This window comes from Lissotriton vulgaris, chromosome 5 (genome assembly GCF_964263255.1).
Source record: "Lissotriton vulgaris chromosome 5, aLisVul1.2, whole genome shotgun sequence".
In the NCBI taxonomy this organism is placed as follows: Eukaryota; Metazoa; Chordata; class Amphibia; order Caudata; family Salamandridae; genus Lissotriton; species Lissotriton vulgaris.
The window spans coordinates 1,727,294,677-1,728,324,334 of NC_141693.1; the positions used below are offsets into that span (position 1 = coordinate 1,727,294,677).

General features: G+C 46.4%; 3 protein-coding genes across 7 annotated transcripts; 2 read left to right on the top strand and 1 right to left on the bottom strand.

Annotated features, from left to right (window-relative positions):
* The first annotated feature begins 1,077 nt into the window (after positions 1–1,077).
* LOC147717049 (pancreatic polypeptide prohormone-like) lies at positions 1,078–67,443 on the top strand. 2 transcript variants are annotated; one of them, XM_086920475.1, is made up of 4 exons: positions 1,078–1,153; positions 30,600–30,787; positions 63,781–63,849; positions 67,236–67,443. In XM_086920475.1, the coding sequence occupies exons 2-3, from the start codon at positions 30,600–30,602 to the stop codon at positions 63,836–63,838; spliced, it is 246 nt and encodes an 81-aa protein (XP_086776601.1). In that variant the 5' UTR covers positions 1,078–1,153; the 3' UTR covers positions 63,839–63,849; positions 67,236–67,443. The 2 variants fall into 2 exon arrangements, with proteins under 2 accessions (XP_086776601.1, XP_086776600.1); XM_086920474.1 differs by lacking the exon at positions 1,078–1,153 and adding an exon at positions 12,958–13,095.
* Positions 67,444–296,080: 228,637 nt separating this feature from the next.
* On the top strand, positions 296,081–923,461 carry MPP2 (MAGUK p55 scaffold protein 2). 4 transcript variants are annotated; one of them, XM_086923954.1, is made up of 13 exons: positions 296,081–296,197; positions 412,456–412,563; positions 561,730–561,830; positions 598,291–598,443; positions 600,452–600,601; positions 601,242–601,469; positions 827,453–827,584; positions 829,001–829,106; positions 867,955–868,023; positions 871,323–871,484; positions 872,710–872,912; positions 879,113–879,241; positions 922,117–923,187. In XM_086923954.1, exons 2-13 carry the CDS (start codon positions 412,533–412,535, stop codon positions 922,291–922,293), a joined length of 1,641 nt encoding a protein of 546 aa, XP_086780080.1. In that variant the 5' UTR covers positions 296,081–296,197; positions 412,456–412,532; the 3' UTR covers positions 922,294–923,187. The 4 variants fall into 4 exon arrangements, with proteins under 4 accessions (XP_086780080.1, XP_086780079.1, XP_086780078.1 ...); XM_086923953.1 differs by having other exon boundaries at positions 561,730–561,848; positions 922,117–922,929; XM_086923952.1 differs by lacking the exons at positions 296,081–296,197; positions 412,456–412,563 and adding an exon at positions 528,819–529,265 and having other exon boundaries at positions 922,117–923,461.
* LOC147717051 (uncharacterized) lies at positions 745,759–801,212 on the bottom strand. Its single transcript, XM_086919289.1, has 5 exons — positions 801,142–801,212; positions 792,389–792,826; positions 790,196–790,411; positions 789,544–789,759; positions 745,759–745,773 (listed from the first exon to the last, which is right to left on the bottom strand). Exons 2-5 carry the CDS (start codon positions 792,824–792,826, stop codon positions 745,759–745,761), a joined length of 885 nt encoding a protein of 294 aa, XP_086775415.1. The 5' UTR covers positions 801,142–801,212.
* Positions 923,462–1,029,658: the final 106,197 nt, after the last annotated feature.

Consider the following 1,029,658-nt stretch of genomic DNA (forward strand, 5'->3'; position numbering starts at 1 on the left):
GGGTCTGCGCCTCCTGGGGCCTCGAGTTATATTATATGTATGTTCTTTAATGCATCTCACGACTTCGCTTCCTTTCTTCTTACTCTGTTGTTTTTAAAACCCTCCTTTACTCTCTCCTCGTTGTACTGTTGACCCCCACATGGCTCTGTAGTTCTCCCCACCTGTGTTCCTTAGCACTGCTCTGTATCTATACTCTCTTTAAGCCCCTGGCTGGACTCTTTCTGCACCTCTTCTTTTCTGTGTGGAATGGCTCCCTTTACTTTGTCCTTGTTCTTCATGTGAACTTCATGGCTGCCCTTGTCCGCCGTCTGCTCACCTCTGTCCCGATGGCTCATCTGGGTCTTCCGCCATCTTCTTCTGTGGCCCGTGGTCCCCTCTGCTCTCGCGCTCTCTCTCTCTTCTGATCTCAGCCCCACCTGGCTGTACTCCCCCACCCCCCTCTTCCCGCCCAGCGTTAATGGACTGCTGAGTCGGGTCTTTGGCGCCAAAGCCCGCATCTGCTGCAGACATGGCGCTCAGATTAAAAGCACGAGAAAACCGAGCGCCATTGTGTGGACCTAGAGCCCGCAGCCTGGAAACACAGGAGTGAGAGGCCGGGGAAGGGTGACAGGTGACAAATGTACCTCGGCGAGATATGGAATGAGGGCGGCGGCGGACTGGGAGCTGTGAGGGGGGCTTTAGTTGGAGGGAGGGGGTCTACGGAGTAAAATGGACAATGAATGGAGTATGCCATGGAGGTAAGGCATCTCACAGAGAGAGGAGGATGTAAAGGGGGCAAGGGGGTGCCTCGAGGTAGCTGGGCCATGAGGGTGGTGAGCTTTGGTGGAAGGTGGGATATGGACGGAAATGCGTCCCTGATGGATATTGGTCACCGCTTGGGTGGGTTGCGTCATGGAGACAGATGGCCATGGAGGTAGTGCATGATAGAGGGTTGGGCTTCAGAATGATTTTCGCCAATGAGGGCAGGGTAGCAGAGATGTAAGTATGTTGCTGGAGGTGGGCTCTACGTGGGGGGGGGCAGACACTACTTCATCAGTGCAGATGGCAGGGTATATAAACCCACACCGGTGGCGAATGTCCCACACTATCTCCACCCGATACTCGCCAAGAAGACTCCTGTAGTCCTCCTTATTCCTGTCGCTTGGACTCGACGGTGAGTGCGCAGCGGCTGGGGCGCCACTGGTTTATCTAGGTCTGCGCTGCGTCCCGCTGAGCTGACGAAGAAGGTCATTTGCTTCTCAGGTTGACTGGCAATGGGAAGGGATGCATGGAGGAAAGGCCTGGTGGGTGGGAGGGAAGGCAGCCTTTAGACCAGATTTATCACCTACAACTATGCCATTGTATCTTGCCATGGTAAAGAGAACTGCTTTTGCTGAAGGCCGCTGAGAGAGTAATGTGTTGAAAGTTAACTGAGAGATAATGGCTAATGTAATCTGGGAGACCACCAGCAAGAGGTCCCTTTCTTTACTAAACTGATAAGGAGGCACAATGAAGGGTCTTTGTCTGAGGAGAGATTCCAGTTGGCGAAACCCTGTGCAGCGAGGTGGCAAGTGAGGGACCACTTCTGCCATGTGAGGCAGGGGGTGCGGGCATGCAACCAAAGACAAGGGAGGCATTGTGTGAGCGGGGAGGGTAAGGGGGACAGACTCTGTGGAAAGACCCCGCTTGAGAGAACTTATCTACATTGCAAGGTTAACTGTGGGACAAGTGACAGCCTGCCATGGAGGTAAAACACAGGCAAAGAGTACCACCAGTCAGGAAAGACTGCTTATAGTGGAGGAGGTGTGAGGTTGCAGTGGAGAAACACTGCGAGTTGAGTGAGAGTGCAGGAGAGAAGAAAAATATGTTCTACAATACGAAAATGCAGTTTATATTTCAAGCGGGTATGTCAGAAACATGCCATTGACACTTTCCCCTAAAATCATTTAGCCCTCTGCCTCACTAGGCCACTGTCCCACATTTCACAGTCCTGACTGTCCTAGAGGTTTCTTTGCGCCCTAAAAGTAGGATGTCACACTAGGAGCAGATCATCACGTTTATCAGTGAGATTAGGACTACACTGTCTTGTGTCTCTATAACGCCCCATAGATTGTCTGATCTATCCGTGGCACTAAGGGTACGCCACTTGTGGCACTGAATAGATTGTCTCATGTATCCATAGCACTTAAAGTACATCCATAGAACTAAAAGTACCCTGCCTGTGGCACTGAATAGATTGTCTCATGTATTCACGAAAGACCACACTACATGTGGCACAGAATAGATTGTCTCATGGATCCGTGGCACTAATAGCACACCGCCTGTGGCATTGAATGAATTGTCTCATTAATCCACTAAAGAGTACACCACCTGTGGCACAGAATAGATTGTCTCATGTATCCATGGCACTAATAGCACACCGCCTGTGGCATTGAATAGATTGTCTCATGTATCCGTGGTACTAAGAGCACACTGCCTGTGACATTGAATGGATTGTCTCATTTATCCGTGGTACTAAGAGTACACTGCCTGTGGCATTGAATAGATTGTCTCATGTATCCGTGGTACTAAGAGCACACTGCCTGTGGCATTGAATGGATTGTCTCATGTATCCACTAAAGAGCACACCGCCTGTGGCACTGAAGTGATTGTCGCATGTATCCGTGGCACTAATAGCACAGCGTCTGTGGCAGTGAACAGATTGTCTCATGTATCCGTGGTACTAAGAGTACACATCTGTGGCATTGAATAGATTGTCTCATGTATCCGTGGTACTAAGACTACACCGCCTGTGGCATTGAATAGATTTTCTCATGTATCCACTAAAGAGAACACCTCCTCTGGCACTGAAGTGATTGTCGCATGTATCCGTGGCACTAATAGCACAGCGTCTGTGGCAGTGAACAGATTGTCTCATGTATCCGTGGTACTCAGAGTACACATCTGTGGCATTGAACAAATTGTCTCATGTATCCGTGATACTAAGAGTACACCGCCTGTGGCATTGAATAGATTGTCTCATTTATCCGTGGTACTAAGAGTACACTGCCTGTGGCATTGAATAGAATGTCGCATGTATCCGTGGCACTAATAGCACAGCGTCTGTGGCAGTGAACAGATTGTCTCATGTATCCGTGGTACTAAGAGTACACATCTGTGGCATTGAATAAATTGTCTCATGTATCCGTGGTACTAAGAGCGCACCGCCTGTGGCATTGAATAGATTGTCTCATTTATCCGTGGTACTAAGAGTACACCACCTGTGGCAATGAATAGATTGTCTCATGTATCCACTAAAGAGAACACCGCCTGTGGCACTTAAGTGATTGTCGCATGTATCAGTGGCACTAATAGCACAGCATCTGTGGCAGTGAACAGATTGTCTCATGTATCCGTGGTACTAAGAGTACACATCTGTGGCATTGAACACATTGTCTCATGTATGTCCTGGAGTAAGAGTACACCGCATGTGGCACTGAACAGATTGTCTCATGTATGTCCTTGAGTAAGAGTACATCGCCTGTGTCACTGAATAGATTTTCTCATGTATCCGTCATACTAACAGCACACCACCTGTGGCATTGAACAGAATATCTCATGTATCCGTGGTACTAAGAGTACTCCACCTGTGGCACTGAACAGATTGTCTCATGTATGTCCTGGAGTAAGAGTACACCGCCTGTGGCACTGAATAGATTTTCTCATGTATCCGTCATACTAACAGCACACCACCTGTGGTATTGACAGAATATCTCATGTATCCGTGGTACTAAGAGTACACACCTGTGGCACTGAACAGATTGTCTCATGTATCCATGGCATTAATAGCACACTGCCTATGGCATTAAACAAATTGTCTCATGTATCTGTGGTACTAAGAGTACACCGCCTGTGACATTAGACAGATTATCTCATGTATGTCCTGGAGTAAGAGTACACCCCCTGTGGCATTGAACAGATTGTCTCATGTATGTCCTGGAGTAAGAGTACACACCTGTAGCACTAAATAGATTGTCTCATGTATCCATGGCTCTAATTGCACACCGCCTGTGGCATTAAAAAGATTGTCTCATGTATCCATGGTACTAAGAGTACACCGCCTGTGGCATAGAACAGATTGTCTCATGTATGTCCTGGAGTAAGAATACACCGCCTTTGGCACTGAATAGATTGTCTCATGTATCCGTGGCACTAATAGCACACCACCTATGGCATTGAACAGATTGACCCATGTATGCCTGGTACCAAGAGTACTCCACCTGTGGCATTGAATAGATTGTCTCATGAATCCACTAAAGAGTACACCGCCTGTGGCATTGAATAGATTGTCTCATTTATCCGTGATACTAATAGTACACCGCCTGTGGCACTGAATAGATTGTCTCATGTATCCGTGGCACTAATAGCAAACCACCTATGGCATTGAACAGATTGACCCATGTATGCCTGGTACCGAGAGTACTCCATCTGTGGCACTGGACAGATTGTCTCATGTATGCCCTGGAGTAAGAGTACACCATCTTTTATTTCTGTGGTGCTGAGTGGATCATCTCGTGTTTGTTGTACTAAGAGTTCATTGCCCTGTATCTTTGTGGCTCTGAGTAGGTCATATCATGTATCCATGGGTCCAAGACTACATGCCCTTTCATCTCTATGGGACTGAATAAATTGCCTCATGTATCCGTGGCACTAAGAGTACACCGCCTGTGGCATTGAATAGATTGTCTCATGAATCCACTAAAGAGCACACCGCCTGTGGCATTGAATAGATTGTCTCATGAATCCACTAAAGAGCACACCGCCTGTGGCATTGAATAGGTTGTCTCATTAATCAACTAAAGAGCACACCACCTGTGGCATTGAATATCATATTTCAGGTATCTGTGGCACTAATATCACACCGCCTGTGGCATTGAATAGATTGTCTCATGTATGCCTTGTACCAAGAGTACTCCATCTGTGGCACTGGACAGATTGTCTCATGTATGCCCTGGAGTAAGGGTACATCATCTTTTATTTCTGTGGTGTTGAGTGGATCACCACATGCTTGTTGCACTAAGAGTTCACTGCCCTGTATCTTCGTTTCTCTGAGTAGGTCATATCATGTATCCATGGGTCCAAGACTACATGCCATTTCATCTCTATGGGACCGAATAAATTGCCTCATGTATCCGTGGCACTAAGAGTACATCGCCAATGGCACTCACTAGATTTGCTTATGTATTCATGGTGCTAAGAGTACACCATGGGTGTCAATGAGAGGATTGCATCATGGATGCATGGGCTAAGAGATCACCTTGTATCCATGTGGCAGTGCGTAGATCGTCTCATGTATTCACAGATCTAAGAGCACACCACCATGTATCTTTGCGGCACTGAGTATTTTGTCTCACATACCTGTTGTACTAAATGTACACCACCATGTATCTTTACGGCACTGAGTAGATTGCTTCATGCATCCGTGGAACAGAAAGTACTCCACGTCGTACCTTTGTGGCACTGATTACATCACCTCATGTATCTATGGAACTAATATACTCCTCCTAATACCTGTGTGATGCTGAGTAAATTAACTTTTGTATCCATGATGCTAAAAGTACACTGCATGCTGCCTCTGTGGAATTGTGTAGGTCATCACCTGTGACTGCTGCACTAAGTGTATGCCCTTTTATAGGCCAGATGTATTAATAATCAATTCAGTAAAAGTGATCTTTCATTGTACAGCGACTTTGACTAAATCAATTCTCATATTATTAACCCATCTACATACTCATAAATTGATTTGCAAAATCATCATAGTGAGTCACAATCCGACCTACCACAGTAATATGCATCAAGTAGGTCATGAATTGAGACCCGCTAAAATAGGTACTGTCGGAGGGATGGTGGTCTGTTGGGTTCAGCAGATCACTATGTCTGTGATTGCTTTTCAATAAAGCAATGTTTTTTTAAAACGTAGGAATGGATCTGGCATTCATGTTTTTCCTTTAACATAGGAGTGTCCACATTACAATAGATTTGCTGGCTTTGATTAATTTTATGAACTGGATTTGAATCATATCCAATGTCCCACTAGCGCCAAGATTAGTCTACAATTTAGCTAGATATTCAACCCAATGACTTATCAGAGTTTTAACAGTAATCTATGTTCACCTCCAACACAGTAGGCTTTTTAATATTTAATTAAAGGCCTTTTTAATGTTAAAAACGGGTTAAAATATTTAACCTCAAGCACACACTCCTGTTTTACCAGGGAAAATCACAGCCCTAATTTGAACCTGGATGGTGAGTTAGGGAGGTCCTAAAGCAATCTAAAAGTGCAACACTTAGCTATATGACTCCATCACCTCAAACTACCAGGGAAAGCAGCCGAGATATAGCTCAAGATAGATACCAAATTAGCAGATATTACACATAGTATTGCCATTGAAGAAGTCATTTTTCAGACCTGAAAAAAGCTCAGTTCAGGGATGTAGCTCGTACTTTTAGTGTGGCTACAAAATGTTGAAACTTCAAAACTGACTGTATAAGCATTTACCTAAATGCGTATTCAGTGTAACTTTTCCAGTTTCACCTCCTGTTACGGATTTCAGATCAATGGCAGTTTTATCTAAGAAAAGATGGTATACTCAGTATGCTGTCATATTGAAATATTGTAACCCACATATTTTAGAGGACATGCTCTAAATTTCCCAATCAAGCACCAAGGTCTGCTATATCTAACTTAAATAAGAAGGGGCGAGTACGCCCCCCATCTTGCGGTTTCTATTGGTGTATAACTCTCTTGGAGAAACCAGTGAGGCACTGAGTATTATTTTAAACTAGGTGTACGGATAAAGTCAAATAATGGTCCTTAATAATGATGGTGGGATACCCCACCCTGCTAACATTGTACACAGTAGATTTCTGTTAGAACAATCCATAAAAGAACCATAAAATAACTCCTCTTGTTCAGAGCAAGATGGCGGATTAACGTCAAGAACACTATTAGGGACACTTTAATGCTTCAAAATTGTTGTAATCTGGTTTGATAAAATGGAATTATGTTGTTATGGTTTGCCCGCTTCTGTAATTCTTCAGCAATTCTTTGATGAATCATTTATCATCAATATCATAACAACAGTTAGATGGTAATTAATGGGTGCCTTTTTATATATCATGAATAAAATGGCCTCCAGCAACTATCTTTAATTCTTCAAAGAGTTGTACTGGAGCTAAACAGCAAAGTAAGCTATTGGACCCAAAATCCATGCTTATTTTTTTTGCTTCACAATTCTTTATTGTAAGTTTAAAGCAAAGCAGTGTATGGAGGAAGGGGGGATGTGGAACGTAAGGTGCCATATGTTGAACAGTAATACTCTATGAAACAACAGTACAAGATGAAACAGAGCACCTGGTACATAGCATGCAGTGTTCATGATTATTTCTAAAGATGGTTCCATTCAGGGGCACTGTCAGCTTTAAAGGTGTTTATCATTTTAACCAGCCTTTGAAAAGGTATCACTCCTGTGCTATTCCCAAGTGTACCACTATCAACCACAAAAATGGCACTGTAAAGAATATACAATGATGTTATACAGGCATACCACATCTCTGGGGGGACACAATCATTGCATCTAAGTATCTATTGTCTGTGTCGCAGTGATTGACTTATGATCAAAATCTACGCGACTCATTAGATTTACAAATGTCAATCAGCCATATGTATGTATTCTCTGCTGTTTCTCACTTAGTCTGCCCAGTCGCCCTTTTCACATTTGATTTCAGGGCCTTAACAGCACAGAACTAATTATGATTAATACTGTTTTTTAATTTAGCTCCCTTACTGCTTTATTGATCTCCTTTTTTTGTTTGAAGGTTATAAGGGAACCAACAATTATGCTTAGATTTATGTGTATTAGAATGGGCATTTCATGTGATCACAGGAGTCCTGACAGACTAGCTCTGGTCTCTTTAAAGTATAACTAGGCTATCTGGTTTTAGGTTTAAACCTATAATAACTGATAAAACCCCACCGAAATGAAAATAGCCATCACCACTATACACATTTAAACACTGAAAAAAACACATATGCAGCCACAAACTAAGTGCCATTCAAAGAAAGGAAAAGATGAGTGAAAGAGTCATTTTTATTTCTTCCTGAAGGGGCCAATACAATGTAATTTTGTTATACAAGTCAACAGCAAGAAAGACTGGTCTAACATTATTATGCTTGAGTTTTGTTGTTTAGGGATGTCACTAAAATATTGTCTCTTCCTTCTGCTTTTTTCAGTTTTGTAGTTATTGGTCTAAAGATGCAGTGTTTAGAAGCATGTTTTAGGTCATATTTAGTTATTTTATAAACTGTAGCGAATGAGGAAATGTCAAAATCATATTTGATATTTTGGCTACCTTTGATTTCACTGATAGGTAAAATGGCTGGTTTGATAAGAATCTTTCCCAATATGTACCATCACATTTATCCACAGACAGCGAAAGGGGGAAATCCTTTGATACATCAGTCCCCTTTTATAGTGAGTCAGTATTGATTGCCAAATACCCTAGGCTTTAAACATTCAATGCAAGGTGTAGTGACAGGTATATGTGAAAAGAATGTTGTCACCAAACATCTGAGATCGTGTTAAAAACATGACACCAGACATTGGTAAACATGGAACGCAGTGCTACTTGGAATGCAGCTGAAAAAAGTTCCTACCAAGTTCAATAAAGATTGGAGTGATATTATTTGTATTTGTAGTAATACAGCTATATATATGAAAAAGTTGTATGATGACCTGTAAAAGTCGATACCTGAGCAAAAGTGCTTCCATTTAAAAGATCCTTGTCACTTGCTAGATGGTATGCTGAAAGCATCTTAACAATCTTCAGAGTTCATGAAGAATGGTAGTGGCTCCATTCTGGTGCACTGTTTCGTTATGCCCAGGAACTGAAATGCCAATATTTCTCACTTTGTGCTTTTTGTGGCATCAAAGAAAGTATCATCCTAACTGTGTCATTTAGCTGGTGGATTCTCAGTCCTAGAGGCTGTGAATGCCATATTATCCAAGTGGAAACAGTTAACAGAATTTTTGCTTGGTGATGATGGCAAAGGCAAGAAATGTGATGATCTTTGGTCACATATTGATTGTGATGTGAAAAAGTACAGTCTACTGCATGCTTAGGTTTTTACAGGAAAACCTTACTGCTGTAGTGGACATAATCAAAATACTAGAGTCTGAAAACACCCTTGTCTACCAAGTGTTCAGTGTAATTGGTGATGTCAAACATCTCCTTGAGAGTAGGCTGGGTGACACTTTTAGTGACTTTGGCACTGCAACATGCTCCATGTCAGTAGTCTTTCCACTTGGCGAGCAAAGAAATGTTGAGGAGCAATTCAAGAAATGTTTGTTTACAGTCTATGGGAAATGCCTGGCAATGATGCATAGAAATGTCCCTTCAATCAACCATGGCATTTGAAGTTAATGTAGCCTCACTGAGGTACTCTGCACAAGTTTTAGATTCCTTCTTTTTTTCCCGAAAAGTACTGCTTCATTTTTGACTGCTTTCAAAACTGAGGGCATATGTGCCCAATTCAACGTATATGTTCCAGAATATGTCCTTGAGAATCACAATCTTCAGGTATACCAATATTGGCATGGAAAGCTATGTCATTGGCCAGAGTTAGAAAATTGTATACTAGCTGTTTTGGCACTGCCCTTCTCAAGTGTCAATGTTGAGAGGGCCTTTTCACAGATAAACGTTTACATAGGAAGGCAAGAGCGAGCACGCATGACCAAAGACTCATTAAAGAAGTATTGTTTGGTGTACTACAAAAAGTTTGATTTGTAAACATTTATTTGGACCTCCTATACTCTATCTATACACATGCACTGTCAGTGCAGAAAGCAAGCAATAATTAAAAGCACAACTTTCCATAAACACCGGAAAAACACAGTTCCTGTTGTTTTTAATGGCGCAAAAATGTGTAACCACTGATAACCACTGTTTTTTTAAGGAATTAAAAAAACTGGAGAAAAAAAACACCAGAATTTACTAAAAATAGAAACTGAAAACAGGAACGCCTAACTATAACTTTTCCATCTCTCGGGAACAAATATTTCAATCTCAGCTTGCACACCAGATTACATTAGGGTCATCTATTTAATTCTCTTTAATTGCCCTACTCCTGCAGAATCCCCCACGTTCTCTGAAAGTCATTATTGCTAATAGCGCCGTAGACAAAATTATTAAATAATCGTCATGTAAACTATTTCAATACACAGTTGCCTTCCTGCACCCCTTTCAAAGTGCATGGATCTGACACCCATTTGAATAATGCACATGTAAAAGAAAAAAACGAATAAAATAAAAATACTCTCCTTGGTATTAAAGTAGACAAAGAGACTGTTGCTGCAGGTTAATAAAGCCTTGCTTACCAGCATTGACAAAGTCAGTAGGTCTGTCCTTCATTTTGAGTCCTTATTACAACATTAAAAAGGCTGCTGAACTGAAAAAAGTGAAAAAGTTGGCTTTCTGTTTAGAAAGATTCTATGACATAAATAATGTTTTGTGCGAGGATTCTGTTCCCTTTAGAGCTGTAATATAAACCCTTGTACATTGCAAAGCAAAGATTCCAAAGAGGCGGAATGATAACAGAAGTAGCTAATAGCATGAGGTGAAAGAGCAATGACCCCGTTTGTATATTTTAAAGAGCTGGTAACAATAGGTCAGATCAGACAAGTGTGCTGTCAAGACAGATCTAAAAATCCTGTTTCATTGACTGCCGGAGACAGAAAAGGTGTTGTTGGAATGGATAAAGGCCGTTGCACCTCACAAAAGTCAGAGAAGAGATGAAAGCCATGTAACGCACATCTAATGGACTTTTTGTGTAAACTCATAAGTTCATTACCGTAGAGGGGGTTCTCTTTGACTCTAGAAGATATTCTAGTACGTGTTGGCACAGAAGGCTTGAAAAGAAGATCTCCAGCCTTAGCTTGGCATGAGAACTAGGCTGGCAAACTGAACTGGGAGAGCACTAGATGATGAACTTTAGAGAGAATTAATAAAGAAGTCTATTATCAACAAGCATTGGCAGAGGCATAGGACTTGTCTGGATATTTTCCAATAAAGAGAGGTGATAGAAGGCGTAGAAGGGAGGAGGTAGAGAAAATAGTCTCTCATATGCACAGCAACGTCACATCTAGCCTCAGCTAGATTCAGGGCAAGATATATCCTCAGCTATTGGAAAGATGCACAGACTCTAATGAGAACACAATCCGACCAATCTAAACTTGGCTGGGAGAGCACAAGAATAAGGAGTAAAACCTATCTCTGGATAAGAAGCAAAGAAGTGAGATAGACAAGAAAATCATCCAATCAAGAGTGAGGGGCTGACCCACAGCTGACTATATGTATGGTATTGTTCACAAAAGGTCTTTGATAACAGCTAAAGCTGTCTGTGGACGGGACCTAAAAAGGGAGTCCTTTCTTTCGCCCTAAACTCCATTCCTTTCTGAAGTCTTTCTCCCATCTTGCTCATTCTCTAGCTTTCTCACTCTTTCCTATTTTCTCTCTAAACCTTTACCTCTCTCTATCTTTCTACCTGTTATCTTCCTTGTATCTTTCTCTTTTTTCACTCATCTTCCTCTCTCTCCTCATTCCTCTCTTTTTATCACTATCTCTCTTTCCTTTCTCTCATCACTCTACTTTTTGTCCCTCTCTACTTATGTTGCTTCTCTCTATTTAAAAGCTCCTTTTTTCGCTTGGTTCGTCGTCATCTATTTCTTTCTAAGTCGCTTAGATGGTTTTAATGCCCCTTCTTTTAATGTTTCATATTTTTCTTTCTTAATCAAATACCACACCGTCCCTGTTCCTTTTTCATCACTGGTGTTCATTTTCTCCATCATTTTCTCCTTCTTCTTTTTTCCTATCTTTCATTTTTTTGCACTAAGCAGTGTGCTTTTCCCTCTCATTCTTACCCAGGCTGTGGTTTCTCTCCTGTGCTTCATAAATCTTCTCACTCTTTAATTTAATTTATTCTTGCCTTCTCCAATCTGCATTCCTGTGTCCTAACTTTCATTCCTTGTTTCTGCTTCCTTTATTGTCTTCTTTCATCCCAGACCTCCTGTTATCCATTGTTAGTTGTCCTCATTTGTGTGCTTTTCTTAATTGTTCCTTCTTCAAAAGTTTGTCTCCTTATCTCCTCTCTCAGCTTGTCTTATTCTCCTCTTGATACATAGAGTGGCTCCACCCAGAGGAGTATTCATCTTTCACATCATGCTATTGCATATTTGGTGTATAATTCTGCCTTCCAGAAAGTGTTGCCATTGGAACGCATGAGCGGCTGTTTTTGCTACTTAAAAGTACACTCGATGGTTATTGAACTTGAGAAGGGAGAACAGATGTATGACACCAAGACAAGAAGGGGGTGGGTGGGTGAAGGGGAAGTTACATTCTGTTGTTGGTGGCATAGAATTTACTATGAATGTGTTACATGAGGTCCGGATCCTTATGAGGAAGAAAGAACTGCTATTATTATGTCTCCTGTATGAGAAACTATGTTAAATTAACATGTAAAATGCCAATAAAAACTTAAAAGTACACTCAATCATTATGCTTTTCTCAACTTCAATTTTTCATCTCTGTTATGCAGTCTATACAGATAGGAATTATTTTGTGCTACTTTTCCCCTCATTAGCAATGGGGCAGGCTTAATGCGATTAGTCGCATTGGTTCATGCCTCACAGGTACCAGTATAGTGAATGCCTGTGTTTACATGTGTTGGCACATTACTTCCAGACCTATCAGCTCCACCAAAGCTTATTATTTAATGTATTACTTTTAAAGTGCAGGTTTACTCCAGGGAACATTTTGTTTCTGGAGACACGAAGCCAACAGGTCGCAGTCAGCTGAAAAGCCCTTCTGCTGGGTTGAACATTAACAGGAGCTCAAGGTCGCCAGAGCTTTTGACGGTTCTGTATCCTGTGCAGCTGAATAGGTCCTTCCATGGTTTATTACAGAGGTGACTGGTGCACCTGCTCAGGCCCCCAACCCTCCTGACCCCCACGCGTACAAGAAAGTCTGACCCAAGGCACACGAAGCAGTGAACATGAGTTTGAACAGAGGAGCATGGCAGAGGTCTGTGAAGAAAACCTCTCTTTAAGGCAGGAGCAGTCGTGTTGGATCCTTAATATCTTATTTTATTCTCCCCTCCGTTCAATGTTCATTCTTCACATATTTTCACATTTTTCTTTTTGCTCTCTCCTTCAATATTGCGTTTAATCCCATATCTACGATTATTAAATAACAATTCGTTTCTGCTCCTTACTCTCTCGATTTTATCTTTACACCAAGAGTCTTTTCCATGCACCTTCTTTTAATATTTTAACATTCTTCCTTCTTTATTTTCACTCCCTTAATATAATCTTTATTTCCCCTCCTTTCAATGGCTTAGTTCCGCTTCTCGTATTTTCACCTTCGTTCTTCTGTTTCTCACTACTTTAATTCTGTCTTTACTTTATCCCTCCCTCCAACACCTGTTTATTTTCTTATAGTTTATGTTTCTCCTTTTTAAGCATCCATTCCTATAAGCAACCCTGCCCCTGATAGGAAAGGAAATACAGGAATGGAGGTTTGCTCTTCCTTGCAAGTGTCTATTCCTGAATATGTAGACACTCATAGAGGGTCGCTAATTGTGTCCTGCTTCATTAATATTATGGGACTGCAGGTCACGTGAACTGAGAATATTAGTACAATAATTCATCAGCAGTATTAGTATATCAGTGCTTCACACATCAGCCACACCAGGGGTGATTGCAAAAAGTTGGTGTGCACTTTGAACTCACTATTTGTGACCTGCCCATAACTATGTGAGGTTCACAGTGACTTGCTTGTTTGCAAATTAGTTAGACAGCGGTGATATACGTATTTTAAATTATTATGACAGCAATAAACGGTACTCGGCCTTGCCAAATCACTAAAACAATCACATATATTTAATTTATCTTTAACTTTGAATGTATTGACCTATAAAACTATTTACTTAAGCGATTTGCTCGACACCCATTTCAGCATTTCACTCCCCAGAATGAGGACCAGTTACTGGTTATCTAGAATCTCAGAGAAAACAAGGGGCATATTATCAAGCATGGAGTTAAAATTATCGCTGCTTTAGCGGCAGAAAACTGCTGCTAAAGCGGCGATAATGGGCTTGATAATAAGCCGTAGAGAATTCCGATAGAAGCCCATGTTGACACCAGAACATGGGCTTCTATTGGAATTCACAAGGGCATATTATCAAGCCCATTATCGCCGCTTTAGCAGCAGTTTTCTGGCGCTAAAGCGGCGATAATTTTAACTCAGTTTCTTGATAATATGCCCCATAGTTAGATGATAATATCCACAGTTGGCAAAGGCAATAGGTCTCACCTATGAGAGTTATTGGGTTTAGCAGTGTTTTGTAGCCATGCTGTACAGGAGTGGAGATGCGTTGCAAGGTGGCTTAAACTATCTTAAAAATCAGCCATGAACAAAAGGCAATGTCAGGGCCAATATTCTTAAAGGTGAGACCTATTGGTTTTGCAGGTGCTGGTTATGTCTCAGCACAACACCCCTGTGTTTGCACATCAGCCACATCAGGGGTGATTTCAAAAAGTTGGTGTGCAGTTTGAACTCACTATTTGTAACCTGCCCATAACTATGTGAGGTTCACAGTGTCTTGCTTATTTACAAACTAGTTAAAACAGCTAACACCAGGGAAAATAAGCAATAGTGATTCTGAGCAAATCAGTTAATCTCCCCATTAGTGAAAAAGAAAATAAATGTGTAAAGAGATAACATCTGTTGTCACAATAAACATCCATTTCAAAGGATAAAGGGGCTTTATTGAAGTGTGTTTGAGACATAGATAAGTAATGAACGGGCTGCAAGCCACTTGTATATCCCCACAAACAAGAGCACATGCAACGCATGCACTGTCACAGGGAGACCAAAAATAGCGTCTCCTGGGAAGCGAGATTTCTTTCCGGTGCATCATATTTTTGCAATTAGTCCTGTGAGATTTTTGGGGAACCTCCCTGATCGTCATGGTGGATTTGTGCTGTACTCTGTGATTGGGTGCTTGGCGCTCTGCTTGTTGTCTTCTGCGTCCTACAATTCGGTTTCAGATTTGGTTTGTTGGGGAGCTGCCTTATCTGACTTAAAGTGGGAGGTGTTTTTAGTTATTGCTTGGCTTATGCTGTTACAATTGATCACTTTTGGTTCATGATTTGCATTGTCTCTGGTTGTACTTCGGTTCCTTCTTCGTAGTTTGTCTTTGTTTTGTCAACATCCAATCACCCACGTTGAGGTCTGATGAATGGGCACATTTCTTTGCATTAACGTAATATTTCATTTTCTTTCTTGTCTTGCAGTCCTCTGGCATACTTCTTTGTCAGTGATTGCCAGCTCAGTTCTGATTACCAGCTGAGCCATCGATGCAACCCAGCTGCAAATACAAATTCTCTTTTCTCACCCTAAAATGAGTATCGACAGGCGTTGTCTGGTGGAGCGGTGTTGGGTACATACGTAGGACAATGCGGATGCCCTTTTATGATTGACACCATGATGCCCTTAACCATCTGATTTGCTTGTGACCACAAAAGTGTGATCTAGTGCTGTTTGAAGTTTAGGAACATTCCAAAAACGGGCAAATTCTTAACTGTTAAACGGGGTCCATTATCTGTTTTGGTGGTCTCAGGAATTCCCCAGGCTGCAGACATCTCATCTAATGCATTGGTGGTTGCTCGTGCACTGGTTGATGACTGTGCTTTGGCCGGTGCGAAATGAGAAGACTCATCCATTATAACAAGTATGTGTTTGCCGGATTTCAGTGGACCAAAGAAGTCATCTGCAACATTCTGCCATATCCATTCTAGAAGTGATGACATTTGTAGTGGGAATGGGTGTGTCTTCCCGCTGGCTATCTGGCATGGTGTACAAGTTCTTTGTGTTTCTTCCATCAGTGTGTCTAGGCCAGTGAACCATATTTTGTCACGTAGTGTGTGCTTGGTTGCTACAATTCCACAATGTCCCTCATGGGCCAGATCTACCACTAGTTGGGGCAGCGTAGTTGAGATAGTCTTTTGTCTCAAACTAGATGTCCAAACTCTGTGACAGAGTGTTTGTCCTTTACATGTGCTGAATTCTTTTTGTCGGCTTCTTTGGTAGTGTCTTTTAAGTGTTGTCATCTTTCTAGTTTGATTTGTGTTTTCACTTCCTGTAAAGCAGGTTTGTTCAAGGTGTGTGCTCTTATGGTGTTGATGGGTACTGATGGCAGTGGGGCGTGGATGGTCACAAAGTGAATGTATTCTACAGTTACGGTCTTCTGGTACTCTGGGCTGGGAGTAGGTGTTCAGACATGTAGTCTGCTGGATTGTTGTCCTTTCCCAGTTGGTAGATTTTAGTGTATTCCCCCAGGTGAATCCCCCATCTCTTGATGAGTGTGAGTATCATTGCCTTCACGTGCGTGTGAGCACCCAGTAGTTCATTATTATGGTGAAGTATTTCCCATAAACAAACACATGCTAGTGGTAACAGGTCCTTAAGATTTTCATGCTCTCCTGTTTGGGTTGTTATTATGCACCTTTTCAAGTCTGTGAGGATCTGGTTGGCTTGTGCAATGATGTGTCTGTGCTCAATTGCTTTCTTGTGTAGGGCAAGTATCGTATCTAGTCAAACTGGGCTGCCGTCCACTGTGAGTTCTGTGTATAGTTTGGGATCAAAATTTGACGTGGTGGTGTTGCCGATCCCACGCTTGATGGCATGGAAAGCTTGTTCACACTCCAGCGTCCACTCAAACTACTGTCCTTGCTTTGTGAGTTCTCATAGTGAGTTGCTTGTGACATCTAAATAAGTTTGAATATCGCTGATGTCTTTAGGTGCAGGTGGGTCAATGAGGACTTTGATTTTCTTGGGATGGAGGCACATGCCTTAGTCTGAGAAGAAGTGCCAGAAGAATTGGAGTTCGCTCTTGTGAAATTTGCACATCTATATGTTTAGGGTTAAGTTGTCTTGTGATAGTGCTTGCTAAAAACTGTGTCACATATTGTCATGATCATCTCGGGATGGCACAGATAGGAGGATGTTGTCACTGTAATTGTGAATGGTGGTGATCAGACTAAGCACCCTCCTGATTGCTTCTAGGAAGATATCTGATGCTGGGGATACCCCAAAGTTCAGTCGATTATATCGGAAAAGCCGAATGGGAATGTGGTGATGTACCTTGAGGCCTTATGCACTTCCAGATGTTGATATTGTGTGTTTAAGTCTAATTTGGAGAACGGTCTGGCTCAATTTATTAAGACAATCATGTTGCATTTCCGGCACGTTTGACCAATGGTGGGAACATTTTCTTCATGCAGATATTAATGATCACATCTACTGCATTCTTGTTTGTTGCAATTTGTTCTGTGCTTGTGTTTGTTTTTGGTTTTGGCATGTTCTCTCAATGGGAGTCCGCCTTCAATATTAGTCGAAGTTGTTGCCTTCGACTGGTCCTTTAACCAAGACGGCTTGTTCTCTTTTTTCTGCCTTTCCTGCTTCAATTTTCTTTGCTTGATCTTCAGCCTGTCATGTATTCATATCATCTCTTCAATGTTGTCCAAAGTGCAGCTTTTTCTGAGTAGACTGCACTGGAGTGACTTTGCGTGGCATTCCTAAGAGGTCAGTCAGTCAGTCAAACAAAACTTTATTTGATTTGTTAAAACCTTAAAAGTACATTCCACATTCCGTGATAAGAGAAAGGACAACAGCAAAACATGGTAATATTCAACAAGAAAAAGAGCAGCAGCATAACAAGATAATATTAAAACCACAATTACACCTCAAGATACTTGAAAATTAACTTCTCTTGTTCCTTTTAAAACAGAGTATTATAACATTTATTTGTTAAAATCGCTAAAATTTCCTATATATACCTTCTTCAGAATGCAGTTTTTACTACTATTGTCCCTTAGTATCTCTACCTTTATTCAGGGATAAGGGCTACACTATACATGTTCTTCTGCGCATTTGAGGAACCACCTAACTTTATTCATATATTTCCCCAACGCGCAGGCTATATCTAAAGTCTCCATTTCCACCAATAGAGTGGCAGCTTGCATTCTGTGCGTAATCTTATATTTTTTAAAAATCGGACATAAAAACTCCTTTCGAAAGTCTAAAAATCTCGTACAATCTAATAAAATATGTGACATATCACAGGTGGTTCCTAAAGTGCAAGTGCATTTCCCATTACTTCCTATCATTAAATTTCGAACCCCGTTATTTGCATAGCATGGGTTTATGCCAATTCGCATTTTCAGGACTTCTCGCCTCAGACTATGGCTGGGTAACCGGTCCACGTAAGGGAAGTGTTGACTGCTCTCCCAAGCCACTTTCATGTGTGCTACCGAGGTCTTTTGAGCAAGGTATTCCCGGTCATAACTACGGGACATATTGACCCCCTGAGTCTTTAATTCTTTTTTCCCAAATATTATGGGGTCTTGCGGCAAACATACCTTCAAATCTAGCACCCCATAAGCCTTGCTTATTGAGGCTCTTACCTCTTTTGCCCAGGGGAGCTCACTATTGATAATTTCCTCCTTAGCCCATTGGGAGATTTTAGCAATTTCCCCTACTCCCAACCGCTGCCAGAAGCGTACAAGGCTCATACAAACTGTAATAGCCCAGGAGGTTATTCCCAGCTCCAGTCGTGCTGCCTGCACCATAGAGGATTTTGGCAGAGCGAATAAGCTTTTTAATATATTTCCCTCTTCACTATCCCAGGAGGTCTTGCCACTGAGATAAATAACCTCGGCTCCATACAGAAATTGTGGTGGGACCATTGCTTGATAAGCTTTTAAGACCGGTCTATATGACCTTTCACCATAGGTGTTATTAAAGCTTTTTAGGCCTTTGACCGACGCCAGTGCCCTTATTTTTAATGCTTGCAGGTGTGTATGCCATTTCAGGTTACCTGAGAACCACATTCCCAAATATCTATAGTTGGTCACCCTCTCAAGCAAGGTTGTGCCAAGATACCACGAGAACTTCACTTTCCTTCTCCCAAAACATACTATTTTGGTTTTATCCATATTTACCACTAGTTTTTTACTCGTACAGTAATCTTTAAACCTATTGAGTTTTCTCTGGAGGCCTATCTCCGTTTGATCCATTATTACTAGGTCATCGGCATAAAGGAGGCACGATATGTGCCTTCCTCCCAACTTCGGGTTCGCCCCTCTGACATCTCTTAATACTTGGGGTAGGTCAGCTAAAAACAGGGCGAACAGCAGGGGTCTAGAACGCACCCCTGTCTTAAGCCGTTTCCAATAGGGATTCTCCTGGTCAGTCCTCCATCCGTGTCCAATATTATCTGTGCCCAATTTTCTGTATGTAATGCTTGGACAAGGGCCAGCAGGTCATCCTGTAGTTCATACCCTGTTAGTGTTGACCACAGCTGATCCTTGTCCACAAGATCAAAGGCTGCACGGAAGTCAACGAAACAGCAGAATAGATTACTCCTCTGATCAATTGACTTCCGTGCGATGGACCACAGAGCAAAACAATGGTCAATCGTTGAGTGGCCTTCTTTGAACCCCCCCTGCTCTGGGGGTATTATCTGTTTGTCTTCCACCCACTCCTTTAGAATCCCTAGGATTACCTTAGAAAAAACCTTTTCGCCTATATCCAAGAGGTTTATTAAGCGGTAATTTTTAGGGGTGTTTACATCACCTTTTTTATGGATTGGCCTAACAATAGCCCCTTTCCAATTTGCAGGGAATTCACCTGAATTTAGGATCCATAAAAACATATTTGAAAGGAACTCTGCCCACCATTCTATGTTTGTTTTTATTATGACAGCTGGCAGGTTGTCAGGGCCGGCTGCCCATGTTAGGTTTAGTCTAGATATTATGGTTCTAATTCGATCTGGGAGAAAATGGGTTTTTAATTCTTCACTTATTCCTGGCCAGGCATTTACCATTATTCCCTCCCTCATTGGCCATTTCCCGTAAATTTCCTCTAGATAGGCCAGCCACTTGTCCCCTGGTACTGCGCACTGCATGGTCCCTTGTGCTTTCCCCATACAGTCCTGTATTAGCCTCCAAAAGCCTTTCACATTTTTGTCTTCAATTGTCACGAGTAAATTATCCCAACATTTGTCCTTAAAACACCTTTTTTTATCTCTAATAACTGACTTATATTTTGGCTTAATTTTTTTGAGATCTGATACCACTTCCTCACTATAGTTACCTCTGAGTCGGGGCGTGGCTTGGACGCCGATGGCGATGGTCGCCTGAGAGCTCGGCTCCGGGACTGAGCCCGCGTTGATCCTGCAGATCGGAGTCCGCGGGGCACCCTAGCCCCCGCAAACCGATGATCGGATCGATTGGGACCTGCTGAGACGCCCGGCGACACTCGGAAACCGGTTGATCCCACGGAAAATCGAAGTTTGGGGACCCGAGGAGTGAGACCCAAGATGGCGCCCGGACCTTCTTGACTTTTTGGCCGGGACCCTTGATCCGGAGGAGCGTCGTTGGGCACGGCGCACCCTCCACCTCCTATCTCCCTATGATGTGATGGTCTGGGTGTTGCTTGACTCAGAGTCTGAGCACGGTAACCGATCCCGGACGATCTGAGATCCGGACTGTCGTCGACCTCGGAGCACGGAGGTCTGGCGACCCTGTCTGTGGAACCGACCCCCTAAACCACACCCGGCTGCACCCTGCCGAGCGGCTGGACTCCATGGGCAGCACGGCGGCTTGGCGCCACAAAGTCTCCGGCAGCGTTGGTGGCTCTCGTTCCAGATCCTCATCGGCCCGGCGGGCCTACCCGACCTGGCGCCGCTTGTCCCCGCCTCCTCCTCAGCGCCCTCCGACGACACGGTGGTGGCGCAGCCCGGGGTCGCAGAAGACCAACAGGCCCTGGAGACGGAGACCGACGACCCTCGGCTCCAAGACAACCTGCCGGGAGGGACATTGTCGATGCCCGCACTCAGTGGGACCTCTGACTACCTTTCCACCGTGGGACTCCAGCGCCATGGGAAAACCGAGAGGACCCAAGGGGACCACTCCGGCCGCCTCGGATTCGGAGGCGCCGGACAAAGATGATCGTGGAGACCCGGAGGGCTCTGGTGGCCTTCACTTGCAACAACAATTTGACCGAGTTCTGGAGGCAATAGCGACCACACGCTCGGCCCTCCAACAGGACATTGCCCAGGTCTCGACGAGCCTGGGCCTCCTCCGAGCGGACCATGGTAAGCTCTCGGACAGAGTCAAGGAGGTGGAGAGCTCGGTAAAGACCTTGGAGCCCGCGCAGAAGACCCTGGCCGCGATGATGAAGGATGCCCTATCCCGAATTGAGGCCCTGGAGCGGCGAGCGGAGGATGCGGAGGGACGTAATAGGCGAAATAACATTCGAGTGGTGGGCCTGCCGGAAAAGATCGAAGATGGCGACATGGTGGCCTACTTGGAAGCCTTGCTCCGGGACACAGTGGCCCCGGAAGGCCTGTCCTCCTTCTACACCCTGGAACGAGCACACAGGGTGCCAGCGAGACCGCCTCAACAGGGCCGCGCCCCACGGCCGGTGGTGGCACGTTTGCTACATTTTAGGGACAGAGACCTCATCCTTAATGCCGCCAGACATAATGGCCCTTACAAGGTGGAGAACAGCCAGGTGAACATTTTCCCGGACTACACCTATGAGACCCAGTGCAGGCGGTTTTCTTTCCTGGCGATCAAGCGCGAACTCCGGAGCGAGGGCATCCAATACTCGCTCCTGTATCCCGCAAGGCTCCGCATCATCGTTGATGACAAGACTCAGTTCTTTGATTCCCCGGAGGAAGTCTGTAAGTGGCTCGAACTCTATAGGGCTGGTAAAGATGGTTTCAGCTCGGCATCTCAGCTGACAACAGAACCTGGACAGCGACGGCGGTCCAAAAGGCTTTGGAGTCGCCGTGGCCAGGCGGGCAGACCTTCGACTGTGGAGACATCGGTGGAACGGAAGGGAGTGTTGGAGGTGTTGTCTGCGCTGTCTGGTTCACGAGAAGGCCCCATTATCGAAGAAACGGACCCTGGAGACGAGGGGGTACCAACGGACTCGGAGGAATCGGTGACCGACAGTGTCCACATGCCTGTGATCACTCCGAACTCGGTTGAGGACCTTTTGGATGGACAGGGATGACGGGGTGAGATACCTCCATTTGGGTGGGGGTCTGCAGCGGGGGTGGCAGGGGTAGGCGATTGTCCATGAACTCCGGTGAAATTGGGGGAGGGGTGCCCTGCTCGTGACATAGGTTTTTTTTGTTTTGGGCTCACTTTAGTCTCGGTAGCCCGAGAGTCGAGGGCCCATTACCGGCGCCCAGCCCGCACCTAGCCCTTAAGGCCTTCCTGCGGTGGCGACCGCAGGATTAGTCGGGGATTGTGGGATTGTTGGGGACATGGTTTGGATGGGAACTAGATGGTACTGTTTGGGTCCTGATCTGGGGAGGGTGGTTAGGGGTTTGCTCCAAATGGGAGTTGGGGTTTTTTGGTTGGGGAAAATGGCCGCCATCAGTGCTGGGTTGATTGTTGCGCTCTCTTTGTTGGAACCGAAATGGAGAGACCCGGAACGAACGATATGGGACAATGGCTGATGTTGCTAATGTGAAATGCATTACTTGGAACGTACGGGGGCTTCACACTATGTCTAGACGCCACAAAGTCCACGCTTATTTAGTGTGTAGAGGGGTGCAAATGGCGCTGCTGCAGGAGACCCATCTCAACAAGGCGGAAGGGGCGGCGCTACAGCGTAGGTGGAGAGGGCAGGTCTTTTATACTTCGTACTCAGCGTATGCCAGGGGGGCGCTAATTTGGATCAGAGCTGGGGTTCCATTCCAGGTCACGAAATCCGTGGTGGACCCGGAGGGTCGCTACGTAGCCATCTCAGGCACACTGGGGGGGAGGGACCTGAACGTTTGCTGTGTTTATGCGCCTAATGTGGATCAGCTTGCCTTTCTTTTCCAGGTTATCGGGCTCGCTGGCCCACTTCTTCTCTGGGCCCCTCCTGGTCGGAGGGGATTTTAATTCAATAGTGGACGTGGAGGCCGACCGCTCGCACCCCCCCCTCCCTGACTCTCCGGTTCGCCGTGTGGCTAAAGGTAGGAGGGAATGGCAGACGCACTGGGGGCTCACGGACATCTGGAGGGCACAACACCCCGACACTAGGGATTATTGCTATTTCTCGAGCCTGCACGAATTGCACGTCCAACTGGACGGGTTTCTGGGCTCGGTGGAGTTGGCTTCAGCAGCGGTCCGGTCTGAATATCTGACCAGGACTATCTCAGACCATAACCCTCTCCTGCTGGACCTTCGTTGGTTTCCCGGGGTTCCCGCTGTACCCACCTGGAAAATGCGCCCGGAGATTTTGGAGGACATAGTTTTTAAGGCGGACCTAGAGGATAAAATTTCGGAATATTTCGCGTCCAATGGGGGTACCGCGGGATCGAGGGCGCTGGAATGGGACGCCTTTAAGGTCGTGGTCAGGGGCTAATGCATTTCTAAAAAGGTGGGCATGCGGCGAATTATCCTTGATGATTTGGCTGCGGCTGATCGGAAGCTCCGTGAGTTGGAGCTCCGCCGCCCCGGACGTCCGGAACTCCAGGAGCGCACGGCGGCGGCGAAGGAGGCGGTAGCGGCGGAGGTCGAGCGGTTACGTTGCTTCGACTACAAGGCCTATACTGCTAGATCGCTCGCGGAGGGGGACAGATCGGGCGCATTGCTGGCGTGGTTAGCTAATCCCACACGCCAAACCTCTCTAACAACGTCAATGCGCACGGCAGAAGGGGCCGAAGTGCACACTCAGCCTGAGATCTTGAGTTGTTACCTGCGCTACTACGAACACTTATACCGTAGCTGCTCTGCCAGGGACCCCGACCTGATTGAGGATTACCTACGGCCCCTGGAGCTCCCAACGGTGGAGCCGGACGTAGCGAAAGCTCTGGGCTCCGACATCGAACTGGGTGAAATCCGCAGCGCCATTAAAAAGATGGCGAGGAATAAGACCCCGGGCCTAGACGGCCTTCCGATTGAATTTTATTCCACCTACGCTGACCTCCTGGCGCCGAGGCTGTTGATAGTTTACAGGGAGGCGAAGCAGCTGGGTCGGCTCCCCGGCTCGATGTGTGAGGCCTTAGTAGTTCCCCTTCTCAAACCGGGAAGGGATTCATCCGACCCGGCGTCCTACCGCCCTTTATCCATGTTGACGGTCGATTATAAGATACTGAGCAGTATACTGGCGTCGAGGCTGCTCGGTCACATGCGCTCTCTGGTACATGAGGACCAGGCCGGATTCATTCCCAAGCGGAACACAACCATGAACATCCGCAGGCTGTTCCGTTTGCTGGGAGAGCCGCTCGAGGACGCTCCGTGCCCGGTGGTCCTCTCGGTAGATTTGGAAAAGGCCTTTGACAGCTTGGAATGGGACTACCTGCGCAGTGTATTACTGCGGTTCGGCCTAGGTGAGGGCTTCATCAGGTGGACTACGGTACTGTATGCCTCGGCATCGGCCAGGGTGCGGGCAGGCCCGCTGATTTCCTCGCGATACCCGGTGGAGAGAGGCACGAGGCAGGGTTGTTCACTGTCCCCGCTTCTCTTCGCACTGGCGGTGGAGCCCATTTTGGCGGTTTGCGAACGCCATCGGGCCCTCATTATGTCTCACTGTACGCTGATGACTTGTTGCTCTTCCTGGAGGACCCGATTGATGCCTTGAATGGGGCTGCATCGGCGCTCACGGCGTTTGGGGAGATCTCGGGCCTTAGGTGAATGGGGCCAAGACCTGTCTGTTCCCGGCTCGCAGGGGCACGCCCAGCCCCGATATTAGTAGGGAGATTAGATGGGAACCTGACTGCTTTCAGTACCTGGGGGTGTACATCTACCACGACCCGACTGACCTCCTGGATGGGAACATAGCTCGCAGCACTCGCGCACTGCGTGGTAGCATGGATTTCTGGGCTACCCTGCCTCTCTCGGTGGCGGGGCGGATCGCTCTGCTAAAAATGGTGGCGCTCCCCCGGCTGCTGTACTATTTCCGTGCGCTGCCAGTTTGGATCCCGCCGGCCACCATTCGTCTGCTACGGTCGATGGTGGTGGGATTCCTCTGGGGCTCGGGCCGCCGGAGAGTGGCCCTCAAGACCCTGGTTAGGCCGAAAGCTGAAAGTGGTCTCGCGGTGCCGGACTTTGAGAAATATTACCTGGCAGCGCAGCTACAGACCTTCACTCAGGAGGTCGCCAGAGAGTTCCGAGGCCCGGAGGCCGAGAGGGGCACGGGGATGGCCAGTGATGTTATCTCCTTCATCGCGCTGCGACAACGTCTGGCCTTGCAGGACCTGACGCTCGAGGAAAGGACCATCCGACTATGCTGGAACCGCGCCCACGCCCGAGGACAGCTTCGGCTGCCGTATGCACCCGAAATACCTCTGGGTATGTTGACGGCCCTGCCTCACGGCGGTGATTGGTCACGACTAGCGGACTGGGAAGACGCGGGTCTGCAGCTGGTGGGTGACCTTTACGAAGATGGGGCACTACTGCCCTTTCAGGAGCTCATTGACCGCTTTGATGTTCCTCGTGGCGACTTTCTTTTGCACACGGCCCTGGTCCGAGCGATTCAGGCGCACTGGAAGAACGGATTGGAGGAACCTCCTACATCCCCGGTGTGCCAGTATGTCATGATGTCCACGGGTACGGTCAAGGTGGTCACTTGCCTGTACAACAGACTGGTCAACGAGGGGCTAACCCTCCTCACCACCTTAAGAACCAGATGGGAAGCGGATGTGGGGAAGGAGATTCCGGAGACGACATGGTCACAACTCATGAGGCGGGCCTGGAAGGGCACGCGCCACACCCGCTTTCAATTGGTCCACTTCTATGTACTCCACAGAGCATATTTGACCCCGGCGAAGATCCAACAATACTTTGCCACGGACTCGGCGGACTGCCCCAGGTGCCTTGCACCTGGGGCAGACCTCCTCCACATGCTGTGGTCCTGCTCGGGGTTGTCCTCCTATTGGCTCGAGGTGGGAGACACCCTGATGGGAGTAACGGGGAGGTCCTTATCGGTTGATGCGGCGGTGGGGCTCCTGCACTGGTTTCCGCATACCCCCAAGAATAAAATCTCCAGTAAATTCATCGATCTAGGGCTTCTCCTTGCTAAGCGGGAGGTGACCAGGAACTGGAAGGCAAGGGTTGGTCCAACGGGGGCCCGGTGGCGCAGCGAACTTTTGAAGTGGGCGGCAGGGGAAAGCACGCTGCGATACCAATTAGCTAGGAGACACAACAACGAAAAGGCACAGGAGGCAGCGCTAGAATGGGAGACGTTAGTGCAGGCCCTCAGGGATTATTGCGCTTTCAGCGATTCTGAAAGTGAGGATGCAGCTCGCCCCGAGTCCCGATAGACAGTGGTCCTTTGTGAGTCTGTAGCATTTCCCGGGGATGCTCCCATGGTTCCTTTTACATCTCTTACCATACGCTGATGGCAGGGCTGGGGAGGGTTCTGTTTAGTTCGTAGAGTTTTTTTGGGGGGGGGGTTTCTTTTGCTTCTTTTTCGTAGAATGGTTTAGAAAAGCAGATGACGGACAGTGGATCATCCGGACCGGCCTCGACCTCCCATTGGGCCCTCACTGGTAATCGCCGCCCGACCCTTGGGTTGTGGGCTGAATGGCTGTGTAACGGGATATTTTACTGAGGGGGGATGGGACATGTTCTACTATTTCCGATTGAACTTATAATGCTGGTTCACTTTGTAACTTTTTACTGATTCCTGCAATAAAAATATATTTTAAAAAAAAAAAATCGTTACCTCTGAGTCGTCTTTCTTGTTTCCTAATACCGGCCTTTAATTTCCGGCATTCGGCATCAAACCAGTGTTTGTTATTATTAGGGTATAATGTAGCATTATTTACTGGTTTTTGGTTATTGCACTCTAACTTAATCCGGAGGCATTCCACCAATTGCCTTATTATGCCCTCGTACCAGGCTATACTTCCTTCTGGTACAAGGTTACCCAAATTCACAGTTAGCTGATATGCACTTAGTTTCTGTATATATTCCTCGGTGATTCGTGTTGTTAACCGCTTGGGGTATTCTACATCTACTGATAACACTTTTTGTCTTTGCGGGTGGCTATTTACCTGAAGTTCAACCTGCAGTGGATAGTGATCACTACCCTCCACCCCCAAAATTTCGAACTGTTTGATAAGGTGGAAATGCCAGGCCTGTATGAATACATAGTCTATGGGGCACATTTGTTGCCCTACCTTAAAGGTACGCTTCGCAGGCCTGTCTGCTTCCTTTCTACCGTAAGAGGTGAATCATGCTTTGTCTGAGAATTTGTCAATTTCGCAGTACACGACTAAGCTGTGCGGTCGGGTTATATAATCACTCATCGATTCATCTTTCTTTTGGGAAGCAAGATTGAAGTTGTACCACTTGTAGTCCACATTTTGCTTTTAGTGCATTGCTTATCTTTTGATACATGGTGGTCTCCGTTACCAGCGCTCTTTTGATGATTCATCGGATGTCTTTGCTGGCTACATTTTTCAAAGTGAGTGCCATATGTGTTTTGTCATTTTCTTTGCATACTTATGTGAAATACCCAACATCATCCAGTCATTTTACCCATTAGGGGACATTAGAGGGGCATGGAAATATGATGAACTGGACTGGTGGTCTGCAGAATGTTGTTTTCGTTCACTGGACATTGTTGGGTTGGGCTCAATGTTTTGATTCTCTCTCTCTTTGGGTCCTTTCTTTCTTACCCGAGTGTGTAATCTTCTTGCCTGTTTCTTCAATACTCAGTTTGGTCCTTCCGTATCCTGGCCTAGGCTCCATGTTTTTGTGTTGCTTTGTGTATCAAACATGTCTTGACTTCTGTGTCTCCGGCTTGCTTGTATTCACTGGTACGATACCTGATTTTAAGATGGCTGCCGCCATGTGGCACCTTAATCATTTTTTGACACACCTTTACTTGTCCTCTTTATATGCTAATTTCTAAAATGACTACCCACCCTCTCTTCCTTGAGAGACTTGGCTCTCTTGTCATGCTCCCAAAGGTCAGAACCTGTACATGCAGCCTCTTGGGACGCTTCTTGCCTGGGAAGTTGGGCGACCACCTTTGTGGTACTGGTTGCACCTGGGCCACCAGCTGTCTCCCAAGTGTCCTGCGGAGGGACTCATTGCCGCTGTTGGGAGTGGGCTTCTGTGTTTTCTTTCCTCCACCTGCACGGGTGGGTCAGAGATTAGTGATGCTGCACATTCCGGGCCTATTTATGAGGTTTTGGCAAAGGGCGGCGCAGCTCGGAATCTTGCAGCGCCGCCCCATGTCAAAACAAAAGGGAAGGAATGCACTGTATCTATCTGGTACTATGCATTCCTGTCCTTTTCCCCGGCGCCGGGGCACAAGAGGCTGCCAGGCGCCAATCCAGGCACCCTTGCACCAGGGTGCAAGGGTGCCTGCATTGCAGAGCTGATTGATATTGTGCAGCAAAGTACACCTTCCTGCACAAAATAAATCAATTTAGGCGATCTACTCTTTAGCACGCATAGAAAAAGGGAAGAAAACACGGAGAAGTGAAAGCATTTCTCCTCGTTGCACCTCCCTAACACTATCCCTGGGGTGGCGTTAGTTTCTGACGCATTACCAGGTTTACAATTTCTCATAAATCTGGGAATGCTTCAGAATCCATGGGTGTTGCATGGGAACCAGATCCTCCTCCAGTACATCAAGGGTCTGATCTTTACTTTGTGGGTAAGTGAACGAATGCCAAGATCTAAACAAAGTGGCCCTAATGGAGTGCTAGGTGGAAGATTGGTGAGGATTTTCAGTCAGCTACAATTCATTGACATTAATGTCCCCCCAGAGCTCACCACCATATAGAGGCCGCTTCAAGACTTGCAAAGCAGCCTGTAGTGCAGTTTTAAACTGCCATTTCAACCTTGCAAAATAAACCTTTTGCCAGGCCTAAACCTTCCTTTTTCATTCATACGTCACCTCTAGGGTAGGTCCGAAATAGCCCATAGGGCAGGGTGTAGTCTATTTAAAAAGTAGGACATGTGTTTTTACGTTTTACATGTCATAGTAGTGAAAAACTCCTGACTTCATTTTTCACTATTGTAAATACTATCTGTCCTACTGGATAAGATTGGGCCAGTGGCGGCTGGTAGTGGTATGGCAAGGGGGTTCAGCGCGGGAGACGATGGACAACTATGTGAAAAAAAATTACCCCCAAAACACTTACCTTGCGCTAGCCGACTCGCTGCTCTTTTGTTCTACTGCACAGGCTTTGTTGAGTGCATCAGAAGGATACCAAGTTGGCGATGCGGTAAGTGGATTTATTTTTGTTTTTCCTGTAGTCGTCCGTCATTTTCACCGTGCCAAACGCCCCCACCACACCACTACGAGCCTGCACTGCATTGGGCTACCTTATTACATTTATTTAGTGCTAACTTTTGATTGGGAACAGATAGAGATGGGATGGTTGGACTCAAATGAATTGTAATTTTAAATCTTCTTTAATGGTAAAGTCGGATTCTAAGTAACAGTCCTCAAAATGTCACTTTTAGAAAAGCTGGCATTTTCATGTTCTAACAATTTGATGCCTGCTACCTGTGTTCTTGGTCACAGGACTGTGAATGGCTCTGCTGTGGGGCTTTGTGTATTCCTCCCAGACAGTTAGACAAGGAGGGGTTATGTATTGGCAGGTTGGGCCGTCCTGGCAGCATGGATGGGGGTGGAGGTGTTCCCTACCCCACTTAGACTTCAAAGGGGTGTGAACAAATTAAAGCTGTTTTATGTCCCTTGTGCTGATTGTAAAATCTAAAAATAATTGTGTTTAACTAGTGCATTTGTTTAAAGGTTTTGCTCATTGATTTTTCAAATAATTAGCATAACACTCATTTAGTGAAAGAAAATCAGAAGTTTGATGTAGCAGGCGCCACGTACATGTTTTCCAGTCCTGCTAGAAATATGGTTACAGACTGAGGTGCCATCTTTGCTCCTGTGGTTTCTCATTGATTGTAGGCGGACACCATTTATCCCACTGTTTCTAAACGGTAATTACTCTCAACATCTGCTCACAATAAAACTCAGATATGAAAATGTTTACATATTTTCTGCACTGTTTAAATTATGTTTATGTCCTTTGTGGATATTTTAAAATGTAATTTGTTCAAATGTATGTTTTAAATTAAGAATATCCATCGGCTGTATAACATCTGTTTGAAAAAGGTGGAGCTGACAAGAGGGAGCAGAGGTCCTTGTCCCTGAAGCAAGCAAACATGGTTGTGTCTCACCCTCGATACATCCAACATTTTGTCAGCAATCAGAAGCCACACCATGATTAGTCAAAGTCAATCCATAAAGTACAATTGGGGACACCTTTGAGGTTGTCCATCTTAAAACACCAGAGTAGAGTTCTGCTGGAGGAGCATTGTAACTAGTCACTAGGTGATCCCTAGTCTTAGGGATCCATGAATATGCCAAAAGAAGGAAACTTTAAGGGAGCGTGTTAACCATACGCTGTGGGACAGCAGCGAATCACAGCTCTGGAACTTCACCACCCCAGTCATCCTGTTGTTTCTTCTCTCTTGTAGATGGCAGCCCTTCAGACACGCTGGCTATCCCTCTTCACTCTCTCCTGCTGCTTGGCGCTGTTTTTGAGTCACTGTGTTCACGGCGCCCCAAGTGAGCCTGAGCACCCGGGCGATGACGCTTCTCCGGAGGAGCTGGCCAAGTACTTTTCGGACCTGTGGCAATACATCACCTTCGTCTCCCGTCCCAGGTGAGTTTCTGGATTTCAAAGTAGAACAGAAGATGCACTGGCATGAAGCTGGAAATTGAAGGTAAGTCACAAGACATGGAGTCCTGTAGAGGGGGCATTAATAATGGCAGGAAGGAAGTATCCCCAGCAAGTAATAATGATGGCGCAAGTCACTACAGATGTTAAAATCCCAAGCTCCCCTTGATAGTCCTCAAACCTCCAACCAGTCAAACATCACTCAACGCTCATTGCTTTCTCTGAAAAATACCACTGTTCTATAGTTCAAATTCAATGCATGATTAATGAAAATCTTTACATACTAGTTTGCTAAAGCTTTACAAAATGTGTTACAAAATCATTATTAAAATACACTCCACCATATTCGGTGGTATACGATAACAAGAATGCAATAATCGTTATTGTCCATTTGATTAACAAATTCCACTCACGACATAAAGTACCAGTGGTAATGCCGAATGTCCATGAAAATGTCTATACAGACAATAATATAGACATGAATTTTACAAATTAACATTCAATACAACATTTTGCAAGTTCAGGGCCCCAATAATGGCCTGCCTACATGTTCGGACTTTCAGAGTGTAAAACTCTGGCGGTAGAAGCCACCTGTGCGCTTCTAATAGTACAGGGCTCAGGCATTTTACATAAGCTACTGTTTCAGCAACCTTCCGGCATGCCTGCACAGAACGTCAGGTGGTTGCCTTTGCCATTCTGGATAGGGTAATGATCCAAAGTTGGTAAGGCCCCCATGACAAAGGCCTTTAAATGGATTTTAGTCTACTGTGAGAATTTGAACTCCAAATTCACATGCCTTCCTGGTGACTTATAAAATGCATGCAGCATCAATGCGTGGGACTGCTGAGACAGTTTTTTCTTGTTCAGAAGTCTACTGACAAGCCAGGTGTTAGTACTGACAACTTTTTAATATTCACTTTGCCTGATTCCCATAGAGCATGTTTCTTGGATGTGTAGGTCATCCAGACAAATCCCCATCTACCGGGCAAGGGGTGCCTTGCCCCACCTTTCTTTAGCTCATTCCATAATACTCCATCCATTAAGTTGGAGCTTGCCACTCTGAACTTGGGGCACAACTTAACTGATGCAGATTTCTTGGCCATACATTGCTTCTGGAGATCCAACTCTATACGCACCTGAGCTGGTGAAGCAGATTTCCTTTAGAAAGACCCTTTAGAGTCTAACCAGACCGCCAGATATCTATAGTCTGTGACTTCCTCAATATTAGTGCCAGCCATCTGCCATGAAACCTTCGACATTCTTGATTTTCCTCGAAAGGACATTAATCACCCACTTTTATATGTAGTCAGGTATCTAAATACAGAAGTTCTATTCCTCCTGGAATATCCCTGGTTCGTAATTTTTCCCAGAGGAGCTTCCTTAAGATGCGTTCGAATGCTGCCTTAAAATCTACACAGCATGCATACAGCATTGAGTGCATTTGTGTGGTATGACCTACAGTGGTGGCTCACCGAGTCGGCGATGCAGCGAGCTCAAGGTAAGTCGTTTTATTTATTTATTTACTTACTTTACTTTACTTTACTTCTTGCCGTCGTATGTCGGACTCCACTACCCCCCACCCTGCCCCACCCCACCCCACTGCCCCGCTGCATTACCCGGGAGAGCCACCACTGATGATCTATTAACATAGAGATGGTCATCAGATTTGAAAGGCAGCCCTGCTTTTCTGAAACCCAGTCTAATTAATGTGAATAATTTGTCTTATAGTAGCCGCGCATGCACGTCTTTTAGCAGCAGTCCTGCAAAGTAAGTGGCCTCAATGTCAATTAAGGCATTCTGGTGGAAGTTATTGGGCTTTGTAAGGCCCCCTCCTTTGTGTATTGGATGGGTTGAGGAGCCCACCCCGCTTCCGTAAGAACGTCCGTCTGTAGTATGGAACTATACAATATCCTCCCACATATTAGGGCCCCTTTTAAACAGAGCATGTGCTAGCTCATTCGGACCTGGTGCAGTCAGACCATGAGCTATTGACTATTCGTTTAATATCAGCAGGAGTGTAGCCAGCAGGAAGGATGTTGATTGAGGGTTACCAAACACATCGTTCCTTATGATGTAAGAGGCAGGCTGTTTCTAACACTGGAAGGCCTGCTGCAAGTTGTACAGTTTGCGTTACCACCCTGGGTGGCAGGGTGCAACACAGCAGGCCTGACCCCCAGACTGTGACCAGCAACAGCCGTGTGAGGGATGCTATTAGGACAGCCGACTGGAGTGTGAGCAGATGTCTGTGAGGTCAGAAAAAACAGGCTGTGAGACAACTCACCCACGCCTGCCCGTTGATGTTTAGCTCTGCTTGACCCAAACTCCTTTCCATTACCAGTCTGCCTGAAATTCGTTGCATCCTTACTTTTGCTGGCGTGAATGAGTCAAGCCCAGAAATCATTGCGAACTACTTTCCTGTACTCCCAGAGGTCCTCCAGGCCTCTCACCCTCCAACCCTCTCACCCTCCAACCCTCTCACCCTCCACCCTCCAACCCTCTCACCCTCCACCCTCTCACCCTCCAACCCTCTCACCCCCTCACCCCCTCCAACCCTCTCACCCCCTCACCCCCTCCAACCCTCTCACCCTCCAACCCTCTCACCCTCCAACCCTCTCACCCTCCACCCTCTCACCCTCCAACCCTCTCACCCTCCAACCCTCTCACCCTCCACCCTCTCACCCTCCAACCCTCTCGCCCTTCAACCCTCTCACCCTCCACCCTCTCACCCTCCAACCCTCCAACCCTCCAACCCTCTCACCCTCCACCCTCTCACCCTCCAACCCTCCAACCCTCTCACCCTCTCACCCTCCACCCTCTCACCCTCCACCCTCTCACCCTCCAACCCTCTCACCCTCCACCCTCCAACCCTCCAACCCTCCAACCCTCTCACCCTCCACCCTCTCACCCTCCAACCCTCCAACCCTCTCACCCTCTCACCCTCCACCCTCTCACCCTCCAACCCTCTCACCCTCCAACCCTCTCACCCCCCTCCAACCCTCTCACCCTCCAACCCTCTCACCCTCCAGCCCTCTCACCCTCCAACCCTCTCACCCTCCAACCCTCCAACGCTCTCACCCTCCACCCTCCAACCCTCTCACCCTCCACCCTCGAACCCTCCAACCCTCTCACCCCCTCACCCCCTCCAACCCTCTCACCCTCCAACCCTCTCACCCTCCAACCCTCTCACCCTCCAACCCTCTCACCCTCCACCCTCTCACCCTCCAACCCTCTCACCCTCCAACCCTCTCACCCTCCACCCTCTCACCCTCCAACCCTCTCGCCCTTCAACCCTCTCACCCTCCACCCTCTCACCCTCCAACCCTCTCACCCTCCAACCCTCTCACCCTCCACCCTCTCACCCTCCAACCCTCTCACCCTCCAACCCTCTCACCCTCCAACCCTCTCACCCTCCAACCCTGTCACCCTCCAACCCTCCAACCCTGTCACCCTCCAACCCTGTCACCCTGTCACCCTCCAACCCTCTCACCCTCCAACCCTCTCACCCTCCAACCCTCTCACCCCCCTCACCCCCTCCAACCCTCTCACCCTCCAACCCTCTCACCCTCCACCCTCTCACCCTCCACCCCTCTCACCCTCCAACCCTCTCACCCTCCAACCCTCCAACCCTCCAACCCTCTCACCCTCTCACCCTCCAACCTCTCACCCTCCAACCCTCCAACCCTCTCACCCTTTCACCCTCCAACCCTCTCACCCTCCAACCCTCTCACCCTCCAACCCTCTCACCCTCTCACCCTCCAACCCTCCAACCATGTCACCCTCCAACCCTCTCACCCTCCACCCTCTCACCCTCCAACCCTCTCACCCTCCAACCCTCTCACCCTCCAACCCTCTCACCCTCCACCCTCTCACCCTCCAACCCTCTCACCCTCCAACCCTCTCACCCTCCACCCTCCAACCCTCCAACCCTCCAACCCTCTCACCCTCCACCCTCTCACCCTCCAACCCTCCAACCCTCTCACCCTCTCACCCTCCACCCTCTCACCCTCCAACCCTCTCACCCTCCACCCTCCAACCCTCTCACCCTCCAACCCTCTCACCCTCCAACCCTCTCACCCTCCAACCCTCTCACCCTCCAACCCTCTCACCCTCCAACCCTCTCACCCTCCACCCTCTCACCCTCCACCCTCTAACCCTCCAACCCTCTCACCCTCCAACCCTCTCACCCTCCAACCCTCTCACCCTCCAACCCTCCAACCCTGTCACCCTCCAACCCTGTCACCCTCCAACCCTCTCACCCTCCACCCTCTCACCCTCCAACCCTTTCACCCTCTCACCCTCCAACCCTCTCACCCTCCAACCCTCTCACCCTCCACCATCTCACCCTCTCACCCTCCACCCTCTCACCCTCTCACCCTCCAACCCTCTCACCCTCCAACCCTCTCACCCTCCAACCCTGTCACCCTCCAACCCTCCAACCCTGTCACCCTCCAACCCTCCAACCCTGTCACCCTCCAACCCTGTCACCCTCTCACCCTCCAACCCTCCAACCCTCTCACCCTCCAACCCTCTCACCCTCCAACCCTCTCACCCTCCAACCCTCTCACCCTCCAACCCTCTCACCCCTCCAACCCTCTCACCCTCCAACCCTCTCACCCTCCACCCTCTCACCCTCCACCCTCTCACCCTCCACCCTCTCACCCTCCACCCCTCTCACCCTCCAACCCTCTCACCCTCCAACCCTCTCACCCTCCAACCCTCTCACCCTCCAACCCACTCACCCTCTCACCCTCTCACCCTCCAACCCTCTCACCCTCCAACCCTCTCGCCCTCCAACCCTCTCACCCTCCAACCCTCCAACCCTGTCACCCTCCAACCCTGTCACCCTCCACCCTCTCACCCTCCACCCTCTCACCCTCCAACCCTCTCACCCTCCAACCCTCTCACCCTCCAACCCTCTCACCCTCCAACCCTCTCACCCTCCAAACCTCTCACCCTCCAACCCTCCAACCCTCTCACCCTCCAACCCTCTCACCCTCCAACCCTCCAACCCTCTCGCCCTCCAACCCTCTCACCCTCCAACCCTCTCACCCTCCACCCTCTCACCCTCCAACCCTCTCACCCTCCAACCCTCTCACCCCCCTCACCCCCTCAAACCCTCTCACCCTCCAACCCTCTCACCCTCCACCCTCTCACCCTCCACCCTCTCACCCTCCAACCCTCTCACCCTCCAACCCTCTCACCCTCCAAACATCTCACCCTCCAAACCTCTCACCCTCCAAACCTCTCACCCTCCAACCCTCTCACCCTCCAACCCTCTCACCTTCCAAACCTCTCACCCTTCACCCTCTCCCCCTCGAACCCTCTCACCCTCCAACCCTTTCACCCTCCAACCCTCTCACCCTCCAACCCTCTCACCCTCCAAACCTCTCACCCTCCACCCTCTCCCCCTCCAACCCTCTCACCCTCCAACCCTCTCACCCTCCAACCCTCTCACCCTCCAACCCTCTCACCCTCCAACCCTCTCACCCTCCAACCCTCCAACCCTCTCACCCTCCAACCCTCCAACACTCTCACCCCCCTCACCCCCCTCACCCCCTCCAACCCTCTCACCCTCTCACCCTCCACCCTCCACCCTCTCACCCTCTCACCCTCCAACCCTCTCACCCTCTCACCCTCCAACCCTCTCACCCTCTCACCCTCTCACCCTCCACCCTCTCACCCTCCAACCCCTTAACCCTCCAACCCTCTCACCCTCCAACCCTCTCACCCTCCAACCGTCCAACCCTGTCACCCTCCAACCCTCTCACCCTCCACCCTCCAACCCTCCAACCCTCCAACCCTCCAACCCTCTCACCCTCCAACCCTCTCACCCTCCACCCTCTCACCCGCCAACCCCTTAACCCTCCAACCCTCTCACCCTCCAACCCTGTCACCCTCCAACCCTGTCACCCTCCAACCCTCTCACCCTCCACCCTCTCACCCTCCACCCTCTCACCCTCCAACCCTCTCACCCTTCAACCCTCCAACCCTCTCACCCTCCACCCTCTCACCCTCCAACCCTCCAACCCTCTCACCCTCTCACCCTCCAACCCTCTCACCCTCCACCCCCTTAACCCTCCAACACTCCAACCCTCTCACCCTACACCCTCTCACCCTCCAACCCTCTCACCCTCTCACCCTCCACCCTCTCACCCTCCAACCCTCTCACCCTCCAACCCTCTCACCCCCTCACCCCCTCCAACCCTCTCACCCTCCAACCCTCTCACCCTCCAGCCCTCTCACCCTCCAACCCTCCAACCCTCTCACCCTCCAACCCTCCAACCCTCTCACCCTCCACCCTCTCACCCTCCAACCCTCCAACCCTCTCACCCTCTCACCCTCTCACCCTCCAACCCTCTCACCCTCCACCCTCCAACCCTCCAACCCTCCAACCCTCTCACCCTCCACCCTCTCACCCTCCAACCCTCCAACCCTCTCACCCTCTCACCCTCCACCCTCTCACCCTCCACCCTCTCACCCTCCAACCCTCTCACCCTCCAACCTCCAACCCTCCAACCCTCCAACCCTCTCACCCTCCACCCTCTCACCCTCCAACCCTCCAACCCTCTCACCCTCTCACCCTCCACCCTCTCACCCTCCAACCCTCTCACCCTCCAACCCTCTCACCCCCCTCCAACCCTCTCACCCTCCAACCCTCTCACCCTCCAGCCCTCTCACCCTCCAACCCTCTCACCCTCCAACCCTCCAACCCTCTCACCCTCCACCCTCCAACCCTCTCACCCTCCACCCTCTCACCCTCCAACCCTCTCACCCCCTCACCCCCTCCAACCCTCTCACCCTCCAACCCTCTCACCCTCCAACCCTCTCACCCTCCAACCCTCTCACCCTCCACCCTCTCACCCTCCAACCCTCTCACCCTCCAACCCTCTCACCCTCCACCCTCTCACCCTCCAACCCTCTCGCCCTGCAACCCTCTCACCCTCCACCCTCTCACCCTCCAACCCTCTCACCCTCCAACCCTCTCACCCTCCACCCTCTCACCCTCCAACCCTCTCACCCTCTCACCCTCCAACCCTCTCACCCTCCAACCCTCTCACCCTCCAACCCTGTCACCCTCCAACCCTCCAACCCTGTCACCCTCCAACCCTGTCACCCTGTCACCCTCCAACCCTCTCACCCTCCAACCCTCTCACCCTCCAACCCTCTCACCCTCCAACCCTCTCACCCTCCAACCCTCTCACCCCCCTCACCCCCTCCAACCCTCTCACCCTCCAACCCTCTCACCCTCCACCCTCTCACCCTCCACCCCTCTCACCCTCCAACCCTCTCACCCTCCAACCCTCCAACCCTCCAACCCTCTCACCCTCTCACCCTCCAACCTCTCACCCTCCAACCCTCCAACCCTCTCACCCTTTCACCCTCCAACCCTCTCACCCTCCAACCCTCTCACCCTCCAACCCTCTCACCCTCTCACCCTCCAACCCTCCAACCATGTCACCCTCCAACCCTCTCACCCTCCACCCTCTCACCCTCCAACCCTCTCACCCTCTCACCCTCCAACCCTCTCACCCTCCAACCCTCTCACCCTCCAACCCTCTCACCCTCCACCCTCTCACCCTCCAACCCTCTCACCCTCCAACCCTCTCACCCTCCACTCTCCAACCTTCCAACCCTCCAACCCTCCAACCCTCTCACCCTCCACCCTCTCACCCTCCAACCCTCCAACCCTCTCACCCTCCAACCCTCTCACCCTCCAACCCTGTCACCCTCCAACCCTCCAACCCTGTCACCCTCCAACCCTGTCACCCTGTCACCCTCCAACCCTCTCACCCTCCAACCCTCTCACCCTCCAACCCTCTCACCCTCCAACCCTCTCACCCTCCAACCCTCTCACCCCCCTCACCCCCTCCAACCCTCTCACCCTCCAACCCTCTCACCCTCCAACCCTCTCACCCTCCAACCCTCCAACCCTGTCACCCTCCAACCCTGTCACCCTCCAACCCTCTCACCCTCCACCCTCTCACCCTCCAACCCTTTCACCCTCTCACCCTCCAACCCTCTCACCCTCCAACCCTCTCACCCTCCACCATCTCACCCTCTCACCCTCCACCCTCTCACCCTCTCACCCTCCAACCCTGTCACCCTCCAACCCTCTCACCCTCCAACCCTGTCACCCTCCAACCCTCCAACCCTGTCACCCTCCAACCCTCCAACCCTGTCACCCTCCAACCCTGTCACCCCCTCACCCTCCAACCCTCCAACCCTCTCACCCTCCAACCCTCTCACCCTCCAACCCTCTCACCCTCCAACCCTCTCACCCTCCAACCCTCTCACCCCTCCAACCCTCTCACCCTCCAACCCTCTCACCCTCCACCCTCTCACCCTCCACCCTCTCACCCTCCACCCTCTCACCCTCCACCCCTCTCACCCTCCAACCCTCTCACCCTCCAACCCTCTCACCCTCCAACCCTCTCACCCTCCAACCCTCCAACCCACTCACCCTCTCACCCTCTCACCCTCCAACCCTCTCACCCTCCAACCCTCTCACCCTCCAACCCTCTCACCCTCCAACCCTCTCACCCTCCAACCCTCTCACCCTCCACCCTCTCACCCTCCAACCCTGTCACCCTCCAACCCTGTCACCCTCTAACCCTGTCACCCTCTAACCCTCTCACCCTCCAACCCTCTCACCCTCTAACCCTCTCACCCTCACAACCTCACACACCCTCACCAGCATAGCAAAACAAAACACAACAAAACACAGCATAGCAAAACAAAACACAACAAAACATAGCATAGCATAGCAAAACAAAACACAACAAAACATAGCATAGCAAAACAAAACAAAACATAGCATAGCATAACAAAACACAGCATCGCAAAACAAAACACAACACAACACAACAAAACAAAGCATAGCATAGCATAACAAAACAAAGCATAGGATAGTAAAACATAGCATAACAAAACACAACAGCACATAGCATAACACAACATAGCAAAACACAACAAAACATAGCATAGCTTAACCCCTTCGGTGCGGCGCACGCTCAGCGGACGTCGCGTGCACTCCCTCGGTAGTGCTGCGCACGTCTGCTGAACGTTCCGGCCCCGCCCGCGCAATTGAACGTTCCGCACCAGCGCAGAACGGTCGGCGCAGCGGAGGGGTTAACAAAACACAACAAAGCATAGCAAAACATAGCATACCAAACACAACAAAACATAGCAAAGCATTGCATAGCAAAACATAGCATAGCATAACAAAACATAGCATAGCATACAGCATCACTCAGCACCACCACAGCATCACTCAGGGGCACCACAACATCACTATGCGCTACCACAGCATCACTGAATGCCACAGCATCACTCGTTCGCCATCACAACATCACTCAGCACCACCACAGCATCAATCCGTGCAACCATTCAACAACAGATGGTTCAGATATGTTCTCTCAATGTTTCAAGCTTTATTACAAATGTAACAAAAAGATGTTGATATTTCACTTCTGTTCTTGGATTTTCGTCACAATAAAATACACTGAACATAATGTTCACAAAAGTTATTTACAAAAGTTTAAGCTATTGCCATTATAAATTACAATAACTTTTATTAAGTATTAATTATTAAAAAAAAAACATTGTTATTTGTAATATCAATACATGTAAGTCACGTAAATACAACGCATATTGCATTACAAATGCTATAGGTGTCACATTTGCGAAAGTTATAACTATGGCATTGTAAATGACAAAGCTATTAATTTCGCTATTTTCAAAAACAAAACCATAGCTCAAACTTTCCTAATGCGAGACCTATTGCATTGCAAATGCTTGTTGGATGTATGACGTTACAACGCATGCTTTTACCACGCATGCCGTTACAACGCATAGCGCTTTGGGGTGCTGGATAGTGAATAGTTTAATTTACTATTCCAACTCCAGTCCCCGTGGATAGTAGGGAAGGTGTTGGATAGTAAATTAAATCTATTCCTTATCCTAGAGCGCCCCCCAGCGCAATGCGTTGTAATGGTTTGCATTGTAATGGTTGCGTCGTAATGGTAGTGTGTTGTAAAAGTTTGTTCTAAAGGCTGTTCACCGTCCTTTTTCAATGTACTCCCTTGGCGGGTCACTTCTGCTTTCAGAACCTTACACAAGGGTTTTGCTCGGAACTGTTGTTCTTGGAGCACTTCAGTTCATATAGGTGCTACTGTGCTGTCCAAGCCTTGAGGGCGTAACCATGGCTGAACTACTTTCTAGGGAATTTCATTGTTCTATACTTTATTAAAATTTGCCAACTTTATGGTATCTTTATGAACTATATTTTCACAAATAAAGCTTGCGCTGCTATCAACAATACCTTCAGCAATTTCTTCAACCCATCTAACCATATGTAATTTACTGTATAATCATCTGACATTGATAGTTTTTGATGCAGTTAGAACTTGTGTATGTGCTACCAAAGAAATGCACATGACCTTGGGTAGAAGGTCACTCTCTGGACGCTGATTGATACTGATCTGCTGAATCTGGTTAAATAAAGGTGACATTTGCTAGGGCATAGTCCCCGTATGAGACATGGTCGTTCTTTACTTTCGGCCAAGCTGGCGCATCGTCACCAGAGAACCAACGGTCTAGAACCATAAGGCCTACTGAAGTGAGAAATCATTTCCTAAGAGATCAGGGCACTTCTTTAGCAGGGACACCTGCTTGGAATTGCCACCTGAAGACCCGTCTCATATACGTCAATTCCTTCTTCTTGAATGCAAAATAGATTGAGGTTGTAGACATCTGTTAGCAACATGTCTGCATTAGTATGTGCCACTTTCAGCCTATAACAAATTTGAATAACTAATCAACTTCCAATCTTTTTTCTTTAGTACGTGGGTTTTAGTAAACATTCAAAAGGATCAGGGCTGAATTCCTTTCCCCCTTCCAACCTTTCAGAAGTACTGTAAGGAAACCATCCTTTGCAAGGGCGAGGGAGGAGGCCCGTACCATTAGACTAGAGCTGAAATAGATCAAGAGGCCCCCCATACAGCGATCTAACTGCACAACTTTTGTAGTCGGGCAAGAATATTCGATATACCCTATAAGCGGCACTAAAGTTTCTATCCAAGTTTCCTGAAATATAATGATATGGAATTGTTCCAAATATGAAATAAATTCATCATTATCAATTATACTGCTCAAACCCCCAGATTCCATGAACAGATATTCAAATCCTTTAATTCATGTGGCTAAGGGGCTGATGACATGATTCAATCACCATAAGAATTTGTAGATAATGCAGCTGCAAACCAGTTCCAGTCGGAACGTTGTTGTCTTGAATTTATGGCCCTAATCCCAGACGCTGCTTTTGGAAAACTGGGAGGAAGATTTACAGTTACTGGCGCTTCCCTGCATATCGGCAGGGATGCACCAGTAATTGTGCGCCGCAGCTCCGCCACCCATGATGCGTCGCATTTAGAATGCGGCGCACCATGAGGCAAAAACGGCACAGATGCGTCACGCATCTGTGCTGTAAAAGTGGCGCATTGCTGGAGTTGCGTCGCAAGCGCGACGCAGCTCCAGCAATGATCAGGGGGGCCCTATGTGCACAATGCTGCGTCAATCCTTACGCCTGCTTCAAGCAGGCGCAGGGTTTTGACGCAGCATGGGCCCAAAAGTGACTGAGTGAAATCTTGAAGATTTCACTCAGCCACTTTTGGGAGGCGTTCCTGCGCCGGAATGCCTCCCCCTGCGATGGTACACCTCTTCTGGCGCAGGGGTTTACAACGTGACGCATCTGAGAGATGCGTCACGTTGTAAATACCCCGCACCATGGCGCATTCTTTTGCACCTCCGCTGCGTCACAAAAGTGACGCAACGGTGGCGTAAAAGTGGCACAAGGGGCTTGTAAATCTGCCGCTGGGGATGTTGTCATCTTGTGTCGGAAGAAGTGTTGTTGATGTAGACGGCCCCACAGCGCTTTTCAGGCTGGAGTCCCTTTTTGAACTTCCCTGCCAAGACAACGTATGTGTTGCAAATTATGGAAGATATGCATTCCCGACATACCAGCTGATATTTATGCCACACTTCCTAAAAATAGCTTTGTACTGGTTGGCCAGCTTGGCATGATTGTGCGTAAAAAACATTGCCATAATGGGCTCGGTTTGATGGTGAACTATCCTCTGCCTCAGGGAAATGCTGTGGTTGGGACTTGTTTTGGTCAGCTGAGTGTTTTGAGAAGATACCTATACTTTCTCTCTCTTTCAGCAAGGTAGTTCAAGCCTTAATAACATATAGGCTTGTCTATGATAATGCATTATATTTGGGCCTGCTTGATTTCATGATTGGAAATTGCAGGTGGTCCAAAACGCAGCAACCCGGACTCTTCTCAGTCTGCCTTTCGGCACACACGCCTCCCTTTTTCTAAGGTAATTGCACTGGCTTCCGATAAGGAAGAAGATCTTCTTTAAGACCATGCTGCTAGTACATAGGGCTCTCCATAAGTCTGGGGCTGTCTATCTTGGAGCAAGGATAGACTTTCATGTTCCACTCAGACGTTTGCTCTCTGCCAATCTTTTTCTGACCAAAACTCCAAGGATGCAGCAGTCCACAATAGGAGGCAGGTTCTTTTCATTTTTAGCACTCTCAGCATGGAACAAATTCCCTCAGGAGTTATGGAGCATCTCAGTCACCTCCCAGTTCCAGAAGAAACTGAAAACCTGGCTTTTTAATCCAGATCAATAGGTAGGTCCCTTAGTTGTTGGTCACCTTGGATGCATAGCACCAGGACACTCCTTGGAGTAACGGAGCGCTTTATAAACCAATATTACATTGCAGTTTGTTGCAGGCCGGTGAAATAAACTCTATGGCTATATCTTCAGATGTGATGTCTGCTAACTCAGGAATATCAGCCAGCAGCCTGAGAATGTTGAAATGAAATGAAATGAAAAAGAGATTTCTAAAGCGCAAACCAGTTACCTGAAGGTGCAAGGCGCTAGCTCCTCAGAACAGACGGACATGGTAAGATCTTAACACATGGCTAGAGGTTAAACAACCATGTCTTCAGCGCCTTCCTGAAGCCAATAGGTGAGTTGCCTCCTTCACTATTTGGGGGAGAGAATTCCAGAGTCTAGCTGTCCCAAACAGATAGCTTCTACCACCCCAAGACTTTTCTTAAACCTAGGAATAATCAGATTGTGAGATTGAGCTGAGCGTAGGTGACGTGCAGGGACATACAGGTGAAAATGTTGCTTGAAAAAGAGTGGCCCTATATCATGTGTTGCCTTAAATGCTATGATACACAAGGCTTTAAACTCAATGCGTCGCTTCACTGGTAGCTAGTGCAATTCCTTTAAGTCAGAGGCAGCTGACTTATGCTTAGGGATATTTAACAAAAGTCGGGCAGAAGCATTTTGTATAACCTGAAGTTTCGGCAGGCATTTAGACCTGAGATTAATGAACAGGCCATTACAATGTTGGTGCAGTTTAGCACATCCAGATTTCCCCTTTTTTTGTATTCAGGGTACCATTGTATATTAGTTGTTGAAAATGATATGCCTGATCATGGTCTGGTTCTAGGGGGCTAATTGAATTTACTTCTTTATAAGGCAGAGAACCTTCAAGGAGTTGAGAGATAGGGTTAAAGACTTGTTTTCCTAACCTAGCCTGCAATTACTTTATCAGGCCCTTGCTTGAAATCCAAACTTTGGGCACCAACTGACAAATAAGTTAAATTGTTACTCTTTTTGGAAGGTATACTCAGGGGTGTCACAGCTGGTATCAAAAATACCACTGTCCTTTGTACAACTTCACTCCCTGAACAAATAGTTATATTTGTTTGAAAGGTGAACAGGTGGCATTGCTTTTCTCTTGTTTATGTTCATCTTTTAGGCAAGTGTACAAGAATCATAATACATGCTTTTTTCCCTTTGTGGTCTCAAGAGGCTGTCAGGTTGATAGTTGGCATGGTTGTAGAAAGCTTCTGTGGCAGCTGTAGCACAAACGTTATGTAGGGCTTCTCACAGCCTTAATTTAGGGAATGTTAGGGGGTCACAGTTGCGACCCCTGGCACTGCTTTTGTGACCCCTGGCCTCAGGTGCAGCATAGGCTATACCAAGAGCCGAAGGTAAAAAGTGTGGTGATGTTCACTGCTAATGTTCTGTTCTGCAGCTTACGCTGTGACCTTCGCCAGGCCAGAAAAGATTACAACAAAAAATCCTCAATTCAAAAAAAGAGTTTTTCAGAGCGGAACTAGGAAATGCTCAGAACAGGCCTCGCAAACTCTTTGAGATGATCAAACTCCAGTCGAACAAACTGTCCAAAACAGCGAAAGAAAGCTACAAGTCTCTCTTTCCTCCGAAGATTTCTCCTCGTTCTTCGCAAACAAAATCATAACCTTAGATACAGAACTCAAAGCTGCCTCACTCCCCCCACCAAACACGGACCATCCGCCTCCTCCATCACTGCTACTGACACTGACCTCACCCAAGAACCTAGCGCACTGGTCTGAATTCTTACACTACGATGAAGACTCGGTCGCAAATATCCTCTCCTCCTTATACCCGAACAACCATTTCAACGACCCGCTCCCCTCGAACTGTCTTGCGACGATTACCAAATCCATTATTCCTTGCTGGACCACGATAATCAATGCCTCTCTCTGGCAGGGATCAATACCAATCTCACTGAAAGCAGGACAAGTTCTCCCTATTCTAAAAAAGCCATCGCTGGACCCAGCCTCCCCAGACAACTTTAGACCAATCTCCAACATTTCCATCTTGGCAAAAGTGTTGGAAAAGTGTGTTCACATACAGCTAAGTTACCACATCAGCAACTTCCATCTACTAGATGACTGCCAATCCGGCTTCCGACCAGGACATAGCACTGAAACCACCATGCTCCACGTTGTCGATGATGCTCTTCAAGCCCTGGACCAAGATAAAACTTGTCTCCTAATCCTCCTGGATCTACCCTCGGCCTTCGATACTGTCAACCACGAGATGCTACTCGAACGCCTCAAACTTAGGATGGGTTTAGACGGCACAGTACTCGACTGGTTTAGTTCCTACCTCCAAAACAGATCTCAGAGATTCCCAATCAATGGTGAACTTTCCTCCTCCTCCATGGTCACGGTGGGAGTCCCTCAAGGATCAACGTTGTCCCCCACCCTGTTTAATCTCTATCTAGAACCCATATGTAGCCTGATGATACATAAAAATGTAATCTCTGGCGGAGATCCTCACCATGATGAGGCCCTGAAGTTGACTGTCCATTGGCTAGCCTCAAACCAACTCAAACTCAATGCTAACAAAACTGAGTTCCTTCTAATCTCCCTGCCCAAGAGCAACTCTGAGATACAGACTTGTATCAAAGCTATCACAGCCCTAAACTGTTCTCCGGCCATAGTGGACTCTGCCAAATCACTGGGAATCACCTTGGATTACAACCTAAACATGCGAACCCACATCAACTCAATGGCCAAATCTTCCAGATTTCACCTGAGTTACCTATGGAAACTGAAACCATTTCTAGCTGCTCCCAACCTAAAACTAGCAGTCCAATCTCTAGTCATCTCTTGGTTGGAATATGGCTGCCCCACCCTCTCTGGTTTACCCAAGATCACTCTGGCACCCTTAAAAGCCTGCCTCAATGCAGCCACCAGGCTACTTACGGGCTCTAGAAAATTTGATCACATCCCCCTCACCTGAAAGCGTTGAACTAGCTCCCTCTCGAGGCTAGGATTCACCTCAAGTTGGCATGCATCGCGCACAAGGCCCTACACCACAACTCCCCTGCGTATCTTGCACAGAAGCTTGCGATATCCGGAGGAAGTAGAAACTCTCGATCGGCAAATACCTTCCTACTCGGGCCTGCACGTTTTAAGAAAAAAAAAACTACAATCGCTCTTTCACCGGGTCTGCTCCAAGAATATGGAACGCCTTCCCGCCTGACATTAGAAGCATCCACTCCCTGGCACGCTTTAAAAAAGAGGCTTAATCCTTCCTCATGGCTAAATTCCTTGGCTAACCCGCTACACAAGCACCGAGAGACGTATTACCTTTGTGATACCCTGTTCTATTGTATAATCCTTGACTCTGTAAAGATCACTGTGTTATAGTTCTCTTTTTTTGTTTTTTTTGTTTTTCAGCCTCGTAATGTAAAGCAACCCTGCACTTTCCTCCCTAATGTATGACCATATATTCTGTAAAATGTTCCTATGTCCCTTTTCACCCCTACCCTCCTTGCACATACCCCTTTGACTCCCTGCCTACCATATGACCCTTGTTTCTGTGTACTCCCCCCCCCCCGATTTATTGCTATCATTTGTCAACCGATCTTTCTGTATTACTCTTTGAACCTGTAAAGCGCTCTGATACCCTCACGGGTCAAGTTCGCACTCTATAAAACTTTAAAATAAATAAATAATAAATTAAACTCTTCGCTCTCTAAAGGAGCTGGATTGGACTGTATACTCTACAGAATAAAACTGAAAAATTAAATACTATAAGATACACATTTTTTTAACAAGATGTTGTACATTTGCATTATTTTCACCATCTGGAAATGAATGTATTTGAATGAAAATTTGCTCTCTGTGCTTTGAATGTGTGAGAACTGTGTTATTATACCCCTTCCTCAGAGGATTCAGTGTCAAAGTTCATATGTTGACACTACCTGTGATGTCATTGGGTCAAAGGGTGGTTATGTGATGTCACTACTGCTGCCCCTGTCATTTTGGTGAATTGACGCTCATCGGCTCCTCTCTGATTTTCCATTTGACAGCCATGGAGAACAACCCCATCGCAGTAAGCACTGTATAAATACCATGACCATGCCATACCATGTATTTCGTCTAGTGTTGCCTCACCTCTCCCTTTCTAATATAGCTATAGGGATGTTTTTATGACAACATTTTGCTAGTGTGAATAGCCGTGAACGTTTCCATTACTTTTATCAAGCAGTTTGGTAGCAAAGTACTTTGGTAATATCGTTTAGTGCGGACCTGTGCTAGGAATTGTTGTCCTTGACTCCAAAACCTGTAGAAGTGGCAAAATTGGCCTCCAAGCAAATGCTCCACATAAAAAGGAAAATAGTGCCTCAAACAGGCCTTAGAGCACATTTTCCTGAAGCCAAAAGAAACCTTTATTGGAAAAACCAAGCACCGTGATCCCGAATGGACTTTCTACCACTGCGTCTTCCTGAAAATAAGGCAGTTGGGTCCAAAGTGTGGCTGGGGTCCCCCCTCTGAGAAGGGCCACTCAGATAGGGTGACCAGATGTCCCGCATTTGCCCGGATAGTCCTGGTTTTTCAAGGTCTAACCCGGTGTCCCAAATAAAGAGATGTCCCGGTTTTTGAGAGAGAGTCGGGTGAGTCCGCACATGAATCCCAGTGTGGTGCAGGTTCACGTTTCCTCTGACCCTCCCTTACCACCAGGAACAGAAGTTGAGCTATTTAAAGAGCTCTCTCGCTTCATACTAGTAAAAGAAGTTCATTTGCCTCTCAGGCAGCAGAGCAGGATCTAATGAGGGGTGAATAGATGTCCCATCACCCCAAGGATCATTAGCAGATTTCTCCCGGGTCTCATCCAAGAGGGAAGGTGTATAGGTGTATGATATATATATATATATATATATATGAACGAAACTCTTCTCAAAAACAGCAAGAAGTAGAAGCCACACAGGGGAATCCTTTGAGGGGTCTTTTATTGCCACGAACACCAGATAAAGGGCGAATGCATTTCGGCGTGGTAGAGCCTTCGTCAGCGCCATCAGGTGTCTATAGGAGGCAGGCAAACATGGTGATTGAAATACCTTCTCTCTCCTTGTCAGGTGTGAGCCGGCTCCGCCCCTCAGACAGCCAGCGTGGAAAGTGATTCGCTGTCCGGGTACTCTGTAGGACGCCCAGAGCGTCTATACTACAGGTACCGAAATGCTGTGCGTTGGTCTGGCACAGCCTCGGTGGAAATGAAATTTTAGCGGGCCACTCACACCCGATTGTTACGTGGCAATGACCTCCTCTGTTCCCCCAACTGCACCAACCTCCAGTGCCAGCAGTCCATTAAGCAGGCGTCGAACCGAAACTTCAGTTCACCCAAAGTGGGGTACAATGTCTCCAACACTGCTCGTTGTCTTGCTGAGTCCAGAAGCGGGTCCCCGTCAACCCAGTACCCCAGGAAACGAGAGAGTCTGCGGATGCAGAAGCAAGCTTTGAACGGGACCACTCGTGAGTGCAGGGACTTCCAAAAGCGCGTTACTGGCACTCGCGCTATAACATGAACGAAACTTTTCTCAAAAACAGCAAGAAGTAGAAGCCACACAGGGGAATCCTTTGAGGGGTCTTTTATTGCCACGAACACCAGAAAAAGGGCGATTGCATTTCGGCGTGGTAGAGCCTTCATCAGTGCCATCAGGTGTCTATAGGAGGCAGGCAAACATGGTGATTGAAATACCTTCTCTCTCCCTGTCAGGTGTGAGCCGGCTCCACCCCTCAGACAGCCAGTGCGAAAAGTGATTCGCTGTCCGGGTACTCTGTAGGACGCCCAGTCGTTTATACTACAGGTACCGAAATGCTGTGCTTTGGTCTGGCACAGCCTCAGTGGAAATGAAATTTTAGCGGGCCACTCACACCCGATTGTTGCGTGGCGATGACCTCCTCTGTTCCCCCAACTGCACAAACCTCCAGTCCCAGCAGTCCATTAAGCAGGGGTCGAACCGAAACTTCAGTTATATATATATGATTCAACAAAATGCCCAAAGTATTTAAGAGGCACACAACAGTCCTCTGCCCTCCGGACTTCCTGCTCAGCATGCCTTTCCACTTCACAAATCATAAAAAGGCTGACGCGTTTCAGGGAACCACCCCCTTCCTCATGAGCTGCTGTGAAAGACACTCGATAATGCACCATTAACATTTCTGATTGTTTATTTAAACAAGCCCCCCAGTGGGCGTGTGCTAAGTGCAGCGTCGAACAGAGTCTTCTGGGACTTGTGGTCCAATATGATGGATCAGCTGTTTCTTGGCTTTAAATATAGTCCAATGATAAACAAAGAAGAAGGACATAAAGTGCAAACCCTCATTATAAAATAAAAACCCTGGGACATATTAGCAACGGACATATTGCCGCTTTTCCGGCGATCATAATTTCGCGACATTTACAATGCGCCGCTCACATGCATTAGCACATGGTAGCAGCAGTTTTCCTAACGCCTCGCCTTGCATCGCTAATTAGATGCAAAGTAGGTGTTCCTGAGGAAAACAGCATTGCAATACGCGCTGACACAGCTTCGCCAAAATAACGAGCCAACAGCGGACCCGCAAAGTGATGCCTGAACTCGCGCTAAGTCCCCCATTATCGCCTGACTTTAACATCTATGTCCTATGGGAGGTGGATTGTGAGGTTAAATTCACACTTCAGTATCAGCGAGCTCTGCCATTATCCCTGATCATTTATCTCCGGATTTCTCGCGTTGAAGGGGTTTTTTGCCACTATCGCTGGATTTGATATCGCCAATACACAAAGCGTTGTTAATACAGCGCTATCATGGCGATAAAATCCAGCGATAGCCGGCGATAGAAATAAACGCGCTAAGCATGTTTAGCGATAATTATCGCTGCGTGTTTTTAATATGCCCCCTAGACTTAATTCTTTTGTTGATACTTATAAACGGGGATCTGAAAACACTTCTCTACTTGGTACTCTCATTTATCCCTTGCTTAGTTCAGTTTATAACCTTTTGTCGGAGTTCATAAAGCCCAGATCCCAATAGGACTCCTAATTTAACTACAGTGTCCATAATGCTAAGCGGATCCATTTTCAAAACACATCATTGCGCCGTTCTTCTTTACAAAGATCTTAATATTATGCACCAGTCAATACAATTTACATAGATGCCCGCCATTTTATGCCTCGAAGGAATAATTCCATGTCGAGCTGGCGGCACTTAAATTCAATTCAATTCAATAAAATCTTTATTTCGATTATTCATCATAAAAGACAAGTTCATCCACTATTAAAACAAGTACTCCCACACTTAAAATACACCATATAAATAAAAAATAATATACAAAATTACTACTCCATTTCGGAAAGGTTAGAGGTACAGTGGAAAATAAATAGGAGAGTTTGGGGAGAATGACCATCTTTACCAAATTGATTTTCCCATAAATGGTTAAAGGAAGATTTCTCCATCTACTGAAAAGATGGTCTATTGGAACTTTTTTGGAAAAAGGTGGGGGACGCCCTTCTAGATGTTTTTAAAACCAGGGTTGAGGTTAATCTCTCCTTAGTCCTATTCGGAGATGATGCTCTTTTTCGTCAGACAGCCTCACAGCGAGACAGAGGTCTTTTCTTATATATGATTCTATTGGCACGGAGAGAGATCTGCATCAAATGGAAAGACCCCCTCCCACCAAAAAGAGGGGACTGGCTCAAAGCCTCGCTTGTTATGACCCGGCTAGATTATGAAGGTGCAGAGGATAAGTCGATTAACATCTGGCACCCTCTTATGAGTTGGGGGCGAAGGCTAAGAATGATTTAGTTGGTCCAATGATTACACCAAATCCCGTACAAAAGGGTATGGGTCAGGTGACCCAAGCGTGTGCGGTAAGCCGAGAGGTCCACAGTTAGTGAAAATGGCTGTATAAGTTCCGCAGAGGCTTGAAAGGTGAGATGAGGACAAAAAAAATAAAATTACTACTCCAATCATCAAAGATGAATACATAGATAGATATGCATAATAAAACGGCATCTTAAAAAGAGAATTGGATAAATAAAACTTTGTGCAGACTTAGTTTCAACAACACGTGCTACAGAGGAAACAGGTTGTCTGCCTTACAGTGACAGGGCAATACAGATCATAGCTCAGACTCCTAGAAAGTGGGGCCCATCTTGACTCTATGTACTGCTTAACCCCTCCACCCCCCCCCCGTCCCCTCCCCCCCCCCCCCGTTTTTTGGTGCGAATGGCCCATGCCCAGCTCAGAAACTTTGTCACGTCAATCACGTTGAGGGAGGTGGTGTCTGATTTTAAGATTCGGCACGCAACCATCGCCGACCTTGTATTCATGGACATGCATACTGGTTTAAGCCATTTTAACCTAGGCAGGTGGTAAGCAGGACAAGCACATAGAAAGTGATCTATGTTCTCAATGTGATCCTGACAGAATATACACTTGTCACATCTAGCAGGGTTCCATTTACATGCAAAGCATTTTAATGGCAGCCTGCCTATTCTGAACTGGTGGTAGAGCTTCCGATCTTGAGGCTTATTGATAAGATCCCAGTAGGCTTCCATAGCGGTCTCGTCCCCACAGTCCAGCCCAGGCCAAAACACAGTCATATTTTTATTTCTATGGCTGTCTTCCTGTTTTTTATTCTGTAAATCTGGTCACCCTACACTCAGAGGAAAGAATATGAGATAAAACCCAAATATAGAACAGTGCTTGTTACGACCTGTCATCAAAGACCTGCAGGCAAACCGCATAAATTAGGTTAGGACGTTCTGTTTTCCCCCGAGTCTTTCATGATCTATTCCTAATGTTGCTGAAAGGGGTTTGTTTGGGTAGATTACATTCTTATTAGTAAATCCAGCCTTTATCAGCACTTTAAAACAATTGGAATGTATGCGAGAGAGCGGCTTTGGCGACTCCGAGGAGGAGATCCCGCGGGAGGGAGGGGGTCACAATGATTGTAGGACCCAGAGCCAACATCGCTAAACGCCGGCCGCGGCCAAGATTGAGAAAGATTCGATGCAGGAGGCTGGCCAATTAATAAACAATGCACCACAATGGCCGAAATTATTGGTAACGAAAACTTATAAAACAATGCCACCTAGTGGTTCACACAGGATGTTAACCAAGAACTGCTAGGACTACAGCCCGCTACAGAGAAAATGAACTGTACCAGTAGGTAGCAAGGGTACCAACGGCCTTAACGCAAGAGAGGAAAATGAGCCACCCATCCTGTTCCTTGGTAGCAGAAAAAAAGCCATCACTTGGGCTGGAGTGGGTCCGTCAAACTCCACGGCGTCGGAGCCACTGCACCTGCCGCACAGTTCACAGCTATGCTCCTGAACTGTATAGACAAGTACGGTATTGACATGTTTGAAGTGCTAGGAAACACATGTCCATTTACAACAGGTTTTAAACATTTTCTGAGTGTGTGACTGTTTTTTCTCTGTGCTGAGTTCGTCTAAATTGAGCTATGTGCGCGTGCGCGTGTTGCTACAGGTTCTGGCATAGTGTGATAGCGCGAACCGGGCGCGAGCCATGATTTCCCCACTCAAAATCACCCGGGCCCAATGCATACCTCAGTAGTATGGCACTGCGGCTGGCACCATCCGCTGACCCTGGCAGCGCTCCCAAAGGCCGATACCGACGGTACCGGCTGTCCATCACCCTCTGACTAATGCGACACTGTGGCATATGTCAGGTCACCCAAAACTATAAGAAGGTCCTGGGCGAACTGGCATTATTATTCTAAAATATAATCGGTATTATTTTTTAAATATATATTAGATTTTTAAACTTGCTATTATTGTTAACAGTATAAAACTAGATAGACAGTGCCACCAACTGGCAGATTGTCATAAAAATGTCAGGGCCTTAAGAAAGAAGTGCTGGTGCAAAACCCCAGCAAGCATCGTACAAACAACTTTGCACCCACCCTAGAGTGTCATCCGGGCTTCAGCGGTAGCAACCAGTGGCGTAGCAAGGTCAGGTGGTACCCGGTGCGGAAAATGTCTTGTCACTCCCGACTTGACAAAATTGTAAAAATATGTGTTTAAAACACATATTGTTGCCAATTTGTCACCCCACTCAGTGATGACACCCAGGGCGGCCCACACCCACCTTCCTACGCCACTAGTAGCAAAAGCAGACAAGGCAGGAGGAGAGATGCTAATATTCCTTCAACTAAGACCATTTCAGCACTTCAGGAAAATGGAGACGTTCAGCTCCCATGATGTAGATGCTCGTCAAACCATAGGGCCTTATTCATGAGGCCTTGAGACAGTTGTGCACTTCCGTTGCATCACTTTTTGTGATGCATCACCGACGTAAAACATTCACCCTGTTGCGCCCTAATACCAAAGTGACGCATCAAATCAGATGCGTCACGTTGCAAACCCCTGCGCTACATTATACCTGCGACAGGTATAATGTATGAAGGGGGGGCATTCCCACACAAGTAAGCCTCGTAGAAGTGACGCAGTGAAATCTATAAGATTTCACTGCACCACTTCTAGGATGCAAATGCGTCAAAACCTTAAGCCTGCCTCATGGCAGGCATAAGGGTGACGCAGTGCTATATCCATAGCCATCCCCACTGTATTGCTGGAGTTGCGTCACCTTTACGACACAACTCCAGCAATGCCTCATTTTTGCGCTGACAGATCTGCCATTCCTTGCGACATGATGCGTCATACAGTAAATATGACGCATCCATCATGTCGCAAGAGGGAGCAATGAAAAGTGATGCATCGCTGTTCTCACGCACTTTTCATAAATGAGGCCCTCAATCTGTAGCACTTTATTTTGCTGTCTAACACCATGTCTGCATTTTCCTCCTCTGCGTAGAGAAAGGAGTTGGGCCTCCCTAAAACTGTTGAAAAACATGGAAATGGATTTCCAAATTAGATCCTCACTCGCTTGAGCTAGAAACCTGTACTATGTAGAGGTCAGCTCACTGTGTGTTTACTACAGCAGTTCATCAGGTGGCTGTGTGACTAGTGCCAAAACCACGTGACATACAGTGGCACCTTTTGAGCTGGACTGCCTCAGACTGTGACAATGTTCCCAGAGGAGTAGGCACCAAGCGATGGAATGGTTTGGAAAATCAAGGAGAGGTTGGCACACAATGGCCACACTCCACTCTTCCACATAAAAAAAAGATGGCAGCCGGAATTCCGGGCTGCCAATGATATGGGCATGGTATATACATAAGCACCCGGGGACAGGGAATGAGCAGTACTGGGATGGGACTGTGGGATTGCCTGAGGGTAGGGTCTTGAGTAGGTACGAAAGAGTGCTAACGAGGGGCAGCAATGAATCAGTGGCCCAGCAAGGCCCTTTGTGCAGCGGTTATGGCTGGCTGCAAAGGATGCTGAAACTGCTCGGCTTTCTTGGTAAACATTACAAGCTCTGCAACTTGTAAAGTTTAAAAATATTTTGCAGACTTCGTGTCGCAGACTCGCTAATGTACACTGCTAGTGGTGGAACCGTATCCTAGGAAGTGCTTAATTTAAGCCGGTGGTTTCCAGTGCTGGGCACCAACACTTAATTGTCAACACCAGCAGTTATAACAGTCTGTCACATGGTGGCGATATTTTTCTAATTTAGTGTTGAGCACAACAACTGTTCATTAATTCAGCCTGCATTAAAAATTACTAATACCTGCCGTCAAAGCCATTCTTATACCTCTAGGGGCCTGGAATAGTCTGAATTGTCACTCTTGTAGCAGTGGTGATGGTTAGTAGTTGTTTTGGTATTGTCATTGGCAATGTTGGCAGAGGCAATGGGTGATGCACACTGCAGTGGTCTTCTAACAAGAGCCCCGGTACTTATGTTTTTTTTTTACAAATCAAGCACTTTTCCTAGGTAGCGGCTTTACGAGATTGAGGTCATGATAGTAGACGGCCAGGCCTTTCCTTGTAGACCTGAGTGTGATCGAGGGGGGAGGCGACCTCCCTCCTTATTCTTGTCTAGTCCACTGTGGAGGGTATTACCATGGCCGGAGCTAGTAATGTGAAGATTACGTTTTTTAAACTTACCAATAAAAATGGAATGAAATCGAATCAATTGTCGCCCCCTACCAAAGTGCCAAGTAGCATATACTGGTGGAAAAAAAGTAAACGAAGCGGCACCAGTTTTCTGAGTCTAATTATTTTCTCTCAAGTTTTTTAAGTTGAACACTTGCATTTATGTGTGCAGGCTGTCATAGGGTTTTCCTGACACCATGTAACACAGTGGCCCAAGCATGTGCCCTACAACTGTCTAAGCAGAGTGGAAAGATGGTGACTGCTGCACAGTGCAGCTGTCACTGATGACCCCTTGCCCTAAGGAATGAAAAAAGGGTGAGGTTTGAGTGCTATGGGTTTTGAGTGCCTACCATAAGGTTTGGTAGCAGAATGCTGAAGCGAAGCTCGGAGCACGTAACCAAAGCAAAGCTGTACCTAGAGTTATTTCTTTCTTTATTTTGAAGTTTTAAGTGCTGTGATGATGCCTTCCTGCCACTACAGAACGCTGAAGCATTTGAAAGATCACGCTGGAGGGTTGAGGTAATAGGTAGACTGATCGCTCATGTTTCACAGGTTCACTCATGACACTCCCTAGAGTAGCCGCTTGCTTTAGAAATTCCTTTCATTCATTCATTTATTCATTAGCTCATCCAGTTCAATTTCGTTCCTGCAAAGCCTGCTACTTCTAGTCCATAGCTGGATGAACAGCACAAACTGGTTGAGCGACTCATGATGGATTGGAGACTCTTGGGAGCTTTTTACAGGTGATTGGATGGCCTCTAGCCAGCATAGCTTAGCTACACAATAGAATGGTTGTAAATAAGCTTCTGTGCCTTGAGCAAGGTCACTCTGACTCAGTTATGGTGTTCCCAAGCTGATAAGGGTCAGGCTCCTTGGAGCCGATGGCCTTCACCAGGGATGTTTGCAGCAAAGTTTACATGGAGTGCCCAGGAAGCGCTGAAGATGCTGCTCTGAATAATATATGCCTATACCAGGCTTCAATGTACTTTTGTGATTATTATGAAAAGACCTTGAGAGGAATGATGTAAATTGCAAATATTAGCGTATAACTTCTCCTACACATTCACTAAATTATGTCACACATTATAAATCACATTAACATTATGTTATGTTAGAGAATTTGTAAAGCGCATGGCTGTCCCAGCAATGGGGTTTCCCACCACTCGTTTTGGAGAAGACAGGATCAACAGATGAAACAGAGGTTTAGACAAAAAATAGCCACATTTTCACGGCCCTTCTGAAAGGCCAGTGATTCTAGATGCATCTAATAGATAAAGGCAAAGTGTTCCAAAGGGTGGGAGCTGTCGCAGAGAAGGAACGCCCTCTAGCTCGTGCTCTTCTCGCCTGAGGTACATAGGCTAAATGGAGCTTAGCCAAGTGCAGGGCACGAGAAGGGGCATAGGGGCAGAGCCAACTAGAAAGAATGGGGGGACCTTGACAGGTGAGAATTTTGTGAGAGATACATAGGGCCTTAAAAAGAATTCTCTGATCCACTGGGAGCCAGTGCAGCCTGCGGATAGAACTACCCGGAGGGACCGCGTCAACCAAACCGGATGAGGCATCACCATCATCCACAGAAACAACATCCGAATCACGACACCCAGCCGACGACACCCAGCTGATCCTCTCCCTCACCAGAGACCCGGACACCGCCAGAACCAGCCTACATGAAGGGATGAAAGATGTCGCCAAGTGGATGAAGAACAGCCACCTGAAACTGAACTCAGACAAGACGGAAGTCCTCATCCTGGGACCATCGCCCTCCGCCTGGGACGACTCCTGGTGGCCCCCAGCCCTGGGCACTGCTCCCAAGCCAACAGACCACGCACGCAACCTGGGCTTCATCCTGGATTCCTCCCTCTCGATGACCAGACAAGTCAACGCCGTCTCCTCATTATGCTTTCACACCCTTGGCATGCTTCGCAAGATCTTCCGATGGATCCCGACCGAAACCAGGAAGACGGTCACCCAGGCCCTCGTCACCAGCCGACTGGACTACGGAAACACCCTCTACGTCGGAACCACAGCCAAGCTACAGAAAAGACTCCAACGCATCCAGAACGCCTCCGCCGACTCATCCTGGACATCCCCCGACGCAGCCACATCTCCGGCCACCTGAGGAACCTGCACTGGCTCCCCGTCAACAAGAGGATCACGTTCAGGCTCCTCACCCACGCACACAAGTCTCTCCACGACCTGGGCCCCAAGTACCTCAATGACCGCCTGACCTTCTACACGCCCACCCGCCAGCTACGATCTACTAGCCTCGCCCTCGCCGCCGTACCACACATCCGAAGAGCCACCGCCGGAGGCAGATCCTTCTCCTACCTGGCGGCCAAAACATGGAACTCCCTCCCCATCCACCTTCGGCTGACCCAGGACCACCTCGCCTTCAGGAGACAACTCAAGACCTGGCTGTTCGAGCAGTAGCGCACCCCTTCCCCCAAGCGCCTTGAGACGGTATACACCCGTTACAACGCATCTTTTACTCCGCACTACCATTACAACGCGACTTTTACAACGCATACCATTACAACGCATTGCGCTGGGGGGCGCTCTAGGATAGGGAATAAGTATAATTTACTATCCAACACCTTCCCTAGGGTCCACGGGGACTGGAGTTAGAATAGTAAATTATACTTACCACTATCCAGCACCTCAAAGCGCTATGCGTTGTAATGGTATGCGTTGTAATGGTCGCGTTGTAACAGTAGGTAGTTCTAATAGTATGCGTTGTAACGTCATACATCCCCTTGAGACCCTTCCGGGTGAGTAGTGAGCTATACAAGTGCTATGATTGATTGATTGATTGATTGACCAATTCCGATGACACCATCACCGCCGCCGAGCACCTCCACTTTCAGATACACACCGACCCCAAGACCACTCTCTGAGGCACCCTCATCTACAGACCCCTGGGACCACGCACACAATTCAGCGAAACCATTGCAGACTTCATCAGCCAGCACGCTTTTATCTCCTCAGACTACATCCTCCTAGGGGACCTCAACTTCCACCTGGAGATAAACAATGACAGCAACACCGCCGCCCTCCTGGACAACCTCGCCAACCTTGGACTCAAGCAACTGGTGAACACCCCCACCCACTACGCCGGTCACATGCTAGACCCCATCTTCTCCTCCAGCAAGCACATCTCCTTCAGCTACTCCACCGGACTACACTGGACAGATCACAGCTGCGTCCACTTCAACTTCAGGAGAACCACGACCCACCACCACCCGCAACAGGTTCCCCGCAGAAGCTGGAGCAAGATCACCGCCGGCCAACTCACCACCTCCCTCAGCCAGAACCCTCCCACCAACACGAGGGACCCCAGCGAAGCAGCCCGCAACCTCACACAGTGACTCACCAACTGCGCCGATGACCTTGCACCACTGAAGAACCCTCCCAGCAGACCCGGCAGCAAGAAAGCCTCGTGGTTCACCAACGACCTCAAAAACTCCAAGAAAACCTGCCGCACCCTCGAGAAAGCCTGGCGCCACGACCAGACAACAGAGAACATGACAGCCCTCAAGAACGCCACCCGCAAACACCACCAGCTGATCCGCACCACCAAAAGGACAACATTCAAAGAACGTCTGGACAACAACACCCACAGCAGCAAGGAACTCTTCAGCATCGTTAAAGAGCTCTCCAACCCCAGCGCCTGCAACAACGACATCACACCCTCACAAGACCTTTGCGACTCACTAGCCTCGTTCTTTCACCGCAAGATTGCCAACATACACAACAGCTTCGGCACACAGACCACGCACCCAACCACTGTACCAGCACCCCCCACCACCACCTTCTGCAACTGGACCCCGGTCAGCACCGAAGACACCACCCGCACGATGAACACCATCCACTCCGGCTCCCCAACCGACCCCTGTCCACACCACATCTTCAACAAAGCCGACTCAATCATCGCCCCCCATCTCCGGGACATCATTAACAGCTCCTTCGCATCCGCCACCTTCCCGGAGAGTTGGAAATATGCCGAGCTCAGCGCCCTCCTGAAGAAACCCACCGCAGACCCCATGGACCTCAAGAACTTACGCCCCATCTCGCTCCTCCCTTTTCCTGCCAAAGTCATAGAGAAGACCGTCAACAAACAACTCTCTGCCTTCCTCGAGACAAACGGATCCCTCAACTCCTCGCAGTCCGGTTTCCTAGCTAACCACAGCACCGAGACCGCCCTCATCACAGCTACCGACGACATCAGGTCCCTGCTCGACAATGGGGAAACAGCTGCACTCATCCTCCTGGACCTCTCAGCAGCCTTCGACACCATATGTCACCGCACTCTGATACAACGCCTCAGCAACACCGGAATCCAAGAAACGGCCTTGGAGTGGATCATCTCGTTCCTCGCCGGAAGAACCCAGAGAGTTTGCCTCCCCCCGTTCCAATCCGCGACCACCGAAGTCATTTGCGGCGTTCCGCAAGGATCCTCGCTCAGCCCCACCCTCTTCAACGTCTACATGAGCCCCCTTGCAGCCATCGCACGCCAACACAACCTAAACATCACCTCCTACGCCGACGACACCCAGCTGATCCTCTCCCTCTCCAACGACCCCGCCACCGCCAGAGCCAGCCTCCAGGAAGGAATGAAAGACGTCGCGGAATGGATGAAGCTCAGCCGTCTAAAACTGAACTCAGACAAGACGGAAGTCCTCATCCTGGGACCATCCTGCTCTGCCTGGGACAACTCCTGGTGGCCCCCTGCCCTGGGCACCGCCCCCAAGCCAACGGACCATGCACGCAACCTGGGCTTCCTCCTGGACTCCTCCCTCACGATGTCCAAGCAAGTCAACGCCGTCTCGTCATCCTGTTTCAACACCATGTGCATGCTCCGAAAGATCTTCTGGTGGATCCACACCGAAACCAGGAAGACGGTCACCCAGGCCCTCGTCACCAGCCGACTGGACTACGGGAACACCCTCTACGCTGAAACCACAGCCAAACTCCAGAAAAGAATCCAGCCCACACAGAACGCTTCTGCACGACTCATCCTGGACATCCCCCTTCACGGACATATCTCTGACCACCTAAGAGACCTGCACTGGCTCCCCGTCAGCAAGAGGATCACGTTCAGACTCCTCACCCACGCACACAAGGCTCTCCACGACATGGGCCCCAAATACCTCAACAGCCGCCTTGCATTCTACACACCCACCCGCCAGCTCCGATCCGCCAGCCTCGCCCACGCCACCGTCCCACGTATCCGCAGATCCACCGCCGAAGGAAGATCCTTCTCCTACCTGGCGGCCAAGACATGGAACTCCCTCCCCACCCAACTACGGCTGACCCAGGATCATCTCTCCTTCAGGAAACAACTCAAGACCTGGCTGTTCGAGCAGTAGCGACTCCCCCTCCCACCAGCACCTTGAGACCCTAGCGGGTGAGTAGCGCGCTTTACAAATTTGCTGATTGATTGATTGATTGATTGAACCAGACACTGAACAGAACTTTGAAAGGTTGAAAATGAGCCACGCTGTAGCATTTTGGAGAAACTGAAGCATTTTGATCAATGTCTTATTGGAACCAAAAAACAGAGCGTTGTAGTAATCCAGCCTAGAGAGTATGGTGGACTGAATAATCATCTGAGGCGTGTGGGAGTCAAAGAACCCCAGAATGGGTTTTAGACCTCATCGGAGTCCAAAACCTACGCCCACTACCGATTTCGCCTGGGCTTCAAAGGACAGAGCATTGTTGACCCAAACTCCCAGATTCTTAACTGTCGTTTTGAGCTGTAGGTGTGATCCTAATGAGGGAGGTCCCCAGTGGTTGCCCCATAAATGGGTATCACTTCCTAATAAAAGGATTTCGGATTTATTCAAGTTTAACTGGAGCCAATGACCACCAAGTCATCTTGAAATTTGGCTATGTTCTGTGTTGAATTATTGGAGATGGAAATACTAAAGTTGCGTATCATCAGCATAGGATATCAAAGTAATGTTGCGTGATTTCGCCACCAGAGCTAATGGGAGAATGTAAATGTTCAACAAAGTAGGGCTCAGTGCGGAGACCTGAGGGACCCCATAACGTAGGGTTTGAGCCTGGGATTGGTAGGGAGGTGAGATGACTTGGAAGGATCTGTCAGATAGAAAGGAGGTGAGCCAGGTAAGGGCCTCACCACCAATTCCGATTTCCCGAAGACGTTGGAGAGGATCTCATGGAAAACAGAATCAAATGCTGCGCTTAAATCAAGCATAATCAGATCACACGATCTGCCCTTCAACTGAGAAGCACAGGTGCTCTGTAACCGACAGAGCGGATTAATACACACAGATGAATACTTGATGCAGTACCAATCTATAATATAGCAAACAATGGAGCATACTATCAAGGGGGTTTATCTCCGCTTTTTTGGCTTTAAAAGCCAAGAAAGCGGAGATAAAATTATCTCCCTATTACCTAGCTGTCGCTAACACCAGTTAGCGACAGCTAGTAGGAGATAGCGACCATCTTGGGCCCAGCTTTGCATGTCAGTGATATTTATCACTAATGACATGCAAAGTGGGCGTGCCAAGATGTTAGCGACTGAAAACAGTCGCTAACATCGCTATCTCCTATTACCAACTTTTGGAGATATTCGCGCTAAGAGCGAATATCTCCAAAAGCTAACACCTGCCCTGAGCAGTTCTTAACATGGAAAATTTGGCTGGTCAACACACTGTTGACGCAGGCTCAGCTACGCACAACCTTAATACAATTTAACGATCAAACTGCACTTTAAACATAGTCTATTTACGAGCTACGTTTTTGGAATTGTGGTCGTGAAGAGTAAAGCACGTGTCTAGTGGGAGAGTGTCCACACTTAGCGTTTTTGTCGGATTGAAAAGCAGAACTGTGTTGGACTTGGGAAGTTCAGACGAAGACACGATCTAGTTGTGTATATCATTGCCCCTGACGAAGGGACCCTACTTTTGTCCCGAAATGCATTGGGCGAACTATGATGTACACCAAAGAATCTAATGCTCTACATTGTATATAATACAGTGAATTTTTTGTGAATTTTTTGTAAATATTGTGATGACTATATGTACACTTAATATTTCTGAAAAAAAGCTTGACTGAATGTCAAGATGCATATGAATTAAAAATATGAAGACTATGTTTAAAGTGCAGTTTGATCGTTAAATTGTATTAAGGTTGTGCGTAGCTGAGCCTGCGTCAACAGTGTGTTGACCAGCCAAATTTTCCATGTTATGAGTAGAGTATTAGGGTATACTCTTTCAGTTACAGCACACAGATCAGAATAAAACAGTTAAATTCTTTCATGAATAAGGTGTGCTCGGTACACAACAGTTTAATTGCTGAGCAGTTCTTAGCCATGTTATCCAATGGGAGGTGGATAACATGGCTAAGAGCATTAGCGCGGTAATGCATGAATATCGCTGACTTTTCAGCGATATTCATGCTTTGTGGCGATTTTTATCGCATTTGCGATAAACCTTGGTAATACCAAGGTTTATTTGCGGTAAAAATCGCCGCAGCTCAGCGGTAAATTTTTGTCTCTAACCAAGCAATAGCGATAATTATCGCCATTGTTTGGTAATATGCCCCAATATGTTTTGCATGTGTCGTCAGTACTAATGAAGCACGTTTATAAATGAAAAATGTGCGCTCAAATTTATGAACACATGAAATGCAATCGGAGAAACCTAAGCAGAAAATGTAAAGTTCAAGTCACCATTTTCTTCTTTAATTGTTGCTTCAGTTTCACATATGGTTAACTGCAGCAGTCAATGGCTTGCACTAATGTTACCCCTGTTGATGTATATGCAAAATATGTCCAAGAGATCTCAATCTTAAAATGGACATGGCTTTTACAAGGATTAGAGTGCAGATAACCGGAAAAACAAATCTAATGGAGTGTTGTGTCTAGATGTCAATGAGGGTGGCTGTCATTATCAGTTGATACCCCTTCTTTGCCCTTTGGTTCAGTCCGTGCGGTCCCTGGTATCAGGGCAGGAAAAGAAAATAAAGAAGGCCTTGTGCACTCTCTGTAGTTTCCACTCCTTGCCCTCTCACAGTCCTTCAGCAGCAAATAAGAGGCTGCTGAGGGGCTAATGGTTGAAGATGAAATGCCATTGGAAGATCAATGGAGGTTTAACGTCACATCCGCTACCCCTAGCATCCGGGTGAATCAGCATCTAGGGTCTTTGAGAAAGCAGTTGCATCTTGGTGGTGGTGTGTGAAAGAGCTTCTTAAAATGCAGAAGGGCCAGTATTCGAGGACTAATGTCACTGTCTTCTTTTTTAGATATGGGAAAAGATCAGACAAGGAGCCATGGATCCAAGCTGGGGAGATCGCCTACTGAGAAGTATCAGGGTGAGTGGAGTGCTCTGGAAACAAGGATTCTCCTCAATGATGGTTAAACCTGTCTATATTTCTACATGCCTGTGTGCTCACAAAATACACTAATTAAGCTGCATCTAGGGGCTCAGTGACTGAGAAGCGGCTTTGGTTTCCATCACTTAAGGCCAGCTGCCTAAATCCACCCTCCACTTAGTTGTTAATTTGTCTCCTTTCGAGACACTAGATTTGGGTTTCCCTTTGACCAAATAGTGTTTTACTTGTCAAATTCCTTTTTTTTTCTTCGGGCATTCAGAAATTTCTGAATACACAACAATGGTTAGAAACAAATATTAAAAATTATAGAAAGAATCTGAACATTTGCGTTCATATGCGAGAACATATATATGTGCATAAAAAGACAAACATAAAGAGTCTGAGTCACAAATACTTTGCTGTGCCTTAGTCTTAGAGTATTACTGCCTTACTCTTGCATTCCAGTCATTTTACAGTACAGGAGAATGGATGCCCTGGTTTACAATGATGTTGGGAAAGTGACAGATAATGTTGCTATGGATGCATCTGAGTCACTTGCAAATTATGCTTTAAATGTTAAATGTCATATACTTGTAAAGCGCACAGCTGCCCCAGCAAAGGGGCGTCCCGGTGCTGTATACCGCTGGGGAACCCATCCTGCCTTTCCCTGTGAGATGGTCCCTCCTGGGCATCTCCAAGGTGAAGACAAGCATCCCTGGCGCTGATGGGGCCGTTAGTAGAGATTAAGCAAGCTATTGCCCAGAGTTGCTGAGTGGGACACATGGTTAGAGTAGGCACCGAGGCGAGAATTATCGAGTCCGCTGACCATGGCCCAAGACCCTGCCGCGTCGGGAATCGAACCCTGGTCCCAGGTCGACCTCTGCTTTCGGGTCTGCCGCCTCTAACCAGTGAGCCACACCCCTCCACTTAATGAGATGCTACTCACTGTGCCCCAGCCTCTCAATATTTAGGGACATCACCTAGTCAGAAAACCTCCTGTTACATACATCCCAGTATCACTTGGCACCATAGAAATTGATCCAAAAAATACAAAATACATATGGATGCTTCAATATTTTAATTTATATTGAAATTTAAGATGCCCTCAGTGTCTGTAACATATTGTTTAATTGACATCTCCTACAGGCCTATCTTTGGATTTATGTGCCAGTCACTTTGGCTAACACTGACACTCTTCTATGTCTATCACTGAGATATGTGTGTCTGTTATGTTAGTGGATTTGTAGAGCGCGGCTTATCACCCATGAGGGTATGTCTTAGTTTTCCATCACTGAAAACTCTATGTCTATGGCTGTGACTTGTATGCGTTTGTCAAAGAGATCACTCTGTGTATGACAGGGACTCTTTGACCCAGATTGACTAATGTTTGCATTAGCATGAAACAACGCAAATCAACGCAAAGTCGCTAATCGTATTAACTATAGAGCGCCAAAGGTGCAAATTTAGCTGCACACAAAGTGAGTATATAGGAGCCTTTGTGACTATCAAATATATCTTTGTGTATATGACTGTGACTCATCTGTGTGTATCACAGAGATCTATGTGTCTATGACACTGACTCTTCTGCGTCTATCATTGAGTATTCAATGTTCATGAGTTTACTTTACTACTTCTGTCGCCCAGATCTCTATGTCTACTATTGTGACTCTACTGTGCCTATCACTGAGAGCTCTGTGTCTCACTGTAACTCATCTCTGTATATTGCAGAGATCGATGTGTCAATGACTCAGACTCTTCAGCGATTATCATTGAGACCTCAGTGTTCATGACCTTGACTCTTCTGCTTCTATCACCCAGCTCTCTGAGTCAACGATTGTGACTCTTTGGTGTCTTTCACTGAGATGTGATCTGTTTCTATAAATACGGTTTATGTACATGTGACTATGACCCATCAGGACTGTATGTGATTTCATAGAAAAACTATTTCATGGAATACCATTAGAAAGAAACCTTATCATCTAAACTGTTTAATGGACATTTTCAGAATGAATGGCATTTATATTTTTGTAGAAAGCAATTCTTAGAATACCTTTTTGGTAGAAATTGGCTTTTGAATGCTTATTTTGTAAGTGCACATGCAACAGTTGCAGGTTTTACTATCAGAAACAGATATTCATTTATGTGCTTTCCTTCAGGGGACATTATTTCATATTCATATCTTTTACATTGTCAAACAATTACTTTGGATCCATTTAATTTGCTGACCCCTCACTACCCTTCATCATCACTACCCCTTACAACCCTTAAAGACCATCAGTCCCTGCCCCCTAATATTTTGTACATCTAAACTACACAAATCCCTAAAGACTAAAAGCCATTTCTACCCCAAAAATCCACCATTCCTGAACCACAAAATCACTCTCTACCTCTAACTCAACCTCTTTCTATGCCCACACATCACACACCCAATACACCTTAAAACACCTCAGCACATCCAAAGTACACCCATCCCTGAACCCTATAAAAGCCTCATCACCCTCAAAAACCAGCTATCGATGACCCATAAAAACTCCTCATCACCCTAAACTATTCATCTTTGAACCCTAGAAGCCCCTATCTACATCTAAACTCCACCGATCCCTGAATCCTTAAAACCTCTCACCACACAAAATTCCACCCCATCCTGAATCATTAAAACTCTTCACCACCCATGCCACTACCTTAAAAATCCTCACCAGCCCTAATGTCCGCTATCCATGAACCCTGAAAGCCCTCAACACCCTTACACTCCACCCATCCTGGAAATCTAAAAACACCTCACACGCCTAAACACCACTTATGCATGAACCCTAAAAAAGCCTTACCACCCATACATTCCACCCATCTCGGACCTCTAAAAAACCCTTTCTATGCCCAAACTCCAAATATTCCTGAACCCTAAATGTCCCTCATCATGTAAATATTATCCATCCCTGAACCCAAAGTTGTCCTAAACCCTACCCAAGTTTAATGTCATTTAATGCAATTAGCACTCAGTGATAATGAGGGCAAGTGGGAATTCTATTCATCCCCATTTTATCACTGACCTTTCTAAATTACCTTTTTGGAAGTGCTTGGATTATGGGCACTGTAAAAGGGGACACAAAAGGTTGTGTAAAGCACTCACAAACGTATTATATTTTCAGAAACTGGAATGTTGCGGTCTATTTTCTCCGACAGCATTCTTCCCAGAAGTAGTGTATGTTCCAAATAGGACTATGAATGTATTTTTAAAAGCATGCGCACAGCTCTATGGGACAGATAGGCCATGCATTACAAAATGTCAATAAAGTTATTATATGACTTGGATTAAATAATCGCAGCCATGTAACATGCGGTTGACCACATATCCCTCTGCTAACCTGCTTGTCATATTTCTGCCACAGGAAGTTGAACTCTCCGTCCCGGCTCAAATTTCAGGAAGCAACAGAGCGGAAGTTGGAGATTCTCCCCTGTGATTCGCCACTAATTCTCCCACGTGCCCGGCTCTGGGAAGGTCCCACAAACTGTCTTCTTTGTGTGAAATGATATCAAGAAATGTATGTGTATCATGTGAGAAAACCCTGGGAATAAAGTCGGGAAGGAGAGAGACTACTTGTGTTTTTTGTTTTCTCTTTTACGCCTGACCCCTATACACGAATGGGTAGTTTGTTGGACAAAAACAGTGCTTGATTGGTTCAGGGTCACAGAGGAAAAAAAGTAGGTATTGAAGTGACCTTTTAAGGCTGGTTCCAACGGATGAGTCTAAGAGCAGGGGCAGTACGCTGGAACAAGGAACGGGAGCCTACTGGTGGTGGGACCTTCTCAAACAAGGCCAGGTCCCACGTTCTTGACCATTTTACTCAGAAGTTTCTCGCTGCTTTTGGGTCCTCAAAGTATTTCACTCCCTAAAATTAACCTCTTTGCATGCTTTTGCTGCTCATTCAAACTTTTCCTACCCTCCCACTCACCCTAACCTGGTTCACCGATCTTACTTAACTCACCCTCTTCCTCACCTGCTCCAATTCCATGGCTGCCCCTTTTGTTTCCCGACCTGTCCTTCTACAATTCATCTGCCCCCTAACCTTCCTTTTATCTCATCACCAACCTCTCCAATCTTTCTCTTTCACTTGGTTATTTCCCATAGCCATTGAAGCTCACCAGCCCGCAGCATAGAAAGGTCATGTGACATCCCCTACATGACTTTAAATCAGCTGTGGGTTTCTCTCTTTATGATATGGTGGGACACTTCAAAATCACCAATTCCAGCCACTAAACTAGGAGAATTACCCCACCTGCAACACAGTACGGTCATGTGACCTTCCATATGTGCTCTCCAGTCAACTACAATTTTCTCACTTCCAGCCATTGAGAACTACTTTAAAATCCTCACCAGTGAGCAACCCATGATCAGGATGAGGTGTCTTTGCAAAGGAGAGCTGAAGGTAAGGGTATCACCTATTTGGACCCTGTTTGGCCTAGGAAGAATTAAACAGTCATAACTCTTGCTCCATTGCAAACGCCTGCAAGGTAATCTGGCATCATGTCTTATCCACCACCTTATGCTACACTTCCTCACAATCACATCCAGACCGGACAAACACTCACACAGCAGCTATTCAATACATAGATTCATCTTCATTCAGATCTCTGTAACCACCCAGCAGCCACACACTGCAAAAAACACACACCAACTGTTGGGCATTAATGCACACTCTGCAGTACATACATTGTAGACATATTAGAACTTTGAATCACTCTTCAACACAGAAATATAGATCACCCATGCATCCTCTACAGCTAGCGTCCATGTTACCACAGGCTGGAGCATTCAACATACAGACCATGTACACAAGAAAGGGGAGGCCTTGATGTCATCCATTATTCCTCCTGATACTGCAGCCTTGACAAACACTGAACTCCATAGAAATTCTCACTTGTTATTCCCCAATTTCAGAAACCCAGTCATTCAACTTCTTTCTTATCTACAAGCATTCTGGACAGAGCAAATAATTTATAGACAAATTCTTGGATCTCCTTAACACCTCACCTACCGGATACATCCACACCATCCTACAAGATGATTTCAACCTTCTAGACGACTCCAGCACAAAGTAAACAAAAACACCCTCCTTCGTCTCATCAACATGCTCAACAGGTCATCCAACTGACCCATTTCAGAGGCATCAGCCATAAACTTGTCTTGCTGAAATCACCACCCATCCCCAAGCAATTCATCCACAAGCCTGGACTGAACCAATCCTCCTCCCATCTGACTGCTTCATGTCCAACCAACACAGTGAGGCCAATCGAAAAGAGATCAACAAAACTACAGATCCGTCGAGGGTGATTGAGGCGATTGTATTTTTCTTTTTCTTTTTTTTGTGTTGACATTTTTTATTGAAATTTGCAGAGAAAAAATACAAATGTGTTGACAAAGCAAAATGATATAATGATAAACGGATGAAAATGTAAGTGATAATGAAACTTGCATACGATATAGCAAATATGAGGAAATAAAGAATAACATATATTCCATAATCCAATATAAGATAAAATTAGAAAGAATAATAGATACATTATAATGTAAAAGGAGAAGTGAGGAAAAGAAAAGAAAAAGAAAAGAGAAAGGAAGAAAGAAAGAAAAGAACAGAAAGGAGAAGAGTACTAGAACAACAGAAACAGATAGGGAATGAACTGGAAGAAAGGAAGGGGGAAGGGTACCCACAGTAAAGTGATAGAAAAGGATCCAGGAAAGGAATAGAATTAAGCAGAAACAGTATGTGTAGAAGAAGAAGGAATGGATGTAGAGTCATCATCCACAGTAGTCTCCAAGAAAGGGGACCAAATTTGGAGAAAAATGGGAGCTTGATCTTGTAGATTATAAATTATGCGTTCATGTAAAGCCGTTTGCATCATTGCCACCAACCGCTCTTCCTGAGAGGGAATTGAGGGGGATTTCCAATGTCGCAGTATACACATTTTGGCCGTGGCCAAAGCAGTGTGAAGGAGACGAATTTGTAACTTGGAGAGTTTCGAAAACCCCCGAAAGTCATGTAAAATAATATTAGCAGGAGTAAAAGATAAGGGTAATGACATTGTAGAAGCCAATGTCTTCCTCACAAATAGCCAGAAGGATCTAGTACGAGGACATTCGCAAATGATATGTGTAATATCACATCCAGAAGCAGAACATCTCCAGCAGGACGTGTGTGATACCAACTTAGCTTGGTGTAATTTAACAGGAGACCAATGCCATTCATGGAGAATTTTGAAAATACAGATTTTTTATTTTTCAAAAACAAACTTTTGCTTTAGGAGTTTGTTTTAAAGAAACAAAAATATTGGCTGAATGGGGCCAAAAATTTGGTGCGACTTCGTGCAATGAGCACATTCCACATTTTTGAATTAGCGTAAATGGCTATTTATTTGGACAGGGTTGTTAACATTCTATTAAACTTTATTAACATTAACCACATCTCAACATTATGAATCTTGACATAGAAGCGGACAGTTCTATTCTTCCTGCACCATTCACACTCACCTGCTTTCAATTTCCCAGATAACCCATATCCTTTACTTCATTCTTCCCCCATCACTCACTGACTTCATTCAATATACCCAGTCACTCCTTCGCTTGCCCCACAAACATCCTCCCTTGAAGATCCTTCTCTTGCTCATCGCATACTGTGCACCATCAGTTATCTGTGCTTCCTTCCCAGCCCAGAGGGGTGGATATGCCTGTACGTGACTCACCAACCCCCAACATCCTGTCTACACCCTTCAACCTGTCCCAAACTGGCAAAACACTGTGACTCAACCACCACCAGTAGCCTTCTACAACTTGTACGGTGAACAGGAGGACCCAGAAAACTGTTGCCCTATCCCGGTGGTGCTTGGCATCAGAAAGAGGCCAGATATGCTTCTCCTTACACCTATACAGCACCCTCAACACCTGCCCCAACCCCCAACTCTAACCTATCCCCACCTGTCCTGCCGCCCGCGCAAAGTACCCCAGCGAAAGACTGGTTTGCAACCTTCACTTCCCTTCGGGGTCGAAACCCCACACACCACGTTGTTGTATTAGTGTAAAAGGCCATTTATTCGGACACGGTTGCTAACATTCTATTAAATTTTCTTAACATTATCAATATCTCAACATTATGAATCTTGATATAGAACCGGACAGTTCCATTCATCCCACACCATTCACACTCACCCACTTTCAAATCCCCAGATAGTCCATATTGTTTGCTTCATTCTTCCCACTTTCCCTCACTGACTTCATTCCATATAACAAGGCACTCCTTCATTTGCCCTACAAACATACTCCCTTGAAGATCCTTCCCTTGCTTGTCGCATCCCACGCACCGCCATCAGTGATCTATGCTCCCTCCCACCCCCCGAGTGGTGGATATGCCCGCATGTAAATCATCACCCCCCAAAATACCGCCAACCAGGAAAACCCCGTAGGGCTTTTTCCTGCCCCACCGTAAATCGCATGCACCTTTTGCCTCTCAGCATTATGATGTATGGCACTAAATCGAATCCACTTGGATGGTGATGGTGATCCCTACAGTGGTGGGGAGCACACAGTGTTGTTAAAATACCCCTCACACACCAACAGGCCCCTTGGTGTCATGCTTCATCATCGGGGTCTTCGCACCCCTCTACGGGATGCGGCGTGCTACGACCGACGACTACGTGGGAGCACTATTATTGGACTATGTGTGGGTGTGTGTGGGGAATTTAATGTACGTGGGTGGTGGGTTAAGTGATGGTTAAAAAATACCTGGCTCGTGGGGTGAAAAATAGACTTTTATTAAGCCCCCGGCTGGTATTATTAAAAGGGGTGCAGTGGGAGCTTGTTAGTGTATAATTATGTACATCAACCTCAAATGTGCGTCTACATGAACATGTTTCGGAGTGAAAAACTCCTTCTTCAGGACGGGGTTTGCACAAAGATCCCCACCTTACTCACATAGATGTAAATGTAAAAGTGTATTATATAAAAAGGAAGTGAGCTATAGGTGATATGTACCTAATATGTAGTTCAAAGTCGTAGTCTCTCCTCGCCCAATTGGCGTACATTAACCGCATCGCTGCAGCGGCTTTTCCCGCTGTGGGCGGCAAATTTCAAAAAGCCGCGTTACATGACGAGCTCAGCTTGTCACCAGCACATGACCACCGTGGCTGATGACGAGCTGAGCTCGTCATCCGCAGCAAAGAGGTTAAAGACTTTTTGATATTGATTACAATGCTCCATGAGCCTTTTGCGTGTATTGGGGGGTTTCCATCTGGCCCAATTTGTAGCGATGGTTATTCAGGAGACGATCTGTCCTCTTCCCCTCAACGCGGCTCCGCTGACATCAGGGATGCGAAGACCCCGATGATGAAGCATGACACCAAGGGGCCTGTTGGTGTGTGAGGGGTATTTTAACAACACTGTGTGCTCCCCACCACTGTAGGGATCACCATCCAAGTGGATTCCACTTTGTTTATGAAACGCATTCGGGGAGACTGAATCCACTTTTCTCTCCCTCCCTCCTTTGTTATAATTATGGCACTAAATCGACTCATTCCATAAAGTGCTCACCACATCCCTCACTTCCATCATGTAATAAGTATTTCCCAATTGCGAATGGTGCACCCCACCATCTCTGAACAGACCCAGCTCCTTTACCCTGAACCCATTATGTGCAATGACCTTGATATCACAAGCCAGGCAGAAAACCCTCATCGCCCTGTTCAGCTTACTCTGGGCCTTATCATTTGTTGCATGTTTCAAGGCCCCCGCCAAATCCTGTTCGGCCCAAGCTCATGCCATACCACACATGTTCCTGAAAAATGTCTTTTGATCATTTCCAAATACCTCTGCATATGTTGGAGCAAGGACAGTCTACATTCTAGCTCCCAAATGCGCGCCTTTCAAATCAACTCCTTGCCACCTACTGGGCTGCAGGACCCTGGGGCCCAAGGCCCCTTCACGTCCTACTGAGGCCCCTGAATACCCATGCATGATAGTAGAGGCCCCCCTACATCAGGCCCCCCCCAGTCCCAACCAGCTTGCCTTTTTTAAGGGCTGAGCCAGATGGCCCAGCCCCTGCACCGCTGAATTCCCAGGGCAGTGTTCTAGCCAAGAGGTCTGAAGGCCCAGTCCCCCCTCTGCTCAAATTCATAGTGCCTGTATTTACTGGAGGAGAGCGCATTCACACAGCCTCTAAATCAACTGACCCTGCAACCCCCCCACTATCGATCAACGCCTCTCCCTCCTCTGCGGAGGAAAGGCGAGCCAGGAGGCTCTTCCACCTGTACCTGTGCTTGCTCACTGCCAGAGGGCACACGTGCTCCTGCCGCATCCCGCTCCAGTCTTCATGGGCAAGGCAGCGGCTCAGAAAGGCAAGCCGCTTCCTGCCACAGCAACACCACCAACGCAGAAAGCGTGAGCCGTGGCATGCGGACCCAGGCCAGGTCGAGTATGCCAGGTCTGTGCAAGTTGACCCTATTTGCTACGCCACCTGAATGCCTTGTTTTCCGGAGACCCCATGCCTGCTTCGCCGACCACCTTACCAGAAAACTAAGTAGGCCTACCAGGCTCACTGAATGAGCTAACTGCTATTACCCAGAAAACTGTCTCCCCAGTCCGTGGTGGTTGGCGTCAGAAAGAGGCCGGATACGCCTCTCCTGACGCCTATTTAGCACCCTCAACACCTAGCCCTTCCCTCTATTCTAACCTCTCCCCATCCTGTCCTGAAGCCTGCTTGAAGCACCCCGGGGCAGGCGCGCAACGTCCATTGAGCTGAAAGGGCTTCAGCCCGGCCTGAGACAGCTTCCCGGGCACACACAGACAGTGTTTGAGCTTATCGCAGCTGCACCCGAGTACTTTAAAAGACCATTTACATGTTGACGAGGCTTTGTTGTTTTTTCACCCCTTCATCTCCACTCTACCTATTCCTGGAAAAATTAGCCCCCTGACATTTTTTGTTCATTCAGGGATGTGGCTGTCAATGGTGCTGCTGCACCGGGCCCCAGAGGTCTAAGGGGCCCTTTACATTCTTTTTTTTAAAAAAACAATTTTATTGAAATAAGAAACAAACATTGGGCATATAAAAAGCATTCCATGCATACATAGAGAGCGGTGAATCAGGGAATTTTATACATCATCCCAAAGAGGAAGACAATACAGATGTGGCAATCAGGCAACCCCACGTAACCCATCAAACCCCCACCTCCCTCCACCCTACTCTGAGTCGCTGTTGCTATCTAGCTGAGGTGGCGCACATATGAACCCTCTGTATTCATTCCACACACCCCAGATCTTGACCTATTTTCGCAGACATTTTCGATTTAGATATACTGCCCGTTCAGCCACCCTTGCAGAATCTAGATCTGAACACCACTCCCTGAGCGCTGGTACCAAATGTGATCCCCAGAATCTGGCTATATTTCTTTTAGCACACATGATACTTAGTGTGGCCCAGTCCTGCATGGAGTGATCGAGATCATTGGCTCCCAAATGTTTAATAGGCAACACCGCGGCTCCGGGACCAATGAGTCTTTCACCACTTGTGATATAGTCCGCATAACCTTAGCCCAGAAGCTGGCAACCTGAGGGCACTCCCAGATGGAATGAAAGAACGTTCCCTCCTCCCCGCATCCCCGCAAACAGTACTTATCTGTGGCTTTCCTTATCTTATGAAGGATGACCCTGGTATAATAAACATGGTGTATAATTTTTTAACTGTATTAATCGAAGCCTAGATGGTATGGCAACTTCCCGTGGCGAGGAGAGCGCCGACTCGTCAAACTCTCCCACCTCCGTGGTCCAGGCCTCCCTTAGCTTCAGAGTGGGGTCCGGCAGGTTATTAATGAGTTTACGGTAAACAAACGAAGTCGCCTTTTTGGGCATATGCTCCGTCAGAGGCCTATCTTCTAATGGGGTAGATCAGGTAAGTCATTGCCAGGTTGGACAAGTGACCCCAGGGCGTGACTAATCTGCAAATATCGGAATCTCTCCGTGTACGCTAGATCATATTGTTCCACAAGCTGTTCGAATGAAAGGATGGCACCTCGCCTCCAGAGGTCTCCCACAGTGGAGATACCAATTAGATACCTGGCCTCGAAGCCTTTACTGTTGCATAGACGGCCCAGTCGACGCGACGACCAGAGTGGCGTCATTTGCGTAAGTGTGTCTTTACATTTAAGGCGAGCCGAGGCCAAATACCACAACTTCACCGTATGGGCCGTAGGGCCAAGTAAGGCCGCAGCACTTTTTTTGTCGTAGAGTGCGGCCAGCACACCACCGCTACCTAGGTCATACCTGTCCTCTTTTTATGCTGGCTCAGTCTGTGGAGCGTGCAGCCACTGGTTTATGATCTTCAACTGGGCCGCCCAGTAATATAGTTGAATATCGGGGAGTGCCATGCCTCCATCAAACCAGCCACTAGCTAGTTTATGTCGGGAAATGCGCGATGGTTTGTCCCCCCCAAAGGAGACCCGAGACCAGTGCGTCTATGGACCTGAAATATTTGGGAGGCACGAGAAATGGAGTATTCTCGAGGATAGAGAGCAGCCGGGGCAGAGTCATCATTTTAAATACAGCCGTCTTTCCCAGAAGGGTCAGTGGCAAGGTATGCCAGTGTTGTACGTCACTACGAAAACGATTGAGAGGGGCGCCAAATTATAGTGAAAGAAGGCCTCCTGGTTAGGCGTCACCCAGACCCCCAGATATTTAAAGGGTCCGTCAGTGACCACCAATTGACAGTCAGCCGGAAGCTGCGGTGGAGGGCCTTTAAGGACAAATAAAACAGACTTGGACCAGTTGATAGTATACCCCGAAGCCCGCCCAAAGATGTCACAGATGTTAAGGAGCACTATAATTGAGCGCCTGGGCAAGGTCAAATATAGAAGGATATCATCTGCATATAGTGATATGCAGTCCTCCAACGTCTCGATCCAGCTGAGTCCTTAAATCATGGGGTCCCACCGGATCCTACGCTGCCACCGGCTCAAGGATTAGGGCAAAAAGCAGGGGCGACAGAGGGCACCCCTGACGCGTGCCTCGACCAAGTTAAAAATCCTTGGAAATATGGCGGTTAGCCACTACATGCGCTAGAGGCTTAGTGTAAAGAAGCTTCACCCACGCACAAAATTTGGGTCCGAAGCCAAGATGCCGAAGAACCACAAATAGATAAGGCCATTCAACCATGTCGAATGCCATTCGGGCATCCAGGGAGAGGACCACCGCCGGTTCCGGAAGACTCGGTATCTGTGCCATCACCGCATGGACCCGTCGCAAATTAAGAGCAGTATTTCTGTTCGGCATAAACCCCGACTGGTCGGGGTGAATCCGCATCTCCAGATGTGGGGTCAGTCGGTGGGCTATCATTTTAGCCAGTATCTTTGCTTCCGCATTCAATAAGGAGATTGGACGATATGATGTGCACATGTCCGGGGGTTTGCCAGGTTTCGGTATAGCAATTATTGTGGCTGTCTGCTGATCCCGCGGTAATTCCCCCTTACTCAAGCTATCTAAAAACATCTCTAGAAGGTGTGGAACCGTTAGATCAGATACGCACTTATAAAATTCTATTGGGATCCCATTGGGTCCCAGAGCTTTACCCGATTGTAGGGAATGAACCGCAGCAAGGACCTCGTCCTTTGTGAAGTCAGATTCCAGACGCGAGGCCTCGTCCTCTGACAAGGAAGGCATTTTTAAATTCTTGATATAGGTTTGTGCCTCTTCTGTGGATAAGTGTGAGGTGGGGGTATAGATTTTTTCATAAAATCAGCTAGAGCGTCTACAATGTCCATTGGAGTGGTGACCACTACACCCTCTGGGGTGTGAAGTCGTGCTATCGTCCTCTGGGCCCTTTCCTTCCTATCCAGCCAGGCCAGGAGTTTCCCCGCCTTATCCCCTACCTCATAAATAGTGTGCTGCGTGCGTTGGAGCCGTTTTCTGGTTCACTCTTGCTGATATTCAGTGAATTCAGATTGTTTGAGGCGCAGTTGTTGCGCGGTCTCCTCAGTGGGGTCATTCTCGTGTTGCGACTGTAGCATGGTCAGGTCGGCTTCGAGCGCTTGTAGGTCGTCATTTGCCGCCCGCCTGTGACGTGTTATAGAGGCGTTAGCTTGTCCACTTAGCACTGTCTTGTACGCCTCCCACAGGACACCTGGTGATTGTACAGATGCTGTATTTTCTTGGAAGTAGTGCTTTGTAACCGTAATCAACTCTTTTCTAATCTTGGGATTCTGTAAATAGCCAGGGAAAATTGGAAAGATAAGTCTCCGGGCTTTAACATAGGAGGTATAGGTCATGGAGACCGGGGAGTGATCGGAAATGCCTCGCGGGCCTATCATTGTCTCCGTCAAGTGGGGAAGACTGTCAACGGAGAGGAAAAAATAATCAATTCGGGCAATTTGTGAACCCCCGAATAAAAAGTGTACCCGCGGTCCCCAGGATGCTTGTACCTCCGCCCATCCGTGAGGCCCAGTGCATCTAAAAAACCAACCAGTCGGGACTTACCTGTCCCTGGCTTCCTGCATGGGTGGCGGTCCAGCTCATCATTTAGAACTGCATTAAAATCGCCCCATATTATGAGCTCTCCTTGAGGCAGTTTCAATAAAAATGTACTATGGTTGGTGGAACATATACTGTCACCACATTAAATTTCCTCCCCTCCCACAGGCATGGGACAGCAGCAAATTGTCCCTGTGTATCTTTCCAGACCCGTTGAACAATTAGAGGGAAGCGTTTGCGTATTAATATACCCACCCCTCTGAAGCCCGTTGAAAACTCTGAGTGCACTACCATTGTGTACACCCAGCGGTCCATATCTTTACAGGTTGAACCTACAAGATGTGTCTCCTGAAGCAACACCATTGCCGGGGCGGTGCGGCATACATACTGCAATACCAATCCCTGTTTAATTTTATCCCCCAGCCGGTGCACGTTCCAAGTAAGTAAGGTCACAGGCGACACCTGGGCCAGCAGGGGGGCGCTAACATCTGCCGCAGTGCCCACCAATTCCGCTTCTTCCATCATAATTAAGACAGCCCTGTGAACCAATCTCCGCAGCATGCATCTTAGCAGACAGAACCTTGAAATGCAGCCCAAAACTTGATCTAGGAACAAAACTCAGCAACCCTTCCCACCCCATCGCCACTGTATTCATAGTCAGTACATTGTCATAGCAAACAGTACCACCACCCCTCCCTTCCCGGGAACATCCCTCTTACTCCCCTCTGCCCCCTCCCTGCTCCCCTGCCTGTGGATCTCAAACTACCCACCCCCCCAACATGGCAGAGTGCCTGTACCCCCCAACCATGCTAAATACGCAGAGGTGAAGCTAGCCCCACACCCTGTGGCAGTCTATATTGTCTGCAGTAAGGTACAGCCTCAGTCTACAATAGAACCCTAAAAAATTATCATGACATGTCTAGACAAATTGCAAGTCATGCACGTTACATACCCGGAATCTTCAAACCCGCGCACCTTCGTATACACACTCTTTCACTGCCCCCCTCCCTGCACCCCGCCTATTACTTGCGAATGTCCACAAGGACCAGTCCATCAATAGGCAGCGGATATCCCTCAGCCCTGCTCGGTCAGGCCCCTTGTCCCCAGTGTGGCCTCCGTTGCCGTCTTGTCAGGTCTTCCACCGTTCCTCCGTTCCGCATTGCTGCGGCAGTTGCCATTTGCGTCGCCGACCTTCGTCCATCCCTCCAGCCACTCCCAGGTTACATCAGGTGAGTCAAAAAAACATGGTTTACCGTCCCATTCAACTCTCAATTTTGCTGGAAAGAGCATCGCATACTTGATATCTCTGCTGCGGAGTTCTTGCTTAACTGCTTGGAAACTTCATCTTTGTGCCTGGACCTGTGCCGTAAAGTCAGGGAAAATGGATACCTCATAGTTATTGATCTTAAACGGAGGGCCAGTTCTGGAGGCATGTAAGATACTGTCCCTGTCCCGAAAATTAAAAACTCTGGCAATCAGGGGCCGTGGCGGAGCCCCAGGCTTGGGTCGCCCGCCTGGCACCCTATGAGCTCGTTCTATGGAAAAGTAAGCAGAGAGCGCCTTGGGCTTTAGATGTTTCGTAATCAGTTCTTCCACATAGAGGTCCGCAGTTGGCCCTTCTGTTTTTTCTGGAACACCTTGTATTCTTATGTTATTTCATCGGTCCCTCCCTTCATAGTCATCCGAGTCTGCTTTTTTTCCATGTCGGACATTTGACGTTGCAGTTCGGAAGTGTCACCGTCACCACTTTGAGCTCCTTCACTTTCTCATTCATCTGTTTAAAGTCAGCACGGAGTAAGGAAACTTCCACCGTGACTGAGTCCATGGAGGTGCGCATTCCCCCTATGGCCACCAGAACGTCATGCAGCGTAGGTTCCTTAGCAGGGGGGGGGGACGTTTCTGAGCCATCCTTGTCCGCTCTCGGCGAGTCGCTTTTGTCTCCGCTTTTGTTCCATGCGAATTTGGACAGCTGTGCCTTAGCGGTACATTTTGAACCTCTGCCCCCCGTCGCCATTTTTCTCGTCGTCATGGGGGGGGCAAGCCAGAGACGTGCACAGGGGCAATATCGTTGACGCTTTTGTATCTTTCACTATGTCTTGAAACCCCCTGGGAGGCCTGGATTTACTTCCAGCAGGCCGCTGGGGAACTCGCCGATGGCCCCACCGCTCCCTGGAGCCCAGCCTCACTCACCAGCAGCAGCCGATCCCCCAAAGCGGCTTCAGCAGCATGTGGCTATTCACACGGGCACCACAGTGCAGGTTGCAAGCCTGCATCAAGTTCCACGGGTCAGCACTCCACCCCGGGTGTAGTAGGACCGGGGGACGCCCCCGGGTAGTGCCGGGATCAAGAGATGTGTCCGAGAGTGCCCCTGTACATCAGGCCTCTTCTGGAGGGAAGTGGAGATATTATCTTTTCCTCATGAGACCCGCTGAGGCCCTCAGTTGCAGCTGTTGTCCTGGGTACAGTATGAATCTGGCCCCCACCTCTGGGAAGGATGCAGCAGAGAGACCCTACCTCAAAGAGCAAGGTTAGTTCATGTAGAGGTGGGGGCACAGCCTTGGGAAGAGTGCACCTCGTCAGGGCCTTTGAAGAACACGTCGGCAGTTCACAGCTCTGCACAAGCCGTGGGGGGCACCTATATTATCGCGGCTCACCAGTCAATGTCGCGCCAGGCCCCCAGTCATCACGCCATCCGCTGATGGAGTCGGGACCGCGCCACCACCACAATAACGGCTGTCGGCTGGGGCCTCGATTTCCGCCCGCCTTTGGGCCAACACCTTCACTCGCACCGGAGCCGGAAACTGGGGAGGGCCGATCCCGGCTTCTTTCCACCGCTTCACCGCCGCGCCCAGGGGTCCAGGCTATAAGGAGCCTTCAGCCGGGGGGGAGGCGGGGGGGCCCGCAAGGAGCAGTCCTTGTCTTCGCTCCGGTCAGCACGGCGGGGGCGCCATCTTGTGCACCTCGGCTCCCGGACCGTCCGTGTGTTCGATCACCGCCCTTGGGGGTACCGTCCCCGCAGGCATTTCACCAGAGCCGTCCTGGAGGGGCCAGCGAACTAGTCGGGCAATTTGGCGCGAATCATTCCGGGTCTGCAGGCTGTAGCAGGATGTTTCACCGCGGGCAAGGCAGAGCTCTGGGTCAATCTGCTAATTTCAGGTATATATGTAGTGTATTTTTCCAAACTTTAATGGATTGTCTATAAGGCCTGGTTGAAGATGCATAATCAGTGACTAATGCTTATATATCAAACTTTAAACTCTAAATTCTATGCCAGATGACACATTTAACACCTACATATCATTAAGATAAATAACAACCAATCACTCTTTTGAGCGGTATTCAAAGTTTAGTAAACTGCTCATCACAATTATATCATTGACACATTACGTTTCGTAGGCACCTCAATAGCAATAATGAAAGCATAACATCTAAATGTGGGTGATTTCACATAAATGTTTCATGTCCTGCATGTTGTGAAGGGTTATGCCAATTAGCACTACAGAGGTAATAAAAAATTGGGTCTAAGATGTAACTTACGGAATACATTCTAGTATGAGAACTATATAGCAAACTGCCACAATCATTTGATGATAGCATCAGTAATGTCATGATGTTATTTGAGATGTTATGAGGGATGTCATATGTGAGATCATAACATAAGCAGTGGATAGCTGTGTACAAGTTATAGCTAGCTTAGTAAATTTTAACTGGTGAATTTCAGTGGTTGTTTTGGTTTTCAAACATTAGATTTTGTGTTATTTGAACACATAACTATAACATAACTCTAACCGTGATATTTTTCAGTGAATTTCTGACGGTTTTAAAATGTAAGATAAGATTGTATTTCCTACACCTATATGTAGCATCAATTTAACCTTTGTTTTTTCAGTAATTATCAGGTTTTTTTAAATTGAAGTTTAGATTTTATTACCATACTTAACTATAATTTCACCTTAATCTTTGTTTTTTTCAGTGAATTTCAGTTGGTTTTTTTACATCATATTACGCCAACTCCCCTACTGGCAACAGCATTCGACTGAGCAGCGCGAGACAGTCGGGAACCATTCATGGGCACCCAACCTTCCCACTGAGCACTACCTTAGGCCATGCACAGTGTGGGGATTGGCAACAAGGCCAAACAGTTCAAATATGGCTGTTATGGTTATTTTTTAATTTACTACATTTGATCATGTATCAAAACAACAAAAAGTTTAGATAGGCTTACTATAGCCTTTAAGATTAAACCCTTTGTGAATTGTTTGAAAACCTTAACTGGCTTATTACCAAAGTATTTATCTAGATGGGTTCAACTTGCAAAAGTTAGTTCCCACATCTCTTTTAGCCCTCTTGGACTTTTATAAGACTAAACTTGAACTAAAGCATTTTAACGAAAGCTCAAAATTAGATAAACCCGGACGCTTGTTTTTCTATTATTGTTACGCATGTATTACTACGGGTGTTCATTGTTTTAGACATTGCGGATATGTAGTGCTATACATAAATATCTACACATTTGTGAGGTTCCTAGAAGCCTGGTTACTCTTGGACTCTTGTTTGCTAATCCTGAAATAAATGTCAGTTCCCAGCTTGGAGTAGAGCCATGGATGCTGTGCTGCAGACCACCATGCAGAATGTATGGAGCCATCTGTTTTATGACACCAGTTTAGCCATGGATGTCATACAACACTGGGGAGTATGTGGACGTCGTGCAGAGCCAGTGGTGAAATAGCAGTGCTGTGTAATGTGACTGGTAAGCTAGCTTAGTCATTTAAGGACTTCGGGCCTGATTCACAAACTGCACTTTTGTAGTAACTTACATTTGAAGTCATTTACTACTTTTTGGTATTGACAGTCAGCACTTTTGTTGTAAGTAATACTTTCGTAATGTGTCACTTCCTCCATTAGTTTCTGTGGGAGGGTGTTACAGTACCAGTGGTTGGCCATGTGTACTGTTGGGCTTACTGGAAACGTGTAGATTACAACAAAAGTGAAAGCAAATACAAAAGTGCAGTTTGTGAATACCAAAAAGTAGTACATTTACTCAAAAGTGTAAACGTACTCAAAAGTGCAACTTAGCCTTCTGAATCAGACCCCCGGTTTCATTATTGATTGTTTTGCAAAGCTAACTCAATAGTCCTTTTTATGAACTGCCCGCACTGTCTTTTATGGGACTGTGAGGAATTGAAGTGAATGGCTAGATAATAACTAAAGAAAAAAAAAAAAGCGAGCCTAGAGAGATATCAAGAGAGTAATCAAGACCAGCAGTTTTCACTCCCAAATCATAAACACCATACACACAACAAAAACACCTACATCTACGAGGAGCAATAATTTGAAACCTAAACTGTCAGTGAAGGTTTCCTTTCATAGGACGAAATCCCTCACCCACCACAGGTGGCATGCTTCATCATAGGGATTCTCCTCACACTGTAACAGCGAGTCACGGTACGGGCAACAACTTCCGCTCTAATTGGGAGGCACTCTTCGGAAGTTTTAATATGTTGTGACATTGTCTAGGGACAAAAAAGTGGTTGTCCAAGCACTCAAGAAGTCAGAGTTGAGGTCATAGAAGAAGTAGGGTTGTCCTTGATGTACAGCTAAATGCCACAGCATGCAAGTGCTTACACAGGAGCACTGTACCCCACACAGATTGGAATAACAATCTCACAGTGCCCCAGACTCTACACACAACAGTGGGGCCACATGAGACACGACACTCAAGGACAATCCTACCTCATTTTTTTATTTTTATACATCACCAGAAGACTAGCCCTGATGAAGTCTGCTGCAACATTGTCAACAATAGACGAAACACATGTTGGTGAGGGCAAAATGGATTAATGGATGTCTAATAAAGAACATATATTGAAATCATAACCTCAACTCTGACTTCTTGAGGGCTCGGAAAACACTTTTTTTGACCTTTGTACCCTTTCCAGCAGAGGAAGACTTTGAGGCTCTTCCTCCTCTTAGAGCACTAGACATTTATGGACATTTACAAATGAACAAACTGTGAATAATCGTGATTACTGTGGTGGGTGCACCTTTTTTCCCAGACACCACTTCTACATGCTTTATGATGCAGATTGAGTCAATCAAGTGGTGAGGCCATCAGAGTGCAAAAAGTACTGTGGCGCAAACAAAAAGAATATAAGTGGCGTGATTAAAACTGACTCCAAAGCAGACCATATTTTCTTGTGCGTAGAGTAGCTAATAATTAAACCTTGAGAATAAAGCTGCCTTAACAAAAACATTTCTGTGTTTGATATTCAGTAAAGGTCTGATCTTAGAAAAGTTATACATTTACAAAATAACTGCTTTTGTAACTGAAACTCAGCTGGAAATGAATGACCTGCATCACAAATGAGATCCTAACTCTGCAAACAGTTTCTGGTTTATGAGGAGGGCCTGGCCAATCTGGCCAATCAAACTGCAGTGTCATACAGGCAGGGGCCCATTCGAAGTAGAGTATCTACTTATTAAGACAGACGTAATTCCTAGATATCGAGTGTTTTATATCAATGAAACACATAGAAGTACTATGTCTGCCTATCAAATTCTCACGCTGCCCTAATAGGATCTGAGTTTTGTGGGCATACAGGTGACATCACAGATAATGGGCATTATTTCTCATACTACCAGGTTATTTTAAATATGGCACTTGGATAATTCTTAATAAATATAAATTTTTTGTCCAAGTAGCTATTTTTAAATTCTCACACACTTTAGCACTGCACTACACCAGAGGACATACGGTTTGAACATTCACCTTGGCGTGAGTCGTTTAGGAGCATGAGGTCAGGTACCCAGCAGGGCAAGATGGCTCAGGGCTGTGGTCCTAGACCTGAATCTCCATGAGCTCCAGATGACGATGTTCCGCCAGTAAGGGTGGGCCGATGGACTCTTGAATCTAGCCAGGTGGTGGGTCAAATATTAGAACTGGGTCTTTACATTCCTGCAGCATTCAGTTGTTTTCAGTGCCTTTCAAGTTAGACTGGGCATCTCCTCATTAGTTGTGTTGCTATCCACAACAACAGAAATAACCTATGAAATTTGCCTATTCTTAATTAATTTTTCTATGACCGGTTGTTGATATTAGTGATGTTTTTAGTAAACTTTTAATCATTTTTTAATATATTTTTAATGGTATTTTTTCTGGCTGGAAATTTTTACTGTTGACAAGATGGAATACATGTTTGCTAATTAATATAATTGCATTAACTCTGGTCTTATTGTATATAATACTGCACTATATATTTAAAATTTGCTGGTTTTTGCACACATTGAATTGCACTTTATAATGGTATTTGCACTTATAAGACCTTTAGCACTTGGTCACTTTATTTCGCAACATATTCTGGATTTGTCCTGAAAGACATTGTGCTATTCGAAAGTATATACCTGTGATAAAAAACAGCAGGCACAACTTTACCAAAATATTTTTTCTATGGATTTATCCAGTCACAAAAAAGAATCGAAATATGGTTTATTTGTTTATTTTTGTATTTATACATTAATACCTGCTTTGGTTTAGTTTTGTTAAAAATGCACTGATGTTTTTAACAAGCAATACAACATGCATTGTGTATGGCAAAGACATTTGCTAAGCAATTCAGGAAAGAAGTTTGTTGTGTATGCCTATGGTCATGTGACCGGAACGAGTGTGAAGGTTTGTACACGAAACACGCATATAAAAGGTAAAATGGCGCAGTACCAAGCTGTATGTGATCAAGGGCTTCAGTAGCCCGAAACGCGTCGTTGCAGGCTGTGTTTTAAATAAAGAAACTTCGCCTGAAGAGCTGTGGTGGTCTGAGTCTCCTTCTTCGCCGCCAGCAATTGTGGGTTGGAAGTGGTCGGAGCTACGTGCTTCATATATATATATATTACCTACTGGCGGTCGCCAGTAGGTATATATAGTTAGGATTTTTTCTCTATGGGACTTTTGAAAATTCTATGTCTAATAACTTTGGCGTTTGTGGACGGAATCGGCTGAAATTTTCAGGAAAATGGCACATTTTGTTTCTGAGCAGCCCCTGAAAATTGGGGGGGTTTCGTCAAGGGGGGGCCGAGAAAAAAGGGGGGTCCCAAAACGCGTTTTTCCCATTCATTTTTCCATAGGGCGTTTGGCCTCACTTTTAGCTCGAACGGCTGAATGGATTTGCACGAAACTTGGCAAAATTGTAGGGACTGTTAGCCCGATGTGCCTTTGCTGGGTCTCAATATATGTGCTCCAGTGGATTTTGAGAAATTAACGTTTTAAAAAACAGATATATCTGTGACAGCGTCCCGGGTAGCGCTCCGGTTCGGGTACTTTTCGCGTTACGGAAGCGAAGCTGATTGGCTCTCCGGTGTCTGTCAACATTCTAAACAGTCCGGAACGGCCGCCATCTTGTCTCTCGGTAGGATCGAGAGACAAGAGGAGGAGAAAAACGAAGGGGGAATTTAATGAAAGGGGGCAAGGTAGACCCCTCTTGACCCCCTAGGAAGGATGTTGGGGTTATTAAAGGGTCCAGTGGGGCAAATAAAAAAATTTGATTTTTCGCGGTAGAAGCGCTTCCCGGTTCGCGAACCGGGTCGCGAAACGGGAATTCGCCATTTTGTGTTTCGTTTTAATTAAATTACAAGATGGAGGAAAAACAATGTGAGAAATGGGTATAAGGGGGTACGGGAGATGTATCCTGACCCCCTATGTTTTCTGAGGGTGGCTGAGGATGCTCATATATGTTGATTTATGTCTTCCAGCGGCTGCACGTGAGCGTTTTTTTTTTTTTGGCTGCGTGACGTCTGTTAACGTTCGATTCGAAGGAAATCAGGAAGTGTTGACCGCCATTTTGTCACTGCGAGTAAATATTTTGTAAAAAATAATTGTTATAAATTAATCCGTATTGATAAACATTGTCTGCGCCATCTTGCCTTTTTTTCAATGCCACACTTTTGTCGTGCACGGCAGCCATTTTAGATGCCTTGACCAGACCCACTCTCTGCACGCCGCCGATCCTCAGCATGGCTCCCCACCCTCGCAAGCATCTCCCCCACGCACTGGTCACCCCCGCTCTCTCTCTCATGCATGGGCCATAAACCTCCCCCCATCTGCGCTGCTCTTCCCTAAGAATCACACCCTGTGCCCGCCCGACACCTCCCTTTCACCCTATTCACTACCGCACCCTCTGACACTCCTCTTCCTCTGTGTCTGATTCTCCAGGCCGGTCCCAGGCTATCACCTAGCCGTGCGGATGTAGTTTATGGCCCCAACTGTAAAGAATCACGCCTCTTCAAAGGAGTTACAGTAGATCAAGGCCCCCACCCCATGAGATCCGTCACACCACACGCGTTCCTACTATCTGATAACGATCCTGTATTGTGATTGGGGAGGGGATTCTCACTGTAAGGGTGTGTGGGACCGAGCCTGAAGCGGAAGATTCCAGGGATGCCTTTTTGTACATCAAAGTCTTCACAATTATATGTCACATTAAAAATATATAGCACTCCAACAAAGTAGTAGGATTATAACACTTTAATAACTTATAAATATATACCACGCTCCGACAAAGTAAACACGTTAAAAAAAAAAATGTAAACAACTATTTACATGGCAGCCTGCTGCAACATCCATCTCAAAGCAACAATGGGCTGCTTTGGTTTGTCTTTTAGTCGGCAAAATCCGTCGGCCTGTGAGGTGGCGTCAGTAGCGGTCCGTTGTGCGAATAGGCCGAAGGCAGCACAACGCGCCGAGATCCGGACGGCACCCAGGTGGTGTCCAGTAAGTTGTCGCACTGGTCTGGCCATCCTACAAAGCTGCGCCGAAAAACGGCGTGGGGCGCCCTGGGGGGGGGGGGGAGGCAGAACGAACGGGCCTCCCCCGCCTCCCCAGGTGGAGGCTCCGCTGCTGCAGTAGGGCGCCGCTTGGCGTTTCACTCGCCAACCGGTTGTTTAGCGCCCGCTTTTGCGGCACTGTGCCTCATCCGCCATTCAGCTGAGTTGCGCCCACTCTTGCGGTGCAGCGATAGGCGGCTGCCACAGGACTCTTAAATTGGCGGCCGGCTCTTCGGATTTAGGCCTGGTCCACTAAAATGGCTCTGGGACACATTTGAACTCGGACATTTGCCTGCTACGGCTTGGGCCCCATTCTCGAAAGCGTCCCCTCAGCCTTGAAGATTCTACAAAAGTCATTGGGGCCCCCGACTCCCGCAGGCTTCCGGTGGGGAGCGGCTGCCATGATTGCTTGCGGAATGGCCACGACGGAGCCACGAGATGGTGGTGCTCTCATGCTGACGCCAGCTTCAGTCTGAAACATCCAGAAACACTGTAGACTACCAATTCGATGACTTCCGGTGGAGCCCCAACGTGACCCAGTAGGGAAGAACTTGCCCTCCCCTCTTTTGACTGATGGTTCTTGTTGCCTGTCCCCTCTGTTGTTATCTAACGGAACCTTTTTGGATTGCCGAGTGAGAAAAAAAAAGGTGGGGCTTTCATCATTTGGGAAAAAAAAATGTTTCAATCCAATGAAAAGTGTTATTTTTAGGTCATATGATCAAGCCTTCCATCATTAGGAAACCAAAAGTAAAATGAACCAATGAAAAGTTTTATAAACAAGTCACATGACCTGTTATGCGGCTTTGGGCTATAAAAAGCCTACAAAATGCGTTGGCCTGTGAGGCGGCGTCAGTAGCGGACCGATGTGCGAATAGGCCGAAGGCAGCAGAACGCGCCGAGATCCGGATGGCACCGAGGTGGTGTCCAGCAAGTTGTTGTACTGGTGTGGCCATCCTACAATGCTGCGCCGAAAGTCGGCGTGGGGTGCCGGGGGGGGGGGAGGCGGCGCAAACGGGCCTCTCCCGCCTCCCCAGGTGGAGGCACGTCATCTGCAGTGGGGCGCCCCTTAGCGTTTCACTCGCCGTCCAGCTGAGTTGCGCCCGCACTTGCTGCTACAGTAGGCCGAAGGCAGTACAACGCGCCGAGATCCGGATGGCACGAGGTGGTGTCCAGCAAGTTGCCGCACTGGTGTGGCCCTCCTACATTCCTGCGCCAAAAGACGGCGTGGGGTGCCCGGGGGGGGGGGGAGGCGGCGCAAACGGGCCTCTCCCGCCTCCCCAGGTGGAGGCACCTCATCTGCAGTGGGGCGCCTCTTAGCGTTTCACTCGTCGTCCAGCTGAGTTTCGCCTGCTCTTGCGGCACAGTGCCTCACCCGCCATCCAGTTGAGTTCCGCCCGCTCTTGCGACTACAGCGATAGGCGGCTGCAACAGGACTCTCAAAATGGCGGCCGGCTCTTTGGATTTGGGCCTGGTCCACTAAAATGGCCCTGGGACACCTTGGAACTCGGACACTTGCCTGCTAGGGCATGGGCCCCATTCCCGAAAGCGTCCCCTCTTTTGACTGATTGTTCTTGTTGCCTATCTCTTCTGTTGTCATTTAACGGAACCTTTTCGGACTGCTGAAAGGGGTTCTGGTCCGACCGCTGGTTGGTGGAGACATTTTGATTATATCCTGGACCTGCCGGGCCTCGCCCAAAATGGCGCTGGTATAAATGGGACTCGTAACTCCTTGTTGTGTACTGGTTGCCCAACCTTGATATCACGAGATACGTATGCAGTTTTGAAGCACATGGCGGGCAGGGACGAGTACTGATTGAACATTTGGACATCCCTATTGATATTAAGTTCTGATGTGTTATTGATTACTGTACTATTGAAAGTTCGAATTAACGTCACCCATGGTACTTGCCCGCAAATGTATATCTACATAATTTTATTGTAACTGGCCCTGTCGTACTTTAATTATAAAATGTACGTCCACTGATTCCGCAACTGTTAGACACCTTAGTTCTTGCAACCTAATGGGTCGCCCGTTACGTTCTTCTACAGTGTAAATGTCCCCTCATCATATACGATTCAAGTTTGCTCCGTGGCCGGCCCACGTGGTTATAGGCCCGTATTTGTATACTGACATTTTCACAATAAAGGTTTTTAAAACAAAACATGGTAGTAGTACCTAGATTGGTAAAGTTTTGAATAATAGCCACTGTTTTCGAATCAGTAAAAGGCAAGTGAAATAAAGCAGCCCGATAACATGACGGTTAAAAGGTATAATACGCAGGAACGCAGTAAAGATAAATGGTCAAGGGCTGTTGTGTTTTCCACTCCTGCAACATAAAGTGATCAATAAGAATCCGATATTCATGCCTATCAGCGACTAAGACAGCAGGCCGAGCCTCTTTTGTTCAACGGCTCCCTCATGGGACGAAGAAACGCCCTTTTTCTCGAAATAGGAATATTTTACTTGCAGGACAGTTGTAAATTTCCCGGGAAAATACATTAGCCTGGAACATTGTTAGTGATAAACTGTAAATGCATCTGGGTCTTTTGCTTTACAAGTAAGAGTGAGAAAAAAAAGGTGGGGCTTTCATCATTTGGGAAAAAAAAAAATGTTCAAAAGCAATGAAAAGTGTTATTTTTAGGTCATATGACCAAGCCTTCTATCATTAGAAAAACAAAAGTAAAATGAACCAATGAAAAGTTTTATTAACAAGTCACATGACCTGTTATGCTTACGTTACGCGCTGCGCGCCGCGCCCTGGATCGTTTCCGGGAAGCTGCGCCTCGCGCACCGGAGCACTTCCGGTGCGCTAACGCGGCGCGTCATATGACACATTACGCGACAACGCAGGTCCAGAATATAGTCAAAATGTCTCCACCAACCAGCGGTCGGAATACAACCCCTTTCAGCAGTCCAAAAAGTTCTGTTAAATGACAACAGAAGGGACAGGCAACAAGAACCATCAGTCAAAGAGGGGAGGGCAAGTTCTTCTCTACCGGGTCACGTTGGGGCTCCACCGGAACTGATCGAATTGGTAGTCTACAGTGTTTCTGGATGTTTCAGACTGAAGCTGGCGTCAGCATGAGAGCACCACCATCTCGTGGCTACGTCGTGGCCATTCCGTGAGCAATCATGGCAGTCGTTCCCCACCGGAAGTCTACGGGAGTCGGGGGTCCCGGTGACTGTTGTAGAATCTTCAAGGCTGAGAAGACTCTTTTGGGAATGGGTCCCATGCCTTAGCAGTCAAGCGTCCGAGTTCCACGGTTGCTCAGAGCCATCTTTGCAGGCCAGGCCCAAGTCTGTGGAGCCGACCGCCATTTCGTGAGCTCCGTAGCAGCCGCCTGTCGCTGTACCGCAAGATTGGGTGCAATTCCGTTGGATGGCGGGTGAGACGTTGTAATAGCAAGAGCAGGCGCAATTCAGCTGGCCGAGCGAGGCACTGTGTCGCAAGAGCGGGCGCAAGTCAGCTGGTCAAGTGAAGCGCTGGGGTGTAGCTGAGAAACCTCCACCTGAGGAGGTGGGGGAGGCTCGTTCGCGCCGCCTCTCCCTTCTAGTGCACCCCACGCAGTCTCCTGGCGCAGGTATATGTGATGGTCGGACCAGGGCACCGCAGGACGTGTCTTCAGGTCAAACGGATTGTGGGACAAGGTGTGGAGCAGGCGCAATTATCTCGGGGGCCTCCATCAAGCGGTTCAGGGAGGCACCGCATCACATTGTTTTCCAATGCAGTCTGGTCCACAAACAGCCCCCACTTACTTTGAGAATAGTGAAGCTGCAGCAGGTGCAAATAAGCTTCAGACAGTGTTACAAGAGCTGCTCTGAACCCTCAACTGTGGCACCCAACATCCAGGACTTATGCCATTTGTGCAAGGCAGTGACATTGAAGCATCTCAGGGACCAAGCAACATACTATATCCAGAGTCCTTACCACAACCTCTGCCTTCCTTCTTACCTAGTTATTGTTCTTTCACTCCCACTCCAGGCTTTTAGTCTGTGGATGGAAAACCATGAATCTACACTCACCTATGAAAATCTTACTATTGATGGTTGATTTTGAGCCCCAAATACAAAGGCTTGTTTGGATCGATGTTGCAGCAGGCTGCCATGTAAATAGATATTTAATAAAACGTTTTACCCTGTTACTTGTTGATTTTGAGTCCCAAATACAAAGGCTTGTTTGGATCGATGTTGCAGCAGGCTGCCATGTAAATAGTTATTTAATAAAACGTTTTACCCTGTTACTTTGCTGGTGTGTTGTATATATTTATAATATTTGCATAGGGTTTGTCGTTATTTTGGGTGGGGTGGGCGGCGGAGCCGAGCTGTCTTGCAGCCATCATGGTGTCGAGCTCAGTTCCTCTCACTAGTTTCGTATTTCTCATGAGGGGTTGTTCATAATGTTTCTATTTTAGCGAGGTCCAATCGAGATCCCATTAGTGGCCTATTGATTTTGCTTGATTCCTTTTGTTTTTTTAACGATTTTTCACTATCTGCAAAGACTAAACAGAGTATTGCGACTCTGTGCTTGTTTGTAAATAGAGAATGAACCAAAGAGAACCAATTCCAAAACAATAAATGCTAGGATAACAATCAATCAAATGGAGAGGGAAGCAGGCACGACGGATTACAACGGGGGCAAAGGCCTGTGTTACCTACCCTTCACTATCTGCAAAGAGAGAATACTCCTAAAAGAAAAGAGGGGGGGGGGGCAGCGTTCAAAGCACATCAGCATGCATAAACACGAAAATGTTTTTACCTACCACGTACTTGACATTTTACAGCTTTTGATATTTGCTATTAAAAAACCATTGAAATTCACTGAAAAAACCATAGGTTATAGACCATATATACTTAGGAATTAGCATTTACAAAACCTTGAAAATTCACTGAAAAAACCATGGGTTATAGACCATATATAGTTAGGAATTAGCATTTACAAAACCTTATTTTACTCACACAAAACCATTGAAATTTCATATATAGTTAGTTGCACTAACTATATATCGCGCACCCGCAATCCACTGCTGATCATGTCACATATTACATCATTCATGACATGATCAGTGACATCACTGATGACATCACTGATGACATCTCAAATGACATCACTGATGACATCACTGATGACATCTCATTTGACATTACTGATCACATCACTGATGACATCATTAATGTGATAATACGGTGAACCTCTTCAGACTCTAATATAATCTTAGATACACTCAGAGTAAATAGACACTCACAGGCTGTCACTCATCCATGGAGTTACTCACACACCTAGTCAGTAATGCAAAGAATAAATCACACTTCCATTTCCTCAACTATACAGTTATACACACCTTACTTATTCAAACATATACTAACACATATTTAATCTCTTATACAATCCCTGATACAAGTTCACAATGATCCATACAGCCACTCAGAAATTCACTGACTCTTATGCACAGTTATTTATATATGTCAACTCTCACATGTACTGTGTTTTACATATGTACTTACTTTGACATGTAGCACTGAGATATCCATTCACTCACCAATACACTCATGCACACAGTCAACCGCCCATACAGCTGTTTCCACATGCACTTTTGAACCCATACATCTAGTGAATCAACTGCTCACACATCTATGCACAGAGTCATACACCTCCCAGCCACCCACACACACACTCAGTCTCCCATACAAATACTTGGGCAACCAATCAATAACCCATATACTTAATCATAAAGCTACTGATCAACACATGCAGCAGTTTACAGTACAACAGACATAATGATGCACAAAATAAGACAGTTTAGTCACTAACCCATGCACTCAGTGAGACACATTTAATCACTCACTCATACAGTCAGTCATGCACCTACTAAATCCTTCATCCAGACACTTATACATCCACTCATTCTTCAATATGTAAGACATATTTTGACTTTACAGAAACACACAGTCACTGGATGTTGTCATCAGTGATGTCATTTGAGATGTCATCAGTGATGTCATCAGTGATGTCACTGATCATGTCATGAATGATGTAATATGTGACATGATCAGCAGTGGATTGCGGGTGCGCGATATATAGTTAGTGCAACTAACTATATATGAAATTTCAATGGTTTTGTGTGAGTAAAATAAGGTTTTGTAAATGCTAATTCCTAACTATATATGGTCTATAACTCTATAACCCATGGTTTTTTCAGTGAATATATATATATATATATAAAGTTTCACGGGTGCTCAAAGCTTTAGGAAGCACTCACAGATGGACCTGCATAAGGCTCCTTCCGTGAAGAGCCCATCGGACCGCTTTTGCTCATTGCGGCGGTGCAATCCCCCCGGCAGAGCTGCCGAGTAATTTATCAAGTTTCACAGGTGCTCAAAGCTTTAGGAAGCACTCTCCATCTGCTTACTCCAGTAACATTAGGCTGCAACACAGTCCCTCCTCTGCACAAGATCAATTGCTTTGCCTTACGCGTTTCAGACATTCATTTCGTCCTTGTTCACAGGCTGAGTGGCAAAAAATAAATGGTAGAGATTTAGGATAACATCACCAGTTCCTTTAATTACCCACAGTTACGGGGTCACATGATCACACATTAGCATTCTGGGATCCGTAGTCTCTATAACACCAGAGTTCATCATAAAGCTCACTTTGCCAACTCAAAATTAATACAGTTCAATACAGCCATTAGTGGGCTTCTCGTACATGGCAGACTTCGTTGCACATCAATAAACGCCCCACAGATGGACCGGCATAAGGCTCCTTCCGTGAAGAGCCCATCGGACCGCTTTTGCTCATTGCGGCGGTGCAATCCCCCAGGCAGAGCTGCCGAGTAATTTATCAAGTTTCACAGGTGCTCAAAGCTTTAGGAAGCACTCTCCATCTGCTTACTCCAGTAACATTAGGCTGCAACACAGTCCCTCCTCTGCACAAGATCAATTGCTTTGCCTTACGCGTTTCAGACATTCATTTCGTCCTTGTTCACAGGCTGAGTGGCAAAAAATAAATGGTAGAGATTTAGGATAACATCACCAGTTCCTTTAATTACCCACAGTTACGGGGTCAAATGATCACACATTAGCATTCTGGGATCCGTAGTCTCTATAACACAAGAGTTCATCATAAAGCTCACTTTGCCAACTCAAAATTAATACAGTTCAATACAGCCATTAGTGGGCTTCTCGTACATGGCAGACTTCGTTGCACATCAATAAACGCCCCACAGATGGACCGGCATAAGGCTCCTTCCGTGAAGAGCCCATCGGACCGCTTTTGCTCGTTGCGGCGGTGCAATCCCCCCGGCAGAGCTGCCGAGTAATTTATCAAGTTTCACAGGTGCTCAAAGCTTTAGGAAGCACTCTCCATCTGCTTACTCCAGTAACATTAGGCTGCAACACAGTCCCTCCTCTGCACAAGATCAATTGCTTTGCCTTACGCGTTTCAGACATTCATTTCGTCCTTGTTCACAGGCACAGTGGCAAAAAGTAAATGGGAGATGTAGGAAGGTGGATATCTGACTATGGTTACCCCCAAACTTTTTGCCTGGTGTTTAGCTGGTTTTTGACTTAGTTGGCCTGGGATCCTGCTATTCAGGGCCCCAGGCTGATTGCTCTCTCCTTAAAATGGACTCCATGTACCTTAGGTGCATAACACAATTGGAATTGGTTCACCTTATAGGGCCCTGTAACAGTGTACGATAGGTACCCAGGGCATAGGTGTAGCCAAGGCCTGCCAGGGGCTGCAGCATGTATTGTGCCACCCCTGGCCTGGCCTCCATATTTGACACAACTGGCTGATCACTCAGCTGGGGTAAGTTGGTGTAACCACCTCTTACTTAGGTACAGTATGTCTGTGCCTAACCCTAAACTGGACACATATGTTCCTATCAGCCACTCCTATGGAAGGCCTCATCAATCCTGGAGGCAGAGTGCTTGGAAATATGTGAGATGGTGCTCTGGCGTGAGCTGAGCCTGTCTGCAGCTGTCGGGAACAACTCCCTAAGCCGTTCCGGGATATTGCCATACCATATACTCTTAAGTGCATTATAATCCTCGCGGTTAAATGCTATCTTTGGTTTGGCTTTATCAAAACATGTCGAGTAAGGTGTCATACGAATTGGAATACTATCCCCTCGCCAATTCTGGCGACGGGGATAGCATTCCACCCTTTTAGAGGGACACGACATGTGTGTAGCCTTAACCCCGGTTAAAGTTAAACAGAGCCTCAGCTTCACAAAATGGACGCTGCCACCACAGACACAAGTCTGGCCTCCTGCTGCTGACCGAAACTCGGCAGATGGTGGCCTGGACAAAGGGTTTCCTGCCTTGGGAGGTGCGAGCACCACCCCAGACAGGATTTTGTGTATTAGGTAGGACAGGGCTGAAAAGAATCAGACATGCCCGGGGCACACAAGGTGTCCCCGTGCATAGGCCAGCCCAAACCGGTTCTGGGGCCTTCCAGCCCCAGTCCTGGCGCGGAGCTGGACAAAGGAAAGGGGGTGTAACCGCCCCCCTTCCTGGTTCCTCCCAGAGGAGGGACCTAGTAGGTGATCCACCCCCAGTTTGGGAATAAGAGGGGGAGCAGTGCCATTGCACAGCAGATCATCCCGAAATCAACTTAAAACTAAGAAGAAGACTGGACTTCGACATTCTGCTGCACAGAAGACTGAAGAAGAATCTCCCTTGTGGCCAAGGAGTGACCACCCTGTGAACACAGGTACCAACCAGCAACTCGACGTCTGCTTTGCCGCCGCCTCCCGCCGGAGACCGAGCCCAGAGCCCGACAAGAACCAGACTCCCAGACCTCTCAGAGCCCGATCCACAGTCCCTGCGAAGAAGGGACCCGTGGAGGCACCGAGCGACGTGGGACCGGACCTCTTGAAAGACACCCGACAAGCTGACTGCGCAGCTTCTGAGGCATCCTCGACGTTGTGCTTTGGGGATTGAGAACCCCCACCACCGAGCAGCCCTTGCACCGAAGATCAGCCCTCCAGCATCTCCACGATCTGCGTGGGGCCCTTTTGCATTGTGCCACTCGACGCGCCATCCCGGCCACTAGCCACGCGGCCAGCGGCCATCTTGGCGACGAACCCGAAGATTTAAACAGCAGGTCTGGTTGCTCCAGACCTACCCAAGCTCCTGTGAAAAGGAGCACCCGCTCTGACCTTGCTGGTCCGAGTGAACAGCATCTTTCAACTTCTGCGTGGCTTGCATTTGCCAAGGCCTGTTTGCTCCGATCAGGTCGCCGACACCGCCAACAGCGAGAAGCCTACGTGGGACAGCTCGTGACCGACTCCTGGACGTCCTCGACCCCGGGTATCCACGTGGCTGCAGAAAGAAGCTACCCGACAACGCCTGTTTGCACCCGACATCGCCTGGTTCCACTCTGGTTCCACGGCAGTCACTGGCTAGTGACTTTGAACACTGTCCCCTCTGCTTTCAGGTCTTCAACTCTTCAGATCCACCCTTGGATCCACCGGAACTCTTCTCATCGAGCCGCCTGCAGCATCTTCAGCTCCAAGCACCATCGACCAGCGTGACGAAACCCGACACATCTTCGACCCTGTGCACCCGCTTCCTGTGGGTGAGGTAACTCAGCTCCGCCGGTGCTCCTGCACTGGTACACATCCCAAGGGCCTGTGTTTTAAGTTTCAGCTCCGTAGGTCACTCGGAAGGTTCCTAACTTTCTAACTTTGTGCTTTTTACGCACCATAGACTTTGTATTGAGAAGTGCGTGCACTTTGAACGCTGCACCCGAGTCCCGTGGGCCTTTCCCGACTTAGTTAACTCCAGTCTCGAATAGCTCCAGCGATTCCCAAGGCCCTAGGCCTCTTCACTTTCCTCTTGGTATCCCTTATACCACTTTCTTAGTATATGGTTTAGGTGGCCCCTAGGGCTCATCCATATTGTGCAACTTTTGTGTATTTTAAACTGTCTTGTGATTTAACGCTTGTGCTTCTGTGCTCATAAAGAGTCCAGGGGATTTTAATAGTTAATAAATCAATATATATTTTCAATATATATCTGTGTGGTGTCCCTTTCATTTGGTATTCAAGGGGGTTGTGTATGGTATAACAGCTGGCTTCACATGCCTTTCAGAGTTTAGCCTAAGACTGCTTTGTCCACGTTACCACTAGGATAACTGGTCTACAAGGTTGAATTACAACCATCATCATAAGGGTTGCTTGGCATGGTACAAAGTGATCACTAGAATTAGTGAGCATTATATACCAGGCCAACTTCTCACATTGGTGAGCAGCGGATTGGGATCTGAGCTTGCTGTTGTTTTACCATTACAATCTTTGAGATTATCATTTGAAAGATCATACAGGTACCTGCTAGGTACATATAAAACAAGACTAGTATACTTAAGTTCTACTGAACTTAGTTGTTGTAGAGCAAAGGGAGTAGCACACCCTAGCTACAACTACTAGATAGGTTTAGTAGGTAAACACCAGTGTAGGTAGATTGCAACATATCCACCCACACTAGAGCAATGTCTGGAGCAGAAGGGTCCAGTGGACTTACTCCTGTTGAGAGTGACCCTTCAAGGGCACCATCCAAATTTGCTATTTTTTCCTTTAAGGAATTAAGACAGCTTTGTGTCTTAAGGGGTCTGAAGACAGGGCCTTCCCCTACTACAGACCACCTAAGAGAGCTCTTAGACCAGTCTGAGACTCTAAAGCCCTCTAAGGCAAACCCCACAGGGAATGCTGAAGGAGGCCATCCTTCAGAGGATGACACTGTAGACACCCCTGCCCCTATCATCCTGGTAGATGCGGAAGCCTCCACCACTGGAGCTCCTCAGGTAGATGAGGAGGAAGAGGAAGAGGAAGAGGAGGAGGAGGTGGAAAGCAGTGGGTCAGATGATGACAGAAATAGTCAGGTGCTGGTCAGTAGGCTGAACCAGGCTAACTTAAGTGTGTTTGGGACTGAGGCAAGACTGACCTTGCCCAGCCACCCAAATGGACTTAACCAGGGGCATAGGAGGAGGAGGAATCACTCAGGACAATCCAATACCTCCCATGTCTCTAGAGGCTCTCATGGTCACTCCAGGAAGGAGATGACTAGCCCTCAGAGAAGGGAACATGAGGCCAAGATGAGAGAGGCTGAGCTTAGGATCCAGAGGCAAGAGTTAGAGGTTGCCCTGGCCAAGGAGAAACTTGCTAGAGCAAGACAGCCTAGAGAGAGTGGATTAGGATCCACTGGTGGCAGCACTATCCAGAAGGATAAAGACAGGTCCTATGATACAAGAAACCTGAGTAAGATTGTGCCCCCCTACAAAGCTGGGGATGATATCCGCAAATGGATGACTGCACTTGAGAGAGCCTGCATGGTACAGCAGATCCCTCAGGAGCAGTGGGCAGCAATCCTGTGGCTCTCCTTTGAAGGTAGAGGCAGAGACAGACTCCTCACAGTTAGTGATGAGGATTCTAGAAACTACATGGTCCTGAAGAGTGCTCTGATTGATGGGTTAGGCTTAACCACTGAACAGTACAGGTTAATGTTCAGAGATACCCAGAAGACACAGACTCAGGACTGGTCTGAATTTGTTGAGTGTGCCACTAAGGCTCTGGAGGGCTGGTTGCTGGGAAGTAAGGTTACTGACTATACAGGATTGTATAATTTAATTATGAGAGAGCAAATCTTAAGTAATTGTCAAAATCAGCTTCTACATCAGCACCTGGTTGACTCTGATCTGACCTCCCCACAAGAATTGGGTAGGAGGGCAGACAAATGGGTCAGAACCAGGATCAGGCCTAAGAACCAGGGTGGTGACCAAAAGAAAGAGACTACCAAGCCTCAAGAGAAGGGTGGGGATAAAAGTAAGGAAAAGACTTCCCCAGGGCCCCAAAACTCCAAGAATGGGGGTGGGTCCCAAGACACTTCTACATCCCAGAAAAAGCCTTATTGTCATACCTGTAAACAGGTGGGGCATTACAAAACAGATAGCTGTTGTCCCAAGAATGGCAATAAGGAGAATATACCTCCAGGTAAGGCTCCAACACCTCCTGTCACTGTTAGCAGTGGTCCCCCAGGTGGTGGGAGCACCCCCAAGAATTTGGGTGGGTTTACTTTTGGAGGACAGGTGGACTCTGGCCTATCCAGGTCCCCTAACTCAGATACTCTTGTCTATGAGACTGGCATGGGGTTTGCCAATTTCACTGCTTGCCCAAACACTTTGAGCAAGTATAGACAGGAGCCCCTCATCAATGGTTTGAAAATTGAGGCCTTCAGAGACACAGGGGCTAGCATCACCATGGTGGCTGAATGTCTAGTCCCCTCAAGGCAACTTTTACCTGATGCCAGATATCAGGTGACAAACATTGATGGCATAGAAACCAATCATCCCATGGCAGTAGTCAATCTTAGCTGGGGAGGTGTCACTGGCCCAAAGAGAGTGGCAGTGTCAGCAAACTTGCCTGTAGATTGCCTACTGGGTAATGATTTGGAAATCTCAGCCTGGGCTGAGGTTGAACAGCAAACCCATTCTAGAATGGTAAATCTCCATGGAAAGGTTAGTGGGGCTGTAATGGCTACAGCCCCAATTCAAGATGTCCTTCCTGAAAAGGTTGGGAGGGCTGAGCAAACCTCAGCCCCATCTTTAGATAACTTCCCTCCTGGAAAGAGTAGCAGGGCTGTACTGGTAACAGCCCATACCCAAACGGAGTCTCCTCCTGAAAAGGTTGGAGGGGCTGTGATGGCCACAGCCCAAACTCAAACAGATACATGGGTAGTGAAGCCTGAAATGATGGATCACTCCACCCAAACAGAGAGCATGGAGGAGGAAGAGAGATCTCCCCCTCACCAGACTTTAGGAAAGGATCAGCCTCCTCAGGGAACTGATCTTACCCCTGATGAAGGAACTGTCCCAGAGGTTGTTAGGCCTGGCCTGACAGAGCCTCTGATGGCAGTGGACCCTTCTCAGGAGGGACCCAGTCTGGAGCAGGTAACCTGCCCCTCTCTACCTTGCCTTACTCAGCCCAGGGCTGCAGAGGACAAGAAGGACAGTGAGACCCAAAGGGCCCCCTGTCAAATAAAGCACCCCCATCAGCAGATTAGGGGCACCAAAACTAGTAGCCCTAGTGAGGTGCAAGCTTTAAAAACTCCTGAGGGATCCCCCTTAAAAGTAGTTAGGGACCTCCCCCAGATGGATATTGTTGGGCACAGCCAAACCTGGGACCCTAAGGGCCCAAACCTGACCTGTCCCTCCAGTAAGCCAAACAGAGGGACCCAGCCTCCAGCTTTAGGTAGCCAGAGGTTGACCCTGAGAGCACAGTGCAACTCAGTCAGAGAAAGAAAGGCACACATGGTGGAGAGTGATTGGAGGAAGCTGAGCCCTACAGAGGAAACTCACTTCAGTACTCCATCTCAACACCAGCCTTTGACTTTGCAAAGACACACCACAGGTAGAGATTCCCTATGGTGGAGACCCTCCGATACCCTTAGGGTGAGGGATTGCTTAGTGGACCATGAGACAGGGGGTTACCAAGCCAGAGCTGGTACTTCCTTATATGGCCACTTAGGCAATATAGGCTTACCTGGTCAAGGATAGCCTTATCTCCTTTCGTTTGGGGGGGGGTTATGTAGGAAGGTGGATATCTGACTATGGTTACCCCCAAACTTTTTGCCTGGTGTTTAGCTGGTTTTTGACTTAGTTGGCCTGGGATCCTGCTATTCAGGGCCCCAGGCTGATTGCTCTCTCCTTAAAATGGACTCCATGTACCTTAGGTGCATAACACAATTGGAATTGGTTCACCTTATAGGGCCCTGTAACAGTGTACGATAGGTACCCAGGGCATAGGTGTAGCCAAGGCCTGCCAGGGGCTGCAGCATGTATTGTGCCACCCCTGGCCTGGCCTCCATATTTGACACAACTGGCTGATCACTCAGCTGGGGTAAGTTGGTGTAACCACCTCTTACTTGGGTACAGTATGTCTGTGCCTAACCCTAAACTGGACACATATGTTCCTATCAGCCACTCCTATGGAAGGCCTCATCAATCCTGGAGGCAGAGTGCTTGGAAATATGTGAGATGGTGCTCTGGCGTGAGCTGAGCCTGTCTGCAGCTGTCGGGAACAACTCCCTAAGCCGTTCCGGGATATTGCCATACCATATACTCTTAAGTGCATTATAATCCTCGCGGTTAAATGCTATCTTTGGTTTGGCTTTATCAAAACATGTCGAGTAAGGTGTCATACGAATTGGAATACTATCCCCTCGCCAATTCTGGTGACGGGGATAGCATTCCACCCTTCTAGAGGGACACGACATGTGTGTAGCCTTAACCCCGGTTAAAGTTAAACAGAGCCTCAGCTTCACAAAATGGACGCTGCCACCACAGACACAAGTCTGGCCTCCTGCTGCTGACCGAAACTCGGCAGATGGTGGCCTGGACAAAGGGTTTCCTGCCTTGGGAGGTGCGAGCACCACCCCAGACAGGATTTTGTGTATTAGGTAGGACAGGGCTGAAAAGAATCAGACATGCCCGGGGCACACAAGGTGTCCCCGTGCATAGGCCAGCCCAAACCGGTTCTGGGGCCTTCCAGCCCCAGTCCTGGCACGGAGCTGGACAAAGGAAAGGGGGTGTAACCGCCCCCCTTCCTGGTTCCTCCCAGAGGAGGGACCTAGTAGGTGATCCACCCCCAGTTTGGGAATAAGAGGGGGAGCAGTGCCATTGCACAGCAGATCATCCCGAAATCAACTTAAAACTAAGAGGAAGACTGGACTTCGACATTCTGCTGCACAGAAGACTGAAGAAGAATCTCCCTTGTGGCCAAGGAGTGACCACCCTGTGAACACAGGTACCAACCAGCAACTCGACGTCTGCTTTGCCGCCGCCTCCCGCCGGAGACCGAGCCCAGAGCCCGACAAGAACCAGACTCCCAGACCTCTCAGAGCCCGATCCACAGTCCCTGTGAAGAAGGGACCCGTGGAGGCACCGAGCGACGTGGGACCGGACCTCTTGAAAGACACCCGACAAGCTGACTGCGCAGCTTCTGAGGCATCCTCGACGTTGTGCTTTGGGGATTGAGAACCCCCACCACCGAGCAGCCCTTGCACCGAAGATCAGCCCTCCAGCATCTCCACGATCTGCGTGGGGCCCTTTTGCATTGTGCCACTCGACGCGCCATCCCGGCCACTAGCCACGCGGCCAGCGGCCATCTTGGCGACGAACCCGAAGATTTAAACAGCAGGTCTGGTTGCTCCAGACCTACCCAAGCTCCTGTGAAAAGGAGCACCCGCTCTGACCTTGCTGGTCCGAGTGAACAGCATCTTTCAACTTCTGCGTGGCTTGCATTTGCCAAGGCCTGTTTGCTCCGATCAGGTCGCCGACACCGCCAACAGCGAGAAGCCTACGTGGGACAGCTCGTGACCGACTCCTGGACGTCCTCGACCCCGGGTATCCACGTGGCTGCAGAAAGAAGCTACCCGACAACGCCTGTTTGCACCCGACATCGCCTGGTTCCACTCTGGTTCCACGGTAGTCACTGGCTAGTGACTTTGAACACTGTCCCCTCTGCTTTCAGGTCTTCAACTCTTCAGATCCACCCTTGGATCCACCGGAACTCTTCTCATCGAGCCGCCTGCAGCATCTTCAGCTCCAAGCACCATCGACCAGCGTGACGAAACCCGACACATCTTCGACCCTGTGCACCCGCTTCCTGTGGGTGAGGTAACTCAGCTCCGCCGGTGCTCCTGCACTGGTACACATCCCAAGGGCCTGTGTTTTAAGTTTCAGCTCCGTAGGTCACTCGGAAGGTTCCTAACTTTCTAACTTTGTGCTTTTTACGCACCATAGACTTTGTATTGAGAAGTGCGTGCACTTTGAACGCTGCACCCGAGTCCCGTGGGCCTTTCCCGACTTAGTTAACTCCAGTCTCGAATAGCTCCAGCGATTCCCAAGGCCCTAGGCCTCTTCACTTTCCTCTTGGTATCCCTTATACCACTTTCTTAGTATATGGTTTAGGTGGCCCCTAGGGCTCATCCATATTGTGCAACTTTTGTGTATTTTAAACTGTCTTGTGATTTAACGCTTGTGCTTCTGTGCTCATAAAGAGTCCAGGGGATTTTAATAGTTAATAAATCAATATATATTTTCAATATATATCTGTGTGGTGTCCCTTTCATTTGGTATTCAAGGGGGTTGTGTATGGTATAACAGCTGGCTTCACATGCCTTTCAGAGTTTAGCCTAAGACTGCTTTGTCCACGTTACCACTAGGATAACTGGTCTACAAGGTTGAATTACAACCATCATCATAAGGGTCGCTTGGCATGGTACAAAGTGATCACTAGAATTAGTGAGCATTATATACCAGGCCAACTTCTCACAGGAGAGATTTAGGATAACATCACCAGTTCCTTTAATTACCCACAGTTACGGGGTCACATGATCACACATTAGCATTCTGGGATCCGTAGTCTCTATAACACCAGAGTTCATCATAAAGCTCACTTTGCCAACTCAAAATTAATACAGTTCAATACAGCCATTAGTGGGCTTCTCGTACATGGCAGACTTTGTTGCACATCAATAAACGCCCCACAGATGGACCGGCATAAGGCTCCTTCCGTGAAGAGCCCATCAGACCGCTTTTGCTCATTGCGGCGGTGCAATCCCTCCGGCAGAGCTGCCGAGTAATTTATCAAGTTTCACAGGTGCTCAAAGCTTTAGGAAGCACTCTCCATCTGCTTACTCCAGTAACATTAGGCTGCAACACAGTCCCTTCTCTGCACAAGATCAATTGCTTTGCCTTACGCGTTTCAGACATTAATTTTGTCCTTGTTCACAGGCTGAGTGGCAAAAAATATATGGTAGAGATTTAGGATAACATCACCAGTTCCTTTAATTACCCACAGTTACGGGGTCACATGATCACACATTAGCATTCTGGGATCCGTAGTCTCTATAACACCAGAGTTCATCATAAAGCTCACTTTGCCAACTCAAAATTAATACAATTTAATACAGCCATTAGTGGGCTTCTCGTACATGGCTGACCTCGTTGCACATCAATAAACGCCCCACAGATGGACCGGCATAAGGCTCCTTCCGTGAAGAGCCCATCGGACCGCTTTTGCTCATTACGGCGGTGCAATCCCCCCGGCAGAGCTGCCGAGTAATTTATCAAGTTTCACAGGTGCTCAAAGCTTTAGGAAGCACTCTCCATCTGCTTACTCCAGTAACATTAGGCTGCAACACAGTCCCTCCTCTGCACAAGATCAATTGCTTTGCCTTACGCGTTTCAGACATTCATTTCGTCCTTGTTCACAGGCTGAGTGGCAAAAAATAAATGGTAGAGATTTAGGATAACATCACCAGTTCCTTTAATTACCCACAGTTACGGGGTCACATGATCACACATTAGCATTCAGGGATCCGTAGTCTCTATAACACCAGAGTTCATCATAAAGCTCACTTTGCCAACTCAAAATAATACAGTTCAATACAGCCATTAGTGGGCTTCTCGTACATGGCAGACTTTGTTGCACATCAATAAACGCCCCACAGATGGACCGGCATAAGGCTCCTTCCGTGAAGAGCCCATCGGACCGCTTTTGCTCATTGCGGCGGTGCAATCCCCCCGGCAGAGCTGCCGAGTAATTTATCAAGTTTCACAGGTGCTCAAAGCTTTAGGAAGCACTCTCCATCTGCTTACTCCAGTAACATTAGGCTGCAACACAGTCCCTCCTCTGCCCAAGATCAATTGCTTTGCCTTACGCGTTTCAGACATTCATTTCGTCCTTGTTCACAGCCTGAGTGGCAAAAAATAAATGGTAGAGATTTAGGATAACATCACCAGTTCCTTTAATTACCCACAGTTACGGGGTCACATGATCACACATTAGCATTCTGGGATCCGGAGTCTCTATAACACCAGAGTTCATCATAAAGCTCACTTTGCCAACTCAAAATTAATACAGTTCAATACAGCCATTAGTGGGCTTCTCGTACATGGCAGACTTCGTTGCACATCAATAAACGCCCCACAGATGGACCGGCATAAGGCTCCTTCCGTGAAGAGCCCATCGGACCGCTTTTGCTCATTGCGGCGGTGCAATCCCCCCGGCAGAGCTGCCGAGTAATTTATCAAGTTTCACAGGTGCTCAAAGCTTTAGGAAGCACTCTCCATCTGCTTACCCCAGTAACATTAGGCTGCAACACAGTCCCTCCTCTGCACAAGATCAATTGCTTTGCCTTACGCGTTTCAGACATTCATTTCGTCCTTGTTCACAGGCTGAGTGGCAAAAAATAAATGGTAGAGATTTAGGATAACATCACCAGTTCCTTTAATTACCCACAGTTACGGGGTCACATGATCACACATTAGCATTCAGGGATCCGTAGTCTCTATAACACCAGAGTTCATCATAAAGCTCACTTTGCCAACTCAAAATTAATACAGTTCAATACAGCCATTAGTGGGCTTCTCGTACATGGCAGACTTCGTTGCACATCAATAAACGCCCCACAGATGGACCGGCATAAGGCTCCTTCCGTGAAGAGCCCATCGGACCGCTTTTGCTCATTGCGGCGGTGCAATCCCCCCGGCAGAGCTGCCGAGTAATTTATCAAGTTTCACAGGTGCTCAAAGCTTTAGGAAGCACTCTCCATCTGCTTACCCCAGTAACATTAGGCTGCAACACAGTCCCTCCTCTGCACAAGATCAATTGCTTTGCCTTACGCGTTTCAGACATTCATTTCGTCCTTGTTCACAGGCTGAGTGGCAAAAAATAAATGGTAGAGATTTAGGATAACATCACCAGTTCCTTTAATTACCCACAGTTACGGGGTCACATGATCACACATTAGCATTCTGGGATCCGTAGTCTCTATAACACCAGAGTTCATCGTAAAGCTCACTTTGCCAACTCAAAATTAATACAGTTCAATACAGCCATTAGTGGGCTTCTCGTACATGGCAGACTTCGTTGCACATCAATAACCGCCCCACAGATGGACCGGCATAAGGCTCCTTCCGTGAAGAGCCCATCGGACCGCTTTTGCTCATTGCGGCGGTGCAATCCCCCCGGCAGAGCTGCCGAGTATTTTTTCAAGTTTCACAGGTGCTCAAAGCTTTAGGAAGCACTCTCCATCAGCTTACTCCAGTAACATTAGGCTGCAACACAGTCCCTCCTCTGCACAAGATCAATTGCTTTGCCTTACGCGTTTCAGACATTCATTTCGTCATTGTTCACAGGCTGAGTGGCAAAAAATAAATGGTAGAGATTTAGGATAACATCACCAGTTCCTTTAATTACCCACAGTTACGGGGTCACATGATCACACATTAGCATTCTAGGATCCGTAGTCTCTATAACACCAGAGTTCATCATAAAGCTCACTTTGCCAACTCAAAATTAATACAGTTCAATACAGCCATTAGTGGGCTTCTCGTACATGGCAGACTTCGTTGCACATCAATAAACGCCCCACAGATGGACCTGCATAAGGCTCCTTCCGTGAAGAGCCCATCGGACCGCTTTTGCTCATTGCGGCAGTGCAATCCCCCCGGCAGAGCTGCCGAGTAATTTATCAAGTTTCACAGGTGCTCAAAGCTTTAGGAAGCACTCTCCATCTGCTTACTCCAGTAACATTAGGCTGCAACACAGTCCCTCCTCTGCACAAGATCAATTGCTTTGCCTTACGCGTTTCAGACGTTCATTTCGTCCTTGTTCACAGGCTGAGTGGCAAAAAATAAATGGTAGAGATTTAGGATAACATCACCAGTTCCTTTAATTACCCACAGTTACGGGGTCACATGATCACACATTAGCATTCTGGGATCCGTAGTCTCTATAACACCAGAGTTCATCATAAAGCTCACTTTGCCAACTCAAAATTAATACAGTTCAATACAGCCATTAGTGGGCTTCTCGTACATGGCAGACTTCGTTGCACATCAATAAACGCCCCACAGATGGACCGGCATAAGGCTCCTTCCGTGAAGAGCCCATCGGACCGCTTTTGCTCATTGTGGCGGTGCAATCCCCCCGGCAGAGCTGCCGAGTAATTTATCAAGTTTCACAGGTGCTCAAAGCTTTAGGAAGCACTCTCCATCTGCTTACTCCAGTAACATTAGGCTGCAACACAGTCCCTCCTCTGCACAAGATCAATTGCTTTGCCTTACGTGTTTCAGACATTCATTTCGTCCTTGTTCACAGGCTGAGTGGCAAAAAATAAATGGTAGAGATTTAGGATAGCATCGCCAGTTCCTTTAATTACCCACAGTTACGGGGTCACATGATCACACATTAGCATTCTGGGATCCGTAGTCTCTATAACACCAGAGTTCATCATAAAGCTCACTTTGCCAACTCAAAATTAATACAGTTCAATACAGCCATTAGTGGGCTTCTCGTACATGGCAGACTTCGTTGCACATCAATAATTGCCCCACAGATGGACCGGCATAAGGCTCCTTCCGTGAAGAGCCCATCGGACCGCTTTTGCTCATTGTGGCGGTGCAATCCCCCCGGCAGAGCTGCCGAGTAATTTATCAAGTTTCACAGGTGCTCAAAGCTTTAGGAAGCACTCTCCATCTGCTTACTCCAGTAACATTAGGCTGCAACACAGTCCCTCCTCTGCACAAGATCAATTGCTTTGCCTTGCGCGTTTCAGACATTCATTTCGTCCTTGTTCACAGGCTGAGTGGCAAAAAATAAATGGTAGAGATTTAGGATAACATCACCAGTTCCTTTAATTACCCACAGTTACGGGGCCACATGATCACACATTAGCATTCTGGGATCCGTAGTCTCTATAACACCAGAGTTCATCATAACGCTCACTTTGCCAACTCAAAATTAATACAGTTCAATACAGCCATTAGTGGGCTTCTCGTACATGGCAGACTTCGTTGCACATCAATAAACGCCCCACAGATGGACCGGCATAAGGCTCCTTCCGTGAAGAGCCCATCGGACCGCTTTTGCTCATTGTGGCGGTGCAATCCCCCCGGCAGAGCTGCCGAGTAATTTATCAAGTTTCACAGGTGCTCAAAGCTTTAGGAAGCACTCTCCATCTGCTTACTCCAGTAACATTAGGCTGCAACACAGTCCCTCCTCTGCACAAGATCAATTGCTTTGCCTTGCGCGTTTCAGACATTCATTTCGTCCTTGTTCACAGGCTGAGTGGCAAAAAATAAATGGTAGAGATTTAGGATAACATCACCAGTTCCTTTAATTACCCACAGTTACGGGGCCACATGATCACACATTAGCATTCTGGGATCCGTAGTCTCTATAACACCAGAGTTCATCATAACGCTCACTTTGCCAACTCAAAATTAATACAGTTCAATACAGCCATTAGTGGGCTTCTCGTACATGGCAGACTTCGTTGCACATCAATAAACGCCCCACAGATGGACCGGCATAAGGCTCCTTCCGTGAAGAGCCCATCGGACCGCTTTTGCTCATTGTGGCGGTGCAATCCCCCCGGCAGAGCTGCCGAGTAATTTATCAAGTTTCACAGGTGCTCAAAGCTTTAGGAAGCACTCTCCATCTGCTTACTCCAGTAACATTAGGCTGCAACACAGTCCCTCCTCTGCACAAGATCAATTGCTTTGCCTTACGTGTTTCAGACATTCATTTCGTCCTTGTTCACAGGCTGAGTGGCAAAAAATAAATGGTAGAGATTTAGGATAACATCGCCAGTTCCTTTAATTACCCACAGTTACGGGGTCACATGATCACACATTAGCATTCTGGGATCCGTAGTCTCTATAACACCAGAGTTCATCATAAAGCTCACTTTGCCAACTCAAAATTAATACAGTTCAATACAGCCATTAGTGGGCTTCTCGTACATGGCAGACTTCGTTGCACATCAATAAACGCCCCACAGATGGACCGGCATAAGGCTCCTTCCGTGAAGAGCCCATCGGACCGCTTTTGCTCATTGCGGCGGTGCAATCCCCCAGGCAGAGCTGCCGAGTAATTTATCAAGTTTCACAGGTGCTCAAAGCTTTAGGAAGCACTCTCCATCTGCTTACTCCAGTAACATTAGGCTGCAACACAGTCCCTCCTCTGCACAAGATCAATTGCTTTGCCTTACGCGTTTCAGACATTCATTTCGTCCTTGTTCACAGGCAGAGTGGCAAAAAATAAATGGTAGAGATTTAGGATAACATCACCAGTTCCTTTAATTACCCACAGTTACGGGGTCAAATGATCACACATTAGCATTCTGGGATCCGTAGTCTCTATAACACAAGAGTTCATCATAAAGCTCACTTTGCCAACTCAAAATTAATACAGTTCAATACAGCCATTAGTGGGCTTCTCGTACATGGCAGACTTCGTTGCACATCAATAAACGCCCCACAGATGGACCGGCATAAGGCTCCTTCCGTGAAGAGCCCATCGGACCGCTTTTGCTCGTTGCGGCAGTGCAATCCCCCCGGCAGAGCTGCCGAGTAATTTATCAAGTTTCACAGGTGCTCAAAGCTTTAGGAAGCACTCTCCATCTGCTTACTCCAGTAACATTAGGCTGCAACACAGTCCCTCCTCTGCACAAGATCAATTGCTTTGCCTTACGCGTTTCAGACATTCATTTCGTCCTTGTTCACAGGCTGAGTGGCAAAAAGTAAATGGGAGAGATTTAGGATAACATCACCAGTTCCTTTAATTACCCACAGTTACGGGGTCACATGATCACACATTAGCATTCTGGGATCCGTAGTCTCTATAACACCAGAGTTCATCATAAAGCTCACTTTGCCAACTCAAAATTAATACAGTTCAATACAGCCATTAGTGGGCTTCTCGTACATGGCAGACTTTGTTGCACATCAATAAACGCCCCACAGATGGACCGGCATAAGGCTCCTTCCGTGAAGAGCCCATCAGACCGCTTTTGCTCATTGCGGCGGTGCAATCCCTCCGGCAGAGCTGCCGAGTAATTTATCAAGTTTCACAGGTGCTCAAAGCTTTAGGAAGCACTCTCCATCTGCTTACTCCAGTAACATTAGGCTGCAACACAGTCCCTTCTCTGCACAAGATCAATTGCTTTGCCTTACGCGTTTCAGACATTAATTTCGTCCTTGTTCACAGGCTGAGTGGCAAAAAATATATGGTAGAGATTTAGGATAACATCACCAGTTCCTTTAATTACCCACAGTTACGGGGTCACATGATCACACATTAGCATTCTGGGATCCGTAGTCTCTATAACACCAGAGTTCATCATAAAGCTCACTTTGCCAACTCAAAATTAATACAATTCAATACAGCCATTAGTGGGCTTCTCGTACATGGCTGACCTCGTTGCACATCAATAAACGCCCCACAGATGGACCGGCATAAGGCTCCTTCCGTGAAGAGCCCATCGGACCGCTTTTGCTCATTACGGCGGTGCAATCCCCCCGGCAGAGCTGCCGAGTAATTTATCAAGTTTCACAGGTGCTCAAAGCTTTAGGAAGCACTCTCCATCTGCTTACTCCAGTAACATTAGGCTGCAACACAGTCCCTCCTCTGCACAAGATCAATTGCTTTGCCTTACGCGTTTCAGACATTCATTTCGTCCTTGTTCATAGGCTGAGTGGCAAAAAATAAATGGTAGAGATTTAGGATAACATCACCAGTTCCTTTAATTACCCACAGTTACGGGGTCACATGATCACACATTAGCATTCAGGGATCCGTAGTCTCTATAACACCAGAGTTCATCATAAAGCTCACTTTGCCAACTCAAAATAATACAGTTCAATACAGCCATTAGTGGGCTTCTCGTACATGGCAGACTTTGTTGCACATCAATAAACGCCCCACAGATGGACCGGCATAAGGCTCCTTCCGTGAAGAGCCCATCGGACCGCTTTTGCTCATTGCGGCGGTGCAATCCCCCCGGCAGAGCTGCCGAGTAATTTATCAAGTTTCACAGGTGCTCAAAGCTTTAGGAAGCACTCTCCATCTGCTTACTCCAGTAACATTAGGCTGCAACACAGTCCCTCCTCTGCCCAAGATCAATTGCTTTGCCTTACGCGTTTCAGACATTAATTTCGTCCTTGTTCACAGCCTGAGTGGCAAAAAATAAATGGTAGAGATTTAGGATAACATCACCAGTTCCTTTAATTACCCACAGTTACGGGGTCACATGATCACACATTAGCATTCTGGGATCCGGAGTCTCTATAACACCAGAGTTCATCATAAAGCTCACTTTGCCAACTCAAAATTAATACAGTTCAATACAGCCATTAGTGGGCTTCTCGTACATGGCAGACTTCGTTGCACATCAATAAACGCCCCACAGATGGACCGGCATAAGGCTCCTTCTGTGAAGAGCCCATCGGACCGCTTTTGCTCATTGCGGCGGTGCAATCCCCCCGGCAGAGCTGCCGAGTAATTTATCAAGTTTCACAGGTGCTCAAAGCTTTAGGAAGCACTCTCCATCTGCTTACTCCAGTAACATTAGGCTGCAACACAGTCCCTCCTCTGCACAAGATCAATTGCTTTGCCTTACGTGTTTCAGACATTCATTTCGTCCTTGTTCACAGGCTGAGTGGCAAAAAATAAATGGTAGAGATTTAGGATAACATCGCCAGTTCCTTTAATTACCCACAGTTACGGGGTCACATGATCACACATTAGCATTCTGGGATCCGTAGTCTCTATAACACCAGAGTTCATCATAAAGCTCACTTTGCCAACTCAAAATTAATACAGTTCAATACAGCCATTAGTGGGCTTCTCGTACATGGCAGACTTCGTTGCACATCAATAAACGCCCCACAGATGGACCGGCATAAGGCTCCTTCCGTGAAGAGCCCATCGGACCGCTTTTGCTCATTGCGGCGGTGCAATCCCCCAGGCAGAGCTGCCGAGTAATTTATCAAGTTTCACAGGTGCTCAAAGCTTTAGGAAGCACTCTCCATCTGCTTACTCCAGTAACATTAGGCTGCAACACAGTCCCTCCTCTGCACAAGATCAATTGCTTTGCCTTACGCGTTTCAGACATTCATTTCGTCCTTGTTCACAGGCTGAGTGGCAAAAAATAAATGGTAGAGATTTAGGATAACATCACCAGTTCCTTTAATTACCCACAGTTACGGGGTCAAATGATCACACATTAGCATTCTGGGATCCGTAGTCTCTATAACACAAGAGTTCATCATAAAGCTCACTTTGCCAACTCAAAATTAATACAGTTCAATACAGCCATTAGTGGGCTTCTCGTACATGGCAGACTTCGTTGCACATCAATAAACGCCCCACAGATGGACCGGCATAAGGCTCCTTCCGTGAAGAGCCCATCGGACCGCTTTTGCTTGTTGCGGCGGTGCAATCCCCCCGGCAGAGCTGCCGAGTAATTTATCAAGTTTCACAGGTGCTCAAAGCTTTAGGAAGCACTCTCCATCTGCTTACTCCAGTAACATTAGGCTGCAACACAGTCCCTCCTCTGCACAAGATCAATTGCTTTGCCTTACGCGTTTCAGACATTCATTTCGTCCTTGTTCACAGGCTGAGTGGCAAAAAGTAAATGGGAGAGATTTAGGATAACATCACCAGTTCCTTTAATTACCCACAGTTACGGGGTCACATGATCACACATTAGCATTCTGGGATCCGTAGTCTCTATAACACCAGAGTTCATCATAAAGCTCACTTTGCCAACTCAAAATTAATACAGTTCAATACAGCCATTAGTGGGCTTCTCGTACATGGCAGACTTTGTTGCACATCAATAAACGCCCCACAGATGGACCGGCATAAGGCTCCTTCCGTGAAGAGCCCATCAGACCGCTTTTGCTCATTGCGGCGGTGCAATCCCTCCGGCAGAGCTGCCGAGTAATTTATCAAGTTTCACAGGTGCTCAAAGCTTTTGGAAGCACTCTCCATCTGCTTACTCCAGTAACATTAGGCTGCAACACAGTCCCTTCTCTGCACAAGATCAATTGCTTTGCCTTACGCGTTTCAGACATTAATTTCGTCCTTGTTCACAGGCTGAGTGGCAAAAAATATATGGTAGAGATTTAGGATAACATCACCAGTTCCTTTAATTACCCACAGTTACGGGGTCACATGATCACACATTAGCATTCTGGGATCCGTAGTCTCTATAACACCAGAGTTCATCATAAAGCTCACTTTGCCAACTCAAAATTAATACAATTCAATACAGCCATTAGTGGGCTTCTCGTACATGGCTGACCTCGTTGCACATCAATAAACGCCCCACAGATGGACCGGCATAAGGCTCCTTCCGTGAAGAGCCCATCGGACCGCTTTTGCTCATTACGGCGGTGCAATCCCCCCGGCAGAGCTGCCGAGTAATTTATCAAGTTTCACAGGTGCTCAAAGCTTTAGGAAGCACTCTCCATCTGCTTACTCCAGTAACATTAGGCTGCAACACAGTCCCTCCTCTGCACAAGATCAATTGCTTTGCCTTACGCGTTTCAGACATTCATTTCGTCCTTGTTCACAGGCTGAGTGGCAAAAAATAAATGGTAGAGATTTAGGATAACATCACCAGTTCCTTTAATTACCCACAGTTACGGGGTCACATGATCACACATTAGCATTCAGGGATCCGTAGTCTCTATAACACCAGAGTTCATCATAAAGCTCACTTTGCCAACTCAAAATAATACAGTTCAATACAGCCATTAGTGGGCTTCTCAAACATGGCAGACTTTGTTGCACATCAATAAACGCCCCACAGATGGACCGGCATAAGGCTCCTTCCGTGAAGAGCCCATCGGACCGCTTTTGCTCATTGCGGCGGTGCAATCCCCCCGGCAGAGCTGCCGAGTAATTTATCAAGTTTCACAGGTGCTCAAAGCTTTAGGAAGCACTCTCCATCTGCTTACTCCAGTAACATTAGGCTGCAACACAGTCCCTCCTCTGCCCAAGATCAATTGCTTTGCCTTACGCGTTTCAGACATTCATTTCGTCCTTGTTCACAGCCTGAGTGGCAAAAAATAAATGGTAGAGATTTAGGATAACATCACCAGTTCCTTTAATTACCCACAGTTACGGGGTCACATGATCACACATTAGCATTCAGGGATCCGTAGTCTCTATAACACCAGAGTTCATCATAAAGCTCACTTTGCCAACTCAAAATTAATACAGTTCAATACAGCCATTAGTGGGCTTCTCGTACATGGCAGACTTCGTTGCACATCAATAAACGCCCCACAGATGGACCGGCATAAGGCTCCTTCCGTGAAGAGCCCATCGGACCGCTTTTGCTCATTGCGGCGGTGCAATCCCCCCGGCAGAGCTGCCGAGTAATTTATCAAGTTTCACAGGTGCTCAAAGCTTTAGGAAGCACTCTCCATCTGCTTACCCCAGTAACATTAGGCTGCAACACAGTCCCTCCTCTGCACAAGATCAATTGCTTTGCCTTACGCGTTTCAGACATTCATTTCGTCCTTGTTCACAGGCTGAGTGGCAAAAAATAAATGGTAGAGATTTAGGATAACATCACCAGTTCCTTTAATTACCCACAGTTACGGGGTCACATGATCACACATTAGCATTCTGGGATCCGTAGTCTCTATAACACCAGAGTTCATCATAAAGCTCACTTTGCCAACTCAAAATTAATACAGTTCAATACAGCCATTAGTGGGCTTCTCGTACATGGCAGACTTCGTTGCACATCAATAAACGCCCCACAGATGGACCGGCATAAGGCTCCTTCCGTGAAGAGCCCATCGGACCGCTTTTGCTCATTGCGGCGGTGCAATCCCCCCGGCAGAGCTGCCGAGTATTTTTTCAAGTTTCACAGGTGCTCAAAGCTTTAGGAAGCACTCTCCATCAGCTTACTCCAGTAACATTAGGCTGCAACACAGTCCCTCCTCTGCACAAGATCAATTGCTTTGCCTTACGCGTTTCAGACATTCATTTCGTCATTGTTCACAGGCTGAGTGGCAAAAAATAAATGGTAGAGATTTAGGATAACATCACCAGTTCCTTTAATTACCCACAGTTACGGGGTCACATGATCACACATTAGCATTCTAGGATCCGTAGTCTCTATAACACCAGAGTTCATCATAAAGCTCACTTTGCCAACTCAAAATTAATACAGTTCAATACAGCCATTAGTGGGCTTCTCGTACATGGCAGACTTCGTTGCACATCAATAAACGCCCCACAGATGGACCTGCATAAGGCTCCTTCCGTGAAGAGCCCATCGGACCGCTTTTGCTCATTGCGGCAGTGCAATCCCCCCGGCAGAGCTGCCGAGTAATTTATCAAGTTTCACAGGTGCTCAAAGCTTTAGGAAGCACTCTCCATCTGCTTACTCCAGTAACATTAGGCTGCAACACAGTCCCTCCTCTGCACTAGATCAATTGCTTTGCCTTACGCGTTTCAGACATTCATTTCGTCCTTGTTCACAGGCTGAGTGGCAAAAAATAAATGGTAGAGATTTAGGATAACATCACCAGTTCCTTTAATTACCCACAGTTACGGGGTCACATGATCACACATTAGCATTCTGGGATCCGTAGTCTCTATAACACCAGAGTTCATCATAAAGCTCACTTTGCCAACTCAAAATTAATACAGTTCAATACAGTCATTAGTGGGCTTCTCGTACATGGCAGACTTCGTTGCACATCAATAAACGCCCCACAGATGGACCGGCATAAGGCTCCTTCCGTGAAGAGCCCATCGGACCGCTTTTGCTCATTGTGGCGGTGCAATCCCCCCGGCAGAGCTGCCGAGTAATTTATCAAGTTTCACAGGTGCTCAAAGCTTTAGGAAGCACTCTCCATCTGCTTACTCCAGTAACATTAGGCTGCAACACAGTCCCTCCTCTGCACAAGATCAATTGCTTTGCCTTACGTGTTTCAGACATTCATTTCGTCCTTGTTCACAGGCTGAGTGGCAAAAAATAAATGGTAGAGATTTAGGATAGCATCGCCAGTTCCTTTAATTACCCACAGTTACGGGGTCACATGATCACACATTAGCATTCTGGGATCCGTAGTCTCTATAACACCAGAGTTCATCATAAAGCTCACTTTGCCAACTCAAAATTAATACAGTTCAATACAGCCATTAGTGGGCTTCTCGTACATGGCAGACTTCGTTGCACATCAATAATTGCCCCACAGATGGACCGGCATAAGGCTCCTTCCGTGAAGAGCCCATCGGACCGCTTTTGCTCATTGTGGCGGTGCAATCCCCCCGGCAGAGCTGCCGAGTAATTTATCAAGTTTCACAGGTGCTCAAAGCTTTAGGAAGCACTCTCCATCTGCTTACTCCAGTAACATTAGGCTGCAACACAGTCCCTCCTCTGCACAAGATCAATTGCTTTGCCTTGCGCGTTTCAGACATTCATTTCGTCCTTGTTCACAGGCTGAGTGGCAAAAAATAAATGGTAGAGATTTAGGATAACATCACCAGTTCCTTTAATTACCCACAGTTACGGGGCCACATGATCACACATTAGCATTCTGGGATCCGTAGTCTCTATAACACCAGAGTTCATCATAACGCTCACTTTGCCAACTCAAAATTAATACAGTTCAATACAGCCATTAGTGGGCTTCTCGTACATGGCAGACTTCGTTGCACATCAATAAACGCCCCACAGATGGACCGGCATAAGGCTCCTTCCGTGAAGAGCCCATCGGACCGCTTTTGCTCATTGTGGCGGTGCAATCCCCCCGGCAGAGCTGCCGAGTAATTTATCAAGTTTCACAGGTGCTCAAAGCTTTAGGAAGCACTCTCCATCTGCTTACTCCAGTAACATTAGGCTGCAACACAGTCCCTCCTCTGCACAAGATCAATTGCTTTGCCTTGCGCGTTTCAGACATTCATTTCGTCCTTGTTCACAGGCTGAGTGGCAAAAAATAAATGGTAGAGATTTAGGATAACATCACCAGTTCCTTTAATTACCCACAGTTACGGGGCCACATGATCACACATTAGCATTCTGGGATCCGTAGTCTCTATAACACCAGAGTTCATCATAACGCTCACTTTGCCAACTCAAAATTAATACAGTTCAATACAGCCATTAGTGGGCTTCTCGTACATGGCAGACTTCGTTGCACATCAATAAACGCCCCACAGATGGACCGGCATAAGGCTCCTTCCGTGAAGAGCCCATCGGACCGCTTTTGCTCATTGTGGCGGTGCAATCCCCCCGGCAGAGCTGCCGAGTAATTTATCAAGTTTCACAGGTGCTCAAAGCTTTAGGAAGCACTCTCCATCTGCTTACTCCAGTAACATTAGGCTGCCACACAGTCCCTCCTCTGCACAAGATCAATTGCTTTGCCTTACGTGTTTCAGACATTCCTTTCGTCCTTGTTCACAGGCTGAGTGGCAAAAAATAAATGGTAGAGATTTAGGATAACATCGCCAGTTCCTTTAATTACCCACAGTTACGGGGTCACATGATCACACATTAGCATTCTGGGATCCGTAGTCTCTATAACACCAGAGTTCATCATAAAGCTCACTTTGCCAACTCAAAATTAATACAGTTCAATACAGCCATTAGTGGGCTTCTCGTACATGGCAGACTTCGTTGCACATCAATAATTGCCCCACAGATGGACCGGCATAAGGCTCCTTCCGTGAAGAGCCCATCGGACCGCTTTTGCTCATTGTGGCGGTGCAATCCCCCCGGCAGAGCTGCCGAGTAATTTATCAAGTTTCACAGGTGCTCAAAGCTTTAGGAAGCACTCTCCATCTGCTTACTCCAGTAACATTAGGCTGCAACACAGTCCCTCCTCTGCACAAGATCAATTGCTTTGCCTTACGCGTTTCAGACATTCATTTCGTCCTTGTTCACAGGCTGAGTGGCAAAAAATAAATGGTAGAGATTTAGGATAACATCACCAGTTCCTTTAATTACCCACAGTTACGGGGTCACATGATCACACATTAGCATTCTGGGATCCGTAGTCTCTATAACCCCAGAGTTCATCATAAAGCTCACTTTGCCAACTCAAAATTAATACAGTTCAATACAGCCATTAGTGGTCTTCTCGTACATGGCAGACTTCGTTGCACATCAATAAACGCCCCACAGATGGACCGGCATAAGGCTCCTTCCGTGAAGAGCCCATCGGACCGCTTTTGCTCATTGCGGCGGTGCAATCCCCCCGGCAGAGCTGCCGAGTAATTTATCAAGTTTCACAGGTGCTCAAAGCTTTAGGAAGGACTCTCCATCTGCTTACTCCAGTAACATGTCATTTGAGATGTCATGAGTGATGTCATCAGTAATGTCAATGACCATGTCATGAGTGATGTAATATGTGATGTCACCAGCAGTGCATTGTAGGCGCGCGAGTTATAGTTAGCTCAACTAACTATAACTGGCAAATTTCTCTGGTTTTATATGACTCAAATGGCCAACTAACCATAACGACCCCGAAACCTATGGTTTTTTCAGTGAATTTCATTGTTTTTTTTTAAATGTTAATTTCATATTTTAATATTTATAAAACCTATATTTTTTCTAATTATTTTGAATATCTTGCAACTCTATTATCCTTTTTTTTTAACTTTAAAAATTATGTAATGTCTTATATCTTCCCCCAAAAATATGTATATAATTTTTTTCGGGAGAAAACTACAGTCCGTACCGGTAGTCTACTATATACGCGTTTCCGACGGGTTTGTGGCACTGCATCCCGCATAACAACATATACATATGAGTTCATGCCAGCTGCTACTGTGGTATGCGACCAGTACGCACTACCAAAACGCACGTTACGTAATGTACCTATGGGGTTATGCCCGCTGCGCGTTGCAAATGTGACGAATGCATGCTGCCATGCCCTGTGTTACATCATAGACGTACGGTGTCGCGCCGCATACGCCATTCCCTCATTTTTGTTTTGTCTCAAAACTATATCTAAATAACTTTAAAGTGTGAATGAGAGCAAGCGATAATTAAAAATATTTTAAATGTTTATATATTTCTAATTGTAATAAACGTATATTATAGTAAATATATTTTCTCAAAATCACATCGGTGCAGTCTCATTGCTCACTGAGTGCGCGGTTGCCATGTGACCATATAAAAAAGCATTTAATTAGTTCATAACATTTCCCATTGTAACAGTTCGAAAACACCACCCATTTAAGTCAATATCTCTACTGCATTTCAAGAGACACACCTCTTCTGCTTAGAGAGCTTTTTTCTAAACTTTATGCAATATACACATATCTTAGACCACGCACAACATGTAACTATCATCTTCATTAATATTCATGGTCTATAAAGTAGCCTTCCACCTGTGATAGTCATACACCTAAAAGTTACATAACCGAAATATTCTCCAATACCAGAGGTAACATGGTTGCATACGCTGTCCACAGCACAACGTACGACCCAGAGACATATCATGTATAGATAATGAACACACCGACACAGATAGACAGTGGAAGTAGGTACGGGCACGTGCGCTCAACTTCTTTTTATTACCAGTTTCACATATCCAGTGACGTCTGTGCTGGATGTGTGTGGGGTGAGTGTAAACAAGCCCTTAGGGAATGGAATGGTAGCTACTAGCGTCAACTACAACAGTAATCATTGGATCACACACAGAGATTTAATATTAACAGAATTAATAATTGGTGCAGCAGTAAGGAAGCGACAGTAGATGTGTAATATTACAGAAAAATTTATATTGTAAAAGAACTATAACTTGTGGTATACTGAGACACAATCAATAGATCGGAAATAATACACAAAAACATTATATCATAAACGCTCCATTCAGTTCTAGTGCACTCACATAGTCACATTAAAAGCATTCAGTATGTGCACAACCAGCGATGATGCGTGCTACAGGCGGGCCGTCCTAGGAGCAATATCTGTTGCCATCAACTCTGCATCATCTGCAATAGCGACTCAATCTGAAATGTAAACACTGCAGTCTGCAGTGTAGGCCACAGAGAGCGGTCAGCAAGCACCCACAGCAACGTAAGGTAACTTAACCTGCCCAGTTTGTCATAAGCGAAGCAACAAAAAAGCGTGTGCGGAGCCTGCAATAATACGTATGCATGGTGCAGACAGTACGCACTGGAGCAATCAGCCGGATGCATCAACCAAAATAGCGATCGCAATAGGTGCGAATTAGCTATTGCGGTCGCTAAAAAATGAAAATCCATTCATGAAGCGAAAAAAATCGAAAAATGCGAATTCGCAAAATCAAAAATGCGAATTCGCAAAATAAATTGCAGAAACCAGGTAAAACCCCCTTAGCGAATCATAATTAGCAAGAATCCAAGGATACTGCGAAATATTTTGCAATCTCGCAAATTAAATTTTGCGAAATTGCTAAATAATCGCAAACCTGATTCATGGAAAATCGCAAATAGCGATATTAACAAAAATCTCAATTTTGCGATAGCAGTTTAAAGGGAATCACAATCAGGTGGTAAAAAAAAATTTTTACTCACCTGTCATACATCTGAGGTCCATTTAAACAGACCCATGAGGCCATAGTGGCCTCCCACAATGGCAGGACTCTACATTTTTGCGAGGAGGAGGAGGATACTTGCAGCAGGCCAGGCCAGAAGGAGAATCCAAGAGAGAATCTTCCGCCTGCGCATCACTTTGTTGGGACAGGCTCGTGAGCAAATATATAACAAGTGCAGGATGAATGCAGCAATGATTCTATACCTAATAGATGAATTGGACCCACTATTGCAGCGCCAAACACGTAGGACCCAGGCAATCCCAACTCATGTCCAGGTGCTATGTTGCCTGCACCTGCTTGCGTCAGGTAGCTTCCAGGATATAGTGGCAGAAGCCGGAGGGGTATCACAGAGCTCCCTCTCGCGCATCTTCAAATCCTTCCTGGCCGCCATGATGTCTTTGATCAAAAACCACATCACCTTCCCCACAAGCCAAAAGGAATTGAGCCAAACAAAACAGGACTTCTACCAAGTTGCCCAGTTTCCACTCGTGATCGGATGTATAGATTGCACCCACGTAGCCATATGTCCCCCTGCCGTAAATGAGTATATCTTCCGCAACCGGAAAGCATATCACTCAATAAATGTCCAAGCAGTGTGCAATGCTAAAAACATCATCACCGACCTCGTAGCACAATACCCTGGGAGCACTCACGATTCCTACATCTTCCGCCAGAGGTGCTTGCACACACGTCTGCTCAGGGGTGATTTTGGCGATGGACACCTGCTAGGTAAATTTAATACAATACTAATCACTGAATAATGTAATGGCAATGCATACCTGTCACTAACATATTGTTTGTAACTCTGTAGGTGACAGTGCATACGCAGTGAAGCATTACATCTTGACTCCATACCTGAACCCAGCCAGCCCACAACAACAGAGGTACAATGCAGCCCACATCAGGACACATAATGTAATAGAACGGACATTTGGATTGCTCAAGAGTCGCTTCTGCATCCTGCATAAAACTGGAGGAGCAATGCTGTACCAACCGGAAACATGCTGCAGGATAATTGCGGAATGTGCCATGTTGCACAACATAGCAACAAGGAGAGGTATCTCCATTGAGGAATCCGACACAGAGGGCAACCAGCCCCCAGCACACCCACGCCGGGCACATCTTGGGAGTTCAGCGGAGCGGCAAAGAAAACGTACAGACATCACCCAGCATTATTTCTAAGGTATGTAATGATGACACACAACACTCAATTGCATTTGAAGAAAAAGTATTTATTACCACATCATTCGGTAGGGGTGTAAAATTGAACAGAGCTGGTGGCCTTTAGCACATTAACTGCATGCACTGAAGGTCACAAGAGACACACAAAGGACTTGAAATGCAGTCACAAAGAATGTCCAGGACATGGTTAAGTCACCATGATAAATTACACCCCTCTGAAAGTGTTTAGCGTCTCCTCCCTCTCACACCCAAATGCCTTTCTCCTGCATCTGCATTCCCGGATGCAGCGGGAGGTGTTTGTCTACGGCTACTGCTCCTCCTGACAGTGGTGACTGGCGCAGTTATGCTGCTTAGGCTGGATGCCTCATTACCCTCTTGCCCTGTAACATTGCCCTCACCACCAGTGCTAGACTGGTAATTTGGTCGAGGGCCTTGGACAACGATGGCCCATATCAATCTGCATTTCCACCGACCGACGTGACAGCTGTGCCATGCTGGCGCAAATCTTGTTGGTGGACCTGGTATAGCCACCCAGGCAGGTCACAAACTGGTGATGCCTTCTCCTCTGTGTGGTATGTCCCTCCTGCATCACATGTGCCACCTCCTGCAGTGTGTTGTTTGATTGTCTGTTTCCTTCCACTAGTGCAGTAGTGAGCTCCCTCACACTCATGGCCATTACTGCTATGTTTAGGTTCATTTTCGTCATCTGCAGGTTGATGGCTCCCATATGCTTCCTTTGCAGGCGCTGCACCCGCACCATCTTTGACTCCACGCCACCCCACTCATTGGGAGTACCTGCCTCCTGTGCCCAGGTATGGGTCCTTGGCCTGCATCTTGTTCCTGGACAGACATGTGCCTGCGGTGTAGTTGTGTGGCTCGCACTTGGACGGCTTGTCCCAGGAGCAGTAACTGGTTCCTGTTCTGACTCCATTGGCTGCAGTGGTGTAACTGTGGCCCTGCGTTTTGCTGGTGCCTTGGATTTGGGTGGTGGTGTCACAGGTTTTGACACGGCAGCCTCTTGGATGACCTGTGTGCTGTCTCCACTATCACTGTCATCAGTGTTTAGTTCGGCTGCATCTGTGATGTGAAACAGTGCAATGTTATTTTATGTTGTTGCATTAGTTGAGCAACATTAAAAATCTATACATTTATGCTTTCACTGTCTCTCATCAATGCCTGTACTTCATTTTGGTAGCATTTGGGCTTATTATGTTGGATTCTGACAGGCAATTGGGTTCTACAGACTACAGGTCCCATGATGCATTGGTGTCCCTACGTAAAATGTGGAATGGACTATTTCTACTGTGAGTTTGCAGGTTGATTTAATTTTGGACACTATCAGTATGTACATTGATATGTTGATTTTCATTCATCTTACCTTGTGTGCTGCTGGCCGCCCCGGATGTGTCCAGCTGCGCTACTCCCACCACTGCTTCAGCCTCGATTGTGCCCTCAACCATTTCCTCCTGGGCTATGTTGTCTGGGACTGTTGGGCTTCCTCCTCCGATCCTCTTTGCCTCCTTCAGCCTCTCCACTATCTGCTCCTTGGCACGGCTACGCAGGTCGTACCAGCGTTTCTTTAAATCATCTATGCTGCGATGTGTGACCCCCACAGCATTGACCTTGTTTTTAATCCGGTTCCATGTCCTTCTTTTTTCAGCCTCTGGTACTTTGAGGGAGAGCTTCCCAAATAGCTTCTCATGGTTGTTTGCCACCTCCTCAATGAGGTGCTCAAGTTCACTCTCACTGAACTTGATTTTTCTCTTCCTGGCCACTGCACCCCCCTCTGTAGCTGTTTGGGACATTTTGCCTGTCTCCACCTGCAAGCAAACTACAGTTTGTTTTTCCTGCTCTCTCTCCCAGCACTCAGCTTCTGCCTCTCTGTTCCTCCCTGCACAGGTGGCAGCATGGGCTGATTGACTTCCTGGTTGTGATGTCATCAGCCTGCTCCCAATGCGACTCTGTAGTTTTCACGGTCAAGCTATTTGCGAAATCGCTATTTGCGATATCGCAATTAGCGGGATCGCAAAATGCGAGAATGGTGGTTTTTCACGATAGCGATTCTTTAACATAGAATCGCTATTGCATTTAGCGATTTTTAGCGAATCTTTATTTTTTCGCTAACCACATCATGCATAGGTAACAGCGAGTCCTTATGTGCGATTCCTTAATAATCGTTAATAAGGAATCGCAATTTCTTTGCATGATGCATCTGGCCCAATGTCTTTTCCTACAGGACTACCTCATCTACAATAGCAACTCGATCTCAATTGTGAACACTGCTGTCTGCAGTGTAGGCCAGAGAGAGCGGTCAGCAAGGGCCCACTGCCACGTGGCATTGACTTGATCTCTACAGTTTGCAAAACATGAAGCAAAAAAAAGGGTAGGGAGCCTGCATTGATGCGTATGAGTGGTGCAGACAGAGCACACTAGAGCAATTTCTTTTCCTACAGAACTGCATCATTTAAAATACCGATTCAATGTAAAATGTGAACACTGAAGTCTGCAGTATAGGCCAGAGAGAGTATTCAGCAAGGGCCCACCTCCACGTGGCATTGACTTGAGCTGCCCAGTTTGTCATACACAAAGCAAAAAAAAGCATGTGCGGATCCTGCAATGATGCGTATGCGTGGTGCGGACACAGCGCACTGGAGCAATGTCTTTTCCTACAGGAATGTGTCATCTACAATACCAACTCAATCTCAAATGTGAACACTGCTGTCTGCAGTATAGGCCAGAGAGAGCGTTCAGCAAGCGCCCACAGCCACGTAGCATTGACTTGAGCTGCCTAGTTTGTCAAATGCAAAGCAAATAAAAAGCGTGTGCAGATCCTGCAATGATGCGTCTTGCGGACAGAGCGCACTGGAGCAATGTCTTTTTCTACAGGACTGCATCATCTACAATACCGACTCAATCTCAAATGTGAACACTGCTGTCTGCAGTGTTGGCCAGAGAGACCGTTCAGCAAGGGCCCACCGCCACGTTGCATTGACTTGAGTGCCACAGTTTTCAATGCGGGAAGCCAGAAAGACTGTGTGCGGAGCCTGCAATAATGTGTATGAGTGGTACAGACAGAGCGCACTACAGCATGTCTCTACTTACAGGACTGCGTCATCTACAATAGCAAGTCGATCTGAATTGTGAACACTACTGTCTGCATTTTTAATTGAAGGCAGTACTCACACACACAACAATGAATACCTTTTCTCACTGCCTATTCACAAAATACAACAACATAAATTACAGAAAACTCTACAATAAATAAATCAAAACAATTCGAACTGGGATTTCATCTGTCCAAAGTCACACTATTCACTGTTCCTTTGGACTTGCAAGATGAATTTCGTAATTTTACTAAACCTATAACTCATCTAAAAAAAGTTCTTACAGCGAGTATACTATAGCCTTATACACCGCCGTAGCAGGCTATACGGGCTATTAAAAGCCCTCTCCAGCGTTAAAGGCCCGAGCTAAAGGCGAGGGCCTTTAACAAGGGAGAGGGACTTTAATAATAAGGCTATTAGAACATTCTGCCACTAGAAGGTAAAATGTTCTAACAAATAAAACAAAGCCTTAAGGGAGCGCAAGGGGATTGGAATTCCCTCAGGCTCCCTGACGCCTTTGTTCACAGCCAGAGCAGTGAACAAAGAAACATTAGAATGTTGGAACTCCAGGATTATACCAGCCATTATAAGTCCGGAGCTACTCCCTTGTTTTCAATGGACCTCCCAACATTCCAATGTTCTAATAAAACAATATTGTTTATATTTCAATAGACGTTGTAGTTACTTGACTACTGGATTCTGTAATTAAACAATCACCATTCGATCTGAATTATGAACCCTGCTAACCACAGTGTAGGCTAGAGGCAGTGGCCATTAACACCTCAAAGCCACGTACCATTGGATTCGAAAGCACGGAGTTGGTTGCACCTGATCAGAAGGGGTACACAGAAATCATCACAGAATTGAACTTATGACATCCTCAATCATAGAATCAAGACCCCGTTTCACTGTTCGGACCTGCTGTACCAGGATGTACTCCACCAACTAGAGTCAACTAAGCCCAATAATCATGTGCTGCAGAGAGCTATGGAAGCACAGTGTGTGATGCACCTCAACAGACGACGTTCTGAAAAAAAGAAGCAGCAGGTAACATCGGACATCGTCCATTGTGGGATCAAGACACCCTTCCACTGTTGGGACCTAGAGTTGGTTGCACCTGAACGAAAGGGAGTACCTTCATCTCCACTCTCAAATGCAGTTCTAATATCATCCATTATGGGATCAAGACACCATTCCACTGTTGGGATCTGGAGTTGCTTGCACCTGGTCGAAGGGAGTACCTCCATCTCAACTGTCAGATACAGTTCTAACGTCCATTGTGGGATCAAGACACAATTTCACTGTTGGGACCTAGAGTTGCCTGCACCTCATCGGAGGGGGTACCCAGAAATCATCACAAACTTTAACTTCTGACATCCTCAATCATAGAATCAAGACCCTGTTTCACTATTCGGACCTGCTGTTCCGCTGTGTAGTCCAGCGATAGCAGTCATCTAGGCCCAATAATTATGTGCAGCAGTTAACTACGGAAGCACAGGGTCTGATGCACCTCAACAGAGGGAGTTCTGTGAAAATCCAGCGACAGGTAATATCGGACATTGTCCATTGTGGGATCAGACACCATTCCACTGTTGGGACCTAGAGTGTCTTGCACCTAGTCGAACAGAGTACCTTCATCTCTACTCTCAGATCCAGTTTTAACAATGTCCATTGAGGTATCAAGACACTGTTCCACTGTTGGTATCTAAAGTTGGTTGCGCCTCATCAGAGGGGGTACACAAACATCATCACACACTTTAACCTCTGATATCCTCAATCATAGAACCAAGACCTCGTTTCACTGTTCAGACTTGCTGCACCGCTGTGTAGTCCAGCGACTGCAGTAAACCATACCTAATAATCATGTGCAGCAGTAAACTACGGAAGCACAGAGTCTAATGCACCTCAACGGAGGGAGTTCTGTGAAAACCAAGCAGAAGGTAATATCGGACATCTTCCATTGTGGGATGAAGACACCGTTCCACTGTTGGAACCTAGAGTTGGTTCCACCTGGTCAAAGGGAGTACATTCATCTCCATTCTCAGATGCAGTTCTAACATCATCTATTGTGGGATCAAGACACCGTTCCACTGTTGGGACCCAGAGTTGGTTGCAGCTGGTCGAAGGGAGAACCTCCATTTTCACTCTCAAATACAGCTCTAACATCGTCCACTGTGAGATCAAGACACCATTCCACTGTTGGGACCTAGAGTTGGTTGTACCTGATTAGAGGGGGTACACCGAAATCATCACTGACTTTAACTTCTGACATCCTCAATCATAGAATCAAGACCCCATTTCATTGTTCGGACTGCTTTACCACATTGTAGTCCAGCGACTATGGTCAACAAAGCCCAATTATCCTGTAAAGCAGTTAGCTATGGAAGCACAGACTGTGATGCACCGCAACGAAGGGAGTCCTATTGAAACTAAGCTGCAGATAATATTTGACATCGTTCATTGTGGGATCAAGACACCGTTCCACTGTTGGGGAGAGAGTTGGTTGCACCTGGTCGAAGGGAGTACCTTTATCTCCACTCTCAGATACAGTTCTAACATCTCCCACTATGGTATAAAAACACAGTTCTACTATTGGTACCTGTAGGACTACTGTGTTAGTAGTATACAGAGCACTCCACAGTGCTGGGCCTCAGGCTGGGCACTGTGTGCCTGTGTCGCGGTAGCGAGAGTTAATCTCAGGAGCCTTCTGAGCTTCAGCCGGCACGTGGTGGGCCCTCTTTCACATACGGCGGTGCCGAAAGGTGAACTGTGGGGGATAAATGCGTCACAGCGGCCATGCCGGTTTCTAGATACCGATTTAGAAAAGGGGGTGGTGATGAACAGAGTGTCTGAGTTAAACAGACCACTCTTACCCAGTCCAAAGATCAGGGCTTGATCCATCACCGTTATTTATCTCACTGCCCCATCCCAGCTCAGAACCTGGCTATATGCAAATCAGTCTGTCCCTGGCCCAGTGCATCATGGGAACAGGGCAGACTAAACTACCAAGCCAATTCTTCACCAGAAAGGAGACAAGCTACCGGGGACCGGTTTCTGGCATTTCAGCCTTCTTCGGCCCGGCTTGCTTGAATCCTGATGGAGCAGTGAGAAAGGGACTCATGTCTGAGTATACCCTGCCACACCTATAGTGGCCAAAAACGATTTAGAAAAGGGGGTGGTGATGAACAGAGTGTCTGAGTTAAACAGACCACTCTTACCCAGTCCAAAGATCAGGGCTTGATCCATTACCGTTATTTATCTCACTGCCCCATCCCAGCTCAGAACCTGGCTATATGCAAATCAGTCTGTCCCTGGCCCAGTGCATCATGGGAACAGGGCAGACTAAACTACCAAGCCAATTCTTCACCAGAAAGGAGACAAGCTACCGGGGACCGGTTTCTGGCATTTCAGCCTTCTTCGGCCCGGCTTGCTTGAATCCTGATGGAGCAGTGAGAAAGGGACTCATGTCTGAGTATACCCTGCCACACCTATAGTGGCCAAAAACGATTTAGAAAAGGGGGTGGTGATGAACAGAGTGTCTGAGTTAAACAGACCACTCTTACCCAGTCCAAAGATCAGGGCTTGATCCATCACCGTTATTTATCTCACTGCCCCATCCCAGCTCAGAACCTGGCTATATGCAAATCAGTCTGTCCCTGGCCCAGTGCATCATGGGAACAGGGCAGACTAAACTACCAAGCCAATTCTTCACCAGAAAGGAGACAAGCTACCGGGGACCGGTTTCTGGCATTTCAGCCTTCTTCGGCCCGGCTTGCTTGAATCCTGATGGAGCAGTGAGAAAGGGACTCATGTCTGAGTATACCCTGCCACACCTATAGTGGCCAAAAACGATTTAGAAAAGGGGGTGGTGATGAACAGAGTGTCTGAGTTAAACAGACCACTCTTACCCAGTCCAAAGATCAGGGCTTGATCCATCACCGTTATTTATCTCACTGCCCCATCCCAGCTCAGAACCTGGCTATATGCAAATCAGTCTGTCCCTGGCCCAGTGCATCATGGGAACAGGGCAGACTAAACTACCAAGCCAATTCTTCACCAGAAAGGAGACAAGCTACCGGGGACCGGTTTCTGGCATTTCAGCCTTCTTCGGCCCGGCTTGCTTGAATCCTGATGGAGCAGTGAGAAAGGGACTCATGTCTGAGTATACCCTGCCACACCTATAGTGGCCAAAAACGGTTTCTAGATACCAGCACGCTGAAAGCATCATTCACGCAGCCACCTTGGCTCACGGCATCAGCCTCGTAGCGGTGTAAACTGTTCAGACCTGGCAGACACGTTCGCCAATCGGAAGAGAACCACACCCAGAGAAACGAGCCTCTTCTTCATACCCCTATGCTAGCCCTGCATACGCCGAGCCAGCCCACTATGATAGGCACGTATGCGCTACCATTCCGTAATCTTCCCTACTGGCTGTACTATCATGGATGCGTCCACTGTCCACTTCCCTCAATAAACCATCATTGTATGTTGGCATGTACATGTCTGTGCTCTGCATACTCAACTCTGTCTGGCACATCCCGTCAAGCCTTTGCACTATATACTTTTATAATCGATAATTACTTGCCACCTTCACACATACTTTGCTCCCATCTCTCCCTGCATTCTGCATTGTGAGGCAGAGGTGCCATGCAACGTTTGCTTTGTGTACATGGCTAGCCACGTTTCCCACAGTATGTAGTATCAGTGTGTCTGCTAGGTGTACATGTTGTTTGTCATGTGGAATGTGATTATATAAGGTAGCGCATTTGTTCACGAGCATTGGTTTCTCCCATTTACAGATTGCTGTCTTAAAGAGCATACAGAAGTTTTTCTCACAGGTGAATGGTGCGACGACAATTATTATTATTATTATTATTATTATTATTATTATTAATGAGTTTTATATCGCGCGTGGTTACCCTTGGGCATCCCAGCGCTCAACCAGAGAGTCATACCATATCAGGAACAAAAGCGTTAGGCAGGGAACAGATGACTCTTTAAAAGTTTGCGAAAACGTAAGGTGCCCGTTTCGGAGCGCAGGTCCAGCGGGAGGGAATTCCACAATGTTGCCACATTTATGGAAAATCTTCTACCACCAGTCCTGGCCTTCCTTACTCTCGCTACTTGCAGCAGATGTTGGTGATATGAGCGAAGGGAACGAGGGGCCTTGTAGGATTGCACCATACCCCGTAGGATAGGTGGCCCTTTGCCCTGCAGAATTTTATGGGCGATACAAAGTGCTTTAAACTTCACCCTCTCTCTAATAGGGAGCCAATGAAGCACCTTCAGCGCGGGGCGAGCTGATTGCCGCCTGGGAAGGTCCGTCAAGAGCCTGGCAGCAGCATTCTGTACTTGCTGCAGTTTGTTTAACGTTGCCTCTGGAGCCCCTAGAAACAACGCATTGCTGTAATCCAGCCGTGAAATGATGAGCCCCTGAATTAGTAACCTCCTGGAGGCTATCGGGAGGAGGGGTAGGATCTTCCGGGCTGACCGGAGCAGGCCGAAACACACACCTGCGGTCTTTTTTGCGTGTGACTTAAAAGACAGGTCCTGCTCCAGCCACACCCCCAAGCTCTTAATCTCCTGCTTAGGGGTGGGTGGCGCTCCCAGACAACTAGGCCAGCTACTGGGGGACAAGGAGGGAGGGGAGTTCCCCAGCATCATCAGTTCGGTTTTTGAACCGTTAAGTTTAAGTGCTGAGTTGCACATCCAAGTGAAGATCTTAGCTAAACATGTGTGCAGCCGATCGGGTTGGTTCACTGATTGGGGAAGCCCTACCACCAACTGGGTATCATCAGCGTAGCTGATAATCTTGATACCCAGTGGCAGCACCACACTCTCCAGTGGGGCCATATAAATGTTGACTTCTCGTGGCCTTCCCAGACCTCAAACGTCCGATCTTCCAAAAAGGACAACCGCAGTCATTCATTGCTATCCAAGAATGTCCAACAACACAGCGCTTCTAAGCTTAGAGCCCCCAATCTTGCATCCTTTCTTAAAAGGACGCCAACTCCCACAAGCAGACCAACATTCAAACAGGTTTCTAACGGCAGTTATCTGTTTCTCAATAATATGCACTCCTACGGAATGTGAGCTGGCATACTGCATGTCCTTACTGTTTCAAACAGAGTAACTTCCTGTGGTAATGTATATTCCCACCCACACAAAGTAACTCTCAAACTTCAACTTGGCCTTCAATTCCTAGTTTGGAAACAGATTTCATGAAACAAACCAAACTAAAAGCGCTTTTGTTCATAACAGAAGCCTCCCTCACTTCTGCAAAAGAAACTTATCGACTGCAGATACCACGAACTTCAAGTAAAATACGCTCCCTTTTAAATACGAACCGCCAATTACATTTTGTGAATTGTTACACAATTTTCAACACAAGTCACACTCAAGCTACATCAATACCGTAAAAAAATGAAAAACTTTTTAACTACCTGCCTCTATTATCGGAGCCAGCTACAACATAACATTCATCTACACTTATGCAATATGTGTATAACCATTGTTTGATTGCAAAACTTGCTCATTTGACTGGCGAATGGATCTATGCCTTGCTAACACCCCAGCAATCGCTCCCGATATCCAGCAGGTAATGCATTATCTTGAAAACCATGAACGTGATTGTTCTGGCAGTGGAGAAATGGCAAATGCAATGCAAAAAGGTATCGCGCAGCCTCGAAAGATCTCCTGCAACGTGCGACCTTTCACAACATCGCAGATTGCCTCCCTTTCAAATTGCTGCTCCAACACTCAAGGAACATTACTGTCCCTTCGAGGATATGAAGTGGATCACTTCGCTTTTCTCAGACGATGGCAACAATAGCCTCTTGGAACATTACACATCTCAAGCCGCTGAGGTGCTCCTGGACTGCAATCTCCAAGACTTGTAAGAAACTCACGTTATTCTTGAATGGATTTTCTCCATCTTTTAAGACTTTTTCCTTTTAAGTTTTTATAATACACTTCAATCCTACTACTTTGATATAATAACTGTCTAAGTATACTCAGAAATTTGAACTCTTCAGTGAGATGCTAGTTTCAGTTGTCTTCATTATTGCCCCTTACGTCTCCACTCTAACCAGGGATTGTTGATGCATGGCCTATGCAAATACGTATTTACTTCCTAAATTAGCCTAAACCCGACACCCATTTAGAAACCATGTCTATTCTTTGTGCACACACCTCTCTGCCTGCCTGTTATTCACAAAGCCCTTTCACACAAATTTACTCAAACTCAGCCTCTGCTCACACCCTGACGATAAAAATGAAAAAAGACGATTTTGTTAAGGAACTGGTTGACACAGTGTGGTAATCTTAAACGACCTTTATTTTCATTATACAATTTATTCATTCATGTCTAATAGCTATTGAGTATGTCACATCGAACTGTAACATATAATGTGCAATTCACTGATGCAGGAGCTTCGATTTGACTACAGCAGAAGCGGTTGGAGTTTGTCTCAGCCTCGATGCCGTAGCTCTCTACACAGGAATGTTTTTTTGAAACAGCTGAAGACAATAATGTATGATTCGACTACAAAGGTACTGAATGTGCTTCTCAGAAGTGCAATGTTTGAATTCATCCTCAAAGTTCCAATGTGGGTAGAACTAGTACCAATTCTGACACTCACCACATTGAATCTACTGTACAACAGATTGCTGACTATTCTACTGTTGATAATTTTGTGTTACAAAAAAGCACTGCCAAGTTACCTAAAAAGTTTGATGATTACATTTTGCAATTTCTTTTTTATTTCTTTCTTTTCTTAAAGGATACATGTGGTAATCGTATCCTACCTTAATTTTCCTTATAGAATGTAGAGTCATTCAAGTGTAGTAGCTATTGTCACATGCAACTGTAACATGTAATATGCAATTCACTGATGCAGGAGCTTACGTTTGAATACAGCAGAAGTGGTTCAACTTTGCATCAGCTGGATGCCCTAGCTCTTGCACCAGTGGGTCCAATTATGGCATTTAAATAAAGACACTTTCTATATAATCTTCAAACTCCATCCCTTTATTACACACAGCCACTTTCTTAGGCACACCTAATTTCACAATTTGTCTTCTGTGGCATTGCAACATTCTGCATAATATTCTTCACAATTATTTCTTTATTCCTGCTTCCTAAAACACTTCATATGAGTTTTCAGACCGGTAGGGGTGAGTAGTTCACTTCCCTTTCCCTATATAGTATAAACGCACACTAACACTACTTACACAGTTATGCTACAGTGGCCAGTATCCTACAGCGCCCACAGCACATCACTTTACAACAATAAACTCACGACATACACTCACAGTTTCATCCCTGAGTCTTGAGACCTGTACCAGTGAGTAGTTTGCTTCCCACTCCTGCTATACTCTAAATGTATACTAACACCACCTGCACACATATGCTACAGCAGCCAGTATGCTACACCGCCCAGAGCAGTTTAGGCACACGCTTTCATCCCCGGGGGGACCAGCACCTCACCTCACCACCATCTCACAGTGGGCAAAACAGCACTTTCACACCGGTAGGGGAAAACACTTCGCTTCGGCCAGTATGTTACAGCGCCCACAGCACATCAGTTTACAGCACTCAGCTCACAGTTTAAGCACACGCTTTCATTCCCGACTTTACTGGTACCTCACCTCAACACCATCTCACTCTAGGCAAAACAGTACTTTCACACTGGTAAGAGTAAATACTTTTCTTATGCCAGTATGCTACAAAGCACTCAGCTCACAGTTTAGGCACACGCTTTCATCGTCGAGTTCACCGGCCACTCACCTCCACACCATCTCACAGTAGGCAAAACAGCACTTTCACACCGGTAGGGGTAAATACTTTGCTTCAGCCAGTATGCTACAGCGCCCACAGCACATCAGTTTACAGCACTCAGCTCGCGATTTACACGCACGCTTTCATCCCGGAATTTACCGGCACCTCACCTCAGCACCATCTCAAAGTGGGCAAAACAGCACTTTCACACCGGTAGGGGTGAATACTACACTTCGCACTCCCTCTATAGCACACCCTAACCATCTTACAGAGCTCACAGCACTCCTACCCTCCTCTTTCCCACTTTTTTCTCCCTTTTTTCCTCTTACTCGCTTCAACGGAATCACAAAATGGCAGCCAACACTTCCTAATTGCAACCGCTCGCAGCCAATCAGCAGCAAGCTCATGCTCATAACGCCTCAGCCAATCAGATGGCAGAATTCCCAAATATCGATATCTGTAAATTTCCATATTTCTCAAAATCTACGGAACGGATTTAGACCAATTAAACAAAAGCATGCTTTCAAGACCAAGACCCTTCTCCCTGCCAAATTTGGGGTAATTCCGTTCACCCGTTTGACCTGTAGCCTTGTCTAAAGTTTCCTATGGAAATTAACATGGAGAAAACATGTTTAAGGACCCCCTTTTTTCTCAACACCCCCTTGACGAATCACCCCCAAACTTTCAACGTAGGAGCTGATATGAACAAAGAATTTGTTTTGAAAATTTCATAAAGATTCATCAAACGAAGCCAAAGTTATATGTAAAACAAAAAATGCTCTTCCTATGGAAACTCCGTCCTAACTATATAGGATCCATGCATTTCGCCGCCGAAAGAAACAAAGCATGTATTTTTTAGATATACATCAAGCTTATGTGTTTAGATCTTGGGGGGCTCTAAAAAGAGTCCTTGTGTTTATTGAGAGATTTTACTACCTACAAGTAAGTACCGATGCAGAGTCTAAAGTTCATGAGGAAGACTCTGTTCCCTTCATCTGTAAAATGTACAGCATCTCTCCTATAGATGCCATGCATATTGAAACGCAGATTGTTGTTGTAAATGGACCCATTCCATAGTCTCTTTGGCTCAAGAAAATATAGTTGTGTCCCAAAATTCACACTCTAAGCATCTTGAAAGGAGGTCTCGATGCACTCAGATGGTCCCGGTAAATTAAATGGCAGTTTGAAAACTAAGATTTTTCTAAAATGGTGGATAAGATGCCGTGTTGAAAAACATAAAAGAAATGATTGCTTGTTTGACAACATTCTACACTGAAAACTAGAGTGCATGCTTCTGTTTTTTAAAAGCATGATTCTTTTTCGTTATCAGAATGTGATTGAAAATAACATTTCGTAGGATAAGCTGGTATATTGAGAAGTCAAGCACACTTACTGTTTTATTTAGCAACATTGTGTGATGAACTTTTGCGTTCTTCTGGAGTCAGCATTGCTTTTTCGCATGGGGAAATGCTTATTTGTATGTGGAAATGCAATTTGCTTTGGATTTTGAAAGTGAGAACAGATTTCACTGCACTGTCTTTCAAAATGCAAACTAAGTTTGCTATGGGTGGGTGGGAGTCGTGAGATTCCCGGCCTGTCAAAGCAAACAGCAGTGTCCCGGGGGTAGGCACCCTGGGACACTGCAGGAGCCGGCCGTCGGGCGTGGCGGTACCCAGGACCCTCGAGGGGATCAGGCGGAGGGCCTCGCAGTCTGTGTCCCGTAATACACAAATTCCTGAGGGTGGTGGTTCCTGGCGCTTGAGGGGGTTCATTGAGGCCCACACACTTCTAATTTTGTAGGGGAGGTTGGACGTGAAAGTGGTGCAAGGGGGTTGTAAATCTGGTACACAGTGTTCTGTTTTACTTTGCTTTCATTTCTGTCATGTAGAGAATCCTGGGTAAATATAACGGTTTCTGTACAGCCAGTACATTTCAACCCTACTCCGTAACTGCTTACTGCATGTTACCATAGTAACAATTAACGGAAGACTTAAGTAAGCACAGAGGTTAGAAGTTCACAACACTATGTTGCTAATGGTGTTGTAGTTTTACAACGCTTCCATAGGAACCGTTAGTTGTAGCAATAGACTCTGGTAAAGATCTGGTAAAGAGTTAGCCTCAGAATTATACTTCAAATTATAAATACCATTTCTATTTCTATATACTTTTTTAAAATAACTTTTATTAAAAAAATAAATAACTGGAAACATAACAAAAAGATAACAATACAATAAATAACTAGAACCATGACTTTAACAAAACAATATAATAAACAACATGTGATATGGACTTCAATGGAAGTACAGTAGGTAATATGCAAAACAAAAAAGAAAATGAGTGTTTAAAATGAGGTGAAACATTACAAGTCAAAGTAAAACTTGACGATATTTTCTTTTTTTTTTACGTGTACAGTGTGCTTAATACATTTCACTTGTCTTATAGGCTTGCGTTCAAGCGGTGTCTATATAGAAGTGCCTCCTGCGTCATATTTACATTACAGATCAACAGGTCTTTAAAATGATTCAGAGATGAGACAGAATTAGGTGAGAGATGAAGTCATTATGCAGGACAATATTCTTTAAGGCTTATTTACAAAACTCTTGTGCCACTTTTGTGCTACTTTTATCATGTTGAAAGTGACTCAAAAGTGGCGCAATGGGTTAGTAAATAAACTCCTTTATTTCTAATGCATTTAAGCTGAGGTATTGTATATCTAGGCCGCTCTGCTTACTTTGTGGAAACACTGTGACCAACAGAGTTCGCAACTTCAACTCAGCTTTGGTTCTACCTGTCAGAGTGGACAGCAGCCTTCATAACTTTAAAAGAGAAAGAGAAACGATATGAGAGAAAATGAGAGAGAGAGAAAGATAGAGAAAACAACATTAAAACTGTGCGAGAGAGAAAGTTATAGATGGAGCAGATTTACAAACCCAGCCTCCACCAACCATGGACCTTCCTCCCCGTTGTTGCCACCTCCTTTGCTATGCCTTATCAATCAAATCTCTTCACTTGACCTTAGGTGTACCCGCTCTCAAAACGCTTCCACTGGCCATTGTACATGCAGACTTTGGTCCATCCTTTTTATCCAGTTTTGCACTTTGAGATATAACGTCCTACCTCTGTTCTTCATCTCCTACTTTCTCCTTTCAAATTCTCTTGGAAAGACCTTATCAAGCCTTCAAGAGAAAAAGTAAGAAGGCTGGGAAACCACTTTATATGTGAGTTCTGTATGCCATCCTAATACCCAATCATCTAACTTCATGCTTGCTACCTTTCTGTAATGCACTTAAGTTGCAGTGTTCATTCTTGTCTGGCTGTGTGCATTGCGACAATATTGAATGTTTTGAAATTAATTTCCACAAGTCTTAAAAAAGGTGAATGCAAGAAAAGTTACTTGACGCATATGCAAGACTGCTTTCAATAGGAGACCCCAATAAAAAGTACTGGTGTGGAACTGCAAGTATGCGGAAGCACTTGCAGATCAAACATCTGGTCAACTTTGAAAGGGAAGAGTTAAGGAGATTGAGAGAGGCTCCTCCTGCTTCATGAGAAGGCCCAAGTACCAGTGAAGCAACAGTGTCAACCTCTACTGCACAGCCTAATATTCGTCCCCAATTTGGAACCCTTTAAGAGAAAAAGTAAGAAGTTGGGAGCTCTGTATGCAATCCTAATACCTAATCATCCATTAGTTATACAGAGGTCCACCTTGTATCAGGCCCATCTATACAAGTGTGAATTGGAGACTATCTGCCACCAAAAAACCCTCAAGTACTTATATCCGTTATTTTTTTACTTCGTCGTCAAATCATATTGAGAGTATTTACCTCAACGGTATCCGTTAAAAATGTGTGAATCTTTTTGGCTCCATACAGTAGAGAAAGACTCTAAATGTAAAAAAGAAGTACATTAGTGCATCATAACAGCAATGGTAAAAAATTGTAGTACCTAATTTGCAATATTTTCTACATGTTTTTAGGGGTTTACCGATAAGACGGTCACAACTGTTAAAAGCAAGCTGTAATGGCAGGATAAGAAACATAATTTTAAATTCACAAACATAATGGAAATTTCTTACTATACTATGTTCAAATTTTAAGCTGTGCCTTTTTATAAAATAAATTCAAAGACAAAACAAAGTACCAAGTAATTCGAAGTTTATGACACCACTAGGGTATTATACATTTTCTATCATAAAATGTTAAAGTCAAACCTGATGACTCCATTAGGTCCATTGAATTTTCATTGAGCTTCTCGCAACTAGTACGTTCCATGTTTGAGACATCAGTGTAATGAGCTAGAACAGGAGGATATACTTTCTTCAATCTCTGCAATTGGCTGCTGACTTATGTAACATTCTGCAAACTGAAAAAAGAGTTAAAAATGTATATGTTGTACAAATGTCCAAGCTTAATTTTAATGTACATAAAAACAATTGTTCTCAATAGGATTGGTGTTGAAAAGCAATCATCAGAGGTTTCAAACCAACTGCGTTAGGACCATACTAGTGGTTAGACAAAATCATATGCGAATACCAATATGCTTTCGATGGGCACTATGGACGCGCTCGGTAGGCATTCATAAGTGTCATCCCTAAAAGCCCTCTTTCCTATTTACAACTATTCTAACGAAAACAGTTATTAACATAAAATAACATAAAGTATTGTAGCTTCAACAAATTAATGTTTTGGGAAATATCATTACCAGCATGCAAAAAACACCACAATTGTAGCTGTCCTGTTATCTTTGGTTAGATTCTATCACTAACTGCCATTGGACATATTCGAGGCCCTTAATATCTGTAGGAAAACATTTTAGAGACATACAAATGGTAATGTTAAATATTTCGGTTTGATTCAACATGTCGAGATTATAAATTGTGCTAAAGGCATTTTGCTAGCAGTATTGACTAATTTTACAAGCTTTTCTTGCATATCAGCAATACGGTACAGTCCAGTAAACTTATGCTCCTAAATGCCTCCTGTTCTTGTTGTTCTCTTGCAATTTGGCAGAAGTACTAACTCGCCTTCTCTGAAGGTGTACAGCTTATATATTAGTATGCTCAGCTAAATCATTTGTCTGTGGGTGATAGGTTGCACTTACAGAACGTTCTATTTGTAAAAGCTTAGCCTAAAAAAATAGGTATAATTATATTTGGCTCCACAGCGGTATTCGTACAAGCGCCTTGAGACCCTTGCGGGTGAGTAGTGCGCTATACAAGTATCAATTTACATTTGCTAGCAAAATAGGAAATAGCATTGCATTATACATTGCATTATACAAATGTTAGGCCGAGATTGGTCACTCACTTCATTCACAAACTCCTGGCCTTGATCTGATAGAACCCTTTTTGGACTTCCATGATCTAGAAATTGAGAAATAAACATCAAGGAAAATTGACGTCTTCAAATAAAAAAATTCAAAACCACGTTTTCACTTTGTATCTCAAGTGCAGGCTGAAAAAGTGTAACGAGCATTTAAATGAGAAACATTTGGGTTTCAGAAGCAAACGTCTATAAGACTATCACAATGGAGATTAACATTTTATAAAAATATTTATATAAGCAAGAAAAATTATAACTCTCACATTGTTCAATTTCAAATGACATATTTGGCCAATAAAATCGGGAGGGCATCCTTTTTTTTCGATTTTTTGATACTAGAATGCCAACTAATTCTACCAAAACATGACAACAGCACAGTTATCTTCTGCTGAAAACCTAGATGCCACCGGTTGCACATCCGGCCTGCCGCTTCCGTGCCGAATATAGATAAATGAATATCTGCACGCTAGAGCACATCCACAATATCGTGATACCACGTCAACGATAACTTTTACTATTGCGAAAGATTCAAGTAGGAGAGCCGCCAGCCTTTTAATTAGATCAACGCGTGACTGCATGAACAGACGGAGACCGTTATTCATCGATAGAGAGCTGCCAGCACTTTAACTAGATCAGCGCGTCACCGCATTAATAAACGGAGATACATATACGTGATTCAGATAATCCACTGGATACTTTTAAACAGGGTATCTGAATGCCGTATTGACAGACATAGGATTAACATGTCACTCTGACAGTCTCTAGTCGTTTTTCTAAAATAGATGATCATCCATCTAGACGTATCTCAGCAGTGAAAACGTATGGTTTAATAGATAGGAGCATTCTAAGGAAGTAGAAACTCCCATTAAAAGATTATTTTAAACAGCATCATGATGGTACAGTCCTGAGGAAGACATGGACAGGTGTCGAAACTCGTAGACAGGAAACCATCCATTATTTTTAAATATATAAATCATTTTGTTTGAATGAATGCATATGCTATAATGCTAAAATGTTTTATCAAATGTCAGTAATCATTTATTGATTTTATCGAACAATATTTTCTATATGGAATTAAAATGTACTTTATGTGTTAAAACAGTAGTCGATCATTTTTTATTGTGGTTTGTGCCACTTCTCATGTGCCAGTAGGTAGTGTGATTTTGCCTGGGTGTTCTATTTTCATATATTGTTTACCCTGACCCAGGAATTTGATTCTAATCAGGGGGTCCTTGTTTTTTCACATATTGCAAACACATGAAATACACAAGTGCTTATCTCAGAATGCTTTTCTATCATGAAATGTTGAAGTCAAACCTGATAACTCCATTAGGTGCATTGCACTTTTCGGCTGATAGCATATGGAGAGCAATCAGTCGTTCTGGTGTGTCGAGTTATTGACCACCACCTGGGATAGTGCTTGGGCAGGAATAAACAGCTTGTGGCGACCAGTACGTCCCATGGTTGAGACATCTGAATAATGAGCTAGAACAGGGGGCAAATCAAGTTTAACCTTATTAAAAAACATGGAGAGCGTGCTAAAATACAACATTGACCAATCGATTACATGTGCACTGCATGGGGAGGAAGCAACGCGTGGCGCACTACTTAAAAAATGAAAGGCAGCAGGATTAAGTGATCTGCCCAGAAACATAGGCTACCAAGGCAAGTTATTCATCGTACAAAAGCTGGAAACCGTGCTAAAATAAACTATTGCCGAAAACATTGCTTTTGCAATGCATGGGGCACCTGACGCACTACTTACACAAGAAAAACTACATTACATTAACTTGAACAGCACGTAGCACACTGCTGCGGGAACATGGCGCTTGGCAAATTAAAGAAACGCAGCAGGATTAGGTGATTTGCACAGAAACAAAGGTTACAAAGTCAACTTTAACGATATAAAAAAGCAGGAAAGCATGCTTAAAAACAACATTGCCAAATTGAACAAAAATGTGCATTTACGCGGTACTTAAAGATTGTTCAGATTAGTTAACTTAATTATCCTTAAAAAAAAGTGCTCACCTACGAAGAAGTGGATACGAACACTATCAATGGCTGTGACTGCGGAATAGGAAACTTTCAAGAAAGTTGGAAGGTTATAAATGCTTTGCAGAACGATGATTGATTGAGCATGATGTCACTGGGTGTGAGAGCTGTGATTGGGCATATTGCAATTGAGCATGCGCAAATAAAATGAAATACGTTAGGGGTACACGGCCAGATGGTGGGGCTTATTGTGCGCATGCACAACATTAACACGCATGCGCTACCACAAACATGCATACGCAAAGTGAAGGCAACTTCTAGGGGGTACACACACAGATGGGGTTCGAATATCGATAGAACACCGGCTCCCGCAGGAGGCGGGGAGCCGGCGGGACCGTGGGGGGATTGGAGACCCCCCCACGGTCCCCAGCAGTGAGGGACAGCCCCAGGGGATGGGCTCCCCGGGAGCTACAAGTGGTGTGTGAGGAGTGCCTCGCGGCCCCCTCCTCATTAACAAAAATACATTTTAAAAAAGTCCGGCCCCGGGGAATGGGCTCTCCGGGGCCTTGAAGAGGCCTAAGGAGGGGGCAATGCAGCCCTCCTCCATAAAAAACTAAAAAAATAATTGCCCATGCCCTGGGGTATGGGGTCTCCGGTGCCCGGAATTGGCCACGGGAGGGGGGCCACGCCGGTCTCTTCCCATAAAAAAATTTATATGGATACTGCGCACATTGTCATTGTACCATCACTCTACTGAGGCTGTCATCCTCGCTGTCTTGGACACTCTCAGAGCAAACGCTGATAGGGTAGACCATCAGGCTCTGGTGCTCCTAGATTTGTCGGCCGCGTTCGACGCGGTCGACCATAACATCTTGCTGAACCGTGTCGAGCAGGCTGGCCTGCGAGGTCCTGCACTCAGGTGGATAGAATCTTTCCTGACCGACTGGACTCAATCAGTCAGGCTTGAAACTTTTATGGCTCCTAAACTCTTCTCCACTTGTGGTGTTCCCCTGGACTCATCCCTATCACTGTTATTGTTTAACTTATATCTTAGACCCCTGATTCATTCTTTAAAAAATAGGAAGATCACCATTTTCAATTATGCGGATGGCCTTCAGCTCATAATCCCACCTGGCTCCTCAAATGCCGCGGCTGAGTTTCGGGCGACCATGTCCCATATTCAGTGCTGGATGGACTTAAATCACCTGAAGCTCAATCCTGGCAAGACGGAGCTAGTGCTGCCTGGGAAGAGCGAGTCCAGCTGGGGCCCACACTATTGGCCGCCGGATCTGGGGTCTCCACCCACTCCTTCCCCCTCTGTGAAAAGCCTAGGGGTTATTCTCAATGCTGATCTCTCGCTCAAAGGGCAGGTGGTAGCAGTGATCTCTTCCAGTTTTTTTCAACTACGAAAAATAAAGAAAATTGCCCACCTGCTGACACATTCAGCGCTCATACAGGTGGTGATAGCCCTGGTATTCTCGCGGCTTGACTTCTCGAACGCAATCTACCTCGGCCTACCAGCAGGTCTATTAAAACGATTACAGATTGTCCGGAACAGGCAGCAAGACTCATTTTTAAACAACCTAGATGGCAGTCAGTCAGACCTGGACTGATGAAACTACACTGGTTACCGATGGCCCAACGAGCAGCCTTCAAGACTGGATGTCTAGCCTTCAAGGCGCTGCACGGGAATGGCCCTAGATTCATCAAAAACATGATCACTAAATACGAACCCACGCGCAACTTATGCTCAGCCCATCTTCAGCTGGTAACAAGTCCTTCATTCAAACGGAAACGGCAAGGAGGATGCTGCTTCTCGTACCTTGCCCCCAGCTTCTGGAACTCTCTTCCCTTGACACTCAGGTGCTGTGATATTCTTATGATTTCCAGGAAGGCCGTGAAGACTTGGCCGTTTGAGCAAGCTTATGATTAGGTAGTTTGTCAACTTTCCTCAGTCTTAGCGCCATGAAGCCTATGGGTGTCCACGCGCTCTATAAGTTGTTATTAACATAACATAACATAACCATAACCATAACCGAACCCTTTCAATCACGCGCTGAATGCTAATTGGCTGTCAAGTGGTTATCAACATTCGAAACTAGAAACTGTTGGCATTCGTTTTATGCCTCGGTAGAAGGGAGGCTGAAAAAGTCTGTGAAATGTGTGTTTAAAACATGAAAAGGTGGAGGGTAGACACACCCTGACCCTCTAGGTGTCCTCACGGGGGTCCCACAAGGACACCCAGGGTGCCCAAAACTTTTTTGTTTTAAATCGCGGGGTGCACGTATGATCCGCGCATTCTAGCGATATAAAAAAAAAGAAACGTGGGCTTCCGCGCGTCTTTCATAATTTGCATTCATTCAACTGTTTAGAGGAGATGCAGCAGTGCTGGATCCAGGATCCACCACTGAGTAAGAAAAGGTAATGATAACACTACTTACCTGCTAAGGGAATTTCCTTCCATAGGCTAACATTGACTGGTTTCACTTAGAAATTCGTCAAAGTGTGGAGTTTTGGACCTAAAATATTCACCTAAAAACATCCGAACAACGAATTTCAATTTACTCACCTGTTATCAGGAGAGTACCCAGTGCTGCATCTTTTAGCCCAGCACTGACCCTGAAAAGTAATTCTAAGCATACCTACAAGTAACTTCTATTTCCTTCATTAGGAATCCCCTTCCTATGAAAACAAAAATTAATACATTTAGATTTGCGGGTCAGGCCCTGGGGGATGGGGTCTCCAGGGCCCAAAAAAAGTAAATGGAAGGGGGGCGCAACAATGTAATGTAATTTAAAAAATAAAATATCTAAAAATACATAGTTTTAAAAAATTAAGTAAATCAGTATTACAAAAATAAATAGAAGATGTTAGAAATGGGATCTCTGGCTGGCCAAGGCTTGCGCCAAAGTCAGTCAGAGACCACCACTCTAAGTCAGGGCAAGGGAGTTACACACCAAAGATAACCCCTGCTCACCCTCTAGGTAACGTGACGCGAGCAGCAAGGCTAATCTTGGAGGCTATGTAGGTTAAGTGTTTGCGCGCGCACCCAGCAACAACACCCAAGGCCCACCACAAAGGAAACTCCACACAAGGTTATATATAAAAATAGCCTTTGTATTATACCCAAAACACATTAGATAAAAACACAGACTTTACAATGTGCCAACAGGCACGGGCAGAATTTACAGGGGATATATGTACAGGACAGGGCCACATGGACCACTGTCAGGAATATGCACTTTTAGAACTTAGCACCTAGAACATAGAATATAAAATCACTGTAGCACAATTAGAAAATGTAGCACACAACCAGTAATCACTGGTAACAGGTAAGTACCACCTACGCAACCCTAACCACCTTAGGAGAATATTACGCAGGGAACCAGGACCTCACTAGCAACACATTTACTAGAAATAACAACCACCTAAGTATCACCATACATTTAAAGGTATAGGCATGAACACATTACACATGATGCATCACAACATTCAGAGGTGTAGGGAGGGAAAAGACATGATGCATAAACATACATTCAGCGGTGTAAGTACAAGGCACATGACGCATCAAAACACATTCAGAGGTGCAGGGAAGGAAAACACATGATGCCTAAAAACATTCAGAGGTGTAAGAACAATTGCGCAGCACTCACATAAGTCACCACCTGTGACTGTACCCAGGCCAACTGGCCTTGTTGGGGCTAGGAGGCCCTGTGTCCCAAAGTCAGGGGGGCCTAAACGTAGCAGCTGTCCCCTAAGTGATGGGCATCTGTAGATACACTGATTGGGCCAACGTTGGAGCCTCGCAGGCTTTGGCCAACTGACTGTCCCCTTTGGAGCCTCGCAGGGCTCTAAATAAATGGAATGCCCCTGAGTCCCTTAAAACGTTGGAGTCCCTCTCGGGGGACTCAAGAAGTAACTATGCCCCCCTGAGCCTCGCAGGCTCTAAATGCACGAAAATGCCCCGAAGCCCTTATGGGCTCGAATTACTAAAACTGCGCCCGAGCCTCGCAGGCACTAAAGAAACGAGAGGCCCCCTTGGAGCCTTGACCAGCTCTCAAACAAATATGCTGCTGAGCCGCTCGTGGGCTTTTCACCCACAGAAAGCCCAGAACGTTGGAGTCCCTCTCGGGGGACTCTGGATTACAAAAATGCCCAAGAGCCTTTCACGGGGCTGAGGAGGGACCCGCGGGGACGCCCGCACTCACCTATAGTAGGCGGCGTCTCCCTTCAGCGGCGTCTCCTCTCGGATCCTGGGCTGCGGGGCTCTCCCTCCTTTCACGGGAGACCGATGGGGAGAGAAACACCGGCTCCTTCCTTGTGGCGGCGCGGGGCTCTCCTGCAACACCAAAGCCCCGACTGCGCATTCAGCTGCCCTGCTCCTCTTCTCGTGCTGCGGGGGCGGTACTTCCGGGTCACAACTTCGGCTTCCGGGTCATCACAGGCAGCGCGGGGACCCGGCGGGAGGACACAGCAACTGGTGGCACAATCCGGGGCAAATGCCGGGTGGGCACCGGCTGAGAACAAGTGAAGCGCTCTCAAGCGCTAGGGACAAAATAAAGCGCTCCCCGGCGCTATAAGTAAAATACAGCGCTGCCAGGTGCTATAAGCAAGGTAGAGCTCCAGCAAAGCTCTTGAGGCAGGCAGGAGGGCAAGGCTGGGCCCAGAGCCAGCTCACTGGGCCCTCCAGGTAGGAAGGCAATCCCCAGTGGCAGTCCTCCTGTGCCCAACAGCAGCTGCCCCCCTCAGCAAAAGGATCCTGGAAGAGAACACATTCATGGGGACACAGCCCCTCTTTATACAGGTGCATCCTTTGTCTTTAGGTGCAGGGTGGGGGAGAAACCAGTTGCAGCTGGTTCTGGAGCATTCTTGATGTGCTCAGCCACCCTTTCCATTCACCAGGCAGGCTAGGGTCATTAGACGCGCCACAAGGTGTGGAGCCAGCATTGTGTGGGGAAAGCCCAGCCCTATTCAGGACCCAGGTGCACCCCTCCCTCACATCAGTATGCTAATCTCTCCACTCACCACCGGGGCAGACCCATCCAGCCTCCTGGAGCCAGGCTCACCAGCCAGCTCCAGCCAATCACACGCCAGCACCCTTACAACACACACATACCAATGCCTAGAAGTGGCACTTCCACACTAGACACATTCACGCCGCACACATCATTGCGCAGCATTCAATCTCACGAGTTCGCACATACCAAACTCGGGCCTGCACACCCCATGCATCAGGAATTAACATGGACTTACACATTCCCCATGCATTCCTATGGGAGGGCAGGCCAGCCTTACTACACGCACGGACTTTACCCTGGGACACAGGGAAAAAGTGTGTAGAGACCAAAAATCACTACCACTAAATCACATACTAAAAGCAAAAAGTTTAGGGGTGAACCTTCCAGAAGGGCCAAGTCCAACACAACCCCCTTCCAGCCAAAACGCAGCGGAGACCAATCACCACCGTGATGGACTTCCCTGCTTGGGGCGATAGAACATGGACGCGGGCCCGCAACTGCAGGGACACCCTCCTGTTCTACGCCACAGTGAACCCATGGGGTTCCTTCTAAAACCACTGTCTGGACCAACTGGGCTACCCCACTGGTACTTCCAAGCTGTCCGCGGCCAGGACCAGGCCCTGGGCCACCCAGGTGCCACCGGTCCTTGCCTATTCGCAGAGTGGGGGGTAGGAACCCCTGGCACAATGTAGCCATTTACCACTCTTCCTGTCTGCAGGACAGGACTAGACTGCCACTGGTTCTCCAGCCTAGGGTCTACAACCTCAGGCGGACCAGGAGTCTCAGGGAAGGCTCTCCTACCCCTACCTCTTCTCCTAGGGTTCCTCCTACTCCGGCGAAGGGTACACCTAGAACGCCATTCCAACCCAGGGCTTAACCCCTCAGGTTGCACCGGGGTTAGAAGTGGGCTCTCCCACACTCTGCACCCCCTTCCAGAGTCCTGCTCCCTACCAACTGGAGCGGTACCTCTGGAAGAAGAACCGGTCAGGACACTGATTACAGTCGTCCTTCCCTCCAGGTCAGGCGTATCCTGAACCTGGCCTTCCAACATCTTGTCTAGAACCTTTGGTAGAATAAATACCTGGCCCTCCAGGACTTCTGGGGATTTACACATCATCCCCCTGAGGCTAACAAATGACACATATGTTGTGTGACTGTCTGTCTGGCGCAGATCTTCCGTCCCCTGTCCACCTGACAGTGCGCGAAGATCCTCCAGAACAGAAGTGGTGTCACCATGGTCACTACATGGGAACCTCGCCCAACTGGGTAGTCCCTGACCCACTGGTTCTTCCACTGGGGAACTCATCCCCCAATCACTCCTCACGCTGGACTCCTGTACCCTCCCTACCGGAGCAGTACTGCCAGACTCTAGAACCACAAGAGCTCTGTTTACAGACGCTCCAGGTCCCTTTACCCTGGGACACAGGGAAAAAGTGTGTAGAGACCAAAAATCACTACCACTAAATCACATACTAAAAGCAAAAAGTTTAGAGGTGAACCTGCCAGAAGGGCCAAGTGCAACAGAAGAATAAATACATTTAAAAATGGTCATTTACAAAACCTTCGAAATTCACTGAAAAAACCATAGGTTTCAGACATGTTATAGTTAGGAATTAGCATTTAAAAAACCTTTGAAATTCACTGAAAAAACCATAGGTTTCAGACAAGTTATAGTTAGGAATTAGCATTGAAAAAAAACTCAGAAATTCACTGAAAAAACCACAGGTTTCAAGAGTGTTATAGTTAGTTGGACATTTCACTCGTACAAAACCATTGAAATTCCCCTGTTATAGTTAGTTGTACTAACTATAACTCGCGCGCCCGCAATCCACTGCTGATGATGTCACATATTACATCATTCATGACATGGTCAGTGACATCACTGATGACATCTTAAATGACATCACTGATGATATCACTGATGACATCATCCAGTGAATGTGGTTTGGTTCTATATTTAAATAAGTATTATATATATATATATATATGTATAGCAATCTGCCTTGCAGACTGAGTGCATGTATAAGTGTCTGAATGGAGGATTTAGTAGCAATGTGATTGACTGTCTAAGTGACGAATTTGAAGTGTCTCACTAAATATATGGGATAGTGATTAAACTTTGTGAATACCTGTATCACTCTATCTCTTGTTGTGTAAACTACTACATAAGTTGGTAACTAGCTATTTGAAAGTCTATATTAGTTATTAATTAGTTAAGTGAGTATTTGTATGGGATAGTGAATGAATGTGTGTATGGTTGGGTGGGAGGTGTGTGACTGTTCAAAGATGTGTAAATAGTTGATTTAGTAGGTATATGAGGTTAAGACTGTATGTGGAAACAGTTATTTGGGTGAGTGAATCTCTTTATGGGTGTGGTGATGAGTAAATATATTTCTCAATGATACATGTCCAAGAAACTAGAAATATAAAAAGCAGTGTATGTGACAGTTGTTTTATATAAATAACTATACATAAGACTCGGTGATTGTATGAGTGACGTATGGATAACTGTATATTTGTAATAGTGATGTTATAACACACTAAGTATGAGTTACTATCTATATCAATAAATAAAGTGATGTTTGTGTAAGTGTGTAGCTTAGTAAATATAAGTATGGTCCATTGCTTGCATAAGTGAGTAGGATGACTGCATAAGTGAATAGGATGTGTGCTGGTGTGTAATGTTGATGTAGGTGTATAAGTATATTTAATAGTGTTCTATTGATCTTTGTTAGCATGTATGAGTGAATCTATAGGTAAGTTTTTAGATGTGTGTGTAGATGTAGGAATCACTAAGTGAGTTTTTATAAACTGGTATTGGTGTCAATGGTTTCAAGTATGGTACTTCATATTTTACAATGAGTGTTGAAAAGTTACACTAGTGTATGATAAGATGTATCAGATTGTCATGTGGATGATGTCATCAGTGATGTCATCAGTGATGTCATTTGAGATGTCATCAGTGATGTCACTGACCATGTCATGAATGATGTTATATGTGACATCATCATCATTAGTGGATTGTGGGTGAACGAGTTATAATTAGTACAACTCCCTATAACGGGGGAATTTCAATGGTTTTGTACAAGTGAAATGTCCAACTAACTATAACACTCCTGAAACCTGTGTTTTTTTCAGTAAATATAAATATATATATATATATATATATATATATATATATATATATATATATATATATATATATATATATATATATATATATATTACCTACTGGCGGTCGCCAGTAGGTATATATAGTTAGGATTTTTTTCCAATGGGATTTCTGAAAATTCTATGTCGAATAACTTTGGTGTTTGTGGACGGAATTGGCTGAAATTTTCAGGAAAATGGCACATTTTGTTTCTGACCAGCCCATGAAAATCTGGGGGGGTTTTGTCAAGGGGGGGCCAAGAAAAATGGGGGGTCCCAAAACGCGTTTTTCCTATTCATTTTTCCATAGGGCGGTTGGACTCACTTTTAGCTCGAATGGCTGAATGGATTTACACGAAACTTGGCAAAATTGTAGGGACTGGTAGCCCGATGCGCCTTTGCTAGGTCTCAAAATATGTGCTCCAGTGGATTTTGAGAAATTAACGTTTAAAAAAATATATATATCTGTGACAGCGTCCCGGTTAGTGCCCCGGTTCGCGTACCTGACGCGTAACGGAACTTCGCGAGGAGAAGCGGATTGGCTCCCCGGTGACTGTGAACATTCTAAACAGTCCGGAACGGCCGCCATCTTGTGTCTCGGTAGGATCGAGACACAAGAGGTGGCAAAAACAAAGGGGGAGATGAGCATAAGGGGGCAGAGTACATCCTCCCTGACCCCCTAGGTTTGATGAGGGGGCTTTAAAAGGGCCCCGCGGGGCAAAAAAAAAAATTATTTTCGTTTTTTTGCGGGGGAGCGCCCGGTACGCGCACCAGGAAGCGGTCCGGGGAGCGTAATATAGGGAAAAAAGAATGAAAGAATGTTCAAATATTGAATGTTTATTGATTGTTCTTTTTGTTGCAGGTACCAATGCAGAGTCTAAAAATAAATATACACTGTTTCCTTTGTAGATATCTTGCATGTTGTTTCAGAAGTTATTGTGGTATATAGAATTCATAGCATAGTCTGTGAGGAAAGCAGAAAGAACATGGAGGCAGGAGATGATAAAGAGATGTTAAATACACATTGGAGATAATATAGTGGGAGAAAGGAAGTAACTATGAGCAAACTTACTATGTAACACAAAAAAGTTGCACAGTATATTTTAAGTCTCAATTTATATTTTATCTTTTTGGGTACTATTTCATAATTTTCATATTAAAAAGAATAATGTCTCAAACAATTTTAACTTTTAAAATTAAAATTTATTGTTCTGATTTTTCAAAATCTAAGAGAATTTGTAACATTAAATCATCAGGAATGTCCTCCTTTTCATTCCAAGAATCACATTCTTCAGCACATTTTAACAATTCTTGGTCTACTGATTCATCCATAAAGTCTAGTTCTTCTTTTTCTTGGTTTGGATTGCTTTCAATCTTAATTTCAAATGAAATTGTATTTTCATTTTGCTGTGCTTCCATTTTCTGGCTGTAAATTGCATAAAAAATAAATATATCAGTGGAGATAGGGCACTGTTGGGTTTAAGTTCAGACAGGTACTTGTGAGTTTTTAACAGTGGAGTAATCTTCGGGCAGTGCATGGTTTTAGGCAGGAAGTAGAACTATTAAAAAGTGCCTGTGATGAAGCCTAAGTAAATTCATAATTATACCACAGAAGCCTAACTCAATCAATAATTTAAATAATTAAGTCTTTCTCAATGACTAACTCTTATAGAGGGACAGTATGTAACTATCTGAAAACGTTTTCCTAAATTAATGTAAAGTGCATAACATAGTTCTCCTTTCAAATTTATAAAATTATATCTTACCTTTGAAAAAGAAGTTAAAGTTGACAGTGAAAATGCTCTTGAAATGTACTTCAGGAAGTAGTAGTCAAAATGGCTGTGTTTCTCTCTCTTTCTTTATATATATTCAGGTACATAACCAATCAAATGTCTTGAAATAATAGTTGAAAATGAAAGTAACATTTTAATTGGTTGTCAATTCTAACGCTTCATATGTGTTTTTGTCATGTAATTTACCTCAGGATATTTAGTCAGGCCTACAGCATAATTTTCTCAATGGAATTCCATTAAATTTGGGTAAATGGTAGGGACTGCTATGTAGCAGGGCCTATTCTATATTTGATGAAAGTGTCTCCAGTGGTTTTTCTGTAAATTACTTTCCCACCTTTTTTTAGTGAACGCTCACCGGTGCGCGCCCCGGTACGCGTACCGGCAGCGTTACGGGAGTCCATTTTGTGTATCGGTAGAATTGAGACACAAGATGGAGGGGAAACAATGTTCGGAATGGGTAGAAGGGGGCACGGTAGACACTTCCTGACCCTCTAGGTTTTCTGAGGGGGGATTAGGACGCTCATATAGGCAAAAAAATTCACGTGGGGAGCCCCCGGTGCGCGCACCGGTAAGCGTACCGGGGAGCGTACTTTGGTGAAAAATAGTGAAAAAAGTTAGAAAAAGATAAACGTTTTGAATGATCACAGGTAGGGTAGCTCTGAAAAGAGCTATTGGGTTCCGTGGCTAATTTAGGTACCTACAAGTAGGTTCCAATGCACAGTTTTAAATTCAGGAGGAATATTCTATTCTCCTCATCGGAGAAGTGCACACCATCTCCTCTGCAGATGTCTTGCATGTTGTAACGCAAGTTATTGTTGTATATTAAACCCATTCTAAAGTCTCTCATGTAAGCAGAAACAGATTTATTCACATGTTTCCGTGCTTTCTCAAATTGTGGAAAAAATTGGTTGGACCACTTCCATTTCTGTCTTTGGCATATATTGGAATATACCAAGGTAGATTGGGGAAAAAGTGTCATCAATTGATGAAAGGTGTCCTTTAAAAGCATTTCCAGACCAACCCTAGTCATAGTCCCAAAATCATTTCCACCACAGTGCACTATTAAGAGGTCAGGGTTTGGCAGATGCATAAAAAAATTATATTAAAAACATATAAAATATATTTTTCATTTAAAAGAATAATACATTTTACAGATTTTGATATTTGCTATAAAAAAAACATTGAAATTCACTGAAAAAACCATAGGTTATAGACCATATATAGTTAGGAATTAGCATTTACAAAACCTTGAAAATTCACAGAAAAAACCACAGGTTATAGACCATATATAGTTAGGGATTAGCATTTACAAAACCTTATTTTACTCACACAAAACCATTGAAATTCGCATATATAGTTAGTTGCAGTAACTATATATCGCGCACCCGCAATCCACTCCCGATGATGTCACATATTACATCATTCATGACATGGTCAGTGACATCACTGATGACATCACTGATGACATCCCAAATGACATCACTGATGACATCTAAAATGACATCACTGATGACATCACTGATGACATCTCATTTGACATTACTGATCACATCACTGATGATATCATTTATGTGATTATACAATGAACCTCTTCAGACTCTAATATAACCTTAGATACAATCAGTGTAAACAGACACTCACAGACTGTCACTCATCCATGGAGTTACTCACACACCTAGTCAGTCATGCAAAGAATCAATCACACCTCCATTTCCTCAACTATACAGTTATACACACCTTACTTATTCAAACATATACTAACACATATTTACTCTCTTATACAATCCCTGAGACAAGTTCACAATGATCCATACAGCCACTCACACATTCACTGGCTCTTATGCACAGTTATTTATATATGTCAACTCTCACATGTACTGTGTTTTACATATGTACTTACTTTGACATGTAGTACTGAGATATCCATTCACTCACCAATACACTCATGCACACAGTCAACCACCCATACAGCTGTTTCCACATGCACTTTTGAACCCATACATCTAGAGAATCAACTGCTCACACATCTATGCACAGAGTCATACACCTCCCAGCCACCCACACACACACTCAGTCTCCCATACAAATACTTGGGCAACCAATCAATACCCCCATATAGTTACTCATATAGCTACTGATAAACACATGCAGCAGTTTACAGTACAACAGACATAATGATGCACAAAATAAGACAGTTTAGTCACTAACCCATGCACTCAGTGAGACACATTTAATCACTCACTCATACAGTCAGTCATGCACCTACTAAATCCTTCATCCAGACACTTATACATCCACTCATTCTTCAATATGTAAGACATATTTTAACTTTACAGAAACATACAGTCACTGGATGTTGTCATCAGTGATGTCATCAGTGATGTCATTTGAGATGTCAGTGATGTCATCAGTGATGTCACTGACCATGTCATGAATGATGTAATATGTGACATCATCAGCAGTGGATTGCAGGTGCGCGATATATAGTTAGTGCAACTAACTATATATGCAAATTTCAATGGTTTTGTGTGAGAAAAATAAGGTTTTGTAAATGCTAATCCCTAACTATATATGGTCTATAACCTATGGTTTTTTCAGTGAATACACACATATATATATATATATATATATATATATATATATATATATATATATATATATATATATATATATATATATATATATATATATATATATATATATATATATATATATATATATATATATATATATATATATATATATATATATATATATATATATATATATATATATATCCCCCTCCTGACTACTTACTCTTGCTGTGGGACTCGTTAGCGCCGGGACACCTCCCCAGAGGTAGCTGTTCGCGCTCAATAAGTTTCTGTATTATATATATATATATATATATATATATATATATATATATATATATATATATATATATATGTATATATATATATATATATATATATATATATATATATATATATATATATATATATATATATATATATATATATCAGAAAGCAGGATAGCATAAGGTGTGGCTATTTCTCTTACCCTTAATTTAGAAAAATGCTGCTAATTAATTCACCATTATTAAAGTACCTGGTCAGCATAAGAAGAACGTTTTAGAAGGCTGCACTTAAAGACAATAATCGAGCAGCGTGTGGTTTGCTGTACTGTGCTTGTGGCCGCTCTGGGGTCAAGAACTGCAGCGGAGCCCTTTAATTAGACTATCCTGCGACCTGGGAGCATTTCGGCTCGGTCACCTCGGCAGGGGGAGAGCCTGATTCGTCATCTGCCTTGGGAGCGGGACTGCGAGGTCCAGAAGTGCTAGCGCCGTCCACCGCGCGCACCTGGTTCCTCTTCCCGCCCCCTTCTCTCCTCCTCTATTTTAACCACGCCTGGAACGCGTACGCGGGACGCGCGCGGACGACGAAGCGGGCGAAGACCGGGCCAAGAGCGGGCCCGTTTGTGCCCGTTCGTGACCTACAGTGACCGGACCGGGCTACACCCCTAATTCTCCCTGTTGCCTGATTTCTTGTGGATCATGGTCGGACGCGAAACCAGGAGCAAATCCCTGTTGGCTGGAGGATCCCATTCTGCCGCAGGACGTATGGAGAAGTTTCTTACTAGGGCTAACAACATTATTGACAAAGAAATTGTCACACTGGAGAAACGACTGTCCAAGGAACTAATGTCTCTTAAACGTTCTAGTATGGGCCACTTAGCCAATGCTAAAACTCCTGAAAGACCTACTGAATGCTTGCCTGTGGTGGATGCCCAACTTTTAATTCCTGATTCTGCCCCTCCGCTAAGAGTAGATCCTGTTGTTATATCTAATCCCTCTATTATTGTAGCTGATTCTAGCCTTGTCTCTGATTGTGCAAATGTTTCCTTTCCCTCTGTAAATGATGGAAATACTACCCTCCTTACCACTCAGGGGGGGAAAGAAGGGGCTATTAAGAAACGGAAGAGACAGTATAACAGAAAGGGTAAAAATATCGGCAGGGCATCTAAAACAGCCAAAATAGATGGAGAATCTGTATTGTTGAATACCAACTGTGTAGGGTGCCCACCCTGTAACGATATCTCTATGGATAAAATTGCAACCCTACTAAAATCGATTATTTTTCCATTAGAGGCCAAACTAGATAGGCTTGATTTCAGAATGTCTAATATAGAGAAATCAACTGCTATTCTTTTAGCTAATTCCACCAAGCCTAATAGTTCCTGTCCCCTTCCTAGTATGCCCGCTCCCCAAATTATTCATCCAACTACGGTGTCCCAAATTCCTGTTTCAACGACCGCAAGTACCCAACCTGTTCCCCAAGTCTCTAACTCGGTTAGCCTAGTTGCCCCACAGAATATTCCAGGCCCCCACCCGAAGACCTCAAAACACCAAGAACTAGACGGCCTGATCTCCCCCCGGAGGCCAACCTGTTTATGGTAATCCTGGCAGGAGCACCTCCATTAGATAGGGGTGAAACTGAAACCTTTACTTCCCTTAAAAACCAAGTTATAAAATGGCTTAATTGGAACCAACCTCTACCGGCACACCTGCACAATGAAGTTATCATGGTGAGGAGGGTACCATGGATTGGTAAAACCCCAAAATCCATTAAGGGAGATTGTATCACTGTCAGTTTTAGAGATCCCCGTACTGTGTCTTACATATGTGCGGGTGTTAATAGGTCATTAGATTCTACTATCCAGACTCTCCCTGTCTCCTTTTTTTTCCCACCACCTATTAACCCCATGTACTATGATGGAAGCAACGACTGGACTAGGGTTGAACGTAGGGGAAGGCCTTTTCACCCAAGACACCCCAGATTGCCCCCATTTCAGACCCCGCAGAACACCTTCTGGAATTATAATTGATATAGCTGTCTAGATGGGCTTGAAGGAGTTGACTGACTACCCAGTGCATATACCACTGTTCCCCCTCTACCCAGCGAGACTAATTTTTTCGATAGCGGGGTTACTGTGGAACATTACACCTTGCCAGTAATGGGTGGTAAAATAACTCCTGATTTACCCGATCTGATCCCCTTAATTCCAGATAAACCAACTGAAGTCCATCTTCCACCACCAGCTGGGGCTATTGCTGATAGGGGATGTACAAGTATATTGTTTTTACCCATGATTACGCCTCTAGAAGAGATATCTACTTCAAGTGATCAAGGGTATTCCATGATGAGCTGGAATATAGCTGGGTGGCGTCAGAGAGCTTCGGCTCTAGGGTGGAGGGAACTTATTCTTGGGTTTGATATTTTATGTTTACAGGAAACATGGTCCACTATAGTCATTCACTTTGATGGTTTTGTTTCTTATAATTGTGCTGCCCAGGAATCCGTTATGGGGAGGGCAAAAGGGGGCCTGCTTGTTCTAATATCTGTAGATCTCCCGATAACTGTAAGATCATACTCTATTGTTGGCACACACTCACAAATTCTGGAACTACAAGCCAAAAAGGGTAGGAACACCCTACTGATCAATCATTACAATAATACATTTGATCCTACCAGTACCCTAGTCGTGGACGAACTGGAAGCCTTTTTGAACAAAATTTGTAATAAATCCCACAAATCTTATGACATCATATGGGGGGGGGACTTTAACATCAGAACGTGCCCGCACTCTCACACCCCAGTTTGTGGGTTTGATGGGGATTCGGGGGAGAATCTAGCACATTTCCAACACTCCCCATATGGGACTTCCCTTAACGGTTTCCTGTTAAAATTTGATTTAGTTATCCACCAACCAGCTCTCGATAACATGGGCAACATTGTCCCAACTTTCAAAGGGAGGGATACTGAGTCTGTTATTGACCATCTGTTGATCTCAACCCCTATGGTGCCATTTTGTACAGTGCCAATCATTAAGGACTATTGTTTGAGCGATCATAATGCTCTAACTATGTCTACTCTTATCTGGGGTCCCAGAAATACGCCTACAGGCAGGGTCGTTGATGATATTGTTGCAAGTAGGCCTAACGGAACCCGGATAAAGTGGTGTACGGAAAAATCAGAGGAATTACATAGTACAGCTGTGGTAGGTGGTTCCAGACAGATATTTCGCTGTCTGGAAATCAATGCCTCCCCTATGGGTATTATAGCGGATTTTGAGGAACTTGGTATTATTATTAATAGAATTTTTACTAATAATAAGATCAATACCAGACGGGATAAGGTCGGCTGGTTTGACCAAGCCTGTACAACAGCGCTAAAAACTCTTAAGAAAGCACTGTCCAATCTCCAAAGAGACAGGGAAGTGGTCAAAACCTTGAGGTCCAATTATAATATAGAACTAAAACGCAGGAAAAACGAACTCCGGGAACAAGCCTGGGACAATTTGGATAGTGCTGCAGCTCTCCGGGACTGTAAATTGTTTTGGAGTACTATTAACGCCCCATTCCTCCAGAAAGAAGATTTCCCAGTACTTACCGCAGTAGTAAGCGAAGATAGCTGGGTCCGATATTTTTCAGGAATTTTTGACCCCCCTGAGGAGTCTTATGATAAAATCTGTATGAATCCCTTGCTGACTTCGCAGCCTTTGGGAATTACCATCCGAGAAGTAGTCACGGCAATTAATTCCAGTAAAGGAGGTAAAGCCCCAGGACCCGATGGGGTCCCGATAGATCTTTACAAACACGATCTGGCCCTCTGGAGCCCTCTATTGACCCAGGTCTTTAATGCTGCCTCTGATTACTCCACCCCGGCAACCTGGAGTGAATCCGTTATTATTCCGATTTATAAGAAGGGAGACAGAGGGGAGGCCAAAAACTACCGCCCCATCTCCCTTTTAGATTCCTCCCTTAAAATTATGAGCCGGGTTTTACTGCTACCCCTGGAGGAGTGGGCGACCGATAATAATATCCTGGCACAATCCCAATATGGTTTTAGAAAGGGTCTGGGGACCATTGACCAGTGCATCAACCTCAACCTTTTAATAGGTAAATATACTACGGTTAAATCTGGCTCCTTGTTCCTTTGTTTTGCGGACCTCTCTAGTGCCTTCGACCTGGTAAATCATTCCCTGCTGTGGACAACCCTTCTTGATATGGGAGCACCCTCAGCTATTATCCATTTCCTAGCTAGGTTATATTCTAATCTTTCTACACAGATTCGATATGGACCAGCAGGAGAGTGTACGAAAAAGATTATGGTAAAATCAGGCATTAGGCAGGGGTGCGTATTGGCCCCCTTGCTTTTTTCCCTTTTTATTAATTCTATGGAACAGGAATTAAAACAGGTCCAAGCTGATGCACCGCAAGCAGGAGGCCTACCTATTCCAGTGTTGTTATATGCGGATGACACTGTTTTATTATCTAGAACCCCAATCGGCCTCCAGCGGCTAATGAACTGTTTTTATGATTTTATCCAGGGTAAGAAACTCAAAATAAACAACTCCAAAACATTCATAATGGTTTGTGGCAAAAAGGTGAATCACCTTAAGTCTTTCTATTTTAAAGATAACAGAATTGAGGTTGTAGATAACTTCTGTTATCTGGGCATTACTTTTAATAGTCGGGGCTCATGGACACCAGAACAAACTAACATAAAAGCCAGGATGGGGAAGGCTTCGCTAGGTGTCTTCCGTTTTGCCAATAAACTGGGCAGTCGACGGATCCCAGCAATGTTAAATATTTATAGACACAGATGTTCATCAATAGCGCTGTATGGTTCAGGGGTATGGGGGCACTGGCCTAACAGAGACTTGCAAATTCTGGAAAATCTGTTTCTGAAACGGTTACTTTGTTTACCATCATCAGCATCTAACTACCTGGTCCACGAGGAACTAAGGATGGACCATATAGCCGATTTAATCGAATTGAGACCTCTCCTGGTATGGAGGTCTATTTGGCTGAAGGACGAAACAAGTTTCACAAAGAGCATTATCAAATATTGTCTGCTTTTGGATAATTTCAAAAATATACCATGGATAAAATATGTGACCACTACCTATAAAGAACTCTTTGATTTGGATGTACGTAATGAACCCGAAATTGTAACTACTTTATCCAAAAAGGAGGTGAAAGAAGAATTTTTGAGGGTAAAATTCGATAAACGGAAAGCTGATACAAGTAATTACTCAACCCATGCTTTCTATTCCTCCAATGTAAACGAGGGTTCTGGTTTCCCTACTTATCTTAAAATCATTTACAGGCAATCTCACCAATTCGTCCTATCCAGATTTAGATTAGGTATCGTCCACAATCTTGTGGCCTTTCCAAAGATGAAAAATTATCCAACCTCTGCTTGTCCATGTGATGGATTAACCAAACAAAGTACCCTGCATTTTATGTTAATCTGCCCCCTTTATAAAGCCCTACGTATTGTTTATCTGAAACCGTTATTTAAAAAATATTCTGTGTCTTCTACATCAAATGCCATGAAATTTTTATTTTCGCTTGCTAGCCCGGATCTGTGTTTTTTTATCGCAACCTTTATTCTGAAATCTGTTGCTGCAAGAAAAAGTATGGTTTTTTAGTTATTATTTCGTTTTTTAATGGTTGACATCTGTGTGCCCTGAAAACAAACCATTATGATATGTACTTTCCCTGTGTAATGTTATATGTTTGATTTTATTTGTGTACTTTTATGACGTTTTTTAAACTGTCGAATAAAGTTTATAAACTGAAACTGAAACTGACAATAATCTATTTACTTTGTCATAGAATGCAAAATTCAGTCAAAATGTGCTGTAGAAAAGACAACATTAAAAATACATATGTTGTAGCGACCTTGTAGATTCTGTTACTTATGGGCACACCACAAAAGCATATATCAGTGTGCGTATTGCTACGGAAAGTGCAGATACTGATACAAGTACAAACAAATTGACAATTCCTTTTCATTATCTTCAAGTCTATTTCTTGAGAGCTTTTAAAACGGTCTCCCCTTGTAGTGTAGACCTGTTTCTACCTGTTTTATATCCTTAAAGGCTTTGTTGCTCTAGAGTGCATAAACACTCCCAACTCAGTACTAGAAAGAAGCAGATTTCTGCCTATATTAGTGAGATGCTAGTTTCAGTTGTCACACACCCAGGGGGCATATTTACAAGGACATATCGCCTCTGGTGCGTCACTTTTACTGATGCTCTTGTAGCCTAGTTTAGGACACCCCCCGCGCCGCACGGCCACCAGCTGCTGCGTGTGCCCCCCGTCTGCCTACCTCGCTGCCCGGCTGCCGCCGCGTGACCACACCCCCTGACATCGAGCGGCGTGGTCTGTGCTCGCCTGACCTGCAGGCTCCCGTGCCCCGCTATCTTGCCTTGTACCCCTGTTGGCATTGTACTTATTTGTAAATTTGTTCTTCTTTTGTGCCTGTTTGCCTCTTTTTCGTTGCCCCCGTCTCTTCCCTCCCCGCTCCCCACTTCTTGCCACCGCCGCTAACCCCGCCCCTTTTTTCCTTCTGTACCCTCCCCGCTCCCGCCTCCCAGCTGCTCCGCCCTCCCTCGCACTTGGCCATATATGGCGACCATGCGACGCAGGTGAGTGTGACCTAGTTTAGGACACCCCCCGCGCCGCACGGCCACCAGCTGCTGCGTGTGCCCCCCGCCTGCCTACCTCGCTGCCCGGCCGCCGCCGCATGACCACGCCCCCTGACATCGAGCGGCGTGGTCTGTGCTCGCCTGACCTGCAGGCTCCCGTGCCCCGCTATCTTGCCTTGTACCCCTGTTGGCATTGTACTTATTTGTAAATTTGTTCTTCTTTTGTGCCTGTTTGCCTCTTTTTCGTTGCCCCCGTCTCTTCCCTCCCCGCTCCCCGCTTCCCGCCACCGCCGCTAACCCCGCCCCTTTTTTCCTTCTGTACCCTCCCCACTCCCGCCTCCCAGCTGCTCCGCCCTCCCTCGCACTTGGCCATATATGGCGACCGTGCGACGCAGGTGAGTGTGACCTAGTTTAGGACACCCCCGCGCCGCACGGCCACTAGTTGCTGCGTGTGCCCCCCGCCTGCCTACCTCGCTGCCCGGCTGCCGCCGCGTGACCACGCCCCCTGACACCGAGCGGCGTGGTCTGTGCTCGCCTGACCTGCAGGTTCCCGTGCCCCGCTATCTTGCCTTGTACCCCTGTTGGCATTGTACTTATTTGTAAATTTGTTCTTCTTTTGTGCCTGTTTGCCTCTTTTTCGTTGCCCCCGTCTTTTCCCTCCCCGCTCCCCGCTTCCCGCCACCGCTGCTAACCCCGCCCCTTTTTTCCTTCTGTACCCTCCCCGCTCCCGCCTCCCAGCTGCTCCGCCCTCCCTCGCACTTCGCCATATATGGCGACCGTGCGAACGCGCAGCGGTCACGCGCAGCGGGCGCGCCGATTGTGCGCCAAAGGCGCGCCAAAGGTAAGCCCGTCTGCGCCCGTCCGCGCCTGGACCGCGCCCAGCGCCAGGACCCCTGGCCCCCGCCGAAGCAAGACGACCCGCCGGACCTACGACGCCGCCACCCTCAACGCACTCAATGACGGCCGAATCCCGGGATGCTACCGTGCCACCCCGAGACACACCCACGGACCCTTCTGCTGCACCGCCTGCAAGTTCACCTGCATCCGGACCTGCCTCGCACCAGCACCCGCCAAGCCGACCAACAGCAGCAACCACCTCAAGTGCATCCTGCTCAACACCCACTCCGTCCACAGACACGCCATCGAACTCTGGAACCTCATTGACACCACAGCCCCTGACGTTGCCTTCCTCACGGAGACCTGGATGAACGCCTCTTCAGCGCCCGACATCGCCATCGCAATCCTAGAGGGCTACAAGATCACCCGGAGGGACCGCACTGCCAACCAGATGGGAGGAGGCATCGCCATCATCCACAGGGACACCATCCGCATCACGACCAACACCGACGACATCCTGACCACCGCCGAACACCTACACTTCCAGATCCACACCGACCCGAAGACCACCCTCAGAGGCACCCTGATCTACCGACCCCCGGGGCCACGCACACAATTCAGCGAGGACATCGCCGACTTCGTCAGCCCGCATGCCCTCCCCTCCGCTGACTACATCCTCCTGGGGGACATCAACTTCCACCTGGAGAACAACAACGACCGCAACACCACCACCCTGCTCGACAACCTCGCCAACCTCGGACTCAAGCAGCTGGTGTCCACCCCCACCCACCTCGCCGGACACACACTCGACGCCGTCTTCTCATCCAGCAAAGACATCGCCTTCACCCACGCCACTGGACTCCACTGGACGGACCACAGCTGCGTCCACTTCACCTTCAAAAGAACGACGATCCACCACCACCAGCAACAGGTTGCCCGTAGAAGCTGGAACAAGGTCACAGCCGACCAGCTCGCCGCCTCCATGAGCCAGCACCCTCCCGCCAGCTCAGCGAACCCCAGCCAGGCCGCCGACAACCTCACGAAGTGGATCAGCAACTGCGCGGACGAACTCGCCCCACTGAGGACCCCGCCCAGCAGACCCGGCAGCAAGAAGGCCCCATGGTTCACCGACGAACTCAAGAGCTCTAAGAAGAACTGCTGAGCCCTCGAGAAAGCCTGGAGAAGGGAGCCAACACCAGACAACATGACCACCCTCAAGCTCGCCACCCGGAAGCACCACCAACTGATCCGCGCCACCAAGAAAACTGCATTCAAGGACCGGCTGGACAACAATGCACACAACAGCAAGGAACTCTTAAACATCGTGAAAGAGCTCTCCAACCCCAACGCCGGAAACAACGACATCACCCCATCGCAAGAACTTTGCAACTCCCTCGCCTCCTACTTCCACAACAAGATCGCGGACATACACAACAGCTTCAGCACCCAACCGACGACCGCCACGACCGACACGACCGAACCAACGCCCCCCACCACCACCCTCCGCGCCTGGACCCCGATCAGCACCGAAGACACCGTCCGCATGATGAACTCCATCCACTCCGGATCTCCGACCGACCCCTGCCCTCACCACATCTTCAACAAGGCCGACGCTGTCATCGCACCCCACCTGCGGGACATCATCAACACCTCCTTCACCACCTCCACCTTCCCTGAGAGCTGGAAGCACGCCGAACTCAGCGCTCTACTCAAGAAACCAACAGCAGACCCCACCGAACTCAAGAATTACCGCCCCATCTCGCTGCTCCCGTTTCCGGCCAAAGTCATCGAGAAGACCGTCAACAAGCAGCTGGCCACCTTCCTCGAGACGAATGGATCCCTCGACCCCTCGCAGTCTGGCTTCCGGGCCAACCACAGCACTGAGACCGCCCTCATCGCTGCCACCGATGACATTCGAGCCCTGATGGACAACGGAGAAACAGCGGCCCTCATCCTCCTAGACCTCTCCGCGGCCTTTGACACCGTCTGCCACCGCACCCTAGCGCAGCGCCTCAACAACGTCGGAATCCAGGAGAAGGCACTGGAATGGATCATCTCCTTCCTCGACGGAAGGACACAGAGAGTCCGCCTACCACCGTACAAGTCAGAGGCCACCGAAGTCATCTGCGGCGTACCCCAAGGATCCTCGCTGAGCCCAACCCTCTTCAACGTCTACATGAGCCCCCTCGCGGCCATCGCACGCCAACACAACCTGAACATCATCTCCTACGCCGATGACACCCAGCTGATCCTCTCCCTGACCAACGACCCCGCTGCCGCCAGAGCCAACCTTCACGAAGGGATGAAAGAGGTAGCCGAGTGGATGTCGACCAGCCGCCTGAAGCTGAACTCGGACAAGACGGAAGTCCTCATCCTGGGATCCTCGCCCTCCGCCTGGGACGACTCCTGGTGGCACCCCGCCCTGGGCACCTCACCCAAACCGACAGACCACGCACGCAACCTGGGCTTCATCCTGGACTCCTCCCTCTCCATGACCAAACAAGTCAACGCCGTCTCCTCGTCATGCTTCAACATCCTGCGCATGCTACGTAAGATCTTCCGGTGGATCCCCACCGAGACCAGGAAGACGGTCACCCAGGCCCTCGTCACCAGCCGACTGGACTACGGCAACGCCCTCTACGCCGGAACCACCGCCAAGCTCCAGAAGAGACTCCAACGGATCCAGAACGCCTCAGCCAGACTCATCCTCGACGTCCCACGACACAGCCACATCTCCGGACACCTGAGAGACCTGCACTGGCTCCCGGTCAACAAGAGAATCACCTTTCGTCTCCTCACCCACGCACACAAAGCCCTTCATGATCAAGGCCCGAGCTACCTCAACAACCGCATCAACTTCTACGCTCCCAAACGACACCTCCGATCAGCCAGTCACGCCCTCGCCGCCGTCCCCCGCATCCGAAGAGCGACGACAGGAGGAAGATCCTTCTCCTACCTGGCCGCAAAGACCTGGAACTCCCGACCGACCGACCTGCGCCTGACCCAAGACCACCTCGCCTTCAGGAAGAAGCTCAAGACCTGGCTGTTCGAGCAGTAGCAGCACCCCCCCCCCTAGCGCCTTGAGACCCTCCGGGTAAGTAGAGCGCTCTATAAATGTCTATGATTGATTGATTGATTGATAGCACTATCCGCTGCTACAAATTTACAAAGCCACTTTGAGTGGCTTAACACCGCCTTGTAAATACGGCCCCCAGTCTCACCAGCATCAGATGGCGTTCTGTCTGGCGGAAGTGCTTCTGTCAGGCAGATCCCCAAGCATGATTTCTTGTCTGATGATGTAGGAAGAAGCGAGGTCCACTCACAGTTGAGCAACCCCCTTCTTCACCCTCTAACCACAACCAAGCCACACTTGCCTCATAATTTCCTGGGCAATAGTTTGTTTAAAGCCAAGAGCCAGTCCCACCATCTAACACCAAACTGGAACAGAGATTAGGGGTGAAACCAGTACGGCAAACATGGCTATCAACAGCAACACTGATGTTCACTATTGTTTATCAGAAATATTGTGTGAGTAATATTTCAATTGAAGGAGACCGTATGTAGTTCAGATACAGACAAAACAATTCCCCATTCTCTTTGCATCAACCACCTGTCATCACAACTTAGTTAACATGAAGACAACCAAACTGAAGCACTGGAAATTAGAGTCTTGTTGACTTTGACAAGAAACCCTTTAATCTTTACCACTTGAAATCTAATGCTACTTTTCTTCTAAGTGATAATGAGAATGTGTTTTGTTATATAGCACTTCATACCCCACTTCTCCCATTTCTATGTGCAGTAAATAACAGGTTTTGTTATTGGGATATGACCCAGTGACATGCTTCAAATTCATTCTAATACGTACCATGTCACACAATGTAGAAAGGTGTAGGGGTGTTCAGTGGGAGACAGAGGAGGATGGTTAAGAAGATGAATATCCATAGGCTCCATATGTGCATGACAGAAAGATCTGCCAGGAGGAATGAAGTGACACAAAACTATCAGCTCATAGTGCAATGATGCACATCAAAGGTAATGTATGTTAGCTATACTGATTATAACTTTAAGCATTTAAATCAATAGGTGCGGGGCCAAAACAAATGAAATTAGGTCCAATTGGACATGTTCACCAGAATTATACAATAGAATCACAAAAAAATGTGACCTCAAAGCATATAAAACAAAGAAAAAGCAAACATCTGTATATGAATGAGTGTTCAAAGTCAGTAATGCCTCCTGAGGTGGCGTTTAGTAGCCCTCACACTTGAGTTATGGGAGGCTCCACCTCCTCTGCTCTGACTGCAGGTGTTTGGATGACTTGAGGTGACCACACTGATCACTTCAAGGATTTCGGTCGACACTGGTGTTAGTGCTCTGCTCTTTTGGCGGTGGTCACTTGTTACAACAACCCCCTTGTGAGGTCAGCATTTCTAAGAAGGCCTTCACAGGCACACAGCTGAGGACAGTAGCAGCACTGACCAAATGAAGCAAATCCCTTCTCTTTAAATGGTAGAATGTGGGTGGTTGGAGGTCTTATCAGATCCCTGCCCTGCAGCTAGACTTTGATGTCAGGGCGCCCTCAAGATAGCGGTAAGGCAACCAGAATCTAACCGTAGACTATTTAAAGCACAGAGGTCTATGCAGATCTACTTTTCAATGTCAAAATATTGTGTAAGTGTTGTATGTGGGCTCACTGCTGGGCTGTTGTGTATAGGGGTGTGGTACCCTTCCAAACCTATGCTAGATGGTTTCATAGGTTGTGATACATGCTCAGTTCCAGGCAGGCCGACGAACTTTGGCAAAGTCCTCCCATACTAAGGACACCTCTGCCATGGATTCATCTTCCATTAAAACTGCATGGTACAATGGCTTTGAGGAGACAAGAGAGGGACTGTCTGTTACATTCTCAACAAGCCAATTCCTCCATGATTGGCCCCATTACAAGGAGTGGGTCGTTTTAATGAGTAGAGGAAACACAAAGGGTCCCTTAGGGTAACCACAAAGGTGGTCGTTACCAATATGGGGGTGCCCAAACTTTTATCAGCAGTACCAATCTCACAATAGGTCAAAACCTCCAAGGGTAGAGAGACATTAAGCTAGCTATAAGTCAACACATTAATGTGGCTAATGGTCATACACATCACATATGGTTCCACTTTTGGTAAGGTTAAGCAAAAAGAGCAAAATGTTTTCAATTATGTATTTGTACGTTTATTCAAGAGAATTGTTGTATGGTCATCATCACCAAATTTTTTTTTACAATCATATGTATAAAAAGTTAACACAGTTGATTAAAAACAAAGACAGTCAAAAACATATACAAAAATACAATGTAGGTTAAAATGTTCACAAGAACAGGGGTCGACGCAGCGTTTCGGTTGAAAGTGACAATTAAAAACTTTCTTCAGGACCAGTTCTAGAAGAAAACACACAATTACTATTTCATCATTAAGATCCGTTTGTTTAAGACACATTTACATAAACATTCTCTGTTTGCTCTTACTGCAGTGTTGTCCTATCTATTAATAGTTAGATCTAGTGAAGACCCATGTTATTGGTAGGTTACTCTATTGGTACTGTTGAAAACAGGTTATGGAAGGGCACAGTTAATAGGCACCAGGCTCTATTGTTCTCGTGGTCTATATTAACATTATAGTTAATATGCTTGGTACACGAAATATGTGTAGCAATGGCGTTTTACCTGGGGTTAATTATTTCATTAAGATTAATCATGGAAGGAAAGAGGCCCGATTACGTGATCCGGGTTAGGCGAACTTCATACTTATGGGTTCTGAATATAACAGAAGAGTTCTGGTATCTGTAGGCAATTGCAACAACACATTCATAATCATGCTTAATATGTTTGCTTGCTCTTGTTTAAATCTATGAAAATTCAAAGAGTAAATATATACCTTCTAATGATACTGATGACGCTCACGCTATTGTAATAGGAGCCACCGATGTCTGTTTATATATCTAGTTGCATTTAGCTGCAGAGAAAAAGGCAAGTTTTGACCCTATTATTTTGACAGGGGTTGGATCTTAATGGTCTACAATTCTATTCTGGTTGCACTTACCCAAACTTTATTGAATGGCAAATCGCTGTGTTGCTAGCCCTTTTAATTGGCTTTTCTTTCTTGATATAGGTAAATGTAGGGGGTTGTCCTCACACTGTTAGATACAAAGAAAAGGAGTCGCAATTGTGATATCTCTCCTTTATGTTAGCACGATAATGCACACTCTCATTTGCTATTTCTATACAGAATGTTTTCACTCGAACCTGGCACATATTTATAGTGTCTTATAAAGAAGACAACGTTTTTTTTGGTCTGACAGCATTAGCTGGACGGAATTATTCCGTGCGTTTACGGACCACGGCCCACATGCATCAAGCACTTTTGCATTCGCAAACGGTGCGATTCCTTAAAATCGGCCGTTTGCGAATGCAAAAGTGCTTTTTCAGATGCATCATCATTTCTGAATGGAATTCGCTGATTTTGCGACTTTCCAGAATGCGAATGCATTTAAGGAATCGCAAATTTGCGATTCCTTAAATGCAATGCATCATTCAGAAATGAAATTGCGAGAACAAGGTTTGGAAGTGCAAATTACCACGAGGTTGAACCTCGTGGTAAATTGCGAAAAATGTTTAAAATGTACTAATTTACATTTTAAACGATGTCATGTTACAGACACACATGTCCTTAGGACATGTGTGTGTGAAACATCCATTTCAAATTACATTTCGGGGGTGCAGGGGGGGGTCCTTTGGACCCCCCCCTGCACCCATGAAATTTTCTAAGTGCCATTCGCAATTTCCATTGATTCCTATGGGCCTTTTGGCCCATAGGAATCAATGGGAATTGCGAATTCGCAATTTTGAAGTCACAAAATATTTGCGAGTCGGTAAAAATTGCGAATTTTACCGAATCGGAAATATTTTGCACTTTCCATGATGCATCCCGTTTTGCGAATCCATATTTGCGATTCGGTAAAATTCGCAAATTTGGAAACGCAAAACGGGAGTTTGATGCATGAGCCCCCACATGCTTAGATAGGGATTTATGAAGGCAGAGCTTCTAATATAGCTGTATAGGGTCGATGAAGTTGGTCCTAGCACGACGTTAGCTATGTGAAGTGGTCGAAGCTTAAAGTTGTATTAAAAAACGGCAATTGTGCAGGTTATTTTGCAGCTCGGTTTCACAATGCGGAGCTTATATTTGTACTACAGGCAGCAATTATACAAATTATTTTACCGATCGTGTTACCTTAACGGTCGTGTTACCGAAACGTTTCAGGTCATATAAACACCACTTCTAAGCAAAAATTAGCTGGTTACGCTGAGGCCTGTTCTGTTACCACATGTACAGAACAGGCCTCAGCGTAACTAGCTAACGTTGTCTTCTTTATAAGACACTATAAATATGTGCCAGGTTCGAGTGAAAACATTCTGTATAGAAATAGCAAATGAGAGTGTGCATTATCGTGCTAACATAAAGGAGAGATATCACAATTGCGACTCCTTTTCTTTGTATCTAACAGTGTGAGGACAACCCCCTACATTTACCTATATCAAGAAAGAAAAGCCAATTAAAAGGGCTAGCAACACAGCGATTTGCCATTCAATAAAGTCTGGGTAAGTGCAACCAGAATCGAATTGTAGACCATTAAGATCCAACCCCTGTCAAAATAATAGGGTAAAACTTGCCTTTTTCTCTGCAGCTAAATGCAACTAGATATATAAACAGACATCGGTGGCTCCTATTACAATAGCGTGAGCGTCATCAGTATCATTAGAAGGTATATATTTACTCTTTGAATTTTCATAGATTTAAACAGGAGCAAGCAAAAATATTAAGCATGATTATGAATGTGTTGTTGCAATTGCCTACAGATACCAGAACTCTTCTGTTATATTCAGAACCCATAAGTATGAAGTTCGCCTTGTACCAAGCATATTAACTATAATGTTAATATAGACCACGAGAACAATAGAGCCTGGTGCCTATTAACTGTGCCCTTCTATAACCTGTTTTCAACAATACCAATAGAGTAACCTACCAATAACATGGGTCTTCACTAGATCTAACTATTAATAGATAGGACAACACTGCAGTAAGAGCAAACAGAGAATGTTTATGTAAATGTGTCTTAAACAAACGGATCTTAAAGATGAAATAGTAATTGTGTGTTTTCTTCTAGAACTGGTCCTGAAGACGGTTTTTAATTGTCATTTTCAACTGTAACGCTGCGTCGACCCCTGTTCTTGTGAACATTTTAACCAACATTGTATTTTTGTATATGTTTTTGACTGTCTTTGTTCTTAATCAACTGTGTTAACTTGTTATACATATGATTGTAAAAAAAATTTTTGTGATGATGACCATACAACAATTCTCTTGAATAAACGTACAAATACATAATTGAAAACATTTTGCTCTTTTTGCTTAACCTTACCAAAAGTGGAACCATATGTGATGTGTATGACCATTAGCCACATTAATGTGTTGACTTATAGCTAGCTTAATGTCTCTCTACCCTTGGAGGTTTTGACCTATTGTGAGATTGGTATTGCTGAAAAAAGTTTGGGCACCCCCATATTGGTAACGACCACCTTTGTGGTTACCCTAAGGGACCCTTCGTGTTTCCTCCTATTATTCCCCTGGTCCTAGATCCAGAAGATAAGGGGGCCTCCTTTACTTTATATCGTTTTAATGAGTGCCTGAAAGTAATATGAAGTCAGTGTACTATTATATTACAGATGTGTAGGACTGTCAGGAAGAAGGGCCTGAGGTACTTCTGTGTATTGGGGAAGTAGTATCTGAAGCTGCTCCCACTGAGCACCTTTCAATAAAGATTACGTGGGCAGTCAAAGAGTGCTGGCACTGTCTGGATTCAGGATGTATGCGTCCTTTCACCTGCTGTGAGGCAGTGATCTGCAGTGAACTACAATTCCAGGCAGACCAAAAATCCTCATGTGTCTAGAAAGATGGCCTCCATCTTGGATCTTTATATATATATAACTTTCCGAGTGGATCATGATATTGTTTGTTAGGCAAAAGTGATGCAACGTTGCTGCATCCAAGACCTCGCTAATTGGATCTCAGATTGTGAGTGCCAACACCTATTGCTTACTAAAGGATTGTTCTATGGACGTTTTGGATTATAGATAATTATCCTGCGGTCATGTATTGACGTAAACAAACATATAAAGTATTTCTTGAACATTTATATTAACCCCAATAACTGGGTTGTATGAACTTTTAAGGCTGGGGTTCTGTGTTCCACTTCACTTGCCTGTGTACTCCAATGCAAGCATCAGAGCACGAAGCTCTGCCAATTGTGCGGTGCAGTCCCCTAGAGTCTGCGTGTGCACGACTCTGGACTTGAACTCATCATTCACCATGGCACCTACCACAATAGCGCAAGAGCAAACGTATGCGTGCTTAGACCCATGCGCAACCTGCGCCGAACCATCAGTGTATATGATGAAATGGAAATCCTCCAAAGGCCTCATAGCCAAAGGCGCAGATTGAACAAACTCATACTGCAAAAACTCCTGCGACTGTAAGGAGGCATCAAAAATAAACCTGACATCCGGAGATGTCAATGATGCTGCCCATGGTATCCACCAAGGGTGCGAAGCTTATAATTTGGTACACTGGCTTTCGTCACTGCCTCTAATGCAGGGAACGGTGTCACAACCAACATGCGTTTTCCCTGCGACAGTGCACGTTCCTTAAGAATCATCACTTGCACTGCTGTCAAAACTTTTTCCACAGAAGAAAACTGCATTTCAGCCGAAGTGTACAAGTGTGACTTGTAAGCAATAGGTACTGTGTCTCCTTCGTTAAAAGTATGGTACGTAAAACCCACCGCCCCAGGGATGATTCTGATCACCAGGTTGGTTTGAATATCACGAGTCAGTAAGAATTCAGATTCTAGAAGATCAGCCTGCAAAGATTGCAAAATAGCTGAATGTTCTGGCAGCCAGCAAGATTTGGTAAAAGTAGGTTGTATCAAAGTATACAAAGGCTTGATACGCTGGGCATATTCGGGAATATAAGTACGCCCGAAATTCATAAATCCCCGCTAGGACTGTAATTTTTTCAGAGTTGTAGGAGCGGGCAGTTGTGCGCATTTCTCCAAGAAGTGAGGAGCCAATCCTCGACCTTCATTGTTGAGCTCGTAGCCCAGGAACAACACTGTGTACTCTGCAATGTGGGACTTTGCAAAGTTGAATTTGTAACCGAAGTCCACAAAGTTACAAATCATGCGGTTAATGCGACACAGAAGCGCCCAAAGCTCGTCGTCTGTGAGATAAATGTCATCCAGATACGAGCACGCACCAGTGTCTATCCTCTCTAACAGAGAGACAATACGGGCAGCAAACACGCCCGGACTATTCTTATAGCCCATGGGTAATCTTTTATACTGGCGTTGTTTGTCGCCACAGGTAAAACTGGTCCACTGGGAACTCAGTCCATCCAAATTGTGGGCAAAGAAACCGTTGGATCTGTCAAGTGTGGTTTTAAAACGCTTACGCACAAGACCATCCACTAGAGCAGAGCTGTGAGTATTCTGTACTGCACAGGTACGGCAATGCGAGTTCAAATGCCGGTAATCCAATACCAAACGGTACGAGCCGTCAGGCTTGGTCACGGAGAGTTATTCATCAGTGACACACTAGTTTCAATCACACCTTGATATTCCAATTGTTCAAGGATTTCCGCAAAAGAAGCCTTAGCTTCACGACGGATGGGATATTGAAGTTGAGGCTGTGGCTAGACCGCAAAGGAATCTCGTGGTGTGGGGAAAATTTATCCCAACCACACTGTGTACGGTACAGAGCCGGCGCAAGAGCCTTAGCCCACTCTTCTGCAAAATTCAGAGCATGCTCTTTCGAGACTGTGTGCCCGAAACTAGGAGCTGCGAGCACAAAAGGTGGGGGCCAGTCAGCCTCCACTAACAAAATGTCATAGGTAGTCGTAATATTTTCCCCAAATACCCCTTTGATTGTACGCTGTATGTCACCTTCAATTAAAAGGACTATATTATAAAGTCTAGGAGCTACTCTAGTATCAGCTGTCTCCACAACAACGTATCGGTCAGTTGCTGTCACCTTCAGTAGCGGACGCAGGGCCTCTCGCACTATGATAATCTCCACCGCGCTGCCAAGCAAGGTCAGAGCCCATGTCTGATTCCGAAGCTGCGTTCTTACTATCTGTGGCATTTCTCGCTTTTAAAGCAGCAACTTTCTTTTTCTGAAACTGGGGCCTTTTCGGTGTTGAATCGTCCTGCTTGCCTTTAATGTCTTTCGGGCGTAGCTGGTCGCGTCCCTGCTGGCCACCCGACCTCTGCCGCCTCCTCCACCACCGGTCGATGAGGCTGATGAGTCCTGCAAAGAACGAGGAGAGCGTTGTTCAGAAACCTGAAAACGATCTGGTGATTTTATCGTCACGCGATCGCGCAAGTCATAAATACGTTCTGTAGGCGCAGGCACTGGAGTTGCAAGACGAGACTCCTGTTTCTGCTGTTGTTGTTTACCCTGTTTTTGTGTTTCTTCAGCTAATTTTGCTTTTTGGCCTTGGGCTGTTCGTCCGTCTCTGACTTCGGCCCTTAGGGTTGCTTTTTCTCTTTAGTGGAAAATGGCTTGACTCTCAAACTATTGCGGCCCACGGTCTTATAAGCCGCCACAATAATCCATGGTAACTGTCGGGGTTTGTCGGCATCGGGTACAGCCTGCAAAGCATTAGACACCTGAAAGCTCAGAGCATCTCCCTTGACATTCGCAAGAACGAGATCGGAAACTACGTCAAAACTGCCGCAGAGTCGCATACCCAATTCAACCACTGCCTCAGGTCCGTGCTCATCTTGAACACGCTTAATGACCGTTGGAAGGACAGTCATTGACGGTGTGCCGAAGCACCTCGTATATACTGCTGCAAATATCTTACCCCATGACTCACAGTGACCAACTTCTGGGATCAAGTCTTTAGGCATGCTAATTGTCAGAATCCTGTGTTTTTCACCAGGAGTCGTGTTAGGAAATACAGCTTCCAGATGGTCAAACTTCTCGGCAAGCCAGAAAGGAAAATCCTCCTTATTCTGGGGGCGCTTGCCCATCACAGCATTGACCATCACAGGACTAAGTTTCATACCGCCCTGTCCGGCTGGGAGCGCCGCACCACCTGGGGCCCCTCCCGGGAGATTGCGGGTGATGTATTGCACTAACGACCTCATTGCATTAATTGCGACTGTATGTAACAGCCGCAAATCGGCAACGGCAACCACTCCATGTCGAGGATGTGGTGTAAATCCAGCCAAAACAGGCCATGTAGCGCCTGGAATGGACAAAGGACCTAATACTGGTGCCGTCAAGGAGTGGGGTAGGACGCCATTAAACCAAACGCGGTGCTGCCAAGCGTTAGTCGGAACCTCCTGTGTCCTATATGGAGCATACTCATTCGGTACAGCCGTGGGAGTGTACGTGTCAAACACATTAGTATTTGCGTTCACAGCTGGGAAGGTCACCCACGAATAAAAAATGTCATACGGGTAAGCTACCTCCGCACTCACTACCATGATCACAGCCATGCCATCCATGGGGACATTATAAGTCTGCTAGTGATTGCGTACCGTAACTTGACTATGTTGCGGTATGTCTACCGCAGCCATAGTGACACTGAAAGGAAAGACTAAATGAAAACGTTATAGCACAACTCGGTAGTAATTCAAGGAAACCGTTTTGAAAGAATCATGCTGATGACACCCAAATGATTGTATCATTTTCACTCGAGGAAGAAAAAATCAAAAACCTTCATGACTGCCTAGAAGGTATACATGCCTGGATGTCTAACTCAAGGCTCAAGCTCAATGGGTCAAAAACCGAGCTTATGCTCTTGGGACACCAACCACCATCTCTCCCCACTGCCATGTGGCCGTCATGCCTTGGACCCTTTCCCCAGCCTAAAACTGAAATCAAAAGTCTAGGCTTCTGGCTGGAACAGAATCTCTCCATGACAAAACAAGCCAAAAAAACAGCCGTCACCTGTGTTGGTCTACTTCGATCTACCAGGAAGATTCTTCCACTACTTCCCGCAACCTCCCAGAAAATGCTTATGCAAGGTCTAATATTATCAAGATTGGACTATTGCAACGCCCTTTTTTTAGGTGCCCCTGAAGCCACGCTCAATGTCCTGCAGCGAACACAAAATGCCGCTGCAAGGATACTCACTGGCACCCCCGTAGAGTCTCAGCCAAACCTGCCCTTAAGACATTGCACTGGTTGCCGATACGCGAAAGGGTCAAATTCAAGTCCCTTTGTACCACCCATAGAGCTATGCAAAACCAAGGACCCCCAATGCTAAAATCCATGCTCTACCCATACATCCCGAACAGACCCTTACGGTCAGCGCAAGGCAACCTGGCCAAGGTCCACCGAACTAAAAGAGCTTGTACTGGTGGTCGCCGATTCTCGGTGGTCGCCGCAACCCTCTGGAACTCTCTCCCAATCCAACTCCGGTCTGAACCTAATCATATGAAATTCCGAAAACTTCTCAAAACTCACCTTTTCCCACAATAACCTTTTCTCTTCCCCTCAGCCTCTACCCTCAGTTGTTGGTCTACAATCACAGCGCTGGGACGCTTCCGGGCAGCCATGCGCTATACAAATCCCAAATTCATTCATTCATTCATTCAAAAGACTTATGCAAGTATAGGTAGGTTTGTCCGACACCACTGTTTTCCAGAAACAACAGCGAAGGGTGTTAAGGTTTGATATAAGTACTACTCAAGTGTCATGTAATAAGACCACCAACGTTCGGGCGCCATGTAGCAGGGATTTCTGCTCCTATATAGAACTGTGCATAGAGACTTGGAACCTCAGTGAATTAGGGTGTGCCAAAACTCACCTTAGTATCCAAAATTCCCTACCAGACTAGCAATCAGTGTCTCATTGGTTCTTAGTAACCCCCAATGATTTAGACAACCCAGAACACAGACTTAAAACACATGAACACTCTTTCGTTATACTAATATACCAATCCAGAACCAGGAGTAAATGTGGACACGTGCGAGTTTGAAATGTTTATTTCTAATGCAGTGTTCTCAAATGCAGTATCTTAGCTAATACCAGCAAACAAATTATAAGGAACAAGGTTAACAGCATGGTTACTATTCCATAGAATACAAAAGACAAAAGCATGTTAACCTCATCGCTGCGGATGATATTTTCCTCCTGTGCTGGGCCCCAATGATAATGGGTGTGGTCGTGACGGAACCATTCCGTCATCAGCACAGCTCAACCGTGACTGATGACAGAATGGTTCCGTCACCAGCATCGAAGGGGCTAAAATGCTACAGGGAAAAGGTCCAAATAGAACCTATGTTTACCCTCCCTAGCTAGTATATTATATTATATCTATAGAAGGTCTCTTTGGGTTTTAGAAGGGCGGGCCCATACCTTTGGGTTCAGCAGAAATGGATCACATCATCTTCTGCACCAACTCTCTGCATACGGATATTCATCAAGTGTGAAACTCATGCTCTGTGTAGTGCATTATTAATCGCGCCTAAAACCAAAGTTGGCCACAGCTGCATATATATTATGTCTACTCAGTGCGCTGATCAATCCAAACAACAAGCGCTGTGTTAAAATAACCTTGTAGGCCTCGGCACTCACTGTACAGACATAGCTTACCAAGCAAGGCTGATATTATAAGCAAACATGTTATTCTTGTGTGAAGCAAAATATCCAACTATGCGAAAAGCTTTAATTACAAAATGTGCCGTGTGCAGAGGCTGCAGAAAAGGAAAATGGCATTTAAACTTCTAACACGCTCATGCTAACATAACAAAATGCAAAGGTGAAACCAAACCACATGACAATCTAGAAACTAACAACATCCTTTATAACACTCACCATGGCTATCAGTTGGAGGAATTTTTACTTCTGGGAGGAGTCCCTCAGGGCTCCGCCTTATTCCTCACTCTCTTTAACATCTATGTTGCCCCACTGGCAAAATTAATAAAACGTTTTGGTTTCACGCTGGTGTCATATGCTGATGCCACTCAGCTGACAGTGTCTGTAACTCATGTGGTGGATGTCATGGCAACGGAATTCTCCAAGTGCACCTCGGCTTTGATGACTTGGATGAATTCTAATTTTTTAAAACAGAATAGTTCAAGTTCAAGTTCGGGCATTTATATAGCGCACTACTCACCCAGAGGGTCTCAAGGCGCTTGAGGAGGGGGTTCATTATTTGTTGAATAGCCAGGTTTTAAGTTCTTTTCTGAAGGAGATGTGGTTTTGAGTAAGGCGGAGGTGAGTGAGGAGTGAGTTCCAGGTCTTGGCAGCAAGGAAGGAGAAGGATCTGCCACCCATGGTGGATTTTCGGATGCGCGGGACTGCGGCAAGGGCTTGATTGGACGATCTTAGTTGGCGGGTGGGTTTGTAGAAGGACAGTCGAGTGTTGAGGCATTCGGGTCCTAGATTGTAGAGGGCCTTGTGTGCATGGGTGAGAAGGCGGAATGTAATTCTTTTGTTGACGGGAAGCCAGTGGAGGTCTTTTAGGTGTCCGGTGATGTGATCTTGGCGAGGGATGTCTAATATGAGTCTCGCTGATGCGTTTTGGATGCGTTGGAGTTTTTTCTGTAATTTTGCTGTGATTCCGGCGTATAGTGTGTTACAATAATCCAGTCGACTCGTGACCAGTGCGTGGGTGACAGTCTTTCTTGTCTCGAGGGGGATCCAGCGGAAGATCTTTTTGCGAATGCGTAGTACGTTGAAGCAGGAGGATGAGACTGCGTTGACTTGTCTGGACATTGAGAGAGAGGAGTCTAGGAAGAAGCCAAGGTTACGTGCATGGTCTGTGGGTGTGGGTGCTGTGCCCAGAGCGGAAGGCCACCAAGAGTCGTCCCAGGCAGAGGGGGAAGATCCTAGAATGAGCACCTCCGTTTTGTCTGAGTTGAGTTTTAGGCGGCTATGTTTCATCCATTCGGCTACTTCTTTCATGCCTTCGTGAAGATTGGTTTTGGCGGTGTTAGGGTCTTTGGTGAGGGAAAGGATTAACTGGGTGTCGTCGGCGTAAGAGATGATGTTAAGGTTGTGTTGACGCGCGATGGAGGTGAGTGGACTCATGTAAACATTGAAGAGGGTGGGACTGAGTGAAGATCCTTGTGGTACGCCACAGATGACTTCAGTGGCCTCTGAGTTGAATGGGGGAAGTCGGACTCCTTGAGTTCTCCCAGCTAGGAACGAGATGATCCAGTCCAATGCTTTTCCGATGTTGCTGAGGCGTTGTATAAGGGTGCTGTGGCAGACTGTGTCGAAGGCGGCGGAAAGGTCGAGTAGAATGAGGGCCACTGTTTCTCCGTTGTCCAGTAGTGTTGGGATGTCGTCAGTCGCTGCAATGAGGGCGGTTTCGGTGCTGTGTTTGGCTCGAAACCCGGATTGAGATGGATCGAGGGAGCTGTTGGATTCAAGGGAGGCGGCGAGCTGGCTGTTGACGGCTTTCTGACAAAACTATAAAAAAAATACTGACAAAACGGAAGTTCTAGAGTTTGGTCACAAAGAATTGATCTGGAATCAGCTTTACTGGTACTGGGGTCTGCCCAGTACCAGTAAATAAAGCCAGGAATATTGGCTTTATGTTTGACAAAGATCTGGCCTGGGCTGCTCATATCAATCAAGTATCATCTGCTTGCTTTTTTATGTTGAAACGCTTGAAAAAGATCCTCCCAACACTCGACTGTCACTCTACACTCCCACCCGCCAACTACGATCATCCAATCAAGCCCTCGTCGCAATTCCGCGCATCCATAGATCCACCATGGGAGGAAGATTCTTCTCCTACCTAGCGGCCAAAACCTGGAATTCTCTCCCCACTCACCTCCGCCTTACACAGGACCACTTCTCCTTCAGAAAGCAGCTAAAAACCTGGTTATTCGATAAGTAAAACACCCTCCCTCCATCAAGCGCCTTGAGACCCTCTGGGTGAGTAGCGCGCTATACAAATTTCTGAACTTGAACTTGAACTTGAACTATTCCTCTTTCCTTGAGGAAAACAGTTATAATTGCCACAATTCTCTCCAGAATTGATTAAGGCAAAATGCGGCAGCCAGAGTGTTTCTTAATCTACCGAAATATCATCCTACATCATATGCGTTAAAGCAACCCCATTGGCTCCCTGTATGGCGGCGCGTTGAGTTTAAATCACTCTGCTTAGTTCATAAAGCCTTGTTCGGTGGAGGGGCAGAGGATGTGCAGTCCCCGTTTTCCCGTTACATACCAACGCATGCTCTGAAGTCTGCCACTCTTGGGCTAGTCAAACTTCCCAAGATACAAAGAGCAAGATGGGTAGGAAAAAGCTTTCCCTTCCTAGCAGCTAAGCTATAGAATTCAATTTGCGTTCATTTGAGAATGGTGTCCAACCGACTGCTGTTCAGGAAGGAAATTAAAACCTGGCTTTTTACTCAGCGTTAAACTTGTATGCATGGTGTCTGTTCACTTCTCTTCAGTGCCAAGACGCCTCGGAAGTAGTGCGCTCTATAAATTTTTTCAGTCAGTCAGTCAAAGTAAACAAAATTGCAAATCGAGTCCCTTTGATGAAATCTGGATTGAAGGTAAAACTACTAGAGTTCTTTTTGACTCTGGAGCTAGAAATTACCTTAGTCTCTAACAAATTTTATGTTAAGAAGTTAAAAGATAAATTGTTTTAATAAAGCCAGACATAATTCCTTTGGCTTATAGAGGTGAGCCTATCAAATTACATGGTTATTTTGTAGGTCTCATAGAATATAAAAGTAGATTAGTTTCTGGAAAAATCTATGTATCCAAGAAAGGTAACAGTATAATTAGTTAGTTACACCAAGGTGACTTGGGAGTTTATCTTGACCCAAATGCTGATCCACCCATTCAACTTAGAGAAGAAATGTATTCTGTGACAAAGAATAGTGATGATGAATTTGCACTTAAGGTAAAGGCAGAATTTCCCAAAGTTTATAAAGAGGACTTGGAGTGCTTGAAAGGATACCGTCATAAGATTAAATTAAAAAAGAATGCCACGCCTGTATGTTGTAAGGTGAGAAATGTGCCTCCTTCTGTCAAGATATGCAAAAAGAGATCTTGAAATTGAAAGGAGGGGGCATTATTGAGGACGTTGAAGGGGCAGAATGGTTGGCTCCGTTGTGGTAGCACGTATATCTAATGGGGATCTTCATCTCTGTATTGATTTGAGACAACTTAACAAAAATGTAGTGGCGGATCGGTATCCATTACTGAATATTACTGAACTTTTAGTTCTTCTTGGTGGGGCAAAAGTTTTCAGCACAATTCATCTAAAATCTGCTTACCACAAGATGGAATTAGATGAGTCTTCCAGAGATTACACCTCCTTTATTACACCTTTTGGTACATTTAGATTTATACGTATGCCTTTTGGGCTTGTATCTGCCTCATCTGTGTTTCAGCGTGTTATGGAAAGCGTGCTCAAAGGTCTTCCTGGTTTGTGTGTATATCAGGATGACATTTTGATTTTTTCAAAGGATGTAAGTGAGCATGATGTGAGACTTAAATCAGTTGTAAAAAGTTTGAGTGACTATCATCTTACCATCAAAGCTGAGAAGTGTAGATTTAGATCAAACTCTATCACTTATCTGGGTCACAATATAACTGGAGATGGGGGTCAAACCCAAGTCTGATCTAAGCAATACCATGAATAATATGTGTCCTTCATCGAACAAGACCGAGCTTATGACATTATTGGGCATGATTTAATATTATGCAAAATTTGTGAAAGGTGTTGCTGCCTCTACTGTTAATATGAGATGTTTGCAGCGCAAAGGTGTAGAATTTGTATGGTCTAATCTTTGTGAAGAGGAATTTGTTAACATTAAAGGAAAACTTAATGAGGCACCATCTCTTAGAAGCTTTGATCCCACCATTAAACCGATTCTCATTACTGATTCGATTAAAAGAGGTTAGGTACTGTTTTGCAAAAACATGGTCCTTTAGGTATACAGACTGTTATGTTTCTGTCAAGGAGCTTAAGAGATCCTGAAACTCGGTACTCTGTGGTAGAAAGGGAATCTCTTGAAGTGAATTGGGCTATCAATTTTTTTTAACTCTTTGGGGAGTTGATTTTGAGGTGCATACTGATCACAAGCCATTAGTGGAAATATTCAATAAAAAGGGCTTAGACTCAATCTCGAGTAGGATTTCTAAGTCGATTATTTGTTTGCAGGCGTATAGCTTTGTGCTTAAATATATACCAAGGATTGACAATGGTGTTGCTGATGTGTTATCCCGACTTGTTTCCTCTGATTTCTCACTAGAAGATACATTTGATGATGATGAAGGGTGGGTCTGTGTAGTGGATCATGATGATATCTCTGAGGAAAGGTGGTGTGAGGAAATAGTTTGTGATCCTATTTTATGTGAGGTAATGTCTCTTGTTCAAAGGAGGCGGATTAGTAGTAAGGATGGTTCTGAATATACTAAACCATTTTGGTTAATGTGTAATGAGTTGTCAGTGGACAAAGGATTATTATTTTGTGGTACTAAACTCATTCCGCCCTGCAGTCTTAGGAAAAAACTTATTGACTTGGTTCATTCATCCCATGCAGGTATTTCTAAGTGTAAAGAGAGATTACACATTTCATATTGGTGGCCTGGTATGGACAAGATGGTTGAACGTATTATAAGAGACTGTATTCCATTCATGCTGAGTGACAAATCCAAATGTACCCTTAAGCAACCAATGGTTTTAAGAAAGCTTCCTAATAAACCTTGGCAGGACATTGCTTTGGATATTGTTTGACCGATTCACAGTAAGGGGTTACAATCATACATATTAGCTATAATGGACATGTTTTCAAGGTGGCTATGATTTTCTTTTTATCGAAAATTGACACAAATAATGTGATTCAATGTTTGGAAAATTTGTTTGCTGAGGAAGGTTTTCCAGAAACTTTGTTAACTTACGATGGGGTTCAATTGATCTCCAAGGAAATGGAAGATTTTCTACTTTCTAAGGGTATCTTACATAAGACATGTTCTCTGTATCATCCCGAGGCCAATGGCATGAATGAGAGATTTAATAGGGTTATTAAGTAAACTATTGTCTTAGCTAAATCTCAATCATTAGACTGGAAAAAAGAGGTTGTAAAGAATGTGTAGGAGTATAGACTGTCTCCATATGCAACTACAGGTAAAACACCGTTTCTGCTGTTCAGAGGGAGAGTGCCTAATACTATGGTGGAGCCTTCTTCGGTCAACAGGTATGAATTATCTAAAGGTAAAGATAGTGTCTGTGATGGTCTGATAATGCAAAAGAAAGATGAAGAAAAAGCCAAGCTTAGGAAGAAATATTTTGATTCAAAGAAAGCTGTTAAGAAAACTATTGTAAAAGTTGGTGAATGGGTGATGATAAAGCAGCCTGGTTTGCTAGGAAGTTCATCATCTAAATTCATGAAACCTTTAAGAGTTATTAAAGTATTTAATAATGCAATGCAAACACAAGATCATCATATTCGGAACTTAAATAGAGTGGTAGCAGTCAGGGGAAATCTTGACTGCGGAGTTAATGATAATCCACCTAATTAAGATCCTGCAGTTGGTGGCGATAACTTTATACAGAATGCACAACGTTCATCTATGGTTATTAGACGACCTTCTCGTTAAGATGATTTTGTATAATTTCTTTGTTGGTTGTTAATTTTATGCTTTTTGTAGTATTGTTCTTTAATTTGTTAAGGAAGGGAGGTGTGTGGTATTCCATCCTTCATGACATGTCTTTGTTATGGTGTTCAGAATTTTATGTAAGTCAGGGGGTTCTGAGGTGGAGAATGTAAAGTTGTCAGTTGAGACTGATGCTGACTTGCAGATGGATGGCATATTTCTCCTAAAATAAACTTCATTGAACCAGCCTTCCTGAGTCCTCCATTTTATTCACTAGGAATGCTTCACCAATATAATTAAGGGCATGGCTTAAAATATTTATGCAAAATTATGTGCTCAGCATAATTTGCCGCCAACTGGTATTTTGCTGCTTTGGTTATTGTCTGATGAGGGTTATGAACACAAAACCGGTCCCAGGATGCTTGTTTCCGGTCCAGGGAAGACATGCCTTGGCAGTTTGGGCTGGACTGTTCCCATGTGGCACAGGGTCAGACTGATTTGCATATGGCCATGTCTGAACTGGGGTGGCGGAGTGGGCTAAAGAATGAAGATGGATGGGACTGTTTGTATCTCTCTTTCTTGCTGCCGTTACTGCGGGGGAACTGCTCTTGCCTGCCAGCCCTGATACTGTCCTGCTAATGCCCACCGAAGCGGCTCTTTGCATCTAGCACCACAGGAGAAGGCTTTTCCTCAGGGTACTAGATCGCCCAGGCATCCTTGCGTGGCACGCACTGCTGACATCACCTTACAGCGCCCGGAGGCGCTCAAAACACCCGGGGCGCCTTCAGAACCGCGGGACTGTTCATATCTCTCTTTCTTGCTGCAGTTACTGCAGGGCAACTGCTCTTACCCGCCAGCCCTGATAATGTTCTGCTACTGCCCACCAAAGCGGCTCTTTGCATCTAGCACCGCAGGAGAAGGCTTTTCCTCAGGGGACTACCTCGCCCAGGCATCCTTGCGTGGCGCGCACTGCAGACGACACCTTGCAGCGCCCGGAGGCGCTCAAAACACCAGGGCGCCTCCCGCAGCGTGGGACTGTTCGTATCTCTCTTTCTTGCTGCCGTTACTGCGGGGGAACTGCTCTTACCCACCAGCCCTGATACTGTCCAGCTACTGCTCACGGAAGCGGCTCTTTGCATCTAGCACCGCAGGAGAAGGCTTTTCCTCAGGGGACTACATCGCCCAGGCATCCTTGCGTGGCACGCACTGCAGACGTCACCTTGCAGAGCCCGGAGGCGCTCAAAACACCGGGGCACCTCCAGCAGCACGGGACGCATGTGGGCGTGCCCGGGCACTGCCCAGGCAAAGCCCTGGCCAAGGGCGGGCCCATCCGTGCCTGTCGAAGCCAGGAGGAGGCTGGGCTGGGCCACCCCCTATACACCTCTCAACTGGCCCCCACATGGACCTGGTTAGTGACTGACATCTGTTGAAGTTTTGTATTGTAATTCCTTTACTCTTTTGGTAATCAGGTCTTGGGATAAAAGGTTAACAATGAGTAAGACCATCCAAAAGGGGGTCGGTGGGACACTTGATGCTTTTCTGTTACACCTTTGTTGTGCCATCGCCCTCTCCTTCCCTCATCATCACTGTTGGACCTGCGATGGGCAAGCCCAGCACAAAGGGGGTAGCTTGGCTCAAGTGTCAAGGCAAGTGAAGGCTGTCGTGTTAAGCCGGCTTTGACCCAATAATATCTCCTTGTACAACCACCAAAAAGAAGGGCACAACACCACTGTTGTAGAAAAATACGATTCCTTTATGTAAAAATTCTCTGTTGTGAATGGGGATCAAATAGAGCGCACATACATATTTCTTTGGCCACAATTTACTGGGTTTTGATTTCGGGTTGAATACAGTAAATAACTCAGGAATAAATATCATCAATAAATAGAATAAATATCAGGAATAAATATCATCAATAAATAGAATAAATATCACTTTTTGTTTAGCAGAATAAATACTGGTTCATTTAAATAGACAAACACATGTTCATTCTGGTATCGCTGCCACCAATTAAATACTTCAGGAACATTAACTTGCAATACGTTTCAGGATGGAAAGATTACTCTTACAGTTTATGATGACTTCACTGCTAATGAATACAGGCTTCTCTGGGCACAAAAGAGTGTTGGAATCACTCGGGGGATAAGCGCGTATATCTACAAAGCAAGGAAACACAGTGAGCACTTCATTTACACTCGGCTGCCACCGGGTTGAGTTCTCTGTTTGCCGGTGGGGTCTAAGCGCGCCTAGGGGCTTGGTTACCGCTAGCACTCAGGCGGCGCCAGTTCAAAGTCTTTAGACTTTAGACGAACGGGGCTGCCGAAGAGGTCACACAATCTTCGCGCTCAGTCAAATAAATGCCGGTTCACAGTTCCTTTATATCACCGCTTCCCACCTGAAGAAACGGGCCCACCTCACATCGGCTGCAATCGAAAAGCGATTCAGTCGGGTTCAGCACTTCTCTCGCCAGCGACGGGTTCTCAGGGGCTCCACGGACCTCCCTCCGACTTCCTCAAACAGGGATGGTTCCCGCCCACAGCAACAGCCACCGATTCACTGGGGAGGGGCAGAGACAGTAGTCCCGCCCAACGAAGGCCGGCCTTTCCCCGCCCCGGCGCACCACCCCACCTCAGTCTGCGCAGGAAGCACTCTACGCCGGTGGAGCTCGGAGACGTCCGAGCTCCTCGCTGGAGGCGTCTGTCACACAAGGGGCACAAAGGACGCTCGCGGTCACGGCGAACTTGCTCTCGCCTTGCGACCCGAGTCGGTCGTAATTCACCACCGGGGGGAGGGCGGGGAAGGCACACGAAAACGGCCACAGTCTTTTGGGGGTGACGAGGCACTCGCTGGGCAGGCGCTGTAGGCGCGAGGTCACCGCACACACAGCTGACTGGAATGCCAGTCAGGATCCACGCCAGTGACCCTTGCTTGCTCTACTGCCCGCGCTACCAGCTGCCTCAGGGGTCAACAGGGCAGGTGTCAATCTGGTGTCAAGTCTGGAATCTCCTTCTTCACCTAGATCTGGAACATCATTATCCTATCTAGTCTTCTGGTCATCTAAAATGGCCGCCAGGGACTGGACCTTATATAGCCAGTGCCCTGAGGTGCTGGCTCGTGCCAGTAGGTTCTAGAACCTTCTTTGGGCTAGGCCAATGACATGGCACTTCTGGGGTATTTGGGACCCTAACAGCCACCATACTGGGGTTCTAGAGCAGCCATTTTGTGTACCTGAGGGAAATAAAGTAATTCCTGTCAGGAATACGCGCCAAATAAAAGGGCGCCAAAACCTTGAAAGGTCAAGGTTCATAGAGGCTCCAAGGGGAGTCACTCACATGAGGAAAATGGATGGCCACCATTTTGAGGTCATTCATACAGGTTGCCAATCCCAGTCTATAATGTCACAGGTTTCGCCAGGTGCCTTGTAAATAGGTGCCAAAAACCTTGTGAACAACTGGGCGTCAAGGAACATCTAGCCCCATGAAACAGCACACAAAAGGTCCTGGTAGACAAAGAAAAGCGGCAAATTTTGGGAGGTACAGGCGAACAAAAGAAATCATAGTGGTGAGGGGACTCTCAGAAGCAGACGTGTTTTAAAACACGTGTCCCCCCCAGCTGAAAGTGGGGAGAGCTACCCAACCCCTTGGGAGTTCTCAACACTAAGGCGGAAATACCTGGAGAGACCGTCTGCATTGGCGTGGTCAACTCCGGGTCGGTGTTCCACCCGAAAGTCCATTCCCTGTAGGGAGATAGACCACCTCAACAGTTTGGGGTTTTCCCCCTTCATCTGCATGAGCCAGCGAAGGGGTCGGTGGTCTGTCTGAACAAGGAAGTTCGAACCAAACAAGTATGGTCGCAGCTTCTTCAGTGCCCAGACCACCGCAAAGGCTTCCCGTTCAATGGTACTCCACCTCTGTTCCCGGGGAAGCAGTCTCCGTGACAGAAAGACCACGGGTTGATCCAGACCCTCTTCATTGAGTTGCGATAACACCGCCCCAATGCCAATGTCGGATGCATCTGTCTGGACAATGAATTCCTTTGTGAAGTCTGGAGCCTTCAAGATGGGAGCGTTACACAATGCTTGTTTCAGAGTGTCGAAGGCTCGCTGACAAGCCTCCGTCCAGATGACTCTCCTGGGTTGCTTCTTGGCCGTGAGTTCAGTAAGGGGTGCCACGATAGTGCCATACCCCTTCACAAACCGTCTGTAGTAACCTGTGAGGCCCAGGAAGGCTCGGACCTCAGTCTGGGTCTTGGGGGGTTTCCAGGCCATGATTGCCTCAATCTTCGCCTGAAGGGGCTGCACCTTTCCCCTGCCCACCAAGTGACCTAAGTACACTACCGACCCCTGTCCAATCTGACATTTGCTGGCCTTGATCGTCAAGTCAGCCCTTTCCAGGGTCTGGAGAATGGCCTGCAAGTGCTGCAAGTGATCCTCCCAACTGCTACTAAAGACAGCTATGTCATCCAAGTAGGCAGCAGAGAAGGACTCCATCCCGGTGAGGATCGTGCTCACCAACCACTGAAAAGTGTCAGGAGCGTTCTTGAGCCCGAAGGGCATGACGCAGAACTGGTAGTGTCCATCAGGTGTGGAGAAGGCTGACCTTTCATTGGCTCCATCAGTCATGGGAATCTGCCAGTACCCTGCAGTGAGGTCAATGGTACTGAGATATTGGGCAGCTCCCAACCGGTCAATCAGTTCATCCGCCCGTGGGATTGGATGAGCATCCGTTTTGGTTACCGAATTTAGTCCTCGGTAATCCACACAGAATCGTAATTCTGGTGTGGCGCCAGGTGGAGCAGCTTTGGGCACCAAAACCACCGGGCTAGACCAAGAGCTACTTGAAGGTTCAATGACCCCTAGCTCCAGCATCTTAGCTACTTCACTTCGAATGCTGGCCTTCACCTTGTCAGACAGCCGGTAAGACTTGGACTTCACAGGTGGGCTGTCTCCTGTGTCCACATCATGGGTACACAGGTGGGTCTTACCCGGGACAAGGGAGAACAGAGGAGCGAATGACCCCAAGATCTGGCGACATTCCTCCTGCTGCTCAGGAGTCAGGGATGGCGAGAGTTTCACTCCCTCTACCGACCCATCCTTTTCTTGAGACGCAAAAAGGTCAGGGAGAGGCTCTGTGTCCTCTTCCTCTGATCCATCAGTCACCATAACCAACATGACTTCGGGCCTCTCGTAGTGGGGCTTGAGGCGGTTGGCATGTAACACCCGATGTGGGTGCCGAGGGGTCTTCACGTCCACCAAGTAGGTAGCCTTGCCCATCTTCTCCAACACCTCATAGGGGCCTGTCCAACGGTCCTGGAGGGCACTCAGCTCTCCAGGCTCCATCACCCACACCTTCTGACCAGGCTCCAGCTCCACTGGGTGAGCATTGTGGTCATACCACGCTTTCATCACAGACTGGCTGGCTTCCAAGTTGTCAGAAGCTTGCTTCCACAACTTAGCCATTTGGCTCCGGAAGGCCAGCATGTAGCTCACCACGTCCTGGGGAACTTTCTGAGGAGACTTTTCCCAGGAGTCCCTCACCAGGCTGAGAGGTCCACGTACAGGGTGCCCGTACAAAAGCTCAAAGGGGCTGAAGCCCACTCCCTTCTGCGGCACTTCCCTGTAAGAAAAGAGCAAACAGGGTAGGAGGACGTCCCATTTCCTCCGCAGGCTTTCGGGTAGACTTCTGATCATACCCTTTAAGGTTTTGTTGAACCTTTCCACAAGGCCATTGGCCTGTGGGTGATAAGGAGTGGTAAACCTGTAGGTCACCCCACACTCCTTCCACATTGCCCGCATGTACGCTGACATGAAGTTGGTCCCCCTGTCAGACACAACTTCCTTGGGGAATCCCACTCGGGTAAAGATCCCCATCAGGGCCTTCGCCACTACCGGTGCAGTAATGGTTCTCAGAGGTATTGCCTCCGGATACCTTGTGGCATGATCCACCAGTACCAGGATGAACCTGTGACCGGATGATGTTGGTGGATCTAAGGGCCCAGCAATGTCGATGCCCACCCTTTGAAAGGGGGTGCCAACAACGGGAAGTGGTTCCAGGGGAGACTTCAGCTTCATCCCTGTTTTCCCACTGGCTTGGCATGACACACACGACCGACAGTATGTATCGGACGCCACCCTCATTCGAGGCCAATAAAAGTGGGGGACAAGCCGTGCAAAGGTCTTGTCCTGTCCCAGGTGTCCTGCCAAGGGAATCTCGTGAGCCAACTCTAATAGGAAGGCTCGGTAACACTGTGGGACTACCAGGGCCCGTGACAGTCCGTGCACTGGCGCCCTGGGCTCACTGTAGAGGAGACCATCCTCCCAGTAAACACGATAGTTCCCAGACTTGTTACCTGCTGCCTGGGCTTCAGCCTGTTGCCTCAGACCCTCGAGGGTAGGACATTGCCTCTGTCCATTGCTCAGTTCCTCCCTGGATGGTCCCCCCTCCACTCGCCACTCAGCGGGGATAGGCAGATCCTCCAACGGAACCATGTCCTCCTCCGCGGACTCCGGGTCCATCTCCTCCGATGGCCTATCCGTCTCACGGGGCACGGACATCGAGGCAGGCTCCTCCTGTCCTCGAGATGCTCCCTCATCGGCAGCTGGGTGGGCCATTGTTCCAGGCTCCAACCCATGCGACTTCTCCTCCCGAGCAGCCGCCAACCTGGTACTCACACAGGCCCAATCAGGTGTACCCAGCATCTCAGAATGAGTCCGGTATTCCACCTCCTTCCAAGCATTGTGCTCCATATCATTGCCCAGCAGACAATCGACTGGCACGGCGGGGCTTACAGCAACTCGAAGTGAACCTGCAACCCCTCCCCACTCAAAGGGAACCTCAGCCACGGGATAGTGGCTCATTCTGCCGTCAGCCATCGCGGCTGGATGAAGTACGCCTGGAATCACCTGCTCTGAGGACACCAGATGACTCCTGACTATAGTCATACTGGCTCCTGTATCTCTCAGAGCTTCCCCTCTATGGCCATTGATGGTGACCCATTGCCCATACTTGGTAGTATTTGGGGGCACCTGGATCTTTGGAACCATCTCCCGATCACCCAGGGACACTAAGGTGACACCCGCCCACTCCCTCCCCTTAACTAAGGGCATCTCCTCCCCGAGCGCTACACTAGCAACTCCCGGGGCCTTTCCTCCAGTGGGAGGGGGTGGTCTCTTTGGGCATTTCGCGTCTCCCTTATAATGTCCAACACCACTGCACTCAAAGCAATGGACAACCCTTGGCTGCTGACTCTGGCCAGGATTAGGGTTATTTTGCGGGCTAGCCTTAGAGTTGGAGAAGAAACTTTTCCCCTTAAAGCTATTTTGGGGGCCTTTGGAGAACTCCTGTTTCTTATTATCTCCCCCCTCTTTCTTCTGGGGGGCGCCCTGTCCGGACTTCTGAGAATCTCCTCCGGTCCCCTTCGTGGACACTCGGGTACTTACCCAAATGTCCGCCTCCTCAGCAAGCTTACGGGGGCAAGTAAGTTTGCTGTCTACCAGGTGCTGCCTCAGCTCGGGAAGACAATTCTCGAGTAGATGTTCCTTGAGTATGAGATTGTACAAACCTCGATAGTCTTCCACCTCACTACCTTGGACCCACCCATCCAGGGCTTTCTTGGCATAATCCAGGAAGTCAACCAAATTCTGTGAGCCCAGTTTATGGCTGCCCCTAAACCTCTGCCGGTATTTCTCGGGGGTCAACCCAAACTTTCTGATGAGCGCCACCTTCATGGCGGGGTAGTCTACCTGATCCTCCCGGTCTAGGGCCAATAGGGCATCCCTACCTGTTGGAGGCATGTAGCGATACAATCCACCACCCCAATGCTTCTCATGGATCCCATGGGCTCTTAAGGAGACCTCATAGGCTGCCAGCCACTTAGCTATGTCATCTCCAACGGTATAGCTAGCAACCACGTCCTTGGGTAAGTGAGGCCTGAGCTCCCTGGCAAATTCCTTAGACTCAACACCCTCCGGAGTGATGTTATGGGCCCTGAGGTCGAGCTCTCGTAGCTTGAGCTCGTGTTCCATCCTCTTCCCTTCCATCTCCAGCTTGGCTAACTCCCATCTCAATTGTCTTTCCTCTCTTCTATCAGCTAACTCGGTCTCTGACAACCCTCCTGTTGATGCACTGCTGCCCTCCCGTGAGGTTACCTCGGGGCTGATTATCATCTCACCCACCCCCAGGGGACATTCTGCAGCCCTCTCAACGACAGTACCCCTGTCTGACTCCTCCTCCTCTACCAATACCTCCGGATGCGCTTCCACCCAGGCTCGCAGACTAATGCGGAGCTCCTCTCTTTTGGCCCCTCGCCTAACGAACACTCCCCAATCCTGACAGAACTCCTTGAGCTGCGCCAGGGTATAGGTCTCCAGCTCTGACATATCGAATTCCATCTTGTCAGTGAAAAGTGTGGACAACCACCTCGAAGTAGGTTACAAGGATAGGAACTCTGAGGGTCACCTCCACCCACCTCCAGAAGAGAATTTGGAAAAAGCAAAATATTGAATTGGAGGGCCGCTGGGAGAAAACTTCGGGTGTGTACCTGTGGCGCACACGGAATTATTATGGGGTCCAAAACAAGCACGGCTCGTAATCCCACCCGCTGAGCACCAATTTTATGTTGGACCTGCGATGGGCAAGCCCAGCACAAAGGGGGTAGCTTGGCTCAAGTGTCAAGGCAAGTGAAGGCTGTCGTGTTAAGCCGGCTTTGACCCAATAATGTCTCCTTGTACAACCACCAAAAAGAAGGACACCACACCACTGTTGTAGAAAAATACGATTCCTTTATGTAAAAATTCTCTGTTGTGAATGGGGATCAATTAGGAAAGCACATACACATTTCTTTTGGCCACAATTTGCTGGGTTTTGATTTCGGGTTGAATACAGTAAATAACTCAGGAATAAATATCATCAATAAATAGAATAAATATCAGGAATAAATATCATCAATAAATAGAATAAATATCACTTTTTGTTTAGCAAAATAAATACTGGTTCATTTAAATAGACAAACACATGTTCATTCTGGTATCGCTGCCACCAATTAAATACTTCAGGAACATTAACTTGGAATACGTTTCAGGATGGAAAGATTACTCTTACAGTTTATGATGACTTCACTGCTAATGAATACAGGCTTCTCTGGGCACAAAAGAGTGTTGAGACTCTTTAAGAATCACTCGGGGATAAGCGCGTATATCTACAAAGCAAGGAAACACAGTGAGCACTTCATTTACACTCGGCTGCCACCGGGTTGAGTTCTCTGTTTGCCGGTGGGGTCTAAGCGCGCCTAGGGGCTTTGTTACCACTAGCACTCAGGCGGCACCAGTTCAAAGTCTTTAGACTGACGAACGGGGCTGCCGAAGAGGTCACACAATCTTCGCGCTCAGTCAAATAAATGCCGGTTCACAGTTCCTTTATTCACCGCTTCCCACCTGAAGAAACGGGCCCACCTCACATCGGCTGCAATCGAAAAGCGATTCAGTCGGGTTCAGCACTTCTCTCGCTAGCGACGGGTTCTCAGGGGCTCCACGGACCTCCCTCCGACTTCCTCAAACAGAGATGGTTCTCGCCCACAGCTACAGCCGCCGATTCACTGGGGAGGGGCAGAGACAGTAGTCCCGCCCAACGAAGGCCGGCCTTTCCCCGCCCCGGCGCACCACCTCACTTCAGTCTGCGCAGGAAGCACTCTACGCCGGTGGAGCTCGGAGACGTCCGAGCTCCTCGCTGGAGGCGTCTGTCACACAAGGGGCACAGTTGACGCCCGCAGTCGCGGCGAACTTGCTCTCGCCTTGTGACCCGAGTCGGTCGTAATTCACCACCGGGGGGGGTGGGGAAGGCACACGAAAACGGCCACAGACTTTTGGGGGTGACGAGGCACTCGCTGGGATCCACGCCAGTGACCCTTGCTTGCTCTACTGCCCGCGCTACCAGCTGCCTCAGGGGTCAACAGGGCAGGTGTCAATCTGGTGTCAAGTCTGGAATCTCCTTCTTCACCTAGATCTGGAACATCATTATCCTATCTAGTCTTCTGGTCATCTAAAATGGCCGCCAGGGACTGGACCTTATATAGCCAGTGCCCTGAGGTGCTGGCTCGTGCCAGTAGGTTCTAGAACCTTCTTTGGGCTAGGCCAATGACATGGCACTTCTGGGGTATTTGGGACCCTAACAGCCACCATACTGGGGTTCTAGAGCAGCCATTTTGTGTACCTGAGGGAAATAAAGTAATTCCTGTCAGGAATGCACGCCAAATAAAAGGGCGCCAAAACCTTGAAAGGTCAAGGTTCATGGAGGCTCCAAGGGGAGTCACTCACATGAGGAAAATGGATGGCCACCATTTTGAGGTCATTCATACAGGTTGCCAATCCCAGTCTATAATGTCACAGGTTTCGCCAGGTGCCTTGTAAATAGGTGCCAAAAACCTTGTGAACAACTGGGCGTCAAGGAACATCTAGCCCCATGAAACAGCACACAAAAGGTCCTGGTAGACAAAGAAAAGCGACAAATTTTGGGAGGTACAGGGGACCAAAAGAAATCATAGTGGTGAGGGGACTCTCAGAAGCAGACGGGTCTAACAATCACCATTAAGGAAGTAGAATCAGCCCTACTTCAGGTTCCAAAAGGTAGGGCTCCGGGTCTTGACTGCATTCCTGCAGACCTTTTTGTACAAGACCTGGCATCTTGGGTAACATATATCAAACTTCTAATTAATGAAAAAGGGGGATCGCTCTCTACCAGGAAATTACATGCCTATAAGCCTGATTGATTGCATTCAGAGGTTTGTGGCTAGAGTGGTTTTAGGTAGAATGTAGGTATGGATGGACGATTGTCACATCCTTTCAGACTTACAAGCAGGTTTTCGACGATGTATCATTATAGTGGACCAGGTGCTAAGGTTCATCCTTATTTATTGGCGTACTGTTACTCTGGGGAGAGACTCCTTCTATGCAGTTTTTGTCGACCTCAGGTCTGCATTTGACCTAGTCCCGCGTTCCAAGCTGAAGTCTTTTAAAGTTGGGTATGCCATTGGAAATCTTGGCAATTGTTGTCAAACTGTACACGGACAACTTTGCCCTGGTTAGGTGGGATAAGGAGGTCACACCACTGAAACGTTCCTGATTGAGAAGGGGGTTAGGTAGGGGTGCGTTCTCGCACCCACCCTATTTTCCATCTATATAAATGAGGTATTGAAATACTTTGAAAACTGCCCCACTGATGCCCCTAGCCTAGGTGGAAAAAAGATCCCACTCCTAATGTTCGTCGACGACACTCTTATTCTTTCCAAAACGAGACAGGGACTTCAACATGCCCTGTCAAGATTTGAAGAGTTCTGTGCGGATCACGACCTGGCTGTCAATGTTGACAAAACGAAGTTCATGGTCCTCAAGAACTCCAACAAGTACATTGGTGAAGTTAGGATGCAGGAAGGTGCTTTAGAGCAAACAGAGACTTTTTCATATCTAGGGGTAACTTTAGACAAAAAGATGAGCTGGAAACCGCAAATAGACTGTCTCACGGTATGACATGCCCAACTTTCGGGTGTGCTGCTCAGCGAGCACAGTCGCTCCTTCACCAAACCCGTCGCTCCAGTATTGCAGATCTATAAGTCTAAAATCAGTGCCTCAATCTTGTATGGCTCAGAGTTGTGGGCACACGCGAATCTGGATTCACTGGTGGTGCCACAAAACAAATTTGTACGATCATTAACGGGTTTGCCGCAATCAACCCCCCTTATTCCTCTTTACATGGATTTGGGGTGCCACTCCATTAGGGATGTAGCCCGTTATAGATTAGTATTATACTGGAGGAGACTCTGGGTGACTCCCGAATTATCCAAATATGCATTGGCTGTGTAGGAAATTCGGGATATGGACGTGAACAACAAAATTGAGTAGTTTAGGAGTGTTAAAAACATTCTCTGTGAGTTGGGTCTGAATCGGTTGTGGACTTCCCCCGAGGGAAGTCTCTTTCCCAGCAAATCAGAGGTAAAGACAGCATATTGGCATATGATTTATTCCCGACAGTTTACAACTTCCAACAGTCTTACCCTGTCAAGCACCTTCCTACAAATTAAATCAGAACCTAATTATGAACAGTACTGGGATCTAATCACCTCGATTTGTGATAGAAAACTATTCCAGCAGTTTAGAGTGAGTACACTACCCACCAAGGCTTTCACTTCAAAGTGGTCTAGCTTGTATGCCAATCATAGCAACTGTCCTTTTTGCCCAGACTAGGTTGAAACTGTGGCCCACATGTTATTTGCTTGCCCAGCATATCACAACCCGAGGAGATGCTGGCTAAAACCCCTGTGTTTATCTATGAGGACCAGGACCTACATTGAGGCATACAGATTACTTAAAACAGCAGTGGATGGCCCCTATGTGATTGCTATAGCCAAGTTCTTGGGCTGGGTGTGGGTGATTCGCTGGTCTGCAGGGAGGAATAGGTAATCTTACTCCCTTTTCAATAACCATTTAATATTTTTGTATATAAATTTTAATGCATTGATCGATGCTCTTTTAAAGGAGAACTGTTTTCTGGGCCGCTATATGGGTGTGTTTTAGAGTTGTACTAAAATATATTTTTGTTTTAACAATGGTATTATATGATATTGTCACAATTATGTGTGTCGTGATAGTGCAATGATTACTTATCAATTTAGTCCCTGTGTTTGTACTGAGATGACTTTTGTGATTATTTTTTTTAAATCGAAATAAAGTTTACAAATGGAAGATGGATTAAACCAGGATCAGTTGACTGGGGGTGAGTGTTTGCTATGTTCAACACTCCGTCCATCATCCCCTTTGGTTTTGCTAAGTTCATCCTTGCTCACTTTGGGCCGGATGTAGGTCGGTCGGTAACGGTCGAAAATCGGTATTTTCGGCCGTTACCGACCGAGATTCACAAAATGGTATGTAGGGCCACATATTTTACAGATTCGGTAAATTTACTGATCGGTAAATTTACCGAATCTGTAAAATACCGAATCGGTATTTTTACCGATTCGGTAACAATGAGATGTAGGTGGGACTCTTCTGAGTCCCAGAAGCCTTACAGAATCGGTATTTTACCATGAAATCCAACTTCATGGTAAAATACCGATTCCGGTGATCATGCACATGTGTGCATGCCCACCTGTGCCATATTTATTTATTTTAATTTCTTCTATAGCGCAGGAATCAATCCCGTAAGGGTATGCCTGCCACATGGCCCCCAAATCTTTTTTGGGGGTGCTAGAGGGTGTCAAAGTGACACCCCCTGCACCCTTGTCAAAATCGGTATTTACCGATTCGGTAAATACCGACCGGTAATGCCCCATTCATTCCTATGGGCTTCAAAGCCCATAGGAATGAATGGGGCATTACCGGTCGGTATTTACCGAATCGGTAAATACAGATATTTACCGATTCGGTAAAAGGAACATCTGGATGTTCCTACATATCCACCCCTTAGATTTACCGATTTTTAATTACCGAATCGGTAGAATTCGGTAATTAAAAATCGGTAAATCTATTTTACCTACATCTGGGCCTTAGTCACTGGATTCAAGTTAGCCTGGCTGAGAGGGTTATGAACCCGAAACCAGTCCCAGGATGCTAGTTTCCAGTCCAGGGAAGACATGGCTTGGCAGTTCGAGCTGGACTGTTCCCATGTGGCACAGGGTCAGACTGATTTGCATATGTCAGAACTGGGGTGGCGAAGTGAGCTAAAGAATGATGATGGATTAAACCCAGATCAGTAGACTGGGGTGAGTGCATGCTATGTTCAACACTCCGTCCATCATCCCTTTTGGTTTTGCTAAGTACGTCCTAAGTTGGCAGGTATGCCCAGACGTGGGTCCCTTGCTCACCTTGCCACTGGATTCAAGATAGCCTGGCTGATGAGGGTTATGAACCCGAAACCGGTCCCAGAATGCTTTTTTCCGGTCCAGGGAAGACATGGCTTGGCAGTTCGGGCTGGACTGTTCCCATGTGGCACTGAGTCAGACTGATTTGCATATGGCCATGTCTGAACTGGGGTGGCGGAGTGAGCTAAAGAATGATGATGATTAAACCCAGATCAGTTGACTGGGGGTGAGTGCTTGCTATGTTCAACACTCCGTCCATCATCCCCTTTGGTTTTGCTCTGTTATTGTCTCCACATATATAGTACAACAAGTAACATTACACCTACAACGATCCATGACTATTGGCTTTGTCAAAGGTTGTTAGTTGGATAAGATGAATATACTACATAAATACCTGTTACTAGGGCTTCGTTGTATATAATATTGAAGATGCTTTAGTTCTTGCGCGAGAGAGAGGTTGTGGCGTAATAGCTAGAGCTGCCAACTTTGGAGCTGACGAAGCAGGTTTGAGTCTCACTGTTGGCTCAACATCCTGTGTTTATCTGCAAATCACTTAATCGCCCATGCCTACTAAAAATAAATGAATATGTCCTTGTTGGTGCTCATGCAAAGCACTTTGAGTTTTGCAATATAGAACTGCAAAAAAATTAAAGTTACATCAAAAACTGTGAAATGCTGAAGAGTTAAGATTTTTTCTCCATTCTGAGAGTGAGGACGAATATGGAAAGCCCGATAGGGATCCGTCTTGGCACCTGCTTTTAAGAACTGCCGGTGCTGAGCACTGGCAGGACCCGGCCCACTTAAAGCCTTGCCCCTTTCCATTATGTATTTTTGAGATGCTTATGTTTATACGAGTTTTGTTTTCAGGAGTTACTAGTTTTCTATTGCAGTACATAGAGTTGGCTATATAAAGATATTGTTAAGGCAGATCTATTCATAATTGCAGTTATGTTCAGTATTCTAAAAACAAGTTACTTTAAACATCCCTTTATGTTGTGGAACTCCAGTGTAGCCTGTAAACCTCCATGAGCCACAGAAGTGACGAGGCAGAGTGTGGAATCCCATGTCTCTGTTTTATCTCTTATCCGATTCCCCTTCCACCACTTCTACTACTGGCTTTTATAACTGGGCTATATGGTCATTGGTGTGTGTGTGTGTGCGTGTGTGTTCGTGTGCGTGTGTGCGTGTGCGTGTGTGCGTGTGTGTGTGTGCGTGTGTGTGTGTGTGTGCGGTGAGAGAAGGAAAAGAGCATGACTCCCGCTGGGTCTTGCACACAAAGATAGTGCTACCTGACAAGGACTACATGTAACAGAATGACCTGCTCACATTCAATTGCAACCAGCACAAATCATTCACTTATGGGAACACTGGGTCCAGGTTGAATTATTTGTACTAGGCATAGGCATCTATCACATTCCCATGTCATTAGTAATGACAGCATTACTTGAATAGTCCACCTGCTGTCTTGAGTCTTCTATGGCCTTAACAGAATTACTGACTGGTGTGTCGACACCTGGTAAGCCTGTGTGGTGATTAAGCTACTTTTCTTTTTTGCACCAATTTAGGTCATACCTGCCTTTGTAGACTTCATCAATTACTGGTACATCACTCTGAAAGCATGAACTTTAATTTGTGCCCCGGCCCAAATCAATATTTTGGTGTTCTTTAACATTGCAGATGTAGCAGAGAGCATTTTCTTTTCTTTAGTCACCTCCTCCCTTTCAACCTTCATTTTCTTTTTCTTCTTGGTTCTGGGCTCCCACTGGGATGTCCCAAGACCCATGTCCAGACAGATGGTATTGGATTGTGGGTGGGTTGCATTCTAACTCCGACTATCAGCTTTCTGGTATGTCCACATACATAATTGTGATGTAAGCACACAATGTGCAACTTTCGTAAGTGTCGATTTTTTTTGTAATTCACTAAATAGAGATTCCTTAAAAGCTCAAAATCGCTCATTATAATTTTTAGCAATTTTGTGTGGTTGAATCCATGTGTTTTGTTTTCTGCTGTAAGTACAATTCCTTGTAGAAGCCAATCTACATGTACTCTGTTTAAAAAAATACCCAACATGTTAGTCAAAAGTTCTAGATCTGAAACATTGGTTAATCAACTGTGTTTGCGCAAAGATTTTGCACAGCTCAAAGCGTGCAGGTATTTTTTGCAGGAGCGAATGAAAATGTGTCCTACTTACATGGCAAATGTAACTTGTTCTTTTAGAAGAGCATATTCTCACTCCTACCTTCTCCATCCTTTCTATTGAACTTCTCACCGTTACCCACCCAACCTCTGACACCACTCTCACCTTCTCATCTGACAACTTCACCTCTATTCGCCCGTCTTGCTCTTCAGAGAAGAGTTCAGGACTTCTCCTCGTAGATAGGATTCAACATGTTACTCCCTATCTCATACACCCTTCTGTGGAACATGAGCCCATAATTCTATCGATGCCCAGGCCGCTGGCGCAAACCGCCTCTTAGTTCCCATGTTGAATAATTACCAAATAAAGAGACGGGCGCTGGAAGCAGGAATCAAGAACAGAGTTTAATTCTCATGAGGAGAGCCAGTCATTTCGGACACGAAACACAGTGTCTTTCGGGAGGTGCTCTAACAAGTGAGCTGAGACTCTTGCTTTTATACCTTACAAAACACTTGATAGTACAATCAGGACAGTATGACGCAAAAGAAAGACATCCCTATAATCCTCGAGTCAATCCTACCCCACATATGTTCACAATGGGGACCCTTGACCTGCTGATAAGAGGGGAGGGCAATCACGCAGCTGAGTGTTCCGTAGGATGTGTACGCCTGATCATAGCCCCGGGGGTGGGGTGGCTAGGATCAATAGTGGATCCTTTGAAGAGGAGTGACTTCATACAATAAGGGCAGTAAATGGTATCTCCTGGCTCAGGCGATGGACTCGGACATGTGTGGTCAGCCGGACTCGGGGGAAGGGGTCATCAAAGGAGTGGTATTCATGCCGCGTGGACAATCGAGCGCGGAGGGAAGGCTCGTCAACAGAGGGGTATTCATGGAAGGAAAGGAGGTGTTGGTCAGGCGCGGCCGTGACTCTCAAGGACAGGGCCTTGCAGAAGAAGAAGGTTTATGACTTGCCCATGTGAGGAGAAGGGAGGGGTAGCCAGGGTGGACACAGGGACAGAGTCACACAGAGAGAGAGAGAGATCTGATGACCCGTACATGAGAGAGCGGGGGCAGTCAGGTGCAGCTGGGGAGGGCTACGTCAGCCAAGGCGAAGGATGCCTCTTCAAGAGGGAATGGGGGGGTTTTGTGCGGGTCAAGCAGGAGAGTTGCCTTTCGCAGCAGGGTCGCACAGGGGGAGAGGGTTTCATGGCCTACGCATGAGAGAGGGGGTTCAGGATATGCGCAGGAGGGAAGCCGGGGATTCCAATGGGTAAAAGGCCATGGTGCCTAGAATGGCGGTACATATGCATATGGGTACGGGCTCTTTACTGGCAGAGTGATGCGGTCAATAATCTACGGTATTCATGGTGCTCACAGGGAGGGGAGTGGGAGAAGAAGGGGAATGAATGCTGTCTATGTACATCAATTTCTTCAGCTTCCACAGTCGCCCCTTTTTACATAACAGCAGTCATTTTCGCAATTGATGGGTTTACAGGTAGACAGGCATCGTTGATGAATTAGCATTTTGTCGATACTAACATTTGGCGTACAATCATAGACAGTCGAGGTGATGGGCAGAATGCAGCACATAGGAAATTGCATTTAGTTGTGTTCCTGACAATAAAACGCACTACATAGCATAAATCTTTCTAACTTAAAAATGTGACCAATGAACAGTTTTGACCAGGTAGTTGAGAGCGGAATTCAGTTCAATACACAAGATTTCTTCGTCACAGTGTCTTTTTATCATTGAGCCATCACTGGTAGGCTCTAGTCCGTGTACTCTCGTTGGCACTGTTGAGCACCGGCGGTGGAGCTATAGGTCCAGCTCGGTTCTATCCTTTCGCGTTGCAGGGTGCGGCCAGTCCTCTGCTGTTAGACCACAGTCCTGTTCCCTAAACAATCCGTTTGGCGGCGCCTTATGCTCGGCACCTATATTTCTGTGGCAACACCCTATTCCCATATGAAGGCAGTTCTTCCTTTTGGCAAAAAGTCACGTGGAAAAGAGGGTGAGCATGGTTCAAATAGTCGATAGGAGAGAGAGCGAGCGGAGTTGGGTCAGAGTTCCTGGGACACACAAAAGGGACCAAGGGAGCAAAGGATAACAAGCAGGCAGGCCCATCAATCGGGCCCAAAGAAGGAGGACGGAGACTCCAGGCACACGTGGGTTAGCAGACGGAGGGCTTCAAGGCGGCCCGTCATTTTCCATTTTCCACGTTGAAATTGCGGTCTCGTCCCGTATCCTGTTGCTCTGCGGCTCCACCTTTGGTCGAGGTCACACGTGTCCCAAGATCCGCAGTCGGGCTGTACATCACATCTGACCCATCTCCTTCGGTGATCGTGAATCTTTGAATAGGTACAAGACAAGGTTTTAGAGAAATGGCAGAAGAAGATATCTACGCATGTGAATTCCTCCCTCAATTCTACGCATTTGGGAGATACGCTCATTGGTCACAGTCAGAGGTCCATTACCAAGCAGTGCATGTGTCAGCATTCCTACTGAGTTCATGGCAGGTTTATTCATCGTCCTATTTATAACTCAAGTGAGGGTAAATGATATTCCCATCAACTGTGCATTTCATCATTTTCAACATTACGGAGCATTTCACTTCAGGACTGGCTAATCCTTTCAAACAGGGCGGGGGTGCCATCATCGAGAGTCAGGCAGAACAAGGTTTTCTCGAGGGTCAACAGTTACTCATGGTCATCATGTTTATATCCGGGACAGCAACTGGGGTCTATCAAATTGGGGCGGGGATGCTTCGGGCGCTCGCGCTTGGGTGCAAAAAGGGGGGTGGGGCAATCTGGGCATTGGGGGTCAATCTAGACGTTGGCGTTCGTCTCTGAAGAACAGACATAAGGTGCCATGGACATACAGTTCCCCTATAAATGGCCAGATTTGGGGGACTTTAGTCGTCTTACCTGTCCTTTCTTTTTCAGCCAATTCAAGTTCATTCATTTTGCAGAAAGGAGAGGCAGTAATATGGCGAGATACAATCATTTTAGTTTCGGTCAATTTCGCTGAACACCTTCGCATTCAATATGTATCAAATCAGACTGGTGCCGGTGGGGCACAATTTTACCAAAAAGAGGGAGAGAAAATAGGGAGACTCTCATAGAGAGTGAGAGTCGTCCGCAATCTAAACGAGCCATTCGGTACACGTATGACATGTAGAGAGAGGGGGAGAGAGAGAGAGAGAGAGATAAGGGGTGGTGAGAGAGAGAGAGAGAGAGAGAGAGAGAGAAAGAGAGAGAGAGAGACGTGTACGAAAATAGGTCATTTAGTGCGCTCACAACACAGAACAGCAAAGGTCAGGTAACACGCAGATACAGACAGAGGGAAGACATAAATCCGTACATTACACACACACAAACTCAGACAGGGAAGACGGCACATGTATTACACATATATAAGACATTCACGACAAGACAGGAAACAATTGTTAGCCTACAAGATCTGTTTTATATATCCTACGTATCTTTACTATCCTATTTATCTACGTGCTTAGCTCTTTCTACCCTTCCCTCCTTTTTCTTCTCGCTTGTCACGTCTGCGAGCGTTCCCAATTACCAATACTCACACCTCGGTTGGTCGATCAGAAATTAACCTGGTCGTGCTAGTTACCCATGGTTGGATCTTAAACCATTTTTCAGTTCCCTCCTTTGGTGGGAAGTTCTCCAGGCTGAGGCAACGGCAAGTATTGATCGGGAGAACAGTCCGACAGCTTGGCTATATCTATAAGAGTGTGAGAAAGGGGGCAGTGCATTTTGAACATCAGCAACATTTCTAACTTCCTAGACGGGTGGTGCCGTGGCAACCCTTACCCGTATATTTTTCTTTGTCCTTTCCCTAGCTAGTCAAACGTCCAGTTACATTATTTAACGCGTCATTTCTAGTCAATTTTTCGTCATTCAGTACCTGTCCAATTTCTATGTCAGTCCATCCTCTCAGTCGCTATGTCCTAAGGAGGAACAGTCATGTTTAAGTCCACGTCTTTTTTAAAACTTATCGTTATGAGGACTACACACTTATTCCCTCTTTCCCTTTTCGTCGGTGGTCCGACCATCGCTCTTCCACACTTCAGCCGCCGTTCTGACGTGACCTGCAGAAGGGAGGAAAAAGAGGGGGTGGGGGGCAGCATTCAAAGTACATCAGCATGCAGTAGTCCGAAAATGTTTTTACCTACCACTTACTCCACGTACCGCCTTTCTTTACCATCTCGGCGTTTAAGCCCAGAGGAACCAGTAATGTCAGATAGATAATCATTGACGATCTGCGTATCTACATGAGTTACTTGGTCGTAACCCTCTTTATCGGGTGCTAGGGTGACGGTCAGGTGGCATTTCCGTGGTGTCGTTTTAAGGGTGTCTAAAACACTTTTCCGGCTGCCTGTGACACATAATGTAGCTGCTAAATATCTGATCCCTTTTGATCTACATCCTTCATCATACTTATTCTTCGCTCACAGTAGTAAGGCATCCAAAACTCATTAATGCAACTGCTACAACCATGCTTTCTTTTTCAAAATACTTTTAATAAACGAAATTGGTGGCAGTTCATTGCATAAAGTGCAGCAGTGCAATAAAATCGTATTAAAACTTCCCTACAGAGCAAGCATGATGCATGTCAGTAATTCATCTTTAATAAATTCATAAATTCATTATCCAATGTTCATTCATTACCTAAATTACACCAATTCATTTTCCAAATCATAATCAGTACCCACCCTAAGTCAGTTCATTGTCCAAGCACATACTCAACATCCTTCATATCTACTTTCATTATCAAAAAACTGCATATATATCTCGGGACAAAAAGCTGCGCAATCAGGGTGCAACAAAGTTTATTCAAAACGTCTCATTTTGTGTCGGCGCCATTTTGGGTGGGGTCAGGCGAGTTCCAGCACAGTCAGAATGTCTCTAGTCTCGCATGGTTGGCCCAGAACCTTCCGTTGGCAGTTCAAAAAGTTTTGTGCTATGTGGTTAACAGTCTAACAAATATGGACCATTAGTCAAAGAGTGGGGAGGGCGGCAACAATTTTCCTACCGGGTCATTCTGGTGTTCCACCGGAACTGAACAAGTCTGTGCCGTGGCTGCATTTTAGCCATTTCCTATCCGAGGCTGGCGCCGGCAGGAGTTGCACCGATGTCGTGGTTCCCAGTGAGGGGGCGGGGGCGCCCATGCGGAGGGATCGGGGTGCCCCCCGGCTCTTATAGAATCTTCAAGGTTGAGGAGAGAAGGCATGGGGTGCGTGCCCGTCCTGGGCAAAAGACCGCTTTTCGATGTTGACCCTCTTTAAGTAAGAGCATTGGGGTGTCGCTGGAAGCCTCCACCTGGAGGGAGGTGGGGGAGGCTCGTTCGCGTCACCTCCCCCTTCCAGCGACCCCGCGCCGTTCCTCGGCTCCGTCGCTTCGATGTTGGCCGTGCTGGCTATTGAAGATGGGGGGGGGGGTGGTCGGCGGCTGAGGCAAGACAGTCCCCCCCCCTTCCTTTTCGACAGGTGGCGGGACTACCTCCAACTCTCCAGGGGTGGACATGTGGCGGGACTACCTGTAACTATGCAGGCGATGGCATGTGGCGGAACTACTTGCAACTGTCAGGCGTTGGGTGTAGTTGCGGCCATTATAGCACAAAGAAATGCCGCCATCCTTGCCTTGGCTTCGCCCATCAACGAAAGCCGGATCGGGTGAGAGAGAGAGGGGTGGTCGGTGGCCGAGGCAAGACAGCCCCCTCTCTCCCCGCGGCCTGCAGGGCGGCAGAAGAGAAGAGATGGAGAGGTCCTTGTCATTCTTTGGACCACCTGCCCAACATCATCTCCTACTGACCGCGGCCAGGCGAGCCCCTCGTGCCTCGAGGCCTCGCCTTCCGGATGGGCGTAACCGCGGACCTGTTGCACTTCGGGAGCTTCCGGAATGGGGGTAGGTACCTATTGAATTGTTTCTATTTCATGTGACCGTTATTTTGGGCGTGGCGGGCAATGAGGCAGACATGTTGGGAGCAGGAATAGGCAGTAGAGCCTAGCTACCTCGTGGCTATTTTATGCTGTCAAACTTTTTCGCCATTTTATATTTCTTATTACGAACTATCCCTAATGTTTCCTATTTTTAGTGAAGTCAAAAGCTCATCAGGGGGTTACTGACTTAGCCTGATTTCTTTTTATTTTTCTTTCTCTTCCTTAGCGTGTTTCGAGCTAAAGCTTTCTGTTAGTAAGGAACGGTGATCACTTCATATTTTTATGTGTCCTTTTCACTAGGGGGTACTTCTGGACGGACCAGACGAGTTCCCTCCAATAAATGGTCCGGGGTGGAACGAGATTATCGATCAAAAAGGGGAACATATATTCCTTCATTAGGGTATCATCCTGGACAGACCGAGCGATGTACTTCCACTTACTAGGGTAGCCTCCTGGACGGACCAGATGGTCTACTTCCACTAAATGGCCCATGAGCGGGGAGCATATGTCCTCCATAAGGGTAGTCTCCTGGGCGGACCATGCGAGCTACCCCCCAAATAACCAAACAGTGGGGAGTGGGTAGGACTGACGAATTCACAAAGGGGCATAACCTACCCTTTACTACTTGCAAAGACTAGATAGAATATTTCTACTCCACGTTGTTTGCAGGCAGAAAATACCTCAAACGAAACAATTCCTGGAACAACAATGTCCAGGCAACCAACCAATCAGTGGGGAGAAAAACAGGCATGACGGATTACAACGGGGACAAACGTCTGCATTACCTGCCCTTCGCTATCCAGAAAGGAAGACAGAATATTTCTACTCGTCTCAGTTTGTAGACAGGGAAGATCTCAAAGAGCAACAATCGATTATTAATCAATTTCAAACAATCCAGTGGGGAGAAAAGTAGGCATGACGGATTACAACGGGGACAAAAGTCTGCATTACCTACCCTTTTCTATCTGCAAAGAGGGACGACGTTCCTATTCGCCGCTGTTTGCAAACAGAGAATGTCTCGTTCTCAAAAGAGAACCAATATGTCAAGTAGCATTCAAAGCTAAATGAACCAATACCAACAATATCAGTATACAAATACCGATTTCAATACAAACAATCAATCAATCAGGTGGATAGAACCACCCTACCAATCAGGCGTAAAAACACCCTACTTAATCTTACCCGGACCGGACCATACGGACAGTTCTTCGACTCCCTCCTCCAGCGCCCGATCGTTCTCTTACTCCATGTAGCATTCCTGTGGGATTCCAGTCAGGACAATAGGTCACTCAAGAGAGGTCCGTTCAGAATTGGTGAAGTTCTTTCGATCGGCAGCCGGGCGAGGGCCCTCTCAAGGCAGGCATACCCCGATCATTTAGATGTTCACTTCTTCGTCTGGATCTCTCTTACCGAACCTTATGTCACTGATGGACCCTGCGTTGGGACGCCAATTGTGGAACATGAGCCCATAATTCTATCGATGCCCAGGCCGCTGGCGCAAACCGCCTCTTAGTTCCCATGTTGAATAATTACCAAATAAAGAGACGGGCGCTGGAAGCAGGAATCAAGAACAGAGTTTAATTCTCATGAGGAGAGCCAGTCATTTCGGACACGAAACACAGTGTCTTTCGTGAGGTGCTCTAACAAGTGAGCTGAGACTCTTGCTTTTATACCTTACAAAACACTTGATAGTACAATCAGGACAGTATGACGCAAAAGAAAGACATCCCTATAATCCTCGAGTCAATCCTACCCCACATATGTTCACAATGGGGACCCTTGACCTGCTGATAAGAGGGGAGGGCAATCACGCAGCTGAGTGTTCCGTAGGATGTGTACGCCTGATCATAGCCCCGGGGGTGGGGTGGCTAGGATCAATAGTGGATCCTTTGAAGAGGAGTGACTTCATACAATAAGGGCAGTAAATGGTATCTCCTGGCTCAGGCGATGGCCTCGGACATGTGTGGTCAGCCGGACTCGGGGGAAGGGGTCATCAAAGGAGTGGTATTCATGCCGCGTGGACAATCGAGCGCGGAGGGAAGGCTCGTCAACAGAGGGGTATTCATGGAAGGAAAGGAGGTGTTGGTCAGGCGCGGCCGTGACTCTCAAGGACAGGGCCTTGCAGAAGAAGAAGGTTTATGACTTGCCCATGTGAGGAGAAGGGAGGGGTAGCCAGGGTGGACACAGGGACAGAGTCACACAGAGAGAGAGAGAGATCTGATGACCCGTACATGAGAGAGCGGGGGCAGTCAGGTGCAGCTGGGGAGGGCTACGTCAGCCAAGGCGAAGGATGCCTCTTCAAGAGGGAATGGGGGGGTTTTGTGCGGGTCAAGCAGGAGAGTTGCCTTTCGCAGCAGGGTCGCACAGGGGGAGAGGGTTTCATGGCCTACGCATGAGAGAGGGGGTTCAGGATATGCGCAGGAGGGAAGCCGGGGATTCCAATGGGTAAAAGGCCATGGTGCCTAGAATGGCGGTACATATGCATATGGGTACGGGCTCTTTACTGTCAGAGTGATGCGGTCAATAATCTACGGTATTCATGGTGCTCACAGGGAGGGGAGTGGGAGAAGAAGGGGAATGAATGCTGTCTATGTACATCAATTTCTTCAGCTTCCACACTTCTCCACTTCTAGCTGCACTATCATGCAAGACAGGGGTGAGAATTTAGTCTCCCCTGCCATCACTCTAATTTCTCTCCATCTCCGACAAACGCTCCGCTCATTCTCCACCTAACACTTCGCTAATTTGAAGAATGAACCCCCTCTTCCTTCAACACTAAACCTTACCCCCTACTTTTATGAACCTCCTACTGACAACTCTAATAGGGAATCTCCCATATTCAAAGGACAGCCCCACTGAGATCAGTAGAGAAACCCAAAAAGAGCTCCATTCAACCTATCTGAATTAGAATTCAAGAATTCTCTTGTTTACTATGGCACTGTAACATCCACCCAGCCACACTTCACTTTCCCTTTCATTGAGGGCAATAGGAAGAGATGGCGTAAAATGTAAAGGAAAACAGACACTCAGGCTAGTGCATAGAAATCTAACGTGTTTAGTGCAAAATTATCCATTGGGCAAAATAAGGAATTTCCTAAACAGTGGACCAGAACTTTGCCCTTGTTCAACTGCCGCATGTAATGCTAAAATCCATACATTTTCTTTCCTGATTCATACACTTTTTCTCAATGCATGTGAATGGAAGCGGGAACACATGACAGACGGAACCTTGCAGATTGGCGTTAATGAACATGGAAAGAATCTTCTTGGAAATCTTCATGGGAAGAGTCTTCTGATGGGATGCTGGCAGAGGTTTTTTCTATCAAAAGTTGGCTCTACTTCTTTTTGCAATCCTTGCCATTTTTTCTGAGCCAGCTTCAGAAAGAGGCTATGCTTACTGAGACAGTTAGGCTAAAATGTGCTGTGCACAACTCAGGACAATAAAATAGAAATGTATTTAAAATGTACAATAATGATCAGGCTCTAGTGAGCTTCAAGCATGTACAAAAACAAAATCGCAAATGATTATTTAAATATAAAGCATATATACGGCACATATTTGGATTTGAACTCTCATAGGATACAAGCAACCATTAATATACGGTTGTATGATACAACTATGCATGCCTTAACTACGCATGCCTAAACAACTACAACCACGAACTACAACCACGTCTTTACCACGTGTGCCTTTACAACGAATTTCATTGTAAAGGGATGATTGGTAAACGGAGATGCGCAATAAAGATTACACCCCAGCCCCACACCCTGAGCCCTAAAATCCAATACTCCTGCCGTGCAATCCACCCAGCCCCAGCCCAAAAAACTGCTCCAACTCCCCATCCTGAGCCTTAAAGCCCAGCCCCTGTAAAAAATGAACCCTGAGCCCAATCCCCGCCCTAAGCCCTAAAATTGACCCCAGCCTGAAAACTGCCTGTTCCCACTTGCCCTGAGCCTTATAACCCAGCCTCTAGCCCTAAAAACAACCCTGCCATGAGCCCTAAAACTGGCCTGCAGCCCTAAAATCTACCCCCACCCACAAACCTGACCCCCGTCCCACTTTTCAATACACGTCCTGGTCCTTCCTCTCCCGATTCTTACTGTTCCTCTACCTGCCCATCCACTCTGCATCTAGACCGCTGACTGCCTTCATCACGCATATGCCTTTAACGAGGGCCGTTTCTACCATTAGGCAAGACTAGGCGGCCGCATATGGCGGCAAAAGGGGGAGGGCGGCAAAAAACATGAGTTCGGGAATATCCAATGTATTAATTCTTCTAGCCTGGATGACAGGGGGAGAGAGTGTGGTAGTAAAAAGGAGGGGGCGGCATTTTTCAATTCTCGCCTAGGGCGGCAAAACACCTAAAAACGGCCCTGCCTTTAACCTTCATGATCTTTAACAATAAGTTGGATTTTCTATTCCTCATAAAGACAAAGGTCAACAATGCCTTTCAACCAGTATTTGAACTTCTCATTCTTCCAGACTACTCTATAATTTGACTTGATTTGATTTTAAAAAAAGGACTGTTGTGCACATGTTCTAGATAAAAACTACCTTGAGAATAGATCTTCAGAACTTTAGGATTGGTTATTTAGACACCAGTACACTTTTTAAATTCCCATGGGGCTGATCACAAATAAAATTCGGGTCCACAGCACTGTATCCAATTCTAACTATGAACACAATATGCAGTTCCAACTGGTCCTTTGGATTTCTCAGCAACGCACCAGCTTTCTGTGCTCACAGGACCTTCTGCATCCTACACCAAGTGAAAGGAAGCAAGAGAAATATTCACTTCAAACTGGGACCTTGGTTTTCTTGTAGGACAACAGCTCTTTCTGTGCTAGGGTATACAATGTGCCATGGTTGACTATATTGAATGCTACTAAATGATGAAGGAGGGTGAGCAGGCAAATAGTTTGCTTGTCGAGGTGGATATCATCAATGATTTGAAGAATTGCAGTTCCAATGATGTGGCCGGTCATAAACCCTAAATCGTCAATTAGGTTGTTTTCTGCAGTGGATTTCTTGAGATAGACGTAAATGCTGCTTTCTACTGCTATGGTGAGTAACACTAAATTTGAAAATGGTCTGTAGTTATTCAAAGCCTTGGAATCAGCTTTAGGTTGTTTCAGGAAACCGTGGATTGCCTGATTATTAGTAAGTTTGGTACAACACCATAGTTGACCCACAGGTTGTGAGAGAGAAGCTATTTTCTTTGATGATAGCACTAGGGATGGGATAAATGAACTGGGAGGAAGGATGTAGCGTTGCAATGATTTTTCTCAATCCAGTTTGCAAGATTTGTCTGAATTCAGAGCAAGGCGATTTGAATGAATTTTTTTATTGTTAAATATTTGTATTATTATTTTCTTGAATGCAACAAGCATTTGTACATAACAACAAGTCCAAATGCACTGTGAAGCAGCATTACTAATTGTCAATTGGACATCCACATATATGCACAACTATCTGAATACATTGCGATAGCATTGACAAGACTGTAAGAAATCATACCATTTGTCCCATGTTCAGGGGTTAGATAAGGCAGGATCCCCAGTGTCATTCCCTAAGGTGATATTATAATGACAGGGCCAGGCAGCCCACATTTTATAAAATCTCTTTGGATATCCTCTGACCTTGTATGTGACTTTTTCGGGGAACAGGTACATATCCATCCCTTTTTCCATTCCTGCAATGAAGGGGGTGCTAGTATCCCCCAATGTTAGCCACATCTCTTTTTGCAACAACAAGTCCTAGATTGAACAATAGGAGTTTGGTTCTGTGGAAATCTACCTCAGTGGGGATTTCCAGTAATATATATTTGAGGCATAGAGGTAATGTCACTTTCAGCACCTTCCTGAGCTCTGTCATTATCAACTGCCAGTATCGTTGAATATGGATACAATGCCAAATGATGTGTATTTATGAGCCTTCCTCTGACCCACATCGAAGGCAACTCGCCACGGCCACTCTTCCAAATTGATTAAGACGGACCCTGTCATGGTACTCTATGAAGGACCTTAAATTGTATTGGTCTAAGTCGTGATTTTATAGCAACTTCCCTGGGGTGCATTAGGGGGGCCGTACAATCTGGGTCCTCTAAGTTTCGCACCTCTTGCTTTCTGGGGATTTGTCTTTCCTCATCAATTTTGCTCTTCTGCGACATTGGGAGATAGACAGCTCGATCTTGGCGACTTTCTCTCTGAAACTCAATAATCCAAATTTCCTACAGGAATAACTTATTACTTAAATAACTTAACAACTAAACAAAAATAGTCCAAAAGGCATTAAAATCCCTTCAGGCAGGTTCAAAAAATTGATAGAGATGCATAGAATACATTTTAATTGATTGTCCATTATAGGTCACTGACTGTATAAATGCTTTAAAAAGCAAACGGTTAATTAAACATGGGTGGACTGGCCCCCAATGACTATGGAAGAGAATATAGTAACCCTACTCGCCTTATGTTAGCCAGCTTGCTTTCTACAGAGTAAAGCTCTGGGTTGGGATTCGACATACGGTGACGAGGGAAAATTAAATAAAACCATGGTTTTCTATTTTTAATTTCAGTTACCCTCATCGTCGCATGTAAAATCCCCCCCTACCCCGCCCCACTGTTCTTACCTGCACTGGCCGCCCCTGGAAAGAATCCTTCAAAAAGCGATAACTGGTGCACCATGTGCAATGTTGAACTGGTTGTCACTTTTTAAATTTTCCAATGCAGACTACCTATTGTTCCTGCCACACTGATAGTTTCTGCAGTGGTTTTCCCATTGATAGGACAGGCAGCCACATAACTGGCGGGATAACAAACACGCCCCCAACCTCTAAAAGAGAAACAGCATGTGAGAGGTATGAGGACCACACAACCTGTTTCTTTTTTGCAGATGATTCATTACTGCTCAATTATGAAACACCCTTGAAGGGGATTTGAGTTGGCAAGACCTTCAAAAAAGAGAGGTTGTGAAGAGACTTATTTTACTATGTTTTTTAAGTGAACATGAGGGTGGTGAGCCAGCTGAAGCCATTTCTAGGCAGAACAAAAACACGTATTTTTAACTGGTACCATTACAAGAGGGGTCAGAAAAACAAAGGCTCTAGAAAGGCGATGCGTAAAAGAGCAACTCTTTTAGAGGATCCGCCCACTCGGCTGTATGACATTAAAAGGCATGCAATTGCAACACATGCCTTTAATGTGCATCCCTCACCACACGGTACCTTTACAACTCAGTGCCTTTACCACACATCATTACCACACATATACCTTTACTAAGCATGCCTTTAAAATAAAAAGTATATATATAGTCCTATGCTTAAAAACTTTGTTGTAGAAATGGCAAAAGACTTTGTCCATTTCTATCTCGGCGTGTATAACACTGGGCTAAACCCATGCTTAAAGACTTTGATATAACAGCAGACATTTGAGGTGAGCAGATCTAGAGTGTCGCTGGTGTTGAGAGTGCTCTATGCAGGAGCTGCTTTCCACCTAAACTTGAGAATTACCCAGAGTTCTCTGCTTCTTTTTTGCATAATTTATTTGTAACTCTATGCCTGAAAGGGTAATTGTTTTACTTATACTGGGTGTTCCATTGTGTCTGGACAAAGCTATACCTCTCTGGAGAGCTCTAATTAGAGCAAAACACTGTGTCAGGGGTTGCTTTTATTCATTTCAGGTTGGCTTGGTTGGTATTTTACCAATTCAAAGCTGTAATACTGTGCCTGGAGTGATAAATGGCTTTTGTCATTTTACAGCTCGTCAAGAACAGTACTGTGCTAATCCTATGCTTAAAAACTTTGGGGCATATTAACAAGGGCTTTATCTCTGCTTTTTTGGCTTTAAAAGCCAAAAAAGCAGAGATAAAAAATATTGCCCTATCAACAACAGGGTGCTAACATGCAAAATCGCATGTTAGCACCCTTTTTCACTGCGCTTCCCTTTGCATCTCTAATGAGATGCAAAGTGGGCATTCCAGAGCAAAATAAAAGGAGAAATGTCGCTAAGCAACATTTCTCCTATTATCAAGCTTCACGCTAACCCTGTTAGAGACAAAAAAAGCAGCGCTAACCACGGTTAATGCTGCTTTTTTACGTCTGCTAATTTTCAGATTTAGCCATGTAATCCAACGGGAGGTGGATTACATGGCTAAATCCACCACGGGCTATCAACAAGGATATCCCTATCCTTGTAGTTTTATCGCTGCATTACCAGCGATAACCTCCCAAAATGCCGCTATCGCTGGAGTTTTTTATCTCCTAAGAGGTTAGCATTGTTAATAACGCGATAACCAGGCGATATTACCCAACGATAGCGGGCGTTAACAAAATTAAATCTAAACGCCCTTAGCGTTAATTTTCCCTGTTCCTTGTTAATATGCCCCTTTGTTGTAGAAATAGCAAAAGACTTTGTCCATTTCTATCTCGGCGTGTATAGCACTGGGCTAAACCTATGCTTAAAGACTTTGATAGAGAAGCAGACATTTGAAGTGAGCAGATCTAGAGTGCCACTGGTGTTGAGAGTGCTCTATACAGGAGCTGCTTTCCACATAAACTTGAGAACTACCCAGAGTTCTCTGCTTCATATATATATATATATATATATATATATATATATATATATATATATATATATATATATATATATATATATATATATATATATATATATATGTATATATATATATATATCGTCACACTTCTTCCCTTGGTTAGAAAAGATATCGGGCGCACTCCCTTTAGTTTCCACAAGTTAATTTATTTCGATCTATCAAGCATGAAAAGCATACGATCTACGCATTTCGATGCTACAAGCATCTTGCTCACGATCAGTTTCCTGCATTTTCTTCACAACAGTTAAAGCATTGAATTAGATATTACATTATTTCCTGTGCTCAAATGCTAAGCATTGTGGTTATTGTAGTTTAAAACAAGTCTTTAGGTAAAATTGTTACCAGTTAGTTCATTGGAAAATAATAACTCCTTATTTTCAATTAATTGTCTTATGGGAATTTTAATTCCCCATTCTTTTGACCTCTTTGTTAGGTTTCCTGTTGTCTTTCTCTTTCCTTTGTTGCAATTTCCATTTTCCAATGTACTTTGGCATTCCTCCTTTTATTCATTCCTCATTAAAATAGTCCATCATGTTATTTTTCAGAGATGAATGTATAACTCCTCCGATTGATTAAGGCCGTACGGACTTAAAGTTCTGAAGTTTATTATGTGGGTGAGAATAACCCCACCGAACTAACTAATAACAAATCCCACTGGAGGGATTAAAAGGACAACTGCATCAATAACAAATCCCACTGGAGGGATCTAAATGAGAACTGAAGCAGAAATTGTGAAAAAATGTAAAAAACGACTTGAAAAAGCTCAAAAGAATGGGGAATTAAAATTCCCATAAGACAATTAATTGAAAATAAGGAGTTATTATTTTCCAATGAACTAACTGGTAACAATTTTACCTAAAGACTTGTTTTAAACTACAATAACCACAATGCTTAGCATTTGAGCACAGGAAATGATGTAATATCTAATTCAATGCTTTAAATGTTGTGAAGAAAATGCAGGAAACTGATCGTGAGCAAGATGCTTGTAGCATCGAAATGCGTAGATCGTATGCTTTTCATGCTTGATAGATCGAAATAAATTAACTTGTGGAAACTAAAGGGAGTGCGCCCGATATCTTTTCTAACCAAGGGAAGAAGTGTGACAATGATTAACGGTGTGGTTCTGCCGTAGGTGCACCCACAACGAGCACTCCGTGGCCGGGAAACTGTGAACCAACGTGCGGAGATATATATATATATATATATATTCACTGAAAAAACCATAGGTTACAGGCCTTATATAGTTAGGAATTAGCATATAAAAAACCTTTGAAATTCACTCAAAAAACGATAAGTTTTAGGGGTGGTATAGTTAGCTGGACATTTCACTCATACAAAACCATTGAAATTGCTCATATATAGTTAGTTGTACTAACTATATTTCGCGCACCCGCAATCGACTGCTGATGATGTCACATATTACATCATTCATGACATGGTCAGTGACATCACTGATGACATCTCAAATGACATCACTGATGACATCACTGATGACATCATCCAGTGAATGTGATTTGCTTCGTTATTCAAATATACATTATATATATAGCAATTTGCATTGAAGAATGAGTGGATATATAAAAATAAATATTTGGATGGAGGAATTAGTAGCAGTGTAATTGACTGTTTACTTTACCAATTTATAGTGTATCACTAAATATAGTGGATAGTAATTAAACTGCGTGAATATCTGTATCACTTTGTCAGTTGTTGTGTAAACTGTTTCTCCAGTTGGTTACTAGGAATGTTAAAGTCTATATTAGTTATTGATTAGGTAACTGAGTATTTGTGTGGGAGAGTGAATCCAGTATTATAGTTTGATCCGTTGTTTGCATAAGTGAGTAGGATAACTTCATATGTGAATAGGTTGCGTTCTGGTGTGTAATGTTGATATAGGTGTATAAGTATTTTTGATAGTGTTCTATTTTTCACTGACAGCATGTTTGAGTGAATCTACAGGTAAGGGATTAGTTGTGTGTATACATCTAGGAATCACTGAGTGGGTTTTTAGATACTTGTATTGCTGTGTCAATGGATTCAAATATGATACTCTGTATTTTACAAAGAGTGACGAAAGATTTTACTAGTGTATGAAAAGGTGTGTGTGATTGTCACGTGGATGATGTCATCAGTGATGTCATTTGAGATGTCATCAGTGATGTCACTGACCATGTCATGAATGATGTAATATGTGACATCATCAGCAGTGGATTGCGGGTGCGCGAAATATAGTTAGTATAACTAACTATATATGAGCAATTTCAATGGTTTTGTATGAGTGAAATGTCCAGCTAACTATACCACCCCTAAAACTTATATTTTTTTGATTGAATTTCAAAGGTTTTTTAAATGCTAATTCCTAACTATATAAGGCCTGAAACCTATGTTTTTTTCAGTGAATATATATATACATACATACATTTATTGTGACACCAGCTGATCCTGTTTGGCGGGCGGCACAGCTCTTTTTCAATGAAGTATAGTGGTGGTGCAATACTTCACGAGGCAGGACAACACCGCTGCAATGTTTCCAGCTCCATTACAGTTGTAAGGAAAGAAAGTCGCACTCATGAGTGAAACTTTCCTCTCAAATGTATTCGAAATTGCAGAGTTCAGCAAGTGAAGTTCAAAACACATCAAGTGTGTTTCTGGCCCCTGGATCTTGGTCACGTTATCAAGACCAGGGGAACCGAAACGCGTTGGGTGTGTTTTGAAATTCACTTGCTGTACTCTGCGTTTGCAAATAAATTTGATAGGAAACTTCCATTCGTGAGTGCAACTTTGTTTTTCTTGCAAATGTATTGGGACTGTGTGTGTGTGTGTGCGTGCGCATGTGTGTGTGTGTGTTTTTAATTGGGGGGACTCCCAACCCAGCCCTTCTTAAAAATTATAGTACAATTAAATATTTTCTTATTTGTGTTGAGACCCCCAAATTACCTACATTTTTAAAATGTATTATAAAAATAAATACATTATTTTGGTGGGTAACTCTCCTTCCCCCCCTTTTTTGTAACCTTACAATCCTATTCCCTTATCCACCAATAAACCCTATGAATACCCTTAACATCCTATACCTGTACCCACCCCTAAGCACCACCATGTGGAATGGTGAACTGGTTGTCACGTTTTGCATTTTCCAATGTCTAATATTCCTGCCACACTGATAGTTTTCTCCCAACACATACTACTGAATATTGAGACATTGTCATCTCTTCCAAATGATGTCAATGACGAGGGTTAGGAATCTAACATTGTAGGAGACCCAACTAGCTGTCTGATTTTCTATGATGTAAAGCAAAGTGACATGGTATGTGTGACTCTCCAGACTGATGGTTGCAAAATGTTTTGCATGTCTTTGATGATTCTCTGAAGTGATTCTGTAGCATAGCATCATTGCAGCGCACCTACATCTCACAAGACATGGCCTTAGGTGATTTCAGCCCAGGACTGGAAAGATTCAACATGGAGACAAATCCCATTACCACTAAGGAGCTGCTACCCTTGCAGACATGTTTGACACCACAAACAAATTAAAGGAAGGCCAAGAGGACATTGTACCTTGTGACATTATGAGGAAACAGTTCTCTGTCTACCTTCAACATCTCTTTGTTTTAACAACGCCTCTGCCACTTTCAGAGGCCCAAAAAACTAGGAAATCTTAAGAGAAACCCGTCCCTGTAACCATCAGGAGGGCTTTAATCTCTTACGCTCCTTGTCCACTGAAGTCATTTGTACAGCTGTATTAAACTTTATTAGAATTGCACTTTTAATAAGGAAACTGTATGAAATGGAAATGAAATTGGTGTCTTTTAGAATTTTTAATCTTACATGTAATTTTTTAAGCATCTTTGTTTGTATGTTATACTTTTATGGTCCATTTGAACCGAATAAAGTGATCTTGACTTGGAAATCTAAGCCTTTGCTGATTCCATCTAAAGTGTCATCTTAAGAAATCAGTTATGCCGCTAATGGCCCCTAGCTAATTAAAAAAAAATTGAATTATTCTTGAGACCTCAGGTCTGTAACATAGATCTGTCACCTTTCTTAGATCTCTGTGACTCGTCTGTCCGTGTTTTTTATGACAAAATTGCGAACATTTTGTCTGGATTCTCCTATTCCTTTAGATAACACTGACTCTCAATCCACCATCACTTCAGCTTTTTTCTGTACCGAGCTGTGATTATCTCAATTCTTCAGCATCTTCCTGGAGGACTGGGCCCAAGCTTTACTCAAATGCAGTTCAGCTCCCTGTCTAAGCCACACCCACTGAGAGTGCTTAAGATGGCATTGCACGTCATTATCCCAAAGCTAAACGTGCTGTTTGAACAATCACTTGTGACTGCTACAGTATGGGACTGTTGGAAGCATGCCCAAGTAGTACAGCTTTTAAAGAATATCTATCTCAGACCCTAACACCTTATCAAATTTCTATCCAATATCGGTATTTCCAACGGCCTCCAAGAAGCTTGATAAGACAGATCATCACCAGCTCTCTAACTCTCTGGAACAACCCAGGCTTCTATATAATACAGTCTGTATTGAGAGGAATAGAACATATATATATATATATATATATATATATATATATATATATATATATATATATATATTACCTACTGGTGGACGCCAGTAGGTAGATATAGTTAGGATTTTTTTCAATGTTAAATCTCGAAATTCTATTTGGAATAACTTTGGCGCCGGTTGACGAATCTGCCTGAAAATTTCCTCAAAATGGCCTCGCAGCGCCCCGGTCCTTCCCTGAATGTTTGGGGGGGGATTTGTCAAGCGGGGCTGAGATAAAAGGAGGGTCCCAAAACGTTTTTTCCCCATGTTAATTTCCATAGGGCGGTCGACCTCACTTTTAGCCTGAATGGCTGAATGGATTTCCACCAAACTTGGCAAAATTGTAGGGACTGGTAGCCCGATGTGCCTTTGGTATGTCTCAAGATATGTGCTTCTGTGGATTTTGAGTAATTTAGGTTCAAAAAAATATATATATCTATGGCAGCACCCCGGTACGCACACCGGGGCGCGTACCGGGCGCGCTACGCAACTTGCGTGGGGAAAGCTGATTGGTTCTCGGGTGTCTGTAAACATTCGAAACAGTCCGGAGAGGCTGTCATCTTGTGTCTCGGTAGGATCGAGACACAAGAGGTGGCCAAAACAAAGGGGGAAATGACCATAAGGGGGCAGGATAGACCCTCCCTGACCCCCTAGGTTTGATGTAGGGGCTATAAAAGGGGCTATAAAAGGGTAAAAAATTATTTTCGCGGTGTTGGGGGGGGGGGAGCGCACCGGGGAGCGCACCGGGGAGTGTACCATGAGGAAAAAAGAATGACAGACTTTTCAAAAAATGTAGCCTTTTGTTTTATAAATTGGATGTAGTAAGAAGTAGAAATATAAAAAAGTGTATGTGAAGAAGCCTAATATAATTATGATATAACAGAGAAGCCTAATTTAATCTATAACTATAACAGAGAAGCCTATCTGAATCTGTAATTATAACAGAGGGACATGAAATAACTGTCAGAAAACGTTTTTACAAATGAACTTAAAGTGCCCCTTCACAAATTTATAACATACCTTATAGAAAGGTGATGAAGATAAATGAGGAAATGTTTTAAAAGATGTATCTCAGGTAGTTGTAGTCAAAATGGCCGTGTATTCCCTCTCATTTTTAATTTATATTCATGTGCATAACAAATCAAATGTCATGAAAAAAAAGTAGGATTTGAAAGTAACATTTTAATTGGTTGAAAATTCTAACACTTTCATATGTGTTTTTGTCATGTAATTTACCTCAGGATATTTAGTCAGGGCTGCAGCCCAAATGGCTCAATGGAATACCATCAAATGTGGGATAATGGTAGGGACTGGTATGTAGTAGGGTCTATTCTATATTTGGTGAAAGTCTGTCCAGTGGTTTTTATGTAATTTTATTTCCCACATTTTTTGGGGGAGCGCTTACCGGTGGAAAAAAAAATGAAAAAATCACGGGGTGCGCGCACGGTACGCGTACAGATCCGCGTATGTACCGTACATGCACCCAGCAATCTCATTAAAAATAATTTTTTTTCATTTTTTTTGGCCTTGGGAGTCCTTCTGGTACAACCTGAGAAGGGCTAGGGGGTAAGGGGGTCTCTACCCTGCCCCCTTTTTGCGTTTTCCACTCTTGTTTTGTGCTCTCTTGTGCCTCAGTTCTACTGAGAAATGAGATGGCTGCTCAGGTGGTACCAGAAGGATATTAACATATAAAAACTTTATTCGCTAATAGAATTTGCATTTACAAAACCTAGATAGAGACTTGTATAGAACATCCCTCTAGCTGTATTTCTTTTATCATTACTCTCTCTGTGTCCTTCCCTTATGCTCACTCCTTTTTTTTTTGGTTGCGCTCTCGGTGCGCACCCTGGTATGTGTAACCGGGGAGCGCACCGAAGAGAAAAGAGAATGGCAGACTTTAAAAATGTAAGTCATTTTATATAAATGGGAGGTAGTTCTGAAAAGAACTTTTTTTTAATTGTTTTTGTTGTTATATATACTTTTTTTGGTTTTTCAAAACAATTTTATATTTTTTGCTGTTTTTTTAGTACTTTGAAAAAAACAGAAGGATTTGAAAATGGCTCAACAGGAGCAAAAAAAAACCAATAAAGAATCATTGCTTTCGTTTGTGAGAGCACTTGTGGTTTTCTTCTGCTCTGTTAATTAAGGTGATACTTTTTTCACCATAAGCAATAGTAGCCCCACAATAAATACAAACTATTTTGAAGTGTGAGAATTTGCTTTGGATGTTGGGCACCATTTGACGCCCTTCAGGTGCTGCAAAAGATGATTCTGCACTTGAGGTGCTAGGCTGAGCGGTCTGTGGGTTTTCAGCCATAGCTCTCACCTGTGCTTGGGCCAAATTATTTGGGTGCCACCTCTCCATGTGGCGAATCATGGTGTGGTTGCCAAAACTATATTTTTTAGCAGGATTGCCACGTGAAAGGATGTTGCTGCAAATTAGACATGTTGCTTTAGGGGCATTAACTTTCTTCAGTCCTGCAGGAAACTTAAAGAATTGCCAAATGTAGTGCTCCTTTACACGAGATGGGTGGCGTTCCTCTGGTAGGAACTGTCTCTCCTGCTCCTCCTGCTCCTCTTCCTCCTCTTTGTCCTGCTCACCACCAAAAAGCAGAGGTGGTGGTGGTCCTTTTGGTGGTGGTGGTGGTGTTGGAGCACCAGCAGCAGCAAGTAGAGTAGCCATTATTGGTCTCTCACAAAGAAATAGCTCTTGCTCTCTCAAAGAAGAAAGTAAGAATGAGAAAAAAGGTGGGGGTTTTCCTCATTTGGAAAAAAAAAATATTAGGAACCAATGAAAAGTGTTATTTTCAGGTCACATGATCCGACACGCTTAGGCTACGCACTCCGGGTCGCGCTCTGGGTCGCGCTTACATGTGTCATGCGGCTACGCGATTCGTCGCGCTTATGCGTCACGTAACAATGTTGTTTTCGATCGCAACATTGGCGCTAACGGGATGCTTCCCGGTTCGCTTTCCGGGGTGCTCACCGGGGGGCGCACAGTCCAGGGCAAAAAAAAAATAAAAAAATAAAAATTGAAAAATTGTAAGGACTGGTAGCCCGATGTGCGTTTGCTATGTCTCAAGATATATGCACCAGTTGCTTTTAAGAAAATTAACTTTTAAAAAATATATATTGGGCTACGTTGGGCTATATATATGTTAGAGCCCAAATGTAGCCCAATGTAGCTCAATGTAGCCCAATGTAGCCCAAGGATGGCCACCAGACACAAAAAAATACAAATGTAGCCCAAATATCAGCCAGATGTAGCGCAACTATAGCCCAATGATAGTATGTACCAGAGACTTTTAGTTAGGAATTAGCATTAAAAAAACCTTTGAAATTCACTGAAAAAAACATAGGTTTCACACCAGTTATAGTTAGTGGGAAATTTTACTGACATGAAACCAATGAAATTCCACGTTATAGTTAGTTGGACTCACTACAACTTGCGCGCCTGCAATGCACTGCTGATGACGTCACATATTACATCACTCATGTCATGGTCAGTGACATCACTCATGACATCACTGATGACACCATCCTTGTGACAAAGTGGCAGACCTCCTATCAGCATAAAATAACCTTTGACACACACATTCAAAAATAGAAACTAACATTTTATTAAAAAAGGAGAAACCAACACCAATTCCAACAACTTATTAGGTAATTCCAACATCTACATACACATCCACTCATTCACCAACAGTTCTATATAGTCATTCATATATATATTCACTCATCATATGTAGTGATAGACCTATACAATCTGTTACACACCGACAGTCATCCAAAAGTTACTCACACACATATTCATACATGCAAAAAAACTATTGAACATCCATTTTATTTGCATATACAGCTATACACACACTACCACTTTACTTCTAAGGAAACTTACACATACTTACTCTCTTAAAAAATCACTTATAGAAACACATACTTATTTAAACAGGAACTCTTACAATCTCTCACTCTCACATATACTCACTTATATATATCAATACTCACATATACTAGATTAAAACATATGTCGTTACTGAAAAAGACAATAGTGAGACAGTCGTTTACTCACTAACACACACATATACACACTCATCCATCCATACAGTCCTGTACATATGCTGTCTTCAAAACACATACACCAGGAGCGCTCCAAAGTGAAATATAAAAAAAAGAATATACTTTAAAAAAAATATATATTATATTAATATACAATATAGGATTCATTTTTAGAAAAAAATACCTTTCTAAGCTATAGATATTTGCGAAAAAATAACCTTAGAAATTCACTAAAAAACACATAGGTATGAGGCCCTATAAAAAGTTAAGAATTAGCAGTTAAAAAACCTATGAAATTCACAGAAAAAACCATAGGTTTCACACCAGTTATAGTTAGGAATTAGCATTTAAAAAACCTATGAAATTCACTGAAAAGAAACATAAGTTTCACACTAGTTATAGTTAGAAATTAGCATTTAAAAAACCTATTAAATTCACTGAAAAAAACATAGGTTTCACACCAGTTATAGTTACCTGGAAATTTTACTGATATAAAACCATTGAAATTCCCACGTTATAGTTAGTTGGACTCACTATAACCTGCGCGTGTAATGCACTGCTGATGACATCACATATTACATCACTCATGACATGGTCAGTGACATCACTCATGACATCACTGATGACACCATCCTTGTGACAGAGTGACTGACCTCCTTTCACTGTAAAGTAACCCTTGAAACACATATTCAAAAATAGAAACTAACATTTACAAAAAAGTGGAGATACCTATACCAGTTACAACAACCAATTCAGTAATTCCACCATTTATATACACATCCACTCATTCACCAACAGTTCTACATAGTCATTCATACATATACTCACTTATCATATGTAGTGAGACACCTTTACATCCGTTAACACACCGACAGTCTTCCAAAAGTTGCTCACACACATACTCACACATGCAAATAAACTATTGAACATCCATTTTTTTGCATATACAGCTATACACACACTACCACCTTACTTCTAAGGAAACTTACACATACTTACTCTCTTAAACAATCACTTATAGAAACACATACTTATTAAAACAAGAACTCTTTCAATCTCTCACTCTCACATATACTCACTTATATAACTCAATAATCACATATACTAGATTAAAACAAATGTAGTTACTGATAAAGACACTAGTGAGACAGTCATTCACTTACTAACACATACATATACACACTCATTCACCCATACAGTCCGGCACATATGCTGTCTTCAAAACACATACAAACAGTGAGTCAGTCATTGATGCATCTATGTGCTAAGTAACACCCCCACCAAATCAAACAGACAATTATAAAGATACTAAAAAAAACATCTAATAACCCATATACACACACATGTAGCTACTCACCAACCCATGCAGCCACTTATACACAAAGTTTAACACTGATACATATATTTAAATATTTAAACATTACTCGCTAATATATGTATTCACTAAGATACATTTAATAAGCTAGTTAACCAATCATTTTTTTTTAAAAGATCCATTTAGACACTTATTTAAACATTTATTCTTCCATTGACCTTTACATATACATATATAAAACATATTTATTTTTCAGAAAGGCACACATTCACTGGATGGTGTCATCAGTGATGTCATGAGTGATATCACTGACCATGTCATGAGTGATGTAATATGTGATGTCATCAGCAGTGCATTACACGCGCAAGTTATAGTGAGTCCAACTAACTATAACGTGGGAATTTCAATGGTTTTATGTCAGTAAAATTTCCAGGTAACTATAACTGGTGTGAAACCTATGGTTTTTTCAGTGAATATATATATATACATATATATATCTATATATATATATATATATATATATATATATATATATATATATATATATATATATATATATATACATATATATATATATATATATATACATACATATATATATATATATAGATATATATATGTATGTATGTATATATATATATATATATATATATATATATGTATATTCACTGAAAAAAACAAAGGTTAGGGTAACGTTATAGTTAGGTGAAAGTAAGTGACAATATTAACGTTTTGAACTAAAAAAAAACTCAGAAATTCATCAGCTATTATGAGCAGCGCTAACTATAACCGGCATCCCCACAACGCACTGCTTATGACCTGACATATTACATCACTCATGACGTTCTATGACATAATTCATGTCATCACTTATGACATCTCAAATGACATCATTGATGACATCACTGATGTGTCTCTTGCTATTTTGCATTCAATGCTAGTTAGACTTCAGAGTTCCTGATGTGTTGTATTTTATTTTTAACATAAGTTGAGAGTGTGTCTCTTATACATTGAGCTTTGGAGTGCGAGTATGTCACTACAGTTTACAGGTGGTCAAGCTCTAGAAGCATATCTCAGTGCCTCGAGACAGGCTTGATTCTGCAATGCACTATACAAATGTACTAATATATCAAACTAATTAGGTTATTGAAGTATTCTAGGTCATTGTTGCTACTTTATCGTTGGTTCCTATTTCTTGGTTTTTTATAAGTTATACTGTTTGCTACATCTGTGCCACTGCACCTGATTTCATTAAGTGGTAATCGTTGAGGGGGAACCTGTTTCTGTGATGGTTCTGGGATAAACATGCTTTTGCCATGATTTGTATTTTGACATTTTTTGGTCATGTTTTTTTTTGTGATTTGGATTTGGGGTGGTTTGGTGATTGCCATTCACCTCCTGTATTTGATATGGACCTGCAAACCTGAAATTAGTAACCGGATTAAGCCCCTGATTCTGAGTTGCATGCTATTGGTTTGCAAAATATACATTTTTGTGGTGCAAATCCATGCCCCTAGTGTGCAATTGCAAACTAAGCCCCAAGTGAAGGAGGGATTATGTAGTGGGACCTTATTTACTGGTTTTAAGACTACGCAGAATTGCCAATTCCGTGGGGTTTAACACATGCACCTACCGCATACTTTAAGCAGGTGGTAATGTATGCTTCTGCATCACGGTAGGGTTGGGAGGGAACAGCGATATGGGGAGTATGGGGTAAAGGAAAAGATAAGCTCTGGTGGGGGAAAGCATTGTATGTCTCCTATCCCCTCTTCCAGAAAAAACTGCTGCAGCCAAAACATCATGAGATTTCTCTGGAAGAAATTACCACACAGATAGGTCCAGTATTCCTAACCCTGGGACAACCGGGTGCAGAAACATACGATAAATCAACTCAGACTGACGCCTAATCAGGGCAAAAGTCTTTTACTTAATTTGAATCTTACTGTGTAGTCACCTTCTGCTTGCCTTTTCGCTCCATTTGATCTTTAGCAACCAACAGCCATTATGTTTTTTTCCTCTGAGCCTCATTTTTAAATTCCCTTTATTGCGGAGTTATGCCTCGGCTTGTTCCACCTCTAGCATATACAAAGTAACATAACTTAGAATGATGTAATCAATGACTTTGTACTGCATTTCATACTTGCATTTTGTATAAGTGCTTAAGGAACAGGGAAGGTTTACGGAACCAGCGCCTTGATGCCTACGGGTGTAGTTGCGCTATTTACAAATTTCCTTTAATAATAATAATAATAATAACCAAAAGCAGCCATGGATAAAATGCTCAAATTAGCCCTGCTCCCTTCACTTCCTTGCACAATCGCTCACTTTCCATCCATCCATTCTCTCTTCACCAATCTCTCTTCTCTCTTTTTTCCCTCTCTGATAGCTTTCACTCTACCTTTAACCTCCATACCTTTCTTTCTCTCTCTCTTGAAGCCTCCTAGTACCTGCTGCAATTATCCTAGAGGAAACTGGGGAAAGTAACAGAGGCACTTGGAGCGGCGCTAGGCAGGACTTAATTTTGTAAAGAGGCCACTGCAACATGCACCACACACTGCCCCTGCCATGCTGCCTATGATAGTAACAGCACATTACCACCTCGTAAATCTTCCTCGTCAACAGAGTTACGTAGTGAGCTTTAGCTCCACACCAGAATCCTCCAAAGCAAATTAGCATCCCATGCCTCCCCAACATGGCCGACCAACATCACCCTTGACCCAGGATAAGGGGAGGGTCAACCCAACCCACTTCCTGTTTCTTTTGTTCTGCACTGCAGATTCACCTGACCATGTTTCAGGTAAGTTGGGGCGAGGTCGTGCTCTAGCAGGTCCCAAGACCATGGGGAGGAGGCCCTGCTTGAGCAGGCTGATGCACTGGGTTTTCACCCACCTTCTGGTTAGTGGCACTCACACTACCTTTACTTTTTTGCAGTCCTGCACTAGCGGGCTCTGGTGGTTGCAGGCTCTTAGTGTTTGTTAAGCCCTGCACTAGCGGGCTCACCTGTTTGGTACCCTCTCCGATGCCAGTATCTGAACAGTCGGCAGGGTTTCTGCCCTACGTGCCTGTTCCCGGGACCCGATGTGCTCGCAATCGGCCCCATCCAATTTTTACTGGACATCTTGAGTCTGTGACCTGGATCGTGGAATCTGGATTATTAAGGTTGTGGGGTGCGAGCCGCTCTCCCATGCATCTCTTATTCAGTAGCTGCAATAGCCTGTCCTCCTTCCAGGGGGTTGGCGCCTCACACGGCCAGCTTCCCGCTTGATTTGGGTTTGCTGACAAAGTGTGCATGCAGCTGTTTGTAGGTCTCCCTCGCTGCTCCCTGCATGCACTCTGTACCACGGGCTTCTTCACAACGCTCAGTTGGTAGCTGTGTCGGGCTCCGGGTCAGATCTCACAGATGGTAAGCATGGGCGAATTTTGCGAATCTCGCGTTCGCGAATTTTGCGGATTTGCGAACTCGCAATCCGCAAAATCCGCGAATTCTCGCGAATTTGCGGATTTTTTTTTTGTGTTTGCGCGGGTTTCTGCCAGTTCGCGAGGGTTTTGTACAATGTCGCAAATTGCGAACTTACCTGTCGGGTCGCAAGTTTCGCAAACTTGTTGTTTCTACGTGTCCAGCCTGTTTGGGACACTCTTCTTCATCACTGCCACTCTCTGTCACCACTGCCACTCTCTGACTACTCATGCCACCCTCTGGCCCACCCATGCCACCCTCTGTTTCATCACAGCACCCTCTGGTTGTCCAGTCAGTGTACATTATTGTGGCAACGCAAGCACACCTTCCCTGCCTCAAGTGACCTGAATTAATTTGGGGCTGATTAATGTGTCACAGAATATTTTTTTAGCTGGCACCTGCTTCCTTAGTGCTTCCTGATTAGTGATCTTTTGCACTTGCTAAGTGCTTTCATTGTTGCAAAATTAGTTACAACACCTGCCCTGCCCCAACTGACAATAATGAATTAGGGGCTGATTAATGGATTTGAACCTCCAGCCTGGCTCCTGCTTGTCTCCCTTAGCTGTAATTCAGGACCTTTGTGGCATATGTGTAACTATTCTGAGGTTCAGAGCAGGGTCACATAATAGTTGCAACTGGCAACTGAACTCTGGAGGGGCCCCTCAGGAAGCACTACAGGAAATGGCTACTAATGATGAGCCTGAACTTTTGAACCTGGTAAGTAGTTTCAGTTTTGCTAAGATCGTATTTCTGCAATTTTGCACTTATTCGCGGGGCGCGAAGTTGTACTGGGAAGCCGCGAACTCACGCGAACAGTGCGAGCAGTGCGAGCAAAATCCGCTGCTCGCGGATTTGCGGATTTTGCGGGAGATTCGCGAATCTCGCGGATTGCGAATTTACCGAAAATCCGCAAAATGCGCGAGCGAAACGGATTTTCCGCCCATGCTTAACAGATGGTCACCTGGCAGCTGAGCCTGCACCACAGGGGACATCACAGGCTGTTGCACAGGGCGCCCAGCGACCGCTGCCTGGCTCTCGTTCCAGTTCCAGTGGTCAGCGGCCACTGGAGTACAGAGGACCAGGCGCTCTTCTGTGCAGGTGGTGTGATGGAGCGAGGTGGAGAAACAAGATTTTGTATACCCCTCGTGAAATAAATTCCTCATAACTGTAACTTTTATTAATTGCATGGTGTGGAAAGCATTAACCAACATAGTATAGAATGCACACATACATACACGTGGAAATACTAATCTGCTTGTATGGTGAAAATATAACTAACTAATTAATGTTGTTGTCGTGATGTGAAATAATGCAAAAGCTTTGAAATAAGTAAAAGCAGCATAAATGTGCTTTTTGTGCATGTATTTGTGGCAGAAACTGAAGGATAAGTGAGTATAAATTGCATATATGTTGCATGTTTGCAAGGTAATAACTAACAGGGAAACCTTACAATGGGGGGAGGTAAACAGAAGGGCTATAGTTCCATATTGAACATTTATTTGTGTTTGTTTCTACGATAGTTCCCATTCTGGCTCATGAGGCCTACCAAAAACACGGAGTCTCTCGATTACTGTGACAGTGAGAGATAATGCGCATGTGCGGCTAAAGACGAGAATGAATGCGAGCTGCCTGTGCCTGAACGAAACCAGTTCAAGGACAACATGCCCTGGAAGTCCTGATGACTGCCAAAAAGAATGGACGTTTGAATTACTGAACGTGGGAAAAGTTCATGGAGTTGCTAGTTAAGGATGTGACTAGGCCAAAGACTTTCTTAAACAAAGGACCCTTTAAAATTTAGCTGACACAACGGAAAGTGAATGTTAGAATGATGAGGTGATGCTCATCCACCCCCAAATTGTCCAATCAGAACTCGAGTTTATGCTGATAGTTACTTTTGTAAATAGATAAAGTTAGTGAAAAATGTATATAAAGTCATGATTTCCTTTACGAAAAAACTCCTCCTGAGATGCTGTCGGAATGCTGATTTTCCTGAGATGTAAGACTTTCTTGAATAAATGTTTTATTTCTTTGAGTGAGAACTGAGTTTTTATGAGGTTATTAGTTAGGGAAGTTAGGAGAAAATTAATTTTGGGAACTATCTGTCTTTTTGTAATATTTGTGTTCTGAAATCTCAATAATAATGTCTATTTCTGAAGAAAATGACTATTTGAAATAAAACATTTCTGTAAAAGTAACTTTGAATAAAGAAATAAATAAAGCGAATAAACTGTTAGACATGCTAAACTTTGCTTTTAATAAAAATTAGATAAATGGAGAATTAAGCTGGTCTTGTATTTTCCTACGCCTAATTTTTTACTAGCAGATTCATCGACCATAATGGTGGTGTGTCTAAATATAAATGTCTTGTTAAATAAAACCATGGTAAACCTCATTTAAACTGCAGGTGTAAATAGTATAAATATTTCGTTTTAGTTTAGACACTCCGCTATGATACAGCAGCTCTCCTTTGAATTTCACCGATCCATGAAGTAGGATGGAAGTTGTTAGTGAGTAACTCGCAGTGTTATGGGCCCCACTGATGAGTAGATGTATGATTTTGTACTTCAGGGAAAGGTGACATGGTTTTAGAAATTATTTCCGGAGTAGCGCTGCATTAGTAACTAGCTTGGTAGCAGATCATTGATCGCTATAGAATTAGCTAGGATTATGTATAAAGCGTTATATAAGGGTTTTGATGTACAGAATTATGACTAACATCTGTTGAGTTCGTATTACGTTATATGTAGTCCTGAAAAGGCTTCCGAGTATTGTGTGAAGCTGGTCACTCTGTCTGCAGGCAGAGGAAGTGTGGCAAGTGAAGTCGCACATCGTATAGTCTGTTTCAAAAAGTAGTATTGTCGTATACTGCGGTGGTATCGTCGTATATCACAAGTGGTGTTGTTGCACATCACAAGTATAGGGAATCTACGTGTGAAAGGATAAATGCATAGCGAGGACAGTCTATAACATCTTAGCCTTCAAGTACAGGGATCATTGCGTATCCTGATTTAAAACTTACTGCTGGGAAAGTAATAGAGCTTAACCCGAGCTTGAGGGAAGGGTAAATGCGAGGAAGTGGTGCTACTTATCGGCAGGTGTAAAATTCTGTGGTAGAGAAGAGGTAAGCGCTGTCTTCTGGAAATACAGAATACTTGTGTGATTGAGAAAACCATCACTTTGTTTTAGCAAAACAGACAAATGGAGTTGTTTTGTGTAAGTTACTAACCAATTCAGTTGTATATCTTGTAAATACGGCTTCTCTATAAATCCTGTAAAGGAGGGGTCAGTCGGCGCTGCAGAAGCCGGAGCGCTGGTGACATCAAAAGTGTTGCGCAGGATTGGTCCTTGTGACCGAAACAGAGTAAGGGCTGCTTGGTGCATCACGGAAAAGCAGCGAAACTATTGGTTAAGCACTAAGGAGACGTACCTTGTTCTAATTGGTATGCTAGTGTAAACCGCACTGTGATAGGTTGGTGTTACGGAACAGCAACAGAGAAGTGCGCAATCTTTTGAAAGACAGGGAATTTACAGAAAAATTGATTACTATTACGAAGAGGAAAAGAAGAAACCTTCATGGTTTAAGAAATTCAAAAATATGTTTGTAAAGGATAAGGCGATAGTAACAAGAGAGGGAAAGTTACTTCCTCTGCTGAAAATGCCTGCTTCCTATATGTTGTCGAAATATAGTTACCATACATCTGTTTTGTTAGAGAATTGGGCAAGGTGTACCAGGATTGATGGTGCGTTAGCCTTTTCAGAGGTCGGATCTTTTAATTTGGCAGTTTTGAAAAATGTGAGGGAAAGGATAATGAAGCTTGAGCCAAGACCTAGACAGACTCAATTTGAAGCTTTAGTGGAATGGGAAGATGAGATGCACGAAATGGAACAAGAAAGGTCGGAAAGACATATCAGACCAAGAGGTAGATTGCGTGGTTTATGGGGAGAGACACATGAGAGTAGAATGTGCAGATGGAGAAATGCTGACATGTGTGATGGCATATATCCAGTCAGATTAGTGGATGAATATGAAGGGTGGAAATGTACAGAAAAGAGGAAAAATGTGGAAACAGGGAAAGAAGGTTATGGTGATAGTGAATCAGAGGATGCTGTACTGGAAGAAATATTAAATAGGAGACCGCCACCATATCAACCAGGTTCTTTATGGACTACCCCTAATGCTCCACCAGTAGAAGACAGAATTAATGAAACCCCAAGGCAATTTTCGAATTTTAGAGATGTGCCAGAAAGAGTAGAAGTGAGATATAATCCAAATGCCTCAATGACAGAAACGAGACTTACCGGTACTCCCAAACAGAATAACAAAAGAGGAAGCATGAATAGAGTAGAAAAACGAGTTGATGAACAAACAAGTACTGCCAAATATATACGATCTTCAAATGAATTGAAAGAGAAGATACAAGAGCTTACGAAAAAATATAAAAGCAGTAACAGTCCCAGTAACTATAGGACCTGTAATCCCAGTGTTTGAAAACCAAAGAATAAAAGAGCCAAGTTTAACAATTCCTTTACAGCAAAGTTTGCAAAAGGTAAAAGAAAATATTTATCCAGATTTGTCAGGAATCAAGCGAGCAAGTAATGTAAATCCACCTGACTTAACTTTCAATCAGAGTTTACCCTATAAGTATGCGACTGGAGCAAAATCTGACTCTGTTACACCTGAAAAAAGCATAGAGAAAATAGATTTAACACAGACTCCTTTAGGACCATCGGAACAAGAATTAAGTGATTGGCTTAAAACTTTGAAATTAAAAGAACATGAACCTAAAGTATTAGATGTGGCAAGATTAAAAATCGATATGGAAGAATTAATTATTGGAACAATTGGGACAGACAGATTAAAGACATATCAAGATGATGAACTCATGTTCATGTGCAAAAGCATAACATGGAAAGTGAAGTCTGTACATGATCAATTAGAAGGTTTAGCAAATGAATTTGAAGTGGAATTCGCAAAGAATAAAACATTACAGAAATCCTACAGAGTAGATTTTTCAGAAAAGGACATTGAAAATATGAATACTGCCGGAAGGTTAACCCAAATAAAAGAATTGATTGTGCTATTACGGAGATGGGGGGATGTGAATAAGTGGAGAGTGAAATGGGCAAAGAAGAAAGAAGATGCTAGTGATAAATCTACATTAGTGTTCCCAGTCAGAGAAAAAGAAACAGCAGTAAATGAATTTCCTATGAGAGAAATACCGGGAGGAGGATATGTGCATGTTCCTTGGAGAAGACAGTATATACTATAATTTACAAATGATTTCCCCAGATTGAGAGAGAAACCAGTGGAATGGTATTGACAGGTAGATTGATTTGTGAAATTTTCAAAAGTACTATGGGTTGATCTGGATGGATTATTTGACATAGTCGTACCAGCAGATTTGTGGACTGAGTGTAAAATATCTGTAAATTGGCCAAGAGAAGAATATCCTCGTGATAAAGTAACATGTGCTCCGTCACCAGAGGTAATGAGAAAGTATGAACAAGTGATAATATTTTATTCAAAACCGTATGAACAAGTGATAATATTTTTGAAGAATAAAATTCCACCAAAAGAGACAGATTGTGTTAAAATAGACAGAACTACACAGGAACCGAAAGAATCTGTACATGCATTCTATGAAAGATTGCTGTTGGTGTTTAAATAAAACAGTCGATATGAAGAGTTGAGCTAAAAAGACATGAGTCATTTTGTATATCGATTCGTCTATGGATTAAGGCCAGAAATCGGAGACATGATTAGGAATAGTATGATAGCATGGCAGTCGAGCACTGTAGATGATGTTTTAAGAAAAGTCAAATATTGTAGTGAAGAAATTGATGGCAAACAAAAGAAGCTAAAAGAAAAAGCTATGTGGGCACAAGTGAAGGTAGCAGAACACCAAGTAGCACAATTGGAAAGTAAAAACTCTGATGCAAGTCAGGGAAAATTGAAAGGAAATTTCAACAAAACAAAATTGGTAGGTAATATAGAAGAGCTCAAGAAAAAATGTCCTTGTCATATTTGCGGCAGAATAGGGCTTTGGAGAAAAGAGTGTAAATATCCACCAAGAGTTAATCCCGAAAATGCATAATTGAATCCAGAGGTGCAGCATGAGGTAATTCAACAGAAACCGCAACAGCAGCAGATAGTTACTCAGCAAAGTCAGGTGCCACAACCGCCACTTCCACACAGTGTAAATCATCAGAGATACAGTGCAGAGACAGGATTCAGCGGAGGCAAGCAGGTAAACAGATCGCTTAGAGTGAATGTGAGTCCCCAGTATTGGTTACAAGAGGAAGGCGGGAGTGAGTCGGATGAAAGTTTCTGACGGTGCCTGAGAGAGGGAGAGGAGTGTGTGCTTGGAGCCACTCTTGAGGTAGATCAGTCTGGTCCATTTGTGAACGGAAAAGTGAATGATGTAGAAATAACTTTCCTAGTGGACACTGGTGCTACCCGTTCTACTGTTAGATCAATGGAAGTCCAAAATCTTCCTCATTCGGGAGACCACATCCAAGTTGTAGGTTTAGCTAATAGACAGATTAAAACCTCCTTAACACAACCAGTTGAAGTAGAAATTGGAAATTTCAAAGACATGCACCGATTTGTGGTGTGTGATAGGTGTGTGATAGTAGTCCCGTAAATCTGTTAGGACGAGACATCTTGCATAAAATGAACTGTGCCATATACTGTTTCACCAGATGTCATAGAATTGCAAACTCCAGATGAAGATAGCCTGTATAAAATGACCATGTTTATGATTGAGGCAGAACAAAATAAATTGTTTCCTGTGTTTGATCGAGAACAGATACCTGGTGAATTGAAAAAGGTAGTGAAAGAAAAGGTGTGGGATTTCACAGGAGAAGATATTGGATTATTGAAAGATGTAGATCCTGTAAAAGTCTCTATAAAAAAGGTGTAAGTTACCCGAACGTTCCCCAATACAAGATGACAGCAGAAATAATTGAAGGAATAACTCCAGTGATAAACAAAATGATTGAACAAGGCATACTGAGAAAGATAGAAAGTAGTCCTTGTAATTCACAGATAATGGGATTGAAAATGCCAAACGAAACATTTAGGATTGTACAAGACCTCAGAAAGGTTAATAAAATAGTTGTCCCATGTTGTCCAATTGCACCAAATCTAGCAGTGATTTTATACCGAATTCCCCATGATGCAGAATGGTACACTGTGATCGATCTGTGTAATACGTTCTTTACAGTTCCATTGCACCCAGAAAGCCAGCCATTTTTTGCTTTCCGGTTCGGAGATCGTATTCTGGCATGGTGCCGAATTCCTCAAGGGTATACTGAAAGTCCATCTATCTTTAATCAGCTGCTAAAGAAATCACCAGAAAGTTTGAGCATGCCTGGAGAGTCTGTATTGGTTCAGTACATTGATGATCTCCTAGTGGCATCAAAGACAAAAGATGCATGTGTAACAGATACCGTTGCATTGCTGAATCATTTGGCAGAAGAGTCTCCATCTAAATTACAATTTTGTCAGAAAGAAGTGCAATACTTAGGTCATGAGATTGCCAAAGGAATCAGACAAGTCACTGCAGAAAGAATTAAAATGATAAAAGGAATGCAGCCACCAAAAACCCAAAGACAAGTAAGAATGTTCCTGGGAATGGTAGGTTACTGTAGACAGTGGATTAGCGGATTTTCACTGATAGCAAAACCATTACAGAGACTAACCAGAGCAGATATCAGAGACCCTGTAGTTCTGACCAAAACTGAAATGGAAGCATTTGAACAGCTAAAAACAAGCTTGTGTGAAGCACCAGCTTTAGGGATGCCTGACTATGAAAAAGTGTTTGAACTGTACTGCAGTGACCGAGAAGGATGTGCATTGTCAGTGCTAATTCAAAGACATGGAAAACTGAGAAAGCCAATTGCATATTTCTCTGCTGTTTTGGATCCAGTTGCAAAGGCGTTGCCAGGTTGTCTAAAAGCAGTAGCAGCTACAAGAGTAAGTCTAGAACAAAGTGAAGGAATAGTGATGGGATTTCCTGTGAGAGTGTATGTACCTGATTCTGTGGAGATTCTTCTCACTAGGACAAAAACACAGTATCTGACCAACAATAGGATGACAAAGTACGAAAAGGTAATTCTGGGAGAAGAAACTGTAATAATCTCCAGATGTGTAAATGTCAATCCTTCTACGTTATTGCCCGACACCATGGAAACTCAGCACGGAAGCCCAGGTTGCGAAAACAGTGTCCACCTGTTCGGCCCTCATTCGATCCCTACGTAAGATCCTGCCACTACTCCCCTTACAGGCCTGAGCGTTAATAGTCAGGTGCACTATTCAAAGTCGCCTTGACTATTGTAATGCGCTGCTACTAGAGTCTCCGGCCTTCCTGTTGGACAGACTTCAAAGAGTACAATCTGCCGCTGCTAAACTGGCCCTCGGTTGGCCGAGGAGATCTTCTGCCACAGGAGCGATTGCCGAACTCCACTGGCTCCCGTTGAAACAACGAGTGGCCTTTAAATCCCTCTGTCTTGTTTTCAAGGCCCTGCATGGACTTGGGCCCAGCTCTCTGCAAGCCATGTTTCACTGGTACTCTCCAACCAGAGCACTTCGCTCTACAACGGCATGCCTTGTAAAAGTGCCGAGATTTAAAAAAGCTTGGACAGGAGGCAGATCTTTCAAAGTTGCGGCTGCTAAACTCTGGAATAGTATGCCCCTAGATATCCGTCGAACGAAAGAACTCTTTCCCTTTAGGAAAAGTGTCAAGACTTGGCTGTTTCCTAAATATTAACCTGCTGGCCACTGTATTGCTGTTCCCCACGCGCTACCCCCCCCCCCCCCCCCACCCCCCCGGAGATATCTCAGCGCCAGGATGCCTGTAAGATGACAGCCGAGCTATACAAGTGTTTTAAATAAATAAATAAATAAACAGAAGTAAGAAATGAGGTTGATCACAAATGCCTAGATGTTCTTGAATACTGTACCAAACCAAGACCAGACATCAGAGATGAGCCATTGCCTGAATCAGATTACATGATGTTTGTTGATGGTTCGTGTCTGAGAACAAATGAAGGTGTTCTGAGTGCAGCATATGCAGTTTGCACAGTGGCAGATGTATTGGAAGCATTCTGTCTGAAAGGAATTCGTTCTGCTCATATAGCAGAATTGATTGCTTTGATTTGAGCATGTGAACTGGGAAAGGAAATTAAGGTTACCATAGTGACTGATAGTCAGTATGGATTTGGGGTTGTCCGTGAAGTTAAGAGGTTATTTAACTTCTGCAGGATCCCCCATACGTAATGCTGAATTTGTGAGAATGTTGATAGATGCAACTCAATTGCCTGACAAGATTGCTGTGGTGAAGTGTGCAGCCCGCAAGAGGGGGGATGATTATATCACCCAAGGTAACAGGTATGTAGACTCAATTGCGAAATACTGTGCTAAGAATCTTGCATCCATAAATCAGGACAGGGAAAAGTAGCATGTTTCAAGTTCCTTAATGCTAACAACAGTATTTGAGGCTTGGCAAGAAGTGAGGCAAATGCAGGAAGAAGCTGATGAGGAAGAGAAAAATGTCTGGTTAAAAGCAGGATGCAGACAAAGAGAGGAAGATGAAATCTGGGTTTACAAAGATTAAAGACCAGTAATGCCCGATAGCATGATTTCAAACATGGCCCGAATGTATCATGGTCAAGCTCATGTTGGAAGAGATGCCATGCTTCATCGACAGACGTGGTACAATCCAAAGTTCAGAATGATTGCTGAAAGTCTGTGCCAGAGATGCCTGGTATGTCAGCAATTTAATCCAAACAGAAAAACAATTGTGAGTCTGGGAACCAAAGGAGGGGAGGGAGGTCCATTCACACGAATGCAGTTGGATTTTATTGAACTTCCACCTTGTAACCCACTCAGATATGTTTTAGTGATCATTTGTCTGTTCTCTCGATGGGTGTAGGTTTTCCCCACAAGGAGAAACGATGGGCTAACTGTTGCAAAATCGCTTTTACATGAGATAATACCAATATTCGGATTTCCAGTGACGATCGAAACTGATCGTGAAACCCACTTTCAGAATGAACTTATGCAAATAATCTGTAAAGCACTGGACATTCGTGAGAAACTGCATTGTGCTTACAGACCTGAGGCTTCAGGAGTGGTTGAAGAAGTAAATGGAACCATAAAAAACAGAATTGCACAAATGTGTTTGGCAACAGGACTAAAGTGGCCAGATGCCTTACCACTTGTTTTGATGACCTTAAAAAGCATACCTGACAGAAAGACTGGATTAAGTCCACATGATATTTTAATATGTAGGGTAATGAGACATGCATTTGTACCAGTTGATAAATTGTTAACAATAAATGATGACATCATACTGGATTACTGCACAAATCTATCTGACGTTGTAACTTCTGTGTTTCATCAGGTGGGAACTGAATCAAACACGAAAGAGAAAAATCCAGCTCATGATCTACTTCCTGGAGATTGGGTTTGGATAAAGCGACATTGCAAAAGAAACTGTTTGGTGCCTTGTTGGCAGAGACCAAGACAAGTCATATTGGTCAACACCACTGCAGTTAAATGTGCCAGAGTGAAGAGATGGGTGCATGCAAGCCATACCATTTGTGTGCCTGAACCTGAGAATCCAAACGAGGAAGGTGAAAGCACAATTGATTCTGACTCTGAAGGTGAATCAGAAAGAAGTCCAGATATTGAAGCTAGACAAGAACTTCGACATCTGGAAGTATCAGATGCTATCTCTGCGTCTGATGAAGAATGAGAACCTGTTGAAATACCGAATTCTGAAGATCAATCTGAAGATCGAGAATTAGTAGAGACTGACACCAGTAAGGAAACTGAACAATGTGGGGATACAACTGGTGATCAAGGGAATATTGAAGAACAGTCTGGAAGCTATGAAGGCAGGAACCAAAATCCTGACACTAGAAAAGAGAAAATAACTCACGATAAGGATGAGGTTCCAAGTACCAGCTATGTAGATGTTCCTAACAGAGTGAAAGAACTGTCAAGAGAGAAAACTGATCTTGGAAAAGAGGAAGACATTATAAAGTTTGTCATAAAAAAAACTGTCAAGGAGACTGAAAGTGAAACTGACGACAGTGCAGATGAAACTCCATTAAGAAAGAGTTCAAGAAAAAGGGCTTGAAGAGTAGAGCATAACACCACAGAGCCTAAGACAAAAAAAGTTTGTAAAGGAGATAATTGGCCTAAAGGAAATGATGGACTGAGATTTAAACTGGTTAACAAAGAAAGAAAGCCAGAAGATCAAGTAAATGAAATAACCAGTCAAAAAGAATTGTTGGGAAAAAGAATAGAAGTTGTCCAAAAAAGGCCAAAAAGTGTGAGAAGACCAAATTAGAAGTACAAATCACCTGAATACTCTAACAACCTTTGCGCCTGGAACCCAATCACCACCGAAGACAACATGCGCCTGATGAACTCCATCCACTCAGGATCGCCAACTGACCCATGTCCCCACCACATTTTCAACAAAGCAGACTCCATCATCGCACCCCATCTCCGCGATGTCATCAACTGTTCCTTCAACTCCGCTACCTTCCCGGAAAACTGGAAACATGCCGAACTCAGCGCCCTTCTGAAGAAACCCACAGCAGACCCCACTGAACTTAAGAACTACCGCCCTATCTCGCTCCTCCCATTCCCTGCCAAAGTCATTGAGAAAGCCGTCAATAGTCAGCTCGCCGCCTTCCTTGAATCCAACAAATCCCTCGACCCTTCACAGTCCGGCTTCCGAGCCAAACACAGCACCGAAACCACCCTCATGGCAGCAACAGACGACATTCGAACACTACTGGACAACGGAGAAACAGTTGCCCTCATCCTACTTGACCTCTCCGCAGCCTTCGACACAGTCTGTCTTAGCACCCTCATACAACGCCTCAGCAACGTCGGAAGACAAGGAAAAGCATTGGACTGGATCATCTCGTTCCTCGCCGGAAGAACCCAGAGAGTCCGCCTCCCCCCTTTTAGATCAGAGGCCACCGAAGTCATCTGCGGCATACCACAAGGATCATCACTCAGTCCCACCCTCTTCAATGTATACATGAGTCCCCTCACATCCATCGCGCACCAACACAACCTCAACATCATCTCCTACGCAGACGACACCCAGCTGATCCTCTCCCTCACCAAAGACCCAAACACCGCCAAAACCAACTTACACGAAGGAATGAAAGAAGTAGCCGAGTGGATGAAGAACAGCCGTTTAAAACTAAATTCGGACAAAACGGAAGTCCTCATCTTAGGGTCATCCCCCTCTGCCTGGGACGACTCATGGTGGCCACCGGCCCTGGGAACCGCACCCACACCTACGGACCACACACGTAACCTGGGCTTCATCCTGGACTCCTCCCTGTCGATGACCAAACAAGTCAACGCCGTCTCATCATCATGCTTCAACATCCTTCTCATGCTCAAAAAAATCTTCCGTTGGATCCCCACCGAAACAAGAAAGACGGTCACTCACGCACTGGTCACCAGCTGACTGGATTCCGGAAACACCCTTTATGCCGAAACCACAGCCAAACTACAGAAAAAACTCCGACGCATCCAAAATGCCTCAGCCAGACTCATATTGGACATCCCTCGGCAAGCTCACATTTACGGCCACCTGAAAGACCTCCATTAGCTCCCTGTCAACAAGAGAATAACGTTCTGTCTCCTCACCCACGCACACAAAGCCCTCTACGACCTAGGACCCGAATGCATCAACACACGACTATCCTTCTACACCCCCTCCCGCCAACTACGATCGTCCAATCAAGCCCTCGCCGCAATTCCGTGCATCCACAGATCCACCATGGGGGGAATATCCTTCTCCTACTTAGCGGCCAAATCCTGGAATTCTCTCCCCGCCCACCTCCGCCTTACACAGAACCACCTCTCCTTCAGAAAGCAACTAAAAACTTGGATATTTGATAAGTAAAGCACCCCCCTCCTTCAAGCGCCTTGAGACCCTCTGGGTGAGTAGTGCGCTATACAAATTTTGGAACTTGAACTTGAACTTGAACATGTTGCGCGCTGAAAAGCACATTGAAACGCAAGCAGAGCAGCATGAAACTTTGCAGCAGGTGCAGCACTCGCAGATCCTTTGCCTTCTGATTGTTCACCAGTTCCACCACCGTCATATTGTCAACATGGAACAAAACCGACCACTTCCGGAACTCCGGCCCCCACACCACCAACGTCACCAACAGGGGAAAGAACTCAAGAAACGCAATGCTCCTGCCCTGTCGCAGCCAATGAGCCGGCCACTGCTCTGCACACCAACGCCCGTCCCAAAAAACTCCGAAACCTCCTGCACCCGCCGCATCAGAGTAGAGCTGCACCTGCCAAACTATCTTGTCATGCGCAAAATCCAGAGACAAACCATTGAATTCTTCCAGGAACACCAGCCATACACGCAAGTCCGACCGGACTCCCATCGTGACCCTGACCCTGTGGTGAGGGAGCACCGCCCCGAAATGGCCATGCCGAGGCGCCTACAGAGCGTTCTCCCTGCCCGCAAACCGAGCAGGCACTGCACCGACCTCAAATCAATCTTGCGAACGCCAATTACCTGCGTCAAAACATCCTGTATCTCCGCCACCTTCTGCACCGGCAGCCGCACCTGCCACGCCACCGAATCCAACTCAATGCCCAAGAAGGTCAAACAACAACTAGGCCCCACCGTCTTCTCTGGTGCCAATGGAACCCCAAACTCCTGCGCCAACAACTGGAACTGTCCCAGAGCCTCACCACACTCTCCCGTCAGCCCTTTCCCGACGAACAAGAAATCATCCAGGTAGTGCGACACCAGCCGGTGCCCACTCCTCTCCATGAAAGCCCACTGCAAAAAGGAACTGAAGGTCTCAAACAGCGCACAAGAAATCGCACAACCCATCGGCAGCACCATATCCACAAAGATGGCCCCTTCGAATTGCATGCCCAGCAAAGAAAAATCCGCCGGGTGAATGGGGAGGAGGCAAAAGGCCGACTTGATATCACATTTGGCCAACTCTGCCTCCTTCCCGCAATCCCACACCAAGCCAACGGCATCATCCACCGACGCATACAACACACTGGAATCCTCCTCTGCGATGAACTCCATTGAGGCCACGGCAAATGGTGAATCAGTCTGAACTCCCCTCGCTAGATTTTGGGAACCACCCCCAGTGGAGAAATGATAAGGTCCGACATTAGCCACGTGTCAAACGGATCAGCGATCCTACTCTCCGAGACCTCCTTCCGCAACTTCGTCGCCACCACCTCAGGCAATTCCTTTGCCGAATGCAGGTTCTCCACCCAACGCCTCTCCCTGGGACCCTGATAGCCAATCCGAAATCCTTCCACAAACCCTCAATGAATTTTCAAAGCTGCCTCTCTATCAGGGTACCTGGAGAGCCATGGACCCATGGCCTCCACCTTAACTGGAGTAGGGGCCCTTCGGTCCAGATTCGCCCCTACCCTTGGTAATCTTCCACTGTTCTGAAGGTGTGGCAAGAGTAAGGCACTGTGTGACCGGGTGACGCCCCCCACACTTGGAGCACTCGTGTTTAAACTTACATGGGTGTCGTGTGCAGAAACCTTTATTAAAGTTCCAGCAGGCCCCAGTGTTTCCAGGTTTGTACTGCTGTCCAGCTGCCCCCGTCCACGTTCCCTGACTCCCTGACACCCCGGACACTCCCTGACCCCCCGCACCAGACTGGGTGGGACGAGGCTAAAAAGGCCGGTACGCAATCGGGAGACCACTCGCCATATGAGTAGATGCCGCCGCCTGCGTAGAAGACATCCACTGCACCGAAAGCTCCTGATCAAAGTCACCCCATGGCTTGTCCGGGTTCACACTAATCCTGGCCCTAAACTCCTCATCATAGCTCAACCAGGCAAAACCCCCAAAATGCAATTGGGCCTTCCGTATCACATCCATATATTTAAACAATGCTATCGCCCTGTCTGCTTGCTTCTCGCAATAAATACTCGCGAATATCAAGAACGCTGACGTCCAGTTCCCCATTGTCACAGGCACCCTCGGCCGCCTGGTCAACTCCCAATCCTCCTCCTTAGACTCCTACTTCGCCTGAATTTCTCTATGTAAAAGTTTGAAAACATCCACATACTCATGCTTCCAAATCCTGGCCTTTGTCTTTTCCGACAAATGCGACCCGAGTGGCATCGCCAAACCCATGTAAGGCAACTTCTTCTTCAACTTATCCGATCCATCCTCCTTCCCACCCTGATCCTCCGCCGCGTCTGTCTGCGCGCTGGCCATCACGACCTGCTTCTTACCATCCTTTGGAATGGGTCCCGTGTCCCAAATGCCCCCACATCCTGCACAGAGCCATCCCCCACACCCACCGACCGGCAGGCCTTCTTGCGCCCCCCTCTAACCTTCATCCCAAGCATCCCACCATGCGCCCTCACCTGCCAAAGTTGTTGGAGCTCCGCGCTCCGTCCTCCGGCATCCGCCGGCTTCTGACTCCCTTTGGCCGTCCGGCCAGCTCCGTCCTGTGCCGCCTGGAAAACACCAATTCTGCTTGTTGTCGCTCCCCCTTTCCCCCAACATTCATCGTCACGCACTTCACCTTCCTCCAACACCTCATCCTCGTCCTCATAGTCCATCCGTTCCTCATCCACTTCCACTGCTGCCACTTTCCGCACCTCACTCACCACTCGTTTTGCACCTTTCCGTCACACTCCAGGTATAAACGCACACTCCAGCATTGCAGTTGCATGCTCCCTCGGTGGAGGGCAGGCCGCCATGGACCCCCCTGCTGCTTCGTCCCGGCGTTTGGAGGCCGTTTTGCGCCCCGCCGGCCCACCCTTGCCTCTGCCAGCACTCACCGCTGGCTTGCAAAGCGTCTGCACCCGGGGAGGCCCCAGTGCCACCAGGTCTCTGCGCCGCCAGAGCAGTCCCTGACCCCTCTACCCAGACCCACTCACCCCGCGACCCGGGGATCCCCCCGCCACGGCCTCTACCAGTTCCTGCCCCACGCGCAGGTGTCGGGCCCCTTTGCCCCCATGCACCCCACCCGCCTGCGCCTCCTTGGCAGCGCACAAACGTTGCCATGCCTGTTCAGATTCCTCAATTATGCGACGTTGGTCACGGATCCTCTCCTCCTCAGTCATGTGCGCCCACCTGGCATACCACGTGTCCTGCCCGGAGGGTTCCTTGGAAACCTCCGCCTTTCGGGTGAACCCCTCCCACCCGCTGGTATAGTGCCTTGGTCGGGCCCTTCCCCTTGGGGACAGGCGCCCTCACTACCCCCTTCCTGCCGCTGGACAAATCCACCGGTTGCTCCCCTGACGGGCCACTCCCTTCCTCAGGCTCAGACTCCCCTTCCGACAGCGCGAGCGTGAACTCCTCCCCCGCAGACACCTCCGATCCAACCTCGCCCTCCTGACCGCTGGCCTCACTGTCCTCCCTCATGGCCTCATCAATGCCCCCTTGATCCAGCCCGTCCCCCTCTGAATCCGAGGGGGCTGGGCTGCCAACATGCATGACCGGCGGCACGCGGCCCGGGTCCGCGTAGCTGCCCCCCGCCTCAAACTCCAGTCCTCCCCCCACCCCCTCTGACACATCCACCAACCGCGCAGGGAGGCTCTTACGCCATCCTCAACGAAGAGGTGCCTCCGGCTGTTTCTTGCCTTTACCCCTCCCACCCGCACCTGATCGGGCCGGTGGCGGCTCGTCCATGCAAGCCACCACCACCGCCGCCACACCCGCTGACGCAGACCTCGGCGTCCGGGTCATGCCGACCCACGCCTGATCCAGTACTCCCGGCCGCAAGAGGTCCGCCCTACCGGCCCTCCCCAACACCAGCAGAGCCTCGCGCACCGCCTCAGCATCCAGTGTCGCCATGCCCCGCCCTCCACTGAGGTCCAGCACACTGCGTGACCCCTTAAAACCTAATGTGCCCGCGAGATGCGTGCAATTCGGCACCTCGCGCCCGCCCGCGAGATGCGTGGGATTCAGCACCTAGGTCCCGCCCACGAGATGCGTGGGATTCGGCAGCCTCGCACCTCACACGCAACGCGTGTATGAAATCAAGGACAGAGCGTGCGCGCCGGCAAAAACACCTAACCCCTCAATCAATGGGGAAAAAAACTAGCACTCCACCTGCAGGACCACACTGGGGCACCAGCGGCGTCCTGACCCACGCCCCTGCTGACCCTAACAGCTATCCCTGACTCAAGGCCCCTACAGAAACGAGCACCCAACCCACCACAAACTAACTGTTACCCTGCGGCACCGGGGACAGGAAGAGGAAGGACTTCCTCCTCCCCTGTCCACTCATGTACCCTCCCTAACTCCCTACCCCTAAGCCCACCCCCCAGCCTATCGTAGCCTACCTGTCCTAATATCGCGCGAACACCCCAGGGGAAGACTGGTTTGTCGACCTCACTTCCCCTGGGGGCCGCATTTCGATGCACCAGCTGAAATAAATTAGAACGCAGCACGCTTTCTTCTACCTTAAAAGATGGCAAATGCTTTAATCGGACATGAGGAGACGGGCAATGTAAAATGTGCTTCTTATGTGATCACATATTACGGATTCATTTAGTGCACACCTCAAAAAAGCTCGTGTAGAGATGATTCACACACAAAGTTGTTTAACGAGGACGCAACTATTCCAACTTGGTTTCTTAGGTGAACCCATGTGCAGTTTTGTTGTGGCATTTGAATTAGCAGTTTCCCGATCGTCGGTTGCCTGGTCTGTGGCCGCGCACCGAGAATGTGCGGTGGAGGCTGTGCTATCCTGTGCTATCCTCCGGAGCACTCAGTATGTGGTGCCTCCAACCACCTTGAAGTTACTGCATGTACACCATGAAGTTACTGCAAGCTCAATGTGTTCTTCTTTTCTCTTCGGGTGCGCAATCTATTACCCACCTTTCAGAAGTTCGCAACTTTTGCCCTTTCCGTGATTATGGGCCATATGTATCAAGGCCAAATGGGTTCACAAACGCCGAAATTCGCAGAATTTCGGCGTTTGCGAACCCATTTTGGCAAAATGGTATGTATGAAAGAATTTGGGTGCAAAATAAGGAATCGCAAAATTTGCCATTCCTTATTTTGCGTTTGCATTTAAGGAATCGCAAATTTTGAGATTCCTTAAATGCAATGTATGAAGCAAAAAAAAAATCAAAAATGCCCTTAAGGAATCGCAAATTACCACCAACTTGTAGTTGGTGGTAATTTGCGGTTTCTATTACAAATGCACTTTATGCAATTTGTAAAGGTGCCATGTGACGCTCATACATGCCCTTAGGGCATGTATGTGCGCTATATGCGCACACATATCATTTTCAGGGGTGCAGCAGGGTGTTCTTGAGACACCCCTGCACCCTTGAAATTATTCTCAATTTGCGAATCGCAAATTGAGAATCATTTCACGTTATTCCTATGGGCCTCCTGGCCCATAGAAATGAATGGGAAATTATTCCTTAATTGCGATTAAGGAATTTTAAGAAATAGCAAAAAAAATGTGAATTTCTACATACATACCATTTTGCGATTTCTAAATAGCGATTCCTTAAAAATCGCTATTTAGGAATCGTAAAAGGGAATGTTGATACATCTGGCCCTATGAATGGTAAAGTCTAACTGCTCAGGGTGCAGAGGTGTAATTTTGCTTATTAAAAACTTTACAGTGCGTTGGGTTTGTGACTTGATATGCCTCCGGTCGTTCACAAGGCACACGGGTTGGCGGGAGGTCGCACTTTGTTGTGGGTTGTTTAGTGTTGTTTCTTGCTGTAGGAGTTGTGCAGCGCCTACTTGGCTAGTGACTCCGGGCACCGTGGGGTTGTGCCTCGCCATGCGCTACGGGAAAGAAATTGGGGAGGAGCACTCAGTAGTATTGGGCAGTGAATGCGGGCCAGGAGGGGCCTAAGTGTGGGCCGATTAGCCTCTTTGTTGTGGGTGTCTGGGTTCCCTGACCCGTTTGTTGAGAGATACTGGGCCGATACGGCAGTTGGGGCGTCAGTGTGCCGCCTGATTCCCTGGTTTACGGGGAAGACAGGAGGGCTGTTTGTTGTGGGCCCGTGGCTTGGCCAGGCCTGGGACCAACAGGTTTGCGGGAGGCCAGGGCGGCACGGCATTGTGAGGTACAATCACCGAATGGATCACAACTCATATCTTGGCATGCTTGTAAGCCTTGAGGGCATGAAAGAGGCGATGCAGCCGATGGGAAAGGGTACTTATACCTCTCCCGCCCACTGAGCACCCTCTTTCTCTTGCTGCCCTGACGCCGTTTCCCTCCCCACCGTGTACCCGGCGTACAGGCAGGGGGAGGGGTTTACTACCTCATTATTTTGTGTTGCAGGCGGAGTTACAGGGTGAGCCAGAGGCTGTAAGGCACAGTAAGGGTACCCTCTGAAGGAGCACAGTAAGGGTGCGAAAGCCAAAACTCCCCAGGGAGGTCCTCACGTTGGACCCTGGAGGAGCGACGGCGCCCCGTTAGTCCTTTGGGTTGGGAGGGGCGTGAGCAAGAGGTGGACTGGCGGTCCGCCGGTGGGAGGGGCTATACCCTCCCCCAAATCGACAAACACCCATTGGCGAGGGCCACCGGGTAGGTTGGCTCATGAGGTGGGCAGGTGGCGAGGGACTGCCTGCCCTGGGATCACCCGTAAGATAACCCACCATGTTGTCATATTTGTTAAGTGATGCAAATAAACCTGCAGCAATTTTCTCCACAAAAAATGTGTTGTGTCTGATTATTTCTCTGAAGTATTGCTGTGGGAGGGATGGGGAGTGTTGCCGATATTGGCACTATGTGCAATGCGAGCTCAGAGGCCCTGGCACTGCCTGCGCGGGCTGCGAGCGGGGCGGGGCTATCCCAGAACTAAACACTGCTGGCTCCCGTACCATAACCAGCCTCCTGCTCTGGCGGCAGTGCTGTCCGTCCGAAATTTCAAAACTTGGCACCCTGAGAAGTCTCAGGCTAGGGTAGGGTTTCGAGTCCTGTGTGGAATACCACAAGGAAGGTGTATTGGGAGAGTGTTTTATTGTAGGTGCACTCTGCACAACACATTGAATAATCAGAGTGTACGTGGCAGCCTGCCATCCCTGTCTAAAAGCCAGTCTCAAATTTCTTTATTACAATGGACATCTAATGTGTCCACTTGCAATAAAGGAATGATGTAAGACACTCAACAGTAATACATATTACAGCTGAGTTCTGACTTCACAGTGCCTGGTGGGTGTCATTCCAAGTTCTAGTCCAGCAGAATGATAAGGGGTCGTGTAACCTTTGCGGTGTGCAGATGTGTTCAATCAGTATCCGGACGGCACGCCCCTTTCTTTGTGCTAACCAAAAGGTGCATCTGAGCTGCCCTAAGACCTGAAAGGGATATTTCAAAGCAGGGGTCCCTTTGATGTTATTAAACATGTGCTAGCGGTTTTAGTGGGGGATGCAGTGACTGCCATAGTAATCTACTGCATATTTATGTGCTCAAGCCAGGCAGGGTGCTTACTGAGTGATGCTGTGGCCAATATAGCTTTGCTTAGTGAAATACTGCTCTCGTTTTCCCTTATTAGATGGAGTGCCATAAGCCCTGCGGGTGGTAAAGTGCCCGTATTCTTTGCTGGATAATTTCCATGAGCAGACCAGTGTACGAGTTTCCAATTCGAGGTCCTCTAATGCTCCTTTAACAGACGCTGTGGCAGCAAGCAGTTTCGCAAAAGGCTCACAGCCTATGACGTGGGCGCAAACATTGCGAGAAGGAGGCATGGGGGTATGGGATTGGCTGCCTCAGTTGTTGTCAGGTGTTCATTGGCAGTGGGCTTGGATAGCAGCACTTGGCCCTAGCACTCTGTTTAGCTGCTTGCTACACTCCTTGCATTCCTTCCGCCAGTGGGCGGCTGGGATATTAACGCTACGGGAAACATCCTTAACAACGGTAATTGTATAACAACTTACCTGAACAACGAAGCCGGAACCACGATTTTCTTAAACCACGACTTTCATTAAGCACGACTTCCCTGAACCACGAGTCTCTCCACTACACTCCTCAGAATTAAGGGAACATTAGGGGGGGGGGTGGGGGTGGAGGGGGGGTCTCCCCCCCCCCCCAAAAAAGGAGAAAAAAAATAAAAGCTAATGGTATGCGTAGTAAAACAAAAAAAAGTAGATTTAGATCCGTTCATTTTTTACGAGTGGTTCACTCAAGAAGAATTGTAATTACAATAGTGCCATCTACTGGCAAAACACGAGATGTAAAATTTCGTGGTTTAGGAAAGTCGTGTTAAAAAAAGGTAGTGGTTGAGAAAATCTCGTGGTTAGGCTTTCGAGGTTAAGGAAGCCGTGGTTTAGGAAGTCGTTGTTTAGACATACAACCTTACGCTACATACTGGTCAAGCCTGTCCGTCAGATAGAAACAGCGTGCGAGCCTCGGGTGGGCAGAAGACAGTGACACACGTTAAGGGATTTTATTCTGAAATGGTACACTTTGTCCAGTACACTGTTGCACTCTAGGGAACTGCCTGGCTAGAATGAATTAGGGTAAGAATGCTGTCTCTACAGTGAAATTGGTCCTTGGGAAGCACAGTGACCAAGCGCAAGTGCTTCACTAGTATTAGGAAAAACTGCCAACTGTCGGCCATCCTTCGTGGTAGGGAATTCGCATGTCGAATGGCGAATGTTCCCTAAAGTGCGTGTGGGCAATGTAACGGATCCACTGAAGTCAAAACAACTTATGGCGACTCGTAGGGTTTTTGAGGATATTTCTATGTTTATGTAATCATGAAGAGTCTGCACTTGGTGGTGGTTAGCTGCAATGGGGGAGGAGGTCCATCCTCACACTCCAGGCGTCAACATCAGTGGTAAGGTAGCTCCCAGCTAGGTTAATGGATCCAGGCAATGCCGTACAAGCAGGGTTACAGCAGGTGACCTCCTCTTCCCGCGTTAATTGGCCGGGTGGTTTCCGGTCCTCAGCACAGTCACTTAATTGTCGGCGATTGTGACAGTCCGCCACTCTGGGCACTGTCTCTGTTTTAGAGATGACCACAGCATCGAACAATTATTATTCCAACATACATTAAATCTATTGCCTGCTGCCCATGCCTTCCTTATAGCACTGGGTGCCTGGGATAGTCTGAATATTCACACTTGCACAATTGTTTGGGTTAGGAGTTGTCATGTTACTAGGACTGGCAGCAGGTCAGGAGCAAGGTGGTGCAAAGTGAAGTGGCCTCCGAACGCGAGGAGGACCAGCTTATGCTGTGGGGGTGATTTGGCTGACATAGGACAACGCATACATCCTGGGCGCCGTTTTGACTAAATGGACTTTGCAGTAAGAGATGGGGTTGTATTTTGCATTGAGCGGATTCTTCGCTGCGTGGCTAACAAGGTCATTGAGCCACCTGGAGTGAGGCACGTTGCCCTCTCTCTGTCTTATGGATAAATGCTGCCACTTCTGAAAAGAAATGAAAAAAGCAAAAAAAATGGTTAGGGCTGGGCACAACGAGAATGGGTTCATCTATCTCACCTAGGTCTTGGGACAGGTAAATTAGGGGTTGGACCTTTATTTTAATTGCACGTAACTCATTGCCAGGGGTATCAGGGGACCATTAGTTTAAGAACTCATTGTCTCACACCTGTACTTCCTCCTTAACCTGCCAGTGCAGATAATTCTGTCTCAGTAGCCTTGGGAGTTTGCCGCCAACGTCTTTGTACCAGCTATGGGCTTGGGAGCAAAGCTTCGGGCACAACATTCATTGTCAACTTGACCACGGACAGACTAGAAGAGAGTGGCGGGACCTGGTTTCCACTGATACCACTAGGGCTAACATGACTGGCGTTTGTTGGCTGCTGTTATATGCAAGGGATACCCAATTTTGCAATAAATGTGAGCTCACGTGTGGAATGATTGGGTTTGTCAGGCGCTCCAATGAGAAGAGCCTGACTCTTGTATTAAAAGCATAGTTGGCAAATTAGGATTGAACTGCTAAACAGCTTGGGCCTCACTTGTTATGCAATGCAGGTGTCTGTGGGCACCCACACGTTACCAGAGGAAGGAAACACCACACTGTCCCAGGTAACAGGACCAGCAGCCCGGGGCAACTAGGTTCAGGGCAAATAGAGGGGTGTTCTAACCCTGTATTGGACTTGCCATGTTGCTGCCCTTGAAAGACTGAGGGAATGTTTCCGGACAAAGTTATGCTCGCATATTGTTGTTTCAGCAAGGGGACTGGTGCCTACAATGTCCTTGCATTTTTCAGTTATAGAAAGAAAAGAAGTGTAAAGGAATAGCAGTGCATGAACTGGGCACACTTAGCTGTAAAGCCAGCAATTATGAAGAATTTGTGGATGTCTGATATTATTTTCAGTAATATCAGGGAGCTGCAGCTATTGTTCCAACAGTGTGAGGGTTGTGACTGTCATGCTTTTATTCACAGATTACTATACGTGGTATACAATAGGGTTTTGTAGCCTGCAGGGGGAAGGACTCAATCAACTGTCACCCTCCTAATAGAGTCACAGTGATACACACTTTTCAGTCGAACTACACATGTGCTTGAACCATGAACTGACGGATATATATCTGCCCATATTATCTTAAGTTGTATCACACCATCACCATGCACAGACCTTGGGGCCGGCAGTCGCATTCCAAATACCTCCTCCATCCTAGCCCACACTTAGTCCATTCCGCTCTGACTCCACTGCTGGTCTGGCTGATACAAACCTCTTACTGGTGTTATCTCTTTGGACACATATTGGCACTTTCGGGCCAGGTCTTGTTTGTGTCTTCGCATGAGGGCCTTTGATTGGTTCGGTGGGTTTCTGCTGGAAGGGCACGCATATGCGCTGTGTCTGGAGTAGCTAGGTCCAAGAAGTAAGGCAGAGGGGTCCTGGCGGGATACTGAGAATCTTAAACGTGACGCTGTTGTCATCGGGTCCACTCACATTGGTACTATTTGCACCCTGGAGAATTGAGACAGGGCTGTTCAATAATTTCCTACACGTGGGTGGGGGGTGTTTCCTCCACATCCTTGCTCCTCTAGCCATCCAGGGGACGAGGACAGTGCACTAATAATGCACATTGGTAGTGGCACTGTTATCAAGTTTGGAACCACACTTTACAGGATTAGCATCTAATTGGGGAAAGTGTTCTGGATGCGGTGCGAGAGGATATCGGCCATTTGGGGGTATGCTGCTACCACTAATTGATTATGCATGGTGAAGGTAGGAGGTATGGGAAAAGTACCTGATAGAGGTACGGTAGAGCGTGGTATGTGGCGGGCAGCATTTGGTGCCAACCAGAAAATGGAAAGACCACAAGGGGCTCAATAGTAGTCTGCATATGTGTCGGTAGCAAAGGCATTGACCTGTCATATAATAGTCCCCTATTAACATACAGGTAGTAAAGATCAATGGCCTGTCTAGGGGGCAGGCACAGTAGAGGTCAGGCGGCGCTTAGCGCTGGACTGGGCCAGCAGCAATACGTTCAGTTGGGGCTGTGATTTTACTTGGGCATAACTTAAAGTGGATTAGACCCCCTATATATCCTCTCCTGCTCCCAGCAACATCTCAATCTGGGGGCTGGGTATTCCACACCAGGGTGGGAAAACCTGGACGGCTACACAACGTCCATAAAAGTCATCAGTCAGACTGGGGGGGGGGGATTTGTTGCAAACTGTCCTCCCGTTCTCACCATCCACTTGTATGCTTGCTGGTTACAATAGCAGTAGTTTGGCATGGGGTCACTCACGCCAGGGTGGGGACAATAGCATGGTGACTCAGCATCTTTGATCGCTTGCAGGAGGTGATGGACGTGCAGGCAATAGGAAATGAAAGGGCAGGCAAGTTATGCTTATGACTTACCACAGGGCTCCACTAGCCAAGAACACTGGCCCTGTGTACACATTTATCTCTCTCGGGGAAGAAGGGTCTGTTGCAAAAGATGAAGTCCTCCAGGGGTAAGTTACGCAACAATTGGGGGCATGTGTGTTAGGCTTTTGCTTGCCTAGTCCACAGGGGGTTTTGAAGAAGATGGGGCTTCACCAGCTAAAAGTGGCCTTGGACTTGTTTGCTGGACCGGGGAGAGGCCCGGGTATCAGCGCGGATGTAGGTAAAGATGCCTACTCTTGTCCAGAGGGGGCATGGACAGGTTTGCTGGACCTGGAGAGGGGCTCGAGCAAGCAGGATGTAGGTAAAAAGGCGTAGGTGCAAGCTGGAGTGTATAAAAAGGGGTGCAGGGCTTAAATAAGGGTGTTAAGCAACCCAGCATTTCTTTCTTTGGACAGGTGTTAATCTGGTTTGGGGGCCTAGGCTAGCGCTGGAACAGCTTGCAGAAGATAGCTGCGGCACAGACCAGGGGGGGGGCTGTCTTCCCCGTAACAGTGGGACACACACTTAAGAGGCAATGAGTTGTCTTTCCTGGGTAGGAAGGCACTGTTGTAAGACATGAAGTCCTTCATGCGTAAGATAGCAACTATTGAGGGACATGTGAGTTATAGGGGTCGAAGATAACGCCTTGCTTAGTGGAGCAAGGAGCCCTGTCAAGGGAGGCCAGGAAGCCTCGCGCAAAAGTGTTAACCGTGCCATGCATAAATTCACTGAACAAAGTAGACATTATTTGGCTAGGATACCCAGGCATGCGCTGGACCTGCTTGCTGAAGAAGCTACAGCAGAGTCTTAGGGGGGGGGGGGGATTCCTCCTCCTAATGTGCTGGTCATACACCTGGGAGGGAATAATCTGGCATCTCTGGGGAAAAGGGCACTGCTTCAAGCATTGACGGTCACCATGTGTAAGGAGCAACCAGTTGGGGACCTGTGAGATATGGTGGTTTGCGATAACGCCCAGGCGGGTGTGGCAGGGTGCACAATCAAGGGAAGTCATGGATGTCTCTCGCAGGAAGGTTAACAGCACCAGGAGGAAATTAACTGAGCAAAGGGGGTTGGCTTCATCCGTCATGGATTAATGCACACTAAGGCCACAGGGTGTTTTGATGAAGATGGGGTACACCTGGCCAGAGTGGGTTTGGACCTGTTCTTACTTGATCTGGGGGAGGCCTTAGAGGCAGCAGTGTGTAAGCAATGAAGGCTATCTTGGTGGGGGGCGCTAGGGTGACGGTGGCCACACCCAGAGCTGTGGCGGAGTTACAGGGAGATCCAGAGGCTGTTAGGTGAATACGGGTACCCTCTGCAGGAGCACAACAAGGGTGCAAAGGCCAAATATCCAAAGGGAGGTCCTCGAGTTGGACCCTAGAGGAGCGACAGCGCCCCGTTAGTCCTACGGGCAGTTGTGGATCTGAGCAATGGGGGGTTGACTGGCAGGCTCCGCCCCCTTATGGGGCGTGAGCAAAGGGGTACCCACTGGGAAAGGCATGCAAAGACAAAACGATCTATTCCCTTCCCCTCAATATTCGAGGCATGGACAACATCCTAGCTTTCCGTAAAGCTATTAAAACATATCTCTTCCCCCCCTGTTAGGTTCCTCCCTTTCCCCTTCTTCTCAGCTGGTTGTGTTATGGTTCCAGCGCCGGGACGCCCCGTTGCAGGGGCAGCTGTTGCGCTTTACAAAACTGCTAACATAACATAACATAACATTAGTGCAGTGAAGCTCAACCTTGAATAATAAAGAGAAACAATCGAGGCTGCTTTCTGCTGAGGCAGACAGTATGGGACAGAAGCTTACTTTCGATCATAGTACAAAATGGAGGCTGAATACAAAATTGGGCTGCAAATGCTAACTTAACTCGCACAATGCTAGAAGGAGTCGGCTGGACGCATTCTCAGTCCAACAGATCCTCCTTTTAGCATTTGCTAACAATTTTGTCAAGTGCTAGGAAGCCAATAACTACTTCCTAGTTCCTAGAAAATCTTTTTTATATGTTAAAACACACACTATCAATATTCAAAAATACCTTTGTCATGTATTGGGGCTTTGGTGTGGGTGTCAAATTTCCAACACAGTAAGCACAGCAAGCAGGAAGGCAAGTCCACATAGACAACATGTGAAGATGACACCTACTATTATTATCAGGAAGATAAGACTTTTCCACCCCCGAAAGTTAGTAAACCCCAGAACTAACCAGAGAGAGTCCAGGTACCATTCTCTTAGTGGATGTCAGATGCGAGCCTGTGCAACCTCTGGATAGCAGTGTATACATTAGGGGTGTGGTCCGGTATATAAACGGGCAACTGCTACCAATAATGTGATGGGCTCCTCCCTGATCAGCAAGGATGAGATCTAACACCATCCTGTTCTGAAGAGCAACAAGCTTCGTAGCCTAGAGCTCAGCTGTAATATTTGTCAAAATCCTTGCCGTGGTATTAATGACCCCTTCCACAACTCTGGTGAGCCGACGAATGTTAAGGCTATTGGACATAGAGCCCCAAAAGGGTAAAATACCCTTCATAGCATCTGTGAACTGCTGCAGGGTAGTGTCTGTCTGGTCTTTGTCTTGTGTGTTAATAAACCTTTTTATTCTGAACAAATGGGCACTCCTACATTGCAGTTGATGGTCCCTATTATGCTTGGATGGTGCTATATACACTGGGGGAAGGAGGAAAGAGAGATAGCAGACACCTGAACATCCCCTAGGAAGCCACACATAAGCTTGAGATCCACAAAACAAGGAAATATTATGCGGTGGGAGCAGAGGAGGGCTATTGCTCGTGCTCAATGAGTAAGTATAGTTGCAATTACTCTCACCCACTTTTACCGTCTCAAACCCACAAACACAAAACCCAGCTGTTGTGCCGACTACCAGCACTGGTATTGCCTCATCATGAGTAATATTGTGCATCTGGAATGAACAAAAGTGTTCTGTGACATTAAATCCCTGAAAACCCAACATTTCATTTTGAAGCCATGTTACATTTTTCTCTCTTTCATAAACATTCATGCAGGTTGTTGGGGATAATGTATCGGGGGTCCCTTGTTCTCCCGGGGTAAATCCTTGGTGGACACGTATATATTCTAACACTGTGAAATAACCAGTAGACGTCATGTTTATAGTACAAGAATGATAATGGATGTATACCATAGAGAACAACTCAAACCAGCTCTCACAGCTGCCCAAATAAGACATAGGCAGTAACAAGAGGCTCTAACTCTTATGTGTAACAGAAGGGAGCAGGCCACAGATCCAATAGTTTGCGACATTCGATGTGTTGTGCTTGGCGGAGTGTTTGCAAAAATACATTCTCTACGTATGGTTTTCTGTGTTCACCTTTATGGGGGGTCAAGGTAACAAACATATGTTCAGGGGAAATAGGCGTTGGACCAACCAAAGAGTACACAGGATACTTCTCTTCAAGAAACCATACTATTCCAAGGACTGTTATCAGGGATATCTGGGCAATTACCACAAACACTATTTTACTTTTTGTAAACCAACTAGACTCACTTTGTATAAAAAAAAGGGGGCTGCAAATGGCTGTTCTTCCTCCATAATGGGGTGAACAAATGGATACATTGTGACAAGAGGAACGGACATGCCAAGGAGCCAATGACAAGAAAACAGAGGAAGGGGCAAATGTTCGCAGTGTCTGTCAGAGCCTCACTGGCATGTTCCGATTGTTCATCAGTTGGCGCTGTTGAGTACCAGCGGTGGAGCTATTGGACCAGCTCTTAAAGAATCCCACGTGGCTCAGGATGAGGCACCCCCCCCCCCTTCCTGGGGGAGCACACCCGATTAATCCTGTCCAATATCCAAACAATGCACTAATCTCGTCTCTCCGTAGGCTACAGGAGCCTAACTTATCGAGTCCATCCCTGCTAATCTGACTTCCCCTTTGGTGCACTGTTCATCCGTCGGGCCGCAAATTGTAACTAGCTACACCAGGGACAGAGGGGTCTGCAAACAGGGGCTCAGACACAGAGGAGTCAATGGACTGGGGCTCGGGCACAGATGGGGCAGACAACTGGGACTCCGGACTGGCCCTGATCTCAGGAGGCACTGCCTCATTCAATACTGCATCATTTTCTTTCATCGTTTGTGCCCACGACAGCCGAGCATCCGAGAAAGGAACAAAACGAGGCACCTTCTCCATTTCAGAGTCACCTACTGATTCAAGCAAACACTGATCATAGGGTAACGGAAGGGTCACCTTACGGCAATGGTTAGAGTGAATCCAGTTCTTCTGGCCGGCCACCTTCACGGTGTGCGAGTGGCGAGGAGTACCTGTGTAGGCCCCTTCCAATGTGGCTCCAAACTGCCTATCCTCTGAAAATGCTTAGTCAGCATATAATCCCCAGGCCGGATATTGTGGCCTGGCCCCTCAGGAGCTGGTGATAGGACTTTGTGGATCTGTTGGTGAATACAACCCAGGTTTTTAGTCAACTCATATAGGTAATCCACAAGCAAAGGGTATTCCATTTCTGAGAACCTTCGAGGTCGTCGGACGCCACAGACATTGGCCGGGCGTCCGAACACAACCTCATACGGCGACAATCCTGTCCTAGAGTGAGCCTTAGCTCTTGTAGACAAAAGAGCTAATGGCAAAGTATCTGGCCACTGCAGTCCTGGGCTCTCTTTAATCTTTGCCAATTTCAGTTTGAGAATACCGTTGTACTTATCAACCAGACCTGCTGACTGGGGCTGGTTTGCAGCATGGAATTTCTGCTTAATGTGCAGGCCGTCACACACCAGCTGGATAACCTTTGAATTAAAGTGACTTCCGTTGTCACTCCAAATCAAACGGGGCAAACCAAAACGCGGTCAGAACTCCTTCAGGAGTGCCTTCTCCATCGCCATTGCTGTGTTCTCTTTAGTATATTAAGCCTCAACCTATTTACTGAATGCACAAACAACTACCAACACATTTTTCAGATTATTGATTTGTTCCATTTCGATGAAATCCATCTGGAGAACCTTGAAAGGGAAGAAAGGCGGTGCAAAGTTACCTTTTTCAGGATTATACATCATGCATACCATACAGTACTTTACTAAATTAGCAGCAACCTTGGGAATGTTGTCATTCTGCCCTATAGGATCTAACAGTTTACAGATGCCTTTCACACTAATGTGGGCTGGCCCGTGCACCATAGTGACCACAGGGAGGACAGATGCATCTGGTAACATCCCTCTCTGTTTTCCTGACTTATCCGTCCAACAACTATCCTCATCTAAGTATGCTGTACTTTCCTGCCATACTGCTAAATCCTTAATCCCTGCCACCTGGCAGGACCAGCTACAAACATCTTTTTAATTTTTGTTCGAGTTTTCTCCTTAGCTATCTGGTCTGCAAATGTAAATGTAAATGTATTGGCATTTATATAGCGCACTACTTACCCATAGGGTCCCAAGGCGCTTCGACCGCTGCGAAACCCTTCCTGGCTTCCCTGAGAGATGGTCCCTTAATGGGTATCTCCAGGGTGAGACCAGGCATCCCCGGCGGTCGGGTGGGGCCGTTAGTGAAGATGAGGCAAGCTAATGCCCAGAGTTGCCGAGTGTGATCGCTGATCAGAGTGGGCACCGAGGCGAGAGAATTATCGAGTCCGCTGACCCTGGTCCAGAAACCTGCCGCGCCGGGAATCGAACCCTGGTCCCGGGCCGTCCTCTGCTCTCGGGTCTGCCGCCTCTAACCAGTCACTTAGAGGCGGCACTTTTCCCACATCAGTAATTGTCTTGTGGGCACTGCATTTTACTATAGCCATCTTTTTAGGAAGTGTCAAGGTGGACAGAAACCTATGTATAAGAGTGCTATGCTGGATACGTGTCCCATGTGAAAAAAGGACCCTCTCTTTGCCCACTGCTGCCCAAAATTATGGGCGACCCCGAAGGCGTACTGGCTGTCAGTATAAATATTAACAGCTAGTCCCTCGCTCAATTCACAAGCTATAATGAGGGTGACTAACTCAGCTTCCTGGGCGGACTGATAAGGAACTTGTGATGTCTCAACTACCATATGCAGTGTAGTAAGCGCACATGCTGCCATCTGGTAATTTGATTGAGAAAAGGGGGTGGTGATGAACAGAGTGTCTGAATTAAGCAGACCACTCTTACCCAGTCCAAAGATCAGGGCTTGATCCATCACCGTTTTTTAGCTCACTGCACCATCCCAGCTCAGAACCTGGCTATATGCAAATTAGTCTGTCCCTGGCCCAGTGCATCATGGGAACAGGGCAGACCAAACTACCAAGCCAATTCTTTACCGGAAAGGAGACAAGCTTTGTAATTTGAAACAAGGGCCATCGACATATAGGGGCCTATTATGATTGCGGTCTTCCCGCATCCTCCGGGCCGGCGGAAGCCACCGCAGGCCCAGAGGATGCGGGAAAACCGCAGCAGAGCCTCGAAAGACCCACCGCCAAATTAGGATGGCTGGTGGGTCTTGCAATCAGTCCGCAGCTTTTCTGCCGCTGTCGCCTTCCGACCGCGGCGGAAAAGCTTTAACATGGCTGGCGGTGTCTATCAGACACCGCCAGCCATATTAGGATGGTGTAGAATGTATGCTTTTCTGCGGCGGCTTTTCCGCCGTGGAAAAGCATACGGACCTTCACTTCGGGGGCACGTTGCGGGCCCCCTGGGTGAAGGGGGTTGGGGGGTGTACATGGCGGTGCCTGTCGCTTTTTGCACGCAAATGCCGTGCATGCAATTTTTAACATTGCGGCGAGTGCAGCTTGAAGCTGCACCCGCCGTAATGTTAAAGATAGAGGATGTGACTGCCATCCTGGCGGTCACATCCTAATCTGCACGGAGGGAACGCTGCAGCCCATGCGGACGTTCCCTCCTACTCTGGGGTCGCGGACGGACTCAAGTCCGTCAAGTCCCTTTGGTGGTCAGATAAGGGAACATCAGTCAGGTCTACCCGTCCCTTTGTCTCTTCTTCTTTCCGAAAAAGACAATCATGTATGTCTATTTCCTCACTCTCAGAAGGGAGGGGTAGTTATGTGTCAGGGTTCAGAGGGCACATCTTTTTATCGTAATATGCGGGGCAAAAAGAGTTAGCTCATAACCAGACAGACGTGCACAGGTATGGTGCTGTGTTATGGTCTTATTCAATAGGGTTTCCACAGCATGAGGCACCATGACTGTGAGGTCAGTATCAAGTACGAGCCCAGCCGATTGCCTTATAGAGATGGACACAGCCGCGACCGCTCTTAGACAGCTCGGGAGGGCTCTGGCAACCGGATCAAGCAAAGCAGAAAAATAAGCACAAGGTTTGTGACAGAGAACGCACAACCAGCTACCTCCTGTACATACAGCACAAACGGCTTCCCATAATCAGGCATGTCAAGCACAGGTGCAGAGCAACACCAACCTTTAATTGCTCAAAAGACTGCTAACATTCAGGTGTCCAAGGCAGAGGCTTGTGCACATCTTTAGTTGTTAATGCAAGGAAACTCTTTATTAAATGAATAATTAGGGATCCAATGGTGACAGTAGGAAGTGATGCCAATAAAAGCACGCACATCCCTCTGAGTTTTAGGGATAGGCATTTTAACAATGGTGCTGATGCGCTCAGGGGTCAATCTCCTACCCTCCTATGACAGTGGGTGATCTAAATAGGTGACCTCCTGTTGACAATATTGAAATTTAGAAAGGAACACTTCATGTCCATGGTGAGCCAAATGTAGCAACAGCTTAACCGTACAGTCTTTGCATCCCTGTTCAGTGTCAGAGGCTATTTGTATGTCATCTACATATTGGAACAATACATTACCTGAGGAAAGCATGAGGGAGTCCAATTAGGCTTTCAAGGCTTGTCTATATATACTAGGGCTCTCAGTTGAGCCCTGAGGAGCGCAACAGAATCTAAAGCTTCTGCCAGCTAGAGTAAAACTGAACAAATGTCGGCTATCAGGATGAATCGGGATACTGAAGAACGCATTTTTCAAATCAATGACAGAGAAGAATTTGGCCGAGGAAGGAATCATTATTAGAAATGTAGTAATGTCAGTGACCACCGGGAACTGAGGGAACACTATTTTATTGACTGCGCACAAATCAATCACAAAACGATAAACATCAGGGTGGTCATTGGGGAAGTCTTGAGATGCATTTTTCAGAATAGGATTGTTACACACATTCGCTGGTGTGCTGTCTCCTCAACTACCCTGATTCAATCAGATCTTGTATAATACGCAGCAAAACTCTCTCCCCTGCTTGAGGAATGTTGTACTGGGGAACACGGGGCAAAATGGCATTGTCCTTAACTTTAATGGAAATTGCAGGAATTTGTAATGGTCCTACATCCGTGCCACCTGTTGCCCACAAAGTGGGCGGGACAGCCTGAAACTCATAAGGAAGGGGCGCATATTTAGACAGGCATTGCTTAGAGCTTATTGCATTTGGTCCTATCATCATGTAAACACCTTCCGGAGAGCAAAAAATTGTTGTATGCAACTTCTTTAATAAATCTAGGCCTATTACATTTTCTCCACAATTGGATGTCAATAGGAAATGTGAATCCATAGTAAAAGGACCGATAGTCAAGGCGAGAGGTTTGGAAATGGGGCTTACAACCGGTATGCTTGAAAATCCTACTAAACATTATTTTGGCCAGACAGAGCTGCCCCAGGGACAAGCGAACGAGAAACAGAGTCATTCATTGCACCTGTATCCACCAAGAAATTCTTAACTGAGCCTTTCAAATCTGCAGTGACATAAGGACCGCGCTGATCTATAGGTATTTGGACTGGTCCCTCACCCTGCCCCTGGCTGTCCTAGCTGTGGGACACCCCTGTCACCTCATACTGATCATAGTCGTTGTGGTAATACTGTCTCCCTCGAGGGTCATCAAAATAATTCTGGTCTGTGTGACCCTGTGATGTCCTTTCCTCCTGAACCCTTTCTTGGTCACTTTCTTCACAACCCTGTCTGTTAGGACTAGAAATATGCAAACTCTCTCAGCACTACAAATCCCAGAATTCCTTGCCAGGGAGAGAGATTGTGTGCTGTCTAATACTGCCTAAGGACCAATCAGGTGATGTGAGGGGAGGTTCACAAGCCTCTCCTGCCAAGATGGCGATGCTTGGTTTTCCTCGCTTATCCCTCCTTTGATCATCACCCGCTCGCCCTGCACGTCGACCTAAATTCACAGGTACCTGTGTTTAGTTCGTGAACTCTCATGTATTGACGGTGGTCTCACAGACATCCTTGGATCTCCTTTCCCGGAATATTCGCGCTACCTGGCTCTTCCAGAAAGGAGCCTCCCTTCTACCCGCTTCCCTGCCGCCCACAAACAAACAAAACTTCACGAGGCATTTTTTTTTTATTGAACTTTATTGAAACTGACATCGCTGCTGCATGGACTTCGTCTGCAGCGTTGCGACTTGGATTTTGCTGCCTTTTTGTTCAACGGTGCTGACTGCCTCAGGACTTCGAAACTGGCCGTCTTCTTTAAAAGCACCGTGGTTAGCGTTTCACTTGTGCTAAAGCAGTCAAACGCGAGGACGCGTTTATTTTCCTTTGACCTGAACCCTCTCTCAAGCCGCTTTTCCTAAACACGAGGACGTGTTTATTTATTATTTTCTTTGTTATCAGGCGTGCCTGCCTCTTCCACTTTAGGCGCAGGAAGCGTCTTGCTACGGTACTTACTAAGAACATTCAGAAGTATTGGGAACGCGATATAGCGTGGTTCTTTTACCCCAGTACTAGGAGAAACGCAAGGAAGCGTTTCTTTACCTTTTGTTGGCATCTTCAAAGATTATAGCAGCAACTCTGCTTTTCATTTCACGCAGAGACCAATTTAAAGCCTCTTTCTTTTGCTCACTTTATTTCAAGAATTCGTGGATACCTTTTATGCACCTTGGGTCACCAGGTCAGGTGAGTGTGGGACAGCACACTACTAGGGGTTCTGTGTTAAGTCACTTTGTGTACTCTTGTAATCTTATACTTAAACTAACTATTGTTATACTGTGTTTTGTATTTCTCCACACTGCAGTGAGCTGTGCTGAGTTGAAGCCCTACCTGAGTTCCTTCCCTCATCCTTTGGCAGACCTGCTATTTTGGTGAGATAGTTATCCTCTCCTTGGTGTTCTTTGAGACACTGAGAGGGTGGTATCTTTTTGAAGGAGAGTGATACTGTCATCGCTTCCGAGGAGGTTGGATTTCTGCCTGGATATACTTCCAAGCCCGACACTGTCCATGAGAGCCTCATCCCCTGTGGGCAGCAACTTTCTGCAAAAAAAACAGACACTCGCTATGCCAGTGCCCATCCTCCATACAGTACGCACACTGATTTGGCCCTACTGGTGCAGCACTCCTGCTAGTACGAGGAAGCTGCCGGGTCAGACCAGCACCATGTCCCCTTCCACTTCCCCTAGACGCCGGCTGTAACAACACCTTCGTCTTCAACTCCATATGCATCTTCTCTACTGTTTCCTTCTCCTCATTCTCCCTGTGTTCATAATACTATGCCATACTCAATATAACAGAAGGGGAGGATGTCGTCCAAGTGCTCTCCGCAGCCTGCAAGCGAGCTGCTATCTCAGGAAGCAGGTTTGTCACAAATCTGTTAACAAACAATCAAACAGTCCCTTCCTTCGACAAGTCCTGTCCACTAAAATCCAAAAAGACACCCTCAAACCAGGTGAGGAAGTCTGACACACTTTTATCTTTCTTCTGACGACATGCCGTTAACTTGTCCCAATCGACCCTCCTCGGTGGGATGAGAGAGTGCATATACGTAATAATTCAGCCAGGCAAAGCTAGTATCTCGGCTTTAGGCTTTTCCCCAGGTTTCCTGTCTTTATCCCATTCTTTAATCTGATCCCAGGTACCACCCAATTCGAGGATATGGTCCTGCGTGTGCACCTGCCTCCAAATGTCGACGGGCACCAACAGACCAAAGAACATTTCAATATCCACAAGCGTCATTACAGTCGAAGAAGCTGCCACAGTCAATCCCTTATAATATGCAGTTGTATTTTTGGGAAACATCACTTACAACGCATTTATTACAACGCACTACCATTACAACGCAACCATTACAACGCAAACCATTACAACGCATTGCGCTGGGGGGTGCTCTAGGATAGGGAATATATTTAATTTACTATCCAACACCTTCCCTACTATCCACGGGGACTGGAGTTGGAATAGTAAATTAAATAAATCACTATCCAGCGCTTAAAAGCACTATGCGTTGTAGTGGTATGCGATGTAAAAACCGCGTTGTAACAGCAGGCGTTGTAATAGCCTGCGTTGTAACGACACCAATCCGTATTTTTCCTAGGGTCAGGTAACTGAGTCTTAAGGGACAAAACCTCACTTATTTTCCACGGAGTGTAGACCCATTGTTCTTGGAAACGGGCCTCTACTCTCTATCTAAAAACAGTATTCTGCTGATCCCCTATCTCCGATAGCAGAGGGTGATATATGGGGTGAACTTCTCTTATCACAAACTGGGACACTGTCTTCAGGCTTGTCTCAAACAGCCTTCCTCGATAAGCTACCACCATTGCAGCATTACCGAAAACCTCCTCAGGCCCCATATCAGCAGCATGCACATTGTCCCTGATATCATAGATAATCTGAGGCACTACAGCGTTGAAGCACTATAACTACAGTTCCTCCCTGAGCACACTTAAAGTAAGTACATTTCAAAAAACCATTGTATGGTAATTTAATCATTTCACACAAACAATATCAAATTAGACACAGCTTAGGTTACAATTCCAAAATGATAAATTCTCCTACAGTTTTAACAATTCTTCAAATTTTATAGAATATTGTCTTTGCATTCCACCAAAATTGTTATAAAATTTCTCTTATCTGCTAGTCTAGTGTATATATTGAGAAGTGTTCAAAATTTTCAAAACAAATCCTTTCAAATTTCAAAATAAATCCTTCTTCAAATGGTCATTCCTTGGTGTTATCCACAAGAAGTATAATCACATCCAACAAGTGTTGAAGCACTGTTCCTACATTCCAATCAGTGTAGCTGACATGGGCTTAAGGGCATGCTGCTGCACAAACGGCTCATAATCTCTCATCACACTCCACACATTTTCCGTACTATGGATGGGGTGATGAGCACACTGAGCGGCCTAATTGGCTATTGCCTTTTCCTCTTCATCTCCCACATCCGATTGTATCAATATCCGTCCCAGTCGCTCCCTAGCAGTTGCCCAGTCCCCGTCTCCCAAACCCCGTACAGGCGTCCCGCTACCCAGTACCATCTGGGAATGAAGGACAAAGGAAGGAGTAATTACAAAAGGCCCAGGTGTTAGGCTCCTGCCCAACCCACACACTGCAGGAACGTGGCAAGTACCAACCACTTCCCCGACTCACCGGTCACTCACTAGATGGCACAAATGAGTTAACCGTTGAACCAGAAAAGGGGGTGGAAACAAAGGCTCCAAACCTTCCACCCCTGTAGAACGGAGATTCAAACAACACCCTCCTCCTCGCTTCCGCACCTGCAGGGACAGGGAAACAAAAAAGGTATAGCACACAATAATCTTCAGTCCCCAATCCTGATACAGTAACAAAAGACCATATCCAGCAGTTCACCACACTGACACTTACCATTAACAAATGCAGGTTTTGCTTCGAGGGGGACTATCTGTTAACCTTAGGACAGGTTTATCGGGTGTTTAAGGTTTGGGCGTGACGGGATTTCACAGGGTAAAAAACATGCCAAAGGAACGTGCATGAACAAAAAACCCCTGTATATCAAAAAGGGTGGTGAGCGGGGAAAACCAAAAACAGTGAGAAACGATACTACTCGTCTCACGAGAAAAATTATTGTAAAAAGATTCCCAGCCGGGATACAGCTCACAACGTCAGATCCGCCCTAAACGAGGCGGATAGTTCCACAAGACTTGCAGAAAGAACGAACGGCTAGCGCCCGTTCAAGGTAAGCTACAAGTCTCTAGGTTCAAGGAAACAAAAAGACACTAAAACAGTGTCTGACAAACAGGAGCCCCTGGATGTCGTTGGTTAATCTCTAACAAGAGATTGGGGGGAACGGGAAACAGGTACGCTAACTAACTCACTACGGGGACACAGGGCGGGTCACTACAAAGGAACAGGGGGGAACGGGAACAGGGAATATACCACACTGGGAATCAAGGTAAGGGATACGGGAAAAAGGGCAAGTTTTCCAAGGTTCCTCACGAGCCCGTGAGGAATGGCAACAACCAACAGCTTCTCAGGAACCAAAAATAGCAGGAACCCACAGGTTTGCAATAACAAGCAACAACACTATGGTAGGACTCCCTTTTATACTGCTGGCGTTTCATGTGATGGTGAAAGCTATGGTCAGAAAAAGAGGACTGGGGACCGAATCCTAACACTGGGGACCGAATCCTAACAGTACCCCCCCCCACCCCCCCCCCCCCCCAATGATCCTCCCCACAGGTTTTGGCTTCCTGGGATGTTGTCTATGAAACAGCCTCACTAACCGGGGCGCATGTACCCCTCCAGCAGGTTCCCAGGTCCTGTCTTCCGGAGCATACCCCTTCCAATCTACCAGGTAATACAACCTACCCCTCCGTCTCCTAGAATCAAGAATAGTCTGAACTTCGAACTCTTCCTCTCCAGCCACCACTACCGGAGCGGGAGGGGGCAAGACCTGATCTGACGGAATAAAGGGCTTCAGCAATGAGGTGTGGAATACTGGGTGAATCTTATATTCCGATGGCAATGACAGCTTCATCGCCACAGGGTTGACTATCTGTATGATTGGAAAAGGGCCTACATACCGGGGCTGTAGTTTGCGCGACCCCTGTAGCCGTAGGTTGCGAGAAACCAACCATACCTGATCGCCCACCTTATAATCAGGGGCCGAAACCCTATGGCGATCCGCCTGTACTTTCATAGGCACCTTGGCTTCCTGTAACCTGCCTCTAGCCACTTCCCAGATGTCACCCAATCGTTTACACACTTCGTCAATGGCTGGCATGTGCCCAGTGGGTTGTATAACTAGGGCTCTAGGATGGTATCCCATAGAACAAAAGAATGGTGTCATTCCCAGGGCCGTGTGTATGTTGTTGTTATATGCAAATTCTACTATGGGTAATGCCATTAACCAGTCGCATGACAGGGACGTAGTCAAGCACCTCAGATACTGTTCCATTGTCTGGTTGGTGCGCTCTGTCTGCCCATCTGACTGGGGATGATACGCAGATGACAACCGTATCTCCATCTTGAGCACCAGACAGAGCTCCGTCCAGAAATGGGATACAAATTACGCCCCCCTATCTGAAACGACGGCTGTAGGCAGCCCATGTAACATCACGACCGAAGTCATAAACTCCATGGCCATCTCCTTAGCGGTGGGCAACTTCTTAAGCGGTATAAAGTGGGCCATTTTGGTGAACAGATCCACCACCACGAGAATGGTCATGAAGCCTGATATCAAAGGAAGATCCGTGACAAAATCCATGCTGATGGTATGCCAAGGAGAAGGGGGTATCAGCTAAGGCTGTAACAAACCAGAGGGCTTACTATGTGAGGGCTTATTGATGGCACAAACAGGACAAGCTGTCACATATTTCTGTATATCCTGCGCCACAGTTTCCCACCAAAACCACCTCAGGCACAACTCCTTCGTCTTCCCTATTCCGGGATGTGCAACCAAGGAGGAGGAGTGACACCACTCCACCACCTTTGCTCTCAACTCGGGTGGAACAAACAACCTATCCCCCTGATACAGCAACCCCTCCCGGAGAACCACCTGCGACAGCTGTAACCACGGGGTCAAATCCATGTGCCTCAACTGATCCTTCACCTTGGACTCAAACTCTTCTACTGAAGCCACTCCCACTATCCTTCTGCTATCTAGCATAGGTCTACTTTCTTTCCCTGATTTCACTTCCTCAGGATCGATATGTATCCTGGACAGTGCGTCTGATTTAATCTGCTGAGCAGCCGGTCTGTAGGTTATAATGAAGTCGTATTCATTGAAAAACAAGACCCACCGCATCTGTCTTGGTGTCAACGCCCTGGCTGATCTAAAAAACTCCAGGTTCTTATGGTCGGTGTAAATCGTGATGAGATGACGGGCCCCCCACAGGTAGTGACGCCATTCTTCAAAAGACAGTTTCACTGCCAGCAACTCCCGTTCCGCCACCGTGTAATTGCGTTCGGCAGGCAACAATGTCTTTGAAAAATATGCAATAGGATGCATATGGCCTGTGCCCTCCTCCTTCTGGGACAGTACCCCTCCTACTGCACCCGCGGATGCGTCTGTCTCCACAAAAAAAGGAAACGCAGGGTCTGGATGAGCCAATACCGGAGCAGTGGTAAAAGATTTTAACAACAGACGAAAGGCTCCTTGGGCTTCCTGAGACCACACAAAAGGGACCCCCTTACGCAACAACCTGGTCATCGGCGCCACGATGTCAGAAAATCGATCGATAAAGCGCCTGTAAAAATTGGCGAACCCTATAAGTACCTGTATGTGCTTAACCGTGGTTGGTACCGGCCAGTCCAGAATCGCCTGTATCTTTTTTGGGTCCATCCGTATTCCCTCCGCCGATATCAAGAATCCCAGAAATTCCACCTCAACTGCGTCAAACTGGCACTTCTCCAGTTTGGCATAAAGCCGATGTTCCCGCAATTTCTGCAACACTTGCTGCACATGTGTATGATGTTCTACATTTGTCTCGGAGAAAATAAGGATGTCATCCATGTATACGATTACCGTCCTATCCAAGTACTCACTCAGGACCTCGTTAATGAAGTACTGGAATGCCGCTGGCGCATTGCACAGACCGAACGGCATCACACAGTATTCAAACAGCCCGTGTTTAGTTTTAAAAGCCGTCTTCCACTCATCCCCGGGCCGCATACGGATCAGATGGTAAGCTCCGCGCAGGTCTAATTTCGTGAACACCGTGGCCTTGCGGAGTTGATCTAATAACACGGGGATAAGTGGAAGAGGGTACCTGTTCTTAACGGTAGCCTTGTTTAACGTCCGGTAGTCTACACAAGCCCTCAGGGTGCCTTCCTTCTTCGGTATGAAGAAGATAGCCGAAGACACGGGCGAAGAAGAAGGACGGATGAACCCTAGTTCTAACATCTCATCCAAATAGTCTTTAAGATGCTTCTCCTCCGGTTCGGACAATGCGTAGACCCGGCTACTAGGCAAGGGAACCCCCTCCATCAAATCAATTCTACAATCAAAAGACCGATGTGGTGGTAAACTCTGAGCGTAGCCTTTATCAAATACATCGGCATACTCCCCGTACTGCCGCGGAACTCCAGTCTCCTCCAAGGCTGCACAGTACAACGGTGGGACCTTCTTACTGGCCACGCTATAGCAGTTCTTCAGACAATAATGCGAATCCAGAGTGACTAGGCGCCGCACCCAATCAATCCTGGGATTGTGCTCCTGAAGCCAAGGCACCCCCAACACCAACCCGAAAGAAGGTGCATCGATTAAATCAAACACCACGCATTCCGAGTGTCCGTTGTCACACACCAAACGTAACGGTACCGTCTGTCTGGTGATACACCCAGATGACAACTCGGTTCCATCTATTGCTCGTACCAACTCTGGTTGTTTTTTATACTGGCAGGGCACACCTAGTTTTTCTGCTAGAGATATGTCAATGAAATTGCCCGTGGCACCCGAATCCAACAGCACCGATACAGGTACTCTATTCTGTGCTGACAGTAAAAGTTGAGCCGAGATGACAAAATGTCGGGGCGCCAGGTCTACCGCCCCCAACACCTCATATTGCCCCGTGTGTTGCACAGGAAGAGGCAACCTTTCCACCTGTACGTATGCCACCTTTTTGCCATAACCCGCCCCTGATGGTTTGACGGGACACTCCCTCGGTGGATCCACTACTTGTGATACCACATCCTTTAGATCATCATTAAGGCCCTGGTAAAACAATGAGGTCCGCTTATCGGCTGGCCAATGTGTCTCTGAGATCAACCGGTTAAAGGTCGCTATATATGTCAGGAGATCCTGTCTGTCCTGTCGCAATTTCAGCAGTTCTGAGTCGCTGGCTTGCATGAATGCATGTTTGGCAAATAACCCCCGCATCAATTCCTTAAAAGCATCATAATTCCGCAACACTTGGTCGTTGCCTTCAACTAAGGGGATAGCCCACTGGGCAGCAGTACCAGCCAAATAGGAAAGCGTAAAGGTTACCTTTGCCGCATCGTCAGGAAAGGCCCCCGGCCTACACATAAAGTGTAACTGGCACTGGTTCATGAACATTCCATATTTCGCACTATCTCCATAGAATCGTTCAGGTTGAGCCAGGGGAACAGGAACAGGGGATGACACAGTGATTGCAAACGGGGTACCACCTCCAGGGTTACTCTGTCCCGCCCCTCCATACTGGAACGTAGCCGGATGTATAAGGGGTGTCGGTCCTCTTGGTTGCACGGTTTCCCGCGCCCTTACCGCCCCCAGTTCTTGTCTCAATCCTACGTTCTCCTGTCTCAAATCCTGCACCTGAGCCTGTAAGGAAGCTAAGGCACCCATAATATCGAGCATGGTAGGGGCTTCCGCCCCTGCCGTAGCTCCTCCTTCTACATCCATCCGTTCGGGCAGTGTATTAAAACGTGGGCTTGTTATTCTGTTAGGCTCCTGCCCAACCCACACACTGCAGGAACGTGGCAAGTCCCAACCACTTCCCCGACTCACCGGTCACTCACTAGATGGCACAAATGAGTTAACCGTTGAACCAGAAAAGGGGGTGGAAACAAAGGCTCCAAACCTTCCACCCCTGTAGAACGGAGATTCAAACAACACCCTCCTCCTCGCTTCCGCACCTGCAGGGACAGGGAAACAAAAAAGGTATAGCACACAATAATCTTCAGTCCCCAATCCTGATACAGTAACAAAAGACCATATCCAGCAGTTCACCACACTGACACTTACCATTAACAAATGCAGCTTTTGCTTTGAGGGGGACTATCTGTTAACCTTAGGACAGGTTTATCGGGTGTTTAAGGTTTGGGCGTGACAGGATTTCACAGGGTAAAAAACATGCCAAAGGAACGTGCATGAACAAAAAACCCCTGTATATCAAAAAGGGTGGTGAGCGGGGAAAACCAAAAACAGTGAGAAACGATACTACTCGTCTCACGAGAAAAATGATTGTAAAAAGATTCCCAGACGGGATACAGCTCACAACGTCAGATCCGCCCTAAACGAGGCGGATAGTTCCACAAGACTTGCAGAAAGAACGAACGGCTAGCGCCCGTTCAAGGTAAGCTACAAGTCTCTAGGTTCAAGGAAACAAAAAGACACTAAAACAGTGTCTGACAAACAGGAGCCCCTGGATGTCGTTGGTTAATCTCTAACAAGAGATTGGGGGGAACGGGAAACAGGTACGCTAACTAACTCACTACGGGGACACAGGGCGGGTCACTACAAAGGAACAGGGGGGAACGGGAACAGGGAATATACCACACTGGGAATCAAGGTAAGGGATACGGGAAAAAGGGCAAGTTTTCCAAGGTTCCTCACGAGCCCGTGAGGAACGGCAACAACCAACAGCTTCTCAGGAACCAAAAATAGCAGGAACCCACCGGTTTGCAATAACAAGCAACGACACTATGGTAGGACTCCCTTTTATACTGCTGGCGTGTCATGTGATGGTGAAAGCTATGGTCAGAAAAAGAGGACTGGGGACCGAATCCTAACACTGGGGACCGAATCCTAACACCAGGCACCAAAGTTCTCAATGGCTGGGTAGTAGGTGTGAGGCCTGGGGAGAGGAGTGAAGCTGACACAATAGGCGTAGCAGGGAGACTAACAGTTTTCGCAGGCGCAGAAGGCGAAGCCACAGAAACGGCAGGAAGCGCGGTGGCCAAAGCAGCTGAGTCAGTAACAGAAGAAACAGAAGCAACAGGGGCAGAAGAGACAGACAACTGGGGTTGTGGTACAGCAGGGTATATTCTCTGTGGGGCGTTTGGAGGCGGAGGTTGGGTGTCTAGCAACTCCTCCACAAATGTATAATTTTCTTCTCGAATCACATAAGACTGTTCACATTGCAATCGAAACCTTCTATCGGCACACTCTATCCCTTCTCAGTCTTCTCTTTATCATACGCAACAGCTTTCTGAGTTATTGTCTGCATCCTTCCCTCCAGGGCCTCCTTTTCTGCCTTCATTCGTTTCTGTTTAGTTTCCTTTTGCCAAGCTCTAAGGGAATCAAACATCGAAAGCCTACTTCTCTTCGCAAACAATTTATCATGCAGGAAATTATGCTTTTGTTCATAAAAAGTGTCTGTCAGCGGCCACTGCAACTCGGCATTGTCCAACATAATAAGGCCAACGCCATGTTTCACATACATCTCAAAGTTTGGCATGCCTTCCGGAGGTGCAGGCTGACTCTCTTCCAATCGAGTATCAGCAGAACAACGACAACTCACACAGCAGAATTTACTCAAGAAGGGCATTTTTCCAAACAAAACATTCACTATGTTTGCCAAGCAGATATTTGCAAATATCTTACCAAAGATGGTCCTCAGACCTCACCAAATCCAAATCAAAGTGGTACCATGTTTATAAAGAACTCAAACAAATTCAAGCACTTGTTCAAAAATGATCCTCAGACCGTACAAAACACAAACCAAGGTGGCGCCATAGCCACAAAAGAAAACCAAAGCAAACTCACCTGGTGCACACAGGTCAAACAAAGCTATTCTCCACTGCTGACTCTTTGGACCAAACGGTCAGAGTCAAGGGTTTTGCCTTTCAGGACCCCAGCCGGGATAACCACTGGGCGAGGCACCGCCCGGTCAGACAGACGGGGCAGCTGCAAGTACTAGACTCTTTCGTGCAGGGATCCCCGGTCCGCACACCCGACCCAACGTTGCTCCGTCCTCTCCACCCGTCTGCGGGCAAGGAGGGGCCACCCGATGGAGACCCTGTTCGGACACCAACTAAAGGAAGTGACCCGATTAGGGCCACCCTGGGTCACTCAAGACCACCTCTCAGCCTTCCATACAAATGAAGAGTCTGTCAGACAGTAGACAATACAATCTGAAGATATTTATTAGTCATACACTCAAGCGCAGTCCAATCTGACCAGCCTTCTTAGAATACTGTAGAGGGACTGACCCCGCCAACATGGTAACACAAGATATGCATTTCCAACACCCTTAAAGGCCCGCCCAGACTGGAATTTTCCAGTATGGGTGCTGATGAAAAAGGAGGTGCAGAAAGACGAGCTACCATCCTGAGACCGGGTACATGCTATCTTAGTTTCAAGGTTACTCCTCCTGTGCCCGTCTCTCTGAGAGTGGAAGCAGGGCTACGAACTGGGAAAGGCATGCAAAGACAGAACGATATATTCATTAGTGCAGTGAAGCTCCACTTTGAATAGTAATGATAAACGATCAAGGCTGCTTTCTGCTGAGGCAGACAGTATGGGACAGAAGCTTACTTTCGATCATAGTACAAAATGGCAGCTAAATACAAAATGGTGTCTCAAATGCTAACTTAACTCGCACAATGCTAGAAGGAGTCAGCTGGACTCATGCTAAGTCCACCAGGCCGCAGTCTGCAGAACGGACCACAATCGACTCTCAATCAGTGTTCCCTCTAACGTGCGTGCCTGCGCGCCCACGCACCTTTAAGGTACAGTGTGTGCAGTGCTGCTTGTGGAGCGTGCACAAGTTCTTGCCGCCGCCCGCTTTTAAAACGCGAGCGGCGAAAAACAGCAATTTGCCAGTTGCCTGAGGCCACTGTGAAAGTATTGCTGTTAATCACAGCGCCCGTCATGCGCTGCAATTCACAGGAATATTTTCACAATGGCCCACAATCAGCACCCAGCCGCGCTCTATTGAGAAAAGAAATGCAGTAAGTCTGAAAGCACGACGTGTAAAGCACACGTTGTGCTTTTGGACTTGCTGCATTTTTAATGGATCCTGGTTGGGTGCTGATTGTGGGCCATTGTGAAAATATTCCTGTTAATTGCAGCGCATGAGGGTCTCTGTGATTAACAGGAATACTTTCACAATGGCCCACAATCAGCCCCAGCCGGGATCCATTAAAAATGCAGGAATTCCAAAAGCACGACGTTTAAAGCACAAGTCGTGCAGATTCCGGGTGCGAATGTCTTAGGGTAGATATTTGAGCAGTATGCTGTGTGCTCGATTTAGCCCTGAGCGTGCAAAAATTGTATGATTGTGCAAATGTGTTAAAGCCCATTTTGCTTCTATTCTACATTTTTTTATATTTAAGCGGACAACTTCCAAGAAGTGCCAGCGCTACACTGGAGCAAACACAGTTTCCATTCAGCTCCTGACTGTCACTAGTGTAAACATGGACACAATCGCAGTCCCAGTGACCCCAGAAGGGTTCTTCCCAGGATGCATTTCTCATGGCTATGGTGTTATTCTTATCCTGCTCTAAATAATAGCGGGTATGCCTCGGAAACTGAGGCATTACGGCTCTTTATATTTAGGAATGACTGACTTCTGAATGTCAGTGTTGCTAGATAGCGAGATGCCCTGCTTCCAGTGCAGCGATGGGGGCTGAGGGGACGAGGCCCCTCCCGCTCGCATCCTGGCCAGGGAAGCACAGCTTTAATTGTTCATCAAAACTTCCCAAGAGCCGGTTGCATTTTATTGTTTAGCACTGTAGCCATTTGACAACAATTGACTCTGGTTTTTATTGTGTTGACAGTAGTTCACAGGACGGGGTGGGCTCGAGCTGCACATGATAAGGTTGTTTCTAGCTCGATAACACCGTCTAGATCAGATTCCCGAGACAATCAGTGCCTCGAGGAAGAGCCTTCTTGACCTGGAAGCAATCTCTGCACAGGCTGTCTTAAGTATTTACAGGCAGTCGTTTATTCTGTATAGCCTTATCGACGTCCAACTTCCTGCCTGAAACACCCACCCCTTTCCTAATCTATTTATGTAATTAATAATTATATATATAGCGCCCTGTTGCCGCGAGGCATCAATGCACTGCACGGGTCACACAGACACCTGATAACAGTACTGCTATACAGAGAAGCGATAGATATGTTTATAACACTGCATCTCCAGGGATTGGCCTTCGAATCAGAGTGTACGTGGATATATTACTGAAAAGCCGTGTTTTTCTGTATTCCTGAGCACGTGAAGAGTGGGGGAAGTTGTAGTTCCTCACAGCAGCCCCACCGAATGTGTGGTGCATCGTTTGACTGTATTTTAATTTAGGGGTTAAACGTTAAAAGCCCGCCTCCTTGGGTAGTGTGGTTCTGTCCTAAGTTACTTCTCTTTTTTTGTCATCATGATTTTCAGTTTTCAATTTCCTCTTTCCTTATAATTTAAAATATTGTACACCTTAAGCAATACTATTCTCCTTCAATTTTATTGTCGACTTTGACCTTTGAACTCTGCAGCAGTATTGTTGTTCAGCTGCCCTGTCATGGCTGCCTCTAACAGGAAAGGCATTGTTCGTAAGTCCTTCACAGGAACAATGTATTATTAACAATTGTCATCAGTACTGTAATACCAGATGATGAATGCGTTTTGTACGTGATTTTCCTACATGGCTGTTTGTTTTTTTCAGACACAGCACGTGTCCGCACGCACTGCACACAGTTTGCAAGGCTGTAAAGTAATAGGGTATGAAAGTAGTAAGTAGCTAAGCCCAATGTACAGAATCAACATGATCATATGTGAATGAATGAATGAAAAAATATTTGTATAGCGCACGGTCACTCCAGGGAGCATCATGGCGCTTTAACTCCATTACTGATATGATGGTAGGATTTTACTGCTCGTCGGTGTTTTACAAGAGGGGGAATTAAACAAGTGTTTTGCAGACTGAGTCAGCTAGACTATAAATCCAGGTTTTGAGGGATTTTTTAAAAGTCTGTTTGGAGGTGATTGCTCGAAGATAGTGAGGCAGTTTGTTCCATGCCTTGGCACCTATGACTGCCAAGGATTTTCCTCCTTTTGTGGCCAGTCTGAATTTGGGGACAGTCATCAGATTGGCAGTCGCTGACCTGAGTTCTCTTGTGGGGTGGTATCTATTGAAATTGTTGTACAAATATCGTGGGCCTTGCCTGTGGAAGGCCCTAAAAGTAATCACAAGGACCTTGAACAGGATGCGTTTTTGGATGGGAAGCCAGTGCAGCATATCCAACGCGGCCGAGGCCGAAGATTTTCTAGGCCATCTGAGAACCAGCCTCGCTGCCGAGTTCTGTACCATCTGTAGTTTATGCAGGGTAGACTTTGCCACCCCTGCATAAAGGCTGTTGCAGTAATCTATCCTTGATGTGACCAACGCGATTGCAACAGTGCGACGGGCTGATAGAGGCAGAAGATTGAAAGATTTCCTGAGGCTTTTTATGATATTGAAAGAAAGGCCAGCAACTTCTCTAGCCGGTTGTTTAAACAAGAGAGTCTCGTCAAATGTTATTCCCAGATTACGTGCTGCTATGATGGTGTTTGGCGGGGCTTCTGCTTCTGTTGGCCAACAGGTATGTGGGGTGAAGAGGTTGTTTTTACCAAATGGTAAGATTTCTGTTTTGGCAGTGTTACATTTGAGGTGGTTGTTATTCATCCAGTCAAAGGTCGCCGTCAGACACTCTTTCAGAACCAGTTCAGCTTTATCTGAGTCTTCATCCAAAACTAGAACTAATTGAGTGTCGTCGGCGTACGCTATAGTGCTGATGTTAAAGGATGAGATAAGATTGATCAGGGGGGCCATGTGCAGGTTGAACAAGGTAGGGCTCAAGCTTGAGCCCTGAGGCACCCCTGAACCAACCATCTTCTCTTCAGGGCAGAAATGTCCAAGCATGGTGATCTGTCTTCTGTGCATCAGGAAGTTTTTAAACCATTTTAACACGGTGCCTGCTATGCCTGCCTTGACCAGGCGATGTAATAGAATAGCATGGACACAGCGCAATGTAAAGTCCCCAATGAGGTGCATGAGGAAACGTCACATTTGGCTTAAGTTTCACAAACACTGCCTAAAGGCAACAGGCCTGATCCCTACTTGTTTAGCACACCTCCGTGTAATTTCGCTGTGCAGAAAAGCCATTTTCCTTTTCATATTCCACATTCTGATTCTCAAAATGAGCTTAAGGGGAGTTTCGAACTTGTAAAGTGTGCTCAAGGGGGGGACTTTGGACCATTAATGGAAATTTTCTACTGCTGCAAATTAAGTCACAAGGTGGGAACATGAATGCTGTCAGGAACAGGGGCAAAGCAGTCGCCCTTAAAAATGTTTCTAACACCCACAATCTGGGTCCGTTGTGGACATTCTCAAACATTTCCATTGGCCATGTACACCAAAGTCCTTACATCAACTTACTCACTAAGATGCAATACATTTTTCTTTGGCTCCAGAGTTACTTTCTCCTATTGTAAATCCTAACTACCCCTTTCACGAACAAGGAAAAACTGGGTTTGGTAATTCCTCAAAGTGAAAACATTGAAAAATTAGAAAGAATACCTTAGGTCGCCCATGTAAATGAGCATTCACACTGCCACAGAGTAAAGACAATTAACTGCTCATATGTTTTTATGAAGAGTTAGTGGCTTGGTGTGTTAAGGAGGTGTGGGGTTGACAACTGACTGTAATAACAGGGTTTCAGCCCCCTTAACTTATGCCTCCCTGGGCAAATGGATGAGAATGCCTGGTTGTAGGGTCACGTTTAATACTGCGAGAATGCTTCTCAGACACCCCCACTTTTTGAGCTTCTGATCTGCCTGTAAAAGAAAACAAACTAGTTTAAGGTCCAAATCACAATTCTGCCTGCCTTACTGGTGGTCATTTTCCACTTAGTTGAATCACACCTTGTGGAATTTCCCACCTAGAGAGTTAATATTGGTCAGCTCAAATCCTCCTATTATTATATGCAACCTGATGCAAAAAACAACCATTGACAAAGCCAATAGTCTTGGCTTCCTGTAGGTGTAATGTTACTTGTAATATATATCAGGATGCAATGAAAGAAGCAGCAAAATATCAGTAGGGTGGCTGCTTTGCTATGCACATATTTATAGCTTAATTGCTTTTAAGCCACACCCTTAATTGCATTGGCTACGCCCCTTTGAAAGATCCCGAGTATTTTCATCCCACTCAAAGCCCTGATCTACTTGCGCGGTCAGGTTCTTGATGCACATAGCCTTGGCTGCAGCGCACAGAGACCTTACTCTGCCGCACAAAGGGGAAAATAATTAGAGGGAACATTGCTCTCAAGATGTGTAAAAAGGCCACTTTACTGAAAAAAGGTGAACCGTACAAAACATAACCTAGGCCTTTGCCTCACAAAACTATAACTAGCTATACATACTTCATCTACTTAGCCTCTTTCCCCACCCCTAATGTTTCCCCAAACTTTCTCTTTCCTTTGCAACTTATTTAACAAACCCCAACTCAATCAATAACTGTTGACCCTTTAAACCATGTAACCTCTTCTCTACCTGTCTAAAAATCTATCTACTAAGTGTTTCCTATCCTAATCTCAATACCTGTTCCCGGGATAACTTGTCCCCAACCATGAAATGAACCAGTAAAACTGCCCAGAACTAGCTCCCAGACGCCACTCAGAAATAGTCCCTACGACTTTTCTGACCCCCTCCCCAGGCCACTCCATGGATATCTTCCAGAGCTACATCCAAAACGTATTTTATCTGTATCAGATAAAGCTCCATCTCGTAGCGAGACAAATGCACCCCATCACCCCTGAAAAAATACACCGCTGCATACCTTAGCTCTGGATGCTCCACCCTACCCAGGCCTGCTTCCCTGCACAAAATCCTCATGTCGCTGTTTACCTTCCTCCTGGCCTTATCAATGGCAGGGGGTCTCTCTGCCCCCCTCCAATGGCTTCTGGGAATGAAGTCGGTCTAGACTACAAAGCACCACGACCACTGCTGACTAATCTCCCTCAAATCCCTTTTCATCTGCTTCAGTAGAGACAAACCCTTGCAAAGTACAAAATCATTTTCCCCCAAGTGAATTATTAGCACATCTGGACAAACAATGCGATGTATCAAGCAGTGGCGGCTGGTGAGATTTTAAAGTGGTGGGGCTGCAAATTTTGGGTGTCGAATGGCGCGCGAGCGAGCGCAGCGAGCGAGCCCGAACCACCTACGGAGGGTTCGAGGGGGTTCCCCCCCCGAGAAAATTTTGAAAAATTAGCAGCCAAATGGTGGATTTTTAAGACTTTCGGAAGCCATTGTGCTTAACAGAAACAGGCCACTGCCTCCCCTAAAACTATCATCAGTTCCAAGGCCTCATGAATAAACCATTCTAAATTGCAATAAACCACAATTAATTTTAACAATGTTGCATAAATAGGTTGGATCTGTCTACTGACCAAGTGGCTACTTGAGATAAAATTGCATTCAAGGTAGCCCATCAGAGTAAAATGCCTTCTTTTTCCATATAGAATTGAATCTCATATTGGTTAGTGTTCATTTTTTGGAACTCAATAGCATGCATAAAGGCACCATGTATAAACAAAAAACACATAAGCATACAGAGATAAAATATATACATGCATGCAACACATAAAATGTTTCCCCTACCTGTGCTTGTCTGTTTCCTTTATGAATCATTTGTTCAAAGCCAAGTACACAGGAGGTGAATGAAATCTTCATATGATATAATTGGCTACAGATAGAAATATTCATTTGAAGAAAAAAATAATCCAATCTTATAGACTGTCAACCAAACTTTGAGCCGGCTAGCTTTACAGTTGAAAGACGAAATGTAAATATCCCTCACCCCAAAGCCAATTGTTCAAACAGTAATTTAGAATGCTTTATATAGATTTACATTTAAACAATCAAGCATGGTAAAATCCTTTCAAAAAAATTTATAAGGAGCAGGAAGATGACCAAAACCTTTGTGTAGAGAAGGTTTAATAGTACAAGAAGTATGTTTTATATACTTTAAATTTAAATACTTTGTACATCACTGCTAAAGTGTCTGGTGAACCAGTACCGGTACTTAAAAAAACTTGTATATTTACATGAAATATGCATTGGTGCATGGAAGAAACATAACTTTCTCAAAGTTGTATGGGTTCACACATTTATATTATTTTACACCCATGAGGCCACCAACAAAATATTACTAGTAGATAACTCTATATGTTCCAACAAGAAAACAAACATGGTTATATCATTTATGAAAGTGAAATGAGCCAACATTCAGACTCCTTGCATGCAAATATGTGCTCCCTTACAGATGTTGCATCACTGCAGATGGCAATTCGCATCAGATTCTGCTAAAGTAATGGAGTTGATGAACATGAAGTGCTGCCGCCTTAAAATAATTGAATTTTTTTATCGTGTGTTGAGTATTAAGTAAGAGGTAATGAGTCATGAGTAGATCTAAAGATATGCAATTGTGTCAAATCTAGTATGCTCTTCAGTTCAGAAATGAACCCTATCATTATAAATGAAGTAATATTATTAACAAATCCACTCAGTATCAGTCCATGGTGGTCAGTGGTAGAGATCGTTAAAAAAAATACGTCCAGGATTCTACAGGCCTCTACCACACAGCAACACTACAGTGTATCAGTTTGCAATTAGGAAAAGAGCAAACAAACTACAGCTTCATCTAACGAATAGCCAGAAGACAATTGTTATTCCTAAAGGGCACTGCATTACAGCAAAAGTTTGTAAAACGAGACTGTATTCAGGACTGACTATAATACCTGGATCAGGACTGATTATAAAGATGAAACCAATAAACAATATCCTGAAATTCTTACAAGACTGACTGTAGCCCAGTATGCACCATCTTTAAGTATGTAATGGAAGGAGCATGGTATCAGTGTGTCAGGCTATAGTTTGAAAGTTAATGCAAAGCTTGCCAGAGTGTAGGATATTCACAAAACTGGGTCATGTTTGCTGGGGAACTTTGTAAAAAGGTTGAGAGAGAGATGCATTAACTAATACCCTGAAACAACACTAAGCTTATGTGGCTTTATAATGATATGTCTGAATTACTCTCAAGTCATGCAAGGTACTGAAACATAAATTTAACACTTGGTGCATTTGCTTTCATAGGTTCCTGGACCTGCAGTATACTTGAATGGCTGCTTGCAATACAAAGAAGTAAACAAAAACTATATTTGTTAGCACCAATGATTCACAGCACCACATGCATTTCTATGGTTTCTATTTGTACAGAAAGTTTGCACGCCGTTCTTTAATGTGAGCAAACCTTTCAATCGTTCTCTTGTTAAAATCTGGAATCTGATTTATTAGTTCTTTTTCCATTGACAGCATGGCCAATGCATTAAGTCGAGCTTGGGTCATTGTGTTCCTTAAAAATGTTTTTATCCTTTTCAGTGTGGAAAAGCATCTTTCAGCCTCAGATGTTGTCATAGGTGTCGTAATGACAATTCTCAGCAATTTAAGAGTCTCACAAAAAGAAGTATGCAAGTTGTTTTGACATAAGAATATATATAAAGCCATGGCACCACCAGTAGCCTGCTGAAAGTCCTGTCTTCCATACAGGATTGATAGTTCAGTGCGCAATCGTGACTTAATTAGCATTGGATATGCCTCCACGGTTTCATTAAGTGCGGCAGTAGGAAAATGTTTGCTATGTTTTTGAAACAGGCCACTATCCAGTAGTGTTGCACTGACTAGATGCCTTGTAAATGCAAAGCGCTCCTTGGCATGCACCACAATAATGTCGCATACTTCCTTTCCTTCCTGATTCAAGGTGTTTATCTGTAGTTTGCGGTTTGCAAATTGAGAATCATCTGGCAATTCAGAGTCCAAATTATCAATGGATTCTCGTACTTTGTTGATGCTGATCATAAAGGCTGAAGTGTTTTTTTGGGCAGATACAGTATCAATGTCTCGTTTTTGTAATTGCTCATACAACAAATTGACGTGTGGCATTATATCGTGGAACAAATAAAGAAAAAATAGAAACTCCCTGTCTTCCAGAGTCCTGGTAAAGCCCTTAGCTTCACACACCGAAGTGGAATCAAATGTATGGTCTTCTGTAATAGATTTCATGCATTCTAAAAGGTCACCCCTGTGTTCGTGAATTATATTGACAGCTCGGATGTTGAAGTTCCAGCGAGTTGCAGACCCTCTCGGTATTCTTTTTGCCACTATCTGTTGAAGCACTTCAGTCCGTTTTGGCGAACGGGAAAAAAAAGCAGTAATACCACCCAACTCTTTAAAGAAAATTCTGCATCTGGTTATTTTTGAAGCAGCCTGTTCCATGATTAGATTTAGTTGGTGGGCATAGCAATGAACATAGTGCGCATTTGGATAGATGTCTCTGATCTTTTTTTGAACTCCACCAGAGGCACCACGCATGACACTGGCACCATCATAGCTCTGAGCAATTAGCTTCTCTTTACCACTGTGCTCTGGGAAAATATGTTCAAGTTCATTAAGAATAGATGCTGAAATTGTATCTGCAGTTGAATCTTTAAGATTCGAAAAGCACCAAAATCTTTCTACTACCTTGGAATTGCCATCAATGTAGCGGAAAACAAGTACTGACTGCGTCTTGGTAGAGACATCAGTTGTATCATCGGCCTGGATAGCTACGTAATCAGTGCTTCTTATTTGCTGTACAATAGTCTCTTTTGTTACCTCCAGCATACAGTCAAGCAACTCATTCTGGATTGTCTTGGAAGTGCCTTTAAATACAGTTGCACTTTTTAAGTGCGCTTCCATTGCACTGTCTATACTGGACACAAAATCAACCAGCCCTTTGAAGACGCCAGGATTTTGGGAATGTTCAGTTTCATCGTGGCCGCGCAATGCCAATTCAAAAGCTCCACAAAATTTTACACAGTCAATCAGTTTGGATAATATATAACGATTCTTATCAACCTCCTCATTGTGTTTGATTACCCCCTTGCGGTAGGCTTCATTTAACTGTAGTGCAATATTTGATTTTCCAAACAAAGACAACTTTAATACATTGGTCAAGTGGGCTTCACTGGAATCATGCCTCTTTATTTTTTCTGCCAGATGTTTAAGGTCAGTAACTCCTGTTTTAGTCCAGCTAACTTCACCCCCAAAGAGCAAGCAGGGGAAACAGAACAAGGCATTCTTAGAAGAGCTGGCAGTTAACCACTCCATTTTATCAAACCAGCTCCGTGTAAATCTACGTGTGTAACCCTTGCCCCGGTCTTTTGTAGACTGTTCAATGTTTATTTCAGGTTTATCAGGCCCAAGTCCTTTCACCCGAAGTTTATCTTCGTGTGTCATTCCCAAAAATGGTTTTGTGAGTAAACTGTCAACTGTGTTCATTTTGACAAACAATAAAATGAACAGTTCAAAGAAAGCCTAAACTAGATTATAGATGTATCACCTAACAGAGGACACCCACTTTCCTTGTGCTTATCAAACTATCTCTTGATTTCCTGTTGGTGCCTGTAGAAAACCTTTCTGCCGGTTTCCTCTCTGCTGCCTGACCTGTAGTTTCTTTTGATAAACTATCTGTTGATTTCCTCCCTGGTGCTTGTCAAGCTATCTGTTGATTTTCTCTGGTACCTGTTGAAAAGCTTTCTGCTGGTTTCCTCTCTGCTGCCTGTAGTTTCTTTGATAAACTATCTGTTGATTTCCTCTGCCAGGTGCTTGTCGAACTATCTGTTGATTTCCTCCCTGGTGCTTGTCAAGCTATCTGTTGATTTTCTCTGGTACCTGTTGAAAAGCTTTCTGCTGGTTTCCTCTCTGCTGCCTGTAGTTTCTTTGATAAACTATCTGTTGATTTCCTCTGCCAGGTGCTTGTCGAACTATCTGTTGATTTCCTCCCTGGTGCTTGTCAAGCTATCTGTTGATTTTCTCTGGTACCTGTTGAAAAGCTTTCTGCTGGTTTCCTCTCTACTGCCTGTAGTTTCTTTGATAAACTATCTGTTGATTTCCTCTGCCAGGTGCTTGTCGAACTATCTGTTGATTTCCTCCCTGGTGCTTGTCAAGCTATCTGTTTTTCTCTGGTGCCTGTTGAAAAGCTTTCTGCTGATTTCCACTCTGCTGCCTGTAGTTTCTTTGATAAACTATCTGTTGATTTCCTCTGCCTGGTGCTTGTCGAACTATCTGTTGATTTCCTCCCTGGTGCTTGTCAAACTATCTGTTGATTTTCTCTGGTGCCTGTTGAAAAGCCTTCTGCTGGTTTACTCTCCGCTGCCTGTTAAACTATCTGCTGATTTCCTCCCTGGTGCCTGTGAAAAGGTAAAAAGGACGTAAGCTTTGAGAATAGGGTCCACTGGATACACAGCAGAAACCACTGAACAGCTTGAACAATTTGAAAGCAGCTGTTAATTTCACATTTGCATCAAAACCAGATGCCTCAACGCCACAGGGACTGCGGTGTGTAGGTTTCTCAGTAATATAGGGTTAAATGCATTCTTATAGGTTTCATGTACATTGACGTTGGGGTCTGTGGTGGAAGCATATGAAATAATATAGGCAGTCACGGAGTAGTGCTCTGTGGCACTTCTCCTGAGACATGGTGGACCTGCACCACAATTGAAACCTACAGTCCTGTATATACTCAGACGGTGAAAAAACAGTTGAAAACAGGAATATCCTGGGGGCGCAGGCATGCTTAATGCACCTTGCATGAGGCCTCTTTAGGTTTCATTACATCAGTGTACTGCAGTCACATACTAAAGTATATTCAACAATTTCCATGTCATCACATTCAATACTGCTTTAAAGCTGTCTGGATCATTTTCAGTAGTAGCTTCTTCCCTATCGTGTTTTCCATTAACATACACCTATCACAAAATGAACAGTTTCACTAAGATAAAAACCATGGCCTAGATGTATCAAGCAGTTTGCAATTCGCAAATGCCGGAATTCGCAGAATTCTGGCGTTTGTGAACCGCAAACGATCTTTTTGCACGTTTTGGCATGCAACAACAATTCGCACAATAAGGAATCGCAAAAATGTGCGATTCCTTATTTTGCTTTAGCATTTAAGGAATCGCAATTTTGTGATTCCTTAAATGCTATGTATGTAGCATATTGGACTTGCGAATTTAGGTCAAGAAATCGCAAATTACCACCAACTTGTAGTGCTAAAAATGCACAATTTGGCATTTGTGAAGGTGGCATGAGGTGCACATACATGCTCATCAGCATGCTTCCAGAAATCCAACTTATGTACGTTTAGACAGAGACCGTCCAACTCTTTCAACAGGAACTGCAATGAGGCTCAAGCACAACACCTTAAATAACATCAAACCTATCTATCTAATCTTTTAATACACCCAGCACATGCCCTGCCACTTGTAGTTTGGAGATTAGTGGGCCTTTTCTGAGCGCAGTTTAGTTGGAAGAAGGGATGCTACTGTAGAGATATGCAGTGAGACAATACATAAAAGGCAACATGCAAACACATGTGGTTGTCAATGGATGCTCTGATGGCTGTTAAGAGGAATACATAGTTAAAGAGACTGTTGGCTGACTGTATGTGCATATTAGGGTGGATCGGTGTTAATCACATAAGTAGCTTGATGCACATGCGAACATATGGGTGAACACCCGGGTGTTAGAGGATGGATCAATGCGCAGGTAAGAGTGGATGGATATGTGCTTGGTTGAAGGTGGTTCAGGGATCAATAGGTATGGGTGGATATACAACTTTACGCAGATCCATGTGGATAACTGAGCAGGATAAGTGTGCGTTCAAGGGTGGTTGGGCCAAAGATTAAGTGAGTGCATAGCTGGGGGCATGGGTAAGGGTAGGATGCGTGGATGTAATTGCATAGGTGAATGGAGGAATGCATAAGAATGGGAGTGGATGCCTCCAACAACATTTAAATTAAATGAGTAATGGTTTGCTCGTGACATTCTAAACATTAAAAATTGGGACCAAAAGAGGATTAGTATTGAATTAGTATAGTGAAACATGCAAGTAGATTTTAAGTAATGGATAAGTTAGTCAGTTATTTGGAATGATTGCACGCAGAAGGGTAGATGAGGAAAAAAGGTTTGTATTTACAGCACAGGTTCACAAAATGGAAACTCATCGAAAATCATGTAGGTGTGCAATAAGCGGTCTTAAAACAGGCACAACAATGAAATAGCAATTGATTCATAAAATATAGTAGCATGCCTTAGGGAACATGTGTGGATTTGCATTTTAATAGTACATAAGCTTGTATGCAAGTGAACATACTTTTTCAGTATAATAAAAGAGCTTTCCTTGCCTACTCAAACAACTGTGACCCCCATAAGCATAACCTGTACTAGGCCCAGTTTAGTCAGAACCCCTATGTCAGCCTATTAATATCTGAAGTGTAGGGTGCAATTATTGAATTAATCTCAGCCAAATGTAACTACCCAGGGACGAATTCTAGTCTATTGCTTACTGTTCCAATACACACAGCAAGCCCCCTATGCAAATCAGTATAGGCCACACCACAAAAAAGGGACCACTAAAACAACGAGGCCTGCTATGTTTTTCTGTGTTGTCGAGGTAGGTGGTGACTTTGCAGCAGGTCATTCTTCATGCAGGCAACAGACAATAGGTTTGCTTCCCTGCAGGATTCTCAGGATTTCCAGCACAGGGAGCACACATGCCTCCCCCCCTCTTCCTGCACCGCATCCTATCCCAGATCTGTGTCCCTTCCCACCAGTTGTCTTTGTCAGCCTCAACAATTTCATCACCTTACCCCTACCCCTGTCTCATACATCTCAGGTGGTGTTGGCCCTTGCCTCTTGTGTAGACATGCTGTGCAGGAGTAAGTGGTGTGGGTCACCTTACTGTCAGGTCTGGAAGAGGTGGGCAGGAATGAATTCCTTCAAACCCAGGAGAGGCAGGAGAGCACCATATGCATGTTGGGAGACGGACTTGATTTTTGCTTCACCTTTGGCTTGTTTGAAACTTTAGAATCTGGATTTTGTATGTGAACATTCCGGAATTATGCTTTGGATCAAGTTTTATGGGCATTTCTAGTACTCTTTCCTGGAGCCAGGCAGTATTTTTTACTTTTAACGTTTGTACAGACACAGGACCCCCATCAACACCATCTCATATTCACTCCACAAATCACTTTCCTATCATTAAGTATTGTTTTTTTAAAAATAATTCTGCACCATAGGAGTAAGTTGTGCTGTCCCTTGTGAGCGTCCCGCTTGAGCATGCCTGTTGATTAAAGTTCTAAGTGTTGGTTGGAATTTAGATTGGATATGACCATATATTTTGCTGACATCTCAACATTTTCTACACATGTCTTAACACCACTATACAACACAAGGTAGGTGGTAGGGTTTGGCCCACATAGATGGAAGAATCATTATGTCCCTGTAAATGCATGTTGATAGAGATTCAACAGGAATACTTCACACGGCCCAACTGAACGAGCATTAAATGCCACGGAAGGAACCAAAAACACTGCTATTAAAAAAGAGCCACAAAACTTGGCAGCTAATACATTATGTACTCTGCATAAACAAATCCTCGAGCATCCAGACCGAGGGCGCCTGTAATTCTCTTTCCAAGTGACCTATTAGCAACATGCCGATAATACAATTCAATTTCGAGTGAGCACTGAGCAGCATTTGTTTCCTATTAATTTATACTATTGCCAATTTGCCAATGCTCGTATACAATGCAGCCCTGTGCATTCCTTCCCGGGTGCTGGCCCCCACAAGTATTTTTATATTTATATATATGATTCATGCTTGTTTGCAATTGCATGTAGATATTCTGTTAAAGAAAAGTGCACAGTGCACTGCATGGCAATCTTTTCCTAGCCAGACCCTGCATACCATATTATTCTATGTGCATGTCCCCATGTTCATATGCTTCTGTTACAAGAAATATTTTTTAGTAAAGTGCTTAGATACTTCTCGGATCCAGGTTCATGCCATTAATCAAATATGTACACTAACTGAGCACCCCTGGAATATTTCTCACTCTTTCAGACTGTGGCCTGGTCCTGACCATTGGACCGAACTCTACACTGCACATCTGGGAGCCATGCAGGTGCCGCATGAGTGGATATGAGACTATGAGAGAGACTTCTCCGTCTTGCATTGGCCACCATTCGAACAATGAACAATTAGCTTGAAACGTGGAAGAAGCTAATAATTTTGAAAGCAAATATGCAAACAATTGATGGAGCTGCCAGAGACAGGGGCAGCTTCGTACTACTAGGCCCTTTTCAGATGTGTTCAAACAATGATGCATTCACCCAAACTTGAGACACACAAGACATTCAAATGTCATAGATAGGCACACTAAACACTTGGAAATGTCCCTCATAAGCAAACTGAAAACCCGTAAATGTTAGATATAAGCAAACTACAAACTTGGAAACGTCAGGCATAAGCAGTAAAGCAGACTAAAAATTTGGCAGATGCGCATAATTATTGTCAATGCCACTGATGCCCTTGTGTAATATATACCCATACACTTGGATTTTGAGAATAGCTCAAAGAAGTAAAGTTACTCAAAAAGGGAAGAGTAAATTATATATGGAAATAATTCACAAGTGTAAGTTACATTTGCCTGTCTGTGACCTCACATTCCTCCTGCAAGAATAAACCTTTAGGAACCAGAAAGATACAGAGGACGCTTCTGTGCTCCACAGGAATGGAAAGTAGATCAACACAATTCAAGGAGGCTATTCAACATACAGGGGAGGGGTGGTAGACATAAGTTGACCTCTTTGTCACATGGCTGTATATTGAGGACAGCATGCCTAATGTATAGGGAGAGGTCAGGCCTGTCGCCTAGTTTGAACAGGTAAGAATCTAAGCCTCCACTCTGCCATTCGCAAGGCTCTGCGGATGTTGAGCAGCAATTCCTCCTTGATTCTCGGGGATTTTTTTTTTCTTGGACCAATTATTGCTGAAACGAAGTCCCAGACCTACCCTAATAATGGAATTCCATGTATCAGCTGATTGGGACAAGTTTTCACCCCTCTCTTCCACTACTTAACGTAATGGCTTAGTTCATGAAGCACCAGCCCACGCTCACATTAATATTTCAGAAGGCAATAACGCATGGTGCCAGGGGAGACTTCACCAGGAATCCTGGTGAAGTCTCCCCTGGCACCATGCATTATTGCCTTCTGAAATATTAATGTGAGCGAAGCAGCACAAAATCAAATTTGAGAGTTCGGAGTAGTTACTGATATCAGGGCTGATTAAAAGGTACATTCTCTCCTGTTGCAGAAAGCTGATTACATCTTGTCTTTTTTGACTTACCTAACAAACATAGGGATTCTTGCATATTCTCGAAAAACACATACTACAGCAGGCCCACGTCGTTTTAATGAAGAAACATATTCTATTTGGCTTCGCCACAACAGTCACTGTTGTGGCGAAGCCAAATAGAATATGTTTCTTCATTAAAACAACGCAGTTCAGCGCACGTTTTCCCAGCTAACGCGATGGGCTCGACTCTTGCAAATCTCGGTCCACCACTATTGCTTATTAGAGAGCAGACGCCAGGCATATTATTTTTATCAAAATCTATTTCCGAACTGCATACATTTCTAACATTTAATTTCCCAGGCTACTATGGGAGAAAGTTGACAGGCTTTGAAATTATTCTGTAGAAAGACAAGGCCTAAACTGCTCAGTTTTCATTTTTGTATTTAAATATACATGTGCCCGGTTTGTGCCAAATTTCACGGACGAAAAGCGCTGCCAGCTCACAGATTCCATAGCCACACGCAAGTTGGTTCTTGCCAGGAAGTTCATACACCCTTGGGAAGAGCTGTGCCTCAGGCTTACCGACCCAGGCAGGGGGTTCTGGTAACATTAACAAAGTCAATTCATAGCACGACGCATACCATACTGATAACTTTGAATGTTCTGGGGAAATAACGTCATCACTGAAGGGCTGCATGTTTAATTTTATGAGAAGGAGTGCGGTTGTAGCGCGGCCGCCTGCCTTGTTTTCATACATTATAAATAATAACTTCCATTAACAAAGTCATTCAATTCATCATAGCACCACACCACATCACTGTTGTGGCGAAGCCAAATAGAATAAGGTTTCTTCATTAAAACGACGCAGTTCTGCGCACGTTTTCCCAGCTAATGCGATGGTCTCGACTCTCGATGCAGGTAACACTAGAAACTTCCTAGTGTTCATTTTCAAGTCAAGTAGTAGCCTGGGAGATCAATGGGTACTCAACCCAACTCCAACAGCGGCAGCCATGTTACAACTTAGAGTCAGAGAATAAAAATCTATTCACACCACAGAGAACGGTCCGGTAGGCCCTACCTGCCCGAGTTCACACACGTCTCCCTCTCGGTCCTCCTGACAGCAACCTCCTGACCTGCAACCAAATGGATGGATGGTGGACTAGGCTGGCTGCTGCTACAGAGCACGACCGGTCCGCTTTCTTTTTTCAAAGGCCCCGACCTTGACTCACTAGTCTCCACCGCTCCTGACACGACACAGTCCGTCCCGAAAATGGCGGCTGCTGCTACATGCGCGGGAAGAACTACTCCGAGTCTGCGCAGAGGGTCCTATCCACTCGTCACAGGGTGGTTCTCACCACGCCCTGTGACGAGTTGGGAGGGGGTGGGGGTGAATCTCACACTCTCCTGTCTCCTCCACTCTCTGATTGACGTGGAGATGTTAGCAATCCCGGGCTTGTGTAAAAAACGCCCGGGGCTAACTTAATCTCCACGCCATCAGGGGGTGGAGACTGGGCCTCCAGGCTATGTCTTTGCCTGCTGATGGCGTCACAGCCTTCAGGGCTGTGAGGTTCTCAGCCGGCAAAGACATAGCAGGTGGTGCAGCGCGGGGGTATTGACAGTGGGAGGCAGCAGACTGACGACAGTGCCCCATGTTAAAGTTTGCGGCGATGTGTTCTTCTTCTTTGCGTTTTTTTATTTTCTTAATAAAAAAGAAACGTACTGGTATTTATTTTTTTTTTAAATCAAAGGAAACTTGTTAAATTAATTAACTGGGAAATCACCTGGGGCGGAGCCCCGACGCCCACACAGAGAAACCGCCACTGGTATCAAATAATTTAAAAGTGAAAAAAGCTTGTGCCATCGCATGTCAATTGATTTTAAACAAACCAGGGTCCAATCCTAGTTTAACACCTTTCCCTTTTTCCTGTTCATGTCTCTCCGACCATTTGACAAATGAATGCCTGACGATCCAAACTGATAGCGCCTCTGACTCTGCTACTGCACCTGAAAAGGCACATGCGTAAGAGAAGGAATCACATATCCGTATCCCCCCACCCCCTGACTCCCAACCTTAACATAACGCTTATAGCAGTCTGACATCCAACATCCCAAACACTTTATCCTCTCCGAGCCCCAACCAACCCTTGCTGTGTCTGAAGTTATACCTCTCCGGAAAGAATGAGCTCCAAAAGACTCTGGTACCTCCCCCAATAGTTTTAACGAGCGCCGCATGGCCCACAGCAGCTGCGCCGCTGTCACCTCCCACCCCCTAGGTTCTGTGAAACACTGCCCCTGCCACCCTCCATGCCCCCTCTGCAATACGCACCCCCATCCAACCGGGCACATTGAGAGCTCCTCATTGGCCCATAGTACCACTGACTTCCCGACCTCCATTTGATCCGTCTTCAAGTGCGTGAGGAAGATGTACATCACCTCATGCTGTCCTGAAACTCCTTTTCTTCCAAAAACTCTGATACTCTGAAAGCTCCGAAATATAACCAAGACATTAGTGCAGAAAATAAAAACGCTTCCTGTCAACTGGTTGCATATTCTGGGGAGCACCTTTATCATCCTGCCCAACATATCCTTTGTCACCGGCAACCTGACCCTCTGCCCCCTACCCGCTTCCCTGGCCCATCCCTCTAGCATACGCTTCCCCACCTCACCTGCTGTTGGGGCATATCCACAAAAACAACTTGCCCATGAACGCATATTCCTGCTACATTGGTTGCAATAGTAACCTTTGACATACCCCTTTTAATCAGGGAAATAATGAACTGTATGACCTCCTCTTCTCTGGCCCACGACCCAGTCCTTTTCCTCGCTCTTCCCTTCAGAAATTCTTGCCATGCCTGTCCGTATGCCTGTCTCGTAGAAATAGCTAACAACCCTACCACCAATGGCATCATCCTCTTTCTCCTGCAGACCACATCCCCTGGGGCACCGGTGTCTTACGAAATTCCGCCTCCGTGGCCAGCCCATGGAACCTCTCCCACTGCGAACGAGACAAAGCATCTGCAATGTCATTGTCTACACCCGGGCCATTCTTTTCTCTAAATTGTGTGTTGTACTTTAGACAACTTAGCATGAATACTCTCATTAGCTTGAGGAACTGCTTGTCCCTTGTGGGCTGCCTGTTGACCACCTGCACCACTACCATGTTGTGTACCCTGAAAATTACCCTTTTATGTGCTAGTCTCTGCTCCCACACCATGACTGCTACAACTAAGGGAAAAAAATCTAAAAAGGCAATGCTCCTGCCCATGCCCTTCCAATGATGTGGCCATTCTTCCGCGTACCACTTACCCTGCCAGTATAGCCCGAAACTGCATGCTCCTACAGCATCCAAAAATATATGCACATCCCATTCCCACTCCTCTGGTGCAGACATGGTTATCTCATTGAATACCTCTAGGAACCTGTACCACATGTGTTAATCCTCCATTGTCCCTACGGATAAGTGAATGTGGTGGTGCAGCAGCATGAGACCTGCTAATGACATGCTCAGTCTCATACAAAATGTCTTTCCTGACCTAACCACCCTGCATGTGAAGTTCAAGTGTCCTAGCAGCACTTGCACCATCCTCACTGTAACTTTCTCCTTGACCAAAATGTAATTAATCAACAATCTCATGTGCAGTTTTTTGTCGACAGGTAACCTGGCTTCCATAGCCACTGAATCCAACTCGATCCCCAGAAATGACAACACTGTGCTTGGACCTTGTGTCTTCTCTGGTGCCAGGGGCACACCCAATGCCCCCATGAGATCTTGAATACTTGCCAGCAGCTGCTGGCAGTCCGTCAAACCAGGCCGTCCGACCGGGAAAAAGTCATCACTGTAGTGTGTCACTGTATTTTTTACCGGTTTCCAAGAGAAAACCCATTTCAGGAATGAACTGAACTTCTCGAAAAGAGCACATGAAATTGAACACCCCAGGGGGAAATCCTTATCCACAAAGATGTTCCCATTGACTTGAATGCCCAACAGCAGGAAATCCTCTGGGTTTACTGGCAGCAGCCGGAAGGCAGCCTTGATGCCACATTTTGCAATCTCGGCCCCTCTGCCAACCCATTCCACCAGGGCCCTGGCTACGTCCACTGAGGAGTACGAAACTGATGTAAGGTCTTCAAATATGAAATCATTAACTGACCCCCCCCCCCTCCGGCCATGACAAATGCTGAATTAACTAATACCGGCCTCGCTCCTTTTTTGGCACCACATCCACGAAGAAATAATCAGATCCTTTAATGAGCTAACTGCGAATGGTCCCTCCATGTGCCCTTCTTGCACCTCTTTTTGCAATTTTCCCTAAACGACTGATTTATGAGCCGCCACTGACTTCAGATTCTCCATCCATCTTGTCAACCTCAGGCCCTCATACCCCTATTTGAAAACCTTCCCTGAAACCCATACTCAATAGTCGAGCATCCTGTTCTCGTAGGTAATGTGCTAGCCAGCTTACTGGGTGTATGAACCTTTGTCCATGTAACCCTGGGCCCCTCTTCCTCCCCTGCCTCCCATCCCCTGCTGTACGCTATTCTCATTCTGGGGTTGGAAACCCGGTCCCACTGTCTAGCCCTGCCCTGCATATACTGCCTCAAAGCACTGCACCAATGGGTGCCTTCTTGCGCATTTCGATCATTCATGCTGAAATGTGCAATATTCCCGCATGCAGGTTCCTTTGTAGTAATCCCAACATGCCCCCGGTCCTCCCCCTGTGGTCTTCGGAGTGCATCCCACCTCCACCCTCAGGGTGGGGCGATTTTGAAAGTGATGGTAAACTAGCGGCAGCCCACTGGCTGTGTACGTTTCTTCCCAAATTTGGCAGCCCCCATCAGTTGTTGATACAAATCCGTGTTGATCTCCTCTCAGTTTTTCTCGGGATCTCATGCTAGTCTGGCTCTGAACTCTTCGTCATAGTGTGACCATGCATAACCCCTGTACGTCAATTGTGCCCGCCGAACAACGTCCAAGCATTTAAACAAAGCCAAGGACCTATCTGGATATTTTGTGCAGTACACACTTGCGAAAATCAAAAAGTCTGCCATCTAATTCTCTATGGTCATTGGCACCCTGGGCCGCCATGATAACTCTAGTTCCTCCTCCTTTGATCCTTTTTGGAACATAATTCCCTATGCCGGAGCTTTAACATGTCTACATACTCTCCCTTCCAAATGTTTTCCTTCGTAGCTAGCATGAGGTGTGCCCCCAAAGGTTTTGTTGCGTCCATATAATCTGATCTCCTTACTGTCTTTGCCCTCCATCACTTGACTGTTCCCCCCATTACTCTTGTCCTCTCCTGTGCCCTTTATCACTGCTGAGTCCTTCTGCGCCTTATCCCCAATCGTCGTTGCCCATATCTGCCTCCCTTTTGGTCTTCTGTCCCTCTGTACTAACCCCTGTATCCTGTACGTATCGTCCTTTGCGTAATTTGATTTAAACGTCCCTTTCTTCCCCTCCAGCATCAGTCCCTGTGCACACCTTCTGCTGTGGGCTATTTGCTCTACCATGCCTCCTCGCTTATCTGGCATCAAGGTCGGCGTCCTCACTGGGTCCAACCGTCTAACCAGTCGTGCAGAGGATTGAGTCGCCTGAGGCTTGACCGGGAAAACCACCTCCTGTTCTGCATCCTGCAACATACTAGGCACAAAATTACTTGTCCCCCCCTTATTCGTCTACTATTTGCCAATCCTCCAAGCTATCTTCATCGTAATCCAATGGTATGTCCTCCCACACCACACCTCTCCCTCTTGCACCCTTTGCACCCCACGTGCCTCATACTCCGAAAGAATTCCTCCAATGTGCGCCCTGTAAACGGCAGGGGCTCTCACTGCCCTTCCGCCGCCACTTTCCGTGTTTGCATTGTCACCACCGCCCTAGAGGGCACCTCTGCCAAACTGGGCTGTCGCCCGGATGTGACCCTCTCATACCTCAACTCATCCTTGAAACCATAGTCCCTCGTCGTGGTCCAGCTGGCCGCCCTAGACCCTGCCTTCTCTTCCTCTATGAGTCGTGAAGCCACATGCAACTCACCCGAGCTTTGCACCAACCGTTCCTGTTGAATCTATAATGAAAATACAAGGTCCGGCAGGCCGTGGTTAGTATCCATCCCACTACCTGTCTGCCCTTGGTCCGGGCACCACGGTCAATACCCCCCTAGACCTGCCCCTCCTGGAGGTGGCTGACTAAAACACCCTACCTACCACTCCCCCCGCAACTGACAGTACCCTCCTCTACCCAGTCCAGCAAAGTGCCCCTCCCTTGTTGCCGACCAGCCCCCCTCCTGTCCCTCTTACACCCATATACCTTGACTGACCCTATCCCTCCTCCAGGCCCATTTTCCTCCTCCTCCCCCTCACTCCACTCCGGCAGCGATGCTAACTTTCTCCCTGCCAGGCTCAAACCCTTTTTCTCACCCTGTACCCCCCTCCCTTAATCTCACTTACCCCCCCATGAGGTCCCCAGTACCCACCACCCCCCGGGAAACATCCTTTACATCGCGGAGATTACACTGCAATGCATTTAGAACGCTGGCATTGCAACGCAAGCGTTACATCAAATTGCCCTGGAGGGCGCTATCACCTAAGGAATAGTAAGATTTCCTATTCCAACACCTTCCCTACTGTACGTAGACTGGTGTTGGAATAGTAAATCTTACTACTCCTAAGTCCAGCGCCCTCCAGCGCAAGTCGTTGTAACGGCTTGCGTTGTAAAAACTGTGATGTTACATACCAAGATCATTTTGATCGCGTTGTAACATCACATATTCCCCCCTCCCCCCTCCAAGGACCATTTTCTTATATCCCCCACGGGGCCCTGCCTAACCACCCTCCTATGTCGACAGCTGCTACTGCTTCATCCCTGACCCCACCCCTACTTTTTCTCCTCCACCTCCATGACCTCCTGGGGCTCCAGAGCCTCCCTTCCCCGGGGGCCCCACTGCTTCCCAGCCTTCCTATTTTTCCCAGGACCACTTGCCCCTCCCCTGCCTCGTGCTGTCTGCCCTCTTGCTTTGCCCAGGGTTCTCCACCAAGCCCCGCTTCTGCCCTTCTCGCTCAGTTGAACCCTCTGGCGCCCTAGGATCCTCATCTACTTGCGCACCCAGGATGCTGCTCCCCCTTTTTTCGTGACACACACGGCACTCACAGCCACTGTGCCCTTATGGTGCGTAGTTTCCCACACTGCTCCTCCCTTCCCACCTACGAAATCGAGAGCGGGCGCCTCGCAGCGCCCCGTTCCCTCTTTACATGGGCTGCACTCGCTCTGCGGCTCCTGCCACGTACCGTCTCTGTTTTCCCTTGCGACCCGGTATACGGCAGCGAGCATGCCCACACCGCCACGGCCACACCCCAGGCCGCACGAATACGCGGCCAAGCTGCCACTTCGACGTGGCCTCTCACAAGGCCCATGCGGCCGGCCCCTGAAGGAGCCGCATCGCCTCCTGCACCCTCGCGTCCTCCGCTGCTTTAGCGCCGAAACTCCGCACACGCTGACGAACTTGCCTGCAACTTGACTTCCCTGCCAACGCTAGACAAACCCAAAAAAAGCCTGTCCCTCCTAGTCGCCGCTGTGTGACCTTACAAAATTGTGACACGACGAACGAAATGACCGGTTAAGTACCCTAGCCCCGGAGCCCAAAGACAGCCCAAAGGAGCCCAATTGGGCCGGGACTGCACCACCCGGCCCAAAAACCCCGGGGGTGCAAGCCTCCCTGACGGTTGGCCGCCACCCCAAAGCCCCAATCTGCAAATGGAAAGGGTGCATGGAAACCGATAGGAGCTTTAATTGATGGAATCACTTGCAACTTCCAGATGACACACCTTTATTCTTTTTGAGAGGTGTCAGGGAACTACCAGCTAAGCTGTGAACTGTGTTCTTTTAAAAGACCATTGCAAAAAAACAATTGCACTACATACAGTCTGGGTATTACTAAAATCTATATTTTGGAAGCACTTTATCTTAATCCGCCCTTTTTGCAAATTTTGTAGCAGCCTTTCTTATACTGTGTATAATACAGGTTTAAAATAATCAGTGCACAAGTCCTAAATAAAGAAGTGGGGGGACGCTTAAAGACTGGAAGTGACGTCACAACAGGAAGTGACATCACGAAAGGTAAAACATAGAAGTGGGGGGCGCTCAAAGACATGGAGTGACGTCATGACCGGAGGAGACGTCGCAAAAGGTAAAAATAGACTTCTATGGGGGGTCTGTGAATTAAACGGTTGTCGCTGTTTTATGGTGTAATCTGCATGTCAACTTCCAATCCAGAGAAGGCAACTTTCATCGTTCCAGGGTCGAAAAAGAGACACCGCTCACTGGGTAGCGATTTTATAAACAACAAAAATGGAGAGAAATAATATCCTGAACAGAAAAACTATCTGCATATAGTAATCTAAATTCCTAATGAGCGCCGCGGCCTTCTCATTAGAAAGAACGTGGGCAAAATCATCACAATTGCAGCCGAAAAGTTTCACGCTGATGCCGAAATTGTGTGACAAACGGATATAGTTAATTTTGTTTACACTTTGTTCCTCAGCCAGGGCATCTTTGCAGGGGGTACGGCGTCATCCGGGTAAAATAAGTGGGGGGACGCTGTCCACCCGCTTGGTACCCAGACTCGAGCCCCTAAAATAATGACTTACATTTTCACAGTGCTTTCTGTCACAGACCTGGACCTTGTAGCACTAAACATAAATAAGTCACTGTTCTCCACTGCACCAACCAGGATTCAATTCGGTGGCTCTTTGGTGCTGTGCAATAACTTATAGAGGTTTCACAATGTACGAACGCATTTCAAACTTATCATCACTTTCATTTAATTTTCCTTTAAGTTAAGCGTTATTTTATAGGAGATTACCTGAAGGTGAAAGGCCGAAAAAAAGTTACAGAATAATTAGATTTTTTAGCCATACCTATGACCATGCCCCCATGCCCCCATGGCCCCCTCTCCCGCATTGCACAGAGCATCAAAGTTCCCATACTTTTTAATGCACTACAACCACCGGTTTTTACAAAAGAGCCGACCACTTTTCACCTCTTCTTCTGAAAACGCAGAGCATAACATTTGTTTTTAAGACTTTTCCGGCCAGAGATATTTGACGGGGCTTAGGGCTAGAAGGAGAGGAGGTGCAAATAACAGTCCCGTATTTCGCTCACGTCAAATTACGAGATTTTCGGTGTGATCCAAGCTCATCATTTGCTATTAAATCCCGCGCTCTACAGTGGGGCCCACCGGCGCGTCAGGCATCGCCCCTTTAAGAATGCACAGCTGCCTGCGCAGAGATTGGAGAGGGAGCTGCAGAGGGGAGCATCGGAGCCAGCACTAAGTGGCTGAATTGGCGGGGGGCTCCAAGCATAGGCGCGAGGATCGCGGCTACCGGCGAGGGGGGCGTACCCTAGAGAAGGTAAGGTTGATAGGCGAACCCCATCTCAGTAATCGCGCGACCTCAAGCCTGGAGGGGGGCGAGACGGGGACTTAAACACCTGTCCTCCGCTTCCATCATATGTGGCCTGCAAACACGGGCTCTGCGCCTGAGCGCTGTGGTGCGTGTGATGCAATTTCACTGGCTGCAGCCATTCATCATAAAATAACATTGCGTGCGTGTAGTACGTCATTAGTTATGTCTTGATGTTTAGTATGCAAGGAGCGCTCGTGCAGCGGCGCTACGCTACCAGGGAGCAGGCTGTACACCCATGTCTAACATATTGGTTATGACAGCTAAAGGCAGACGTGAGTACTATTGCTGGGGGCGCGTGCACATCTTCTCTCACAAATGAAATAGGAATATTGGCTATCACCTTTAGTGCGTGCATAGTCACAACCGCAGGCTGCTATCGATTTATTTGTTTTGTAAAAATAAAGTCAGTGCACCCATTGTTACTATCCCAAACAGTGCATGCGCATAACTGCTATTGCAGGCAGGAACGTGCATGTCTGCTCTCACGGGAAGTGCAAGTAATTCTGGTAGCACAAGCAGTGCGTGGTCCAATATCACAGGCAGTGCACGTTTATTTACTAGTACAGGCCTGTAGATATCTTCTGTCACTAGCAGTGCATTCGATCTTGCAGTGTATGGCCATTATCACAAGCAGTATGTGTATCTACTTTTACATGCTGAACATAGCAACTATCAAAGGAACTACATGCATATCTGTTGATACAGGCAGCTCTGACGTTTCTATTATTGAGCGTAGTATCTGCACATATGTTATCGAAGGCAGTACGGGCACATAGGACCAGGTGTGCTAAACCATTTTGCATTTGCAAAGCCTACGACTCTGTAATAACGAATTCTAGATGCCGAGATGTAGCTTTATGTAGATTTATTAGGTTGTAGTTACATGTTGTGAAGATCATGTAGAGCAGCCCCACCAGGAGCAGCCATCCTGCTGCTCAGCCAATCTTCAAATGCCAATACTCCCACCAGGCACCCAAGCCTTCCAAACATGTCCATCACACCAACGTTCTACACAAAACACTCACACTGGCTGAGCAACCAGGAACGAAGTAACACAAGAACAGTATTAACCCAACAGCAAGATACCGCAGACTTGCAAAATCACCAGAAGGAAAACACAAAATGCTTTTTACAATGTACTAAATTAATATTCTGAGGAAGGAATGGATTTCTGACTCAACACAATGGGTTTAGAGACATATTGAATCACAGTTCCATAGGGACATGAAAGGGCTTCCTAATTGCGAATCAGAATGATATATAACAATGTTTTGCAACTGCTACTGCAGTCCCTAACCATCGATCTGATACTGACACCTGAATGGAGGTGGTACCCAGTAGTGGCCCCTGATCCGGCAGAGTGGCGAGGTGGGGGGATGGAAAAGGGAGGTGGAGGACAAACAAAGGAGACACAAAAAAATAAATAATAACTTACCTTCTGCTTTGCCACATCTCCACTCTTCTGCTCCGTCGTCACCAGCACAGGCTCCCAGAATTCCGTGGGGCCAATCCTGCTTCTGCTGAAAGCAGCGTCTGGATTGGCCTAAGCGCGCTGAGAATTTGCGATCCGAGTGATACTGGGAACCTGTGCTTGATCTCTCCAACCCAGCAATGCAGCTGGGGTTGGTGAGAGTTTCAGTGCGCAGGACGATTTGGCCGGCCTGAGACAGCTGGCCAAATCGGCATGTTCACTGGCAACAGTGCCCTGCTCACCACTCCTCCTCCATGACCGACCCGCCACATGCCTCAGCAAAAATAAAACTATAATCAACACTTTTATTATCGTTTTATTTGCAAGATTTTGAGGCTGATAAAGGGGGTGACAGTCTTCCGCCATAGCGGAGGAGTCGCCGCTGGTATTAACTGAATTCCCAAGATGAAGGAGCCCTCTTGGGACCTCTTCCCATTTGGCAAGTGGGTTAGCAGTCTTGCAGAGAGTAGGTAGTTGCTCAGGGGACCAGTACTGAGCCCCCCCCCCCAATGTTTTTCCAAACAGGAAACTCATATTTTTAAAAGTAACACTGGTTCCCTTAAGGAACACAGACTGCTTTAAAAAAAATCCTTTGGGAATGCAAATGCCGGGATGATGATCTGCTGTCCTTAGTTGACCACCATCTCTGTGTTTGTAGCCAATCACAAGGGTAGCAAACTATGACCAGCCCGTAACTAAAGATTTTGCATTGGGGCCTAACAGTAGATAGTCAAAGCACATTATTGAAAACTGGTGCTCAGTTTGCAACCAGTTTTATACTACACTTCCTCCATATCCTCCAGCAGGTGGAACATGTACATTTGCTAGCCCAAGCAGTGCATATATGGAGTATCACAGGCATGAGCAAGCTTAGCTGCCAAAACAACAAGTGGAGGTGACACTGCTAATCTTAAAACTGAGGTTCATTTTTTCAAGTTCTGATCCTGAGGGCTAGACATTGCCAGTTCCTAGGTAAGGGATTCGGTATTTGTAATCATGATTTTGAGGGTCATATTGAGTGGGTGCCCTGTAGGGAATCCTGACCACCACCAGAGCATAATAAATCCCTATATTATTGGTTCAGACCCTAACAACTAATACATTTGGAAGTACAGCAGCCAATCTTGAGACTGTGACAGGTGCTTTGAATTTCCAGATAAAGGGAGGAGGGTCATGAAATCCATTTTGATCAGACCCTGACAAATTGCTCAAAGACGGAGAAAGCATAGCATGTCTTCACACCAATGGATAGACCCTCAGAGGCAGCATCAAAAATCCAGCCCCTTAGAGTTTACAATTATTGAAATGGTATTGCAATTCTTGGGAATGGGGGCAGCATCCTAAATGTTTTCATTTTTGGGTAGAGAACAGCAACTCTGCGAAAAGGCGACAGAATCAATGAACTAAAAAGAATGGAAATGTTTCCATGTATCACAAGACAAGATATGAGAGCAGTGCTTAATTTGAGCCGGTGGTTTCCAGTGCTCAGCACCCACATTTAATTGTCGAAACCTGTGCTTGTGACAGTCTGCCACATGGTGGTACTATCTACCTAATTTAGAGATGAACACAACAACAGTTGTTTATTAAAATCAATATCGATATAAAATGACTATTTCCTGCCTCCTTAGTCATTTGTATAGCTGTGGGTCCTGGAATAGTCTGAATTTTCACACTTATAGGAGTGTGATAGTTAGCAGTTGTGTTGGTACTATTATTGGCAGCGCTGGCAGGGGCAATGTACGGTGCATGCTGCAGTGGTCTCCTGACGAGGGCACCAGCAATTATTTTTTTTACAAATTGAGCACTGTAGAGTCTCATAGGACATTTGTTAGTATGTGACACTGGGTTGGGGTCAGATCCACAGCAATCATTATTATTATTTATTTGTGATTTTTGTATAGCGCAGACTTGACATGAAGGTATCAGAGTGCTTTACGGAGTAGGGACAAACAATAATAACATGAGGTACATAACAGGAACATAGAGATATATAAAGTAATGGTAAGAGTAAGCACGCCAAAAATAACATAAGGTACCTAAAGAGTACTTGCAAAAATATGAATGTCTGACATAATATCGACAGACAGAATATCGAAATACAAAAATATCGGAACAAAAATATCGACATAAAAAATTTCGGAATCATATCTTCATAAAGGTAAGTACAAAAATATCGAAAAAATAATATCGTAGTACAAAAATATCGGAATTAAAAATATCGTTTTTTTGAATGTATTAATAATAATGTAAAAATAATTTTAAAATACATATAATTTTACAAATATTAAATAAAAAATATTAAAACAAAATTAAAACGAATACATATACATTTAAAATAAATAAAACACTTAATAATTTAATGTAATTTAATTTTTTTTAATGTTATTAAATTGATGTAATGTAATTTTTTTTTGTTTTTACCCTGTACGCCTGTACCCCAAAAACCCAAAACTGACCCTGAACCCTAAAAATATCCCTGTACCCCAAAAACCCAAAACTGACCCTGAACCCTAAAAATACCCCTTTACCCAAAAACTGAAAACTGACCCTGAACCCTAAACATACCCCTTTACCCAAAAACTGAAAACTGACCCTGAACCCTAAAAATACCCCTTTACCCAAAAACTGAAAACTGATCCTGAACCCTAAAAATACCCCTTTACCCAAAAACTGAAAACTGACCCTGAATCCTAAAAATACCCCTTTACCCAAAAACTGAAAACTGACCCTGAACCCTAAACATACCCCTTTACCTAAAAACTGAAAACTGACCCTGAACCCTAAAAATACCCCTTTACCCAAGAACTGAAAACTGACCCTGAACCCTAAAAATACCCCTTTACCCAAAAACTGAAAACTGACCCTGAACCCTAAAAATACCCCTTTATCCAAGAACTGAAAACTGACCCTGAACCCTAAAAATACCCGTTTACCCAAAAACTGAAAACTGACTCTGAACCCTAAAAATACTCCTTTACCCAAAATGAATTAATATTATTTAATTACCAATTAATTATTAATTAACAATAACAATAAAGTAAATATATTAGCACATTAGCTGTAATTAATTTAATTTAATAATTAATATTATTTTTCCCAATTAATTAATTAAGAATAACAAAAATTATATATAAAAAAATACTATAAATAATGTAATTAACTAATTAATATTAATTAATTACCAACTAATTAATTATTAAAAATATGTACAAAATTATATTAATTAATTAACTAATTAATATAAATTAATTACCAATTAATTATTAATTAAAATATGTACAAACATATATTAATTAATTAATTATTATTAAATTACTTCCCACCCTATTCCCCTATAAACCCATAACCCGCTACAGAACATATTTATCAATTAATCAATTAATTAAAATTAATTAAAAATTAATTCTCAATTAATTAATTAATAATTCCTACTAATTAATAATTAATTTAACATAATTAAATTACTTGCCACCCTATTCCCCTATAAACCCACAACCCGCTACAGTAGTAAAAGACAAAATTTAATTAAATTGCATTAAAAATAAATAATAAAACATAATAAATACAATATAATATACACTAAATTTATTAAAAAATTGATATTAGTAACATCGAAGTTATTTATTTCGATATTATTGACATCGATATTTAAAACTTCGATATTACTGATAGCATACTAATATCGATATTAAGACTGTCGATATTACTTACCTTCGATATTTTGTCCCATCGATATTTAAACTTCGATATTGTATATCGATATTTAAAAATCGATATTTTGTCTGTGTACCCAAAAATATATATATATAGTAATGATAAAAATACAAACGGTTTACAGCAGGATATGGAACAAAATAGCAGCACATACCACAGTTATACCAATAAAAGTACACAGTAACAGTCGTATATAAGAAGAGTCAGAAAGTAGGATACATGAGTGTCGAATGTCTTGAAGTAGATATGAGAGTGAGTAGCCAGGGAAGGAAGAGTAGATGCATAGATTTTCCCGAGTAGTGAAAGCACAAGATAACTTAGCATTAAGGTTCAAGGCAACTTGGTTCTATACAAGGTTGGAACAATATGAGTAACACGAGGTACAGAGAGAATTTTTTTTAATATTTATAATTTTTTGTTAGAATTAAAGCACAGAGTCATCAGTACAATATCACATTACAGTATTTGAAAATTTAGAGGGTTACTGTTACAATTTTCTCTCATTGCCATATCTTCTGATAGAAAGGTTTAGATCTCCCATTAAATGCAGTTCAATATACATAGATGACAAATATTTAAAAATTGGGCAGATCACTGTTTCGATTGCTCCTGATCGCCATATCTTCTGTAGGAGAGGTACAGATCTCCCCCCTGTATGCATTCCACTCACCCCATTTCCTATCCCACTTCTTAGGGCATCCCCGGTGCTTGTAAACTTCCTTCTCTGGAGATTTTTTTTTAATGTATAGTACAACAGGGCTAGTGGGATATATGAGCTGAATAGCAGCGGTACCCGAGTTACATTAAAGTGTAAACAGCTGTACAGATAGGCAGTAAAACAGAGAGGAGTACTATCGCCAGTGTACATAAAAGTGCTGAGTTAGTTAAGGAGGAAGGATGCCGTGTGTGGGGACTAGTGGCACAGTTATCCCAGAAGTAGTGATGACTAGAATAGCGGAGGTGAGGGGGTTAAGTGAAACATGGGTCAAAGAATCGGACAAGTTATGCAGTGATGGAGGGCAGTAGATTCAATGGTGGGCTGGTGAGACAGAGAGAGGGGGCATGGCAAGTCTTCAGTGAGAGAAGAATTTCAGTTTTGAGATTATCCTGGCCTCAAGTGGCAGCCTATTCAGAGCATGTAGGTCAGGCGTGATATGAACACTTTTTTGATACATTGATTAGCCTGGCTGCTGAATTAAGAATGGCCCTAAGAGGAGCAAGTGCGGTTTTCAGGAGGCCCACAAGGGTAGCACTACCATAGTCCAGTTTCAGAAGCACAAGTGCCTGTTTCCCAGTTATGAGGTCAGCCGCAGGGAGGAAAGGTTTTAGTTTGCTAAGGATATGCAATTGAAGGTTGGCTCCTCTGGTGATGGCGTTGGTGTGTTCATGCATGGAAAGGTCTTTGTCTAGGATGATACCCGAGGATTTGGCAGAGTCGACTATGTGTGGGATGCAATTTAAGGCTAAAAGAAGCGACATCCATTCCTTGACGTTTGAGGTGGAGGTGGGTGGGGCAATCAGTAAGATTTCAGATTTAAGGGCATTGAGTATGAGATGATTCCGAGTCATCCATTGTTGTGTTAAAGTTAGGGTGTTATTGAGGACTTGGATGTCCTCAACAGAGGTTATTCTCATATAGGGTTGGGTGTCGTCAACATACATATGGTAGGAGATGCAGGAGTATTTGAAGATGTCGGTTAGGAACTCCATGTGGAAGTTGAAGAGGGTCGGGAGAGGATAGGGCCCTAGGGGATGCCTAGTGATAGTGAGGCCTGTTTGGGTAGGGTGTGATTAATTAGGAAGCGCTGCAATCTGTTGTGTAAAAAGCAGAAGAACCAATTTAGCACCGTGCTGGAGAGGCTCATCCTCTGTCGAGTAAGGTGGCTTGGGTGATGGTGCCAAAGGCTGCTGAAGGTTCCAATAGGATCAAAGGCAAGATTAATTTCGGTCAAGCGAGCATATGGCATCATAGACAATATGGACCATGGTTGTTTCAGTGCTGTGGCCTGATGGGAAGCCAGATTGGCACTGGTAGAGGAGTTGGAATTGTTCAATATGATTGAGAAGCTGTAAGTGCACTCATTTTTCTAGGAGTTTGGTCAGAGTAGAGCTGTCAGAGATGGGGCAGTAGTTGTTGGGATCTGACTGGTCGGAATTGTTTTTTTTTTAGGCTAGGGGTGACCTGACCGATTTCGAGGAAGTCCCGTAGGAAGCCTTGAGAGAAAGAGGCATTGAGTATCTTAATGCACAGAGGGAATAGGAGGTGTATGGACTCATTTAGGAGTTTAGTGGGGAGGGCATCAATGAAGTGGTTAGAATATTTCAAGGAGGTCAAAAGATTCAGAGTGCCAATCTCATCAAGGGTTAAGAAGCTATACCAGGAGGCATCATTTTTGGGTGAGAAGAGGCAGAAATACGGGTGAGCTTCATAGTCCATTGTGGGGGGAGTCAGAGAGGTTGGGGGCGGTAGAAGACTGTGTGCGGTCTTGATGCCGTGAAAAAGGAGGCAAAAGTTTCACAATTAGGGGGTGCTTTGTTTATTGACGTAGCAGGAACGCTTTTGCAGGGTGATTGTTTTTTGATGATTTCAGTTGATTTAGAAGGAACTTTGCTTTGGAGTTCTTAATGTGCCTATTTTAGACGTGGTGTCTTTGATGCAGGAATACGAGGTTGGCCAAGGAGGGGGTACGTCTCCGTTGTCTTTCGGCAAGCCTGAGGAGACACCGTTTTTCGTAAAGATCACTGTTGAACCAGGGGTTGGGTCGTTTGGACCGTTTTCTTTTTAGTTGTTTAGGGTACGTTGGAGCCATTACATCAAACTCTGCATTGCAGACTGGGGTCTGTATAGGGACAACAATTAAGACGAGAATGGAAACTCTTTTCTAATGGATCACCGGAGCCATAGACACACATTGGGTTGGAGAATGCCAGGGTTTCTCTCAAGTCTGGTGCCAGCGACCCCTGTGAACTTTTGGAGCCTCAAAGCAGCAAGTCAAAACAACGCACTGCCATTCAGTGCAATGCAAAGTCCTTTAGTTGCTTGACCTGACTGACAAGTATTGCAAAATAAATATGTGAAGAGCATTAAATATTGCAGTCTCTACAGCAGTAGTTGTTTGCAGTCCAGGCTGTTTCTAAATCTATGCAGTCTGCATTTCGTGTCTTCCAGCCACATTTGCTGCTCACATTGTAGCACTCCTAGTGCGGAGCACAATTCTTTTTCTGTCCCTTTTGCAGTCAAACATGTATTTTTCTTAACAGAATGTGGGGCAGATAAGTGTCTTGAGCCTTTTGTGAAGCAGTACATTAGACAAGAAAGTATCCGCCGGTCTCTTCTTTTCGGAGGTCACCACTGTTGGCAGGTTTCATACTTCGTGTTTGTGCTTTCATCTGTCACCTAGACCCCACTTCCAGCTTGTGGTCACTTGCTCTATACTTGGTGAGTGTTTGTACTTTAGTTTTGGATATCTGAAAGGAGTACCAGCGTTTCTTCACTGTGATCGAGAACATCCCAGCTTGTTGTGTTACCTAAGAATAACAGTGTGTTTGTTGTGTTGTGTTGGTTCGTGCTTTCTTTCAGCCTGCTCTATGATCCTCACCAATACACCCCTCCTTCCTGTAATTTATCATCCTTGAATCTTGTGCGGGTAGGCTGGGCATCTCCATGGCGATTGTATGGCTGTGAGATGATATTCTGGTATTATCTTGTTTCTTAGGATGGTTTGGCTATGTATCCTTTCTGCATCTGTGAGTGATTGTCATTCTGGGTCACTTTTCTTGATGTGGCCCTAGAATTTAAAGAAGGAACAAGGGAACTCTCCTCAGCTCTGCTCTGCATTCATTGTTTGGGCAGTGGACACACAGAACTTGAGGGGGTTTAAAATTTGTCTACGGCATTTGTTCTAATCTTCCTACTATTCTTTTTGGTATTAAAATCTACTCATGTTGGCAGGTACGAAACGGGGTGGTGGGGCGGGGAAACGGGAGCGAAAATGTCACTTACCTCTGCATCTTTGCCTCTCCTCCACTTCTATCCCCAGAGGTAGGAACCACACAGGCTCCCCTAAACCAATCATGACGCTGCTGTCACCAGCATGACAGCAGTGCCGTGCATGATTGGTCTAAGCGGCCTGGTTCGCACAGATAGGGAGTGGGAGCCTGTACATGTTCTTCACCCAAGCTGTGCAATACAGCCAGGTGGGCAACATGCTAAGTGCGCATGACTATTTGGCCTGCCCAAGCCGTCCCGCCAAACTGTCAATCACACTTAAGTGCACCGGCCACTCCTCCCCTTGCTGGCTGTGATGACAGCAAAGCGCTCCCCAAAACACTTTCAGCACGGAAAATAAAATGATAATGACATTGTGTTATTGTAATTTTATTTTCCCTCTTTTTCACTGCTGACAACCAGTGGGATGACGCTCCTCTGCCTTAGCGGAGGAGTCGCCTCTAAAATCTACACTACCTTCCTAAAGAGTAAAGTTAAGGGGTCAGGTTTCTAAAGGTTGACTTTTATGAATCTCACTGGTGAATTGAAGAATGGTTGCTAGTAGGGTGACCAACCGTCAGTAAATTTCACGGACCGTCCGTAATTGGGACCTCACGTCCGTTGTCCGTGAGGATCTCTTTTACGGACGCCTTTTGTCCGTAATTGTGGGTCATCAGCTCCCTGATGGGGCGCCTCGCACTCCTCCTAGAGCACAAGAGCAGCCCCTCCCGCCCATTGTCACTCTGTCTGCGGCTAATTGCTACATACAGAATGACAATGGGGCAGTCTGGGGTGTGGCAGCATGTGGTGGCCGACCTCCTACAACCTCTGTCCAGGGCATTCTGTCAGACAGAAAACTGCTTGAGGGGAGAGGGGTGGGGCGGGGGGAGTTGTTTCTTGGCGTTTCCATAAGAATTTTGTTTTCACACAGGAGGCCTCTGGGGCTGCCAGGTAGTTTGAGATTAGAGAGGTAAATCGGAGAGTTAGTTTGGATTGTGTTGTAGGCAGGAGCTCTCAGTTTCAATTTTATTCTAGACATAAGACAATGTAACTAAATGAGGCTTGCAGTGACATTACTGAATTTAACTGAAAATGGGATACGTGGAGTGTAGAGCAGTTTTGAGGGGGAGGAGTTTGGATTGGGTGATGCCCAGTAGAGTGCCCCTTTAATTATCTAAATGCACACGTTTCTGAATAAACTTGTAATCATTATTGGCATCTCGGGTTTAATCCTCTGCAGTGAACACATCTAATCCAGCGGTTCATGCACTTGTTCACACCTCTAGACAAGCATTGGAAATGCAATAGGTCTCGCAGTAGGAAAGTTTGAGCTATAGGTGTTAATTATTTTTTTGTTTTTTATTTATGTGTTGTTTTTTCTAAATAGCTAAATTAATAGCTTTCTTCTTTACAAAGCCAATAGTTATAATTTTTCTAAATGTGACACCTCTAGCATTTGTAAAGCAGCATGTTTTGTATTAACGGGACTTATATGTGACTTATATGTATTGATATAAAAAAAATCAATGGCTTTAAAAAACAATAATTAATACGTAAATAAAATGGATTTTATTTTATATTGCCAATAGCTTAAAGTGTATTAAATATATTTAGTGAAGATGCTGTGGTTGCGCTGAGTGAGGGTGAGGGGTTGAGGGTGAGTGAGGGTGAGTGAGGGTGAGGGGTTGAGGGTGAGGGTGGGTGAGGGTGAGTGAGGGGTTGAGGGTGAGTGAGGGTGAGGGGTTGAGGGTGAGGGTGGGTGAGGGTGAGTGAGGGGTTGAGGGTGAGTGAGGGTGAGGGGTTGAGGGTGAGGGTGAGCGGGTGAGGGGTTGAGGGTGAGTGAGGGTGAGGGTGAGGGGTTGAGGGTGAGTGAGGGGTTGAGGGTGAGTGAGGGTGAGGGTGAGGGTGAGTGAGGGTGAGGGTGAGTGAGGGGTTGAGGGTGAGGGGTTGAGGGTGAGTGAGGGTGAGGGTGAGGGGTTGAGGGTGAGTGAGGGTGAGGGGTTGAGGGTGAGGGTGGGTGAGGGTGAGTGAGGGTGAGGGGTTGAGGGTGAGTGAGGGTGAGGGGTTGAGGGTGAGTGAGGGTGAGTGAGGGTGAGTGAGGGTGAGTGAGGGTGAGGGGTTGAGGGTGAGTGAGGGTGAGGGTGAGGCGTTGAGGGTGAGGGGTTGAGGGTGAGTGAGGGTGAGGGGTTGAGGGTGAGTGAGGGTGAGGGGTTGAGGGTGAGTGAGGGTGAGGGTGAGTGAGGGTGAGGGGTTGAGGGTGAGTGAGGGTGAGGGTGAGTGAGGGTGAGTGAGGGTGAGGGGTTGAGGGTGAGTGAGAGTGAGGGTGAGTGAGGGGTTGAGGGTGAGGGGTTGAGGGTGAGTGAGGGTGAGGGGTTGAGGGTGAGTGAGGGTGAGGGTGAGTGAGGGTGAGGGGTTGAGGGTGAGTGAGGGTGAGTGAGGGTGAGGGTGAGGGGTTGAGGGTGAGTGAGAGTGAGGGTGAGTGAGGGGTTGAGGGTGAGGGGTTGAGGGTGAGTGAGGGTGAGGGTGAGGGGTTGAGGGTGAGTGAGGGTGAGTGAGGGTGAGGGGTTGAGGGTGAGTGAGGGTGAGGGTGAGTGAGGGTGAGGGTGAGTGAGGGTGAGGGGTTGAGGGTGAGGGGTTGAGGGTGAGTGAGGGTGAGGGTGAGTGAGGGTGAGGGGTTGAGGGTGAGTATTTATCTAAGGCTGTGTGGGGCACTCTAGTGTTGTAGCGAATCAGAGCGTAGTTAGGTAACGCTGTACTTTTTGGTGATTTCTTAAGCGATACACTGCGATTACTGCTCCGTTTCTATGCAGTTTGGATATGGGGAGACGGAAAGGCTGTGATAGTTAACCTACTTGGTACACATATAATGCGCGTTCTTAAAACGGAAAACACATGAAATACATCAAAACACTGGCAGGGAAATGCACTTCAGGGCACAGTTCTTTAAAGCGCCAAGAACAGGTTTGAGGAATGCAATATTTGATGAGTGTGTACACAGTGGCGCTAATGTAATGCCTTAAACAATATAAAAGAGGGACGTTGATTGATGGGATAAAGTCAAATAAAAGCAGTAAAAGGGGGAGAAGGTGCCCGCAGGTCTCAAACTCTACAGAACCGGCGGGGGCGCGGCAGGGGTTAAACATTTCGGTTTCATTAAGATGCTTGATGATCAATGGATCGGCCCCTCAGGGAAAGCCACTTGGGTGCGGGACTCGCATAACATTTATTCCTTAATAAAATATTCATTAGACAGGGCTTGAAATAAACAGTGCGCGCTGCCTGTTCGCGCGCTGCATGTCCACGCGCAGCGCGACCCGCCGCGGCAATGCGCTCTGTAGCCACGAGCCAGTTCCGAGGGAGCGCAGCACTGCGGATGCAGGAACTGCACGGAATTACAGGACAGGGAGGGGCTAACGGGGAGACGGTGTGTGACAGATGGAGAAGGGAGGGCATAAGTGTGCGGTGCAGGCAATGCTGAGCGCGCATCCTGCCACCAGAGGCCTGGGCTAGGATTGGAAACCACTGCACGAAGCATAAGACGACGAGATACTCGCTTACAAGTTGTAACAGAAAACTAAACAAGCGAAAGGATCGGAGACACGGCGACACGGCGGGTAAAATAAACAAAAAAGAAGCCGGAGGGAAGAGAGGGGAGGGGGGAGGAGAAATGCGACACGGCGGGAAGGGGAGGGGGCGGAGCGGAGCGGGTCAAATAAAGAAACAAGCCGGAGGGAAGAGAGGGGAGGGGGGAGGAGAAATGCGACACGGCGGGAAGGGGAGGGGGCGGAGCGGGTAAACAAAGACGGACGTGCACGCGCTTTTAAGCTCAATGCGCATGCGCATTGAGCTTAAAAGTCACGGGCACTGCAAGGAATCGCCACGATTCCTTGCAGTGTGGATAAAGAGCGGATAAGTCCCAATACTCACGCCTTGCTCGATGCGCATGCGCATCGACAGGCGAGACCTAAAAAACGTCAGATTCTGATGAGACTCAATGGAATGATGAAGCTTTTTTAATAGTTCAAATGTCTAGGAACTACCATGTGATATGTGTTTTGCCCCTTCAACAATAGATTTTACCATGATAAAGTTTCTATAAGGGACACATTGTGATGGCAAGGCTAATTCCTGTTTTTTTTTTTTAAATATATTGAGTCTATCGAATAAAGCATAATACTATTGAATGAAGATTGGTTTCGGGTGACAGTTTCTCCATTTTAGAACTGATGCATTTTCAATATTAAAGGAAGACATGATTGCTGCTTTTTTATTCTATGCAAGAAAGCAACCATTGACAAAGCCAATAGTCCTGGCTTGTTGCAGGTATAACGTTACTTGTTGTGTTATATGGATACAATGACAGAAGACGCAAAATATCAGTCAGGCGGTACGCTATACTAAGCACAGATTTTTAGCTTAGATGTTTAGAGCCATGCCCTTAATTACATCAAGCATCCACTTTGGAGAAACCCCCTTCCCCTGTTCTGTTTTTTCATCCCACTTAAAGTCCTGGAAACAACACCATGTCACAGTCACCTCATGGCCTGGCACTGTGCATCATGCGTGACTCCGATTGCCTATGTGCAGGGGCATAGTGAACCCTTCCCCGCCCCACCCCTTGCTTTAGGAACAAGAGCAAGGGTGACATTGATGGGCCTCTTCTGTCTGCAACTCTGCAGACAAAGGCTTAGTTCATATTTAAAATCAAAATGTGGGTGAGTGAGTAAGTGAAGGGATGGGTGGATGGCTAGATAGATTAGTGAAAGGGTGAATGGATGAATGAGAGGGTGAATGGATGGATAATGAGAGAAAGGATGGTGGATGAATAAGTAGAAGGATGAATAAGACAATGTATAAAGATAGATGTATGGGTAGAAGGATTGGTAAAAGGGTGGATGGATGAGTGAAAGTATGGAGGGATGAGTTGAAGGGTGGATGGTGGGCGAGTGACTGGGTGGATGGATAAGTAAAATGATGGATGGATTCATGAATTGATAAGTGAAAGGGTGAATGGATGGACCGATGAGTGAAAGGGTGGATGTGAGGATGGATGAGTGAGTGAAAGGGTGGATGGATGACTGATAGGGTCAATGGATGGATTCATGAGTGGATGAGTAGATGGATGGGTGGAAGGAAGGATGGCTAAGTGAAAGGGTCGATGGAGAGAGAAAGGGAGGATGGATGACTGACAGGGTGAATGGGTGGAAGGATGAGTGGCTGGGTGGATGGATGAGTAAGTGAAAGGATAGCTGGATGGGTGAAAGGCTAAAAGGCTGGATGGATGGATAATGAATGAATGAGTGAAAGGGTGGATGGAGGGATGGATGAGTGAATTGATTGATGGAAGGATACATGATGGATAGATTTGCAAATGGTTGAATATGTTTGGATATGGATGGACTTAATTATATACTATTGCACAACCTCCTCTGATGTGTCTGTAAAACTTACCTTTTGTCCTGAAGTTTTGTCCTGAATTTTGACCTCCTGTCCTGAATTTTTTTCCTGAATTTTGACCCTTTGTCCTGAATTTTTACACTCCCCGTCCTGAATTTGGACCCATGCCAGTTGGTCACCCTAGATGCTAGTCAGCTTTGGATGGCCTAGAATACACGGAGTGATTTTTCATGAAGTGCCGTTATTTACAATGGCTGAAACTTTTGCAAGCATTCTATCCATCACTTTTTGTTGTTTTAATTTGATGCACTTCGTGTGACTGGTATGCCGGGATGGGAGTCCATTGCTCTCTGTGCCACATGATGCAAGCTGCACCTCGCCGATAAGGCCCAAAAAAGCTGAGAGCACCCTGGGGTTTCTTGTGATACCGTTCCGAGCGGACCTACCCTGTCAGTTCAAGCCAGACTGTTCCTATTGGAGCAGACCCAAGGCTGATTTATTTATGGTTGATCTCCATCTGGAGTGGTGCAGTGGCAAAAAAATTACCATGGACTTGAATGAAAACAGAGCAATTGCAAATAATAATAATAATAATACTTGGATTTGTATAGCGCGGCTAATCACCTGTGAGGGTAGGCACTGTCCAGAGGCATGGGGAGATTAAGTGATTTGCCCAGAATCACAGGATGTTGAGCCCATTCCAAGACTCGAACCTGGATCCCCAGCTCCGAAGTTGGCAGCTCTGGAGTTACCCCACACAATAGCTGAGAGTTTTGCAAGCTTTCCACCCATTAACATTTGTTGTATTAAAGTGAAAGTTGGGTTTGCTGAGATAGGCATTGTGTGCTTGTAGTGCAATAGGATTCGAGCTGCACCTCACTGATGAGGAACTATAAGCCTGAAACGGCTCTGTGGTTGGTTGTGTTCTCACTCTTAGGGCACATGACCTTGCAGTTTGTGCTGAGCTGTTCCTTTTGGAATTGGCCTGAGAAGAACATAAGGTCTGACTCTCCAACGGGAAAACAGAAGCATCCAAGAATTGATCACCAGGGGAGCAGTGTTGCTGACTTTATCCTTTGCTTCACCTTAAACAGAAAGGTTTCAAGGGATTTGGAGAAGATGGGCATTTTATGACTTTGCTTTCCCATAAAACACTTTATACTTTGAAATCCTAAGGACATGTTAATCCCCTTATGGGAATCCCTAAGGACCATATCAAGGGTTTTGGGACATTGTCCGTCCTTCTCTGATGGCATAGGCTTAAAATCCCTCTGCACGGAAAGACCGCATAAAATGTAAAACTGTAAATCCATATTTGTAAAACGCAAACTACTCACCCTTACGGGTCTTAAGGCGCTGGAGCTGTCGTGGAAATTAAGTGAGCTATTGCCCAGAGTCACATGGTGCGGAGCTGAGCTACCGCCGGAGCCAGGGATCGAACGGGGAACCCTGTGCTCCGAAGTCAGCTACCCTGGCCGCTGCACCACACCTCTCCACTCAGCGCATGGCTATGAGATCGTCTCAGTCAAGTGCCACATGAAAAGGCACTTGATCTTAGGCTCGTGTGACCTACTCCCGTCCTTGAGATCCTGTCCATTGTGAGACTGCGGGGTAGCTCAGATCTAACTCAATTCTGCATTTTTGTACCCCACGGCGTGCCCTGGGGCAGGAACCCCTAGCAGTCTCCAGACTACTTGGAACTGATCCCTCTTCACTAGCCTTGATTGAAAATGAGTTTGCTTGTTTTGTCCTTTTCAAGTGGAAATTCCAAAAGTCCCAGTGAGGGTAGTACCTTTGCCAGGTATGCTGCCACGTGGTCTGTGGTGGCGCCCACACTGAAGGCCGTTCTTGTGATGATTAGCCTGAGAGAGACATGGTCTGCAAGAATCACAGTGGTCCCATTCTTTTAAAACCTTGATCTGTGGCACTCGAGTGGGTTCCCACCAAAAAAGATAAAGGTGACGAGGTGAGGCAGTAGTAAAATCCACCCAGGAGAATGATAAAATGAGATCAGCCGTGTCCAGTACCAGGCGTGCAACGCCCATAGGGCCACAAGGGCTTCAGACCCCCCCCCCGTTGTGTGTGTCAGCACGGGCTGAGTACTTCACAGGTCTTTAAAAGACCATTTACTTGTTAACAAGGCTTTGTTGCTTTTTCACTCCTTAGAGCACCTGCATCTCCACTCTGCCTATCGCTGGAAAAATTATCCCCACCCCCCGAAATTTTTAGTAGCCCCCCCCCCCAAAAAAAATTGCTCTAGTTGCGCCTCTGTCCAGTTACGCTTGGCAAAGTGGAGAGCTGGGACTCAGGAAGCTAGCAGTTCTTTAGAGGACATATATCGATGTGGGAGGGACCAGCACTACCAAAGCCAAAGTACACTGGTATAGAGCACCACATAGTGGTTGTGTGGCATTCCTACAGAAGGTCCAAGAATTGCAATTAAAAAAACAATGTATGGGGAGCGCTCCAGTTGGCAAAAAGACGATGCTGCACAGGCCACGTTGATGTGACACTCCGAGGGGCTCCGGTATGAACCGCTGGCATCAGGTTATTCATTTATTTTGGACTTTTGTACAGTACCCAGTGTCCCCTTTCAGTTACCTCAGAGCCCTACAGAGGTTCAGAAGTACCAACCGTTCCAGTATGTACCTGAGAGATGGCAGAGCAGGGCACAGGCAGGGTGGCGAGGACAGAGAGGCAGCTAGCCCCGTCATGCCAGCACCGTGCACCAGTGCCCATTCGTGATTCCCTCACCGTTCCCCACGTCAGCCACAGCTCTGGCTACCGCTGCCAGAGGAGCCGGCCATGTTCATTAAGTGGCCCATGCAAGCCTGCATTGGACAGAGTAGAGGCCTCCCCCTCCCCTCCCATCCCAGGCAGTGACGTACACTACTTCTGTGGCAGTGTAAGGCTTTGTGATGGCATGTAGGGACATCTTCGATCAGCCCGCAGGCTTCTTTCTGCCAAGTACTCCATTCCTTGAAATATCGACACCACATACCCACGCTGAACCCTAAAATTAACCCCCTCAAATCCTAAAACCCATACCCGCCCCGAAATCTATAATTACCCCTGGCACCCCAAAACCCATACCCATCCTATCCCTAAAATTATCCGTCCCCGGCACCCCAAAACCCATACCCACCCCACGCCCTAAAATTACCCCCTGGCACCCCAAAACCCAATACCCCTCTGAACCCTAAAATCACCCCCCTGGAGCCCCAAAACCCATACCCGCCCTGAACCTTAAATTACCCCTGGCACCCCAGAAACCATACCCATGCTGAACCATAAATTCCCCCTTGCCCCCCAAAACCCAAATCCACCCTGAACCTTAAAATTACCCCAGGCACCCCAAAACCCATTGCCATACCCATGCTGAACCATAAATTCCCATCTGGCACCCCATAACCCATACCCACCATGAACCCTAAAATAGCCCCTGACATCCCAAACCCACACCTGCCCTAAACCCTAAAATTACCCCTGGCACTATAAAACACATACCCACGCTGAACCCTAAAATTAATCCCATGGCACCCCAAAACCCACACCTACCCTGTACCTTAAAATTACCCCTGGCACCCCAAACTCCATACCCATGCTGAACCATAAATTCCCCCCCAGCACCCCATAACCCATACCCACCCTGAACCATAAATTCCCCGCTGGCACCCCATAACCCATACCCACCCTGAACCCTAAAATTGCCCCCTGACACCCCAAAACCCATTCCTTCCCTGAACCCTAAAATTACCTCAGGCACCCCCAAACCCATTGCCATACCCATGCTGAACCATAAATTCCCATCTGGCACCCCATAACCCATACCCACCATGAACCCTAAAATAGCCCCCTGACATCCCAAACCCACACCTGCCCTAAACCCTAAAATTACCCCTGGCACTATAAAACACATACCCACGCTGAACCCTAAAATTAATCCCATGGCACCCCAAAACCCACACCTACCCTGTACCTTAAAATTACCCCTGGCACCCCAAACCCCATACCCATGCTGAACCATAAATTCCCCCCCCCGGCACCCCATAACCCATACCCACCCTGAACCATAAATTCCCCGCTGGCACCCCATAACCCATACCCACCCTGAACCCTAAAGTTGACCCCTGACACCCCAAAACCCACACCTGCCCTGAAACCTAAAATTACCCCTGGCACACCAAAACACATACCCATGCTGAACCCTAAAATGTCCCCTGGCACCCCATACCCACCCTGAACCCTAAAATAGCCCCCTGACATCCGAAAACCCACACCTGCCCTAAACCCTAAAATTACCCCTGGCACCCCAAAACCCATACCCATGCTGAACCATAAATTCCCCCGGCACCCCATAACCCATACCCACCCTGAACCATAAATTCCCCCCTGGCACCCCATCACCCATACCCACCCTGAACCCTAAAATTGCCCCCTGACACCCCAAAACCCACACCTGCCCTGAACCCCTAAAATTACCCCTGGCACACCAAAACACATACCCACGCTGAACCCTAAAATGTCCCCTGGCACCCCAAAACCCATACCTACCCTGAATCCTAAAATTGCCCCCTGGAATCCCAAAACCCATACCCGCTCAGAACCCTAAAATTACCCCCTGGCACCCCAATCCGTAACCCACCCTGAACCATAAAATTACTACCCCAAAACCCACACCCACCCTGAACTCTAAAATTACCCACTAGCACCCCAAAAAAAATAAACACTACAAACTTACACTACATTTGCATATTTGGAGGGGACTGTCCTCTTTGTCGTTTCTATGTATGTAAGTCAAGAACAACATTCACAGTAACCTAGATATGCAGGCAGTAGGTAATGCTGTGCTGAAAAATGCATTAAAGTTGCTGGAACTTACACAAAAAAACTGCTGCCTGCTCTTCTGATACTATACTGCGGAGTCTGGCTGATCAGCAGCACTGTGTCCTGGCATCCAGCCCCTCCCGAAGGTCTCACTGTATAGATCAATGTGGGTCAAATGCACAGACAGCAGGGGGAAAGGGATGGCCAGTGCAGGTGAAGCTTTTCCTTTGTAAATTAATTCCTGCTGGCGCCATAGCCCAGGGTTTGCGGTCTGTGCACTTGTATGGAATACACATCTATACAAGTGCACAGACAGCACACCCTGTGCTAAGATGCCAGCAGAAATTCCTTTACAAAGGAAAAGAATCGCCTTAACTGGCCATGCCTTCCCCCTGCTGTGCACATCTTCACACCCCATGCTCACAACCCATCAAGTGCTTAGGTGAAATCCCTGCCTTCAGGCAAGGATTTCACCTCTGCGCCACTCTAAAGGAAGCACAAGAGGTCAGGGCAGGGGGGTCGGTTCACTCGCTGAAACTTTTCAGAGGCTCGCTGTCTGGCTCGGGCTGCTGGGCCTCTCAGAAATCATGAAAACAATCACATTCTCGGATCGGATGCGCAGCCTTCCTGAACCATTTCAGTGCGTGTCATCTTAGCCCGGGCAGAGGAGGTGACGGGGGGGGGGGGGGCGGGGCTGAAGCACGGTGAGCCCAATGGGTGTTGCGCGCCTGGGTCTGTGCCATGGTGCTTATGCATGATCTGCCATGCATTCCGCCTCACGAGAGAGATGATGCATAGGTCCTCGAAGAGGGTCCTCCAGGCATTCACGGCCCAGGCAGTGTAAGCAGATTAATGCTTGATTCCAGCAAATGGGCCTTTAATACCTAAACCATGGCTCGGACAGATGGGGATGAAACAGCGCCATGAATTCAAACGTGTGCGCTGGCAGGTGCAGGGCGCAGGCTCTGTCACTGTACAGAAGCCATGCCCTGCCTCTGAGACCGCTGACATGCGAAAACATCCACAGATACTGACATGAATGCACTGCCATCCACTGCCTCAGGGACTGCTGACATGTACAAATGTCCTCTGATACTGACATGTATGCACTGCAATCCACTGCCTCCGAGACTGCTGACATGTACAAATGTCCTCTGGTACTGACATGTATGCACTGCAATCCACTGCCTCAGAGACTGCTGACATGTTCAAATGTCCTCTGATACTGACATGTATGCCCTGCCTCAGACACTGCTGAAATGTAAAAATGTCCTCTGATACTGACATGTATGCACTGCCATCCACTGCCTCAGGGACTGCTGACATGTGCAAATGTCCTCTAATACTGACATGTATGCACTGCCTCAGGCACTGCTGAAATGTAAAAATGTCCTCTGATACTGACATGTATGCACTGCCAAGCACTGCCTCTGAGACCGCTGACATGTAGAAATGTCCTCGGATACTGACATGTATGCCTTGCCATGCTTTATCTCAGAGACTGCTGACATGTACACATGTTCTCTGATACTGACATGTATGCACTGCCTCAGACACTGCTGAAATGTAAAAATGTCCTCTGCTACCGACATGTATGCACTGCCACGCACTAGGTCAGATTCTGTTGACAAGTACACATGTCTTCTGATACTGACATGTATGCACTGTCATGCACTGCCTCAGATACCTCCGAAGTGTTAAAATGTCCTCTGATACTGACATGTATGCACTTCAATCCACAGCCTCGGAGACTGCTGACATATACAAATGTCCTCTGATACCGACATGTATGCACTGCCACGCACTACGTCAGAGTCTGTTGACATGTACACATGTCCTCTGATACTGACATATATGCACTGTCATGCACTGCCTCAGAGACTGCTGACATGTACAAATGTCCTCTGATACTGACATGTATGCACTGCCATGCACTACGTCAGAGACTGTTGACATGTACACATGTCCTTTGATACTGACATGTATGCACTGTCATGCACTGCCTCAGAGACTACTGACATGTATGCACTGCTTCGGATACTGCTGAAATGTAAAAATGTCCTCGAATACTGATATGTATGAACTGCCACGCACTGCCTCAGAGATTGCTGACATGTGCAAATGTCCTCGTACACTGACATGTATGCACTGCCACCCACGACTTACAGGCATTGGTTGACTCAGCTACTGACATGTATGCACTGCTTGTGCTACTCACAGACAGAGCCTGACTCACATTTTGACTTGTACGTACCGTGTGTGCTACTCACCAGCAGTGCATGCCTCAGGGACTGACGTATGCACTACATATGTTAATCACAGGCACTGCCCACCCCAGATACTGCCATGTATATGTGGTGTGTTCTGTTCAGTGATAGTGCATGGCTCATATACAGACATGCATGCACTGCTTGTGCTACTCACATATACTGCCTGCCTCAGATACTGACACCTATGCACTGCATGTACTACTCGCCTAAAGTGCCTGCCTCAGAGATTGGCATGTACACACTGCATTTGCTACTTACCAGCAGTGCATGCCTGAGGGACTGACATGTATGCACTACGTATGCTATTCACAGGCAGTGTCTGTCTCAGCTACTGACATGTATATACTGGGTATGATGCTCACTGATAGTGCATGCTTCCGATACTGACAAACATGCAGTGCTTGTGCTACTCACATATTCTGCCTGCCTCAGCTACTGACATGTATGCACTGCTTGTTCTAACTTGTGTTACTCACATGTACAGCCTGCCTCAGTTACTGATATGTATGTATTGCATTGTCTACTCACAGACATTGCCTGTCTCAGATATTGACACTTACGCATTGAATGTGCTACTCACAGGCAGAGCACGCATCAGAGGCTGACATGTATGCACTACGTGTGCTTTTCACATGCAGCGCCTGCCTCAGATACTGACATGTACACACTGTTTGTGCTACTCACATATACTGCCTGCCTCACATGTAGGCACTGCTTTATCTAGTTACAGGCAGTGCAAGTCTCAGATATTGACATGTACACACTGCCGGTGCTACTCACTGCCAATGCTATCTACAGGTACTGGCAGTCTTGGATACTGGCATGTGTGCACTGGCCCTGCTTTTGGTATGCCCTGCTTGCTTGTAGTACTGACACATACATATTTACTGCTTACACTACTATCCTCTCTGCACTGCCTTGTATAACCTGAGATGTACACAATGGTTGTGTTACTGACATATACGCACTGCTTGTGCTGCTGACGTATGCAGTGCTTGTGCTACAGCGCACAAACGAATCGCTTGTCTCAGACACATATGCACTGCTTGTCTTGCTGATCCTCGAGCATCGTTCTGCACACTCACATGTATTTACAGCATGGGCTGCTCACACATACACACTATCAGATATTAGATACACACTGCGACTGTGACTGTTGACATCTATATGCCAACTCCGAGTGTACATGCATATGCACTGACTCTGGAAATGGAGCTGCATGTGCTGAATGTGATAATGTACACATGTGTAGGGTCTACAGCAGCAGGTAGACCTGCACTGCTTGTGATAGCAGATATGCATGTACTGCTTTAATAACATATGTGCATACATGCTATACATGAAGGCTGGAATACACAGCCTGTTATTCAAGATAATAGGTACACATGTACTGCCTGTTAAAGTGGATACACGTGTACTGCTTGTGATAGCAGGTATGCGTCAACTGCCCTTAAGAGTGAGTGTCAACTTGCATTCTGTGTATGCATGAGCTGCATGTAGCTAACTGTATATGTCCATCAGCTGCCTCAACGAGTAAATACGTGCACAATGCTGCTAATAGTGGATGTGTATGAACTGCCTTTGATGGGAGATATGTTAGTATGTAAGATATACAGATGTATGTCCGTATGTTAGAAGACATCCATTCACTGTCTGTGATAAAAGCATGACCTGCATCTGACAGCAGTAATGGCACCCCAGGATGTCTGGTCTCAGGCCAACAACCAAGGCGCTCTTGCACAGTCGAGATTTTTTAGTTTCAGAATTGTAAATCTAGAAACAGCAAACGCATCCAGGCACAGTGTATTTTCGCCACTCTAAGAAAAAATGCCTTTTTGCCAACTGGAGCTCTCCCCATACATTGTTTTTTTAATCGCCATTCTTGGAACCTCTAATCGTAATTCAATGACAGTTAGAGGGTCACTTCTGAACCTGAGGCCAGTGTGGCCTATGCAGCATCACATCTCAACCTGAGGACAGTGTGGCCTATGCAGGATCACTTCTCAACCTGAGACTAGTCTGGCCTATGCAGGATCACATTTCAACCTGGGGACAGTGTGACCTATGCAGGATCACTTCTCAACCTGAGACCAGTGTGGCCTATGCAGGATCACTTCTCAACCTGAGGCCAATGTGGCCTATGCAGGATCACTTCTCAACCTGAGGCCAATGTGACCTATGCAGGATCACTTATCAACGTGATGCCAATGTGACCTTTGCAGGATCGCTTGTGAAACTGGGGCCAGTGTGGCCTATGCAGTATCACTTCTGAATCCGAGGCCAGTGTGACCTATGCAGGATCACTTCTCAACCTGAGGCCAGTGTGGCCTATGCAGGATCACTTCTAAACCCGAGGCCAGTGTGGCCTATGCAGGATCACTTCTCAACCTGATGCCAGTGTGGCCTATGCAGGATCACTTCTCAACCCGAGGCCAGTGTGGCCTATGCAGGATCACTTCTCAACCTGAGGCCAGTGTGGCCTATGCAGGATCACTTCTCAACCTGAGGCCAGTGTGGCCTATGCAGGATCACTTCTCAACCTGAGGCCAATGTGGCCTATGCAGGATCACTTCTCAACCCAAGGCCAGTGTGGCCTATGCAGGATCACTTCTCAACCTTAGGCCAGTGTGGCCTATGCAGGATCACTTCTCAACCTGAGGCCAATGTGGCCTATGCAGGATCACTTCTCAACCCGAGGCCAGTGTGGCCTATGCAGGATCACTTCTCAACCTGAGACCAGTGTGGCCTACGCAGGATCACTTCTCAACCTGAGGCCAATGTGGCCTATGCAGTATCACTTCTCAACCTGAGACTAGTCTGGCCAATGCAGGATCACATCTCAACCTGGGGACAGTGTGACCTATGCAGGATCACTTCTCAACCTGAGACCAGTGTGACCTATGCAGGATCACTTCTCAACCTGAGGCCAATGTGACCTATGCAGGATCACTTATCAACCTGAGGCCAATATGACCTTTGTAGGATCACTTGTGAAACTGAGGCCAGTGTGGCCTATGCAGTATCACTTCTGAACCCGAGGCCAGTGTGACCTATGCAGGATCACTTCTCAACCTGAGGCCAATGTGGCCTATGCAGGATCACTTCTCAACCCCAGGCCAGTGTGGCCTATGCTGGATCACTTCTCAACCTGAGGCCAGTGTGGCCTATGCAGGATCACTTCTCAACCTGAGGCCAATGTGGCCTATGCAGGATCACTTCTCAACCCGAGGCCAGTGTGGCCTATGCAGGATCACTTCTCAACCTGAGGCCAGTGTGGCTTATGCAGGATCACTTCTCAACCCGAGGCCAGTGTGGCCTATGCAGGATCACTTCTCAACCTGAGGCCAGTGTGGCCTATGCAGGATCACTTCTCAACCTGAGGCCAATGTGGCCTATGCAGGATCACTTCTCAACCCGAGGCCAGTGTGGCCTATGCAGGATCACTTCTCAACCTGAGGCCAGTGTGGCCTATGCAGGATCTCATCGCAACCTGAGGCCAGTGTGGCTTATGCAGGATCACATCTCAACCTTAGGACAGTGTGACCTATGCAGGATCACTTCTCAACCTGAGACCAGTGTGGCCTATGCAGGATCACTTCTCAACCTGAGGCCAATGTGGCCTATGCAGGATTACTTCTCAACCTGAGGCCAATGTGACCTATGCAGGATCACTTATCAACCTGAGGCCAATGTGACCTTTGCAGGATCACTTGTGAAACTGAGGCCAGTGTGGCCTATGCAGTATCACTTCTGAACCTGAGGCCAATATGACCTAGACAGAATCACTTCTCAACCCGAGGCCAGTGTGGCCTATGCAGGATCACTTCTCAACCTGAGGCCAGTGTGGCTTATGCAGGATCACTTCTCAACCTGAGGCCAGTGTGGCCTATGCAGGATCACTGCTCAACCTGAGGCCAATGTGGCCTATGCAGGATCACTTCTCAACCTGAGGCCAGTATGGCCAAAGCAGGACCACATTTCAACCTGAAGCCAGTGTGACATATGCATGATCACTTCTGACCCTGAGGCAATGTGGCCTATGCAGAATCACTTCTGACCCTGAGGCCAGTGTGGCCTATGTAGGATCACTTCTGAACCTGAGGCCAGTGTGACCAATACAGGATCACTTCTAACCCTGAGGCAGTGTGGCATATGCAGGATCCCTTCTCACCCTGAGGCAGTGTGGCCTATGCAGGATCACTTCTAAACCTGAGGCCAGTGTGGCCTGTGCAGGATCACTTCTGCACCTGAGGCCAGTGTGGCCTATGCAGGACCACTTATGAACCTGAGGCCAGTGTGACCTATGCAGGATCACTACTGAACATGGGGCCAGTGTGACCTATGCAGGGTCACATCTCAACCTGAGGCCAGTGTGGCCAATGCAGTATCACTTCTGAACCTAAGGCAAGTGTGGCCTATGCAGGATTTCATCTGAATCTGAAGTCAGTGTGGCCTATGCAGGATCACTTCTTAATCTGAGTCCAGTGTGGCCTATGCAGGATCACCTTTTAACCTGAGGCCAGTGTGGCCTATGCAGGATCACTTTCCAACCTTAGGCCAGTGTTTCCTATGCAGGTTCACTTCTGAACCTGAGGCCAGTGTGGCCTATGCAGGATCACTTCTCAACCTGAGGCCAGTGTGGCCTATGCAGGATCACTTTTCAACCTGAGGCCAGTGTGGCCTGTGCAGGATCACTTCTTAACCTGAGCCCAGTGTGGCCTATGCAGCATCTCTTTGAACCTGAGGCCAGTGTGCCTTATGCAGGATCACTTCTGAACCTGAGTCCAGTGTAGCCTACGCAGGATTTCATCTTAACCTGAAGTTAGTGTGGCCTATGCAGGATAACTTCTTAATCTGAGTCCAGTGTCGCCTAGCAGGATCACTTCTCAACCTGAGGCCAATGTGGCCTTTGCTGGATCACTTTTCAACCTGAGGCCAGTGTTGCCTATGCAGGTTCACTTCTGAACCTGAGGCCAGTGTGACCTATGCAGGATCACTTATGAACCTGATGCCAATGTGTTATATGCAGGAACGCCTCTGAACCTGAGCCTATGCAGGATCACTTCCGAACCAGAGGCCAATGTGACCTATGCAGGATCACTTCTCAATCTGAGGCCAGTGTTGCCTATGCAGGATCACTTCCCAACCTGAGGTCAGTGTGGCCTATGCAGGATCACTTCTCAACCTGAGCCAGTGTTGTCTATGCAGGATCACGTCTCAACCTGAGGTCAGTGTGGCCTATGCAGGATCACGTCTCAACCTGAGGCCAGTGTGGCCTATGAAGAATCACTTCTCAACCTGAGGCCAATCTGACCTATGCAGGATCACTTCTGCATCTCAGGCCAGTGTGACCTATGGAGCATCACTTCTCAACCTGAGGCAAGTGTGGCCTATGCAGGATCACTTCTCAACCTGAGGCCAGTGTGGCCTATACAGGATCACTTCTCAACCTGAGGCCAGTGTGGCCTATGCAGGGTCACATCTCAACCTGAGACCAGTATGACTTATGCAGGATAACATCTCAACCTGAGGACAGTGTGACCTATGCAGGATCACTTCTCAACCTGAGGCCAGTGTGGCCTATGCAGGGTCACATCTCAACCTGAGACCAGCGTGACTTATGCAGGATCACTTCTCAACCTGAGGCCAGTGTGACCTTTGCAGGATCACTGCTCAACCTGAGGCCAATGTGGCCTATGCAGGATCACTTCTCAACCTGAGGCCAGTGTGGCCTATGCAGGACCACATCTCAACCTGAAGCCAGTGTGACATATGCATGATCATTTCTGACCCTGAGGCAATGTGGCCTATGCAGGATCACTTCTGACACTGAGGCCAGTGTGGCCTATGCAGGATCACTTCTCACCCTGAGGCAATGTGGCCTATGCAGGATCACTTCTGACCCTGAGGCCAGTGTGGCCTATGCAGGATCACTTCTGAACCTGAGGCCAGTGTGACCAATACAGGATCACTTCTCACCCTGAGGCAGTGTGGCCTATGCAGGATCCCTTCTCACCCTGAGGCAGTGTGGCCTATGCAGGATCACTTCTAAACCTGAGGCTAGTGTGGCCTATGCAGGATCACTTCTGCACCTGAGGCCAGTGTGGTCTATGCAGGACCACTTATGAACCTGAGGCCAGTGTGACCTATGCAGGATCACTACTGAACATGGGGCCAGTGTGACCTATGCAGGGTCACATCTCAACCTGAGGTCAGTGTGGCCAATGCAGTATCACTTCTGAACCTAAGGCAAGTGTGGCCTATGCAGGATTTCATCTGAACCGGAAGTCAGTGTGGCCTATGAAGGATCACTTCTTAATCTGAGTCCAGTGTGGCCTATGCAGGATCACTTTTCAACCTGAGGCCAGTGTGGCCTATGCAGGATCACTTTCCGACCTTAGGCCAGTGTTTCCTATGCAGGTTCACTTCTGAACCTGAGGCCAGTTTGGCCTATGCAGGATCACTTCTCAACCTGAGGCCAGTGTGGCCTATGCAGGATCACTTTTCAACCTGAGGCCAGTGTGGCCTTTGCAGGATCACTTCTCAACCTGAGCCCAGTGTGGCCTATGCAGCATCTCTTTGAACCTGAGGCCAGTGTGCCTTATGCAGGATCACTTCTGAACCTGAATCCAGTGTAGCCTACGCAGGATTTCATCTTAACCTGAAGTTAATGTGGCCTATGCAGGATCACTTCTTAATCTGAGTCCAGTGTCGCCTAGCAGGATCACTTCTCAACCTGAGGCCAATGTGGCCTTTGCTGGATCACTTATCAACCTGAGGCCAGTGTTGCCTATGCAGGTTCACTTCTGAACCTGAGGCCAGTGTGACCTATGCAGGATCACTTATGAACCTGATGCCAATGTGGTCTATGCAGGAACGCCTCTGAACCTGAGCCTATGCAGGATCACTTCTGAACCAGAGGCCAATGTGACCTATGCAGGATCACTTCTCAATCTGAGGCCAGTGTGACCTATGCAGGATCACTTCTCAACCTGAGGTCAGTGTGGCCTATGCAGGATCACTTTTCAACCTGAGGCCAGTGTTGTCTATGCAGGATCACATCTCAACCTGAGGTCAGTGTGGCCTATGCAGGATCACGTCTCAACCTGAGGCCAGTGTGGCCTATGAAGAATCACTTCTCAACCTGAGGCCAATCTGACCTATGCAGGATCACTTCTGCATCTCAGGCCAGTGTGGCCTATGGAGGATCACTTCTCAACCTGAGGCAAGTGTGGCCTATGCAGGATCACTTCTCAACCTGAGGCCAGTGTGGCCTATACAGGATCACTTCTCAACCTGAGGTCAGTGTGGACTATGCAGGGTCACATCTCAACCTGAGACCAGTGTGACTTATGCAGGATCACATCTCAACCTGAGGACAGTGTGACCTATGCAGGATCACTTCTCAACCTGAGGCCAGTGTGGCCTATGCAGGGTCACATCTCAACCTGAAACCAGCGTGACTTATGCAGGATCACTTCTCAACCTGAGGCCAGTGTGACCTATGCAGGAACATTTCTCAAACTAAGGCCTGTGTGGCCTATGCAGGATCACTTCTCAACCTGAGGCCAGTGTGACCTTTGCAGGATCACTTGTGAAACTGAGGCCAATATGGCATATGCAGTATCACTTCTGAACCTGAGGCCAGTATGACCTATGCAGGGTCACATCTCAACCCGAGGCCAGTGTGGCCAATGCAGTATTACTTCTGAACCTGAGGCCAGTATGGCCTATGCAGGATTTCATCTAAACCTGAAGTCAGTGTGGCCTATGCAGGATCACTTCTTAATCTGAGTCCAGTATGGCCTATGCAGGATCACTATTCAACCTGAGGCCAGTGTGGCCTATGCAGGATCACTTTTCAACCTGAGGCCAGTGTTGCCTATGCAGGTTCACTTCTGAACCTGAGGCCAGTGTGGCCTATGCAGGATCACTTCTCAACCTGAGGCCAGTGTGGCCTATGCAGGATCACTTTTCAACCTGAGGCCAGTGTGGCCTATGCAGGATCACTTCTCAACCTGAGCCCAGTGTGGCCTATGCAGCATCTCTTTAAACCTGAGGCCAGTGTGCCTTATGCAGCATCACTTCTGAACCTGAGTCCAGTGTAGCCTATGCAGGATTTCATCTTAACCTGAAGTTAATGTTAATGTGGCCTATGCAGGATCACTTCTTAATCTGAGTCCAGTGTCGCCTAGCAGGATCACTTCTCAACCTGAGGCCAATGTGGCCTTTGCTGGATCACTTTTCAACCTGAGGCCAGTGTTGCCTATGCAGGTTCACTTCTGAACCTGAGGCCAGTGTGACCTATGCAGGATCACTTATGAACCTGATGCCAATGTGGTCTATGCAGGAACGCCTCTGAACCTGAGCCTATGCAGGATCACTTCTGAACCAGAGGCCAATGTGACCTATGCAGGATTACTTCTCAATCTGAGGCCAGTGTGAGCTATGCAGGATCACTTCCCAACCTGAGGTCAGTGTGGCCTATGCAGGATCACTTTTCTACCTGAGGCCAGTGTTGTCTATGCAGGATCACGTCTCAACCTGAGGTCAGTGTGGCCTATGCAGGATCACGTCTCAACCTGAGGCCAGTGTGGCCTATGAAGAATCACTTCTCAACCTGAGGCCAATGTGGCCTTTGCTGGATCACTTTTCAACCTGAGGCCAGTGTTGCCTATGCAGGTTCACTTCTGAACCTGAGGCCAGTGTGACCTATGCAGGATCACTTATGAACCTGATGCCAATGTGGTCTATGCAGGAACGCCTCTGAACCTGAGCCTATGCAGGATCACTTCTGAACCAGAGGCCAATGTGACCTATGCAGGATCACTTCTCAATCTGAGGCCAGTGTGACCTATGCAGGATCACTTCTGCATCTCAGGCCAGTGTGGCCTATGGAAGATCACTTCTCAACCTGAGGCAAGTGTGGCCTATGCAGGATCACTTCTCAACCTGAGGCCAGTGTGGCCTATACAGGATGACTTCTCAACCTGAGGCCAGTGTGGACTATGCAGGATCACATCTCAACCTGAGACCAGTGTGACTTATGTCAAGTCAAGTCAAGTCAAGAGATTTATATAGCGCGCTACATACCCATAGGGTCTCAAGGCGCTATAGGAAGGGTGGGGAATTGCAGGATCACATCTCAACCTGAGGACAGTGTGACCTATGCAGGACCACTTCTCAACCTGAGGCCAGTGTGGCCTATGCAGGGTCACATCTCAACTTGAGACCAGCGTGACTTATGCAGGATCACTTCTCCACCTGAGGCCAGTGTGACCTATGCAGGAACATTTCTCAAACTAAGGCCTGTGTGGCCTATGCAGGATCACTTCTCAACCTGAGGCCAGTGTGACCTTTGCAGGATCACTTGTGAAACTGAGGCCAATGTGGCATATGCAGTATCACTTCTGAACCTGAGGCCAGTATGAACTATGCAGGGTCACATCTCAACCCGAGGCCAGTGTGGCCAATGCAGTATTACTTCTGAACCTGAGGCCAGTATGGCCTATGCAGGATTTCATCTAAACCTGAAGTCAGTGTGGCCTATGCAGGATCACTTCTTAATCTGAGTCCAGTATGGCCTATGCAGGATCACTATTCAACCTGAGGCCAGTGTGGCCTATGCAGGATCACTTTTCAACCTGAGGCCAGTGTTGCCTATGCAGGTTCACTTCTGAACCTGAGGCCAGTGTGGCCTATGCAGGATCACTTCTCAACCTGAGTCCAGTATGGCCTATGCAGGATCACTATTCAACATGAGGCCAGTGTGGCCTATGCAGGATCACTTCTCACCCTGAGGCAAGTGTGGCCTATGCAGAATCACTTCTCAACCTGAGGCCAGTGTGGCCTATACAGGATCACTTCTCAACCTGAGGCCAGTGTGGCCTATGCAGGGTCACATCTCAACCTGAGACCAGTGTGACTTATGCAGGATCACATCTCAACATGAGGACAGTGTGACCTCTGCAGGATCACTTCTCAACCTGAGGCCAGTGTGGCCTATGCAGGGTCACATCTCAACCTGAGACCAGCGTGACTTATGCAGGATCATTTCTCAACCTGAGGCCAGTGTGACCTATGCAGGAACATTTCGCAAACTAAGCCTGTGTGGCCTATGCAGGACCACATCGCAACCTGAAGCCAGTGTGACATATGCATGATCACTTCTGACCCTGAGGCAATGTGGCCTATGCAGGATCATTTCTGACCCTGAGGCCAGTGTGGCCTATGCAGGATCACCTCTCACCCTGAGGCAATGTGGCCTATGCAGTATCACTTCTGACCCTGAGGCCAGTGTGGCCTATGCAGGATCAGTTCTGCACCTGAGGCCAGTGTGGCCTATGCAGGACCACTTATGAACCTGAGGCCAGTGTGACCTATGCATGATCACTACTGAACATGGGGCCAGTGTGACCTATGCAGGGTCACATCTCAACCTGAGGCCAGTGTGGCCAATGCAGTATCACTTCTGAACCTAAGGCAAGTGTGGCCTATGCAGGATTTCATCTGAACCTGAAGTCAGTGTGGCCTATGCAGGATCACTTCTTAATCTTAGTCCAGTGTGGCCTATGCAGGATCACTTTTCAACCTGAGGCCAGTGTGGCCTATGCAGTATCACTTTTCAACCTTAGGCCAGTGTTTCCTATGCAGGTTCACTTCTGAACCTGAGGCCAGTGTGGCCTATGCAGGATAACTTCTCAACCTGAGGCCAGTGTGGCCTATGCAGGATCACTTTTCAACCTGAGGCCAGTGTGGCCTATGCAGGATCACTTCTCAACCTGAGGCCAGTGTGGCCTATGCAGCATCTCTTTGAACCTGAAGCCAGTGTGCCTTATGCAGGATCACTTCTGAACCTGAGTCCAGTGTAGCCTACGCAGGATTTCATCTTAACCTGAAGTTAGTGTGGCCTATGCAGGATCACTTCTTAATCTGAGTCCAGTGTCGCCTAGCAGGATCACTTCTCAACCTGAGGCCAATGTGGCCTTTGCTGGATCACTTTTCAACCTGAGGCCAGTGTTGCCTATGCTGGTTCACTTCTGAACCTGAGGCCAGTGTGACCTATGCAGGATCACTTATGAACCTGATGCCAATGTGGTCTATGCAGGAACGCCTCTGAACCTGAGCCTATGCAGGAACACTTCTGAAACAGAGGACAATGTGACCTATGCATGATCACTTCTCAATCTGAGGCCAGTGTGACCTATGCAGGATCACTTCACAACCTGAGGCCAGTGTTGTCTATGCAGGATCACGTCTCAACCTGAGGTCCGTGTGGCCTATGCAGGATCACGTCTCAACCTGAGGCCAGTGTGGCCTATGAAGAATCACTTCTCAACCTGAGGCAATCTGACCTATGCAGGATCACTTCTGCATCTCAGGCCAGTGTGGCCTATGGAGGATCACTTCTCACCCTGAGGCAAGTGTGGCCTATGCAGGATCACTTCTCAACCTGAGACTAGTCTGGCCTATGCAGGATCACATTTCAACCTGGGGACAGTGTGACCTATGCAGGATCACTTCTCAACCTGAGACCAGTGTGGCCTATGCAGGATCACTTCTCAACCTGAGGCCAATGTGGCCTATGCAGGATCACTTCTCAACCTGAGGCCAATGTGACCTATGCAGGATCACTTATCAACGTGATGCCAATGTGACCTTTGCAGGATCGCTTGTGAAACTGGGGCCAGTGTGGCCTATGCAGTATCACTTCTGAATCCGAGGCCAGTGTGACCTATGCAGGATCACTTCTCAACCTGAGGCCAGTGTGGCCTATGCAGGATCACTTCTAAACCCGAGGCCAGTGTGGCCTATGCAGGATCACTTCTCAACCTGATGCCAGTGTGGCCTATGCAGGATCACTTCTCAACCTGAGGCCAATGTGGCCTATGCAGGATCACTTCTCAACCCGAGGCCAGTGTGGCCTATGCAGGATCACTTCTCAACCTGAGGCCAGTGTGGCCTATGCAGGATCACTTCTCAACCTGAGGCCAGTGTGGCCTATGCAGGATCACTTCTCAACCTGAGGCCAATGTGGCCTATGCAGGATCACTTCTCAACCCAAGGCCAGTGTGGCCTATGCAGGATCACTTCTCAACCTTAGGCCAGTGTGGCCTATGCAGGATCACTTCTCAACCTGAGGCCAATGTGGCCTATGCAGGATCACTTCTCAACCCGAGGCCAGTGTGGCCTATGCAGGATCACTTCTCAACCTGAGACCAGTGTGGCCTACGCAGGATCACTTCTCAACCTGAGGCCAATGTGGCCTATGCAGTATCACTTCTCAACCTGAGACTAGTCTGGCCAATGCAGGATCACATCTCAACCTGGGGACAGTGTGACCTATGCAGGATCACTTCTCAACCTGAGACCAGTGTGACCTATGCAGGATCACTTCTCAACCTGAGGCCAATGTGACCTATGCAGGATCACTTATCAACCTGAGGCCAATATGACCTTTGTAGGATCACTTGTGAAACTGAGGCCAGTGTGGCCTATGCAGTATCACTTCTGAACCCGAGGCCAGTGTGACCTATGCAGGATCACTTCTCAACCTGAGGCCAATGTGGCCTATGCAGGATCACTTCTCAACCCCAGGCCAGTGTGGCCTATGCTGGATCACTTCTCAACCTGAGGCCAGTGTGGCCTATGCAGGATCACTTCTCAACCTGAGGCCAATGTGGCCTATGCAGGATCACTTCTCAACCCGAGGCCAGTGTGGCCTATGCAGGATCACTTCTCAACCTGAGGCCAGTGTGGCTTATGCAGGATCACTTCTCAACCTGAGGCCAATGTGGCCTATGCAGGATCACTTCTCAACCCGAGGCCAGTGTGGCCTATGCAGGATCACTTCTCAACCTGAGGCCAGTGTGGCCTATGCAGGATCACTTCTCAACCTGAGGCCAATGTGGCCTATGCAGGATCACTTCTCAACCCGAGGCCAGTGTGGCCTATGCAGGATCACTTCTCAACCTGAGGCCAGTGTGGCCTATGCAGGATCTCATCGCAACCTGAGGCCAGTGTGGCTTATGCAGGATCACATCTCAACCTGAGGACAGTGTGACCTATGCAGGATCACTTCTCAACCTGAGACCAGTGTGGCCTATGCAGGATCACTTCTCAACCTGAGGCCAATGTGGCCTATGCAGGATTACTTCTCAACCTGAGGCCAATGTGACCTATGCAGGATCACTTATCAACCTGAGGCCAATGTGACCTTTGCAGGATCACTTGTGAAACTGAGGCCAGTGTGGCCTATGCAGTATCACTTCTGAACCTGAGGCCAATATGACCTAGACAGAATCACTTCTCAACCCGAGGCCAGTGTGGCCTATGCAGGATCACTTCTCAATCTGAGGCCAGTGTGGCTTATGCAGGATCACTTCTCAACCTGAGGCCAGTGTGGCCTATGCAGGATCACTGCTCAACCTGAGGCCAATGTGGCCTATGCAGGATCACTTCTCAACCTGAGGCCAGTATGGCCAAAGCAGGACCACATTTCAACCTGAAGCCAGTGTGACATATGCATGATCACTTCTGACCCTGAGGCAATGTGGCCTATGCAGAATCACTTCTGACCCTGAGGCCAGTGTGGCCTATGTAGGATCACTTCTGAACCTGAGGCCAGTGTGACCAATACAGGATCACTTCTAACCCTGAGGCAGTGTGGCATATGCAGGATCCCTTCTCACCCTGAGGCAGTGTGGCCTATGCAGGATCACTTCTAAACCTGAGGCCAGTGTGGCCTGTGCAGGATCACTTCTGCACCTGAGGCCAGTGTGGCCTATGCAGGACCACTTATGAACCTGAGGCCAGTGTGACCTATGCAGGATCACTACTGAACATGGGGCCAGTGTGACCTATGCAGGGTCACATCTCAACCTGAGGCCAGTGTGGCCAATGCAGTATCACTTCTGAACCTAAGGCAAGTGTGGCCTATGCAGGATTTCATCTGAATCTGAAGTCAGTGTGGCCTATGCAGGATCACTTCTTAATCTGAGTCCAGTGTGGCCTATGCAGGATCACCTTTTAACCTGAGGCCAGTGTGGCCTATGCAGGATCACTTTCCAACCTTAGGCCAGTGTTTCCTATGCAGGTTCACTTCTGAACCTGAGGCCAGTGTGGCCTATGCAGGATCACTTCTCAACCTGAGGCCAGTGTGGCCTATGCAGGATCACTTTTCAACCTGAGGCCAGTGTGGCCTATGCAGGATCACTTCTTAACCTGAGCCCAGTGTGGCCTATGCAGCATCTCTTTGAACCTGAGGCCAGTGTGCCTTATGCAGGATCACTTCTGAACCTGAGTCCAGTGTAGCCTACGCAGGATTTCATCTTAACCTGAAGTTAGTGTGGCCTATGCAGGATAACTTCTTAATCTGAGTCCAGTGTCGCCTAGCAGGATCACTTCTCAACCTGAGGCCAATGTGGCCTTTGCTGGATCACTTTTCAACCTGAGGCCAGTGTTGCCTATGCAGGTTCACTTCTGAACCTGAGGCCAGTGTGACCTATGCAGGATCACTTATGAACCTGATGCCAATGTGTTATATGCAGGAACGCCTCTGAACCTGAGCCTATGCAGGATCACTTCCGAACCAGAGGCCAATGTGACCTATGCAGGATCACTTCTCAATCTGAGGCCAGTGTTGCCTATGCAGGATCACTTCCCAACCTGAGGTCAGTGTGGCCTATGCAGGATCACTTCTCAACCTGAGCCAGTGTTGTCTATGCAGGATCACGTCTCAACCTGAGGTCAGTGTGGCCTATGCAGGATCACGTCTCAACCTGAGGCCAGTGTGGCCTATGAAGAATCACTTCTCAACCTGAGGCCAATCTGACCTATGCAGGATCACTTCTGCATCTCAGGCCAGTGTGACCTATGGAGCATCACTTCTCAACCTGAGGCAAGTGTGGCCTATGCAGGATCACTTCTCAACCTGAGGCCAGTGTGGCCTATACAGGATCACTTCTCAACCTGAGGCCAGTGTGGCCTATGCAGGGTCACATCTCAACCTGAGACCAGTATGACTTATGCAGGATAACATCTCAACCTGAGGACAGTGTGACCTATGCAGGATCACTTCTCAACCTGAGGCCAGTGTGGCCTATGCAGGGTCACATCTCAACCTGAGACCAGCGTGACTTATGCAGGATCACTTCTCAACCTGAGGCCAGTGTGACCTTTGCAGGATCACTGCTCAACCTGAGGCCAATGTGGCCTATGCAGGATCACTTCTCAACCTGAGGCCAGTGTGGCCTATGCAGGACCACATCTCAACCTGAAGCCAGTGTGACATATGCATGATCATTTCTGACCCTGAGGCAATGTGGCCTATGCAGGATCACTTCTGACACTGAGGCCAGTGTGGCCTATGCAGGATCACTTCTCACCCTGAGGCAATGTGGCCTATGCAGGATCACTTCTGACCCTGAGGCCAGTGTGGCCTATGCAGGATCACTTCTGAACCTGAGGCCAGTGTGACCAATACAGGATCACTTCTCACCCTGAGGCAGTGTGGCCTATGCAGGATCCCTTCTCACCCTGAGGCAGTGTGGCCTATGCAGGATCACTTCTAAACCTGAGGCTAGTGTGGCCTATGCAGGATCACTTCTGCACCTGAGGCCAGTGTGGTCTATGCAGGACCACTTATGAACCTGAGGCCAGTGTGACCTATGCAGGATCACTACTGAACATGGGGCCAGTGTGACCTATGCAGGGTCACATCTCAACCTGAGGTCAGTGTGGCCAATGCAGTATCACTTCTGAACCTAAGGCAAGTGTGGCCTATGCAGGATTTCATCTGAACCGGAAGTCAGTGTGGCCTATGAAGGATCACTTCTTAATCTGAGTCCAGTGTGGCCTATGCAGGATCACTTTTCAACCTGAGGCCAGTGTGGCCTATGCAGGATCACTTTCCGACCTTAGGCCAGTGTTTCCTATGCAGGTTCACTTCTGAACCTGAGGCCAGTTTGGCCTATGCAGGATCACTTCTCAACCTGAGGCCAGTGTGGCCTATGCAGGATCACTTTTCAACCTGAGGCCAGTGTGGCCTTTGCAGGATCACTTCTCAACCTGAGCCCAGTGTGGCCTATGCAGCATCTCTTTGAACCTGAGGCCAGTGTGCCTTATGCAGGATCACTTCTGAACCTGAATCCAGTGTAGCCTACGCAGGATTTCATCTTAACCTGAAGTTAATGTGGCCTATGCAGGATCACTTCTTAATCTGAGTCCAGTGTCGCCTAGCAGGATCACTTCTCAACCTGAGGCCAATGTGGCCTTTGCTGGATCACTTATCAACCTGAGGCCAGTGTTGCCTATGCAGGTTCACTTCTGAACCTGAGGCCAGTGTGACCTATGCAGGATCACTTATGAACCTGATGCCAATGTGGTCTATGCAGGAACGCCTCTGAACCTGAGCCTATGCAGGATCACTTCTGAACCAGAGGCCAATGTGACCTATGCAGGATCACTTCTCAATCTGAGGCCAGTGTGACCTATGCAGGATCACTTCTCAACCTGAGGTCAGTGTGGCCTATGCAGGATCACTTTTCAACCTGAGGCCAGTGTTGTCTATGCAGGATCACATCTCAACCTGAGGTCAGTGTGGCCTATGCAGGATCACGTCTCAACCTGAGGCCAGTGTGGCCTATGAAGAATCACTTCTCAACCTGAGGCCAATCTGACCTATGCAGGATCACTTCTGCATCTCAGGCCAGTGTGGCCTATGGAGGATCACTTCTCAACATGAGGCAAGTGTGGCCTATGCAGGATCACTTCTCAACCTGAGGCCAGTGTGGCCTATACAGGATCACTTCTCAACCTGAGGTCAGTGTGGACTATGCAGGGTCACATCTCAACCTGAGACCAGTGTGACTTATGCAGGATCACATCTCAACCTGAGGACAGTGTGACCTATGCAGGATCACTTCTCAACCTGAGGCCAGTGTGGCCTATGCAGGGTCACATCTCAACCTGAAACCAGCGTGACTTATGCAGGATCACTTCTCAACCTGAGGCCAGTGTGACCTATGCAGGAACATTTCTCAAACTAAGGCCTGTGTGGCCTATGCAGGATCACTTCTCAACCTGAGGCCAGTGTGACCTTTGCAGGATCACTTGTGAAACTGAGGCCAATATGGCATATGCAGTATCACTTCTGAACCTGAGGCCAGTATGACCTATGCAGGGTCACATCTCAACCCGAGGCCAGTGTGGCCAATGCAGTATTACTTCTGAACCTGAGGCCAGTATGGCCTATGCAGGATTTCATCTAAACCTGAAGTCAGTGTGGCCTATGCAGGATCACTTCTTAATCTGAGTCCAGTATGGCCTATGCAGGATCACTATTCAACCTGAGGCCAGTGTGGCCTATGCAGGATCACTTTTCAACCTGAGGCCAGTGTTGCCTATGCAGGTTCACTTCTGAACCTGAGGCCAGTGTGGCCTATGCAGGATCACTTCTCAACCTGAGGCCAGTGTGGCCTATGCAGGATCACTTTTCAACCTGAGGCCAGTGTGGCCTATGCAGCATCACTTCTCAACCTGAGCCCAGTGTGGCCTATGCAGCATCTCTTTAAACCTGAGGCCAGTGTGCCTTATGCAGCATCACTTCTGAACCTGAGTCCAGTGTAGCCTATGCAGGATTTCATCTTAACCTGAAGTTAATGTTAATGTGGCCTATGCAGGATCACTTCTTAATCTGAGTCCAGTGTCGCCTAGCAGGATCACTTCTCAACCTGAGGCCAATGTGGCCTTTGCTGGATCACTTTTCAACCTGAGGCCAGTGTTGCCTATGCAGGTTCACTTCTGAACCTGAGGCCAGTGTGACCTATGCAGGATCACTTATGAACCTGATGCCAATGTGGTCTATGCAGGAACGCCTCTGAACCTGAGCCTATGCAGGATCACTTCTGAACCAGAGGCCAATGTGACCTATGCAGGATTACTTCTCAATCTGAGGCCAGTGTGAGCTATGCAGGATCACTTCCCAACCTGAGGTCAGTGTGGCCTATGCAGGATCACTTTTCTACCTGAGGCCAGTGTTGTCTATGCAGGATCACGTCTCAACCTGAGGTCAGTGTGGCCTATGCAGGATCACGTCTCAACCTGAGGCCAGTGTGGCCTATGAAGAATCACTTCTCAACCTGAGGCCAATGTGGCCTTTGCTGGATCACTTTTCAACCTGAGGCCAGTGTTGCCTATGCAGGTTCACTTCTGAACCTGAGGCCAGTGTGACCTATGCAGGATCACTTATGAACCTGATGCCAATGTGGTCTATGCAGGAACGCCTCTGAACCTGAGCCTATGCAGGATCACTTCTGAACCAGAGGCCAATGTGACCTATGCAGGATCACTTCTCAATCTGAGGCCAGTGTGACCTATGCAGGATTACTTCTGCATCTCAGGCCAGTGTGGCCTATGGAAGATCACTTCTCAACCTGAGGCAAGTGTGGCCTATGCAGGATCACTTCTCAACCTGAGGCCAGTGTGGCCTATACAGGATGACTTCTCAACCTGAGGCCAGTGTGGACTATGCAGGATCACATCTCAACCTGAGACCAGTGTGACTTATGTCAAGTCAAGTCAAGTCAAGAGATTTATATAGCGCGCTACATACCCATAGGGTCTCAAGGCGCTATAGGAAGGGTGGGGAATTGCAGGATCACATCTCAACCTGAGGACAGTGTGACCTATGCAGGACCACTTCTCAACCTGAGGCCAGTGTGGCCTATGCAGGGTCACATCTCAACTTGAGACCAGCGTGACTTATGCAGGATCACTTCTCCACCTGAGGCCAGTGTGACCTATGCAGGAACATTTCTCAAACTAAGGCCTGTGTGGCCTATGCAGGATCACTTCTCAACCTGAGGCCAGTGTGACCTTTGCAGGATCACTTGTGAAACTGAGGCCAATGTGGCATATGCAGTATCACTTCTGAACCTGAGGCCAGTATGAACTATGCAGGGTCACATCTCAACCCGAGGCCAGTGTGGCCAATGCAGTATTACTTCTGAACCTGAGGCCAGTATGGCCTATGCAGGATTTCATCTAAACCTGAAGTCAGTGTGGCCTATGCAGGATCACTTCTTAATCTGAGTCCAGTATGGCCTATGCAGGATCACTATTCAACCTGAGGCCAGTGTGGCCTATGCAGGATCACTTTTCAACCTGAGGCCAGTGTTGCCTATGCAGGTTCACTTCTGAACCTGAGGCCAGTGTGGCCTATGCAGGATCACTTCTCAACCTGAGTCCAGTATGGCCTATGCAGGATCACTATTCAACATGAGGCCAGTGTGGCCTATGCAGGATCACTTCTCACCCTGAGGCAAGTGTGGCCTATGCAGAATCACTTCTCAACCTGAGGCCAGTGTGGCCTATACAGGATCACTTCTCAACCTGAGGCCAGTGTGGCCTATGCAGGGTCACATCTCAACCTGAGACCAGTGTGACTTATGCAGGATCACATCTCAACATGAGGACAGTGTGACCTCTGCAGGATCACTTCTCAACCTGAGGCCAGTGTGGCCTATGCAGGGTCACATCTCAACCTGAGACCAGCGTGACTTATGCAGGATCATTTCTCAACCTGAGGCCAGTGTGACCTATGCAGGAACATTTCGCAAACTAAGCCTGTGTGGCCTATGCAGGACCACATCGCAACCTGAAGCCAGTGTGACATATGCATGATCACTTCTGACCCTGAGGCAATGTGGCCTATGCAGGATCATTTCTGACCCTGAGGCCAGTGTGGCCTATGCAGGATCACCTCTCACCCTGAGGCAATGTGGCCTATGCAGTATCACTTCTGACCCTGAGGCCAGTGTGGCCTATGCAGGATCAGTTCTGCACCTGAGGCCAGTGTGGCCTATGCAGGACCACTTATGAACCTGAGGCCAGTGTGACCTATGCATGATCACTACTGAACATGGGGCCAGTGTGACCTATGCAGGGTCACATCTCAACCTGAGGCCAGTGTGGCCAATGCAGTATCACTTCTGAACCTAAGGCAAGTGTGGCCTATGCAGGATTTCATCTGAACCTGAAGTCAGTGTGGCCTATGCAGGATCACTTCTTAATCTTAGTCCAGTGTGGCCTATGCAGGATCACTTTTCAACCTGAGGCCAGTGTGGCCTATGCAGTATCACTTTTCAACCTTAGGCCAGTGTTTCCTATGCAGGTTCACTTCTGAACCTGAGGCCAGTGTGGCCTATGCAGGATAACTTCTCAACCTGAGGCCAATGTGGCCTATGCAGGATCACTTTTCAACCTGAGGCCAGTGTGGCCTATGCAGGATCACTTCTCAACCTGAGGCCAGTGTGGCCTATGCAGCATCTCTTTGAACCTGAAGCCAGTGTGCCTTATGCAGGATCACTTCTGAACCTGAGTCCAGTGTAGCCTACGCAGGATTTCATCTTAACCTGAAGTTAGTGTGGCCTATGCAGGATCACTTCTTAATCTGAGTCCAGTGTCGCCTAGCAGGATCACTTCTCAACCTGAGGCCAATGTGGCCTTTGCTGGATCACTTTTCAACCTGAGGCCAGTGTTGCCTATGCTGGTTCACTTCTGAACCTGAGGCCAGTGAGACCTATGCAGGATCACTTATGAACCTGATGCCAATGTGGTCTATGCAGGAACGCCTCTGAACCTGAGCCTATGCAGGAACACTTCTGAAACAGAGGACAATGTGACCTATGCATGATCACTTCTCAATCTGAGGCCAGTGTGACCTATGCAGGATCACTTCACAACCTGAGGCCAGTGTTGTCTATGCAGGATCACGTCTCAACCTGAGGTCCGTGTGGCCTATGCAGGATCACGTCTCAACCTGAGGCCAGTGTGGCCTATGAAGAATCACTTCTCAACCTGAGGCAATCTGACCTATGCAGGATCACTTCTGCATCTCAGGCCAGTGTGGCCTATGGAGGATCACTTCTCACCCTGAGGCAAGTGTGGCCTATGCAGGATCACTTCTCAACCTGAGGCCAGTGTGGCCTATACAGGATCACTTCTCAACCTGAGGCCAGTGTGGCCTATGCAGGGTCACATCTCAACCTGAGACCAGTGTGACTTATGCAGGATCACATCTCAACCTGAGGCCAGTGTGGCCTATGCAGGGTCACATCTCAACATGAGACCAGCGTGACTTATGCAGGATCACTTCTCAACCTGAGGCCAGTGTGACCTATGCAGGAACATTTCTCAAACTAAGGCCTGTGTGGCCTATTCAGGATCACTTCTCAACCTGAGGCCAGTGTGACCTTTGCAGGATCACTTGTGAAACTGAGGCCAATGTGGCATATGCAGTATCACTTCTGAACCTGAGACCAGTATGACCTATGCAGGGTCACATCTCAACCTGAGGCCAGTGTGGCCAATGCAGTATTACTTCTGAACCTGAGGCCAGTATGGCCTATGCAGGATTTCATCTAAACCTGAAGTCAGTGTGGCCTATGCAGGATCACTTCTTAATCTGAGTCCTGTATGGCCTATGCAGGATCACTTTTCAACCTGAGGCCAGTGTGGCCTATGCAGGATCACTTTTCAACCTGAGGCCAGTGTTGCCTATGCAGGTTCATTTCTGAACCTGAGGCCAGTGTGGCCTATGCAGGATCACTTCTCAACCTGAGGCCAGTGTTGCCTATGCAGGTTCACTTCTGAACCTGGGGCCGGTGTGGCCTATGCAGGATCACTTCTCAACCTTAGGCCAGTGTGGCCTATGCAGCATCTCTTTGAACCTGAGGCCAGTGTGCCCTATGCAGGATCACTTATGAACCTGAGGCCAGTATGGCCTATGCAGGATTTCATCTCAACCTGAAGTTAGTGTGGCCTATGCAGGATCACTTCTCAACCTGAGGCCAATGTGGCCTTTGCTGGATCACTTTCCACCTGAGGCCAGTGTGGCCTATGCAGGTTCACTTCTGAACCTGAGGCCAGTGTGACCTATGCAGGATCACTTATGAACCTGATGCCAATGTGGTATGTGCAGGATCGCCTCTGAACCTGAGCCTATGCAGGATCACTTCTGAACCAGAGGCCAATGTGACCTATGCAGGATCACTTCTCAATTTTAAGCCAGTGTGACCTATGCAGGATCACTTCTCAACCTGAGGTCATTGTGGCCTATGCAGGATCACTTCTCAACCCGAGGCCAGTGTTGTCTATGCAGGATCACGTCTCAACCTGAGTTCAGTGTGGCCTATGCAGGATCACTTCTCAACCTGAGGTCAGTGTGGCCTATGAAGAATCACTTCTCAACCTGAGGCCAATCTGACCTATGCAGGATCACTTCTGCATCTCAGGACAGTGTGGCCTATGGAGGATCACTTCTCAACCTGAGGCAGGTGTGGCCTATGCAGGATCACTTCTCTCTCACTACCCCATTTGACGATGTTCCAGAACACTCTGTAGTAGAAAAAGTCTAAGGTGAGTGGAATAATGTCAGTGGATCTTCGCTGTGGCAGTAAAAGATTGGGCAGATTGGGCAGTATGTTGGTTAATACATCTGGGTCTGAAAAATTCAAAACAACCCAATCACCCCTAAATCTTTTTGGACTACTTCCAATCCACTCCACCCTCCTGGCCATAACTAATTCTTCTGCCAACTGTTGCTTGCCCCAGGGAGTTATCACCATATTGTTAGTCAGCCAGTGTAGGGCCTTGGACAGCAGGGATGAAGTAGTTTCGTCCTGTCCTGGAGCCAATGTGGGGACGATAGCTAAAACAAGGACTAGAGGGGAAGCCTCAACAATAAGCGCAACCGAGCCTTTCACGGGTTTCGGAGCAATAGATACAACTGGAGGGGCATCTTCCCCTGGCTCACCACCCGCAATGTCTACCTGAGGAGCCACCGGTTGATTAAACAAAGGAATTACTCCACCACCACCCTCAGATCTAGAGGTTCCCTTTTTTAACTCCACTCTAGTTGCAACTTCATCAGGCAATTTTTCTACTTCAACCAGAGTTTTGTTCAGTAGATCCCCTAATCTATTTACCTCTTCAGTAAGCTTCTCAATCCTGCCTACCAAAGGCTTTACAATGCCCTTAATCTTCGCATCTATCATACCCAACAGCTTCTTAAATTGCTCATTAGTTAACCCCTTTAGTGCTAAGACAATTTGCGCAGTATCCCTAAATTTCCATTGAAATGAATGGTCAGCTCTGCTGCAGTGCATGACGAGTTACCCTTGTCATTAGCATCCAAGTGGTTAAAGACATACAGACTTCGTCAATTGACCCTTCTTCCTCGACCACAACAATATTACTAGGTGGAGAGGCAGGCTTTTTCCGGCTCGATCGTAGCCCCCCGCGCTTAGGTTGGCCCTTTCTGGTTCCCCTGGTGGTACGCGGTGCAGGCACTGGGGTTGGGGCTTTTTCCACTATTGGGTGTAGTTCGATCTCCTCCTCGTTATCACTATCTTCTACCACACAGTTAATGTAAGGCGAAGTGGCCATATCAACAGGGTCAAGTATTGCAACAATGCTGCTACTATTGTCTAGATCAGGGGGTTGAGCCAGATCAGAGTCTGGCAAGGTGGATTTAGGGGATTTAGGAGATACACCCAACCCTAGTGAGGATCTCCTCTCACTATTGATTTTAGCCACTACCTGGACTAGGTAGTTGTCCATAGTATTTTTTGCCGGGGATAGCTTTTTGCTAGACATAGCTCACCAGTATACAATACACTCCCAAATACACTGTGTAAATGCGTGAACAGCGTATGTTACAGACCCTCCATACCAATAAGCCACAGGTCACACAAAGTCTATAACAAGTAGTGTCCACGTTGGGCCTCGATCAATGGCAATTTCTCACCTTGAGCTCACGGACAGAGTAACTGGCCCAGTCCAGTCTCTGCCAGTCTCGGACTGTCTTAGACTGTCCGCCCTTAGTCCGGGCTTCGTCCGGCGTGTCCCGCGCGCGTCCTCGCGGGACGAGGGACCTGCTGGTGCTTTATGCGCCTCCTGGCGCGCTGGTTTCTGGCGTCGTCGCTTCCCCCAAGGGATGCTAGGGATTGTAGTCCGACCGGCGGAGCCAAGCCCGGCCGGTCGGTTTCAGGAAGGATGTGGCGGAGCCAAGCCCGGCCTCTGTGCTGAAAGGTGAGGTGCCTCAGAGAGTCTGCGAATCTGTCAGCAGGAGTAGAAAGAAGAAGAAAGGGGAACTCGGCCCCTGCCGGTGCTTTATGCGCCTCCTGGCGCGCTGGTTACTGGCGTCGTCGCTTCCCCCCAAGGGATGCTGGGGATTGTAGTCCGACCGGCGGAGCCAAGCCCGGCCGGTCGGTTTCAGGAAGGATGTGGCGGAGCCAAGCCCGGCCTCTGTGCTGAAAGGTGAGGTGCCTCAGAGAGTCTGCGAGTCTGTCAGCAGGGGTAGAAAGAAGAAGAACGGGGAACTCGGCCCCTGCCGGTGCTTTATGCGCCTCCTCGCACGCTGGTTACTGGCGTCGTCGCTTCCCCCCAAGGGATGCTGGGGATTGTAGTCCGATCGGCGGAGCCAAGTCCGGCCGGTCGGTTTCAGGAAGGATGTGGCGAGCCAAACCCGGCCTCTGTGCTGAAAGGTGAGGTGCCTCAGAGAGTCTGCGAGTCTGTCAGCAGGGGTAGAAAGAAGAAGAACGGGTAACTCGGCCCCTGCCGGTGCTTTATGCGCCTCCTGGCGCGCTGGTTTCTGGCGTCGTCGCTTCCCCCAAGGGATGCTAGGGATTGTAGTCCGACCGGCGGAGCCAAGCCCGGCCGGTCGGTTTCAGGAAGGATGTGGCGGAGCCAAGCCCGGCCTCTGTGCTGAAAGGTGAGGTGCCTCAGAGAGTCTGCGAATCTGTCAGCAGGAGTAGAAAGAAGAAGAAAGGGGAACTCGGCCCCTGCCGGTGCTTTATGCGCCTCCTGGCGCGCTGGTTACTGGCGTCGTCGCTTCCCCCCAAGGGATGCTGGGGATTGTAGTCCGACCGGCGGAGCCAAGCCCGGCCGGTCGGTTTCAGGAAGGATGTGGCGGAGCCAAGCCCGGCCTCTGTGCTGAAAGGTGAGGTGCCTCAGAGAGTCTGCGAGTCTGTCAGCAGGGGTAGAAAGAAGAAGAACGGGGAACTCGGCCCCTGCCGGTGCTTTATGCGCCTCCTGGCACGCTGGTTACTGGCGTCGTCGCTTCCCCCCAAGGGATGCTGGGGATTGTAGTCCGATCGGCGGAGCCAAGTCCGGCCGGTCGGTTTCAGGAAGGATGTGGCGAGCCAAACCCGGCCTCTGTGCTGAAAGGTGAGGTGCCTCAGAGAGTCTGCGAGTCTGTCAGCAGGGGTAGAAAGAAGAAGAACGGGTAACTCGGCCCCTGCCGGTGCTTTATGCGCCTCCTGGCGCGCTGGTTACTGGCGTCGTCGCTTCCCCCCAAGGGATGCTGGGGATTGTAGTCCGACCGGCAGAGCCAATCCCGGCCGGTCGGTTTCAGGAAGGATGTGGCAGAGCCAAGCCCGGCCTCTGTGCTGAAAGGTGAGGTGCCTCAGAGAGTCTGCGAGTCTGTCAGCAGGGGTAGAAAGAAGAAGAACATATGCATGAATACTTCTGACCCTGAGGCAATGTGGCCTATGCAGGATCACTTCTGACCCTGAGGCCAGTGTGGCCTATGCAGGATCACTTCTCACCCTGAGGCAAGTGTGGCCTATGCAGGATCACTTCTCAACCTGAGGCCAGTGTGGCCTATACAGGATCACTTTTCAACCTTAGGCCAGTGTGGCCTATGCAGCATCTCTTTGAACCTGAGGCCAGTGTGCCCTATGCAGGATCACTTCTGAACCTGAGACCAGTGTGGCCTATGCAGGATCACTTCTCAACCTGAGGCCAATGTGGCCTATGCAGGATCACTTCTCAACCTGAGGCCAATGTGACCTATGCAGGATCACTTCTCAACCTGAGGCCAGTGTGGCCTATGCAGGGTCACATCTCAACCTGAGACCAGTGTAGCCTATGCAGTATCACTTCTGAACCTGAGGCCAGTATGACCTATGCAGAAACATTTCTCAAACTAAGGCCTGTGTGGCCTATGCAGGATCACTTCTCAACCTGAGGCCAGTGTGACCTATGCAGGAACACTACTCAAACTGAGGCCAGTGTGGCCTATGCAGGATCATTTCTGAAACTGAAGCCAATGTGGCCTGCAGGACCACTTCTTAACACAAAGCTAATGTGGCCTATGCAGGATCACTTCTCAACCTGAGGTCAGTGTGCCCTATGCAGGATCACTTCTGAACTTGAAGCTATAGGGCTGCCTGTTCAGGGCACCTCTGAACTTGATGCCAATGACTTACACTGAGCACTTCTGAATATGACTCCAATGGAGTCCTCTTCTCCATACTGACCAGTGTGTTAACCCGACTAGAGTCATTGCCCTCAGCTGCTACAATAACTGGTGTCACCAACATCCTCATTATCAGTCATCCAAGTCTTCAGGACCACTGTAGGAAGTTCTTTTCAGGATAAATCAGGAAGCAACTCCAAAGTTGACTTGCATCAAAAATGTATTTATTTCCTTACAATGGAACCACGACTAATCCAGTGAATTATCTGGTAGAAAAATGAAAAGTGGCACACATAACATTCTGGAACATAGAATACCAAGTAACCAACATTCTTTTAAAGGTGTATTCATAAAGAACTAGAAACCCACTTTCTACCCCCCCCCCATCCTATAACACAAAAATAAATAAATAAATATCTCTATTTACAGATAAATGAAACAAAATCAATAATATATAAAAGCATCAAAACGAACGGGAGTTCTGATGCGAAAACTACATCTGATAGGTGCATTATCACCCAATCCACAGGCATTATTTCGGATATTTTCCATTGAATTTTGAACCCTGGGAACAACATTTTCAGAATCACCATTCCCAACACTCTCACAAGAATGAGAGGAAGTAGGGTTATTAATGTCCTTATGAACAAGGTCACCAAAATCAAACGAACTAGCATCAGTTTGTGTTTTAAATCTCTCACAAATTATCTTAGCTTGTCCCTGAGTAATTTTAACCACAGCATTTCTATTCCACCATCCACGATTTTGTAGCATTACTGCCATTTTTGAAACCCTAACATTTTTTGCAGGTTCTGAAAATCTTGATTCTCCTTTACTAACTTTAATTGTTTTTTTTATAAGCACCCAGTCACCAGGAGACAAAGAAGTCACTTTGACATGTTTCCTAAAATCAAAATTTCTTTTGTATGTTGTTTGTTTTTGTTTAACATGTTCCCTGACCTTGCTTAAATCAATGTTGGTATCGATGTCTCCTAATTTACTTCTCAACCACGATGGACTAATCATCAAAAAAGGTTTTCTACCTCTTAGATACACATAAGGAGAAACATCAGTGGTTGAGTGTGGTGTTACGTTGTAGCTCCAGACCTTATCACAAAGATACTTACAAACATCAAGGTTGTTAGCTACAGATGTTTTTACTCCTTCTTTCAATAATCTGTTGGCTCTTTCCACGAGGCCATTAGATGCTGGACTATATAGAGGAGCTAAAATATGCTTCACAGAAATTTCACTCAGATAGCTTTCAAACTCATTAGATACAAAATGAGTTCCGTTGTCGGTCACAATTTCAGCAGGAAGATCTTCAATCATGAATAAACATTGTAAAAATGTAACAGCAGATTTAGAATCAGTTCTCTTTACAAATGAAAAATATAGCCACTTAGAAAAATAATCAATTATCACAATCAAAAATCTATTATCTCCTCCAAGCAGATTGAACGGACCTGAAAAGTCCATTCCTAACCTTTGCCAAGGACCTTTAGGCCACTCTATAGGGCACAAAGGAGAAGTGGATATGCTCCAATGCTTATCTGAACATAAACATGCAGGACACTTATCTACGAAATTCTTAACTTGAGCATCGATACCTGGCCACCAATACATTTCCTTAATCTTCCTAACAGTACTAGATGTTCCTAAGTGTCCATCATGAGCCAGGGAAATAATATTTGACCTCATACCTTCAGGTGGCACCACCTTGTCCTCTCTGACTAACACATAATTCACAATAGATAATTCTGCAGCCACCTGGGAGTAGCATTTGTCCTGCATAGATAAGCTCCTGTTGCAAGGCCAACCTTGGATCAAAAATGTTTTTACTTTTTCAAGACAGAGACGAATGGATCCCTCGACCACTCGCAGTCCGGCTTCCGGGCCACCACAGCACGGAGTCCGCCCTCATCGCAGCCACCGACGACATCTGAGTCCTGCTCGACAACGGGGAAACAGTGGCCATCATCCTCCTGGACCTCTCCGCGGTGTTCGACATGGTCTGCCACCGCACCCTAGTGCAGCGCCTCAACAACATTGGAATCCAGGAGAAGGCACTGGAGTGGATCATCTCCTTCCTCGCCGGAAGAACACAGAGAGTCCGCCTCCCCCCGTTCAGATCCCAGGCCACCGAAGTCATCTGCGGCGTACCACCAGGATCATCACTCAGCCCCACGCTGTTCAACATCTACGTGAGCCCCCTCGCGGCCATCGCATGCCAACACAACCTCAACATCATCTCCTACGCCGACGACACTCAGCTGATCCTCTCCCTCACCAACGATCCCGCCACCGCCAGACCCAACCTACACGAAGGAATGAAAGACGTAGCCGAGTGGATGATGAACAGCTGCCTGAAACTGAACTCAGATAAGACGGACGTCCTCATCCTGGGATCCTCGCCCTCCGCCTGGGACGACTCCTGATGGCCCCCTGCCCTGGGCAGCGCACCGAAACCCACAGACCACGCACGCAACCTGGGCTTCATCCTGGACTCCTCCCTCTCCATGACCAGACAAGTCAACGCCCTCTCCGCATCGTGCTTCAACATCCTACGCATGCTATGTAAGATCTTCCGGTGGATCCCCACCGAAACCAGAAAGACGGTCACCCAGGCCCTTGTCACCAGCCGACTGGACTACGGCAACTCCCTCTACGCCGGAACCACAGCCAAACTTCACAACCCTCAGCACGCCTCATCCTGGACATTCCCCGACACGGCCACATCTCCGAACACCTGAGAAACCTGCACTGGCTCCCCGTCAGCAAGAGAATCACGTTCGGACTCCTCACCCACGCACACAAAGCTCTCCACAACCAAGGCCCAAGATACCTCAACGACCGCCTGACCTTCTACACTCCTACCCGCCAGCTACGATCGACCAGCCACGCCCTCGCCGCCGTCCCCCGCATCCGACGAGCCACAACGGGAGGAAGATCCTTCTCCTACCTGGCTGCCAAGACGTGGAACTCCCTCCCCATCCACCTCCGCCTGACCCAAGACCACCTATCCTTCAGGAAGCAACTCAAGACCTGGCTGTTCGAGCAGTAGCGGACCTCCATCCCCCAAGCGCCTTGAGGCCCTCCGGGTGAGTAGCACGCTATACAAATGTTTTGATTGATTGATTGATTGATTGATTTTTATCACAAGAAATCCACTCTGCCTCAGATAGTTTGCTACACTGTGTCAAATCACTGATGGTGAAAACCACATCAAAATCATGCTCCTGGACAACCAAATCCAAGTCAGTGTTATCCAAAGGAATTTGTGACAAACAGTCAGCTCTGACATTTTTACCACCTGGTAAATATTTCATTTCGAAATTAAATTCCTGCAATCTAGCCAACAGTCTGACCAATCTAGAAGAATCTCTGTTAGAGCAGCTATCCCCAAGCATGTATATCAAAGGTTTGTGATCTGTAAATAGCTGGAATCTAGAACCCCAAATATACATACAGAACTTTTCAACAGCCCAACAACATGCCAAAACCTCCCTTTCAATCGTGCTATAGTTAGATTTTGCACCACTTAGCACTCTAGAAGCAAACGCTATAGTATACTCTCGACCATTGATTACTTGACTCAATACAGCTCCTAAAGCTTTTGAGCTAGCATCTACTGTTACAATGGTAGATTGTCCATGAGAAAATGCTCTAATAGCTGGTGCTTCTAAAATGAATGTCTTAACTGAATTAAAAGACACAAGCAGAAAAAATGGTGGTAGTGTTTCCCTAACAAGAGAGAAAACGTCCGCACCTAAGGTAATATTCTTCACAGTGTAATTAAGACGTATAGTTCAAAATGAGATAAATGTTAATGTTAATCTGTCCGCAAACGGGTGCTCTTATGGCCTGGTACACACCCACCACCAGGGATGTCAACAAGGCACGAATGCCTAAATAACAAGAGAAAAAATAACAAGCCACTTAAGCACTCCCCATAGTATTCAATTAGTGTATAACATCGAAAGGCATCGGGTTATGTTCAGAGTTCAACCCTTTTGGACTATCTAACATTAGTAAATGTAAATGTATTTGAGCTTATATAGCGCACAGCTACCCGCAGTGGGTTTCCCAGCGCTTGCTTAGGGAACCCGTCCTGGTATTCCCCTGTGAGATAAGCCCAGGCAGGGTATCCACAAGGTGAAAGCCAGGCATCCTGCCGCGAGGGGCCGTCGTGGAGATTAAGCAAGCTATTGCCCAGAGTCACAGAGTGTGAACCCGTGAGTCGAGAAGGCACCCGAGCGAGAATTATAGAGTCCGTGGAATTTTTAGCCCAAGACCCGCCGAGGCGGGGAATTGAACCCTGGTCCAGGGCCGATCTCAGCTTCCGGGTCTGCCGCCTCTAACCCCTGAGCCACACTTCTCCACAACATTAGTCCATAATCATAGTTCATATAATGTCCAGTATTTGTACGACTCCAAATTCAGAGATCCAAGTCCGGTTATGTTCCTCCAAAGAATCTTTTATTAAATATCAAATTATTTTATAACAACTTCACAGCTCACACCGCCAACACGTGTTTTGTCTCACAGAGACTTTTTCAAGGCAAAAAGGAGAGATATGTGGACGACTATTGTATGGCGACCACGGTATTGCGGCGAGATTGAATCACCCAGAAGTGTCTCCTCAATATTGGTAGCGGGTAGGTTAAGGAAACAATCCTTCCTATCCGTATATGTTTGGCTGGATGTCAGTTCTTCTAATATTCAATAAAGTTGCCATTGGCGCAATTCAGTGTAACAAGAGTATTCTGTACCTAACCGCCAGTCTTACTCAAAATATATGAGCCAATATTTGTAGTGCAGAATAGCCAAACTTGGCGGGTGGTCTCTCCTGGTAGTTATAATGAATTTGTGGTGATCAAGACCATGATAAGTCTCTTGCGAGTCGAAAATCAATCGACCCCGTAACCGTTGCCAAAACGCCAAGCCTTAAGACACTTGAGTTTCCTCAAACCATATGTATTTTGCATTTTATTTTTAGTAAATTTCTGAGAGGTTGAACAATCATGGCATAGCTTTGAACAAAACGAGCGTAGTACTCGCTAAGACCTAAAAAATGCACGTAAAGCATCTTTATCTTGGGGTCTTAGAGCGTCCTTGATTACATTAATTAAAGGTCACTTAGGTTTTATGCCATTAACAGAAATATTGTGACCTAAATAATTTACATCTTGGGTGATGAATTTGCACTTGTTTTTATTAATAGTCATATCTACACTTTCTAACTTTTGTAAAACAGTTTCAAGAAGATTGTAGTGTGATTCCAAAGTCACAGAGTGAATTAAAATGTCATCTTGGAACGCTTTAAATGCCGTGTATGTGTGAGAATAATTGGTCCATGAGACGCTGAAAAACGCTAGCTGCGGACACTAGTCCAAAAGGTAAAAGTTTGTACATATAAACCCCAAAAGGAGTAACAAATGTGGTCAAGGGTTGGGATTCTTTTGAGAGAGGAATCTGATGGAAGGCAGATTTTAAGTCTATTGTAGTAAAATACTACCACCCAGATTGGCTAACATTTCTTGGATTCTGGGTAAGGGGTGACAGTCAATGAGAATATTACGGTTCAGGGCTCTCAAATCCACACATAGACGAATCTCGCCAGAACTTTTGCGAGCAACGACACTGGCGGAAACCCACTCAGAGGATTCCACAGGTGTTATAATATCTTGTGCACATAAATCATTCAGCATTTTCTTTAAATCCTCTCTGGCAGACAATGGAATGGGTCTGCATTTTTGAACAACTGGGTCCGCATTTTTTTTTTAGAATAATGTTATGTTGGAAATTCTTTACTAAACCAATTTTGTCAGAAAATACCTTGACATATTTAGTAAATAAATTCAACAGAATTAGATCCTCAGAAGTTTGGATTGTATCATCAAATACTGATAAAATTGGCAATTCCCCCAAAACAACTGGCTCTGGATGTCCAGGTTTTAAAATGATCCCTAACTTTGTTTGATCTTGCCAGCCCAATATGTCTCGACCATTAACAGCCACATACATTTTTGTATAAATCACTCTCCCTTTAAAGTTTACGGAATCAGAAAAGTAACCACACATAGTAATATTTATTTCACCAAACGCCTTAGGATTGACATCAGTGGGTTTAAGCAAAACATTAGACCAACATTTTTTGAAGGTTTTGACATCCAAAATGGTGATTGGAGATCCCGAATCAGCCATAACGCTGACGTCAATAACACCAATTAACATGTTGCATAAAGGACCTTTTCATTTTTTAGTATCTCCATTCAAAGTATTAATTTCAATGGTAGATAATGTGTTACTCATAGCTTGGCATAGTTCGTCCTCATCAACCTAGGGCATTGACTTTGTTTTTATGTTTTGCAGATCGACATATAGTATTTAAATGCCCAATTTTTTTTACAAATATTGCATAAATAACATAACTAGAAACCCACTCTCTACAACCACACATTCAGAATATGCGTCTGCACACTGGATCACATTGCGGCCACCCTTTAAACTCTCCACTTTTGTCCAAGTTGATGCAAGATTCGAAGTCAAGCTCCTGTACTGTTCATAAAGAATAGTGGGCTGAAGACACAGCCCACCAGTGGACACTGACTCCTGACCATGTCCCAGTGCGAACCCTCGGTTCAACATACGCCTGTCTGATCCGCCAATGCTTGCATTTAAAGAATGAAACAAGGAGGTAAATCCTTAGCAGTGTGGGGACCTAAACTGTGGAAGGCTTTTTGTGGGAACTTGAGATGAACCCAACCACAAGACGCTCAGGAACCTCTTGAATCTAGAGCTACTCAGAGTTAGCTTTATCTAAATTCAATATTAGAAGAGGGTCACAATCAGGCAATATAAAATACAGTCTTTTATCCTTTCTAATTGGATTCCTACCTCACCGGCTTCAGCCTGTACTTTCCTTCCAACAGTGCCATGAGGCATCTGTGTATCACATTACTATTACTATTTGGTGGTATGTGTATGTCATTTTGAATGAGATGCAAGTTGCTTAAACTCTTTAATGAATAATCAAAAAATATAACACTGTAATTCTGAAAAACACAGATCATACTTTTGAACATAATAGAACATTGCTTCTGACCTTTTGATTTCTGTGGACCCCCACATAATGGTTACTGGAAAATGGGGACCCACCACTGAATCGGTATTGGAGTCCAGGGAACCCAACTGAGTTTGTACGGGAAGTCGGGACCCCAGCCGAAGCATTTTTGAGGATTTGAACCAGAAAACAATATACAAAAAATATAGAAATAAGCATTTATCAAATACACAAATGAAGAAATATTTTATTGAATTCATAAACAAATATAAGGAAAAAAACAAAAATATATTTTAATATGAGGGTTCTTTTTAACAGGCAATTGATGCAGTCATCATCTTTATTTTGTTTGATGCACATACATTCCTTCACATTTTCAAACTGTTTGCCTGTGGCTTCTTTCTTCAACAAAATTACGTAATTCCTGCAAAATTAATGATTTTCCACCATTGAAAACGTGACCCCCCTCTCCCCCCGAAAAAACGACTTTCAATGTAAACGTAAAGGCGACTAACAGCTAAACAAGTCCATTGGTTCTGTCACTGCCATCTGTGAGTTCCGGTGACGCTGTAATGCCACTCCAGCACATAAAATACAAGCACGAGTTTATCTAATCACCATTCTAGTGTCTCTGTGCCCTTGAACGTGTAATGCAGTGGGTTGTAGTTCAGCTCAGTGGGTTACATAGTCACTGTCCGCACATCACAGCTCGATGTTGCATTTTACCGGCCGCGACAATGGCTCCCAGTCGGGGCACTTCTTTCCTCTGAATTGTTCTCCGAACATTTCTGCTTTAAGCGGGTCTGCTGCTGCCTGTGTGCGTATGAGGCAGGGCCCAGGGTGCTGATGAGTTCAGTCACATGGCACGGAGGAGTCGGTGTTCTCTTGTGCGGGGTGTTTTGTATATTCCCATGCTCTGTATGTGCGCTCTGCATTTATGATTGTCTCCGTACGTATTTACAGCTCAGTAACAAAACGCACCTATGCGCTTTTTGTTCACGCGTATGATTGTGCTTTGTGTATTTCGTTTTGAAATTGTTTCTGTCTTTCTGCGCGCGCGTTTGAAGTTGTGCGCGTGTGGGCACTCACTAGTGTATGTGCACGTGCTCGTTGATGTTGAATCCAGTTATAAATAGCATGCATGCCCCCAGCTGTGCTCCTCCTCGCCCCAGATCCTTTGCTGTGGGGGAGGTAGAGGGTCGCAGCAGTTGCGCATGCGCCCATCACAGATCCGTAGTAGTAGCAGCGTCAGAGCATTAGCAGAAGCCCATGGTCGTAGTGCTGTGGGAGGGGGAGTAGGCGATTCAGCGGGGGCGCTGTGAATGGACGTGTGTGGTTGCTTGCTGCTAGGGCTTTGCAGATGTGCCCGGCTGTGTCATTTACAGAAGTGGCTGTGTCCATGACCTCCCTCCAGCCCATCAACCCCTCCTTCGCAGTCTCTGCCTGACCTTGTTCAGCAACCTCGTCATCACTGTGACATTCTGAGCTAACCGTACCCCATGACTAATACCGACCACGGGTCTGAGGCGGAGTGTCTCACAGTTTATTATTTATGTGTTTTATATAGCGTGTGCTTTACCCGAAGGTGTCAGGGCGCTTTACAACAGAAACCAGTTACATTACATAAGGACTTCTGAGTACATGGATTACATATAGGATATTAACAGATACATGAGTCTAAACACAAAAGGAAAACGTTGCAATGGTGTTTATGAAAGCTTTGCATTTTAAACTAAGAGTGTAAATATAATCCTCCAGTTGTAGCATGAAATGGGCGCAAAGAATATCGACATAACATAATGATATTATATAGCATAACATTATGGTATGGGCTGATTGGTTAGATCGGAGATAAGTCCAAACAACATCCAAGGGCACCAGCCGCTAGTTTTTTTTATTGTATTTACTTTATTTGTGCATTTTTATAAAGCGCGGACATTACCCGAAGGTTTCAGAGCGCTGTACAATAGAGCCAGTTACATTAAAAAGAACAGTGGAAAAGAATAAAGCATTACAAAGAAAAACAGAAGACTAAAAATGAAGGTTACATAGACCCAAATTCCGATAAAGCGTGCAGGAGAAAGGAATATACAGGAAAAAGTACAACATTTTACAATGAGGAGCGAATTTCCAAGAGGGGCCTGAGAATGAAAGTATTAGTTTTCAAATTGTCTTTGGAAGAGGAGAGATTTGAGATCAGCTTTAAAGATCCGGGTAGAGGAGGTGGCACGTAGCAATGGGGGAAGTGAGTTCCAGATTCTCACCGCATTGCCTGAGAAGGATTGTGCCATCGACCTTTCCCTTTTGAAGATGGGGGGGCTCAAGCAGAAGCTTTTCCGCATTTCGAGAGGGTCGAGAACATCTGGACAATTTCAATTTGTTTGCAGGTAACGAGGGGAGGACGTGTGTAAGGCATCATTCGTGATGCAGGCAATTTTGTAAATGGACCTTGCCTCAATCGGAAGCCATCGAACAGAGGACAGGATAGGAGTGATGTGGTCGCTTCGTTTAGACCCTGAAATGAAGCGAGCTGCTGAATGGAGGATGGATTTGAGAGGGGAGAGGTGGGATTTAGGTAGGCCCTTCAGGAGAGAATTGCAATAATCCATTTTTGAGAGAACCAGCGATTGTAACAAGGTTTTTAAGTCTTTCTCCTGGAAGTACCGACGGATCCCCCACAGGAGGCTCAACTGGTATTGTGCGTTCCTGGCGATAGACTTGATGTGGGAGATTAGGTTGAGTCTTTTGTCAAGAATGACACGTAGGGATTTAGCGCTGTCGACAATGATGGGTTTGCTGCTTAGTAAGTTCAGCTGATCCATCCACGATTGAACGGGAGGAGGTGAGAGAGAGGTAGAAAGGAGGAGGAATTCAGTTTTGGCGGGATTTAGAATGAGTTGGTGACCTAACATCCAGTTGTAAATGGAGGTGAGAGTAGAGTTGAGTAGTGAAAGATCATGTGCGGAAGACACCTTGAGGTAGATTTGAGTGTCATCCGCATAAAGACGGTAATGGATCCCAGATTTGCTTAGGAGGTTCGTTAATGGTGTTAGGTAGAGATTAAACAAGGTGGGTGCCAGGATAGAACCTTGAGGGATGCCTTGACCTACAGCCAATGGGCATGAAAGACTGTTCGCTATCTTAATCATTTGGGATCAGTCTGAGAGGAAAGAGGCAAGCCCTTTAAGCACAGTGCCATCCAATCCCATTCTCTGTTGAAGAGTGTTAAGGAGGGTACTATGATTAACAGTGTCAATGGCTGCAGAGAGGTCTAGAAGAATCAGAAGGCACAATTCTCCAGAGTCGAGTATATGCAGCGCATCATCAATCACTTGCAGCAGGGCTTTTCAGTGCTGCAATTTTGGATGAAGCCAGATTGGAAAACATCGAGGAGATTATTGTCTATATTATGTAGCGCCAGTTGTTTCACAACACATTTTTTGGTGATTTTCGACAGAAACGGGAGGTTGGTGATAGGGCGGAAGTTGTTGAGGTCGTTCGCATCAGCTGAGGTTTTTTTTAGAAGAGGGGTAACCAGTCCTGATTTAAGGGCAACAGGGAGATTAACTAGCCTGATCCAGCAAGAGAGAGTATGGGTGTAGAAATCTATGGCGATGCCGCTAGGGATGGGGTCAGAAGAATGGTTGGATGGTTTGGGATTCGAGGATGCATTTGAGGAGTTCATCTTCAGAGATGACGTCAAAATGTTGCCTGGTGACTAAGTATTTCCGCTCTGTAAAGGGGGTGGGGTGGGCGACCTGATTCACCAGTGCTTTGACTTTTTCATCAAAGAAAATAGCAAAATCGTCGGCTTTCTTTGTGGAGTCCTCAGGCTTAGTAGTTAGGAGAGAACTGTTTGAGTTTTTCATGAGGTTTTTCCCCGCTTCCCGCCACCGCCGCTAACCCCGCCCCTTTCTTCATTCTGTACCCTCCCTGCTCCCGCCTCCCAGCTGCTCCGCCCCCCCCCTCGCACTTGGCCATATATGGCGACCGTGCGACGCAGGTGAGTGTGACCTAGTTAGGACACCCCCCGCGCCGCACGGCCACCAGCTGCTGCGAGTGCCTCCCCGCCTACCTGCCTCTCTGCTCTGACTGCCGCCGCGTGACCACGCCCCCTGCCATCGAGCGGCGTGGTCTGTGCTCGCTTTCCTGCATTGTACCACTGTAATTGTATTAATTGTCTTTTGTTCCAAATTGTATTTTGTCCCCCCTATTGCCTGTTTGCCTGTTATTGTTGGTTGCCCCGTCTCATCCCTCCCCGCTTCCCGCCACCGCCGCTAACCCCGCCCCTTTCTTCATTCTGTACCCTCCCCGCTCCCGCCTCCCAGCTGCTCCGCCCCCCCTCGCACTTGGCCATATATGGCGACCGTGCGACGCAGGTGAGTGTGACCTAGTTAGGACACCCCCCGCGCCGCACGGCCACCAGCTGCTGCGAGTGCCTCCCCGCCTACCTGCCTCTCTGCTCTGACTGCCGCCGCGTGACCACGCCCCCTGCCATCGAGCGGCGTGGTCTGTGCTCGCTTTCCTGCATTGTACCACTGTAATTGTATTAATTGTCTTTTGTTCCAAATTGTATTTTGTCCCCCCTATTGCCTGTTTGCCTGTTATTGTTGGTTGCCCCGTCTCATCCCTCCCCGCTCCCCGCTTCCCACCACCGCCGCTAACCCCGCCCCTTTCTTCATTCTGTACCCTCCCCGCTCCCGCCTCCCAGCTGCTCCGCCCCCCCCTCGCACTTGGCCATATATGGCGACCGTGCGACGCAGGTGAGTGTGACCTAGTTAGGACACCCCCCGCGCCGCACGGCCACCAGCTGCTGCGAGTGCCTCCCCGCCTACCTGCCTCTCTGCTCTGACTGCCGCCGCGTGACCACGCCCCCTGCCATCGAGCGGCGTGGTCTGTGCTCGCTTTCCTGCATTGTACCACTGTAATTGTATTAATTGTCTTTTGTTCCAAATTTTATTTTGTCCCCCCTATTGCCTGTTTGCCTGTTATTGTTGGTTGCCCCCGTCTCATCCCTCCCCGCTCCCCGCTTCCCGCCACCGCCGCTAACCCCGCCCCTTTCTTCATTCTGTACCCTCCCCGCTCCCGCCTCCCAGCTGCTCCGCCCCCCCCTCGCACTTGGCCATATATGGCGACCATGCGACGCAGGTGAGTGTGACCTAGTTAGGACACCCCCCGCGCCGCACGGCCACCAGCTGCTGGGAGTGCCTCCCCGCCTACCTGCCTCTCTGCTCTGACTGCCGCCGCGTGACCACGCCCCCTGCCATCGAGCGGCGTGGTCTGTGCTCGCTTTCCTGCATTGTACCACTGTAATTGTATTAATTGTCTTTTGTTCCAAATTGTATTTTGTCCCCCCTATTGTCTGTTTGCCTGTTATTGTTGGTTGCCCCCGTCTCATCCCTCCCCGCTCCCCGCTTCCCGCCACCGCGGCTAACCCCGCCCCTTTCTTCATTCTGTACCCTCCCCGCTCCCGCCTCCCAGCTGCTCCGCCCCCCCCTCGCACTTCGCCATATATGGCGACCGTGCGAACGCGCAGCGGCCACGCGCAGCGGGCGCGCCGATTGTGCGCCAAAGGCGCGCCAAAGGTAAGCCCGTCTGCGCCCGTCCGCGACCGGACCGCGCCCAGCGCCAGGACCCCTGGCCCTCGAGGACCCCTGCCCACCCGCTTGACGTACACCGCCGCCTCCCTCAACGCACTCAACACCGGCCGAATCCCAGGATGCTACCGAGCCACCCCACGACGCACCCACGGACCCTTCAGCTGCCACGCCTGCAAGTTCACCTGCATCCGGACCTGCCCGGCATCAGCACCCGCCAAACCGAACACCAGCAGCAACCACCTCAAGTGCATCCTGCTCAACACCCGCTCCGTCCACAGGCACGCCATCGAACTCTGGAACCTCCTCGACACCACAGCCCCTGACGTTGCCTTCCTCACGGAGACCTGGATGAACGCCTCTTCAGCACTCGACATCGCCATCGCCATCCCAGAGGGATACAAGATCACCCGGAGGGACCGCTCCGCCAACCAGATGGGAGGAGGCATCGCCGTCATCCACAGGGACACCATCCGCATCACGACCTACACCGACGACACCCTGACAACCGCCGAACACCTGCACTTTCAGATCCGCACCGACCCAAAGACCACTCTCAGAGGCACCCTGATCTACCGACCCCCGGGACCACGCACACAATTCAGCGAGGACATCGCTGACTTCATCAGCCCGCACGCCCTCCCCTCCGCTGACTACATCCTCCTGGGGGACCTCAACTTCCACCTGGAGAACAACAGCGACCGCAACACCATCACCCTGCTCGACAACCTCGCCAACCTCGGACTCCAGCAACTGGTGTCCACCCCCACCCACCTCGCCGGACACACTCTCGACGCCATCTTCTCATCCAGCAAAGACATCGCCTTCAGCCACGCCACAGGACTCCACTGGACGGGCCACAGCTGCGTCCACTTCACCTTTAAAAGAACGACGATCCACCACCACCAGCCAAAGGTTGCCCGAAGAAGCTGGAACAAGATCACAGCCGACCAGCTCGCCGCTTCCCTGAGCCAGCACCCTCCTGCCAGCTCAGCGAACCCCAGCCAGGCCGCCGACAACCTCACGAAGTGGATCAGCAACTGCGCGGACGAACTCGCCCCTCTGAGGACCCCGCCTAGCAGACCCGCCAGCAAGAAAGCCCCATGGTTCACCGACGAACTCAAGAGCTCCAAGAAGAACTGCCGAGCCCTCGAGAAAGTCTGGAGAAGGGAACCAACACCGGACAACTTGACCACCCTCAAGCATGCCACCCGGAAGCACCACCAACTGATCCGCGCCGCCAAGAAAACTGCATTCAAAGACCGGCTGGACAACAACGCACACAACTGCAAGGAACTCTTCAACATCGTGAAAGAGCTCTCCAACCCCAACGCCGGAAACAACGACATCACCCCATCGCAAGACCTCTGCAACTCCCTCGCCTCCTACTTCCACAACAAGATCGCGGACATACACAACAGCTTCAGCATCCAACCGACGCACGCCACGACCACAGCAACGCCGCCCACCACCACCATCCGCGCCTGGACTCCGATCAGCACCGAAGACACCGTCCGCATGATGAACTCCGTCCACTCCGGATCTCCGACCGACCCCTGCCCTCACCACGTCTTCAACAAGGCCGACGCTGTCATCGCACCCCACCTGCGGGACATTATCAACACCTCATTCGACACCGCCACCTTCCCCGAGAGCTGGAAGCACGCCGAACTCAGCGCTCTACTCAAGAAACCCACAGCAGACCCCACCGAACTCAAGAATTACCGCCCCATCTCGCTCCTCCCGTTTCCAGCCAAAGTCATCGAGAAGACCGTCAACAAACAGCTGGCCGCCTTCCTCGAGACGAACGGATGCCTCGACCCCTCACAGTCTGGCTTCCCAGCCAACCACAGCACCGAGACCGCCCTCATCGCCGCCACCGACGACATCCGAGCCCTGATGGACAACGGAGAAACAGCCGCCCTCATCCTCCTAGACCTCTCCGCGGCATTCGACACTGTCTGCCACCGCACCCTAGTGCAGCGCCTCAGCAACGTCGGAATCCAGGAGAAGGCACTGGAATGGATCGTCTCCTTCCTCGACGGAAGAACACAGAGAGTCCGCCTACCACCGTACAAGTCAGAGGCCACCGAAGTCATCTGCGGCGTCCCTCAAGGATCCTCGCTGAGCCCCACCCTCTTCAACGTCTACATGAGCCCCCTCGCGGCATCGCACGCCAACACAACCTCAACATAATCTCCTACGCCGACGACACCCAGCTGATCCTCTCCCTGACCAACGACCCCGCCGCCGCCAGAGCCAACCTGCACGAAGGGATGAAAGATGTAGCCGAGTGGATGACGACCAGCCGCCTGAAACTGAACTCAGACAAGACGGAGGTCCTCATCCTGGGCTCCTCGCCCTCCGCCTGGGACGACTCCTGGTGGCCCCCCGCCCTGGGCACCGCACCCAAACCGACGGACCACGCACGCAACCTGGGCTTCATCCTGGACTCCTCCCTCTCCATGACCAGACAAGTCAACGCCGTCTCCTCGTCGTGCTTCAACATCCTGCGCATGCTACGGAAGATCTTCTGGTGGATCCCCACGGAGACCAGGAAGACCGTCACCCAGGCCCTCGTCACCAGCCGACTGGACTACGGCACCGCCCTCTACGCCGGAACCACCGCCAAGCTCCAGAAGAGACTCCAGCGGATCCAGAACGCCTCAGCCAGACTCATCCTCGACGTCCCACGAAACAGCCACATCTCCGGACACCTGAGAGACCTGCATTGGCTCCCCGTCAACAAAAGAATCACCTTCCGTCTCCTCACCCACGCACACAAAGCCCTACACGATCTAGGCCCGTGCTACCTCAACAACCGAATCAACTTCTACGCTCCCAAACGCCACCTCCGATCAGCCAGCCACGCCCTCGCCGCCGTCCCACGCATCCGAAGAGCGACAACAGGAGGAAGGTCCTTCTCCTACCTTGCCGCCAAGACCTGGAACTCCCTCCCGGCCGACCTGCGCTTGACCCAAGACCACCTCTCCTTCAGGAAGAAGCTCAAGACCTGGCTGTTCGAGCAGTAACGGCACCCCCCCCCAAACGCCTTGAGAACCTACGGGTAAGTAGTGCGCTCTATAAATGCCTTTGATTGATTGATTGATTGATGAGGTCAAAAACTTTTTTGGGTCTGTTTTTGGCTGAGTTGAGGAGGGATCTGAAATGTGATGCTTTTTCATGGAAGATGTGGTTGTGGTATTTGGATCTTGCTGAATGTAAATGAGAGAGAGTAGAGGTGGAAGGATATTTTCTCCAATGTTTCTCCAGGGTGCTAAGGTTTTTCCTTTCACCGTGGAAGGCTTTATTGATCCACAGTGCTGAGGGGGTGGGTCTTTTCCTTTTGCTTTGGAGTGGAGCTACATTGTCAATTTCGACTGCTAGGACTGAGAGGCACTGAGAGGTGAGAACGTTGACATCCATGTTGGGGTCAAGTCTTGGAAGTGACCGCATAGCAGAGTCACAAAAAGTGACAAGACCAATGTGTCTAGTGTTGCAGAACCAGGTAGTTGCTCTTTTAGGTTGACCGAGCGTTATAACATGCAAAAGGTGAAAACGGAAGGGAACAAGGAAGTGGTCAGACCAGTCTACATGGATAGGGGGAGCAGGTCTGCTTTGGATATAACAAGATCCAGAATTGAGCCCTTTGAATGAGTAGTTTCCGAGCAATGTTGGAATAGATCCTTGGCTGAGAGAAAGGTGGCAAGCTTGTTGGCAGCCGAGTCTTCCAGAGAGCCCCAATAGATATTAAAATCACCCAGGAAGATCTGCCTGCCATTTTGGGAAAATTGGTCACTGATGAAGTCAGTGAGTTCCTCCACAAAAGCAGAGCAGTTACCGGGTGGGTGGTAGGTGGCATGGAATCTAAAGGGTGAGCCATGATGTATTTGAAGTTCTAGAGATAGGCATTCGAATGTACGGAAAGGGATTTTTAGGGAAGCCTTTCAATTGAAGGAATTGCTGAAGATGATAGTGACACCGCCCCCGATTCTGTCTGGTCTGTCATTTCTGAGGATAGAGTAGTCGTTGGGTACCAGAAGATCAAACAAAGTATGAGAGGAGTCATTAAACCAGGTCTCAGTGAGGAAGAACATGTCAAGATTCTGGAGGGTGATAATGTCAGAGATTCCTAATTTATGTTTGATTGCAGATCTGCAGTTGTGGAGCAAGCAGTGCAGCTCTGACGCAACTGTTTTGGTGACAGGGGTGTTAGGGCTGTTAAGGGAGATCGGGATGAGATTCTTGCAGGAGGGTGTCCGGTAAGAGGGAGGGTGGTAAGTTCTGACGGAGGAGATGGTCTGAATAGTGAACTGTGTAGAATTCTTAGGAGAGGATGGTGGAGGGGGGGGGGGGGTGATGCTGGTGGACTTGTAGCTGGCTAGTAAGTTGGAGATGCCTGTAGAGGACAGACTGGTTTGCTTTATTGGGGCGCGGGAGCACATAAGTCCTCGGGAGGATATTAGGGAAGGGGGACATCTTGGCGCTTAAAAGTGAGATAGACGCTACAAGCTGGGATATAGAAGAGATGAGAGAATCAAGTTACTTTTCCAGGGAGAGGAGAGCGGAACACGGAGTGTTAGGAGGCACAAAGGAAAATGGTGGGAGTGCAGAGGGTGTGTGGGGACGGGGAGGGGTGGGGGAACGGGATAAGGGAGGTGGTGCGGATGGTTATTGAGGGCGGGGAGGGATGGAGGATCGGGAACGGGAGGAGAGCAGGGAGTGCGGGAGGACAGGGCAGGGTGGGGGAAAGGGATAAGGGCGGAAGTGCAGAGGGAGGGAGGGGAGGGGTGAGGGAATGGGTGGGGGTTTGGGGAGCAAGGGTAGAAGGTGGGGAAAGGTGATGGACAATAGGAGTGGATGGAAACACCATGGTGGGAAGAGAAAAATTATTATTGGTGTTGCACAGAGGGGAGGAGTAGAGATCAAAAATAGGAGGAGAAGGTTGAGGAGTAGGAGGGTGGTCCGATGAAGGCCAAAGGAAAGGGGATAGGAGAGGAGAAGAGGCTGAGCAGGGAGGGGAGGCCAGGGGCTTAGATGAATGCCACAGGTTCATGGAGAAGAGAGGAGAGGGGGGGGGAGGGGGTGGGTCCCAGGAAGGCTAGGAGTATGGGGAGAAAAGAGAGGATGGTGCTGGACAGGAACTGTAGGTTATGAACCGTGGCTGAAGGGGGACAGGTGCCAGGTGGAGTGGGGGTATTGGGCTAAATGGAAACTGAGGGAGAAAGGGACTGCAAGGTCAGAGGGAGAGAAAATGAAGGAGTTGTCAAGGAGGGAGACATGGTTGGGAAGCAAAGGAAGACGGAGGGGAGGTTGAAGAGAGAAGGGAGGTGGAAGAGAAGAATTTGGGTTAAGGGGGACGGGGAAGAGAGGAAAGGGATAGGGTGAAAAGGGGAGGGAAAGGGGAAGGTAAGGAAAGTAGAACTGGTTGTAAAACAGGTGGACTAAGAAGGGGAAATGTTGGATGTATTAGGGGGGAGGCGAAAGCGTTAGAGACTCAGGCAGGTGCAGGGTGGGCAGGGGGAGTGGGTGCCAGAGGATAAGGCAGACGCGATAGGGGGGGGAACATATTGGGAAGTGGGAAGAGTGGGAGAGGAATGCACAGAAGTAGGGGGGAATAAAGGGTGGTCCTGTGACTCCCTGGAACGCGGCCTGATGGCGTATCGGGGAATCGAGGGTGGAGAAAGAGAGAAAGGAGAGGAGCTCAAGGAAGAATCTAGGGAGATCATAGTTGTATGGGTTGGGCAAAGGGAGTGGAAAAGGTGGTCAAAGAGAGAGAGACATGAGTCTGTAGCTTGAATCATGACAGTGCCATTATTGTAAAGAGTAATGATGATAGAGCCATTAAAGCTGGCGGAAGGGTAAATTTTTAGCTGCTGTCCATGCGGGATAGATGAGGAGGAGGAGACGTTAAAGGAATTGAAGAAGCTGGTGGACCAGGAAGGGAAATTTGTGAGTGAAAAGAATTAGGTCATTTTTGAGCTTCCCTAGGCACCCATTGTGGAATTGATCAACAAAGAGGGAATCAGGGAACTGTTCAATGGTGTTGTGCTTGAACCGTTTTGCTGCTGCTTTGGACAGATTAGGGGGAAAAATGACTTTGAAGCAGTTAACTCCGGACTTAATTCGAATGGAAGCCAGGTTAGGGAGAGAAGGGGCCACTATGATAGCGATAGCGCAAAGAAAAGAAGAATAGGAGGGCGCATATTCCGGAGGTCGAGTGAGGATGATCTAATAAGATTGTGGACAGGACCAGGGATTCTGGTCTAACTCCCCTCTAAATCATTGTACCGGTGGGATAGAGGGCTAGTTTGTCTCCTGTGGCGAATCTAGAACATACTTCAAGTAGGATTCCTCCTCTGAGCTATCTGCAGTTTCCGTTGGACTTGGAGCAGCGCCTTGCTCTGTGGAAGTTTCCATTGTGTGCGTTTGGCGCTTGCTTTCAAATGGGATCTTTGGTTGTTTAGGGTCTAACTTGCCCATGTTCCTGAAAGAATGGATTCTTTTTGCGCGGCTCCCCCCATAGACGTGTCTCACCATGCAGTTGTTTATGGCGTTGCAGACAGCAAACTTCTGATGTTAAATTTGGCCTTGTTGGTGTATAACTAGTCCTGCAAAGGTCAGTGCCGTGGACTGGAACCCTCAAATTCCCTCTATTAAACTGGCTGCGTAGCCACTAGCGCGGTGTAGTAGCCAATGACTTCAAAGCAATCCCATTGGTTGACAGGGGACCAAAGGCACAATGCTACAGAAGGCAAAGATCAGCTGATGTAAGATTGCGCAGGTGTACCACAGCACAGTCACCACCGGAAAGCAGGAGGGCCACCACTAATAGGATACAGTTCTGTGTGCAACAACGGACCAAGTGGCCACCCCAGAAAAGGCAGAGTCAGAGTCACATACAATGCAGGAGGCTCGCAGTGTCGAGGTGCACAACCACAGGGTCCGTAGCTAGCCTGTGGATTCCCAGAATACACAAAGAGGGCAACTCCGCCGACCAATGTGAATGAAGTGGATGGTGGGTATGTGAAGGGGAAACACTGCCCAGGTTGCGGAACGCAAGAAGGGTGAGCCGGCGAGCCACCGCAGCCCTCAAGCCACCCGCAGTATTTACAAAGGGATAGGCCAGGGGCCGTCCGTGTCCAGTCGCAACCAACACCCACAGCGCACCAGCTGGCCCAAGTCAGAGCGATTGTCAGATGGAGGGGGAGGGCAGAGGCACAAATACCAATCAAGGTGCAGCAGTCCTGTGCTAGCGCACCCTGGGCTCGCCAGACAAGAGAAGCTAGATGGGGCCCCGGTCATCCAACGCGAGCCCGGGCCAGCTATTAGGCCTAGCTGCACTCACCTCGTCGTCGCCTTATACCGCTGAGATGGCACCGGCAATCGTCGCCACCTCCGCACTCCAGCTCAGCCACAGGCAGCAGTTAATCAAATTTCAGAGTCCCGCCGCAGTCCCGCCAGGACGGCCCACGAGCCTCACCACCTTTACTCCGGTCCAGTGAGTTCTGTACCAGCCGGCCGGTTCCAATGCACTGCGATGCATCAGCTGCTGGCTTCCCGCAGAGCGGAGCTCACCACCGTGTCCCTGGAGTTCGCGCTGGGTAACCATCAAATGTAGAAAGACTAGCAGGTGCCTTCGCACCAGAGAGAAAATGTCGGTAGCGGTGGTATTGGTGCAGGTCTTACTAGACAGTGGCAGTGGCAGCTACAGTCGTCCCTTTTACTTTCTTTCTTTTAGCCTCGATGACTTGGGTCAAGCTCATCCGCATTTATCCGCAGTCCTTGTTGCGTCTCTGAGTCGTATCTCACAGCGGAGCAGGGGCGGTACTCCCTACCCGAGAATTTGGTTCTGGTCCTCCTGCTCGCTCTGCTGGTGTGGGTCCACAGTCGCGCTACATAGGAGGGAGCAAGCCAGGCTGTGGTAAACATGCCCCAGGCGGGACAACTTTCCCCGGCACTGCACCAGGCATTGGGGAGGCGCAGCAGTCCGACCTCTTCATTGAGGGTCGGTTGAGCGTTGCAGGCTGGAAGAAGATGAATAGCAGAGGTGCGCAGGGACGGTCATCACACCTCCTATATGGCCGCCATACTATAACACCATTCCGCAAGGAGCCTAATCTTCTGCCATTCCGCCGAATGTTAAAAACCATACTTTTCCGAGAAGCATGAGGAGTGTTGTAAGTTGGCTACCTGTTTTTGTAGAGTTGTTTTTTTCTCTTGTACAAGCGCTTAGAGACCCCGGGGTGATAATGCGCTATAGAATTGAAATAAATAAATAAATTCCCCACACCGGCGGCTCGCGGCGTATCGAAGACTACAGAGTTAACAGCAGCCTGCCTACTCTAGTTTAACCCCTTCCTGTGGGACGAGGACTCACCTCTCACCGGGTGAAACGGGGAGAGCAAGAGAAGCAATGCCGGTGGCTATCTCCAGACACTCAGTAGGCAGCAGAGGAGGGCGTTGGTGGGCTCGCCCACTCCATCTGGACGGGCCCAGCATATCAGGTTCTTTCCTGCCTCACCGTTGCTGAACGGTCCTCTCCATGAACCCCGCCTCACTCATTTTGGCCCTGCAGGGTTGCAGAACGGCTTTAAAGGATCACGAGGGGAGGTGGCTCGGAAGGGGGGCTCACTCCCTATGGCAGTGGTCTATGCTGCACCCCCACAGTGAAAAAATTTAAATATTTGGGCCCCCCTCAGAATGTTTCATAATTATTCCATTAAATTGGCAATGTTTAAATATGTCCGACTTATTTAAAGAGGAGAAATATTCAAACATTGTAGTTACATTCTCTTACTGTTATAAAAATGCAGCGAAATACATGATTGCCAAACATACTATTCTGTCATGCAAGCCTTGCGTGTAAAAATACCCACGGTGTGATTATTAGAAATGGGAGTGGGGGGGGGGTGTAGAAGAATCTTTGGAGTCCCTCCCTTTTTACACCTTCTCCCAGCCAGATATAAATGACAAAAGATATTAGTGATGGCCATTTACAGAGAGGCTCACTGCAGCTCATTTTTCCCTGCTTAAAACAAAGCACTGCTAATGCTTCTTTTAGCCACAGCCTGGCGCCTCCTGGGGTCACTTGAGGCCCACCTAGGGGGGCCCGCCCCCCAGTTTGAATACCTCTGCCCTTTGGTGATCCCCAGCCGGGAAGCTCTAGACGAGGGGAAATAGTCAGAACAATGTGGGCTCAGCCACATGTGTCTGACTAATGCAAGGGTAACCACGCTTGCCTTAACCTCGCATATGCCTTAACCATACATAAGCGTGGTTAAGGCAATGCGCGCTATAGTTGCCGAGCGGATGGACGTAAGGGGAAGAAGGGACGAGAAAGGGCGATCGGGAATCGGGAGAAGATGTGATGAGGTAAGTGGGGCCGGGTCTTGGGGGGGGGTAGTTTTTGGGGAGGGGTAAGTTTTAGGACTCAGGAGGGCTCCGGGTGCCGGGGTTGTTTGTAGGGCAGGAGTCAGTTTTAGGGCCCAGGCAGGCTGGGGTTAGGGTAGTTAGCAGCTATAGGGGACCGTTTCTAGGGCTCAGGGTGGGGGCTGGGGTGGTTTTTAGGGTGGGGTAGTTTTTAGAGCTAAGGGCAGGGGAAAAGGGACAATTTACAGGGCAGGGGGCAATTTTAGGCCTCAGGTCGGGAGGGGCTGAGTTGGGGTAGTTCAGGGATGTAGGGACCAGTTTTGGGGCTGAGGGCGGGAGAGCTGGGGTCAGGGTCATTTTTGGGACGTGGGGTGAAATTTTAGGGCTCAGGGCTTGGAGAAATAGTTGGTTTAGAGGGCACGGGCACTTTAGACCTCAGGGTAAGGTCGGGGTAGGTTAGGGATGTAGAGGACAGTTTTTAGGGCTCAGTGCAGGGGGCGTGGGGTCGGGGTAGTTATTGGGGCATGGGTTTAATTTTAAGGGCTCAGGGCTCAGGGCAGTGGGAAAAGGGACAGTTTACAGGACAGGGGGCAGGTGTATGTTCTTTAGCACGAAAGTCCCTTGACGAAATTGTGTGATAAAGCCATGCGTGGTAAAGACGCAGTCATGGTAGAGACTGGATGGTACAGGCATGTGTTGTTCCATCATACAACCCCCGACGGGGGATCCCTAGCAGTTGGCAATGTTGGCGATCTTGCGCAGGTATCAATACAGAGTACGCTACTATACAGAGTATTGGCATTGCTAATCAGCGAGTGTTATCACTGTAAACATGAAAAAAACATTAATTAATGCCTTTCTATCATTGGTTGTTTCAGATTCCAGAATTTTTGAAGAACCACACGTTTTATTATGCCAGTGTCTTTTTTCGGACATGCTTTGAAATGGTAGATGTGCGCCATTCAATTCTATTAATAGGTCACCTTAAATTTTAAGTAAGGGTACCTATCAGCAACAGTTGTTGCCATTAGCAAGACTTCAAAAAAGAAGGAATAGAAGTAGAGATTGGGAGACACGTTCTCTTACACTGATTCGTCTTTGAAGAATCTCAAGAAAGCCTGCTTGGGAACACTCAGCCCAGTGAGCCATCATCCAGGCTGTAACTATGAAGTAAACTTGGTCAGGGGCGTGACGCCGTCATACAGTTTTATCATTAATTTCACTGGTGGCTTAAGTATGCTTGTTGTTTATTGGTGGCACAGAGCACACTCACACATATTCTTTAAGTGTCTTTATTGCCCATTCCCATTTAAAACTTCTAGGTGCATTTATTGTGAGTGCTGGGTGCATGTAGTCTGTGGTGCGCTCAACCTCTGCACTGTTAAAAATTGTTACTTTTCTTCTTTCATTTTTACTGGAATAACATAATGTTAGCCTTTCTTTGGCACTTAGGGGCTGTGGTAAATATTTGATTTACCGTCCTAATTTCTATGCAGGTAAGTACTTAAACAAAAATAACTCAATCGGAAAGAAAGACGCAGAGTCCGTGGTGTTAGAGTTCTTAGGGGTTTTATTCCTTAAAAAGGAATGGTTCTGGTACCGGATATCGGGTTCCTGACACCACTGGGGTGCAGGAAGGGATAGAGCATACTTTATTGACAAGACATAACTTTTATACTTAAACCATATAATGAATACCAATACAGTAGGCGTAACAGCTGAGAGAAACAAGATAAAAACACACACGTGTTAGCAATACGTAATCAAAAAGGCGTGAACTGGGCGTGAACATAGAGGTGTGTGCTAGAAACGTCACATAAAAGTGTCACAAGTGGGTGGATACATAGCAGAAGCTTGCAGTGTCAGCAGAAATCTGAGGTCTAGATGCGCGCGCAGCTGCATGACGTGTGATTGACGTGGAGCTGGAGGGTGCAGGGGACTTGACATTTACACCAGCGGAAAGAGACAGAAGTCTGGCATGTCAGATCAACTCGTACCTATATCATATCTAATATCTGATGTTTGGGAACCATATTATCTAGAGGGAAAAGTCTCTTGGGCAGAGGCTATTCTATACTGACTGTGAGTGCGTGTATAAGCGTCTACGTGTCTGCATGAGATGCGAGGGGGCATGGGCCTACCATGGTAACAGAAGCCATGAATTACTTGCACGGAGACAGTGAGGCCGGGCCCTTTGCTCTGCAACTGGAAGGATGTTTACTTGAACTAGTAGGCAGGAATGTATGTTTGAGGAGCGGAGCAGATTATTCGAAGGTTGAATACAGTCTTGGCAGGCAGCAGGCTGAGCTAAGTGCCGTTAGCCGCGCAGGGAGTAAGGCAGAGGTCACGGGTACAGAGGCAGCCCAGGCTGAGGCGTTCAGAGTCAGAAAGCAGGAAAAAGCTTGATGGCAGAATTCAGGGCCTACTTCGCCAGAGCTGAAAAACGTGTAAAGTACACCACAAAAAGACGTTGGCATGGCATACTTAGGAACGGAATATTCAACCCGTTCAGGGTGGATATGAAAGAGGACATGTTAACGTTGGACGCAAATGTATTTGCGTCTTCATAGCTGGCACAGGAGGGAAGTTACATGTACTTTAAGCTCGTACATGGAGACGGTGGGGTACACGCTAGGGAACATTTCTTGACCATAAAATTTATATTTCCTCATTCCCTCCTTGTTCCCTACGGACCCTTCATGATATATCGATCCTCATAAATCGATCAGTCTGTTCTTGTAACATCATTTGCTCTTCTTTTTTCTTTTCGCGTTTTGAGTGAAAACTGGTATGTGGAATACATGATGTGGCGCACAGACCACAAATCGCTGGCCCACACTGTAGGCACAGGCAGCAACTGAATACTATGACAAGGGCAATGCCTAGGAAGGATAGGATCTTCCATCCCCAAGCGGTCAACGTTGTCCAGAACCAAGTATCAAACTTGCAATTTTATGAAGACGTGTGATAGCTTTATATACTGTTGGCGCGTTTTCTGGAATGAAAACACAGCAACTTGACCCGATGACCAGGCATCCCGCCGCCCCTCGCGGCGGGATGCCTGGCTTTCACCTTGTGGATACCCTGCCGGGGCCTCTCACAGGGGAATACCAGGACGGGTTCCCTAGGCAAGCGCCAGGATGCCCTTTGTGGTGACAGGTCGCGCTATATAAGTATACCTACATTTACATTTACATGACCTTACAAGCTCCGCCCCTATCTGCTAGGATGACGTCAATAACAAGACGATTTTGGAGAACAACAACCCGCATGGCAGATTGCTCCTCTGTTAAGTTGCCTAGAGCGGAGGTAGTTTCATTCACTACTGCTTCGAGTGTTCTAGTTAATCTTCGTATCAGTTTACTATTAAAGACAGTACCTAAGTAGGGGAAAAAACCTTTATTGAAGTCTGTGTATTGCTCCCATGCCGTTTCAGTATAGTCGACAATCGGGAGATCTCTTCGGAGTCTATTCTTTACTAGATTTGTATTTCTGTGGTAATCAGGAGGGGCTAGGAAAACAGGTGGCAGAAGGAATGCAATGTAACAGGTACCATCCCAATCTGGAGGTAAGCGTATGTATGCGGTATGGCCACAAACAAAGTAGGAATGACGAGTAGCTCTAAATGAAGACTTGCCTTGATCACTGAATTCGACCACAGTAGTACATTTACTATGACCTAAGTGTACTGAACCCTTCTTTCTGACACATAAGTCACCTGTGACTGGTAATACTGACATAGCAGGCAAAACTGGTGCAGCTTCGGATTCAACAGTAAGAATCATAAGGTTAATTGTATAATTACCTAATCCATATACTTCATTTTCTAGATCAGTTCCTATCCTAGTGGGGAGTCCCTTCTTGTCGGGATAACAGGCGTTAAGCAGAACTAAGTTCAGGTTTCCCCAAACCCAATTTCCTTCGAAAACAGCAATATCAGGATCTAAGGAATTAATTATTCTAAACCATGCTCCACATGAGCCATTGTGAGTGAACGGGTACGGAAAGAGGGGCAGAACTCCCTTGTATTTCTGATAGGGAGGGAGTCGGCCACATATCCAACAGTTTGTAGCATTATTAGTCTGATGGGAGTGATGTAACATACTAATGAATGTGTTGTTGCGCAGCGCAAGTCTGTAAGATAACTCATGAGGGGGTAATTCGCTAAAAGAATGCTCGGCAGTGACATTGTAAGCAGATTGTTCACGCTTGAAGATAGGGTAATATATAGGCAGCAATATACTAGCAGCAATAATCAAAAGTCTTAGAAAAAACATAACCAATAATGTCACTATACAGTGACTACGGAGTGATTTACAATATGCACGTTTCTTGAGTTGTCTCTCTCTCTCTCTATCTCGGTCTAGGGGATACATGTCAGAAACTATTTAACCGATTCACCTAGGGGAGGACTTAAACAATTAAACTGTCTGACTTGCTAGACCGTAGTTTCGTTTTATACTCCTCTTGGGGAGTTTTCTCTCTCTTGGGAACTTTAAAGTCACTAGTATCGAGGCAGTCCTTTGAGGGGGTGGAAGAGTCAGTCTCTGGCAACAGTTCATTACATTTTTTAATATGACTCGTGTGGATCCACCCCTTTCGGCCCTCAACTTTAATTGCCGTCCTCGTGGTCAGAAGGACTATCTTCGGCTCCTTCCAGCGGGGCTCCAGCGGGCTTTTCCTGTCGAAGTTGCGAATCAACACAGTGTCACCTGGACGGACATCGTGTGGCTTTACATCAGTGTTGTCGGGAAAGGCTGCGGCAACCTGTGAACGACAGGATTGGAGTGCAGACATCAAGGAGGCAAGGTAATCTGTCAGCATATTACAATCAACATCGGTTATTTTCTTAGGCATGGGCGTCCCCCACATATTTGGTGGTCGGCCAAAGACCACCTCATACGGGGATAGTCCTGATCTCGAATGGGGGACCATTCTCATATAGAACAGTGCAACTGGCAGGGCGACTATCCAGTCGACCCCTTTCTCTTTACATATTTTGGCGAGACGTGTTTTCAGTGTCTGGTTATGTCTTTCTACAAGGCCAGCTGCCTCGGGATGTCGGACGCAATGGAATTTCCACTGATATCCTAGCAGAAGTGAAACCTGCTTCATGAGCTCGGATGAGAATGGCTGTCCGTTATCTGAGTACACGATACGAGGCAAGCCGTACCGTGGGAAGAATTCTCGAACCAGCTGCCTGGCAGTGGTCGGGGCAGTGTAATCTGGGACTGGATATGCTTCGGTCCAACGGGAAAGTGCACAAACAACTACGAGGACATACTTGAATCCTCGACAACGGTCCATCTGGATATAATCCATCTGGAGGACTTCAAAAGGGTGATCGGGAGGATGAAATCCACCTTGCTCTACGGGGGACGCTTTTACCTGGATTGAACTGACAACAGATCATGCAAGTACGCACTTTCTGTTTTGCTGCTGCTCGTAAATGTTTGTTGTACCAGAGATTCTGTAAACTGTCTAACATAGCTTTTTCTCCTAGGTGTGCTGGACTATGTGCTGTATTTATTATGACTTGAACCATAGAGTCGGGGAGAAACCATGTAGATTTTCCCTTCGTCATCCATCCCTGATCTGTCTGGATCCCTCCTAGTTCAGTCCATTTCTTGATTTCATCTGGAGTAGCATGTGTCTGAATATCGATTACATCTAGTGTGGGATCCCTAACTGTCATACAATGTGTCGGCACTATTGTCTTTGTCACATCAGTTGTCTGGGTGTGAGTCAATGCTGTATGTTTTGCTGTTTGGTCTGCCAGGTCGTTACCCTGGGAAATGGAATCTGTAACTTTAGTATGTGCTTTACACTTCATGATGGATATGCCTGAAGGCAGATGTATTGCTTCTAATAGTGCTTGAATGAGGGGTCCGTGTTGGATCTTGGCACCGTGAGAGGTCAAGAAACCTCGTTCTTGCCATAACACTCCGAAGTCGTGTACGACTCCGAAAGCATAACGTGAATCTGTGTATATGTTAACATTTCTGTTCTTGGCTAGTATACAGGCTCGGGTCAGAGCGATGAGCTCTGCTGCTTGAGCAGACAGTGTATCAATACGATATGTTTCTTTAACTTCAGTTTCAGTGGTCACTGCATACGCGGCCACTAATTCTCCTGTGTTTGTTCTCATACATGAACCATCCACGTAAAGTGTCAGATCTGGATTTGTCAGTGGAACATCTGTTAAGTCTCGTCGGGGCTTTGTTACTGCATTAATGATCTCTATACAATCATGCGGGGCTGAATTTGTCATAATCGAAGGTAACAATGTTGCAGGATTCAGAATGTTACAGCGTCTGATTTCTATGTGTGGCTGGAATAGCGTCAATTCATAACCTGTCAGTCGTGCTATAGTCAAGTGTTGAGTCTGGGTTCGGTTTAAAAGAACCTCTACAGAATGTGGAACTTGTACTGTTAATGGATGTCCTAATACAATTGAGTCTCTCTGTCTGATTGCTAGGGCTGTCGCTGCAACTGACTTTAAGCACGCAGGGAGTGCCTGGGCTACTGAATCCAATGTACTTGAAAAATAAGCACAAGGCTTATGTGAACCTGCTTGATCTTGAGTGAGGACAGACAACGCTGTACCTTCACGTTCTGTAACAAAAAGCGTAAAAGGTTTGCTGTAACATGGTGTCGCTAAAACTGGTGCTTGACATAAAGCTTTCTTTAATTCCTCAAAGGCCTGTGTATGTTCCTGAGTCCAAGGGAGGGCAGTCGAAGTCGCTGCCTCCTGTGTTGTCAACTGAATGAGTGGTTTAGCTAGAAATGCATATTGAGGAATCCATTGTCTGCAGTACGAGGTGAGGCCTATAAAGGCTCGCACTTCCTTTTGTGTCTGGGGTTGTGGCATATTTATAATTAACTGGATGCGGTCAGGTGTGAGCTGTCTCCCCACTTTGGACAGCAAGTGACCCAAGTACACAACTTGCTGAACACAGAATTGTAGCTTCGAAGGAGACACCTTGTGTCCCTTGTCGGCCAGAAAATGTAAAACTGTCAGTGATGCTTGTTCACATTCGGGTTCACTTCGTGCGGTGATCAGCAGATCATCGACGTACTGTAGTAAGGCGGTATTAACTGGCATTTGGATACAGTCAAGTTGTCTTTTCAGTGCTTGGCTATAGATGCTGGGGCTTTCTGTAAATCCTTGAGGTGCGCGTGAAAATTTGAAACTTCGTCCATTTAAACTGAATCCGAAGAGGTATTGGCTCTCTGGATCAATAGGTACACTGAAAAAGGCGTTCTTGAGGTCAATTACAGTAAAGAACGTTGCTTCTGAATCAATAGCAGTCAATAGGGATGAGATGTCGGGAACCACAGGGTACTGTGGAACAATGCATTTATTCAGTTCTCGTAAATCAATCACCAGCCGATATACTGGCGGTGCATTGGGATCAGTACGTTTAAGAATCGGAATGATAGGGGAATTACAGGTATTGGAGTCGGTTTCTACGACCACTCCTTGGGCAATGAGCTCTTCAATGATTTCCAGTAAAGCCACTACAGCATCGGGTGGTAACTTGTATTGTCTGATTCGCGGCAAAACAACTCCTGGTTTGAGTGTAACACGGTATGGTGTGATGTGCATGCAACCTACATCGGTTGGGCCTTGTGCCCACAGGTGTTTCGGTACATTTTTTAATCTGACATCAAACTCTCGTAATACATAGTGACCCTTAAAGTCACGCAGGAAAAGTCTAACTCCTTCCGGAGAACAACATATCACAGCTCCTAGAGCCTTCAATGTTTTGATACCTAACAAGTTTTCTGGACATGACTTCGTGAGTAACAAGTCTGTAACGCGTGATAATGGACCCACAGCTAGGGGGACTGGTTTCGATACCTCATTTACAATAGGCTGTCCTGAAAAACCAAGGGAAACATTCTGTGAGCCTGAGAGGGGTGCCCCTGGGACTTCATTATGGCTGATTGTTGTGCGGCTTGCCCCTGTGTCAATTAAAAACTTTCTGTCTTTTCCCAATACTTGACTGTGTACATAAGGACCCTCTTGATCTACAGGAATCTCAATAAGGGGCAAGCCAACCTCCCTCTCTAGGCTGTTTCATGTGTATCGCTGATAATCGGGATAATCAGATTGGGCATACTGGTTCATCTGTCGTGAAACTTGCTGTGTCGCGGCAATGGGCTGTGGCTGTGGCTGTGATGCAGCTGTGGTCTGTGCTGTATGTGGTGAAGCATGCATAGGTTGTGAATTCTGTGAAGTCTGTTGCTGGACCTGGTCTTGTCTAGGCGGATGCGGTCTTTCTTTAGTTTTACCTGTTGCTATATTGTGTTTCAGGACTGGACATTCATGTACGTAGTGACCTGGCTGCTTGCAATAGTTGCATGTCCCTTTAACGGGAGCTGCTGAATTACCTGTCTGGGTCGTACCCTTTCTCTGGCCGTCGGCTGGAACCGACTGGGCCACTAACATTTTCATTTTAGTGTCTTTCATACGTCTCTGTTCGTGATCCTGTTCTTCTCTAATTCTGTTCTGGTGGTATTGTAACATTTGTAACATCTGGGATGGCGTATTTGCTTGCCATGTACTTTCAACTTTGTATACACGGTTCTTAACTGATGTCAGGGAATTCTCGACTAACTTTGTTACAAAAAGATGCGGGTACGACTCGCTACCTGGTTTCAGGCCACTATTAATAATGAAACATTTCTCGAATCTTGAATAGAAGTCACTGGTATCTTCATCGTGTTTCTGTTTACATGCTGAGATTGCGTCCCAGTCTTCCTTTTTAGTTGTCAATAATCTTGGCAAGACCTGTACTATTAAACCTGGTAATGCTTTAGCTTTGTCCCCAAGGCCTAGCCCTGGGGTACGACCTTTTTCCTCGTCTTCTATTTCAGTCCATATAATCTTTTTATCTCCCACCTCCCATTCTTTTTCCTTGAGTTTCTCGTAGATGCCGGTGGGCAGCAGTACTTTTAACAATTTCATAATGTCTGTATATGTGTAATCTCCCATGAGTAACATGTCTTTAAGTTCTCGGTGAAAACCTGCAGGGTCTTTATCATGACAGGGTACTAGTTTCTTCATTTCTAACAATTCTAACTTTGTTAAAGGTGTGTACACAAACACACGTTCCAAGGCATGATTGGCATTCATAACGGGGTGTACTTCTCGTAAAGGATTCTGCCTGTCAAAATGCTCAAAATGACACATTTTTCTTTCTGGTGGCTGAGCTGAAACATATTGTGGGCCTAAGAAAGCGTTATATTTGCGTCGTTGTTCTAGAATTATTTGAATTAATCTGGTACTTAGGCCTCTCCATCTATTCATAAGTAGTGCTTCTAATGTATCAGGTAAGGGACCTGGATAAGAATGTTGTTGTCTGTATAACGTGATGAGATGCTGAATCATGTATACACCAGCTAATTTCTGCTCGTCTGGGGAAAGGTTCAGAAATGTCTGTGCTACTGTATCATCATTGTATGTGCTAGGGTTGTCAGCCCATAGCACTGCTGACCGGGCTAGTTCTTGTTCATCCATAGAATTGAGTATATGGTACCCCATTTGTTCTTGAAGCATTTTATCGGTAACTTGAAACAGATGTTCAGGAGAACTTGGTTTTGATATGCCAGAGAGAAAAACTCTCTTGCTCTCCAGACGAATGCCTTTCCTAAGGTAATTTCCCTTACCTACATACGCTATCATTTCTTTAGTCGTTTCTGGTTCTTCAGGTTCGTCCTCCTCCTCGGAGTTGTCATTTTCTTTTTCCTTTTCTTGTTCTTTTCTGTGTATTTCTATTACTTCCTTTCTGATTTTCTTGTACATGCTTGCTATACAATTCAGTTTATCATGCTTTCCGTCGGCTATATTTTGACCCCACTTATTTAGTGCTTCCATCTCTTCCTGGTCTACCCCAGGCCTGTCTCGGTCTCTTATTAAGCAATTTATGAAAAAACGTAATATATATGCTTGAGTGTCAACTTTCTGGTGTGCCAGGGCCTCCTTAATACTTTCGGGATTTTCCCCAGTCTGGACAAAATGATATATTCTATCTAGGTGATCAGCCATCCCTGGGAATAACACTAGGTAATCTGTAGCTTGTCGCAAGCGTAGTGATGCTATCAACATTCTATCGTCTTTACCGGGTACTGGATCGTATCTGCAAATTGGAAGGGGTTCTTTGAGCATGTCGAGGCGGGGTGATTGGGGTGTATGTTGCTTCAGCATGTCCCTTAAGTTGAATCTGTGTGTTGCTGGCGGGGTCTGGAGACCTCCTGTCGCACCTCCTGAGGCAGAGGCTTGAGCATTATTTCTCTGTGGAGTCTGTATGTGTACCTGAACTTGTCTCTTACTGGGATCAGGCGCAATCGGATTCGGTATATTAATCTTAGGTGTGGGAAGTGGTGGAGGTGGAGGAACAAGTGGAGCAGGCTGTCGATCGGGTGAACCTTGTTGCGGCAATGGCGGGATATGGTCTTGAGGCGGGTTGCCACCTCCGTCACCGTCACCGTCAGTAGGCGGGACGCGGGCACGTGGATTGGTGTAAGCGGGTGCTACATCGTCTAGATAGGAAGCAAGGAATATGTCTTTGGTGGTCCTGTGATTTACTTTAGTCGGAACCAATGGTGGCGGCAGATTTTTCGGTATTTCCGAAGTGGCTTCAGGCAAACCCTCGGCCACTAAGTACATGCCATTTACAAGATTGTTTCGCATGCGGTCTACTTGTTCTGCTTTTACTCGGATCCCTTCATTAACTAATTCGTTTTCTCGGACTCTATCCGACTCTTCTCTATGTCTGTCTTCTTTACGGAGTGCTCTTTCAGCACGTTTATGTGATTCTTTACGCCAAAATTCTATGGCGTCTTTCTGAGATTGTCTTGCTTTCTTTTTCCATAGCGCTTCTTCTACCTTCATGATGCACTCGGCATCCCATGTTCCTGTAACGGGCCATCTGTGTCTCTCGTCTAGGTGCTTGGTATAATCGGCCCATAAATCTAGATACAGTATGGCATCCAAGCCATGCTTATGGTACATAAAATTTCCAGGAGTGTCCCTAGGGGGGATAGGAATTTCTTCCTCTAACATCCCTTTCCTAGTTCCTATCTGTCTTAGTTTATTGAAAAACGGCATCTTGTTACTTAGTACTGGATACTCGATACTTGTTACTTACTCTGAACACAGCTAGTTACACAAAAACACAGTAATGTACATCAAACAGTCACTCATACCACGACATTAATCACATGAAAACATTTTGAACATACATCACTACCCTTGATACTAGATGTACTGCTAAACAGCACAGATACACTGTCGAGAACAGTGCAAGAACTTGAATGCTTGATATACTGCTAAACAGTACAGATACACTGTCTAAAACAGTGCAGACCGCGTTTGTGTACCCAAACCCGTCTTTACCGGATACATAATAATGCACCCGTCTAGATACGTCCCAGCAATGGTACTCACCGGGAAGCACGGAACAGAAGGCCTCGGAAAACTCGACTGGACTGGACCGGACTGGACTCGACTCGACTCGACACGTGGATACTTCAGAAACTGGTGGGCCTCTTGACACCTCGGACCTTGCTTCTTTCGACTAGGCTCTGGTCGGGATCCTCCGCACTCCTCACCGCCTCGTCTGGGTGCTGATCGCAGTCTCCATCACCTCCGTGGGCCAGAGGGAGATACAGGAAATCCTGCGGGTACGCGTAATTGTCCGTCTTGACTTATGGCAGGGGGCAAAGGTTGCAACGCACCAACCGGCGCGTAAGGTGGGGGAGGGGTCCCTGTTCGGGCGCCAAAATAATGTGGTAAATATTTGATTTACCGTCCTAATTTCTATGCAGGTAAGTACTTAAACAAAAATAACTCAATCGGAAAGAAAGACGCAGAGTCCGTGGTGTTAGAGTTCTTAGGGGTTTTATTCCTTAAAAAGGAATGGTTCTGGTACCGGATATCGGGTTCCTGACACCACTGGGGTGCAGGAAGGGATAGAGCATACTTTATTGACAAGACATAACTTTTATACTTAAACCATATAATGAATACCAATACAGTAGGCGTAACAGCTGAGAGAAACAAGATAAAAACACACACGTGTTAGCAATACGTAATGAAAAAGGCGTGAACTGGGCGTGAACATAGAGGTGTGTGCTAGAAACGTCACATAAAAGTGTCACAAGTGGGTGGATACATAGCAGAAGCTTGCAGTGTCAGCAGAAATCTGAGGTCTGGATGCGCGCGCAGCTGCATGACGTGTGATTGACGTGGAGCTGGAGGGTGCAGGGGACTTGACATTTACACCAGCGGAAAGAGACAGAAGTCTGGCATGTCAGATCAACTCGTACCTATATCATATCTAATATCTGATGTTTGGGAACCATATTATCTAGAGGGAAAAGTCTCTTGGGCAGAGGCTATTCTATACTGACTGTGAGTGCGTGTATAAGCGTCTACGTGTCTGCATGAGATGCGAGGGGGCATGGGCCTACCATGGTAACAGAAGCCATGAATTACTTGCACGGAGACAGTGAGGCCGGGCCCTTTGCTCTGCAACTGGAAGGATGTTTACTTGAACTAGTAGGCAGGAATGTATGTTTGAGGAGCGGAGCAGATTATTCGAAGGTTGAATACAGTCTTGGTAGGCAGCAGGCTGAGCTAAGCGCCGTTAGCCGCGCAGGGAGTAAGGCAGAGGTCACGGGTACAGAGGCAGCCCAGGCTGAGGCGTTCAGAGTCAGAAAGCAGGAAAAAGCTAGATGGCAGAATTCAGGGCCTACTTCGCCAGAGCTGAAAAACGTGTAAAGTACACCACAAAAAGACGTTGGCATGGCATACTTAGGAACGGAATATTCAACCCGTTCAGGGTGGATATGAAAGAGGACATGTTAACGTTGGACGCAAATGTATTTGCGTCGTCATAGCTGGCACAGGAGGGAAGTTACATGTACTTTAAGCTCGTACATGGAGACGGTGGGGTACACGCTAGGGAACATTTCTTGACCATAAAATTTATATTTCCTCAGGGCGGATGACCAGATTTTGAAATCCAAAAACTGAGATATTTTGCAAAAATAGAAGGCCTAAAATTTTACATCAACCGAGAGATACACAATGACAATGTGCAGCAACATAGAAAAACAGACCAGGCACTAACAAAATAAATAAAATGTAAAATGTAAGCCCAGTATCATACTTGTTTATTAAATTGCTTTCTGATAACAGCTACTAACTAGTCCTGCTTTGGAACACAGAAACATGCAGGGGTGGATTCTCTTCGTAGACAGAAGAGCGTTGCCCCACTTGCTGCAAGTGCAACGGAAAACACAGAATCATAAAATGGTTGCCACCGGTCATAGCGAGTGAATGGTTGGGGCTGGGCAGATTCCTGCAGATTGTAGGATTACGTTGCAGGTGCTCAGTATGCATGTCAGATTGGCCTGCTGGCTACAGCTGGCCAACCTGACGTGCACACTTCAAAGCCAGCAAATCCCAGCGCTGTAAAACAGCAGAAGGATTGCAGGCACAGGCCCCCAGCCTAGAAATGAGAGCGCCGGGTTAGCGTGCTCCAACCAATCCTGGAGCTGCAGAGTGCATCTCCAGGATTGGTTGGATTCGCGTTGCAAAAGGAGGAAAGCGAGACGGGAGAAATTTGCTGAACCGCTGCTGCTGTGTCAACAGGGTCTTATCACAGTACCCTGAATACTGCTACTTTATCATCTCCAGAATAGGACGTCAACTCTATTCATTGAATGGTCTTGGCTAGGATAATACGATGGTTGGGACATCTAAACGTTTGATGAACCATACAACGCAGACTCTTTGATTTCTTTCAGCATTAAATGTTGTCAAACGACTATATCTTGGAATCTTATCTACACCTACACTTGATTCAACAACAGTCAAATAGATTAAACTCTGGCTGGGGCATATGTATTTGCGGTGTTTGAAATCGGTGCTCTGGTGCCCAGGACATAATAGGAGAGGAGGGGACCAGAAGCAGGGGTGACAATCTAACTTAATCAAGTTGTGAGCCAGGACCAGAAACCTTTTAAAAATTCTTTTTTGGAGATATCAGAGCCACGGAGACACATTATCAGGGCTCTGCGACTACATGATTTAAGTCTTGAGGAAGTCACGGTGGTGCGGAAACGCGCGTTGGCTGTTTCTCATTCTACTTAATAAAGAAGTGGAACTTTGAAAACCTTATAGGATTCATCTTTTGTTAAAGCAAATTTTTTCTTTATAAAACCTTGGTTGTGGTGTTATTGAGGGAATAATTTCCTTCCTTTGATATCTGTTAACAAATAAATATTTGTAACAAATGAACGAGATCCGTTCTTTTATATGATCACTGTGACAGAAAGTTTCACTCATCGTCTTGGTGTTGTCTTAGCTTTGAAAACTTATCTGTGAATTTGTACTTATAAACGATTAGAGTGCCGGGGTATCTGTTTTGTATATACTTTGAACAATTCACTGTGTGTTTTGTAATTATCGATACTCTAGGTAGTGGGGTATCTTACCCTGAGTGGCACCAACCAGACTTTTGGTGTATTATTACACCCAAGTGATATACAATCTAAATGTACCTGTATCTAACAATTGTGCTGTGAAGTGCGACAGTATAACCACCACTACCTTGTGTGCCCTTTTACCTTCCCTTTTCTTCCTGCTCCTCGTCACCCACAGGATCGGCGTGAGGAGAGGAGTATCACTTTGGAGTGCCCAGCGGCTTGTAGTATTTATGGTGAGTGCCTCACCATTAATTAATGTTGCCAGCCACCACTCGAAATGTGCCCCCACTATTTCAGTCGACCGTGTCGGAAAACTGTGACATGAGCCAAATTTGTTAAAATCTGCTGGGACAGCTGGTGGAAAAACTGGGACTGTCCTGCCAAATCAGTTACGCCTGGAAAACCTATCTATCGCCCCTGTACTCCTCTACTCTTCCAAGAGATTAGGATTATGTAGACTCCTCCTTGGTGGCTGTTTGTATGCCTAGGACATCTATCTGTAGCAGACATTTTTATTTCTGAGACATTCAACGAGGGACGTTTGGGCTGGGTTGCTTCCTAGCCCTACTGAAGAACATCATGTGCAGCTGTACTGCAAGACAGTAAACCAAAATATATTGACTGGTCACTGGCAATAAACAAACATTTCAAAACATCACCATTTTTGGTTGATGATTCAAATATCATACATGCTACTTAGCTATTGTACTTGCGACTTAGAATTAACACTCCAGAAAGCATTTTGGGTTCTGCTCTCCTCCCTCATCCCACTTCCTCCCATTCTTCTAACATATTACAGATTATAATGTGATTCATCTGTATTGTGTCTTTTTGTTTGATGCCTTGAGTTAATAAAAAGAATTATAAAAAAACACTCAAGAAAGCTGTAAATTAACAATAAAAACTGTAGAAATTGGCTAAATTCCAGAAACCAATTTCTTGCTTTTACTATGACATGTAACAACCAATAATTTCCTTTCTTAGATCTCTTAGTCAGGGAACACATTTTCCAACCTTCCTAAGAGTGGTGCAAAGAAAACGCAGACACTAAGGCTAAGGAACAGATTAAATGTATTTGCAGATGCCAAAGTTTATTGACTTGCCAAGGCAGACGCACATCCCAGTGGTACGCCTTAGAAACTGGCTTCTTCTGCCCTGAATCACTCTTGTGTGGCCTTTATATACTTTCCAAAAATGCAGCCACCACTAAAACCCATAACATGGGCAAATATATAGAAAACAGAATTGCCACATATGCGCAAACAAAAAGAACAGAGTGCCAAATATACAATTTGTAGGCTAAAGGAAGCTATGACTTTGCTTTTGGATTATCCTGGCGAGCTAAACAATGTGTGAGATGAGAGCTAAACTTTACGCGACTCTAAGAGGTTTGTATGCACAGCTGGTGCTGAAGGAGGTATCTGAGAGGTCAGCAGGGGAGCCTTTGTACAAGGCTGAAATAGTTCTGTAAAGGAGGGGGAAACCACTTTCTGAAGGAGGGGGGGAGAGCATTCTGGAGAACCTGAGTTGCAGCTCCAAGCAGTTTGTTCAGGTACATAAACAGATAGCTCAGTAGGTTATATCTATGTAGTACATACATATGGATATTTATTTTTTCTCCACCAATACCTACTTTAGGATGTTTGTATCATACACCAGTGTATTTGGTATGAAACATAGCAGTCACAATATAACAATAAAGTACATATTTAAGGATGGCATTACCCATGCATATATTGGCACATATACACACCTAAGAGGTATTCATTATTGAAGCATGGAGAAAATTAAATTTAATGTTTATATATGCTACATTTTAACAGCCATTAATTCAATCAATTCTTTCTGTGCTTCCTCTACGTCTTGTTGTATTCTATGATATCTGCGGGCCAGCTCCTGCTCTGTATGACGTAGAACCTTAACTGCAGAAATGAATGGGACAACACAAAAGTACCACTATTGCTATAAGGATACCAAAAAGTACCAGAACTAAGCTCTTCAGCCATCCTGTTGATACCATAGCCAAGACCAATCTCCAGAATGTGTAATTTTCTGTGCTCCACGGAATATTTGAACCACATGTTTAATTTGTGCAATATCCCAAGCTATGTTTCCACTGTTATTCAAGAAATAACAGGAAGAGGAATTCAGTAAAACACATAGGGGCAGATGTACAAGTCCCCTGCACCATCAGTGTAAGAAAGTGGCTTTCTGTTGCAGTAACCCGCCCACTTTTTTCTAGACTACTTATGCATTTTGAGCTGATGTGCCCTGGGACCCTGCCAATCAGGTTCCCAGGGCCTGTGTTCTTTCACCAAAACTAACCCAATTGGCATCTCTAGACACATACCCCCGCCCCTCCTTTGCAGGCTGCATGTTTTGATGCAGAAGTGGAGTCAACATGGCACATGTTTCATGGATAATTGAGCGCATCAACATGAGGGTAGTTGATTCTATCCACACCATTCGTTTGTTGTAATAAGACACGGACAGACTACGTGCGACGTTCATGCGCCACCACGAACTTGTTGAACACATCAGATAAACGTTTTTTATTGAGTGCATAGGAATTACACATTCTCTCACACATCTATGTGTGCCATGCCTACAACCCACTGCCCTGGCATAGGTCAGTCTCTAGCTGGGTGCACTATACCAGTGGTGAGGGTACAGGTGCATGAGCCCTGTGCGGCTACAGTGTCTAAGTCCATTCTTGGACATTGTAAGTACAGTGCTGCCATTAGGAGTATATGGTGCTGGGAGTTTGTCAATACAAACTCTACAGCACCATAATGGCTACACTGAAAATGGAGAAATTTGGTATCAAAATTCTCAGCACATTAAACCCACACTGATACCAGTGTGGGATTTAATGAAACATGCACAGAGTGGGCATCTTATAGATGCCCTGGAAAACTAACCTACTACTGGTGTCCAGGCTGAGTGGCTGCTTTCAGCTGCCACCGCCAGACATTTTTTTTGACCGCTGGGTCGAGAGCCTGATGCTCTCTGGGGCCTGAAACAATGTACATCCTGGGAAGAGGTGCCAAGTCTCATCCCCCAGGATGGGCAGGGTTCACGAAGGGGAAGCTTAAAAATTCTTGCCTCCTTTGGGAACTTCCCCAGGCCACTTGCAACTGGTCCCCACTGGTTCTGATCCCCACTTTGGGCGGGAGAACCGGCTGGAAAACAAGCGAGGAAAAAAGGTGTGCCGACCTCTGCCAACTCCACCTCTCAGGTGGGGGAGGCGAGGTGAAGCACAACTCTAAGTCCATGCCATCTTGAAGATGTGGGGACTCAGCCAACCAGGGACAGGCTCATGCCCCCCTCCCACTTGAGGGTGGCTTAATAGGGGGTACCTACCTGTAACGCCCCTAAATCTAGTATTTAGTGGCACCCCTGAACCTTGCTTCCTCAGACAAGAACCTGCAACAAGAAAAGAAGAAAGAACGAACCGCCGTGCAGCAGCTAACAAGAGGAAGACGCCCCCTGGCTTAGCCCCAGCCCCCGACCTGTCTCCCCCTCGAACCTGCTCCTGCGAAATCCCAGTGTGTCCTGCAGCCAGCAACTTCGAAAAACCCGGAGGACCTGCCTGCCTTCAACCTCAAAAATGTTGTCTCCCGTGAACACCGGATTTGTTCATCTGCAACCTCTGGCCTTGGCCGGAAACCGCGAATTCGCACCACTCTGCACCTGCCATCCACGGCCCCAGCTCGAGTGGGCAGACACCACGAGGAGGTCACCTTGGCGACCCTGACCCGAGATCCAGCGACCCCTGACCTGCCTCAAGCCTCCAGCCGACGCCTGTAGTCTAAATCCCGAAGGCCCCCCTAAGCACGAACAGGAACTGGTAAGAAGATCTGACCCTAAAAGGCACCCGTGCACCCGATGCCCCACCGCCTTGTGTGCCCATATCGACTGTGCCTAACCAACCCTTAACTTCCCAACTTACTTTTCGAAGTGGTGTCGCACCCAGAAGACCTTCGTCGCTAAAGCCTGCAATTTAATTTCTTTACAAACCGGAGGTTGTCCATTAAAAACAACAGGGCGTCCGACGTCGAAGCAGCACCCTGCACCCGCCGCCCTAGTGCCGCTGAGGGTGCACCTTTGGTGCTACTTTGTTTCCCCATTTGCCCAGAGCTAAAGTCCAGGAGCTTTGCTCCCACACCCAAGTGGCCATCAGCCATCAACCAGAGACCACCTATCGCCCTTTGGATAACATTGGGCCTCAGCACTCTGCATCCGGCCACCCTAGTGCCCCTGAGGGTGTAACAAGAGTGCATCCTTGACCCTGGGGGACACCCAAGTCTACTACCAGAACCTCAACTCCCACTACCAATTACTTACTTCAAAACCGATAACACTATTTTCCTCCATAGGATAACCTTGACTGTTTTTCTGTGAAAAGTTTCTAAGTGTGGAGTTTGAGAAACTAAAGAAATTCTTTAAAATTGCATAATCTGTAACAAAACGATTTTACATTCCTGTTTTCAGGAAATTTCCCAGAGTAGTATCTAGGTATACTACTCTGTGTAAGCCTAGTAATCTAAAAAGTTACTTACCTGCTATTTTACTAAAAAGCCTATTTAAGTCTATGTACTGCATTTTGTAAGTATTGCATTTCTCTGCATCCATACTATAAACCAAATCAAAGTGCATATACAATTATCATTCAAACTGTATTTCAACTGCATTATTACTGTAAAGTGCATATTGCTTACCTGTGCCAGGCTTGCTTGGTTCTATTACATAAAATAACTAAAAGAATATTTGTATACAAAAACAATCGGTCTGTAGTTCAGTCTTTGAGTGTGTGAATTAATTTGCAGTGTGTACAACAAATGCTTAACACTGTCTTCTGATACTGCCTTACTGCTCGACCACACTACCACAAATAGAGAGTACAGTTCTATCTAACTTTACCTCTGCCTACCTTTGAGGTTCCACGGGACTCTGTGCACACTATACCTCACTTTGGTATAGTATATACAGAGCCAGCTTCCTACAACTAGTACGTCACTTCTTGTGACGTACTGGTGGCACATTTCACAGCTCCATATTTACAAGGACAGGAAAAGCCACCCTGTGTGACTTTTCCTGTCCTTGTAAACATGGTTCCTTTACACGCAGCACTTTGCGTGGAAGGGGCATCCATGGGTGTTGCTGTTGGTGTTCCCAAGCAACACCCATGGAACGAGACACAGTTCCAGATTTACTAGGATTCGTACATCTGGAAATGCCTGTGAATGCTACGCCTCCACAGGGGAGGCGTAGGGAGGCGCAACGAGGACAAATGTTTTAATTTCTCCTCTTTTTTTTCTCTTTCAATGCGTGCTGCATTCTACAGCGCACATTGAAAGAGGAAAATACCTGTATTGACTGTTTTTGTACAGAAGGTTCCCCTTCCTGCTCAAAAACAATCTCCCCACTACGCAGGCATCCTTGAACCATGGTGTAAGGAAGCCTGCACCAGCTCATGGCTACAGTTTGTGCACCAATGGTTTCAACAGTGGTTCCGTCGGGTATGAAAACAATTGCTTTAAATGTTGTACATATCTTCAACTGTAATCAAAACATAACTTTCTTACTTATTATGCTACCTCAATTAGGTCATTAAAGTGCAAAACCAAACACAGAAAAGGGTCAGTATGATTTTTAATTATTGAATTACTTTTTCATTCATGATTTTGTTTGTTCTCTTTGACTGACACCTTGATATATGCATTAAAATTTACAAAATACAGCGCAACAATTCAAGTCAGTGAACAAAGTGATATAGTGTGAAATAAGTGACACAGTGACATAACAATTAGGGATCTATTTACACGTGAATAAAGGGATATTGAGGGGAAGAAAAAAGATTAGGAAAGCCGATTCCTGTTTTGCTGGTACTCCAATCCAACATGCTATATTAATTAGCTGTGGTGTGTTGGACACGGTTAACTGGTCCTTTATGAGAGTCTGTCGACGTTTCGACCCTATGGACACCTTATTTGCGGGTCTCTAGCGGGTCTTCTTCAGGACGGGGGCAGGGAAAGGATTATTGTGCCTGTTGGTTCAATTAAAAATAAAATTTGGATTTTGCACAGAATTTATGTTAAAAGGAACTGTTTATGGGGGTAGAAAATTTACCAGATCTTCATGGGTCAGACATCCCGATGTTCTATTTGGTCAGGGTGTCTTCTATGTTGACGAATCTATATGGCCAAACATAATTGTCAGAATTATGCTAATTATGAAATCTAGAGGAGTTTTAATTTGGTCCCACGGGTGTGATACACTCACCTATTCAGAATTGGCCTTTAGTATTTATCCAGGTATAATCATATCCAAGGTCGACTTTCTTTCAAAATATCAGGATCATTTGTAAATTATTTCCAAGGATCTGTGAGTTAATGGTACGTGTGTGTCATTAATATGTTATATTAGGCTTATATTTGGGTTCAGTAGTTTCAAACTTTCACCATCATAAACTTTCACCATTAAACTCACCATCAATTAGAGGTTTTTGAAAATGGCCGCCTGCGGGTAGAGCTCCGTGCCGAGTTCCCCTTCCCGACGCTGTTCTCCGGGACAGTTCTATCTTGAGGCCGCCGAAAACCACCGGCGAGTGCCCCAACAGACCCGACGCGGCGCCTGGCCGACTTTGGCGCGGATCGGACCCGCGAAACCGCACCGGGAGGTGCTGACCGCTCGTGGCCGCGAAAGTTGCAGCCGGCCCGGGCGCGGACCCAGGAAACACCGGGGATCCAACAGCTGCGGTAGGCCCAGAACCGAGGCCGACACCAAAAGATAGCGGACCACGCGCCAAGGCACGGGAGGCCGCCCACCCCCCATGGCGGTGAGGAACTGGGGCGAGATGACCTCAGGAACCCGGATGGGCTTCCCGAATACACATTGAGGCGGACCGGCGGGAGTGCCCTGACCGCCGGGCCTGGACGCGTCGCCCCTGCATCGGGGGCTGCACCAGCCCTGCATCATAGCGGTGAGGAGGGGAGAACGGCTGGGCTTTGGCTGCCTGAGGAGCTAGAGAGCGGTGGAGGCTGGGGCACGCAACACGACACTCGCCGGCAGCCACACACGCCGCGACACACGGGACCCCGGTCGCAAGCAGCGCCCATTGACTCCGCAGCACAACGAGGTCAGCGGCCCACCGGCGCTACCACAGGCGCACACCGAGGACATAGCGACGGCTTGAGGGGACGGAGGCCTGCACCACCCGCGATCAGGGCGAAGCTCGACACCGAGCGGCTGCCACACGAGCGGAATCAGCCGCCGTGACAGCGCAATATCCGACTCACTGGGTTCCACACAGACCTTGAACCCCTTGCCATAAACGGGCTCACAACACAAAGGGGGCACACCTCGGAGCCGTGCCATACACCCAGATATATCGCGCAGTGCCGAAGCACGAGGCGCCCAGCAGCTGTCTGCCCTCCCAGGAGCGACTGAGAGCACTACGCAGATAGGACCTGGCGACACCAGCAGCCGGGCCCGGACCAGCAGCAGACGACCCTCACCCTCCTCCCCGCCGTTGGCCAGGCGGGACTGAACCGTGCCGGGACGAGAAGAGCGGACTCCCCATAGGACGCTGATGTCTGGCGGGACCAGGGCGCGGACTGGCACTGGGGGCACGAGGCCTAAAGGCGACATGAACAAAACTAGCAAAACCACGGACCAGGATCAGACGGCGGCGAAGCTCGACGTCATGCTGGCAGCCATGGAGCGGCTAGAGGAATCAATTCAACTCACGCGCACCTCCTTAGCCACTAAGATCGACAGTGTGGCCATAGACCTCACGCATCTCCGCGAAGACCACAAAAAACTCGCTGACCGCACCTCGACGCTGGAGGGAACCGTGAAGGAGCTCCAACCCCAAGCCAGCCAGTCGCATACCCAAATACAAGACTTACTGAACCGAGTGGAGTTCCTTGAAGACCGGGCTGAGGATGCGGAAGGCAGGGCGCGGAGGAACAACGTACGCTTGGTCGGCGTCCCGGAGAAATGGGAAGGGAGAACACCGGAGGAGCACATGGAAAAATGGCTGACATCCATCCTGCCAGAGGGCTCACTTTCGCCTCAATTCGTGGTGGAACGCGCCCATAGAGTACCGACCACGCCCCTGGCTGCGGGCTCCAACCCTAGACCCATGCTCCTCCGCATCCTGAATTATAGAGACCGAGACTCCATACTGAGAGAAACACGCAAGCTAGAGGAGGTGAGAATCGAAAACTCCAAAGTAATGTTCTTCCCGGACTACACCATTCATGTACAAAGGCAGAGACAATCCTTTTTAGCCGCGAAGACGCGCCTGCGCCAACAGGGCCTACAGTACTCCTTACTATTCCCTGCGAAACTCAGAGTGATAGCCGGGGAGAAAACCCATTTCTTCACAGACCCAGATGAAGTGGAAGCGTGGCTGGACAGTGGCACAGATACAGCCCCCAGGACCACGGCGACCCGCGCAAACAGATACCAACCCGGCGGGAACAGGAGACGACGGCGCCCGAGGCAGCGAGCGCAGGGGCGCGCGGCCAGGCCGGGGAGGATGTCACCCCCTGCCGACGCCACGCAGCAGGAAAAACAAGACGTCCTCCGCCTTGTGCGGGAACTCAGCAACTCCCCAGCGCCCAGTGACCCAATTGGCAGCGGCACACAGGACCCTCCAAGCGACGACGAAGCAATCTACGGGAGGTCGGACTCTCCAGAGACAGATCCCGGACCGGACGTCACCCCCCAGACCTCGGAATACATTGGCTAACTGTCTCCTAGAGCATGCACACTGAGCCCCCCACAGGAACGCTCGGAGGGCCACTCACATGGAGATTGCGGACTCAGAACTGAGCACGAATGGCCCGACGAGATCTCCGGACAACTGAGAGCTGCAACTCGTCCTGGCGATGGCCCAGCGGACGCCGGACGGCTGGCCCCCCACTCCTGTGGCCTGCCACCCTGCTGCACATGAGCCAAGACACGTAACGTATGGCATTAAATGTTGGTTTTATACCTATGACTTTTACAGTTGGGGCCGACTAGGGCCTTCACATACCCACCGGGAAGGGGAACGACCCCCCTTCGATGTCACTACGAACACTTGGTCAGCTGCTACTGCTAGCACTGCACGGCCGCCCCCAGAACTGAACTAAACTTTGTTACTCTCCTTGAGAGCATGGACGGGAGCACGTTTGCCCACCGACCTCTTGGTATTTCGCATGTTTGCGATGTTCATTGGCTACCTGTTTTATTGGCCATGTTACCTACCCGTTTTCCCCCTTCACAAGACTGCAATGGCGTGCGGACCAATCACTATTCCTTACGAACTGCGGGCGGGCGGGGGGGGGGACGGGGTGGACACCCTGGGGAGACCGTCAATACAAAGCAATGTCCGTGATCACTATATGCACATGGAACGTGAGAGGGATGCACACGCCGTCTAGACGGTATCAAATATTCTCATACCTCAAACGCCATAATGTACATGTTGCTCTCTTACAAGAGACGCATCTCTGTGCGAAGGAAGTCGCCACCCTACGCCGCAGATGGCGTGGCCACCTATACGCCACGCACCACTCTTCTTACGCTAAGGGGGCGCTGGTATGGATACGACCGGGCACCCCGTGGATAATGCAGGACGCCCTGGTGGACCCCGGGGGGAGGCATGCAGCAGTCAGGGGCAGGATAGATGGGAACCCGATAGTGCTAGCCTCGATATATGCACCCAACACAGGGATACAGGACTTCTTAACACAACTGTCCAACACCCTGGCGCCGTGGCACGGCACACAATGGATACTGGGCGGGGACTATAACTGCACGCTAGACCCTTCTCTGGACCGTTCCCGTCCCCCGCGCCCTAACTCCCCAGCTCTTCACGCAGCGCGAGCCCTCCTAGATTGGTCCGCGCAATGGGACCTGCTAGATGCATGGCGCAGCCACAACCCAGACACCAGGGCCTACTCCTTCCACTCAGGGGCGCATAATCTGCATGTACGCCTAGACAGATACATGGTGTCCAGAGACTTACTACCGGCGATACGAGACACGCAATACATGGGCCGCACGCACTCGGACCACAACCCTCATTTCATGACACTCGCCTGGGAGCAGCCGCGACCACCAATCCCCACCTGGCGACTGCAACCAGACCTCCTGCTTGACGGCACATTCAGATCCTCGATAGGGGCGCAAACAGCACAACACTTCGAGGAGAACAATAACACTGCCTCCACACCCCAGATAGAGTGGGACGCGTTCAAAGTGGTCTTGAGGGGGCTATGCCTAGGAACCCAGGCACACACCCGCCGACAGCTGGAAGCAGACCTGAAAAAGATAGAGAGGGATTTATTGCGCAAGGAGCAAGAGGCGACGGGAGGGGATGATACAGAACTGCTCGAGGCTAGGGCAGAACACGACAGGCTAATAGGCAGGCTAAAACAAGTCAACTACACAGCGCACTCAGCACGCACACACCGCTACGGCGACAAGCCGGGCAAACTCCTAGCCTGGCTGATAAGACGAGAAGACCGCTCCGCCCCGGTAACGGCCATAAGCCCAACCGCGGATACCGTGGTGTACACCCAGGCGGGCATACACGCAGCCTTCGTAGCGCACTACAAGACACTATACCAGTCGCAAATGGCTAATCCGCAGCCGGACATCCAGGCATACCTGGAGGAACTCACACTTCCCGCCCCGACTGATGACCAACGAGATGAGCTCGGAGCCCCGTTGGTAGCGGAGGAATTACGTGAGGCCATATTCGCCCTCTCTAACGGGAAGACCCCAGGTCCGGACGGACTGCCTGCAGAATACTACAAAGCATATCATGACATCCTGATTCCCGAGCTGCTCAGAACATACTCGGCAGCTCTAGACGACTCATCCTTACCAACATCCATGAATGACGCCTTACTGGTATCGCTTCTCAAACCAAATAGGGACGGGATGCTCCTCGGGTCATATAGGCCGTTAGCCCTGCTCAATACGGACTACAAAATCCTGGCATCAGCACTGGCCCGTAGACTAGCGACCCTGGTACCGGCCCTGGTACACAAGGACCAGAATGGGTTTGTCCCAACAAGATGCACCTCCCAGAACATCCGGAGGCTGTTCCGGGTGCAGGAATACGCAGCCCAGACATGGCCAAGATCGGGTTGCCTGGTGTTGGACCTAGAGAAAGCGTTCGACTCTGTCGAATGGCCCTACTTATCGGCAGTGCTGCGCAAGTTTGACCTGGGTGATGACTTTCTGGAGTTGGTCGGCCTGCTATATGGGAAACCTGAGGTGAGGGTACGCACTGGCAAGTTGGTCTCGGAGCCCATAAAGGTTAGAAGAGGCACCAGACAAGGCTGCCCACTTTCCCCACTACTATTCTCCTTGGCGATTGAACCACTGGCTGAACGGCTGCGCACCAGCGGAGCACTGTGGGGTATCCCGCTAGCAGATGGCACACATGCAGTGTCGCTATACGCAGACGATTTACTCTTATATATCAAAGACCTTGCGAATGTGCCGCAGGAACTGTCAGACATCTTCCGCGCATTCGAACTGATGTCAGGCCTCAAAGTTAACTGGGCCAAGTCAGGGGCATATTCGTTCACCCCCGACGCTCCGGACCCGGCACTTCACATTAATAACGAACGACTGACGTGGTACCAGACCACGTTCAAGTACCTGGGCATCCATGTATACAGGACGCCCCCAGACATCTTAGACGGCAACCTGACACGGGCCATAACATCTGTTCGCACACAGGTCGCCTTCTGGAAAACTCTCCCCATCAACGTACCTAGCAGGGTAACCCTAACGAAAATGATAATACTCCCCAGGCTCCTATACTACTTTGCCAATCTCCCACTCTACATCCCGGTCCGCATATTTAGAGAACTAGAATCTATGCTCAGAGACCTGATCTGGAACACAGGCAGGCCGAGAGTAGCACTGACGAAACTCTACAACCCGGTCACTGAGGGCGGCGCAGCAGTCCCGAACCTAGAGCTCTATTACCTAGCAGCACAAGTGCAATGGGCAGTGGCCTGGATTTCGGGCAGGAATCTCGAGGACACGGCTACGGCCACAGACGTCCTTTCCCAACTGCAGGTACTCACCCTATTTCATCCGCTAACAAGCCCCAGGAAGCACCCGCAGCTACACGTGGCTGTAGCCACGAAATGTTATGACAGATGCTTGCGTCTCACCAGACCCACCATACCGTATGCGCCAGCGCTACCGCTTCTGGGCACCCCCAAAGCCACGTCAGTCGTGACAGAGGCGACACTGACACAGTGGACCCAAGCAGGCATAGAGACCATGGCAGATTTGTACGCAGATGGCACTTTGCTCTCCTTCGAGGCACTGACTGCTGACACGGGACTACCCGCGGGACAATTCCTGCAACATGCTGCAATACTGCGGACGCTTACACGGAAATGGGGGAGCATCACTGACGAACCGCCCACGCACCAGCTAGTGCAGTGCATGCACATGATGGGCAACGGGACGCACGTGGTACGCTGGCTGACACAGGCGCTACTCTCGCACACCCAACACACATTGCAGCCTCTCCGGGACAAATGGGCGGAGGACAGAGGGAAGGCATGGACGGACAAGGAATGGGCGGCGATACTCTCAGGCCCCCGCAACACTCCCCGCAATGCACGTTTCAAGCAGATCCAATTTTATGTTCTACACCGCGCATATCTATCCCCGGACAAGATAAACTTGTACTTCCCGGGCACGGGAGCCAAATGCCCGAGGTGTGACACGGAGGGAGCAGATCTCCTCCACATGCTGTGGCAATGTCCCCAACTTCGGGCATATTGGCACTCGATACTCACGACACTGAAACGATGCACGGCAGTGTCGATCCCGCTCTCGTGGGAGGCGTGCCTCCTCGGCCTCTTTCATAGGACCAAACTGAACAGAGTGACTTCCCGCTTCTGGGACCTTGGCCTCATCACAGCCAAAAGACTCATTACGAAGCACTGGAAGCGGGCGGCACCACCAGCGGCGGAGCACTGGCGCGCATCGCTAGATAACTGGGCGAAAGCGGAAAGTATATCATTACATAATGAGGAGACAGCGGGACTGCGTAAATACCCCATAGCGGCGCCTTGGGACGATATGATCCGCTCTTTTCATAATGGACCCCAGGCACAGGGTACTCCTGAGAGACAAACACCCCCAGATGGGGAGCGCAGCGATGACCACCACACCCCAGGTGCCACAGACAGCGGACACAACGCTAGCACACCTGACCCCTAGGCACCCCCCCCTCTGCTCCCCCCTCCCGGCTCAGCTGCCACGCCAGGAATGCCGTCACCCTTCTGCATCGCCAACGTATTTCCCACACATGCAAGATCAGACACGAGACTGCTGCAGCATTGTCCTTAGGTCCTCCCCCCCCTCATTTTCATCGCCCCCCCCCCACCGTAAGCCCCACCAGCTGCTGCACCGCACGCCCCACGACTCCAAGTTTGACACCCCCACCCCGTTACGTTTTAATTGAAGTAGCTTGATTGACAGGATACAACAACTAAGACAGCATGATCACGCACTATTTGAACGCTGAAATTCTCGGCGAACTGTTGCGATCTACTCTGCAGACTGCTCCATGATCCATGTATGCATTACCTTGATACTGAATCTTCATATATTGAGACTCTGTATGGAAAATGTTTGTATCCTTCTTTTCTCCTCTGCATTGAATAAAGGACATATTTAAAAAAAAAAAAAAAAAATCAATTAGAGGTTTTTTGTGACGCCTCCGTTAATGTGAGGTGAGAGCAGATGCTCTGGTCCCTCTATCGGGCTATCCGTGAATAATTTCAGCAATCTAGAAGTTAAATAAAGGGTCGATAAGTGCCAAATGCCTTATTAATTTGGTTGGGTTCTGGTATTATTCAATTATTAAGTCGATAACTATGATATTGGTCCGCTACACTCACCGTCACGAAGGAGTTTTCATTCTCCGATCCGAGTTTCAAAAAGCGTCCGCTCGGCTATGCGGCATCAAGTCAATGAACGCAAGTCATTGAACGCGTTATAGTTTACTTCCGCATTTCGTCTCGTGGACGTTCCGGTTGCTAAGCAACCAAACATAAATACGGGATGACATCATAGCATTTGCCGTTGCCAAGCAATCCGGCAATTGGACGTGCTGATCTTTCGTGACTTTTGTGAAAGATAAGATACTCTGTAACACACTCGAAATATGTACCAGCGTGTCTGTTGTTTAATCCTATTATGCCTACTATATTTTTAGGGGCAAAAGAAGAGATGTTTCAAAGGAAGGAAAATTATTTTGGGAAACGGAGAAAAGGAAAAAGGAGAATGGAAAAGCTACATTTCTCTAAGTAAAGACAGCAACATGTAGTTATCCATCATCTTATAAGCAATTATTCACTATATAGTGACAGGTCAATTCTGATAATTCACGATTGTTACACCAACCATCATTGAGCAGCACATTTACAGATATGGTGTGTTATTAATTCTGACAGTGGAAAAACGATATTTAGGAGAATATTGTGGTCACATTTCTTATACATAAATATAAGTCAGAGGTTCCAGCAATGTTTGTACATTCCCCCTAGATTCAATTAAAGCTGTCCCATTTGCCTCGCTGTTTCCTCTCTCTCATTTAGGCCCTGTTGTACACTATTCAAAGAGTGTATCCACCTGCATTCTTTATAGTTCATTATCTTTGCTAAGGGTCCACCCCTTGCACATATAGTAACCTTTTCTAGAGCTCTTCACTCCATTTCCTCTGGCTTATGTTTGGGGGTGTTATAATGCTCAACTACTGGGGCCCCAATAGTGTTGCATCTGAGTCTGCTCATGTGTTGTAAAATTCTTGTTTTGACTCTTTGTGTTGTTTGACCTACGTATAGCAATCCACATGGACAACTGATGGTGTAAATCACATGGGTACTATTACAGTTGGTGAAATGTGTCAATCTGTATGTTTTAGAGTTATGAGTAAAACTTGATCCTTCTTGACAAAGATCACAGACCTTGCAACTCCTACACTTGTGGTGACCAGTCAATGGTGGTAGATTCATCATACTCCTTATGCTGCTTTGGTGGATCTAGGAATGCCCTAATCACTACATCCTTGATATTCCTCCCCCGTTTGAATGCAAACAATGGTTGCTCATTCATCTGTAGATCGGTTGCCGCGAGGTTCCAGTACTTTTTTATAGTTTTTTTAATATCCGCACTCCTGGTATTGTATGTAGTTACACAAACTAAATTCCTTGTGTCATCCGTCTTTTCCTTCGGTTCCAGCAGTTGCTCCCGTGGTTGATACCGTGCACGTTTTTTTGTTTTTTTGAGCAAACTCTATGGATATCCCTGTTTCCTTAGTCATAATGTCAAATCTTCTGCTGCAAGGAAAAAATCATTTCTCCTGTAGCAATTCCTTCTTATTCTCAAATATTGCCCATAGGGCAAATTGTCCCTTAGATTCCTTGGATGGTGGGATCCGTACATCAGAAGCGTATTTCTTTCCATTGGTTTCCGGAATAGATCAGTATACAATTGACCATTTTCCACCTTGAATGTTAGATCCAGGAAGTCAATGGATTCCTAATTGTGAGCCATTGTAAATTGGATGTCATTATCCCTGGTATTCAACCAAGAATAGAATTCCTTCAATTCCATTTCAGTCTCTGACCAGATCATAAGCACATCATCGATGTACCTTTTCCATACATCGATGTTGTGCAGGTAGGGGTTGCTTAAGTCATACAGATGTTCTTCCTCGTAGTGGTCCATAAAGATATTAGCCAGACTTGGGGCATAAGTAGCACCCATAGCGACCCCTTTGCACTGGTAGTAGAATTGATTTTTAAATAAGAAGAAATTTTTCTTTATCGCTATTTCGAGGATATCTATCAGGAAGTCAGTTGGTATCCAATGTGGTCTTTCTCTTCTGTCAAGTGTGGTTTTAATGACTTCAATCGCAGTTGTTTGTGGAATTGACGTGTACAAGGATGACACATCAAGTGTCACCAACATCTGTTTCTTGTCATCAAAGGGTTGGCCCTCTAGGAGTTGAATAATGTGCATGCTGTCACGCTCATAAGATTTGGTGTGTGAGACCCATGGTTGTAGAAAATGGTCTATAAATGTATTCAGGGGCTCCAGAATCGAGCCACAGCCCGATACTATGGGCCTACCGGGTGGTTTCTCAAGTCTCTTGTGCATCTTGGGTAGTGCATATATTGTTGGAATTCTAGGTTCCCGCTGATTGAGAAAATCATGTCCATGTTGGCTTAAAAAGCCCTTATCCATTCCATTCCTGGTTACGATTTCAATAAGTCCTTTTATTTCAGGGGTCGGGTCTCCTCTTATCTTGCTATAACTGTCTTGCACTAGAAGTTGTTGGTTAATTTCGCAGACATAGTCTTGTGTATTTTGTACCACAATTGCTCCCCCTTTATCCGCTGTTTTTATCACTATGGCTTCATTGCGTGACAGTTCGTATAGTGCATCTTTCTCCTCCTTACTCGTATTGTATTTTATATACCTACGTTCTCCCATCGTTTGCATGACTTCCTCTAGCACTACTTTTTCGAAGGCCAATATTCTTTCACTCATCATGAATGAGGCTGGTGTGAACGTGGAAATTGGTCTGAACATAGTCGCTGATCTTGTCGGTGTGGAGTCGTTTTTTGTAAAGAAGTATTTCAGTCTGATTTTCCTGAAAAACCTCTGTAATTCTAACCTTAATTGAAATGAATCAAGGATAACTGTCGGCACGAATGATAGTCCCTTAGACAAAATATTCCTTTCTACATCTGTTAGGATATAATCAGATAGATTGATCACAGGATCCTGACTTGGCGTTAAAACATTGGTATGTTGATTCTGGATCACTGTTATCAATTCAGGGTGGTTTGAATTCAAAGTGGCTTCAGCCGGTAATGTGGGGTTCATCTGTTCAATCACTCTGGCTATAGGTGTCATTGCTCCCATATCAGACATTCGGTGTGATGGTTCTACACTAATGTCAGATATGTGGTGACCTCCGCTATTGGTTGGTCTCTCTAGGATGGGGGGATTTTGTCTTCAGATGTACCTGATATGCTATTCCCATGAGATATCACCATCGATAGGTTTGTCTCCTTGTTGATATCTCCCCATGTGAGTCCGGTTGAAAGAACCTGACTCGGGATGTGCCCTGTGTAGGCCTTTATTATTATTATTATTATTATTATGTTCTTATATAGCGCCTGATTCGACCCCCGAAGGGGTATCTCCGCGCTTGCTTTGGGAACCCGTCCTGGCTTTTCCCTGTGAGATAGCCCCTACAGGGCATCCCCAAGGTGAAAGCCAGGCATCCCGCCGCGGGGGGGGCGTTGTGGAGATTAAGCAAGCTTAATGCCCAGAGTTGCAGAGTGTGAACCCATGATTAGGTCAGGCACCGAAGCGAGAATTATCGAGTCCATGGACATTTGAGCTCAAGACCCTGCCGCGTCGGGTATTGAACCCTGGTCCCGGGTCTGACCTCTGCTTCAGGGTCTGCCTGCTCTAACGAGTGAGCCACACTTCTCCCCCTCCTCCATCTCCTGGGGCGATCCCAATTCTGCTGTCTCCCCCCGCCTCTGTTTCCTCTGGAGGGGCTTTCCCCTAAAAAAGGGTTCTGTGCTTGATAGTCTGAATTGCTTGTAGAGGGCTGATTGGTGTCTGAATCAGAGCCACTCCCTGCCGATGAATTGGAAAAAGTATAAAACCTACGTGGTCCCTGTCTTCCCTTGTTAGTGGAGAAACCTTGACTATCCTGCTGATAATAGTTATCAGCAAGATATGGGTATATATTGTCCCTTTAAACGCAGCACTTTGCGTGGAAGGGGCGTTCCATGGGTGTTGCTGTTGGTGTTCCCAAGCAACAAATACAAGGCTACCCCCAATGAGAGGTCGACTCCCCAGTGCACTGCATGAAAATGACACAGAGGTCTAAAGATTTAAAACGCACTTCATATGAAAGTTCAATCCACAAGGTTCACTGATTCTTCGTCTTTTAATGCATATACATTATACTCCATGTATAAGTCATCATAATCCAAACGTTGGTAATATGTATCATCAACAAAATTACAATCCGAAATTCATAGATCCCAATGCATTTCGGGCTGAAACGTAGCCCTTCCTCAGGGTATAGCTCTACACCTGAATGCCTCACAGTCCATCTTCTATGTTCACCAATGTTGTTTATACCGGCTCTATACTGGGCGCGTTTGTATCGTGGTCTTCGATGTTGAACTTGTGATTGCGTTGACAGCGTTTGCTGTAAGTACCTCTTGGTGGGGACCGTTTTATCTTATTGGGTATACATTCACGGTCCATTTGTCTGAACCGCGCGCCACATAGCCTGTGTGCACCTTCGTTCCGTTCTACTTTCACTGTAATGGGTTCTTTAAACACTTTCCGCACGCATTTGTTCATACTGCTAGCTGGGAGTCTGGGATTCTGGCGGTTGCTCACCGCGTTGTTACACTGTCGTCACGAGGCTATTAAACGCACTGTAACTCTTGAATGTGAGTTTTCTTCCCGTTTTCATTTTCTACACGTTTTCTTACCTGGTACACGCACTGTGGGAAGTTTAGTTGTTTTATGCATCACACCCCGCGTTTCACCCTGAATGCTTGATAGACTTAGTATTTTTGCTTTTCGAGTAATTAACAGTTGACACTTGAACTAGACCTTATGATGGTATTTCTTTTGTTTGTAGAGCTATCCCCTGAGGAAGGGCTACGTTTCAGCCCGAAATGCATTGGGATCTATGAATTTCGGATTGTAATTTTGTTGATGATACATATTACCAACGTTTGGATTATGATGACTTATACATGGAGTATAATGTATATGCATTAAAAGACGAAGAATCAGTGAACCTTGTGGATTGAACTTTCATATGAAGTGCGTTTTAAATCTTTAGACCTCTGTGTCATTTTCATGCAGTGCACTGGGGAGTCTACCTCTCATTGGGGGTAGCCTTGTATTAGTCTTTGAACATACGCTGAGACACAGTTCCAGATTTACTAGGATTCGTACATCTGGAAATGCCTGTGAATGCTACGCCTCCACAGGGGAGGCGTAGGGAGTCGCAACGAGGAGAAATGTTTTCATTTCTCCTCTTTTTTTTCTCTTTCAATGTGTGCTGCATTCTACAGCGCACATTGAAAGAGGAAAATACCTGTAATGACTGTTTTTGTACAGAAGGTTCCCCTTCCTGCTCAAAAACAATCTCCCCACTACGCAGGCATCCTTGAACCATGGTGCAAGGGAGCCTGCACCAGCGCATGGCTACAGTTTGTGCACCAGCGCAGGGGGAAGCAGAGAGAAGCAACATATTGTCGTAAATATGTCGCATCCATGTGCTTTGAAAGTGACTCAGTGTGGCACAGCAAAATGGCTTGCGGAATGCACCGAGTCACTTTCATTGTAAAACTGCCCCACAGTGCTCCTTGTTATAGTGTCAGGAGGTCAAGTGCAATTCTATGTTGAATAGTCATGGCAGCCACTGAATTAATGTCCACCTGCAACTCTTGACTTGCATCTCTTGTTGCATTGAATGCTATGGCTAGCTCAGCAAATATGTTAACAAGGGCCAATTCTAAATCATATCCACAATATCCAGGAATTAATATGCACATTAGTTCAAAAAATAGACCTTGTCTAGTCTCCAGAATAGGTGCATGTGTATCCTATGAGTGAAACACCCCAAATGTAATGCCTCATGCGCTGCAATATGCAGCACGACTGAAATGTTTGGCGTAATATAAGAAATAGCACATATGCCTTCCAAGTTCAGGGGAAGCAACTTGTATGCTCTTGTGCCACAAATGAAATACTAACCTCCCTGTAATTGTGTGTCCAAGGTGTGATATTTACTGAGAGGAAGGCCTATCTCCTCAGGGAAAGGGTTTTCAAATTGATCACACCATTTGTAATCAGTCCATGCTGAATTTACAAGTGTAACATTGACCCACGGTGCCATGTATGAGGAGCGAGCTGACCATAAGGGATATTCTGATATTTTGGAAATCACATTTGGCACAGTAGAATAATAATTCGCTCGCTTAATTAATGGATCCCATAGAAGACCATCCGGTGTTATTAATTATGTGATGTTCCAGTAATAGAAAGTGTGGTTAACGTGTTTCCTTCTTACCTTAGCTATTCAGTTCCTACTCATTAACTCTCTGTCCCTTATATTCCATTTACCCATGGCATTATTAAAATCCAGTATGTTAGGACACTTGCTACTTGCTAAATATCCTAAGTTTTGGGAAGCTGTTTACATCCTGAAACATGATGCTTAATACACACAGTAAATGCACTTTTCCTCTGCATTGTTTTCCACAGTAGGTGACACTTGGTATTGCGCTTGAATATTTGGCAGTATGGTACAACATGGGTACCATCCAATCCATCCTTCTCTACAATTCCAAGTTACATTGGATATAAGGTTCGCTTTTCCTTGCGCGTAAATCTACGTAGGCACAGGTGTCTCATAACTCTGGATCACTTTACATACCCAGCAATTTTCAAGATCTAAAACTTGGACTACTTTCTCAAGTACTGCAATGAGGATGGTCAGCTGGTGGTCATAAGACAGGCACCACACACATAATTAAGGGACTAAAAAATGTTGTTTGCACTAGGCAATGCATATTAATATAGTGTCTTTCTGTCATTCAGTTCCAGGGGCGCTTTCTCTAAGTGTCAGTAATGTAAAGGCACTGTCATCTGCTTCTCCTCCTGGTCCACAGTCATCTTCTTCAGGGGCGGTTTCACGGACCTGCCCTGCGGTGTCCTCTTCAGTCTATTTTTTGCAAGTGCAGACCATCACCTTTCTTTGAGAGTTTGTTGTCTGCTTCACTCGACAGTATCAGTTGGTGTCCCTGTCTTTGCGACACTTGCTGATGTGCTCTCAGTGTGGCTCCTGGAAGTTGTCTGGTCTGTTCCCCCTTTTCTGGTGGGTCACGCTGCTCCAGGGATGGCAGATGCTCATCCGTTACTGGTACCTATGTCTCAGGGGTTGTTGGTGCTGCTCTTCATCTTGTTCCATTAAGCCACTCAGGAGGGCCCTGCACTATCTCTGCAGTCCTTGTAACCAGGAGCACGATGTGGGGTCCAGTCTACCTAGAACTGAGAGGAACATCTTTTATTTTTCTCACCATGACCATGTCTCCAGATTTAAAAAAGGGAAAAGCTTCCTTTACCTGGAGATTGTGATGCCTCAAGACCGCTCACGAGTGTACAGCTTAGTTAGAAATGTTTTGATCTGTCCACAGCACTACTGCTTGGAATACTGTAAAAGGCACCCTCAATCCCATTGACACAGCAAGTAAGTAAGTAAGTGAGGATTTATAGAGTGCACGAATGCTGAGGCGTCTTGGCGCTAGATGAGCGAGGAAACGTGTAAAGAATTGGGTGAGAGCGCTTCTTTCCTACTGAGGGAATAGCCAGGTTTTAAGCATTTTTCTAAACCATGGTCAAGTGCGTTGTAGCCTAATGTTGATCGGCAATTCAGTCCAAAGCCTGGATGCTTGATAGGAAAGGCATCTACCTCCCCATCTAGCCTTCTGAATTTTTGGGACCTGGACTAGTCCTTTATTGGCTGATCTAAGATTCCGCAGTGGGGAGTGCCATTGAAAAACATTTTGAAGGTCCGACGGCCTCGACCATATAATGCTTTATGCACAAGGCATAGCGCCTTGAACTCGAAGCGCTGCTTGACCGGAAGCCAATGAAGCTCTCTAATACTGCTGGAAATATGGTGGTATTTGGGAATATTGAGCAGCACTGGCGCATCAGCATTTTGAAGGGATTGAAGTTTTACCTGTTGGCGTTTGTCTATGCCCAGGAAAAGTGCATTGCAGTAGTCAATTTGTGAGAGAATTAGTGTGACTACAACAGATTTCCTGAGATCGAAAGGGAATAAAAGGCAAAGTTTGCACCAGGTCTTTAGTAGAAAAAAGCAAGAAGATATTATAGGATTAATTTGGCCTGTGAAGTTTAGTTGGGCATCAAACAAGAATCTGAGGTTCCTTGCTTTTACCGAGGGGTTCGGGCAGAGACCTGCTTCTGCTGGCCACCAAGATTGGTTCCAGAGTAATGGTCCACTCCCAAATTCCATGACCTCCGTTTTGTCTGTATTCAGTTTAAGGTAGCTCTGATGCATCCACTCCATAATGTGCTTCAGACAGATGTGAAATCTCCCAGCCAAGGTTTCCACACTCAAAGAGATCTAGATAACAATCTGAGTGTGGTCGGCATATAATACCAGCGAGAAACCGTAACCCTTAGTCAGCTTGGCCAGAGGAGGGACATAGATTTTAAACAGGGTTGATGGCAATGCTGAACCTTGGGGAACTCCACAAGGGCGGGAAAACCTCTCAGATCTAAAATTGTCCCAACACACCCTTTGTTCCCTTGCAGTGAGGAACGAAGTGAGTAAGGTTAGGGCCACCTCTTTAATTCCATTTGCCTTCAGCCACTGCATTAACACCAGATGATTAACAGTATCCAGCGCTGCTGTTAGGTCAAGCAGAATAAGGAAATATCTTCCACCCTCATCTAGCTGTCTGCATATTTCATCAGTGGCCATAATTAGGGCTGATTCAGTGGAGTGTTGTGGTCAGAAGCAATGTTGGGTGGGATTTAGGAGGTCATTGTCGTCTAGTTAACCAGTTAGGTCTTGGTTGGTTGATTTTTCTAGAATTTTGTTTGCAAACAGGATATGGGCCCGTAATTATTCACCTCGGAAGTGACAAGAGAAGCTTTCTTTAGAATGGATCTAATGTAGGCTTTCTTCCAGGAAGCGGGGAAAGTCTCTGACCTAATAACATTATTCAAAAGTGGAGTTAGTTGAATAGGTCGCCCCATCAGTACCTCATGGGGGGACAAAATAATTTTTCTAGAGGTCGTCGCCCATATGAAATACAGCACTAAAGGCAGAGCTTCTGGCCATTTTAAGCCTGTCAGTTGACTTTTTTAATCTATTTTTTATAGTGGCGTTTATCCTCTCCACCGGGCCTGAACTTTGGAGGTGGTAAGGGGCATGCAGTTGTCACTATTCCTAAACAGTCACACATCTTTTGCACTATTGTTGCCACAAACTCACCCCCTCTGTCGCTATTTATGCCCTGGGGGACCCCAAACAGGGTATGATATCTTTCATCAAGCATCACACAACAGTTGCTGCATCATTCTTCCTTTTGGGAAATGCCTCCACCCACTTTGAAATTTGATCCACAAACACAGAAAATGTTTGAATGCATTCACTGGGGGAATATAGGCAAATTTGATCTGTACGTTGGTAAAGGGAAACTGTGGTACTGGCAAGTGATAATGTGTAGCAGGAGATCAACCTTTAGAATGTTGGACACAGACCAGACATTGGGAGCAAAATTGTGCAGTGAAAGCTTTTATTCCTGGTGCAAACCACTCCTGCCTAATTTGCGCATCCATCCCCCTTGTGCCATGCGAATGGGTCCATGCGCAAGCCTTATAAGGGGAAGGAACATACTGCATCGGACCGCAGGCCTCCCATCTCGTGTGGACCCACAATCCCTCAGCATTCTGCTCTCATCCAGCATCAATCCAAACTCTCTCATCATCTTGTGTTTCAGACCATTGTGCTTCCTTCACCGCAGCTAGCAATAATTGTCTCAGAATGAGCTGACTTTTAGGTATGCTTTTGGCCATTGAAGACACCATCTGTAGTGGCTGTAACATGCTGTCTCTTGCTGCTGTGTAAGCCATGGCTTTACCTCTGACGTTCTTAGAATTAACTCCTGAATCGGCTTCACATTTTATTGCAGCTATCCTGTGGGGTAGAAGTATTGCTTTCAACAAGTTCTTTAATAAAGGACCCTTTTGAATGGGGCTTCCTACTGCTGTTATAAAACCACAAAACTGCCACAGTTGCCCAAAATCATGGGACAATTCTAAAGGCATAACGTGAGTCATTGTAAATGTTAATAGTTTTCCCCTCAGCTAGGATGCATGCTCTTGTTCCAGCATACAGCTCGACTTGCTGGGCAGACGTGCCATGTGGCAGAGCTGCACTTTCAACTATGGTTTCTACAGTTGTTATTGCATAACCTGCTCTGTAATCTATGTCTGTTAGTCTGCTGGAGGAACCATCAGTGTGTCACTCATAGTCGGCCACTTCTAATGGTGTCCGTTACAAGTCTGGTCTTGGTGTGGTGCAAGTTAAATAATAATAATAATAATCCACATTTGTAAAGCGCACAATCACCCGTAAGGGTCTCTAGGCGCTGGGGGCTGTCGGAAACATTAAGCAAGCTATTGCCCAGAGTCACATGGTGCAGGGCTAATCTGCCGCCTGTGCCGGGGATCGAACCGTGATCCCCAGATTCCGAAGCTACAACCTCAAGACCGTCAGGGTCAGGGGTCTCATCAGAATCACCTATGGTAGGTAGTAATGTTTCCAAATTAATAGTTGTGTTTCTTTTAACCCCTTAAGTGCTGCTGACGGCCAATGGTCGTCAGCAGCACTACCTCCCCAGTGCTGCGCACGACCATTGAACGTCCATTCAGCACTAGTTCTAATGGACAGCGCAGCACTGGGGAGAAATGTTTACACGCAGCTAAGGTGATAATGGTGATATTAGTGTTAGACAACAAGGTAACCTCATAACCTGTGCACCTGGCAGCTGAAAAATGTGTGTTGCTGCAGATGACAACAACAACTGCACTGAATGTGGCACATAAACAATACAAAGGTAGTTCAACACAACGGGTGATGTGACTTTGGAGAAGGACCGGACAACACATACTTTCTCCAGCCTTCGTCGTACGTAAACACATCCATAGTATATATTTCCCCTGCTGAGGAAATAAAGGAAATGTGCTAAATTTTCATTTAGATTCTCCTACAGTAATGTTATTGAAATGTACCGTAATATGTTTTTTTTCTAATTTAATGACTATGATACTTATTTTGGAAAAATAAAAAGTATTTAAATTGTAGTGTGCCGAGACAGCATGGCACGGCGCGGAGGGCTCTGCATAGAGTTACACCTGAGATGTTAAATCAGGCGGTCGAGGACCATCCGTGCCCTATATCAGGCAACTTGGAGCAGGACGTTGAGTCCCTACAGGGGTGGCTGATGGAGAGGTTGGATGATCTTGCCCCAGTTATGGCCCCGAGAAATATGATCAAGAGGGTCTCTGCCCCCTGGTTCACTGAGGCACTGCTGGCCACTCGTCGCCAATGCAAGGTGGCAGAAAGGGCGTGGCGCCTCCATTATGATCTGGAGGCCAGAGCGGCTTATAGGTCAATGGTTAAAGCCTACCACTGTGATATTCTCCGTGAAAAAAAGGTTTTCTTGGCCAGGAGGATTACGGCTGCCTCAAACTCATGCAAGGAAGTCTTTGCGGTAGTTAGGGAGTTTATGGCCCCCAGATCCAACTTGCCCAAAGGGGTTCCATCTGAGTTGTGTGTCTGTGACCTGGCCAGATTTTTCACGGATAAGATTAAGTCCATTCAGGACTCCTTCGCAGTGGGCTCAGCCGTGGTGCATGCAAGCGTGGTGGTGGGACCGGTGTGGCGGCCTTCACAGGCTGTGGTCCTCGCAGAGTTTCCACCTATTTCCACCGATGCTTCCTTAGCGCTTCTGGCCAATCTTAAGTCGGGTTCGCCATTAGATCCCTGCCCGGCTAAATTTTTGGCTAAGATGGCGACTGTGGTCAACCCTGTGGTTAACCCACTTGTGAATTTGTCTCTGAGGGAGGGGCAGGTTCCATCGCCCTGGAAAAGGGCGATGGTGATCCCCCTCCTCAAGAAGCCTGGGCTGGACCAGGAGGTTTTGGCCAATTACAGGCTGATCTCCCTCCTTCCGGCGCTGGCCAAGATCACGGAGAAGCATGTGCACGGCGTTCTTTCCAGCTTTCTTGAGTCCAGTGATCTGCTACACCCTTCACAGTCCGGTTTCCGTCCTAATTTAAGTACGAAGACGGCACTGTTGGAGGTGTCTGAGATCATTAGGGAGACGCTGGACTCTGGAGGTCGCGCTATGCTTGTCATGCTCGATCTCTCGGCGGCCTTTGACACCGTCCCCCACGAGATGCTTCTCGCCAGACTTTATGACATCGGTCTGAGGGGGACAGTGTTGGATTGGTTTTCATCTTTCCTGGAGGGCCGCCGACAAACGGTCTGGGCCTCTCCGAGCTCCGCCGAGATGCCGCCATTGGGAGTCGGTGTTCCGCAGGGATCTGTGTTGAGCCCGACTCTCTTTAACATCTTTATGACACCTCTGGCGGCACTGGTGGAGTCTTTTGGCGCCCAGATTGTTTCCTACGCCGATGACACGCAGTTGCTTTTCACGTGTGGGAAGGATCAGGCTTTTGAAGGGGAGAACATCCAGGGCTGCCTGGAGTCGGTCTTTAGCTGGTTCCAGTCGAATTGCCTTAAGGCCAATTCAGATAAATCGGAGGTGTTGTTTTTTGGCTGCTCCCTCGACCCTGATTGGCGGGCCTAGTGGCCGACGGATATGTGTCCCCCTGCCCTGGCATCGCTGGTGGCAAAGAATCTGGGTGTAAAGATGGATAACAGCCTGACACTGGTGCCACATGTTTGTGGTCTAACGGGCACTTGCTTTGGGCTACTCAAGGTGCTCCGGAAGTTTTTGCCTCTGCTCTCGGAAGAGCACAGAAAGATCACTGTGCAGGCCTTGGTTGGTTCCAGATTGGGCTACGCTAATGTCCTGTACAGTGGTCTCCCGGACTATCTTGTTCAGCGGCTGCAGGTTGTGCAGAGCGCTGCAGCTCGCGCTATTTTTGGCCTCCATAGGCGAGTTGGAGCTTCTGGTTTGCTGCAGTCGCTACATTGGTTGCCCATCCGGAAGCGGATCATGTTTAAAGTTCTGACGCTGGCGCATAAAGCGCTTTTTGGCGTCGGCGCGAAATACCTCCAACGCAGGCTCGCCTTCTACCGCCCTGCCAGATCTTTGCGATCCGAATCTCTGTTCTTGGCTGTGGTTCCTCGAATTAGGAAGGCACGCACTGGAGGGCGCTCCTTTAGTCTGAGGGCCCCTCAGTTGTGGAACACCCTCCCTTTGGCCCTACGGTCCTCTACTAATCTGCTTCACTTTAGGAAGAGCCTGAAGACTTGGCTTTTTAACCTTTAGTACTTCTGTTGTTATTTTTTCAGTTGTTCGCTGTATGGTGTTATGTTTTTTATTCGGAGCTGCCTCGATAAAGCGCCGGGACACTCCTTTGGAGTAGCCGTGTGCTATAAAAATAAATGTATAACATAACATAACATAACACAAGTCAGACGACCCTAGCCGCCAACAGGTATATGCAGACCAAAATTAACCTACATTTTGCATTTAATACAAAGCCATCCATAAACCCCAAAAGTGATAAAAAAAACACACACACACACACAGCAGCAGTGAAAATGTGGAAAATGCTTTAAAAAACTCACCCATGGCCTACTGCTCCCATAACCTACTACAGGGCAGATTAGGCTCCAAACAGTAAAACAACAACACAGTAAAATGATTCATAAATCTGTACAAATTCACAAAAAATTAAAGGAACTGTAGAAACTTTATTTATAACCACAAGCCTGAACCATTCCGACAAAACATGCAAACATTATCCCTTAAAAAACTGCCCCTGATTTATTAAGGTTTTGTGTTGCCCTTGTGCCACTCAAGGGTACGCGGGGCAAAGCAAAACCTACAAGGAGATTTACCAAGCCACAGAAGGCCACCATGGCCCTGCGTGGTTTGGTAAATCTCGAGTAGTGCAAGTTGCTACCTTGTGTTATTCTGCGTGGTGAGGGCGTTACATGGGTAGAGCGTGGGTGTTCTGACGCATCTACCCTTGTATCCTGAAGCATTTCTATATTTACCAACACTGGTAGACCTGTGAAAGCATCAGAATTGTACGCATCCACACCAGAGGTACAATAGGGAGAAATATCTTTATTTCTCCTTTTTGTTTCCTCTTTCTGTGTGAAAGGACTGTTTTGTGCAGGAAGCTGCACATTCCTGCACAAAAACAATCCTGCCTGCAACATAGGCACCCTTGCTCCATGGTGCAAGGGTGTCTGCGTTGGTGCTACACTGCACTACCTACGCCAGCACAGGCAGAGGAGACAAATAAGCAATATCTTGATAGATATAGCACACTCCTGCCTGCTCCTTTCTATGCAGTGGAGCGCAGTACATTGTCATGCATTATTGGTTTGTATTAAAAAAAAACTAATCTGGATCTTAATCCCGCAGGGGCCCCTGCTCCTCACTACAGACCATCCAACATCAAACAAACAAATAGAAAAAAAGAAGATCAAAAATAGAGGAGTCTACCCTGCCTCAAACAAACTTTTTGCAAATTAATACATTGAACATACTTGATTTTTCCCCAAAACTTAAACATGCCGAAGTTGATGCAGCAGAGATTGCAAACAAAAAGATGGTTTACAAAAATCCAAATCCCAAATGTACAGCGGCTGAACAAGACAGAGAGTTTATTCTTCAGGACAAGAAGAGAACCCTGCTACAGGTTGTACAGTAAACTCCAAGTCTTTCTGGCACTTTCTTCTTGTTGAAAAAAGGGAAACATTTTAACGTTCAAAATGTTTTACTTGAAAGTGTATTTTCGAGTTGATTTTCCGGTCGCTCTTTTTAAGACAACAGCCACTTGCATTCGGATGTAGTTTAAAACTCATACTTATCAACCCGCTTGGGTATAAAAATCAACCTGAAATGTACATTGACCACCGTGTTAAAGTATTGCAGCTTGCGATGGGAAGATGCAGCTCGCGTTCGTGCCAATCTCTCTGTTTCCCTGCATCTCGCATTGATTTTTCCCCAAACTGGATTTTCATTACTTGACATGGCGTAATAGTGTAATCTCCGAAATTACGCATACAATTCAATTATCAAAATCACCGAAATTATGCCAGTTACTCCGGCGTAATGAAAATTGCAGCCAGGCCTAATTTCCTAAATGGCAATTTATGCTACCCAAATTTAGGAGCGATATAGGTTCATAACGAAAAGGTGTTCTCTCTCAAGAACTGATCAGCTCAACACAGAACAGATTGTGTCACACCCCAACAGCTGCCTTGCTTGTTACCTAAAATTTATGTGAACTGTGCAGACATTTTTATACGTTATGAGATGCAACATGCGTAAGTGGGTTTTATTTTCAGTGAAACCATTTTGTATTCACTTTCTCTTGAAAGTGACTTGTGTTTGTCTGTTGGATACTGTTCACCCTGCATTATTTCCTCCCACTGAGCTTGTGATGTCGTTTTATAACAAAGATGCATGCCTCTGTGTGTGTGTGTGTTTAGCTCTATAGGTGTGTAATGTGCCTATATTAAATTCACGACTCCATGTGAGTGTGTAATGTGTTTACCTTTAGAATGTGCACCGCTCTTTGTGAATGTGTAATGTGTTTTTATCTAGAAGGTGCATGGCTCCCTGCGGATGTGTAGTGTGTTCATCTGTAGAAGCTGCTTTGCTCCTTGTGAATGTGTAAAGTGTTTACCTCTAGACGGTGCACAGCTCTTAGTGAATGTGTAATGTGTTTACCTTTAGACGGTGCACGGCTCTTTGCGAATGTGTAATGTGTTTACCTCAGAAGGTGCATTGTTACTAATGAATGTTAATGTGTTTGCCTCTAGAAGGTGCTTTGCTCCTTGGGAATGTGTAATGTGGTTGCCTCTAGAAGATGCATGGCTCCTTGAGAATGTGTAATGTGTTTACACATTCACAAGAAGCCATACATCTTCTAGATAAAAACATAGTACACATTCACAAGGAGCAATGCACCTTCTAGAGTTAAACACATTACACATTTACAGGGAGCCATGCACCTTCTAGAGGGAAACACATTACACATTTACAGGGAGCCATGCACCTTCTAGAGGGAAACACATTACACATTTACAGGGAGCCATGCACCTTCTAGAGGTAATGTGTTTACCTCTAGAAGGTGCAATGCTCCTCGTGAATGTATAATGTGCTTTTATCTAGAAGGTGAATGGCTCCTTTTGAAAATGTAATGTGTTTTTATCTAGAAGGTGCATTGCTCCTTGGGAATGTGTAATGTGTTTACCTCTAGTAGGTGCACGGCTCCTTGTGGATGTGGAATGTGTTTATCTGTAGCAGCTGCTTTGCTCCTTGTGAATGTGTAATGTGTTTACCTCTAGAAGGTGCCTTGCTCTTTGTGAATGGGCAATGTGTTTGTATCTAGAAGGTGTATGACTCCCTGTGAATGTGTATTTTTTAAGTGCATGGATACTTTTGAGTGTGTGAAATGATTATATCTAGAAGGTGCAGGACTCCCTTTGGGAAACAACCTTTACAACGCACTACCATCACAACGAAACTTTTACAACGCAACATCCATTACAACGCATGCCATTACAACACAACCATTACAACGCATGACACTACAACGCATACCACTACAACGCATGTCATTACAACGCAGTCATTACAACGTATACCATTACAACGCATACCATTACAACGCATAGTACCCTTACACTATCCAACACTTACCCTACTGTTGCACCCCCTGGAGTTAGAATAGTAATTTTTACCCCTACATTATCCAACACTTACCCTACTGTTGTACCCCCTGGAGTTAGAATAGTAATTTTTACCCCTACACTATCCAACACTTACCCTACTGTTGCACCCCCTGGAGTTAGAATAGTAATTTTTACCCGTACACTATCCAACACTTACCCTACTGTTGCACCCCCTGGAGTTAGAATAGTATTTTTTACCCCTGCACTATCCAACACTTACCCCACTGTTGCACCCCCTGGAGTTAGAATAGTAATTTTTACCCCTACACTATCCAATACTTACTTTACATGCAATTTAATGTTATGCGTTGTAATGGTATGCGTTGTAAAGGTAGAATGCGTTGTAATGGAATGCGTTGTAAAGGTAGTTTTTAAAAATTCGTTGTAATGGCATGCGTTGTAATGGAATGCGTTGTAATGGATCTTGCGTTGTAAAAAATGCGTTGTAAAGGTATGCGTTGTAAAAATATGCGTTGTAACGTCATACATCCCTCCCTTTGGGTCTGTAATGTCTTTTTAGAAGGTGTGCATCTTTTGGTTGGTGTATAGTGTGTTTATCTCTAAACGGGCTAGGGCTCCCGGTAAGTGTTTAAAACGAGTGGTGTGTGTGTGTGTGTGTGTGTGTGTGTGAGCCAGTGTAGTGTCCAGGCGTAGAGGCTGTCTCAGCAGACTACTCCAGCCAATGCAGGGATTTGTTGCGATTACAAATGCATATTATGCTATGTTAGAAGCGCATTAATGAACGTGAGTTGAGGCGTGAAAGCGCATTAATTACTGTGTTCAAGGAGGAGGTGAAAGGTATAATTTCCTGTAACATTCACAAGTAGTTATATATGCGTGTTGTTCCCCTGCCTCTCTCCCCAGTTTACCCCGTTCCCCATCTCATGTCTGCCTTTTCTGTCCTCACCACTCGCCTCTCTTCGTGCCAGTCACAGCTGGGCCAGCTCTCCCCTCTGCTCCTCCCCACCCCCATCTCTTCACAGCGTGACCCGTTTGTTCCCCTGTCTTCTCCTACTCCTGCCTGCTCCTCTGTGTTTCACTGTGCCACTCTCTCCCCGTTCGCCCTCACCCCTCTCTCCCTGGCACCGCCTGCCCTCGACTCACCCTGTCTCTTGCTCTCTCCCTCTCTGCAGCTCCCAGGTGCCCAGAGTTCTCCATCCAGCGGGTATCTCGAGACCTTGTGTACCCCGTGCCCCCGCCGACCGCCACCATGCCGGTGGCTGCCACCCACTGCGATACAGGTAAGCTGCATTCTTCCTTGCATGTCTGGGGTGTGGGGGGTGGGAAGGTGGGAGGGGGGAGGGGCGGGAGCGTCCTGGACCGCGCCGATAAAGGGGGTGTCTAATCCGACTCCCAGGGTTTGTAATTAATGATGCGATGCCGCTGTGAAGGGTTCAGATCCCAGACTCTGACTTGTAATAAGAAAGTTGCAGGCAAGGTTATGAAGTTGAACTTACCTGCAGGGTGGAACCTTAATGCCGTCCGGCGAACCGTCTTTTCAGCACTATTAGTTTCATTAATTGTGTCATGTGTTTTATAGTGCTTAGAAACCAGAGAGATTATGAAAGGGAGGGTAAGTAGCATAGCAGAATGTGCCGAGGGGCTCCCCAGTCTCCCTTAACTCACAGATATTGATTCATACACCTTGGCGTAAATAGACCCCCGCCCTGCCCTCGGACCTGCTTTACACCCCTGGGGAGAACTATTTTAAAAGTGATAATGCGTTGAACCCGTGCTTGATGACGGAACGCAACTATCTGCGCCTCCTAAAACTCATAGAAAGGATGTTATTCCTGCTAGCCCCGTGCTTTAAATGGGCAGGTACTGTCCGGTACAGAGTACAGGCGCGTCTTTAATTTGAAAGGCAGAGTAGCTGCACTTCTCATCACTGCTGCAATACATTTAATGGGAGAGTACATGTACTTCTCAGGAGGAAACAGGTACTCTAAACTGGTGAGCACCTGCACTTAAATATTTTCTTTTAAAGCACTGTGCTACCCTTTGACAGGCCAAGGAACTGATGGTAGCGAGTAGGGAGTAGTGGGTAGTTCTCAGGCTCTGTAGGCACTAAACTCCTACTGCTACTCAACTGTCAGACCATTCACAAACTGCATTTTGTAGTATGTTTAGTACTAATAAAGTACAATATAATGCTATTCACAAACCTACGAGTGTAAATCTGCACCTCCAGCTTTCCTATCTTTTCTTTGAGGAGATCCTCACACGTGCAAGTTTACTATTTAGTAGTAAGCGTGGGATGGACCAGGGGAGTGGTGGACAAATAGGGGGCATACTTACTAAACAAGCATTTACAATGCAATGGTCTCGGCATTATTAAAGGTAGAGCTATTGGCATTGCTCGTGACATTTTTCTTCATTTTTTAAAAAAAACAAATAAATGGTAGTGTCATTTACAATGGCAATAGGTGGGCATTAGAGAGTAGTAGAGAGTATTCACAGAGCCACACACACACACACACACACACACACACACACACACAGCCACCCAAACACATAGAGAGCCACCCACACACACACAGAGAGAGCCACCCACACACACACACACACACACAGAGCTACCCCCACACACACACACACAGAGCCACCCACTCAGCCACCCACACACAGCCAACCACACACACAGAGCCACCCACACACAGAGAGCCACCCACACACAGAGCCACCCACACACAGCCACCCACACACACACAGCCACCCACCCACACACAGCCACCCACACACACACAGCCACCCAGCCACACACAGAGCCACCCAGCCACACACAGAGTCACACACACACACACTTAAACAGCTCTAGCTAACTGAAAGCCTTTCCACTTAGCATACATTAGCACGGACAGTGCACAGCCACAAACTGTCTTATTCTGCAGTAGATCAATGATACATGCCGCATCTGGAGCACCTTTTCATTCAACATGCAGGCACGCAGAATGCAACTGGGGAATTTCAAGTGCAGCAAAGCATTGTACTGTACAGTATTAACGTATCGTACATGTTGAGTACTAAAACATACCCATTCCAGCAATCATCTGGCTACTGTATGCACCACCAGTGCCCCCTGCTGTAGAATTCAGGAACACTGCCACCAATGAATAAAGTGCACTGCACTAGGGACGACCCCATAGTCACAAGTGTGCACTATTCCGCACAAGCTTTCTCGTGTCAGGTGACACCCCCCCCCCACATACAAACATACCTGTTGTGCAGGCACCAACAGCAGCATGTCAGTGATGTGCGAGCAGAGCGCCAGAAGCAGTAAGAAAACCCTAGTGACAGGAGTGCACTGCATAAGAGACAACCTCCGTTACCAGTTCACAGCAACAGCACATCAGTGACAGGAGAGCACTGCAATATAAGCAGCACCCAGCTTACAGGCGTGCACGGGACACTGCACTAAAAATAATCCCCCCTCCTCAGTATCAGTCGTGATCTTCACTAGAGGCAAGCCTCGAGCATGGGCATGCACTGCACGATAAAAGATCATCATTGACAGTGGAGCAGTATGTCCGAAATAATCCGCCCCGCCCCCAGTGGTTGTCCTGCGCAGCATCAGAGACAGCACCTCACTGTACCACAGCCAAATCAACTCTTGCCCCCAAGTGACTGAAGTGCACTGCACTATAGATACCCCCACAGTCATAGGATTGCACTCTACCATACAAGCCTCCCCGTGTCAGGCGAGCCCTGCATCAGCGACAACAGAAGCAAAAGGGCAGTGACAGACGTTCAGAGCCCCCGTGGTTGTCGTGCACTCATCAGACACAGAACCTCAGTGAATGCACTGCACAGCGCCAAGAAGCCCATTTACATTACAATTGCCCTTTTTTTAAACATTTTTTTATTAAAGACCCTTCACCCGTATCTCCACTAATTTTGGGGTATTCTGACCCCACCCTGGAAAGGAATTTATCCCTGAAATTACATGACAAATAAAGTGTGAGTGGCGGTATGAAAGCTGGTGTGTTTTTTCCGTGGCTGTCTTGTCTTGCAGGGGGCCTGCGCGCTTCCGCTTGACATAGCAGGGGCGAGGGCAGTGTGGCTTTGTGGCTAGGAGGACATGGGGCAGTGCAGTTCATTTGAAACTTGTTTACTGTGTGACCGAGCGCCCCCTGCAGTTGTATGGAGCATAACGGCGAGGGGAAGGTAGAATGTGGTGAGACACGGGACTGATGCAGGTGTGATATTAATACCGGTTACAAGCAATCGCAATGAGCTATAAATTCGAGTGTTCTGTGGTCTAGGAGGACCTTCCTGGAGATGGGGCACAAGGCATGAAGTACCCTGAGTCTCTGTTTAAGACGTGTGGGGCTACATCCGTCAGGGAACAATCTGGCTGAAACCAGACATTTTCAAGCATGCTGTTCTGCAAACAGTTCGCAACTCTGCTCTGTTTTTTTTGGAACTCTTTTAACGTCTGTGTGGATTTGGTGTGTTTGAGGTGGGGGCGGTACTCTGGGGAATAAAAAGGTGCATTTTGCAATCCGGCAATAGCATTGCAAAGGTGTCGCAGCGCTGCGGTGTAATCGCAAATAGGGCATCTGCTGTTTGCCTGCGTGAGCTTTGTGTGCTGGAAACTCCCAGGCTGGGGTCCTTTCACAAGAAGGATGAGAGAAGCTCCGTGTTTAATGCTCAGTGTTGCTTGAGGGAAGGGCACATTGTTCAGGCTATACTTCTATGTCCCATGCCAAACTGTATCTCCTACTCTTTAGGGGCCCGCATTGGGAGATTTTACGGGGCGGCTTCTGCTTCCCCTTTGCACGCGGGCCAGTTGTGGGGAGGCAGCCGCCCTGAAATACACAGAGTCGGGGAAATGGTATTGTTTTGTTCTCAATGGAAAGGGCAATTTGAGAGAAACGCCAATTTGACAGACCTCAGCCAGTCTGCGACGTCGGTGTCTTTTAAGCACGAGCTTCCTTGGCTGTGGGGTTCTCACCTATCGCGCGATCTGTGGTGCGCTGCCCCCTCCCAGGGAGCGGCGCTGGGCAGGAAGCAGTCAGTGGTGCCCCGTCCCGTGTGTGGCAACCATTTGAAGCCTCGTGCAGTGCCAGAGGCTGGCAGGGAATAACTCACCGTCAGTACACTGGGCTGGGGGCACGGGGGAGGTTTGCATCTTCAGAGAGCCATTACACCGCCCCCCTCTCGAGCTGGACTTGAGGTGACTAAGTGCACAGACCATTGTGAGTGCACACCTAAATTCCCTTTCCTTTGGTAGTTAACTGGATGTGCCCAAGAGCAGCCTGGCATCTGTGCCACGCTGGGAGTCACCTTCTGAGAGGCAGACGGCGGCCAGCAGCAGGCTCAGCAGGGCCAGGGCTCGCGGGTCCATGGTGGTCGTAGGTGCACGGTGTGATCTCTAGCAGGTAGCTGTGCTCTGAGTGAGGGGCCATGCAGGGCTCTGAAGACCTTCCTCCGGGGGAGGGGCCGCCTGATTTATCACCGCTACATCCGTCCTCTATTACAGCCTGCTGCGGGGAGGCCGCTACACCATCTGCCAGGGATTGGGGGAGCAGGCAGGGCAGCTCACAGTAGTTCGTAGCGCTGCAAGACACACAGCTCTAGGCAAACACTTTGAAAGTGAACAGCGTGTGTGGCGTGGCACCCGATCGTTGGAGACAGACATTCTATACACAGCCCTGGAAGACACACAGCTCTGCTAACCCTGCTCTGGGCACACTGCCCTTGGAGATACACAGACGCGGAAAACACAGAGCTGTAGGAGTTTGGCAGAAACCCAACTCTCAGAGGATGAAACCAGCTCTTTTCATACTTCTAGGTAACCGCACGTTGGAAGGTGCTGCCACTGGGAACCTCGCGTCCACCAGAACACACGCTTCTAAGCACACATGCCTTAGAGGAACACACAGCTTTGGGAGGCGTACGGTCCATAGATTTCCAAAGCGATGGAAAGCGCAGCTGATAGACGCACAGCTCTAAGAGGCCGACATTGGTAAAAAAAAAATGGCGGACACAAGCGGGTTAATACATTTACCAGGCCCTGGAAACGGCTATCAGTGGAGAGGGAGTGGGGTGGGGAGGGAGCCAGCATAGGAGGGCAGGACACGGAAAGCGGGGCAAAAGGCAGCGGGAGGGGGCGGGAAAAATACACAGACAGCGGGAGGAGGGCGGACACAAGCGGGTTAATACATTTACCAGGCCCTGGAAATGGCTATCAGTGGAGAGGGAGTGGGGTGGGGAGGGAGCCAGCATAGGAGGGCAGGACACGGAAAGCGGGGCAAAAGGCAGCGGGAGGGGGTGGGAAAAATACACGGACAGCGGGAGGAGGGCGGACACAAGCGGGTTAATACATTTACCAGGCCCTGGAAATGGCTATCAGTGGAGAGGGAGTGGGGTGGGGAGGGAGCCAGCATAGGAGGGCAGGACACGGAAAGTGGGGCAAAAGGACGAAAAGCAGACCTCGTTGAGACGTCCGATGTCGAGAAGCGAGCTTCAAAATGGCCGAAAAAAGCGCCGAGATTTTTTCGGATTTGGGGGCGTGGTTTTGTGGTTCCGAGTGACGGACAACGTCACTGTCTAAAGAACGCAAAAAATCACGCCCCCAAATCCGAAAAGGACGGGGCTACATCGGAGTGACTGATCTCTCCTCCAATGGCTGGCCTCCGTTTAGGAAGCCAGCCAATGAAGGAGAGACAGGGCAGGGAGGCGGGACCTCTGCGCTACTGAGAGTCATTAAATCTCAGACCTAAGTCTGCGCAAGCGCAGCCTTTTAGGCCTTCGACCTAAAAATAGATGGGGTTTAGTAAAAAGTCAGGAGGTTCTAAGAGAGGATTCAGGAGGGGTTGAGGAGGGGACTGAGCCCCCTCATAAAAGAGTCAGCCCATTGCTATTCGTGAACTGCATTTCTAAAATTATTTCAACCTAAAAGGGACCCAAAACACTAGTAAATTACTCCAACTTAGAGTAATTTACCACAGTTGACCAACCACTAGTACTGCAATACCCTCCCTTAGAGAAAAGTGGTAAAAGTAAGTGCTTAATTTAAAAAATAATGAGTGCCGTGTCAAAAGCGGCGCCTTGAATAATGCTGGTGGTCCTATTAGATGTCAGTGCACTGAATACCAAGGCTGTGTAGTCCTCAATCCAACTCATGCCTCTTTAATCCAGTATCAGACGCTCCCTGCCCGTTTATATCATTTGTGCAGGTTCCTGCTTTCTACCTTATTGACTTTTTTCCATCTTTCTCTTACTCCTCCTTTCCCGTTTATGTGTTTCTCACTTCTGCTCTCGGTAAATGTCTAATGAGGGAAAATAAGTGTCTGTCCCCAAAAATGAGAGCAGATGGGCCCCACGAGTATAGCACTTTACAACACAGATTTTACACCCGATACATTCACAACGCGGTTGTTACAACAACCGCATTGTTACAACGCAGTGCCATTACAACGCAAGTCATTACAATGACTTGCGCTAGATGACGCGCTGGACTTAGGAATAGTATGGTTTACTATTCCAACTACAGTGTGTGCAACAGTAGGGAAGGTGTTGGAATAGTAAATCATACTATTCCTTAGTCTAGAGCGCCATCTAGTGCAAGTTGATGACTTGAGTTGTAATGGTACTGCATTGTAACAACGCAGTCGTTGTAACAACAGCGTTGTGAATGTATCACTGTGTAAAATCCGGGATGTAAAGGATGTTTCCCAGGCCCCACTGGCTACCGCCAGCTCATATTAAGTACTGGAATAGGGGCTTAGAATAAAACCTTGTGAGAAAGACATATGTTGAAGTGGTAAAAAGCAACCAGAATGCAAGCCAAAAGGTCATATCACAGTGTTGCAAGGGGTTATAGGTAGGCAGGAAAAAGTACGGGCAACAAAGTAAACAACAACCCTGTTTCCACCTCTGATATTGGCAGCCACTTGTTCAATGGCATAGGAGCTTAGTTTGGAGCAATCAGAGAAATTATGCATCTCAAAGTGCCTTGCTATTAGATAATGTTGGTCCTTATTCGTAATGGCCCTCATATGTTCTAGTACTCTCTTATTGACCACGAGTGTAGTGCTACCTACATATCTAAGATTACAGGGGCACTCCAGGATGTACACTATGAACGAGAGCTACATGTAAGAAACTGTGTAATAGAAATGCTAGCACCGGTGGTAAGATCAAGGTATTCTTTTTTCATGCGGCTACTGTGACAAGTTTTGCAGTGGCCACATGGGAAAAGGCCCTCTTGGGATTGACCATTGTAAGCAAGTAAGACCCTGGTGGGAGTGCCCTCCTCCCTCATATACTTGTCAACTTTCCTGTTTTCAAAGATCATGGTTCTGTTGATCCCTTTACCTTTGTCCATGGCCCTGCGGCAAACCCAACTGGGGTAACCCCTATTGATGAATGTGGACATCATTGTCCTTTGTTCAGCCAAAGGTTACATCAGAACTGCAGTTCCATTTAGCACTCCTTTTTAGGTTAGCCGGGTGACTGCTCATAGCATGAAGTAGGGTATTGCCTTCAGTGGCCTTCCTAAACAGACTCGTGTGAATCTACTTGTTGACAATTTCAATCGTAGTATCAAGGAACTCCACTGCCTTACTTCTCAGGTTGCTGAGTTTGAGATTATAATGATTAGAATTGAGTCTCAGAATGAAGTCGCTGGCTTAATTCTCGGTGCCCTTACAGATCACAAACAGGTCATCAATATTCCTGAGCCGTAGGACCACCCTTTGGAAATGCTCCTCAAAGTTGGTGTCTGTCCTGATCTCTTCCTCCCATGACCCCAGAAACACATTTGCAAAACTGGGAGCGAAGTAAGTTCCCATTGTGGTCCCTAAGATCTGTTTTTAGATAGTACCATTGAACTTGAAGAAATTGATTTTAAGGCAATATCTGATCATTTCAATGAGCATGTTGGTGTGTTCCATGTGCCATATTGGTCTTCTAGACAGATATTTGGCACAGGCAGCTATCCCTATCTCATGTTCGTTGATAGTATACTGGGTGTTAACATGCATGGTGGCCAAAATGTATTCATTCTGCCACTGGACAACATGGATTTTATTTAGAAATCTTTTGTTTCCCTAACATAGAATGGCAAGGTGATGACCTGGTCCCTCAAGAAGTGATCAACATATCTACAGATGTTCTCCAGAGATTTGCCTCTGGAGGACACTGTGGTTTTGCCTGGGGGGTTGGATTTGTCTTTGTGTATCTTGGAGAGAAAAAAACAAGTACTGGGAGTTTAGGATAGTCATTTTTGAGGAAACAATAGTTCTCCCATTCCGGAAGATCTTTGTCCCTCCAGTCCAACAATCTGCTCCAAATACCCGTTATACTGTCTTTATATTCAGTTTTGTTGATACTGACATAAGCCAAGGGACCATTGAGTTGGCGCATAGCCTCGTCGATGTACATACCCCCCCTGAGAATTACAATGTTGCCTCCCTTGTCGGCTGGGCGTATGAAAATACTGCTGTCACTTGCCAGATCTTTGATGGTATTTTTTTGAGCAAAGGTGAGATTATTTGAATACCTTGTAGATTTATTAAACTTTATTTTTTGCCTGAATCTAAGGAGTTGGTTGGCTGAATTAAGTGGCTGTCCCCAAAAAATGAATGCTGGTGGGCCCCACCAGAAACCTCCGACTCAAATTAAGCACTTATTAAGGGCTTAGAATAAAACCTTGTGAGAAATAATGTTAATTTGGAGCACATTCTTTTAAATAGTAAAAAATATAACTAAATATAATTTAATATTAAGAAAAATTTAACAAATTATACATATTTATTATTATTTTATCCTAAAAAATGTTAACCGTTTTTATTTTATTGATTATTGCTACACTAACATTTTATAAAATGCTATCAAATTACTTTTAGGTAATTCTACATATCACTGGTAATAATTAATAATGCATCATAAAAAAGTTCTTTTTACATTTTAGGTGGGCATTTGTTTTGTTAATTAAATCTTCGGCAGAATATTTTTAATTTTTATTTATTTTAATTAAATAATGAATGTAAAATTAGGTTAGTATATCTGTATATTTTTTTTCTTTTGGCCTACATTAAAAATATGTAAACTTAATTTACAAAAAGATTTAGCAAAAACATTTTTACTAACTTTTTCAAAGGTTATTAAACTATTGTTACTTTTCCCTATACTTTACCTAATATGTTCTCGTGTAGCTCTCTGTATGGCAGTATATAGGTTTCAGAACCCCTTTTAGAGGGCCACGGGGCACGAAGGGGCCAACCACGGTGGTTGAGGCCTTTTATTCCTGATGTCCTGGGGCTCGACCTACTTTGGAACCTGAGAAAATGGGCCAAGTACCCCTTCTGCACTGGACTCTCTGTGAAGACTTTGTGGAAGGGGGAACGAAGTGCAGATACAGGTTACTGTAAACTTCTCAACTCAAAGTGCATGCAGTAAGAACAATAAATCAATGTCAAGTCCAATGCTTACTGTTATAAGAAAAAGCATTTTATTTCTAATTCTACTGGTGAAATAGAGTTACGTACCCATATGCAAGAGTGCACTCCCCTTGAGGTCTGGGCTCTAGTAGTGATCAGACTAATCCCTGTCTGGCCCTCTACCTTATAACGTATTTGGGGTTTCTCTGGTCACTGACGGCTGCATCCAGCGAATGCTTACTAGTAGGCCATACTCAAGAGGCCGTGTTTGACTCTTTAGTTCTTAGTGAAAAGCATCTATGGTGCTGCAGCACTATTAGCAGTGATTCCCCCGGGGCCCTACAGCCTGAGTTCTGGTATTATCTGCTCTGGCAGTATGGAAGTATTCAACAGTGCAGCGACTGCCCTCTCCATTGGGGTTCCTGAGTCCAGATATTATTCCGCATAGACGTGCTGCATGCAGTTCATGTGGCAGGAGCCGGCAGGCACAGGCTCTCTCCTCTGAGCAGTGCTGTCGTCTCGTCTAGCGATGAGAGCTGTTCTTGCTTGGCCAACACGGGGTAAGTCAGTCTTCCCCTAACAAGGGGGGGTGATGATGTGGGGGGGGGGGGGTTCTCCTAATATTAATAATAAAGACATTTGTAAAGCGCCTGGTTACGCCATCTCGGCGTGTCCCCGCGCTGTGGAGAAAAGACTGTCAGACAAAAGACACAGACCCTAGACTTTTAGCAACAACTAAAGGGTAAACAAGTGAGTTTTAAGAAGGCTCCTGAAATTAGTTTCCGACCTTTCCACCCTAAGATAGGCCGGGAGTTTGTTCCAATTTTGTGCTGCTAGAAAGTGAAATGAGCGACCGCCCATTCTCGCTTTTTTAATCTTAGGGATTGCCAGTAGGCGAGTCCCACACGATCTCAGGACCCTACCTGGCACATACCTGGTGACCAAGTTCCCCAGGTATGTCGGAGCCTTGTGCCAGAGGATACGATGACAGATGAGAAGAGATTTAAACAGCACCCTTTTTTTTAACAGGTAGCCAGTGCAGAGCCTTAAGGGCTGGCTTAGAAACCGCCCTTCTGGCTTTGTAATGGGCGGCCTTGGCCCCTCTCAGTAGGTCTTGATATTTCCTCTGTCCTTCTCTGTAAAGCAACCTCTCCTGTGCTCTAAAACCCCTTCTCCAGCTCCTTTCCAAACGCTTGCAGTCTGCCTTGGCCTTCTGCAAAGAGGGGGTAAACCATGGAGCAGACTTTCTTGCTCTGATATCAGATTTATTCAGGAGTAATGGCGCCACTTTATTTAGGGCCTTCAGAATGCGCATGTTCAGATTTTCACTAGCACTTTCGCTGTTAGACCCTCCAGGGGGACCCCCTTCCCTCAGCTCTTCATTAAAGGTATCCTGTGAAAAGTTTTTCCACTTTCTACAAGGATAGCTGTTATTCACTCCTTTCTGTGTGTCCTCCGCAGTTATATCTATGCTAAAAGGCACCAAGAAGTGGTCCGACCAGGGAACTGGCAGCAGAGTCCCTACCTCCACACTCTCCCAGCTAGCAAACACCTGATCTAACAAGTGGCCTAGCTGATGAGTGGAGGAGCAGCATTTAAGATCCAGTCGCATAGACTGCAAATCCTGACGCAACTCCGCTGCCTCCTTGTGTAAAGGGTCTTCAAATTGCAGATTTAGATCGCCCAACACAAGAAGTTTGTTCCGCCTGATTGCCAAGTGGGCAATGCCCTCTTGAAGACTTGTCCTAAAATGGCCAAGTGCTCCAGGAGGTCTATATATAAGAATCTCAGCTATTGATGATTTCGGGCCAAGTTTTAACAAAAAGCAACCGGCCTCGCTGCTATTCACCGGTAGGAGGTCTAAGGTGCATTCGTAGGGTGCTTTAGTAATAACTGCAATCCCACTCCCCTTTCCCGTTCCTCTGTCAATTCTGGCTATATTATACCCAACGGGGAGGGCCTCTATTATATCAGGGTCCGAATTAGGCCCCAACCAGGTTTCCGTCAGGAACAGCACGTCAAGCTTTTCATCCATGAGAAGCTCCGAAATCTCAACGCTGTGTTTGCTGAGGGACCTACAGTTCAGTAGTCCGCCCAAAAGCAGCTTCCTGCCTGCCTGGCTGTGTTGCTCCCAAATTCCCTTAAAGGAACAGTGTTGGCAACTTCTGAGTTGAGACACTGCCATGGCATGTCTACAAGCCTTCACTGTGGGGGGGCATAGCTGTATTAGGTCCTCTCTCCCATAATGAGTTCGAGGGCGCTTAGTTAGGGCAGTGGTTATGGCCCCGGTCCCCGTACGGCCGCGGACAGGCGCAGACGGGCTTGCCTTTGGCGCGCCGGCAGCGCGCCAGCTGCGCACGTCCGCTGCGCAGCCTCTGTCCTCCCTGCATTAAGTAGGGAGCGGGGAGGGGGAGCCAGATCACTGCCCTCCTTCCTGTGGAGCCGGAAGTGCTGGGCTCCTCCTCACCCTCCGCAACAAACGCCCACAATGGACGCGGCGGAACGGGGTGGGCAACACAGGTAAGTCGACTAGTAATTCAAGCCCCTGTAATGTTCCCCAAAACAGTTTATGCAGCACCCATTAAAAGTTTTTAAAATGATAGTTTTTTAAAAGTCAGCAGATGTCGTCAGCGTCAGTTACTTTAGGTCAAAAAGTACATAGCGCCTGCCGCTGCCACCGACAAGCCCGTCTCCACACCTGCTCCCAACTAAAGCTCCGGAGAGGGTGTGATATCTTCAGCGGTGTCCGGAGATCCTCTGGGAAGCAATCGGGTGCAGTTGGCAGGTTTGACAGACTGGTTACAGCAGTAATCCTCTTGTCCTGGCCACGGCCTGAACACATGGCCACAGTGGTACCGGCAGCCCTCCTAGCATACAGGCCTGCTGCGTTGCTCACAGTTGGGCTCAGACTCCCCTGGTGCGATAGCCTTCACTCTAGCGGCCCCTTTGGCATACCATGTCGCCGATCTTCAGCAGACGCAAGTCTCACGCTCCTGGCCCAAATAAGTTAAACTGGGGCCTCTTATTGCATACAGGGCCACAGTGGCATGGCAGTGCAGGCCTGGTGCTTCCAGCACAGTGCTCTTCACACAGCTGAGATCACAGCAGCCCCTTTTTGGCATATAGGGGGAACCTCACCATTGCGGCACAGGGCAACAACCCAATTGGTCCACAGCCATTCTCCTCACACCTTGCTCAGGGACTCCTCTCTGTAGGACACACCACTGGACCTCGCTCATTCCAACCCTGTCCTCGTCCTCACAGGGCACACTGGTCTTGGCAAGTAGGTAGGAGCTGGTGCTTCAAGCTGCAGGGCAGGTGGTCTTGATTTTTCCTGGGTAATGACCCCTCACCAGCAGGGAGACTAGCAGGCCTTGGCCCCCAGTCCTGGTATAGGCAGAATTCTTGCAGAGCTTTTTTCCCCTCCTCACACCTCCCATCTGGGTGCTTGTCAGATGACAACGTTTGGGGTCTCAACCTCCCCTTTTTCTTTCTCAGACACGAAAATGTGATCTAGGATCTGAGTTGTTGAAGATTTATGTTGGGAATCTGCCTCTTTTGAAGTGTCACCTTCCCATTTTCGTCTTTCCCCTTGAAAGGATGTCTGTCACAGCAGACATAACTCCGAAACGAATTGACCCACAACACAATTCATGGGAGTAACCAGAGATCACACCTGGATGTCAAGCTACCAGTTCTACTCTTTATGATTCCCTTTTCAGCTCCATCTCCTTTCTTGAGATGTGTCCAGGCCCCCTCCTTGTGACCTATAACTGAATCAAAGAGCAACTATTTGAAGTGTAAAAGGAGCGCCCCTTCCTCCTTTCCTCCAGTGTGTCCCGTTCAGCTCACAGTAATGCAGTAATGCACAAATCTGTCTTGGGAGATTCCTCTACTTTTCATGCCGTCACCAGGCAGGCCTGGAGTTCCCAGGATGGAACCCAGGGACCACCATATAATTTACCAATGCAGCACACTTACTCAGTGTATATTCAAAGCAACTCTACTCTCCAGCACGGTTACCTCCATGCATTGTATCATACAGGTACACACACGGATCTTGCATGTGTGTGCGCACACGCAAGATCCATGTTTGTATTCAACAAAAAATCATCATTAGGGATCCCAACAACGGTACAGTTGGGCACTCACGGCAGAAGTACACGTCTTTGACCATGCAGGCGACTGTTTTGTCACAACAATAGGGGGTCTACAACCGTGAGTAATGCTGTTTTATTTTTTGTACATGCATGGCACTAACATGCCCCCTTTCTGTCTCTTCAGAGCCCGAGATATGGTAAGCCAGAACAAGGTAGCATTAAGAGAGTAACAGCGAGCAAAGTCAGATAATGTTCTTCAAGGGGTACCAGCTTGTAGATAATCCTGTCTCTATGATGGGCACTAGATTGGTCTCAACTGTGGCCAGTTGTGAGGACTGAGATAATTTTATGACTGAGTAAGATTCTCAGAGGTTTAACCCACACTGGACCACATCTATCTCTGTGGTGCACATTGCCACCTCTTCTGTTAAACAGAGTACATTAGCTTAGCCTGTGAAGTACATGAACGATACATCAGCTTACAGTGTGACTAGGAGTTGGTTCAAAATGATGCTTCTTGCTTGGCAATACACTTCCAACATCCTCAGCTGTACACAGCAAGGAACTAACTATTTAATCCTTTGCTGCGCAAGGGCTCTGTGCGCAGTGAAATACACATCATTTGTCTCAACAATATTGAGTGCAAATCAGCTGTGCAGCTCCACACAGAAGGAGGTCTGTGTGGGACAGCCTCCAAATTTACAATGGACCAGAATTACTTACATTGTATTGTATTGTAATGGCATTTATATAGCGCTTACTAACCCTGACGAGGCGTCGAAGCGCTTTTTCGGCGGGTAGCACGCTACTCCGGTACCCATAGAGGATTAGTGTTGAATTAGTATAGTGAAACATGCAAGTACTTTTTAAGTGGTGGATAGGTTAGTCAGTTTACAAAGGTTTGTATTTATTTATCACTTGTTAACGCATTCAGGAAGCCTATAAAGGATTAGTGGTGAATTAATATGGTGAAATATGAGGTAATTTCAGTGGTGGATATTAGTCTGTTACTTGGAGTAAGAAGGATAGCGGAGGGATAAAAGGGGAAGAAAAATTTGCATTCATATAGCACTTGTTACCTCTGGTGGCTGTTGAATCGCTTTTCTGGCGAGTAGCACGGCACTCCGTACCCCATAAAGGATTAGTGTTGAAAATTAGTATAGTATAAATATGAAGTAATTTGAGTAGTAGATATGTTATTCAGTTATTTGGGCAGTATATTAGTAAAAGTTGAATATGGAATTTGAGAAGTGAACATGTTAGTCTGTTAATTTTGATTGAAAAGGATAGTGGGGGATAAAAGAGTGAAGGATTTTTTTTAGGTCTTAGTAGTAGGAAGAGGCTTTTGGATGAGTAAAAAGGAATTTTGGTGTAGTAAAAGGGTGTCAGATGATGCAAGGAGGGGTGGAGCAGGAGAGAGTCTAGAAAGGGTTATTTTGGCGATCATAGTAGTGGTATGGGGTTTGGGATAAATGAGAGAGTGGATGTAGAGGATATATTGATAGATGTGTAGGATAAGAGATAGGGTAGTGCATTGGAAGGAGTAGTAGAAAGAAGTTTGAGGTGAGTCAGAAGGTTGGGCTAGAAGATATATTGAGCAAAGTATAGGCTGAGAAATAGGCTAGTGCATTGGAAATGCTAAATTAGAAGAACGTGATAAATATATAGATCCATAAGTACATTGAAAGTATATAGATACATAAAGGAAGTAAGTATATTTAGATTAAATATATTGATAGAGGCACAGGATGAGAAATAGGGTTTGTGAACACAAAAATGGTGGCTGGGGGTGCACTGTTTTAACACACAGATCTTAGCACAGAGCAGAGAAGAAATTTGGAGGGAAAGCAGATTTGTCACCAAGGAATGAGAGGGACAAACTACAGAGGTTGGACTGCAAATCCCACAATTCAACACGTTAAATGCAAGCAATCATGGGCAGGGAAAACCACAAGTTTAAAACACAAAACAGGTGATAACATATGCAATCACAGGCAGGTCAAAACTGCAATTTTAAATTGTAACAACCGCATGCAAAGACAGTTATCACAGAAAGGGAAAATCGTTTTTTAAACAACTTTTGTTTTGGGAAAAGACAGCACTAGTTTGTCTCCTTACCACTTCCTGGACTCTGCTCCCTGTAATCTGGGGCACAGGTAGGCTGCAATTCACAAGATGGAGGAGAATGATTTGGGGTGCACCCAGCAAAGCCTTAAGGGGCCTGGGCAGGTGTGAGAGGAGGGCTCATACTTGCCTGGTAGCTGAATAGCCAATGGTCTGTGGCCTGGGGATGGGGGCTGGGGAGCTGCTTCTCCTGTTCAGAATCTCCCAGGAGACAGACAGGCTCAATCCACACTTTGGACTTCCGCAGGTAAAGGCTTCACTAACTCAAAATCTAACAATACTGTTTGATTAGAAATGTACTCCCCCTGCTGGCCAAAAAACGAAGTGCACAGGCCCCAGTAAATACAGTTTAAACAGATCACAGAAGCACCCTCTGATGTAGAATATCCCTGTTGCTGGGGAGGGGGGAGGGGTGTCGGGGGAGTCTGGCCTCACTGGCTTGTGAACACAAAATGGTGGCTGGGGTTGCACTGTTTTAACACACAGGTCTTAGTACAGCGCAAAGGAGAAATTTGGAGGGAAAACAGATTTGTCACCAAGCAATGAGAGGGACAAACTACAGAGGTTGGACTGCAAATCCCACAATTCAACACGTTAAATGCAAGCAATCATGGGCAGGGAACACCACAAGTTTAAAACACTAAACAGGTGATAACATATGCAATCACAGGCAGGTCAAAACTGCAATTTTAAACTGTAACAACCACATGCAAAGACAGTAATCACAGAAAGGGAAAATCGTTTTTTGAAACAACTTTTGTTTTGGGAAGAGACAGCACTAGTCTATCTCCTTACCACTTCCTGGACTCTGCTCATTGGTATCTGTGCTCCTAATAGGGTAAACATTACAATGCCACAAAATATGGTGTGCCACTGTGACTATCCCATTATGACAGAAAGCACATTGTGTGAGAGTCCTGGTGGTAATTCTGCCATTTCTCTTATGAAATGGAGCACCTCACTCCACCATCTGTGGATCCATGGAATGTATCCCTCAAGTGGATATCAATTGCCAGACTTTCATAGACACCATACCCACCTCTTGTGAAAGTTTGCCAATCTTCAGGGGGTTAGGTCAACCAAAAGGGACGTTGCATCAGCCACTCAACATTAGCTAGCTGATCCATCTCTGGTCAAGGCAGTGATGACTCTAAACCTTGGCAAACAAATGGCAGATCTGGTGGTGGTACCGCTAGCGTGACGTCCACTGTGAATACCAGATAGGTGAAGTTGTCGGCAAAGCGACTCCTTTTTGGCAGAATCTGTATTAGCACCCTCCTCTAAATTAGGCCATGAGTCCCAATGTGGCCAATAATGTTCTCCCTGTAAGGTTTTCTCTAATCCACACTAACCTGCACACCATCTATTTCCTGTCTACATTTTCTGCTCCTACGTGTAAGAGTCATGAAGCTGAACTCACATATCTGCTCAATGGTGTCGGTATAAAATAAGTATTCTGCCCTATCACTGTTATATATGGTCTCTTGTGTATGTATGTATATATTCACTGAAAAAAACCATAGGTTTCACACATGTTATAGTTAGGAATTAGCTTGTAAAAAACCATAGAAAAATCACAGAAAAAAACCATAGGTTTCACAATCGTTATAGTTAGGAATTAGCATTTAAAAAACCTTTGAAATTCACAGAAAAAACCATAGGTTTCACACTCGTTATAGTTAGGAATTAGCATTTAAAAAACCTTTCAAATTCACTGAAAAAACCGTAGGTTTCACACCAGTTATAGTTAGCTGAACATTTTACTCACACAAAACCATTGAAATTCCCACGTTATAGTTAGTTGGACTCACTATAACTCGCGCGCCCGCAATCCACTGCTGATGATGTCACATATTACAATATTCGTGACATCACTGATGACATCTCAAATGACATCACTGATTGTAATTGTAATTTATATTTATATAGCGCATTATCACCAACGGTCTCTAAGCGCTTGCTTTGGGAACCCGTCCTGGTTTTTCCCTGTGAGATAACCCGTACTGGGCACCCCCAAGGTGAAAGCCAGGCATCCCGCCGCAGGGGGCCATAGTGAGATTAAGCAAGCTATTGCCCGTAGTTGCAGAGTGTGAACCCGTGATTCGAGCAGGCACCGAAGCGAGAACTATCGAGTCCGTGGACATTTTGGGCTCAAGACCCTGCCGCGTCGGGAATTGAACCCTGTGTGACTCTGTGCATAGATGTGTGAGCAGTTGATTCACTTGGAGTATGGGTTAAAGAGTGCATGTGGAAACAGCTGTATGGGCGGTTGACTATGTGCATGGGTGTGTTGGTGAGTGAATGGATATCTCAGTGCTACATGTGCAAATAAGTACATATGTAAAACATAGTGCTTGGGAGAGTTGGCATATGTAAATGACTATACATGGGAGCCTGTGATTGCGTAAGTGGCTGTATGGGTCAATGTGTACTTGTATCAGTGATTGTAAAAGAGAGTATGTATTTGTTAGTATATGTTTGAATAAGTAAGGTTTAGTGTGTATAACTGTGTAGATGAGGAAATGGGAGTGTGATTGATTCTTTGCATAACTGACTAGGTGTGTGAGTAACTCCGTGGATGAGTGTCAATGTGTGAGTGTCTGTATAGGTGTATGAGTGGATATGATAGTGTTCTATTGATGAGTGACTGTATGTATGAGTGATTGTATGGGTGAAGGAGTGGATGTGTGTGTAGACCTCGAAATCAGTGAGTGCGTATGTAGTTACTGGTATTGGTGTGTCAATAATTTCAGGAATGGTAGTTTGTATTTATCACTGGGTGTATCAAAGGTTAGATTAGAGTGTGAGGAGGTGCATCGTATTATCACATGGATGATGTCACCAGTGATGTCATCAGTGATGTCATTTGAGATGTCATCCGTGATGTCATTTGAGATGTCATCAGTGATGTCACTGACCATGTCATGAATGATGTAATATGTGACATCATCAGCAGTGGATTGCGGGCGCGCGAGTTATAGTAAGTCCAACTAACTATAACGTGGGAATTTCAATGGTTTTGTGTGAGTAAAATGTTCAGCTAACTATAACTGGTGTGAAACCTATGGTTTTTTCAGTGAATTTCAAAGGTTTTTTACATGCTAATTCCTAACTATAACGAGTGTGAAACCTATGGTTTTTTCTGTGAATTTCAAAGGTTTTTTAAATGCTAATTCCTAACTATAACGATTGTGAAACATATGGCTTTTTTCTGTGATTTTCTATGTTTTTTTAAAAGCTAATTCCTAACTATAACATGTGTGAAACCTATGGTTTTTTTCTGTGAATTTCAAAGGTTTTTTAAAAGCTAATTCCTAACTGTAACGTGTGTGAAACCTATGTTTTTTTCAGTGAATTTGCAACTTTTTAAAAACGCTAATTCGTAACTTTAACGAGTTTGAAAACTACAATTTTTAAGTGAAATATTGTTTTTTAATGATAGGTAATTATTATATCTATTAATGTTTTTATTTTTTTCTAATTATTTCCTAATTCTATATTTGTTCAAAACTATTTTTTACATGTTTTTCATATATATGTTTTTTTTATTATTTGTGCACTGGTGCGCTCACGGTACGCGTACCAGGGCGCGCGCCGGTACGCGCAGCAAGAGCGCCCTATCGCAATCGAAAAAAAATAATATTTTTGTATTAAAAGTAAATAATAATATATAAAAGTACTATTTATAATATTTAAGAACCGTATTTGAACTTTAAACGCATTCCCGAAAAACGAGTAAAACGTCACTGCTACTCGCCGCGTAAGCGCCCCCGGAAGCGCTCCCGGAAGCGCCCACGTACGTGCCGCGTAAGCGCCCCGGAAGCGCTCCGGGGCGCATAGCGATCAAAAAAATAAATTAATTTTTGTATTAAAAGTAAATAATAATATATAAAAGTACTATTTATAATATTTAAGAACCGTATTTGAACTTTAAACGCATTCCTGAAAAACGAGCAAAACGTCACTGCTACGTGCCGCGTAAGCGCCCCGGAAGCGCTCCGGGGCGAGTAGCGTAAGCGCGTCAAGCCATGTGACCTTAAAATAACACTTTTCATTGGTTCAGAATTTTTTTTTTCCAAATATCGAGAACCCCACCCATTTCTCTCACTTTTGCTTTGTACTTGGAGAGAGCAAGAGGTGTTCTGTGCATTATCTGCTTCTCAAAGTTTTCTGATCTACAGCAATGGCTGAAAGAGAGTCAACCAGCAGTGATTCTAATGTTTTTTTGCCTGAGGACCCTCCTCACCACAAAACAAAGGACCACTTCATTTGGAAATTTGTTGACATCCCTGAAGGAAAAAAAAAGGTTAATGCTGCTAAGGTAACCTGCAAGATATGTGGCACTACTTTATCCAGAGGCAATCCTAATAGGAAATATACCTTTGGAAATGCCACCTTAATTAGGCATGTCCAGAGAATACACCCAAATAACTTTGCCAGGGAGAGTGTCAGAGACCTGGCAGAGAATGCACGAAGAGATGGCGGCAGCACCTCCACTGGTGGAGCAACAGCTTCGGGAACACCACGTGGAAGAATGATCCCTAATGTGCAGCCGGTCTTTGCAGGCATAAAATTTCTATGCATGGACTGTAATGAACTGCTCTGCTATGGGGAGCAGAGCGTTGAACTCATTGTTATGAAGAGACAGGAACACCGCTGCCCTCCCCGTCCCTAATTTTTCATCTTTTTTTTGCTCATGTTGAGCAGTTTTTGAATCCCTGGTTTATTTTTTCCCCTGAAAAAAATACAAAAAATATATAAAATCGTTATAAAAAAGTATAAAAAAATATTTTAAAAAAAGTTCTTTTCAGAACTACCTCCAATTCTCAAAAAAAGAGCTGTATTCTTTACATATTTTACAATTCTGTTTTCCTAGTGGTGCGCTCAAGGTGCGCGTACCAGAGCGCGCACCTGGGAACGCAACCAGCGCTTACCCTGCGAAATGTTTTTTTTTTTTTAAACTCGTTTTTTTGCCCTCAGGGTCCTTCTAGGCCCCCCTCAGAAAACCTAGGGGGTTCGGGGGTGTCTACTCTGCCCCCTTTTAATTATATCCGCCTTTCTTTTTTCACCTCTTGTGTCTCGATTCTACCGAGACACAAGATGGCGTACTCTCCGGACTGTTTAGAATGTTGACAGACACCCGATAGCTAAGCAGCTTTCCGCTCTCGCACTCCCGTTGCGCTTCGGGGGCGCTCCCCGGTACGCTTACCTGTAAGCGCTCGAAGCGCGCATATAGATATATATGTGTTTTTGAAGTTAATTTACAAAAAAACCACTGGAGCAATTTTCAGCAAATATAGCAAAGGCACATCTGCGTACCAGTCCCTACAATTTTGCCAAGTTTGGCGTAAGTCCATTCAGCGGTTCGGGCTGTAGACTTGTCAGACCGTCCTATGGAAATTAACATGGGGAAAACACGTTTTGGGACCCCCCTTTTTTCTCAGCCCCCACTTCACGAATCCCCCCAAAACTTCCAGGGAAGGAGCGGAGCGGAGCTGGCCACAATTTTGGAAAATTACACGCAAATTCCTCAACCGGCGCCAGAGTTATTCCCAATAGAATGTTGCGGATTTCCTATGGTAGCCAATCCTAACTATAACTACCTACTGGCGACCGCCAGTAGGTAATATTCACACACACACATACACACATACATATATACTTACATACATATATATATGTGTGTGTATATATATATTCACTGAAAAAACCATAGGTTTCACACCAGTTATAGTTAGCAGGAAGTTTTACTCGCATAAAACCATTGAAATTCCCACGTTATAGTTATTTGGACTCACTATAACTTGCACGTGCAATGTACTGCTGATGACGTCACATATTACATCACTCATGACATGGTCAGTGACATCACTCATGACATCACTGATGACACCATCCAGTAAATGTGTGTCTTTCTGAAAAATAAATATGTTTTATATTTGTATTTGTAAAGGTCGATGGAAGAATAAATGTTTAAATAAGTGTGTAAATGGATGTCTTTTTAATAAAATATTGATTGGTTAACTGGCTTATAAAGTGTATCTTAGTGAATACATATATTAGTGAATAATGTTTAAATATTTATATATATGTATTAGTGTTTCACTTTGTGTGTAAGTGTCTGCATGGGTTGGTGAGTAGGTACATGTGTAGGTATATGGGTTATTAGATGTTTTTTTAGTATCAGTATGAGTGTTTGTATGGTTTGGTGGGGGTATTACTTATCACATAGATGCATGAATGACTAACTCTCTCTTTGTATGTGTTTTGAAGACAGCATATGTGCAGGACTGTATGGGTGGATGAGTGTGTATATTTGTGTGTTAGTGAGTGAATGACTGTCTCACTAGTGTCTTTATCAGTAACTACATATGTTTTAATCTAGTATATGTGAGTATTGATGTATATAAGTGAGTATATGTGAGAGTGAGATATTGAAAGAGTTCCAATTTAAATAATTATGTGTTTCTATAAGTGATTGTTTAAGAGAGTAAGTATGTGTAAGTTTCCTTAGAAGTAAGGTGGTAGTGTGTGTATAGCTTTATATGCAAATAAATGGATGATCAATAGTTTACTTGCATGTGTGAGTATGTGTGAGAGTAACTTTTGGATGACTGTCGGTGTGTAACAGGATGTATAGGTGAATCACTACATATGATGAGTGAGTATATGTATGAGTGATTATATAGAACTGTTGGTGAATGAGTGGATGTGTATATAGATGGTGGAATTATTGAATTGGTTGTTGTAACTGGTATGGGTATCTCCATTTAAAAAAAAATTTAATTTATATTTTTCAATATGTGTTTCATGGGTTACATTACAGTGAAAGGAGGTCTGTCACTCTGTCACAAGGATGGTGTCATCAGTGATGTCATGAGTGATGTCACTGACCATGTCATGAGTGATGTAATATGTGACGTCATCAGCAGTGCATTGCACACGCAAGTTATAGTGAGTCCAACTAACTATAACGTGGGAATTTCAATGGTTTAATGCGAGTAAAATTTCCTGCTAACTATAACTGGTGTGAAACCTATGGTTTTTTCAGTGAATTTAATAGGTTTTTTAAATGCTAATTCCTAACTATAACTGGTGTGAAACCTATGTTTTTTTCAGTGAATTTCATAGGTTTTTTAAATGCTAATGCCTAACTATATATAGGGCCTCAAACCTATGAAATGTAATATTTATTATAATGAATCCTATATTGTATATTTATATAATACTTTTTTTTTTGCCCTCGTGCGCTCCCGGTGCACGCCCCCGGTGTGCGCACTGGAAAGCACATTTTTTCGAAGCGCCCCGGGTCGCGCACCGGTGAGCGTCCCGTTAGCGCTATTGCCGCGAACGAAAACATCATGACGTATCGTGTAGCCGCGTCCGCGTGATACGCACGGCGTAAGCGCACCCGGAAATACTCGAGCGAATACGATCGTGCAACGTAATCATCTGACGCGCTTACGCAACGCGCCCCGTGGCGGGCCCCATGGCGGCCCCCGGGCGCGTCGGTCATGTGACCTAAAAATAACACTTTTCATTGGTGCAGAACAGTTTTGGTTTCTAAATGATGAAAGCCCGGGTCATGTGACCTGAAAATAACACTTTTCATTGGTTCAGGACAGTTTTTTTTTCCAAATAATGAAAGACCCCACCTTTTTTCCTTATTCTGACTTTGTCCTTTGACTGAGGAAGACCTGTTTGAACATCTTTGAGAAAAATTTTGTACTTTAAAATGGCTACAGTAGCAGCAGCAGCTGGAGCATCTGCACCACCACCACCACCAATACCACCAAGAGGACCACCACAACATTACATTGGTGGTCAAGAAGAGGAGGAGGAGGAGGAGGAGGAGGAAGGGAGAAGGTGGCTGCCAGAAGACAATACCCCATACAAGCCAAGGCAGCACATTGTATGGGAGTTTTTTTCAATCCCAGAGGGCAAGAAAAAAGTCAATGCGCCCAAGGTGACTTGCCTAATCTGTGGCATGGAACTTTCAAGGGGGAACCCTAACAAAAAATATTCTTTCGGTAATAATACCATGACTAGGCACATGCAGCGCAAGCATCCGAACAACTATTCTGCCGCAGAGGTGAGAGAACTGGCCAGTAACCCTCCCCAATCTACAACCACCACCTCCAAAAGAAAGCAACCCACTCCATCGGGACCAGAGACAAGGTAGACGATTCCTTGCATACAACCACGGTTTGGGGAATTCCGAATTACATGTATTTTTTGTGGTAAGACTATCTCCTATGGTGAACAGAGCATAACGCTCATCCTCCTTGCTGGTGACAACCACAATTGCCCCAAAAAACCCTAATTTTTTCCTGATTTTTTTTTGCTCCAGTTGAGCCATTTTCACTTCCCTGTTTTTTGTTTCTCCCCATAAAAATAACAAAAAAAATATAAAATAGTTCATAAAAGCCAAAAAAAGTACAAAATGTTCAAAAAACAATAAAAAAATAAAACAACAAAAAGAAGGAAAAAAACAGTTCTTTTTAGAACTACCTCCAAATGATAAAAAAGGCAACATTTTTTAAAAACTCTATCATTCTTTTTTCCCTTGGAACGCTTCCCGGTACGCTCCGCGGTGCCCCCCTAGGGGGTCAGGAGAGGAGCTCTCTGCCCCCTTATGGTCATTTCCCCCTTTGTTTTTGCCACCTCTTGTGTCTCGATCCTACCGAGACACAAGATGGCGGCCGCTCCGGACTGTTTGGAATGTTTACAAACACCCAAGAGCCAATCAGGTTACCGCGCGCGAACTCGCATAGCGCGCTGGTTAGCGCCCTGGTGCGCGTACCTGGGCGCGGCCATAGATATATATATTTTTTTTAACCTAAATTACTCAAAATTCACTGGAGCACATATCTTGAGACATAGCAAAGGCACACCGGGCTACCAGTCCCTACAATTTTGCCAAGTTTGGTGGAAATCCATTCAGCCGTTCGGACTAAAAGTGAGGTTGACCGCCCTATGGAAATTAACATGGGGAAAACACGTTTTGGGACCCCCCTTTTATCTCGGCCCCCGCTTGACAAATCCCCCCCAAACTTTCAGGGAAGGACCGGGGCGCCGCGAGGCGAATTTGAGGAAAGTTTCAGGTAGATTCCTCAACCGGCGCCAAAGTTATTCACAATAGAATGTTGAGATTTTGCATTGAAAATAATCCTAACTATAACTACCTACTGGCGACCGCCAGTAGGTAATATATGTGTATATATATATATATATATATATATATTTTGTGGTTTTATATCGCGCAAACTCGACCACCCGAAGGTATTAGAGCACTTTACCTGAGCACCAGTTAGGTTACACAATGACACATTAATTTTTTTGGTAGGCACAGGGAGTATAAGTGATTTGCTCAGAATCACATGATGTTGAGCAGACGCCGAGACTCGAACCTGGTTTCCCAGCGGCAAAGTTGGCAGCTCTGGCCATTACACCACATCCACACGCCGAAAGGCGGAGGGTCCCCTGAGTATTATGTTATGTTATAAAAATGCTTATAAAGCGCTCGAATGCCGAGGCGTCTTGGCGCTGAAGTGCGTAGGTGGAGCAGAGAAAAGAGATAGGCTGACAGGTACCCGGCATTGAACAGCCGGAATTTTAAGATTTTCCCGAACGATGAAAGGTTCGGCTGAAGTCTCAGGGCCATGGCCAGTTTGTTCCACAATTGGGCTGCACAACTAGAAAGTAGACAGCCCCTCCATCTAGCACGTCTGTTCCTAGGGATACAAATCAAGCCAAGATTGGCCGACCATAGGTCTCGCGAGGGGGTGTAGAGCCTGAACCTATTCTGTCAGTCCTCTGAACCACCCCCATAACTTGCCTTGTGCACCAAGCAGAGTGCCTTGAACTCAATTCTCTGCTGGACGGGGAGCCAGTGTAGTGCCCGTCTACCCTGAGTAGTGGGATGGCCCTTCGGAAGCTTTAAAATCATGTGAACGGCAGCATTCTGCAGTGATTGAAGTTTGCTAGTCTGATGCTTATCGATGCCCAAAAATATCGCATTGCAATTGTCCAGTCTGGACATAAAAAGGGCGGCCATAACTGTTTTCTGAAGTGCCAGGGGAATGAAAGGGAAGATTTTACGCAGGGTCTTGAGTAAGAAAAAGCTAGCTGATGTTAGGCTATTCACCTGAGCTGACATATTCAGTTTGTCATCAAAAGTGACCCCAAGGTTCCTCACTTTCTGTAGATAGAAAGATATTCTATTGCCTTGGCCTGAACGGGGACCCCTGAAGCGGGTGCTCAGCTCCCTCCCAGCCTCCCCCCACTCCCTCTGTGCTGTAGGAGCTGCAGGGGACTAAGTTACGCCCCTGAAAACCTGGCCTGTCATAGGAGGCCATACACACAACTATTCTCTTCCATGCAGTCTCAGGCCATGTGTTGCTGGGCTGGTCTACGTCCCACAGTCCTCGTGTGCAGAGCTTTAAGTGGGATGAAAAAACTGAGGGGTCTCTCAAAGGGGCGTGGCCAATGTAATTAAGGGCATGGCTTAAAACACGTAAGCTAAAAATGTGTGCTTAGCAAAGTGTGCCACCTGACTTGTATTTTACTGTTTCTGTCATTGCATCCAGATATATGACACAACAAGTAACATCATGCCTACAACACGTCACGACTATCAGCTTTGTCAATACTTGTTAGTTGCTTACGATAAATAAGCAGTAACTATGGCTTGAATATAACATTGAAAAAGTTCCGACTTAAAACCCTGGTGACACCACGACAATGTTGGTGGTCCCGAGTTTCAAAAAGAGAAGGGAAATCCAGAGACAAAAGTCTCTCTTTCAAGGATTTCCCTTCCCCTACAAGGCTCACCTGGCATGACGTCATGCCGTAACTTCTCCACTAGTGAGAAGTGGAGTGTGAGCATGTGCACATCCATGTGCCTGCGGTCACTGCAGTCCAGAAAAAAACACACCGCCTGTGCCAGGACACAAAACAGAGCCCGATAGCAGTGCTTTAAAAGGGCCGGTACTCACCGGTACTGAGGACCGGCACTTCTTCATTTTCTCCCCTTGAATACTGGCACTTTTTCTAGAACGAAGAGAGTACCGGTACTCATGGGGACCTCACTTTAAACTAGGCAGCGCGCTCCCTTCATCCCTCAACTGATACCAGCACCTTTAACAAGCACGTCACAGAATCAATCAATGGAGCTGGCTTAGTAAGTCATCAGAGCAGGGGTGTGTCTGCTGAGTTATTTGCGTATCCATAGATCTTTCACAGTGGGGCTGAGAGGGGGCTGTAAAATCTAATGGGTGGAGAGGGGAGGCACTGTTCAGGACATAACAAAAGAACGTTTGCTAATGCTTTTACAAAAGCCACGCATCTGAATTGCTTTCTTGCATGTTTAAATAGGAAGGGATCTTGTTACCACTCTCGCTGATATTGACCTTGGACAGACCTAAAGTCCAATCAAAAACGTGGAGATTGGCACTTGGTTCCCCAGTACAGACGTTGTCGGCTGTGACCCCTCAGGTTTGCAAATGTTCCAGGAGAGACTCGTGTACTAGACAGATGGCTCAGTGGGCTGTGGACCATTGGTTCGATTTAAAGCAGGCTGAAGCAGCATGTCATCTTTAGGCGGTTGATAAAATGAATGCGTTTTAGTTAGACTATTGAAAAATCTGTTGTGCAATGGCCTCAGTAGTATTCAGACCTTGAGGTTTGATACATAAACTGTCCTCATTTCTTTGAAAAGCTTCACATTACAAAGTTGAATTCAAACCGTTTGCAAGCACGAGTGGTTCCGTTTAAAAAGTACTACTTTTATGTATGGATTACAAAATCAAAGTAAATGGGAAATATTTGCTGAATTGAACTTTGTGGATGCTGTATTCAGAAAGGAAGGTTTACTGAAAGTCCTAGTAAGTGACAGTGGAGGCAATGGTTGAATGACATTACAACGCATGCTTTTACTACGCATGCCTTCACATCGCAAGTTTTACAACACATGCCTTTACAACGCATAGTGCTTTGGGGCGCTGGATAGTGAATAGTTCAATTTACTATTCCAACTCCAGTCCCCGTGGATAGTAGGGAAGGTGTTGGATAGTAAATTAAATCTATTCCCTATCTTAGAGCGCCCCCCAGCGCAATGCGTTGTAATGACATGCGTTGTAAAACTTGCGATGTAAAGGCATGCGTTGTAAAAGTTGCGTTGAAAAGGATGTTCCCCGGAGGCAATTTAAAGCTGAAACCTTCTGAAAGTACATGAGCAGGAGTGGGTAAATCTGACTAACACCCTGAAGGAAATTGGAGTGTGCAACGGTTTAACAGCGAAGATAAAAGGGTTATTGAGTTGGCAAATAAACTAAATTGGGAGAATGAAGTAAGACAAGCATTGGCAAAGCCAATAGGTCTTGTAATGGGACAGTTAAAAAGTAGCTTAATGAAGCGGCCAGAAGAAACATGCAAGGAATGGCAGTGTGAGGGGGGTAGAAGAAACAGGATGGGGAGAGGTGGAGGGGAGAAGAAACAAGATGGAGGATGGCGGGAGAAGGTTAAAAAAGTGCTGTGACATGGCCAGCATTCACGGCGTCATATCGTAAAAGAAATAGCACCTGAATCATAGCGTGAGCAGCAGATGAACACCATGTACAGTTCTTTTTAATATTTATTTAATCGACAATTGCAAATGCAAGAATGCATTTGACATTTATTATAGTAAGTATATAAGGCATAGAATATCAATTATTAGCTGAATTAACATAAGTGAGATAATGGTGTGTATTTTTATTACACATAGTGCAGCTAGATGAGCCCAGTAGATACTTTATTCTTTCTGATATCACATCTGCAGCGTGTTTACTCCTTCCACCACTCCTTTCAACCACATAAAACGGAATGTTGAAAGGCTGAACCACCAACAGCAATATCGCTATTGTCTGTGTGTCCGCATTTCTCATCCAGTAGCAGAGAGAGAGAGAAAATATGCTGCTCACTAAAGTTATACAAACGATGTCTCTTCAAAAGTAACTCTGGTTTCCAGGTTTGACAGAAACACTCACTAGTGGTGTGAATGAAAAGACTGCCGGATGAATTCCTGCTTTTCGCAGTTGCGCCTTCAACAATCATGAGAACCAGAAAGCATAAGTGAGTGAGCTTGGGGCATCATAGGTGACAATGACGTGGATAACTCTGGAGGTTAGTGCACTTGCTTGAAAGGTCTGTGTACATTCTAATCAAAGGTTAAACTCACCATAATATTGCGTAGGGGATCAATGTGTCTGTTGGAAAGCACAGCATGCAACATGTAAATCACAGATTAGCTGTTTTATGTAGATAGCTTAGTTGATTACTGTTTTTGTTGCATCGAGCCTTGTGTTACCTGCAGGTCAAAAGTTAACATCCCTGTATTATAGCTTAGTGAGTTATGAACCTGCAGCAAGGACCTGACTTCAAACAAGACAGCATATATTTAGAACTTGCTGTTTTTTACTCAATACTTTCTTATTTTAAAGTTGCTAAAAAAATAAAAGTTTCTTTGGATAGTAATAAACACTTATTAGTAAGTGCCAGATATATAGTTATTTGTGCGATAACTAAAGGACAGATACATCCCACATTCAAACAATGCATGCAGATTTTGTGCATACAACTTTGGCACGGTCAAAAAGCTAACACCACCCCTTGTTCTGCCTTAGCCCCACCCTTGTGCCTGCCCTAAACTCCGCCCACTGCTCCTTTTGGTGAGTACCTGCACTTATTTTTTTCCATTTAAAGCACTGCCTGATAGATACCCGTTTCGAGGCACCTTTTAAAAATCTGCCGGTGCTCAGACCCGGTGAGACCCGGCCCACTTAAAGCCTTGCTCGTTTGTACACCATGATTGGTTTATTCTGCTTTATGGCTTCCTTGTACAGCCTACATTTCCGAGCAGCTGGCATGCACGCACATGCGCACACTCGCACGCCCGGTCTTCGCTGTCGCGCAGCGTGCCTGTCCCTGTTCGCCCTTTGGGTTCTGCAGCCAGTGTCCCCACGGTCCCCCGATTTGTTACCTCCCTGCAGTCCTTTGCTCTTTTATAAGCTTCTTTGTGTGTAATTAAATCCATTCTCCTGATCCGGAGATTACGTGTACACCGAACGCTGATCCCAGGGCTGTGCCTTAAGCCAGTTAATGGCACACCGAGGCGGTGCAGCCAGAGGTGGCCGAGCACTGGTCTCCAGCTAGAGGCCTGGGTAAAGGGGAAAGTTAGGGAGTAACAGGGAAACTGGTCAAAGGTCACCTCGAGGACACTAAGGCAGGTGTGCCAGTAGACACTTAGTCCTTCCACTGTGTGTCGGTCGGGCAGATCCGGGCCAAGGGTCACAGGTGTCAGCAGATATTGCCATATGACACACAGGTTTTTGTTTAAGCACCGCCATTCCATTCATAAGAAGGGCACATGGTATAGTGACTACATCAAAGAAATTAGATTCTTTACGTTATAAAGCTTTTACTGTTATGTTGTCTGGAAATGACGTCACTTGACATCTAAATCTGACATCAGAGGGTGACCTCTGACTCAATGAAATCACATGTGATGACATAATTAAGACTGTACTTTTGATCAGGGCACTAGTCCTAAAAAAAGAAGTAAGCAAGTTGCATCACAGCGCATGACATCATGCCGCGTGACAGCACAGCGCGTGACATCATCGGAAGTGGCATCACAATAAGTGACATCAGATCTTAAGCCCTCACATGCATATTAGGCAGGTATATCATGAGTCCATTGGAGCACATTTCGAGTATACTTGTAAATTCTCCTGAATTAGGCAGAAGATTCACATTTTTGTACGCTACACACAAAACAATGTTGCCTTTTGTCAGCGTTAAGCTTCCTCTAGCCATAGTGCTTTAAAAGAAAAAATAGTGATATCAAAATTATTACAATGCCTCCTCAGGGGTAGTAAGCACTATATAAATACTATTTATTTTGTGCACATACTGGAAAAGACCAACACATCTGCCATTCTTACAGTGCATGCACAAAGTGCAAAGCTGCCTCTCTTGAGTATGTGTGAAGTGCTAACAAGGTGTGAACCTTTGTTTCTCTTCTGCTGCATTTTCTTCTGGGTGTGAGGCTCTTGACTGCTGCCAGCCAGGAGTCTCGAACAAAAGGAGGCCTTAGGACCCCTCAGACTCGGCCTTTGTTAAGGGCCAGCAGGAGTTAGAAATAAGGCGGGGCGTAACACAGGCCCCCGCTGCCCACACGGTAAAAGGGGCCCCTAGCTCCAAGGGGCCCCCTCAGCACTGAACTCTGTACGGGAGAGCTTCTGAATGAGCCCGGAGGGGGGCCCCTAAGTACAGTGCGGGGAGGCCCCCTCACTTTTCGTTACGCCACATGTTGTTGCTGATCAAAAGCGGATAACAACGTGCAGGCACTGCTGAAAGTCCCCAGAGTTAAAAAAGCCCGGTCCGGAGGACGCCGCTTCTCGGTCCACACGGCCAAACACTGGAACAACCTCCCCCGAGACTAAGAACTGAACCTAATCTCCTTCAGTTCAGGAAGGCATTGAAGACTCTCCTTTTCCCCTGACCCTTATCCCCTTCCGTTGCTGACCCCTCCTGAGTTCAGGTTCAAGCGCTGGGATACTCTAGGGTTACTATGCGCTCTACAAAAAACCTCAAAATAAATAAATAAATAAATAAAGTCTCCCGGTGTTTGGAAATTACACTGGGACGAATTCAGCATCTTTATCAGTGGGGCCCAACTTCTTGGCAGGGTGGATGGTGTCCCCCTCTGTGAAATAAGTGGGCGGACGCCGTGCACCCACGTGTACCCCCGACTCGAGCCCTGCTTTTGATAATGTGACAGAAATCTACTTCGTAGTCAGTGATCACTGTCTGAATGAGAGCCAGAATCCTTCACCTCTCGAGAACCCCGCTCTCGGTAATGCGCATGCTCCCTCAGCGCGTGGCAGCACTCGTACGCACTAACTGTTATTGATAGGACAACTCCCTCATCTCTGGTGGCTGCCCATATTCATTGATCTCTGCATAAAGCTTCGTTTACTCAGCTCACATCAATTCAGATCTTGTTCATGCCAAGACTCATAAAGTCCAGATGAACTCGGCTCAGCACTGGCAGGATCACTCAATTCTTGGGATTATTAGTAATTGATAAAGCCCAGTCTCCCACGGTGCCTGGGAGGCCCTCGCCCTTATTCACCTCTCAATGAAGTTCAGGGTCGCTCAAATCTTGGGGACATTCAGCTGCATTCAGCTCTCGATAAAGTTCAATCTCCCTCAGTGCACGGGATACTCAGCTACATTCAGTTCTCAATAATGTCCAAGCTCAGTAAGGGCACGAGATACTCGGCTACATTCAGCTCTCGATAAAGCTCAGGCTCCCTCAATACTTAGGGACACTCGGCTACATTCAGCTCTCAATAAAACTCAGGCTCCCTCAATGCTTAGGGACACTCGGCTACATTCAGCTCTCAATAAAACTCAGGCTCCCTCAATGCTTAGGGACTCTCAGCTACATTCAGCTTTCAATAAAACCGAGTCTCCCTCAATGCTTTGGGGGCACTCAGCTACATTTAGCTCTCAATAAAGCTCAGAACTCCCTCAATGATTGGGAGACACTCTTCTGCCATCAGCTCTCAATAAAGCCCAAGCTCCCTCAATGCTTGGGAATACGCAGCTACATGCAGTTGTCGATAAAGCCCAGGTACCCTCAATGCATGGAATACTCAGCTACATTCAGCTCTCAATAAAACTCAGGCTCCCTCAATGCTTAGGGACACTCAGCTACATTCAGCTCTCAATAAAGCCCAGTCTCCCTCAATGCTTTGGGGGCACTCAGCTACATTTAGCTCTCAATAAAGCTCAGAACTCCCTCAATGATTGGGAGACACTCTTCTACCATCAGCTCTCAATAAAGCCCACGCTCCCTCAGTGCTTGGGAATATGCAGCTACATGCAGTTGTCGATAAAGCCCAGGTACCCTCAATGCATGGAATACTCAGCTACATTCAGCTCTCAATAAAGTCCAGGACTCGGTCAGTGCTTGGGACTACTCAGCTACATTCAGCTCTCAATAAAGCCCAGACTCCCTCAATGTTCAGGGATACTCAGCTACATTCAGCTCTCAAAGCTCAGGCTCCCTCAATGCTTGGGGACACTAAGGTACATTTACCTCTCGATAAAACTCAGGCTCCCACAATGCTCGGTGATACTCAGCTACATTCAGCTCGCGATAAAGCTCAGGCTCCCTCAATGCTCGGACATACTCAGCTATATTCAGCTCTCAAAGCCCAGACTCCCTCAATGCTTGGGGGCACTCGGCTACATTCAGCCCTCGATAAAGGTCAGGCTCCCTCAATGCTTGGGGGCACTCAGTTACATTCGGCCCTCGATAAAGCCCAGACTCCCTCAATGCTTGGGGTCACTTGGGTACATTCAGGCCTCGATAAAGCTCAGGGACCCCACATGCTTGGGGCAGTCGGTTACCTCCAGCCCTCGATAAAGCTCAGGCTCCCTCAATGCTTGGGGGCACTCGGCTACATTCAGTCCTCGATAAAGCTCAGGCTCCCTCAAAGCTCAGGGATACTCAGCTACATTCAGCTCTCAATAAAGCTCAGGCTCCCTACATGCTCGGGGACACTCTTTACATTCAGCCCTCGATAAAGCTCAGGCTCCCTCAATGCTTGGGGGCACTCGGTTACATTCCGCCCTCGATAAAGCCCAGACTCCCTCAATGCATGGGGGCACTAGGTTACATTCAGGCCTCGATAAAGCTCAGGCACCCTACATGCTTGGGGGCAGTCGGCACCTTCAGCCCTAAATAAAGCTCAGGCTCCCTCAATGCTTGGGGGCACTCGGCTACATTCAGTCCTCGACAAAGCTCAGGCTCCCGCAAAGCTCAGGGATACTCAGCTACATTCAGCTCTCAATAAAGCTCAGGGATACCAAGTTACATTCAGCTCTCAATAAAGCTCAGGCTCCCTACATGCTTGGGGGCACTCAGCTATATTCAGTCTTCGATAAAGCTCAGGCTCCCTACATGCTTGGGGGCACTCAGTTACATTCAGCTCTCAATAAAGCTCAGGGATACTCAGCTACATTCAGCTCTCAATAAAGCTCAGGGATACTCAGTTACATTCAGCTCTCAATAAAGCTCAGGCTCCCTACATGCTTGGGGGCACTCGGCTACATTCAGTCCTCGATAAAGCTCAGGCTCTCTACATGCTTGGGGACACTCGGTTACATTCAGCCCTTGATAAAGCTCAGGCTCCCTACATGCTTGGGGGCACTCAGTTACATTCAGCTCTCAATAAAGCTCAGGGATACTCAGTTACATTCAGCTCTCAATAAATCTCAGGCTCCCTCAATGCTTGGGGGCACTCGGTTACATTCAGCCCTCGATAAAGCTCAGGCTCCCTACCTGCTGGGGGCACTCAGTTACATTCAGCTCTCAATAAAGCTCAGGGATACTCAGTTACATTCAGCTCTCAATAAAGCTCAGGCTCCCTCAATGCTTGGGGGCACTCGGTTACATTCAGCCCTTGATAAAGCCCAGACTCCCTCAATGATTGGGGGCACTCGGTTACCTTCAGCCCTCGATAAAGCTCAGGCTCCCTACATGCTTGGGGGCAGTCGGCTACCTTCAGCCCTCGATAAAGCTCAGGCTCCCTCAAAGCTCAGGGATACTCAGCTACATTCAGCTCTCAATAAAGCTCAGGCTCCCTACATGCTTGGGGACACTCGGTTACATTCAGCTCTAAATAAAGCTCAGGGACACTCGGTTACATTCAGCTCTCAATAAAGCTCAGGGATACTCAGTTATATTCAGCTCTCAATAAAGCTCAGGGATACTCAGCTACATTCAGCTCTCAATAAAGCTCAGGGATACTCAGCTACATTCAGCTCTCAATAAAGCTCAGGCTCCCTACATGCTTGGGGACACTCGGTTACATTCAGCTCTAAATAAAGCTCAGGGACACTCGGTTACATTCAGCTTTCAATAAAGCTCAGGGATACTCAGTTACATTCAGCTCTCAATAAAGCTCAGGCTCTCTACATGCTTGGGGACACTCGGTTACATTCAGTCCTCGATAAAGCTCAGGCTCTTTCAATTCTTGGGGAACACTAAGCTACATTGAGTTCTCGATAAAGTTTAGGGTCACTCAGTTCTTACTGCAGTAGGTTTCTTATTCAAGTCAACTCACATCACAGTCAGCTAGACACTAGGCCTAGGGGTCCACTTATAGTGACGGTGGAATGAATCCTGCCCTCCTAATGCAGAGGGGAGATACTGCTCTGGGCAGCTCCAAGCCGTCTGTTGTTTCTGGGCTCAAAAGTTCCTGGTGCAGAAATACCAGACTGGTCGCATCAGGTGTATAGGTGCAGGAGCACCAGGGCATATTAGCAGCCTGACCTCCGCCCACCCCCTCAGGTGCTATAAAGCGAGACGACAATGCTCCCCCAAGAGGGGCCACAGCCTTTTCATCCTGAAGACGCCCTCCCCGATGCACACCCTACACGCCCGACCCACACTGGGCCCCATACATTTACGTTTACCACCTAGTCAGGGTAAGAAGGCAAATATGTGTGTTAAGCGCCCTTGAATCGTGAAAAACTGCACAAAAGAGCATGGGAAATCGGGGCCTAGCAGGTTATTCCCCATCCAAGGAGTTTTACTGTAATCTCGGATAAATCACTGGGAAATACTGACCAGGAGCATTAATTCTGGTCTTGTAAGTCCCCGCAGAGTTGATGAAGCACTTGAAATGGGAGCCTAAAAGAGTATTGTGGCGATGCCCCAACCCTCCCTCCCCCACCCCCGCCCCACCCCCCGAAAAAAAAGACCACCCAAGGCGAACTAAGTTTTACAGAATTAATTCGGTAAATGCTTACTTCTAATAAAGTATGTAGATTATCTTTTACTCCTATGTAAGGTTGAGAAAGGCATCATTGCTAAGAATAAGGTTGCAATAAACAATTGTCAGTACCAAATCCTTGGGTTACATTTTAACTAGCTTCTGAACATTTGCGTCACAGAGTTTGCTAGGTCAAGCACACGCATTATTTACAAAACTGATTGACTCTTCGTTTGTGCAAAGTGGAAATGAGTAGCACTTGCCACTAAATCGTTGTTTTTGTAAATGTCTGACAGCTCACTTTGAGTTTACATCTTTTAGCAATAGATTTACATTTTCTTCACCAGTCAGTGTCCAGATTATTGTCATTTTTAATGAATAATATTCCTTCCTTATAACTGTGCTAGGTTTTCAGCAGTCTGAGCATAGCAGGTGGTCCATGTTGCATCCCCTGTCCTGTTCTATCCAACAACATACCCGAGAAGTCCTCAGATCTGCTGCAGGTAAACATGGAGATGCCTCTGTTACCTCAATGCTGCTCAAAGGATGGAATCCTTGCAGTTCACCTGAAATACTGTTTATCAAAGGGTCTCTCACGATAATCCCTCCGAGGAAGAGAGGGTGGTTCACTCAAACACATCTGGGACTCTTTTCACAATAGCAACTTTGAAACCACTATATGTAGTTGGGGACTTCGGCACGAATGCTTCTGTGAGGGTTACAGGAAACCTCCCTGGCTCCTAGCCTTCACCCCCTATCTGCTTCTACTCTCTTGTTTCCCCAGGCTTCTACTCCAAAACCCTCAGATTGTCTTCACAGCAACAACATTCTATTGATGCGCCAGACTTCTCTGCAAAGCAGCACTCACATATCATCTATCAGACAGTCAAAGAACACAGAAAATAGTGGTAATACCCTGAGACATGGAATTCCTAATTGGAAAACCAGTGCTGCAAAACAGACTGATACACTTACTGGTCTACTAGCATTAGCTCTAAACTATATTCAGGCTCCCTCAGAAGATTGTCAGAGCCTAGAACAACGTAGCTTCGTGTAATCCACACACACCGTCAGTTCTTTGCAATGTTATTCAGCCCTGGCTACTGACCACACTCGGTTATCAGTAATGCCTCGCCTCGTTTGCCTCTTTGTATTTTACAGAGTTCTACAGATCCTGTTAATTCCCAGAGGGGAGCACCTTATACACAGGGATGACCAACCAGGGCACAAGAAGACTGCAGACCGTCCAAAATGCAGCAGCCAGACTAGTCCTCAACCTCCCAATGCTGAGCCCACACCACATCGCACTGGCCCCAGATACATAAGCGCGCACACTTCAAACTCCTCATCTACACCTACAAAGCTCTACACAACACAGGTCCTGCCGACCCGAACAGCAGCATTCATTTCCATCAACCTTCCAGACACCTCTGCTCTGCCGCTCTCTCACTAGCTCATACACAAAAGCAGAGCAGGCGGCTGTGCCTTCTATACCCGGCTCCTAAAGACTGGAACTCCTCCCATGAGACATCAGAGCCTCCTCCCCTCTTCTTGACTTTCACAATAAGCCGAAGACCTGGCTTTTCAAGTAAGCCCTCCAGGGCTGGCATCACACGTGCTATAGAGTGCCTGGATACCCTCACCTGTGAATATCCTGCTATAAAAACACCGATAACATAACATACCAGAGTCACTTGTGTTTGCTAAGGCTCAGTATTGTTCAGCTGTTGATTATAGCTAAACTCCCCCAGCTCTTAGTAACAAGTAGACACATTAAGATCATGTAACATTAGAAATAATTCACCTCTTGAAAATCTGCACGCATTAATTGCATGTTAGAGCTGAGATTTGCTTTGCTCTTTTGAAATGTCACCACTCACTCAGCTCTTGGGGAAGCCCACACGTTCTCAGTGTTTCATTGCAGACATACTAACTAAACTCATGACAATGCAAAGATGTTTATAATGATCAGACTGACTGAGCTCTTGATAGAGCCCAGTCTAACTCAGCTCTTGTTCGTACACGGGCGGGCTCATGCAATTCTTGATAAAGCACTCATTTGCTCAGATCTTGATGACCTTCGGACTTCCACATCAGGGGTGGCTCTAGGCTCATGGCGGCCCTGGGCAAGGAGCGTAGGTAGGGGGCCCCGGAATAGGGGATCCGGGCGGGGCAGAGCGTGGAGGCCATTGAAGAGGGGGGGGGGTCAGGGTGTTTGGAAATGGAACAGAGCCAGAGGCTGCCAAATCCCTGCCAGGGGCCACCACACAAATATGTATCCATCCTCAGAGGATTATTATATTAAGGATATATATTGGTGTGGTGGCCCCTGGGGTTTGGTGGCCTTGTGCAGGTGCACAGCTTGCACATGCCTAAGGCCGCCCCTGCCCACATCTTTTCATAAATATATACATTACATTATAATAATTTTTATTGATTTATTAGAAAATAAAATCCCCAAGTATAATGTTTACATTTACTTAATATGTAATACAAATTCAAAAAAATTATGGATAGACTTTAAATTAATGTATTTAGAAAAAAACATAGTTACATTCATTTTTAAATTCAAAAATATTATAAAATTATTTCATCATAGTCATATTTATTTTTTATTTATATATACTTTTTTAACCGTTAAATAAAATGTATATATATTTTTAAAATCTCAAAATAAATTAATGTAACATTATTTTCAATGGGGCTATAATTTAAGTCTCTGTCTCCATTATGTTCTATGAGAGGGTTTTGTAATACTAGAGATTTTCCATGTGTGGTGCTCTGGGCTGTAGTACATGTAATACTATTTTGAGTCTTTTTTTGGATGTAGTAACTTCAGAGGTGCAGTATGTGAATAGTAATTGGCTTACTCTTTTGTGGATGGATGTCTACCTTATCCCCATAAAACCCTCCTAATTTTCCCCAAACCCTTCCCATTTAATAGTAAGTAGTCCCCTTTTTCCAGCGACTCCCCTGGTCCCTCTCACATTTACCTTTATGTAGTAAAATTACAGGTCTGAGTATTTCCCCCAGGAACGATAGGAGATGTTGAAATGAAGATTTGCACTTGTAGATTTTCATTTGCATTTTTTACTAAGTAAGTAGTTCTATGGTAGTACTACTAAATGTATTAAAAAGTGTGATTTATGAATTGGGCCATAAAGATAGGCAGAATTCATCTATCCATGTCATTTTAGCATCTATGGGGTCTTGAAAGAACTAGAGAAGCATCTCACACTGCACTGTTTTCTACCCCAGCATGGGTGGCAACAGGTGATCATGGGATACCTTTTGGGTTCATGATTTGAATGCCTGAGTCAACTGTGCTTCCAAGTAGGTAATGAAATGATGGTTTTTGTTTCCATTGGCTCGGCTACCTCAGAGTCTTATTCCTCTGAATGACTGGTAGAGGAGGTCACTTAAAGGGACTTGAACAGCGGAAACCAGTGGCGGCTCTTCTGCTAAAGCAGAGGAGTGTCGCCCCACTGCTTAAAAGCAGTACAATGCAAAAAATAAATCCATTGAAGCAGACCCCATGCTGTTGTTCGGAAGGAGCAAACATACTTCAAATGTTGACTCTTGTCGAGTTGACACTTTTTGATAAACTGTTAATTTGTCGGATGCAGATGGATTAGTGACTCTAACCTACATATTGAAGCCCTGAAGAAGTCCTTGTCGGACAAAACACGTTGGCTACTAATCGGTTTGAGTTTTTAGAAGAGAAAAAAGATGAAGAAAGATTTATTGAAAGAAGAAATTCTCTTCATATGCATTTGTTGTGACTCAGTGCCAGTTGTCATGAATATTGCTGTCTTGTCTGACATAGAAACTTATGCATGAAATAGTTGGATTTCAACACATGTCACCACAAATTTTTGTGTGCTGAACTACCACTCTGTTAGCAAAAAATAAAATGATGATTACTTCTGTTGTTATCATTTCATTTTTTTGTATTCCAGTTGCGCCAGGTTAGGGCGGGGTTGGTGTTCCATTATGTTGGGGAGTAGTGACTGGTGCTGCACTTAAAGTGCACATGACTGTTTGGCCGGCCGTCTCAGACTGGCCAAACAGTCTTGCACAATTTGCATGTTCTCCATCCAGGCTGCATTCCAGCCCAAGTGGAGAACATGCCCAGACACCCGTTCCCTCTCTGACTAATCACAATGTTGCTATTATCAGCTTTGTGATTGGTGAGGGAAGTCTGGAAGCCTGGGTACTTCCTGTTCCTGAGAGAAGAGGCGGCAGCTAGCGACTGTAAACAGCAGGTATGTTTTCTTTTTTGTATGACTTGGAGTGAGGAAGATTGCTTGTAATAGTTGGACATGCCCTTCTTAGGGGATTTCCCTTAAACGTTTTGCTTTTTTTCCTCTTGGTTTTTGCTGATTCTCTTATCACGGCCTTACAACTATTGGCACTTTCCCATCGTAATGCAGTGTGAAAGCACACGTGCCCTTACTACACATGCTAGGAAGTGGTGCTCACTTGATTGGTTTAGGTGTTGTACATGGGAGTGCGCTGTAAAAAGGTACACCGCTTACCCAGGGCAGGTACCGCACTGGCTAATAGTAAAATGCTGCACTGATTGTGCCACCCACCAATATAGCCTGTCAAACATGTTTCAGAGCTGTCAGTGCAGACCAGTGGGTGCGCAGTTGTGCTTATTCTCAAGTTGGCATTTCTGACTCATTAGCCAACCCTGAGTGGGCCTTCCACTACCACAAGAGCCCCCCCCCCAGGTAAGCCCTGAGGGGCGGAGCAAGTAGTAAGCATAAGGCAAGGGCAAGAACACATGGGTGTTCCATGCCCAGGTAGTGAAGAACCCCAATGTGGGTTTACACTACCAAGGTCGGTTCTTCCCCTGGGACACCACCGGGGTTTTGTTGATTCTCTGGTTGTGGCCTTAGGGCTCCAGGCACTTTCCCACTGTAAATGCAGTGTGAAAGTGCGAGCACCCTTCCTACCCATGTTAGGAAGTGGTGCTTACATGATGTTTTTAAAACATATCACAATCCTACCATTGCAGGCCTGTGTGTGCGTACTTGCAGCTATGATGTTTTTAAAATGTGTCAAGCTTGCCATTGCAGGCCAGTGGGTGCGCAATTGCACTTATGTCTGGTTGGCCATTCAAACTCTTAGAGCACTCCTGGGGTAAGTCTTAAGGGGTGAAGCAAGTGGTAGGTGAAAGGCGGGGCAGGTACACGTGTTTCTCTGCCTAGGCAGTGAAGAAAACCCCTGTGTGTTTTCACTACCCATGAGATTTGCTCTTCCCATACATTAACATGGGGGAATGGTTGAAATGACTTCAAGCTGCAATAGTGGCTTACAGTGGAGCAGCCTCATCATGTTTCCTATCACTGGATTCACAATGACAAACCCTCTCCTGTGGTAAAGGTGTATTTGTCATTAATAGCGTAGAAATGCCACTTCTAAAAAGTGGACATTTCTCCGATCTAAACCTCTGTGTGCCTTTTACCTTACCTCCAGTCCACACTGGAGACTGGGGGACACCTGTGCATTCCCCAACGACAGCTATAAACAGTGGGCATGCAACCCGACTGACAGACCTCAACCATATGAGGGTATGGCTGAATATGGAGATTGGAGAGCAAGGTTTTGTTGACACTTAGCCTCTGGGAAGCCAGTACATGGCCCCACTAAAGGACCTAATTTAGATCTTGGCAGAGGGGAACACTCAGTCACAAATGTGACGGAGATCCCGTCACATGTGTGACTGAGTGTTCCCTGTGTCTGGACTCCTCAGAACTGAAAAACTACCGTCCCATATTCCTCCTCCCTTTCCCGGCCAAAGTCACCGAGAAAGCCGTCAACAGCCAGCTCGCCGCCTTTCTTGAATCCAACAATTCCCTTGATCCATCTCAATCCGGATTTAGAGCCAAACACAGCATCGAAACCGCCCTCATTGCAGCGACCGACGACATCCGAGCACTCCTGGACAATGTAGAAACAGTGGCCCTCATCCTACTCGACTTTTCCGCCGCTTTCGACAAAGTCTGCCACAGCACCCTTATACAACGCCTCAGCAACATCGGCATACAAGGAAAAGCCTTCAACTGGATCATCTTGTTCCTAGCTGGAAGAACTCAGAGAGTCCGACTTCCCCCATTCTACTCAAAGACCACCGAAGTCATCTGCGGCGTACCTCAAGGATCCTCACTCAGTCCCACCCTCTTCAACGTCTACATGAGTCCTCTCGCCTCTATCGCGCGTCAACACAACCTCAACATCATCTCTTACGCCGACGACACCCAGATAATCCTTTCCCTCACCAAAGACCCCAACACCGCCAAAACCAATCTACACGAAGGCATGAAAGAAGTAGCCGAATGGAGGAAACAGAGCCACCTAAAACTCAACTCAGACAAAACAGAGGTGCTCATCCTAGGATCCTCCCCCTCAGCTTGGGACGACTCTTGGTGGCCTTCCGCTCTAGGCACAGCACCCACACCCACAGACCATGCACGTAACCTTGGCTTCATTCTAGACTCCTCCCTCTCAATGTCCAGACAAGTCAACGCTGTCTCGTCCTCCTGCTTCAACGTCCTTCGCACCCTCAAAAAGATCTTCCGCTGGATCCCCCTCGAGACAAGAAAGACTGTCACCCATGCACTGATCACGAGTCGTCTGGATTATGGCAACACACTTTACGCCAGAATTACAACAAAATTACAGAAAAAACTCCAGCGCATCCTTAACGCGTCAGCGAGACTCATTTTAGACATCCCGCGCCAAGATCACATCACCGGACACCTAAAAGACCTCCTCTGGCTTCCCGTCAACAAAAGAATTACTTTCCGCCTTCTCACCCACGTACACAAGGCCCTTCATAACCTAGGACCCGAATGCCTCAACACTCGACTGTCCTTCTACAAACCCACCCGCCAACTAAGATCAGCCAATCAAGCCCTCGCTGCAGTCCCGCGCATCCGAAAATCCACCATGGGTGGCAGATCCTTCTCCTTCCTGGCTGCCAAGACCTGGAACTCACTCCCCACCCACCTCCGCCTTACTCAGAACCACATCTCCTTCAGAAAAGAACTGAAAACCTGGCTATTCGACAAATAATGAACCCCTCCCTCTAGGGCCTTGAGACCCTCTGGGTGAGTAGTGCGCTATATAAATGCTCGAACTTGAACTTGAACACTGTCTTATGATAGAATTATATCCTGTGGCGATCGTAGTACAAAGGACGGGATATCCGTCATGTTTGTGACTGAATATTCCATTCGCCAAGATCTTACTAAGGCCCCAAAATTTGCATTTAACGGCCTCATGTCAGACAGGACTGAAACCCTCTGAACCACCCCCAACTTCAAAGGCACACTACAGTATAACTGCTGGTGTCATACATTAGAGGGCAGAGATACAATGGTGGAGACGTGGGACCGGATATCCTGGAACTTCATGGTGCACATTGCCAGAGGATTCCGTTGTGTACAAGGAGGATTACTGCTATTGGAAGGGGCCGTGCACCCCTCCTGAATAGTGGGTGGCCTGGGCTGACTACCTGCTGCTGTGTGGTATCCTGAAGGGTGCTGCAACAAATAAAAAAAACTACCAAAGTAGTGTTCCCTCCAGACCTAAATTTCTTTAAAAAACGGCTTCTCAAAGCTCAAACATAGGGCATAAGAAACATCATTCTCCACACAGAATAGTTACTTATTATTGCATCTTTCATTCCATTTAGTAAAAAAAATGTGATAACATTTTTTTTTTGTATTTCACATCTTAGAAAAAAATTGGCAGGATTTATATGTGTTTTTTTCAATTCAACTCAGAGACTTTCATCATTTATCCAATGATGCTGAACATAAATACACATTATTTCAACACTTATAAGGTCACATATAGTAAAATGACAATTATATTCAACACACTCCCACACACATTCACACCTCTCACAACTCTACAATCATATCTCTTGCACTCAATGCATTCATGCTCTACACCCCAGAGCAACACTGCATGCACAGATGGAGAAACTGGGTGATAAAATCAACCCTTGATGGATGTGCTAGTAGCTGGGGTGTCACACTCTCTCTCCGGTCCACGTACGTTTCAATGGTAGAAAACTTTCAAAACCATCTTCTTCAGGACCTTTTATTTTTTGCTTTGTAACAGGTCGAATTAGGGGGAAGAAAATTCTGTCACTAACATCCGTATCAAAGTCTATGAAGATGCTTATGGGCTCAAAATGGCAGTACTGGGCCTCACTTCTTAAGAGACGATCTTTCAAAGATCTTCTTTTGCGATATCCTGCACTGTGTTTAGAAGTCCTAGCAGAAAGCAGCACCACTATGTGGTGCTTGAATTGTTCAACTAGATGAAAAGGGCCGTCCTCTCTCTGATGACCTTGGTATTTATGAGTCCTTGCCTGGCTTGGTTTACCCTATCACTGGCCACGCAGCGTCTTTATTATTCTTCGAACGAGCCTTATCTTTTTTATTTATTTATGTATTTATTTTTTTTTTTTTTGATAAAGATGGTACATAAATGGACAAATTTCAACAATTATTACATACATGATAAGAATTTGATAAATATTTGATATATTTACATACATTTTTAATTACATCTTCTTAGCGGGAACGAGAAAAATTAAATAGATAAGTGGGGTTAGAAATCAGTTTCAATTAATTGGAGACGAACAAAACTTTTATCCATTTCTATCTGTTCTCCAATTAGTTACAGGAGCCTATAGGCGTAAACCCTCCTTACGCTGCCTCATGCCTTTATATTCATAGAGGCAGGATTCTAAGTTATGAATTCCTAGAAATCTCGAGAGCCACATTTGAAAGGATGGAGGGTTCGTATCTTTCCACGCTGCAGAAATTAACATTCTAAGTACAGCAACAGATAAAAACATTAGATCTCTTTCAGCTTCGCCTAAACCCAACTTAGAGTCCGTACCCAGTTAAATTAAGGTAGGGGATAGGTCGATAGACTGACCTAGCAGCCCCTCCATAAATTTCATTATTTCTTTTTTAACATTTTCCAACTGTTTAAAGGAAGAAAACATATGTATGATGTCAGCCTGACTTTCATTACATCTGGGACAATTATCATTTTCGCTTAGACCCCAGGCAAATATCCTCGCGGGTGTATGGTAAAGATTAAAAATAGTCTTGTAGTGTTGTGCGCGAAGGTTTGATGCCCGGAATATTTTTTTATTTAATACGAGAGCAAGATTCAGATCGACATCAGAATCTCCTAATTTTGTCGCCCAGTTAGACTCAACCTTCTCAATATCATCCGGGATTTGGTCCAATAAGCAATTATATAAGGTCTTAATCTTCCTACAACCTCTATTTAATAACTCAATCAGTGGAAAATCTGCTGTATGTGAAATCTGAGGTCTGACTGCCTTATTTGCCCTGGTAACTTGACCATAAACCAGCCATTGACTGTCTGAAATACCAAATCTTTCCTGCAACATTTCGAACCCCAGAATTTCACCTTCTTCCATTACATCTCCCAAGGATCTAAGCCCCAGCTTTTTCCACCTCAGCAAATTATTATCATTTTTTAGTTGAGGAAAGAGAGAGGAGTTATACAGTTGCAGATAGGAATTGATTTTCGGGATATTAAACATTTTCATAATTGCTTTCCAAACCTTCCATGCGCCAATCAGTGTCTTCGATCTTGTTTTTTTATAAAAGCTTTGTTCCAATTCACACTGAAATACATTTATAGTCTTTTCACCCAATAGCATCCTATATATCTGGGGCGGACATTGTTGATCTACAAACCCAGGTGTTATATCAGGTACAGATGTAGATTGAAATAGAGTAGTCATTTGGGTTAGCAAGCAGGCCCAATGAAATTCGGCAATCCCATCCCACCCCTTTCTCTGGGCAGTGCCATTAAGTTTGTAGATCGCCTTACCCTACCATATTGCCATATAAATCTGATAAACATAGATTCAAGTTGTTTCATGATCCTGTCCTCTATTGCTAAAGGGATGGCCCGAAATAAGTAGAGAACTCTAGGGAACATAGACATTTTAACTGCATTTACCCTTCCTATTAATGAGAGGTGTAGCACATCTATTCTTTTTAATTCCTTCTCAATATCCTTAATAAGTGGCGGATAATTCTCGCTTACAATTTTCTCAACATTGGCATTAATTTTTACCCCTAAATATATAGCAGAGTCGACAAATTTATAGTCCGTTTTGGCTATATTTTTGGAACAAATAACCTGTGTTTTTGTTTCATTTAGAAGATAGCCTGACTCTTCCCCAAACAGTTTAGCCATCTGAATTAGAATAGGAAGAGTTAGTTGTGGATTATTTGTTAACACTGCAATATCGTCAGCGTAGGCCAGTATTTTACTTGAATAACCATTGCATATCACTGGAGCTATCTCTGGGCAGTCAAGAATACACTGTATAAGGGGGTCAATATACAGCGCGAATAGAATAGGGGAACAGGGACAGCCTTGCCGAGTCCCTCTTTTTATATGTATAACCCCTGATTTTTCGCCCATTGCTGTTACCTTAGCTGTTGGTTCTACATACATGGCTTTAAGGGCCCCTATAATATTGGGACCAAATCCCCTCGCCTCTAAAATAGCCCAGAGAAAGCACCAGTCCACACAATCAAACGCCTTCTCCGTGTCGAGCAGGATCATAGCGACATCCCCCCCTCACGGCAGCCTGGGCATCAAACAAAGATATTGCCCTACAGGTATGATCCGTTGTACCCTGACCGGGGACAAACCCATGTTGCCATGGGGATACTAGACCTCCAATGACCCTACCCAACCTCTTTGCCAGAATTTTAGAATAAAGCTGAGTATCGGAGTTTATTAGTGAAATGGGTCAGTAGGACCCCGCCTTTTCCGCTGGTTTCCCCTTTTTATGAAAGATTGCTATATTTGTTTCTTTCCAAGAGGCGGGTGTTGATCCTGTACACATAACCCCATTAAACAAATCTACCAGTAGCGGAGTGATTTCGGCTTCTATTGTTTTATAGACTTCTAAAGGTATCCCTTCGGGACCTGAAGCTTTACCTGAGGCCAATTCCCGCAACGCAACTGTTACTTCTAATAATGTAATTTCTTCTTCCATTTTTTTTTTGACTGAGTCTTCTAAAAGTGGGCCCGATCTTGTATTCCTTCCCCTGGTTTCTTAGTAGGTTCTTCCTGCTCATACAGCTGCTGATAAAATTTCTCGAATACTCTTAAAATGTCCTTACTTTCTGTATACCTGATCTCATCCTCTTCTATACATACAATAGTGTTTCTTGTTTTTTCCTGCCTTAACCTGAGGGCAAGTTCTCTCCCTGCCTGCTCACCGGTCTCATATCTTTTAACCCTATTTGATTGGTATTCTCCTGTGACTTTCATAGTTACTTCTTTCTGGAGTGCGGCTTTGATTGTCAGTAAAGCTTCCTGACTTGCATTGGTATTAACCCCTTTGATGATATCAGTCATATGTTGCTCTTCTACTTTTACTAACTCTTTCATTAAGCCCTCAATCTTATTTCTATCTTCCTTTCTTAATCTTGCTGAACAGCTAATAGTTTCACCCCTTAATGCTGCCTTAAAGGTTTCCCAGACTGTGTTTCTAGACGCACTGTACCCATTTGCTGCAAAGAATTGTGGGACCCAATTTTTCAGATGATCTATAAATCTTTTATCACTAAGGAGCTTTTTCTCAAAGGACCAGGAATTGCTTTTTCTTTCCCTCTGACCTATACTATATGAAAGAATTAATGGGTTATGGTCAGACACCACTTTAGGAAGTTTAAGTATGTCAACTTTCGATAACTCAGAGGACGAGATCAGGAAGTAATCTAATTTCGTGTATTTTTGGGCAAGATTAGAAAAGTATGTGCATCCAAAATCCAAGGGGTTTTTGGGCCCCCATACATCGAGCATCCCATGAGAGCTCAGAAGAGATCGAATAGATTGAAAGACCTTGGGTTTCCGACCTGCATATGGTTCAGATCCGACCCAATCAGCCGAAATATTAAAATTCCCCGCTATTATCAACAGTGTAGCCCAACCCACAAGTTCAGTTTCTAAAAAGTCGAATATTTCAGGCTCACCTTGATTGGAGCCGTACACCACACATAACGAGAAACCGAGGTCTAAGTCAGCAATTACCCATCTCCCATTGCTATCCGCCTTCACTTTCCTTCCTTTACCTAGGGAACCTCGAATTAGTATAGCTACAACTCGGATTGTAGACGTCTGTGTAGAGCAAGCTATTAACTCAAAGCCACCCAGTGAAAGTAGATTACGTTTTGACCATGGGAGATGGGTTTCTTGTATACAGATAATATCAATCCTTTCATGCCTTACTAAGAATGCAAGCCTTATCATGTGATGTAAGTTTAATTTCCGGTATACATAGCGTCTTGTATGCAAGCCGCGGCGCAGTCTGTCATATGGCGCTCACTCGTCACGCTTGCCTTCTTCTGTCGACCATCCTGAAGGGTGCAGTCTAGGGGCTTATTGGCTTGCCCCTTGTTCCCTTTGGGCGGTCTCACGGACATCAAACACCTCCCGCAAGGGACCAACACCGTCTACTTGTGACCTATGGAGAGCTGTGACCTCTTAAGTGCCCACATCGTCTGCTGAATCGCAACGGGTAGCACGGCGTGAGCGTGGAACCAAGTATTGTGCCTGGAGACCAGATTACCTTGTGTGGAGCCCCAAAAGTACTGCACGCATCTAAGGAGTGTGGCATCGTGGGGGCCTCAAAACACACAAGCGTCTTGTTAGTGGTGAGTGAATTTGCAGTTTGTGGGATCCAGAGTGACCCGCTACATCAATCGTGCCGCATCTCTCTTGTGCAACATGCCGACTGCATGCTCATTGTGTGTGGTGTCCAATTCACAGGTTGCGACCCTCAGAGGGAGGGCATACCAGTATTTAGGGCCTCATTCTACCCTGTGTGGCACTGCTAAACTGGCGCCTGCATATGTGACTGGAATTGTCTGGTGCGACCTGTACCAGTGAACACCAGGCGTTTTGCCTTCTTTTGTGTCTTTTTTTCAGGGAGGTACAGATTTGGCAAGTCTTCGTTGTTTGTGACCAGAAATGTCTGGTGCGACTTGGATCAACGCACACCAGACGTTGTGTCTCATTTCCGGGGAGTTGGGGAGGAGCAAATTCGTATTCTGTGTTCCCGGATTGCTTAGGTGCTACTTTGATCGACGTGTGTCTAACGGGGTGCCTCTTTCTTCCGAGAGGCCCCCCTGCTTCATTCCCTTTTAATTGATTGTTCCGTATGTGCTGTCAGTGCAGCGGATCAACTGCCCTCTCCTCACCAGGTCCCAATGACTTTGTGTGGCCAGGTGGTATTGCTTGGATCGGGCCTGGGTGGTAAAAGTAATTGACTAGGCCTGAGGAACGCTTCTGAGAGCTATCAAAAGTGTGTCAAGAGACGGCATGACCCCGCTGTGCTCACAGGATTGGGCTGGTGCCAGAAAGCACATTGTGGAATTCTTTGATTGAACGACTATCGCCCTCAGCCTGCTTAATCCACATCCCATCGGTGAACTTCCTGAGTTGTGGCAAAACCCTGATTTGTTGACTGTCTCCTAATTAGCCCTGCTACCTACCCCCATGTTCTGCCCTGGGACCTTGTCTCGGTGTGACTCTGGCCGCAATCTGCCTAGTATCTGGGAACAGTCTAGCCCGAACTGCCAAGCCATGTCTTCTCTGGACTGGAAGCAAGCATCCTGTGACCGGTTTCTGGCGAATTAGCCGTCATCAGCCAGGCTAGCTTGCATCCAGTGGCAAAGTGAGCAAGGGACCCACGTCTGGGCATACCTTGCCAACTTAGGGCAAACAAAGCAAACCCAAAGGGAATGATAGATGGAGTGTTGAACATTGCAAGCACTCACCCCCAGTCAACTGATCTGGGTTTAATCCATCATCAATCTGTAGCTCATTCCGCCACCCCAGTTCAGACATGGCCATATGCAAATCAGTCTGACCCTGTGCCTCATGGTAACGGGCCAGCCGGAACTGCCAAGAGATGTCTTTCCTGGACCAGAAACAAGCATCCGGGGACCGGTTTCTGGCTAATCTTCCGCCATTAGCCAGGCTAGCTTGAATCCAGTGTCAAAGTGAGCAAGGAACACACGTCTGGGCAATGGCATTCCCTTCCAACTTAGGGCGAACAAAGCAAAACCAAAGGGGATGATGGACGGAGTGTTGAACATTGCAAGCACTCACCTCCAGTCAACTGACCTGGGTTTAATCCATCATCAATCTGTAGCTCATTCCGCCACCCCAGTTCAGACATGGCCATATGCAAATCAGTCTGACCCTGTGCCTCATGGTAACGGGCCAGCCGGAACTGCCAAGAGATGTCTTTCCTGGACCAGAAACAAGCATCCGGGGACCGGTTTCTGGCTAATCATCCGCCATTAGCCAGGCTAGCTTGAATCCAGTGTCAAAGTGAGCAAGGAACCCACGTCTGGGCAATGGCATTCCCTTCCAACTTAGGGCGAACAAAGCAAAACCAAAGGGGATGATGGACGGAGTGTTGAACATTGCAAGCACTCACCTCCAGTCAACTGACCTGGGTTTAATCCATCATCATTCTTTAGCTCACTCCGGGGTGAGGTTCAAAGGTACTTAGTAGGTACTTCTCGTCACGAGGCACTGCCCCTTTCAAGGACCGCCCCCTCCACACACAGTGATATTGTTCTGCAAGTTGGCAGGTATGATACTGCACCATCTCCTCCATCTTGAGTGAGCATTGCAAGTGCCCTTAATGCAAGGTGTTAATTTTGCATCTGGTAATTACCAGGGATTTTGAACTAAACCATTAGAATCCCCTGAGAAATTGAGGAAATTAGTAAATCCCAGTGGCGGCTGCTCCAATTTTGTTGTGGTGAAGCGAAGCGATATGGGGGGCGGGAGAAGGGGGTGAGGGGAAATAATTAAAAAGATAAAACGGAACTGCTCCTGCAGCCAACGCCTCGGTCCTCCTCCTCCAACGCTGGTCATGCTGCACAGGCTCTCAGGGGGCATGCAGCTCTGTGATTGGCCAGAGCGGGTTGACCTGACGCTCGCTCAAGCCTATGGAGCCTGGGGCTTTTTTCAAACCCGGCTGTACAACACAGCCATGTTGGAGAAACATGAGCGTGCATGTCTGTTTGGTCAGCCTGAGACGGCCGGCCAAACAGACATGCGCACTTACAAGTGCCCAAATACTCATCCCTGACTGTGATGCTCAACAAGATGGCCTGCTTTTGCCCTATCCTCGGCTGGGAATAATGAAAAATAAAATGATAATAAAATGTTTTTATTATCATTTAATTTTCATCGGGCGACACTCCTCCGCCATAATGCAGGAGCTGCCCCTGTTATATCAAGGTCTGATATCCCAGTAATTCATCATTTTGCCCTGGACTTTCACCCCGAGATTTATTTAATTTCTTTCAGCAGCCGAAATCTCTAGGTTAAAATAAACAGATCCATGGTGTCCAAACAGATCTAATAATTCTGATGGGTTTGCAACAGTCCTGACCGATAATTAGGGCTTTGAGTCCAAAGTAGCCACCTAATCCCACTTCTCTGCACTTGAAAGCCCAAATGAATGACTGCATTTTCCGTCCCTATTCAACCCCTGCTCCCTTACCCTTACCTGCACCTAGAAGTCCTGTCCTTGTTGCCACAGCTATGTACACATTGTAATTCCCTGTAAAAAGAAGTGATCAGTGTATGTAATGTGCTGTGGAATCCGACATTACACCACTCAACCCTCGTACATTTAGGGTCATAATGCATTGGGGAGGGCCTTTCAGGGAGACCTCTACCATCCAGGGGCCCCCATTCCTCTCAAGACCACTGAGTGAGTATCTGTGAGAAATGGGAAACTCAGGGCCCCTCATTACATTCTGCATGGGGAGCCCTGTCATTTTGAGTTATGCCACTGCTACCTCCTCAGGGCTCAGAAAAATGTGAGCTGAGAAGGAAAGCAGAGTAAAGTAGGTAGAAGAGGGGAAGGAGATCAGAAGGGAGCGAGCAGAGGAGGCTGGGCAGAGAAAGAATAGCAGTGCAAGGAAACCATTGAAAGAAAAACAGCATTAGCAAAGAAGGGAGAGCAAAGGAGGGGGAGGAGGGAGCAGAGAAAGGCAGCAGAGCATTACAAAGAGGGGAGAGCAGGGCGGGCATCAGAGTAAGAAGATTAGCAAGCACAGTAGTGGAAAACAAAGAAGGAAGGAGAGAGCACAGGGAAGGAAGAGCAGAGGAGTAAGGGCAGAACAAACCATGGAGAGAATGACTCTGATGCGGTTTGAAGCACGCCCTTTATTGTTGCAGTGCAGCCTCCTCCATCACACTTAAAGGCAAACATTGTGTGATATGGTAAAAAACATAACGCACTGTCCCACGTGCGGGTCCCAACACCACATATCTTCCTTCCTTAAAACAGCAATACATCTTGGGCCCGATGTAGGTAAATGGCTTTTTCTGATTACTAAATACCGAGGCGGGCCGAATCGGTATTCAGAAATCGGAAAACGAGATGTAGGAAAAAAACACGAATAAAAACCGATTCGGTCGGCATCGGTATTGTGATTCGATACGTACCGAATCGGCATGGTCCGAATCGGAATGTACCGAATCGGCAACCACCGAATCGGAAAATGCCGAATCGGCAACTACCGAATCGGCAATTACCGAATCGAAGGTCGGAATACACCCCCATGGCCAAAATGCCCATAGGAATGCATTGAACGATCTGAATCGGTAAAATCCGATTCGGACAAATCCTAATCGGTAAAATCCGATTCGGACAAATCCGAATCGGTAAAATCCAATTCGTTAAAATCCGCTACAGCCAATGAGGTGGACCCACCCTCCCCCACCCAAGCAGGGAGTGGCTACCCAGGCAGGTGCAGCTCATTAAGAACTTTCTGGAGAGCCAGCCTGAGCTGAACACTCACAGTGAGCAGCAGTGGGAGCAGGAGCCAGAGAACTGTGGATAGCAAGATGGCAAGCACCAGTGAGAGCCAGAAGGCTGGCCAGAAGAGAAAGCCAAAGTTTAGTAGCATGGAGCTGCAGGTGTTGGTTGAGGAGGTGGTGAGGGTGCACAGGCAGCTCTTTGGGAGGCTGTCCCTCACTGTGCCGGACAGCACGAAGAGGAGGCTCTGGAGTGAGATAGCTGAAAAGGTCAACGCAGTAGGTGTCACCCCCAGGTCCCTTGATGACCTTAAAAAACGCTTCTACGACATCCGCAGCCTGACCAAACGAAAGATGGCTGAGATCCAGAGGCAAGCTCGACTGACAGGTGGAGGCAGGAACCCGGCGCCACCCCTCACTGAGCTGGAGGAACTGGTGTCCAGCACCATCGAGAGGGAGTGTGTGACAGGAATCGGGACCCTGGATAGCTCAGCCAGAGCTACAGCTACAGGTAAGAAGCATGCGCATCATGACACACCCTACCAGACACCTCCCCTTTAGACACAATGCACAGCCAAACCCCAGCCCAGTACTGTAACCAACATACAAGTGAAAAGCATCATGGTATATGTAGTCAGCAGAAGTTAGCAAAATATGGCAGTGCAGAACCACAAGATAGAAAAGAGTGGAACACATTCAAAGGAGACGCAAGGACATGTGCAATGCTTTAATTGTAGTGACTGTAATACATCGGCACTCAATTTACAAATGCTTCTTTATACCTAGGGGCACCATTAGGCGGAGGACCACAAGCTACAGAGGCACCAGCACCAGCACCAACTACCAGTGCGGTGGCAGGGCCTAGCACGAGTCAGGCTGCCGAGGAGGAGGAGGAGGACAACACCATTGGCCAGGGAAATGAGGGAGACCTGGTAATCGACTATGCATTCCTTCACTCCCCACAAATGTCAGGCACACCCCCCTTGCTGTTCTCCCCTGAGAACTCTCCGACAAGGGCCCACCCTGCACCTACAACACCTCCTGCCACGAGTATGGCTGTGGCTCCAGTCAACCCTATGCAGGGAGCAGCGGGTCAGGCCCCGGCCACCACCACACCCACACCAGTGGCACCCCAGCCCACACAGCAGGGCGGCAGCAGCAGTACCCGGAGGCGTGCCATTACCAGCACTGCAGCGCCGGCACCGGAGGGCAGTGTCTTCCAGGGCCTTGAAGGCAGCATGTTAAAAATCCAACGCCAGCAGGCAAAGTCCATCATGGCCTGCCAGCGCCAGCTCCGCCAGCACAACCTGCAGATGGGCGAGATGGTGAAAGGGTTCAAGGCATTTGTAGACACGAACAAGGAGGTTGCTGCAGGTCTTGGCAGGCTGACCACAGCCATAACACAGTTATGCGGAAGACTTGAGGAGCACGAGCACTCGCGCAGGCGGGATGCCCGCGTGCAAAACCGATCCATTAGCCGCCTTGCTGCTGCAACCGCGCAACTGTGTCAGCGAGGTGCCAATATGGAGGCAAGTTTGACACAGAACACCGCCGAGGTCACCAGGGGAATGGCCCGCATCACAACAGCCATGGAGGCAATGATAATCTCCAACACTGCCGCCAATCCAGCCCTGGACCTGGGGGATGCTGGGGACAGCAGTAGCCGCAGCAGCCCGGCCAGCGCTGCGTCGGAGCCGCGCAGGAGCACCAGGCGCTCCGCAGAAGCCGCAGGACATGCGGAAGGGGGTGAGGCACACCCCAGTGGGGCTGCCAAGCGCTCCAAGAAGTAGTCTTGCCAGGGCGGGTGAGGCAACCCGGACATTAGACATTTGTTTTCTTTACTTTTACATTTTATTTTGTTGCACATCAGTGCAGTAACGGTGTTGCAACATTATTAAAATTTGCTTTTCCCCACAACCATTTACCTGTCTGTGCATCTGTACTCACTCAGAAATAGTTTTCTGTAATCTCCTCACGTCTGTATCTGCCATCACTTGGCGTAGACACCCCAGCAGGCTGTGTTAGTGGCACAGCATCGTCGTCGTCATGGTCCTCGTAGTCAGACAAATCCACCTCAGTGCCCTTCTTCACCGCAAGGTTGTGCAACATTGCACAGACAGCTATGATCTTGCAGCAGGTGATGGGGGTATACTGCTTTGCACCTCCACTCTTGTGCAGGCATCTGAATCTACTTTTCCAGATGCCAAAGGTCCGTTCAACTACATTCCTTGTGCTTTTGTGGGCCCAGTTATACCTCCTTTGGCTGGGTGTGGAGGGGTTGAGGTAGGGGGTGAGTATGAAAGAGCGGAGGGCATATGCACTGTCGCCTGGAAGGAAAAGGGATAACATTACTCACATGCATACATGTATTACACCTAGCTACTTTGTGTTATGGGGGTCTGATGATGTGTCTCACCTAGGAGGTATCCTTCACCAAATTCGCCAGCCATCAGCCGTGCATAGATGCCGCTCTGTTGAAAAATGTAGGAGTCGTGGGTACTCCCTGGGAATTTTGCTACCAGGTCTGTGATGGTGCACTTCGCATTGCAGATCACCTGCACGTTGATGGTGTGCGTAGACTTCCGATTGCGGTATATGTATTCTGTGTCAGCTGGGGGGCAAATCGGAATGTGCGTGCCATCTATGCAGCCAATGATTTGGGGAAATTGTGCCATCTGGTAGAAGTCAGCTTTAGTTTGTAGCAGTTCTGCGTGGGTTGCAGGGAAAGAGATGTATTGGTCCATCCTGTGTATCATGGCGTCAAGGAATGTGTGGAAGAACCTTGACAGCCTGCTCTGGGTCACCCCTCCTACCGCCGCAACTCCACTTTGATAGCTGCCAGACGCAAGCAGGTGTAAGCTGCATAGCACCTGGACGTGTGCTGGGATGGCGTGTGCCCTTAGGGTGGGGTGGTCCAACAGTGGTTTGAGGTCCCTGATGAGCTCCAGAATGGTGTCTGAGTCCAGCCTGTACCTCTGTAGGATCTCTGCCTCTGTGAGCATGAACAGGGTGATCCTCTGTCTGTAGACCTGTTCCTCTCTTTGCCATTCCCTCTGTCCTTCCTGCTGTAGCCGTAGTCGCCTCGCAATGACATAAAAAGCTGCCATCCTGCAAGTTGCAATGCATTTTGGGTGTGTTTTTATGGGTTGGAGTTGGTTACCACCTGATTGGAATCCATGGTAAATACCAAGTGAATAATACCGATTTTGAGCCGAAATCGGTGTTTCTGTGCTTCCCTACATCTCCCCATCTGTCCGAATCGGGGACTTTCCCGATCGGTGATTCTACCGATTCGGTAGGTTATCCGATTCGGCTTATGTCCGAATCGGTGTCACTACCGATTCGGTACATGGACCGAATCGGATATTTTCCGATTCGGTGTCACTAACGATTCGGTACATGGACCGAATCGGATATTTTCCGATTCGGTGTCACTACCGATTCGGTACATGGACCGATTCGGTATTATAATCCGATTCGGTGTGTTACCGATTCGTTACATTTCCGATTTTCGGTATGTACGTATCGGATTATTTTTGATTCGGTAGTCATTCCGATTCGGTTTTTTTACCGATTTGGACGATTTTTTTTGCCCTACATCTCGATGGCAGTATACCGATCGGTAAGGGCCCAAAATCGGTATTTTCGGCCGTTACCGATCGGTAACGGCCTACCTACATCGGGCCCCTTGTGCGGAAACGTTCTATTCCGAAGATTAAGAACGAAATAAAAACAATGAGAAGAATAGCATATGCTTGAAAACTAAGGGGAAACAATAACTAAGAAACAAATGAGAAACAGAAAGTAAAGTTACTCAGCATACTCAGTGACATGACCTTTAAGGCATTCTGGACGTATAATGGAATGTTCGCAATTCCTGCTACTCCTGCTAACTTCATGTGTATCACACCTCTTTGTATGAACACGTCCCTCCACATGCTCGACATCACTGGCGTCCACATTTTCACCTTCACTCGCGTCCACACCTTCCCCATCGTTGGCGTCCACACCTTCCGCATCATTGGCGTCCACACCTTCAGGATCATTGGCGTCCACACCAGGACACAAGACCTTAAAAATTAAGTGGAAGGACTCACCAAGTTAAGTAGAATAGGTGTGACATCACTGTGTGTGACATCACAGTAAGTGACATCACTGTGTGTGACCGCATGTGGCATCACAGGAAGTGGCATCACAACACATGAACTCACAGGAAGTGACATCAGATCTTAAGACCTCACATATGTTTAGCAGGTCTATCATAAGTACATTTGAGTATATTACAATATTTAACAAATTATATTTTGCATTGGGTTGTGCCAAAATATTGATGCAACACGCTTTCCTCCCCTCCGCCCCCTAAATCCCACCCCGCCACACAAAATCTGGTCCTTAACTCATACATTTTGTTTAAACCCTTCCACCAAGAAATTGGCAACAAGGTGAAAGAAACATGGTATTAAATCTGTTCTGCTTAATTGGTTGCAATGTCTGTATTTTAAAATATTTTATTGGGTTAAACCACCTGCTGCAGAGCATCTTTGTGTACCAGCTAAATCTCATGGAATAACAATAATGGTAAGATAACTCTGGAGGATAACGTATTTGCTACAGTGATCCTTGTTTTACCTAGTCCTAGTTTTTAATCAAAGTAGCATAGAGTGTTAATGTGTCTCCTGCAAAGCACATTATGTAAAATGCAGCGTTTAAACAGATCCTTTTGTTACTTGCAGGTCATAAATTGTACTCCTTCTAATATAGCACAGTGAAGTATGAAGGACATGTGGCTCCTACAGTTTTTAACCCTCACTGTCTTAAGTAACACATCTTTTATATTAATTAACACACATGATTTATTATTGTCAATGTAAAATCAGTACGTGTGATGTAAAGCGCTCTGACACCCTGCATTGGGATGAGTAGTGCTAAAGCACCATGAAAGAAAGAAAACAAAATAGTGTTATTTAAATTATTTGTCTAAATACAGGGCTACCAACACATCTGATATTCTTATAGGGCAGGCATCTCCTATGTACAGGAACTGAACAAAGGCAAAAGCACTTCTCTCTTAAGTACCTGTGAAGTGATAAGCAGTGTGCCTTTGTTTACCCTCCATTGCTTTAGGTGTGAGGCTCCCTATAGTTCCCAGCCAGGATACTGCAACTCCTAAGGGCCCCTTAACTCCAGCTTTTGTTATGGGTGACGCTGGAATCTGATGAGCCCCTTCCCGGGCTGCACGTTGCTGCTCAGAACAAAAGCAGACACCGGGCAGGCACTGCTGAAAGTATCCCGGTGTTTGCCAAGTTCAACATATTTCTATGAATTCCGGGGAAGTAAGAAAGGACTGTGGCCCCCACTGAAAGTGCACTGAAAGTGGCCACTTTTGCAGCAGGTAGACAGCGTCTAACCTCTAAAAATAGTGGGTAGGCGACGTCTACCCTCAACTCGAGACCTGGTCCACGTCTTCAGCATCATTGGCGTCCCCAGCTCCACTATCTTTGGCGTCCACACTTTCACTATCTTTGGCGTCCACTCTTTCACCATCATTGGCGTTCACACTTTCACCATCATTGACGTCCACTCTTTCACCATCATTGGCGTTCACACTTTCACCATCATTGACGTCCACACTTTCACCAACATTGACTTTCACATTTTCACCATCATTGGCGTCTCCAGCTTCACTATCTTTGGCGTCCACACTTTCACTATCTTTGGCGTTCACACTTTCACCATCATTGACGTCCACACTTTCACCAACATTGACTTTCACATTTTCACCATCATTGGCGTCCCCAGCTTCACTATCTTTGGCGTCCACACTTTCACTATCTTTGGCGTTCACACTTTCACCATCATTGACGTCCACACTTTCACCAACATTGACTTTCACATTTTCACCATCATTGGCGTCCACACTTTCACCATCTTTGGAGTCCACACTTTCACCATCATTGGTGCCCACACTTTCACCATCATTGGCGCCCACACTTTCACCAACATTGACTTTCACATTTTCACCATCATTGGCGTTCACACTTTCACCATCTTCTCCCTTTCACTCACAGTGCTGCGAATCTCTGGTTTCAAAGCTCTCTCTCCCTACATATTTATCTCTGCATTTCACCATCATCCTCAAGTGCAAAACCTTGCCCTCACAATGGACGACCATGGTGATGGATGATGCGGTGATGGAGAGGAGAGGGAAAAGAACAGGGACGAGAAATCAGAGCAGAGAAGGGCGAAATCATCAGAGGAGGGAGAACAGAGCACAGGATGGAGAGCAGCGCCAGGGAGGCAGGCGAGCCAGAGAAGAAGAGCAGTGGAAGGGAGCACAGCAGAGGGGGGAGGTCGGAGCATAGGACAGAGAGCAGGTAGAGAGAGGCGGAGGGGGGAGCAGCCATTGGTTCACATTTCCTGGGCAGGATGTGGCACAGGGAGCTTAAGTAGAGCGCCTTCCCTTTCCTGATTGGAGCCCCACGCCCCTCCCTCGCCTCCCCTGCATCCCTGCTATCTCTTGAAATCTGTAGTACATCCTGGCATCATGTCCTTTTGTGTAATCCTTCTGGGTTACCATGGAAACCAGCCTGTAATTCGCGGAGAGCCAATCTGCAGCACCCAGCCTTAAAGAGGTGACAGCAGAGGGGCCAGAGAGAGCTGGAACAGCTGGAGGGCGATGGGGGGAGCTCTGTGCTTTACTCTCTCGGTGAGAGAGCACTCCGAGACCGTGTGCATGCAGGGAGCAGGCCCCGACTCACGGGAGCTCAGCACCCTCTGGCAGCTATCGCGGAATGGGGCGGGTGCACGTGGGGAGCCGATGAGTGTAGCCTGGAAGACAAGTCTGTGGTCTATGGGTCCTACTGAGCAGATCCAGGTCTATAGTAAACGCAAACAAATGCAAGAAAGCCCATAGCGCCAAGAGGCCACGGCCGTGGCAGTGCTATGATATATAGATACAAAGCGAAATAACAAAGGTCTTTATTGCACTGCGCATGATCAGATCACCCATGTAGTGTGCGCTTCGTTTGTGCCTCCAAAGCCGAGGCCTGTATGATCTCTGTCTCTCCTTAGATGCTCTGCATAGCGCTGTTTATCTTGGTTTCGTGATGTTTATTCGGCGCTCCACAGAGGAGTCTACATTGGGCATTGGTCTCTGTGCCGCTGTTTGCCTTATGTTTTGTGCTTTGGGCTATGTCTCCCTGCGTATGCTGTTTTGGGCTTTGGTCAGTGTGTCTCTCTGTGCATGCTGTTTGTGCTTTGGTCGACGTGTTCCTCTGTGCATGCTGTTTGTGCTGTATTCTGTGTGCCTCTCTTTGGGTGCACTTTTTTGTGCTTTGGTCTCTGTGCCACTGTGTGGATGCAGTTTGTGCTTTAGTCAGTGTGTATCTCTGTGCATGCTGTTTGTGCTTTGGTCGGCGTGTTTCTCTGTGCATGCTGTTTGTGCTTTATTCTGTGTGCCTGTCGTTGGATGCTCTTTGTGCTTTGATCGATGTCCCTGTGTTTGCATACTGTTTCGTGCTTTGGTCTGTGTGCCTTTCTGTGCATGCTGTTTCGTGCTTTGGTCTGTGTGCCTCTCTGTGCTTGCTGTTTCGTGCTTTGGTCTGTGTGCCTTTCTGTTCATGCTGTTTCGTGCTTTGGTCTGTGTGCCTCTCCGTGCTTGCTGTTTTGTGCTTTGGTCAGCGTGTCTCTCTTTGCATGGTTTGTGCACAGAGAGGCACACATACCAAAGAACGATGCACAGAGAGGCACAAGACTAAAAAACGAAACAGCATGAAGAGAGAGGCACACATACCAAAGAACTAAACAGCATTAAGAGAGAGGCACACAGACCAACGCACAAAACAGTATCCAGACAGAGGCACGGACACCAAAGCACAAAACCACTTCACCAAAGAATGAACCAACATGCACAGAGAACACACAGACCAAAGAACGAAACAGCATGCACAGAGAGACACACAGACCAAAGAACGATGCACAGAGAGGCACACAGACCAAAAAACTAAACAGCATGAAGAGAGAGGCACACAGACCAAAGAACTAAACAGCATGCACAGAGAGGCACACAGACCAAAGAACAATGCACAGAGAGGCACACAGACCGAAAAACTAAACAGCATGAAGAGAGAGGCACACAGACCAAAGAACTAAACAGCATGCACAGAGAGGCACACATACCAAAGAACGAAACAGCATGAAGAGAGAGGCACACAGACCAAAGAACGAAACAGCATGAAGAGAGAGGCACACAGACCAAAGAACGATGCACAGAGAGGCACACAGACCAAAAAACTAAACAGCATGAAGAGAGAGGCACACAGACCAAAGAACTAAACAGCATGCACAGAGAGGCACACAGACCAAAGAACGATGAACAGAGAGGCACACAGACCGAAAAACTAAACAGCATGAAGAGAGAGGCACACAGACCAAAGAACTAAACAGCATGCACAGAGAGGCACACATACCAAAGAACTAAACAGCATGAAGAGAGAGGCACACAGACCAAAGGACTAAACAGCATGAAGAGAGAGGCACACAGACCAAAGAACGAAACAGCTTGAAGAGAGAGGCACACAGACCAAAGAACGAAACAGCATGCTTCATGCTGTTTCGTTCATTGGTCTGTGTGCTCTCTGTGCATGTTGGTTCGCTTCTGTTTGGATACTGTTTTGTGCTGTCCTCTGTGTGCCTCTCTCTTCATGCTGTTTCGTTCTTTGGTCTGTGTGCCTCTTTGTGCATGCTGTTTCGTTCTTTGGTGTGTGTGCCTCTCTGTGCATGCTGGTGTATACTTAGGCCTGCGTGCCTCTCTGTTCAGGTTGGTTTGTGCTTTGGTCTGTCTCTCTGTGTGCCTGCTGGTTTGTGCTTTGGTCTGTGTGCCTTTCTTTATAATGCTGTCTCGTGCTTTGGTCTGTGTCCCTCTATGTGCATGCCGGTTTTTACTTTGGTCTGTGTGCCTCTCTGTTCATGGTGTTATTTTCCTTGGTCTGTGTGCCTGCCTGTTGTGTTGCTTACTTATGTACTGCTCCTTTAATCTCACACATTCTTTCTTATGTCATTGCTGAATGTGGAATGTTACATATGTCATCTGGATGTGCATCCTTTGTAAGAGTCAGTTATCCATTGATGCTGATCTATGCTGGATTAATTGTACTGTGCTCTTCGATTAAACAAGCTTCTACCTTAACCATCCTTGAATTCATCTTCATTTCACTGGCGACGAGGGTGGGATTTGAAGAGCAGAACCCACGTGGATACCTGATCTAATTTGGAAATTTAAATTGGTTTCCTCGTTTCTCTAAGAAGGACGTTATTCAACCTTTGGACTTGGTAATTATACTATATACTCCATTTTAGGGAGTGTAGAGGGAAACTGTACATTTCTAAGAAAGGACCACCTGTTTTAGGGTGGTTCGACCAAAAACAACTCCACATTATCTTAGATCCTAATAGTAAAGAACAAGTCTTAGTAGTTGATGATTGTTCTATTGTTACAGATAGCATTTTAAAGAAATTTCCAAAAGTTTTTAGTAAAACTTTAGGGAATTTAGTTGGTTTTGAACATAAAATCATATTAAAGGATGATGCTTGTCCAAAGGTGCACAAGTGTAGAAATGTGCCTATCTTAGTGAGAGATGAAGTCAGTAAAGAACTGGATAAACTTGTGTCTACTGACATCATAGAACCTATTGAGGCGAGTGAATGGGTTTCGCCAATTGTCGTCGCAAGACGTAGCAACGGCAAAATCAGGTTGTGTGTAGACCTAAGGTATTTAAACAACAACATTGTGGTTGACAAATTCCCACTTCCCAAAATCAATGAGATGGTCTCTAGTATTGGTAATGCCCAATGGTTCTCTACCATAGACCTGTCATCTGCATACCACCAGATTTCTCTATGCCCTGATTCAATGAAGTTTACGTCTTTTGTGACACCTTTTGGTTGCTTCCGTTATAAACGCATGCCGTTTGGCTTAGCCTCAGCGGCTGCTGTTTTTCAACGGCTTATGTACCAATTATTCAAGGGAGAAAAAGGTGTCAGATTTTTTCAGGACGACATTCTGGTCTTCGGAGATGATGAAAATGAGCATTTATCAAGGCTACATAAAGTTTTGAATATTCTTGAAAGCAAGGGCCTTACTGTTGAACATTCCAAATGTAAATTCGCTCAGAAAAGTGTAACTTATCTAGGTCATATCATTGATGCTGAAGGGGTTAAACCCAAACCCTCTTTGGTTTCAGCAATTTCCGAGGCTCCTGTTCCTACAAGTAAAGAGGACATCAAGTCGTTCTTAGGAATGGCTGAGTTTTGCTCTAAATATGTTCCTAATTTTGCGAGTGTTTCATACAATATTCGGCAACTTTTAAAAAAGGGTGTGAAGTTCGAATGGTCAAAATCTTGTGATGAAGATTTCATGAATATTAAGAACGCTATTGCCCAGACCACTGCCTTGCACAGTTTCGATCCATCTTTAGAGAATGTAATTACTACGGATGCAAGTAACAAGGGTTTGGGAGCTGTTTTGGTGCAGATTGATGTGAAAGGGAAGGAAAATGTAATAGCCTATGCCTCTAGATCCCTTTCTCCTTGTGAAGAAAAGTACCCTATAATAGAAAGGGAGGCCTTAGCTTGTGCCTGGGCACTTGATCATTTCAAGTCCTTCGTATGGGGCAAAATGTGTTTGTTACGAAGTGACCACAAACCATTAGTAAAGATTTTGACTACCGAAGGAGTTATCAATGCTTCTGCTCGCCTGGCTAGGATTTCCATGAGGTTACAGAATTTCATCTACAAAATTGTTTATGTACCAGGTAAAAGCAACGTTCTTGCCGATTTTCTGTCAAGAATGCCCGTAATGTTAGAGGAAGTTGATAATAATGATTGGAATGAATTACAAATAGCTTATGTTCATGATGAAGGACTTTCAGCCTTTAGCAAGGAAGAATGGAATAAGGATTATCTCGCTGATGAATGCTTACAGAAGGTAATTTCCTACACAGTTGAGGGTTGGCCAGAAAAAAAAGATGTTCTAGATGATAATTTAAGACCTTTTTGGGAGATTAGGTCTGAACTCTCTGTTTCTCATGAGACCTTATTAAGGGGTGAAAGAATTGTTCCTCCTGGTGGGTTGCGTGAAGGAATCATAGAACTTTGCCATGAAGGTCACCCTGGTATTGTTAGATCTAAATCCTTAGTAAAGAATTTATTCTGGTGGCCGGGTTGTGATTCTCATATAGAAAAAATTGTTAGAGACTGTACCATTTGTGCTTCTGCTGACAAAACTTTGCGTACTTTCCGTCCTCCTATGTTGGAGTGTTCTCCTCCAGAATCTACTTGGGAATCTGTTGCTGTAGACATTATGGGTCCTATTCAGGACCAGGATGGTTCTCAGTGGTATTTAATTGTTATCATTGATTTGTTTTCTAAATGGCCTGTGGTCAAAGTTGTTGAGAGAGCAGATACTGATTCCGTTTTAAGTTTTCTGGATGAAACTTTTGTTACTGAAGGTATTCCTTCTTGCATTCTCACCGACAATGGTGTTCAATTTTTATCAGTTAAGGCGAAAAGGTATTTTAGCAAACTTGGTATTAGACATAGGACTACGTCCCTTTACAATCCTGGTGGCAATGGTGTTGTGGAGCGTTTTAACAGGGTACTGAAGAATACTATTCAACTTTCTATTAGTAACAATCTGGATTGGCAAACTCAGGTTGGGAAGGTTGTTTGGAACTATCGCATTACTGTGAATGATTCTACTGGTATTTCTCCTTTTGTTTTGATGAAGGGTAGGAACCCACGTTCTAAAACTATTCCCACTTGGTTATTTTCTGGTGAAATTGATCCCTACTCAAAAGATTTAGTTAAGGCACGGTTAGTTCAGGTCCACGATAAAAGTAAGAGATATCATGATTTGAAGCATGGATCAAAGGAGGTGACAATAAATGTCGGTGACTGGGTTAGAATTAAAAAACCTTTTAAGGTACAGAAAGGTGAGTCTACCTTTTCTGAACCTTTCCAAGTATTGGAAATGTTGAAAAATTCTGTTAAACTTAGTAATGGAAAAGTTTGGAACTTAAGTAGAGTTGCCAGATGTAATCCTGGTTCTTCTTCTAGGCTTGAAGTTTCCAATCGCATGTGGAAACCTGAAGATTTGGAGGTTGATGACTCTAATGGCAATTTGGATTCTTCTTATAATTCTGGAGTGGTTAGTTGCCCAAGTTCGTGTGAGGTTCCTGATCCTAGTTTGGCTGTTACTGAAAGCAATAACTTAGATTCTCCTAGCGATATTTCTGAGGAGTCAGTTGTCACTCCTATGGAGGATTGTTTTGTTTCTGGTGAGGATTCTACTCTCCGCCATTCCTCAAGGAAGAGGGTGGTTCCTTCGTGGCTTAAAGATTATATCACTAATAACAGTTAAGGTGTCATCACATTATATCACTAATAACAGTTAAGGTGTCATCACATTATATCACTAATAACAGTTAAGGTGTTATCACAAATTTTGTTATTAATTGTAGTATTTGGTTTCACTCATTGTATATTTCCTTTTTCCTTTTTTTTTCTTTTATTATAGATAGGGGGATGTGTTGTGTTGCTTACTTATGTACTGCTCCTTTAATCTCACACATTCTTTCTTATGTCATTGCTGAATGTGGAATGTTACATATGTCATCTGGATGTGCATCCTTTGTAAGAGTCAGTTATCCATTGATGCTGATCTATGCTGGATTAATTGTACTGTGCTCTTCGATTAAACAAGCTTCTACCTTAACCATCCTTGAATTCATCTTCATTTCACTGCCGTTGGATGCTCTATGTTGTTAATTTCTGTGCTTGCCTTGTACGGGCGTTGCATCGCACATAGGCCTGTGTGCCTTAGTATGGATCAGCTTTGCACAGTGGGCTCTGTATCTCATAGGGCACTCTGTATTGTACATCGGTCTATATGTCTCTTGTTGTATGCTCAGCGCCAGACAGTGTCTCTGTGTGCCTCCTAGAATGCTGTACATTGCACATTGATCAGTCTGCCTTATGTGCACAACAGTTAACATTGGTTTCTTAGGGCATCGTTAGGCCAGGCACTTGGCCCGTTGGGCTGGTGTATTGACTGTGCCTTATTGTCTGTGGTCTCATTCTAAAGGCTTTGTATCGTGCGATAGAGGCTGGTCTCTGTCCCAGCATTGCACATTAATATACCCCTATCTTTACCCCTCTGTGTTGCGAGTTGGCTTCTGTCTGTTGTTAGATGCTCTGTGTTGCTTGTCTCTCTGTTGATAACTGATGCTTGTTGAAAGTTGGCGTTATCATGCCACATCGAGCGTTTTGTTAGATGCTATTTATTCACACATTGACTCTTTAGTGTCCCCTTCCCGGTTGTAAGTCTCACGGTCGCCTCGTGGTGTCTCGTTACATGTCCTCCATCTGACCTTGTCCTCTTTAGTGCTGCCTTACTTGCTCTGAGTTAGGCATTGTCCTTTTAATGTCTAGTTTGATGCCCACCACGGAAGACTGGCTCAATGTAATACCGTGTCACGCTATATCAGGGGCGCAACTAGGTCTTAATTTCGGGGGGGGGGCTAACATGGCAGATGAAGGGGCGTGGCTAATGTAAATCAATGGGGCAGAGCTAAAATTGCAAATAATCAGGATCGGTTAATTCTCAGGTCAAGCTGAGAAAAAAATGTGGTGAATTCTGCATTTGAAACTGGACAACAATTAAAGCACACATTTTTGTTAGTTTGATGCATTGCCCCCCAAAACCCATACTCACCCTGAATCGTAAAATTACCCCTGGCACACCAAAACACATACCCACGCTGAACCCTAAAATTAACCCCCTCACACCCTAAAACCCATACCCGCCCTGAAATCTATAATAACCCCTGCCACCCCAAAACCCATACCCATCCTATCCCTAAAATTATCCCTCCCCGGCACCCTAAAACCCATACCCACCCCACACCCTAAAATTACCCCCTGGCACCCCAAAACCCAATACCACCCTGAACCCTAAAATCACCCCCCTGGAGCCCCAAAACCCATACCCGCCCTGAACCTTAAATTACCCCTGGCACCCCAGAAACCATACCCATGCTGAACCATAAATTCCCCCTTGCCCCCCAAAACCCAAACCCACCCTGAACCTTAAAATTACCCCAGGCACCCCAAAACCCATACCCATGCTGAACCATAAATTCCCATCTGGCACCCCATAACCCATACCCACCCTGAACCCTAAAATTGCCCCTGACACCCCAAAACCCACACCTGCCCTGAAACCTAAAATTACCCCTGGCACACCAAAACACATACCCACGCTGAACCCTAAAATGTCCCCTGGCACCCCATACCCACCCTGAACCCTAAAATAGCCCCCTGACATCCGAAAACCCACACCTGCCCTAAACCCTAAAATTACCCCTGGCACCCCAAATCCCATACCCATGCTGAACCATAAATTCCCCCGGCACCCCATAACCCATACCCACCCTGAACCATAAATTCCCCCCTGGCACCCCATAACCCATACCCACCCTGAACTCTAAAATTACCCACTAGCACCCCAAAAAAAAATGAACACTACAAACTTACACTACATTTGACGTTTCTATGTATGTAAGTGAAGAACAACATTCACAGTAACCTAGATATGCAGGCAGTAGGTAATGCTGTGCTGAAAAATGCATTAAAGTTACTGGAACTTACACAAAAAACTGCTGCCTGCTCTTCTGATACTATACTTTGGAGTCTGGCTGATCAGCAGCACTGTGTCCTGGCATCCAGCCCGTCCCGAAGGTCTCACTGTGTAAATCAATGTGGGTCAAATGCACAGACAGCAGGGGGAAAGGGATGGCCAGGGCAGGTGAAGCTTTTCCTTTGTAAATTAATTCCTGCTGGCGTCATAGCCAAGGGTTTGCCGTCTGTGCAATTGTATGGAATACACATCTATACAAGTGCACAGACAGCACACCCTGGGCTAAGATGCCAGCAGAAATTCCTTTACAAAGGAAAAGCATCACCTTAACTGGCCATGCCTTCCCCCTGCTGTGCACATCTTCACACCCCATACTCACAACCCATCAAGTGCTTAGGTGAAATCCCTGCCTTCAGGCAAGGATTTCACCTCTGCGCCACTCTAAAGTAAACACAAGAGGTCAGGGCAGGGGGGTTCACTCGCTGAAACTTTTCAGAGGCTCGCTGTCTGGCTCGGGCTGCTGGGCCTCTCAGAAATCATTAAAACAATCACATTCTCGGATCGGATGCGCAGCCTTCTTGCACCATTTCAGTGCGTGTGATATTAGCCCGGGCAGAGGAGGCGACGGGGGGGGGGGCTGAAGCCCGGTGAGCCCAATGGGTGTTGCGCGCCTGCGCTATATCATGGCAGAAGATCTCTCTTGTCCGTAAGGAATCTGAGGTTTAGCAGTGGCGCTACAAAGGATGCAGTTGTCTGTGGTCCCGCGTTCTTATCTCTGCTCCTGCCCGAACCAGTGCTTAATTTGTAAGAAAAAAAAAATACGTTCCAGGGCTGAAAGTATTTCACGGCACGCCACTGCAGCTTGTGCAAACTGCCAGGGCTTCCAAATGTCAGAGCCTCTGTTACCTTGTAACCAAAATATTCCAATAAATATTCCATGTCACTGAAGCAGTTAGAACGGACTGGGCGAGGTATTTTTATGTTAATTTACATTTATGTTGACATTTTAAAGTATCTATGGATGTGCTCTCCTCAAGTATAGACTGACAGCCCCACCATGTGGTGGATTGCCAGGAATACATGCTGCGGTTGAGAAATATGTGCAGATACCGAGCACTGGAAAACACTGGCTCACTTTAAGCACTAGCCGGAACACTTTGAATGAGTTAGTGATCTCTTGTGTTAACTGTGTAAAACCATCTGTTGTACTTTTTTCCTGGTGTTGTGATTGAGGTGCAGCACTTCACAACCTGCCTATGTTCTTTTCGGTATGGCTTGCAATGTTAACTTCATTTCTTATTACTGTTATTGTTCGACATTTTGTAACATTCAGTGCTTTAGGCTACTCATTAGGGTAGGCCCTGGTTCACAGTTAGTTCTACATTCTACTTGTGAGCCTGTCTCTGTGTTATATTCATTAATCTATGTGAATTACATTCCGAACGCTAGGCTACCTGTTAATCTCTATGACCCTGATTACGATGTCGGGCAAACCGTTGCAGAATGGGAACCGACCGACCGATGGTCGGCGGTTCCGACCGCATCATTTGGATGCAACCACACACATTGTGGCCGAAAACATTAATTTTTCTATGGGAGCTTGTGCGGCAGGTGGAAAACGGCCTTAGCATAAGCTCCCTGTTAGACCTGGCACCTTGGCGTGAGTCTCCCTTCCACTTTTTGCTGATGTGCCTCATGTATTTTGCTGGTGTTAGCTGCTCAGAGCACTGTGCCACTGCCAATCAGTGCCACAGTGCAAGTGCTCCCTATGAAAAGTGTATGTGTAATTGATTCCCATGATTGGCTTATTTGGTTTACTGTCAGACCCCAGTAAAGTGCACCAGGAGTGCCAGGGCTTGTGAATCCAAATGCTGCTAGTGGGCCTGCAGCACTGGTTGTGCCACCCACAGAAACAGCCTTGTAAAATGTGTCTAGGGTCTGCCATGGTAGAACCTGCGTGCAGTCTGGTACTGTCATGCTGGCTGGGCAAGTGCACACACTTACCAGCCCTTAAAACTCCCCTTTACTTCATGTGAGTCACCCCTATGGTAGGCCCAAGGGCAGGGTCCATTGTAAGCATAAGGTAGGACAAGCCCTGATGTGTTTGACTTGTCCTAATAGTGAATTACAGCCATTTTCGTTTTTCACTATTGGAAGGCTACCTGTTCTCATAGGCCAGAATGGGCTGCTGGAATTGTTACACTCTATAATCCCAGCAGGGTCAGGGAACATGGTAGAAAGTCAAGTTTGGTATGCCTGAACTCAGCATAATAAAATACATCTTTTAGTAAAGTTTATTTTAATATCCTGTGTTTGCAAACATCACTTTTAGAAATCTGGTGTTTGCTTGCCTAACCATTTCAGCCCGCCTCTGCTCTTATGTGTATTTGCTGTCTGGTTTGTGTGAGTGACAGGGCTGGGGAATTCCAGGAGACAGTCTGGGCTGCCAGGTGGTGAATAGAGAGATTACACCAGGATAGGTGGGAGGAGTGCCCCTTGACTCTGAATAGAGCTGTGCTCTGCCACCTCAATGCTGGCTCCACCCCCTGGGCAGCGTCTGATGTCTCTGCCCTGCACACTGAAAGAAAAGCCAGAGTCTCGAAAACAAAGTGCTCAGGAGCTGGACTGGATTAGGCAAAGGCCCCCCTGGCCTGAAAGAACAAAGGATTTTGGGTATAAAGATAGGAGCCCTGCTCCTAAGAAATCAGATCCTGTTTACGCCAAGAAGAACCTCTGCCCAAAGAGAAGGACCTGGAAAAGCTGCATGGAGGTCTACTGTCTCTGACCTGGGAGACTGTTCTGTGGTGGGTGCCTTGCTGCAAGAGGGCAAGGAAAAGACTGAAGTGACTTTTTGAATGTACTTGTGCTTTTGAAAACAATCTCCCAGGACTTGTGTGGGAGCTTGCCCCCTGAACTGAGCCCCAGGACCATTGGGCTCATCTCCTGCCTTCAACCCGAGCTGCTGGACTCCCTTATCTTATCTTATCTTATGCTGTATTTATAAAGTGCACTGACACCGGAGGTTTCCTGGCGCTGTGATTAAGATTGAGGGTGAGGACCATAGCTTAAATGAGGTTCGAGAAGAGCCAGGTTTTTATGCTCTTTCAAAAGCTTAGCAGGGTGCCAGAGGTTTTAATTTGAAAGGGGAGGGAGTTCCACAATTTGGGTGCTAGATAGCTGAATCTGCGGCCGCCCAGTTTCTTTAGTTTAACCACCGGAGTGGTGAGGAGGTGGAGATGGGCAGAACGGAGGTTACGAGCTGGGCAGTGAGAGTTGATGAGAGATTTCCGGAAAGCTGGACTCTTGGTCTGCCGGGCCTTATATACCAGGCAGCCTATTTTAAAAGCAGCTCTTTGTTCGATGGGCAGCCAGTGCAGCTTGGCCAAAAGGGGTCTAGCGGTTTGCCATTTAGGGGCTTTGCAAATAAGCCTAGCTGCCTGGTTCTGCACCAACTGAAGACGATGAAGGAGGGACTTAGGTAGTTCCCAGTAAAGAGAATTAGAAAAGTCCAGGCGGGAGAGGACAAGAGAAATGACGATTTGCACCAAGGATTCGTAGGAGAGTAGATGGGAGATCTTATGAATTTTTCGTAACTGGAACATGCTGGCCGAAATGATGGTGCCGACATGGGTTTTAAGAGAGAGGTCGGTGTCAATGGTAACGCCCAGACTTTTTACCGAGTTCGAGGGACTAGGGGGAGTGCCTAGCTCGTTTGGCCAGAAATGGGGGCCCCAATATGAAGGGCTTGTGCCGGGCAAGATGAGTTCCGTCTTCTCAGGGTTTAATTTAAGCTGGTTGGAAATCATCCATTGTTGGATGTGAAGCATCACTGCCTGAAAGTCTGATGCAGCGTCAGGGGTGTCTAAAGGAAAAATAATCTGCATGTCATCAGCATAATTGAGGACAGTGCAGTTCCAGTTACTCAGTGAATGGATCAGTGGACGAAGATATAAATTAAACAATAATGGGGAGAGGGAGGATCCCTGAGGGACTCCGCAGGTAGTAGGGACCTGGGCTGCAGTAAAGGGGCCTAGGTGGACTGTTTGTACTCTGCCCGAGAGGAAGGACTTGATCCATTCCCAGGCAGGTCCCTGGATGCCCGCCTGTCCGACACGGTGGAGAAGGATGTCATGATGCACCGTGTCGAACGCGGCCGATAAATCCAGGAGGACCAATGCTTGCGGGGACCCTCTGTCGGCATTCTCCCGAAGGGTGTCGAAGACTTTTAAGATGACTGCTTCAGTAGAATGTGACACTCTCTGTGTCTGTGCCCCACTGAAGCCGTCGCTGAGTGCGCCTCGTCAATCCTGAAGCCCGTGCCGTGTCCACCCTGCCCGTGTGACTCCGCTCCTGCCTGAGCCAAGTTTGCACCATGTCGCCTCTGGGCCGCCCCGCACCTGGTTTTGCTTTTCCCCCCATCCGAGCCTCACCGCCACCGCCTTCAGCCCCCCACGGACCTAATCCAGCACGTAATTCAGCGAGGTACGGTTCGTACGTCTGAAGCGTACGCAACCGCACCGTGTTGTCCTTCTCCGGGACCGCGCCTCACCAACCAAGCCGCCCAGTACGTCGCGTACTGGTCGCAGCGTGTTGCACAGCCGCCCCCGAGAGACAGCCTCTTAACCGAAGGTACGGCTCGTAAGCCGTGAACCACCCAAGCAACACGCATCGCCTGCCCCGCTCCTCGAGGCCCCCCCGCTCTACGCCTCGAACAGAGACGCCGTCAGAGCCAGGGCCCGCCTCGGAGAGGAGCCGCCAACATCGCATCGTTGCACCTACGTCGCGGACGCCACCTGCGAGCCGGACTCTGCATCCCCAGAGAGGTACTGTCATTCGACGCGCATTACGGTGCGTACACCCGGGCCCAGGAGCCCACAACGCTTTGTTTAAACTACCTTTCTGAACGCATAACTAACAGTGAGAGTCGGACAAGTTGTCGCACAGCGCACAAATATTAGGAACTTCGCATTCTGCAACCAAAGAGCTTATCTATTGCTAAAAGAGTATTGTGGCCTAAGTGAAGAACGTTATCTGGGTCTTGTATTAAGTCTGCTTAAAATCTATATATAACATACCTATTTTTATATGAAAACTCACCTGGTGTCCATTTGTAGTGTGTCAGCTGATTACTGTATATTGTCACAAATGCTTAACCTATAACGCCCTGAAGTTTAGTCTTGTCTGCTCGCGCCACACTGCCTAGAGGGTGAGCAGGGGTTATTTTTAGGAGTAAGTCCCTTGCCCTGCCTAGAGGAGAGGGTCCCTGTTTGTCACAAGTACTCACCTGTGCCAACCAGAGACCCCCAATTTTAACACTCCCATAGAAAAATTGATGTTTCCAAACATCCCTGCTCCATGTGACAGGCACCTCATGGTGCCTGCCACACGGTGCAGGTATGTTGAGGGGGGCAGTATGCAGAGACCGAGGAAGAATGGGCTCCCTGCTAGCATGGCCCCCAAAGACACTTTCCGACAGCAGATCCATGTCGAAAAGACCGACAGCAGATCCATGTCGGAAAGGCTGACATGGAACTTCTGTCGGAAAGTGCCAATATAATCCTGCCAGCGGAAACACTGCCTTTAAGGGATTATGAGGCCACATCAGATTCTCCATCCATTTTAAACTGTGACAGCCATCATTATAATATGGTGGTCGGACTTTAAACCTACAATATCGGTTGGAAAGCCTTCGACCCACATTGCAATCAAGTACCTAGTGTTACATTTGATACTTTAGGCTATACATTAGTATCTATGTGTCATATTCAATACTCTGGGCTCCTTGTTAACCTCTATGTGTTAGATTCAATACTTTAGGCTACATATTAGACTCTACTTGCTAAATGTAATACATACTACTGCCTACAGGTTACTTTCTCTGTGTTACATTCAGTGCTGTAGATTCTTTGTCAGTATCTTTGTATCAAAGGCAGTACTCCGAGCTACTAGTTAGTCTGTGTGTTTGTCCCACTAACTACTATCTGCTAGTTGTTAGTCTGCTGTGTAGCATTCAGTACTGTCAGCTACTTGTTAGTCTCCAAGTGTCACATTTAGTACACTAGACCAGACCTAGACTAGACTTAACCTATGGTCCGGGAACTCCCCAGGATCCGCAAAGCCTACTCAGGGGGTCCTCAACCTTTTAGAAAATAAAATCATAGTAACATATTTATAAAATGTATTTAAATAAAGAAGTAAAATGTAAAATAAAAAATCTTAAAATGTTCAGGAAATGTGAAGGAATTTTAAGTTTGATTGTTTCGTGAGATCAGTGTAAGTTCATCGACCAGATTATAGTATGGACGATGATTGGCCTCAATTCAATTTAGAAAAGCTCCAACATTCTCATAAAAATTATTTATTTTGGGGGCGTGGCCAAGATGGCGGGGTGAGCGGACGCTTCCTCCCGTAGCTCCTCCGGCCCAGCTCAGCCTGAGCCCTGATTTCTGCGCTTCTCTCCCCCCGCGGCTGCACCGCGGGTGAGAGGACTGTGCCGGAGCTCGAGGGGCACACTTTGGTGCCACTTTGATTTCTGTGGCCCCGGGGGAAGTTCCCGAAAAGTTTATTCAGAGATCGCTCCGAGGAGTAGAGCCCGGGTCACCCCGAGGAGAAGAGCCTGGAGGCGGAGCGTAGTGCGGCGCTGTCCGCGCGCCTCGACTGGCCCGAGTGCTGAAAAGCGGAAAGCCGGAGATCCCGAGGGAGCGGACTAGACGGACTCCGCGGAGTGAGGTGGCTTCCTGGCCGGTGCCCTGGTGGCGGGCACCATTGCTGGGCTACGGACCTTCGCCCTGCACCGGCGGTCTCCCCCCTCCCGGGGTCTCGAAGGGTGACGACTTGCGAACTCCACGCCTGGAGGCGCTGGATGGCGGAGTTCGAGCAGGGCCCGAGCCGGGCAGATCCACTGGTGGTGGAGGGAGGCATCGGTTCTATACTTTCCGGACTCGTTACCATTTGAGAGTCGCCCATGGACTTGCTGGCCCGGGCTGCCTCCTTGGGTCCCACCCTCCCGCCATCTTGTCTTTGTGTGGCTGAGCCCAGTGCCCCCGACCCGCGCCCTTCTCACACGGGAGCCTCGGCTCGTCCTGGCACCAACTCATCTGCTGCCCTCCCTGGGAGCACGAGGCGGGAGGCCTACACTTCGGACGTTGCTGCCTGCCCTACTGGCCCGGGGGCCGTCTTGCCCAGGCTCAGACCGCCATCTTGTCGCCTGTGACGCACTACCCTTGTCCTCGGCGAGGGCCTCACATCTGGTGCCCGCGAGCGGCGGCGCTCGCCTACAGCAACTGACCCTGGGCTTTGCCGGGCCCCAAGATGACTGGAAGACGTGGCGCGGCACGAGGAGATCGCACTTTGCCGGAAATGCTCGGCAGGACCCAGCAACTACGCGACAGGACGCAGCCGTCCCCGGGGGCCTCCCGGGCATCAACGGACGCAACTGTGGGCGAGCCGCCAGTCACTCGGTCCTTCATGGAGGACTTATTCAGCTCCCTCAAGGAGGAATTTCAAACTCTTAAGACCGAAGTGGCTGGAGAGGTCCGTGAGGTGCGCAGGGAGGTCGAGGGCCTGGGCGAGCGGGTCGATGCTGTGGAGACGGCGGCTCAACGTCGCGAAGAGGAGATAACCCATCTCCAGCAGGACGTCCTCCGCCTCCGGGAGCAGTGTGTCGAGCTCCAGGCCCACTCGGAGGACCTCGAGAACAGGTCCAGGCGGAACAACATCCGGGTGCGGGGTGTTCCATCCGCGGATGAAGGTGCGGACCTAGTGGCTTACCTGCAGGACCTGTTCCGCGACATCTTGGAGGAAGGAGCGGATTTCCCAATTCGCATCGACAGGGCACACAGGGTGGGCCGCCAACGCCAGTCATCGGCACCCCCGCCTGATATCCTGGCATTCTTGCCGGATTTCCCCCTAAAGGAGCGCATCATGACGGAGGCCCGCAGGAAGCAACCACTGACCTTCCGAGAAAGACCTGTGGCGCTCTATCAGGACCTGTCCGCTATCACACTGCAGAAGCGCAGGTCTTTCCGCATCGCTACGGACTTTCTGCGGGAGCACGAGACAGCCTATTCCTGGGGTCACCCCTTCCGTCTTATCTTTCGATGGAATGGGGTGCTGCATCAGCTGCGCTCCTTACAAGATGTCTGCGGAGTGCTGGGCCTTACTGCTACGGAGGAGGAAGGGGCTACACCCGCATGGCGGCGTCCCGAGCGGCGGGGCCGACGGAGGTCGAGAAGGCGCCCATCGTCAGCACCAGCGAGTCGCCCGGACTCGCCCACCATCAGAGCTGACATGGCGGAGGCCCTGAGGACTGCAGCCAGGAACTTGCCTGAATCTACTGGTGTGGCCTTAACGGCCTAACTTTTCTCCGGGGGGAGAGGCTCTTAGCTTTAACGATGCTGGGCTGGGGGCTGGGGGGGCGAGGGGGGTGGTGTGTGGCTGGACGTCCACTTGACTGTTTTCTGCAGACTCGCCCATTTGGGCTGGACTGAGACTATGGGGTGCTGTTTTCTGCTTTTTGTTTTGGCTGGTTGCCATGAGTGGGTTTTGGGGGGGTTTCACTGTTGGTTTGTTGTGGGGGGGGTCCCGTCCGAAACTGTCCGAACGTGTACGATGCCGCTTCTGGCCTTCCCTGTGCCCCTGCCCCGCGCGCCCCCTTCGCTGATCCCCCGCCTGCTGCATAGCGCGTTGTTTCCCTGGAGGCGATGCCACCCCTGAAAGTGGTGACCCTTAATGTTAAGGGTCTGAATAACCCCGTGAAGCGTAGGGCGATCCTCTCCCTGTTGGAGGGGTCGCAGGCGGATATCTGCCTCCTGCAGGAGACCCATTTGCTTCCCAGAGATTGCCATAGGTTGCGCTCTGCCAAGTTCCCCACGCAACTCTTTTCCTCTGCTGCGACTAAGACCGCTGGGGTGGCCATTCTTCTAGCCAGCTCCTTTAGGGGGGAGGTGTTATATAAACATGCTGAGCAGAAGGGGAGGCTTTTGGTGTATCGCATGCGCGTCGGTGGTGTTGCCTTTACGGTTGGTTCGGTTTACAGCCCCAACGACCACCAGGATCGTTTCCTGGAATCAGTGTTGGTGGACGTTACTGCCTCGCCCGATCGCCATATTATCTTGGGGGGAGACCTGAATATGGTCTTCGACTCCACTCTAGATAGGTCTGCCCAGCGCTTTCCGCAGACAGGGGAGCTTTCGAAGGCGGTACAGGACCAGATTGCGAAGATGGACCTGCATGACCTCTGGCGCACCATGCATCCCACCGTTAGGGACTACTCCTATTTTTCCCACGCACACCGCACTTATTCGCGGTTGGATTATCTTTTGGTGAGCGGCCCGCTCCGCTCGGCCGCCACGGCGGCGGACATCGGGGTCCTGTCCCTGTCCGATCATGCGCCGGTTTCAGGGGTCTTTGCTTGGCCGGCGGCCCCCCCCTCCAGAGGGATGTGGCGGCTTCGGGACACGCTTCTCCATAGGAAATCGGTGGTGAAGCGAGTGGAGGAAGTCATCCAGGACTACCTGACCCACAATAACAACTCTGACACGTCCCTGGCTACGCAGTGGGCGGCTTTGAAAACAGTCGTCAGGGGAGAGTTTATCTCCATTTCCTCGGCGGAAAACAAGGAACGCCAGCGCAAGAGGGAGGAACTGACGGCGCAGGTTAGGGAGCTTGAGCAGGTCCACCGCCGAACGGGGGCTCCTCGTGTTTGGAAGCAACTGAAGGCGGCACGGAAACTCCTCTCTGCGTTGGATCTAGATCGGGCGGAGTACGCAGCGCTGCGCCTGAAACATGCCTTCTACACCGGCGGAGACAGGTGCGGTAAGCTCCTGGCCCATAGGCTCAGGGCTGCGCAGCAACGCAATGTGGTGAAGGAGCTGGTGGGAGTGGACGGGATCCCGGTTTCCGGTGACGCGGAGGTGGCAGATACCTTTCGCTCCTTTTACGAGGCACTGTACGCTTCAGAACCTTCCCCACCGGGAGAGGCTGAGGCCTATTTGGAATCCGTGACCCTCCCGGCCTTGGACCCCTCCCAGGCGGACCACCTTGAGAGGGACATTCACGTGGAGGAGGTCATCTCCGCGATCGCACGGCTGAAGCATGGTAAAGCCCCGGGCCCGGATGGCTACACAGCCTTGTTCTACAAGACCTTCTGCCCCACTGTCGCTCCTCTCCTGGCTCGCTTGTTCAATTCCTTCTCCGAACCGGGTGCCATCCCACCGGACCTCCTCTCGGCGACTGTGTTGGTTATCCCCAAGCCGGGGAAGGACCGGACCTTGTGCGGCTCGTACCGGCCCATTTCGCTCCTAAATGTGGACCTCAAGCTTTACACCGGAATCTTGGCGGCCAGACTGGGTCTACATCTACCAGGTTTGGTGGAGGCGGATCAGGCCGGTTTTGTACCCGGTAGGCAGACGGTCGACAACACGAAGAGGGTGACGCACGTGCTGGAAAAGGCCTCACGCGTCCCGGGGGAGCGGATGCTGCTATCGGTCGACGCGGAGAAGGCCTTTGATAGGGTTCATTGGCCCTACCTCGAGCTGGTTCTTGGGAAACTGGGGATCGGCGAGAAGTTCCGCACTATGGTCTTTAACTGCTATAGGAGACCGTCGGCGTCAGTGCGTGTCAATGGACACAGCTCCAGCAGCTTCGCCATTGAGCGCGGCACGAGACAGGGTTGCCCCCTCTCGCCGCTCCTCTTTGCCCTTTATATGGAGCCGTTTGCGCAGAGGATCCGCGACAACCCGGACGCTATTGGGGTGAAGATGGGGCAATACACACATACTGTCAGCTTATACGCGGACGATGTCTTGCTGACCCTAGATGACCCCAGGCGGTCACTCCCTGCCTGCGTCCAGGAACTGAACGCTTTTGCCCGCGTCGCGGGCTTTAAAATGAACATGGCTAAGTCGGCTGCACTGGATGTGTCGCTCTCTGCCGCCGCCAGGCGGGACCTTCAAAGTCTCTTCCCTTTGCAGTGGTCCTCCTCCACGGTGCCTTACCTGGGCATTTTGCTTGCTCCCTCCCTGCCTGCCATGGTTGCAGCTAACTATTCCTCTCTGGGCAAAAAGATCAAAGAGGAACTCGGCCGATGGAACAAGGGCCTACTCTCGTGGCTGGGCCGTATCGCAGCGGTGAAGATGACGATACTGACCCAGATCTTGTATCTTTTTCGCGCTCTACCTCTTCAGCTCCCTGTGGGTTGGATACAGCAGACGCAGGCAGACATCTCCCGCTTTGTGTGGCAGGGCCGTAAGCCTCGGATGAAGCGGGTCCTCTCCATGCTTGCCCCGGAGGCAGGAGGTCTTGGAGTCCCGGACCTCCGGAAGTACTTTCAGGCGGCGCAGCTCCGGTACCTGGTGGAGTGGAGCCGGTGGGAATCGGACAAACACTGGCTCTTTCAAGACCAGGCAGTTGCAGGCCGTACCCTCCAGGAGGTCCCGTTCCTGCGGCGCATTCATCGCCCGCCTAATCTCTATGCCTCCTTTATCACCCGGGTCCCGCTAAGAGTGTGGGACGCGGTGTGTGAGCTTCGGGAGCTCACCACTTTTCCATCGCCGTTCACTCCCATTGCTGGCAACCCGGACTTCACTCCGGGTCTGGAGCCGGGGGCCTTTTCCCACTGGGTGAGTGCGGGATGTAGAGCGCTTTTCCAGATCTACGGGCCGGAGGGCGTGCTCCCCTTCCAGCAGCTCCGACAGGAGTTTGGCCTGACGGAAGGGGACAGGCTGCGTTATATGCAAGTCCGCCACTGGGCTCTTCAACCCCCAGTGCGTGATGTCGCCGCCCGTTCGATTACGCCCTATGAGCGATGGTTGGTAACCCGGGCCTCGGACGCCAAACTCATCACTGATTTGTATAAGTTTCTCCAACCCCCGCCGTTCCATTACCATAACCCAGGGAGGGAGCGCTGGCACAGGGAACTGGGCAGGACCCTGAGCCACAAGGAGTGGGACAAGATTGCATATCGGGCGAGGCACTCTGCGTACCACACTGGGCTGACGGAAACCTTCACTAAAGTATCCACCTATTGGTACTACACCCCGGAGCGGCTCTACGAGATGCGCAAAATAGGCGATAAGGGTTGCTGGCGCGGCTGCGGACAGGAGGGCACCCTCACGCACATTCTCTGGGAGTGCCCGGTGCTGTCGGCCTACTGGAAGGAAGTCTTAGATGAGGTGGATAGGCATTTTGAGATCGAGCTTCCGCGCTTCCCCGCGTATGTCTTGCTTGGCCTCCCCAATGACCTGATGTACCCGTTGAAATCCCGCAGAGGCAGGCAGATTGCGATTGCGCTAGGCTCCGCCGTTCAGAACATACTTGTACTTTGGCGCACCCCCACTGCCCCCTCTATCACTGGTTGGTTGCATAGGCTCTGGCAGGTACTGGGCATGGAGAAGATGTCGCTGACGGTGGCTGGGAATGTTGACCAGTTTGAGGAGCTCTGGCATCCCTTTTTGGCACTGCTGTCCACGGAATTTCGCGAGCTTACGTGTCCACGGTACTTGCGCCTCCTTAGGCTGACGCCGCCGGCGCCAGCGGCGGAGTGAATGTGCGGATTGGGGGCGGAGGGTCGGGGGTGGGAAGTGGAGTTATATGCTTCTAATGCTGACTTTCGGACGGGGATGTTGGGGTGTTGTTTTCTTTCCTCTCCTTCTTTGCTTTTCTTTCTCCTTCTTTTCTGGGGTCAAGGGGCTGGTGGAATGGTATGCTTCTCTGTTACTGTGTCGCGGAGTCCTGATCCGGCTTGGCCTTGCCTAGGGAGTGGGGGCCTACAGGGGGGTCGTTCACAATGCCTTATCGCCTTATGTCTCTGCCTTGTTACCCTCTGGGGCATCCTGCCTCCCTCTTTTTCTTCTGACTCGCTGCAATGTTTTGCTTATTGTACTGTATGTTTACCTGACTCCTGATCCCCTCCCCGTGTTTTTTTCTTATGCCTTAATAAAAATACTTTAAACCTAAAAATTATTTATTTAAATATTTGTTTGTGAATTAAATAAAATATTTCATCATTTGTGTATTTGTTTGAAGAATGTCTATTTTGGTATTTTTTTGAAAATCGTTTTGCCATTCAAATCATTGAAGGTGCTTTCTTGGCTTTCAGTGTTGATTCAGTGGGGTTCCCCGGATTCCAGTAATGATTACATGGGGTCCACAAAAGTCAAATGGTTAAGAATAACTGCTCTAGACTACTAGTTAATCTTTCTGCGTCACATTTAGTGCTGTAAACTGTTAGTTAGTCTCTGCATCATCAGTCAGTACTCTAGGCCTGCGTTTCTCAACCTGTGATCCACGGACCCACAGGGGTCCGTGACACATTCCCAGGGGGTCGCAGGTCTCAAGCGCCTACCGAGGCAGTCACGCTCGCACAGCAGTGCTGGTGGTTGCAGTGTCATTACTACCAGCTAGGCAGTTGGGATGATCACCTGATAACCCCACCGCCGTCTCCAAAGTAGTTTCACCCACCCGCTACGTGCAGCTGTAAATAAAAAGTGTCAGCCATAGTTATGCACTATACACTGCAGTAATAACGCTGTGTCCTGAGTCACGTGCGGCATGGTAGTAGGCCGCCCGGCACCACCGGATGCAGGCCTGGGGTGAGTTCCTGCCACAGGCCCAAGCCATTTTAAAATGCATTCTGTTTGTGACCACAACATCTGTACCAACAGGTCCATTGACAGTGCATTTAAGAGCATAGTTTGTAATGCATATGTCCAGCCTATATTCTAGTGGGCACTGGGAATTAACTTTGCTGGACTTTGAGCAGCACTGTGTGAAAATACGGAGCTTGTTTTTCACGAATAGTACAACAAATATGCACAGCGCCATATTTATTAAGGTTGCTTGCTGATGATGCTGTCCGCCATGCCCTGATCTTTGGACTGGGTAAGAGTGGTCTGCTTAATTCAGACACTCTGTTCATCACCACCCCCTTTTCTGAATCGTTTTTGGCCACTATAGGTGTGGCAGGGTATACTCAGACATGAGCCCCTTTCTCACTGCACCATCAGGATTCAAGCAAGCCGGGCCGAAGACGGCTGAAATGCCAGAAACCGGTCCCCGGTAGCTTGTCTCCTTTCTGGTGAAGAATTGGCTTGGTAGTTTAGTCTGCCCTGTTCCCATGATGCACTGGGCCAGGGACAGACTGATTTGCATATAGCCAGGTTCTGAGCTGGGATGGTGCAGTGAGATAAATAACGGTGATGGATCAAGCCCTGATCTTTGGACTGGGTAAGAGTGGTCTGCTTAATTCAGACACTCTGTTCATCACCACCCCCCTTTTCTGAATCATGCAGTAGAGTTGGCAGTGTGTTGTGTCCTTATGCATGGAAGGAAATGGAGCCCTGGAGGCTGTTAGAATTTTAAAATTCAGCAATAATGAGGGTTCAGTAAGCCATCCTCCAGTGTGGGCCCCGGTGACACTGCACCTGCTGCATCTATCGAGAAATGCACCTACTGCCAGGCTCACACTAAAAGAGCCATTTTAGCACAACGCTTAAATGTGCTAAAGAGCAAAGTCGACGCAGCATGGCCTTCCATGCGATTTGTACTTGAGGTACATTTCAAGACATGTACACCATCAGAGATTAAACTGCATACAAATTTAATTTTGTAGGAATTGGAACTCTTGCACGTGACAGCACTGGGCAGTTTAGTTTCGAGGAGGGGTATGTGTCTCAGGCTTCCCTCAAAGAGACCTCTACTCACATGATGCCCCAGCTGGTCTTGTACCCTGCAGTTGCCAGTGTGAGACTGCACACTGTGGTCCTTTGTCTTGTCCCTCTGTCTCTACGTTTCAGATTTACAGAGAAATCATTCATATTAGTATGAAAAGGCTGAGGACTCTTCGCACTAAGGTGTAGAACCCTCAAACCCGCTTCAAAGAGGCACCAGGCACGATATTACTAGTACCGGCTCTAAATCGGATTGGCCGGGAGTGCGCCCTCAGCAGAAAGAAAATGTGGTGTTTGTTGTGTGGGTGGGGAGCTCGTTGCAGTGGGATGGCAGGAGGGGTGAGGAAGGTGGGAGGAGGCAGGGAGTTGATGGGGTGCTAACAATTATGCTGAGGTTCAGTATTCCGTCCATCAATTGTTTCTTTTGCATATTTCGCCATAAGTGGGAAAGGTATGCCCAGATGTGGGTCCCGTGCTCACTACACCATTGGATTCGAGCTAACCTGGTCGATGAAGGGTGATGCCCTGAGACCAGTCCCAGGATGCTTGTTCCCGGTCCAGGGAGGACCTGGCTCGGCAGTTCGGACTGGACTGTTCCCACAATGAGCAGTGTCAAGACTGATTTGCATATGGCTGGGTCCAAACTGGGGTGGTGTGGTGAGCAAAAGAATGATGGATTAAACCCAGATCCTTGTGACTGCGGGTGAATGTTTGTCCAGCATTCCGTCCATCAATTGTTTCTTTTGAGGTACATTAAGGGCTGATTGCAATGTCTTTAACAGGATGGATGAGTTGCTGTTTGCATGACATTAAGTCAGGCAGCTCCCTGCTGCGCCCCTTGGAATATTGGCTCCCCAGGCATGTGCCCAACTCGCCGATGCCCAAGGCCGGCCCTCCCTTCATGTGAAATCCATATTTCCAGGTGTCTACTTTTCTTCAACAACGTCCCCTTCAGTGAAATAAGAGTGTTGCTTCACACTTTCACACACGTCTGTCTGTTTTTGAAATTGAAATTGTACATATTGCTTGGTGGTCCCCGGCTTCCAGTAGTGATTCCACAGGGTCCTCAGGAGTCAAAAGGTTGGGGACCATTGCTCTAGGCTACTTGTAAGTCTGTGTGTGTCCCACTCAGTACTTTGGGCGAGTCGTTATCTTCTCTACTTGTTTGTTTGTGTAATATTTAGGACTCTAGGTTGCGTGTTTGTTTCATTGTGTCGCGTTCACTACTTATCAGTCTTTGGTTGAAGTGTGAGGGCAGGCCCTTAGGTTAAAGCAATAGCAGCTCGGTCCTTTTAGGGCTCCATTCTCCTCCAGTTTTCTATATCTAGTAGCTCCCACCCCACACCAGACACCTGAACTCTATTTCATCATTCACTCCCAGCAGTACTGACACCAGCTCAGACATACAGCCAATGAGGACGGATGTGATACTAAATCTCTCTGTTTAACATCCAGTACTGTAGGCTACTCATGAATCGGTCTGTGTCATATTCAGTACTATTGGCTTGCCTTTAGTCTATGTCACATTTAGTGATCTGACCTACTTGTTGGTCTCTATTTTAGTCAACTCTAAATGGGAGGTCAGAGGGAAAATTGGACTGGGTCGCCCTCCACTCAGACATAAACCAACAACAAAAGACCCTGTCCACAGGACGTAAACTTGTGTCAGTTACTAGAATAATAGAACAGTCTGTGCGTACTGATAACTATTATAATCCTCTACATCTTTTATGTATACTCTTGAGGGGACAATTCACTGCACCTCGCCCATAGGTTTCTAAATTCAAGCTAAAAAGGCCAATCTTCCTTGACAGATACACAGAACACCAAGTAAATGCTGTCTGACACCTCTAATCAGTACCAGGCATCCACACCGTCAGTGTTGGACCGATTTCTGCTAAGAAAAAATGTGCGCGAAACGAATGACACCTCACGGAAACACCACCAACGGGGTAACTGGTATGTAATCTCTACGTCGGGCAGTTTGAGGAGCACGCCATCTATCCTAATAACAAACCCTTCCAGAGTAGTCTCCGTCTCTGGAAGAGATATATAGATGACGTGCTCTGCATTTGGTCAGGCACAGAGGAGAACCTGCTCAAATTTTTGAATTGGTTCAATGAGCAAGATGCTAATCTTAAATTTACCTGGACCTATGATAGACACAAGGCTGTATATTTAGATCTAGATATTGAATACAGAGACAACGTGATTAATACCTGTGTACACCAGATGCCTACGGACAGGAACTCTCTTCTCTCCTATGACTCCTTTCACCCCAGGGCATTGAGAGATAACCTGCCCGTGGGGCAGTTTTTGATATACAGGCGCAATTGCTCTTCTACTAACACTTTTTTGGATCAATCAGAAGAACTGGCCACCAAATTGACAAATCGGAATTATCCACAAAAAGTTGTTAAACAAGCCAAAAAAAGAGCTGTAAATACACCAAGAAGTGCCCTTCTGGAGAAAGTTGTTAAACAAAGAGAAGAATGTGTACCGGTGGTAATGACATACGACCCGATGGCGACTAAAATAAGACAATCTATCCGAAAACACTGGTCCCTGCTATCGAACAATGAATTTCAAATGCCACCACCCAGATTCGCATCCGCATTATGTGACTTTGCACTGCACTAGCGAGACTTTAAAATGCATAGTAAATGGAATATATATTTTGTGTCAATTTCTGCCAACCAAGTGCCCATGCAAAACTTTAGTTAATATTCCCTCTGTGTCACAGTCCGCACTCCAGTCTTCTCATTACTCCAGGTTAGTGTCTCTGTGTCACCTTCAGTGCTTAAGGCTGCTTGTTAGTCTTTGTGTTACATGAACTAATCTGTGCTACTAGCCAGTCTCTCTGTGTTACATTCAGCACTCTGGTCTATTTGTTAGTCCGTCCCTGGGCCACATTCTGTATGGAAGGCTGGTCGTTGGTCGCTCTGCGTCACATTCTTGTTAAGGCCCTAGTGTAACATTCAGTATTTTAAGCTACTCATTTATCTGTGTCACATTCAGTAGTCTCAAGATTTAAATGAGTCCCTTATCTGTATCATTCAGTCTCTCTGTGTCACATTCAGTTCTCCCTGTTATTCTTTAGTCTGTGTCTTATTCAGAATGAATGCCCCTTGTTAGTCTCTCTGTGCCTCTCATATTCAGCCTCCCCTCTAGGCTACACATAGTCTCTCTGTGCCACGTTCAGTTCTCTAGGCTACTTGTTAGCCTCTCTGTGACACATTTGGTACTCGAGGCTTCTGGTTAGACTCTCTGTGCTACATTCAGACCTTTGGCCTACTTGTCAATTTTTGTTTGTGTCGCCTTCAGTATTATCGGCTAATTGTTAGTTTCTCTGCATCATATTCAGTGCTCAACGCTATTCGTTAGTCTCTGTGTTGCATTCAGTTCCTTAGGTTACCATTAGTCTTTGTCACATTCAGTACTTTATTTTACTTTTAAGTCTCTCTCTCTCTCTCGCTCTCTTTCTTCTTAAGTCCTGTAGAGTACATATAGGGTCTTATTAAGAGTATGGCGGTACTCCAGACTCATGAGGGCGTGGCAATGGCGGTCCAGCGATTGCTGCTCAGGCGGTCTGACCGCTCCAATATGAGTAGTGCATTCGGACCACCATTGCACTGCCGCAGCTGCCACGCAACCGTTGTTCCCTGGCGGTGGCGCAGCATTCTTGAGGCCGCAAAATGCTTGGCAGGACCGTGGCGGTCCCGCCAAGCATATTACGAGTTTCCTCTCTGCCATGGTGGTTTCTCCTCTGTGATAACCGTGGCAGGGAGGTAAGAAAGGGGGCTCTACAGGGCCCCTTGTGCCTCTGAGCCGTGGGGTGCATGTAGGGCGGCACAACATGCGCCTTCCTGTGTACATGCACCATAGCTTGGACTTTCCAGTCCATACTGTGCAGGAACTGTTTTTGGCGCTCCTATTGCGGTGCCCATTTTCAGAGGCACTGCCGAGGGAATGCCTAAAAAAGCCCAACAGACGCGGGGAATCTCATAATCTGCCAGGTGGTTTGGCGGTGCGGTAGCGGGCCACCAGCATGGCAGTCGGCTCCTGCACCTCCAAACTCATAATCAGCCCCATAGTCTCTCTTTGTCACTGTCTCATGTCTAAGCGTGCTGACAGTCTCTCCGTGTCACATCCTGTGCTCGCGGATACTCATTAGACTCTGTCACAGTCAGTAGTTTGGTAAACATCCCAGTCCTGGTCTTTTCTGGTCTATGGGGCAGTGGGCCATGTATTAGTATAGCTGTAATAGCAGACAGAATCTTCCTAGTACTATTGTTACTACTTCCTAAAAAGCACACCTTTGACCTGGAAGGTTTCCGTGGGCTGAACTAGACAAATTAACACCCGACAACTAGCAGCATGAATACAACAAAGAGCTAGCTGGATCACAGGCAGAAGAGCTTGGAATAGAAATGTTGACATTCGAACTTAAGCAATGACTGGTATGTAAATCAGTCCCATATTGTGCTGCTTGCAACAAGGACCTATATACGCCTTTCTAATTTCTACACTAAAACGTCACCTTCCCCAAACACCACCACCACCACCATTCCTTGCGAAACATGCACAGCCTGAGATATTTAACACAGTGCAGTCTACTCAATTAGCACCTCAAAGAACTAAATATAAAGCTTTAACTGTGGTCTAAAAATGAAGAAAGAAAGAGATAATCAGGTAGTAGCCAAATCATACTACGTGAAACCAGGAAACCTTGCATCAATCCAGGCTTCAACTTGAACACGTTGTGCAGTCCCCGGTACTTACTTTTTCACAGTGCCTCTTTTTCCTTCATCATCACATGAGAGCACCTTGAAATACATCAACTAAGCGTGTGCTCTGCACAAAAACAAAAGACTATAATGTTAATCAATCTTTAGGAACACCCGATGCCATGTATAGGGGAAAAAGACAGCAGACTTTTCTCTTGCATCAGCATCATCGTCTGGGCCGTCGCAGGGGTGTGAATGTTTCTAAGTTCATGATTAGAATCACTTCTAACAGCTGTCACTCAATTTAGTTGTATATTTTCACATAATAAACTGAAATATGTTGCGCGGGTCTCATAAAAAGATACATTGTTTTGAAGTCTATAATATTTGTACTCAGCTCTCTGAGCCAAGCAACATAGACCCCTGACTCCTCTTCCACTGAAGGCCAGTGCTGCTCATGGCGACAGGCGACAAGAACCATTCAGATGCAAAAACAAATGGTTTTCAAGCGAGCATGGTTCCACCCTGCTAGGGAAAAGCCTGGTATGGTCAGTTTGTGAAGGCATTTCTCAAACAGTTGAATTCGAAGCAGCTGTTTACAGGGAGCCAGTGACAAGCTTTCCCACTTTAGAAAGATGGTCCCATTTTTAAACAAACATTGGCAAAACCAATAGGTCTGACACTAACTTACACAAAGGAATGTGCTAGGAAATATACAACAATAAAAATGTGGTCACCCAAATGTGTTGCCATATGTTCCATTAAAAATACATTTTACATTTAAAACATTCACTGATGTGTTCTTTTATCTAGGGACTTTTTCAGTTGTGCCATGCATTTTGTATTACTTGTGAAGTAGATAAGATTAAATAACCATCTAACCAAACACTCAGGGCCTGATTTACAAAGGTAACCTTACACATTAATGTAAATTTATGATTGTTTGCTATTCACAAAGGAATTTACGAGTAGTATCTTTACGAGTTCGGACTCTTCACATATAACAAGATAGGTCTTTTTATGTGCGGAGACTCTGCACTCGTAAATATAGGACTCATATATCGTAAACTTACATGAAATTGTATGTTTACCTTTGTGAATCAGGCAGCTACAATGTTACAGTGTAAATTAAACACTTTGGCCTTTATAAGTTAAGAGCTAAATTTGGATCCTCTGCAAACAGTACAAACAACGACAAAATAAATCTTTGCTATTGTGAAAGACTTCACCTCACCTGCTGCAAGCTCCACGGCCATCACCCCTTCTCAAGACTCCTGCACCCAGCTCTCCCACAATTTCAGCAACATCTACAACAACTTCAATCCCCAGCCGGACACCTCCACTCTCTCAGACTTTCTGCCAATTGGGACGAGGCCCTGAATCCCACCAATGGATTATTTAGGAGTGGTTGTGTTGGGCATATGGTCCATAGGGCAGTGACTGATGTATTGCTAGTAATAAGTGACAAGCAGATATGTCTTGCTGCCCCTACGTCTGTAGGACAGTGCTACAAGTATCATGTGGCTTTCTGTTGCTGTCAGTAGGGTTGTGGTGGTGTTCGTGGCATTGGCGTAAAACAACATGATGGTCTCTTATCCATAGAACAGTGGTGTGTGCGACACATTGTGGTGCAAAAACAGTGGTCTTCTGCTATATGTAGGGCATTGACTGTTGTGTGACTGCAATGAACAATCAGAATGCTGTATCTTTCAGTCCATAGGCCTGGAGGCAATGTTTATATGCTGCTGGCATTCCGTTTTGGAGGGCAGTCTCTTCCTGCTGGCAGGCCAATGGTCCATGTGTTGCTGGTCAGGAAATGAGTGAATAATTGTGCCCACAAGGCAGATGAGTGCTTTACTGAAGAGACAGAGCAGTCGCTCTCTAGAATTGGTCAGTAGTGTTGCGGCTCATGTGCTGTTGGTATAAAGTGGATTCAGATTGGTTGTTGCTGCACACTGGTTCTGCCTGACTGGCCTCCATCCATTCTACGTTAGCCAATAGTACTTTACTTTATCGCTTTATTGAGTGCTTTGAAGTAGCTGAAATGTGTTATTTAGCAATCCACAAAGCCCCTAAATAAATGACTCAATAAGGCGATGGTGTCATGTTGCAAATGATGGTCTAGAGCTGTCCTGTGGGCGATGGGTCGTGTTTTGCTGGTATGATTCACAGGATAGTAGTTTATGTGTAACTGAGATAAACTGACAGAAGAGTTGATTTATTGTGTTGTACCTGCTGCTCAGACAGTATGAGTGTGGTGTGGAATAATGGTGTGGATGGATTGTTGGATGTCTGTGAGTGTCATTTGGGTATGGGCTGAGCAGCAGGGAGGTTGCTCCAGGTGGGGTTTCTCCTTGTAACTCCTTAATAAAGAACCCTAACTAATCTACGCTAAAAGTCCAGACCATCATTTGATTACAACATTTGCATATGATCCTGAAGAAGAATCCACGTGTGCCACCTGAAAATTACCTTATAGAAAACTTGACAGAAACAGAAGATAGAATCCCAAGGAAATCAGTAGGAAATGGACTTTTCACCGAAATTAAAAGCATGTATTTAATGCTATCTGGCACCCCTGAACCCCACCAGTGACCCTGACATCGATTGCCCTATAACCCAAGCGTGCCATATCCAGCAGTGTTTATCAAGGGCAAAGTATGAGCCCCAGTATTAATTGTTGAAATATGTTAATCAGGGGCACAGATTGGGCCCCAGTGTTAATTGTTGAAATATGTTAATTGGGGCTAAAGATCGGGCCCCGGTGCAATGTGGTCAAGTATTGTGAAGATTCACACCTTAAATCGGGGGAAAGGATCAGGTCCCATTGGGAAGTGACTATGAAGAATGTTGATCGGGAGCAAAGATCGGGCCCCGGTGTTAACTTATGGTGTTTAATAGAGACGATTTACTCCTTTAAATGGCAGAAATGATTGATGTAATAACCCCAGCGGTCTAGTGGTTACACGCACACACGCACTCACACATCCGGAGGCCAGGCGTGGCCTGCGGGGTTGAATAAAAGGATGACGCCCGCTCGAGGACGCCACTTCCGACTAAGACACAGTGGATGGCTGAGTTCATTGCTGCTGCGCGTCCTGCCCCCGCGCTGCTTCATGCGCCCAAGTGAGGCCTGGGCTAATACCTGGCTCAGCCCACAACATTGGCGACGAGTGGAGGGGGCCCAACCCTCGCCTGTGCACTGGAGAACGGAGCGGAGCGTCCTGCTCCCTCCCGCGGCCGTACCGCGTGCCTGCCTGTGACGGTGACCCAGCCAAACTACTCACCTGCAGCGGCATTCCAGCCTGGCCCGTCTGGCCACCCTCGCCACCCCTCACCTGGGATCGCTGAAGGCCTCTGGGGCTGCGCCCAGAATTCGACGCGTCAGAGGGAAGACCCTGACTGGTGGTGCGACGTGGTGCCATATCCCACGCATCTCGCGTGAGTCGCGGACACGCAGAACCCCCTGCCATCGATCACGCATCTCGCGTGAGACGCTGAGAACACCGCCGGATATTTCCTACTATGCCCTGGAGAGTCCTTGCTCGTATGCCTGACCTGGAGAGCGACTCCTGAAGTCTTCAAACATCCGATGCCCGCAGAACGCTCGACGGAGCTGAGGTAGGCCGCCCAGCTGCCACGTGGTGTCGCGGATTTGGCGGAAAAGGGGGAACGCTCAGCAGAGGCACAACAAATCCCAGCACAGTCAAAAGTAAGAACATCGAAGGGAGAAGAAGGGGTATCTGTCCCGACAAACCTCCATCATGGCGGACGAAGAGACACCAGCGGCCGCCATTAACATTCCATTCCAGCATGCTGCGTCTGGGGTTTTACCGCCTTTCAGTGAAATGGAGGACCCGTCCACAGCGTCACCACGGTGGAAGGTATGGCTCGAGAGACTGGAAAACTACTTTGTAGTCACGAGAGAAACGGACAAAGCAGTGAAGAGGTCTCTTTTACTACATTACGCAGGGGATGAAATATTCAGGCTGTTTAAACACCTGCCCTAAACAGGGGCGGCGGACAACTATGATGCTGCGGTGGCGGCCCTTAACGGTCATTTTGACCCACAGCTGAACCTAGACTTTGAAGTTTTCAAATTGGGACAGGCACGTCAGAGGGAAGGTGAAACTATGGACCGGTTTTATGCCCGCGTAAGGGAGCTAGCCAGTTCCTGTACGGATGAGGATCAACCGAAAGCTATAAGGAGACAAATCATTCAAGGGTGTCGAGACAAGGCACTGAGAGGATCGATACTCCGCAAGCCAGGAATCTACCTAGAAGACATCTTAATATTGACGAGGTCCCATGACCTCTTGAATGTCAGGGCTACCGCCATGGAACAAGCACTTCACAAACCCCAAGGCAAACCTAAGGCCATCAAGAGTGAGCGAGCAGACGCGGTGAGGACCCAGCCACGTGGACCACCCCAAAGGGAATACCACAAAGTACAATCCTGAGCACGGTGTGGGTACTGCGGACACGAGCCCCACGCGGCCAAAGACTGCCCAGCCCAAGGAAAAACCTGTTCGAACTGTGGGATCCCAAACCACTTCGCGATGGTATGCCGAAGGAGGTACACATCAAAGACTTCCAAGAAGCCACGCACGCCTACCAAAACCAAAACCGTTCGGCAGTTGTCGCTAGCTGAACCACCGAAGACAGAAAAATTTCTGCCCACGATGGACGAAGACTCAGAATGTGAAGATGAAGAGGCGTACATAATCTCGTTTGCGCGGGAACTTAAACAGCGACGACAATAATCGATACTGGAGCCACCGTGAATGTGATGGGTTTACAGCAGTTCAAGAAACTACGCCCTTGCCCCCAGGTGATGCCGTCCAAAACGAGGATATTCGCATATGGAGCAGATACGCCATTACCCCTAAAAGGAAAAATCACAATACCCATCAAAGCTGACGAGTCGGAGGTGGTGGCGATGATCCACATAATCAACTGAGATGCTGACACCCTGATAAGTAGCCACACGGCCGAAGATCTGAAACTAATAGCATTCGCAAACCGCATCAGGGCACACCAGGTGGATGAACTACTGGGACGATTCCCCGAATTATTCCGGGGTCTGGGCTGTATAAAATGTGAACCAATCAAACTGCACATCGACAGGCCGGTCACCCCCACCGCCCTGAGGCACCGCAAGATCCCGTTCCACTTACGCCCCTTGGTCGAGAAAGAACTTGAGAAACTGGAGAGTTTGGGTGTCATAGAAAAGGTCACGGGGCCCACCCGTTGGGTTTCCCCGATGGTTATTGTGGAAAAACCTAAACAACCGGGTGAGATCCGGTTGTGCATTGACATGCGACTACCAAACACCGCGATCCGGAGGGAGAGACACCTGACCCCCACCATGGACGATATTATTGCTGATGTAAATGGGTCAAAGTGGTTTTCGAAGATTGATCTAAACGCAGGATACCACCAGCTACCATTAGCGGAGGAGAGCCGATTCATAACCACTTTTAGTACGCATCTGGGTCTATGAAGATACAAACAACTGAACTTTGGTATCTCCTCAGCAGCCGAGGTGTTCCAGAACACCATTAGAGAACTCCTGTCTGGGCTGCCTGGGGTAATCAATGTCAGCAATGACATCCTGATCCATTCTGCCACCGCTTCGGAATACCACAAGCATCTCAGAGATGTCCTGAGGAGACTGAGTGCCCATGGAGCAACACTTCACAAAGAAAAGTGTCAGTTCTTTCTGCCCTCCATAAAATTCTTTGGGTACGTTTTCAATCAGGAAGGTATCCAGGTAGACCCGAGGAAGTCCAAAGCCATCAAGGACGCCCTAGCGCCAAAATCCTCAACAGAGGTAAGGAGCTTCCTTGGGATGGCCACTTACTGTGGCCGGTTCATACGGGGCCTAGCCACTTGGAGTGAACCGCTACGAGCACTGACCAAAACGGACAGTGCCTGGCAGTGGGGTCCGAAAGAAGCTGAAGCATTCCAAGGGATCAAGGATGCCCTCTTGGAGAAAGTCACCTTGCCATACTTCGATCCCACGAAGCGCACAGAGGTACTAGTGGACGCTAGCCCGGTGGGGCTTGGGGCGGTGCTGACCCAGGAACATGAACCCAGCCAATGGACAGCACTAGCATTTGCCAGCAAAGCACTTACCCCGACCGAGACCAGATATGCCCAGATTGAGAGAGAGGCCTTAGCCATCAAATGGGCCTGTGGCCATTTCCATATATATCTGCGAGGACATTCCTTTGTCATGGTCACCGACCACCAACCCTTGGTATCTCTCTTCAAGGGGACAGCTCCACACCCGCCACCCCTCATAGAGCGATGGGTGATCCAACTCCAAACCGTATGAGATGGAAGTCGTATATCGGCGGGGGGCCAAAAACCCTGCAGACTTCTTGTCGCGTCACCCATCCATACCCGAACCGGAGTCGGAAGACGAAGAGTGTGAAGAGTATGCCTAGTGGGTGGCACTCACATCATGCCCCCAAAGCATGACGCTAGAATAAGTAAAGGAAGCAGCCGCTACCGACAACGCCTACCAGAGGTCGCTACAAGCGGTTCAAGAAGGTTCGTGGGCCGAGTATCTCCGCCTGTTGGACTTGGCCCTTATGGCAGGTTCACCCCTAGACTTTTTGCTTGTAATGGTGACCTGGTGATGGTGATTTTTGGGTTCTGCGCACTTTCACTGTGTCCCAGTGGAAAGTGCGTGCGCACTCTGAGTGCATGTGATGAGATAGGCCTGCCCTCCCAGAGGAATGCATGGGGAATGTATGTGTCCCTGGTAGTTCCTGATGCGTGGGGTGTACAGGTTCGAATCTGATATGTGCGAACTCGTGAGAGTGAATGCTTCGCAATGGTGTGTGTTGCATGAGTGTGTCATATGTAGAAATGCCATTTCCAGGAGTTGGCATATTAGTGTAAAATATGCCTGGCGTGTGATTGGCTGGAGCAGGCTGGTGAGCCTGGCCCCAGGAGTCTGGATGGGTCTGCCCGGTGGTGAGTGGGAGATTAGCATGTAGTGATGTGTGGGAGGAGTGTACCTGTGTCCTGGATGGGCTGGGTTTTCCCCACACAATGCTGGCTCCGCCCCCCTGTGGTGTGATGTCCCTAGCCCTGCCAGTGAAAGAAAGGGGTGGTTGGGCCATCAAGGGTACTCAAGGACCAGCTGCGACTGGGTCTGCCCCCACCCTGTGCCAGAACAAAGGAATGAGGTGTATAAAAATGGGGCTGTGTCCCCACTGAAACTGTCTTTGTTCCAGGATCCTGAGGGGGCTGCTGTTGCTGCTGCTGGGCCAGAGGACCGCCACTTGGGGAGTCTCCCTGCCTGGAGACCCAGTGTGCTGGCTCTGGGCCCAGCCTTGCCCCCCTGCCCCTTGAAAGGACTTTTGCTGGGCTTGTTGGCCCCTAGCGCCTGGGAGCGCTTTTGATTGCTTTTTAGCGCTTAAGAGCGCTTTATTTTGCTTGCAGCGCTTGGGAGCGCTGTGGTCACCCCTCTAGCGCTGGGAGCGCTTTGTCTGCAGAGGCCGGTGCCCACCCGGCATTGTCCGCCCCAAGCGAGTGCCACCTCGCTTATTTTTGATTAATTTGCCCCCTGGCAGGTGCCCACCCTGCCAGGGACCTTGCCGCTATCTTTTAAGTTTACCTCGAGGGAGCCCACTCCTCGGTAAACTCACCCCCCGCCTAGAAGCGCCGGAGACGGGCCGCCGCGCTGCCCGCGACGACCCGGAAGTGTTCCTGCCGGTCGGCCAATCGGAAGTCCCGCCCCGCAGCCGCGACCCGGAAGTCAGGCCGGCCGGGGGCAGGACAGAGAAGCAACCGGAAGCGGGCGGGAGGCCACCCCGCGCTCCGGTGAGGGGAGAAGCCGGCGTCTTTCGTTTTCCCCCTCCCAGGCTCCCAAAGCGAGGAAGAGTCCAGGAGAAAGAGAGGGGAGAAGTGTGCAGGGAGCCCCGAGGAGCGGGAGCTCTCGTTAAGCAGCCGCCCGCCGCAGGAGAACCCGGTGAGTGCGGCGCTTGCAAAGAGGAGAGGGGGGGCGTCGGGACACATTGCCGGTGTCCGCCCCGCCCCCTCTCAGTAGCGCGACCTCCGGGGGCAGAGTTGAGGGCCGCATGTGTTCCGAGCCCAGCGAGGCTCCAACGACGGGGCATTTCTTTGCTTAGAGCCCAGTGGGGCTCAGGGGGCAAAGTGCGTGGCAGAGCCCCGAGAGGCTCAAGAGCAGTCTTCTTTCCCCCCCACGCGGCCCCATGTGTGACGAGCCCCGGGAGGCTCGAGAGGGCATCAAATTGTCTTGAGTCCAGGAGGGACTCCAACGAGGGGCGCATCCTTATTCTTGAGCCCAGTGAGGCGACCTTCCTTCGTTCTGCGAGCCCAGAGAGGCTCTGAGGGTGCCATTTGTATTCAGAGCCCAGAGGGGCTGCATTGCTTCGTTTTGAGCCCTGAGAGGCTCAGGGGCATAATTGATAGTCAGAGCCCAGTGAGGCTCTTGAGAGACAGTCAGTTTTGCAGAGCCTGTGAGGCTCCCCCATCGTGTTGGCCCCATCATTGTGCTACCCAGTTGCCCAGCACTTTGTGGGCAACTGCCACGTTTAGGCCCCCTGACATTGGACACAGGGCGTCCTAGCCCCAACAAGGCCAGAGGGCCTAGGGACAGTCACAGGTGGTGACTTACGTGAGTTTGGCGCAATTGTTTATTTTGCTTACACCTCTTGAATGTATTGTGATGCATCATGTGCTTTCCTCCCTTACACCTCTGAATGAATGTTATGCTTTGCATCATGTGTTATGTTCTTACACCCCTACAGGTATGGTGATATGTAGGTGGTTGTTTTCTCCCTAGTACAGGTGGTGCTAGTGAGGTCCTGTTACCAGTGATTACTGGTTGTGTGCTATTATATGCTAATGTAATTTTACATTCTAAGTGCTATTTCTGAAAGTGTTACTTCTGATTCCTGACAGTGGTCCAGGTGGCCCTGTCTTGTAAATATCCCCTGTAAATTCTGCCTGTGCCCCTGGCACATTGTAAAGTGTGTTTTTTATCTAATGTGTTTTGGTGTAATACAAAGGCTATTTTTACATAACCTTGTGTGGAGTTTCCTTTGTGGTGGGCCTTGGGTGTTGTTGCTGGGGTGCGTGCGCAAATACTTAACTCATATCGCCTCCAAGTTTAGCCTTGCTGCTCGCGCCACGTTACCTAGAGGGCGAGTAGGGGTTATCTTGGCGTGTAACTCCCTTGCCCTGACCTTGGAAGTGGTGATCCCTGACTGACTTTGGCGTGAGCCTTGGCCAGCCAGGGTCCCATTTCTAACATTGGACGCAGCGGTGAGGATGAGAATTTGTGTTTGCGTTGTACCACAGTGGCAACTGGCCACATTACAAAACTCTGCATTTTAGATGACCACATTATAGGGGATTATTGTTTTTGAAGTTCCATTAGTTTCTTCTCCTGAAGGTATCATTGTGCAATTGTGTCCAGTACATTTGTTCCCCTGCCCCGCGCCCAGAGTTTGCTACCTGTGTCACGTGTGGTCAGGTTGAGGAATCAGGGGTGGTAGAAACTGCCTTACCAGTCCGAGGGGGGGGGGTTGTGTGTGAATGAATGGTGTGTGGCACTAGGCAAGTGAGTGTGAGTTCTCTGGGAGAGGGAACTTGCTGAACCTTTGTGAATTGTGTACTCCTGTGTAAGCTCAGACCCCTATGTTCCCTGTGTAATCTTTTCACTAGAACGTCCGCCAGAATGGAGCCTGCTTTTGATGTCTGTGATCTGTTTAGATACAGTATGGGAGAGTTGGTAAGGTTCTGTGAAGAGAGAGACATAGGGGTGGATGAGTCAGACACTCAGTCCGAACTTAGGAGCAGCCTGATCCTATGGCAAAAGGGTCAGTGGGATTTTAAGCGCAGTGAGGAAAGGGCCCGGGTCTCACACCATGAGGGTGGTGGGTTTGTGGGGAGCCCTGAAGATTCAGAGGGGGAAGAAAATGATAGCACAGGGACGCCAGCAGATAGTGAGGACCCCATAGATAGGGAGTCCCTTGCTGGGTCCAGCTTAGGAGGCAGCGCCTCATCCCTTTCCCTGTCCCCAGAGGAGCTGGAAGATAGGAGGAGAGAAAGGGAGCACCAGCTGGCTTTAGAGAAGCTCAGGTTGGAGCATGCCCAGGCTATGGCACAGCTGGGCGTTAGAAAGCAACAGCTGGAGGTTAAGAAGCAACAGCTAGAGACTGAGAGGGTCTTAGCGCAGGAGGAGGCTGAGAGGGCCCCCACCAGAGGCAAAGTAGCTCTGGAGGGTGGACTATCCCCTGCGCGCAGTTTTAATTTTCTGGATTCCCCGGGGAGGGTTGAGTCCAGTGGTGGCAGCTATGTAGAGCCCAGTGCGAGCAGTCCCACTTCCAGTTCCCCCAGTCTGGTACCTGTTTCCCCAGAGGAGGAGTTAAGGGTGAAGTTCAGGGACAGTAGGAAACTGTCTCACCAGTCTTGGGTGGAGTTTGAGGATGAATGTTGTGATACACTGTTTGATTGGGTAAAGGTTCACACGAAAGATGATTTTGACGTCTTGTTTGAGCTGATTGTCAAGGAGCACCTGCTCAGTTGTTGTTCTCCAGGGTTGCGCACACACCTGTTGGGGTGTGGATTGTCTGAGGCATGTGAGCTTGCAGATGAAGCAGACCGCTGGGAGAGGGCCAGAGGTTCTTTAGAGTCCCTAGTGAGTGAGTCCAACAGTAGTGGTATAGGTATCTTCCAGCCCAGCGTGGTGGAAGAGGCTCAGTGTAGCCCAGCTAGGTCCCAGTATAGTGAGAGGGGTGGAGGGGCTGACTATCTGGCTCAGTGGAGCAGGAGTCAGTGGGAGGCTGAGAGTCCCCAGAGGCCCGAAGCCCTATCTCAGAACCTGGGTGGTTTCTTGAGGGAACACCAGGTTAGGGTCCTAGGCTGTCCTGTTAGTACACTTGAGGAGGATCTCCTAGTGTCTATGGAACCTGGAGCATCTGTAACTAGAGCTCCAGGGGTTCCAGTGTCCGGCAGTGCTACTCCAGGAGGGAGTGTACAGGAGTCCGAAGTGAGGAGTGATTGGGGGATGAGTTTCCCAGTGGATGCACCAGTGGACCAGGGACTAGCCAATTGGGCTAGATCTTCTTGGGGGGACCCGGGTGGCGCCACTTCTGTGCTGGGGGATCTTTGCGCACTGTCAGGTGGACAGGAGGCGGGAGATCTGCGCCAGGCAGACAATCACACGACACATGGGTCATGTGTCAGCCTCAGGGGGATTGCGTGTGAGTCCCCAGAAGTCCTGGAGTGCCAGGCAATTATCCCGCCAAAGGTTTTAGACTGGAGGTTGGGAGGCCAGGTTCAGGTTCAGCCTGACCTGAAGGGTAGGACGACTGTAACCAGTGTCCTGACCGGTTCTTCCAGAGGAACCTCTCCAGTTGGAAGAGGGCAGACCTCTGGAAGGGGGTGCAGAGGGTGGGAGAGCCCACCTCTGACCCCGGTGCAACCTGAGGGGTTAAACCCTGGGTTGGAGTGGCGTTGTAAGGGTACCCCTTGCAGGAGGAGGAGGAACCCTAGAAGAAGAGGTAGGGGGAGGAGAGCCTTCCCTGAGACTCCTGGTCCGCCTGAGGTTGTAGACCAAAGGCTGGTGAACCAGTGGCAGTCTAGTCCTGTCTTGCAGACAGGAAGAGTGGAGAATGGCTACTATGTGCCAGGGGTACTACCCCCCGCTCTGCGAATTGGCAAGGACCGGTGGCACCTGGGTGGCCCAGAGCCTGGTCCTGGCCGCGGACAGCTTGGGAGTACCAGTGGGGTAGCCCAGTTGGTCCAGACAGTGTGTTGAGAAGGAATCCCATGGGTTCACCGTGACGTAGAACAGGAGGGTGTCCCTGCAGTTGCGGGCCCGCGTCCGTGTTCTATTGCCCCAAGCAGGGAAGTCCATCACGGTGGTGATTGTTCTACCCTGCGTTTTGGCTGGAAGGGGGTTGTGTTGGACTTGGCCCTTATGGCAGGTTCACCCCTAGACTTTTTGCTTGTAATGGTGACCTGGTGATGGTGATTTTTGGGTTCTGCGCACTTTCACTGTGTCCCAGTGGAAAGTGCGTGCGCACTCTGAGTGCATGTGATGAGATAGGCCTGCCCTCCCGTAGGAATGCATGGGGAATGTATGTGTCCCTGGTAGTTCCTGATGCGTGGGGTGTACAGGTTCGAATCTGATATGTGCGAACTCGTGAGAGTGAATGCTTCGCAATGGTGTGTGTTGCATGAGTGTGTCATATGTAGAAATGCCATATCCAGGAGTTGGCATATACCACAGCTGCGTTCACTTCACCTACAACAAGCCAAAACCCACCAACCACCTCCAACCAACTCTGCAAAGAAACTGGAACAAAATCACCACCGACCAGATCTCCGCATCGCTCCTTCTAAACACCCCAGCCCACTCTTCTAACCCAAACCAAGCCGCCGCCAACCTCACCCTATGGTTATCCAACACCGCCGACACCTTAGCACCACTGAAAAAACGTCAAAGCAAACCTGGCAGCAAGAAGGCCCCATGGTTCAACGATGATCTTAAGAAGTCCAAGAAACTCTGCCGCTCCCTTGAAAAGGCCTGGAAAAAAGACCCAACCACTAGCACCAAGGACGCCTTCAAAAACGCCACCCGCACTCACCACCAACTAATCCGAAAGGCCAAGAAAACAGCATTCAAGGATCGACTTGACAACAACGCCCACAACAGCAAGGAACTTTTCAACATCGTCAAGGAATTTTCCAATCCCTCGGCCAACTCCAACGACATCACCCCCTCTCAAGCCCTCTGCGACTCCCTAGCCTCATTCTTCCACAACAAGATTGCAGACATCCACAACAGCTTCGACAACCAACCCGGAGACCAACCCATCCAACCATTTGCTGAACATTCTCCCCCCGTGAACACCCTTAACGACTGGAACCCAATCTCCACTGAGGACACAATCCGCCTGATGAATTCCATCCACTCAGGATCCCCCACAGACCCATGTCCTCACCACATCTTCAACAAAGCAGACTCCGTCATAGCACCGCACCTCCGAGACGTCATCAACTGCTCCTTCAACTCCGCCTCCTTCCCGGAAGACTGGAAACACGCTGAACTCACCGCCCTTCTGAAAAAACCCACAGCGGACCCCACCGAACTCAAAAATTACCGCCCCATTTCGCTCCTTCCATTCCCGGCCAAAGTCATCGAGAAAGCTGTCAACAACCAACTCGCCGCCTTCCTCGAAACCAACAAATCCCTCGACTCCTCACAGTCCGGCTTCCGAGCAAAACACAGCACTGAGACCGCCCTCATCGCAGCAACAGACGACATTCGAACTGTACTGCACAATGGAGACACAGTCGCCCTCATCCTCCTCGACCTCTCTGCAGCATTCGACACAGTCTGCCACAGCACCCTTTTACAACGCCTCAATAACATCGGAATACAAGGAAAAGCACTTGAATGGATCACCTCGTTCCTCACCGGAAGAACCCAGAGAGTCCGCCTTCCACCATTCAAATCCGAGGCCACTGAAGTCATCTGTGGCGTACCACAAGGATCCTCACTCAGCCCCACCCTCTTCAACGTATACATCATCTCCTACGCGGATGACACTCAACTGATCCTATCACTCACCAATGACCCCAGCACCGCCAAAACTAACCTACACGAAGGAATGAAAGAAGTTGCCGAATGGATGAAACAAAGCCGTCTGAAACTGAACTCAAACAAAACAGAAGTCCTCATCTTAGGTACATCCCCCTCTGCGTGGGACGACTCTTGGTGGCCGGAAGCCCTTGGAAAAGCACCCATCCCTACAGACCACGCACGGAACCTAGGCGTCATCCTGGATTCTTCACTCTCAATGAACAGACAAGTCAGCGCCGTATCCTCATCCTGCTTCAACATTCTTCGCATGCTCAAAAAAACATTTCGCTGGATCCCCACCGAAACAAGGAAAACAGTCACCCATGCTCTGGTCACGAGCCGACTGGACTACGGAAACACCCTCTACGCAGGTACTACCGCTAAACTCCAGAAGAAACTCCAACGAATCCAAAACGCCTCAGCCAGGATCATATTAGACATCCCGCGCAACAAACACATCTCTGGTCACCTGAAAGACCTCCACTGGCTACCCGTCAATAAGAGAATCACTTTCCGACTGCTAACCCACGCACACAAATCACTCTACGACATCGGACCAGAATGCCTCAACTCACGACTGTCCTTCTACACCCCCTCCCGCCATCTACGTTCTTCCAGCCAAGCCCTCGCCACTGTACCTCGCATCAACAAGACCACCATGGGAGGCAGATCCTTCTCATACCTGGCTGCTAAAACATGGAACTCACTCCCCGCTTACCTTCGCCTTACCCAGAACCACCTAGCATTCAGAAAGCAACTTAAAACGTGGATATTTGACAAGTAATCCTCCTCCCCTTTCTAAGCGCCTTGAGACCCTCTGGGTATGTAGTGCGCTATATAAATTCTCTGACTTGACTTGACTTGAGTGTAAAATATGCCTGGCGTGTGATTGGCTGGAGCAGGCTGGTGAGCCTGGCTCCAGGAGTCTGGATGGGTCTGCCCGGTGGTGAGTGGGAGATTAGCATGAGTGATGTGTGGGAGGAGTGTACCTGTGTCCTGGATGGGCTGGGTTTTCCCCACACAATGCTGGCTCCGCCCCCCTGTGGTGTGACTGATGTCCCTAGCCCTGCCAGTGAAAGAAAGGGGTGGTTGGGCCATCAAGGGTACTCAAGGACCAGCTGCGACTGGGTCTGCCCCCACCCTGTGCCAGAACAAAGGAATGAGGTGTATAAAAATGGGGCTGTGTCCCCACTGAAACTGTCTTTGTTCCAGGATCCTGAGGGGGCTGCTGTTGCTGCTGCTGGGCCAGAGGACCGCCACTTGGGGAGTCTCCCTGCCTGGAGACCCAGTGTGCTGGCTCTGGGCCCAGCCTTGTCTCCCTGCCCCTTGAAAGGACTTTTGCTGGGCTTGTTGGCCTCTAGCGCCTGGGAGCGCTTTTGATTGCTTTTTAGCGCTTAGGAGCGCTTTATTTTGCTTGCAGCGCTTGGGAGCGCTGTGGTCACCCCTCTAGCGCTGGGAGCGCTTTGTCTGCAGAGGCCGGTGCCCACCCGGCATTGTCCGCCCCAAGCGAGTGCCACCTCGCTTATTTTTGATTAATTTGCCCCCTGGCAGGTGCCCACCCTGCCAGGGACCTTGCCGCTATCTTTTAAGTTTACCTCGAGGGAGCCCACTCCTCGGTAAACTCACCCCCCGCCTAGAAGCGCCGGAGACGGGCCGCCGCGCTGCCCGCGACGACCCGGAAGTGTTCCTGCCGGTCGGCCAATCGGAGAGCGGGCCGACCGGAAGTCCCGCCCCGCAGCCGCGACCCGGAAGTCAGGCCGGCCGGGGGCAGGACAGAGAAGCAACCGGAAGCGGGCGGGAGGCCACCCCGCGCTCCGGTGAGGGGAGAAGCCGGCGTCTTTCGTTTTCCCCCTCCCAGGCTCCCAAAGCGAGGAAGAGCCCAGGAGAAAGAGAGGGGAGAAGTGTGCAGGGAGCCCCGAGGAGCGGGAGCTCTTGTTAAGCAGCCGCAGGAGAACCCGGTGAGTGCGGCGCTTGCAAAGAGGAGAGGGGGGGCGTCGGGAAACATTGCCGGTGTCCGCCCCGCCCCCTCTCAGTAGCGCGACCTCCGGGGGCAGAGTTGAGGGCCGCATGTGTTCCGAGCCCAGCGAGGCTCCAACGACTGAGCATTTCTTTGCTTAGAGCCCAGTGGGGCTCAGGGGGCAAAGTGCGTGGCAGAGCCCCGAGAGGCTCAAGAGCAGTCTTCTTTCCCCCCCACGCGGCCCCATGTGTGACGGGAGGCTCGAGAGGGCATCAAATTGTCTTGAGTCCAGGAGGGACTCCAACGAGGGGCGCATCCTTATTCTTGAGCCCAGTGAGGCGACCTTCCTTCGTTCTGCGAGCCCAGAGAGGCTCTGAGGGTGCCATTTGTATTCAGAGCCCAGAGGGGCTGCATTGCTTCGTTTTGAGCCCTGAGAGGCTCAGGGGCATAATTGATAGTCAGAGCCCAGTGAGGCTCTTGAGAGACAGTCAGTTTTGCAGAGCCTGTGAGGCTCCCCCATTGTGTTGGCCCCATCATTGTGCTACCCAGTTGCCCAGCACTTTGTGGGCAACTGCCACGTTTAGGCCCCCTGACATTGGACACAGGGCGTCCTAGCCCCAACAAGGCCAGAGGGCCTAGGGACAGTCACAGGTGGTGACTTACGTGAGTTTGGCGCAATTGTTCATTTTGCTTACACCTCTGAATGTATTGTGATGCATCATGTGTTTTCCTCCCTTACACCTCTGAATGAATGTTATGCATTGCATCATGTGTTATGTTCTTACACCCCTACAGGTATGGTGATATGTAGGTGGTTGTTTTCTCCCTAGTACAGGTGGTGCTAGTGAGGTCCTGTTACCAGTGATTACTGGTTGTGTGCTATTATGTGCTAATGTAATTTTACATTCTAAGTGCTATTTCTGAAAGTGTTACTTCTGATTCCTGACAGTGGTCCAGGTGGCCCTGTCTTGTAAATATCCCCTGTAAATTCTGCCCGTGCCCCTGGCACATTGTAAAGTGTGTGTTTTTATCTAATGTGTTTTGGTGTAATACAAAGGCTATTTTTACATAACCTTGTGTGGAGTTTCCTTTATGGTGGGCCTTGGGTGTTGTTGCTGGGGTGCGTGCGCAAATACTTAACTCATATCGCCTCCAAGTTTAGCCTTGCTGCTCGCGCCACGTTACCTAGAGGGCGAGTAGGGGTTATCTTGGCGTGTAACTCCCTTGCCCTGACCTTGGAAGTGGTGATCCCTGACTGACTTTGGCTCGAGCTTCGGCCAGCCAGGGTCCCATTTCTAACACCGCCCCTCCAACTCCTCGTCGGCTGGAGACAGAGAGTCTCTCATGAAGATGTGGCGAATCAGACACGAGCTGAGTGCCACCGAAGAAGGGGTGTTGCTGAGAGGGTCGCGTCTGATCATCCCCCAGGGCCTGAGAGACAGAGCGGTGCAACTGGCCCATGGGGGGCACCAAGGCACCACGAAGATGAAGGTGCGCATGCGGGAAAAAGTATGGTTCCCGGAGTTAGAAACCATGGTGGAGGAACACGTGCGGAAATGTTTGGCCTGCCAGCTGACGAGTGACCCTGAAAGACCCCTGCCCGTGATCACCGAAGAGGCCTGCACAGCTCCCTGGACCAAGGTGAGCATAGACTTTGGGAGCTTCCCGGAAGAAGGACACACGCTGGTAGTTATCGATTCCTACTCGAAGTACCCACTGGTGGATAAAGTAGCCTCCACTGCGTTCACCCACGTGGGACCGGCCCTAGAGAAAATTTTCTCCATGTTTGGATACCCATCCGAGATACGAAGCAACAATGGGCCACCCTTCCAGGGTGGTGAATTCGCCACGTTTCTCCGACAAAGGGGAATACAACACCGACGCATCACACCTCAGTGGCCCCAAGCTAATCGGGACGTGGAAAGATTTATGCGGACCCTAAACAAAGTATTCCAGATTGCAATGGTAGAACAGGCTGACCCGGAGCAGAGGCTACATGAATTCCTGCGGGAATATAGAGGCACTCCTCACTGCACCACCCAAAGCAGTCCATGGACCCTCATGTTTCAAGGGCCTCGAAGAGACCTCCACCTCAGTGCCCCGAGGTGGACGCCACCCCCAGCTGTCGCCAGTGAAGCTCAGGAACGAAGGCGCCAGGGGAACCAACGAGCTAGTCGCCGCAGGAAAGCCACCCCAAGAGAATGAGCCCGGGGACCCGGGTGATCTTACGGAACCGACGTCCAGGGGGAAAGTTCCTAACCCGGTACGAGCCGGGCACCTGGACGGTCACGTCCGCAAGGGGCACCATGATCACAGCACAGAAGGGAGACGAGGAAGTATCGAGGAATGCCTCCTGGTTCAAGGTCGTGCCCCCAGAGAACAGACATGGCTCTGAGTCAGACGAAGGAGAACCGATTTGAACACGACAACCACTCCTGACGAAGAGGAAGACACACCGAGAGGAATACAGCCCGAAGGACCAGGGCTTGCCACGGTGCCTCTGACCACGCCCACAATGACCAGAAATGTTGGCCAAGACACTGGCAGTGACAGGGCCAACTCACAGCGATACAACTTGCGGCCCAACCCATCACCAGGTCAGAGACTGGGAGATTATGCCTGCCTGCTAAGGCCCTGAAGCTGACACCAAGGGACCCAGGCATTTTGTTTTCATATGTTTCTAGTCCGGGACTGATTTCGTTTGTTTTGCAAAAGAAAATATATACAGCCATATTCATGAACCTGAATTGCGCTCGCAAAGGGCCAGATTCTGAGAATCTGGCCGTTTGCGAGTGCGATTTTTGCATTTGGGATTCATCATCCCAAATGCAAAAATGGCTATTTGCGAACTCGCATATTTGCGAGGAATTGGATTTAAGGAATCTCTAATAGAGATTCCTTAAATGCAATTCATCACTCTATTAGAAATTGCGAATTCGCAATATTTGGTCGCAATTTACCACGAAATCTGACTTCGTGGTAAATTGCGATAAACGAGTAAAAAGCACTTTTGTGCATTTTTTACTTTTGCATGTTGCACACACACATGTCCTCTGGACATGTGTGTGCGCAACACCTGTTCAAATGTACATTTGAGGGGTGCTACAGGGTGTCCTTTGGACACCCCTGGAACCCTTCAAATCGCAATCTTATTTGCGATTAGCAAATTGCTAATCGCAAATAAGGAATACTCCCCATTCATTCCTATGGGCCTTTTGGCCCATAGGAATGAATGGGGAGTTTTTCCTTATTTGCGATTAGCAATTTGCTAATCGCAAATAAGGAATCAGTAGGAATCGCAATAATTTTTGCTAATCCTACATGAATCCCGTTTTGCGAGTCCATAATAGCGAATCGCTATAATTCGCTATTAGGGCCTCGCAAAACGGGAGATTGATGAATATGGCTGATAGTTGGATAGGGATGTAATATCCCCAGCGGTCTAGTGGTTACACTCACACACGCACTCACACATCTGCAGGCCAGGCGTGGCCTGCGGGGTTGAATAAAAGGATGACGCCCGCTCAAAGACGTCACTTCCGACTAAGATACCGTGGTTGGCTGAGTTCATTGCTGCTGCGCGTCCTGCCCCCACGCTGCTTCATGCGCCCAAGTGAGGCCTGGGCTAATACCTGGCGCAGCCCACAACAATTTGCAGCTGTGAATAGCAGAGATGATTTGCAGCTGTGAATAGTGAGATTGGGGGCAAGGATCGGACCTCAGTGTAAGCTCTTAGGGCCCGATGTAGGTAGCCCTTTACCGATCCGAAACGGCCGAAAATACTGATTTTCGGCCGTTTCCGATCGGTAAAGGGCTACCGAGATGTAGGGGCACATTTTCGGTAATTTTACCGAATCGGTATCATTACCGAATCGGTAAATTTACCGATTCGGTAATATGTACCGAATCGGTAAAATAATTACCGATTCGGTAATATTTACCGATTCGGTAAAATTACCGAAAATGCTATGTAGGTAGGCAATGTACCTTCTGCACATGGCTTACAGAATCGGTATTTTACCATGGAATACAAATCCATGGTAAAATACCGATTCCGGTGTGCATGCACATGTGTGCATGCACACCTATGTCATGTGACAGGCAGACCTGCCCTTAGGGCAGGTATGCCTGCCACATGGCACCTGTGCCTGTTTTGGGGGTGCCAGAGGGTGTCAAAGTGACACCCCCTGCACCCTTGTGAATTCTTTAATTACCGATTCGGTAAATACCGAATCGGTAATGCCTAATCATTCCTATGGGCTTCAAAGCCCACAGGAATGAATGGGCATTACCGAATCGGTATTTACCGAATCGGTAATTAAAGAATTGCTAAGGATTCGGTAACGAATCCAGATGTTGGGACCTACATACCATTTACCGATTTTGGAATACCGAATCGGTAGGATTCGGTATTTCAAAATCGGTAAATGGAATTTACCTACATCGGGCCCTTAATCACAAGAGCATTGCTATTCGAAACTGTAGAGTGAGGGCTAGGGTCCGGTCACGGTGTGAGGTGACTGAAATGTGGTGATCGGCGGCAAGGATTGTAAAGTGCTAAGTTTCCTGCTCTGTGGTATTTAAGTCATAAGACAGTGGTTGTTTTTTGGATTACTTAGTTAATCGTTTGTAAAATTACATTCTTTTAAAAAAAAAATGACAGTTTGGCACTCACCCCAACAGATTCGTCTCGTGCTCACCGACCTTTGAATCAGGGCAAGCCCAGTATTCTTTTCACGCATTGTCCTGCAGCTTTCATGCAGTACAGCATGGACGTGCCGGAGGCCACCTGGCTTAGCGTCATGAACGCGCTGCCATCTTGTGGTTGGCTGAAGCACACTAAACTTGAACTATTCTTTGGTGGCCTGCCTTACACTTCGTTTTGCCAATCATTTTTTTTGACGCTTCAACGTGACCAGAGATGTTCTTTACCCGGAACGTCGCTTAACCCTCCTGCCAACATCTGCCAACCAAATTACTGGTATGGGCAATAGTGTTTATTAAAAGCTGAAGATTACCTGGTAAATGGCTGTGTGAATATCGGCAGCGTGCCCTATAAACCAGAATGGCGAGAGAGAGCCTGACTAAAAACAAGAGAGAGAAAAGGGGCAGAGAGCCTAGAACCAGGACAGCGATCCTAGAAGCTGGAGTCCAGAGTGAGACCGGAACCGGGACAGTGATCCCAGAAGCTGGTCAGAGAGTCCAGAGTGAACCTAGAACTGGGACAGAAAACAGGATAAAGGTCCCAGTACTGGATGCGGGTCTGAGAGCCCATGTTGTGGATAAATGTCCCAGAACTTTAACCAGGACAGAGAGCCCAGTACCATAAGCAGAATTGGGAGGGGACAACGGTCCCAGATCTTGAACCACAACATATAGCCAAAAATGGGGATAAAGGCCCCAAAAGCAGAACCGGTTCAGGGTGCCAGGAATGGGGGGGGGGGGGGACAAGGTCCCGCAACTGGAACCAGGTCAGAGGGTTGTTGTGTATGAGATGGCGATGAAGTGTTAGGCCACTCATTGCTTTGATGTCGTGTATGAGATGGCTGTGTAGTGTTAAGTTACCTATACAAGATATTTGTCGTTGGTATGACGATGCGTGAATAAGTCACCCATTGTCTCATTGTATTTGTGTTTGAGTTCCCCTTTTATGGGTGAGTTTAGCATTGTTTGGATGGTGTGTTAGTTAGCAAATGTCTGATCCGCTATTATAATGTTGTTGTTCAGTGCGTGTAACAATGTAATGAGGGTGTGTTGGTTTGATGATGTATTGTGCGCCTCCATGTTTTGTTGTTCCCTGACGCATCACTTTTAGGTTTGTTCCCCTGTGTGCTGCTCTTCATGCCAGTCTAGCCAACTGGCATGATCCGTGGTTTTTGATTCGTGATGTGGGATGGTGGTTTAAATGGGAAAGAGATGTGATGTGATGTCTCTTGTTTAGTTCTCCGTGAGATGTGTTGACTTTTTTCAGTGCAAAGTATGGTGAAATGTTTCTTTTATTATTCAATGTGGGTACCTGTTGTTTTTGCAATTGCCGCCATAAGTGCGCTGGGGATGCCCAGACGTGGGTCCCAGGCACTCCACACCATTTGGAGTCAAGCTAGCCGGGCTGATGAGAGGTGTTACCTCGAAACCGGTCCGGTCCTCGGATGCTTGATTCCGTTCTGGGAAGGATATGGCTTTTGTAGTTCGGACTGGACTGTTCCCATGGGGCACAGGGTCAGAGCTGATTTGCATATCGCCATTGTCTAACCCAGGGTGGTGTGGAGTGCAAAAAAACGATGGATTTTGGCCCAGATCTTTGGACTGGGTTGAATGTGTGACATTGATCCACATTCGGTCCATCACCTGTTGTTTTTGCAATTGCCGCCATAAGTGCGCTGGGGATGCCCAGACGTGGGTCCCAGGCACTCCACACCACTTGGAGTCAAGCTAGCCGGGCTGATGAGAGGTGTTACCTCGAAACCGGTCCGGTCCTCGGATGCTTGATTCCGTTCTGGGAAGGATATGGCTTTTGTAGTTCGGACTGGACTGTTCCCATGGGGCACAGGGTCAGAGCTGATTTGCCGATCGCCATTGTCTAACCCAGGGTGGTGTGGAGTGCAAAAAAACGATGGATTTTGGCCCAGATCTTTGGACTGGGTTGAATGTGTGACATTGATCCACATTCGGTCCATCACCTGTTGTTTTTGCGAGTCTAGCCAACTGGCATGATCCGTGGTTTTTGATTTGTGATGTGGGATGGTGGTTTAAATGGGAAAGAGATGTGTCTTGTTAAGTTCTCCGTGAGATGTGTTGACTTTTTTCAGTGCAAAGTGTGGTGAAATGTTTCTTTTATTATTCAATGTGGGTATGAGTGTGGTCTTTTGTCTACCTATTTATGCATAGTGTCTTATGTATTAATATACTGTATCCAATTTCTTGGTGATATGTCTATGTTTTATTAGCCATATCGTCATTCTTTTAATTGTTTCATTTAATTTGTTTAACAATGCATTTGTTCCCCATAAAGAATGGAGATGTGTTGTACTTGCTGCTCAGCCAGTATGAGTGTGGTGTGGAATGTTGGTGAGGATGGAATGTTGGATGTCTGTGAGTGTCAGTTGAGTATGGGCTGAACAGCAGGGAGGTTGCTCCTGGTGGAGTTTCTCCTTGTAACTACTTAATAAAGAACCCTAACGAATCTACGTTAGAAATCCAGACCATCATTTGATTACAAAATATTGCTGCTGTGAAGTTATAAAAGTGGTCTCTTGCGCCCCACATAGTAGGGATTGATGTGTTGTTAGTGTAATGTGGTTACTCTTTCCCCTCAGAGCTGTGGTTGCTCTTTTGCTGCTGGTGTAAAATGCCAGAGGTGGTCTCTGGCGCTCCTTAGAGCGTGGGTTGGTAGGTTGCTGGTGTGAAGTGACTGAGGTGGTCTCTGGCGCTCCTTTGAGCCTGGGTTGGTAGGTTGCTGGTGTGAAGTGACTGAGGTGGTCTCTGGCGCTCTTAAGAGCATGGGTTTGTAGGTTGCTGGTGTGGAGTGACTGAGGTGATCTCGGGTGCTCCTTAGAGCGTGGGTTGGTAGGTTGCTGGTGTGAAGTGACTGAGGTGGTCTCTGGCGCTCCTTAGAGCGTGGGTTGGTAGGTTGCTGGTGTGGAGTGACTGAGGTGGTCTTGGGCGCTCCTTAGAGCGTGGGTTGGTAGGTTGCTGGTGTGGAGTGACTGAGGTGGTCTCTGGTGCTGCTTAGAGCGTGGGTTGGTAGGTTGCTGGTGTGAAGTGACTGAGGTGGTCTCTGGCGCTCCTTAGAGCGTGGGTTGGTAGGGTGCTGGTGTGGAGTGACTGAGGTGGTCTTGGGCGCTCCTTAGAGCGTGGGTTGGTAGGTTGCTGGTGTGGAGTGACTGAGGTGGTCTCTGGCGCTCCTTAGAGCGTGGGTTGATCGGTTGCTTGTGTGAAGTGCCTGAGGTGGTCTCTGGCGCTGCTTAGAGCGTGGGTTGGTAGGTTGCTGGTATGAAGTGACTGAGGTTGTCTCTGGCACTCCTTAGAGCATGGGTTGGTAGGTTGCTGGTGTGAAGTGACTGAGGTGGTCGCTGGTGCTGCTTAGAGCGTGGGTTGGTAGGTTGCCTGGTGTGAAGTGACTGAGGTGGTCTCTGGCGCTCCTTAGAGCCTGGGTTGGTAGGTTGCTGGTGTGAAGTGACTGAGGTGGTCTCTGGCGCTCTTTAGAGCATGGGTTGGTAGGTTGCTGGTGGGAGTGACTGAGGTGATCTCGGTGCTCCTTAGAGCGTGGGTTGGTAGGTAGCTGGTGTGGAGTGACTGAGGTGGTCTCTGGCGCTCCTAAGAGCGTGGGTTAGTAGGTTGCTGGTGTGAAGTGACTGAGGTGGTCTCTGGTGCTGCTTAGAGCGTGGGTTGGTAGGTTGCTGGTGTGAAGTGACTGAGGTGGTCTCTGGCGCTCCTTAGAGCGTGGGTTGGTAGGTTGCTGGTGTGGAGTGACTGAGGTGGTCTTGGGCGCTCCTTAGAGCGTGGGTTGGTAGGTTGCTGGTGTGGAGTGACTGAGGTGGTCTCTGGCGCTCCTTAGAGCGTGGGTTGATTGGTTGCTTGTGTGAAGTGACTGAGGTGGTCTCTGGCGCTGCTTAGAGCGTGGGTTGGTAGGTTGCTGGTATGAAGTGACTGAGGTTGTCTCTGGCACTCCTTAGAGCGTGGGTTGGTAGGTTGCTGGTGTGGAGTGACTGATGTGGTCTCTGGCGCTCTTTAGAGCATGGGTTGCTAGGTTGCGGGTGTGGAGTGACTGAGGTGGTCTCTGGCGCTGCTTAGAGCGTGGGTTGGTAAGTTGCTGGTGTGAAGTGACTTAGGTGGTCTCTGGCACTGCTTAGAGCATGGGTTGGTAGGTTGCTGGTGTGAAGTGACTGAGGTGGTCTCTGGCGCCCCTTAGAGCGTGGGTTGGTTGGTTGCTGGTGTGGAGTGACTAAGGTGGTCTCTGGCGCTCCTTAGAGCGGGGGTTGGTCGGTTGCTGGTGTGAAGTGACTGAGGCGGTCTCTGGCGCTACTTAGAGCGTGGGTTGGTAGGTTGCTGGTGTGAAGTGACTGAGGTGGTCTCTGGCGCTCCTTAAAGCGTGGGATGGTAGGTTGCTGGTGTGGAGTGACTCAGGTGGTCTCTGGCGCTGCTTAGAGCGTGGGTTGGTAGGTTGCTGGTGTGAAGTGACTGAGGTGGTCTCTGGCGCTGCTTAGAGCGTGGGTAGGTAGGGTGCTGGTGAGGAGTGACTGAAGTGGTCTCTGGCGCTGCTTAGAGCGTGGGTAGGTAGGGTGCTGGTGAGGAGTGACTAAGGTGGTCTCTGGCGCTCCTTAGAGCGGGGGTTGGTCGGTTGCTGGTGTGAAGTGACTGAGGCGGTCTCTGGCGCTACTTAGAGCGTGGGTTGGTAGGTTGCTGGTGTGAAGTGACTGAGGTGGTCTCTGGCGCTCCTTAAAGCGTGGGATGGTAGGTTGCTGGTGTGGAGTGACTCAGGTGGTCTCTGGCGCTGCTTAGAGCGTGGGTTGGTAGGTTGCTGGTGTGAAGTGACTGATGTGGTCTCTGGCGCTGCATAGAGCGTGGGTTGGTAGATTGCTGGTGTGGAGTGACTGAGGTGGTCTTGGGCGCTCCTTAGAGCGTGGGTTGGTAGGTTGCTGGTGTGGAGTGACTGAGAGGGTCTCTGGCGCTGCTTAGAGCGTGGGTTGGTAGGTTGCTGGTGTGAAGTGACTGAGGTGGCCACTGGCGCTGCTTAGAGCCTGGGTTGGTAGCAGGGGCGGCTGGTCCATAGGGGCGTCGGGGCAGCGCCCCTCTAGGCAGATTCAACAAGCAAAACTGCCCACGGACAGCAGGAAATGTAAACAGACGGCAGACGAAATTCGTCTGTTTACATTTCCTGCCTGTGCTGGCAGCTGCTTCACAGATTCAACTGCGCATGAGCACAGTCAGTGGTCATTCCACTACAAACGTGCACCAGGCGAGAGCAGCAGGAGTCCAGCAGACTCCGACTGCGCATCTGCAAGGGGCGCTCTTAATTTCAGCCCCCCCCCCCTCCATTGACATTACATTAGGCATGCTGCGCATGCCTAATGTAGTACAGGAGCCTGAAGATAGGATCCGGCACGGGCGGTGACGTATGGCCGCCCCATGCCCTGTCAACAGGCAGGATACAGTTGAGTAGCTGCCCTTGAGTCACATCCAGTCTCATGATTTGCCACTTGCCATGAGAGGACTCGGAGACGGGATGCGCGGCGGGACCGGCAGAGGAGATTTCTCACCCTGGTAAGTTTATTTGTTTGTAAAAATGTAATTAAATACACCCCCCCCCCCCCCCCTCGCGCGTACCACCCGGATTCATGCCGGCCGTGACTCTCTACACATTTGTGGTGACTGAAAGGAACACGGCAGAAACATTTTGAAGTTATCTACTCTGCCACCAGATCCATTATTTTAATCCTGCCGTAATGTTTTCAAAAATAACTACTGCAGAAGTAATGTGTGCTGTGTTTATACTTCGTGAAGTTCTTGTATTGGAATCGCCGGAGGGTCTTCCTTATCGTGACAGAATCTCAGTGTGATGGATTCAGCGTCCTAGAGTGTGTTCAGTTGAACAAACGTCTAGATGTTTTTACAATCTTTACAGGAATGTTATTTACGTGCCTGAAAACTAAATCAAGTCCCCCTAAGTCAGTTGTTTTGGGGGACTTGTTGGATGGATGGATGGATGGATGCCTGAATGATGTATGGATGGATGCTTGCATGATGGGTGGATGCATGATGGATGGATGGATGCATGAATGAATGATGTATGGATGCAGGATGGGTGGGTGGATGGATGGATGGGTGGATGCATGAATGATGTATGGATGGATGCATGCATGATGGGTGGATGCATGATGGATGGGTGGATGCATGATGGATGGGTGGGTGCATGAATGAATGATGTATGGATGCAGGATGGTTGGGTGGATGGATGGGTGGATGCATGAATGATGTATGGATGCATGCATACATGATGGGCGGATGCATAATGGATGGATGGGTGGATGCATGAATAAATGATGTATGCAGGGTGGGTGGGTGGGTGGATGCATGGATGCATGCATTATGGGTGGATGCATGATGGATGGATGGGTGGGTGCATGAATGATGTATGGATGCAGGATGGGTGGGTGGATGTATGGGTGGATGTATGAATGATGTATGGATGCATGCATGCATGATGGGTGGATGCATGATGGATGGATGGGTGGATGAATGAATGATGTATGCAGGGTGGGTGGGTGGATGGATGGATGGGTGGATGCATGGATGCATGCATAATGGGTGGATGCATGATGGATGGATGGGTGGGTGCATGAATGATGTATGGATGCAGGATGGGTGCGTGGATGTATGGGTGGATGTATGAATGATGTATGGATGCATGCATGCATGATGGGTGGATACATGATGGATGGATGGATGGATGCATGAATGAATGATGTATGGATGCAGGATGGGTGGGTGGATGGATGGGTGGATGCATGAATGATGTATGGATGGATGCATGCATGATGGGTGGATGCATGATGGATGGATGGATGGATGGATGCATGAATGAATGATGTATGGATGCAGGATGGGTGGGTGGATGGATGGGTGGATGCATGAATGATGTATGGATGGATGCATGCATGCATGATGGGTGGATGCATGATGGATGGGTGGATGCATGATGGATGGGTGGATGCATGAATGATGTATGGATGGTGGGTGGGTGGATAGATGGGTGGATGCATGAATGATGTATGGATGGATGCAAGGTGGTTCGGGCTCGCTCGCTGCGCTCAATCGCTGCGGTGCAATATGCAAACTAGTTTACGCCCCACCACTTTCAAATGTCACCAGCCGCCCCTGGTTGGTAGGTTGCTGGTGTGAAGTGACTGAGGTGGTCTCTGGCGCTCTTTAGAGCATGGGTTGGTAGGTTGCTGGTGGGAGTGACTGAGGTGATCTCGGTGCTCCTTAGAGCGTGGGTTGGTAGGTAGCTGGTGTGGAGTGACTGAGGTGGTCTCTGGCGCTCCTTAGAGCGTGGGTTGGTAGGTTGCTGGTGTGAAGTGACTGAGGTGGTCTCTGGCGCTCCTTAGAGCGTGGGTTGGTAGGTTGCTGGTGTGAAGTGACTGAGGTGGCCACTGGCGCTGCTTAGAGCGTGGGTTGGTAGATTTCTGGTGGGAAGTGACTGAGGTGGTCTCTGGCTCTCCACAGAGCAGCATAGATTGGTGTGTTGCTGCTTTGACATGTTTATTACTCACTTTTATTTTATTTTCGTTATTGTGTCTGTGTTCGTGATATGAAGTGAAAAGGGCCATCTTTTGCACTTCACAGGGCTTTGTTTCATGTGTTGCTGCTGTGGCATGTTTATTACTCACTTTTATTGTATTTTCGTTATTGTGTCTGTGTTCGTGATGTGAAGTGAAAAGGGCCATCTTTTGCACTTCACAGGGCTTTGTTTCATGCTGGTGTGACATGACAGAGGTGGTACTCCGCTCTCCACAGAGCAGAGCCGGGTGTGTTGCTGCTGTGAAGTGACAGATGGTGTTTACTTGCTTTCCTTTTCGTAACTGCGTCTGTGTTGGTGATGTGAAGGGATCAGGGCCCTGTTTTGCTCTTCACAGGGCAGTGTTCCGTGTGTTGCTGGTGTGTGATGGCTCAGAGCAGAGGTGGTGTGTTGTTTCCGTGAACTGGCAGCGGTGGCATCTCGCGCTTGACGGGGTGCTTTCCCGCTCTTTGTAGCAGGATTCGTGTCTTGCTGGTGTGAAGTGGCCGAGGTTTCCTCTCTTTACGGAGTGCGTTTAACCTATTGCAGGTGATGCTCCTGCGCTGCCCTGGGGCGGTGCTGCACGCCTCGCTGCTGTGAAGGCAGGGACCGGGCTGCGGTGAGGTCTCGCTGCTGCTGTGAAGTGCAGGTGATATTGGCTTGCTGCTGTGAAGTGCAGGTGATGCACGCTTGCTGCTGTGAAGTGCAAGAGTTGTTGGCTTGCTGCTGTGAAGTGCAGGTGATGCACGCTTGTTGCTGTGAAGTGCAGGGGATATTGGCTTGCTGCTGTGAAGTGCAGGTGATGCACGCTTGTTGCTGTGAAGTGCAGGGGGTGTTGGCGTGCTGCTGTGCAGTGCAGGTGATGCTCGCTTGTTGCTGTGAAGTGCAGGGGGTGTTGGCTTGCTGCTGAGCAGTGCAGGTGATGTTCGCTTACTGCTGTGAAGTGACAGGTGAAGCTCGATTGCTGCTGTGCAGTGCAGGTGATGCTCGCTTGCTTTTATGAAGTGAGGGTGATGCTTGCTTGCTGCTGTGACGTGCAGGTGATGTTCGCTTGCTGCTGTGCAGTGCAGGCGATGCTCGCTTGCTTCTATGAAGTGCAGATGATACTTGCTTGCTTCTTTGAAGTGCAGGTGATGCTTGCTTGCTGCTGTGACGTGCAGGTGATGTTCGCTTGCTGCTGTGCAATGCAGGTGATGCTCGTTTGCTTCTATGAAGTGCAGGTGATGCTCGCTTGCTTCTATGAAGTGTAGGTGATGCTTGCTTGCTGCTGTGACGTGCTGGTGATGTTCGCTTGCTGTTGTGCAGTGCAGGTGATGTTCGCTTGCTGCTGTGCAGTGCAGGTGATGCTCGCTTGCTTCTATGCAGTGCAGGTGATGCTCACTTGCTGCTGTGAGGTGCAGGTGATGCTCGCATGCTGCTGTGACGTGCAGGTGATGTTCGCTTGCTGCTGTTCAGTGCAGGTGATGTTCGCTTGCTTCTATGAAGTGACAGGTAATGCTCGCTTGCTGCTGTGCAGTGCAGGTGATGCTCGCTTGCTTCTATGAAGTGCAAGTGATGCCTGCTTGCTGCTGTAACGTGCAGGTGATGTTTGCTTGCTGCTGTGCAGTGCAGGTGATGCTCGCTTGCTTCTATGAAGTGCAGGTGATGCTTGCTTGCTGCTGTGACGTGCATGTGATGTTCGCTTGCTGCTGTGCAGTGCAGGTGATGTTCGCTTGCTTCTATGAAGTGACAGGTGATGCTCGCTTGCTGCTGTCCAGTGCAGGTGATGCTCGCTTGCTGCTGACGCTGCTATGAAGTTCACAAGGGGCACGTTCTGCCGCCAGTCGCTCCAGGTCGCGGAGCTGCTCTCCTCTCTGCCTTTCCCCACCCTCCCCGGCTCGCTTGGCGCTCCTGCCCGCATCACCCGTGATTTCAGATGAGCTGTAGATGATCCCCGTGCCTCGGCCCCTCTGCCAATCCCGGGGAGGCTGGCAGCCGGCAGCGGGATCCTATTGGCTGGCAGTTCAGGCAGGATGAGGGGGGACGTGGTCCCCGCCGCCTCACCAGGGCTGGCTCTGCTCGTAGGCTTGGCCGTGGTATTAACCTCCCGGCTTCCACTCGCCCGACCCCTGCCTCTTCTGCGAGACCCTCTGCCCAGGGAGGGAGGAGTACCGAGGTAGAGGGGGGAGCCGAGCAGAGAAGCAGCCCCGGAGCTTTCACAGGGGATGGGGCGACCAAAAAAACAAAAACCCAGAGGGGCTTAGGAGGGGCCAGGGAGACCGACCCACCCAACAGCTGAGCAGGCAAAGGGTGCCAGTGAGTGGTGGAGTGCAGACAGCCCCCAGGGCTGGAGAGCGGTGGAGAGGCCAAGTGTTGGAGAGACTGAGTCCTACAAGGCAGAGTGGGCAGCAGGACTGAATGCAGAGGAATGATCCTGGCTAGAGTGACCCCTGGCTGGAGCAGTGGGCCTCAGATGACCCCTCTGGACAGGAAGACGCAGAAGGTTCACTGACTGCCCGGCAGAAAGGAGGCCGCATACCTGGACCATCAGAGGAGGCCACTGGTCTTCCTGCCCCAACTCGTCCCGGCCATGAGCAGCCCAGCCAGCGGCCTCTCCCTGGAGGGGATTTCTTTGAACTCCTCAGAAGAGCTGGAGCTGCGGAGGGAAGGTATTGTGGGGGGCTGTCTGCATGACCAGACATGAGGGCTGGGGAGTGAGCATTGTGCCAACAGTGGTGTTAAGCTCCGTTTGCGTGTTCCTTTGCATCTCTCCATCTCATTACTTGTTCTTTTTATCTGTATATATCTCACCGTTTCTCCACACCCGGTAACCATCACATCTAGCTTTGTCTGCACGCTTGTCTACATTCTGCGCACACTTCCTTCTGCCTTTCCCTGCATGCTTCTTCCGCAATTATGTCTACTCCCACTGCCTCTGTGCTCTCTCTGTTGTCTTTACTTCTGTTTACCTCTTCCTCTCCATTCCCCCTTCCGTCCCTGTCTCCTCTCCTCTCTGTCTCCTCTTTGTCTCATCTCCTTTCCTCCTCTAGTTTGCCTCCTCTCTCTGTTCCTTCCCTATCATTATCTCCCTCCCTTGCCCAGTTCTCACCCACCCATTCTAGCTTGAGATCCTCTGTGGATGTTGAACCCATGGTCCCAGTTGGCCTTGGATTGTTCAAGATTACACTGGCTGTGGCAGATGGAGCCGTGGGCAGCAACCCAACAGCTGTCAACCACTGCTGCCCCTTCATAAACGGAAGCCCATGACAGCCATGATGAGCCTCGAGTGAGAAGGTGACCACCCTGGCCTGATTGGTTTCACGTGCGCCAGCCACCTGTGATTGGTCGATTTGTTTGTAGAGGTGGCTGTGTTGAGTACCGACTCAGTGATGCCTTGGCTTTTCACACTCCCTCCTTTTAGTCAACCATTTGAACTACCTAGGAACATAGGCGCTGGAAGTAGGGGTGCGGGGTGCAGGGGGGCGTGGTGAGTGCTAATGCAGCACCAAAAATAACCACGCTGAACCTCAGAAGGTGAATGAGCAATAAAGATGCCCTAGATTGTCTTATCTTGTCGCATGTTGTGTGTTCAGAGGCAGAGGTGGAATGCCATGCTATGTCTTCTGACAAGTTGCTGCTTATTGGGAAACTTGAATTTACTTTTATTTCTCTAACTGCAAAGTGAGAGGATTTTGTAAAAGTGACCTGGGTAACAATACTGCTGGGGTACAGGAAGTGAAAGGAACGGCTGTAGGATGTCATACAACACTTAAGTGCCTATAAATGAAACATGGTTTCTGTGCATCGGGTCTCTTCTGAATGCAATTGGTGGTTCAAGTCATGAGCTGAATAGATTGCTTGACTAAGGCCTTAGCCAAGCGACTTGTGTCGCACTCATGACTCGAGGCTACTCTTGTCGGCGAACGACCCCCCTCAGCCCACCCCCCACATTGCTTCTCTCAATGTTTCAAGCTTTATTATAAATGTCACAAAAAGATGTTAATATTTCACTTCTGTTCTTGGATTTTCATCACAATAAAATACACTGAACATAATCTTCACAAAAGTTATTTACAAAAGTTTGAGCTATTGCCATTATAAATTACAAGAACTTTTTTTAAAGTATTAATTATTTTCAAAAAATTAAAAGCCATTGTTATTTGTAATATCAATACATCTAAGTCACATAAATACAACACATATTGCATTACAAATGCAATAGGTGTCACATTTGCGATAGTTAAAACTATTGGAATTGTAAATGACAAAGCTATTAATGTAGCTATTTTCAAAACCAACACATAAATACAAAATTTGTAATTTACAATTCCAATAGCTCAAACTTTCCTAATGCGGGACCTATTGCATTGAAAATGCTTGTTGTAATTCTGAAGTGGGATGGGAACAAAGATTTGAATAGGATCAAAACAAATCTAGATTTGGCAGCCATTACAACGCACAGATTGCTGTCAGTGTCCTACCACGCCAGTGCCCCAAAATGCACCACCCGCTACAGACTACGCCCTTACTGGTCCCCTGCGGTATGGCTATGGCTGATTTGCCACACTTCTTTCTTGTGAGACGCTTGGATTGTTCACGGTTCATAAGACTTTAGTGATACGTCATTGGCAGCACCCCCACACTGAAAAGGGTTCCAGCACCACTGACTAGTAACTGTAGCTCTGAGCGTGGCTCCATTTGGTGCTTGCCTCGCATAAAACATAGATCTATGTATGCTTGCTGGCCATGGTCTTTTCAGCTCAGTTAGCAATTTTAGGGCATTAGCTGTGGAGTATATATGTTATCAGTGATCAGGGAAGGGTGTACCTTGCAACTGATAATATGATTATCAATTTTCAAGAGGGATGCATGTGCGCTATAAGCTACATATCATCGCGCAGCGAGACAAGAGGGCGTGCATAGGGTCTATGCTGTAATAATATGGGTGTTGAGTAATTGTATTGTCTCCAGGATACACGCTAGGTAATCATGCCCTGCGTCAGCGTCTCTCAATCGGAAGGATGAGGGCCCGTGCACAGAGGGAAGTGTTGTGCTGCATCCAGTCAGTGAGGTGAGGCAATGTACACGAGAGAATCTATCACAACAGACTTTGCAGAGACAGAGCTCTGAACTAGAGGTGGGCTCAATTCCTGTGCAGAAAGCAAATGTCGCCCCTGTTTTCCTGCTGCATGGATCAAGTAACCCCAAAAAGTACAAGTGCTTTCTGTAGATGAGGGCAATGTATGTTCGAGGCATGTGGGCTGCTGAATTCATATCTGTGCATAGTCCGCCACCTAGTGTTGGGTCCGGATGATTGCACATTGTTGTCCTGGAAGAGTCTTCGAAGTATCACGAGATAGGTGGCTCCTCCCCTGGACTACAGTGCGCATGGGCATCGCCTCCATCCCCAGATTGTTTTTTTCCGCCATAGGGTTCGGATGTGTTTTCGGTTCCCTCCTTCGGAACCGATAGTTGTTCGATTTTACTTGAGACCAAAAGGTCTTTAGGCTGGGCGTCGGTATAGTTGCGTTCGGGTTCTCTTACTGACTCTCAGCTCCAATCTCCTACTGCCCTTCCACGTGCTTCGACGCGGACGGGCCTACACTACCGCATTTGCTATGGAGCGGACTCCATTCAAGAAGTGTCCGCTGTGTCACTCGAAATATTCGCACCTCGACGTGCACCCCGTGTGCAACACATGCTTGTCACCGGATCACCGTGAAGACACCTGCATGGCGTGTTCAAAGTTTAGGAGTAAGAAAACTTTGAAGATTCGCCGGGCTAATCGACTCCAGGCACAGTTGTCGGCTTCGGCACCCCCACCTGATGACATCTTTCAGGAATCGATCGAGGAGGGGGACGACGTGCAAGAGTCGGACTCTGGCCCCGCGTCCGAGGAAGAGACCTACGACGCGGACGAGGAGGCCTGCGACGAAGTCTCCGGTGAGGTAGGGGACGACGAACTGATTTGTGCCACGATGGGAGATAGCTCAGAGGAAGAGCATCCCCAACCGGACTCCGGGGTTTCCCCCCGTCATACGGCCCAGGTCGAGGGATCGCCTTCGGGCCTTACCCGAGATCTTACTATAAGTCCTACGTCCCCGCCTCCGGGCCCGGTCACGGACATTTCTAGCAAGAAACCGAAAGTGAAGCCAACTGGTCCCGCACCCTCGGATGCAAAACTGAAACCGAAACTGGCGTTGGTGAAGAAGGTTCTGGAGGCGTCAACTTCCACGAAACCCAAAATGGCCGACTGAAAGAGCCACGCCAAGATGGCCGACCACAAGAGCCGCGCCAAAATGGCCGAACCGAAGTCCTCTGGGTCGGCACCGAAGGTGAAGGCTTCCGACGCGGCTGCGTCGGCACCGAAAGGGGTCGCGGACCCGAAGACGGCTTCGAAGAAGCGTCACGCCGACGGTGCGACAAGCCATGGGGCGTCGGCACCGAAGAAGAGGCCTGCCGGCGACCGGGCTCTCGGAGACGAAGAGTCGCTCGAGACGGTTCAGCCCTCGGCATCCCTTACAAAGAAGGTGGGAGAATCCTTGAAGCGGATCCAACAGTCCACTGTGGTTCCCAGCCAGGACACTGTCGTGCCTAGGCCCACGCCGAAGCCTGCCAAGGAACAAACGCCCATCCGTTTTACCCTTCCTCCCAAGTCGGCGCCGAAGGCCTTCGCGCCTAAGCAGGGCGGACATTCTCAGGAAGTATTGACGCCGAAAGCTGCCTTGGTGGTGTCGAAGCTTCGGCTCCAACCGCTCGCGGTGGAGGAACGTCGGGAGGTGACCATCGACGCCAACACCGGAAAATTGTCGCTCCTTAAACGAAAGATTACGTCGGAGCCGCCATTGGAACCTTTTAGGATTCCACTTAAGAGCAAGAAGTACTCTGCGGACTCTTCGGCTCTGATGGAACCTCTGTCTCCACAAGCCATTGAACGCTCGCCGGCCCATTCCCCAGTGCCTGATGTGGACGAGGAGGACAACGAGTACAACTATCCTGCGTACTCGGATCCGGAAGAGGAGCAGGTGCCCTGGACGGCAGGAGGCGACACGGACGACCTGCAGTCAGGCCAGGACACTCAACTTTTCGCCGCGAAGACGTCCCCGACGGAGGACTCGGCGGCGTTTAATGCATTAATAGAGAGAGCTGCAGCGAACCATGACGTCGAACTGCACTCAGACCCTGTGGATGCGGACTTCTTAGTCGACACCTTCTCGGTAGCCGAAAAGCAAGTCAAGACGCTACCTATGCTCAAAGGGGTGCTGAAGCATGCACAGGAGGTATTCAAGGAGCCCACCCGGGCGCGGGTGGTCAATCCTCGCATCGACAGGAAGTATAAGGCGGCGCCCACGGATCCCACGTATATTAAGGGACATTTGCCATTGGACTCCCTGGTGGTGTCCAACGCTCGAAAGAGGGCGAATTCGCAGACTACTGGTGATGCTCCTCCCCCAGACAAAGAGTCAAAAATCTTTGAGGCATCAGGCAAACGCATTGCTGCACAGGCAGCAAACATCTGGAGGATCTCTAACACCCAAGCCCTGCTTGCACGTTATGATAGGGCCCATTATGACACATTAGAGGCCATCCTACAACACTTGCCTGACCAATACAAAGAGGCGGGAGAGATGCTCATTCAGGAGGGTAAACTCATTACTAATGCATCCATCAAATGTGCCCTAGATGTAGCAGACACTGCCTCCAGGGCTATCAATACAAGCGTGTTACTTAGACGCCATGCCTGGCTTCGAATTTCTGGGTTCAAACCCGACATACAAACCACATTACTGGGTCAAACGGTGAATCCTGACCATCTGTTCGGCCCTGAGGTGGATGCCTCCCTAGAAAAAATGAAGAAAGATACCGAAACTGCCAAGTCTATGGGGGCTTTACAAAGTCAGCAGTTTCGGGGTGGTTCCTTTCGCCGCTCCAATTCAAGAGGCACCTCAAGAGGCCAGGCGTCCCAGCCCACGCAATACTACAAGGGTAACACCCAGTCCTCGTATAACAACAACAAGGGCAGGGGTGGCTACAGAGGCAATAATATCAAAGGCAGGGGACGTGGAAACAATGCCTCCAGGTCCACCGCCTCCAACAAGCAGTGACGTCTTGTCACTTCCCCCCGATCACACAACACCTGTCGGGGGGAGACTCCAGCAGTTCCTGCCGGCGTGGAGGTCCATCACCACGGACAGGTGGGTGAGGTCTCTTATCCAGTACGGGTACTGTCTAGAACTTACGTCCATTCCACCGGACATACCGCCAAGAGGCCGTGCTATGTCCGACGAGCACTTGACCTTGTTGCAGCAAGAAGTACTGATCATGCTGCAAAAAGGGGCGATAGAGCTCGTTCCATTGCAAGAACGGGGAACAGGGGTTTACTCCCTGTATTTTCTAATCCCCAAAAAGGACGGATCACTCAGGCCGATCCTGGACCTCAGGCCCCTGAACTGGTACATCAACTCAGAGCACTTCCATATGCTCACATTGCAGCAGGTGCTTCCCCTGCTTCAACGGGGGGACTTCCTAGCAACGCTGGATCTGAAGGATGCCTATTTCCATATTCCCCTGCATCCTTCACACAGAAAGTATCTCAGATTCAAGATCTTAGACCAGCATTACCAGTTCAGAGTCCTGCCGTTCGGGGTCACCACGGCACCAAGAGTTTTCACCAAATGCCTAGCGACTGTAGCAGCGCATCTCCGTCGCCAGCACGTCCATGTCTTTCCATACCTAGACGACTGGCTTATTCAGGCAAAGACGGAACAGCAGTGCGTAGACCACGTGTCACGCACCATTCACCTCCTGCACGATCTGGGATTCTCTCTGAACTACCCAAAGTCCCATCTCCAGCCCGCCCACGTGCGACAGTATCTGGGCGCGACGATCAACACTCTGGCGGCCACTGCGCAGCCGAGTTCAGTGAGAATCGCCGGTATCCAGGCGCTGATCCAACGGTTCAGACCCCAGACCTCGCTTCCAGCGAGGATGTTCATGCAGTTGATAGGCATGATGGCCTCCTGCATCTCCATTGTCCCGCACGCGAGACTACATATGCGTCCGCTTCAGGAGTGCCTCGCACGTCAGTGGACTCAGGCTCATGGGCAACTGACAGACCTAGTGTTGGTGAGCGGTCGGGCGTACAACTCTCTGCATTGGTGGAATCCACAAAACCTTTGCAAGGGCCGACCATTCCAAGAGCCTGTCCCACAGATCATCCTGACAACGGACGCCTCTCTCCAGGGATGGGGAGCGCATGTACTCCATTACACGGTGCAGGGACTATGGACACTTCAGCAAAGGAAGATGCACATCAATGTGTTGGAACTGATGGCAATCTTCATGGCCTTAAAGGCGTTCAAAGTACATCTGTGCAACAAGGTCGTGTTGATCCGGACGGACAACATGACGGCCATGTACTACATCCAGAAGCAAGGGGGAACACACTCTCCACAGCTGTCTCATCTGGCTCAGAGCATGTGGAAGTGGGCCATTCAGAGGAACATCTTCCTCATGGCAGAACATCTCCCAGGCAAGGACAACCAGATGGCGGATCTGCTCAGCAGACACAGCCATCAGATGCACGAGTGGGAGTTACATCCATCAGTACTCCAACCGTACTTCCAAAGGTGGGGTCATCCAGAGATAGACCTGTTCGCCACAAAGGAGAACGCAAAATGCCAAAGCTTCGCCGCCAGGTTCCCACACCCCCAATCACAGGGCAATGCGATGTGGATGAACTGGTCAGGCAGATTTGCGTACGCTTTTCCCCCAGCACCTCTGATACCGCTGGTGGCACGCAAGCTCAGGCAACACTCGATGACGCTCATCCTGGTTGCTCCAACGTGGGCTCGCCAACCATGGTACACCACGTTTCTGGAACTCTCCGTGGTACCGCATCAAAGGCTTCATCTCACTCCCAGCCTTTTGACGCAGAGCCATGGCGACATTCAGCACCCAGATCCGCAACAGCTCAACCTGGCGATCTGGTTCCTGAAGTCCTAGAGTTTGGCTACCTCAATCTTCCTCCCGACTGCATGGACATCATTCGGGAGGCGAGAAAGCCCACTACTAGAGCTTGTTATGCGGCTAAATGGAAGAGGTTTGTCGTCTACTGCGTGGAGCACAGCATTGACCCGCTAGACGCTTCCATTCAAAACATCATATGCTACCTTTTTCACCTGTATCGGTGTAATCTTGCTTACTCTTCCATCCGCATTCACCTGTCGGCTATGGCAGCATACCTCCAAAATAGGCAACACCTGTCACTCTTTAAGGTCCCTGCTATCAAGGCTTTTCTGGAAGGACTCAAAAGAGTCATTCCACCAAGGACTCCACCAGCTCCGGAATGGAACCTCAATGTGGTTCTTACAAGGCTGATGGGTCCCCCCTTTGAGCCACTACACTCTTGCGAACTGCAGTTTCTGACCTGGAAGGTGGCTTTCTTAGTAGCAATCACATCGCTACGGAGGGTTAGCGAACTGCAGGCGCTCACCATCCAAGAACCTTTCTTCCAGGTACATGCCAACAGGGTGGTGCTCCGCACTAACCCTAAATTCTTGCCCAAAGTGGTCTCACAGTTTCACATAAACCAAACTATTGAATTGCCGGTGTTCTTCCAAAACCCAGAGACGCTGGCGGAGCGGATGCTCCACACTCTTGATGTGAAGAGGGCCTTGATGTATTATGTGGACAGGACAAAAGATTTCCGCAAAACCAAACAACTTTTTGTTGCTTTTGCCACTCAACACAAGGGAAATGCAATCTCCAAAGCAGGAATAGCTAGATGGATAGTAAAGTGCATTCAGATCTGCTACGCTAAAGCAAAGCGCACTCTCACTATACCACCGAGGGCCCACTCCACTAGGAAGTTGGGGGCCTCTATGGCATTCTTAGGTAACATTCCCTTAGAAGACATCTGTAGAGCAGCCACATGGTCTACCACTCATACTTTCACTAAGCACTACTGTGTAGACGTGCACTCAAAACAACAGGCAGCTGTTGGTCAGGCTGTTCTAAAAACGCTTTTTCAGACTGCTGCAGCTGGCACGGGCGGCCGCCGCTAATGGAGGGACTGCTATGTATTCTATGCACAGATATGAATTCAGCAGCCCACATGCCTCGAACTGCAAATGCTACTTACCAGTATGCATCTGTTCTTGGCATGTAGGGCTGCTGACATTCATATCGCCCACCCTCCTCCCCGGCGCCTGTAGCAGCTGCAGTATGTATTCATATACAAACATATGCTCATAGCATGGTCATCACTCACTTCTTCACTCCATCTCTGCCTATGGCTAAAAACAATCTGGGGATGGAGGCGATGCCCATGCGCACTGTAGTCCAGGGGAGGAGCCACCTATCTCGTGATACTTCGAAGACTCTTCCAGGACAACAATGTGCAATCATCCGGACCCAACACTAGGTGGCGGACTATGCACAGATATGAATGTCAGCAGCCCTACATGCCAAGAACAGATGCATACTGGTAAGTAGCATTTGCATTACCTTAATGTCAACTGGATTAAGGTACATTTTCTGATCCCTTTCCGTGCACGTCAAACAGTTTCCCCAGCAGGGGAGGCTGTTTGCAGGACCTGCCTGCAGGGTCCTCCCAGCAGGCAGGGACCAAACTCAAGCTTCTTTGCTGGGAACCATTCTTTAAAGAGCACTGTCAAGGGCCGGCCATTGTAATGAACGTAATGTGCTTGTTCCTTCCTTTCACCAGTCCTCAAAATGAGGAATTTTTGTTTTGCATGGTATTCCTCCTGCATTCTTCCCGTTTTCCGGTTGCTGAAAGGCAGCAATTGCCTGCAGTTTTGCATCTGCGTGCCACTGATGCAGAAAAGGAGATTTCACCTAGGTCTTCTCCTAATACAGTGCTTAATTTGAGCAGGTAGTTGCCGGTGCTCAGCACCGGCACTTAATTGTCAACCCCAGCACTGAAGACAGCTACCACAAGGTGGCATTGTGTGTGCAATATAGAGATGAGCACAACAAGAGTTGTTTATTGATCTAATAGACATTAAAGCGACTAATACCTGCCTCCCAAGCCATTGTGGGGCCTCGAACAGTATGAATTGTCACACTTGTTTATTTATTTATTTCACTTCTGAAGCACACTATCACCTAAAACAGGGATCCTGGCGCTGACAGACTCATATCGGAGGGGGGCCGAACTGATGGCGAACTAGGGATTCGGGAAAAGCCATGTTTTTAAACTCCTCCTGAACAAGAGGAGGTCGGAGGTATGTCTAAGCTCAGCCGGAAGGGCATTCCACAGTTTCGCCACGGCCACACCAAACGATCTACCTCCTGCTTTGGATTTCTTGAACCTAGGTATTGTCACCAACCTAGCCGAGGAGGATCGTAGGTTACGGGCCGGCGCATGCCACATGAACTTCCTTTGTAAACGAACAGGGCCCAACCCATGGAGAGCTTTAAAGGCCAAACAGAGAGACTTAAATTGAACCCTCTGTCTCACCGGGAGCCAGTGCAGCAGAACCAGAGCCCTTGAAGAAGAGGATCTAGTTGGCCACCCCAGGGCTTGTAGCGGTGCAATGGCTAGTAATTGTGTATATACTGTCATTGAGAGTGACAATGGGTGGTGCACACTGGCGTGGCCTCCTGATGAGGGCCCTGTACTGATTTCTTTACAAATTAAGCACTGTCCTAATGTACATCCGGCATAGCCTAGAACTAACTATATTTCTACCTAACAGCCGTGTTCACTACTGCCAGCCACCATACACACACACATATCTGCCGGCCAGTGGACAAAGCCACTGTCCTAGAACCTTCCTAATCGACTTCATCCATCACACATCAAGAACTTTCCCCTATAACTGATTGAAGTGGACACATTCACCCATTCATTGAACTTACCCCAGCGCTACTCTGATAACACAACTCCTCCTAGTGAATCAAATTCAATTACACGGAAGAAACCTTGGTAACCCTGAACTAATGAATGTGATGATTGGCCTTGTAAGTGGCAGATTGTGTGCTATACAAATAATATACAATGACAACACTGTGGCAGTCAAGACAACTACTAGAGAATATGTGATATTAATGTAAGAGGGGATGGTGACTCTAGAGCAGTGGTTCTTAACCTCTTGACTTCTGTGGAACCCAAATAAAATATTTCGGGTGTACGGGGACTCCTAAGTAGTCCTTATTGGAAACCGGGGACCCCAGGCCTAAGCAGTTTCTATGATTTGAACCTCAAATAATGCACACAAATACAGAAGCAAGTATACACCAAACAGATTCTTAAATATAGCAATATTTCTTTTAACTCACAATCAAATATAGAAAAAGTTTTCAAGTTTTCAATTTTCCTTCTTTATTTGTATATATTTAATTTTTTTAATTTTAGTAGTATGTTATTTTTGTAAAACAGTTAACGACCCCCTGAGTAGGCCTCGCAGACTCTCAGGGGTCCTTGGACCACAGGTTAAGAATCACTAAGGATGAGTACGTGTGACTCAGGCATGTGACATTTATACGTGATAGGAAGGCACATGGAAGCTACACATAGAAGGTTTGCGATTGAGCTGTAGAGACTATGCATTATCTTTGTTTAATTTAATATATGCACTAGAAGATGGTGCATTACTATGTAAGGGAAGGACATGACCACTGCAGAATGTATTAAATTTATTTGGGAGGAAATGCGCTCTAGAGAATATCACATTTATATTCGAGTGGCATCAGGCAGCTGCACCATGCATTCATTACACATCCAACATTAGCCCTGGGTGCAGATGTGCGCTGTGATCTGTTACACTGAAGAGAGAGGAAATGTTACTCGTGTAGAGTGGTCTACTAAATCTGTTGTGACGTGGCCAATGTAGTAATTACGTGCCTGCATCCGGGAAATGGCCGTGCACACAACTAGCAAACAACCTGTAGAAGTACTATTTCCACCGTTTTGTTTCCCTTGCTTATTTAGGTGATGTTATTCCCAGCACCCCATTTGTTTCTGTAAAGTAGCATTACCATGTGTAATGCCGCATTACCTTATCACTCTAAATCTGTTAATGTCAGAGTATGTAATTATTAAAGTACTGCACAGTTGTCATGTTTTTCTGCAACTTAGGCCCATGTGTAGACAGAACGTCAATGCACAGGAGCCTGTGTCACATCCATGTGCAAAATAATGTGCAATGTGAAAAATGTTGCATGCACAGGTTAGTGAAGTATAGGCACCCACAGTGAAAGTACAATTAAAAACATAGGCTGTTCATTACTTTATATGCAGAGACGTAAAAGAAGTGACTACTACTTAACTTTTTAGATAAGTCATACATTCCCTAAGCTATTGGAAGGCACTTGCCTTTTGATAAAATATAATTGGCTCAATCATGTGGTGCAGAGTTTGTGCTGGCGGCTGAAGGTGGCGGGCCCGATCACTCTTTTTAAGGGTCAAACCTACAACACAACGCATGCACTGTCTGTTGCGAGGCATATTGTGAGCTTACCAAGAACATACAGGGACTTGGAGCCCACCCACTGCTTACCACTGGTTGGCTTTCATTTGTCTACTTCTTAATTGTGTCCCAGCTTGCCAATCTTGTGTGTGTCTCTCCCATAGTGCATCACCTCTTTATCATCTCTTTTGACTGGATGGCTTCTATTCTTCCAGTTCTTGCTTTTCAAGCATTACTTTTTTCTTTGGGTTACACACTCTATGGGAGTGCATGTGGTTTCCTGCTGTCTCCCATGTGCACTTCTGTGTGCCTGAATGATACCCATGTGCTTCTCTGCGCCTCCTGCATGTTGTGCTCACTCGTGTATACTCCTCCTGTTGCTTTTTCTCCCATGTGCTTCTCCTACGCACGCCCTCACCTGCTTTTTCTTACCCTCCCTGCCCTCCTCGTTTCCTCTTCCCACCGCTACCTCCTCTCGCCCACTGCTTCTCCTCTCCACCCCGCCCTCCATGTTGGTTCCCCACACCCCTTCTCTCTTGCCTTTTGCTTCTCCACTCCACCACACCCGCACCCTCCGTGTTGCAGCTATCCCCATCTTGCAGGCCTGCTCATGCGTGGTGCGCATTGCTGCACAATGCCATGCGTGCTGGCATAGCACCTTTTTAAAACTTTTTTTTAACCATGCTGCCCAGCATCTGGGAAGTGCTGCACAGCTAGGCTAAGATCAATTGGCAAAGCTAATAGGTCCCAAAGGCAAGACATAACAACGTTGTAAATGTTTGTTTGGGACTGCCACTTAGAGTTTGACTCGGAGCAAAAGAGAGAAGAGCGAGAAATTAGAAAAAAAGACAAAGTTAGTAAAATACTGAAAAAGAGAGAAAGCAGGAATTAATGAAAAAGCAGCAGTTACAGTGAAATACATTCCCAGGGAGTCTTGGGTGCTGGAAAGAGAGGCATGGGCTGGAATCTAGATTTTGCAACCATGGCATTTGTCCACCCAGGCATGAAGCGCCGCTGAAATAGCTTCCTTTGAACAAAGCACGGTTTCCGCTTTTAAATGTTTGAAAGTAAATTCCGGTCATAACTAAAGAAAGTCAAGCTGTGGCGATTCCCTAAAGTAACAGCCTAGAAGAGACAGGACTTTAAACCCTTCTTAAATCCATCAGCATGGCGTGTTGTCACCAATCTCAAAGTGCTGCATGCCGTGCGCCCCCCCGCCCCCCCCCCCCGCCCCATCTCAGTGCAGCACCTCACAGGACAGAGTGCAGCGCATGCTGTGCTACCCCCAATCTCACAGTGCAGAGCAGCCCAGCTCACATCACCCTTTCACCATCTCACAGGACAGAGTGCAGCGCATGCTATGCAGCCCCCCATCTCACAGTGCAGAGCAGCCCAGCACACTTCACCCTTTCACCATCTCACAGGACAGAGTGCAGTGCATGCTGTGCCACCCCACTCTCACAGTGCAGAGCAGCCCAGCACACTTCACCCTTTCACCATCTCACAGGACAGAGTGCAGTGCATGCCGTGCTGTCACCCATCTCACAGTGCAGAGCAGCCCAGCCAGCAGACATCACCCTTTCACCGTCTCACAGGAAAGAGTGCAGTGCATGCTATGCAGCCCCCCATCTCACAGTGCAGAGCAGCCCAGCACACTTCACCCTTTCACCATCTCACAGGACAGAGTGCAGCGCATGCTATGCAGCCCCCCATCTCACAGTGCAGAGCAGCCCAGCACACTTCACCCTTTCACCATCTCACAGGACAGAGTGCAGTGCATGCCGTGCTGTCACCCATCTCACAGTGCAGAGCCCCGCACATGCCCCCGTCATCCATGTCAGAGTGCTGCACGTGCCACGCTGTCACCGATTGTGCAGGGCAGACACCACCTCATCAGTGACTCATCTCTCCGTCTGCGCTCCACGTGCCAGACTGATGTCTAATGCGACATGCTGCGTCTGGTAGGTGCCATGTGTCCGAGGAGGCGAGTCTGAACCCCAGTGCGACCCTCCTCCTACCCCTGGTGGAGGGTAGGGGGACCTATTGGGTATCGTACAGACCCCTGCTAATAGGGCCTCCTCCTAGGGTCGGACTGGGACACAAAACATAGCCCAGGCACCAAAATAAAAGCAGCCTCTATTCCTGCTAGAAAAGAGGCCTACATTTGCAAAACGGGACAGTTTCAAAATGATAAAGACACGCTGTGGGGGTATTTTGCAAGGAATGGGAGACAGCATGCATTTGTACTTGCTGCAGGCAATGTTTGCGGTAATTTCAGGGAAATCAACAGTAAAACCGGCCCTCCAGGCCATAAAACAGGTCCACAAACGGCTAAAGAATCGTCCAATCCACTGACCTGCCAGACCTGCCCTCTGCCTGATTGCTCTGTGGACCAGGCCGCCTCCCCTGCCTCCTCCTTATTCAAGTACACAAAGGAAGAGGGGTTCTATGAATATCGATTGTTTTATTGCCTGTTTCGTTGAGAACCAGCATTTGGCATTGCAGCCACATCAGATGGCCTTTCCTCTTATTTGTATAGCAGTTGTGTGACACTTCTGGACGTCTCCCGATGTGTAGTAGTAAACAGTGCTTTAAATGGGAAAAATAAGTGCAGGTACTCATTAATATGAGCTAGAGGTGTGGCAAGTGGGCGGGGCTAGGGGCGGGGCTAAGAGCAACATATGATCATACATAATGAATTCTGTACCAGTTGCAGCCACTATAAAAACACATGAAAAATATGTGTATGTAAACGAAACAGGTTAACTCGTTACACAAAATGAAATCCAAACAGGATGATATGTGAACAGTTCCTCGTTTTGTAATATTTGCTGCTTTTTAATGCCATACTTTTATTTGTTGTTGTTTGGCACAATACTATCTACTCTCAGGCATACACACACACACTCACACACATACACACTCACACACACTCACACACACTCCCTCTAAAATCTTCTGAGTGTCCTGATTCTCTCTCTCTTTCTCTCACTTTTCTCTCCAGAAAAACAGGCACACACAAGTCGGCAAGCACATAGACATAAGCAAACACTCACAAAAAGTCTCTGGTGGGATTAAAGCCATTTTAAACTCCTTACCTCCCATGAATTTCTAAATTGCTGCTGTCCATGTTCTGCCTCCATACCTGTGTTTGCCCAAATGCACACAATAGTGGGAATGTGATTAACAGCACAGGGCCTAAATGGGCCCTCCACTGTCAATACTGTGTGATGGTGAACACAGCAACATCATGCAAATGATCCCAATCTGAATAGTTCAACAGCGGCTCTGCTCAGGACTATAGAAGCGCTGTGGCTGTCAAGTAGGTTCCAACCATGGCAGCCTCGTGCTCACCAGCACTAGCAGCCAGTGAGCCTACCTTTCATGAGTATCGGTACTCTCCTCAGCAGTAGACACGTGCTAGTACACACATTTAAAACAATGCCACTGCCCTTTTCCCTACAACCAGGCTCTTCCTGGTTCCATGCCTTTACATAGGCATGTCCTCTCCATTCGCCTCTCATCTTTACCCATCCTCTAAGCTTATCTCCCTAGTTCTGCTTCTCTTCTTCCCACCTTTTCTCTCTCCACAAGTCTTCAATTTCCTCACTGTTTATTTCCCTACTTGTCTCCTTTTCTCCCCTCCATTCTGTACTCATCCCCTAAGTTTGCCATCTGTCCAGTATTTTGTTCTGCAGTGTGTGTGTGTCTGTGTGCGTCTGGGTGTGTGCGTCTGGGTGTGCGTGTGTCTGAGTGTGCGTGTGTCTGGGTGTGCGTATGTCTGGGTGTGCGTGTGTCTGGGTGTGTGTGTGCGTGTGTGTGTCTGCGTCTGTGTCTGCGTCTGTGTGTCTGTGTTTTGTGGTGTGTCTGTGTGTGTGTGTCTGTCCGTCTGTATCTATCTGTGTGTGTGGGTGAATGACAGCACAACATGATGACGTCACTGAATTATGCCAATTACTTTATAACCGGGGTCACATTTAAAACTATTAGCCATGGGAGATGGGATGCGCAAACATGGAAGATGACAGCACGACATGATGACGTCATGGAATTATTCAAATTACTTTATTAACAAGACATATCCACGGGACGGGCCAAACGGGATAAACATTTCAACTGTAGATAATTATCACGGGAGGACACGAACACAGAAGAAGGCACTTGGATTATGCAAATAGAATGCAAATTTGAAAATATTAGCTATGGGAGATGGGATGCTCGAACACGGAAGATGACAGCACAACATGATGACGTCACGGAATCATGCCAATTACTTTATAACCGGGATCACATTTAAAACTATTAGCCATGGGAGATGGGATGCACATTTTAAAATATTAGCCATGGGAGAAGGGATGCACAAACGCGGAAGATGACAGCACGACATGATGACGTCACTGAATTATTCAAATTACTTTATTAACAAGATGTATCCACGGGACGGAGCCAAACGAGATACAAATTTCAACTGTAGATAATTATCATGGGGGGGGCACGAACACGGAAGAAGGCACCTGGATTATGCAAATTACCTTATTAACAAGACGTATCCAAGGGACGTGCCAGACATCATATGTATTTGTAAACGGGATAAAAAATTTAAACTATAGATGATTATCATGGGGGGGCACGAACACGGAAGAAGGCACTTGGATTATGCAAATTACTTTATTAACACAGTGATTAATGTTGGAGGGGCTCACAAAGAGAAGCAGCTCCTATCCTGAACTAAAAGATGCAAAGAAAACCGGCTTTGCTTGTCTTTCGGAACCCATTTACACACCTGATTCAGAGGGGCGGGGGTGAGGCTAAAGCACTTTCAGCTGAACTGTTGTTGCGCATGTGATCAACAGGGAAGGGTCTGTCGAGACCCTGCACTGTTAATCACAGCGTGACGCAAGGCAAGCCCTATTAGACCCCTGCTGTCTCAGGCCATTCACAAGGGCGCTGCTGAAATCACCAGCAGGGACTCTGTAAGAGGCTTGGCGCCCTTGCAAGCTCCTGAGAAGCATGGCGTCATCTATCCTGTGCAAACGGGGAAACATAACCGGAGCCTGCAGTCCCGTTTAATAGGGTACCGGTACTCTCTCTGGCTATTGAAAAAGTGCCGGTACTGAGGGCCTGAAAATTCAGAAGTGCCGGTACTCAGTACCGGTGAGTACCGGCCCATTTAAAGCACTGGTAGTAAACTTGAGCCTTAAGTAAAAGGACGACAAACCCTCACCCGCAATGTGTGCCTCGATTCATTAATGGATCCGCCCCTGTAATGCCATTGGCTGCGCAGTCGTGGTTTTCTACAAATCAGGGTCTTACTAATCAGGCATTGTCATCCCCTAGTGTCCAGCAGGGACCCTACCCTGACTTCCCGCCCTGCACTTGCTGAATCCGTGGCCTGTGGTAAAAGTGGCAGTCACCTGTTGCTGCCTCTGTTGGGAATGTCTGACATAGACTAGGCCAGTATGAAGTACAAATTGCCCAGGCAAGGGGAAAAGGATCTCTTATATGTCCTTTGTATGGCAAAGTTAAATAAGCCTTATGCAAGTCACTAGGGCTGAAATATGGTGTGACCTAAATATTGGGGGCCATATGCTTGCAATAAACATTTTAATTAAAAAAATGCATAATTTTATTAGAACAGTACAATTTCTTTTTAGGAGGTACGTGTACTTATTACATACAACAAATATAGAGACCCTTTTATACATTTTAATGCACTTCATAGGAAAATATGATTCTGTTGCCATAAAGAAAAGGTACTCTAGGCTTTGAAATATAATAACTTGAAGGGATAGTTTTAAAACAAAACAAGCATTTGCAATGCAATGGTCTCGGCATCATTAAAGGAAGAGCTATTGGCATTGCTCATGACATTTTTTTTTCTTTAAATCAAAAATAAATGGCATTGTCATTAACATTGCCAATACACAGCACTCTGCACTCAACAGCACACAATGCTCTGCACACTCACTCTGCACTCACTGCTCTGCACACTCACTCTGCACTCACTGCTCTGCACACTCACTCTGCACTCACTGCTCTGCACACTCACTCTGCACTCACTACTCTGCACACTCACTCTGCACTCACTGCTCTGCACACTCACTCTGCACTCACTACTCTGCACACTCACTCTGCACTCACTACTCTGCACACTCACTACTCACTACTCTGCACACTCACTACTCTGCACTCACTACTCACTACTCTGTACATATTTCATCCGGCTGAACCTGCCGTATTGGTTCCTCAGTAGCGTGCTACTCGCTGTAAAAGCGCTTCAACCCCTCGTCAGGGGTAGTAAGCGCTGTATAAATGCAAAAACAATCAAATAGAATACAATGGCGCCTATATGCACGTGAGTGATGATATATACTTGCGCATTTATCATTGTGCTTTTTTTATTTTTGTTTGTTGCAGAGGCTGTTCCACATGGGCAAACAATTATTTTTTCTATTGGCAAAGTAAAAATGTTGAGGAATACAAATGAACGGTGAAATCTTTTGGCTTTGCTAATGTTAAAACATTTTGGCTGCAGCAAGTAAATAATATTTTTGAATAATATACACAATGCACAGCTATTAAAACATGCAAACACTAAAGGTAAGTTTGCTCTATTTTCTTTTGAGGCACCAATGTAGAACAGGACCAGAGGCAAGGAGTGCAGTACAAAAAAAACTGTACTGAAAAAGTTGCAGAGGTTGCAAAGCAGTTAAGAGAGACTGCAAAACAGCACCATGTGTCCCCGGCTGACCGCACTTCCATCTTCCTACCAGCCAAGCCAAACCGGTGGCTTATAGATATGAGCCCCCGAGAGCCTTAACATATATTTCTTAAAGTGTGCAACGTGCCCTGTAGCGTGTGCGACAGTTTTCCAAATATTTGGCGTTTTAGTCAACAGACGCCGGTTGAGTTCTGCAGCATGTAGTTTTATTTTCCCATTCTCAATAGCGGCCTGGAAATCCCGGAATGCAAGTTGCTGTAGGCTAAAAAGCCAGCAGGCGTCACCGATGACTTTAGTTTCTAAGTGCTTTGCTCAACACTTTCAGGGTAGCCCTTGCTGCTTCTTGGCCACCTATTGGTACTGTAGAACGAGGACAGATGCATGCTGGGAAGAATGTGCGCCAAATGTGGACTGGGGCAGGTGAATGAGGAGTGAAGGGCCGCAAAACTAGAATGAAGGCAGGTGATCGAGGAGGGAAATTGGCGCCAAACGTGGAAAGAGTGCAGGTGAATGAGGCGAGAATGGCCCCCAAATGGCCCAGCCCAAGACAAACACATCTTGTCTGTATGCAGAAGAGCACACACGCCTTCACCAGTCACAAACCACATCACAGCTGGACGCAGCAAACACTGTCGGGGTCTCTGTGGTTTACAAGAGGTCACAGCCTGGATTGGAGCGCAGGAAACAATGGGTATCTTCTAATGAGTCACTAGTTCACGGATGCAGATGCCTCAAGGGCACCTGGGTGGGACAGGTTCTTTGGGAATATCGAGAACACCCCTGAAGATCACCTCCTCAGAGGCGGCCACATTGCTGTATTTGATTGGATGAAGTGGGTGCTTACAATGAATCAGCAGATAGCTCAGTGGGTGAACGCAGCACATGCAGAGATGTGTAACTCCGCAAAGGAGACCACAGTGCCATGTTTTTTTGGATGGAAATTATACTTAGAATTAATCAGTTGATAGTTCGGTGGGTAAAGGCGCCTAATGCAGAGATTGGCAGCTTACATATTTGAATCCTGGTCATCTCCTTGGGGCTACGTTTCATGCTGCAATTGTCTATAAAATCAGTTTCACTGACTTGAGTGAAAGCAGTAATATCATGGCCTAGAGTAAGGCGTGTTTGCATTTTGAATCCGGCGGTAGGTTGCCATTATACATAACTGCCTTGCAAATGTGGCTCGCATGCTGAAGTATCGCGCTCCTGCAGTCGAGTATACACGTCACTATGATGAAACATGTGGACTGATACAGGGCCATTCATGGGTCCTCTATGCAGCATAAAGTGATATGAAGTACAATTTAGCATGAAGTTGGAGGCGCGCAGGCCATGTCTATACATATTCTCCTTATATTTAGGATTCGAGGCAACACCACCTGCTCAAGGTTCATTGAGTGGCAAGAGGTGGTGAGCTGTCCTGCTCCTCTTAGGAAGTGAGCAGGTCACGCGCGTGTATGTATGCATCCGGAGAAAGACCTATAGAGAGTACAGTGCTGTTACTTAAGGAACATGTGAGACTAAGCGAGGGGAAGCAGGGCTAGATTTGCAAGGGGGGGTGGAAGGATAGACAAGGGATTGCCCCTGGGGTGGAGACGGGAAAAGAGGACACACGCAACGTAAATAAATCCACTTACCGTCTTCTGCACTTTCAGGAAGCACTTGATGACGAAAGATTTATTTTTTTAATTGTATGTTAACTTAAAAAACAAGGAACATAAAATTGAAAGTTGCATTAATCTCACAGCCGAGTCTATCGAACGTCCGGGTGTCTGAAAACCTGAGCAAGCTTGGTGCAGGGCAAATTTAAAGCAGCAGCATCCTAAATGCCCCCGGAAGCCCGCCGCGGCCGCCCCGGAAGTCAGGCACGGTCGCCTGTGACGGGGGCGGGGCCACGTCCAGACCGGAAGAGGAGGCAGGCGGAGTCGATGCGGCCCGTGGCTCCTGTGAGCGGTGTAGAGCCCCGGGGCCGCGCCAGCAGGAGGTTGGGCGCCGCGTGCTGAGAGCAGAGTCCCCGACATTGGCCAGGTAAGCTCCAAAAGGCTGGGGGGGCTTGGTGCACTTGTGTGTGTGCGTGTATGCTCGTGTGTGTATGTATGTGTGCGACGGTGACGGCGGGGGAGGGAGGGAGGGGGGGCCTCGGTGCACTTGTGTGTGTGCGCGTGTGTGTATGTGTCAGGGGGGGTGTCTCTGTATGTATGTATGTGCGTGCGTGCATGGGCGCTTGTGTGTGTGTATGCGCATGCGTGTGTGGTGCTTGAGCTTCCCAGGAGACAGCGCCTGGCCACAGCGCGCGTTCCCGTTTCAAATTGGCTCCAAGGATGCGCGCGGCCGGAACTGTCTCCTGGGAAGCACACTCGCTAACAAAAGATCTCGGCGGAGACGCGCTTCCGCGCGGCTAGCCAAGACCTAAACATGACAAAAAAGATAAAATGGGTAAAGAATGGAAAGAAAATAGCATTGGCAAAGTAAAATATTGGTCCACATCCCTAGTCCCGAAGTTTACTTCTTTTGAAGTGGATGTGTACATATGTTAAATCCATCATTCACAGTACAAGAAAGCCAGTGGCTGAAGTGGGCTGACCAATTTTACCCTGCTGTATGCTGTGGTGGGCAAAAGCAAAAATGTGAATAATAGTTTAAGAGACCATTGGAGCCACAGTTCAAGCCTCGGCTGTACCCTTTACTACTACCTCACATCTATGTGATCTGATAACTGTATCTCACAGCCAAAGCTATATAACCTCTACCTCACTTTTGTTTATCTCTATGATCCTTGATACAAGCTAAGCCTTATTCAACTCTTAATGCTAATTAGACATGTAATTGCACTGGTAATGCTATATAACCCTACCTCACCGAGCTTGGCTATTTGCCTATGACACAAGCTAAGCCTTATTCACCTCTTAATGCTAATTGCACAGGCGTTAGGAATATATATATCTAATCACCCTTATAGCTTATCGCCTTCTACCTCATATCTGTTTGTTGTTATAATTGCTATTATAATGTCTATCTGTAATCTACCTTCTATGTTAAGCGCTCTGATACCCACGGGTCTTGTCCGCGCTATACAAAACACTATAAATAAATAAATAAATAAATAAATAAATAAATTACCTAAAGCCCCTCTATGCTTGTTTGTATGCATACCTTTTTTTTCATGATTTTTTCAAATTAAAATAAGTCTGGCCAGATCGTAAAAACAGTGGGTGGAAATGTTTGCACCCTTTAATATCTTTAATTGATGTATCTACATGTTTCATTGCTCTGTCTTATCTTTATGGTTCAGGTACATTGTCAGGGATAACATCAGGTAAAGGTGTTTCTTTTTGAGGGCCTTACACTGTGCATCCTGTTACAAAAAATGACTTGAGAGCATCCACGGATCTCACTTCATAGTTCCACAGGTTAGTCACTTTAGTCAACCTGGTCTTTTTTGTGTGGAATTTGAAACTTTCTGTGGAATTTGAGAGTGTATATCAACCCTCCAGGTAGTTTGATTTTTCTGTGGCATATAAGAGTGTCTCACCTTCTCCCGGCAGCAAGTCCTGCTACTGCCACGACTTTGTGTACCAACAGCTGGAGCCGATTCTGTCAGGAGACCCCGAGAGACTGAAGTGCACCAGCAGGTTCCACCTGACATCTTTGAGAGTCTAACACTATCAAAAACAGCCAGAGCTTCCTCCGTCCTCTGAAAACACAGAAGCCCCAGGCAGCCACCTTTAGTGCATAGTACCCAGACTAACCCTTTTTAATGCACCTTAAAAAATGTAACTCATGATTTATGCAGCAAAGCTCTTAAGTTTCGAGAGATTTCTTCATGCTGTTTGTGAAGCTTGAGTTAGCATTACACTTCCAAAAAGAGCTTCTTGAATAATTCCGATGCACAGCTCCCCACTGGGCTTTTTAACTGCACGTCCAAAGAATCAGAACTCCTTGACTCTGCCAAAATAGGTCAGGCGCTGCTGCGGAGTGCGACGAATCGTCGCCTGTTACACACACACATGGACGGCCACGTGCACACCCACCGCCCAATGTACCTATATATACGAGGACCTGTCATTGAATGTAATGGAGTGTGTATTTACAAATGTAACTGCACGAGCCTTGATACTGTGGTACGTCATAGAGCGTAACAAAGAATGAACAACAGAAAATGCACGTGCTGCCTATCAGTTATTTGCCTTCGTTTTGCTAAACATCAGAAATGAAACAAATGTTTATTTTGACCAAAAAAGTGTCATTTATTTTATTTTATTTTAATTAGACTCATTTAGTCATTTATATCTCAAAAGGAAATTTTTTTCAACAAAGTTCATTTTTTAAGACCTTATGCACAACATGAACAACAATTAGCATATATTCAAATGTATATTTTTACAAACCAGACAAAATTAGAAAAAAGTAAAAGAAAAAACAGATCACACACTTTCAGTCATACAACTTTCACACCACACTATATACACATTATATACAGACACATCTACAAGAAACAATGTGAATTATTTCTATAATGTAATCAATTTGATTACAATGAAGCCCAAGACCATTTGTGTTTTTAAGAACCGTTTGATGACTTTCACAATTTTAGATAATCTTTTTTGGGGCTTGTAAAGTCTACGCGTTTCAAACTCAAATTATTAAAAGAGTTCTCATCAGGACGGAGTCTCTCAATTTGAGTAGACACCAGAAGACGTCTAGAAATGTCCAGCGAGCCAAACACATGGATTGAATGAATGAATCTTTAAATGTTGTGCGGTGAAGCCTGTCGGATGAAGTTAATCTGTGTGGCCGGTCGGTGCGGCGGGTGCTCCCGGCGGCGAAGCGTGAGTCGGACTGTGTTGGGCGGATCTGGGTCCCTTCCACCACAGGATCTGTCAGTGTGTCCGGGATGCTAGCCCGCGCTCCCTTCACTCGTGGTAATGCCAAGTGATTCCTGCTTCGGCGTTCTCGCTGTGTGCTACTTCCTGGTTCGCGAAGGATCCTGGGGCACGTACGTTCATTCAATCCATATGTTTGGCTCGCTGGACATTTCTAGACGTCTTCTGGTGTCTACTCAAATTGAGAGACTCTGTCCTGATGAGAACTCTTTTAATAATTTGAGTTCGAAACGCGTAGACTTTACAAGCCCCAAAAAAGATTATCTAAAATTGTGAAAGTCATCAAACGGTTCTTAAAAACACAAATGGTCTTGGGCTTCATTGTAATCAAATTGATTACATTATAGAAATAATTCACATTGTTTCTTGTAGATGTGTCTGTATATAATTTGTATATAGTGTGGTGTGAAAGTTGTATGACTGAAAGTATGTGATCTGTTTTTTCTTTTACATTTTTCTAATTTTGTCTGGTTTGTAAAAATATACATTTGAATATATGCTAATTGTTGTTCATGTTGTACATAAGGTCTTAAAAAATGAACTTTGTTGAAAAAAAATTCCTTTTGAGGTATAAATGACTAAAAGAGTCTAATTAAAATAAAATAAAATAAATGACACTTTTTTGGTCAAAATAAACATTTGTTTCATTTCTGATGTTTAGCAAAACGAAGGCAAATAACTGATAGGCAGCACGTGCATTTTCTGTTGTTCATTCTTAGCTTGTGGCAAGCTGTGCTGTTGGGAGCCCAAACCCAGTAGTTTTTGTTCAAGGATAGAGCGTAGCAAAGCAAATATAACTGTGCTTTTAGTTTTTTAATGCGCTTGCCCAAAAGGAACTACACCCACTACTGGGACAGGGCCCCATAGTGCTGTGGTCTGCACAGAGATGCTCTGTCTGGCCTTTTATTTAAAACACACACACACACACGAGTAGAGTGCACATGTGACCTCTGTTGAAGAGTGCATGTGACAGACACCTCTACATACTGTGATTGTGTTCTAAGGAGTGGGCCTGTGCTATAGTGTACAAAGGGCACATACAGTGTAGCAGGTGCAGCTCTGCTGCAGGGTGATACAAGTTGAAAGCCCAGCTGTGGTTGAGTGCAATATAAACTGAGGCTGCTAACCTGCAAGTAGAGATCTGCTTAATTGTAACACAAACCGAGGCTTCTTCAGCGAAACTGTGAGGAACAATTGTCAAGATAGGGGTGGAAGTGTGGTTAGACTGATGAGTAGTGCACGCTTAGAGTGCGAATGTATCCCTGTTGTAGAGGCACTCCTTGGGGTTCATTAAAGACTCCAAAGTTAGTTGTAGGTTTCTTTTATTTTTCATAAAGTTATTGTTGATTCATGATATTAACGGCATATCACAAAATTAGATCGTTTTAAAATTCAAATCATGATAGATTCCAAGTAGTTAAACTCCAATGCATTTCGGGCTACTCCAGCCCTTTATCAAGGAGTACTGAAAACGAAGAAGATATAACAGGCAGTCAGATGAATGGAGTTGAACAGATAAGGTTATGGGGTTAAGACAATGTGCATCTTGCTCGTGGTGAAAAGAACACTAGTTAAAAAAGACATAACCAAACCATATTGTGAGGGGAAGTGCATTGGTGGTGGGTTAGGTTGTGATTTGGCTGTGTTAAGGATTCTAAGCAGTGTGGGTGAGGGGGTGCGGTGTAAGCCATTACTTACGAAACGCGGAACTCCGCTGGGGGCTTTCAAGCTAAAGAGGGCAAAAGGTGAAGGAATCATTTAATTCTGGGTTCATTAAAAAAACGGGTATCAGCGTAAATCGAAAGCGGCGGTGAAAAACTTACTTAGTAGCGCGAACGCTGGTGCAGTTAAACGATGCCGGTGTGCTCTCGGGGGGGAAATACGTGAAGAAGCGTGATAGAGTATTTAACATGTGACTATAGTTGACGCGCCGGGTGAGCGAGGCTGAAAATAAAAAACGGACTAACGTGAGAACCATGCTGGATAGGTAGAAAGGGGTTTTCTAATGAAAACGTAAACACACTGAGTGAGCGAAACTGAAAATAAATGATGGACTAGTGTGAAAACCATACTGGGTAGGGGAAAGGGTGATAGAACAAGAAGTAAATGTGAATAAAAGTTGCAGAATAATTGTACATAAGGACACGTTGTGGAGCAATACATGTATCACATTTACAGGTAACAGCTAAATTCTGTGCGGTCATTGAGTCTGAACGGTTTCAGTGTTTGAAGACGATAGATCCATTCCATTTCCCGTTGTAAAAGGAATTTACGGTTGTCTCTTGCTTCAATTTTTGTGATGGTTTCTAAGATTATGAATTTCAGTTGGGCGATGGTGTGTTTGGATTCAAAGAAATCGGTGGCCACATTAGATTTATCGTTCTTGGTACGAATGTTCGACTTGTGTTCGTTAATGCGCACTTTAATTTTTCTCTCTGTTTTTCCAACATAGAGTTTTCCGCAAGGACATTTGATGGCATAGATTAAGTTTGAGGTATCACAAGTGGCGTTGACGTTGAGTTTGATAGTGTGGCCTTTCATGGGATGCGTAATGTTATTGCCTCTGATGATGCAATTACTGTTTTCCTTGACGATTTCAGTTTTTTTTGCCAATATTTCCTTTATATTGTTGCTGTGGGTATAGGCTAATAGAGGTTGTGTTTTGAAAATGTCTCTGAAGTCAGGTTCCATTTGTAAAATGGGCCAATGTTTGAGGATGATTTTCTTAAACGTAGTGCTAGACGTGGAAAATTTTGATACGAGTACCATACGTTGGTCTTTTGGTGTGGTATTTTTTTTAAGCTTCTTGTCTGTTAGTTGCTTCGGTGCGTTTGATAGCATCCTCAAGGACAGTTTCAGGGTAACCTCTTTCTGCAAATCGGTCATGCATTTCTTTGATTCTTTGTTTGAATGTGGTTTCATCAGACACAATGCGTTTAACTCGTAGCATTTGTGAGTATGGGAGATGTTTTTTAAGTGATCCCTGGTGGAAACTGGTGTAATGTAAGGTGGTATTGCGATCCGTGGGTTTACGAAACTGTGAGGAACAATTGTCAAGATAGGGGTGGAAGTGTGGTTAGAGTCATATCTTAAAGGCCTTACATTAGTGCAGGTCCAGCATTGGTTGCTAAAGGTTGACTTCGAACAATGCCGCAAAGGTAGTTCGACCACCAAAGGCCTCACGGTCAAACTCCGAGTAGGATGATCAATGAAGATGTCAGAATGCTCACACTTTTCAGGCGTGATGATGCAACTTAGTCCAGGTCTCTAGAATGGAGCTCAGTAGCAGCTGCTACGGGGCAGTAGGGGTGGGGTAGAGGATGGGGGTTAAAAACCAGGAAAATGAAAAAAAGAAAAATCCACTTCCCTGCCGGGTGCTGCCTCTTCATCTTCTTTGGTCGACGCAGGAAACAGGAACCACACTGGCTCCCCGTAGACAATCGTGACGCTGTTGTCACCAGCATGACGGCGGCTTTGAGGTTGGACTAAGCAGCCTGGTTCAGAGCTCAGACAGAGAGTGGGAGGCTGTGGATGTTCTCTACCCAGCTTTGCAATACAACCGGGTGGAGAAATGCTAAGTGTGCATGACTGTTTGGCCAGCCCAAGACGGCCGGCCAAGCTGTCATGCCCACTTAGAAAGTCCCCACCACCTCCCTCTGCTCTGTGGGCAGCCCAGCCCTGCCCCACCCCACCCGCACCTCAACAGAATCAGTCCGGAAAAAAAGAAAATGGAAATAACGTGGTGATATTATAATTGTATTTTTCCTGTGGGGCGACACTCCTCTTCCTTAGTGGAGGAGCCGCCGCTGATGGGGCTCATAACTTAACAGTAGTATATCTGGCAGAGTTTTACCATTGCTAGCTAGGCTGGGTGGGCTGTTATTCCACAGCACTGAGTGCACTGTGGGAGTGTGCAGGGTCAGCTCCAACTGGCCATGGCACTCTCCGATTCCTTCCTTGTAGTGCTTTTCATGGAGGTCTGACAGGCAGCAAGACACAGCAGTAAGACAACACTGAGGTCTCATGGATAAGCAAAGGTCTCCCAATATCCCGAGGGAAGTGAGGAGGCGGTTCGTTTTAGCACTGAGTTACGCAGAGTTCTGGCCATCAAGCAAACAGGTCCTCTCTTTGTTGCCGAGCATTAACTCTCCAAGATAGCACCAGTTTGAGTGAAGCTGGTTGCAACTATATAGGGAGGTTTGTGTAGTATGTTAGTCCATACATACATGTAATGATGTAGCCGAGGCAGTTGTAGTTGAGATTAGAAGTACGTTTATTCAGCGCTGGCTGAGCAGCTAGATGCAGTGAAATGCAGGAACATAAATATACAACTCAGAATACTACAGTTTGGCTATCTCTCAGTTACACATTCAAGCACTTTCGTGACCAACAGTCTGTTACTACACCATGGCAGACCCCAGAAGATTGAGCGAGGGCATTTGGTAATCTCCCCATGGTCGTGTTGTTCCTCTCCTGGCGGATGCTGCTGTCCTCGCAGAGCTAGAGAGCCGGCAGGGTCTGAGGGTACTCTTCCAAGGGAGGGTTCATCCGTGGCCAACCATGGGCCTAACAGGCTACGCTAACGAGGCTTCAGGAGATGGCCCATTCACTATAGTTATCCATCCTCAGGTGATGTGCTTGTTGTAAGGGTACAGGCCGTTACACAGAATAGATACTTGCCAGCTGAGTTGCTATCCATTCAGTAACCAGGAAATGTTTTGCCTGCCTTTTGGATACAAGGCAACTAAATACATACACAGAGAACAGTGCAAAATGCACTTTTTGTAAACACATCAACATTCACGTTAACAAAATAATTGTGAAAACATTTCAAATATAGTCATTTGTCTCATATCCCTCTCCATTTAGCAAAAAAAAATAGAGCATATTGGGCACTACGCACTGCAGTCTGTGTAACGTATGAGTGTGCATTGGGTTTAGTTTTCTCGGACAGCAAGGCTGCAGCATTGCATTGCTACAGTGCTTTGCAGTCATTTTGTCGTCACTGCATAAGGTTTGAGATCAATGTGGGCGAATAGTTTTCCTTTTTCAATGTCAAGGAAAATTACCCAGTGAGTATTTGACTTTTGAGTAACCTACAATAATATAATATAGAAATGAGTTTGGTACTCAGGATCACTGTAACTCATGGATGTCTGATTTAGTGTATAACGTGAGCTCATGGGTTCTGCAATGACAGTGAAAAATAGCTGGCGACACAGCATTTTCAGCTTCTATGTGCCACACATGCAGTGGGGTCTGTTGCAATGTAACATGCATGTGTATGTATGTGCATGTATTTAACTGGCACTCAACGGGCAGAGAGCAACAGAGCATGGTGCATTGAGCCCCCTGGAAGCGGGACCTGGAAGGGGAGTCTATTCAGAATAAAAAATGGGAGAAAGATCTCCCATTGGATGGGGTGATGTTGCCCCACATTATTTGATTGAACATTGCTTGTGGAGATGTGTCTGTAGGTCTTTCATGAACTGCAGGAGTGATGGGGCAAGTCTGAACTCTGGAGGTGCAATGCAGTTCCAGACAGTGGGCGTGTAGATGGAGAAGGCTTTTTTCCATCTTTGCTTTTTTGCAGTTCTTCCTTTCCAGTTTGGTGATACCATGGATTCTTGTAATACTTTGACCCCATTGAGATGTTTCTCCTTGCTGAGCATAAGGTGGAAACCTGTGATGTTCTTTCAGATACTGCAATTAGTGGTTACATTTCTTGAGCCTCTTTTTTTTGTTTACTTTACTTTTTTTAATGACCCGTTTTATTGAGTTTTGCAGAAGATAGAAAACGTACAACATGTGAACAACACATTTTAAGTGCTTCACCTCGGCCCTCCCACAACGCCCCACCCTGTTTATATTTACAGATATGTGCATGTTGTCTAGTTTGCAGCCCCAGTCCAGTGTAAACCTGGATTTCCGCATCCAAGCCTGTGAAGTTAGACAGTCTGTTCACAATGCTGATGCCTCTGTGTTCTGCCCATGCACCCCATGTTTTTGAGTGTTTCTGAGGGCACCCTCTGGCCTCGTAGACCAGCTGCTCTCTGATCATGCACTAGTCCATGCTACTTTTCCATTCCGTGAGTGAAGGTGGTGCCTCCACCTCCCAGTGTCGCGCGATGTCTCGTTTTGCCACCGTGACGCCCACCCAGAGCAGTGCTGGTCAGTAACAAGTCATGTCAAGATCAGTGGTTATATGGAGGATGGTGGGTTTGGGGTCTCGTGGTGTCTCTTGACACAGTGTATGGTCTAAGCAGGATAAAACTCGCTTCCAGTATGGGCGCAGTTTTGTGCATCCACGTGTAGTATGTAGAAAGTCGCCCACTTATGTCTTACAGCAGAGGCACTGGGGGAGGCGATCACTCCCATTTGTTTTAGTCGATGCCGTGTGATGTAGGTCCTATGTGTGTATTTAACTGAATAAGATGAAAGCTTGTTGCTATCGCTGCGTGTTGCAAACACGCCCTACCTTCTGTCCAGTCTTCGTCATCCAGAGTGCCTATGCCTCTTTCCCGAGCCGTCCACTGCGCTGCTAAATTGTCATGTGTATTGTGTATCATCGAGCAATACGTTTGGGAAATCTTATGGTCCCCTAGTTCTCAGAGGAGCAGCTTGGCCTCGAAGGGGTTGAATTCGAGGCCAACCTTTAATTCTGTGATATATGGCGTGAGGGCGTGTCTCAAATGCAAGTAATGGAGGAATTGGCTGCAATGTAGTGCATATTCATCTCGTAAAGTCTGATATGATATGTGTGTTATGCTGTCCATCAGGTCCCCCAAAGTGGAGATCCAAATGATGTCCTATTTATGAAAACCTTCTAGAGCTGCCACTTGAGGTAGCACAGTTCCCTTCCACAGTGGCGTCTGCCTGGTGAGTCTTTTGTCAGAGCCTATGGTTTTGATAGCGGCTCTCCAAGTTTGGAGAACTACCACTGTTGCAGGCAGGAGCATCAGTGGAACTTTCCTTCCATAAAGTGAGTGCTGTATTGATGTGCCTTATAAAGTGCATTTCTCAAAAGCATAAGCTGGATCTCCCGAGTGTCATACCACCATTTGTTAACAACTACCAGCTGAGAGGCTCTGTACTATGTTTCTGTATCTGCAGTCGCTATGCCCTCATCGTACATGGACTTAAAACATTTTGCGAGTGCTATGCAGGGTGCGTCCTGATTCTGTAAGAACGATGGATTCAACTCAGATCTCTTGACTGGGTGTGAATATTTTGATTTGTTCTGCATTCAGTCCATCATTTGTGGGCCTTTTGCTTTCTGGCCCTAAGTGCGCCGGGTATTCTCGGACCTGGGTCCCGGGCTCACTATGCGACTGGATTCAAGCTAGCCTGGCTGATGAGGAGTGAAACCCCGAAACCGGTCCTAGATGCATGTTTCTGGTCAAGGGAAGACCTGGCTTGGCAGTTCGGGCTGAACTGTTTCCATGAGGAGCAGGGTCAAGATTGATTTGCATATGGCCAGGTCTAAACTGGGGTGCCATGTTGCACAAAAGAATGATGGATTTAACCCAGATCTCTTGACTAAGGGGGAACCCCTTCACCTGTGCGTCAATACAAAGCCATTCTGCTAATGGATCTATTGCATTAGCAAACAATAGAGGAGATAATGGTCTTGCAACAGGAAACTATTTGGATGTCGCAGTACCCACCATAACATGTGCTGTCAGATCTGCGTATAAGAGTTTAACATAAGTAATGAATTTGGGCCCAAAGTTGATGCGTTGCAAAAGAAGGAATAAAAATGCCCAGCTGGCCGAGTCAAATGGTTACTCAATGTCCTCTAGCAATATTGCTGTAGGTCGGTGTAACCTGTCTGTTAGGGCACTGCGTAGTTGCCTAATCGTATGCTGAATGGCTCTTTTAGGCATAAGTCCTGCTTAGTCTGGATGAATCAATGCAGGGACCACTTTTACTAATCTATCTTCCAATGCCTTAGTCATGATCTTAACTTCTTTATTCAGAAGGGAGATGGGGCGGTAGGAGGAGCATATATTTGGGGGTTTTCCTGGTTTGGGGAACACCACTATCATTGTCCTATGTAAGGTCGGGGGAATTTTGCCATGTTTGGTCGCAGTGTTGATGACACTTAACAAGAGTTCATTCAATTTATGTGTGAATGGCTTACAAAATTCACTAGGAAATCCTTTAGGACCAGGCGTATTACGGATTGAAGTCAGCTCAAGGCTGCAGCCAGTTCTCTGCCCATCAGAGTGATTGTCTTTCCAAGTCAGAGAGTACCTGAAGAGGTAAATCGGTTAGGAAGCTATGAATTCGTTTTATGGATAAAGTGTCTCTGCATGCATTTATACCCTTATAGTATTGTGCGAAGTGGTGGGCAATGGCTGTGTCTCCAATTATTCTCCGCCCAGTCGTGGTAATAAGATATAGGATGAGGCAATGATGCATGAAATTAGAAAATATATAGTGTAACAGCTTGCTGGCCTTGTCTCTTCATTGGTAGATACGTGATTGTTATCCTAGCCAGACCATGTTGGCCTGGTCCTAATATCCATGCCTAGATGAAGGATAGGTGGTTTCAGAGACGACCTGCGTATATATGTGTGTTGAGGCTTTGATATACATTTGAGTATCATAGGCATGCTAGTAATTATGGAAACCATGATAGGTTAGGAGCAATGCTCCACATACATGGAGAAGATGACTTTGTAGAGGCTAGAGCCCTGAAGAATCTGCATCCCTTTGGTGAACCAAAGCAGAAACATGTGTTAACCTTTCTGTATGGATTGGACAGAAGCAAGTGTACACACACCAACCACTTTAGAAGGCAGCAGCCATGCTGAGCTGTAGGAAAGATGGTACATTGTGATTTGTGATGTACTGACAAACTGCAATTTCATATGTAATCTTTCTTTAAGTTTCGTCTATTTTTAACTCTTTCTCTTCTGACCCATGTTTAGTATTTTCCATCTTCTCATTTTTCTTTCTCCTCTTTGTTTTCTCTCTTCTTCTATAGATGGCTTTTCAATTTCTTCTATGTCTCCTCATCTACTCATTTCTGCGGTCATGCTTTCTCCCTCTGACCTTTCCTCTTCTTTCTCTCCCTCTCTCTCTGCAGCAATGCAGCAGGTCCTGGATAACCTTGGGGACCTTCCGAACTCGACAGGAGCTGCAGACCTGGACCTCATCTTCTTGAGAGGGATCATGGAGAGTCCTATTGTAAGATCGCTTGCTAAGGTACCATCTCAGGGGGTGGCTGGCAACCATTAAGCACACACATGCCAGGAGGTACATTCATCGCTTCATCTATGCGCCAACCCTAGGGCACATTAACCTCTACCTCTGGGCCCGTTAGCCCTCGCGTCTGTGGAAGGGACAGCAGTTTCTCCCACTGAAGTCTTCGTGCATTGCCTGGGCAGATGGATTTTCTAGTTACCTTTATAGACTCCTCTGAGAGGGAGGATGTCAAGCGTAGGTCCTTTTAGGGCTGGATCTGTGCAAGTTTTCACGATAACCACTAGCAAAGTAAATTACAATTAATTCACTCGATGGATATTTATCCTACAGGGATATCCTGAAAAACATAGGTAGCATCATATATGTTGTAAGAATTTCAGGCTGTAAGGAAAAGGTGCCACCTATAGATAGTTGGGATAACTAGTTCCAGAAGTAAAGTACAGACCCAGCAAGATCACCCTGGAAGGAGTGATCAGCTAAGGAAACATCATTAAGCTGGAACTTCTTTTTTAAGAGCCAAGAGGAATATGGACTATATGAGAAAGAAAAGAAATGCCTTGGAATAGGCACCAGTTGCTTTGAAAGTTGTTTTCAAACAGGATTAGTAACAAAATGCACACCATATTCTACTAGTTTGAAGCAATACCTATTAAAGTTACAATTGTGTAAATGGGTTGCTTAATCATATGACTATTTTAGAGGATCTTGAAATTATCTTTCAATACATACATATATATTCTTTAACTTTTACTAATCCCAATCTCCTTCAGTCAACAGTTAACTGTCACCAGTTAACCGATGTGTTGATTTTTTTTATTATACAGATACTTATTTGTCGTCCATGCTATATCAAATTGCACCAAAACAATTGTTAGTCGACAACATCAAGAGTATTTCAAGCTTGTAAAACCTGGAAATGCGGCAAGTAATCACGATCATTGATGCAGAGTAGGCGGGAGGGGAGAACACACCAGATGGGATTGTAGATGAGCAATTTACCATGGAAAATATTAACGGTTTTAGGCATGTAAATGAGGGGTATACGAAATGTGTGAAATTTTCTTTTGAGTAAATATGTGAAATTTCGGGAAAATTATGTGTAATTACACAAAATTAACACATCTCATTTAGCATTCTCTTAGTGCAAATTGCATCCGCGCATCAATTTTCGACTCCTTGACACAACTTGGGCTAAACAAATAGCAAAAAAAAATACATTTGTTGTGAACAACAGTTGCTTGTGTTTTGGGTGTTTTCATTACGCCTGCTCTCACACGCTATAATATTGGCATGAACAGTGTTGTAATTATGTGTCATGGTGTAATGGCATAATTTGAGGAATTTAGAAGAAAAGAGTAATGTGAAACACCAAAAATTACACAAATTATGCAGGCATAATTTAAACTACATCCAGGCTTAATGTTAATAAAGGAAAATCATATTTCAATCAAGTACCATGCGAGAAACGTATGATTCCATGTACATAAAGAATTATCTAGAATGATTAAGGCCTTATATTATGAAGAAACATTGAACTCATTGAGTTTGCACTGTAGTTTTTCCCTTAATTGTGCCGAAAATATAACTGAGGAACTATGTCTATGCATCGGAGAGTTGTAGGAAGCGCAATTGAAATATTGACCTCTAACAATATCACATCTACAATATGTGCCTACCGCTCTATTCGAATATAAGTAGATGTTGAGTTAAAGATAATACATCTATTTTCCCCTAAATATACTTATCTAAACAATATAGTGATAGTTAATATTGTGGCTGTGGTACTTTTTGCAGGTGGATATTTTGACAGCAATATTGTGACTTAAAGCCTAATTAAGTAGACATGGTGGGTAATCACCCCTTTGAGCCAGAGGCTTCCAATGCTCAGCACTGGCACTTAATCATCAACACCAGCCCTTTTTCGTGAGCACTAGTTAAGGACACATTCATTTATGGGGAGATTAAGTGATTTGCACAGAATCTCAGGATGTTGAGTGGACGTTGAGACTCGAACCTGGTTCTTGAGCGCCAAGATCTGCAGCTCTTGCCATTACGCCACATCCTCACCCCACTTTCATAGTTAGAAGTTGGTTATGTTTTAAGCGGCGCTACAGGAGAATTGGGCTGGTGCAAGCTGCCTCCTGACGAGAGCCCGGCACACTTGTTTTTTTACAAAGTAACCACTGATCCATTGTACTGCAACATTTATATAGCGCGTACTGTGTGAGGTGCTGTAGCACGCTACACTATGTAGGGTGTTTGGTTGAAGTTTGTTGCTTTTGTTTTGAACCTGTGTAATAAGTATTTCCATATTGTGTGTGACAACCACTGAAGTGCAGTTATAGTGTTATGGGACTTGGCAGTATGATGGATGAGGAAGTTTGGGAGGTAGGTGAGCAGTTTATAGTTTTCAGTAGCTGCTTTCAGTAGCAACTTTGAGCAGCTTTGCAGGTCGCTTTTTGGTATTTCTGATGTTTATAGTCCACTTAACTGAGTTGCCCATTCTGAGATATTTTGTTTAAAGTTTATGGTCCTGAGCAGGCATAGGTTAAAGGGAGAAGTGGCGGAGAGATTTGCTACGGTGGACTGCTAGTCGGGACCTGCAATGTTGGACTAAATTAGAGTCCTCTATTGGCCAGCAGTATGTGGTAGATCTCTTCAGCTATCCTGTGCCTGTTCAGTTGGTAATGGGTAGTGTTTTGCTGTGGACTGGATGTTGAGATGGATTTGACCCTTAGTGGTTTTGTCTTATGTGAATGTAAGAGTGTCCAGCAGTAAAAGGTCAATATTAAGCAAAGTGTATGAAATAAAATTGACAGTTCGACTTTTGAGTGTTATGGTATTAATTTTAATGTGGGTTATATATTGTATTTTAATTTCATTATATAGCATTATTGTCCCATACGAGGCACTGCTGTGCTTTTACGCTGGGCAGCACGCTGCTCCAGGAATATTTTTTTTGTGGTTAGTCTTGTGCCCCACAGGGACCATTCCATGACTTAACTCCAGTTTTTTTATATGGTAGATTATTAGTAGGATTAGGTGTGATCTTTACTAGGAGAGAGGGGAATATTGGAATTTCATGCATTGGTTGGCGATAACAATAGATGAGCTATGGGTGATTCATTATTTTTAGGGTGCAGGGTATGACTTCTAAAGGACAGGTTGTGATCTTTGAGGTGTGGGCAATTGCAGAGAAAGAATAGTAAGGATTTAAGCAAACATCTGAGTGATTTTGAGTAGGCTGTACTCAGAGGGCGGAGGCATACAGAGGATGGAAAGTAAGAAGAGAGTCATATGAAAGAAAAATGATAGTCGAGAGCTGGAGGTTTTAAGTCAGTCATTTTTCATGCAGGATTTTTTCAGACAGCTTGCAAACCTGTGGAAAGAAATAATATTATTTGCATGTGTTGCAATGTCATTGCAGGCCATGAGAACACCACTTTGCATTCACACCACAATTACCCATGCGTAAATGGCTTTAAAATAAATATGTGTGGCTCAGTGGTAAGAGCGGCAGACCCTGATGCAGAAGTCTGGCCCTGGACCAGGGTTCAATTTCCTCTGACCTGTTAATTCTCACCTTAGTGCCTATTCTAATCATGGGTCCCACTCTGCAACTCTGGGCAATAGCTTGCTTAATCTCCACAACAGCTACAACAACGCTAGGATGCCTGGCTTCACCTTGGGGGTACCCAGGAGTGGGCACTTCAAAGGGAAAGGCCAGGAAGGGTTCCTCAGTGGTTTTCATACAAGTGCCGAGAGGCTTCCAGGTAGTCGTGCGCTATACAAGTACATCTACATTTACATTTATATTTTCCCATAAAATCCAAGGGAAGGAAAACACAAAATAGATATTTTGGATGTTTGTGCTAGAAATGCACCTTTCCTTTCCTTCTGATGTTCAGGGCGGGACGAAGGAGAACCGAATTTCCTTTAGTGGATCTCTGTAAAGTAATGCTTCTCGGGGCAGGGGCAAAAAACACAGTTGATGGACAGAATGCAGAACAATGTCATACATTCACCCCAGTACAGAGATCTGGGCATAAATCCATTGTTTTTTTGCACTCCAACCCACCCCAGTTCAGACATGGCCATATGCAGATCAGTCTGACCCTGTGCCTCATTGGGAACAGTCCAGCCCAAACTGCCAAACCATGCCTTCCCTGGACCGGAAACAAGCTTCCGAGGACGGGTTTCTGGCATTCCAGCCGTCTTCAGCCCGGCTTGCTTGAATCCAGTGGTTTGGAGAGCATGGGACTCACGTCTGAGCATACCCATCCCACTCGGGGAGACAAATGCAAAAACCACAGTAGATGGACAAATTGCAGAACAATGTCATACATTCACCCCAGTACAGAGATCTGAGCCTAAATCCATCGTTTTTTTGCACTCCACACCACCCCAGTTCAGACATGACCATATGCAAATCAGTCTGACCCTGTGCCTCATGGGAACAGTTCAGCCCGAACTGCCAAGCCATGCCTTCCCTGGACCGGAAACAAGCTTCCGAGGACCGGTTTCTGGCATTCCAGCCGTCTTCAGCCCGGCTTGCTTGAATCCAGTGGTGTGGAGAGCATGGGACTCACGTCTGAGCATACCCATCCCACTCGGGGTGACAAATGCAAAAACCACAGTGGATGGACAGAATGCAGAACAATGTCATACATTCACCCCAGTACAGAGCTCTAGGCCAAAATCCATCGTTTTTTTGCACTCCACACCACCCCAGTTCAGACATGGCCATATGCAAATCAGTCTGACCCTGTGCCTCATGGGAACAGTCCAGCCCGAACTGCCAAGCCATGCCTTCCCTGGACCGGAAACAAGCTTCCGAGGACCGGTTTCTGGCATTCAAGCCGTCTTCAGCCCGGCTTGCTTGAATCCAGTGGTGTGGAGAGCATGGGACTCATGTCTGAGCATACCCATCCCACTCGGGTGACAAATGCAAAAACCACAGTTGATGGACAGAATGCAGAACAATGTCTTACATTCACCCCAGTACAGAGAACTGGGCCTAAATCCATCGTTTTTTTGCACTCCACACCACCCCAGTTCAGACATGGCCATATGCAAATCAGTCTGACCCTGTGCCTCATGGGAACAGTCCAGCCCGAACTGCCAAGCCATGCCTTCCCTGGACCGGAAACAAGCTTCCGAGGACCGGTTTCTGGCATTCCAGCCGTCTTCCGCCCGGCTTGCTTGAATCCAGTGGTGTGGAGAGCATGGGACTCACGTCTAAGGCAAACAGACAATATATAATTTACAAAAACAAAGAATTGCCGATATTGTATATGGGCTGTCAATAAATATTGATCATTTGGATCAGTCAGGCAGTTTTACTTAAGCTTTGATCACAGTATAAATGTCAACTCCAGAAATGGCCAAACAGCTAGGACTGGTAGAATGTGCACTATTTCGAAATAGGCTCCATTCCTGGAAGCAAAAAGATTCGAGCAGGATTACCTAGGCCACCTACTGAGCCATAAAAAAAAAGAAACTTGACTGAGGGAGAGTTTGATTGCCTCTTTTCACGTACTTGGGCGTAACATTCATAATATAAGCAGTGTTTGACACAAGGAGTTGATGAGTGCTATCCAAGAAGATCAAAGAAGTACTAAAAGCTGTGATTAGTGGTTGGTGGAAGATTTAAGACCCTTTTAAAAGATATCCTCCAAACTCTCTGTGGATAGAGGCATTGCCCCTAAGGGAGAAAGGTTTGTTTCTTCATTATTGTCAGAGATAATATCACTGACATATTTCACCCGGCCTATTTAAGCATCATTGTTATGAAGCAGACAGTTTGTCATATAGACTATTTTCCCAGCATAGGTAAAAAAGTGCAATGGACATTAAGTACCTGAGAAGAGTGGAACCACTGCAGGAAACATTGTACAATCAGAATATCACCTCTTATGACTGTGGAAGTCCCTGGGAGATCATGGTTTAAAATAGCAATTAATTTCTACGAGCCTGTCCAAGTATTACCCGGAGAGTTATTTCATTTTAATGTCCTAATTGACTATTTCAGAAAATGGGGCAAGAATACATTTGTAACCGATTCCGGTTGTAAACTCACTCCAACAACCGTTTCCAATTGACCTCTGATAGAATGTGGCATATAACATAAAAGATCAAACAAAATGATTCCCTTGGGACGTGTACAGGAGAAGCTAAGATTTAGCTATAACACAATTGAATATAAACTCACAAGCTAAAAAAATAATCAAAATATGAATTACATAACAATTTATTGAAACAATAAAAAACAATTTACAATTTCACATGGGGGGAATGCTAAAAAAACAGTTAAAATTTAACTAATACTGTGAAATTTTGTGACCAGCACAAAATAGGGGACAGACAGAACTTAATTGTAAAACATACAAATTGGAAATTACAAAGCGTACATTCAAAGTTAATATTTCAACAATCCCTGGTTTTATAACCTCACAATCGTATATAAACCGGGGAGGAAAGAGCATGAATTATACAAAGACTTGCGTCGACGCGTTTCGGTGGTTTTGCGTATTTTATGTGCCACCTTTATCAAGACTATTTTTTCGTTGTCTGTCATGTTAATGGATCCTTATAGGTGTCCTACAATAGATATACATACAATTAATTATCTAAATTAAAAGAACACTCTATATAGCAGTAATTCAAAGGTACATTATCTATCTTGTTAAAAAACAGTATTATATTGTGATTTAGTCTATACATGGGTTATATATTCTATGACTACAAACTTGTCTCTACGTGCACACTCAAGGAAACACAACTATGGGGGGTTAATCAGATTATGGTCTTTGAAATATCCCTAATAGAAACCTAGATTTCAACACAAATTTGTAATATTGCAAACTGGTGGCCTGATAGGCGCTAGCAAGGAGGGGTCAGTTACCTACATAGCATCTTCCCACTTAAAAAAAAAAAAAAAAAAGGAATGGTGAGCTTATGGGATGCTGGGCATATGACACTCTAAGCTATTACTATTGATAGTATATGGTTGATACAATGTAGTAAGAGACATTGGATTCCATTCTATGTATGCATCTAACGATAGTCTCTCTGCCATTGAAGTTTAGAGACTAAAAAAGTGTTAGAACTGAAAATTAAAAGTTACATTGCCTGGGTAGAGTTATGCTGTTACCTGTATCCTCAGGTGGGATTCCTAGTTATTTGAAAGAGATAAAATACTTTCAGGATGAATAAAATTTTTCTTATTGCTACCTAAACACAATAGATAAGGGCCTGAATACTAGAGAAGATTGGGCTAAATGCCTGTAAAGAAAACTGAACAACCCCCAACGATCGAAAACTCTGCAACTGGGAATCGCCAATAATAGGGACACAGTCCCACACTCTGGGACCAGAGACCAGGCCGGTTAACCCATGGGAGCCTTACGCTCGATAATTAACCAACCTCTAATCACTGAAAGGTTTTTCTCCAAGTAACTCATTGTCAGTAGCAGGAATAGAATCCCACACTTTGAGACACTTCACAATGTCTGACTAAAATGTACAACCGATACCATTCAGAGACTAGCCAGGCAAAATTCCTTTTCTGTTTTTAAGTTTTATAATAAAAAGATTGGTAACTGAATACAATTTAACTACGGATTTCCTCCAGTATAGCCCCCATCCCTCGAGTAGAAAAAGTGAGAGATCTTACCCCTTTAAATTTGCGAAAATAACAATAGTCTAGGTACTAGGAACGTTAGTGAATAATACCGCACATGAGGGAACAATGAAAGCTAATAGCACTTTGCGATACACAAAGGTCGATGGAAAATTAGGTCAACATTAAGTAACTTCAATATTAGATGAGCGCGAAAAAAATCCCCTCTCTTAGAGGACCACAGTGGAAACTGGATGAAGCCTCCGTATGGACATGCCCCCAAACCATGTAACAGCCAATAGAATAGAGTGCTCAGCAAGCCTAACATGCAAAGAGGCAGCTTCAACAGTAATGCACATGATTGGATGATACAATACTTTGTCTTCATCCAATCGTAGCACAGATGGGTGTATTTTAACTAAGCCCGCGAGACACAAAGAATCTTTCATTCCAACACGAAGACCCGATGCAACGAGACGCTACCGCTAGAGCAGGTAAGACTCACCCCGTTAGAGAGCACTTATAGGTGCCGGACGAATTAACGAACCATAAATGAAATAAGGTTATGCTTTTGTCCTTCTAGGGGATATAAGAATACCAATTTAAGAAATTACCCCAGCGCTCTGAAAAGGAAAGGCAGCTTGCTGCGCCTCCACAACCCCCTCTACAGCGAGATTTTTTCCGCTACAATAGGTAAAACTGCTCTCTCTCGAACTGAGCAATTCGGGTGTATAATTATAATCACCTACACCGCCATACAGAATCGTGGTCTAAAAGTGCTCCCTTATTGTTATTATTCTTTTAAGAGAGATTCGCTCTGGCCGTTTGAGCAAACCGCCATTGAACTCCATCTCCGCCATAAACCAAGAACAGCGTATAAGCGGTGGCATAGAAGTGTCTGAAGATTGACTGATTTTAAAAGCTTTCTAATCCTTCAGGGATAGGATACTCAAAAGAAATCTAAAGGTATGTCAAGCAATAGGCTAAAATTAACAAGAATGGAATAGGACTAATTCCACCGCCCCCTAATTTAGCGGTTTCTTATGCTTTTCCCTTTAGATGGAAACCGCCCAATAAGAAAAATTTTATTCATCCTGAAAGTATTTTATCTCTTTCAAATAACTAGGAATCCCACCTGAGGATACAGGTAACAGCATAACTCTACCCAGGCAATGTAACTTTTAATTTTCTGTTCTAACACTTTTTTAGTCTCTAAACTTCAATGGCAGAGAGACTATCGTTAGATGCATACATAGAATGGAATCCAATGTCTCTTACTACATTGTATCAACCATATACTATCAATAGTAATAGCTTAGAGTGTCATATGCCCAGCATCCCATAAGCTCACCATTCCCTTTTTTTTTTTTTTTTTTTTTTTTAAAGTGGGAAGATGCTATGTAGGTAACTGACCCCTCCTTGCTAGCGCCTATCAGGCCACCAGTTTGCAATATTACAAATTTGTGTTGAAATCTAGGTTTCTATTAGGGATATTTCAAAGACCATAATCTGATTAACCCCCCATAGTTGCGTTTCCTTGAGTGTGCACGTAGAGACAAGTTTGTAGTCATAGAATATATAACCCATGCATAGACTAAATCACAATATAATACTGTTTTTTAACAAGATAGATAATGTACCTTTGAATTACTGCTATATAGAGTGTTCTTTTAATTTAGATAATTAATTGTATGTATATCTATTGTAGGACACCTATAAGGATCCAGTAACACGACAGACAACGAAAAAATAGTCTTGATAAAGGTGGCACATAAAATACGCAAAACCACCGAAACGCGTCGACGCAAGTCTTTGTACAATTCATGCTCTTTCCTCCCCGGTTTATATACGATTGTGAGGTTATAAAACCAGGGATTGTTGAAATATTAACTTTGAATGTACGCTTTGTAATTTCCAATTTGTATGTTTTACAATTAAGTTCTGTCTGTCCCCTATTTTGTGCTGGTCACAAAATTTCACAGTATTAGTTACATTTTAACAGTTTTTTAGCATTCCCCCCATGTGAAATTGTAAATTGTTTTTTATTGTTTCAATAAATTGTTATGTAATTCATATTTTGATTATTTTTTTAGCTTGTGAGTTTATATTCAATTGTGTTATAGCTAAATCTTAGCTTCTCCTGTACACGTCCCAAGGGAATCATTTTGTTTGATCTAGGCCTAACACCCCAATTCCCTTGTCTACTTCAAGGGGTTCCTCTCTCTATTCATAATATAACATAAAAGAACCACTCTACCATTCAGGGGTACAACAGTTTATTAGAAGAAATTACAAAGTTAGTCAACAAATAAACACTGGGTAGTTGCCTTTAAGACACTCATTGTTCAGAACGTTTGTGATCTTATAAAGCTACGCTACATACAACAATTCCACTGCGTACTTTCCTTTTATCTTGCTATGATAGTTTACAGCTGGTTCTGACACGTGTCCTGCTTGGATAGGTGAGTCGATTGATAGCAAAAGTGATAGTGAGCCTATGCAATGGAATGCTTCAAATAATACCAAAGCGAGTCAGTCTACAGCAAAAGGAATTAAGAGTTCACGAAACCTGCATCCCTACACACATTTGCTGTGGGGTATATGGGAGTGGTCAACCATCCATGTAATGAAAGGGAGGTTAACATTCCAGCTGTTGTGGCCGATGGTAAATGGTGGAATTGTGGTGCATTTAATATTCATTAGTAATAGTTTCCAAAGGGTCCAAAATGATAATCTTCTCATTGTTCGAGGTGTTGTTCCCTTGTGGCATTCTGAATGAAAACTATGGTGTTCTGAAGAATGGTATATTTCCATTTTGAAAGGATAGTTTCTTCAATGGTGTGTGGGGAATATGTGACTTTGAAGGACAATTTCAATGTATTCTCCGTTTGAAGAAATGGCAGAGGGGGGTATCTAACATCCTGCGTGCTAAATGCATCCGGATGCCATGCCTTAAGTAGGCAAGGGTGACCCTCACTGATTTTCCCTGTGCAGGTGCCCAGGTACAATGCTCCCCCATGCATAGAGAAAACTATATTGTATATGGTCTGTCAATAAATATTGATCATTTGGATCAGTCAGGCAGTTTTACTTAAGCTTTGATCACAGTATAAATGTCAACTCCAGAAATGGCCAAACAGCTAGGACTGGTAGAATGTGCACTATTTCGAAATAGGCTCCATTCCTGGAAGCAAAAACATTCGAGCAGGCTTACCTAGGCCACCTACTGAGCCATAAAAAAAAAGAAACTTGACTGAGGGAGAGTTTGATTGCCTCTTTTCACGTACTTGGGCGTAACATTCATAATATAAGCAGTGTTTGACACAAGGAGTGGATGAGTGCTATCCAAGAAGATCAAAGAAGTACTAAAAGCTGTGATTAGTGGTTGGTGGAAGATTTAAGACCCTTTTAAAAGATATCCTCCAAACTCTCTGTGGATAGAGGCATTGCCCCTAAGGGAGAAAGGTTTGTTTCTTCATTATTGTCAGAGATAATATCACTGACATATTTCACCCGGCCTATTTAAGCATCATTGTTATGAAGCAGACAGTTTGTCATATAGACTATTTTCCCAGCATAGGTAAAAAAGTGCAATGGACATTAAGTACCTGAGAAGAGTGGAACCACTGCAGGAAACATTGTACAATCAGAATATCACCTCTTATGACTGTGGAAGTCCCTGGGAGATCATGGTTTAAAATAGCAATTAATTTCTACGAGCCTGTCCAAGTATTACCCGGAGAGTTATTTCATTTTAATGTCCTAATTGACTATTTCAGAAAATGGGGCAAGAATACATTTGTAACCGATTCCGGTTGTAAACTCACTCCAACAACCGTTTCCAATTGACCTCTGATAGAATGTGGCATATAACATAAAAGATCAAACAAAATGATTCCCTTGGGACGTGTACAGGAGAAGCTAAGATTTAGCTATAACACAATTGAATATAAACTCACAAGCTAAAAAAATAATCAAAATATGAATTACATAACAATTTATTGAAACAATAAAAAACAATTTACAATTTCACATGGGGGGAATGCTAAAAAACAGTTAAAATTTAACTAATACTGTGAAATTTTGTGACCAGCACAAAATAGGGGACAGACAGAACTTAATTGTAAAACATACAAATTGGAAATTACAAAGCGTACATTCAAAGTTAATATTTCAACAATCCCTGGTTTTATAACCTCACAATCGTATATAAACCGGGGAGGAAAGAGCATGAATTATACAAAGACTTGCGTCGACGCATTTCGGTGGTTTTGCGAATTTTATGTGCCACCTTTATCAAGACTATTTTTTCGTTGTCTGTCGTGTTACTGGATCCTTATGGGTGTCCTACAATAGATATACATACAATTAATTATCTAAATTAAAAGAACACTCTATATAGCAGTAATTCAAAGGTACATTATCTATCTTGTTAAAAAACAGTATTATATTGTGATTTAGTCTATACATGGGTTATATATTCTATGACTACAAACTTGTCTCTACGTGCACACTCAAGGAAACACAACTATGGGGGGTTAATCAGATTATGGTCTTTGAAATATCCCTAATAGAAACCTAGATTTCAACACAAATTTGTAATATTGCAAACTGGTGGCCTGATAGGCGCTAGCAAGGAGGGGTCAGTTACCTACATAGCATCTTCCCACTTTAAAAAAAAAAAAAAAGGAATGGTGAGCTTATGGGATGCTGGGCATATGACACTCTAAGCCATGGGTACTCACAAACTTTCTCTCGGGGGCCAAATTTACAGTGTGGTTTGTGTCCGAGGGCCGCACCGGTGGGGGCGGGGTCAGTGGGGAAGGGGGCGGGGCTAGAGCAAAGAAAACCTGTGACCATGAGGTTGATCACAGGTCCCTGCAGTGGACACCTTCGTCCACTGAGCCACCAGACCCAGCATACACACAACTCTCTCTCGCTCTCCCTCCCTCCCTCTCTCTCCCTCCCTCCCTCTCCCTCCCTCTGTCTCCCTCTGTCTCACTCACTCTGACTCTCTCACTCCCTCTCTCCCTCTGTCTCATTCACTCTGACTGTCTCCCTCCCTCTCTTCATCTGTCTCACTCACCCTGACTGTCTTCACTCTCTCTTTCCCTGTCTGCCTCTCTCTGTTTCCCTCTCCCTCACTCTATTTCCTTTTCTCCCCTATCCCTCTCTCTCCTTCCCTCTGTCTCCCTCTCTCTCCTTCCCTCTGTCTCCCTCTCTCTCCTTCCCTCTCCCTCATTCCCTCTGCCTCCCTCTCTCTCCTTCCCTCTGCCTCCCTCTTTCTCCTTCCCTCTCCCTCACATTGAGGTCTCCCTCATTCTGAGGTCTCCCTCTCTCTCCTTCCCTCTCCCTCACTCTGAGTTCTCCCTCTCTCTCCTCTCCTTCTCTCCCCCTCACTCTGAGCTCTCCCTCTTTGAGGTCTCCCTCTCTCTCCTTCCCTCTCCCTCACTCTGAGGTCTCCTCCCTCTGTCTCCTTCCCTCTGTCTCCTTCCCTCTGAGGTCTCCCTCTCTTTCCTGCCCCCCCACTCTGAGGTCTCCCTCTCTCTGAGGTCTCCCTCTCCCTCCTTCTGTCTCCCTCCTTCTGTCTCCCTCGCGCTCTCTCCCTCCCTCACTCTCCCTCCTTCGCTCTCCCTCCCTCCCTCACTTTCCCTCCCTCCCTCGCTCTCCCTCGCTCCCTCTCTCGCTCCCTCTCTCGCTTTCCCTCCCTCCCTCGCTCTCCCTCGCTCCTCGCTCTCCCTCGCTCCTCGCTCTCCCTCGCTCCTCGCTCTCCCTCGCTCCCTCTCGCTCTCCCTCGCTCCCTCTCTCACTCCCTCTCGCTCTCCTTTGCTCCCTCACTTGCTCTCCCTCCCTCGCTCTTCCTTGCTCCTCGCTCTCCCTTGCTCCCTCTCTCGCTCTCCCTCGCTTGCTCTCCCTCCCTCGCGCTCCCTCTCCCTCGCTCCCTCTCGCTCTCCTTTGCTCCCTCACTTGCTCTCCCTCCCTCGCTCTCCCTCCCTTGCTCTCCCTCCCTCGCGCTCCCTCTCCCTCACTTGCTCTCCCTCCCTCTCTCTCCCTCCCTCCCTTTTGCTCTCCCTCGCTCATTGCTCTCTCTCCCTCCCTTGCTCTCCCTCCCTTGCTCTCCCTCCCTTGCTTGCTCTCCCTCCCTCCCTCGCTCCCTCTCGCTCTCCTTCGCTCTCCCACCCTCCCTCGCTCTCCCTCTCTCGCGCTCTAGCGTCCCAAACCCCAGGCACTGCCCGACCCTATGTCGCTACCCCCAGACCTCTGGTGCAGACACCAGGACGCTCGGAGAGGCTCGGCATCGTGTCTGGAGGCCTTATGGCTCGTCCACCACCTGTCTTCACTACCGGGCCGTACCCCTGAGCTGACGGACTCTTTGAGAGCCACGGCTGCCCAAAACCGGGTGCTGCGTCCCTAAAACCAGTGAAACTCACGAAGAGGGCAGGGCGCTGCAAGAGCCTCGGCTCTGTCCCTGGAGCTTGCAGAGGCGGGCAGCACAGGACACTCCGCAACGCCCCTGGTGTTCCCAGACATTGTTGGACCCCGTCACCTCTGCCACTGTGCACCAGCGATGAAGGGCTGGACCTCTAAAGAGAGTCTGCTCTGTCACTGGTGCTCCCAGAACAGGGTAGAGCCGATGAGGTTCTAGGCAGCGCCCCTGGTGATCACAGCGTGCGATACAGGAGTCTCTGTACCTGTGCTGTAAGCATCAGCCTGTGCCACGGACCGCCGCCCCCTGTGCCCCTCGAGGCGGGAACCTCTGTGAGCCATCACCATTTGCTGCCATGACTGGCGGGCACCACTGCCACCCGTTCGCTCAGTGACCCCAGAGAGACTCCAAAACCTGCACGTTGACACGGAATAAGGTGCATTAAATCAATAAGCAAGTCGCTGAGGCGTTCCGGCGCTTGCAAAGTAAACAACTATCCAAGCAGACGCAAATGAAAAAGCCTCGCTTCATTTAGTCCTAAAAACAGTCTTGGAAACGGCTTGTCTCCTATGCTGTTCAGCTTCAAAGTGCTGCTGCCCTCCTGCGAAGAAGTGCAGCGATTTGAGAACATTTCTTTACTGGGCAAAATCTCCAAACACAGCCGCACCCAAAAGCACTTGACAGCTTTTTAAACGACCATTGGCATGTTAATGAGGTTTTGTTCACCTCTCAGCGCCCCTGCAGCTCCACCCTGACTATAGTGAGAATCGCCTGGCCCCCACAGAGCAGCAGAGTCTGAGTCGCGCTCTGTTTGCAGACACTCTAAAAAAAAAAAAAAGCTCGGGTACAATGTCTGGAAGGTCCGCGGGCCGCCAGGGAAGGCTTGCCGGGCCGCCACTGGCCCGCGGGCCGTACTATGAGTACCCCTGCTCTAAGCTATTACTATTGATAGTATATGGTTGATACAATGTAGTAAGAGACATTGGATTCCATTCTATGTATGCATCTAACGATAGTCTCTCTGCCATTGAAGTTTAGAGACTAAAAAAGTGTTAGAACTGAAAATTAAAAGTTACATTGCCTGGGTAGAGTTATGCTGTTACCTGTATCCTCAGGTGGGATTCCTAGTTATTTGAAAGAGATAAAATACTTTCAGGAAGAATAAAATTTTTCTTATTGCTACCTAAACACAATAGATAAGGGCCTGAATACTAGAGAAGATTGGGCTAAATGCCTGTAAAGAAAACTGAACAACCCCCAACGATCGAAAACTCTGCAACTGGGAATCGCCAATAATAGGGACACAGTCCCACACTCTGGGACCAGAGACCAGGCCGGTTAACCCATGGGAGCCTTACGCTCGATAATTAACCAACCTCTAATCACTGAAAGGTTTTTCTCCAAGTAACTCATTGTCAGTAGCAGGAATAGAATCCCACACTTTGAGACACTTCACAATGTCTGACTAAAATGTACAACCGATACCATTCAGAGACTAGCCAGGCAAAATTCCTTTTCTGTTTTTAAGTTTTATAATAAAAAGATTGGTAACTGAATACAATTTAACTACGGATTTCCTCCAGTATAGCCCCCATCCCTCGAGTAGAAAAAGTGAGAGATCTTACCCCTTTAAATTTGCGAAAATAACAATAGTCTAGGTACTAGGAACGTTAGTGAATAATACCGCACATGAGGGAACAATGAAAGCTAATAGCACTTTGCGATACACAAAGGTCGATGGAAAATTAGGTCAACATTAAGTAACTTCAATATTAGATGAGCGCGAAAAAAATCCCCTCTCTTAGAGGACCACAGTGGAAACTGGATGAAGCCTCCGTATGGACATGCCCCCAAACCATGTAACAGCCAATAGAATAGAGTGCTCAGCAAGCCTAACATGCAAAGAGGCAGCTTCAACAGTAATGCACATGATTGGATGATACAATACTTTGTCTTCATCCAATCGTAGCACAGATGGGTGTATTTTAACTAAGCCCGCGAGACACAAAGAATCTTTCATTCCAACACGAAGACCCGATGCAACGAGACGCTACCGCTAGAGCAGGTAAGACTCACCCCGTTAGAGAGCACTTATAGGTGCCGGACGAATTAACGAACCATAAATGAAATAAGGTTATGCTTTTGTCCTTCTAGGGGATATAAGAATACCAATTTAAGAAATTACCCCAGCGCTCTGAAAAGGAAAGGCAGCTTGCTGCGCCTCCACAACCCCCTCTACAGCGAGATTTTTTCCGCTACAATAGGTAAAACTGCTCTCTCTCGAACTGAGCAATTCGGGTGTATAATTATAATCACCTACACCGCCATACAGAATCGTGGTCTAAAAGTGCTCCCTTATTGTTATTATTCTTTTAAGAGAGATTCGCTCTGGCCGTTTGAGCAAACCGCCATTGAACTCCATCTCCGCCATAAACCAAGAACAGCGTATAAGCGGTGGCATAGAAGTGTCTGAAGATTGACTGATTTTAAAAGCTTTCTAATCCTTCAGGGATAGGATACTCAAAAGAAATCTAAAGGTATGTCAAGCAATAGGCTAAAATTAACAAGAATGGAATAGGACTAATTCCACCGCCCCCTAATTTAGCGGTTTCTTATGCTTTTCCCTTTAGATGGAAACCGCCCAATAAGAAAAATTTTATTCATCCTGAAAGTATTTTATCTCTTTCAAATAACTAGGAATCCCACCTGAGGATACAGGTAACAGCATAACTCTACCCAGGCAATGTAACTTTTAATTTTCTGTTCTAACACTTTTTTAGTCTCTAAACTTCAATGGCAGAGAGACTATCGTTAGATGCATACATAGAATGGAATCCAATGTCTCTTACTACATTGTATCAACCATATACTATCAATAGTAATAGCTTAGAGTGTCATATGCCCAGCATCCCATAAGCTCACCATTCCCTTTTTTTTTTTTTTTTTTTTTTTTAAAGTGGGAAGATGCTATGTAGGTAACTGACCCCTCCTTGCTAGCGCCTATCAGGCCACCAGTTTGCAATATTACAAATTTGTGTTGAAATCTAGGTTTCTATTAGGGATATTTCAAAGACCATAATCTGATTAACCCCCCATAGTTGCGTTTCCTTGAGTGTGCACGTAGAGACAAGTTTGTAGTCATAGAATATATAACCCATGCATAGACTAAATCACAATATAATACTGTTTTTTAACAAGATAGATAATGTACCTTTGAATTACTGCTATATAGAGTGTTCTTTTAATTTAGATAATTAATTGTATGTATATCTATTGTAGGACACCTATAAGGATCCAGTAACACGACAGACAACGAAAAAATAGTCTTGATAAAGGTGGCACATAAAATACGCAAAACCACCGAAACGCGTCGACGCAAGTCTTTGTACAATTCATGCTCTTTCCTCCCCGGTTTATATACGATTGTGAGGTTATAAAACCAGGGATTGTTGAAATATTAACTTTGAATGTACGCTTTGTAAGTTCCAATTTGTATGTTTTACAATTAAGTTCTGTCTGTCCCCTATTTTGTGCTGGTCACAAAATTTCACAGTATTAGTTAAATTTTAACAGTTTTTTAGCATTCCCCCCATGTGAAATTGTAAATTGTTTTTTATTGTTTCAATAAATTGTTATGTAATTCATATTTTGATTATTTTTTTAGCTTGTGAGTTTATATTCAATTGTGTTATAGCTAAATCTTAGCTTCTCCTGTACACGTCCCAAGGGAATCATTTTGTTTGATCTAGGCCTAACACCCCAATTCCCTTGTCTACTTCAAGGGGTTCCTCTCTCTATTCATAATATAACATAAAAGAACCACTCTACCATTCAGGGGTACAACAGTTTATTAGAAGAAATTACAAAGTTAGTCAACAAATAAACACTGGGTAGTTGCCTTTAAGACACTCATTGTTCAGAACGTTTGTGATCTTATAAAGCTACGCTACATACAACAATTCCACTGCGTACTTTCCTTTTATCTTGCTATGATAGTTTACAGCTGGTTCTGACACGTGTCCTGCTTGGATAGGTGAGTCGATTGATAGCAAAAGTGATAGTGAGCCTATGCAATGGAATGCTTCAAATAATACCAAAGCGAGTCAGTCTACAGCAAAAGGAATTAAGAGTTCACGAAACCTGCATCCCTACACACATTTGCTGTGGGGTATATGGGAGTGGTCAACCATCCATGTAATGAAAGGGAGGTTAACATTCCAGCTGTTGTGGCCGATGGTAAATGGTGGAATTGTGGTGCATTTAATATTCATTAGTAATAGTTTCCAAAGGGTCCAAAATGATAATCTTCTCATTGTTCGAGGTGTTGTTCCCTTGTGGCATTCTGAATGAAAACTATGGTGTTCTGAAGAATGGTATATTTCCATTTTGAAAGGATAGTTTCTTCAATGGTGTGTGGGGAATATGTGACTTTGAAGGACAATTTCAATGTATTCTCCGTTTGAAGAAATGGCAGAGGGGGGTATCTAACATCCTGCGTGCTAAATGCATCCGGATGCCATGCCTTAAGTAGGCAAGGGTGACCCTCACTGATTTTCCCTGTGCAGGTGCCCAGGTACAATGCTCCCCCATGCATAGAGAAAACTATATTGTATATGGTCTGTCAATAAATATTGATCATTTGGATCAGTCAGGCAGTTTTACTTAAGCTTTGATCACAGTATAAATGTCAACTCCAGAAATGGCCAAACAGCTAGGACTGGTAGAATGTGCACTATTTCGAAATAGGCTCCATTCCTGGAAGCAAAAACATTCGAGCAGGCTTACCTAGGCCACCTACTGAGCCATAAAAAAAAAGAAACTTGACTGAGGGAGAGTTTGATTGCCTCTTTTCACGTACTTGGGCGTAACATTCATAATATAAGCAGTGTTTGACACAAGGAGTGGATGAGTGCTATCCAAGAAGATCAAAGAAGTACTAAAAGCTGTGATTAGTGGTTGGTGGAAGATTTAAGACCCTTTTAAAAGATATCCTCCAAACTCTCTGTGGATAGAGGCATTGCCCCTAAGGGAGAAAGGTTTGTTTCTTCATTATTGTCAGAGATAATATCACTGACATATTTCACCCGGCCTATTTAAGCATCATTGTTATGAAGCAGACAGTTTGTCATATAGACTATTTTCCCAGCATAGGTAAAAAAGTGCAATGGACATTAAGTACCTGAGAAGAGTGGAACCACTGCAGGAAACATTGTACAATCAGAATATCACCTCTTATGACTGTGGAAGTCCCTGGGAGATCATGGTTTAAAATAGCAATTAATTTCTACGAGCCTGTCCAAATATTACCCGGAGAGTTATTTCATTTTAATGTCCTAATTGACTATTTCAGAAAATGGGGCAAGAATACATTTGTAACCGATTCCGGTTGTAAACTCACTCCAACAACCGTTTCCAATTGACCTCTGATAGAATGTGGCATATAACATAAAAGATCAAACAAAATGATTCCCTTGGGACGTGTACAGGAGAAGCTAAGATTTAGCTATAACACAATTGAATATAAACTCACAAGCTAAAAAAATAATCAAAATATGAATTACATAACAATTTATTGAAACAATAAAAAACAATTTACAATTTCACATGGGGGGAATGCTAAAAAACAGTTAAAATTTAACTAATACTGTGAAATTTTGTGACCAGCACAAAATAGGGGACAGACAGAACTTAATTGTAAAACATACAAATTGGAAATTACAAAGCGTACATTCAAAGTTAATATTTCAACAATCCCTGGTTTTATAACCTCACAATCGTATATAAACCGGGGAGGAAAGAGCATGAATTATACAAAGACTTGCGTCGACGCATTTCGGTGGTTTTGCGAATTTTATGTGCCACCTTTATCAAGACTATTTTTTCGTTGTCTGTCGTGTTACTGGATTCTTATGGGTGTCCTACAATAGATATACATACAATTAATTATCTAAATTAAAAGAACACTCTATATAGCAGTAATTCAAAGGTACATTATCTATCTTGTTAAAAAACAGTATTATATTGTGATTTAGTCTATACATGGGTTATATATTCTATGACTACAAACTTGTCTCTACGTGCACACTCAAGGAAACACAACTATGGGGGGTTAATCAGATTATGGTCTTTGAAATATCCCTAATAGAAACCTAGATTTCAACACAAATTTGTAATATTGCAAACTGGTGGCCTGATAGGCGCTAGCAAGGAGGGGTCAGTTACCTACATAGCATCTTCCCACTTTAAAAAAAAAAAAAAAGGAATGGTGAGCTTATGGGATGCTGGGCATATGACACTCTAAGCCATGGGTACTCACAAACTTTCTCTCGGGGGCCAAATTTACAGTGTGGTTTGTGTCCGAGGGCCGCACCGGTGGGGGCGGGGTCAGTGGGGAAGGGGGCGGGGCTAGAGCAAAGAAAACCTGTGACCATGAGGTTGATCACAGGTCCCTGCAGTGGACACCTTCGTCCACTGAGCCACCAGACCCAGCATACACACAACTCTCTCTCGCTCTCCCTCCCTCCCTCTCTCTCCCTCCCTCCCTCTCCCTCCCTCTGTCTCCCTCTGTCTCACTCACTCTGACTCTCTCACTCCCTCTCTCCCTCTGTCTCATTCACTCTGACTGTCTCCCTCCCTCTCTTCATCTGTCTCACTCACCCTGACTGTCTTCACTCTCTCTCTCCCTGTCTGCCTCTCTCTGTTTCCCTCTCCCTCACTCTATTTCCTTTTCTCCCCTATCCCTCTCTCTCCTTCCCTCTGTCTCCCTCTCTCTCCTTCCCTCTGTCTCCCTCTCTCTCCTTCCCTCTCCCTCATTCCCTCTGCCTCCCTCTCTCTCCTTCCCTCTCCCTCACATTGAGGTCTCCCTCATTCTGAGGTCTCCCTCTCTCTCCTTCCCTCTCCCTCACTCTGAGTTCTCCCTCTCTCTCCTCTCCTTCTCTCCCCCTCACTCTGAGCTCTCCCTCTTTGAGGTCTCCCTCTCTCTCCTTCCCTCTCCCTCACTCTGAGGTCTCCTCCCTCTGTCTCCTTCCCTCTGTCTCCTTCCCTCTGAGGTCTCCCTCTCTTTCCTGCCCCCCCACTCTGAGGTCTCCCTCTCTCTGAGGTCTCCCTCTCCCTCCTTCTGTCTCCCTCCTTCTGTCTCCCTCGCGCTCTCTCCCTCCCTCACTCTCCCTCCTTCGCTCTCCCTCCCTCCCTCACTTTCCCTCCCTCCCTCGCTCTCCCTCGCTCCCTCTCTCGCTTTCCCTCCCTCCCTCGCTCTCCCTCGCTCCTCGCTCTCCCTCGCTCCTCGCTCTCCCTCGCTCCTCGCTCTCCCTCGCTCCCTCTCGCTCTCCCTCGCTCCCTCTCTCACTCCCTCTCGCTCTCCTTTGCTCCCTCACTTGCTCTCCCTCCCTCGCTCTTCCTTGCTCCTCGCTCTCCCTTGCTCCCTCTCTCGCTCTCCCTCGCTTGCTCTCCCTCCCTCGCGCTCCCTCTCCCTCGCTCCCTCTCGCTCTCCTTTGCTCCCTCACTTGCTCTCCCTCCCTCGCTCTCCCTCCCTTGCTCTCCCTCCCTCGCGCTCCCTCTCCCTCACTTGCTCTCCCTCCCTCTCTCTCCCTCCCTCCCTTTTGCTCTCCCTCGCTCATTGCTCTCTCTCCCTCCCTTGCTCTCCCTCCCTTGCTCTCCCTCCCTTGCTTGCTCTCCCTCCCTCCCTCGCTCCCTCTCGCTCTCCTTCGCTCTCCCACCCTCCCTCGCTCTCCCTCTCTCGCGCTCTAGCGTCCCAAACCCCAGGCACTGCCCGACCCTATGTCGCTACCCCCAGACCTCTGGTGCAGACACCAGGACGCTCGGAGAGGCTCGGCATCGTGTCTGGAGGCCTTATGGCTCGTCCACCACCTGTCTTCACTACCGGGCCGTACCCCTGAGCTGACGGACTCTTTGAGAGCCACGGCTGCCCAAAACCGGGTGCTGCGTCCCTAAAACCAGTGAAACTCACGAAGAGGGCAGGGCGCTGCAAGAGCCTCGGCTCTGTCCCTGGAGCTTGCAGAGGCGGGCAGCACAGGACACTCCGCAACGCCCCTGGTGTTCCCAGACATTGTTGGACCCCGTCACCTCTGCCACTGTGCACCAGCGATGAAGGGCTGGACCTCTAAAGAGAGTCTGCTCTGTCACTGGTGCTCCCAGAACAGGGTAGAGCCGATGAGGTTCTAGGCAGCGCCCCTGGTGATCACAGCGTGCGATACAGGAGTCTCTGTACCTGTGCTGTAAGCATCAGCCTGTGCCACGGACCGCCGCCCCCTGTGCCCCTCGAGGCGGGAACCTCTGTGAGCCATCACCATTTGCTGCCATGACTGGCGGGCACCACTGCCACCCGTTCGCTCAGTGACCCCAGAGAGACTCCAAAACCTGCACGTTGACACGGAATAAGGTGCATTAAATCAATAAGCAAGTCGCTGAGGCGTTCCGGCGCTTGCAAAGTAAACAACTATCCAAGCAGACGCAAATGAAAAAGCCTCGCTTCATTTAGTCCTAAAAACAGTCTTGGAAACGGCTTGTCTCCTATGCTGTTCAGCTTCAAAGTGCTGCTGCCCTCCTGCGAAGAAGTGCAGCGATTTGAGAACATTTCTTTACTGGGCAAAATCTCCAAACACAGCCGCACCCAAAAGCACTTGACAGCTTTTTAAACGACCATTGGCATGTTAATGAGGTTTTGTTCACCTCTCAGCGCCCCTGCAGCTCCACCCTGACTATAGTGAGAATCGCCTGGCCCCCACAGAGCAGCAGAGTCTGAGTCGCGCTCTGTTTGCAGACACTCTAAAAAAAAAAAAAAGCTCGGGTACAATGTCTGGAAGGTCCGCGGGCCGCCAGGGAAGGCTTGCCGGGCCGCCACTGGCCCGCGGGCCGTACTATGAGTACCCCTGCTCTAAGCTATTACTATTGATAGTATATGGTTGATACAATGTAGTAAGAGACATTGGATTCCATTCTATGTATGCATCTAACGATAGTCTCTCTGCCATTGAAGTTTAGAGACTAAAAAAGTGTTAGAACTGAAAATTAAAAGTTACATTGCCTGGGTAGAGTTATGCTGTTACCTGTATCCTCAGGTGGGATTCCTAGTTATTTGAAAGAGATAAAATACTTTCAGGAAGAATAAAATTTTTCTTATTGCTACCTAAACACAATAGATAAGGGCCTGAATACTAGAGAAGATTGGGCTAAATGCCTGTAAAGAAAACTGAACAACCCCCAACGATCGAAAACTCTGCAACTGGGAATCGCCAATAATAGGGACACAGTCCCACACTCTGGGACCAGAGACCAGGCCGGTTAACCCATGGGAGCCTTACGCTCGATAATTAACCAACCTCCTATCACTGAAAGGTTTTTCTCCAAGTAACTCATTGTCAGTAGCAGGAATAGAATCCCACACTTTGAGACACTTCACAATGTCTGACTAAAATGTACAACCGATACCATTCAGAGACTAGCCAGGCAAAATTCCTTTTCTGTTTTTAAGTTTTATAATAAAAAGATTGGTAACTGAATACAATTTAACTACGGATTTCCTCCAGTATAGCCCCCATCCCTCGAGTAGAAAAAGTGAGAGATCTTACCCCTTTAAATTTGCGAAAATAACAATAGTCTAGGTACTAGGAACGTTAGTGAATAATACCGCACATGAGGGAACAATGAAAGCTAATAGCACTTTGCGATACACAAAGGTCGATGGAAAATTAGGTCAACATTAAGTAACTTCAATATTAGATGAGCGCGAAAAAAATCCCCTCTCTTAGAGGACCACAGTGGAAACTGGATGAAGCCTCCGTATGGACATGCCCCCAAACCATGTAACAGCCAATAGAATAGAGTGCTCAGCAAGCCTAACATGCAAAGAGGCAGCTTCAACAGTAATGCACATGATTGGATGATACAATACTTTGTCTTCATCCAATCGTAGCACAGATGGGTGTATTTTAACTAAGCCCGCGAGACACAAAGAATCTTTCATTCCAACACGAAGACCCGATGCAACGAGACGCTACCGCTAGAGCAGGTAAGACTCACCCCGTTAGAGAGCACTTATAGGTGCCGGACGAATTAACGAACCATAAATGAAATAAGGTTATGCTTTTGTCCTTCTAGGGGATATAAGAATACCAATTTAAGAAATTACCCCAGCGCTCTGAAAAGGAAAGGCAGCTTGCTGCGCCTCCACAACCCCCTCTACAGCGAGATTTTTTCCGCTACAATAGGTAAAACTGCTCTCTCTCGAACTGAGCAATTCGGGTGTATAATTATAATCACCTACACCGCCATACAGAATCGTGGTCTAAAAGTGCTCCCTTATTGTTATTATTCTTTTAAGAGAGATTCGCTCTGGCCGTTTGAGCAAACCGCCATTGAACTCCATCTCCGCCATAAACCAAGAACAGCGTATAAGCGGTGGCATAGAAGTGTCTGAAGATTGACTGATTTTAAAAGCTTTCTAATCCTTCAGGGATAGGATACTCAAAAGAAATCTAAAGGTATGTCAAGCAATAGGCTAAAATTAACAAGAATGGAATAGGACTAATTCCACCGCCCCCTAATTTAGCGGTTTCTTATGCTTTTCCCTTTAGATGGAAACCGCCCAATAAGAAAAATTTTATTCATCCTGAAAGTATTTTATCTCTTTCAAATAACTAGGAATCCCACCTGAGGATACAGGTAACAGCATAACTCTACCCAGGCAATGTAACTTTTAATTTTCTGTTCTAACACTTTTTTAGTCTCTAAACTTCAATGGCAGAGAGACTATCGTTAGATGCATACATAGAATGGAATCCAATGTCTCTTACTACATTGTATCAACCATATACTATCAATAGTAATAGCTTAGAGTGTCATATGCCCAGCATCCCATAAGCTCACCATTCCCTTTTTTTTTTTTTTTTTTTTTTTTAAAGTGGGAAGATGCTATGTAGGTAACTGACCCCTCCTTGCTAGCGCCTATCAGGCCACCAGTTTGCAATATTACAAATTTGTGTTGAAATCTAGGTTTCTATTAGGGATATTTCAAAGACCATAATCTGATTAACCCCCCATAGTTGCGTTTCCTTGAGTGTGCACGTAGAGACAAGTTTGTAGTCATAGAATATATAACCCATGCATAGACTAAATCACAATATAATACTGTTTTTTAACAAGATAGATAATGTACCTTTGAATTACTGCTATATAGAGTGTTCTTTTAATTTAGATAATTAATTGTATGTATATCTATTGTAGGACACCTATAAGGATCCAGTAACACGACAGACAACGAAAAAATAGTCTTGATAAAGGTGGCACATAAAATACGCAAAACCACCGAAACGCGTCGACGCAAGTCTTTGTACAATTCATGCTCTTTCCTCCCCGGTTTATATACGATTGTGAGGTTATAAAACCAGGGATTGTTGAAATATTAACTTTGAATGTACGCTTTGTAATTTCCAATTTGTATGTTTTACAATTAAGTTCTGTCTGTCCCCTATTTTGTGCTGGTCACAAAATTTCACAGTATTAGTTACATTTTAACAGTTTTTTAGCATTCCCCCCATGTGAAATTGTAAATTGTTTTTTATTGTTTCAATAAATTGTTATGTAATTCATATTTTGATTATTTTTTTAGCTTGTGAGTTTATATTCAATTGTGTTATAGCTAAATCTTAGCTTCTCCTGTACACGTCCCAAGGGAATCATTTTGTTTGATCTAGGCCTAACACCCCAATTCCCTTGTCTACTTCAAGGGGTTCCTCTCTCTATTCATAATATAACATAAAAGAACCACTCTACCATTCAGGGGTACAACAGTTTATTAGAAGAAATTACAAAGTTAGTCAACAAATAAACACTGGGTAGTTGCCTTTAAGACACTCATTGTTCAGAACGTTTGTGATCTTATAAAGCTACGCTACATACAACAATTCCACTGCGTACTTTCCTTTTATCTTGCTATGATAGTTTACAGCTGGTTCTGACACGTGTCCTGCTTGGATAGGTGAGTCGATTGATAGCAAAAGTGATAGTGAGCCTATGCAATGGAATGCTTCAAATAATACCAAAGCGAGTCAGTCTACAGCAAAAGGAATTAAGAGTTCACGAAACCTGCATCCCTACACACATTTGCTGTGGGGTATATGGGAGTGGTCAACCATCCATGTAATGAAAGGGAGGTTAACATTCCAGCTGTTGTGGCCGATGGTAAATGGTGGAATTGTGGTGCATTTAATATTCATTAGTAATAGTTTCCAAAGGGTCCAAAATGATAATCTTCTCATTGTTCGAGGTGTTGTTCCCTTGTGGCATTCTGAATGAAAACTATGGTGTTCTGAAGAATGGTATATTTCCATTTTGAAAGGATAGTTTCTTCAATGGTGTGTGGGGAATATGTGACTTTGAAGGACAATTTCAATGTATTCTCCGTTTGAAGAAATGGCAGAGGGGGGTATCTAACATCCTGCGTGCTAAATGCATCCGGATGCCATGCCTTAAGTAGGCAAGGGTGACCCTCACTGATTTTCCCTGTGCAGGTGCCCAGGTACAATGCTCCCCCATGCATAGAGAAAACTATATTGTATATGGTCTGTCAATAAATATTGATCATTTGGATCAGTCAGGCAGTTTTACTTAAGCTTTGATCACAGTATAAATGTCAACTCCAGAAATGGCCAAACAGCTAGGACTGGTAGAATGTGCACTATTTCGAAATAGGCTCCATTCCTGGAAGCAAAAACATTCGAGCAGGCTTACCTAGGCCACCTACTGAGCCATAAAAAAAAAGAAACTTGACTGAGGGAGAGTTTGATTGCCTCTTTTCACGTACTTGGGCGTAACATTCATAATATAAGCAGTGTTTGACACAAGGAGTGGATGAGTGCTATCCAAGAAGATCAAAGAAGTACTAAAAGCTGTGATTAGTGGTTGGTGGAAGATTTAAGACCCTTTTAAAAGATATCCTCCAAACTCTCTGTGGATAGAGGCATTGCCCCTAAGGGAGAAAGGTTTGTTTCTTCATTATTGTCAGAGATAATATCACTGACATATTTCACCCGGCCTATTTAAGCATCATTGTTATGAAGCAGACAGTTTGTCATATAGACTATTTTCCCAGCATAGGTAAAAAAGTGCAATGGACATTAAGTACCTGAGAAGAGTGGAACCACTGCAGGAAACATTGTACAATCAGAATATCACCTCTTATGACTGTGGAAGTCCCTGGGAGATCATGGTTTAAAATAGCAATTAATTTCTACGAGCCTGTCCAAATATTACCCGGAGAGTTATTTCATTTTAATGTCCTAATTGACTATTTCAGAAAATGGGGCAAGAATACATTTGTAACCGATTCCGGTTGTAAACTCACTCCAACAACCGTTTCCAATTGACCTCTGATAGAATGTGGCATATAACATAAAAGATCAAACAAAATGATTCCCTTGGGACGTGTACAGGAGAAGCTAAGATTTAGCTATAACACAATTGAATATAAACTCACAAGCTAAAAAAATAATCAAAATATGAATTACATAACAATTTATTGAAACAATAAAAAACAATTTACAATTTCACATGGGGGGAATGCTAAAAAACAGTTAAAATTTAACTAATACTGTGAAATTTTGTGACCAGCACAAAATAGGGGACAGACAGAACTTAATTGTAAAACATACAAATTGGAAATTACAAAGCGTACATTCAAAGTTAATATTTCAACAATCCCTGGTTTTATAACCTCACAATCGTATATAAACCGGGGAGGAAAGAGCATGAATTATACAAAGACTTGCGTCGACGCATTTCGGTGGTTTTGCGAATTTTATGTGCCACCTTTATCAAGACTATTTTTTCGTTGTCTGTCGTGTTACTGGATCCTTATGGGTGTCCTACAATAGATATACATACAATTAATTATCTAAATTAAAAGAACACTCTATATAGCAGTAATTCAAAGGTACATTATCTATCTTGTTAAAAAACAGTATTATATTGTGATTTAGTCTATACATGGGTTATATATTCTATGACTACAAACTTGTCTCTACGTGCACACTCAAGGAAACACAACTATGGGGGGTTAATCAGATTATGGTCTTTGAAATATCCCTAATAGAAACCTAGATTTCAACACAAATTTGTAATATTGCAAACTGGTGGCCTGATAGGCGCTAGCAAGGAGGGGTCAGTTACCTACATAGCATCTTCCCACTTTAAAAAAAAAAAAAAGGAATGGTGAGCTTATGGGATGCTGGGCATATGACACTCTAAGCCATGGGTACTCACAAACTTTCTCTCGGGGGCCAAATTTACAGTGTGGTTTGTGTCCGAGGGCCGCACCGGTGGGGGCGGGGTCAGTGGGGAAGGGGGCGGGGCTAGAGCAAAGAAAACCTGTGACCATGAGGTTGATCACAGGTCCCTGCAGTGGACACCTTCGTCCACTGAGCCACCAGACCCAGCATACACACAACTCTCTCTCGCTCTCCCTCCCTCCCTCTCTCTCCCTCCCTCCCTCTCCCTCCCTCTGTCTCCCTCTGTCTCACTCACTCTGACTCTCTCACTCCCTCTCTCCCTCTGTCTCATTCACTCTGACTGTCTCCCTCCCTCTCTTCATCTGTCTCACTCACCCTGACTGTCTTCACTCTCTCTCTCCCTGTCTGCCTCTCTCTGTTTCCCTCTCCCTCACTCTATTTCCTTTTCTCCCCTATCCCTCTCTCTCCTTCCCTCTGTCTCCCTCTCTCTCCTTCCCTCTGTCTCCCTCTCTCTCCTTCCCTCTCCCTCATTCCCTCTGCCTCCCTCTCTCTCCTTCCCTCTGCCTCCCTCTTTCTCCTTCCCTCTCCCTCACATTGAGGTCTCCCTCATTCTGAGGTCTCCCTCTCTCTCCTTCCCTCTCCCTCACTCTGAGTTCTCCCTCTCTCTCCTCTCCTTCTCTCCCCCTCACTCTGAGCTCTCCCTCTTTGAGGTCTCCCTCTCTCTCCTTCCCTCTCCCTCACTCTGAGGTCTCCTCCCTCTGTCTCCTTCCCTCTGTCTCCTTCCCTCTGAGGTCTCCCTCTCTTTCCTGCCCCCCCACTCTGAGGTCTCCCTCTCTCTGAGGTCTCCCTCTCCCTCCTTCTGTCTCCCTCCTTCTGTCTCCCTCGCGCTCTCTCCCTCCCTCACTCTCCCTCCTTCGCTCTCCCTCCCTCCCTCACTTTCCCTCCCTCCCTCGCTCTCCCTCGCTCCCTCTCTCGCTTTCCCTCCCTCCCTCGCTCTCCCTCGCTCCTCGCTCTCCCTCGCTCCTCGCTCTCCCTCGCTCCTCGCTCTCCCTCGCTCCCTCTCGCTCTCCCTCGCTCCCTCTCTCACTCCCTCTCGCTCTCCTTTGCTCCCTCACTTGCTCTCCCTCCCTCGCTCTTCCTTGCTCCTCGCTCTCCCTTGCTCCCTCTCTCGCTCTCCCTCGCTTGCTCTCCCTCCCTCGCGCTCCCTCTCCCTCGCTCCCTCTCGCTCTCCTTTGCTCCCTCACTTGCTCTCCCTCCCTCGCTCTCCCTCCCTTGCTCTCCCTCCCTCGCGCTCCCTCTCCCTCACTTGCTCTCCCTCCCTCTCTCTCCCTCCCTCCCTTTTGCTCTCCCTCGCTCATTGCTCTCTCTCCCTCCCTTGCTCTCCCTCCCTTGCTCTCCCTCCCTTGCTTGCTCTCCCTCCCTCCCTCGCTCCCTCTCGCTCTCCTTCGCTCTCCCACCCTCCCTCGCTCTCCCTCTCTTGCGCTCTAGCGTCCCAAACCCCAGGCACTGCCCGACCCTATGTCGCTACCCCCAGACCTCTGGTGCAGACACCAGGACGCTCGGAGAGGCTCGGCATCGTGTCTGGAGGCCTTATGGCTCGTCCACCACCTGTCTTCACTACCGGGCCGTACCCCTGAGCTGACGGACTCTTTGAGAGCCACGGCTGCCCAAAACCGGGTGCTGCGTCCCTAAAACCAGTGAAACTCACGAAGAGGGCAGGGCGCTGCAAGAGCCTCGGCTCTGTCCCTGGAGCTTGCAGAGGCGGGCAGCACAGGACACTCCGCAACGCCCCTGGTGTTCCCAGACATTGTTGGACCCCGTCACCTCTGCCACTGTGCACCAGCGATGAAGGGCTGGACCTCTAAAGAGAGTCTGCTCTGTCACTGGTGCTCCCAGAACAGGGTAGAGCCGATGAGGTTCTAGGCAGCGCCCCTGGTGATCACAGCGTGCGATACAGGAGTCTCTGTACCTGTGCTGTAAGCATCAGCCTGTGCCACGGACCGCCGCCCCCTGTGCCCCTCGAGGCGGGAACCTCTGTGAGCCATCACCATTTGCTGCCATGACTGGCGGGCACCACTGCCACCCGTTCGCTCAGTGACCCCAGAGAGACTCCAAAACCTGCACGTTGACACGGAATAAGGTGCATTAAATCAATAAGCAAGTCGCTGAGGCGTTCCGGCGCTTGCAAAGTAAACAACTATCCAAGCAGACGCAAATGAAAAAGCCTCGCTTCATTTAGTCCTAAAAACAGTCTTGGAAACGGCTTGTCTCCTATGCTGTTCAGCTTCAAAGTGCTGCTGCCCTCCTGCGAAGAAGTGCAGCGATTTGAGAACATTTCTTTACTGGGCAAAATCTCCAAACACAGCCGCACCCAAAAGCACTTGACAGCTTTTTAAACGACCATTGGCATGTTAATGAGGTTTTGTTCACCTCTCAGCGCCCCTGCAGCTCCACCCTGACTATAGTGAGAATCGCCTGGCCCCCACAGAGCAGCAGAGTCTGAGTCGCGCTCTGTTTGCAGACACTCTAAAAAAAAAAAAAAGCTCGGGTACAATGTCTGGAAGGTCCGCGGGCCGCCAGGGAAGGCTTGCCGGGCCGCCACTGGCCCGCGGGCCGTACTATGAGTACCCCTGCTCTAAGCTATTACTATTGATAGTATATGGTTGATACAATGTAGTAAGAGACATTGGATTCCATTCTATGTATGCATCTAACGATAGTCTCTCTGCCATTGAAGTTTAGAGACTAAAAAAGTGTTAGAACTGAAAATTAAAAGTTACATTGCCTGGGTAGAGTTATGCTGTTACCTGTATCCTCAGGTGGGATTCCTAGTTATTTGAAAGAGATAAAATACTTTCAGGAAGAATAAAATTTTTCTTATTGCTACCTAAACACAATAGATAAGGGCCTGAATACTAGAGAAGATTGGGCTAAATGCCTGTAAAGAAAACTGAACAACCCCCAACGATCGAAAACTATGCAACTGGGAATCGCCAATAATAGGGACACAGTCCCACACTCTGGGACCAGAGACCAGGCCGGTTAACCCATGGGAGCCTTACGCTCGATAATTAACCAACCTCTAATCACTGAAAGGTTTTTCTCCAAGTAACTCATTGTCAGTAGCAGGAATAGAATCCCACACTTTGAGACACTTCACAATGTCTGACTAAAATGTACAACCGATACCATTCAGAGACTAGCCAGGCAAAATTCCTTTTCTGTTTTTAAGTTTTATAATAAAAAGATTGGTAACTGAATACAATTTAACTACGGATTTCCTCCAGTATAGCCCCCATCCCTCGAGTAGAAAAAGTGAGAGATCTTACCCCTTTAAATTTGCGAAAATAACAATAGTCTAGGTACTAGGAACGTTAGTGAATTAATACCGCACATGAGGGAACAATGAAAGCTAATAGCACTTTGCGATACACAAAGGTCGATGGAAAATTAGGTCAACATTAAGTAACTTCAATATTAGATGAGCGCGAAAAAAATCCCCTCTCTTAGAGGACCACAGTGGAAACTGGATAAAGCCTCCGTATGGACATGCCCCCAAACCATGTAACAGCCAATAGAATAGAGTGCTCAGCAAGCCTAACATGCAAAGAGGCAGCTTCAACAGTAATGCACATGATTGGATGATACAATACTTTGTCTTCATCCAATCGTAGCACAGATGGGTGTATTTTAACTAAGCCCGCGAGACACAAAGAATCTTTCATTCCAACACGAAGACCCGATGCAACGAGACGCTACCGCTAGAGCAGGTAAGACTCACCCCGTTAGAGAGCACTTATAGGTGCCGGACGAATTAACGAACCATAAATGAAATAAGGTTATGCTTTTGTCCTTCTAGGGGATATAAGAATACCAATTTAAGAAATTACCCCAGCGCTCTGAAAAGGAAAGGCAGCTTTCTGCGCCTCCACAACCCCCTCTACAGCGAGATTTTTTCCGCTACAATAGGTAAGACTGCTCTCTCTCGAACTGAGCAATTCGGGTGTATAATTATAATCACCTACACCGCCATACAGAATCGTGGTCTAAAAGTGCTCCCTTATTGTTACTATTCTTTTAAGAGAGATTCGCTCTGGCCGTTTGAGCAAACCGCCATTGAACTCCATCTCCGCCATAAACCAAGAACAGCGTATAAGCAGTGGCATAGAAGTGTCTGAAGATTGACTGATTTTAAAAGCTTTCTAATCCTTCAGGGATAGGATACTCAAAAGAAATCTAAAGGTATGTCAAGCAATAGGCTAAAATTAACAAGAATGGAATAGGACTAATTCCACCGCCCCCTAATTTAGCGGTTTCTTATGCTTTTCCCTTTAGATGGAAACCGCCCAATAAGAAAAATTTTATTCATCCTGAAAGTATTTTATCTCTTTCAAATAACTAGGAATCCCACCTGAGGATACAGGTAACAGCATAACTCTACCCAGGCAATGTACCTTTAAATTTTCTGTTCTAACACTTTTTTAGTCTCTAAACTTCAATGGCAGAGAGACTATCGTTAGATGCATACATAGAATGGAATCCAATGTCTCTTACTACATTGTATCAACCATATACTATCAATAGTAATAGCTTAGAGTGTCATATGCCCAGCATCCCATAAGCTCACCATTCCTTTTTTTTTTTTTTTTTTTTTTTAAAGTGGGAAGATGCTATGTAGGTAACTGACCCCTCCTTGCTAGCGCCTATCAGGCCACCAGTTTGCAATATTACAAATTTGTGTTGAAATCTAGGTTTCTATTAGGGATATTTCAAAGACCATAATCTGATTAACCCCCCATAGTTGCGTTTCCTTGAGTGTGCACGTAGAGACAAGTTTGTAGTCATAGAATATATAACCCATGCATAGACTAAATCACAATATAATACTGTTTTTTAACAAGATAGATAATGTACCTTTGAATTACTGCTATATAGAGTGTTCTTTTAATTTAGATAATTAATTGTATGTATATCTATTGTAGGACACCTATAAGGATCCAGTAACACGACAGACAACGAAAAAATAGTCTTGATAAAGGTGGCACATAAAATACGCAAAACCACCGAAACGCGTCGACGCAAGTCTTTGTACAATTCATGCTCTTTCCTCCCCGGTTTATATACGATTGTGAGGTTATAAAACCAGGGATTGTTGAAATATTAACTTTGAATGTACGCTTTGTAATTTCCAATTTGTATGTTTTACAATTAAGTTCTGTCTGTCCCCTATTTTGTGCTGGTCACAAAATTTCACAGTATTAGTTAAATTTTAACAGTTTTTTAGCATTCCCCCCATGTGAAATTGTAAATTGTTTTTTATTGTTTCAATAAATTGTTATGTAATTCATATTTTGATTATTTTTTTAGCTTGTGAGTTTATATTCAATTGTGTTATAGCTAAATCTTAGCTTCTCCTGTACACGTCCCAAGGGAATCATTTTGTTTGATCTAGGCCTAACACCCCAATTCCCTTGTCTACTTCAAGGGGTTCCTCTCTCTATTCATAATATAACATAAAAGAACCACTCTACCATTCAGGGGTACAACAGTTTATTAGAAGAAATTACAAAGTTAGTCAACAAATAAACACTGGGTAGTTGCCTTTAAGACACTCATTGTTCAGAACGTTTGTGATCTTATAAAGCTACGCTACATACAACAATTCCACTGCGTACTTTCCTTTTATCTTGCTATGATAGTTTACAGCTGGTTCTGACACGTGTCCTGCTTGGATAGGTGAGTCGATTGATAGCAAAAGTGATAGTGAGCCTATGCAATGGAATGCTTCAAATAATACCAAAGCGAGTCAGTCTACAGCAAAAGGAATTAAGAGTTCACGAAACCTGCATCCCTACACACATTTGCTGTGGGGTATATGGGAGTGGTCAACCATCCATGTAATGAAAGGGAGGTTAACATTCCAGCTGTTGTGGCCGATGGTAAATGGTGGAATTGTGGTGCATTTAATATTCATTAGTAATAGTTTCCAAAGGGTCCAAAATGATAATCTTCTCATTGTTCGAGGTGTTGTTCCCTTGTGGCATTCTGAATGAAAACTATGGTGTTCTGAAGAATGGTATATTTCCATTTTGAAAGGATAGTTTCTTCAATGGTGTGTGGGGAATATGTGACTTTGAAGGACAATTTCAATGTATTCTCCATTTGAAGAAATGGCAGAGGGGGGTATCTAACATCCTGCGTGCTAAATGCATCCGGATGCCATGCCTTAAGTAGGCAAGGGTGACCCTCACTGATTTTCCCTGTGCAGGTGCCCAGGTACAATGCTCCCCCATGCATAGAGAAAACTCCCTGTGATGGGGGCTACAGTTTCTTTGTTTTACTGAAACAAACTTCCATTTTAGGCAGATCCAGACTGGCCATTCTGCCCCCTGACATTTCCTTGGTAGACTGCAGGCTTGAAGTTGCGTTCCTAGCTGGATGCTGTGCCTTGACTCAGACTTTAACACTTTCCCTGGGGGATTTTTCACCTCCTGTGTGGGGGGAGGGAGGCCGCGCGCGCCGCCGCCGTGCTGGCTCAGCGTAGCTGCACTCATGACGAGCTGAGCTCGTCACGGCCACTCACGCTTTTCTAACGTTCAGCACAGCGGGGAAATTATCCCCACGTGCGAACATTCCAACGGCCGTGACGAGCTCAGCTCATCATGAGTCCAGCTCACCCGTGCCTCATGACGAGCTGAGCTCGTCGTTAGCACGCAACGGGTTAAAGTCCTAAGATCCTGTTCTAGTCACAGCCTTCTGCAGTGTGAGGCTCATATAAACATATTTGCCAGGGCTGATTTTTGTTTCCAGTCCAGCCATAAAACAAGTTTATTTCAGTAAAAAAAGGCGGCTGAAAACTTTGGCAAGTGGAGGGGTAGGCAAATGGGTGGTGGGTGGGTGGTTTTATAAATAAGGAACAGTTAAATAAATAAAATTAAAATGTACTTACCGTGTTTGCTGCTGCGTCCTCCTCGCTCCAGTCTTCTTCCCCTGTGACTGCAAGGCCCCAGCTAACTCTCATAACGAATCCTGGCACGGCCCTCGTGCTGTTAGCCCGAGCAGTGCCTGGATTGGTGGGAGCGACTTCAATCAGCACACACAAGAGCACTGGAGGGTTTTGCTCTCTCTAACCCAGCTGTCTGGGTTAGAGAGGTTTAAAGTGTGCATGTGTGGCTGGGCATCGCAGGACGGCCGGCCAAAGAGACATGCGCACTTTAAACAAGTGCAAAGGCAGCCCATTTTCCTCCCATTTAGCAGGCCCTGTCCTGACACTCCGTTTGGGACGGGGTGAAGAAAAATAAAATGTTAATGATTTATTATCTTCATTACTATTTTATTTTTCATCTCTGGGGGCATTTCATTGGGGCGACTCTCCTATAAGAGGAGGGGCCCCTGAAAAAAAGGAATACAGAGATGGTGAAACACTCAAGGCACAGAACTCAGCTCTTCTATTAATACATCCTCCACACTGGCAGATGCACTGAGGAAACAGATCCTCTCCAGGCAGCGAGCAATCCTCCACCAGCGGGGCAGCGGCCAGAGTCTCTGGAGAGGTGGCACCCTGGTGGGTTGCACGCTACATTGTGAACACCAACACAATAGCATTTACTCACTGACTCACTCAAACTGAATGCATGATGTTACAACGCATACATTTACATCGCGGTATATTACATCACGTTTTTTAAGAAGCAAGTTGTTACAACGACTTTGGTTTTGAGGCCGCTGGACTTAGGAGTAGTATAATTTACTATTCAAACTCCTGTCTACGTACAGTAGGGAAGATGTTGAATAGTAAATTATACTATTCCTTGTCATAGAGCACCATCCAGCGCAAGTCGTTGTAACGACTTGCGTTGTAAAAACCGCAATGTAATCCCCGCGTTGTAAGCGATGTTTCCCCTCAAACTAATGTACACTCATTCACTCTCCTACTTAATCAACCCACTTATTCCTATTGACTCTCACTCATACTAACTCACATACTCAAACTTGATCATCCTCATCCAAGCTCATTCAGTAACTCACTCATGCTCATTACAGCTCGATACCCATCATTAATTGGTTTTTCGAAAGGGAATATGACTTAAAGGCGGGTTGCGGAGGACAATTGCCTCTTTTTTCAGACCTGTTGATCTCCTACCCTTCCAGGCCCATGAACGACTGGAGGAGACAAAACTGGAGGCTGTGAGCGACAACAACCTGGAGCTGGTGCAGGAAGTGCTTCAGGACATTTCCCCCATCTTGGACCAGAGCCGCACTGCTGCCGAGCTGGCGGGAATCCTGCAGGAGCCTCACTTCCAGGTACCGGGGCAAGGAAAGAGAGGAGGGACAATAGTGACGGTAGAAACGGAAGTTTACAAAACCAAAAAAGAATTAACATGAGATGAGTGAGGGAAAATAGGGAAGGAAAGAAAGGCCCTGCTCACAGAGGAAGGAGGGAAGAGGCTGGAACGTTTTTATGGCTGATCAACATATTTGAGATATGGAATTAGTATTACAGGAAATCAAAATTCTCATTATTTGCATGCACATAACTACGTGAAATTTCGGGGAAATTGCTTGAATTTACATGAAATACAGATCTGGCATTTAGCGCTATATTTTAGTGTGAAATGTGTCCTTGTGTACCCAACTCGTGCTAAAACACAGCACCAAAAAAATCAACTGAAGAGAACAAAAGCTGCTTGCTTTGTGGTAGGTCATGTTGTTCTTCCGCTATAATTGTGGCTTAATTATGGAATGTGCTTTAATGGCATAAATTTGAGAATTTTGTATAGCAAGCATAAGGAGAACATCTAAAATTCTGCGAATTACGTCAGTGTCATTGGAATTTCGCCAAGGCCTGATTAGTACGGCCTCTTCATATGAGAGAAGTGCAAAGAAGGAGTATGAAGGTTGATGCTTTTCCATTAGGAGGGCAAGAGAGGGACTAGGGAAGTTACACTGTATCTACTCTACTTTCTCAGATAGGGGCTGCAAAGTTTGTAGAGAAACATGGTTGCTAAAAGGATACTGCAAGCAAGGAGAGAGTGGTAAAACGATTGTATGAGAAAAGGCAATGAGTTTGAAAAAGACGGAGTAAAGCAGGTAGGGAATGTTTGGGGATGAAATAAAGCAGGTATGTAGTTTAAAGCCCTTGAAGGGAGGTGTGCGCGATAGGATCCCCTCACATCATAGAGGAGAGCTGGTACGACTGACCCGGGCCTCCTTATGGTAATGATGCGGTCTCAATTGATGTATAAGTCCATCCCCTTCTCCATGTTCTTCTTCCCTTGATGAAGGTGTAGTGCGGATAGTATAGGTGGTTATTGTGTCATTATGTCATTTGACAGTCATTTTAAGAAAACTGCTCCAGTGTCCTAGCGACGTTTGACCCAGCCCTGACGAAATTGCCTGAAGATTTTATGGCGATGAAACATGTCGGCAATGAAGAGTTGGTTTTGCATGTATGCAACCGGTTTTAAATCTCCGAGTAAACACACAAGGAAAGAATAACTTTGGTGATCCTGTGTGGTTTACTACAGATTTTATGCTATTTTTGGGTGGTGTTTTGTGGTGGTAGTTGCAAAAAATTTAAAGGGTGTGTTGTTTTTGAATCAATCTGATCACTTTTTTTGGGGCACTCTTATAATTTTTAGCAAAATGGTGGCTGATGATGATAAGAGTGAGCATAGCTGGTGAGTACCAATCAGCAAAGCTCCACTGGTGGTGAGCACGTGAGGTGCCATTTTGCTTTTGTCACAATTTTTGCACATTTTTGGATTATTATAACACATATAAGGATGTGTTTGTTTTGGTAAATACACCAAGGTGATCCCTCTAAAGATTATTAGATGGGGTTTGACTGTCATTCGACAAAAGACACATTTTTAGAAGAAAAAGGCGAGGAAAGTGGGTTGATACTACCTTATGAGAAATTGAAGGAGTAATCTACGTATATACTAAGAGAAAGCTAGTTTACACCCAAAGTAAGAAAGAATAAGCCTTAAGGAGCAGGTCTTGTGTGTTTGTTGAGGTAGTTTAAAGCCCCTTCTGCAGCATTTACAATTGTTTTTAATCTTTATTCCATCGTGCTCCCTCTCTGCATACCTCATGTTTCCTTTGCCCGATGTTCCTATTCAACCTCTATTTTTCACTCTCTTCTCTGCTCTCCAAATTGCTGCTACCAATCTTATAATTTTTTACTGCCTCCTCTTCTCGTGGCATCGCCCTTTTCCTTCGCGTCTCTACGCCAAACCTGTTTATTTTCTGTGTCTTTAGACTTCCTGTTGGTCCAGCGTCATTAATTTCTCTGCTTCTCTTTTGTCAGTCTCTGCTTGAAACACATGATTCTGTGGCCTCCAAGAGTTATGAGACTCCGCCTCCAAGTCCTCTGCTGGATTTCACATTCAACAACCAGCCAGTGCCCCCAGATGCTGTCCGCATGGTGGGCATCCGCAAAACGGCTGGTGAGCATTTGGTAAGTTGAGATGGTGGCAAGAATTTTACAAAATCCTTGGGAAATGCTAATTCCATCAGAGACATCAGCTTGGGCAAAGGAGGGGAAAATAAGAAAAAATGTCAGGAACATGAATTTTGCCGTAGACATGGAAAAACAATTGCTTTGAATTGAGATTGTTAGAAGATGTTCACATGCCAGGAAAAATGTTGATGTGAGATGCTGGCTTGCAGATTATTGATATGTGAATCTAATAGCAAGGTACATTTTATGATTTGGAGGCTGTGAGAAGAAGACATTTTCTCAAGCTGATTGTAAGAATACCCATGCTCACTGACAGTGCCATTGAGAATTAGACAATGTTAAGTTGTGTAGGTGATGTAGGGATATGGTTCTAGGTAAGTCAAAGTAGGAAGGACTACTGTAATGAAACCGCAAAGTCAAAAGCCAGTCAATAGTTGAGATCAGAGTGGCATCTAATGGGTATTCCAATGTTCTTAGAGCTTGTGTGGGAAGGAAGAGTCATTTTCTTACATTCAAGAGAAGCCTATGAGATGGCGAGTTGTAAGAGAGCAGGAGACATTGGCCAGAGTTTTTGGTCACTTGTTTTGTATTGTTGACACAATGAACAGGACCCTGACTTGCTCTGATTTTTTCACAGGGTGTGACATTTAGGGTTGAGAATGGGGAGTTGGTCATTGCTCGCATCCTTCACGGAGGGATGATTGACCAGCAGGGCCTGCTCCATGTTGGAGACGTCATCAAGGAGGTGAATGGCAAAGAGGTGGGCAATGACCCCAAGGTCTTGCAGGAGATGCTGAAGAACGCCAGTGGCAGCGTGGTCCTGAAGATCTTACCAAGCTACCAGGAGCCTCACCCGCTTCGGCAGGTATGTCATTGTTTGTAGGGTACAAAGGTCTCGGCCTGCAGGCTGTGCATCATCCTAAAACACATTATATGGGATAGTATCATGGATTTACTTTGAATTGTTTATTTATGGAAGAGGACTAGTTTAAGGACAACACAGTAAAGTCGAAGGAACAAATGTTTAGTTGGTTCTGTAAGGTGCCCAAAAGCACTTTTAGTTTGTGCTCTGGAAAAAAAAGAAGGGACTATCCTTGATCAGGAGGGCAGACTGGCTTCAAGAGGTGTGATGAGATTTTACTGCTGTAGCTGCAGCACTTTCTTTTGTGCAGCTTTTTTGTCAACTGAGAAAACTTTAAGTGGGTCACTGTATTGAAAAAGACGTGAGTGGCCCTGTTTCCACTGAGCCACAAGGGTGCTGCTGTCAGCATGCACGAGGAATGATCTATAGGCTGCAGCGACACCGCGTGTAGGAAGACAGCGACATTCCCGCAATAAGCATTCAGATTTTTTTTAACGAAAAGCAGAGTTGTACTGACTATTAAAATGTGCGTTTGAGTAATCAGTTGATTGGGGATGCACTCAAATGTTAAGGTACAGGCGATACTTCAGGGGTGCTGTATAGACAACAAATACAGTTGATCATTTTGTCTGTCCCCTTTCTTCCAATTCTGCCAAGAGTTGATCTCTGGAGATGTTTTGTCATCAGGGACATTTTAAAAATTGCTAGTAGCGAGTGTACCCTTCACTTTTTCAGGTTTTCTTCTTTCATGTCATGTGTTGAAATGTTAATTATTGCAATAACTCAAATATGTCACACATGGCATATGCCTGGAGTCACAGGAAGGGAGAGCAGATAAAAATTGTTAAGGGGGACATGGAAGAGATGTGTATCACCATAGACATGCCACTAGGGCCCTCATTACGAGTGACCCCGTCCAGAATGCGATAATTATGCGATGCCCCAGGGACCAGAATTTAACAACTTTGATATTTATTGCCTATTATGTGTTCAGCCCTGTAGAGTTGGACTTGCGTGTGAATTGTAGTTTTTACAGCTGATAAATCTGCATGTCTTGGCATTTCACCCAATAAGTTTCAGCAGCTTTGACCTGCCAAAATGCACCTAAAGATAACTTAGCTGAAGATAGCCGACAACTGTTAATAGCTATTGTGTGTGATTTCATGGAAAAAGTAATCCATACAGTACCACCTCCGAGAAACAGTTCGTATAAAATGTCGAATCCAGTACTTCAAGATGAGTGGCATTTAACATTGGTTAGATAGCAATTTATACAATGACTGTTTTTTAGAAATTACCAGAGATACCTCTTGTTTAAGATAGAAATGCAATTAATCTTGAAGATTGGACTTTTGCACTGGTTTTTAGCCAAGGTTTGAATAGATTCCTTTCCCTTCTTCCTCTGTCCCTTCCCACATCCTGTCACTGGGTGAAACTAATCATTTTTTTATCTTGTTTCAATTGTTGTCCCTGGGAGTAACCCCCCCCCCCCGAACTCCCCCGAAGTCCCACTCTCTCTTTTCTTTCCACTCCTTTTTTTCTCTGCCACCTTCCTTCTCTCTCCTCCCTCCGCTTAACTCTCCTTCTCTTGCCTTCCTCTTCTTTACTTTTTTTCGTGAGAATCACTCCACCCCCCCCCCCCTCCTACATTTAAAATGCTTATACTTTTCCATTCTTCATAGTTCTCATTTTCCACACTTTTTGGGCGCGGTGCAACTACTCAACCCCCATTCCTTTTCTGAGCCTTTGCCCTACGCTGCTTCTCACTACGTCTGTCTCTTTGTCTCTTTCGTTCTACTTTAATATTAAAAATATGTGCCTTTAACAATTAATACTGATTTTTAACGATATTGCTTTTCTTTTATTTTTTTATTAACTTATTTTTTGGCATGAATTCTCAGACAGGGGTTCCCAACAGTTTATTTTTTTATGAATTCACACACTGCAGTTAATAGCATGAGAATATGTCTCAATGGGGTGTTGGTGGGTCCTGAGGTGCAGGTACGCATTCAAATTGCTTCAGCTGTTGAAAATGATACTAGACAGAATTCAATTTATCTTTGCGTCAGCGGTCAACATTTAGTGAGCCATTATTTTTGTGTTCATTAAAGAATGATACTTTACTCATAAAACTTGTCAACATTGGCATGTTTAGGCTTGGAGCAAATATTGTGAGCTTGGATAGAAACTCAATAAGTGACAAAATGGCGGTGCGTGATGTTGAATGAAGACCGATGTGGTACTTGAATCAGTTCTGTGGCCAGTCCTCTACAATCCATTAATAAATCACCACTCAGGGTACCTAATACACAAGGGTTTCCTATTTGCACAAGAATTTATAATGGTCATGTCTTTCATATGCCAGCTGAAGTAGAGAGAGAATACTTTATTGTTTGATTAATAAAAATCATTACAATAGTGAACATGCATCACTAATAAATGCCACTCATATGCCAGCTGAAGTAGAAAAATCGCTTGAATATTTGCCAACTGGCGACATTAAAAGTTCAATTCAGCTAGGGACGTAACCGTGCTGTGCTATGTCGACAATACACCACGTCTAACCGGTAGCAGTAATAATCAAACTTTTCTGAAGGGAAGCGAAATAATTCATTAGATATTGGTCATGCTTTCCATCGTGGAATAATGAAATACTACCTTTGTTTCAGTGATAAAAGTACCTCAAACACTGACCCTTACTGAGCCAACGTTAATATTTAATCAATCAATCAAAGCATTTATATAGCGCACTACTCACCCAGAGGGTCTCAAGGCGCACAATTCAGTCTTAAGACTGATCTGGTGGTGGAATCTCTGTCTGCCAGGCTCGTTAGTGTAGGCCCTCCTACACCAGACCTGTCACATGATGTCACCATCAATCTCACGATATCAGTGGGAACTCTTCACACGATCACTTGGTGAAGAGGCAACATCACACGGTGAGCACAGGGTGAGCTGACAAATCCTTCATAGGTTAAGATTCCAGGATGTGTGTTGGAAACTTTGCGCCCTCGATACTCCTGCAGGGTTTTGCATCCTCCCCAGGACACTGGAGGCGGGCCCGGCAGCCTTTGTATTTTAGTTTGTATTTAGAAGCGGATAATAGATGCTTTTGAGGCAATGCCGGGTACCAAACCCCACGCCCTGCGCGTTGCCTTTCCCTTTAAATTCCCACCTCCAGGGCTGTTAAGGCAGCGGGAGCTGAGCGTCCTAGTCCCTTTCAAACCCCGCTCTCTCTCACACTGTGAAAAGGGTTTCAATTTAGCAGGTCTGATACACTCAGGTGGGAGGTAAAGCCACAGCATGTTGGCGTCGATTACGTACAGCTTTGGAAACATATAATTTCTGGTGCAGTTCAAGTACATACATCCGCACGTTATAGCCCAGTTTAATTGCAGAACTGGTAACTGAAGTTATTTTCTGCATCCAATAATCGTTATTTTCTGGATTTGATACATAACACCGAATACCGAGGCCCTTGTAATTGAGGACTTGGATATTGCTTGCATGACTTATGATTGGAAATATTTGTAAGAAATTATACCAGTGCCAATGTAGGATGGTTTAATTTCTATCACCTAAGAGGAACGCTTGAAAAGTAGCACCGAAGTGAGGGTACATACTTGATGCCACCCAATCGTCTTCCTGCCAGCAGGTGGTTGTCTCCTAGCAAATTAGGGACATTGCACTCACCTCTCTGCGACTGTCCATCGCTCTTTCCATGACTGTCTTTCTTGGTGCAAACTCTGCCAAGTCTGGTGGCAGATTTTCCACAGTAGATTTGGCTACGGCACTGCCTCATTCTTTGGGGGAGTTGGCGCTGCACCTTTGCCAACCCTGTCACCGAGTCGACTGCCACGTTGGGTGGCAAATCCACCAGAGATACAGACGGAAAAGGTGCAATTTTTTGGTGGATCATGTGTTACTCCCATCTTCTAGATAAGTAATGTATACATGCACTGGAGATGGCGATACAAAAAATGAGAAAAGCTTACAGTATACTTAAAGTGGGTGTAGACCAGTGACAGCTCCTCGAGGGAGTGCTGGGGGGTGGTGAGGTGGGGCGGGGCGGGGTGGGAGTAGTAAACTCTGGAATTGGGCCGAACGGAGTTGAGTAAATAAATAAATAAATAAAATGAATTACATTGCACGCAACATCGCCGACTTAACATTGCAGAGCGCGCAATGTAATTCATTTTATTTATTTATTTATTTACTCAACTCCATTCGGCCCAATTCTGGAGTTTACTACACCCCGCCCCGCCACCCCGCCCCACAGCACTCCCTCGAGGAGCCCCACTGGTTTAGACTAGAGACTGCAGTGAAATATTTAGTGTTCGTATAGTTCTAGTGAAGTCGAATTTTAACCTGCAGTGGATAAGAATTCAATTCCGTTGTATTTGTATAGCGCATGGCTACCCAAACGGATCTTACAGCGCTTGATGCAAAACAACCTCTCCACGAAACTGAGATGAACCATTTCCTCAAGCCACGTCTAAAAAATATAGATTTTTAGCATTTTCCTGAAACAGGCTTCCGACGGCTGACTTCTAAGGAAAGCCGGATGAGCATTCCAGAGCCTGGTGATGAGAAAACAAAAGAGTGGCCTCCATTTGCTCGATTGATGTTGGGCACAACCAGAAGTCCCTGTTTGCTAGAGCGAAAGGGCCCTTCCTGGAGCGTAGGGGGTAAGCAGGGATTGAATGATAGGTGTGCCTTTTCTATGGATTGCCCGATGTGCGATTCAGAGAGCCTTGATTGTGAATTCTTGTTTGAAATGGAAGCCAGTGTAGGGCTATGAGGGCTGGTCTGGCTGATTGATGCTCCCGTAGTTTTTGAAGAATTCTTACAGAGGCATTTTGTACCACTTGGAGCTTTCTGATCACATATATCGGGTTTCCAAGATACAGAGAGTTGTCGTAATCAAGGCGAGAGTTTATAAGAATGCACCACTATCTTTCTAGTAGGAAAAGGTAGTATCTGCAAGAATTTCCTTAGAGATCTTGAAATGCCAAAGCATGAGCCTACCAATTTTATGACTTGTGTCTCCATCGTAAGCTTGTCATCTATCCAGACTCCTAGGCTTTTGACTGCTTAGGCTATCGCCCACATAGCCTGGTCATGAGAGTTCCTTCCATCTAGAGCTAATATTCCCTACCACCAGAACTTCTGTTGTCTTGCCATCAAGTTTTTAAAGCCTACTGCTGGACATCCAATCTGTGACCTCCCTGAGGCAGGAGCTTAGTTGGGTGATAGTTTGAGTGGTGTTGGGTGTAAGGGCCAGGATAACCCGAGTGTCATCAGCATATGACACTATGGCAAGCCCATGTGAGTGGACATTTTCAGCAAAGAGGAGAACATACAAGTTAAAGAATGTGGGGCTAAGCGAGGAGCCCTGTTGGACCCCCCACACGACAGAGGATGGATAGAGGAAGCAAAGGAGCCTTCACATACTTGGAAGCGCCTGTCTGCTAGACTTCCAGCTATTTAATGGTGAAGCCCACATCCAGCATCCTGTGGATGAGGATGGCGTGTGACACAGTGTTGAAGGGTGCACTCCAATCCAGAAGAAGGATCTACTTTGAACATCTGTCCTTGCTGCTGCTATAGGATCGAGATGATCTGAGATCATAGTCCCAAATTTGACACGATAGTGCCATAAAAAAAGAGTCTTTCCCTTTTATCTTCTTTTCGGATTCCAGCATGGAGGATGTTTTTCGATAGAACTTTGTTAATAGATTCTGTACTCTCTCCGTGTATTTTCATGACTTTTCTGCATCACGTTGCTGCGAACATCGTCGCAGAGCCATCGCATCGAGGAGCTGCGAGAGAGAGATCGCCGCTGGATCGCGCATCGTCGCCCTGGATATCGTTGCAGCCCCTACGAGATCGACGCATCGTGCCTTTGCGAGAACAAAATTCCTGCGGAACCTACGCACCGGAATCCATACAAATGGCCTTTCTCCCCATACAGACCGGATTCGTCGCAACACGCCCGCTGCTGCAGCGGGGCTGTCACATCGCCTCCCCAAGGTCTCAGGAGCAACGCATCGCTTGTTTTCCACCGCACCAACTTCTGCTTTCGGAACTTTGTCACAACTAAAGGTACTGTGTCGGAAACGTGATGCAACTGTGAACTTTTCACGCATCCGTGGATTATTTTATCGCACCCTAAAGAACTTTATCGCAACCTTAAGAACTCTTTTGCAACCATATTCTTGAACTGTGTATGTTGAATTTTTGTCGTTTTGGTCTTGTGTAGTTTAGATTAAATACCTTTATTTTTCTAAACTGTTGTGGAGTCAGTTTGTGGTGTTTTCACTGTGTTACTGTGAGTGTTGGTACAAATACTTTACACATTGCCTTCTGATTAGCCTTGACTGCTCGTGCCAAGCTACCTAGAGGGTGAGCAGGGGTTGTCTCAGAGGGTGTCCTCCTTACCCTGACTAGAAGCAAGGGTCCCTATTTGGACAGGGGTACCTACCTCTGTCAACTAGAGTCCCCCAGTTCTAACAAAGACGTTTGGGGATGACTCTGGTTCCTGCTTGAGTAGGGTCTCACCTCCCTCAAACAGTAACCACATTTCCAATCCACATTTATAATTGTATGCCATGTATGGACCACCAGAATCATCTTCCATTTATTTCAACAGCTATACGCTGATAGGGAAGACACAGGAAAGTGATATACAACATGGTCTCTCCTTCCTCAGCCTCTTTCCCTGTGTTAAACCAGATGTCCTACCACACAGCCCCAACACCCATCGGCTACCCTGAGGTCAGTGCCCCCTCTCTAGGTTAGCGCCCAGTGCGGCCGCACCAGTCGCACCGCCCTAAAGCCGGCCCTGCTCATGCCGGTGCTTCCTGACAGTGGATTTCTTCCAATACCACGCTCCCGTGTCACTGTGTGCCTCGGCCCCCTGATACTCACCCCCAGGTGTGCAGTGACAGTCCTGTTTGGCCCTTGCACCGATCATTCCCTTTTTGTAAGCGCTTGTATGTAAACCTGCAGCAGTAGTGTCCAAACAGTGCTCTGCAGCATTGTTTCATGTCGCTTGTAATTCCTGCTGCTCGTCCTACGTACCTTGCTGGTTATTTTGAAAGGAGTAAATTAAAGTCAGCAGTTCTAGCGATATTCTCGAATGGTTTGCATGTCTAGATTATTTACATCGCAAAATGTACCTGCATGTATGAAAAACTGAATGATATTGTGTGTTTCCGTCTAGTAAAGATTTAAAGCTTGCAAACATCCATAATTTCACGTTTTCATTCAACTCAATCTTGTAATTTTTCAATACTTAATTTGGTTCTTGCAGGTGTGTGCACAACATGGTCTCCATTTTGTTTTTGTTTATTCCACCACCAAAACCATACAACCAACAAGAACTGCCCAAACCAATATGTCTGCCCTTAACGTGCTATCACGCGGAAACAATATTTCTTCTTGCATTGTCACACTCACACCAAACCTTACCGGTTCTTATTCTGCGTTGCAGTTAAAAGTTTAACCAAGGCCAAAGACATGCCTGTGGCGAACTTAGGCACTCATTTCATCGTTCCCCTCCCAAAAAAACATAAGAGCTAGTGCCCAGGGTCGTAGCTTCCTTTGGTGTTGCAGGTGCTGTGCACCAGGGCCTAGAGGCAAGAGGGCCCATTGAACTCTGATTATTGCTGTATTTTAACATTCAGATAGCTGTCAGCAGGGCACGAGTCCTAAAAAGAGAAGTGGGGGGGACGCTGTCACCGGAAGTGACGTCACAACAGGAAGTGACGTCACAAAAGGTGCGCTCTGATCTCGTCCCAGAGTGAAGTCCAGCTGTTTGGTAGGGGGGATGGCGTCCACCCGGTAAAATAACTGGGGGGACGCTGTCCTCCCGCGTGGTACCCCGACTCAAGCCCTGGCTGTCAGGGACCCATTTCTGTCCACGCACTAGGATCCAGGTCACATTTTCTAGGCTACTGATAGAGCCTCATTAGATTACATCACTGCCATGGCATTAGTAGTGTCAGCTGGTATTTGAAGGTGAGGGCAGGGGTCGGTCGCAGTGGGGGGAGGAAATGATACGTAAAAAAAATACACACACTTACCTGTCTGCCGCCCGCGCTGCCTCCTATTTGTCCTCTTTCTCGCTTCCAGGGCAGGAAGCAGGATGCACCAGGCTCCCAGCCTCCCAATAGCCAATCATAACGCAGCGTTGTGATGGGTCTGAGTGCCATGGATTGTCGCTCAGCCACAAAATGGGGGGGGGGGGGGGGGGGGGGGGGGTGGACATGTTTTACATGCAGGCTGTAATGCTGCATGAATGGAGAACACAAGTGCGCCTGAATGTTTGGCCGGCCCCAGAGGGCCGACCAAACATTCATGACCACTTTAGAGAGCGCAAACCACGCCTCCCCTCCCCTGCTCTGTCAGCAGAGCAGCCCGGCTCGTCCCGCCCACAAAGCTTCCGCAAAAAGGAAAAAATAAAATGATAATAACTTTAAGTTATTATCATTTATTTTTTCTTTTAATGACACTGCTTAAAAGCAGTCGGGTGATGCTCCTCCGCCTTAGCGGAGGAGCCGCCACTGGGCATTAGTCAAAAGTAATAGTTCAAAACATAACCTTTCCCCACCTGCAATTACTGCCAACATTGGCGTGAGTGAATCAAGAATTGCCAGTGTGTCACGTTCACTGTATGTACAGCCAATATTGTGTAAGCGGAGCAGTTGTCTATTCAGTCACTCCTAATAGTTTTTTTATTGTAAACGTTCTAAACTGAATGTCCTCAGGGTTGTCTCGGATCCGGCTCTAGAGTAAAACGAGGCACAGTGAATGAAAGTTATTTGACAACGATCACATAGTTTTGTCGAGCAGGGAAGTTATGCTTTGGGTGCCGTTTCCCTGATTGTATATTTTTCAGTTCAGTCACTGGGTGAATGTCTCATTCACTGTTCCTTTACCTTGACTTACATTAGTACACTGTATTTTGTACATAACACATTTCCCATGTTAATTGAGTTGGACCCAGAACATAAAATGTCAAAATGTTTCTTTTAGAACGTTGCGTAAGGGAAGACAGGCAACCGTATTTCGTTAAAAATCACTGATGTCCCCTGTCTTAAACAGTAAGAAGTGAGAGGGTCAGCCCCTCAATGACAAAAAATACATTCTGGTTAAAAATACATTAGCAAAGCAAATGGTGCCCTGGATTACCACAGGTATTCAGTGAGACAGATATTATTTGCAGCTCAACTACAGACACACAGCAGAAAAACAGCTTTTAAGATTTCGTATGCTCATATTATGCGTCTGCCATAGCTCTTCAATCCCTGGCGGCACAGTACCGGTATAACATGCTGCATGGCTGTAGACCTATAAGTGGAGACCTATTAGCTATGCCAGTGCTTGTGATGTTTTTTATATATGCATTTCTAAAGTGCTTTAGTGCGCCCCAATGTCTCCTTGCGGTTGAAAGATGATATGGTGCCCCCCTTTTCAAACAATGAAAGGACCTGCCTTCCCCTTTTTCCAGCAAATCATTGCAGGATTTCCTTGCATGGGGGCAGGGGGAGGGGAGTGTGCAGCTTGAAGTATGCCCCACCCACAAAGGATAAGGTCACTAAAACAGTCAACATTTCCTCTTTATCCTCCAATTGTAAACCCGCTGTGAATGTGGCAAGTGCTCCCACAGGTTTGAATTCCCCCTACAAAATGCAAGGTAGGTGTTCTCACTAGGTACAGTCCTTGAACAAATAATGGAACAGCGAGCGGGCACTGCCAGCCTTTTCTGTCGCAAAGAGCATAAAGATTATAGAGCAGCATGTGTCTCCTACTACCACACACAAACAATAAAGTGATGGTAGGTGATCTTTCTCTTCCAAGCCAAAGAATGATGAACTCACAAGTTTCTGGCCTCACCTCTAATCAACTAATGAGTCTCCAACTACCGGGGCCGGCCACCACTACAAAAAGAAAGAGGTGGCTTCCACCGGCCAAAAATTAGAGCTTTTCCTAATAGTATAACACCCAGAGAAAGCGGGCACAAAATCCCTATTTATTACTGCTCACAAAAAAGATGTACACAGAAAATCCATACCTACTGCCTTTGTCTGACCTAGTTCCTCTTGTGACAAGTCAATGACGGTAAACATTTTTCTCAGAACAATGGAGGTCACAGAAATACACATCACAAGCGGTGCGGCGATCTCACCCAGCGACGACAGGCGCTGCAATGACACTCGCAGCGATGGTAATCTTCCCGCACCGGTCTGGTGCGTCCCGCAAACGAAGGATGTGACGGCACTGGCAGCGGCAACAGGCGCTGCGACGATCTCGGCCTTAGTAGCGGCGGGAATTTCCTCGCACTGTCGGGGATGTGCTCCGCAGCGAGCGATGCAATAACTTTTTGTAGCAAAGTCTTTAAATCTTGGTTTCCAGCTTCCCAGCACAGGTACAACTTCTAGATACACCACACATGGGCCACACACTCTAGGAAGGACAGATCTCTCTCAGTAGAGCTCAGGGGAAGCTGGGGGTGAAGTCCTTTTGTTCCTGGGACTTCAGAACAGGGCGCCAGCTCTTCTCAGGCCCTTGAAGATTCCTTCAAGCAAGGAGACACAGCACAAAGCAAAGTCCTTCCCCTCTCCTTGGCAGCAAAGCAACAGCAGGGCAATCCAGCAGAGCAACGGCTGGACAATCTTCCTTCTTCAGTTTAAGCTTTCTCATTGGCAGAGGTTCCTTCTTAATTCCAGGATGATCTAATTTTCTGTTGTCAGGGGTCCTGTAATGATACCCCTAAAAGTCTTTGTTCTCTTTGTGCATGTGGGCCCTGAGCCCGGTCTGAACCAGTTCTGGCTGTTTCTTGAGCACTTTGATTTTTTGGCTTCTCCTTTCCTTTCAGAGTGAGGGGCAGGGTTGTCAGCCGCCCAGCAGGAGGTGGAGCACCATTGTGGAAGGCAGGCACAGCCCTTTTCAGGCCCAGGTGTTATCTCCTCACATCACTCAAGTTGCAAATGCAGTCATTCAGCCTAGGGCTGATTCAGCCAGCCTCCTGGGGAATCCCCAGCCCTGTCACTTTCTAAAAGTGCTTTTCTCAAACACAGGAGTTCAGGGATACCAGACTTTTATGTCCTATCTTGTCCCTATGGGAAAATCTGCTGGTAGCCACTGTAGCCAGCATCCCCCATGATAGCCTATGGAGCAAGATAGCCTTGCAGCAGTGAAAAACAAAAATGGCTGTAATTCACTACCAGAGCATGTTACCTGCACAAGTACATGCTTTACCTTTCACATACACTGCACCCTGCCCAAGGGGGTACCTTGGGCCTTCCATAGGGGTGACCAATGTGCACAAAAAGGGAAGGGTTAGGCCCCATCAGTGGGGACACTGACCAGGAGGACATAGCAGTTCACAGACTGCACACAGGCACTGCGGTGGCAGGCCTGAGACACCATTTTAGGGCTACTCATGTGGGTGGCACAATCAGTGCTGCAGGCCCACTAGTAGCATTTGTCATCACAAGCCCTGGCACACCCAGTGCACTTTACTAGGGACTTCGTCGTAATACAAATATGCCAATCATGTATATCCAATCATAATAACAATTTACACAGAGAGCATATGCACTTTAGCACTGATCAGCAGTGGTAAAGTGCGCAGAGTCCTATTGCCAACAGCCACGGGTCAGGAAAAATAAGGGAGGAAGAAGCAAAAAGTTTGGGGATGACCCTGCAAGAAGGGCCAATTCCAACAGTCTTGCATTCACCCTCCTGAGGGTGAACCTGTTTTGGTTGGCTTCTAGTTCTAGGTCACTGCTAACCAGTGTTAAAGTGTTTGTGCTCTCTCTTTTAAGCATGGTGAAATTGGCTTACTCCCAATTACCTAGTAGTATTAGTAAAGTGGTACTACATGTACGCAGGGCCTGTAAATTAAATGCTACTACTGACCCGGAGCACTGCAGCAGCACTGTTTGTGCCTCCCACTTAAGTAGCCTTTTAAACAGGTCTCAAGTGTGCCATTCCAGACTGTGTGTGCAGTTTAAAACTTCCATTTTTACTTGCCTGTAGAAAGGAGTGTATAGCCTGCACTCAGCATACTCAAAACTATAACATTTAGTCATTGTATTTCAATTGTGTGTTGCCTTTTAAGGTGACCTGCTCTTGTACCTGTGTGAATATCGTAGGTGTTGGCAGAATGGGCCATCTCTGACTTGGTGAGGTGGAGGGGCTGTTGCCTACATTCCTTGCAGATTACAAAGGCCGTGCCTTAGCACCCTCACAAAGAGTCTGATAGTAGTCTCTTGAACCCCATACAAGCTGGGGCCAGGGCAGGGAGGCAGGAAATTCCAAACAGTTCTGAAAGTGGAAACCTCCAGAACCTTATCATACCACAAAGTGGGCGCCAGGTATTAATAACGGACTGCTACTCTGTTGCCCTGCTGACCTGCTGCTTGCTGCAAAAGTGGTGGACTGGGCCTACATCTTGAACCCATGTTCACCAGTGACTCCAAGGGTTAGTTTGCTGGCCTCCTGATCAGAGCATCAAGGATGGAAAAGGCTCCAATCATCTTGAACCCACTGGACCTGGACTCCTACTACTGCAGTGGAGCCACCCCAATCCTGGACCCTTGGAATTTGGCCTGAAGGTGCTCTGCCAGCCCAGCTCTGGTCCTGTGAAGCAGAACCGATACAAAGCTATGCTTCTCAGCACAGCCACATCGGAACTGCAGCAGCGTGACATCCCCAACGCCAGACCTCGCATCACACCTCACAGTCTCTTTGGAACCGCACTGTGCAGCTCATCCTTGATGCCAGCCTTTGCATTGCAAGCCTCTCAGCGACTGCATCCCCGTCAACTATTCAGGACTTCGCATCATAGTCTCGCAGATCCTCGGAACCGCCGCTGCGCAACGCATGCTTGACACAGAATCTCACAACGCTCTGCAACCAGGATTTAAGGTACTCTTGTTCAGCTGGTCTAACCTGGTCTCTGTATCCAGCCAATGCTCCATTCTTGCCAGCCTGAACTTGTGATTTTGTCCCAGTCCAGCACAACCAGATAACCACAGTTGTCGCTTTGTGTTTCTAGGCACTATTTTCAAATATATCTATGCAATTGCATATCTCCGTATCTACTGATTATATCTTTATTGTTTTAGTGTTACATGATTTATTAAATTTGACTCTATTTTATTAATTTGGTGTGGGGGAATTTCCAGTTTCTTGTGTTGTATTTTCACTTTATTACTGTTTGAAGTGTTGCGTAAATACTTTATCACCTTGGCTGCTTGAGATATTCCCCTGCTTGCTGTGCTGGACCATAATAGAAATGGGTGTGCTCATGACGAGCTGAGCTCGTCATGAGCACACGAGCACCGTGCCTCATGACGAGCTGAGCTCGTCATGAGCACTGAAGGGGTTATGCATTGCCTCTTAGTAAAGCCTAAGTGCTTTGTGCCAAGCTACCAGAGGGTTATGCACAGGCTAATGTAGGGTTTGCTTGTGTTTCACTCAGGCAGAGAATGTGGTTTCAATTTGAGTAAGGTTTCACCCCCCTCAACCAGTAGCCCAATTTCCAAAATTGGGTAACAGAGAATAATGGGTAACTTTTTCAGTAAGGGGCTCTAAGTGACATCATTACCAACTCGACCATCGCTGTTGTTGTGTATTCGATATCATTCAGAACTCCTTGGGGAAAAACCTCCCCATTAGTCAATGTTATCCATTTATAATTTTATATGTTCACCACTAATGAAAACTAAAATATGATCTCTCTGTGCCACTGAAATGGACTTTCTCTAAACTGCAGTTTTTAAATAAAGCACATTAGGTTGGTAGAAGTAACTAATGTGTCTTACAAACCTAGACAGTGGCGGCTGCTTCAGAATGGGGCGGTGGGGTGGGAATGGATAAAATAAAATAATAATAAACTTTCCTTCGCTGTCTTTGCCTTTGCTACCTCTGCTACGTCCTTACTCGGCTGGCAGCGCAGCGTCATGATTGGTCTGAGCTGCCTGGTTGACTGCTGAGGCAGTGCCTGGGAGCCTCGGCTAGGTGCCCATGAATGCTTGGCCGGCCCAAGAGGGCCGACCAAACATTCATGCACACTTACGGGGTGCAAACCAATCGTTACTTTGTTAAGCTCCACCACGGCTCCAGTCCCGCATGAAAAATAAAATGTTAATATTGTCTTGTTGTTATCCTTCTATTTTTATTTTTTTGCACTGCTGAAATAGCCATGGGACAACTTTCCTCTGCCTTAGCGGAGGAGCCGTCACTAAATCTAGATCACCCCAGTGTCTGAGAGGAACATGGCCCCCAACTGGCGCCATGTCCCATGAGTGGCCCTCACCCACCCAGTCTTACTGTTTCAGCCAGCAGCACTGAGAAGCAGGTGGGTACAATTCAGCCCATACTTATTACATGAAAAATGAATTTGCAAGTAACCGCCTAATTAAGTGTGTTTGTTGAGAAAGCAGCAATGGCTGCAAGTCACCGTCGGCGCCTGCATTCCTGCAGACATCCTGTCCCCGCCTGCTGTGTTGAGCGAGCCTTCTTGACACCAGAGGGCATCTGTGATGTTCCATGCAGCGGGGTCTCTCATTAGGTAGCTTGTTGCATTTTTAATTCCCGCCTCTCCTCTCGGAGGTGAGAATTTACACTGAGCTCATCTCGCTGATGAAACACCTGCTCCTGTAGAAAGGAGACAAGTGTCAGGTTTTCCCAGCGCTGTTTATTCGAGGTTGTCTTTAAACCGCTGACACTAACATTTGCAAAGACAGCATTCAGCATTCCCCTTGGCTGTTCGGTGAAGTTCGCCAGCTTCCCCTTCCGAGCAAATATTTTTTCCAGTTATGACAGCCAAGAATAATTGATGAAAGAAAACACAACCTCATGGACGGGAGCACCGGGCCTTTCTCCTGTTCATTGCTTGCCATAGATATGTATTTATCTCCCACTATGAATGCTGTGGGAGGTAGGGTTTTGCTGCACACGAATTTAGGGAACACCAATGCTGAGATTTAACAGGATGTGGAGAAGTTAAATTCGACGACTGGTGAAAGCATCCTTAAAGTGTGACAAGGCCTTAGGGAGCGCAAGTACGGTGAACGACGAGATCAGGGGTCGAAAGCACAGAGAGGGCAGAGTGGATCAGGAGTAACATTGTATATATGCACAGAGTGTAATATAATGCTTATTACTATTGTTGCATGGCAGAAATTTGTGTTAATGCTGCTTTTCTCCCTCAATTGTGGAATATTCTTCTCTGCAGTCTGCATTACGCAAAGCTGTAATTTTCATCAGTGGCGGCTGCCAGCAAGTAGCACTGATGAGGCGGGGTGGGGGCCATAGAAAAATAAATTGCAAAAATAACTTACCTTGCTGCTGGACCGCCGCCTTGCCCCTTGTCGTACTCTTCTGTTCCTGCTTGAAGCAGGAAGCCCAAACAGGCTCCCCCAGCCAATCACAACGCTGCAATGAAGTTTTGTGATTCATCTGAGCGCTGTGGTTTGGCGCTCAGACAGGCAATGGGAGCCTGTGCATGTTCCCCAACAAGCTGTGTATTACAGCCTGGTGGGGAAAATGTGAAGTGCGCATGACTGTTTGGCCGGCCCATGACGTAGTGCCACTACTCCATCCCTTGCTGGCCATGACCCAGCCAAGCCCCGTCCTGCCCCGTAAACCGGAAAAATAAAATGGTAACAACATAGTGTTATTATTATTTTTTTTCCTTCATCCACTGCTCAAAATGCAGTGAGACTACGCTCCCCCGCCTTAGAGGAGGAGCCGCTGTTGAATTTCACGCATGTTAGTTACAAACAATGGTATTTAACCATTGCTGAAGGTGATCAATCGAGAACCAGCAGAGCCTGAACTATGGTAATAAAATTCAATGTTAAGTTTCCACTGTAGTAATAAATGAGCAAACACACGTGTATCTTCTGCTCTGGTTCTTGTTAAACACCTTTGTTCATAACTAATACTGAAGATAACAGCATGGTATAAACCATGTACGCAGACAGCAGAGAATAATAATCTACATATTAACTTTGAAGGGAGTTGAGGACATCATGACACACTCGAGGCTTCACTTATCTGGAGTCGTACGCCCTTCCCCCACTCAACAGTGGCAATAATAGCATATTACACTCTGCTCATCTGCAGACATTCAATGTTAATCCTGATCTCCCCAACCTCGCACCACCCACATTCTCTCAATAGCTCTTTTTTTGTTTCAGTGTCAATGCCAAAATAAGTGTTTTGAGTACAATGAGTGGCGCAAGGTACGTGTTGTGCGCACTGGTAACCATAACTGGCAAATTTGAATAGTTCTGGATGTTAGAGCCAGAAACATATTTTTTAATTAAGCTCTTTTCAGTGTATTTGATTGTTTATGTTTATAATGTACTTATTTTCCAATGTTCACCATACACAGTGTGCAGCAGGAGTTGGTTTCAGAGCCTTGCCTTTGACAGCCCCAGGCCTCCACCTCCCGTTCAAGCCATAAGCCCAAGGCACAAGCACCAACACACATTTTCGCCAACTGTGCTTTTATTTTCCAAATATGGACTCTAATGTGTTAACAAATCACCATATTCTAAACAACTTAAATCATATTCCTTGAAAACGACACCATATCTTGTAAAAGTGTTGGTATATGCTTAGATTGAGCCAGGATATGTGAGAAAAATGCAATCTTACGCCCATCAGTTACTTCAGTGATAAAATTTATGATGCCAATGGCCATTTGGATGGCACCACTGAAGTCGCACCTGGTTGCTCCTTTTTCATGCATTTACTTAAATGATGCCTTTTTCTATGTATAATCTCTGATAGGTTAACAAGATGTTTGCAGTGGCACTTCATACTGCGTTTAATGTCTTTAAGCAAATCTGATATTTATGAGTGAGACTGTAGCAGCCTTCTCTGGAAGGGAAGAAGTGGTAACATGACCTTTAAATCAGGATTTCATATGTTTAAGAATATCTATTTCCTGAGAGTGAAAGTATCTAATGTCTGCGACTAGCTATTACTTTTGAGTTGAACTTCCAGGTGCCGTTCACTTCTATGCAATCAGGGTGAGGACATGAAATGAAAATTAAATTGATAACACGTGACAAATACCCTAAGGTGTCTGGGCGCTAACTCAGAAAGACTATCACTGTGATCAGATCCACTGATTAAAAAGCCAAGTTTTTAGCGCCTTCCTGAACTATAATAAACTGGTTTCCTGTTTCAGTTCCACAGGAAGGGTAGTCCAGAGTTTGGTTGTGCTAACCAGGAAGCTTCTGCCTCCCCAGCTGACCTTTTTATAGCTGAGGCTGACTAAGGAATTCCGGACCGATTCCTTGGAGTGCTTTGAAGGCAATGCAGAGAGCCTTAAAAATAATGCACTTGCTGGTCGGTAACCAAAGCAGATATTTAAGCTGCCGATTCTTGTTTGGGGATGCTGAGTAGAAGACAAGCCGCAGCATTCTGCACAATTTGTAGTTTGGTTAAGCACTTCACTCTAATGTTGACTGTCACCACTGCCTGCTACCTTCCTAGTTCGGTGTTGTAGGCCTATCACACAGGCAGGATGGCAGGATTCGCCATCACCCCTTCGAGACCAGCCCTCCAGCTGTGCCACCTCAGTTCCACCGCATGTGGGGGGATCACTTGGCACTTCTCCAGCAGGAAGTTGCCGCCCTCTTGGCCAAGGGGGCCAATGAGAGCGTTCCGATGACAGAAGTAGGTAGTGTTTTTTACTCCCACTACTTCCTGGTTCCAAAGAAGGACAAGGGCCTGCGTCCTATCTTAGACCTTCGGGACATCAATCACTTCCCCTGGAAGGAGAAGTTAAAGATGCTCACACTTGCTCAGGTCTTGTCTGCCCTAGACCTGCAAGACTGGATCGTTAGACTTGCAGGACACTTACCTTTATATCCCCGTCCTGCCGGCCCACCGGCATTACCTGCGGTTCATGGTAGGCCACATGCACTTTCAGTTCACTGTGCTCCCTTTAGGCCTTACCAGCGCTCCTCGGGTGTTCACGAAAGTGATGGCGGTGGTCGCAGCTCATCTGCGCAGATCTGGGACTTCAGTCTTTCCCTATCTCGACGATTGGTTTTTGAAAGTGGGCTCCCCCAGGCATTAGTCTCCCACCTCCAGACTACGGCCGACCTCCTGCATTTGCTGGGGTTCTCCATCAACGTGCCGAAGTCACACCTGTTCACCTCTCAGAAGCTCCTCTTCATTGGAGCGGTTTTGGACATGGCGCAGTTTCGGGTTTATTCTCCTGAGCAGCGATTCCGGGACATTCGGGCTATGATTCTGATCTTTCAGCCCTTGTCCTGGGTTTCCGTCAAGATGACATTGAGGCTGCTGGGCCTCATGGCCTCCTGCAGCCTGCTGATCAATCATGCCAGATGGCATATGCGGGCTCTGCTGTGCGACTAGAAGTTCCAGTGGGTGCAGCATCAAGGGAACCTGTCCGACTACATCCAGATCTCGGAGGGCACTGCACAACAATTACATTGGGTCAGCGGCAGATCCCTCTCCCTTCCCCAACCGGAGCACACAGTGGTGTCCGATGTGTCCCTCCTGGGATGGGGCAGCCACATGGGATAGGCGGAGATCAGAGGCCTCTGGTCTCCAGCGGAGTCCAGGCTCCATATCAACCTTCTGGAGCTCCGGGCGATCTTACTTGCACTGAAGGCATTCTTTTCCTGTGTCACGGGGAGAGTAGTGCAGGTGTTCCCAGACAACACCACCGCCATGTAGTATTGCAGCAAGCACGGGGGGTGGGGTCGTGGACCCTTTGTCAGGAGGCTCTGCACCTCTGGACATGGCTGGAACACCAGGGTTTTTTCCTGGTGGTTCAACACTTGGTGGACGAACTCAGCCGCAGGTGCATAATGGGTCATAAATAGTGTCTTCAATCAGAAGTGGCGCAAGGTCTCTTTCAACTGTGGGGAGAGCCTTGGTTAGATCTATTCGCCACTGAAGAGAACGCACAATGTAAGCAGTTCTGCGCGTTTGAATTTCCAAGGCGGCACTCGCTCGGCAACACTTTTCGTCGCAAGTGGAGTTGCGGTCTATTGAATGCCTTTCCGCCTATACCACTTCTACCCAGAGTGCTGAAGAAGATCAAGCGCGACAGGGTCCAAGTCATTCTTGTGGCTCCGGACTGAGCTCGAAGAATTTGGTATCCCGAGCTACTCCGTATTAGCATGGATCCCCCGATCTGACTGCCTCTCCGGGAGGATCTTCTGTTGCAGCAGCAGGGGAGGGTCCTCCACCCGAAGCTGTCCAGCCTCCGCCTCCTTGCATGGAGATTGAGCTGCGATAGTTGAATCAATTTGACTTGCCTCCTGAAGTCTGTGATGTCATTCTGGCAGCCAGGCGTCCATCCACTAAATCGATATATGCCTGCAGGTGGAACAAATTTGTGGCATGGTGCACAGCAAGGGCTGTGGATCCCGTTTATGTCCCTCTCTCAGAAGTCCTTTTGTTCCTTCTTTCTTTAGCACAGCAGGGCTCTGATCTGGAGACTATTAAGGGCTACCTTTCTGCAATTTCAGCCTTTCTCAGGCTCCTTCATCAGCACTCTCTTTTCAAGTCCCCACTTGTAAATAGATTTCTCTAAGGCATTACTTACCTTTTCCCTCCTATTCCGTTTGTGATGCCTCAGTGGGACTTAAATATGGTTCTCACTTATTTGATGTGCGCTCCTTTTGAGCCGCTTCACAACTGTTCTTTTCGTTTACTAACTTTAAAAACCTCTTTCCTGGTTGCCATCACCGCTGCCAGGCGCATGAGTGAGCTCCAGGCTCTTTCCTGTAAACCTCCTTTTCTGTCTGTTCATCCGGACAAAGTTGTGCTTCGTGCTCGACCTTCCTTTTTGCCAAAGGTTGTTACTGCCTTCTACAATCGGGCAAAATATCACCCTCCCACTTTCTTTTGGCCTCCGCACCCTTCCAGAGAGGAAGAGAGGCTCCACCGTCTGGACCCAAAACGTGCGCTTTCATTTTACCTGAATCACACACAACAGTTCTGGGTGGATGACCAGCTCTTTGTTGGCTACATAGGCGCCAAAAAAGGCCGGGATGTACACAAGAGGACTATCTACAACTGGGTCGTCTTGTGTATAAAAGCCTGATATTCTCTGGCTGAAAAGGAAACTCCGGTGGGGCTGCGCACCCATTCTACCAAGGCAACTATCAGGTATACCGGAAAAAAATCACAAAGATATACTACAGTTGTTAAACCAATATGTATCCATCTTAGGAGGGCCTTACAAGGGTTATCATTGTCCAAATCATCTAGCCCTAAGGTTTATTTGAGTGGGTCACCAATACCAAAACTCTGGCCTCCTACAGTGATCTGTGGATCACATGTAGCAAAATACCTGCCTATAGGCTTTAGCACAATGTACAAACAATACACCTTTAAATGTGGTTGCCTTTAACACGTGTTTCTTTCACATTAAGAAAATCAAGCCTATTGGTTTTGTCACAATCTTACATAATAAACAGTTCAAACCGATGAAATAGGACATATGTTTCCCCAATGAATTAATGAAGCATATAGCCTATAGTACTGGCTTGACACCATAACCAACTTAGGCCTCCAGATTTGAGCATACATTGGCAGCCATGATGCATGGGCACAAAATTACAATTTGCAAAAGAGTTTACTGCCTGTATCAAAAGAGCCTAACGAGAAGTATCACAGAGAAAACCTGCTGCTCCCAAGGTATGTCAGTGGGGCTGACAAATAACAGATCCATAGCATATTATGATAATATGAAAGAATAAATGTAAGAAAATAAATACCTGTCTATAGCCTGCAGCACAATGTGATAACAATCCAGTTAAAGGCCTTAGGGCTTTAATTGATGGATTAAATTAGGCCTACTTTGTTTGTCTTAATTTTTCAGACCACCATATTCAACTCAGGCCTGCTGTATTGAGTGTAGGCTTTCCCACAATGCACCTGCCAGGCATACAATTACAACAGGCATTTGCAATGCAATAGGTCTCACATTAGGAAAGTTTGAGCTATTGGTATTGTAAATGACACATTTTTTATTTATGTGTTGGTTTTGAAAATAGTGAAATTAATAGCTTTGTCATTTACAATGCCAATAGTTTTAACTTTCGAAATTTAAACACCTATAGCATTTGTAATGCAATATGTGTTGTATTTATGTGACTTAGATGTATTGATATTACAAATAACAATGGTTTTTATTTTTTTAATAATACTTAAATAAAAGCTATTGTGATTTATAATGGCAATAGCTTAAACTTTTGTAAATAACTTTTGTGAAGATTATGTTCAGTGTATTTTATTGTGACGAAAGTCCAAGAACAGAAGTGAAATATTAACATCTTTTTGTGACATTTGTAATAAAGCTTGAAACATTGGGAGAACATATTTGAACCAGTTGTTGTTGAATGGTTGCACAGATTGATGCTGTGGTGGCGCTGAGTGATGTTGTGGTGGCGACGAGTGATACTGTGGCGTTCAGTGATGCTGTGGCGTTCAGTGATGCTGTGGTAGCGCATAGTGATGTTGTGGTGCCCCTGAGTGATGCTGTGGTGGTGCTGAGTGATGCTGTGGTGATGCGATAGATAGATAGAGTGAGTGCGATAGATAGAGGGAAGGCAATAGATAGATAGAGGGAGGGCGATAGATAGAGTGAGGGCGATAGATAGATAGAGTGAGGGTTATAGATAGACAGACAGATAGAGTGAGGGCGATCGATAGATAGATAGAGTGATGGCGATACATAGAGTGAGTGCTATAGATAGACAGATAGAGTGAGGGCGATAGATAGACAGATAGAGTGAGGGCGATAGATAGATAGAGTGAGGGCGATAAATAGATAGAGTGAGGGGCGATAGATAGATAGAGTGAGGGCGATAGATAGATAGAGTGAGGGCGATAGATAGATAGAGTGAGGTGGCCTCGAGGTGGAGGTGGTGGTAGCTGTGGTGGTGGTGGTGGTTGACCTGGTGGTAGTGGTGGTGGACGTGACAGTGGTGGATGTGGTGGTGGACGTGGTGGTGGTGTAGGTGGGTGTGGTGGTGGTGGACGTGGTGGTGGTGGAGGACGTGGTGGTGGTGGACATGGTGGTGGACGTAGTGGTGGTGGGTGTGGTGGAGGTGGACATGGTGGTGGAGGTGGTGGTGGTGGTAGTGGTGGTGGACATGGTGGTGGTGGATGTGGTGGTGGTGGAGGTGGGTTTGGTGGTAATCCTGCAGGAGTCTACCAGCAGGCTGTTCAAAATTCAGCAGCCCCTCTAGGCGTTTGTTGCAATGCACGGACTTCACACAGAATTTGGCATCACAGTATAGTACACAATAAAACATTTCTTAGCACATAATTAAATTAGAAGCTCAAAAGAGCTCTTTCGGCATCTCTGGCAAGTGTGAATGAACAGCACCATAAACCTTGTTGCTCTTTACCAGAATTTCTCTTGTTGGCTTATGGATTGTCCTTGATGCGACTCGTTGTGCCTATGATGTATTGTCTCATCTGGTTTTTCAAACTGCTGAACGAGAATTTTGTTCATTTAAAGCTCGAGCTTGAGGCTTCACTTGTGTTTTCTTTAACAGTCATGTGTCTTAATTTCTGCGGCTTTCGTTTGTGACACTTGTTTTCCTGTCTTCTTCTGATTGTTACTTATGAGTTGGGGGATCTATGCCATTTGTCTGGCCTTTCTCCTGTGTGTGCCCGCAGTGACTTTGTGATCTGGTCATGCCATGTCTGGTGAGGCAGCATAGCCTCAACATCGTAATGAAGGGAAGCGACGATGAGGTAATGACAGTTAATGAAGACTACTGTAAACAAGCACTGGCAATGCCAATTGATCTTACTTATATATAAAAGGTTAAGGAGGCTGACTAGCATTGCCAATGCTTGTTGATACCTTTGAGGTTGGAATTGTATGATGAAAGGTCGTGACTCAGCCCTGCACATTCTGAGACACGACTCCACAGTAGAAGACAAAGTAAATACTCAATTCTGTATCAATTGGCAACAGTTTTCTGCCAGAGAAGTGAATGTCTTTCAGAGCTAGGCAGGTCCTGTCAATCACAGTAGTAAAGTTCAAAACATAGGGGGAGGTGAGGCAATGAACGACTGCCACCAACCACATCCCGGAATCATTTCTAAACATTCAAGCAATGAAATTCCAAAGGAGCTGTGGAGAGTGTGCGTGGGGGGTTGTATGTGTGTGGGGTTGTGTGTGTGTGTGTGGCGTTATGGTTGTGTGTGGGTGGGTTGTGTAGTGTGGAGTTGTGTGTGTGTGGGGCTGTGGTTGTGTGTGGTGGGGTTGTGTGTGTGTGTTGTGAATGTGTGTGTGGGGGGGTTGTGTGTGCGGTTGTGTGTGTAGGGTTGTGTGTGGGGTTGGGGGGTTGTGTGTGTGTGGGGTTGTGTGTGTGGGGTTGTGTGTGTGTGTGAGGGGTTGGGGTTGTGTGTGTGGGGTTGTGGGGTTGTATGTGTGTGGGGTTGTGTGTGTGTGGTTGTGTGTTTGTGTGGGGGGGTTGTGGGTGTGTTGGGGGTTGTGTGTGTGGGGTTGTGTGTGGGGTTAGGGTTGTGTGTGTGTGGGGTTATGGTTGTGTGTGTCGGGGGGGGGTTGTGTGGTGTGGGGTTGTGTGTGTGTGGGATTGTGGTTGTGTGTGTTGTGGGGTTCTGTGTAAGTGGGTTGTGGTTGTGTGTGGGGGGTTGTGTGTGGGGGGGTTGTGTGTGGGGGGTTTTGTGTGGGGGGTTGTGTGTGAGGGGGCTGTGTGTGTGGTGTTGGTGGGTTGTGTGTGTGTGTGTGGGGTTGTGTGGTTGTGGGGTTGTGTGTGTGGGGGGTTGTGTATGTGTGTGTGGGGTTGTGTGTGGTTGTGGGGTTGTGTGTGTTTGTGTGGTTGTGTGTGTGCATGCGTGGGGTTGTGGGTGTGTGGGGGGCTTGTGTGTGTGGGGTGGTGTGTGGTTGTGTGTGTGGGGGGGTTGTGTGTGTGGGGAGGTGTGGGTTTGTGTGTGTGTGGGTTTGTGGTTGTGTGTGGGGTTGTGGTAGTGTGTGGGGGGGTTGTATGTGTGGGGTTGTCTGTGTGGGGGGTTTGTTTGTGTAGGGTTGTGTGGTTGTGTGTGTGGGGGGGTTGTGTGTGTGGGGTTGTGTGTGTGTGGGCTTGGGTGTGTGGGGGGGCTTGTGTGTGTGTGGGGGTGAACCTGGAAAAATTGAGAGCTCTGCGGCAGGTGGGGGTGATGTCAAACTGTTAAATAATTCAAATTAAACGTACAGGACTTCTACAAAGTACCGGTAAACATTTTCTTATGAGTGGTGATTAGCCTTTTGAAAACAAGGCTAAATAAGTTATCTCTACATTGCACCGGAGTGAGATATCAATATTTACGTGAAGAGCTATGTCTTACCTCTATATTGAGTGGAGGGAGATTCCCGCCCGTAACTTGTCGTAATAGCGTTTGTGACCTGTTTTTTACCCGGGTCTAATTAATGTGTAAACCTGACGTTCGGTCATGTTTTTACGTCGCGGTGATAGAGATGGTAAACAGACACTTTAGGCCGTTTCTGAACGTGAAACGTGAAATGGAGATGTTAACATGAGTAAAGGTGAAAACGAGGGTGATCAAAAGTAATGTAAAATGGATTAAACGAAGTACAATCCAATACTATCGCATGGTGATATAAAACACAGTAATAAAACACAGTAAAGTACAAAATGCCCAATGTGACACTATATATTCAAAAACACCGGTGAATATGGTAGTTGGATGGTTACTTCTCAACGAGAACATGCTTTCTTCAAATAAAACATTAGATTCATATTTCTGATGATTATAATCCAAGCATGTGAAACTGGTGTTAGCAGTATAACCGTCTGCCTTTAAATGGATTATATCAAACCTGATTATAAACAAGATGCAGGACATGCAGACAAAATGTGAGATTTGTGGTGAGATGTTGGAATGAAGCATTGACCGCCCGGCTGGGCCACAAAGAACAAAAAAAAACGCGAGAAAAACAAGCTCTGGCATTGCGTGGGGGAGCGGCTTCCTTTGAAGTCTGATGGGGGGGCGGGGAGCGGCTTCCTTTAAAGTCTGATGCCGAGGCATGGTGTGGGATGTGGCTGGCGATGTGCACGCGCCTGTCTCACATGAACTGAACCTAATCCGCAGTTTGGGAAGACTTTTCGGAAGCCTTACTATAAATCTCGCCCACCATCCCTACGGGGTGGCATAGGCTCGACCTAAAAATTACAAATGTATACAAAACAAAATACTATCTATTCGAAAAGGTCCTATTAAGGATTATCTCAGTGTAACTCGTCTGTCCGATGGTTTGTCAGAGTTGATAAACAGTACCAAAACCTTTACCTACAACAGTAGCCATTGAGATTCCATATCACAAAATACCTTACTACAGATTTTAATACAGAGTATTGACTTAAACATATGCGTTCTTCAATAAATACATCAGGTGTACTGCTTTTAACTTTTCATAGTCTTGATCACTGGATTGCCACCAGCATTAACTCCATACTACAGCATTGAGAATAAGCTTTCACTCAAGGCAAAAAGTGTAGACATGCACTCTTTTTTCAGTGTAAGCACATAACTTTTCTGCATTCAAATGCTGTACTCAAGGGAAACCAACATTTGGGTGGTGCCAAAGCCCCTTTCTCAGTAGTGCATCTAAAAGGACACTGTTGATCACATAAGGGCAGGACAGGTGCACTGTCAAGCTAGACCTAAAAAAGCATAAACACCATCATGAATATCACAATAGTCTGTAGTCATGACCACCTTGAAAGTTGGTGTACACCTTGCAAATTTACACCACCAGATGTTGGTGGTTTTATAAAACAAGCCTCACTGTTGCTGAAGCAAATGTATGGAGAAAAAAAACAGGCCTTCTTTAATGTCACTGATGTGCTACTGCTCAGATTCTGATTCTATAAATCTGGCCTTTAAATCCAGGGCTTATCATCTGATCTGTTTTATCGAGCACAAAAATCTTTATGTTTCTGGGAAAAAAGATATCGTCGGATATTAAGAAGGCCCTCAGCTCGTGTGAAGTGCGCCAAATCAAGGCATATTTAGTCTTCACCTGAATTAAAATTGAAGTCAGTCTTCTGTGCAGGTTGTGCTTATGCCGGTGTCTTCCGAACCCCCAGATCAGCTGAACTATTGCAGACCCATTGCCACACTTTAAGTTATCTCACCCAGCATACGCACCCCGCTCAGTTCTCAACTGATTCTTAAATAGACACTAAGGGCTAGATGTAGGTAATTCCTATTTACCTACTCTTAAATACCGAATTTTACCGAATCGGTATTTAAGAGTAGGTAAATAGGAAGGGGGCAGATGTAGGTAATTCTTATTTTAGAATTACCGAATCGGTATTTCCTATTGATTCCTATGGGCCTTGAAGCCCATAGGAATCAATGGGCAATACCGATTCCGTATTTACCGAATCGGTAAATACCGAATCCTGCAAGGGTGCTGGGGTGTCACTTTGACACCCTCTAGCACCCCAAGTACAGGCTTGTGTGACATGTGGCACACATACATGCCCTAAGAGCATGTCTGTGTGTCACATGGCACAGGTGTGCATGCACAGATGTGCATGCACACCTGAATTCGGTATTTTACCACACAATAGGATTGTGTGGTAAAATACTGACTCTTAAGGGCCTGTGGCACTGATTACAATGCCACCTACATCTTGATTTACAGAATCGGTAAATTTACCGATTCAGTATTTTACGATTCTGTAAATTTACCGAATCGGTAAATATACCGATTCTGTAAATAAAATGCCCCCTACATGCCAAATCCCAAATACCGGTTGGTAACGGCCGAAATCGACCAATACCGGCCGGTAATTGGCGACCTACATCTGGCCCTAAATGTTATATTTATGCCACGCGCCGAAGGGTTTTATATAGTGCAAAAACCTGCCAGACAAAAAAGTAGCAATTATACCAGGGCCATTATACTGCAAGCTGATGCAGCATAGGGAACAGACAAACGTCCCAGCGAATGACTTAACAGCACCCTTGAGCGTTTCCCCTTGCAGGCTGTTGCGTCATTACACTTTTACATGGCAACCCTATTAGCTTAACCCTCACGAACTAATAGGAGTACACTGCAAGCACTCTTTCTGTGGAAGCATACATCTTTTGCAGACTCCAAAGCTTTACTTCTGTATACCAATAGCTGGGTGGAACCACAGTCCCTTACTCTGTAGAACTCCTGTAAGCTCTTTTTCAGGTTGATCACATAACATAAAATTCAAGCTTTGTCTTTGTTGCTGTTGTGTGTTGTCTCTGCTGAGCACGGCCATAACCCATTATTGTAACATAAAATTTGGTCTGAAATAATTAATCAATCAATTCGCCGGATGAGGTACAGCAGTCTGCCCAGGCAACTGGAAACAGTAGGACGAACAGTCAAAAGGAACAATCAGATATGATTTCAGGATATTTAAAACTAGTTCTTGTCTACTTGCTGTTACTGTTAACTGCAAAGGCAGACTATCATTTTACCTGTGTTCATTTGTAAACTTGCAATTAGGTATCCCTTTTGGAGAGCGGGCTCATTTGGCTGTTTCCAGTTCACTCGGGTAACTAGATAAGGACTGGCTGTTTGTGTCTGCTAGCAATTGTACATGCAACAAAACACCTGTTACAGTGCTTCGAAACCACAAAAACGGAGGTAGAAAGTGAACACTTAAAATACGTTATTGATAACAGTGTAGCTGTGCAGCTTCTCATTTCAATTTTTCAACATTGGGGTGGGTAGAGACTGGATATAAGTGATTTTAACAACTTTAACTGTTTAAAAATGCTTCCCAACAGATTTGGCAGGCCTTTACATAATGCACTTTTCTGGGAATAGAGACACTGGGCCATATGTAGGTGGACAAATACCGGTCGGTAACGGCCAATTTCGGCCGTTACCGACCGGTATTTGTAGTTTCAGATGTAGGGGGCCAGTAAATTACCGAATCTGTATATTTACCGAATCGGTAAATTAACCGAATCGGTAAATTAACCGAATCGGTAAATTTACCGAATCAGTAAATTTACCGAATCGGTATTTACCGATTCAGTAATTGCCGTTGATTCCTATGGGCCTCAAGGCCCATAGGAATCAATGGCAATTACCGAATCGGTAAATACCGATTCAGTAATTACCGAATATTACCGATTCGGTAATTGTTAACGAATTATTACCTATATGGCATTTACCGAATTGTAAATACCGAATCGGTAAAATTCGGTATTTACGATTCGGTAAATGCCATTTACCTACATATGGCCCACTATTACTTGATAAACCCCTGAGAAGACAGATGTTTTATATATTACTAGCTTACCCGTCGCACGTTGCTGCAATCTCAGAAGCAAGGAAATTCAAGGAAACTCGTTATGATAACATCAAATTTACATTGTGTCATTGTTATTGAAACTTATTCATTTTATTTATGAAAACATTTCTAAGTGTGGCTTGAGCAGTGCGTCCTCGATTGGCTTCCAATCTTGATTTTGGTTGCTCTCCTGTTTCATCTGAGCGGGCTTGAGCAGTGCGTAATTGATCGTTTTCCAATCTTCATTCTCGTTGCTCTCCTGTTTCATTCGAGCGGGCTTGAGCAGTGCGTAATTGATCTGTTTCCAATCTTTTTAAGTTCAGGAAAAAATTTATTAGGCAAAAGGAAAAAAAAACAACAGCAGGATGTCAATACAAAGTACAAGGGCAATTCAGAAATGATTAAAGAAAAGGAGAAATATAAAAACAATAATAGTCAATTAGAGCAATATAGCAAAATCAATAATGAATGCTAATCATGGGCTTTAAAGCGAAACAAAGGAAATACAATGATTATAAAAAAATACAGCTATGCAGAGGTTGAAATATATAAGGTGATAATGAAGGAGAAAGGAAATGTCAAGGGTAATTAAGGGGGTTTGGAGACTTCTTGTTGGGCAGGTTGTGAATGAAATGAACGATTGGCACATGCATCAAGGTACAGCTCGATAGGAAGCCATAAGTTCATACGTTTCGTAGCCATATGAATAGGAAAGACAAAAGCAGTATCCAATCTGTGATTATGACACACATTGTACCACCATGCTTTGAAGGAGATGTTGGAAGAATTTTTCCAGTTAACTGTGATCTGTTGAAACGCAACAGCCAATAACAGATCAGTAATCTGAACATTAAGTTCAACATCTTCCCAACAAGGGGAAAGGCTTCCTAAAAAATGTGGGTAAGGGAAAAGGGAATGCAAGTGTGGAAAATTACATTAATTTGAGCCCATACCTGTAGCCAGAAGACATGGACAGATTTACAGAGGAACAGCATATGAAATAAGGTTGCGTGTGGAGAAGAGCTTGACCAACAAATGTCTGGAGTTGCGGAAAACTGTTTGTTAAGGTCAAATGGCGTAAAAAGTAGTCTGTTGTAGATGAAAAACAGGGATTGCGTCAAGGACGCTGCCCTAGTTGATTTGCGGATCTTAGGTCATATCTTGTCCCATAGAGATACAGGCCAAGATGTAGCAAGGTCACATTCCCATTGTTCCCCCACCTTAGATTTAGGCCTAGTAGACTCTCTAGTGTGAAGATATTTGTAAATAGTAGAAGCTTTGGAAGTGGTTCGCAGAAAGGAGTGAAGTAGGGAAGTGGAGGTGGGGGATGTGGAAAGAACATGTAATTGTGAAAGTCGAGTGTAAATCGTCATGACAGTCTATTGAAGTAAAGAATATTTGTGGACAAAAGAGGTGGGTAGATCATAAGAGGAGCAAAGTATTGAAAAAGGTATGAAAATAGAGTGTGAAAATAATTGGGAAATCCAGATTAAACCTTTTTGCCTCTAAGGCTTCCAATAAAAGGGTTTATTATGAATCAATAGGTTCGTATTGTGACAAATAGTGGAGTTGAGGAATTCGGCAACTGTATTAGGGGGAGAAGGAATGGAAGGTGTAAGTAGTTTGGTAGTGAATTTGTGGATGGGAGTAGAAATTGAAGGGGGTTTGCGTGAAAAGGATATGTATTCAGCAAACGAGAAAGGGGAAAGAAAGAGACGTTCAACTTTAGCCCATAAAGGACAAGGAGAGACAGGATCTTGTAACCAAAAGGAAGCTTGTCTTAACAGAAATGCTTTTTGATAAGCCGGAAAGTCTGGGAAATTGACTCTGCCTTCTAATTTGGGACGTATTAGTCTAGCTAGGGACATCCTAGACTTTTTGTTGTTCCAAAGGAAGGATGACAAAACCGAATTACTTTTCTTGAAAAATTTAGAGGGGATAGGTAATGGAATGTTAGAAATCGTGTAAAGAACTATAGGGGATAACATCATATTAATGGTGTCAAGGCGACCCCACTAAGACAAATAAAGAGGGTGCCATTTGGCTGTTAAATCTGAGATTTTTTGGATGCATTTATTCAAACAGAGAGAGACACTATCTGAAAGAGGAGTGATGTGCAGACCTAAGTATTTGATATGTGAGGAGCTCCATGTGAAATTAGAAGCGCTGAAATCAGGTTTGAAAGTAAATTTCGTCAAGGGCAGAATCTCACATTTATCATTATTGAGTTTATAGCCAGATATTAGGGAATAATCCCGTACTTCGTCAAGGAAAGCGGGAATTGAATCAGTGGGATTAGAAATGAAAAGTAAAATGTTGTCAGCATATGCAGCAAGCTTGACGTGGGAGTGCATGGTTTGAAAACCGTGATGTTAGGGTTTTGACGAAGTTTGGATAAGAAAGGTTCCAGAGCCAAATTGAAAAGAAAAGGGGACAAAGGACATCCTTGACGAACACCTCTGCCAAGATCAAAAAAGGAGGAAACTAAGCCATTGGCGCATACTGCTGCGCGCGGACTAGAATACAGCAGGGAAATCACAGAAATAAACCTGGGACCAAAACCAAACCAATTAAGGGTGTGGAAATGATAGGACCATTCAACCCTGTCGAACGCCTTTTCGGCATCTAAGGCTATCGCTGGGAGGGAATGATGCAGACGTGGGGATTTAGATAGGACCCTTAACAAAACCAGACTGCTCCCCACCCAAAAGGTCAGGGAGCAGAAGGCCCAGTCGTGCCGCCAATGATTTGGCGAGTATTTTATAGTCGATATTGACCAGAGAAATAGGCCTGTAATTTTTGCAGTGCTTGATGTCTTTCCCATCTTTAGGTATAAGGCAGTTGTGGGCATCAGAGAAGGAACCTGAGGATCTACCCAAAGCAGTGAATGTGTCTATGAGAGAATGCAGTTTTGGGATAAGTAACTTTGAAAAATGGAGGAAGAATTCAACTGTAAAACCGTCCAGTCCAGGGGCTTTGTCTTTTTTGAGATGTTGGAGTGCAGTAAGCAATTCTCGTTGAGATATATCGGATTCTAAATGAGAGAGGTTGAAGGGAAAATATTCAGGTTTACGTATGGTAGAGAAGAAGCGTGCCAGAGATTGGGGAGAGGGTTGAGTTTCAGAAGAATAAAGGTTTTTGTAAAAAAGGGAAAATTCAGTGAGGATGTCAACATCTTTATGCTTAAGATTCAAATTAGTATCATAAATGGATTCAATATTCAACTTATTATGCTTGACTTTCAAATAGTTTGCTAAAATTTTCCCTGCCTTATTCCTGCCCCCATAAAACTTTCCACTTGATTTCAATAAATACAAGGAGGCATCTTCTGTGGATTTTTTGTTAAATTTCATCTTAGCGGCAACAAGGGTTGTCAGACTATCTTGTGAATGTGAAGTATAATAAGCGTGTTCCAATCTCTTGATATCTTGAAGGAGATCCCCAGTGGACTTGGTTGTTGTTTTTTTTTGCCACATACCGAATTATAAAATCTTTTGCTGTGGCTTTAAAGGCATACCAAATGGTATGCTTAGGGATGGAAGGGTTATCGTTGAACAAAAAAAACTTGTTAAAAAATTCGGTAAAGGAGGTAGTGAACTTAGGATCCAAGAGAAGAGTATTATTAAAACGCCACCTCTTGGGTCCAGCAGCTTTAGGCAGTATGTCAACATTAATTAAAACAGGGGCATGATCCGGTAGTAAAATTGGACCAATTTCAGCATTAGTAAGAGTTTGGGAAATATTGTGGGTAACAAAAATGTAGTCAATCCGTGACTGGGAATGATGGGAAGGGGAATAAAAAGTGGAATCTTTTGTCGCCGGATTACAGAGGCGCCAAGCGTCAATGAGTTTATGTTGGGAGATATCTTGAACAAAGAGTTTATGAGATTTGTTCGGAATATAAGGAGCAGTAGAGATCCTGTCCAGGAAGGGGTCATGGGGCTGGTTACAGTCTCCTGCTAAAATAAAATTGTCATCAACAAATCGAGTGATGTGTTGAGATAGCGCACGCCAAAAGATAGGATCGCCACCAGTGGGTGCATAAACATTGAGAAGAGAGATTGGAACACCTCTAAGAGATAGTCTGACATGTATCCATCTACCTTCAGCATCCGACTCTTGAGATATCAAAGAATGAGATAGGGATTTACGACATAAGATAGCTACCCCATTACGTTTGCCATCACCCTGAGAGTAATAGTCTTCACCCACCCAACCCCTATTAAGTTTTGCAGATTCTGCATCAGAGAGGTGGGTTTCTTGCAGAAATGCAAAATCGACATTTAATTTAGCTAGGTGGGATAGCATTCTTTGCCGTTTAATTGGGGAGTTGATACCCTTAACATTCCATGTAACTATTTTCAATGACATGGTGTGCTTAACATACTATGATAAACAGTGAAAAAATTCAGAAGAAAAGCCCATGAGAAAAAGCAAGCGAAGTAGAAGTGAATGTATGTGAAAGATAGAAAGGAGTAAGAGATGAAACAGAGCAATGAGGCAAAGTGTGAGGAAAAGGAAAGCAAATAAAAAGTGAGGAAAAAAGAGGAAAAAAGTAAGAGGAAATGAATATATGCTAGGAAATGAAAGACACAACGAGAGCACAGAAGGAAGAGCAAAAACATAGTTTGAGCTAGGAAAAGTAACATCCATGAACAAATAGAAAAGGAAGATTTGGAGAAAGAGAGAAGGAAAGGACACTGAGAGAAACATAGGGAAAAACCAAGGGAACAACATACCTACATACGAAAAAACCGAGGAAGAGTGGAGAGGGGATGGGACCACATGGGTAAGGCAACACATCCAAGTTCAGCCGAGCGGGAAACCGGGGAGACATCATCAAACAGGGGAAGGATTCCTGTGAGGACGAGGGAGAAGAACAAAGGATTAGGATAGAGACTGAAATAGAACAGTAAATATGAACCACAATAAACATTACAAGTCTAAGAACAATAAGCACCTGAATATTCAAAACTATGTACAAAAGTGAAGAGGACAAAATGCATTAAACATAGTCGGACCAAGTAACACTATAAATCATCCAGGAAATGAAGAGGAGGAAGCAGAAAAGTTCATGGTGGATGTCTTATGTGAATTAATAACACTTTGCAGACGCGTTGGATCCTCGTAGGTGGTCGTTCTGTTGTTGTAGGTGACCTTGAGCAGACAAGGATGGTAAAGGCCATATCTAGCTCCCATTGAGCGGCGATCCTCTCTCATATTTAGAAAGGCCTTTTGACGGTTGGCGGTGGCTTTAGCATAGTCTTGAGCAAAGAACAAGGAGGAACCAGACCATGTTAATTTTGGAGAAGACTTGACGGCTGCTAGAACCTTTAGGAGATCCGTGTACTCTAGGAAGTAGAGGATGATGCCTCTCGGTCTTTGTGAAGGTGAAGCCAAAGTAGGAGGACGACCCAATCGATGAGCACGCTGTATATTGAGAACTGTGCCTTCTGGTAGATGGAGTAGTTTAGGAAGGAATGACTTGAAGAAGGAAAGTGGGTCGGAGCCTTCAAGTCCTTCTGCTAATCCGTAAATGCGGAGGTTGTTGCGTCTGTTTCGATTTTCCAAATACTCCACCTGTTTCTGGAGGGTAGAAATGTGAGAGTGTAGATGAGAAACTGTGGAGCAGGTGTCAGTAAAGGACGCAACAGGTTGTTCAACAGAAGATACTCTTGCTTCAAGTTGTGACCAATTATCAGTGAGAGTCTGGAGTTTAACGTTGGTTTCTTCCATAAAAGGGTGGAGGGCTCTAATTTCCTCCAGTAGTAGTTCCATAGAGACCTGTGAAGGTTGCTTAAGTGGTGAGGGAGGATCTTTTTTTAGTCTTTTGGTGTTAGTTTTCCCCGGCATAAGGTGGGAGGTTTCCATTGTTGTATCCGAACTTGAAAGAGTTAAAGAGTCTTCCAGTTTGGAAAAGGCCGAGAAGATCTTGGGAGTTTTTCACAAAAACACTCTTTGTTGCGCGGGGTAGATGCGACGAAGACTTGAGTCTACCCATTAAACATGTGTCATTTGACACGCATCATAAGAGGTACATGAGGCAAGAAATAGCCTTGTAGAGAAAATGATAGGAAGTTGGAAAGTAGTTGCTTGAGTGGAAGAATTGCAATAATCAGCGTTAAAAAAGCAGAAAAGCTGAAATGTTAGGAGCGCAGAATAATCGCAGTAAATGAGGCAGTCACCATTAAATAACTTCTGACATGAAAAGAAAAAAGAGGTTTTGGTAGACATCCAGGCTGGGACGACGAGGTGAAGAGTATGAGCAGACAAATGGGCGCATTAAAGTAGATGCAAATGCCGGCAACTCAACTCAATAATATATGAAAATGATGGTTGTGCAAGTCATTATGTAGGTCTTGCCAGCTGAGGTGAAGAGCGCAAGGAAGTGGAGGAGTACTCCCCTCATTAAAGATCAAGACAGCCAAGGTGCATGGAGAAGTTGAGGAGACGCACACTAAAGTAAACACCAGCGCGTGCATTCACGAAATGGCCGGTCCACCTCGGGCCATGACAGAAGGGCAAAGCTGACACATGCCGAGAAACAAAGAAGAGGAGCGCCAGGGGCTACAGGAGCGCCAAAATCCAGCTAAATGGGGGCATAAAAGGCAAGTTCCTTTGTCAGAGGATACCTCAGGTCGCCATAAGGAGGAAGAGTGGAAAGACGCACAAGCATCGCAAAATGGCGGCCGCACCAGTAGCGGGACCGCAGAACTTACTGCGACAAAGTTCTACGCCTATGAATCAAGAAGAGAGTGTCCAAACACCTCGAAAATGTCCCGGCATATTCTGGTACGGCTGTGTGATGTCCAAACAGGAAAAGGTGGTCGCCGAGCTTTAGGTCCACCGGAGCTGCCGCGGAGCCTCACTCGAACGCCGCCATTACCCTCGGGCGCCAAGCCACGCCCCCATATGTTTCCAATCTTGATTCTCGTTGCTTGTTTGTTTGAGAAGAACGGGCTTGAGCAGGGCGTACTCGATCGGCTTCCAATCTTGATTCTCGTTGCTCGTTCGTTTGAGAATTACGGGCCTGAGCAGTTTGTATTCGAACAGCTTCTAATCTTGCTTCCCGTTGCTTGCCTGTTTCTGAAGCTCGTAATTCCTTTTTCTTTCGTGCTTCTGATGTAGATTGACCAATCGATTTCCGTTTGGGGGTCATAACTGTCGACGATGCTCGCAAATTCACTGTCTATTTCATTATTCGAAAGATTATGAGGGCCCTGGGGGGCCAATTAAAAAAAACAAAATTGACAGAAACATTCGCGGGAGTGTACTCAACAACTTCCCAAAGTTTCATGGCGATCAGATGAATTGTGTAGTAATGCATAAAGGAAAAATAGACAGACAGACATACTTTCGTTTTTATATATTTAGATATGCAAGGTTCATTACCACTTATGTTGTTTGCCTTGTGTATATTGCAATGAAGTTTGTATTGCTGTTGTCATTTTTGCTGCAGGTTGTTAAGTCTCTAGACAGTTCTGAGGGCTCAGTGTACTAGTGGATCTGCTACAAGAATCTGAGTTGACCTCATGGTGACAGGTACGAATTCCAGCAGGTGTATGCAGCCTTTTCTCCTGAGGCTAATATACTGTGTATTCTTGAGTTGAGTAACAATAAAACATGTTGTTTTAGTGCCAATAAGCTACATGACATGTGTGTGTACTTTAAAAAGGGGATACGCGTGCGTTGTTGCTGCCTGTGCTGTTGTGTTGTGTGGATAAAGAAAGTATTTAAAAAAATAGTTTTTTAAAGTTTTATACAGCACGAACTCGACCAGAATATATGAGGTATCAGAGAGCTTTGAATTGCTTTGAAGGTGCAGTCTCTTGAACTTTATATGTCTCTTCATTGGTCACCTTCAAAGATCACTTACTCATGACCCAGATAGAAATGTCTGTGTATGTGTCTAGAACTGATGTAGTGGCAGTAAGGGTGAAATCCAGACTTTTGCCGACTTCAGTTAGCACTATTTTCTGATTCGAATAATAACACAGGGTGCTTCTGATGTGGCAGAACTTGAAGTATTCCAATATCAATGTATTACTCGTAATTCTCTGTATGACCTTTGGCTTTTTAATTAGTTTTCTTAGCAAACGTTGCCTGCTATAAAACTGAACATTTTGCATGTTTAAACAAGCATTTGCAATGCAATCGGTCTCACATTTGTGAAAGTTAGAGACATTTGTATTGTAAATGATGTTTTTTTACGTATGTTTATGTGTTTGCAGTGGAATAGATTATGTTGGTTGTAGTGATATTATGTTGTTTGTATTTAAATTGTGTGGCGTTTCGTAAATTTGTGTGTGTGTGAGGAACTATGCTGTACGGTGAGTAGATAGTAATTTTGAGAGGGTCAGGTAGTTTGTGTATGTATCACCTGTGTAGGAGGTGTATGGGAGGTGGGGTCAATGTGGACACATGGCAATCTCATGCGCTGCTGGAAGGAGCGTTGAACGCTCTGCTTGTGCCCTAGGAGGGATTAGAGAGGGGACCAGGTTACGCTTGTGCCTGCAGCCCTAATGGACCCATATTGATTTTACTAAGTGCAGATTCACACCTGGCAATAACAAATGCTGTTTTACGCAGTTGACAATATTTAATGCTTCCATACTGGTCCTTTTGTGATAGGAAACAGGAGTGGGACTTGTATTTATTATTATTTACTGTTTCTGATGAACTCATTTAATAATTCTGTAATATTTTGAAACATTTGATCTGTATTTGCTGTTTTTTCCTTGCATAAAGAAAAAAAAAAGGAAACAGGAGTGGGAGGGGTGTACCCCTCTGCTGTGTATGTAATGGGGCACCCGGACGTGTTGATGGAGTGAATGTCAAAAGCGGGGCTACTGGAAAGTTGATTGAGAGGTGCTTGAGAGACAAGCAAATACGTTATTGTGTTGATTAAGTAGAGGAGGGTAGATATTATAAAAACAATCAAATATATCTAGGCTGTGAATCCTGTGGATGAGATGGAATATAAGAAGAATTAGAATATCTCAAAGGTATACCGCAGAAGAGGAGAATGTGAGATTTGAGTGACATGTATATATAGGAGGAGGGAGATGAGAGAATTATTCAAATACTAGTATGATTTGGTTAAATATCATGTACACTCTTATCATTTACTAAATATTGCTGCTGATCCTTGCCCGCTTGCAATGCATGTGTCTATAAAACTCGGAGGTTATTGTACCTTATTGAGTCATGTTTCGTTTTTATTTGTGCTCTTTGTTACTATAATTTTAAAATCAATAAAGTTATGTGCATTTAAGTACACAGGAGGTTTAAATACCTCAAAACTATTGTTATGGTAGACAAGAGGGAGGTAACTGGTTGAGAATGTGAAACTTAATTACTCCCCAGCCTCTCTGCCCGTTATTCCCTTTCTCCCTTTGAACCATAACTGCTATGGCCTGTGGTGTGCATGATGTTAGTTACAGAAGCTACCTTAGTAGGTCTATTCACAGTATGTTGTTTGTCAAAATACGTTATGGGGACAGTGAGCAAGGAACACATAATTGTATTAGAATGGTCACATGTGCAAATGTTTCTATTTTGAAAAGTTTTATTTAATCAAAACCAAAAGTAATTATTTTAGTGATTGCTCATGGGAATAAGTATTTTTGTATTTCTTAAACCGTTTTATTTTACTCCCTTATTGCCCATAAAACGTGTTGTTTTGTAAAAGTCGCCCTTCTCCCCAAGTCTTATAAAAACGGGTGCTGTTAGAAATAAATCCACAAACCACAGAAAAGCTGTGTTTGAACAATTGAGAACGAAATGCCCTTTTACTGACATTGTCTGCTACCAGTGGGCATAAGAATGAAAAAGAGTTGTTAATTACGAGATGTCACAGAAAGGATTGCTCATACAATGGTGCACACAGATGTGGTGCTTTGACGTTGGAGTGGCCCCCGGTTCCTTAATCTATCTTTTCTCAATGCCTGGTAATGCTGAAAGAACGGTTAATCCGGCACAGAACAAAAAGTGGAAGACCAAGAGATGAGCCAGATGCTGCACCTTTGTTTGGTAGACCGACCCCAGGTCTGCTCAAGGGACTACTGCATGTCTTTAGGGTCTGCTGGGGCAATCTGTTGATTGCTGACTGCAACAAGCTACGAGAGGGGGAGGGGACTGAGTATTACGAGCCCCAGATTGCCCAGAAATGCTTACGAGGTAGGAAGGATCAGCAGCGGGCCGATGGTACACTTCTTTAAGAATTCATCTACTGACAGGATGCATCTGGAAGCGTGATGTGAACTATTGGTTTTTTTACTAACTAATGTAGCAGGCACAAAAGCGCAACGTTATTACCAATGTAGCGCGACAGTAAAAAATAACATTACAAAAGCACAACATTAATAAGACCAGGAAGAAACAAATGCACGCTCCGAGGTAATGTGGGGGTTGGGAGTGGGCTAAAGAGGCGGGGATTATGAGTCTGGAAGCCACGCATAAAAAAACAAGCATTGGTCAAAATGACACGGCCGCGAAAGTGAAAGTAATCATGCGCTGGGAGAGATGCACTTAATGAGCATGACGAGGAAAGCCTCTGCTCGTAAGCGCGTGCCTGCGCGCGTAACCGCAAGCTCCAGGCCACAGTGGTAGCATTTTCTGAAGCCCTTACTAAAAGTCTTGCCAGGGCAGCGCATGCGCTAGCTCAGGCGAGATCTAAAAAAAAAGGATTGGTTGGGAGAGCCCAGACCATACTGAAGGTGCAACACATGACATGGTGTCTCTGGACGCTATGCGTGTGTATATGGTTATTAGTACGTAAGGTGTGCATGTCTGTGTGCCTGTTGGGATGGGAATGTCCCCCTGCATGGTATACAAGCTTGTTGCCCTGCCCTGAGTGAGCAACTGAATGTGAATCTGGTATCCTGAATATTTATTTGGCATTGATGTCATGCTAACCTAGTGCGTGTGCAGGTCAGTCAATGTCAATGCGTTTCCCAGAACCTGTCCTGTGACCTGAAGGGTGCACCGAGTGTGTCCTCATGTTGGCAGAAGACTGCGGTCGGTCCCTGTATTGCGTGTAGCACATTAACAGGTGGTAGCCACGTACCATATTTTGAGATTTATAGTGGACTAGCTTATCTTTTTCTGTCAGTGAAGGGGTAGCCCATGAAACCCAGAAGCTTGGCCGAGTGGGATGGAGGAAGGGAGGGAGGGAGGGAGAGGGGAAAGGGGAGGGAGGGAGAGGGGTGATAGAGAAGGAGAGAGAGAGAGTCTATTTTTCACTGGCGCAAGATGGATGGTGAGGACAGCTTTCCCAAACAATGGAAATGTATTGCTTGCATTACTGCGACTGAAGGCTGGAGATTCAGATACCGAGGTGAAGAGAATGCAGACATGGCTAGCTTCAGAAATTGCATGAAGACATTGTTAGCAAGGGGCTGCTGATTAATTCTTCCTGCGCGCTTCTATAGACGGCAAGGTGGGTGGACTGCAGTGTCTGTTCTTCAAGGTGAGAACGTTTCTAGACCAGGCCTTCCCTTTTGTCTGTCCCTGATCACTTCTTTAAAAAGGTTGAAGTCAGCAAGCTGCTGAATACTCACACTTCATTGTGCCCATTTGATGGGTGATCTTGCATAGAGACAGCCCCTATCTACTGTGAGAAGCACTACTTTATGTAAAGGTTGTATCTGCCGAGAAGCCTAAGAAGGGCACTTGATAGGGGAACCAATCCACACCATTTCTGAAGTTTGAGACAGTAGCTCCACACCTGTGTCTGGAAAATGTGTATAAAAGTGGGATTCAAACCATTCCACTTCGTTCCAGGCCCATGTGCTCAACAGAGTACATGGCTGGTCTATGCCTGACCGCCACTCTCCCAGAGGCGAGGGAACATCACTCGAAGTCTGCACTTTCTGCTGGAGGAGCTGAGGATCTGCTTAGTGATTAGAAACCTGCCTGCCTAAAATTAGAGGGAAGGAGTGTATCTTCTCCTGCGGGAGAAACAACTTTCCAAAAGTAAAATCCTGGTGTTCCCCAAGTGTGGAACCACCAGATAAAACGAGCTACTGCAAGGGAGTGAAGCCAGGAGCAACCTGTGTGAGATGGGGGCAACCTTTTCTCCCTGAGCAGAACTTGCTGTGAACTTCACCAACACATTTGAAAATGCTATGCATCATGTGTGAATTGCAGTCTGCAGTAGCATAGCAAGGATGCCATGGGACCTGGCGCAGGCAAAGGGAAATGGGCCTTTTGGCTGTTTTTGAGGGAGTAAAATAGAGAGGTCGTAAGGTTTCAATAGGCCTCCCAGAGCTCTGGTTCTTCGTGCCACTGCGCCTGCTCCCCCAGTGGTAGCTTTACCCATGTCAGCTGCCCTACACTTCAAGAGACGCTGCTGCAGAAGCAGGACCACTGCACACGTCCCTTCCTGACCACTGACCTGCCCATCCTGTACATACTGCTTCTCCCTCTTCATCGTCTATTATTTTTGTCTTTGCCTTTCTACACCTTTCTGTATATCTCTTTATATTGGCATCCCCATCCTTTTCTTTTGCCCTCTCATGCTACCTATATCCCTCTGTGTGACACACCTGTCTCGCCTCCTCACTCCCTTTTTCACTTGCCGTCCCCATATCCCATATCTTCTCTTACTTCTTCCCTCACTCGCTTTTCACCTCTATTCTGCTCTCCCTGTTCCCATCTCTCTTCCGTAACCATTTTCTTTTCCTCTTGTCTCTACTCTCCGTCTTTCTTCTCACCTTTCTTTGCCTCTTTCCACTAATCTACTGCTTCCTCTCCTTTCTTACTCCTTCCCTAACTCCCTTTCCACTTTCTTTTTCTCTCTCTACCTCAACCTCCATCCTTCCATTCAGCTTCTCTCGCTCTCTCCTTGTAGTTCAACTCATCGTTACCCTTTATGCAAACCCCTGTTTAACTCTCTGCACCAATCTGCCAGTGCCTCCTCCTCTCAGTCCTCCTTTTCATCTCCTTCTCCGTGTCTTTCTAGCTCACTTCATCTCCACACTGATTTCAGAGTTACAGAGCTTGTGAGAAAATTCACACTAAAGCGCCCTAATCCTATCTCAGCATCAGACCATTGTCAGCATCTGAGGTCCTTTTTGTTGGGATGAGGCACAGGTTCTAATTGTGAATGTTCTTTGTAGTAGTGATTAGTAGACATTGCTGAAATATACTTTTGACTAAAAAGAGACTCTGAATAGACCAAGAGCTTCTTCGTTGATAACACAGCCAGGGAGCTTTTTAAAGTTTTAAAAGAGCTGTAAAATCCGCCAGCCCTAGTCATCAAAGCAGGCCGCACAATGCAGCTATGTGGGATGAAATAGGAAAGAATTTTCAGAAGATTTCTGTGGAATCTAATATGCCCGCTGCGGGGTATGATAAAAGCTACCCCTTAGCTGAACTCTTATCTTCAAACAGATGGCTGAAGCAGACTCTGCCATCCTATTGAAAATTACCTCTACCTTTTAACCAGCACATCCGTGCCCTCGCAGAATAATTGAACATTGTGCTGGCATCCGTGCCCCAGGGGTCACCCACACAATGAGTGTCTCCTTCAAGAAAGGAGCGCTACTGATAAAACTTGAAGAAAACCAGGCGTAAGCGCTCATCGAAAAGTTTGCCCTGCATGTAATCTGCTTTGATAATTTTTAACCCATGTCAAGCAGAGCTTTCTGTCTCCTGATTTTAGAGGCCGCAGCCATAGTACAGCTGCATGAACATACTGAAAATGTTGCCTTCTTGGGTAATGGTAATCTTGTTTCCAGGGAGAAATTAGGTCTACAAACAGCTTTTATCTGTTTTTTGTTGAAGACTAATTGTGAACAAAACCAATACTTACTGTGGGCTTTTGGGATCGCCCATTACTGACCACTGGTTGGCATTCATGTCAATCTCATTTGCTTGTTTTTTTAATCAATCCTCCCCCAAAACCTGTTTGTCCCTCCCCAGGGCTGAGCTACTTTAGATTGATTGGATACCTTGTATCCTTTCAGCGCTTTCACTCAGGGAACTACTTATTTATTTTTCTTGCTGTCTGCCTTGATTATTGCTTACACCCATGTACTCCATGTAGCTCCTCATCCCCTTTCCTTTCTCGTCCATTGTTTCTCCCACTCCTTCCTAGCAGGCATTTTTTTTCCTGCATTTAAATTTTTATTCTCCCCAATCTAAATCTCCTCCGCCACTGTCCCACTCCTCCCACGTACGCCTATGTTGCTCCCATGCCCCACCACTTTTCACTCCGCTAGAATCATACCCACCTGTTAGGATCTTCTCCTAACTTGCTGTCCCAGCGCTCCTGTTGTGGTCCTATTAAAAACGTTTTTAAAAATGTTTTTGGGGGGGGGGGGGGGCCAGCAGGTGCACTTTGCTTCCGGGTTTCTCCTTTTCTAATCTAATGGGAACAGGGGGTAAAATCAAGGTTGCACCATGTTACATGAGCGCAGATGCATGACAATGCATGCGCACAAAAGCCATTGGGATTTTTTTTTCTTCTTTATCTTCTGCTGATGCTGCACATTATCCCCAAAAAGCATTGTTTTCAGTTTTTGCTGTGCTGAACTGCAGCTCCAAATAGCACAGGTAAAGTCACTAGGTCTGCATTGGCAGCCAAAAGGAGAGACCTATTGGTTTTGCCAATGATTTGTTATAGTTAAGAAGATTTTTTTATTGCAAAAAGGGCTGGATAGCCCCAAAGATTCTACTTAACTTGTCTGCTACTTTTAACACACTCGTCAAATCCATCTCGGATTGTGCAGTGTCTCCTTATATTATGATGTGTGCTTGTAAAGAGTGCATTGTTTGCATCCAAGCATGACTGCGGTATCCTGAACTGGGCTTATAACCTATGCCAGGACAGACCTAGTGGTTTCTCTAATGGAATATTGATGCTTAAAGTGTGTATTCTAGGATCACTTTCATTTGAACCCGCTCCCCGTAGTATATTCTTTTCTATTCTTCGGAATTTATAAAGCGCATAGCTACCCAAAGGGCCTCTCAGCACTGGAAGAAGACATCCGCTTCCAGTACTGCTGCATACCTTAAATGGAATTAGAATAGGAAAGTATTCAACTGCTTTCTGAAACTGAGTTCAGATTGATCTATTCTAATGTGCGCTGGGAGAGCATTCCAGAGCTGGGGTGCCAGATATGCAAAGGAACTCCCTCCACATCTTGATCTGTTAACCCTTTCCACTTGTAGTAGTTGCAGACCTTCAGAGCTTAATGGTCCTTTTAGCATACAAGGAGTTTCCAGACGTTGAATAGGCTTAGGACCTTACTTATTGATGGCGCAATGAACCAGATTTAGGGGCTAATTGCGATGTCGGGTGGATTTGAGGATTGGGAACCACCGACCTCTGCGACGGTTCTGATCACAGTATTTGGATGCAACTGCTCATAGGTCCGTCTGAAACGTCAATTTTTCAATAAAAGCTCGTGAGGCGGGCGGAAAAGACCTGCAGCACAAACGTTCATCGAAAAATTGATGTTTTCAAACATCCCTGCACCGTCACGGAGCCTCCCACACAATTCAGGGATGTTTAGGGCCCACGTTGCGGAGGGCCCGGAGGGAAGGAGGCCCTACTAGGGGCCCCTAATGTCACTTTCCAACAGCCTTTCCAAGTTGGAAACGCTGACATGGAATGGCTGTCAGAAACCAACATCATAATCCCATCGGCGGAGCTGCCATCTTTAAGGGATTATAAGGTGTTTCCGATGCACCGACGGGCTGAGCCCGTCTGAACGCTCTGAATGGTCCCTTCTCCAGCTGCCTCTGACGGCACGCATTGTAATGCGTTGGTCACACTGCAGCAGCAGATGGCGGTCGGACCACAACCGACGCAAAGTCGGTTGCGGTCCAACCTCCATCGTAATCGCCCCCAGAGTGTTTTGTACTGGATTATCTTCTGTATCAGTAACCAACGCAGAGCTGCTACGCTGGTGCTGCTTACAGGTGTTTGGGAATTTTGTAGAGAATCCATGCTGTGGCGTTCTGGGCTACTTGAAGACGTTTTGTCGCGTATTTAGGGCTACCTAGGTAGACAGAGTTACCATAGTCCAGACGTCAATTTATCTGTCTCTGTACAACCATTCTTCGGAAAGGGGCAAGGAGCCAATTTAGCAGTTTTTTAGGTCTCGCCTTTACCATTCCGCAGGAATGGGAAATGGGGAGAATTCAAGTCGGCAAAATCCACTTCAAACCACGGGCTTTCAGCCGCGGTTTTCTTTAAGTTCACATGAATCACGTGATTAAACATGCATGCGCATCGGCAGCATTTCTCCTGCAGGCTCGCAAAAGGCTCTCCTCCCTCCCCACATCAAAGGCATCAATCACCCTCCCACAGGCTTCCCCAGCGCTGCCCCGCCCCCTGCTTCACAGCCAGGCCATCTGTTCCCTGCCAGACCTCTCACACCTCCGTCACAGCATGCCTGTGTACTTCAAAGGCTTATCACTTCACACGGCCGGCCGCAGGCCGTGCAACCAGAGCACTTCAGTTGGTGTGCAGCCCCCCTCCCAGCACTGCCTTGTTACTCTCGGCAGCTGTGAGTCCCTAAACACCTTTTATATTTAATTAGCAGCAGCAGCATTTCTCCGGCGCCAGGCCACATCAAAGGCTCTGTGCAACTTTCACCCACACAGCAAAACTTACAGACACGCAACGCCACTCACACCCACGCAAGCCCACTATCATCCACGCAACACCACACTCACCCACGCAACGCCACTCACTCACTCACTCACGCAACGCCACTCACTCACTCACTCACGCAAAGCCACTCACACCCACGCAGTGCCACTTTCACCCACACAGCACCACTTTCAGACATCCAACGCCACTCACACCCACGCAAGCCCACTATCACCCACGCAATGCCACACTCACCCAAGCAACGCCACTCACACATGCAACGCCACTCACCCACGCAACGCCACTCATCCACGCAACGCCACTCATCCACGCAACGCCACTCACCCACGCAACGCCACTCACCCACGCAGCGCCACTCACCCACGCAGCGCCACTCACCCACGCAGCACCACTTTTACCCACGCAGCACCACTTTTACCCACAAAGCACCACTTTTACCCACGCAGCACCACTTTTACCCACGCAGCACCACTTTTACCCACACAGCATCACTTTTACCCACACAGCACCACTTTTACCCACACAGCACCACTTTTACCCACACAGCACCACTTTTACCCACACAGCGCCACTCACACCCCGCAAGCCCACTCTCACACACGCAACGCCACTCACACCCGCGCAAGCCCACTCTCACACACCCAACGCCACTCTCACCCATGCAATGCCACTCACACACGCAACACCACTCACCCACGCAACGCCACTCACCCACGCAACAACACTCACACATGCAACGCCACTCACCCACGCAACTCACTGAAAGCCACTCACACACACGCAGTGCCACTTTCACCCACACTGTGCAGTGCACAATAGGTCTCGCAGTAGGAAAGTTGGAGCTATTGGTTTTGTAAATGACAAAGCCCTTTATGTTTTTAAAATGAAAACAAAAATAAAAGGCATTGTTATTTGCAATTGTAATAGCTCCAACTTTCCTACTGCGAGACCTATTGGCAACGCCAGTGCTTGTTTCCCAAGGTTCTGAGAAGTCCAAAACAGCAAGTAGCCAGTTTCATGGCCTGAACCTCCAGGGATAGCCTGTCATCAATCTAGAATCCAAGGCTCTTGAGTGTAGGGGAGGGTGAGGGTAGTGGACTGAGGCAATCCGGCCAGTTATGTTCCATCCAACGGGAGGAGTAGTTTCCTATGACTAAAACCACAGTTTTTTACATTGTTCAATTTCAAACAGCCGGCAGACATCCAGCTTGTTACTTGTTTGAGACAGGCGATTAATTGATTGGAGATTTTGTTTGTGTCCGAGGTAAATGAGAAGACTATCTATGTGTCATCTGCATAGGAGACCATTGCAAGAACGTGTGCTTGCACTATCTCCAACAGCGGGCGTACGTATAGGTTGAAGCAAGTGGGGCTTAGGGAAGATCCCTGTGGCACTCCACCCATCAAGGAGTATGTTGCTGAGAGCGACAAATCCTCCTCATCCTGAAAACTCCTCTATTCAAATAATACTGCAAGCCATTTAAGAGCATCTCCGGCAATTCCAGCCTCTTCTAGCCTTTGAATTAGGACAGGATGTGACACGTGCCAAAGGCTGTGCTCCGGTCCAGCAAAATCATAGCTGCTGAGCAGCCTTGGTAGAGAATGCCTCTCAGTCCTTCCACTGCCACTAATAGAGCAGTTTCTGTGCTGCCGCCCGGCCTAAACCCCATTTGAGTTGGGTGCCGGATGACTGAATAAATCAAAGGGGGCTATGCTAAACGCTTGCTCATCTTATAAATTGTATAGGTTAGTCAATAAAAATGTCAGGTATTGAAGGCAAAACAAGGGAAAGTCCTTTCCAGTGGTACTCGCATAGTGACAGCACCCAGCCACCTAAGGTGTACAATACCGTACTGTATGACAGTCTGGAAAACATGGTCACAAAGCCTGAAGCACACACTCTGCTGTTTCTATAGACTCCTTGATAAGAAAGTCAATCTATGAGCATCTAATTTGTCAAATTCTTTCATTTTTTTGCATCAGAATTCTGTATTTGGCATGAACAGTTTTCATCATAGAAGCAGGATGACTTGTGCCTCCAGAAGGGAAGACAGATGCCTATTAGCATACTTCTCAAGGGTCTTGCTTCCCTGGAAGTAGTGAGATGGGCCAATGGTATCTACTTATAATAAAGGCTAGCAAAGGCACCCATGCTGGAGTCACTTCTTTGATGACGGACACAACATATTTGTTGCTGAATATTAAGGGACAATTTCTTGAACTCTAAAGCACTGGGAAATATTTTTTCTCCTGAAGGCATACAAGGACAACTAACTTTTTCCTTAGAAAAGGGGGTCCAGGGCTTATAGGAGTACATCTCTGCTTAATCCATGTGTCCTGTGCTTTATTGCCCTGTTTTGTCTCATTAATCAGAAGGATATTTCAAAGGCCTTATTTAATCTAAAAAATCAGAGCAGCATTACTGTAGCCCAATGTTTACATTTAAATTGTTCCCTTTACGAGCTGTCTGACCAAGTGGCATTGCAATGTATTTATTTTTTATTTATTTGAAAGGTTTTATAAAGCGCAAACTTAACCCATTATGGTATGAGAGCGCTGTACCCAAAGCATGCAAGATGAACAGGAAAAAGTAGTATATCAAACATGTAGGTAGTCAGGTAAGTAGAAACACGAGAAAAGAGCAACCCAGGTAAAAGAAGGTATAAAGCAGTATAAAATGCATCTTTGAACGTTAAAAACAATGCTGTAGATAAGGTACAGGTTGCAGGTAGCTATTCAGGAGCAACCCTTTGACTTCTTTTTTGAAAGGCAATCAAGGGATTATTTCTGATTTCGGGAGAAAGAGCCTTTCAAATTCTTGAAGCAAGAACGGAGCATGCTCGGTTATGAGTTCTCATCATATTGAATTTTTGTGGTTTCAGCAGTTGATTATTAGAGCTCGATTCAAGCCAGATAGTTCAAGTTTTTTGCCAGGTAAACTGGAGTGATATAGTGAAGCGCTTTGTGTGTCACACAGGCTATCATGAAACGAATCCTTGCTTCGAAAGGGAGCCACTCGAGTTGTATTAAGTCTGGTGTGATGTGTTAACGTTTTCTTAAACCCATGATGAGTTTGGCAGCAGAGTTCAGAGTAGCCCTTAAAGGGGGCCAGTCTAGCTTTGGGAAGTCCAGCCAGGGTCACCATTCCATAATCTAAGCGTGAGATAACTAGGTATTGGGCTGCAAGCTTCATGTCGTCAGGAGGCAGGAAGGGTTTGATTTTCCTCAACGTGTTGAGTTGGTGATTAGCTGCTCTAGTTGTTAATCTGATGTGGTTTTGCATGTTCAGGTGTTTGTCCAGAGTTATGCCTAATGATCTAGTGGAATCAACAACATGTGGCGTGCAATTGAGGGCAGTTAGTTGTTTGAGCCAGTTATGATTGGGAGTAGAATGGTTGTGAGGGGAAATCAGGAGGAATTCTGTCTTCACAATATTCAGCATAAGATGATTGTGAGTTAACCAATGTTGAGTTTTCACAAGTGCAGGGTTAAGAGTTGTGATGTTATCTGGTGAATCATTTTCAAGTACAATTTAAGACTGGGCCCGATAACCCCATCCTTTTTTCAAGAAGATCAATTAAGATGTCATGCTTCACCATGTCAAACTTTGAGGAAGTATCAAGAAGTATATGTAAGCACATTTCATTCTGGTCCAGTAGTCTCAAGGCGTCAATAACAATGTGTGTCAGAGCAGTTTCAGTTAGTTTTACTAAAGTCATGTTATTGGAAATAGGTCTGAAGTTGCTAGGATCAGTTAGGTCTGTATTTGGCTTTTTTGGATGGTGGTGACTTGACCAATCTTGCAGGAGAGATTCATGGACAATGTTGGACCAGAGTGGGAGCTTGGAGGATATAAGTTCTTTAAAGAGATTGGTGGGCAGAAGATCATTGAAATAATTTGAAGGTTTTAACTAAGTTATAGTTTTGAGTAGCACAACATCATCTGGTAGTACAAAGGTATTCCACAATGCCTGATTTTTTGGAGAGTGATACATAGAGCCAGAAATAAAGGGTTCTCATCAGGGGTGGTTGAGAGGCAGTGGACTGGGACAGACAACCCGTATTTGGTGTGGTGAATTGCAGTTCTAGGTAGAGCTTTCTTGTCTTTTTAATGAAGTGTGCAGAAAACTCCTCACTGCTGGGGGTTAGGTCAAAGAGTGTAGATTGTTGGTTAGTTGAGTGGTTAGCTTGCTGTTTGATGATTTCAAACAGTTTGTTCGGCCGGTTTTTGGCGTGGTCGAGCTGTTATCTAAAGTCAGCAGTTTTGTCACTGCAGATATGTTTTTTATAGATACTTCTTATCGTCCTCAGCTGCTTGAGGATTGTTATGGAGGGAGAGTTTCTCCATGACCTCCCAACCAGCCTTAGTTTGCATTTTTCCTCTTAAAGGGAGCAGTTTAACCAGGGTTTGGGTGGTTGGCTGGGTATGCTTTTGAGTTGTGTTGGAGCAATTGAGCAGAATATTCTAATCATGTAGTGGATGTAGTGCTTGGTAAGGTCATCCAGTTTTGTCAGGTTAGGGGGCGGAGGAAGTAGGTTATTACTAATGCTGGTTATATTATTTAAATTGATGTTCCTCAAGTCTTGTGACCATTGTTTGGGCTTACGAGGTTGTCCTTGTCTAATCGCCACCCTTTCAAAGATGAGAAATTAAATTAGGTAAAGATTCAACCAGTCACATGGTGATGTGGCATCCAATTGAATAACAATAGCAATGATTAAGTGGAAGATGAATTCCTTGATGTGTGTAGGTTCATTGCAGGACTGGGTGAAGTTTAGGTCGGAGAGGAAACATTGAAGGTGCACAATAAGGGATCATTTGCATCATTCCAGTGTAAGTTGAAACCCCCAAGGAATCTTTGAGTTGGAGGATGTGGTCTCCATTATTTGTTCTATGAAGAGAAGATTATCACCAGTGGGGTGATAGACTGTGTGGAGTATACAGACTAAATTTTTGTTGTTCAAGCTTTTGATGCCCAGGTACTCACAGGTGGGCTTTGGATCCGTTTTTTTTGTGTCTTAGGGTGAGAATTTATGGAAAGATGCATGCTATGCCGACCCCGGCTTTCAGAGGTCTATCTAATCTGATGATGTCATACTCAGGGGAACTAGAATGTCCAGAATTGGTGAGCCGGAGTGATTTAGTCAAGTTTCTGTTAAGATCAGAAGGTCCAATTCTTGCGAGAGAATGAGGTAGGCAATATCAGCAGCATGCCTTACTGATGATCTGCAATTAAGAAGCATCAAGTTGATGTGGGATTTAGTTATTAGAGCTTCTAGGTGAGATGTGGTGACAGGTAGTAAATTGTCCAGGTTTATAGTTCTGAGATTGACACTTGATTCTCTAAACATGTTTGAGGGAATAGTATGGATAATGAATGGTGGGAGTAAAGAATTGCTATGAGAGGCGTTGTAAGATAGTGGGAAGGAGTGAATGTCAGCACCTGACAAATGGCCAATGATCCTGTGGGGCCTTGAGTGATGATTAGGAGGAGGCCTTGATTTCCAGTGTACATTTAGCGTGCTTGAAACAGACTTCACTACACTTCTCGGGTAGTGTTTAGCCGTTGTCGGATGGCACGGTTGATTTGTCTTGGAGGACATGAAAAGATTCCAACGCTTCTCCATCTTTATGGAGAGGTGTAATAGGTTCTGAAGACCCTCCTTTATTTGTTTAAGCTCATTCTTGAGGCCTGTCAACTAATCCACAATAGTAGGCGGGTATAAGGTGTGGGTGGCAGGTCTGGGGTTGGATAGGGATTGATACCTCTCTGATGAGGGAGCCATGGTTGACGGTGTGGATGCCTCATCGGATAGAAGGTCAGTAGATGGGGAGGTGCTGGTAACCCGGGGGCTAATAGTGGATGTCCTGGGGGAGTCGAGTTGATTATGGTAGGGACGATGTGTCAGATTACTTTTATCAATGGGCCTCTTGTGCTGTAGGGCCTTTGAAACCCGGGTTTTGAGGAGCACAATGGGTGAGTGGTGTGCTCCTTTGGGCCAGGGCGAAGTAGAAGGGTTTGCAAGATGACCTCAGGTTCTCACAAGATTGTTACTGAACTTTTTAGAGGTGTGAGTATTAAGTATAAGTGACATGTGAGGAGCGGGTGAAGGCAAGTCTCCAACGTATGAACTAGGGCAGTCTTCGATTGTGATCCAGGGCCTCATTCCATCCACAATGGATTCATCATTAGAGCAAGGGGACAGGTCATGTTGGGTCCTAGTAGGTGTTTTAGGGGTGGAGGAGGCGGTAGAGATGGTAAATGAGGCGAGGGGTTTCATCTTGGAGGAGAGACTCTGGTTTGTCAGGGTGGACGATACAGTGTGAGCTACCGTGTTTTTAATATTCATAAAGATTTTGTCAAATTGTTCAAGATTTATGTCCGAGGCTTGTGTGAAGATATTTCCATTGTTGTATATGGTAACTGCGAGCTCAGCGTTGAAGTCAGATGAGAGTATTATGGTTATTCTGAAACCATGTGGTGTTTTCATTATTGGTTTGGAGCGGAACATGGCAGTTAGGACTCTTTTCCATTGGGCTCTTCTTTTAGTGCAGAAGATTAAGTCATTAACCACAACGCCTTTTAAGGTGCAAAAGTAGGCATCAGAGATAAGAGTTTTGGGGTGTAGTTTGAGTAGATGTTGTTTGAAGTTCTTAGCAGCTTTTTTGGATAGGTTAGGTGGTAAACAAATCTTAAATGAATAATGAGCCACCTGTGACAGCAGGTAGTTGTTGTGGTGAGTGTTCTATGGAGCCATGGAGGTGTGGAGCAATGAAGTGATATGCATAGATTTCTGAGTGTAGAAGTGGAAGTGGAATGCTTTCGTGAGTCGCAGATGAAGATCTGCGACTCACCAATGTATATGGTATGAAGACCATCCTTTCTATGTGGCAGCCTATATAGCAGTATAACGCTGAGCTCAAATATATACGTACGTAGCCTCATGGACTGTCGCTCTAGTGTTCTTACCAGCTGGCCGCGCAAGTCTTTCACCCTCATGACATGGTATTACGGTAACCTATTCCAGAAGCTGTGTCCAGGAAATACAAGAACTACTCGTTAGGATTCACTGAAACACACTCTTGTGCATATTGGTCTGGAAAGCTTGAGATGTGCCTCATAGTAAAGAGTTAGAAATTATTAAACTAAAGTAATTAATGGTGTCAATCCAGTGTGACACTAGTTTTGTTAAAAAAGCTAATAAAATCTATTCTGATCCATGTCTTTCTGTCCTCATCAATAGCACAAAAATTGGTTCATTGGCGAATCTGCAGCTAGAATCATCATTTCAGTATATATATATATATATACACAAATTATTTGGGCATGACAGATATTTACTTGCTCCTGATGTCACATTGGACAGGAGCAAAATTGAGTTGTTGGAATATTGCTGGGCAGAAATTCAGTTTGAAGATAGAAAAATAAAAGGAAAGATTTATGTGGGGATGAAGGAGATGAAGTTTCTAAGATTGTAGTGTAGAACTCAAAAACCTTTTTAGGGGTTCACTGATGCACCTGGTCCTTAAACCAACAAAGAAGAGATTGGCACGGAAGCTAGAATATCAAAATAACACGTTTATTAACCTCACATGAGGGAGACTGTGACAATACAGTACCCTCAGGCCACTGTATGACAGTCCAAATAGTACAGAAACCAAGGACCGTTATGCCCAGTTTATTGCTGAGTTAGCATGAATACTCAAAAAGAGGCAGTACAAGTGTGCACACAAATAGCTATTACACATATAAGGATTAACAGAAAATACTTAGTCAACAAAGTAGAAAGAGTAACAGAGTTTCTGACATCAGTTAAAATAGCCTGACAGTTATACACTAAGAGCAGGTGCATTCTACCAGCTAGGCCTTTCTGAGCGTGTGCAGTACTGAAGGAGTTAACTGTAACTGATAACTTAAGCAGAATACAAGGGCAGGCAATAGTAAAGAGGGAGAAAGCACATGGCGAGCACATGACTCACTAACATGGTTTTAGCATTAGCTGGAGACATCCGCTATGATCGAGAAGGAATATAGGAAATATTTTGCAAATTTATTCCCATAATTTAATTAATATCCTGATCCATTGCTAGGTGGGCATTTACATTTGAACATTTTGTTTAACTGGTGAGATACAAGTAGGAATACATGGGGAACAGAGCATTGGGTCATAATGAACACGATAGCAGGAGAGAATAATGGCTATTATTACAAACAGAACTATCAATATTTTCCAAACCCAAGCAGAAAGTAAATCCCAAAATCATCCAGTCCAATTCTAAGTTTCAGGGCTCCGATATATTTCAGCGAATATCTATTTCAATTCAGAATAGCCAACAGCACATGTCTAATATAATATATTTTTTAAAAAACAACATTTTTAATAGACTTTTCCAGTGTTCTTTTTATGAGGGCTAAAGTACCACTTAATACGCTCAAGAGGAGAGACAAAAGGGTATATTGCTAAAAAGTACTTGAAGGAATAGAAGCCGCTGTACAACCAGCCAGAGGGGGGTCTTCTCCATGTGTCCGTCTGAGTCTCACAGACAGGCTCCTATCGTTCATCAAAGCGGTGGAGCTGCACAACTTGCAACTCAAGAAAACAATCCTGGGCCAGTTTGAAGAAGAAAACCACAATCCTGTCCAGTTCTCAGGCAGTGCTCCAGTATTCTTCACTTTAATTTAACAGGCACCAAAGGCACAGCACCTGTACCCTGACCTAAAATCCTTCCCTAACTCCTGTATTGCTCCACTTGCGCACTGCTGTTTTGTCGGGCCACAGATTGTACCCAGTTTGCTCAGGCATTCCTTGATCAACAAACAGAGGTGCAGACTTGCATTCACTTAGGGATCAGGACTCAGAGGCCTGATGCTGGAATATCTGAAGCAACCCTGGTTTCAGAGGGGGTCACCTCACGCAAAAGCCTCCTTGCCGTCCTTGTCGGTCTGTGACTCTCTCAGCTGGGCATCAAAAACTGGATTCACAAAAGGATCGATCTGTGACCCAGTCTTTCGACCAAGACAGTGGCAGGGGTACACACTTCACGTCCCAGTGCTTCCGGCCTTCTACCTTCACTGAGGTCCTAGTTGCTAGCAATGCCTGTGCTGGTTCCCTTCACCTTGGCTTCAAGCTGGACTGGCGTTGACTCCCCAGGCTGGATCTGATGTCCGGACTCATCTGGCAATGGTTACAGGCTTTTGGTGGTCAGAACAAAAAATCTTTAGACACGGCATACAAATAATCTATCAACAGAGAGGATACTCTATTTCCAAATACTTTTTTTAGGCTTGGGGCTTGAGATGCCCCATACATTAGCAAGGTACCCAAGAACCACTTCATCTATCTGAGAGTAAAAAACACCCTGGACCCATTAGCGAGTACAAAAGGAACCCCTTGGTGAACTGACAAGAGTAAAACGTTACACTATTTAAAGCAGCCATGGAAGTCTATGTTTATTTACTGAATTCTGAGGGAAAAAGAAAAACAACACAGATATACTCTAAATCTTTACATTTGTGTATTCCTACTATGAATCCTTTCTCTTTTATTCAAAATAATGAAATTGTATTTCTAACTTTTCAAAATCAGTAGCCTTTTAACGGACGCCTTCATATCATGCTGTACTAATTTAAAACCTAGTTCCCACAGCCTGATCTGTAGCGTTGTGGACGGGCATAGTCATGTGTTATTTACTCAGCTGGGCGTCAACTTCTTAAGCTTTTTCAGGAGAAAAACCCTTTTGCTATATTGTAATGTCCTGAAATAGTTTGCAAACCATTTCTAACGTCTGCTGTTCAGACAGCTTCCTTCGGTTCAGACAGCTTTGAACAGCTTTTTAAAAGCTCTTTTTTTCTAACGCAGGGAATAAGCACAGTGCAGTCTATATAAAACACAGGCATTCCAAGCCAGCACAAATCTATTGTGTTTTAATGTGGAAAAAGGCGCTATTATTTCAGCAGCAACCAATTTACTCGGATGATGTGAATGCCTTTTAATATTAATAGCTAAGGATAATGCTGTAACATTTTATAATGAGTCCAGGTGTGTAAAGCACACAATTTCGTTTTTTGTTTTCTTTCTATGAGGCCTATTTTTTCCTATTGAGTGTTAATTCTAAGGTTTTTACCATTGTGGCAATTGTCACACATCTATAGTTTGTTACTGTTTCACTTTTAATGGTAATGTGCAGCTATTTGGCATATGTTACAATATATGTTATTATTAATTCCTTGAATTTTAAAATGTAGTTCTCTCAATGACATTTGCATAACAGAATGACGACAACAAACAAATTGAGCTCATTCCAGACATTTTCAAGAAGGGGGTCATACACTCAGAACCAATGCTGGTTAAAGCAAGCCATTCTCACACAAAAAACATAGTCTACTTGCTGATACAAGTACTTCACAAGTATGTCAGCCCACTGCCACACAGACACAAAAAAACTATTAACCCACAAACAACACTTAGGACAAAGCAAGGGACAGCCCACAGACTGTACTCAAACCAAACGATTTGTAAATACCAATTGTAAGTAATATTTACAAACAAAAGCACTCTCAAAAAAAGGTACAGAGATTACACCAAGACAAATAGACAGCCGAAAGACTGCCATGTTAAAAAAAACAGGCACAAGCCTCAGACCTTTTTCAAAAGTACACCAAATTACCAATAGGGCTGGCAGAACACTCAAAAGCGCTCCACATCACCACTTATACATTTTACTAAATGGGCAGATAAGGATCCTCTTTATATATGTATATATTTTGTTCCATAGTGTACTAGCCATCATGGAAGAAATACCCTTTTTTAATATACCTAAACCTATTTAGGTATCCCCTCTAGGGGAATCAGCTGAGTACTTTCTAAATTCATATTGGTACCTCCAAGACAGCAACACTTCCTATGAAGTGTGCTATAGAAACAGGCATGCCAAGAATATTGTAGCATATACAATATTATTCGCCAAGTGACACTTAACAAAATGTGTGCCGTTCAAGTTTTCAAAATTTAGAGAAAACTCTCCTCATTACCTGCCTTCATTTGCTGCAGCAAATAAACAAACAAACTAGAATCTTGGCCAAGTCATTCCATAAAGTGTTGCTACAGCAACCTTACCAAACAAAAGTCTCCAACTTCCAACTGCCAAGTTCTGAGTGACCTAACGGTCATTTTAAAATACTCACGCCAAAGAAGATCTCAGTCGGGAGCGGCTAACATCTAAGGGTCAGATCGGGAAAACCGGAAAACACGTTTGGTCTGCAAAGACAAAGAGTCTCCTTGTGCAGGGTACCTCCTCAGTAGATTCCTGTCCTGTCCTCCTCAGTAGATTCCTATCTTCTGTCAAGACCACTCCCTTGAATAGCCGTGTCTCCGATGAGCCCCACGTTTGGGCGCCAATTTGTAGAAATCAGAAACCTTTTTAGGGGTTCACTGATGCACCTGGTCCTTAAACCAACAAAGAAGAGATCCGCACGGAAGCTGGAATATCAAAATAACAAGTTTATTAACCTCACATGAGGGAGACTGCGTCAATCCAGTACCCTCAGGCCACTGTATGAGACAGTCCAAGCAGTACAGAAACCAAGGGCCTTTTATGGCCAGTTTATTGCTGAGCTAGCATGAAGACTAAAAAAGAGGCAGTACAAGTGTGCACAAAAATAGCTATTACACATATAAGGACTAACAGAAAATACTTAGTCAACAAAGTAGGAGGAGTAACAGAGTTGCTGACATCAGTTAAAATAGCATGACAGTTATACACTAAGAGCAGGTGCATTCTACCAGCTAGGCTTTTCTGAGCATGTGCAGTGCTCTGGCGCAGTACTGAAAAAGTTAACTGTAACTGATGACTTAAGCAGAATACAAGGGAGGCACCAGTAAAGAGGGAGAAAGTACATAGCGAGCACATGGCTAACTAAAATGGCTGCCAAAAAGCAAAATGGCTTCAGCTGATGCTAACAGCCATTCCAGCTAGTTTCCAAAGTGGCTGCTAGCAGACTTTAGTATGATAATTAGAAATTGTGAAAAGTATCCTGTATCAAAGTGTCCGATACTAATGGTTGAGGTCAGTAATGAATGTGACTTGCTTAGAAAATGTTGCAAATTGTTTCATGAGAAATTGTGCAAAGTGGAGGATTTCGCTCATATCATCAATTTAAAGGATTATGCTGTACCTATCCAGCATAAGGTGAGGATTGTTCCGCACAGAGTTAGACAGGAGCTAACCAGGATTCTGCAGGGCATGCAAGAAGAAGGTATAATTGATCCGGTGACTATCACATTGTGGCTTTCACCAATTGTTTTGGCTTAAGAGATAATGGGTGATGTATGCCTTTGCATTAATTTAATGTGCCTCAACAATGTTATTTGGGTTGAGTGCTTTCCTGCCCCATGGATTGAAGACTTGATCACAACCTTTGGGCAGACCAGATGGTTTACAAAACTGGATCTACTTGCAGCCTACTATGAGGTAGAACTTGCCAAAGAATGCAGAGATCTGACGCATTCATAACCACGGATAATGTATTACAGTTTTCTTGTATGCCATTTGGTCTGGCCTCAGCAACATCAATCTTTGAATAAGATGGAACTAACAAAGAATGGCGCCATCTGATTGCCTTCATAGCTCCTGATGTTACATCCTAGTTTTGTTTATGCCATTTGGTCTGGCCTCAGTGACATTGGTCTTTTAAAGATTGATGTCATCATGATCTATGTTGTTGCATTCCAAGACAACATATTGATTTTTGAGTTGGAGCCTAAACATGATGTAGCAGCGGAAAAGGGACTGTGTGCTTTCTTGGAGAAAGGTATTTTCATAGAATGCATGTTTTAAATTGTCTGTTTAAAAACCTGATTTATACTAATAAACATTGTGGCATAACACACATTTTAAATATTAGCATATTATTCCCATCAAAAACACACACAATTGTTCAAAACATTGTCAGGCATATCTGTTTCTAAATCGTTCTAATTAATTCTAAAATCATGTAATATAAAAAAGTATGTTATGAGAAATGTGCAATAAGGTCCTATGCTGCAATCTTGGGGCCCAAGTGAGACCCACAAACCCACTGGTTTTTTGGCCCAGTGGTCTGCAGATGCCCCCAGAAACACTTGATGGCAACACAGGCACACATCATACAGGTAGTCGTTATATATTCTCTGCATACATAACCTTATGTTCGAGGCATATGGGCTGCAGATGGTACATTATGAATAGATCGCCATCTGGTGTTGGGCTCGGATGATTGCACTTTGTTTTTCTCTTGGAGAGTCTTTTGTATCTTGGTGACTCCTCCCTTGGTTGGTAGTGCGCATGGGCATCGGCTCCATCCTTAGATTGTTTTTTTCCGCCATCGGGTTCGGATGAGGATCGAGACGCTCCAGATCAACTTCAGAAGAAAGTGATTTATCGGCGCGTATTCCCTTTCCAATTCGACGGTATTGTTATCGAACGCGTTCATTTCCATTCCGACGCGTTGCAAATTCAAAATCGAAGAGAAAAACTTGGATCTACGTCGAAGAACAGGAGGCTTTTCTCGACGCAGTCAAGCCCGGAGTCCATGGAAAGGACTCCATTCAAAAAATGTCCAACGTGTGGTGCTAAGTTCCCACACAAGGACCTACACGAGGTGTGCAAGCTCTGTCTATCGCCTGAACACGAATCCAGGGACTGCGAAGCCTGTGCAGCATTCTCCTCCAAGCTAACGATTAAAAATCGTCGAGCTCGAAGACACGAGGTTTCCAGAATGCAGGCGGAGGCGATCCCGGAGCTGTTCGGAGACGAGCAAATCGAGGAAGAAGAGGACCAGTCGGGGTCGGAAGGGGACCAGTCGGAAGTCGAAGAACTCATCGAGCAACAAACCGTGAGTGACGACGTCCCCTTACCGAAAAACCGACCCCGTGCGGTAACGACCCCGCCCTCGGGCCCGGTCAAACCGCAGAAAAAAGTTTCCGACGCCCCGCCCTCGGGCCCGGCAACGAAACCGAAACTGAAACCGAAACACTCGGACTCCCACCATGTCGGATCCGAGAAAAGGGCGACATCGACTTCGGCACCGAGGCAACAAACAAGGGAAAGCTCGGTATCGAAACATTCCATGTCGAAACATAAATATGATTTATCGCCCAAAAGACACTCGATACCCAGAAAGTCGGAATCGAGCAGACATTCGGTGTCGAAAACAACAAGATCTGACGATCAAAAACAAAAACAGCTCTCGGAACCAGGATCTTCGGTACCGATTCAGGAGCAACAGACAGATCCCAAACAAAAGATCTTGTTTATTGATCCACAAACTGGGAAAGTGGTCACGAAGAAGAGAAAGAGTGAACAGTCAGAAGATAAACCTCTTCCTTCAAAAAAGAGAACAATGGGGACAAATATAACTCCTCCTGCTTCTCCTCGACCTAGAGTCACACCCTCTTCTCCTATTCCTCACAATAGGCCAAATATTCCTACACCCTCCACACCAAGACCAGCTACACCTCAGTCAGATGTAGACAGTGATCTAGGGGAGGGAGAACCTCAAGAGGATGACGAAACTATCCCAGATGAGGAGGACCCATGGGAAAATTATGATGTAGGGTCAGATGAGGACAACGACCCAGAGCTATATCCCTCAAAGCCTTCACCACCTGATGATAACACAGGTTTTGTGCAGCTCATTAATAGGGCAGCAAAATATCACAAACTAGATATGCATACAGAACCTCAAATAGAGGATTTCTTGTTAGAGACTCTACCTAATGCACAGAGAACATCAGGTACTCTTCCTATGTTGAAGGGTCTTCTTAGTCACACAGAGGAAATATTCGAAAACCCAGTGAGAGCCAGGGTGTTAAACCCAAGAATTGATAAAAAATACAAAGCGGCTCCAAAGGACCCAATATTTATTAAAGGGCATGTACCTCTAGACTCGCTGGTGGTCTCAAACGCTCGTAAGAGAGCAAATTCATTATCTACAGGAGAGGCTCCTCCACCAGATAAAGAATCAAAGTTAATAGATGCATCAGGCAAAAGAGTAGTATCACAGGCAGCGAATAGCTGGCGTATAGCCAATACACAAGCACTACTCGCACGTTACGATAGGGCACATTATGATGAGTTAGAAAAACTTCTCACACATCTCCCAAAAGAACATCAGAAGAAGGCAGATCAATTAATACAGGAAGGTAAAATAATAACCAATACTTCCATTAAGTGTGCATTAGACGCAGCAGACACTGCAGCAAGATCTATTAACACCAGTGTCATGCTAAGAAGGCATGCATGGCTTAGAATCTCAGGATTCAAACAAGAAGTACAAACAGCCCTACTGAACAAACCATTTGATCAGAAGACACTGTTTGGCTCAAGCACAGACGAGACCTTAGAAAAAATGAAGAAAGATACAGAAACGGCTAAGTCAATGGGAGCATTGCAACAGCCAACACACAGAGGTTCCTTTCGTAGATCCACCTATAGAGGGGGCTCAAAGAATACAGGAACGAATCAGCAATCCACCTCTTTCACACCAACATCACCCAGAGGTAATTCAAGAGGCAGTTACAGAGGTAACAACAATAAGGGTAGTGTAGTGTAGTTCCTAGTTTCCCACTAGGCCCTGCGCATTGGAATAACATAAACAGTAGTATCGACGTGGAACTGCGGATATTCCAGGCCTCCACTGACTATGCTAAACTTAATTGGGTTGTGTTACCAACTAGCTCAGAGGTCACTGGAAACTTTCTTCTCTGCATAGGAAGTGATCAGCTTCCTTGGCACAGACAAGAAGGGATTCAGCTTTCCAACAACCGTGCAACATGACAACTTTGCTCCTCAGATCAAGAGTCGATCTCTAGGGTCGTGTGAAACAATAGACACAGATTTCACTCAGTCAGTCTAGTGCAGTTTACTTTCACAGTATGTAGAGAATAGAGAGACGGGCGTGTATCAATAAAGGGTTAACATTTATTGAACAGTCTTTCTTCTCGTACAAGAGAAATGTATTGCCACAATTGCAATAACTGTTATTATAAAAAGTACGTACAGTAAGATAAGTATTGCGAAATAGAACTGTAAAAGCATTGATATGGTTTCTTAGCCATACAATGGTTTAAAAGTAATAAAACATATATATACAGTCATATATACATTAGGCTAACATACTCAACTGGTGCTTCTAACTAAGCCTACCCCAGTGTGCCTGACCTAAGCCTAACACGTGAAAAGGGGAGTAAGTAAGTAGCTTAAGTTAAGTTGGTTTTGCCAAGGTTTGTTTCAAGAATTCTCGTCTAAGGGTTTAGTCAACACCATACCTCTGAATAGAATGATGGAGGATTGGTATCTCCTTCAGGGGTCTCTCTCGATATCCCAGTCACCCGCGAGGGTAAACCGGAAGCGCCGGGACTGGATTTCTCTGCACGAGAAATGCAGCGGCTTCTCTCAGCGCGTCGAGGAAGGAGGGGTGACAGCGTCCGCGGGCAGCTGGGCTGGATGTCTTCGCAGAGGACGGCTGCACGGCTCCTCAAGCGTACTGAACCATAGTTCGCGCTGTAGCGGCGATAATGGTAATCAGCAGCTTCACCACCACAGGATAGCAGGCTGTAGCGACAGAGTGCTAGTTGTTACCAACACGGGGTCATGCAGGCAGCTGGCATCAGCAACAGGTTCGCTCATTGCTTAAGGCAACGTTGGTAATATTTATACCTGACAGGTGCCGGGTTTGACGCAAGTTTGCTGGACATAAGACGTCAATTAAAGATGTCACTAGGAAGTGACAGTTATCAGTTGCTCATTAGAGTTCCATTACTAATCAAAACATAGCAAGCGGGGATTTCCAGGTTTGCTAAGTTTTTATCTTGTTGAAGAACTCGGAGTGTTATCTAGGAATATCAGATAGTGACTGCTGCTCTGTCATTGCACTAATTGGTCGCAAAGGAAGTAGCAGAGAGTCATGCTGGAATGTGGCTCTGTTCGTGTGAGGCCAGAGATGACTTTTCAGAAAATCGTACTTGAACGGTTATGCCAATATAGGGAATAAATGGATTTATAGCCGAATAGGGGCATAAGGTCACAGTATCGATCAGGAACCTAGATAAGCACGCAACACCCACTCCACGTATACATGTCCATCAAAATTACTAAAACTAAGCAATAAGATGCATGTGTAACATTGCCCACCCCAAAATACATAAATGCATTCGAAATAGGCGTACTTGTAATACATGGAATTTAGGTACTGTACGTTTTTTAAAGCATAGTAACCATTCAAAAGGTATTGCATATGAAATCAATGAACGATTATGCAAAAAGAATTACACATGAAGTATCTCTGACAGAAGAAATGCGAGATAAATCATCACATAAAAATGCATTGTAATAACATGTGTGCTAGAGGCTGGTGTTATGTTGTTATGTCTCTAGATGTGTTTAGAAATAGAAGTGTGAAGCTTCTGTTCTCTAAGAATAGTTTTTACGTTAAGCAAAGAATTGTGCGTGCCAAAAAGGGTCAATATTAAAAAATTGTCCAATTCAAAGAAAAATAGATTCCCAAAGCACTTGGCAGTTTTTGTTGATCAAAACTGAAGGCCGAATTCAGAGTTCATGGGAACGCTGTGTGTCGGAAAGCTTCTCAAAAGTTATTGTTTCTCTATGGGTGAGAACATCGTATCAGACAGGCTCGCAAAGAATTGGTCTACAAAATCAGGTGATAGTTCAACCAAATTAGATAGCGCTGTAACTTGGCAGGTGTGAGAATGATTGCTGTCATCGAAGGCAGGACCAGCAATGCTCACAGAACGTTGTACCTGGATGATGTTGCTTTTGTCACTCGCTCCACTGTTACCACTTGGCTGTAGTACAGGAGTCTCTACGAATGCCGTCATCAGGATTGGTAGCCGCTGGGGACAACACAATGCGTGAGCCGTTATTGGACTTAGCAAAGTATCGACGTCCATTGGTACTGCTGATGGAAGTGAAAGACAGATGTCCAACACGCATTCCTCGCCGCAAAGCATACACCGTAGCACAGGTAAAATGCAATTTTGCCATATCGGTCTGAATGAAAGGAACCAGGTCATGTTTAGATCTCTTAGCCTGGCCAATCCGAGGACGTTAGTTATCCTGTCCCTGTAGCGCATTGCTAGGATTGTCTCTTCCATTCCCATGGGAGCTATGTCTGAGCCGAGGCTTGCCATAACGTAGCAGGATGGTCAAAAATAGAATCCCTGCGATGAGTCCCAAAAATAGTGGAATACCACCAAAAATGGAGTGCACAAAATTAGGAAAGATTCCCAAAATTGCCTGGAAGGGTGTTAGCAGTCCCGTAAAGACTGTCTTAAATATGCCTGGGATGCTTGTTGCACTAGACATGTTAAGGAGTTGGCTGAACATTTCCACGAAATGCACGGGGCAATTTGTTGATAAAAGGTCATGGACTTCAGTAGCCGTCCTTGCGACTAGAAGATCATACGTCTCTTTAGATGACGTTATAGGCACTGTTGTCTGTAAAAGCACAGATTTCATTTTGCTTAATGTATCAATTCGTATAGAATAGAGATTCAGACGAGGCCAGAGGGGAGTCACTATGTCTGGAGGCCCGCTCGGGAACAATGCTTGCATACAACATTTGACCATGGACGTTACTTGTACTAGATAACTTTTCCCTGGCGCGAGGCCACAGCACCTGTGATCCGTTCTAAGAATGTAACTCCCGTTTGCGAGTTGCATAAAGAAGGGCTCTATCTGAGTTGCAGGTGTGACTAGCTGGTGGCACGAAAGGTTGTTTGAATTTCCATCACATGCTCCGTGTAAATTAATACCCTGACACAAAAGTATACCGCTTAGTGAGTGTTTACAGTTGTCACCACTAAGAAATACATTTTTGTCGCTGTCACTATAGCAAGAATGAGTGTATGGTAATTTCCATTCGGATTTAACATATCCCTTACCCAATTGTTTATATTGGCCAGCAGGTATGTACTCAAGGCATTTATGAAATCGGAAAGTTGTTATCGGAATTGTGATAATTCCGTGTATTATCCATTCAATGACAGGGCTCTCTGACATTGTCAATGGTAATCTCTCGAGTTTCTCGATGCTCAAGATTGTATAGTCTGCTCCTTTCTGTGCCAAACTGATCTGTTTATCAGTAAGGTTAAAAATGGAAAATAATGACGTTGTGTTGATTAAACGCCAAGGCACATAGCCTGAACGAAGATTTTGCAGCGTCCAGCCTAATTCTATAATAGAGCGTAATTGAGACTGGCCATGTTGTAACATTAGCAAATCTCTGTCTATCACATCAAAGGCAGAGGATACAATATTGTCCAAAGAATATATTCTGGAAGACAGAGTCATTAACCCATTGTCTACCACAGAAAGTGATTTCTCCAAATTAATACGATCAATTTCTCGTATTTTTTCAGCAGTTTCAATTTGCTTTACTTTCCAAGCCTCGTTGTAAGCAGCATAGATACTGGTCGCTATGAAACGCTTTTGACGCTGTTTGCGTGGTCCAAGAATGAAGTCGCGCAAATCAGCACCATCTTTTAATAAAGACAAGTGTTGCTTAATTTCAGCTAGTGTGGATGTAGTTAGCCATTCTAGGCAGAGTTTCCCTACACTGTATGTTGTTATAATTCCTGGATGTTGTCTCTGGGAATATCTTGAGTCTAATCTGGTCATTTTTAACCCCTGTGTTTTATTCAGGAATCTATCTTGACAGCTATTTGTGTCTGTAGGCCAGATTAACCACTTTTTCCAATCAGGATGTGTTCTGTTGAAATGTAAAATTTGTGACACGTCTAACTCAATATCAGCTGTTGTATTTTCAGGAATTGGCTTTGGTATAGACGGTGTTTTAAGTTCTTTGTTCTTGGCTAGGCCAAGACAAGATGTTTGGTGTATTGTGTCATTTAAAAACAACATTTGTTCTGGTATCATGCAGGTTCTAAAAAGTGCTTCTATGCCTTGCACCTGCCAATCTTTTGTACCCCAAATTGTTTTCGTTTCAATATTATTTTTCCAATAATCAAAACCAAATGTCATCATTTTGTCATAAAATGCTTCTGAATATATCAATTTAGAATTTGTCAACATTGTTTTCATACCTGTTTTATCTAACAGTTTATAATAAAACGTTTCTGCATCACTGGTGTTAAACCCTGAGAAGTATTTGAATTTCTCAAAAAATGCTTTAGAACTGCTTTTAGGTGGTGTAGCACAATGTTCCCATTGATTATACATAAAAACATTTCTAGGCTGTGCAGATTTATGCAAGTAGTGATCCCCATAGTGGGTGTAACAGAATAACTGCTCATAACTAGATGAACCTTGTAAATAATCATGATCTGTGAATCCAGCTGACATTACTAAATCAGACATCATGTCATTAATACTGTTAAAGTCCCAATCATCAGAGAATGTACTTGGTGTTACAAAGTCACTTAAGGAAACCTTTAGTTGATGAGGATACTTCAGGATTTCGACCGGACCATAGATCTCATAGTCTGTTTTCTCCCATACTACCCCACCAGGTATTGGAATTGCTGTGACATTTACTGTTGACAGTTCTCTTTTCTTCACGTGGGATGATCTGTGTGGTTTCAGGACTAGGTTGATGTTCTGACTTGCTGTGTCCATTGTAATATATTTTCCTTCAATGAATTTTCCCAAACACAGTACCATGATGAGCCAAAGCAGGAGGAAAAATACACCTAGACCGAACCAGAACTCTAGCCAAGGGGAAATAAGGTAGATTTCCTTCAGTTGATGAAAGAGTTCCGTTGCTTTTTCTTTAAAAGACTTTTTTGTTTCTGGCATCACTTCGGGGTCATTTAAATCTTCAGAGAAGTTGTCGAAGTTGATGAAATAACCAGAGGCAGTTCTGTCAATTGATGGGATTGTTCTTTCAATCTGTCTCTCGGTAGCACTTTCTGATGCCACATTAGTGTAGACTGGTGTTGCTTCTTGACGAACTGTTTCAATCTGTGTTTCAAGAGGCACGAGTTCCATGGCATTATTGCATAGTCCTTCATTGTGCACTGCAGGCTGATCGAATGTGATTAGTCTTTCAGTTTGAACCTCTTGGATTGTTGCAAGTTTGGGTATTCTGTTGTTTCTTGGGAGTCCACTGGGCCTACTGTTGATTATAGGCCACATGCTTGTGGTTTTACCAGATCGATGGACACGACTCTGTTCTCCTTTTTACCAGCAAGGGGCGGTAGCACAACTGATCTTGTTCCGGTGACTTTTAAGACAGGTACTGCTTTTCTGTAAGAAGGCCCAAATTCCTTCTTAACCGCGATCTTTTCTCTGACTAGATCCCCAATCTTTGGAATCCAGACAGGCCTTGCTGGGGCTGTTGCGGGTAGTGCCTCGTCAGTGGTATTTGGCTGTTGCTTTAACTTTATGTTGCTTAATGATTTTCTTGTTTCATTCAGTTCCTGTAAAACAGCCAAACGGTATTTTACTTCAAACTGCTTTGTTTCTGCTTGTACCACTGACATCTGACTATCGAGGTCCTGAACGTTCATTCTAATTCCGAACAATAGTTCGTATGGGCTGAAACCTTTTAGAGAATTTCTTGGCATGTTGTTAAGACTAGTCTGGACACTTATTAAATGTTTGACCCACCCAGCGCCTGAACCTAATACCTTCGCTGTTATAGATTGCTTTATGTCCCGGTTTTTTCTTTCTACCACACTTGTGCGATGGACAAGAATACCGCAACCCAATTCCCACACTGGCCATGGCCTCCCCATAGGCTCGAGAGCTAAAAGCAGGACCCTGGTCAGAGTGGAACGTGGTAATTGCGTATGTGCCGATATGGACTCGCAAATCTTTTATAACCGTTCTAGCGTCAGCCGAGCGCTGGGGCCACATCCATATGAACCTCGTACAGGAATCCACTGCTACCATGATATATCTATAGTTGCCGTCCCTTTGTAGGGGACCACAGTGGTCCAGGTAAACGCATGCAAATGGTTTATCCGAGATGAGAAGGGGTGTCTGCGCTGGTCGTTTCACTGTTGATACTTTTATCCTTTGGCATATGTCGCATTCTAATACATACTTTTTAGTTTGTATTCTCAAGCGAGGCCACCAATATCTCTGTTTTAATAGTGATATTGTTGCGGAAACGCCAGCGTGTGCAGAAGCAAGCCCTTCGTGTGCCGCTTTGATTAGTCCTAGTCTGTGTTCCCTGTTTGGAATTACTCTATCCCCCACTCCAGGGATTCGAGCAAAAGGAACATTATTTGTATCCGTTAAGTACAAGTACTTTTCAGGAAAGCCTTTTGGGAGTGTTTTCTTATCATTTTTTACTGACGCACTGACAGCTTGTAGAATATCGCTGTCTATTTTTGTTTGTGACCGAGTTATCGCAGCTACGGAAGCCGTTTGCACAGCTGCCTTCGCGGCTTCATCAGCCAATGAATTCCCTGCAACGTGAACGCCATCACGTTGATGACTCAGTGTATGTATCACGTGAGTCTTTTGTAGTTCTTTTTGTAAAAGAACCACCTGTTCCCAAAGCATTTTATGCTTTATTGTGGCACCTGTGTCATCTTTGTAGTCGTTTTCGATCCAACTCTGCAGTTTGTTATTGTAAGAATTGACGCAAAAATGAGAATCGCACACTATAAGTGTGGGGAATTCGCGTTCTGCATTTTCGAGCGCCATCTTTAAAGATCTGATTTCAGTTCTTTGAACCGAACAGTACTTTACTGATTCAGTTTTTGTTACTTTCGGTCTGAATTTACCGCACAGCCAACGACCTTTAATGATCGCACATGCTGCATTGTAGGATTTACTCTCTACATTAAAATGCTGTACAAAGCTATCTGTATAGATTATACAGGCATATTGTGGGAGAGGCAGGATTTCGATTGGCAGAGGATATTCTTCTTCATATTCTAAATCATTCAGTTCTTCAAATTGCGGGGCAAAATAGTATTTCACGTCTTCCGCTCCTAGAGAATCTATACACTGTATCCATTTCGGATCCAGTGATACTGTAGGCAGGTTTACTGGGCTGAATAGCGCCTCGAAGGCGGATTCCGCTGTAAGGATATTAATCAGTTTGCCGTGTGCTAGTTCTCGTTCATTTGCTAATGCGATTTGCACTGCGTTCACAGTCCTTTCTGTGCGACTGAATGTTTTTTCTGCTTGTGTGTACAAGTGAGATTTAATTGAAATTGGTACCTTTTCTCCCTCATTAGAGGTTAGGTACGTGAATCCGCATCTTCCTGGGATGACTCGGATTACTAGATCGATCGTGTTGTCACGTGTATCTAATTTTGTTTTTGCTAACATATCTGTTTGCAGTGATCTCAAAATTTCTGTGTGTTTTTGAGTCCAATTGATTTGTTTTAAATCAGGTTTTATTAGTTCGTAGAGAGGTTTAACCCTCTCTGTGTAATTTAGTATGTAAGTTCTTCCGAAATTCAGAAAACCTAGAATTGATTGTAAATTCTTCAGCGTTTTTGGAGCTTGGAGTACAGCGCACTTCTCTAAGAAGTTGTCCGCTAGGCTTTTCCCTTCACTTGATAATTCGTACCCTAAGAACAGGACTGTCAGATGGGCAATTCGGGACTTTTTAAAGTTGAATTTGTAACCCTCTGCTGCGAACCCAAGTATAATGGTGTTCACTCTTTTCAAGTGAGTATCCAAGTCGTCGTCTGTGAGATAAATATCATCTACGTAAGATAATGCTTCATCATCATAGATTTGTAGTAACTCTGTTACCCTAGCTGAGAATAGTCCTGGGCTGTTCTTGAACCCCTGTGGGAGTCGACAGAATTTTTTCTGTGACCCAAATGCGGAGAAAGCGGTCAAGTATCTGCTTTCTGGTGCAATGTTTTGACAAAAGAAACCATTAGAAATGTCTAATGTCGTTTTGTACTTTTTCCTAACTATGTTATTCATTAGGGCTGCACTATGCGAGTTTTGTACTGCAAAAGTTTTGCAACATGTATTAAGATGTCTGTAGTCCAAAACTAGACGATATGAATTGTCTGGCTTGGAGACAGGAAACAAAGGATTGTTCATTTGAAAGGTGCATGTTTCAATCACCCCCTGGTATTCAAGTTGATCTAAGATCTCCCTGACTTGTTTTTTAGCTTCTTGCTTTATGGGATACTGCCGTTGGGCAGTTGGTTCACTTTTTAGTTGGATTTTGTGAGGCGGTGAATCCTCATCCCATCCTACATGATTTTTATACAATGCAGGTGCCTGGGCTACAGCCCATTTCCTTGCATATGTGTATTTTTTATTAATCGGAATGTGATTCGAGAAGGCAGGCATAATCACTTCTTCGCCACGAGGGCACTCCCTGACAAACTCTGGGGGCCAATCTTTTTCAGCTAACAGAATATCATAGCCTTTTGAGAGCTTATCCCAAAATAGACCCCTAATTTTCCTAGTCTTATCGCCCTCTATACGCAATGTTATTTCGTATATTTTATGGGGCTCGCTAAGTCTGGCGTCGGCAGTTTCAACCTGAATGAATTCATTTGTGTCCACTGTCTCCAGATGACTCATCAAGATCTTGCGCGCTATACTGATTTCTGCTGCACTGTCCAACATTGTCAATGCCCACTCCCCGTTTTTCAACTGTGTCCTCAGTATTCTCGGCATGGTTGATTACTCTAATACTGGCTACCTTCTTTTTCTGAAATTGAGATTTCTTATTTTGAGCAGGTTCCTTGTCTTTGGACTTGGTGTGCTCTCCTGGGTCTGACCGTCCTCTTCTTTCCGAATTCAGTGGAAAAGATCGAGAGGGACGTGTATCAATACTTTGATATCTATCAGGTTTTTTTATATTATCCCTATTTCTAAGGTTATATCTTTTCTCAGAGGGCTCCCTCTGGGGAGACTGGCGTTCTCGAGTCGGAGTTCTTTCCCTCCGTCGAGGAGACCTTCCTCTGGACTGGAAAACTTTTTCCTTGGGAGTGGATTGCTTATTTCCATCCCAGCTCTTTTTAGGAGTGTTTGAATTATTTTTAATAAATAATTTTTCAGGATTTTCGAGCAGTTGGGGCTTTACCGGTTTTCCACCCAAGCTGTCTCTACCTAATTCTTCATAGCATTTTTCTATGATTTTTGCAAGCTCAACAGGATCTTTTATATCGGTTTCCCTCAACTTCTGGCGAATCGCCACAGATGCTGCTTCTCCCTTTACATTGGCTAATAATATAGCCGTGACCTGCTTGAAATCTTTCAGTAATTTCATACCTAGATTTAAAGCGGGCTCTGGACCGAATTCATTTTGAATCTGTTTTAGCACGTCTGGTATTACCGCCATAGACGGAACACCGTGTGTTTTTGTGTAAATGGAAGCAAAGACTGTACCCCAAGTGTCACAGTCCTCCACGTGTGGTGCGATTCCCATAGGAAGGCAGATGGTCAAGATTCTGTGTTTCTCAATAGGGGTAGTATCAGGAAATACTGCCTCTATTTGAGTGATTTTCTGGGCTAACCAGAAAGGAATTTGTTCCCGTTTTACGGGTGTTTTACCAAGACATGACTGTATGTTCTGTGGTGTAATTTTATTTGTGTTCCCCTGATGAGGGGTCAGCTGTGGTGTATTAACAGCTGGCTGGACTGTTGCAGTCCGTATTACATATTGGACTAATTGCCTATGTATTTTTATTAATGTGTTTAGCTGTGCTAACAGCTCTTCTCTAGACATTCTTGTAATGTCAGGATGTGGTGTGTAGCTGGCTAGAACCGGCCACGTGGCTCCTGGTCTACCTAGTGGACCGAGCCTAGTTATGTGATCATTATGTTTTAGGGCGCCATTAAACCAGAGCAGGTGCTCTTGAAATTTAAGTGGAATTTCAACCTCCTCGAAAGGGGCGTACTCATCCGGAGGTTCCTCTATTTTGTAATAGTGAAACTCTTGTGTTATAGCGTTTACCGCTGGAAAGTTTATCCATGAATAGAATACCTCTGTCTGCCGATACTCGTGAGCCTCTATCACGAAAATTACTGTACCACCTTGAGGTGGCAGTCCGTTTTCTATAAGTTTTAAAGTTATAGATCTTCTTAACTGGACCGGGATGATAATAGCATCCGGGTCTGCCTGTAGGAGACTCGAGTCCTCCTCTATTAGTATGGAAGCCAGCCTAGCTGCTTCCCTTTCTTCTTCATTGTCTGACATTTAAAAAATGCAGGCTTTGCAGAGTAGGTCTCCAAGGAGACAAAGATTAGATGCACAATATTTTGGAACACTGTATCCTTCAACGTTGAATAAACCAGAGCTTTACATAGGAATCTCTTCCTACTAAGGTCGGGCGGATTTTAACCTTTCACCCACTCCAGACGTCTATTGGAGTTTTTACGGGAGAAAGGGGTGTGAAATATGCACGACTGAGTTACTCTACAAGTCTTGCGTTAGTTTATCGCCTTACCAAACGTTGGGCGCCATGTAGTGTAGTTCCTAGTTTCCCACTAGGCCCTGCGCATTGGAATAACAAACAGTAGTATCGACGTGGAACTGCGGATATTCCAGGCCTCCACTGACTATGCTAAACTTAATTGGGTTGTGTTACCAACTAGCTCAGAGGTCACTGGAAACTTTCTTCTCTGCATAGGAAGTGATCAGCTTCCTTGGCACAGACAAGAAGGGATTCAGCTTTCCAACAACCGTGCAACATGACAACTTTGCTCCTCAGATCAAGAGTCGATCTCTAGGGTCGTGTGAAACAATAGACACAGATTTCACTCAGTCAGTCTAGTGCAGTTTACTTTCACAGTATGTAGAGAATAGAGAGACGGGCGTGTATCAATAAAGGGTTAACATTTATTGAACAGTCTTTCTTCTCGTACAAGAGAAATGTATTGCCACAATTGCAATAACTGTTATTATAAAAAGTACGTACAGTAAGATAAGTATTGCGAAATAGAACTGTAAAAGCATTGATATGGTTTCTTAGCCATACAATGGTTTAAAAGTAATAAAACATATATATACAGTCATATATACATTAGGCTAACATACTCAACTGGTGCTTCTAACTAAGCCTACCCCAGTGTGCCTGACCTAAGCCTAACACGTGAAAAGGGGAGTAAGTAAGTAGCTTAAGTTAAGTTGGTTTTGCCAAGGTTTGTTTCAAGAATTCTCGTCTAAGGGTTTAGTCAACACCATACCTCTGAATAGAATGATGGAGGATTGGTATCTCCTTCAGGGGTCTCTCTCGATATCCCAGTCACCCGCGAGGGTAAACCGGAAGCGCCGGGACTGGATTTCTCTGCACGAGAAATGCAGCGGCTTCTCTCAGCGCGTCGAGGAAGGAGGGGTGACAGCGTCCGCGGGCAGCTGGGCTGGATGTCTTCGCAGAGGACGGCTGCACGGCTCCTCAAGCGTACTGAACCATAGTTCGCGCTGTAGCGGCGATAATGGTAATCAGCAGCTTCACCACCACAGGATAGCAGGCTGCAGCGACAGAGTGCTAGTTGTTACCAACACGGGGTCATGCAGGCAGCTGGCATCAGCAACAGGTTCGCTCATTGCTTAAGGCAACGTTGGTAATATTTATACCTGACAGGTGCCGGGTTTGACGCAAGTTTGCTGGACATAAGACGTCAATTAAAGATGTCACTAGGAAGTGACAGTTATCAGTTGCTCATTAGAGTTCCATTACTAATCAAAACATAGCAAGCGGGGATTTCCAGGTTTGCTAAGTTTTTATCTTGTTGAAGAACTCGGAGTGTTATCTAGGAATATCAGATAGTGACTGCTGCTCTGTCATTGCACTAATTGGTCGCAAAGGAAGTAGCAGAGAGTCATGCTGGAATGTGGCTCTGTTCGTGTGAGGCCAGAGATGACTTTTCAGAAAATCGTACTTGAACGGTTATGCCAATATAGGGAATAAATGGATTTATAGCCGAATAGGGGCATAAGGTCACAGTATCGATCAGGAACCTAGATAAGCACGCAACAGTAGAGGCCGCGGAAATAATAACAACCGCAACGCCTCAACACCAAAACAGTGACTTCATAGAACTCCCCCCAGACCACATAACACCGGTCGGGGGACGTCTATCACAGTTCCTACCTGTCTGGGAGAACATCACATCAGACAAGTGGGTGAGACAAATTATCCAACATGGTTATTGCCTAGAACTCACAGCTACCCCACCAAACATCCCCCCCAAACAGCGTCCAATGAGTCAAGATCATCTGACATTGTTAAGAGAAGAAGTGCTAGCACTTCTACAAAAGCATGCAATAGAGAGGGTTCCAAAGGATCAACAAGGAACAGGAGTATACTCTCTATACTTCCTGATCCCCAAAAAGGACGGGTCCCTAAGACCAATATTAGACCTCAGACCTCTCAATGCGTACATAAATTCGGAGCATTTCCACATGGTCACGCTCCAACAAGTACTCCCTTTACTGAAGAAAGGGGACTTTCTTTCTACACTGGATCTAAAAGACGCTTACTTTCATATCCCAATTCACAAAGCCCACAGGAAATACCTAAGGTTTGTGTTAGAAGGACAACACTATCAGTTCAAAGTCCTTCCCTTCGGTGTCACAACAGCACCAAGAGTTTTCACAAAATGCCTAGCTGTGGTGGCAGCACACCTAAGAAGACAACAAATACATGTCTTCCCATACTTGGACGACTGGCTAATAAAGGCCAAGTCAAAAGAAGAATGTCTTCACAACACACAGAAGACAATTCAATTGTTGCACCACCTAGGGTTCACGGTGAACTACAAAAAATCACACCTGCAACCAAACCAGATTCAGCAATACCTGGGGGCTACAGTAGACACAGAAAAGGCAATAGCATACCCCAACCCAATCAGAGTACAGACAATGGTCGGGTTAATACAAAGATTTCAACCACAACACTCACTACCAGCACGAGTGTTTATGCAACTATTAGGCATGATGTCCTCCTGCATACTGCTAATACCACATGCCAGACTACAAATGCGCCCACTACAAGAGTGTCTAGCGACACAGTGGAATCAGGCTCAGGGTCAGATTACAGATCTGGTGTTGGTAAACGACCGGACGTATCGCTCTCTGAAGTGGTGGAACACAGAAAACATTTCCAAGGGACGGTCGTTCCTAGAGCCAATTCCACAAGTGATAATAACAGCGGACGCATCGCTCTCCGGATGGGGAGCGCACATGGACAGATACACAGTGCAGGGGAAGTGGAGTGTGCAGCAAAAGAAACTGCACATCAACTACCTAGAACTATTAGCAATATTTCTAGCACTAAAAGCTTTCCAAATGCAAATAACAAGCAAAGCAGTCCTGATCAGAACAGACAACATGACTGCAATGTATTATATTCAAAAACAGGGGGGACACACTCTCTCCAACTGTCCAGACTAGCACAGGACATATGGAGATGGGCCATTCCTCAAAAGATCTACCTGTTAGCGGAACACCTACCAGGAGTTCAAAATCAGATAGCAGACATTCTAAGCAGACAGTCAGAACAAGTACACGAATGGGAGCTGCACGACCAAATACTGCAGCCATTCTTCCAAAAATGGGGGCAACCAGAGATAGATCTGTTTGCCAATCATCAGAACGCAAAATGCAAAAACTTCGCATCCAGGTACCCACACCACCGGTCCCAGGGCAATGCACTGTGGATAAATTGGTCCAACAAATTTGCTTACGCATTCCCTCCTCTACCACTAATTCCGTTACTGGTTCGGAAACTGCAGCAACACTCAATGACAATGATACTAGTGGCACCCACGTGGGCAAGACAGCCGTGGTTCACCACGCTGCTACAACTCTCACAAGTACCACATCAAAAGCTAAGATTATTACCCATGCATCTTACACAGAACCATGGAGAAATAATGCACCCAGATCCCAAACAACTGAACCTAGCGATCTGGCTCCTGAAGTCATAGAGTTTGGGTATTTAGATTTACCACCAGGATGCATGGAAATCATTAAACAAGCAAGACGTCCTACCACCAGAGCATGCTATGCAGCAAAATGGAAGAGGTTTGCTATACAATGTAACAGTAAGCACATCAACCCTCTGGACGCATCCACTAAACAAATCATTTGCTATTTACTACACTTACAGCAATGTAACCTAGCATATACCTCTATCAGAGTTCATCTCGCAGCCATAGCGGCATACTTACAAAACAGACAACATCTTTCACTGTTTAAAGTACCAGCAATTAAAGCTTTCATGGAAGGACTCAAAAGAGTCATTCCACCAAGAAGACCACCTTCCCCAGTCTGGAATCTCAACATAGTGCTTACCAGACTAATGGGGCCACCCTTTGAACCTATGCATAGGTGTGAAATACAATTCCTCACATGGAAGGTGGCCTTTCTCATAGCTATCACGTCACTTAGAAGAGTAAGTGAACTGCAGGCTTTTACGATTCAAGAACCATTTATGCAGCTACACCAAAATAAAGTGGTTCTTAGAACAAACCCAAAATTCTTACCGAAGGTTATTTCAGCATTCCACATCAATCAGTCAGTGGAATTACCGGTTTTCTTTCCGAAACCACAAACAGTAGCAGAAAGAGCCCTACATACATTGGATGTTAGAAGGGCCATATTGTACTATATAGAAAGAACACAAACTTTCAGAAAGACAAAACAGCTATTTGTTGCGTTTTCTCCTACACATAAAGGCAATCCCATCTCCAAAGCGGGCATTGCCAGATGGATTGTAAAATGCATTCAAATATGTTACTTAAAGGCAAAAAGAACATTAACTGTTCCTCCTAGAGCTCACTCTACACGTAAACTAGGAGCATCTATGGCATTTTTGGGAAACATTCCACTAGATGACATATGCAAAGCAGCTACCTGGGTTACACCGCACACCTTCACAAAACACTATTGTGTAGATGTGCACACAACAAGCTAGAGTGGGACAAGCAGTATTAAAAACATTGTTTCAGACAGTTGCAACAGACACGGGCGACCACCGCTAGGGAGAGAACTGCTGTATAGTCTATTCATAATGTACCATCTGCAGCCCATATGCCTCGAACGGAATATGCTACTTACCAGTATGCATCTGTTCTTGGCATAGAGGGCTGCAGAGTGGTACATGCCCTCCCAGCCTCCCCGGAAACCTGTGTCTGTTCCAACATTATCTTATTTAGATACACTTACATGGGCACTCTTATCTGTATTCTACTATACTACTCCATCTAACCCTACTATGGCAAAACAATCTAAGGATGGAGCCGATGCCCATGCGCACTACCAACCAAGGGAGGAGTCACCAAGATACAAAAGACTCTCCAAGAGAAAAACAAAGTGCAATCATCCGAGCCCAACACCAGATGGCGATCTATTCATAATGTACCACTCTGCAGCCCTCTATGCCAAGAACAGATGCATACTGGTAAGTAGCATATTCCATTCTTTGTAGTATATCCTGGCTTTTTAGGTAACAAGTTGGAGTTAAAAAATCTATTTAAGGGATTTAGATACATTTTAAATTATAATTTATGCATGCTAGATAACCATCTGTACTGAATGCTCAAGGTATAGCCCTTCACCTGTTTGTTTCTTAGCTGTTTTTATTGATTTTTTAACAGCAAGTTTCAATAAACCATTTACAGGAGATCACTTATGAGAAACAAAACTCAAACTAAATACATGGGCATACAAATACAGTCGGTGAACCTATGTCATGGATATGGAGAACGGGCTTTGAGAAGCTGTAAACATACAATGGTGGCAAGGGGACCCGTGTGTCACACAATCGCGTGTTGCTGCGAGTAGAGAGGAAATTACCACATTTTCAATTGCCCACCTCAAAAAATGGTTTGCCACCAATTTGAACCACAAATAAATTGACAAATGACACAGAAATCTGAGTGGCAACAAGGGTAATACATGATATAATAAGGGCAAAATTACCAGACAAAGCGAATGAAACTGGAGATTAGTATTTAGTCAAAATATCCTTTATTTCATGTTCCATGAGTGCGGTAATTATTTATTGATTGATTAATTTAAATCTTTACAAATAGTAAATTCTCAGTTACATGTATTTAAGTTACAATACCTCATTAAAATGGTTTTTAAATATCAGAGAGTCTTTAAAAATTATACAGACACATTGTTAAAACTGTTTTAAATAAAACAAGTTCATATGTTTAAAAGTTAGTGATGAAGATAGTCATTATAATGATCAATGTTATATTGTTCTAAATTTTTCAGTGCAATTGTTAAAACCTTTTTCAATAGCAGAATTAATGGATAGATCATCAGGGGAAAGACATCGAATCAATGCTTGTCTACAAGTCCTTATCGCTCTTTCGTTAAATAGCCTTTTTAATAAAAAAAGGTATCCCTTTTGCATGTAATTTTCCTCATAGGCGATCTCTATCTACACAATCAAAAGCTGATTTAAAATCAACAAAGTATAAGTATAAAGGTTGTCTTTTTGTAATTGCTTTATCGATTAAAACAGATAGTGCTAAGATGTTGGTAGTTGTTCCTAGTCCTTTAATGAAGCCGGTTTGATTAGGCGGGTGAATGCTGTTATTCTTTACCAAGTCAGATAAGGTTGATAATAAAAGCCCTGCAAATAATTTGGAATCGGTATCCTGTAGGGTTATTAATCGATAATTTTCCAGCAACGCCCAATCCCCCTTTTTGTAAATGGGGGATATTATCGACCCTCTCCAGCTTTCCGGTATCACCCCTTTCCTGACTTGTTTGTTGAAGACCTTTACAAGAAGTTGAGCTCATGCGTCTGGGTCCTCTTTATATAGGGCAAAGGGTTCCATGTTCCATGAGCAACTGGGAAGTTTTCTTCTCATGGAAGACTCAAAGTGTCTACAAATATAATATCTCTTGTGTGTGGAAAACTTCTTTTTTAATACAGCCTCATGGTCTCTAAAAAGACATACGCATTTAAGAACTGCCTTTAGACCAAGGAGACTGGCTTCTTGGATACCCTGAAGAAGTCCAGAGACGGTCGAAACGTATTAGCTGTATTCCCAGTTGTTCATGGAACATGAAATAAAGGATATAATTACTAAATACTAATCTCCTGTTTCCTTCGCTTTGTCTGGCAATTTTGCCCTTATTGTGTCATGTATAACCCTTGTTGCCTCTCAGATTCCTGTGCCAAGCTGTAAACATGCCTGATTATGGTTGTCACTGATCCACACACCCTACTTGATGGGTCTCTGTTACAGTACTAAACCATGAGATCATATTCAGGTCTGCGTCAGGGATTAAGTTTATTGTCCAGTTGAACAGAGGGAGAACCCAAAGGCTTCGGGCGTCCTTCACTAAATGCCCAGCTACCCCCAAGCTAACATACAATATGGCTCGAAAGCCAGTGTGGCCAACATCCATGATAGTGCGGGGGATCCTGGCGACTTTGTTCAGTCATCCTCTGAAGCTCTGAGTAAATAGAGTCTAAAGTGTGGGGTTTCAGTTCAGCATGTGTTTCACTTTTATCGTTGCATAAGGCTGAATCTGTGAGACAGTCCCGTTTCCAGGGATTTTGTGTTCCACACCAATGCATTGCGATCCTCCTCTTAGCAAATAAAAATGCCCCACATCAGCTAATCTGAGGACCCTGGAAGGAATTCTCCTGAAATACCCCAAAAGTACAAATAAGGGTTGTGGGTCTAGAGAAAACCCAAACATGGCAGTGGTTGTTTCCATCACCTCCTGCCGAAATAACTGTACAGTAGGGCACAACCAAGCTAAATGATAGAGTCCTGCATATTCTGCATTACATTTAGGGCAGTTGTGTGATCTAGAGGCATCTATCCTAGCCTGTCACTTTGGTGTGAAATAAGCTCGATGGAGGAATTTAAGATGGAACCATTTATGTTGATGATTCATGGATACCATTTGCATTTGTTTGCAACAATACTTCCATTGCTCATCTGTTAAGGTCATTTTAAATCTGTCTCCCATGCCAACCTGCTACTTGTGTGTTAGGGTGTTCGCAGTTCAATGCAAAGAGAGTATAGTCACGAGACCCACCCTGTTGCATCAGGGGAGAGAATAAGTTGCGTCAGTGGTGTAAATTCTTTGGTTTCTGCTGGAAACCTAGGCACTAGCTCTCAGACTGGGTGTCTCAATCTCAGATATGTACAATGATCCAGTAAAGTAAGGCCAGTCTCCAGTCGTAGGTCAGTGAGCTGTAAGAATGTCCCTTGTGTATAAAGGTTGTCCAGTTCTTTAACTCACATCTGTACTTGCGTCACATTAGTAAGGAGTTCTGATGTTAAAAGGAACATAGAGTTTTGTGTCAGAGGGATTGCTAGGGAGTACAGCAAAGGGAAGTCAATGTTCCTTCCCAGCTGTTTTCAGTCCCAGTACGTGGTTGCAGTGGTCTTCTTCTCTGTCGAGTCTTTGGGAAGCCCGTGGGGTAAAAGTGCTTGGAGCAGATACCTTGTTTGGTCTTGTTCAGGTTTCATGTATGGAAGTCTGGCATCTAGATGTTACCAGTGTCTAGTGAAAGGGCTCTGCGCCATCAGGTAGTATAACTCCATGTCGGGAAACTCAAAACTTCCCTTCTCACAGGTTAATGTAAGTGTATTCCAACTGATGCAGGGCTGCCATCCCGCCATATAAGTTTGATTAAGAAACCTCTCAGTGTGGTGAAAAGACTGTGGATGAGAGGGATTGGAATATTGTTAAAGAGGTAAAGCAACTTAAGAAGCACTATGGCCCAGATGTAGGTAATAGCAAATTACTGAACGGTAAATACCGAATTTTACCGATTCGGTATTTACTATTCAGTAATTGCTATGTAGGTAAAATATTCGGTAAAAATACCGAAACGGTAAGATTCGGTAATTACCAATTCGGTAATTACCGAATCTGTATTTGCCATTGATTCCTATAGGCCTTGAAGCCCATAGGATTCCATAGCAAATACTGATTCGGTAATTACCGAATCTGTAAATTTACCGATTTTACAAGGGGAACAGGGTGTCACTTTGACACCCTGTTTCACCCCTGTTTCTGGCTTGTGTGCCATGTGACACACATACATGCCCTTAGGGCATGTCTGTGTGCCACATGGCATGTCTGTGTGCCACATGGCACAGGTGTACATGCACAGATGTGCATGTACACTGGAACTTGTTATTTACCATGGAATAGTATTCCATGGTAAATAACGATTCGGTAAAAGCCGGTAAGGGCCTGTGGCACAGAATCGGTATATTTACTGATTCCGTATTTTACCGATTCTGTTAATTTACCGAATCTGTAAATATACAGATTCTGTAAATATGAGGCCCCCTACATGTCAAATCCCAAATACCGGTCGGTAACGGCCGAAATCGGCCGTTACCGACCGGTATTTGGAGACCTACATCTGGCCCTATGATCTTAATAATCACGACCCTTCCCGTGAGGGACAGCGGTAGTTTTATCCAGCCCTCTATTTTCGTGGACGATTTATTTACCAGTGATCCATAATTTAGGCAAAGAATTCTTTCCTTATGTCTATGGAGCATGGTGCCCAGATAATCGATCTCATATCACACTCATCTGACTGGGGTAAATGGGTCCAATAACAAACTGTTAATACCGAATAAGGATTGGGAGTACAGGAGTTTTGGAAAAAGGAAATAATTACATTGAGGGCAACACAATCATCAAAAAACAATGTTCCCCTAGGAATCACCAAACATTTTTAAGTGTATCTGAATGGTAAAGTTGGCCTTATCTTAGTCTGCAATAAATCCAATCAACACAACTTCATCAACGGTCTGTTTTTATATAACAACAAACAGCAGACCAGCGTAACTAATGTAGGTGATCCAAGTGATGAATCAGTGCTGTTGCAAAAAGGTGAGTTTAGTAGTATGTTCCGAATGATATGTAGGCACTATTTACAATTTGCACAAAGTAGGGTAATACCCAATAGGACAAAAAGCTTCTTACAAAACACAAAAGTATTAACAATCAGATTTAAATAGTACAACAATGAATGATATGGGTGCAACCCTTAAAACCTGACATTTCAACTACCTTCATCAGGACAAGAGAAAGTTGCTAGCAACCTACAAGAAATGAGATGAATGCTGTCAGAACTCAAGGTATTAAACAGCGAGTCTGAATGCATGTAACACCAAAATCATGCATGATCATGCAGCAGCCCTCAGACCTCCACGGCGTGTTTGTTGAGAGAACGGATGTTGAGGAGCATGCATGAGAGTGTGGAGTGTTGTATGATGGGTGGCGGGGGAGTGTGAGAAAGTGTGGTTTTGGGTGCTGTCGGTATGGTAACTGTGAGTGTAGGGTGCGGGTATGTGCCTGAGAGTTTACAGGAAGCGCTGGAGAACACTCCCTCAGGGTTGTGTGGTGCCGGGTGGCAGCAGAACAGCAAAGGGCAGTCAGGGTGGAGTGCGCAGAAGGTAGCTGTGGGGTAGGGGTGGGTGTAGGACCAGGGTTCCTGGTGCTAGGCGCAGACAGGTCACGGATAGGCACAGACAAGCTTGCTTTTGGCACTGTGGCTTCCATAAGTAAATCTAGGGAATAGGAGGCATGCAGGGGGGATGTAGGTAAGGCTGTGCGGGCACAGGAAGCAAGATTGTAAGGACAAAGGTAAGGCACATTGGGGAGAAGAAAAGATGAGGAAAAACGAAAGGCAGTAAGAAAGTGGAAAGTGGAGGGTTTGAAAAACAAAAAGAGAAAAATCACAAAACAAAGAGGAAAAAAAGCACTAACTGAGGACAATCATGGAAGAGAAAGGCACAAACCACAGATGGCTTTCAGCTCAGGTTCACTTAGAGACGATCTGGACAATGATTGTGAATATTACTTGAGGTGGGTACATAGCACCCCTCAACTAAAAACTCAGTTTCTTACACTCTGTCTAAGGAAGTCTGAAATTATGTTAGGGGGAAATTTACATTTGGACTTTAAGTCTTTGTGATAGAGACAGTAGTCACATGGATTATAGGGGGAGGTCAATTGAAGACAATTCAGTGCTGTGCTGGGAGTAAGTGAGCAATCAAGGACACTGAGACCAATTCTCGACCTCATGCCCCTCAACCATTACATAAAATCAGATCATTTTCATATGATCACTCTGCAACAAGTGCTCCCACTATTGCAACAAGGCGATTTCCTTTCAACGCTAGACCTGAAGGACGCCTATTTTCACATCCCAATATATCCTGCTCACAGGAAGTACCTACGGTTTGTAATACAAGGACAGCACTATCAGTTCAAAGTCCTTCCATTTGGTGTCTCAACAGATCCACGGGTGTCCACAAAGTGCTTAGCAGTAGTAGCAGCACATCTCAGAAGACAACAGATGCATGTCTTCCCTTACCTGGACGATTGGCTCTAAAAGCCAAATCATTCCACCAATGTGTAAAACACACTCAGCAGACAATTCAACTGTTGCACAACTTAGGGTGTTCGGTCAACTACACAAAGTTGCACCTAGAGCCTTCGCACATGCATCAGTATCTAGGAGCTACCATAAACACATCTACAGCTCTAGTGTATCCCAGTCCAGCCAGGATACAGAGCATTCAAGCCTTAGTCTCCACTTTCCAACACAAACACTCTCTCCAAGCAAGAGTGTTCATGAGATTAATAGGCATGATGGCATCTTGCATTTTCATAGTGCCACATGCAAGACTGCAAATGCGTCCATTGCAAGAATGTCTGGCACAACAGTGGAATCAGGCTCAAGGTCAACTCACAGACCTGGTGTTGGTAGACAGCCGTACACATTGCTCTCTGCAATGGTGGAACACCAAAAACTTAACTAGAGGACGGCCGTTCCTCGAGCCTGTTCCACAAATAGTGCTCACAACAGACGCATCCCTCACAGGCTGGGGAGCCCATCTCTTACACCATACTACTCAAGGTCCATGGAACAACCAACAAAAGCTGTTCCATATCAACCATCTAGAGCTGCTAGTGATATTTTTAGCCCTCAAAACATTGTAACTTCAGGTACAGAACAAAGCTGTCTTAATCCAGACGAACAATACGATAACAATGTACTATATACAAAAACAGGGGGGGGGGACACTCTCTGGAACTGTCCTAGCTCGCACAGAACATTTGGAGATGGGCCATTCCTCAAAACATATATCTGTTAGCAGAACACCTTCCAGGGGTTCAAAATCAGATAGCAGATCTGTTAAGTCGGCAGTCATAACAGATTCACGAATGGGAACTACATCCGCACGTTCTGCAGCCATTCTTCCAACAGTGAGGGCACCCACACATAGACCTGTTTGCCACCCACGAAAATGCAAAATGCCCAACCTTCGCCGCCAGGTTCCCACACCCACGGTCCGAGGGCAATGCAATATGGATGAACTGGTCCGGCAGATTTGCGTACGCTTTTCCGCCTCTCCCCCTCATTCCACTAGTGCGCGCTAGTTGTACAGAGGCAGCTATTTAGGGCGGGCAAATCAGAGTCCAAGCCTTGACCAGGTAGGGCGCCTTAATCATCATTTTGCAGCACTTGTGCAGATCGCGGTTCAGTGCTCATACTGTGGTGGGCAAAAGCGAATTTTAAAGTACCCGTTTTTCATTTAATTTACTTTGTGTTATATTTCCCCTGTTTTTAAAATCGGCCAATGCCAGCTTACCTGCATGATAATAGTGGTAACACACCGCGTTTTGGCGGGTCCCTGCATCCCTTTCTTCACCGGCGGCCATCTTGGGGGAAAGACGGGACGCCTGGCTGCTCCATCTTTGTTTGCGGCTAGTTGTACAGAGGCAGCTATTTAAGGCGGCCATGCTGACGCGCAGCGTGAGCACGCCGGAGTCACGCCAGAGTCCAGCCCGTCGGCGCCCGTCCGCGCACGGACGGGCACAGGGGCCAGGACTCTTGGTCAGCGGCGTGTCTATACTTCAATAGAGTTACTCCAGCTTGATAGAGAGGGACAGTCTCTGGATTTAGCCACGATGACGAAACTAGATGAGATGTCCATTGTCAGATCATCTATTGGTTCAGCCAAACCCCATTCATGCTCTCTGAAATTGACTTGTTTAAATACAAGGTCTCTGCACAAACATAATCTAGAAATATTCTCCCTGCTTCAGGATGAAGATATGGATGTCCTAACTCTCACCGAGACCTGGCTCGGGGACAACTCACTGCCAGACATTATAGCGGCTCTCCCGAATGAGTATGACGCAGTATGGCACAATCGTGCAGACAATGCTCGAGGGGGGGGGGGTAGCAATTCTGTTTAAAAAATCCTTTACAGTAGTTAAAATACTAGCAGAAACAGTGGATTTAGCCGACATTCTTGGAGTAAAAATTATATTTGATGAGCTGTGTCTTGTGATCCTCACAGTCTACTGTCCACCAAATTCTACCTCAGCCTTCAATGATCTATTTATGTCTATTATATCTGACATTTGTTCAAGATATAAAAAGGTAGTGGTAACCGGGGATTTTAATCCACACTGGGACAAGGCTCATAAGGGGCCGGCAGCCCGATGCTTAGACACAACTATGTCCTCACTGGGCTTTAAGCAGTTGGTAAAAGCTCCCACACACATAAAGGGACACATCCTTGATCTTATCTGGACTTTAGATCCTAAGGTGGCTCTTTTGGACATCTTACCCTGCATCTTGTCAGACCACCATCTGGTCTATTGTGATATCCCTATTGATGCAAAGTTGTCACAACCACCCCCTAAAATGAAGAAACTCTGTCAATGGAGGAAAGTTGATTCACACACTTTAACGGACACCCTCTCGGAATTTGTTCAACCAATGGCCTTTAAGGGCAATCTAGATCAAGATTATAGAGATATAGGGCCAGATGTAGCAAAATCAGAAATACCGACTTAATTACCGAATTTTACTGATTCAGTAATTAAGAGTAGGTATTTCTAATGTAGGTACCAATTCAGTAAATTTTACCGAATCGGTAAAAATCGGTATTTACCGATTCAGTAAATACCGAATCGGTATTTGCTATTGAATCCTATAGGCCTTGAAGCCCATATGATTCAATATCAAATACCGATTCGGTATTTACTGAATCGGTAAATACCGAATTTTGCAAGGGTGCAGGGGGTGTCACTTTGACACCCTCTGGCACCCCTGTTTTAGGCTTGTGTGCCATGTGGCACACATACATGCCTTTAGGGCATGTATGTGTGCCACATGGCACAGGTGTACATGCACAGATGTGCATGTACACCTGAATCAGTATTTTACCATGCAATTGTATTGCATGGTAAAATACCGATTTTCAAAGCCCTGTGTCAATGTTAAAATTGGCACCTACATACCAAACATGCATATTCGGTAATTTTACCGACCGGTATATTTACTGATTCGGTAAAATATACAGAATCCGTAATTTTACCGATTCTGTAATTTTACTGAATCGGTAAAATTACCGATTCGGTAAAATTACCGAAAATGCATGTTTTTTATCCCCCTACATCTCCATGGCCATTTACCGGTCGGTAACTGCCGAATTCGGCCGTTACCGGCCGGTAAATGGCCAAAATCTCCCACCTACATCTGGCCTATAGTGTGTAATCTGAGGAAAGCGGTTGATCAGATCGCACCTGAGAGGTTACAAACAGTTAAAGGAGCAAGGAGGGGGGCACCATGGTTTACATCGTCTTTGAGAGAACATAAAAAGAAGCTCCGTCATGCAGAAAGAAGCTGGAGGAAAACTAAAGATGAAGGGGATCGAGAGCAGTACAAAAACTTGCTCAACGCATATAAAAAACTCATTCTGGCTACTAAAGTAAACTATTATGAAATCCGTATAAACCAGGCTGAGAATGTTCAGAAAGAAACATTCAAAATATTAACAGAGTTGAGCAAAAAATCTAAAAATACTGAAACAACAATTAGCTGTAATATGTTTCAAGAGTACTTTTTGGAGAAGGTAGACACTATCCTCTCTGATATTAGGCAGGGTACAGTGTCTGGATCTATCATGCCACAGGACGCCCAGACTTCCTCAAAAGTCATCATTTCAAAGTTCCCATTGATAGATCCGATGAGTCTTGAGCAACTTATGAGCAAAACTAAATCAGGCTCCCCGGCAGATCCATGCCCCCCTAGTGTCTTTCGTTTGGCACGTCCTATTTTAGAAGATCAAATTACCTCCCTCCTGAACAACTCATTGGAAACAAGGATGGTACCAGCCAGTTTCAAGGAAGCCCGAGTGAAGCCTCTGATAAAGAAGCCAGGAGCCGACCCTACCATCTTGAAAAACTATAGGCCTATTTCCCAATTACCGTTCTTGTCCAAAATCCTAGAACAACAGATGCTGAAGTCCCTGGCCTCGTCTCTGGAGTCTCACCATCTCCTCCAGGAACGCCAGGCGGGGTTTCGTGCACACCACAGCACCGAGTTGGTGATGCTCTCGGTGCTGGATGAGCTTAGGGGGATGGCTGACAGTAAAAAACCGAGCGCCCTGATACTTTTAGATCTTTCAGCGGCGTTCGATACTGTCAGCCATACCCTGCTCTTGGATAGGTTGGCCAATTTCGGGATTCGGGACACGGCCTTACAGTGGCTTCAATCCTTCCTGTTGGGAAGGACACAGCGGATTCAGTTGGGGGATAGTTTATCGGAGGTGGATAACCTGACGTGCGGAGTCCCACAGAGCTCCGCACTATCCGCAGTATTGTTTAATCTTTATATACAACCATTGATTAACTCCCTGGTAAACATGGGTTTTCGCGTATTTAACTACGCTGACGACTCCCAGCTGCTACTTAGCATAGACAACACGGTCTCTGCGCAGAAGTATCCACAGGATTTTCTCAGATTTGTAGTTAGCTGGATGACAGCAAATCTGTTGAAAATTAATCCTGAAAAAACTGAGGTTCTAGTGGTTTCGACTATGAGTTCCCCATGGAGTGATCTATACTGGCCTCAAGAATTGGGTCCCACCCCAACACCATGTGACAAGGTGAAAAGTCTTGGAATTAAGATTGACTGCGAATTGTCAATGGCCAGCCAGATTTCCTCTGTTGTGGGGACTTGTACTGGTCTAATCAGACAATTGCGCAAGTTAGTTCCCCTTCTCTCCCCGTCCATGCTTCGCACTGTAGTCTCTGCTACAATCATCTCGAGGTTGGACTACGGGAACGCTCTCTATTTAGGTCTACTGAAAAATATGACCAATAGATTGCAGGTTGTTCTGAATGATGCTGCACGACTTATCTTCAGACTCCCAAGAAGATCCCACGCCTCTCCTTTGTTACAGAGCCTTCACTGGCTTCCTATTAGGCAAAGGGCAGAGTTTAAAAGCCTATGCACGGCCCATAAGGCAATCTACTGGCAAGCACCTGCCTATATTAAGGAACGGTTGGAGGCCTACAAACCTGAACGAAGATTGAGGTCGTGTGATGCTCAGTTGTTAATTTGCCCACGGTTTAAACTAGCAATGAAGGGTGGGAGATCCTTCTCAGTTCTAGTTCCTCAAATCTGGAACAGATTACCCGAATCCCTTCGCAAAGAAGGGAACCTCCTGCGTTTCAGGAAATCATTAAAAACACTTCTATTCAGGGAGGCTCTGGGTTCACCTTAGTCTGCATTATGCTACTGATTCTGCGATCTGCTAAATAGTTGTTTTGTCCATCAGTCATGAGCGCCTTGAGACCTGCCGGTGAGTTGGCGCTATATAAACCGAAGCTAACAATTACAATAACAATAGTGGTGCGTAAGCTCCAACAACAGTCTCTCAAGCTCATACTAGTAGCTCCCACATGGGCATGCCAACCGTGGTTCACCACACTACTAGATCTCTCTCTGGTTCCACATCAAACGTTACAACTCACAACCTCGCTGTTAACACAGAACCATGGAGAAATCAGACACCCAGACCCAAACCAACTGAATTTGGCGGTCTGGCTCCTGAAGTCTTAGAGTTTGGTTATCTTAACCTACCACCAGACTGCATGAATATCATTAAAGAGGCTAGGAAACCCACTACCGGAGCGTGTTATGCCACCAAATGGAAAAGATTTGCAATATATTGCAAACATAATCACATTGATCCACTGGATGCTTCCATCCAAAATATCATTTGTTACCTTTTACATCTACAAAGGTCTAATTTGCCATACTCTTCCATACGCCTACATCTGGCTGCAATTGCAGCCTATTTACAAAACAGGCAACACCTGTCTCTTTTTAGGGTACCTGCAATCAAAGCATATATGGAAGGATTAAAAAGAATAATCCCTCCCAGGCTGCCACCTTCTCCAGTATGGAACCTAAATCTTGTCCTTACGAGACTCATGGTACCCCCTTTTGAGCCTCTACATAAATGTGAACTGCAATTTCTGGCATGGAAAACTGCTTTCCTTGTTGCCATCACCTCTCTCAGAAGAGTAAGTGAAATACAATTGTTCACTATACAAAAACCATTCTTTCAAATACATACTAATAAAGTGGTTCTCAGGTCTAATCCAACATTTCTTCCAAAGGTTATCACACCTTTTCAACTGAACCAATCTGTAGAGTTACCTGTGTTTTTCCAAAACCCAAACTCTATAGCTGAAAGGGCCTTACACACGTTAGATGTTAAAAGAGCTCTGCTATACTACATAGATAGAACTAAATCCTTTAGAAAGACAAAACAATTGTTTGTATCTTTTTCTCCTCCACACAAAGGCAACCCTATCTCTAAAGGTGGGATTGCCAGGTGGATTGTTAAGTGTATACAGATATTCTATCAAAAAGCTTAAAGCACACTAACAGTTCCTCCTAGAGCATACTCCACTCGCAAGCTAGGAGCCTCTATGGCTTTCTTAAGAAATATACCATTAGAGGACATTTGCAAGGCAGCAACATGGTCTACACCACACACCTTCACTAAACACTATTGTGTTGATGTGCAAACCAAGCAGCAAGCTGCAGTAGGCCGGCTGTCCTTAGAACACTATTTCAGACTACTGCAATGGATACAAGCGACCACCGCTAGGGGAGACACTGCTGCACAATCAATGCATAGTGTACGATCTGCAGCTCATATGCCTCGAACGGAAAATGCTGCTTACCAGTATGCATCTGTTCTTGGCATGTAGAGCTGCAGATTCGTACACGCCCTCCCGCCTCCCCGGACTTGTATCCTTTCCAGTTCTCATCTTACTTAGATGCACACGCATGGACATCCCTTTCTTTCCTTTTCACTTATACTAACGCCATCATTTCCCATCATGGAGAAAAACAATCTAAGGATTGAGCCGATGCCCATGCGCAGTATTGTTCAAGGGAGGAGTCACCTATAACGTGACTACAAAGACTTCTCCAAGAAGACAACAACCTGCAATCATCCGAGCCCAACACCAGGTGGCAATCTAATGCATAGTGTACGAATCTGCAGCTCTACATGCCAAGAACAGATGCATACTGGTAAGTAGCATTTTCCTCTTCACTACAGCCAATCATAATTACCTCTTGCCTGTGCTTATTCTCCTCAATCTCTCATTAGAATTTGGCAAGGCCGTCTATGCTAGCTACACTAATGTACCTACATAGCACCAGCTCATAACTTAGCAGTTCATCCTCCCAAATGGTCCTTATTATGAGTGGTGCATTTTCCTGATTACTGCACAAACACCTGTTTGTGCAGAGATCATGTTCACAAATGCAGGTGTATTCATCACGTCCCCTGCAATTTTCTCCATAGGAATTTTGGCAGGTTAAAATCAAATCAAAATTTATCAGAGGTTAATGCGTCATAAACACAGATAAAAGTGGATGTTGGTACAGAAAGCACCACAATCCACGACGTTAGCCCCCATTTGGAGGGGCCAAACTTGTGATAGCAGTCATTTATCAGACCTGATAAACACTGATTAACAAGGTATCATTTTTTTATCCTAATTCATTTCCCGCCTGGCCAGTGATAATGAGGGCATTTGTCTCTAACCATCTTGCTTTCACATAACTCTACCAGTGGCATCACCCAATCCCGAGTCCATGGGCGTTTTGCCTCATTGCTTTGCCATACACTGAACACAACAATTCACCTGGAATTCATTTATACGAACTTTGTAAATAGGCAAAGAAATATATTCTAAGCGTACAATTAATGGAGCCAAACCACTGATACATGCTGGCCTTAAGGGCGCTTTTAATTAAACCAGAGATGTATAGTAACTACACATGTAGTCATTTGTGGACCACAAAGAAATTATACAAATATCACATACAAAGAGTCTCAGGGTCCCTCATCATATTCTGCAAGAGGGAGGGAGGCTTCATTTTGCGTTACACCACTGTGAGAAGTTGGCCCGATATGCAACGTTCGCTATTCTAGCGACCGCTATGTATCGTTCCAACGACCCTTATGGTGTTTGGTTGTAAGTCAACCTATAGACCAGCTATCCTAGTAGCGTGGATACGAGCAGTCTAAGGCTAAAGACTCGAGAGGGCGCGTTAAGCCAGCTGTTTACCACACATGTACCCCTTGAACACCCAGTGAAAGGACACCACACAAGTGTTATGAAAATAAACAGTATATTTATTAAGAATCACAACAGCCCTGTACTCTTTATGAGGACAGGGTACTAAGCACAAACCAAATCTCTTTAGTAAATACTTCAAGTGCACAATTTAAAACAAGTGTCCGAGGACACGGAAAGATTAAGGTCTCGGGCGGACCCGATAAGGCAAGTCGGAAGCGAGGGACTCAGGACCCTAGAGTAAGGAGGCTATGCAGGCACCGAAATGCCGAGTTACCTAGCCACGAGGGCTGCGGCTGCACAAGTCTTACAGGCGTCGGGGTCTTCGCTGACGAGCCAGGAGCCGGAAGAAAAGGAGTTGCTTGCCGGCGACCAGTGCTGAATAGTTCGTAGAGATCCAAGCCTGGATCGGAGATTGAAGAAACCTGAAAGCAGAGGGGACCAAGTTCGTACTACTAGCCAGTAGTCAGAGGGTACCAGGAAGGCACCGGTTGGCCGTCACCTCGACCAGGTGAGTGGGCGACGCTAGGCTCTGCAGTCTCTCGGACCAGGAGGCGTTGTCGGCGACCACGGTGGAGGTGCGAGCTGTCCCACGACGGATGTCGCTGTCGGCGTCTGGAGTGGACCAGGAGGGTCCGGGGTGCTTCTCGGAAAGATGGAAGCAAGGGCCAGTCTGGAGCAACCAGACCGGCAGTGTTGATTCTCGGATGTCGTCACAGAAGGACACGAGCCAGCGGCTAGTGACCAGACAACGTGCTGAGCAGCGAGCAGAAGGGCCCCACTCAGATCGTGGAGATGCTGGGAGACTGCACTTCGGTGCTGGAGCGGCTCAGGGTCGGGGCTTCTCGGACCCCAGAGCACTCACCAGAGAGTTACCTCGATGGTCGTGCTGGTTTTTAAGAGCGTGCAGGTTCTGATGATGGCCGGTCCCTCGAGGTCTCGTCGCACCCACAGATCACAGCTGAGCTGATGACGTGGGTAGAGGTCAGAGGTGCCAGGGAGCCGGTTCTCGTCGAGCTGGGCCGTCGGATTCCTTGAGGAAGGACTTACAGCAAACCGCAGAGTTCTTAGATGGTGCCCGCTGATGCAGGGTGACTACTCCTTAGCCACAAGGGAGAAATCTTGAGAAGAGTCTTGAAGGTCCTTTCGTAGAAAGTAGTTCTTGATTCAAAGATGATCTAATTTGGAAGGGTCCCCGCTCCGGCCTTTATCCTAAAGAAAGGGGTGGGTACATGACTAGGTCCTGCCCTAAGGGTGGGACCAGGAAGGGGGGTAGTTACACCCCTCTCCCCCTGCCGGGCTTTCCCCAGGCCAGGGCTGTCGCCCCTGGAACTGGTTCTAACCGGCAGATGCGTAGTGAGCACCGGGGTGCCACTCCGCAGTCACCTTCTCGCAAAAGCCCTACCTACCCAGAATACACAAACCCTGTCTGGGACGGTGCGAACACCGCCCTCGACAGGAAACCCTTTGTCCAGGCGCTCCTCGCTGGAAGGACTCCCAGCAGCAGGAGGTCAGACTCGTGTCTGTGGTGGCAGCATCCATTTTGTGGAGCTGAGGCTTCAGTTAACTTTAACCGGGGTTCACAGTTACGTACATGTCGTGTCCCTCTAGAAGGGTGGAATGCTAACCTCATCGCCAGAATTGGTGAGAGGGCAGCACCCCGATTCGTATGACACCTTACTCGACATGCCTTGATAACGCGACACCGGAGTTACCGATATGGTACGCGTTATCATGGAACAGCCATTGGGTCTTGATTCCGCAAGCTGCAACCGGGCTCGGCTCGGGCCTGAACCTAGCTCACACGAGCCCACGCACTCTGCCTTCAGGATTGTTAAGGCCTGCCATAGGAGTGACTGATAGGAACTCGGGTGTCCATTGTATGGTTAGATATAGAGCTACTATACCTAAAGCAAAGGGTGATTACACGACTTCGCCCCAGCTGTCATGCAGCCAGTTGTGTCAGATTTAGGAGGCCAGCCAGGGGTGGCATAATACATGCTGCAGCCCCTGGCGGCCCTGGGTACACCTATGCCCTGGGTTACAGGGTCTGATAAGCTGGCCCAGTACCAATTGGTAAATGCACCTAGGGCACATATCGTAATTTAGAGAGAGAACAGCCAGGCTGTGGGTCTGATTGGCAGGCCCACAGCCAGAGAAAGTCGTAAACCAGTGAAACAAAAGCAAAAAATCTGGGTGATCATAGGATTGCAGACCCTACTCTCCTACATGACCCCCCCCCAAACGTCGGAACAACTAGCTAACCTTGACCAGGTGAGTCTTCTTGTTCTAAGTGGAAATATCTGGAGAGCCCATCGGCATTGCCATGATCAGTACCAGGTCTGTGTTCCACTGTGAAGTCCATCCCCTGTAGGGAAATGGACCACCTAAGCAGTTTGGGGTTTTCACCCTTCATCTGATTTAGCCACAAGAGGGGCTTATGGTCGGTCTGAATCTTGAAGTGAGTGCCAAACAAGTATGGCCTCAGCTTCTTCAGGGCCCAAACCACAGCAAAGGCCTCCCTCTCAATAGCTGACCAATTTTTCTCTCTAGGGGTCAGCCGTCTGCTTATAAAAGCAATGGGCTGGTCTTGACCATCAAAATTCAGTTGAGAAAGAACAGCTCCCACACCCAACTCAGAAGCATCTGTTTGGACAATGAATGGTTTGGAGTAGTCCGGACTCTTGAGGATAGGCGCCGTGCACATGGCCTGCTTTAGGTCATCGAATGCTTTTTGACAGCTCGCTGTCCACTGAACCTTTTTTGGCATTTTCTTACTTGTCAGTTCATTTAATGGTGTCACGATGGAACCATAGTTCCTGACAAACTTCCTGTAGTAACCAGTCAGGCCCAAGAAAGCTCGAACCTGAGTCTGGGTGGTTGGAGGAGCCCAGTCCCTGATTGACTGTATCTTGCTCTCCAGTGGCTGAACCTGACCTCCACCTACAAGGTGGCCCAGGTATACAACCTGTGTCTGCCCTATCTGGCACTTGGTGGCCTTGATAGTGAGGCCTGCTGCTTGCAGCGCCTCCAATGTCTTCCGCAGGTGGACCAGGTGATCCTCCCAGGCGGAGCTAAAGACAGCAATATCGTCAAGATACGCCGCACAGAAGTCATCCAGCCCAGTAAGGACGTGATTCACCAACCGTTGGAAGGTGGCAGGTGCATTTTTCAGACCAAAGGGCATCACCACGAACTGATAATGCCCACCAGGGGTTGAAAATGCGGTTTTAGGCTTGGCGTCCTCAGCTAACCTGATTTGCCAATACCCAGCTGTCAGGTCAAACGTACTTAAGTAGTTGGCCGAGGCCAGCCTATCAATAAGCTCGTCTGCCCTTGGTATTGGGTGGGCGTCAGTCTTAGTGACTGCATTGAGACCCCTGTAGTCTACGCAGAACCTCATCTCTCTCTTACCACCCTGGGTGTGAGGTTTCGGCACTAGAACTACGGGACTAGCCCAAGGGCTATCCGAGGGTTCAATGACTCCCAGCTCCAACATTTTCTGCACTTCACTTTTGATGCAGTCTCTAACGTGATCAGGCTGCCTGTAGATTTTACTCTTTACGGGCAAGCTGTCACCAGTGTCGACCTCATGGGTGCACCAATTGGTCTGACTGGGTGTCAGAGAGAACAGATGTCGGAACGACTGAAGAACCTGTTTACAGTCGCTCTGTTGATGTTCGGAGAGGCTGCCACAAAAGACAACACCATCTACCGAGCCATCGTCAGGATTCTGAGAGAGCAGGTCGGGGAGAGGGTCACTCTCCTCTTCCTGTCCCTCATCTAGGGCCATGAGCAAACTCATGTCCTTCCTGTCGACATATGCTTTTAGCCTGTTGACATGAAGCACCCTGTGGGGGCTCCGGGGAGTTCCCAGGTCGACCAGGTAGGTGACCTCTCCCTTTTTCTCCAGGATGGTGTGGGGCCCGGACCATTTGTCCTTGAGTGCTGCTGGGGCCACTGGCTCCAACACCCACACCTTCTGTCCGGGCTGGAAAACAGTCAAGACAGCCTTTTGGTCATGCCAAGCTTTTTGGAGTTCTTGGCTGGCCTTAAGGTTTTCGGATGCCTTCTCCATGTATTCAGCCATCCGTGAGCGGAGGCCGAGCACATAGTCCACTATGTTGGTTGCAGGCTTTTTGAGAGGTCTCTCCCATCCTTCCTTCACCAAACACAGGGGTCCTCTTACAGGATGCCCGTACAAAAGTTCAAAAGGGCTGTAGCCAACCCCCTTCTGTGGGACTTCTCTGTAGGCGAACAAGAGGCAGGGGATCAGGACGTCCCATCTTCGCCGAAGCTTTTCCGGTAGTCCATGAATCATCCCTTTTAGGGTCCTGTTGAATCTCTCAACAAGCCCATTGCATTGTGGATGATAGGGCGTAGTGAACTTGTAGTTGACACCACATTCCTTCCACATAGCAGTTAAGTAGCTCGACATAAAGTTTGCACCTCTGTCGGAGACGACCTCCTTAGGGAAGCCCACTCTGGAGAACACTCCAACTAGGGCTCTTGCCACAACAGGTGCTGTAGTGGTCCTAAGGGGAATAGCTTCAGGATACCTGGTGGCATGATCCATTACCACCAGTATAAACTTGTGCCCTGATGCTGTCGGTGGTTCCATGGGACCGACGATGTCGATCCCCACCCGTTCAAAGGGCACCCCCACCACAGGCATTGGTATAAGGGGGGCCTTTGTCGTGCCACCTGACTTACCACTGGCTTGGCAAGTGACACAGGAGCGGCAAAACTCCTTGGTATCTTCGTTCATGTGAGGCCAGTGAAAGTGCGAGACAAGCCTGTCCCACGTTTTCGTCTGGCCTAAGTGACCTGCTAAGGGAATCTCGTGGGCCAAGGTAAGTAGGAAACCACGCTGAGACAAGGGGACGACCAGCCTCCTGGTCATGCCAGGCTTGGGGTCTCTTGACTCAGTGTACAGGAGTCCATCTTCCCAGTATACCTTGTGGGTACCTGTGGCGTTCCCAGCAGCCTCAGCAGCAGCCTGCTGTCTGAGGGGTTCAAGAGAAGGGCAGTCTACCTGGTCCTTCCCCAGATCTTCCCTTGAGGGTCCCCCTGAGCCCAAGAATTCAACTTGATCAAGTTCGAACTCTCTCGGCTCAGTTTCCCTCAATTCCTGTAGGTCAGCCTCCTCTGAGACTTGATCCTCGACCTGGGGCAAGGGGGAAGGCGCAGCCTTAACCCTACTGCTCTTTTTCTTGGGAGGTGTCTGGTCCGTTGTTCCAGGATCCAGCACCTGTTCAGTGGGGCATCTCCTGACCTGTGACCTAGTCACAGCGAACACATGTGCTGGCAAACCTAACATTTCCATGTGAGTCCGGTGCTCCACTTCTGACCATTGTGACGACTCCAAATCATTGCCCAACAAACAATCCACTGGGAGGTCTGGACTAACTACAACCTTCTTTTGGCCAGTTACCCCTCCCCAGGAGAAAGCTACAATTGCCATACTGTGATTGGTAGTGACATTGCTTGCATTGGTCACCAGGAATTCTGTACCTGGCATGATCTGTCCAGGGTCCACAAAGTTAGGCGTCACCATGGTGACGCTGGCACAAGTGTCTCTATAGGCCTGAGCCATCTTTCCATTTATGAAAGGCGTCTGTCTGTATTTGCCCAAGGTATTGGGGCTTACGTCAGGGGACACGTCCACGTCCCCTGTACTGACAAGGACAGCCTGAGTGAGCGTGGCAACTAAGTTGTCACGCCCCTCAGAACCCAGGGTTAACCCTACTAAACCCTTGGGAGGCGCACTACCACTGCTGTCTGTACTAGGGGGCACAGGTGCCTTAGGGGCTGCAGTGGCAGGAGTCTGCCCTCCTCCTTTCTTGGTGCACTCACTAAACCAGTGAGATTTACTTTTACAGTACTGGCACCATCGTTTGGATTGGCCTTCTTTCTTCTTTTGGGGAGCCTGACCCCCACCCTCTTTGGGTTGTTGGGGACCTGTCGAAGACTTCTGGTCATTTTGTTCCCCTTTAGAATCTTTACCCTTCTGGTCTGCTTTCTTCTGACCACCTTGATTCTGGCCCTGGTTCTGTTTAACTCTCGTACGAACCCATTTGTCTGCCTTCTGCCCCAATTCTTGAGGAGAGGTCAGATCCGAGTCGACAAGATGCTGATGCAACAACTGGTTCTGACAATTGTTTAAAATTTGTTCTCTCATCATCAAATTGTACAATCCTTTGTGATCAGTAACCTTACTGCCCAGCAACCAGCCCTCAAAAGCCTTAGTGGCACAATCGACAAAATCAGACCAGTCTTGAGCCTGCGTTTTCTGGGTATCCCTGAACAGCACCCTGTACTGCTCAGTGGTTAGGCCGAACCCTTCAACGAGTGTATTCTTCAAGACTTGGTAATTGTTAGCGTCCTCTACCCTTGTGGCGAGGAGCTTGTCTCTTCCTTTACCTTCAAAGGAGAGCCACAAGATAGCTGCCCACTGACTCTGGGGAACACCTTGCACAGTGCAGGCCCTCTCCAAAGCAGTAATCCATTTGTGGATGTCGTCCCCTTGTTTAAAGGGGGGCACTATCTTCCCAAGGTGTTTCGTATCGAAACTCTTTTCCCTATTACTAGGTACATTGCTGCCACCAGTGGGGACTGCCCCACTTAACTGTTGCTCTCTAGCAAAAGCAAGCTTTTCTTTGGCCAGGGCAAGTTCTTCCCTTTCGATCCTCAGATTAGCTGCCCTTTCCTTAGCTTCGTACACTCTCCTCTGAGGGGACGTCATCCCCCTTTGAGAAGAGTTGCGAGAGCCATTGGTTCGAAGGGATCTGTTAGAGCCTCTTGATAGAGACCTAACTCGTCCATTCCCAATGTTAAGCGCACCTGACAGTAGCGCCGGGGGTCCCCCAGTACCACTATCATGTCTGCTTAAGTTGGACCGTGTCAGTCTGACGACTTCTACCTGTCCCTTATCTGCCTCGTCCCCAGAGAGATCCTCATCCTCATCCTCCTCGTCATCTTCGTTCTCAGTTGCGAGGTGAATGAGGTCAGGATCGTCCCGGGTTCCCTCGAGGGGAGGCATGCCTCCTTCTGGATTAGAAGGGCTAAGAAGCTTCTCAGCCTTTCTGGCATCATAAGTCTCTAGGAGACCAATCAGAAAGGAGGTGGTGGGGTTAGCCCCTTGCTTAATCTTCCTAGAGGTACATACTTGTCGTAACTCATGGAAGTTAAGCGCAGTATATCTTGACGGGATGACCTGTGGAGGGTCAACTGACACAAGGGGAGACTCAGAGTTTCCTCCTTTGTCCGACATACTGTTTCTAGTGTGGTGTAAGTGATGCACCTACCTACACTATGTGTTTACCTACTTTTCCCTTGCTAAGAGCTGTAGCCAAGGTGTGCTAAGCCTTGAGGAGCTACAACAGCTGGTTCAGTAGAACTCAGAGTATTCTAAGCTTTAGTTATATGTACTAACAGTACTTGTGCGATCTTTCAACAAGATATTCTTAGGATACGTGTGGTAAAACAACAGCAAGCTCAAATCCCAACCGCTGCTCACCAATGTGAGAAGTTGGCCCGATATGCAACGTTCGCTATTCTAGCGACCGCTATGTATCGTTCCAACGACCCTTATGGTGTTTGGTTGTAAGTCAACCTATAGACCAGCTATCCTAGTAGCGTGGATACGAGCAGTCTAAGGCTAAAGACTCGAGAGGGCGCGTTAAGCCAGCTGTTTACCACACATGTACCCCTTGAACACCCAGTGAAAGGACACCACACAAGTGTTATGAAAATAAACAGTATATTTATTAAGAATCACAACAGCCCTGTACTCTTTATGAGGACAGGGTACTAAGCACAAACCAAATCTCTTTAGTAAATACTTCAAGTGCACAATTTAAAACAAGTGTCCGAGGACACGGAAAGATTAAGGTCTCGGGCGGACCCGATAAGGCAAGTCGGAAGCGAGGGACTCAGGACCCTAGAGTAAGGAGGCTATGCAGGCACCGAAATGCCGAGTTACCTAGCCACGAGGGCTGCGGCTGCACAAGTCTTACAGGCGTCGGGGTCTTCGCTGACGAGCCAGGAGCCGGAAGAAAAGGAGTTGCTGGCCGGCGACCAGTGCTGAATAGTTCGTAGAGATCCAAGCCTGGATCGGAGATTGAAGAAACCTGAAAGCAGAGGGGACCAAGTTCGTACTACTAGCCAGTAGTCAGAGGGTACCAGGAAGGCACCGGTTGGCCGTCACCTCGACCAGGTGAGTGGGCGACGCTAGGCTCTGCAGTCTCTCGGACCAGGAGGCGTTGTCGGCGACCACGGTGGAGGTGCGAGCTGTCCCACGACGGATGTCGCTGTCGGCGTCTGGAGTGGACCAGGAGGGTCCGGGGTGCTTCTCGGAAAGATGGAAGCAAGGGCCAGTCTGGAGCAACCAGACCGGCAGTGTTGATTCTCGGATGTCGTCACAGAAGGACACGAGCCAGCGGCTAGTGACCAGACAACGTGCTGAGCAGCGAGCAGAAGGGCCCCACGCAGATCGTGGAGATGCTGGGAGACTGCACTTCGGTGCTGGAGCGGCTCAGGGTCGGGGCTTCTCGGACCCCAGAGCACTCACCAGAGAGTTACCTCGATGGTCGTGCTGGTTTTTAAGAGCGTGCAGGTTCTGATGATGGCCGGTCCCTCGAGGTCTCGTCGCACCCACAGATCACAGCTGAGCTGATGACGTGGGTAGAGGTCAGAGGTGCCAGGGAGCCGGTTCTCGTCGAGCTGGGCCGTCGGATTCCTTGAGGAAGGACTTACAGCAAACCGCAGAGTTCTTAGATGGTGCCCGCTGATGCAGGGTGACTACTCCTTAGCCACAAGGGAGAAATCTTGAGAAGAGTCTTGAAGGTCCTTTCGTAGAAAGTAGTTCTTGATTCAAAGATGATCTAATTTGGAAGGGTCCCCGCTCCGGCCTTTATCCTAAAGAAAGGGGTGGGTACATGACTAGGTCCTGCCCTAAGGGTGGGACCAGGAAGGGGGGTAGTTACACCCCTCTCCCCCTGCCGGGCTTTCCCCAGGCCAGGGCTGTCGCCCCTGGAACTGGTTCTAACCGGCAGATGCGTAGTGAGCACCGGGGTGCCACTCCGCAGTCACCTTCTCGCAAAAGCCCTACCTACCCAGAATACACAAACCCTGTCTGGGACGGTGCGAACACCGCCCTCGACAGGAAACCCTTTGTCCAGGCGCTCCTCGCTGGAAGGACTCCCAGCAGCAGGAGGTCAGACTCGTGTCTGTGGTGGCAGCATCCATTTTGTGGAGCTGAGGCTTCAGTTAACTTTAACCGGGGTTCACAGTTACGTACATGTCGTGTCCCTCTAGAAGGGTGGAATGCTAACCTCATCGCCAGAATTGGTGAGAGGGCAGCACCCCGATTCGTATGACACCTTACTCGACATGCCTTGATAACGCGACACCGGAGTTACCGATATGGTACGCGTTATCATGGAACAGCCATTGGGTCTTGATTCCGCAAGCTGCAACCGGGCTCGGCTCGGGCCTGAACCTAGCTCACACGAGCCCACGCACTCTGCCTTCAGGATTGTTAAGGCCTGCCATAGGAGTGACTGATAGGAACTCGGGTGTCCATTGTATGGTTAGATATAGAGCTACTATACCTAAAGCAAAGGGTGATTACACGACTTCGCCCCAGCTGTCATGCAGCCAGTTGTGTCAGATTTAGGAGGCCAGCCAGGGGTGGCATAATACATGCTGCAGCCCCTGGCGGCCCTGGGTACACCTATGCCCTGGGTTACAGGGTCTGATAAGGTGGCCCAGTACCAATTGGTAAATGCACCTAGGGCACATATCGTAATTTAGAGAGAGAACAGCCAGGCTGTGGGTCTGATTGGCAGGCCCACAGCCAGAGAAAGTCGTAAACCAGTGAAACAAAAGCAAAAAATCTGGGTGATCATAGGATTGCAGACCCTACTCTCCTACAACCACTGAGTGAAGTTGTTACCACATGGGATTTCTTAATTTGGGCATAAAAGGCAGAGATAGTACACTGGGGCAATGCTGTGTTCATTATAGAGCATAACGTCCTGTAATGCGCTATAAATGTAAATGTAAATGTGTGTGTCTTGTAAAGCGCACTGCTACCCGGAGGCGTCCTGGCGCTATAGACCGCTGGGGAACCCATCCTGGCTTTTCCCGTGAGATGTTCCCTCCTGGGTATCTCCAAGGTGAAACCAGGCATCCCCGGCGTTTGGGGGGGGCCGTTGTGGAGATGAGGCAAGCTAATGCCCAGAGTTGCCGAGTGTGATCCCTGGTTAGAGTAGGCACCGAGGCGAGAATTATCGAGTCCGCTGACCCTGGTTCACGACCCTGCCGCGTCAGGAATTGAACCCTGGTTCGGGGACGTCCTCTGCTTCTGGGTCTGCCGCCTCTAACCAGTGAGCCACACCACTCCAAATGATTGACTGTGGGGCGTTTCAACAATACAGAGCATGATAATGACCTTCAGTCTTGCACACCAAGCTGGATACGCCAAATTCTAGCTCCTGCATATTAGAGAGATTGTTTGACTGTGAGGCAATCAGTCCCCTGCTAGGTTCTTAACATTGTAACACCCACGTGGAAGAATATGCCACAATGATACAGACCCTTACTCCCCATTCCCCCATGAAAAGGCGAGAGGCCATCCCCTTGTCAGACAGACATACCTACAACTCACACAGTGCCACCCAGTGCCACATTTCGGCTACCTTCACACGGTCACACGGCGAAGAGCCGAAATCACACGGTGACAGGAAGACAGCTAGAATCTACTGCACAAAAGGGCTTTCCAGCTTGCCTTTGTAAATAGCTGAGGGCCATTAAGGGGCGTGAAAACACCCCAGGACATCGGTGACACTGCCTCGGTGACGCTTTGGTTTTGTTGGTGGTGAGGGGGTGATAGGCTCGGTGAAGGCCAGAGTGCCTCTCAGGTAGCGCTCAGCTCGAGGCCCCGCCCCCCTCCACGTACAGTGAAATTTCTTTACAATTTGACTGGTCTGGACAGAGTATTCTCGAAACGATATGCATGTCCTAGATTCAGTGCACTTCGTGGACAGGGTCTACTTGTTTTGAGCGCGAAAGGAGAAAGATCGGAGAGGGGAGTGACAGAGAGGGAGTGAGTTACTCCACTGGGTCCAGGGTGCACTTGTGCGTGAAATGAACGCATGGGAGTGGAAGCGACGTGTCCTCGTGACATGAAGTCACGTGGAAGCCTTATTAGTCTATGAATTTAAATATAAGCGGATAGAGCTATTGTGCGGAGAAGCGTGAAGCGCTCCACCCCGCTGGGCTTTATTACCCGCGCGCGCCCCTTTTGTTCCAGTCAGAATACGGCTCTAAAAGCTTCTGCCGCTGTCAGAGGTGACGCAGTTGCAATTTTGAGAAAATGGCCTGAATCTAAATGTGAATAAAAGGAACGGTGGATAAAGACTTGCATTTTTGGATTGGGAGAGGGGAGAGTAATGTTTACACTAACAACAATGCAAATGTTTTAAACATCTTAGCCTCGCTCACAGCTGGCTTAGCTTCTGGTATTCGGTGTTTCATGGCAGGTGACCCAGTCTCTGCATGCTGTAGCACTGTGTAATTGATATTCGTTTCACTGGTGCGTGGGTGAATGTCTGCTGCCAGCTGACCAACGCCCTCGCCTTCTGATTCAGCCTGAATTCGACTTTTACTACTGCAAAACTTCTTTGAGCTACTAATCAGATTTTTTAAAATTAGAATCCAGTTCATTCGGCTGCTAATACACGTGAATTGCCCTTGATCAAAATACTCTTATCACCTGTATAATTTTGGCTTCCAGAGATTCAATGTATCTTCTTATAGCCGAACACCAGAATCCATTACAGGTTTTCCTGACTCCCGGAATCATTTGCTGATTCTCTTGGCTTCCATAATCCACTACAGAATTTCTTGCTGCTGGAATCCGTTCTGAGTCTCTTGTCTACCAGAATCCATTGCAGGTTTTTATGGCTCACTGAATACTTTGAGGTTCTCTTGGCTAGCAGAATCTATTCCAGGTTTTCTTTGCTCCCACAATCCACTGCTTAATGCGCTGGCTCTCAAAAAATAATTCCTTGTTCCTCCCATTTCCAGAATTTATTGTTGGGTTTCCGTTTTCTTAAAAGCCATCATTCAAAGCGAACTACACACCATTGCTTCTGCTGTCACATGGAGATTTTCATTCTGTGAGAAAGCAGTTTAACTCCCAGCATCCTTCTGTTGTTTTTCCCAGAATGCAACCCTTCACCCAGTGATGGCACTGATAGTCCCATCCTAAGGCTATCCTCTCTTTCAGACACAGAACACCGGTTTCCACCCCTGAAGTCCCACATGGTGTCCATAGTCCCGCCAGTCCCCTCTCCAAGTATCCGCTCTTTATGTTCCCAGATACCCAATCCCACAGCGGCCTTTCGGTTAGATTCACGATCTACAAATAACACCTACCTACAGGAATGAATTCCCTAAAAATGCTGCACACAATACATATTTCTGTCAGGAAATGGCATTAACCACGCAGGCTAAGCCACTCTTACCGCTTCCACGCAAGCCGAACACAGTTTACCTTAGCCAAGCATGTGCCTTAACCACGCATTTGTGTGGTTAAGGCAATCAGCGGTCTAGTTGAAGAGACTGGATGGGCGGGAAGTGGAACAGGAAGGATTGTACTTGGGAGGAGATTGCGGCTTGGTAAGTAGGGTTTGGGGGAGGAGGATAGTTTTCAGGGGGGACAGGGTAGTTTTCAGCAGGAGGTAGTTTTAGGGCTCAGGTGGGGGGGCAGTTTTCAGGGCTGGGGCAGTTTTAGGGCTCAGGGCAGGGGGCTGGGGTCAGGATTGTTTTTGGGGCTGGGGACCGTTTAGGGCTTAGGGCGGGGGCTGGGTCCGGGTAGTTTTTTGGGTTGGGTACAGGTTTTAAGGTGGGGGAGATGGAGTCGTTTGTAGCGATGGGGCGGGGTGCATTGCAGGACTTGGGGTTGGTTACTAGGGCTCAGGCAGGGTGTTGTGGTGGTGTTTAAGGCTGGGGGATTGCAGTGCGGGGGGCTGGTTTTTATGGCTGAGGACAGGTGGACTGGGTGTGAACTTAACTATGCATATAACTTTACGAATCAATCCTTTACGTTGAAATGCGTTCTAAAGGCATGCATGGTAAAGGATTGCATGGTTAAGACGCATTTGCTGTTGCGACCGCGTTGTTGAAGCACGCATGGTTTAGCCATGTGGCGTGCTTCTGTCATACACCATTTCTGTCTTCTGGAGCTGTCAAATTACTTCTTGCTATGGCGACTAGCAAGGTGGTCTTCTGTGGGCATTCTAAAGGGGGCAAACAATTTCTGATTTCTTTCAAGTACTTTCGTTATACCTGGCGAAAGAAGCAGACACTAATATAAGTGAACACTGACTCTTGTTATGGGTCTAAATGTGAAGCTTTACTCTCCAATTAAGTAATTGCGGTATAGGGGGTGTGGCCATGCTAGCAATGTAGTAGGACATGCTTCGGGAAGACTCCAAGGCTGCTGGCCCCGGGATGCAATGAGCCTGAAGTAGTTGTTGCCGGATGGCTGGCGGTCCATCTGCCTATGAATGCAGACTCGTGGAGGCTGATCCCTGTGTAGGGAAGCAAGATTTTTGCAATTGACCTAACTATGGTAGGAGGCGCCCAAGGATGGGGCAAGATGGTGGGAGCCGCAACCTGCTGACAGAGATTTGAGCCTATGAATCTCACTCTGTAATGCCTTGGCGACTTGCTGGGAACTAAAGAGGCCCCTACCAGAGGATGTAGAGATGATGGCACTGGACCCCTAGCTCTGTATGAATGGTAGTTGACAGGTCCTCACATCGGGCTGGCAGGGTGGTTGAAGTGCACACTGCATTAACAGCAATAGAATAGCACAACAACACTAGAAGCGAAAGAAGAGTGATGGTGAAAACTAAAGCTAGCAGTGCAGAGGTAGGAACACTAGACCCCTGAGGCACATGGAATACACGCTAGATGACCACACCGACAAATTTGATAAAATACTGCAAGCAGTAATGGACTCCAGGAATTCCTTGGTGATAAAAATGGATTATGTTGCAGTTGAGGTAAGTTTGCTGATATCGGACAACAGGAAGTTGTCTGAGACAGTAATGGAGGATAAATCGTCCCTACCTGGCTTGAGACAGTCAATGATGGACTTGCAGAAACAGGTGAAAGAATTGAAGATGTATGTCAGGTGACTGGGGCAGAGATGAAGTTGCAGAGGGCCACTCTCGGTGCAATAATATTCTGGTAGTCGGGTTAAAGAAAAATGTGGCGGGCCCGAGTGTGAAGTTGTTTCTGGCGGAGTGGCTGTCGGGCATGATCATGGCAGTAAAAGTGTTAACATTTTTCTCAGTAAAATGGCCCTGGTGGCAAAGATGCTTAATTTTAGAGACTGGGACCATATATTACATGGGGACCCTAAACTAATGAAAACAACTAGGTATTTATCTACTCTACACAAAGGTACTCCTTTATTGATATTAAAAGACATTTTTGCCAATAGGGTTTGAGATCGGCATTATTCTTCACAGCAAAGCTTAGAGTGACCAGAAATAAAACTGCTGAGAGATTTGGAGCTGGTTAGAGTCTTAGAGATTTCCTCCCCGCTGATTTTTGTGATAAGGGTGAACATAAAAACAATATTGAAACACATCCGGAGAAGTTACCAGCGAGGAGTGGCTGGAGGTCCCACCAAAATGCAGACGGATGTGAAAGAGCACGCATGGTTGAGGTTCTGAAGGGACTGAGTGATATGGATTTAGACGCGACTGGGAATTCAGAGCGGGAGGCACTGCTGGTTCTGGTGATTATACTAATGACATCAAATTAAAATCTTTAAAGAACATGGAAGTACAGTCATGCAGGCAGGCACTGAATGATGCCCATTGGAGGGGGCTCCTGTGTTGGAGGACATGGCTGAGTGCCTGGAGACAACTTTTTTGTATTAGACAGGGGCTGATGGATGTAAAGTTTGTACTCTCTCTCCACCTCCCCACAGAAACCCTAGATTTATATGCCAAAAAGGAATAAACAGATATGTATTGTTAGTGTGTTATGTTGTGGCTCGCGGAAAGTTCATACAGTAGCCTAGTATTTTTTGTTGGATACAAGTTTTCTTGCTGTGCAAGTTTTGTGTTTGTTTTAGTGTCGTGCCCTTTACGTAGATCCAATCTGATGATGGATAAGGTACTGATGAGGCGACTTGATTGTGCTATACATGTATGTTACATGTTCATGCTTCACCTAGAGCAGAATGATAGATTTGACATGCAGGACAATGCATACTGTGTCATGACACCGTAGGTAGAATGGCCAAATAATACCAAATACATGCTTTTTTAAAGTGTAAATGTACTCTCTTAGCTAGAAACTCACTTGAAGAAAGTTCCTAGACAAAATTACCCCATGATTTTTTCCATGTCCAACGAGCCCCAGGTATATGGGGCTGGAATTTCAATTGTGTCTGTGATACAGAGTTAGCTACGTCATTTCCACAATTACCGAGATCACAGTTCCTCATGACGACTGTTAAGTTTAAAGCCTGGATAGGTCACAGACAACAGTGAGACATATGGAAAGGTGTGTACCCATACTATTCCCCAATGTATCAATTAGATACAATAACTGATTTTGTTCCTGTGGTATCAAAAACTCCTCTGTGAAGTATCTGGGACATAAGTTGTCAGATTGCAGCCCACTAAAAATGTCACTGAGGTGGTGCAAGGTGAATCCGGCTGTTCCTACATGGAGCATTTGCACCCAAAAGTTCTGCTTGATACCTAATTTTAATCCACTATAGGTGACAACAGACAATACTACTTTAATGAAAATCAGGGTATTGTGACTGTGGCTGACATTGATGGGATGTATTTAAGACTGTCATGAGAGGCATATGCATAAAAACTGATTTATGGCATCAATCACATACTGAGACGTGAAGTCTTGGAAGTTGAGGGGCAGCTGTGAACACTAGTAGTGGACACAACAGGTGTTCAGTTGGTGGCAAATAACTGGTGGCAAATAGGACTACGCCTACTGAGCTGCTTGCTAGATTAAGCTTCTTTAATTATAAAGAACACATGATTAGACGGCTGTTAAAAAGAGGAATCCCTAGGACACCAATCTATAACATACGCTCAGTACCGGGTCCCACAGTTAATACACAGACAGGGATCAATGAAGTGTTTGTAACTACAATAATACTTTATACATAGACATTGGGACTGGCAACACAAGCACATTTATGAATGTATTTAGATAAAATACCAATGCCCGTATCATGCAAAAGCATCAGGAAGTATGTGACGGGACATCAGCACTGGCTGGGATCAATAAATCTGTTGGGGAGGGGGAAGGCTCCTGGACTAGATGGGCTCCCAGTTGAATTTTTTGCAAAATATAAAGGGCTACTGCCCACACATTAGAAACATCTACGCTGAATGGGAAATTACCCCATCAATGCAGGAGGCAACAACAGTAGTTCTCCCCAAACAGGGCAGAAACCCTCTATACTTAGGGGCTTCTTGACCCGTATCTTGGTTTAATTTGTTTTCCAAAATCCATGAGAAGCCCCTGGCCAATAGCTTATTGGTAGTGGCACCAACAATGGTACATCCTGACCAAAATGGTGTTATATTACAAAGGAATAACACATTATTTATTATCAGCTGCTTGGTTCACGTCATTGATGGCATGCCTGAAGAGGGTCCGGTGCTATGGGTGGCATTTCTGGATATCAGAAAAGCTTTTGATTCTCTTAACTGGCTGCATCTGCAGGGCGTACCTTATGAAATGGGTATTCACATCACATATTTGCAATGAGAGATGCTACTACTTCTTCTCCAGGTACCAGGGTCAAGTCTTGCCAGGTTTTTTTCTGAACTGTGGGAAAGTACAAGGGTCATCAGACTGGGCAACCCATGTTGTTTGCCCTGGCCATGGAGCACCTTTCTTCTTGCTACATGAAAAGTGACTGGACTGAGTAGGTGATAGGTGGCATATGAACTTGATTGATGCAGATTATGCGGTATTATATTAGGTGAATGGAAGTGCAATGATGGGTAATGAGTACACTGGAGGACTTTGGTAAACATTCTGCTCTGAAAATTTATTGGACAAAGTCCTGCCTCTTCCCACTCAGTGCGTTGACCACCCAGGAGCAGGTGCAGTCGCAGTCACTCCCTACCCGGTTGCGATTTAGGTTAGACATGTTTAGATATTTTTGGGTGAATATTTGCTGTTCTGAAGAGCAACTTTGGCAGGCATCCTTGGCAAAGCATTGACATCTATGAATCAGTCGATCCCATTTTGGACCAGGATTTCATTTTCACTGCTGGGCAAAGCGGATGTCGGTGCTGCCCAGATTGGTGTATTCCTTCTCTGTATTGCTGGTAATACTGAAAATAACATTTTAATGATCTCAATAGCAAGCTGATAGGCTTAATTTGGGGTACTGGGAGACCCAGAGTTGTTTTTCAAAAATACCTATTGTGCCATTAAAGAAGGGGGCCAAGGAACACCACAATATGAGGTGTAAGGGGGAGGAGCTTGGGGGGCATCTAAGATGGTCGCGTGAGCACAGAGCTCCCCGGACCCTCGCCGCTCCTCGCAATTTATCCTGAGTCTATCCTGATTTCTTGGACAGGTCTTCGAAGATTACCCTCAGCTGAGTCCATAACTCTTCTCAGAATTGAAATCGGACATCGGCGGCCGAAGTTATGGTGCTTTGAAATTCTCTGGCCCACCTGGAGGCTGTGCCGGGGTCTTGGCCACTTGCGGATCCAGGACGGAGTTGAACAACAACGGCAGTGGGCCTCCCTGGAGACCGCATCTCTACTTTCGGTTTCGTTCCCGGATCCCCGCACGGTCTGATTGAGAGGCCACTTCGCCCGGTTGGGGACCAGTCCAGCCCCCACTTATTCTCTAAACACTTTTCTTATTTCAACTCTTTTGGTACTATATCGTGCCTTTTCTTTGTCCTACGAGCCAGCTCTCGTAGTCTCGTTGGCGCCCAGACTGTTGGCGGCCATTTTCACAAGGTTGTGTGGGCCCCTCCGGAGAACAGTTTCCAGTATGGCGGGAAGGGGAGATGCCGAGAGTAGGAGGACAAAACCATCTCAACGTGGTATGCCGGTCCAGACCAACGTTATGGATCGGTACACCCAAGCTAAAGGCTCCCCTGGGCTTTCCGGCCGAACCCCGGAGGACGCCCGTGACGACTCTTCTGCTCCTGCCGAGTTGTTATTGCAAGACATTATGGGCGCCATCACCGGTATGAGGGAAACCATCGGCAGCAATACGAAGCCCTGGCTAGTAAAATTGACACAGTTGCGGTGGATGTCACCCTGATCCAGGCTGACTTGTCCAAAACGAACGAAAAGGTTAAGTCGCTCGATTTGAAGACCTCCAACCTCACGGCAGATGTGGTGGAACTCCAAACGGAACTTTGGAATTTGAAATTGGTGCATGACCAAATGTCCCATCGGCTGGAAGACTATGAAAACTGGGCAAGACGCAATAATATCCGCGTCATTGGGGTCCTGGTAGAACACCGAGCCTCACTCTGTGGACCTCCTGGTCGAGGATCTGATCCTCACCCATCTTGCTCCCAATGGCCTGAGTAAATTCTTCGCAGTGGAGCGTGCACACAGAGTTCCGGGCGGACAACCCAAGCCGGGCGCTCCTCCGAGGCCCATTATTGCGAGACTTTTTCACTTTAGGGACCGCAATGCAATTTTGCAGGCATCGAGAGTGCATGGCCCAGTGAAATTTGAGAACTCCTCGATTAACTTTTTCCCGGACTTTACACAACTTGTGCAATGACAACAGATGGGTTTTCTGGGTGTGAAGCAACGTCTCCGGGACCTGGGCCTCAAGTACGCCATGCTTTTCCCTACCAGGCTTTGTGTGGAATATCAGGAACTGACCTATTTTTCGATCGGCCAGACAGTGTGAGCGACTGGTTGGATTCCCTGCCGGGGCGAGGCGAACGTACGGAGCACCCCGGCGGTGCTGAGGGTGGTGAGCCTACTCATAAGTGACTCTTCGGTCCTTGATCTCTGAACATTGGACTTTGCTCAGCTGGGTACTATCTTTCTATTTCTGTTGCCTTGTAGTAGTCCACAGTTGGGTGGTGGGTGGTAACGGGCCTCTTTCCTTCTCCGGGGTCTTTCTGTAGAATGGGGTTGTTAGGGCAACAGGCACACTGCATTTCGGGGTGGTTTCTTGTTCTTTTGCAGGGGTGCAGGGAGGGGGGTGTTGCACCGGGTTCCAGTTGGGGGGTGTTTTTGTTTGTGTTTTCCTTGCTCAAGGCGGCATATGGATTCTTTTTCTGATCCTGATGTCCTGCTCTTCATGGGGACCGCCATGTAACATGTTTTGGAATGGGGGGTAGTGGGCTGAAGATTATATTGTGGAATGTCAATGGTCTGGGTGATCGTATAAAACGGGGTGTTGTTCTGCAATATTTACAACGTTTGTCCCCCGATGTGGTACTCCTGCAAGAGACGCACCTAGTTGGCAATGTGTGTCATGCGATGAATAGATGGGGTTACAAACTGGTAGCACATTCTGGGTTTACCACTGGTTCTAGGGGCGTGGGTATTTTAATCCGGTCTTCCCTCCCTCTTGAGATCAACAGCGTTACTCCTGATGACAGGGGGCGCTATATCGCCCTCACTGGTAGGTGGGAGGGTAAGACTCTTTTTTTGGTTTCTGTTTATGTGCCCCCGGGCCTCCAGGCCTCTACTTTTTCTGATGTGGGACGGTTGCTGCTGGGACTCTCTGATGGTCTTCTCCTTGTGGGTGGGGACTTCAATTCGGTACTTTCCGGCGACATGGACCGTCACCCCCCCAGGGACCTTCCCGCGTCTCAATCATGGTTGGGTGGGTTCTTGGACACCTTTGGTCTGGTGGATGCCTGGAGGCTGATGCATCCGACTCTACGTCACTATACCTTTCACTCTGGTGCTCACGGGAGTCTCTCCAGGCTAGACTACATTCTGATGCCCGCTGCCCAGTCCTCATACATCGGGGAAATCAGCCACTTAGCCAGGGGTATCTCAGATCACTCTCCTTTTTTGCTTCTTTTTGACGTGGGTTTACATACTGCGGGACGGGTTGCCCCTATCAACCCTTGGCATCTGCGTAACCCTAAGACTCGCGCCAGCCGCGCTAAGTCACTTGATCACTATTTCCTTGAGAATGAGGGGTCTGTCTCGTCCTCGGTGTCCTTATGGGAGGCCTTTAAAGCTGTTATTCGCGGACACGCCCTATCGTTAATAGCAGAGACCAAGAAAGCGAGGGACGGGGAGGTCGAGAGTCTGGAGGCTGAAATATTGGGCCTAGAAGACGACCTGGATATGGGTGTCACCCGGGATAGACTCCACGACCTTGGCTTGAAACAGTTTGAGTACAAATCCCTTGTGACAGAGGCTGCCAAATCAATGTACAGAGTACAACAAGGTAGATTGTATGACGTTGGGGACAAGGCGGGTAAGTTGATTTCCTGGCTTGATAAGAAGGAGAGAGCGAATCGTGTTGTCCCTATGATTCAAAATTCCGATGGTGTGGAGGTGACTGACCCTGGTGAAATTGTGGAATGTTTTGCTGACTATTTTCGTGTGGTCTACTCCCCGGTGTCCGACAGTAACGAGGATGACTCCCGGCTTTTGCTGAGGGATATTATGCTACCCTGCCTGTCCGAAGAGGACCGGGAGAGTATGGAGGTGTCGTTGTCAGTCAATGAGATAGCAATTGCCATTCGTTCCCTCCGTTCCGGTAAAGCTATGGGGCCAAATGGCCTGCCCATTGAATTGTATAAACTTCGCCCGGACAGGGTAGCACCGTACCTCCGTGACATGTTCGCGGAGGCGCGTGACCTTGGCTACCTTCCCGTTGATCAGCGCCTGGCCACCATAGTGGTGGTTCCCTAAGAGGGCAAACCTCGTGATCGTTGTGCCTCATATCGGCCTATCTCTCTACTAAACGCAGAGCCTAAAATTCTCGCGAAGGTTCTTGCCAACTGCTTCCTCACTGTTATTTGTGACCTGGTCCATCCGGATCAATCCGGCTTCATCCCGCACCGGGACACGGCTCTAAACCTGCGTCGCCTTCATGGCTTTCTTGCGAGGGCGGAGCTTCTGTCTGAACCAGCCATTTTGGCTTCATTAGATGCCACGATGGCCTTTGATACAATAGAGTGGCCGTATCTTTGGGCCACACTTGAGAAGTTTAGGTTCGGTGCGGGATTCATTAGTTGGGTAAGGCTACTGTATGCGGACCCTCTGGCCCGGGTGGTTGTTAACGGTAGAGTCTCCCAGTCGTTTGCTCTTGGGAGGGGTACTAGACAGGGGTGTTCACTGTCCCCCCTGCTCTTTGCCCTCGCCCTGGAACCGCTTGCTGCCTGTCTTCGATGGGAACCCTCGATAAAGGGCATTCGTTAGACCCCTGACTTTGAAGACCGGGTGTTGTTATACGCAGATGATATTCTCCTGTACCTTACCTCCCTCCGTAAGTCCCTTAATGTCCTCTTTGATGTCCTAACTTCCTTTGGCAAAAATTCCGGGTTGATTATTAACTGGTCCAAGTCCTGCTTATATGTTATCTCTGGTGGTCTTCCTCCCCTACCGACCAGGTTTCCCATTCAGGTCTCCCACTCTGGCTTTAAATATCTAGGGGTTCATATATTGTTGGACTCGGCCGCCTGTTACGAACATAATCTCCTTCCTCCTTTGCGGCGCTTGAAGCTTGACGTAGATCGTTGGCGCAGATTGCCGCTGTCCCCACTTGGTCGAGCGGCGCTGTTTAAAATGATGTCCCTACCCCGATTTCTCTATGCACTCCAGAACTCCTTTGATATCATTCCTGGGCGCTACTTTCGGGAGGTTGAGGGACTCCAGAGGAGACTTGTTTGGGACGGCCGAGCGCGCATTGCTCTCTCGAAACTGACCCTCCCCTGGTACGATGGGGGTATTGCTCTCCCGGATATCAGGAGGTACTATTGGGCTTCCCAGTTGTCCGTCATTAACCATGCCACATACGCTCCTGGGCCAAATCCTGCCTACGCTATGGACAAATACCTGTTGCCCGGTGGCGTCTTTAATCGAGCACTCTACTCTCGGACGGCGGAGAGGAACCTTACGGGACCCACTAAAATTGCAGTGCGTGTATGGAACGATGCAAATGTGGCTCTGGGATGGAATGATCGATTGACGCAGGCGACCCCTTTGTTTGCTTCGGAACGGTTGGGGTGCCTCTGGAAGACGAAAGGTTTTGAGAACTGGGATATGATTGGACTTAGCAGAGTGGGTGATCTTTGGGTGAAGGGTACGGTGAAAACATTTGCGGAGCTTCGGAGTGAATATGAATTGAGTGAGCGGGTGTTCTTCAGATACGCACAGGTACGTCATGCTTTACTGTAGGTCTTCACGGCCGGTACTGTTGTCCCTGAATCTTCCCCACTTGAGGATCGTATACTTGACGGTCATCTGCCCGATAGTACGATCTCCTTGATCTATAAAAAGTTGATCAACAATCGGGCAGATCTCCTCGTGCGCCTCAGGGAGACCTGGGCAAGGGACGGGTTGGAATTGGACGACAAAGACTGGCAGTCCGCTCTATCCTCCCCCAAAGAGGTTGCCATTCCGGCCCGTCTCCGCCTTGTTCAGCTTAAAATTCTTCACCGCGTGTATGCAACTAGTCCTCGTTTGGTTGCCATGGGTTTCTCGTCGGATGGGTTGTGTAGGCGAGGCTGTGGTATGAGTGCCACCTTTCTTCACATCCTCTGGGAGTGCCATGAGGTCGCTTCGTATTGGCGCCGCGTGCATGCTGTGATGGAGTGCGTCACTGGGGTCGCTCTGTTGCCTGAGGCTCGGAGATGTTTGTTGAATGTGTGGGAGCCGAATGATTATAACGTTGCCCAGACCTGGTGGGCGGCTCTTGAGAACATGATTGCCAAAAGGGACATCGCACAGCTCTGGGGATCCCAACGGCATCCCACCTTGTCGAAGTGGAAGGAGAACATGGACTGGTGCATGGTCAGGGAGAAGACGGTGTATTTGGCTAGGGGCAAGCCTAGGGCGTGGAGCAAAATTTGGGGCCAATGGAATGCGTACCGAGGAGACATTTGCACTCCCCCCTTCACAGATATCCCTGATATTTCCTTGTCCCCCTGACCTCTGAGGTTCCTCGATACCATATTCCTTGATTGAATGTCCTGATCTCCCCACTGCTTTCCCCCCCATTGGTTCTTCAATGTCTTCCTGATTCCCTATCCGTTATGGTAGGTCCCCAGGGTCGGCGCTCGACTTCTTTTACCATGCTTCACGCCTTGAGTTGTTTGTCTCTTTGTTTTTCATTGTTCCTTTCATAAAACAAAAATCGCGTATCCTGTATTCATCCTTGTTGCCGATTGTGTATCCTGTACTTTTGTTGGACCTACATGAGACCTGCTGCTGTTTCACTGACTGCCTATTTATTTGATGATCACTAGCGGCCGGCCTCTGGGTTGTAGGCCCATGCTTGTAATTCTTCTGTTTTGCACAATAAAGTTTTTCAAAAAAACAAACAAAAACAAAAAAACAATATGAGGTGTATTATAAATCGGGGCAGCTCCAGTGGTTGGCCAGGTGGCTGGACACGGCTAATAACTACAAAAAGAGCACTGAATGGGGATCAGAGACAATACTGGTTATTTGATACAAATATACCCAGTTCTGGGGGCTTGGAATGTTTGACTGTTAATTAAATACTTCTGGAGGAGATGTGTTCAGTAATGAGAGGGAGGCACACCGTAAACTCTGGTAATGCCATTATAGTCTCTCCCCAGATTCCAGGAAGTGTCATGTACGAATGATTAACATCCATGGATCAGTGTAGGCTTCCGCATAGTCATTGAACTGTTTGAACGTGGTGAGGTGCACACCTTTGAAAATATACCCGAAACGTATCAACTTGCGGGGACAGTTTTTAACATTTAGTGCATTAAGGAGGACCAGTGCTCTTACATTAGCAATGGATGACACTGACCCACCAAAGTCTTAGCTGCTCCACCAAGTCCTTACCTGTGCTCATGGTCGAAAAGGTATGACTCTGTTACAAAAAGTAGTATTGCAGTTAAGGGTGTCAGACAGTTGAGACTTGAGGAACAAGTGGTAGGCTGACTGGGTCAGAAATCACTGCAGAACTATAGCTGAGGTATCTGGAATATTCTAACGTAGTTCACAGCAATCTGCGTGTCAAGTATACTCGATTTTATTTTATTCACTAAACATACTTTCCTCCTACATGAGTAGGTAAAATGTCAAATGTACGGAAGAGCTAATACTCAATGTCCGATGTGGAGAACTCCCGAAGCAAATTTTATCTTATGGTGTGGAAATGTTGAATTATTCAGAAGTATTTGGGTGCAGTTAACCAAATCCTTTAAGATAGTATGGAGTAACAAATAGCGTTAACCCCTTTGTCTGGAGCAGTTCCAGAGATCCAAGGGAAAAGAACATACCTCACAATTTCTCGACCTGTCTTTGATTCTAGCAAAATTACATTCTGGTTATGGCCTGTAAAGCTATGGCGTGCCTTGTGGGCGAATGCTGAAACAGCCACGAGGGTCCGAATATTTAAACAAACAGGTAGAGGAACAGTACACAATCTATATGAATTGTTCCTGGTTGCCCTAGAAAGAATGTCTGACTGATATCCACCAGGAGGGGTTGTTTCTAAATAGAAATGATCAAATAAATGTACACTTTATAATGTAATGACTTGAATGGGTGGGTTGGTGGCAATTATGGATACCAGCACTAACATAATTATACCATGTTTACTTTATGAGCAATACTTTTATCTTTGTACTTATGTGAGAAAGTGGTTTATTTGTCGGGTTGGATTGGTGTTCACCACATATAATAAAGTTACTATCTTGGTAGACCCAGTCAAAGGTTTCAGTACTTTAAACCTAAAGTCAACCCCTGGTAGCTGTGGCAGACAGGCTTTACTTATAGAAAATGTGTAAAGCATTTAAAGGGACCAAAAATGTTAACCCCTTCGCCGTGGCGCAAATTGGGCTGCGGCAGGCGAGCCCGGTGCTCCCTTACTCATGAGTCACGGGTGGCGTGTGCTCATGACGGCGTGGACCCTGCCCACTCACTAATTCGCCCGCACAGGCGGGTAATTAGTGCCCCGTGGGCGGAGCGGCAGTTGGATGACAGCTCCACGCCGTCATGAGCACACGCCGCCCATGGCTCATGACAGCGTGGAACTGTCATGAGCACGGAAGCGGTTAAAGCCAAAAACACAACACAATAGAAATCTCACTCCAAAATGTGAAAATCTAGAAAAAATAAATAAGAAAAATGACACCAAAATGAAATAACCCAATATGCAGAATCAGAGAGATGAATGTTTAAAGATTTAAGTGAAAACAGTTCCAAAAAGCAATCATTGCAGTAGACTCGGACCAAGGTGGAATTGTAGGCTGCCAGTGATGCGGCATTGGTCGGATACACCAAGTAGATTGATCCTGCTAGGGCCTGGAAGGAGGGAAGTGTGAAAAAGTTTCTAAGTCCCTGTGTGAAATGCTTTCGCAAGTCCATTAGGGTTCTGAGGAAGACTGGGTGAGGGTCTAAACTTTGTAGGGTTTGTAAGCCTGTGGGTGGGGGACACCCTAATACATTCCTGGTTACTGCAAACAGACCCAACATGCAATGTTCCATGTGCCAGGGCAAATCGAAGATAGCAAAGGTTTTCGGCCACACTAAATTGGACTCTGAGGGTGACTGGGGAGGGTACTGTAGTAATCCTTCTGTCTTCCCACACCTAACTGTATAATCCAGTTTGAAGTAGGCACTTTACCCACTGCAAACCGAGAGACAGAAGTCTGGAAGGCAAAAATCAGAGTCTTTCAATAACCAGACAAGGTATGAACAAGATTTGTCCTCGCATCTTATTGTCACCCTTTCAAGTATGCCCCAAGTGCTGAATGTGGCTAACAGACCTGTCAGGCAGTATTTGACACTCTGGTATTGATAGAATGCCCATAGCCACCAGCCTGCATATTCTATTGAGGTAACTGAACTCAGAGGAGTCAGTCATCTCTGCCCATTCAGGGCAGCCTATTGTGTGCTTATGGGAGAATTTTTCACATCTCTTCTCATGCTGAACACAGTCTTGCGAATGGCAAAGGCTAATGCTTATTAGCCTAATGAGAGCTCACACAGGTAAAGAGTAACTTTGTAAAAGTTACCTTTCTGTAATATTTATTAAAATTCCAACTTCACAATTGAATAGAATTTGTAATATTTATTAAAAATTGTGGCTCCCATTCCCAAGATACAATATTTGTATTTTAATCTTCATAGAATACTTAGTTCTCACATAGTAAAAATAACTTTTAGAGCCTTGTCATTGTAGGGACATGCTAACATTAATTTACTGCATGTCTCACTTTTACATACTATGCACCCTGCCTTCTGGGCTACAAGACGAAGATAGGAGTGACTTACTAAAATTTACAAAGGAGGTTTTTACCTAATAAAAAGAGTTATTTTAACAGTTCGCCTCACAGGTTCTACACTGCAGCAATCATGCTGCAGTGGTAGGCATGAAGCTACTTTTTCCTTGTCACTCTAGCGTAGTGCACAATAAGTGCTTCAGTCCACATGTGATATTTTAACTTTCTATGCCATAGGTGTATTTATTTTACTGCACCATATATTATACGTTCATAAGAAAGTTACATATGCCAGTCAGATATTAGCCAATTTCTACAGGTTTTAGAGGGCAGAGCTCATATGCGGGGCACTGGACAGCAGTGTTCAAGAGTGTGAAGTCTAAAAACCAGCAACACAGTCCAGCAAATAAGGTGGATGGCCATGCAGAAAAAGCCTTTTCGTGCCCTTGTCATTAGGTACACAGAGGATTAGTGATTGGATGTCTATGCATTATCCAACGGGTCCCACAGAAACATCTATCCTTGTTTTGAAATGCTGATCCAATGTCAAGGAAACACTTATCCATGGACTCACATAATGTATTTCTCACGGTTACTGTTATACCATCAGTTTGTTTTAAAATGTAGAGCTCTTGCACGCCATAAAGTAACAAGTACAAACGGTGATCACATTCTTTCATAATATTTGAAGTCATCTGGTGTTTCTCGGTAACATTATGAAAATCAATAAAGAGCTATTAAAAATGTAAGTAAGGTTCTAAGAAACAAGTCTTTTATTCTCCACCTGATAATCCTTTAACTTGGCATTTTCTTTCTATTTAGTTAGTAACATTTATTTGCTAGGACAATCTTTTCTACAATAACATTTTTTTATTCTTTTGGAAAGAAAGCTCCAGGTACTCTTTGGTTCAGCAGGACACCCTTAGGCTTCCTTTTTTAGTTCCTTTCCTATAGCTAGAGATTTCTCTCTCTTCAGCTCTCTGACAGACGTGCTGCTTGACCACATTCCCATTCCTCACCTTGAGTTTGTTTGTTTGCAGTCCTTCTGATAATCGTGGATGTCTGATCCAAAATATACCTGCCTAGGAAGTGCAAAGCTCATCCGCAGATTCCACCTTGCATTCAATAGAGTGTGCTAGCTCACCTGTAGGCTGTCCCTCCCTCCTTTCTTCCTCTCAAGCCTCTTGGGTCCTCATGTGATCATGTGATACAGAACAACAAGAAGAGAGGTAGGGAGAATAAGGAAACACTCTTAATCCCCGGTAAAGTTTTTGCAAACAAAAAAGAGTGTTCAATGGTACATAAAGAACCACACTTGGAGCAAAGAGAAGGGAAATGTCACTGGCCTCGCTTTGGTCAGTTAGAAAAGCCCTCACTCACCGACCTGGTCGATGACATGCTTCATCATCTGGCCCCACTGAAGAGGCCGAGTGCCTCTTCAGTGTACTGCGACGCCAGATCTACTGCGGAGCGGGTTTTTTTGTGAGTCCAGGCATGATGTGAAACTAATTAGTGGTAGTGTGAGATAAAAAATGTCTTAAGTGTATCAAAAATTATTTATTATATGATCACTAAGACATTAATAAAATATAGTGTTGGAAGATGAACCCAAATTAATTGTTAGGTTAATTCTAATAGATGTTTACATCAGTCAACATGTTTCTGCCTTTGAAACAGTGTAATTTTACCAGGCATTCGTCAGGACAACAAAATGGACTAAACCCTGGCGGTATGAGCACCCTAAGGCTCACCCTAACCATGGGACGTGAAAGTTAAAGGTGAGAAAGTAAAAAGTGCAAAAGGAAAGAGCTTGCTCCTTCCCGGTAACTCCTGGTTTAGGAGGCTTACCAACTGTAAGGTTACTGCATCTGTGAAAAAAAGGTGACAGCACACACAGTTAATAACCGGTCTGTTTGGTAATAAGCTTGCAGTGCTCCAATTGTGACAGGGCTGTGGGTGGCAAATAGACACTATAGTTATCACCAATCTTTTTAATGAATAGTTTTGTCAGAGAAACCAAAGGCATTTGAATGATTTTTGTGTGTGTGTGTCTGTTGACTCTGTGTGTGTGTGTGCGCGCGCGCACATCACGGCCCTGGTTGGTGCTGCAGATGGCTGGCTGCCCACATGGGCTGCGTGCTTGCATGCCTCGAGGGTCGTGCGGGTTCAAGCCCTCCGCCTTCACGGAACCGGTCAGGACCGGAGCTGCTGCTGGAGTGTTGGGGCTTACAGCAGGGCAAGGGGAGGAAGGTCACAAGGGACCTCTAATCCACAAGCGTAGCTTCAAAAGAAGTGTGGCTACTTTTAGGAGAAGTGGCTTTTACCATAACAAACATGCCGCGCGGCCGTGAAAGAGACACAGCCGTGTGAAAGTGAAAGTGATGGCCGTGAAAGGCTCTGTGGTGGGGGAGGGGGAGGGGCAGTTGTGAGAGGCGACGAAAGGCAGGAAAAGCAAAGCAGAGCAAATCTTAGTGCGAGTGATTAAATAATTACTATCGCCACAGAAATCCAGACGTGTAAGAAGGGGTTATTAAAAATCGGAAATGTTGATCCTTGACTAATCATGTCGTGCTCCACTGGCAGTAATACTATTTACAATGGTACATTTACACATGTAGATTTAATCATGCCTCTGTCTTGCCTAACGATTTGGTATCTGAGCTGGGTGGCCGTGGTAATTTCAGGAGCAGAAGTGGCGTTAAATAGGTTTCTGTGAGGAACAGGAGGTCTAGTGGGAGGTCATGATGGAGCTTCAAGACTTGTATGGCAGAAATCGAGAGGGAGCATGTGTTGCGTAGGAAGCAACTGCTTGGAGAGAGAGATGTTGATAGGAGGGCTCTAATGTTTGCAGTGTGTGTTAGCTGGATGGTGCTGGTAGACCAGAGGTTCAGGCACAGGGCACGATTGAGGTGCAAATAGGTAGACACCGGCTTGGCTTTGGCATGCCAGCTACAAGTCCACACAGCAGCTGCCATGAAAACGGTCTAGGAAGTGGGGGAGCGGGATTTACGTATGGCTCTAGACTCAGGTGGAGCACTGTGGCGGAAAACGTGGCACGGAAGCAGTGGCGGGGAGAGAGCAGGGCGCAGAAGGGGGCTGAAAAGATGATCATATGGGACAGAAGGGGGCTGCAAAGCGTATCAGAATCCCTAGAGAGAGGGGCTACGAGCAGAGAAGGGGAACATGCGGCCGTGAAAGAGACACGACTGTGTGAAAGTGACGCCCGTGAAACGCTTTGCACGAGTTGTGCGCGGAAGAGGAGGGAGGGAGAAGGAGAGAGGGAGCGGGACGGGTTGCCGCAGACCTAAAAGGATGTTCTGGCATTGCGCAGAGGGGGGCGGGGCGGCTTCCTTTGAAGTCTGATTGGGGGCGGCGGTGGAGCAGCAGCCTTTGAAGTCTGATGCCGAGGCACAGACAAATGGTGGTGTGTGATGTGACTGGCGAAGATGTGCACACGCCTGGCTCACATGAACTGTACGCGATCCGCATCTAGGTAGACTTTTCGGACCGCTTACTATAATCTCGCCTATTGACCCCTGCGGGATAGAATAGGCGAGACCTAAAAAATGAACCATTTTGAGATAATGTTTGGATACTCCCTCTAACATTTCTGATTTTTTTTAAATAATGGAGGAGGGTTTTCTTTGTAAAAAAAACAAATTCCACATAATGAAACCAAGAATGTTGTCACTCTTACCTTGGACCAGGCTGTATTTAATCATCGATCTTGAGAAATCTGTTTCAGGGGTACGCCAAATACTGAAACATTACAGTATTCAGGGTCGGACTGGCTGTAGCGGGCACCAGCGTTTCTCCGGTGGGCGAGCGGAGTGGGGGCTGGTTTTCTGGCCATGGGAGGCGGTTTTGTCACTGGGGGCCGGTTGTGCAGCAGTGCTGCAATATTGGCCCCCTGTAACAAAAGCGAGAGCGGTGCTTTTTACTAGCACCCCCCTCCCATTGCTGGTCCTGACAGATTTGGGGCAAATCACACAATGTCCTTAATATAGCCCAGTCCAGTTTCTAGAGGACATATGCTGACAGCAGTGCTTTGTGGGACTGAAAGTAAATTCCTCAAAAAGTCTTTCTCAAGCCTCTAAAGAGCTACAGAATCGGTATACCACACACAAACCATACATCCCCACTACCAAGCACTTATTATGGTTCCTTTATTGTTTTTTGTTGAAGATATGAGGAGAAAAGAAATACTGTCTCAAATTCTCTTTCAAGCTGCAGGAACCTCATTTTGAGCAAATGACCTCAGGATAGCCCTGCATCGAAAGGAATGCCCAAGTAATTAAAACAATCAACTTTAACCAAAGACTCTTCTCCAATTCTGTGCTGCATGGTTTTTGCATACTCTGTGACATTGATCATAACAAAAGATTTAGTCAAATGAACTTTAAGATCCAACTCAAACAAAAACAGAAGTATAACAAGCATTTGTAATGCAATAGGTCTTGCATGTTTTAGAGTTAAAGCTATTGGCGTTTTAATGGAAATGTTTTTAGGTCACACGCTTGGGATTTTGCTGCTTTATTAGCAGTGATGAGCGGGACGGCATAGCGGTCTCCTGTCTGTAGAAGCAGGTAGGGGAGGGCTGTGGCGCTCAGGAACAGCAGACGCTAGGGATCTTGCTGCCTTATAAACAGCGATGGGCGGAATGGCACAGTGGGCGCCTAAGCTGAAAAAGCACTGCCATGAGTTGGAAGAAGCAGCGACCTCGGAGAGGTGGCAGGTCGGGCATGCACTATTGTGGGAGGGGTGATGTTGTGTGGGGAACAGCACTGGGAGATTAAGAGCGGCACAGCAGGCGCCAAAGCTAAAAACCACAGCAATAAGTCTCAAAAAGCAGCGACCTCAGAGGGGTGGTGTGGATGGGTATAGACTGTTGTAGGAGGGGTGAGATGGTGTGGAGAACGGCACGGGGAGAATAAGAGCGGCACAGCGGGTGCCAAAGCTGAATAAGCTCTGACATGACCAAGCAGCAACCTTGCAGGGATGGTGGGCAGGCATGCACTGTTGTGAGAGGGGTGAGTGGTGTGGGGAACGGCACTGGGAGACTAAAAAATTAAGTGATGCGCCTAGCTAAAAAAAAAAGAGGCCACGGAGGTTTCATGGCAGGAACATGAGCCGAGCCAGGGCAACCAAAAAAAGAGTGCTCTTAAAGTTTGGGAAATAACATGACGCATATAAGCTCATGTACCTGGGGCAGTCCTCATGGGAGGATATGAAACCCACAAAAAGCCTATCCACCAATGAAAAACGGGCATTTACAAAGTACAGTAAGAGAAGTCAATTGAGAATATGGGTGGTGCTTAAAGCCCATATTCTAGGAACATGATGCCTCGCAGAGCAGCGCATGCGCTGCCCAGGCTCTAACTAAAGACCGAGGAGAAGTTGTAGGTCTCCTACTCAAAGGTGTCCTGGCGCTTTTGAGCCATCCCTGAGTAACTTTATCAGCCATCTGATATAGCACAGTCCATGCCTCGAAGCTCTCAGCAGTAGCTCTGAAAGGTAGTGATGCCAACGTCCAGTGATTTACCATATTCTTCAGTACTCCAGTGATGATGGCTCTTGCAACCTTATATGATTGATTTGTCTCATTTCATTCTAGTTAATATCACTATCCTCATGTAATAAGAAAATGATGATGCAGCTGAGCTCTAATAACTTATTACAATTGAGTTGTGATGTCACGGTGTCTGAGCTAGCAGACTGTGCTAAGGGCAGTATTACTTAAACCACATTAGCAGTTTAAACTATGATCTTCGTTTTCAGCTCTTCTGAACTAAATTTCCTGAATAAAAGCGGTATCCAACCTTGTGCCTCCTTCGACAATCGCCAGTCTCCTGCTTTCCCTCTTGAAGTTTCTTTTTCATCTCTGCTTTCTCCCTTTTCACTGTTTTTTTATGTCTTTCTCTTCCTCATTCTTTTTTCCTTTTTTTAATCTTTCTTGTTCTGGGTCACAGTCTGATGAGTTAAAATAAGTGCCAGTCCCTAAAACTGTGTTACGGTAGGCCATGTACTTGCTGGAAAGGTGGGTTTATAAATCTTTCAGAATCAATCAATCAATCAATCAATGACACTTATAGAGCGCGCTACATACCCGTAGGGTCTCAAGGCGCTGGGGGGGGGGGGGGGGGGGGGGGTGCTGCTACTGCTCGAACAGCCAGGTCTTCAGCTTCTTCCTGAAGGAGAGGTGGTCTTGGGTCAGGCGCAGGTCGGGAGGGAGGGAGTTCCAGGTCTTGGCGGCCAGGTAGGAGAAGGACCTTCCTCCTGTAGTCGCTCTTCGGATGCGGGGGACGGTGGCGAGGGCGTGGTTTGCTGAACGGAGGTGGCGTTTGGGAGCGTAGAAGTTGATCCGGCTGTTGAGGTAGCTCGGGCCTTGGTCGTGTAGGGCTTTGTGTGCGTGGGTGAGGAGGCGGAAGGTGATTCTTTTGTTGACGGGGAGCCAGTGAAGGTTTCTCAGATGTCCGGTGATGTGTCTGGTTCGTGGGATGTCGAGGATGAGTCTGGCTGAGGCGTTCTGGATCCGCTGGAGTCTCTTCTGGAGCTTGGCGGTGGTACCGGCGTAGAGGGCGTTGCCGTAGTCCAGTCGGCTGGTGACGAGGGCCTGGGTGACGGTCTTCCTGGTCTCGGTGGGGATCCACCGGAAGATCTTCCGTAGCATGCGTAGGATGTTGAAGCACGCCGAGGAGACGTTGTTGACTTGCCTGGTCATGGAGAGGGAGGAGTCCAGGATGAAGCCCAGGTTGCGTGCATGGTCTGTCGGTTTGGGTGCGGTGCCCAGGGCGGGAGGCCACCAGGAGTCGTCCCAGGTGGAGGGGGAAGAGCCCAGGATGAGGACCTCCGTCTTGTCAGAGTTCAGTTTCAGGCGGCTGGTCGTCATCCACTCGGCTACCTCTTTCATCCCTTCGTGCAGGTTGGCTCTGGCGGAGGCGGGGTCGTTGGTCAGGGAGAGGATCAGCTGGGTGTCGTCGGCGTAGGAGATTATGCTGAGGTTGTGTTTGCGTACGATGGCCGCGAGGGGGCTCATGTAGACGTTGAAGAGGGTGGGGCTCAGAGATGATCCTTGAGGGACGCCGCAGATGACTTCGGAGGCCTCTGACTTGTACGGTGGTAGGCGGACTCCCTGTGTTCTTCCGTCGAGGAAGGAGATGATCCATTCCAGCGCCTTGTCCTGGATTCCGATGTTGCTGAGGCGCTGTACTAGGGTGCGGTGGCAGACCGTGTCGAATGCCGCGGAGAGGTCTAGGAGGATGAGGGCCGCTGTTTCTCCATTGTCCATCAGGGCTCGGATGTCATCGGTGGCGGCGATGAGGGCGGTCTCGGTGCTGTGATTGGCTCGGAAGCCGGACTGTGAGGGGTCGAGGGATCCGTTCGTCTCGAGGAAGGCGGCCATCTGCTTGTTGACGGTCTTCTCGATGACTTTGGCAGGAAACGGGAGGAGCGAGATGGGGCGGTAGTTCTTGAGTTCGGTGGGGTCCGCGGTTGGTTTCTTGAGTAGGGCGCTGAGTTCGGCGTGTTTCCAGCTCTCAGGGAAGGTGGCGGTGTCGAATGATGTGTTGATGATGTCTCGCAGGTGGGGTGCGATGACAGCGTCGGCCTTGTTGAAGACGTGGTGAGGGCAGGGGTCGGTCGGTGATCCGGAGTGGATGGAGTTCATTGTGCGGATGGTGTCTTCGGTGCTGATCGGGGTCCAGGCGTGGAGGGTGGTGGTGGGGGGTGGCTGTTCTGTCAAGGTGTGCGTTGGTTGGTTGTTGAAGCTGTTGTGTATGTCCGCGATCTTGTTGTGGAAGTATGAAGCGAGGGAGTTGCAGAGGTCTTGCGATGGGGTGATGTCGTTGTTTCCTGCGCTGGGGTTGGAAAGCTCTTTCACGATGTTGAAGAGTTCCTTGCAGTTGTGTGTGTTGTTGTCCAACCGTTCCTTGAATGCTGTTTTCTTGGCGGCGCGGATCAGCTGGTGGTGCTTCCGGGTGGCAAGTTTGAAGGAGGTCCTGTTGTCCGGTGTAGGTTCCCTTCTCCAGACTTTCTCGAGGGCTCAGCATTCTTCTTGGAGCTCTTGAGTTCGTCGGTGAACCACGGGGCTTTCTTGCTTCCGGGTCTGCTGGGCGGGGTCCTCAGCGGGGCGAGCTCGTCCGCGCAGATGCTGATCCACTTCGTGAGGTTGTCGGCGGCCTGGCTGGGGTTCGCTGAGCTGGCAGGAGGGTGCTGGCTCAGGGAGTTGGCGAGCTGGTCTGCTGGGATCTTGTTCCAGCTTCTGCGGGCGGCCTGTTGCTGGTGGTGGTGGGTCGTCGTTCTCTTGAAGGTGAAGTGGACGCAGCTGTGGTCCGTCCATTGAAGCTTTGTGGCGTGGCTGAAGTCGATGTCTGTGCTGGAAGAGAAGACTGCGTCGAGTGTGTGTCCGGCGAGGTGGGTGGGGGTGGACACCAGTTGCTTGAGTCCCAGGTTAGCGAGGTTGTCCAGCAGGGTGGTGGTGTTGCGGTCGTTGTTGTTCTCCAGGTGGAAGTTGAGGTCTCCCAGGAGGATGTAGTCAGCGGAGGGGAGGGCATGCGGGCTGACGAAGTCGGTGATGTCCTCGCTGAATTGTGTGCGTGGTCCAGGGGGTCGGTAGATCAGGGTGCCTCTGAGGGTGGTGTTCGGGTTGGTGTGGATCTGGAAATGCAGGTGTTCGGCGGTGGTCAGGGTGTTGTCGGTGCTGGTCGTGAGACGGATGGTGTTCTTGTGGCTAGGAGAGTAGGTTTGAGTGTCAGACCTTGCAGCAGTTGGTTCTGTATTCTTGGTGTGAGAAAACAGAATGCCTGATTCCCTGTTTAGGTATTTCCCGTAGAGGGCATTGCTTTTCCTATGGTGCATCTTCTTACTTTTAACCTGTGAAGTTTCTTGCTCAGATATATAATAGTCCCGGATGAAGGTCTTTCAGCAGCTTGCCCAAGATAATTCGCATTTTAGTTGGGCCTCCAGGGGAAGTCGGCGCGGTTCTCTCGGATTCATGAGGCTGGTGTGAATGACTTGCCCTGAATACTCGTTTGTGCTTCGACTTGTAGCAGGCCAACAAACATGTGGGGATTATGGGGTCATCGGCTAATGATGGAAATCGTCTGATTTCACGGCGCGAATCTGTTTTTAGGTCTCGCCTTCAGCATTGCTTTAGCAATGCTTGTTTGGCGAGATTATAGTAAGGCTTTCAAAAGTCTACCGAAACTGCAGATTAGGTACAGTGCATGTGAGCCAGGCACATCGTACATCGCACATCATTTGTCTGAGCCTCGGCATCAGACTTCAAAGGAATCGGCTCCCCGCACCCAATGCCGCTCCCCCGCCCCCGCCACCCAATGCCGAGAGCTTGTTTAACTTTCCGGCAGTTCATGCTTAGTTTACACTGCATGCTCTTCTTCAAAGGAATGCGTTCCCCCGCCACAGCAATGCCGAGAGCTTGTTTAGGATAATTTTGGGCTTCGCTGCTTCCTGGTTTGTGCCATGGTGTTTACTGTTTGTTTTGTGTTTACAGACATCGCAACTAAATACACCGATGTCTCAACAATGCAAATCAGGATTGGCCTAGCTTGGATTTCAACTCCTGATCCAAAGATCGCAGCAGATGTCAGTGGCGATAATTGACAAATGGCTCAAACGGATTCCCATTTCTAAATATAGATTTAAATAGTAATCCTTGCGCGAACGCAAACTTGCAGTGGAACAGTTTTCTGGCTGAAGGAATCCGCTCCCCCGACCCCGCATCAGACTTCAAAGGAATGCGCTCCCCCGCCCCAGACACAGCAGAGAGCTTGTTTAGGATAATTTTGGGCTTCGCTGCTTCCTGGTTTGTGCCATGGTGTTTACTGTTTGTTTTGTGTTTAAATTCAGTTCCTGCTACCCGAACTCCTGTACTCGTAGTTCGTTTTTTAAATATAGCACTCTATTTCAAACCCATGCCGCCCTAAGCACTGTAAATAGTTAAAAGCAACTCAAATTACAGACATTGCAACTAAATACACCGATGTCGCAACAATGCAAATCAGGATTGGTCTAGCTTGGATTTCAACTCCTGATCCAAAGATCGCAGCAGATGTCAGCGGCGATAATTGACAAATGCTCAGACGGATTCGCATTTCTAAATATAGATTTAAATAGCAATCCTTGCGCGAACGCAAACTTGCAGTGGAACAGTTTTTCTGGCTGTAATGATAAATGTCAGAGCAGCACGTGTTATAAAACAAGCCCAAAACCAAGTCTTAACTGTCAGCACCTTGCTAGGGATGAGTTGAGATATCCTACATTGAAACAGTTAGTGGGCAAACTGAACACCCCCCCCCCCACCACCACCACCTGCCCCGACTTGCATATATTCATGGGCTGAATAGCTCATCACCCCCCCCCCACCCCCCTCCCGAAGACTGGGGCCCCTCTGAAAGGTTGCCATCATCATCCCTGAAATCAGTTTTACATTTTGAAAAATTGAGTTCCCCTTTTCCACATTAAAGATTTGCCTTTTGCTGTTCGAGCGCAAATCCTCTGTACTTATGTGTTCACTGGAAGTGTTTAGTCTCTAAACCGCATGCAGTGGGTGCTCTTAAGTTTGTTTTATTCTGTTTGCCAAAGCAGTCTCCTGTCAGGAGGAGGTTACAGCTTCCCTTCAAGTGTCTTTCTCATTGAAGGTCAGCTATGGCTTTGTTTTGGGAAGTATGCCACAACGTGAAATCTGCTATTCGATTATACTGCACTCCATTCTACCTACACTTCAAACAATACCACTCAGTGCCATATAATTTCATGCCACACAATTACACTCTACTGAATACAACATACACTCCACACAATACCACTCAGTGCTACATAATTATATGCTACATAAATACACTGCGCTCAACGTAACATACACTCCAAATACCACTCAGTGCCACATAATTACACGCCACATAATTACACTGCACTCAATGCAACATACACTCCAAATACCACTCACTGCCACATTACACGCCACATAATTACACTGCACTCAATGTAACATACACTCCAAATACCACTCAGTGCCACATAATTACACTGCCTTCAATGAAACATACACTCCAAATACCACTCAGTGTCACATAATTGCACGTCACATAATTACACTGCACTCAATGCAACATACACTCCAAATACCACTCAGTGCCACATAAATACACGCATAATTACACTGCACTCAGTGCAACATACACTCCAAATACCACTCAGTGCCAAATAATTACACGCCTCATAATTACACTGCACTCAATGCAACATACACTCCAAATACCACTCCGTGCCACATAATTACACACCACATAATTAAATTGCACTCAATGCAACATACACTCCAAATACCACTCAGTGCCTCATAGTTATATGCAACATAATTACACTGCACTCAATGCAACATACACTCCAAATACCACTCAGTTCCACATAATTACACTCTACTGAATGCAACACATGCTCCACACAATACCACTCAGTGCCACATAATTATATGCTACATAATTACACTGCACTCAATGCTACATACACCCTAAACAATACCACTCAGTGCCATATAATTACACGCCACACAATTACACTCTACTGAATACAACATACACTCCACACAATACCACTCAGTTCCACATAATTATATGCTACATAATTACACTGCGCTCAACGTAACATACACTCCAAATACCACTCGGTGCCACATAATTACACGTCACATAATTACACTGCACTCAATCAATCAATCAATCAATCTATTTGTAGAGCGCGCTATTTACCCGTGAGGGTCTCAAGGCGCTGGGAGGCCGGCGGGTGGAAGCTTTGCTACTGTTCGAAGAGCCATGTCTTGAGAAGTCTTCTTAAGGCGAGTAGGTCTTCGGTCTGCTGTAGGTGGGTAGGAAGGGTGTTCCAGGCCTTGGCGGCGAGGTATGCAACATACATTCCAAATACCACTCAGTGTCACATTACACGCCACATAATTACACTGCACTCAATGTAACATACACTCCACATACCACTCAGTGCTACATAATTACACGCCACATAATTACACTGCACTCAATGCAAATTACACTCCAAATACCACTCAGTGCCACATAATTACACGCCACATAATTACACTGCACTCAATGCAACATACACTCCAAATACCACTCAGTGCCACATAATTACCCACCACATAATTACTCTATCTAGCTATCTATTTATCGCCTCACTTATTCTGTCCAACTATCGCTCACACACTATCTATCACCCTTACACTATCTATCTATCTATCTATCTCCCTCACGCTGTCTATCTATCTCCCTCACTCTATCTATCGATCGCCCTCACTCTATCTATCGATCCCCTCACTCTATCTATCGATCCCCTCACTCTATCTATCACCCTCACTCTATCTATCGCCCTCTATCTATCTATCTATCTATCTATCTATCTATCTATCTATCTATCTATCTATCTATCTATCTATCTATCGCCCCTCACTCTATCAATCTATATCTTATCGCCCTCACTCTATCGTCTCACTCTATCTATCTATCGCCCTCACTCTATCGCCCTCACTCTATTTATCTATCGCCCTCACTCTATCTATCTATCGCCCCTCACTCTATCAATCTATCTATCGCCCTCACTCTATCGCCCTCACTCTATCTATCTATCTATCGCCCTCACACTATCTATCTATCGTGGTCACTCTATCTATCGCCCCTCACTCTATCAATCTATCGATCTATCGCCCTCACTCTATCAATCTGTATCTATCGTCCTCACTCTATCTATCGCCCTCACTCTATCTATCGCCCTCACTCTATATATCACCCTCACTCTATCTATCTATCGCCCTCACTCTATCTGTCACCCTCACTCTATCTATCTATCTATCTATCTATCTATCTATCTATCTATCGCCCCTCACTCTATCAATCTATCTATCGCCCTCAGTCTATCTATCACCCTAACTCTATCGCCCTCACTCTATCTATCTATCTATCTATCTATCGCCCTCACACTATCTATCTATCGTGCTCACTCTATCTATCGCCCCTCACTCTATCAATCTATCGATCTATCGCCCTCACTCTATCTATCGCCCTCACTCTATCACACTCACTCTATCTATCTATCGCCCTCACTCTATCTATCACCCTCGCTCTATCTATCGCCTTCACTCTATCTATCTATCTATCTATCTATCTATCTATCTATCTATCTATCTATCTATCTATCTATCTATCTATCTATCTATCTATCGCCCTCACTCTATCTATTTAGCTAGCTATCGCCCTCTATCTGTCTATCTATCGCCCTCACTCTGTCTATCTATCTATCACCCTCAGTCTATATATCTATCTATCTATCGCCCTTACTCTATCTATCCCCCTCACTCTATCTATCGCCCTCCCTCTATCGCCCTCACTCTATCTATCGCCCTCACTTTATCTATCACCCTCACTCTATCAATCTATCTATCGCCCCTCACTCTATCGATCTATCTATCTATCGCCTTCACTCTATTGATCCCCCTCACTCTATCTATTGCCCTGACTCTATCTATCACCCTCACTCTATCTATCGACCTCACTCTATCTATCACCCTCACTCTATCTATCGCCCTCACTCTATCTATCTATCTATCTATCTATCTATCTATCTATCTATCTATCTATCTATCTATCTATCTATCTATCTATCTATCTATCTATCTATCTATCTATCTATCTATCTATCTATCTAGCTATCTATCGCCCTCACACTATCTATCTATCTTGCTCACTCTATCTATTGCCCCTCACTATCAATCTATCACCATCACTCTATCTATCGCCCTCACTCTATCTATCTATCTATCTATCTATCTATCTATCTATCTATCTATCTATCTATCTATCTATCTATCTATCTATCTAACCATCGCCCCTCACTCTATCAATCTATATCTATCGTCCTCACTCTATCTATCGCCCTCACTCTATCTATCTATCGCCCTCACTCTATATATCACCCTCACTCTATCCATCTATCGCCCCTCACTCTATCAATCTATCGATCTATCGCCCTCACTCTATCTATCGCCCTTACTCTATCTATCACCCTCGCTCTATCTATCGCCTTCACTCTATCTATCTATCTATCTATCTATCTATCTATCTATCTATCTATCTATCTATCTATCTATCTATCTATCTATCTATCTATCTATCTATCTATCTATCTATCTATCGCCCTCACTCTATCTATTTAGCTATCTATCGCCCTCTATCTGTCTATCTATCGCCCTCACTCTATCGATCGCCCTCACTCTATCTATCTATCTATCTATCTATCTATCTATCTATCTATCTATCTATCGCCCCTACTCTATCTACCTATCTATCGCCCTCACTCGATCTATCTCCCTCACTCTATCTATCGCACTCACTCTATCGATCGCCCTCACTCTATCTATCTGTCTATCTATCTATCGCCCTCACTCTATTTGTCTATCTATCTATCGCCCTCACTCTATATATCTATCTTTCGATCGCCCTCCCTCTATATATCTATCTATCTATCGCCCTCACTCTATCTATCGCCCTGCCGCTATCTATCGTCCTCACTCTATCTATCCTTTGCCCTCCCTCTATCTATCGCCCTCCCTCTATCTATCACCTCCACTCTATCTTTCTATCGCCCTCCCTCTATCTATCGCCCTCACTCTAGCTATCTATTGCATCACCACAGCATCACTCAGCACCACCACAGCATCACTCAGCGGCACCACAACATCACTATGCGCTACCACAGCATCACTGAATGCCACAATATCACTCGTCACCACCACAACATCCCTCAGCGTCACCACAGCATCAATCTGTGCAACCATTTAACAACAACTGGTTCAAATATGTTCTATCAATGTTTCAAGCGTTATTACAAATGTCACAAAAAGATGTTAATATTTCAGTTTTGTTCTTGTATTTTTGTCATAATAAAATACACTGAACTTAATCTTCCCAAAAGTTATTTACAAAAGTTTAAGCTATTGCCATTATAAATTACAATAAATGTTATTCATGTATTCATTATTTTTTTTTAAGCCATTGTTATTTGTAATATCAATACATCTAAGTCACATAAATACAACACATATTGCATTACAAATGCTATAGGTGTCACATTTGCGAAAGTTATAACTATTGGCATTGTAAATGACAATGCTATTAATTTCGCTATTTTCAAAACCAACACATAAATAAAAAAAAGTGTCATTTACAATACCAATAGCTCAAACTTTCCTAATGCGATCCTATTGCATTGCAAATGCTTATTTTTCTTGGGATTCAATTGTTTTGCCAGTGGTTTTGAAATGCTGAATTAAGTTCACACACTGCACTGTGGGACGCTCATTACGTGGTGCAATGTGGAGACTGGGGGAATTTGGAACGTGTATAGTAGAGTTAAGGCCTACGAATCTTGTCAAAGCCCAGCCTTCCCCATCCCCCGCAGTGCGTGGCTTAAGCCTCTCGGGGAAGAGCGACGGAGAGGCTTAACCCTTGCAAATATGCGCGCACTTGGATGAACCGGCTTCCATAAGCCCCCATCGACCATCCACGCAATTCAAATGACACCACGCCTTCTCTGCCGTCTCCTCTCGCAGTTCCTTCCTGCTCCGTCTCCTGCTCGTGCTCTTCCTGTCTCCCTCAGCTGAGGTTCACCGACCGAAGGAGGGGTTTCTCCATAATTGTGCGGCCGTCAGGTCCATTGCGCTACAGTTGACATTCTCATTGATACACTCCCAGCCTCCCACACAAACACACAATTATAGAATCAAAGCATACTAACACGAGAATAAACTCCAGTGAGTTCGTAAATAGTGTGTCAGTGGCCCTTATCCGTCTAAAGCAGGGTCTGTTATCATTATTCTATTCTTCCCTAACAGTTTTGTGTCAGCATAAATAAACAGCACCCTGTGCAGTGGCACGGAAAGCACTGCAGTTTCACAGCCTGTTACATTCATATAAATGTCCACTTTTATAATGCTTCTAGCTTCCCCTCATGTCAGCAATTCATATCGATTACTTGGCTTTCATCAACAAACCGATGCATTCTGGGAGTTGTGGTTTTCATTTGCTTGAGTTAACCAATGGATTTTAGAGACGCGAAAGCCCAAAACTAGGATCTTACAGACCTGACCAATAAAAATGGGTACGAATACACCATGGTGCAAGTATGTAAACTGAGTACCCCCAGAGGTCTATCAATGAGTCACAAATTGAGCTAAAAAAGACACTAACGTGAGTAGCTGGTATTTCCATTGTTTGTGCATGCTACTACCTCCAAAGCGTGCACTGTTAGCATAACTGTGCCAAGATTTTTTATTTGCAATCCGGGACTTGTAGTCATGGTTTTATAATGGGATAAATAGTGCTACATTTCCAAGAAAATAAAAGAAAAACCTTGGATCATATAACCTATTCAAGTATTGACCTTGGAAATTTAAGATCTCCGAACAGTTTACATGGGGAGTTAGCATCAGGTAAATTCTAGTGGTACAAACCCATACTAACACAAAAGTGAGCAAGAGTCAGAAGTCCCCGCCACCGCCAGGACCGCATTCTGCGACTGCATGACGAGCGTCGCCGACTGGATGAAGACCAACTGCATGACACGCAACACGGGCAGGATGACAGTGCTGATTTTTGGGAACAACACCTCCCCAACTTCCACCTGGAAAAAAATAACGATAGCAACACCACCACCCTCCTGGACAACCTGGCCAATCTCAGACTCAAACAACTTGTTGACACCCCCACCCACTTAGCTGGACACACGCTCGACCCTATCTTCACCTCCAGCAAGCACATCTCCTTCGATCACACCACAGCTCTCCATTGGACGGACCACAGCTGCGTTCACTTCAGCTCCAAAAAGACCACGATCCACGTCCCACCACAACCCTTTCCTCGAAGAAACTGGAACAAAATCACCACCGACCAACTCTTCACATCGCTTAAACAAAAACCCCCCACCATACCATCGGACCCAAACCAAGCTGCCACCAAACTCACACAATGGATCACCCACAGCGCTGACGAACTAGCGCCCTTGAAAAACCACCAGATCAAACAAGGTAGCAAAAAGGCCCCCTGGTTCAACGATGACCTTAAGAAATCCAAGAAGCTATGTCGTACCCTCGATAAAACTTGGAGAAAAAACCCAACCACTAACAACCTCACCACCTTCAAGGACACCACTCGCAAACACCACCAATTGATCCGATCCACCAAAAAATCAGCATTCAAGGATAGACTCGACAACAACACCCACAACAGCAAGGAACTATTCAACATCGTCAAAGAATTTACCAACCCCACCGCCGGCACCAACAACATCACTCCCTCCCAAGACCTCTGCGACTCTCTATCCTCTTTCTTCCACAACCAAAATCGCCGACATTCATAACAGCTTTGATAACCTGTCCGAAGAACAACCCACTTCACCCACCTTCGAACCCAAACAACACTCTCACAACCTTTTTACCTGGAACCCAATCACGACTGAAGACACCATCCGTTTGATGAACTCCATCCACTCAGGATCACCAACCGACCCATGTCCCCACCACATTTTCAACAAAGCAGACTCCATTATCGCACCCCATCTCCGTGACGTCATCAACTGCTCCTTCAACTCTGCTACCTTCCCGGAAAGCTGGAAACATGCCGAACTCAGCGCCCTTCTGAAAAAACCCACAGGGGACCCCTCTGAACTTAAGAACTACAGGCCCATCTCACTCCTCCCCTTCCCGGCAAAAGTCATCGAGAAAGCCGTCAATAGTCAGCTCGCCGCCTTCCTTGAATCCAACAACTCACTTGACCCCTCACAGTCCGGCTTCCGAGCCAAACACAGCACCGAATCCGCCCTCATCGCCGCTACTGACGACATCCGAATGCTACTGGACAACGGAGAGACAGTTGCCCTCATCCTACTTGACCTCTCCGCCGCCTTCGACACAGTCTGTCATAACACCCTCATACAACGCCTCAGCAACGTCGGAATACAAGGAAAAGCGTTGGACTGGATCATCTCGTTCCTCGACGGAAGAACCCAGAGAGTCCGCCTCCCCCCATTCAAATCTGAGGCCACCAAAGTCATCTGCGGCGTACCACAAGGATCATCACTCAGTCCCACCCTCTTCACCGTGTACATGAGTCCCCTCGCATCCATCGCGCGACAACACAACCTCAACATCATCTCCTACGCTGACGACACCCAGCTAATCCTCTCCCTCACCAAAGACCCTAACACCGCCAAAACCAACCTACACGAGGGAATGAAAGAAGTAGCCGAATGGATGAAGAACAGCAGTCTAAAACTAAACTCGGGCAAAACAGAAGTCCTCATCTTAGGATCATCCCCCTCTGCATGGTACAACTCATGGTGGCCACCAGCTCTGGGCACAGCACCAATACCTACAGATCACGCTCGTAACCTGGGCTTCATCCTAGACTCCTCCCTCTCGATGACCAAACAAGTCAACGCCGTCTCATCATCATGCTTCAACATCCTACGCATGCTCAAAAAAATTTCCGCTGGATCCCCACCGAAACAAGAAAGACAGTCACCCATGCACTAGTCACTAGCCGACTAGATTATGGAAACACTCTTTACGCCGGAACCACAGCCGAACTACAGAAAAAACTCCAACGCATCCAAAACACCTCAGCCAGACTCATACTGGACATCCCCCGTCAAGCTCACATTTCCGGCCACCTGAAAGATCTCCACTGGCTTCCCATCAACAAAAGAATAACGTTCCGTCTTCTCACCCACGCACACAAGGCCCTCTACGACATAGGACCCGAATGCCTCAACAAACGAATGTCCTTCTACACACCCACCCGCCAACTACGTTCATCCAATCAAGCCCTCGCTGCAATTCCGCGCATCAATAGATCCACCATGGGAGGAAGATCTTTCTCCTACTTAGCGGCCAAAACCTGGAACTCTCTCCCCACTCACCTCCGCCTCACACAAAACCACCTCTCCTTCAGAAAGCAGCTAAAAACCTGGCTATTCGATAAGTAACGCACCCACCCTCCCCCAAGCGCCTTGAGACCCTCTGGGTGAGTAGTGCGCTATACAAATCACTGAACTTGAACATGGAATGACATCTGGTGGCCCTCCGAGCTCGGACTCATACCGACTGACACTGCTAACAACCTCTGCATCATCCTGGACAACAAACTCACCATGAAACGCCAGATCAACGCAGTCTCTTCCACCTGCTTCCACACCCTCCGATTGCTCCAAAAGATCTTTAGATGGCTGCCCGTCAATACCAGGAAAGCCGTCACTCAAGTCACTCAAGTCCTGGTCACCATTCGACTGGACTACGGGAGCGTGCTCTACTCAGGACTCATCACCCAACCCCTAAAGAGACTCTAGACAATACAGAACTCAGCCGCCAGACTCATCTACCACCTCCCCAGACGTACCCACACCTCAGGAACCTCCCCTGGCTCCCCATCCCGAAAAGATGCCAATTCAAGATGTTGACACTTACCTACAAGGCCCTGCATGACCAAGGACCAGAATACTTGAACCACTGCCTGAAAATCCACCAACCCCCAGACACCTCGGTTCTGCCTCCCTTGCCCGTGCTCACACTACCCGCATCCACTGAAGGACACTTCTCCAAATTTGCAAACAAGTCGTGGAACAACTCTCCCCCCCTTCCCGAACCTGCAAACAGCATCCTCTCTCCTTGAATTCAGAAAAGGACTTTAAGACCTAGCTCTTTGACTGATCCCAGCAAGAACCCAGTGCCTGGCTACCCTCACAGCTGATTAGTCATGCTCTACAAACCTGAGTTGATTGAAATGTAAGCTCATGACTGGATTTCTTCACTCACTGACAATACAATACTGCACATCTTATGAACCTTTGGTAAGGCATTCTGTTTTAACAGCATATGATGCTGAAATTCAATCAATATTTCAGTTTTCCCGAAAACATTTGGGAAGGGCTTGCACTCCCAATTGCTCAACTTTACAGATGATGAGAACCTGCTCTTTTGTGCTTGAACCTTATATAATGTTTAGGTTACTTTGGACACCCCACCTCAATAGCTGTTGTTTTATTTCCACTAACAACTTTACAACTGTGATTCTGTTCTTAAATCTACATTTTAAAGTTAGGGAGCCCAACATGTCAATCGTCCCTCCACTGTAAACCTTTGTATTGATGTCTGGGGACAATTACATCTCTCCAGTCCTTTCCATGAATTATTCCTCCACAACGTCTCATCAGTTATCATATATGGGGGACCAGTTACTACTCCCCCTATTGTCATCAAGCACCTGTATTTGTTAGTTTCCCATTTTCTTGCAGGAACTATTAATCAGTTTTTCCTTCCTAGCCTACATCATGCACCACCTCACAGCCACTCATTTTAACTTATTTAGCACTGCACCCTGAAATACACTCTGCGCTTCTTCTTAATCTATAGTTATGTTATGTTATAAAGGTATTTGTAGCGCACACTGCTACTCAAGAGTATCCTGGAGCGTGGAGAAACAATAACACGGGAGGCAGCAAAGGCTAGATGGATTGTTTAAACATGTGGGTTTTTAGCTGTTTTTTGAAGGTGGACAGTTCCTTAATGTGCCGAAGATCATCTGGGAGAGCATTCCATAGAGTGGCAGCCTTGACCGTAAAAGACAGCCCGCCAAGACGTGCTCGCCGGAATCTGGGGATCACCAGCCGTCTTTGTGAACGCTGGGGTCGGCTGGGAGTGTAAAAGGCAAACCTGGAACTGATATAGGCAGGGCCCAAGCCATGTAGTGCCTTGTGTGTCATGGTCAGAGCTTTAAACTGCAAACGCTGAGCAACGGGCAACCAGTGCAGGTTGCTCATCTGCATACGAACGCTTAGGCGTCTCGGGATGTTAAATCAAAGCCTAACTGCAGCATTTTGGATGACCTGCAGCTTTCCCAGGAGATACCCTGGGATGCCTAGGTACAGGGCATTGACATAGTCTAGGCGAGATAATATAAGCACCCTGGCCACCGTCTCCCTAGCAGAACGGGGAAGCAGGGGAAAGAATCTCCTCAGGGCCTTGTGTGTGCCAAAGCAAACCCCTGACAGTTTCTTGATCTGCTCATGGAAGCCTAGATCGTCTCCAAACCAGACTCCCAGATTCTTAGCCACTCCACAGTCTCCCGTGGGACAAGGAAACCCCGGAGGCCAGAGGGACTCTCTAAAAGCAGGAGGGAAGTGACCATAGAGAAGCACCTCCGATTTCTCTTCGTTGCACTTCAGGCTAGCCTGAGCTAGCCACGAAAACACCAATGAGAGACACCGATGGGCCATCTCAATCTGAAGGTCATCACCCTTCCACGTGAAGAGAAGCTGGGTGTCATCGGCATAGGCCATAATTTTAGCACCCAGCTTCTCCGTCAAATAGATCAGGGGAGTAAGGTAGACATTGAACAGAAGAGGGCTCAATGTGGACCCCTGAGGAACACCGGTGGCCACTCTACTATCTGATGAAGAGATGGAGGGCATCCACACCTGTTGGGTACGGTTGTCCAAGAAGGATTTAACCCATTCCCAAACCGTGCCAGAATTGCCAATATTGGGCAGGCACGAGAAGAGCTGGAGGTGGGGTACCGTATCGAAGGCGGCAGAGAGGTCGAGCAAAATCAGAGCCTCCCTGCCGCCCACATCCAGGCACTCCCTAATGGCCTCCGTTATCTCCACTAGCGCTGTCTCGGTACTAAAAGATGTCCTAAACCCGGATTGCGCCGGGTGAAGAGCACCAGAGGATTCCACAAATCTCTCCAGTTGTTTAAAAGTCACTTTTTCACACACCTTGGCTAAGGCTGGAAGAAGGGAAATAGGGCGATAGTTGGAGAGGAGTGTGGGATCAGCTGAAGGTTTCTTAAGGGGAGGGAAGAGTTTAGCATGTTTCCATTGCAGGGGCACTCTTCCCGAGTGCAGTGAATTATTGACCAGCTTAACGACCACCGGAAAGACTATCTCCGCCACCCCACTCAGGACCCTAGCAGGGCAGGGGTCTGCGGGCGAACCAGATTTTAATGATTTAAGGATGGCTAAGACGTCTTTCTCCTCAGCTGAGATGAAATGCGCGAAGAATTGCTTGGGTACGGTGGTGCAAGGGGCGAGCAGTGTAGATGGCGGATATTGTGCTAGGGGGGTGGTCCTAAGGCTGTCTTGTATCTTTTGGATCTTGGCGATAAAATAATTGTACAGGTCATCACACCATTGGGAGGAGACAGGGGGAGAGGAGAGTTCATCAGCGGGTGACAGGAAGCTGCAGACAATGGCGAAGATTTCTCTGCTGTTATTCTTAGCTTTAGAGATCCTATCTGCAAAATAGTTGCCTTTGGCTTGTTTAATGGCAGCATAGTACTCCCTCTGGGCGGCGCAAAAAGCCACCTTAGCACGGGGCAGTACTCCCGGCGCCATCCCTGCTCTTAATTTTTTACATCCTAGTTTCAGTGATTTAAGGGAGTCAGTGAACCATGGCTGGGATAGTGGCTTAGTGTCTCCTGAACTGTATTAGTATGGGTGTGTGTAACAATGTGGTCTCTAACTCATCAATCAGCGTACCAAATTTACATGACAATGACAACTTCTTGGTAACTGAGACATATTCTTCAATACTCTCATTCTGTTTTTACTTCCTTCCGGAGAACTTTTATTAGTGTATGGCTACACACATCTTTTGGATCAAATATGCATTTAAGTATTCTATAACTTAAGCAAAAATATCTCGCTATTCCGCAACTCTTTCACTTTTGTGGCTTGACCTTCAGACAACAGAAGACATAGTAAAACCTAATTTTTTTGTAACCGACATATTACCTCCTCAAATGCAGAAATAAAGCTCAGAATACATTCCATCCACCCCTTCCATGGCATTGTTGTCTCTCCATGAAAGAGTAAAACAGCGGACGAGGCTTTAATACAGAACTCTGTGAGTTCATGATGTCTGTGATTTTACAAGGTAGTTCGCTTCCGTGTTTAAATTAAAAAGATCCGCATCAAGGAGAAATGAGGATGAAAGTAAAGTGTTTACGATACTGCTCTGCACAGGTTGTGGTATTCAATTACCTATGCACACCTCATAAATAGTTGTTCACTTGTTTAAGGTATATCAAATCACAAACAATTAAAAACAGCTTTACAACACTAATCCTTTTCTTTCAAGAAGAAAGATCGCCTTTACACTCTTGTGAACTTGTTAAATGATGTTCACGTTGCTGTTTTTAGCTTGAAATAAACAAATTCCAAGTCGATGCAGTAATGTTCTGGCGCAAACCTATACCAATACTACCTACTTCCTCATTCCCTTAAAATGGTAATAACCCACATATACAAGTTCTTGCGCAGGCTTTGCTTACGAGAACAGCCGTTGAGCTGGTCATAGGAGGCAGTGCAGTCATCTGGAATGTACGTATTGTTATTCTTTGGATCAACAACCTACTGCTCCTTCATACATGTCACTCAGCTTGACTCCACTCCCATTGAACTAAAATACCACCAGGGACATCTGAACTTTGGTCGGGTTCCACCCCCATGAACAAGATATATTTTAAGGTGAAATGAGGATGTATGCAAACAGTACAAAAATAAACACAATATACAGAGGTGAATCATAAAATACATCTTCTGAAGCAAAGTCGAGAGTTATGTTCAGACTTACAGCTTCAGAACCTGTCCCAGGCACACTAGTGCCCCCCCCTCTCTTCCAGCATGGAGACTTTTTAGTGTGTGGGTCAGTTGATGGGAGTCATCGCTTGGCCAGGCACTGCGAAGCCTCCCATGCAAGCAGGCGTGTTTCCTCTCCTGTGCCGCACCAAGTTTGGTCAGAAAGCAAGGTCCACCCACACAGTAAGGCAACCTTGTTTGTAGTGGGGGGCTAACTGCCTTCCACTGTGAGTCCATATAGCTCTGTCCTTTCCCTAAATCCGGGCAGTGGGTCGAAAGAGAGTAGGTAGTGGCAGAACTGGGCAGCTAGCCAGTGAAGAAGCAACAGTAGAAATCCCTTCCTCTCTCCCGCTTTCATCTTTTCAAAACATGTTGCCAAAAGTTGCATGAGATGCTCTTGGCCTAGTCATTACACAACTTCCTAGCTCAGGTCCCTGCTCCATCCATAAGGAAACTGATGCGTTTATCCAGCCGACAGAAGCTACATGAGAGTTCCTGTAGTCAAGGAAATAGCTCCCTCCCAGTGCTGCACCTCCCAGGATAGATTCAACAGCAAACCCAACTATCATTCGCTTAGGTTTTACGCCTAACTGTCATCAAAATACTTACTATACAGCAACATATAATTTAACAAACTCCCAGCTCCCTTTTTGCGGGGGCCAAACTATGACAAGTACCTGAAAAATATCAATAAATGGTTCACCCCCCTGCAATGAATCTTTCACTCTCTTGACAAACACCCACTGATGCCAGCAAGTCCCTAATTCACACCAGTTACGTCTTCATTTTTAGTTCTTTTCCCGGCCCACGCGTTCCAATCCGCATGGGGCTCAGTCATGGCGGGAGTTCATTGACAAACTCCCCCGTGCATCCCTCTGCCCCCGCCTGGGTTTTGTGATGTTATGAGACGCATTGTTTGAAAAGCTTTGTGTCCCCAAGCGCTTGGTCCCTTGATGCGGAACATAAAGCTGAGAGTGGGCCAAAGCGAATTCTGTCTAGAGCGGGGTGCTTGCTTGCACCCAGAATCTTTTCCCTCTCACCCTCCTTCTTCGAAAGTGTGGTACTTCAAGGAAGAAGAGATTATCTGAGCAGGGGGGTTGTGTGAGCATGCAAAGCTTCAACATTGCATATAGAAAAAGTCGACAAGACCATAAACATGTGCAATGCAAAGGGCTTTACATGACACCCAATTATAGTGCTTACATTTGTGCCCCCGGTTGCAGGTGGTGGCATTTTTGGGCTCCAGGGCTTATTTTTCATCAACAGACTTTGAACCAGAACAAGTGAGAGAAAAAGAGAAAGATAGAAAACAATTTTAAAACAAGCATTTGCAATGCAATAGGTCTCGCATTTACGTAAGTTTAAGCTATTGGCATTGTAAAACACAATGCCTTTTATTTATGTTTTAAAAATGAAAACAAAAGTTAAAGGCATTGTTATTTGCAATGTCAGTAGCTCAAACGCACGTAAATGTGAGACCTATTGCATTGCAAATGCTTGATAACAGAGAGGTCAGTAAATCCTCAGTCCCCTTCAAGACTAGTGTCGGCGCCCTGAAAACTTTACTTACCGCATCCGAGCACACAGTCTGCAGTCCTTAACCCTACATGTGGAGTGACTGCACTTTGTGATCTTACCTGCCCTCGGCATGTCTACTGCCTCAGTGGGAGGCCTTTCATCACCCAGCGGTGCTCTATGCCCTCTCCGTGCACAGTGTCAGCACATTCCCAGCTGCTTGTGTGGCCAGTACTACTGGCACCCTCTACCCAGTGGCAGAAGAATAATATCTCCCTCACTGAGCTCTTTGTGCGCAGTGTCATCTCTGTGCCTGCCCCCTTCACACCCAATATCAGTTCTCAGTAAGTAACCTTCCCCAGTCCAACCATTCTCCTGACACCGACCTCTGTGACTCTTCAGGTCCAGAGTCAGCACCATGTGACCATGCCTGCCCAGGCCCCCATCCCGGACCCTGCCTGCCTAGTGTCAGCATGCAGCATTAGCACTGTAATGCTACAGTACTCCCAGCATGCTCAATACCCGCTGCCTCCAAAACTTCCCATGCTCTCTACGCCCTGTGACAGCATACAAACCTCTTCTGCCCTCTCTGTTCACATCACATTCCCCAACGTCAGCAGCCCAAACTCCTTCTTATTGCCCTCTTATGCCCAGTTTGATCATTATACACCTGCTCCCCGCATGCCAATTGCCTGCATTAGCACTCTATAATGCTACATGCCCCCTGCTTAGCCAATATCAGCGTCTCCGAATCTCTTCTCTCGATGCCAGTTATCCAAAGCAGTTAGTTCCCACTGCCCAATGGCAGCAGCCCTCGACCCTCCCTGCCTTTCGTCTAAATGCCCAGTGTAGGCACCTCCCAGTCCAACTCCATTCTTAGCGACAACTGCCTGCCCCCTTCCCCCCCTCCATCTCCACAGGCGACCCCAGACCCTCCTCACTTTCTGCTGGTGACAGTTGCACGCGATCCGAGGTGACAGGCAAGGCTGCGAGGAGCGAGGTGCAGATTCTCTCCAGCAACCCCTTCCTCGCCAAGAATCGATTGGCCAATGCAAATCCTGCATGCTTGCCCCCATCTAATAAGGGGGCGAAGGAGGGGTCTCCCTTTCAGAAGAATGGACGCTAGGGTGTTTACAATAAGTGGGCAGAGCCAGACTGGAGACAACAGGGGAGTGAAGGAGCATCTGGGGCGACTGAGGTAGGAAGAGGGACAGACTGGAAGTGGGCCGCGTACAGAAAGAGGCACTGCTGGCAGGAGGTAAAGCGCGCCACCAGTGTGTGCAGTGCCAGAGAGATATTGGTGCCCAGGGCGAGAGGAGCAGAGCGATGCTGAGGCAACCTGTAACACACATGCACCTGCTGAAGACCTGGGAAATGCCATGGTCCTGCTAAATCCATGCTGAAAGTGTCTGAAGTACCCGGCAAGCTCTGCCTGCAAAAGAACAGCGGTGCCAAACCCACGCTGGTGGAAACCGACAATGGAAGGTGGACCCCGGATGACCCCAGTATTGGAAATTGGACAATTAACTAGCAGGGAGCTCTGGGGACGAGCCGGAGCTCTGGGGACGAGCCAGCGCTGAAGGGCGTTCAGCCAATGGCGTGCTAGCAGGGCGGAGCCCTGGAGGCGGCCGAAGGGCAGGGGCTATGAATCCTGCGCAGCCGCCATCCTGCCCCGCCCGTGCACCGCAGCCGCCGCTCCCGCATCAGAAAGTTAGCAGGCTGGAAGTTGTCAGCCTGTCTCTGCTTGAGAGCCCCTGGCCGCTTCGCCCCCGCCCGCCCACCCATTGGGAGCCGAGGACCCGGCGCTCTAGAGGAGCGGCTTTCGGAAGCAGGTGAGAGGGACGCCCCGCGGGGGCCCGTGCAAGAGCGGACTCCCATAGACACAGACTCCACCCTCCCTCCGCGCACGTGTGTGTGCCTGCGTGTGTGTGTGCCTGCGTGTGTGTGTGTGTGTGTGTGTGTGTGTGTGTGCGCGCGTGTGTGTGTGCGTGCATGCGTGAGTGTGGCTGATGCGGGCGTGTGTGTGTGTGTATGCATGCGTGAGTGTGGCTGTGTGTGTGTATGTGTTATTCACTTGCTGGGAATGTGGGATAGGAGATGTGCACGGCGCAGGGCTGTACACGCGATGAAATCGCCGACGGCCCTGCGCGTGCCCATCCCCTGTCCAACATTCCCAGCAAGTGCATAACAATAGGTCTTTTCGCTGGACCGCAGCGCTTCGCTCTGCTTACACCAGCTCAACCTAAAAAGAGAGAAAGCAGAGATTAACATGCATTGACAAAGCCCATAGTTTGGCTTGTCTTTTGAGTCCTTGCTAAATCATTAAAAAGCATTTGCAAAGTCACAAGGTCTGGCGTTGGCTATCAGCCTTTTGGCTTTGTCAGTGCTTGTTTTGTATTTTCTTTGTTAGTGTTCTGAAATTTGAGAAATGCAACAAAATATTGAGAAATGTGTCTCCACATTTTTAATGATATCTTTGGGCTGAAATAAGATATTGATATAACTATCTTTCTCATCCCCCGCTTTATCTCTATTGCTCTGGGTCAAAGTCAAATGATGAAAAGTAAGTCTCTGTGCTCAAAATGAGTGCTGGTGCCCAGCACCAGCAACCTCCAGCACAAAGTAAGCACACCACATCTCTTCTTCTTAGTGATCTTCATAAAAGAAAGGAAAAGGAAAGTCTATGGAAATATTATTGAAAGAGCTATTTTGTTTGAATGATCCTTGCTGAAGCTGACAAAGTAGCAGAATAGTTATGCAATTAGATCATAAAGGACACTAATAATGATTCAAGAAAAATAATCAATACGGAGTGTCATGAATTCCGGATTCCCATTGGCAATGATGCTATGAAGAAAGAACTTTGGAATACCTTCTATCGCAAACCGCACAATAGGACACAAATATCTAGGCTAGCTTGTCTCTGTCCTGCCCCAACCTTCTCGCTATTCAGGTAGGTTACCGGTGGGATTTGCGAACCTTTAGGGTCTAAGTGGGAAGAAAGTTTCTTGGATTCAGGTACAGTGAGCTCTTGGTTGTCTTGCACTCAAGTAACAGTTATATGGCCTTTCATGACATTGGCTGTCTTGTTATAAAATGTGCCTATTATGTTAATTTGTATTAGTCTAACTTGGTGTCGTCCACATTGGACTGTGGGGTCTATGCAGGAGGTTGCTCCGTTGTTTAAGGCCTTGCGTATGAAGGGAAACAGCCTTTTCAACGCGGGCAGACCCACGCGTGCTACTTTCTGCAAGCGCAACCACGCGTGCCTTAACCACGCATATGCCTTAGCCACACATATGCGTGGTTAAGGCAGTGCACGGTCTAGATGCGCGGCTGGGCGGGCACAGGAAAAGGAAGGATTGGGAGAGGACACGGACGGGTTAGTGGGGCTGGCCCAGGTTTTGGAGGGTGGGGTCATTTTTAGAGCTCAGGGGAGTGGGGATTGTTTATAGGGCAGGGGGCTGGGTTTTAGGGCTGGAGGGTTCAGTTTGTTTTAGGTTTTAGGGGATAGGGTCGTTTTTTGGGCTATGGGGGGGGGGGTCAGGTTGTTTATAGGGCAGGGGCCAGGATTTTCGGGCTCGGGTGTGATGTTTACCACACACCCCTTTACCAATCATGCCTTTACCATGAAATTGCGTGGTAAAAGAATGCGTGGTAAAGGGATGCGCAGTTCAGACACATTCGTTGTTCGGGCTGCGTTGAAGAGGCACGTGTGATTTAGCCATGCAGGCCTCTGTCATACAACCGCGCGTGAGTGCATTGTCAGCAAACACAAAGGTGATGTGACTTTCTTCAGGCGTTGGTGTTGGAATCCCACATGGCTCTCTCTGCACCAGAGACTTTGAAAGTGTGTTTTTGCAAAGATTCGTTTTTTTCCGTCTTCTTTCTCGTGGATTTTTGGTTTGGTTTTTGCCTCATCAGTATGTAATACTCTGCGATTATGAGATCCATCTGAAACTAAGATAGAAACAAACCTTATTTATTTTTAGTCCACTTACATTACATGTACATAGGACATGTAGTCGAATTTGCCGCAGTCCCTTTTGGTTCATATTGGTGTACTTAGCACTGATTAATGTTTGCATATATTTCTGCACGTGTTTCATTTGCTTCCAATGCCTGACAATCTCTCATGTCCGCCTGGTGTTCTGAATTTATATGAATCAGGCTGGTGTGTTAATAAAGGTACTAATGAGCCATCTGCTCTGGGATCTCCCTACAGGTCAACCAGACATTGGCTTAATCCATGGGAATACCTCTTAGAGGCTGCTAGGCAATAGCACAGTTAGTTGATTGACATGTGGTTGATTATGCGGCATCTATAAAAGTCTTTGAGGTTCACTGACCTGTATGTAAAGCTTTACATTTCACCTTGAGTCAATCTTTCTTTTTTATGGGTGCAACGGATCTAGAAATCTCCCATAGATGGAAGAATATGTAAGCATCCCACTCCATTTGGAAGGTGGACTGGAGATGGGGAGCAATGGAACACCCATCTTTGATTGTCGTGTGCATGACCCAAAGTAGCCATCCGCAGTGGAGACTGCTTGTGTGATTGACACCGAGAACCACCAATGGGAGCAATTACTAAGCAGAAAGAGGTGCTTAGCGTAACCGAGATGAGTAAACCATTAAAAAGGGACACTGAGGTTGCATGTGAAGGAGAAATCAGCGAGTGATGAGAGAAAAAGGTAGCATGGCATTAAGGAGTGTAAAGGTGTGGTGATGAAGTGTTTAATAATGGTGTATTGAGAAGCGAGCCTTCAGGAATAATCAGGAAATGGGAGATGGAGGTGGGGTGGGGTGAGGAAACTTGTTCAGTCATCCGGGGGTGAGAAGCAGATTTCCCCATGGCTATTGTTGGTGGGAAAATGAAGCAAGTCTATCTTGTAATTTGACCTAGAGGTAAATAGGAAGTTGCGTGTTACTGAGGGTCTCTACCTAATAGACAGGTTTGCAAGGTGCCCAGGGAAAGTAAATAGATTGTGTTTGCTCACATATAGGGAAACAAGAATCCGCGTAGCCAGATCTGTGGGTAAGATTGATGGATCCGGCTGAGGTGCTATAAGGACTTCATGGTTTCAGTTGATCATGAAGTATCCCGGGTAGGTCATGAGAGGAGCTGGAGGAAGTGTGCAACTGCAGAAGGATTTCATTGCCTTGGAAACACTATCTTCATCTAAGGCTATTGGCCTTTGTACTTTGCCAGGCCTAAGAATAGATTGTAGTTCTCAGTTATAGTGGAGAAGTGTGGCTCAATGGTTAGAGCGGCAGACCCTGATGCAGATGTCTAGCCCTGGACCAGGGTTCAATTCCCCGCCTCGGTGGGTCTTGGGCTCAAAAATTCCACAGACCTGATAATTCTCGCCTCGGTGCCTATTCCAATCATGGAGTCCCACTTTGCAACTCTGGGCAATAGCTTGCTTAATCTCCACAACGGCCCCCACAACGCTAAGGATGCCTGGCCTCCACCTTGGGGGTGCCCAGGAGTGGACGCCTCACAGGGAAAGCCAGGATGGGTTCCATAGCGGTATTTGTACAAGCGCCTTGAGACCCTTGCGGGTGAGTAGTGCGCTATACAAGTATCAATTTACATTACATGCCCGTTTGTTTTCCCTCCTTTTCAATAAACAATTCGCCATGATTCCTCCCAAATAAGGCCTTTTTATTCCTATTTCCTGAGATTCCTGCCTTTACAAGGACACAGTTCCCTCACAGTGGTATGCAGTGTTAGAGACTCATGCAGCAGCAGACCATCTAAACCCACCTCAAGCAAAGGCAGCCTGGATGATGGAAAGCCATGCTGTTGTTTAAATAGCTGCTGCCAGTCACTGCTCAGGAAATTATTCTACCTGAGACCCATATTTCGCTGAAAAAGTACAAAGTAGTAGATTGGTAAATTGTGTCTTCAAGCTCTACACAACTTGCAGGTTGAAACAGGTAGACGTGCATAATCGATACCACATTTTGACGGTAAGTGACAGAAAAATTAGGCAGAAAGGTTGTAAAAGTCATCAGTGATGGACCTGCGTGATGGGTCATGTCAAAAGAACCCAAGAAAGAGCTTGTGTGATATCGTCAGGCGCACCGCCAGGGCGATGGCCTGCGTGACGGGGCTCGTCAATAAACTCCTAGCCTAGGACATACGGTGATCTCGTCAGGCGCACCACCATTGCGATGGCCAGCGTGACGGGGCTCGTCAATAAACTCCTAGGACATAGGGTGATATCATCATGAGCACCACCAGGGAGATAGCCAGCGTGACGGGGCTGTTCATGGAACTCCTGGGTGATACCGTCGGGCGCACCACCAGGGCGATGGCCAGCGTGACGGGGCTCTTCATGGAACTCCTGGGTGATAGGGTGATATCATCAGGCGCGCCACCAGGCAGGTGGACTGTGTGAAAGAGCCTTTGAGAGCTTGGTGATGTCGCCTGACGCGTCATCCGTGAGTTGGGATGTCTTCTGGGGCCTGTTGGAAAGCTCCAAGAAGGATCTTGGGTAATGTAATCAGACACGCTATCAGATGAAGTATGCAAGAACCTTATAAGGGAGGATCGTGCATGAGAGTGTGAGTGAATCCAATCAAAGAGATATTTCAGATGAAGCTGGGAGAGTTAACGGTGAACGAAGGAGTTCTGCTGGGACAAACCCATGAGCCGGGTGACAAGCAGTCAATCAATCAATCAGGATATTTGTAGAGCGCACTACTTACCCGCAAGGGTCTCAATCAATCAATCAATCAATGACATTTATAGAGCGCACTACATACCCGTAGGGTCTCAAGGCGCTGGGGGTGGGGGGGGGTGCCGCTACTGCTCGAACAGCCAGGTCTTCAGCTTCTTCCTGAAGGAGAGGTGGTCTTGGGTCAGGCGCAGGTCGGTCGGGAGGGAGTTCCAGGTCTTGGCGGCCAGGTAGGAGAAGGACCTTCCTCCTGTAGTCGCTCTTCGGATGCGGGGGACGGCGGCGAGGGCGTGGTTGGCTGATCGGAGGTGGCGTTTGGGAGCGTAGAAGTTGATTCGGCTGTTGAGGTAGCTCGGGCCTTGGTCGTGTAGGGCTTTGTGTGCGTGGGTGAGGAGGCGGAAGGTGATTCTTTTGTTGACGGGGAGCCAGTGAAGGTCTCTCAGATGTCCGGATGTGGCTGGTTCGTGGGATGTCGAGGATGAGTCGAGGATGAGTCTGGCTGAGGCGTTCTGGATCCGCTGGAGTCTCTTCTGGAGCTTGGCGGTGGTACTGCGGGGGGGGGGGGAGAGGGGTGCGGGGGGGGGTTGCTGCTACTGCTACTGCTCGAAGAGATAGGTCTTGAGTTGCTTCCTGAAGGAGAGATGGTCTTGGGTCAGTCATAGGTAGGTGGGGAGGGAGTTCCACGTCTTGACAAGCAGTTTCTGTGCCTACGAACTGCATAGCACTGCTGCTAGGGATTAGCAAAGCCTCTCTGCTGGCGGCTTAAGAGCTGTGATCCAAGCTCTGCCTTTCACTGACACTCATCCCTAGCCGTGAGTGAAAGGCAGCCAGTCCAAGGGAAAGGGTGTGTTTATCCTTCTCCAATTCACTTTAGTTCCTTTCTTCCATCTTTCTAGCTCCTTAATCTTTCACACATGTCGTCCTCTTGTTACTTTTTTTCATTTCATGGTCTGCCTTGACAGTGCAGTTGTAGCCAGACAATTATCTGATATTCACCAGGAGAAGAGCTTTGGCTCCGCCCCCATGTTTGGAGCCAGAAGTAAATGTTTTGATTGGGCAGAATGTGTGTGCTTCCAGAAAAAAAGTGCCTGGCTTCCACACAGCTGTGATCATTTTGTTTATTTATCCTGCTTCCTGTGTTTGAACTTTAATAGGCACAGAACATGACATTGTAATGCTATTAAAGTGTCTTAGATAACTAGTTAATTTATGGTGTTTTTCTCTGGCAGCAGTACAGATGGGAGGATGGCAGTCATTAACTTACATGGATTTTTAGGTCTGGCTTGTCAGTGCAACTGTCACTTGACCTTATATAACTCACACCAGTATTATTCTGCAGTTCTTCCTTTCACACAAATACATATATATTCCCATGCTACTACTTCTAATGCTTCACATTACCATACAACATACATTTAAAGACAGACCTATTGACGATGCCAATGCTTGTTACTTCCCTCATTCCCCCGTCCCTGTCTCTTCCTTAATGCCATCTTTCTCTTTACCCGTGTCTTTCCTGGTCCCCCACCCCCCTTCACTCACCCTCTTCTGGCCACTCCTCCCCATCACCAAGAAAAGAATGAGCCATGGAATCTCCGCATGCAGGAAGCAAATGCATAGGACGGCTTGAGCCGTTCACTGGTGACGTGAGACACCTGCAGCATCTGTGATGATGCCCCGTTGACACCCTCCCCTCCAGGGATGATTGACCAGCGTAGAGAGGAAGGGAGGTACAGAACCATCGGTGACCTGGCCATTACATTCAGACGTGGTCCGATCCACGAATACAAGTATGACATTTACTCAAGGCATTAGCTCCTCAAAGGACGGTAGGGATGGGTCGGAGTCAGTTACACATTCTGCCACTGCCAAACCAGTCGTCCAGAGAGCCCAGCATCAGAAAACTCGGGCCGGTCAGTCTTTAACTCTCTAATGAGGGGCGGAGCCTTCCATGTAATGATTAAGTGGTCAAATGTGGTCATATAGGGGGAACAGAAAGACAAACAAGCATTGACAAAAACAACTACTTTGGCTTTTTGCATAATAATCCGATCTTCGTATGCTTCGTTAAACCCCACAGAATAGTTATTCTAAAGGCACAAGCACTTCACGCTGCCTTTACAGCACAAACTGCAGGCCTGCCCCCTTCCCCCTTCCCCAGACCCGGGTACAGCCGGACAGCAGCAGTGCAGATTTACTTCACACATAGCACATGTAGGGTGACCAACCTTCCGTACATTTCACAGACTGCCCGTTATTTGGGCCTCTTGTCCGTTGTCCATGAGGAATTGTTTCACGGACGGACACAAACAGAACCAGCACATCATGGACTGCAGCAGAACAAGCTCCCCTCACATACAGAACACTAGTACAGCTAATGCAGCAACAACGAACGCTTCACTCACACAAACAGAACCAGCACATCATGGACTGTAGCACAAGCTTCCCTCACATACAGAACATTAGTACAGCTTAAACAGCAGTGCACACGTCACTCACACAAACAGAACTAGCACATCATGGACTGCAGCAGAACAAGCTTCCCTCACATACAGAGCATTAGTACAGCTAATGCAGCAGTGCACGCTTCACTTGCACAACATAACTAACACATAATGGACAGCATCAGGACAAGCTTCCCTTGTGCACAGAACACTAGTACAGTACATGCAGCTGCAAAGCAAGCTTCCCTCACATACAGAACAGCGGTACTGTACATTCAGCAGCAGTGTAAGCTTCACTTACACAAACAGCACCAGCTCATCATGGACGGCAGCAGGACAAGCTCTCCTCACATTCAAAACACTGGCACAGTACATGGACCAGTAAAAGCTTCACTGACATAAACAGAGCCAGCAGATAGGCAGCATCAGGGCAAGCTCCCCTCATGCACAGAACACTGGTACGGTGCTTGCAGCAGTGAAAGCTTCACTCACCCAAGCAGAACCAGCACATCATGGATGACATCAGGGCAAGCTCCCCTCATGCACAGAACACTGGTACGGTGCTTGCAGCAGTGAAAGCTTCACTCACCCAAGCAGAACCAGCACATCATGGATGACATCAGGACAAGCTCCCCTCATGCACAGAACACTGGTACGGTGCTTGCAGCAGTGAAAGCTTCACTCACCCAAGCAGAACCAGCACATCATGGATGACATCAGGGCAAGCTCCCCTCATGCACAGAACACTGGTACGGTGCTTGCAGCAGTGAAAGCTTCACTCACCCAAGCAGAACCAGCACATCATGGATGACATCAGGACAAGCTCCCCTCATGCACAGAACACTGGTACGGTGCTTGCAGCAGTGAAAGCTTCACTCACCCAAGCAGAACCAGCACATCATGGATGACATCAGGACAAGCTCCCCTCATGCACAGAACACTGGTACGGTGCTTGCAGCAGTGAAAGCTTCACTCACCCAAGCAGAACCAGCACATCATGGATGACATCAGGGCAAGCTCCCCTCATGCACAGAACACTGGTACGGTGCTTGCAGCAGTGAAAGCTTCACTCACCCAAGCAGAACCAGCACATCATGGATGACATCAGGACAAGCTCCCCTCATGCACAGAACACTGGTACGGTGCTTGCAGCAGTGAAAGCTTCACTCACCCAAGCAGAACCAGCACATCATGGATGACATCAGGACAAGCTCCCCTCATGCACAGAACACTGGTACGGTGCTTGCAGCAGTGCAAGCTTCACTCACCCAAGCAGAACCAGCACATCATGGATGACATCAGGGCAAGCTCCCCTCATGCACAGAACACTGGTACGGTGCTTGCAGCAGTGCAAGCTTCACTCACCCAAGCAGAACCAGCACATCATGGATGACATCAGGGCAAGCTCCCCTCATGCACAGAACACTGGTACGGTGCTTGCAGCAGTGCAAGCTTCACTCACCCAAGCAGAACCAGCACATCATGGATGACATCAGGGCAAGCTCCCCTCATGCACAGAACACTGGTACGGTGCTTGCAGCAGTGAAAGCTTCACTCACCCAAGCAGAACCAGCACATCATGGATGACATCAGGGCAAGCTCCCCTCATGCACAGAACACTGGTACGGTGCTTGCAGCAGTGAAAGCTTCACTCACCCAAGCAGAACCAGCACATCATGGATGACATCAGGGCAAGCTCCCCTCATGCACAGAACACTGGTACGGTGCTTGCAGCAGTGAAAGCTTCACTCACCCAAGCAGAACCAGCACATCATGGATGGCAGCAGGACAAGTTCCCCTCATGCCCACAACACTGGTACAGTGCATTCAGCAGCAGCGCAAGCTTCACTCACACAAACAGAACCAGCATATAATGGATGACATCAGGGCAAGCTCCCCTCATGCACAGAACACTGGTACGGTGCTTGCAGCAGTGAAAGCTTCACTCACCCAAGCAGAACCAGCACATCATGGATGGCAGCAGGACAAGCTCCCCTCATGCCCACAACACTGGTACAGTGCATTCAGCAGCAGCGCAAGCTTCACTCACACAAACAGAACCAGCATATAATGGATGACATCAGGACAAGCTCTCCTCATGCACACAACACTGGTACAGTGCTTTCAGCAGCAGTGCAAGCTTCATTCACACAAACAGAACCAGCACATCACGGATGGCAGCAAGACAAACTCCCCTCACAGATATAAGATAGACAGTAATAATGTAGCACACTTTCTTCTTCCGCCAAACGTCAAGTGTTCCCCTGCATGTCCAGGTGATGGCTGGCTAAAATTGTGGGATGGGAGTAAGGAGGTTGTTCGAGGCCTAAAGCTGAGGTCTAAACTCTGTGATAGAGAAGGACGAGACACATAACATTGTTATACACTGACAGCAGCATGGCAAGCCTCCCTCAAGCACAATGCTCTGTTACAACTGTGATTTTACAGTCACGTGGTCCTTTTGACTTACAGCCAGTGGCAGTGCATTGTAAGCTTCCTTCACATACAGCACAGGAGCAGCACCGACTACACTAGTGCACGCATCATTCAGATAGGCAAGCACTGACAGCAGTAGGGCAAGCCTCGCCCCTTCATCCAGCACATATTGCTGTAATGCAAGCTTCCCTCCCACACAGTACAGGCAGTGATTCTTAGTGAAAGCTTCACTCAAGCAGGCATTGCAAGGAAGCACTGTCTGCAGCAGGGCAAGCTTAACTCATGCATAATAGAGCACCGATAGAGGACAGACTGCAGTAATGTATGCTCCCGCAGCACATACCTCAGGCAATGACTGTTGAAAGCCATGCAGGCAAACGTTGCAAGGAAGCACTGACTGCAACAGGACACGCTCAGTTCATGCATACAGCCCAGATACAGGACAGACAGACTGCAGTAACGCAAGCTCCCCGCAGCACACATCTCCGGCACCGACCGTTAGTGCAAGCTTCACTCAGGCAGACATTGCAAAGAAGCACGTACTTCAGCAAGGCAAGCTCAACTCATGCATACAGCACAGATACAGGACAGGCTGCTGTAATGCAAGCTCTCAGCAGCACACATCTCAGGCACTGACCGTTAGTGCAAGCTTCACTCAGGCAGACATTGCAAAGAAGCACGTACTTCAGCAAGGCAAGCTCAACTCATGCATACAGCACAGATACAGGACAGGCTGCTGTAATGCAAGCTCTCAGCAGCACACATCTCAGGCACTGACCGTTAGCGCAAGCTTCACTCAGGCAGACATTGCAAAGAAGCACGTACATCCGCAAGGCAAGCTCTACTCATGCATACAGCACAGATACAGGACAGGCTGCTGTAATGCAAGCTCTCAGCAGCACAAATCTCAGGCACTGACCGTTAGTGCAAGCTTCAGGCAGACATTGCAAAGAAGCACGTACTTCAGCAAGGCAAGCTCAACTCATGCATACAGCACAGATACAGGACAGGCTGCTGTAATGCAAGCTCTCAGCAGCGTACAGTTCAGGCACCTACCGTTAGTGCAAGCTTCACTCAGGCAGACATTGCAAAGAAGCACATACTTCAGCAAGGCAAGCTTTACTCATGCATACAGCACAGATACAGGACAGGCTGCTGTAATGCAAGCTCTCAGCAGCACACATCTCAGGCACTGACCGTTAGTGCAAGCTTCACTCAGGCAGACATTGCAAAGAAGCACGTACTTCAGCAAGGCAAGCTCAACTCATGCATACAGCACAGATACAGGACAGGCTGCTGTAATGCAAGCTCTCAGCAGCGTACAGTTCAGGCACCTACCGTTAGTGCAAGCTTCACTCAGGCAGACATTGCAAAGAAGCACATACTTCAGCAAGGCAAGCTCTACTGATGCATACAGCACAGATAAAGGATAGGCTGCTGTAATGCAAGCTCTCAGCAGCACACATCTCAGGCACTGGCCGTTAGTGCAAGCTTCACTCAGGCAGACATTGCAAAGAAGCACGTACTTCAGCAAGGCAAGCTCTACTCATGCTTACGTAGTAAACAAAAACAGTTCCCAACAGGTATCATGTAGAGACAATTAAATAATGTATGCAATCTGCATTACAAGAAGGGAAACAAGGAGTCACTGTGGTTTTTTGAAAAAGGCAGTATTATTCACCAATGTACATAGGGAGAAGTTTTTCGCATGGCAATACAGTTAAACAGCACTGTATAGAACAGATCTTGTGACAACCCAGTGGCACTTGGTGCAAGGTGCTATATACAATAAGTGAAGTGAAGGTGCAAGTGCTAAAGTGAACAGCGTGATCGACGCATGAACATAAGTATATACATCAATTGGTGGCTCAACAGAAACAAGTTGTAATCACTTTAAAATACAATTGTGGTTTCAATAGGAGCACAAATTGTGATATGCGTCATGTAATTTATGCTGTCTTGTCGACGGCATTTCGATCCCTTCTATTTGGAATCGTCATCAGGACAGGGTTGTCGATGGGATCAGTGCTGTGGGCGAGAAAGGGGTAATTAGGGGTGGGCAAGGCCCCTGCCTTAGGGGAAGGGGGCGGGGGGGGTTGTAGTGGGCGGAGGAGGAGAAGAGTGGAAGGAAATAGGGGGGGGGGTTCAAGGGCGATACGTGATCTCGGTTAAAAGAATAGCAGGAGCAGTGATTGCCTAAAAGAGACAAGGTAGGGGTCTTAATTAGGAGTGACTATGGTATGTGCACTGATGAGGAGATATGGTATGGCCAGGTGAGTTGGTGCAAGGTAAGTGAAGGGACAAGGAAGGCAATGGAAACCGGGGGGGAAAAATTAAGGAAGGGTAAAAACTTACAGTAGCACCCAAGCGAGGACGTGTGGGTAGCAGCGGCCCAAGTGGTCGTTCAGAAGTCGACGGCTGCAAGGGGACAAAGGGGGGGGGCGGGGATCAGAGCCAGATCTTAATGAAAGGGAGGCTCGAAAAGCGAAATTCGGATTGAGTAAAATTACCTGATAGTAGAATCAATCTGCTCAGCGGGCGGGATATGCGGCGCCTGCGAGGAAAAGTGGCAGGGGTCAAAGTGAGCCAGTCGCGTGGCAAATCATTACGTAATGCCACATGGCGAAGGCACAAAATGTGCAGTGTGTGGGCGCACCTGTATAGATCAAGGCGGCAGAAGGCACATGGGTCACTTCTAACGCGGGGCTGTTGGCAGTAAATGCTGGAGCTCTCTGCGCCGGTACGGAGCCATACATAAGTAAAGATAGGGCGGGGAGGGCGAAAGGGGAGGTGGGGTGAGGGGCGTGTCTCAGTGTTACCGCGGTAACAGAGGCAAACAGGAAGTGACGAGGGGGAGGAAGTGGAACAGACTGAGTCGGATCGTAGTCATGGCGATACTAACAGACAAGGCGTACTGAAGTGGCTTAATAGCAGGACGAAACCGGCATGCGTGTAATCGCCAGAGTAAAGAGCGAGGCGAGATCATAAATGTAATAGTCAAAGACAAGTACAAAAATATAAAATTATATATACACTCTTAAGGTTACACAGTTTGTGAATGCGGGGTCGGGCCAAGATGCGCCTGAGGTGGGGTGTATTCACAAAGGAAAGGGTACCCAGTTGGACGATTTGTATAAAACCAGTGGGATATTTAACATCATATTAGATTCAAATGTCAGAGGCGAAGGAGGCAGCCGTCAAGATTACAAATAATTCAGGTCCAGCTGGATACATGGTTTGAAACCAGAAAGTTAAAAACAGGTCCATAATCAAGTAGGGTAGTCAAGGGGATAGAGTTGTTCGAGCGAAATGTGCAGAGTATACATTTAGAGAGTTACATAGTTTGTAAATGCAAGATCAGGCACAATTCCGCATGGGGTGGGGTATATTTACAAAAGATGATGGTGCGTACTATTGATAGAGGCAAATGATCCAGCAATGGAGATTGTGAATAACTGGGATCCAATTGGGTATATGGTTGAAACCCAGAACATTAAATATACAACGATGATCCAACTGATAATCAAGGGAGTGGGTTTTAGATAGTGATAGTATTCGTCCACTCATCAAGAGTATTGAGCCCATGGTTGACCGAGTTAACACGTGCGATCCATTTACATTCAGCTCTATTCAGTAGAGAGGCCATGTTACCACCTCTGATTGGCAGTGTTGGTTTCTCAATGACCATCCATCTGAGGTCTGTATCGGCATGTGATTTCTCCATGTAATGTGTGACTAGAGGAGCCGTGAGTACCTTGCAGTTAATTCTGCTCTTTTGTTGTATTATCCGTTGTTTGACCATTTGAGTTGTTTGCCCAATGTAGATTAGGTCACACGGGCAACGGATAGCGTGGATTACATTTTGTGTTTTACAGTTCGAGTGGTGGGAAAGTTGATGAGTATGTCCATTGTAGATGAATTCTTTTGTATTAGTTGTTAGGTCACAGACACTGCAAGATTGGCATTTGTAATGTCCAATAACTGGGTTCAGGCCCCAGGCAGCTGTGATAGTGTGTTTTTCAGCTATCGGGGTTGGCCATGTAATGGCGTGCACCAGATGGTTGGCGATGTTATTCCCTCTCTGATATGAAAATAGAGGAGGTGCGTGAAATTGGGCATCAAATCGCAAAACAGGCCAATTTTTCTTGATTATTCTGGCAACCTTGTTACTGTCTGGGCTGAAGACAGAAACAAAGGGGATTCTGCTCATAGATTTTGGATTGTTATTAGGCATCAGTAGGTCCTCGCGGTGGTTGTACCATGCTCGTTTTTTAGCTCTTGTGACTAAACGTCGTGGGTAGCCTCTGTTGATGAGTTTTGTTACCAGGATGTCGGCCTCCCTGAAGTAGTCTTTGCGCCATTTGCAATTACGGCGGATTTGCAAGAACTGGCCGAAGGGGAGTCCATCGCGTAGTCCTCTCGGGTGGTTACTTGAATAATGTAGCAAAGTGTTACGTTACGTAGGCTTACGGAAAAGGGAAGTTCCCTTTTCCGTAACGTAACACTTTGCTACATTATTCAAGTAACCACCCGAGAGGACTACGCGATGGACTCCCCTTCGGCCAGTTCTTGCGAATCCGCCGTAATTGCAAATGGCGCAAAGACTACTTCAGGGAGGCCGACATCCTGGCAACAAAACTCATCAACAGAGGCTACCCACGACGTTTAGTCACAAGAGCTAAAAAACGAGCATGGTACAACCACCGCGAGGACCTACTGATGCCTAATAACAATCCAAAATCTATGAGCAGAATCCCCTTTGTTTCTGTCTTCAGCCCAGACAGTAACAAGGTTGCCAGAATAATCAAGAAAAATTGGCCTGTTTTGCGATTTGATGCCCAATTTCACGCACCTCCTCTATTTTCATATCAGAGAGGGAATAACATCACCAACCATCTGGTGCACGCCATTACATGGCCAACCCCGATAGCTGAAAAACACACTATCACAGCTGCCTGGGGCCTGAACCCAGTTATCGGACATTACAAATGCCAATCTTGCAGTGTCTGTGACCTAACAACTAATACAAAAGAATTCATCTACAATGGACATACTCATCAACTTTCCCACCACTCGAACTGTAAAACACAAAATGTAATCTACGCTATCCGTTGCCCGTGTGACCTAATCTACATTGGGCAAACAACTCAAATGGTCAAACAACGGATAATACAACACAAGAGCAGAATTAACTGCAAGGTACTCACGGCTCCTCTAGTCACACATTACATGGAGAAATCACATGCCGATACAGACCTCAGATGGATGGTCATTGAGAAACCAACACTGCCAATCAGAGGTGGTAACATGTCCTCTCTACTGAATAGAGCTGAATGTAAATGGATCGCACGTGTTAACTCGGTCAACCATGGGCTCAATACTCTTGATGAGTGGACGAATACTATCACTATCTAAAACCCACTCCCTTGATTATCAGTTGGATCATCGTTGTATATTTAATTTTCTGGGTTTCAACCATATACCCAATTGGATCCCAGTTATTCACAATCTCCATTGCTGGATCATTTGCCTCTATCAATAGTACGCACCATCATCTTTTGTAAATATACCCCACCCCATGCGGAATTGTGCCTGATCTTGCATTTACAAACTATGTAACTCTCTAAATGTATACTCTGCACATTTCGCTCGAACAACTCTATCCCCTTGACTACCCTACTTGATTATGGACCTGTTTTTAACTTTCTGGTTTCAAACCATGTATCCAGCTGGACCTGAATTATTTGTAATCTTGACGGCTGCCTCCTTCGCCTCTGACATTTGAATCTAATATGATGTTAAATATCCCACTGGTTTTATACCAATCGTCCAACTGGGTACCCTTTCCTTTGTGAATACACCCCACCTCAGGCGCATCTTGGCCCGACCCGCATTCACAAACTGTGTAACCTTAAGAGTGTATATATAATTTTATATTTTTGTACTTGTCTTTGACTATTACATTTATGATCTCGCCTCGCTCTTTACTCTGGCGATTACACGCATGCCGGTTTCGTCCTGCTATTAAGCCACTTCAGTACGCCTTGTCTGTTAGTATCGCCATGACTACGATCCGACTCAGTCTGTTCCACTTCCTCCCCCTCGTCACTTCCTGTTTGCCTCTGTTACCGCGGTAACACTGAGACACGCCCCTCACCCCACCTCCCCTTTCGCCCTCCCCGCCCTATCTTTACTTATGTATGGCTCCGTACCGGCGCAGAGAGCACCAGCATTTACTGCCAACAGCCCCGCGTTAGAAGTGACCCATGTGCCTTCTGCCGCCTTGATCTATACAGGTGCGCCCACACACTGCACATTTTGTGCCTTCGCCATGAGCCATTACGTAATGATTTGCCACGCGACCGGCTCACTTTGACCCCTGCCACTTTTCCTCGCAGGCGCCGCATATCCCGCCCGCTGAGCAGATTGATTCTACTATCAGGTAATTTTACTCAATCCGAATTTCGCTTCTCGAGCCTCCCTTTCATTCAGATCTGGCTCTGATCCCCGCCCCCCCTCCCCCCTTTTGTCCCCTTGCAGCCGTCGACTTCTGAACGACCACTTGGACCGCTGCTACCCACACGTCCTCGCTTGGGTGCTACTGTAAGTTTTTACCCTTCCTTAATTCCCCCCCCCCTGTTTCCATTGCCTTCCTTGTCCCTTCACTTACCTTGCACCAACTCACCTGGCCATATCTCCTCATCAGTGCACATACCATAGTCACTCCTAATTAAGACCCCTACCTTGTCTCTTTTAGGCAATCACTGCTCCTGCTATTCTTTTAACCGAGATCACGTATCGCCCTTGAACCCCCCCCTATTTCCTTCCACTCTTCTCCTCCTCCGCCCACTACAACCACCCCCGCCCCCTTCCCCTTCGCCCTGCCTTGCCCACCCCTATTTACCCCTTTCTCGCCCACAGCACTGATCCCATCGACACCCCTGTCCTGATGACGATTCCAAATAGAAGGGATCGAAACGCCGTCGACAAGACAGCATAAATTACATGACGCATATCACAATTTGTGCTCCTATTGAAACCACAATTGTATTTTAAAGTGATTACAACTTGTTTCTGTTGAGCCACCAATTGATTATTATACTTATGTTCATGCGTCGATCACGCTGTTCACTTTAGCACTTGCACCTTCACTTCACTTATTGTATATAGCACCTTGCACCAAGTGCCACTGGGTTGTCACAAGATCTGTTCTATACAGTGCTGTTTAACTGTATTGCCATGCGAAAAACTTCTCCCTATGTACATTGGTGAATAATACTGCCTTTTTCAAAAAACCACAGTGACTCCTTGTTTCCCTTCTTGTAATGCAGATTGCATACATTATTTAATTGTCTCTACATGATACCTGTTGGGAACTGTTTTTGTTTACTCTATATACCCATCCCAACGTGGTCTATGGGTCCTCTCCTGTTCTTCTTACACACTACTCATGCTTACGGCACAGATACAGGACAGGCTGCTGTAATGCAAGCTCCCCGCATCACACAACTCAGGCACTGATCGTTAGTGCAAGCTTCACTCAGGCAGACATTGCAAGGAAGCACGTACTGCAGCAGGGCAAGCGCAGTTCATGCATACAGCACAGATACAGGACAGACTGCATTAATGAAAGCTCACCGCAGCATACAGCTCAGACACTGACTGTTAGTTACGCTTTTCTCAAACAAACAGGGTCAACAGATGTGTATTATACCTGTCCTGGACAGTGGCGCTGCCACAATCAAAAGGTGTTGAGGTGGGTGGAGGAGGTGCGAGGGGGAGCATGTGAGGGGACCGCTGAGGGTGAGGTTTAATAATAAAAAAAGGAAGATTTACCTTAATCTGACAGCCGCCTAACGTCTCGGTCTTCCTGTGCTTCCTGGTCACACCATAGATTGGGACAGCATCAGAGATTTCCTGTGCAATCCCCGCACTGCTCTCATGCTATTGGAGCAACGTGGAGATTAGCCTGAGCGGGCTGGTTTGACGCTCGCTCAGGCACAGGGAGTCTGTGCTGTTTCTGCAAACTGGCTGTTCAGTAAGCTGGGTTGGAGAAACCTAAGTGCGCATGTGTGCGTGGCTGGCCTAAGACAGTCGGCCAAACATACATGTGCACTTAGAAGTGCTCCAACCAATGGCTGAAAAATAAGCCAATAATAAAATATTCTTTTCCGCTGAAAATTTTTATTTTTCAGCGGCTGGCTCTGAGTTATTGGGGCGACGCTCCTCCGCCATTGCAGAGGATCCACCCCTGGTGGAGCACCTTGGTGGTATTATATCAGAGGACCGCAAAGGGTTGCACAAGAGAGCTCAATGGATTTTGGATGCAGATTACCAGATATTACTAGCAGAGAAAATGAAGGTTGTATCACCACTGGCAAGTATACACACCACTGTAGAGGCTTCATCTAGACTATTATTCCAGTCTGGAGATTTTCACCTTGTTGTGGGGGCCCTGTGTGCAGTATTTTATCCAGTTCTGGGTGCCTCATCTGGAGTATAGTACCTATTATATTTTGTTTATTTCTGGAGGAAAGCAAACACAAGGAGATGCTAGATGGAGCGCTAAAACTTTTCAGACACTCACCACCAGTCACAGATCTGGGTTGAATCCATCATCGTTCTGTAGCTCACTTCGCCACCCCAGTTCAGACCCAGCTATATGCAAGTCAGTCTTGACCCTGTGCCTCAGGGGAACAGTCCAGCCTGAATTGCCAAGCCAAGTCTTCCCTGGACCGGAAACTAGCATCCTGGGACCGGTTTTGGGGTAACAACCCTCATCAGCCAAGCTAGCTTGAATCCAGTGGCAAAGTGAGCAAGGGACCCACGTCTGGGCATACCCTGCCAACTTAGGGCGAACAAAGCAAACACTAGGAGATGATATACAGAGCGCTGAAACCTTTCAGACAGTCACCCCAATAATAGATCTAAGTTGAATCCATCACCGTTCTTTAGCTCACTTCGCCTCTCCAGTTCATACCCAGCTATATGAAAATCAGTCTTGACCCTGTGCCTCATGGGAACTGTACAGCTCAAACGGCCAAGGTTTCCCTGGACCAGATACAAGCATCCTAGGACCGGTTTCAAATTTCTGGAGGAGACATGTGGAGTTACCTATACATTTATATGAAGTATTTTGTTTTCTTCTCAAAACCTCCTCTGGAATAATTGTCTAATTTTAGATGCTACCTCAGGATCATGGTATTTATTTCTGGATACCAAATCTGGTGCATTGCGTGTAGTTCTCTAGACTTTTAGAACATTCTGTCTTGCTATGGAGTTCACGTAAGCCATAATATGTCATGTTCTGAATGCATTGTTGAGTGCAGGAAACCCCATTTGGAGGACTGTATCCTGTTTATGAGGCTACTGTTGCTGGCTATAGTCTCAAGTTCCAGTTGTAGTGCTGTAGGTGTTTATTCTTGGGCAAATTTGTGTGTTGGGTGCCTGAATGAGTGGATCTGTTAGATGGTAAATGAGTTAGTGATCGAGTTGAAGGGTGTGGGTTGAGCAGGTAAGTGCAATGATGGGTGGCTGAGTGCATGGATAAGTCACCCATCAAATGGATTGGGAGATGCATGGATGGATGAGTTAATGGCTTGGAGTGGATGAGTGAGGATGTGAATGAGTGAATGTGTCAGTGAGTGGTTGTGTATGCAAGTGTGAATGGGTACAACAGAGGATGTATGGGTGATTGGAGGATAAACAAGCATTGGCATAGCCAATAGGTATCGCCTTTCGGGATCTTTTTAGTTTTTAGTTATGTTTTATATTATTGTATGTGAAAGTTCTAATATATGTGTTAAAACTTTCAAATACAAAAATATAGAACATAACTGAAAAAAGTGAGAGCGGGGGCGCAGAGAGTAGAGGCAGGGTGCTGGGGCATAGAGCTAAGCAGGCAGAAGGTACTGGAAACACTAGGTGAGAGCGAGGGGGGAAGGGGCGCAGAGAGTAGAGACAGTGAGCAGGGTGCTCTGGCATAGAGCCGGACAGGCAGAGGGCTCCAGAAGCACAGGGTTAGAGCAGGGACGGGGGGCAGAGAGTAGAGACAGGGAGTGTAGGAGAGTAGGGTCTGCTATCCTATGGTCACCCCAATTTTTGCTTTTTGCTTCACTGGTTTTCGACTTACTGAGGCTGTGGGCCTGCTAATCAGACCCCCAGCCTGCTGTTCTCTCTCTAAATTTATAATACATTTGCTATAGGTACATACCACAATTGGAAATTGACTCCTTGTCAGCCCCTGTACTATGCACTATAGGTGCTCAGGGCATAGGTGCCACCAAGGCCTACCAGGGGCTGAAGCATAGCTTTTGCCACCCCTGGCTGGTTCTTAAATTGACACAACTGGCTGATCACTCAGCTGGGGCAAGTGGGTGTAATCACCCCTTGCTTAGATATAGTATACCTATATCTAAACCTATATCTGGACACATATATAGCCTGTAAGCCACTCCTATGGAAGGCCTCATCAATCCTGGAGGCAGAGTGCGTGGTTTTATGTGAGATGGAGCTCTGGCATGAGCTGAGCCTGTCTGCAGCTGTCGGGAACAACTCCCTAAGCTGATCCGGGATAATGCCATACCATATACTCTTAAGCGCCTTATAATCCTCGCGGTTATATAGCAACTTTGGTTTGGCTTTATCAAAACATGTCGTGTAAGGTGTCATACGAATTGGAATACTACCCCCTCGCCAGTTCTGGCGACGGGGGTAGCATTCCACCCTTCTAGAGGGATAAGACATGTTACTTTACTGAAACGCAGTTGATTTAAAATGAGCCTCAGATCCACAAAATGGATGCCCCTGCCACAGACACGGGTCTGGCCTCCTGCTGCTGACCGAAACTCAGCATATGGTGGCCTGGACAAAAAGTTTCCTGTCGCAGGGCGGTGTCAAACCACCCCAGACAGGAGATAGTGGATTGTAGTAGGGCGGTTTCAAAGAAACCAGACACTGCCTGGGGAGCACAAGCTGCCCCTTGCATAATCCGGCCAAACCGGTTCTGGGGCCTCCCAGCCCCTGTCCCAGCGCGGCCTGGATCAAAGGAAAGGGGTGTAACCACCCCCTTCCTGGGTCCCACCCATAGGAGGGGACCTAGCAGGATGTCCAGCCCACCAGATTCGAATAAGAGTGGGAGCAGTGCCAATGCAACTCAGATCATCCTGAAGAAACATAAGAAACGAATTCTGGACCCTTCGACTTTCTACTCAACGCAGAAGACTGAAGAATCTCCCTTGTGGTCAAGGAGTGACCACCCTGTGCAAACAGGCACCATCCAGCCCTCGACCCTTGCTTTGTTGCAGTTCCCGCCGGAACTCGAGCGACAGAGATCGACGAGATCAAGCTTGCCTGCCTTCTCCCTGCCCGATCCACAGTCCCTGCAGAGCTGAGACCAGTGGAGGCGACCGGAAGCGTGGGGCACGCCATCTTGAAAAGGCCACGAGACGCTGACCGTGCAGCCCACGAGTGATCCTCGAAGCTGTGCACCGGGGTTTGAGAAGCCCCCACCCCGAGCTACACTTGCACCAAAGCTACCCCCTCCACACTCGACGAGTGCTGCGTGGGGCCCTTCTGCTTGTGGCGGCTCGACGCGTTGGCCCGGTCACTTGCCAGCTGGCTTGTGGCCCCTGTGCCGACGAAACCCGAAATGCGACTTGCTTTTCTGGTTGCTCCAGATCTGCACCAGCTCCTGTGAAAAGGAGCCCCCACTCTGACCCTCCTGGTTCGAGTGATAAGCAATCTCCCGGTTCCGCGAGGATTGCTTTTGCCAAGTGCTGTTTGCTGCAATCTTGAAGCCGACGGTGCTGACGGCGAGAGCCTACGTGGGACAGATCGTGACCTGCTCCTGGACGTCGCAGATGCCCCAGAGCCCACTTGACAGCGGAGAGAAGCCTATCGACAACGACCTGATTGCGCCCGACATTGCCTGGTTCCGTCCTGGTTCCACCCTGGTCACTGCTGAGTGACCCAGACTCTGTCCCCTCTGCTTTCAGGTACTTTTCTACCTCGATCCACCCTTGGATCGCACCGGACACTTCTGCTTCACGTCACCTGCAGCTGCAACAGCTTCAAGCACCAAGAGCCTGCGTGTCAAAACCTGACGCCACTTCGACCCTGTGCACCCACGGCCTGTGGGTGAGGTAACATTGCAACGCCGGTGTACATACACTGGTACACACCTCTAGGGTCTGTGTCTAAAGTTTTGTTCCTCTAGGTTCAGCGGAAGTATCTTTTAATTCACTTTAAGTAACTTTTACGCACCATTGACATTGCATTGGTGCGAGCCGCACTTTCCGTGCTGCACCCGTCTCCTGTGGGCTACTCCCGACTTCAGCATTGCTAGTCCTGACTGCTCCCAGCGAATCTCTAGGCCCTAGGCCTAACCACTGTTCGATTGGTATCTCTTATACCACTTTTTTAGTATATGGTTTAAGTGGCCACCGGCCCTTATCCAAAATTGTGCAACTTGTATGTTATACTGTGCTTTTGATTTAACGCTTGTGCCCCTTTCCTCATAAAGAGTACTGGGGAGTAATTTAGAAATAAATACATATATTTTTATAATATATACTTGTGTGGTGTCCTTTCATTTGATTACAGGATTGTATGTGGTAAAACAGCTCGCTTAACACGACCTCTTAAGTTAAGCCTTTAAGGCTGCTTAGTCCATGCTACCACTAGGATAGCTTGTCTAACAAGGTTGACTTACAACCAGACATCTTTGGGGTTTGTTTGGACTGATACCAAGTGGTTCCAGAATTGGAAACACTACATATCAGGCCAACTTCTCACATTGGTGTGCAGCGGTGCGGATTTGAGCTTGCTGTTTGTTTTACCATTGCAATCTTTACATCAAATTGAAAGATCACATCAAGTACCTTAGGTACATATAAATCAAAAGCTTAGCATATTAAGTTCTACTGAACTTAGTAGTTGTAGATTAAAGGGATTAGCACACCCTGACTACAACTCACTAGCAAGGGACAGTAGGAAAACACTCAGTGTAGGTAAGTGCATCACTTACACCTCACTAGCAGTCATGTCTGATACAGGTAGAGCCTCAGGCTCTGCTCCTGTAATAGTTGATCCTATAGGGACAACATCCAGATATGACAACCTTAGCCACAAAGACCTGAGTGCCTTGTGCACAGCCAGGGGGCTAAAAAAGGGCAGAGGCCCTACCATTCCTTCCCTAATAGCTATACTGGAAAAGGATGACTTAGATAAGGGGAGTCAGGCTCCCTTAGAATCAGGTGAAGGGATACACTCCCCTGAGAATGAGAATCTTCCAGAAGATGAAGAAGAGGAGGAGGAAGAGGAAGAGGAAGGCTCAGATTTAGAAGAGCCTGAAGATCAGGATCAGAGGGGAAACCAGGTACAGGTTGCCAGGCTTAACCAGGCCAACCTAGACCTACATGAGAATGGAGAGGGCCAGCACCACTCCAAATCTCATAACTAAATTCTCCCAGGTAACAGGAGGGTGAGATCTCAATCAGGGGATTCTCATCTTTCTAGTGCCTCAAGAGAATCTCAGAGAGGGATGACTCCCTCCCAGAGGAAAGAGCATAGGGCCAGAATGAGGGCTGTCCAACTCCAGATAGAGAGGGAGGAGGTAGCTCTGGCTCAAGCTAAGCTTACCTTGGCTCAAGCTAAACTTACCTTGGCAAGGGAGCAGAAATTGAGTGGCTTAGATGCCACTGGTGGCAGCAAAGTTCCTAAAGAAAAAGACAGGGCCTATGACAATAGAAACCTGACAAAAATTGTGCCCCCCTACAAGGAAGGGGATGATATCCACAAATGGATGACTGCTCTTGAGAGGGCCTGCATGGTACAGCAGGTCCCTGAGGATCAGTGGGCAGCAATTTTATGGTACTCCTTTTCTGAGAAAGGGAGGGACAGGCTCCTCACTGTTAGACCTGAGGATGCCAAAAACTACTCTGTTCTGAAGAGTGCTCTTATTGAAGGGTTTGGCCTAACCACTGAGCAATACAGGTTGTTGTTCAGAGACACCCAAAAAGCACAGACTCAGGACTGGACTGATTTTGTAGATTGTGCCACTAAGGCTCTGGAGGGTTGGCTGCAGGGAAGTAAAGTTTCAGACTATACAGGATTGTACAATCTTATGATGAGAGAGCAGATCCTTAATAACTGTCAGAACCAGCTGTTGCATCAATACCTTGTTGACTCTGATTTGACCTCTCCCCAAGAATTGGGAAAGAAGGCAGACAAATGGGTCAGAACAAGGATTAAGCAGAAAAACCAGAACCAAGGTGACCAGAAGAAAACAGACCAGAAGGGTGGGAATCAGAAAGATAAAGAAAAGGACCAGAAGTCTTCAGGCCCCCAAACTAGCAATAAGGAGGGGGGTTCCCAAAATGGAAACAAGAAAAAGAGGAATGATGGCCCAAAGAAACCTTGGTGTAATACCTGCAAATCAGTTTCACACTGGGGCAGTGAATGCACTAAGAAAAATCCAGTCCCCACCACTGCAGCTCCTAAAGCACCTGCACCCCCTAGTACAGTTAGCAGTGGTGGTACACAGCCAAAGGGTTTAGTAGGGTTGACCCTGGGTACTGAGGTGGAATCTGGCCTAGTCAGAATCCCCACACAGGCAGTTCTCCTATATGATGTGGACTTACCTTTGACCACTGCAGTAAGCCCCAGTAACCTGGGCAAATATAGGCAGACTCCCTTAATCAATGAGAAACTGGCTCAGGCCTACAGGGACACTTGTGCCAGTGTCACAATGGTGACACCTGACTTTGTGGACCCTGGTCAGATTGTACTAGGTGAAAGTTACCTAGTGACCAATGCAAGCAACTCCACTACTTCACATAGTGTGGCTGTTGTGAACTTCTCCTGGGGAGGGGTAGATGGCCTAAAGAAAGTTGTTGTGAGTGCAGACCTCCCAGTAGACTGTCTGTTAGGCAATGATCTTGAAAGCTCAGTTTGGTCAGAAGTGGAGTACAGGACTCATGCAGAAATGCTAGGGATTTCAGCTCATGTCCTTGCAGTGACAAGGTCTCAGGCTAAGAAGTGCCTTCCTGAACCAGTGGTGGATCTTGAAACAATAGACCAACCACAACCCAAGAGAAGGAGCAAGAGGGTTAAGGCTGTGCCTTCCCACTTGCCCCAGGTTGAGGATCAAGTTTCACAGGAAACTGATTCTGCAGTCCAAGAGGAGACTGTCTCAGAGGAGCTTGAACCTGATCAGGTTGAGTTTCTGGGGACAGGGGGACCCTCAAGGGCAGACCTGGGGCAGGCCCAATTAGATTGCCCTTCACTTGAACCCCTCAGACAGCAAGCTGCTGCTGAGGCTGCAGGGAATGCTCAAGGTACCCATAGAGTGTATTGGGATGAAGGACTCCTTTATTCAGAGGCTAGTGACCCCAAGCCTGGCACAACCAGGAGGTTGGTTATACCTTTGAAGTTTAGGGGTTTCCTTCTTACCTTGGCCCATGATATTCCCCTTGCAGGACACCTAGGCCAGAATAAGACTTGGGACAGGCTTGTTCCACACTTTCACTGGCCTCACATGTCAGAAAATGTCAAGGAGTTTTGTCGCTCCTGTGTCACTTGCCAAGCCAGTGGTAAGTCAGGTGGCACAACAAAGGCCCCCCTGATACCACTACCTGTGGTGGGGGTACCCTTTGAAAGAGTTGGAATAGACATTGTGGGTCCCATGGATCCTCCAACAGCATCTGGGCACAGATTTATACTGGTGGTAGTGGATCATGCCACCAGGTACCCAGAGGCAATTCCCCTGAGGACCACCACAGCTCCTGTGGTGGCAAAAGCCCTCATTGCAGTTTTCTCAAGAGTGGGCTTTCCAAAGGAGGTTCTTTCAGACAGAGGTACCAACTTTATGTCTGGATACTTGAAAGCAATGTGGAAAGAGTGTGGAGTAAACTATAAGTTTACCACACCCTACCATCCACAGTGCAATGGGCTTGTTGAAAGGTTCAACAAGACCCTAAAGGGAATGATAAAAGGTTTACCAGAGATGCTTAGGCGGAAATGGGACATCCTTTTACCCTGCTTGCTCTTTGCTTACAGAGAGGTCCCACAGAAGGGGGTTGGCTACAGCCCTTTTGAACTTTTGTTTGGCCACCCTGTAAGGGGTCCATTGAGTTTGGTGAAGGAAGGATGGGAGTTACCTCTCAAAAAGCCTAAACTAGACATTGTGGACTATGTAGTTGGTCTCCGCTCCAGGATGGCTGAATACATGGAGAGAGCATCCAAAAACCTTGAGGCCAGTCAAGAATTACAGAAAGCTTGGCATGACCAAAGGGCTGTTCTGGTTGAGTTCCAGCCAGGGCAGAAGGTGTGGGTGTTGGACCCAGTGGGCCCAGCAGCTCTCCAGGACCAATGGACTGGACCCTACCCTATCATTGAGAGAAAGGGAGAAGTCACCTATGTAGTTGACTTTGGTACCCCTAGGAGCCCCACAGGGTGCTCCATGTAAACCGTTTGAAAGCATTTGTTGACAGGGAGGACATGAGTCTCCTCATGGCCACAGATGGGGAACAGGAGGAAGAGAGTGACCCTCTCCCAGACCTGCTTTCCCAGAACCCTGATGATGGTTCAGTTGATGGAGTAGCCTTGGCAGGCAGCCTCACTGAGCAGCAACAGGTGGACTGCAGACAGGTGTTGCAGGCCCACAGACATATGTTTTCACTCACACCCAGCCAGACTAATTGGTGCACCCATGAGGTGGACACTGGTGACAGTCTGCCTGTGAAGAATAAGATCTACAGGCAACCTGACCATGTCAGGGATTGTATAAAGGCTGAGGTGCAAAAGATGTTGGAGCTTGGAGTGATTGAGCCATCGGGACACCTTGTCACGGACTGTGTGCTACCTGCGTGTGGAGCGCGGCGGACCAGCTGCTTTGCGGACCTTTCCCTTCTCTTCTTCACCCACGACTCGCCGGACCCGCTTCGCGGGTCCCGCAGCGCGTCGTCCATTTGAAGGCTGCACCGAGGACCTAGGGAGGAGCGCGGGGTCAGGCAAGTGATCCAGCGGGGCTGCGAGCAAGGCAGGGGACTCCAGTGACCAGGAGCCCCTGCGCGCCCAACCAGCAACACCTGGGCTGCTCTCCCCGCTGGCCACGCCCCCCGCCAACGGAGCTAAAGGCTGCCTTAACCCCAGCGCCTGTGGGACACCTTGTCACGGACTGTGTGCTACCTGCGTGTGGAGCGCGGCGGACCAGCTGCTTTGCGGACCTTTCCCTTCTCTTCTTCACCCACGACTCGCCGGACCCGCTTCGCGGGTCCCGCAGCGCGTCGTCCATTTGAAGGCTGCACCGAGGACCTAGGGAGGAGCGCGGGGTCAGGCAAGTGATCCAGCGGGGCTGCGAGCAAGGCAGGGGACTCCAGTGACCAGGAGCCCCTGCGCGCCCAACCAGCAACACCTGGGCTGCTCTCCCCGCTGGCCACGCCCCCCGCCAACTGAGCTAAAGGCTGCCTTAACCCCAGCGCCTGTGGGACACCTTGTCACGGACTGTGTGCTACCTGCGTGTGGAGCGCGGCGGACCAGCTGCTTTGCGGACCTTTCCCTTCTCTTCTTCACCCACGACTCGCCTGACCCGCTTCGCGGGTCCCGCAGCGCGTCGTCCATTTGAAGGCTGCACCGAGGACCTAGGGAGGAGCGCGGGGTCAGGCAAGTGATCCAGCGGGGCTGCGAGCAAGGCAGGGGACTCCAGTGACCAGGAGCCCCTGCGCGCCCAACCAGCAACACCTGGGCTGCTCTCCCCGCTGGCCACGCCCCCCCGCCAACGGAGCTAAAGGCTGCCTTAACCCCAGCGCCTGTGGGACACCTTGTCACGGACTGTGTGCTACCTGCGTGTGGAGCGCGGCGGACCAGCTGCTTTGCGGACCTTTCCCTTCTCTTCTTCACCCACGACTCGCCGGACCCGCTTCGCGGGTCCCGCAGCGCGTCGTCCATTTGAAGGCTGCACCGAGGACCTAGGGAGGAGCGCGGGGTCAGGCAAGTGATCCAGCGGGGCTGCGAGCAAGGCAGGGGACTCCAGTGACCAGGAGCCCCTGCGCGCCCAACCAGCAACACCTGGGCTGCTCTCCCCGCTGGCCACGCCCCCCCGCCAACGGAGCTAAAGGCTGCCTTAACCCCAGCGCCTGTGGGACACCTTGTCACGGACTGTGTGCTACCTGCGTGTGGAGCGCGGCGGACCAGCTGCTTTGCGGACCTTTCCCTTCTCTTCTTCACCCACGACTCGCCGGACCCGCTTCGCGGGTCCCGCAGCGCGTCGTCCATTTGAAGGCTGCACCGAGGACCTAGGGAGGAGCGCGGGGTCAGGCAAGTGATCCAGCGGGGCTGCGAGCAAGGCAGGGGACTCCAGTGACCAGGAGCCCCTGCGCGCCCAACCAGCAACACCTGGGCTGCTCTCCCCGCTGGCCACGCCCCCCCCGCCTATCACCAAAGGAAATCACAGCTGTAGTATATTAGGAGTGCAGTATTTCCGCTTCGCGGGAGCGAGCGGGAGCGACCGGGAGAAGCCCGGGACAAGGGCGGGACCGTCTTAGGCCGTCAGTGGCCGAAGGAGGCCGGGCTGGGCCCTCTCTCTTGATTCCCCTCTGTGCTACAATCAAGGCAATGCCCTCACCTCCACCTCGGGAAACCCCCTCAAGGGATGGTGCCTCCAGCTCTGGGACTTTGGATAACTACTTCAAACCCAATAAAGGAGAGGCGGATATGGAAGGTTCACTTGAGAAACGCAGGGTGGAGCGCAGGCGCTCCATTGAATCTATGAAAACTAGGCCTTTGCTTGACATCAGCCCCTATCCCACCACTCAAGAGGTAGGCGTGCTACCCAGCAGTCTAAATAATTCGACACTAGAGGATTTCCCCGTCTTACTAAGGGAAATCCCCTCCACTCCAGGGATAGCGCTTGTACAAAACATAGAGCCAGCCCCCCTAGAGATTTCCCATACTCCTGTTAACCTGGTAACCCAAATCCCACCTATCCAATTGGCTAATAAGAGCAAGCCCAAATTAAATGTAGTGGTGGAGTTACATAGGCCCCCACCCAGTAAACGTGCTCGGAAAACAACGGGGGGGCGGGGGAAATCCAAAATATCACATCTGGATTTTGGCAAGAAACGGCCAAATATTGTTCTACCGGGGAAGCATACGGAGATAGTGCCACCTCCTAAGCTCTCAAACCCCAGTATCACTGCCACCACCAAAGAACAAGAGGTTATTACGCCGAATCCAAACAACCCACTCTCTGCTAAGGGGAGCATTGAATTTCTACTCCGCTCCCTTCTACAGCCCATCACCGACAGCTTAAAAAAAGTCGAGATTAGGCTCACCTTACTAGAAACTTCTCTTACCACCCTGAACACTCTAGTAAGTAAGCAGACAAAGCTAGTGGAAACCCACCCCTCGGCTGGGGAACCTTCCAAAGTAGAAGCCGCAACCAATGCCAATAAAGCCCCCCCCAGAAGCATGCCATCTGCTCCCCCTCTGCAACCCCTTATGGCCATTCAACTCCAGGCACGGCACAACAATCAAAGCACCAGACCTACTCATCCAGTGGATTTAACCCCACATAGTTCACAAATAGAGTCCTCTGGAATACATCAAGACCAGGTCAATGCCCCTTCACTCACGCCCGTTTGTCCAACTCCCAGACCACGGAGGCCAGACCTCCCACCTGAGGCTAATAGATTAATGGTGGTTTTAGCTGGTGCCCCCCACTTAAGATCAGGGGAAAATGAGGATTACCAATCCCTTAAGAAAAAGGTAATCAAATGGCTTAACTGGAACCGACCCTTGCCACCCCAATATAATAACGAAATCATCATGGTGAGAAGGGTTCCATGGCTAGGGAAGACCAGGAAAACCATAGTGGGGGACTGTATCATGGTAACCTTTAAGGATCCAGGTACGGTTCGACACATTTGTAGAGGAATGAACCGATCCCTTGATTCCACCATACAGACCCTCCCAGTATCTTTTTTCTTTCCCCCGATTCCTAGGCACCAGGTCCCAATATACGATGACTGGACAAGGGTGGAACATAGACGCAATCACAAAGGCTCTGTACAACGCCCGTACTTTCAACCACCGGATACACCTTTTTGTGATTTTAATCGCTTCAACTGTCTGGACGGTTTGGATGGGGTCGACTGACTTACTGCCTGTAAGACAGTGCCAGGGGTCTTGGGTTCCCGTGGGCCGCTGGACCACTCCATTTTGTCCTCCGGTTCAATTTCTGGCCCATTGAATGATCCATCTGCCTTAGACCACGGCAGAATCGAATTCTCCCACCTAGCCACTGATGGAGTAGTTGCTGCTGAGGGGATAACTTTGGTTCCCTTCCTTGTGGGCGAGGGGGAGCGGGGATCCCTGGTGCCACATGTAACCTTTGCTCCCCCCGCTACAGGCCCTGCAACACAAGTGGAGCCCGGACCTACCTCTTCCAACCCTTATGTTTTGACATCTCCCACTTCCGAACATCTGAGGATAATCTCCTGGAACATCGCGGGATTAGCAAACAAATTGGAAGAGCCGACCTGGGAAAAGTATATAGAAACTGGTGACATATGCATGTTCCAGGAAACCTGGGCTAGAGAGGACCATGGACATCAAGGCTACACATCATTCTTTATTCCAGCTAGGTGGGAAGGCAAAGGCCGCCCATCAGGGGGCCTTGCGACATGGGTTGCTGCTCACCTGGGCTGTGTGGCAACACGGCTCCCATGCAACTCTGATGACATCCTGGCGGTCTCATTAACATGGCCAAACAAAGCTAACCTCCTGCTGGTTAACATCTATTCCAGGCCGATGGGAAAGGCAAAAGAATCACCGACTTTTAATGAACTCTCGAACTTTTTATCTGAACTGTCGACCGATTCATACTATGTGGTGGGTGGGGACTTTAACTCTCACTTTGAGCCACTCCCCGGCCTCCAGGAAGGGTTCTTATCAGAAGAAGAAGCTAGGTGGGCAGTACCAGGGGTTGATGTCCCATCTCCGAAAGCTTGGACCCCACTAGCGTTGCAAATTACTGCCCTTACCTTAAGGTATGGACTCAGAGCGTGTAATGGGAGAGTTAACTCCGACACACCAGGTAAAAATACTTACAATCGCCGGGGAAGAGAGTCACACTTGGACTATGTTCTGGTCCAATTAGCGAGGTGGTCAACAATACAGGATTTTAGGGTAATAGACAGGCTGGATAGTGACCACAATGCCCTTGAGTTAGACCTTGTTCATCCAGCACCTCAGGGCCTAGTGACCCAGGAAGAAGGGAATCACCCCACGCTCCTCATAGATAACAGCAGGAGAAGAATTAGGTGGGAGCATTTGGTCACAAACAAGGACAAACTCCCACTGCTTTATGCAGAGATTACCCCCATCCTGGAAATTGTTGGGGACCTTGATAGTGTGGCAAATAAAATAGATATAAGGAGTAAACTGTCTGATGCCCATAAGGAACTTATAAAAGTTGCGGCACCCCACTTCACATGTAATGTACGAAAGCCAAGAGAGAGGTGCCAAGGCAAAACTCAATGGTACAATGTAGCCTGTAGACGGGCCAAAACAGAACTCCTCGGAGTAATAAAGGAGGGCAAAGGAGGGGAACGCCCTAAGCAATGTAGGCAAGCCTATAAGAAGCTTCTTGCCCAGGCCAAAATAGAATGGGAGGAAAACCAGTGGGAAGAACTCACAAAGGCCCTAGCAGTGCAAGATCAATGCCTGTTCTGGAGAATGGTGAACGGGGGATCAGGGAGCCTACATTCGGCAGTGGAGCCTAACATAGCTCCTGGAGTGTGGCAGGCCCACTTCCAGTTCTTATATAGCGCTGAGTCCGGAGAACTTCCTGTGCCAATTGAACCAGAGAGGCAGGGCTCTCAGGTGGATCAAATAACACTGAGCCAGGTCACTGCTGCCATTTCAGGCCTGGCTTCGGGGAAGGCCCCTGGGCTGGATGGGCTACCGGGAGACCTGTACAAGCAGGAGCCCACCGTCTGGGCGCCTTACCTCGCTGCTCTTTTTAATGGTATCCTCGGTGGGATGGAAATCCCCAGTACTTGGCTGGGGGCTGAGGTGGTCCCGATTTTTAAAAAGGGATCCCCCCTCCTCCCAGCCAACTACAGACCGATTAGCCTGATAGATGTAGCGCAGAAGTTGCTCGGCAGGGTTCTCCTGAATAGGCTTCAGGAATGGATCGAGGAGGCAGGCGCCCTCAGTCCATATCAGGCAGGCTTTAGGAAAGGGGTATCGACTGTGGACCAGGTCTTCAGATTGAATCTGGTCTACTGGAGGACAGTGAGGTTCGAGGGTGGCAGTTTGTACACGATTTTCGTGGACCTACGAGCCGCCTTCGACCTCGTGCCCAGGGGAAAACTCTGGATCATCTTGGCAGGGATGGGCGTACCACCAGATATTTTATTGACCTTGCAGAGGCTGCACCATAACAATTATGCCCAGGTGAGGTGTGGGAGGTCGGGGGAGCTGACTGATAGATTCCCCGTGGGCAGAGGGGTAAGACAGGGCTGTGTGCTGGCGCCGACCCTGTTTTGCCTCTTTGTCAACGGGGTAATCGCTCATCTGAACGCCACCGACTACACAGATGCCCCCAAATTAAATGGCAACAGTGTGCCCGCAATAATGTTTGCGGACGACACACTGTTGGTATCTAAAACACCCATGGGCATCCAAAGGATACTTGATGCCTTTGTGGCCTTCTGTCAAAAAAAAAAAAAAAAAAAAACTCATACCAAAGATGGGAAGAGAGAAATGAGGTTTTGTGTGGACTACAGAGGTCTCAATGCTGTCACTAGGACAGATGCTCATCCCATTCCAAGAGCAGATGAGCTCATTGATAAATTGGCTTCTGCCAAGTTTCTGAGCACATTTGATTTGACAGCTGGCTACTGGCAAATCAGACTAGCTGAAGAGTCAAAAGCCAAAACAGCATTCTCTACCCCTAGTGGACATTATCAATTTGTGGTAATGCCCTTTGGTTTGAAGAATGCACCTGCCACCTTCCAAAGGTTGGTGAATCAAGTCCTTGCTGGGTTGGATGACTTTTGTGCAGCATATCTAGATGATATTGCTGTCTTTAGCTCCACCTGGGAGGATCACCTGATCCTCCTGAAGAAGGTTCTGGAGGCCCTGCAAAAGGCAGGCCTGACTATCAAGGCTACTAAGTGCCAGATAGGGCAGAGCAAGGTTGTGTACTTGGGCCACCTAGTAGGTGGGGGTCAAGTTCAACCACTGGAGAGCAAGATCCAGACCATACAGGACTGGGCTCCTCCAACTACCCAGACACAAGTCAGAGCCTTCTTGGGCCTGACTGGGTATTACAGAAAATTTGTAAAGAACTATGGGTCCATTGTGACACCATTGAATGACTTGACATCCAAGAAGATGCCCAAAAAGGTTCAGTGGACAGTTAGCTGTCAAAAGGCATTTGATGACCTGAAGAAGGCCATGTGCTCTGCACCTATCCTGAAGAGTCCTGACTACTCCAAACAGTTCATTGTACAGACAGATGCTTCTGAGTTGGGGGTGGGAGCTGTGCTTTCACAACTTAATCAAGATGGTCAAGACCAGCCCATTGCTTTTATTAGCAGAAGGCTGACCCCCAGGGAGAAACGTTGGTCAGCTATTGAGAGGGAGGCCTTTGCTGTGGTTTGGGCCCTGAAGAAGTTGAGGCCATACTTGTTTGGTACTCACTTCCTAATTCAGACAGACCATAAGCCCCTCTTGTGGCTAAATCAGATGAAGGGTGAAAATCCCAAACTGCTCAGGTGGTCCATTTCCCTACAGGGGATGGACTTTACAGTGGAGCACCGCCCAGGGACTGACCATGGTAATGCAGATGGTCTCTCCAGGTACTTCCACTTAGAACATGAAGACTTATCTGGTCAAGGTTAAGTTTAATGTCCCTGCGTTTGGGGGGGGGGGGTTGTGTAGGAGAGTAGGGTCTGCTATCCTATGGTCACCCCAATTTTTGCTTTTTGCTTCACTGGTTTTCGACTTACTGAGGCTGTGGGCCTGCTAATCAGACCCCCAGCCTGCTGTTCTCTCTCTAAATTTATAATACATGTGCTATAGGTACATACCACAATTGGAAATGGACTCCTTGTCAGCCCCTGTACTATGCACTATAGGTGCTCAGGGCATAGGTGCCACCAAGGCCTACCAGGGGCTGAAGCATAGCTTTTGCCACCCCTGGCTGGTTCTTAAATTGACACAACTGGCGGCTGATCACTCAGCTGGGGCAAGTGGGTGTAATCACCCCTTGCTTAGATATAGTATACCTATATCTAAACCTATATCTGGACACATATATAGCCTGTAAGCCACTCCTATGGAAGGCCTCATCAATCCTGGAGGCAGAGTGCGTGGTTTTATGTGAGATGGAGCTCTGGCATGAGCTGAGCCTGTCTGCAGCTGTCGGGAACAACTCCCTAAGCTGATCCGGGATAATGCCATACCATATACTCTTAAGCGCCTTATAATCCTCGCGGTTATATAGCAACTTTGGTTTGGCTTTATCAAAACATGTCGTGTAAGGTGTCATACGAATTGGAATACTACCCCCTCGCCAGTTCTGGCGACGGGGGTAGCATTCCACCCTTCTAGAGGGATAAGACATGTTACTTTACTGAAACGCAGTTGATTTAAAATGAGCCTCAGATCCACAAAATGGATGCCCCTGCCACAGACACGGGTCTGGCCTCCTGCTGCTGACCGAAACTCAGCATATGGTGGCCTGGACAAAAAGTTTCCTGTCGCAGGGCGGTGTCAAACCACCCCAGACAGGAGATAGTGGATTGTAGTAGGGCGGTTTCAAAGAAACCAGACACTGCCTGGGGAGCACAAGCTGCCCCTTGCATAATCCGGCCAAACCGGTTCTGGGGCCTCCCAGCCCCTGTCCCAGCGCGGCCTGGATCAAAGGAAAGGGGTGTAACCACCCCCTTCCTGGGTCCCACCCATAGGAGGGGACCTAGCAGGATGTCCAGCCCACCAGATTCGAATAAGAGTGGGAGCAGTGCCAATGCAACTCAGATCATCCTGAAGAAACATAAGAAACGAATTCTGGACCCTTCGACTTTCTACTCAATGCAGAAGACTGAAGAATCTCCCTTGTGGTCAAGGAGTGACCACCCTGTGCAAACAGGCACCATCCAGCCCTCGACCCTTGCTTTGTTGCAGTTCCCGCTGGAACTCGAGCGACAGAGATCGACGAGATCAAGCTTGCCTGCCTTCTCCCTGCCCGATCCACAGTCCCTGCAGAGCTGAGACCAGTGGAGGCGACCGGAAGCATGAGGCACGCCATCTTGAAAAGGCCCCCGACGCTGACCGTGCAGCCCACGAGTGATCCTCGAAGCTGTGCACCGGGGTTTGAGAAGCCCCCACCCCGAGCTACACTTGCACCAAAGCTACCCCCTCCACACTCGACGAGTGCTGCGTGGGGCCCTTCTGCTTGTGGCGGCTCGACGCGTTGGCCCGGTCACTTGCCAGCTGGCTTGTGGCCCCTGTGCCAACGAAACCCGAAATACGACTTGCTTTTCTGGTTGCTCCAGATCTACACCAGCTCCTGTGAAAAGGAGCCCCCACTCTGACCCTCCTGGTTCGAGTGATAAGCAATCTCCTGGTTCCGCGTGGATTGCTTTTGCCAAGTGCTGTTTGCTGCAATCTTGAAGCCGACGGTGCTGACGGCGAGAGCCTACGTGGGACAGATCGTGACCTGCCCCTGGACGTCGCAGATGCCCCAGAGCCCACGTGACAGCGGAGAGAAGCCTATCGACAACCACCTGATTGCGCCGGACATTGCCTGGTTCCGTCCTGGTTCCACCCTGGTCTCTGCTGAGTGACCCAGACTCTGTCCCCTCTGCTTTCAGGTACTTTTCTACTTCGATCCACCCTTGGATCGCACCGGACACTTCTGCTTCACATCACCTGCAGCTGCAACAGCTTCAAGCACCAAGAGCCTGCGTGTCAAAACCCGACGCCACTTCGACCCTGTGCACCCACGGCCTGTGGGTGAGGTAACATTGCAACGCCGGTGTACATACACTGGTACACACCTCTAGGGTCTGTGTCTAAAGTTTTGTTCCTCTAGGTTCAGCGGAAGTATCTTTTAATTCACTTTAAGTAACTTTTACGCACCATTGACATTGCATTGGTGCGAGCCGCACTTTCCGTGCTGCACCCGTCTCCTGTGGGCTACTCCCGACTTCAGCATTGCTAGTCCTGACTGCTCCCAGCGAATCTCTAGGCCCTAGGCCTAACCACTGTTCGATTGGTATCTCTTATACCACTTTTTTAGTATATGGTTTAAGTGGCCACCGGCCCTTATCCAAAATTGTGCAACTTGTATGTTATACTGTGCTTTTGATTTAACGCTTGTGCCCCTTTCCTCATAAAGAGTACTGGGGAGTAATTTAGAAATAAATACATATATTTTTATAATATATACTTGTGTGGTGTCCTTTCATTTGATTACAGGATTGTATGTGGTAAAACAGCTCGCTTAACACGACCTCTTAAGTTAAGCCTTTAAGGCTGCTTAGTCCATGCTACCACTAGGATAGCTTGTCTAACAAGGTTGACTTACAACCAGACATCTTTGGGGTTTGTTTGGACTGATACCAAGTGGTTCCAGAATTGGAAACACTACATATCAGGCCAACTTCTCACAGGGAGCAAGCAGGGTGCTGTGGCATGGAGCCGGACAGGCAGAGGGCGCCGGAAGCACGGGATGAGAGCGGGGCAAAGAGTAGAGACAGGGAGTAAGCAGGGTGCTGTGGTATACAGCCGGACAGGGAGTGAGAAGGCACAAAGAGGCAAAAGAGAGTTGGTCGCGATTTTTAGTTATGTTTTATATTATGGTATGTGAAAGTTCTAATAAATGTGTTAAAACTTTCACATACAATAATATAAAACATAACTAAAAAGTGAAAGCGAGACCTAAAAAATAAATAACATTTAAAAAAACGTAGCGAAGGACGAGCTTGTGGGCGGAGCAGGGGCTTTATCAGAGTCAGGCAAAATGGATTGAAAAGCACCAGAAGATAGAGCCGGGAAGGCGTTGACTAAAGTAAAAGTAAAATTACATTGACTGACATTAGCATGGCAGCCGCTTCAAGCAAGGGCTAAACCGTGGTCTGAGGCAGAAAGGCACACTCCGAATGTTCAGTCGTCACAGTGTTAAAAATAAAATAACGCTGTTTAATCATTCTCCTGCCCTCTTAAATGCGTTTTTATGACTTTGGCGCGCCCCGTTTGAGTCAAGAATGCCTCTCATCTTCTGCGTTCTGGTACCAATGCCTTTGTCGCTGCGGTGGAAAATTGGAACGTCCTCGATTATTCAGGTGGACGTGCACCTGTTGAGGGACCAAGAAAGCATTGTAATACTTAATCAATTTGTTGGTCAACTGCACGTGAGGATGAAATGGTACCTTTCTAAATTGAAGCTTGTTTAATGGAACAAAATATAAACTGGTTAATTAGTGAAAAAGTACCATATTTGCCCTTTCACATTAATGTACACACAGCAGTTCATAGGAGTCAACCTCATGCATGCGCCTTTCAAAGATGGTAGCTAATAGTTACGGAAAAGTCGAATGCACTATTTGTCCACAAAGAGGCGAAAGAGCTCATTTTCAAGCACTGCACTTGTGGTTGTGGCGCGCCCCTGCTCGCTACCGCAAGGTGGATGCCGCCACAAGCACAAGTGTGTGCTTGAAAATGTCTAGAGCGACAGCTAAATTTCCTCCTGAGCAGCACATGCGCTCTGCATAATAGGCGAGACCTAAAAAGGGTGAATGTAGAATAGTGAGTGGCAGCTTAAGGAGGATGGTGAGCGATCAAAGGATGGTAAATGGAGGAGGTTGAATTGTGAATGGTGGAAGATGGATCAAGGATAAATGAAGAATAAAGGCCAAATGGAGGGTGTCAGGGTAAATGGTGGTTAGAGTAAAGTAAAGGTTGAAGAAAGCAAGAAGGTTTAGGGTGAAGTAAGAACTGGTGGGGCATTGAAAGGTGGATGGAGAATGGTAAATGGATGGTGTGCAAATGTGTGAAGTGAACGTGAAATGGTAAATTAAGGGGTCACTAGGAGGTGCCAGGTGAACAGAGTGGCAACAGATAGGAAAAAAGGTGGACTGGGTAAATGCCAAAATCTACGATTAGGAATGGTAGATGGAAGAGGGTGGTCAGTGAATGTGGTGTGCAAATTGACGGTGAAAGGTGAGTTGTGAATGGAGAAGAGTAAATGGAGGTTAAACTGACGAATATAAAGTTATTGAAGGGTAAAAAGTATATGAAGGGTGTGTACTATTCATAGAGGGTGCATGGAAAGTCATTAGGGGAGAATGAATGCATCCTCACTTCAAAGCATATTTCGTATACTCTTATACCAGTTACAAAAGTATATTGATGGAAGTAACTGCTTGCTTCAGACCTGAATATGGAGTAGCAGGAGCCCGTCTAATCCTCTGGCATGACGCCCTCTAGCTTCCCGATGACGTCTTAGGATACTTATGGCCATGCTGGACCTGTCTGCAGCTTTCAATACTATACCACCCTCTCTTGCTGAAGAGACAGTCTTCAGTGCGGATCATATCACACTTAGATGGTTTGACCTTATGCACAAACTCTTACTCAGAGAACAGAACCAAGCCCATTCTGCTCCCAAAAGATGCATACTACATCTAGGATGCCTCATGACTCTCTGTTATCATCATCCCATCACCGCTTTCCTCAGCATCTTCAGGGAGTCGCAGCTGCTCGTTCAGTTGTACCCGCTGACATGTAAGTCAGTGTATAAAAAGAGTGCCATTATTGCAACCATTTCCCCACCCTCCAGAAACCCTTCTGTGAAGTGGATGCTTGGATGTGCTACAGCCTTCTCCGGAGAAACTGATGATTCCACCCACCCCAAAGCTCTTGAGCCAGACACTTCTGAGGGGAGAAACCATCACAGTTTCTACTATTGATGGGAATGTATGCCCTTAGGCCGTGGGCCGGAGCTGTGTTCAGGAGATGCTGTATTCAGCTTACCAACTAAGGCCTTTTCTATCGTCAGTACCGTGAGCTGAAGCAGCAGGGCAGCAGTAAAGTCCTGGCTGGACTACGGCGACGGTTTTATGCTGGATCTGCTGAAATCTACACTGGTTACCAATCAGGGACGGAATAACAATCACAGTAGTTTATTGTGTTAACAATGTAGTGTGTAATTGTCTGGAGAGGACAAGAAACGCTTTCCCTGTTATGGAATCCCTGCCTTACAGGAGAAAGCATGCATTCTTCGCCTTCAGTGAAAAAGTCCTGTATATATTCAAGGCATCCTCTCTCACACAGTCCTCATTATTCTTTTAGTAAAGATCGACGTGTTTCGGCGAGCTGCCTTCCACTTGGTCTATATATGTGTGTGTGTGTGTATATATATATAACAGGAATAGTCTCTTCTGGTGAAGTAACTGAGAGGGACACAGTGGGGAAATTTAGGAAAGGTTTCCTTATTAAAACAGAGGCATGGCGCGTTTCGGCGAAATGCCTTTTTCAAATGCCCTCTATCAATAAAATGTCCCGCCAACCACCTTCTTTTATTTTCAAATGGCTCCCGCGTTAATTACCGCCATCCAGCTGAACCATCTTGATTGATTGACCTTCAAGGCACCCCGCATCGGCGAACCACATTTCCCAGCAAGCATCAGGCTGATTGGGTAAGTATTCCATCACGGTTTATTCTCATAGTGAGTACTGGAAGTTATGTCACCGAGTATTCACAAAAGGTTTCCCGGTTGTCAGGCTCATTTTGCTGCAGTAAGAATAGAGGGGCATATTATCTAGATGTGCGTTATATAACGCACATCGCACAATTCCATATCGCCGGCTATCGCCGGATTTATTCACCGTGTTAGCGCGTAATTATCAATGCGCAACACGTAGGCGAAATTAAATCCGGCGATAGTCGGGGATATGGAAAATTAGCGCATGAAAACAAACGTTATTTTCACGCGCTAATGTGTGCCTTGATAATATGGGGGGGTGGATTCAGCGTTATCATCCACACCCCCATGTTATCAATGCCTTAACACCTGGTCAGAGCAGGCGTTGGGAGAACTGCGATAAACGAGTTTATCGCAGGTCTTCTTCTCCCAACGCCTGCCTTGGTAATAGGGTGTTCCCACCTCCAACCACATTTTACATGTGGTTGAACGTGGGAACGCCCACTTTGCATGTCATTAGCGATGTTTCTCGCTGACATGCAAATTGGGCTTGAGGCAGGCGTTAGCATGACCTTGTTAATAGGGCGCTGGAAGTATCGCCACTTTCTCAGCACAATTCGCCGAAAAAGCGGCGATACTTCAGCTTGCTAATATGCCCCAGAGTCCTTTCCTCCGTCCCCAACGCTCAGCCACATTAACCAATGTCCGTCCTGAGCTGAGACACAATGCCATGATCGAACCTACTCATGAAGTCATAGGCTGCAACTGCAGCGGCGCTGTAATTACTTTGGATGTGGCGGTCTGGAAACAATCCAATCACTTGGAGAACAAGCATTTACAATGCAATGGTTTTGCCTTTGTTAAAGTTAGAGCTATTGGCATTGCTTTTAACATTCTGCACTCTGAAGCTCCACTCTGAAGCTCCACTCTGAAGCTCCACTCTGCTATAGAACATAGAATGAGTGCATTTGTTGTATTTTTGTTAAACTAGATTTGCATAGTAACATTTATGTTGTTTGTAAATAATAATGCAAAGACAAAATAATGTTTATCTTTTTTATTTATGTAAATATATTTATTATTGTAAGCAAATTAAACTGTACTGAAAATACGTTTACATTTTGTATGAAACATAATTTACTTATGTTTTTGTAGTTCAATTTACAGTAAAGTTTTGTGTACTTTTTTTCAACTTATGGAAACATATCTTGTACAAGCCACTTTTAGATGGATGCAGGCAGCTGCTTTGAAACTTCTTTAAAGAACATATACAATGATGTGAAGGTCTTAGAATGCAATTGCATGTATTGTTGGAAAACATCAATAAGGCACTTGAGGATGTCACACCGAACCATGCATAAGTACAATATTGCACAGTGACTTTACTAGTTTGAAAAAACCATAAGTTCTGAAGAATCCATAGATTGATGTTAAATGTTGCATGGATGACTGATGGATGTGTGAAAACGTGTGTGTATGTGTAAAGGATGGATGGATGTATGGAAGGATGAAAGTGTGGATGGATGCAGGTTGGATTGTTGAAAGTGTGAATGGATGAAATGTTGGACGGAAGGACGGATAAAAGAAAATGTAGGTGGATGGATGTATAAAATGTTGCATGGATGAATGATGTATGGATGTGTGAAAAGGTGGTGTGATGAATGATGGGTGGATGGATGAAAGTGTGGGTGAATTGATGGATGTGTGAAAAGGTGGTGTGATGAATGATGGGTGGATGGATGAAAGTGTGTGTGAATTGATGTATAGATAAAATGATGGATGTATGAAGGATGTATGAAGGATGGGTGGAAGAATGAAAGGATGGATAGTTAAAGTTGCATGGATGTATGATGCATGTGTGAAAAGCTATGTGGATAAATAATGTGTGGCTGGAAGGATGTGATGTGTGTATAGATTGTGGAATGAATTTTTATGATTAATGTAGAAAATGTTGCATGGATGAATGATTGATTGATAGTTGAGAAAGTTGTTGGAAAAATGATGAGTGAATGGATAGAAGGGTGGATGTGTAAATGATGTATGGATGGGAAGCTGAAAGTGGATGGATGTATTGTTAGTAGAATGAAATGGTAAATGAATGTGATGGATGGATGTGTTGAAATTTATGTGGCTGTATGATGGGTGTATAGATTGAAGGGTGGATGAGTAAAGGATGGATGTATGGAAATGTGGAAGTGTGGCTGGATGAAGGATGGATGAATAAAAGTGTGTATGAAAGGATGCATGGCACTGTTAGATGGATGCAGGCAGTTGCTTTGAAAGTTCTTCAAACAACATATACAATGAAGTCAAGGTATTAGAAAGTGTTTTCACGTTTTGTTGTAAAACATCAATAAGGCATTTTAGGATGCCACTGAACTATGCATAGGAACTATATTGCATAGTGACTTTACTAGTTTGAACAATTCCATAACTTTCGAATAATTAGAAGATTGATGTATGAAATGTTGCATGGATGAATGATGGATGTGTGAAAAGGTGTGTGGATGTGTAAAGGATGGATGTATGGATGGAAGGATGAAAGTGTGGTTGGATGCAGGATGTAGTGTTGAATGTGTGAATGGATGAAAGGATGCGTGGAATGATGAAAGGGTGGACGGAAGAAGGCTGGATGTAATAAAAGGTGGATGTATAAAATGTTGAATGAATTATGTATGGAGGTGTGAAAAGGTGGTGTGATGAATGATGGGTGGATGGATGAAAGTGTGTGTATTGATGTATAGATGTATAGATGAAAGATTGAATGGATGAAGCATGATGGATGGATGGAAAAATGAAAGGATGGATAGTTAAAATGTTGCATGGATGTATGATGTATGAGTGAAAATGTAGGTGGATAAGTATTGTGTGGCTTGATGGATGCGTTGATGTGTGTATAGATTGGGGAATTAATTTTTAAGATAGATGTCAAAAATGTTGCATGGACGAATGATTGATGGATCGGTGAAAATGCTGTTGGACAAATGATGAGTGGATGGATAGAAGTGTGTATGTGTAAAGATGGATGTATGTATGGGAAACTGAAAGTGTGGATGGATGTATTGTTAGTATAATAAATGGTAGATGGATGTATTAATAAAAATGTTGCATGAATGATGGATGTGTGCAAATGTAGGTGGGTGTATGAATTGAAGGGTGGATGTGAAAAGGATGGATGTATGGATAGAAAGATGCAAGTGTGGATGGATGAATAAAAGTGTGGATGAAAGGATGCATGAAAGGATAAAAGGGTGGACGGATGAAGTATGGATGTAAGAAAAGATGGCTGGATGTATGTGTGAAAAGGTGCTGTGGTGAATGATGGGTGGATGCGATGAATGATGTGTGGATGGAGAAAGGGTGGGCGTATGGATGTATAGATGATAGCGTGGATGGATGAATGATGTATGGATAGGAGGATGAAAGGCTAAATGAAAAGTTGCATGGATGGATGTGTGAAAAGGTAAGTGGATGAATGATGGATGATGAAAGGGTGTGTGGATGGATGTATATTTGGGAGACTGAAATGTTAGATGGATGTTTGGATGGAGAAAATGTTGCATGTATGAATGATGTATGAAAAGGTGGTGGGATGAATAATGGGTGGATGGATGAAAATGTGGGCGTATGAGCATTATCATGGGAGTAGCATTTTTAATGAACGTTGGATATGTTTTTATGTTACCATTTTTTCACAATGTATAAGCCAGATGAATTTGCTACATAACATCGAAAGAGTGCACATGTGGTGTAGCTTCTGTAAAAAAAAATTTACACATTAACATTTTTGCATGTAGCTCAATTTGCTATAGAATAATTACATTTGTTGTAGTCTTTTTCAAGTAAAATTGTCCATTAACATATCTTATGTACTCTGTAATAATAATGCAAATACAAGATAAAAAGCTTTAAAAAGTTTTATTTAAGTAAATATATATTTAGTATTATTGTTTGCAAGCAAATTAAACTTTAATTAAAATACTGTATTTTTAGCCTTTTTACTGAAACATAATTTGAATATCTCCCATTTTTAATTAAAGAGAGTCTGTCAAAGAGATAGTCTATCAAAGAGAGAGAGAGTCTGTCAAAGAGAGAGAGTCTGTCAAAGAGAGAGAGAGTCTGTCAAAGAGAGAGAGAGTCTGTCAAAGAGAGAGTCTGTCAAAGAGAGAGTCTGTCAAATAGAGAGTCTGTCAAAGAGAGAGAGAGTCTGTCAAAGAGAGAGAGAGTCTGTCAAAGAGAGAGAGAGTCTGTCAAAGGGAGAGTCTGTTAAAGAGGGAGAGTCTGTCAAAGAGAGAGAGTCTGTCAAAGAGGGAGAGTCTGTCAAAGAGGGAGAGTCTGTCAAAGAGGGAGAGTCTGTCAAAGGGGGAGAGTCTGTCAAAGGGGGAGAGTCTGTCAAAGAGGGAGAGTCTGTCAAAGAGGGAGAGTCTGTCAAAGAGAGAGAGAGTCTGTCAAAGAGAGAGTCTGTCAAAGAGAGACAGTCTGTCAAAGAGAGACAGTCTGTCAAAGAGAATACAAGATAAAAACCTTTAAAAAATTTTATTTAAGTAAATATATATTTAGTGTTATTGTTTGCAAGCAAATGAAACTTTAATTAAAATACTGTATTTTTAGCCTTTTTACTGAAACATAATTTGAATATCTCCCATTTTGTACATTTATTTACAGTCAAGTATTGTGTTTTTCACAACTCATGTATTTTCCGTATGTATCCATTTTGTAATATTACATTGACATTTTTTGGCAAGTTTGGCATTAGTGCTTCTTGAATGTCGTCAATGTCCGGTGGTATTTGGAAGTAGTCCAGTAGAATATTGTTATCTATTTCGACTGATTGTAAATTTTCTGCATTATCAATATGTACATTTAGTGTACTGTGTTCCTGATTCGCATTTTCGAGGCTATATATAGTCATATTTATTTCTTCTTCTGGCGGTTCTATTTTCTGTGAAGGAAAAAGAATTTAGTTAATTTCATATTGATGAAGTTATTTTATTTCTTTTCTTGTGTTGACCTACGGACAAATTTCTTGATATATGCAGTCTTAAATAATGTTAATAAGTAGTGAAGATAGTTTAAGAAAGGATAGATTGTGAGTACGTATAGTGAAAAGGTATAATAGAGGATTATAGACTGTTTTGTAATGTTATAGATACTTTAGTAAAAATACGTTTTAATAAAGTGGAGAGTATAAGTTAGTTTTATAGTAGTGATTAGTATAATACATAGTGTAGCTTAATGCATTTAGATAGAGAGTATTAGAAGCGATAGTTTGAGTGAATTTTAATTAGTGAATATAGAGTTTGATGGTGTTTTAAGAAGTAGATAGTATAGATTGAGTAGTAGAGCAAGTTATTAATATTTTCATAATTTGTACTTACTTGAAATTGTGTATTCCTTGTTGTGTTTAACATTTTATTGTTGTTAAATTCATGCACTGTCAAGTGCGTCATCTTAATGTAGGATCCAATTTCAATGGGAAAGTCTGTGGCATCTCTCCAAAGAGTTATTTTTACTGAGTCCGTTGTGTCTTTCACAGTTATTGATTTAAGTTTTGTATCTTGTCCGGCAATAACAATTGTTTTTATTTCTTCTTCCTGTAAGACAAAATTGGTAATAGAAATTAAAGAGAGTCTGTCAAAGAGATAGTCTATCAAAGAGAGAGAGAGTCTGTCAAAGAGATAGAGAGTCTGTCAAAGAGATAGAGAGTCTGTCAAAGAGATAGAGAGTCTGTCAAAGAGAGAGTCTGTCAAATAGAGAGAGTCTGTCAAATAGAGAGAGTCTGTCAAAGAGAGAGAGAGAGTCTGTCAAAGAGGGAGAGTCTGTCAAAGAGGGAGAGTCTGTCAAAGAGAGAGAGAGTCTGTCAAAGAGAGAGAGAGTCTGTCAAAGAGAGACAGTCTGTCAAAGAGAGACAGTCTGACAGACTCTCTCTCTCTTTGACAGACTCTCTCTTTGACAGACTCTCTCTCTCTTTGACAGACTCTCTCTCTCTTTGACAGACTGTCTCTCTCTTTGACAGACTGTCTCTCTTTGACAGACTCTCTCTCTTTGACAGACTCTCTCTTTGACAGACTCTCTCTCTCTTTGACAGACTCTCTCTCTCTTTGACAGACTCTCTCTTTTTGACAGACTCTCTCTCTTTGACAGACTCTCTCTCTTTGACAGACTCTCGCTCTTTGACAGACTCTCGCTCTTTGAGACAGACTCTCGCTCTTTGACAGACTCTCGCTCTTTGACAGACTCTCTCTCTTTGACAGACTCTCTCTCTCTTTGACAAAGAGAGAGAGAGTCTGTCAAAGAAAGAGAGAGTTTGTCAGAGAGACAGTCTGTGAAAGAGAGACAGTCTGTCAAAGAGAGACAGTCTGTTGAAGAAAGTCTGTCAAAGAGAGAGTCTGTCAAAGAGAGAGTCAAAGAGAGATAGTCAATGAGAGAAGAGAGAGTTTGTCAGAGAGACAGTCTGTGAAAGAGAGACAGTCTGTCAAAGAGAGACAGTCTGTTGAAGAAAGTCTGTCAAAGAGAGTCTGTCAAAGAGAGAGTCAAAGAGAGATAGTCAATGAGAGAGAGTCAGTCAAAGATAGAGAGAGTCTGTCAAAGAGAGAGAGTCTGTCAAAGACAGAGAGAGTCTGTCAAAGACAGAGAGAGTCTGTCAAAGACAGAGAGAGTCTGTCAAAGACAGAGAGAGTCTGTCAAAGACAGAGAGAGTCTGTCAAAGAGAGAGAGAGTCTGTCAAAGAGAGAGAGAGTCTGTCAAAGAGAGAGAGTCTGTCAAAGAGAGAGCGAGTCTGTCAAAGAGAGAGAGAGACTGTCAAAGAGAGAGAGTCTGTCAAAGAGAGAGAGAGTCTGTCAAAGAGAGAGAGTCTGTCAAAGAGAGAGTCTGTCAAAGAGAGAGAGTCTGTCAAAGAGAGAGAGAGTCTGTCAAAGAGAGAGAGAGTCTGTCAAAGAGAGAGAGTCTGTCAAAGAGAGAGAGTGAGTTAAAGAGAGATAGTCAAAGAGAGTCTGTCAAAGAAAGAGAGAGTCTGTCAAAGAAAGAGAGAGTCTGTCAAAGAAAGAGATAGTGTCAAAGAGAGAGATAGTCTGTCAAAGAGAGAAAGTCTGTCAAAGAGAGAGTCTGTCAAAGAGAGGGAGTCAAAGAGAGTTAAAGAGAGTCAAAAAGAGAGAGTCTGCTCAAAGAGAGAGAGAGTCTGTCAAAGAGAGAGAGACTCTGTCAAAGAGAGAGAGAGGGAGTCAAAGAGAGAGTCAAAGAGAGAGTCAAAGAGAGAGTCAAAGAGAGAGTCAAAGAGAGAGTCAAAGAGAGAGAGAGAGTCTGTCAAAGAGAGAGAGAGTCTGTTAAAGAGAGAGAGAGTCTGTTAAAGAGAGAGAGAGGGAGTGAAAGAGAGAGTCTGTCAAAGAGAGAGAGTCTGTCAAAGAGAGTCTGTCAAAGAGAGAGAGAGAGTCTGTCAAAGAGAGAGAGAGTCTGTCAAAGAGCGAGAGTTTGTCAAAGAGTGAGAGTTTGTCAAAGGTGTAAGTATTGTGTGCAAGACTTTTTGGTACATAGTGTGTGTGTAAAAGGGTGAGTTTTTTTTTTTATAAGCTTACCTCAGCAATAGTCCCAGAAATGCTCATTAATGAGCGTAGTGAAGCTGCTTTTACTGTTTTTATCGGTGATATTGGTGGAGCAGGGGGTTGTAGGATATATTGTGCCTCCTGTATTATTTCTTGAGGTATAGATAAGGGCATCATGCGTGATAGTTTCGTTTGTTTCGTGATGATAATCACATTGTTTTTGGCTAAGAAATTGCGAATCATAATAGCATTCCCTTCTTTAGTTTGCTGGTAAAATGGCTCATTGTAGCACGTTGCTTTAATGCAACTACTTTCATCAGCTAGAGCTAGATGATACATGACTTTGTGCTCTTGTTTAGCATTTGTATAGTTTGTTTTTGTCGAACATTTTATTACGTTGGCTCGGATTGTTTTTTGGTAAGGTTTGTTGTCTTCATGTTTCATTTTTTTGAGGTCTTCTATGGAAATCATCTGAAATGAGAGAAAATGTTAGTACACATTCTGAGCATACATTTTTCCCCTTTTGCTATTACCTGTAATAAAATAGCATGTTAATGAAGTGGTTGCATTTTAAACTGCCACCCATAATGCTTTGTGATCACTATAATATGATTCTAATGTACCGTAGTGCATGATGTTGTCATTAGTATAGATGTGATCTAGTGTAGAATTGTAGTCTGTTGTGTATTGTTGTATTTTTTGCTGGCATTGAAATTGCTGCAGCATATATTCTAATAGCAAAGTTCTGTTTGGTGACATTTGTGTTAAATCTATATTGAAGTCTCCCATGATGACATATTTTGAATTTGGATACAAGTAAATTATGCTACTTAAAGCTTGTAATAATGTCTGCAAAAGTACATGTGGTGGTTTGTACAGTATAATAAATAAGTATTCAGAATCATTAAGATGCAGAGTGAAAATTAAAAAGTCAATTTCGTGTTGTGTTTGATATATTGGCGATAAAAGCATGTTTTTTTTGTAGTAAATGGCAATACCATGCTTAGTGTGCTGGTTGTGAAATTTATCAAATAATACTAGGTGATATTGTTCTATTAAGAACGTATTCTTATCTGCTTTTCTAGTTGTGTTGATTTCAGTAAGGCATATAATATCACTGTTCATGATATTTTTGTCTGATTTCATAGCAGTGTAATTTCTTTGCAAGGACCGTATGTTATGGACAATTATATTACACTGTTGTCTATAGCTATGTAATTGTGGTACTGATATTTGTAATAGCATGTGTGTTCTTAAACGTGTCATTTCTTCATGCACTTTTGGATGTACAGCTATTTTGTCTTGCTGAAAGTTTCTAATGTATATGTTGTCTAAAGATTTAGCTCTGCTTAAAGCTACATAATGTAGATGATGTACTTTACTGTTGTTAAAGTGAATGTAAATGGGCTCAATTGTTTCTCCTTGTGTTCTATGTATAGTTCTTGCAGATGATTGTCTCAATGGGAATTGTTTGCGTATAATAGTTATAAATTTCTGTGTATATTGGAAATGCCGTGTAATAGCATGAATGGGTGTCCAATGAGGCAAAATATTACTGTGATATATGTGTTTGTTTTCTTGTCTTGTTAATTTGCCTACTGTTTCTTTATCAAAATTAATCCAAATTACATTTGGGCTGTTATTGATAGTTTCCACAAATTCTACTATACCTGTTGCACCATTTGTTAAACCATCATTGACATTTATATTGTTAGTTAAATCATATCTTAATTGCAATGCAATATGTAATATTGATGGCAGGCTCATTGTTTTAGTAGAATCTGTGGGCAACTGTTTTAGTATTTTTTTTTTTACTGCTTCACTTAAGTCTGCTGCAACTGTATCTATTGCTGTAGCTGTGTAAACTGGGTAATGGGTTATATGTTCTAATAAAACTGCATTATTTACGCTATTGACTTCATTGTTAGTTCCCATAATGTAAGGGATCGTTTTGCTAATGTTTTCAGGTGGCTCTATTTCTCGTGTTTTTATCTGTATAATATCCTCATTTGTTTGTTTCCCTTCTCTTAATCTGTTTAGTAGTTGAGCAAATGGCAAGTCATTTTGTTGTCTCATTATTTTAGTCAACTCAAATAACTTGAAATGTGTCTGCCATAAATTAGTACTTACTGGCCTATATGAATGTTTTGGGTTGTCAAATATGTATGGGTCAAAAACTGGCTTCAATTGGTAAAAGTCTCCAATTGCTAAAATAGATATACCGCCAAAAGGGAGATCAGACATTTTTATCTCTTGCAATCTATTATGTATAAAGTTGAATACATTAGCCCCTACCATTGATATTTCATCAATTATTAGCAATTTAAGATGCATTAGCTGACCTTGTAGTGTGCTTCTATTCTCATGAGTTAGCTGTCTATGAGTTAGTGTTTGTGAAATAGGTATTTTAAAAGTACTATGTAGTGTTTGTCCTTGAATGTTATGTGCTGCTTTGCCAGTTGGAGCTGTAAGCAATACATATATGTTATCTGGGTTTTCTCCTGCTTTTGTATTGTAATAACGTACTAATGTTTGGTAAAGTGCTGTTATAAGGAAACTTTTGCCTACTCCTGCACCACCTGTACAAAATGTGTAGCATGGTGTTTCTTTAGTTTTAACCCAATGCAAATGATGATATATAAAGTTAAGTTGTTCTTCTGTTAGATTTTGCATTATACTATCATATTGTTCTTTTGGCATTATGTTATTGCTTATTGATTCTTCTCTACTTGTACTTCTAATCCCTAAATCAAATGATAGGTCATACAATGGGTTTTCATTATTTTGCACTTCATGGCATATGGTGTTATCTTCTTCTGTATCTATTGGTGGTAGCAATGTATCTAATATACTAGTTTCATTGCTATTAGTTGTTAGTTGTTTATTATGTTTATTATATTTATTATGGTTTGAATCAACTGCATTTTTAAGTTCTAGATAGCGTTCATAATAAGTTCCCTTGTTATTAATTATATTATGTTCATTTCGCCATGGGTAAAAAAGCATGAGCAATTCTCTATAGTAATTTTCTGAGTCATTTTTGATGTTAAATCTGCAATAGCGAATTACTCTTGCTTTTTTTCTTTTTATGCAGTTTGTTTCGTCTACTAAATTTATCTCAAGTTCTTCGTCATCTGAGCTATGAAAGTTATTTTCAATAAGGAAATTGTCATGGCCTGTTTCTTCTTTTCCTTTACATTTTTTCTTTTCATTATACATAGATGCATAGTCAGCTAATGTACATGTTTCTAATTTTACAGGGCGTTTACTATACCTGACTATAATATTATCATATTGTATTTTACAAGACTCATCTGGTAAAGAATTGATAGTTTCGATGTCTTTTAATAAGTATGTACGCTTTTCATTAGGACTTGTATTGATAAATACAAAAGATCTTGAACTTTTCCGTAAAGGAATTTGTAGTATTAGATATGCTGCTTCTTGTGCACTTATTTCTGTACAGTTTAAGAATTTGTTCCCTATATGCTTAAGTTGTTCCTTAATACTTGGATTGGCATGTACTTCTTTAGCAGCTTGGGCAATTAGTTTGCTCATTCCTCGCTGTGATTTACTAATGTATGAAACAATATACACAGCACATGCATATGCATCTAAGATGTATTGTATATCTATGTTTGCTTGCCATGCTTTCAAAATAGTTGGATTGTAGTTATTTATAAAGCATTCAGCTGGTGTTCTTTTCAAGAAAATAGTATTTTTTTGTATAATAGATTGTATACATAAAGTATATTGTTTTAGATCTATGTTCATTGAATGCAAAAACTGTTCAAAAGTATAATTTGAAAATTCTTGGCTATTTATAGTTAGATGTATTAGTTCAATTTGCTGTAAGAGCTCGTTATTTGTTTTGTCTAGCTCTATTGGTTCTAGTATAAAAGTTTCAGGCATTGGATATCTGGGATAATGATATTTGCATGTTCTTTTATGTTTGATACGGCAGTTTTTGGTATGGCCGTGTCTTTGTAGAGGTAGTAAAGACTCTATATCTGGTTCTTCTGTTTTTGCACATGTAACATACTTATTTATGAAAGTAGTGACTTCATCTCTATCAGAAGTTTCATATAGTGGAGCATTTTCTATCCATATTATAGCATGTATATGTGGTGATCCCCGTTGTTGGAATTCCACTCTATAAAAGTAATCAATAATTTTGCCAATTGGATTACTTTCATGCAATAAAACAGAATTAAATAATTTCCGAACTTGAAAGTCAAAATGTCTTGCACATGTAATGGGATTCTGCTGTATTAATTTGCATTTTGTTTCCCATGACATATTGTTAAATTCTTCTTTTGTGCATTCTGGTCTCTTTTCTGTACGTAATAATATGTTAATTAAGTGATACCATTTCGTTTCTGCAGCAGATAAAGTTAAAAAAAATGTTGGTAATCCTAATTGTCTAATCATAGCAAAGAGGTCTTTTTTGCATTGCTCCCAATATGGTGGTGAACTACGGATAGTTTTAAGTATTTTGTATCCTTCATTATACTGCAAAATTGTATCTAATTTATTCTTTATGTCTTTGGCAGTTATAATGTTTCCATTATTAAAGTATTTCCTAAGAGATATAAATATTTTGCTCTGTAATTGTTTAATGTGTAATGTTTTTAATTTAAAGAAAAGATTAGTAACACACTTTGCTACTCTTAGATCATTACTTCTTACTTCTGATTGACAGATTGTGCTGTAATGTATTGGGACATGCCTTTCTTCATTAGTCGGCCTTCGTTTCCCGCCAAATATAGTTGGGAATGCCAAATATTCAGAATCTTTGTCTTCATACAGGCCTCTTGGTGTGTTATATTCTGCAGGTGCTAAACTTAAAATATTATTTGTTTCTGTAGTAATAGTTTCATTATCTAACATAGTATCTAAATTTCCTGCTGGAATGTTGTCTGAGGAATCTGACGTATTACTTGTATCTGAAGTCTCATCACAAGAATGTATATCTTGTGTTGTATAATCCCAATCTTCATTAATAGTGATTCCATATTCTTGAAACAAAGTGCTTGTAGTGGCTAAATATAAAGCTGCACGTTTAACTTTGTTTGGTCTAACATTTTCATAATGGGTATAAGATTTATAACTTAATTTTCTTTTTAATTTTATTGGAATTGTCATGTTATCATTAATTTGCCTTGGTAAAACAGTTACTGTTGTCATAACGTCTGCAGGGACATTTACTACTGCACCTGATAGAGATTTTTGGAATCCACGTGGTAATGTTCTAATTTGTAAAAAAGGTATTCTTGGCGATACTAATCTTTCTTCTAAGTTATGCAACTGTAAGACTGCTGGGATATCAGGAAATGTCATCCCATTATATACTGAACATGGAGGTATTTTGTCTTTTGATATATATGTGTAACATGTTCTGCATATCTCATTTGTTCTGTATTTGCTAATATTACATTCTATGAATTTAGCTCTCTTACTAATACTGTGTGTATTTTGAAGACTTTGCTTATGCCAGAGTTGATTGCAAATAGTGCAAGTGTACTCGGGTCCATATCTTATTTCTTCCTGAAATATCCTAATTATCTCATTTGTTGTTTGACCTGCTATATGTCTATGATTAGGTTCATTCTCTTTGTTTTGTGTCTGTTTTCTTTTTCTATTACTGTTTACTTCTAGAATTTCTATATTGGTTGGTTGAATTAGTGATTCAACATTAGCTGTTAATGTGTTTATTATCTCAGTATTGTTAAGAGCTATGTGTGAAGCTAAATAACTGTCTTCTGTTACATGCAGTCTATTGTCCTGACTATTGCTGTTTTGTGTGTTTAGTATTGTATTTTCTACTTGTAAGTTATTCGAAGGAATTTCCCCTAATGCATTTATAGATATATGTGTCGTATGAACATATATGCTTTTTCTCGACTTTACATTTCCTTGTCTATGATTCCGTTGTGTTTGGTGTAAACCTTTTTTGCTAATTGTTGTTATGTTCACTGTAGTTAAATCTAAAGTAATACTCTCAGAATTAGTAATTTGTTCTCTATTGCCTAACTTTAGGATGTATTCTATAATAAGATTAATAGAGTCAAGGTTGATAGCAATACATGTTCCATTAGGATGTTGTATTGCATTTTCATTTTGGCTATGTGAATCAAATAGAGAGTATGTATGTAGAGTTTTGAAGACTGAAATTATATATCTACCTATAGAGATCAATATACCAGTTTGTGAATTAATTGTAGAAGTTAGTGCAGATATAAATTTACTATGTAAAGTTTGTGCTGATTTTGTTAGTTCTTCGCTAAAGCATTTTTTGAGCTTTGTAGAATAGATTATGTCATTGCTAACTATGTAATTTGGTAACTTTAGAGGTTGCATACAATCTTGTTCACCGACAGAGTGCATTTCAGTGTACAAAGCATCTCCAAGATTCATAATACAGTGCAAGTCTACACTATCCCAAATATATGCTGGTTTACAGTAGTTCTTTAGAATAGCAAATATACTATTTTGAAGACAATGTGTATAGTGACTAGTTTTATCACTATGTGTATTTTTTTCCTGTGGATGTGTGTTATGTAAAAAGGGAATTTCTTGTGGTGTTTGTGTTAAAATATGTGAATCTATATTGGTATTATTTGTGCTACTTTCCTTGTTCTGCAATGTGCTATTGTGTATATTATCATGAAGTAAACTGTCATTACTTCCAGTAATAAGTTTATATGTATTATAGTAATCACTTGAATATGTGTTTGTATGTACATTACTTGTGTTTATTGTTTGTTGTACATTTATGTGTGTGTTATTAATTACATTAGTAGAATATGTGTTGGTATTTAACTTACTTGCTGGTATTGTTTGTTGTACATTTATGTGTGTGCTATTAATATGTTGTCTTTCTGTGTTGCTCTTAAGTGTTTTCTTAAGTATACTTGCATATGTGTCAGTAGGAGTAGTCTCTTCTGGTGTATTAGTATATTGTGTTGTGCTGATCTGCTTGCTGTTCTTTTTAGATTGATTATTAGGCCCTGTTGTAGTGAGAATTGCACAGGAATACGTACTAGTACTAGGAGTATTATCTAAAAATGCTAATGGCTGTTCCTTATTCCAAAAAGTATTTTTTTTAGATTGACATCTCTGAATGATTTTTTTGGCATTTTCTATACGCATTTCAAATGCTTGTGTGAAAAAATTTTCACTACCTTTAGTAGAATACACATAAAAATTTTTCGGTGCTACTGCATTCTTATTTTTTTCATGACGCACCATTGCTTTTTGAAGTGATTCTTTTGTAATCGTACTTATTTGTATTGGAGTTAATTCATACGGCACACAATTCAGGTTTGGTTTCTTAAGATAGTGTGCCAGATTAGTGATGTACTCTAGAAGTTTTTCAAATGTGAACTGTATAGTAATACATGTTCCATTTGGATGAGGCATTCCAGTCTTATCACGACTATGTGAGTCAAATACAAAGTACGAATCATTTTTCTTAAAAATGGAAATAACATAAATTTCCATGCAAAGTATAACACCGGAGTTGGAATCAAGTGCAGGTTTTAATATTTTGTTGAGATTTGGAAACGAAGGGTCACATTGTTGTAATATGTCTCCATAATAAGGTTCTTTAAGTTTAAGAGAATAGATAGTAGTATTGTGTTCAATAAAATTTGGTAACTCATCTGGATGCCTAAGTTGTTCGCTATTAAGTAAATGCATATCTATATATAAAGCATCACCTAATTTCATAATGTAATGCAAGTCTTCTTTAGTCCATGTATGTGCATCTTTGTAATAGTTGTGTATAATTGCAAAAGTACTATTTGGCAAGCATTGATAACCTCTCGAATTGCATGTAAATTTGTCATGACCTTGATGATAATCTGCTGCTAGTATTTGCATCTTAGCTAATCTAATTTATGAAATAATTTGATATCGCTACAGTATTGCTAGATTTTTTTGTTATACGCGAGTCTATTTTCGTTCTCTTATTTAATCTATATATATATATATATATATATATATCTATCTATATATCTATTGCTAATTTATATTTTCTTTTGTAGTTAACTATAATGCAAGGCAATTAATTGAACACTATTTTTTTGCTTTGTATTTTAGGTAGCAGATTTAGATGTATTTTGTTTACAATTTTAGTGATGTACTAGCTATAAGTTATACTATTAGCATATATATATATATATATATATATATTTGGATATATTTATATGTATATATATATAGTTATTTTACTGTTAAATATATTCCAAGTTACAGGTTGATAGCTTATTTAAAAAACATACTTCTAATTGTATATATTTCCAAACAATTAGCAATTGTCTTTATAAAAGAAATAATTTTCAATGTTAAGTATATAAATATATATATATATTTTTTAATAACTAATTATATATCTGATTTTGTCTAGTTTTTTTTCTCTAAATCCACTCTATTGTTGTTTTGGACTTGTTTTATAGTTGGAGCTGGTAGCAAAAGAAAAAGCAATTACTTTTACTTTTTTGTTAACTATTTTTTTTTCTTAAGATTAATGTTACCTATGGAAATCTTCTATATGATCTTTTCGAATTCTAAGTATATACTATATATATATATATATATATATATATATATATATATATATATATATATATATATATATATATATATATATATATATATATATATATATATATATATATATATATATATATATATATATGGGTGTGTGTTGATATGTGTCTTGCTTTTTCCCTTGCTATTTCTATACTTACAAGTCAATACAGAAGCAAAATAGATACTTTTACCGTGATGATGTTTTCACTGATGTTGTGTCAAACAATTCTGAACGTCTGATGTTATTCAATCAATTGGCAATCTAAGGAAGAATGAAACAAGCATTAATATTGAGTTGACATATTAATATAATAAAAGTGGCTTGATACTCCAGACTATGTGTAGAAGTTGTATGTGTAGTATGTGTGTGGACTGAGTGAAGCATATTAGTAGTCGTAAATCGAGTTTTAGAAGTGTATGTAGTATAGAGTAACTAGTAATGTATAGTAGTAAGGAGGCTAAAGTGAGCAAGATAGAGAGAGATGTAGGGCAGGACGAAGAGATGTTAATAAAGAGGGGTGGTTAGGCAATATTGAGAGTAGTGGAAAGATGAAGAGAAAGATAAGGAAAAGAGAGAAGTCTGATAAGGAAGAGAGGATATAGAGGTGTAGAATGTAAGCTACAAAAAAATAGAAATGTAAATTACATGAAGTTATTTTTATGAGAAGTTGTAAATAGTGTATTAGATGCATTGTTTGTAATTTTAAGCAAGTACAAAGGAATAGGAGAGGTAGTGAGATTAAGGAACACTTAATCCCTTGTTAAATCTAAAAAAACAATAGAAGAGACGTTAAATGCATCTGAATTTGCCACAGATACTGAGTGATGCAACTGGGGAATTGCACACTCACTTTAGGTGGAAAAGAAAGCCCTCACACACCGACCTAGTCAGTGTCATGCTTCATCATTGGGCCCCACCAAAGAGGCCGAATGCCTCTTTGGTGTGCTACGACGCCAGAAGACTGCGGAGCAGGTTTTGTGAAAAAGGCATGTTGTGAGTTTTATAATTAAAACTGCCTAATGTGTAAGTAAAAATCTATAATTCTTGATGCTTAGTACACAAATGAAAGAGTTATGTGTCTGAATTTAATGCCCAAGGTAATGGATTTGTTAATTTAAAATACTAATTAGTCAGTCAACATGTTTCATGTTTTACAGTTGTTTACATTTCCTTAGGCATTTATAATGACAGAATTATACCCCGGCGGTATGGACTCTCTAATCGCCCACCCTGACCTGGGGGCGTGAAAGTGAAAATATCAAAAAAATGATTTAGTGCATAAAAAAAAGGGGGAAGAGCAATTGCTCATTCCAAAAATACTCCTAATTGCGGAGTGTTTGTGCACCTGTAAAAGAAATAACAGACAAACATATAAAAGTTTCACACAATTAGTTGTAAATATAAGTCATTGCGTTTGTCCAGGGTGTTCTATAGTTGTTGCATAGTGTTCCTAAATAAACACTATAGTTAACATCCTCTATATAGCCTTATAGGGATGCTCACACTAACTTAGTAAAGTGAAGTGGAAAAGTGTGTAAAGCACACAAAGTAGCTAGAAAGTGTTGATGAACAGAGGAGACACATAAGAGATCAAGAGAGCTAGAAAGCAAGAAGAGAAGTAAGTGCAGAATGGAGTGAGAAGATAGCAAGTAAAAAAAGTGCAAGATAGAAAGTGAAGACAAGATGGAGACGTAGATAGAGAGTGAAGACAGGAAGGAGAGAGGACAAGAGAGAGAGAAAAAGGGAGGGTAGGATGTAGGGCATGAGCAAGAAGGAGGAATGGATGGAAGAAAGTGCAGGAGCAAGAGGGCCAGCTCAGTGGTGTAAAGACTTTCAGGTAAGCAATGTTGTGTTTTGTAAAGCTGATAATACTGTCACTTTGAATGCGCCGAATGTGACTAAATTTATTTTTCTTTTGTTGCAGTATTTGACAGCAGGGTTGGGCAAGTATTTCTTGTTGCCATTTTGTCTTGAGATCTTTGGCTCGCTGTCAGTGTCCATGGTGCAAGGACCCCTATAGAGATAGATGTAGATGGAGGGGAGTAAAGAAGAGAGCAGTTGGAAGAGTGGGCAAGAGGAAGAGTGATAGCAAAGGGGAAACAAGAGGAAGAGTGATAGCAAAGGGGGAAAAAGCGGAGAGGGAGATAAAGAGAATAATGATAGATAAGAAAGGAGAGAAAGAGTGGATGCAGAGAGTGAGCAAGAGGAAAAAACAGATAAAAGATAGAAAAGAGAGAAAGTTAAAGGCAAAACAGGGAGAATGTGCAAGAGAGAAGAATAGTAGATAGGGAGGAAGAGAGGGAGGAAGAGAGAGGGAAGACGAAAAGTAAGTGTACAATTGTGTGAGAAGATAGGAAACAAAGAGTGCAAGATAGTAACTATTTCTGGTCGGCATTTTGTCTTGGGATCAATGGCTCGCTGTCTCCATGGCACAAGGGATTTCAGGTATGCGTTTTAAATTGTAATGTAATTAGTATTTCTCTTACAGGTGTTTAACTATTTTGTTTATATTCTTATGTTTTTTTTTTGGGCTGTTCTCTCTAGTGTTTCCGTGTTGGGTCTCCTCCTTGGCGTAACAACTTTCAGGTAAGCGATGTGTTTTGTAACAAATAAATGACTGTCTCTTTTGAATGACTGTTTTTTTTTAAGTTTGAAACGGATTTTTTGACTTCATTCTACCCTTACGTTTCTTTTTGTCTTTTTTTTCTCTTCCTCCCTATGTACTATTTTTTTCTTGCACTTGCTCCCTCTTTTATCCTTTTAACTTTCTCTTTTTTATCTGTTTTTTCTATTGCTCACTCTCTGCATACTCTCTCTCTTGCCTTATCTATCCTTATTCTTTATCTCCCTCTCCTTTTTATTTTTTTTCCCTTTGCCATCACTCTTCCTCTTGCCCCCTCTTCCAACTGCTCTCTTCTTACTGCCCTCCATCTACATCTCTCTCTATGGGGGTCCTTGCACCATGGAGACTGAGACAGTGAGCCAAAGAGTGCAAAATAGAAAGTGAATACAAGATGAGGACAGAGATGGAGAGTGAAGGCAGGAAGGAGATAAAACGCAGGAGTAAGAAGAAAGACATAATGTTAAGTAAGAGTAAGAAGTAGGGCATGAGCAAGAGGGAGGGAGAGAGAGCAGATGGAAGAGGGTGCAGGAGAGAGGGATGGTAGAGAGAAAAGAAAGCATAAAGGAGATAGAGAGAAGAATGATAGATAGGGAGGAAGAGGAACACGGAGAGTATTAGAAAGAGAAAAAGAAAAGAAAAAGGAGAGTGCAGGACAGAGAAGCATGATAGATAGAAAAGGAGCTAGAAGAAAGGAAAGAGCAGATGTAATAGGGGGCAGGAAGAAGGAAGAGAGCATAAAGGAGAGATATATAGAGAAGAATGAATAAAGAAGTAATTAAAAAAAGGAAGAGAGAGTGCCAAGAAAGAACGGAGTATGCAGAGAGGAGGTGAAAAGAAGTTAAAGAAAGATAAGTAAGAAAGAGGAAGAGAGTGCCGGAGATAGAAGTATGATAGATAAGAAAGTAGAGAGGATGCAAGATAAATGGAGATCATGAGAGAGAACGTAAAAGGGGCAAAAGACTGCAGAATGGAGGCAGAGGTCCAAAAATATAAGGAGTGCCAGATGGAAAGGCAGAACAACATAGGGAAGGATATAGAGAGTGAAAGTCACAGAGTGCAAAAGGAAGAGCAAGAAAGAGAGAAAGCAGGAGTTAAAGGGAGGGTGTCCATGAGCAAGAAAGAATTAAGAAGGGAGCAGTTGGAAGAGGGGGCAAGAGGGAGAGTGATGGCAAAGGGAAAATAGCAGAAGGGAGATAAAAAAAGAATGATGATAGAGAGGGAGGAAGAAGGAAGGAGAGAGAGCAGATGGAATAAGAGTCAAGAGTAAGAAGAAAGAGAGCAAAAAGGAGAGAGAAAAGAGAAGAGAGTGCAGAATGGAGTCAGAGGGCAAGAAAGAGAAGGAGTGCAAGATGGAAATGTAGCACAATATGGGGAAGGAGATAGAAAGTTAAAGTAAGAGAGAGGGCAAAAGGGAGAGCAAGGGAGAGAGAGAGAAAAAGCATGATGTAAAGAGAGGGATGGAAGAAAGAAGGTGAGAGGGTAGATGAAGAAAAGCACAAGAGTGTGAATATAATATGGAGTGGCCAAAATAAAGAGAAATAAAGAAGGAATACAAGATAGCGACATAAGGAGCAGAGAAAGAAAGGAGAGAGATGGAAAGGGTATGCAAGAAGAAGAGAGGGGCAAAAGGTAAGAGCAACAGGGAGAGAGATAAAGATCGAAGGAATAGGAAGAGAGGGCAGGAGAGATAAGCATGATAGAAAAGGATGTAGAGAGCAAGCAGAAAGGAGAAAGGACGCAGGGCGCAAAGGGAGCAGCTTTTTTGCGCAGGCCAAAAGATAATGAGAACTGTAGTGTGAGTTTGGGTCGGCCCTCGTCATTCATTGTCTGGCTCCATAAATTGAGCCTAGCCATTGGACGAGGGGCCTGTCCGTCAATTTAAAGCAGACTCAGGGGCGTTCAAGATTCTTTGGCTTTTGCCGACAAAACGACGCCAGGACGCCCCCGATTCTAGCCCGGCATTGCCGGGACCTGCCTTTGATGACGTATCAGGTTTCTTTGTCTGTGGCGGAAAAAATTGCAGGTAAGCGATGGTGTCTTTTGTAATATAAATGACTGTCTCTTTTGAATGCCCCAGCTGAAATGTTTAATGACGTATTTTTTTTTGTTGTTCTCTGCAGGTATTTGGCGACGGCACAGTGGGGGTAACAATTTACGGTCTGTATCCTTGGCTCGCTGTCTGTCTCTGTCTCCATGGTAGAAGGGATTTCTTGCAGGTAAGAGATGGTATCTTTTAAGGACAGAGATGGAGAGTGAAGGCAGGAAGGAGATAATACGCAGGAGTAAGAAGAAAGGCAGAAAGTAAAGGAAGAGTAAGAAGTAGGGCATGAGCAAGGAGGGAGGGAGAGAGAGCAGATGGAAGAGGGTGCAGGAGAGAGGTATGGTAGAGAGAAAAGAAAGCATAAAAGAGATAGAGAGAAGAATGAAAGATAGGGAGGAAGAGGAACACGGAGAGTATTAGAAAAGAAGGAGAGTGCAGGACAGAGAAGCATGATAGATAGAAAAGGAGCAAGAAGAAAGGAGAGAGCAGATGGAATAGGGGGCAGGAAGAAGAAGGAAGAGAGCAGAAAGGAGAGATATAGAGAAGAAAGAATAAAGAAGTAATTTTAAAAAAGAAGAGAGAGTGCAAAAAAAAGAACGGAGTACGCAGAGAGGAGGTAAAAAGAAGATAGAGAAAGAGGAAGAGGGTGCAGGAGATAGAAGTATGATCGATAATGAAGTAAAGAGGACGCAAGATAATGGAAATCATGAGAGAGAACGTAGAAAGGGGAAAAGACTGCAGAATGGAGGCATAGGGCAAAAAATAGAAGGGGTGCAAGATGGAAAGCCAGAACAAGATAGGGAAGGAGATAGAAAGTGAAAGTCACAGAGTGCAAAAGGAAGAGCAAGGAAGAGAGAAAGCAGGGTGTGCATGAGCAAGAAAGAATTAAGAAGGGAGCAGTTGGAAGAGGGGGCAAGAGGGAGAGTGATGGCAAAGGGAAAATAGCAGAAGGGAGATACAAAAATGATAGAGAGGGAGGAAGAAGGAAGGAGAGAGAGGAGATGGAATAGGGTGCAGGAGAGAGAAAAAAGAGCAAAAAGGAGAGATAAGAGAGTGCAGAATGGAGTCAGAGGACAAAAAGGAGAAGGAGTGCAAGATGGAAATGGAGAACAACATAGGGAAGGAGATAGAAAGTGAAAGTAAAAGAGAGGGCAAAAGGGAGAGCAAAGGAGAGAGAAAATGCATGAGGTAAAGAGAGGGTGGGAAGGAGGGCATGAGCAAAAAATAAGTAAGTATGGAGCAGTTGGAAGAGGGTGCAAGAGGGAGATTGATGACAAAGAGAAAAGAGCAGAAAGGAGGGAGATAAAAAGAGAAGCATAATAGAGTGGGAGCAAGAAGGAAAGAGAGAGCAGTTGAAATAGGGGGTAGTAGGGAGAAGGAGAGAGCAGAAAGGAGAGATATATATAGGAGAGCAATAAAGAGAGCAGGAGGGAACAGATTGTGATGGAAGAAAGAAGGTGAGTATAGATGAAAAAAGCACAAGATTGTGAATGTAAGATGGAGTGGGCAAAATAAAGAGAAATAAAGAAGGAATACAAGATAGCAACATAAGGAGGAGAGAAAGAAAGGAGAGAGATGGAAAGAGTATGCAAGAAGAAGAGAGGGGCAAAAGGTAAGAGCATGCAAAGAGAGATAAAGATAGGAATAGGAAAAGAGATGGCAGGAGAGATAAGCATGATAGAAAAGGGAGAGAGGAAGCAGAAAGGAGAAAGGACGCAGGAAATAGAGAGATAAAGAATAAATTCAAGAGACAGCTACATTTAGGAAGTAGAGAAAGAAAGGAGAGAGATGGAAAGGGTATGCAAGAAGAAGAGGGTCAAAAGATAAGAGAGCAAGAGGGAGAGAGATAAAGATAGAAGGAATAGGAAAAGAGAGGGAAGGAGAGATAAGCATAATAGATAAGTAGGGAGAGAGCAAGCATAAGTAGAGAGAGCAAGCTGAGACGCAAGCTAGAAAGAGCATCAGAGAGAAGGTAAGGAGGAGTAAAAGTGAGAGCAGAATAGAGTGAGTAAAAGAAAGTGCATGATAGAAAGAAAGAGAAGAGGGGAATACAGGAGAGAGTGTAGAAGAGAAAGGATGCAAAAGAGGGAGAGGAAAAAAAAGAAGGAAAGTAGGAGAAAGTGAGGAAAGAATAGAGCAGGAGTAAATAAAATAGAAAGACTGCTGGCAAAATCATGAAGGAGATGCAGAGTAAATGCAAGAGAGAGGAAAGGCAAGAATGCAAAATTGAAAGGGAAGGCAAGAGAAAGAGATGTATATATGTTGCATGTGCTGTCTCAGTATCTAATCATTTGCTCATCTCCAAACTAAATCAAATGTTGTTTATGAGGCAAACTTTTGTGTATATCCAGCAAAGAATGCCCAGTACAGACAGAAAGAACAAAGTCTTAGTTATAAGTTTTCCTTTACCTTTGACCTCTCTCCTGATTACGACCTCACCAGTGCTGCTTTCATCTCCAAAGTAAATTAAATGTTGTTTATGAGGCAAACTTTTGTGTATAACTATCTAGCAAAGAATGCCCAGTACAGACAGGAAGTACTACCCAAAAATGTCTAAAGTAAAATAAGTTTTAAGTATTAACGTACCGTGTTGAATGAACGAATTTGAAAGATGTGTCCTTGATGGGGCAGTTGCACCAAATGGCAAATTTTTTGTCCTGTAAAAGCAAAATATACCGTTAGCAAAAGTTTGAGAAGAGTGAGGACATTTGTGTGAAGTATATTAGAAGTTGTAAATAGAGAATTAGAAGCAGTATGTATTATAGAGTAACTAGTATAGTAGTAAAGACTATAAAATAGCAAGGTGGAAAGAGATAGAGGTCAGGAAGAAGAGAGAGATGGATAGAAAGAGGGGAAGATAGGCAAAAAGAAAAGGAGTGAAAATAAAAAAGGAGAAGGATGATGAACCGTGCAAGTTAAAAAGAAGCTTGATATGGAGAGAACGCAAAGAAGTGAAAAGACGACAAAAATAAAGACAAAAATAAAGAAGTAAGAGTGCAGGAAATCGAAGTATGATAGATAAAGAGTGAAGCATAATAGAGAGGGAGCAAGAAGGAAGGAGAGAGCAGCTGGTAATTGAAAAAAGGAAGAGAGAGTGCAAGAGAGAACGTGAGGAACTTTTTTTGACAAAAGAATGTGAAAAAGGGTATATAAAGAAGAAAACCACAAGAGTGTGAAAGTAAGATAGGTAGAGTGTGCAAAATTGAGAGAAATAAAGAAGGAATACAAAAGAGCGAGATATAAGGAGGAGAGAAAGAAGGAGTGGTGGAAAGTGTCTGGAAGAAGAGAGGGGCAAAAGGTTAAGATATCAAGAGAGTGAGAGAAATAAAGATAGAAGGAATAGGAAAAGAGAAGGTAAAAGAGATAAGCATAATAGATAAGTCGGGAGATAGCAAGCAGAAGGGGGAGGACGCAAAAAATAGAGAGCACGAGAGAGAAGAAAAGGATGGGTAAAAGTGAGAGCTGAATAGAGATGGAGTAAAAGAAAGTGTGCATGATAGAAGGGAAGAAGATTAAAACAGGAGAGAGAAGGTATAAGAGAGGGCATGAAAAAAAGAGGGAAAAGAGAAGAAGAAAGAAAGTAGGTGTAATAGTGAGGGAAGAATAGAGCAGGAGTAAATTAAAGAGAAAGACTGATGGCAAAATGGGAAAGGAGATGCAGAGTAAATGCAAAAGAGATAAAGGCAAAAATGCAAAATTGAATTGGAAGTCAAGAGAGTGAAATGTATGTATGTTGCATGTGCTAGCTTAGTATGTAAGCATTTGCTGCCGGGACCTGTAAAGAAGGTGGGGATGAATATATAGGGTGAGGGCAGAAGAGTGAGGATGCAGGAGAGAGAAGGAGAGCAAAAGAAAGAGAAAGTCGGAGAAAAGGAAAGAAGAATAATGCGAGAGTGAAAGAAAGGACATTGAATGTAAAATTGTGAAGGAGATGCAGAGTAAATGCAGAAGAGAGACATAAGGAAAGGCAAGAAAGAAATTGAAAGGGAAGGCAGGAAATAAAGAGATCTATGTATATTGCGTGTGGTAAATGAGTCAAAGCATTCCCTACAGGGACCTTTCAAAAAAGTGTTTGTTATAAGTTTTACTTCTCTGTTGATTCCAACTTTACCAGTGGCGCTCTTGTACAAAAGCATAAGATGTGCTTTATGAGCGAAATTTTGTGTATAAGTATACAGCAAAGAATGCTTAGTACAAACAGCAATTATTAATAAACGAAATGTATTAAGTAAAATAAATAAAGTATTAACATACCGTGTTTATATAACGAATTTCAAATTGTGTAGTCGATGGGTCAGTTGCAACAAACGTGTACTTTTTTACCCTACAAAACAAAAATAGCATTAGCAAAATATTATGAGTGCAGGCAAAAAAAGCAGTGATTTTCTCATTCAAACTGTGCAAATTGAATCTTAGCCAAAGCTTTGCGTATTAGCAATTAATGCGTTCTAATGTAATAGTATGGCAATTATTTGCGTCACGTTACTGGTTTGTATGTGCCTTTAAAAATATAGAAATCCGCGCATGCACGTTGTGAAAAAAAAAGAAGGAATGTTGTCAGTGTTTTATTTAATTTCTCGCATCGTGCAAAGCAGTTTGTGAACTAAAGTTGTAACTGAACATATATATATATGTGTGTGTGAAAGATTAGTCTTACCTAAATCACTGAAATGGATTAACAAAAAACATGGTGAAATTGGCCAAATGTATATACAACACAATTGAATTGTAAAGTGATACGTATTCTTACTGCAAATTAGTTTTACAGAAAGGCATACTTACATGCGCAAACATTTTCATCCTAAATGCACAGTTTGCAAACATTTATATCGTAAATGTACCTATTGGCGATGTATGAAAAAGAACTCAAAGGCATTAAACAAAAACATGGGGAAATTGGGAATATGTATATGCAAGACAATTTAAATCTAAAGTAATACGTATTATTACTGATTTGTTTGCGCGTATAAAAACTGTAAAATGTGCTCGTAATACCGCTGCTCAAAAGAACAGATTACTTTCACAGAAAGGCCTGAACTTACATGCGCAAACATTTTCCTCCTAAATGCAGTTTGCCGATGTATAACTTTGTACTGAAAGTCGTCGTGTCTCACCTTATCCTAACTGTTCTTTATGCTCTAAGTAAATGTAACGGGCCTTCATGCTCTGACTAAATCTAGTGTTGCGACAAACACATGCTTGTGCTCATCTAACTCTCAGCCCTACGATTTGAGCATATTAAATAAAAAAAGGGGACAAATTACTTTCACAGAAAGGGCTAAACTTACATGCGCAAACATTTTCCTCCTTTATGCAGTTTGCCGATGTATAACTTTGCACTGAAAGTCGTCGTGTCTCACCTTATCCTAACTGTTCTTTATGCTCTCAGTAAATGTAACGGGCCTTGATGCAATGACTAAATTTAGTGTTGCGACAAACACATGCTTGTGCCCATCTAACTCTCAGCCCTACGATTTGAGCATATGAAATAAAATCTGGCATCGCACAAACAAGGCACCCAAAATGTACATAATGACGAATTCCATTAAACAGCAAGGCCTTACAAAGTAAGCATGTGTTCGAATTTTCAAAGGCCATGAATAAAGTAGACATGCGCAAACATTTAAATCGTAAATCTACATACATTTTTCTCCTAAATGCAGTTTTCCGATGTATAACTTTGCATTGAAACTCGTCGGTCTCACCTTATCCTAACTTCTTTATGCTCTCAGTATAAATTCTGGGACAAATGACTTTCACAGAAAGGGAGAAACTTACATGCGCAAACATTTTCCTCCTAAATGCAGTTTGCCGATGTATAACTTTGCACTGAAAGTCGTCGTGTCTCACCTTATCCTAACTGTTCTTTATGCTCTCAGTAAATGTAACGGGCCTTCATGCTCTGACTAAATCTAGTGTTGCGACAAACACATGCTTGTGCTCATCTAACTCTCAGCCCTACGATTTGAGCATATGAACTAAAAAAGGGGACAAATTATTTTCACAGAAAGGGCTAAACTTACCTGCGCAAACATTTTCCTCCTAAATGCAGTTTGCCGATGTATTAGTTAGCCCTGAAAGTCGTCGTGTCTCACCTTATCCTAACTGTTCTTTATGCTCTCAGTAAATGTAACGGGCATTCATGCTGTGACTAAATCGAGTGTTGCGACAAACACATGCTTGTGTTCAGTTAACTCAGCTCTACAATTTGAGCATATGAAATAAAATCTGGCATCGCACAAAGAAGGCATCCCAAATGTACATAATGACGAATTGCATTAAACAGCAAGGCCTTACAAAGTAAGCATGTGTTCGAATTTTCAAAGGCCATCAATAAAGTAGACATGCGCAAACATTTATATCGTAAATCTACCTACATTTTCCTCCTACATGCACAGTTTGCCGATGTATAACTTTGCACTGAAAGTCGTCGGTCTCACCTTATCCTAACTGTTCTTTATGCTCTCAGTAAATGTAACAGGCCTTCATGCTTTGACTAAATCTAGTGTTGCGACAAATACATGCTTGTGGTCAGCTAACTCAGCCCCACGATTTATGCATATTAAATAAAATGTGGCATCGCACAAACAAGGCATCCAAAATGTACATAATGGCGAATTTGAATAAACAGAGGTCCTTACAATGTAAGCATTTGTTTGAATTTTAAAAGTTCATGAATAAAGGAGACATGCGACAACATTTATATCGTAAATGTACCTATTGCCAATGTACCAAAAAGAACTCAAACGCATTAAACAAAAACATGGTGAAATTGGACAAACGTACAGGCAACAAAATTTAATTCTAAAGTGATTCATATTATTACTACTTTGTTGCGCGTGTAAAACTGAAAATTGTGGTCGTAATACCGCAGCTCAAAAGGACAAATTACTTTCACAGACAGGAAGGAACTTACAGTTTATGTCGAAAGGCTCCAGTCCGCTGTCTCGAAGTATACCTCCTGAGATCGGTCGAGAAATCGAGAGGCTCCAGTCCACTGTCACGAAGTATACCTTCTGAGCTCGCTCGAAGAAATGTTTCTTTCCGTGGCTGTAGTCCTTTACATACTGTGGAAGACAAAAAAAAACGCAGTTAGTTCATTAAATAACAAAAGACTTGCAAAGTTTGTTGTTAAGAACATGTAGGTGAGATGTTGTTTAGGATGTTGCTGTCTCGACATATGTAAATTGCCGATAGGAGGCTGTCTGGCCGAATGAAAAGGTCGTGGATGCTGTGACTCGTTAGAGTACTTAGTGGCTATGTGAGACTTTTGCCGATCTTGAATATCAAAGCTTAGTGGTAGACGAGTTGGCGCCACGCTGCCTGCAAATACAAAAAGAAGTGCTGGTGAATATCATTTTGTTAAAGTAGAAAAACACGATAGCTCTTTCCAATAATTCCCTACACAGAAAGCACACGATATAAAATAACTATTAAAGTAAGCATAATAGAATTACGACACCACGCCGCCGACATATTCCTGCAAATAAAGGGAAAGAAATGAAGTTAGAAATTACTTTTGAAACGTAACAAAACACTCCGGGTATTCGAAAGTGACAGTAATTGTTTAGTTACCAAAAACATCGCTTACCTGCAAGTCGTCACGCCACGGATGAGAGCCGACACGGAAACACTAGAGAGAACAGGCCAAAAAAGAAACATCAGAAGAACATAAACAAAATAGCCCGAACACCTGTTACGTTAAATCTACAACACCTGTAAGAAAATACAAATTACATTTGAATCTATCTACACCGAGTCGCACTAAGACATGACAACAGCGCTTACCTTAAAGTTGTTCGTCCACGGGGAAGGAAACCCGACACGTCACGGCAGGCTACACGGAAACACTAGAGAGAACAGCCCAAAAAAGAAACATTAAAAGAATATAAACCAAAAAGGCTGAACACCTGTAAAAGAAATACTAATTACATTACAATTTAAATCGCGTACCTGAAATTCCTTGGACCAAGGAGACGGAGACAGACAGCCAAAGATCCCATGACAAAATGGCGACCGGAAATCGTTCGCACGCCGCCGCCGTTCAATTCCTGCAAAGAAAGGAATATACATAAACTCAAAAATACCTTTTCCATGTTAAAAAACTCACGGGCATTGAAAAGGGACAGTCATTTGTTACAAAACACAACATGGCTTACCTGCAAGTCGTCATGCCACGAATGAGCCCCTACACAAAAACACAAAAGAGAACAGTCCCAAAAAAGAAATACATTACAATATAAACCAAAAAGACAGAATACATATAAAACAAATTACAATAATATACAAATTTAAATCGCGTACCTGAAATCCATCGTCCCACGAAGCCAGACACCGAGCGCAAAATGGCGACCGGAAACCGCGACCACGCCCACATCCCGGGACCACGCAGCGACGCGGAAAAAAACCTGCAACGAAAGTGAGATAAATTAATTCTAAAAAAAGCTTTACAAAGTTACAAAAACTCACAGTCATTAAAAAGAGACAGCCATTTATTAATTACAACACACACCATCGCTTACCTGCAAGTCGTCACGCCACGAAGGCGACCCAACACGGAAACAGTATAGAGAACAGGCCCCAAAAATAAATACATTACAATAAAAACATAATAGGCTGAACACATAAAAGAAATTACAGCGACATAAAAATGTAAATTAAAAAACACACCATCGCTTACCTGCAAGTCGTCACGCCACGGAGGAGACCCGACACGGAAACATTAGAGAGAACAAGCGCAAAATATATAAAACAAATAGGCTAAAGACTGTAAAACACATAAAACAAATTACAATTATATACAAATTAAACGCGTACCTGAAATCCATCGTACCACGAAGCCAGACACCGAGCGCAAAATGGCGACCGGAAACCGCGACCACGCCCACATCCCGGGACCACGCAGCGACGCGGAAAAAAACCTGCAACGAAAGTGAGATAAATTAATTCTAAAAAAAGCTTTACAAAGTTACAAAAACTCACAGTCATTAAAAAGAAACAGCCATTTATTAATTACAACACACACCATCGCTTACCTGCAAGTCGTCACGCCACGAAGGAGACCCGACACAGAAACATTAGAGAGAACAGGCCCCAAAAATAAATACATTACAATATAAACCAAAAAGACAGAATACATATAAAACAAATTACAATTACATACAAATTTAAACCGCGTACCTGAAATCCATCGTCCCACGAAGCCAGACACCGAGCGCAAAATGGCGACCGGAAACCGCGACCACGCCCAGATCCCGGGACCACGCAGCGACGCAAAAAAAAACCTGCAAAAGAAGTGAGATAAATTAATTCTAAAAAAAGCTTTACAAAGTTACAAAAACTCACAGTCATTAAAAAGAGACAGTCATTTATTAATTACAACACACACCATCGCTTACCTGCAAGTCGTCACGCCACGAAGGAGACCCGACACAGAAACATTAGAGAGAACAGGCCCCAAAAATAAATACATTACAATATAAACCAAAAAGACAGAATACATATAAAACAAATTACAATTACATACAAATTTAAAACGCGTAAAAAGAAATTACAATGAAATAAAAAAGTAAATTACACAACACACCATCGCTTACGTGCAAGTCGTCACGCCATGGAGGAGACCCGACACGGAAACATTCGAGAGAACAGGCGCAAAATATATAAAAGCAATAGGCACAACACTTGTAAACAAAAAAAGTATTACATGAAAATGTAAATTGCGTACCCGACACGAAAACACAATATTACAAAACACACCATCGCTTACCTGCAAGTCGCCACGCCACGAAGGAGACCCGACACAGAAACATTAGAGAGAACAGGCCCCAAAAATAAATACATTACAATATAAAGCAAAAAGACAGAATACATATAAAACAAATTACAATTCCATACAAATTTAAATCGCGTACCTGAAATCCATCGTCCCACGAAGCCAGACACCGAGCGCAAAATGGCGACCGGAAACCGCGACCACGCCCAGACCCCGGGACCAGGCAGCGACGCAAAAAAAAACCTGCAAAAGAAGTGAGATAAATTAATTCTAAAAAAAGCTTTACAAAGTTACAAAAACTCACAGTCATTAAAAAGAGACAGTCATTTATTAATTACAACACACACCATCGCTTACCTGCAAGTCGTCACGCCACGAAGGAGACCCGACACAGAAACATTAGAGAGAACAGGCCCCAAAAATAAATACATTACAATATAAACCAAAAAGACAGAATACATATAAAACAAATTACAATTACATACAAATTTAAAACGCGTAAAAAGAAATTACAATGAAATAAAAAAGTAAATTACACAACACACCATCGCTTACGTGCAAGTCGTCACGCCATGGAGGAGACCCGACACGGAAACATTCGAGAGAACAGGCGCAAAATATATAAAAGCAATAGGCACAACACTTGTAAACAAAAAAAGTATTACATGAAAATGTAAATTGCGTACCCGACACGAAAACACAATATTACAAAACACACCATCGCTTACCTGCAAGTCGCCACGCCACGAAGGAGACCCGACACAGAAACATTAGAGAGAACAGGCCCCAAAAATAAATACATTACAATATAAAGCAAAAAGACAGAATACATATAAAACAAATTACAATTCCATACAAATTTAAATCGCGTACCTGAAATCCATCGTCCCACGAAGCCAGACACCGAGCGCAAAATGGCGACCGGAAACCGCGACCACGCCCAGATCCCGGGACCACGCAGCGACGCAAAAAAAAACCTGCAAAAGAAGTGAGATAAATTAATTCTAAAAAAAGCTTTACAAAGTTACAAAAAGTCACAGTCATTAAAAAGAGACAGTCATTTATTAATTACAACACACACCATCGCTTACCTGCAAGTCGTCACACCACGAAGGAGACCCGACACAGAAAAATTAGAGAGAACAGGCCCCAAAAATAAATATACATTACAATATAAACCAAAAAGACAGAATACATATAAAACAAATTACAATAATATACAAATTTAAATCGCGTACCTGAAATCCATCGTCCCACGAAGCCAGACACCGAGCGCAAAATGGCGACCGGAAACCGCGACCACGCCCAGATCCCGGGACCACGCAGCGACGCAGAAAAAAACCTGCAAAAGAAGTGAGATAAATTAATTCTAAAAAAAGCTTTACAAAGTTACAAAAAGTCACAGTCATTAAAAAGAGACAGTCATTTATTAATTACAACACACACCATCGCTTACCTGCAAGTCGTCACACCACGAAGGAGACCCGACACAGAAAAATTAGAGAGAACAGGCCCCAAAAATAAATATACATTACAATATAAACCAAAAAGACAGAATACATATAAAACAAATTACAATAATATACAAATTTAAACCGCGTACCTGAAATCCATCGTCCCACGAAGCCAGACACCTTGTCCAAAATGGCGACCGGAAACCGCGACCACGCCCAGATCCCGGGACCACGCAGCGACGCAAAAAAAAACCTGCAAAAGAAGTGAGATAAATTAATTCTAAAAAAAGCTTTACAAAGTTACAAAAAGTCACAGTCATTAAAAAGAGACAGTCATTTATTAATTACAACACACACCATCGCTTACCTGCAAGTCGTCACGCCACGAAGGAGACCCGACACAGAAACATTAGAGAGAACAGACCCCAAAAATAAATATACATTACAATATAAACCAAAAAGACAGAATACATATAAAACAAATTACAATAACATACAAATTTAAATCGCGTACCTGAAATCCATCGTCCCACGAAGCCAGACACCTTGTCCAAAATGGCGACCGGAAACCGCGACCACGCCCACATCCCGGGACCACGCAGCGACGCAAAAAAAAACCTGCAAAAGAAGTGAGATAAATTAATTCTAAAAAAAGCTTTACAAAGTTACAAAAACTCAGTCATTAAAAAGAGACAGTCATTTATTAATTACAACACACACCATCGCTTACCTTACAGCGAGCCAAGGATCCCGACCGGAAATTGTTCCCCCCGCCGGGCCGTCGCAACCTGCAGAGAAAAACAAAAAAAAAACGCGATTAAACATTTCGGATGGGGCATTCAAAAAATACAGTCATTTATATTACAAAAGACTCCATCGCTTACCTGCAAGAAATCCCTTGGAGCACGAAGACGGAGACAGACAGCGAGCCAAGGATCCCGACCGGAAATTGTTCCCCCCAACGGGCCGTCGCAACCTGCAGAGAAAACAAAAGACACCATCGCTTACCTGCAAGAAATCCCTTGGAGCACGGAGACGGAGACAGACAGCGAGCCAAGGATCCCGACCGGAAATTGTTCCCCCCGCCGGGCCGTCGCAACCTGCAGAGAAAAACAAAAAAAAAACGCGATTAAACATTTCGGATGGGGCATTCAAAAAATACAGTCATTTATATTACAAAAGACTCCATCGCTTACCTGCAAGAAATCCCTTGGAGCACGAAGACGGAGACAGACAGCGAGCCAAGGATCCCGACCGGAAATTGTTCCCCCCAACGGGCCGTCGCAACCTGCAGAGAAAACAAAAGACACCATCGCTTACCTGCAAGAAATCCCTTGGAGCACGGAGACGGAGACAGACAGCGAGCCAAGGATCCCGACCGGAAATTGTTCCCCCCAACGGGCCGTCGCAACCTGCAGAGAAAAACAAACAAAAAATACGCGATTAAACATTTCGGATGAGGCATTCAAAAAATACAGTCATTTATATTACAAAAGACACCATCGCTTACCTGCAATTTGTTCCGCCACAGACAAAGAAACCCGACACGTCAGCAAAGGCAGGTCCCGGCAACCTGCAGAGAAAAACAAAAAAATACGTCATTAAACATTTCGGCTGGGGCATTCAAAAGAGACACTTATTTAGATTAGAAAAGACATCATCGCTTACCTGCAATTTGTTCCGCCACAAACACTGAAACCCGACACGTCACCAAAGGCAGGTCCCGGCAATGCCGGACCAGACACGGGGGCGTTCCCGGCGTCCCGTGACGTCGGCAAAAGCCAAAGAATGTCGGGAACGCCCCCGTGTCTGGTCCGGCATTGACAGACAGGCCCCTCGTCCAATGGCAAGGCTCCGTTTACGGAGCCAGCCAATCAACGACGAGGGCCGAACCAAAGCACCCTACGGTTCTCAACAGGATTTCGCCTGCGCGGAAAAGCTGCGCAGAGCGCAGCTTCCGCTAGGCAAAACCTAAAAAACACAGCGTTTGCCCATGATGTCCAGACTCTTGTTGAGCGGGTCCCCCAATGCGCCAAGGGCAGGGGCGCAACATATGACAGGAACAGTCTCTTCTGGTGAAGTAACTGGGAGGGACACATTGGGGAAATTTAAGAAAGGTTTCTTTATTAATATATATATATTTAATAAATTAGCCCTATTCATACCAATCTGGAGTACGTGCCACTTTCTCTCTGGAGTTGGATGGATGGTTGTGATTTAAATACAGCGCTAGCGATTGGCGGTTGGCGTTGTTTGCGTACCACCAATCGGTTTGTGGCTCTGCTTTTTACCGCAGTCTTCGTTGGCTCAGCATGGTGGAATGCACCGGGAAGTGAATTTAGGATGACTTTCGTGGAGGCTCGGAGGGCGAAGCGGGGAGGTTCTTCAAAAGCCAGCTCGCATATCTTAATTCTGCGTCAAGAAATGCCTTACCCAGGATACCGTGGAACTCAGGTGACTGGGCACCGTGGCTGCTGACAGCTAAACTGTGAGGTTGGTGTGGCATATCAAATTTTATTCTCATCAGTCTTCTCCGGCCCCTCATGTGTGCCCATGATTTTATCACATCAACGTGCTTCTCGCACAGGAGGTTTGGATAACTTTTGCCCACATTTCCAGTCATACATTAAGGTTGTGGCCCTTCAAAGGAACATTCCTGTAGGTTTGGACTAAGTTACAGTGTTAATCGTATCCATACTTGGAACTGTTGCAACAATTCACGCACGGATTTCAGATTGACAATTCCGTTGAAGGTGATTCTGGATCTTGTAGTTCTATGAGCTAGTAGAGTCTGCCCGATGGCTGACATTTAGGTCGTAAGTGCACCCAGTAGGTGCAATCAGAGCCCCGTGGACTTACAAGACTGTTATCTCTTCAATGTGTTCCGGATGGTTTACATAATCTGTAATTACATTAGTGTCCTGCCACGCTCGCCGCATCTGCTATTTGGGGAAATGTGTTCCTTTTTCAATGTGGCAATATGTGGGTTTCCGACTTTCATGAATACAACAATGAGCACGTCTTTTAAAGTATGTCTAATCTTGAGTAAATGTTGGGTCGGCTGCATATCTTTGAGAGCTTTGGCGACGTACTATTATTATTTACGAATTCACGTAGGAATGTTATTTTTATATGCTCTTTTCCCAGGCTGAGAACGCACTGATAACGTCTTTTATTGACAAAATAAGGTGCCTTTGCATTATGATGCTATTTATATTTATTGACTTGTTGGACTATGCACTTTAACCTATTTAACGTGTATTGAATGTTTTTTTTCAGCCATGGATTAATAGATGTAGTCTATTTTCTATGTCTATCAGTGCCTGCACTTGAGGGGAGGGCTATATATAGTGTTGAATTTATGGCGGCAAATTAGATTGATAAAGCCTGCTGTGCAGGCGAAACGCGTCTCTCTGTCATTGCTGGGTCGTGGGAGACCTGAACAAAATAAATTAGCCCTATTCATACCAATCTGGAGTACGTGCCACTTTCTCTCTGGAGTTGGGTGGCTGGTTGTCGTATGTATATATGTATGTATATATGTATATATATATATATATATATATATCAACATCAACAAAAGTGATCAAGATCTTTGTGGTCGAAACGCGTTGGTGATGGTCTAACAAAATAAATACATTGACAAACTCAAACTCCTGGAGTGCGGCATATGAAGCTCTTTTGATAGTAAATTTATGCAGGGCTTGGTTCCACCCGAAGGCCAGCACCGGCCGGGATAGCGTGCTGTAAGTGGAGCAAATTAGTGGTGTGGATTATTTATATATATATATATATATATATCTCCATCCATTCATGCATACTAGGGCTTTGTCAGCTTTTTTCATCCATTGGCCTTTCCTTCACTTTGCGCTTCCAACCTGCACAGCATACTGCATGGGGCAACAGACTAACCCACTGAATCTGTTGCCTGTCTTCCACCAAAAGCGACACCAATTGGCTTTGTCAATGTTTGTATAATCTAGAAAATAGGCCAGATTGACCGTTTGCAGTTCTGATGAATGCTATGCTAGGTATTTTAGGGAAACATACTGTATACAGTGGTGCCTGGACTGGGATGGTCAATACTACAGACCATGGCTGTATGTGGTACTTCTTTAGCACAGACCTAGCGAAGGAGTAACCAAGCTCTTACAGGTCAAAGACAGGCACAAAGTAAAAGAGTGATAGGAGCAGTGGCTGGATTGTAGACTGCTAATGCATTGTGATGTGGTGTTCTTTAAGGAGATGAGTCTTCAACTCTGTGCTATAGAAGCCATTCCTGTGTTAGCAGAAGGGTTGAAAACTCTTCTGTGAAGTTGGGCTCAAGACGATAACAATAGAACAAACCCAAGAAATGTCTCTATACGTCTGTGAATTCTTGCTTCCCATTCTAGTGACAGCAGTGAACATGCTGTAAATATTTAGTAATCTAGAAATAGGGGTGCTGGAGCACCCCCAAAGTAACCATGCTGGAGTTCTGAAGGTGAATGAGCAATAAAGATGCCGTTAAAGTTTGTTTTTATAGTGTCACATTTGGTGTGCTCACAAAGACACGGGTTAAATATCAGGCTATGTCTTCTGACGAATTGCTGTTTATTCTTTTACCATGGAGAATGGTGTTTACTTTTCTTTCTCTGAGTGCAAAGTGAGAAGATTTTGTTAAGTGGACAATTTGGCAGTCTTGCTGGTGTCAAAAGAAAGCAAAAGATACACAATTGATGGACGGAATACAGAACAAATCAAGACATTCTCCCCCAGTCAAGAGATCTTGACCGGACCTGGCTTAGCAGTTCGGGCTGGACTGTTCCCATGAGGCACAGGGTCAAGACTGATTTGCATATGGCCAGGTCTAAACTGGGGTGGCATGGTAAGCAAAAGAATGATGGATTTAACCCAGATCTCTTGACTGGGGGTGAATGTTTTGATTTGTTCTGCATTTCGTCCATCAATTGTGTGTCTGGTGTTAAAAGAAAGGCTGAAGTATGTTGCTTTTTTTCTAACACAATAACATTTAAATACCTATAGATGAACTGTACAGATATTTCAAAATATGTCAGCACTTAGGAGAGGTTTTTGAATCACCGATGTAGGAACACAGAGCAGATCAGACTGTTGACTGGAGACCCCTGAGGAAGGGTCTTGTATGACCCGAAATGCATTGGGTTCTGTACAATCTTTTATTCGAATGGCTGCACGTTTGAAAAGGAAATTACAAGTACCTTAATGGCTTATCAATTAAAGGAATAAACATGAACAATTCTTGACTCACAAGTCATTGAGAAGCATTGAAAGTGACTGCTATATTTGGAAGAGAAACTCTTTAGTTTCGAAGTTAAGTGCGTCTGTCAGCCAGTTGCATCTGGCATCCTGGTGTTAGCACTTAGGAGAGCACAAATTAAGCGCTTTGTTGGTAATTCTGAAGTGTGATGGAATCAAAACAAATCAAGATACTTTACTTTGTGACGCCCAAATGACAAATATTTGCAGAAACCCGATTTCCACACATTATCGTTTGTGCACTATATAGGTTTATAAGTAAAGCTATGTCTGTGAAAAGTTAGTGGCCATTTCAGTGGAAAATGTGCTATCTGTAAAAACCAATGGGCTGCCATACCATGCATGCTTTAGTAATATATTTGTGACAGTGCGCTACAAAACACACCACCAGCTACATGCTGCACCCTTCCCGCTCGGTTCTTGCTGAATGGGCTCGGTTTGCTCACTTGCTACGCTTGCTCTTTGTGTGACGCTTGAACCTTAACAGTCCCTATGAGTTCTCACCCCGCTCTGAAAATTGTTCCAGCATCACTGTCTATGGCTCTTCACGTTTTTCCTTTCTGCTTGCCCAAACGTCGGGGGTGAAGGCTAAGGGCAACTCTGAAGAACCACAGAGGATTTCTCGGCTGCGTACATTTCAGTTACTGTCCAGAGTGCAAGTTTCAAGTTTCAAGTTTAAAATTTGCATAGCGCACTACTCACCCAGAGGGTCTAAAGGCGCTTGAGGGAGGGGGGGTATTTTATTTATCGAATATCCAAGTTTTTAGTTGTTTTCTGAAGCAGAGGTGGTTCTGTGTAAGGCGGAGGTGGGTGGGGAGAGAATTCCAGGTCTTGGCCGCTAAGTAGGAGAAGGATCTTCCCCCCCATGGTGGATTTTTGGATGCGTGGAATTGCGGCAAGGGCTTGATTGGACGATTGTAGTTGGCGGGTGGGGGTGTAAAAGGACAGGCGCGTGTTGAGGTATTCGGGTCCTAGGTCGTAGAGGGCTTTGTGTGCGTGGGTGAGGAGACAGAACGTTATTCTCTTGTTGACGGGGAGCCAGTGGAGGTCTTTCAGGTGACCGGAAATGTGAGCTTGGCGGGGGATGTCTAGGATGAGTCTGGCTGAGGCGTTTTGGATGCGTTGGAGTTTTTTCTGTAGTTTGGCTGTGGTTCCGGCGTAAAGGGTGTTTCCGTAGTCCAGTCGGCTTGTGACCAGTGCATGGGTGACCGTCTTTCTTGTTTCGGTGGGGATCAAACTGAAGATTTTTTTGAGCATATGTAGGATGTTGAAGCATGATGATGAGACGGCGTTGACTTGTCTGGTCATTGAGAGGGAGGAGTCCAGGATGAAGCCCAGGTTACGTGCGTGGTCCGTTGGTATGGGCGCGGTTCCCAGGGCCGGTGGCCACCATGAGTCGTCCCAGGCGGAGGGGGATGATCCTAAGATGAGGACTTCCGTTTTGTCCGAGTTCAGTTTTAAACGGCTGTTCTTCATCCACTCGGCTAATTCTTTCATCCCTTCGTGTAGGTTGGTTTTGGCGGTGTTTGGGTCTTTGGTGAGGGAGAGAATTAGCTGGGTGTCGTCTGCGTAGGAGATGATGTTGAGGTTGTGTTGGCGCGCGATGGATGCAAGGGAACTCATGTATACTTTGAAGAGGGTGGGACTAAGTGATGATCCTTGTGGTACGTCGCAGATGACTTCGGTGGCCTCTGATCTAAAAGCGGGGAGGCGGACTCTCTGGGTTCTTCCGGCGAGGAACGAGATGATCCAGTCCAGTGCTTTTCCTTGTATTCCGACGTTGCTGAGGCGTTGTATAAGGGTGCTATGACAGACTGTGTCGAAGGCTGCGGAGAGGTCAAGTAGAATGAGGGCAGCTGTTTCTCCGTTGTCCAGTAGAGTTCGAATGTCGTCTGTTGCTGCAATGAGGGCGGTCTCGGTGCTGTGTTTGGCTCGGAAGCCGGATTGTGAAGGGTCGAGGGATTTGTTGGATTCGAGGAAGGCGGCGAGCTGATTGTTGACGGCTTTCTCAATGATTTTGGCAGGGAATGGGAGTAGCGAAATGGGGCGGTAGTTCTTAAGTTCAGTGGGGTCTGCTGTGGGTTTCTTCAGGAGGGCGCTGAGTTCGGCATGTTTCCAGCTTTCCGGGAAGGTAGCAGAGTTGAGGGAGCAGTTGATGACGTCTCGGAGATGGGGTGCGATAATCGAGTCTGCTTTGTTGAAAATGTGGTGGGGACAAGAGTCGGTTGGCGATCCGGAGTGGATGGAGTTCATCAGGCGGATGGTGTCTTCAGTGGTGATTGGGTTCCAGGCGCAAAGGTTGTTGGAGGGGGGTTTAAGTTCGGAGGTGGGTGGGGTGGACTGGTCTCCAAAGCTGTTATGTATGTCAGCGATTTTGTTGTGGAAGAAGGAGGCTAGAGAGTCGCAGAGGTCTTGGGAGGGAGTAATGTCGTTGGTGCCGGCAGTGGGGTTGGTAAACTCTTTGACAATGTTGAATAGTTCCTTGCTGTTGTGGGTGTTGTTGTCGAGTCGATCCTTGAATGCTGATTTCTCCGAGGATCGAATTAGCTGGTGGTGTTTGCGGGTGGCGTTCTTGAAGGTGGCCAGGTTGTCAGTGGTTGGGTTTTTCTCCAGGCTTTCTCGAGGGTGCGACAGATCTTCTTGGATTTCTTAAGGTCATCATTGAACCAGGGGGCTTTTTTGCTACCTTGCTTGATTTGATGGTTTTTCAGGGGTGCTAATTCATCAGCGCTGTGGGTGATCCATTGTGTGAGGTTGGTGGCTGCTTGGTTTGGGTCCGATGATTTGGCAGGAGGGTTTTGGTGAAGCGATGTGATGAGCTGGTCGGTGGTAATTTTGTTCCAGTTTCTGCTGGGAATTGGTTGTGGGTGGTTGTGGGTCGTAGTCTTTTTGTAGTTGAAGTGAACGCAGCTGTGGTCCGTCCAATGGAGAGCTGTGGTGTGATTGAAGGAGATGTGCTTGCTGGAGGTGAAGATTGGTCTACGACCCAGGCACCGATAACCTCATCCCTTGTAAGGAGCGTGTGCCCGGCATAGTGGGTGGGGGTGTCAACAAGTTGTTTGAGTCCGAGATTGGCGAGGTTGTCCAGAAGGGTGGTGGTGTTGCTGTCGTTGTTCTTTTCCAGGTGGAAGTTGAGGTCTCCCAGTAGAATGTAGTCCTCGGAGGGGTGGGCATGTGGGCTGATGAGGTCAGTGATGTCTTCGCTGAATTGTGTGCAGGGTCCTGGTGGTCTGTAGATGAGGGTGCCTCTGAGTGTGGTCTTGGGGTCGGTGTGGATCTGGAAGTGAAGGTGTTCGGCGGCTGCGAGGTTATCGTCGGAACTGGTCGTGATGCGGATGGTGTTCTTATGGACGATGGCGATGCCTCCTCCTGTTTGGTTGATGCGGTCCTTTTGGATGATCTTGTAGCCGTCCGGGATGGCTATGGCGATGTCGGGCGCTGGTGAGGCGTTCATCCAGGTTTCTGTGAGAAAGGCGACGTCCGGCGATATGGTGTCGAGTAGGTTCCAAAGTTCAGTGGCGTGTCTGTGGACCGAGCGGGTGTTGAGCAGGATGCACTTTAGGTGGTTAGTGTCGGAGCTCTGTTTGGAGTTTGTGGATTTGGTGTGGGACCTGATGCAGTCGAACTTGCAGGAGTGGCAGGTGAAGGGTCCATGGGTGTGTCCTGGGGCGGCTTGGTAGCAGTTTGAGAGTCGGCCGGGGTTAAGTGCTGAGAGGGTTGCGGCGTCATACGTTATGCGGGTGGAGTGGGTTTCACGGGGGGCAGGGGGTCTGGCGCCTGGCGCGGACGGGCGTAGAAGGGCTTACCTTTGGCGCACCTTCGGCGCGCATAGGGCGCGTCCGCAGCGCGTGAACGCTGCGCGCAAGTGCATCTGACATAAGTGGATAGTGGAGGGGGGCGGAGCGAGGGAGGGTCAGCTGGGAGGCGGGAGCGGGGTGGAGAGGCGGGCTGGGAGGCACAACAACAAAATGGCAGCAAAACGAAAGCAACCAGGACGAGATTGGGGCACAAGCAGGGATAGCGCTATGATGTGGGCAGAGGCACAGGCACAATCAGGCACAGATTGAATGAGGAGCAATGCGAACTTGCAATAAGCGCTACGAGGACTAATATGCACAGATTCCAATACACGCGATATGGGCTGTGCAAAACAGCGCCACGCTACCAATCAGGCAACACTGCATACTAAACAATCAAAGAAGAGCACAAAAGCAAGGGGAGCAAAAGCGTGAGCAATAGGAGCAATAGCGGTAAAGCGCTACGATACCAGCTGGCCAGGGAGCGTGGGGAGCGACCGCTTCTGAAGGAGTCAGGACGGTCACAGCGCTGCAGTCCACGAGTCAGTCCTTAACTTTTCTGTGGGAGGGAAGGTCAGCTGGAAGCCCATTCCCTCTGATCAGTGTTGCAGACAAGAAGCAAACCAAGCTTTGCTGTCTGTGATGCAATAAGAAGATGGCAGCCAACTATATTGCAGAACTAAAGATTTAAGAGTTTTTAACTCTGCACAGATGGTCTTCTGAGCCTCATACCGAAATGCACTTCAAACCTTAAAGCACAGAACCTTCCTATCTGCACTAGGGTACAGATTTGCTGGGAAATAAAGATTTACTTCTCCCACATTTTCCTATAAAACGGATATGATTCATTAAACTTGTCTCTTTTAGGGTTGCCCAGGCCCCTTGAGCATACAGTGTCCACTTTGACATTGTTATTCTGTACATTTCCCCCCAAAAAAGTGGGAACAGAGGGAAGTGAGGGGAAAAAGGAAGTATCCTATAGCCATATTTGTCATGTGGGTCAAAGCTTTCATCACAGAGGAAGAGCTCACAGACCCTCTGCTGCTGTTGCACTTGGATTCTAACTTTACATTCACAAACGCCTTTTGGTTTAACACATTTGTATATATGGGTCTGCCAGGGTAAACTTTGTATATGCATTTTTTTACATAAAGCCCCACCAGTGTGCCATGGTTACACCAATGTGCATGTGGGTATGATGGACAGCAGTAAAAGCACAGTATTGCAAGTAGGAAACACATGTGTTGCATTTTGGATCTTCCTGCCTCAGGCCCTACTCTTGCAGTACAATTGGAGAAGATCTGTCCTAGTTGTAAAGTGTTTCGAATCCAAAATCGACGAGTGCTGGATGAAATATCCATTTCTGACTGGAACAAGTTGGTGATAAAATGGTGGAGCATTCCTAATCACAAAAGGTCTTTATCCTAACCGCTGTAGGGGGGAGGGGACATCTGCCAGGATATCGCTCACATTGACTGGCAGCATCTCTTAAGCAGGGCTACATATTAACCACTTTATCTCTGCCTTTCCACAGGTCTTTGTGAAAAGCCACTTTGACTACGACCCAGGCACCGATAACCTCATCCCTTGTAAGGAGGCGGGGTTAAAGTTCACCGCTGGAGACCTGCTGCAGATTGTGAACCAGGACGACCCCAATTGGTGGCAGGTAAGAGCAGCCTGTTGAAACTAGACATACCCTTTATGCAGGCATCTTTACTGAACGCTTCCAGTGCATGGGGTCCAACTTCACTCCTTTTCAATGCTTGTCACTTGTCCCTACCTCCTCGGTACTGTCTCGGTCCTACTTTGACATGCTTTGTCCATTGCTATCTCCAACCTCATTACTATCCCTATCGCTGTTCTTATCAATATTCCATCCTCATTACCAGTGCGATCCTCATCCCCATCACTTCCCCATCTTCAATCATTCTTCCATCTTTATGAACACGCCTATCTACGCTATTAAGCGCATCCGTATGACCTCTCTCCTCTTCATCATCACTTCCTTCGGTGCCATCCTGATCGGTGATAAGAACAATGCAAATAAGAATTGGAGTAATAACAATAATACTAATAATTAGTATTATGAAGCATTTAAAAATCAATTGTTCTATTTTATAGTGCTGCGATTAACAGCTGATGGCACTATCCAATTTAACTTTACTGAAAGTATCCACCTTGGCTGTATCACATTATGGTTACAACTGATCTATAACACTTGTAAATATCCACACACCTACTACAGCATTCCTGGTTTTTACAGTTTCCTGCCTTTTTTCATTTTTTAACATACTCTTTTATTGTTAGTCTCTAGTGTTCATTATTACCTGAGTCACCATTGCAATCCCATTACTTGGTAAATCATCCATCTTGTGAATGTTGCTTGTATTTTCTACTTTGTCCTTCTTACTGATTCCATTCTTGTTCCTATTGACATTGCTATTGCCCCACATACTCTTTGCAGTCCCTAGTCTCATTTGAATCTCTATATTGTTTATAACATGTCTTCATTAGATTTCTCATCTTAGTTAGCGTCCCCACGCCTTTAGTAAGGGCCTTATTTCTGTTCCTGTTTCAGAGGTGGTTCGTATCCTACGTATGATTCCAATCTGTGTTACTATGCCGTCTCTGTGACGGTCGGTGGTATCAGACCGCCCACCGCCTCTTGAGGAAGAAATGTCTCCACAGACCCCAGCCACTACCACAATTTCTTTTTTGTTCAAATGGAAAGTCCCACGCAAACTTAATGTTACCCCAGGGCTCTTCCCTAGAAGTCCACCTCTGTGCACACATCATCTGGAAATAAACAACCAGTCTTTGTACTTAACCCATTAGTCCCTCTCCATGCAAAAGGCTCTGGTTATGAAGGGTGCCCATGTTTCTATTCCAGACACAGTCAGCATGTAGCCTCAGGTCAACAAAAAAGTAGTAACTGTGCATGAATGTTGTATCGAGCAGGAATATTTTTTTGACAGTCATAGATCCAACCTGCTTTCGAGCAGGAAAGAGGGAGTGTGAGTTGGTCTGTGCTATGAGTTGAGTGACGTTGGTCCCATTTCTCAGTGGTTGCTTATTGCTCTAGGCCTGCCATGTGGAAGGAGGAAGTGCTGGCCTGATTCCTAGTCAACTCCTGGAGGAGAAGAGGAAAGCGTTTGTAAAGCGTGACATGGACCTGACTCCCACTTCTGGTAAGCCTCACCATTCAAACCACAAACCTCTCGTTTAGTCAGTCCCAGATGTTGTAGACGCGCCCCAGGAATGGAACTCATGCATTCCGCAGGGCCCATATGTGCAGTTTGTGCTTTGTCAATCCAGTTCCCTTTTATTCTGACACTTTTTCAGTTGTGTAAATCCATATTTTTGGTAAGTACCATTATAACTAAACTGTATGCACTGTTCTTTCTATATCTCTTAACGCTTTTACTTCTGTTCAGTATCAAACGCAAACCCTTTTATCTTGGTCCAGGGAGAACACTCACCACTTAGCCAGGCTCACACTTCCATTTAAGCTGGTATTTATGAGCAGGAGAATTTATATAACACCAGACCCTGTGGATGATGTAATTCTATTTCAGTGAATTTCTATGGTTTTAAGTAGGATGTCCATCGCTGTGTGCAGCATGGGATGAGCGTAGGGCCTGGCCAGTGGCACTCCATCTTGCATCCAACTGCACACTACACCTGACTTTCCTTACCACTCATACCTTTACCACGTATATCGTCACAACAACATGCCTTAGGGAAAGTTCTGGACTTTGTAGTTGTATAATTTATTATTCAAACTACAGACCGCTCAACAGTAGGGAAAGCGTGGGACTTTAAAGTCTTATGCCGCTTTCCCTAAGGCATGTTGTTGTAACAATATGCGTGGAAAACACGTATTAGTAGTAACACTTGTGACGTAACGGCAAGCGTGGTGTGCCAAGCACGGTAAATGCTGTTTCCCATTCCCTTGGCTTGTACTCGTGGAATAAATGCATGGACTCAATGAAAGTCCATCCTAGAGTGTTTTTACATGCACAGCCATGCACAGCTTGGGGTTGGACGCTGGCCTGTGGCCACAACCTGTGTCCAACAGCCCGTGGGTACCTACCCCCCGAAGTGCGCATGTGTGGGGTTTGGTGCAAGGCCCAGCCTGCGCCAATGCCTCCGGCCAACTCCTGCACACACTGCTAGCTATGTGATATAATAATATAAAGGGTGTTATTTTAAGTAAAGCCGACCTACTGCCTTTGTCAAAGGGTCAGAACACTAAAATATAAAAAGTATCAGCTCATCATCAAAATAAAGCAGACAGTTTTTGGCAAAAAGTCACCATAATTATAATCAAATGTATATTTCATAAATTCACTTATTGCCACGTTTAATAAATCTGTTTGACCATTTTTTCAGTAAAGGTTTGTTAATGAAAAACATCAAAATGTCTATGAGACTTTCTTATAACATTTCTTTTTTTTAAAAAACGTTTTTATTTGCATTTTATCATAACTTAACAGTAAAATCATGCAATCAGCAGTACACATCTCCGTTACTCCCACCCTCCACCCTCCCCACAGTACCCTCATTAAAAATTTAATTCCGATCTTGCCCCATGTCCAATGTGCTGTGTTGTGTTTATCTATATGTTTGGGACACCTGAGTCTCTGCAGTGTATTCATAGGGATGTTTAAATGGCTGCTTTTTAAGCACCACTCATAGCCCCCCATCCAAACCATGATAGAGTCGCCATTTTCCCCAGACCTTACGAAACGTCTTCAGGCATCCCCTTGCTTTGTAAGTGACCCTCTCTGCAGCCTTATAGAGATCCAGTCCTTTCCTCCATTCATCCAGTCTAGGTGGTTGTGATGCTCCCCAATACTTTGCTATGTCTCTTTTGGCCACTACTAGCGCCAGTACCAGAAAGGTCAGTAAGGGGCGCGTTAAGTCCACATCATTGGTCATTCCCAAGAGGGCCAACCTAGGTTCCGGCCGGAGTTGGATTTCCAGCACCTCACTCAACTCCTCAAAGACTTTACCCCAATACTCCTGAATCTTGCTACATGACCATACGGTGTGATAGAAGTCTCCCTCCATGTCCCTGCATTTGAGGCACGTCGTGCTCTCCGTCCTCCCCATTTTGTGGAGCCGTACTCTGTCATAATAGGTTCTGTGGAGCACATTAAACTGGATGAGGCGCAGGCAGGATTTAATTGCCACCTCTCTGGGATGCATCAGTACAATGTCCCAGTCGATATCCTCCATGTCTCTCACCTCAGTCTCCCACGTCTGTCTGAGCTTAGCTGGTCGTCCAGCATATTATTTGTCAATGTTTTGTAGGTAAGTGAGACTGCCTTTTCCGGCACGCGCTCCTGTAGGAGGCGTCCCTCTAGGGGCGCGTACTCCGGCAGTTCGTCCGCCTGGATATCCAGGGCTTGCCAAGCATGTCGTAACTGCGCGTATTTAAAGAACTGTGTACGGTGCAGTTAAAAGTCCGAGCCCAGAGCCGTGAATGGTTTTAGCGCTCCCCTGGCCACTATGTCCCCCAAGGTGGAGATACCCAAATCGTCCCACCGCCGAAAGCTCTTTAATTTGTTTAATTCCGTTAGCCATGTACAATGCCATATCGGCGTCTGTCTTGTGGGTTTTGTTCCCCATCCTGTACGTTTCATTGCTTTATTCCAGAGTTGCAAAGTGATTCCTGTAGCCGGGAGTATCTGCCCCCGTCTGGCGCCCCTGTACAGATAGTACATCAACGTCTTGTGGGACATCCTGTGTCTTTCAAGGGCGTACGTGGGATGATCTGCCTGCGCGTGTATCAAATCATTAATCGGCACTAAGTGCTCCGCCCAATAGTATGCTTCCAGATTCGGTAGTGAAATCCCACCGCTGTACTGATGTCTCTGAAGAGTGTTCAGCGACACTCTGGGTTGTTTACCCAGCCAGAAGAAGGATCTCAGCTCAGCATGTATTGTCCTTAACACTTTTGAGGGAAGTGGGTAATACTCGTTCTGTAGGGCGTACAGGAACTTGGGCAGCGTGATCATCTTGAACATCGCAGCCCGCCCTAAGAGTGTGAGGAGGAGCTGCCTCCATCGGACCGCTTCCGTTGTGAAATTCACTAGGATTCGCTGCAGGTTTTGTCGGTATGACAGCTGTCTGTCCAGGGTGACGTACACACCGAGGTGTTTGAAGCCCTCTACGGTAGTCATCAATCGTCCAGGGAGGTGCGGCCAGTTTCCCTGTCCTTTAGGGTCGTAAAGAATCGATTTGTGCCAGTTAATATGGTAGCCCGCGTGCTGCCCGTATTGTTCCAGTTCCCGGAACATTTCCGGTACTGTCTTCTCTGGGCGAGTGATGTACAAGAGGATATCGTCCGCGTAGAGCGATATTTTTTCTTCCGCCGAGTCCCTCTCTCCTCTTTTGAATCCCGTAATGGCTATATTCTGTCGGATTTTAGCAGCGAGCGCTTCTATTGTAAGCGCAAAGAGAAGGGGAGATAAGGGGCATCCTTGTAGTGTCCCCCTTCGAATCTGGAACTCTTGTGACGTTACCCCGTTTACTCTTACTCTGGCACTAGGTTCAGTGTACAGCAGTCAAACCCATTGACGGTATTTGGGGCCGAACCCGAATTTTTGCAAGACGCCCTCAAGGAACGGCCAGTGAACTGCGTCGAAGGCCTTCTTGGCGTCCAGGGATAGGAACCAATGTGGGTCCCCCCTCCCTTGTACTTCCTGTAGCCAGTTGTGGGTGCGACGGAGGTTTAACCTGGTGGCTCTCTCTGGAAGGAAACCCGTTTGGTCTAGGTGTACCAGGTCTGACATCACCGTGCGTAGCCGCAACGCCAGGATCGTTGCCAGAAGTTTCGCCTCCGTGTTCAAGAGAGAGATGGGGCGGTACGAAGCGCAGTCTACCTGCGGCTTCCCCTCTTTATGTATTGGGATTATCTTTGCCGAGCATAAGTCTGGGGGGAGTCTCCCATCTTGTAAAGCCCCGTCAAAAAGTCCCTTAAGATGGCGTGTCAGGAGATCCGCTGTGCGCTTAAAAATTCAGCGGGGTACCCATTCGGGCCCAGTGTTTTACCCGGTCGCAGTCTGGCTATGGCTCCCGAAATGTCCTCCATGGTGATGTCAGACTCCAAGGTTTGCTGAGCCTCAGGGGTCAGGGCAGGTAGGTCTATTTGTTCTAAGTAGTGTAGGGCCTCTTCGGTTGTCCCCAGGTCTCTGGCCCTGTAGAAACATTCGTAGGGATCGGCAAATATTTCCGCGATCTGAGTATCAGATCCAACTAGCTATCCCTCTGAGTCCCTGATTTGCTCCACTTATCTGGCTGCACGTTCCTTCTTACTAAGCCACGCCAACAGTTTGCCTGATTTATCTCCCCGTAGAGGCGGTGTACAGTGGCCAGGGCCTGGGGTCTGGCCTCCCCCGTCACCAGCTCCCTTTATTGCTTCTGTTGGTCTATCAGCTTTCTAAGTATTCTATCCTCTTTCGACATCTGATAGTCCCTTTCCAAGTCTAGAATAGCCGTCTGCAACGCAGTAGTTTCGGCGTGGAGCTTTCTTCTGTCCTCTGCCAGCCTGCATTGTATCCTGTCTCGCATCACCGTCTTCAGTGCCTCCCAGAACGTCACCCCGGAGGGGACCGTCCCCTCATTCTCCGCAATATAGACCTTTACGTCGGCTCTTAGGCCCCTGAGGACGTCTGCGTTCTGTAGATCCCATGCCGTCAGTCTCCAGGGTCCTCCCTTCTTTTGTCGCCCCATTCCTACCTTTGCTAACAGCGGGGAGTGATCGGAAATCCTCCTCGCCTGATATTTCGCAGTGTCATCTACTGTCAGGTGTTGCCGAGACATAAACACATAGTCCAGTCTTGAATATACTTTGTGTGCCCCAGAGAAAAAGGAGTAAGTCCTCTGATCTGGATGAAGCCATCTCCAGACATCTGTGAGCCCCCATTATCCATCATTACGGACAGAGGGGTCCGGGTCCGATCTCTGGACGCCATTCCCGTCCGGTCCAGTCCTATATCCATAACATCGTTAAAGTCTCCCCCAAGGATCTGTGTGGTGTCAGCTGTGTTTAGGAGTATCTCCGCCACTTTCTTGAGGGTGGTGGCCTGCAGTTTTGGAGGAGCATATACGGACAGTATCGTGTACATGTGTCTGTTCCAAGTACCATTAACTCCTACGTATGTCCCTTGTGGGTCTGTCCATGTTTGGGGTATGGTGAACGGCCTAGTCTTTTTAATTAAAATTGCCACCCCTCTCGAGTCCGTGGTGTATCCTGCGTATACCAAGACCTTGTATTGTCCCCTGGCCAAAAAGGCACAGTTAGTACCTTTAACCCCTTTCATGCTCATGGCGAGCTCAGCTCGTCATGCAGTACACTGGTCGTGTGCTTATGACGAGCTGAGCTCGTCATGAACCATGGAAATCTGAAAAGTTCAGCACAGAGCGGGAATTGTTGCAGCAGTCAAGGTGTTAAGATGGGTTTCCTGCAGTAGTATTATGTCAGGGTGCAGTCTTTTAATGTGCGAATTCACTAATCCCCTCTTTATCTTACTGCCAAGCCCATTGGCATTCCACGTCAGGACGCTGTACCCCGACAGTCTCAACTTCCGCAGAGACAAGACTGTTGGCGGAGTAGGCCTGTCGCCCTCCCCTGTGTTCCCCCTCCTAAGCTAAAGGGAAAATGTGCGCAAGCACTGAGCTGCCGTTTCCCTTCCCTGCTCGGTCAACCTAAAAAAAGAACATTTCTATCATGCAATTAAACAATAGTCAATAAGGAAAAGGGGGTGTGTGCTTGTAACTTGCGTGCCCCTGTAGCGAGGAGCTGCTCTTCCGGATATCAGTTCTGTCCCTCTTCAGGAATGGGAGTCCTGTGTCTCAGTGTCTAGATCATCTGGCGGGCCGGTCGCTTCCTGTTCCAGCTCTCGGATTGCGGTGACTAGGGGATGTAAGGATTGTTCCAACATTTCTTCCCCATCTGATGTTCGGCCACCTGTGTCATCTTCCTCCTCCGAGCCAGTATGATTTACCAGGCAGCTGAACCTGGATCCCGATGACGCTTGTTTCTCTGCTGGCTTTGCTGGATTTTGTCTCCTTCGCCCCGTCGTGTTGGGACCAGGGTATGGAGTTGTCTGCGAGCGTCTTCTGGTCCGCGGTTTCTTGACTCTTTGGGCCTTAGGAGGGCTCCTCCACAGGTTGGCGGTCGCTATCTCTGACCTTATTCTGCGGCCTTCCTCCTCCGCCTCTCGTATCATCGGACGTTCCTCTAGCCACTGCCGGGCCTCTTCCGGTCGGTTGAAAAAGTGTGACCTGCCCTCGAAGACTACCTTCAATTTCGCCGGGAAGAGCAGCATGTATGTCATGTGTAGATCTCGCAATTTTGCTTTCACTGAATAATATGAGCGTCTTTGTTTCTGTACCTCCTGACTGTAGTCCGGAAAGATCATAATGTTTGTGTTGTCTTGTCGTATTTCACCCTTCTTTTCGGCTTATCTTAGTATGAGATCTCTGTCCGCGAAATTGAGAAACCGTGCGATGATCGGACGTGGCCTCGCTCCCTCTGGCGGCTTCGCCAGCAGTGCCCTATGTGCCCTTTCGATGACAAAACAGTTCGAGAATGGAGCCTGCGGGAAAGTTGTTGTTAGCCATGAGTGTAGGTAGGCCGCCGCATTCGTCCCCTCAATGCCTTCTCTAAAACCTACGAAGCGCAGGTTGTTGCGCCTCGCCCTGTTTTCCGCGTCGTCCACCCTCCATAGCAGTTGCCTGTTTGATGCTTGGAGTTCCGCCATGTTCTTTTGGAGGGTGGTGAGGGAGTCCTCTGCCTCGCCAATCCGTGTCCCCGCCGTCGTCACCCTCTCTTTCAGGTTCCTAAAATCCTGGCGCAGCAGTAGGACCTCCGAGCCCACCTCGCCAATTTTGACCTCCAGCGCTACCCTTGAGTCCTGTTTGTCCGTCCTGGAGCATGGCGGTGTCAGCGCGTGTGCCGGATGCCACCGGGTTCGTTTCCTTCTGTGGACGGGCCGTGGCATAGTTGTCCATGGTTTCCTGTCTAGCAGATTTAGCCACTGGATCTCTTTTCCCCATCTCGTCTCCCTGTACTGCCACGTCTCACTGTAGGGGTCTCTTTCACGTCTCTTCTAATCTGTTGGGCTTCCGCGGGGGAAGGAGTACGAGTGGAGGGGGAACTGCGATGGTGGTCGTGAATCATGTCTGTATAGGCTGCTGTCAGTGATAGGAGAACACTACTCGCCCGGTCGTGCAACTGAGAGTGGAGTCCCAATTGGTGCAGTAAATTTGGGGTTTGCCGGCCTTCCTATGGTTGTGCTTCACTGCCCCCAGCAGGAATCAGGGTCACCATACAGCATGGGCTCTCTACTGAGCTCACCTATTTTGTAGCTCTTGTGGGCTGTGGTCCTTGGGATTGATGTTTCTCTCCCCGTATGGGGGTTCCTAATCAGTCCGCGTCGCCACGTGGGTCAGGCCCCACTTACTATGTCCTGTGGCGTGCCCCTGATGTTCGCTCCCTCTCCTCTGGGCCTGTGTGGCTTGCCGGGGGTGGGGGAAGAGAGGGCCCAGGAGCCGCAGTCCGTGCTGTACGGTGGCCCCTGTAATAATATGCGGCCTCAGTCCACACTACAGTGTTTAAGCTAGCCGTCTCCTGCCCCCTTTTGACAGTTCCAATCCTCTCCTCACGGCCCGATGCAGGCCTCCAGCTCCCGGATCCCCCCGAGCCTGCCCTTTCCGCTGCTGCGTCCCCGGTTTAGGTCCCGGGGCGCCGTGTGTCACCCACCTGGTGGCACCAGTCCCAGTGTGAGCCTCCGTGCACTGCCGGTCTCTCCCCGTCCCCGGCTAGGAGCCAGACGCGTGTCTCGCCCTGTGCTCTGGCTGGTTATTGTCCGTGCCTCTCTGTTAATCAGGCGGGCAGGTCCCCCAGAGGGCTCCAGGCGGTCCCAGGTACCTTCTAGAGAGCCTACTCCACCAGGGGGGTCATCAGCGGCTCCAAGGGTGCTGCGCCGGGTCTCCTCTCACCATGACCATGCTCCGCTGGACCGCTGCATTCTGCCGTTCTCCAGGCGCCTTGGGGTCTGGGTCCGAGATCGGGCCTTTACCGCTTTTGGTTCCGTGCCATGTAACCGGCCGCCATCTTGGTACAGTGTTTCTGTGCTGCCGGCCGCCCAAGCACCTAAAGGGGCCTGCCTCCGGGTCAGTTCAGGTCGCAGTGGCGCTCTGTGTCTCCGCAAATAAGTTCTGCCCTTCAGGTGTGATCAGGGACGGGGCGAGGGTCGGGACTCTACCTCTCTCGGCCCGTCGCGGCGAGTCCGGCAGCCATATTGGTGTAGTTGGGTTTCACCGGCGGCTTTGCAAAATCGGAATTCTCTGGCCGAACGTGGCAATTCGGAGATTTTCTCGTTTCCCTGGGGTCTGGGACCTCTGCAGATTCACCTCCTTCGTGTTAGGGTTTCAGGGTTAATTATTTCGTCGGATGTCGATACAGCTCATCGGGAGCTCTGCAAAGGCATGTCTTAGCTGTTGGCCACGCCCCCTCTTATAACATTTCTCAGGCCACAAAGTGGAGCCATAGTACCGACAACAAGGCACTCCTGCTGAAGAGCATAGAGCTGCAGCTCAGAGTGACTCAAAACAATATGGTAAACTTTCTTGGTGTCAGGGATTCAATTACCCAGGAGACTTGCTTGTTTTTTAATATTGTAGGGGGGCAGCTTAACGCCACGCAGCCCCCCCCACAGCATTATAAAAGAATAGTTGGTGGTACCCCTGCCCTTTTAGGAGCCCCACAGAGCTCCAAAACAAAAAGTAGAAATCCCTTGCAGGGCTTCATGGCAAGCTCCTTCCCTGGAGCAGTGAATAATAAATGAGCAACTCATGCTGCTTGCTTATTATTAATTTTAAAGTTTTAACTATTTTTTGGGTGCCCACCCGTGGCACTCACACATTAGTTGGAAGCCGTGAGGGGAGCCGGTCAGGCAACTCTTGTCGGCTCCCCAACCGGCGCCGGTGGGAGTCAGGTTTTTTTTTAACACTGGGTGCCCATTGGGGGCAGCCACAACACCGCTTTTGTTAGGGGCACAGGGTGAGCCCCAAAGGCACCGCAGCCGGCTCACCAGTCAACACCTATGTTGGGTGCCTGCGGGAGCTGGCTTCATTACTTGGCTCCCTCTCAGGCGGGAGCAGCTTTCTTTACTGCTTTTGGTGGGCGGGAGCAAAGTTGTGCTCCCTACCTGGAAGAGTGTGGGCAGGGAACTGCAGTGTCCCAAGGTATGGGGGTCTCTGGGACTCTGTGATTGAACTCCGTGGAATAGTGTCCCTGGAGATTTTCTTTGGGAAAAGGGGCCCCACCATTTCTACCCTTTCTGCCAAATTCGGTGTAATTCCTCTCCGCCGTTTTAGCTGTAGCTGTGTCTAATTTTTCTATGGATAAATTAATGTGGGAAACAAGTTTTTGGACCCCCCCCTTTTTTTTCATTGGCCCGGTTTGACGGATCACCCTGAAACTTTAGGGGAAGGAGCTGTATCATTTCTTATTCCAACTCCTCTCTATGCATCAGTAGGGAAAGCATTGGACTTTAAAGTCCATCACCGCTTTCCCTAAGGCATGTCGCTGTAACATTATACGTGGTGAAGGAATATTTGATAAAGACACATTCCATGTAACACTTGCGAAGTAACGGCACACATGGTTTGCGTTGCGTTGTAAATGCAGTGTCCCATTCCCTTGGCTTGTACTCGTGCGAAAACTGCATGGACTCAATGAAAGCCCATCCTGTTACGTCTTCAGCAGTGTTTTTAGATGCACAGAATAGTGCTTCCTGCTGCAAACATTGGAGCATCATATTATAAAGTTACTTTTCCCATGTGTGAGTAGAATGTTGCTTAGGATTTTTAAAGGGAGGCGGTACTTCAGGTTAGTAACCAATATTAGCTGGATGGTAAGAATGAGGCATAACCAGTGGTACACGCGTTACTATCTGCCACTTCCACAACTCCTCTCTGGAACTGGACACATTTGTGAACATGCAACCAAGTGTGCGTAAGTGCTGTCACACTACCTGGTATTTTCCGGAAACCGTTGTAATGCTGCAGTGTGCGTTCCAATGCTTGAAGTAGTTACTAGATAGTATTCAGAGCTTAATTTATAAATTAACTAGCAGCCTGCCCCAGCGTTGCCTGGGGCAGAAAGGGGCTGGGGGCAGCATTTGAGGCTTGCGTGCACTTCTGCTCCCGGCCCCCTCCCGCCCGTGTCCCGGAGATCCTTACCCCAGCCGCCGGTCCCGCTCCAGGCGCCCCACCTGCACAGGCCGCCACTCTCCAGGCGCCCCGCCCGCACAGGCCGCCACTCTCCAGGCTCCCCGCCCGCACAGGCCGCCACTTCGCACAGCAGCAAGCAGGGCTGCGGCAGTCCTCCCAGCAGGTCACGCGCCATTTCCGGAAGTGTTGCCAGGGAGCGCAAACGCAAATGATGCAAGGGACTACTTTAAAAAAAAAAATTAAACAACGTATATTTTTTATTTTTAATAGCCTATGTCCTTCTGCTTGCTCTGAGGTTTTCAACGATGTCTTGGGTGTTTTGATTGCTGGTGTACTTTTCGAGTTTACCTGGCTCAAAGGTTTGTGTTCTCTCTTTATAATAGTAGTATAGATAAGTGCCAGGGTCAAACTTTGTTCTCGGTAAGGCTGGTACCAGCACCGCTTGTGGCCACCACTGGCACTGCCCATGACACAATGATAGCCAGAGGTATGGTGTGGAGAGAGGCAACAGGAGAGGGTGAATTGTGCAAAAGGAGCGGATGAACTGTGTTGTCCATTTTGACTGAGAGAATCATATGTTCTCCTGTTTACCATATTGAATTTTGATATATCGTAATAAATGTGCTTTGTATTCTAACACTGCTCTGCACTCTTGCGCTAAATGTTATAAAGATGTAAATCTGAAGTGAGGTGGTGTGTGAATAATGGGCCCACAATCCACAATGTTTTCCTCACTACAAAACTGATTGAACTGTGAAGTACATAATCCCTAATTTAACCAACATAGACATATCCTAAACAGAGCGGATTATATATGCGCATAATCATCATACAGAGAGGAAGGATGCATGAAATGTAGCATTAAATGTCAGAAGCAGAGCAGTTCATCACATGAGGATGTTGTTATTTTTATTTTACATATTTATTTATTAGAATTTGTGTAGCGTATCATACATCATAAAGTACCTTGGCGCTATCAGATTCCCCTATAAACATAGGCCTCCAGTGGGCTTGCCTTAATTATTATGAGAACAGTCATATCTTCTACAATTTCCTGAATTTATCGAGGTCAGACTCCCTCCTGACCACCAGTACGAGGCTGTTAAAAAGTCTTGCAGTCGCCAACGAAGTATTGGCAGAACAAAGACTTTTTGGCTCGTACCGAAAGAATCTGTTGGATAGAGGATTTAATTTCTTCCCAAAAATAACTTTGTTTTCAGTCACATACATTTGACATTCACTCTTTGTCTCACTAACAATCGTTGAAGTTTCACTAGCCTTTGTGAGATTAAATCAAAAACTTAGGGCCTAGTTGTGGGTTTGGTGGTCCATTGGAACACCAAACTCGCGGTGGAGGTGCGGTGGCCGTCAGGGACCCCTGCACCTGCTGTCAGACCGTTGTATTACAAGTACGGCTGTCGGACCGCCGTAGGACTGCTGCAACCACCTGGGATCCGCAGTCCCTGGAGGTGGTGGACTGGGAAGTCAATATGCGTGGCAGTGCCGCAGCGGCACCACCAAGCATATTACGAGTTTCCCCACCGACAGCCTTTTCAAGGCAGTGACCACGCCATGAAAATGCAGGCGGTGGGGAAACAAAGGGGGCCCTTCGTGCACTCCCCCCTGCACAACATGACCTGTTCAGTCCATGCTGTACAGGAACGTGCATTGGAGTTCCCACTGCAGTGTAGTTCTTAGGCTCACATAGGAGCCTTTAAACTGCACCACCACCCCACCCGCCCGCCAGACCACAAAATAACTCGTAATCTGGTGGGCAGCGGTGAGCTTTGGCGGTGTAGGAGCTTTGGCGGTGACGTGGTGGGCTGCTCCCACACAGCCAAACTCATAATCAGTCCCTTAATGTTCTGGATTATTCTCCCATCAGCGTTCTGTAGCTCCTAAGTGATCCAGCAGCTAAGTCCAAGTAGAGAGCATTACAGTAATCCAGTCTAGATGACACAAATGCATTAATAATTTGCATTTTATGTTGGAATGAAAAAGGCAAACTGTTTTAGCAATCGAAGGTGGAAGAAACAAGATTGCCCAACCGGATTTATCTGATGTCGCAGAGATAGATTAGACGTCCGTTTGATCGTAAATCTGAATGAACCATAATATCATGACATTTAAATCAACTGTATTTGTAAAAAGTGGCACCTCTCCATTTAGCAAAATGCTTAGTGAAGACCATGTTACCGTGTGTCAGTTTTAGGTAAGGTAAAAGGTCCCCGCATCACCAGTTCCAGGAGGCTGTGTGAACCGAAGTCAGAGGTCAAAGAAATGGATCAAAGTAAAGACACGTGCATATAAAACAAGCATTGACCAAGCCAAAAGGGTCTGGCCTTGGCAAGTTGGTGCGATAGTTAAGTTTCTCTTTTTCATTTCAAACATGCACCTCAAAAAATAAAAAATAAAAAATAAAGCACACCAGGCTATGGAAGTTGTACACAATACAGAGCATATCAACCAATTCATCTTTATTCGGTTTCAAACAGGATATAAACCATAAAAGACATCCATAAAAAAAGAAAGCACTACATCATTTACTTTACAGTTGACTCCTGAGCCCCAGACCAAAGCGAGCCATATAAAACAAGTATTCACATCAGGTAATAACTGTAAGTACAACAACTTAGGACTCAATTGTTTAAAATCCTAATCAGCCAACTTGGGGTATGGGTAATAAAAGACTTCAGCAAAATGTTATAAAAAGTACAAAACATAACAAAGTGAAGGTTTCCTGAACTGAGAATTGATCACATTTATACGGTACAAGCTTAAAATCAATCGGCCTTCCCTTCGGAATAGCCAACAAAACATGGATCATATTCAGCATTAAACGAGTCAATAAAGGTTGATGGTGGTTATGCATGTCAAGCAATAAACATGGCTATATAGACAAAAAGGGTTTCAGCAAAGCACGGCGTCTTACAGGCAGCTTGTTTAATTTTCACAAATCTCTCATTAAATTTTCAAGCCCTAAAAGCTTTTTAGATTCAAACAACATCACGGTTGAGGATAACCTTGGGGCAATCAAAGATCTCAGCGCGCTGCGTCTTCTTGAAACATAGTTTGACAAAGTTCAACCAAGGGAGTCTGTAGGCAAAATCAAGTGCACATAGTCCCTTAAGATGGGGCGGTTAAGCCCCGTTTCAAGTCTCCTCAAACCATAAGAAAACAAGCATTTGCAATGCAATCGGTCTCGCTTTTGGGACCTTGTATGTATTTAGCTATCCAGTACATTAGCCTGGGTGCTGAAACAGCTACCGTTCTTTAACACGGAGGGAAAGTAAGCACCAAGCTGCGGAACACACCAGGTATTGGAACACATGGAGAGAAATATTGCCCATCAGTGGGAAATGTTATACTCTAAAGCTCTGTTTTTAATAGAAAATCTGGGCCTTCTTAGGCCAGACCACTGGTCAAAACTCATCGGGGTATGAAGTGCTTCCAACCAAGCACTACCCTGTGCCTTAGCAGCTCCTGGTGTGCTGTGCTGCAAGGCCTCGTAGGTGGTTTGAAGTGCTTCCAACCAAGCACTACCCTGTGGCGTAGCAGCTCCCAATGTGCTGTGCTCAGGGCCTTGTCAGGGGTATGAAGTAATTTCGACCTAGCACTACCCTGTGTGTAGCATGCGCCGATGTGCTAATGTGCTGCAGGGCCTTGTGGGGGCATAAAGTGCCTCCAACCAAGCACTATTCTGTGGTGTAGCAAGATCCAGTGTGCTAATATGATGCAGAGCCTTGTCTGGGAATGAATTGCTTCCAAGCAAGCACTTGCCTGTGATGCAGCAGCTCCCAGCGTGCTAATAATGTGCTGCAGGGCCTCGTCGGGGGTATGAAGTGCTTTCAACCAAGTACTACTCTCTGGTTTAACAGCTCCTGGTGTGCTGTGCTGCAAGGCCTTGTCGGGGGATTTAAGTGCCATTAAATCCATAGAATCTTCTCACAGTATGATTGATGAGGGGAATAGATGAAAAACAATCACCTCTTCGTAAACAACTTAAACATTACTATGGACTCAGGGTTTTGCATGCTACTCTCTAACAAGCTTGATCTCGCTTGCGACCAGTATTCTCACCACTGTCCACCAGAATAGTCTGTCCTCTAGTCTCATTCTCTTCTTTGACACCTTTTAGTCCAAATAACAGTAACATATGCCTTCTTAATAATTGTATGAGTCAATGGTACAAACACCCCAACTCATTTATGCAGCCACGGTCTGACTCGCCTCCACGCTCCGTTCGTCCATGGTCTCCAGCTTGGTACAGAGCGCTCGCACCCTTGGTTTGCCACCGCCGCCACCCTGACCAGTCTTGTCTCTCTTCAGGGCACGCAAATCGCTCAGGTAACATAGGGTGCCGCAGAAACAGGTGAAAAGATGGTTTGGCAGGCCCCCCCCCCCAGACATGCAGGGGCCCGGCTCTGCCTTGGTCAGGGTGTCAATAATGCTCTTCCTCAACGGCTCACCAACGTTTTCTTAGATTATGCCGCCATATTACTTTACCGCTACTTGTACCAGAAACCTGCGCATGTAACCAAGAGTGCAATGGTGCTCCTTGGAGGAACGTCAACCGATCAATATCGGTTCCATTTCTGGCGGACACTGGGCCCCCCCCACCTAACATGGCCGAACCTGCTCTACCCATAGCGCCGTCTCTCGCTCTCTCTCTCTGCCTCTCTCTCTCTCTCGCTCTCTCTCTCTCTCTCTTCTCACCCCCTCTCCTTTCTCTCCCGGGTTAAGACTTACGGCCTCACTATGGCAGAGCCACCACCGAAATCTCTCATATGGTGGCCATATTAAAGAGAGTGAGTTACCTGTTTAGCGCAGCAGAAAGTACTTACAATAAAATGCTATTGCACATTATCCTTTAAAAAGCAATGGCTCACTACTGTGCAACTGTCAGGAATTAATTAGTTTCACAGTGATAATCATCACTTCACAAAACAACTCTACTAATTCTTATGCTTTGCTTTCAGTGTTTTGACTAATGGATATTAAATAACAATGCACTGGAAAAACAAGCATTTGAAATACAATAGGACTCACATTTACACGAGACCTATTGCATTGGAAATGGGAGTGCGGGCGGGCGAGAAGGCATGATCAACGGGAGTGAGTGGGCTGAGAAGGCACGGACTGCAGGGGGACACGGGATGAAAATACTGCTCACAGTCTAAATAAAAGATACTGTGCAACACTCGAAGTAAAGGGGCCAGTAGCCATGGAAGGATACAAATGATGATATGGCCGTCATGAGATGGGACTGACAAGCCTAAAACCAATCGTAAGGCAGCATTTGGGGACAAAGGGCCATATGTATCAAGATACCAATTAGCGATTCTGTAATAGCGATTTTTAAGAAATCGCTATTTCAGAATCGCTAATTGGTATGTATCAAGAAAATCACAATTTTTTTGCGATTTCTTGATATTCCTTAATTGCGAATTCGCAAATTGCAAATTTGCAATTAAGGAATACTTTCTCATTCATTTCTATTGGCCTCCTGGCCCATAGGAAGGAATGGGAATTTATTCTCAATATGTGATTCGCAATTTGCTAATCGCAAATTGAGAATAATTTCAAGGGTGCAGAGGTGTCCAAAGGACACCCTGTTGCACCCCTGAAATAAGTATGGGTACACATGTGGTGCACATACATGCCCTAAGGGCATATATGTGCCTAACATGGCACTTTGAAAAATGCTGAAATGTGCATTTTTCAAGGAAATCGCAACTTACCACCAACTAGAAGTTGGTGGTAATTTGTGATTCCTTAAGGGCATTTTGGAGTTATTTTTTTGCTTAATACATTGCATTTGAGGAATCGCAAAATTTGCGATTCCTTAAATGCAATCGCAAAATAAAGAATCGCAAATTTTGCAATTCCTTATTTTGCACCCAAATTGTTTCATACATACCATTTTGCGAAAATGAGTTCGCAAACGCCGAAAGTCTGTGAATTTCGGCGTTTGCGAACCCATTTGGCCTTGATACATATGGCCCTAAGCCAATTAAAAAGATGGACGGAGAGTGGCATAGCTTCCACAGAGCGTCGACTCCATACTGAATACGGCATGCCTCGCAAAGCGAGCAAAGCATGCGCGCTGCCGCTATAGGCTCGACCTAAAAAGGCTGCAGTTGCAAGACGCCTGGCAAATACCCTGGCCCCAATTCCTCATGTTTGGTAAATAAAGAGAAACTTTGAGGGAGGGATAGGAATCTTCTTAAAACTTGTTCTCAGCTACAAGTAACATGAAGTAGTGGAGTAACATGAAGTAGCGGAGTAACAAGAAGTAGCGGATATACTTCGGATCTCACTACAATAAGCGGTGATGGGGACACCTATAGCCTTGTAAATTTTCAACATAGCCTCATTAGGTTTGCGACCCAACTGAGTAGAAAAATCAAGAACGGACACAATGCGCCAAGGGATACCAAGTCATGGCAGGCTCAAACTTCACACCTTAGTAAAGAAATGTTGCTACTCAGCCAATGGGTTTTTTTTTTTACAGTGATTGCAGACTTCCATGAATTGATAAAATATATATATATATTTTTTTAATAATCATTTTATTGAACATTTGCTCAGTATGCATTTGAAATGCTCATAGCGTGTCAGTGTGTGAAGAGAATCCAACCACAATCAGTTTCAGATAAGAATGAAATAATGTAGTATTAAACTTGTACGAGGCTGCAGGCACAAGGTAACATGGAGAATAATACAATTGGTAATCGCCCTCCGACATGCACATATGAGTTGTGAACCAATCCGAGGTATCCCCCCCTCCATCAACTAGGATCTTTTCCATATGATTAATATACAGAGTGAACAAAAAAGCCGCCAAGATGCAGCCTTCACACGCCCTCCATTTTACACTAATGTGTTGGGTGCATTCCCTATTTTTACCATACCTGACAGAAGCTGACAAATTTAAGTGCAAATCACACAATAAATCACACTATATTAGCCTCAACACCCATGTGCAGCATAATACCCCAATGTTTGTCCCTGTTGACCCCATCAAATGCTGAACTCGAGTCCATAAAGGCCATATGTATGGATCATAGCTTAATAGCTGTGTAGTTGTTGACAATGACCTAGAGGTGAAGACATTTGTCAACCGCTCCTAAATGAGGCCTGAAATCATACTGAACGTCTGATAGGATATTACATTCTTTGGCCCACATCATCTGCCTGTTCAGTACCGTCCACCCGATGGTCTTCACTGCAAACATATCGTAGAAATGGGGTGGTAACATCCAGGATCAGATTGGTCCCCCTCCCTAAATATTGGCACTATCATTGATGTAGACCAAGTCTTGGGTAGTGATTGCCTAACCGCGGCATTAATGTACCTGGTAATCAATGGCGCCCAAGCGGTACAGAGATTTGAATAGGTTCAGGGGCCCCGTCAGGACCTGGTGCTTTATTCTTGGGCAGTTCAATAATGGCGTCTTTTACCTCTTCAGACCGAAAGGTGATTGCTGTTTTATCTGCATAGAGAGGATCATCACAGGGCTCTGAAACAAGATTAGGGCTATCATAAATAGTTTCTAAGTGACTAGCCCATGAGTTTTGCAGTATGTTTGAAGATAAAGAAGGCTCTGCTTGTTATTTAAATAAAGGGCTGTTGATAATCTCCCAAAGCAACACTGTGCTGGTCAGCAATGATGGAACTTTATAACAAATAGATGTAAAAAAAACAGACAATTGATTTGTCACAAGAAGTAACCACTAGACAAATTTAAAAACAGCAATCAGTAAAGTGTTCAAGATGGAAAACTTTGTTCTATTTTAAAATTAAACCTTGTGCATGGATTCTCACTTCATTGCTAACAAGGCAAATGGGAGACTCCACGTGGGGACTTTATCTGTGTCCCCACGCAAAGGACACAGATAAAGGGTTATGGTTGCTCCGAGTGTCCACAATACTACATAATTTTAATTGCACTTGGGGTGGCGGGGAGGGAGACAAAAATAAAATCAATCACTCTGGAGCTACCTCTGTCTTAGAAAGTGGGAACGTTTGTAGGGGACACGACTTCAAGGCATGAATTGCTAATAAGTGAAATATGATTATTAATGGCCGGTGGTGTGACGTTTCGTTAGATAAATTTTCCACGAAAGTGGAGCGCTTAGTAGCTCAAGCTTTTGCATCATAAAACTAACTAGATTCGAAAATGGCATCAGCTGGCTCTCAGATCACTTTAGTTGTTTTGTCAACTCAATGGTCTTGTGAAATCAACTGTCAGGAAATTGGAGGATAGATCCAACATCGACTTGCCTTACATTCATGCGCTGTTCCATGATGTTATTAACTCTTCTAATCATCTGGCACCATTGGGCTACAAACCGAGTATTGGACACAATTCCTGCCCACATGACGTTCAGCTCAGAGGCTGCAGCTCTTAGTATGCCACCTTGCCATAGTTCTATCATGAATAATTCCAAAATCAACTTTGCTGTAGGTCCCAATTACCCACACCTCCTCTGCTGACACACTTTTAAACATTACTCACAGCTAAACAATAAGGTAATTCAGTGAATCAGTAGGAGTTTTGGGTGCAATACTCAGCTGTTCAATCACATTAACATAGTCTCGGGGTCGTACCAGACAGACAAATCACATTTACTACACAGGCATGCCAACTTCTAAAAGTGGCACTTCTACACTAGACACATTAAATCTGCGCACACCGTCGTGCAGCATTTAATCTCACGAGTTCGCACATACCAAGCTTGCCCCTGCAATCCCCACACTACCATGGACACATACATTCCTCATGCATTCCTATGGGAGGGCAGGCCAATCTCACCACACGCACTCAGATTGCGCACGCACTTTACACTGGGACACATGGTTAAAGTGCGCAGAAGCCAAAAACAACTAGTAACAGGTCACTTTTAAAAGCAAAAAGTTTATGGGTGAACCTGCCAAAAGGGCCAAGTCCAACAGACCTCATGTAGGGGTTTCTAAAACTAACCTAAGAATCGCACACGCTTGTTTGTGTGCTTTTCATTTTGGACCACGCTATTGGCCTTTACATGTGTCTTTTTAACAAAAACAGCACGCAATTGGCCAAAGGCGGGCGCATTGCTCCGCCCATGGCCTCATCTACAGACCCCCAGGACCTCGCACATAATTCAGGGAAGACATCGCAGACTTCATCAGCCTGGACACCCTCGCCTCCTCTGACTACATCCTCCTAGGGGACCTCAACTTCCACCTGGAGAACAACAATGACAACAACACCACCTCTCTGCTGGACAACCTCGCCAACCTCGGACTCAAGCAACTGGTGATCACCCCCACCCACTACGCCGGACACACGCTTGACCCAGTCTTCTCCAGCAAACACATCTCCTTCAGCCACGCCACCGGACTCCACTGGACAGACCACAGCTGCGTCCACTTCAGCTTCAGAAAAACCACGACTCACCACCTCCCGCAACAGGTTCCCCGCAGAAGCTGGAACAAGATCACCACAGAACAGCTCACCACTTCACTGAGCCAGAACCCTCCCGCCAGCCCAACGGACCCCAAACAAGCAGCCAACAACCTCGCACAGTGGATCACCAACTGCTCTGACAACCTTGCACCTCTGAAAACTCATCCCAGCAGGCCCGGCAGCAAGAAAGCCTCCTAGTTCAACGACGATCTCAGGAACTCCAAGAAAAACTGCCGTACCCTCGACAAAGCGTGGCGCAAAGACCCGACCACAGACAACATGGCCGCCATCAAGCACGCCTCCCGCAAACACCACCAGCTGATCCACACCACCAAGAAGACAGCATTCAAGGAACGACTGGACAACAACGCACACAACAGCAAGGAACTCTTCAGCATCGTCAAAGAGCTCTCCAACCCCAGCGCCGGAAACAACAACATCACTTCCTAGCAAGACCTCTGTGACTCACTCGCCTCGTTCTTCCACAGCAAGATCGCCGACATACACAACAGCTTTGGCGCACAGACCACGCACCCAACCACCGAACCGACGCCCCCCCCTCACCACCCTCCACGCCTGGACCCCGGTCAGCACCGAAGACACCATCCACACGATGAACGCCATCCACTCCGGATCACCAACCGACCCATGCCCCCACCACGTCTTCAACAAGGCTGACTCCGTCATCGCACCCCAACTTCGGGACATCAACTGCTCCTTCAACACCGCCACCTTCCCGGAGAGCTGGAAACATGCCGAACTCAGCGCCCTCCTTAAGAAACCATCAGCAGACCCCACCGACCTCAGGAACTACCGCCCCATCTCGCTCATCCCTTTTCCTGCCAAAGTCATCGAGAAGACCGTCAACAGACAGCTTGCCGCCTTCCTCAAGACGAACGGATCCCTCGACCACTCGCAGTCCGGCTTCTGAGCCAACCACAGCACCGAGACCGCCCTCATCGCAGCCACTGACGACATCCGAGCCCTGCTCGACAACGGGGAAACAGCGGCCCTCATCCTCCTGGACCTCTCCGCAGCGTTCGATACTGTCTGCTACCGCACCCTAGTGCAACGCCTCAGCAACGTCGGAATCCAAGACAAGGCACTAGAGTGGATCATCGTTCCTCGCCGGAAGAACCCAGAGAGTCCGCCTCCCCCCATTCAGATCCGAGGCCACCGAAGTCATCTGCGGCGTACCACAAGGATCATCACTCAGCCCCACCCTCTTCAATGTCTACATGAGCCCCCTCGCAGCCATCGCAGGCCAACACAACCTCAACATCATCTCCTACGCCGACGATAACCAGCTGATCCTCTCCCTCACTATCGACCCAGCCACCGCCAGAACCAACCTACACAAAGGGATGAAAGACGTAGCCGAGTGGAGGATGAACAGCCGCCTGAAGCTGAACTCAGACAAGACGGAAGTCCTCATCCTTGGATCATCACCCTCTGCCTGGGACGACTCCTGGTGGCCCCCTGCCCTGGGCAACGCACCCATGCCAACGGACCACGCACGCAACCTGGGCTTCATCCTGGTCTCCTCCCTCTTGATGTCCAGACAACTCAACGCCGTGTCATCATCATGTTTCAACATCCTACGCATGCTCCGAAAGATCTCCGATGGATCCCCACCGAAACCACGAAGACGGTCACCCAGGCACTCCTCACCAGCCGACTGGACTACGGAATCACCCTCTACACCGGAACCACAGCCAAACTACATAAAAGACTCCAACGCACCCAGAACGCCTCCGCACGACTCATCCCGGACATCCCCCGACACAGCCACATCTCCGGACACCTGAGAGACCTGCACTGGCTCCCCGTCAGCAAGAGAATCACGTTCCGACTCCTCACCCACGCACACAAGGTCCTCCACGACCTGAGCCCCAGATACCTCAACAACCGCCTGACCTTCTACACTCCCACCCGCCAGCTACGATCTACCAGCCACGCCCTCGCCGCCGTTCCACGCATCCGAAAAGCCACCATGGGAGGAAGATCCTTCTCCTACCTGGCAGCCAAGACTTGGAACTCCCTCCCAATCCACCTCCGTCTGACCTAAGACCACCTCTCCTTCAGGAAGCAACTCAAGACCTGGCTATTCGAGCAGTAGCGGACCCCTTCCCCCCCCCCCCCTCCCCCCCCCCCCCCCCCCCAAAGCGCCTTGAGACCCTCCGGGTGAGTAGCACGCTATACAAATTTCCTGATTGATTGATTGGTGTCGGTTACCCGCACGGCCGCCATGTGGTTTTCAAATATCGTGCCCAGACACGATAATTGAAACCACATGTCTCGCTGTGGCGCACACGCGAGCACAACTCGCGGGCTAGTTTCTAGCAGCGTTCTCCAACTGACCAGTAAAAGGACAATCAGCTCACATCTGATCGAATTGGGCCCAATTCTCCGGGCACTCTGTCACGCTACAGCTAACTAGAAAAGGAACATTACCAACACTCAAATATGAAAATCAATATCGTTATCCAAACTAATAATATAAAGAGAGAGCCCAAACCTTTGAGGCGGGTAATCTCAGGAACCACAGCAACAATCACAACACCCTATACAGTGTCGGAAAGGGCAGTTGCAGCAGAAGGACATAGGCTATGCAGATGCCCACCATACACATTTAAAAGGTAAAAGAACCGTGCCAGCAAAGTAGTCCCTTGTGGGCGTGTCTGCGTTGTGCTGGGGGCGTGTGCTGGGGGGCGTGACAAACGCTGGGGGCGTGTGATACGTTCCGCCCTTCATGCCATGTCTCATATCATGTGTTAATCCCACCCTGCTCCCTTTAAATACCCCTGCACCCCATAATCATTACCCCCTTACTCCTTAAAATACCCCAACACCCTTAAACACTAACCCATCTTAACCCTATAAATATACCCTGTACGTACCCCAAAACCCAAACCTATCCCTAAACCCTAAAAATACCCCTGTAACCCAAAACCCAAACCTAGCCCTGAACCCTATAAATTCCCCTGTACCTCAAAACGCAAACCTACCCCTGAACCCTAAAAGTACCCCTGTTCCCCAAAACCCAAACCTAGCCCTGAACCCTAAAAATACCACTGTACTCCAAAACCCAAACCTAGCCCTGAGCCCTGAAAATAACCATGTACCCCAATACCCAAACCTACCCCTGAACCCTAAAATACCCCTGTACCCCAAAACCCAAACCTAGCCCTGAACCCTGGAAATACCACTGTAGCCCAAAACCCAAACCTACCTCTAAACCCTAAAAATACCCCTGTATCCCAAAACCCAAACCTAGCCCTGAACCCTATAAATACCCCTGTACCTCAAAACCCAAATCTACCCCTGAACCCTAAAAAGACCCCTATACCCCAAAACCCAAACCTAGCCCTCAACCCTAAAAATACCAATGTACCCCAAAACCCAAACCTACCACTGAACCCTAAAATACCCAGTACCCCCAAACCCAAACCTAGCCCTGAATCCTTAAAATACCCCTGTACCCCAAAACCCAAACCTACCCCTGAACCTGTAAAGTACCCCTGTACCCCAAAACCCAAACCTAGCCCTGAGCCCTAAAAATAACCCTGTACCCCAATACCCAAACCTACCACTGAACCCTAAAATACCCCTGTACCCCAAAACCCAAACCTAGCCCTGAACCCTAAAAATACCCCTGTACCCCAAAACCCAAACCTAGCCCTGAACCCTTAAAATACCCCTGTACCCCAAAACCCAAACCTACCCCCGAACCCTAAAAATACCCCTATGCCCCAAAACCCAAACCTAGCCCTGAACCCTAAAAATACCCCTGTACCCCAAAACCCATACCTATCCCTAAACCCTAAAACTGCCCCTGTACCCCATAACCCAAAACTATATCTGAACCCTTAAAATACCCAAACACCCCAAAACATATACCTCAGTCCCCCTAAACATATACCCCTATACCCATACTTACCTTATCCAAACATTAAAAAAAAACAGGCTTTTACCATTCATGCATTTATAACGAATTTCGTTGTACATGTATGCGTGGTAAAAGCATATAAAATGTAATGCCATGCGTTCTAATGGCATTGCGGAGTCATGGTACTTTCGTAATGAAAGTATGCGGAGTGATGGTATGCGGAAAGAAAGTTGCGTATTAATGGGTTTTTACCCTCCCCCGGTAAGTACATTGGTGGCACGGCGGCCCACATCTCCAGCAACATACTCATATTTTTTCACCACCCATTTGAAAAATGCAGCGGTCTCTCTCATTGATGGCCAGCACCGACATAAACTTTTAGACACACCTCCCGCCACAAGTTCTAGAATTGCTAACTTTAGAGCTGGGGAGCTACGTTCGAATCTCGGCATCAGCTCAACAACCTGTGATTCCAGGCAAATCGCTTTGTCTCCCCGTGCCTACCACGAATGAATGTGTTCTTCTGTAATGTAAATTGTGCACATGCCATGTTGTCGAGTTCGCACTATATAATATTGCAAGGAAAAATAAAGTAGGGAAACTAGTTCACACACTACTGAACACGCACTCTTAAGTGCATCAGCAGTGCACTGTGAATCGGAGCATTTCACAGGCCTATCACAGATAAGAAATGCTATCAAACCGAAATCCTACAAAACAATATACTACTGGCCGGCAGCAATTCATACCCGGACAACGTCGGGACGGGCTGCTAGTAAACAATAAACAAAGAAAGAGTAGCAGGACGTGAATATCCGCCAAAGCCGTTTTGACGACCTTTGAGAAATTAAAACCGCGAGCGAGAGCATGAAAACTGCTCTTGTTCTGGCAATTCTGGTCCTAGTGCTGAGCTCTTTTGTTACGTGACATTTTGCATCAACGGCGAGTGCACAAACAGTGCAAAAATTGCATTTGTATCTGCTGAACTGGGCAAATGATGTTCCAAAAGTGGTACACAGGTTTCAGGTATCGGTGCACCTTTGCAAAGTTGCTCTGCACTGGTCAATGTAAGTGATCTGGCCATAAGTGTCTTGCAATTACACGTACATGTCCATTACCTTGTTTGTTTAAAATGTGCACTTCTACATTTCATTATGGGTAATAAAAATACATATCTTTCTAAAAAATATGTGGAGTTCATGAACCCATCTACTTTTGCTCGTTGGAAACGGAAGAAACCCCAGTAGAACCACAGTTCACAACGGAAGTGGAGCATGCAACAGAAGAGTAGAGAATGTAGCGCTGAGACGGCGTCAACGGACTTCAGCCACTTACCGGCGCTACTACGAGCTCGGGATGTGTGCCATCCCGTCCACACCCAGCTCGACATTTCCTTGCTACGGTCTCTATAGGACGAGCAGCCAGCTCGGACTCCTACAACAGCCTCACTCATTGACCTTGACAGCAAGCACCGCGCTGCAGGGCACCGTAAATCCAACTGCTATTGGGGGTTGCTGCATTTTCAGCGGCACACGCGTCACTGGCATACTGAGCAGGTTCCTGCTGGACTGGTCTCTATACTCGAGCTGGGAGTCCCCTTTTAATTACGTGCATGTCACAGACATATAGATAAAGCGTCTGCTGCCTGCTCGCATGCCTTCTAAATATAGAGTTCAGTGCCAGCAGTTTCCGTGCACTCTCTTTGTGCACTTGGCCACACCATGTTTGCATTGGCTCACTCAGTGGAACGTATTTCAGGACACGCCCTCTCTTTTTTTTTTTTTGTCCTCATCTTCACCAAGACTTTCACAGATTTAACAAGCCGATTTACACTCTTTGTTTTCTGGGGAACCCCTTGGCTCACTGTTTCCGTCGAGGCCCCTTGGCCTTCCTCACGTAATTGAGGACTGTTGTAATCATAGGACCGTAAAGCCAGAAAGGATTTTAATTAAGGCTATTAGGCAGGCCCGGCTCCAGGAATTTTTATTTGGGTGGGCCAAGGGTGCATTTGGGTGGGCCACTGCGGGCTCGATTTGTTGCATATATTTCTGGGCAGGCCTCCTTCAGGGCCCTCCTTTGTCTCTTCTTAGTCTTGCAAGGCCCAGTAAAATGCACTCTTTTTCCAAATCTCTTTCTAAATATTATCACTCTCAAAAAGTGTTTTTTCCATGTAATGTTCCTTTGATGGGAAGAGGAGGTTTCTGAGGTGGGAGTATCAGGCAAGTGACACTTCTCGGGCTCCCTCTGTGCGAGCCTTCAGAGAGAATCCCTCTTCGTTACTACCTCCACCTGACCCCAGACTCTGCAACACACTCCCTTACAGGCTTGAATATCCACTACTCCTCTCCAGTGCACATTATGTCACAGCTGACCTCGGGCCCCAGCCCCATATCAGGCACCATTGGGCTCCACTTTCATTTTGCCCGGTAAAAACATTAGAAAAATCACCTTCAAACTTAAAACATTAAATATAGGAGTAAATGTAATTAGCACACACTTTAAAGTATGTTCCACAGTAGCCCTTATGACCTGACTGCTAATTAAATAAACAAAAACAGAAAGGCCATGACAGGCCCGCCTTTATCGCTGATGCGAAAGTCTTATTTGGCGTCACATCAATAACCTCTTTCTCCTTAAATACCTTTACTACCACCTTCCGAAAGTGCCCCTCATCCCTCCATGACCCCCCTTTTGACCTCCTCCTCAGATTTCCTCACTGCCTCACGCCACAAGTGCCCCTCATAGCCCCATAGCCCCTCCCCCTCATGACCGCCTCCTTGGAGACCAGTACCCTTTATCTATCTGTAGCCCTTCCCACTCATGACCTCATCGTCTGACTCCTTCATTACCACCCTCCACCAGTGCCCCTCATCTATCCCCCTCCACCCCATGACCTCTTCCTAGGATTCCCTCACTGCCACCCTCCACAAGTGCCCCTCATCTCTCCGTAGCAACTCCCTCTCATGACCTCCTCCTCGGACTCCCTCACTGCCACCCTCCAACAGTGCCCCTTATCGCTCCATAGCCCCTCCCACTACCCTCCAACAGTGCCCCTCATCGCTCCATAGCCCCTCCCCCTATTTACCTCTTCCTCTGATTCCCTCACTACCACCCTCCACCAGTGCCCCTCATCTCTCCGGAGCCCCTCCCACTACCTCCTCCTCGGATTCCCTCACTGCCACCCTCCAACTGTGCCACTCATCTTTACGTAGCCCCTCTCTGATATGCATTTCATTTGTTGTATAGCGCAACTCATATCAGTCTAGTGTGTGTCAGTACTTTACACCACACACACATTATACAGAGACAATGAATCATACAAGTATGTAAATCAGTCTATAGGGAATGTCACATAAACCAATGAGGATTACAAGGTGTATGAATCACATGTCATCCATACTGGTGGGTGGGATATTTTAAGAGGGTTTGGTCTGGGGAAACAAAACCTTAGGATATAAAGAGTATTCCATGGGGGTTAGCTTTACTGATAAAACTGTATATCTGTCCACACATACTCATTTTAGCAACATTAGAATAACGAAAGACTGGGGAAGTTCTAACTATATCACAAAACAAAAAATGCGAAGTAACTATACCATTCATGTTGTAGGCAGCTCTTAAATGACAGTTCATAGGTCACTGTCAAATGATACGATTGTAACTTCTGAACTGCAAGTAACACATGGGTCTCTGTGACAAACACAGTAACCCACTGAGCTATCCAGATACAATACAGTTCATCTGCATTTAAAAACTACTAACAGACAATTGATTGCTCTCCAGAATGTTCATTAATCACGAGCGTTATCTGGGCATTTTGTAATGTCTTATTGTTGTCCTGCTCCAGCCATGATCAAGATAAAGCCATGATCAAGATAAAAACCGTTTAAATGAAGCATACACGAAGTATGTGTCCTGCTGGGCCTGTGCAGACTTCAAAAAGAAAGAAATGTAGCAACACATTCTCTTACCTACTCCATTAGTCAAACTTGGTGTCACAGCCTGATGTGATAAGCCACTGCAGGGGTTAGGAAAGGTGACTAAGAATAAACAAATTTCTTTTCGCCTGAGCTGCGTATGCAGCAGGACAGTAGGCAAAGGTTACCAAAGGTTACCAGTGTCAAAGAAAGGATTCGTCACCTTTCCCCATGTCGAGATGAAGGGGTGAAAAAAGTAAACAAAGCCTTGTTAACATGTTAATGGTCTTCAAAGACCTGTGAAGTACTCATGCATGGCTTCGATAACCTCTCTGTGTGTGCGCCCGGGAAAGCTGTCTCGGCCCGGGCTGACACACACGACTTGCGCGTTGCGCGCCTGCCTTCAGCCCTCACTACTGAGGGCCAAGGCTACTGTTTGGGTGGGCCAGGCTTATATTTGGGTGGGCCTGGCCCACCCGCTAGAACCGGGCCTGCTATTAGGGCTTCGGTTAATTAATCAAGCACCTATACCGTGCTCAACTTGTGAAGGGTTGCCAGGTGTTGGGAGGGTCGTCGTTACCAGTGTCTAGTTCAAGTCTTGACATATTAATTGCCACTCTAAGCCAGTCTTCCCTACCGGGGGGAGGGGGTGGGGAGCAGATTTTCACTTAATACATATCTCTCTTTTTGCTAATAGTATTAAGTACAATAATAGAACTTTTTGATTCTGTGAGCATACCCCCATGGTTTGGTCATTCATAACAAAAAAAACTAGAGGTAGGTCGACTTCCAAGTCAATGTCAAAGATAGATGATAACGTATCCCCGACGCCCTTCCAGAAAGTGTCTAGTGTTGGACATTGAAAAAAGATATGCAGGTCATTGGCATTGATTTGGGCAGCAGATGAAAAGGGCTGACCGAAAGCTCCTCTACGCATATGTATATGTATGCATTTTTAGGTCTAGGCTACATACAACTTTAGTTTTCTTTCCAAAACGTTTAATAGTACATAGAACATACTCCATACAGAATAATAATGCCTACGGATGGGCGTTGAGCCAACCCCCTTCAGTTATTGCCTGGCAGGTGCATTCTTATTTTGGATTACACCCCAAGACAACATACAAAGTGGCAGCCCCTGTGAACTATTGCTTTGTTGGTAACGTCATTCACATTTTGAATCAGTCCTGATAGGAGTGTCACTTTCCATGAGTGGTGTCATTTTGTTCTATTACACCTGCATCAAGAAGCATAAAGCCCTGGAAGATACTGGAGTCCGATCCCTGCCACCACAATGGTGCACCAAACACCAGCCCCCCAGGAAAAAGTGTTATGTGCAGTGCTCGCTGTCAGGCTGCGGGCAGCAGTGTACAGTAAACAAATATTCTTCACATGCATATTATACAATGGCCATTTGCCCTAAAATTTCAATTCAATTCAATTCAGTTAATTTGTATAGCGCGCTACATACCCAGAGGGTCTCAAGGCGCTTGGGGAAGGGTGGGGAGTTACTTGTCGAAGATCCATGTTTTAAGTTGCTTTCTGAATGCTAAGTGGTTCTGAGTGAGGCGCAGGTGGGTGGGAAGTGAGTTCCAGGTTTTAGCCGCCAGGTAGGAGAAGGATCTTCCTCCCATGGTGGTTTTGTTGATGCGAGGTACAGCAGCAAGGGCTTGGTTGGAGGAGCGTAGCTGGCGGGGGGGGGGGGGGGGGTGTAGAAGGAAAGTCGTGTGTTGAGGCATTCGGGTCCGAGTTCAGAAATGTGGTCGTTACGCGGGATGTCTAGTATGAGTCTGGCTGATGCGTTCTGGATGCGTTGGAGTTTTTTCTGGAGTTTTGCGGTGGTGCCGGCGTATAGGGTGTTTCCGTAGTCCAGGCGGCTTGTAACCAGTGCGTGGGTGACCGTTTTTCTAGTTTCGGTGGGGATCCAGCGAAAAGTTTTTTTGAGCATGCGAAGAATGTTGAAACATGATGATGAGACGGCGTTGACCTGTCTGGTCATCGAGAGTGAGGAGTCCAGGATGACGCCCAGGTTCTGTGCGTGGTCTGTCGGGATGGGTGCTTTTCCAAGGGACTCTGGCCACCAAGAGTCGTCCCAGGCAGAGGGGGAAGTTCCTAGGATAAGGACTTCTGTTTTGTCGGAATTCAGTTTCAGACGGCTGTGCTTCATCCAATCGGCTACTTCTTTCATTCCTTCATGTAGGTTTGTTTTGGCGGTGTTAGGGTCTTTGGTGAGTGAGAGGATCAGTTGAGTGTCATCAGCGTAGGAGATGATGTTGAGGTTGTGTTGGCGTGCGATGGCCGCGAGGGGGCTCATGTATACGTTGAAGAGGGTGGGACTGAGTGAAGATCCTTGTGGCACGCCACAGATGACTTCAGTGGCCTCTGACTTGAATGGTGGGAGGCGGACTCTCTGGGTTCTTCCGGCAAGGAACGAGGTGATCCAATCCAGTGCTTTTCCTTGGATTCCGATGTTTCTGAGGCGTTGTAGCAGGGTGCTATGACAGACTGTGTTGAAGGCTGCGGAGAGGTCAAGGAGGATGAGGGCGACTGTGTCTCCATTGTCCAGTAGAGTTCGGATGTCGTCTGTTGCTGCGATGAGTGCGGTCTCCGTGCTGTGTTTTGCTCGGAAGCCGGACTGTGAGGCGTCGAGAGATTTGTTGGTTTCGAGGAAGGCGGCGAGTTGGTTGTTGACAGCTTTCTCGATGACTTTGGCCGGGAATGGAAGGAGCGAGATGGGGCGGTAGTTTTTGAGTTCAGATGGGTCAGCTGTGGGTTTTTTCAGAAGGGCGTTGAGTTCGGCGTGTTTCCAGCTTTCCGGGAAGGTGGCGGAGTTGAGGGAGCAATTGATGACGTCTCGGAGGTGTGGTGCTATGATGGAATCAGCTTTGTTGAAGATGTGGTGAGGGCATGGGTCTGTGGGGGATCCTGAGTGGATGGAGTTCATCAGGCGGATGGCGTCCTCAGTGGAGATTGGGTTCCAGTCAGTAAGGATGTTCAAGGGGGGGGAAGGTACGGCGGAAGGTTGGGTGGGTTGGTCTCCGTGTTGGTTGTTGAAGCTGTTGTGGATGTCTGCGATTTTGTCGTGGAAGAACGAAGCTAGGGAGTCGCAAAGGGCTTGGGAGGGGGTGATGTCGTTAGAGTTGGCGGCGGGGTTGGTAAACTCTTTGACGATGTTGAATAATTCCTTGCTGTTGTGGGCGTTGTTGTCGAGTCGGTCTTTGAAGGCGGTTTTCTTGGCAGTCCGGATCAGTTGGTGGTGTATGCGAGTGGCGTTTTTGAAGGCGTCCCTGGTACTGGTGTTTGGGTCTTTTTTCCATGCCTTCTCAAGGGAGCGGCAGAGTTTCTTGGATTTCTTAAGATCATCGTTGAACCAGGGGGCGTTTTTGTTGCCTAGTTTGATTTGACCTTTTCTCAGGGGTGCTAGGTTGTCGGCGCTGTTGGTTAGCCATTGAGTGAGGTTAATGGCTGCTTGGTTGGGGTTCGAGGAGTGGGCAGAGGGGTTTTGAAGAAGCGATGAGGAGATCTGGTCGATGGTGATTTTGTTCCAGTTTCTTCGCATAGTAGGTTGAGGATGGTTGTGGGTTGTGGGCTTTTTGTAGAGAAAGTGAACGCAGCTGTGGTCCGTCCAATGGAGGGCTGTGGTGTGACTGAAGGAGATATGTTTGCTGGAGGTGAAGATAGGGTCTAGTGTGTGACCTGCGTCGTGAGTGGGGGAATTAACAAGTTGTTTGAGTCCGAGGTTGGCGAGATTGTCCAGAAGGGTGGTGGTGTTGCTGTCGTTGTTTTTTTCCAGGTGAAAATTGAGGTCTCCCAATAGAATGTAGTCCTCGGAGGGGAGGGCGTGAGGGGTGATAAAGTCAGTGATGTCTTCACTGAATTGAGCACGGGGACCTGGTGGCCTGTAGAGGAGGGTGCCTCTGAGAGTGGTCTTGGGGTCGGTGTGGATCTGGAAGTGAAGGTGTTCGGCGCTAGGGAGGTTGACGTCTGAGCTGGTAGAGATGCGGATGGAATTCTTATGGACGATAGCGATGCCTCCTCCTGTTTGGGTGATGCGGTCCTTGCGAATGATTTTGTAGCCTTCCGGGATGGCAATGGTGATGTCTGGGGCTGAGGAGGCGTTCATCCATGTTTCTGTTAGGAAGGCGACGTCCGGAGAGATGGTATCTAGTAGATTCCAGAGGTCGATGGCGTGTTTGTGGACTGAGCGGGTGTTGAGCAGGATGCATTTTAGGTGGTTGGTGTCAGATCTCTGTTTTGTGTTCGTGGGTGAGGAGATGGACTTGGTGCCGTCATACTTGCAGGAGTTGCATGTGAAGGGTCCATGGGTGTGTCCAGGAGCGGCTTGGGCGCAGTTGGCGAGTCGACCGGGGTTAAGGGCTAAAAGGGTGGAGGCGTCGTATGTAATGCGGGTGGGGTGGGTGCGCCGGGGGCCAGGGGGTCTGGCGCTGGGCGCGGTCCAGGCGCGGACGGGCGTAGACGGGCTTACCTTTGGCGCACCTTCGGCGCGGCCGCAGCACGTGGACGCTGCGCATTGAGGCATCAGCCTCAAATGAGTGGTGGGGGGCGGAGGGTGGGAGGGGTAGCTGGGAGGCGGGATCTGGGAGGAGCCACGGGCTGCCGAGGGTAAACAGAGCTACAAAATAGCTGCCATTATCGCACAACCTGTATTTACCAGGTCAGCGTATCGGTTGCTGCCTTCAGCTAGGGGCGGCTTCTCCATTTTAGCGGAGGAGCGTTGCCCCACAAGCCCCAGAGCTGAAAAATAAAATGTAATACATTTATTTATTACCATCTTATTTTTCAGCAACCCGTCCTGAACTAAGGGTCAGGACGTGGCAGGACCAGTGCTGCTTACTGGCAGCAGCAGGGAGCTGTGTGCTTTGAAATGTGCATGTCCCTTTGGCCAGCCATCTTGCGCCAGATGGCCATACATGCGCATGTTAAAGTTCTCTAACCTAGCTGCCTTAGACAGCTAGGTTAGAGAAAGCGCAGACTTCCAGTGCTCTTGTGAGCACTGAGTAAGGCCGCTCTATCCAATCCTGGTGCTGCTTTCATGCTGTGAGAGTAGCACCAGGATTGGGTAGTGCAGTTTCCTGCTTCTGGAGCTTCCAGAAGAGACCCAAGGGAGGAGTACATTACGCTGCAAGTTAGGTAAGTCGATTTTCTTTTTTAAATTTGTGTGCCCACCCATTCCACCTGCCCACCACCCTTGGTACAAGCCAGCCGCCTCTGCCTTCAGCACATAAAACGCTTGTCAGAAAAAGGCACTTTCACACTTTGAGTTCTTTTTTTAACTATGCTCTTTTAGAAAACAGTTACTTCAAAAGTAGAAATGACTTGTGTAGCAGGTTAATGCTGAAATACTCTTTTATATGCTTTATTTAAACCTTTATATAATAGTCCATTGGTTTAAACCAGAGCTAAATCGGGAGTAGGCGGGAGGGTGAGGGGTTGGGTGTTAGGGGAGGGCCATAAGAGGGGGGGGCATTGGCTGGCAGCGATGTAACTGTGCAAATGAACCAAAGGTGCCTTACTAGAGCCCATGGATGTTGACCTGGGTTAGATTTTGAGAAAATGCATGTGCTACGATGTGTAAACACACAAGTAATGAACCTCTGAAGCTGCAGTAAGCTCCTGTCTATTTTACAGAATAGTAAAGACTCCAATGTACCACAGGTGATGTCAATGCAGGTCCTATTGTCAGCTCCATAAAGTGTTTTCAAGTAATCGGTTTCTGTGAACACCTTTTCTTCTTACGGCTCCTGTGTCTTATTTACTTGTCACATGCGCGCTAACGGCTTGGTCCGGGAGCGGTTTAGTCCCTAAACGACTTTGGTGCTCCCCGATGGACCCGCCACCATTTAATCTCTATGTAATTTCACACTTTATGATGCAGCTGTAGACATTTTCAATATGAATGACAGACAAGGACTAAAGTTTAAAAGTGTAATCCAAGAATATAAGTACAAATACATAAGCTGGACCATCAGTAGATTAGGCAGATAGGTGTATAAATCTAAAGTATTAGAAACCCTAAGTAAAGTTCTGCTGAAAATCCGGCATAGATTCACCTTCGAAGAAAGGGAAAGGTGGGCCGAGCCAGCTAGGCAGGGAAAGAAGATCCTTTTATAGGACGTTAGACTAAGGATTTAATACATGCACCACACAAATACATGGTTCAAAGGGTGTGCACCACGGGCAACAATCAAGAAAAAACAATTTACTACTGAATTGTTCTCTCTCAGTCCAACTACAATAGACTCATGCAATCACCGAGCGTATTCAGGTGGCATGATATGTTATTCGGTCCAAGACAGTTAGGTTGTCCTAGATTAGGGACATGGGGTACAATGTGACTGAGAAAGTCTCAGTCTTTTCAGTGTAATGAAAACAATGGCAACAGTTTTTGAGTGATATGTTACGATGCCACATCCAAACGGGAAGAATACATAAAATTGACTTAAGTTAGCGTGAGCATAGTTTCTCGTACGCTAAACACTCCATATTCAGATAAAACCAGACCCCACTCTTCTCCTAAGGCACCTATTAAACGTTTCTAAACCAAGCAGCTACAACAATATGTAACAGAGATTATACAAAGAAATACCTCAACTAAATGTAGTACTTTTGCTCCTATCACTCTACAGAACATTGAAAAAGCCACCATGAGACAATTACACTCCATTAACTCCTCACTCCACAAAAATACTGTACTTAATCCTCTTAAATTAGGTCCGCTCTATGACAAAGAAAGCAGATTCTATCCACATTGATCAGTTTCAGTTTTTGGCTAAATCGCTTGCAAAATACGTGGCTGTCCAGTTCATCGAACGCATCAGCAAAATTAAACTCCTATGGCCTTTCCAGTCTTTTTTTTAGATGTGGACACAGTACTGAAACAGGCCTCCTTCAAATTTAGTTGACTTGCTCCATCTACTTAACAAAGGAAGCTCATGTTTTCTAGTACTACTCAACCCATCCTCGGTGATAGATAAAATTGACCTCTACATTCTCCTCCCTCTTTTATCTGATGTATGGCTTTTAAAGACAATCTTGACACCTACGTAAGATAATAGAAAATAACGCAGTCTACCATCTGAGAATGAAAGGCAACAAATATGTTTCCTGAGCTGATCTGAATTTCAGAATTTAGATCAATCGGTGACTCTAGCATTGAATGTGGGGAGGCTTTATTCAGTGGCCTGGCTCAGTCATGACTTGGTCTAGTGAAAGCAGTTCTCCACTCTGATGACTATCTCACATCACTAGCGAGGCAATTTGACAACACCAGAGTCCTGACTACGTAGAAATGGCTATCACTGGAGCCATAAAGCATAAGACCACCAGCATCACTTACAAGACATTGAATATGTATACCCCAAATCACTTGGAGAATAAATTGACATTATATGAAGGAACCAAAGTCTAAAGGGAAACGCCCAGTTAAGCCTCAGCCTTCCCACATTTAGACAAAGCACAACCTTGAAGCTTGCATGACAGTCTCAGACAATGGCCCAACATTTGCGTCTCTCCCAACAAAGGAACGCACGGTCCACAAATTCACTTTGTTCAAGATCACCGGCCCGCTGCCTGTTACATTAATCGCTATTACTGAACTGAATGTATTTAACATATTTTGTATACCAGTTTTATGTACCTGTGCAAGTGATTACCTAATGAGTCTCTCAATACATGCTGTTGTTATGCAAACTCATTACTGGATCTGATAGCATGTCACTAGTATGTAAAGCACTCTGATACCCTTGCCGATGGTTTTACTTTTCTATACAAAATCTAACTGGAATGTATATAAATATTTATCTTTCAGAGGCTTGGAATCTAATGTAAAGGTGGTCAGTAATGGGACATGTGCCAAAATATGCTGAGTGTCCCGTCTACCCACTTCTATGTTTCCGACCCCATTTTGAAGGGTGGTTCCTGATGGCAGACACATCACTAGTTCTCCCATCACAAAGACCATGGGTGGTCATGACCCCAGCGCCACCAGAATTGGTGTTCACCATTCAAAATGTTTATTTTAAGTTTTGGGGAGTTTTATATAGCGCGAACTAGACCCGAAGGTATCAGAGCGCTTTACATGAGCACCAATTGCATTACAGATGGACACATTTATCTCAGGATGTTGTGCAGCCCTGCCGCTACTCGAACCCGGTTTCCCAGCTCCGCGGTCGATCGCTCTAGCCGTTATGCCTCATCCTCTCCCCACGGATGGAGCTGCATTGGAGATAAAAGGCCTGATGTAGAGTTTGACGGAGTGGCTTATTCCGTCTCGAACTTGACAGATACCCTGTCCGCCATTTTGCAAGTTTATTATATCCTATGGCACTTATAATACGGCAGGCTGGATATCCGTCACATGTGTGGCAGGGAAACCCGCCCGCCAAACTCTAAATCAGGCCCAAAGTCTTTCCACAATAACGGGGATAGATAAATGAAGCCCCTGTCCTACGCTAGCATGCAAACATGTGTTCCATCTTCCACAGCAAACATGTAAACAAGCATTGGCAAAGCACTAAAAGGCCAATCTGTCAGCTTTGCTAATGCTTTTTTGCAATTGCACCTGTGTGCATGCATCAAGACGGGCGCACACGCATGGCCGGTCATCTTGGAATTTGTTTTCTGTTGCAGAAAGCCAATTCCAAGATGGCCACTGAGATGCATTCTCTGTCGTGATGCATTCGCAAATGTGCATACAAATATAATATGTGATTTGTAATACTTCTATATGCGTTGTGACGCAGCCAGTAATTTTTAAATGTACTGTTCTGAAAAGATAGGTGACTATGTTAGATAAGTAAATTAACATAAGAAAAACGTTAGTATAGTAAATTGACATTAAAAAATTCAACACCCGTGAGTGCAAAGCACAAATAATGGAGCCTGTTGCCTAGCAGCACTCTGCAGCTGCCAGGAAGTCATAAACAATAAAATGTAATAAAGGCACGAATAATATTAACACGGGGACTGGACTGCTTGTTCTTTTTCTCTCTAATATAACATTTAAAAAAATCTGCTGACATGAGCGGGGAGTCTGAACAGGGCCGGACTGGGAACTGAAAGCAGCCCTGGCAAATTTTTCCAGACCAGCCCCCGTCCGGCGCGTAGCGAGCGAGCGTAGCGAGCAAGCCCGACCACTACTTAGGGGGTTTTTGGAAAATTTTGGAAAAAGACAGACTAAAATGGTGAATTTTACAGCACATTTTTCATTACATATTCAATTGTATCAACTTTCAAAGCACAGTAAATAGTAGATGATGACCTTAAAGAGCACCAGGTCTAAATAGTGATGAGGCACCCTGCCCCCTCTCCTCCAACCCCCAGGCGGATCCATCGAGAGGTCTGAACACTCATGAAAAATAAATTAAGACGTTTGCATAATACATTCATTGACACAAAATATTATATAGAAACGCTGGGAGCATGAACAAGCACTGACCGCGGCAATAGGTCTGGCTATATTTTACGTGGTGAAGAGAGATGGGAGGAGTGAGAGGGAGAGAAGGAATGGGCGAGAGAGAGGGAGGGAAGGAAGGGGGGAAGGAAGGGGGGGAGAGAGAGAGGGAGACAAAGGAAGAGAAAGGGAAAAGAGGAAGAGAACGAGAGCTAGAGGAAGGAAAGGACAGAGAAGGACAGGGAGAGGGCAGTTGGGACAATGCAGTTGTGCTTTTTTCCCTTCAGGCTGCACTGCGGAGTGGAGACACGGATGGAGAGTAGTAGTAGTCTCAGTCTGTCAGACTCAGACAGACAGTCAGACTACTGTGACTCTCTGAAGCATAGATGCCAAGGTTTGAGATTGCTTATGTGTGACATTTTCATAGTGTCAGTGTAGCTATGAGTGATATTCAATGACCAATGTGCAGCCAATGTGTGACACTTAAAAATGACACTTTCTCGCAAGTAAAATCAAGCAATGAAGTCCATGGAGACAGATAAATATCAGAAGTTACATCCATATGAGCAGCGAGAAACTGTAAGAGCATCTTGAAACTGCTACATAGCACCTGAAATGGAAGGGCACTAATCGCTCTTTCATGTTTTTCATTTATTTTATAGTGCTCCTCGTGCTAGTGTAGGGTGTCAGAGCACTTTACATCATGCACACATTATAGCTAGACAATCATACGTGTGCAAATCAGTCTAAATGAAATGTTACATAAAACAGTGAGAATAACAAGTTGTAGAATCACATTTCAACCATACTAGTAAGCAATATATTTTAAGAGTGTTTGGTCTGGAGAAGCACAAACACATGATTTAAAAGGTACCACCGTGGTTGGTTTTACTTAAAACAATATATTTCTATCCAAACTAAACATTTTAGCAACATTAGGATAATGAAAGTCTGAGGGAAAACATAGTGCTGGGTTCTAACCTTTAAAACACACTTTTTGAATACAGACCCTTTTGTGTAGTTCATAAGTAATTGTGCTATATTAGATTGTAATTTAGGATTGTAATTTATGAAGTGTGACAAAATCGGTAACCCACTGACCTACCCACATAAAATGCACTTTAGTGATCTACATGTACACGTTCTTTGCCACAGGAATATTAACCTCCTGTTCTGCTTCAGGATGGGTGAAAACTGCTACTATACAAAATGCCGATCTTGTTCCAGCAGCAACATTATTCTAAAGATACGCTGCTATTTCCCTAAGAGCCTTAGGAGACCAGACAATAGCAAGCTGTTAGGCAGACTCAGTCAGGGCATTAAAAAAAGTTATATTTTCAAGTCCAGTGCTATAAAAATGACAGAGCTCGGCCCGCCGCGGCACCAGCCTGACGTGAGCAGCCAATAGCAAAGCTTCTAAATGCTCATTCAGGCTGTACATTTAAAAGTTATTTACAAGTTGTACAAGTACCTGATTGAGTCATGGCCATGACGAGTCTCCGGCCGTCTCTTTCAAATGAAGATTGTGTGTGTGCAGACAATCTCTCTGAGATGAAGACTGTGCGAAAGCTGGCGCTGCCTGCAACATAACGAGGCTGGCAGCAATTAACGGGCGGCACAGGCTGCAATGTGAGCAGTGTGGACGCCTCACGCACGCAGGCACGCACGCCCGCCTCACGAGTGATCACTTCCTGTATCTAGACTCTCCACTATCATCAAATCAAATGTATATTGTTAAGGCAACGTAAAACCATGTCAAGTGCGCTATAAATGCAATTACAATTCAGCCGCCGAAGAGTGTGACCCACGTTATTTCACGGACCGAAAATCGGCCCCAGCCACAAAACCGGCCCCCTGGCAGAAAACCGGCCCCCACCCCCTCCAGCCTACCGGGGGATTGCCCGGTGCCCGCAATTATCAGTCCGGCCCTGAGTCTGAAAATCTACTTAGTTATGAATGGAAATGAATGAATATTAATCTTTTCGTGGGACGTTAAAGTATACTTCCTTATCCATGTCTTTCTTGGAGGGGAGCTGGGACTAGTTTTGGAGTTGATGAGTTGATGTTTAAATCTGCTTTAATACAGTAACAACGCCTTTGCTCTTCCCATTGCAGGGGCTCTGTGCGGAAGTATCAGTGGAAAAAAGAAGAAGAGAATGATGTATCTGACCACCAAAAATGCTGGTAAGTTCTCCTGGAGTTAGAGGCATTCTTTCCAATATGTTTTCCTCAATGGGTAAGGAAATATTCTTCCATTGGTGATGGCTTGTATAGTCCTCTGACCGCAGCCCTTTTCCTCTATGTGTGATATATCCTCGCCAGTAGAATGGACCACAATCATTCGCTAGAGCAGTGGAAAAAGGGTGAAGCCTGAGAAAATGTGTCAGGGTGGAATATCCAGGCACAACTACAGTATATACTGCTGAGCATTTGCCTGTCCATGAATTAAAGTAAGTTGAGTTGGCGTTTACATTTGAACTGTATATCCAATGTCAAGAACAGAAATGTCAATTGTTAGTCCGTTCTGTAACATAAAACTGTGTGGCTACTCCATTGGAAGAGGAAAGGCCACTGGACCAGTAGAAGCTGCTCGTGTCGTCCCTTGCTAATCGATTTTGTCTCCCCTCAGAGGTAGGATATCCAGGGCTCTTAAGTGGGATGAAAAAACTGGGGGGTCTCTCAAAGGGGCGTGGCCAGTGTAATTAGGGGCGTGGCTTTAACACACTTACGCTAAAAATCCGTGTTTAGCATAGTGTGCCGCCCTCCAGATATGTGAGACAACAAGTAACATCATACCTACAACAAGTAAGGACTATTGGCTTTGTCAATGGTTATTAGTTGCATAAGATTAATAGGCTGCAACTATGGCTTGGTACATATAATATTGAAAAAGCTTTCACGTAAAACCCTGGTGACCCTACCACAATCTTGCTGCTCTTAGAAGGGAAATCCTGAAAGAAAATGACTCTTTAAAAGATTTCCCTCCCCCCAGAACGCTCACCTGGCATGACGTCATGCCTTAACTTCTCCACTAGTGAGAAGTGAGCAGTGTGAGCAGCGCACAGCGATGCAACTGCTGTCTCGAAATGGGTCATTATCGGGCTGTTTTGCACCCTGGCACTTTTTTCCGGACTGCAGTGACAGCAAACTGCTGTCCAGAAAAAAACGTACCTCCTGTGCCAGGGCTCAAAACAGAGCCCGATAGAGACCCGTTTCGAGGCCCCCTTTAAAAAACTGCCGGTGCTCAGACCCCTTGAGACCCGGCCCACTTAAAGCAATGGGAATATCCCTCTGCACTCCATTCTCAGTACTGGTTTACGAGCACTCAGCTTACAGCACCACAAGAGTGCTCCTGTCCAAAATTTTTTGAAAGGGTTACTGATAAAAATTCTCCTCCACCCACACTCACGTATTTACTGTTTATGGACCATCCAGTTGGAGGGCTCTGACGCCTCTGTGGCCTCATGGAAGATCTAGAGCCTACAGTGACACTCCTAAGGCTTGGCCAGAGGGGCCTAAGAAATCTACAAATCCAAGATCCTTTACTTCCTAAGAAAGCATGCCAGCTGCCTCTGATAAGGCTGGGAACGATATGACTTATCTGGATGGTAATGAACCTGTCACAATGTGTCATGCAAGTCTAGTCTGTGCCAGAGAAGATTAGTTGTTGGTGGATGTGATTTGAAGAACTGCTAAATCTTATCCCTATCAAAGTTTGACACACTACTTTTTCAGACGCCTGTGGATGGGTTGTGACAAGCAAGTTAACTCTAAAGGTCCTTTGAATTTGACCTCAGAAACACTTTTGAGAAGACACCTTAGCTCACTGAACATATTTAACCCTGATTAAGCTGGATTTGAGAACTTTATAGCAGGGTACATGGACTACAGCGGTGTGAACACGTTGTGTAGTCCGTTGTCTCATTGGTGTGTCTGGTGACATCTTCTCAGACTCCACCTCCACCATCCCGACATGTGCTTGAGCACCAAACTCCTTAAACTCCTTAGCAGAAGGAGGATATTCGGTGAATGTACCTGCAGCATGTTCATTTTTTATCTCATTGATCTGACCTTTGTTCATCCTCCAAAGGTGGCCAGCTTCTGATTCCAGTGTGGCCTTGAAACAACTGCAGTACCTTCCACTGCACTTTCCACCCATGTAACCAGCAACCTGATGATACCCCAGGCCCTGGAACCAGGAGTTCTTAAGTTTCTGGTGCAGATACCCTAACAGAGTGATCAGTTCTAGCAATACAAGTGACATGCGTGACGATGCTGAAAAGGAGAGTAGGAGCTAAGATTCTTGGGATCAAATAGAAGAGAAGCTTGCATTGAAGAGAAAGCAATCCAGAGCAGGCAAATTCAGCAACATGTTTATTGTGGATTCACAATAGAAGATTCACAGTCCCTCAACACAGTAAAGTCACTTCCCTCGCTTAACCTTCAGCAACTGCCACCATTCTAATCCCTCATTCTTCATTCTACTCACTATCCCACCCCACGTTAGATCTTCCATCTAGCAAACATTTCGTCCTTCCTCACTTGTACCGAGGTTAACAGAGCTTGGACACATGGCTTTGCTGATACATGCAAACGAGCAGGATACTTTTGCATGGGGAGTTGTTCTGACACTTGTGGATAATGTTTAGGATCAGAAGAGTGGGGCAAAGGCATATGCGACACGACGTACTGCATTACTTGTCCTTTTTGTAAGGGGAGATATTCACCCTGATCCCTTCCATTCATGAGATATCACTGGCACTGCTCCACGTGGGAAAGATACAGCTACAAGTTTTAGGGTTCCCATTAAATCAAGAGATTTTGGTCCATCATTACTAATTGGTTTGCGAGGGGAAGGGGCACGGGAGGTGTCAGTGGTCAGTTTGCCCTCCTTTTATATGAAGGTATGTGTGCACCCAGATATACTCCCTTTTACCTGTTATGGCCCTAACCCACTGTACAAAGAATTCTGATTCACATTGATCAGAGGGACCCCTTCACCTAGCGACCACTGTGCCTTCCTCGCCATCCTCTACCTGTCTAGTCTATCGGTGCTAGATGGAGAGAAAAAAATTGAATTTTGCAGGCAGGCTGCACTTGATGTTAAGCAGGTTGGTGTACCTACGTGTGGGTCAAAACGGTGCACACCTTGTGGTAAGGCTTCCTGTGTGGCTAGGGGTGGATGTCATGTATGCAAGAGAAATTGGTGTTGACTAGGAGTACTAAATTAACTACAGTGAGTAACTTATACTTTTTCTCCTCTGGGAAGGGGGATTCATATATCTTCAAAGTGTGATAGCCTTTCTGTGAGTGGGCGATGTGTTGTTCTGGGAGTAATTATGGTTTCTAGCAACAAAGGAGTTGTATTGGGTGCAAGGTCATGTCTTTTCTTTGGGATAGTGGTCTTTCTTTTGTGGGGTATGGGGTCTACTCCCCTAAATCATCCTTTAAATATTACAGTGTTTTTTCTTCTTTCATTATAGAATTCGATAGGCACGAGCTTCTGATTTATGAGGAGGTGGCCCGCATGCCACCCTTCCGCAGGAAGACTCTCATTCTAATTGGAGCACAGGGAGTTGGTCGCCGGAGCCTGAAAAACAAACTGATCCTGTCCGATCCCAGCCGCTACGGAACAACCATTCCATGTCAGTATCCGACAGAGAGGCCATTTTGTTTCTGGTCCCTTTCACCACATTCTTAAACTCTGTTTTTTTTTCTGCACTTGCGTCTCCTCAATCTCATTTCAATTTTCTAAGTTTGTCTTGTGTGACTTCACCTTATTCTCAAGTGATTCCCTCTTCTTCTCTATGCCGCTTCCTCATTTTCCACTTTTGTTCCCCTAGTTGGCAATTTTAAATTGCTTGTTTCTCCTGTTTACCCCTTTTTTCCATTTCAGCTGAACCTTTAAATCCTTTATTTCCCTGTGGCCCATTTTCCCTAGTGAATTCCTGCTTTCCCCTGTGGCTCCTTTACTTTTTCCCTTTGGGTCACTCCCCTCCCCAAGCTGGTCTGACAGACTTTTCCAGGGCTGCTTTTAGTTTCCAATCTAGGCCTGGTCACCGCTTTGGTAGAAGTGATTTCCCCTCCACACAGCTGTTTGTAGGCCCAGGCTACATAACACGAAGGTGCTTTTTACGATGTCGGTCGGGAAGCCTCAGACCGCTAGTCGGAAGCTTTCCGATCAACACAGTCGATTTACGATCCGACCGCTGAATTAGAATGTCGAAGCATAAACCAGCCAGTCATTAGACGCGGTTACGAGCGGCTCTCTGAGTCTTCCGACCGGTAAGACCTGCACCGTAATCCCCTATTGATGGTGTTTCTGTCATGGGGGTTTCAATGTCGGTTTCTGACAGCCAATCCGTGCCGGTCTTTCCGACACAGAAAGGCTGTCGAACAGTGACTTTGGGGGCTCCTGGCAGGGCCCCCTTGCCTCTGCGGGGGTACCCAGGGTGTCCCCCTGTAAATCCCAGCACTGTGTGGCAGGCACCATGGCGTTCCTGCTACAGGGTGCAGGGTTTTACACACACACCCCTTTCTTCTTGGGAGCCTGTATTACAGCCAGTTTACGCCCTTGCACAAGCTCCCATAGAGAAATGGAAGTATGCGACCAAACAGTGTTCGGTCGCATCATAATCAGGCGGTCGGAACCGCCAACCAGAGGGCGGTCAGTCTCGAGACCGCCACAGTGCTGACATCTTATTTGGCCCCTAAATACCCAAGGCTTTTTACAAAATTCATAAACCCTAAGCTTTATTTTGCTTAGTAATGGGGACAAGTTGTTAATAGCAGCCTTTATCCAGTCTGTGAAAGGCCACCTCTATACAGCGAAATGTTAACTGTCCATTTCCTCTATCCTCATCCCCACAGACACATCCCGAAAGCCCAAAGACGATGAGAAGGATGGGCAGGTGTATTCCTTTGTGTCACGCCATGAGATGGAGACTGACATCAAGGCAGGAAAGTACTTGGAGCATGGGGAGTATGAGGGCAACCTCTATGGGACAAAGATCGACTCCATCCATGAGGTGGTGGAATCCGGCAAGATGTGCATTCTGGACGTCAACCCACAGGTGGGAGCACTGCTGGAGACAATAGGGTGGGAGCACTGATGGGGATAATAGGGGTGGAATCACTGCTTGGGACAATAGGGGTGGGAGCACTGCTGAGGATAATAAGGGTGAGTGAACTGCTTGTGACAATAGGGGTGGGAGCACTGCTGGGGATAATAGAGGTGGGAGCACTGCTTGGGCCAATATGGGGGGGGGGGAGCACTGCTTGAGACAATAGGGGTGGGAGCACTGCTTGAGACAATAGGGGTGGGAGCACTGCTTGGGACAATAGTGGCAAGGAGCACTGTTTGGCATAATAGGGGTGGGAGCACTGCTTGTGAGACTAGGGCTGGGAGCACTGCTTGGCATAATAGGGGTGGGAGCACTGCTTGTGACACTAGTGCTGGGAGCACTGCTTGGGATAATAGGGGCAGCGTGGGCAGAAGTCAAGACAGATATAACTTGGTAGAGAGTAGCGAAAAAGTCAACTTTTAAATAAAATATATGGGCCCCCAGAAGTCTAAGGCTTTCTTTTTTCATTGCTTAGAATGATGTAGGATTCCGCAGGAGTTTCTTTGTCAAGGATGACAGTAGTATCTCGCGACTCAGCTACAGGATGCCCTGACACACATAGCAGAAAAGCACAGGCGTTTCTGTTTGGCAACCAAGGTCATTTATGAAATAATGAAGTAGACCCAAAGAAGGAGAGTGTAATCACATTTGAAATGGCTGACATTATGCTGCGGACCAGTGCTCCTTATATATACTTTATTGACATCAACATATGTTCATCTAAATGTTACATGGACATTGCCAAAGGCGAGGCGCCCATGATCTGAACATGGCTTTTGCACCCTCATTGCTAGGACTGAAGCTACAGGAGTAAATTAGCCAGATGTCTGCCATGTTTTGGGCATTCTGATGCAGAGGTTTTGTCACCCTTAAGACTGGTGTAGTGATAATGAACCATCTAGTGACGTCTCACCAAGGCTTCGTTGTGCAGGCTCTCCTGTAGAAAAAATCACATTAACGTGATATTAGTTATCTATGAAACTCCTAAAAGTGATGAAAATACCTTTAAGCAGTTATTTGGTATTTTTTTGTAACCTCAAAGATGACCTACGAAATAGCATTGTAATTGATCACCCTGGTGGCATCTTACATCACAGTTCCATCAATGACCACATACACTAGGGGCCTGATTCACAAAAGTAAACTTAGACGTTTGGTCTAAACTTAGACCAAACGCCTTAAATTTACGACTTTGGGAATTAACAAAGGGCTTTAACGAGTACTATCTTTATGTCCGGATCTCCAACCCTTGAGCGTACATATAGCTAATACTCGTAAATGCCCTTTGTAAACTCCAAAAATCGTAAACTTGGACGTTTACTCTAAGTTCAGACCACACGTCGAAGTTTACCATTGTGAAACGGGCACTATGACTTTCTTGACTAACTCAACTCACCTAAAATGGGTTTTTAACTGGAGACGAAAAATACATTAAATAATATATAACAGATTTTTTGCAATTTAAAAAACAGCAGCTTTTTTGCACAGTACTTTCTTATCCTCCATCCTGCACTGCATTCTGGGAATGAATAAGTGACTGTATATCAAACAAGTATGCATGTGTGGAAAATTACAGAGTGAATGCCCCCTCCTGTTTTGACATCCTTGCTTCCCGTGGACAGTAGCAAGGTGAGGCCTTTTAACCACACTTCTGCTAGTAGTGTGGCAGGCCTTGCTTGTTATCTCTTTTTGGGACACTGCAAAGTCTCCCCTATGTATCTCTGCTAATCTCTTTGGTATTTTGTAGCAAATTCTATAGCTTTGTACTGTCATTAGTATGTACTCAATAAACTCTCATTGTTACTTATTTATATGCACTCTCAGCACATCCTGCCTTTGACTGTTATGTCAATAAACATCTTGTCTTTTTGATTGCATGAGTTGGATCATTAGTAGTGTGAGCGTGGTTACTATGCTGTTGTCATGATTGCTTATATGTGTCTTGTAGTGGTGTTGTTGTTTGATGTTTGTAGTCAGACATGGTGTGAGCACTGCCCTGCTTGCAGTGTGTTAGAGGTATTTGTCAGTGTAATACCTCATTAGGGTCCACAGTATCCTTTTTATCCAGAATACACGAGTGGGTGTTGGTGTGGTACCTTAAGATAAGCACACTAGCCTGTTGTATTAGAATGTTTGATGTGTATTCCACTTCCTAAAGTATTATGAATGCTGTCAAGACTCTTTACTGTTAGAAAGCTATGACGATCTCTGTATGGTGGTTGGAGCTCTTTTACTTACTTGAAATAAAACCTTTAAACTTATTTTTAATGTATTCCTAAATTGGCCAGCAAAAATCTAGTATTCATTCTTTGCTTTGCCCCTGGGACTCCAATGCCAGTGATGTTGGTGTGATTGCTGTTTTGAAGCAAGATCAAGGGGGCAAGGAGGTCCCTACAGCGTTTGCCTCAAGAGCCCTGACGGGGCAGGGCGAAGCACCGATATTCTACTACAAACATTTGCAATGCAATTGGTCTTGCATTTGTTAGGGTTTTAGCTATTGGCATTGTAAATGACAATGCCTTTTATTGATCTGTTTTGCTAATTAACACGTAAATAAAAGGCATTGTCACATACAATGGCAATAGCTCAAACTCCTGCAAATGCGAGACCTCTTCTAACAAGCGGGTGCCATTGTCCCAGCTGCTCGGAAAGTGAAAGCATGCATGGTGCGGTGAATGTTTGTAACAATCGAATTAAAAGGGCCAGTCCCATGGGAGGTTGCAAATGAAGACAAGGGGGTACTAAGGAGGGACTAACAAGCCTATTAACGAATCAGAAGCCAGCATTTTACGAAGGACAATGACACAAGCCAATGACAGATATGGGCGGAGAGTGGGCGGGCTTCTATTCCATACGCCAATACAGCATACCGCAGAGCAGTGCATGTGCAGTCCAGCCTCGACCTAATTAAAAGGATGATCTTGTGATATTTTGGGTGAAACCGTGAAACCAAAGGTGAAGCAGTTTTTGTGAGATGTGTGGTTCAAAGTTTTTTTTACTTATTTTTTTTACCACAAACCATTTCAAGAAATATATAGTAGGAAAGTGTTGGATGCTGTACTTGTAGATTTGTTTGAGGGTGGCTGCCTTTTAAGATTACCACTTGACTGTTAATTATTTACCAGGTGTTTTGCATGGGATGCAGCTTGCCTCTGAGTCAGATGGTGAAGACCTGCAGATAGAGGGGTGGTTAAATGATTTATTTAGTCGAGGTTTGTTTTGTAATAGATGAATGGATTGGTCTGAGTGAATGGATGGAAGAGTTTTCAAATTACTTAATGTGAAGAAAGTGCATGATTTGGTTTGTAAGTAGAGGAGGAGATGGAAGGATGTGGAAATTGAAGTTCCAGAGTTTTGTGAGAGTTAAGGAAGAGTTGTCAGTACAATATGTTCTTCTGCCGTGGGGATATAAATTACCACCTCTTCCAAGTTTGAGAATGCACACTGAGGAGCTTGCACATAAAGGCCATCAAGAATCAGCAAGACAAAAGAAAGCTTGAGGAGTTCTCATTGGTGCCCAGGAATTACATTAATGGTAGAAAGGAAGATAACGAGCTTTCATATTGTTGTTTGAATGATAAGTCTAAAAATAACACCTTAGATGGTTTGAAGGGAAATCTCAAAGGCGCTCGGGGAAGAAGAAGCTCCTGATATTTTGGTTCCAGTTTCGTTTGGAAGCAATCCGCCTTATTTTTTATCGAGGTTGTCCTCGATATACATTCCAGATGATAGGAGACTGCTTTTGTTACTGACATCTCAACTCCACCTTATGTAAGATTCTTGACTAGTACTTTTCCACATGAGAGCAATCCTAAGCTTCTCCTTACTGACAGGGTTCAATTGTCCTCCCTTGAAAGGAAGGAATTGTTAACAAAAAGATGTATCATGCACAAAAGCTTTTCATTGTATCACCCTCAGAGTAACGTGATGTTTGAGCGATTTAGTTGGACACTGAAAGAAAGTGGGCAGTTGGCCAAAAGAATGAACAGAGACCAGAGGAGTGACGCGTTTTGAAAGGGTAGAAGAGTACAGATTCACTGTGCATTCTAGCACTAGGTAACATCTTTTGAACTGTTCCATAGGAGGAGGCGATGGCCTCCTCCTATGGCACATGGATGCATAGCTTGTATCATCTGTCCATTCCCCACCCCCTTCCCTCCCTCGCCCCTCTGGGTTAGAAGATGCACTGGAGAGTAGCGGAGGACCAAGATTGTTGATGAAAGATTGCAAAATGAAAGGTCAGCACAAATGAAAAAGACAATTCAATTTGACAAACTAAATTTTGTAACTAAAGTGCAATTCAAATTGGAGATATGGTGGTGATTAGAGACCCTCATGGTCGGGTAGGGTGTTCCAAGTAGTATATCCAACTCAGGTAAAGTTACTCAATAGGGTTGGTTAAACTGGAGGATGGGTGCTTATGGAGTCGAGATTTTCTTTTTCTAGCATTTGCTGATTTTGTTGGTTATTTTTCTTTTCTTAGCTGTATTTTGCTTAGTTCTTTCCTTTATCTCTCTTTCTCTTTTGCCATTTTCATGCTTTTGGGTTATTTGAGGAGGGGAGGTGGTGTGATATCTCAAGTTAAGGGTTAGCATTCTAGTCTACTGTATTAGAACGATGGACATTCATTCTTCTTTAGAATGTATTATTACAAATGCTGTCAAGAATCCTACTGTTATTTGTATTTATTTGTATTTAATTTATTTATAGAGCGCTAACAATCATCCTGAGTAGGATATCACGGCACTAAAGTTGGATGCTGAGAGGTACAATAACCACACTGAGTGATGATTTATTATGATTTAGGGAAGAGTAGTGTCTTTAGTTGTTTCCTAAAAGACAGAAGGTCATCTGTCAGTCTAAGACTGGGAGGAAGTTCATTCCACTTAGTAGCCGCCAGATGCGAGAAGGCTCGCTCTCCCATCCTGACAGTCTTCACCCGGGTGGTGGTGGCTCTTCCTAATGTACTTGATCGGAGGTTCCTCGGTGGTCTGTGGAATTCAACTTTATTATGTAAAATGGTAGGGCCTGCGTTATATAGCACCTTGTGTGTGATACATAGTAATTTAAAATTGGCTCTTTGTCGCATCGGGAGCCAATGAAGCTCTCGCATGCAGCTTTTAGCCGAATCAAATGTCTTTTTATTACAGACAGCCTTTGCTGCGGCATTTTGTACTATCTGCAGTTTGGAAAAGAGATAGTCTGCCATTCCGACAAACAGTGAGTTGCCATAGTCCAATCTGCTCATCAGCAATGACTGAACCAGAGTTTTCCTACATTTAGTCGGGATCCAGGGGAAAACTCGTCGGAGCATTTTCAGCAATGCAAAGCTTTTGCCGCAGACAGTGGAGACATGTGATTTCATGGACAGAGCACTGTCCAATACCACTCCCAGGTTTTTTGCTTTTGGGGTGGGATTCGGAGGCAACCCCAGGTTGCTTGGCCACCAGCTGTTATCCCAGAGCTGGGGATTTTTGCCAAACAAGAGGATTTCTGACTTGTCTGCATTTAATCTCAGACAATGCTCTTGCATCCAGTTGGCCAGTTCAGTCAGGCAGTTTATCAGTCGGGTTTTAGGATCATCCTTTTCATCAATGGTAACCATTAACTGGGTGTCGTCAGCATAAGAACACATTTCGACACCCCACCGTCTTCCAATGGCTGCCAATGAGGAAACGAAAACATTAAACAAAGTTGGACTGAGTGAGGCTCCCTGGGGCACCCCATATTTAATGTTTCGCGGGGGAGAGATGAAGTCACCCAAACACACTGATTGTGTTCGATCCTCCAGAAAAGATTTTAGCCATCCCAATGCCTTGTCTCGTATACCTTTCCCTTCCAGGGCTTTCAGTAATTGGTCGTGTGGAACGGTATCAAAAGCCGCTGTTATAAAGCTGTGAAGATCCCCGTATGGTGGTTTGAGTTTCTTTTCGTGGTATAGAGCAGTTTAACTTCACCTTACGTGCTACACATTGCTTCAAAGGATTACAAAAGTTAGCCTACCCTGTTGTGTGTTGTTGGAGTAGCATAGTATTTTATGTAGAATTGAGTGCTGTTGTGGGGCCGGTGAGGTCCACTTGAATAGTCCCTCTGAGCAGTGTTATAAATGTGTTGTATTACCTAATACACACTCTCCTTATCCTCTGCAGGCTGTGAAGGTTCTAAGAACAGCGGAGTTCGTCCCTTATGTGGTGTTCATTGAAGCTCCAGATTTCGACACACTCAGAGCTATAAACAAAGCAGCAATTGAGTCTGGGATATCCACAAAGCAGCTCTCGGTGAGTGACTTTCAGACCAAAAGAGTCTCATCCATTACTCACATCTGGCCCTGCATTTAGACTCTGTCAAGCCATGTAGAGGAGCGTGCAGTGTACTTTGTGTCCTATCTGTGTACAAAGATGTAACAAGAACAAGGTATTTGAAGTATGATCCCTTCACCACCTGTAGCTAGGTACAGCTGCATAATACTTTTTGTTCAATATTTCCAATATGTCTGAAGAAACAGTCTTAAATAAGGTGAGTCTGTGTTCACTTTCTGTGAGTTGATGCCCATCGGTATTCTCTGTGGTTTAGCCCCTACTACAAAACATCCCAAATGTATTGAAAACAAGACTGTTGTTTCTCTGTTGATGGAAGTTTTATAAACCATTATGGCATGATATTAATTTACCTTGTGTTCTCTATCCTCGTTATCCAAAAAGCAAATTCACTCCAATGGAACCACCACACCATTCACTCTTGATGGGTGTTTTCTATGTTAACCCTGTCTGTAGTTACCGGTGTGGTACTATGGTGTGTTTTGCTACTGTTGCTTAGAACTACCTTTCTGGAGTATCCAGGGGGTTAAATTTAAGGCCATGCCAATCACCCGCAGGTAGCAGGAAACTAAATAAACTAGTCAATCTAGTTGCATCAGGTGAATATACACAAAACAAAACAGTTGCAGCCTTTACAGAAAGGTGCTCACTTAAAGTCTGTTGTGTTGAGCTGGCATGATTTTTCCAAGTCCTTGTGGAGAAAACAAGTTGCCTGGTTCCATAAAATATTTTGATTCTTAACAGATAAGCCCCATTAAATAAGATTGTCTTTCACAAAGATTCCAGCATGAAGATGCACGTGTGTATACCCAAGCACAAGTTGAAAATTTGCATATTGGTAGTAACCTCTGAGTGAACAAAAAGGGTGCAAAATGGCTGTTTCCAAAACATGAACGAGGGTAGACAAAACAAATGAGAAAAACGTTCACTAAGGAAATTAAAATGTGTTTTACAACGTGTTATGATAATGTCGTTTTTAATGTTTGTGCATCACCCTGGGACGGGTGTCGGGTGTCAGGGCGCCACACAGCACCCAACCCAATAATCAGACTACTTAGGCCAGAAAAAGCAGTGTTTTAAGATATTTTCTGAATTTGAAGTGGTGAGCGCATTGACAAATTTGGAGTGGAAGCTTATTTCAAAGCAACGGGGCTAAGTAAGAGAAGGGTCTACCTCCTGAACGCGATTTAATGATCTGTGGTACTGTCAGTAAGGGTTTATCACCAGATCTTAAAGGTCTGCCTGGATGATAGCGGATGAGTTTAAAGGAAAGGTAACTTGGACCTTTTCCTTGCAGGGACTTATGGGTCAGACGAAAAACCTTGAAGATGATTCTTTTACGAATCAGCAAACATTGAAGCGCATGGAAAAGTGGTGCTGAGGTTATCCTGCCTGGAAGATTGTTGATGAGACATGTTGCCATGTTTTGCACGACTTGCAGTTTACTTAAGACAGTCTAATTTTTGGAAGTCAAGTAAGGCATTGCTATAGTCCAGGCGGCTCATGACCAGTGCTTTTACTAGGGTTTTCCTTTCTGAATGTAGAAGGAGGAGGAAACTCTCTGTAACAGACGCAGCATATAAAAGTAGGTGCCAGTGGTAATAGCAACTTGTTCTTTCATAGTGAGAACTTGGTCGGTAGACACCTACATCTTTTAAAATCACTTTGGGAGTAGGGGCCAAGTTCAGATAGCTACCAATAGGGTGACCAAAACTGTTGAACATTGTCAAACAACATAATTTCAGTTTTGTTGGCATTTAGCTGGAGACAGTTCTCTGTCATCAAAGTGAAAAAAATATTTACTCTTGTTTTCTAGATTGAGACTGTCCTTGTGCAAAGAAATATCTGAGCCTGCTGAGTGCACAAAACACTCATAGGGGTATGTCACAAACTGCATTTTATAGTATATTTAGTAATACTATAATAGGGCTGCTCATGCATTGCAAAATGCTATTCACTAACCTCCATGAATACATGCATAGGCCTTCTCTCCGCTTCACCTATTCTCTCCGGAGATCTGTGCCTTGGCTACAGGCTCTCCTCGCACGTACAACTTGTTTTTTGAAGTAAAGGGTGGGAGGAACGAAATGGAGGGGTATGGCGGGCAAATGAGGAATACCTTTGACTAAATGGGAGGTGTATCGGGAGGAGTAAGGAGGGGTTCTGCAAGGGACCAACACCCTCCCACAAAAGAGTAAGCACATTGCTGGTCACAAATTGCACTTCTATCGTTTATACAGCCAAAAAGGACCCAAAATAGTAGTAAATGCACTCCATCTCAGACATGGAGTATGCTCTACATGACTCATAGCCAATAACTGGAACTGCAACAACCCTGTCATAGAAAATAATGGAGGCAGGGACTTAGGAAATATTGCTAAAATAAAATAACAGCAATTCATACCTTTTGACTACTTAGAAATGTGCAAAATGTTATTAAATGCTGAAAAAACCATGTATACATATGCATATAATATTTGATTCTAGAATATTTTAATTAGTTTAAATATAAAATAAATGTAACTTTAATTTTTTTAAATAATTAAATGAATTGAAATTAATTTTATACACAAATTTTAGCAACTTCTCTGCACAATAAATATTTTACTCACTTGTTTTTTTAAGTCTTTCAAAAATTATAATTACGCTTATTAACTACGTATTTAATAAACAATTAGGTTAATAGAGTTTCAGCATTTTATGTATTTTATTCTACATTTAAAATAAATATATAAAATTAATATATGAAATTAATTTACATTAATATTTAACATTAAAATGTTAGTTTATTTTTATTTTTAAGTTTAATAAATTTTTATACTTTTTCCTATACTTTACCAGAGGAAGATCTGCACCTTGCATACGTGCGAAAAGTTACAACTAATAACTTTAAACTCGTAAATTTGGCTCCACCAACTCTTTTCAGGGGGTGGAGACATATAAGCCTACACTTTGTAATTTACAATCATTAATGGTGAATAGCCAAAAGTAGGACATTTGCTACAAAGTGTAAAAAAAATTACAAATGTAGATTTACTCACATTTAAATTAACCTTTGTGAATAGCCCCTGAATTCTTTTTACCCAAGGTGGAACATGTTCCTCTGGACATTTTGCATGTTTCTGTGCATCCACCATAAATATGGTCATTTTGCCCTTTGTTGATTTGTCCATGGACATTTTCGTCAGGAGCGCTTTGCTCAGTCCAAATCACTTGGATACTGCAATGCTTTGCTTCTTGTTTCACCTCTTAGCTCCTTGTGAGGCTTCAGTGAATTCACAGTTCTGCTGCCAGGTTTTCACTTGCTGTTCTACCCACAGTTTGTACTTTGACCTGTCTAACAACGTTACATTGGCTACCCATCTCGTAGAGAATCTTGTTAAGGCTCTTTGGGCTCTGCCTATTCAAGACATAACATTACTCATGACAATTCCTCTGCAACTGAGATCTAACAAGGCCCATCAGCAAGGTGTTCCTAAGTACCTACAACCTCAGCTGTTAGGGTGAGTTTTCTCAGTTTTAGCCACTCAGCACTGTAAACTGCTCTGCCCATCTAAGATCTTTTGATCGGCTAATGACATTCAGGAAATCCTTGATGATTTTGCTCTTCGTAAGCTTGTGGCTACAGTTATGTACTTAATTTTTCATAGTGCTTACTTTTCTTACTACCTGAACACTTTTAAAGGATCTACATACTCTATAAAATGTATATCAAATCAAAGAGTGGTTATCTCAAACCATCCATCCATGTCTGACCATCCAAACCTGCCACACCCTTTTCGCTGTCAAAACTAATTTTCATGACCTCCTCCACCATTTATCACACGTTCCTAATGTTCCTTTTTGTAAAAATTGCATTTATGCCCATTGATTACACTTCATCCAGCACGAGTCAGAGATTAAAGCCCCAGTGCGGAGAGTATGGCCCAAGCCTGAGATTCCAGCCCGACCGCAGACGTAAAGATACGACTCGTAAATGACCTCTGTGAATACCAGAAGTCGTAAAGTTGGACTTTTATCTCAGATTTCCTTTGTGAATCGGGTCCTACCAGTTCAAAGTTATGCCCTTCTGAGTCACAAAAGCCTCAAGAATCTTTTGAAAGTGCTAGCTGTATTCTCACAAAGCTACACTGCAGTGCTATTAATTTATTTCAGTATCTGGATGATTCGCTGATAGAAGCCATCAACAATACTCCGGCAGCCATGTCGCTCCAGCACAGGCAGCAAAGCTTATCCTAATTAAGAATGGTGATGACATTTAAAAGGCTGCTACTTCTTTTTCAGACATCACATCCACTAACAGTAAGAGTGATCATGAAACTGTTGGGGATGATGCCCTCCTGTATTGCCATAGGGCAACACGCTTATTTTCCCATGTGCCCATTCCAGGACCGTCTTTCAAGGCAATAGTCACAAGTGATGGATAAATGGGAGGATCTAGTGTTCTAGAGCTCAGAGTTCTGTACAGCCTCACCCTGGTGGAGCACCAAGTACTTCTAGTAATAGCCGCAGGTGATGATTACCATAGGTGCCTCACTTAGAGGTTGGCAATCACATTTGAATGACAAGACTTTTCTTGGTATCTGTAGGTAAAAGTATCACATCAACTTTCTAGAGCTGACAGCGGTCTAATTGGCGCTCAGAGTGTTTTATACACTAACTACAAAAATTCATCCCTACAGAGTACAGAGAGTATGACTGCCTTAAATTACATTCAGTAACAGGAGGTACTCACTGGCCCCACCTGTCAGCCATCGCCCGATTAATTTGGCTGTGGGTTATTAGTCATCAGATCCAGCTCCTAGCAGAGCATCTGCCGGGGCAACACATTTGCAGCCCTTCTAACAAGTACATGAGTGGGAGATGAATCCCCTAGTACTTCATTGATACTTTCAGAAATGGGGTTGCCCAGGGCCAATCTGTTCACCACCACAGAAAATGCAAAATGTCCAGCTTTGCCTTCAGGTACACACACCCACAGTCCTTGGGCAATACATTATTGATTAACTGGTCAGTGATTTTTGCTTACAGTTTTTCTTCACTACTTTTCCTTCGCTACCTCTGATCCTTTACGTAGTGAGGAAGTTCAGGCAGATGTACATGTCACTCATTCTCATGAGACAGCATGGGCAAGGCAGCCCAGATACTCAGTGCTTCTGGAAATGTCTGATTACTTGCAGGAGAAGGGGCCCATCAAGAAAGATCTTCTGATTGGTACTTCTCATCTGATATTCTTCATCTTCACTATATTCCAAGGTGGCAGACTAAATCTAGAAGCTTCTTGTTCTTGGGGTCCAATAATCCAAAGGGGCCTCCAGTTGAGTTATGAATCCGTCCTTCGGCACTATCTGGGCCTCTCAAAACCATCTCAGGTTATGCACTTCAGTGCCAACTTTCGGCTCCACAACCTGCACTGGTCCCTTTAACCCCTTCCATGCTCATGACGAGCTCAGCTCGTCATGAGGCACAGTGGAGCTGTGCTGATGACGAGCTGAGCTCGTCATGACACCAGCAAAATGGCAATTTCCAGCACAGGGGAAAAATAACCACAGCAGCGATGTGGTTAATGCCAGTCTCGCTGCAGCCGGACTCTTAGTCTTTGCCCAGAGCAAGGTCACATCCCAATTTCCCTACGACACGCAAGGTTCTTGTACAGTCAGATTCAGACAAAACACTGCCTTCCCATAGAGCTGCCCTGATTTGCTCCACCGACTTTTCAGTTCTGACTAATGTGAGTTTTCCTCCAATAGGAGATTACAACGGAGATGATGGGGGTGATTTTCCCTTTCATTATGATGAAGACAATTTTTACACCAACTTACAGGAGGCCAGCTGGCTTGATACTGGTCTGATTGCCCCCATGCCTCCCACTCCCCTGGGGCCACCAACCGAAGAAAGTGCTTCCTTTACTATAGTGATTAGTCGTTCTGCTGAGGTTCTGCATGTACAACGTCCGCCTGTGGAGTTCAAAACTAAAGTTCTTACTGAAATGTTACTGCCTGGGCAGGCTTCCTCCCTCTGATCCCGAACAGCAATTCAACACAGCCCTAACTGATAGATTGATCAGCACCTGCTCTAAACCTTGCTCATGGCTGGCAGTGAACAGGCAGGTAGCCAGACACGCTGGACCAGCTCCAGGTGACCCTGATATTTTGACTCAACATCCTTCACAAGAGCGTCTGGTAGTCTAGGCTCCATCAGCAAGGTAAATCCCTATACATTTCCTTGGCACCCCCAAACAGGGAGTCAGAGCGAATTGAGGCATTCCATAAGTAAATGTTTTCTTTTACCAGCCTGGGTTAAGAATGGTCAAGAACACGTTGCCTACTAGAACGATGCACACACAGCCTCTGGGATGATTCCGGAAGACTTTAGGGCCGTCCTAGCTCAAACCATTCAAGATGCAAATACATGATTCGGGCTGGCCTGCACTACTAATTCTTTGGGGCGAGCAGTCCGCATTAGAGTGCTGCTCCGTTGCCACACATGAATGAGCTCCACAGGTCTTTCTGGTGACGTGCAGGTGTCCCTTATGAATATACCTTTTTATGGATCGTGCTTTTTGGCTAAAAAGCTAATGCCACCCTAAGGTGCTTCAAGGAAAGCCAGGTAAGGGCATGCCCTTCGATATTTTTGAAATCTACCAGACAATTCCCTCATCAGTAGGCTTTTCTAGTGGTGTATCATACAGGCAGCACCAGGCTCACCATGCAGGACCAGGCAGGCAGACCAGGCAGCACCAGGCCCTCTGCAGTCCTCTCAGCCCTTTCATGGCAAGGGATAGAGATGAGACAGAGAATGTACTAGTCACCATGGAAAGCAACCTTCCAAGACCCCCCATGTGTGGCATAAGCCTCCCAGCCTCTTTGGTTTACACTTAGTGCGCACCACCTGCGCCCCCTCTCTCCCCCCCTCTGTGGGAAGGAGAATCAAAGATTTTCTCCAAGGTTGGCAAGCTGTCACATACTACAGATGGGTCTTCTAGATAGTTTAGCGGGGCTATGCACTTCCATTACTTTCTAACCAGCTGCATCTTCCACCTGCATCAAAGCAGCTTTGAGAGGAGTATCTATCCATCTTGTTGCAAGAGATGCACACTCCTGTGTCCAAAGGGCATATGAAGGGGGTACTGGTTGTTCCTCCTGCTATTTGCTTGTGCCAAAGAAAGTCAGAGGCATGTATCCTATTTTAGAACAATACCCTCTGAACACCTGAGGAAGGACAAATAAAAATTGCTCACACCAGCCCAAGTTCCGTGTTCCCTAGCTCCGGGCAACTGGATGGTAGCCTCGAACATGCAGGATGTGTATTTTCATATGCCCGTCCTGCAGTTACACTGGGTTTACCTGGGGTTCAAGGCAAGTCGGAGTATTTGCCATGCTTCCCTTTGGGTTCACCAGTGCCCCAAGGGTGTCCACAAAATTATTGGCGGTGGCCGCGGAACACCTTCAAAGGGTTGGCAATACCAGTCTTCCCCTACCTCGATGACTGGCTTTTGTATGCCAACTTCCTGACATTGTTGGGGTTCATAAACAAAGTGTCAAAGTTGCACCTATCTCCTTCAAAAGAGCCGCCTTGTATAAGGTGAAGATCTGGACCTTCCCCATATGATAGTAGTCAAGGACATTTGGGCTATGATCCTGATGTTTCAGCCTTGATCATGGAGTTGTTCTGAGGCTATTTGACTTATTGGCCTCCTGCATCCTGCTCATCTAATATGCCATATGCTTGTCTACTGTGACATATGCGACCACTGTAATAGAATCTGAAGTCTCAGTGGTCCCAGCATCAAGGGACCCTGTTGGATTCCATATAGGTATCAGAGAAGATTGCAAATGATTTACAGCGTTGTCTGCTCGACCACAATTTGACCAGCGGCAGATCCCCTGTCCCACCCCCACCCAGAGCTGATGGGGGTGAAGGATCCATCGCTACTGAGTTGGGGAAGTTATCAAGGGGAAGTGGAGATCAGAAGACTCGGGTCTCTGGTGGAAACCCTTTTTCGCATCAGTCTGTTGGCATGCGGGCAATTCGCTTAGTGTGGAAGACCTTCCGACCTTTCATCAAAGGTAAGATGTTACAGGTTGTCAAAGCCACCACCATCACCTTGTGATATTGCAACAAGCAGTGCGGAGTGGGGTCTTGGGTCCTGCTCCAAGAGGCTCTATGCGCTGACTTTGACGAGGGTGTTGTGCACCTCCCTGATCATGAACCACCTGGTGGGATCTTTGATTACAAGGTCAGCCGGTGCACCTGGCAGATTACATGGCCATACTGTGTTATCAGGCCTACCTGTGAATAGTTTGGAGGTAACGGGTACCTCGAGCTCATCAATGCTTGAGGTTATGCTGATGCTCCAGAAAACTTTGCAAGGAATCCTAGAAGTTTCAGTAGTGAATAATGAAATTCTAAAAACCCATAGTAAGCAGTTTAATAACATAATTGGGGAATTGATGCAGATTAAAGCCCAAATGCCATCCCTTGTAAGAACTGTTGAGAACAAAGCCGATGAGGTGGGAGAAATAACAAGGGCAAATACACCTAATGAGGAGGAGCCCACTGTATACATCTCCCGCTGTCCCATGATTATAAGGAGATATGGCGAAAGGAGGCGCGGCCTGTTGAGGAGAAAAGGGAAAAAGGCCCAACGGGTCAGTCAGGCTGTACAACAGCTGAACATAAAACAGGTCCCCCACGAACTAAGGCCCAGGGGCAAGGCAGTGAGAGTAGAAATGGATAATGTAACCCCAGTAGACCCTAGGGCAAGCACCTTTGGTCCCCAGGAAAAATCATGTTGGGACCAAGGTAAAGGCTTGGCCAAGAATATTAGGGCCCCTAAGAGGATGCCCAGGGGAAGAAAAGAGGGGTTAGAACCAATATGGGAAATGGAAACGTCCACTGATGCAGGGCCCAGTAACTTATCCCCGGTGAACAATTGGATGAATAGTGGCAGATCAGAAAGTAAAATGAAGAGAAGGGATAAATGTCCAGAGAATAGCCACAAGCCACTACAGGCATCCAGGATTGTGGACACTTGGCTATACCTAGAACCACTGGGCCAGGGAAATGGGAGGAAATGGAGTAAGAAATTAAAACCCCTAAATCGCTCGCAGCTACTATACTCATTTGCTAAATGCCCCAGCCTAAAATATGTCAGTACAGACGACCTAAAAGAAGTGGGGTTTTTGGCCAATGCTAAAGGTGAGGAAATAACAAAGGTCCTCCTCCACTCAGCTTTGATAAAAGTCGCAATGGAAAAAGCGGAAGCTGAGATGCTAAAGGAAGGAATCAGAATAGTAAATGGAGAGGACCTGAAATTGGATAATCAAGGGCACCAATTCCTTAGAAATCATGCAGGGTTGGGAGAACGGCAAATAAAAATTATCTCATCAGGATGGAGTAACAAGGAAGGCCTGGCAATTACAATTGCTCCTAAAAAGCTAGGGTGGGGGGAGGAAGATGTCTTGGATGGGAACAGGTACAGAGAGCTGGCTTACCTGGACCAGGAGGAGGAGGGGAATCTGAGCAATATTGATTAGGAAACTGGGTCGTCGCACAGCCTGCGCATCTTGTCTTGGAATATTAATGGCTATAAAAGAATATGGCCTCAAGAGATTTTCAAAAATCTCCTTGAAAAGACCGATATTATGTGCCTACAGGAGACATGGCTGTGCGACGAAACCCCCGTTACGGAAGGTTTTGCTAGTCACATAAAACCTGCAAGAAAGAATAAAATGGGTAGGGCGTCAGGCGGCCAGATGACGCTGGTCTCCACAAAGTTAGTGAGAGATATCCTCCATCTCGACCTAACATGTATCTGGGCATTGGGGAGCAGAGTGCTGATCCATAATAACAAGACAAGGGGTGAAGGTTTTTGTATTATCAACGTGTACATACTGAAAGGGGAAAAACAGGAGTATAACGCAGAGCGGGATCGTTTAAAAAAGGATCTAGAGTACTTACATGAACTCTATCCAGGAGATGTGATTTTAATACTGGGAGACTTTAATCATAGATTGAATCCCATAAAAACGGACGCCTGGAATAGTGACATACTAAAAGCGTATAACATAGAGTCTGCAAAGTTTATCAGCATTGAGCTCTCAAATCAGGATGTGGAGCTTGGACGGCTGCTGGGGGGCATGGGTCTGGTTTGTGTGAATGGTAGGAAAGAAACAGATCGGCCCGCCAAGCGCACATTTAAAGTAGGCCACCAATTGTGCCCGATAGACTATGTATTTATCCAGGCCTGGTGTTTCCACACAATCCAACATTTCAAAATACTTCAAGTAGAGGGCAGTGATCATTTCCCACTATTGATAGAAATGTATGTAAATAAGGTCCCGCCAAGACAGAAGGTGTTGCATGTAGAGGTTGAATATCCCAAGCGACTTACAACCCGGATAAATGAAGAACATCTAAATAAACTGAAGGACCTTCAGATAGTAGCCGACTTAGGAAACCTAGTAAAGGGGGAAGAGATACCCTGGTATGAGGATATGATAAGACAACTCGTAGAATGCCTCAGAATAAACATTAAACGGGGGAAGCATAGCTTGGGAAGGAATCTTCCACTACATGCAACTAGTAACCCATGGTTTGATGCAGATTGCCGTAAAGCAAAGGCCGTTATTAGAAAGAGGGAAAGAAACCTTAGGCGTAGCGATAATGAAGTAGAATTTCTAGCCCTTAAGAAATTAAGGATAAAATATAAGGCATTGATTAGAGACAAAAAAAGATCTTTCAAAGAAAACTGCTGGAAGAACCTACTAGCGACAATCAATGAAAAGAATGTCAAAGGCTTCTGGAAACTGATACAGGAATGTGCGGGGAAAACAGCAGGGTCCATGCAATGTTCTGTCCCAGAGGATAAGTGGGTAATCTACCTTGAGGAGATCTACGGCAAATGGCCAAGAAGGGAGGCAATAGTACCATCTAGTTGGCCAGGAGTGAGGGATGAAGTAATGGAGCAGTTCTCCCAAGGTCGTATTAAAAGCGTGATAGCCAAATTAAACTTAACACGAGCTGCTGGTCCAGACAATCTACCCGCCATTCCGCCATTATCATAAAAACAAATATAGATTGGTGGGCGGATTTGTTCGCAAAAACATTCTTAAGAATACTAAAAACAGGAACGTTACCAGATAGATGGAAAGGGGCTATTATTAGACCCATACACAAAAAAGGCGACGTAAACTCCCCTAAAAACTATCGCCTGATAAATCTCTTGGACATTGGGGAAAAAGTCTTCTCTAAAATCATTCTGGGGCTATTAAAAGATTGGGCTGAAGATAATGATATAGTACCTCCTGAACAGGGGGGTTTTAAAGAAGGTCATTCAACAGTGGATCATTGCTTTGCCCTCTGGGCGGTAGCGCGGAAGTCTATAGAGCAAAGGGGTAATCTGTTCTGCTGCTTTGTAGACTTCCGCGCAGCATTCGATCTTGTAAGCAGGGAACAGCTATGGTCTACCTTGAAAGGCTATAAGTTACACGCAGACCTGTTAGCCCTTATCCAGGCCTTGCATACAGATAACTGGGCCCAGGTAGTCCTGGACGAGGATGGTGGATTATCTGGCAAGATCCAGATTGGAAATGGCCTGAGGCAGGGGTGCGTATTAGCCCCGTTGCTATTCTCTTTGTTTATAGCAGACCTACCTCGGAATCTAAAAGAGGTTAGAGGGGCTAGCCCAAAGCTAGGGGGTAACCATATATCCTGTCTGCTTTATGCAGACGACCTGGTGATCATGGACCAGACGGAGATAGGCTTGCAGAGGAAACTAGATATGTTCCATAAATACTGCTTAAATAAAAAACTGGTAGTAAATATGGAAAAGACCAAAATCCTATGCTTCGGCAAAAGTAAGACCCGTTTCCCTTGGTATTTAGGTACGGAACAACTTGAGAAGGTAACGGAATACAGATATCTGGGAGTATGGTTCACTAGTAACTTGAAATGGACCACCCATCTGGAAGCGTTAAAAATCAGGGCAACAGCCTCTATAAAGGGCTTAAAAAGGTTTAATAGCTTCTACGGAGACTTGTCAGATGGGCCAGCTATAAAGGCCTACCTGGCAATGGTCCCCGCGCAATTCCTATATGGATCAGAGGTTCTCCTCCTTAGCGGGAAAAAAGGTTGGGATAAAGAGGAGGGTATGATCCTAAAAAGCTTGTTCTCGTTGCCGAAATCAGCAATGGTACAAGCAGCAAGATTGGAGATAGGAGTCACTTCCTGGGCAATTACATCCAGGATGGCACTAATACGGTTCTGGCAGCGTCTGGAGACAGGGGAACCTCCCAGAAAAATATCACAGTGGTGTAGAGAGGAAATTGCCTCCAGCGAGTTATCGTGGGCTAAAGAAACAAGACTCTCACTAAAGGAAGCCTATGGGAAGCTAGGGATAGAACTAGATACCCAGTTAGGACATACCAATATAGGCAAAAAAGAACTACGGTCATTGGGAGCGGAGGTGTCCTGCATATGCGATCAAGAGTATCTCCGACAAAAAACATCGGTGTCCCATATGATCCAAGTATGGATTTCAGAAGTCCACTCCTACCCTTACTTGGATAGGTTGCCGAATCAGCACTTAAGAAGAGAGGTTTTAAAACTGAGAATGGGCATAAACCCCTGTTATGTAAATACCAGGGTTAAAAATTATATGATAAATAGTAATGGCAATTGCACATGTACGCTAGGTACCTCCTGTGATATTATTCATATTTTATTAGACTGTAGGATGACCCTTGATATACGTAAGGAGATTTTAGGCCCACTATTCAAAATTTATAGGATTAGGAATAGAAAGCAAGCTGTAGATCTCCTGGTGGGGATGGTAAATCTGGATATAGCCTGTGCCTTGGGTAAATACATGAGCCGAGTCAGGGGGTTTCTCCAGAGTACAGAGGTATAGGCGTATGGTAACGAGATTGCACTTCAATGTATGTATTATGTTTGGAAGACCTGGTCACATATGTTTTCTTATGTTCACCCTTGTAATTTTCACATCCTAGGAGGATACTGATTAATAATAAAGTTACTGGGGTTTCCTCCCGGAAAGGACTGATTTGCAATTTTACAAATTTTATATATTTTGTGTTTTTATAAAGTTTTATAAATGTATTTTGTATACTTTTATGGTTGTAATAACCCGAATAAAGTTTTAATGACTGAAAAAAAAAAAAAAAAAAAGTTATCAAGGGGAAGTGGAGATCAGAAGACTCGGGTCTCTGGTGGAAACCCTTTTTCGCATCAGTCTGTTGGCATGCGGGCAATTCGCTTAGTGTGGAAGACCTTCCGACCTTTCATCAAAGGTAAGATGTTACAGGTTGTCAAAGCCACCACCATCACCTTGTGATATTGCAACAAGCAGTGCGGAGTGGGGTCTTGGGTCCTGCTCCAAGAGGCTCTATGCGCTGACTTTGACGAGGGCGTTGTGCACCTCCCTGATCATGAACCACCTGGTGGGATCTTTGATTACAAGGTCAGCCGGTGCACCTGGCAGATTACAAATGATGGTTACACTCCTGGTTGCACAGGGCTTGTTCCAACAATGAAGAGAACTCAGGCTAGATGTTTTCCCCGTCGAGAACGCACTTTGTCCCAGTGTCTCTGGGAAACGCATTCCCGCTAGAGGTGAACACAGGATTCGTGTATGCCTTTCTGCCTCTGTATAGCCTACTGCGAGTTCCGAAGATCAGAAATAACCGGGCCCAAGTCATCCTAGTGGCTTCAGTGTGGGCCAGGTGGGTGTAGTACTGGGAACTGCTGAGCAGGAGCATTTGTTCTCCAATCAGGTTACTGCTTTGGGAGGGTCTTGTTTCACAGCAGCAGAGCAGGGTTTTGCACCCAGGCCTGTGTCTGTGCAATCTTCATCTCCATGTGTGGGGTTTGAGCGGCTGCAGTTAACTGGATTTGATCTAACTCCTGAGGTTGTGGATGTTATCCTGGCTAAGGGGTGTCTCTCCACAAAGTCCATTTACACTAGGCGCTGGGGCGAGTTTGTGGCCTCATGTGGAGACCACAGCACAGACCTGTTACAGCCTAAACTGTTGTATGTTTTACTGTTCGTTTTGGCCCAACAAGGACTTGCAGTGGGCACCATTAAGGTTTATTTGTCTGTCCTTTCAGGTTTTTTTGCATTTTCTGGACCAACCACCTTTGTTTAAGTCACTTGTTCTGATGAGATTTATAAAAGGTTTGACATGCATTATCTCTCGCAAATCTTTTGTGATGCCACAGTGGGACTTTAATTTGGTCCTGACTTGTCTCCATTGTACTCCCTTCAAGCAGATGCACAGCTGCTTGTTGCATCTTCTGACTCTAAAGCCTGTTTTCCACATTGCAATCTCTTCAAACTGTTGTGTGAGTGAGCAGCAGGCTCTTTCTGTTCAATCACCTCACAACACCTTTTTTTTCTGGGAAAACTGTTGCTGACGTATTGACTCCTTTTCACGTTGGGCAATTCATTACTCAGTGTTCTTTGCCCTGCCTTCTTCATCAAAAGCGGATGAAAGACCCTATCATCTGGCCCTAAAAGAACTTTTAACTTTCACTTTGATCCCACCAAATACTATCAGGTGGACAATCAGCTTTTTGTGGCGTTCTCTGGGGTAAAGAAAGGTAAGTTGGTGCAGAAAAGATCTTTGTCAAGGTGGATATTCCTTTGCATTAAGTTCTGCTACACATTGACCAAAAGGCAACCTTTGGAAAGACAGAAGTGTTTTTTCATCAGGGCCAAGGCTGGCACCACTGCTTTGGCCTGTGAATTGCCTTTCCTTGATTTCTGCAACGATCACGAAGCACCACCCTCACAGCCAAGTAAGGGTATTTTGACCGTTCAGTCCTGCAGCTCTTTTTGATCTGAGCCCACTCCACAGACCCTTCACCTTGTGAGTTACTGCTTTGGTAGTACTCTAAAGGGGAGGAATATGTGTTTTAGAAGTATCCTTCAGAAGAACAAGTTACTAACCTTCGATAATGCTCTTTCTGGTGCATAGAGTATCTAACTACAGATTCCCCCACTGCCGTCCTGCCTCCCCATTCTATGGCGTGGTCTATTATTACAATCCAAAAAAGATTCCAAATTAGAGATCTGCAAATGGGTACCTCCAATTGTTTCGAGCTCCATGTCTGAGGCCTCGGAAAGAGTCCAGAAAGAAACTGACATCTGCGAGCAGGGGTGGCACTTAAATGCAACTCTGCTCTGTCACTTCCGGTGAGGAGAGGACAGACAAAGTCAATGCGTAGCAGCATAGCCCCACGTACTGGCACGTGAAAGGACTAATAATGAAAGATTCTGGATCTAGTCTGGTGCCTGGAGATATTCTGAAGGTGAGGAATCTGTTGTTAGATAAAGTAACCATCAGAAAGAGCATTACCGAGCGAAAGTAACTTGTTTTTCTAACCCCACAACATCAGGATCACCGGAAACATCCAAAGTAACCCTGGTTGAAACTTCAGTTACGCCCGCGTAAAGTCACGTAATTTTGCATTATGCTTGTTACACAAAATACTCAAAATTACACTATTACACCACATCATGTAATTATGCGCTGTTTGCAGTAAAAATTTTCATTGAGAATATGAGACACAATACTAACAGCCATAAAATGAGCGCCTGCTTCTTTGTGGTGCTCATGTTTAACTATTAAATATGCGTCCTTGTGTCCACAAGGATACATTTTGTGCTAAAATTTAGCACCAAATTCTTGTTTATGATTTCTTGTCAATATGCATAATTTCGCATGTTATCCCAAATTTCACAAAATTCGGCAAATGCAAATTATGCAAATTTTTCACCCCCTTATACAAAACGTAAGGAAATTAATTTAGCTATTTCACATCTGAGGTCCTCTAGTTTGGGTCAATAAAGTCAAGAGGAGCACTCTGTGTCTTAACTTCCAATTAGATCTTTAATCCTGAATTTTAAACCAAGCGTGCTACAGGGTCTGACATGCTGTCTGATCATGCCTATTACATCCCATCATATTTCAAGTCTAAGAGCTTGACCTCTGTGCACTGTAGCTACTGAGCAATCCTACATATATTTCTCTTACTTATTTCTAAAACATTTTAATAATACTGTGTCAGTAATATATACACCTTAATAGACAACCACAAACCATTTTTTTGTTCAAATGAATCAAAACATTTTATTTGTTATGAATCACAGAAAATGTATTGTCCTAATTCAATTCATGAAGAACAAGCTTGTTAGTGCCCATGAAGAATACTCTTGTCAGTGCCCAATGCATTTCGGGCCAGCATGGCCCTTCCTCAAGGGCTTGATTCTATAAATGATACAAACATTACATTTACAATGCAATATGCATGGAAGCCATTTCAAAATTCTTCAAAATTGGTTTGTGGTTGTCTATCAAGGTGTATATATTACTGTCACAGTAATAATAAAATGTTTTAGAAAGAAGTAAGAGAAATACATGTAGAAATTGCTCAATAGCTACAGTGTGCAGAGGTCAAGCTCTTAGACTTGAAATGTGATGGGACCTCTTGTTTGGGTGCCTGAAGCTACCACAGGACTGCATGCTACTCCTGTGGGAAGCACTCAAGCCTACCACAAGGGCCTGTTATATAGCAAAGTGGAAATTTGTTTATGCATTTCTGTATAAACAAACAGGCTGAATGTCTGAAAGCATTGGTGCCGGATATAATTTGTGAGTTGCTAGACCTCAAACGGCAGAGTTGGTATACAGATCCATAAAACTGCATTTAGCAGCAGTAATAGCTGCTTATATTCAGAACAGAAAACAAACATATTTATTCAAAATTCCAGTCATAAACAGTTGTAAAGTCTTTCATTAAGAGTCTTAAGAAAGTAATTCCTCTAAGAACACCAAAGTGGCCCTATGTAGGACCTCAGTGTAGTTCTCACTAAACTGAAGGGTCCACCTTTTGAGCCAAAAAATACTTGTCAGGTGCAATATCTTTCCTGGAACGGAGCGTTCCTGGTAGCAAACAGTCCCTTGGAAAAGGTAAGTGGATTGCAGGTCCTAACAGTAAAGGAGCAGGGGTGTAACACATACCTACATATTTGTGTGTTGAAAAGGGAGTGCAGGGTCCTACCCTTCAAGATGCCCTCAAACCTTCAGAAGGCCCCCATTTGGCCCCAGACCAATGCATTTCAGTGACATATTGGATACTCAGGGTACCCGTTATCCCATTCTGCATGGGTGCCCCATCATTTATCATTAGCCACTGAAAAGGAGCATTTCACTTAGGTACACATAGAGTTGTCCTTTGGACAAATCCTTATGTTATGCCAATAGTGGTTCCGTCTTTTAATGTCAATGAACTTGTGAGTTGCCAATTTTCTTTCTGTATCCTGAAACAGCAGCAGAAAGGGCACTGGAAATGTAATATGGTAAAAGAGATCTGGTGTATTACATCAAGAGAGCTAAAGCCATTCACAAACCCCATTTGGGAACTCCTATTTCAGAGTTAGGTCTTGTGAGGCGGATAGCCAAATGATTCCAAGTTAATTATGCTCGGCATACAAACCTTTCTTTCTGTGCCTTGAGCACTTTCGACTAGGAAAAAGGGAGTCATAATGTCTTTCCTAGGTAACATTCCACTAGCAGATAAATGTATGTGTAGTAACACAATGAGTCTGATAGATACTTGATATGAGTTTATTTGCAGGAGACAGCTTAGACAACCACCAACAACAGGTACTCAAGCTTAACTGAATATCACTAACCATTGGAATCTTCAAGTAGGAAAGAAACATAACAATTCCAATAGAACAGAGGAATTAGAATACTACACACCTTCCCCCCTAAAAAAACAAAAAAAACAAGATGAAAGAGAAAGAAAAGATTAAAAAAAACTCAATGAATATAATCACGCAACTTAACAGGAGTATGTTTAACACGGATACTTTTCCTTTGGACAAAGTCATTAGAAACATCAGAACTCTGTAAGGGAACAACATCAGAATTCTGTAAGGGGACATTGTCAGAGTTTACATCATGCGTTGCACTAGTCAGTTCATCATTCTGGTCACCATTGTCAAACAAAGGAATAGAAGCATCTACATTTTGATCCTCACATCCAACAGTGTCAAGTAAAGGTGAATAAGATGCATCATTTTGTTCAACAGAAACATTAGGCTTAGAGATAGAAAGATCAGTGGTGGGAGGCAGAGCGGGACGCAACTTGGTATCTGAATTCAAACTTGAATTCAAACCTTTACACAGAGAAATCCTCCTAAAGTTCCATATTTTGCCACCCCCAACTCTCACAGCTTTGGAAAAGACCTCAGTAATCTTGCAAGGATCTGACCATTTGTTCCACTTGTTATCAAGAGCTCTACCAAACTTGACACGTACAAAATCACCCACTTTGACCTTCCGGCAACAATTACTAGAAGACAAAAAACTGGTTTTCATTTTCTCTTGATATTTCAGAACTCTGTTCTTAACTTTGTCAGGGTCCACTGAGGATTCACAGGAAAACTTAACCTTCATCCACCAGGGAAGGAGTTTAGATCCAGGTTTCCTACCTCTAAGTAACTCAAACAGAGATAAACCTGTAACAGAGTTGGGAGAAGTGCGGTAAGACAGTAATGTAGCACGCAAGGTTTTCTTCCAATCCAAATTACTCTTAATAGCCAGCTGAATGGACTCTTTGATGACTCTGTTGAAACGTTCCGTTTGACCATTGGCCTGAGGGTTGTAATTTGACACCCTTTTGTGCACAATACCACACCTCTGGAGAAAAGACAAAAACTCTTTGCTAACGAATTGCGGTCCATTGTCTGACACAATTTCGGCAGGGATACCTTCCCTACAAAAAACTTCATCTAAAAACTGAATAACTTGGGTAGACCCAACCTTGTCAACAATCTTTAACTCTGGCCATTTGGAAAAATAGTCGATGAGAACCAGACCAAACACATTTTGGTGCGAGGATAAATTAAGAGGTCCAATTATATCAATACCCAACTTCTTCCAGGGGCAAGCAACAAATTCAATAGGAGAAACATCCACAGCCAAAGGTTTGACGGTTTTGTCACTTTTAAGACAAGGAGAACAAGAACTAACCCATTTGTCGACCATTCTATCAATGCTAGGCCACCAGTAAAATTCACAAATACGTCTCTTAGTACTTGACATGCCCAAATGCCCTTTGTGAGCCATAGAAATGATCTTACCTCGCAAAGAAACAGGAGGAACGATCTTATCACATCTGATAATGAAACCTTGATCAAACATAAGTTCATCCTTCACCTTGAAAAAAGAAAGAATATCACCAGATAAATTCCGTTCCTGAGGCCAACCATACTGTAAGTACCTTGTTAACAAAGGCAAACTAGGATCATTCGCCATAGCTTCTCTCCAATCAGTTTCAGAGATACCGCCAGAAGAACCTGCAGTACTGCAATCATTAACATCATCAATGTTAAAAATAATATCAGAATCATCGTTCGATTTGCCAGAAAAAACAGAGTTAACTAAAGGCAACCTGCACATGCAGTCAGCGTGCACATTTAAACGACCAGGGACATACTCAACAACACATTGAAATTCTTGTAACTTTGCTGCTAAACATGCCAAACGCGCAGTCAACGTTCTACCACCACCAGCTGCCAACATGTTGATTAAAGGTTTATGATCCGTTCTTAGACGAAACCTAGTCCCCCAGAGGAATTGTCTAAAATGTTCAGAGGCCCAAGTGCATGCTAATAACTCTTTCTCAATAGTAGAGTAGTTGTACTCAGCACCACGCAGCGTTCTTGAAGCGTAAGAAACTACGTATTCTTCTCCTTTGTCTTTCTGCATTAGAACAGAACCTAAACCTACGTTGCTTGCATCCACGCACACTATACACTCTTTTCCCAGATCAAACGGTCTTAAAAAAGGAGCATTATTAATTTCCTGCTTCAACAGATCAAAAGCATGTTGTTGATCATTGTTCCACAAAAACTTTGCATCTTTTTTTAATAACAACCTAAGAGGATGTACCTTTGAGGCATAATCTTGAACAAACTTACTATAGAATTCGGTAAGACCCAAGAATGAAACCAGTTGATCCTTATTCAAAGGCGCAGGAGCTTTTGATATGCTTTTGATATGATTGAGTTTAGGTTTAATACCAAGAGCAGAAATTTCGTGACCAAGATATTCAACTTTACTTTGCCTAAACTTACATTTGGATAACTTCAATGTCAACCCATTTTCTTGAACACTTTTTAAAATCTTTACCAAATTTCTGTCATGTTCTTCAAAAAAATTTCCATGTATTAGGATATCATCCTGGAAGGCGATTGCCCCCTCACAACCTTCTAACACTGTCTTCATAAGACGTTGAAACACAGAAGCTGCACTGGCTAAACCAAAAGGCATTCGACAATATTGGAACATACCCTCAGGTGTAATGAAAGTGGTCAAAAATTTCGATTCCTCATGCAAAACTACTTGATGGTAAGCACTAGTTAAGTCTAGTGTAGAAAAAACACAAGCACCTGAAAGGGTAGAGATAAGCTCATGTATGTGAGGTAAAGGGTGTCTATCAATCCAGATCTCCTTGTTCAAGCTGCGGAGATCTACACATAGACGAAGTTCGCCATTGCTCTTAAGGGATAAAACTACTGGCGAAACCCATGGGGATGACTCAACAGGTTCAATTATTTTCTTGGAAACGAGATCTGACAAAATTACTTTAAGTTTGTCACGATATGCCAAAGGTACATTCCTGACTCTATGTCGGATGGGAATGGCTGATTCTTTAAGAATGATACGGTGTTTGAAGTTAGCAAAAACTCCTAAATTGTCATTAAAAATAAAAGGAAAATCCTTTTTTAATTGAGCAATAAAATCATTTTCAGGTGGAACTACGTATACAGGAGGAGAAGCATTGGGGTCAAGCTTAATCCCTAAATCGTGTTGATGAGGCCAACACAGAATAGACGCACCTTTGGTGGAAACATAAACCTTCCCTCTAGTAGCCCTATCTTTGAATTTAATGTCAACCCACATGTAACCCTCAAGATCAATTTTCTTTCCAGTGTACCCTCCGGGATGTATATCAGATGGTAACAATTTCGTTGAGCTCCAATATTTGTCGAAAACATTTTTGCCAATAATGGTATACCAAGCACAGGAATCAATAAGCATCGATATTTCTTCACCATTAATGGAAATCATGTCACTGGGAAAACTTTTGCATTCAGTATCACCTACACATAACATGGTGTTAATTTCAGAGGGTTGTTCGAGATCATCACATTCTTCATAGGACAAGTAATTTACTTTTTGTGAGGATTTACACATTTTGCTAAAATGACCTGACTTTTTACACTTAACGCAAATTTTGTTCCAAGCTGAATTTCCTACGTGATCATTAGCTCCGCATCTATAACATATAATTTGAGATTTTTGTGCAAAAAAATTGTTATCTTTACCAAAATTAGCTTTTCTAGTACGAAAAAATGCAGGTTTCCTATAATTGGAAGGATTTTTTACTAAAGAAACTTCAGGAATTATTACTTTACTTTTTACTTCCTGACCTCTTATTTCATTTACAAATAATTCAGATTGCTCAATACCCTTAGCAATGTTTAATACAGCACTGAGGGAAGATTCAGTGCCCATCCACAGGCGTTCTTGGATTTTCTTACTCTTGGTGCGCATCATGATTTGATCTCTTAAGACTTGATCAAAATGTATAGTCTCAAAAGAACAAGAGCCAGCCAAAGTGTGCAACGCAGCTACATAACACTCAATAGATTCATCTTCTTTTTGAACTCTAGAGTAGAACTTAAACCTTTCCATGACAGTATTGATTTTCCTTCCAAATCTAATACTTAGTTGCTTGATGACAACATCAAAAATGTTTAAATCACCAGAACCTAAATTTTCAATAGGAGGCAAATTTTCTAATTCTTTTAGACCTGCGCCACCTAGACAGTTCTTTAACAAGGCAAGTTTCCTTTTAGGAGAACAACCATCCTCCTCCACTACATCTACATATGCTAAAAAGGTTGGATACCAAAGATCCCATTCTACTTTGGGATTACCAGCTGAAGGTAGAAAATGTGCAGGTGAAGTAATATTATTAGACATTCTTTTTTTTTTTATAAATAAAATAAAAAAAATTCAAGTAAGGCAAAGAAAAGAAAATAATAAAGGTAGTCACCGTTGTCCAGTTGACACCGTTGTTCAGTTGATAGGAAGTATCCAGTGTTGACAAATGTAGTGATGTAGATCCCTTTTAAAAAAAAAAAAAATGAAGGAATGTTTGCCCAAAACGAGTTAAAAAGAAATAGTTATTTAAAATCTAACTGTAAAAAAGAAATAAATAGGAGTACATTTCCAACAGTTAATAAGTAAAAACAAGGCTTAACACGGGCTTCTGACTCGAAATGGTGATCGTTGCTATGGAAACGCGAAAAATGGCTGCTGGAACGCAAACGTTGTGCGTGGGAACGTGCTGAGTGAAGATTGATGACGATGGAAGTGCGCGGTAACAGACTACGCTGTAGCGAGGTGAGTAGGAAGAATCCAGGCGCGTAGTGAAGAACGTTGAAGAATACAGAGTGCCACCACGAGCTGTGTGCGAGTTCAGTAAGTTTGTCCTTTTTAAAAAAATGCTTGACAGATGTTGAACGAAGGAAGAAAAAATAAAGGGTATGAAAAGAAAAGTAGAAAATCAGGATTTCAGCGGAGCTTCAGTCGAAGGAATAAAAACGTCGGAATTACACTTAATATAGTTAAAAAAAAAAAACATTAATAGCAGTCTTAGGAAAATATACGTTTAAACATAAACAACAAAGCTGCCGCAGGTGCAATCAGAGCACATTGGGTAAAATGAACTGCCGCTGGTTCAATCAATTACACGGAAAGATAAAATAAAGAAGGTACCTTCAATTAGTCCTTGATAGAAACGGTGAACGCTGTCTCAAGCTTCGTTTTGGAAAACGAAGAAAGAAAAAAAAATAATAATAATGAAGGAAAAGTGGATTCTTTTCTTGCTTCTAGCTTCTGTATCCCGATCGTCGCCAAAATTGTGTAGTAACACAATGAGTCTGATAGATACTTGATAGGAGTTTATTTGCAGGAGACAGCTTAGACAACCACCAACAACAGGTACTCAAGCTTAACTGAATATCACTAACCATTGGAATCTTCAAGTAGGAAAGAAACATAACAATTCCAATAGAACAGAGGAATTAGAATACTACAGTATGACTGCTACATGGTGAGCACCAAATACTTTCACCAAGCTCGCAAAGAGGCCGAGGTCGGGTAAACTGTATTTAGAACTTTATGTTCGAGGCATGTGTGTCTGTAGATACACATGCTATGCATAAGTCCACCATCTAGGGTTGGGTTCAGAAAATTCCAAGTTATTTTTCTTTGAAGAATGTTTTTGAGTCACGATGTGCGACTCCTCCTCTCAGTGATACTGCGCATGGGTTCAAGATCATCTCGGTTTCCCTTTGATTCCCCCTTAGTTCGAATAGGTCGACGGTATTGTCTCTCTCACATAGTTGTTCTCCACCTCAAGTACAGAAACAATTCACTCAACTTGCCCTAGTGGCCTTTGGGTCACGCCCTCCCGAGCATTTTCGCTTTTGTCCGAACTATCATTCCAAATGCCCCCATACCGACCAACCCTTGGTCTGTAACCTATGCCTCCGACCAACTCATTGAGAAGATACCTGTGAGGCCTGCACGTTCAAATGTGCTTGGCATCTAGAAATGCAGCGCAAAGAGTACACACTGAATATATTCAGGGGAGGAAGAAGAGCCCTCGGCAGCAGTGGTGGAGTCTGTCTCCATACAAGACTCCAGCTCCGAGTCCAACATCGAATAATACCCAATTTACATGAAGTCTTCAGAAGATCTTCGAACTGTGAGTACAAATGCCCCTGATCCAAAGCCCAAGAAATCAGCTGCATCCGAAAAACCTGCTCACGGTCCGCCACTGCACAAAAGCCATGGTGCGCACCAAACTGTCCATTCAGATGCACCGCCTCAGGCTCCGCACTGAAACATCGGCCTACAGTAGGGGCCTCCACACCCAAATCTGCCTCAGAACCAACGCACCAAAGCATATCCTCAGTACGAAACCAAAGGCTAACAGTTCTTCGGCACAGACCGAAAGCATAACAGGCATCAGCACTGAAATGCTATACATTTAAACAGAAAAAAATCACCAAGACAATTCTTGAAACAATCAAGAATGGCTCAATCCGAGGCAAAATTTATTACATATTTAGCCGGGTGCAGAGAAAATCATTCTGCAACTGGCAACGCCTCCAATACTCAAAAGATAACTGCCTTTCCAGGACGCTATTAATCCTCCTCTATAGCCTTCAAACAATGAAGAAAAAGGATACATATACCTCTTCATACCTCTCCACCACCACCATCACTTTCCCACACCAAAACTCCTCCACCTGCTTCACCACAGCAGTCAGAAAAGGGCAACATTACACCTCACACGCACTCACCTCTCATGGATGATACTGAGGACATAGGAGGGGTTACACATCCTACAGATCCTTGGGATGCATATGATTTAGATCCATAGGAGTATACCGACCCAGACCTCTACCCAGCATGCCCATCCCCACCAGAGGATGCTTCAGCTTTACAAGATTTAATAGCTGAAGCTGCAGCATACCACATAAGGACCGCTCAGAGTAAGCCAACCCTTTTGAGATGCTCCCCACTGCACAAAGAAGCTCATAATACTTTCCCATGCTTAAGGGAGTTCTACGCCAAGATTAAAAAATCCTATAGGGGGCAAGGATTATAGCTCAAGGGTAGACAAAAATACAAAGCAGCACCATCTGACCCCATTTACATCAGAGGCCAATAAACCCCTGACTCTTTAACACCTTTGCTGTGGCGGCTATTCCGCTGCAGCGCTAACGGTCGCGGGGGGTGCGCGGCTCACCTGCACGGGTGACAGAACCGTTCCGTCACGGCTCGCGGGTGAGCTGTGCTTGTGACGGAACGGTTCCGTCACGGCCCCGCCCGTTTAATGAAACGTGCCGTGCAGGCGCTAAATCAGCGCCGCGCAGGCGCGGCGAGCGTGCCGTGACGGAACCGTTCCGTCATGAGCACAGCCCACCCGAGGGGCGTGACGGAACGGTTCCGTCAATAGCGCCGAAAGGGTTAATGGTGGCCAATGCAAGTAAGAGGGCAAACTCCCCGACAACAGGAGGTGCACCTGCCCAGACAAAGAATCAACCTTAATTGATACATCTGGTAAAAGGGTGGCTTCACAATCGGCTAATCAATGGCGGATAGCCAACAGCTAGGCCTTATTAGCACGGTAACGACAGAGGACACTCGGACAAAATGGAGGGGCTCCTCCAACATCTTCCTGAAGAGTATAAAAAGTGGGGGTATATACTAGTTAATGAGGACAAACTTATTACAAATAATTCGATCAACTGTGCTCTAGAGTCTGCTGAGACTGCAGCAAGAGGCATCAACACAAGCATCCTCTTGTGCAGACATGCTGGGCACCATGTTTACGGGTTCAAACTGAGGTTAAGCAAGCTGTCCTTCATTGTGACACCTCTGGGTCACAATATAAAAGCCAAGGGCAAACATCAACCTATAGAGGCTTCTATAGCGCTCTTTTAGAGGAAATAATTACAAAAGGCACAGACTGCAAACACTTCTTCCAAACAATGACTCCCTCACCATTCCTATTGATCATATAACAGCTGTCGGGGGCCGTCTACAACAATTCTTCCCAAAATTGCAAACTGTTACAACAGATCAATGTGTTTTGGGCATTATCCAACATGATTACTATCTGAGCTCATCACAACTCCTCCAAACATACCACCCCGCAAACACGAACTTCCCATACAACACCAACTTCTGCTCAAAGAGGAAATAACAGTTCTCTTACTCAAAGGAGCCATAGAGCCACTACAACCTCCCCATCAAGTAACAGGAATTTATTCACTATACTTTCTTATTCCCAAAAAAGATGGCTCACCCATTTTAGACCTCAGGCCCCTAAATCACTACATTCTTTCCGAACACTTCCACACGGTTGCCCTACAGGAAATAATACCCCTACTACAAAAAAGTCGGCTTCATGTCCGCATTAGACCTCAAGGACACCTACTTTCATGTACCAATTCATCCTGCCCAACGTAAATACGTATGATTTGTCTTCCAAGGACAACACAGTCAATTGAAAGGGCCTCCCTTCAGAGTCACTACCGCTCCACAGGTATTCACAAAATGCCTGGCAGTAATTGCAGCACATTTGCACAGAGAAAACATTAACGTATTCCCCTACTTGGACGATTGGCTCATAAAAGCCAACAGCTCCCACATTTGCAATCAATATACCCAAAAGACAATCAGCCTACTACTTCATCTAGGGTTTACCATCAACATGCAAAAATCGCATCTCCAACCAATAAAAATATAACAGTACGTAGGGGCCATTCTAAACATGCAATTAGGGTTGGTATACCCAAATACAGTCAGGATTCAAAACATTCAAACACTAATCCAACAGTTTCAAACAGGGAATCAACTGACTGTCAAAACAGTTATGCGCCTTTTAGGCATGATAGCATCTTGCATCGCAATAGTCCCATACGCATGGCTACATATGAGACTGCTGCAAAAATGCCTTTCAAGCCAATGGAATCAGTCACAGGGTCAAATGCACGATCTAGTGTTGGTAGAATGCTGCACACATCACTCTCTGCAGTGGTGGAACTCACAAAACCTTTCCAAAGGGCGACTGTTTCTAAACCCAGTTCCCCAAGCCATTCTTACAGCGGATGCTTCTCTGACAGGATGGGGAGCTCATCTGCAAACTCTACCAATTCAGGGTATATTGGATCCCAAACACCAGGGTCTCCACATCAATTAGCTAGAGCTTCACGTTGTTCACCTAGCATTCAAAGTGTTTCTAACTCACATAATGGACAAGGTTGTACTGATCCCAACAGACAACATGACAACCATGTACTAGCTGCAGAAACAGGGGGGACTCATTCTATGGAGTTATCCCACCTAGGACAAACAATCTAGCACTTAGCAGTGCATCACATCATTCATCTCCTAGCAGAACATATGCCAGGCACAAGCAATCAAGTTGCAGACCTCCTCAGCAAGACACAGCAACAAGTCCACGAATTGGAACTCCACCCCCAAATACTCCAACCATACTTTCACAAGTGGGTGTTCCACAAATAGACCTACTTGCAACCCCAGAAAACAATCAATCAATCAATCAATCAATCATAACACTTGTATAGCGCGCTACTCACCCGGAAAGGTCTCAAGGTGATTGGGGGAAAGGGGCCGCTACTGCTCGAACAGCCAGGTCTTGAGTTGTCTCCTGAAGGCGAGGTGGTCCTGGGTCAGCCGAAGGTGGATGGGGAGGGAGTTCTATGTCTTGGCCGCCAGGTAGGAGAAGGATCTGCCTCCGGCGGTGGCTCTTCGGATGCGTGGCACAGCGGCGAGGGCGAGGCTAGCGGACGTAGCTGGTGGGTGGACGTGTGGAAGGTCAGGCGGTCGTTGAGGTACTTGGGGCCCAGGTTGTGGAGAGACTTGTGTGCGTGGGTGAGGAGCCTGAACGTGATCCTCTTGTTGACGGGGAGCCAGTGCAGGTTCCTCAGGTGGCCGGAGATGTGGCTGCGTCGAGGGATGTCCAGGATGAGTCGGGCGGAGGCGTTCTGGATGCGTTGTAGTCTTTTCTGTAGCTTGGCTGTGGTTCCGGCGTAGAGGGTGTTTCCGTAGTCCAGCCGGATGGTGACAAGGGCCTGGGTGACCGTGTTCCTGGTTTCGATCGGGATCCATTAGAAGATCTTGCGGAGCATGCGGAGGGTGTGAAAGCATGAAGAGGAGACTGCGTTGACTTGTCTGGTCATTGAGAGGGAGGAGTCCAGGATGAAGCCAAGGTTGCGTGCGTGGTCTGTCGGCTTGGGGGCGGTGCCCAGGGCTGGGGGCCACCAGGAGTCGTCCCAGGCGGAGGGTGATGGTCCAAGGATGAGGACTTCCGTCTTGTCTGAGTTCAGTTTCAAGCGGCTGGTCTTCATCCACTCGGCGACGTCTTTCATCCCTTCGTGGAGGCTGGGTCTGGCGGTGTCGGGGTCTCTGGTGAGGGAGAGGATCAGCTGGGTGTCGTCGGCGTAGGAGATGATGTTGAGGTTGTGTTGGCGTGCGATGGCTGCGAGAGGTCTCATGTAGACGTTGAAGAGGGTGGGGCTGAGTGATGATCCTTGCGGGACGCCGCAGATGACTTCGGTGGCCTCGGAATGAAACGGGGGGAGTCGGACTCTCTGTGTTCTTCCAGCGAGGAACGAGATGATCCACTTCAATGCCTTCTCTTGGATGCCGGTGTTGCTGAGGCGTTGGACTAGGGTGCGGTGGCAGACAGTGTCGAACGCGGCGGAGAGATCCAGGAGGATGAGTGCCGCTGTTTCCCCGTTGTCGAGAAGGGCTCTGATGTCGTCGGTGGCTGCGATGAGGGCTGTCTCGGTGCTGTGGTTGGCTCTGAAACCGGACTGCGAGGGGTCGAGGGATCCATTCGTCTCGAGGAAGGCGGCAAGCTGTCTGTTGGCGATCTTCTCGATGACTTTGGCAGGAAAAGGGAGGAGCGAGATGGGGCGGAAGTTTTTGAGGTCGGTGGGGTCCGCTGTTGGTTTCTTCAGTAGGGCGCTGTGAGAAGTTGGCCTGATAGGTAGTGTTTCCAATTCTGGAACCACTGGTTATCAGTCCAAGCAAACCCCAAAGATGTCAGGTTGTAAGTCAACCTTGTAGACAAGCTATCCTAGTGGTAGCATGGACTAAGCAGCCTTAAAGGCTTAACTTAAGAGGTCGTGTTAAGCGAGCTTGTTTTACCACATACAATCCTGTAATCAAATGAAAGGACACCACACAAGTATATATTATAAAAATATATGTATTTATTACTAAATTACTCCCCAGTACTCTTTATGAGGAAAGGGGCACAAGCGTTAAATCAAAAGCACTGTTACACATATAAAGTTGCACGTTTATGGATGAGGGCGGGTGGCCACTCAGACCATATATCAAAAAAGTGGTATAAGTAACACTTTACGAACAATGGTTAGGCCTAGGGCCTAGAGATTCGCTGGGAGCAGTCAGGACAAGCAATGAAGAAGTCGGGAGTAGCCCACAGGAGACGGATGCAGCACGGAAAGTGCAGCGCGCACCAATGCACTGTCAATGGTGCGTAAAAGTCAATTAAAGTGAATAAAAAGATACTTCCGCTGAACCTAGGAACACAAAACTTTAGACACAGACCCTAGAGGTGTGTACCAGTGTAAAGACACCGGCGTTGCAAAGTTACCTCACCCACAGGCCGTGGGTGCACAGGGTCGAAGTGGCGTCGGGTTCTGTCACGCAGGTTCTGGGTGCTTGGAGCTGTTGCAGCTGCAGGCGCTGTGAAGCAGAAGTGTCCGGTGCGATCCAAGGGTGGATCGATGTAGAAAAGTACCTGAAAGCAGAGGGGACAGAGTCTGGGTCACTCAGCAGTGACCAGGGTGGAACCAGGACGGAACCAGGCAATGTCGGGCGCAATCAGGCGGTTGTCGATAGGCTTCTCTCCGCTGTCACGTGGGCTCTGGGGCATCTGCGACGTCCAGGAGCAGGTCACGATCTGTCCCACGTAGGCTCTCGCCGTCAGCACCGTCGGCTTGAAGATTGTAGCAAACAGCACTTGGCAAAAGCAATCCACGCGGAACCGGGAGATTGCTTATCACTCGAACCAGGAGGGTCAGAGTGGGTGCTCCTTTTCACAGGAGCTGGTGCAGATCTGGAGCAACCAGAAAAGCAAGTCGTATTTCGAAGTTCGTCGGCACAGGGGCCACAAGCCAGCTGGCAAGTGACCGGGCCAACGCGTCGAGCGCACACAAGCAGAAGGGCCCCACGCAGCACTCGTCGAGTGTGGAGGGGTGAGCTTTGGTGCAAGTGGAGCTCGGGGCTGGGGCTTCTCAAACCCCGGTGTACAGCTTCGAGGGTCACTCGTGGGCCGCACGGTCAGCGTCTCGTGGCCTTTTCAAGATGGCGTGCCCCACGCTTCCGGTCGCCTCCACGGGTCTCAGCTCTGCAGGGACTGTGGATCGGGCAGGTAGAAGGCAGGCAAGCTTGATCTCGTCGATCTCTGTCGCTCGAGTTCCGGCGGGAACTGCAACAAAGCAAGGGTCGAGGGCTGGATGGTGCCTGTTTGCACAGGGTGGTCACTCCTTGACCACAAGGGAGATTCTTCAGTCTTCTCACGTCGTGTAGAAAGTCGAAGGGTCCAGATTTCGTTTCTTATGTTTCTTCAGGATGATCTGAGGTCCGTTGGGACTGCTCCCCCTCTTATTCGAATCTCGGGGGTTGGACATCCTGCTAGGTCCCCTCCTATGGGTGGGACCCAGGAAGGGGGTGGTTACACCCCTCTCCTTTGATCCTGGCCGCGCTGGGACAGGGGCTGGGAGGCCCCAGAACCGGTTTGGCCGGATCCTGCAAGGGGCAGCCTTGTGCTCCCCAGGCAGTGTCTGGTTTCATTGAAACCTCCCTACTCCAATCCACTATCTCCTGTCTGGGGTGGTTTGACACCGCCCTGTGACAGGAAACTCTTTGTCCAGGCCTCCTCTGCCGGGTTTCGGTCAGCAGCAGGAGGTCAGACCCGTGTCTGTGGCAGGGGCATCCATTTTGTGGATCTGAGGCTCATTTTAAATCAACCGCGTTTCAGTAAAGTAACATGTCTTCTCCCTCTAGAAGGGTGGAATGCTATCCCCGTCGCCAGAACTGGCGAGGGGATAGTATTCCAATTCGTATGACACCTTACACGACATGTTTTGATAAAGCCAAACCAAAGTTGCTATATAACCGCGAGGATTATAATGCGCTTAAGAGTATATGGTATGGCATTATCCCGGATCAGCTTAGGGAGTTGTTCCCGACAGCTGCAGACAGGCTCAGCTCATGCCAGAGCACCATCTCACATAAAACCACGCACTCTGCCTCCAGGATTGATGAGGCCTTCCATAGGAGTGGCTTACAGGCTATATATGTGTCCAGATATAGGTTTAGATATAGGTGTACTATATCTAAGCAAGGGGTGATTACACCCACTTGCCCCAGCTGAGTGATCAGCCAGTTGTGTCAATTTAAGAACCAGCCAGGGGTGGCAAAAGCTATGCTTCAGCCCCTGGTAGGCCTTGGTGGCACCTATGCCCTGGGCACCTATAGTGCATGGTACAGGGGCTGACAAGGAGTCCATTTCCAATTGTGGTATGTACCTATAGCACATGTATTATAAATTTAGAGAGAGAACAGCAGGCTGGGGGTCTGATTAGCAGGCCCACAGCCTCAGTAAGTCGAAAACCAGTGAAGCAAAAAGCAAAAATTGGGGTGACCATAGGATAGCAGACCCTACTCTCCTACATAACCCCCCCCCAAACGCAGGGACATTAAACTTAACCTTGACCAGATAAGTCTTCATGTTCTAAGTGGAAGTACCTGGAGAGACCATCTGCATTACCATGGTCAGTCCCTGGGCGGTGCTCCACTGTAAAGTCCATCCCCTGTAGGGAAATGGACCACCTGAGCAGTTTGGGATTTTCACCCTTCATCTGATTTAGCCACAAGAGGGGCTTATGGTCTGTCTGAATTAGGAAGTGAGTACCAAACAAGTATGGCCTCAACTTCTTCAGGGCCCAAACCACAGCAAAGGCCTCCCTCTCAATAGCTGACCAACGTTTCTCCCTGGGGGTCAGCCTTCTGCTAATAAAAGCAATGGGCTGGTCTTGACCATCTTGATTAAGTTGTGAAAGCACAGCTCCCACCCCCAACTCAGAAGCATCTGTCTGTACAATGAACTGTTTGGAGTAGTCAGGACTCTTCAGGATAGGTGCAGAGCACATGGCCTTCTTCAGGTCATCAAATGCCTTTTGACAGCTAACTGTCCACTGAACCTTTTTGGGCATCTTCTTGGATGTCAAGTCATTCAATGGTGTCACAATGGACCCATAGTTCTTTACAAATTTTCTGTAATACCCAGTCAGGCCCAAGAAGGCTCTGACTTGTGTCTGGGTAGTTGGAGGAGTCCAGTCCTGTATGGTCTGGATCTTGCTCTCCAGTGGTTGAACTTGACCCCCACCTACTAGGTGGCCCAAGTACACAACCTTGCTCTGCCCTATCTGGCACTTAGTAGCCTTGATAGTCAGGCCTGCCTTTTGCAGGGCCTCCAGAACCTTCTTCAGGTGGATCAGGTGATCCTCCCAGGTGGAGCTAAAGACAGCAATATCATCTAGATATGCTGCACAAAAGTCATCCAGCCCAGCAAGGACTTGGTTCACCAACCTTTGGAAAGTGGCAGGTGCATTCTTCAAACCAAAGGGCATTACCACAAACTGATAATGCCCACTAGGGGTAGAGAATGCTGTTTTGGCTTTTGACTCTTCAGCTAGTCTGATTTGCCAGTAGCCAGCTGTCAAATCAAATGTGCTCAGAAACTTGGCAGAAGCCAATTTATCAATGAGCTCATCTGCTCTTGGAATGGGATGAGCATCTGTCCTAGTGACAGCATTGAGACCTCTGTAGTCCACACAAAACCTCATTTCTCTCTTCCCATCTTTGGTATGAGGTTTTGGCACAAGGACCACTGGGCTAGCCCATGGGCTCTCTGATGGCTCAATCACTCCAAGCTCCAACATCTTTTGCACCTCAGCCTTTATACAATCCCTGACATGGTCAGGTTGCCTGTAGATCTTATTCTTCACAGGCAGATTGTCACCAGTATCCACCTCATGGGTGCACCAGCTAGTCTGACTGGGTGTGAGTGAAAACAAGTGTCTGTGGGCCTGCAACACCTGTCTGCAGTCCACCTGTTGCTGCTCAGTGAGGCTGCCTGCCAAGGCTACTCCATCAACTGAACCATCATCAGGGTTCTGGGAAAGCAGGTCTGGGAGAGGGTCACTCTCTTCCTCCTGTTCCCCATCTGTGGCCATGAGGAGACTCATGTCCTCCCTGTCAACAAATGCTTTCAAACGATTGACATGGAGCACCCTGTGGGGGCTCCTAGGGGTGCCAAAGTCAACCAAGTAGGTGACTTCTCCCTTCTTTTCAATGATAGGGTAGGGTCCAGTCCATTGGTCCTGGAGAGCTGCTGGCCCCACTGGGTCCAACACCCACACCTTCTGCCCTGGCTGGTACTCAACCAGAACAGCCTTTTGGTCATGCCAGGCTTTCTGTAATTCCTGACTGGCCTCCAGGTTTTTGGATGCTCTCTCCATGTATTCAGCCATCCTGGAGCGGAGACCAAGTACATAATCCACAATGTCTAGTTTAGGCTTTTTGAGAGGTAACTCCCATCCTTCCTTCACCAAACTCAATGGACCTCTTACAGGGTGGCCAAACAAAAGTTCAAAAGGGCTGTAGCCAACCCCCTTCTGTGGGACCTCTCTGTAAGCAAAGAGCAAGCAGGGTAAAAGGATGTCCCATTTCCGCCTAAGCTTCTCTGGTAAACCTTTTATCATTCCCTTTAGGGTCTTGTTGAACCTTTCCACAAGCCCATTGCACTGTGGATGGTAGGGTGTGGTAAACTTATAGTTTACTCCACACTCTTTCCACATTGCTTTTAAGTATCCAGACATGAAGTTGGTACCTCTGTCTGAAAGAACCTCCTTTGGAAAGCCCACTCTTGAGAAAACTGCAATGAGGGCTTTTGCCACCACAGGAGCTGTGGTGGTCCTCAGGGGAATTGCTTCTGGGTACCTGGTGGCATGATCCACTACCACCAGTATAAATCTGTGCCCAGATGCTGTTTGAGGATCCATGGGACCCACAATGTCTATTCCAACTCTTTCAAAGGGTACCCCCACCACAGGTAGTGGTATCAGGGGGGCCTTTGTTGTGCCACCTGACTTACCACTGGCTTGGCAAGTGACACAGGAGCGACAAAACTCCTTGACATTTTCTGACATGTGAGGCCAGTGAAAGTGTGGAACAAGCCTGTCCCAAGTCTTGTTCTGGCCTAAGTGTCCTGCAAGGGGAATATCATGGGCCAAGGTAAGAAGGAAGCCCCTAAACTTCAAAGGTATAACCAACCTCCTGGTTGTGCCAGGCTTGGGGTCTCTAGCCTCTGAATAAAGGAGTCCTTCATCCCAATACACTTTATGGGTACCTTGAGCATTCCCTGCAGCCTCAGCAGCAGCTTGCTGTCTGAGGGGTTCAAGTGAAGGGCAATCTAATTGGGCCTGCCCCAGGTCTGCCCTTGAGGGTCCCCCTGTCCCCAGAAACTCAACCTGATCAGGTTCAAGCTCCTCAGAGACAGTCTCCTCTTGGACTGCAGAATCAGTTTCCTGTGAAACCTGATCCTCAACCTGGGGCAAGTGGGAAGGCACAGCCTTAACCCTCTTGCTCCTTCTCTTGGGTTGTGGTTGGTCTATTGTTTCAAGATCCACCACTGGTTCAGGAAGGCACTTCTTAGCCTGAGACCTTGTCACTGCAAGGACATGAGCTGAAATCCCTAGCATTTCTGCATGAGTCCTGTACTCCACTTCTGACCAAACTGAGCTTTCAAGATCATTGCCTAACAGACAGTCTACTGGGAGGTCTGCACTCACAACAACTTTCTTTAGGCCATCTACCCCTCCCCAGGAGAAGTTCACAACAGCCACACTATGGGAAGTAGTGGAGTTGCTTGCATTGGTCACTAGGTAACTTTCACCTAGTACAATTTGTCCAGGGTCCACAAAGCCAGGTGCCACCATTGTGACACTGGCACAAGTGTCCCTGTAGGCCTGAGCCAGTTTCTCATTGATTAAGGGAGTCTGCCTATATTTGCCCAGGTTACTGGGGCTTACTGCAGTGGGCAAAGATATGTCCACATCATATAGGAGAACTGCCTGTGTGGGGATTCTGACTAGGCCAGATTCCACCTCAGTACCCAGGGTCAACCCTACTAAACCCTTTGGCTGTGTACCACCACTGCTGACTGTACTAGGGGGTGCAGTTGCTTTAGGAGCTGCAGTGGTGGGGACTGGATTTTTCTTAGTGCATTCACTGCCCCAGTGTGAAACTGATTTGCAGGTATTACACCAAGGTTTCTTTGGGCCATCGTTCTTCTTTTTCTTGTTTCCATTTTGGGAACCCCCCTCCTTATTGCTAGTTTGGGGGCCTGAAGACTTCTGGTCCTTTTCTTTATCTTTCTGATTCCCACCCTTCTGGTCTGTTTTCTTCTGGTCACCTTGGTTCTGGTTTTTCTGCTTAATCCTTGTTCTGACCCATTTGTCTGCCTTCTTTCCCAATTCTTGGGGAGAGGTCAAATCAGAGTCAACAAGGTATTGATGCAACAGCTGGTTCTGACAGTTATTAAGGATCTGTTCTCTCATCATAAGATTGTACAATCCTGTATAGTCTGAAACTTTACTTCCCTGCAGCCAACCCTCCAGAGCCTTAGTGGCACAATCTACAAAATCAGTCCAGTCCTGAGTCTGTGCTTTTTGGGTGTCTCTGAACAACAACCTGTATTGCTCAGTGGTTAGGCCAAACCCTTCAATAAGAGCACTCTTCAGAACAGAGTAAGTTTTGGCATCCTCAGGTCTAACAGTGAGGAGCCTGTCCCTCCCTTTCTCAGAAAAGGAGTACCATAAAATTGCTGCCCACTGATCCTCAGGGACCTGCTGTACCATGCAGGCCCTCTCAAGAGCAGTCATCCATTTGTGGATATCATCCCCTTCCTTGTAGGGGGGCACAATTTTTGTCAGGTTTCTATTGTCATAGGCCCTGTCTTTTTCTTTAGGAACTTTGCTGCCACCAGTGGCATCTAAGCCACACAATTTTTTCTCTCTTGCTAAAGCAAGTTTAGCTTGAGCCAAGGCTACCTCTTCCCTTTCTATTTGGAGTTGGACAGCCCTCATCCTGGCCCTATGCTCTATTCTCTGGGAGGAAGTCATTCCTCTTTGAGATTCTCTTGAGGCACTAGAAAGGTGAGAGTCCCTTGACAGAGATCTCTCCCTTCTATTACCTGGGAGAATTTGGTTATGAGATCTGGAGTGGTGCTGGCCCCCTCCATTCCCATGTAGGTCCAAGTTGGCCTGGTTAAGCCTGGCAACCTGTACCTGGTTTCCCACCTGATCCTGATCTTCAGGCTCTTCTACATCAGAGCCTTCCTCTGGGTCTTCCTCTTCCTCCTCTATTCCTTCTTGAAGATCCTCATTCTCAGGGGAGTTTATCCCTTCCTCTGTTTCTAAGGGAGTCTGAATCGCCTTATCTAGGTCATCCTTTTCTAGGAGAGCTATTAGGGAAGGAATGGTAGGGCCTCTGCCCTTTTTTAGCCCCCTGGCTGTGCACAAGGCACTCAGGTCTTAGTGGCTAAGGTTGTCATATCTGGATGTTGTCCCTATAGGATCAACTATTACAGGAGCAGAGCCTGAAGCTCTACCTGTATCAGACATGACTGCTAGTGAGGTGTAAGTGGTGCACTTACCTACACTAAGTGGTTTCCTACTGTACCTTGCTAGTGAGTTGTAGTCAGGGTGTGCTAATCCCTTTAATCTACAACTACTAAGTTCAGTAGAACTTAATATGCTAAGCTTTTGATTTATATGTACCTAGAGGTACTTGATGTGATCTTTCAATTTGATAAAGATTGCAATGGTAAAACAAACAGCAAGCTCAAATCCGCACCGCTGCACACCAATGTGAGAAGTTGGCCTGATAGGTAGTGTTTCCAATTCTGGAACCACTGGTTATCAGTCCAAGCAAACCCCAAAGATGTCAGGTTGTAAGTCAACCTTGTAGACAAGCTATCCTAGTGGTAGCATGGACTAAGCAGCCTTAAAGGCTTAACTTAAGAGGTCGTGTTAAGCGAGCTTGTTTTACCACATACAATCCTGTAATCAAATGAAAGGACACCACACAAGTATATATTATAAAAATATATGTATTTATTACTAAATTACTCCCCAGTACTCTTTATGAGGAAAGGGGCACAAGCGTTAAATCAAAAGCACTGTTACACATATAAAGTTGCACGTTTATGGATGAGGGCGGGTGGCCACTCAGACCATATATCAAAAAAGTGGTATAAGTAACACTTTACGAACAATGGTTAGGCCTAGGGCCTAGAGATTCGCTGGGAGCAGTCAGGACAAGCAATGAAGAAGTCGGGAGTAGCCCACAGGAGACGGATGCAGCACGGAAAGTGCAGCGCGCACCAATGCACTGTCAATGGTGCGTAAAAGTCAATTAAAGTGAATAAAAAGATACTTCCGCTGAACCTAGGAACACAAAACTTTAGACACAGACCCTAGAGGTGTGTACCAGTGTAAAGACACCGGCGTTGCAAAGTTACCTCACCCACAGGCCGTGGGTGCACAGGGTCGAAGTGGCGTCGGGTTCTGTCACGCAGGTTCTGGGTGCTTGGAGCTGTTGCAGCTGCAGGCGCTGTGAAGCAGAAGTGTCCGGTGCGATCCAAGGGTGGATCGATGTAGAAAAGTACCTGAAAGCAGAGGGGACAGAGTCTGGGTCACTCAGCAGTGACCAGGGTGGAACCAGGACGGAACCAGGCAATGTCGGGCGCAATCAGGCGGTTGTCGATAGGCTTCTCTCCGCTGTCACGTGGGCTCTGGGGCATCTGCGACGTCCAGGAGCAGGTCACGATCTGTCCCACGTAGGCTCTCGCCGTCAGCACCGTCGGCTTGAAGATTGTAGCAAACAGCACTTGGCAAAAGCAATCCACGCGGAACCGGGAGATTGCTTATCACTCGAACCAGGAGGGTCAGAGTGGGTGCTCCTTTTCACAGGAGCTGGTGCAGATCTGGAGCAACCAGAAAAGCAAGTCGTATTTCGAAGTTCGTCGGCACAGGGGCCACAAGCCAGCTGGCAAGTGACCGGGCCAACGCGTCGAGCGCACACAAGCAGAAGGGCCCCACGCAGCACTCGTCGAGTGTGGAGGGGTGAGCTTTGGTGCAAGTGGAGCTCGGGGCTGGGGCTTCTCAAACCCCGGTGTACAGCTTCGAGGGTCACTCGTGGGCCGCACGGTCAGCGTCTCGTGGCCTTTTCAAGATGGCGTGCCCCACGCTTCCGGTCGCCTCCACGGGTCTCAGCTCTGCAGGGACTGTGGATCGGGCAGGTAGAAGGCAGGCAAGCTTGATCTCGTCGATCTCTGTCGCTCGAGTTCCGGCGGGAACTGCAACAAAGCAAGGGTCGAGGGCTGGATGGTGCCTGTTTGCACAGGGTGGTCACTCCTTGACCACAAGGGAGATTCTTCAGTCTTCTCACGTCGTGTAGAAAGTCGAAGGGTCCAGATTTCGTTTCTTATGTTTCTTCAGGATGATCTGAGGTCCGTTGGGACTGCTCCCCCTCTTATTCGAATCTCGGGGGTTGGACATCCTGCTAGGTCCCCTCCTATGGGTGGGACCCAGGAAGGGGGTGGTTACACCCCTCTCCTTTGATCCTGGCCGCGCTGGGACAGGGGCTGGGAGGCCCCAGAACCGGTTTGGCCGGATCCTGCAAGGGGCAGCCTTGTGCTCCCCAGGCAGTGTCTGGTTTCATTGAAACCTCCCTACTCCAATCCACTATCTCCTGTCTGGGGTGGTTTGACACCGCCCTGTGACAGGAAACTCTTTGTCCAGGCCTCCTCTGCCGGGTTTCGGTCAGCAGCAGGAGGTCAGACCCGTGTCTGTGGCAGGGGCATCCATTTTGTGGATCTGAGGCTCATTTTAAATCAACCGCGTTTCAGTAAAGTAACATGTCTTCTCCCTCTAGAAGGGTGGAATGCTATCCCCGTCGCCAGAACTGGCGAGGGGATAGTATTCCAATTCGTATGACACCTTACACGACATGTTTTGATAAAGCCAAACCAAAGTTGCTATATAACCGCGAGGATTATAATGCGCTTAAGAGTATATGGTATGGCATTATCCCGGATCAGCTTAGGGAGTTGTTCCCGACAGCTGCAGACAGGCTCAGCTCATGCCAGAGCACCATCTCACATAAAACCACGCACTCTGCCTCCAGGATTGATGAGGCCTTCCATAGGAGTGGCTTACAGGCTATATATGTGTCCAGATATAGGTTTAGATATAGGTGTACTATATCTAAGCAAGGGGTGATTACACCCACTTGCCCCAGCTGAGTGATCAGCCAGTTGTGTCAATTTAAGAACCAGCCAGGGGTGGCAAAAGCTATGCTTCAGCCCCTGGTAGGCCTTGGTGGCACCTATGCCCTGGGCACCTATAGTGCATGGTACAGGGGCTGACAAGGAGTCCATTTCCAATTGTGGTATGTACCTATAGCACATGTATTATAAATTTAGAGAGAGAACAGCAGGCTGGGGGTCTGATTAGCAGGCCCACAGCCTCAGTAAGTCGAAAACCAGTGAAGCAAAAAGCAAAAATTGGGGTGACCATAGGATAGCAGACCCTACTCTCCTACAGGCGCTGAGCTCGACATGCTTCCAGCTCTCCGGGAAGGTGGCGGTGTCGAAGGAGGTGTTGATGACGTCTCGGAGTTGGGGTGCGATGGTATAGTCGGCCTTGTTGAAGACGTGGTGGGGGCAGGGGTCAGTCGGAGATCCGGAGTGGATGGTGTTCATCGTGCGGGCTGTGTCTTCGGTGGTCACTGCGGTCCAGGTGCGGAGGGTCGTGGTCGGGTGCGTTGGTTCGACGGTTGGGTGCGAGGATGGTGTGCCGAAGCTTTTGTGGATGTCGGCATTCTTGCGGTGGAAGAACGAGGTGAGGGAGTCTCAGAGATCTTGTGAAGGAGTGATGTCGTTGTTGCCGGTGCTGGGGTTGGAGAACTCCTTGACGATGCTGAAGAGTTCCTTGCTGTCGTGGGCGTTGTTGTCCAGTCGATCCTTCAGTGATTTCTTCTTGGTGGTGCGGATGAGCTGGTGGTGCTTGCGGGTCGCGTGTTTGAGGGCGGTCATGTTGTCAGTGGTCCGGTCGAGGAGCTAGGCTTTCTCGAGGGTGCGGCAGGTCTTCTTGGAGTCCTTGAGTTCGTCGGTGAACCAGGGGGCCTTCTTGCTTCTGGGTTTGCTGGGATGGTTCTTCAGTGGTGCGAGGTCGTCGGCGCAGGCTGTCAGCCACTGCGTGAAGTTGCGGGCTGTTTCGTTGGGGTCCGGAGTGCTGGCAGGTGGGTTCTGGCTGAGGGAGGTGATGAGCTGGTCGGTGGAAAACAGAAAATGCCCAAACTTTATGTCCAGGTTCCCATACCCACTATCCAAAGGTAATGCCCTATGGAGGAACTGGTCAGGGATATTTGCCTACGCTTTTACCCCTCTCCCACTACTTCCATTTGTGGTCATAAAGCTCAGGCAAACATCATTCACCCTAGTTCTTGCAGCTCCAACCTATGCCTGGCAACGATGGTTCACCTCCTTTCTAGAACTCTCACAAATTCCTCATTAAAAACTTCCGCTCAACCCGGACCTTCTCGCTCAGAACCATGGCAAAATAAGGCATCCCAATCCCAAGGAAATGAACCTTACCATATGGCTCCTGTGGTCATAGAATTCAGATATCTAAACCTTCCATAACAATGTATGGATATTCTTAAGGAAGCTCGCAGACTTACACCTAGAAAATGCTACTCAGTTAAATGGAAGAGATATGTGCTTTACCACAAGCAGTAAAAAGTTTACCCTTTACAGGCGCAGGTACAAACAATTCTTTACTATCTGCTGCATCTTTAAATATCAGGTTTAGCAGACACTTGAATATGTCTACGCCTTGCTGCCATTGCAGCCTATCTGCAAAATAGAGAACATTTATCTTTATTCAAAATACCAGTCATTAAAGCATTCATTGAGGGACTTAAAAGAGTAAACTCCCGCCAGCATGAAATTTGAACATTGTACTAACAAGGCTCATGGGGCTTCCTTTTGAGCCATTACATATATGTCAACTCCAATACTCATCTTGGAAAGTAAACTTCTTAAAGCTATTACTTCACTTAGATGTGTCAGTGAGCTCCAGGCGCTAACCTTAGAACAACCATTCTTCCAATTTCATAGAGACAAAGTTGTGCTCACAAGTAACCCAAAATTTCTTCCTAAAGTGCTCTCTCCTTTCCATATTAATCAATCAATAGAATTACCTGTCTTCTTTCCGCACCCTGATTCAGTTGCAGAAAGAGCCCTACATACTCTCGACGTTAAAAGAGCTTTAATGTATTATATCGACAGAACCAAAACATTTAGGAAAACTAAGCAATTATTTATTGCTTTCTCACCTTCTCACACTGAAAATGCAATTTAAAAGAATGACATTTCTAGGTGGATAGTTAAATGCATTCAAATTTGTTATACTACAGCTAAAGACTTTTACCTGTTCCCCCTAGGATCACTCAACTCGTAAAATAGGACCCTCAATGGCTTTTTAGGGAACATTCCTATTGCTGACCTCAGCAGCAACATGGTTCACACCACACATTTTCACAAAACATTATGTCTCTGTCTTAGCACGTCAACAGGATAATGTTGGACAAATAGAACAACTGCAACCCTCACAGGCTAGCCACAGCTTAGGCCAAGGGACTGCTTTACAGTCTATGCACAGCATGTGTATCTACAGCCACACATGCCCCGAATGGATTATGTTACTTACCCTGTAAACATATGTTCTTGGCATATATTGCTGTAAATTCACATGCGCCCAACCTCCTCCTGCCTGTATAGGTCACAGTTTACTGCTTTACATCACTTTAATTCACATTACTAGCATGGACATCACATTACTAGTACTTTAACTTCATTCTCACCTGCCTTCGGCAAAACAATCTAACGATGGAGTTGATGTCCATGCGCAGTATCTCCGAGAAGGAGAGTCACACATCCTTGTGACGCACACGCTTTTTTCATAGAAAAACAACTTGTAAACATCTGAGCACAACACCAGCTGGTGCACTTATGCACAGCATGTGAATCTACTGCATTACATGCCAAGAAGAGATGCTTACAGGGAAAGTATTATAATCCTTTAGACATCTGCCTCATATTCTCGTCAGCCACCACTATATGCAGAGTTCACTGTTTTATAGTCGATGCAGCACACGTTATTTACAGCAACATATACTGCAAACAGAAAACAATAATTACCGTATAACTTTTGGTTTGTAGCTTCTAGTGCTGTAGAGATGCACATGCGCCCTCCCCTCTCCCTGGATGAGAGCACAGGCTTCAGATTTCATACATTATACCTCCGTTGGCACTGCATCTTTATACATTTACTGTCTTGCTTTACTGTATTCCACTTACTTCACTCGCCCGATCGAGGGAAAAACACAATTTGAAGTGGAGTATTTTTCCATGTGTATTGCGGGTTTTAGGGAGGGATCAAAAGTTGCCTCAAAACAGAAGATTATCCTTTGCAGTAAAACAATTTGCAATTTCCACATTCAACACTAGATGGCAAGAGTATGACAGCGTGTGAATCTACAGTACCACAACCTTGAGATTTTCATATTCTGTTATTCTTTCGTTCTTATTTTCACTAGTATATTCATATTATTTTATTTTTTTTATCGATTTTTCTCATTGTTTCTGCTTTCCGGTTATTTCGGTTTCTTTGTTTCCGGTTATTTCTTTCTATATCCTTCTGCCTTTTTGTTCCCCATGCTTTCAACCTTTGCTCTTCTTACTCATGTCTTTTTTCTGTTTTCTTTCTTTCTTTTTTAAAAATTAATCTCTCGTCTTCATTTCTTTCCCTTTACTTCATTTATTCCTTCAAACTTTATATTTTTTGCTGTCATCTTTTCCCTACACACTTTTCATTCTTAATTCCTTCCTGTCTGACCTTTCTTTCACTTTTCTAGTCTCCCTCTTTACATGGTATTTCTTTTTTCTCTGGTTTGAAGGATGTCGACCTGAGACGGACAGTGGATGAGAGTGGCCGGATTCATCGAGCCTACGGTCATTACTTTGACCTCAGCATTTTGAATGACGACATGGAGCAAACATCTCTGCAGCTTCAAGAAGCGATGGAGAAACTGCGCACGGAGCCTCAGTGGGTCCCCGTCAGTTGGGTGTACTAGGAGGAAGAACAAAGGGAGAGGGTGTTCTGAGTGCATCAGTTTTGTACCTTGTTCCTCTTCTCTCCCCAAAAGACTCCATCTTGGATACCTATTGATGCAGATGAGGTGTCTGAAAACCAGCAAGAGAGAGAGGAGAGAGGAAGCCCCTGGTGCTGCTGTATCTAATCTCAGTGTTTTTAGGGAAGAGACAATGCCATTTAGTTTTAAAACGTTGGATTTCACCTCTCTGAACTTTTCAGAGGGGAAAGATCAATGCATCTTGGCAGGTGGTAAGAAATGTCAGTGTCTCACACAGATTCAGCACATGATGCCTCCATCCTTCCACATAACCAATCTCTTACATTCCAGGACAGTGGGCTGAACACCTGACCTTCATTTTGTACTTTAACTTCCATTCATCTTAATTGATGGGATCCCTACCTGTCTAAAATGAAATGCACTTCTCTCTCTCCCTTTCTCTCTCTGTCACTCTCTCTTATTGTTACTCTTATTCTAACAACAAATGTGTTCCCTAGAAACCCCATCCAAGGACCAGTAGATCGGGTATTTGCTCTTTTGTACATATTGTCTGTTTGTAACTCCTACCCAAAAGGAGGCTGAATTGTATTTTAACTTTGTAATATAGAAAACCTAAATTATTCTGCCAAGGACTCTGCCTCACCCCTGTAGAAAAGAATATTATGTACATTTATAATGGACTTGAACAAAGTATTATGAGTGGGGAGTAAGGGTAATTCATCCATCTGACCAGATAGCCCAGCCTCTCTTCATGAAATTGTGCCCGACACGCCTAACACACATGGATGACTTCTTACTCCATGTATGGCCACACTGTCAGTATTGTATCTTCATGTGGTGCACTTCTATCTATCTAGTTATAGAACATTTTCCAACACACTCTGTCCTTCCTAGATAATGGCATGAATCCCAGTGCATCAGCATCTCCTTAAAGTACATTTTTAACAAATAAACCGAACTCCATACATTCTTCATCAAAGATCTCTAGCATTGATTCTTGACTCCCTTTCACCAGCCATAAACTACTACCTGAACTGCCAATCTCTATCAAATACCTCAGGCCTGTTTTAAGACCATCTCCATCCAAGATACCAGCTAACTTCCAAGACACGAATCTTTATCCAGTTGTATGATACAACTACATATGCCTTGACCCTGCGTGCCTAAACAACGCGGTCTAAACCACGACTGCATTTACCATGCATGCCTTTACAACGAATTTCGTAATAAAGGCATGATTGCTAAAGGGATATGCATGGTAAAGTACACTTCCCACCAACCTTGGCCTGTGCCCTAACACCCTATAACCCAGCTCTTCAATCCACCCGCCCCAGCCCTTAAAACTACTTGACTCCTCACCCTGAGCCCTAACACTTGCCCCTGTCCAAAAAACTACCCCTCCCCTCGCCCTGAGGCCTGAAACCCTGCCCCCTTCCAAAAAACCACCCTGTCCTCAGCCTCCAGGCCCTTTACCCTAAAACTGACCCCTACCCCTGAAAACTGCCTCTTCCCCTCAACCCCCCACCCTGAGCCCTAAAATCCAGCCGCAGCCCATAAACCGACCCCGCTCTGAACCCTAAATCCCTGCCTCTGCCAAATAGATACCCGACCGCCACCCTTAACCCCAAAATTGACCCCACCCTTAAATACTACCCCCCTAAACCCAGCCCCACTTACCAGGACATGTCCCAGAGGCTCATCTCCTGATCCTTCCTGTTCCTCTCCCTATCCATCCGCACATCTAGACCGCTGACTGCCTTAACCATGCATAATCATGGTTTAGGAGAGCGTTGTTCAGCTTGCGTGAAAACTTCAAACGTGGCTCAGCCCACATTGTAAAGGCTTAATAAAGCCACCTTCATCTGACTTGGGCATTCTTATTTGAAAGTCTAGGAACTCTTCAAAACTTGCACCTGTCATCCAAGACCCCAAACCACGATTTACAACCTTTTTTCAAGACCACAATTATCACCCCAACATTTTTCCAAAACTATTTTTCTCTTCTGTGATCCAAATTTACAGTCAAGACACAAAATTTGCTCAGTGTGGCAGGATGCAGCACACATGCAAAGAGGAAATAGCAAGTAGAAATAAAGATATTTCTCTTTGTTACGTAGGCCTCAGGCAGGCACAACATTTTGGCACAAACCCATGACTACAACTCTTTGTAAATATGGGTTTGTGTAAAATGCATGAGTGTATGCACGGTAAGACTCCTGCACCACCCATGGAACACCTCCCTGATGCTATTAGCACAGGGCAGCACAATCGTCAGTGTTGCATTAATTTTTAATTTTTTTACAAAACAGCTTAAATTGATATTTGAATTGCTTTGTAAATTACAAAATGGCTGTTGTGTTGGGTCTGCATCAGAAAATTGACTCAAACTTGATGCCAAATATTTGTAAATTTGGGTTTAGATTACTTGGACAACCTCAGTCTCCTGTCTGGAGTTTTGATGGAGGCCATTGTGCTTGTGGGCTCGCTACGTTAGTTGTATTTCCAATTTTTACAGCCATCTCTTTTGATGTTTTTTCTCTATGTAGACCTCAAGTGACACTTGAGTTATTTAGCTCCTGGCACATGTTGCGAATTTACCATTTTATAAAAAAATTCATTCTTTATCAGATTCTACAACTCTCATCCAATGGCATCTATGCATTCAGGACCCTATTTTTATTGTATTACTCTCTGGCTGCCATCCAAGTGATTAACCATCTCACAAGACCACACCATACTCTGAAGGCAGACCTTGACTCAAGGCACCACATCCTTCAACCAAGAGTCCAACCTCCACACAATACCCACATCTAAGCTAAGAGTTTCTTATTTACAAGTGAGTAATGCTACCTCAGTTATCGGTCTCCTTCCATATACTCCCACCCTTACAGCTGTGCTATCTGGTCATGGGTTTGATTCCCTTAGACAACTGGTGTCTAATGTAGATCCAGGAAGGTCGGTTAGAGAGCCACATAAGACAAACGTTCATGCCATGGAAATAATGTACTTAGGCATTAGTTATCCTTACATTTTACATGTATTCTGCCTTTCTGGGCCTATGTTGGACACCTCATTAGACAATATATGTGCTGTAAATTGAGTCAACAGTTATATTGATAGAAACTGAAGACATGCTTTTCCTGTTCTTCCCAATTTTGTGCTTTGCCTGTAGATAGCATTATGTGTTATTGCTGGCGAACAGGGGTGTTATTGTAGATTTTAAATCATCTTAGGGCTTAGTCCTTTGCTGATATCTGTGGACAAGCCAGTGTGAAATGTGCCATATTTTCTTAATTAGTTAATATTAGGTCTCCTGATTAGACACACTATTTATCTCTCAATATATGCCAATTCTATATGTTCAACACCCTTTCCCACCCCTTTGACGTGTGTTGCTGAAACTTTAGCTACTACCTATCACACAGACCACACCGGCAACAGAGCTAAAGGCTTGGTGGAAGTGAGAGGAGGAGAATAGAAAAGCCCCAACAAGCACTATGAAAGTTAAAATATTAAAAGAAGCGGTGTAACGAAGTGGTAACATTGAGGCACCTAAACTAAAAGGCATCCATAAATGTTGGAAAACTATTAAAGGGATGAAGTGTTAGTAAACATAAGGCAGGGTAGTGTGAGTCACAGGTCCCACTGTTTGCAACACATTGTTTTAACTTCGCGGTGCAGAAATAAAGTCGAAGCATTAGGAATCTGCAGTATTACCCCCGATTTAGACTTCCGTGCACAAAATGTGGTAATGATGTGTGATAAACACATTTACTGCCAGATTTCTGCATTTTTGTGTGGTGTAAATATCTTGCGCCTTTAGATGGTGGTAACAGATTTTTTGTGGTGTAATGCTTCATTACTTCAAGTTAAGTAAAATAAATGGGCAGTCATTTAATTATTTCACATGTATTGCTATTCCCAGGTTCGACCACCTTCTGTATTCCATTGCAACCATGATGCCGGTGTCAACATACAGAGTATGTTGCTTCTTTGAAGGCTGAGTTTGCATGAAAACAGAATTGTTTGCTAATCAGAGGACCTTACCAAATGAATGATCTTGGTTTTCATCAGGTCTATCACTCATTAGATCATTCCACTGGAAAGACAAGACATCTCTCATTTTGTAGACATTTACTGGGTAGCATGAATTGTACAACCATTAAAGATGGAATAAAAATGGCCCCTACTGAGTAGAAGGCAGAGTGCTTTGAAGCCTATTCTCATTAACTGGAGCAGCGCTCTTCACTGGAAGGGAAATTCAACTGTGTAAACAGATATCCTTGTAGGTCAGTATAATTCATGAGGTAGTTGCCTCACTGATTGGAAATTGTATTACTGGGACCGGAGCCTTGTACCTCACCAGGTCAAGCGACTCATCCTCAGCCCCCGTAGAGGCGTTTGAACACTCAGTGATAGTCCTATCAAAACTTTCGATCCCTCATTAGGAGTCTAGTTTTCTTAATTGGGGAGACGGTTGCACTTATTAAAGAGCTGCTATCAGATCTGATCGAGTAAAATGTATTGACAACAATCTCTTTCATTCATTGTTGGTAGACATTGTTTTCATTGAAGCTTGGGGTTTTAGCCCAGAATCATAATGTCCCTCTTAAGGCGGAACCTATGCAGATCCTTTAGTGTGACTGTGATGTGGCTTGATTTGTTTAGTCTCTTGATGAGCTGTGCTGCTGTGTGAAGAATGCCTTTCAGGGGTGCAAGTGTAGTCTCTGGAGTACCGTAGAGCAGGGTGTTGCCTCCATCTTGGTGGAAGGGCACTAGAACTTAAATTGTCATGCTGAGGTCTTCTCCTGGGGAAAAAAGGTTTAACTTTTTTTGGGAGAGAGTTGGATCCAGACTTTTTTGGTCTTCTTGAGAATGTGTGTTTGAGTGATAGGTTTGAGTTGAGGGGGAATCTGAGAAACTTGGCTAGTCAGCTGGATTGTGAAGTTCAAGTAGGCGAGCTACTACTAAACAGAGAATGTGACCTTCATGGGGTTTAGCATCAGGTAGTTTGTTGGCATCCAGGTTTAGGTGCATTTAAGGCAGGCTTTGAGTCTATGTATGCTATTAATTGAGATGATTTTGATACAGTGTTGGGTGTTTCCCGCATACTGGTGGATCTTGATGTTGCTTTCTGCAAGGATGGTTCCCAAGTGTGCCATTTAAAGGATGGAAATGTGATTGCAGGTTGCATCCCTGAGGGACTCAACAGGTAATGGTGAGAGTCTGGGGTCTGGTTCTACTTAATAGAATGAGTTTATGTCAGTGAAACCCAAGCAGATTTTCAGGGAGTGGTTCAGAGAGGTCAACGAGGACCATGAGGCAAGGGTAGTTTTAATAGTTGAGGAAGATGATGCCATCAACTACTTCGACCGTGGTTGTTCAGTACTGCAGTGTGGTCTGAACCGCAGTTGATAGTCCTGAAGTATGTTATTCTTGTTGTTCTGGTTATCTGGGTGGCTACTGCCTTCTGAATGGTTTTTCCAACAAATAGGATGTGGGTTATTGGATGGAAGGTGGTCCTTGGCACACACTCTCTGTCTTTAAGCAGGAGTCCGAGAACCATTAACCGAAAGGCTGGACTTCGGAAGTGGGAGAGCTGATTGGTTAGTAGAATATCTTTCCAGTAATTTCTTCATCCTCAAAGCTCAAGACTGGACTTCAGCAAGGTCAGCAAAGACTGAGATTTCAGCATCAGTTGGATGGCTTCTAGACGAGGGTAGGGCTAGAGTTGTGAAAGGCATCTTCATGTCACTGGCCTATGGGTTCACTTTTAAGTCCTTCCTTCTAAATGGTAGTTCTTAACATGAAGATGGGCTTAGAGAATAACAGTATTCCTGAACCTTCTTTTTTTTTAGACTTTTGTACTGGATATTTTATATTATTCACATTTCAGATCTTCTTCAGAGGTCGACACAGCTTATGGTTGTGTTATCTCTGGTGAGGTCCAGTGTATCCCTGATCGTAGACTTCCTACCATGGTGCATGGTGATCGTGGACATTCAAGCTAGTGTCCCTAGCCTACTGTGCCACAGTGAGACCCTTGGTTATTTTTTGTCACTTGAATTAAATAAAAAAAGAAAGTAGATTTAAACCATCTACATGTGTCTGTCTTTATTGTTTACATCTTTATGAACTCACAAATGTTGCTCTTAGTTCTCATCTTTCCTCAATTTTCCCATCACAAACACAATATTTCTTTGGTAACCATCCCAGCCTTCATCTCGTCAGTGCGCTGCCGGGAAACCATGGGGCTGATCCATCAATTTTATGTCATAGGACATCTGCTTTAAACTGAGAGCTTTGGTGGGCAACACGGCAAGATGGAGGGGAGGACTTAATCCATAGCACAAAGTTAGTACGGAATGAGGGAATGGTCAGAAGAACGGAGGCTATGAATACGCAGACTCAAACAGGATCGGACACCAGTTCAAGCACTTGTGGGCCTATTTACAAGAATGTCACGCTATGCAGCGCAGCATATCACCTTGCTGTGCTTCTCTGCATGACTGGGAAAGGGCAGGAATGCACTGCATTTAAGGCAATAAAGCCCATTCCTAACTTTTCTTCTGCTGCGCTGGCCCCCTTTTGGCAGCCTAGCACCAACGCAGGCACCCTTGCACCATGATGAAAGGGCGCCTGCGCTGCACCTTGTACCTTCCTGCATAAAAATAATCCTGAGAGGCATATTACGCTTTCTTCGAAGCAACAACGAGAAATAAAGTTATTTCTCCTTGTTACACCTCACCTGTGAAAGCATCTCTTTTTGGCACATTCCCATGTCTTCCAGTTCTGGTAAATCTGGGAATGCATCAAAAACCCACACAACGCCCATGAATCACCGTCCCAGGGCAGAGTAAGGCCGAGCAGTGGTTTTCGCTGCGTTGCCATGCTCCAGATTTATGGAGTCACTCAGGGCCACGCAGAGTGGCCTTGTGTGGCTTCATAAATCTCATGTACGGTTTGAGTCAACGATGTAAACCGGCTCATAAATAGGCCCCTTGATTTAGAAAATGGCTTTGCATCTAAAAAGCTAGCACCAAGCACATTCCTTGGGTTTACAAATGTAAGGCGCAACTGTACATCACAATTCTCAGTTAGCATTGTAAATCCCAGTGCACACCCTGCAAACCTATGGTTCACAAGAGGAAAGGGGATATAATAACTGTTCCATGCTTCTTGAGATTCACAGTAGAATGCCTTAGAGCTTTGCAACTACTTGTGCATCCATGATAATATGTGTATAACATCAATACTGTGGGGCATACTGCTGATTTTTGCCTCATTCATATTTATAAAGGGAGAGGCAAATCGGAGTGTAACACAGCACTACTTCAGCATTGTGAAAGTGTTTTTAGAAATGGACCAGTGAACTCCTCTGGTGACAATTCACTTACCAAAGTTATCTACAACCACTCACCTTTCTGTGGCAGTATGGGTCAATTTGTAAAGCTGCCCTTAAAAGAGTAGATGGTAAAGACAATACAATAGTATCAAATAAATACTGCATTCCCTTCCACACAGGCAAAACTACATTGTCTGTAGTTCCCCTGCTGTGCAATCTCCTGCCAGATAGTGTTGGGTTTGAAACACTATAACTTGTTTTTCCTTACAAGTCTTTAGTTTTGGTTTTAGGTGTGTATCAAATAATTTGTTATCAGTTCTCAGAAACACACAATGCATCTAATTTCCATCTACCCTACCCAATCCAGAACCAATGCATCTGTCACAACCGGATGGGGGTGGGAGAGTAGTCTGCTGCAGATCCTTGTTCGTCTACTGCTAGATCTGAATGGAGTCAGAGAGGCTGCCCTGATACTGAGTCAGAGGCCAAGAGATCAAGACACTTCAGAACCATCCTCACCAAGCCCAAAACATCGGGATCTTATCTCAAATGCTGCTGCAGTAGCGGAAAGTACTTGAACACCACTTTGAACAAAATGGAACCTATGAAGGAATAGGGTTCAGGTGGGACTTTAGCTTGTAAACTCCAAAACAGTGAGGAGTTTGGCATTCTCTGGAGGTGTTCTACAACTGACTGCGGTGAACGTACCGTGAGCAATGAGTTGTTGAGGTACAGAAATATATGTATTCTTGACTTCGAAGGTAGGCAGTGACCTCCACCATGTAGTACTTCAACAAGCGGGGCAGAGTGGGGTCCTGGATCCCATGTTGGGTGGCCCTACGTCTCTGGAGGTGACTGGACTGCAAAACATTTGTTTAGTTCGCAACCACCTGGTGGAGTCCCTGAATGCCAGAGCAGACAAGCTGAGCAGACGTCAACTTGCAGACCATGAGTGGCATCTCAATCCTTGGGTGGTACAGCACATCTTCGATCAGTTGGGTACACCCTGGTCACATCTGTTTGTCACAGTCAAGAAAGCCCAGTGTCAAAACATTTGCATTCTGGAATTTAGAGTTCTAAGGTAAACCAGGATGGGCTGAGCCCAGTGATCTCAACCCCTTCTGTGCTTGTGACGGAACCACTCCGTCACGAGCCACGGACGCGCTGTGCTGGTGACGGAGTGGTTCCGTCATGGCGCAGCCGCCCCGCCTACACGGCGTCAATACCGCGCCTGCGCAGCCGTTTTATTGAGTGGGCGGGGTCGTGACTGAACCACTCTGTCACAAGCACAGCGCGCCCGTGGTTCGTGACGGAGTGGTTCCGTCATGCGCATGGCGGTGCCGCATGGCCCTCCCTCCCCCCCAGCACCGCAGCGGAATTAATCACCCCGGTCTGGTCTGGTAGAGTAAGGGCAATCTGGCTGCCACTTCGGGGGACCAACTGTCTCAGTAACACGGGAGGGTCCTTCATCCTAGTGTTGGCAACCTTCACCTTCATTTGTGAAGATTGAGCAGCAGCAGTTAAATGTATTTGATCTACCAGCTGAAGTAATCAGTTTCATCCCTGCAGCTGATGATCTTTGACAATTTCCATCTATGAGGAGAAATGTGTAGGTTTGTGTGGGGGTTGTCTTACTAACACTCTGCAGGCAAAATGTTTAGATCCATTATGGTTTCCCTTGTTGGCCCAGCAAGGCCTTGCAGTGGGCAGAGTTAAAGATTATATGATGGGCCTTTTGGCCTTTTTAATATTTAAATAGTCTGATGTAATGCGTTTTATAAAAGGTCTGACTCGCATATTTCCCCTGAAGCTGTTCATCATGCTACAATGAGACTTGAACCCAGTGTTGACATTTCCTATGTGCACACAATTTGAAACCGTGCAGAGCTGCTCACTGTAGCTAGAGACGCTTAAAAACAGCTGTCCTGATTTTCTTCACCTCTGCATGCTATGTGAGTGACCTGCAGGCATTCTCGGTGCAAGCGCCCTACCCCACTTTCTTCCCTTACAGATTTGTGCTAAAAGCCCTGCTGCCTTTAGCAAAGTAGTGATACCAATTGGGGTTGGCCAATGTATCTCTCTATCAATGATCTTTGCTCCGTCGTACCCTTCAAAGGAGGAGGGATAGGTTCCTTCAGTACAACTCAAAAAGGGATGTGAGCTTCTACACTGACCACATAAAAGAACATCAACTCTCTGTAGGATTCTTCTGAGCAAAGAAAGGGAAGGCATGAAGAAGAGAACTCTGTTGCGGTGGATATTCCTCGGCATTAATTTCTGATTAGTGCTAGTCAAGAAGCAACACCCTGAAGGACTGCATGAATATTCCACCAAGGCCAAGACAGCACTGATGAGGGCGGTACTGGACATTTGCTAGGCCCCAAATTGGGCTTAGCTGATCATGTTCACATAGCACCACTGCTTTGGCTGTCAGGCGTGGTGGCCATTTTGCACACTTGGTCCCGCAAGACTTTCTGGTCTGATTCCATTCCCCTGACCCTTCACCTTCTAGGAGGTACTGCTGTGATATCCATTCTAAAGGTGAAGTCGAATCTGCGATTAGAAGTATATATCACAATAAACTACTTACCTTTGCTAACAGTCTTTCTTCACAGCCCTCCCACCTCCCCATTCTATGGAGTTGACGCCTGAAGATCATATTATGGTTCCAAGTTAAATTTTGGCACACTGTTATCTGCAATTTGTTTCAGTGTTCAGCGTCCGTGGGTGCAGAAGAAGATTCCAAAACTGACTGTGCGGAGGGGTGTCTCTTATATACAGCTTGTTCTGTCACTTCCAGGACAGTATAAAGTCACAGCCGAGCCACATAGTGGCATGTGTCATGCACTGCAGCGTTGCTGAAGAATTCTCCAGATCCAGTCTAGTGCCTGGGGATATTCCAAAGGTGAGGAATCTGTAATTAGATAGAGTATCCACCAAAAAGAGAGTTACCGAAGGTAAGTAATTTGTTCATTGTTTGCACATCTTAGGAGACCTCCTTCCACCTCCCAGTGCATCCAAAATTATAATTTCAAAGCTCTTCCATTTGTGAGTTAATCAACTGCAAGAGTGTTTACCAAGTGTCTAGCCGTCATGGCAGCACAAGTGCAATGTTGATGTATTCAAGTGTACCCTATTGTGGATGAATGGTAAATGTAAGGAAAGGCAGATCACAAATACCAGACCAAATACAACATAGTTTGTGAAAAATTATTACCTTCAGGTCACTCAGATTCACAATTTACTGAGAGTGACTCTAAATCTGGTGGAAGCAAAAGCTTCTCTGACTTCAGATTTCAGGATTTCAGGATCTCCTCAAACAGATTTCCCTTTATCACAAGTCACGGTCTCTGACAGGGAGGAAGGTGATGAAGGTATTGGTCAATATGGTACATTGTGTTGTTCTAATTCGCAAGCCAAGATTACTAAAGCAAACTTTTCAAGATGGTTTAAAAAGACAGTGAAAATTGTCCTCCTTTTACCTCAAATTTAGAAACAAAATACGACCCAAAAATGCTTGCAGAACTCAAGGGAGATAATAGCTTTTTATGTCACAGCACAATTGTGGGGCTTTACACTTATTCTTCACAACAGTCTGCATATCGGCCAGCTTGTGCCTGCTCATCTTAGAACAATTGCACTCACTAGTAATCTCCTGCAAACCCATCCCAGCTGTGTTTCACACAGTCCTTCCCAGCCCTATCAAGGCAGCCCTAAATTCAACGTGTCAACTACCAAAAACAACATATTGCATTCATTCTGAAGAACATCACAGGCTTGCCATCCAAAAATGATTAAAATCAAAATACACGGGGCGTGGCTACGTCAAGCCGTGGAATGGCAGCCTGTTGAAGGGGCTCCGCAGACCAGGCTCAATCATCTGCTCATTATGCCATCCTTAAGCGAACCTCTGCCACTTCGAAAATAAGGACTACCCACGATGAAGCGGTCCGGCGTGCCACTGAGCTGTCTTTGCTGGCTAACTACCTTGAAGCCGTGGTGCAACACGACCTGAAAGGCCGCGGCTGCTACTGAAGGAAACATGGCTGCCGTGCAGCGCTGTGCAATGATGGAATCCAGTGAGGCCCTGTGACCCTGGGTGCTCTTGGCGCTTTGGACGAGGTGTGGACATACTTGGCTCTTCGCTCCTGCATCAGAGATAAGCACCACCAGAGACCTCGTGAGTTTACCACAACGTAAGCGGGCCTCCTGCAGCCACAACGAGGAGGCGGGCGTGGCCTTAGACCACGCTTTGGGCCTGGAAGTGAAGAGCCGGTCGGTCCGCTGAACGTCGGGAGCATCAAACCTTCGGGCTGATTGGTGTAAGAGCGGGCACTGCCCAGTCGGGGGGAGAGGTGAGACACAGCGGTGGGGTGGGTGCGAACCACGGTGTGGGGCTGCATGGGCCTGGGCGAGCTCCGACTGCTAAACTTTGTGTCCTTACTATTCTCTCTCCCGCTAGAGGCGAGTTGCGGCGGGGGAGCGGTAGGGCCCGCGCCACAGTGAATCCCATGCGCGCCCTCCCACGTAGAGGCCCGTGTGCTGGTTGGGGATGCCTGAGTGGAGGAGCTAGCTGAGTAGGCCCTGTGCTGCCTAGTCTTGCCCCTTTGTTGGTCTTTGAGGCGCTTTGTTGGTCTGGGAGCTTGGGATGTCTCTCGCTCAGTGTCCGCTCTGGTGGACCTGGTCTAGACACCAGACCCCATACATAGACCCATATACCAGTGGGCTCTCCCCCCCTATGCCATCGGAGAGGGGCCCACTTTTGTCGTACACACGCTGGAGGCCCGTGTTAGAACTCCAGTGTTGAAGCCTTCTGTGCCCCCTTCCCCCGTATTGCCTTCTGTGTCCTCTCCCCGCTTTTCCCCGGTTTCCCTCTGTGCCACCTTTCCCGCCGCTTCGTCCCTGCAGCCCCGCCCCTCGCTGTTCCCATTCGCCGCCCCACTTCCGCCTCCCAGCTGCTCCTCCCTCCCAAGCACCCTCATATGGAGGCCGCACAGCGGACGCGCCGCTGGCGCGCCAAAGGCAAGCCCGTCTGCGCGCGTCTGCGCCTGGACCACGCCCAGCGCCAGAACCCCTGGCACCCGCAGGAGCCAGGGCACACGACTGAGATACGACACCGCCACCCTCAACGCACTCAACACCGGACACTCACCCGCCTGCTACCGAGCCACCCCGAAACGAACCCCAGGACCACACTCAGAGGAACCCTCATCTACAGACCCCTGGGCCCGCGCACACAATTCAGCGCACGCCCTAGCATCACCCGAATACATCCTCTTAGGGGACCTGAACTTCCACCTGCAGAACAACAACAACAGCAACACAATCCCCCTGCTCGACAACCTCGCCAACCTCGGACTCAAGCAACTGGTGAACACCCCCACCCACTATGTTGTTCAGAAATTTGTATAGCGCACTACTCACCCAGAGGGTCTCAAGGCGCTTGGGGGAGGGTGGGTGCATTACTTATCGAATAGCCAGGTTTTTAGCTGCTTTCTAAAGGAGAGGTGGTTCTGTGTAAGGCGGAGGTGAGTGGGGAGAGAATTCCAGGTCTTGGCCGCTAAGTAGGAGAAAGATCTTCCTCCCATAGTGGATCTATTGATGCGCGGAATTGCGGCGAGGGCTTGATTGGATGAACGTAGTTGGCGGGTGGGTGTGTAGAAGGACATTCGTTTGTTGAGGCATTCGGGTCCCAGGTCGTAGAGGGCCTTGTGTGCGTGGGTGAGGAGACAGAATGTTACTCTCTTGTTGACGGGAAGCCAGTGGAGATCTTTCAGGTGACATGAAATGTGGGCTTGACGGGGGATGTCGAGTATAAGTCTGGCTGAGGCGTTTTGGATGCGTTGTAGTTTTTTCTGTAGTTTGGCTGTGGTTCCGGCGTAAAGGGTGTTTCCATAATCTAGTCAGCTAGTGACTAATGCGTGGGTGACTGTTTTTCTTGTTTCGGTGGGGATCCAGCGGAAGATTTTTTTGAGCATGCGTAGAATGTTGAAGCATTATGATGTAACGGCGTTGACTTGTCTGGTCATCGAGAGGGAGGAGTCTAGGATGAAGCCCAGGTTCCGTGCGTGATCTGTAGGTATGGGTGCTGTACCCAGAGCCGGTGGCCACCATGAGTCGTCCCAAGCAGAGGGGGACGATCCTAAGATGAGGACTTCCGTTTTGTCTGAGTTTAATTTTAAACGGCTGTTTTTCATCCAATCGGCTACTTCTTTCATTCCTTCGTGTAAATTGGTTTTGGCGGTGTTGGGGTCTTTGGTAAGGGAGAGGATTAACTGGGTGTCGTCAGCGTATGAGATGATGTTGAGGTCGTGTTGTCGTGCGATGGTTGCGAGGGGACTCATGTACACGTTGAAGAGGGTGGGACTGAGTGATGATCCTTGTGGTACGCCGCAGATGACTTCGGTGGCCTCTGATTTGAATGGGGGAAGGCGGACTCTTTGTGTTCTTCCGGCGAGATGATCCAGTCCAAGGCTTTTCCTTGTATTCCGACGTTGTTGAGGCGTTGTATGAGGGTGTTATGACAGACTGTGTCGAAGGCGGCGGAGAGGTCAAGTAGGATGAGGGCGACTGATTCTCCGTTGTCCAGTAGCGTTCGGATGTCATCCGTAGCAGCGATGAGGGCGGTTTCGGTGCTGTGTTTGGCTCGAAATCCGGACTGTGAGGGGTCGAGGGAGTTGTTTGATTCAAAGAAGGCGGCGAGCTGGCTATTGACGGCTTTCTCGATGACTTTGGCCGGGAAGGGGAGGAGTGAGATGGGGCGGTAGTTCTTGAGTTCAGAGGGGTCCGCTGTGGGTTTCTTCAGAAGGGCGCTGAGATCGGCATGTTTCCAGCTTTCTGGGAAGGTAGCGGAGTTGAGGGAGCAGTTGATGACATCGCAGAGATGGGGTGCGATGATGGAGTCTGCTTTGTTGAAAATGTGGTGTGGGCATGGGTCAGTTGGTGAACCTGAATGGATGGAATTCATCAGACGGATGGTGTCTTCGGTAGAGATTGGGTTCCAGGCGCAGAGGTTGTGAGAGTGCTGTTTTGGATCGGAGGTGGGTGGAGTGGGATGTTCTTCGGACAGGTTTCCAAAGCTGTTATGAATGTCAATGATTTTGTTGTGGAAGAAAGAGGATAGGGAGTCGCAGAGGTCTAGGGAGGGATGTAATGTTGTTGGCGCTGGCGGTGGGGTTGGTAAATTCTTTGACGATGTTGAATAGTTCCTTGCTGTTTTGGGCGTTGTTGTCGAGTCGATCCTTGAATGCTGATTTCTTGGTGGATCTGATCAATTGGTGGTGTTTGCGGATGGCGTCCTTGAAGGTGGTCAGGTTGTTAGTGGTTGGGTTTTTTCTCCAGGTTTTCTCAAGGGTACGACATAACTTCTTGGATTTCTTAAGGTCATCGTTGAACCATGGGGCCTTTTTGATACCTTGTTTGATCTGATGGTTTTTCAAGGGTGCTAATTCGTCAGCGCTGTGGGTGATCCATTGTGTGAGATTGGTGGCAGCTTGGTTTGGGTCCGATGATATGGCAGGGGGGTTATGGGTAAGCGATGTGAGGAGTTGGTCGGTGGTGATTTTGTTCCAGTTTCTTCGAGGAATAGGTTGTGGTGGGATGTGGGTCGTGGTCTTTTTGTAGCTGAAGTGAACGCATCTGTGGTCTGTCCAATGGAGAGTTGTGGTGTGATTGAAGGAGATGTGTCTGATGGAGGTAAAGATAGGGTCGAGCGTGTGTCCGGCGAGGTGGGTGGGGGTGTCAACAAGTTGTTTGAGTCCGAGATTGGCCAGGTTGTCCAGAAGGGTGGTGGTGTTGTTGTCGTATTTCTTTTCCAGGTGAAAGTTAAGGTCTCCCAGTAGAATGTAGTTCTCGGAGGGGAGGGCATGTGGGCTGATGAAGTCCGTGATGTCTTCATTGAATTGCGTGCGGGTTCCTGGTGGTCTGTAGATGAGGGTGCCTCTAAGTGTGGTCCTGGGGTCGGTGTGGAGCTGGAAGTGAAGGTGTTCGGCGGTCGCGAGGTTATCGTCGGAGCTGGTCGTGATTCGGATGTTGTTCTTATGGACGATGGCTATGCCTCCTCCTGGTTGGTTGGTGCGGTCCTTTCGGATGATCTTGTAGCCGTCCGGGATGGCTATGGCGATGTTGGGCGCTGATGAGGCGTTCATCCATCTTTCTGTAAGGAAGGCGACGTCCGGTGATGTAGTGTCGAGCAGGTCCCAGAGTTCAGTGGCATGTTTGTGAATCGATCGGGTGTTCAGTAGGATACACTTCAGGTGGTTAGAGACGGAGTTTTGTTTGGAGGGCGAGGAGTTGGCATGTATTGATGCAGGCGAACTTGCAGGAGTGGCATGCGAATGGTCCGTGGGTGTATCCTGGGGTAGCTACGCAGCACTGTGGGGTGCGTCCGGGGTTAAGGGCAAGGAGAGTAGCGGCGTCATATGTTAGGGGAGTGGGGTGGGTTTTGCGAGGACCAGGGGGTCTGGCGCTGGGCACGGTCCAGGCGCGGAGGGGCGTAGACGGGCTTACCTTTGGCGCACCTTCGGCGCGCATGGGGCGTGAACGCTGTGCGTGAACGCTCCGCGCTAAAGCATCTGTCATATGCGGTTAGTGGGAGGGGCGAGGGAGGATGAGCTAGGAGGCAGGGAGCGGGGCGGAGAGCCGGGCTGGGGGTCACCACAACAACAAGATGGCTGCAAGCCAAAAGGCGACCGGGACAAGCTTGGGGCACAGGTCAAGGAATGGCGGTCAAAAACACCAGGCACGGTTTTGTAAGCAGGCACAGGCAGCAATGTGAAATACTTAAATCACCAAAGAGCAGTCTAGTGGCACAGCAGGGCAAATAAATCGAATGCAGAGGCAGCAGTGTCCAATTGATTAATAGACAAGGCACAGGCAGCAATGTGAAATAATTAAGTAACCAAAGAGCAGTCTAGCGGCACGGCGGGGCAAATAAATCGAATTCAGAGGCAGCAATGTCCAATTGATTAATAAACAAGGCACAGGCACAAGCAGTGCGAGCAGCGCTACGATACTAGGTTAGGACTGGCAGCAACGAGGGGAGCGACCTCCTTCGAGGATCTCAGGACGGTCACAGAGCTTCGTTCGCTGTCACCGCAAGCAACCACGTCTCCTTCAGCCACACCACCGGACTACACTGGACAGCCCACAGCTGCATCCACTTCACTTTCAAGAAGACTACATCCCACCACCACACGCAACAGATCCACGCAGATGCTGGAGCAAAGTCACCACAGACCAGCTAACCACATCGCTGAGCCAGAACCCACCAGTCGACACCCCGGACACCAACAACGCAGCCCAGAACCTCGCACAATGGATCACCAACTGCGCAATGTCCTCGCTCCTCTCAAGAACCCTCCAGGCAAGACCAGTAACAGGAAAACCACGTGGTTCACAGACGCCCTCAAAGCCTCAAAGAAAGCCTGCCGAACCCTCGAAAAAACCTGGCGCCACGAACGGACAACAGAAAACATGACAGCCCTCAAGAACGTCTCTCGCGAACACCACCAGCTGATCCGCACCACCAAAAGGACATTGTTCAAAGACCGGCTGGACAACAACACCCACAACGACAAGGAACTCTTCAACATCGACATCGCACCGTCGCAAGACCTCTGCAACTCCCTCGCCACGTTCTAATACCGCAAGATCGCAGACATACACGACAGCTTCAGCACCCAAACCCCGCCTCCAGCCACCGAAACAAGAATCACACCCACCACCCTCAGCGCCTGGAACCCCGTCCATAGCACCGAGACCACCCTCATCCCAGCCACCAACGACATCAGGACCCTGATGGACAATGGGGATACAGCCGCTCTCATCCTCCTAGACCTCTTGGCCGCCTTCGATACCGTCTGCCACCGCACCCTAATAACCCGCCTCCACAACACTGGGATCCAAGGATCACCTCGTTCCTCTCCAACAGAACCCAGAGAGTCCGCCTCCCTCCCTTCCGCTCCACAGCCACCAAGATCATCTGCGGCGTACCCCAAGGATCCTGGCTCAGCCCAACCCTCTTCAATATCTACATGAGCCCCCTGGCCGCCATCGCTCGCAATCACAACCTCAACATCATCTCCTACGCCGACGAAACCCAGCTGACACTCTCCCTCACCAAAGACCCAGCCACCACCAAAACCAACCTCCAGGAAGGAATGAAAGACGTCGCGGAATGGATGAAGCTCAGCTGTTTGAAACTCAACTCAGACAAGATGGAGGTCCTCATCCTCGGACAATCCCCATCCGCCTGGGACGACACCTGGTGGCCCACGACGCTGGGCACCGCACCAATACCCACGGACCACGCTCGCAACCTGGGATTCATCCTGGACTCCTCCCTCACGATGACCAACCAAGTCAACGCCATCTCATCCTCATGCTTCAACACCCTACGCATGCTCCGAAAGATCTTCCGGTGGATACCCACCGAAACCAGAAAGACAGTCACCCAGGTCCTCGTCACCAGCCGACTGGACTACGGGAACGCCCTGTACGCAGGAACCACAGCCAAACTGCAGAAACGACTTCAGCGCATACAGAACGCCTCCACATGACTCATCCTCGACATCCCTCGCCGCAGCCACATAACACCCCACCTGAGAAACCTGCACTGGCTCCCCGTCAGCAAGATGATCAAGTTCAGGCTCCTCACCCACGCACACAAAGCGCTCCATGGGCCCCGAATACCTCAACAACCGCCTCTCGTTCTACACGCCCACCCGCCAGCTCTGCTCCGCCAGCCTCGCCCTCGCCATCGTCCTACGGATCTGCAGAACCACAACCGGAGGAAGATCGTTCTCCTACCTGGCCGCCAAGACATGGAACTCCCACCCTGCACACCTACGACTGACCCAGGACCATCTCACCTTCAGAAAGCACCTCAAGACCTGGCTATTCGAGCAGTAACAGCACCCCCTCCCTTCAGCGCCTTGAGACCCTCACAGGTGAGTAACGCGCTCTAAAAATGTATTGACTGATTGATTGATTGATTGAAGTCTTGTGGAGAGATGGCCGAGGCCTGAGTTGAGGGACATCGGCGCTCTGTGGGTGGCGAGGCTGACCCCGCGCTGTGGTAGCTTCCAGTAACCGACCCAGGAGCAGCTGTTAACTCTTACTTGGTAACGATTTGATGTGGCAGGCTTGTGCCACCAGCTTTAGTATTCTGCCTACGTGCTTGCTGACTTTCTCCTGCGCTGAGATGAGCAAGAAATACGTAAGCCCACTTTGCACCTGGTCTCACAGGGACGGAGTCCTGAGCTTCATTAAAGTGATAATTACACATTGCATGTACACCGCACCATCACATCAGTCCCACTGCTTTTGTGCTTTCTAATACTACTGAATAGGTGCACGGCAGCCCGTAACATGAGGACGTCAGATCCTAAGCAGGCAAAGCTCCCTTTTGAAAACAAAGGCCTCATCAGAACGAACAATGCTATTCAGGAGATGGACGCTTCTCAAAATTCCAAAGAACGTGAGGAACAGCAAGAGGAAGATATTTGCTCTATCCTGCTGGACGTCCGCTCCAGTATTAAAACAGTGGACATTAAATAAGATAAATGCTCTTCCTTCAAGCCTAGATACAGTCAAGAAATGTGTTGACACTCATGAGGTTTGATTAGACATTTTAGAGAATAGGTTATCAGATACCCAAGACTCTCATACTGAATCTAGAGCTCAAATCCTTAATATGGAAAAGGTACTGGCTGTAATAAGATTGAAAAATTAAGACATGGAAGCGCACTCTAGGCATAACAACCTGCGGATTATTGGGCTGCCGGAATCAACTGTTTTCCGGAAAATGGAACCCTACATCAAAGTCCTGTTACGTGATCTATTTGGGCCAGCTCTCTCGCAGGTCATGATCGTTGAGAGGGCTCATCGCTCGCTGGGCCCTCGACCCCCGCTGGGTGCTGCGCCGCCTCTGATAATTGCACACTTCTTGAACTATAGAGCAGCTAAGGATAAGAGTCCTGTGACCAATCAAGGCAACACTCTTTCCTTCTTTCCTGACTACACACCCGTGGTCCAGGCAGCGCAGAGAGAGAACATGCCCGTGAAACGTATCCTGCTAAATGCTTCCATTCCATATACAATGTTGTATCCTACTAAACTTAGAATCACCTATGATGGACAGGCACAGTTTTTCACAGATGCTAAATCAGCCATCAAGTATGCTAAATACATTGGTGCGAGGAAGTCGCCCTCACCTGCTTTACAACAAGCCAATTCGGTGCAAAATTTCAGCGGTAATGACTAATTCACTGGTTGCGCAGATCTACACTTTGTTACACACGTCTGTTTATGCTAGTGTTAATTACTATAACTTTATAAATAAATAAATAAATATTAGATGCCTTTTTTGCTGGATGACTAGCAATGTCATTCTTGACTATGATAAGCAGTTCTTAAGTTTCCACTTGACATGTTGTGCAATATATATATTAGCCTGGTCACCCTGCTATTTGGTGGGTTATCGCTGGTGTCCCTAGCCACACTGGGAGTTCTCCCATGTGCTTTTGTTTGGGTAATAAGGGGGGAGAGCCACTTACCTGCCGCCACCGCCGAGAGTCATACCTGGCCACACAAAGCACTCGCCTGAGACGACGCCAAGCCGCCACCGCCGAGAGTCATCACAGGACAGTGGAAACCGCGCCGCCGCTCCGGGAGGACTTCAACTCCCGGCAGGCCTCGCGGCGGCGCGTGAAAGTGACGCGGGATGCGCCGGAAGAGCGCAGAGTGCCCCATAAAGGAGGAGGAGACCGGCAGAGCGGGGGGAGAGCCACTTACCTGCCGCCACCGCCGAGAGTCATACCTGGCCACACAAAGCACTCGCCTGAGACGACGCCAAGCCGCCACCGCCGAGAGTCATCACAGGGCAGTGGAAACGGCACCGCCACTCCGGGAGGACTTTAACTCCCGGCAGGCCTCGCGGCGGCGCGTGAAAGTGACGCGGGACGCGCCGGAAGAGCGCAGAGTGCCCCATAAAGGAGGAGGAGACCGGCAGAGCAGGGGGAGAGCCACTTACCTGCCGCCACCGCCTAGAGTCATACCTGGCCACACAAAGCACTCGCCTGAGACGACGCCAAGCCGCCACCGCCGAGAGTCATCACAGGGCAGTGGAAACCGCGCCGCCGCTCCGGGAGGACTTTAACTCCCGGCAGGCCTCGCGGCGGCGCGTGAAAGTGACGCGGGACGCGCCGGAAGAGCGCAGAGTGCTCCATAAAGGAGGAGGAGACCCGCCTCGCGGGACGCCCGGGGCGAAGCCCGGGCAAAGGGCGGGCCCTCTACGGCCCTCATCGGCACAAGTCGGCCAGGCTAGGCCACCCTATTATCACTACTTCCTTGTGCACCAGGAAATCATTTGCGTGAGTGACTATAGCAAGCAGTGGTGTTCCAAACGCTGGTTGACCGCTTTTTGAGCCCATGCCATCCAGACGGGGGTCGGTAAGCAGGCCATATAGCTTCTATCGAATCGCCCAGGAGCCTGGGTTAAGAAGGGGGCCCACGTGGAAACGCCAATCATACTGACGAATTCGGAAAGAAGTCAGCTGGATATCTGCACAAGTTTAGAAGTAAGACTTTTTGTTTTAACCTTGGGAGCGATACTTTGTTAATTATTCGAGCAGTGGGTATAAGACTTTCACACACCTCTGCAAAATTATGCGTAAAAAAAATCTACATACGGCATCCGAAATACCAAAGAACACCATGGAAAACTACCTTGTCCAAGTGTTTAGCAAAATAAACAGCGAACGCAGACAATCGCTAGGTCTGTCCCAATCACCCATTCTTCCTCCCATGGGCCCACCCACCTCCTCGCAAATCAATGAGTCCCTGTTACTAGACTCTAACAACGATTCTCATGCACCAGCTTCCCCAGTAACTGTCAACATTGATGTAAGCACAGTGAATGTGGGGGACATTGAACAACACGCGGTAAATGACTCAGATGCACAGCTTGTCATTGAGGTTGAAGGAAATAATGACAAAGAAGACGTTGAGGATGATCCACCGGCTAAACAGACCTCAAGGGCAGTTAGAGCTAGTCGCAGATTGCAAAGCAAACGTGGGGGGGCACGTTCTGGAAAAAACAAGACCACATCACCACCAAAGGAAAAAAATATCTGCCAGATCAAGGAGGTTAATAATTTGAGGGACATTTTGGACGAGGACTTAATGTCAAAAATAGCGGAGCTGTTAGAAATAAAAATACAGACAATTGTTCAGCCACTTATTAGTAAGATTGACAAACTTTCTGCAGAGATAAAGAAACTTGGAAGCACACAAAATGTCTTAGCAGATGCAATAGGTAATGTCTTAAGTAATGTTAACAAAGGCAGTGATCCCCCAGAGAAAGATATTGAATCCAGGGTAACATCAGATGATACTCCTCTAGGAGTAATTCCTGCAGAATACCCACAAACTTCTGGCCAAAATATTAACAACTTGCAACTAGAAGCCCCAACTGTCCGATTAATTGATTCAACACATGCTACAGTGCCCTCTAGTTTTGAAGAAAACCAAACACAATTTGTAGTTGAAGCAGCACCGTTAGTGCTAGTGTTAGCCAACACACCAACCCTATCACCGGACCAAACTGAGTCAGCCTCATCACTCAAAAGTAAGGCACTATACTGGCTCTCAAATAATATGCGGATTGCACAGGGGGGTGAACAGCGGTTGGCTGATGAAATTAAAACAGCAAGGAGGGTTGGTTGGATAGGAAATAAGCAAAAGAAATGGAAGGGCGACTGTGTGATACTAAACTTTTCGACTGCAGCTGCTCTTCCGGATATTTTGCCAAATATCCTTCCACCACAAAAAAGAAGTAGCTCTATAATCCCTCTCACATTAGAATTTTTCTATACTGATTCACAAAAGGCCAACAATCAAAAACCCCGGAAGCCAGTTTGGTCAACGAGAGACCATGGTTGGGGAGGGGGACCATCAGCTCCTGACATGAATTACGCTCCCCAAAATAGGGTAGGTCCATGGCTACCAAACCACCACAATATTTTTCAAAACACTACCCCAGGGCAAAATTGGAATCAAATGGGCAGACGAGGGCCTGGTATAATAACCAACAATTGTGGGCCTACAGGAAATGTTAAATATAATGGAGGATGGCCAGGCATGCAGCAGAATGTATTGTATCCTAATACCCCGGCACCCATAGGTAATGCTGACTTTAATGGAGGATGGTTGGGCTCTTATCAGAACCCACCCTTTCCAATTACCCCTGCACCCAGATGGAATGCCCCCACAAATGGTTGGGGCTTTGGGGCCCCATCTTACAACTGGGGAGTTAGCACTTCAAATAGGTTTGAAGCCTTAGCTGGTTTAGCTGACTGCGACTGACTTGAGGGAAGGGCCCTGACAACGCCATGTAGTATAAACCACACATACCCTAGGTTGTATCTCGAAGTCGAATCAAAGCAGATTGCACCTACTAAAACCTTGCAACAGTCATTACATCTTGTTGAAACAACAACACAACAACTGCATTCAGAGACATCTAGGGTAACTCCACCTTGTCAGGTAGCAGAAACAGGAGGGGTTCTAGGAAGTATAAAAATCATCTGCTGGAACATAGCAGGTCTGAAAAAAAACCTTTCAGATCCGTCCTGGCATGATTACCTTTCGAGTGGGGATCTAATTATGTTCCAGGAGACATGGGGGCTTGAAAACTACTATAAGGTGGACTATAGATCTTTTTTTATACCCGCAGTAAATACAAATGGGGGGAGACCCTCTAGCGGATTAACAATCTGGGTGAAAATCACAGCAGGCCTATCCTTCAAGCAAATCGATATTAATAATCCCGACATTTTATTGCTCGAGTTAAAAAATAGCACGTGATCAACATCTATAATAGACCACATCGATCATGTAAAGAATCAACTGTTGTAACCCAGCTGAGTAACCTTGTGGCGGGATTTGATCAAAATGCACAAATGATTATAGGCGGTGATTTTAACAGAGGTTTTGAACCCATAATAGGTCTAGAAGACATCTACAAGGATGAGGATAGTGCAAACAATATTCCCTTAGTAGATACAAATTACAAAGCACCTTGCTCAGTGAGCGCCTTACAATTACTGAACCTGACATTAGAATCAGGCTTACGTGCATGTAATGGGCGGTTGCCTTCAGACTGTCCCAGTAGACCAACGTTTACTAGAGGGGCACACTCCAGCCACTTAGATTATTTATTAGTCTCCCTGAACCTGTGGCTTATGACCATCGATCTATTAGTGGATGATCGCACGGAAAGCGACCATTATCCTCTGATTTTATCTGTCCAAACCCAGATTTTTATAACCCTTGACAAAAGTGCTAACAGCACAATGTCTTTGCCACAAGATCCACTAGTGGCAAATAACCGCAGATCCCTGAAATGGCCAATAGTATTAGACAACTCTAAAATCATTAGCCAAATCTATAATGTTTTTGTGAGCCATATGTCTTCTCTCTTAGGTAACAGTACGGTCATCCAAAATCTTAGTTTGATAGAATCCCATGAACATTTAATTAACCAACTTGGCGGGATCCTGACCAGGGCAATAAAAAGATCACACAATGCCCAAAAGAGTAAACAAACGGGGATTACCTGGTATAACCAGGACTGCCGGAAAGCCAAGACAGATCTAATTATAGCGGTCAGGGGGGGTTCAATGGATATTGTGAGAACTAAGAGAGCACAGTACAAAAGAATTCTATCAAAGGCCAAGAAAGAGTGGGACGAAAGGGTTTGGTCCGATCTACTGGATGCATGTAAGTGCAAAGATCAGACCACTTTCTGGAGCCTCATTGCTAGAGGCACCAGGGGGGTGACAGAATGTAAAGACAAATTTTTAGAGGAAAAGACATGGGTCGAGCACTTTACTATGTTATACTCTTGCACAAGTTCAGGTGAGAGTGGAGGTTGGGACAATTTGCAGGCCCCCTTGGTAGCGTATTATGCACCCCTTGTTTTTTCTCTAACAGAAACTATCTCCGCAATTAAGGCAGTTAAGTCAGGGAAAGCACCAGGCCCTGACAGAATACCAGGTGATCTTTGGAAACACGAAAATTACATCTGGGCTCCTTATATCAATTTACTATCCAATGAAATTGCTCAAGGAGCTGCTATTCCGGAAACCTGGAAGGGTGCAGAGATTGTGGCTCTGTTCAAGAAGGGTGATAGGTCAAATCCTTCGCATTACCGACCTATCAGCCTTATTGACGTGTTACAAATTTTTTTTGCACGACAGGTTCTTGGTCGGCTCACCTCTTGGATTGAAGAGCACTCTATTTATACAAAATATCAGGCAGGTTTTAGATGTAAGATAAGCACTGTTGACCAGGTTTTTAGATTTTTATGTTTAGTCTGGAAATATACCATTATAAGGAGTTCCCATATATACGTGGCTTTTGTTGATTTGAAGGCAGTTTTTGATATGGTTCCTAGGGCTGCCCTATGGAAGACATTAAACAAAATGGGTGTCCCTGGAAATATCCTTCAAATTTTAACTAGACTCCATGAGAACAATTATGCACGTGTGAGATGGGGACCGAATGGAGAAGTCACTGAGAAAATAAAAATAGCAAAAGGGGTAAGGCAAGGGTGCGTAATGGCACCTACCTTATTTTCTTTATATGTCAATGACATCCCTGATACTCTTTTGGGCTGCGAGCATGACTCTCCCAAATTGAGTGGGCAAGCCGTTCCGGCACTACTATTCGCAGACAACACAATTTTAATTTCTCAGACACCCAGGGGGCTCCAAAACCTTTTAAACACATTCAGTTTGTATTGTCATGACAAGGAATTAGAAATTAACTCCTCAAAAACAAAAGTTATGACAATCAACCCCCATAAAGGCTTTAATAAGGTTTTTAAAATAAACAATGAACCTATTGAAGAAGTCCCTAATTTTAAATACCTGGGCATTATTTTAGACAGTGATGTCACATGGAAAACGCAATTGGAGAATTCAAAACTAAGGCTAACCCAAAACCAGACACCAATCTTAAAGAAGCACAAGAATAGCCATTACAAAGCGGTCTCACCAGCTATCGAATTATTCAAATATTAAGTGCAATCTTCTTCACTTTATGGTGCGGACCTTTGGGCCTATGCTTCAAAGGATACCTTCCGAGTGAGGGAAAATTCCTTCATCAGGCAACTTCTAGGGATACCCGGGTCAACTCCAATGACACCCGTATTATGGGACCTTAATTTTAGGCGTACTGATGATTATGCTTCTCTTCGCCCGCTACTCTACTGGGTCCGTCTATGGTCCACTGAAGAGCTGGCTGATTATAGAGAAGCATTGCAAGAGATATTGGCAATAAAGAATATCACGCCCTTGCCATGGCTAGAGTACGTCAAAAAATGGTTTGAAAAATTAGGGTTAAGTGACTTTTGGTTTGACCCTGACTCTCTTACAAATAGTTCAAAACACATCTTGAAGCAAAGGTACTGGGACTATATTAGAGACTCAGCGATTGCAAATCCCAGAACAGGGACTCTAACTTCGAAATTTTTTGAAATTAAAATGAATATGCAACTAGAGCCCCTTATGGATGAAATTCACCCTCCATTGGCTAAAAGCCTATATTTAAAGTTCTGTTATGGCATTTTGCTATTAAAAGATAGAACAACTAGCTGGAACTGTAATAAGGGGCTGACGGGGGTCGCTGGCTCTAAAATAAGCGAGTTCTGTGAAATGGGGGTGAAAGAAGATGAGTCTCATGTTTTATTTATATGCCCAGCGTACCTTAAAGCAAGGAAAAAATGGCTCAAGCCAATTTGTAATAGGTTAGGCCTTAGACAAATTAAGGTTGGACTTAGAATATTCAAAGGAGATACTGCACAACCGATTGTGTTTAGTCTAAGTCGTTTTCTCCTATGTGCTGCCTTGATTAGGAGAAAGAAAAATCAGAAAACTTAAATGTAATGGGCTATTTTACCATGTTATTGACTGTTTGTTAGTTATAGTGCTGCCTGTCTTATTGTTATGGTGTATATCACTTTTTAAACAAAACAGATACTTAGTTTATTATTTTACTATTGTGTATATCTATTCAGTGTTCTTTATAGAAAGGGGACCGACCAGGATCTAGTTAATCCCAGTTTAGATGACTTTTGCGTACTTTGCACAAATAAGATGTGATGATATATTTTTACCCACTGCTGCTATTTACTATGTATTATAATGATGTGTTATGATTTTAATGTATTGTATCTTACAAGGTTTTTTAAACCGAATAAAGATTGAAATTGAATTGAATAAGGGGGGAGGGTCTAAATACGTCACAGCCGGATTGGCAGGTTGGGTGGGGGTGGGTACAGGGGAGGCACTATATACTCCGGCAAAAGGTCATTAGCTTCACAGTATGTGCTTAAAGAACAATTTTTATTTTTTTTTTAAAAGTCACTTTCTCTTGTTACTCACATTTAAGATTGCACAAAACACTATTTCTTGTTTGTTAATGTATGATGTTCTATTGTGTGCCCATGTTTATGCACATTCACTACATGTTTTGCTATTAAGAAAAGACTGAGACTAAATTACTTACCTGAAATATCCGCGGGCTTAACGTTTAAAAAAAAGCTTGGTTGGTACATACTTATTTGAGCAAACTCTGCGTAGACGTATGCTTTCTACAGGAAACACATTTGAAAAATGACTCTGGTTCTAAATGAAAGAATAGATACTGGGGGGAAATACACTCGGGCCCATACGCCAATTATGCCAGAGATGTTTCGATCTTGATCAGAAGGGGCCTTGGCTAGACTCCAAACGGGATCAGACTGATCCTGAGGATCGTTTTATTATTCTGCAGGGCACCCTTATGACAACCCAGGTTATTTTAGTGTTAATATATGGCCCCAATGTAGACGATCCACATTTCTTTCTTATGGTATGGACAAAAATGGAGGCACTGTGTGATGACATGATTTCAATGTTACTCTTAACAATGACAGGCACTGAGTGGGTACAGGCCACAATCCACACTTTAGGACAGCATTACTGCTACACAACATTCTTCTTGAACATAATTTCACTGATATTTGGTGAAGCAGACATCAAAACACTAGGGAGGGTATGTGTATCACCTCGCATCATAATGCTTGGTCCAGGATATACTACTGGCTAGTCACCTGTGATATTGCGTCATGGACCACATACACGCTGCACCTCGCACATTAAGCTTTCGGACCATGCCCCGGTGGTTCTGTGCTGGAAGGTACCGCAAACACTGCCCCGCGCATTCACTTGGCGACTGCCGCTTTATGCCCTCCTAGATGATGCATTTAGAGACCAAATTAGAACTGATATCACTCAATACTTCTCTACTAGCGAGAGGTTGGTGGACTCCTCCTAGACGCTGTGGGAGGCATTCAAGGTAGTGATCCGAGGTGCTTGCATCTCCAAACAATCATAGGTGCTACACTCTACAAAATCTACGACAGTTAAGCTTGAACAGGAAATTCAATCAGCGGAACGACTATTTTTTCAGTCTGGGGAGCCTAGACACAGCCACGGTGAAGGGGGAAATCTCTGAATTTGAGGAAGAAGCTGAGAGAGAGACCTGCTTTTTAGGGAGGAACTCCAGAACACGCAGCTATGGGGAGGGTGATAGACCTGGAAAACCCCTTACTAATGCACTTGAACAGCGCTCCTCTCCAGCCTTTATAGCCGAGTTATTAGATGAAGACGCTTCTCCGATCAAAGGCCAGGAGGTTACACACACATATCTTAATAAATACTACGCCACACTTTACACCGCAACTCAGAGCGCACTCCAGCCGGACCTAGATGAATACTTAGAATCCATTGAACTGCTTTGGCTCAGCGACACCCATAGAGCTTACTTGGACAAACCTTTTTCAATAGAATATATTTCATAAGTCATTAAAGGTTTACCTGGGAAAAAGACGCTTGGTCTAGATGGTCTGACCACTACATTCTATAAAAAATATGTGGAGGAACTGCCGCCTCGGCTTCTAGATGTTTATCAGGAGTCATTGGAGATAGGGATCCTTCCACAGACCACGCGTGAGGCTGCAATCATCACTCTGTTAAAAATAGACAAAGCACCTAATTTGTGTGATTCTTAAAGACCCCTGTCGTTAATCAATGTGGACACAAAAACCCTGGCCAAGCTAATAGCTAATAGATTACAACCGCTGTTACCACTCATAGCCATGCCATACCAGTCAGGGTTTATTCTGGGCAGGTCGACGGCCCACAACTTGCGCACCTTCTTCACTACGGTGCACCAAATAGACCCCCAACTTCCTGCGTTGCGGTGTTTCTTGATGCGACTAAGGCGTTTGACTCCTTTGAGTGGCCATTTTTATCAACTGTCCTGCCTACACTGGGATTTAGACATTATTTCATCAAAAGTGATTGGTCTGCTTTACACTAGACCCACTGCCCGGTTTAGGGCAAATAACCTCATATCGCACCCATTCGATATAACTCGCGAAACAAGACAAGGGTGCCTGCTCTCGCCACTGCTGTTTGCAGTGGCAATGAAGCCCTTAGCAGTCAGGATTCGTCAGCATCATAATAATCAGGGCTTAGGTTTCACAGATAGGAGCCTCATTATATCGATGTACACAGACGATGAAACCTTATAAATCCGCAAGCCTGAGGATAATCTTAATCCCGTGTTGAGGGAGGTTCTTTGATTTGGGGGAATGTCTGGCATACAGATCAACTGGTTTAAATCCTCTATCCTACCCTTGACTGAAGCCCATGTGGAGACCGTCTTGGAATTCCAGCTTAAAAGGGCTGATGGTACTGTTAAATACCTCAGGTGTGGCTGAGCAGAAACCTGCTGGAAATATGGCAAATTACCTTTGGCAGATTGCTAGATTGGCTGGAACGTAAGTCAAAATTTTGGACGGCCCTGCTCCTGTCACTGGCTGGTAGAGTAGCCATCACTAAAATGATAGTTCTCCCTAAATTGTTATACCTTTTCATAAATATATCCATACCTTTAACTAAAGTCTTTTTTAAATCCCTAAGATCGGCTATAATTGCCTTGGCGTGGGCTGGCAGACAATCCTGTGTGAGCTGGGAGCTGTTAACACGCTTGTTATACCTAGGTGGAATGGGAGCACCACACTTTGAACTATATGCGCTTTGTGGGCAGGCCCAATTTCTCCATTTTTGGATATATCCCATTCCATTTCAACCGCACGTGGCCACCGAAGCGGACTTTGCTAATCCTATTCCTCTACATGCTGCCATATATCAACCATTCCGTAGATCTGTAACCGAAATAAACACTGTGGAGACTCTAAGCTGGGCTTGGGAAGGCTTACGGAAGCGTGTTGGAACTCCATTACTTTATGTGCCCTCCACCTCAATCGCACACCACCCACACTTTCCCTTACTTCATGACAGGGGTTCCTTAGAACAGGCACGATCTATGGGCATTTCCACCCTGGGAGATTTATACCCGTAGGATTCTTTTTTAGAGCAGCCTCAGTCACGAGAGGATGCCCAGATACCGGTTTTGACTTTGTTGTTGTACTTCCAGCTCTGTGCCACCTGCAAGTAAATGCACTCAACCTTTCCCGCTCCCCCAGCTGTAATGCAGCCGCTAGAACTCTTACTAACTACACCGTCACCTTGCAGACTAATCACTAGATTATATAAACACACACAAACAAACACCCTATGGGATGCCCCAAGGGCGCTTGCACACTGATCCTGAAGACTTACCTACAGATGAGCAATGGTCATTCAGCTGCTCTCAGCTGAACTACTTATCCCCAACTGTAAACTCAGACTCATTCACTTCAAATTCCTCCATAGGATGTATCTCACTCCCATGCAACTACACAAACTGGGGTTGCGTCCTAATTCGCACCACTGGAAGTGTAAACGGGAAGCAGGACCTTTTCTGCATGTGGAATGGAGTTGTCCTCCCATACTTGACTATTGGAAAGTGATCTATGAGACTATACAAACTGTCACAGGAGTGGTGCTGGAGTGTACTCCCATAGTGGTACTGCTGGGTTATGTGTGGGACCTCCATCCAGAGAAGTGTCTTTTGGTGGCCATGATGCTGCTACTTGCTAAGTGCAGGCTGGCCATCCGACGGGGTGCCCCTAGGGCTCCCTTAGCTGCTGACTGGGTAAAAGATGTGGTTTATTGTCAGTAGCAGCTGCAGCATTCTGGGACCTCATGTCCACAGTATCCCGCCCGAGAGACATATGGGAGCCTTTCACTACCTGGCTTAGAAGACAGGCAAATGACCACACTGAAAAAAAGATATATATATATATATGCAAAAATGCACATACAGTCATCCACCTCACTGACCCCCTTTCCTGCAGAAATGAATCAACATCTCAGGTGGTGAAAGAGTCCTCAGAAACATAAATTCCTTACTCCTAGAAACACTTTGGGGCTGATTCACAAAGGTAAACTGAGGCCATTTATGAGTAGTAAAGTTAGTCTTTTGTCTCAGTTTAACTTAAGTTTTGGTCTTGAGTCTAACTGAGACCAAAACGTAAGTTAAACTGAGACAAAAGTCTAACTTTACTACTCGTAAATGCCCTTCATGAATACCAAAAGATGTAAAGTTCGAATTTTGTCTCAGTTGTGAATCGGCCCGAACTTTGAAAAATTACCAAATGCTGAACCAGGCTTTTAAAAGTGCTGCAACAACTAAGTCAACAGGTCTAAGATATGGCTGGGTGGTAAACTTCACTCTGTTCACAGAGTTTGTGGATTTTTCTGCACTCCGCGGAGTGCAGTAAACTCCGCTTTGCAATGTGCAGCGCAGTTTTTTCCCTGCTCGCGATAGTGCGAGCTGCTGCTCGGGTCGAGTTTCTACCTGAGCTGCAGGAATACCAGCACAAACTGCAGTTCGCAATGCACTCCGCCACTCGTGGTACTTCGCTGAGTTTTTTTGTAACTTTGCGGAGTTCCACGTAGCAAAACTCCACCCAGGTGTAGTATAAGAGCTGATCCCAAACTCATGTTGTTCCATTAAAAACACATCTCTTCTGTTTTTCGTAAACAGAAGAGATGTTTTTTTTGTGAATGATAATGTTCTCCACTCAGTCCAAAATCTACTGTTAAATTGTTAATTTTGTTGTTTTGTTTGTTTGTTTGCTAGGAATCTTGAATCAGTGTAAAGTGCAATAATATGTAAAGTGGCACAGTGAAAACCATTAAATATGTTAAAATTAATACATGGCGTGGAATGACCTAGTTTTGGTGTTACACATAGTACAACACAAACGTTAATTATGAAACAGTTTTATTGTGCAGACTTTTGCAGAACTTAGACCCCAGATAGTAGTTATCTTGGTTGCATCTCACACATGGTGCACCCCATGCATAACAGATTTATCAAAACACAAGTGCTCACTGAGGGAGGTTCAGCAACACAACAGTGAGCTAAAACTCACAGCAGTTGACTAACTCTGAAGTCCATTGAGAGGTTACTGTCGCACATGAACGGATAACTTTACGATACCTAAGACACAGAAGCAAATATGCACACATTTTATTTATCAAGGAGAGCAGAATTGATTTAGCTTTGGACCCACAGTTGGACCACTGACACAATATCGAGGCAAACAATATTGTTAGACACAAATATCATGTCAAAAATATAATTACCAAAATATTGTGTCCCTATACTTATAACGGTAAGTACAGAAATATCGAAAAGAAGATATCAATGGGGCTAATATTGCCAACAAATATACTGAAATATAGATTTTTTCATATAAAAAAACTTTAAAGTAGTAAATGTTTCATAGTTTAATATATAAATTAAATATAATGGAAATTAAATAAATTCCACCAATATTTAATCTTATATAAACATATGAATATTTAGACACACGTATATATGTATAAACATATGTGTTTACATTAAAAAAAAGATATATATAGTGTAACATAATTAGTAAAATCATTTAATTGACATTATATTAACTTTTAAATATTTAACATGTATTACTGTAAAAATTACACACATATATAATGTATACACAAAACCATAAAAAATATAAACAATTTAATAGCAAAATACATTAATTAAAACAATAAATTACATATTACAAATGTTAAACCCTAAAAAACACATTTACTAAAAATACTATAAAGAGTAGGGAAAGGAATAACATTTAAACTGTATAACATTAGGGAAAGTACTTCACTTCAAATACATTACACATTTGAATAAGCCAAATAATTTATCAAAATAAATATTAAATATCAAACTTTTATTATAAACAATATTAATTCACACAGAATATATATATATATATATATATATATATATATATATATATATATATATATATATATATATAAACACAACTTACATATTAAACTATTTAATCATCAAATAAAAATTAGTTATTATTTCATTATTACTTAAACTTCCCATCATATACCCCTTTAAATCTAACAGCCCAAACTAAAATATAACAAAAATAAATATGTATAACCCAATTTACATAATCACTCAAATAATTATTTAACTATCAATAGTTAATTGTTAATTAATTAATACTTAACTTCCCACCCCATACCCTAAAAACCCAGCAGCCCACGCCTAAAATAGAGAATTATTACACAATAAACATGATTATCAATCAATTTAAATATTAATAAAAAATATTGTCTAATTAGATTTCAAGATTGCTTAATTAACTTCCAGTTCTAGACACTTACAAACCTGGCACACTGCACCTAAAACAAAGCAATATTATATCATCTACAAAATTAATATCAAATACTTACTTAAAAATCATTAATTAATTATAATTATTACTTACTTAACTTCCCACCCTAACCCCTACAAACCCAACAACCCGTTATGGCACTATAAATTACTATTGTCAATTAAATAAAAATAACAATTATACATACAATAACACATAAAATTAATATATGCACTAAAACACATTAAACTAATCAAAAAGGGATATTTTTAACAACTATGGGCTAGATGTAGGTGGGCAAATACCAGTCGGTAATGGCTGACAATCTGTAAATTTCCCGTGACCGACTGGTATTTAGACCTTTGCGATGTAGAAGGCTGGATTTAAGGATTCCTTAATTTGAGGAATCGGTAAATTACCGAATCTTTAAATCCTATGTAGGGAGCACTGAAGTGAGTGCATTTTTGGTTTAAGAATTCGTTATTTACCGCCAACTACAAGTTGGTGGTAAATAACGAACACCTTTAAAAAAGCAATTTTGTGCTTTTTTTAAAAGTGCCATGTGGCAGACATACATTCTCTCAGGGCATGTATGTGTGCCACATGTGCACACATGCACGATTCCGGGGTGCAACAGGGTGTCAATGTGCCACCCTGCCACCCTTGAATATGCTACTCTATTACCGATTCGGTATTTACCGAATCGGTAATAGTGAATGGCTTCCCATTCATTCCTATGGGCCTTCAGGCGGCTGCCCGAGCCGTTGAAACAGGAGGTGCACCAATTCCGATTGTAAGGTTATGGAGGACAATGATTCCTGTCCATGAGGCACAATGTTCTGTTGCAAAAGGAAGCACGCGATGCCAGAAGTCCTTACCTACCAAAGGATATTAAAAGCTGTTAATCTACGCAGAGGCATGGAGCCTACTAAAGGATGTACATTGCACTCACCTGTTGGACTGCATTAACCAGCATGCATTGTGGCGTTTACTGTAAGCCACGCCCACTAAGGGTGGTTTCTCGTAATTAATTTGAGTAATAAACAGGTGAGCCTTTCTATGCCTCTGTGTAAAGCCCATGACTAAGAGGTGTTGGCCTTGAAACGCGTCGGGCATGGTTTTAATTTATGGACAGAGGGAATGCGTGCTGCATCGAGGCAATCATTGTGAGAGCATTGTCGAGTGCATTCCTGAGCGCAAGGGCGTTTGGCTGCACAAAATTACACGTGGCTGCCCGAGCCATGGAAACAGGAGGTGCAGCATTTCTAATTGAGTGAAAGGTTGTGGAGGACAATGATTCCTTTCCATTAGGCACAATGTTCTGTTGCAAAAGGAAGCGAGCAATGCCAGAAGTCCTTACCTACCAAAGGATATTAAAAGCTGTTAATCTGCACAGAGGCATGGAGCCTACAAAGGATGTACACTGCACTCACCTGTTGAACTGCATTACCCAGCATGTAATGTGGTTTTTACTGTAAGCCACGCCCACTAAGAGTGGTTTCTCGTAATAAATTTGAGTAACAAACAGGTGAGCCTTTCTATGCCTCTGTGTAAAGCCCATGACTAAGAGGTGTTGGCCTTGAAACGCGTCGGGCATGGTTTTAATTTATAGACAGAGGGAATGCGTGCTGCATCGAGGCAATCATTGTGAGTGCATTGTTGAGTGCATCCCTGAGCACAAGGACGTTTGGATGGACAAAATTACACGCGGCTGCACGAGCCATGGAAACAGGAGGTGCACCATTTCTGATTGAGTGACGGGTTGTGGAGGACAATGATTCCTTTCCATTAGGCACAATGTTCTGTTGCAAAAGGAAGTGTGCGATGCCAAAAGTCCTTACCTACCAAAGGATACCAAAAATTATTAATCTACACAGAGGCATGGAGCCTACAAAGGATGTACACTGCACTCACCTGTTGAACTGCATTAACCAGCATGTAATATGGCGTTTACTGTAAGCCACGCCCACTAAGGGTGGTTTCACGCAATAAATTTGAGTAACAAACAGGTGAGCCTTGCTATGCCTCTGTGTAAAGTCTAAGACTAAGAGGTGTTGGCCTTGAAACGCGTCGGGCATGGTTTTAATTTATGGACAGAGGGAATGCGTGCTGCATCGAGGCAATCATTGTGAGAGCATTGTCGAGTGCATTCCTGAGCACAAGGGTGTTTAGATGGATATATATATATATATATATGTATATATATATATATATATATATGGATAAATTATATATATTGGAGATATATATATATAAATTCGCTAGTAGGTAGTTATAGTTAAGACCTAATTTACCTAGGAAAAGCACTTTTTGACTTGCTTATAACTTTGGCGTCATTTGACCAATCTTCATGAAATTTGTCAAAGTACGTTCTGTGTGTCATGGAAGGTTTGGGGGGGATCCATGCTGTGGGGACTGAGCAATTGGGGCACAAAAAAAGGGTGCGTTTGTAATGTTAATTCCCAGAGGAACACGTTGTTGAAGCTACATTCCGAACCGCTGGACGGAATTACACCACATTTGGCCGAAAGTTAGATTTTGTTACGCAGATTGGGCTTTTTGTTATGTGGTGCAAAATTATAGATATATCTCTTGCCGCGGATATGTCGCGGTGGTTTCACGATTACTCGTGGATGCGCATGCCATTGGGACTGCTGTGATTGGCTGGATGCAACCTGAACAGAAAGTTGCGCCCGCCGCCATTTTATCGTTTGGGAACGGTTCCCTGGGCTGAAAATGTCTGTCAAAGCTGACCTAAGGGGTCGGGGGGAGATACTCTGTTTGAGAAATAGGTGTGTTAGTGACACAAGATATGTGTCCAAAATTGATTTTTTTCTTAATTGCGCGCAATATTTGCAACGGCGCCACAACCGCCAGTGGAGCCCTCCCTGTACCATCGAAGGGACATCGGGAATATCGCAGTCATCGTAAAACATTGGTGGAAACAAAAAAATATAAATGTGTACACACTTTCAGGCACTGCCACACACTCATGTACGCACTCACAAACTGAGACACTTTTACACCCATTCACATACCCACTCACACACATACATTCAGTCACATACGCACTCAGTTACTCATGCACTCACTCACTACTCATTCACGTACTTATGTGCCCACTTACAGACTCACTCAGAGAGTGATGCACCCATTTGCAGACCCACTCAGACTCATGCACCTACTTAGACTCAGTCATAGACTCATGCATACAGTCTCATAGCTACTTAGAGACTTACACCCAGTCACAGACCCACCTGGGCACTCATGCACCCACTTACAGACCCACTCAGATACTCATGCACCCACTTATAGGCTCACTTGAAGAGTCACGCACCCATGTACAGACCCACTCAGAGACTCACGCATCCACTTACAGACCCACTCACACACTCACGTATGTTTTCACAGACCCACTGAGACACTCATACACCCACTTAAAGATCCACTCATAAACCCACTCACACACACCCATACAGTCACTCCCACACTCCATCACAGACCGTCTCAGAGACTTAAGGACTCAGTCAGTCACTCATACACTCAGAAACACCCTCAGAAACACACACACACCAACTCAGTCAGATATACACGCACCCACTCACTCACCAAGTCAAGGCTCATTCATCCACTCACTGACCCACTCAGACACTCGCCCTCCCAGTCACAGACCCATTCAGACACTCATGCATGCGCCCATTCACTCACCCACTCAGAGATTTATGCTCTCACTCGCAAACCCATTGAGACACTCATGCACCCACTCACAAATCCATTCAGACACTCATACATTTGCTCACAGACCCACTCAGACACTCACACACCCATACAATCACTCACACAACCACTTATAGAACCACTCAGAGACTTATGCACCCAGTCAATAATACACTCAGAGACTCATGTACACAGTTGCTTTCAGAGACCCACGCACCCACTGACAGAACCACTCAGACACTCACACTGCCAGTCATAGATCCACTGAGAAACTCATGCATTCACTTACAGATCCACTCAGACACTCATGTACCCACTCACTCACCCACTTAGACACTAATATAGCCACTCAAAGATTTAGTCAATGATATGCTTACTAACAAATACACAAAGGCGCTCATGCACCTACTCACAGATTGAGTGAGAGACTTACAGAACCAATCACAGACTCATTGTGACACTGATGCACCCACTCATAGATGTACTGAGGCAGTCACACATGTCGTTACAGAAGTATTGATAGACTGATACACGATCTCACAGATCCTTTCAAGTACTTATACAGTGCATGAGAGAATTACTGATACAGGGTTGCATGCAGTCATAGATTACGCAAAAAAAGTTAGAGCTTTTAAGGGAGTTGTACATGCTAATATACAGTCATTTAGATAGTAATGTGTTAGTGTGTTGGTTATAATCCATTTTGCAGTTATAGGCTTCAAATGTGGTGGTGGTGGCTGAAATTCCATTAAAAAAAAGGTCATAGGGACGTTATAGTTAGGAATTAGCATTTAAAAAACCTTAGAAATTCACTGAAAAAACAAAGGTTACAGGGACGTTATAGTTAGGAAATAGAATTAAAAAAACCTTAGAAATTCACTGAAAAAACCCATAAGTTATAGGGACGTTATAGTTAGGAAATAGAATTAAAAAACCCTTAGAAATTCACTGAAAAAACAAAGGTTACAGGGACATTATAGTTAGGAAATAGAATTAAAAAAACCTTAGAAATTCACTGAAAAAACCCAGAAGTTATAGGGACGTTATAGTTAGGAAATAGAATTAAAAAACCCTTAGAAATTCACTGAAAAAACAAAGGTTACAGGGACATTATAGTTAGGCTGACATTTCACTCGTTCAAAACCAGATAAATTCAGCAGTTATAGTTAGCTGAGCAAACTATAACTTACGCCCCCACAATGCACTGCTTATGACCTCACACATTACAGCACTCATGACATGCTCAGTGACATCACTGATAACATCACTGATGACATCTTAAATGACATCACTGATGACATTTTCCAGTGACTGTGAGTGTTGTTAAAAATGTTTATGAGTGTTAAATATATATACCAAGGTGTATTGATGAATCAGTGGGTGTATGAGTACCTGTAGCAATGATTCAGTAAGTGCGTGACTGGTTGTATAATTGAGTGATTAGGTGTCTCAGTAAATGTATGGGTCACTGACTAGACTGTCTGAATGTCTGCATCAGTCTGTGAGATGGTGTCTGCGTGGCTTTATGGGTTGGTAAGTGGGTACATGAGTTGGTGTATGGATGATTGATTAGTTGTCTGAATACCTGCATGGCGGTATGAGTGTCTTTCTGTGTGGGTGAGAGTATGTGTGACTGCCTGCATTGATGAGTGAGTTGGTGAGTCAGTGGGTGTATGGGTTAGTGAGTGTGTAAGAGAAGGGCTGTAGAAGTGACTGAGTGTGTGTATAGCTGTGTCGGGAGTGAATGGATGTGTCAGTGGTGTATGGATGAGTAAGTGGATATGTGAAAGGCAGTATAGGTGAGTGTTGGAGTATATGAGTGACTATGTGTGAATGAGGGATTATGATAGTGGCTTTATGGGTTAGTGAGTGCATGTGTGATGGGCTGCATGGGTGAGTGAGTATGTTTTAGTATCTATGAATAAGTGAATGGGTGTGTATAACTGTATAGGTGCATACTTGGCTGTCTGATTGACTCTATAGATGAGTAGGTGTGTGAGTAGCTCTATGAGTGACTGACTGTGTGAGTGGCTGTATGGCTGTATGAGTGGGTATATCACTGGCTGTAATAGTGAGTGAGTTGGTGTATGAGTGGCTGTATGGGTGACTGAGTGGATATGTATGTAGACCTAAAAATCAGTGAGTGGGTGGGTAAGTACTGGTATGGGTGTGTCAATGGTTTTGAGAATGGTAGTGTAGACGTAGGAGTGGGTGTATCAAAGGGTATATTGGGGTGTGAGTGGGTGCGTCAGAGAGTCTAAATGATCTTATCAGTGATGTCATGGGTGATATCACTGACCATGTCATGATTGATGTAATATGTGAGGTCATAAGCAATGCATTGCGGGGTTGCGAGATATAGTTAGATCAGCTAACTATAACTGCTGAATTTCTCTGGTTTTGTACGAGGCAAATGTCAGCCTAACCAAAATGTCCCTGTAACCTTTGTTTTTTTGTGTGAATATATATCATTATTATTATTTGCAGTGAAAAACCAAAGGTTAAAGTTACTTTTTAGGGCCTGATTTACATCCTGGCAAATGGCCTATTGTTCTACCAGGGTGACAGAGTAAACAACTCTGTCGCCCTTGTGGAGGGACCTCTCTTCAGATTCCTAAATGACCAGTTATTTATAAAGCATTGGCAGGAACTGCAGGTTCCTGTCAATTTAATATTCTGGTTGGTACATGGTTCCATCAGTGGGACTGACGTCTGTACCAAACAGGTTCCTTTTAGTATTTCCTAAAAGAAAATCCAAAAACTGGATATTTTTGGTACGAAAATAAAAAATTCATAGCATGTGTTGGCTACAGATACACATCCTGTGCGCACTCCTGCCATCTAGTGAGGTGCTCAGACTCTACAACTTGTGTTTTTTCAAAGAAGTATTGTCTTTTTGTTACCCTCAGGATGTCGCATCTCCTCCTCTTCGAGAAAATATACATATTCAGATGGATCCATTATAAGATTGATTTTTAACCGCCATCAGGTGTAGACAGCTTGCACAGGAGCTCTGTGCATCTTTGATGCCTTCAGGGTTTATGGATAAGCAAAAGACTCGTATTGGTTTCTACTTGAAGAATCCACATGACATCTGCAACCTCTCTTGTCACTGGAGTACAACTAGCAGGATACATTGCCTGGGGCCTGCTCAAGAATAAGAAATCACTACGCTCCACCCAAGGCCACAGGGACAGACATGGAGGCGACGCACAGCTCTCACAACATCAGCAGCACTAGGTGCCAACAAAGCCTTCGATGCCTGTGCAGCCTATGGCACGAACAAAACATTTGATGGGACAGCTTCCATAGCGGCCGACAAAGCTGTTGGAGCCAACCAAACATGTGGCGTCTATGGAGCCTACCCAATTGGAGCCAAGTCATACATCAACTCCAAAGAAACCATTGAAGCAGAGCTATACGTCGACAGCAAAGAAACTATCAACAGCATCGGCATTGACATTCCACGCTCTGGTAGAGCAATAGAATAAAAGGACTGATATGCACTTGCTGCCCAGAAAAAGTAAACAACCAACCACTCTGGATATGGAGGAAAATATCGTTGAAAACCCCCAGGATTTAATGGTTACAAAATCTTCTTTGGTTAAAGCAACATTTACATGAAAGGACCCACAAACAGAAGTGGATGGGCACTGACCTACCACAACCTCTTCCAAGGGAGAAGTGCATGGAGCTACGGCAACTAGTCCTATTCCACTTGACATTTCACCACTTCCACAACCAATGTCACCATAATCCACATATCCAGACTAGACACAGGGAGCCCTTCTCATTTAGCTCGTGAGACAGATCCACATGGAGCCCCTCCCCAAAGCCTAGTCCCTTGGGACGTATACAATGTAGTACTAACAGGCCCAGACATTTATGGACCAGTCCCAGCTAAGGCATCACCACCTGATAATACTTCCTCCTATCATACTGTTATTCAGTGTGCTGCTGAATACCATGAAGTCCAGATGCATACTGTGGAGGAAGAAACCGACTTCTTAGTTGAGAGACACTCCAAGACAGAATGCACTGTTAAATATTTTGCAATGATAGGGTCAATGCTGAAAGTTTCCACTGAGCTATTCAAAGATCCCGTAAAACCTAGGGTATTAACACCACGCATTGAATGGAAATACAGGCCATTCCCTACTGGCCCACTTCATAGCAGGGGACACCCAACAGCTGACTCCCTTGTTGTAACAATTGCAAGAAAGAGGGCAGTCTCCCAGAGTACTGGAGTTGCCCCTCCGCCAGATATCGAAAGCAAACGCATAAATGCTGCAGTAAAACGGGTTGAAGTGGGCCACACAAATTCAATCAATAAGGGTTTTGTTTAGCGCGCTACTCACCTGTGAGGGTCTAAAGGTGCTAGGGGGGAGGGGTGCAGCTCCGAATCAGCTGAAGAGCCAGGTGTTGAGGCTCTTCCTGAAGGTGTGCTGGGTAGGGGAGCGTCTGATGTTGACTGGGAGCTTGTTCCAGGCCTTTGTCGTGACATGGGAGAAGGCTCTTCCCCCTGCTCTGGTTCTGCGGATGCGTGGTGATTCTGCTAGGACAAAGCTGGCAGAGCTGAGGTTTCTTTTTGGTGCGTGGAAGTATACTCTTTCGTTGAGGTATTTGGGTCCGATGTTGTGGAAGGATTTGTAGGTGTGGGTGAGTAGCTTGAAGGTTACTCTCTTCCTTTACAGGAAGCCAAGTGGAAGTCTCGCAGGTGTTGGATCATGTGCCCGTGTCATGGGGTTCCGAGGATGACTTGGGCTGCGGTGTTCTGGATGGTCTGGAGTTTGTGAAGGAGGGATTTGTTGATTCTGGCGTAGAGTGCGTTACTGTAGTCCAGTATGCTGGTTATGGGTGCGTGGGTGACGAACTTTCTGGCTTCGGGGGGATCCACTTGAATGTCTTCCGGAGGATGCAGAGGGAGTTGAAGCAGGTGGAGGCGACAGCATTGATCTGGCGGGTCATGGTGAGGGAGGAGTCTAGGATGATACAAAGGTTCCGGGCGTGGTCCGTCAGGGTGGGAGGGTTGCGGAAGGCCACCAGGTATTGACCCAAGCGGAGGCAGAGGGTCCAAGGTCGAAAACCTCTGTCTTTTCCGAGTTATTGCCATGTGATCAATTCAGTGGGGTCGCTATCACGATATAGCAGGGCCACTTGGGATGACATGGAAGAATTGCTACAATGTCTCCCAGAGCAGTATAATGTCCCATTTGATGGGGAACATCTTTTTGGCCCTGAGGTAGACTCCCAGTTAGAGAAAATAAAAAAAGGATACAGCAACTGCAAAATCCATGGGGGCACTGCACTCCACATCAGCAGTCCTTTTGCAGATATCAGGGTCGAGGGCCTCCAAGACCACCACCTCTAACAACCAGACGAACGGCGAAACATCAGCCCTCATCCTCCTGGACCTGTCAGCCGCCTTCGACATGGTCTGCCATTGCACTCTAAAGACACGCCTCCTAGAAGCCGGAATCCAAGAGAAGGCCCTTGACTGGACCACGACCTTCCTCTCTGGCAGAAATCAGAGCGTCCATCTCCCCCCCTTCCGATCCGAGGCCACCGACATCATCTGCGGCATCCCCAAGGGCTCATCCTTCAGCCTGACGCTGTTCAACGTCTACATGGCCCCCCTCGCACAAGTGTCCCGCCAACACGACCTCAACATCATCTCCTACGCCGAGGACACCCAGCTCATCCTCTCCCTCACCAAGGACCCGCACACCGCCAAAACCAACCTCCACGAGGGAATGAAGGCCGTCGCCGACTGGATGAGGAACAGCCGTCTGAAGCTGAACTCGGACAAGACGGAGATACTCATCCTCGAACCCACCCCCTCAGCCTGGGACGACTCCTGGTGGCCGACCACACTGGGAAAAGCACCGACACACACCGACCATGCACGCAACCTAGGATTCATCCTCGACTCCTCCCTCTCCATGTCCAAACAGGTCAACGCCGTCTCCCCCTCCAGCTACAACACCCTCCGCATGCTCCGCAGGATCTACAAGTGGATCCAGACCGAAACAAGAAGAACGGTGACACAGGCCCTCGTCAGCAGCAGACTGGACTACGGCAATGCACTCTACAAAGGAACCCCTGCCAAACACCTACGACGACTACAACGAATCCAAAATGCCTCCGCACGACTGATCGTCAACATCCCCCGCCGCAGCCACATCACCCCCCACCTGAGAGACCTACACTGGCTCTCCATCCACAAGGGGATCACCTTCAAGCTCCTCACCCACGCACACAAAGCACTCCACAACGCCGGACCAGCCTACCTGAACAGCAGACTCAGCTTCTACACCCCCACCCGCCAGCTCCGCTCCGCCAGTCTCGCCCTCGTCGCTGTCCCCCGCATCCAACAAACAACCTCCGGTGGCAGATCCTTCTCCTACCCCGCTGCCAAGACCTGGAACACCCTCCCTAATCACCTACGGCAGACCCAAGACCTACTCGCCTTCAGAAGACTCCTCAAGACCTGGCTCTTCGAGCAGTAGCGGCACCCCCTCCCCTCAGCACCTTGAGACCCTCATGGGGGTCCCTAAGTAGCGCGCTTTACAAGTACTTTGATTGATTGATTGACATGCCAAAAGTAGCAGCAAATATATCACCAGCAAGGTGGTTAAGATTTCTACAGAGGGGGCTTCAAGGGGAGGAACCAGGGAGGCAGAGGTAAAGGAACTCCTAAGAAGGGAGCCTCCATACAATGACTCACCACACATTTCCCCTAGACATACAACACATGTCGGAGGAAGGCTGCAGCAGTTTCACTGTTTGTGGCCAGAAATAACATCAGATCAGTGGGTACTATCCATCGTACGTAACGGATACTGAGTGGAACTAACCTGCATCCTCCAAATATTCCTCAACGCAGACCAAACCTCAACCCTCAGCATCTTCACTTTTTTAGAGAGGAGGTATAAGCTCTCCTGTTAAAGGTTGCCATCGAGCCCATTCCACACAGACACCACGGCAAGGGGGTACATTCCCTATACTTTTTAATACCCACAAAAGACGGGATGCTCAGGCGGATAATGGACCTATGCGCCCTCAATTGTTACATTCTGTCAGAGCACTTTCACATGGTGACACTACAGGATGTAATACCACTGCGTCAAGAAGGTGACTTCATGATGGCGCTGGATCTGAAGAACGCATACTCTCCTGCCAGTACCTCAGGTTTATGGTAAGTGGACATCAATACCAGTTCAAGGTACTGCCATTTGGGGTGGCAAACAGCCCCAAGACTGTTTATCAAAGGCCTAGTAGTGGCGGCAGCCCATTTGAAAAGATACAACATTCATGTCTCCCTGTATCTCGATGATCGTCTGATAAAGAGTTCAAGACAGAGGTGCCTGCAGCATACACAGGCCTTCTTCAGTCTATTGCATAAATTGAGTTTCACCATAAATGCCACCAAATCCCATGTACAACCTTTCCACATACAGCCATATCTGGGAGCAATCCTCAAATCGGTCTCAGTCACAGCATACCCCAATGCCCATAGAGTTCTCAATCTCAAAATCCAACTGGCTCTTTTTCAACCATATAATCGCCAACCACTCACGACACTGATGCACTTTCTGGGCATGATGGCCTCTTTTATAACAATAGTTCGTCATGCCAGGCTTCACATGCAACCTTTACGTGAGTGTCTAGCATCTCAGTGGTCTCAAGCAGGGGGCAGTTTAGAGAAACTAGTGTTTATTTCGCCCAGAGTCCATCAGGCATTGCACATGTGGAGCACAGAGAATTTCCTCAAGGGCAGACCTTTTGTAGACCCAATCCCCCAAATAACTATCACCACAAATGTATCACTCATAGGGTATGGCGCACATATAGAGGACATGATGGTTGAGGAACCGATCATCAGCAAATACTACACATCAATGTGTGGTACTCATAGAGATTCAGTTCCTCCCCAATATAACCGGGAAGACCATTCTTTTACGAACTGACAACATGATGGCAATATATTAGATTCAGAAATAAGGAGAAATACACTCGACAAAGTTGTCTCAGCTAGTACAGAACATTTGACACTGGGCTATCCACCATCACATCCACCTCTTGGCTGAGTATCTCCCAGGAATTGACAATTTGGTGGCGGACCATCTAAGCAGGACGCAACAACAAGTCTTCGAGTTGGAACTACACCTGAGTCCTCCATCGCTACTTCTAGTGGTCTGGGGACACCAGACGTAGATCTGTTCGCCACAGTAGAAAATGCTAAATGCCAAGGCTTTGCCTCCAGGTACCACCATCCAAAGTCCCAGGCCAATGCTCTTTGGATGAGTTGCTCAGGTATAATTGCATACTCTTTTCTGCCTCTCTCACTTATTCCATTTCATATCTTGTCAGGAAACTCAGATATCTCTCAAGATGGTTCTAGTAGCGCGGCAGCGCCCACCTGGGTGTGACAAGCCTCGTTCATGACGCTCTTAAAGTTGTCCCTAGTACTGCACAAGAGGCTCTCCAACATACAAGACTTTCTCACTCACAGCAAGGGCAGGGTCAGGCATCCGAAACCCAAACAACTCAACTTAGCAATCTGGCTCCTGAAGTCGTAGAGTTTGAGTACTTGCAATTGCCTCCGGGGTGTTCGGCCATTCTAAGGGAGGCAAGACATCCCACCACAAGAGCTTGCTATGCAGCTAAATGCAAAACGCTTTGTAGATTGCGTCTGTGGACAAATTCTGAAATTCTTCCCAAGATGATCTCTCATTTCCATTTAAAATAAACATGAATTTACCTGTTTTCTTCCTGAAAGCAGAAACTGTATCACAGAGAGGACTTCATACACTAAATGGTCAAATCCACACACGTCCACTAAACACTATTGTGTAGATGTCCAGACAAGACAGCAATCCCTTGTGGGACAACCAGTCCTATGGACACTTTTTCAAACAGCACCATCTGATGCCTAGAACCACTGCAAGTGGAGTACTGTTTTACAGTCTATGCATAGCATGTATATCTGCACCCAAAACATGCTATGAATCAGACCCCCAGGATATCGCTGCATAGATTTGCAAATTTTGCAGCACAAAAATAAAAATTTTGCAGCACAAAAATTATAAATTTGCAGCATTATTGCAGCACTTTATTTTACTCGTAATCATTCCTTTTCAGCCTTAAATCAACGCAATCTGTTTTTAGCAGAGTAATCTACTTGAAATAGGATTGTTTCAAGTTTCTGCGGCTCTAGAGAAGCACAACTCCAGTCCTAACCTTGTAGGGAGCTGTATTTCTCCCTGGGATGTTCTAGCTCCCATGTATGCACCCCTGCCGGGGCACCACTGCCTCCCGGATCCGTGAGGCAGGACACCTCTTCCTCTGGCACCCTAGGGCGCAGGTTCGTGGTGGCTGACCCTAACACGTGAGACAGACTGCATAAGGAGGTCACCTCCTGCCTACCTGGTCCAGTTCTCATAGGTCGACTTGACCACATACTATTCCTTGTGCATAATACACAGAGGCATTTTTAAATCTAAGAGGAAGTTGTCAGTGTGGAGCAATCAATTGCACCCGCTGGGTCTTTTACTTTAAGCCACCAAGGAACACATCAGCTGTCACTTAGGACTGGCTAAAACCTCCTGGAGACATACTGCCCGCATTCTTCTGTCATGAGAGCATTCAGTGGGGGTGGGGATTGGTAGTATCTTCATAAGGCACACCATCATCCACTGCGCGCAAGCACTAGAGGAGCAAACTTAAAAGATCTGTAGAAAAGTGAGCTGCAAAGCAAGTAATATGGAATTTAGCACATAATTGCATGATATATATTTTATAAAGTATATGTATCCGCTTGATGAGTGTTTACATCTGTATGTTTGCCTGCACCAAGCCCAAAGTCAAAAGTAAATCTATCACATTTACAACCAAACATACATATCACCAACTTTTTGTCTCTTATTCTGTGGAGCCCCGCAATGGTCATTATGTGTCAGATGGGTACTTCATAAACATTGGGAATGACGGAAATAAATTGATACCTATATATGATACAAATAATAAAGTTTTCATAGACTTTGTTCCTGACTTTACTAGTTATTCAAACAAATAATTCAATGTTTGAGTACGACATTATGTCTGGCCCAGGTAGTACAGCATTAGAATTCATCCTTTTATCGCTACAAGTACATGGTCCAAATAGCATTATGTCCATAGTCTGTCTATGTGCTTACTCTCACTAAGCTCCTGAGATAAATAGTCTGGTGGTTACTCCCGCTGTGTTCCTGTTCCTACCACATACATGGTACAATATTTGAGTGTTTACCTGCATGTTTTCTTTTTCCAGGCTCCTAAAGGAGAGAGTGCACTCCTTACAGTCTATGGGCCTCATTTATGAGGTTTTGCCGTAGGGAAGCGCAGCAGGCCTCCCTGCTGCGCTTTCCTACGGCAAAAGAAAAGGGCATGAATGCGCCGTATCTATAAGATACGGCGCATTCCTGTCCTTTTCCCCTGCGCCGGCGTACAATGGGCTGCCGTGCGCCAGCGCTGGCACCTTTGCACCATGGTGAAAGGGTGCCTGCATTGCGGGGATGATTATTTTTGTACAGATAGGGAAACCTTTCTGTACAAAAATAATCACAAGAGGCTTTTCCTCTTTCTACATGTGCTGCAGAATGCAGCACACATAGAAAAACGAAAAACGAGGAGAAATAAAGATATTTCTCCCTGTTGCGCCTCCTTTACGCCTCCCCTGGGGAGGCGTAAGCTTTTGGCACTGCCTTAGATTTTTGATTTCTCGTAAATCTGGGGCCGTGGAAAAAGGCCATGGATGCTGCTGGGAACACCCCCAGCAATACCCATTGCACGCCCCTTTAATGCAGAACACTGCGTTAAAGGGACTGATATTTATCAGGCAGCAGTACGCCAAAAAAAGTGGCTTAGTGCCTGATAAATACCACGCAGGCTTCTGCGCCACGGAACGTCACAAAAAGTGACGTTCCGATGGCGCAAGGGGCCTCATAAATGAGCCCCTATATATCTGGGTGCACAAAAGGATAACAGTGCAGTTTCTAGTGCGTCTATGTGTGCACATATACAGTAAGTACATTCTACACATTTTTATTCACAATCGTTGTCCTCAGGAAAATACGAAAAGTGTAAGGATTACTGTCTTGTGTATTCCCCTGTGCACTAGGTGCAGAATAGACTGGATTTATTGGATGTGTTTTGTCTGTATGTCTTGCTGCATTAAGGGCATGATAGTTCAGGGATAGGCCGGTCTGTGTGGCTGCATGAAATATACTATATGTTGAGCAGTACGTGCAGTCTCTCTTTGTGCAGCTGGCAGCTCTAAACTCATGATCCAAACAGTTCAAGGATTACAATGCCTCCCCGTTCCTGTCTCCACTAATATAAAGATTGTAGCCTAGTGTGTGTGGCAGAGCAAGAGAGAGACACAAACAGTCCGGGTGCGTGAATCACAAATTAAAACAAATCTCATCAATGGAGATATCAAACAAATATAAGGCAAAATCCTTATCGGTTTTGATAAACCTAGTAGTTTTACTTAAACATTTTTCTTCTATTTAGCCTACTTGGTTCAAAGTGCACTGCTTCAAATTTACGAGTTTAAGTTTAATTTTGTCATTTATAATAGTACAGTGTCATGTTGGTTGTTATTAGCAAGAGATTTCATTTGTGGCAGTGGCACATCAATTTCGAACAAAGAACATTACTGTTTGAAGGTGCTGCCCTCTATTTACTACTAAAAACCTAAAGCTGCTCACTGGGATAAGATAGTAAATTAGAAACATATCCTTGGCTTGAAAGGTAGAAAGAACATCACTGCCAGCCGCCGACCACACAAAGGACCACATATTTATTGGAGAGCGATGCTACAGCAGCACACAGGATCCAATCGGAGAGAGCGGCACAGTTTCAAAAAGGAGGGGTGGAGGGGGAGAAAAGGGGGGTGGTGGGGTCATGTGTAGATTGGAAGCAGCCCATGGTCAAGGGAAAGAGTAGCGAAGGAGCAAAGAGGTAGGGTGTAGCAAAGGCGAATTGGAGCCATTCATGGTTCATGATGAAACATTATCACACGAACAATAATATTGTGAACATCATAAGATGGCCACAAGAGGTCATCATTTCCCAAAAGTTGGGAATTGAGAGGTGAAAATGTCTGTTGTTTTTTCACGACCCTTTGTCAGCCTCGTTCCAAAAAAAAATGATTGCATTCTAGTCTTTTTACAAAACTGCAGATTTTGCGGTTATTTTTGCAAATCGCGAAATCCTTGCGAGTCTGATGAATGGAATGTATTACTTACCTTTTAAGCATCTATTAGTAGCATGGAATTGTTCTTATTAAAGCAGGTCTCAAACACCATAAAATCATTGAGAGCAGATGGAGCGCCTGGACCAAACGGGCATCTTTTTCCATTGACCCCCTCTGGAGCCAGCAGCACCGATACGAAACGCCACATACATCATCTATCGTCTTATTTAAGGAAAATATCATCGAACTCACAATGTGAAACGATCCAGTTAATATGTAAGACGTGGCGACAATTAATAAACTTCTCAACTACATCTAAAAATCAGATATCTTTTGACCGCTTGAAATCTACTCGGCACCGTAACCGCTTAGCTGGCTCCACGATTAATCTGGGACCGCCTTACGAAGAATATTCGTTGCCACCGTTTATAGCTAATCCACAATATACGGTTGTGTGACCCTACTGGGAATCCGAGGACACTATCTGTGAAACTAAACTTCCTGAATAATACCTTCTGGTTTTTAAATTGAATACGTCATTCTTATTGTGATACCTTGACTGAGCAGAAACCACAGTATATCGCCAACCCTCATCTCGTTTCTGAGTAGTGGACGGCTACCTGATGAAGGCATGTTTGCCGAAACGCGCGTTGTAGACATCTGCCGCACTGCCTGAGTCAACGTTTCACGTCTATCATAGAAGATTTGTATATATTTATGTTTTTATATGAATTCATTCATGTGTCACAATTATTTGGATTCCTAGAACATAATCAATTTACTGTTTAATTCACTTTAATATCAACTATATAAAAATTGAGAAAAAAAGATAAAAAGAACAAAAAAACTGTTTTAATAAATAAATAAACATATTGACTAACATAAGCATTTTCTGTTGATCATGTTATGTTAGAGTGCCTGTTCTATACATGTCTATATCTAAGACATTTTAGGGTATTTAGTTAGGAACACAGTTGTTCAAAAAATAAAAATCGCTTTCTAGCTATAACTTTCTCTCACCAAACGGGCTTCCCAACGCCTTATTTAGGAAAGACCCAACGTTTTGGGCCAGTCAACTAACACCTTTATTTGGTCACAGTCTAAAGACTGGGAACATTCCCGAATCATGGAGAGGCAGCATTCTTCATCCAATCTACAAATCCGGGTCCCGCTCAGACCCTAACAACTATAGGCTAATAGCCATGATAGACGTGGAGGCCAAGATCTATGCTTCCAACTTGTTGGTAGAACTGGAATTTTGGGTGAGCAGTACAGGGATAATTCCCCAGACACAAACAGGCTTTCGGCCAGGACTGGGCACCTTGACCAACTTATCCGCGTTAACTCTCCTTGTTAACAAAGCAATCTACAACTCCACCCCGCTGTACACTTGTTTCCTGGACCTAAAAGCGGCCTTAGACAAAGTGCCCAGATCCAATCTTTGGGCCAAAATGAAAGCCTGGGGCATGCCGCCAAAGTTGTTGGGAGCAATTATCGAGCTTTATTCAGACACTTGGGTCCAAGTGAAAAAAGGAGATGGTCGACTCCTGACAAGGAAATTCCATACACCCAACGGCTTAAAGCAAGGCTGCGTACTGGCCCCCAGCCTCTTTAACATCTACACCATGGACCTAGAAAGTGACCTACGTACTATTCAGGGAGATCCACCAAAATTGGCCCACTCACCTATAATAAGTCTTCAATATGCAGACGACATTGTGCTCCTCTCAAAAACCCCCATCGGTCTACAACGCTTGATCTCCAAACTGTCGCAGTACCTCTCGAACGCACAATTGACTATAAATCTAAAAAAAAAACATCCTATGCTTCGGCAGCTCTATAAAGAAAAAACAAAATTTCTTCTGGAAGATAAATTCTACCTCCCTAACCCAGGTAGACCAATATAAATACCTGGGAATCTTATTGGACCACAGATTAAAGTTTAAACAGCACCTGGAACAGGAGAAATCCAAAGCTAAGCAGCTTCAATTTGCTTTTAAAACTGTTCAAAAGCAACATTCCACCGGCCACATTCTCAAGATTGCAGCCGCTAAATTTCTGCCATCACTAACATACGGCTCTAAATTACTGGCAACCCGGGACTCCGCAGTGTTAAATCTCGCCCAATCCAGGCTGTTCAAATTTTTTTTCTCAATCCCGCGTCATATCTCTCAAGCTCAAATTCGTTTGGAGTTCGGTCTTACTAACCAGCTCCCAGCAAGACAAGGAGCACTCGCCAAATAATATTGGCGCATGAGGGATGCAGCAGACGAATCCCTGGCCCACCTTTGCTGGTCAGAAGTTAAAAAACAGGCCGGGCTACCAGACTCAACATACAAGACCTTGAGGCAAGCTCTTGAGGCATTAAAACTGGAAGAATCCTGGCTTTTGCCCATGACTGATTCCGCTTTCAAGCTGATAACCAAGAAAGCAGTCAAACAAGCATCATTACTCATGGATAAAGCAGCAGTGGCTGGCAAAAGCCATGCCTGGATCGTTTTGATGTCATATTCCTACCTAAAACCTCAGGAATATTTGAAAGAATGCTTCAGGGACCACTACAAAAGGAAACTAAGCCTTTTAAGGCTGGGCTGCTTCTCGTCCAAAGATCTCACTCCTAAATGGCTACGGTTGTGGGCAACTCCCGACTGCCGCCTCTGTGGCAACGGCGCAGAGTCTTTACTGCACCTTATATGCATATGCCTGGCACTTCAGAATCTTAGAAAAACTCTTCTTCAATCACTTCTAAGAGAAGCCCAGGTGAGAACTTGCAGGGCGGCGGATGCCTAAGTGGATCTTGGATAGAACTCTCATGTAAAACCATAACATTTTTGAATCTCGCCGCCATAGAGCTGGAAAACAGGGCAGCAACCAAAGAGGTCTCTGGACAATAGGCCAGGCTTTGGCCGGCCACGGACTCTTCCACTCTCTTCCCCTCCTCTCCAAACGGTCGTCTTTTTGTATCAGGAGTTAAAAATAACGTGCCCCCTGTTCGAACTACCATTATTCTCTCATACCTTTTATTTCTCTCCCTTTTATCATGAGTTAAAAATAACATGCACCCAGAACGAACTCACACCATTCCTTTCATTCTTTTTCTTTTTAGACCTTTTCCCGCTAATTTTGCATATTTTACAATATCAGTTTTTAACTTGATTTAAAGTTGTTTTTGTGTTGTTTTTATGATGTAAATGTCGCTTGCATGGTGGTAAGTCCACCCTTTTATGATTTTTTTAAATCAAATAAAGTATGATTATTCTATTAGTAGCATGCAGTGCTGCAGATTCACATGCACTCTCTTGCCTCTGCCAGATTTATATGTATTACACAACGTAGACAAAATATGTACATATTTTTCAGTTTACTTCACACATACTCATGCTTTTAGAGTAACTTCACTAGCTCCGTCCTCACTCGCCATTAGAGCAGGGGGGAAAAATGATCACCCTTAACAATGGAGCCATTGGAACATGCACATTCTTTCGAAGAGGAGGCGACTCAACATAATGTGGATAAAAAGAACAAGCATTGGCATAGCCAATAGGTCTCCCCTTTGGCACCTTATAAGAGTTTAGTTATCAAGTACAATATCCTTGGTGCAACAACATAGAGAGAGAGAGAGGTAGAGAGGTAGAGAGAGAGACGTAGAGAGGTAGAGAGAGGTAAAGAGAGAGAGAGAGAGAGAGAGGTAGAGGTAGAGAGAGAGAGAGGTAGAGGTAGAGAGGTAGAAAGGTAGAGAGAGGTAGAGGAAGAGAGGTAGAGAGAGAGAGAGAGGTAGAGCAAGAGAGAGGTAGAGAGAGGTAGAGCGAGAGAGGTAGAGATATAGAGAGGTAGAGCGGTAGAGAGAGAGGTAGAGAGAGAGAGGTAGAGAAAGAGGTAGAGAAGTGGAGAGAGAGGTAGAGAGGCAGAGAGAGGTAGAGAGAGGAAGCGAGAGGTAGCAAGAGGTAGCGAGAGAGAGGTAGAGAGAGAGAGGTAGAGAGGTAGCAAGGTAGAGGTAGCGAGAGAGAGGTAGAGAGAGGTGGAAACGTGTTCATTGATTAGAATAGGCCTGGTAAAGAGTAAGCTGAAGATTGTATTTTGATGTTTATTTATTTCGCGTTTTTGCAGTGCCACATGACTTAGGCCACTGCATAGCCTGATGCTGCATTAAAAACCAACCTTCATATTTATAAACAGTCAGGGTTAGGGTCTTCGATGTTTTGCTATAGTTTCTGAGCCCTCCCGAACACGTTGATCTGTGTTTGCTTTGCCACATGCCACATCACCTATCTGAAGGCGAAAATAGAATAAAAAAAGTAAAAACCATTTGAGCATGAAAGTTCGTCCTAATTATTCACTCTGTGAGGGGTGAATTTCGTTTATATATATATATTACCTACTGGCGGTCGCCAGTAGGTAGTTATAGTTAGGATTTTTTTCAATGCAAAATCTCAAAATTCTATTGTGAATAACTTTGGCGCCGGTTGACGAATCTGCCTGAAAATTTCCTCTAATTTGCCTCGCGAAGCTTCGGTCCTTCCTCAAAAGTTTGGGGGGGATTCGTCAAACGGGGGCCGAGATAAAAGGGGGGTCCGAAAACGTGTTTTCCCCATGTTAATTTCCATAGGGTGGTCAACCTCACTTTTAGCCCGAACGGCTGAATGGATTTCCACCAAACTTGGCAAAATTGTAGGGACCTGTACCCCGATGTACCTTTGCTATGTCTCAAGAAATGTGCTCCAGTGGTTTTTACGAAAATTTACTTTGACAAAATATATATTGGGCTACATTGGGCTATGTATGTGTTAGAGCCCAAATGTAGCCCAATGTAGCCCAAAGATGGCCACCAGAGACAAAAAAAAAACAAATGTAGCCCAAATATCAGCCAGATGTAGCCCACCTATAGCCCAATGACAGAATGTCCCAGAGTGTTCTAAAGAACAACTAGAGCACTAACAGTCTTACTTATGACAAAAGTATGGCACACCTGAAGTCATCTTGATTGGAATAAAGTGTTAACACTTAAAACATTTAATTTGCAAAGGAACAAAATGAGGGGGTTCATTTTGCCATAGAAATTATGATTAGTGCTGAAGAAAGAAAAATTAGGGCACATTTTGAGTGACTTCTCAAATCCTCTTATATTTCATTAAAACAATTCTGATATGCAGTCTCCCAAGATGGCCACCAGAGACAAAAGAGCCCAAATGTAGCCCAAATATCAGCCAGATGTAGCCCAACTATAGCCCAATGACAGAATGTCCCAGAGTGTTCTAAAGAACAACTAGAACGCTAACTGTCTTACTTATGACAAAAGTATGGCACACCTGAAGTCATCTTGATTGGAATAAAGTGGTAACACTTAATACATTTAATTTGAAAAGGAACAAAATGAGGGGTTTCATTTTGCCATAGAAATTTTATATATATACTAGCAGCCCGTCCCGACGTTGTCCGGGGGCAATCAGGCTTGCTTACAGCCTCCCAGCGCTCCTGTCCGCTAAACTTCACCTTTCCTCCCTGTGCTCGTGTCGGCTGCAGTCGGCCAAACCCAGGCCCCCAACCACCTCCTCAGCCCACCGCGGGCGCTTCTCACCTACCTCAGCCCACAGCGCAATTGGCAAAAGTTCACCTTTCCTCCCCAAGAGCCTGTGTGCTAAACTTCACCGCTCCTCCCCGCGCTCCTGTCCGCTGCAGTCTGCCAAACTCAGGCCCCCAACCACCTCCTCAGCCCACCGTTGGCGCCTCTCACCTACCTCAGTCCACAGCGCAGTCGGCAAAAGTTCACCGCTCCTCTCCAAGGTCCTGTGTGCTAAACTCCGCGCTCCTGTCCGCTGCTCCTCCTTGCGCTCCTGTCCGCCGATCTTCCCCGGGCTCCTGATGATGTCATCACACACGTCGTTAGCGCACACGGCCAGCGCTACTTCTAAGGGACTACTTTTTTTTAACGTATATTTTTTAAAGAACATATATTTCTTGGTGGTATATAGCCTATGTCACTCTGCAGACCCTGACAATTCCAATGATGTATTGGGTGTTTGGATTGGCGCTGTGGTTCCCGAGTTTACCCGCCTCAAAGGTTCACAGTTCTTATTCACTGAAAAAACCATAGGTTTCACACCAGTTATAGTTAGGAATTAGCATTTAAAAAACCTATTAAATTCACTGAAAAAACCATAGGTTTCACACCAGTTATAGTTAGGTGGAAATTTTACTTGCATAAAACCATTGAAATTCCCACGTTATAGTTAGTTGGACTCACTATAACTTGCGCGTGCAATGCACTGCTGATGACGTCACATATTACATCACTCATGACATGGTCAGTGACATCACTCATGACATCACTGATGACATCTCAAATGACATCACTGATGACATCATCCAGTGAATGTGTATCTTTCTGAAAAATAAATATTTTTTATATATGTATATCTAAAGGTTGATGGAAGAATAAATGGGTAAATAAATGTCTAAATTTATGTTTTTTGTGTAAAATTGATTGGTTAACTGACTTATTAAATGTATCTTAGTGAATACATATATTAGCGAGTAATGTTTAAATATTTAAATCTCTGTATCTGTGTCTCACTTTGTGTATAAGTGGCTGCATGGGTTGGTGAGTAGCTACATGAGTGTGTATATGGGTTATTAGTTGTTTTTTTGAGTATCAGTATCAGTGTCTGTATGGTTCGTGGGGGATATTACTTAAAGCACAGATGCATGAATGAGTGACTCACTATTTGTATGTATTTTGAAGACAGCATGTGTGCAAGACTGTATGGGTGGATGATTGTGTGTATGGGTGGGTTAGTGAGTATGTGTTTTTATAGTTGATTGTTTAAGAGAGTAAATATGTTTCCGTTTCTGTAGAAGTATGTGTAGTGGTGAGTATATAGCAGTATAATCAATTAAATTGGTTTTTGATAGTTTATTTGCATGTGTGAATTTGTGTGTGAGTAACTATATGGATGAGTATTAGTGTGTAACAGGATGTATAGGTGTATGAGTACATATGATGAGTAAGTACATGCATGAGTGACTATATAGAACTGTTGGTGAATGAGTGGATGTGTATGTAGATGTTGGAATTACCTAATAAGTTGTTGTAATTGGTATTGGTTTCTCCTTTTTTAAGAAAATGTTAGTTTCTATTTTTGAATGTGTGTGTCAAAGGTTATTTTATGCTGATAGGAGGTCTGCCACTTTGTCACAAGGATGTTGTCATCAGTGATGTCATTTGAGATGTCATCAGTGATTTCATGAGTGATGTCACTGACCATGTCATGAGTGATGTAATATGTGACGTCATCAGCAGTGCATTGCACGCGCAAGTTATAGTGAGTCCAACTAACTATAACGTGGGAATTTCAATGGTTTTATGCGAGTAAAATTTCCACCTAACTATAACTGGTGTGAAACCTTTGTTTTTTTCAGTGAATATATATATACATACATATTTTTCAAAAATTTTAAAAAACAATTTTTCATTTAAATTGAATTATATATATATATATATATATATATATATATATATATACATATATATATATATGTATATATATATATATATATATAAATATATATATGTTTATGTATAAATATATATATATATATATATATTTTATTTAAATTACCCTGTACACCCTAAAAAATTATCCCACCCTGGTCCCTTAAAGACCCCTGCACCCCATAATCATAACCCATCCATACTCCTCAAAATACACCAGCACCGTTAAACAGTAACCCATCCTGACCCTAAAAATACACCCTGCACCCCAAAACCCAAACATAGCCCTGAACCCTAAAAATACCCCTGTAGCCCAAAACCCAAACTGAGCCCTTAAGCCTAAAAATACCCCTGTACCCCAAAACCCAAACCTAGCCATTCACCTTAAAAATACCCCTGTACCCTAAAACACAAACCTAGCCCTTCATCTTAAAAATACCCCTGTACCCCAAAGCCCAAACCTAGCCCTGAACCCTAAAAATACCCCTGTACCTCAAAACCCAAACCTAGCCCTAAAACCCTAAAAATACCCCTGTACCCCAAAACCCAAACCTAGCCTTGAACCCTAAAAACACCCTGCACCCCAAAAACCAAACGTAGCCCTGAACCCTAAAAATACCTCTGTACCCCAAAACCCATGCCTGGCCCTGAACCCTAAAAATACCCCTGTATCCCAAAACCCAAACCTAGCCCGTAACCCTTAAAATACCCCTGTACCCCAAAACTCAAACCTAGCCCTGAACCTTAAAAATACCCATGTACCCCAAAACCCAAACCTAGCCCTGAACCCTAAAAATACCCCTGTACCCCAAAACCCAATCCTAGCTCTGAACCCTAAAAATACCCCTGTACCCCAAACCCAAACCTAGCCCTGAACCCTAAAAATACCCCTGTACCCCAAAACCCATACCTAGCCCTGAACCCTAAAAATGACCCTGTACCCCAAAACCCATAACTAGCCCTGAACCCTAAAAATACCCCTGTACCCCAAAACCCATACCTAGCCCTGAACCCTAAAAATACCCTGTACCCCAAAACCCAAACCTAGCCGTGAACCCTAAAAATACCCCTATACCCAAACCCAAACCTAGCCCTGAATCCTAAAAATACCCCTGTACCCCAAAACATATACCCATATACCCATACTTACCTTATCCTAACATATAACAAAACAAATGCTTTTACCATTCATGCATTTACAACGAATTTCGTTGTAAATGTATGTGTGGTAAAAGCATATAAAATGTAATGCCATGCGTTATAATGGCATTGCGGCGTGATAGTAGATTCGTTATAAAAGTATGCAGATTGATGGTATGCGGGAAGAAAGATTCGGGATAATGGGTGTTTACCGTACAATATCGAGAACCTGGAAGCCATAGAGAGAACATGACAGCAGTCTGGATGGACAGCAGATCTGGAAGGACAACCTGATTGACAGGAGGAATGAAGAAGCGGAAGAGAGGGGACAGAGGAAGGAAGAAAGTGAGAGGAGGGAATAAGAATAGAATAAAAGAGGTAATGGAGACGGTAAGAAGAGGTGGGTAGAGTCAGGAATGGAGGAAGGGCAAATGGAAAGAAGAAAGGGTGCAGAGATAAAGCATGAAGTGGCGAATGGCTGGTGAAGAGGAGGAAAATGTAGACAGGGTGGAGTGGAGTGACAGAAGACTAGTTGACGAAGGACAAAATAAGAGGGAGGGTGGGAGTGCCTGGAGAATCGAGGACAAGGAGTGATGGAGAGAGTGGGGAAATGGAAAGGATGGGTGAAGAGGAGGGAACGCGCGAGGGAAGGAAATCGTGAAGAGAGCAAAGCAGTGCAGGCGAGAAAGATAACGAAAGAGAAAGAGTAGGGGAGAGGCTGGGCAATATAAAGGGTGATTGTGTGAAGAAAGGGGGTGATCAAATAAAGATGAGAAGAGGGAAGAGAGACATGGCTGTAGAAAGCAAAACAGGTTATGACGCTTGAAAGTGTAAAAAATGATCGTATCTCAAAGCATCACATATAATGAATGAGGCACAGCAAGACTCACGTCCACAGGCATCTATGTCACATCGGATAGATAGCGGATCTAAATAGGGACCAGAAAAACGCGTAAGAAAGAAACGGCACAAATTTAACAGAGTGGGGCGTGCATGCGTGCGCAGCCTGCTCTTTTTAGAAGCACATACACGTGCTTGTGGCGCGCCGCTGCGCACTCCCTCAAGGCGTATGCCGCCACAAGCACGAGTATGTGCTTCTAAAAAAAACTGCACAACGGCTCTCCTATGCAGTGCATGCGCACTGTGTAGGCGGGACCTAAAAAGGCTTCTTCGGGAAAAACAAGTTGTAGAGTCCGAGGCCAAAATTAGATGGCAGGAGTGTGCATAGAATATGATTCAGCAGCACTACACGCGACAAACAGATGCTTACATGGCGTGTGGAGCATTTAGCAGATTTCACTGTCCCTGATTTCAAAGTACATGTAAACTGCTACGGAAACAAGAAAATAGAGCATATTTACATTGGATCTGTACAATTGAAAATCTGTTTGGTATCTCACAAATGTTTGGTGATTCTATGTTTTTAATATATGTATAACGGAATGATATATTTTTGATACGTTTTCAATCGTAAAAATGAAAAAAATAATTAATAAAAAGTACTAAATTAACTGGAATTTAAAGATAGAACTTGTGTTTATGGCAGTGGGTGGTGTTTAGAGCTTATTTAAGTCTATGGAAAAGAATGTATTTGTTGGTGGGAGTTCTTTTTGCAATATAGTTCTTTTGTGCCTAGCTACACTTGAAGAGACAATAGTAGAGCAGAGAATTTGTTCATCAGTTTGAAGTTTAGCAGTATCTCAGGTCTTGTGACACCAGTGGGAAAAGGCAGTACCCACCAGGGATGTTTCCCAGTGATAACTGACTGTAGCCCTGTTGGATATGGCTAAACTAGGGAAGATTATCATCTACCTTACTCTAGAGTCAAGGATATATAGTAGCCATCACTGGGTTGTCCCTGCTAGTGAGCCAATAAGTTCCTCCTGCCAGCATTGTGGGAGTCAGTATTCCTGATTCCAGAGCCCAAGAGGGACCATTGCAATTTCTCAATTTTGGCCTTGGCCCTTGAGTGTTGTCCCTTTGGCTTGGGCTGGTTACCCTGAGTTCAGATCGGTTTGAAACATTATTGACATCATTCCGGAGAGGGCATCAGCCACTGAACTGCTATGCTTCATGGCCGACAATGTCCTGGTGTTTTAAGCTAGGTTCTCTGAGGTTCACCGCAAGGAGCTAGAAGACCAAGGGCCAGATGTACGACCCTCACATTTCCCGAGTCGCAAATTGTGTCGCTTTGTGACTCTCAATTTGCGACTCACAAAATGCAATTTACAACAGTGTCTCAGACACTGTTAGTGATTACTAATAGGGTCGCAACTTATGAGTCAGGTGCTGTTTGTGATCCCATTAGGATTGGCCAGCACTCACATGGATGGTGAGCTGCTGGGGTCAGCAGGCTACAATGTCTGTGACTGCTTTTTTAATGATAATAAAAAGAAAGTGGGAAACTCAATATATGCTTGGAGGCTTGGGAAACAGAGCTATTGATAGGTAAAAATGCCTACAAGGCTTTTGATTAAAAAAACGAAGTCACATCCGATTAGATAGATCACTTTGTTGTCAAGCCTCCACAGGTAGCTAACAATTAAACAATCAATAATTACATTTTCTGACTTATATCACAATGAATCTACAGTGAAAATTCTAAACACTGGTGTACATTTTTCAAAATGTGAACTTATTTAATGTGAACAAACAGAAAGGGTACAAAACAAAATACCAAAACATAATTAGTGGATGATGTACAGAAGTTAAGACCTCACAGTCATATATGTAAACATCTATTATATCAAGGAGAATTCGTTTTTTTAATCATAACCCTTGTAGGCATATTTGCTTTTATAATAAAGCAGTTCTGTTTTTTTACGCAGCCCGTTTTCCATAAAGGAAAACGGGCTGCATTCCAAACAAAAATGAAACTTTTCTGTTTCATTTTTAAGAGCAGGCAGTGGTCCCTGGGACCACTGCCTGTTCTTAAAAAATATTGCCGCACATACTCAAAAAGCGAAAAGGGTCCCATTGGGACCTCTTTCTGTTTGCAAGTGTTTTACCACCTACTTGAAATAGGTGGTAAACTGTGAGTGTTTTGCGGCCGCAATTGCGATCACAAAACAAAGTTACATTGCAATGAGACTCGCTATTAGGAAGGGACACCCCTTCCTAATAGCAAGAGTCGCAAACGCTATTTTCCAAGGCAGTGACTCGCAAAATATCACTTGTATATGCGGGGACCCTTTTTTGCGGTCGCAAACAGGCCAATTTCATGTTTGCAACCGCAAAAAAAATGGTCATACATCTGGCCTCAGATGTCTCTTTAGGATTTTCTTAACATAATACTGATTCTTCAATTTTTGGAGTAGTAATGTATTACACAAAGTGGACCTAAGGCTCTGGAGAATTGCCTACCAAATCTCACACTCCTGAATCGCAGAACCACAAGGACCCAGTTCAAAGCAGGGCAGATATGTTTCGGTGGGTTTGTATCAAAATGCCAAACTGTGGTTTAAAACCAGAGCTTTTTGCTGCCTTCTGAGTAAGGTAAAGCACCTTAAAGCAGATACGCTTTCATACAGGAAGCCTGTGGATTAAACATTTTGGTTTCAAGACAAAATCTCGAAAGTTAACCTTTTTAGCAAGAGGCACTTCGAAAGTCTGTATTTTTTAAAACTTTTCAGAGTTGTATTTAGAAGATCTAAATACAACATTGCTGATTCTGCCTAACGAGGAGCTGTATATCATCAGTGTGCAAAACTGCCAAATTATCTACTAACCTGTCCCAGGGGTATTACATATAAATTAAACAAAATAAGCGTCAGAAAAAAAATGCTGGAACTCGCCACAAGCTTTCCAATAATCAGCTGATGAGAAAGGAAGTAGGCATACTTTCTGGGTTTGGCCTGTCCGATAGACATAGGGATGCAAAACCAACAACCAAAGCTGCTGGCAAGGCTAACAGGACTTAACCTGTGGAAATTACTGTGCCTTGCATTGCTCTTAAAGCTTCTAGCCGTCAGACCAGTTTCATTTCCGTCTCCGTTCCTGAAGCCAGTCTGTGTCATGTATAATTCCTGCCTTTCTTGCAGTAAATTAGAAAGCTGCCTGGCCAAATATATCTATGTGAAGGCAGGGAGCAAGGTTATAGGTCTGTATTTTGATCGTGTAACAAGGTCTGCATGACCTTTTTTCAAAAGGGGTTTAATAATTCCCTTTTTAGGTCTCGCTAAGCCAGCGCGCATGCGCTGTCAGCGAGACATTTAGTAAGCAGGTTTCAAAAGTGCTACCCTCCCCAGGCTTGCAGGCGACCAGCTTGCTAGAAAGCGCACACGCCCCAGCGACATGCACAGAACTTTTTCCTGTCACGCACGCGCTTGCGCACAACTCGCATCACCACTCGTGTTTTTTTTAATTTTTATTATACCCATGTCTTTAGCCCAGCTTGTACCCTGTTCTCCTTAGCCTTCTCTACCCATCTCCCTGGCCAGCTTACCCCTGTGCCCTCTGTCCTCACATGCCCTGCTCCACGCCCATGCATGTGGTTGGATTAATTTTCTCTGACGCATTCCTCGTTGGACCCGTTCGCTGTTGCCGGAGTAATACCGTATCCTCTGAGCCTCATTCGGCGGAGACTTGTGAGATGATAAGCAGACACCCAACTAGCTCCCGCAGCATGCTAGACGAGGCAGGGCTGGTGTGGAATATTAATGCCTCCTGGCAGCAGGCAGGCACGAAGTGCTGCCGCGATGGGCTTGGGAGCAGAGACTCTCCTTCGACAAAGTGATGAAAACCTTACATGTTCGGGGGTAAACTCATGTAACTGCTCTCCGACTTCATGCGATCCTGTTATCAGAAAGCCAACCATTCTCAGTGCTGGCCGCCTCATCCACCCGAAACCCCCTTCACCTCCCATCCAGAATGCCAGTCGCCTGCTGTACCCCCGCCCCACTAGTCCACTAGTTACAGGCACCTAATCTAATCACCAACCCTTGTACTGCGCGTTGGTGTTTTGTAGCTTGGTGCACGTGCTATAAATTCTTTACATGCACCACATAAATGAGGTTCTGGTGGTTATGGTTGCCGGGGCTTCAATATAGAGAGGGCTCTGAAAGGGTAACAGGACAACAGGCCCAGGGAACAGACGCCTTTGCAGCTGAACACAGTGTCTCCACCCGCAGAGCATGACTGACACCCTTGCACATTGTTTCACGGCATCCGAATTAACCATTTGGCAGGGGTTTGCTGTTATTGATTACTACGTTCCCACGTCGCTGGATGAAGCCATCTCATAGCTGGTACCGTTGGCAAAAACATTTTTCTGGCAACCACTTCACGTGCACCTCAAGGACAGCCCTGCTTTCAGTGGGTTTCTCGTGAACATTAGGGCCACTTAAACCATACAACTTGAACATTCCAGCCCTAAGAGACACAATGTTTTCCCCCGGAGGCTGTTTAGCCTCTGTTCAGCCTTTCCTCACATATGGTCATCACTCCTCTTTATATCCCCCAGACACTGTAATTCTGTTCCGGGCTCCATCCACAGGCCTCCTGTTGGAAAGCCATTTCCTATATATACCACCCTCCACATAAAGAACCTCCCTACAAAAACGCCATTACGATTGGCTCCATCAATTGGTAGTCTCATCCCATGTCCCGGGACTCATTGGGCCTAATTTGCACTACTCTGTCAGCAGTTTTATTGTGCACCAGCCGCCTACAAAAGTACCTGGCACCAGTAGGCAATGCAAGGCGCACTCCTGGGCAATGAGAAGAGACTGTATTGGTGATCAGTGTTATGTCTGCACGAGTTGATGGTGGGAGGAGCGTCACAGATGAGTAGCAAGGGTTTAAACTATGGGCAATGAAAGCAACTTGTTTTATTTCGTGGCCGCGTGGCATTTCTTTTACAGATTTTTTGTGTTCTCTCAACACAAGAACCAAACATTCTGTCAAAACGAGACACTCTTGAAAACATGGCCTATGCCAAGAATTCACTTTCCACAGTCATCGGATCCAGGCAATTTCCGTAAAAGGCCCTCAGCGGGGAGGTCGTTATCAGTAGCATCAAAGCATACAGACTGAATGGTGTTCTAAACAAGACACTTCTTCAGCGGAGTCACACATGCAAATATCATGTTTGCAGCCTGACAATGTCTCCAGGTTTAGGCGCGTCATTCAAGCCCGAAAGGAGCTCGCTTTCTGTAACTGAAGGCAAAATACCAACTCATTTCTTGTGGTGCCAGCTAACAACTACTTCCGAGATGGAGTACATTTACATAAAGCAATTGGTAGTCTTAAGCTATCAGGCATCATTGACAGCCACTCTGAAATCAGTGGGATGCTTAAAATACAACCGCTTTACAAAACAAAAAAGCCTTGCTGTGCTCTGTAATGTATTGCCTGAAAAAATACTGACATTACTCCTGAAAATGTTTAAACTGACAAAAAAATCCAATTCCAAAGACATTTGTCCCACTCGACCTTAATTGTCCACTGTTTATTACGCGGACCTGCTCTAACCCTTGTACTGCTACTTACCCTAACCGTTTATGCTACTGGAGTATAATTTTACCTTCAAGGGACACACAGACTGATGCACAAACCATTGCGCTTGTCGAGTTCAACAGTGGTGTCTAAAAAGGTATCATGCCCAAAGGTAGATTTGTGGGCTTTAAAACAAAAGCAGGTGAACACCGACAAACTCTTATGTTTGTGGCAATTGGCATAGCCAATAGTTCTCACCTTTCAGACCTTTTAAGTGTTTAGTTATCCGGCACAATATCCTTGGTGCAACAACATCAAGCGTTGCATGGCTAAACACTTATAAGGTACCAAAGGCGAGACCTATTGGCTTTGCCAATACTTGTTCCATTTAGCATGCACCATTCTAAACTCAAAAGCAGAGTTGTTTACTTTAGTGATAATCAGAACAAATGCTGAGGTTAGTTGTTGAATGTGAAGATGGCCCACGGGTCTGCAGCCGAATCCGGTTTAATCTGGACTAAATTGTGAGCAACTTCCAATTATCAGATTTGTGGAACAGAGATACTAATTGCCTGAACAGTTTGCTAAGTCACTCAGTAAACAATTATCCCAGTTTCTCACATAAAACAGTCTGAGGGTAGAACACTAATTGACTGGAAAGGTTTGTGGCTACAGGGGAAAGCTAACAAAAGGTCAGGATGCGCCCTATCCATAATTCGGGATACACCGTGTTTCCTGGGTGTGGATCAGTTAAGTGGGTGACATAGGTTCAATTAGTACCTCGTGCATTGGGATTTCATCCACAGGCGACCATTTCAAAGAAACAGGCCCTAAGGTTTGTCAACTACTTGGGGAACCAAACTTAAGATATAAATCTGTTATATCTCAATGAGATCCCATTTGTACCCTGAACATATGGTGCAATTATCACCATAATAGCATGCAGGAGCTTTTAGAGTATTATCAGTTAACAACGTGCTATTATGCACACAGTATTAATTCTTAACACCTTGTGTTTGTGCAACATGCGATTAACCAGGTACGATGGGGCAGATTTATGAAGGCCTTGCGCCGCCGGTGCGTCATTTTTAACATGGGAAAAGTGACGCACCAGTGGCGCAAGTCCTTCATAAATCTGCCCCGATGTGTTTAATTTATGGTGTATTTTTACTAACACAATAATGTGCCATTATAGTATTAATTGTTTAACAGAGTTAGAACTAAAAGTAATTCAGCAGTTGATTTATTCTGTGCTTGGAGCGCACGACTATCTCTCGAGCATCCTTCTGAATTCCAAGGCTTTGGCTGTCATTGCAGTCATGGAACTTCTATTTATGCTTTCGAAGCAAGGCATGCTCTAGGAATATTTCCAGGGTCTGCGCTGAAAGCATCTGTTACAACTCCCATTATCTTTCGTTTCATTTTACTGTCACTTTAAGATTTGTGCATTTTCATCACTTGTTTTAGTTCCATATAGAATCCTGCTGGCTGCTAGGCACTAAGGTCGGTTGTACTATTCCTGCCTGCCTAGCAGCTGCAGCTTGTTGTTGTGCCGCATTTATTGGAATAAACTCTTAAATCTTAACAGTTCCAGCTCAGATTATTACAGCATCCTTTGAAACAAAGAGCATCTTATGACTCTGGATACATTCCAAGTACTGATGAGATGCAGGTCTGAGGTACAATTACAGTTCAAACCCCGGAAAAGAGAAGTTAATAATAGGTTATGCTTTTTGTTTGAATTTATTTCTGTGTTCACCTATATCCAGAGCTGTGCTGTGGCTCCTAAAATTCCTCATCTAATAAACTGTGAGTCTTTGACTATTGTCAGCTGTACATGCTCCATATAGATGGAAATATGACAAGATACACCTGTGAAGTTTACTTTTCTCATTGTTAGAGTACAAATCTGATAGAGACTTCTAGCTGTAGATTCCTTACCTTAGAATTATCCTCAGGCTTCAGACTGGATCTGGAAATCTTTCATGAGCAGTACCCCGCGCGCCAGTAGGTGGTGTCATTCAGCTTCGTGTGGCATCGTCCATGCCGGAAGTGAGGTGCTGCCACGCCGGAGGTGATGTGCGCAGCGCACTGACATCAGTCCTTTTTTTCAGCGCCAGTCAGTGCAAATCCAGAGAGAGCTACCCCCAGCCAATTTTTGACTGACTTTTTTTCAACTTTTGTTGAAGTCTTTTTTGAAACATCTTATCCTGGTGTGGCAGAGATGTCAACTATGAAGGACGGCTTCAAATCCTACGGCGCCTTTCATCAACAGATGTTGGTGATGGGCCAGCACCTTGAATCTGCTGCCTGGAGGGCTGCCACGATACGAAGGCCTGCACCGATTGCTTGCCATGCACCCCACGGTCTAGAGGGTGCCATCCCGCAAGCTCCATGCCAAGGTGCCAGGAGCAGTATCAGTGCCCAAGATCCTCATCAAATGCAAAATCGTCCTTGCATTTGGGTAAGTTCCACAAGAGAAAGAAGGAGAAGAGGTCTTAGACTTCGCGCTGTCTGTCCCGGTCTTCAGGCGAGACAAGAAAGCGTTGTCATTAGAGGCCTGGCTCTGCAAGTGAGCCTGCAGCTGGGTTTCAGGGAGCCAATGCCACGCTACCCAACTTCAAGAGTTTTAGATACTGCCATTCTTTCTCCCCCTCCCGTGGCTACGGAGAATCTATCAATAAATCAGGGAGTTATAAGAGCATTGCTTGCCCTTGAGGATCTCAAGGCGCTGGGGGGTGGGAGCAGCTCCGGTCAGTCGAAGAGCCAGGTCTTGGGGGTCTTCCTGAAGATGTGTAGGGTGAGGGCGCATTTGATGTCAATCAGGAGCTCGTGCAAGGTCCTGGCCGCGATTTAGGAGAATGTTCTTCCACCCATTTTTGCTCTGCGGATGCGTGGTTTTTCAAGGAGGGCAAGGTTGGCGGATTGGAGGTTCCTCTGGACGTTCGTTCTCGTACAATGTGTCAAAATTGTGGAACACCCTCCCTCTGCAGTTGAGATGCAATTCCAACCTAACTAGCTTCAGGAAGCATCTTAAAACTTTTCTATTTTAGCTACCACAAACTACTCCAGTTCCTCTGAAGGTATTTCTGTGTAGTCACAGCGCCTGGACGCCTCAGGGCAACTGTAGCGTTTTATAAATTTTATTTTCATTTCATTTCATTTCTTGGGAACGTGGAAGGAGATTATTTTGTTGAGATATTGGGGTCTGGTGTTGTGGAGGATTTGTACGATTCAGAAAAGGGGGTGGTGATGAACAGAGTGTCTGAATTAAGCAGAACACTCTTACCCAGTCCAAAGATCAGGGCTTGATCCATCACCGTTATTTAGCTCACTGCACCATCCCAGCTCAGAACCTGGCTATATGCAAATTAGTCTGTCCCTGGCCCAGTGCATCATGGGAACAGGGCAGACCAAACTGCCAAGGCAATTCTTCACCAGAAAGGAGACAAGCTTCCGGGGACCGGTTTCTGGCATTTCAGCCGTCGTCGGCCCGGCTTGCTTGAATCCTGATGGTGCAGTGAGCAAGGGACTCATGTCTGAGTATACCCTGCCACACCTATAGTGGCCAAAAACGATTCAGAAAAGGGGGTGGTGATGAACAGAGTGTCTGAATTAAGCAGACCACTCTTACCCAGTCCAAAGATCAGGGCTTGATGCATCACCGTTATTTAGCTCACTGCACCATCCCAGCTCAGAACCTGGCTATATGCAAATTAGTCTGTCCCTGGCCCAGTGCATCATGGGAACAGGGCAGACCAAACTACCAAGCCAATTCTTCACCAGAAAGGAGACAAGCTTCCGGGGACCGGTTTCTGGTATTTCAGCCGTCGTCGGCCCGGCTTGCTTGAATCCTGATGGTGCAGTGAGCAAGGGACTCATGTCTGAGTATACCCTGCCACACCTATAGTGGCCAAAAATGATTCAGAAAAGGGGGTGGTGATGAACAGAGTGTCTGAATTAAGCAGACCACTCTTACCCAGTCCAAAGATCAGGGCTTGATCCATCACCGTTATTTAGCTCACTGCACCATCCAGCTCAGAACCTGGCTATATGCAAATTAGTCTGTCCCTGGCCCAGTGCATCATGGGAACAGGGCAGACCAAACTACCAAGCCAATTTTTCACCAGAAAGGAGACAGGCTTCCGGGGACCGGTTTCTGGCATTTCAGCCGTCTTCGGCCCGGCTTGCTTGAATCCTGATGGTGCAGTGAGCAAGGGACTCATGTCTGAGTATACCCTGCCACACCTATAGTGGCCAAAAACGATTCAGAAAAGGGGGTGGTGATGAACAGAGTGTCTGAATTAAGCAGACCACTCTTACCCAGTCCAAAGATCAGGGCTTGATCCATCACCATTATTTAGCTCACTGCACCATCCCAGCTCAGAACCTGGCTATATGCAAATTAGTCTGTCCCTGGCCCAGTGCATCATGGGAACAGGGCAGACCAAACTACCAAGCCAATTCTTCACCAGAAAGGAGACAAGCTTCCGGGGACCGGTTTCTGGCATTTCAGCCGTCGTCGGCCCGGCTTGCTTGAATCCTGATGGTGCAGTGAGCAAGGGACTCATGTCTGAGTATACCCTGCCACACCTATAGTGGCCAAAAACGATTCAGAAAAGGGGGTGGTGATGAACAGAGTGTCTGAATTAAGCAGACCACTCTTACCCAGTCCAAAGATCAGGGCTTGACCCATCACCGTTATTTAGCTCACTGCACCATCCAGCTCAGAACCTGGCTATATGCAAATTAGTCTGTCCCTGGCCCAGTGCATCATGGGAACAGGGCAGACCAAACTACCAAGCCAATTTTTCACCAGAAAGGAGACAGGCTTCCGGGGACCGGTTTCTGGCATTTCAGCCGTCTTCGGCCCGGCTTGCTTGAATCCTGATGGTGCAGTGAGCAAGGGACTCATGTCTGAGTATACCCTGCCACACCTATAGTGGCCAAAAACGATTCAGAAAAGGGGGTGGTGATGAACAGAGTGTCTGAATTAAGCAGACCACTCTTACCCAGTCCAAAGATCAGGGCTTGATCCATCACCATTATTTAGCTCACTGCACCATCCCAGCTCAGAACCTGGCTATATGCAAATTAGTCTGTCCCTGGCCCAGTGCATCATGGGAACAGGGCAGACCAAACTACCAAGCCAATTCTTCACCAGAAAGGAGACAAGCTTCCGGGGACCGGTTTCTGGCATTTCAGCCGTCGTCGGCCCGGCTTGCTTGAATCCTGATGGTGCAGTGAGCAAGGGACTCATGTCTGAGTATACCCTGCCACACCTATAGTGGCCAAAAACGATTCAGAAAAGGGGGTGGTGATGAACAGAGTGTCTGAATTAAGCAGACCACTCTTACCCAGTCCAAAGATCAGGGCTTGACCCATCACCGTTATTTAGCTCACTGCACCATCCAGCTCAGAACCTGGCTATATGCAAATTAGTCTGTCCCTGGCCCAGTGCATCATGGGAACAGGGCAGACCAAACTACCAAGCCAATTCTTCACCAGAAAGGAGACAAGCTTCCGGGGACCGGTTTCTGGCATTTCAGCCATCGTCGGCCCGGCTTGCTTGAATCCTGATGGTGCAGTGAGCAAGGGACTCATGTCTGAGTATACCCTGCCACACGTATAGTGGCCAAAAACGATTCAGAAAAGGGGGTGGTGATGAACAGAGTGTCTGAATTAAGCAGACCCCTCTTACCCAGTCCAAAGATCAGGGCTTGATCCATCACCGTTATTTAGCTCACTGCACCATCCCAGCTCAGAACCTGGCTATATGCAAATTAGTCTGTCCCTGGCCCAGTGCATCATGGGAACAGGGCAGACCAAACTACCAAGCGAATTCTTCACCAGAAAGGAGACAAGCTTCCGGGGACCGGTTTCTGGCATTTCAGCCATCGTTAGCCCGGCTTGCTTGAATCCTGATGGTGCGGTGAGCAAGGGACTCATGTCTGAGTATACCCTGCCACACCTATAGTGGCCAAAAACGATTCAGAAAAGGGGGTGGTGATGAACAGAGTGTCTGAATTAAGCAGACCACTCTTACCCAGTCCAAAGATCAGGGCTTGATCCATCACCGTTATTTAGCTCACTGCACCATCCCAGCTCAGAACCTAGCTATATGCAAATTAGTCTGTCCCTGGCCCAGTGCATCATGGGAACAGGGCAGACCAAACTACCAAGCCAATTCTTCACCAGAAAGGAGACAAGCTTCCGGGGACCGGTTTCTGGCATTTCAGCCGTCGTCGGCCCGGCTTGCTTGAATCCTGATGGTGCAGTGAGCAAGGGACTCATGTCTGAGTATACCCTGCCACACCTATAGTGGCCAAAAACGATTCAGAAAAGGGGGTGGTGATGAACAGAGTGTCTGAATTAAGCAGACCACTCTTACCCAGTCCAAAGATCAGGGCTTGATCCATCACCGTTATTTAGCTCACTGCACCATCCCAGCTCAGAACCTGGCTATATGCAAATTAGTCTGTCCCTGGCCCAGTGCATCATGGGAACAGGGCAGACCAAACTACCAAGCCAATTCTTCACCAGAAAGGAGACAAGCTTCCGGGGACCGGTTTCTGGCATTTCAGCCGTCGTCGGCCCGGCTTGCTTGAATCCTGATGGTGCAGTGAGCAAGGGACTCATGTCTGAGTATACCCTGCCACACCTATAGTGGCCAAAAACGATTCAGAAAAGGGGGTGGTGATGAACAGAGTGTCTGAATTAAGCAGACCACTCTTACCCAGTCCAAAGATCAGGGCTTGACCCATCACCGTTATTTAGCTCACTGCACCATCCAGCTCAGAACCTGGCTATATGCAAATTAGTCTGTCCCTGGCCCAGTGCATCATGGGAACAGGGCAGACCAAACTACCAAGCCAATTCTTCACCAGAAAGGAGACAAGCTTCCGGGGACCGGTTTCTGGCATTTCAGCCATCGTCGGCCCGGCTTGCTTGAATCCTGATGGTGCAGTGAGCAAGGGACTCATGTCTGAGTATACCCTGCCACACGTATAGTGGCCAAAAACGATTCAGAAAAGGGGGTGGTGATGAACAGAGTGTCTGAATTAAGCAGACCCCTCTTACCCAGTCCAAAGATCAGGGCTTGATCCATCACCGTTATTTAGCTCACTGCACCATCCCAGCTCAGAACCTGGCTATATGCAAATTAGTCTGTCCCTGGCCCAGTGCATCATGGGAACAGGGCAGACCAAACTACCAAGCGAATTCTTCACCAGAAAGGAGACAAGCTTCCGGGGACCGGTTTCTGGCATTTCAGCCATCGTTAGCCCGGCTTGCTTGAATCCTGATGGTGCGGTGAGCAAGGGACTCATGTCTGAGTATACCCTGCCACACCTATAGTGGCCAAAAACGATTCAGAAAAGGGGGTGGTGATGAACAGAGTGTCTGAATTAAGCAGACCACTCTTACCCAGTCCAAAGATCAGGGCTTGATCCATCACCGTTATTTAGCTCACTGCACCATCCCAGCTCAGAACCTAGCTATATGCAAATTAGTCTGTCCCTGGCCCAGTGCATCATGGGAACAGGGCAGACCAAACTACCAAGCCAATTCTTCACCAGAAAGGAGACAAGCTTCCGGGGACCGGTTTCTGGCATTTCAGCCGTCGTCGGCCCGGCTTGCTTGAATCCTGATGGTGCAGTGAGCAAGGGACTCATGTCTGAGTATACCCTGCCACACCTATAGTGGCCAAAAACGATTCAGAAAAGGGGGTGGTGATGAACAGAGTGTCTGAATTAAGCAGACCACTCTTACCCAGTCCAAAGATCAGGGCTTGATCCATCACCGTTATTTAGCTCACTGCACCATCCCAGCTCAGAACCTGGCTATATGCAAATTAGTCTGTCCCTGGCCCAGTGCATCATGGGAACAGGGCAGACCAAACTACCAAGCCAATTCTTCACCAGAAAGGAGACAAGCTTCCGGGGACCGGTTTCTGGCATTTCAGCCGTCGTCGGCCCGGCTTGCTTGAATCCTGATGGTGCAGTGAGCAAGGGACTCATGTCTGAGTATACCCTGCCACACCTATAGTGGCCAAAAACGATTCATTAAAGGGGGTGGTGATGAACAGAGTGTCTGAATTAAGCAGACCACTCTTACCCAGTCCAAAGATCAGGGCTTGATCCATCACCGTTATTTAGCTCACTGCACCATCCAGCTCAGAACCTGGCTATATGCAAATTAGTCTGTCCCTGGCCCAGTGCATCATGGGAACAGGGCAGACCAAACTACCAAGCCAATTCTTCACCAGAAAGGAGACAAGCTTCCGGGGACCGGTTTCTGGCATTTCAGCCATCGTCGGCCCGGCTTGCTTGAATCCTGATGGTGCAGTGAGCAAGGGACTCATGTCTGAGTATACCCTGCCACACCTATAGTGGCCAAAAACGATTCAGAAAAGGGGGTGGTGATGAACAGAGTGTCTGAATTAAGCAGACCCCTCTTACCCAGTCCAAAGATCAGGGCTTGATCCATCACCGTTATTTAGCTCACTGCACCATCCCAGCTCAGAACCTGGCTATATGCAAATTAGTCTGTCCCTGGCCCAGTGCATCATGGGAACAGGGCAGACCAAACTACCAAGCGAATTCTTCACCAGAAAGGAGACAAGCTTCCGGGGACCGGTTTCTGGCATTTCAGCCATCGTTTGCCCGGCTTGCTTGAATCCTGATGGTGCGGTGAGCAAGGGACTCATGTCTGAGTATACCCTGCCACACCTTTAGTGGCCAAAAACGATTCAGAAAAGGGGGTGGTGATGAACAGAGTGTCTGAATTAAGCAGACCACTCTTACCCAGTCCAAAGATCAGGGCTTGATCCATCACCGTTATTTAGCTCACTGCACCATCCCAGCTCAGAACCTAGCTATATGCAAATTAGTCTGTCCCTGGCCCAGTGCATCATGGGAACAGGGCAGACCAAACTACCAAGCCAATTCTTCACCAGAAAGGAGACAAGCTTCTGGGGACCGGTTTCTGGCATTTCAGCCATCGTCGGCCCGGCCTGCTTGAATCCTGATGGTGCAGTGAGCAAGGGACTCATGTCTGAGTATACCCTGCCACACCTATAGTGGCCAAAAACGATTCAGAAAAGGGGGTGGTGATGAACAGAGTGTCTGAATTAAGCAGACCACTCTTACCCAGTCCAAAGATCAGGGCTTGATCCATCACCGTTATTTAGCTCACTGCACCATCCCAGCTCAGAACCTGGCTATATGCAAATTAGTCTGTCCCTGGCCCAGTGCATCATGGGAACAGGGCAGACCAAACTACCAAGCCAATTCTTCACCAGAAAGGAGACAAGCTTCCGGGGAACGGTTTCTGGCATTTCAGCCATCGTCGGCCCGGCTTGCTTGAATCCTGATGGTGCAGTGAGCAAGGGACTCATGTCTGAGTATACCCTGCCACACCTATAGTTGCCAAAAACGATTCAGAAAAGGGGGTGGTGATGAACAGAGTGTCTGAATTAAGCAGACCACTCTTACCTAGTCCAAAGATCAGGGCTTGATCATCACCGTTATTTAGCTCACTGCACCATCCCAGCTCAGAACCTGGCTATATGCAAATTAGTCTGTCCCTGGCCCAGTGCATTATGGCAACAGGGCAGACCAAACTACCAAGCCAATTCTTCACTAGAAAGGAGACAAGCTTCCGGGGACCGGTTTCTGGCATTTCAGCCATCGTCGGCCCGGCCTGCTTGAATCCTGATGGTGCAGTGAGCAAGGGACTCATGTCTGAGTATACCCTGCCACACCTATAGTGGCCAAAAACGATTCAGAAAAGGGGGTGGTGATGAACAGAGTGTCTGAATTAAGCAGACCACTCTTACCCAGTCCAAAGATCAGGGCTTGATCCATCACCGTTATTTAGCTCACTGCACCATCCCAGCTCAGAACCTGGCTATATGCAAATTAGTCTGTCCCTGGCCCAGTGCATCATGGGAACAGGGCAGACCAAACTACCAAGACAATTCTTCACCAGAAAGGAGACAAGCTTCTGGGGACCGGTTTCTGGGCTTTCAGCCGTCGTCGGCCCGGCTTTCTTGAATCCTGATGGTGCAGTGAGCAAGGGACTCATGTCTGAGTATACCCTGCCACACCTATAGTGGCCAAAAACGATTCAGAAAAGGGGGTGGCCAAGATCTTTGGACTGGGTAGGAGTGTTCTGCTTAATTCAGATACTCTGTCCATCACCACCCCCTTTTCTGAATCATTTTGTCCACCATAAGCGTGGAAGGGTATACTCAGATGTGAGTCCCTTGTTCACTGCACCATCAGGATTCAAGCAAGCCGGGCCGAAGAAGGGTGAAATGCCAGAAACCGGTCCCCGGAAGCTTGTTTTCTTCCCAGTATAAGAATTGGCTTGGTAGTTTGGTCTGCCCTGTTCCCATGATGCACTGGGCCAGGGACAGACTAATTTGCATGTAGCCAGGTTCTGAGCTGGGATGGTGCAGTGAGCTAAAAAACTGTGATGGATCAAGCCCTGATCTTTGGACTGGATAGGAGTGTTCTGCTTAATTCAGATACTCTGTCCATCACCACCCCCTTTTCTGAATCATTTTGTCCACCATAAGCGTGGAAGGGTATACTCAGATGTGAGTCCCTTGTTCACTGCACCATCAGGATTCAAGCAAGCCGGGCCGAAGACGACTGAAATGCCAGAAACCGGTCCCCGGAAGCTTGTTTTCTTCCCAGTATAAGAATTGGCTTGGTAGTTTGGTCTGCCCTGTTCCCATGATGCACTGGGCCAGGGACAGACTAATTTGCATGTAGCCAGGTTCTGAGCTGGGATGGTGCAGTGAGCTAAAAAATGGTGATGGATCAAGCCCTGATCTTTGGACTGGGTAGGAGTGTTCTGCTTAATTCAGATACTCTGTCCATCACCACCCCCTTTTCTGAATCATTTTGTCCACCATAAGCGTGGAAGGGTATACTCAGATGTGAGTCCCTTGTTCACTGCACCATCAGGATTCAAGCAAGCCGGGCCGAAGACGGCTGAAATATCAGAAACCGGTCCCTGGAAGCTTGTTTTCTTCCCAGTATAAGAATTGGCTTGGTAGTTTGGTCTGCCCTGTTCCCATGATGCACTGGGCCAGGGACAGACTAATTTACATGTAGCCAGGTTCTGAGCTGGGATGGTGCAGTGAGCTAATAAACGGTGATGGATCAAGCCCTGATCTTTGGACTGGGTAGGAGTATTCTGCTTAATTCAGATACTCTGTCTATCACCACCCCCTTTTCTGAACCATTTTGTCCACCATAAGCGTGGAAGGGTATACTCAGATGTGAGTCCCTTGTTCACTGCACCATCAGGATTCAAGCAAGCCGGGCCGAAGACGGCTGAAATGCCAGAAACCGGACCCCGGAAGCTTGTTTTCTTCCCAATATAAGAATTGGCTTGGTAGTTTGGTCTGCCCTGTTCCCATGATGCACTGGGCAAGGGACAGACTAATTTGCATGTAGCCAGGTTCTGAGCTGGGATGGTGCAGTGAGCTAAAAAACGGTGATGGATCAAGCCCTGATCTTTGGACTGGGTAGGAGTGTTCTGCTTAATTCAGATACTCTGTCCATCACCACCCCCTTTTCTGAATCATTTTGTCCACCATAAGCGTGGAAGGGTATACTCAGATGTGAGTCCCTTGTTCACTGCACCATCAGGATTCAAGCAAGCCGGGCCGAAGACGGCTGAAATGCCAGAAACCGGTCCCCGGAAGCTTGTTTTCTTCCCAGTATAAGAATTGGCTTGGTAGTTTGGTCTGCCCTGTTCCCATGATGCACTGGGCCAAGGACAGACTAATTTGCATGTAGCCAGGTTCTGAGCTGGGATGGTGCAGTGAGCTAAAAAACGGTGATGGATCAAGCCCTGATCTTTGGACTGGGTATTAGTGTTCTGCTTAATTCAGATACTCTGTCCATCACCACCCCCTTTTCTGAATCATTTTGTCCACCATAAGCGTGGAAGGGTATACTCAGATGTGAGTCCCTTGTTCACTGCACCATCAGAATTCAAGCAAGCCGGGCCGAAGACGGCTGAAATGCCAGAAACCGGTCCCCGGAAGCTTGTTTTCTTTCCAGTATAAGAATTGGCTTGGTAGTTTGGTCTGCCCTGTTCCCATGATGCACTGGGCCAGGGACAGACTAATTTGCATGTAGCCAGGTTCTGAGCTGGGATGGTGCAGTGAGCTAAAAAACGGTGATGGATCAAGCCCTGATCTTTGGACTGGGTAGGAGTGTACTGCTTAATTCAGATACTCTGTCCATCACCACCCCCTTTTCTGAATCATTTTGTCCACCATAAGCGTGGAAGGGTATACTCAGATGTGAGTCCCTTGTTCACTGCACTATCAGGATTCAAGCAAGCCGGGCCGAAGACGGCTGAAATGCCAGAAACCGGTCCCCGGAAGCTTGTTTTCTTCCCAGTATAAGAATTGGCTTGGTAGTTTGGTCTGCCCTGTTCCCATGATGCACTGGGCCAGGGACAGACTAATTTGCATGTAGCCAGGTTCTGAGCTGGGATGGTGCAGTGAGCTAAAAAACGGTGATGGATCAAGCCCTGATCTTTGGACTGGGTAGGAGTGTTCTGCTTAATTCAGATACTCTGTCCATCACCACCCCCTTTTCTGAATCATTTTGTCCACCATAAGCATGGAAGGGTATACTCAGATGTGAGTCCCTTGTTCACTGCACCATCAGGATTCAAGCAAGCCGGGCCGAAGACGGCTGAAATGCCAGAAACCGGTCCCCGGAAGCTTGGTTTCTTCCCAGTATAAGAATTGGCTTGGTAGTTTGGTCTGCCCTGTTCCCATGATGCACTGGGTCAGGGACAGACTAATTTGCATGTAGCCAGGTTCTGAGCTGGGATGGTGCAGTGAGCTAAAAAACGGTGATGGATCAAGCCCTGATCTTTGGACTGGGTAGGAGTGTTCTGCTTAATTCAGATACTCTGTCCATCACCACCCCCTTTTCTGAATCATTTTGTCCACCATAAGTGTGGAAGGGTATACTCAGATGTGAGTCCCTTGTTCACTGCACCATCAGTATTCAAGCAAGCCAGGCCGAAGACAGCTGAAATGCCAGAAACCGGTCCCCGGAAGCTTGTTTTCTTCCCAGTATAAGAATTGGCTTGGTAGTTGTGTCTGCCCTGTTCCCATGATGCACTGGGCCAGGGACAGACTAATTTGCATGTAGCCAGGTTCTGAGCTGGGATGGTGCAGTGAGCTAAAAAACGGTGATGGATCAAGCCCTGATCTTTGGACTGGGTAGGAGTGTTCTGCTTAATTCAGATACTCTGTCCATCACCACCCCCTTTTCTGAATCATTTTGTCCACTATAAGCGTTGAAGGGTATACTCAGATGTGAGTCCCTTGTTCACTGCACCATCAGGATTCAAGCAAGCCGGGCCGAAGACGGCTGAAGTGCCAGAAACCGGTCCCCGGAAGCTTGTTTTCTTCCCAATATAAGAATTGGCTTGGTAGTTTGGTCTGCCCTGTTCCCATGACGCACTGGGCCAGGGACAGACTAATTTGCATGTAGCCAGGTTCTGAGCTGGGATGGTGTAGTGAGCTAAAAAACGGTGATGGATCAAGCCCTGATCTTTGGACTGGGTAGGAGTGTTCTGCTTAATTCAGATACTCTGTCCATCACCACCCCCTTTTTTGAATCATTTTGTCCACCATAAGCGTGGAAGGGTATACTCAGATGTGAGTCCCTTGTTCACTGCACCATCAGGATTCAAGCAAGCCGGGCCGAAGACGGCTGAAATGCCAGAAACCGGTCCCCGGAAGCTTGTTTTCTTCCTAGTATAAGAATTGGCTTGGTAGTTTGGTCTGCCCTGTTCCCATGATGCACTGGGCCAGGGACAGACTAATTTGCATGTAGCCAGGTTCTGAGCTGGGATGGTGCAGTGAGCTAAAAAACGGTGATGGATCAAGCCCTGATCTTTGGACTGGGTAGGAGTGTTCTGCTTAATTCAGATACTCTGTCCATCACCACCCCCTTTTCTGAATCATTTTGTCCACCATAAGCGTGGAAGGGTATACTCAGATGTGAGTCCCTTGTTCACTGCACCATCAGGATTCAAGCAAGCCGGGCCGAAGGCGGCTGAAATGCCAGAAACCGGTCCCCGGAAGCGTGTTTTCTTCCCAGTATAAGAATTAGCTTGGTAGTTTGGTCTGCCCTGTTCCCATGATGCACTGGGCCAGGGACAGACTAATTTGCATGTAGCCAGGTTCTGAGCTGGGATGGTGCAGTGAGCTAAAAAACGGTGATGGATCAAGCCCTGATCTTTGGACTGGGTAGGAGTGTTCTGCTTAATTCAGATACTCTGTCCATCACCACCCCCTTTTCTGAATCATTTTGTCCACTATAAGCGTTGAAGGGTATACTCAGATGTGAGTCCCTTGTTCACTGCACCATCAGGATTCAAGCAAGCCGGGCCGAAGACGGCTGAAGTGCCAGAAACCGGTCCCCGGAAGCTTGTTTTCTTCCCAATATAAGAATTGGCTTGGTAGTTTGGTCTGCCCTGTTCCCATGACGCACTGGGCCAGGGACAGACTAATTTGCATGTAGCCAGGTTCTGAGCTGGGATGGTGTAGTGAGCTAAAAAACGGTGATGGATCAAGCCCTGATCTTTGGACTGGGTAGGAGTGTTCTGCTTAATTCAGATACTCTGTCCATCACCACCCCCTTTTTTGAATCATTTTGTCCACCATAAGCGTGGAAGGGTATACTCAGATGTGAGTCCCTTGTTCACTGCACCATCAGGATTCAAGCAAGCCGGGCCGAAGACGGCTGAAATGCCAGAAACCGGTCCCCGGAAGCTTGTTTTCTTCCCAGTATAAGAATTGGCTTGGTAGTTTGGTCTGCCCTGTTCCCATGATGCACTGGGCCAGGGACAGACTAATTTGCATGTAGCCAGGTTCTGAGCTGGGATGGTGCAGTGAGCTAAAAAACGGTGATGGATCAAGCCCTGATCTTTGGACTGGGTAGGAGTGTTCTGCTTAATTCAGATACTCTGTCCATCACCACCCCCTTTTCTGAATCATTTTGTCCACCATAAGCGTGGAAGGGTATACTCAGATGTGAGTCCCTTGTTCACTGCACCATCAGGATTCAAGCAAGCCGGGCCGAAGGCGGCTGAAATGCCAGAAACCGGTCCCCGGAAGCGTGTTTTCTTCCCAGTATAAGAATTAGCTTGGTAGTTTGGTCTGCCCTGTTCCCATGATGCACTGGGCCAGGGACAGACTAATTTGCATGTAGCCAGGTTCTGAGCTGGGATGGTGCAGTGAGCTAAAAAACGGTGATGGATCCAGCCCTGATCTTTGGACTGGGTAGGAGTGTTCTGCTTAATTCAGATACTCTGTCCATCACCACCCCCTTTTCTGAATCATTTTGTCCACCATAAGCGTGGAAGGGTATACTCAGATGTGAGTCCCTTGTTCACTGCACCATCAGGATTCAAGCAAGCCGGGCCGAAGACAGCTGAAATGCCAGAAACCGGTCCCCGGAAGCTTGTTTTCTTCCCAGTATAAGAATTGGCTTGGTAGTTTGGTCTGCCCTGTTCCCATGATGCACTGGGCCAGGGACAGACTAATTTGCATGTAGCCAGGTTCTGAGCTGGGATGGTGCAGTGAGATAAAAAACGGTGATGGATCAAGCCCTGATCCTTGGACTGGGTAGGAGTGTTCTGCTTAATTCAGATACTCTGTCCATCACCACCCCCTTTTCTGAATCATTTTGTCCACCATAAGCGTGGAAGGGTATACTCAGATGTGAGTCCCTTGTTCACTGCACCATCAGGATTCAAGCAAGCCTGTCCGAAGACGGCTGAAATGCCAGAAACCGGTCCCCGGAAGCTTGTTTTCTTCCCAGTATAAGAATTGGCTTGGTAGTTTGGTCTGCCCTGTTCCCATGATGCACTGGGCCAGGGACAGACTAATTTGCATGTAGCCAGGCTCTGAGCTGGGATGGTGCAGTGAGCTAAAAAATGGTGATAGATCAAGCCCTGATCTTTGGACTGGGTAGGAGTGTTCTGCTTAATTCAGATACTCTGTCCATCACCACCTCCTTTTCTGAATCGTGGAGGATTTGTAGGCATAGGTGAATATCTTGAAAGTTATTCTCTTCTCGACGGGGAGCCAGTGAAGGGTATTGGGAGATGCGTTTGTGTCGAGGGATGCCGAGGACGAGTCTGGCTGCGGTGTTCCATATGGCCAGGAGTTTGCGGAGCAGAGACTTGTTGATCCCGCCGTAGAGGGCGTTTCCGTAGTCCAGTCTGCTGGATTTGAGTGCGTGGGTGACGGTCTTCCTTGATTCCGGAGGGATCCATATGAAGGTCTTTCGGAGGAAGCGGAGGGTGTTAAAGCCAGTTTGAGGCGAAGGTGTTGACCTGTCGGGTCATCGAGAGGTAGGAGTTGAGAACGATGCAGAGGTTTTGGGTGCGGTCCGTGGGGGTTCGGGGGGCTGCCGATGGTGGTGGGCCACCAGGTGTTCTCCAATGCAGAGGGGGAGGGTCTGAGGACAAGGATCTCTTTTTTTTCGAGTTTAGCTTCAGGCAGCTGTTGCTCATCCAGGATGCGACATCCTTCATTCCTTCGTGGAAGTTGAGTCTGGTGGTGAGGGGGTCCATGGTGAGGGAGAGGATGAGCTGGGTGTCGTCGGTGTAGGATACTATGCTGAGTCATGCTGTCTGACGATGGCGGTGAGGGGGGCCATGTAGATGTTGATGATCGTGAATCTTAGTGATGATCCTTGGGGTACTTCGCAGTTGATATCTGTGGGTTCGAAGAGGAAGGGTGGAAGTCCGATTCTTTCAATCAATCAATCAATCATTTGTAAAGCGCACTACATACCTGCAAGGGTCTCAAGGCGCTGGGGAGGGGGGGCTGCTACTGATCAGACAGCCAGGTCTTGAGCATCCTCCTGAAGGTCAGCAGGTCTTGGGCCTGTCATAGGCTCAGTGGGAGGGTGTTCCATGTCTTGGCGGCGAGGTGGGAGAAGGATCTCCCGCCGGTGGTTGTTCTTCGGATGCGCGGGACGGTGACAAGTGAGAGGTCAGGTCTGTTGAGGTAGGCTGGGCCGGTCTTGTGGAGTGCTTTGTGTGCATGGATGAGGAACTTGAAGGATATCCTCTTGTTGACGGGGAGCCAGTGCAGGTTTCTCAAGTGGGGGGTGATGTGGCCGTGTCGTGGTACGTCGAGGATCAGTCGTGCCGAGGTGTTTTGGATGCGTTGTAGTCGTTTGATAAGCTTGGTTTGGACTCCCGCATAGGCCCTCTATGGGGTAGTCGAGTCTGCTGCTGACGAGGGCCTGGGTGACTGTCTTTCTTGTACCTGATGTCGTCGGTGGCGGCGATGAGGGCAGTCTAGGTGCTGTGGTTGCTGCGGAACCCTGACTGGGAAGGGTCCAGGATTCTGTTTTCTTCAAGGTATCGGGTTAGGTGACTGTTGATGATTTTCTCAATGACCTTGGTTGGGAAGCGGAGCAGAGAGATGGGCCGGAAGTTCTTGAGGTCTATTGGGTCTGCCTTAGGTTTTTGAGTAGGGTGTTGATCTCGGCGTGTTTCCAGCTCTCTGGGAAGGTCGTGGTCTCAAGGGAAAGATTGATTACGTTTTGTAGGTGGGGTGCGATGGAGCTGTTTGCTTTGTTGAAGACGTGGTGCGGGAATGGATCTGACGGAGAGCCGGAGTGGATTGTGCTCATGTTCTTGATGGTGTCATCGACGCTCAAGCTGGCCCAGGCTAGGAGGGGGTCGTGGTCGATGGTGTGTGGAGGGTCTGTTGCGTACTTGTCTGTTGGGGCTGTCTGGGTGTTGAAGCTGTCATGGATGTCTGCTATCTTGCGGTGGAAGAAGGTGGCGAGGGAGTCGCACAGGGCTTGCAACGGCGGGATGTCGTTAGCGTTGGATCTGGGGTTGGAGAGTTCCTTCACGATGTTGAAGAGCTCCTTGCTATTGTGTGCATTGTTGTCGAGGTGGTCTTTGAAGGAGGTCCTCTTGGCCGCCCTGATGAGGTAGTGGTGGTTGCGGATGGAATCCTTGTGTGCTGCGGGGCTGTCCGGAGTTTGTTCACTGTGCCATTCCTTCTCTACTTTCCGGCAGGCTTGCTTGGAGGCAAGGAGTTCTAGGGTGAACCAGCTGGCCCTCTTGCTGGTGTCTCTATAGGGGGGTTTCTTCAGTGGGGCGAGGGTGTTGGTGCAGTCCTCGATCCAGCGTCTGAGGCTGTGAGCAGCGTCGTCGGTGTTGGAGGGTTCAGTGGTTGGGCTGAGAGCGAGGTTTGCATGTAGTTGGTCTTCGGTAATTTTGCTCCAGCAGCGGCTGGGGATCTGGTGGGTGCGGTGGTGTGTGGTGGGTTTCTGGAAGGCGAAGTGGATGCAGCGGTGGTCGGTCCAGAGGAGTTCAGTGGAGTGGCTGACGGAGACGTGCGGGCTTGAGGAGAAGACGGGGTCGAGCGTGTGGCTGGCGGAGTGGGTGGGCGTTGTGACTAGTTGCTTCAGTGCGAGGTTGGCGAAGTTATCGATCAGGGTTGTGGAGTTGTTGTCGTTGTTGTTCTCAAGGTGAAAGTTCAGGTCTCTGAGGAGGATGTAGTCGGTGGAGGTCAGGGTGTGCGTGCTGATGAAGTCGGCAACGGAGTCGCTGAACTGGGGACAGGGTCCGGGGGTCGATAGACGAGGGTGCCTCTGAGGATGGAGTTATGGTCTGTGTGGATCTGAAAGTGCATGTGTTCGGCGATGCTGAGCGCGTCATCGATGCTAGTCGAGACCCTGATGCTGTTCTCGTGGACAATGGTGATTCCTCCTCTGACTCCGTTGGTTCGGTCTCTGCGGGTGATCTTTTTGGCCTCTGGGATGGTTAAGGCAATGTCGGGTGCGGAGGAGTCGTTCAAGAATGTCTCTGTCAGGAAGGCAACGTCCGGGGATGTTGTGTTGAGCAAGTCCCAGAGCTCGACGGCGTGTTTGGGTGCGGAGCGGGTGTTCAGTAGTATGCATCCGAGGTGGTTGACATCTTTCTTGGCAGGTGGTTCGTCGGCTGTGAGGCTGGTGTAGCTGCAGTTCCGGCAGGTGAAGGGACCGTGTGTGCGTTTTGGGTCGGCCTTGAAGCAGGTGTGGGTCCGCCCGGAGTTGAGAGCGTGCAGAGTGCTGGCGTCGTAGTGGCGGCGGTCGTCGTGGTGGGTGCGGGGGCCAGGGGTTCTGGTGCTGGGAGCAGTCCAGGCACGGATGGGCGCAGACAGGCTCGCCTTAGTCGCACCTTCGGCGCGCCAGCAGTGCGGCCGCGCAGCGGCTGGCATATATGGGGAGGTGGGAGGTAGGAGTAGCTGGGTGGCGGGAGGCGGGGCAGCGAGTGGCATTCAGGGCGGCAGGGGCACAGGGGATGCAGCGGCGGTGGCGGTGAGGGGCAATAAAGGGAACAGAAGGCAAAAAGGCACAAAAAACGAGGGAAAACGAATGTCACAGAAGGCAAAAGGGTGCAGAAATACAGGGAAAAAACAAGTGGCACAGAAGGCAAAAAGGGCACAAGAATACAGGGGCAGCTGAGAAACAAAAGGCACTGGGGCAGCGAGGGGAACAGAAGGGAAAACCGGGCTGAGAGATACGCGGACTGATAGGGATACAGAAGGAACAAGCATTTACAATGCAACGGTCTCGCCTTTGCAAAAGTTAGAGCTATTGGCATTGTATGTGGTGGTGGCTGTGGTGGATGTGGTGGTGGATGGGGTGGTGTTGGATGTAGTGGATGTGGTGGTGGATGTGGTGGTGGATGTGGTGGTGGTGGTGGATGTGGTGGTGGTGGTGGATGTGGTGGTGGTGGTGGATGTGGTGGTGCTTTTAATTACTTAAAGTCCTGCCATACATTGACAACAATGTGCGTGTCGAGTGGGATGTCCGCTGAAAGTTTACTTCCCAGACTATTAACAATAACAGAGCCTGTCGCCCTCATTGAAATAGGCACGTGCTGGTGGCAGTAACAAAGCCACCTGTCCGTAAACACTTGAAAGCCACTGGTTTTAAACCCAACACATATTTAACCTCCCAGACACCTACAGCCATTAACCGTGCAATATTTACAGCAGCCTATTTTTCCATGATCTCAAGGAAGGGTTTGCCACAGAAAAGATTGTTTGTTTTCCCTATTGGTTTTTACCGTGTTGAGCAGTGAGCTAAGATGGGCCAAACAAAAAATACAAACGTTTGACCCAAGCAGCCATTAGGAACAGCTGGTTGTTGAAAAATAACTTCGCTCTGCAAAAAAAACACAAGACTTTTAATTTTCACCGCTGCCAACAAGTATGTAGCACTAAACCAGAGCAAGAAGGTGTGAGCTGGTGGGGAGTCAAGGCATGGTTTTCTTCTGAATATGAGAAAACCTACCAACTTGTGACTTAGGTGACTATCTTAACCTCTTCTCAGACCCCTTTCCACCTTGGAAACATTCAAACCCGGATTCCGGTAGATAAAAGATTAGAGTAACTGTCCATAGAGTGGGAAGGGAAATTGAACATTGTAGACATGCAGGGAAAGTGATTTTCCCAGGGGGAAGGTAGGTGAAAAAGTATTTCCAAATTTAGCTCCATTGCCGTAATGTGGGGTTATTTCCAAGGATGGAAGTGGTATGAAAAAATGTTGGGGTAAGAGGATGGGAGTCTCCTAAAGGGATGTGGTCTAGGAAGGGTAACTAGGAATCATTTCCAAGAGCATTGGGCTATGGAATTAAGACTGTGGCTTAACAAATGTAAACTAGACTCTGATGCTTCCCATGGAGAGCCACAATACCAGTATTGTGATGCCTCTGAGCTTCCATCTTTTGCAACCAAGCATATCTCAAAGTAACAGTCTGCCAGATAAAGCAAGCCAGACCCATTGGCATTGCCAATGTTTTCTTGCAGTTTGGAGATAAATGAGTAGCAACAAAACCTCAGACACTCCCTATCAGCCCTTCACTCCCATTCATGCCACTTTCTCTACAGCCTCTGTTAGAGGCACCTTTTCTTCCTTGCATCTTTTTTTAATCCTCCACACCTCGGCTCTTTCCTCTTCACTCACTCCTCCTTATTGTACTTCCATTCACCTCCTCCTCTTCAGCATCCACCCACACCACAACGCATCCACTCACCTCTGAGCACTGAATTTTCTTTTAAAGTTCTCTGTCAATATTTTAACAGAAATGTGTACCTCCTTCAAACACTTTTGCATAGAATCACAATTACAGCTGGCACACACAGCCATTGCCCAGTGTTACCTAAGAGAGGCCATAGCATGTGTTCTGAACACCTTTATGACCCAATGATAGCCACTGTGAGAAACTGGCACTGCCTTTAGCCTCAATTCCAGCGCTCTCAATTGGGGATTACTGTAACAATTTTTTTTACAATCACAAGAAATTGATTTGCGTTTTGCCTCGTAAGTTTAGAAAATGGACTCGGGCCCAGGTGGTACCTGTTACAAGCTCACTATTTAATTTCTGGTGGGTCTGTGACCCAGAGTGACCGGACTCACTAAAAGCCCGTGCTATACCCAGGGCTCGAGTCGGGGTACCACGCGGGTGGATGGCGTCCCCCTACTTATTTTACCAGGGGGACGCCATCCCCCCTGCTAAACAGCTGGACTTCACTATTTGGCCTCTCTGGGACATGGAGCTCAGCACCTTTCGTGACGTCACTTCCTGTTGTGACGTCACTTCCGGTGACAGCGTCCCCCCACTTCTTTTTTGACGACTTGTGCCCTGGCTATACCCACGGTATAACACTGCATTAAGGAAACAGCAAATGTCACAATACATTCCCCGTTATATGCGTGGAAAACTGGCCCACTTTTCCAGGTGCACTTCTGGGAATGTGCGTGAATTCCCAAAATTCATACGTTTATACCCATGAGCGGAAATACTCCAGACGCAAAGCTCAGGTGTGGTGCATTAGAGTCACCCAGTCAATCCATTTCCCTGCATACCGCTAAACAACAATTCTAGGCCTGTCTCAAAAACAGACGTACATCTGCCATTTGGCATGGGTAGAGTTTACATCGGTATCGGTTCAGACTTTTCAAAATGTTTGCAACTTGAGCCTTGAAACCTACTTCAGTCGCAACCACCTTGGTGCATCTTCAAAAGGTTTTCTGAATTCCCTTATTCCCGACGATAATATACACGTACATTTACTAGCATGAGGAGAAAAAAAACACAGAACAACTGGAAACACAACGGCTAGCGTTTATCTCCCCCCTCTCCAAGGGATATATTTTCCACTGTAAAGAAACTTCACCGAACACATTTTTGGAGGTGCTCATATGTCACTCTGTAAAGGGATTTTCTCCTGCCCATAAGAGGAGTAAATGCCAATCTTTCAGGGCATGAAAAGTTCTTTATGTGGCTTGTGAATAGCCACAAGTGAGTACGTTTGTGGCTGTGACAACCATTCAACTCCCACAGCCAGATATTTACGCACATGGAAAGCTCTATGTAAGTACATGGTTCCTAAACATTATTTAATAAGTTCTCAGGAAACGAGCAGCTACCACAATCAAAACTCATTCGGTGCAACCAGATTTGATAACTAAATCAAAAAAAAAAAAAAAAAAATTCACATAGGCAATTCGTGACTAAAATAATCAAATGATGGCACGACTACACCCGTTTTGTCTGTAGTGTCGACAGCGAGCATCCCTAAATGCTACTTTTTGCCACAACACCCAATACAACAGACTTCTGCGACCACAAAATATAAAAGTGTATGCGCAAAGTCTGGCAGCTGGCTACTGGAAGAAAACATTTAAGGGCAACCAGTAATAGACACCACCAGGGGGTCGGGGTGGATTAAAAAGGTGAGAAAAAGAGCGTTCTAGGAGAAGAATGCGGGCGGGAGGTTCAGGGAGGGTAAGGCGCGCTCGGCTAGTGGTACCCCCTCGCCCTCACAAGGACATCCCGTTTCAATCACGAACAATGGTGTCGAATCAACAACGTATTAGCGTCGAGACTTACACCATGCAGGATAGACCATAAAGCAGCTTGTAATCACGAAATCAGACACGGGGAGATGAGGTGAGGTGCCCAAAATCACAGGCTGTTGAGGCAATGCCAGTACTCGAACCTGGTTCCCAGTTGCAAAGTCGGCAGCTGTGGCTCTATCTAACACCAAGATCTCTCCCTATCTAAAGAAAAAGTCACACCGATGACCAAGTGGGATAAAATAAGTAGAAGGCCTCTAAAACGGGTATGACCTAAGAGGTTTAGCCATTTTCATTTAATGCATTTTTATATAGCGCAGACTTTACCCAAAGGTGTCACAGCGCTTCACAATAGAACCAAGTACGTTACATGGGAAGAATATAAAAAATTTACACATTGCAGAAACAAGAACAGGTAAAATAAAATAATACATGGCAGTCACTCAGAAACACAAAAAAGCCATGAGCTAAAAGGTTTAGCTATGAATCATTTTCAAAAGACGTGTCTTATGTAATGAAGGGCATGGCCTAAAAAGTATACTTAAATCACAAATTCAATTGAAGCGCGTGACCACTGTTCTGTAGAGTCCAGTGTTTGACGAGCACGTGTTCTGCGCACTTTTATGACCCAATGTGACTGACTGACACCTTCAGACAAACGCTGTCTACAGCCTCCGCTCCAGCGCTTGCAATTATGCAAGTGATTAACAGCCACTCACAAAGAGAACTCGGAGATACAGAGACTCGGCTCCATACAAGAGCAACATGCTGCACGAGAAAAACTATAAAACAATATCCTGGAAAAAGCAAACAATCAAAGAATGCACGACCAAATAAAACAATTTAAACGTAAACAGGTCCTGCATCCTTGAGATGGAATTCCTTAACGTTTGTACAGTTATTGTTAAAAATAAATATCATGGGGTCTGCCTGTAGCATAAAGCTCACGAGGACCAGACAGGCGCCTGTTACAATGTTAGTTTTTAATGACTGGCGGGCTAAGAACCAGGGAGACCCACTCCACTTAAAGCCGTAGTCCCAACATTTCCTTTGAATTGACCTTTGAGTCTCAAAGAAGGGTAATGTGGAGTGATTCTGAATTGGAACCCGAATGAAATCCGTGGGGATTAAACATTATCAGAAAAGAACGGGTAATGGCACTATGACCACTCGCTGACTGTGTTTTACTTTTTACACACATTTTTGCGGAGGCTCCTTCCTTGTTCATGATTCCGGATGTGGGGAGTGTGTTTTTTCTCGAGGAAGGAGTAGCAGAAAGAGGTAAGGTATGAAAATATTCTTGATGCATGGCTCCGGCGGGTCAGGTTTAGAGTTGCACAACTCTTACTGCGTTCACTCGTGATACTTTGACGGGGCTTGCTGGGCTTGCTGGTGTGCTTCCCAGAGAGACAGGAGATTGGGAAACGCGCGCGGCCGGCGCCGATCGCTTTCCAGAGCGTGCGCGTGACATCTCCTGTCTCCTGGGAAGCAGACCCGGCAGCATTAGTATCGCGCCTGCGCGATGGCATATGGCTTCGCCATATGCATCGCAGGCGCAAGACCTAAAAACCAGGCAGAGACACAGGAGCAGCGAGGGGTAGAGAAGGAAAAACCTGGCAGAGACACGGGGGCAGCGAGGGGTACAGAAGGAAAAACCGGGCTGAGAGACACGGGGACAGCGAGGGGAACAGAGGGAGGAAAACGGGCACGGACCACGAACAGGCAGTGGGGGAAGACAGAACAATAGCAGTCACAGACACAACAATGAAATACAGGCAATACAATAAAGCGGAAGATGAACAAACCTATGGCCTACCACTGGCCACCAGGGATGAGGTGCAGGTGGTAGGCCCTGGGTGGTGGAGGGCCTCGAATTTCCTCAGCAGCGGCAGCCTGGGCAGGGACACACAGGCGGTGCTGTGCGAAGGGGTGGGCCACCTACCTGGTGGGGTCAAGGGTCGCTCTCCTAACCGCATAGGGGCCGGCCTATATGAGAAGGTGGGAGGGAGGAGTAGCTGGGAGGCGGGAGGCGGGGGCAGCGAATGGGCAGTGGGTAGTCAGGGGGGCAGGGCTGCAGGGGACGCAGCGGCAGGGGCGGTGAGGGACGATGAAGAGAACAGAAGGCAGAAAGGGCACAAGATCGAGGGAAAACGAGTGTCACAGAAGGCAAGAGGGCACAGAAATACAGGGAAAAAACGAGTGGCATAGAAGGGAAGAGGACAAAGGAGCACAGGGAAAACGAGTGACACAGAGGCAAGAGGGCACAGAAACACGGGGAAAACGTGTGTTACAGAGGCAAGAGGGCACAGAAACACAGGGAAAAAACGAGTGGCTCAGAAGGCAAAAGGGCACAGAAACACAGGGAAAATGAGTGGCAGAGAAGGCAAGAGGGCACAGAAACACAGGGAAAAAACGAGTGACACAGAAGGCAAGAGGGCACAGAAACACAGGGAAAAACGAGTGGCACAGAAGGCAAGAGGGCACATAAACACAGGGAAAAAACGAGTGGCACAGAGGCAAGAGGGCACAGAGATACAGGGAAAAAACGAGTGGCACAGAGGCAAGAGGGCACATAAACACAGGGAAAAATGAGTGTCACAGAGGCAAGAGGGCACAGAAACACAGGGAAAACGAGTGTCACAGAAGGCACGAGGGCAGAGAAATACAGGGGAAAAACGAGTGGCACAGAAGGCAAGAGGGCAGAGAAATACAGGAAAACGAGTGGCACAGAGGCAAGAGGGCACAGAAATACAGGCAAAATGAGTGGCACAGAGGCAAGAGGGAACAGAAATACTGGAAAAGCGAGTGTCACAGGAAGCAAGAGGGCACAGAAATACAGGGAAAAAACGAGTGGCACAGAGGCAAGAGGGCACAAGAATACAGGGGCAGCTGAGAAACAGAAGGCAAGAACGGTCAGAGAGGCACGGGGGCAGCGAGGGAAACAGAAGGGAAAACCAAGCTGAGAGACATGGGGCACCGAGGGGAACAGAAGGGAAAACCGGGCAGAGACACGGGGGCAGCGAGGGGAACAGAGGGAGGAAAACGGGCACGGACCACGAACAGGCAGCGGGGGAAGACAGAACAACAGCAGTCACAGACACAACAATGGAATACAGGCAATACAATAAAACAATAAAGCGGAAGATGAACAAACCTACGGCCTACCACTGGCCACCAGGGATGAGGCGCAGGTGGTAGCCTGCGGGTGGTGGAGTGCCTCGAACTTCCTCAGCAGCGGCAGCTGGGGCAGGGACACACAGGCGGTGCTGTGCTGAGGGGGAGCGACCTACCTGGTGGGGTCAAGGGTCTTTGGGTTCTGCCAGTGAGGAAGGAGCGGAGACAATTGAGGGCGGTTCCCTGTATGCCGGCGTTGTGGAGTCTGGCAGTGAGTGTGCTGTGGGAGACGGTTTTGAATGCTGCAACGAGGTCAAGAAGGATCAGTGCTGTGGAGTGTCCTTGGTTAAGGAGGGTGCGGATGTCTTCTCTGGCGGCAAATAGAGCGGTCCCAGTGCTGTGGTTGCTGCAGAAACCTGATTGTGAGGGGTCGAGGATGGAGGTTTCTGCGATGAATTTCGTTAGTTGGACATTGTCTGTCTTCTCTGTGACTTTGGCCGCGAAGGGGAGGAGGGAGATGGGTCGGTATTTCTTGAGGTCCGTGGGCTTCTTGAGTAGTGGTCTGACTTCTGCGCATATCCAGTCGTCGGGAAAGATGCTGGAATCGAAGGTGGCATTGATGATGTGTCGTAGTTCCGGTGCGATGATGGCGGCGGCTCTGTGGAAGATGTTCCGAGGGCAGGAGACCATGGGGGCTCCTGAGTGGATGCCTTTCATAGTTGATGTGGTGCCTTCGGTTGTGACTGGGGTTTAGGAGGAAATGGTGGGCTGGCTGGCGTTGCTGTAGGAGGGAGTTGTTTCGGAGTCAGGCGTCTGATCGTTGAAGTTTTTGTAGAGGCCCTTGATTTTCAGATGGAAGTAAGAGCCAAGCTTGTTGCAGCGAATCTGGGGAGGGGTGATGTCTGTGGTTTCGCTGGGGGATTTGGTGAATTCCTGGATGATGCTGAAGAGTTCCTTCGAGTGGCTGGAGTTGGCGAGGATCTAGTTCTGGATGAATGTCCTTTTAGTGGATCTGATGCGTTGGTGGTATTCTGTCATGGCGTTCTTGTAGGTGGTGCAGTCTTCCGAGGATTTGCTGTTTCTCCAGTTCTTCTCAAGACGTCTACAGGTGCGTCTGGATTTTTGAAGGTTGGCGGTAGGGGTGGGAGCTCGTCTACATAGTTGGTAATCCATCTGTGGAGTTCTTTGGCTACGATGTTTGCGTTGGTCACGTTGTAGGGGGCAGTGCAGTTGAGGGTGGAGCTGCTCCTAGGTTATTTGCTCCAGTTCCTTTGTGGAGGGCGGGGTGCAGGTTTGGGTGCAGTGAGTTTGTTGATGTAGAAGTGTACGCAGTGGTGGTCCATCCAGGGGGGTAGCGTGGTGTGGCTAAAGTGTGTGTTGTTACCTCCTGCGAAGATGGGGTTGAGGGTGTGTCCTGCCTTGTGGGTGGTGGTGGTGAAGAGTTGTTTCAGTCCAAGGTTGGCGAGGTTGTCCAGGAGGGTGGCGGAGCTTGGGTTGCTGAGGTTGTCGAAGTAAAAGTTGAGGTCTCCGATGAGGCGATGGTGTGGGGTGCAATGAGGTAAGCGATGGTAGTGGTCAACGCAGCTCGAGGTCTCTAGGCAAGGGTACCTCGTAGGGTCGTTTTGGGACTGGTTGCATCTGGAAATGGAGGGGTTATGTGACGGGCGTGCTGTCGCTCGAGCTGGAGGTCACGAGCAGGAGGGAGCTCTTGTGTCCTCCTGAGCGGTTGGGGTGGTTCTTCCTCTGGACCGTGTATCTGTTAAGGATGCCGGTGGCAATGTTGGGGACAGAGGTGGAGTTGGTCCAAGTTTCTGTGAAGAAGGCGACGTCTGGCTAGAGGGTGGAGCAGGGAGCGCACATTAAGGAGGATGCACCTCAGGGCTTCAGTGGTGTTGGCGTCTGGCGTGGGGGCGGCAGCATGGTGGTGCAGAGGATAGTGAAGATTTGGCCGCAGTAATGGCAGGAGGACTGTCCATGGGTGGTGTTAGGCGTGGAGAACTGGCAGTTGTTGTTCCTTCGGTGGTTGAGTGTGAGGAGGGCAGCTGAGTCGTAGCGGTGGTTGGTCGGAGATCCGGAGTCCCTGGCGCTGGTTGCGGTCGATACACAGACGGGCTTGCCTTTGGCACGCCAGCTTCACGGCCATGCAACGGCCGCCATTAAATAGGTAAGGGGGAGAGAAGTGCAGCTGGGAGGCGGGAACCAGCAGGGTGGAGGGGCCACTGGGGCAGCGGGAAAGGGAAACAGGCAGAAAATAACAAATCAAAAACAGAGAATGACAAGGCAACAAATAACAAATCACTAATAAAAATACAGAGACACAATAACAGTAGAACAGAAAAATGGGCACAATAACAACAGACAGAAAAAACAGGCACAACACAATACAGACAGCAGCGGAACCAGCAGAAGAGCAAGGCTCTCCCACTGGACCACCAGGGATGAGGTGCAGCCAGGAACCTGCGGGTGGAGGAGGGCCTTGAACAGCTACCTGCACAGGGCAGCGGCAGTGGCAGAACAGCGGAGTTGCAGGAGGAGGGAGCAGGTCAGAGTGTCATTTTCTATGGTGGTAAGAAGGGTGGCAGAGGTCATGAACCTTAGCCTACCTTCCGTGGGAGTCAAGATTAATGTCTTGACAGAGGTGCTTCAGCCTGGAGAGAACTTCTCAGAACTGCTTCTCCCATTTAACGAAACCCACATGGATGGCTTGCTTGGGACTTGGTCCAAACCCAGTACAGGGGCTCCTGTGAACAGGACAATTCATCACACAAAACCGTACCCCAGACAGCTTGTTGATCCAAGCCTCTATATCTTGTGTGGTAATCCTGGTGCATTCCCTACAGCCCCACCTGATAGGGAATCCAAGAGGCTGAACACCTTAGGCAAAAAGTATTTTCTTCCACCAGCTAGGCACTGTGGTCCGGGAACACCGCGTTCCTTTTGGGCCATTACTCCCATGTGCTATGGGATTCGGTTGAAGGGGCTGTCCATGGTTCCAGAGGAAGCCCGAGCCATACTTTCCCTAGCTGTTGCTGGCGGGAGGGATACAGATAAGTTTGTGATCAGATGTGGACTGGATACCACCGACTTTGCTAGACAGAGCGGTTTCGACTGTGGCCTTATTTGCGCCACACCTGGCTGAGATCATCTGGCTTTTCGGGGGATGTCAAATCATCTCTTATGGACATGCCCTTAGATGGCTTCTGCCTCTTTGTAGACAGGATGGACTCAGCACTGAAGCACCTAAAGGACATCAGGGCTATGGCCAGGTGCTTGGGCCTTTCCATTGCCTCTAGTCAGCCTCAGTCTCCCTTTTGCTCCTTGTGTGGCAACAGAAGAGGCTTCCAACCACATCTTTACTAGCCCAGTCACTACAGCGTGCAAGCTTCCCAGCTTCTTGCGTGGCTGAGGACACAGTGCCCACAGACCCCGTGGATTGGGCAGCCAGAGGTCTGGCCAGTCTATTACTTTCCTGGCAGCCGCAGCCTCCAAAGCACTTTAGTTTACCCTCTAACTGGCATGGGCATCCAGTGGGAGGCAGGATACACCATCACCAGCCCACTAGATATCTATAACATCAGACCAATGGGTTCTTCAGATTGTCTGAAGGGGCTACTCCCTCCCCTTCGTGAACATCTCTCCACCCATACCATCCGCTTGCGATAGGCTGACAAGTTGACCATCTCTCTTTGCTCCACCAGGAAGAAACGGCTCTCTTGGCCTATGGAGCCATAGAGAGGATGCCAACCCCAGAAGCAGGTTGTGGGTGTTATTCCTGCTACTTTCAGGTGCCCAAGAAGGATGAAGGCCTTCATCCTATCCTAGATCTGTGCCCTCTCAATGTCTTCCCCAAGATGGAAATGTTCAAAATGCTCATGCTCATGCCCACACAAGTCCTGTCTGCCCTGGATCTGGGAGACTGAATAGTAGCCTTGAACTTGTAAGACTCATACTTCCACATTCCCATCCAGCCTGCCCACAGGCACTATAACAAGGACGAAACTGGTGCTGGGTTGCTTGTGCTCTGGTTCAGGGAGGACCTGGCTTGGCAGTTCGTGCTGGACTGTTCCTATTCCTCATGGTCAAGACTGATTTGTTTATTGCTGGATCCAAACAGAGGTGTCTTTGCTGCGAGGTAGGAGAAGGACCTTCCTCCGTCAGGGCCAGGTGGGCAGAGCGGAGGTCTCTCGTGGGTGCATGGGATGGGAGGCGGTGGTTGAGGTACACAGGTCCTGCGTCATGTAGGGCTTTGTAGGCATGTGTGAGTAGCTTGAAGGTAATTCTTTTGTTGACTGGGATCCAGTGGAGGTCTCTCAGGTGGCTGGTGATGTGGCTGTGGCAGGGGATGTTGAGGATGAGTCTGGCGGAGCCATTTTGAATGTTCTGCAGTTTCTTGAGGAGTTCCTCAGGATGCCATTACTCTAAATCAGAGGAGTGTTACTTGGGTCATGCATGGGTATTCCCAAACAACCACCTATGCTTTCTGATGCAAAACAATAATAGACAGGGTTTTGCGCCAAAAAATAATGCCACTTTGAAGCAGGCGTTAAAAGGAGGTAAAAATACAAAGTGGTGCCAGAGGGTCTATCAAAGAAATGAGGATTTACAATGTATGAAGTACAAACAAGGAACAAGGAACGCCTAGAGCTGACCTGTGAATAATGACAACCTAGATAGATAGTCAGAATCACCCATCAGTCACCACTCTATACCGCCCTTCATCATTTGGGATATTTCCAACACCATCCATGCAGGTATGTATTACTCAGTAACAGAGAGACCTAGAAGAAGTAAGGGCTCTACACTGAGCAGAAGATGGTATGGTCGGCCACTCCTCTGGGCTAGTGAATGGTCAAAAAGTGTTGTGACTGGGGAAGTGCAGTGCTAAAAAATGTGAAAAAGAAATGGTAATAGTGTGTGTATTACCATTACCATTTCTTTGTCATTGTTATTTATGTGTTGGTTTTGAAAACAGATAAATAAATGGCATTGCCATTTACAATGCCAATAGCTTAATCTCTCGCAAATGCGAGACCTATTGCATTTGCACCCACACACACACAGAGCCACACACACACACAGAGCCACACACACACAGAGCCACACAAAGACACACACAGAGCCACACACACAGCCACACACAGAGCCACACACACACAGAGCCACACACACAGAGCCACACACACAGAGCCACACACACAGAGCCACACACACACAGAGCCACACACACACAGAGACACACACACACAGAGACACACACACACACAGAGCCACACACACAGAGCCACACTCACACACACAGAGCCACACACACACAGAGCCACACACACACACAGAGCCACACACACACAGAGCGCCACACACACACACACACACACACACACACACAGAGTGCCACACACACACACACAGAGCGCCACACACACAAACACACACACATACACAGAGCGCCACACACACACAGAGCGCCACACACACACAGAGCGCCACACACAGAGTGCCACACACAGAGCGCCACACACACAGAGCCAAACACAGAGCCACACACACAGAGCCACACACACAGAGCCACACACACATACACAGAACCACATACACAGAGCCCCAGAGCATAATTCCAAGAGCCAGCAAAGGCTCAAAGCATAGGAACCAGGTTACAGTATTCCCTTTTCATGGCTGCCTGTCCCCTCCTTCCTCCTGCCCCCTCCCTCCTCTCGGCAGCATGCTCTGCTCTCTGAATCAATGATCAGTTGAGATTTTCAAAGCTGGTCAGTCAGCATTCGGGCCGTCATTCCCCAGTTTAGGCCGATCACCTACTTACCTACTCATTGCCCGAGTTGTCTAACCTCGTTCCCACAGCTGCCCCGCCTCTGCACATCTACTGAATAACACAGCAGCACATGGGTCGCCAGAAATGTACAATAGCTGCTAAAGAGGCATCTGCAATTACATTCCCCATTCCCTGGGTGTGTAACAGTCTTTAATGACATTTCCACAACCGTAAAGAATCTAGAATTATGCGGTTTGGCTTCCTTGTAAACTTTGACATTGGTAGTCACACTGCAAGCCTAACAGGATATATACAGCTACATACTACAGGGACATTTACACACCTACATTTCCTGGCTGTGGAGGTTACATCATATAGTAATTCCAGTGTGTACACATGTATGGTTATATTCCACAGTCATTCCCTTTCATTAAGACATCTGGGACGGTACTTTCAGGACATCCAGGCGTCTACAGCAACAATGCTTTGGCAGGCAGCCATCTAGGCTTACATTCCCTTTGTAGGCAGGCGCTAGGTACATTCCATTCACAGACAGGCCTCTTGGCACTGTCCCCCGTGAGGACAGGGGTCTAAGGTTACACCCCCTTGGTAGAGAGCATCAGTGGTTACATTCTCTGGGTATCCCGGCATCTCCGCTACCCTTCTGGGGTGTTGTGGTCCCTACACTGAAGGAGACCCCGAGCCCTTTATAAGTCTGGGGCTGAGGGGACAAGGTGTCGACCACCTTCTGCATATATGCGACTCTGTGAATAGCGATCCCGTTGCTGTTTTGGGGGGAAGGGTGAAGACTTAGAACATATGAGAGGGGGGGTGGGGTGTCAAAGGAAGAGCACACGCTTCAGTGGGAGAAAGCCTTGTGGCAGATTAGGAAGTGGGCGTGACAGGGTCACTGGCGAGAGGCGTCCACTGCAGGGTAAGAGGGGGCTGTACTCCCTTTAGCAGTGAGACGGGGGCACAAGTTAGTCAGTGCATGTGAAGGCAAAGGTGTAAATTAGGACCATCAGACTTTGGATCAATCAGCGTCTGACAACGGGAGTGGGTGCTCTCTGGGACATATGTCTGGATGGAGAGAGATATTCCTCGAGAAGGTTGGACAGTGAACAGTGAAGGCACGCTATACAGCGCCCCCTACAGCCCTGCAGAATGGACCAGCTGCAGCACCTAGATGCGACTTCAGAGACCGTGGGAACAAAACACACCCCGTGCTCTCCAAGTGAAATCATAAACACACCCCGCACTCTCCAAGGGAAATACGCAGCATTTTTAGAGAGCGATAAAACTGTCTTGCGAGCCCAACTCTCCCCTCACGAGCCAGGAGTTTACAAGGGGAGTCGTCAGCCCAGGCAAGCCATGTCCGTGAGGGTGAGTGAGGGTGTGTGAGGCTGTGAGAGGGTGAGTGAGGGTGAGTGAGGGCGTGTGAGGGTGAGTTAGGTGTGTAAGGGTGAGGGTGAGAGGGTGTGTGAGTGTGAGGGGGTGAGGGTGATTGGGTGTGAGGGTGAGGGTGTGTGAGGGTGAAAGGGTGAGAGGGTGTGTGAGGGTGAGGGGGTGTGAGGGTGTGTGAGGGTGAGGGTGAGGGGGAGTGAGGGAGAGGGGGTGTTAGGGTGAGGGGGTGTGAGGGTGAGGGGGTGAGGATGAGGGGGTGTGAGGGTGAAGGGTGTGAGGGTGAGGGGGTGTGAGGAGGTGTGAGGGTGAGGGGTGTGAGGGTCAGGATGTGTGAGGGTGAGAGGGTGAGTGAGGGTGAGTGAGGGAGTGTGAGGGTGTGTGAGAGTGAGTGAGGGTGTGTGAGGGTGAGAGGGTGTGTGAGTGTGAGGGAGGGTGAGGGTGTGAGGATATGTGAGGGTGAGAGGGTTGTGAGGGTAAGGGGTGTGAGGGTGAGTGAGGGTGTGTGAGGGTGAGGGGGCTGGGTGAGGGGGTGTGAGGGTGAGGGTGTACGAGGGTGAGGGGGTGTGAGGGTGAGGGTGATTGAGGGGGTGTGAGGGTGAGGGGTGTGAGGGTGAGTGAGGGTGTGTGAGGGTGAGAGGGTGTGTGAGGGTGAGGGTGTGTGAGGGGGTATGAGGTGAGGGGGTGTGAGGGTGGGTGAGTGGGTGTGAGGGGGTGTGAGGGAGAGGGTGTGCGAGGGTGAGGGGGTGTAAGGGTGAGGGGGTGTGAGGGGGTGTGAGGGTGAGGGTGAGGGTGTGTGAGGGTGAGGGTGTGTGAGGGTGAGAGGGTGAGGGTGTGTGAGGGTGAAGGTGTGTGAGGGTGAGGGTGTGTGAGGGTGTGAGTGTGTGAGGATGAGGGGGTGTGAGGGTGAGAGGGTGTTTGAGCGGGTGGGAGGGTGAGGGGTTGTGAGGGTGTGTGAGGGTGAGGGGGGTGAGAGGGTTAGAGTGAGGGAGTGTGAGGGGGGTGAGGGAGTGTGAGGGTGAGTGAGGGTCAGGGTGTGTGAGGATGAGGGTGTGTGAGGGTGAGGGTGTGAGGGTGAGGGGGTGCGAGGGTGGGTGAGGGTGAGGGGGTGTGAGGGTGAGGGGGTGTGAGGGTGAGGGGGTATGAGGTTGTGTTAGGGTGAGAGGGTGTGAGGGTGAGAGGGTGCGAGGGGTGTGAGGGTGAGGGGTGTGAGGGAGTGTGAGGGTGATGGGGTGTGAGGGTGAGAGGGAGTGTGAGTAAGGGTGTTTGAGGGTGAGGGGGTGTGAGGGTGTGAGTGAGGGTGTGTGAGGGTGAGAGAGTTGTGAGGGTGAGGGGGAGTGAGTGTGTGTGAGGGTGAGTGTAGGTGGGTGAGGGTGAGCGGGTTGAGGGTGTGTGAGGGTGGGGGGGTGTGAGGGTGAGGATGTGAGGGTGAGGGGGTGTGAGGTTGAGGGGGAGTGAGGGTGAGGGGGTGAGGGTGAGGGTGTGAGGGGGCGAGGGTGTGAGGGTGAGTGAGGGCGAGAGGCTGTGAGAGTGTGTGAGGGTGAGGGGTTGTGAGGGTGAGGGGGTGGGTGAGGGTTCGAGGGTGAGTGAGGGTGAGGGTGTGAGAATGAGGGGGCAAGGGGGAGAGAGCGTGAGGGGGTGAGGGGATGTGGGGGTGAGGGGGTGTGAGGGTGAGGGGTGTGTGAGGGTGAGGGGGTGTGTGAGGGTGAGGGTGAGGGGGTGTGAGGGAGTGTGAGGGTGATGGAGGGTGAGGGTGTGTGAGGGTATGTGAGGGGTTGTGAGGGTGGGGGGTGTGAGGGTGAGGGTGTGAGAGTGAGGGGGTGTGAGGGTTAAATGGGTGTGAGGGTGAAGGGGTGTGAGGGTGTGTGAGGGTGAAGGTGAGGGGGTGTGAGGGTGAGGGGTGTGAGGGTGAGGGTGTGAGGGAGTTTGAGGGTGCAGGGGTGTGAGGGTGCAGGGGTGTGAGGGTTAGGGTGATGGGGGTGAGGGGGTGTGAGGGGGTGAGGGTGTGTGAGGGTTTGGGTGTGAGAGGGTGTTTGAGGGTGAGTGAGGGTGAGGGGGTGTGTGAGGGTGTGCGAGGGTGAGTGAGGGTGTGAGGGTGTGTGAGGTCGAGGGTGTGAGGGTGAGAGGGTGTGTGAGGGTGAGAGGGTGTGTGAAGGTGTGTGAGGGTGTCTGAGGGTGAGGAAGGTGAGGGATTGTGAGGGTGAGTGGTGTGAGGGTGAGGGGGTGAGAGGGTGAGAGAGTGAGGGTGTGTGAGGTTGAGGGGGTGGGGGTGTAAGGGTGAGGGTGTGTGAGGGTGAGGGTGTGAGTGTGAGAGGGTGAGCAAGGGTATGTGGGGGTGTGTGAGGGTGAGAGCGTGTGTGAGGGTAAGAGGGTGTGTGAGGGTGAGTGAGGGTGTGTGAGGGTGAGAGGATGTGTGAGGGTGACAGGGTGTGAGTGAGAGTGTGTGAGGGTGAGACGGTGAGGGTGAGTGAGGGTGTGAGGGTGAGGGGGGTGAGGGTATGAGTGTGAGGGTGTTTGAGTGTGAGGGGGTGTGGGGATGAAGGTGACAGGGTCTGAGGGTGTGTGAGGGTGAGTGAGGGAGGTGTGTGAGGGTGTGAGGGTGGGTGAGGGTGTGAGGGTCAGTGAGGGAGTTTGAGGGTGAGTGAGGGTGAGAAGGGGGAGTGAGGGGGAGTGAGAGTTAGGGGGTGTGAGGGTGAGGGTGTGTGAGGGTGAGGGTGTGAGTGAGGGTGAGGGAAGTGAGGGTTAGGGTGTGTGAGGTTGAGGGGGTGTGAGGGAGTGTCAGGGTGAGAGGGTGTGAGGGTCTGTGAGGGTGAGGGTGGGTGAGGGGGTGTGAGGGTGAGGGAATGTGAGGGGGTGAGGGGGAGTGGGGGTGAGGGGGAGTGAGGGTGAGGGGTGTGAGGGTGAGGGGGTGTAAGGGTGTAAGGGTGAGGGTGACAGGGGTGAGGGTGAGCGGGTGTGAGGGTAAGGGGTGTGAGGGTGAGGGGGTGTGAGGGTGAGGGGGTGTGCGTGAGAGGGTGTGTGAGGGTAAGGGGGTGTGGGTGTGTGAAGGTGTGTGAGGGAGAGGGTGTGAGGGTGAGGGGGTTGAGGGTGAGTGGGGGTGAGAGGGTGGATGAGAGGGTGAGTGAGGGTGAGAGGGTGGGTGAGGGTGGGTGAGTGAGAGGGTGAGTGAGGGTGAGGGTGTGTGAGGGTGAAGGTGGGTGAGGGTGAGAGGGTGAGGGTGAGAGGGTGAGGGGGTGAGGGTGTGTGAGGGTGAGGGGTGTGAGGGTGTGTGAGGGTGAGGGTGTGTAAGGGAGAGGGTGAGGGTGTGTGAGGGTGAAGGTGTGATGGTGAGGGGGGTGAGAGGGTGGGCGAGGGTGAGAGAGTGAGAGGAAGTGAGAGGAGGTGAGAGGGTGAGGTGGTGGTGGTCACCCACTTACCGTTCACGTCCGCAGCAGCTGTTCCTTCATCCCACGGGTGGGGTGCAGCCGCACACAGGACTGTCGGCTCAACAGTCGAGGGAGTCCCAAGCATCCCTTAAACCCCATTTCAAGAAGGCTCCACAAACTCCTAATGGGCCAGGAAGAGGCTTCCTTCCCTGGGCAGCAGCGTTGTCTGTGACAAGAAGGGTGAAAACAAGCGCTGGGAACAAGTGCTCGGGATGACATCAACTTTCCGCTTTTAGAGTCGTCCTTTTCAGACTGGCTTGGCCTGACTTATTGGTGGCACAAAAGCTTGCTTATCATCTGTTGGCCCTATAAAGAAGATAAGAAAGCTTTTACGCCAGCAGGAAGTCAAGTCAGCCAGTCTGAAAAGGACGGGGCTTAAAGAGAAAGAAATACGTCATGGCGACCTCTTCTCCAATGGCTGGCCACCGTTTAGGAGGCCAGCCAATGGAGAAGAAGGGCGGGGCTTAACCCTCGCTAGAGAAACTCACCCTAAAACATAAAATCTCGCGAGCTCGACTGCGCATGTGCGCAGTACGCCACGCGAGACCTAAAAACTCTTTTGCTGCAAATGTCTCTTTGGACACGCCCCCCCCTCCCCCCACAACTGCATCCACAAACCCGACCGGAAGGTATTGGAGAGCTTTACTGAGCAGTTCTCGAGTTCCAAAGTGGCAGCTCGCTGCGCTTTACTCCTCGGATTACCTGTGAAGGGTATGCTTTCACCCCCATTTTAACGTTGATCTCGCTCATTTGCTTTTCTCTCCATACCAGCCACATTGCTCTTTCTATCCTTTGTTTCCCTATGCCCTCCATGCCCCTTTCCCCACGCGTTATAATTTTTGCTTCCCCACACCCACACTCTCAGTTTTCCTTCCCCACACCCGCCCCATCTGTGTTCCTTCTGCTACCTACTGTATGCCATGCCCCCCCCCCCCCACCCTCCAATACACACACTTTAAAAAAAGCATTTGGAATGCAATAGGTCTCACATTTGCTAGAGTTTAAGCTATGGGCATTGTAAATGACAATGCCTTTTATTTATGTTATAAAAAACACAAAAAAATAAAAGGCATTTTCATTTACAAAGCCAATCGCTCAAACTCGCATAAATGCCAGACCTATTGCATTGCAGATGCTTGTTCTTATAAGTAATGTTTTAACTCTGATTTGTTTGAGACTGGAAACTCCTGACGTATTATATTGTGTTTCTCCAAAATGAGTTTAATGTAAACACATGTTCCAAGTTTTGTCTTTGACGTGGATCAGTTGTAGAAGGCCTCAGCGAGACAGGCCTTAGGTCAGCCTTCTAAAGTTAGCCACTGCGATGGGGCACAACTGCGTTGCAGCCTACAAGTGTCATTTAACCTCTTGTCAATATGGCGGCAATACTGAAAGTTACATACCCCAATTTTGCTTTAGAAAGCAGAGTTTTGCGTCTGGAGCCAGCGATAGTACAAGCTTCCGCAATCAATAGCAGAATTTAAAGGCCTTGGCAGGGCTTTAAGTGGGCCGGGTCTTAAAGGGGTCTGAGCACCGGCAGCTTTTTAAAGCGGGCCTCGAAACGGGTCTCTATCGGGCTCTTCTTTTGAGCCCTGGCACAGGCGGTCTGCTTTTTTAGGTCTCGCCTGTCGATGCGCATGCGCATCGAGCAAGCGAGACTATAGGGGCTTATCCACTCTTTATCCACTGCAAGGAATCGTGGCGATTCCTTGCAGTGCCCGTGACTTTTAAGCTCAATGCGCATGCGCATTGAGCTTAAAAGCGCGTGCACGTCCGTCTTGTTTTACCCGCTCCGCCCCCTCCCCTTCCCGCCGTGTCGCATTTCTCCTCCCCCCTCTCCTCTCTTCCCTCCGTCTTGTTGCCTATGGGCGGCTGTGCTGGCAAGCAGCGCTGCTTCCTCTCCTCTTTCTGTTGCAGCTGCTGGCGATGGGGGGAAATGAAAATGAAATTGACTTTTCCGAGAAAAGAATGAGGCGGTCTGACTTCACCAATGAGAGCTCAGTGCTGACTTCCGCACTCCTTCCTCGTTAACTGCCGCTCTCCTTCCTCACCCCTGGCAGTGTAGAAACTGAGAGGAGACTACAGGCTCTGGCAGGCTGAGCAGGGGTCGAATAAAGATAGAGGCCATCTTGTTATAAAGCATTAATCAGTTGTTTCAAACATGCACTGGGCGCTTAGCTTACAGGTTGCCTTTCGGTCTAAAAGAAAATAAATGGAAGCAAACACGTTTTTGCAACTTTAATAAAATAGTAATCATAGAAGCAATACATTATATTTCATTTTGCTTTATATGTACTAAAAGAATTATATTTCACAACAAAGTGGCCGTGCTTATTGTTATTTGACACAATAAGGAAAAAAAAAACAATGATTTACAGCATGGTCTCAGGGAACTGCCCCCTCATCATATCGCTTCAAAATGGCCTCGCTGTATGTACCAGAACGAGCACGCTCCCTCCTCGACTGGTTGAGCCAGTCCTTCTCGTATCCATGCCCCTCCAGCAGGTCTCCCTTCCCCCACAGCTCCCTCTGCAAACATGAAACAAACAGCAGGGAGGGGAGGCGTTTCCAGGGCCAGCTCACTCTCGCTCTCTTCGTCTTGTTTTGCTTTCGATCTAGACCCGTCTCCAGCAACAGCCTCTGCTGCCTTAACTTTTAGTTTTGATACTGCGGATAATTACCCAGGGTCCTTCTAACTTCCATTTTCAAACGCCTTGACAACAGTGAAACAATTTGGGATTTCGTTGTTTTCATCCAGCCAGAAATTAAAAAAGGTAACCTTTTTTTTCTTAAAAGCAGTACGCTTTTGCTTCGTCCCTCAATCAGGAAGTAGCTGTTGGCTCGTTGACAGGGAGAAAAAAATCGTATATTTGTCAGCTCAAGTTTGGATCAAGCGAATTTGGGTTTCGTTTATGAGGTGAAGTTTGATTTCACTTTTGGATTTAAAATGATGTCACGGCATTGAATGTGAGTGTGCGTTTGGAAAGCTGTTTGTTTACCTGTCATTCTATTTCGCCAGGTTCGCCCAACAGCCCTGAGACGTGTTTATTGAGCGCATGGATGTTTATAAACCTCACCCTCACCCTCACTCACCCTCAACCCCTCACCCTCACTCACCCTCACCCACCCTCACCCTCAACCCCTCACCCTCAACCTCAACCCCTCACCCTCACTCACCCTCACCCTCACTCACCCTCAACCCCTCACCCTCACTCACCCTCAACCCCTCACCCTCACTCACCCTCAACCCCTCACCCTCAACCTCAACCCCTCACCCTCACTCACCCTCACCCACCCTCACCCTCACTCACCCTCACCCTCACTCATCCTCACCCTCACTCATCCTCACTCACCCTCACCCTCACCCACCCTCAACCCCTCACCCTCACTCACCCTCACCCACCCTCAACCCCTCACCCTCACTCACCCCCTCACCCTCAAACCCTCACCCTCACTCACCCTCACCCTCACTCACCCTCAACCCCTCACCCTCACTCACCCTCACCCTCACTCACCCTCACCCTCACTCACCCTCACCCTCACTCACCCTCAACCCCTCACCCTCACCCACCCTCACCCTCACTCATCCTCACCCACCCTCAACCCCTCACCCTCACTCACCCTCAACCCCTCACCCTCACTCACCCTCACTCTCACTCACCCTCAACCCCTCACCCTCACTCACTCTCACTCACCCTCACTCACCCTCAACGCCTCATCCTCACCCTCAACACCTCACCCTCACTCACCCTCACTCACCCTCAACCCCTCACCCTCACCCTCACTCACCCTCAACCCCTCACCCCCTCACCCTCAACCCCTCACCCCCTCACCCACCCTCACTCACCCTCACTCACCCTCAACCCCTCACCCTCACTCACCCTCAACCCCTCACCCTCACTCACCCTCACTCACCCTCAACCCCTCACCCTCACCCTCACTCACCCTCAACCCCTCACCCTCACTCACCCTCAACCCCTCACTCACCCTCACCCACCCTCACCCTCACTCACCCTCACTCAGCGCAACCACAGCATCTTCACTAAATATATTTAATAAACTTTAAGCTATTGGCAATATAAAATAAAATCCATTTTATTTACGTATTAATTATTGTTTTTTACAGCCATTGATTTTTTTTATATCAATACATATAAGTCACATATAAGTCCCGTTAATACAAAACATGTTGCTTTACAAATGCTAGAGGTGTCACATTTAGAAAAATTATAACTATTGGCTTTGTAAAGAAGAAAGCTATTAATTTAGCTATTTAGAAAAAACAACCCATAAATAAAAAACAAAAAAATAATTAACACCTATAGCTCAAACTTTCCTACTGCGAGACCTATTGCATTTCCAATGCTTGTTTTCCGGACTGCAGTGACAGCCATTTGCTGTCACTGCAGTCCGGAAAAAAGTGCCAGTGAGATAGAGACCCATTTCGAGATAGCAAGCACATCGATGTGCGCTGTTCACACTGCTCACTTCTCACTAGTGGAACAGTTACGGCATGACGTCATGCCAGGTGAGTGTTGTGGGGGAAGGAAAATCCTTTAAAGAGTCATTTTCTTTCCGGATTTCCCTTCTCTTTCTGAAACAGCAACATTGTGGTAGGGTCATCAGGGCTTTAATTGGAAGCTTTTTTAATATTATATGTAAAAAGCCAAGTTGCAGCTTATTTATCTTATGCAACTAATAACCATTGACAACACCAATAGTCCTTACTTGTTGTAGGTATGATGCTACTTGTTGTCTCACATATCTGGACGCAATGAGAGAAACAGCAAAATACAGACCGGGCGGCACACTATGCTAAACACAGATTTTTAGCGTACCTTTGTTAAAGCCACGCCCCTAATTACACTGAACACGCCCCTTTGAGAGACCCCCAGTTTTTTCATCCCACTTAAAGCCCTGGGCTCAGATAGCAAAGCTATTCCTCAAGTCACACTGAACCTAACAGCGTAGGTATCAGACTGCAGAGCAATCTCAGTGGCTCAGTTCTCAGACAGCAGATCTATCTCTCAAGCTGGCCAGATCGTACAAGGGCCTTAGACCATAGGAATATCCGTCATGCTATAGTACTTCTATTTAATCACCAATTACACATCATCCAGTTGCTTCTTTGTTCTTTAACCCTTCATGCCCAATCTTTGATAACTACTGCATTAGGTGTTTTCAGTATTCAGTTTTTACGTAGGTTATTTTGATTGCCCGTATTAGTTTCATTATTTAGCTCATCTGAAATTGCGCATTAGAACTGAGCTTTTACGCACACTATTTTTCCCCCTTTCTCTATTCTCACCTTTCGGTTCCCCTCTCTGCCTTAATACCCCCTCCGCGCTACTTGCTGTAAACTAGGCGCGCAACGCCCATTGGGCTGTAAGGGCTTCCGCCCCCCCCCCCTCGTGTGTGTCAGCCCGGCAGAGACAGCTTTCCCTGCACACACACAGCCGCCCATCCCTCCCCCCCCCCCCCGGAATTTGGCTCTAGTTGCGCCTCTGATAGGCATATTGGCGACACTTATTATGTTGTTCTCTTCATACAGAAGAATTCAAATCGGATGGTTTTGCCAATTTGACTGAGCACATTTAATATAAATGCACCATTTCCCGAGCTAAGGGTCTGTGGAACGAAAGCAGCCCGAGCACGCGTGGAGCAGGACCAACTAAACCCTGTGGCTCACTGGTTAGAGCAGGCAGACCCTGAAGCGGAGGTCAGACCGGGGACCAGGGTTCAATTCCCAACGCGGCAGGGTCTTGAGCTTCGGTGCCTGACCTAATCATGGGTTCACACTCTGCAACTCTGGGCATTAAGCTTGCTTAATCTCCACAACGGGCCCCCGCGGCGGGATGCCTCGCTTTCACCTTGGGGATGCCCTGTAGGGGCTATCTCACAGGGAAAAGCCACGACGGGTTCCCAAGGCAAGCACGGAGATACCCCTTCGGGGGTCGATTCAGGCGCTATATAAGAATAATAATAATAACCCCTGCCTGGGCCCTTGCTACTGTTGATGCAGGTTACCCCCAGGCAGAGTTGGGTTGGTAAGGCGGGCACTGGGCTATGGGCATGGGCCGGTATCTGATGTGTAGATGTGGGCCACTTTTTTGCCCAGTGTGGTGGCTGATTTGGACTGCGTCTGTGCTATTCAGGTGCCGTCGGCGACCCAGTGGGGTCCTGAGCGGCCTTTTTGGAGGCTGATGGGCTTCTAGAAATTTCTTTTATGAGTGGGGTGGAGGTGTCATTCCCGGTCTCTCGTTGGGGCGGGCAACCCATTAATGGATGTAGATTGAGCAGGGGTGGGGGACCTTAGCAGAAGTGACCTCACTTGTAATCAGGTGTGCTTCGCCACTGAGAACTAATCCGTGCACAAAGAGTCCTTGCAACATTAGCATTTTTTTATTCCAGTGTAGATATGAAAACATGCCTCTTTTAGAGACCCCCTTCCTTTTCATATACTTAAGCAGTTTTTTGCGAAGAGGTGGAATCCGCAAATTTGGGCCACTCGTAGCTGCCACGTTTCCCACCATGCGTGATGTGCTGATCCGAGCCTCGTGTTTTCCTTTGAATTCTGTGACTTGTAGTCCTGTTTCATACTGGACTATGCAAGACTACAATTCCCAGA

Coding starts and splice junctions, on each gene's coding strand:
- MPP2 (XM_086923951.1), top strand. CDS start 529,187: ATGAGCAGCCCAGCCAGCGGCCTCTCCCTGGAGGGGATTTCTTTGAAC. Junction 529,266..561,729: donor GCTGGAGCTGCGGAGGGAAG/GTATTGTGGGGG, acceptor CTCTCTCTGCAG/CAATGCAGCAGGTCCTGGAT. Junction 600,602..601,241: donor AAACGGCTGGTGAGCATTTG/GTAAGTTGAGAT, acceptor ATTTTTTCACAG/GGTGTGACATTTAGGGTTGA.
- LOC147717051 (XM_086919289.1), bottom strand. CDS start 792,826: ATGATTTCCATAGAAGACCTCAAAAAAATGAAACATGAAGACAACAAA. Junction 790,412..792,388: donor TTTCTGGGACTATTGCTGAG/GTAAGCTTATAA, acceptor TTTGTCTTACAG/GAAGAAGAAATAAAAACAAT. Junction 789,760..790,195: donor CAAGGAATACACAATTTCAA/GTAAGTACAAAT, acceptor TTTCCTTCACAG/AAAATAGAACCGCCAGAAGA.
- LOC147717049 (XM_086920474.1), top strand. Junction 30,788..63,780: donor ACCTTCGTCTCCCGTCCCAG/GTGAGTTTCTGG, acceptor CTTCTTTTTTAG/ATATGGGAAAAGATCAGACA.